This window comes from Hesperophylax consimilis, chromosome 16 (genome assembly GCF_061612785.1).
Source record: "Hesperophylax consimilis isolate HC1 chromosome 16, BYU_Hcon_1.0, whole genome shotgun sequence".
NCBI classification, from domain to species: Eukaryota; Metazoa; Arthropoda; class Insecta; order Trichoptera; family Limnephilidae; genus Hesperophylax; species Hesperophylax consimilis.
The window spans coordinates 34,215,812-35,281,892 of record NC_142851.1 but is presented as its reverse complement, the minus strand read 5'-3'; the positions used below and the strand labels follow the sequence as shown (position 1 = coordinate 35,281,892).

The 1,066,081-nt window shown below is 36.3% G+C and overlaps 25 protein-coding genes, 1 long non-coding RNA gene, 2 other non-coding genes and 1 pseudogene across 56 annotated transcripts; 13 read left to right on the top strand and 16 right to left on the bottom strand.

Moving 5' to 3' along the window:
* Nucleotides 1–97,191: 97,191 nt before the first annotated feature.
* On the bottom strand, nt 97,192–122,590 carry LOC149417129 (lysocardiolipin acyltransferase 1-like). The gene is made up of 8 exons (XM_089640781.1): nt 122,479–122,590; nt 112,131–112,262; nt 107,945–108,051; nt 105,205–105,604; nt 104,191–104,387; nt 103,144–103,322; nt 102,037–102,140; nt 97,192–98,697 (listed from the first exon to the last, which is right to left on the bottom strand). The coding sequence occupies exons 2-8, from the start codon at nt 112,195–112,197 to the stop codon at nt 98,432–98,434; spliced, it is 1,320 nt and encodes a 439-aa protein (XP_089496907.1). The 5' UTR covers nt 112,198–112,262; nt 122,479–122,590; the 3' UTR covers nt 97,192–98,431.
* Nucleotides 122,591–125,187: 2,597 nt separating this feature from the next.
* ERR (estrogen-related receptor) lies at nt 125,188–276,950 on the bottom strand. Of its 3 annotated transcripts, none has more exons than XM_089641242.1 (10): nt 276,843–276,950; nt 147,051–147,248; nt 145,859–145,969; nt 142,388–142,514; nt 139,611–139,841; nt 139,023–139,199; nt 138,211–138,317; nt 138,014–138,124; nt 137,104–137,276; nt 125,188–130,873 (listed from the first exon to the last, which is right to left on the bottom strand). In XM_089641242.1, the coding sequence occupies exons 2-10, from the start codon at nt 147,237–147,239 to the stop codon at nt 130,711–130,713; spliced, it is 1,389 nt and encodes a 462-aa protein (XP_089497368.1). In that variant the 5' UTR covers nt 147,240–147,248; nt 276,843–276,950; the 3' UTR covers nt 125,188–130,710. The 3 variants fall into 3 exon arrangements, with proteins under 3 accessions (XP_089497368.1, XP_089497366.1, XP_089497367.1); XM_089641240.1 differs by lacking the exon at nt 276,843–276,950 and adding an exon at nt 251,312–252,276; XM_089641241.1 differs by lacking the exon at nt 276,843–276,950 and adding an exon at nt 251,312–252,276 and having other exon boundaries at nt 138,014–138,121.
* A 1,880-nt stretch (nt 276,951–278,830) lies between these two features.
* LOC149417127 (uncharacterized) lies at nt 278,831–374,767 on the top strand. 7 transcript variants are annotated; one of them, XM_089641235.1, is made up of 6 exons: nt 278,831–279,064; nt 279,159–279,295; nt 280,775–280,905; nt 289,519–289,671; nt 291,963–292,012; nt 372,302–374,767. In XM_089641235.1, the coding sequence occupies exons 2-6, from the start codon at nt 279,217–279,219 to the stop codon at nt 374,415–374,417; spliced, it is 2,529 nt and encodes an 842-aa protein (XP_089497361.1). In that variant the 5' UTR covers nt 278,831–279,064; nt 279,159–279,216; the 3' UTR covers nt 374,418–374,767. The 7 variants fall into 7 exon arrangements, with proteins under 7 accessions (XP_089497361.1, XP_089497359.1, XP_089497358.1 ...); XM_089641233.1 differs by lacking the exon at nt 372,302–374,767 and adding an exon at nt 356,068–360,176; XM_089641232.1 differs by lacking the exon at nt 372,302–374,767 and adding an exon at nt 334,097–336,242.
* Nucleotides 374,768–381,206: 6,439 nt separating this feature from the next.
* LOC149417126 (transmembrane protein 179) lies at nt 381,207–399,370 on the bottom strand. Its single transcript, XM_089641239.1, has 5 exons — nt 399,164–399,370; nt 385,295–385,438; nt 383,946–384,107; nt 383,199–383,283; nt 381,207–382,349 (listed from the first exon to the last, which is right to left on the bottom strand). Exons 1-5 carry the CDS (start codon nt 399,271–399,273, stop codon nt 382,170–382,172), a joined length of 681 nt encoding a protein of 226 aa, XP_089497365.1. The 5' UTR covers nt 399,274–399,370; the 3' UTR covers nt 381,207–382,169.
* Nucleotides 399,371–402,474: 3,104 nt separating this feature from the next.
* Nucleotides 402,475–417,781, top strand: Yif1 (Yip1d-interacting factor 1). Of its 2 annotated transcripts, none has more exons than XM_089641230.1 (6): nt 402,475–402,513; nt 402,716–402,916; nt 405,894–406,198; nt 407,545–407,668; nt 409,880–410,142; nt 415,720–417,781. In XM_089641230.1, the coding sequence occupies exons 1-6, from the start codon at nt 402,510–402,512 to the stop codon at nt 415,930–415,932; spliced, it is 1,110 nt and encodes a 369-aa protein (XP_089497356.1). In that variant the 5' UTR covers nt 402,475–402,509; the 3' UTR covers nt 415,933–417,781. The 2 variants fall into 2 exon arrangements, with proteins under 2 accessions (XP_089497356.1, XP_089497355.1); XM_089641229.1 differs by having other exon boundaries at nt 402,494–402,629.
* A 970-nt stretch (nt 417,782–418,751) lies between these two features.
* On the top strand, nt 418,752–570,600 carry ps (RNA-binding protein Nova-1-like protein passilla). Of its 9 annotated transcripts, none has more exons than XM_089641219.1 (10): nt 418,752–418,934; nt 455,025–455,060; nt 540,184–540,330; nt 543,872–544,180; nt 554,818–554,975; nt 555,855–556,055; nt 562,356–562,617; nt 565,193–565,240; nt 566,322–566,567; nt 566,656–570,600. In XM_089641219.1, exons 1-10 carry the CDS (start codon nt 418,817–418,819, stop codon nt 566,874–566,876), a joined length of 1,746 nt encoding a protein of 581 aa, XP_089497345.1. In that variant the 5' UTR covers nt 418,752–418,816; the 3' UTR covers nt 566,877–570,600. The 9 variants fall into 9 exon arrangements, with proteins under 9 accessions (XP_089497345.1, XP_089497347.1, XP_089497349.1 ...); XM_089641220.1 differs by having other exon boundaries at nt 418,757–418,934; nt 562,383–562,617; XM_089641221.1 differs by lacking the exon at nt 455,025–455,060 and having other exon boundaries at nt 418,753–418,934.
* LOC149417124 (uncharacterized) lies at nt 506,144–508,212 on the top strand. The gene is made up of 4 exons (XR_016303402.1): nt 506,144–506,159; nt 507,431–507,516; nt 507,846–507,936; nt 508,041–508,212. It is a non-coding gene; the product is annotated as an uncharacterized LOC149417124 (long non-coding RNA).
* A 117-nt stretch (nt 570,601–570,717) lies between the features above and the next one.
* Wsck (tyrosine-protein kinase Wsck) lies at nt 570,718–575,964 on the bottom strand. The gene has a single exon (XM_089641218.1). It carries the CDS (start codon nt 575,751–575,753, stop codon nt 573,579–573,581), a length of 2,175 nt encoding a protein of 724 aa, XP_089497344.1. The 5' UTR covers nt 575,754–575,964; the 3' UTR covers nt 570,718–573,578.
* A 560-nt stretch (nt 575,965–576,524) lies between these two features.
* On the top strand, nt 576,525–593,254 carry Etfb (Electron transfer flavoprotein beta subunit). Its single transcript, XM_089640780.1, has 6 exons — nt 576,525–576,675; nt 577,010–577,168; nt 579,903–580,061; nt 582,071–582,151; nt 583,010–583,150; nt 592,724–593,254. The coding sequence occupies exons 1-6, from the start codon at nt 576,625–576,627 to the stop codon at nt 592,892–592,894; spliced, it is 762 nt and encodes a 253-aa protein (XP_089496906.1). The 5' UTR covers nt 576,525–576,624; the 3' UTR covers nt 592,895–593,254.
* An 11,330-nt stretch (nt 593,255–604,584) lies between these two features.
* Nucleotides 604,585–609,798, bottom strand: LOC149417120 (uncharacterized). The gene is made up of 4 exons (XM_089641217.1): nt 609,714–609,798; nt 609,446–609,600; nt 608,705–608,844; nt 604,585–604,909 (listed from the first exon to the last, which is right to left on the bottom strand). The coding sequence occupies exons 2-4, from the start codon at nt 609,598–609,600 to the stop codon at nt 604,863–604,865; spliced, it is 342 nt and encodes a 113-aa protein (XP_089497343.1). The 5' UTR covers nt 609,714–609,798; the 3' UTR covers nt 604,585–604,862.
* Nucleotides 609,799–611,063: 1,265 nt separating this feature from the next.
* LOC149417119 (uncharacterized) lies at nt 611,064–614,267 on the top strand. The gene is made up of 2 exons (XM_089641216.1): nt 611,064–611,299; nt 611,549–614,267. The coding sequence occupies exons 1-2, from the start codon at nt 611,072–611,074 to the stop codon at nt 613,139–613,141; spliced, it is 1,821 nt and encodes a 606-aa protein (XP_089497342.1). The 5' UTR covers nt 611,064–611,071; the 3' UTR covers nt 613,142–614,267.
* Nucleotides 614,268–626,165: 11,898 nt separating this feature from the next.
* On the bottom strand, nt 626,166–641,982 carry LOC149417118 (DDB1- and CUL4-associated factor 10 homolog). Its single transcript, XM_089641214.1, has 11 exons — nt 641,758–641,982; nt 640,095–640,320; nt 636,777–636,890; nt 633,918–634,287; nt 632,316–632,471; nt 631,936–631,995; nt 631,468–631,707; nt 631,107–631,192; nt 630,554–630,688; nt 629,738–629,906; nt 626,166–628,683 (listed from the first exon to the last, which is right to left on the bottom strand). The coding sequence occupies exons 2-11, from the start codon at nt 640,301–640,303 to the stop codon at nt 628,426–628,428; spliced, it is 1,797 nt and encodes a 598-aa protein (XP_089497340.1). The 5' UTR covers nt 640,304–640,320; nt 641,758–641,982; the 3' UTR covers nt 626,166–628,425.
* A 1,546-nt stretch (nt 641,983–643,528) lies between these two features.
* On the top strand, nt 643,529–648,115 carry IFT54 (intraflagellar transport 54). The gene is made up of 6 exons (XM_089641213.1): nt 643,529–643,718; nt 644,026–644,143; nt 644,962–646,184; nt 646,317–646,490; nt 646,568–646,779; nt 647,305–648,115. Exons 1-6 carry the CDS (start codon nt 643,584–643,586, stop codon nt 647,453–647,455), a joined length of 2,013 nt encoding a protein of 670 aa, XP_089497339.1. The 5' UTR covers nt 643,529–643,583; the 3' UTR covers nt 647,456–648,115.
* Nucleotides 648,116–648,792: 677 nt separating this feature from the next.
* On the bottom strand, nt 648,793–652,851 carry LOC149417116 (uncharacterized). Its single transcript, XM_089640779.1, has 2 exons — nt 652,420–652,851; nt 648,793–652,338 (listed from the first exon to the last, which is right to left on the bottom strand). Exons 1-2 carry the CDS (start codon nt 652,660–652,662, stop codon nt 652,180–652,182), a joined length of 402 nt encoding a protein of 133 aa, XP_089496905.1. The 5' UTR covers nt 652,663–652,851; the 3' UTR covers nt 648,793–652,179.
* Nucleotides 652,852–668,145: 15,294 nt separating this feature from the next.
* On the bottom strand, nt 668,146–693,994 carry alpha-Man-IIa (alpha-mannosidase 2). Its single transcript, XM_089641212.1, has 23 exons — nt 693,353–693,994; nt 692,819–693,043; nt 692,392–692,539; nt 689,432–689,603; nt 688,414–688,715; nt 686,203–686,288; nt 685,949–686,049; nt 684,476–684,653; nt 683,391–683,575; nt 681,921–682,103; nt 681,731–681,803; nt 681,128–681,232; nt 680,315–680,404; nt 678,956–679,122; nt 678,112–678,336; nt 677,796–677,958; nt 676,217–676,372; nt 675,187–675,339; nt 674,719–674,844; nt 672,158–672,273; nt 671,923–672,037; nt 670,518–670,631; nt 668,146–669,885 (listed from the first exon to the last, which is right to left on the bottom strand). Exons 1-23 carry the CDS (start codon nt 693,482–693,484, stop codon nt 669,736–669,738), a joined length of 3,465 nt encoding a protein of 1,154 aa, XP_089497338.1. The 5' UTR covers nt 693,485–693,994; the 3' UTR covers nt 668,146–669,735.
* An 18,290-nt stretch (nt 693,995–712,284) lies between these two features.
* Syt14 (Synaptotagmin 14) lies at nt 712,285–722,071 on the bottom strand. 3 transcript variants are annotated; one of them, XM_089640777.1, is made up of 10 exons: nt 721,663–722,071; nt 720,031–720,210; nt 719,607–719,680; nt 718,671–718,898; nt 718,056–718,217; nt 717,864–717,972; nt 717,150–717,307; nt 715,719–715,859; nt 714,751–714,915; nt 712,285–713,245 (listed from the first exon to the last, which is right to left on the bottom strand). In XM_089640777.1, the coding sequence occupies exons 1-10, from the start codon at nt 721,694–721,696 to the stop codon at nt 713,048–713,050; spliced, it is 1,449 nt and encodes a 482-aa protein (XP_089496903.1). In that variant the 5' UTR covers nt 721,697–722,071; the 3' UTR covers nt 712,285–713,047. The 3 variants fall into 3 exon arrangements, with proteins under 3 accessions (XP_089496903.1, XP_089496904.1, XP_089496902.1); XM_089640778.1 differs by having other exon boundaries at nt 720,031–720,207; XM_089640776.1 differs by lacking the exon at nt 721,663–722,071 and adding an exon at nt 720,486–720,589 and having other exon boundaries at nt 720,031–720,207.
* Nucleotides 722,072–743,966: 21,895 nt separating this feature from the next.
* On the bottom strand, nt 743,967–861,713 carry Atpalpha (sodium/potassium-transporting ATPase subunit alpha). 7 transcript variants are annotated; one of them, XM_089641207.1, is made up of 16 exons: nt 861,652–861,713; nt 771,079–771,159; nt 763,486–763,620; nt 760,355–760,525; nt 759,460–759,681; nt 758,590–758,808; nt 758,182–758,362; nt 757,624–757,881; nt 756,826–757,175; nt 755,540–756,003; nt 755,266–755,449; nt 754,969–755,184; nt 754,505–754,599; nt 746,589–746,763; nt 745,913–746,145; nt 743,967–745,827 (listed from the first exon to the last, which is right to left on the bottom strand). In XM_089641207.1, exons 1-16 carry the CDS (start codon nt 861,673–861,675, stop codon nt 745,707–745,709), a joined length of 3,129 nt encoding a protein of 1,042 aa, XP_089497333.1. In that variant the 5' UTR covers nt 861,676–861,713; the 3' UTR covers nt 743,967–745,706. The 7 variants fall into 7 exon arrangements, with proteins under 7 accessions (XP_089497333.1, XP_089497330.1, XP_089497331.1 ...); XM_089641204.1 differs by lacking the exon at nt 754,505–754,599 and adding an exon at nt 753,657–753,751; XM_089641205.1 differs by lacking the exon at nt 754,505–754,599 and adding an exon at nt 751,916–752,010.
* Nucleotides 861,714–862,680: 967 nt separating this feature from the next.
* Nucleotides 862,681–874,405, top strand: Afti (aftiphilin). Of its 2 annotated transcripts, XM_089640774.1 has the most exons (6): nt 862,681–862,822; nt 862,965–863,079; nt 863,403–865,072; nt 867,536–867,764; nt 870,404–870,514; nt 871,940–874,405. In XM_089640774.1, exons 2-6 carry the CDS (start codon nt 862,983–862,985, stop codon nt 873,760–873,762), a joined length of 3,930 nt encoding a protein of 1,309 aa, XP_089496900.1. In that variant the 5' UTR covers nt 862,681–862,822; nt 862,965–862,982; the 3' UTR covers nt 873,763–874,405. The 2 variants fall into 2 exon arrangements, with proteins under 2 accessions (XP_089496900.1, XP_089496901.1); XM_089640775.1 differs by lacking the exon at nt 870,404–870,514.
* A 5,424-nt stretch (nt 874,406–879,829) lies between these two features.
* Nucleotides 879,830–884,056, bottom strand: mtTFB2 (mitochondrial transcription factor B2). The gene is made up of 7 exons (XM_089640773.1): nt 883,411–884,056; nt 882,954–883,098; nt 882,718–882,857; nt 881,885–882,049; nt 881,617–881,765; nt 880,573–880,737; nt 879,830–880,011 (listed from the first exon to the last, which is right to left on the bottom strand). Exons 1-7 carry the CDS (start codon nt 883,852–883,854, stop codon nt 879,891–879,893), a joined length of 1,329 nt encoding a protein of 442 aa, XP_089496899.1. The 5' UTR covers nt 883,855–884,056; the 3' UTR covers nt 879,830–879,890.
* Nucleotides 881,205–881,276, bottom strand: TRNAP-AGG (transfer RNA proline (anticodon AGG)). Its single transcript has one exon. It is a non-coding gene; the product is annotated as a tRNA-Pro (tRNA).
* A 6,503-nt stretch (nt 884,057–890,559) lies between the features above and the next one.
* Nucleotides 890,560–893,572, top strand: LOC149417109 (EEF1A lysine methyltransferase 1). Its single transcript, XM_089640772.1, has 3 exons — nt 890,560–890,845; nt 890,928–891,078; nt 893,224–893,572. The coding sequence occupies exons 1-3, from the start codon at nt 890,687–890,689 to the stop codon at nt 893,565–893,567; spliced, it is 654 nt and encodes a 217-aa protein (XP_089496898.1). The 5' UTR covers nt 890,560–890,686; the 3' UTR covers nt 893,568–893,572.
* Nucleotides 893,573–902,730: 9,158 nt separating this feature from the next.
* Nucleotides 902,731–947,674, bottom strand: Klp98A (kinesin-like protein 98A). The gene is made up of 23 exons (XM_089641203.1): nt 947,538–947,674; nt 945,026–945,095; nt 937,893–938,018; nt 937,058–937,174; nt 934,989–935,228; nt 933,334–933,509; nt 930,356–930,614; nt 929,216–929,386; nt 928,747–928,992; nt 928,442–928,631; nt 927,998–928,172; nt 926,990–927,146; nt 925,834–926,007; nt 923,430–923,546; nt 921,411–921,527; nt 919,788–920,098; nt 918,829–919,189; nt 918,347–918,446; nt 916,739–916,905; nt 913,471–913,926; nt 913,321–913,390; nt 911,732–911,898; nt 902,731–911,174 (listed from the first exon to the last, which is right to left on the bottom strand). The coding sequence occupies exons 1-23, from the start codon at nt 947,582–947,584 to the stop codon at nt 910,950–910,952; spliced, it is 4,239 nt and encodes a 1,412-aa protein (XP_089497329.1). The 5' UTR covers nt 947,585–947,674; the 3' UTR covers nt 902,731–910,949.
* On the top strand, nt 944,170–944,242 carry TRNAS-GGA (transfer RNA serine (anticodon GGA)). The gene has a single exon. It is a non-coding gene; the product is annotated as a tRNA-Ser (tRNA).
* Nucleotides 947,675–951,143: 3,469 nt separating the features above from the next.
* On the top strand, nt 951,144–953,521 carry roh (reduction of Rh1). 2 transcript variants are annotated; one of them, XM_089640770.1, is made up of 3 exons: nt 951,144–951,303; nt 951,475–951,655; nt 953,288–953,521. In XM_089640770.1, exons 2-3 carry the CDS (start codon nt 951,487–951,489, stop codon nt 953,359–953,361), a joined length of 243 nt encoding a protein of 80 aa, XP_089496896.1. In that variant the 5' UTR covers nt 951,144–951,303; nt 951,475–951,486; the 3' UTR covers nt 953,362–953,521. The 2 variants fall into 2 exon arrangements, with proteins under 2 accessions (XP_089496896.1, XP_089496897.1); XM_089640771.1 differs by having other exon boundaries at nt 951,152–951,311.
* Nucleotides 953,522–962,064: 8,543 nt separating this feature from the next.
* On the bottom strand, nt 962,065–998,610 carry Acf (ATP-dependent chromatin assembly factor large subunit). Of its 2 annotated transcripts, none has more exons than XM_089641201.1 (24): nt 998,289–998,610; nt 997,716–998,051; nt 994,567–994,768; nt 990,036–990,237; nt 986,249–986,508; nt 985,379–985,664; nt 984,681–984,828; nt 984,117–984,286; nt 983,885–984,009; nt 981,411–981,645; nt 979,504–979,689; nt 978,692–979,044; nt 977,385–977,564; nt 976,067–976,199; nt 975,518–975,718; nt 975,042–975,313; nt 974,235–974,365; nt 973,080–973,273; nt 971,865–971,960; nt 968,625–968,753; nt 966,974–967,162; nt 965,866–965,987; nt 964,525–964,688; nt 962,065–963,883 (listed from the first exon to the last, which is right to left on the bottom strand). In XM_089641201.1, exons 1-24 carry the CDS (start codon nt 998,399–998,401, stop codon nt 963,769–963,771), a joined length of 4,542 nt encoding a protein of 1,513 aa, XP_089497327.1. In that variant the 5' UTR covers nt 998,402–998,610; the 3' UTR covers nt 962,065–963,768. The 2 variants fall into 2 exon arrangements, with proteins under 2 accessions (XP_089497327.1, XP_089497328.1); XM_089641202.1 differs by having other exon boundaries at nt 968,625–968,747.
* Nucleotides 998,611–1,000,155: 1,545 nt separating this feature from the next.
* On the top strand, nt 1,000,156–1,028,287 carry Polr3A (RNA polymerase III subunit A). Its single transcript, XM_089641199.1, has 26 exons — nt 1,000,156–1,000,296; nt 1,000,396–1,000,531; nt 1,003,757–1,003,906; nt 1,008,903–1,009,244; nt 1,010,486–1,010,640; nt 1,011,602–1,011,779; nt 1,012,436–1,012,573; nt 1,014,209–1,014,406; nt 1,014,494–1,014,618; nt 1,014,706–1,014,817; nt 1,014,908–1,015,140; nt 1,015,328–1,015,428; nt 1,015,520–1,015,655; nt 1,016,488–1,016,601; nt 1,016,820–1,017,019; nt 1,017,407–1,017,520; nt 1,017,662–1,017,819; nt 1,018,650–1,018,822; nt 1,019,584–1,019,688; nt 1,019,964–1,020,153; nt 1,021,361–1,021,579; nt 1,026,005–1,026,123; nt 1,026,256–1,026,468; nt 1,026,575–1,026,668; nt 1,027,331–1,027,531; nt 1,028,017–1,028,287. The coding sequence occupies exons 1-26, from the start codon at nt 1,000,253–1,000,255 to the stop codon at nt 1,028,227–1,028,229; spliced, it is 4,161 nt and encodes a 1,386-aa protein (XP_089497325.1). The 5' UTR covers nt 1,000,156–1,000,252; the 3' UTR covers nt 1,028,230–1,028,287.
* A 2,726-nt stretch (nt 1,028,288–1,031,013) lies between these two features.
* Nucleotides 1,031,014–1,048,289, bottom strand: LOC149417102 (retinol dehydrogenase 13-like). Its single transcript, XM_089640769.1, has 7 exons — nt 1,048,245–1,048,289; nt 1,038,330–1,038,422; nt 1,037,303–1,037,429; nt 1,036,441–1,036,734; nt 1,034,903–1,035,071; nt 1,033,636–1,033,840; nt 1,031,014–1,032,459 (listed from the first exon to the last, which is right to left on the bottom strand). The coding sequence occupies exons 2-7, from the start codon at nt 1,038,404–1,038,406 to the stop codon at nt 1,032,360–1,032,362; spliced, it is 972 nt and encodes a 323-aa protein (XP_089496895.1). The 5' UTR covers nt 1,038,407–1,038,422; nt 1,048,245–1,048,289; the 3' UTR covers nt 1,031,014–1,032,359.
* LOC149417103 (patj homolog pseudogene) lies at nt 1,045,830–1,048,232 on the bottom strand (annotated as a pseudogene).
* A 663-nt stretch (nt 1,048,290–1,048,952) lies between the features above and the next one.
* On the top strand, nt 1,048,953–1,053,634 carry LOC149417101 (all trans-polyprenyl-diphosphate synthase PDSS2-like). The gene is made up of 2 exons (XM_089640767.1): nt 1,048,953–1,049,324; nt 1,050,843–1,053,634. Exons 1-2 carry the CDS (start codon nt 1,049,076–1,049,078, stop codon nt 1,051,869–1,051,871), a joined length of 1,278 nt encoding a protein of 425 aa, XP_089496893.1. The 5' UTR covers nt 1,048,953–1,049,075; the 3' UTR covers nt 1,051,872–1,053,634.
* The last annotated feature ends 12,447 nt before the right edge of the window (nt 1,053,635–1,066,081 follow it).

Genomic DNA, 1,066,081 nt, shown 5'->3' with positions numbered 1-1,066,081 from the left:
AGGTGTATGCGTCTGCAAGAGTTTGCATAAAAATGCTAGTTACTAATAACTACCTAAGATTTAGTTTTTTCATAGGAAGAATATTTTTAGAAGAGATTAAAATATTGAGCACTACATTGAGAGGACAGTGACTTGGGTTCATAATAATGCGAACCAGGTTAACCAACCAATTTACACCTGGTTATAGTTTACTCTGCTTCAACCTTGTTTTTTGTAATTAATTAATAAAAACAGTGTTAAGTGAGAGAAGTCAATTAAACTACGGTATCTGTATCCCATTTTAGGAATTTTGTGAGTCTGAAGAAAGTTGGAGATAATAAGGACAAAGCGAAGATGAAGGTTGGCCTGAAAACTATATATCTAGTAAATAGACAATTCAATCATATGTTTATTTTGAAGGATCTATCGTAAGAATAAGGACGATGCGATGTTGAGATTATCTTGAAGTGTTTCTTGTGTTGTTCAATAACTAATTTATTTAAAATAATAATAATGATCTCATTTTTTGTAACAAATAGATATAATGATATCTTCACGGGCATCTCCCGTGCTGAAGATTTTATTTACATGTTACTAAAATTAGTAGTAAGGACAATATGAGGTAATTATTAATACATTATGTTGTGTGAATGAGAAATACTTGGAGCAGGTGGATGAGTTTGTGTATTTAAGAAGTAGGTATGTTTACGAGAGATGGGAAGGCTGACAGAGATATTGAAAGAAGGGTAAATGCAGGTAACTCCATTAATGGAGGACTGACCAACAAAAAAATGTCCAAAGAAGCGAAGTTAGCAGTCGACAACGGAGTGCTGGTACCTACCCTGATGTATGGTAGTGAAGCATGGAACTGGCAGAGAAAGGATGAAAGTAGACTGAATGCTGTTGAAATGAGATCCCTGAGACGCATGTGTGATAAAACCATGTATGATCGTGTAAGAAATGTGGAGATCCGCAAAGAGTGCAAAGCGTAATGAATAAGATTAAGAAAGGGACGCTTAGATGGTTTGGGCATGTAGAGCGAATAAGCGAAGAAAGGAGTGTAAGGAGGATATATGATGCGAATGCAAATTGTAGCAGAAATCGGGGACGCCCGAGAAAGACATGGCACAATCAAGTGAATCAGATACTGAATACCTAAGACCCTCTGATCTCTCCAGCATGACTTTCTCGACCTATCGCGTTGCACCGCAGTGGGAAGGATGGATTCATACATCTGTCACTCTTGAACACATTAATCCGAGGATTCCTACCAACCCAGCATAACTTTTTGCTTCGCAGAACTTTCTCTCCTTCCTTTCCATAAAAAGACTCCCCACACAGCATTCCCCAAAAATGATAAAGGCTTTGATAATGATATGGGGATTTTTTCCTCAGGACCTCCTATGTGGAGCAAATGTAAAAAAATAATAATAATACAGCGAAAACTTATGCACGATATAAAAATATATCGAAATATATATAATAATTATGTAGAGTAAAAAAACAGTCCAGCATCGCATGACAGATGACAGTTCGATGGGATAATAAAATCTCTCCGCGGCCCGAGTACTAGAGACCACAGACCAGAGTTAGTATATATTATACTCGTACAGTATATGACGGCAGAATGGAAGATCCGGCTCGCAGTGGCATGCCGGTTTAACACAGTTTTCTGAGCCATACTGACCGACTTTCGCATTGGGTGAGCGGTTACCTGGTACACCTCCCCCCACCTGCCTCCACCCACTGACTGCCTGCCGTGTCTGGCTCGCCGGGTCCCCACTTCCAGTACCTACCTACTCAGACACTCGGAGAGCGCCATATTACGACGAGAAAAGAAAGCGGCTGCCTGCTGCGAGAAATGCATCATTTTCTCGATGATTCCAAATTAAGCGCTTATTATAAAAACACCGTTAGTCCACACATTTAGCCAAAAACTTTTATATTTACTCGCCGGCATTGCCGAGTTTTTCTAAATCAGATGTCGACGGTGACCTTCCTCTTATTTCGGAGGTCAAGTGTGCAAAATGTCATCAATCACGGTATGAAACTCGCCCGCCACAGACACATTTCTTTATATATTAAAACTAGATGTATCTATACAAAACAAACCGCTTTTATAATAAAATACAATAATATATTCCCGAAATTATTTAATATACAAAACTCAAGGATACTCCGTAACTAAACACTAGTTATTTTCAATTAGAAGGGTATTAATTAGCAGCACAAAATATTGTGTTATTACTTTTTAATTCTTATAAAATTACATTATCTAATAACTCCTATCCGCTGTGCACTTACACTATCTAATAACCCCTGCCTGTTGTACACTTACATTATCTAATAACCCCTGTCTGCTTTACACTTACATTATCTAATAACCCCTGCCTGTTGTACACTTACATTATCTAATAACTCCTATCCGCTGTGCACTAACACTATCTAATAACCCCTGCCTGTTGTACACTTACATTATCTAATAAACCCTGTCTGCTTTACACTTACATTATCTAATAACCCCTGCCTGTTGTACACTTACATTATCTTATAACTCCTATCCGCTGTGCACTTACACTATCTAATAACCCCTGCCTGTTGTACACTTACATTATCTAATAAACCCTGTCTGCTTTACACTTACATTATCTAATAACCCCTGCCTGTTGTACACTTACATTATCTAATAACCCCTGCCTGTTGTACACTTACATTATCTAATAACTCCTATCCGCTGTGCACTAACACTATCTAATAACCCCTGCCTGTTGTACACTTACATTATCTAATAACTCCTATCCGCTGTGCACTTACACTATCTAATAACCCCTGTCTGCTTTACACTTACATTATCTAATAACCCCTGCCTGTTGTACACTTACATTATCTAATAACCCCTGCCTGTTGTACACTTACATTATCTAATAACCCCTGCCTGTTGTACACTTACATTATCTAATAACCCCTGCCTGTTGTACACTTACATTATCTAATAACCCCTGCCTGTTGTACACTTTCATTATCTAATAACCCCTGCCTGTTGTACACTTACATTATCTAATAAACCCTGTCTGCTTTACACTTACATTATCTAATAACCCCTGCCTGTTGTACACTTACATTATCTTATAACTCCTATCCGCTGTGCACTTACACTATCTAATAACCCCTGCCTGTTGTACACTTACATTATCTAATAAACCCTGTCTGCTTTACACTTACATTATCTAATAACCCCTGCCTGTTGTACACTTACATTATCTAATAACCCCTGCCTGTTGTACACTTACATTATCTAATAACTCCTATCCGCTGTGCACTAACACTATCTAATAACCCCTGCCTGTTGTACACTTACATTATCTAATAACTCCTATCCGCTGTGCACTTACACTATCTAATAACCCCTGTCTGCTTTACACTTACATTATCTAATAACCCCTGCCTGTTGTACACTTACATTATCTAATAACCCCTGCCTGTTGTACACTTACATTATCTAATAACCCCTGTCTGCTTTACACTTACATTATCTAATAACCCCTGCCTGTTGTACACTTACATTATCTAATAACTCCTATCCGCTGTGCACTTACACTATCTAATAACCCCTGTCTGCTTTACACTTACATTATCTAATAACCCCTGCCTGTTGTACACTTACATTATCTAATAACCCCTGCCTGTTGTACACTTACATTATCTAATAACCCCTGCCTGTTGTACACTTACATTATCTAATAACCCCTGCCTGTTGTACACTTTCATTATCTAATAACCCCTGCCTGTTGTACACTTACATTATCTAATAACCCCTGCCTATTGTACACTTACATTATCTAATTACCCCTGCCTGTGTAAACTTACATTATCTAATAAGCTCTGTCTGCTTTACACTTACATTATCATTTAATTATTTGGAAATATTAATGTTTATTTCAAATACACAAACATATAAAAAGATTCTCTTATCTGGTTTTCACGACAATTTTACCATTTCATTGGGACTGAAGGTTTTAAATCAGGTAATAATATAGACACCTTCGGTTGTTGAAATAAGTCATATAATAAGTCAGTTATAATGTCGTATTGGAGATATCGGACAAGTAAATAATGCGTTTCCATTTGATAAGCTGAATAATATTCATGCGTCGAACCTGCGATTATCTATTAGAAATGATAAACAGGTATTTAATTAAATTATAATCAGTATAAAGAAAAGTGACCGGATAAGATTCTAATTAGAATCTAAATGTGTAGGTAAAGTTATGCTGTTAGACTAGGAGAGACTTTATCAGGTAATTGCTACTGCGCTGGTTGAGCGGATATAACGCCATTTACACCTAATCCTAATGACTGATTCAAATGAGATAAATACTAATAGGTACCATCATCTCTTCAGAAGGTAACATCCATATTCCATGATTAAATCATGTAAATACCGCACAAGAAGCCCAACTGATCCCAACCGTCTGGAGCCAGTCAGAATATGGCATTCCCAATTGGGGTATGTTGTGAGGCTGAAGGTGGGGATGTGCCTTTCTATTCATACCAGGTAACCAAACACGGCTAAAGCCATTTCAAGCAACATTTCCTCTCTGAATGGTGTTCTTACACATTATATATTAGCCCGGAGTGAAAGAGGTCGAAAAAATTTTTTCTTCGAATTTCAAAAACCCTATATCATTTAATGTTGCTGTAGGTAAATAGCTGTTGAAAAATATTTTTTATTTTTTTTTGACATATGATCTTCAGGTGGCGCAGAGGACCTGAAATTTTGAAAAAATGATCGATTCTAGAAATTTTTTAAAAATTTAAAACAAAATTATTATCATATTTAACTTTATTATTTGCATTAAAATATAAGGAACATTAAGAATATATATATTTTTTAATCATTTCAGCCTTCAGTCGTGTCATATGCGTATGGGGTAGCTCCCTGAATTCTAGAGGAAAAGTGTAATTTTGTTTCGAATTTCGGCATTTCTTTTCTCGATTTTATTCTTGCTCAAATATATCCATCGCGTGCTGTACTTCCGCAAACAGCCAAGCTAGCTTCAGTGACCAGCTTCACACCTCTCTCCACAGCCTGTGTGTGACAGGGAAAATTTTCAATCCGGATATTTTTATCTTCGCTCATAATTTTGTCCCATAATTCACTCTCACCGTATTTTTTTGTGAATTGTGGCTCGAATATTTTTTCTGTCTTCCAGTTTATCAAATCATAATAATCGTTGGCTTCGAAGTTTAGTTTTGGAGTCAAGAATGTCCTTACTTTTTTCTCCTTTGCATTTTGTCGGGCTTTAAAAATTCTTCTAACTGCTAATTCTTTTATATGCTGTCTTTCGTCTTGTAGCATCGCTAGTAAAATATTTTCAGAATGAGCGAAGAAAGAGTTCCGCTCGATTATTCGAAAAACAATTGTTTTCAGCTCATATTTTAAATAGGAGCATCTTTTCATCATACTAAGGACATGTTTCGGACCATCTTTACATGAAGGTTTTGTTTTTATGGTGAACCATATTGGCGCATACACTTTTATCACAAACGTAGCAATCTCAACCAGACTATGAGTTGGAAACTTTGTTGCTACATATAGTCTCAATATTCTATTTGCACAGGTTAGCCAACGAGAGTGTGCCAGCTTTCCTGGTTGCTTATTAGCCAAATCAGTTTTTGCGCTGCCTTGTGTTACAGCTTGACAAATTTCATACAGATATTTTTGATCATTGCTTAGAATTTTCACGTCGATATCGGGTAAGACTGTCGTAATTTTATCAAATTTCACCACAGGGAGGTCTTCACAGTGCTGTAACATCTTGCCAATGACTCCTGCGAACGTATTGGGACCTGAAGTACTGCCATTCAAAGTATTAAAAAGATGATGCAGTGGTAATTCGTTCGCATGCAACAAACATATAAACCAGTGTAATGGTCTATTTAAATGTCTTCCAATCAATGCGATTGCTCCATTCTTGAAGCCCGTGTTTACAGCCGTTCCATCGCATCCAATGGCTACAATGGTTGATAAATCTCCGAAGTGCAAATTTAAAAATTCTACAATTGAATACTTAATAGAATTAGCGGTTCCAGAAGGAGGCGCGACGTGGCCAATGTACTGAGAATCTGGCTCGGAGAGCAAAACAATATGTTCTTTAGTAATGGTTCTTCTGTGGTACTTGTTATCATGTTTTTCCTGCACAATGGTCTTGTCTTTCCGACCATCAAAATATAACCCACTTATTTTACCGTCAGAACTCCCGAAGCTCGAAATCTGCCTTCTTTGCAACTCTTCTCGAACTTTTCGGCGCTCGCGTCGTAATTTACTTCTATCTACTACTTATTTACTTTTGAGAAATCTTGTTTAGAAATAAAACCAATATCTTGAAGAACTGCACTGACGATGGTTGATGCTGATCTGTCGGAGACACCAGTCCTGTCACAGGCAGTGGCAAGATTTTTTAATTGATGCCTCATCTGATTTGTTTGTGATTTCAATGTGGATGGCGTGGAGTATGCCGGAAAAAGTGATAAAAGATAAAAGTCTGGATCTTGATTGCTGTTTGATGATCCTACACTATCATCCGAGGTCTCTGAAGTCTCTGGTGAGGGGCTCAGAGGTTTCTCAACAGTCTTTTTTTGAAGTAATTTATTTTGCCTCATCAGTCGTAATTGCCTACGCTCCAAAGCCTTGGTTGCCACTATATCTTTTGAGCCGATATACATTTTTCGGCTACTTCTCTGATCTTGCAGGAATTCTAGCTCCTTCTTGGGTTTTTTCACTAAAAAATTACAAAAATCGACACAAATGCACTTGCAGACAGCAATATCAAAGAGTTTTTTGTTGCATCTTCATAAAATTCAGTTTTCTTTTAAGGTACTCGACATTTCTTTAAGCATTTGTACTTGTGATAATACTGGGTTAGTTTAGTTACGATTTGACGTTCAGTTACAATAGGAATAGACGCTTTATTCCATAACGTAATTATATCAATTGCAATTATTTCACATATATCTTTCACAGAAGGATCGTTTCCATTTGATAACCACTGCACGTCATTTCTAATCCACAAATAATACTTTATTACATCCGAAAAAGTTGGCAACACATTGTCTTTTAATTTTTCTGGGACACCAAACATAGAACACATTGAATTTTTTCTTTTTTTAGGCATATTACAAAGAAATCACAATCAAGTTTTCGCAGCTGTTCCAACGAACGTGCACTCCGCGCTAATGTCTGTTAATTACTGATTGACTGCAGCTGTTGTTACGCAAAATAGTGTCAAAGGGTTGGGGAAAGAAGGGTAAGTTAAATGGCTTAAACAAAAATACATTTTGTGACGTTTAAGCTGGATTAGATGATGTGCTTGTTTACTAACAAAATCTGAAAAAACACAATTTTTTGTAGAACTTTAGGGTCAGTGCGCCACCTGAAGATGAAGTTGGAATTTGATGATATTTTGTGTACTTTATAGGGTACTACCAAGGCACCCATTGGTAATATAGGAAACACGAAATTTGAAAAAAAGTTTTTTCACTCCGCCCTATTATATATATGAGAGTATCTTCCACTTTGAAACGTGCCGCAAATATACTAGATTTTATTTTTAATGAGTAATTTTGTAAGATGAAAAAACACCAATCAATCAAATAAAATTTACTTGCGCACGCCGGCATTTGAACCCGTGATCTTACTTGCTAGTCTTGCCTTACCCCTTGACGACAGAGGCCGTCAATCAATCGGAAGTCCCAGTTGCAACCGTTACCTTTTTACGTTCTGTGTTTTATCCGTTTTATCTAGTCGTTCATTTTTTTTCAATGATTGCATAATATAGTTTTATAAGCAGTAATTAGTCTTCTGAAATATCAATACAAATTGAAAATATCTCCCGAGTGAAAATAAATGCAGCCGACGGGAATTGAACTCGCACCTTCTGATGTCCGGTCAGATGCTCTGAACCACTGAGCCACGTCGGCTTATTTCCAACCCGCCAAATAATTCAATAAGTACTTCAATCAACAATTACTGTTTATTATATTTTTTCACCTGTAAACAACCAACTTATAATAATTTGTTATCCTTTGTGCTATGCATAAAACCTTGTCTTATTTTATGTCCGGGTTAAATCTTCCCCATAGGAAAAACTAAACCCTTCCACACACTTTTCCACAAATGATCATCTAGTCAATCAACATTATGCAAGTGCATTATATAAGCAAAATAAATACAAAATAATACAAGAACAACACGTCAACTCACCAGAGATCAAATGGGAAAATAATTCACCGACTCCAGATATTATCAGATCATATCAGAGGGTTTGGCTCGGTAGAACTCCTAACAGGGCCTATAAATCCTACTGATCCCTCAACATAAATATTTAAAAAAATCTTTTATTATCCTACATGTATTCAAAATGACCGAATTTTGCATCTTTATATATAATTTTTTTGATAGATCTAATACGCCTAAATTTTTAATTAGAGAGCTAGGTAAAATGCCAGTAGCCGTATAAATAGTATAAATATTTAAAAACATTAGTTTATCATTAAAAAAATTATTATAATTACATAATATATTTGAGAAACTCGGAGACTACAGACAAACGACTATACACATAAAAAATGATTAGAAAGAAATTGAGTTTTTCAATGACCTGCTCACCTGACACGTCACACGGATCCAGGTGAAGTGACCTAGAGAATTGAGCCGAGACAGTGGAGGAAGGGGACATTAGTTGACTAATATTAATATTTCTTAAATCCGGTCCTTTGTGCATTATCAATATCCGGTCTGGCGGACCAATTATCTCATTCGGCGTGTCCCAGAGATCGCCTGGGACAAGGAGAATAACAACTCGACTCATTTGAGTACATATGGCTAATAGGTTCTAGCGAAAAGGGATTTTTGAGGTTTAACAGTAGTTGTTAAATTTTTTTAACGGAGGACCGACGAGTCTACAACATTCCTGTAGTCGAGTTAGCGATTCTTCAAGATACCACACGGCAGAACAGATGTTATAGCACAGCACAGCACGACAAGATGAATCATGACATTAAAATATTTTTTTAAAACGGTAGACATATATATATTTATGCATATTTCCCAAATTTTAAAATAAAAGTTGTTTATTTTTTTGCGTCAGCTCCATGCAGGAGATATGTTTATACCTATGTCATCTTTCGGGATGCTGACTGTGGTTTTTTTTAATGAGAGGAATGGATCTGGGAAGGAAAAGGTCGGTAGAAATCTGGGGGTGAATGTGTCCAGAACTTATGAATGTTTGAATGACACATGAGGACCTAGGCAGCCGAGGAATTGAACACACTACGTCTGGGTGGAAGCCAGACGCGATGTCAACTCAGCCACCGACCGGTCATCCTGCTGGAGAGGTAACAAAGATCTCCCTCAATCAGTCTCTCCAAATCCGGCCCGCTACATAGTAGGTGGGCAGACGCTTCCGCCGCCGAGACCTAGACACTCCTCACCCCCATGAACCTGGGCACCCCTGCTAAGTCACCAAACGTATCGAGCCACTTGGTGTGACCTATGGCAGAGGTGTTGGTCATCCAATGAAAGGTTCCCGGGGCAGCGGTACCTAAACCCGCCTCCCAAAGTGTACCTCCTGTAAATGGATGATTAATTTGTCGTATAATACTTAAAAATAATAAAGTATTAAAATAGCCAATAAAGATTGATGATTTTCTTTATCTACGAAAATTATTGTTTTTTTATTTTCAAAGGAAGAAAAACCTTCCCGGATTACGAATGACCTGACAATATTTGAAAATCTCCTACTACCACCACAGTAAGCGGAAAATATTGCTAGTGTTGTGATGGAGGACTTAGCCAGCCGAGGAGTTGAACACACTATGCCTAGGTAGGACCCAAACGCGATGCAAACACAGCCACTGACCGATCTATATTATCTGTACCATAAAAGGACCAAGTACTCGCTACCTGTTTGATATTCGCCATCCTATTTGCACACGATATGATTTTAATATGCCCGCTTAAAACTAGTAGGGGTGTTCTCATCCTTAAAGTTCCACCACACAAGGGGAGGAGGGTGGATGACGTAGCCTGTACCGACTGTACTCTGACTGTAACTCGACTGGAACAGAGTGGGGGGAGGCATTCCCAGTTAAGGGGCGAGCATATTCCCCCCAGGGCATCGCACTGTGGGTCAGATTTTACTGTTCCGAGGATTTATAAACTCAGATATTTCAATCTCTGAAGCCATACAAGAAAATTATATCAAAACCAACGAAGCTTAGTGCTTTCATCGGCATTCAAATGTTTTCGAGATTCAATTTAAGTAACCCAAAAAACCATAATGAAAATGATTCTGAAAGTCCCTGTAAGAACTAGCACTGCCGAAATTATCAACAATCGTAACACCATGACAAAAAAACAACTCTATTATAAAACAATGCTCTTTTATAAATAAAAAAGACAAAAAATAATAAATAACACCTATATTAGACACACTAGATCTCAGTGTCAAAACATACCCAATAAGCTTTTTTTTCTATTCTATATTACTAAACTCTACAATAAAATCGCACTCTTATTCAAAACTCACTACAATAGTATAAAATTTGAATCTCAAATTAAAAGCTGTGTACGAAACATAGAGAGATCAGAAATAGAAAATATACTGACATCAAATACGGACTGAAACCGAAGCCACTCAATTGCACTAAAAAACACATGTAATATATTTAAAACTATTTCAGAAAAACACTTAACAAATTATTTTTATTCTGATATATTGTATTTGATATGTTTATTTCTTTTGCTTAAATTTTTCAGGGTTAATAAGTTAGATTTATACGAGTGAAGTCAGATTTCGTGATGACAAAGGGTCTGTACTGTCTGGGCTAAAAAGGCTCTTACTAAGAGTTAAATTATTCCTACATTGAATGTTTAGTAGCTTTAATTGAAGTTCCTCCACGTTAAAGCCATTAACGCACCACTGTGCGGCAGCGGAAGCTGCAATCCAGGTAAAAGGCAAAAGGAATATTTGATGGCCACTTTAAAATGGAAGGCGATTTTCAATTCTCTTCTAACCGAGAATGCAAAAAGTTGTGTTTTGTAATTTATGAATATGTAATACGATATTTCTCCGCCAAAACCTCTTAAGACATGCCACAACATTATTACATAAAATAGAGTAATGACGATTTAGCTAGAAAATGTCAAAAAAGTGAGATTTTTGCGTTTCGGAGGAATCGTCTTCATACCATCCTTCTGATCATAAATACAATGCTCAGAAGGATGGTATGAAGACGATTCCTCTGAAACGTTGAGCATAAATACATTTTTTCAGGAACACTTTCGCAATCCCCAGCCGAATCTTCATTTTTTACATTCACTCCACACTGGAGGTCCTGGAGGAAAATCATTTTTGGGGATGCTGTGTGGGGTCTTTTCAGGGAAAGGAAGGAGAGGAATTTCTGGGAAGGAAAAAGGTATGAGGGGTGGGTAGGAATCTGAGGGTTAATGTTATGTACGTATGAATCCATTCCCCCACTGCGGAGCGATTGGTCAAGAGAGTCCGACGGGAGGGGTCAAAAGTTCAGTGATTAAACCCGGGCACTCCTGCTAGGTCCCAAACGTAGCAAACCACTTGAGGTGACCTACGGCAGAGGTGTTGGTTATCCAGTAAATGGTCCTCGGGGTGGCATCGGCAGTGGACCGGGGTGGAAAAAAGAAATATACAGTCAAATATTAGTCTTGTCGAAATGTTTGCAATTTTTCCATGAAAATTAAACATTTTCCTTAAACTTAGATCTTTTCGTTGATTCGTCTTGGAACAAAAATACAATCATGCATCACAAATCCAAAGTTTCATAATATGATTCCGAAACCCAATCATTGCAATCCGAACTGTTTACCTTTCACGTCACAGAGTAACGAATATATCTCTGCTGATATACTCATTCTTAAACCTCAATTATTTCAATCCAAACTGTTTACCTTCCACGTCACAGAGTAACGAATATATCTCTGCTGATATACTCATTCTCAAACCTCAATCATTGCAATCCGAACTGTTTACCTTTCACGTCATAGAGTAACGAATATATCTCTGCTGATATACTCATTCTAAAAACCTCAATCATTGCAAGCCGAACTTTTTACATGCCACTTCACAGAGTAACGGATATCTCTGCTGATATACTCATTCTCAAACCTCAATTATCTTAGTGAGCATTATCTTTTATGTATGTATTACAGAAAACCTTATTTTTTAAGCGCCTAAGATATGAAATCGAATTTAATGATAATGAATCTCCTGGTATTTTGACCCTTCTCGAGTATAAAAATATAATTTTTAACGAAATTAAAAATGACCGGTTCGTTACCAAATTCGTCAGGTTCCCCACAGACAACCATACAATGGTAGTAGGAGATTTTAAAATATTGCCAGGTTATTCATAACCCAGGAATATTAATTTCAAATATTTAAAAAAAAATAATAAAATCATATGTTTTTATTCCTCGGGAGACGGAGAATATTTAAGAATTAATTTAAGTTACAAACATTTGACGACGTATATAATCCGCCAAGATGTGATATTGTGTGTAAAATCTTTAGAACTTGAATAAGCTTACATTAAAATTAATTAAATACTCCTCTAGCCTCAGGCATATTCTGTCAGAAGGTCGGAGTATTTAAAATGTTAACATTTTGGCTGCAGAAATTATAAATGGCCCACCTAACGTTTTTTGTTACAAAAATTACTGACAGCGAAAAAATATTCAAAAACACACCTATTTTATTAGACAAACGTATTATAAATGTTAATATCAACTCATTTTTTTGTCGATTCGTATACAAATAATTCATAAATTTATCTCAAATTGCAGTCGGAACTTTTTGATTCATAAAAGTGTACAATTTAATTTATTAATTATTTTTTACTATGGTTAACTTCTGAATTTGAATAAAAAATGGTGTTTTCTCTTTCTAACATCATTTAGATCATATTTGTTACTACCAGTATGGACAACAAAGATTTCTATGAAATCATATGAGCTGTTCCCAAAAGCGAACAAATTATCCTGAAGGGTTAACGAGAACTCAAAGGTTCATTGACTTACCTTATACGGGTGCATTATTTAATCGTATACACTTGCCCTTCAGTGGAATTAATAGTTCTTGATTAGTAAATGGCATTAGAATTTATAATTATAGGGGAGACAATCGGTACACCTGATCCACTGATATGAATGTGGATGAGGTGGGTTTGGACAACCGGAGTTCCCCGGCAGCATTCATAAGTCAACGATTCGTGTTAAAAAAAAGCACAATTTACTACATTTGTTGCTAAATAGTTTATTGCAAGCGTACACAAAGACAATATATGAAATGACTCGTAGTCTTATTATAGCCTGTATCGCTGGTTCTAGTAAAGTTACCTACCTACAATATATTATTATATCCAGATGAGTGTCCGGTGTGGTTTTGTGGCTTTTTTAAACAAAAATCTACGGGTTTATTCCGAGATCGATGAAAGTTTGCAAACTTAACCTTCAAACAAAACACTGTCTGCATGAGATTTCGATCCAACCCCATAAATCGGAATTTTGATTCTTGACGTTCAAAATAAGAGGAGAATGACTGAAAACATCTGATTTAGAAAAGCTCTGTGTACCGGCAACTTCAGCAAGTCTTCTTCTTCTATTTATGACTGCAAAACATGCAAAAAATTTGTTCTCGCATAATTCATAGTTCTTAAATTATGGTAATTATTTTATGGCAAATGGTTGTTTATAATAATTAAAGTCGTTATTAAAATATTATTTTTTTAATGATAAACTAATGTTAATAAGACAAGGTTTTTATGCATAGCACAAAGGATAACAAATTATTATAAGCATTAATTACTCGCCTGAAATATCCATACAAATTGAAAATATCTCCCGAGTAAAAATAAAATCTCGTCAGCGGCATTTATTTTTACTCGGAAGATGTTTTCAATTTGTATCGATATTTCAGGCGAGTAATTAATGCTTATAATAATTTGTTATTAAAGCAGTTGATCCGCTTCCAGCTAATGGTACCTATTGACACTGTCTACAGTGGCAGCACAATAGATACCTTCTATAAAACATTATATCTACAAAACCCACTCAACCACTGACTACCGGTCAGTGGTTGAGTGGGCATAGCGCTTGGGTCTCACCCGAGCGTCGCGTGTTCGATTCCTCGGCTGGCTAAGTCCTCCATCACAACACAAGCAACATTTTCGGCTTTCTGTGGTGGTAGTAGGAGATTTTCAAACATTGTTGGGTTATTCGTAACCTGGGAATGTTTGTCTTTCTTTAAAAAAAAAAAAAAAATTAAATTTCCTGTTGTTACATATATTTTTAATTTCTGTATCCGGTTTAAAAAATTGTATGATTAGGATAAAAATTCCAAAATGTTTATATCTTCGTACTGATATTATATGTCGAAGTTGGTGACCTGGTATCTCGTCAAAATTACAATTCAACACACCTACATAAGTGATAAAAAGTCATGAAAGTGATGAAACAAAAACTAGGTCAAATAGGTTACATAGGTAACTATTTAACCTAGTTTTTGTTTCACAACAGTTTTTAAAGGTGTGTCGAATTTTAATTTTTATGAAATATCATGGAATCGTTCGTCTGAGAAATGTGGAGATCCGCAAATAATGAAAGGGTGATGTAAGCGTAATGAGTAAGATTGAAAAAGGGAAACTCAGAAGAAAGGAGCGTAAGTAGAATATATGACGTACATGTGGATGGTAAAATAAATATCAGATACTTGAGTCGGGCCACGTCAAGAGTCAGAAGAATACAAGAGTATATATGAATGTGAATGAGGCAAGGAGTGTATGCCAAGACCGAGTTGTTTGGCGGTCAACCCTTGCGAGGATACGGCGTGATTGTTAACTAGTGATTTTTACTACTGTTACTGAGCGATAAATGTTTATAATAATAACAAAATGGAAATACTCAATCCCATTTCTCGTATTTTTTTGCCAGCAGATTTACGTTTTGACGATTATTATGTATAGCTCAGACCCTTGAAAAGTCATGGTTAATTTGAATTTTCAAAACAAATTTTCAATAATTTTGAAAAAGCAAAAATTTTAGAGTTCATTTAACCAGAGTTTCAGACAAGCGAAGTCACAACCGAAATTAGTTTTTTTAATTACTCATGTAGGATCTGGCTTGTCAAGTGAGATTTTAGTAGATACATACAAAAGTAGTTAAATTGGCACAGTATGCGGATACAGCGGATGCTAATAGAGATCAGCGCTAGATCCTGCTGCGGTGGTGAGGTGGTGGAGGTCGGGGGGTCAGGTGCAGTGCTGCCAGGTGCCATATACCATAATACACACCACGCCACACACCGGGCGGAATACCCGATGACCCGTGGAAGGAGGTCATGGTCGTGTTTGAATTTGGCACTACGGATACTGCGAAAGCGCAGCAGAGGCGAACTACTTGGGCTGATAATATCCTCCCTTCTATTTTGTGAAGATAATGTACAGCAGTTCTGAATGGTGAAAAACCTCTCGATCAGACTTAATGATAACAATACAGAATTCCACAAAACTTAGTATTTTCGTCCAAGAAATGTGTACCTCCATTTAAACAAATTTATTTACCTAAATAATAATCTCTTATATAAATATTTGCTATGGGTGGCTTTGTTTTTTACTCTTAACCTTCAAAACAAGAGGAAGGTCTAATCGTCAACTATCACCTTTTCCCAGTTCCTCAAGCAGAATGTTGACACTTATAAGAGAAAAATAATTCAATTCAATTTGTTTATTCGTTTAAAAACATTTTAATTCGTTTTTAAGTACATTTCTAAAATGTTATTATATAATAAATAAGCGGTGTATCAACTATACCAGCATCAATAGAGCTTCAGATTCAACTTCAGATAAATATGTCGATATCATAGACATATGAATATTAGTAGACCTGCCCTAAGTGATTAAAAGCGTATTATCCCCACTCCCCATACCGGTTCCATTGGAGCCGGCTGTGCTCGCGTATGGCCTCAAGAGAAATTTGAAAACGTGACGTCATCATTCTTGTGCGAACTATGGTCGAGGCATCATCGGTTCATTTTACGAAATAACACGGCAAAATGTTGACTTGTGCTATGAAAACTTGTAAAAATAGATGTGAAAAAGAGAATAAACCCAATTGTCGTATTACATTCCATATATAAGCATTATTTTACTTTATTTTAAGCATATTCACATCGTATAATATGGATCAGTTGTAGAAACATATAGGTACTATCACATCGAGAAACGTCTGGACGCGAAACACAAAGCTGGTTGGTTGCTGGGAAGTAAATTATGAACATTTATAAAAGTGTCTTAACTAAATACTTAAACGAAATATTCGACTCTGAAAATAGAAGCGAATTTTTTGCCGAATTTGGACTTCGCGAATTTGTTCATAACGTGGCGAGTAATTTGCGCTCCCATGTAAAAATTTCTATTCATTCAAAAGCAGATTTTACTTTTAAGAAGTAAATGGTGATATTATAATGCGAGATGCCTATTTACTGTCAGATTGATTTATTGACGAATCACAGTCAGCTTCACTCCCTTCGTTCTTCAACAGTTGATTTTACCCCTCGCCATTATCTTCTCGTCTATTAATTCCTATGTCTGTGGTCGATATCCAAATTGATTCTGTTCAACACCAAGACTGCTCTCCCCACCGGCATGACCTGCAGGCAAGTTAGTCCTGCAGGCCTGGAGATAAAACAGTCTATGCTGTCGGTGACGGAGATAACCATCAGGAACATAGAGACTAATACTCTCCATGATAGTCGGATTTTCAAACCATCCACGAATCAGTTTGAAGAAGTGTGATACAATATACCGAGCATGCCCAAGAGAAAGACAGCGAGTCGAGGAATTCATTCGCACGCTTGCCTTAAACTCCACACCATATTGTGGAATTTTCTAGTACTCTGTCTAATTCTGTTTTATGTATTAAATATTTTTGTTACCATCCTCAAATAAATAATTTCTAATAACTAGTCATTATAAAAACTAATTTTCTCAAGCAAGTCTTGATCATACTAGTCCGCCTCTGGGCTTTTTAGTGAGCTACACGCGTCACCTGACACACGCAGTGTTGTCGCAATAGGCCATTGTACCAAATACCATCACCAGGTGATTTGCTGAGGAGGTCTGCTCGATCAATCATTGCAATGCAATCAATCAATATTGCAAGGTGAACACAACCCGATTCCCTTCGATGGACTCCCTTTGGGCCAATAGGGGGATTCAGATGTACTGGTCCCAGCGAGAAGTCGTACGTGACGTCCTGACGCTCCCAACCCTCTGCATCCCCAATCGGGGTATGATGTGAGGCCGGAGGTAGTAGAAAAGGATGGAGATGGGGAAGAGGAAAATATTCACATCTAGTCACCAAACACTTCTAAAGCCATTTCAGGTAATTTTTAATTTCTGAATACATCAGGGAATTGAGAGTATATCTTCCTCTCTAGAACACGCCGCAAGCATACTATACGGGTGTATCGGCACTAACCCGACAAACTTTAACCAGCTATTCCTTAGCACATTTGGAGTAAAAAATGTTATGTACACTTTGCTGTCCGGTAACATTTTTTTTCTTTTAAAAACAAAAAATAAATAAAATTTCCACACTCCGCTACTGCCCACAGTATAGGGGTAAAATAATTGGCAACGCCGCGCTACTGTCATCTCTTTCACACATATTCTGTCTCAAGTCCCGTGTGGTTCCCGCCACCCCGTCTCGTATCAGTGGTCAGTGCTGTTTTGGGAGTTCGCATGTCATCAAGTTTCTAGTTTCGTTTTTGTTTTGTTATCTAAGTTTTTACTGTTGAAATATGCCCCTCAATTATCCACCTGCCGAGCAAGCAGATATTGTTTTTGTTTATGGATTTTGCAATGGAAATTCACGAGCAGCCGTAAGGGAGTATCGCATGAGGTTTCCTGGAAGACGCGTCCCACACCATGCTACCTTTGTCCAGGTTTGTACCCTATCAATTGTTTATTGAAACTATTTACATTCATTGATAATGCCAAAAAGCGCTTTTGAAATTTAAACTGGGAACATTAAAAACATAACAAGGGGCCACCAACTTTAAAAATGTAAATTGTACTTTAGGTGATTTGTGTTCAGTGGTCACTAAACGGCGTTTTAAAAAGTTAATTAATTTTAATCTCTAATAAATGCATCATTCACTGCAATTGAATTCACTCCCTTTCTCACCATGGGATTATTTAAATTACTTGAATTCAATTTCACCCCTGTGAATCCAAGATATCAACCGTACCTAGTTAAGAAAATTATAATTTAAAACACTTTGTTATACATTTTACTATAAAAAAATGAAATAAATGAAGAGAAAACGTAAGTTTTCTGATATGTGCCTAAAATAAGTGTTCTTTAAAAATAAAATGAGTGAAAAAGCCCGCGATTGTTTATTTGACATTATTACTGAGCTGAATAATAAAAGCAGTTGTTATTTGTTGTTTTGTTTCAGATGTATCAACAATTGCGTGACTGTGGCATCGGACGGATTGAAGGCGCCGGCGGAGGACACAACATCGTTCCTGTGGCAGTTGAGGAGAGAATCCTGAACTTAATTACCGAAGACCCCACGCTGTCCGTGCGTCGGGTCGCTCTGATGATAGGACACAGGGAACACATGGCGGTATGGAGAGTTCTGAAGAAGCACGGGCTCAAACCTTTTCACTATAGGCGCTGCCAAGGCCTCATGGAGAATGACCACTTTTCCAGAGTCGTGTACTGCAGAAGAATGCTGCATAATGTCATAAGAGATGCAGACTTCATGAAAAACATATTGTTTACCGACGAAGCACAGTTCACTAAAACAGGAGTGCTAAATGTGCACAACTTGCACCATTGGGCTGAACAAAACCCCAAGCTTGTTCGGGAGTCGTCGAGCCAGGACAGATTTTCCATCAACATGTGGGCAGGAATCCTGGGAAATCAAATACTCGGTCCAATCGAGTTGCCTCCCAGACTAAATGGACCGATGTATTTGGAGTTCTTACAAGTGCAACTGGGCGAGATTCTGGAAGATGTGAACCTCGAATTACTACGGAGAATGTGGTTCCAGCACGATGGAGCCCCACCACACTATTCGATTGCCGTGCGGAACTACTTGGATGTCGAGTTTCCTGGTCGTTGGATAGGCCGTGGAAGTCCGGCCATTGCTTGGCCACCAAGATCACCCGACCTGACCCCCCTGGATTACTACCTGTGGGGGGCTCTCAAGGAAAAAGTGTATGCTAAGCCAATAGCCTCAAGAGAGCAACTGCTCGAACGAGTGATGGAAGCCGCTGCAGAAATTAAAGCAAATCCTGCAAACTTAAATAATCAAAATATAACAAGACTACACGCTTGCATCGAAAATAATGGTAGTCACTTCGAACAAATGCTCCAATAAAAAAATTAACATAAACTACATGTCCGCATTTTCATTTATTATTTATTGGTAAAATTCTCACAATGTCATTCATTTACACATCAATATTACCTACATATCAATATTTAATAAAATCTGTAGAAGAGTATGCCCGTCGGCATTCAACAAGTTTTTCGACAAGTGTGTCGAAAAGCGTCTTCTCTCTTTCCTACACACTAAATATTAATGGTTAAAAATGAGACGACTGATGCTTGTAAGCGCGCCAATACGTAAAAACAACGAAACTCGAATAAGAATTGCCAGGTGGGTTTTTTAATCGCTTTAATCTGACTTTAAACAATAATTAAACACGTAAAAATTATTTAATATAATATTACAGTACAGTACTTTGAACCTTCGCAATAAATTTATTTGATTTTAAGTTTAGTTTGTAGAACTCCATTTCAATTTAGAGATTTTTTTTATTTTAACAGTCTTATTAAAAAATTTATAAAAACAGTGTGTTTATAAACAAGTTCTGCTAGTTGTAATTATTATTACGCGTGACAGCTGTTTCACCTTCTGACGGCATTATCAAACTTTGGTAAAGCCACTTACAGACGACGTAAGTGATAACTTTCTTTTTTTATTATTCTGGCTTTATTGATTTCCGAGTAAATTGTCGTAAATTATTATTTGCTAATCCCAATATTATTTGCTAATGCTAATAATTAAGTGAAATTTTAAACAATGCAATAATAGGATTATTGCATTGTTAATTTCACTTAATGTCGTTGGTATTTCCAACTGATGACTCAGGGGTTTATTTCCCTGAATAATTAAGTATTTTGGGGTCTAATTATTATGCATTTCATTACATCCGATAATTTAAACAATTTTTATGTTGAATTGGGGTAAGTTTTATGGCTAAGGGAAGGAGTGGAAGGTGAGGAAGTACCTGGATATTCAGATCTGGTCACCAAATACGGCTAGTCATTTCAAGCAACGTTTAAATTCTAAACCTGGATATTCAGATCTGGTCACCAAATACGGCTAGTCATTTCAAGCAACGTTTAAATTCTGAACCTGGATATTCAGATCTGGTCACCAAATACGGCTAGTCATTTCAAGTAACGTTTAAATTCTAAACCTGGATATTCAGATCTGGTCACCAAATACGGCTAGTCATTTCAAGCAACGTTTAAATTCTGAACCTGGATATTCAGATCTGGTCACCAAATACGGCTAGTCATTTCAAGCAACGTTTAAATTCTAAACCTGGATATTCAGATCTGGTCACCAAATACGGCTAGTCATTTCAAGCAACGTTTAAATTCTGAACCTGGATATTCAGATCTGGTCACCAAATACGGCTAGTCATTTCAAGCAACGTTTAAATTCTAAACCTGGATATTCAGATCTGGTCACCAAATACGGCTAGTCATTTCAAGCAACGTTTAAATTCTGAACCTGGATATTCAGATCTGGTCACCAAATACGGCTAGTCATTTCAAGCAACGTTTAAATTCTGAATTAATTAATCAATTACGAAAAAGCGTGGGGTTAAGAATATTTTTTTTAAATTATAGTTGTAATTTATTGTCGATTTTTTAAAAAAATTGCGATATTTTAAATAAAATTTAATAATTATTGTTTAAATAAATTAGCAATCTGGCAGCATTCATTTGCAGGTGGTCAATCCAATGCAGTCATGACGTTTGTGTGAGTGCTTTCCTTTGTCTCAGTGTGTTGCGCAGCAGTTTTATATGAACCGTTTTTTGATTCATCGGGATTGTTTTTAAAACTATACATTCTTTGTACCTTCAAATTAGTGGAAATAAACTTAAGTGTGTCAAGCTGCTCGTTATATTCCGGTAATTCTGGAAGGCTTTTAACATAAGCAATAATATTCATAAATCACATTCCGCGAAGTTGTAAATAACTAAATTTATTAAAAAATATACGTTGTAGGATAGCCTAGCAAGTAACATTTTGACAGAGCACTTACGGTGATTTAAAAAACAACGGCGCTGTTCAAATAATCCAATTATTATTATTGATAAGTACCTAAGTGAGGAAAATTGTTTTTAAAAGTGCTCAGAATTATTGGACTTCGATTATAAATTCAGGAAATCTACTAATTAGTTTCTTAGTTTCAAAATTAGACTATTTAATACGTGAAACGCGTAAGAGGTGAAACCAAAGCATTCCAGAGGTGAAACAATTTAGATACAAAAATAAAACTGATGTGTACAATACAAGAAGACAATCAGTGATTCGCATACGAAAAATGTGAATAATCATTATTGTTAAATAAAATATTTCTTTTCTGGTACTGGATTATGTAATACGGGCTTCGTTCGCAGCAACACGCGAGAGTTGCGATGTTGCTTTCAAATTTTGACAAAGGATAAAACAGTGGTGACATGTGGTGAAAATATGTTTAATTAATTTTTTATTAAAAAAAAACGTTACCGGACAGCAAAGTGCACATAACATTTTTTACTCCAAATGTGCTAAGGAATAGCTGGTTAAAGTTTGTCGGGTTAGTGCCGATACACCCTGTATATATTTTTTTAAATAATTAATTCTGTAATAAGTTCTAGAATCTTCTCTCTTTTTCGTTTCCATACAAGAAGTGTGAGAAGGAAGAGAACGGTCGTCGATGACGTACTTATGAGTTCTCGCTTAAATTAATATTAATATTATTGAATTCATAACGAAAAATAATAATGTGGATAATATGAACTTCAGGCCGCTTTCGCCAATCTAAAAACTGTGACCGCTAAGCTAATTTTACTCCATTTCAATACCAAGCCAATATACACAAAGAAACGCTTTAAAATTTTAATTATTTTTGACTAAGCACCATTATTGCTTAGTTAATTGCAAATGTGAAATTATGTTTTATTTCACCTCCATTGTTTACTTTTAATTGCAAATTTCAAATGAAGTTATGATTTTGATTTCGTGAAAAACGCTGCTACTTGTAGGCAATTGGCGGAAAACTTCTTGGACATATGGTTATATAATATATATATTTAATATTTGGATAATTTGGAGAAAAATCAATTCAAAAACGTAATAATTATTCACAAATATTACAAAAAGGGGTACATACAGTAAGAAACAACTATTTTAGTTGGCGAAAATGGAAAATAATTCATTTAAATGCCAATTTCATAAATTTTTTATTTATGTCGGTTTTTTCCATAGATTGATCGTTATTTATTTATTTATTCAGGCCTTGAAGGCTTTTACATATATACATAAGGTGATAGGTAAGTTGTTTAGGAGTACAATAAAACGTGCATAGTGTGTAACGCGATAAACTAAGTATGAACCATATAAGCAGGTAAAACACAAGTTACCTTAGAGAGTTCTGTTTTACATTAATTGTAAATAATAACAAGAGTACAAAACAAGTGCTTATAGTAATATGAAAGTAGTGGTAACTGGTAACTGTTGATATTTATTATAATAAACATGAACAGTTTGTTGTAGAGCATGTTTGTATTTAGAAAACCTTTATTGTGTGTTTTACAGAACATATCTAATAAAGCGTGCACATGAAGAAGTATTAAATATGTATATTAATCTCATTATATGTAATATCTAGCTAAAGTAATGAAAACCCAACCTATAAACTAGTTCTAAATGATTTTTTTTAAAAATATAATTTACATATTATAACAATTAACTTGTGCTCTATCGACTACCTTACTAGTCTCATGTGGAAGTCGTGCATTGGTTACGTTAAAACAAGAATTATTATATTATATCTTTGATGGGCGGACATAACAGTATAACTGCATTTTTGACCATTTAACGATTTATATGAGAAAATGTGTCTTGTGTATGCCGGCATCAATGGTATTAACACTATAGTTACACCAGTACTCAACACATAAATAAACAACTTTGTGCCTATTAAACTAACTTAAAATACTTGAGCTCATAAGTATAAGATCACTTATACTCGTAATGACAATCACCTCTTTAGCTCAAAGATTCGGTTCAAACAGAATAAAAGTACTTGTACTAGATGGTACACACGTGCAAAAAGTAATTCGACACATTTCTTCTGCTTCATAAGTATAAGTGTACCTTATACTGTTACATCCACCGATAATACTTCTAAATGATTTATGTCGCTAGGCGTGCCTATGAACTTGTACTATTGTGACCATCATAAGGTTTGTCACTAGTAGTTTTGACGTTTGTCATTTGCTTAACATTGTTGTGATTATTTTGTGTTCTGTGGATTATTTATTTACTTAACTCAATTAATTATTATTACAAAATGAAAAGATCTCGGCGTTTTATGGAAACGATGAAAAATTTAAACAAGGCTTGTAAGTATATAAATTTTCGATAATGTTTCCTATTTATATCAGTAAATTTAATAACAAAAGTTTACAAATCCTAACCCCAAAAAAGTAGAATACCTAGGAATACATTTAATCATATAGATACCAAATAGAGATTAAATTAATTTCATGTATGGCTTTCTCCAACTTTAGATCGTTTTTATATCACTGTTTATAATAAAATAGAGAAATACCTGTTTTATCTGTATACCTAACTGTTCTATACCTAACCTATGTACCTATATGATGGTGTTTTATCCTTAAATAATATTATGATGGTCCCTTATTCTTTATCTGAGATTAATGTTAATGTATCATAAATTTATATTCTATAGGAGCTCCTGATGAAGGTGTTTTGGATTCCTCATTAAATAATAAAATTGAATCTAACAATGTGCCAATGCATATACTTTCATCAAGCAATGAGAAAATGCAATCATTGTCAGACGATAGTGTTTTACAAGTTATAGGTATGTACAATGTACATATTATAATTTACCAATTGTATATATTTATATATTTTTTTTTTTATTTAAATTTAAAATACGTAAATCTTTCATTGGAAATTAAATGTTAGTTATTGTGATACTGGATAAGTTTAACATAATTATTATGAATTATTTTTCATTTTGCTTGATCTGTTTTATTATAACATTATATTAATTTACATAAACTTATTTTTTATAGGAACGTACGGTCAGGTTGCTTTGGAGCCTACTCGACAAGCTATGAATATTACTTCAACAAGCTATGACGTCATGCCTTTGTCTGACAATAATTTTTTACAAGTTTTAGGTATGTTGTGAATACATTTTGTATTACTCATGATATTGTACGATATAATTGTTTGGGTATGTTTCTAGTTATACATAATGATTATAATTTTCCCAAACTATTTTCTAGATGGACACCATCAGACTGTTTTGGAGCTCGCATTAAATAATGAAACTGACATTCTAGGAGAAGTTATCTCTTCAAACGACATTCTCATGAATGAATGCTCTTTAGCAAATGGAAATGAAGAACTGATTGTAAGCGAAAACATTTTTGAAAGTCATGATAGCGATTTTAGTAGTGACGACACTGATAAAGACCCTAACTATGTCCCAAACTGTGAAGATTTACTAAGTACCCATACGAAAGCACAAAATGTACTACTACCACCAGTTATCAGTATTCTCCAGAAAATGTAAATAAAACTGATAGTAATACAAAGGCGGTTATGAATACCAGTAAATACAGAGCAGACAAGAAAACAAAAAGGAATACCGGTCCTTCTTATACCAACCACCCTTAAGGGTCAAACTGTGAGGAAAAGATAAGTGAAAAATTTACCTAATTGTCGTATGAAATGTAATGAACGCATCCCAGAATTTATCAGAGAACAAATTTTTACTGAATATTAGGCTCTTGGAGAATACTCAAAAAGAGTAGCATATGTAGGAAGTCTTATTGATTCTATGGAAACTGTTCGACCAATAAAGCGAACTACCAATGAAGTTACTATAAAAAATCTAAAATATTCAAATAGGTTTTTTTTCAAAATAAATGCAAAAAGGGAGAATGTTTGCCGAGGTTGCTTTATGAAAATAATAGATGAAAGTCAAATGTTTGTTACAACCAAAGATATTAGAAGAACGAGATGTGCTATGCGCAGTTCGTACTGAGTGGAATTGTTTTGCCGAGTGTCGCCGGTTTTGTTCACCAATACTACTGCACACCTTCGCTTGCGCTAAGGTATCCGCACTAATACATAGAACAGATTTCTGTACGTACACGTCCCGATACCGTTCAAAGTACCCTAATTAGGTAGTACTCCGGCTACCACAGACATAGGAATTAATAGACGAGAAGATAATGGCGAGGGGTAAAATCAACTGTTGAAGAACGAAGGGAGTAAGGCTGACTGTGATTCGTCAATAAATCAATCTGACAGTAAATAGGCATCTCGCATTATAATATCACCATTTACTTCTTAAAAGTAAAATCTGCTTTTGAATGAATAGACATTTTTACACGGGAGCGCAAATTACTCGCCACGTTATGAACAAATTTGCGAAGTCCAAATTCGGCAAAAAAATTCGGTTCTATTTTGAGAGTCGAATATTTCGTTTAAGTATTTAGTTAAGACACTTTTATAAATGTTCATAATTTACTTCCCAGCAACCAACCAGCTTTGTGTTTCGCGTCCAGACGTTTCTCGATGTGATAGTATATTATGTTTCTAAAACTGATCTATATTATACGATGTGAATATGCTTAAAATAAAGTAAAATAATGCTTATATATGGAATGTAATACGACAATTGGGTTTATTCTCTTTTTCACATCTATTTTTACAAGTTTTCATAGTACAAGTCAACATTTTGCCGTTTTATTTCGTAAAATGAACCGATGATGCCTCGACCATAGTTCGCACAAGAATGATGACGTCACGTTTTCAAATTTCACTTGAGGCCATACGCGAGCACAGCCGGCTCCAATGGAACCGGTATGGGGAGTGGGGATAATACGCTTTTAATCACTTAGGGCAGGTCTACTAATATTCATATGTCTATGCCGGCTACGGTCCGGCGGCCAACATAGCATATCTCGTTCTTCTAATATCTTTGGTTACAACAGTCATCTGACTGAGGGTGACAAGGGAGTATTGTGCCAATCCACAAACACTGTGATGAAGAACTGGAGAATGTTAGAAAACACATAAATTCATTTCCCTCTTACGAATCACACTACACCAGAAGAACTAACGACAAAAAATATTTACCTGCGCATTTAAACATACAATTAATGTACAATGCGTATCGGAAAAGCGTGACAACAAAACCTGTCTCACGCAAAACATATTCTCAAGAATTTCATAAGTTGAAATTGAAATTTAAGTTACCAAAAGTTGACACATGCCATCTATGCGATGTTCTCAAAATGAAAATTGAGACAACTGCGGATTCAAATGAGAAAAAAAATATTGAAAATGAGCAAAAAAATCACCATATTTTAGCAGATTCTGCATTTGTCCAAGAGAGGGCCCAGAATGACAATACTGTAGTCAGTTACACATTTGATTTGCAGCAGTGTTTGCCAACACCATATCTTAATAGCTCTGTATCGTTTTATAAACGACAATTGTGGACCTATAATCTAACTGTATATGTGGCTTGAGGCTGAAGGTGCAAGGGGTGCCAATCAAATTGCAACGTGCATATTCAAACACCTAAGTAAATTTTTTGAGATGAGGAAATAGAAATCCTACACTTAAGCCAGGCAAGTGTTATAATGATGTTCTTCCAATATCAAAAGAAAAGAAGAAGGATATTTTGGCACTTTTACCATTAATTCATCCCGTGTATCAACCTTAAGGATGGTGATGTCGGAGACTCATTGCCGGATATTGAAGAATTCGAATAATACTTTAATAAATACTTTTGTGTAATGTCTCTGCTAAAATACATTTTTTAATGCAAATATACTTGTACTTTTATTTCACAAAATAATAATAAATATTTTTTAAATAATGGTTTTAATAAGATAAATATGCACATTTCTGTCATATTTTCAGTGGTACAAACAGTACAAGATGGTCTCAGTAATATAAGTAGACTAATTAATATCATTAATTGAGTGGTACAAATAGTATAAGTTAGTTCTAGTAGTATAAGTGGACACATTTATGTTCCATCTTCAATGGTTCAAATAGTATATGTTGAATATCTTTATTATTTGTGTAAATAACACCAATGTGTTTAAATAGATTAAATAATCTGTAAATAATAACCCATTTCTCAAAATGTGAGTTCTGTAGCAAAATAATTGGGTTCATAATAATGTTTTTTTGCTCTCCTGAAAAGTTACACTTTTGCAGTTATACTCTTATGTCCGCCCATCAAAGATATAGAAGTCATGAATATATATTAGTATAAGTGATGAATAATCAATTAAAAACTAGAATGGATTACGATCGGTATATTGAAGAAATAGGTCATTTACTCGACTCACCGGATTAGCAAAATTTGAATATTATTACTTCCTGTCTTGAATATACTACCGGTCTGCTTTTTGTGCTAGTTTTCGTCAGAGAAATATTATATTTCTTTAACCATTCTTTAAGCCGTTATTCATAAGGTCATTTGACTACGACCAATTTAAACAATCGTTGTTTGGTTGCTTGCTTGCTTGTTTACTTCAAATATGATGTTTTAAAGTACCCACGCGCAAATGTGACGGAATTCCAAGGCTTGTAGTGTTTATATCAAAAGCTACAATAGAACTGTTGTCGGATATAGTGGAATAATGATTAACCAGGAGTCCACAGGCAGCTGAATTCCAGTTATCTTTCCAACCGACGGTTTTGAATTAATCTTCAACGTCATAATTCATATTTGCACATTTTATTTTTTCTTTTTATTTGTGAATTCCCTACAACAGTCCCAACTGCTCTTAATCGCTTGGAGTCAGCGGGACTATGGAATCCTCGATTGGGTTATTTTGTGAAGCTGAAGGCTGTGAGGAGAAGAAGATGAGGAAGAGGAATGTGGGGGAGTGTCTGGTTATTCAGATCTGGTCACCAAACATGGCTAAAGCCATTTCAATCAAGGCTTCAATTCTGAATGTTGGTCTCACGCCAGGGCGATACTGAGAGTATCTTCCACTCAGGATCGTGCCGCATTCTATATATTTTTTAATGAGTAAATTGTGAAAAAACATTATATAATAAAATAAAATTTATTTGTGCTTGCGGGGATTTGAACCCGCGACGTCCGACTCGCGAGTCGAGAGCTAAACCCCACGTATGTATTTCGACCACGGTTGAATAAAATGTTTTGTAACTACAGTTAGGTAGGTAATATATTGTAAAGTTTTAAAGTTAATTGAGTTGAGTTTATGCTATGGACAAAGTTACTGCCAATCACGTGTAATGCTACGTATACATACGCGAGCCGAACTGAACCTCAACTTATGGGAAAGGAACAAAGCAACCGCAAATGGCGCTAAACGCCGCTTGCAGTTGCTTCGTTCCTTTCCCGTTATTCGTGGCTCGCAAATGTATACGTACCATGATGTCTCACCACAAAGTTACCACCAATCACGTGTAATGTCTCACCACAAAGTGTTTGCTTTCTATAAAATAATAACTTATTTTTCTTGAATAATCGGAAGCCGGTCTGAATGTATTTATACAGCTGGAGAAATTATTATTCGTTCAATAAAAAGTAAGCGGTTTGTGCCAATTAAAGACAGGTTTGTTTGAATATCTAACATTATGTTTATTATATTAGGCTGGCCGCATACATACGTTTTCCGTATTCGATTTCCGAATTCGTTTTCCGTATTCGGACATCCGAATGCACGGAATCAGTAGAAAATACATTAACTGCCGCACACGTTCGTTTTAGTTCCGAACGGAACAAATTCCTTACGCACGTTCCGAATGCTAGTCGGCGCGTTCGGAGAAACCGAATGGAAAAAACCTAATGACGTCATGTGGAACGCAGCTCTTGCATACAATTTGTTTGTTCCGACGCAAACGTTCGGAAATTTCCGTTCAGTAATTCAGTGTTGCCAACGGATCTTGACCTAATATCGCCGTTTCTCATACATAAGGTAGCGTAAAGTAGCCGAATTTGCTGTTAGGTGGGACATGTTTAAAATTGATGTTTTTACGTGAAAATAAAAATTTCGTGGGGGGGGGGGGGGTGGCTAGAGAATTTCGGGACATGTTTAAAATTGATGTTTTTGAAGTAGCTTAATTGGCGACCAGTCGCCTTTTAGATTTTTTAGACGTATGTATGCGGCCAGCCTAAAGGAGAGTGTCTGTTTGTGGCAGCGGGCTGCGTAGATTACTGGGCTTTTATGCCTAGCACACATTGCATTGGGCCAACGTGAGAACGTTTAGTTGGCAAATGGAAAATGACACATTTTAAATTGTCATTGAAAATGTATTCGTCAACATTTCATTATCGTATTTTTTTTGTTTTCACCGTTTGATTTTTTTAAAAATAATTCTTACAATTTATTATTAAATTAACGATTTCGCGATTTCGGAAAGAATATGATGAAGAAAATTACGTTTTTTTTCGTTACATACACTCAGTACCTTTACCTGGACGAACATTACGATTTTAATTATGAAATAAACCTGATATTCTGGGTTTTCCAATAAGAGGTGTTATTTTGATATTCAAAGAAAATTTCCTTTTTTTTATATAATTGATTGAATGTTTATTTCATTATAAAGAAGAAGGTATGCCGTTAATAGTGAAAAATAACATCAATCAAATGACCACCACGACCACGCCTATATAACCATATCCTTTTCATGAAATTTTCCATAACCAAATCGCAAAGTGGCTGCCTTATGTCCTCGATAGTCTCACGAATTCCATCTTTGAGGTCTTGAATCGACGCTGGGCTAGCGTAGACCTTCTCTTTCACGTGGCCCTAAAGGAAGAAGTCGCAAGGTGTTTTTCCACCAATTTCTGTATTGCGGTCCGACAAGGTGCTTCACGACGACCCAAAAGTTTTACGAACCGTCTCTGCCAAATTTTCACCATTTTTATTGTGAATTTTAATAATTTCAATGCGTTGTTGAAGCGTGTATCGTTCCATTTTTATTAATGGCGTAGTTTCTACTTGTAAAATGTCAAAAATGACAGCTTCAAAAGTGACATCAACTGAAATAGCGGGCTATTCAAAATAACACTCCTATTGGAAAACCCTTTATATCATTTACCTGTATAAGTTAACTATTTTTAACGGCATATGGCGCCCAGCAAAAGATGATGGATGATTTTTTTTTTTTTAATTTCAACATCGCCTATTATAGAAAATGTGCATTGTAATTCGCAACAAATAGAAAGTAAGTATCTAATGTAATTGATGATTGCGTTTGGCTTGAAGTGTTTTAAATAACGCAGTAGATTATATTTATGATATCATCAATTTTACGTAATGTGCAATCAATCTATTATTTCGCATTTGTCGCCACGGCGCGGCGTGTTCTATGCATTTTAAAGTTTATTCGGACTGTTACGGCTTTGATTTATAACTTAAAAAATGAATACATTTTCTCAATCTATATTAATACAATAATGAATTTATTAAATTTGAGTGACAGAAGAATTGTTACCGATCCAAATCCAGAACTTGGGTAGTATGTATGCAAACATGACAGATCTGATGTATAGAATATATCACAGACACAATACAGATATGTAATCACGGACTCATTTATCTGCAGCTTACAGAGGTAGGTACTCTCTAAGTAAGTTCTTTAGTAAATTAATTAAACCACCTCGACAAACATTTTACACATATACCTACTATAAATATATATTTTAGTTATTAAATTCATGAATAAAGAAAAATACAAACCTTTACAACTAACGCTTTTTCCTCTTTTCGTGAGCTTATTAAACTTTCGGGGTTAAAAATTAATTAAAAACGGGTTTTCCAATAAGAGGTGTTATTTTGATACTCAATCATAAAAAATCAATGGTTTTGTTACTTGTGTGGCACGTAGCGCCGTTTTGTTGAATGTAAACGTTGTCCAGATCAATACCATCCAATTCCGGCCATAAAAAATCATTAATCATCTCTCGATAGCGATCCATTCACCGTAACTGTTGCTCCAGCCTCATTTTCGAAAAAGTAAGGTCCAATGACTCCGCCGGACCATAAACCGCACCAAACAGTCACACATTGAGGATAGAGAGGCTTTTCAACAATGATACTTGGGTTTTCCGAGCCCCAGATGCGACAATTTCGCTTGTTGACGAAGCCACCGAGGTGGAAATGGGCCATTCACTCAAGATGATTTGCATTTGATTCACTCAAGTGAATTTTAATAATTTGAATGCATTGTTGAAGCGTGTATCGTTCCATTTTTATTAATGGTGTAGTTTCTACTTGTCAAATGTCAAAAAATGACAGCTTCAAAAGTAACATCTACCGAAATAGCGGGCTATTCAAAATACCACCTCTTATTGGAAAACCCTGTATTATTAGTCGATAGTAAATGTTTTTATGGGTTGATTTTATTATGTTCAGTATAGCGAACCGCTACGCAGATTGTATTTCCTTTTAGTCAGGCGCTTTATAATGTAAATATGCCAAGGAGCTGTTGACATTCTCAATAATAATTGCTGAAGCGTTCTCTAGTCAAAATACAGCGTCGATCCAGCGGGTTGGAAAATCCTGTATACAACGCGTACCTACCTAAGAGGCTTTACTATTTGCAGATAATCTTAACTTTAACTTTGTTATTTTAAATTTGCGGAATTATTTCATTGGAATTTAGGTTTTTTTTATCGTGTATTATACATGGTTTTCCAATAAGAGGTGTTATTTTGAATAGCTCGCTATTTCTATTAATGAATATTACATTATGAATACTAAAAAATATGCATTAGATAAATTGAAGGTTTTCCTATCGTTTCGCTTGAGTAGAATACAAATAAAAAATAAATTACTCAGTAAAAAATATAAATGTAAACTACCAAAAAAAAATATTTTAATAGAAATGTATGTACGCGTAAAGGAAACATCTTTTAAAAAATGTAGTATTATAGCTAAAATTATCAGTGACAGTTTCACTTGATCAACTTTTTTGTTTTCATAAAAATTATTTACAAAATAAATAAAAACCAGTTTTGTGCTTGAAATCGAACGTTTCTTGACTCCATTTGTCAAGCGATGTTAATGCCTATTACCTACAATATAAGATATATCAAGAATATACACATTTTTTTGGCTTGTAGCTTCCCCTTAAGAGTTAAGCCATGCACCTAATCTGTATATTGAGTAAGTTACATATTAAATTATATTATGTAACTTATAATTTAATATTTAACTTACTCAATTATATTTGATGAAAATTTAACATTCACTCTGCATGTAAATGATATAACAAAGAGAGCTATAAAAATGCTTGGTTTCATATGCAGAACGGCGAGTGATTTCAAGTCACTTGAATGTTTGAAAACATTGTACACTTCTTTAGTAAGAAGCCAGGTAGAGTATAATTCGCCTATTTGGTCCCCATTGTATAAAACGCATTCTGACAATATAGAAAGGGTACAGCACAAATTTCTAAGATTTATTAACTATTTTCTTTTGATGAAAAAACTTAACTTAATAACGCTATCAGATAGGCGGATCATGTCTGACCTTGTACTTTTAAATAAAATTATTAATAATTCCATTGACAACCCTGAAATTTTCGCATAATAAAATTTTACGTACCGACTAGAAATACGAGGCAAAGTGCTACATTTTTCTGTGACAATTTTAAAACCAACTATGAAGCTCATACACCTATAAATAGACTACATCATTTTGGCAATAAATTTGGGAATATTGTAGACATGCTTAAAGATTCCGTATTAGTTATAAAACGAAATCTTTTTAATCATTTTACTGAGATGTATGAATTCACAACTCTGTAGTGAATACACTTTTGTTTTTATATTTAGCTTTCCGTAATCCACACTATTAATTTGAATTTACCTTAATTTAATCAAAAATCATAATTTATTGTAAACTATGTAACACAACTGTATTACTTGTTAACTACTTTTGTAAAAGCCCATTAGGGCGTAAATAAATAAATAAATAAATAATCATATGTAAAAGCCGAAAGTATTTAATGATAAATAAAATAATATATTCAGTTTATGGCATCATACTGGTTTTAAATTACAAAAAATAATTATTGATACGGCTAGATTCTTTCAGTTTTTATTTTTCGTATTTTGTGATTTACGATTTGCCACAAGAACTATTAATTTAATTCTCCTCTAAAGGTTGAACTTCACACGACATGACGTAATGGAACGATGCCTCACCAACAAACAACTTAAGGATACAACAGCTATTTAATCAACACTAAATAAATTGACATACATGCTATATACAATATACATGGGAGGCATTTAATTTATTATAATATTGTGCTCATGGGCGCGCAGAGGCGTAGCAGTTGCAAGGGCAAAGAAATTGGGTCCCGGACTAATATATTAATTACATGCAGATGTATATAGCATTAAAGATTACTTAGATCGCGTGGGCTTTCGTGTACCGAAAATACTAACCCTTTGTAAGGCTTTGGAAGAAAAGCCGCCACATTATATTTCAATCATTTTCGAAAATGCAGAATGAACCAGTTTTCTTACCACAAAATATCTCAATGTACTACTCTCAGCTACAGACCGGAGATATTATCAGCAGTCAAGGGTAAATGGTGTTAATCTGTTTCACGTTTTGAGAAATCAGCTAGTTTATCGTGTTTTGAAGCAAATGTTTAAAGCAATTGACGTGTAAATTGACTGCAAAAAGATTAAAACTATACGGAGAGAAATCGATTTTTCCCTAACGATAAATTAACAGGTCTGGTTAACAAAACGTCAATCTAAGGATATATTATCTACCTACTATGATAATATATAGTGACGTTCCCAAAAAAAACTTTATAACAATATTACATATGTACAAAATTTAATGGTAAATTTTTTTCTCACAATAATTCAATCTCGTAATTTAATAAGAGTTTATCGGGAAATCTTGACAATCGTCCTCCAAATATTAATCACCTTGCCTAATGGAGGTTTTCTCTAAAGTTCGTTTGTGCAGTGAACTCCCATTTAAAATATGACATTAAGAGACAAACTTGCATTATAATAATCAGAGATGTGCTTTATTTCAAATAAATCCATTTCAAATGGAAATGCAAAATGCAAAATGGGTATTTTCCATTTTGCATTTAAAATGCTTTTCTAAAAACCATTTTTCATTTTGCATTTTAAATGCTTTTCTCAATGCATTTTCCATTTTAAATGCTTTTTTGCAACATTCTTCCTACTATCCACTCATCTTTTTTTCAGTCCCAAATATCAATCGGTCTTCAACCTCGCTATGAGAGATAATTTACATTTGTCAAGTGCTCCCTGGTAGGAGCCCTGGCAATTGAGTGATACCATTACAAAAAATACTGATTCAAATACTGAACATGGGGCCATGAAGCTGTAATATATATTATGTTAGATAAGAGTTTCTATGTTTTTACGTTGGCAACATTAGTCCCGCGCAAATTTTTTGTGGTTTCATAATCTGTAGTCGTGGTGTTTTTGGATTTGCCATCATGTAATATGTTTGTTCTAGATTGATGTCCATTATTAAATGACAAAATTGTTTGAAAATTCTATAATTATTTTAATTGTTTGACCTGAGAAACCATTTTGCATTTTCAATGCATTTTGAAAATAGGTATTTTGCATTTTGCATTTGAAATGCTTTTCTAAAAACCATTTTGCATTTTGCATTTTCAAATGAAAAAGTTTTGACCCATTTCCATTTTGCATTTCAAATAGTTTTGGGTACCCATTTTGCACATCTCTGATAATAATATGAGCACCTTATATAAGCAGCGCGCCATTAAAAATCTGCCTCTAAAATCGAAGCTACCGATATTTATTTTATTTTTTATTTTATTTTTTTATTTATTTAGTACAGGTGATGATACAATGACACATGTAGATAAAAAATACTTTGACTGCCCAACTAGGAGGAATTCCCGTTTTAGGACAGTCAAAATTGAGTTAGTATTCATGCACGCATACATATTTTGTAAGAACAAAAACAAAAAAGGAAAAAAAAGAAAAGTAATATAATATATACACAACTAAAAAAATATATACATATATAACTAAAAAATAATGATACATTAAAAGAAAAATATTATTATAAAAGATTAAAAGCAAAAAGTTATAAAGTTAACTGATGTTAACTTGTTGTTTGGTTTGTTTAGTTTTGTTTATTTTCTTGTTTTCTTAATGTGTTTGATATTTTGTTTGTTTTTTTTTGGAAAAGTGTGAGTTCACACTCTTTTCTCCCTAATTGGTGAAGCCAGACAGTGATCGATTTACGAAGAGCACCTATGCTTTCCTTTTTCCAAGCATCAGGTATAAAGTTGTAAAGTTTTGGGCCTAGGAATGAAAAATGTCTTTGAGCTAGTGAAGTTTTGGTTGTGGGTGGTACGATTGGATTCCTCCGTGAGTGTCGGGTGTCGTGACAGTGGTCGATAGATGGGTAGAGATGACGTTTTTTATGAGTGTTCAAAATTATTTTCCTCATGTATAATTGTCTGACATCTAGAACTACATGCTGTGCGTTATAGAATCGGCAAAAAATACGTGATACAAAATCTTAACCTACGCCAAAACAAGACGATATTTGTGCGCCACGCACCGGCATCTAAACTCTGCACTACATAGATACGAGTTAGTTAAATGTTATTTTTGTTTAGTAGTTTATAGTAAATGTTTATTTTCTTGTTCCTACGTTTCACCAACAGTTTGTGATTGCGCCGATTTGGCACCTACGGAGTTTTAATTTGTTCCATAAGTAGTTGAGATGCCTAAAACATGTGTTTCAGTTCCAAATCTAATTTCATGAAACCCCTAACAACCTCAGACGAACCTAGTATGAACGCAACGCAGTGTACGAAAAGGCGTCCTAGTTGACAAACGCACCGCAAACCATCGAATATTTAGAAACACAAGAAGCTGATAAAGGTAAGTCTGTGGCTATTCCCACCCCCTACCTTCAATCCTTACAAGGATAGGATTACGATACAAGGCAGCTCAATGTTATTATCCAGCGCAACCAGTTTGCTTTTAATGGCATATATGTAAATCTACTAGCAAAACAGATTTTGTCTTAATTATCTTAAGTCGCTAGTAATGCAATCTTGTGTTGCGCTTTTTCTAGTTTGGTGTCGACTTTCACCCTAACACATGCAACGCTTCCCTCATATAGAGACGCAATTGCCTGAGTCAGATTCGCATTCACTCCATACGGTGGTTTTACGGAGTGGTTTGATATCACAAAAGGTGTTAAACAAGGCTGCGTAATGTCACCGTGGTTATTCAATCTATACATGGATAATTGTATGCAAGAATTGAAAGATGTGGGATTGGGCGCGAATTTGAGTAATCTGAAAGTATGTTGCCTGTTGTATGCTGATGATGCGGTGCTGATTGCTAATAGTATGGATGATCTGCAGTCTCTCGTGTCTAGGATGAACGAAGTATGCGTGAAGAATGAGTTAATGATGAATGTAAGTAAGTCTAAAGTAATGGTGTTTGAAAGAGAAAGTACGAAAACAGTGTGTAATATAGCTGTGAATGAGGAATACTTGGAGCAGGTGGATGAATTTGTGTATTTAGGAAGCATGTTTACGAGTGATGGGAAGGCTGACAGAGATATTGAAAGAAGAGTAAATGCAGGTAACTCCATTAATGGAGGACTGAACGCAGTTGGCGCTAACAAAAAATTGTCCAAAGAAGCGAAGTTAGCAGTCCACAATGGAGTGCTGGTACCTACCCTGATGTATGGAAGTGAGGCATGGAACTGGCAAAGAAAGGATGAAAGTAGATTGAATGCTGTTGAAATGAGATCCCTGAGGCGTATGTGTGGTAAAACCATGTATGATCGTGTGAGGAATGTGGATATCCGCAAAGAGTGCAAGGCTGATGTAAGCGTAATGAGTAAGATCAAGAAAGGGACGCTTAGATGGTTTGGGCATGTAGAGCGAATGAGCGAAGAAAGGAGTGTAAGGAGAATATACGATGCAAATGTGAATGGTAGCAGAAGTCGGGGGCGCCCGAGGAAGACATGGCACGACCAAGTGAATCAGATACTTGAGTCGGGCCATGTCAAGAGTCAGAACAATAGAAGAGTATGTATGAGACGATGTATGAATGTGAATGAGGCAAGGAGTGTGTGCCAAGACAGAGTTGTTTGGCGGTCCGTCCTCTCTGCCTACCCCTGCGGGGAAACGGCGTGATGGTTAGTTAGTTAGTTAGTTAGTGTCGACTTTCGACAGTAAAGTTATATTGAACAATTTTGACGCAGTTATTCTTATTGGTTATGCCTAATAGTTTACGATAACGAAGTTACATAAACATAATAAATTAATCAAATAAAATTTAATTGCGCACGCCCCGATTTGAACCCGCAACCTTCGGCCTTGCTAGTCCAGAGCTTTACCCTTCGACCATGGAGGTCATCTCCTTTTAATTTAGTCGTAACAACTCCAATCCCGTTTTAACCATATTTACAAATATGAAAATTTCTAATAAATTCGCAAAACATTTTTAACCGTACACTTTTTATTGAGTAATTTTTTAATTTTTGTTTCAGCGAAAGTCTACTGATTTGTGAGTTATAATAACTTTCAAAAGTAACTGAAATATTATTTCAATGTTCCTAATTCTTTTATAATATTTTGAAACGTAATGTACCTGGCTGGCTCTGGGAGATTATTGACCATACCATTTCTAAAAGAAAGGGGCAAAATAGAAAAAAAGCATAATATTGCTTTTCAACTTGAAATTACTTGTAGATAATTGAATCTATCAGACCTTCCAAAATATAAATATCTTACATCTACCTTTATTTAGTGCAAATGACCTAATATTTAGTCTCACTACGCCACTGGTGTTGGGGTTATGACTAAACACTTAATACCGGGAAGACCAAGCCCACGGGATATTGTTTGTGATTTATTCCCAAAGAGGTAATCATCAATGATGAACCTCCTACACCTGATGTGTAGCGTTCAATTCAATTCAATTCAATTTGTTTATTAATTTCAAAAATATTACAAAGTTGTTCATTTCAAAGCGTTTTTAAAATAATTTTTATAATAAGAATTAAAAGATTAATATTTACAGTGTGTATATTAACTATACCAGTGATAATAGAGCTTGCCTTTTAAAGGAAGCTTCATTGATGGCAAACATGTCGATATCCGAATTTATTCTGTTCAACAGCAAGATTGCTCTCCCCACAGGCATGACCATTGGCAAGTTAGTTCTGCAGGCCGGGAGATAAAATAGTCTATGTTGTCGGTGACGTAGATAACCATCGGGAACATAGAAATGAATGCTCTCCATGATGACCGAGTTTTCAAACCATCCACGAATCAGTCTAAAGAAATGTGTAGCAATGTGCACATCTCTCCTGACCCGTAGATAGTTCATTCCGAGCATACCCAAAAGAAAGTCAGTGGGATAGAGCCACGGGTAGTAGCCATACTCCCTCATGTAGAGAAATCTCAAGAATTTATTTTCTTCAGGGCGCTCTTTGGGGCTGCCGGCTGCTTTTTGGAAGCGCTCCGAGTTTATTTTTGAAATCCTGGGAAGTCCTCAATTTTCCAGGTGTAAATTTAGCATAAAATAACCGCATTAAGTTTTAGTTTACGTGTATAAAAGTAAAATAATTTTTCTGTAGCCCCTTCGGGCTTAATTCAAGTTTTAATATAAAGTTTTACATATTTTTAGTTCAAATCTGCCACGCTATCCAAAAAGTGCACAGTGAAAGGCAAAACATCGGTCGTCGGTTTTAAATGCTTACCACATGTGCACGGTGATAGACTAGTGAACAGTTTCAAGTGCGTGTAAGTGATTTATGAGGGTATCCTTTGGGCTATGATGGTTGTAAACAATGTCGGATATGACCGGGCCACACTACTCAGACTTAATAGTGGAAGTGTCTATTTGGACCCTGCAATAGCTGCAAAGATATAGCGGGATAACCTTGGACGTGTTATTACTAAAACAACTACCCGTAAAATTAGGTTTCGTGGTTGCAGAGCTGGACGCAGTAGGAAAAAACATCTGGAACACAGCATCGAAATAGTTACGTCACCGCTAACAGAAGAACAGGGAAAAGTAGCAACTCAAATTCTCCCGAATCCGGAGAGAGAATATAACACAGTTAATGCTTGTATACAACGGCATGCCAACTTTAAGAGCCGTCAACTAGGTATAGGATCCTGGAATGTTAGATCTCTCAATAACAAGATAGAGGAAGTAGGGGAGGTTTTCAACGAACAGAATCTTCATGTCCTGGCCATAACTGAGACTTGGCACGAAAATAGTGACTCTTTTTCAATAAAGAGACTCCGAGCTTTAGGTTATGTCGTGCTAGAAGAAGCCCGACCTAAAGCAACAATTTCTCGGGATGACAACATCGCTAGCGTAAATCACGGGGGTATCGTGATTTTAGGTCGCCAGGGCTTGCGTTTAACAAGGGTGTCAATTGGTGCATACCGAACCTTTGAGCACTTGGGATGCCGAGTTTCGTCTGCAGGAGCATCATTCATTTTATGTACCTTATACCGGCCTGGTTCAAAACAAATCACTTTGGATTTTTTTAATGAATTTTCGTGTTTTCTCGAGCGGGTTGTGGGACTTTCCGATAATATTTTCATAACAGGCTACATTAACATTCACTTAGAGCGTCTAGAATCACCAAATACTCTTAAATTCACTGATTTATTAGACTGCTTCGGATGCCGTCAATGGGTTGATTCCCCAACTCACGATGCTGGCGGAACTTTGGACATTTTTATCTCAAAGTCAAGCGGTCCGTTTCTGGTAGCGGATAGTGTGGATGTAGGACTATCAGACCATCGACTTATTCGCGCAGAAATCGATTTTAACCCACCGAAAATTCCTTACGTTACTATCACATCAAGAGCATGGCGCGGTTTTAACTTTGACGACTTCCTGTCAGAACTAAAAGCAACGCATTCTTGACGAAGAATGTCGGAGCCAGAAGAGATTGATGCGTAAATTGGAGAGGTCCTACAGACACTCGGGGGTTACATCACGGAACGATTGGATACAGGCTCAAAAAGAGTACATGATCTTAATCCGTTCAAAAAGGTCTGAATATTGCACAAATAGGATCTCTTCAGAGCGTCAAAATCCACGTAGTCTTTGGAACTCGGTTAAGACAGTCATTGCTGATGTCCATGCACCAAATACAATCGACATAGCTCCGGAAATCTTCTCCAAGTTTTTCCTTGATAAAATTGAGTCAATACGAGCCCTAACAACCTACGCTCCACCACCGTATTTTACTAAATGCAATAGAGAAAACCTTTCTGCCTTCAAACCTACATCCCTAGAAGAAGTAACGAAATTAATTCTTACTTCACCGAACAAGCAGTGTTCGCTCGACCCTATTCCAACGTGGCTACTGAAAAAGTGTTGCAATGAAATTGCTCCCTTTTTAGTTCATCTTTTCAATAAGTCACTTAGCACGGGTGACTTTCCAAAATCCCTTAAATCAGCTATCGTAACTCCATTATTAAAAAAACCACAACTGGACGCTGAAGATCTTTCAAATTACCGACCCGTTTCAAATCTGCCTTTTATATCAAAAATATTAGAAAAAATCGCTGCCTCACAGGTCATATGTCACTTAAATTCAAATGAATTATTAACTAAATACCAATCTGCATATAGACGGTTCCACTCCACAGAAACCGGGTTACTACGTGTTTTGTCGGACATAACTACTGCCATTGAGTCGGGTAAACTGGCACTTCTTTCAATCTTGGACATGAGTGCTGCATTTGACACGATTGACCATGACTTTCTTATTAAACGATTAGATGAATCATTTGGTTTAAACTGTGATGTTAAGACCTGGCTGACATCGTACCTGGCCAACCGTTTACAAGCCGTAAAAGTAGGAAAAAACCAATCAAATTATGCAACCCTTTCATCTGGAGTACTCCAAGGGTCCGTTCTGGGCCCACTACTCTTCATCCTCTTCACAAATGATGTCGCTAAAATAATAGAATCATTCGGCCTTCTATCTCATTGCTACGCTGATGACCAGCAAGTTTATTTTTACTGCTTACCAGAAGAAATAAACAGTCTAAAAATTCGTATAACTGAGTGTATAGAAGCAATTACTCGCTGGATGACCTCAAATAGATTGAAACTGAATCCCACAAAGACTGAGTTTCTGTGGACTGCTACAAGCAGACGTCAGCATAACATTGAAAACTCCCCAATAACCATTTCCGGAAGTGACATCACTCCAAAAACGTGCATCGAATTACTGGGTGTCAATCTGGACGCTAATTTTTCCCTTAAAACTCAGGTGAACAGAACTGTAAGCACGGGGTTCTTTCAATTAAGGCAAATTAAAGCAGTGCGGAGAAACCTGCCAACAGAGGCGACTAAATTGCTAGTCAATTCCTATGTTGTTTCACGTCTAGATTATTGCAACGGAATATATGCAAGTCTCCCTAAATGTCAAATCAACAAATTACAATCCGTTTTCAACGCCGCGGCAAGGCTTATCACCGGAGTATCTAAATACTCCCACATTTCAGAGCATCTCAAAAATCTGCACTGGCTTAAATGTCCTGAAAGAATCCAGTTCAAGGTATGCTGGATGGTATTTAAGTCACTTAACGGAATGGCTCCGGCTTATTTATCAGAATTGTGTATTCCAGAAGATTCCAATTCCCGACAGTCAACCCTTAGGTCAGCAACGTCATCAGCTATCGGAAGGTTGAAGGAACCAAAGCGCACACCAGATACTAAGTTCGGTGAGCGTGCTGCTTTTGCCGTGTCAGGACCTAAAGCCTGGAATGGACTGCCACATGATTTGAGAATGATCGCAGACTCGACAGAATTTAGGTCTAAACTTAAAACGCACCTTTTCAGACAGTCGTATCCATAATTTCAGAAACCTCCACTTTCACAGTTGACGGCAATTTAAATTTAAATTAACAAAATGTAAAAAATACTAAAAATAAAATAAAATAAATAAAAATAATAATTAAAAATAAATAAATAAAAATGATAACAACAAAAATAAAATAAAATATTAAATATATATAAAATTAACCCCATTATTATTAACTTTTTGGAAAATATTATGTCCTTTTGGAATACCAATTTACTTATCAATTTAAAAGGTAAGAAAATAGTAATACCGGGCATTTCAATTAAAAGAGGAATTTTTCAAGGAGACTCATTGAGTCCTCTTTGGTTTTGCTTAGCATTGAATCCTCTATCTAAAATGTTAATTAAAAGCAAGTTTGGAATAAAAGTTAAGGGTAATACAGGGGAGAGTAGTACAATTTCGCATTTATTATTTATGGATGACATAAAATTATTTTCGAATTCTGAACAAAATTTAGAGAAAATGATTGAGGTAGTTAAAAACTTTTCAGATGATATCAAAATGACTTTTGGTTTAGATAAATGTAGAACGATCCATATAGGCAAAATTGTAGATGGGGACGAGAGTATATTTAGAAATTTTCAAATTACTAGTATGAAAAGGGATGAGGTTTATAAATATTTAGGATACCCACAATCAAATAGATTAGACCACACTAGTATTAAAAATGATATAAGGATTAAATTTCAAACTAGGATCAGGAAAATTTTAAAATGCAATCTATCTGCTAAAAATTTAGTAAAAGCAATAAATACTTGGGCAATACCTCTATTAACGTACTCATTTGGCATAATTAAATGGTCTAATACAGATTTAGATAACTTAGAAAGATTAATTAGAACTACGCTAACAAAGTTTAATTGCCATCATCCAAATTCAGCTATAGAACGAGTTAATTTACCTAGAAATTTAGGAGGTAGAGGTATAGTCAAAATAACTTCTTTAAAACATAATCAGGTAGAAATGCTAAGACCTTTTTTCCATAGGAAAGCTCATAGCTCAGAAATGCACAAAATAATTTGCAAGGCAGATAGAAATATTACACCTTTAAATTTATACGATGAGAATGCCAACATTTTTATAAATCCCAACCAGGAATTATTAGATTCCTGGTCAAATAAAATTTTACACGCAAAACACTTCAATTATCTCAACCAAACATATGTTGACAAATTTTCGTCAAACAAATGGTTGAGTGTCACTTTTGGTGGTTGTCACTTTTCACAAATGTGCCTCTAGAAGACTCCATGACAATGCTAAGGGAGATATATGAGAAAGACATCTGCAAACTTTTTGAACACTGCCTCAAAACGGGTTACTTTGCGTTTCAGGGTGAACTATTTGAGCAATTGGAGGGAGTTGCGATGGGCAGTCCGTTATCGCCAGTACTAGCCAACTTTTTTATGGAGAAGTTTGAAGAAGTGGCACTCGACACAGCTTCGGCTGTCCCTAAAGTATGGTGGCGCTACGTCGACGATGTCTTCGCCATTTGGCCTCATGGAACGGAGAAACTAAACGAATTCCTGGATCATCTTAATTCTCTCCACAGCAAAATTAAATTCACAATGGAACTGGAAAACGAAGATAAAATCCTGCCCTTTTTAGATGTGGAGGTGATGCGGAAACACGATGGTAGCCTAGGGCATACTGTATATAGGAAACCAACCCATACGAATCGGTACTTACACGCTGATTCGCACCACCACCCAGCGCAGAAGAGAGGACTTATCCATACATTGGTGACCCGAGCGACCAGAATATGTGAAGAACGAATATGTGAAGGAGCGGAACTTACGAAGCTGACCGATGCACTGGAGCGTAACGGCTACCCACCAAGTCAGACAAGGCAAATCATAAGAGCCAAATCTGCACCAAACGAAGACGGAATTGAACAAGAGTCGAAAGGCTGTGCCTTCCTGCCTTATGTGCACAATGTGACAGACAAAATTGCCAGGCTATTGAGAAAGGAAAATATCAAGACTGTCTTCGGAACAACAACAAAGATACAGGACTTACTGAGGTCTGCAAAGACTAAGTTTCCTCTGGAAACAGATGGAGTGTATAAACTCAGCTGTTCCGGATGTGACAAGGTCTATGTAGGCCAGACAGAGCGGACTATCTCCAAAAGGATTTCAGAACACTTCAGAGCTTGTAAACTCGGCCACCCTGACAATTGCCGAGCATTTGATTGACACCGGGCATTACTTTGGATTTGTTCCTGAAATCCTGGGGAGACCGAAAACTTATAGAGCACGGCTGATTACGGAGGCCATTGAAATTCATAAAAATCCCGTAAACATTAATAGAGACGATGGAGCTAAGCTTAATAGTTCTTGGTATCCGGTAATTGACGGATACACCAGAGCTAAACGAAGAAAACCACTTTAAATAAAAAATAAAATGATACGTTAATATTAGCTCAGAAGGTTGGAGCTGGCAACACGGTATCACAACCTCATACATAAGCTCACATTTTAACACAACCTCAAATAGAGAGGATAGAGATAGATAATAGAGATCAGATAGATTATTGAGAGATCGTTTTTGTGGTTTGTGACACAACCACACAAGCGTTTTTGTCTGGCTTGTGTACTCAGCCAGGCCCCGCTACTTTTGCCGGCCGGAGGAATCCCGCCGGCCCACCGAGCAGGCGCCCGCGCCCACCCAACTGCCTTTATCAAGGCAATCTTTCACGCAAAGTATTACTCAACACAAAAAATCCACGCTGGCCCCTACAAACCGCCCGCAAGTTCCCGAGACGTGCTCTCTTTTTAAGAGGAGTCACCGCTCACAACAAGTGAAGATGTTCCCGACGAGGATGCTCCCCGCTGACCACGAGGACTCCCCGGTCGTGGTACCGCCCGGCGCTCACCAAATATCGCATCGCACTAAGACCGGGACCGTGCGCCTTACGATCCCCGCACCACAGCCCCGCCCCGAGGACCCAAGGACCCGGAGACCATCCACCACCACGGCTTCCACGACGCCCGACGCCACCGAGATGACGGAGCCCGCAGCAGGCCCCTCTTGGGCAACAGGACCCAGTCCCGCCCCACGCGCCCCCCGATAGGCCCAGCGTCGGCCTACGTGGCACCCCCGAGACCGCAGCAGCCGATGGAGACGGCTGCCCCCCAGGATGGAGGCTGGACGAGGCCGTCCAACCCCGTGAAGAGGCCCATGTCCCCACGGGGACCACAACCGCTCCAGTGTGGCAACCGTTTTGAAGAGTTGCCCGAGGTAAGCGAAGGCGCTGGCGCGCCGCGTATAAAGCGTGCCAATACTAATACATCTTTCTCTCCCGCAGGTACTGGCAGGAGAGACCGCGTTCCCCCGGTTGTGATGACCCTGGGGAACATGACACACGCGCAGATCACAGCTGCGGTGCAAGGACATCTGGGGGCTGGTAAGCTCTTCACTTTCAGATACAACAGGGGCGGCACGGCTAACATCTTCGTGCGCACGATGGAGGACCACCGCGCCCTTACCAACGGGCTGCGAGCGGAGGCTCGCGGCTTCCACACGTTCACGGCCGAAGCGGAAAAGATGAAAAAGGCCGTCATCAAGGGCCTGCCGCTCGTCGAAGTGGAAGAAATAAAGGCAGATCTGGAATCACAAGGATTCCCAGCAGTGAAGGTGGTCAAGATGACCGCCTCAATTGAGTATCCCCTATACTTAGCACACTTCAATAAGGAAGTCAACATGGGACAGCTGCGTGCGGCCGTCAAATATCTGTGCCACTGCCGCATTCGCCTCCAGAAGCACAGGAGCAACCATTTACAGCACGGCACCCAGTGCTACAGGTGCCAAGACTTCGGGCATGGGTCCCGAAACTGCTCGCACACAGCAAGCTGCGTAAAATGCTTACTGGAGCATGCTTCGGCAGAATGCCCCAAGAAGACAAGAGATGAGCCCGCCGCATGCTGCAAGTGCTCAGGCCCGCATCCCGCCAACTACAGAGGCTGCCCCAAGCGGGTAGCGTACGTTGCCTCCATACAGCAGCGACCTGCCAGAAGGGCCCAACGCCCACCGGCAGAACAGAACCCGAGCAGGCCACCTCCTCAGCCGAGGACGGATGGACGCACATGGGCCAACGTAGCCGGAGGCACCGCCCCCGCCCAACAGCAGCGCGAGCCCGTGCCGCCCCCACAGCCCCGCCCCCAGCCCCGCCCACAGCAGGAGCACGTGCGCGCGCCCGACTCCTCAGAGGACAACCTGGATTTGATGGCCCTGCTCCAAGGACTCCTGAGGATGCGATCACAGCTCGCCCGCTGCACAACAAGAGCAGACAAGCTCGTCATCCTGATAGAGCTCCTAGACACCCTCGATGCCTAATACCGAGACGGTGAAAGTCCTCGTATGGAACGCATTTAGCGTGCGCAACAAGACAGACGAACTGCTCGCTTTGGCAAACGAATTACACACCGACATTATTCTCCTATCAGAATCTCACTTGAATCCAAGCGTACCGCTGAGAGTGCAAGGTTTCGAGATTTATCGTGACGACCGACAAGGAAGATCAGGCGGAGGAACCGCAATATTCGTTCGGCAATCTATGACGTCCACAAGAATCCCCACTCCGAAGTTGAAGTACGCCGAAGCCACGATTATCGAAGTCACCATAGAGGGTAGAGCGCACACCATCATCTCCGTATACTGCACCCAACGTAACCTAGTGAGAGAAGATCTCAATAAATTGCTCAATCTGGGACCGATTGTTGTGATGGGAGGCGACTTGAACGCCAAACACAACTATTGGAATAACTACAGAGGAAATGCGAACGGAAATACGCTCTTTACACACATGCAGACAAATACCTATTCGATAATGGCGCCCGACAGACCTACGTACTACTCGCAACGATCTAGATATCCGAGTACACTGGACATAGTACTCGAGAAAAATGTCAAGACAATATCTCCACTGCGCACACTAGACGAACTGTCTTCGGACCACCTGCCCGTGAGCTTTACTATAGGCGGCACAACTTCAAGGACCCCCAGAAAACAGCGCAATTACAAGGATGCGAACTGGGAAGGATTCAAAAAAGAAGTCAACGAACGAATTCATCTCACTTCGGGAACTCTGCGCTCGCCACAAGAAATCGACGCAGCTACAAGCACTCTCACAGAGATTCTTCAAACAGCACAAGATACACACATTCCTCTCAAAGAAATACACCCATACACGATCAAGCTTCCCGAGTACGTTCTATCGCTCATCAAGGAGAAAAATCGCCTGCGACGCATGTTTCACCGCACACGCGACGAATATTTCAAGACAGCGTACAACTGCATGCAGAGGGAAATCAAGACCGAAATCGCAGAACTCAAGCGCGAACTTTGGGACAAAAAAGTCGCATCACTCACGCCGAAGGATAATTCCCTATGGAAAATGGCAAGCGCGCTGCGACATAAAGACTTCACAATCCCCCCGCTACAGAAATTGAACGGCCCCGGGACGGCGCTTTCGCTACAAGAAAAAGCTGAAACACTCGCCGACGGGTTCGAGAGAGCCTACGCCGCTACAGACGGCCTTTCCGACCCGGCTACGGACCGGATCGTAGCTGACTCTCTACGAGACTTGAGGGAAGCTGTTATGTATTAAAAATTCGGGGCGGGGAGAATTATATAATAGATGCATGACGTTTGTAAGGAAGTTGCAAGGTTGTAGAATGAAAGTAATCTGGATAAACTTTGGACTGGCCGTAACAAATTATATTTGATAAATTTCACAGAGAAATACAAAAAAGGTGAAAACTTACCCCCATCGACCAGAACGTAGAATCTATCTACCCTGTCTAAAATAATAAGAACGTATTTAGTTATGAGGAACGAACACTGAGTGCCGCGAATGGCGGAGTAGATGAATCAGCCATGTAGCTAGAGGACGGCAGCATCAGGATGTGGCTGGCCGACGGCCCAGTGTGGTCCAGCCAGTAGGAGTAGACGGCATCAGAATGTGGCTGGCCTACGGCCCAGTGTGGTCCAGCCAAGAGGAGTAGACGGCATCAGAATGTGGCTGGCCTACGGCCCAGTGTGGTCCAGCCAAGAGGAGTAGACGGCATCAGAATGTGGCTGGCCTACGGCCCAGTGTGGTCCAGCCAAGAGGAGTAGACGGCATCAGAATGTGGCTGGCCTACGGCCCAGTGTGGTCCAGCCCTGAGTAGACGGTTAATCCGTAAGTTGCCCTTCCACGAAGGCAAGGTGGAACTTAATAATGCTCTGAATCAAAATGCACACGGCGAAAACAGATTATCGGCAGAAATAATCACCGATCGCTTGAATAAACTCGGATTACCACCATGGCCACGCATGGTAAAAACGTTTTCATTATTCACGCCACCCGGGGCGAATTCCACTCGCGGGAAATATGACTAGACTTCTAATCTCGAAGCACAAACTGAACATTTCGGTATTAATCGCAAATCCATGAAATAACTTTCGATTAGAGCCTCAGACCTCCAGAAATAATAATTGACCCCCCGACCGGACAGCCTGTCTCTCCTGTGCCCGGCCGGGAAGTGAAGCCATCTTGAATTTCTTTTCACTTCCTGTTCAAGTTCTAAGTTGCCAGAGCATAAACAATAGACAAGATAAATCACAGATTTGACAGGTTCTTACTTAGAGTGAAAATCGTATGTTATTATTAAATCTTTAATTGACAGCCCTAATTTGTTGGAACTTATTTGCATTAATGTTCCTGCTAGGCAAACTCGCAGTAAAGATACTTTTAAATTTAACAAGAACCTCAACACTAATTATTCTATTTTTTCACCAATTCCTAGAATTCACAACCTTGCGAATAAATACTGTGAACTTATAGATATATTTGGTTTTGACAATTTTGTGAGCTTTAAAAGGCAACTTATTTCGATTCTATCGGCTAATAATTAACTTTTATAGCTTTAATAATTTTATTACATCTTCTCCCATTCGAAACCTTTCAAGTAAATTATATCCATATTTGTTTGTTTTTTATTTGCTCTACTATACACTTATAATTGTATGCATATACCTACTAACTACTTTTTATACATAACACTATGTTCCATCTCAGATCTTATTATTTCTTATTCATGTCGATATTGCTAAATTCTATTAGTTTTTGCTTTTTACAGGTGCAACTCTTATTTTGTTATTTTTTTTTTTTTTTAAATCTCTGTTATAATGTTCTTTACCTCACGAGTAAGTTACACTCTAATTTATATTGGTTTATCGATTTGTTAAACACACAATTAATACTGGGTTTAAACACACCCACTTACTTACTTTTTATGTTGAACTTTCTTTTACTTACTATTTCATGCTTGGGTATATTTTATATTGAATCCATCTTATTAGTGTTTTGCTAATTTGCACAAAATTTTATTATATGTGTTGCTTTCTTACAATTAACTCCATTTATCTTCTTATGTTCAATTATTGTAATCAATGTAAATGTATATTTTCATGTAAAAGCCCATTAGGGCGTAAATAAAATAATAAATAATAAATAAATAAATAAATAAATAATAAATAAATAACATTACCCCGGTCGCCCCCAACGTGTTTGCCCTCAAACACAAGGAGAACAAAATAAAAGCCTGAGCTAAGAGATACCCTAACTTGGTCTGATGGGTTCCTAAAACATACATGATATAATAACATAAAAAAACGAGTTATGTAGCAGAAATGTACTAAAAGTAATAGTATGCTTGCAAAAGGGTGTGTCACAAAATCAGTCGCGCCCATCATGCGTAAGACATGATGGATGAGTCTGCGGCGCATCCAATTGAAGTTCAGAGTATTAGATATAACAAAATCAGAACTTAGAAATAAAGACCTTAAATTGTACACAATTAGCAGTAAGAAGATACGTGGACGGGGCCCGTAATCACCCGCAGCATGTACGACGCTGGGTGATGTATTCTGACTCTCGTCTGGGACTACCGTAGACGTAGCATCTATAACAGAATAGAACTTAAAATTAGTATACAAATATTATCACTAAAGCATGACATCAATATACATCAAAACATTAAATATGCACAAAGCATCACTGTTCAGATTCACTTTTTTAAATAAGCCAAAGTAGGCTACACTCGTAGATGGTGTACCATCTGCACTTTATCACTGATTCTAAATCCATTTTGGAAAAGAAGAGTTCCTCTATAGAAGAGTATTCCTATCTAACTCCCTAAACTGGTCTCGTGGGTTTAGTTTTTCTGACAGTTATACAATAGAAAACAACATATAAGTTTATTTTACCATTGGTATATGAAATACAGGATATAACCAACCATTGTAAATGAATGGTGTTATGAATAGTCTTACAATCATCGCAAAAATGATGCCACATTATTTAGTAAACAACCATCGTTAAAAATGGTGCCAATAGAATTGTTAGCGACCATCGTAAATAAATGGTGCTATAAATAGTCTACAACCATCGTTAAAAATGGTGCCAATCAATTAAGTATTCGTCTTTTGTCCCCGAGGGTTCAATTTGTAAATTGTAGTATTAGTGTAACTAATTACCGAGGTTCTCACAGGAACCAATCAATCACTAATTTATTTTTAGGATTGATTTACATTTTTCAAATGATGAAGTTTTAATATTATATAAATTTATTAATATTAGTTCAGTAGTAACTTGTTTATAGAAACTTAACAAGAATTTTTTTTGTAATAGTAAAGATACTTACATAGACAAATGGGCAATGAGACCTATGTAAGCACAATATATTTAAACTCGGAACATCTTGAAATACTGGGCGAATAATTCCATATGTTTTTACTTAAAGTAATACAATATAAAGGTATATGAACACAGTTCATATGATATTAAGCTTAGAATACAAGAGGATATGCGGGTTCATATCGTCGTATAATCCAAGTTGACATAAAAATAAACTTAAAAATAAATATGAGCTAAGTTGAACTGATCGTGACCATAAATATGTATGTATTTGTGTTTCGAAGCATCTCACATTTGTATATATATTTTATAATCTACAAAATTTTAACTTATTATTTTAATGAGAAATTATACTCGAGTAATCAACTGGAGTAAAATTAATTTTCCGTAAAGGACGAACTTAAAAATATGTATATTTTATAATCTACAAAATTTTAACTTATTATTCTAATGAGAAATTATACTCGAGTATCAACTAGAGTAAAATTAAATTTTCCGTTTTTCTTCGGCGGCGGTACCTCCACCTCAGAACTGTCTAACCAAACGGAGCCAATTCCGCCACTCGCACTTCCTCTGCGCAAAGGAAGGCGCGTGAACAGAGCGACTCACATTTAGTTTTTTTTTCCTTTTTTTTTTTTTTAATCTCCATATTTTTAAAGAAGCAACCCTAGGTTTAGAGTTGTTGTGACTCTTCTTCCTACATTCCGATTGTAGATGCCCCCATAATTTACAAAAAATAACAATAAATATTGTTCCCTGAGGAATGTGTTTCAGTATGACACATCTCCTTTTCTCATTGTTGTTGTCTATTATTGTCGACATTTTGAAGTTTACTTATGAAACCGCAAGTATTGAATACAAAATGATTATAAATTAGCTAATGACGATAGCTATGAATATATTGTACTCCCGCGAGGCAAATATATAATTAAATGCACTTATAAGCACTGTATAGTATTGGTTGCATAACATAATTATCGAAACTCTCAAAGTGTATTATTATTTTGACAGTTGTTGTCAAAATCGCGATGTTTGTTTACGCTTGACATTCCTAGCTGTCAAGTTGACACATAGTATTGTGTTGCCCGTAAAATAAAATAATATTGCCCGTAAAATAAAAATAAATTATAATAATGCGTACAAATCGTTATTTATGTTGGTTGTACTGATGGCACTTTAATAAGTTCGCACTGTTGACTGACAATTATGTACCTAATAACATTTATAGGTTATGTTTTATGTGAGACACGTCGAAACAAAACAAATACACATGATTACTAAAATGCTTGCAACTTCGATTCAAAATCAAATAATAAGAACAAATACGAACCAACCACGTTGATGCGCCATGTTATGTATTAGTATTTGACACAATGTTACGATACTTACTTAGCCCATAGATGCGTTAATAGGCTGTTATTGTGTGTGGTTTTTCTAAGTACATTATTGACTGTTAATATGAATGAATAGTGGGTGGCCAAGTTTGACTTTGTTGGTCTTTGAGGGCCAACGCGCCAGAGTCCCTTCCAGTGGTTGAACTGGAAAAGAGCTCGCCAAACCGACCTACCGACGGTAGAGCATAATTCTCCATTCAGGGCGGGGAAAAATATATCCCATCTACATGATGTTTGAAAGGAAGTTGCAAGGTTGTAGAATGAAAGTAATCTGGATAAACTTTGGACTGGCCGTAACAAATTATATTTGATAAATTTCACAGAGAAATACAAAAAAGGTGAAAACTTACCCCCATCGACCAGAACGTAGAATCTATCTACCCTGTCTAAAATAATAAGAACGTATTTAGTTATGAGGAACGAACACTGAGTGCCGCGAATGGCGGAGTAGATGAATCAGCCATGTAGCTAGAGGACGGCAGCATCAGGATGTGGCTGGCCGACGGCCCAGTGTGGTCCAGCCAGTAGGAGTAGACGGCATCAGAATGTGGCTGGCCTACGGCCCAGTGTGGTCCAGCCAAGAGGAGTAGACGGCATCAGAATGTGGCTGGCCTACGGCCCAGTGTGGTCCAGCCAAGAGGAGTAGACGGCATCAGAATGTGGCTGGCCTACGGCCCAGTGTGGTCCAGCCAAGAGGAGTAGACGGCATCAGAATGTGGCTGGCCTACGGCCCAGTGTGGTCCAGCCCTGAGTAGACGGTTAATCCGTAAGTTGCCCTTCCACGAAGGCAAGGTGGAACTTAATAATGCTCTGAATCAAAATGCACACGGCGAAAACAGATTATCGGCAGAAATAATCACCGATCGCTTGAATAAACTCGGATTACCACCATGGCCACGCATGGTAAAAACGTTTTCATTATTCACGCCACCCGGGGCGAATTCCACTCGCGGGAAATATGACTAGACTTCTAATCTCGAAGCACAAACTGAACATTTCGGTATTAATCGCAAATCCATGAAATAACTTTCGATTAGAGCCTCAGACCTCCAGAAATAATAATTGACCCCCCGACCGGACAGCCTGTCTCTCCTGTGCCCGGCCGGGAAGTGAAGCCATCTTGAATTTCTTTTCACTTCCTGTTCAAGTTCTAAGTTGCCAGAGCATAAACAATAGACAAGATAAATCACAGATTTGACAGGTTCTTACTTAGAGTGAAAATCGTATGTTATTTTCATAACAAAGCGGAGCAGACAAACGCTGAAGATATTCACTTTGCTACGCCAAGCGAGATTGCTGTCACAATCAGGCGATTGAGAACAAACAAGGCGCCGGGAAGCGATCAAATTCACAACATTTTACCCAAACATCTCCCTCAAAAAGCCATCATCTACACAACAAAATTGTTCAATGCCTGCCTCATGACCGGGCATTTCCCCCAGATTTGGAAATCGGCGACCGTGCTGCCTTTCGCAAAGCCGAATAAAGATAGAACGCAGCCGACAAGTTACCGGCCGATTAGCCTATTATCTACGCTGAGCAAGGTATTTGAACAAATTATACTCAACAGGCTTGTACCGCACCACGACGACAACAAAACGTTGCCAGACGAGCAGTTCGGCTTCAGAAAGAGGCACTCCACGACCCATCAACTCACCAGAGTAGCGGAATACATCGCAAGAAAATTTAACGAACATCGCTTCACCGCCGCTGCGCTCATCGACCTAGAGAAGGCATTCGACACCGTATGGATAGACGGGCTCGTGCATAAACTGCACCGCACTAACACGCCCATATACCTAACGAGACTGATACAGGAATACCTAAAGAATAGATCGTTCAGAGTGTTCATAAGGAACGTGCTATCTTCAATGCGTGAGATTCCAAAAGGCGTGCCGCAAGGAAGTTTACTTGGACCATTTCTCTTCATTCTTTTTACCTTCGACATCCCCCGAGACGAGAGATGCAATCTGTCTATCTACGCAGATGACGTCAAACTATACGTTTCCTCGCTGAAAGCGAATATGGCCGCTATTTACCTACAGAGGGCGCTCGACGCGCTCGTAGAATACTACAAAAAATGGCGCCTGAAACTGAACGAGGCGAAAACTGAAGCCATCATGTTCACGAGAAAACGTGTAAACAGAACACCTGACTTTAACATCGAAATGGGAGGACACAGCATAGAATGGAAAGATGAAGTGACATATCTGGGCCTGACCATGGACTCCCGCCTCAACTGGAAATCTCACCAAGCGAAGATGCACACGCGCACGCGACAAGCGATCGGCATGATGAAGCCAATTTTCAATAGACGGAGTCCGCTACTTCCCAAAACCAAACTCCTCGTCTACTACTCGCTCATTCGTCCAGTACTCTCTTATGCGATTCCCGTATGGAGCAGCATCTCACACACAGACCACAAGAATCTACAGACACTTCAAAATCTCTGCATTAAAATCACATACAACACGAGACTCAGAACAAACTTGAAGAGATTACACGAACGAGAACAAATTCCAACTCTATACGAATTCACACACAGACTGACTGAACGCTTTTACAAATCACTCACACTTAGTAAAAATCAACTAATACGAGACATAGGACAATACAATGCTCCGAGCGACCTGACATTCAGATACACACACAGACTACCTAAACACATCCTCATGGACCATGACCACATATGGCACATACCAGAACTAGACGCGGACGAATAGCGAGCAGCAGGTATTTCCTAAACTCCCGACCTTCTTCCCAAATATATAATGTTTATATATCTATTTATATATTTATATAAAATTTTATAATTTGTATGTATATGTATGTTTATTTTCTATCTTCCCATAAGTATATATTAACATAAAAACAGACACACACACACACATCTCAAAAATGCAGGACATCATATACCGATGTTACTGAAGGCCGCAAACGTTTCAAGTTGACGTTCGGCCGCTCCTTCCTGGGTAAGGTTTTCTGCGATTTTCCTTACTCCCAACGGCAAATGCGGAAGGACTCCAACAAAAGGGCGCAGCCAAAATTTCCTCCCCATTCCCAACACAACACAAACAGACACGTATGTAGTATATGGCCGCTGTAGGTCGCCGCTGGTGCTGATGCTGGATGATGATACATGCAATTTTAGTAGGGTTTTTAGGTAAAAAAAATTTTCCCTACCGAGAAAATACAAGGCCTCTAAGTCTATAAAAGCCAGGTAATATTTAAATAAACCCATATGAGGTAAAAATTGTGAGGCGCATATGACGCCGTTTTATTTGTATAAAGAACATTAACTTTAAATTCAGTAAATTTAAATGATTCACCACTTCATGGAATATTAGAATCTAGAAAAAAAAAAAAAAAATACAACCTCAAATAACACATCTGCCCTGATGATGGACACTGCAATGCTGTCCGAAACGTTGGCTAAAGAAGGAGTTAGCGCAACACGGCATAATACCCCAAAAACAAATAACAAAAATGGTTGAGTATTGGAGAGTTGAGCGCAGAAATAGAAGGATTTATGCTTGCCATTCAGGATAGAGTCATTAATACTAAAAATTATAGAAAGCATATAATCAAAGATACAAATCAAATTGATGATTTGTGTAGAAAATGTTTGGCTTTTCCGGAAACTATAGAACATATTATATCTGGATGTTCTATATTAGCACCGTCCGAGTATACATTTAGGCACAATCAAGTTTTAAAAATAATTCACCAAAATTTGGTAATTAAACATAACTTGATTGACTGCCGTAATATAGTACCATACTATGAATACGAACCAAATTCATTTTTAGAAAACGAATTTTATAAAATATATTATGATAAAACTATACTAACAGACCGAACGATTAGTCATAATAGACCCGATATAGTTTTACATGACAAAATTAAAAAAATAACTTATATCATTGATGTCGCTATTCCAAATTCCTGTAACATTCAAAAATCTGTTAATGAAAAAATTAGAAAATACACAGATTTAGGAAATGAAATAAAAAGAATTTGGCATTCTCAGACTATAAAAATATTACCATTCGTTATTTCGGCTACTGGCATTATACCTAGCTCTCTCATTAAAAATTTAGGCGTATTAGATCTATCAAAAAATTTATATATAAAGATGCAAAAGTCGGTCATTTTGAATACATGTAGGATAACGAAAGATTTTTTAAATATTTATGTTGAGGGATCAGTAGGATTTATAGGCCCTGTTAGAAGTACTACCGAGCCGAACCCTCTGATATGAAAATATCTGGAGTCGGTGAATTTTTTTTTCCCATTTGATCTCTGGTGAGTTGATATGTTGTTGTTCTTGTATTGTTTTGTATTTATTTTGCTTATATAATGCACTTGCATAGTGTTGATTGACTAGCTGATCATTTGTGGAAAAGTGAGTGGAAGGGTTTAGTTTTTCCTATGGGGAAGATTTAACCCGGACAACAAAATCGGAAGCATAAAAAACAATTTGTAGGCTTTTAAGACAGTTAAAATACATTTAAATTAAAATAAAAACTATAGCAGACTTAAGATCATGCGACGACCAGTGTTTTTTGATATAGTGTCCTCTGCGTGCAGTTCTATCTTTTATACGCATAAACTTTTTAATATAAGTGTGTTTGTTGGAAGTGACTTGCCAGGTAAGTATGTTTTGGTATCTTTTCTAAATAACAAATGTAGATCCTAGGAAATAAATTGTACAGCGCCCTTGAGGTGATTTTTCACAAAAACGGCGCTCTACAAATTATCCAATTATTATTATTATTAGGGCGAGGGATGCTATTGGTTAGTTTTTAACTTTGCCGCTCTGGCTTACAGATGTGTTCCCTGGAAGGATGTCACAGCTGTGATGACGATAAGAGGTCATGTTTGCTCTAGAAGGTCATAACTTCGGCAACCTGTGACAGGTCTGATCCAAGAAACCAGAGGGATTATATACTGTATAGTTTTAGAAGAATATGTATCACTATATATATATATCACTATATATATATATATATATATATATTTATATATCGATATGTATGTTTTTATTCTGGAAATTTAGTACAGATAAAATAGTATCAAATTTATTTTTCTTGGCGACAGACATGAAAACCTGCAAAGTCCTTCCAAAAACAGTGATGCAACACCTTTAGGGGGTTAACCGGTTAACCCTTATAATTTTTATTACTTTTAACTTTATTATTAAAATCTTGTCTTATCTCACCAAATATTGATTTAATCGATTTGGGAGTGGTTTCATTCGATCCAGCATGATTGAAAACATAGTAAACGATACCCTACTTGATCTAATTTGTAAACCTGTATTCTTTAATGTTTTGTATTTTTAATTATTCCCCTGCCAGTCCCCCTAGAGGGGTGTTCCATCTTTTTTTTCTCCACATATCTTCATTTTTACTGCGAAGTCGAATGTTTGATCAAATTTTCATGAATACACGAATTTTATCATTTATCAAACACTTTTTACTTTTGGTAGATACCTACATTATCAGGTAATGTATAATAAATAATTTTAAATAAAATAATAGGTAATATAGCCAAAAATGATATGACCCAAACACCCACTACATAATATTACTAGGTATGCTTCAATGCGGATGCGGATCAGAGTAAAACCCATGGGAATCCCGGTCCTTGCAAGCCGCCACCAGCCAATGGCGTGATGCAACCAACTGCAGCCAACCCGCAGCCGATACAAGCCAGATGATTATACAACGCTAATCATCAGCCGTTTAAACCAACCGTGATCCGCTCCACTTCGGTCTATCAATAGGCGGACGGTGACGTCACATTAATCGGTACAATTCCTGGAATTATTGTAATCCAAGATACTAGACTATTCCGTTGCATTTCACTTTATTATTGTGATATCGCACGAGGGTCACTGCCCGAGTCGAAATAATAATAATAATAAAAACAAATCTTTTATTTTCTTCCTTTTTTGTAACAAGTATAGAGATAATGACATCTCTTACGGGATCTCCCGTGCAGAGGACTTCATTTACATATTAAAATTTAATATTATGAATAATATGAAGTAATTAAAAATATGTTGTGTATTGCTTTTACTGCAGTTGAATGGTTTCGGTTTCAGTATGTATTTGGTGTAACTTTATTATCTATTTCCGATCTCCTGTTATGTCTCATTCCCTCAATTGCCCCACACGTTGTCCACAGCAATAGTGGACCCACGCGAATAAGAGAATGATATAATGTAGTATTGTTATTTTAACATTATATTGCTTTGAGTTATGTAATTAGTTAAAACGCGAAATATTTATTTAACTGTAATAAAAAATAAATAAAAAACCGAGAAAGCAGTCAAGTTCACTTTCCGTTCAAAGCTTTTCTGAGTTACTCATTCATTTATGTTTTAATATTTTTGTTTACAGCTGTTACATTGATATGAAACTTTGTTTATAGCTCTATTCTATTGATATGAAACTTTGTTTACAGCTCTATTCTATCGATATGAAACTTTGTTTACAGCTCTATTCTATTGATATGAAACTTTGTTTGCAGCTCTATTCTATTGATATGAAACTTTGTTTGCAGTTCTATTCTATTGATATGAAACTTTGTTTATAGCTCTATTCTGTTGATATGAAACTTTGTTTACAGCTCTATTCTATTGATATGAAACCAAGTTGTTTGTCTAACTGCTTACCTTTGCAGCGAAACGGCATGATGGTTTGTTAGTTAGTTACAATCGGTGTGTCGAAAACCAATCGGTATACTGCTGGGATCGTCAGTTACTGAGGAATGTAAATAGAAAACTTTTGTGCAAACAACTTAATATTTGCAGACATTAAAAAATAATATTTACTTCGTGTTTTTATTGTTTTAAAAGTTTCCTAAAGATGTCAGAACTATGAATAATGCGGTCATATTATTGTATCTGCCTTGCCGTACAGAGCTTGTCAATAATTCATCCGCCCACAATATATGGATAGAGATAGGATAGAGATAGATAGATTGATAGATAGATTGAGAGATCGTTTTTGTGGTTTGTGACACAACCACACAAGCGTTTTTGTCTGGCTTGTGTACTCAGCCAGGCCCCGCTACTTTTGCCGGCCGGAGGAATCCCGCCGGCCCACTGAGCAGGCGCTCGCGCCCCCCAACTGCCTTTCTCAAGGCAACACTTTTCACGCAAAGTATTACTCAACATAAAAATCCACGCTGGCCCCTACAAACCGCCCGCAAGCACCCGAGACGTGCTCTCTTTTTAAGAGGAGACACAGACTTCCGCATGTCAAGATGTTCCCGACGAGGATGCTACCTGAAGACCACGAGGACTCCCCGGTCGTGGTACCGCCCGGCGCTCATCAAATCGCGCTGCGTAAGAAGACCGGGACCGTGCGCTATACGGTCCCCGCACCACAGCCCCGCCCCGAGGACCCAAGGACCCGGAGACCATCCACCACCACGACCGCCACCACGCCCGATGAAACGGAGATGACGGAGCCCGCAGCAGGCCCCTCTTGGGCAGCAGGACCCAGTCCTGCCCCCACACGCCCCCCGATAGGCCCAGCGTCGGCCTACGTGGCGCCCCCGAGACCGCAGCTGCCGATGGAGACGGCTGCCCCCCAGGATGGAGGCTGGACGAGGCCGTCCAACCCCGTGAAGAGGCCCATGTCCCCACGGGGACCACAACCGCTCCAGTGTGGCAACCGATTTGATGAGTTGCCCGAGGTAAGCGAAGGCGCCGGCGCGCCGCGTACAAAGCGTGCCAATACTAATAATACTTTCTCTCCCGCAGGTACCGGCAGGAGAGACCGCGTTCCCCCGGTTGTGATGACCCTGGGGAACATGACACACGCGCAGATCACAGCTGCGGTGCAAGGACATCTGGGGGCTGGTAAGCTCTTCACTTTCAGGTATAACAGGGGCGGCACGGCCAACATCTTCGTGCGCACGATGGAGGACCATCGCGCCCTCACCAATGGACTGCGGGCGGAGGCTCGCGGCTTCCACACATTCACGGCCGAAGCAGAAAAGATGAAAAAGGCCGTCATCAAGGGCCTGCCGCTCGTAGAAGTGGAAGATATCAAGGCAGACCTGGAATCGCAGGGATTCCCAGCAGTGAAGGTGGTCAAGATGACCGCCTCAATTGAGTATCCCTTATACTTAGCGCACTTCAATAAGGAAGTCAACATGGGACAGCTGCGCGCGGCCGTCAAATACCTGTGCCACTGCCGAATTCGACTCCAGAAGCACAGGAGCAATCACCTTCAGCACGGCACTCAGTGCTACAGATGCCAAGACTTCGGGCATGGGTCCCGAAACTGCTCGCACACAGCAAGCTGCGTAAAATGCTTACTGGAGCATGCTTCGGCAGAATGCCCCAAGAAGACAAGAGATGAGCCCGCCGCATGCTGCAAGTGCTCAGGCCCGCATCCCGCCAACTACAGAGGCTGCCCCAAGCGGGTAGCGTACGTTGCCTCCATACAGCAGCGACCTGCCAGAAGGGCCCAACGCCCACCGGCAGAACAGAACCCGAGCAGGCCACCTCCTCAGCCGAGGACGGATGGACGCACATGGGCCAACGTAGCCGGAGGCACCGCCCCCGCCCAACAGCAGCGCGAGCCCGTGCCGCCCCCACAGCCCCGCCCCCAGCCCCGCCCACAGCAGGAGCACGTGCGCGCGCCCGACTCCTCAGAGGACAACCTGGATTTGATGGCCCTGCTCCAAGGACTCCTGAGGATGCGATCACAGCTCGCCCGCTGCACAACAAGAGCAGACAAGCTCGTCATCCTGATAGAGCTCCTAGACACCCTCGATGCCTAATACCGAGACGGTGAAAGTCCTCGTATGGAACGCATTTAGCGTGCGCAACAAGACAGACGAACTGCTCGCTTTGGCAAACGAATTACACACCGACATTATTCTCCTATCAGAATCTCACTTGAATCCAAGCGTACCGCTGAGAGTGCAAGGTTTCGAGATTTATCGTGACGACCGACAAGGAAGATCAGGCGGAGGAACCGCAATATTCGTTCGGCAATCTATGACGTCCACAAGAATCCCCACTCCGAAGTTGAAGTACGCCGAAGCCACGATTATCGAAGTCACCATAGAGGGTAGAGCGCACACCATCATCTCCGTATACTGCACCCAACATAACCTAGTGAGAGAAGATCTCAATAAATTGCTCAATCTGGGACCGATTGTTGTGATGGGAGGCGACTTGAACGCCAAACACAACTATTGGAATAACTACAGAGGAAATGCGAACGGAAATACGCTCTTTACACACATGCAGACAAATACCTATTCGATAATGGCGCCCGACAGACCTACGTACTACTCGCAACGATCTAGATATCCGAGTACACTGGACATAGTACTCGAGAAAAATGTCAAGACAATATCTCCACTGCGCACACTAGACGAACTGTCTTCGGACCACCTGCCCGTGAGCTTTACTATAGGCGGCACAACTTCAAGGACCCCCAGAAAACAGCGCAATTACAAGGATGCGAACTGGGAAGGATTCAAAAAAGAAGTCAACGAACGAATTCATCTCACTTCGGGAACTCTGCGCTCGCCACAAGAAATCGACGCAGCTACAAGCACTCTCACAGAGATTCTTCAAACAGCACAAGATACACACATTCCTCTCAAAGAAATACACCCATACACGATCAAGCTTCCCGAGTACGTTCTATCGCTCATCAAGGAGAAAAATCGCCTGCGACGCATGTTTCACCGCACACGCGACGAATATTTCAAGACAGCGTATAACTGCCTGCAGAGGGAAATCAAGACCGAAATCGCAGAACTCAAGCGCGAACTTTGGGACAAAAAAGTCGCATCACTCACGCCGAAGGATAATTCCCTATGGAAAATGGCAAGCGCGCTGCGACATAAAGACTTCACAATCCCCCCGCTACAGAAATTGAACGGCCCCGGGACGGCGCTTTCGCTACAAGAAAAAGCTGAAACACTCGCCGACGGATTCGAGAGAGCCTACGCCGCTACAGACGGCCTTTCCGACCCGGCTACGGACCGGATCGTAGCTGACTCTCTACGAGACTTGAGGGAAGCGGAGCAGACAAACGCTGAAGATATTCACTTTGCTACGCCAAGCGAGATTGCTGTCACAATCAGGCGATTGAGAACAAACAAGGCGCCGGGAAGCGATCAAATTCACAACATTTTACTCAAACATCTCCCTCAAAAAGCCATCATCTACACAACAAAATTGTTCAATGCCTGCCTCATGACCGGGCATTTCCCCCAGATTTGGAAATCGGCGACCGTGCTGCCTTTCGCAAAGCCGAATAAAGATAGAACGCAGCCGACAAGTTACCGGCCGATTAGCCTATTATCTACGCTGAGCAAGGTATTTGAACAAATTATACTCAACAGGCTTGTACCACACCACGACGACAACAAAACGTTGCCAGACGAGCAGTTCGGCTTCAGAAAGAGGCACTCCACGACCCATCAACTCACCAGAGTAGCGGAATACATCGCAAGAAAATTTAACGAACATCGCTTCACCGCCGCTGCGCTCATCGACCTAGAGAAGGCATTCGACACCGTATGGATAGACGGGCTCGTGCATAAACTGCACCGCACTAACACGCCCATATACCTAACGAGACTGATACAGGAATACCTAAAGAATAGATCGTTCAGAGTGTTCATAAGGAACGTGCTATCTTCAATGCGTGAGATTCCAAAAGGCGTGCCGCAAGGAAGTTTACTTAGACCATTTCTCTTCATTCTGTTTACCTTCGACATCCCCCGAGACGAGAGATGCAATCTGTCTATCTACGCAGATGACGTCAAACTATACGTTTCCTCGCTGAAAGCGAATATGGCCGCTATTTACCTACAGAGGGCGCTCGACGCGCTCGTAGAATACTACAAAAAATGGCGCCTGAAACTGAACGAGGCGAAAACTGAAGCCATCATGTTCACGAGAAAACGTGTAAACAGAACACCTGACTTTAACATCGAAATGGGAGGACACAGCATAGAATGGAAAGATGAAGTGACATATCTGGGCCTGACCATGGACTCCCGCCTCAACTGGAAATCTCACCAAGCGAAGATGCACACGCGCACGCGACAAGCGATCGGCATGATGAAGCCAATTTTCAATAGACGGAGTCCGCTACTTCCCAAAACCAAACTCCTCGTCTACTACTCGCTCATTCGTCCAGTACTCTCGTATGCGATTCCCGTATGGAGCAGCATCTCACACTCAGACCACAAGAATCTACAGACACTTCAAAATCTCTGCATTAAAATCACATACAACACGAGACTCAGAACAAACTTGAAGAGATTACACGAACGAGAACAAATTCCAACTCTATACGAATTCACACACAGACTGACTGAACGCTTTTACAAATCACTCACACTTAGTAAAAATCAACTAATACGAGACATAGGACAATACAATGCTCCGAGCGACCTGACATTCAGATACACACACAGACTACCTAAACACATCCTCATGGACCATGACCACATATGGCACATACCAGAACTAGACGCGGACGAATAGCGAGCAGTAGGTATTTCCTAAACTCCCGACCTTCTTCCCAAATATATAATGTTTATATATCTATTTATATATTTATATAATATTTTATAATTTGTATGTATATGTATGTTTATTTTCTATCTTCCCATAAGTATATATTAACATAAAAACAGACACACACACACACATCTCAAAAATGCAGGACATCATATACCGATGTTACTGAAGGCCGCAAACGTTTCAAGTTGACGTTCGGCCGCTCCTTCCTGGGTAAGGTTTTCTGCGATTTTCCTTACTCCCAACGGCAAATGCGGAAGGACTCCAACAAAAGGGCGCAGCCAAAATTTCCTCCCCATTCCCAACACAACACAAACAGACACGTATGTAGTATATGGCCGCTGTAGGTCGCCGCTGGTGCTGATGCTGGATGATGATACATGCAATTTTAGTAGGGTTTTTAGGTAGCAAATTTTTTCCCTACCGAGAAAATACAAGGCCTCTAAGTCTATAAAAGCCAGGTAATATTTGAATAAACCCATATGAGGTAAAAATTGTGAGGCGCATATGACGCCGTTCTATTTGTATAAAGAACATTAACTTTAAATTCAGTAAATTTAAATGATTCACCACTTCATGGAATATAAGAATCTAGAAAATGAAAAAAAAAAAAAAATGCCCACAATATATTATCGAACATTGCTTAGAACATAAATCAATACCCACATAATACTGGTAATTAATTTACTGTAAAATATGATATGAAATCCATTTATCGGGTAAACTTAGGTCAACGTTACTAATAATTCTTTGGAAGCACTCACTTTAAAGTGCCTTTTTTGGAGATACGACGTCGATGACGCTGATATGTAACAACAACTAACTTCAGTCGAGATGCCAAGATTTCGAAATTTTGTCCGGCACCAAGTTGATTTTTCTTTTGTGTATGTTCAATGATATTATTATTTCATTTGTAAATCAGTTCTGCTGTGTTATTATTACTACGCATGATAGCTGTTTCGCCTATTGTTTTGTTTTCCCTTTCAATTTTGTTGAACTATAACATTCTTTTATGAAATGAATATGCTTAAATTGTCTGGCAGAAGGATTATCACTGACTTGATATTTCGATATATTTCTGAATTATGTATTATTATTGCTTGCATTGATAAATTCTCGGATTCTACTATGTAATTCTAGAAGTCGTGAATTATTTCATTGCAGAAATGTTGGGACTAACTACCATATATGTTCCCCGTTGCTCAGAATAGTAATGGAGGGAAACAATTATTAAAAGCATCAAAGAAAGGTTCTTCTAATAGGTTATCACTTTGTGATAGCATTATTTATTTTATTAAAAAGTCAAATAACTTAGTTTACATCACTTTATTTTTATAAACACAATAGATTGTGTATTTAAAAATAAAGTATATATTATTCAGTTTAGTCAAGTATTTCGACCTCAAATCCTATTTCATGTTTTATATGAGAAAGTCAGCGCATAATAATTACGTAATGAAAATGTTAACTATGTATTTCGAATTTATTTATTTTATTATGTAGATATATATTTAAATTAACAGGTATAGAAAATAATTTTATGCGTGCTACCTTATTTATTTGTTTTTTTTTTTAATTATAAAGCGTGAGGCATTAAATAATTAAAATATTCATGATTTTAGAGGCAACTTAGACAATTTTATCTCCCTACCCACTCGAGCGTTTTTCGGCATATTATGCCAAGTTGTAAAAACGTTTCCAGCGATCCTAAAAAATGGGATAAACGGTTAAATCAAGGTGGTGGATTCATTGGTTTTTAACCAAAATAAACAGTTTCATATGTTTGTCTATTAATATTTTGAGGAATGATATTGATTAAATCATGTGGAAAATGTACAAATGTATATAAATAACACATCAATCGCTCGAGTGACTAAGTAAATTATTGTGCTGTGCATAAACTATATTTTCTAAAAAATTTATTGCATATTTTGTTAAGTGTGTTTCAGATATGTGTAGTTGGTTGTGTTGTGTTGGTATACATCGTGATTGTAATTGAGTACGAGGTAAGGTTAGGTTAGGTTAATACCAATCTTCTGTCGGACAGTTTTATTAATTTTAGATTTTTCATCAGATAAATGTACTTTTTGTTTTCAATAGGAGAACTATGTTAAAATTTTATGTCTTAAAACTTTTGTGGCTCCCATTTTCATCTAGAAACCTGTATGTTAAAGTTTTTTTTCCGTATTGACTGTCACAAAGACTAAATATATATATATATTTTTTTTTTTTTTTTTAATTGTACAACAGAACATTCGTTCCAGTTACAGTACAATTTTACAAACAGTATAATTTTACATCATATCAACATTTGGGTAAGTGACTCTTCAATAATTGTTTTAGGTCGTTTAAAGAACAGTCATTTACATCCAAATTCTTTGCTAGTTCGTTCAACAGCACCACTCCCCTCGTCATGCTATGCTTTGCCAGGACGTCGGTTTTGCCTTTTGGTACTCTAAATAAGTCATGGTATCGACTTCGGCTGTAGTGGTCTGGTACATATAAATCATAGCATCCCAAGAGGAATGGGCTATCAATAAAATTGTTCCAAATTTTGAAAGATATAGTGGCTAGGCTTGCTTTCCGCCTAGTTTCCAGACTCACAGAATTGGTTTCCTCAAGTAAGTCGATATGGTGCATGAATCTGGGATAGGTTCCATGCGTCCGCATATAGACATACCTGAGGAATTTCTTCTGGATTTGCTCTATCATTTCAATGTACTTCTGGTGATACGGTGCCCAAACATCGCTCGCATACTCCAGCTTGCTTCTCAGTATGCCATCGAACAATGCTAACATAGCATCTTGGTTATTGAACTGCTTGCATGTCCTAATGACGAACCCAAGAAGTTTGTAGCAAGACTGAGTGAGCTGCGATATATGGCCAGAGAATTTCAGTTCGGGATCAAAGACGACACCGAGATCCTTTACGGAATTTACACGTGATAGTGTTTCGCCCTTTATCTTATAATCGTAAAGTATAGTGTTTAAAGAGCGAGTGTAAGACATAGTGACACATTTTTTTGTATTGAAATCTAATTTGTTTATCAACGACCATTCAGATAGTGCATCCAGATCAGCTTGCATTTTAAGACAGTCTTGTTGGGAGCTAATTTCCATTAGAATTTTAAGGTCATCTGCAAACAGTAGACATTTACTATTCTTAACATAGTTTTGGATGTCATTTATTAGTATTAGAAACAACAGCGGTCCGAGGTTAGACCCTTGAGGAATTCCAGATTTCGCTGAGAATTTCTTTGAATTATGTCCATTTACCGAAACAAATTGTTTTCTGGATTTTAAATATGATGAGAAAAAGTTTAGTGTTGGTAGGTCGAAGCCTAGTTTAAACATTTTCCTCAGTAAGATATCATGGTTAACACGGTCAAATGCTTTGGCAAAGTCGGTGTAAACTACATCTGTTTGGTGCCTTGAGTCTAAACCGGTGGCTACCAATCTCGAGAAAGTAAGCAGATTTGTGACTGTTGATTTCTTTGGAAGGAAACCGTGTTGATTTTCTCCAATGAATGGCATAATCTGGAGACTTAATTTTACTTAATATCAGTCCAGACCAAGCATACAATCAGATTTGAGAGTGGTTATTTCTAATATATCACCAAGAATCAATATTTTGACTCAAAGTGTACAGCCAAAATGTTCACACAACTGACAATGACACAATGTATATGGTTCACACTAATTTTGTTTATAATTTAGTTTATTGAATAAAATTTGAAATGGATTGCTTGTTTTAAGAATACTTACGAAATATATAAAATGTTTATTATCTTGTCCCCTCTCCTACTATTTTAGAAAGATGGTTACGGATTTTCCAACTGGGATCGTTGAAAATACCTTCGGTGATTTTGGGGCCTCAGCTCCAAAAACATAGACGAATGTGGACTGCTAACATAGACGATCCAAAGCTCAAATAAGCCAGGAAACTTTTATATATAAAAGCACTCACTCAGGGAGCTAATAAGACATTGGATTTCCTCCTTGTGACTTTACCTCCACTGAGATAGCATAATATGGAATAAGTAAATTAAATTTGTAAGAAAGGAATATGAATCAACAAATTTACATAAAACAAAAGATTTGATAAAACGAAAAATTTACAAATACATTTATCAATACATTTATAGCCACAAAATAATACATTTATAAATTCATTTATAGCCACGGAGAGAGGTTGTAGATATAAATCAATTCATAATAGAAACATAAACAATAGAGACATAAAATTATTCACAAACTATCAGAGAAATATTATTTTATGAACTTCTTGTATTTGGTAAGTTTGCAACTGAAAATATCAACTTTGGATAAAACGATTGCATAGTCTGTTCAGGCAAAAATTCTGCTTAGAGTTCATTTTGCATTGATCCACCCTGAACAGGACACAAAAGCGTGTTGAACGCGCAGGTACATTGAATGGAATCTTATTTAGCAACTCTGGGCATTGAATATTTTTGTTAACTACTTTATACAGGAATAGTGAACCTTTGATGCCTCTGTACACTCAGTGAATCAATTTTAAAGTATGAAGCTTCCTCTGCATAATTATTAAATCTTACAAATGACTTGTAACAAAGATATTTTAGGAATTTGTTTTGAATTGCTTCGATTTTGTTTCTGTGGATTTTGTAAAATGGAAACCGTGTTCGGTTTATATATTTATATATATTTATTTTTATTTATTACATATGCAAACTCCAAATAACTTCGTACGTAGGCAAAGTAGAGTTGCTTAATGATATCGATGCTATTAAAAAGTTTTGTGTTTCTCATGATAAAACCTAACATTTTAGCAGCTTTATTTGTGATTTGATGTATATGAAGGTTATATTGTAGTTTACTATCAAGGGTTATTCCGAGATCACGAATATCTAAGACTGTTGCAATGTTGTTGTCGTTTAAAGAATAATTAAATACTATTTTATTTTTATTTCTCGAAAAGACAATGTGATGACATTTTGAAACATTTAGATATAGTTGATTTTTTTGGCAATTGGTGGATATATTGTTTAAATAATGTTGCAAATTGACACAATCGTTTAGACTTTTTATTGGCTTGTATAGCGTAGCATCATAAGCAAATAATTATATTTCACAATATTGATCAAATCATTAATATATTAAATGAAAAACAATGGTCCGAGATGAGAACCCTGTTGGATTCCAGAGGAAATTTCATTTAAATCTGATTCGAAGCCCTTAATTGCTACCTCCTGTGATCTGTTGAGTATATAAGATGTAACCCAACGAAATAAATTACCAGGTATACCTAATGACCAAAGTTTTCTTAGTAATAAGTTTTGAATAATTTTATCAAATGCTTTGGCAAAGTCTGTATATATGATAGCTACTTGAGTGCGGTTGTCCATGTGATCGACGATGAATTCAGTAAGAAGAACGAGATTACTTTCCACATTTCTGCCATTTGGAAAACCATGTTGCTTTGTTGTTATGATAGGATTGAGCTGTGGACCTAGATATTTGTATATAATTTTTTCCATTAATTTACTGAATATTGTTAGTTTTGAAATCGGAAGATTGTTTTTAACATTATTTATTTCGCCATTTTTGTGGATTGGTGTTACATAAGCTCTTTTCCATATTTCAGATACCGTGCATTCGTTCATTGATTTATTATATATATAATGCAGAGAGGTTTTGCGAGTGTTTCGGCGCAATTAGCTATAAAGTATGATGGAATGTCATCTGGATTGTAATCTGGTTTGCTCTCGTCAGCTCTCGTGCTCTCTTCTCGTTGCCTGCCCTGGTGTTGGTCCTTGCCGCCTTTGCCTTGAGTATGAGGTAAGGTTAGGTTAGGAATACCAATCTTCTGTCGAAGAGTTTTATTAATTTTGGATTTTTCATCAGATAGATGTACTTTTTGTTTTCAATGGGAGAACTATGTTAAAATTTTAAAGTCTTAAAACTTTTGTGGCTCCCACTTTCATCTAGAAACCTGTATGTTAAAGTTTTTTTCCATATTGACTGTCACAAAGACTAAATATCAGTCCAGACCAAGCATACAACCAGATTTGAGAGTGGTTATTTCTAATATATCACCAAGAATCAATGTTTTGACTCAAAGTGTACAAGCAAAATGTTCACACAACTGACAATGACACAATGTATATGGTTCACACTAATTTAGTTTATAATTTAGTTTATTGAATAAAATTTGAAATGGATTGCTTGTTTTAATGAATGCTTACGAAATATATAAAATGTTTATTATGTTGTCCCCTCTCCTACTATTTTAGAAAGATGGTTACGGATAAAAATCCGTTGAAAACAACTGGTATCGTTGAAAATACCTTCTCTGATTTTGGGGTCTCAGCTCCAAAAACACAACTACAAAATTACAAAATTACAAAAACCAAAAAATACTTGCAGAACTTAATAATTATATCATTAAATAGATTTTAATTAAATTAAAAAAATATATTAAATGGAGTTCTACAAATTAAACACAAAAACCATAAATAAACCTAATTTACATAACCTATTTAATCTATTTTTTGTTTCATCACTTTTCATGACTTGATATCACTTTTTTAAACGTACGATGAATTGTCATTTCGATTAGTTGGCCTGTCCCCAATTCAATCAATATTCAACGATTTGCGCATTTAAAAAAAAGCGAAAGGAATACATATTATCGGTCACAATTTTATTCATATAATATTTTGGCCTTTTGCTGAAAAGTTTTTTTTTATATTTATTTATTTATTCAACTTTATTGATTACATTATATTAAATAAATCCAGTGTAAGGTTAGGTTAGTAGGTGCACTTTATTACGCATTTTACAACAAAAATAACAACACAATAAAAATAAAATACCATCGGCATTACCATTGGAAATTCAAACTTATAAACAGGTTTTAATTAAATCGTTTATGTTTGATCTGTCTTGACTGCCTTACTAAAAAACCTGGACAGATACAAGACATATCCAGCTTTACTAAAAAACGTTGTGAAAATTTTATTCAATTGATAAACGACCCTGTATGTGAAAACATTACTAATTGAAAAGTAAAATAGAAACCGACATAAAATACTTCATGGAAAGATAAATAAGAAATATAGATTGCTTATCCAGTCAAAGCGGGTTATTTATCTGTTGTATAAACTTCAAAGAATTATATTTTTCTCATTGAATTTCAGAATTTTTCAAATATTTTAAATGTTCTATATATTACTTCGTTTTGAAGATGTTGTAAAAATAAATAGTATTTTAAAAACTACATAAAATGAACTTCAAAATATTTAAAAAAAGTGCAATATTATCATTTCAAACATGAAAAAAGTTAAAACAAGCATTTCACAGAAATCAAAATTCAAAAAAACCAGTCCCTTTTTAAAGGAGTTTGCAAGAAAGTTCATACAAAAATATTAAAAATTATTATAATTCCCAAAGAATAACCGAAAAAAATTGACATTTAACACACGCATAAGGCATTTATGCTATTCGTGAAAGTTTTATTTGAATCACGCAGTAAAAGTCAATTAAAAAATGCAATTTCAGACATAACCTTGCTTTTGACAATAACATGAAACTATTATTCACAGCATCACATTGTTAATGCATTAAAACTGGCGAAAAATAACACCAATAATATAATATTGAATTATACTAATATAATAAAGAATTCATCATTAGAACAGAAATTAATAGTAAAAATATATTTCAAATCGCACAGTACAAATAACAAATCGAAGATGTTATCTTCCCGAGACAAACAGCATTGCGCATCGGGTGCTTGCGCTAGTCTGCTAAAGGGCTACGTTACCAGATCATACGAAGCCAGCGCAGATATTTTTTATTAGTAATAAAGACAAATTGTACAGTTTTTGTAATAAAAATACAGTGTAACAGTTGAATAGTTTTTCGGTAAATTTAATTTAATTTATATTTAGAATAATTTGTGATCTTGTTCATCATTGAAGACAATATTAGCTATTCTCCAACGAAAATTGTTAAACTGAAAAACAGATATCGCATCTATTAATTGAACCCAGAACAATAGCCTTGCCGGGGCACTGCTCTACCATTGAGCTAATCCGACCCTATTTCCTTCGGTCATATTTAACTGCTTTGACAAAGAACTATCAACATTATCTTAATTTGCTAATGCATATCTTTATTGGCTGATATCTTCATGTATGATTGCAGGATTCTTTTGAACTAAATACGATCTAGGTAGTGTCTTGGATAAATATATATATATATATATATTTTATTTTTTTAATGTGTTGACTTTTTTCAATCTATTGACTTTTCTACAAGTCTAATACTTTTTTTTTTTTTTTATAGTGAATACCTCACAAGAGTCCCAACTGCTCCCGTCTGGAGCCAGTGAGACTATGGCATCCCCAATTGGGGGATGTTGTGAGGCTGAAGGTAAGTAGGGAAGGGAACGAGGAAGGTGGGGAAGTACCTGGCTATTCAGATCTAGTCACTAAACACGGCTAAAGCCATTTGGAGCAACGTTTCAATTCTGAATGGTGGTCTTACACCAGGGCGATACTGGTAGTATCTTCCACTCTGTCCTAATACTTAATCATTAAAGACATTATTAGCGATAATAATCTATTAATCTCTAATATTGTCTTCAATGGTTAAATATTACAATTTGAGGTTTTACAAATGAGTAGATTTTTTTGAGTTACAAAAAAAATAAATTGTTTTCTATCTAGGTGGAAGTGCTTTGTAATCTTTGTATAGCTTTGTTGCGAAGTACTAAAACTCTCTTTGTTTAAAAGACGTTTTAGCGAAAGCGCCATTGAATCAAAACCTACTTGACTGGTGGACTACGCTATTTTGCCGAATTGTTAAAGGCAGTGTAGGGTGAAGATTCTCCTGATGATAGAAACAGAGAGATGATACCTAGACACATCATTTTAACTAATTTTCTTTAAGACTTCTGTCTCACGAATCCGCAAACTCACAGCCAATTTTTTTGCTGCCCACCGCGGTCAAACACCTGAATGTTTCTAATTAGCGTTAAGAAATTACATGTTATGTAATAATCAACTCATTTGGCTCATAGACTTGCCTCAAATAATTCGGTAACGAAATCGTGTTACTTGCGAGACACCTCCATTACGTAACTCTATAATATATCCGTTTGTCGTTTCCAATTTCACAAGTTGACACAATAATGTGATAATGCCCCGTGAATCCTCCGCGGAACAGGCTGCGTCACGGCAACTATTGTTCCCAGATTGAAACGACTTGTCTAGAGGTACCATTCCAATTATTCATAATGACAACGGGTCCTAGCGGTGGACCTTGAGGAACCCCAGGGGTGACGAATCTTTCTGACGCGTCGTTATTTGAGTGTTGGGTACCTATTGATCAGCGGCGTAGCGATAAACTTTCTCACCCAGTGGCGCGGCGATTTGTCTACCTACGTACAGTCTGCCTACACACTTAACTACGAGAATGTAACTGGACTGTGGGTACGTTCCCGAACGGCGCTAATGTGAAATTTCAATTGTAATTTTCATTTGATGCATGAATTTGAATATTATCTGACATTTGGGTATATATCGATGTTCCTTTTCTTAAATTTATTTATTTATCAATATTTACAAAATAAGTTTATACAATAACACAATAATACAGTGTTTCAGATTATAAATAAAACGTATTTATCCTTACGATTTAGTGTAACCATTCCGTGTGTAAAGGGGAAATGTAATAATAATGAAAGGTCTCATGTGTATTTAAAGGTTCAAATTTGTAATGGTACGTTGTCACGAAATTCTAACGCACGAAATCCTAACGCATTCAAAAGACCCGCGAACCTAAAATTAGACGCAGACAGTTAGTATGACTAGTAGTTGTAACTTCGCACGGCGCAAGGCACAACGGGCTCCATCGTCGGCGGCCATCACTGCGAGTCCGGCCTTAGTCTCGACACCATGTGTGGGCAGTTTTGCTACGAAAACGCTCACGAACGCTAGTTCTTCCTTGACGACATGTGTGGTTGTTTTGCTTTTAATCCGGTCTTGAACGAGAAGTGCCGGCTACATCATTGAAGTCCGATACGCGCGCGATGGCGCGTATGAAAGAGCACCATCATGGTTAATACTCCGCCATGACTGTGAGTAATGCCACCAGGGTCTCTCAACTCTTGCATCACCCGGAACGGCTCATGTAAGCATTTTACTTAACCATTTCCCCATTATGTGCCTTTATCTTAATGGATGTTAACTAGGTTCTCACTTGTGTCATACAATGTACCTGTTGCCTGCGAATACAACCATTTATCATCCCAATTGGAGTTTCATTTGACGAGAGAAGTGTAGTCTGGATTGTTGAATTAGTTCCCCGTATAAAGGCAGTTTGCCGACCCTTCCTGAATGAATTAGATTCTCATATCTCTACGCTGAGCTGCCTTAGCCTATGTAAACCCCTCGTTCCTTAACAACGTATATACATAAGTTGAGGTTCAGGTCAGCAGTTCGGCTCGAGTTTACGTAGCATAAGATAGACCGTGGTCGCCAAAAGATTCAACAAGATTTTGTAGATACTTACTGACAAGAAAGAACAACACAAATGAAAGACCCGCCTGAGACAGTTTTGACTTTCAGACTAAACATAGAACCGGATTTGGATATCACGTAGAATCAATGTTTCGGCCACAGACATAGGAATTAATAGACGAGAAGATAATGGCGAGGGGTAAAATCAACTGTTGAAGAACGAAGGGGGTTAAGCTGACTGTGATTCGTCAATAAATCAATCTGACAGTAAATAGGCATCTCGCATTATAATATCACCATTTAGTTCTTAAAAGTAAAATCTGCTTTTGAATGAATAGACATTTTTACATGGGAGCGCAAATTACTCGCCACGTTATGAACTAATTTGCGAAGTCCAAATTCGGCAAAGTAAATTTCTTCTGTTTGCAGAGTCGTAGTTAGTTTCAGAGTATTTAGTTAAGACACTTTTACAAATGTTTCATAATTTACTTACCCCAGTAAACAACGATGAGCACACTTGAGAATCGCTACATTGTGATGTGATAGTATATGTTTCTAAAACTGATCCATATAATACGGTGTGAATAAGCTTAAAATAAAGTAAAATAATGCTTACTTATGGAATGTAATACAATTGGGTTTATTCTCTTTTTCACATCCATTTTTACAAGTTTTCATATCACAAGTCAACATTTTGCCGTGTTATTTCGTAAAATGAACCGATGATGCCTCGACCATAGTTCGCACAAGAATGATGACGTCACGTTTTCAAATTTCACTTGAGGCCATACGCGAGCCCAGCCGGCTCCAATGGAACCGGTATGGGGAGTGGGGATAATACGCTTTTAATCACTTAGGGCAGGTCTACTAATATTCATATGTCTATGGTTTCGGCTCAAACTCCCTTGCTAAAACATGTTTTAAATTTTACAAAAAACTGTGTACAGTTTGCAAAAACAAGTAAGTTATTACGAAAATGGAATATGCTAGCCGTCTTACCATATACAATGTTTATACAATATTTATAAAAATAGTATATAATCTAACATACGCATAGAATAGCTCGTTATATTCAGAGAAATGATTTTTTTAAATATATTTTTGGATACCTTGTCACTCATGAGGTTATTAGTGGGTTAATGTTTTTTGCAGTTTTATAATTTTTTTTTGTATTATTAGGCAATTCACCCTAAATTGATAAAATTTAAAACACGTTTCTTAGTAAGCCAAAAGTGTGCAGACATAATTTTCACATTAATTTTACCTGATTTAGTTTACTGAATAAAATGTTAAATTAATTGCTCGTTTCATTTAAGATTTATTGTTTTATTAATGGTTTCCTGTTTCCTCTACTATTATTTTAGATATTTGTGCGATTGTTTTTCTTCTAATGTCGCTGAAAAACTCTTTGGTTTTAAGGTCGCAGCTCCAAAAAGATTGCACACCGCTGAGATACTATTCGAAATATATTTTTACGGCCCCCCACACCATCTAACCTCATACATTAATATTTATTTATAAATTCATTTTAAGAATTATGTACAAAACAATTGTTATTACAATTGTAATAAAAAAAACACGTGCAGACGTCCAAACATACGTCGTCCTGGAGATTTGCAAAAACTGAAAGCAACACCCAATTATGAAAAGAATATTCGATATATTCCAGATACGGGAGTCGTCAAGGTTTAATTTGCCCAACCATTAACCCAATCGAACGCATCAACACAGTTAGCAACAGAGCAAGCCGCTAGTAACACAGGTGGACATAATATTTAATATCTGAAATATATATAAATATATACCCACCCCTCTTGGTCTGCTGCCCGATCCATCCGGACAGCCGCAACGCCACTGGAACAGAGATTGTATCAGATAATGAGAATATTATGTAAATTTAAAGAAATCGGTCAGACGTTTGTTGAATAAGGAATGAGGGACGTGATGGATGTGGAAGAAAGACGACCACGGCACATGATGTTCCGTAAGGACCTTAAGGGACGCCCCAAGATTAATAACATGTCTGTTACGAGAGAGAAAATACTTTTTTAGATATACCTGCACCAAATTCCAGCTCGATAAATAATATTAAATGGCTTAGTGTCGTTTAAAAGATAATTCACACTACAAGTGGCTTCCATGTAGATCTGAATGGAAAGCAATGTCGCTGCTTACTTAATACCTTTTGGTTCTAACTCTAACCCATTTAACAAGAACTATATCCCACTTACAGTTACCTGACATCGTGTGAAACACAGTTTTGTATTGGAAATTTAAGACCCGGACAAGTCAAATAAGGACATCCGCAAATAATGCAAGGATTGGGCATCTAGAGCGGATGAACAAGAAAATCGTGTAAGGAAAATATTTAATTATTGAAGACAATATTAGCGATTCCTAAACGAATATTTGGAACAGAAAAATCAGAAATAGATACGGTCACATCTAGGACGCGAACCCAGAACCCTTGCCTTGCCGGGGCACCGCTCTACCAACTGAGCTAATGAGACCCTATCTCCTTCGGTCATATTTAACTGTATTATACTTCGAATATGAACTACCGACATTGCCTTCATTTATCTCACCGCATATTTTTATTGGCTGCTATCTTTATGTGTGATCGCAAGATTCAACTCTAACTAAATGCAATCTAGACAGTGTCTTAGATAAATATATGTTATGTTTATTTTTAATGTGCGACATCTATTGACTTTATCAGCAAGTCTAGGATGAATATTTTATTTTTTGGAATAACCTAATGAGTAAAACTTCAAATTGTAATTTTTTATTATTGAAGACAATATTAGCGATTCCTAAACGAATATTTAATATTCATTATTATGCCGTTCGGAGTCAAAGTTTTCACGCCGCCTTGGCCGAAAACGGGAACAAAATGACCAGTGGCGGGGAGTGGTGATTTCGCAAGTGGCGTGGGGTAGGCACATTTTATAAATGAATAAATGTATAAATTTTGATGAAAATAAATAATGTGGCCAACAACGTCCGTTACAACGTCCGAGGAAGACATGGCACATCAATTGAACCGAATACCCAACACACATCAAGCCCCTTTACAATCCACAACACTCGAAATAACAATAAAAACCGCATTCCTCTATTACTCACTATAAAATATGGAATAAAATCTCCGAACTATATTGGTTACATACCATATTACTCTCTTCCAGATAAGTACAAATAAAAAATAAGGAATAAAATCTCCGAACTATATTGGTTACATACCATATTACTCTCTTCCAGATAAGTACAAATAAAAAATAAGGAATAAAATCTCCGAACTATATTGGTTACATACCATATTACTCTCTTCCAGATAGGTACAAATAAAAAAATATGGAATAAAATCTCTGGACTGTATTGCCTACATACCATATATATCCTACATACCCTTCCAGATAGCTACAAATAAAAAATATGGAATAAAATCTCTGAACTATATTGCCTACATACCATATACCAACATATCTTTATATAAACGCAGAAAAATCTCTGATGCATTATTCTTACACAAAATCGTGAACTGCCTTGTTCATTCATCATATCTGTTAGAAAGAATTGCATTTCGTTGCCCCAAGCAAAACACCAGATCGAACGATTTATTTAGAATACCACATTGTAAATCCAAATACGCGCAAAACTCTGTAATAGTACGTATCTGTGAAACTCACAATGCCTCTAGAGATGTAGACATTTTCATCCATAACTTGATATCATATAAAATTCAGCTTAATAAATTAATAAATTAAAATACTTTTATTTTATTCGATTTTTTGTTGTGAAAATTACATTATTATCACCCGTAGTGAATAGTATAGCTATGCAAAAAGTTTTTTTTTCTATTTGTTTATAATTTTATGTATTTCTTTATTATGTTTATTTTTTTGCCATTTAATATGTTGTGTAGGTAAAAAATACTAAATCAACATTTAACTCAATGGAACTTAATTGGTCTAGATTGTCTAGAACATATGAATGTTTATTGTTATAATTTTTTTACTGTACTATATATATTTATATTTATATTTTATATTTATACTATATTTTTTTTAGTTTGCTTCCTAAATAAAAAGAAATAAATAAAAATAAATAAAATCTCTTCCAGATAGGTACAACTAAAAATAATCGAAATAATTCATTTAAAAGAAAATTTATTGAGTACATTTAAAATGAAAATACGTCATTTTCTTGTCATTTTTCTTTTTTCCTTCCTTTTTTTTCCCTGTATTTGTAATCATCCATAATTTATGTTTACCTATGTGTGACTGGAAACATCTACCAGATAATTACAGCAATGCTGGATAAGGACCTTTCTATAATTTCCTACCTTGGTTTTATGCATAAATGTATTATATCTTTTATTGTTTCTTTTTATAGTTTTTTTTCCTGATATTTGATCTACCTCTCTTTTGTATGTGAAACTTATACTTTTGATTTTTGAAAATACCTATGTAAAATTGTATTAGCTCCCACTTACTTATTTGCTAACCCTTCTTGTCCCAAAAATGAGCTTTAAATTTTAGAATTTCACTGCAGCAGGAGATAAAACATGTAAAAAATTAAAATACTTCATTCGGGCCAAGATTATGAACGAAGCAATGAGTGTTTCCAAGACCGAGTTGTTTGGCGATCTGTCTTCTCTGCTTACCCCTGCGGAAATGGGGTAAGTTGGTTAGTTTATTTTTCGCTGCTTTAAAATCTCAATTTCTTACAAAGTCAAACGAGGGAAGCATTCTTCACTGAGGATATTCTCAGTAAAGTTTTAGAACAAGCTTAAAATTTTTTAGCTTAATAATACAAATGAAAATACTTGGTTTTAGGTCACTGTATTGATAAATTTATCAATAAAATATCCTAAAACCAAGTATTTTCATTTCATTTATTGTTATTGTTATTGTTATTGTGGTATTTTAAGTAGGTACATAGTTATCTATGTCCTAATACAATCCTTATATACATATAATTATGGTAACACATTTAAAATGAATCAATCACATATTTTCTTAATTTAATTTTAAATGTTTTTATGTTTTCTTCTGATTTTATTTCTTCTGGTAGCTCTCCAAATATCTTCAACGCTCCGTACATCAATGACTTTTGACTCTGTGTTTTTTTCCTGAAGGGGAGTCTCAATTCATTTCTTTTCCTTGTCTCATGTGTGTGTTTGTTCTGCAATTTATCAATTTTTCTCAGGAATTCACTAGACGTATGACCATTGATTATCTTGTAGATTAAAAATATGGTATTAAAGTAAATAATTTGTTTAAATGACAAGATATTTAACTCCTTCAACATGTTCTTAATTTTTGTATATCTATTTTTCTTCAATATGGTTCTCATTGCTCTATTTTGTAGAATTGTCATTTGTTTCATTAAACCGTCGTTGGATAAGAATAGAATGCTGCTACAGTAATTTATGTGTGGTACAATAATTGCGTTGTACACATTTTTACTGGAAACTGTGTTAAGGAATCTTCTTATTCTTCCCAACAGTGAGATTTTTTTGGCAATCTTTTTAATAATTTGTTTTGTATTTTGAGCAAAAGTTAATTTGGAGTCAATTATTACCCCCAAATATTTCATTTCAAATACTTCTTTCAATACTTCACCGTCTATCAATATGTCTTTTTTTGTTTGCGTTACTCGTTTCCCAATGTTCATGAATTTTGTTTTGTTTACATTCAATTTAAGTTTATTTTTCTTCAGCCATATTGATATATTATGTAGGTCTTCATTGAGATGGTTCATTATGAGTTCATAATCTTCTCCTGTTATATAAATCAGTGCGTCGTCTGCAAATAATCTTATTTTACAATGTTTCAATACTTTCACCATATCATTAATGTACATTATAAAAAGAATAGGTCCGAGAACCGACCCTTGTGGTACTCCCAATGTAATCTTTACTGGTTCGGATATTGTCTCACCCACTTTTGTGGTTTGATATCTATTACTTAAATAATCCTTGAACCATTTCAATGCCTTTCCTTTTATTCCATTTTTAGATAGTTTTTTAATAATTATATCTCTATCTATCGTTTCAAAAGCTCTCTGAAAGTCCAGGAAAACTGCGATCACATATTTATTTTTATCTGAGTCTTGTTTCCAGTCCTCCAGAACTAGATTGAGAGCCATTTCACAAGATTGGTTATTTCTAAATCCACACTGTTCTTCACATAATATATTCCATTTTTCTATAAAATCAACAAGTTGTTTTTTATTATATGTTCAAGTATTTGTTCATACTTAGGGAGCGTGTTCACTGGTCTATATTCTTCACATTTTTTTGTATTTTTTATTTTCGGTATTGGGATGACTCTTGATATTTTCCATGATTGAGGGAACTTTCCTAAGGTGATAGATTCATTTATAAAATTAAGTAAGTAATTCTCAATGATTGGTAATGATTGAATTATTAATTGTATTGTTATTCCATCAGGACTGGGTTTTGATTTCATTTGTTTCAGAATTACTTTCAATTCCTCCTTTGTTATTTTTTTAATTTCCAATTCTATATTTCTTTCTTCAATTTCATCATGAACATTATAAACAATTTTCGGAATACTCTCGTTAATATTTTCAATACTTTTTATAAAATAATTGTTGAATTTATTGGCTATATTTAACCCATCTGTTCCAGGGGGGAATATTATGTCTTCATATGCAATACTGTTATTTTCATTTTTCAGTAACGATTTTATTGTTTTCCACATTTTCTTCTGATCTCCCCTTTCTTCCTCTATTTTAATTCTGTAGTATTCATTTTTTACACTTTTTAATTGAGTGGTATACCCGTTTCTATAGATTTTGAAGTTTTCCCAGTTGTCCGAGCTCCTCGTTATTTTTGCTATTTTATACAATCTGTCTCTTTCCTTTTGCATGCTTCTAAGTTTATTGTTGTACCATTTATTTTTTGATTGGTTCTTAGTTTGTTTTTCTGGTACAATTTTATCAATTGAATATTTTATATTTTTTATGAGTGTTTCTACCTTCATATCAAAATCTAATTCCATTATTCCATTCCAATTTTGTGCTCTGAGTTGTAATCTAAGTTCTTCTTCGTCATATTTTGCATAGTTCCTGTAAACTTTGGTTTTTATAAAATGTTTTTCCGTATTTCTATTTTGCTCTATAATTTGAATTATGGAGTGATCTGTGATTCTGGGTGAATCTAAAAGATTTACCTGTAGTTCAAATACATTTGTTATCACCAGATCAATTAATGTACTTGATGTCAGAGTCACTCTAGTGGGATCTTTTACCAGTTGTTTCATCCCATTGAACTCAATGATATTTTTAAGTTTTAATTTTTAATTATTTTTAAATTTTAGAAATGTCAAGTCACAATGTGTTTGCTTCTTTTGATAAATTAATTATAATAATATCTGGCTAATTTATATAGCGCCGTTTTCGTGAAAAATCACCTCAAGGGCACTTTTCAAATATATTTATTAAATAATAAATAATAAAACGAATAAGGCTTACTGAAAATAAAAGAATTGCATTAATAATATAACACGTTTATTACTTACATAATCACACATAGAAAAGTTTAATTTATTATAAATTCATAAATAATTAGTATTATTGTGAGAATGAGCAGGATAACACATATTTTTAAATAAAATTCTCTACCAACCATTACAAAGGTGCCAAATTCATTGTTTTACATAAATTATTCTCTGCCAAACATTCCAAAGGTGCCACATTCATCGTTTTATATAAATTATTCTCTGCCAACTATTCCAATGGTGCCACATTCATCGTTTTATATAAGTTATTCTCTGTCAACTATTCCAAAGGTGCCACATTCATCGTTTTATATAAGTTATTCTCTGCCAACTATTCCAAAGGTGCCACATTCATCGTTTTATATAGGTTAATCTTTTATGTAACTAAATATTAATTACTCTTTTTTGTGTTTTAATGATGCGATAAAATGTAATAAAGAAACATCGACAGTCAAAACGGAACGAACTTAATTAGGTTTTTAAATAAATGACATTACACAGAAACTACGCGGACGAGGATCAATCCGTAGAAATCTTTGTTTTTTAATTTCGTTCAGCTGAGTTAATGACACTGAAGTTGTTTTAGTTTCAGTTCAATTTATGAAAACAACAGTGAATATTTTGTATACTTGCCATAAATTATAATTATTAATTATAAATTAAAATATTGATGCAATTTGAGATTTCATGGTTAAAAATATTATCTTGATTATCTTCGTGTTGCGCTTCCTCCTTTTTAGCCAACATTTCGAACAGCGTTAAAGTGTCCATCTTCAGGGCAGATGCCCTCTGTCATCTGATGTCATATACCGTGTGTTCGCCATCTGCTAAACGTTGGCTAAAGAATGAGGAAGCGCCACAAGGAATAATAACTCAAAAATTAATCGTCATAAATGAACAGTTGCTCTTTTAAATAGCAAGAGAACAGCAATATATTTCGGTTAAATAAGCTGTTTATACTATGAGTATTTTCTTTATTCTAATTTGAATCTTCCCTGAAGGGGTGAGGGATTCGCACAACTAACTATTGGTCTACCTGGGGGTCTAGCAGAAGGCGTGACTACCGATGATTTTATACCGATTTCTTGATTTTTTGACATACGCTGGTAACACTGGCGCATTTGCCATTCCTAAACGTCAGAGGCGTCGCAAAAGTTGAAAATACAAATAAATTGACACTGTCGAATTGAAATAATAAATAAAATATATACTGGCAGTCCGCATGTACTTTTTGTAGTCTTTAGTATTAACTAACAACTTTTGATTCTCCAGCCTGGAACGGATTGATTGAATTGATCGCGTCTTGGATGAATTAATTAAGGACATGGATCGTTTATACGATTTCTTTCAATTCTAATAGCTTAGTTAATTCACCTCCATTTATAATTAAGCTATTTATTTTGCATAACGAACGACATTATCAAAAAAAAAGTGAAAATTGACTGCTCATCTGTCACCTCGGAGGACGCGCTAAAAGCAGCGGCTTCTGTCTACCGACTGTCGTATCATATCTGACCGTGCTCGCAAATATCGCTAACTGACCATAGGTGACGGATTTCGCCAATATTGTATTGACATAGGGCTTCATCGATCGTCCGTTTTAGAGCTGATGGGCTCAAGTCTCAATCAATAGTTACTATGCAAGTCTGATAACTTCAAAGAAAGTTGATTAATTTCACAAGCACGCCAGCAGGGGCAGGAGAAACATCCTGAACAGACTTTTCAAAAGATTATATTAATATAGATACATATATAGTAGGAATGAATACATATTTCAAATAAGACACAAATTTACACATATAATATTATACTTCATTGTAGGTATATACAGAGTACTGAGCCACTGAGACTTTGGCATTCCCAATTGGGTTATTTTGAGGGCTAAAGGTAGTGGGAATGGGGAGGAGATGGGGAGGAGGAAGGTGGGGAATACCTGGCTATTCAGATCTGGTCACCAAACACGGCTAAAGCTATTTCAGTTCTGAATGCTGGTCTTTCACTAGGGTGATACTAAAAGGAACTACCACTCTGGAACGTGTTATACTACTCTGCTTCCTAAATTTTCAGCAATTTCTTATCCCATTTTCGCTACATAATCAATATATTTAATTAATGTAATTCAGTATAATTGAATACTTTTGGAAAATGTTTTGTTTCCTAAATCTGTACACATTAAATAAAAATATAATTTTTGACCGAGATGTGATACATTATTCATACGAGGATTTTGACCGGGGTGTGACACATTATTCATACGAGGATTTGACCGGGATGCTACACATTATTCATACGAGGATTTTGACCGAGATGTGACACATTATTCATACGAGGATTTTGACCGGGATGCGAAACATTATTCATACGAGGATTTTGACCGGGATGTGACACATTATTCATACGAGGATTTTGACCGGGATGCGACACATTATTCATACGAGGATTTTGACCGGGATGCGACACATTATTCATACGAGGATTTTGACCGGGATGCGACACATTATTCATACGAGGATTTTGACCGGGATGCGACACATTATTCATACGAGGATTTTGACCGGGATGCGAAACATTATTCATACGAGAATTTTGACCGGGATGTGACACATTATTCATACGAGGATTTTGACCGGGATGCGACACATTATTCATACGAGGATTTTGACCGGGATGCGAAACATTATTCATACGAGGATTTTGACCGGGATGCGAAACATTATTCATACGAGGATTTTGACCGGGATGTGACACATTATTCATACGAGGATTTTGACCGGGATGCGACACATTATTCATACGAGGATTTTGACCGGGATGCGACACATTATTCATACGATGATTTTGACCGGGATGCGACATATTATTCATACGAGGATTTCGACTGGGATGCGAGACATTATTCATACGAGGATTTTTACCACGATGCGACACATTATTCATTTGAGGATTTTGACCGGGATGCGACACATTATTCATTTGAGGATTTTGACCGGGATGCGACACATTATTCATACGAGGATTTTGACAAGGATGCGCCACATTATTCATACGAGGATTTTGACAAGGATGCGCCACATTATTCATACGAGGATTTTGAATCACTTTAATATTACTTAAAGGTTGATGTGAAAGTAAGTCTGGTTTTCTAACGGTAAAAAGATGTTTAAATGTACTAATACAATATACCTATTATAGTTATAAAGGTATCTAACAGTCGAATAGTCGAGCAAACCCTGGAAATGGTATATTTTACAAAAGGTACATACATTAAGATTAACAACTACCAATTTGAATGAGACCCGTGTTTAACCTTTAACAGAACAAGTATTTACCTAACCTCCAATACAATAAAATACACGTGTAATAACTTATACTTACATTATTATAAAGAATGCATATATTAATCAATGACTAAGGATAATCCAAATTATCTTATCTACAACACATGACTTTATTTATAAACATTTGAATTTTCTCTAATTTTTAACAAAGAACTAAATAGATTCTCAAGAGATTTGTTTTCTTTTTAGTTTATATTTTAATCTATGTGTGAGCATTTATTTAAATTTATTAAGACGATATCATACAACGTAGGTTATTAACATGTTTTAAGTTTTTTAACTATCAAATAGTTAATTATTAGGTAAATAGAACGTCTTTGCAGATCAAAAGACATGAATAATACAGGGTGTTAAGAGACGTACCTACCTACTTGAGATAAGTATTTTACCTGAGATTAAGTTGGAGATGGGGGTGGGGTGGTTACTCGGCAGACCGGTTAACCAATGACGATATAAGAAAGAAAAAATTGTTAGTTTTTAAAACAAAAATTCACCGGAGGCCAAAATTTCATTAAATACTACATGTTTTATGTAAAAACGTTATTAAAAAGGCTCCCATACTGAGGTCCTTCCAGAGTTGGCGATGAAACGCTTTTTTTGTTGAAAAATATTTAAAAATATCTCGTAGCCCAAGGGTTGTGGCGCCAAGTGGCGCGTATATTCTAAAAACAGACCACTGTACGTGCTTATAAGTCCGCTTACGTCAACGAGCGGAGAGGGTGGGGGTCAGATAAGAGCCACAAATTTCACTCCGTGCGACTAAATAATAATCCGTCCGAAAAGGAAAGAGTAACCGGAGGTATTCATGCGTCGTCGTGTAGATATTGAGGTGCTCTAAAAAGTAAGCTAAGCAGAATAGCACAAATGATGTCAAGGGGCGAACGAAAGACCTTTTCACGCCAAAAGATAACAGCGGTGTAAAAATATACTATCTACCCCAATTTGTTTTACTCCAAATAATGTCAGGTATCACTGGTTAAAGTGCAGGTAGGTCACATAACACCCTGTATACTTGCTTGACTAGCTGACTAGCGTCGTAATATTATTACACTCACTAAACTTGTTGATTCTCGAAAGTCAACAATCTTTTAAATTCTACAATTTCCTATCTACAAGCTGTAGTATAATAAAAAAAAACCTAATTGGATCCTATATTGTATTTCTATAAGATGTATTAATTATTATCCTTCTAAATAATTCACACTTTTGAATTTAAACACATTAAACACTAAACTATTTCACTCTTTTTGGCACGAAGAAGATTCCACAGTAGTTATTTTCATCATCTTACGACTAGTTTGCATATTATCCTTAAGTCTAACTGACAGAGCATTTGATCACACACAGCATTATACAATGCATTTTTATCAACAAACGTTCTTTATACAATGCAAAATATTCAATAAAAGTGAGCAAATCGGTGTAACATACATATTTAATATACAAGGATAGACTAGAAAATGTTATTACATTATTATATATCTACTACTAGTACAAACATTATGTATTTAAACATTCGTCGAACTGCTTTCGGTGTGATCATCAAGTTCAAATAGTAATTTTTCTAGAAGACCGATACCGAAAGCAATTTTACGAATGTGTAAACATTACGAATATAGTGGTAAACTTTTGAATTACTTTCCGCAATTCTGGACAATCGTGATAAAATGCAATCATTATAAGTAAAATAAAATCTTATTCCGCGATGAAACTGAATTCAAAATTGCTCGGTAGATAAATCAATTGAACTAAATATTATAAATCCTAAGTCAAACGACTATCCCGCTGTGTCAATGCCGCTTGTCTATGCGCTCAATCTAAATAGCCGTCATTCTCCCTTCAATAGGACGTCGCAAATGTCAATTGCTTCAAATGACTCTGTGAGCCATTGTCAATCGCATCTATGGCGTAAATTGACAATTGATATTAACTGTTTATGTGAAGTATGTAGCAGAAAACTCATTCATTATGCAAAGCCATGTTCAGAGTGTGTTTGCACTGTTCCTGAATAAGGTATAAATATATAATTATTGCTTATAAAATAATTGTTACCTTTTGTGGTATGCATAAAAAATCTGGTCTTAAACATTAGTTTACCAAAAAAATAATAATAAATATATAATTGCTTAAAGTACAGGTTGGGGTAAAAGTAATCACCCTATTAGAAAACGCTATAACTTTTGCAAATGGCGCCAAATTTCGATATTGTTTTAAAATTTATGAATTAAACAAACGCAGAATACAAATCAACAAGATATGAATAACAATTGTTGCAGCAAAAGAACATCGGGTGATTACTTTTGCCTCAACCTGTATAAATCGCCTGCTCAAGAAAACTTAATGATATAATTGTATTTTCCATGAGAGTCATAGAACATGATTTCACTGCACATCGCCGGTGGTCTCTGCTCATATTGGAAAAACAACCGACCGAGAAAATAGCATGTGAAATCATACAACACGTAGATTGACCAATTATGACTGTAGTAGAATATTCATACGACAAGAACCGGCCGTTAGCCGCTGGCCGCTCTGCCGCCTAGATGACTAGATATGCCTTCCATTAGATTTGAATGCAAAGCAAAATCGCCTCTGACTTAGCGCTTTTTGGTTCTAACCCATTTACCACGCGCTCTGTCTCTCTTAAACTCGCCTGACATCGTATATCGCTATCCCTTTTGAATTTCATAATGTTGAAATACAGTTCTGCGTTTTAAATCTAGACCAGGAAACACGCCCACTCGGAATTTCTTGGGGTTTTTTATTCTATGGCTCATATAAAGAATAAAACAATACAAAAAAACCATTCAAGTTGGAGCTGATATTAACTCCCTGGGGACAGAATTTTCAAATTTAACCTAAAAACTATAACTTTGGACTCGATTTACTCGAAAAAGGAAGCTCAAACCAACAAAAGTTATAGACACAAAATCAACTCTGAATTCACGAGGAGGTTCACCACGCTTATACCATGCTTATATATGGTCCTGCTTATACCACGAGTCTCCTAACTCTGTGTATACATATATAAAGAGAAGTTTCTGTGGGTTTGTTTTTATGCAAATCTACAGCACACTTGAAAGTCATAAATGTCCACTGTCTATATGAGATTTCAAAAAACCGCCCTATTCAATTTTCCCATCCCTTAAAGCCAGTGGCGGTCCGTGACTTTTCAGTCGGCTAGACGGAGTGGTAAGATTTAAAAATGCAACATTATTGATTTTTTTGTAGCTGAAAATCTTTCTTTCCCAAAATGACAAAATCTTAAGTTACAACAACGTCAATTATGTCTTATTTTTCAATGTTACCATTCTCGCTCATGAAAAGCATAGAACCGCTCTGCTTAAAGCCAAACAAAGCCGCGACGGTTACTTGAGCTAGTTAATCATTATCAGCTATGTATTTAAGTTCTCTTCAAACTTTAAGTCATGTTATTTATTGCATACATTTTGATTTTTAAAAGCTGTTCAGCTGCGGTAAATTTAGTAAAATTGCCACATAAATACAAAATCTTTGATTTACGCTTTTTACAGACATCAATGAGCATTTTCAGAAACATTTAATAAATCATCGTCAAAAGCACTGTGTTAAAAAGAAAACACACACCATTTCAAAAAACTTAATTCAGGAAATATTATTGGGAAACTTAAATTATTCTATTTAAAACCATATTTCCTAGGGTCCCGTTTACACGAATTATTTACAAAAAAATTGAACAAAAGGTGAGAAACATTGAAGAAAAGTTTTATGTACGTCCCAAACCAGACACGGGAGTGTTTTGATGAATATGAAGGAAGTATATAATCATCAAAAATATTTATATAATTTATGTTTATTAGTTACACAATGATTCAAATTACAAATAATAATATTTACTTTTCATTCATATAAAAAATCATCTGAATAATTGATCTCAAAATGGTCAAATTCTCAAACAGTTTTAAATTATCGAAAAATACATCAATACGTATATGTACTCTCCTCAAGGTCACAGAACTGGGAACGTCAATACATATTCTCTCCTGAAGGTCACAGAACTACATACGTCAATACTTATTCTCTCATAAAGGTCTCAGAACTACATAGGTCAATACGTATTCTCTCCTTAAGGTCATAGAACTACATACGTCAATAAATATTCTCTCCCTAAGGTCACAGAACTACACACGGCAATATACGTATTCTCTCCTTAAGGTCATAGAACTACATACGTCAATACGAATTCTCTCATTAAGGTCACAGAACTACATACGGCAATAATACGTATTCTCTCCTTGAGGTCATAGAACTACATACTACTATATTATTTCCAATAAGGTCATAGTAAAATGGATTCTCGTAAATTCTAATTTTACAGCTGTAGTCTGTTCGTTCATTAAATAAATGTACTCGTACCTACCTCCATTACATTAAGTGTGCATATTAAACTATTTCAAAAGTACATATATTTATAAACAGCAGGAACTACATATTTATAACAGAGAGGAAATGTATTTGTAGAAGGTATCTGAAATAAATTAATTGCCAAACAAAACAATACAATACTTCATTAATAGCAATTATCAAACTTTTACTTTTAAAATCTAAGGACCGGTTGTTTCGGAAAATTTGAACAATTCATCAAATTTCAACGTTAATTTGTGAGTTCTGTGAAAGTCCTATTCAAGTTCTGATATTATATCGTTATATGCTAGTTGCTTGACAAAACTGAAATAACAACAGAACTAGAAAATATCTTTCACAGAACTCGCAAATTAACGTTGAAATTTGAATAATTGTTCAAATTCTCCGAAACAACCCGTCCTTAGTCTTCATTTTAATATAAAGTTAGGTTAAAACGGATAATATTAAATTATGCCTAAATAAACAGAGAAAAAATTAATATTGCTTATTTGTTAAGAATCTTGTCAAATTATTAAAAACGGGATTGTAGGTCGTTTCCTGATAAACTTTCAGTAAATTCCTAATATATTGACACACGTGTTCGTGCAACTGCAATTGCCTTGATCATATTTAAGGCGAAGCTTAATGCCAAATCACTATTTTGATTAATATTTATAACAAATTGGTGTATATTATGAAAAACAAAAAATATGTTTTAGATAAATTGAAGGTTTTTCTATCGCTTCGTTTGAGTAGAATACAAATAAAAAAATAAATTACACAATGAAAAATATAAATGTAAACTAGTAAAAAAAAAATTTTCAATAGAAATGTATGAACGCGTAAAGGAAACAACATTAAAAAAATACACTATTATAGCCAAGATTATCTGTGACAGTTTCGCTTTCTTATAAAATTATTTACAAAATAAATAAAAACCAGTTTTATGCTTGAAATCGAACGTTTCTAGACTCCGTTTGTCAAGCGATTTTAATGCCTATTACCTACGATATAAGGTATACCAAGAATATACACATTTTTGGATTGTAGCTTCCTCTTAATGACGAAATGCGAGAATATTATGGTTCTTATTGTGGTGTATGTGTGTAAGGGGGACAGCATGAGAGCGAGACAGCGAGTACGAGACGTATATAAGAGATCGTATGAGCGGGAATGAGCTCTCTCAGTCCAGAACCGTGATAGTCTTCTTTCAAATAAATATTATAATACAAGCATTGTTATTATTGAGTATGTAGAGTTAACATACGTTACAGTGGCGCAGCACGGTAGTTCGTAAATTATTAAAAGTTTACGGAGAATCAGATGATTCAAGAAGATTATTCGAATTTTTGGTGATCACAGTATAGTCTGGCGCTTTTGGGCGTTGGATCGCTAAATTTTGAAGAAAGAAGAAGAATAATAAAAGGCTATCAAATTGGAGAATTCACACGCAGCCGAGGCGAGCACGCAGATCCGGCCGGGCAAATTGCGCGGTAAAAACGCAATTTTACACGTGTGTGGGAGCCGACATTGCAACATTTTGTCGAGAGTACACCGTTACACGGGGTACGCAGAAGATCCAGGATCAAGATCGGCATCAAGGGTGAATTGGCCGGAATCCGGGACCGGGGTTCTGTCGCTACAGCGGGAAGGAAGACCTTGGAAGGTGATCGTGTCCGCAGCTGAAGGGAGACGGAGCCAGAAAAGGGTGCTGAGACGACGGTGATTCACAGGCTCAGGGCAGGGGCTCGGAGCATAACCAGTGGCGGATCCAGGGGGGGGGTCACGGTGGTCATGACCCCCCCCCTGGGCCCCAGCCCAGGGGGGGTCATGACTACCTAGGTCCTGGGCCCATCCAGGACCTAGGTGGACCACTAATTAAAATTGTTAAACATAATGTTTTAATATATTTTTTGTCACAATATAAATTTTATTTAAGTACTTTCAATATTTAATTAATTTAATATAATACTTTGTTTGACGGCAAACGCATTATTCGGGAACGAACGCATCGAAAATTCGAATGTTACCGCGTCACCGTGCACCGCCACCGGCGCGCGCTTCGGCCGCCACCTTTCATATTATTCTGACACATTTCGTGTAACCACGTGTGACGCTTGCGCGCGCTTTTTTTCGACTAACGTCTAGCGTCTAGCAAAACCTAACCTCAATCGGAACGACTAAACTTTATTAATAAAGTGTTTACTTTTATTTGTTTACTAAGTTAAAAAAAATAAGTTCCAATATAAGTAATAGTGTTCTTAAGAATTGTTGCTGCAAATTCAATTCATTACAAGAAATGGTAAGTAATCTAATCAGTTTCTTCATTATGCCAGTGTATGTGTGTTTAAACTCAAATGTTATTTGTTAATGTTCTAAGGCTGGGGTTAGACTCGTAAGTTTTTTTCCTGTAAATCGCTCTTGAAGGCGAGTTTGGCCAAATTCCCAATGTAAACGACACCAAAAGTCACTTAACGTAATTTTAGTAAGTTACAGAACTTATTCTTTCGGAAGTTTTTTGACAGGTCTGGACAGGTCTAACGCGCCCGCGCGAATTACCAGCCTTCCTATACTTCCTAAAGCTACAACTAAAGTTACAATAATAATGTCGAGTCAAATTCTGCAAATGCAGAATGCTACGGATATGGTTGGCGAGTGGAAACGTTTTAAGCAATCATTTCTTTTATATATGATGGCGAATAACTACAACGAGGAAAAGGAAATTCAAAAAGTTGCAAGATTCCTACACACAATACTATGTTGAAGACACACCTGACACCATGTTATATTGTGGTGAAATAAGAACACGATTAATAATTGTAATCTGTACTGTATTGGTTGACAATTGACATTACACGAGCCTACGCCGCCCGGGCTTGCGGAGCAAAAGACAATCTTAATGATATATCTAGTGTTACCATATCCAACAATACCTACTTTTTACTTGTATATATTATTATCAAAATTAAATTATAACTTCTTGTAACTGTAACTGACCGGACCTAAGTCCTCCATCACAACACAAGCAAGCATTTTCGGCTTTCTGTGGTGGTGGTAGGAGTTATTGTTGGGTTATTCGTAACCCGGGAATGTTTGTCTTTCTTTAAAAAAAAAAAAAACTTGACCACGACTATGTGACCCCCCCCTGGCGCCAAAGCTGGATCCGCCCTTGAGCATAACCTCTGGAAGGGCTGAGATACGTATATTTTATTCAACTTGTTTCAGTTCTTCTCCCAATGGAGGCGATTTGTAAGAATTTGGGGACGTTCTGTTACAGAACGGGAGACTGGTCATTGTTCAGGGAACGATTGGATCAGGCCCTCATTTTAAATGATGATAAGTTGTTGTCACCAGAACGCAAAAGAGCATTTTTGCTGAGTTGCCTCACGGAAGAAACTTTCTCTCTATTATGTGATTTATGTTTTCCAAAAAAGGTTTCTGTTTGTTCTTTTGAAGATTTATGTAAATTATTTGATTCACATTGCAAACCAGTTAAAAATATTTTTGAGTCTCGTGAATTATTTTATAAATGTAAACAGTTTCCTAGCGAATCCGTTAAAGATTACGCGGCTAGATTGAGAGGGTTAAGTTTATCTTGTAATTTTGAGCTGAGATTGGAACCATGTTTAAAGGACATATTCGTTATTGGGATTTTTAATGAAAAATTGAAACACAAGCTATTCGTAGAGGCAATCAATACTTCTTTTACGGATTGCATTAATCTAGCGGCGACGTGGGAACATGTTGTGGCTTTTAAAAAAGTAAATCCGAATTTAAATGTTGTTCATAAGGAAAGCGAGTATTTCCATAAATCCAGGAAAGATAGTCCTTCCAGGAATAAAAATTCAATGCGGAGTAAATCACCGGTTAATGGTACGTTAAAAACTTGTTTTTTGTGTAGAAAAAAAAATCATTTGCAAAGAGATTGCTGGAAAAAATTTTTGTGTAATCATTGTAACAAATCGGGTCATCCTAGTAATTTGTGTAAATACAATAAAAATTATGTAGGTACTAAAAATAAACGGTTGAATTCGGTGTTCGTGGTTAATAATAATGTGGGGCCGGAACCCACATATATAGATTTGTTAATTGGTAACATAATATTGCCGGCGTTGGTAGATACGGGAGCTGCGATAAACGCGATACCATATGAAGTGTATTTAAGATATTTTGTTTCTTACGATTTAGAAAAGTATAATGTTCATTTGTCAGGTTATGACGGAACGCAGTTAAATGTTTTAGGTAAAGTGAATTTAGAGGTGTCATTTTTAGGTAAAAGTGCGAAAATACAGTTCGTAATAATTAAAAATGGAAATTCTACAATAGTTGGTAGAGATTTTTTACAAGTTTTCGGTATCGGATTAAGTGGAATAAATTCTGTAAAATTCAGTGAGATTAATTGTGATAATCATCTTGTTTTTCGTGAAAGTTTAAAGAAGAAATATGCTCATGTTTTTTCAGAAAAATCGGGTAGGCTTAAAAATTATGAGGCAAACATTGAAGTTAATTCGGACTTTAGGCCAAAGTTTGTAAATCCGAGGCCATTACCTTTTAGTTTACGTGAGAAAGTAGAGATAGAGTTACAGAGAATGTTGCATGAAGACATTATTGAAAAGGTAGAAATAAGCGATATTGCAAGCCCGATTGTTGTTGTAAAAAAGAAAGACGCTTCAATTAGGATTTGTACTGATTTCAAAACAACATTGAATCCTATGTTAGCGAAGTTGAAATACCCACTACCTCGTATTGACGATTTAATTTCATCTCTGAATGGTGCAAAATATTTTGCTAAGATAGACTTACGAAATGCATTTGGACAAATTTCATTGAACGAAAAGTCTAGAAAATTATGTGTGATTAGTACGCATATAGGTTTATTTGCATATAAAGTATTGCCTTTTGGCTTAAGCACGAGTCCGGCCATCTTTATGCAAGTCATTACGGCGATAGTTGGTGGACTTAGGAACGTTCGTGTATTTTTAGATGATCTACTTTTATTTGGGAATTCTAAAGAGGAATTATTTTCTATTTGTGAAGCAGTACTTAGCAAGTTAAGTGATTGCGGATTAACTATTAATGAAAATAAGTGTTCTTTTCTAGAAACAGAGATAGAATATTTAGGTTATAGAATTTCGCAGAAAGGAGTTATGCCTTTAGAAAATAAAATAAATGCTATTACCCAAATGAGTGTACCGAAAAATGTTTCGGAACTTAGAAGTTTGCTGGGAGTTATTTCCTACTATAGGTCTTTTATACATAATGTGTCAGGTATTTTGTCTCCTTTATACCAATTGTTGAAAAAAGGGATAAAATTTGTATGGTCTCAGGAATGCAATATTGCGTTTGAGCAAGTTAAGAAACTGCTGACGTCAGACAATATTTTGGTGCATTTTGACCCACAATTACCTATCAAGCTAATTACAGACGCGAGTGATATAGGTATATCTGCTATTATATGTCACGTATATGAGAATGGCATGGAAAGACCGATTGCATTCGCTAGCCGTTTATTGTCAAAAACGGAATTGAGGTATTCCATTCTAGATAAGGAAGCGTGTGCAATAATATTTGGTTTAAAAAAATTCTTTCAATATTTATATGGTAATAAATTCGTTCTAACTTGTGATAATAAAGCTTTGGTACATATTTTGAACACTGAAAAACAAGTGCCAATACTAGCGGCAAATAGGCTACAGCGCTATGCGTTGATTTTACAAACATTTGACTATAATATAGAATATGTCAAGTCGGGTGAGAACAAAGCGGATTTCTTATCTAGATTGCCGGTTAATAGTAATAATAATTTAAGTGATTGTATCGACGAGGTCGACGGTAGCGAATATTTCTTAAATTATATTGGTAGTCTGAACGTTGATAAGATTGAATCGGATTTTTTAAATATAATTGAGGCGGAAACGACAATTTCAAAAGAAACGATGAAGCAGTTTTCGATTAAAGATGTAAACATAGCAAGCATTACTGGGTTCGTAATCAATGGTTGGCCGGATAAAAAGTTTTTAAAGGATGACTTGTTAAAATTCTGGTATTTTAGAAATAAATTATCGACTTATGACTCGTGTTTATTTTATAATAATAAATTTGTGGTTCCGAGGGAATTAAGGGAAATCATATTGAATTTCATACATCAATCGCATTTAGGTATTGTTAAATCTAAAAATCTTGCTCGAAATTATTTTTTTTGGTTAGGAATGAACTCAGAGGTAGAAGCAACTGTGAAGCAGTGCGTTCGATGCTTGGAGTGTTTACCCACTCCATGTAAAGTTTAGTTACAGCCGTGGCCAATCAGTGGATTAATATGGAATAGATTGCATATTGATTTCATGGGACCTTTTGGTGGTTACAATTTTTTGATAATCGTTGATGCAACTACAAAATGGATAGACTGTCACATCGTAAATAAAGTAGATTCGTTTTGTACAATAAAAGTTTTGAAAAGATTATTTTCTAATTTCGGAATTCCGGAGCAGATAGTAAGTGACAATGGTACAGCGTTCACTTCAACAGTTTTTAAGGAATTTTGTCATAATTTTAATATTAAATCGTTGACATCTCCTGTCAACCATCCAGCTTCTAACGGACTTGCCGAAAATGGGGTTAGAACGGTAAAGAATTTTTTTAAAAAAATTATGATAAATAATAAATTGCCTGCTGATTTTGAGGATAAACTTTTAACATTTTTGGTTGATATTAGGAATACGCCTTCTATGTCTACGGGGATTGAACCTAGTAAATTAATTTTGGGAAGGAAAATTAGATCAATTTTTAATACAATCATTCCAATATTAGATAATGTTGAAGGTCAAGGTTTTAAAGGGATTGATAACACGATTAAAGATAAGATGTTATTGAGTCAGCAAAAACAAAAAAAGTATTATAGAGGAAAAAAAATTAAAAAGTACTTTGATGTTGGATCTAAAGTTTTAACCAGGGATTTGAGAAGTGATAAAAACAAATGGATTTTAGGAGAAATTTATAAAAGATTGGGGAATAGGGTTTATTTAGTAAAAATTATGTCTACAGGACAAGTGTGGAAACGCCACCATGATCAAATTTCAGAGAGGAAGGTTAGGTGGGGGGAGAGTGACAGGTCTGATGATTTGCTGGACCTGGGTCCACTCTCGGACGTGGACATGACCAAGTTTCCTAATTCCTCTGATTTTTGCAGGTCGCCTACACCATGGGAGGGGAGGTTACGCCCTCGAGGACAACGCCCATGCTACACCGAATGAAGAGTCAAGAACATACATAATTACATATAAATTGGAAATTAAATACATAATGGAAATAATTAAATATATTTGGCTTATATAAATTTGTAAAAATAAAAAGATGTAATTATGATTTAAGTGTGGGGGTGTGGTGTATGTGTGTAAGGGGGACAGCATGAGAGCGAGACAGCGAGTACGAGACGTATATAAGAGATCGTATGAGCGGGAATGAGCTCTCTCAGTCCAGAACCGTGATAGTCTTCTTTCAAATAAATATTATAATACAAGCATTGTTATTATTGAGTATGTAGAGTTAACATACGTTACACTTATGAACACGTGTTACAACATCGTCATTCGGGTAACTTATTAATCTATTCGTTAAGAACCTGCAATCTCGTTTTTTACCGGATTACAAATAATTTTAAGATATTCTTAATAAATTAGCAATATTCGTTTTTCTCCATTCAACCTTTATCTACAAGCCGCACAAATACATTTTGTATTTTTATATTAATTATAGATTACAGAATTGAAATGGTATTACCAAATCACCTTAATACCTAATAATAGTGGGCTTAAATACAGCAAAATAAATATCACTCAAAATTAAGATCCACGAAACGTGAAAATTTCAGCTTCTGAAGTATGTTTATCACAGCCAACTCTTAGATTTTATATTTAAAATCGCCAACCACATCAACAAATAGTTAACAGCCTTGTTTGATTAATTTTACCTCCAATTTCATATAAAAACCCTCTAAAATGTTAAGTCTTCCGACTACATACTTATACAATCATTCAACAAACAAATCCAATTCATATTTTCCCAATATTCCTCTGAAATTATAGTAGTACCTATTCGAAAAATTGAATTAAAGATAACACACAAAATTACATCACTACACACATAATTTACCTATAGATTTCTTACAAAATTGGTGGCGAAAGCCAAAATAATGAAATCTGGTATCTCAGAATTGAAAATATAACAATTTCTCAATCGGGTATCTATACAATGACTTACAATGGCTTACAAAATCAAAGTCGCTAGGCTTGTAGGGCGGATTTACGTGGCAAAGAGTCTGGCACTGAACTAATAAAATTTGAACACAAAATGGTTGCAAATCCTGATTAGAACAAATGTCGAAAAATTTTTAATCAGTTGAAGTAGTTGGTGGAGAGATTTTTTATGATTTCAGTGGAGAGAATTTTAAAAATGGACCTAGTGGCGCCATCTATCCACGATTTATGAATCTTTTTTATGGATTGATTTTGGTTTTCTTTTCCTTTTTCTCGCTTATTCGAGGGCCCTAGACAGCGGGGTCTCAATTGTTACTCAAGGGACTGCAGACTGTAGGTACATTATCACTAGCCCATTTTACCATAATGTATCGTGTCCCTACAAGAAATAGCAATTCACATAACTGTAGTGAAATCCAAGCGTTTGTTTCATTTGATCTTGTCGCTCCGCCGGAATAGAGTCCTGAGTAGCTTCTTGAGGTTAAAGCAGCCCATCTCGAAGTGGTGGAAGCCGCGGCTGAACAGGCTGAGCAGCACGAAGAACACGCACCAGAGCAGCACGGCGAGGCGGACGGGCGCGAAGAGCACGAGGAGCACGGGGCACGACACGACGAGGAGGGTCCAGAAGAACAACGCGGAGATTAGCACGCCGCGCTCCAAGTGCTCGAGTCGGTTGGAGGCGTCCACGAACCTCCCTTTAAATAAGCCATTAAACTTGATTAGGGCAGGTTCAAGAAAAAATAAACAAGTTTTTTATGTTCATCGTACTGGAGCCAGTATGTTGTAAGGCTGAAGGCAGTGGGGAGGGGAAGGTGGAAAGTACCTGGGTATTCCGATCTGGCGACCAAACACGGCTAAAGCCATTCCAAGCAACATTTCAATTATGAATGGTTGTCTTACATCGTACCGCAAATATACCTGAATGAATAAATTGAGAGAAAAGAGTGAAGAGTCATCGAGGTTTAGCGAACATAAGAAGTATGATGATTCTGTTTTATTATTATTTCCGATTTCCTTTTATATTGTAAATTATTATATTCAGTTTTTAGTCCTTCCTGAACCGATTGCGAGCTAAACAAATGTGGTTGTTTATTATTTTACTTATTAATATCATCGCGTTCAAGGTCAGCATCTGTTCATATCTTTTTCTATTTAATATTTCATTGATATTTGTTTCAGTATTTTTTCTGTTTAATATTTCATTAATATTTGTTTCAGTATCTTTTTCTGTTTTATATATCATTGATATTTGTTTAAATATCTTTTTCTGTTTCATATTTTATCGGTTATCAAATATCACAATGAGGTTTGAAGCTAATGTTTTGCTAATGAAGGTATAATGCTTTGTAAGGTGTAAACTATGCGCCCTAAAGCTTACGTTTAGACCTAAGCAAATATATTATAACATAAGCAATCTTAAATATCTGCATTTACATGAAAAACTGCAATGATGAAAAATCTATCATAAAGAGTACAAGTCAAAAACAACAACTTGTCAGGAGAGCAATATCAAATTTATAAACTGTGATTACTTTTATGTGGTGATTAAATAACAAATGCCTATTCTTAAATGAAATATATTTTTGAGATTTTTTTTATTTTGATACCACGTTAAGATTTACCGAAATATTGAAAACATCAATCAAATCCATCCCAAAGATTGAAAAAATGAAATAATATGAAAATGATTTTTTTTATATTCTTTATACCTACGTAGCATGATAGAAACATGTGTAAACATCCTCAATTATTCTTCTATTATGTGATGTTCAAAAGGTTGGTTGCTAACTTCATTGGACCCAAACGTTTTTTGTTATTTTTTAATAAAACCCTATCAAATATAGTTACTCTTTTAACAATCACAGTTTATTTTCAGTACCTGTAATAAGGGACCTTGGAATAACCTTCGACTCTAAACTACTATTTACCAATCACATTGATATAATAACGGGTAAAGCAATGAAAATTCTGGGCTTCATTGTAAGAATTTGTAAAGATTTTAAAAATATCCAAACATTTAAAATACTATATACAACTCTGGTTAGGAGTCATTTAGAATACAATTCCCCCATATGGAACCCTTTCTACAAAAGCCATGCAAACTCCATTGAAAGAATCCAACGCAAATTTCTCAGATCAATTAATTTCAAATTAGGTATTCCCGCGGTTGACATAAACTATGAATCTTTATTACAAAAAATGAGACTCTTATCGTTAAAAGATAGAAGAATACTCAATGATCTTATTTTTTTATTTAAAATAAACAATAACTGGTTTGACTCCCCTGAATTGGTCTCATTAATAAATTACCATGTACCTAGTAGACCGACTCGACTCAAAACACCTTTCCACTGTGACAATACTATGACGAACGCAGAACAAAACTCAACCATAAATCGCTTGCATATTTTAGGCAATGAATATGCTAATATTGATCACGCTGCCGGTAATCTGTCTTCATACAAAAGATGCGTTAAACTAAATTTGTTTGCTAGTACCACGTAAATACATCATGTAAACATAATATGCCTACCAGTACTTCTAAAACTATTAATGCACTTGTAATCATAAGTACTTGTAAAATTTATCATTTCGGTTAACATAATCCAGGATTTATTACTTTTTATATTTAAATCATTGTCGGTACCTTGAGATAGGTATCTTATTGGTACATTTTATTGTTTTATTTCAATCTTTAAATTTTTATTTTTATTTTTACTTTTTCCTAATAAATTATGGTTTGTACTTTAATACTTTATATTTTAAACTATTCACTTTACAATTTACTTTTATACATTATAGTTTTTATACACTACTTATTACCTTACTTTTTACCTATTTTCTTAAATTTTACTAACATTTATACTGTTATTCTTCATGTTGTTGTACTATTATAAGTATGTCAATTATGTTAATGGCACGTGTTGTGCCGTATATGTGTAAATAAATAAATAAATAAATATTTTTGTATTATTTTCTGTTGATGTACACCAACATTAGACGGTTGGTAAATATTCTTTATATATATATTTGTAATATTTTTTGCTAAGCTTCTGTCTGCTGTGTACACTATAAATAATGTAGAATAATATTGGATTGCACATCCCCTAATAAATTCACAATAAATCCTTTGCAGCAAAGAATCATCGCCAAATTACAAGTTTTAATTAGACAACTAAACCACCGTGTTTGTAAAAGTATTTAAGTTGTTCTTCTGAGAATAATTAATTTAAACACAACTTTCCAAAAGTTAACTTCGGTTTGTCCTCTCGAAACCGCTTGGCGGATAAATAATTACAGCGGTTTGAAATGAATAATGATGTTTTGTTTCATTCTTACCATGGTAAGCCACAATATAATTGCTTTCAAATATATAATTATAGTGCATTATGACTGAGAAAATCTGAACAGATGCTATTGAGAACGACAGGGCGCCTAAATATAGGCAATTCTACTAACATCTGCATATAAAGGAAGTCATCAAATTATCGGCGGCGTCAAAATGCAGATATTTTTAAACAAAAAATACTTTTTTATTTATTTGTTTTTGGGGTATTATGCCGTGTTGCGCTAACTCCTTCTTTAGCCAACGTTTCAAACAACATTGCAGTGTCCATCATCATGAAATCATCAGAAATGCTGTCCGAAACGTTGGCTAAAGAAGGAGTTAGCGCAACACGGCATAATACCCCAAAAACAAATAACAAAAATACTTTTGGCCGTGAAAATCTTAAATCATATAAAAAATACAAAAATTACAATTATTCTTCTATTCCGAGTACAATAAGATTCGACCACATTCTATGTCCCAATAATTCACAAAATCCTTACAGCTTACAGCACGAAATCATTCCTTACAGCTACAACACAAAATCATTCCTTACAGCTTACAACACAAAATCATTCCTTACAGCTTATAGAAGAATATTATTTCTTACAGCTTACAGCACAAAATCATTATTTACAGCTTACCGCACGAAATTATTTCTTGCAGACCAAAATCATCACAAAATTACAAGACTTATTGAACCCACCATGCTTATAGAAGTCCTTGAGTTGTTCTTCCTTGCACCTCCACCTTTCATTCAACCAGTTTCCAAGGGATAGTTCATCTTTGGGTAGAGAACTGGCTGCATATCTGGTGAGGAAATATTCGATAATGTGATAAAAGTGTTAACTAAATCTACAGAACAATCAATATTCTCTTCATAAGGATGAGTTGTTATCTCTTCTTCTTCTTCTTCAATGGCGCTACAGCCCATTTCGCGCCTTGGCCTCCTTAAGGTAAGTTGTTATCTCTATTATACTAAAATAAAGTCGCTATTTATGCGCTAAGTTCTTCTCAACTACGCAACGGATATTGATAGGGTTTTCACTATCATTCAGAAAATTTCTTCCGGAAAGTTTATTTCATATTTATTACATATAGGTATATAGAGCATGCATATTATATTTATATTTATTACATATAGGTATATAGAGCATGCATATTATAATTATATTTATTACATATAGGTATATAGAGCATGCATATTATATTTATATTTATTACATATAGGTATATAGAGCATGCATATTATATTTATATTTAGTGGAGAAAAGTCGAGAAACGCCGGGTACATTTCAGTTAGTTCATACTTAAGTTAATAGTTAAAAAAAACGAGGAGGGGACAAACCTAAACCGGCTAAGGAATTGGTGAAGAAGTGGTAGGTGTAGGAGTGGGAGGAGTTAATTAGTGAATTACATATTCGTTAGTTTTTCATTAATACTTATTATTGATACTTTTCCTAACCTCTTATATTTGAAATATTTTATTTTTAATTTAAACCTCTTTATTCAAATGTATGATCAAATTTTATTAAATAATTTGCAAATTGCCATTTAGAGCTCTGAGTGATTGTGAATATCCCAACAAAATGTAGGTACTTGTAGCCTGTAGCACAATTATTAACATGGTAATGAGTGTCTGAAAAATACACATGCATGCAAAACAAAAAAAAAACTGATCAGTTTCAGAAATTTAAGCTTGACTAAAATTCACCATCCAGGTAGATGGAGATACAAGGAGTTCTAAATGCTCGGAGCCAGTAAATTGGTGACTCTGAACGGTCGAAACCCACCGTTGAAAAGATAAGCTTACCGCTTGATGCAGAAATGTACTTCAGGGGGGAAGTTCCCCACGATGAGGTCTCGGAGCTGACAGCCGTCGCAGCCCCCATAGGCGATGGTGATGTCGTACACCGCGGACAGACTGCGACCCATGGCGCGTGTCAGGTGCGAGAAACCGCGGACCCGGGGATGCAGCACTTGGCGGTACAACTGGCAAAACATAAAACCACTTAATGATAAAGTTCGGATTTCCCCAGGGATCCGATTTTGGTCCCTATTTTTTTTCACTTTGATTGAACAAGGTGAACTACAAAAATGCAGATGTGGATTGTAAAACTATTGCAAAATACCTACCCACAATGATTGCCGGGAATTTTAAAACCCACAGAAAAAAAAATTATGACCCTGGAATGCTTTTTTGCAAAATTATGTTTTTGTAAATTCAACCGTCTTACCAAATAAGATGTTTATGCATTTATAAAAATATATATTTTTTGCAGTTTTCTCAGGATAGCTACTTATATTCAGGAAATATTTTTTCTTTCTGATGTTACAAAAAATGTGTCCGTGCCGGGCGGGCTCGCGGACACTCGGCGGGTGGGGTGGATTGAATTTTTATACAGATCTGCAGATTTATTTTGAGACTGATGAAATTTTGCACACCTGACCTTCAAAACAAGGGGAAGATTAGATTTTGAAAAACTCTACATAGACTTCAGCTAGTATTATAATATTGAAGAAATATCTTTACAAAAAAAATTAGTCGTATGTGACTTAACTGTAAATAAATATAGTACGAGTATGACCTTTGAAAATCGGAATTACGACATTTGAGATAGATAAAATAAATATGTTTGCAAGTGACGAAACAACAAACTGCATGGAATAATATTATGACATATTATATCCTTGTCAAGCGAATTAAATAAATTATTTGAATATGCTAGGAGCATTTTTTACAACGGATGTGTCGGCCCACGACACACGTCACAAATATCAAATATCTGCTACGGATTTCTTTGCATTAAATTGGTAAAAGAAACCCAACAAATTCATCTGTGTTTTAATTTAATCCTACCGGCATATTGTTCTTTTTGGCGAAAGAGTCACTCTTCTTCACGGTAGAGTCGGTGAGGTCCGTTCCCTCAGGGAAGATGAGCAGCTGATACTTGTAATCCATTTCCTCCAGGTATTCCGTCACCTCCTTTATTTCTGCCTCGTCGCTCTCCCAGTTGCGCTTTATGTAGATGAAACAGTTCAGCTGCATCACCCAGCCTGGAACAGAAGGTTGCTGCGATTACAGGAAGTTGATCAGTTACAACAAAGGTACCTGATTTTTTTACTACCTTTGGAAGACTAGTGGCGCTTACAAAAAATTGTCCAAAGAAACGAAGCTATCAGTCCACACAGAGTGCTGATACCAACCCTGAAGTATAGCAGTGAGATATGGACCTTGCAGAGGAAGGATGAAAGTAGACTGAATGCTATAGAAATGAGATTCCTGAGGCCCTGTGTGAAAAATGTGGAGATCCGAAGTGAATGCAAAGCTGATTTAAACGTAATTAGGAAGATTAAAAAAGGAATGTTTAGATGGTTTGGGCATGTAGATCGGGTGAATGAAGAAAGGTGTGTAAGGAGAATATATGATGTGAATGTGAATCGTAGAAGAAGACATGGCACAATCAGTGAACATTTGGTTCATCTCATCTAAAAAACTAAATACTAAGTCTAACAACCCACGAGTAAAGAGTCAGCATAACAGAAGGATATGAATGTAACTGAAGCAAGGAGTGTGTGTCGAGACCGAACTGTTTGGGTTTCCAATATCACTGCCTACCCCAGCGGATGATGATTTGTGACTGATGAGTTTGATGACTATCATGTTCGTGTTTTGTTGGTAGATTTCTACCAATGGAATATAAACATTATTATATGGTATAATACATAGTTGGTAGAATGGTTAAAAATGGAAGAGACGTCACTAACACGCAACCGGTCATTTATGGTCGTTCGCATCGAACATTCATCAGAACATACGTTATTGTACAACTCTATTAACAAAACACTCTCATTATAGTTATTTAGTAGGTACCTGGTCCTGGAATGTGTCTAATCTCATCCTTCAGCACATATTTCATCTTCATCTTATGAGAGAACTCTGACAACACGCTCCAGTCGCCAGAATTCTTCTTCTCGGCGCCCTTGGATTTAGTCTTCCCGTTGCAGACGATCTTGTTGACATTGTAGCCGCCATTTTGGTAGGAGAGTCCGCCATTTTGGAGAGCGTCGTAAGTACCAACGTGGTTGCGGTCCCTGTCGCCCTCGGGCCAGGACTCTCTGGGCGCCCTCTTGGTTGCGTGGAACATGCACAGCCACAGATAGTTCCAGTCCACGCGGGTCCTGTGATTCATGACCACCAGGGCGGTGTCTTCAGGGTCCAGATAGTCCCCGTGGACGAAGATCTTGGTTCCGAAAAAAAGTTGAAGCAGTGCCTGAAACAATAACGAATTATTGGTACTGAAAAGCATGCTGCGTGAGGGTTTGGTCCTACACACCAAATTACAAAGCAATAAATAGTTGCGTAATATTTAATTAATTACCTTCAATCGATTATATTGAACCATAACTTTATGATATGTTTTTAATGAACAACATATAGCTAAAGGTACAGTGATTGACACTATGCCCACTTAAGTGATTCGATAAAATTAGCCGAAAATGGTAAACATTTATTTAAATTGTTTTATTATCAAAACTAAGCGGTAAAATTCCCTTTTTATTCTCTCGTGAACGTGAAATAAATGCGACTATTCGGCCACACGGTAGGGTAGAACTTTTTTAACATTCGTACTGGAACTACTGGTAGGTAGGAATTTCAAATAGCCGAACATAAATTTACTAGACTTGAGCGAATCAATTTACATAACTGCAATACACGAAACCTACGAAACTTTCAATATCACTCGATACCTAAAGGTTCTAATCAATTTGTAGTAATATATGATACAAGAAATAGCATGTCAATGTCAGGTGATATAATTCCCCGGAGACTTGCGCCGGCAATAAAGGTAGATTGATAGAGACAGGTAGTAGGAGAGATCCGCTTAAGTTGGCGAATCGTCTAATGCTACGTATAAACAGGACACAATCGGTTACCTCGTTCTTTTCGCATAATTCGCGGCTCGGTTTGCGGAAATGTTTTCCTGTTTATACGTTCCTTGTTTTACGAGTAAAATCAAAATATATGGACAAAAGAGACGGAAAATATTACGCTGCTCGTCTACGAAGCCAGCGTTCCACGCATGATACACACACTATCCACAAACTATACACACACTATCCACATAGTATCCACACACTATCCACAAACTATACACACCCAATTTACATAGTATCCACACACTATCCACAAACTATACATACACTATTCACACACTATCCACACACTATCCACATACTATCCACACACTATCCACACACTATCCACACACTATCCACAAACTATACACACACTATCCACAAATCCACATACTATCCACAAACTATACACACACTATCCATACACTATCATTTGTAGCTTGCTGGCCGAGTCAATTGCGCATGAATCGAGGTTCGTATTTTTCTGTTTTTTTTTCTATTTATTATATTTATTATCCACAAACTATCCACACACTATCCACACACTATCCACAAACTATACACACACTATTCACAAACTATACACACACTATACACACACTATCCACACACTATCCACAAACTATACACACACTATTCACAAACTATACACACACTATACACACACTATCCACACACTATCCATACTCTATCGTTTGTAGCTTGCTGGCCGAGTCCAGTAGCTTGCTGGCCGAGCACATGAATCGAGGTTCGTAATTTTCTGTTTTTATTTTTTATTTATTAATTTTTTATTAACAGAGTGATAACAAATGATACAATGTGATAGAAGTAAGTAAAATCATCAGTACGTTCACAGCAGACAGAGGGTTAACAGTAAGAGAATTACCAAGTAAAACCAAAGTACATATACCAACCGTCCAATGACGGAGTAGGTACAACAGATTGTTATTTCATATGATCTGCATACTGCTAAATATGTAATATATATATTTAAAGCTGTTAATTAATACCTCCATAATTGAGAATAACACGTGTCTAGGGAGTGTCGTCTTGAATTTTATTAAATTAAATAATTTTAGGAATACTGCCATACATATAAACTTTCAAATTATGAACATTTGTTTACAGAATAACATATGTCTTTACGCTAATCATTGCAAAATTTAAATTTTATACATTTAGGTACTAAAATTAACAACACGCACGGGAAAAATGACATGTTAAGTTGACATAATTTTGAATAGTTAATAATTTTCAACAACACTTTCTTCAATAAATGTTTGCGTATTATGTTTTTAAAAATTTTCTAAGGATTGATGTTTTGATCTTAAATTTCATGGAACCTACTCGTGTCATTAAATTCAACTCGTCAACTTACCCCAATTAAGGGTAGGTAAATTGAAGATAAAAAAATTATCATTTTAAAATTATTACTCCTAGTTGAAATGGAAGCGTGAATATTATGTTTCAGGAAATTAATATATGCACTATCGTACACTAATTATAGCCTCCTTATAACTGATAAATAACTAACTTCTCAAGTATCCATATAGTACTGATTGTAATGCATTCTGCTTATACCTTTCACCATCGACACATCACGTAGGTTAGGTTAGGTTAGGTTAGGTTACGGTTATAAAGTTATTAGCAGCGCCAAGTTGCGCGGATCTCCCCATTGAAGTAAGTGAACTCACGGTGGGGTAGTATTCCCAGAAGGAGAATATCATATCGGTGCAGGTCCTGAAGGCGTGGTTGCTGATGAAGAGAAGCGGCAGCAGCGGGCAGTACAGCAACATGAAACCTAAACACAACCACAAGCACTGTCAGTCATTTCAAGCAACTATTTCATTTGATTGAGGGTGATTTGTTGAAATCCTGTTAAAAACGTGATTGCAATCCATTTCACTATAAAATATTAGTCCATTCAGAATATATCGGAACACGTCTTCAAACAGGTGTCATTTTCCTGAAAAATATTATGACTAGAGACACCCATTCATAGGATTAACGATATTTTCGCGAATTAAAGCGATAAATGGTGTTTTTAGCGATAATAAAAAAGATTTTTTAGTCGCTATAATTTTGTATTGACAGATCGTAGAACGAACTTGACACAATCTACTGTAGAAACATGTGCCATGTTGAGTTTCAATCAATAATACAATAAACATGTTTCAAGTTATTTTGCTAATTTAATTGTTTTTCCCCCTCTTGCCGACTTCCTTTCCTTGACGTTATTCTATTTAGCTATAAACGCTATGAAAACGCTAAATTAAAGCTATAAAAGCTATTTTTTCAATAATGATTGTTACATTTCTTAAAAATTAAAGCTATGAATGGGTGTCTCTAATTATGACGAAATGTTAGAATATTACAATATTAGTATTAGAATTTTTATGAACACGAGTTCCGACATCCTAACAACATATTCGTGTTTGTTTGTTAGGATTCATTCGTTTAAGGCCTGCAGTCCCATTTTTAACAGGAATATGAATAATTTGAGCAGATTTTTAATAAATTAATGGTATTTTAGATCAGTAAGCTTTCTCCACACACTAATTATTTTATCGACCGCTTCTTCAGGTGTCCGAAAGTTTGTGGATGTGTAGTTCCAAGTGGAATGGGGGATTCCAAGGCCATTCGGAAACTGAACTCCGGTTCAATGTACTACATAAGTTGGATTTTCTTTTGATTAAGGTTTCAATTTCAAAATTGGAACTGATTTTGAGAACAACTCGTACCAAGCATTAAAGTATGTACCAAAATTATTTTATTTTGATTAATAAAATATTAATTCAATGTTTGAAGTGCGTTTTTATTTTGTTTAAATTTTGGCAAATATCGCAATTTTTCAAGATTGCTAATGGTGTTCATTCGAATGGTAAATTTCTGATCGTCTCTAAAATTGACAATGTTTGTTTTTGAATGATACAGAAGCAAATATATTTTTCAACCTTTCAGCTTCACAAATCCTACAATTATAATATCCTGGGATTTTTCACGAGTCTGCGCTAGTTATTAATAAAAGTGCCCAAGTTTAATTAAACTTTTTTAAATTTTATAAAACTGCTCTCTCTCTCTTCGGTGCTAACGTCACAAATGATTTTATAAAACTACTCACTCTCTTCAGTGCTTACGTCACAAATGATTTTATAAAATTGCTCAATCTTTTTATCTATTTTATTTATTTGAGTAATTACTAATATTGTATTTTACGTGCTTTTCATTTTTTAGGAACAAAGATTACTACTATTCATTTGGATAAGTAGCAATTGTCAGAAAATATTTTTTTTTATTAAAATCAGCTAAGATTTATTTTGTACTTCTGATAGCACTAATATTCAAGAAGAGTACTATTAAAAAAAAAAACAAAACCTACAAATTCCTTCATGGCATCGAAGCGAGTAAGCTGGGGTATCAATTTTTGAAAATCTCAAAGTGCCGTTAACTATAAAAACGTGTGACTTTTACTAAACATTATCGGAACGGCCGGACGGGGCCCTCGGGTCCCCTATCCACAGTTGAAAGGTTATTTACCACATACCGGACACCCTGTAAAATTTTTGTTGGTTGATTATTTCCTTATAGGTAAATAATATTAAATTGATAATTATTTATACATTATTTAGATTTGTTTCCAACTGTAATATCTGAATCTTCTAAAATATCACAATTATATTTTCATCCACAATATCTACCTTCTTGTTAGTGTCGTTAGAAGTGGAACCGAGTTTTACAATAATTACTAGAAAAAATAACTATTTCTATTTTTTCTGACAATTCGTGCTGGAATTCCATTATAACGACATAATGAAACAATTTCTTACTTTATTTTTTACTGTTACCGGTTTCAGCTTATTGTGGCCATCTTCAGGCTGGTACAACTATTCCTTAGGGGTCTCCATCCCCTAAATGTTGTGAATATAAACCATAGTCTAATGAATGATTGTACTAGCATAAAGATGGCTATGATAAGCTGAAACAAGTAACGGTAAAAAATAAAATAAGTGGAAAAATGATTCAAATTTCTTTATTTATTACAAAAAATGAAGTACGCGAAGAAAATCTGAATAAGATTAATATTAATTACACCTTTAGTTTATCTGAAAAATATTGTCACGAAAAAAAGCGCTGGAGGTGTTAAATTACATCCACTTTTTATTTAATTGTGCAGAACAACTTCTTATCCCTATCACATTACTGTTTACACTTTCTGTCAAAAAAGATGAATTTCATACTATTTGGAAAACGCTTTTGTTACACCTATTTTTAAGAACGGGGATAAAAACGATATGGGGAATTATAGGCCTATATTTAAACTTTGCGTCCCAAGTAAACTAAAGTCATGGAAAAAATCAACCCCCAACAACACGGTTTTTTTCAAGACAGATTTGTTGAATCAAACTAAGGGCAGTTCGCCGATTCTGTTCTTAATTCTATAGACAAAAAGAAGCAGGTTGACTCTATACATACTGATTTTTCTAATGCTTTCGAAAAGGTGAATCATAATATACTCTGAAATAAACTCGAAAAAATTTTTCATAAGTGAAAAATCTCCTCAGATAGTTCTCATCTTACATTAAAAAAAGTCGAGTTGTTGCCCTAGGAGGTTACATGTCACAGATAGTAAGCATTTCCTCGAGGGTATCTCAAGGTTCCCATTTAGGGCCCCTACACTTTACTTTTTACTTTAATGACATCAAAGATGTCATCAGTCGTTCTGATATCATTCTTTACGCTGACCATATGAAAATATATGCTCAGTATATTGTAAAACATTATAAGAACATAGTAAAATTAATGAATATTGCATAGAAAATCAATTATAGCTAAACTTAAATAAATGTAATGCGATAACAGTTTCATGTAAAAATCACCCAATCATCTATACTTACCACCTGAACTACATTCCTCTTAAACGAGTTGAAAAAATCAGAGACCTTGGAGTATTACTTGACTCTAAATTGCTGTGTTGAACACATGGTCTTTATTCTACGCATCACAAAACCATTCAATAAACCTTTTACACTTGAACTACCATATTTGGCATACATTCGAAATGACGGAATTCTGTGTACCCTTAAAAATTTTTAAATCAAATTAACCTTACAATATACTTTACCAAAACAATTATTTTTTATTATTCGTCTACCCTTATCATATTTTTTTCTTTCGCTTATAACATTAAATAGAACATAACTGGTTTATTTTATAATCAACATCTTAAATGCAAAATTAATTCACATTATGTATTTTTGTTGTTTGTTTTTGGGGTGTTATGCCGTGTTGCGCTAACTCCAAAAAAAAAAAAAAAAACTTACACCACATTATGTATGTTTCCTAAATATACTGAAATAAATAAGTGAGCATTACTTATTATATTATTACTGATACTGATACATTATTAGTACTTTCATAATATATCGGAACACGTGTTCATGCAGCTGATTTTATCTTGTTATTATTTTATATTTGCAATATTTTTCTCCGTAAGTTTTCTCCGTGTAAATATAAAGTAATGAGATTTTTATGGATTTACAAAATAATCACAAATAACGCATGTCTCACCCTTAATAATATTCCCATACAATTTGTATCTATATTCTGTGATTGATAATACTCTTTTTAATTGTTTTCAGTCTCAGATTTTAACTGTCCATTTAATTTGGTATTTTATGTAAATTTGTATGTATTTTTATTCGCTTTACAGAAACGCCGCAGAAAAAATTTACTTTCTTCTTCTATACCTAGATTATTTTAAAAACATGCACAAGACATACAAAAACATACCAATTATTCGATTAATTTATTTTAATGATATAAATTTATTTTATAAATTGTCAAAAGAAATATGAATATTAATACATATTATAAACTTACCAAATAATATGCTGCAGTACCATAGGGTGCAAAACGTCAGTCCCTTGCACACATCCACAACTCCCATCTTGTTTTATGTCTTTAACGGTGTTTTATAAGAAATCAACAAAAAAAAGAACAAAAGAATGAAAACTGAAACATTAAATAAAAAACACTATTAACTCAAACACAATAATATTGATAAAAAAGAACATTTATTAAATTAATGGGGAGTGTTAAGGCAAGCGTATTCCACCAAATCGTACTGAAAATACTAACACATTTTCAATATAAAATATACAAATTGGTTCTCGGTTGGTTTACGTCACAGAGGGATAAGTCGACAAGCCGAGAAGCCTTATTGGAATACGTGCCCGACATCCGCAGTAAGCTAAGCAAAGTAAAGCTGCCGGTAAGCTACTAATGTCCGCTACACCGGAGGCTCGCATCACTGGTGGGGTTTCCCCGAGGAATTATTACAACTCCCCGTCGGACTAAAGAGCGGACGATTTGCTTTGCCTGAGCAACGTATTTACGTAATTATATTGTTCAAATGGACTTCAGACGACTGACATAACTCTTGACCGACCTTCTCGGTTCCTATTCCGATACATTTAATAGAAGGTTTTTCCTTGAAGTTGTTCTCTTACAATGGTGGAATGAGTCGAATTACAACGAGCAGCATTATGTTGCTTATCCGGAGACTGAAACAGTTGCTCCCGCTGTTATTAAACTGTATTTTTAAAATAACTTGTGGTAGCTGAAGAAAATGATTTACGCGGTTGTGGAAGGTTCAAAATGTGTTTTTCGTGGTAATGTTTCTTAAGGAGAATCTGTACAGCACGGGGTGTTTTAGTGGCAATATTAAAATGATGTGTGCAAACAGAGAAAAATGAGTATTGCTAATTAATTAATAATCTCTTTAAATTATTCATAATCCGGTTAAAAACACGATTAAATACTAATTTATTATCACGATGTAGGAATATGTGTTCAAAAAACATTTTCGCATTTCGTCATTATATACTCGCAAAGACGAACGCAGGTGCATGAACACATCTTCCGATATGTTAGGAATTTACTAAAAGTTAATGAAAGGAAACGGGCTGCAATCCAGTTTTTAACCGGAATTACCAATAATTTGAAGCGATTTTTAGTAAATTAGTAATACTCATTTTTCTCCGTGCATCCTTATGTGTAGGTATGTTAAAATTTGTATACGATCAATTTAACGATGTAATTCGTGGATTACGGCAGAAGAAGTAGATGATCCTAGATAAAATTATTATAATAATTATTACTGTTTATATAGATGTTATTTCCGTTTAATATTATTATTTTGAGGTTACAATTAAAACGCTTTTTGCCCATAAAGTACTATAAAAAAGAACAAAAAACAAAGTGGAAGTTATTCTAAATGTTTTCTACCTAGTATGTAGGTATTCGTTAATAGTTACACGTTTTTATATGGACCGATTGCAGCATTTACAAGTATATAGCTAATACTTAGTGGAAAGATTGGTTTGTTTTATCAGTACTTATGAATGACAGCTTTCCGTACAACTACATTTGATGCAAAAGTCGTGTTAACCACGAAAGTTATTGCAATCATTATGCAAATAGGTACTATTACTTAAGGAAGATATATAAAAGGGGGACATACACCGAGATCTAAAAGGTCCTGTCAACACTTGAAACCTCTGTACTCTGTACTGCTCGATGCTCGTACGTGATCAGACATAATGCGTAGTTGGAAGACGTGCAGTAGTGTAATGACGTAATGTTATGTATGTATTTCCTATGGTTTATTGAACAGAGCCGGAAATATTCTATAATTGTATTAAACGATACTAAATCTTTGGTTTAAATTAGCATATTTAAATTACCCCTTATTATTATTTTTAAGGCCTTATTCTAGAGGTACAACGCCATTTTTGTACCTTGGACCTAAATCTGTATTTTTAAAGGTATGTCCAAAGTATAACCTTATTATTCTCGAAGTACAACGCCCTTGTTGAAACTTGGACCTAAATCTGCATTTTTGTATGTCCTAAAATCGAGATAGTAAATTTCAAACACATGTCAGAGCATGCTCCGCAGGTGATAAAATCATAACAACTAAAGTTGGCAATTTTACGTCTGATATGAATCTGCATCATATTTGGAGTCGATTTTGTTGGATAATGTTTTTGGATTTGAGCTTTTCCTTTCGAGTAAATCGAGTAGAAAGTTTCAAGACAACTTGAAAAAATCGGTCGGTAGAGAGTTAATATCAGCTGTTTAATGTCTTTTACAATATATAGACCTGACTAAAAATGTTTTTAACCCTTGAGTTGCAGAATTTTTTTTTTTTAAGTGAAAAAAAAAGTACATATGACATGTAGATTAGCCAGTTTCCGGCTTGTGCTACGAGTTTTCGAACCCCGTGCATAAACGGGTGTACATACTTTACATCATAATACTTTGCTGGCCGATTTATGCGCCCTTTACATATTGCACCTTGGGCAATGGCCCCGACCTGCCCGGTCCTTATGCGTGCTGAAACGTAACATATTAATAACTGAAGGAAAAATACTCTGACGAGTGACGTCACGTGACACCAGCCACAGTGCCATCACGCTATCAGTTCAATTGTATTCCTTCAGTGAAACATGTACCTAAACACTGTAATTATTACAATAATATAAACACATACTCATACATCGGAGTATATACAAGATGTCTGTATATATTCCAATGTAGTTTCCAGGGTTCCGGCTTTGCGGTGGGGGGCCCGCCCGTTATGTTTTTAACATTAACTTCACAGGAGGCATGATGCTATGAAAGTGGTACACATTGAGGACACAAGACTCGGAAAATTATACATCTAATTTTCAACAGGTCCGCAATGTCGGAGGGGGCCCCTTCATTCACACCACCTTTGCGTGTTTGTTGTTGCGATCATTCATATTCCACTCCCTTCATCCACACTACATAGCTACTACAATTGGGGATATCAATATCATAATCAGTTGTCTATGATTTGACTCAATAGCCGTTTTTGACAGCACCGTAAATAATATCAATATAGTGTCAATAAAACAACCTAATAACATAACCCGCTTAAAAAAACAATATATAGTGATACGCTAGACAAAGTGGCAGTATTTGTGACGGTGGCAGTGAAATTAAACATTTGTAAATTGAAGTGCAAAAAGAGTATTGTCATTGTAACCCAAAATCAACTTTGGTGAAAACATACAATAACCATAGACAATACAAAACTATTTCGCCATAGACAATTTACATAAATTAATATATATTTAGGGGCATTTTTGTTCCAACATTAATAAAAATATAATTAATAAACCAAAAAAAAATAAATAAAAATAAAAAAGAAATAGAAAATGGCAAATGCAAGAGGAAAGGGAGTTATAACGGAAACCGAAGAAAAATTTAACATTGATAAAATTATACAGATTATTGAAAAAAAAATTGAATCCATGAAAAAAGAAATTATATCAAAAATTGAAAAACAAACCCAGGACACTCAAAAAAGCATTGATTTTATGAGTAGTCAGTACGATGAACTAATAAAAAAACTAGAAATAACAATTCTACAAAATAAAAAAATTGAAAATGATTTTGAAAACATAAAAAAGGAACACCAGGAAAAGAATATCATTATTAAACAACTTGAAATAAAAATTTCAGACCTCGAATACAAATCTCGGTCTAATTTCTTAGAAATAGCGGGCATTCCCCAAAAAAATGGAGAGCAGCAGATGGAGATAGTAAAAAGAGTTGCGGCGGCGGCAGGAATGGAAATCCAGCACAATGATATAATTGATATAAAAAGGACACATGATAGAAGGAACAATGCGCCACCGAAACTGCTAGTGGAATTTGCGGAAAAAAAGACAAGAGACAATCTTCTTTCTAAAAGGAAAAATATTAATTATGCAGCTATAAAAGATATCTCCACCGAACCAATCTATATTGCAGAGGAATTGAGCCCATATCAAAGGGAACTGCTCTGGAAAACGAAAAAATCTGCCAATGAAAAAATGTACTCCTACGTTTGGTTCAAAGATGGAAAAATAATGACGCGAAGAATGCCAACCGAAAAAATAATTTATATAAAACATGTAGATGATATAAAAAATATTGTATAACAAAAGGGCACAAAAACGATTACGAAAAAAATATAAAAATGGCTGACATTATATTAACCTCGGAACCAAATGATCTATCGAATTTAAATAACAACTCTTTCAATATACTACACAAAAACATAAGAAGCATAAGAAAAAAATTTGATGAATTGCAAATTTTATTGAAATATTTAAAAGTTAATTTTCAAATAATAATACTTACTGAATGTTGGATAAATCATAAATACATGAAATTGGAAATTGCTGGATATACAACCTACTCAAGTTTGAATAACAAAAAACAAAACGATGGTGTAATTATATACATTAAAAACGAAATAAAAGCCGAAGTTGAAGAAATTATTATCACTAATGCCAATTGTTTAAAAATTAAAATCAGTAAAGAAAAAGCTATATTAGCAATCTATCGATCGCCCTCAACAAGAAACATCGACCCATTCCTTAAATCCGTAGACAAGGAACTCTGCCTTCTTAAAGAAACGAAAAACATATTTATTATTGGAGATGTAAATATAAATATTTTAGAAAATGGACACCCTAAGCGAATTCAATATCTGCAGATGCTAGCATCCCATGGACTGGAAAGCTTAATAAATGTTCCTACTCGAAAAGTGGACAACAGTGAAAGTTGCATAGACCATATAATGAGTAAAACAAAAGACATTACTCAAACTGTTGTATTTAATTCAACTATAACCGATCATTATACAACTATGCTTTCAATAAAAATAAACAAGTCAAATAAAATGAAGAAAAAACCATTAACAACAGAAAAAACAGAAATCAACTGGAATATCATTAAACATAATCTACAATGTACCGATTGGAAAAAACTGCAAAGTATGAACAATACAAATGATGCATGGAATTATTTCAAAGAACTTCTTCAGAATAACATACTATCTAATACCACAAAAATTACTAAGAAAATCTCACACAAAAATGTACATATTAAACCATGGATTACACAGAATGTTATAAACTGCATAAGAAAAAGAGACGAGTTACACAAGAAACTTAAAAAAATTCCATACGATATACACATGTTAAGATACTACAAAAGATACAGAAACATTTGCAAAAAAGTTATTATGTGTACAAAAGAAACCTACTATAAGAAAAAAATTGTAGATTGTAAACAAAATCCCAGGAAAATGTGGCAAATAATAAATGAAATAACCAGTTCTAAATCTGCCAACGTTACATCAATTGACGTGCTGAATATAAACAATGTTCCCAGGACATACGCTGATAATCCTGACCAAATACTTGAATACGTCAATAATTTTTTCATAAATATAGGATCAAATCTAGCAAAGCAAGTTACAAAATGTAATGAAGATGTACAAATAAACGAACCACCTGAGCAAGGAAATCAGCTCAATTTTAAACAAATTACAGCTGACGATATCAAAAACACAATTTCTTCTTTAAAATCAAATATTTCTTCAGGGGAGGACACAATCTCAACCAACGCAATAAAATATCTCTGTAAAGAACTTATCGAACCACTTACATACTTAGTCAACATGTCTATAACGAATAGCATATTCCCTACAGCCCTCAAAAAAGCGATTGTTATACCAATATTTAAACAAGGATGTAAAAATGACATAAACAATTACCGACCAATAAGCCTACTAAATACATTTTCAAAAATATTGGAAAGAATACTAAAAAAACAACTCTTATCCTACTTAGAAGACAATAAAAAATTATCAAAAACTCAGTATGGATTTAGGGAGAACTTAAGTACTAGTGACGCCATAGAAAAAATTACCGATATGATCACTAAAAGTTTAGACAGTGGAGAAAAAACTTTGGCAATCTTCATAGACTTACAAAAGGCTTTTGACACAATAGATCACAAAATACTTTTTTCAAAACTTTCAAAAATTGGTATGTCATGTACAACACTAAACTTACTAAAAAGCTATATGACGGAGCGTACACAGAGCGTCCAAATTAATAAGAGAAAAAGCAAACCTCTCCTAATCAACCATGGAGTACCACAAGGAAGCGTACTAGGTCCGATATTATTTTTAATATACATTAATGATATCTGTAACCTAGAAACAAGAGGAAAAATCATTAGTTTTGCTGATGACACAGTAATTTTATTTAAAGAAAAGGATTGGATAAATACCTACAAAGAAGCTGAACACGGACTTGGTCTCCTGCAAAACTGGCTTAAAAGAAACTCCCTGACGCTTAATGTCAATAAAACAAAATATCTGACATTTTCTAAAACAGCCAGAGGGCAGCCGTCAGAGGACCTTAATCTCAAATTACATTCATGCCAAGGAATTTATCAAAAAAATCAAGGCTTATCATGCCTCTGTCCCACTATAGCACACTCCAAAAGCATCAAATATCTTGGAATTGAAATTGATGATAATCTCCGTTGGAACTCACATATAGATGTAATTACAAAAAAACTAACCAGGTACATATACTTCTTTAGAAACATTCGCAATATCCTCAATATAAACGATATTAAAAAAGTATACTATGCTTTGTGTCAATCACAAATAGAGTACGGAATAACTGGATGGGGGTCTGCCTTGAGCACTCACACAGAGCGGCTCAATATAGCACAAAAAGGAGTATTAAAGACTATACTGAAAGTTCCGCTTAGAACTCCGACAGAAGAAATATTCAAAAACTTCAATGTTTACAATGTACAGAAACTATATTCAAAAAATATTTTATTTAAACTGAAAAAAAACATATCCGAATACTCCACTGCCCAACATAAATACACAACCAGGGCAAAAAGCGAAAATATCCTGATTACTCCCAGTTTGAACACATCCTTTGGACAGAGAAATAATAAATTCCATGCTATAAAATTGTTCAATGCTCTACCAAATGAAACCAAAAAAATAAACGAAATGAGTATATTTAAAACAAAAGTCAAAACATGGCTTAGAGATCAAAGTAATAATCAACTTACAAACATTATGAAGACAATGTAAAGACAATTCAAAACTAAATACAAAAAATTAAGAAAAACTACAGGCCGCCTCAGAACAGGAAACCCTAGTGAGGATGACTGTGAAAAAAATACAAAAAATATACTTATATTATACTTTAAACCTACATAATGTACAAATTTTGCTATTGATATTAATAAAAAAAAAAATTTAAAAAAATATGGGGGTAAAAATGTCGCCTTTGTGATGTGTAACTAATTTTCCATTCCCTTCGCTCTTTTTATTTACTTCAGTTGAGATGCCATATCTACAGTTCCACAGACTCCGTAGTTATTGAGGAATTGAAACTAATGTGTGGTTTTCGCAATTTTTTATATCTATGTAGTTAATATGAAACTTTTTTTAAATATATTTATTTATGCATTTAATTTTTATTTTACCTTTCCAAATGAATAAGAATATTTGCATACGTAAATTGTGTCATACACATTTTTATCGATTATTCTTAACTTCTAATTGCTTAAAAATGTTACTTACAAAGAGATAAATGAATATTGCTAATGTAATACTTAATTTGAAGAGATTCTTAACACACTCCGGGCGGGAAGGGTAGTTTTACATTTTACGTCCTACTTGAATGGTGGAAAACGCATTGCTGTCCAATAATTTTATATCAATCTCTTTGTAAGTGGTCCAATAATATGTACATGTATTTAAAAATTGAACCAAGTTTTCCTCATTTTCTAATTCTTGTATTTTGTGCATTGATGTAATAAGACTTTGGTCAATGATTTTGTGTGGAAGAATATTTTATCAAAAGGAAACTATATTTAAACCCGTAAAACAGGTAACACGAGTACATCCTTATAGTTATCGCACCGGAGACGCGGAAGTGTTTTGGTTGTTTTTTGTAATGATTTGTGCAAAACGATTTTTTTAATGTGATAAAATACGTACATTTTTTACAAATAATACATCACTAGACAGACGGCACATCCCTGACTTTAACTTCAGTCTATGGATTAGTATTACAAAAGTAGGCTTTAATTTCAGACAATAATTTTATAGTGTGGAATACTAAGTAAAAAATTTAATTAAAATACATTTTAAAACATTTAGCTGTTTTCCATGTATCCATTTCCTTGAATGAGATTCTTGTTTTGCTCACTTGAAATGTGTCATAAATTAGTAATATTTTGTATCAGTAAGTTTTTGCGTGCCCGAACCTGTTCAATAAAATTATAGAAAAAAATAGTGTTTTATAGTTTTCCTGTGGGTTTGCGGCCCCTAGCAATGCCAACCCCTCGCAACGCCATCAATATTTCTAGTTTATTCTGACTACTTCCTTGTTCCTTCCCTGTAAGCTCTGTAATTGTCTAATTCCTCCAAAGCGGTGATGACTACCGGACTACATAATGTATTATTGTGTCTAATTCCTCCAAAGCGGTGATGACTACCGGACTACATAATGTATTATTGTGTCTAATTCCTCCAAAGCGGTGATGACTACCGGACTACATAATGTATTATTGTGTCTAATTCCTCCAAAGCGGTGATGACTACCGGACTACATAATGTATTATTGTGTCTAATTCCTCCAAAGCGGTGATGACTACCGGACTACATAATGTTATTATATAACTGCCAATTGTCTAACAAGATATTAAGTTATTTTTGTTTCAGTACATTTTGTAGACTTAAATCGCATACGTTTTATAGTTTTTGTTTATATTATGATTATTTATTAGGTTTACCTACTTACTTACATATATTATAGTCCTGGTAGGCATTATCAGTCTTTTTGAAATTACGCGTAACTCGATATTTGATTCCTAATCAATTTTGTTTTTAAATGTGTATTTATGTTTACGTTATATCTGTTTACACGCGTTCACTTGCAAATACAGTCGCAAACCGGTAAAACAGCTGTTGAATGAACCAAAATGCGAATTATTCCCTTCGACAAGATTTGCACTGTAGGGGAAGATTCGCAGGCGGCAGGTACCTACCAGGTAGCAAAGATGGGTCATTGATCTCATACCCTTAGTCTCCAGTCCCCTTCTCAGCCTCTAGCACTACCCTCTACCTGCCGCAGACCCCCGCCCGACTAAATAACTGGCCTCACAATGTGCCAAAAGTGACGGAAGTAATAATTAGGTATTTTAACCTCCAGACAATCGCGGCTTTCGGAATACCACGGGCGGCGGTGTTTACACAGCACTTCAATTTGACTTATTTCTTGTAGGAATATTTAAACTTTTCATTGCGTAAATTGTGGAATTCAATAAAACAGACATTTTAAACCCACAAGTTTATTTAATCATTGACGAAGATAATATCAACAACTCTCAATGAACATAATATGAAACACAGACAGACCCAGAACAACAAAACTGGGACTCGAACCCAGTTTCTCTGAGACTGAGTTTCTCTATTACTGAGACTGACACTCTACCAATTGAATACTCTTTTTTATTCCCTGTGTCTGTCTATTTCATAATGAGATTATCTTCATCTGTGATCAAATATTATAATGAGGTTAATAAGCTTCAATAAGTTATCACTAATAAAATTGTACGTAATTTAATAAATAACATTAAAATACTTTTGACAAATAAACTTGAGATAATAATAGGTACACAAAATCTTTCAAGCTTGGAAACCTTTAAAAAAATAAGCTACTAAATAAACTACTAAAATCGATGACGGTGAAACAATTTATTGACAATTATAGAAACGTTACGCTTTCATCTTCACCAATTTTATGATAGACTTTGTTGCAATTTGTGCAGATCTTTTAATGATGATAACAATGGTAAAAACATTACTAAACAAACTCGATGATTGCCATTTTGCGACCGACTACTGACGTATTCGTGTTTGCATGCGCTATTTAGCGAATCAATGAATAACGAACGAATATCAGAGAGAATGAATTTGATTAAAAAATTCTGATATTATAATAACATAATTCTGTTATGCTTGTATATTCTTGAAGTGCTGTCCAAACACCGCGGGCGCGAGCGCCGGGAGGTTAAAAATAAGTATTGAAGATTCGTCTCAGTTTTAAACCAACCGATTACACGTAATTATTATTGATTTGTGTCATTGAAACAATAAGTTAAACATGACATGTTTACTAAAGACACTACTCGGGTTACATTAGATCTACCACCACTATCGAAGCAACAAGCTCCACTCTTTATCATCCTCCGTCAACTCAAATGATTATTTTATCAATGAACCGACGAATTATTAAAGTAAATTATTATCACAAACCATAGCGGCAGGTTCGGTGTTCACTTTTAACTAAAAATTAAATGGCAAAACGAAAGCACAAAAAGCTAAAAACACCTTTACACTGAAGCTGGCGCCACTCACTCCTCGCTGAGAAAACCACAGCCGAAGAAACGAGGGTGGACATACAACCACTTATACAAGCCATAGTCACTCTCCACTATCCCCTATCCACTGTACTAGGTACTGGACTGTCCTATTTATCAAAACTTGCGAATTTGTGCACTACGCGCTACTATCGCACGGACCGGGTTGTCGCGTGCTCCTGAAGCACTTAGGGTGTTCTAATGCTGCACTAAGGGAGGAAAATCAATACAGCTTCCCAGCCGGTCCAGAGATTTGGGAGCCTTCTCTCGCCAACCGGCGCGGTAATTTTGAATGGCGAGCGATTCTATTGTATTGCCATGCTTTAAATTTGAATACGGTAGGTAAGTACCTAAGTTTTTTTTAAATTGGCATTTTTATTTTTAAGATTTCGCGAGCGCGGATAATGCTTATGTGAAATTAATTATTGAAAATTTAAAATTTGTACCTGAGAGGCATAATATAACCTCATTATTAATTTAGATTTTTTTACTACTGAGTGAAAAAACGATTTAATAAATATATTTTTTTTAAATTATGATTTCACTTTATTTTATTAGTGCTGTACAAGTAGAAGTTTACAACAGGGGCTTCGCTAGCTTCCAAGCTAGGGGGGGGCAGTTTGAATTTTTTATAAAGCTTACAGGGACGGAGTAAGGAAGTAGTCAAAATAAAAAAGAAAATTTTTACATACAAGCAAATAAACATTATATAAATTTATTTTTTTAAATTTGAAGATAACCTACAAAGATATTTAAAAAGACTTTAGTGACAAATTGTGATATTAGTCACAAATCCTCAATATCCTCGGAGCTTGTAGAAGTACGGCATCCCCAACTAAAGTAAGTGACAAGAGAGAAGCGAACGGAAAAATAATTATAACTCCCACAAAGGCTTGTAAAAGCGAAAATTTTACAAGGTATTTCAGGTTGGGGTAGATATCTGGTGTGGGTGAAGAGAGTGGGTGATGAATTATTACATTCACGAACACACGGTAAACGGTGTACTCGGTGTCCGGAAACGAATCTACATCACAAAGAGAACCCAAAAAAACCTTTTTTTTTGGACTTGAGCGTTTACATTTTTTAAATTTTTTCCATTTTTTTTCAGCATGTAAAGGGTTAAATTTTTTTGGAGTGGGACTACTATGCAACGCATTTAAAAAAATACTAAGCAACCGATATTTACCCCCTAGTGACCGTCTCGATTAATTCGAAAAAGAAAACTCACATCAAACAAATTCCACAAAATCGACTCCAAATGTGACGTGGATTCATCAGTTGGCTGCTTACAATCGTACCGAGAATTTTCAGACATCGTTTATAGTAGGTACATTTGCGCCATGTTCCAAAGTGGTATATATATACTTTCAGTATCGTTCAAATATTCCTTTGAGAATCGCTAATATTGTCTTCAATAATTAAATATTACAAATTGAAGTTTTACTTTAAAAAATTATTTTTTATTAAGGGAAAAATAAAAACACTTTTTTATATACAAATTATTATTATTACTTGATACATAATATCTTATAAATATTTATACATATGCAAATAACGTCTAGGAGTTAGTAACACATATTTCATACTCTTAGAATGATCCTAGATTGTACTTTATACTGAGGTCAACTAAAGCTCTGGGGCGTTTACTTACTTTTGCACGCACGCACAAAATAACATTTTAAAACTGGTTAACACAATACTAATTAAATGCAAACAAACCTCAACAACATCTAACATCACATGGTTACATTATTTTATTAATTCTCTCCAAATCTCGCCTCAGTTTGTTACCATTAAATAACACCTCCAATCATCTCCACCATCGACGGCATTCATCTCGGACACTTCAGGGAAAAAATCTATCACTTAAGTACTGAAAATATTTGCAGGCGTTTTCTGATTATTTATAAATTGAGTTTTCATTCTATGTACCGTAAAATAGGGTGGCTTTGATCAATCTAATCAAACTAATTTTTTTTTATTAAAATTTTTACATAAAATTTTATGTCATATTTATTGCACTTGTTACATATACATATAGAAATATATATTTTTTGATTTTATGTGTTTTAGGAGTCCAAATAAATAAAAACATGGTGATGAATATCACATTTCCGAGTGGGACGACTTTGAAATACCATTTTTTTTGTAAGCTTATATCAATGATATCCATCATTGATATAAGCTGATCCAAAAAAATTTTATAAAAAAAAATTATTTCGAATATTCAAGTAGTTATATGTATCGTATATGCATAGTAGTTATGTTTAAAATATATGATACAAAAGTATTATAATTGCTTACATCATTTACATTTATCTTTGTCTAAAATAATCTAAAAAAACAACTTCACTATTCAACTGACAATAATAAGTTTGAAAACAACTAATTTTCGAAGAATCTTTGTATCCATGCAAAAAAATCATTAACGAAAAGTGAGTAATTTCTGAATAGTGGAGAGAAATATTGCAGATATCCGAAAGTTCAAAGTCGCCCCCGATTCAAAGTTGCCCCATATTACAGTTTCTCTTTTGCCAACAATAATAACTCATCCTTCTCTTATCATAAAATATAAGTAAATATAAACAATTTTAAATGGAAAAAGTGAAGATTTTCGAGTGCCAAAAATTTGTCTCAAAATATTTACATTAGTTGTCTGTGTGAAAAAAATGAATATCTAATTTCCCAACGCCCAGTAGCATTTTATAAATAATACATAATATTATTAGGAAACCAATTATGTTTAATAAGTTTATCATGTAACTAAATAGTCAAGTTTGTACATTTGGAATTGATGAGAAAGCATAGGGCCGGTATATCAGTTACTCTTGTGCTTGTGCTCGCAAGTATGTGAATCTTTGCTTAAACTCAAGCGAGCTAATTTGGACGCATAATCCTTGCTAGGCTTGGTACTGGTTACTTTTTTAGACGCTATGGAGCTAGCAATATATGGCAAATTTGACATTTACGTAAAAAATTGTATACTTTCATCTAGCCCAAATTTACGTAAATTGCCTACTTTTTTATGAGTATGAACATGGATGATCCATGGAACAAATGAGGAATGCCAATGATATTAGTTGACAAATAATAATATTCGATCTAAAACAATAAGTGCAAGGTATTTATTACGAGGCTATGTCACCAGCGCGGTGAGGCGGATTAAGATAGGAGCTGTAGGGAGGGATTTATTGATGCAGATCTTGAAGAGGCCGGCATTATATGAAGGAGGAAAAACTGATACCGGTAACTCATTACAAAAACGAGTCGAAAAAGAGGCCCGTTCTCTTGAAACCAACATCAACTGTAACGAATGTTCCGTTCGTGTACATCGTAGTTCACGCACGTGCACCGAAGCACTAGGGATCAATGCTGCTAACTCCTTAGAGCAGGCTCCATTCAAATATCTGTTGAACAGACTCAGCATGCCCACATTGCGTCTGTACATTAGTTTGTCTTAATTTACAATTTGACATTATCAAAAATCAAATTGTAAATTAAATCCGTGTACAAAATAAACTGTGGTCGTTGATATTTTGAAACATCATGATGATAGTTTGTTTTTGCAAAGAAACACGTTCCTCTGTTAAAATCGTAGACAAGAAGTGTAATGTTGGTGATGTCAATGCTTACAACCTATATATGGATTATTTGCTTAGCTCGTCACAATAACCAAGCAATTATAAAGGGCAACTGATACACCGGCAAAGAGCCATACTTCGATAAATAATAGCAAAATGTGTGAGTGTGTATATTCATGTACTGAAGATCAATTAGACTTTTGAAAGCTGACTAAATCAAAAGAGTTCTTTCCTAGAAATCACTATGTACATAATACTAATAGTATGTGATACTAATAGTTTGTAATCAGACTACAGACTGCGTCCATAGCAATTGAAATATCAGGTTTGGGTATTGGAACACAAGAAATACTATGTGGGCACGTTACGTGATCTAACCAAAAGTCTAACTATTCTTTGCTTCAATTTCTAATCCAATTCGTTTCATCATTATGAAATGTTTCATTTTGATCAAATAGAATGGTGATATACAATGTCCGGCAGTGTAAGAGAGACAGAGCGCATCAATTGGCTAAAACCAAATAAGCCAGTGGTGACATCAGCTATCACTCAAATCTGCTTGGAAGCCATTTCTAGTGTGTAATGTATGTTGTATCATCTGTGTTGGGGAACCATTTTGTATTTCAAGAAATTGAGCGCCGGTCAAAATATTACTCATTGAATTATTTTTAGAAGCATTGTACTGAAAATACGCAAAAGTCATAAGAAAGTCAATCAATCAGACACCCAATTTGATGTTCAACTTTTCAGTACGGTGAGAAAAATAACAAATTTATAAAATGGTGATATAAATGATTAAAAGGGTTTTTAAAAGTATCAATAAAATAGAATTCATATTAAAAAATTAACACAACCTTTCAAATGTCCCACAAATTAATATAATGTAGTAAAAAATTGGTTTTACATAAAAATACAGAATCGTGTAAAAGATTCATAGAACTAAAGTAAAAAGATAAATAAAAGCTATATTGTAATAATATATTATTTCAAATAAAATAATAATAGATTTCCCCTTTTTAAAATAAACTTCTAAAAACATTCTGATTCTTTAAAAAATATTACCTACTTCATAAACATAAGAGTTGATTTTTCCCATTTGTCTTCAATCCTACTTCGTATCATCGTAAGGCTTAGAACTCACTAACTCCTGGTAACTATCAACTATCAACAGTGTAACTAAACACCCGACTCAATTAGACAAATATAATATGGCAATTAAAACATGATACAATGAAGTGTGTGTGCCAACAGATTCATATTAAATACTTTAAAACAAAAGAAAAAACCTTTTCCCCAAAATACAAAATAAAGCGTTAACGGGAATAACCTTTGTACAATACAATACATATTATTATCCTTACATTAATTATTATTCTTTATGATATCACCGATGCATTCGCTATATTCCTAAACAGAACAAATCATACATCAATACATATACATAAACTTCTTACGAAATAATTTTAACTTGACTTTCATCTCTTATTTGCAAATCTTGCAATGTTGGGTTAGTTCACATTTCTGATGATTTTTTAAAAATTATATTATTTCAAACATTGACGGCATTAAGTTATAGACGCAGTTTTAGGTTATTTAAAAAAAATTCTCTAAATAGTATCTATAATAATATATATTATACAGACCACACTGCTAGGCCTTTCTTCCACAGGTATATGCAAGTATCCGATACTCATGTTATGTATTCACGTAGCAAACTACGTGTAGTGTAGTCGTTCTTGAATGGCGATAGTCGCCAAAATACTTAAATCGTGCATGTCCGTGTGGAAGACGGGCCTTAAATTAAGTTACTAAGTTACAACAAAGTTGTATGGGCAAGTGCAGTAGTACATATTTAAAGACTTTAGTAAAAAAATTAATACAGTAAATAAGATGTATCTTCTTGGAAAGTAATTTATAAAGCATTGAGTGAATTAACAAAATAATTGGAATCACCTTTATGAGGTTCAATCAAATCAATGTTTTTGCACTCAAAGCAGTTACAACTTAATGCCGTTCCAACGCTGATTTGTTTTACTATTATTGAATGTAGATCAGCAATAAATAAAAATGACTTTATTTAGACAGCACACGTCTCAAATAGAAACAATCTTATTTCGAGGATTATGTTGTAGCTGCTTGTCATACTAGTTCAAAGACTCAGCATCGACGGCAGACAGTCAAATTATAATTTTGAAATGTTGTCTCTTTGGATGCGATGCATAACTTCATGTCTATTTTATACAAAGTTTTCTGTCGAAACATTTCTACCCATTCAAAAACAACATTTTTTAATTGTTTTGAAAATGTTCTCCAAAGTTTAAACTATTCTAAACATAAAGATTGAGATCACGCTACTAATATGTATTAACAACATCTTTGCTGAAACTGGTAAATATCCAGACACGCTGGACAACATTAATACGCACAAATTATCTAAAAAACGCATTGTATTAGTTTAATAACAACGAGGAGTGTTTTCAGTCTCCGGAGTAGCAAAATGGGACTCGTGGAGCCTTCAGAGAACCAAGGGGGAGTGGAGAGTGGACTCTGCTCTGGGGACCTTCGAGGTACCCAATAAAGAGGTATTTCGTATGGGAAAACCCTTAACGCTACAGGATTCTCCAGGGAATCCATACGCAGGAAAACAGAACCTGGAAACTCAACGAAATGAGGCCCATGAACTGATGGCCTGATTGCTTACGGGAACTATATGTATACCGTCTCCACAATAAAATTAACTGATCAAAGATGGCCACCAAGTGAATACGACGAATTTGTTAATTTTTTATAAAATAACTGTAAAAATGCATTATTTTTTTTCTCTAGAGACTGAAATAGATGCTCCTCATTATTATTAAACTGATACAAAGTGTTTTTAACAAACTTATACAAAGTGTTCGTGTGAAGGATATTTACCCTGAAACTTATGGAAACAATATAAAACGTAAGTATTTATAAGGCTAACTGATATTAACAATGAATGTTAGTAGTTCAGAACTGAGGATGTTCACAATTATATATGTGCATTAATTTATTAATGAAGTATGAATATGTACTATGCCATACTAGTCAGTAAAATTTTCAAAATCAAAAGAAAGAAGTCAACAAACCTACATAATTTTATTGACCCTTGACTTCAAGTACAGATTATAAAACTTATCTATGAGTCTGGGGCAGATATTGGGACTTCGTGTTTTTGTCACCTGCACAGTAAAGCTTTTAAGTCATATTGATTAAAAGGTCCACAGCACAATAGAAAAGTTAAAACTGGATGAAAAATATATTTTCTGAATCAATTCGTCCGTATTTTAACATTTGAGGAAGATTTAGAGCTCACGTCTACATAAAATATTAAATTTGTTCTGGTTACTTTTAAAAAACTGGCAAATGATAAAAAAAGATAAAATATGAAAGGTTATTATTTGGAATGACACATAAAGCACTTTGACTGCCAGTAAGTAGTAAGTACTGTAGTTTACACTATAACTGTTGCTGTACACCATTCTAATAATTATTTATGTTACAATAAATAATCCACAAAATGATGTAATGCACTAATTAACTGTCTGACAAGAACCTACCCACCAAGTCTAAAAAGTAAACATTTTCTAAGACGGTTAATAGCTTTGCCATTTCTTGTTTTATAAAAATTAGTAAAATGAAATAACAATTAGTGAAAAAAAGACATTTCCAAAACGTGAATTCTACCCAAGATAAACATAAGCATTCACTGGCTCCGGCGCCTCCCCTCTTCATGGCAACATCTATATCTGTCTGCAGGGCTGCTTAGCGCTTATGTGATGATTCATATCTTCTAATTATATTCACTATTCTGGATTTCATCACATTATAACATATCATACTTATTTACACTTGAATTGTCATATTATTTTAAAACGTGGATTTTCATTCCCCTCTTAAATTGCTTTAATCTTTTCAATGTTAAATATCTATATCTCTTATTCGTCTCTCTCAAGAAAGAATAAACGAGTTTACACAATATTTCACTACATTTTTACAATCAATCCACAAAATAAGAATGAAACAGAAACCAAAAAAGTGTAACACATAAAATTTGCATGAAACAATTCAGCTCCGGGCCAATTCAACTCGAGACACGCTACTGACAACTTCACCACTGTCATACACTTTAGTGCGTAATCGGCATCTGGACACCTTCACACGAGCGCAAAGGACCTCATCCCCCTACAGGCCGCACCACTCCTTCAAGAAAGGCTTCCCGTACCATCGAGGATACAACCCTCACCACTGACTCTTCACGGCTTAAGGAAGGCCTGATAGGAGTTGAAGAGATTCCATAGAAGACCTTACAGACATTGTGAACCCTCCGAAGAAGACGTTTTCAAGATACATCAGAAGAAATTTCATTCACGGAGCCTTCACGAACCCTTCAACTTCTGACTCCACAAAGTATTCAAGATAAATCCGACAAGGAATCGCAACCCCTCAGGAAACCTTCAGTCTTGTGAAAGCGTGGGAGGCGGTCTTCTTGAGCGAGCTCGCCCTTGCAACCCGTGGCGCCGGCCTTACCGGAAGAAGGCCTCCAACATCTCCACGAAGAGTTTGTTCATGTGCACCTTGCCGTCACGGTTCACCGTGGTCCAGAACTTGCGGACGATGTGGTCGGCCTGGCGCAGTGCCGGCAGGATCAGTAACAGCTGCTGCAGGACACTGGGGGCGTTGTATGGCCTACAAAAAAAAAATTAAGTACCATTAATTTAGGATTACACTATTTGACAAACCTATTTTTATTGAAATCAGTAAATGGCACGATCAAGTGAATCAGATCCTTGAGTCGGGCCATGTCGAGAGTCAGAATAATAGAAGAGTATGTATTTTTTTTTTTTATTATTTATTGAGTTAGTTTATACATTTGAATATAAACTAATATAAACAAGATCATATTTCATTTTGTAATTTTACATATTTTTACAATAAATATAACATTTCTTTTTAAATACATTCATTCTTCAGACTTTCAGGCATTTCATCATACATTTTTAGTCCTTTGTACATTAAGCAGTTCTGTGATTTTGTTTTTTTCATATGTGGCAATCTAATCCTATTTACATTTCTGGTTTCGTAATTATGAACATCTCTATTAAAAACAATTTCATCCTTAAAATATTTTGGCATTTGGTTGTTCATGATTTTATGTACAAAAATTAACACATTAAATAATAGTCTCTTTTTTATAGAAATCCAATTTAGCTGTTCTCTCATTTGATCTATGCTTGCTTATTTTCCTTTTCCTAGTATACATCTCATAGCTCTATTCTGTATAACATCTAGCTTGTTCAAGTTTCCTTCATTGGCCAAATACAACATAGTAGAGCAATAATCTAAATGTGGAGCAACTATAGTTTTATAAATCAGCTCTGTAGTGTTTCCATTTAGTTTATTTCTTAATCTTCTAAGAAAATTGACTTTTTTAGATACCTTCTTTAGCACATATTCAAAATTTGCTGTGAAAGTTAGTTTTGAATCTACTCGTAGTATCACACCCAGGTACTTAATTTCATTTACTTTTTCAATTTTTAGGTCATTAATTGTCAATTTTAACTCTGTGTTATGCGTTTTGTTGCCTATTTCCATATATTTTGTTTTGTTGACATTCAGTTTTAATTTGTTTAATTTCAGCCATTTCGCTATATTTTGTAGGTCTTCATTTAATTTATTGATTGCATCTATGTACTCTTCACATGAAATATAGATTAATGTATCGTCTGCAAATAATCTAATTTTGCAATGTTTTATGGTTTTAATCGTTTTGACCGGTCAGTGGTTGAGTGGGCATAGCGCTTGGGTCTCACCCGAGCGTCGCGTGTTCGATTCCTCGGCTGGCTAAGTCCTCCATCACAACACAAGCAACATTTTCGGCTTTCTGTGGTGGTAGTAGGAGATTTTCAAACATTGTTGGGTTATTCGTAACCTGGGAATGTTTGTTTTTCTTTTAAAAAAAATGATAGAATGATTGTAATAGTAATCTTTTGTGTTTATTAAATTAAAACATATAACACTTTTTAATAACTGGTTTTATTGACGATGTACGTATTACAAGAAAGATGACAGCAGTGTGCAGAGCATAGATAAAAGAAACGAAATCCAAAATGGGTTGCCACACACAAGATGTTGCCAACTTTTAAACTAACAATATTATTATAGAAAATAATGTATTACATTGTATGTTTTAACACCCCCGCTCAATGTAACACATTCTTACATTATCTATATCTATAACTTTTAACCACCTATGTTATAACTGAGAGATTTTACATTAGGCCACATTGAGTAACAAATTTAAACAATAGGTTTTTGTTTAATGACTTAGTAAACATATCAGCTATTTGATCCTCAGTCTTAACATACACTAAACATATCTTACATTCCTTAATTAAATCTTTGACAAAATGATAACGTATATCAATATGTTTTAGTCTTTTAATATTATCAGTATTTGCAACCATTATGGCAGACTGGTTATCACAGTATATAGGTACAGGACAAACATTTATGTTATTAAAGTCTTTCAATAAACTTGACAGCCAACAAGATTCACTAGCCGCCATACTGACTGCAACATATTCTGCCTCGGTTGATGATAAGCTTACGGAACACTGTTTCTTAGAACACCACGATATAATACAATTGGAGAACTTGAAACAGTAGCCAGTGGTAGACTTTCTATCTCGTGTGTCACCACCCCAATCTGCATCACAATGCCCAACAAGTCCATCATCATTACATTTGAAAATCAGCTTATAATCTAGAGTATATTTTATATATCTTAAAATTCTTTTTAAATGAGTCAACAAAACATCACTTGCATTATTTTGGTACCTACTTAATATAGATACAGCTACACAAAGGTCTGGCCTAGTGCCTGAGACCGCATACATTAAACTTCCAATAATTTTCCTACAAGTATTTTCAATATCCTTGTCAGACTTACATTCTTTGGATTCTAAGATTTTTACATTAAAATTTTGATCAATAGGGGTATACATGGGTTTGCAATTTTCCATGTTAAATCTTTTTAATACATTTTCTAAATAAGATCTTTGACATAATTCAGTTACACCATCTTTCAAATTCTGTTTAACACTGATACCAAGAAAATTTGAAATTAGTCCCAAATCTTTCATCTTAAACGCATTGTGTAATTTTAATTTAAGATCACTTAATTCCTGTTCATTATTACTAAACATCAAGAGGTCATCGACGTAAAGTAAGACATAAGTTTGGTTTTCTCCATTACATTTAGTAAACAAACAAGGATCATTCTTTGACTTTACATAGCCTGCTTTACTTATTACATGGTTAAATTTTTCATTCCAATATTTAGGGGATTTTTTTAGCCCATACAATGATTTATTTAGTTTTACAATATTATCACAACCATTATATGCCCCTTCCGGTAATTTAATAAACACAGTTTCCTTTATATCCCCATATAAAAAAGCCCCAGTGACATCCATCTGATGTATTGATAGTTTTAATTTTGTAGCAACTGAAACAAATAATCTAAATGTTGACAATTTGGCAACAGGTGAGTAAATTTCATATAAATCTTTTGTATCATTCTGTTCAAAACCTCTGGCAACCAATCTTGCTTTATATTGAATAATATTATCAACTTTCTTTATTTTGAATACCCACTTACTACTAATAATGTTTTGTTTTTCAGGTACAGCGTAAACTGTCCAAGTATTATTTTCTTTGAGAGTATCCAGTTCTTGTTTTACAGCTTCTTCCCACTGACAGGCATCACTCCTCTGCATAGCTTCCTTATAGGTGCCTGGTTCTGTCTCTGCAGTGTACTTATTTTGGCAAATATAGAATTGTGGCGCCTTTCTGACACGTTTGGTTTGACGAGGAGAAGCTGGCTGTAATGTACTATCACTATCGCGTTCACTATCTTCATCACTTGTTTCTTCAGGTTCATATAAGCTGTGCTGCTCATCATCTGACATCTGATTTGTAATGTTTGGATCACTCACAACATCTTCTACTAACTCTTGCTGGTTATTGTCAGTTTCATCGTTGTATTCTTCTGTTACAGACTCTAGGTTTAAGCTATTACATTTCCCAATAACAGGTTCCAGAAAAATGACATTCTTTATTAGAACATCATTTTTATCAGGATAAAAAATTCTATACCCTTTCACATTTTCTCCGTACCCTACCATGATTCCATTTTCTCCTTTAGAATCCCATTTTCTTTTGGAATATGAACAGCTACGGGCGTACCAAAGATATGTAGGTTACTGAGATCAAAATTTTTGCCTGTCCATAATTCATAGGGTGTTTTTCCTGGTTCATTACTTCTACTGGTTCTGTTGAGAACATAGGCTGCAGTGTTGACTGCTTCTGCCCATAATTTTTTTTGAAGGTTCTTGGCACACAGCATTGACCTTGCTGCTTCTGTTAAGGTTCTTATCTCCCGTTCCGCCTTGCCATTCTGTTGTGGCGTGTATGGTACAGAAGTTTGATGTACTATACCCCGGTTTGAGAACAAAGTTGACACAGCCTTATTAATGAATTCTAAGCCGTTGTCACTTCTAAAAGTGATTATTTTGTTACCCGTGACATTTTCAGCTTTGTTTACAAAATCTTTAATACAATTAATCACTTCGTCCTTCTTTTTAATAAAATATACAGTTCTATAGCAAGAGTAATCATCTTTTAAAATCAAGAAGTACCTCGCCCCACCGACAGATACTGCCTCCATCGGCCCGCAAACATCGGCATGTATCAGTTCACATGTTTTAACAGTTTTTGTCTCAGAGTTCGTAAAGGGCAGCCGGTGTAATTTACCCTGTAAGCAGCCTTGACACTTCTGAAGAGAATTACTTGAGACTTTAATATTATTGTTCTCTAACACGTCTTTCACCTGCTGTATATTCTGGTGAACAAGTTTCTCATGCCACTCACTCAAACTTGATTTAACTGTAGTTACATTTGCAAAGCAGTTTTTATATTTATAACGAACATCCATAATATACATATTTCCAACACGATTTGCTACCGCACAAACTTTATTATTCTTGAAAAACTTGCAAATGTTTTGATCTGTCAACATGACATAACCTTTGTCAGCCGCACAATTTACATAGAACAAGTTTATTTTTAAGTCTGGCACACACAGTACATTATATATGGTTGTCTCGACCCACCGGTGTCCATTGAATACTTCTAGTTCCACTTGTCCGCAACCAATAACATTTATTTGAGTACCATCACCTATTATCACAGACTTTTGTGACACTTCTGGTGAAAATGTCGAAAACAGATTTTTGTCTTGACACATATGTTCGCTGGCTCCTGTGTCCACCAACCACTTTGACTGTTGATACAGTTCTTTAGGTATTTTTTGTACTACAAACGCATTTTTCTCCTTTCCTTTCTTATGCCAGCACTCACTCTTGATGTGCCCAACTTTGTTGCAATAAAAACACTTTTTTTCACTTTTGTTTGGAAAGTTACGATGGTTATTATTCACATGACTCATACACTCAGATTGATAATGTCCCATCTTATTACATTTGAAACACTTTATATTTCTTTTAATTGGAGCAGTTTTCTTTACTATAAACGCAGATGACGGCGATGCGAGTTCAGCCTTTTCCCTTACTCTCTCCTCTTCCACTAACAAACGAGCGACAAGGTTATCATAGGTTTGTTTGTTATCTGGCGCAGACTCCCATGCTGATATGAAGTGTTTGTAAATATCTGGCAATGACATCAATACCTTCGTAATTATGAATTTTTCCGAAATTTCTTCACCCATTTGTTTGAGTTGATTTTGTAACTCCTGTATTTTTGACAGGAAGACTGACATCTCCATTCCTTCTTCATATTTATATTGGAAGAATCTTTGCTGGATTATGTGAATACTTGTTTCACTTTTTTGTTCAAAAATGCTCGTTAACTTTCGCCACATCTCTGCAGCAGTAGTGCAAGATAATATATGTAACATCACTTCCTCGGTCATCCTGGTCACTAACATTGTTTGAGCCTTAGCATCTTGTGTCTCCCATGCTTTCTGTTCCTCGGAGCCTTGTAATGTATGAAAATGAGAAAATGATTTAATGAATAGAATTGGACCTAATACCGACCCTTGTGGAACACCGAGGTTGTTTTCTATCGGTTCTGATTCTGAGCTTTCCACTTTTGTTATCTGTTTTCTTTCATGGAGATATTCTTTGAAAAGATTTAGAGCTACTTCAGAAAGACCTATATCTTCTAATTTTTCCAAAAGTTTTTTCCTTTCTATCGTTTCAAATGCTCTTTTAAAATCTAAGAATGTTGCAATGGTGTATGAGACGATGTTTGAATGTGAATGAGGCAAGAAGTGTGTGCCAAGACCGAGTTGTTTGGCGGTCCGTCCTCTCTGCCTACCCCTGCGGAGAAACGGCGTGATGGTTAGTTAGTTAGTTAGAAATCAGTTGATCTCTTGAAACCGAAACAAAATTTTCTGATTCTATTTTCCTGATAACTTGTTTGTTTAAATTGTATTGTCTTACCAGATAATGTGTGTATATTTGTAAAAATAGTATTTAATCTACCATAAGTAGTTTCCCAGAATAGCTACTTATATTCTGAGAAATGATCTATTAAACATATCCTTGTACGTCGGCACCTGAGAGGTTAATTATGAATGCATTACAATTACATGCAAATGAGCTTCGGCAATCTAATGGATAAAGGAAAGAAGAATTGCAATGTAAGAAATTAACAAGAAATGAATTACAACTTATCACAAAGGGGATTGAATTGTTTAATTGTTTGTTTGTTCAACCATTGTTTCGACATAGACCGACAAAGAGGCATTCAGTGTAAGAGCTGGAATACTCTAGAATCTCTACAGAAACTGTGGTTCCACCGTACCGAGGATTAAGTATAGCAACGTGTTCTACCTGAGGATGTTGAGGCAGTCATTGAGCGAGGAGATGATACTGTCCTTGAACTTCTTGAGGTGCGTCTGTTCGTCGAGGCGGATGTCAGAGTTGGCGAGCACCAGCGCCTTCAGCAGGTAGTACTCCTCCTTCAGGATGGCGATGCGCTCCAGCCGCGATATCACTTGCACACACTGCAAATCAACAAACATTATTAATCTATATCCATCCATATTCATGCGCGGTGGTACTGCAGCACTGCCATTTGAATTATGAATTGTACTAAATCGTCTTGTGTGACATCACGGTACATGCGCGGTGGTACTGCAGCACTGCCTTCGAATTATGAATTGTACTAAATCGTCTTGTGTGACATCACGGTACATGCGCGGTGGTAATGCAGCACTGCCATTCGAATTATGAATTGTACTAAATCGTCTTGTGTGACATCACGGTACATGCGCGGTGGTACTGCAGCACTGCCATTCGAATTATGAATTGTACTAAATCGTCTTGTGTGACATCACAGTACAAGGGCGGTGGTACTGCAGCACTGCCATTCAAATTATGAATTTCATTAAATCGTCTTAAACTAAAAACTGAAACTGTTTTACCCAAGTTCACTTGGAGAGCTCATAAACTTCTTCATTTTTGAAGATATCGAAAAACTAATTTCACTGTTGTTATTAACTCTTTAAATATAAGATATTTTAATAAAAAATAAATACCAAGCAGACAACCTTACTCAAATAAACGACCCATTGACAGCACTGAAAATAATGGTTAGAGTTGGTGGGTCGAAGGGCGGCAACTAACTGCTCTATCACACCAATCATTGGGCCAGTGGCCATGTGGAAATTTAACGAAAAGCTCTGGGATCGTTACGCATTATCTTATATACGTAGAAGGCAAATGTTGATGAGTAACTCACATGGACGTAGAGCTCGTGGGCACCTGCCTCCTTGGCCTCGCGCTCGTCCATGGTGAGGTCAGAGGCAAAGCGCAGCCGCACCGAGCTGCCGGGGGACTGTGTCAGGCTCTGCTGCAAACAAACAACGGCATACATCATACCTACTTTCATTATGTAGACAACAATTGGATGATATTGGACAAAGCGTGGTATAATACCTGATTAGCGGATTGCATGGATCTGAAGGCGACCATGAGGGTTAACATCTCCGCCCACGTGCTCTGCAGCAATCTCATTTGATCATTCAACTGCAAGTCGGTGAAACCTGGAAACAAACAAACAACATATTTATAATAATTTATAATTCATTTAAAAGAAAGACTAACATTCCCGAGTTACGAATAACCTGACAATATTTTAAAATCTCCTACTACCACCACAGTAAGTGAGTTTTGTGATGGAGGACTTAGCCAGCCGAGGAATTGAACACACTATGCCTGGGTGGGACCCAAATGCAATGTCAACTCAGCCACCGACCGGTCAAATATAAATAATATTAACTCCTCAGCCATATCCTGTCAGAAGGTCGGAGTATTTCCGCTTTGCAATAAAATCCAAATAAATGGAATATTTTACAAAAATTAGTTCAATATACAGTTTTTTTGCATTTTTTTCTCCACATTCTCCACAAGGAGATAGAAAAAAGAACCATGTGCCAACAATCAAAAAGCAGAAAAGAAAGCAGTTTAGACACAAAGAAATAGGCGATCCAACATCCCTTTATAATTTCTTATTATTTTACTAATAAGAAAATTATACGTGTGATAAGAAATTATGAGTGAAATGCTGGTTCAACAGGGACTCGTTTACAGGTAAAGTTACACTTATGGATTCATCGGTAGACCCATCTAAGAAGGAAACCATTTTCGTGTTTGAAGTGCAGTTATAAAATCCAAGACGTTCCGGGTGTGGTTTTAATCGAAACTGGGGGGGACTCGCACAAAGATTCAATCTTAAGTTTATATTTTACCTGGAATCTGCTTGGCCCAGCCGATGATGCCCACGAGCTCGCGGTCGTAGAGGTCGCTGAGCAGGCAGAGCAGGTTGTGGGGGGCGGCGGGGGCGGCGGGGCCGGTGCTAGAGGGAGAGGGAGACGCCAGCAGTAGCTCCGGCTCGTACAGGCACAGAACCTCCAGTATCTTGATGTCTGGAACAATACAAATTACTTTATTACTACTAACTACTCAATACTCAGTTCCGACCAAATCTTTGGGAGAATTTGTGTTTTGGATATTAGGCAACAATGTCCAAACTGCTTGTGATACTAGAACCAAAGGTTAAACTTTTTAACTCTTACTTAACCCTTTCCCTAAAACAACTTTTAGCCAAAGAAATTGGCACAAAGCTATACAATGCACTTCCACTGACCATTAGACAGACACAAAATATTCTTGGATCATCGGCCAAGAGAGATCAAACATCAACAATCTTATTATAACTAATTGTTATATTAATCAATAAAAAAATACACACACATATTAAATACTTGTTTTACTTCTAGGCTATTGACGATAGGCAATACGATAGCCATGGACTGGTTGGATGGTTGGTTGCTTACCTTCCAGTGCGGGGCGCTGCTGTGTGTTAAAAGGAGACACGATGGCCATGGACTGCGTGTCTGTATGGCGCCGGTACTTCTGGCGGCCGCCGCGCACGCGGTCCAGCCGCACGCCCTCCTTCAGCATTCCGGTACGCAGGCACTTGCGGAAGCGGCAAGCCTGACAAGCCTTGCGCCGCCGCTTGTTGATCTCGCAGTCATTGGACGCGGGACATGTGTATTCTATGTTTCCTGCAACGAGAGTGAGATCCTTGTGATAATGTATAGCTCATTGGGTTATTGAAGCTTTTTAATGCGGGAAGGTTGGCGAGCGGGTTCTTCGAGAGTGAGCGGAATAGCGACCTAACGAAACATGCGAACGAGCCGAGTTGTTGGTATAGTTCATAACTTTCAATTGGTTTACCTTTTGCTTTAATCCTTGACTTTTGTTGTTGTGTTTAAAAATGTCTTGGCGCCCCATAAAATGTTTTATATTTAAAGATATATTAATTACCTACCAATCTGATGAAAACTCTTCGAGTCACATCCACACCCCCTGAGATATTTCTATAATCAAATCTAGAATCAAGAATCTTTTAAAACAGCTTCATTCTGTTCAATTAATCTTCTCATTTTGTTACATGCTCTTATCTGATTATAACCCTTAAATGTTATTGAAAAACACAAATCTGAAGTGCCACAATTTTTTTATTACAGAAACTGAAATGAAATAAATCTTTATGTGCCGGAGGGTGATCGCATCCCGCTAAGACGTGAATGAATGCACAAATTAGTTTAGTCATGTATTCCAGCAGATTAGATTTGGTTAACTGAGTAAAATTGTGTGGGAAAGGAAGAAGGAGATGAACCAAAAAAACTTTAACAAAATGAGTACACTCAATCATTTTTTTGTCCTCGTGTTTTTCAAATACGTCCTACGATATGTAATTTTCAAAATAAATGCCTCGAGCGCTGGATATTTCCCGGCATTCGGTTTAGGAATCAGCCACGCTCATTCAAAAAAATCATAACTCCGAATGTTAATATGGTAACATATAAACTGATTACATACTGTTATTTAAGAGCAACTAATCCACCTATCGATGGCCTAGCGCGCAGATGTGTTAAGTGTAATTTGAAAATTTAATTTATAAGAATACTCCAGGTGTAGCGCGCGGTATTTGGTCCGATGAACGGATCCGAATACTTTCTCCCTCACACGCATAGCGCCGTCTCGCTCGGCAACATTCAGCTCACCACCCGTACAGCACTACCCTGCCTCAAAGGGTATATCACACTCCTATATGGAGTCAGAGTATCCAGTCTCCTGGTTAAACTAAGCAACAGAACCCTAGTGGTCATTGCCCAGTTAAACCCTCCCCAGTACCAAGTGGAGAGAACCCCCGGGTCCTCCTTGGAAATTCAAGTAACAGCTCCCTCGGGGACATTACTTGTCGGGAAAACCTCAACCCAACTAAGAGACCACGGGTCCTCTGTTGAGATTATTACGCTAAGTGTTTAGTGAGAACGTTACTGATCATTGTTTAAACTCTAAATGACTTTACTTTGTGATACAACTTTCCTGTACTCCGTTTTTTACTATAAGCTGTGAACCCTGTATGTAAGAGAAATAAACTGACCAACGCTGAAAGACTATTTTCTTACAAACACCCTGTCACACAGGTAAATTATAAGATGTAAAGCAATAAAATTAATGTTAATATCTGCCTTTTATCCATTCTAGATGAAATAAGTAACGTAAAATTTCCACTAAACATCTATTTACAAAGTAAGTAATCTTGATAAGGGATTCGGTATATTTCATCGTTTATCCTGTATTTGTAGGTTTATAATTGAACAAGTCGCGGGAATTTCTAAAAAGATTGAAGTAAATTCGAACAAATGGGCTAACTATTTTTAGGCATCCATCGCTCAAGATCTAGAGCGATGAGACCTTAATATCCATCTTTCGACTGGTTAATGAAAATCTGCATTCCATATTTTATATTTTCAATCATTTAACCGGTGGGTTGACCCCCCTCGCTTACCAGCCGTAAATAGCATTTTACGCCCAATGTGCTGACAGTAATTTCGTAATTACTCACTGTTGTTTGGCAAAATTATTTTTGTAAACTGTACTGTCTTATCACATAATATGTTTACGTATTTATAAAATTTTACATTTATTGCATAATTATTCTCCCTAGAATATATCCTGATATTCAGATAAATGATTTTTCATCCTCATTTCATACAAAAAAGTTAAAAATCCATGGTTTTATTATATTTTCGTAAAGCTAAAAAGTGTTCTTCACAATGGATCTAAATAAATATAGAAATATGACATAAACAAATGCTAGAATTTCATTGCAATGTTTCCCCTTTTGCGTTGTACTTTTTCACAGATAAAATATATATGAAGAAACAAAAAGCTAGAATAGTGTTTCCTTGCCAAGCGAATGAAATATATTTTAGTTTACTAGTTGCATAAGGTTAAAAATACCTTAAAATCGAGGCAAGTGGGGTGAGTTCCTAGATTATCCGATACGGATACGCTGGCACGGAACGGTACAAAACGTCAGATATTCGCTAAGGATACTTGGCATGCAAATGATATTTTACTACAAAGCTATGAAAAAAAACTCCAATGTTTGCTTCCACAGGAGAGACAGTGTTCGTTTACGCAGGGATTTAAATATTAAATTACTTAAATGTCATAATGTAAATGATGATGAGGCGGTTACCGATGGATGAATGAAGAATGATAAAATATAAAATTATCTTACTAGTATAATTACCTTGTATAGTCCGCTTGAAAAAAGCCTTGCACGCCTCGCAGGACGCCACGCCGTAGTGGAAACCTGAGGCCACGTCGCCGCACACCAGGCACAGCCGCCGCGGAGCCTCTTCCTCCTTGCCGCTCTCCTGGGAACACAAACAGAGGCGTTAATTTCAACTCCCTTCAGCCTCACAACGTACCTCATAGTCACATCAAGGATGGATTCCCTTCAAGCAGCCATAGCAGTAAGTGTTGTTGGGTCAGTCCGTGCCACAGGCTATCCATGCGGTGAAGAAGAGCTATGAAAGAGTGCACTCGTCCTTCCAGGAAAGTATCCGTAGTTGAAGATAAGCATTATTAGAGGAACCGTTTATTTATGCCATTGGGATGCAGTACGTGTGTACATATCTGAGGCATAGAGAGGTTTGCAAAATGCTATGCAGATATCGCTCTTACCCCTTCCCTTACGGTACTAGAAAATCCCTCGAACTCTGGTGCTATGCATGCAGCGCCTGTACACTAATAATAGTAATAATAAATAAGTGCACTTTTACAATGTCCTCATTTTTAAGTTGGATAAAAATGGATATTTTACATTTATTATTTATGTAAATCATTTTATTAATAGTACAAATAAGGAAAACGGGGAACATCAGCCACGCATGATATACCCATTATAACCAGTAGACCGCCGGCTACCACTGGACCCCTCTCGTTCACTACTGCACCACTCGGAAAGTTATCAATGCACCGCGCAGAAACAGACATACAATTTATTTTTTTTAAATATATTTTATTCATATTTTATACATATACGACGGTGGTCTGACTAGTGAATGTAGTTGGGCATCTTTTGACAGTTACTCACAAAAGTTTCGGCCATTTTGGATGCGCAGTTTTTAGTTGACAGTCTTTTGAGTGAGTCGATGTATGTGTTTTTGTGAAAATGGAAAAAATTGAGTATCGAGCTGTTATTAAATCTTTGTTTTTGTTTTGATTTTGATTTGCATACGCAAATCAAAGATGAATTGGATTCTGTGTATGGGTGGCCGCAAGAACTTGGGAGACGATGAACGTTCGGGACGTCCAAAAACTGCAACTACTGACGATAACATTGCTAAACTTCACCAAATAGTGTTAGACGACCGCCGAATTAAAGTGAGAGAGATAGCAGAGGTTATAAAAATGTCCAAAGAATGTGTCTGTCACATATTAAATCAAGATTTATACATGAGAAAGCTGTCCGCACGTTGGCTGCTGCATTTGCTAACATTAGACCAAAAACGTGTGCGAATGAACATTACCAATGCTCTGTTGGCGTAGTTTAGGCGCAATAAGTCTATATATTACTGTAGATGAAACTTGGATACATCATTATACGCTCGAAACAAAAATACAGTCAAAACAGTGGACTGCAAAGGGGGAAGTACTCTAAAAAGTGAGCATGGAGGACAGAGATTTTCGTCAAATGAGGAGTCAATTTGCGAACAATTATTTTGCAGAGAAAAATGCCGAGTACTATTTGGACGGGTTAGAGAGATGGGAGCATCGCTGGGAGAAGTGTGCAGAGTTACATGGAGACTATGTAGAAAAATAAATAAAAAACTTTTAAAAAAATTTCTTGTCTCATTGTTAGGTCCATTAAAATGTAAATGAAATTTTGCCCGATTAACTGTCCAACCCCAGCTATACAGGGTGTCCGGAAACTCGTAGTACAAGCGGGAAACTGGTGAATCTACATCACATTTGGAGTCGATTTTGTAGTATATTTTTTTTTGATTTGAGCTTTCGTTATCGAGTAAATCGAGTTAGAAGTTGATTTTTTTTTTTTTTTTTGTCAAATTCTTATAAATTATTACTGAAGATCAAAGTACCCAACTAATTAAAACTATTTGAAAGTAAAACAAATGAAGAAACTCGGATTTGAAGCATTATTTTGAAATCACCCTTCATTTAATCCGGTGTAATCATAAAATATTTCTGCTCTGCAGGGTTAAAACATCTGTTGTTCAACCCTAAACACCAGAAAAAACTTTAACCCTAAAACAGCTGAAAAATATGTTTTTTTGTATTTTTTTTTTTTTTGTGAAAATGCTCAAATCAAAAAACTTTATGTTTATTTGGGTTCCCCATGTGGTGTAGATTCTCCAGTTTCCCGCTTGTACTACGAGTTTCCGGAAACCGTGTATAATTCCTACTCATTTTCATTTAAAAAACATCAAAAATTTCATCGGGGACCAAAATTTCATTTACATTTTAATGTCAGGAATCACTTATTAAAGAAAGTCAGGTACGTCCCTTAAGACCCTGTATATACAAGGTGTCCAGGGGTAAAGTGCGCTAACTTCGGGGAGTGGTTCTACACGATAGTACAAGTAATAAAGATAAAAACACTTTCGAAATTCCAACATTTTAAAGTAGTTTTTAGATTAAAAAAAGTTAAATTGTTTGTAAGGGAAAATAAATATTCTTCTATGGAAAAATATTTTTGTATGGGAAAAAGGTTATTTTTTTTGATTAATTCTATTATCATTTAGAATCACCACACAAAGTTAGCGCACTTTACCCCTGGACACCTTGCATATATTTTATTTTTAATTTCGATTTTTCGACAAAACATTTTTAATTATCCAATGAATAAATGTTTTGCTGAGGAATACCTAAATATGGACTCTATGTTTAGTATATTTACAGAGATATTGTAGTAATCACACATCTGCCCTGATATGAACACTGTAATGGTGTCCGAAACGTTGGCTAAATAAAGAGGTTGCGCAACACGTCATAATACCCCAAAAATAAATTGTAATGACTTTAAAAGTGTTCATAATAAATTGCTAATCTAAAATGATTTGTTTTGAGAAAATGGTAATATTTTTTATTTTTATTTAGGCATTTTACAAATGGTAATATTTTCACTATGTACTTCTTCTAAGCCAGGTGTTGATTTCTATTAAATAGGAAATAATCTATTTGTTATAAAAGAGTATGTACCTATAAAAACAACGCTTTTCAATTTGATCAAAACAGTACAATGCAATTTTCCCTCACTGTGGAATACAATATGATGTAATTACTGGAATTAAATAATAATGCAAATGCTCAAGGTCTGCAACCGGGCCTTGGCCTTGTGCCTCCGTCAACAATTACTATATCACTCAAACTATGAGGAAAATGCGTTTTAATTTATAATGCTAAACTTATTTTACACAGAATGTTAATCAAACTAGTGTTGTATAACAAGTGATAATTTATTATTATTATCCATTTCCGGCGAAATAGTTCATTCACTGTGATGAGACATGGCTTCTTGTTGTCATTTTAATAATATTCACCTCACCCCAGCTAAGTCACCAAAGGAAGCAAACCACTTGAGTTCACCTATGGCAGAGGTGTCGGTTACACAATGAATGGTTCTCTGAGGGACGGTACCGATACCCGATACCCGCCTCCCAAGTATGATAGTGTGCAGTGTTGAAAGGAGACTCACTTCTGGCTGCGGAGTGCCGATGGGTTGTGTTGTTGAGGAGCAGAAGTGGCGGTCAGGGCTGGCCGGGGACATGGGGTACTTGGTGTCCTCGGGGCTCTGGCTGTAGTCAATCTGGAAACAACAACAACTTTGAGTGAAATCACGGCCAAACTAAGTACAAGAGTCATCTATTTCAGGTGATGTAAATTACCTTATTTTATAACTAATCCTTCTAAACTAGGGGTAGGATACCTTTTTGGTAGGTCGGAATACTCAATAAAATTATTATAACCTTTATTAAATACTGATTTTGCTTTTTGTTATGTCCCACCTGGCAAGAATTCCTCAAATAACAAAATGGAAAAATGCATGAACAAACGTCATGTTCACAAATGTCTGCAAATAGAAATTTAATGCAAGAATGGTTTCCCTTGAATTGCATCAACGGACAAGTACGTAACTTGAATTTTATGTTACGTTCGGAACACAAGATAGGTTTTAACTTAAGAGTGTTATTTATATTTAATTATATTTACAGGCGGAGCAAGGAAACGGTTTACCTCCGAATTTTGCAACATTTTGTTTGGAACTAAAATTTTATAACTGCGCTCGGAACATGAAAATGGTTTCCTTAGAAATGCGTCAGCAGATAGAAATCTTAAAAGAAAACCTAAAAGAAAACCGCTCTCGCTGATCTAAACAAAATGACAGACATCTTTAGAATATACAAAAATGTAGTTGATATCTCCATTGAATGTGTTCCATAAAACTTCTGCACCGATGCACAGCCAGGAGACATACCAAATTCGTGCTCACTATCTGTAGACATTTGACATTTATTTTCATGAGAATTGATCATTTTTACAACTCATTCTTGGGGTCAACAACTGCTGTGGGATGAGTTGACTTTCCTCTATCATATTCAAGACCACGTCACAATCAGTGAATGAATCACATAGCATGCCAAAATATGGTACAAACTCTGAGGTCTCCCCAATTAGTACACAAGGAAGATATGGCATATAATGAGAGTACTAGTTTATAGAGTAGAGTTTTATAGTAGTACCAGTGAGCGGTCGTGGACGAACGTCCTCTTCCTTCTCTTAGTCTTGTATGAAAACGAATGAGACAGACGATACTAGAATGATAGTGGGACTACTATAGGTTGTTTGGACGGTTGGAAGGTTGGACGGTTTGATGGTTGGATGGTTACCTCATGCTGCAGCACGGTGGTGCCAGGCGAGTACATGTTGGTGGAAGGGGAGCAGGCCTCGGCCTCCTGCTTGACCCGGTGTAGCACCAGCACCCCCTCGGAGCCCTCCGCCGTCCCCGCCCCCGCCCCCGCCCCCGCCCCACCGGTCCCCGCAGCTACCGCGCCCCCGCCTGCCACGGCGCCCGACATAATGGACACCTGCAATCAAACAACAACATACACCTCATTAGTGAATCACTTCAAAATTGGAAACAGCCAATAACATTATTTATAAATATATTTGCAATATAATTGTAATATGCCAAGAGTACTTTTGTCCTGGTGCGACTAGGGGAAATGAGAAAAGTTTTATCCACCGGTGTACACAGCAATCTGGAGCCGATACAGGAATGTAGGATAATAGAAAATGTACAGTACCTTAGTTAGAAATAATCGGTTATAAATAAGAATTCATAGACTTCTTGTAGTAATATTTCGTTTATCTAGTGTAAAACTGTACTAAACGACAATTTTCGTTGTTTTTTATTCTTATATACGGATTCAGTAGAAACGTATGTATTTTTCCCTGAAATCGAAATATTCTTGTATTATATTATTTAAAAAATCAGCTTTATTTATTAGGTACGGGTAAGCTTGGGTAGTAAGGTTTATGCATATTAGATAAGGGTAAGGTTAGGTAGTAAATTTTACGAATATTAGGTACGGGTAAGGTTAGGTAGTAAATTTTACGAATATTAGGTAAGGGGAAGGTTAGGTAGTAAGGTTTACGCATATTAGGTGCGGTAAGGTTTACGCATAGGTACTTTACAGATATCAGATTCTCATTATATTTCTACTTTGTTTTAAACTTTAATTACTTATAAATCTCTCCCTCTGGTCGCATTTTTAGGTGAAACAAATCAGAAAAAAATGCTCTCCCGGACAATTTACTGTTTGTCGTTTAGGACGGTTTTACAATTGATAAAACGATTTTAACAAAAGGTAGTAAATATTTTTATGATTACAATGTAATTTATGAATCATTAGTAAACATTGTTATGATTTACTATGTAATTTATAAATCATTGTGAAAAAACTTGTTGACTAGGTTTAGTACATTCACGAAAAATGCCTTTACAGGTATAATAAGGAATTCCAGTTCCAAAAAAATTATGAAAGTTCACCTTCTAACTTAAATAGTGGTAATTTTTTTAACTGTCGATTTCACAGTTAAAATAATTTTCAAGGTTTGCAGCGCCCTTGAGGTGATTTTGCACAAAAACGGCGCTATACAAATCCACCAAATATTATTATTATTTTCAAAACCCGCCAAAACGATCGAAATCAGACGGGGTATGCTCTTTTATGTTTGGGTGCGCGTGGCGTTATACGTACCTCGATTTTATCCATTTTTAAATGACGATTTATTAATAATAATCGATTTACCATAATATTTTTCACTCAAATTCCTTAGTGCCTCTTTCTAGACTTTAACATTCCCTCCACCGTTATAATACTAATTACCATACTCGGCTATGGCAATAGATGACTGGAAACAATGTTGATTGTCCTGGAAGATTTTAAAATAAGACTTCATGATTTATTTCCATTATGTAAAGCAATAATATCAAACGAGTTTAATGTCGATAAACGCGATGTATTTTTAAAGACTGTGTTCGCTTGCACAGATAAAACTGTGAATCAGCAATAAATGTGTGTAACTCGGAGTAAAAACTTTAAAATTAGACATTTGCGACAGCAGCCTTTAATTCTACTAATAATGCATCTAATTTGGTACTTTATTCTGTTAAGAAACGCCCAGAAAGGTGTTGATATAAGCGATGTAAAAAAAAAAACAATCATTACAATGCCGTTCAAATCTGGGTGTACTCGGAGGCAAATAAAGTCACAAAGTATTATACCATTGTTGTCACAAATAATATCATGAATCATGACGTTCGGTGAACGTTATAATTAATAATGGCGATTCACACAAATAGTATAATTTTCCTTTTGAACACAAACATACCTATTTTAAAAACAACCGTTCATAAAACGTGACATTTGAATAATGACAGTCGTTAAAGCTGTAATGATTAGTCGTAAACTCTGCTTCCAGTTAGTTAGCTCATTCTCTAGATTTTTTTAGATCGCGTCAAGAAAAAACTGCACGAATAATTGCTTCTGTCAGATTCCATACAAAATCAGGATGGCAAAAATAGCACTGCGGTAAAAAAAAACTCCTTTCATGAATAAGGCTTCGTAAGGCGTAACTGTGCCGATTGTTAGCAGCAACAGGTGTGTGTATAGAGTTGCTATGTCTGTAACCTAACTCTAGCTCTAGCCCCCTCGGGCCTGATGTAAATGCAGCGCGTAAGGTTAGGTTAGGTTAGGTTGATAATCTGTCCTGATCCATAGATCCTGACTGGTGCATGCATGTGCATGTGCAGCTCGTATTGGCTGTGGGCTATAAGGCGGTATATATTATATGGCTGCGGAGCTCCGGGGCGCGCGTCTCTGGGTCACGCCACTCACTTTTGTTTTCACATTCTGCTATACTATACTATACTATACTATACCTACTGCCGTACTGTCAGCAGTGGCGGTTCGTGGCCTATCTCATTTGGAGTTCAATCGGATTTAAAAAACGAGAAAACTTATCTCATCGACTGTTCTGTTTTTATATAAAAAAAGTAACGGCTTCAGTAATTAACTTAGTTTAGTAACAACAATGTGTGGTAAAATTTCTTGGTGTTATTATATCATCGCTGCGCACACGGGCTCCTAGTAGATTCCCAAGGTTTGCACGCTCGCACGGTTTACCGCTAAAGCGCCACTAGTATGTTTTGCATTAACTATTTCTTAGGGCAGAAAATACCATAGGCGCTGAATTCATAACGCACACATGGAATTTATTTCGGGGACTCGCTCTCGGGCAGGACCATGCAGACAGCAGACAGGTGGATTGTTAGCACGGAATTTGAATGGTAAAGTTATCATCAAGTTAAACCCGCCACTGACTGCCAGTACTACCACATGTGTTATGTACAGATATAGTGTATACTGGCCGAGGCAGCTGACATACATCCCAGGAGTAGAGGCGGGACCGGTTCGCGCAGGGGACCTCAAATAACCATGCACACGAGAATTACGTTAAATCAACTTTTGTCAGTAAATCATCGAAGAAACTAACGAAAACTTCTCACTTTAAAAAGGTAAATATCTCTAAAACTATTTCTTCTACGGAGATACGTACGTTAAAACGTTTAATTGAGAAATTTAGACGAATTTCTGTCGCCGTATCTCCATAGTTCATTAAATGCATACATTTTAGACATCCCCCTATCTACCTACGTAATATATAATATTCTCGTCATACCGGTGTATTATTTCTGGCCGTATAAGGAAACATAAATATTTCCTGATGGTGGTTGATGAGTGATGATGATGGTATGCAGGAAACGTTGAAAACTGGTCATTTAACAAACTAAACCGTTTTAATTGCAATCACGTAAAACACATCAAAATAAATATACACAGATTGCCAGCGACATAATATAAACATACATATTGTAAATTAATATATAAGTCAATAATAATAATATATAACTACATAGTGATAAAAAAAACAAGCAGTAAATTTTCTGTAAAATCACAAAACTTTATCAAAGTCAGTTTGGCGCGGTTAAAGAAACAATTACGGATCATTTGGGCGGATTCAATCCATTATTAGGTGTCAAACTTTGGGTTGAAAAAAAAAGATTTTTTCTGCATTTGATTACACACATGAAAAAAAATTAACAATTCACTTAAAGACACATTCGTAATAAAAAAATCATGTTTAAAAGACCACAGAAACAAATGATCTACAAAGTAAAGTACGTTCTTGTGTTGTCGTAGCAATCGTAGACAAATCTAGTGCTAGTCAAATTGCCTATCAACAGGCGCCCGCCCTGAGAACGATCGCATAATTGAACCGTTTATTTGAAAACACCTCATTTGAACCCAACCCAATTCTGAGATAATCAATAAAAAACGGTTTACTCTCAAACTATTTAACATTTTACACTTTCGCTTTTGAATTCCGTAGTTTTTGAGCTTTTCGTTTAATTAGTAAAGCCAATAAAAAAATGATCTAAAAAACCAACTTTGTCCTGTTATTTATTTAGAATTAACGGAACAACAAATACACTGTTAGAATGTTTAATTAATATAGCTTAATACTTCGATAGAGACAAATTAAAAACATCAGCTAACATAGCATAAGAGTTACCAATAACAGAGGAACAGAGGTATAATTGTCACAATAATACATAATGGTAGTAACATGAAAGTTAATCCACATGAATATATATATCGTGTGCTGTCTTTATACCAAGTATAAAGATCTAGAGCTTACATAGTATTATTGAAAGCGAAAGAAGATAATTATATTTTTCAAATAAGTTAAGTGATTCAAATTAAATGTAATCAATTTGAAAAGGAGATAATTTTCAATGTTGTCCTCACCCCACGATAAATAAATGTACGATCAACAAGCCTAGTTTTACAGCCTCCGTATCTGGGGTAAGGTATTACAGACGTATGTGATATGTATTATATTATGTAAACAGAATACTGAGCATTTAATGTAATTGGCACATATTATTATCACAGTATTACGTGTGCACGTACAATGTAGGGTAACACACTCACGATCTAGTCTCCAGCCAACCGCGGATATACTCCGATCAGTCCAAGACAACACTCGTACGTACATTAGGTACTGCATCTGAGAGGCCCATAAATATATTAAATGGATTTTATTGCAACTTCGTGACTGTTTTATGCAGATATTATAATAACTATCTCAAGCAACGCCATTACTCGACACATCATTAATTAGATATAGATGTATAATATTACTATATTGTTATAAAAATCACGTGTCACTTTGTTCGTACACGATAATCACCGAAACCGCCCAACCGATTTCAAAGAACTTTTGTCAATATTGGATCCAGCTTGAAATATAATTTTAGACCAGCTAGGTGCCGCTGTTGTCGAGATCTAAAAAAAATTTTTTCAACGAAAATTTTAATTTTTTTCAGAATTGTCATCCAAAAATACAAACAACCACAATTTTTAACTTCCCTATGTATCATACAATATCTCAGTAATTTCGCTTGGGATGAGAACGGCTCAATCTTAACTAATGAATATATTATGAGTAATTCCTAGTACACCTAGTCCGCCATCAATAGGAAACCGTCATCCCACAGCCGCTGTGCCTACATGAGGCACAGGTGGGGACTGAAAGCGTCGGCGGACCATCGAACATGTGATCGAAGAATGCCCACTGCGTTCATTCCCCGGCGGGATCGAAAAGGTCCATAAGGCGACGCCTGAGGCCCTAGACTGGCTCACTGACCAAGATGTTCCCTCTGACCCCCCTCCACCATACGAAAGAAGAAGTAATAATAATAAATAAAAATAATTAAAAAGGAAGAAAGAATGTACGATAGTAAATATACGAGTAATTCAACAACAAAAAACCTTTAGCTGTGGTCAAGTGTTTCTGGTACGAAGAGCAGTTCAAAAGTAAAACGTTAAAAATATTATATTTTTAAAATTTATTTATAAAATACATGGTATTTAATTGACATTTACAATGCATTGATACATTGATAATGAATAAATAATCATAAAAATAAAATGTATGTATCTAATATTACGTGACCAAATAACAAGGATAAAATTGTATGAAAGATTTTAAATAAGCGAATTATTTTATTGCGGATAGCTCGCATTCAAAGTCCCGCGGAATTTAGGTTCCCTCTCTTCCCTCTTCTCTCTCCCTCGGTCCTCTGACCACCTCCCCTTGTCCGGCAGCGGCGTGATAATTTATGATAAAAAATTCCAGCAGACAAGCGCGTGACCCTGAACTTGAACACAAATAACAGCGATGTGCAAAACACTACCAACACACACAAACAAGCACAATGCATACACCACACACGACAAGCCACACCAATACGTGTTGGTGTTGGTAATGCACCGATATGCAGTAAGCGAGTGCACACAGTCACAATGCGTTTGTTCGTAGCCATACAATGTCTTTTTTCTTACAAAGTCTAACAATGTTTTTTTATATATTTTAGCGTCCAACGGTCAATGCATCTGAAGGCTTGCAATAGAGAGCGATGGGATAAAACTTTAAGTATTTCCTTTGTTTGAACGCTAATAATAATAATAATAATGACTGGATTATTTGTATAGCGCCGTTTTCGTGAGAAAATCACCCTCCTTATTTAGCCAACGTTGCATCATTCAACATAATTCTAAAAGAAAATAAATACATAGTGGCAAATAATAAATGTGGCAAATAAAGATTTAGGAAAATTACGTTAATGAAGTTATGTGAGCATTTTTATTCATGAGACACCGTGAGGTACCGTCTAGAGCCAGTGAGACTATAGCATCCCAAATTGAGGTACGTTGTAAGGTGAAGAGGAAGAGGAAGGTGGGGATGTACCTGGCTATTCAAATCTGGCCACCAAACACGGCCAACGCTATATCAAACACCGTTCCAACGATGATATGATTTTTCAATGATTTCAATGAATGGTGGTCTTACACCAGGGCGATACTGATAGTATCCTCCACTCTGGAACGTGCCGCAAGTATACTATAATAACACAAATTAATCACATCAAGTTTACTTGCGCACGCCGGGATTTGAACCCTATATGGACGCGACATCCAGCTTATTAGTCCAGAGCCTTACCCCTCGACCACGGATGCCGTCATATTACAAATTTCAAATAAACTCAAACGTTTGGAGAAAATATATTTATATTTAGTATACGTAAGTATTAAATTAATATTATTCATAATAAAGGGTTATCGCATTACATATTATAAAATTAATTAAGTTGTTTCGATTCAATGTCCACATTTTGACGGGGTTTAAAGAATAATATAGGAGTTAAATAAAAGTATAGAAGTTAAAGAATAATACAGGAATCAAAGAATATTATAGGAATTAAATAATAATATAAGAATTAAAGAATATTATAGAAATAAAAAAGAATGTAGGAATTACAGAATATTATGGGAATTAAAGAATAAAATAGGAATTAAAGAATATTATAGGAATTAAAGAATAATATAGGCCTTGAAGAATAATATAGGAACTAAAGAATATATTTAATATATACTAAATATTATATTTTGCAAAATATGTGTGTATTAATGTAACCCATATGATCTATATTAAAATAATTAAAAAATATATACATATAAAAATATGTCTATATTTTTATATATAGGAGTTAAAGAATAATATAGGAATTAAAGAAAAATATTGGAATTAAAGAATAATACAGGAGTTACAGAATAATACATAGGAGTTAAAAATAATATAGGAATTAAGAATAATATAGGACCTATCTCTTCTCCATCTCCATCACCTCCTTACTACCTTCAGCCTCGCTACATACCCCAATAGAGGATGCCATAGTCACTGGCTCCTGACGGTTGGGAGCAGTTGGGACGTTTGTGCGGTTTTCACAATATTTGCCGCAATTCGCGTTTCCTTTGTAGTTTTTAAATTATTGTTTCTTGAATAACGAAGTTTCAAAATAAGTCTCTTTTCTTTTCCATATATTTTCTATTTTTTTTTTTTTTTTTTTTTATATTTACTCCACACAGGAGGCCCTGAAGAAAATAATTTCCCTCAGGGCCTATGTCATCTTTTATCTATTAAAGAGAAAGGGGCGAAAATAACATTGTATACACATCTACGAGCAGAGCTGCAGCTCCCAAGTCGAGTGAAGTATTTTTATCACAAAAAGGGCAAAGAAGACGAATGAAATTAGATTATTTTGGTAAGAATGATTTTAGCCTTAACATGAAAACTAAACATTTATATGTAACAGATGACCATTTGGTCAATATAATACGATCGCGCAAAGTACTGGTAATTTTTTAAATTAAATTATTTATTTAATTTTCAACAATTCTTTGATATTTGATATTATTTTTCATAAAAAATTATATGTGCATATTTTATGCACAAAAAGGTTTATTTCGATATTCTCCGCAAAGAAACCTATTTTTATCAAAAAATAATAGTGTATTGAGAATTCGTTTATATACCAGTCCTCTCGTTTTTTACATTAGCCACCTGCAACCATTACACTGGGGTCAAAATGAATTTAATCCATTAAATAATGATAAATTAACTGTATTGCCTGGCTCTGAAATTCCTCATTTTTCTATAGCTTATCCGTGTACTAGTTATAATGAATGTCAAATCGCCACTCAACTCCGGTAGTATCTGGAGTCACCCTTTTGGTAATACTCGTACCATTCTATGACGAGCACAGGCGGGTCGGAGTGAGGTCGGCTAAAGAAGGAAGAACTATGTGACGTAGGAACACCGGCCTGTTAACACTGCGGAGGAAACCACATAAGCAATTCAAAATACTTATTTCAGTTATATCACTGTGATTATAACTCTGATTCAATGAACTCGGGTGTATTTTGAATATAAGTGCTATTATTACCTACTAATAACATCATATTTCAAAAGAAAATTATTTTGATTGTGTCAAGAACCCAGGAAGAGCAATAAAGTATGTACTACCTGTAATGTTTTTTTACCAGAAAATTATTTTAATTCTATTTATTGTGTTTAATTTTTTTTTTTCATTTGAGGGTAAATCAATTGCTTAGACAAATCCTGATTTAGGGATTCCAGAAAACATATCATAGGTACCCAACTTGAAATATGTAATATCTGTAAATTGTTTCATCACTGGAACCAACGTACTGTTTGTTTCTATAATATCAAAAAAATAACAATATTTTTTTGAAAGGATTTTTTAGATACAAATGCATCCAGAGGCAATAATATTTTATAAATACTTTCAGCTTCACAAATCTGAAACATATTTCCAAAATTACTACTTTAATTGTTACAGATTCCTTTACGCTGAATGCTACCATCGTTCTTTATCCATTTCATAAGTAGAGAGGGGAAGTGGGGAGGGTGAGACGGGGAGAGGGGCGGAGAGGGGTGGAGAGGGGTGGAGAGGTACTTTTCATCCAAACGCTTAAATTTGGATTTGAGGCCAAAATACTTTACCAAACTGTTTTTTTATAAATACCCTGGATTATCATTTGGATAATTTTCTAGATATCTCAAAGTCCAAAACACTTGGGCAAAACCATATTACACATTACATGCTATTTTATCGCTTTTCTGAATTCTTGACACAATCAGTTCCAATTTTGAAAATGACACTTCAAAACAAATCCGAGTTCAATGAAAGAGAGTTACGATCATTCACAGACAAACCCATGTCGGAACTTACAGTGTTTGGTGATGATTATTCTGTAGTAAAATAAAATAAGGAGAATATATGTTTATCTCCAGACGACCCTGATCTATCTCAAGTATAAACGCGCTAATGTAGGCTGTACGTACTGTTGGCAGCCAATCGATACGGCGACGTATGAAGTCAGCTCAGACAGACACGACATGTCTGTAAAACAGGCCTTAAAGATTAGGCGAACTATCCCCAGGCATTTAAATCTTAAGGCACCCTTTCACTTTATAATATTATATACCCACCCGTACACACAATACTGCCATACGCAACCTTTAAGATAAATACTCAAGTCAAAATAATGTATATTCTTAGTGTGCCTTATATCAATCAACACGAATATATGAAATAGGCATAAAAAGCGCTTGGCAAACGGACTCTAAAAGCACTCGATTTTAGAGCAAAAGTGGTAACTATTTTCATAAGAAAGAAAGAAAAATTACCAAGGGAATCACAGATAATCTTAGCCATAAAAATGTATTTTAAGTTGTTTCTTATATGCGTTCATACATTTCGATAAAAAATAATTTCATAGTTTACGCTTTTATAAAATATTTAACAATTTTATTTTAATTCTACCGAGCGAAACGAAAAGCTGCAATTTGTCCAAAGCATTTTATTGGTATTCATAATGTAAACCGATTCGTAGGAAAATTATAGCCACTATATAAAATTACAATACATTTTACATGCAAAATATAATGGTGAATTAAAGTACAGTGGTGGTGTTTCTTGGTCCTCCTCACTAGGGACAGGGAGTCCTGTGCTGAGGCGGACTAAAGATATTAAATTTGTCTTCTATGTTGGTTTCAGTGTTTATTTATCAGCTTCTTCGTTGAACTCTTTCATTGATTTATACTCATTAATCTTTTCTATTCGTTTTATATATGTGGGGAGGATGTTGTGATGTTTTGTAGCAAAATAAATCAAGTTTCTTTGTCTGAATGTGGTTTTATAACATGGAATGTTTTTTTATGCCATTTTGATTCGATCTAGTCTGATGGATATGCGGTCTAGAAGAGGATTCCGTATTTTTTGGCATATATTTGGTATGTCAAAACTATATTTTTTTAAATCGAAGGCGTTCTTATTGGTACTTACAGTATGGTCTTTATGAATCCTTTTTGAATTGTATTCAGGTTATGTATGTACTTAGATGTAGTAGATCCCTATCCTAACATTCCATTTTCGATTCGGGAATGACACAATTTAAAGTAGATTTTTTTCGCTTGTGAGTTTTTTCCGTAATACCTTTGATGTGTTCCTTCTAATATTTTCGTCAATTACTACTCCGATATATGGTATGCTTTGTGTTTTTTCTGTAACTGGGTAGTCATATTGAACATTTTTTGAATTATAGTTTTGCTGTTTGTTATGTTGGATAAGCGAGTTAATTTTCAGCCAATTTTGAAGTTTTTTTTTTGGCCCTTTTTCAGCCACATAAAGTGTTTCCGTCCAGTTTTCTTCTTGAAATAATATTACGGTATCATTAGCAAAATTGAGAATGTTTAATGGTAAGGTAATTAATCACATTAATAGTATGATCATAATAAATAGAATTAGTCCCAGCACAGTTCCTTGGGGGACGCCATAGTTTAATGGCAATAGTTTACTCTCTTGTTTACCAGTACTTGTTCTCGCCCTGTTATATAAATCGCCATAGTGTAAATTTCTTGCAGTTCATATTCGTACTGAATCATTGTGTTCACATCACATGTGTTAGAATTAGTTTTACCTGGAAGCTCTTCACAGGAAAAAGTGTTTCCGGAGCCACATTAATCCTCGTACCTTAAAAAATACCTAAATTATGCGGTCTTTACACAATTGTTATGCTAAATAAAAAGAAATAATTGAAAAACACTAATTTTTAGAAAATTATGATTGCAGTTCAATCTTTTCTCCACGTGTAAAAGCAATTCATTAGCAATCGCATTAAACAAAACAAAATATAGCCCCGTTCGCTTCTCGGTCAGTTTGTTTAGATCTTGTAAAACATTGTATTTTATTTAACCGCGGGTTGTGCATCACTGATATAATGCATTACACACACTTGCACGATTTAACCAAATAGGCATATATTTACATAAATAAAACTCAATAAACTTTTTCTTGTGTCCATTATTAACTAGTTTACGGTCGAGTACAAAAAATAGTACATGCAAAATGCAAAATGTGACACTGCAGCAAGAATTAAAGTGTTGATTGATTTAATGGTGCTTTATTATTTATTATTCAACGGGTCGGGCGCTTACTGCCATGTTGCAAGCAGTTTCTAATTTGAATTCAAACCATAAATAATAGCAGGAAAAATGCAACCAAAATACTGCAAGAATAATTTAATATGAATAAAAAAAAATCAAATTTAGACGCAATTACAATGTGACCATTGCACAAAATGCCCAAATTCCCCGAGCCAGTGATACTGAGGCATCTCCGATGTTGGTTGGGAATGTTGCAAGTGGGAGAGGAAGTACTTGGTTATTCAGATATGGTCAGTAAACATAGCTGACGCCATGTACAGCTAAAATTGCAACTCATAAAGGCGATATTGAGAACTACGAGTGTTACTAAGGAACTAGGTAATTCTCAACCTTCCTCCTACCTATTTCTTTCTTCAATCGGGTGCAAAAGCAAGCTCCTGGTAGTTGAGCTCTAATGCATTATTGACTTCAACCATTTCAATAGCAGGGTTCTTTCTCAGTAACATGAAGAAAACAAAAACCTTTCTTGTGGGAGACAACCTCATTTAATCTGATAGCATTAAATTCCCGCAATATTCCCCGTTTCGGCAATATGCTTCAAAAACAAATTCAAGGGAATTTACCCAGCGTCGTTCATAAAACGATGACCAACGGAGCTATCAGTGGTGTGCCTATACTATAGTAGAGTACCTCGATACTTAAAAAGGGAAAATGTATAGTAGCTTTGACTGACGGCGAGCTTTACAACGCAATAGATTATTGAGATGTTTATGCGCGTAGAGTGTACAGCTAACGTTCTCAAATTTATTTCGACCACCGCCACCACCGAGAACTTAACATTTTCATGATCATATGTTGCGTATCTTAAAAACAGTTATTTCAAATATCATTTTTTTTAAATGCATTATTATATAGATAGGATAGATAGGGTGTCGATCCATATCCTGTTTCTGAGATCAAAGAATATTTCAACGAGAGGAAATAAAACTCATACTTAATCAATTTAGAAGTATTTTTATTAACATTAAAAGAAGGCTTTGAATTTAAAACTTATCTAATATGAAGGATTAACCAATACAACACGATAACGTGACGACGAGTTTATTAATACCAGGCTCGAATTACTTGTTATAAGAAAGTAAAACAAAACTATTATTATTTAATTCAGCCAGATTCCGTCGGATCTTTACAGATAGAATTTGTTTGTCGTCGCCCCTCTAGATTTCCTTAACGCCCCCTAATTTTATTTAAATTTTCTTTGGGCCTTCTACTGCCCCCCTGAAAGCCTCCAGCGCCCACAAGAGGGCGTTATCGCCCACTTTGAGAAAGCCCTGTGTAGAGCCTTCCAGGGAGCTGCATCATCAGGCTGTGGTAAAACTGCACCGGCTTCATATATACTCGTAAGTCTCCGGTTGGCTATCGTTGACCCCAGCTATTCCCAATGCAGGACCGATATAGAACCGCGCAACTAAACAACCAACACACCAACTGATACACATACACACACACACTCACGAGGCAGAGTATGCCAAATTGCAGAGGTTTTTTTAGCGCTTTTTAGAACACGCAAAAATTAGTCAAACTTGCATGAAAATGTTATAAATAAATAATGTGGTAAACAAATGTGAAACCAGCGAGTTACATCGACATTCATAAGTTTTAAGATTACAATATTGGTCTCGTTAAGTTGAATCAAATCCTTATCTTCCAGTTTAAGGGATTTTCAACGAGAGTTGAGAGTTCCGCTGAGAGCTCCGTTGAAACCTCTATAGATTTCAAAGACAGAGAGAAAAAAGTGATTAATTACTAAGGAGTTAACAATAGTTAAAACAATATTTACAAAGGTTTCTTTAACATTAAATCCACACAGGAGGCCCTGGGAAAATTTAATTCCTTCAGGGCATATGTCATCTTAGAGTTAGAGGATGCTGCGTGGAGGGTCCCTTTGAGGAGAAGGAGTGAAAATGAGTGGAAGAGATCCATGTTGTAGGAGAGAGGAAACGCAGAAGCCGGCAAATCGTTCCACAGCAAAGCTGTTCTCAAGAACGAGTCGTAGAAGCGACCCTTTCTCGTGTGACAATTTTTAACCGCGTACAAACATTTGTCGTGTTTTCCGCCTATGCACCGGCGCCTAGTCGGAAGGAATCAATGACGCTCGGAACATCTTCCAATGAAATACCGGTAAAACAAGGACAGAATTCCCGCCGTTGTTCTAAAGATTGCAATCCGCTTGCTAAGACAGGGGAGTAAGGTGGTCGTGGTCGAGAGGCAAGGTTCTCGATTAGCAATTCGGAGGTCGTCGATTCTAATCCCGGCGTGCGCAAGTAAATTTTATTTTATTAATTTATGTTATTACACAATTTATTAATTTAAAATAAAATAATATCATATTTGATACACGTTCCAGAGTGGAAAATACTATCAGTATCGCCCTGGTGTAAGACCACTACTCAGAATTGAAGCTTTGCTTAAAATGACTTAAGCCGTGTTTGGTTACTTTCCCACCTTACTCTTCCCTATCTCCTCCTCCCCACTACCATCAGCCTTACAACAAACCCCAATAGGTATATAGTATATAGTATCAATGGTTCCAGACAGTTGAGAGTAGTTGGAACTTTTGTGCGGTATTCACATAAAAATGGGAATCTATCAAACAAACGGACGGAAAGTGTGGCGAGGTTTAAAAAAAATTACCCTGAATATGGAAAAATATTACGGCGCCAAATTTAATTTAAATTTTAGTCTCGAATTGAGTGTTTTTTTTTGTTTAAATTTAGCTCATATTTTGAAACCTTGGCCAGGTACCATAATTAACGAGGCAAGGAAATCCGCCGTCTTCTCCATCAAGAGATCGCGAGGAATAAAGGCCAGACTAAATGATGCTAATTCCGAGAATCATATTGACTGCGGGTAAAAAATGCATCCAAACCGGTCCGAGGAAGAAAAAGGCAAAATGAGACAAAATGCAGCGGCGGCAGCAGGCTGCACAGTGCACACGAGCCACAAGCCACAAGCTGTGTGTATATGATTCAAAGCCAAGGCCGGCCAAAGTGCGCGAATTCGGCTGTGATCTCATTCGTTTCCCAAAATATGGCTAGGCTATTAAATGTGCAATTCTATCGCAGTATTTTTTAAAGTCAACATATAAGCATATGACACTATTAAACTGCACTGCGGACCATTGAACACTGTGCACATTTTATCTAATCGAGCGTAATAAAGGTTTGTTACGAGTAGTTGCAAACGTGCTTTACAACAAACTGCCCATGTTTATTTTTATAAATATATTCCTACACATTGCTCTCCAACTACTTTCATAGTACCGGTTTATATGGTTCATATAAGCAGGTACAATACAATTGGTATGGAGAGTTCTGTTGTACAAAGAAGTTCAATAATTGTATATTATAATAAGAGTACAAAATAATGACATAATTAATACGGTTCATATAAGCAGTATAAGTTTTTCTTTATATATATTTTTTTAATTTATTCTTAAATATATTAGTATTACAAAGGTGGTTCCATGATAACTCAACACAGTGACAACTCAACACACAAAGTGGTTTAAAGTCATTAGAATCCCATAAAATTATAACCATCTCCCTTAACTTTAACGGCACATAGCACTCTCTTTAGGGTGAATTGCCTAATACAAAAAAAGTCATTAGAAACGATGAAAATCATTTTTAAACCAAACCTTACCTACTTAACCCAGTTAATAAAGTTTTTGTATCATCAGTTTCCATGACTTTGTATAACTTTTTAAAGATGTGATGAATTATCATTTTGATGATTTATCCGGTCACCTACAAGGGTATAGTATATTTTTCTCCAGGCTAGGAATTCACCTGTGTTGTGGAGGACGTTTTCAATTGTAAAGTTATGTAAGTTATTGTAAGTATTGCTTAGTACTGTCTTGCATTTTCACGTCATTTACCTAATCGTCGTCTTATTTACCATATGTCTGAAAATGTACTGTTTTTCTTCTTCATTTACACAGTACATACTTTATTAATTCTTCTCAATCAATGAGAAGAATGAGGCAAGAAGTGTGAAAAAATGAAGAAGTAAGACCGAGTTGTTAGTGGTTCGTCCTCTCTGCCTAACCCTGCGGGGAAACGCGTGATGGTTAGTCAGTTAACATTTACTAAATCAGTCAATAACAAGCCAATGAAATATTTTTGCTGTACATTCGAATCATTACGTCAGAACAGGTTACACCTGGTGAGTAGTGAGGTAGGTAATATAAAGCATACAATAAGATTAAGATTAATTCAGATGATTCGCCTCCAACATGAACACCAACTTTTTAGAATAGAGATATAAGCGAGTTATAATTATTATGCTGAATACTTATTTTAAAATACCCTTTTATTCACATTTCGATTACAGCATTCTGGGATGAGTTTATGCGATGGAAGGTCACTTTCAAAACAAACAAAAAAAAACAGTAAAAACCGCATTTACATTTTAACTTTCTGGAAAAGAAGAAAAATTGGAGAAAGGGGTGAATAATTAGTCCGGGGGGGCGAGCAGCGGGCAGTCGCCTTCGATCCGCGATAAGAGGTACGAAATGTCATCCACTATTTAACAGCAAGGGTAGGCAGAGAGAAAGAAACGTTATGGTACGTATACGAGTACATTTGCGAACCGAAACGGGAACCGAGCCACGAATTACGGGAAACAAACGAAGCAACTGCAAGTTTCGGGCCATTTGCGGTTGCTTCGTTCCTTTCTCATAAGTTGAGGTTCAGTTCGGCAGTTTGCGTATGCACGCGTAGCATAACACTACTCTATTCTGTAGCGAGTCGGCATAACAGAAGAATAGGTGTATTTACAGTGGCGTACATTGTGTACATTGCTCAATGATTAACGGTAAACTGTGTGTAGTTTTTCGAGTTCGGGTATGAATTATGCATTGAATTTGCAAGAAATTTAAGCTTGACCTTTATTTTTTTGAATTAATAATAGAATTAAAGACAGCCCTGATTTAATTAGTCTAATCTCCTTCAACATAACAACTAGAACTACTAGATCGAAAATTCTTTTAATTGCATCAATAATATCAGGACTGAATCATTTAGATACACGAGATTACATGCAGTTGGCAATACTTTCGCAGAAATTGTAGATGTGTTCAACTACACGGAATATAGATACAAGAAGGCTATAATAACATACCTCAGTAATAATAAAAATTAAGGTTTGCTTAATACTATTCTTCTACATGGGTTCTATATAATTTTAAATGTTTTTTTTTTTTCTCTACTGAATTATTATGAAGTGCAGTTATTTAGTTCTGCAGTAGAGTTATCAATAGTACATAAAGCACTTATGTGCGTGAAATTAACGTAGGTAACATGTTATGTGGCTTCGTTATTTATGTCGTCTGCGGTTATCCGCACATTGAGTGTTATTTATGAAACGAGCTGGATAAGAATATAAACTCTTTACTTCTTATATAATATACCCACTAACCCGACTTCAATCCTTGGTGAATTCGCCAACCGTTTTGTGTAGCGGGTGATTTATCTCATGGGGCTGGAATCCGAACACATTCATTACCCCCATTGACGTTATTCCGTATACTGTTAAAACATACACCACACTTCTTTATTATTTTAGGCTTCTATTTATAAAATGAAGCCTCTTACTTAAGCAATCATTGACAATGAGATCGTCTTGTACAACGAAATTTCACGTTTTAAAAGAAGTGTTTACTGATAAACGTTTAGTAAATTCCTAAAACATAGGAAGTCTTCATGGACATCGTGATAATAAATTCGAATTTTATTAATAGTTTATTAGGAAACCTATCAATTCATTCGTTAAGGGCATGCAATCCACGAATATGGAACACGAATAATTTTAAGAGATTCTTCATAAAATAGCAATACTCATTTTTCTACAATATGACCTGCTTTATTGGATGAAAATGACACTTAAAATCAAAGCAAATTTGAGTTCATTAAACCAGATTTCAGGCAGGATTAACGCACAAAGGCACGGACAAGCAAAATTCGTATTTTGATTATCATTATTGAATTGAATCGCATTTTTCTTTTGCGGTTCTTATTTTACGTTACCCTTTGTACATAAATCATTATTAACATAATAATAACTCTAACGCAGGAAGCTAATATGAATATCAACAGAACAAAACTAAATAATAATTTAACTAATATAATTTGAATATTTTTTTTCATTTCACTATTTTTTCCACATGTCGTGTAAAACTGATTTATATTCATATATTTACGTAAATGGCAAGGTTGTGTAAATAAATTATTTAACAGCTCGTACGACAATTAAAACATAAGCAATAATAAATGTAATTCCAATGAATAAATTAGTTCTTTGAGTAATGCATATTGGCGGCACCCTGGGCGAGACACGAAACTCGTTAATTCAATATTTTTACCAAACAATGCATAAAAAGAGCCAATTTCACAACGATAATGTTTCTAAAGCGGTACGTGCAACGGCGAAAAAACAGTTCTTGGCATCAATCATGTCCGACCTCAGTGATTCTTAAATTTAACCTACGTTTAAAAAACGCGCCTGGCCTTGAAATAAGCGACAAAGCGATCTATTCAGTAATTCAGTGTTGTGTTGGTGTGTATGAAGTCGAAAAAAACGGTTATCCGTTCCGACAAAAAGCGCGAATTTAGCGCGGAATATACTGACCTAGGACAAGGAGGCCCGCGTTCTGGCCGTTTCCGTGGGTCGGGTCGGGTCGGGTCGGGTCGGGACGGGTCGGGTCGGGTCGGGTCTGTAATAACTGATAATACTAACAGTAACACCGTTCACGTACTGTTAAGGTGAAGATCAAAGATTTTATTATTGACAAATGATAATAATAGGTATACAGCCAATATACTAAAACCGGGCATTTATGTATTATATATTTACTTGCGCAGACCCTTGAACAATCACGGTATATTACATTAGTAAATCTTCTAGTAAATTACGGACGGGTTGTTTCGGAGAATTTGAACAATTCATCAAATTTCAACGTTCATTTTCAAGTTCGGTGAATGATTTTTTCAAGTTCTGTTTTTATTTCAGTTTTGTCAAGCAACTAGCCTACAATGGTATAATAACAGAACTTGAATAGGACTTTCACAGAACCCGAAAATGAACGTTGAAATTTGATGAATTGTTCAAATTCTCCGAAACAACCCGTCCTTAGACTTTACTTGTTAATATTAACCCAATGAAATTTAACATTTCAAATAAAGAATTAAAATAATTTTCTGGTAATAATGTCTTTATCGCTTGACACAATCAGTTCTAATTTTGAAAATGATATTCAAATTCAAATCAAAGCACAGACAGACCCACAACCGAAATTTGTACGTTTCATGATGATTAATTTTCGGGAAATACAGGAAAATGTAATTTATCTGTTTTTACATGTGTGCGTGGCACTTATATCAAAAATAAAACCAACTATGGGTTTCTTCCTTGCTACTTTATCTCTAGTAAGACAAGGTATGAGAAATAAATACATAAATAAAAATTTAAAGTTAAAACAAACATATATAAAAAATATTATAAGGAATAATTGTAAAATGTTTAAAATACTTAATCATTCTGGGTGAAAAGTTGTGTTGGATCGATCGATACTTCTACCAAAATACCTGACTAAATTATAACCGAACGTTTTGGATGAAATCATCATTCACTAAATTCTGCTTCGCCGGAAATTTTCGCGTTATTTATTTAAAAACTGTACATACGAAAAATAAAAAATAAAACGGTGAGCAAAAAATATGGTGTAATAAAAAAAATGTATATATATGCACCTGCATAACGAATTCTCTCAAAATTAAAAAAAAAATTTTTTTTACATTTAATAAAAATGCGGTCGTCTTCCAAATCGAAAGGCCTTGGATTTGCTAACCGATTAAATGTACACATATATTTAGATGACGATATAATAATAATAATGAATTTAATTCCAGATTGTGGGGAGTTTAGGTTCAACATTATATTGACAGTGAAGATGTATATCTACCTGCCCGCTGCCTGCTGCCAAAGGTGAGCAAAGGCAGTCGTGACGGGCCATCATAAAGACACAGTAATGACATGACGCATGACTGCATGACGCGTGACGCATACAGCTGCTGACGTAACTACTTCAAGTCGTCGTGAATGTGAAATATCCAAAAAAAAGTCATTAACGGCCCTCGCTACTAAATGTTTCTAGCGCGAATTCGAATATCTAACTCGCTGCACCTGGCAGCTGGCCGGTGCGTTCCATTCAATACAAGACACGCACAGAGCAAAACAAATTATTATTAATTAAAGATATTGTGATTATGAAAATTATGTTAAAATATATTTTAGAATGTAATGCAATATTACAATAGCTTGATTCATGGAGGAGGTTCTCAGTAACAACATTTAATATAACTTTTTATTTGGATTTTTTTTTGATAAATACAATTATAAAGAGTTACAAAAGGCTTCCCTTTGTTCCAGCCTGGTTTCGCAGTGCGGCGGGGCACTGTTAGTACTAAATTGTATAGTTTAATTTGAGGTCACGGGTTCAAAAGCCGGCGAGGAAAAAACAAATTTAATTTAATTTATATAAGTATGTCATATTATAGAATTAAAATAAATTTTATATAGTTACATATAATGAATCTGTACCTCGTTCAAATGTGGAAGATACGTTCAGTATCACCCTGGTGAGAGACCATAATTCAGGATTGAAAGTTGCTTGAGAACGGCGTAGATATGTTTAGTGACTAGATCTGAATAGCCTGGAACTTTCCAACCCCCCATCTTCCCTATCTCTAAAAATGTAGACCACATACATAAGGAATATAAATGAAATTTCTTTTCAGGACACTTCAATGAAAATGTTATTGATCTTCTTAAAAATTCTTACATGTTTTGGTTTTAACTGAAACCAATTTTACTTTACTTCTTTTCGGTATTATGCACTTTGAATTACTCAGGATTTATAATAGGCATGCAGCGATTATGTCCAGGATCAATTAATTCGGGTAGCATGCAAAAATTGTAAAAGCGATTCAGCTGTTCAACCATATTAGTCTGCCGAAATTCGTCATCCCGTAAATTTTTTTCGATTTTTATCCGAGTTCAGTCCATACAACAAACATACAAATAGCTTTTTTTGTTACATGTAATTGGCCCTGAACCTGGTAAAACCAATCGTGAGATGTATTTACCAGAATTTCTCCATTTTTGCTAACATAATTTTTTTGGATTTTACTGCTTCTTATATGAGCATGCTGCGTGCTGCGAAAGGACATTTAATTTCAATCATGGTGTATTCAGAAGAAATTCCATCTGGTGTCGCACCCATATACGGATACTCTTCATGTATGAAAAGACCACACTTTTCTATGGTAATGCTTTCTAGTTCTGCAAGCTCCTTCAGGACATTGTATTCATGTTTGACTTTGACTTTGGACAATACCCTCAACACTACATCACTTGTTCCTGTATTCTCTCTGAAACCAAACTGATTGCTAGAGATTATATTATATGTTTCTAAGAATGATACCAATCTCGACATAGCTAATCTCTCTATTACTTTTGAAAGAGTATTGAGTAAGAATATAGGTCTATAATTATTAACATCTAGACGATCTCCATATTTAAAAAGGGGAATTACTTTAGCTTTCTTACAATGAGAAGGGAACATCCCACTCTCGAAGCTAATACAGTGTTTTCCAATAAGAGGTGTTATTTTGAATAGCCCGCTATTTCGGTAGATGTTACTTTTGAAGCTCGGTGGCTTCGTCAACACGCAAAATCGTCGCATCTGAGGCTCGAAAAACCCAAGAGTTATTGTTAAAAAGCCTCTTTACACTCAACGTGTGACTGTTTGGTGCGGTTTATGGTCCGGCGGAGTCATTGGACCTTACTTTTTTGAAAATGAGGCTGGAGCAACAGAATGGACAACAGTGAATGGACTGCGCTACTGAAAAAAAATTAATGATGTTTTATGGCCGGAATCGGATGGTATTAATCTGGACAACGTTTACTTTCAACAAGACGGCGCTACGTGCCACACAAGCAACGAAACCATTGATATTTTACGATTAAATATCAAAATTACACCTCTTATTGGAAAACTCCTGTATTTACAAGGTGAGATATGAGACAAGCTAATTCGGATACATGCATTTTATACACCATAACACTTAAAGAATCAATACCGCACGAGAAAGACATTTTTAAATCATTTATCACATTTGTGACTTCAGAAATGCTAGTTGGTTTAAAATAAAAATTGTCCCCTGTAACGTGAAGTTCAGATTTAAAATCATTCACCAGACACATCTCAATAGTTTTATTAGCACTGCACAAATTACTAGCGAAGCTTGGACCAATGTCACTGAAGAAGTAATTTATATGATTAGTAATTATATTTGGACTCTCTTCTATTGAAGTAATAATACTATTAATTTTCAATTTTTTAAGGTAGTTTGTTTCTTTAGTTGTTTAGTGACTAGATCTGAATAGCCAGGAACTTTCCAACCCTCCTTTTCCCTATTTCTAAAAATGTGGACTGCATACATTAGGAATATAAATGAAATTTCTTCTGAAGACACTTCAATGAAATAAAATGTTATTGATTTCTTCGAAACAATTCCTTTTTACATGTTTTGGTTTTAGCTGAAACCAATTTTACTTTGTTTCTTTTCGCTATTATGCACTTTTCTAAATACTCAGGATTTCTTATAGGCATGCAGCGATTGTGTCGAGGATCAATTAATTCGGGTAGCATGCAAAAATTGTAAAAGCGTTTCTTGACATTATCAAGCTCGAAGTCATATTGGGTACGTAATTAGTGTCGCCAGTATCCCGTTTGCAAAAGTATGCCCGTTCCTTGCATAGTGAGTGGTCTCCAAATACATGTTTTGGACCATTCAATATATCCAAATAAAACTGTTTTATTTTTCCTAATTCAAAGTCTTCCGGTACGTTATTGCACAACGTACAGCCGATCTCAGGCGTAAAATACGGCTTGACACAATCTTCCTCAATGCTAAGGGATACTTCTAACAGTGATTTAAGTTTTTTGCAATAATTTCGAAGTAAGTGATTTCGGCATTCGATCTTTTCGACTGAAACATTTTTATACGATGTGCTTCTTTTATTTTATTGTAAGTGCTGGAATATTTTATATACTTTTATATTTTAAAAACATCAAATTGTTTATTACTATATTTATTAGAAACCCGAAAAAAAGTTAACAATAAATTAATTCTTAATAATATGAAATTGTTTATTACCTAGAAACCCGAAAAAATGTTAACAATATATTAATTCTTAATAATATTAAATTGTTTATTACCTAGAAACCCAAAAAAATGTTAACAATAAATTGATTCTTAATAATACTATTTGACACTACACAGCTTCGACGGAAACGCACAGATGAAACATAAAAAAAGGCGACACACTATTATAGTCCCTACGCGCAACGCATAGAGTGGAATATTGTTGAAACGTCTCATGGAAGTGTAATAATTACGCGGAATTTCGAACTTTGAAAAAATATTGACACGACGGACCGTAGAAAGCGTGCATTCACGGCCACCTCATAGAGCCGAATGAGTAGGAGAATTCTTCGATGTTCATTATATAGTATTTAACGAAAATAAATTGTTAGTAAAAACATATATCTCGACAGAAAAATGTATTTATGATAGCCTAGCGTGGCTACATTATCGATATTTTGACGATTAATAACTTAGATTGTCGTTTGAATCTGACAATTCATGATTCTTCATACAACGATTGAGATCGCTAGTAAGGAAGGCCCTTAAGGCCTGCTGTGCACTTCAAAAACACTTGAAAATAGCATATTTGTACCCAAGACACTGTCTGAATTGCATTTAGTTCGAGTTGAATATTGCGATCATACAAAATACATAGAGCGAAAATGACGATAATGTTGGTAGTTCTCATACGGTGAAATTCGACCGAAGGAGATAGGGTCCCATTAGCTCAGTTGGTAGAGCATCGCTCCGACAAGGCGAGGGTACTTGGTTCAAGCCCTACATGCGACCGTATCTTTTTCTGATTTTTCCATGTCAAATTTTCGTTTAAGAATCGCTAATATTGCTTTTAATAATTAACTCTAAACCTTTCTTATTTATAAGACAATAGGAACAAATTTGATCCCTCAGCACGGGTAATCCACCCAGTGAGGCAAACAGTACTGGGATAACTCCTGATAACTGGATAATTACTGATAATGTAAAAAATAATGTACCAAAATAAAAAAAAATAAATGAAAAATTTGTTTCTTCAAAATTATTAATTGTTTGGAGAATTCAGACAAATACTTTAAGAAATAAAGTACCAACCTATAATGTAATATTTGAACAGAAAATTATTTTAATCGTGTCATTTTCAAAATCGGAACTGATTTATTAACTTTTGACAGGCCAAGATGCCAAACAAAACGTCTGTAACCAAGTGGGTCTTCCGACGACCCCATGTTTTTTCTGTCTTGTAGGCTTTTAAACTATAGAAATCCCAATTATTCAGTCAAATATTAATGGAAAGTTATGTATTTGCGCAGGAATACGTAAAATACTAAAATGATATGTCAGGTATTTAAGCTAATATAAGGAGGATAGTAATTTTGGGTACTACCTACTCCCCCACTTGGCTGCGGGATAGTTAAGATCGGATTTTCCCCTGATATTTCACGGGTCCGCGCTTGTATTAAATCATTTTCTTGGTTCACTGTTGTAAAAGAAGGAAAATCCCATAATCTTAAAATATAGTTTGTTTTTCACATAGAAGGGCTAAGAGAACTTTGACTTTTGAATGTGAAAGCTCTTTATGTTGCACGGTTTAAAACGGTATTACAAATGTGCGCTTACTCTCTAGACGTGTCGGCTAGACTGGTACCTACGTCCACGGAGCACAAAGCAGTGTGTGAGTGAGGTGCATGGTGTGGGGGAGTGGTATGATGTCAGAGGGGGGCGGGGGGAAATCGATTGCGTAACGCACCGCATCCCTGAAAGTCACGTTGGGTGAGTTTAGTGAGTACCGGTTTGGAGAAAACATGACCAAAACCAGAAATTCAACATCGTATTCCCATGCAAATATATTATTTGTTACGAGACAGAATTCACAACGCAAAACTCGGTCCTTCTCAGTGGCAGAGCTGTAAGTTCAGCTCACTGAATCTAGATCCAGAATCTCACCGAATCCAAAGATCGAGATCGATTTAATGCAAATTGTCTGCGGCGGCTGTTGGTATGGTCGAAAAGGTTTTTTTTTCGAAAATTTGGTTATTTGTATGAACATTTTCAGGAAATCGGACAGCGCACTGGCAAACTGAAATTTCCTGAAAATCTTCGTACGAAAACCGATTTTTCGTAAACAAATTTAAAAAATCGTTTTGCACTAAACAATATCAATAATGGCGAATCATTTCAATGTTAGCACTGTAATTTTTAATGTAAATCTTTTAAAAAAAACTCAAATCTTGTTGTTACTATAAATGTTCACTTTTGAAATTTGTATTTTCTTTACACAACATTTTGATAGTCTGCAACGTTTTGTAACGAAAAGCACACTTACATTTTATTGTATAGTGTTTTGCATCGCTGTACTCTACATTTGATGTCATCTTTACATAAGTTATTAAATTTGTAAAGAGCGGCCTTGAAATTATATGTAACAACAATTTTAAGTTATTTTTCTATCGTGTGGGGTGGCGAGCACACGAAATGAACTTTCCAAAACTTAACTCAACTCAATCGAGATTCCTTCCACGAATGGAAGATCTTTCAAAATTCACTTTTTTATATACTAGTAGGGTGGTCGTAAAATTAAAATATAAAACATGAAATGTGTAAAAAATGACTAGACATTGCAGGTTTATAAATCAAGCCAGCCGCATATACAATATAACAAAACTATCTTCGTTACACCCAGACAAGACTGAATAATGTCCGTGAAGGGGTAATATAAAGGGAAACGCTCTGTAAAAATAGGTATCGTTTTTAATAAGTTTAAACTAATTATAGCACCTACATACTTTTCATAACTCGATTAGTCAACTGGTATCCTTCTGGCATAGAAGCTGATGCGAGCCGAAAACAAAATAACGTTGACTTGTCAAAATCTATTTCAAAAGGTTCGCCGCAGGGGCCGTTGACATTATTTATAACATTGAACATTGACGTCTCCACAACGGGTGTGAGGAATCAATTTCCCTCGCAAAAGATTCGGTAAGACTTCTATATGTATGGGATCGCGTAACTACATTGGAAAACGTGCTCCGAAGAGAGCGATGTAATCTGTAGCCCACCGTAGCCCACTGTAGCACGCTGTAGCCCGCTGTAGCCCGCTGTAGCCTGTAGACACTTGGGTAGGAGGGGTACTACATTACATCTGTTGGGGCGAAGATAAGATCGATCGCGTAACGCACAGTCTCCTCGCTAAAGGTTAACCTTGTCTCCGAGCACGTGGGACTGCGATGGTGGGGGGAGAGAGGGGTGGCACACCCTCTCCCCTCACCAGGCGCGCAATGAGACATAACCTAACCGGGAAAATATATTAAGGAAGGTCGGCAGCCAAATATTATTGTTGTTAGGCGCGGTGCGAATTTCACTTGACGACCCACCTACATAACAGGGTGGCTATATGTATAAAACAAATTTCCTGGTATTTCGCTTTGTTCATTTTGTTGGAAAACATTTTTAAAGTGATGTTGAGCCGTAGATTTTCATTCCACTAATTTGTGTATTTGATAGAATCACTCATCTTCTACCAACAGAAGTAAAGATAGGCTTATTCTCTAGATTGATCCAGTCATACTTAAATTATGTGAAAGAAATATGGGGAACACGAATAAAGTTATTTAACAACTTTTCAACTATACCCAGATACCCCTACGAACAAAACTATACCACTATTTAATATGAACGTACTATAATATTGTTATATGCCTTTTAATCTACAAAATGGACTAATACACATGAACACAACATTTGTAAAAATGTCACAAGTATACGAACAATATACAAGACAACATAATAAGTTGTACACTAATACAAGACTGAAAGTGGTAAGTGAAGCCTAGGCTACGAGGGTTTAAAAAATTTACAATCTCCTTCCAGATAGGCTGAAATCGGAGAAAAAACTGTTTGATCTTATCTTATTATTTAAAACATAAATAAATAAAGTAGCACATATCCGTACTAGATATTTGCTACACGTTTTGATTTAAAAATAATAATACTTTGATAAGGGATTTTGTCTTCAAGACTCGGCATACCAAATTTCTAGCGAACTAAAACAAATTTCCATTGAACACTTGTTTTTAAGTTAGGGGATTACGGTAAGTTGGTTTCACGAACTTGTTTCAACCGAGGAAATATCTGCTTTTTTAATTGGCAGCGTGTATTTTATTGCAGAATATTGAGATCTCTCGGGGTTACACGCCATGAAGATTTTGGGGTAGGCTAGATTTGAAACCAGAATAACATTCAGTATTTATTCTTGTAAGATTACTGCAATAGGATCGTTCAGGCAAAAGATCGTTCCCTTTTCTTTGTTTCGAAATTGTAATGCAATTCATCCTGCAGTTTCGGATGTTCTCTACGAGAAAAGATTTATTTATTGTATAATGCATTTTTCCGATATTTTTCTTGTACAGCTACTTTCGGAATTACTTATTAATTTATGTTACCTTATCTATCTATAAATACCTGAAAAATAAAACGTTTGTTACAACAATATGTTTTTTTATAATAATTTAAACATCTGAATTCCCGGTAGCAGGGATTGGCAAATGCTAATACCATGCACCGTAATAGCACTGTTATCTGTAATCGCGGATCAGAAACAAAATCCCGGGATTGAAAGCCTTAATTTGAATGGGTTTCTCACAAATTGAACGTTCATCATTAACTCTCGGCGTGTTGAGAATTATTTATTGGAGGCGGATGGTCCATTGACGCCGTCGGCTAATGATATCGCAATGTCATCTGCGGCTGGGAGCGTCATCCGTCATCCGTCATCCTTCTTCGCTCCGTGCTGCTTTGTCCCTCACCGGCTTTGGGCAAACCTCAACTAACTGATCTACGAGTATATTATTAAAGACAAATCGTGCATTCAAAGGCGGCTGGTGCTCACAAAGATGCATGTTATGCTTATGAGCAGTGGCGGCTAGTGCTCACAAAGATGCATGTTATGCTTATGAGCAGTGGCGGCTGGTGCTCACAAAGGCATGTTATGCTTATGAGCAGTGGCGGCTGGTGCTCACAAAGATGCATGTTATGCTTATGAGCAGTGGCGGCTGGTGCCTAATGGGTGGTGCGCTAAAAATCTTGGACATAATATACAGGGTGTATCGGCACTAACCCGACAAACTTTAACCAGCTATTCCTTAGCACATTTGGAGTAAAAAATGTTATGTACACTTTGCTGTCCGGTAACATTTTTTTTCTTTTAAAAACAAAAAATAAATAAAATTTCCACACTCCGCTACTGCCCACAGTATAGGGGTAAAATAATTGGCAACGCCGCGCTACTGTCATCTCTTTCACACATATTCTGTCTCAAGTCCCGTGTGGTTCCCGCCACCCCGTCTCGTATCAGTGGTCAGTGCTGTTTTGGGAGTTCGCATGTCATCAAGTTTCTAGTTTCGTTTTTGTTTTGTTATCTAAGTTTTTACTGTTGAAATATGCCCCTCAATTATCCACCTGCCGAGCAAGCAGATATTGTTTTTGTTTATGGATTTTGCAATGGAAATTCACGAGCAGCCGTAAGGGAGTATCGCATGAGGTTTCCTGGAAGACGCGTCCCACACCATGCTACCTTTGTCCAGGTTTGTACCCTATCAATTGTTTATTGAAACTATTTACATTCATTGATAATGCCAAAAAGCGCTTTTGAAATTTAAACTGGGAACATTAAAAACATAACAAGGGGCCACCAACTTTAAAAATGTAAATTGTACTTTAGGTGATTTGTGTTCAGTGGTCACTAAACGGCGTTTTAAAAAGTTAATTAATTTTAATCTCTAATAAATGCATCATTCACTGCAATTGAATTCACTCCCTTTCTCACCATGGGATTATTTAAATTACTTGAATTCAATTTCACCCCTGTGAATCCAAGATATCAACCGTACCTAGTTAAGAAAATTATAATTTAAAACACTTTGTTATACATTTTACTATAAAAAAATGAAATAAATGAAGAGAAAACGTAAGTTTTCTGATATGTGCCTAAAATAAGTGTTCTTTAAAAATAAAATGAGTGAAAAAGCCCGCGATTGTTTATTTGACATTATTACTGAGCTGAATAATAAAAGCAGTTGTTATTTGTTGTTTTGTTTCAGATGTATCAACAATTGCGTGACTGTGGCATCGGACGGATTGAAGGCGCCGGCGGAGGACACAACATCGTTCCTGTGGCAGTTGAGGAGAGAATCCTGAACTTAATTACCGAAGACCCCACGCTGTCCGTGCGTCGGGTCGCTCTGATGATAGGACACAGGGAACACATGGCGGTATGGAGAGTTCTGAAGAAGCACGGGCTCAAACCTTTTCACTATAGGCGCTGCCAAGGCCTCATGGAGAATGACCACTTTTCCAGAGTCGTGTACTGCAGAAGAATGCTGCATAATGTCATAAGAGATGCAGACTTCATGAAAAACATATTGTTTACCGACGAAGCACAGTTCACTAAAACAGGAGTGCTAAATGTGCACAACTTGCACCATTGGGCTGAACAAAACCCCAAGCTTGTTCGGGAGTCGTCGAGCCAGGACAGATTTTCCATCAACATGTGGGCAGGAATCCTGGGAAATCAAATACTCGGTCCAATCGAGTTGCCTCCCAGACTAAATGGACCGATGTATTTGGAGTTCTTACAAGTGCAACTGGGCGAGATTCTGGAAGATGTGAACCTCGAATTACTACGGAGAATGTGGTTCCAGCACGATGGAGCCCCACCACACTATTCGATTGCCGTGCGGAACTACTTGGATGTCGAGTTTCCTGGTCGTTGGATAGGCCGTGGAAGTCCGGCCATTGCTTGGCCACCAAGATCACCCGACCTGACCCCCCTGGATTACTACCTGTGGGGGGCTCTCAAGGAAAAAGTGTATGCTAAGCCAATAGCCTCAAGAGAGCAACTGCTCGAACGAGTGATGGAAGCCGCTGCAGAAATTAAAGCAAATCCTGCAAACTTAAATAATCAAAATATAACAAGACTACACGCTTGCATCGAAAATAATGGTAGTCACTTCGAACAAATGCTCCAATAAAAAAATTAACATAAACTACATGTCCGCATTTTCATTTATTATTTATTGGTAAAATTCTCACAATGTCATTCATTTACACATCAATATTACCTACATATCAATATTTAATAAAATCTGTAGAAGAGTATGCCCGTCGGCATTCAACAAGTTTTTCGACAAGTGTGTCGAAAAGCGTCTTCTCTCTTTCCTACACACTAAATATTAATGGTTAAAAATGAGACGACTGATGCTTGTAAGCGCGCCAATACGTAAAAACAACGAAACTCGAATAAGAATTGCCAGGTGGGTTTTTTAATCGCTTTAATCTGACTTTAAACAATAATTAAACACGTAAAAATTATTTAATATAATATTACAGTACAGTACTTTGAACCTTCGCAATAAATTTATTTGATTTTAAGTTTAGTTTGTAGAACTCCATTTCAATTTAGAGATTTTTTTTATTTTAACAGTCTTATTAAAAAATTTATAAAAACAGTGTGTTTATAAACAAGTTCTGCTAGTTGTAATTATTATTACGCGTGACAGCTGTTTCACCTTCTGACGGCATTATCAAACTTTGGTAAAGCCACTTACAGACGACGTAAGTGATAACTTTCTTTTTTTATTATTCTGGCTTTATTGATTTCCGAGTAAATTGTCGTAAATTATTATTTGCTAATCCCAATATTATTTGCTAATGCTAATAATTAAGTGAAATTTTAAACAATGCAATAATAGGATTATTGCATTGTTAATTTCACTTAATGTCGTTGGTATTTCCAACTGATGACTCAGGGGTTTATTTCCCTGAATAATTAAGTATTTTGGGGTCTAATTATTATGCATTTCATTACATCCGATAATTTAAACAATTTTTATGTTGAATTGGGGTAAGTTTTATGGCTAAGGGAAGGAGTGGAAGGTGAGGAAGTACCTGGATATTCAGATCTGGTCACCAAATACGGCTAGTCATTTCAAGCAACGTTTAAATTCTAAACCTGGATATTCAGATCTGGTCACCAAATACGGCTAGTCATTTCAAGCAACGTTTAAATTCTGAACCTGGATATTCAGATCTGGTCACCAAATACGGCTAGTCATTTCAAGTAACGTTTAAATTCTAAACCTGGATATTCAGATCTGGTCACCAAATACGGCTAGTCATTTCAAGCAACGTTTAAATTCTGAACCTGGATATTCAGATCTGGTCACCAAATACGGCTAGTCATTTCAAGCAACGTTTAAATTCTAAACCTGGATATTCAGATCTGGTCACCAAATACGGCTAGTCATTTCAAGCAACGTTTAAATTCTGAACCTGGATATTCAGATCTGGTCACCAAATACGGCTAGTCATTTCAAGCAACGTTTAAATTCTAAACCTGGATATTCAGATCTGGTCACCAAATACGGCTAGTCATTTCAAGCAACGTTTAAATTCTGAACCTGGATATTCAGATCTGGTCACCAAATACGGCTAGTCATTTCAAGCAACGTTTAAATTCTGAATTAATTAATCAATTACGAAAAAGCGTGGGGTTAAGAATATTTTTTTTAAATTATAGTTGTAATTTATTGTCGATTTTTTAAAAAAATTGCGATATTTTAAATAAAATTTAATAATTATTGTTTAAATAAATTAGCAATCTGGCAGCATTCATTTGCAGGTGGTCAATCCAATGCAGTCATGACGTTTGTGTGAGTGCTTTCCTTTGTCTCAGTGTGTTGCGCAGCAGTTTTATATGAACCGTTTTTTGATTCATCGGGATTGTTTTTAAAACTATACATTCTTTGTACCTTCAAATTAGTGGAAATAAACTTAAGTGTGTCAAGCTGCTCGTTATATTCCGGTAATTCTGGAAGGCTTTTAACATAAGCAATAATATTCATAAATCACATTCCGCGAAGTTGTAAATAACTAAATTTATTAAAAAATATACGTTGTAGGATAGCCTAGCAAGTAACATTTTGACAGAGCACTTACGGTGATTTAAAAAACAACGGCGCTGTTCAAATAATCCAATTATTATTATTGATAAGTACCTAAGTGAGGAAAATTGTTTTTAAAAGTGCTCAGAATTATTGGACTTCGATTATAAATTCAGGAAATCTACTAATTAGTTTCTTAGTTTCAAAATTAGACTATTTAATACGTGAAACGCGTAAGAGGTGAAACCAAAGCATTCCAGAGGTGAAACAATTTAGATACAAAAATAAAACTGATGTGTACAATACAAGAAGACAATCAGTGATTCGCATACGAAAAATGTGAATAATCATTATTGTTAAATAAAATATTTCTTTTCTGGTACTGGATTATGTAATACGGGCTTCGTTCGCAGCAACACGCGAGAGTTGCGATGTTGCTTTCAAATTTTGACAAAGGATAAAACAGTGGTGACATGTGGTGAAAATATGTTTAATTAATTTTTTATTAAAAAAAAACGTTACCGGACAGCAAAGTGCACATAACATTTTTTACTCCAAATGTGCTAAGGAATAGCTGGTTAAAGTTTGTCGGGTTAGTGCCGATACACCCTGTATACCTACGTACTGAAATTAAAATAAATTTGATTGTGAAAAAATCTTACCTATTTATAGATTAGATTGATCCTCCATTGTCTCTGACTGGCAAAGAGTCGGTGAAGAATTAGGCGTTTTTCAATGCTTATCACTGACAAAGCATTGAGTCTATGTTGACTATTTATATTTTTAAGAGAGTTTTAATTATTTTTAAAGTTGAAAAATAACTTTCGCTCTCTACCGTCGTCACAGGGATTGTACACAATTTAACACATACTCGGAAAAGCATCTGAAAAAAGTTATGAAATAGATATTAAAAGTTTATCTCTTAATTTAAACATCCAAAAAATACCTATTTATAAAGGCACAATAATCGAGTTAAGGAAAATTTGTTGTTATTCAATGTTATTCAGGAAATTTATCAGTCACAATAGAGTAACTTTAAGCAACTGCTGTTAGGTGATCTGTCAACTGAAATCCAGAATATACTCGAGATAATCTAATATTATCTTTTAAATTTTCAAATACCGATTTTGTAGTCTTCGTTATTTTGAATCCACACTTCACTACTAAGCACGGAAAACAAAAACTGTTTCTGTTTATAACACCCACACACCCGTGGGTCTGTTTGTGCGCTTAGTTCTTCTAAACTACGCAACGGATTTTGATAAGCTTTTCACTATCATGTAGAAAATTTCTTCCGGAAGGAAAGCTACACTCCTATTATATTTATAGAAATTAGAAAAAAGTCGAGCAATATATAATAAACAAGCTGAAGTCTCCGGCGCTGCCCGGACTGAGCGCATCAGATTTAGAGTAATTTTCCTCAATTTTGAACGTCATGTTGACTGTCCTAAAACGGGATCCTCCTAGTTGGGCAGTCAAAACATTTCTTAAATAATGTATAATCTTTTACTAAATAAAAAGAAAATAAATAAAAAAATTAATCTACAAAATACAAAATGTACTTATACACACGAACACAACATTTATAAAAACCCCACAAATACAGGAACACTTTTACAAGACAACATAATAAGTTGAGAACACAGAAAGTGGTAAGAGAAAGTGGGCTAGGCCTTGAGGGTATACACATTTACAATATCCTTCCCGATAGCCTACAGACAGACAACAGAGAATCGAATAAATATATTTTTACTATAATACATCTACTTTCAAAAGGTTTGGCTGAGGATTGAACCTACCTACCCAGGAACTCGAGTTGACACCTAACAATACCAACTTCGCCAAATGCCGATAGGATAACAACGATATTTATTTCGTATATTAACTGCAATTAAATGCGTATATATCAGCGTGTGTATGTGATTACCACTAAAAGTTAGAATGCATAATCATCGACAACGAACCTATCTGCCGAGTTTCAGCTCGAACGGATGTGGGAAAGTGGGTTAATTTCCGCTCATTCATTACTGTTCAATCTTAAGCAAAGTGAACTAAATTATAGTGTACTTTAATATGGAATCATTTTAAGATAAGATACTGTGTATTCTAAATATTTATATATTTATTTACTAATAAATTATTCAAAATAGTGCATATAACATGGAACTTTCTTTGGAACACCAGACCTTTTTTGGGAGAAATCAAAAATGAACTCTAACGTGTTTAAAATGCAAGCGATTCTGTTAAAAAAAAAATTATACACTTTTTCATGGCATACAGGTTTAAATCTCAGATCAAAAAATTCCATCTAGGGTGAAATTACAATGCCAGCAGCGCAGGAACAGTTTGTCGACGGGAAAAAATTCTCGTAACTGGTGCACAAACGGTTTTCCAGATGTTAAGTATTAAAATTCAGCTTTATGGGGTGGGAAAAGTCAATGTTTTTTAGGAAATCTCGTGTAGACTACCTCTCTCTTGTTTTGAAGGTCGAGTGTGCAAAATTACATCAATCTTGAAATAAAACTATAGATCAAAAACAAAGCCACGCCGCCAGAGACAGTCTTTTTTATAATATGTGTACCTAGATTTAATAAAATTTGTAAGAAAACAATAAATGTAGGCATTCAAAAAAGGGCCCGGAGTGAGGAGTTATGACGCGCCGGTGAACGTAATGAATTCCACACTATATACGGGGTGTCCGGGGTTTCTTCTTTGCTTGGACTATTATGTTGAATCACTCCCGAAGTTCACCCCAGGACGCCCTGTACATGTACTCCAAGCGAATGAATGCACTTTACCCCCGGACACCCTGTATAAGTAATCCGAATGAATGTTCGTTGGACGGAAGAATATCCCGCAGCGAAAGTGAAGCTAAATCATCTAAAAATAAAATGTATTTTTACACCAAATTGAATGGAACTGGGAACCGCAAAGACGTATTATTACTCGCTCCATGGAACTAAGTCACTTCACCAAAACTAAATGTAGGTAATGAAACCATTTTTATTGGGTTTAAATACAACAAAGTATCTATGGAGTTCTACAAACGGCTTTATTTGTCCTTAACAAAAACAGTGTCAATACAATTGCGTTGAAATTGTCTCTAAGCTGTTAACCAAAATTACTAACTAAATATTCAAATTTGAAAGGAAAATAATATTTTTTATTCGTTGCCGCGTCGTTGGCCAACGGGCGGGAGTGAGGTGGGGTGGGAGGGAGGCAGTGAGATAATTTTATTTCACGGCCAAGGCAAACAAGTCTCTTGTCCCGCTCGCACCCGCGCCGCGTGCTCAGACAGAAAGGTTTCCACAGCGGAGGCGCTGAATTTTTGAACCGCAGACGCGGCGGAAGGGAGACGTCGCGGAGAGGGGCGATATTTCACATTTCACGGCCAGAACCCCGTTTCCCCCAACTCCGACATCGCTCCGTCTCAACTAAGTGAGGTAGATAGAGAGAGACGGCACGCCGCATTTTCAATGTCAAGGTAACGCCGTGTCTGGCTGTGTCTGTGTTGGTGTTTGTGTGTGTGTGTGTTGATAAGCGGGGAGTGCGGCGCAGGCGCACATGGGGCGCGCAGCACTGACCTGGGACAAGCGAGATTGGAGTCGGCTCGCCCGGACGCCCGGTGCACGTGCACCGAGCACTGAGGGGGGCGGTATGACACGGGGGCGGGGAAAAGCGGCTACTCAGTACCGAGCGGCGGCAACGCACACACCGCCATGAGCCCACGCGTAACACTAGGAAAAGCGCTTTTCTATTCTAAAAGGTGCTATACACTGTACACGACACATGTAATATTAGCGTCTAGGAGGTGTTAGTTACGCGCACAGGGTGAACCGTGGGTGTCTCTGTTTCTTTGCTTTCTCCCCCGTCAAGTAACGCGATAAGGGAAAGTTTCAAATCGGGAGAGTTTATTTATAATACAGCGGTACCTACTTCGTTAGTTGGTCCACTCTATCGGTACAGCTGAAAGTGAAAATGGAATGTACACATTTATATATATTACTGTTACAAAAGTAGATTGCCATATTGCGAATGTCATAAAGTCCTACATTGAACAGACAAAACAATGTGTTATTATATACTTAGCACAAGGTCATCAGAATTTATTATAAAACTCGATTGTATTACGTGAATTGGAATTGTTAAGAGAAGTTTATCAAAATACGAAATAGCACTGGCTTTATGGTTTATCAACTTGACTTAAGGTTATTAAGTTATTAATTACCATTACGAAAACATATTAAGATAATTTTTTCTCTTTTCGTTGAGAATTACAATGGAAAATATAATTTTATATCGTTTTACAGTTTTAGAAATGAAAACTGATTACATATTATTTATTCAAGCCAATTAATTGATATTTGAGACATTACATATATACATAACCATTTTACCTAAAAACAACCTTAAACGTTTGAAGTTATTTATGTCTTTTTACTTGTACTATCATGTAGATTCACCCCCCGAAGTTAGCGCACTTTACCCCAGGTCGGCCCCGGATGTTGTCTGAATTTGTTCAAACAAACACTGAAAATGACACTTTCATAGCATATCTGAGTTCCAGAGTTCATTGAACCGGATTCACAGACACAACCGAAATTATCATTTTTGATAGTATACATAAAGATGTTTACGAATGCAATTTCTTCTCAGTGGGAATAATATAAGAAAAAAGTTTTCATCAATACTTTAAACAAAATATTATAAAATGAAAAATAAAAGTTGGTAGGTAGATTTGTGGACTAAAATTGTTATATGTTAAGAAAGATATTTGATAAAACGCCTAAAAATAAACCTTAATACGAAAAATGAAAGACGCGATAAAACATGATACTTGCAACAGATTGAGTAAATTGTAGTCCGTGGAAATATAAATAAAAATAAAAACGAACTGCGATTACACAACTAAAACATAATACCAAATACCATATTGTTTCATACATATTTTTCAATCTAAAGCTCGGACAAAGTCGGGAATTAAAACAGTTTCTTTATAAAAATTAAATTCACCTTGGAATTTGGATTAATAGTTTATTTTTGTTGTTTGTTTTTGGGGTGTTATGCCGTGTTGCGCTAACTCCTAAAATCCGAAGATCTTCGGATCTACCGGATCTGCCCTGATGATGGACACTGCAACGCTGTCCGAAACGTCGGCTAAAGAAGGAGTTAGCGCAACACGGCATAACACCCCAAAAACAAACAACAAAAATGCTTTTGGCCGTGAGAATCTAAAAACTTACCTAATAGTTTATTTATTGTAATCTTGATAAAATTTTCTTGTTGTTAACAATCTACTCAGAAAATCATCTTCACATCGTTTTTAGATTTTCATGATCAATAGAATTCCTTTCTTTCTCTATTTGTTATGTGAAATCTCTCGTAGTTTGTTCCAGAAACATAAGTGGTGGCTGTGATTTTCCAGGAAAAACGAATTTTTTTGGAGAATATCTTAGGACGAAGATTATCTTTTTCATAGAAAAAGAAATGTTTTCTCCTTTATAACTGAAAACATTTCTACAGAAAAAGCTCAAAACACAGATTTTCTGATAAGTAACCATTTGTTTTTTGTTTGTTGAGGACTCGGTTAATTTGAAAGCCCCTTTCAAGCAGCGGCCAGGGTTGATCTGAAACGTTAAAACTTTTAGAGGTTTTTAAAATTTTAATAATTAACTAAAACTATCTAACTAACGACCTTTTCCTTTTAACTCTTTTTCGACCGGTCAGTGGTTGAGTGGGCATAGCGCTTGGGTCTCACCCGAGCGTCGCATGTTCGATTCCTCGGCTGGCTAAGTCCTCCATCACAACACAAGCAACATTTTCGGCTTTCTGTGGTGGTAGTAGGAGATTTTCAAACATTGTTGGGTTATTCGTAACCTGGGAATATTTGTCTTTCTTTTAAAAAAAAAAAATATATATATATATATACCACAATTTCCTCTGCCTGTAAGCATACTGGTCATGATGGAGTCACTGTCTTCTTTCATAATACTCTGAAAAATGTTGCCACTGAATTTATTGAATTTAAGTCAGTCAATGCAATAAAATTAACCTTTTTTCAAAACAACTATAAATATCATGTACTAGCCATTTACAGATCCCCATCATTAAATGATTTTTTATTTGTAAAGAACTAAAATCTTTTGTTAAAAATCTTGACAGAAACAATTTTACTTTTTCCATTTTGACAGGTGACATTAATATAAATATTAATGATAACAATATAAATGTAAATTGTCAACATGAGTATCTAAATTGTTTATCAAGCTCTGGATATATGTCATATATTAGCTCACCAACAAGAGTAACCTTAAGTAACTCTGCATGTTTAGACCACATATTTGTCAAGTCGCACAAGGCGGCCAATATTATCTCTTCAATTCTCGAAACTAATATCACAGATCACATTACCCGACCTTTTATGGACACCATTTCAAAAATACACCTTTAAACCGAAATTCCGTAACTCTAGAAAAAGTAGACATTGATTATAAAAGTCTAAACTCTTTACTTCAGTCAGAAAACTGGGAAAATGTAATATCAATAGAAAATCCACATTTAGCATTAGAGAATTTCTATAATACTCTTAGATATTATTCTAAAAAGTGAAAGTAAAATAGTTGTCACTAACAGAAAATATAAAAAAATTAAACCTTGGATTACAGTTGGATTAATTATATCAATTAAACAAAGGGATAAATTGTATAGAGAAATGTTAAAATATCAAAAGGATTGCCAAAATAATAATCTCAGAACAATGCCTTATCTGAAAACAAAATATCTAATGTACCGAAACTTACTAAATAGACTGATACGAAACTGCAAAAAGAAATACTATTGTGAACAAATTGAAAATGCTAAAAATAATACTAAAAAAACTTGGAATATTATAAATGAAATTGCCAACAAAAAAATTATGTCTTCAAATATTGTGAATGAGGTTAAAATAAATAATGAAATAATAACTAACAAATCGACCATTGCAGAATGTTTTAATAACTTCTTTACAAATATAGTAGACGAGGTACTTGAATCTTCCGGTATTAATGTTAATGATGATTATATGGAGACATCTCCTCAATTAGATTCTAATAACGATTCAATTAACTCTATAGAATATTTTTCTCCTATTACATTTAATGAAATTGAAAAATATATTGATAGCCTAAAACCATCCAACTCTAAGGGAAATGATGGACTATCATGTGATACATTAAAAAAAATAAAACAACATATCTTAACTCCATTACAACATATTTTTAATATATGCCTCAAAGATGGTCATTTTCCAGAACAATTTAAAATCTCCACTATAATAACTATTCATAAATCTGGGGATACGCATAAATTAGACAATTACAGACCAATATACCTTGTTTCAAACCTATCAAAAATATTCGAAAAATGCATCAAATTTAGAGTCATTGAACACTTAGAAAAATATAAAATTCTATCGAAAAACCAATACGGCTTTCGTAAAGATCTAAGCACTGAGAATGCCATATATGAATTGACAAAAAATATTTACACATCTATCGATAAAAAAAATAAATGTCTTGCCATATTCCTAGATTTAAGAAAAGCTTTCGACACCGTTAATCATAATTTACTCATTAAAAAAATAACTTGACTGGGCTTCAAAAAAGACACACTAAAACTACTATCAAACTATCTTAAAGACAGAACACAAAAAACAAAAATTGGGAATAATTATAGTTCAGAGACACAGACAAAAAACGGAGTTCCGCAGGGAACTGTGCTTGGCCCGATTTTATTCTTAATTTATATAAATGATTTATGTAATTTTGTAATCCCTGGTAAAATTGTTTCTTACGCCGATGACACGGCAATAATAGTGGATGGTAATAATTGGAAAGAAACTTTTTCGAAAGCAACTGTATGTTTTTTATTTTTTTATTATTATTTATACCCGCTAAACTGCTCAAGCAGACTTGTTTCAAAATGGTTAAAATACAACAAACTTGTCTTAAACTACAGCAAAACATTTTACTTACCTTTTTATAAAAACATAAAAAACAAACCAAAAGACAACCTTAAAATTAGAATCCATAATACAACTTGCAATCAAGAAATGTGCTTCCTGTGCAACGAACTCGCTAATGTCAAAAATATAAAATATTTAGGAGTATCAATAGATATTAATCTTAATTGGAAATCACATATTAATCAAACCACTTCTAAACTAAGATATCTTACCTACATATTTTATAGACTCAAGGAAATTTTTAACGCTGAAAAATTGAAAATGATCTACTTCTCCCTAGTGCAATCTGCAATCACTTATGGCATAATAGGATGGGGTGGTGCACCTGATACATTTATTAAGCCCCTACAAATAATTCAAAAACACATAATTAAAGTCATATATAACAAAAATAAAACATTCTCGACCGACCTATTATACAAAGAATCTAAATTATTTAACATTCGTAAATTATTTATATTACAAACTATGAAATATTTATTTAAAAACAAAAATAATTTCAAAATAAATGAAAACAGAATGAGCAAAAGAACAAATAATATATTTTACACCCCCCAAACAAATACTAAATTAATGCAGACACATAGCAGTTTCATTGGTCCTCGTACATTTAACCTTCTACCACTACAAACTCAAATGATAAATAAAACAATAGAATATGTTAAGACATATGAATATTAGTAGACCTGCCCTAAGTGATTAAAAGCGTATTATCCCCACTCCCCATACCGGTTCCATTGAGCCGGCTGGGCTCGCATATGGCCTCAAGTGAAATTTGAAAACGTGACGTCATCATTCTTGTGCGAACTATGGTCGAGGCATCATCGGTTCATTTTACGAAATAACACGGCAAAATGTTGACTTGTGATATGAAAACTTGTAAAAATAGATGTGAAAAAGAGAATAAACCCAATTGTCGTATTACATTCCATAAGAAAGCATTATTTTACTTTATTTTAAGCTTATTCACACCGTATTATATGGATCAGTTTTAGAAACATATACTATCACATCACAATGTAGCGATTCTCAAGTGTGCTCATCGTTGTTTACTGGGGTAAGTAAATTATGAGACATTTGTAAAAGTGTCTTAACTAAATACTCTGAAACTAACTACGACTCTGAAAATAGAAGCTGCCTTACTTTGCCGAATTTGGACTTCGCAAATTAGTTCATAACGTGGCGAGTAATTTGCGCTCCCATGTAAAAATGACTATTCATTCAAAAGCAGATTTTACTTTTAAGAACTAAATGGTGATATTATAATGCGAGATGCCTATTTACTGTCAGATTGATTTATTGACGAATCACAGTCAGCCTTACTCCCTTCGTTCTTCAACAGTTGATTTTACCCCTCGCCATTATCTTCTCGTCTATTAATTCCTATGTCTGTGGTTAAGGAGGTAAAATTATGGCTGAATGACGCAGATATTGAAACGCTTTTTATATAAATTTATTGATCCTTTCTACAACTCACTTGCTGAAACTTTATTACTATACTTTAACTATTGTACATTATGTTTTCTCTTTACTTTTATAATAACTATAAACAAAAAAAAACTTTTTCTACTTATATACATTATACTTAGGTACTTGAAATATAGTAATGGTTTTATATTACCCACACTCAGGCAGTGCCTTAGTGGGTTTTCATCTCTTGTGTATACAATTTGGTAATATATATTATGTTATTATTTACTGTCTATTAATATGTATAATACAGGGTGTCCGGAAACTCGTAGTACAAGCGGGAAACTGGTGAATCTACATCACATTTGGAGTCGATTTTGTAGTATATTTTTTTTTATTTGAGCTTTCGTTATCGAGTAAATCGAGTTTGAAGTTGATTTTTTTTTTTTTTTTTTAATCAAATTCTTATAAATTATTACTGAAGATCAAAGTACCCAACTAATTAAAACTATTTGAAAGTAAAACAAATGAAGAAACTCGGATTTGAAGCATTATTTTGAAATCACCCTTCATTTAACCCGGTGTAATCATAAAATATTTCTGCTCTGCAGGGTTAAAACATCTGTTATTCAACCCTAAACACCAGAAAAAACTTTAACCCTAAAATAGCCGAAAAATATTTTTTTTTGGTTTTTTTTTTTTTTTTTGAAAATGCTCAAATCAAAAAACTTTATGTTTTTTTGGGTTCCCCATGTGGTGTAGATTCTCCAGTTTCCCGCTTGTACTACGAGTTTCCGGACACCGTGTATATGTAAAGAAATGAAAATAAATAAAGTAAAAAAAAAAAAAAAAAATACGTGTCGTGTAAATAGCGTTCTTTCATAGAATAATATTTAGTTGAAATAATAACTGCCAAAGTATAATATTTATGGTCTAGTGAGTAGCGAGTCTAGCGACCATCAACCATCATGGTTATGCTATATTATGGTGTATAGACTCTTATAGCGCTATAGGGTACAGTGTAGAGTGTCGAGGGGGTGTCTGGTTGGTTGTATGGATGGGTTACGTAATGTTACAGTGTGATATCACATAGATGTTACACACATAGATGCGAATAGACGCGGCTGCCTGAAAATCTCTTACCCCTGTCTAGTGGATGAAGTAGTCTAAGAGAGAGGTCGTATTTACATCATTGACGTCGTTCTTTCCCACACGTCTAGTATGAAAGCGAATAGATATTGGACCATAACTTCACGTACGACCTCTCTCTGGGACTCCTGTGTACATATCGATTCAAGTGTTTGATGACTCACTTCAGTTTGAACATTTTATTTTCAGGGAGCTATGGGGTTTTTTCAAATACGCAAAAATCACTTTATGCACTCCGCGGATAGCTCGGGCAAATCAGAACAAAATATAGTAAAATGTATAGTTTTACAAAGAAATAAGATGCCATATTTCAATGAACACAGGCATATACTGTTATTTAAGATTAACAAGTAGAAATAAAATAACTTCTTAGGTAGAAGTAATATTTTTCAGCAAGACAGATTCTCCGGCATTCGAAAGACTTCATGAGGTAGATGTTTTGATACAGGTAATATAATAAAGCAGCTTGATTTTCAGTCATTGGACGCTGATCCTTTGGAGGACAAAAGGTGACATATGTAATATATATCGGGCATTATACCAGAGCAAAAAGATAAAATGAGTTTTTGCTAAGGAATTCTCGGATTTCCCTTCACCAGTCAACGATAGGAGTATCGACACGAGATAAATCCTAAACCGCCTCAAGCAACCCGGTGCCGCGGTGCTCTGTGCCGATTATTTTCTATTATATACCTATGAATTGGAAGATAAATCCTAAACCGCCTCAACCAACCCGGTGCCGCGGTGCTCTGTGCCGATTATTTTCTATTATATACCTATGAATTGGAAGATAAATCCTAAACCGCCTCAACCAACCCGGTGCCGCGGTGATCTGTGCCGATTATTTTCTATAATATACCTACGAATCGGACTTTAATTGAGTTTTAAGCCTATATAGAAATATTAAGTACTTTGCCTATAGTATTTTTATCAACGATCCATGAGATAACAGTTAAAAATGTTTCTTCAAAAATTGTAAATAATAATAAATTAAATATACATATTTGATATTTAAAACCAATTTTTATCGATTGTAACTTTTTGTACGGGTAAGACTTCTAGAAGTTTTTATACTAGATGATATTTAAAACCAATTTTTATCGATTGTAACTTTTTGTACGGGTAAGACTTCTAGAAGACTTCTTATACTAGAGTTGGGTTTTGAATAAATTATCCTGAATTAGCCAACCAATTTTTGGAAACAAACCATTAGTTGATATAAATAAACGGTTCAAATTTTTACATACGATATGTTAAAATCGAACTGGGTGACAGGCAACAGCTGAGAAAGACATTTAAAGACAAAATAACTGACAAACTAACCATCACGCCGTTTCCTCGCAGGGGTAGGCAGAGAGGACGGACCACCAAACAACTCGGTCTTAGCACACACTTCTTGCCTCATACATCTCCATACTATTAAATTACCCCTATTTAAATCTCATGGACCCCCAGCAAGCCGTAATCAACCTCTAGGGGTCCATATGGACCTCTTTAGGAACCTCAGATATATACTGAATCCCGTCTATTAAATTAATGTTATTCGTAGGAGTAACAAATTATTCATTCCAATTGGAAATTGTAATTGTAATTGGCGAAACTTCCACGGATATTATAAAATATCAATGGAAATGAACAACTTGATATAATAGTGATTTGTTTTTGAGGTATTATGCCGTGTTGCGCTATCTCCTTCTTTGGCCAACGTTTCGGACAGCATTGCAGTTGGTATCATCAGGGCAGATGTGTAATGATCATTGATTGATCAATGATTACAAAATCTCAAATCATACCTAACTTGATATAATTTATTAAAACATAAGTCTTCAAATTAAATCAATCCAAAATGAAGTACAGTCCCCAATAATATCTGAGAGCGGCTTCTTTAGGTCCTGCTCTCTGCGAGGCCTTCCTCAGGCGTATCGCATTACCAGGCCGAGTGTATTACAGAGAGTGTGTTGGGACTGTTGAGGAGGAGAACAAAAGAACAGGTGACGGCGGCGGGATCATATTCTCGGCAGGTTCTTTACGTCGTTTCTATGGAACTACATTTCTCAGCAAGATAAAAAACTAATTCGCAGGGACCAGAAAAATTGCATTAGCTAAATCTTCGTATATATAATATTTAGGATAGCGCGAAATTTTTTCCCGAATTCGTGGTTTTTGCCATTTTCTGTACAGAATTCCTGACATAGAAAAAATATATTTCTACATACATAAGAGTGTTTCAGTACGGGTTTGTTTTTTAAACAAATCTACAATTTTATTCTGAGATTGATGAAATTTTGCACACTTGGCCTTCAAAACAGGATAGAGGTCACTGTCTAGATGAGATTTCGTAAAACCGTCCACATCACTTAAAGCAGAATTGCACAGGTGATGTTCAAAATAAGTCCAGTAATGTAATGTCCAGTGTCCACGTGTGATTTCGAAAATGTGTATTCCTCGCATTAATTAAAACGATTTTCAATTTAGTTACGGTGAAGTAAACATTAATATTGGTATAAAAGTTGAGGAAATATTTTTAAAAAACTCCCCTTATTAGATTAACGAATCAATTAAGATCAGAAATTGAATGGAAAATTAATAAAAAAATATATATCCTAGAAAGGCTCCTATTATAGGCAAACTACATAGCACCATTATTATAGACAAATTAGAGAAAAACGCCGCACCACGTGGTTTCGAAACCAGCATATTATGTGACAACTGCAATTACACTGAGCTATTTCATGTTGTAGCCTACGGGTTTAAAATTGTCCTGATGATAGGATACCCTAGAAGAAAACAGAAGAAAACAAAATAAAAGGTAAAACCATAATTGCATTGCAACGTCGCATCTCTCATGCCAAATTCGCTTGACCTTAGACTTGTACAAAACACGTAATAAACCGAGAGAACGTTCACCTTGCATTCAGTTGATAATGCCTATTTATATAAGACGCGAAACTAAGCGGTCTTATCTGTGTTGCAGCCAATTTCAATGTTTATCTACACATACCACCGCAATTACTCTCTATAAACACACGCGCGGGAGTTCCAACACTCGTGCACAAAAACTGATAAAAAATCATGTTTATTTTTGTGAACGCTGGCACTGTTGTGTTTGATACTTTCTTCGAGACGTTCAAGGCCAAAGGAATTCGGCGTTTCGCACACAGAATCGTTTCAGATAAACAATGAGACGTTTATAATCGATGTGCCGACTCTAAAATAAGCTTAGGCCAACAAAAGCCGAACGAACCTAAAACACACCGACATATTGCACACAAAAACTACTTTCAAGTCGCCAGACTTATATTATTATACCTAATTTCCAGTATTTTTCTTTCTCGCAAGGCTGGCATTCCCTAGTGACCAAATTCTCTCCAAACCAGTCTGCATGCATACAAGTTTTTTTCTTCAATAAACAGCAGTGTATCTAACAAAGAAAACAAGTTTCAATAAATCTGCTCTACCCTGATACAAGTAGGTATTGTGCCAGAGATAAAACAACGCGAAAACATATTGCCATAGGTCAAGGTATTCCATGATACGGCAGCGCACACAGCAGCTAACTGAGAGATTATACAAAAAAATAACATCAGATCCAAAATATTGTTATTGAATCGAAGCTGTTTGGCGCCGAGCAACAGAAAACGCTTTTTTTGGATTTGGTATCTTCTACCGGAGGTTGAACAACACCACTTTGCAGCATTGTGGTCAGAGTGATGGTATTTACTAACACGAAAATAAAATTAACTATCGGAAGCTTAAAGCTCCTGGTATTTAGTTCTTGTTGGCAGGCTCACGGACGTTTAGTTTTATTTTGTTTATTATGTTTATTATTCAGTTTATATAAGTTTTGTTAAAACCTCACTAGGAGAGCCTGTGCTGAGGTGTTATTATGCCGTCATAAGTACAAACACATCTTTGTCCTTGAGGTACTCGGGAGGATATTGTGATTTCACCCATGGCGGCAGTAAATCATACATAATAGGTTAACAGTTGTTACATAACGTGAGAAGAAAAGGAAGTGAATTGGTATTTAAGATACAGTTAGTAATAATAATGATTGGATTATTTATATAGCGCCGTTTTCGTGAGAAAATCACCTCAAGGGCGTTAAGACGTAAGAGAATAAAGCGAAACAAAAGTAGATGATAATCAATGCAAGTATTTAAATTATGTATAGTAATTTATGCAATATTAGCGCCACTGCGGAAATGACAGTAAATTACCCTATGACATATATGTGCACCTGGTATTCTGTTCCTGTCGACAGTTTCACGTGTTGTCGTTTATTATTTATACCCGGACTGGTTACAATTTATTGATAGTCTTAATTCTCGACAAATCAGTTACAATTTTGAAAATGGCAACTCTAATAATTTTCTGTTCAAAATATTAGATTATATGTAAGTACTTGATCGCTTGTCTGAATTCAAACCAAACAAACACTTACAATTTTGAAAATAATACTCAAACTCAAAGCAAATCGAAGTTCATTGAATCGGAATTAAAGATACATTATATGACACATTACAAAACATAAGAGAAAATGATTATTGCTGCAATTGGTATATGAACTACGAGATGTTGCACTAATTAGGCAACTATTTTCATGTTGCACTTACGGAATCACCACCCGGTAGAGGCCTCCACCTGCAGTCATGTTGCACTTACGGAATCACTACCCGGTAGAGGCCTCCACCTGCAAATTCATGTTGCACTTACGGAATCACCACCCGGTAGAGGCCTCCACCTGCAAATTCATGTTGCACTTACGGAATCACCACCCGGTAGAGGCCTCCACCTGTAAAGTCATGTTGCACTTACGGAATCACCACCCGGTAGAGGCCTCCACCTGCAAATTCATGTTGCACTTACGGAATCACCACCCGGTAGAGGCCTCCACCTGCAAATTCATGTTGCACTTACGGAATCACCACCCGGTAGAGGCCTCCACCTGCAAATTCATGTTGCACTTACGGAATCACCACCCGGTAGAGGCCTCCACCTGCCAAGTCATGTTGCACGGAATCACCACATTTCGCTTGCCATACATACTGAGTTGATGTACAAATAATTTAGCTAAGAGACTGCATGTTGTTTGTTAATTCCTGTACCATCTAATGACACCATCGTGAGAATACGATTTTATAAATATGTAGTGTTTGGTTACCAAAAACTCAAAGCTTAGTCAAGGTAAAGTATAACAAATTAATACTTAATTTTGTTTAACACTTTTTAGGTGGATTCCGTTATAAAACCTCGAACAGGCTTACTTCGTTTGAAGGTGCGCAAGTCATTCAATAAATAAAATCCGCGCGCATGCAACTCATAATATACCGTTTCTTCTGTTGCATTAGAATCGCCTATTTTGATTTACCCAAAAAACATCGCCAAAATGCAGATTGTACGGAGATTTTGCTCTTCAAATAGCAAATTCATAGGTCTGATATTTTATTTTTTCTAAGCTCATAAAAAATGCTCTAATTAAACTACCTGCAATATATCAAAATTTCAAACCAATAAATCACGAGTATTCATTAGATCGCAATGCATCGCCTAAAGTTTTGAGGATGGCTGTTATTCAGCGGGTGTCCAGGGGTTTTACTAAGAGAATAAATGGAATTTGATAAAAAAGAAACAATTAAACGATCAACCGCTTGCTTACCGGTAGAGAAATATTTTTGAATAGAGATAAATGTACAATAGTGGCGAGTTCTTGTATCTTAATTGAGGGTCAAGTATATACAAGACAGAATATACATAATATGAAGTTAATTAAATTTAAGCCAAAAAAGTTTCTAATGCTTATTGTATCTTAAAACTAACTAAAGGTAAAGGGGGGAGGAAGGGGAATATAGGATAAGGATAGGAGATGCTCCCGATATATTTCATACAACGTATTAATTTACGAGTTTCTTCTTTTCGACAAGGTTATTGCTATTTTACAATTTAGACATACTTATTATTCATTAATTACACCTGAATAAAGCTAATTAATTATATTGCAAACATTTGATTTAATCTACTATGTAGATACACGGTTGAAGCAATCATTCTTTTTACCAGAATGTATGTGGTGTGTGCACTAAGCAGTACGCAATAAGTAAGTATGTATTGTGCATAGATACCGCTTATCATGATTGAGTCAGTGCAATAGCAGGGTAGCAACCAAAAGTGTGATCATGGCGTAGGTAAGCCGCGCTGGACTGAAGATGCTGATAAAGAATTGAATCTTTCCCCCGCTGAATAACCAACGAAAGATTATTAAACTTATTGAACGTCATCACGTTGAAAACAAACTCACTTACATAAATGAAATTCACGAAAAGCTACATTGCTGACCAGGTTTGTCTAAGTCTTGGCACCAGCTGCGTGGCGGGCCGGACTGGATGAGCCTATCTAGCTAGACTCACTCGACCCATCGCCTTGTATCGCAGTGTATACCCAATCCTTAGACAGACTGATATTCCTACTTTCTACCACCACTCATACCTTTTTCCTTCCCAGAACTTACTCTTCTTCATTTCCTTCAAAAGACTCTCCACACAGCATCTCCAAAGATGACAGGGAAGATTGATGGAATAGGTCGTAAAAACGAAAACATCAAACATCACGCTTTCTAAATCTACGTGACGACTTGTGCGAGTTGTTTTTATGTATGTTACACCTCACAAGAGCCCCTGCCTGTTCAGTGTAACAGGGGAACTATGTCACCCCAGAATAGACTCAGCATGCCTACATTGCGCCTGTTCTTTAGAGATGACAATCGGTCTGTTAGCAACAGATTGTTAATCATCCTTTGCTCAGAATCGTGTGGGTTTATAGGTATTTGGGGGCTCCAGCCCAGAGGTGACTTCAAAATTCAATAATTGTTGGACGGACTTGAGATTTATATTGGGTTAGCAGCTGGTCGCTATTGAATAATTTATCTGCCCTATATAAGACGAATTTCCATAAATCTATCCATTGATTAACCTAAAGGTAATCGTCATTGTTCTCTCTCTGTTTATTTATTTAATATCAACGGAATAAACATACCATAAACAAAAATTGCATTTTACACTTAAATACAACCGAGAAAATATTAACCCTGCAGTGGTCGCGCATCTAAATGAGACAGCAGAAGTCGCGCGGACTACAGACGTAGTCCATTTTTAAATTGAAATAAAATAGCATAAAATAGCATAAGCATAATATCTTTATTTTACTTATGAAAATATAATCAGTTCAGTTTCCTGAACTAGATGCAATAAACAAAACTTAAATCCTCTGTTTTATAATTAATAAAATATAAATAAAAATCATAGGTTTGGCTCTAATTGAGATAAAAATAAAACTATTTACTAAAAATTATTAACTTACAATATTTTCTGCGCAGGCAAGACACTATTTTCGAATGATCCCCACAAATTTTTAAATATTACATACGTATTTACATACTTGAAAAATTCTTACGTGATTAGTCGCGCGGACTACGTATGTAGTCCAGGATCTTTGCGGAGCTACTGTTACACGTCCCCACACGATTTATGGCTTGCGCTGCACTGAGTGCGTCTCTCGATAGTTCGTTTTAAAGTACCTGGCGGTACGTGAAACTAATGCTTACCATTTTGGAGAAATTTTTGATTTAGTATTAGTAGACTACATACGTAGTCCACGCGACCACTGCAGGGTTAAAAATAACAATTAAACGTGCGATCAGTGACATCAATAAGTGTAAAATGAATACAAGCTCTCGAAGAATATAAGAGGTAAGTACATACAAAACGTATAAGTAGACTGAAGTGAATATTGATAGAACAGGTAGATAGTATAGCCTTCTTGTACCTACATTCCCTAAAGTAAAATAGATCTGCTACCTCTGTGTATCTGTGACTAACTTCATGTCATCTAAGCACAAGTGAGTCATGGTATTGATACTTTTAAACAGTATTTTGGAACGAGTAGTTCTCGTAGGTATATTAAATTCAATGACGTTAAGTAAAATTAGCTGAAGGTCGAGGGATCAAATCCCGGCGTGAGCAAGTAAATTTAATATGATTTATTTGTGTTATTTTGAAAAATTACTGATTTAAAATAGTATACAGAACGTTCCAGAGCGGAAGATACTCTCAGTATCGCCCTGGTGTAAGACCACTATTCAGAATTGAAACATTGCTTGAAATAGTTTAGGCCTTGTTTGGTTACCAGATCTGAATAGCCAGGTACTTCCCCACCATCCTCTTCCTCATATCCTTCCCCTCCATTCAGCATTCGACCTTACAATATACCCCTTAATTGGGGATGCCATAGTCTCACTGGCAATCTCAATTGGGACTCATGTGCAGTTCTACAAATTAAAAAATAAGTAAAAATCAGGGCAATCTTTTACAATTTAGAATTTAAATATAATAGTGATACAGGAGTTGATATTTATTAATATCTGGTATAATTTAGCAATTTGTGGCCAATCGGTGAAGAACTTTTAAATGATTTAGGTATCTATTTTGAGACAAAGAATTTAAATAACTTAAAAAATTTCAGATTATTTAAATTCAGAATGCATTACAAAACGCGCTGCATTGTTCGTCGTTGGCTGGTGACGGGAGATACTCTTTTAGGATGTTCCGATGCAAGTGATGGTGACGCGATGTCTCCAAATAAACAAAGCGTGTGTAACAAGTGATTTGCATACTAAACTATTCCGAGGCGACCCCCGCGCACGAGACTGGGTCACAAAAGGCAGGCATTCACCAAATACCTGCATGTGTAACAGGGCTTGATACCTGGAATACAGTTTTCTTTGCAGGAGACTGGAGATTATTTGATCGAGAAAGCGATACATTTTGATGAAGGCGAAAAATATACACAAAACGGATTGGTTATTTTAGGAAGTTTCGTGGATTTTATCAATCATCATGAGATTGAAACATGCAACTGGCAGAGGGAGGTCGAAAATGCAAATTGATGAAACTAGATCCCTGAGGCGTATGTGTTCTAAAACCATGTTCTCGACTAGGAATCCAAAGGTCGCGGTTGAATTCATTTTATACTTTCTGTCGTCATTTTACCATCAAATGCCACAGTTAATTGTTTTTTATTACTTTTAGTTTTTACTTATGCTTTTGTACTGTACATGTAATTATTGCATATTTTATCTCAAAAATATAAATTGATGGTCCGCGGCAAACTAAAGTTTAAATAGTACTAACGACTATCAAAGCATAATTTGACCGGACCAATCCAAACGCAACGTATGTGGGTACATTAGACTGGTACTAGTACTAGTACTAGTACTAAGTGTAGTTGTCTAAGTATTTCATCTCGTCGCGCATCCGACGAAGAAAGTAAAGAAACGCTATACTTTTTGGTATTATAGTGTCCTCACTAACCACAACCAAATATGTACCTACCAATCAATGCAGGAATTCCAGACACGCCAGGAAAGTAGGAAAGCGCTTACCTGAAAAATAAAGAAAAATAATGTTAGGCACAAAACAGTCTAGACTCTAGACACAAGGAGATTATTCAATCAATTTCATGCGGAATAATAATGATTAGGTACGAATCCAAATTTAAATGGATGTATTTAAAAAAAATATATATTAACTAGTTCCACTGGAACTGGCTATTCAGATCTGATCATTGATCGTAGATAAAGCCATTTCGATCCAAAATGGTGACCTCTAATCAGAGTTTCAGAGTCAAACATACCATACATACTCTTAAACGAGACGCCAACACAACTTGAAAAATAACCTAAATAAATTAATTATTTTATGTGTTATGCTACGTATACATACGCGAGCCGAACTGCCGAACTGAACCTCAGCTTGTGGGAAAGCAAAGGGCGCGAAACACCGCTTGCAGTTGCTTCGTTCTTTTTCCACAATTCGTGGCTCGGTTCGCGTTTCGGTTCGCAAATGTATACGTACCATTATATGACCACACTTGGTATTATTTAACCCTTAACTCGTTCGGTGACAGAGTCAGGGAGCTCACTCTTTCGCGTAGGCCGTCGAATGCCTCAATTCATAATTAAGGTCCACAAATACCGAAAGAAGGCATTTCAATAATACCGCTATTCGAAGAGAAAATTCCAGATCGGAGAAGAACGAGGATAACAATTTAAAACCCCGCCAAAGTGGTTATTGCCAATCATTATCCTACCCAGGCTCTATGTGAGCAGCAAAAACCGCATTTTTAACAATGAACCAAGCAAATTTCAAAAAGCCGCGTCGTTATGGGTTAAGATTACCAATTTTGATAAATATCGCATCAAAGGTGCTTCGCAAAGCTATAAAATAACTTACAACACTACAACTTAAAACATAGAAGACAACCCCAGGAAGGAAAAAATGATAATAACGGTTATAGAAGCGAAAATAAAATGACATTGTAACGAATGTACAACACTTTACTGCAGTTTGAGGGATTGGAACTAACCGACAAACATTAAAAAAATCAAGAGTAAAAGTGAAAAGAACGCGATTTATAATTAAAGCTTAAATATAGATTTTTTTTAATTATTCCGTTTGGTTATCTACGTAATTTGTATTAAATTGATGAATCACGATTGTACTATATATTTTTCATTGACAAGGAAGGATAACACTTGTGAAATTCATATTTCCCGAAAAGACGACACAACATAAAGAAAATTAGTTCAATTAGCTGTGCCGCATTTTCATTTAATCGATGAGTTTCATCAGAATTATCAACGAAAACAAACGCAGATTCGCCTAGTCTCCAGACCGCCCTGTGCCAGTCAAGTCCCACAGCTCTGCACAGCTCACTGCAGACAACCCTGTAAAGCGTACGTACGATGCAGCATGTCGGTGTATGTGTGCGTGGTGTGACTCTCTCCCCAGTGTTGGTGTCGCTCGGGACTAGTTCATTGTCAAGGCCACGCTTCGTATACGTATACCCGTCTAGCCGCGCGTGTAGAGTCCCGCCTGAGATAGTGTTGGTGGAAACGGACACAATCGCGAATACACCCATAATAGATGATTCGCACACAGCCGCAATATCGCTCGTATAATGAGCCGTGAACGGATGGGCGCACACATAAAAGGAACTCTCGATTTCGTGAAAAGGCAGGGAGATCTTTAAGGAGGTGGGCGGCTTTTTATTCGGTATTTCTGATTTGTCGGGTGAATTGGGTAGAACAATTTCGCAGCGAGGAGCAATCTAAACTTCAGCGACAATCCGTCGACTGAACGTTTAAATGTCACCAAACCTTTAGTACAAAAAGGTTCGTGATATTATTCGAATCGAATGTAGGTTCTTTATTCCATCAGACTGAATTATTGATTGAGCAATCTAAAAAGCCATTTAAGTCAAGCCGCGAGAATCTACTATTCTTTCCGTTCGTCATTTTCTCTGTATTTCAAAGAAGTATATCATATTACAAGCACGATTCAAAAATTCCACCAGAGTAAGAAAAAATATTTGTTTGGTTTTAAGAACAGCTCATATAGTATCATAGAAATCATTGCGTGTGAACAAAACGGCGTTAGAGAGAGAAAACACCATGCTTTATATCCGTGCAATTTATAAAAGAAACGACAAAAAGCGAGATGGGAGTAACGTTCATAATACACTTGTCTAATAAAACATGTGTTTTTCTTTCGTTATCAATAATTTTAGGTCAGTATTTAGACGAAGAAATGTAAGGTGAGCCATTTTTTAAACTTTACATCCCCGTTCCCGCCTCCCTGTTTTACGGGAGGCGGTACCCAAATGTTTTTTAACACCGGGAGAACTTTTGAAATAGAGGAATATTTTTATAGAATAATACGACAATTAATTTGGTTTGCGAACAACGTGATTAGATTACTGATACAACATATATTATTCGTCAGAATGCTGAACATGTTTTGAGATTAGAATTTTTACTTTCTGTGTTCCGCTGTATTCGGTGTGCGATGCAATTTAGTTTTCTGATCGGGTAGATTGACTGTACATACGTACAGCGTACAGTTGAGTAAAGCGGGGGGTGGGTGGCCATTACAGAATACCGAATTGGAGCATTTATCAAAAATGTATACACATTAAAATGGCAAACCGTGATAGAATTACTTTTAATATGAGGAGGAAAATATCTTTGGGTGTGCTGTGTGCAGGGTCTTTTTAAGGAGAGGATCTCGATGTTGTAGGAGGGAGGAAACACAGAGAATGGCAGATCATTCCACATCCGAGCTATTGAGCTTAAGGCGAAGCTTAATGCCAAATCACTATTTTGATTAATCTTTATAACGAATTGGTGTACCTACATTATGAATACGAATGTTAGAGGGTGCGCGCTAATATCAAAAAACGATAATAATTAAGCGAAAATGGTGAAAATATTTAATAAAACACGATTTGTTTGAAATAGACCAAAAACCTCTTGACAAATGCTATAGTTGCATTTAAAGATACACTGATTTTTTTCATGCCTATAACATATTCAATAACAGAACAAAACGTGTTTTTAATAATTTTCGGAGTTTACTTTTAGATTTTTTATATCGAGGGAATTCCATATAATTGACGTTTCGGCATGACAGATATTATCTTCAAAAATATCTTTGGTTTTTTGGAACTCAAAAACTGAAAATGTTTACGAGAAACTTGTTATAAATCGGAATAAATTGGGGGCTTAAATGGTCATAATAATGAACGTATAAATACGAATATATTTATCATTTCACAGGCTTTTTACAGTTCAATCCTTCGTGGGAATATACACCACGCTCATATCAAGGAGGTGATTAATCATGGTTGACATAAGTAACTAAGCCGGTGTAAATATTAAATATGGATTTGAATTTCAAAATAATTTAAGTCAAATAATTTTTTACACGTCTCAACCGTTAACGACTAATGTTTTGTCCATGAACTCAGATTAAAAATGCATTTAATACTCGTAGATATGAAAAAAAAAATTTTTTGCGCACCAATAATGATTATTGACATTGCTAATCGATGTTTTTTAATCAGATTGAAACTTTGATAATGCAAATGTACTACTGACAAGTATTTGCAGCGCGGCAGACCAATAATTAATATAATGTCTGCGAAAAATTTTAGAAGTAAAGTTTTACAATAATAACATCCAATCTGGCATCGATTAACAATTAATGCAACAATTGCCCTTAAGGCGATGCACTACGTCGTGTAATATTTTGAATGGAGCCGCTATCAATAACACACCTTACGTAGATGGCGATAAGGCTTAAATTCCCGCTTAACACCATCCACCTGTTTTGATTTATGCAAGAAAAAAAATTTGCCAAAAAGTGCCTTTTATTTTATTTTGTGGATGTTGAGGCACAAATATTTGAATGTTTTTCGATCATTTTATAAATAACTTAATTTACCATATTATACAGTAAAACCATAACCGAAAATGGGTTCGTAAGTAGGAGATTTTGAACCTTAAAGCAGTTTTCATAGGCCTTACACATTATTTTTTTCTGGGAATATAAAAAGACTTATCTAAAAAATACTCGATTATTTCAGAGGCCAAGATGTATTCTACTCACAGTATTTAATTAAAGCATCTGAAACATTTCTAGGCGACAAAATTTTCAAACCAAAAACACATACTACATACTACTACGTAGTGCATCGCTTTAACCCTTCAGGCCTCTGGCATGTTGACCGAAATATTTCTTAAAGATGCTGTCGGAAAGTTTGAGAATGTGTGTGTATTCTTTTGACAATTTTCTTATTCTTTTAACAATTTTCTTATTTTTTTAACAATTAATGATTTCTCAAGATTTTTTTACTTACATATCTATTAAATATATATTTTCATGTTACTTTTGTAAAAATTATATGTACATTTTGTTTTCAATATATATTTTTTGTATTATTACACGTCTTCGAACAGACTTCGTCTATTGAGAAGGGGAAACGTACTTGCATTACCATATTTAATCTCAATAAACGCCCGGGTTTCGGGAAAATTATATTATTATTAATACTGTTGTATCTTTATTACATTAACTTGACGCTATTGCCAGTCCAGGACGTATAAAGGCACCGAATATTAATTCAGCATATTATAATATCTGACTCCGAGTATAAGAGGAAAGTGGAACATGAGCACAATACTAGGTTCACAAAGAATGGAGACGTGCTTGTACCAAAATATAGCAATAAATACTGACAGCGGCTTCTGGAATAATATTCCAAGTTATATTAAAATTGTGAATTACCAACTAGATTCAGATATATGTTGAAAACATGGCTCCGAGAGATACTTTATTCTAATAGGCGATCAAATCAATCTGTTATTTAATTTCATGTAGCATCACCATGTAGACATTGTATAATAATATAAGTATTAATTTCATTAGATGCGTCAATGATTTATTTATAATTAATGTAACAATATTAAGTAAGCTTATTGTATATTTCCTTCGTAACTTAAACTTGGTATGAGGGTAGTTTTTTCTCATGTAGACAGTCACCTTTCTCATATTATGAAGGTCAAGTGTGCTCATGTGTGTCATCGAAGAATTCCTTTTAAGGGGGTGGGAACGGGGGATCGGGGGGGGTGGTTTTTCGAGATCCCATGTAACAGTGGGTCTTCCTTTTGTTTTGAATGTCAAGTGTGCAAAATTTCGTTAACCTCGGAATAAAACTGTAGATTTTTAGACAAATCATATCCAGACAATCCTATTTATATAAATACATGCACCGGAGATGTTGCACTCAAAATAATAATACAACGTGATACACCGAATATTCCATAAAAATATTCCATACAACGCTCGTCCCAGAAGAAACAAGTTCATTAAATGAATACAAGCCAGATATGAACAGACCTAACTTAACTTCCTTTACTTCCCAACAACCATCTACTCCCTACTTCCTTTAATCTCTAACAATCCTGAAACGGAGATGTCACGGTTCCACCGGCACTGGCAGTTGAAACTCTTGTATCACAAGTATCACACGTACAAAAAAGATCCTGTTAAAAAAGTGAATGCATGGCCAATTTTATGATAAAATATTAATAAATATGATAACGGAATGTGACAATATCAGTATGTCAATATCAATGTCAGTATTTGTATGAAAACGTATTTCCCGTCATCATAAAACATTCGCATTTAACTGATACTTTGTTAGGAACTCTGTCAATTCATTCGTTAAAGGCCTACAGTCCCGTTATTAACAATAAAATTAAGAATTTGACCAGATTTTTAATAAATTGACAAAAAAATTACATATATTAAATCTTCTTCGAGCACGTTAAAAACACGTGTTTCGCTCAATGACATAATTAAATTCATCTTGAGTTTGTTTTAACCTCACTGCCACAATGTGCAGAAATAGCAATCATAGATTTTTGCCTCATCACATATAAAAAGAATACTACACGATATTGCATGTTTATTTCCTCGTCTTATTTCTTATAAACGATAATTAACACCAAGCTATTTAAGTTCAACCGATCTCGATGCAAATAATAATTTATTCTTAAATATCCGGTATATATAGTGTGTACATTACTTGTTCGCCAGTAATATATTTTCAACAAATTTGTTTTTAGTAATATTAAGTGCTAATTAATTTAAATTGAGGCAGTTTGAAACAGCATTCACATCACTGTTTTGCCTTGTAGACCAGCGTATATTACAACTAGTCATTGGTCATTATGTAATACCAATGAGTCGTTCACGAACGAGCCGCACAATCAAGCTAGATCTTTTTGTTGAGTCGTATTCGTACGACTCCAGGTAAACCGTACCACGACTCAATTGAACGGTTACCCTTTTGTTACCAGGAGATATTTTGGATATTAAAATAATGAATACATATTCAGAGACGCGAACGGCTTCTGACAGCCCGACATCTGGACTTGGATAAAACCTGCACCTACTAACTACCTAGCAACTTATTTGTCGTGTTAAGAGGCGGCGTACCAGTAGCAAGAGTCGTACCATCATTCATACGCTGGCAGCTGGGAGCCGTATGGTGGGAGCCGTATGGGGGGAGCCGTATGGGGGGAGCCGTATGGGGGGAGCCGTGTGGGGGGAGCCGTATGGGGGGAGCAGTGGCGGGGAGCCATACCAGGGGAACCGTATCTGGCGAGTCGTATCGTGTGAGCACAATATTCTCACTGCCCATACGCTCCGAACTTCCGTTTAATCGAGTCGTCGTTCAATTGAGTCGACTCTTTGAGCCATAAAATGAGTCATGACCCATCGCTATTATGTAATAGTCCTTTGAGGAATATTTTAAATCTTCCAAGGAGGGGTCTGGACCAGAATAATTGTTATAAATAATATGCCGTTATAAGTAATAGTGTGTTCACAAAAAAAATATAATATTATTGCAACAAAAGCAGACGGGTGAGAGCATTTATCTCCACACAATAAAGAAGAATACAAGAAATGCCTCGATGCGTGTTTCGTGATCCAAATATTTGCTAAAACGAGGCTTAAATTTCCAATACAAAATTGTGTTTACGAAATTCAAATGGGATGGAGATCTACGATGAGAGGCGAGTATAAGTGAGACAGAGCACTGGACTGTTGGGCTAGATGGAACGTTTATTTTCATTAAAATTCGTTAGAAAAGCACTTCTAGTTTTCTTCTTTATTCTATTTTATTTACCTCCGGGAAATATATATGACTAACTGAAGTCCCCTGAAGTCAGCAGCAGTACGGAGAATTTTTCGAAATCAAATGGGTATAGTATTTTCATTTTATTTTGAATTTTGTGATTTTTCACGGGTCTGCGCTAGTTAAGAATAATTTATTATAAATTGAGGTATGTTACGTGCAAGTTGAAGTTGTGATTATGTAACTGCTGTTGAAACAACATATAGTATATTTTATATCAAAATATACTATACGTTATGTCAAAGTATTCTGAACTAGGTATTCGGTGGGTGGGCACGTATTGCGGGTGTGTTCCGGGAGCCGTTGGTCGTGACGTCATTCCCGCCCAAATCCAACACATGGCTGGCGGCGGCTGGCGCAACGCATTACTCGTGGTCCATGGTCAGGGACGCGCACTAACCGATTCATCGCTACACGCTATGTACATCACATCAACCAGGGCCGCTCTACTCTCAACGAGCGCGACGCACACGGGCGGTCAGCTCAGAGGGCGGCCTCACTTCACTAAGTGACAATTTCTCTGATGATAGCCAATCTTAGAAAGGATAGGGCACCAGAATCAACATAATCAATAAAATCTATACATATTTGGAGACGACCATATTTAAAAAATAAATAAACTCGGAAACGTACTAGAATGAAGAAGGCAATAATAATATATATACATTCTTGCTAATTAATCTCTTATACTAAAAATATTTTTAATTTAACAATAAACTAAAAATAAATCGATAATGCAATAACCCAAAAGAGCTCCTGTTATAGGCAAATTACATAGCACCGTTATAATAGATAATACAAGAGGTCACATGTACTACGCATCACTTCGTGTCTTCGAAATCTACCGCTGGGTTGTTCAAGACTGCGGGATGCAGGGTGAATAATGCTTTTGTGGCTTCGAAACCTGCCGCTGGGTTGTTCAAGACTGCGGGATGCAGGGTGAATAATGCTTTTGTGGCTTCGAAACCTGCCGCTGGGTTGTTTAAGACTGCGGGATGCAGGGTGAATAATGCTTTTGTGGCTTTGAAACCTACCGCTGGATTGTTCAAGACTGCGGGATGCAGGGTGAATAATGCTTTTGTGACTTCGAAACCTGCCGCTGGGTTGTTTAAGACTGCGGGATGCAGGGTGAATAATGCTTTTGTGGCTTCGAAACCTACCGCTGGATTGTTCAAGACTGCGGGATGCAGGGTGAATAATGCTTTCGTGGCTTCGAAACCTACCGCTGGGTTGTTCAAGACTGCGGGATGCAGGGTGAATAATGCTTTTGTGGCTTAGAAACCTACCGCTGGGTTGTTCAAGACTGCGGGATGCAGGGTGAATAATGCTTTTGTGGCTTCGAAACCTACCGCTGGGTTGTTCAAGACTGCGGGATGCAGGGTGAATAATGCTTTCGTGGCTTCGAAACCTACCGCTGGGTTGTTCAAGACTGCGGGATGCAGGGTGAATAATGCTTTCGTTGCTTCGAAACCTACCGCTGGGTTGTTCAAGACTGCGGGATGCAGGGTGAATAATGCTTTCGTGGCTTCGAATCCTACCGCAGGGTTATTCAAGACTGCGGGATGCAGGATGATGATTGTCCTCGTGACTTCGAAACCTACCGCTGAGATGTTCAAAGCTGCAGGAGTTTAGGATGCAGGGAGAAGACTGCGAATGTAATGATAATAGCCAACATCCCATACGATATGCACCAGAAGAAATAGATGATTTGTAACTTTGGGTGGCAGTTTTTTGAGCACGAGCGGCCCTGGCACCTTCGCTAAATCGGCCCAATTGAACATACGTCACTTTCCCGACGTATGAAAGCTATTCTCTCCGAGCAACAAACAACAGGCGGTAACAGTCACGTCACAAGGAATAGGAAATTATATTTAGCAAAAACACTAACCTCACCTAATGTTTCAAACGACGGGTTCGCCAGAATGGTCTCCTCCTAGAAGGTCACTCCCATTAAATTGTTGCGCTATATTCATCTATAGCGGAACAATTCGCTAGAATCATTGAAATTGACAAAGTAGCAAACATGACTCTGGCTCTGGCTCACATATTTTCAAAGGGATTACTTAGATTAATCTAATATTAACTTACATTCAATACATAAACACAGTGATTAGTTCCACGCCCACCAAATCTGCATGGCTTTTATAATAGCCAGACCTACCGAAGGTGGATTTGAACTCGTTCTAATTACTTCTAATTCGATAAATATTTTGTCCGGTCCGTATAAAGTGTCGCAAAATAGATCAACAAAATTTTTACATCACTTTATTTTACCTTTTAGCCAAGTGTTTCAATATTATGCTATTTTCAGTAGAGTGTTAAACCAGCTGGCCATAAATCGCATCGGGCAAAAACTGCAATGGCTGTCTCCCGCGAGCGACAGTAACATTATTTATTTAACAGATGTCTTACGTCAGACTGCACTAATTTATGTTTCAAATTTGTATGCCGTTATTGTTAACTTGGCGGTCAAAATGTCACTATTAAAAAGATTTACAAATAGTTACTTACATAAACCGATAAAAATGTGTATTAAGTAATAAAAACAGGCAGAATAAAAATTATGAAATAAGAACAGTATTACATACGACACAATATTACACAACCTACATTACCTAACCTAACCTAACCTAACCATACATGTGAAATGGGAAAAGAGCACCTAGCACCTATTGCAAAATAAGGTTATAGCTAGTTGTAAATTTAATGTAACTAAATTTTTTATTTTATTTATTTAAAAGTACATTTTACATGATTAATACATTTATTTAGAGAAGATACATTAGAGCACCATACTAGGCAGCTACCTGTTTCATGGTGCCCAATGGAGGATAGTTAGTTTGAATTTACGTCTGGTGTAAACGTATTTTGGTAGAACTACATTTTTTTTTGAAAATTGCTAAAAAATGTTTTTAATAACTCAAATTTTAAAAAGCTATTCTCAGGAACGGGTTTGTGAAACATCCCAATATTCCGATTCACCGAATAAATTAAAAATATGCCAACCCTGATTGAAAACAAACATTTAGATCGGTTTTAAAAAATATATTTTTTGTATTATATGTAATTAATACTTTATATGATAAGAAAAAGCAAATTATATGAAACAAGTCCTTCCGCTGATGGCCGGGTTATGTCGTCTCCCTCTTTCACATAAACGGCGTCTGTTATCAGAAAAGGAGGCTAAAATAGAACTCTCCATGGAAGGGTGAAAATTAATATAGTATTTAAAAAAACGCCATTATAAAGTCGTGTGTCTAGTTTTAAATACACTTGTGATAAATTGTTGAAATTAATATCATAAAGAAAGGTTGCAACGGAGCTCTTAGCGAAGCGTCATTTTTTTTATTTTTTTTTTAAATAAAAGAAAGACAAACATTCCCGGATTAAGAATAAGCTGACAATATTTGAAAATCTCCTACTACCACCCCAGTAAGTAAGTGTTGTGATGGAGGATTACCCAGCCGAGGAAATGAATACACTACCCCTGGGTGGGACCCAAACGCGGTATCTACTCAGCCACCGACCGGTCATATATAACCAATAGTTTCCATAGACAAATAAAGAAATATTCCACAATATTTTCGAGTAGGTTAAGATATGATTTGAGGTTTTCACGGCTACGCTACATTCGCGCTATACTATCGTGGCTTATAGCGTATGCGTATAGCGTAATATGTCGGCTACCTTATTATATGATTAATTTTGCGATATTATGCCGTGTTACGCTATTTGTTTCTGAAGTCACGGAAAGACCCAAAACGCATCGAGCTCGCCTACTAGTAACGGAGACAATTGAAATCGACAAAAACCCCTATAATATTAATAGAGACAGCTTAATAATTATTGATATCCGGTACTTTACGCCTACACCAAAATAAAACGCCAAAAACCACTTTAATTTAACTAATTACTACACGGTATCACGTCTAAATAGATAAACACACACTTCAATCACACCGTAAACACCACATCCGCTGTGATGATGAGCACTGTAACGCTATCAAACGTCGGCTAAAGGAGGAAGCGCAACACGGCATAATAACCCAAAAATTAAGAAAGGTAAAGTCGACAAAAGTTTAGCCGTGTAGTCAATAAAGAATGTGTTTTTAGCAATGTCCCAACATACGTGGATCAGCTGTTTAAACAAACGGGTATTAAATAAAGAAAAAAAGATCATTCCTTGACATAGAGCGCTGTTGCTGTTGTAAAGCAGATATTATTATAAACATTAGCAGATAAGGCGACTTTACACATACTCAACAGTAGTTGTTATATCTCAAGCCTTGACCTAACACAACACAACGCACAAATAAATGTAAAGAAACTTTTGCACAATAACAAAAAATGCAATACTTTGGAGCTGATAACAGAATACTTTATGTTAAAGAATCTTAATATTTATAAAACAGAAAGTTTCTGGTGAATATCACATTTAAATTATAAAGTTCAAAATTAGAAGGCAATTATTGATTGATCTAATATGTTTAGGTAAATTAATTCACGGACATCACGAAACTACATCAGGTATTGGTATGACTTAGCGGGTAACCGACTTAGCGGTATTTAAATAAATTATCCTAATTCCCATTGCTTAAGACGCCATAGCATGTTTTACCTGAATACATTTTAAAGACAACATCGCCTTTTTTATCCCTATAATCAAATGTGTCCACTAGAGAGTGCTGATGTAGACATTTTGTTGACAATGTTTCAGCATGAATAGCATGTAACAATTGTTGGACAAATTATATCACTTGCGTCACTCTCTGTGTCTCCCATTTTAAATTCTATGTAGAAATTTATACATTCCTTGAGTGAGTATATTTTTGTAATTTTATGTACCAATTTAGTTAGAGTTTGTATAACTGGATTTTACTCACGTAAGTTACGTGTACTTACTTACTGTAAGAACCCAGTATAAATAAATAAAGCTAACTATTGTTACTACCCGGCTCCGCCCGATTTCCGACTCTGTCATTTGTGATTAAACAATGAAAAAATGTAAAAAATCAAAATAAGTCGATTATATTCTGAAAGTTTGATATTTTTATAGTAAACAGACAATATTGTGAAAATTTCATGACACTGGAGAGTTTTGAATGTTTCAGAAAACAGATGCCTACTTGATACGTAGGACTCGCAGGTAATAACTAACATAATACCTCATCTCTCGTAATACCTAATTAATATTACGACACGAAAAAGAAAGATACGAGCGTATTAAAGTTATAGGTAATAAAAATTTAATTTAATAACTAAAAACAGAAATATGTATTATAATTGTCAGTTGTGTCAAACATTCGTTCGTTCGTGTAATTTTGTTATTAATATGTATATTCAAAGGTTTTGTTGGTTTTTTTTTTGAATTACAAATAGCTAGACAAAAATTACGTCATATTGAAAATGTTCAACTAATTGGATACACAATGGGTCTTGGGAGAGCGTCTTTTCACTTATTGTACCCAACAACTCAATCAACCACTTTTAATAAATAAACACGCGAAGCTTATGGTTAATAATCTTTCATCTAATGAACCACAAATTAAATAAAAAATAATTTGCAATAAACTGTAGACGTGTTGTACTATTTATTATTTAAATACAATCTGCATTATACTGGTTTCTCCAGACTAGTGAATAACTAGGTTTGTAAACATGTATTGTGTTGATAGTATAATTAATTGCAAATTCAGATTCATGATGCAATATACAAGAGAGGTTCCAATAAGCAGTCATTATCGATACCTATATCCTTTCAATAGCAGTGATTCCCAACCCTTTGCAATATCGCCCACAAGAGGGAGATTTTACTATCTTGTAGGGCGATCAACAGTTAAAAGTGTTTTGAGGGGGCGATTTTCTATGATTTGGTGATACTTTGTGCACTTACTTGATTCTAAATACTGCAGATAATTCAGCGCCTTTTCTATCATTTGGTGGGCGATGGGCATAGTTTGTGTACTTACTTTATTGATTATAAAACACTGCAGATAATTCAGTGCCTTTTCTATGACTCGGTGGGATATAGGCATACTTTGCGAACTTACTTTATTATAAACAATGTAGATACTTCAGCGCTTTTTCATTGAGATCTACATTTGATGCTTTTAGGTTTCCGTTTGTCTGAATGTGACTTTCCGAACGACAAGAATCAACAGCATTCATTGACTTGTCCTTGGCCATAGTAAAATTTTGGGGAGGTGAAGAAAAATATACTTGGAAAGTGGCAATGGGCCTAGAAGTTTGGGAACCAATTCTATATGGTTATGATGTTGGGAATCAATATATGGGGGATTTTTAGTGACCGTAAGTGGAAGATCTTCTAAATTTTCTGCCTCACATTTCGTGACATTTTAATTAATATACGTCTAACTTTAAGACATCATTACAGTGTCATCATTTACATGTTTATTGGGACAGCATTACAGTGTCCATCAATATGGCAGATGTGTGCCTATACATATATATGTGCCCTGATGATTGACACTGTATTGCTGTCCGAAACTTTGGCTAAAGAAGGAGATAATGTAACACGGCATAATACCCCAAAAATAAATCATAATCATAACTATAAAGCTTGTCTATCTTTGAATATGAAGTTATTTATTAAATGTGTTGTAACACATGCACATGTGAGTGGAAAAATCCAAGTCATTTAACTGTGCGAGTATCTGTGCGATTTTGCATAAATCGAGCCCCCAACCTCCAAACTCAAAGTCAAATGCGTAATCCACTACGTTACGTAGGTATCATTGAACCCAATGAACCGGAAAATGTAACAAAATAAGTAAAATTGCACAATTCCGCTGTACGCTTAACACGTACAAATTATTGAAATAACACTTCGTTTTAACTTATTTAGTACTAGAAACAACTATTTACATCATTTTTTAATTATAAACTAATGTTTATAAGACAAGGTTTTTTATGCATAGCACAAAGGATAACTAATTATTATAAGCAATAATTAGTCGCCGAAAATATCACCTGGGTAAAAATAAATGCCACCGACGGGAATTGAACCCGCACCTTCTGATGTCCGGTCAGGTGTTCTGGACCACTGAGCTACGTCGGCTTATTCCCAACCCGCCAAATAAGTCAATATGTACCAGTACTTTAATCAACACTTACTGCTTACTATATTTTTTCACCTGTAAACAACCAACTTTATTTTTGTGGGAAATGCTTTCTACGTGCCAAATTTAACACTAGATGGTGTCGAAACATATTATATGTACATTTGTTGGTGAAATATTTTGACTTTAAAAAAATATAATAAGCAGTAATTGTTGATTGAAGTACTAGTAGCCGACGTGGCTCAGTGGTCCAACGCACCTGACCGGACATCAGAAGGTGCGGATTTAATTACCGTCGGAAGCATTTTACTCGAGAGATATTTTCAATTTGTATGGATATTTCAGGCGACTAATTATTGCTTATAATAATTTGTTATAGATAGTAGTTGTTTCTTGTAGTAATTAAGTTGAACCCAAGTGCTAGTTAATACAAAATGCACATTAACCGTGCAGCGGAATTCTGCAATTTTACATAACTTTCTAATAAAAAAAGGATCCGCCAATACTGTCAGATCTCACACAGGTCATGCGACTACTGATAACTCCGGCAGTGTCAGGTTCACCAGATAACGTCCAGTCACAGTCAGTCACAGGCACTGGCAGCCGAGTTGTGGCGTAACACACGTTCATATGCCACATTGCTCTTCCGAGAGCCAAAGGTCACCACTGGCCGTCATCCACTTGTGATAGTATTCACCTAGGTAAGCAATTAAACTACTGATGGATCATGCTACAGTTTTCAACGCATTTCAGTGCTAGCACTCACATAAGTTAGCCACAAAAGGAGGAAATCATAAAAATTATGAAGTAACACCTACAGTCAACAAAAATGAAGATGAGGAAATCAACAAACATGAGGATGGGGTCTATAAACGTGAAGCTGAAGAAATCAACAAAAACGAGGATGAGGTCTATAAACATGAAGCTGAGGAAAACAATAAACATGAGGAAGGAGTCTATTAACATGAAAAATAGGAAATCAACAAACATGAGTATAGAGTCTATAAATAAACATGAACCTGGGGAAATCAATAAACATGAGGAAGGGGTCTACAAACACGAAGATGGGGAAATCAACTAACATGAATATGACTTCCACAAACATGAAATCAACTAACATGAGGATGAAGTCTAAAACCATGAAGATGAGGAAATCATAAAAAATATGAATAAACATCAACACAACTACCTACGGTCAGCCTCGAAACTGAAATCCTAGTGAGGAGGAATGTGAATAAACTGTTATACTCTGCATCATTAGCAAACAAGAGAAAACCTAAAAACCTGATGGCTATATTGTAACCTCTGCCTAATTCTCATAAACGATGTTTGCAGAAAACAAAGTTACATCGGACCTTATAGTAAGAAAAGTAACTACTTCGCAAAACTTCCTTTAACTCCTCCGGCATTTCCGCTTTGCAATAAAATTCAAGTAAATGGAATATTTCTGAACGTAAACTAAAAACTTTTGAAAGGTGATAAAACACGTTTTACAATTGAGTTATTATAAATTAAAATACGATTTTTAATATATTAAAGTTTTCAATGTTAACCTTTAAAAAAAATTGCTTTTCTTTAACTAAAACGACTGAAAAAAAAAAAATATTAAAAAAAAACTTGTATATTATTCGACAAATCATTATATAAGAATTATCACTTTTTTCGTTTCATGTAAAAATAATTTTTTAAGTTTTATAATTTCTTTTTTCAAATTACGTTTGGAAACTTTGGTTTCATAAAGGTGCACATTTTATTTTTTTCTGTGGTTAACTTTTAGATTTCAATATAAAGCGTTGTGTTTTCGCTTTCTAACACCGTTTAGATTATATTTCTCACCATGACAGTAAGAAAGATACAACGAGTTCTATGAGACCATTTGAATTGTTCCCAAAAGCGAACAAATTAGCCTGAAGGGTTAAAATAAGTAATAATCGACAAACCTAGAGATTTAAATAACATAATTGATCCACAAGGATTGTCCCAAGCTATCCTCCAGCGCTAATAATGTTTAAGGATGATGGGTGTCCTAAGGTAGATCTAAGGTGGCCTATTGAACGACATAAAAGGGTGAACATCTAGGAAACCTAGTTGTTTGAGGGGGAAATCAGTCAACCGAGTTCGGGTGCTTGGAACGCCTTCGCCATATCTTCTGACAATCAATAAGGCAAGTTCCACAGAACGCCTTCCACTAAAATACAGACACGCAGACACGGCATTCTCACCTGCTGCAGTACTGCGACGAATGCAATCTGTCTGCACTTTCAAATGAGCGAGAATGAGAAAAAATCGATTGAAACCTTGTACTCTTTGTACTAGTGGGTAGCTAGCGAGGGCTAAAAAGGAAATTGGCCACACACTGCGCCAGATTCCACTGTAAAAATGACATTAGCTCCGAGCGTTATTCGAGTGCGGTAACCAAGTAACTACCACAATTATGGTAGCCAGTAGCGTACGGTCCATATCAACGGATTCTTATTTATCTGACTCGTAAACCTGAAAGTGCCCACCGCAATAGTTATAATAGGATTGATTAAAAACACTCATCTTGTGGGTCATGCAAACGACTTTATGTCTGTACGTATAGCTTGTGGCTTTGGACACTAGCGCCATTTCCACCCATTGATGATCATAAAGCATTGTGAATTTTAAATATACATGATTAAAGAAGGAAACATAGTCTATACTTTAACAGACGGCCTCCGCAGTTAAGAGGTAAAGCTACCGGCTAGCAATTCGAAGGTCGTGGGTTCAAATCCCGGCGTGTGCAAATAAATTAAAATTCGCCTTGGTGTAACACCACCATTCAGAATTGAAATGGATTTTGTCGTGTTTGGTGACCAGATCAGAATAGCCAGGCAAATAGCCCCTCCTCAGTACCTCGGCCTCACACCATGCCCCATATGGGGATGCCGTAGTCTCACTGGCTCCAGACGGTTGAGAGCAGTTTGTGCAGTGTTTTTAATTATCTTTCTTCTTTTGCTTGCAAGAATATAGCTATGCCTAGGTATCTATTCCATCATAAAATCTAAAAAAATGTTTACACACATCAGAGTCCATTTTTTCTTTGACATTCCAGAAACATTCATATTTTACGATTGAGTACTAACTAGCTTTACACCCCAGTTTATTTGACGTTTAACTTTAACTTCTCTTGTTGGTGACAGCACACCACTGCTATAATAAATATCACGGAGCCAATGTACACGGTACAAAGAATTAGCAATAGCGAATGTAGGTACTCGTTAGCTAGAGACATTCAAATAATGATTAGTGTGAGAAATAGACTGGCGGGGCGGTCTGGCCCAAGCGACATTATAACGTGAATTACTCGTACCGTTTGCGTTGTAGTATTAAAATGCTTTCCCAATGGCACATAAATTATATAGTTTACAAAGCATACAGGCACAGCCTCATACAGGACCTAATGGATCATGTATGAATACATAAAATAACACTAAACCACTTGAACTAGGTACTAAACACTAAACCATAGTTTACAATAACAGGTGTTTAAAACAAGCCTGTACGGTCGCAAAATACATGTTTAGGACAGAGCATAGGATATTAAAAATAATAACAAAAAAGTCAGGACGGAATCAGAAAGTAAATCAAACGAAAATCAGTTCAGGGTTTGACATTTGCTTGGGAATAATTATAATATTTCTATTTATAAGTTCAGCCGAAAGGTTACATGCCAATCTAATAAGTAATTTGAAGCAATATAACTTGGGAGGTGGCAGGTGGGTATGGGTACCGCCGCCCCGGAACCATTCTAACCTCTACCGTACGTCACCTCAAGTGGTGCCTTAGCAGGGGTGCCGAGTTCATGGAGTGAGGTTTGTCCAGGTTTTGATGGCGGATCCGTCTGCCCACCAGCTGCGTTGCGAGCCGGATTGGGAGAGGTCAGTTGAAGGAGACCCTTTCACCTCCATATCTGGACTGTCTCGTAGGAGAGATGGATTCATATGTCTGTCACTCTTGGACACTCTGACCCCCAGATTCCTACCCACCCTCATACCTTTTTCCTTCCCCTTGGCTTCATTTCCTTAAAAGGCCCTACACACAGCATCCCAAAAGATGAAAATATTTTTTCTCAGGTGTCGAACTAATGTTAAAAAAACAGTTTCCATTCAAACTTGCTTACAAAGTTAAAAGAGTTGGCTCTCAATAGCAAACTTGCTTACAAAGTTAAAAGAGTTGGCTCTCAATAGCAAACTTGCTTACAAAGTTAAAAGAGTTGGCTCTCAATAGCAAACTTGCTTACAAAGTTAAAAGAGTTGGCTCTCAATAGCAAACTTGCTTACAAAGTTAAAAGAGTTGGCTCTCAATAGCAAACTTGCTTACAAAGTTAAAAGAGTTCTCTCTTGCTCTCAATAGCAAAGAAATATTATTGCAAATTACAATTTTACAGTAGGCAAAGTACCAACCAAAAAAACAGTTTCCATTCAAACTTGCTTACAAAGTTAAAAGAGTTCACTCTTGCTCTCAATAGCAAAGAAATATTATTGCAAATTACAATTTTACAGTAGGCAAAGTACCAACCAAAAAAACAGTTTCCATTCAAACTTGCTTACAAAGTTAAAAGAGTTCTCTCTTGCTCTCAATAGCAAAGAAATATTATTGCAAATTACAATTTTACAGTAGGCAAAGTACCAACCAAAAAAATGGCTTTAATTTGGCAAGGAACGATAAAAAACGTACATATAAAATAAAAAATATTATGGCCATTGCAGAAAGTATACCTACTCCCACTAATCAAAACTTTCAAAAAGCACTTTGTTGTAAGTTTTCAAGTTCACCTTGTTGCTCACATTTGTTCTGGCGCTTAAAAAACGGTTCAACAAGACGCAACCAATACAGCTAACAAATGTATTGCTATTGTCAAAGAGTGGCTAGACAGAAACCTTCCAACTTTAAATTATGATAAAACTCTTTTTATTCCTTCTTATAACACCGAAAAATCAGCTCCTAAAACTAACCGTAATCTAAAGTTTCACAATGTCAATTGTAATCTGATAACACGCTAAAACTGTGAAGAGATCAAACCAGGAAAACACGGTAAGTACTTAGGTGTTAATATAGATTGCCAACTGAAATGGACCAGCCATATAGAAAACACTAAACAAATTGAGATTTTTAATGTATGTATTTAAACGAATGAGTAATTGTAGATATAAAAACCATGAAACTTGACTAGAGTGCACTAGTTAGAATAATTGGTTCGGGTGGAACTTAAAATAATCACATAAAACCTCTGGAAATTGCCAAAAAATCAATTATAAAGATTATGTTCAAAGAAAGTGATATATTGACACTAAGACAAACCTATTGCATGAAATGTCTAAAATTTACATGCGTCCTTAAAATTTCAGTAATTTCCCATTAATTACCCCATTGCAAAACCAGATTAGCCCAAAGGCATATTCATTTTAATGCACCTAAAATGTACAACACACAGTAAATATTATAAAAAACGCATTAAATATTTACTAAAATATACCGAAATATATCTATTTTAAAGTCAAGTCATCTGTAGTAATACTCAGTGTTGTTTTTGATTGTACAAATAGCACAATATTTATTTGAAAAACAAACATTTATTTTTGAAAAACATTAGTAGGTACGTTATTTTTATGTCTGGTTTAAAACATCCACTGTTAATGTCAAATTTTGATATTATTTTTTGTTTTCATTTCATCTATTGTTTCTACTTTTAGAACTTAATTTTATATTATTTATCGTCAAAGAAAACGTACACCTTAATTGTATGTATTATTCTTACCATAGAATTGTGATAATATGTACTATAATACCCGCGCACAGGCTTTGCCTTTGTGGGTTTTTTTGATACACACTTCATTGTAATTTAATGTATAACTGTTCATTATATAAATATGTATTAAAACTTTCATTAAAAATAAAATAAAAACGCTTTCTACGATCATATTGGTGTCTGTTAGAAGTTTGTTTTAATACTAAATAGACTAAAAAAATACAAGTAGCCGAGAAGCTAATACTCACATTGAGACAGGGAAAGTAAAAACTTCGTGTTGCCGCTGTCATTCTTGAAGGGGAATGAATGCTACAGGAACGAAGAAAACTAACACAGACAACATACAACACAGCTGCGCCTCAGCGCATATTACAAGCACTTGTAATATTGTAAAATATACATACTTGTAAAATATGCGCAGAATATACACGTGAAAAATCAAGAGATATTATGTTAGTAAATAACGCTTTATATTTATCTCACCAAAACTCACTTTACTTGTTAAGATTAACCCTAAGAAATTTAAAGAAACAAAAAAAAATTCAAATGAAGAATAAAACAATGTTTATCGCTTACAGTCAAAAGTACAGAACCACAACCGAAATAATTTTAAAAAATATTATTATTATAACATTTTAGAATACAGTTTAAAAAAGTTCTGCTGTGTAAATTATTTTTTTAATACAATTTAAATCATTAATTAAACCCCAAGGGATAAAAAACGACTATGTTACCTTGAACATTTATTTAATCAACTGTCTAAAAAAATCAATCGGTAAATTTTTTTTTAACTATTTAAAAAAATGGTTTAAATATGTAGAATCAGAGACAGTAAGTTATAGAACAGCTTGTTGGTGTTGGTGTTGGCATTGGCGTCGGAACGAGCAACACATGCAGAGGCGCCGCGACGCCAGCTTGGTGGAGGGGTAGGGGGAGGGGGGAACGGTCTGGCGGAAAGCGAAAGGGGAATCCCAGCGCCAGGAAGTGGTATGGGTGGTTGGGGATGCTAACAGCCAGGCTCCTAGCAGCAGTAATATACAACTCTCAGTTGATGCATTCTTTTCAGCTTTTCAGAGAGGATTTGTGAATTTTAATTCTTTTTCATTGAAAACGTAAAGACATACAGGTACTTATAACGTGTTTGTTTGTGTCAATGATCGTTGGCGAAGTTGTTCACGACGAATACATACAAATATTATATTCAAAGTATAGTTTAAGGCGAAGCTTAATGATAAATCACTATTTTGATTAATCTTTATAACGAATTGGTGTACATTATGAATACCAAAAAATATCCTTTAAATAAATTGAAGGTTTTTCTAACGTTTCGCTTGAGTAGAATACAAATACAATAATAAATTACTCAATAAAAAATATAAATGTAACATACTAAAAAATATTTTTTTCCAATGGAAATGTATGAACGCGTAAAGAAAAAATCTTTTTAAAAATACAGTATTATAGCTAAGATTATCTGTGACAGTTTTAACTGGTGCAGTGTGGGTATAGTAATCCCAGAGAAAAGTCGTACGTGACGTAATCGTTCATCATCTATCTTTTTCGTTTTCATACAAGACGTGAGAGAAGACGATCTTCGATGCCGTACGAACGATCTCTTTCTGGAAATACTTTAGTCTCTGCACCAATGGTTTTGATAATAATACATATATGTTAATAATAGGCCATTAATTGGGTTCTAAAAGAAATATCGTGCTTGGCTAGGCTGACAAAACGGAAGAGGTTTTATTTCGTATCATGGACAAGTTTACACGGTTAGAGATAAGTACCTGAAGACATTATTGGTATTTTGAGCACATTATAACAATATATAATATAATATTCGCTATGTTATTCAAAAGAGTGCGTTAAAAAAGCAGAAATAACCGTTAATTTACCAATTTTCCTGTGTAAAAAGATCACAATTGTTATTTATTTAATCCTACCGTTATTGTTAGATATATTACTTTGCAATTGTTAAAAATTGAATATATTTTTAATGTAAACGTATTTATTTAAAAAAAATCTTTTATACTGAATACAGAAATAAATATCTGCATATTGCAGTTGTTTGATTTTTGACAAATATTTGAAAATTCGACAAATAATCTGTAAGCTACATTTTCTCAAAACTCCAGGAACGTTTCTTTTGCATTGCGTGAGCGATATGTGATTGTGATATGTAGCTAAAAGCATTCAAAACATATACATCTTTTAAATGCTTATAAAAAATTACTAAGACGATTGAAGTATGCAATCATTTTTTTTTCAGGGCAAAAAGTAGGAATGGTGGAGGAATTATCAAAACATGAAGTTTAGTTGCAGACGTATTACCAACTCATTGCGGGGCACGGCTCACGTGTCTCCGCACTAGACCTACTGCGCCCTAGACGGATGCGCACGCATCTCTGTCTGGACTCTGGACCTCAATCGTGACTCCAAAACATGAAGTTTAGTTCCAGACGTATTACCAACTCATTGCGGGGCACGGCTTACGTGTCCCCGCACTAGATCTACTGCGCCCTAGACGGATGCGCGCGCATCTCTGTATGGACTCTGGAGCTCAATCGTGACTCTAAAACATGAAGTTTAGTTGCAGACGTATTACCAACTCATTGCGGGGCACGGCTCACGTGTCTCCGCACTAGACCTACTGCGCCCTAGACGGATGCGCACGCATCTCTGTCTGGACTCTGGACCTCAATCGTGACTCCAAAACATGAAGTTTAGTTCCAGACGTATTACCAACTCATTGCGGGGCACGGCTTACGTGTCCCCGCACTAGATCTACTGCGCCCTAGACGGATGCGCGCGCATCTCTGTATGGACTCTGGAGCTCAATCGTGACTCTAAAACATGAAGTTTAGTTGCAGACGTATTACCAACTCATTGCGGGGCACGGCTCACGTGTCTCCGCACTAGACCTACTGCGCCCTAGACGGATGCGCACGCATCTCTGTCTGGACTCTGGACCTCAATCGTGACTCCAAAACATGAAGTTTAGTTCCAGACGTATTACCAACTCATTGCGGGGCACGGCTTACGTGTCCCCGCACTAGATCTACTGCGCCCTAGACGGATGCGCGCGCATCTCTGTATGGACTCTGGAGCTCAATCGTGACTCCAAAACATGAAGTTTAGTTGCAGACGTATTACCAACTCATTGCGGGGCACGGCTCACGTGTCTCCGCACTAGACCTACTGCGCCCTAGACGGATGCGCACGCATCTCTGTCTGGACTCTGGACCTCAATCGTGACTCCTAACACCCAATGTTATCTATGCAAGTCAAAACATGAAGTTAATTCCAGACGTATTAGACAGATGTTGCTATGGCCGTGTTTGGTGACCAAATCTAAATAGCCAGGTACTGTCCCCATCCCCTTTCTTTCCCCACTACCTTCAGCCTCATAACATACCCCAATCAGGATGCCATAATCTCTCTTGTTGGAAGCAGTTGAGACTCTTGTGCGGTATTCACATAAAAATAAAAGGATTGGAGAGTGCATTTGACCAAAATGCAAATACATTCTCAAGGCCGAATTCGTATTCATTACCAGACTGCAATTTTATTTTATTTTTAAATTTAAATTCACTATTAACATAACAAGTTGCCGTTAGCAATTATTCCGTATGATTGAGATGTTTTTATAATGAAAAGGATATTTTATTATTATTATTAAATGGAGACCACAAAGGTCGGGGATTATAAATAGAACTGTTTTTAGTTCACCTATTCTAGTATTTTATTTTTTAGTAAGTTCAAATTTCATATTAACGAATATTATAGTTTGTAGTATCACAAAAGAAAACATTTAAAAATAATATGAAAATTTTGATTGTCTAAATCAGAGGTTTCCAAAGTGGTCTATATGGAGCCCCAGGGGTCGGTTTATTTCGGCTTGATGGGGGTCCATGTCAGCGAGAAAAACGAGCGGACCCCCATAAACATCAAATCATCATCAACATTCAGGCGTTCCGTACATGGGGTACTCGCGAGAGGACCCCCATTTACATCAAATCATCATCAACGTTCAGGCGTTCCGTAAATGGGGTACACGCGAGCGGACCCCCATTTACATGAAATCATCATCAACATTCAGGCGTTTCGTAAATAGCGTACACGCGAGCGGACACCCATTTACATCAAATCATCATCAACATTAAGGGGTTTCGTAAATGGGGTACTCGCGACCGGACCCCCATTTACATGAAATCATCATCAACATTCAGGCGTTTCGTAAATAGCGTACACGCGAGCGGACACCCATTTACATCAAATCATCATCAACATTAAGGGGTTTCGTAAATGGGGTACTCGCGACCGGACCCCCATTTACATCAAATCATCATCAACATTCAGGCGTTCCGTAAATGGGGTACACGCGAGCGGACCCCCATTTACATCAAATCATCATCAACATTCAGGCGTTCCGTAAATGGGGTGGGTACACGCGAACGGACCCCCAATTGCATCAAATCATCATCAACATTAAGGGGTTTCGTAAATGGGGTACTCGCGAGCGGACCCCCATTTACATCAAATCATCATCAACATTCAGGCGTTCCGTAAATGGGGTACACGCGAACGGACCCCCATTTACATCAAATCATCATCAACATTAAGGGGTTTCGTAAATGGGGTACTCGCGAGCGGACCCCCATTTACATCAAATCATCATCAACATTCAGGCGTTCCGTAAATGGGGTACACGCGAACGGACCCCCATTTACATCAAATCATCATCAACATTAAGGGGTTTCGTAAATGGGGTACTCGCGAGCGGACCCCATTTACATCAAAATTCAGGCGTTCCGTAAATGGGGTACTCGCGAGCGGACCCCCATTTACATCAAATCATCATCAACCTTCAGGCGTTCCGTAAATGACAAGATACATAACACAGTTTACATAATACTAATAATAGGCAAGAAATTACTTATTTGATGTTTATTGAGGATAAATAGAGTCCACGTTCCTTTTCTTGTTAGAATAAATATATTGAAGCAACACATTGGAAGGTGCGAATTTTCCCAGATCCCCAACTTGTCGTTGACAAACTCTCAGGGTAATAACATTTTGGTCTACGTTCAACATTTAAATGTACTTCACATAGACTTCAAAACTAGGTTTGAGGACATTTCAACGTTGAAGAATCTCATGACAAGAAGAACCGATCGGAATAAGCACTAACGAAGAACTTAAGGGGCTAGTTCTAACTTCAGAAAACAAAACCTGTTGCGTATCTTTGTTTATGGACTTAATTTTTATTTTTGTAAAACCTCGGGAGGGCGGCCCTGTCTGCACAGCGTAAAGACAGGGGAACCATATCGCCACCCGGTTGTTGGGCAGGGAAGGGAAGGGAATCTTCTTACCAAAAAAAATAATTGCAAATCAAATTTGACGTTAACAGGTTTAGGAAAATTCAATATTCGGCAGACAGGGGTCTACGGAAAAAAATCGGCAAGTGGTTTACGGGCAAAAAAAGTTTGGGAACCTTTGGTCTAAATTAAGTTATCAACATTAAGTGTGTGGTGGTCAACTCATAATTCGTGCATGCCGCTAAAGAGAACATTAAATACTTTATCCACCGGCCAAATAATATCAGGTAAAATAGAAGACCACTTAACTCGTCAATTATTTTATTTCAAATATCTTTACATAAAAACGCAGTAAGAAATTGGACAAAAAATATTCACATTATTAATGAAATGATGTATCGAAAAAATTTTTAACTTTTTTTCCACTTATTTTATACTTTAACCGTTACCGTTTTCAGCTTATTATAATATAAAATATGTATCCTTTTAAAGTCTAACATGACTGATCGAAAATCCCCTGTCTGATAAGTGTAATTGGGTGAAAAACATTCAATTAAAGAATTCCCTAAATAAATACTAAATTAATCTATAAAACCGAGGTAATGGTGAAACATTACATAGCAACGAAGATTGTAGGGAAAATCCATATAATTGTAATATTATCACTGTATACAATCCCTGTGAACCACCCACCCACCCACTCCTCCCCCTGTTGTGTACATTAACCATATTATAAGGAATAATTGTATCAGTCTGAATATGGCTATAATAACCTCAAAACGGAACAGGTAAAAAATAAAATACGTGGAAAAAAGTTTAAAAATGTTTCATTATACCATTATGATGGAATTTTACTACGAATTGTCAGTATCAAAATTAGAAATATTATTACAGACTTGAGTCAACCACGCTAACAACTTCTATTTGTTATACCGATATTTATTTCGAATATTAAATGTTGTCATGTCATCCAATTCAGAGAAATGCAAACATAACTGCGTGTCTGTACGTGATTGCCACCAAAAGTGAATAGAGTGCATTATCAGCGACAACGAGTTTATCTGCCGAGTTTCAGCTCGATCGGACGTTGGAAAGTGGGTTAATTTCCGTTCCAAGTTTTGCACTCAACAGACACATTTAAATATGATGTGATTGCAAATGAAAACATAAAATCCCCTTGGCGAAACGAACATCGAGACGTGTTCTAATTCCTTCGGAAAGTACCTATACAGGTAGCTGAAGTATAAAATGAAGATATAATTGAGAGTTCTACAAATAATCCGAGTTGTGAATTTAACAACATTACCTTCCAGACAGACAGAAATATCGATTATTCAGTAACGGAAACTTAATAAAGACACCCTGTACAACAAAATGTGCTCAAACACGAGCATTCTGATATTCAGCGAAACTGCTGTGCGGATCAGACATCGCATCTACGCACACCAACAGAGCAAACCTAAATTATAATATATACCTAACAATATACCTAATGTTATCAGTGTGAATGTGCGCATGTGACAGTGTGGTGGTGACAATAGAGCCTGAGCCTGTGTGGGTGCGCCGGGCTGCTTCGTGTGTATGTGTGTGCGTGCTGAAAACGGTCCGCATACATTTTTTGCAAGTGTAATCGCGCCGACCGCGTCCACATAAAAAGTATTGGCATAGGTAAAGGCGAGCGGGTGGGCAACATTGCCGGAGGAACGACTTGCTAATAACAACCAATCAACTTTTATAAAATACATCAACCCATTTCAACGACATTTCAGTTACATCTAATCGAGAATGCAACTCTACCAAAACCAGGACAGATCAACAAACTGAAGTGGTGTCAGGGAATTCGCTACTTATATAGACATTGTGGATACAAAAATAATAGTTCTTGGTATCCGGTACTGGACGACTACACCAAAACTAAACGCCAATGACCACATTAATTTAATTAATTATAATACTGAAATACCGGACTTAAGAGGATTAACATGCACAATCAAAACCTCCTAGATCAGAGGTTTTGGCGCAACACGGGATCACTTCTACACAAATAAACACTCACTACACCACAGTCTACACATCTGCCCTTGATGATGGACATTGTAACGCTGAACGAAACGTTGGGTAAAGAAGGAGGAAGGGCAACATGGAATAAAAGCTCAAGAAATAATCACAAAAAATAACTCGTTCGTTTATATCTCTTTGAGCTAATCACATTTTTTTTTAATTTTACTATCACACAATAACTCAACTCTTTAGACCCAGTGGGACTATTGCATCTTTTTTAGAAATTTGTGAAGCTAGTGGACGTTTTACACGATGTTTTTTTCATACAGTTCCCCATACGTAAACTATATCGGAGCCCATGTGAAAAATCTTTGCTTTACTCGGTCTTTATTTTTATAACTAAACTAAAAATTTAATTTAAATAATAAAATGGTAGAACACAAAGTAAAATTTTATTTGATAAAAATTTGAAGCCAATACTTGGTATCAAAATAGAAAACATGTCAGAATCAAAATATGTTGCTTCGGATATCGCAAATTTCTCATTTACAAAGCAATGCGCTATCGTGTTTTTCTACTATTTACATAGAAACTTACCTATTTTTCAATGCATTTATTTATCTAGGGAAACCCAAAATTAAATAAGAGATAATGAGTGCAATAAACTGATACATTTTTTGGCTATAAAGCATTTAATCGATTACAATAAGATTGGGTGATAACTGCAGTGAGCATACAACAATATGAACATTCTGCGAAATACAGAAACGAAGTAGTTTTTACCAGATGGAGGTGCACTAAAGCAAAAAGGCAGCAGATGCAGTCATCCAGATGCAGCACTAAAATATGAGTGGACTGATTATTGATGCACAAAATGTTCAAGGTTATAATATTTTCAGCGACGAACTATGATAATCTAACTAAATCCAGGCAAGGGGACAATTCACTAATTATTATTCGAAAGTTTCCATTTTAAAATTGTCATGACCCGAGGCAAATATTTAATAAATACTTTCACAAATATTGCAATGATGACATTCAAATTGTCATTATCCGAGGCAATATTGTTATATAGGCATTATAGTTCGAATATTTGGAGCAGGCGGATGAGTTTGTGTATTTAGGAAGTATTTTTACGAGAGATGGGAAGGCTGACAGAGATATTGAAAGAAGGGAAAATACAGGTAACTCCATTAATGGAGAAAATTGTCCAAAGAAGCGAAGCGAAAGAAGCTAGCAGTCCACAATAATGCGCTGGTACCTACCCTGATTTATGGTAGTGAGGCATGAAACTGGCAGAGAAAGGACGAAAGTAGACTGAATGATGTAGAAACTAGATCCCTGAGGCGTATGAGTGGCAAAACCATATATAATCATGTGAGAAATGTGGAGATCCGCAAAGAATGTAAGGATAATGAGTAAGAAAGGGACGCTTAGATGGTTTGGGCATGTAGAGCGAATGAACGAAGAAGTGAGTGTGAGAATATACGACGCAAATGTGATTGGTAGAAGTCGGGGACGCCCGAGGAAAACATGGCAGGATCAAATGAATCTGACATTTTCAATTAAAACCAGAAAAAGCTCCATAAAATAAAGCTTTTTCTAACTTGTCATGAGCGGTTTCTAGTTTCATAGTATTTTCTTACATTTTTTTTATTTTTTCGTTAAGTCAAAAGTAGGAAATCCATAAATGGTTTTATTTTTGCCATATACTCGACTGAAAAAATAATAAATAATATTAACAAATTTTCCCATGATTTTTCACAGCTGAAAATGTATAAAAAAAAGAAGGCTAGAACTTCCTGATACCAATTTTTTTTTTTTTTTTATGTGACACCTCACAAGAGTGTCCCTGCCTGTGCAGTGCACAGACAGGGGAACTATGCCACCACCCGGTTGGGCGGCGTTGTGAGGCGGAGTAAGGTAGGGGCTGTAGGAAGGGATTTGTTAATGCGGGCCTTGAAGAGGCTCGGATTATAGGAGGGAGGAAAAACAGATGCCGGTAGCTCGTTCCACATACGAGCCGACTTACACAAAAACGAGTCGTAAAAACGGCCCGTTCTCATGAAGCCAACGTCAACCGTGAACGGGTGTTCAGTTCGTGTCCGTCGAGTTTCGCGCACGTGCACCGGTGCATCAGGAATCAATGCTGCTAGCTCCTTGGAGCAGGCTCCATTGAAATACCTGTAGAACAGACACAGCATGCCTACATTGCGTCTATGCATCAGAGAAGGCAATCGGTCTGTTAACAACGGATTGTCAATCAGACGGATCGCTCTCCTTTGCACAGACTCAAGCAGGTTTATCAAGTATTTTGGGGCACCAGCCCAAAGGTGGCTCCCAAATTCAATAGTTGGGCGGACTTGAGACTTGTACAGGGTCAGCAGCTGGTCACTGTTGAAGAATCTCCTAGCCCTGTACAAGACGCCCAACTTTTTGGAGGCCTGATTTACTCGGGCTTCTATGGATCCCCGATACTTGAGCTGGTCTGATATAGTAACTCCAAGCATTTCAATGGAGTCTTTATTGGGGAGAGTGCTCCCATCAAATTGCACCAGACAGTCATTGATCTCCCTCTTTGCCGAAATCAGACACGCTTGGGTTTTTGAGACGTTGAAACTGACCAAGTTTACCCCAGGCACGAACCATCTCTAGGTGGTGGTCAATTTTTCGCTTCAAAACTTCCCGAGCTGTTCGGACATCATAGGTGGAAGGGGGCCTGTCAAAAAGATAACCCTCGTGAACGGTGCTGTCATCAGCGTAGCAGTGAATTGGTGCACATTCAACGAGATCGTTGATGTGCAATAAAAACAGCGTCGGAGACAGCACAGATCCTTGTGGCACCCCCGCATTGAATACCCGGTTTAGTCAAATTTCCAGAATTTATTCAAACACTATTTGAATCTATTTATTGTTATTAAGTTTAATTTGTAGAACTCTATTTTATTTTTTATATATTCAATAATATTTGTTATTGGGTTTATAAAAACAGTTTATTTTTAAACAAGTTCTGCTGTGTAATTATTATTACGCTTGACAGCTGTTTCGCCCTCTGAAGGCATTATCAAACAGTTTGATAACAACACTCTCGGGTTCCAAGTGTAACACTGCTATACGCGACGGATCATGTGATACGCGCTCTGCCTCGTATGTTACCGTGCTGCTGTAACAAGGCAGAGTGCGTACCACGGGACCCACTAGGCGGCTAGGGTCTCAATCACTTAGCTGAGTTAAAGAACCGCTGGCTAAAATCGTCGTACTTCAGATAAGTGCGTAAAGCAGTTAGTTATATTTGACCGGTCGGTGGCTGAGTTGACATTGCGTTTGGGTCTCACGCAGGCGTAGTGTGTTCAATTCCCTTATTCAATCAATTCAGCCCATTGTCTTGTAAGTTTGCCAGTTGCATATTATAATTTTGACGAATCAAATCTTGCATTTCTATAAACCGATTAATTATCGACCATTGCTTGCAGTATTAGCACTCAATTAGCACTCCTTGGATCAGTATTAACCAATTCTGCGAACTAAGATTGCTATCTAACTTCCAGCGCTTTCAGAATAAATATTAGAACAGTCCAAAGGTACGAATATTCCATTTAACCTCCCAGTCTCCCAGTATGAGGTTCAAGGAAGTGTAACAGTATCCAGAGATCAGTACGGTGATTGCATCCGTTGATTCGTTCCTTTTGCGAAAAGTAATGAATGCAACTGACAAGTCTCTATAACAATGGACGGTCCGACTTCGGAGGGTAGGCCAAGGCCGCGCAGCGCTTAGCTAATTTATGAATAATAATTATCAGATTTAAATTAGTTGATTAACGTTTATAACGCCGTTTTTGAGAAATATCAGCTCTAGGGTACTTTGCAAATATAGAAAAAAACAGGTAAAATGTGTTTGAAAAGTAAACGGAGAAAAATTAGGTGATTGCAGGCCCTTAACGAATGAATTAATAGGTTTCCTGTAAAATACGAACATATTATGACGATGTTGGAACACGTGTTTATAAAAATCCTAATATTTTCGCATTTCGTCATTATATAATTAATGAACGGCAAACGCAAGTAGATGAACACGTATTTCGATATATTAGGAATGTAATCTGTAAGCTAATCAGGAAATGGCCTGCAATTCCGTTTTTAACCGGATTATCAATAATTTGAAGATATTCTAAATAAATCAGCAAAACTAATTTTTTCCGCGTAGAACGGATGAACGAAAAAATGGTTTAGATTAGGTATAGTAAATGGAAAATTTTCAAGTGAATTAAATAATTGTGTTGGGCTACGTCCAGAGAAGGAGAGTACGTATATATATACATTATATTCCTGCTTCAGAAATCGCAAACAGTACGTTTTCTATAAATGTTCTAGTTCTGTCGTGTTCATGGTTTCCCCGGAGTTCCTCAAGGGTCTATCTTGGGTTCGTTTCTGTTCCTGCTTTCATTAATGATATAGGGTCTCACATCACTCATTCGCAATATTTAACGTTTGCAGATGACTTAAAATTATAATCGAAAACCATATCGACTGCGTTCTTCTCCAAATTGATATAGACTCCAACGCAAATTGGGCAAAAACAAACCGTCCAAGCTTCAGTGCGCCAAAATTCAATGTCGTCTCATATACAAGCGCAAAATGGCCGACCGTGTTTGGTAATGGTTACATTACTGAGTACTGATCAGTGATCACCTTTTGTTAGAGTGGATGTTTTCCATTCATTTTAGTGTCGAAAATATTCCAGGACCCACACAATGCAATATCACACTGCCTCTCTACTTCCTATCGCAAAGTAGAGTCTTAACTTAAAACCGCAGATTCGGCGAATATAATATATTTTTGCAAATAAGGTTGGGTATTGGATAACAACGTATTATATTTGCACTTGGCTTCGCAACGCCGCCGACCCTAATTCTCTTTGTTAGCCGAATGCAATTTTGACCTTCAAACGTAGATTTGGGTTCAGATTCAGGTGAGGTTGTTGACTGATAGCGTTTCAATATCAAATGCACATCGCAGAGGACGAGCAGAGGTTTGTGGACTTTGGACGGCGTTATGCGGCAGGCACTAACCTACTTACTGCCTATATATGCAGTGTTATTACAGTACCCATCAATCTATCTTCCTCGCGCCTCTCGTCAACGAATTTAACATTTTTATTTATTCAATAATATAATCAATGTTATTCCAAGCTGATGCTAAATAGGAAAATAGTAAAATTTGTAAAAACATTATTATATATTAAAATGAATACGATAAATAGTGCGAATAATGGATTGGATTATTTTAGAGCTCGAATTGTTTGAATATAATGCTATCATTCCGACAATATTTGAAAATCTCCTACTACCACCACAGTAGGCGGAAAATGTTGCTTGTGTTGTAATGGAGGACTTGACGCCTGAATGGAACCCAAAAGCGATGTCAACTCAGCCACTGACCGGTATTTTTTTGTTTTTTTACCGGGAATTTATAGCAGATATTCGTACAAAATATCATAATATATAGTTAAGTTCCAGGTCCGCTTCGAGGTTAAAGTCTATGTTTTATAGCATAAACTAGTGGTTAAAACAAAGTAGGTACCTAATTTATTGCTAGTAGTTCTGTGAACAGTAGACCTTGCTTACAAAAAAGTGTGTTTGTGATTTTGTCTTATTTGATAAACCAAAAACAAAAATTACTCTGAAATCATAAGACGTGAAAGTAGGTACCTATTTAATTATAAACCATATATTATATGTAAACCATGCATTTAGATTGAAATGACGATTTCACGTTATTCCCATACTGCACCCCCTGAAGGATACGTCACCGGTCGCTACAGGCCGAAACAAACCAGCATACTTCCTCATTACATCATTCACTAAAATTTCACATTACGAGTATATACAGTTGTGTTCTAAAACAAAATAAAAGGAAGAAGAAGCTTAGATCTAGAAATGGTACAGTAATATATTTATTGGGATTAATTATTGAAAGTCCCTGGTAGGAAAAAGAGGCACCGAGATTGCGCGGAGTCCACACAGAATTTTGCCGATAAATTGCAGTCTTTATCGCGCGAATCAATCGGGCACGTCAACAAACTAATATTCACTTAAATAGGTTAAATTGAAGTATTTTATATGATTATATTCAAATACTATTTGCCTGCACCAATATTGGTGAAGGTAACGAGATAATGAGACAATTTTTTAACCCACACAAACAGAACTTAGCCATTTTCGTGTAAATGGGGAAATTACGATATTTGACCGAAAAGGGAGTTTATGGTAAACATCAAAGGATTTTAATATGTGGTGGATGGATGTTGACACCAACGTATTTCAAAGATTCGTTTATCTTTCAATCAAAGATACTAATTTCAATTGTCTGTGATGATGTGCGTGATGTGAAATATTCTTAATAATAATAGGGGAGAGTATGGTATATCGTACCACTTCGCACTTAACTCTCAATACTGTATGATCGAAATGGGTTAGAGAATTGGAGTTAGGTTCAAATAAATACTTATTTTATTGGGTACGATATTTATTAAAATCATATTTTACAGGCATATAGAATGTTTTCAAATTAAACGTTTTATAAAAAATGGTTTTCGGTACGATTTAACGAACCGGTTCGGTTAATCGTACGACCGGTATGGTAAATCGTACCTAGACCATTATTCCAATTTATATCGAAGAAAACATGGACATTTCTAAGGCATGCATGTGTCGCAAATGTCTGGGTTAGTGGTGCAAGCTTCATGCACCCATTTATGGCAACGAACGCACTGGATCCAGTCGTCTTTGGGTCCTGCCTTTTCAAAAGAATTACCAGAAGAAGCATAGGTGGCATACGTTTTCTTTATCGTCATCAACAATATCCGTATCCAAATCATTCAAAACAACAATACTGTCAGCATCTTCACTATCACTACTTCTGCAATTGGCCTTCTTTCGTCGAGCACACTTCTTACCCTTAATGGGCTTTTTATCAGTTATAATAATCTTATTTTTTAATAGCCATAAAGCAAAGTGTCCATTCAAACATCAAGGTACCTGTGATATCCTTGATATTAGTGTATGAACTCACCCATAGATGGCACTAGATTAGTCTATTAGGTTACCCAAAGATGGTGTTAGCTGTCGAGAATAATAGGAGAACAAATAAATTCAAGGTCGGAGTCCAGATTATCTCAACCGTCCGCTGGTTAAAATATCAGAGCCATTGTAAATCTACCACAGTAAAAGACCGAGTGTTTTATTGAAGCCGGAGTTTTATTGATGAAGAGAGTTTGAGAAGAGAGAGAGAGAAGACCCCGGAGATACACCAGTACCCAAATAGTAGTAGTACCAAGGAGCAAACACCGTGTCGCTCTAGCAACGCAATCTCCACTAAACATCTTTATTTTCACCATGTCAGGGTTCACATATTAGCCGTGCATTTTTATTTATGTACAACTTTAACGGGATGTTAAAAATCTAAAAGTAGGGTTTCGTGAATTGCAATTTTTTATTATTCAATAAAACCCCGCTTAATAAGTGCAGTGTTGACCCACGAGAGATCTCCAGTAAGATTGGAGGTAGGTCGCTATTTAAACTGTATCACATCAATCAAGGAATGATGATTAACTTTACGAGTTCAAGACCTGCTTAATAAGTGCAGTAAGCTTGGAGCTAGGTCGCTAGAACATGAGTACCTTCGAGACTTATGTTCACTCCTTCCTTTCCTCAAAAATACCCTCCACGTAGCATCCTCAGAGAGGAAAATTACATTCGTCAGAGCCTCCTGTACGTAGGGCAGTAATTAATAGGAAGAAGCTGGTGGCACCAGGCACCAGGCACCGGGCACCAGGCACCGGGCACCAGGCACCAGGCACCTAGACAGTCAGTAGGGAGTAAGGATGGAGGGTGGCCGAGTTACATTATAGAAGTACATAATACACTTTATATAATATATATTATGATTGCAGCAAATACACCGCACCTGCTAACAACAACTGCTCACAGCAAGCGGAATTAGAAAACCGGATCTTTTGAATAATTCAATGGCAAATATGCATTTAATTCAGACATCGAATTAAAATGGTGCAAAATTCACTCTAATTTAAGGAATACAATGCGTTTAAAGGTTTTTGTGTATTTATAGTGTACATTTATTTATAAATTAGGTAGTAAATAAAATTAATAACAGAAAATAACAATATAAATTCAAGGTAGTATATAACAAATAGAAAAAGTTGAGGTTTATCATAATCTGCTACACTAGGCTAGCGACTAGCCTGTGTCGAGACAGTCTTTTAAGAGTTAATTCAAATTTGATTTTTAATAAATCTTTGTTATTATTTCGAGTACGGTAAGTTTTTTTTAAACTTTTTGTTTAGTATTTATGTATGTTTGCATATAGGTGTGTGATGATTGTTTTTTCGTATATCTTCCGAAAGTCAAACACATTCGAGTCTGTAATTAGAGGTAGCCTAAGGATTATTTTGATTATGGTTTTCTGTAATTTTATGATTAGGTCTAATTCAGATGTAGTGCCACCTCCCCATGCTATGATTCCATACTTAATGATAGATTAACAGACATTAGGTCTGGATGGACACTGCAACGCTGTCCGAAACGTCGGCTAAAGAAGGAGTTAGCGCAACACGGCATAACACCCCAAAAACAAACAATAAAAAAAAGACATTAGGTCTAGTCAAGAAAGTTTCGTGTTGTTCTGTAAAAGTGCATTGTTTTTCTTATTTTGTTTGCAATTATTTGAGTGTGAAGATTCCATTTTAGGTATGGATCAATGGCGAGGCCGGGGTACTTCATTTGAATAGTACTTCATTTGAGTCAGGGCACTGACAGCATTCATCGGAATTCAGACATGAGTGACACTACTTTTTTACAATGCTTATATGTTTCACCTTAAAAAAAAAGTTTCACTCTAACTATGAAGTCTGGCATCGTGAAATGCGGTGGTTTTTCTAGCCTGGAATGTCTAGGACCTAGGACAATGCAAGTTCTTTCAGCTCAAAACGTTATTTCCAGCACGAGCAATAGAGCCTACAAATATTCAATTAACTGAATGCAGTTAGACGCAATGTTATTTGATCGATGTTTTCCAACTGTTCAGTGATAAAAAAGATTTCAAAAGAAAATTGGCGAAACTCTCGGCTCGAATCAGACGCACACACAAAATATGAATGGGTACCGCCGCCCCGGGAACCATTCATAGGATAAACAACTCCTCTGCCATAGGTCACCCCCCTTTTGCATGGTTACGTTTGGTGACTTGGCTGGCCGGAATGGGAGAGGCCGGTTAAGGGATACCCTTTCAGCTCTTCAACCGACTTTACCGCAGTGGAAGGTTTGGATTCGTATGTCTGTCATCCAGTCTGAATTCCTACCAAAGGTGACATCAGGGCCTCCCGCACGGAGCTAATGTAAAATATATATTTTTGCACAATTATCGATGAAATAATATACAGATTTCTTCCATAAATCTTCTTCCGCATAACACACGTGGACAAATCACAATATTGCGTATTACGATTGCCCACCTAGTTGAGTACCCGCCGCGTCACAGAAGCTGAAGTCAGTGGCGGCCTTCGCCAGACCTACAAACATTATACATACAACATACGTAGATAAGAATAATTATTACGGCAGAGATAAACCTTCAGTCGTGCAAGGAAACATTATTAACGGCAGTCATCCTCCTACACTCCACCAGTACGTAAATACTAAATACCGCCATGTTTCGTACAACATATTATAAATCATATATTATTTATTTGAGTAAGTAGTACATTAGGTACCGTCACATCTATGGTCCAAACACCAACACGGAAAACCGATATCTGAAACATGATTGAAATCTAATAAATTGTTTAATCACTAAATAACGGAGCAAGGATTTGATTATATTCTTATGGTTTGGGAACACTTCTGTCCGCCATATTTGTTCACTTGTCAACGGTCAATGCGGGTGGCGTATTGCACATCAGCCCTTAAACCCTCTGACATTTCACAATGCATGTCTCATATGCAGATTGTCAGAATGCAAACTGCGACATCGATTTCAGATGAACGGGCTGTTTTTGAACGTATTTCAATATAAAATACTGATATTGAAAGCAAATCAATGACTCTTTCAGATTTTACTATTACAAATCGACTTATGTGAAAAAATTCAATTTAAACGCAAAAAAGTTTTTAAAATCGCTTATCGAAGGTTTTTATCATAAAAACTGTAATTACTATCTACACGACACAAAATGTATTTGATTAGACAAAGGTAATACAATATTAATAGTTACTTCACTTTTTTTCGTTTAATATAAAAATATTTACTAACAAAAATGCAAACCTTGACAAATATTTTTCAGTCGCATCGCATAGGAATCGTGAATGATGAATGCGACAGAACCTTTTTTCTGACTTTTCTGTTTCACATTTACGATTGAAATTAATTCATGATACGAATAAGAACGATCAAACGAAGTTATTAGATATATTTCCATTGAAGTTGTACACTTTTGACAATTAAGTGCAACGTGTTATAACATTATCTTACTTTATTTTTTACGGTGGGAGTGTTATGTTTTTAATAAATTCAACACTGTGTAACTTGATACTCAGACTTAGCCTATTATAGCCCACTGTTATTATCGGTTGGATACTGGGCACTTGTGAAAAGCACAGATATGTTTGGAGGGGTGATGACAATTCAACACACCTATAAAAAGTGTTATAAAGTTATGAAACAAAACTAGGTTAAATAGGTTACATATGTAAGTATTCAACCTAGTTTTTGGTTCATTACTTTTAATGACTTTATATCACCTTTTAAAGGCATGTTGAATTGTCATTTTGAGGACTTTTCATGGAACCGTTTAGAGAATACCAACACATCCATAACACCAGCGTGCAGCGCAAGCAATACACGTTCTGCCAACTAACGAACCTCGTCAATATCTTTTAGCTTGTGGTATGTCATTGATTATTAAGTATAACAATGATTGTACAACAGATATTATATCAGCCACAATTAAATACTAATTAGCCGCCAATTACGTAACTCTGGTTGGTAATAACATTTTAAATTAAATACGTTTAATTTTATACACTCATAATATAAGAAAAATACTAGTGTCTGTGGTTATCGGTTTTATTTTGATATTAATGAAATTCTACACACTTGACTTTCAAGACATTTTAATGAAATTCTACACACTTGACTTTCAAGACAGATTAATGAAATTCTACACACTTGACTTTCAAGACGTGTAAATGAAATTCTACACACTTGACTTTCAAGACAGATTAATGAAATTCTACACACTTGACTTTCAAGACGTGTAAATGAAATTCTACACACTTGACTTTCAAGACGTGTAAATGAAATTCTACTCACTTGACTTTCAAGACAGATTAATGAAATTCTACACACTTGACTTTCAAGACATTTTAATGAAATTCTACACACTTGACTTTCAAGACGTGTAAATGAAATTCTACTCACTTGACTTTCAAGACAGATTAATGAAATTCTACATACTTGACTATCAAGACATTTTAATGAAATTCTACACACTTGACTTTCAAGACGTGTAAATGAAATTCTACTCACTTGACTTTCAAGACAGATTAATGAAATTCTACATACTTGACTATCAAGACATTTTAATGAAATTCTACACACTTGACTTTCAAGACATTTTAATGAAATTCTACACACTTGACTTTCAAGACATTTTAATGAAATTCTACACACTTGACTTTCAAGACATTTTAATGAAATTCTACACACTTGACTTCCAAGACATTTTAATGAAATTCTACACACTTGACTTTCAAGACGTGTAAATGAAATTCTACACACTTGACTTTCAAGACATTTTAATGAAATTCTACACACTTGACTTTCAAGACAAGAGACCTTTGCCACTGTCTATATGAGATTTCGAAAAACCATTCCACAATTATTGACGTTCAAAATAAGAAGAAAATTACTGTCTAAGTCTGATTTAGAAAAACTGTGTAAAACTCAAGCAACGCCGGGGACTTCAGCTAGTCGTAAAATAAAATAATTAAGTCTCCGTATTATGCATTGTTTGTTATATATATATTAAAAAAAGTTGTTTTAATGTGTGGAAATGTTGAATAAGCCGTTAGTAACTGTAAGATGTATAATATATAAAATAAGAGAACCAGGCAACTACACGTTGTGTAGAAGAACTGGCAGCACTGCAAACAGGACACTCACCGCCACTTCAGGAGACACATGGAGCAGCTGTTGAGAGAGAAATCTGAAGAGCAAGGATACTCCAATTCACCTGGAGTGGAGGGTGCCAATGCGCCAGACCACAAGGCTCAGCTATTTGGGAAGACACATAGTGGAACCAGGAGACTGGTGAACTTTTTCAAAGGGACCGGGTTACTATAGAAATGAGGTGAAACTGGAGATGATCAATCAATCAATGGTGATAAAATGACAAGAGCACGACACATCGAACACCTGAAGAGTTTGGTTATGATGCGAGAGTTTCACGGCCAAAAGTATTGTTTACTTCTTTAGCCAACGTTTAGGACACTGTAATGCTGTCAGAAACTTTGGTTAAAGAAGAAGGTAGCGCAATACGACATAATATCCTAAAAATAAATCACCGAAGAGTTTGATTCATTATATGTATTTAGTAATTGACTGGGCGTTTTTATTTAAATAGTTTTAAATACAACATAGTTTTTTGGACGTGAGATCTACTTTTAAGTGTTCACAATGTTCACAGAAATAATTAGTTTAAATAGGGCGCAATAAAATTATAAAATACCATACCCAACGTAGTACATATATTTCCTAGAGTACTTGTTTGTTTCTGCGAGATTTCATTCCGAGTTTGTAAATAATAATTCTTATAGTATACTGTTACATAAAGCGCGGTCTTGCTGCAAATTACTTACGATAAGCCGAAGAGATAAAGCGAAAAAGAAAATAATTACAATACACAAATAATGTCGTATTCGTATTTAATAATTATTTATTATAAATACAGAGTAAGAGGTCGGGACCCCCATTCTGCTGACAAACTTAAACATAAGATTCATGGCAATAAGCTTATGTGATCATGGTAACAACTTTATCTTCCATATTATATTATTTGTATCATTAAGTCTTAAGAGGTACTTGATGCATTTTATGTAATCATGTGTACAACTGAATGTAGAGTTGCAAATTGCAATCGTCTTATTGTTAATACTTCAATAGAGTGCATAACTCTATTCATTAATAAATTAAAATTTAAAACTAAGTAAACCTTAATAAATTAAACAAACTTTGTGGTTATAAAAACAGTATCTCAAATAAAAAAGTGAATTTGATGACTTATACTGCCTGAACACTTCAGTCGTAGTCGTCTCCACGACTTGTTCACGGAATACTTGTCATGACATAAAAATCACAACTACATCAAACATACGAGGGGGCGTAATTAAGTTCGCGTAACGTAATGAGTAAAACCTCAAAATCTAATTTTAATAATTTAAGACAATATTAGAGACTCTCAAAAGAAAATGGTTCGGTCGTATGTAGGCCTCAACATTTCCGGGGCTTTGCTCTAGCACAGAGTTTATTCGACCCTGTCCCCATCGGTCATAATTAACTATATCATAAAGATAGCAGCAGATAAAAATATGCGTTAAGAAAATGAAGATAATGGTGGTAGTTCTTAGTCGAAGTATGATATAGTTAAATATGACCAAAGGGAATAGGGTCGAATTAGCTCATTGGTAGAAGGGTGCCCCGGCGAGGCTGGAGGTCCTGGGTTAAATTGCAACCGAATCTTTTTTTGTATTTTCTTTTTTAAGGATAACAAATTTTTATACGCAAAAATTAGTCGCCTGAAATATCCATACAAATGGAAAATATCTCCCGATGAAAAAATGCCGCCGACGGGAATTGAACCCGCACCTTCTGATGTCCGGTCAAGTGCTCTGGACCACTGAGCTACGACGGCTTATTCCCAACACGCCAAATAATTCAATATGTACTAGTATTTCAATCAACAATTACTGCTTATTATATTTTTTCACCTGTAAAAAGCCAACATTATTTTGGCATAAAAGGCTTTGTTAGTGTTAAATTTCCCACTAAATGGCGTCGAAACGTATTATATCTACATTTATTGCTGAAATTTTTTTTTTCTTTTCAAATTTTCGTTTGAGAGTCGCCTAAATTGTCTTCAATGACTAAATAAATATATTACACACAGTACATTATTCCTCCGATTACTCGCATGAAGCCAAATGCTGGCGTACGTTGAAAGACTGAAATGAAAACTATTCGAAGATAATGTTTGCTTCACACGTAAGGGAAGGAAGACTGGAACGACTTTACCGTTTCAAGTATGTGAATATTGCATATGCGAGATGGAAAGAATATGTCATCTTACAGATTTCCCGCATTTAGAAGATTTACAGTGTCACTTCTAGCTCAGATTCAATAAATACGGAATCGAGTAAAAACACAGCAGATTGAGCTGCAAAGAAGACTCAAAGATCTGGATATAATGCAACGTTACACAAAGTATGGCGTGTGATAACAAAGAAACAATAAAATAAATACTGCCTACAGATAGCAAAATATGTAAAACTGAGAATATAGATTATATGAGAGAATCATTTCGAAATGTGTGAATAAGGAAAAATGCACATTTTTACATGACTGCTGTTATTTTGCAAGGAGGTGCATCTATGCTACATTTGTAAATATTAAATTGTAGACGATTCTGTTTTGCTGATTTATTGTCGAAATAGCTTTGTTCTCATTTTTAGGTGAAATTCTTCGTACTTGTAATAAGAAGCCGTAGATTTTTCTATCCCTAAAGCCGCTGTGAAAGCCATTTTAGTGCGCGAACGCAGATATAAATACCACGTGAAAAATATGCAATAATAATGCCACCTCTACATTATTTGAAAAACACCTGCTTATGCTTGGTATTTATTATAATATATTTGTAACAACGAGGCGGCTCCGGACTATACTTTCCACTCTACTGCTACACGTAACATCTCAGCGGAGCTTTACATTAACAAAGGCTGTGTTTGCTAGATAAATAACGCGACCTTAACATTGAATATTTGTAGCAAATCAGAATAATAAATGTTTGTATTGTCTGCGCCGCGACCTCGACAATACTCACTCAGTTGCGCCGAGACGGCTCCGGACTTACTATACTTTACACTCTACTGCTACACGGTGAGTGGAACTTATGGGAAAACTCGGGAAATGTCCCTAAATATGGGGGATTATACAGGGTTTTCCAATAAGAGGTGTTATTTTGAATAGCCCGCCATTTCGGTAGATATTTTTTTGAAGCCATTAATAAAAATGGAACGATACACGCTTCAACAACGCATTGAAATTATTAAAATTCACTATAATTAATTATTAGAATTCCATCGAAAAATCATCTTCAGTGATGAGACCCATTTCCACCTCGGTGGCTTCGTCAACAAGCAAAATTGTCGCATCTGGGGCTCGGAAAACCCAAGAGTTATTGTTGAAAAGCCTCTCCATCCTCAACGTTTAACTGTTTGGTGCGGTTTATGGTCCGGCGGAGTCATTGGACCTTACTTTTTCGAAAATGAGGCTGGAGCAACAGTTATGGTTAATGGATTGCGCTATTGAGAGATGATTAATGATTTTTTATGGCCGGAATTGGATGGTATTGATCTGGACAACGCTTACTTTCAACAAGACGGCGCTACGTGCCACACAAGCAACGAAACCATTGATCTTTTACGATTGAATATCAAAATAACACCTCTTATTGGAAAACCCTGTATATCACTGTGAAAAACTTCATAGTGATCACCCACATTCATAGATGGTCTCGTTCAAAGCAACACTTTTATTCCTCATATGGGCAGACTATTTTATTCACCTGTTCGTGTCATCTTCTAGAGTAGAATAAACTCTCAGTATCGCCCGGAGAGAGAAATAACTAAAAAAAGGCTAGTGAAAATAATACAGCTTAAAATATTGTCCATGGTCAAACATCGAAGAAAACTGTATAACTGGGAAAAACAAGGGGGGACACGAATTTTAAGTATAAATAATAAATCAGTCTGAAGATGCCCGCAGTCGGGTGAAACCGGTTCGGTACGCAATAAATAGATGGAATGTAGGTATAAATTTTAATCTTAATTATTATTAACTTTCTTACTGCTATACAAGGTGACCTGCTTCACCTGTTGATTGGGGGTCAATGAACTCTAACCTTCAAAACTAAACCGGACAAACTAATTTCTTCGTAAAAGGTTCTAAATCCATCAGCCATATTTTTTACACTATCACGAAATGCCAATAAAATACAGAATTACTAAATACAATTCAGATTTTATCTGCACTATTTCTAGTGACGGTTACTTTTCATGGCCGTGAAATTGCTGTTTTATATATAAAGAAAAACGTGGGTAAATCACAATCACAATAAAAAAAATTAGTTTAATTATATATAATGTTTCTTCGTTGCACAATGCGACATTAACTTATTTGTTCATAAGATCTGATTATGTGCAAATAAAATAATGTTGAACCTGGTATTTATTCCATTAGAAGTCTTACTACAAAAATAATTTCATTTTTTTTAATTTGGTTGTTTCTATGCAATAATTGTAAGCGAGAATGTTATGGTACCTAAATGCTTGAAGAAAGTTTAAAAAGGAATTGTATCATATATCTGTTGTTCTTGGAAAATAGAAGACTTGACAAAATTTGATTTGAACTGTCGACTGTTTGCATAATGGAACGGCGATAGTTTAGCTATAAAACATTATGTTTCCCCGTGTTTTTCTCGTACCTAAAGAGTACAAGCAGGGTTTATTAGATAAAAATGTCATTTATCCATTGTTATAAGTTATCCCAGTTATTAATTAATTTCGGTTGTGTTGTACGTTACATTCTGAAATTCTAATACGTTTAATTATATACATACTAGCACAGACATGTGAAAAATCACGGGATAGTCTTAATACTTGACAAAAATTACTATTAAAATATTATAAGTATGTACTTTATCACTTTTCCGAATTCTTCACACAATCAGTTCTAATTTTGAAAAAGATACTTATTTTCAAAGCAAATTCGATTTCATTGAACCGGAGTAACACAGGACACGCAAACAACCGAAATTAATATGTTTGATGATTATTTACACATTATTATGCAAAAGTGTTTTTTTTTTAATTAACTCCACACAGAAATAGAAAAATGATTTCCTTAGGGCATATGCCATCTTTGGGGATGAAGAGAATTTTTAACGGTTTCCTTCAACCGGCCTCTCCTGATCCGGCCCGCAAAGCATTTTTTGGGTAACCCTACTTAGTCACCAAACGTTACGAATCACTTGGGGTGACCGAAAGCAGAGGTGTTGGTTATCCAATAAATTGTTTCAGGAGCAGCGGTACCATGCCAGCTTTCCAAATTAGAAATTGGAGTATTTTTATAGCATTTTTAGCGTAACGTGACGTAACCTGAACCGCGACCTCGACAATGGAATATTTGTGGTCTGAAGCCGGTAACCAACACCAGTACATAGTAATAGCGCCCTGGCAGAACCCAACATTTGTATAGAACCGCTTTGTATTCACACAGTCCAGCGCTTTGTTATTGAAATAACATGCACTACTAACGAATTTTTATTTATTTATTTATTCGACGACAAATGCATATAACGAAAAAATAATATGCACAAAATTGAAACTTTACAGAAAGCAGATTTGTTAATGTAGGTAGGTAGAAATCACAAAACTCTCGAGAGTTCCCCAAATTATAATGAATTACAACTTATGACATATATGGTGTACGCAAACTCGTACGTGGAGAAAAATGAGTATTCCTAATTTATTAAGAATCTCTTCAAATTATTCGCAATCCGGTTAAAAACGGGATTGCAGGCCCTTAACGAATGAATTGATAAGTTTCCTGTTATACTTTTAGTAAAATACAAATCTATTATCACGATGTAGGAACACGTGTTCATATAACTCCTAATATTTTCGCAATTCGTCATTATATTATTTTATGAGCATATACTGTTCCAATATATTAGGAATTTACTAAAACTTTTATCAGGAAATGGCATGTAATCCCGTTTTTAACTGGATTACCAATAATTTGAAGAGATTTTTAGAAAAGAGGAAACTGGTGAATCTCAATCACATTTGTTGATTTAAGCTTTCGTTTTCGAGTAAATCGAGTCCGAAGTTGTAATTTTTTAGGACAAATATGAAAAAAAAATCTGTCGCCAGGGGTTAATACCAGCTGTTCACTGTATTTTAAAATGCGTTGAAGCGAAACCCGTCTCCAAAAGTTTTTTTTAACCCTTTAGTTATAATGTTGATTTACCAGGTTCTCCCTTGTGCGACGAGTTTTCGGACACCGTGTACATTTCATGTACTACAATTTTAGTTTAATTTAAACGACATAATGAATAAGGTTTTAGCTGGAAAAGACACGAATTCCCAAACATTATTTAATATTTTTAAAATGATTACATCTACTCGTAGTAACTTGCAATTTTAGGTTACTTTAATCGACTATAATAAATGAAGTTTTAGCTGGAAAGGGCATGAATTTCCCAGACATTATTTATTATATTTGTCAGTTATGTCAGCTATCCCTTCACCGTATTTATCAATAAGGAGGGTTATTATAAAATCTAAATGAATCTGTGTATAGTTTGTAAGTACATGCTAAAATGCAGGAAAATTCATGTTAAGTGACGTTCAGGATTATGTTGAAGTATCGGAATATCGGAAACTATTGACGAATTGAGTCATCAAATGGGAATGTAAACCTAACTAATCAGAACTAGTCAATGAATACTCGACACAACTGAATGCACAATTATAATCATCATCCAGCAAACTGACTTTCATTGAACCGAATCGAACTTTCATTATCCCAACAATGGCTGTGTGGTAGGTCAGAATCCTAGAATCCATTTTTTTAATGCAAATCAAATTTGTTCTATGTTCTACAAGTTCAAGAAAGGGTTAAAGCTTAAATTTACTCGAAGAATTGGAAATATTATAAGTAAGTCGGTTAAGGCGATGCACTACGTAGTAATGCAAAATCATGTGTTTTTGGTTTGAAAATTTGGTCGTCTAGAAATGTTTCAGATGCTTTAATTAAATACCGCGAGTAAAATACATCTTGGCCTTTGAAATAATCGAGTATTTTTTACAAATAAGTCTTTTTATAAGCCCAGAAAAAAAAATTATAAGGCCTATGAAAACTGCTTTAAAGTTCAAAATTTCGTACTTACGAACCCATTTTCGGTTATGGTTTTATTGTATAGTGTGGCAAATTAAGTTATTTAAAAAATGATCGGAAAACATTTAAATATTTATGCCTGAACATCCACAAAATAAAATAAAAGACACATTTTGGCCATGTTTTTTTCTTGCATTAATCAAAACAGCTGGATGGTGTTAAGCGGGAATTTAAGCCTTATCACCATCTACGTAAGGAGTGTTAATGATGGCGGCTCAATTCAAAATATTACACGACGTAAGTAAAGAACGCATGTTTAAAGGTATGAAAGAGATTTGTTAAAACATACAATGTAATACATTATTTTCTATAATAATAATGTTAGTTTAAAAGTTGGCAACATGTTGTGTGTGGCAACCCATTTGGTTTTCTTTTGTTTTTTTTTCTCTGTGCTCTGTACACTGCTGTCATCTTTCTTGTAATACGTACATCGTCAATAAAACCAGTTATTAAAAGTGTTATATTTTAATTTAATAAACACAGAAGATTACAACAAGATTCATGTATGAATCTGCACAATTACGCCGAACGTGTATAAAAGGGTAAGTCTACTTTGTATCTCGTCTTTTTACCATTTAACTTCCTGCAGTGCGACAATAAACAGTATAAATATTCTACCGACAAGTTAATAATTATATTAAACTCATGTTTAGGAACTCTGTAAAATAAAGTAAATCAAAAGTCAAAAGTAATAATTATATTCTATCCATCATTACAAGTTGACTTGGTAATCGAGTTCATCATCTAAACCAGAGGTCCCCAAACTTTTTTGTTCCGTAGACCGCGTGTCGTGTTTTTCTGTTTTGGGTAGACCGGCCAGTGATGTTATGTTTAGGGAATTTCGAGAAGAATAATTCCCACGATTTATCTATACATGATCACTGGCATAGAGTTTGTCTCTGACATTCGTATTTATAAATAAAATAAAATGAAATCGCACAAGTTTGGTCAAACGTTTGCTATTGAGCGTGTGGGCGCAACGCGTTGCTACTGGTATCAAATGCGCAAGTTCCACTCTCGTGGATCCTCATTTGCATCTCATGCACCCGCATTTTTTTTCGTTGACATGTGCCCTCTGCAGTTTAGAAATGACTTATCTAAACGAAAATTTACTGCATTAAGGCAGCAACTTTATTTCTAAATAATAATAATTATAACACAAATATTCCTCCTTCTTTAGGAGTATTATAACAATCCATGGTTTGTTAACGTTTTTATATTTACTTCATAAATGTCAAAGTCGTGATGACATAAGACGCCATTTGCTAAAATGAGAGCATCTTCCGACAAGGTAAAGATTTTTGCGCCACCTTATACAACAATTACTCGGCATAATTACATTAAACATTACATTTCAATTTTTATTTTTATTTATTTATACGCTAAAGGCTTTGGCCACGTCCGCACAGGCAGGCGGCTTGCTTAGCGCCTAGAGTCTAGCGAGTCACCTAGCGAGTAGCTTAGTAAAACAAACGTTCTAGAACACTCGCGACTGACCGCACTGCGCGCTTGGCGTCTAGCTAGTCGCTATGCTAGTCGCTTTGCGGGTATCGAAGTGAAAGAACGTGTTGGTTTTTTGCCACTAGGCGCGAGGCATTTTTGAAGAGAAAAATGGACGAAATATTAATTACATCTGTTTTTAAAAGAGAACCTCTGTGGAATCCAGCTAATGAACTACATAAAAATGTAGTTGTCTTAAAAAAAAAAATAATAATTATGTCATAATTTTTTTTACAATGAGACGTTAATTATGGTTATGGCGTTGGATTATGTATACTAAGAAGTATATCAAATGATTCTCTGGGCTGGACTGGTAAAATTTCTCGTCAAAATTACGCAATTATTTATACAGAACATTAAACTGCCCATGACTTGACCGTGACTTATTTATGTCATGAACCCAACATGATGGATAAGGCCGTGAAATGGTATATTTTAAAGATGAATTTTCTGTAAGTAGCAGTTTTAGAGCTATTTTTGAAAGTGACATCTCGTCAACTAGACGACAAGCAAATGACCAAGACACCTAGCGACCCACCACGCAAACCACCTTCAGTGCGGACACCGTGTATCCTAGCAAGTAGCCAGAATGCAAGCCACTAGGCTCTAGGCGCTAAGCAAGCCGCCTGCCTGTGCGGACGTGGCCTTTTACATGCAGAAGGGCTTAAGTACGGGGGCGGGTATGGGTACCCAACGCCTCTGCCATAGGTCAACCCGAGTGATTCGCTACGTTCGGTGACTTAGCAGGGGTGCCCGGGTTCATGGGGTGACTTTGTCGGGGTCTTAGCGGCGGAAAAGTCTACCCACCAACTACGTGGCGGGCCGGATAGGGAAAGACTGGTTGAGGGAGACCTTTTGACCTATTCAGAGGAACTCTCTCGGAACATTGCTTTGCGCCGCAGAGGGTGGCATGGATTCATACATCCGTCACCCCTGGACACAATGACCCCCGTATTCCTACCCACCTCCTCTTACATTTTTCTCTAGGCCCTGAAGAGAATTATTTTCTTCAGGGCCTCCTGTGTAGAGCTAAAGTTTAAAAAAAAAACACAAAAATATCTTTGAGTGGAAATCACGCTCAATCGCGTTAGTGACACCGAGATTTTACGACACTCAGTTTGATTGCGTAAATCAACAAAAAAGATGTGCTGCGCAACAAATACAATATCTCATACAGTTGTAAAATGCAGTAATCATAAATATGAATAGAATAGATAAATGTTTTTAATTATTTATTGCTGTAGTGGGTACGTCGAACAATGCTTCCTACACATGAAGATATTGCATTTCATCCACCGCACATAGCTATGTAATACATAGATAGAATAGCTCCTAATGGTAATGGCTACAGTACACATACTATATATGTTTACTGTGTGTTCTAATATATATTGCACATTGCATATTTTACACCAAGGTCAGGCCGTATAATAAAATGATACCATGCTGTGTAATGTGAATTCTTTCTTATTTTTAAATTAAAATTGTTCTATTTCAAATCCTCCGATTTTTAATAATCCGATCACTGTTCTTATTTCAAATCCTCTGATTTTTAATAATCAGATCACTGTTCTTATTTCAAATCCTCTGATTTTTAATAATCCGATCACTGTTCTTATTTCAAATCCTCCGATTTTTAATAATCCGATCGCTGTTCTTATTTCAAATCCTGCGATTTTTAATAATCCGATCACTGTTCTTATTTCAAATCCTCTGACTTTTCACTGATCAGATAGAGCTGTTCTGATTTTAAACCCCCGATATTTCATGCACTGTTTTTTTTTATTTATTCAACCGTCATATTTTTCTATTATCATATCACAGTTCCTATTTCAAATCCTGAAATTTTTCACTGATCAGAACGCTGTTCTTATTCCAAATCCTGAAATCTGGTCTAATTAGTATTTTTTAAGGACCGGTTTGTTTCACAGAATTTGAACAATTCATCAAATGTCGAAGTTTTTTTTCCAAGTTCTGTAAAGGTTTTATTCAAGTTCTGTTATTATATTGGCCATTTGTTTCACATAACTGAAATGATAACAGAACTTGAATAGAACTTTCAGAGAACTTGAATTAAACAACAACAAAAATACTGGAATATTGTCGTTACCTGAAAGGCTATGTTGAACTTATGAAGAATTGTGTTCGGAATTTGTTTGACCATAATCAGTTATTTTAACTAGGTTTCATTGTAGTGATGTCCGATTTTAATTCTCATTACGTCCGGATTATGATTATTTTGATCGTTGTTCGAGGCTATGCGGCTTTGTCTGTCTATTAACATGGCAGTTCTGAAATTACCTTGTGCCGACAGATGACCGACAGCCCAAATAAACAGTCGTGGAGAATTACCTGCTACAGATTAAAGGCTACAAGTGTGTTATGGATTATCTACCAGACCAAGTCTCATACTTAGCCAATGGATGGATTGCCATTTGCCATTGCATGTATATATGGTAAATATACACCTCACAAGAGCGCCCCTGTCTGTAGAGTGTAAAGGCAGAGGAATGTGAGTATGTCGCCACCTGTAGGAAAGGATTTATTAATGCGGGTCTTGAAGAGGCCCGGATTAAATGAAGAAGGAAAAACAAATGCCGGTAGCTCGTTCCACATACGCGCCGACTTGTGACCCGTTCTCATGAAACCAACATCAACCGTGAACGGGTGTTGGTCTCCGGTGACTTGTTTTGTTTTTAATTTCTTCCACATGCCGTACATTGGTCACTCAGCAGAATAAACGCATAATTCCTCACACCTCCAGCTGTCCAATACCTACTGATTTTATATGTTTTAGTTGAACAAAAAAAAATCTTAAATGTCACCGGAGACCAAAATATCGTTTCCATTTTTTACTCCAAATTACGCCAGGAATCACTGGTAAAAGTAAGGCAAGTACGTTCCTTAACACCCTGTATATATATGTAACACTATTACATTGCTACACTACATAATTACATATATGTAGGTATGTAACTGTAACACTCGTATACTAAAACCCTGCACATATTTAAATCCGTACCAGACAATAAGTCCGATGCACAGACTTAACAAAATAAAACCTGATTACTGAAAGCAACTCGAAGCGGTAAAGAAAAAAATGCAACACACAATGTAGGTACCTACGTTTTTTATATGTCCGTTATCCGCTGGCGGAATATTGCGCGCCGAATGTGTTCACAGACCTACCTCAAGGCTAAACGTCTTGTCGGGCGAGACGAGACACAAAACGCGATAAACGCCCAAATTCCCAAATCACTTATGTACGTTCGCCATTTTGCTTTTTTGCAAATTTCACCAATCATGTGAGTCGGATAATGCGACGGAATCTGTAGGCGAATTAGGCAGCTTCATGTTCACAACGATTCCAATAACTTAAACTAATCACAACCGCCTTTGCTCAAACTTACACCGGATCGAGGAAAATTACGAAAAATTATGGCGGAAAATCGATTGAATGCGAAATTGAATTATGAAATCTGCAAAATTATGAAATTAATAACATTTAAATAGTATTTTATATAAAGGCATCCATTATGAGTTTCGCGACAGCTTTTACAGACATTTAGGAAATGGCGTCTGCCTATTGATTTTCACTCTGGGTCACTTGTATAATCATTTTTTTAATAGAATTTGAATCACACCAATAATCTGTTTTACTGTTTTTAAGCATTGCGTGATAATTGCTTCGCTTTATAAAGAAAATTCTAGTACCATTAATTGGGCACTTCGGTTTTTTTATACACATTCTGAGAAAAGAAATAAGTAATTTTTTAATGAACATATTTTATAGGCGTTAAATTAGCCTGGTTTAGTGATATATCGGTTACTTGTTGGGTGTTACCTCGTCCAGCCTAAGTTTTGTACAGCCTTGTAGTGTTCGTCATCCGAAGAGATTGTACCGCATCATCGTCCAGACACGACCTAACGTAACAACTCTAAAATGAACCACCACAGCGCGCGCCCGGAAGAATTGTACATCTTAATATCTGCATTTAATGTAGTTACGAACTTGACTTCAACACAAATAATATATAGGTAACTTGCTGAAATATTACCTACTTAAGCAGCATAAAATCTCTTTCTCATACACGATGCACGTTACCGAAAGAGGGCTCGGTAAATTATATATCATAACTGTTGGACAAGCTTGATACGAATGTTATTTCAAAAACAATATTTATATAAACGTATCCAATCTACTACTAGTAGCGGCACGACTGTTCACTTTTCATAATTTCTCTGTTTCTCGTAACCGAGGCATTTAACAAAGATATACAACGGGGCTGGAAAACAAGAAGAAACGTCCTCCCTCTTAAGAGAAAAGGTGTCTGGCTAGTCGACTGGAGGGCAACATACCATATCGTCCATCCAATGCTCCATGGGTTGCGTCTTAGCCAGCTCGAAGTCCATACTGGCGAAGAAGGCCTCCGTGCTGTGGTCCTGTGGGGGCGCCGCGGTGCCGGCGGGCGCGTGGGGCGCGTGGGGCCCGGGGGGCGCCGGCCCCGCCGCCTCCCACGACAGCGTCCCGGCGAACCTTTCCACTTTGGCCCGGCCCGCCACGCCACGACACGACTCCACACACAGTCCGGACCAACTTATTAGACCGGGAGCAATTTTATGATTTCCCAAATCAAATTTCAAATTCTCGATTAATCACGTTCAAAAGTTTTTCACAAATGTTTATAATTGTTTTAAATTTTTGTCAAACTTCGCGATGGCGACAAACAGAGAGGAGTATCACAAAAAAGGTCCAGAAGATTGTCAGGGATGTTGTACAACCAAACAGCACTTAAAAATTATAGTTGTTTTTTGCGCAATTATTTAAAAAAAATGCAAAAAAAAAAAAACACATGCTAGTATTATTACGCTGCGCGCAACAATGAAGTAATGTCAATAAAAGTTTCAAAATTCACATAAAATTTGCAAGCATTGAAATATTATTAAAATAAGTTTAAGTAATTAAATTCCAAATATTTGTACGTATTTTAAGAGGTTGGAGAAAAGCATCCCTCAAAGTTCCGATCGTGAAGTTAAACTGTTAAGTCGTAAGCCAGCGGCACATGGAAGAAGGACGAGCGACACCGGCGGAAGTCGGCGGACGACTGGTGAAGCGGTGCAGCGGCGCGCCGTCGCGGGAAACTCCTAGAAAGTGAAAATGGCCGGCGGATGGATAATAATTCAAATATCGAACCCGGATCTCCTGCGTAGGAACCGACCCAACACGACTTTTCCAGTACATATGCAACTAGGTACTTACCTCCCCTTTAGTTATATTTTTATATATTTCATTTGGAACGAATTTTGCATTATTTAAAATGGTTACTATTGCCGAATTGATGCTTTATCTGGCTGCCGGCCGGTGTATGTTTTCTTTCAGTCGGTTTGGGCGCGTGGTCTCCGGGGGAGGGGGCAGTCTGGCTACCCCCCTCTGCTTCCTCCCCTCCCCCTCCCCATGAACATTCTATTTTACCGGTGGGGCCTTTTATCATGTGCAAGATGCAATTTCGACGAAAATATACACGATAAGATTTTATGAACACGGCATATTTATTATAAGATATAAAGATTACAATTATTCAGTTTCAAAAATATTCCACTGCAAATAAGTTTCTATAAATCTATAGAGATCTTTGTACTGTCCATAATAAGAGGTTCACTAATATGTGCCTAGCAAAGATAATAGAATAAAATCCATCTATTATTTTTGGTGCCTGGCAAGCCCACTCTTGGGGAGATCCCATGCACTTTTTATACTCCGAAAGCGAGGACTTCTGCCATCAGAACGCACTGCTCAACGATTTTGTACTGACCACCGACATTTTCATACATTTTATACTCCGAAAGCGAGGACTTCTGCCATCAGAACGCACTGCTCAACGATTTTGTACTGACCACCGACATTTTCATACATTTTATACTCCGAAAGCGAGGACTTCTGCCATCAGAACGCACTGCTCAACGATTTTGTACTGACCACCGACATTTTCAACGTAACTTACAGACAATTCAGCAACCATCTTTTGACGTTTGTCACAAAATAGTCAAACTGCCCCCCATCACCTAATCTCCTCCGTAATGAATTAGTGCATAGCCGTTTTATGAAGAGCATAAATAAATAAATAATGTGTCGAAATACTTCAGTAGAGCCGAAGCAGAAAATATATGAAATAACGAATTATTCAATTTTTCAAAATTATGAAATTTTGTTTTAAGAAATTTAATATTTCTATTTTTTGATACAGACAATTCGCAGAGGAATTCCTTTATTGTGATATATTGAAACAATTTTGAAATTTACCTGTTTCGGCTTGTTATAACCATTTTCAGACAGATAACGGTCAAAAAATAAAATAAGTGGAAAAAAGTTAAAAGTTGATACATCATATTAATTTATTTTATATAATATATATGTATATATATTTTTTAAATACATTATCTTCTCTATTTATCGCTTTCCTGAATTCTTGACATTAGTTCCAATTTCGAAATTGACAATAATTATTTTGTGTTCAAATATTATAAAGTAGGCATGTACTTACTCGCTTGACTGAATTCTTGACAAAATAAGTTGAAAACAAATCCGAGTTCATTGAACCAGAGTTACAATACAGACACACAACCGAATTTTGGATGATATTTATTATGCCCCAGAATATGAATGGATTTCTGTGTTTATAATATTCAGCCAAAACCGATATAATAGTTTTATTTCTTATCAATAAAACTTTGAAGTTGGATTGGTTGTGATGAACCCTTTTATTCTACATAGAGAAAAATTACTGATATTGAATATTGCTAATTTATTAAGAATTTCATCAAATTATTCGTAACCCGGTTAAAAACGGGATTGCAGATTCCTAGCGAATGAATTGATAGGTTTCCTAATAAACTTTTAGTAAATACGAACGTATTTATTATCAGGATGCCGGAAACCATGTTCAAAAATATATTAATTCAGCATTTCGTCATTGCATATTATGAAGGAAAGTGGAGGTGCATTAACACGTGCTCCGATATGTTAGGAATTTATAAAATTACAAGAAACAGCCAGCAAACCCGTTTTTAACCGGATTACCAATAAGTTAATAAGAGATTTAAATATGTATTTCAGGAATAACTATGAGTAAAACCTCAAATTGCAATATTTACTTATTGAAGACAATATTAAAACGAAGTATGAATTATATATATATAAATAAATAAATATATATATATATTATTTGAAGTATGTTTACGAGAGATGGGAAGGCTGACAGAGATATTGAAAGAAGGGTAAATGCAGGTAAATCCATTAATGGAGGACTGAACGCAGTTGGCGCTAACAAAAAATTGTCCAAAGAAGCGAAGTTAGCAGTCCACAATGGAGTGCTGGTACCTACCCTGATGTATGGAAGTGAGGCATGGAACTGGCAAAGAAAGGATGAAAGTAGATTGAATGCTGTTGAAATGAGATCCCTGAGGCGTATGTGTGGTAAAACAATGTTTGATCGTGTGAGGAATGTGGAGATCCGCAAAGAGTGCAAGGCTGATGTAAGCGTAATGAGAAAGATTAAGAAAGGGGCGCTTAGATGGTTTGGGCATGTAGAGCGAATGAGCGAAGATAGGAGTGTAAGGAGGATATATGATGCAAATGCGAATGGTAGCAGTCGCAGCAAGTCGGGGACGCCCGAGGAAGACATGGCACGACCAAGTGAATCAGATACTCGAGTCGGGTCATGTCAAGAGTCAGAATAATAGAAGAGTATGTATGAGACGATGTATGAATGTGAATGAGGCAAGAAGTGTGTGCCAAGACCGAGTTGTTTGGCGGTCCGTCCTCTCTGCCTACCCCTGCGGGGAAACGGCGTGATGGTTAGTTAGTTAGTTAAGACAATATTAGCGATTCTTAAACGAAAATTTGATCCAGAAAAATAAGAAAAATATACGGTCGCATCTGGGACTTGAACCCAGGACCATCGACTTGCCAGGGGCCCCGCTCTAACAAGTAATATTGTACTAGCAGTTAAAAACCCGCTCCGCGGGTTTTTGCTGCTAGGCCCTGCGGGCGGCACTTGCTTGGGCTGCGCCCAGTTTAAGTGATATTAACAACAGTTACATTTAATAGATAGATATTAGGTCATTCACAGAGAGAGGGTGAGTATATATTAAACACGGAACAGGAAGGAGTTAATGAATAATAACATGCTCAATTTAGGCATAATAAGAATGACAGTTGTTTGAATAAATGAAATTTTACGTATTTGTGATGGATTATTTCAAATGAAACACTATTATTGACTACATGTCTACAACTGATATTAACTGTTATGGTACCTAATATAATTTGCTCATAGGAGACTTGCAGTGCTTAAATATGTGTTACAACCGTCAATGTCTATAAGTTGAATCAATATCGTATAGTTTGTCACAACAATTAAAGATAGTTACAACAAAGTTGACTGAAATAATACATTATTACATATTGATTAATTGTACCCGTGTTTATGGATAAAAGGAGGGTAATTGTGCAATGTGATTAGCAGTCGGTTTAATTAAAAGGTGTGAATTTTACTCCAACTGGTGGTAATTCTTTTCCTAAAACTGTTACTGTATCTAATAAAGTTTAAAGTTAGATTATATATACACCTTCATCAGGAGAGTAAAAATCTATATATAAAGGTAGATTATTACAATATAGCGCCCCTGAGGTGATATCTCACAAAAGCGGCGCCATGCAAATTGTCCAATTAATAAATAAATATAATGTTTACATTTTATTATGTACGTATGCATTGATATACAATGGAAATAGATAAAATAATGTTATCCGATTAAACTTTATTTTATTAAAAAACAAATAACTTTTTTAACTTCACTTTATTATATACAACCAATACATGTTTCATGAACGAAGTATACACCGAAGTCAAAAATTAAATATAGATTACAATTGGAAAAAAGAAGTGGAAGGAGGGGGGAGGGGTAAGAGTGGGCTGGGTTTATAAGAATTAGGAATTACAATATGAAAGACCAGTTAAGTGGGAAAATATTTAAAAGAGAGTTTATAAAAAAAAATTCTTGTTAATTACATCTACTTTTATAAACATGTTCTCTTATTTCTAAAATTTCGAAATTATTTATTTGTGATGCTTTATATCCTGTGTGAAGTATTTTAAGACCTGAAATTTTTTTTTGCATATAACCATAAAACAATATATTCATAAGACAAATAACATTTAATAACGGTTATTCTAATAAATTGATAGTTGAAATACTAAATAAAATAATTAAACATATTATCTTCAAACGGTATTTTTACCCTAGTTCTTAAGATATAAATAAACAATGGCGTAGAATTCTGTTTGTGGATAACGACACTTCTAAAATTATATATGTATATAAACATTCCTGGTACTATTCAACCGGCGTTTTACACTAATAACAGAATGAATAAATATATTCTTAATAATATAGATTGCGAAAATCAAACAAAAAAATCAGGAGTTTATAAACTCAATTGGGCTGGATTTTAATTTATTTTACAAAGGTAGAACCAATAGAAACTTTGAAGTCAGAACTAAAAAACATCTCAGGGTTCTAAATGGAAATAGTGAATATGAGTTTGCAAATCATCTTTTGAATCACACTTTCGATAAAAATTCAGGTCTTAAAATACTTCACTCAGGATTAAAGCATCGCAAATAAATAATTTAGAAATTTTAGAAATTAGAAAACATGTCAATATAAAATCAGATGTAATTAATAAGCAAAAAAAAATTATAAATAATAATGAAAAATGCCATTGCAAAGTAGAACTAAACTTCCAGAAGAAATCTTATTATTAAACACTTGATGTTCAAGTAATTTTGCATATTTAAATATACGCGCCAGTCATTTGATTCGTTTCTTCACCGCCAGAGGGGCGCTCTGTCGGCCACCTAGCCGCGATGCGTATTCGGGTATCGGCCATATTGAATTAACGCATGCTTTTTTCGTCAAACGTCAAACGTAATCACGTAATTGTGGATAATTTTCACTGTAATGTAATTAATCCAATGGATTATGAACTTTCTAAGACATATTTTCTTCGATATTATCCAAAAATTGTATAAGCAGAAACGATATTTTTTAAGAAATATCGTATTACATGTGGCGATTCTATTTCAGTATGAAATGGTGTCTTAATCTTTAAAGTCTTATTTAAACACAATTTGAATTTGACCAATCACAGGGCCTACACCGTCCAGACGCTGGAGTAATAATATTATCAGATTTAAAAATTAAATTTTATGTAAATAAAAATTTAATTTTTAAATATTGTATTTAAAAATTAAATATTATGTAAATAAAAATATTAATTTTTCTCCGTGTACAAGCAGAATCAAACGAATCGGGAGAACCAAAAGGTCAGTTCATATAATTACAATTAACAAAGATAATTAAACTTATTTCAAATACAAATGTTATCCAGACGGTTAGCGTAGACACATTTCTGAAAATCTAAACGGTGAGGCGATTGTATTTCACAATTCAATTAGAATATAAACCTCGGTACAATTCACAGTTGACGGGAGCAAAGAATAAACAAGTCAACAAATGAAAAATGGGCGTGTTTCGTGTACTGAAAGTCTGGCCTATATAATAATAATAATAATAATAATTGGATAATTTGTAGAGCGCCGTTTTTGTGAAAAATCACCTCAAGGGCGCTATGTCCCTCAATTTCCAATACTTATGATTTGTTTTTATTATTCTTTTATACGCCCACTAGGCTTTTACATTGGATACCAACACGAAATGATTACAATACTTACATTACGATGGTTTACAATTTATAAAAAATAATTACAATAGAGAACAAGATAATACTACCAAATCTAAACGAAACATGATACAGAACAAGAAACAGAAAAATAAAAAGGTAACGGTCTGAACTGGATCTAACTTGGTCTCATCTTGTGACCGTTACCTTTTTTTTATTTTTCTGTGTCTTGTTCCGTTTAGATTTATTGGTATTGTGTTCTTCTTCTTCGATGATAACAACAAAACTTCTTTGATAACTTCATAGATGGTTTTACTTCAAAAGTTATTAAAGGAAAAGTTATTCCATTAAAATATTTTATTAAATAAGTACAGGGTGCAGCAAAACAGACAGTGCAGTGTTGAAGGGCTGTTATATCCCATGTGGTAGGGGTAGAACCTTGGGAAGGATCTCATTGTGTCGGGAGGGTCGTGCCGCTTTTAATCGTTACCATGGTTTAGTCCGGACAACTTGAAAATGGCCGTTCTTTCGTCGCAACCCAGCAGGCCTTCTACCCTTCTATACCACCAATACCTGCCAAAATGCGGCCGAAAACTTCAGAAACCTTCATCAATGTATCGTTGCTGGGGGCCATCTTCTTTCTGATGTCATTTTCAGGACTTGATGCATAAAACGGCATGATTTACCGAATAAAATGAAATAAACTCCAAGTTGCGCCGTTTTTTTATAGCCCTTCAAAATTGCACGGTCTGTTTTAGCACCCTGTAATATTTTCATGAAAGAAATGTTTACGAGAATTGAATTTAAACGGGAATGCGATATACGATGTCAAGCAAGGTGTAAGAGAGACAGGGCGTGTGCTAAATGGACTAGAACCAAAAGGTTTAAATCCACCAGGAAGGCATTTCTAGTGCTTATTCTATTATATATTCAGTGATGGCGAGTAATATAATTATTACAATCTAGGAATCATTTTCGTTTATCTATATGAATAAATGTTCGTTTATTCAAAATCTTAAATCTCTGAAAGATCTCCACTGATTGCTTTCAAATTTTGACACAACGTCGCACGTCACCTGTGACACGTAAAAACATGTTTTTAAAACAGCGCCATCTGTTGGACGTAAAAGCAACATGCGCTATTGTTTCTCTTTCTGACAGTCTGAGCTGTGGCTTTCTGTGGCAAGGCCTGGCTTTCTTCACAAAAAACGGCGTGATACAAATAATGATCCAAATAATTAATGAATCATTATTTAGCTATGGCCGCTCATAAAAAACTTTACAAGCGTTTTCCTTTTAAACCATTCTAATACAAGACTAAAAATGGATACCTTTTTATGTGTTGTTTCACCATGGCGATGCTGAGAGTATCTTTCACTCTGGAACGACCACAAATATACTAAATATTATGTTAAATAATTAATTGCGAAACAACTGAAATAAATTAAATTTACTTGCGCTCGCCGTGATTTGAACCCAGGACCTCCGGATTGATAGACGAGAGCCTTACCCCTCGACCACGGAGCTACAAGATCCTTTGCTTTGAACTCAAAAATCACGGGTTCAAATCAAGCCACGGGGGAAAATAATAATTTATTCACGTGTAGAAATAAATATAGTAAGTACCTTCACAGCAACTCGTTCCCTAACAAAAGTTTCAGTCTCTGTTTCAGAATAGAAATTGATTAACTCTTGGTTGTAGATAGAGTATAGATCTATATATGTATAGTGGTGACCAGGTCTGAATAGCCAGATTATTCCTAAAGAAAAAAATAATATTGCTAATTTAGAATCTCTTCCAATTATTGGAAATCCGGTTAAAAACGGGATTGCAGGCCTTAACGAATGAATTAATATTCGGATTTCCGTGAACACTCTGTTGCTTGTTCCGACATCGTGATAATACATTGATAATTTACTAAAAGTTTATCATGAAACCTGTTAATTCATTCATTAAGGCCTGCAATCCCATTTTTAACCAGATTACTGTTATATCTCTGCTTACTAGCAGATTTCTGTGTTGGGAACTCTTGTGAAGAAGTAAAAGGTTCTTTACTACAATTGCGTTTTATTTACGTTTCAATAAATTAAGTCTGGATTGAACTACACTGTTCATTACCCGAGGGTTGGTGATTCTCTGTTTCTAGAAGCTTGAAGTCTGACAAGGATACCCCACAGGCAATTGCTACACTCTAGCGACATCTGTCGGACTCTGCAGTAAGCTTTCTGACTAGTGCCATCTATCGCTTGAATACCCAACTTATTACCATATATCACATAATTTGAAGAGATTCTCAATAGATTAGCAATACTCAATTTCTACCAGTCAGTCGAAGGATTCTCGTTCAATTCCCGCCAAGTGCGGAATCACATTTAGATAGCAAATCTAGAGGCGGCAAGGAAGGTAAGGCAGGCAAGGCGTAGCGAGCTCCGTAGAACAGTGATATGTGATACCGGTAGCGTCGCTGAATGTATTTAGTAGCTGTTACTAAATAACGCACAATTATCAAATCAAATACTAACAGGACTTAAATCGAACTTACTACTGCTGTGCAGTAAGTTACCTTCTACCAAAAAGGGGAACGGCTGCCCTTTTCATACAAAACTTTAATTTGGATTTGACGGAAAAATACTTCAAAAGGTATGGAAAATATCTAGTACGGGTATATGCTAATTTTTTATTTGTATTTTATATTATAAAATAGAGGCCATAAAACTTGGATGATTTTAGATAATTGTAATTGTTAAAAAAATAACCTTACCCTACATACTGTTAATATAATGAAAAATAAAAACATCTTAAAAATGTTGTTCTTTTAGGTAGAAATTTTAGTTTATTTACGACCATTTTTTTTTATTTCAACGTAAATTGCTAGTTTGTAATTTGAAAGCAAAGCAAATGAAAATACTTTTTTTTTAAGTTTTATTTTTTATTTCATCATATTTGTACAATACAAAGTGCAATTTTTTTTAAATAATTACCATTAACTCGCAAATAATTGCCCAAGTTGCCTCAAGAACAATTGAATTCTCAAATGCTTGATATTTTAAAATTTAAAACATAAATAAATAAATAGCGCATAGCTGTACTACACATGAAAAAAATAATTATGTAATTTGATATTTTGGCCAAAAATCTAAATTAAAGTTTTGTATTAAAAATGCCACGCAGCCGTTCCCCTAACCGTTTTTTTTTAATATTTAATTTTTGTTATTATTGCATAATAATAACAAAAATATTTAATTATTGTATAATAATATACAATAATTACGCCGCCACGCGTTGCTGTGTCTCAGAATGTCTGTAGATCTAGAAACAATAGTGCGTTTTGCTTTTACGTCCAACAGATGGCCGTAAAAACAAGGTTTTTACCTGTCACAGGTGACATCTATATAACATAGGTATATAAAAACACCCGCGTTGTGTCAGACTTTCAAAGTAATTGGTGAAACACTTTCGGAGATATAAGATTTTGAACAAAAGAACATTTATATCTTTATTTATAAACATAGATAGATAATTAATTGTATAATGTGCCGAAAGAAACGTCACTATCTCAGTGATAATTCTTTTTGAAAAAATAATCTTTACTGTACCATTAAAACGGCCACCATCTTGAAAAGAAACGCACAACTAATTTACAGAGATATAAAATACGAAACGGTCGAGTAAAAACAGGATTTCGGTCAGGATTTTAAAACGGGTTTCTAGAGGTTCACTTCTTAAATTTCTTTTCATAAACTCGCAGGAATGCGATTTTTTAAGCAATTTCTGAGAACATTATTGATTGCATTCAGAACATAGGAGTGGTTTCTTTCCAGCGCTCGCAAAAATGTTATTATTTGAAGGTAATTTTTGAGAACATTCATTCAAAGAGGGAGAGCTTCCAACGGTTCTATCAACGGCGGGCCTTTGCGTCTCAATACCGCCTGAAGTCACTAATAACGGCCCTGGTCCAGTGGTCGGGTATATCGGGCCGGCCTTGAACTTGACTGGTCCTAACCCCCCTTCCCTCTCCCCAGCAGACACACACACACACCCTGACATGCAGCCAACACGCTCACAACCACTTGTAGTTGTAATATAATACCTGTTATACATATATATTATGAATGTGTACATCATCACCAAGACCCAGCAAGTAGGGGCGGCACGCGCGCACGTCCAACGGGCAATACGCAATACACACGCACGGCGGCACCGCTCAGGCCGGAGGAAACGCAAGGAGAAAGCTAAGGGAGGACTTGCCTATACACTCCGCGGCTCAGAGAACTCCATGGAAAGCACTGCGCATAACATAATGCGACGTCCAAATTAAAACACGTCAAAGGCAGCTTTTAGATTCAACTACATATAACTTGGTATAAATAATACGCAGCGTGTAAGGTCAGAACAGTGAAAAATTCGATTTATTACCATGGCGTTTGTTTGGTCCGGAGTGAAAGTGATAAAATCGAAAGATGGAAAAATGTTGACGAATGTGGAAGAAATAAAAGAGAGATGGATGAAGTATTTTGAGGAAGTATTCGAAAGCGACCTGAGTGACAGTGATTCATTGATGAAATTAGCATGGATGAGATAGATTAAGATAGATAGACTAGATATTTGAAAAATGGTAAAGCTGTCGGTTTCCACAGTATAATTCTCACATGGTTGACCATTTTTTTAACCAATGTTTAAAGGAGGGTTACACGCCTTTAGATTGGAGAAGGGCTGTGATCATGCTGTTATACAAAGGTAAAGGGTCACGTATGAAATGTGGGAACCATAGGGTTATTAGCCTGCTAAGTTCAGTTGGCAAGCTGTATGGTAGAATTTTGATTGAAAGGGTAAGAAAGGAAACAAGGAATAAAATATGGGATGTGAAAGGTCCTTTTATGAGTGGAAGGGGGTTCATGGATGGATGGTGCATCTTCTCATTGCGTATGCTCACCGAGAAGTTTCTGGCAAAGAATCAGAAACTTTTCTGTGCCTCTGTAGATCTACAAAAAGCATACGACCGAGTCGACAGGAAAAAGCTAAGGAAAGTGTTGCCCAAGTATGAAGTGAATACGAATCTCACTCAGGCAATTGCGTCTCTGTATGAGGGGAGCGTTGCATGTGTTAGGGTGAACGGTGGTTTTAGGAGATGGTTTGACATCACAAAAGGTGTTGAACAAGGCTGCGTAATGTCACCGTTGTTACTTAAACTATACATGGATAATTGTGTTCAAGAATTGAAAGAGGTGGGGTTGGGCGCGAATTTGAGTAATCTGAAAGTATGTTGCCTGTTGTATGCTGATGATGCGGTGCTGATTGCTAACAGTATGGAATATCTACAGTCTCTCGTATTTAGGATGAACGAAGTATATATGAAGACTTGGTTAATGATGAATGTAAGTAAGTCACAATGCCAGTTTGAAAGAGATAGTACGAAACAGTGTGCAATATAGTTGTGAATGTGGAATATTTGGAGCAGGCGGATGAGTTTTTGTATTTAGGAAGTATGTTTACGAGAGATGGGAAGGCTGACAGAGATATTGAAAGAATGGTAAATGCAGACAACTCACATTAATGGAGGACTGAATGTAGCGGGCGCTAACAAAAAATGGCAAAAGAAGCGAAGCTAGCAGTCCACAATAGATAAAAAAAAGATTGCTGGTACCTACCCTGATGTATGAAAGGTACCTACCCTGATGTGAGGTATGGAACTGGCAGAGAAAGGATGAAAGTAAACCGAACGCTGGAGAAAAGAGATCCCTGAGGCGTATGCATGATAAAACCGCGCATAATCGTGTGAGAAATGTGGAAATCCGCAAAGAGTGCAAGGCTGCTGTAAGAGTAATGAGTAGGATTAAGAAAGGGACGCTTAGATGTTTTGGGCATGTAGAGCGAATGAGCGAAGAAAGGGGTGTAAGAAGAATTATAATGCAAATGCGAATGGTAGCAGAAGTCGGGGACGCCCGAGGTAGACATGACACGAGTTCATCAAGTTAATAAGATACTTGAGTGGTCCGTCCTCTCTGCCTACCCCTGCGTGGAAACGGTGTGATGGTTAGTTAGTTAGTTAGCGTTTTTTGGTTAAAAAGGTCTTGAATCATGCTCAAGGCCGGTTTACCACACACTACCAACGTTTGAAAATCTAGATTAGTAAGACGGCTAATATCTAATGTGCGTTTCCCACATTCCCTTCTTTCATACTGATCCGCATTGAACACTATATCGGGACCCACATGAAAAACCTTTGTTTTACATCAGCGACGAGCAATACGCGACCCGCGAGCCTTTTTGGTACGGCCCACTTGACTAAATAAAATATAAAAGAGATTGTGGTAAAAAATGGTTTCTGTTCTATTATTTAAAAGAGTTTAGCTGAAAATTTTGGTAATTCTTCGAAGTTTTGAATCAGCTGCTCAAAATAATAAGAATTTTTTAAATATCTTAAAAAGACAAAATTCCGTGGTTTGACCTTAATCGTAGAAAACTTCATTAGCAGGGGTGCGCGGGTTCGTGGGGCGAGATTTGCCTACGCCTTGGCGGCGGACGTGTTTGACCGCCTACTGTGTGGTGGTAGGTCGTATCGACAGAAAATTGTAGAAGGAGACCTTTTGACCTCTCCATCCGGACTCTCTCTGCACCGCAGTGGGAGGGATAGATTCATACGTCTTTCACTCCTGAACATATTTTCCCCCAGTTTCCTACCCACCCCTCACACCTTTTTCCTTCCCAGAAAGTCCTCCTCTTTTTTATGTTAACCCCTCACAAGATACCCCGAGGAAAATAATGTCCATCCGAGCCTATGTCACCTTTTGGGATTCTGTGTGGATGGTCTTTTTTAAGGAAAGGAAGGAGATGAAGTTCTGGGAAGGTAAAAGGCATGAGGGGTAGATAGGAATCTAGGGATCAGTAGGTCCAGGAGTGACGGACATACGAACATATCACTCCCACTGCGGCGTAAAGCGATGGGCCAAGCGACCAGTTGGAGAGGTCAAAGGGTCTGCCCAAACAAGGATCTCCTGATCCGCACACCACGCAGCTGGTAGGCATGCGTATCCTGAACACACCTCACCCGATGAAATCACCAAACGTAGCGAACCACTCGGGGTGACTTATGGTAGAGGTGATGGTTATCCAATAAATGGTTCCCGGGCGGCGGTACCCAATCCCGCCTCCCAAATTGAAATACAGTGGAACCTCTCATAACGAACACCTCCTAAAACGAGTAATTCGCATAACAAGTAAAACAGATGATGATAAAAATGCTCCCTTAACGACATTTCGCATAACGAGTGGCGCAGAAATGGCAAGGCCCATCTTCACGTCTCTCACCTGTGAGCCGGGACTTCCGCGCCAATGCGTCAGTCTCTGGATAGTCTCTGGTCAGCACTCGTTCCGCTAGCACGTTAATGTCGCATGTGATCACACATTTTTCCAAACTTGTGTTCAGACATTATTTGTATTTGTTTTTGTGCAGAGTTTAATAACCCTTGCAAAAATGTTCCTGAAGACCAAAAGAAGACAGCCATAAAAGAATAAAAGCAACTGTAGAAATAAAATGTAAAATCATTGAAAAGCAAGAACGAGGTTGTGAGCGTGACTGATCTAGGGAGCACACTCAATCGGTCTACATCAACGATTTGTACTATACTCAAGAACAAGGATAAAATCAAGAAGATAGATGCTATGATAGATGCAACACCACTGCGTTACACCAGCCTATGGACCAGCAGGTTATTTGTTAATTTAAGAAACTCTCCCCTAAAACACTTTTCGAGCGTTGTTTTAAGGTGACTGAAGGGACAAGTCTCACTCTCATAGACTTTTGGAAAGATCACTTTCACGTCGTCACTTGCCTCCAGATGACTGACAAGACGTAGGAGGGGGTTACCAAGAGGACCCTCACTTCTGCTTGGAAGAAGCTTTGGCAAAAGAGCGTTGTTAAATGAGATTTTGAGGTGTTTGAAACAGTACCCGTTGAGTCTAAAGTCGACGAGATTGTGTCTTTGGCCAATACCATGAGACTGGAGGTGGATAACAACGATATTGATGAGCGATATTGAAGAGCACAGTCTTGACTGACCACCGAAGAGCTTATGGAGTTGCATTGTGTTTCACAGCAAGAAGTTATGGAGAGATTGTTAGTGGATGAGGAGGAAGTAGCAGGGCAACAAGCTTCTGGCGCAATGAGAGAAATGCTGAAAGCATGGGAAACTGTTGCGTTGTACATTGAGAAGCATCACCCTAATAATGAGGTGGCTATGCGTTCTAGAAATGTATTCAATGATAATGCTTGTCACATTTTCACCAAATTTTGAAGCGTCGGCAAAAAAAAAATTTCTAGACAGAAATTTTGTTTATTTTTTCTTACTGTATAGTAAAAAAGAATGAATTATTTGTCATAAATTCATAAATAATAAACTAGTTATTTTGATTTTTTTACTGTTTTTTGCAAATCGAAATCGCATTTCAGATTATTACCCTCCTTAACAATTTATAAGTATGTAATTTTATTTGAACAAACGTAAAAAAACATTTTTGGCATGGAACGCATTATTTACATTGATTTATATTGGAAAAATTGTTTCACATAACAAGTAAGATTCTGGAACGAATTAAACTCGTTATGAGAGGTTCCACTGTATACATAAATTTATACTGGGTTTTTAAAGACGATCTCACTTACGTGAGAACAATCCAATTACAAAAACTCAGTTATTACACAAATTAAAATTAAAATGGTACAAAACATTTCAAAAATCTACTCAGACCTAGAATACATTAATTTTCATACATCTAAAAAAAAAAAAAAAACCAAAATAAAACAACAAAATTATGTGAAAGCTCACTCGAGTGATAAATAATACAAAAAATAGGAGACAATAAAGACAGAAACAGAGACGCAAGTAATACATAATATAATTAGCGCAACATATATTTTAGCAATATAAGAACATATTTCTGAATCCGTATAAACTATCGACGAAAATGTCTACTTCAGCACACTCTATCTAATTATATAATCGACAATCACAAGAGTGCTAAAATAAGCGATATTATTTTTAAATGCATTCAGGTGAAACATGCTATGGCGTCTTAAACAATAGGAGTTGGGAACATTTATTTCAATATCGCTAAGACATAAAGCAGTATCAAGATGGATTTGAATTAGTTTGTGTAAACATATTAGATCAATCAATATTGCTAAGAAATAATGCAGTATCAAGATGGACGTGAATTAGTTTGTGTAAACATATTAGATCAATCAATATTGCTAAGAAATAATGCAGTATCAAGATGGACGTGAATTAGTTTGTGTAAACATATTGGATCAATCAATATTGCTAAGACATAATGCAGTATCAAGATGGACGTGAATTAGTTTGTGTAAACATATTAGATTAGTCAATATTGCTAAGACATAATGCAGTATCAAGATGGACGTGAATTGGTTTGTGTAAACATATTAGATTAGTTAATTAATGATTAACTATTTTATGATAACTAAATTTATAATAGTAACTAATTAATCACTGCACTTTTCTATCACCCATTAAGGGTGATTCTTGGCCATACAAAGTCAACATTTTTTCTTAAAACTAGTTACATTTTTTAAAACAAAACTATAGTTACATTAAATACACAAACTTATAAACAAGTACAGCAAGTATTTGTTTATAAGTAAATAAGTTTACCCCGAGAAATACACCATTGATTTTTCTTCTTTTTGATTAAATAGTGGTGTATACAAAATATTTTATTTTCATATAGTTAAAATGACGCTAAAAAGTAATTTTGCAATTATTGAAGAAGTTAGAATAAGTTTCTTATATTTTATAGATGCCTAATAAATGCCTACGTAACAAAAAAAATATATAAATCCATTTAGAAACAATTAGCTGGCGTGTACCCGGCGTTGGTCGACTTTTCTCCACTTCGTATAAATATAACATGCATGTATAATATATATAAACCTTCCGGAAGAAATTCTCTAAATGATAGTGAAAACCATATTAAAATCCGTTGCTCTTTTAGAAGCACACAAACAGATGGAAGCGGATAGCGACATTATTTAGTACTAGCTGACGTGTACCCGAGATTGCTCAGGAATTTATAAATATTTTGGGGTAAAGTTTTGAGGCTGTGAGGCCTTTTCAAGATATACAATTCGGTAGTGCATAAGGTTTCGTTAGCATTGGCAATGTAAGCGCCCGAAAATATTTTTTTACGACTTGATTCTTTTCTCCACTTTCTATAGATATGATATGCATGTATGATATATAAACCTTCCGGGAGATATTCTCTAAATGATGTGGAAACCCTATCAGAATCCAAAGAACTAAGTGCACAGACAGACAGACGCGGATACCGACTTAGTTTTATACTATTTGGAGAAATAGTTACAATGAGATATGATTTGAGATTTTCTCGGCCAAAGGGAATTATAGTGATTTACTTTTGAGGTATTATGCCGTGTTGCGCTACCTCCTTCTTTAGCCAACGTTTCGGACAGCATTACAGTGTCCATCAGCAGTACGTGTTTAATCGAAAATTTAATTTAATTTAAAATAAAACGAAACTTAAAACAAAAACACTATGGTGATCTTTTTAAAAAATGCGAAAACAACAGTAAAAAAACCTGGAAGTAAATAAACAACATCATACAGAACCAATCGAATACTTTGAATACTTTTTGTAATAAATTAATCATTAACAACGAAATAATCACAAACAACGTAGAGATATGCGACCACTTTAACAATTTCTTTTGTAACATTGGCTCCTCCTTAGCTAATAATATACACAACAAAATCACACACAATCAAGTCAATGAAATAACATTAGTGCATGATAGCATGGAATCATTATATGTTCAACCTACCACGGAATTAGAAATAAGTAAAATAATAAAATCCTTAAAACTAAATGCAAGCGCTGGTTATGATACACTCAAATGTAAGACAGTTCTAAGTCTCTCCACAGAATTGGTTCCTATTTTATCAAAGTTAATTAATCACTGTCTTAAAGAGGGAACTTTTCCAGATAGTTGCAAAATTGCTAAGGTAATACCAATTCACAAAGGTGGGTCCAAAACGGATACCTCAAATTACAGACCCATTTCTATCTTACCAATCTTATCTAAAATCTTTGAACGTGTAATCTACGATAGATTAAACAACTTTCTATCAAAAAAATCGTTCTTATATAAAAAACAATATGGCTTTAGGAAAAAATCAAACACACTTGCGGCAATAAATGACTTAATCAGTAAACTTAGAAGCAGCATTGATGGTGGAAATTATATTTTATCTATACTAATTGACCTTCAAAAAGCCTTAGATACAGTAAGCCATGACATACTTCTCAAGAAACTCGAGAAAATTGGTGTAGTTGGTCCTGCTCTTAATCTATTCAAATCATATCTTAGCAACAGAAAGCAATTCGTTAGCATCAATAATCAAAATAGCAACCACCTACCAATAAACTACGGAGTTCCGCAAGGATCCATACTAGGACCACTTCTGTTCCAAATTTATATAAATGATATCTCCCAATTAGATTTAAACGGTGATATTTTTTTATATGCAGATGATACTGCAATTTTCTACTGTGGTAAAGATTTAAACATCTTACTAGAAAATGCACAGAGTGACTTATACAAAATTAACAGTTGGCTCCAATCAAATATATTAACAATGAATGTTAAAAAAACAGGATACATGATTTTAAGCTCAACTCGTAAAATAATTCCTCCTCATGTACCCTTAAAAATTGAAAATAACAACCTGCAAATCCTGATACAGGAGAAATATCTTGGGCTGTGCATTGATAAACACCTAACTTTTAAACAGCATATTCAAGATATTAAAGATAAAATCACCCCCTTAATTAGGTATTCAGCCGGATATCATATCTGTTACCAAATAAAATTAAAAAAGGTCTATATTATAGCCTCGTAAACTCACATTTAAACTACTTGGTTGAAATCTGGGGAAACACATGTGAAACATATATAAACGAACTACAGGTAACCAGAGGCGGCTCGTGACAGAATTTGCGAGCAGTGCATTTCACAAATAATGGTAACATGTAAAATAGGAAAATAAAGTGATTTAAAGGGAACTACATACCCAGTACAAATAATTCATTTGTAGAGAAAATCCATTCGTCGCTCTTTCATTTGAGAAAATTCTTCAATTACAAGATTATCAAAGTCTGGTATAGACGAGATCAAACTTTTTTCGATGCTCATCATTGATAAATTATTGAGACGATCTTGGGACATAGTATTCCTCAGAAATGTTTTTACACGTTTCAACGTAGAAAAACACCTTTCGCACTCGACAGTTGTCATCGGAATAGTACAAATTATTTTTAACAGTTTCACTATTTCACTAAAACACTCCACCAAGTTACACTTGTAAAATAATTGTAAAATTGATATTGCTCCGTCAGCATTCGCAAAATCATCTCTAGTTTGTTGGGATTAAATGAACTTCGGTTACTTTTGATAAAATCAATGTTAACCGCAATGTTTTCATTAGCACTCATTTTTAAAAAGCTTTTTGCAGAGCAAAACTCGTAAAAACCGTTAAAACGTCGCGTCAATCGCCAATAATGAATACTGTCAAGTTTGCAGATATGTAGATATGTAGATCGCGCCGGTAACGCTAGAATATTATAACATTGTTAATTAGTTCGAAATCTGTCAATCCTAACTAATGCATTCCAAACGTTTTACGCATGTTTAAGGTTTTTGATATATATGAGGATGTTTCGGCGCATGCGCCGATAATGCACCGACCAGCTTCTATCTCCACTGCTCTAACACATCAACAGCCGTTATGGGTCTCTACCTGTCTCGCTCATTTCACGGTTCCGACCTCTAGAGACAGTGCCTATAGAAGGTACATGGCATGTCTCGGGCAAAGCCGAAAATGCACGGGTTGATATATTACACTGTTTTTCGCATGCGCGGGAGTCTAGTACAAACTTTGATTGGTAAGAATATTATAATGATCTGGCGTGAATTCTTCGTGAGTGGATATACGAATTTACATTTCTAACGTATATCGATGTTTGGCAGTGCAGTGCACAAATGCACTAAGGCAGGGACCGCCTCTGCAGGTAACACAAAACAAAGTAATCAAAAAGCTATTTCACTTCAAACCTAGAACATCAACAAAAAAATTATATATTGAAACAAAACTATTAAAATTAAAAAAATTATATGAATATAATACATGTCTCCTTATTTACAAAATAAATAATAAACTCATACATACAAATACAGAACTCATTAAAACGTCCCAAGTACACACACACTTTACACGGCAACACGATAAAATACATTTAAACACCATATATATTCATTATGGCAAGCAATCCATTGGTTACGAGGGAAGCAAAATATATAATTGCCTCCCAGACGAAATTAAAAATGAAAAAGTATAGGTAAATTTAAAAAAAAAATGTTCAGTTTCATGCTCAATCAACAAAACAATGAAAGTGAATAATATCGGTGTGTAATATATTTATGTGTAATATATATGTTATTTCTAGTTAAATAAGTGAAAATGTAATTTTCTTTTATCGAGAATAAAAAAAAAAAATAAATAAAAATCGAAGATTGTGGTGAAGTGTGTGCTTACTGTATGTAGATGCGAAACCATGTTGCCAACTCCAATCCTCTAGAGAATTCTTCACTAGTTGCACTAAATTCATGGAATAATTCCCAGATAGTTATCTGAAGGTGTCACCACCACCACTCGCCAGATAACGAGAGAATCGATTTTTCTAACCTACCTCAACAAATAAATTGTTAAACGCGTAATACCAACAAGCCACCTGATAAAACGTTATTAATAATTTATTAAATAGATAGCGTGTTGGCTTTCTTGTTCCTAGCGTTTATTCTGATATAAAAACATTAGTTTTCAACTAAATTACCTGATGCTCCCATTGAGTTATATATAAATAGAGTCTACATTCCTTGCAATATCATTGTCAAATGTTGTTCCCGTGCGGGAAGTAGGAAGGAGGGTGTGGCGGCAGTCGATGTCGCCCGAATCCTTCCGACCGCGAACGAGTCGAAGGTGACCGACGAAAATGCTCCACGAGTTTTTAACATTAGTTTACACGACTACTGATTATGGTAAAACCCTTCTTACCGATGAAAGGTTATACCTTTGCTTTCCCTATATTTTCCAGTACCACTTGTACAATATCTCAGCGTGCATGTCGGCATTTTGAAGTTATCGCCGGAAACCTGTGAAACCAGATCTGTGAAAAACCACGGGATAATCAGAGGCGCTAATGCGTACCTACTTATATCACGTCGAAACGTGTTCCACTATTATCACGCGAGTGGCAGGGCGCGGAGACTGGAGACCTGATTCCGGTAGTTTCCGTTTGTTTGGCGTTCTTCAGAGCGTTGGATGTCAAATTTAAAAAAGTGGACCCAATATTTTCACTTCGTGTCTCATCCAGTGGCGGCCAGCTAATATGTGCTCCCGAGCGCCGAACAACCAACAAGATTTCCGACATGACTAATCACAATACGAAACTCGGTTCGGTTATAATATCTCATTCAAAAGGTACCTACTTATTAAGCGCGCTTAACTTGCAGACCGACTTGTGCCTATGTTCGTAGCAGTTCGTTTTCGATTGCGATCCAAAATTTAACTGCTTTGTCGCATATTCTGTGGAACAGTCGAAAGCGTGGGTACATACCAGTTCATACTATTCTTTGCAAATAATACCATATCATGGACGGCGTTCGGGGTTTTACCACCACATCAGAAGGAACGGTTTATTCAGTAGAAAGTTAAACTAAAACGCGTATGTTTAATGTTATTGTCGATATCGTGGTTTCAATTTACCATCTGCTATTTTCAGCGAATGTTTCGCATCTTCGATACAAGCATTTAAGATAAAATTTGTCATTAAGAGATGAGTGATGGTCAGATTACTTATTATCAGTTTAGTCAGTAGGTACTCGCCGTTGCCGGGCACGGTCTGTTGAATTAAAAAATTTTCTTACTCTGCGAAAGTTTTTAAGTTTAATTGCAGGTTATATCGATCTTGTATATCAATTATTAATAAGGTATATCAATTGCAGGTTATACTAATTTATGATTACTTTTGTGTTTGTTCAAAGTATAAATTAAGAATTAGTTTGAATGTGGAATAAATTAAGAACAATAGGTCGAGTTTTGAAAACAAAGTGATAATAAAAAATGCCGGTCCACCTAAAATCTGAACTGATAATAAAACAAGAGTGAAAATCTGAATCGAAGAAGTTTACTCGATCATTTAATAACAAAGCTTCGTAGCTCTGTGCATGTGATCAATTGAATAGTTTATTTTGTTTTACGTGTTTAATTTACGATGTTGATTCAGTTCGGACAATCAGCGGTGTTACTGATGTAACTCACCTTTCTTAAAAAATCAAAAAACATAATTCTTGTCATTTACATTTACAAAAAGTTTTGAGCTTAAAGGTTTTAGGAAAAGTTGACATCAGAATGCAATTGGATTCAGGCTACCGTGCCTAAGTTAAACACCATAATGAGCTATTTAATAAAAATCGATAAAGGTCAAATTTCCCAGAACATGATTTCAATGTGACGTTTAAAACGTATGACTTCCTAAGTAAAGTTCAGTAAAAGTGAACTCTGTGCAATTTACGCCCGCGACGATTTTTCAAAAGCTAACGGCGCTTTATCAATTTTACAAATTTTTTATAGTACTTGTTTATTAGAAGACTTTCCCGAGACTGTGAAATTACTAAAACTTTTGTGCACCATTCATGACCTTTGGAATGAACTCAGTTGAAAGCTAAAGATGTTTCTCAATGTTAAAAAGAATAAAATCTTTTCTAAACACGTTGAGCCAGGACAGACTGAACGCACTATCAGTGTTAAGCATTGATAGAGGTCTTCGCTAAACAAAAGGAGCAGAGAATAGAACTTATTTATAAATAGGTATGTACCTTTATTTAATTTATTTTATGACTTAATGTTGTAATCCGGTGAACCGCCACATATTTTGACCACCGGCCGCCACTGGTCTCATCTGAATATACTACAGCAATGGGAATATTCTGAATTCCCGACAAATCACTTCGAATTTTGAAAATGGCAATCAAAATAATTTTAGGTTCAAAATATTATATTACATATACATATACCTAGTAGATATTTGGATGTCTATGAATACATATTGGTAGGTAGGTACTAATAATTAATTCCCCAAAAAAAACACTACCAATTTTTAAAATGAAACTGAAATACAAAGCAAAGGTTCTAGAATCTATTTGAACCGGAGTTACAGACAGAGGCACAAACGAAATTATGATTTTTAATAATATTGTAATAGTTTGAGCCACTCATTCGCACTTAATTTTCATGCAGCGGAGACATCTATGAATTTTAAAAGGAAACATTTTCAAAGAACCTTAGAATAACATTCAAGAGATGTCTCTATAGTCTGCTAAAAACCTGTTTTCTCCAATAAATAATATATCTATTAATAAAATTGTTATACGCTATATATTTATAATTATGACCGCATGCACCCTACTTTGTAATATTGATGCTTGCAAGAAAAAAACATAACAACTTAGTGATTCGTTATTGTATATTATTTCCTGAATATTATAATAACATATAATTTTACATACCATAGAATGATATCGCGGGGTAATTACTACAACTAAGACCGTAATTAGCTTCTTCGAGTTACAAAACTATACCTTCAGTTCCTCGACCATGTATGTCACAAACATAAAATTAGTGTTGTGGCATTATATTATATGGGCGAGGAAATAAAGGTACGGTTTTGTGCGGAACTCGAAAAGCCGATTTTGGAGTTACCAACTCATTTCCCCACGATATGTATAAGAAATAGGTTGGTAGGATATACAGATTTATATATCTTAAGTTTATTTAGGAAACATGCAGTTATATATGTATAAATTAATTTTAATGGTGAATATAATATAAACCAGTAAAGTTCTATTTATAGTTTTATTAAAGTAATATTACAAAGTATAGGTAAAAAATTAATAAAAACAATAGTTTTGACTTAAGTCCATTGCAAAGTTACTTTGTTTTTAAACGTGTTAAGGGTACAGTGGAAAATATTAATATCTCTTATATGTACCGGGTTCAGACGTTTCAATTTTAGTTGATAAACTTTTATTGATGTAATTTATGTATGATTTAATGTTCCACCAATCCGTCTAGAAAGAAATGAACTGCTTGTGGCCTCATAGGTTAAATATCTGGAACATATCCTTACAGAAGCCATAAAGGATATAGAAGATATGGAACGACAAAGGAGAGCAATCAGTTTAAGGGCCGGAATTCTCTCAAGGCGGTTCTACCGCTGTAGCGAAGATGTTACAAAATACTGCATTGCCCTATACACGTCAGTACTATGGACACAATATATAATATAATGGGGCAAGCTGAGGGTGTGCTGCAACAACGCATACAAGCAACTTATGCGACTACCAAGGCTCTGCAGTGTTTCCACGGTGTTCACTTTGCCACCGACGCCAGCTTCTGGGGCAAGACAAGAAATCAACTAACGTCATCGTCGTGGCTGCTTCCGTTTGGCTCAGCTCTCCACTTAATGAGCAATGAATGCAGACGATGCGGCGACCTCCCTAACTTAACGTTAATTTATCTTATTATTATTGTGTTAAGTTATCGTAAGATTTGCAGATACGTCCGAGAAATGAGATTTGCGCGTATTTGGATTTGAAATGTTGTATTTAAAATAATGTATTCGATCTGGTATTGCATTCAGGACAACGGAATGCAATCTTTTCTAATAGAGCTGGTGAGTCAATAAGGAAGTTCACAAGTCTTTGGTCAAAGTGCAACATATTTAATGAAGAAAATGATTCAAATATGTTTTTTAATAAATTATGTCATGTCAAAAGTTGTGGTAAAATTTCCATACTATTACTTTGTTTGCTTCAATAAAAACCAATTATTTGAATAAAACTTCGTTTCAACTTAATTACTACAAGAAACAACTTCGGGGGAGATGATAGAAGATTAAAGTTCAAAATTTCCCTCGTTATGACATGTTTTGGTGCAACTTTAATCTTATTAGTATGATATGACATTTGTCGAAAGGTTCCGCTTCAATTTAATTACGGACAAATTATTTAAATATCCCAAAGAACCTTTTCCAAAGAAAAATTTATCTCCCCCAACGTAAATAATTGTTTCCTGAACTAATTAAGTTGAAATAAAGTGTTATTTCAATAATGTGGATATATCTAGGAGTAAGAAATGTACAGAAATTTTACTGTTTCGTTATAAGATACTTTATGGTAAATATTGAACGAATATGTATTATTACAATGCTAGAAAATCAAATAAAAAATATATATATATATTCCTCCAATCAAATTTGAAATCGATTCCTTGAGTTATTGAGGCATTCAATAGACAAATATAGATCGTAAATAAAGTGCAAGTTCGGTGCTCTGATATCAAACTAAAATAAACAAAAAGTTGGTTATTGATTTCGATTCAGTTTCACTCCTTTGAGGGTCTATGCTATTATAGTCATGGACTGAACCCAAAATAATCTATAAAATTAAATTATAAAATATGGAGCTTTATGATTAGGTACCTTTTTAACTTTTTTTAAGGAATTTTTTTATAATTGAAAATATACGAATTTAGATTGCAAATCGACAAAAGGTATTTAGCAAGCTAAAAGGCAATAACAATATTGATAACATGTTAAATGTGTGTATAAGGCGTTTGCCTTTTCAAGCAAGATTCACTGACAGCTTTTCGAAAGTATTCTTTAATTTTAAGCTTTATTTTGACGTCTCTCTCTTGTCTTCAAAAAACAATATGAAATGTCAGCCTACTTGTGCAATACAAAATTTGTCAATTGAATGCACTCGATTAAACAAAATATTATACTAAACCGAACACGTATAATAATCACAATAAAATAAAGTTAAATAAATATATTTAAGTTGCATATTCCAACCATTTATAAAGATAAATAAATCATGTTTTGTAAAAAAAATGACAGTTCATTCGGATTATTTAATTTATGTTTAGGCACTATTATCATTTTTCCAGCGCGTTTATGCAGTAGGATAAATAATTTGAATAAAATTTTCCTACCTTAGCTGTTGAATTTCTGCATGAAAACAAGATTTATCACCAAAGAACTGTTTATTATGCTATTTATCACTTCACAGAGAAACTAGGTTATATTATGCAATACTAACACAATAAACGAGATGGCAGCACTAGAGCTGCTAGACATTTTTGCATTTTGCAACTGGATTGGTGGCAATATTATCGCCATTATCGGCAATCATAATATCGATTGTGGGGATTTCAGGAGACTTCTTTACAGATTGATCACAAACATAACTTATACATTAGATAGATTATAATAAATAAAAAATTATCTCTTGTGCCATATAATTTAAAAAATAACACTATTATGTTCTGTAATTTATCTTTTTTTACAACAGTAGGAGGCTTCGCTATTGTATATATTTTTTCAGTCACGAAAAATGTTCACTTTATCGTCATTTCCTCCTTGGTCGTTTACATTTTTATTACTTTCATCGTAAGGTATTTTTCACAAAGAAAGCGATTTCGAGATCACGTTAAGTAGTTGAAATAAATGTGGTTCGACCAACGTTCGACTACGTAAGCCAACTTTTTAGTATTAGAGAACTAGGGTGTGTTCACTAACACATTATTAGGCTTTTAAAAATCCTGCTTTTTTCGTGTCACACTGAGTTGGGAATCCTTTTATCTCATTTCAAAGCATAATAATATTTTGGTAATAAACGGTACAAGTGATTTTTTAAGAAATTGATAATTTAAAGAATATGAGAAACCCTCAACAAACTGACAAGGGGACAAAACATTTCAAAAGTTTTGCTGCCAGGCAATTTCCCATCGCCCTAAATATGGCTTTAATGCCATTCATACAAAATTAAACTAATAATAATAATTAAACTTAAATAAATCACTCGAACTAATGCTCTGTCCAGGACTCTTTAGGTCCATGCATAACTGGGGCCGACCATAAATAAACCACTCTCGGGCCGACTGTCAAGTGATTTTGTTTCGGGTAGAAATTAATAATATACCTGTCCTGGTTACATGGAAGCGGTTCCTTTACTGTCAAACATTACATAAAAATTGCCAAAAAGCGACACAGTATTTATTAATTTTTGAGGAATCGGTTCATTTTTTCTGAGAAACCCCCTAAAGTAATTTCTTTTACCGGTTCCCAAAGCAACTTTCGTCCGAAAAGTGCTTGTATGACCAAACCTTGTACAGCATATTATTATAAGAACTTTGGGACTAGCCTTCCCAGTAGGGTGTTGAGTTCAGCTTACTAACTAGCTATGCAAGTACTTTCATCATCAGCCTAGCGATATTAATAAGGCCTCGAATATCAGTTAATTCCCTATCCACGCTATGAAAGATATTTACTTCCGTCAAGTTGCTCCCTGGTAGGAACCCTGGAAAGTGATACCATTACATAAAATACTGATATATGGGACCTTAGGCCCTATATTTTAGCCGTGACTGACTGATATACGGTGCCTTAAAAAATGTTTGCTAGCAAAACCGAAAAAATTAGCCTCCCGGCAGAAAACCAAATTCTTGAAGAATCAATGTTGTAAATAAAATTTCTTGCGGAACTTTGTAAATAGAAACCCTATTATTTTTTTTCTCCGCTGCTCATATCACTAGGGAATTTCTGTGTCGAGATGAGCAGCTTTACAATTATATTTCATCAAATAATTAAAGTCCATAATACATACATAGATGGATTATATCGAATATGGGGTTTCTATGGTAATTTATGACAAAAGCTGCGATATGCGTAATTCAAAATTACCACTGTCAGCTAATATGGAATTTTTGATAATTTTCATATTATAAAGCCACGGACCTTTATAAGAAAAACTCATCTGTCCAAAGACGTTCTGGTATTAATCGCAAAGAGTTTTTGAAAATGACTTTAAATTCAAGGTTTGATGACGAAAATATTATTATTATCATAATGGATCGATACAATACGATGTTACGGCACTATGGTTTCCTTTTTGCCGCGCTTCCCTTTCATGACGCGCTTGTCTATGGGGCACGCCATTTTATGAAGAATCGCGATCTACGCGCTTCGATTTTTGTCGCTTCTTCTTTGGAACTCCTCGCGTCCACTTATAATCTTCCAGTGTCTTTTCGGATTATCTGTAGAAAAAACACTTCTATGCAAATTCAATAAACGACAAAACTTCAATAATTGTGCATTCGGAGTGCGTTTTCTAGCCGGTGCGAGATTTATAGCGACGCCATAGTGGAATGGATCGGTAAGTTGGCTGCTAGAGTTCAGTTTCAGTTCACGCCTCGCTTTCCTTAATGGTCGATATGCATCGTATTTATGGCTTTAATTGGCGATTTCAGAAGATAAAACCCCGCGGCAAGATGAACTAGCTGACTACGGTGCTGGCTCCACGTAATCATGGACGATAGCGGCCAGATTCTTTACAAAGTCCTTTCCGGTTTGGGAGGCACCGATCCAGACGTCCAGAAAAATGAAGGTACCTACCTATTGTCTTAATTTTATATCAATATTTCTACTATGTTTATTTGTCGGTTTTGATAAAGAATTCTGATTAACAATGAGGGTACAATTGATTTTCCAAAGATTTCTTACAGCTATGCAAATATTCCTAAAATATGACTTGATAGTTGCATCCATGATGCATCCTATGTTTCTACAAAGACAGAATAATTTTGAAATGGGCCTTGATGCTGAATTGTACAATTGATTACAAACATTAATATTATTCAATAAACGGTAGTAAAATCTGAATAACCTTTTTTTAAATATCTGTAACACAAACAATCTAAGGTAGGCAGCTACAAAAAAGGGGGCAAAGGTAATTATTCGGGATCGCTGGCCACGCTTAATACTTTTTTAAATAAAACCTTTTGATTCAACCTTAATTATTACTGATTTAATAGAACTAATACGATTTCATTGCCCTGGTCGCGCTAACAATAGACTGACTCTACCGTTCTACTATAATAACACACATACATTATCACATTATTACTCACTAATCAGTCGATTACACATTTTGGGAAATGAACATGCTAACATCGGTGACATTTATTTCTTAAAATTAGCGCAATATAAACATGCACTCAAAAATTATTTTTCCATAATGTAACTTTATATACGCAATATGGACATGTTGAAATGAAATGATGATATTTCTCATTGTTCTTTTTTTTGTTATTTTTGGTTGTGATACACAAAATAATTGTATGTTATTTTTAAGTTTAGAAGTACCTACTATTATGTAATGATATTATTTTTCTTACTTTTGTACTTTATTATATGTTTATTTATAAAAGGCAGTATAGCCGTTTATGTATTTAAAAAAATAAAATTACAAATGGCAACTATCTGCACTTGGGAAATTTTAACATTATAATTTAAAAATCAAAATTCACTTTCGTTGTATGAGATTTATTTCACATATACGGCACAACATGTGCCATTCACATACTAATTTAACAGAGAATAGTACAGCAACATAAAGAATGCAACAACATAAATGTAAGTATAATGGTATAATCAGTAAATAGTAAGTAAGGTTAAAAGTATGAAAAACAAAGAGATATAAATATAATATAAGTAGCAATCTGTAGTATAGTAATAAGTCAAAGTAAGAAATTATAAGTAATAATATACAATAAAGTAGTATAAGGAAGAATGAAGTGCTTATAAAATGTCTAAAAGGCATTAAGAGTTTGTAAAAAATAAAATAAAAGATATTAGAAAAGTAGATGACAGCCATTTACAATATTTTAATTAAAGCGTGGCCAGCGATCCCGATTATTTACTGGGGGAAATATTTCCCTAACTGCCACACTTTTGACGGGCACAAATTATGGAAATTACTATTTACATCGGGAGGGGTAAAAGATGCATCATAAATCCATATTTATTCAATTATTATCATAGATAAATTAAATTTAACTAATTAAGTGTACGGTTTTATTTTTAGATTTGGCGACGCCACTGTCCCAGTTGTGTCGAATATGTGCTCTTCCAAACGAGTACCTCATTCCCATCTTCGAGGGTGAAGGGCAGGAAAATAATTTAGCAGACAAAATTCACTCGCATCTTCCGATACGGGTAAGTAACTAACAACTTCCGTTTTCAAAACTACTAAGAAATGAAGTTGTGTCGAAAAAATAAATACTGATGGGTGAGGTGAGAATGGGTGCTTGCTTGGTTACAATATTTTTGCTGCGTATTTTGTGAAGTCACTACTGTTAACCTCTTAAACACCAGCGTTTCCTTAAGGATATGTTTAAAAAAATCGTTTCTCTGAATACAACCAGCTATTACGGGAAAGCTACATTTAGCTCGTTTGCTGCAACGACACAATTCGAAATAAGCAAATTTTCCAGAAAAGTGTTTGAATTTTTTTAGTTATTGTAATAATATTGTGAAGCAATACTGACACTAACTGCTGTCTCGTGTCAACTTTTGGTAGTTATGGTATGTATGTCGTCCTACTAGTAAAAAGGAAAGTAGAAATAGTTAATTTTGACGAAATAAGTCTTTATATTGATATTTTTTGATGTTTGAGTTATGTCATTATTGCAGCAAACAAGCGATATGGTAGATAATATAAGTATTACTTTTATAAACATATAAACACATCTAGTAAGACAGTACAATTTACAAAAACATAATTTTACAAAAAACAAGTAAGTTATGATTAAAATAGAATCAAGTGGCGCTACGGCACATCAAGAGTTAATTACCCTTTGAATTTAATGACTTTTTTTTATTATTTATTAAATTGAATATAATTACATTTAATACAATATAAGATATGGGTAGTCCCACAAAGCTGTGACAATCAGCTTGTCTGTAGGTTCTACCATTTAATGTTATAACATAATACACATTAGCTTAAGTTTAAATGTTAATACCAAATATAATTTAGGATAGATAAACGTTTTGTTCATTTATTAACCACTTTTTGTCAGTTTAGGGCAGGGTTCCTCATTATTTTTTAAGTTAAAGTTTTCGTTAAATTTGTTATAAATCACAGGTATCAAATAGTCAAGTGTTATGCTACCATACTTATTTGATATTAGTGGAATTTTTAGGCCTTTTTTTCAGTAAATCTTGTTTTGTGACTGCACCAATAACTTTTTGCATGCATTTTCTCCCGCATTATCCATAATTATAATAAACCAGAGAAGCCCTTTAATTGGAAGTAGGCCCTCGGAGCCATACAGTAATTTTAAGTTGTTTCGTTGTTTGTAAATGCTAGTTTTAACAATTTTTTTTAATTATAGCAGTTTGTAAATTTTGAATGTATTTAATATTAATATTACTCGAGTGTCCCCAAGTTCGAATTCCATATCTAAGTATTGATTCGACCATAGAATGATATATAAGTTTGAGAATGCATCGAGGCAATACAAATTTTAATTTATAAAACAAAAAACAAGTTATTATTTTTTAATGATAAACTAATGTTTATAAGACAAGGTTTTTATGCATAGAACAAAGGATAACGAATAATTATAAGCATAAATTACTCACCTGAAATATCCATACAAATTGAAAATATCTCATAATAAAAATAAATGCCTCTGACGGGAATTAAATTTTATTTTTATTTCATCAAAAAAATTACAAGGCCATTTTCAAACTGTGGTTAGTCCACATTGAGACGACGTATTTATACTATTTCAAATGTAAATTTTGAAGGTGCATACATTGATTTATTACTGGTTAAACCGATGCCATGATCTATTGGTGGTTAAACCAATCTATGTTTTCCCCTCAGTAAATGGTAATGAGTTCTCAATTATTTACTAATGTCTTTATTGCTATGAATTATTTGGGTGCATTATACTGCTTGGGTTTTGTGAAAATACTGAGAAGTGGTGAGTAAATTATTTTCCGTACTTTATTAATTAGTGTTAAATTTGGGTCATTCGTTCGTTTATTGATTTCTAATTGTTCAAGTAAATTTAATCTAATGCCCTTTTTTTCTATATGCAATGGTTTAGGACCCTTGTTGTTAAGTGGGGTATGATTATTCACCAAGAGATGTTCTGCGAATTTTGAGGATGTGTTTTTATTATTATAACATCGTATATGTAGGCTTTCTACAACCACTCGTCGGGGTTGGGTTATCTTAGCCTGTCGTCCCCATGGGTGGTGTTAGGAATGTGAGGAATGACGTAGGGCGCCAGTGTTAGGAATTGGGGCTCCCCACGTTATAGCACCATGTAGGCGGCATTCTTAGGAAGGTAGCTCAGTGTAGAATCATGAGAGTCCAATTATTCAGGAAGGGTCGGCATACGCCTTTACACGGGGGACTTTCAACAATCTAGACTACACTTCTCTCGTCAAATGAAACTCCTGTGGGGATGATAAATGGTTGTATTTACAGTCAACAGGTACATTGTATAACACAAATGGGGACACAGTATACATCCTAGATTATTTCCTGGCTGTTAGAATTGAACAATCTCTCTCGTATTTGTTTGGGCTGGCAAGCTTGTTTAACAGACATTACAAGAAGGCACATAATGGGGCAATGTTTAAGTAATACGCTTACATGAGCTGTTCCGGGTGATGCAGGAGTTGTGAGACCATGGAGGCGTTACTCACAGTCATGGTGGAGTAATAACTAAGGTGGTGCTTGTCCATGCGCGCCATCGCGTGCGTACAGGCTTCAATAATGTAGCGGGCACTTCGCGTTCGAGACCGGTTTTACAGCAAAACAACCACACATGTTGTTGGGACCAAAGCTAGAGTCCGAGAGTTATTGTAGCAAACTGCCCACACATGTTGTTGGGACCAAAGCTAGAGTCCAAGTGTCATGGCGGCTTGCGGCGGCCGAAGCCGTTGGAGTTTGGCGTGGGTTGCGCCGTGCGATGTGCGTAAGCCGCTAGTGTTGCCAACAATCTCCGTCTAATTTTAAGTTCGCGGGGCTTTTGAAATGCATTTGGGAGATCTACTTCGTGACAGTGGTTAATGCTAAAGGTTGAGGAATCAACATAAACCGTAAAGCAATGCAGTAGTGTGCCACATGCCTGTCCAGGTCTTTAAGTCAAGCTAGGCTTTCTACAACCACTCGTCGGGGTTGGGTTATCTTAGCCTGTCGTCCCCATGGGTGGTTAATGCTAAAGGGTGATGATAAGGAATCCGCATAAACTGTAAGACCTTGCGCAGAAAAGTCTGACAATGACTGCACTGCAAACCGTTAGAGCTTATTGTCTGTGCAATCTGCCACATTTTTATTTTAATAAGATAAAAAAATTTACAAAATAGTCTTCTCGCAAGCGTAACCATGACACCATAATTTTAAACCGTGTACATCATAGACATATGAATATTAGTAGGTGATTAAAAGCGTACTATTCCCCACTCCTCATACCGGTTCCATTGGAGCCGGCTGGGCTCGCGTATGGCCTCCCTTGAATCTTGAGAATGTGACGTCATCATTCTTGTGCGAACTAGCGTCAAGCTATGGTCGAGTTCATTTTACGAAATAACACGGCAAAATGGTGGCTTGCGCTATGAAAACTTGTAAAAATAGAAGTGAAAAAGAGAATAAACCCAATTGTCGTATTACATTCCATAGGTAAGCATTATTTTACTTTGTTTTAACCTTATTCACATCGTATAATATGGATCAGTTTTAGAAACATATACTATCACGCGATGGACGCAAAACACAAAGCCGTGCACAAGAATCAGGGATGTGCCTTCGCCTTTTGCGCTTTGATAAAATACATATAGTATCATTTGGAACTCCGTCGTATTAATAAAGGATAATAAACCAATAATTTTAAAATTTACTCCACTTTAATGGCATTATTACTAAACGAGTTTTGAACTTTACACAACTCATAAACAACACTAAATATAGGATAAATGGTTGGTTATCAATTGTGAAAAATTGGTATGTTTGGAAGTAAAATGTAGATACAGTGAGCATGTTTGGAATGAAAATATGTATGTGTCATTTTGCTGTCCGATGACATTTTTTTATCTATTAAATTAAATATTATATTTTTCTATCGCACGTCGCCACCGATCACATATTATCTTTCATACTATCACACATCGCAACGGACCACGTCTTAGGTACGCGCTTGTTTCGTATGTACGGTACTGCTGGAACGAGAAGGAGTGCATATCACGTAATGCGCTAGGTTATACCGAGTGGCGATGTGTGATAGAAAATCATGTTTTTTGTTTTTAATTGAAAAAGTGTCATCGGAAGGCAAAATGATGTCCAAATTTTTACTCCAAATACTCTTAGGAATCGCTGGTAAAAGCTGTGTGTATATAATTTAATTTGTTTTTTTAGTTGTTTTACTTTTCTATTATCTTCTTAAAAGTGAAATGTTATATATTTTATAAAGATTTCAATATTTTATTATTAATAGGTACAGAGCGGTTGTGACAACCCTCCAACATTGGTTGAATGTAGCGATTCTCAAGTGTGCGCATCGTTGTTACTGGGAAGTAAATTATGAACATTTATAAAAGTGTCTTAACTAAATATTCGACTCTGAAAATAGAAGTTTTTTTTTGCCGAATTTGGACTTCGCAAATTTGTTCATAACGTGGCGAGTAATTTGCACTCCCATGTAAAAATGTCCATTCAAAAGCAGATTTTACTTTTAAGAACTAAATGGTGATATTATAAGGCGAGATGCCTATATACTATCAGATTGATTTATTGACGAATCACAGTCAGCTTTACCCTCTTCGTTCTTCAACAGTTGATTTTACAACAGTAGAGTGAGGGGTCACTCTTAATTTCTAGTCTATTAATATTCATATGTCTGTGGTGTACATCCTTCTTTAGCCAAACTTTCAGACAGAATAACAGTGTCCGTCATCAGGGCGGATTATGGTGAAGTGTGTGCTTATGTATGTAGATGCAATACCGTTTTGCCAGCTCTAATCCTTTAGGGCCTGGTATTACAGTACGATTTAAAGTGGTTTTCTGCATTTAGTTTTGGTGTAGCCGTCAATTACTGGATACCAAGAACTATTGAGCTTAGCCCCGTCGTCTTCATTAACATTGATGGAATTTAAAATATAAAATTGATTAAATTTAAAAAATATATTTTTTTAAATTATTGATTTCAAAAACAATCTATAACCACACATTCCGAAACAGTTCCAACTGGCTACAACATCATTATGAGATAGAAACTGCCAATTTCTGGTAAGACGGCCTTCACCAATGTTGCCCAGCATCAACGTCAACACCGTCAAATTCACAAATAAAAATAAACATGTCGTTTTCGTGGCAAATCGAAAATGGCTCATTTTAAATCATTATAGAAAATTTATTAATTAATAAAATAAAATTATAATCGTAATCGCCGGGCAGCTAACCGCCCCGCTATACCGCCCATTAATTTGTTACTACTTCGAGAATAATTCCCAATTATTCGTTTTTTTTTCAGACCTAACGACCCATTCAAGTATTCAGAAATTGTGTAAATTATAAACAAATATAAAAGTATTTAAAAAAAATATATAGATAAAAACAAAAACTAAACGTATATTAAAAACATAGGAAAAGATGTATTTTCACCACGGAGAGGTAAACTCATACAATTCGGAAAAGTAATTATGAACATTTCTTTTAATCACTACATGTCTACAACATTCCCAAAAAGATGGTAGCCCTTTGTCTCGTGTTGCTGGTCGGTACATATTTTTTTTATTGTACAACAGTTACAGTACAATTTTACATCTTATCAGCGACTTTTCAATAATTGTTTTAGGTCATTTAGAGAACAGTCACTTACATCCAAATTCTTTGCTAGTTCATTCAACAGCACCACTCCCCTCGTCATGCTATGCTTTGCCAGGACGTCGGTTTTGCCTTTTGGTACTGAATAAGTCATGGTATCGACTTTGGCTGTAGTGGTCTGGTACATATAAATCATAGCATCCCAAGAGGAATGGGCTATCGATAAAATTGTTCCAAATTTTGAAAGACATAATAGCTAGACTTGCTTTCCGCCTAGTTTCCAGACTCACAGAATTAGTTTCCTCAAGTAAGTCGATATGGTGCATGAACCTAGGATAGGTTCCATGCGTCCGCATATAGACATACCTGAGGAATTTCTTCTGGATTTGCTCTATCAATGTACTTCTGGTGGTACGGTGCCCAAACATCGCTCGCAAAACTCCAGCTTGCTTCTCAGTATGCCATCGAACAATGTTAACATAGCATCTTGGTTATTGAACTGCTTGCATGTCCTAATGAAGAACCCAAGAAGTTTGTAGCAAGACTGAGTGAGCTGCGATATATGGCCAGAGAATTTCAGTTGGGGATCAAAGACGACACCGAGATCCTTTACGGAATTTACACGTGATAGTGTTTCGCCCTTTATCTTATATGTTTAGAGAACGAGTGTAAGACATGGTGACACATTTTTTTGTATTGAAATCTAATTTGTTTATCAACGACCATTCAGATAGTGCATCCAGATCAGCTTGCATTTTAAGACAATCTTGTTGGGAGCTTATTTCCATTACAATTTTAAGGTCATCTGCAAACAATAGACATTTACTATTCTTAACATAGTTTTGGATGTCATTTTTTAGTATTAGAAATAACAGCGGTCCGAGGGTAGACCCTTGAGGAATTCCAGATTTTGCTGAGAATTTTTTCGAATTATGTCCATTTACCGAAACAAATTGGTTTCTGGATTTTAAATTCTTATATCATTTAATATAATGTCAATACAATCAGTAATAATTTTATTTAATAGAACAAGGTCAGAAATAATCCACCTCTCTGCCAGCGTAATCACATTGAGTTGTTTCATCAGAAGGATATAGTTAATGTCTTGAATTGGAATATTCAACTTAAATTAGTGCTCTACCCTTTCTATGTTGTTGGAATGTATTATAGATTGGAGACCAAATAAGTGAATCATACTCTACCTGACTTGTTACTAAAGAAGTTTACAGTGTTTTCAAGCATTCTAGTTACTTAAGTCACTTGCAGTTATACATATGAAACCAAGCATTTTTATAGCTTTATTGAATATTTAATTTACGTAAGCAGTGTAAGGAGGATATATGATGCAAATGCGAATGGAGGAAACAGTGAATCAGATACTCGAGTCGGGCCATGTCAAGAGTCAGAATAATAGAGTTGTTTGGCGGTCCGTCCTCTCTGCCTACCCCTGCGTAGAAATGGCGTGATGGTTAGTTAGTTTAATTTACATATAGAATAAATGTTAGCTTTTCGGCAAATGAAACACAAAGTTTTCTTTTTACTGAGGTAACTGTTAATCCAAATTAATAAAGTGCCCTTAATACCCAACTTGTTCACAAGAATATGTCGCTCTAACTTCATCAAAATATTTGTAAAAATACACCAATCCACCCGATGCTTCAAGGCAAGGGAATCAGTTATATGGTCAGTGGTTGAGTTGGGATCGCGTTTGGGTCCCACCCAGGCGTGGTGTATTCGATTCCTCACTTGGTTTAGTGCTCCACAATAAATACACCAATCCACCACACAATCCACCCGATGCTTCAAGGCAAGGGAATCAGTTATATGGTCAGTGGTTGAGTTGGGATCGCGTTTGGGTCCCACCCAGGCGTGGTGTATTCGATTCCTCACTTGGTTTAGTGCTCCACAATAAATACACCAATCCACCACACAATCCACCCGATGCTTCAAGGCAAGGGAATCAGTTATATGGTCAGTGGTTGAGTTGGGATCGCGTTTGGGTCCCACCCAGGCGTGGTGTATTCGATTCCTCACTTGGTTTAGTGCTCCACAATAAATACACCAATCCACCACACAATCCACCCGATGCTTCAAGGCAAGGGAATCAGTTATATGGTCAGTGGTTGAGTTGGGATCGCGTTTGGGTCCCACCCAGGCGTGGTGTATTCGATTCCTCACTTGGTTTAGTGCTCCACAATAAATACACCAATCCACCACACAATCCACCCGATGCTTCAAGGCAAGGGAATCAGTTATATGGTCAGTGGTTGAGTTGGGATCGCGTTTGGGTCCCACCCAGGCGTGGTGTATTCGATTCCTCACTTGGTTTAGTGCTCCACAATAAATACACCAATCCACCACACAATCCACCCGATGCTTCAAGGCAAGGGAATCAGTTATATGGTCAGTGGTTGAGTTGGGATCGCGTTTGGGTCCCACCCAGGCGTGGTGTATTCGATTCCTCACTTGGTTTAGTGCTCCACAATAAAAAAATGTTGTTATTATTATTAAGGGTAACAGTGACTAAATAAAATACATGAAGGGTAATGACTTCTTGAATGCCGATTAGTTTAACCTATTTAATAATAATGTAACATTTAAATATCGTAGTTTTGTGTTATTTCACTTCAAGTGCGCATGCTTCATCCATTAGATTGCACTATAATATAATCTCTTAGGCCCAGTTGTTTTGCACACATTCAGCGCCATTTTGTTTTTTTTTCACACATTTCTAACATGAAACAAATAAATAATGTGATACCTCACAAGAGCTCCCGCTCCCCTGTCTGTAATTGTACATGGGTAAAGCACGGTATGTAGAATCAGCATTTAATGGGCGCTGAATGGCCATTTGAATTGGTGCAAAACAACTGGACCCTAACTCTAATGTTAATCCAAGTGTGCTACACTCTTTGTGGGACACAGTGTTAGGTAATAGTGGATTTAAGCTGTTGGATAAATAAACATAATGGGATTGTTTGTTGCAGGTGAACTCCAGTGATGATTACCCCGACCATGTGTGCTACCAATGCGCCAGCACACTGCTCGCCTTCCACGACCTGGTGGACTGCTGCAAGCAAGCCAATATCACGCTCACGGCGCGCGTGCAACTAGGACAGTCCAAAAAGACCTTCACTAAGGTACTGCCACCTCTCCCCTTTATTTCTCTCCCGTTACCAATCTATCTAACTACTTATCCTTTTTAATTAACCAATCATCAGGACCCTTTATAACTCCTAACAAAAAACAACTGGAAGACATTGCCAATTCTGTGATTAATTACTCTAGCTGTTTATTCACGCATAAACAACTTGTTGCGCACAATCTGTATACGTTACAGATTACGTCACCAATCTTTGTTGAATTCTTGAATTGTCAAAACTGGAATTCTTCTGGAACTAGCTCATTCAAAACCAAACGGTTGCTGTAACTGTCGGTTTTATATCCTGTCTCCTCTGTTGACTGTTTTTCTTCCTAGCATTGATCTAAAGCAAATGCATTTTTTCAAAATGTCTGACACAAGTAACAAAATGTTAAAGGTGCACAATCTGTATACGTTACAGATTACGTCACCAATCTTTGTTGAATTCTTGAATTGTCAAAACTGGAATTCTTCTGGAACTAGCTCATTCAAAACCAAACGGTTGCTGTAACTGTCGGTTTTATATCCTGTCTCCTCTGTTGACTGTTTTTCTTCCTAGCATTGATCTAAAGCAAATGCATTTTTTCAAAATGTCTGACACAAGTAACAAAATGTTAAAGGTGCACAATCTGTATACGTTACAGATTACGTCACCAATCTTTGTTGAATTCTTGAATTGTCAAAACTGGAATTCTTCTGGAACTAGCTCATTCAAAACCAAACGGTTGCTGTAACTGTCGGTTTTATATCCTGTCTCCTCTGTTGACTGTTTTTCTTCCTAGCATTGATCTAAAGCAAATGCATTTTTTCAAAATGTCTGACACAAGTAACAAAATGTTAAAGGTATTGACCACATGAGTGGATGTATTTCAATCCGGAGATCTATAGAACCGGGATCCCGGGAATTCCGGACCTTTGTTGGCACTGTAATCCCGGTGCTGCACTTGTCTTAGTTAGAATTTTTGTTGATTTCTCAACCGTGGGAAAAATCTGTTTTTTTTACCAGCTGCATGTCGTTTATAATATTCTTGAGATCTTGGGATACAGGCCATAAAGATTTTGGTGTATTATTTATTATTTATTTATTTATTTATTTTTCATGTTCTCCGTAAAACGGTTATTCACCAATACATTATGGAGAAGATTACAAATTAGACAAAAAGTATAGCAAAACACATAAAAAGGTCAGTTTCACTACTTTGTGACATACGTCAAAAGATAATTGTTAAACTGCCTGTAGGTTACGTTAAAAATGTCGATGGTCAATGCAGACTCGTTGAGCAGTTCAGTCGCTCTGTTGACTGGGGCGTTCTGATAGGCAGAAGTCCTCGCTTTTGGAGCATAAAAAAGGGTATGGGACCTTCCACGAGTATACTTGTCTGGGACATATAAGTTAATCTCTTTCAAAATAGGTGGATTATGTATAGTTCCAGAGATTATCTTAAAAAAATGTTTTCCTAAAAATATTTTTCGTGTATATATATATGTATATATATATTGCGCGGTTTCTTAGAAGTAAGGAAAGTTTTATTGAAGCCTGAATAACATATCATATTTAGTGTTGTGTCATCACTACATCGGTATTGTTCAGGCAGACGAGCTGTTAATCCTCTTTGTTTCCAACATGCAATTCATCTAGGAGTTTTAGATGTTCCCTACAAGAACATCTAAACCTAAATCCTTACCGTAAGATGAAGACAACGGACAGTTGCTGACATCTTGAAATCGTGGAAGAAAAGATGTCTTTCTCTGTGTCAGAATTAGACATTGAAATTGTAGAGGAAGCCGATTTAAATCTGTCTAGGAGAAAAGTTCGATAGAACTATTAATCATGAACTTAATTCCAAAATCTCTTAAAGAATAAGAACAGACAAATACATATTATGAAATGGGGAATTTCGAATTTGAAACGCAGCATTTGAGTAAATCTAGAAAAATCCTACAAGGATTTATAATCAATACATCAATATAATTTATAATTAATGCTGTGCGTGGGAAAATCGCCACTAAAGTATGATGGTCATTTAATGTTAAAAACCTTGGACAGGTCTATATATACATCTTATTTAGGTGGCGTCTTAACTTTCAAAACATTAAAATGTACCAGGATTAAAAGCCCTAGACTGTAGTAACCAAGATATTAGAATTGTCGAGTAACATTATTATTTCTGTTAGAACATGTTGGTTGCTACTTGAAGAATAACCATTCAAAAGGATTAGTAAATAGTTGTTTTATACTAGAATGTAATGTGCGACCTGTAATTAACGCATTTGTCTCTTTCCTCTCAGGACGCAAACCAATCTAAACTAGGGGACGCTTCGCAGAACAACAAAGAAAGGTTTGTCATCTTTTTATTATTTATTTCATTCTTGTAAGAATTTCACCTCAAGTATTCAATTAACTTTTTCTAAAGCAATAAGGAAAGGAACTTGACTGAAAATGCCATATATAACTTAAAAAACTTTTTTTTTATTGTTTTAAGTTTAATCTGTTGAACTCCATTTAAATTTTTGGTTTTTCTTTTATATATTTAATAATATGTAATATTTTAAATTTCCAAAAAACAGTTAATTTTTAAACAAGTTCTGCTGTGTAATTATTATTTGGGCATTATCAGTTTGATAATGCCTTCAGAGGGCGAAACAGCTGTCACGCGTTATAATAAGTTACACAGCAGAACTTGTTTAAAAATAATTACTGAATAAGTTTTTTATAAATTTAATAATATTGAATATGTAAAGAAAAAGCAAAAAACAAAGTTCATGTAGATCAACAAACGTTGATTCTGAATATATGTTTTATTGTATATTATTTATTATACTTAGATTTTATTTATACTGGGTTTTTACAGATTACGTGAGAACTATCCAATTAAAAGACGTACACAACCTATGATTGGTTGACGGGTGGGTTTACACTGACTGTGGTATACAAATTATTTCTAAAAAATTAACTATTTTTGAATCTTGTTAAGGTTAAACGCAACGCTCGTTGTATTCTACGTGTTCGCAGATGGCGTTAATTAATTAATTTTAATACGCTTTTGCAAGGTATTGCTTTACAGTATTAAGACAAATTATTTGTTTGCGCCCTCATATACGCAATATGAATATGAATAAATAGTTTTGTCCATATAAAAACTCAATTCTATCGAGAAAGGCATACAAATACAATATTGGATTGAATCATCGGTAAAATATTGTATTTGTGTGCCTTTCTCGAAAGAATTAAGTCTTTAAACGAACAAAACTATTGATTCATATTCATATTGCGTATATACGGGCGCAAACAAATGATTTGTCTTAATATTGTAAAGCAATACCTTGCAAAAGCGTATTTAAACAAAATTAATTAATTAACGCCATCTGTGAACACGTAGAATACAACGAGCGTTGCGTTTAACCTTAAATTGGGATTTGTTGATATCATACCAACCCGAGTGAGATTGACCTTACTGTTAAGGGAAAAAGCCGAGGTATGTATGACGTCATGCATATCTCATTAGTTTTGGCGGCCTTTGCAAACTTCCATAAACCAAATTCTGGAATTCATTATTGCTATTATATTATTGTGACTTGAGACATGCAAATATGCTGAACTAAAATATACTGATGTGTGAAGTGCTTACTCGAATTTTTTTGTTTCTGAACTTTTCGGTTGAATATTTAATATCTGGTGTTTATTTTGTTCCACTATTTTACATTACATAGTCATCCAGTAATGTGGATGGATCCCTCACTTGGTCTTACCCGTGCTGTCCATCAATAATCCATTATTTGCTATGTAGTCAAAAGTTAAAAAGAAAAATATTTTATTTATTCTTTGGATCTAGAGTCAGGTTATATTTGGAGAAATACATTCAAATCTACATATTTTTTAGAATTTTATTTTTGAGTGAAAAATATTTATTTTTGTTACATAGATTTTTTTTTTAAACTATTTGTACGCGTGACAAACGTTTTGCCACTCAAAGGCTTTGTTAAGTAATAAAGTTATCTTAAATTTGTGTGCTTTGTTTACAAAATGAACTTGTGTAATAATAGTTTCACCAATAATAAATATTGAACCGAGTTGCTTTATGTTTTGTATGCCTATTTGAATGAAACTGATATTTATTTTGATTTTTGGAATGCTAATTTACTATGTACCTGTCTTTTCTGGAGATTGAATCGAGCTTTGTATCATTTCACTATTATTGTTACGTTCACTTCCCGATTATTAAATGTCTCGTTGGAAATCTGCGTGTATATATATATGTAGCTGGAGGCTTCCACTTGTGACATTAGACACGGAGCGTCCAGCGCACAAGAGAAGGAAGATTTCGTGAAAGTTCCTCGGCAATACTTATGAACTTGACAAGGGATGGGAGGTTTTGATTGAACGCCAGTTCAGGCTTTGTTTATTTGTGGTTGCCGGTATTCCCAGGCAGAGGGCGCTGTTCTAACACTGGCTAAAGACAGATCAGTCAGTGTCACGTTCAGCGCATGCTAATCTGATGGGAATGTTTCCAACTGCCACCATTTATTTCTGCCCAATCTGTCACTCCTTTATACATAAGCCATAAGCTTATTCTTCGTATCGAACTAAACCACGCTCTCTCTGGACGAAGCGAATATCTTTTAGCTCTTCTCTGTTCATTTATAAGACACGCACATCTGCAGGGTATGCCCGTTGGTATTAGGTGTACTGAAAATAATAAACTGGTTCGTAGCATTCATTTTGTAAACAGTGAGTCAGGGTGCATTTTGTGCAGAAGTAAATTGTGTACTGCATTCTATGTTGATTACATTGGATCATGCATAGGATCCCATCCTTTAAGTAGCTGATATTCAAAATATTTGCTATTTGTATGTAAATCAACTAGACATAGAGTGGTGCCCTGGGCAACCTTGGCTTTATGACTGCAAGACTTGCTATAAAATGTTCAAGAGTTGTACGCCTCTGCATGAGCAGGTGGAGCATGACATGTGCGAAGGGAAGAAGTGTTGTGTCCACTAGCCAGCGTGAGTGAACCTTTGCCGCCGTATAGCCGGGTCTTCAGGCCCGCTTGTACCATTGTGCTTTGTGTCCTAAAGCTATCCGCCCCAGCAACTCCACCGTACGGCCGTGAAAGAAAAACCATCACCGAGCAACATGCCAAATCTCATGAAAGAAAAGGAGCGGGAATATAGTTAATCGATTCATGGGTTGTCACAATGGCTATTTATGTGTAAATGAAGGACTTGAGTAAAAAGTGAGGGCAGAGTGTAATAGTGCCCTGTCTGTTGCAGGTCCGCGTATTGTCACCTTTCCTTTCATTCGTTCCAACAAGCTCAGAAGGCTCACAAGCTCCGTGGCCCTCTCCGTACCGGGACTGTAGGCATAAAGAGGAGGCGGAAAGCTCCCATCCATTCTTCCAGGGAAACCCGATCATGTCCATCCAGTAAGCCAAATCGAGAAAGGGAATCCGACCAAGATGATAAAACTCTTCTTCCCAAAGGCTCAGTGAGGTTGAATAATTTACACCTTGATGCGAATGGACTTGAGGAACAAGACATTAAAGACGAGGGCACAGTTCCTTTTGAAATAAAACAAGAAGAAAATTCTTCCGATTCATTCTCCAGTAAGATAGATCTCGATTATCCTGAAATCCCTAATGACTCGGATGTTAAAAGTGAGCCTTCAGAAAACATAGCCGAGTCCAAAGCGGTGCGGAAACGAGGGAAAAAAATAGCATCAAAGTCATTGAAAGAAACTTTAGAAGAGGTAAAAATAGTAATTGACGGACGAAAAGTATACAAATGTCCCGTGTGTTCGCGTCAGCTTCACGCCCCGCACTCGTACATCCTCCACCAGCGCATTCATTCTGGGGAGAAGCCGTGCGTTTGCCACCTGTGCGGCAAGCAATTCCGCATCACGGCCGGGCTGCGGCGACACGTGCGCGAGACCCACCAGAAGATCAAGAACCACTCGTGCACGGTCTGCCCTATCAAGTTCACCACCCGCCAGAACATGGCGCAGCACATGCGGATACACACGGGCGAGCGGCCCTATGTCTGCTCCCAGTGCGGGAAATGCTTCAAACAGAGCGCCTCTCTTCACATTCACACCAAAACACACACGGATCATTTCCCCTTTGCATGTACCAGCTGCGATGCCAAGTACCGATTCCGGGCGCAGCTGACACATCACACTTACTTGCACACTGGGGAAAAGCCGTACGTCTGCGACGTATGCTCCCAGGCATTTCGTGTGCGCCATGAACTCAAAATGCACCAAACAATTCACTCTGACGATAAGCCCTTCTCGTGCACCGATTGCGGCGTTTCCTTCCGTCAGAAGAGGTATCTCCGAAATCACAGAAGGAGGACGCACACCCACCCTCCGGAGACTCCCGTGTCGTAGTGGTTCCAGCATTCTTTACTTCTATTTGAAACTAGGAAATTTAAATCATTGAAGCATTGTAGTAGAAAATTGGTTTAATCTTCTATAAGATTTTACCGATAATTGATCAAATGAATTCATGTAATTTTTTTTGGTGTTATATGTAAATAAATCGTTTTAAGCATATATTTTTTAACTAGTAGCCCAGTAGTTCTTTGCTGAAAATCCCAACAGTCGTAATATCCAATATCATAATGAACTGAATTGATAAACAAAGCGTAGTTGAACAAACACCGTCAGTCTGATGAGTTGGTTTCTGTCCTTCCTGTGAACTTGCCAGCCCCATACCATACGATGCAGTGTAATAGAGGACTTCATTCTAGGAGTCTTCTGAAATGTGGCTCTGTGGGATTGTCGCTTGCTAAGGCAGTATATCATTGCCTGCATATTTGACAGATTACATTGAATCTTGTAGTAATTAAGTGTTGCTACATTCGTAGCAGTTAGTTTATCTATCTGAAATATTTAAAGGGACTTGACCACATATAAACGTGCCATAAACGAATACCTACGGCCAAGAAAAATTTCTGTCACCGGATTCAGTAGCACACGGGCTTTGCCATCCTGTACAAGTTGATCTATACCACATGCCTCCCTACCCGTGCCAACAAAGACACTTGTAAAATCTAAATATTGTTTTTGGTTGGTTATAATCACAGACCAAAGACATTACGCAGCTGGCCTAATTGTAAAATAGACTACTTGTGATAATAGAATACAAGTTGCCTGTAGATTCTATTACTGGGGATTAGTTTATTGACAAATCACTGTAAGTGCACTTATAATTCCTACGGCAAATACAAATAAAACACGTACATTCTTTATTATAATAATGCTGCAGCTCTCTGCAGCAGATGTTATGTATGGTTGGCTCCATAGTTGGTTTGTTCCTTTACCATGATTCATTGGCTTGCACACTTAGTTGAAAATGAGACGGTGATGATTGAATTGGACACGACCGCACCACGGTCGTATGAATCAAATAGCTAAATAATTGCTCTAAGATTGACCCCACGTACACCTTATGTAATTGCCGTACACCTCACAGGATCCTTCAAATGAGGATAGTATTCCAAATAAAGGTCACCTTAAAACTTTATTTTAATATCAAACAAAAAATATAAAGCATGCTTTACTTTATATCCTGACTGGAATGCATTGTTTAATGTTTTTGCTGCATGTTATACAATGAGCAGTAGTAAAAGTTATTTTACTGATCCTTACCCGCGTTGTTTGCACTGAGATTGTGCATTTAATAAAATATTTTACCTAACCAACCTGGTTTTTAGGTTCTTCATATTCGTATTGGTTTCACAACACACATAGGTTGATTGTATCGGAGTCAAATTCAATCATCTGTGCCCCACACGAGCTAACATTCATTTTGTGCTTTGAAAGAGTTCACTTGCGTTCTTCATATTCGTTTCACAACACACGTAGTGATGATTGTATCGGAGACAAATTCAATCATTTGTGCCCCATATGAGCTAACATTAATTTTGTGCAATGAAAGAGTTCACTTTTGTTCTTCATATTCGTATTGGTTTCACAACACACATAGTGTTGATTGTATCGAATTCAAATTCAATCATCTGGGCCCCACATGAGCTAACGTATATTTCGTGCACTGAAAGAGCTCACTTTTGCATCTCTACGGATATTACCCATCTGTTTATATCCTGGGCATGACCAATTACTACTCCTTAGAGACACTATATCTTTTACTAAATGGACACATATCTAACAATGAGATTCTGGCTAGAGCCAGCCACACCAGTTTGTTCATTCAACAATCCACCTTTGGGAAGAGGTGGGCTGGTGAAAAGAGAGGTTATAATTAATTTTTATGTTGATAAATAAATCAAATAAAACTCTTTAAAATTTGCCATTTTTGACTTGCTGCCAAAATGAGATGTTGTTGACTTAACGCCGGCCAACATCGATGACAGCCGGAGGGCTGTAGAACAGTAATGGCTGATAAGAGTACCAGCCATTAGTGTTCTACGTCATAATGACGTTGTAGCCAGTTTTAACCATTTAGGAGTGTGAGGATTTTGATCGTTTTCAAAACCAATAATTATAAATACAAAAATTACACATCAGAATTAGAAAAATTAACTTTTAATAGTTTGTGAAAATATTCCATGTATGGTGAACCACCAACATTGTAGTTGTCTGAAGTATGTTTTAGTGCAATTTGTCATACATATTATTGAATAATAAATAAATAGTCTGTAAACGAATAAAACGTGTAAATAAGTAAGACCTTGTCGTAATGACAGTATATTCTTTGATTTATATGGCGATGCGGTGTAATAGAGCAATTTGTTGCAGGTCTCGCCTCTCATTGCGCTCAGAGCGCCGAGCTTGTGGGGCCGCCACCCACCAAGCCCCTTCTCCCCACAGCGCTGATGTTAAACTTGAACCTGATTCCAGTGTTCAGGCACAGCACTCTACTTCCGCCCCTTACTTGCTTCCCGCCCAAGCCTTTAACTTCTCCAATACCGATGATGATGACTGCTTGTCCAACTCTCTACCCGATGAGACTGAAGACAAATCCGACAGTCAGCACTTCCAAAATCAATATTCCTCGCTGCAACAAGTCATTGCCAAACTTCAAGAACATGTCTCAAACCGTCATAAACGCACGGAAAAAAGAACTGTATATGATCCTCAAACTATAGCAGTCCTTGAAAATGTTAAAGTTAATATGAAAGGAAAAATTCGTTATCAATGCGAAACCTGTAATAAATCTTTTCCGTACCCAAATCGATTTTTAAAGCACATTGTTATACATTCTGAGAAGCTGTTAGCATGTGAGATTTGCGGCCGTAAATTTAGACTGGCAGAATATTTACAGAGGCACTTGGAAAAGTTCCACGGCGTGGAAAGTAAAAGTGGTGAGGCCAACCCCGCCGGAATAAATCATTTCAAAGTTAAAAAGGAAGGTAGGAAATATTTCGATTATAACGCAACGGAGAAGGCCAAGGTCTTCATAGACGGAGAAATGTATTATCAGTGCAACGTGTGCAGCATCAAAGTGGCAAGAGTCACTTACTACCTGGACCACATGACCAAACACAGTGGGGAGAAACGCTACATTTGCGACGTCTGCGGTCGGAGATTCCGTTTAAACTCAATGCTAAGGACCCACGTCAAAGTAACTCATGAAATGATCAAGAAGTTTGCATGTGATAAATGTGACAAGAAGTTTGCTGCAAAGAACACGCTGCTAGAACACCTCCGCCTGCACTCGGGGGAGAAGCCTTTTGTCTGCCTCGAATGCGGGAAGAGGTTCAAGCAACGGCCCGCCCTGTATCACCACATGCGCACCCACACAGACTACTTCCCCTTCCAGTGCTCGCAGTGCAGCTCCAAGTTCCGCTGCCGCTCCAAATTCAAGTACCACATGATGAGCCATACGGGGGCAACGCCCTTCACGTGCCACTTGTGCAACAAAGGCTTCCCTGTCAAGTGCTACCTGCGGCGACACATGCACACACACTCGGACGTGCGGCCCCACACCTGCTCCAAGTGCAGCAAGTCTTATCGCCATCTTAGGAATTTTAAAGTACACTCCCGTTCTTGTCAAAAGATTGATTTCCCCATTATATAGGATTGATTACATTATTATTGTTGCATTAAATGCATTTACATATAAATCATTTGTGTTTTTATTGAATGGGTAATGGTTGTCATAAAGATCTCTATATTTCGGAATAGTCCTACGTAAACAAGTATTTGCCAGTCTTCTAATGTTGATTGGATAGTCGAAAAGGCTTCATTTGTAATGACATAAATATATTGGACAAAAGCGTCGGCTTTATCTCTTAACCATGAAATTGTCCTTAAATAAACCAAATCTTAATAACACATTGACAAATAAATACAATTGTAAGGGGACTCGGTGTAATAGAGCAATTTGTTGCAGGTACAGCCTCTCATTTCGCTCATTCAACCGAACTCTAAGGGACACCGAGGTGCCCCCGTCTCCCCTCGCCGCTGACCGCCATTACACGGATGTTAAAGTTGAACCGGAATCTCTTGCCCTGCGGCACCACACCCCGGCTTTCCCCAATCATAACTATTTCATAGACGACGCCTTGTTCCCCTCGCAGGCCTTTTACCATGATGGTGAGGATGTCCTATCTAACGTTATCCAGCCCGAGAACCCAGAACCTGACAAACCTGAATGCACGCATTTCAAAAAGCAATATATGTCTTTAAAGAGTATTGTAGCCAAATTGCAAGAACACGTAGCCAAATGCCACAAATACAGTTCCAAGTTATGGAAAAACAAAAAGAGAATGCCTCGTATCTACGATGCTCCTACCACGCAGGAGCTGGAGAAGGTCAGAGTCACGGTGGACGGGAAGGTACAATACCAGTGCCCTATCTGCGACAGATTCTTCCCCCGGACCAACCGCTACTTGATACACAAGACGGTGCACTCTTCCAAGCTCTATCCCTGCGAGATCTGCGGCCGCAAGTTCAGGGTGCACGGCTACTTAAAGAACCACCTCAGAAAGATACATTCCTTGAGAAACAGCCAAGACGTGGTGGAATATCAACGCTCACATCCCAAATCCGAGTTGGTCCCGAGCAAACAGACAGACCAACCCAAAACGGGACGCAAGTACTTTGACTACAAAGCAATTGATAAGGTCAAAGTGATGATCAATGGGGAAATATTTTATCAGTGCAAAATATGTGACATGAAACTATCCAGGGTCAGTTATTATCTGAACCACATTTCCGTGCACACGGGAGAAAAGAGGTTTGTCTGCCATCTTTGTGGGAGGCGCTTCCGTCTCAACACTATGCTGCGAGTACATCTACGCGTCACACACGAGAACATCAAGAACTTCAGCTGCGACGTTTGTCAGCAGAAGTTTGGCACCAAGAACAACCTGATTGAACACAGAAGGATTCACTCGGGAGAACGACCCCACATCTGTGCCAAATGCGGCAAGTGTTTCAAGCAGAAATCGGCTTTGTACATTCACAACAGGACGCACACGGACTACTTCCCCTTCAAGTGCGTGCAGTGTGAGGCCAAGTTCAGGATCCAGTCGCAGCTGAACTATCACATGATCAAGCACACGGGCGAGAAACCGTACTCGTGCGACGTCTGCGGGAGGGCCTTCCCACTCAAGTGCCACCTCAACCACCACATGCGCATCCACACGGAAGTGCGCCCGTATCCCTGCACGCTCTGCGGCAAGGCTTTCCGCCACACCAGCAACCTCAAAGTGCACCTCAAGAACTGTCACAAGATGGACTATTAATCTCTGATTACATTAATACATATTATTACATAAAAGCTAGTGGTTTTGGGTTAACGTTTTATAAGACTATATGGAAACATGATTTGAACTTGTTATTTTAACAGCCCTGTTAAGAAACGTGTATTGATATTATTATATTAATAAATTAATATTTTTGACGAGCCATTCTTTTGAATATCTAAGAGATCCCCAAAAAACTATTATAAAATTTAAAAGCAACCGATACCTCCCTTGTGCAAATAATAATCACAGGCAATCCTCCAGATATAAAAAAACAAAAAACACAATCTTATATCGGACCCAACTATTGAAAGTGCCCGACAATATCCCAAAACTTTAGGTAATAAATACAATACATCTTTATAAGGCGATGCGGTGTAATAGAGCAATTTGTTGCAGGTACAGCCTGTCATTTCGCTCATTCCACCGAGCCCAGGGCGGTGCCCCCGCCACCGCCCCCCCTCCCCTCGGCGCTGATGTTAAACTTGAACCCGATTCTAATGTCCAAAGGCACAATGCTACCACTTTCCAAAATGACCATTTTTTTATGGACGAAACCTTGTTTCCGGCGCAGGCTTATGATTACTGTCACAATGATAAAGACGATGAGGAGGAGGAGGAGGATGTTGATAATGTTGACAATGTTGACAATAATACTGATGATGACAATACTGATGATGATAATACTGATGTCGGTGATGATGTCGATGATGATGATCAGTCTAACCTCAATCCTGTCGAGGCAGAAGTCAAATCAGAAAATGAAGACTTTGGTAAACAATATGTCTTGCTGCAAGAGATTGTCGCTAAACTAAAAGAACACGTTTCGAGGTGTCATAAAAGCTCCAAAAAGTATAAAGTTGCGAAACGAAGAGCGCCTCGTATACACGACAAGGAGACCAAAGCCGAGCTGGAACTGGTGAAGGTTAAGGTAGGAGGAAAGATCCAGTACCAGTGCCATGTCTGTAACAAAACCTTCCCCAGAGCAAACAACTTCCTGCGGCATAAGATCATACATTCTGAGAAATTGTTCCCTTGCGAGATTTGTGGTCGCAAATTCAGGATCCTGGGATATCTTAAGAACCATATGAAGAAAATTCATTCCATCGAAAATAAACAAGAACTGTTAAATTATCTGAAAGCCCACCCCAAGTCCGAGTCAGCGGAAGATAAACAATTAGAAGACGCTAAAACGGGAGGACGCAAGTTCTTTGATTACAACGCCATTGAAAAGGTTAAAGTGCTTATTAACGGAGAAGTGTTTTACCAGTGCGAGATCTGCGACAAGAAATTATCCCGGGTGAGATATTATCTCAATCACATTACTGTACACACGGGGGAAAAGAAGTTCATCTGCCACCACTGCGGGCGCAGCTTCCGTCTAGTGACCATGCTGCGCGTGCACATGCGCGTCACGCATGAGAACATCAAGGACTTCAGCTGCGATGTGTGTCCGCGCAAGTTCGGTACCAAGAACAACCTGCTGGAGCACCAGCACATCCACACGGGCGAGCGGCCCTACGTGTGTTCCAAGTGCGGCAAGCGCTTCAAGCAGAAGTCGGCCTTATACATCCACAACCGCAGCCACACGGACTACTTTCCCTTCAAATGCGCGCAGTGCGAGGCCAAGTTCCGCATCCAGTCGCAGCTCAACTACCACATGATCAAGCACACTGGCGAGACCCCCTTCTCGTGCGACTTCTGTGGGAAGGCGTTCCCGGCACGCTGCCACTTGAACCAGCACAGGAAGTGCCACCTGGAGATCAGGCCCTATCCGTGTAGAGTGTGCGACAAGGCCTTTCGTTACCGCAACAATCTCAATGTTCACTTGAAGAACTGCCACAAAATGTGAACTGTTCCGTTTGCTAACTTGGTAACATTCTTCCCCATCCTTTTAAGTTCCCTACTCTCCGAAGTATGCAATTATATAAATAGCTCTGTTTTTTAACACATAGTTTTTGAAAGTGCCTGCCACTTTTTTTAATCAATATATTTTATTAAATATACATACATTTTATAAAAAATAGTTTTATATATTTGAGTTATTTGCAATTTATTATTATGAACCCTCTACTGCGGGGATGAAGACATTATTATTTGGCAACTCTGGTCAAACAGTGTGTTATTGGAATGTTAACAATTGACTGGTTGATATGTTATTAGCAAATAAGTTTTGATTTTGTTCTACATATTTTGGAATAAATTTTAATATTTTTAAAGATGTTGTTTTCTTGAGCATAACTATAAAACTTATGTCTTGCACTTATGAAAAATAGGTATCCTGATATAGACTATCCAAAAGGCAGTTTCTTGTTGGATCTTAGATGATTTCGAAATTGGTACAAAATTAAAATAAGTATTTAAATGTTAGGATGAAAAGGGGAAGCGGTGTAATAGAGCAATTTGTTGCAGGTACCGCCTGTCATTTCGCTCATTCAACCGAGTCCACGGCGCCCCCGCCGCCTCCCCTTCCCTCGGCGCCGATGTTAAACTTGAACCCGGCTCTATTGTCCACAGGCCCCACGCTTCCTCTTTCCAAAACTGTGATAACTTGTTAACGGACCGAGGTTTGTTTCCCCCCAATGGCAACTCCCTCTCCCTGAACACCGAGTGGGAAGACAAGCCCACGGGTGATTCTTTGAGAGACATGGTACTTAAACAGGATGAAGGCCCCTGCGATGGTGCAGATCATTTTAGTCATGATGATGATCATGAAGATAATGAACCGCTCTCCAAGTTTATAACAGGCGCAGGCACTGATACAGACCTCCAATACCCGTGCACTCGCTGCACCTTTGTGGCTGAAGACAAGGACGGCCTGGAGAGCCACACTCGAGACCAGCACGATGACCTAAATAATCTATTCAAACGAAGCAGTCGCCGCACTTATGACAAACAAACCAGACTAGAACTGAATACTGCTAAAGTAAAAGTCAAAGGAAAGGTTCGATATCAGTGCAAAATTTGCAATCAGTATTTGACCAGCGCATATAGCTTTGTGACTCACAAGACCATACATTCTGGCCAGAAGCTGTTCCCGTGTCACATTTGTGGCCGCAAATTTAGGCTTCTAGGCTTTTTAAAAAACCACCTGCGACACATTCATTCTATGAACAACAAACACGACTTGAAAGATTATGAAGATTCTAAACCTGCACCAGATCCTGAAGACAGCGTGAGGAAAGGTGAACGCAGATATTTAGACTACAAAGCCATAGAAAAGGTCAAAGTCATTCACGACGGGGCGGTGTTTTACAGATGCGAAATATGTGGCAAAGAATTGACTCGAGTGAATTATTACATCAGCCACATGAGCATCCACACGGGGGAGAAGAAGTTCATCTGCCATCTCTGCGGTAAGAGCTTTCGCCTGGCACCCATGCTCAAGGTGCACGTGAAGCTGACTCACGAGCGCATCAAGAACTACGGCTGCGAGGTGTGCGGACACAAATTTGGCACCAGCACTAACCTGGCCGAGCACCGCCGCACGCACACGGGAGAGCGACCACACACGTGTCCCCAGTGCGGCAAGAGCTTCAAGCAGAGATCGACACTGTTTGTGCATAGTCGCATCCACTCTGACCACTTCCCTTTCAAGTGCGCACACTGCGCTCGCAAGTTCAAGATCCAATCCCTCCTCAATTACCACATGGTGACGCACACCGGGGAGCGGCCCTTCGCTTGTCAGCTGTGCGGGAAGGCCTTCCCAATCAAGTCTCACTTGAACCAGCACATGAAGATTCATGTGGAAGAGCGACCGTACACTTGCTCCCAATGTGATAAAGGCTTCCGCCACAAGAAAAACTTAAAAGTTCATCTTAAAAATTGTCACGGGATCGAAATGCTTTTTATAACATGAGTGGCTTTTGCATTAGGTCACATATCAATTATTTGTATGTAGAGTATTTTTTATGATAGATAAACAAACAATTATTGAGTTTTAATTGTGTAAAAACATTGATACAAAACATCATTCCTTTTTGTGAATAAATAATTAGTATTTTTGAAAAAAAATTCCATTTTCTATCAATAATCCTTTACCCGGTTCACCTAAAGATAATAAAGCTGAGCCGGTTCAGCTTGTTATTAGTTGATATGTTTACTGCATGCAAAATACCGGCAGTCGCAGAGAGGCTGGCCATTGTTATTTGAACTATTGTGGTAGTTGGTTGGTTGGCAATCCGTGCTTACTGTAGATCATCTTGATGTAGAACATTGTTATACCAGAAAGAGCGCATAGTGTGATTGGCATCCTTTCTTCCAGATTACTGCTCGGAAGACCCGCGCGTCCAGACTCCACTGAACAGTCGACAAAACGCAAGAAACTTTCCTTTACCTCGCGCACGCCCAAACCCCCCAGACTCTCGAAACATTCCGAGGAAGTGGTCACGCCCAACCCATTCAAATGCTCTTACTGCTATCGCTCATACCGAGATTCAGACTTGCTCACTTCGCACTTGTTAGATTCCCATTCCGAGTTGCTCTTCCACTGCGACGTGTGCGGCTCCTACTTGGACAGGAAGGAGCTCATCCCTCACATGTCCAAGCACGCCGAGCAGTACGCGGAGGCGGAGGCCAGTCGCAAGGCTGGTCTGACACAACTCCCAGCACCCGTTAGCTCCTCATTAGCTCCTCCTCCCAACGATGACGCCTTCTCAATATCCAGCCATTCTAAAGACCGCTTCGACCCCATTCCCGACTCAGTCTTCGAAGCCATTAAGGACACAGAGGAAATGAGTGATTCACTAGGGAATGTTATACCAAAGGTGTTAGAGTTCTCAAATCCCATCGCCGGCACTGCCCCGCGAGACCCGCCCACACCCGTCACGGTCACGGTTAGCAAGCCAAGCGCCATCGTGTGCCCCATCTGCTCTAAAGAGTTCCGCCTGCCCTCCAGCTACTACTACCACAAGAAGCACTTCCACGAGGGCGTGAAGGAGCACACGTGCGGCGTGTGCGGGCGCCACTTTGCCGTGAAGAGTGCGCTCACGGCGCACCTCACGCTCCACACGGGCGACAAGCCCTACTCCTGTCCGCAGTGTTCCAAACAGTTCCGTTCCAAAGCAAGTGTCTACATACACTACAAAAACATTCACTGCGAAAGCAAAAAGTTCACATGCACCACCTGTAGCCGCTCATTCCGCTGGAAACAGAAGTTGTTGCGCCATATCGCTAGTCACACTAAACATAAGAAATACTTCTGCCCCACGTGCAACAAGGGCTTTGCCGTCAAGTACGATCTCACGCGCCATCTCAAGTTGCACGTGGACGCCAAGCTGCATGTGTGTGACAAGTGCGGAACCAACTTTTCACAAGCTAGATATCTGAAGATCCATACCCAAAAGAAGCATTTGGTCACGTAGCCTTAGGTTATAAATGTATTTTAAATTTCGTGCTGAAACATCCATGTTTCAACCTCAATTCTTGTAATTAACTTTTTCATTAAATGATTTTTCCACAAACAATTAAATGTTTTATTCATTTAAACCTTGACAAATACCCCCTTCTGTCTGACTTAGTAGCTTCTCATCACATAAGTGACATTTCAATTTAGATCAAAACTATTTATTGACTTGATACAGTTGCTGCGTTCAACTACTTATCTTCAACACTTGGCTTAACTTGTGAGGGATGAGCCATTTTGCAAAGTGTAGAACTCAAACAGTGTCTGCAAATGCAATCATTGTTTAGTTATTGTAACTGGAATAGGTTGCTTTTATATTGGTCACTGAAATCTTCTGTATTCTAAAGAGAATTTGCATAATATTTTAAATAAATCAAACCATTTCCCTCTCGTATGAAGAGTGAGATAATGCGAGTCCACGTACTAACAACCCAACCTATTGTAAGGAAAATGTGCCTGCTAAAAGACCTGTTTGTATCCAATGCGTGCTGTTGAAAATGTTCAAAGATGTATTTATAATAAATAAAAAATTGAATGGCGTTTGTTGAAAACGTTATTTTTTGTTAACTTCTATAAATATTAGGTTATAACAACCTCAACATGAAATGAATCTTCCACTTCCATAATGCCAGCAATCTATTGGTTAAATAAATGAACTTGAATGTAAAACAATCACTATGAGATATTCAACATCAATGTGTTGCCCACTTTGCAGATACCAAGAATGTGGAAGTAAAGCCAAGAGGAAGCAGGACACTGACCGCAAACAGGACAAAGTGCTTGATTTAGAGGTGGGTGTAAAAAGGGTCAAAAAGAAGTGCTTCGCTAACCTTCGAAACCATTGCGCCCTTTCCGGAGCTGAGCTCCGCCAACTGTTCAGGAAGAAAGAGAGCGTGGTCACCTGCCACCTGTGCTCCAAGAGCTTTATCAGTGGCAAGCAGCTGGAGGTGCACGTCGCCAAGTGCGCGGAGGTGGTATGCTCCAAGTGCAAGGTGAAGTTCTCCAGCGTGGGCCTGCTGGCCAGCCACATCGCAGACTGCGCCGTGTTCGCCTGCCAGACCTGCCCCAAGCGCTTTGTGAGCCAAGACACGCTGGCCGCCCACCAGCTCAGCAAGCACGCCACTGCCAAGTGCCACTTCTGCCTTGCCTATTTTACCTCGGATGCCGAGTGCTATGCTCACAAGTCCGACTACCACAACTTTGAATGCGACGTGTGTCTCAAAGTGTTCTTGTATACCATTGACCAAATGAAAAACAAGTTCACCAAGACCAAAGGTAAAATCATCTGCGATCTGTGTGAGAGGAACACCGTCCTCGGGGAATCCGATGACGAAGTAGAGCTCGAAGACGAGTTGGAACAAGTGCCTGTGAATGTGAGTAACGCCAAGCATATCAAAGTGGAGATGGAGAACCAAGTTTACCCCATCAAACTGGAAGCTAGTCAGCAGAGCGAGGATCCGTTGGAGAATGAGGGAGATACCATATCGCAGGAAGATGCTTTTTACGCTATTTTGCCTGAAACCGGCTCCTTTGGAGATGAGGAGGAAACTACCATGCAGTATCAGTGTTGCTATTGCAAAGGAGTTTACAATTCCTTCGACGAATTGAACAACCACTTGATCCAATCCCACAACCTCCAACTTCAGGAACTGTCCACAGATTCCCAGGTGGAGAAAGAGAGTTGGGCCACTGCTTTAGAAAAATACCAAAATAAGGTAGACGAACTGTTTGATACGTCTATGTCCATCATGGATTTCGAAAATCAAACACAATATTCGTGTACTGTTTGTGAAAAGGTGTTTAAGTCGTCTGTTACTTACAGAAAGCATACGTTCCGTTCTCACAAGGTGCATTTGTTGTTCGGCCTGGACAAACAGTTCCACTGTCAGCACTGCCGGGTGGACCGCAACTCTTTGTGCGACCTGAACAAGCACCTGTACTCTCGCCACGAATCCAACATTAAGTGCGAACATTGCGACCAGCTCTTTACTACCAAGAGAGATAAGAAGATTCACATACTGAGTCACCATCCCGACCAGCCCGCCTTCTCCTGCTTGGACTGTGCCTTGAAGTTCGCTTCCCACAATGAGTTGAAGCAGCATTGCTCCTGGCACTGGTTCCATGAAATTATTGAGTGCAAAGATTGTAATAAAAAAATCAAAGGCAAGAAGAAGTTCAAAATACACATGAACTATCATAAAGTTCGCCAAACCCAAGGGGACAAGGAAATAATCTGCCCTGAATGTGGCAAGGGGCTGTCGTCCAGGTCCAGTCTTCAAGCGCACTTACGCTACGTCCACAGAGGAGGAAATGAGGAGACCATTCTGTGCGGTGACTGCGGGCTGCTGGTAAAAGTGAGGCGCTTCAACCGCCACCACGAGCGCATGCACAGCCAGGGCAACCTTTTCCGCTGCCACATCTGCACTCGGTCCTTCTTCGCCAAGGAACTGTTGCGGCAACACATGGACACCCACATCGACGGGCGTCCACACGAGTGTGATCAGTGCCCCGCCGCCTTCAAACAGATACGCAACCTGAGAATGCACAAACGGAACTACCACTCCGACAATACTACTTCCTGCAAAATGTGCAACGTTAACTTCGATACTCCCGAGGCTTACTCTGTGCATCGCCTGACGTATCACAAGCGCACCCCGCGCCCTATCAAGCTGGATGCGGAGGAAGGTTTCCTGTGCCCGCTGTGTCCAAAGACACTCAAGTCCAGCCGCGCCGTGGCCACGCACCGCCGCATCGCGCATGAGAAGCACCTGCACGTCAAGTGCGATCTGTGCAACCTGGAGTTCCCCTTCATCCGCCAGCTGCAGAGCCACATGACCAGCCACACGGAGCCCAAGCCGGACCTGAGCTGTGGCTTCTGCCACCGCACCTTCACCACGCTCGGCTCTCTCAACAGCCATATCAAGTGGGTGCACGTGGGCGAGCGCAACTTCCCCTGCTCGTATTGCCCGGCCAAGTTCAAGCGCAAGGACGCTCAGATTGTGCATGAGCGCACGCACACGGACGAGCGGCCGTACAGCTGCGGCGTGTGCCAGCGTCGCTTCCGGCAGCGCACGGACTGTAAGCGCCATGAGGCCAAGCACAGCATGCCGGGTTTCCGCTATAACAAGCCGCACCGCATGCGCCCGCGCCCGCTGCCCGAGGTGGTCATCGAGGAGGTGGTGGAGCAGGAGGGTGGACTTCTGCTGCAGGTGCCCGGCGAGGACAATCAGGCCGCCGCTTTCCTCAGCTACATAGTGCAGAATTAAACTCTCCCCCGTTACTTATATTACATTCATTCTGTAGATATACAAACATGACATGTATGTACGGTCAGTGAGCCTTTTTATATTTTTAGTTCTTCCAACTGTTTTATCACTGCTACTCATATATGCTCATGCTCCTTTGGGTTTTAATATTACTATTGTTGGTTTGTTAGCGTATGCTTGTACAATTAGTCCCTTAAATAAATATTGCATTGTAGCCAATATAAATCTTTAGTGCAGTCGACCAACATGTTGGTGTCTATTTAATTATTGTATCTTTATTAGTGTGTCAATCTTTACGAAATAAATTTAATAATTGATAACAATTCAGTTTATTATTCTTTGCTGGCTGCTTAAAATAAGCAGTCAAAATCGGTTTGTGCTTCTTCTCCTTATTAGAATGGTATTACAAAATATACGTCTCACTGAACATCTTACAATGATGAATTTACTAAATACATAATATTATTTGCTGACAAACAGTTTGAATCAACATACACGTTACATCATTTAGACTATAAAGAAATTTCTCATTATGTTTTGGTGAATGACAGCAAAGAAAGTAGTAAATAAATATTATCTATCAGAATGCCGTGAAACAATACAACACGAGTGATACCAAACCACAGAAATATTACTTTTTAACCTTTCGTTTTCAAATTTATCTTTGTTTATAATTCTACGGTTTTTCATCCGTCCCTCAATTGTGTTGCCAGGATTTAACTTATTAAATCTGGTGTACTATCGAACCTCGGCAACAATAAAATATACTCCTTTTTAAAAATAAGGCATTGGGATTAATTATTAGGCTGTGCTAAACATAGATGGCACTAATAGCTTTAATTCAGGGCTACCAATCTTACCGGGTTATATTAGTTGTGCTAGCTGTGCTAAACGTAAATGGCACTAGTAGCATTCATTTATGTCTACCGATGTTACCGGTTTATAATACGTACTATAACTCGTCAGTGTTAAAGAGAGAAAGATTTCTACTGCCATGGGAGCATTAGAGACATTAGCCTCCTAGCTGTCTATATAACTTTCCTTTATAATGTATGTGTTACAAAAGCAGGTACCGATTAAAGACTCGTGTTCAATAGTGTTGATATTGCAGGTCATTAAATTAAAGAAAAACACACTCTGGTTTAAAAATATTCGTATTGGTTTATTTACAATAGAATAATTTACATGATGACTTTGCACTTTTTTAAATCTCTACCCAGATAGAGGAAGGCTCGGCCAACCTGCTAGTTCTGAAGAACTGCTTTGCCCCGCGTACAAAATAGATGTTAAGGAAGCTCGTTGTATTTATAATAAAATGACAAACAAACACCGACAGAATCTTGTGTTAACAGGCAAGCCCTGAAGTTGTATCCTACCTTATCTGCCTTACCTTAACTCTCTTATCATATACAGTAGAACCTCGTTAATTCCAAATCCACAGGACATCAAAAGTCTAATTTAGAATTGACACCCCGGTCGCCCCTTCAAATTCGGGTAGTATCTTTGGAGTAAATTCGTAATAATACCAATTATTCTCGTGTACATCCAATTTCGTAGGTATTTGAAAAAAATTCGTGAAAATATGATATATTTACTCTTAAATCTATTCGATTTCCGTCTCGGCCGACCCTTTAAATTCAGATATTTGGTGTAAATTTTCGAATTTTCTCTGCAAATTCGGATATTCAAAAAAAATATGACACTATTGTACATGGATTCAGATTTACAAAATAATAATGCTTATTAGGACGATGTATAACCACCGCCACGGCCGTCTTTCAGTTTAAGATTTATGAAATTTTATGATTTATTTTTGCAAAAATCGAATTCTTTGAAGTTACACACATGAACAAATTTTCATGTGTGACAAATAAAAGTTCGAACTAAGACTTAATAAAATTTGAATTAAAAAACCATTTTGAAAAAAATTACTGGTGAAAATTTCGAATTATGCATTTTTTCGGGTTCTACTGTAGTATTAGTAGTACTAGTATTAGAGAAACAGGTAAGACGGCAGGGTTCAGTCAAGCTCCAAACCTAATATATTCAAATTTACAACATAGAGGGCAATAATAGTCACCTTTTAAGCCTAACTGATTTTTAATAAACAGTATTGTTTAGTGTTATGTCCTCCTCAGCCAAGCCGAATGGACATCGGCAAGGTTGTCAAGGAGGAGGACTCCAAACGCTTCTCAGTACTCAATATTATCAACTTAAGTACAAAATATAGATAATCCATTATTTATACAATCTTTACATTGTCGACGCAGCCACAGTTACGTGCCACGGAGAATGACAGCTAATCTTGAGACGTTTCACACTCTACCGTGTCATTTGAAAATAAATTTACAGAAAAAAGGGTATTACTGGCCATGGACACTAACGCTGTTAGAAACTTTGGCTAAAAAGGAGGTAGGACAACATGGTATAATACCCCAAAAATAAATAGTACATTTAAATTAGGCATGAAAACATAAGGCACTAAATGATTTGATGTGTTAGGGAATAATAAGGGCCGGCCATATAAAGCATTATTTGTGGATATTCCAGGTGGCAAGTTAAGAAGCGAGTAGAAAGCAGGAGAAAGCGGAAGCGAGGGAATAGTGGTGGCGCGGAGCAGCCGGTCTCGTTGCTGCATTACCACGGCTGCCCCCAGTGCAAGACACTGTTACTGTTGCGAGACTCCACCGACCGCCTGTGCTTCATCAAGCACGCTATGGAGTGCCAGCGGGCCGAGAGCCAGAGCTTCCAGTGCTTCAACTGCACCCACCATTTTGCCTCCTATAAACTATTCAAGGACCACTTCCCTTCTTCGGGCTGCACTCAAAACAATAATGTTTGTCCTCTATGCCAACACTTTATCTTGGCGGACGAGGAATCCAGGAAAAGTGTGGCCGATAGCTTTGGGTGCACACAGTGTAATAAAAGTTTTAAATCAACTAGCACTTTCAAAGTTCACCAGATTGCGCAACATTTGAACGAGGAAATCCAAAAAAACCTGTTATTCAGCTTGGAGTGTGAGCAATGCGAGTGCAGCTTCGAAACCGATATGCCCGTCATCTATTCCAACTATTATATATTCAACAGAATTATCTGCGGAGATTGCGTCTCCCATATGGAAGCCAGGATGGTGGTGCACCCCATGGACGCCTCGAAGGGCGCGCTCTTTGGCCTGCGAGCGGCTGAGCCAGGTGAGGGCGGCTACACGCCACAACCACCGTCACTGATCACAACCACAACTGATCTACCACTAACGCACAAAGCGTCTCGTAGTGAAGAATCGGAACCATTTCAAAATGCCCTGGATAAATATGAACAAAAGATTCAAGACCTATTTAAACTTTACCAAAATTCGTTTAAATTTAAACCGACATGCCTCATCTGTCCCATGCAAAATGAAATCCAATACGAATCATTAAAACGCATACGCCACCATTATAACAAACATCACCGTATTTCTAAGTTATTTTACTTTCCTAAAAACCTGCGTTGCTGGGATTGCTATTCTACGATCAAGCAGGGGAACAGAGTGCGATTCAACTTCAGCCAAATATCTGCGCATTTAAAGTATCACGACGAGATCCAGTGTGTACACTGCTCTCTGCAGTTCAATTGTGAAAGGACTTTGTATAGTCATGTCTGTATCGCTCACCTTGACTTGAAACTTGACACGGAGCAGCCGATTGATTCCATTATGTGTTTCATCTGTGGTGACATATTGCCTGCGGGAGTGGATCTGGAATATCATGTATTACAGCACAACGAAGCTCTCGGACCTGTAGTATGTCATGAAAAGCCAAAACCAATCGACAATCATAAAGTTTTCAGATCTTTTGTAGAAAAACCCATTGAAAAGCACAACCAATATTCCATTGTTTCAGAATCTTATGTACCGACTTCTAAACGGTATGACAAGGTAAGGACAAGAGCCAGCCATTCTGAAAGATTGTGAGGAGTGATCACTGTTTTAAAATCGTAAAAGAGGGACATGAATTGATCAACCACGTACAAAAGCGCCTTCTACAATCCTAATATAAATGTAAACTCGACTGGAATTTGAACAATTCATCAAATTTCAAAGTTGATTTTCAAGTTCTGTGAAGGTTCTATTCAAGTTCTATTATTATATCATTATTGGCCAGGGGCTTCACAATACTGAAATAATAACAGAACTTGAATAGAACCTTCACAGAACTTGAAAATTGATGAATTGTTTACAAATTCTGTGAAACAACCCGTCCTTAGAAATTCTAATTAAACTCCATAAAACTTTTACAAGAGCATTTCTTTCTTATAGCTAAATAACATTTCAAACTATCATAATTAAAAAACAGGAATAAACAGCCGTTTTCAAAACATCACAAAGGTATTTTCAGGCAGTTACAAACAGTGTTTGCAAACAGTCTTGCTTCATTGAAGGCACACATGTTTCGTACTAATGTCACATGTGTAGCAGTGTCTTGAGGGACAGATATGACACAGCTTTCTCGGTTGATTACCCCCCACTTTAATAACTTCCCTTAGATTTTCCCGTGCATCTGGTCCAAGAATTATTTTTATCGATGAGCGCAATTCTCGCGGCAGGTGTACATGCTGGCTATCCTGGGGACGTGTTGAGGATCATTTTAGAGTGACAGGACCACTACAATTATTATTTGGCTCGTGGTCTGACACCACTCATCGGGCGCGCCAACACTACCACTCTCCAGGAACGCTACTGGAGGGGTAATGCAACTATGCTAACGTAGGTGACATGGAATCCTCAACGGTCGAGGTGTCTGTCCAACGGTCTGTCGGATTACACGTCGGTACTTAAAGGTTAATCTCCTTCAATAGATTCTTTCTCATCGATTTTGTTGTAAAGAATTACAGATTTGTGCTCCCAATCTTTCAACATTTATTAATATTTTAAAAGTCTGCATTCTGTTCTATAGTTTGTCGATTAGTCTTATATGACCATTTTGTATTTCGTCTGTTTATAAATTTTTTGTACTTTCTTAATGGTTCACTAAAGATTTTTTTTGTACTTTCTGTTTCAAGATGTGACGGTGCTTTAATGATTCACTAAAGATTATTTTTTCAATTGTGAAACCGTTGAGTTTATTTGAACTGTAATTGAGATAGTGACCTGTTTCTTTGGACAAATTGTATAATTCCTTATATTAAATATAAAAGTGTTATTAAAATATATGGGTTATAATAATATAGGTAGGTATTTTAGTACCTACTTAAAAATCTTCATGATTTCAGAAGAAATTTAGGTTTTGATTTATTAGATAAGATAAATTAGAAACATAGTTTTCTGGCCGCGAGTTCTATACACTGTTCACAGAACTAGTTTTATATTTATCTATTTACATTTTCCTAGCTGTCACGGTCTTCCCAACAATACAATTGTATATGTATGTAATAAAAACAACGCTGTATGCGTTACAAGATCAGCGGCTTTTTGTTTTTACTGTGCAATCTCCATAATTCTCGCTAATACAGATGTATACAGTGAAACTTTCTAGATCGCAAGGCCGGGACACTGAATCAAACCAGCCTCCTAACTTGTATGGGAAACTCTAAAATCCCATATTAGTCAGGAGGCTGCCTTGAATGAGTGTCCCGGCCTTGTGATCGGAGGTTTTGGAGAAATTGGGCCAATATTCAAAATCAGGAGCATGAAAACTTCTTAAGTGTATTTATCTACATAGTCATCACCAAGTTGTTGGCTACTCCCCTTTTCACCTTTAGTAATAGTTTTCCTGACTTGTCTATGAATACACTACTATTGCATATGGCTATTTTATGGACAGTGACAGACTGTCCCAACGGTTGGTTCACAACTCGGCGTTCACCGTACCCAACCCACCGGACTAACCTTTACTCAAGTAGTTTAGTAGTAACTTCTGGCTTTTCTGAACACACCAAATATCTATGAATACACTAGTATTGCGTATCGCTATGTTATAGACAGACAACACGGCGTTCACCGTAACCAACCCATAAGACCAACCATTACTCAATAGTTTAGTAATAACTTCTGACAACTTCTTTCAATTCATCACTTGGATGTTGGAGGTTGCACTTATTTTTAGGTGAATTTAATGTTTGAGTAGGTGATATGTAATATTATAATATATGGCATTAAGCACTACCAGGAATTCACCTGTGTGTGTGTATATATGTAGTATGTTTAATTGGTGAATGTAGTCAGTTCCAACTATGATAAATGATTATTATTTTTTTTTTAAATATTATTTTGTTGTTTTGCCAAAAATACTTAATAAAAATCCTGATAAATACAGAAAAAACACCCTTTTATTAAGATTTCCACTTAAACCAATAAATTTTATTTGATTTTTGGTTGTTTTCATATAGCCAAACCGTTTCCTTTAAAAACCACCAATGCAATGCGAATGTACCATCATTTCACACACGGACAAACTTAAATGTAGGTACATTCAATGAAACATGTTTTTCAAGGGGCGGAGGTCTCGTACGAGTTCAATACAAAAGATTTCAGAAAGTCAGCACTCGGTGGTAAAAACTCCATGAGAAAACCAGGTGTAATCTATTCTAAGCTTTTGTCATAATCATTGAATATTTCATGAAATATTATCTTGGAATTTGCTATTCCAGTAGTGGGTAGCTGGACTGGATGAAAAAAAAATAACAGAAATTCATCTAACACACTTCGGCCGGGAAAGGTAGTTCTACCCGTTCGGTCGATTGATGCTTAAAGCCTGGAAGGATAGTTCTACCTATTGCGCTGGCCTCATTTCAATGGCAGAAAAGATGTAATTATTCAATGTTTTTATATGAATATTATATATCAATCTCTTTGTAAAGGTGACCGGGTATCTTATCAAAATGACAATTTAACACACCTACAAAAAGTGATATAAAGTCATGAAAAGTGATTAACAAAAACAAAAACTAGATTACATAGGTACTATTAAATCTAGTTTTTGTTTCATCACTTTTAATGACTATATCACTTTTTAAAGCTGTGTTGAATTTTCATTTTGATAAAATATCATGGAACCGTCCCAACTATATGTACATAATTATCGAATCGTAATGCAAGTCTTCTTTTTATATTTATCTTCGTGCCTTTCGTTTTCATCAGTATTTTAACAAAAGGATAGAATATTATTTGTTATTGTAATAATTGTATTCCTCGAATGAGGGTTTTTTATGACCGTGAAACCCGATTCGAAACGACCTATCTCTGTTCCGCCCCACTCAACTCCTATGTGCAAGCAAGCGAGAGATGTCAGGTGTAGGCAAATACCGATAGGCGGATTGTAATAAACATATTACAAGATTAATTGAGTTGCATTTCAAATAATATTCGATTTTCGTTTAGTACTTTTATAGCTTGGGTATGCTGAGTTACTATGTAGAAATTTTAATTCTTACATAGGATATAGGAATTTAAAACAAATTAAAGAAATACGCGCAGGACCTTTATTTTCGCCTAGAAACTGTGTAGCGCCAGCCCAAAAAATAACCGGCCGAAATGTGTTAATAGACAAAAATGGATCAGAAAATCCAAACCCCTCCATAAAACCTAGTCACACGCAGAGCATTTGAAGCAATGCAAACGAGTTGTTAATCAGTCAACCTCCACCAACTTCGCTGGTGTTTGTCCAGTTCTTGTGTCCAGTGGTGTCGATCCACTCTGTTTTGTAAAACCTAGTCACACGCAGAGCATTTGAAGCAATGCAAACGAGTTGTTAATCAGTCAACCTCCACCAACTTGGCTGGTGTTTGTCCAGCTCTTGTGTCCAGTGGTGTCGATCCACTCTGTTTTGTAAAACCTAGTCACACGCAGAGCATTTGAAGCAATGCAAACGAGTTGTTAATCAGTCAACCTCCACCAACTTGGCTGGTGTTTGTCCAGCTCTTGTGTCCAGTGGTGTCGATCCACTCTGTTTTGTAAAACCTAGTCACACGCAGAGCATTTGAAGCAATGCAAACGAGTTGTTAATCAGTCAACCTCCACCAACTTGGCTGGTGTTTGTCCAGCTCTTGTGTCCAGTGGTGTCGATCCACTCTGTTTTGTAAAACCTAGTCACACGCAGAGCATTTGAAGCAATGCAAACGAGTTGTTAATCAGTCAACCTCCACCAACTTGGCTGGTGTTTGTCCAGCTCTTGTGTCCAGTGGTGTCGATCCACTCTGTTTTGTAAAACCTAGTCACACGCAGAGCATTTGAAGCAATGCAAACGAGTTGTTAATCAGTCAACCTCCACCAACTTGGCTGGTGTTTGTCCAGCTCTTGTGTCCAGTGGTGTCGATCCACTCTGTTTTGTAAAACCTAGTCACACGCAGAGCATTTGAAGCAATGCAAACGAGTTGTTAATCAGTCAACCTCCACCAACTTCGCTGGTGTTTGTCCAGCTCTTGTGTCCAGTGGTGTCGATCCACTCTGTTTTTTCTATGAATATATGTGACATTAGAGAGTTTTGGTATTTCTTATATAAAAGCAATCCTTCAGATTTCCGGGTGGTATGTAGCTGCTCAAAATTGCAAGTATTATGTATTTTATTTCTATCTTTTTATTAAAAAATTAGCATTTTTTAAAATACAAATGGTTTGTGACACCAGCGACTGCAAAGATAAACATGTCAGGCTGTATGTACCCTACCCCCTCCGGCTCAAAGGTTGATCATCACTGCTCTGCTCTGTGATGTAGATTCGCCAGTTTCTCCTTAGCACTAGTTTCTGGATCCACGTATAACTGCTACTAAAGTATTTGTTTCAGAACTCACTTATAAATTAATTTTAAGAAATAAATCCTGTTATACCATTCACTTTTCTATGACCCATCTCGGTGTTGACATTTAAAACAATTGTAGAGCCATCACTTACTGACTGTATTGTCATTATACGGTACCAGGAATTTACCCGTGTTGTTGTTGGAGGTTGTTTGTTTTCACACACCACACTGTAAAAAGCACCAATGCAATGTGCGGTTATTTGGTGCATATTTTAATTCAATTAATATGCAAGAAACATGCTTTTCAAAAAGTGATTCGGTGGGATAAACACCAACAGAAAACCATGTACAATCTATTCTAATCTTCCATCACAAGCTATGTATGGATATTTCATTAAAAATTTTCTTGGAATTTCAGATTCCAGCAGTCGGTAGGTGGACCGGATGAGAAAATGAAAAATGAACAGAAATTCACTTTAATAGATGAAAATGGATCAGAAAATCAAATCTCTTCGTACATTTCCACAAAACTTTTATCTCTTAGAAATACTAAACGTTTCCACGCGTGTTTCACTTGCTATACAATATTCTGTAAACCTAAGTCATACGCAGAGCATTTGAAGCAATGCAAACGAGTTATTAATCAGTCACACTCTACATCCACCGATTCCGCTGGTGTTGAATTATCACAACCACAATTCAGGTGTCTAAAGTGTAAGACGCTGTTTGCCTCTGAAGAGGTTCTTCTAACGCATTATAAAGCGTGTGTAATATATAACTGTGTGGAGTGTGATAAACAGTTTGCCAGCGCGGGAACATTAAAAATCCACTTTTTAACTAAGCACTGCGAAGAAAGTCAAAGTCTTCAAAGCAAACATGAATTTACTTGTGAATCTTGTTCCCAAGAGTATTTGGATAGTTTAGAAAGTATTTATGCCTATTTTCCCAAATTTAAGAAAATAATGTGCAACTATTGCAAGTGGTCATATTCCCCATCCTTGCTTATAAATAATACACACGTGGAGATTATTTCCTCGGACAGTGACACTTCTGTTGCAAGGAGTATTCCCGAACCTATCCATACGGACAATCTCTACTTGTCGGCACGTGTTCCAAGGCGAGAAAAGCCCAGGAGGATTTCCAAAAAAATAAGGAGGATGGATCTATCTCAAATTCAAAAGAATGCTTCCCCTACTTCTAATGCTCTACTTCAATATGAAAGTAAAATAGATGGGTTGTTTAAATTCATTTCTTTAAAAGAATTCAAAACAGGCAAGTGTTGTCGAGTTTGTGAAGTCAAATTCCAAAACGTAATATCCCTTAAAAGGCATTACCATTATTGTTATTCATTGTATTCCTTGTTGAAAAACCCTCGAGTTCATTTCTGTACGTATTGTCCTTCTAAACATGCAAGTTTAAAACAAATAGGACATCACTTGTACGACAAACATGTTCCTTTTTTAAAATGTGAATATTGTGATTTTACTTTTTGTTTGGCGAAAGACGGATCCCGTCACAGAGAAGAAAGTCACCCTGAAATATGTCAGTTCTGCACTGTCACCATTATGCGTTCTAAAGAAGAGCAAAAGGAGCACTTGACCTGGCATCTGACTGAAGAATCTGTGAAATGTGACACTTGCGACGAAATGTTCACTGGTATAAAAAAATTGAGAGTTCACCAAAAAAAAAAAAAACAAAAACCAAAGAAGATCAAAGGACTGTGTGTTCAATGTGGGAAAGTAGTAAATGATCTAAGGCGACACATCAATACTTCTCACCGCAAGAAACTATGTCTGACATGTGGGAAGCTGCTATCGGAGAGTGTGTATCGATATCATACAAATGTTCTTCATAAGAACTTCAAGAATGCCTCGGTTCCATGTCCCGCCTGCGGGAAGATACAGAAGAGCTATAAACACTTAAACCTGCACCGACGAATGGTTCACGAGAAACACCTCTTTATTCTGTGTCCAAATTGCCCTAAGAAATTTCCCTTCCCGTCTCATTTAAAAAAACATTTGGCATTATGTACTACTAAAAGTTCCAACAGTTTTGAATGTGACGCTTGTGGTAAAGTGTTCAAGTCGAAGATTATGCTGACGAAGCACTTGCAAAATAAACACGGAAAGTTGGTGCGTAGATTTGCCTGCCGTTACTGTCCAAACACATTCATTCGGAATGATGTTAGATTATGTCATGAACGCATTCACACGGGAGAGCGTCCCTACTGTTGCAGCGTGTGCGGCCAGCGCTTTCGTCAGTTGACTGACTGCAGGCGCCACGAAGAACGCCACTCGGGGAAAATAACCGTCGCTCGGCCCAAGAAGGGGAAGAAAAAGAACTTTCCTGTTTGTGGTCAGGACGAAGTTGATGAAGATTTAGGATATTATGTAGAATATGAAACTCTTCCAAATGATTCTAAGTAAGAAAGTTCACACTAGACCGAGATGACTAGTGTTTCCTTGCTGACTTACTGCCCTATGATTTGCACATTGATAAGGTATATGCGTCTTTGCATCGGGCACATTAGTTTACCTTTAAGTATTACAACTTGAAACCTTCCATTCCTTCCCTGAGTAATTTAACAATAATTTACTATCAACTCAATAAGAGTCCTAGTCCTAGAGATGCACCCTGATGAACATTGATATCTCCATATTTAGAAATAATTGGCTTAAGCGGATGTTATATGCCCAGCCAAACATCTTAATCGATGGTAGTAGGAGATTTTCAAATATTGTCAGGTTATTCGTAACCCGGAAATGTTTGTCTTTCTTTTTAAAAATTAAAAAATAAAAAATTTAACGGCCGTCAGTTTACAAATCATTTGACATTCAAAAACCTTTCAAACAATTGTAACGCCATAATTTTTTTTGTCTACTATTAAATGTCAGCCTCTATGCAGAGACGTATTTCTAAATTTTGCACCCTGGGCGAATACGATCAGCCGCCCCAAATTCAATAGCAAAAGTGAAAAAATTATGAGCTGACAAATGAAAGTTGTATTTTGTTTCTATAGTTATTTATTATTCTTAGAATTAGAAATTAGATAAAATATATGTTTATTTTTTTAGAAGTTATTTACGAACTATCTGTGACAAACTCACAGCAAACGTTGTTTTGCGTTTTAGGTGCTCTGAAATTTCAAAACCATAAAGAAATATTAAAATACTTTTCTAAACATCATATTACATTAATTGTTTGCGATGTGTTGAATGGGGCTCAGGCTAATTTAAGCGTTCTTTCTGCCGCTTCCTACCATCTGGAGTCAGTGAGACTATGGCATCCCCAATTGGGGTACGTTGTGAGGCTGAAGGTAGCGGAGAGAGGAAGGATGGTGGGGAAGTTCCTGGTTATTCAGATCTGGTCACCAGACACAGCTAAAACAATTTCAAGCAATGTTGTAGGCCTTTATCGCAGATTGGAAGAAAGCGTGCACCCGGAAATGGCCACTTGATTACAATAACACTTCTTTACAACTAAGTTTTCTTTTGATGGAGCGCTTTTGGACGCTTTTATATTCATTAACATGAGATTTCCTCTCATCGGCCTCTTCTTATATATATTGAAAAGTCTGATTCGTAGAGACCTGCAACGACTACAAGGTCAATATCTACGCCTTGCAGAGTTTTCCAGACTAAATTATACTGCTTCAAAATGGAGCCCCAAAATTCAGACAAAATGGCAGTCTCTAAAGTTCTGTTACCTGTTTCGACCAGTGCAGGCTTCATCTCTAGCTGACCATCGGGTACACAATACACTTTTTAGAGAAACATTTTCAGGTTCAGTCAGGAATTCTTCAACAGTCTTGATCGTTGTGTTGATATTGTGAAGAAAACGACCCAATTAAATTTAAATAATATACATACCAAGTATGTATGTAACATGGTACATACAATGCGTAAGGGCATACTTCCTTTATTTTTCAATGTATTAGTAGCATCCGCATTATATATATGGACATATTGCTGGCATTATTAATGCTGATATTAAATGTGTTGAGGAGTGCTTGCCATGTTATAGAAACCACAATGGCTTAACATTTCCTGTATGACTTTATGTCACTATACGCTATCAGGAATTCACCCGTGTTGTGGAGTTTTCATCATAAACAATGATTATTATGTATTAGTGTAGTTTGAAATATTGTTTTTTTTCTGTGTAGCCAAAAATACTGGTTTATATGCTGCTAAAGACAAATAAAAACACCCTATTATTAGCTAACGAATTTCATTGGATTTTGGTTATTTTCAAACAGCCAAACTGTAAAACCACCAATGCAATGTGCTGTCATTTCACACGTGGAAAAATTAATTAAAATTTTTATTCAATTTAGTTGGCTTTTGGTGGAAAAAACACCAAAAGAAAACCATGTGTAATCTATTCTAAACTTCCATCACAAGCTATGTATGGATATTTCATAAAATATTTTCTTGGAATTTCAGATTCCAGCAGTCGGTAGGTGGACCGGATGAAAAAATGAAAAATGAACAGAAATTCACTTTAATAGATGAAAATGGATCGGAAAATCAAATCTCTTCATACATTTCCACAAAACTTTTATCTCTTGTAAATACTAAACGTTTCCACGCGTGTTTCACTTGCTATACAATATTCTGTAAACCTAACTCATACGCAGAGCATTTGAAGCAATGCAAACAAGTTATTGATCAGTCACAGTCTTCATCCACCTATTCCGCTGGTGTTATTAAATTATCAACTCTTTTCGAGTTCCCACAACAACTACAATTCAGGTGTCTAAAGTGTAAGGAGGTGTTTACCTCTGAGGAGGTTCTGCTAACGCATCATAAAGAATGTCGGTTATATAACTGTGTGGAGTGTAATAAACTGTTTTCCAGCGAGGGAACATTGAAAATTCACTTTTTAACTAAGCACGGTGAAGACAATCAAAGTCTTCAAAGCAAACATGAGTTTGTCTGTGAATCTTGTTCCAAAGAGTATTTGGATAGTTTAGAAAGTATTTATGCCTATTTTCCTAAATTTAATAAAATAATGTGTAACAATTGCAAGTGGTCATGGGACAATCCCAACACTGTCACTTCCCTTCCATCTAGCTCGGCCCCTGACGGAGGCTTCCCTAAATCCTTGCTTATAGAAAATTCAAACATGGATATTATTTCCTCAGACAGTGACACTTCTGTTGCAAGGAGTATTCCTGAACCTATCCATACGGACAATCTCCACTTGTCAGCAGATATTTCAAGCCAAAACAAGTCCATGAGGATTTTCAAAACTGTGAAAGAGAAAAATCTATCTCATGTTCAAAAGAATGCTACCCCTACTTCTAATGCTCTACTTCAGTATGAAAGTAAAATAGATAGCTTGTATAAATTGATTTCTTTAAAAGAATTCATAACAAGTAAGTGTTGTCGAGTTTGTGAAATCAAATTTAAAAACATAACATCCCTTAAAAGGCATTACAAAAAGTGTCATTTCTTGCATTCCTTGTTTACAATCCCTCAAGCTTATTTCTGTACGTGTTGTCGTTCTAAATGCGCAAGTTTTAAACAAATAGGACATCACTTGTACACAATTCATGTTCCTTTTTTAAAATGTGAATACTGCAATTTAACTTTTTGTTCTGTGAAAGACAGAAACCGTCACAGAGAAGAAAGTCACTCTGAAATATGTCAGTTCTGCCCAGTCACAATTATGCGTTCTAAAGAAGAGATAAAGGAGCACCTGACCTGGCACCTGACTGAAGAATCTGTAAAATGTGACACTTGCGACGAAATGTTCACTGGTATAAGAAAACTGAGAGTTCATAAAAGAAATATAAAACAAAAAGCAAAGGAGACCAAAGGACTGTGCGTTCAATGTGGGAAAGTAGCAAACGATCTTAGGCGACACATCAATACATCTCACCGCAAGAAGCTATGTCTGACGTGTGGGAAGCTGCTATCGGTGAGTGTATATCGATATCACACAAATGTACTTCATAAGAACTTCAAGAATGCCTCGGTTCCATGTCCCGCCTGCGGGAAGATACAGAAGAGCTATAAACACTTAAACCAGCACCGACGATTGATTCACGAGAAACACCTCTTTATTCAGTGTCCAAATTGCCCAAGAAAATTTCCCTTCCCGTCGCTCTTAAAAAATCATTTGGCATCATGTAGGGGTAAAATTGCCAAAACTTTTGAATGTAACACTTGTGGTAAAGTGTTCAATTCAAAGAATATTCTGACGAAGCACTTGCGGAATGATCACGGACAGGTGGTGCGTAGGTTTGCCTGCCGTCACTGCCCCAACATGTTCATTAGGAAAGACGCTCTAATGAGCCATGAACGCATTCACACGGGAGAGCGTCCCTACAGCTGCAGCGTGTGCGGCCAGCGCTTTCGTCAGTTAACCGACTGCAAGCGCCATGAAGACCGTCACTCGGGGAAATTAACTCTCCCTCGGCCCAAGAAGGAGAAGAAAAAGGCCTTGCCTGTTTGTGGTCAGGACGAAGTTCATGAAGATTTAGGATACTATGTAGAATATGAAACTCTTCCAAATGATTCTAAGAAAGAAAGTTCACACTGAGATGACTTAACTGTTTCGATGCTGGCTTACTCTTACAAGTGGGCGCATTAGGTTACACATACTTCTTTAATTATTACAACTTTAAACCTTACATTCCTTCCCCGAGTAAGTTAAAGATAAGATGTGTGTTGAATATTTTATTTGCCAATAATTTACTACCACACTACAGGGGTTAGAACCTTTTAAATAACTCTTACGCCATCATTTTTTGTCTACTTTTAAATGTCATATAGTATGTCATTCAGTGGCAGTCCATGAGTTTTCAGTGAGTTCGAGTGGTAAGATTGAAAAATATGTTATTTTTGATATCAGCAATGTCGTTTTTTCAATCTTGACACGCTTGCTCACTGAAAGTTCATAGACCGCCACTGATGTCATATACACTACCATAAATAACCCGTGTTGTGGACTTTGTCAAACAAATGTTATTGTATTTTGGTTGTTTTGTGTGTCATCATTTCACACGTGGAAAAATTATATTTTAATTCAATGAAGTGCACGAAACATGTTTTTCAAACGGTGAAAATATTTGGTCGGCATTTGATGGAAAATACAAAATTAGAAAACCATGTACAATCTATTATAATCTTCCATCACAACCTATGTATGGATATTTCATTAAAAATTTCTTGGAATTTCAGATTCCAGCATTTATGTGGACCGTAGGTAGGTAGGTGGACCGGATGAAAAAGTGATAAATGAACAGAAATTCACTTTAATAGATGAAAATGGATTAGGAAATCAAATTTCTTCATACATTTCCACAAAACTCTTATCTCTTGTAAATACTAAACATTTCCACACTTGTTTCACTTGCCATACAATATTCTGTACACTTAAGTCATACGCAGAGCATTTGAAGCAATGCAAACGAGTTATTAATCAGTCAACATCCACAGATTCTGCTGGTGTTAAATTATCCACTCTATTAGAGTTTCCGCAACAACCACAATTTAGGTGTCTAAAGTGCAAGATGCAGTTTGCCTCTGAAGAGGTTCTGCTAACGCATCAAAAAGTGTGTCTTTTATATAACTGTGTAAAGTGTAAAAAACAATTTACTAGTGAGGGAACATTAAAAATTCATTTTTTAACTAAGCACTGCGAAGACATTCAAAGTCTTCAAAGCAAACATGAATTTACTTGTGAATCTTGTTCCCAAGAGTATTTGGATAGTTTAGAAAGTATTTATGAAATGAGCACGGAATGCTTGGGTTTACTTGCCGTTACTGTCCCGAAAAGTTTGTTCGGAAAGACACTCGTATATGTCATGAACGCATCCACACAGGAGAGCGTCCCTACTGCTGCAGCGTATAGGTACTGTATATTCCGCCAGTATACTGACTTCACGAAAAACATCACTCAAGGAAAAATTTCCTTCGGCCCAAGAACAAAGGGAAGAAAACGACCTTGGCTTAGACCTTGACCTAGTTGGTGATCGGGATGAAGTTGATGAGGATTTATTTAGGATACTACGTTGAATATGAAAAACCAATTGATTCTAAGTAAGAAAGTTCACACTAGACTTAATTATTTTATTTTTATTTATTTATTCAAAAAAAAGTTTTTAATATAAAAAACAAACTCTGCACATCTCACTAGGGCATTCCTGTATCAAGATGTGCAGCTTTACAATTACATCATTTAAAAAAAAACATATATGTAAACTTAAAATAATAATAACATTAAATGTAAACCCAAAAAAGAAAAGAAAAAGAAAGAAAACCCAAAAAAGAAAAGAAAAAAGAAAAGAAAGAAAAAGAAAAAGAAAAAACTGAGATGACTAGTATTTTCTTGCTACTGTCCTATGACTTGCACATTGATAAGGTCTTTGTATTTGGGCACGTTAGTTTACATGTATGTCACTATTACACCTTTACTTTATAGATTAATATAATTATTTATTTTTCTATCCAATACTCAACGCATGCGATGAGGACATTTTGATGGCATTACTTTTATTTGGCTTCTTTCTATTTTTAGTACTTGTTATGTTAAACTTTCTTAAGAAAACAATAAATAAAAAGATGATTCCTTCTTTCGATTTTCTCTTTGGTTATATCGGAATAGGGTCAGCTTCTAAAATCCTCATACATATGTAGCTATTGAGCTTTTAACCCTTTCAGACCTGAATTAAAACTGGCGGTAGAAGATACAGGATGCAGCAAAACAGACAGTGTAGTTTTGAAGGGGTATTAAAACAAAACGGCGCAACTTACAGAAATGGGATTTATTTTTTTTTATTCGTTACATCGCCGTTTTATACATCAAGTTACGAAGATGATCAGAAATATGGTGGCTCCCAACAGCGATACATTGATGAAGGTGATTTCTTAAGTTTTCGGTTGCATTTTGGCACATCTCAAAGGTTATAGCAGCAATTTCCTCCTGAATTCGTGCGAGGCCGATGTTTAAAAACAATTTCCTTCCTGTACAGGAAGACGTCGCAAATGCACGTTTTGTCATTGAAACTCGAACAGTATGGGCCATAGCACCATCCTGTTGAGAGCAGATGTTTCCCAGATCTGTTTCCTCTGTTAGTACTTCTAATTAAGGTTAAAATCAATTCCATTCTCCTCAAAAAAATAATGCCCAATCACCCCAAATTTGGAAAACGCACACTACACAGTCATTTTTGGTGATTGAAGAGTAGTGAGTCTCGTGAAGTTACCTTGGGTTATTTTCAGTCCAGTATTGAAAAAAAAATTATTCACCGCTCCACAGAGATCACTTTATACCAAAATATAACATTTTCAAAAATTACAACAAAATTAAAATTACATAAAAATCAGAAGAAAAAATTTGCACAAAAACACAAAATCACCCATAGTCTCTAAATTGATAGACTTTCCCTAACATAATATTGGGTACCATTTCGACGAGTTAGAGGCAAACCATGTGACCATATTTTTGGCACTAGGAGGGTTTGAGTTGAATAAACTATGACATCATGTCATAAGTTGACCGCCGGAGAGCAAACCTTGAAATAACCAGACCACTAAAATAAGGCAAAGGTTTGCAGCGCAGTTCATTGTGGGACTTTTCTGCACAGGATGTGAATGTTCATTTTTTTTATAGTGTATTTAATTTAGCTATAAAATTTTATATCTAAATATAATGTCTGGCATAGCGACATTAAACATGATTGAGGTGGGTAAATTATAACACATTTGTTAAAGCTAAAATAGTATAACAAAATATTCAATTTCGGACACTGTTATACAAAACACTATTTGAGGCCCGAGTGATACACAACTTATTCTTGACACTGAACTTGAATTGGAAAGCTTGATGATTGTGTTTTATAAACCATGTTTGTTAAGTTGGGGGGCGCCTTTAGTAGGTGGTTGTTATGGATTTTTTTTTTTTTTTTAATAAAAATTTTATGTAAATCAAATGTCACATTAATAAAAACTAAAATACTTGCAGAACTTCATAATAACATTATTAAATTTAATTTTTATAAATAAAAAATTGAATATTTATAACAATTAAATGTAGATCTACGAATTAAACACAAAAACAATCAATTTGTTATGGATTCCTTCCCAAAGGGATTGAGCTATTTTTAGATACACAAGTATTTAAAACATTATTTTCTTCATCGTACTTTTTAACCAAAAAGTTAGAAATAAAAATTTATGATGCTTATGTTTTACCTTGTAATGAAAAACATTTCTTCAATATGTTATCAGAAGAAGAGAGAAATTTTTGTCACATCTTTTTTTTACTAACCCTCAGGCCTACTTGTTCAGTTTTGCGAACAAACTTTTGGTCTTATAAAAATCGTTGTCTCCATTACTCATTGTGACAAATATGGTCTAAACCAGGGGTATCCAACCTGCGGTTCATTTGAAAAAAATTTGCGGCCCAAAATTAAGCTTTCAGCTTTCTATGTTTTGGATTTAGGTATTCATAGTATTAAAAAACAAAATCGTTCTCGTAAATTTATATTGTATTTTGTGAAATTAGGAATTTATTTTTGTAATCAATTCCAACCGGTATAATTTTCAGCAGATTTCTCGGAAGATAATTTTATTATTATTTTTTTATTTTTTATTAACAATATAAAGTTTTTTTTCGATGTCTGTCTCACTAGGATAAACCTGTGTCGAGACAGACGTATTGAGTACATAAATTAATGTTTACATATTATTTGATACACATAATATTTCATAACATTAAATGACAATGTGAAAATGATAAAAAATAATAATAAATGATAAATTGGTTAATCAGCATACTTATGAGGGGATTTCTATAATTTTTTTGATCTTGGATCTGTATTGGCTGATGATCCAAGACTTGATGTCTGTTTTATATTTCGAAAAAAATTCGTTCAGTCTAATGGCTGGTGGGAGAGCATTAAGCCTTGTTGCAAAATATCTAAAATTTCTCTGGCCAAAAGTTGTTTTAGCGAAAGGGATTTGTAAGAGATTATGTCCTTTGGTTCTAGTATCACGAACAGTTTGGACAATGTCAAAAGTAGTTTTGTGTTTGAAGAGGTATGCTAGTATGTTTTTGGCATAAAATTGCCTAATGTCCATAATACAGATTTTCCTAATGATTTCATCCTAGCTGCTTGTGATTGGTAGTTTGAGAATAATCTTTATTATAAGTTTCTGAGCTTTAGATATTGGATCAATGGCGGCAGCGTTTGCTCCTCCGCATGCTATGATACCATACTCTATTAAAGATTGACAAAGTGCATAGTAGATTGTTTTGAGCAGGCTTAGGTTGAAAATGTTGCGAGCTTGTCTAAAAAAGTAAATAAATTTATTAAGTTTGTTTGCTGTAGTGGTTATATGTATGTTGTTTCCACTTCAAATTGCTGTCAAAAATAATACCTAAGTATTTAATTTTAGTAACCTGTTCTAAATAAGATTAATTGCAACTGACCTGATTTTAATAGCCAAGGGCGAACAAGTGGAAGATGCCATATTTAAACGAGAATAATAATTCTGTGAAAATAAAATGCATCACCAATTCGCATCTGGAGATGTCGAGCAATAAATCAAAACTCCCATCGAGAGTCCTAACCCTACTTGATACTAATGCCGGCTCCCACTCAGCAAGCGTGTGGAGCTGTTAATGCAATAGTGAGAGTGAGACGTTGAGTATTGACCAATCAAGTAATCTTACATTTTATAAGCAACCGTATTTCATTCCTACCTAAATTTCGGTAGATCTACCGATTTCTATTAAAATCTACCGATTTTAATAGAAAATCTACTGAAATTTGTGAAAATCTACCGAATTCACAAAAATGTACCGAACTTTTGAATCATAGATCTTAAGGAATTTTTTCTTCGGAAATTCTCTAGCTACCTCCCCCTGCCCCAAGATGCGACACATTGAAGTAGAGGCACTAGTCGAATGTTCTCTATTGAACTGTAAGTGCCTACAGTTGTGCGAGTCAAACTAAGTTCAATATCTAACATGTTTCCCTATAGAACTGACAATTTGCTGTTTTCAGTACATTATAATGAAGATAAATTTGACTTCTTTTGATGAGTATGAGGAAGAAGACTTTCTTTACCATTTGGCATCATTAACTAAAAACCCAGAAATCTCGAGTTGTTTCCATACAGAACTGTGCTACCGAAACAAATTTAAATTCTGCTGTTTGTATCAATCTCAATCGCTTTATAATTTTTTTGAATATTGAAATGCATTTTCGAATTTTGTAAGCAAAATTGCATCAACAGTTTTGTACTTATTGTTCTTAGAGCCCTCCAACTTTGTGTATCTTAAATAGTCATTAATAAAACTGCACACTTACACACATGATAAATGTTTCTTAGATGGTCATTAATAAAAGTGAATGTGCAAGAAACATGTTTTACAAAAGTTGAAAGTCTGAAGAGTTTGTTACAAAAGATTTGGTTTCAAACACTCCGTATGAAAAACACCAAAAGAAAACCATGTGTAATCTATTCTAAACTTCCATCACAAGCTATGTATGGATATTTCATAAAATATTTTCTTGGAATTTCAGATTCCAGCAGTCGGTAGGTGGACCGGACGAAAAAATGAAAAATGAACAGAAATTCACTTTAATAGACGAAAATGGATCAGAAAATCAAATCTCTTCATACATTTCAACAAAACTTTTATCTCTTGTAAATACTAAACGTTTCCACGCGTGTTTCACTTGCTATACAATATTCTGTAAACCTAACTCATACGCAGAGCATTTGAAGCAATGCAAACAAGTTATTAATCAGTCACAGTTAACATCCACCGATTCTACTGGTGTTGAATTATCCACTCTATTCGAATTTCCACAACAAACACAATTTAAGTGTCTAAAATGTAAGATAATGTTTGCCTCTGAAGAGGTTCTGCTAACTCATCATAAAGCCTGTCTGTTATATAACTGTGTGGAGTGTAATAAACAGTTTTCCAGCGAGGGAACATTAAAAATTCACCTTTTAACTAAGCATTGCGAAGACAATCAAAGTCTTAAAAGAAAACATGAATTTACTTGTGAATCTTGTTCCAAAGAGTATTTCGATAGTTTAGAAAGTATTTATGCCTATTTTCCTAAATTTAAGAAAATAATGTGTAACTATTGCAAGTGGTCACATTCCCCTTGGGACAATCCCAAAACTTCCCTTCCATCAAGCTCAGCCACCGAAGGAAGCTTCCCTAAATCCTTGCTTGAAGAAAATACACACTTGGAGATTATTTCCTCGGACAGCGACACTTCTTTTGAAAGGAGTATTCCTGAACCAATCCATACAGACAATCTCCACTTTTCGGCAGATGTTCCAAGGCAAGAAAAGTCCAGGAGGATTTCCAAAAAAATAGAAAGGATAGATCTATCTCAAATTCGAAAAAATGCTACCCCTACTTCTAATGCTCTACTTCAATACGAAAGTAAAATAGATAGATTGTTTGAAGTTATTTCTTTAAAAGAATTCAAAACTGGTAAATGTTGTCGAGTTTGTGAAAGGAAATCAAAAAACGTTACATCCCTTAAAAGGCATTACAGTAAGAGTCATTTCTTGTATTCCTTGTTGAATATCCATCCAACTCATTTCTGTACATGTTGTCTTTCTAAATGCACAAGTTTTAAACAAATAGGACATCACTTGTACAAAAATCATGTTCCTTTTTTGAAATGTGACTACTGCGATTTAACTTTTTGTTCTGTGAAAGACAGGACCCGTCACAGAGAAGAAAGTCACTCTGAAATATGTCAGTTCTGCACTGTCACCATTGTGCGTTCTAAAGAAGAGCAAAAGCAGCACCTGACCTGGCATTTGACTAAAGAATCAGTAAAATGTGAAACTTGCAATAAAATGTTCACAGGTATAAGAAAACTGAGAATTCACCAAGTTTGTCATCGCAAACCAAAGAAGACCAAAGGACTATGTGTTCAATGTGGAAAAGTAGTAAACGATCTAACACAACATATCTATCATGCCCACAGCAAGAAGAGGAAGAAGAAGTGCCTGACTTGTGGAAAGTTGCTAGCGGAGAGTGTATATCAATATCACACAAATGTACTTCATAAGAACTTCAAGAATGCCTCGGTTCAATGTCCCACCTGCGGGAAGATGCAGAAGAGCTATAAACACTATTATGTCCATCGACGAATGGTTCACGAGAAACACCTCTTTTTTCAGTGTCCAAATTGCCCTAAGACATTTCCTTTCCCATTTAAATTAAAAAATCATTTGGAATCATGTAGTAGTAGAGGTGGTAGTAGTGCTAGTAGTGGTAGTAAGGTTATAGCGATTTCCAAAAGTGTTGAATGCGACTCTTGTGGTAAATCGTTCAAGTCGGAGAATATTCTGGCCAAGCACTTACGAAATGAGCACGGAAAGTTGCTACGTAGGTTTGCCTGCCGTCACTGTCCCGATATGTTCGTTCGGAATGACATTCGAATGTGTCATGAACGCATCCATACGGGAGAGCGTCCCTACAGCTGCAGCGTGTGCGGCCAGCGCTTCCGCCAGTATACCGACTGCAAGCGTCACGAAAAACGGCACTTAGGGAAAAATGTCTCGCGGCTCAAGAAGAAGGGGAAGAAAACGACTTCGGCTGACTGCGGTCGGGATGAAGTTGGTGAGGATTTAGGATACTACGTTGAATATGAAAAACCTCCTAATGATTCTAAGTAAGAAAGTTTACACTGAGATGACTAGTGTTCCCTTGCTGGTTTATTGTCCTATGACTTGTACATCGATAAGGTATTTGTATCGGGCACGTTAGTTTACATGTATGTCACTACCATAACTTGAAACCTTCCATTCCTTCCCTGAGTAAGTTAAAGACGTATTTGACAATATTTTACTATGTACTCAAGATGACAGGGAGTGTTTCGTCCGAGTGCAGGGATGCACCCTGAAGGAGGTGAATTGCACAAGAACAAACAAAGTTCAAATTGATCTCTAGACTATTTAGAAATAATTGGCTTAAGCACTGTAAATTTGTACACTTTTAATTTTCTTTTTCATACATATTTCATCAACAATAATAGTTAGTTCGCGTCTCTACCAGGCTAATACCGTTATGATTATTATGTGTAATTTTTTCATCGCTTTTGCAATGTATTGGTCCTGACTGTTTTTGCAAAATAAAATAAAAAATAATAATAATAATATGTAATACGTAATTGAAAATGAATAATGAGTCGAAAAAATAACAGGATGAATTGTCTGATGTAGTTTGGCCCATAGCTATTAGTAGAAGGGAGTACCAACCGTACAACCCTCTGGAGCGCCCACACTTGGTGGATATTATTACATGAATGATTTCTTGGACATTTCAGATTCCAGCGGTCGGTAGATGGACTGGATGAGAAAAAGCAAAATATACAGATATTCATTTTGGTAGACGAGGACGGATCGGAAAGCCAAATCTCTTCCTACATTTCGTCTAAACTTCTAACCCTCGCAAATGCCAAACACTTTCACGCGTGTTTCAATTGCCATAAAATATTCTCCAACCCTTTCTTATACACCAATCATTTAAAAGAATGTAACCTCTCTTCCACATTCTCGGACTTGGGCGACGATGATATCAAGCTCTCTGTTCTAGCCAAGCTTCCATACAAACAGCCATTGAAGTGTCTAAAGTGCAAGGCGTCCTTTCTCTCGGAAGAACTTCTTCTAACGCATTATAAATCGTGTCTGATATATAACTGCGTACAGTGTATTAAACAGTTTACCAGCGAGGGAACATTAAAAATTCACTTCTTGACTAAACACTGCGAGGGCAACCAAAATCTTCTCAGGAAACATGACTTTACTTGTGAATCTTGTTCCAAAGAGTATTTGGAAAGCTTAGAAAGTATTTATGCCTATTATCCCAAATACAATAAAATAATGTGTAACGATTGCAAACTGTCCATTTGCCCGTCGGACAAAGCTCTCAACCCAACCAACGTCATATCCGCTCTGCCCAGCTCAGCCCTCGAAGCCGCTCTCCCAAACCAATTGCCCATCAAGAAAACACTCTCCACCGGCATCCTTTCCTCGGACAGCGATAACTCCATGCCAGCGAGTATTCCCGAATTCAGCAAGTATTCTGAAGTTCCTATCATTTGGCCAGATGCTCCCAGGCGCAAACTGAAGACCAAGAAAAGTTCTAAAAAAAGTTCCAAATCTTCTAAAAAGTTGGGAAGAAAGAAAAAGAGGGTAAAGGATTTATCTTTAATTCCAGAGAAAGGAACCCCGACATCAAATGCGCTGCTTAAATATGAAAGTAAAATAAATGCACTCTTTGAAGAGATGCCTCTGAAGACTTTTAAAAAGAACTACACCTGTCGAGTATGCGGAGCCGAGTATAGAAGCTTGCTTTGTCTTAAGAGACACAACAGAAAATGCACAGCGGCGCGTAAACTGCTGTTTGTTCCCACCACCCACTCCTGCGTGCTCTGCAAAGCCAAATGCACCAGTTTCAAGGAAATAAGCCAGCACCTCTACAACAGCCACGTCCCTCACTTGAAATGCAATCATTGTGACCTGTTGCTCTGCACCGGAATAGAAAGAACCGAGCACATGAAGTTGAGTCATGTTGAATTCTCTCAGTGCAGGTTCTGTTCCAAGATGCTCAATTCCAACGACGAGAAGAAGAAACACATATCATGGCATCTGACTGAAGAATCTGTCAAATGCGAGACTTGCAACAGAATGTACCTGGGCATACGGAAGCTGAAGATCCACCAGCGTGAACACACCAAGAAGCTGAAGAGGACTAAGGGACTGTGCGGCCAGTGCGGGAAGGAAGTCAACGACCTTACCCGCCATCTGAAGAGAACTCACCGCAAGAAGTTATGTCTTACTTGCGGAAAACTGCTGTCGCACAGCGTATACAACTATCACAAGAATGTCCTTCACAAGAACTATTTAAATACTGCCGTTCAATGTTCCGCCTGCGGGAAGATGCAGAAAAGTTACAAGCATTTAGACCAGCACCGCAGAGCCGTCCACGAAAAGCATCTGTACGTGAAGTGTCCCACTTGCCCCAAGAAGTTCCCCTACCCGTACCACCTGAGGAAGCACCTGGAGGCGCGCAAGTGCGGCATTCTGACCACCTGCGAGACGTGCGGAGAGGCGTTCAAGTCGGACTACCAGTTGGTGCTGCATTTGCGCAAGATGCACGGCAAGGTGGTGCGCCGATTCGCGTGCCAGTACTGTCCCGACACTTTCTTCCGCAATGATGCGCGCCTCTCGCACGAGCGCATCCACACAGGCGAGCGCCCCTACAGCTGCACCACGTGCGGCCAGCGCTTCCGCGTGCTCATCGACTGCAAGCGCCACGAGGACCGCCACGCCGGAAAGGTGGTGCCCAAACAGCCAAAGAAGGTGAGGCAACAAGCCCCGCGCGACTCCGTCCTCGAGGAGGTGAACGAAGACTTGGGATACTTTGTGGAGTTTGAACCCAATCAAAAGAAATTAGATGATATGTAGATACATATGCACACCACCCCATTCCTAGACAAATTCAACTACCTATTTTTAGCTAATAATATTTATCTAATCCCTCGGTGGGCTCTTTGCAATGAGGAATTCCACTCTACGAATTTTTTTAATCTATTTTACTAACTTAAATAAGAATTTTTTTTATTTCAATATTATCTTTGTCTTAGGGTGGGAATACACAGACTGCGGAAAGGAAATCAATATCGACAGCTGTAAGCAGTGACGCATAGATGTGCAGTTCTCATGGAGAATTTTTATTTGTAATATGTGGACTGCCGTGTATTTTTTAGCAACTGCTTGAATCTGTCAATATCGACTACTGTAGCAGTCCGTGTATTCCCAGCCTAAGGGCCAACAGCATTGCTTCAGCATAGGCAACTGCACCTGCCGACTTGACAGCACCACGCGGACAGCTCAAAACGTCCCATGCGTTGTGAATGAGATTTTTCCATGAAAACTGCCGAGATGCTACTTTGTACTACTGTGATAGTTGGCAATGCCGTCAGCTACTAGCTACTCGTCTATTGTGGCACTTAGTGTGTTTTTAATTTAAAGTGGAACATATATGTATAGTTGTGCCTCATATGTATCCAATTCTGTTCTTTATTCTAACTGTCTTAGCTATTAGCGTGGGTTCCAATGACATCAGATCTATTCAGTTCTTCATTCGAACTGTCATAGCTAATAGCGTGGATTCCGATGACATCAGATCTATTCAGTTCTTCATTCGAACTGTCATAGCTAATAGCGTGGATTCCGATGACATCAGATCTATTCAGTTCTTCATTCGAACTGTCATAGCTAATAGCGTGGATTCCGATGACATCAGATCTATTCAGTTCTTCATTCGAACTGTCATAGCTAATAGCGTGGATTCCGATGACATCAGATCTATTCAGTTCTTCATTCGAACTGTCATAGCTAATAGCGTGGATTCCGATGACATCAGATCTATTCAGTTCTTCATTCGAACTGTCATAGCTAGTAGCGTGGGTTCCGATGACATCAGATCTATTCAGTTCTTCATTCGAACTGTCATAGCTAGTAGCGTGGGTTCCGATGACATCAGATCTATTCAGTTCTTCATTCGAACTGTCATAGCTAGTAGCGTGGGTTCCGATGACATCAGATCTATTCAGTTCTTCATTCGAACTGTTATAGCTAGTAGCGTGGGTTCCGATGACATCAGATCTATTCAGTTCTTCATTCGAACTGTCATAGCTAGTAGCGTGGGTTCCGATGACATCAGATCTATTCAGTTCTTCATTCGAACTGTTATAGCTAGTAGCGTGGGTTCCGATGACATCAGATCTATTCAGTTCTTCATTCGAACTGTCATAGCTAGTAGCGTGGGTTCCGATGACATCCGATCTATTCAGTTTTTCATTCGAACTGTTATAGCTAGTAGCGTGGGTTCCGATGACATCAGATCTATTCAGTTCTTCATTCGAACTGTCATAGCTAGTAGCGTGGGTTCCGATGACATCAGATCTATTCAGTTCTTCATTCGAACTGTCATAGCTAGTAGCGTGGGTTCCGATGACATCAGATCTCATTGGGTTAAATATTGAGCGTTTAGTTATTATCTACAATTTATTACAAAAATACTTAACCTTTTCTTGGAATTCCTCATTGAATATTCTAAACTTTGTACTACAATAATTATTATGGTTCAATGGATGTTAGGTATTTTTAGATAATTGGAAAAGTTATTAGTACGCTAAAACTAAGAAGGGAAGTAAGGGAAGGCATATTATATTATGATTTCAAAAAATTTCCAAAAAATGTATGATGTTAAAATATAGCAGTGGAATTTTTTTTTTAATTTTTGCCTTGATACTTTCTAAATAGAAGGCAATTGATATGTGACATTGCCATAAATTACTTATTTTAGTTGAAGATAAATAATATATTATTATAACATCTCACTTAATTCATGGTGTGCGGCCGTAAAATTTTCGCCGTGCTTCATCGGATTCTATTTTCGTCATAATTTACCTGTTTTTTTGCAAAATTATGTTTTTATAAATTGTCTTACCAGATAGATAATTTTTTTATATATTTATGAAATATATAATATAATCTGCCACGTGTAGTTTATCGAGAATAGCTAGTTATATTCAGAGAAATGATTTTTCAAACGTATCCATATGGATAAGCTGGCGTTTAAGAGGTTGATATCCTCCTATTACTGAAAATTATTTATTTATTTTAAAATAGATGCGCCAACAGACCTTTAGAATAAAATTACTAAAAAATAAAGAAAGGATTAAATATATGTTTTCGTTTATTCATATTCTAACAAAGGACAGCTTAACACTTAACAAAACATTAACCCTCGCGATTCCCAATTTAACAATGCTTCTCAATAGGTTGGGTACCCTTGACATCCCCTAAAGAATATCTCTGAATCAATGTTTACCTCTCAAAGCATATTTACCGTTTTCTGTTAAGAACATAAATATAAAAGAATGCAACAACCTAATCCTGCAAAGATCTGAGCATATACATAGTTAGTTTTAAGAGTTGTCAATATTATCTGTTCATTATGAATAAAACTCTAAATAATACCTTATTCTGACAGTGCAATGCATGCATGTACATGCACCTATCATCTGTTCACCGAGAAGAGATCTGTGCCACATGATGGCAATTAAAACTAACCTATCTTGTTGAAATAATAATACCTAACTTGTATGCCTGTAGATATTGTGCAATAGAAGATAATCCATTCCTCTTGTGATTACTTTTGCCTGCACCATCATTAATTACTCCTAAGGCATCCTCGGTGAACAGAGTACGGATCTGTAACTGGATTATGCTTATTCAACGTAGAACACGAGTACCTTATCTCTTTTCACCATCCGTTCCATTCGTTCAACATAAATGTAAGCATTTTCTGTTTAGGCCTTCAATGTTGATTGTGAAGATGAATGAACCACAGAAAACTAGAAATCAGAGAATTTATTAATATATCTTACCTACTAATCCACTAATCACCACTAGAGTATACTCATCAATGATAATAATATGTAAATATAAATTGCCCAAGAATGCCTTTTTCGTTTTTGGTGTATTTTCAATCACTTTTGTGTAATAGGTATAAAATTTTATTTTTAATATTTATGAGTAAATAATATTTCTTGTTTAAAATGATGTACCTACTAGTTCTGTTTATGACTTTTTAAAAATTTACATGTTAATATAATGTACAGTGAAGTGTTTTTTTGTTTATAAACCTGATTATAATAAATCAAATGTTTTTAATACTACCTGTAAATTACTGATTTATCAACTACACGTTACTAAAATTTCCTAGTTAATTTTGTGCATGGAATTCAGACAAACTACATTATATAATAATTGTATAGTATATAACAGAAACACTTGTGACAGTTGCTGGAATACACAGAGGACTAACCAACAATAATAAAGCCTGGTGACTGGTAAAACAGTCAGCTCTAGCAAGCTAGACGGCGGTAAACTAACTGACTTTGTAAGAGATAAACCAACCTGTCGGTGTACTTGGCTTTGTGCTCGAGTCTAGGCATGTGGCAGTCTACTGAATTAGACATACAAATACCGGCCAATTATAGAGCTTGATTTTGGTCTTTCAAATAGTAAAAATAACAATAGTTGTTGGATAATCGAGAGACAGATTACTGAAAGAGTACTGTATATCTTATTATATATACAGTACTCTTACTGATACTCGTGTGAAGTGAATGTGCTATGTGAACTCAACCAGAACTAACCTGTTTGTCTGTTAACCTCTTATTTGGTTTGCAGCCACCAATTTGAATTACTGTAGTAGGTTACCAAGGTACTTGTGTATCCAATGCATACACAATCATGTGTATTTAATCAAGTAGGTGTTATCGAAGCACCTCACCGTACAAGTACATTAATATATGTGTATATTATCTTCAATGAAGCTGTTAACACTTGGCCTAGAGTGCTACTGGTTCAATCTTTGGTACTTATAAGTTAGACATAATAAGATTTGTTGGTTAACTCAGTACATCATTGTATTATTGTGTCAAATATATTAATAAACTTCTAAATCATATACAATCTCTTTTTATTTACAATTTGTATCGATATACTATGAACTCAACACTAGACCATTCTTTCTGCTTCAATCCTTTATGAACAATGGCAGGTAATCTAGAATGCTTGGGTCAGCCGTTGGCGCTTCAAATGTAGTTTATTCCTACGCAGTGATGAAAGTTTATTAATAATTGTAATTAAAATGCCTCAATGATGTATTATGCACTTTGTCCTTCAAGAATGCGTGTACATAGGTTTCCAAGTGATGAACAATTCAATGCCTCAATGTTGTATTGTGCATTTACGCCCCTCGATAATGTGTGGACATAGGTTTCCAAGTGATAAAAAATTCATCAAAAATTATAAAAATTAAAATTAACAAAATATAATATTTAATCCATCATATTAGATGCCTCTCAAATATGCTCTAATCTTAAGGCTGGCTTTACATTTATAAGTAAAATTTACGACTTACATAAGTTGATAAGTTTTCTTTTTCTTTTTTTACTTTTTTTTTTTTACAGGAGCGTTTACATATGCATCCAACTCATGGTAATTAATGCTCACGGAAGTTGTTCAGATATTTGAACTCACTCAAGTGCTCACAGCAACCGCTACACCAGTAATTTTATTGCGGTAAGATGTATTCTTGTAAACAACGATTTGCTGCTGTCAAATCTACACGATTTTGTCAATAAAGACAAAAATGCCCAAACAAAGTGTTGCAATAGAAGTTGGCTTAAGAGAAACGATTCTCCATGAGCCTTTGTTCCGTTAACGGCACAATTGAATACGATTCTTTCATTTTATCCGAATTGAAGGACAGTCAAATGACAGCAACCGACTTCAAATTCAAATTATAAACAGAAACACTGTGATTAGAAAGGATTGGAATGATAATCAAAAAGAAAGATGCTCATTTTTAGAAAGCTTTTTCCACCTGAAAAATAAATTATATCTCTTCGCTTTTTGAAAAAATTTTCATTATGTTTACATTCATTTTCTTAGGTTGCTTGAGCTTATTTTTTATGCTTATCCACTTATCCTAATCAGATTTTAGTTCAAATAATAAAAAAAGTAGTTTTTTAATCGTAAGCTCTGAGATGACTGTAAGTTCGCGTGGACGCTATTAGACCTATCAAAAACTTACGCCTCTTACAACTTCTGTTACTTGCTTTAATTTACAGTGTCGTTTACATTGGTAATTTTGCAATAAGTCACTTACGTAAGCGATTTACGAGAAAAACTTATATGTGTAAAGGCAGCCTAAGTACAGTCTAATTTGAGCAAAACGATATTTTAATAGCAATAAATAAGCACAATTACACCACTCTCCAAACATGAGTAACCTCACCTTTCAACGTCTGAAAGTTTTATGTCTGTTATACCCCACCAATATAAAATAAAAAGCAAAACTTATTTCTCATCTTACTCGGTTAAAAGTATATATATATGTAGATACATACATTAATAATAGAACAATCTTAAATAGGTTGAGGTTATAAACAAAATAAGTCTTCCCTTTTCCGGATTACTTTTGCATTTTTTTTTCTCAATCTATTTTTTAATAACTCCTGCACTCCAACTTAGGGTTGACCTGTGCAAGCACAATTGGAGCGCTGATTTGCCAAGGAGTAAAAGTGCTGATAACACCTAATCCAGCATTCTTGAGGTTTTTACTAGAACCAGGTGCCGTTTGGCACAGTTCTTTAAATGCCTTATAATCCTTAAATCATATCACAGCTGTCGTATCCTGCAAATGACCTCTGACCACCCTGGCGCCATCTGCTTTCGAGCTTTCCAGATTACCTACCATTTCAGATTTCAGCAATCGGTAGAGAAAATGACAAATAAACAGAAATTCGTTTTGATTGACGGGGATGGATCAGAATGCCAGATATCTCCCTGCATTTTCATTAAACTTATGAAATCTTCAGTAATCCTTATATCATTTAAAACAATTCAATCTCTCTTAGATAACACTGATATGACCGTGTAAAATTATCCTCGCTAGCCAAGGTCAAGCTTCTACCCAAACCACTGTTCAAGTGTCTCCAGATGTTCAGACATCATTACGAAACATGTCTGATATACATATGCAACAACAAATGACTTGGCAGCAACGGAAATTTTCTTTTTTTTTAATTGTCTTAACACTGCGAAGGCAATCAAATCTTCTCAGGGAAAATTAATTTACTGGTGAATGTTGCTACAAAAAGTATTTGTAATGTTTAGAAAGTACTAGCTGTGTACCTGGCATTGCTTGACTTTTCTGTATTTCTCTATATAATATGTATGTATTATATGTATAAACATTTTGGAAGAAATTCTATAACTGATTGTGAAAGCCATATCAAATTTCGTTGCGTAGTTTAGAAGAACTAAGCGCACAGACAGACAGACGATGATGGTGACTTTATTTTTTAATTCTACTAACTGACGTGTACCCAGCGTTGCTCGACTTTTCTCTACTTTCTATAAATTCAATATCCATGTATTATATATATAAACCTTCCGGAAGAAATTCTCTAACTGATAGTGAAAACCTTATCCAACTCCGTTGCGTAGTTTAGAAGAACTAAGCGTACAAACAGACAGACGCGGATAGTGACTTTGTTCCAGAGATAATAGAGATTTACACCTATTATCTCAGATAATATTGTCTATATTTCCGTGTACCACAAGAGCATAGCCCAAATATATAAGACAAAATAATACAAAAACACGATCTCCAGCAATAATTACACCAAACATTTACATATAAACTTTTTTTTTAAATCGTCAAGTTCAAAATTATGATAGTTTTGTTAACGGGTAGGTGGTGAACAGAGACGCGCATGTTATCTAAGGGAATGAGAAGGAAGTATTATAATAATATTGCCCCAATATTGGTAGCCAAGCGAACTCACCAATAAGACAGCAATACATGAACATGTTGGGCTAAATGGGCAGCTTCATGAGCACATCCCCATGCAGGCGAGTGGTCTCATAGGTGTAGTTAGACAGTTCACATGCTAGCTAACCGCAAGCGCCGTGAGGACAGGCGCACGGGGGGAACGAGTTCACTAGGCATATAGTGGTCTGCAGTTAGGCAGCCAGTGCTTTCACACGCTAGACCAACTGGCAGACTACATCCTGACATTACAGGAGCATTTCTGTACTTGTGGATAGTACCTGTTCGGCAGACATGCATACGTCCTGTGATGTCATGCTCGCCTGTTAGTATGTACTAGGCTTATAGGATAATTAGCATTTAATGTGGGTTTATTACGAACATGTTTGGGCACAGTCAATCTGTATTTTGTAATGTTTGTTTACAATGTTCAATGAATCTTGCAAGGCTATATTATATGTACGGTTTATTGAAATAGGATATTATTTATGCTAATATTAGTGTCATAGTTTTTGAGTGGAAGGACTAAATGAAACTAAAAGTTGTTATTTTAGATTTAGTTGTACCAGAGTAATGCACTATTAATATGTATTCAATAAAATACCACAATATATAAATGACCGGACGAATACGAAATTATTACATATATTTAATTTTTTACACACAATTATCTTTAATATACATAACGGCAGTTTAATAAAAACTACGGCACTAGAATCTGTGTGCATGATGATTTCTATTACGTTTCAACATGTTACTGTAGGATCTTACATACTTGTAATAATATAAGTTAGACGGACGATTTACTGCATGGCCGGTTTCATTCAAAACTTGTTTTTGGATTTGAGGACAAAATACCTTTTTTATTTATTCAAAAAGTGTAGCAAATGTTTATTAGGGTTCAGAGATATATTATTTATTTTTGTTTTAGATTATAAAATATAGGGCATTAAAGATTTCGTTTTTTGATGATTTTAGAGGTAACTCTGGAAATTATTTATGAGTGCATGTAATTATTCAAAAAAATAACTTTTTCTTCTACATGTAAATGTGAGAACATAAAATAAAAATTCTTAAAAAAGTTTTTTTTACGGTCAATATTTATAATTTAATGCTGTTTTAAAACTTTTAAATTTTTTAATATTTCATCATATTTACAAAGTAGATAGTGTTGAATTATTTTTTTTAAATAATTACCATTAACTCACAAAAAATTACCAAAATTTGCCCGCCTCTACAATCATAATTACCATTAACTCGCAAATAATTACCAAAGTTGCCCGCCCCTACAATCATAATTACCATCTCACAAATATAAATTCCAAAGTTATCCGCCCCTAGAATCATAATTACCATTAACTCACAAATAATTACCAAAGTTGCCCACCCCTACAATCATCATAACCATTAACTCACAAATAATTACCAAAGTTGCCCGCCCCTACAATCATAATTACCATTAACTCACAAATAATTACCAAAGTTATCCACCCCTACAATCATAATTACCATTAACTCACAAATAATTACCAAAGTTATCCACCCCTACAATCATAATTACCATTAACTCACAAATAATTACCAAAGTTATCCACCCCTACAATCATAATTACCATTAACTCGCAAATAATTACCAAAGTTGCCCGCCCCTACAATCATAATTACCATCTCACAAATATAAATTCCAAAGTTATCCGCCCCTAGAATCATAATTACCATTAACTCACAAATAATTACCAAAGTTGCCCACCCCTACAATCATCATAACCATTAACTCACAAATAATTACCAAAGTTGCCCACCCCTACAATCATAATTACCATTAACTCACAAATAATTACCAAAGTTGCCCACCCCTACAATCATCATAACCATTAACTCACAAATAATTACCAAAGTTGCCCGCCCCTACAATCATAATTACCATTAACTCACAAATAATTACCAAAGTTATCCACCCCTACAATCATAATTACCATTAACTCACAAATAATTACCAAAGTTATCCACCCCTACAATCATAATTACCATTAACTCACAAATAATTACCAAAGTTATCCACCCCTACAATCATAATTACCATTAACTCGCAAATAATTACCAAAGTTGCCCGCCCCTACAATCATAATTACCATCTCACAAATATAAATTCCAAAGTTATCCGCCCCTAGAATCATAATTACCATTAACTCACAAATAATTACCAAAGTTGCCCACCCCTACAATCATCATAACCATTAACTCACAAATAATTACCAAAGTTGCCCACCCCTACAATCATAATTACCATTAACTCACAAATAATTACCAAAGTTGCCCACCCCTACAATCATCATAACCATTAACTCACAAATAATTACCAAAGTTGCCCGCCCCTACAATCATAATTACCATTAACTCACAAATAATTACCAAAGTTATCCACCCCTACAATCATAATTACCATTAACTCACAAATAATTACCAAAGTTATCCACCCCTACAATCATAATTACCATTAACTCACAAATAATTACCAAAGTTATCCACCCCTACAATCATAATTACCATTAACTCGCAAATAATTACCAAAGTTGCCCGCCCCTACAATCATAATTACCATCTCACAAATATAAATTCCAAAGTTATCCGCCCCTAGAATCATAATTACCATTAACTCACAAATAATTACCAAAGTTGCCCACCCCTACAATCATCATAACCATTAACTCACAAATAATTACCAAAGTTGCCCACCCCTACAATCATAATTACCATTAACTCACAAATAATTACCAAAGTTGCCCACCCCTACAATCATCATAACCATTAACTCACAAATAATTACCAAAGTTGCCCGCCCCTACAATCATAATTACCATTAACTCACAAATAATTACCAAAGTTGCCCGCTCCTACAATCACGAGAAATTGAATTCTTTAATGGACTTTATTTTATAATTTAAAACAAAAATAAATAAATTTCCTCTGAACCATAAAGAAAGATCATTTGGGTATTTTGGCCTCAGATTCAACATAACATTTTGCATAAAATAGACTGTGCAGCCAGTCTATGTAATTACGTATTTTTGTCAGATATGATGATTGAAAACATATTACGTATAATACAGAAAGTGTTTGTTATTCACAAAATTGTAGAGTTATGTAGTATGTGGTACTATTGTAATGTTGTAATGTGAACCCAGTGCCAGTGCTAGTGTAGTATTACGCAGACTATTTGTGCATCTGCTTCGATACCTGGCAGCAGTAGATATCATTTCATAAACAATTTCTTGGACATTTCAGATTCCAGCAGTCGGTAGGTGGACTGGAAGAGAAAGTGAAAAATAAACAGATATTCGTTTTGGTTGACGAGGACGGATCAGAGAGCCAAATATCTCCATACATTTCCACTAAACTTGTAACACTTTCAAACAGAAAACACTTCCACGCTTGTTTCAATTGCCATAAAATTTTCTTTAATCCTTTCTTATATGCAAATCATTTAAAGCACTGTAATCTCTCTGCAACATCCACTGATTTCGCTGACGATGTTAAATTATCCACACTAGTCAAGCTTCCACAAAAATCACAATTCAAGTGTCTCAAATGTAAGATATTGTTTCCCTCTGAAGAGGTCCTGCTAACTCATTATAAAACATGTCTGATATATAACTGTGTGGAGTGCAATAAACAGTTTGCCAGCGATGGAACACTAAAGATTCACTTTTTGACTAAACATTGCGAGGGCAACCAAAATCTTCTCAGGAAACATGACTTTACTTGTGAATCTTGTTCCAAAGAGTATTTGGAAAGCTTAGAAAGCATTTATGCCTATTATCCTAAATATAATAAAATAATGTGCAACAATTGCAAAATGTCCATTCCTTCCTTGGACACGCATCTTATTCCTAAAAAAGCTCCATCTAGTCTGGCCGTTAGTATTAGATTGCCAAAAACGTTGAAAGCAAAAGAGCTTTCTATTGAGAATCTTTTCTCCGACAGCGACACCTCTGTAGCAGGGAGTATTCCCGAGCCAATGTCAGAGCCAGATATTCCCAGCTTCGTGGCCGATATTCCGAAGCGTGAAAGGCCCAGGAAAACTTCTAAAAGATTGAAGAAAAAGTTAGCTTCGTCACGCATAAAAAAAAACGCCACCTCTACTTCTAATGCATTGCATCAATATGAAAACCAAATAGATGCATTGTTTGAAGGTATTACTTCTAAAGTATTCAAAACTGGTCATTATTGTAGAGTTTGTGAATCCAAATATAGAAGCATTAGATTCCTTAAGAGTCATTACAGTAAGTCTCATTCCTTGGATATATTGTTAACTAGTCCTTTAACTCAAGCCTGTTTGTATTGTAAATATAAATCTTCCAGTTTAGAAGAAATAGTAAAACACATATATGAGAAACATACTCCATTTGTCAAATGTAAACATTGCGATCTCTTATTTAGTTCTGTCCAAGAAAGAAATGATCACAAGAAAGCTTGTCACCCCGGCGTCTCCAAGTGCAGATACTGCTCCGTTATATTCCATACCAAAGAACAAAAAAAGAAGCACTTGTCCTGGCACCTAACCGAGGAAGATGTCAAATGTGAAAGTTGCAACAAAGTGTTTGTCGGAATTAGAAAATTAAAAATTCACCAAGTTCACCATAAACTGAAGCTCAACACCAGCAAAGGACTCTGCGTCCATTGTGGAAAAGTTGTGAATAATTTATCCCGCCATACAAGCAGATCACATCAGAAGAAGCTCTGTCTGACTTGCGGGAAACTTCTATCGGAGAGCGTATATCAATATCACAAAAATGTACTTCATAAGAACTTCAAAGACACTTCCGTTCAATGTTCCACTTGTGGCGAGATGCAGAAGAGTTACAAGCATTATCACTATCACCGGAGAATGGTTCACGAGAAGCACCTCTTTGTGAACTGCCCGACTTGTCCGAGGAGATTTCCTTTCCCCAGCTACTTAAAGAAACATACAGAGACATGCCGCGGAAAGAAAAGAAATAAGTTAAAGTCGGAACACATCAACGGTCCGAACAAATGTGACACTTGCGGGGAATCATTCAGTACCGAGAATATACTGATGAAACACTTGCGAAAACAGCATGGAAAGGTAGTGCGTAGATTTGCTTGTCGCCATTGCCCAGACATGTTCATCAGGAACGATGCTCGAATCTCTCACGAACGCATCCATACGGGAGAGCGTCCGTACAGCTGCAGCGTGTGCGGCCAGCGCTTCCGCCAGATTACTGACTGCAAGCGACACGAAGACCGCCATTCTGGGAAAACTGTCCCTCGCCCTAAGAAGGTGAAGAAAGTCCCGCCGGCTGAAAGAATTCTAGAAGAAGTTAGTGAAGATTTGGGATATTATGTTGAATACGAATCCAAGCTAGAAAAGCCCAATGTCACAACTAAATACGAAAAAATAAACAAAAGTATTACCCAATAGGTTTATACAAACATTATAATTAGGCCAGCCAGAGAAAATTACTTCAATAATCCATTGCTTCCTTTTTAGTGAACTTATTGCTATAAAGCAAGGCTGCCCAACCTTTTTAACAGTTGGGCGAAATTGACGATTTTGAATCACTGGCGGGCCACTGAATACCTGACGGTTCCTATTTCCATGGGGGGGGGGGGTTGTTAGAGAATTTCTATAAAACATAATTCCCCACAAAAAAAATTCAAAATGAGTGCTCCCCACTTTGAAATCCATGAGGAGGGGGGGGTTGTTACGGAACTTCGCTGAGAAAAAATTCCGCGCTCCCAAAAACATCATATTTGATTCCCCACAACAAACAATTTTTCGAATTCCATGGGGGGGGGTGGCTACAAGATTCCATTTCGGACGCAAAAAATATTATATCAAAAACCGGTGTATTTTTGTTTAAAAAGTAAGTTCAACAGGTTAGATTTTTTCGTCGCTGATTCTCGTTCTGAGTAGCCTAAATAGCGATAAATCGCCTTCGTTGGCAACACTGGTGACCGCGCGCAAGCTGTATTGTTTGTTTTACCGCGGGCCCGCGACACTCTTTCAAGTTTTTTGAAAATGGTTCACGCGGGCCACTTATAATTCGTTCGCGGGCCACATTGTGGCCCGCGGGCCTGGGGTTGGGCAGCCTTGCTATAAAACAAAAGCATTTTAATTGTGGAAATGCTTTTATTTAGCAGGTTTGAATAATTGTTGCAGAAGCTACCCCCTGGTAGTCCCAAATCTTCTTCTGTTTTCTAAACAAATGCACTCGAATTTGCAATATGTTCTTGCCATTGTTCCAAATTTCAAATACTTTTCCAGCAAGGTGATAGTTAGGGATAGGTAGGAACTGGATAAATTACACCCGGTAGGAACTGTTATAGTATATTCTCATTTCAAAACCAAACACAATGTTTGCCATATGAGCCGGAGAAAATAATTCCTTCTAGGTGGAAGTTAATTAAAACTCTAGAAAAATAAATAAATTGATGTAACCTTAACAACAATGTAATGTAGAATGTGAAAAATGTAACAAACATTCCTTTATTATAACATTTAGATTCTAGGTTATAATGTAGTATTATGAAATAAATTAATAATTAAAATTTACATTCATTATTTATTCCCACTTGATATGAAAAGAATTGTGAATCTTATTTTAATATATATTTTTTAAATAAGATAAGTCAGATGATAGATATAATAAGCAGAGATGTGCTTTATTTCAAATAAATCCATTTCAAATGGAAATGCAAAATGCAAAATGGGTATTTTCCATTTTGCATTTTAAATGCTTTTCTAAAAACCATTTTGCATTTTAAATGCTTTTCTCAATACATTTTCCATTTTAAATGCTTTTTTGCAACATTCTTCCTATTATCTCCACTCCTCTTTTTTTCATAAGCCCCAAATATCAGTCGGTCCTCAACCTCGCCATGAGAGATAATTTCCATTTATCAAGTTGCTCCCTGGTAGGAGCCCTGGCAATTGAGTGATACCATTACAAAAAATAATACTGATTCAAATAGGTACTGAACATGGGGCCATGACGCTGTAATATTAAATGTTAGATAGCAGTTTCTATGTTTTTACGTTGGCAACATTAGTCCCGCGCAAATTTTTTGTGGTTTTGTAATCCGTAATCGTGGTGTTTTTGGATTTACCATCATGTAATATGTTTGTTCTACATTGATGTCCATTATTAAATGACAAAATTGTTTAAAAATTCTATAATTATTTTGATTGCTTGACCTGAGAAACCATTTTGCATTTTCAATGCATTTTGAAAATAGGTATTTTGCATTTTGCATTTGAAATGCTTTTCTAAAAACCATTTTGCATTTTGCATTTTCAAATGGAAAAGTTTTGACCCATTTCCATTTTGCATTTCAAATGGTTTTGGGTACCCATTTTGCACATCTCTGATAATAAGTACTATCTCGGCTTGTAACATTCGGAATCGGGCGGAATCACGCACTCCTTATGCAGATGGCGATAAGGTTGAAATTCTCGCTTGTTTTGATTATTGCTAAAAAACATCGCAAAGAAGTTCAGGAACAAATATTAAAATGTTTTGCTATCATAATCTAAAGAAGTTAATTTTCCACCTTATACAAAAGCCAAAACCGAAATGGGGTTCGTAAGTAAGAGATTGGTACGTAAGCTTATGTGAGGCCAAGTCTACTGGCAACATTTATTTAAAGCATCTATAATGTTCGTAAGTGATTGGATGTTCAAGCCAAAACCACAATATGATTGTGCATTATTTGGCAGTACATCACTTAAATAGTAGGGAACATAATAGGGAGTAGGTTGTTTGTAAATACGAGCAGGTTCCATTTCTTGATGAATTTCTCTCTATATTACTGGTACGTTTTCCAGCCTCTAGCATAATATGTGTAATACGCAGAATACCAACACATCTGCAGCTATGGTATTGTTACCTAGGCAATATAATATTTTATTTTATTTCATGAAACATTTCTTGGATATTTCAGATCCTGGAAGTCGGTAGATGAACTTGACAACAAAATGAAAGACAATAGAAAGTTCACTTTGGTGGATGAAGACGGATCGGAAAGCCAAATTTCATTCTTCATTTCCACAAAACTTCTGGCCCGTATTAATAAAAAGCATTTCCAAGCGTGTTTCAAGTGCAGGAAAGTGTTTTGCCGGCGCTTTTTATTCAATATTCACAAACAGCAATGCCGAGAAAATCATCAGTCAGTCAGTCCCGAAACCCCCAGCGTGGTTCCTCCTCCAGCTTCCCGCTCCCGGCACACCCATAGCCGTAGTTTAGTCAATTGTTTAAGTTGTAAGAAGCAATTCATTAGCGAGGGAACTCTCAAAGTTCACATTTTGCGTAAACATTGCTCCAGCATCAAAAGCATCCAAAAACAGAAACAACAGTTCAATTGTGAAACATGTTCAACAACTTTCCTAGAAAATTTAGACTCTTTGATAAAGAGTTACCGAATCTACAACAAGATTTCTTGCCGCAATTGTAAATCAGTTTCAGCATTAGACAAAACGGAATTCATAACAAAAGAACATCTTTCGCAATTGAAAGCGCTCCCTTTAAAGAAGCCAATCACAACACTAATTGAAATGGATGATGCAAATGCTCTACAAATTCATGAAAGGAAAATAGACAGTTTATTTGAATTGAAGTCAGTTGAATCTTTATTGACACAAAACGTCTGTGATATTTGTGGTTTGGCACATAAAGATTTAAAATCACTCATATCTCATCAGAAGAGATTTCACAAACTTCATTGCCTATTGGTTCATCCTACCAAGCTGTTGTGCGTGTCTTGTCCTAATTACACATGCCGATTCTGGAAAACAGTCAATAGGCACTTGTACGATGAACATTGTCCATCCTTTGAATCTGAGCTCCACTTCCAAACACTGGCCCCTGCCAGCAATGCTCCCTCAGAGCTCTTCGAGTGCTCCAACTGCCCGGCTACATTTCTCTCTTCCACGGAGAATGCTGAACATAAGGATTGGCATCTCAACACAGAACCCCTTAAGTGTCAAGTCTGCAGTAGTATCTACATTGGCCAAAAAAAGCTCAATATGCACATGCATTATCATAAGCGAAAGCAATCGGGTCCCGCCCTGTGCTCCCGCTGCGGAGTTCTGTGCAACTCGGCGCAGGACTTAACCGTCCATATTAATAAAGATCATCAATTAAATACGGACAAAAAACTCTGTCAGGATTGTGGTAAACTGCTTTCCATCAAAAACTACAAACACCATCGGGAAACATTCCATAGCGGAGGGTCGCGTCCCGAGCCGAATATCCAGTGCCACGACTGCGGGAAGATCTATAAAGATGAGCGAGCTTTGTATCAGCACTACCGACGAAGCCACCAGCCGCATCTCCACGTACAGTGTGAGAAGTGCACGCAGACATTTGCCTTTGGGAGTTTACTGAGAAGGCACTTGCCCAAGTGTCGGGGTAGGAAGTTGGCGCAAACTAAATTACATTGTTACCAATGCTCCAAACCTTTCTATTCAGAGAAGAGGCTTCGGCATCACAGGGAAATACATCACGGCGCAGTTGAGCGCAGGTTTAACTGTCAGTACTGCCAGGCCCCGTTCAGGCGGAAAGACGCGTGGGTGGCTCACGAGCGCATCCACACGGGGGAGCGCCCCTTCGCGTGTCCACTCTGCTCAGAGACTTTTAGAACCTTCACAGATTGCAAGCGACACGAGGATAGACACACCGAACCTAGCTGAACATAATAGTGAACCACAAACCGAATGACCAATTTATTGTGAATGATTTTTAATCTGGTGACATTGTATATATTTAATATACATACTTGTTTTAGATCTATTACCAACAAACTCAACCTATAGGGACCGAGTCGAATCACGTGCAGTGTCAAAAATCATCCCTGTAGTACGAAGGTAGGGTTGAGCTTAACCCCTCCGACTTTTCGCGAACTTGAAGCTAAGATGTCTTTACCGAAATGTCAATTTCACGAAAACGTTGTGTTATTACCGCCTCACAATCAAAGCTCTATAAATGAAACATTACTGAACGGAGCCGAATAAAAAAAACTGTTTTAGAAAGGTTACAAAATAGGCTTTCAAATTGTTGTATCATAAATAAATATTAACATTTGTAAATATTTAAATTTAGAATTGAAACATGAAAAAATTGTAAAAATGACTCACCTGTAATGTTTTATGTAAAAACGATACTAAAATCACGGATAATGTAAAAAAAAAACACTTATTTCATCGTACAAATGTACAATAAACAATTCTGTCACTTCACTTTTTGACCATTTCATACAAAATATATTTTTAAAGAAATAATTAAACTTGCGAGGCGGGTCGGCACGTCAAACGGCTTTCTTGGCGTCGTTTTACGATTTGGCGGGTAAAATTTGCTTCCACTGAGTAGGTCTTTTTACGGGTTTCTATGGATAACTTTGAATAGAGATGTGAAGCTTCATTCAATACGAATATTCTACTTTTTGTTTTAGGGATGTCACTAGAAGAATAACGGAGTTATGACGATTTTTGTGGAAACACACGCGTTGACGTGTAAACACGCTTATTGTACTTGACTGCTATCGTTATTTTATCGTGTATATCTGCTTACGTTGCTGACCGGTTAAGCAGTTTTCATACTATGTATATTAAAATAAATAAACATTTTTACTCTTACAAAATATTAAAGAAACTCAGCTAAAACCAAATAATTTAATAATGGCAAGTGGGATACTGTTTCTGTTTCTGAAGGTGGGGTGAAAGCATTCCGGACTGACAAAGAAACAATTCTTTTTGCTTTTATTTCTCAACGTAATCTTCACAAAGACTAATACATTAATTAAAACAGTGCTCTAACACAGTTATCCGCCGAGCTTATAAAAATACAACAAATAAAAAAATACGAATACTCCCAATGACTTCCTCTTTGCTCTGAAATTTTTGTCCTCTGAGCAATGTTTTGAGCTTAGGGAATAGATGCTAGTCGCTGGGTGCTAAATCTAGCAATAAGGCTATAGGAGAAGCAATTTGAAGTTTAAATCATTGTTTTTAGCCATCGCCACAACTGAAGTGTGTGCTGGTGCATTGTCATGGTGAAACAAGATTTTTTTTATAAGATGAGTTGCTTTCTTTTTACTTCATCGCTCAAACGTTGCAGTAAGTTTTCGTAGTTCTCTCCATTGATAGTTTTACCCTTTCGGAGGTAAACAATAAACAGAATTCGTTTTGTATCCCAGAAAACAGTTACCATAACCTAGCAAAATTGTTTTTGCCTTCTTTGGGGTGGGTTCGCCTGGTCCTGTCCATTGTTTTGACCGTCGTTTACTTTCAGAAGTATAGTGATGGATCCAAGTCTCATCAACAATCAAGTTATGAATCAACACAAAAATTAGCTTAATAATCGCGGCACCCACCTAGCGCATAGCTTTTCCATACCTATAATGGTTATGTAAAATATTGCACACTATTTTATGGATTTTATCGATTATTTCCGGAGCTGTGTTATCAATGCTCCTGCAACCTTTCGTAAATTCAGAAACCCACTGCTTTATGGAGAAGTCCCAGAAATGGAGTTAAACCTCTCAAATAGAAGTATTTTATAACTGCACGCTTTACCAATTTTTCCATTTTCACGAAAATGACAAATGCGTTTTCTTCAAAAGGGTGTGTCAAACATATACTAACAGAGCTACTGACCTGAAATTTGGTATGCAGGCTAGTGAAAAATGTGTCAGGCCAGAAACTTCTCACCCCACCCTTGTAGATAGCAACAAACATTTATGTGTCAGGCCAGAAACATCTCACCCCACCCTTGTAGATAGCAACAAACATCTATGTGTCAGGCCAGAAACTTCTCACCCCACCCTTGTAGATAGCAACATCTATGTGTCAGGCCAGAAACTTCTCACCCCACCCTCGTAGATAGCCACAAACAGCATTTTATAGAAACTTCAAGTTTGGAGAAAAAGTTTCCATTCTTATTTCTTTTAGAAAAACTGGTTCGGAAAAACCTGCTGCCCTTACTTATATTTATAGGTTCTGACAAAGGTCATTAAATGTTTTATCAGTTTTTATTTTCTTTCTGTTCTTTCTGAGAAAATACTTAAACCTGGAGAGAATTTAGATTTTCAAAATTTTTTTTAGACGACCGGGAATTTGTGTGTTAGTCCCGAGTCGAGTCGAAACTCGCTTCCCACTGCCCAGCTTCTGGGAAATGCTGAAGTAGGGTATTGTCTACATGCTCTTCTCAATGAATTTATTTACATATAAAAATGTTTGTTTTGCTAAATGTTTTTATGTGTCTCGTTAGGCTCGTTGTGGGGTTTCAATCATTCTATTCCATATTAACTTTCATCGTGTATATTTTTAGTAATTTTAATGATGCCACAATTTAAAAAGGATAATTAATTTTTTTAAACTCTACATGTGCATAATAACGACCATGTATCGGCTGATGGAAAACTTGTAACTTGTTCTTAAATATACTAATAACGCTATGTATCAGCCGGAATTCGAATAAATAAATTGATAATAAAGACGTAAATTATTATGCATGCGAAGCTAACAACACAGTTACAGTAACGACGGCAGTCCCGGGTCAACAAAACTAAATGTTTGTATTTTACGAACAATGATTTTAATGCTGAGAGTCATTTAGTTATATGTACATCATTATTTTTGTCATACGATAATATAAATATGAATTATATTTCTACAAATGCGTCAAGCTTTGTGTTTCTCATTCATCAAATTGTAGAGTTATTTAGTATCTATGTTGTTATGTTGTAATGTGAACTCAGTACTAGACCATTAGCCATCATAGACTATTTATGCATCTGCTTCAATCCCTGGAAGCAGTAGATGTCATTTCATAAACAATTTCTTGGACATTTCAGATTCCAGCAGTCGGTAGGTGGACTGGATGCGGAAATGACAAATAAACAGAAATTCATTTTGGTTGACCAGGATGGATCAGAGAGCCAAATATCTCCATACATTTCCACTAAACTTGTAACACTTTCAAACAGAAAACACTTCCACGTATGTTGCAAATGCCATAAAATATTCTGTAATCCTTTCTTATATACAAATCATTTAAAGCAATGTCTCTCTTCAACATCCACTGATTTCGCTGATGATGTTAAATACTCCGCATTAGACAAGCTTCCACAAAAACCACAGTTCAAGTGTCTAAAATGTAAGACATTGTTTCCTGCTGAGGAGATTCTGCTGACTCATTATAAAGCATGTCTGATATATAACTGTGTGGAGTGCAATAAACAGTTTGCCAGCGAGGGAACATTAAAAATTCACTTTCTTACCAAACACTGCGAAGGTAAACAAAACCTCCGCAGGAAACATGACTTTACTTGTGAATCATGTTCCAAAGAGTATTTGGAAAGTTTGGAAAGTATTTATTCCTATTATCCCAGATACAAAAAAATTATGTGTAATAATTGCAAACTGTCAATTCCCTCCTGGGACAAACACATAAGTCCTGTAAAAGTCACATGTGCTCCAGACTTGAAGCTTTCTGCTGACAATCTATCTTCTGACAGCGACACCTCCGTAGCGGGAAGTCTGCCCCAGCCCGAGTCGGAGCCCGAGCTCGAGTCAGAACCTGAGCCAGAGCCCGAGCCGAGGCGAGGGAAGCGTCGGAGTGTTTCCAAAAAAGTAAAGACCATAGGTCTATCAACAAAAGTAAAGACTGTAGGTCGATTACCGAAAATAAAGACTGTAGGTCTATCACCAAAAGCAAAGACTGTAGATCTATCACCAATTCAAAAAAACGCCACTCCTACTTCTAATGCGCTGCTTCAGCATGAAAGTAAGATAGACGAATTGTTTAAAGTTGTTTCTTTAAAGGACTTCAGCACTGGTAAATGTTGTCAAATTTGTGAAACCAAATGTAGAAATGTTAAATTGCTTAAAAGTCATTACAATAAGTCTCATTCCTTGAATAGCTTGTTGACTTGTCCTTTAACTCAAGCCTGTTCGTATTGTAAATCTAAATCTTCAAGTTTTGAAATAATAGTAAGACACTTGTATGACAAGCATTCCCCACGTAAATGTAAACATTGCGACCTCTTATTTTGTACTGTCCAAGAGAGGGTTAATCACGCGGAAGCTTGTCACCCCGGCGTCTGCAGGTACTGCGCAATTATATTCCATTCCAAAGAACAGAAGGAGATACACCTGTCCTGGCATCTCTCCGAGGAAGATGTCAAATGTGAAACTTGCGACAAAGAGTTCAAGGGAATAAGAAAATTAAAACTACACCAAGTTCACCATAAACTAAAGCTTAACAACACTAAAGGACTCTGCGTCCATTGTGGGAAGGTTGCAAATAATCTGTCCCGACATATAATCAGAGCACATCAGAAGAAACTCTGTCTGACTTGCGGGAAACTTCTATCTGAGAGTGCATATCAATATCACAGAAATGTACTTCATAAGAACTTCAAAGACACTTCGGTACAATGCGCTATTTGCGGTGAAACGCAGAAGAGCTATAAGCATTATCACTATCACCGGAGAATGGTTCACGAGCAGCACCTGTTTGTGGACTGCCCGACGTGTCCGAGGAAATTTCCTTTCCCCAGCTACTTAAAGAAACACACAGAGACGTGCCGCGGTAAGAAACGAATTAAATTAAAGTCTAGTAATGGTCCAAACAAATGTGACGTTTGTGGGGAATCATTCAGTACGGAAAATAATCTGATGATACACTTGCGAAAACAGCATGGGAAGGTGGTACGTCGGTTTGCCTGTCGTCATTGCCCGGACATGTTCTTCAGGAATGACACTCGCATCGCCCACGAGCGCATCCACACGGGAGAGCGTCCCTTCAGCTGCAGCGTGTGTGGCCAGCGCTTCCGCCAGATGCCGGACTGCAAGCGCCACGAAGACCGTCATTCTGGGGCAACTGTCCCTCGCCCCAAAAGGGTCAAGAAAAACCCACCGGCTGCGAGAGTTCTGGAAGAAGTTAGCCAGGATTTGGGATATTATGTTGAGTATGATCCAAACTAGAAAAACCAACAAACCTACTAAATTTTAAACATTTCCTGATGATATACGATCATTTGAAGGGCTTTATAGCTTTATAAGATAACATTTATTTACGGATTCACAGCAACGTTTTTAATTATTTGTGAATTGAATTTTTGTTTAAATAAATATTTTAGATTTTGTGTATCTCGGTTAGCTTCATATTTTCTTTTTAATTACTAGGTGCATTTTTTTACTACCGCTATTTCTTTCTTGATTTTTAAAAAGCATGTAATATTGTGTACATAAATATGTATAAATAAGAGTGAGAATGTATGTATTGAAAAGAAAATAGTATACAATATGTCAAATATAAAATAATAATTATAATGTATATCAAATAATAACAATAAGATGGATATCATGTTCTGTAGTTATAGGTATCATCCATTCTGTATTGTAGAAGCACTCAAGCTGGAGAATACTCTTACCGAGTCTTTTCTCACTTGTACCTATACAGAATATGCACATACGGAGAGGTAGAAGGCATATTGTAGTGTTAGAATCGGTGACCGGGTATCTCATCATAATGACAGTCCAACACACCTACAAAAAGTGATATAAAGTCATGAAAAGTGTTGGAACAAAAACTAGGTTACATAGGTAACTATTTAACCTAGTTTTTGTTTCATCACTTTTAATCACTCTGTATCACTTTTTAAAAGTATGTTTAATTGTCATTTTGATGAAATATCATGGAACCATTGTACTAATTTTAGTATCACCTGTTACTTAATTATAATGTTTGCTAAATCTACTGTATGTTTACCTCATAAGACTTTACTTTATATTTGATTTCATATGCTTCTCCAATTGGAGGTTGGATAACACACGGCTGTTATCATGCTAAATGATTTGTGTAAAAGCCCAATTGGGAGTAAAATAAATATGTACATACATAGATTAGAAGTCGAAAAAAATATCTTAATTTTGATGTAATCAAAAATACACTGTCTTACATGCTTCTACTAACTTTTATGCGGGTATCTATATCATAATATTTCTTGTACTCTCTGGAGTTCCCCAGGGCTCAAATTTTGGATCACTCTTCTTCTCTATTTTTATTAATGATATTGCAGATATTATTCTGCATTCCAGGTCACTTCTTTTCGCTGATGACCTACGACTATTCTAAGAAATACAAACTTTAGAAGACGTTGAATTGTTGACGGGAGTAAAAGGAATTGGATTGAGTTCAAGGTTTCTTTCTTTCGCAGGGGCCTGTCATACTTGGTTTTACCGATAAACTATGAACGCCCAAAGTTTAAAACGTTTCTCCACTATAAAGGATCTATTTTCTATTGATATAGTGTTTGATAGTTGGTTTACATTTCACGCTAATATTGAAATGATCTGTAGTAACTTCATGGAGAATGCTGGGTTTTGCCCTATGCACTGCGAGGAATTTTAGAAACATCCGGTTTCTCATAATGCTGTACAACGCATCGGGTCGGTGGTTTTGATCCCGCACCAGGTGAAGTATTCCCTCACGTTGGAGAAGGTTTAGAAGAAATGTGGGAGATTTCTGTACCTGAGGGAGTATGACTACTACCCATACTACTAACTTTCTCTTGGGTATGCTCGGAACGAACCATCTAAGGGTCAGAAGGAATGACATTGCTGAACATTCCTTGGGACCGATTCGTGGATGGTTTGAAAGCTCGACTATCATGGGGAGAATTCATTTCTATGCTCTGGATGGTTATATCCATCACCGATAGCATAGATTGTTGTATCTGTTGACCTGCAGGACTAGCTTGTCAATTGTCATGCCGGTTGGGAAAGCACTCTTGTGGTTAAATAGAAACACTTAGATTTTTACATATTTTGCATCAATGAAGTTGATTTTAAATAGCAAGTTTTTTTCTGCTCTTATAAAATCCGCTTTTTATAAATATCCATTTATTTTTCTCTCACTTGTTTATTTATATAGTTTGTATGTACACTGTTTATTAATGTAATCCTTAAAATTGTAATGTTTTTAAAAATAATAAATAATTGAATTGAATCACTTAAGTTGCTTAATTTTCTTCTGTCTTCATTTGACAAAACAACACGACCTCCGTGGTCGAGGGGTAAGGTCTTCGACTTGCGCATTCCGGCATGCGCAAGTAAATTTAATTTATATCTTCAAATGACATTATACAGTACACGTACAGCACAGAGTGTAGATGCTCTCAGTATCGCCCTGGTGAAAGACAACCATTTAGAATTGAAACATTGCTTGAAATGCAGTGGCGGCTCTCCACAAGAGGACGATGGGGACAGACCCCTCCAAATATCCCCGAAACCTGCTAAAAGAAAAAAACATTTGATTCTTCGTCTACACCAAAATTAATAGATTCTATAAACATAAAAGCAATGAACATTTGCAGAAATAAATTTTTAAGCCACAGGTTTCCGCTCCGCTCAACGTCTTAAAGCTTACTAATTTAGCGACTAGTAACCAGCCGCGCGAATCGAGTCCTTTGATGCATATGTCAGTATGCGGAATGTTGCGCGCAGATAGGGGACAAACCGAGATATTCCTACGGGTATATTAGGGTACATTCTTTGGTTTCTTTGTCGATCGTAAAGCAATCTTGCTTTATTTATTTTTGCTATTTTTATAGTACTTGTATATGAATTTCAAGTATAGTGGGGACAGTTGATGAAATCCACTCGTACCAAATAGCACTGAACTGTTTATTTATTATACGTATAAAGTTACGTAGTTTCGGGCGGGAACCACGCGCATTCAAATTAAGTTGGATGATAATTTTGCAAGATATTGCGGTATTTTTACTATACATCTTAGAAATTGGTATCTATAAGGCTGACTCGCAGCCGACATTTGGCTGTCGACCGAAAAAGGGTGGGGATTCTATCCGCGCCACAAACGCGTACATAGGCCACCGTAAAATGTTGCATATTCATTTTGCCGGTGGTATAGCCGAAGGCAGATGCTTGAATTTGGGAGTTTGCAAAGATTTTGCAAGCTCGCCTGAATTACAATTACATAGTTTTATTACATAGCAGTTAAAACAATGTGTATCTTGAAAACTAGATTTTTAGTTTGTCAAGATACGACAAAAAATATGAAATGTTTGTAAAATAAAAGTGTAAAAATGATCTTGAAGCGATCAAATTTGTAAAATGGTTAAGTTAGTATTTTTCGCAGGTCCCCCGTGACATAGCGCTCAGAAAGAGAAAAGATTCACTATGCTACGAGGTTCCTGGATTTTTGTAGAGGCAAAATAGCAAAAATAATTGTACAAAAATGGTTACACAAATTCGTTAAAAAATGGCATTTTAAATATCTCCTCAGTGGTAGCACATCGCAAACAGTGTTTATTTAACTACTGCCGAGGAGATGTACAAGTAAAAAATAGGTATTGGTAACATTTAGTAAATTGTTTTTGTTAGTAAATTTGTACATAGGAAAATCTGAACATCGTATCGCTCGGCCGGGGTACTTACGCGATACGGTACCGATGCTTTTCGGAGTCAGAGTTTTCAGGCCATTTCGGCCGAAACGATATACAAAATGAGCAGTGGCGGGGAGTGAGGATTTTGCCAGTGGCGTGGAGTTGGCACATTTTATAAATGTAAACATATTTTGACAAAATAAAATAATGTGGCCAACAACGTCCGTTACACTTGTATATTCTCCGAGTAGTAAGATTTCAGTACACAACAAGTAAAAAATGTCGGTCCCCGCCATCGAAGAAGTGCTCGAGCTGCCACTGTTGAATTAGCTTTAACCATGTTTGGTGATCAGATCTGAATAGCCATAGCCAGGTACTTCCCCACCTTCCTCCTCCCCATCTCCTTAATCTCCTCCACCCTTCAGCCTCACAATATACTCAAATTGGGGATGTCATAGTCTCATCGTATCTCACTATTAATATAAGTGGGATGCTGTTTCTAATCTTGCTATCAGTAAAGTTTGTTAGAAGTAAAATATAATAGCTTCTTCTTAAATCTGGTTGAACTTCCATTTATTTCCCATACGTACATATTTTTTTTAATAAAACTGAATTTAAAAAAACCTGCGGCACACTTCTACTTATAGGTTTTGACAAAGGTTTTTATATGCTTGCATTTTAGAGTTCCGAGAAAAAAACTTAGACCTGGACCAGAACATAGATTTAAAAAAAAATTATTTTACATTCATCATATTATATATTTTTCGTAGTTCGAATGATAACAAAAAAATTAAGTGCTTACGTACAACAACATAAATTACACATAATGACGGCCATGTTTATTTATTCAAATTCCTGCTGATAGATAACTTCTGTCTCGCTCTTAAATATAGGTACTAATAATGCCATGTATCGACAGGAATTTGTAAAGGAAAATTACAGGAAAATAAATATTAAAGAACTGAATTACGCATGCGAAATAAACAATGTCGTAGTATGAACGCACAGTGGACTCTAGCGGATGGAACAACAAAATTATATTATGTATACGGACAATAAATTTAATGCTGAGACATTAAAGTTTAACACTATTTTTGACAAAAACAATAATTTAAATATGAGTGAATATGAATAGAGGGTGTAACAGCACGTACCCGAAGTATTTGATTCCTGAGTATATTTGGAGTAAAACTGTAGATGCCATTCTGCTGTCGGAAACATTTTACTCGTCACCTCGATCCATTATTCTAATAAATAACATAATAGGAAGTAATGTAGTATCAATGTTGGTATGTAGACACGGTACTAGACCAAAAGTCATCTTAGTACAATCCAGAGTATTTGTTGTGCATCTGCCCCAATCCCTGCAAGCAGTAGACGTCATTTCATCTGCCCCAATCCCTGCCAGCAGTAGACGTCATTTCATCTGCCCCAATTCCTGCCAGCAGTAGACGTCATTTCATCTGCCCCAATCCCTGCCAGCAGTAGACGTCATTTCATGAACAATTTCTTGGACATTTCAGATTCCAGCAGTCGGTAGGTGGACTGGATGGGGAAATGACAAATAAACAGAAATTCGTTTTGGTTGACGAGGATGGAACAGAGAACCAAATATCTCCATACATTTTCACTAAACTTGTAACATTTTCAAATAGAAAACACTTCCCCCCGTGTGGAATTTGCCATAAAATATTCTGTAATCTTTCCTTATATACGAATCATTTAAAGCAATGTCTCTTTTCAACATCCGCTGATTATGTTAAATACTCTGACAGCGACACCCCCGTAGCGGGGAGTCTGCCCGAGGCTGAGCCGGAATCCGAGCCTGAGCCGGAACCCGTGCCCGAGTCGAAACCCGAGCCGAGGCGGGAGAGACGTCGGAGTGTTCCCAAAAAAGTACAAATAAATCTATCAACTATTAAAAAAAACGACACCCCTACTTCTAATGCGCTGCTTCAGCATGAAAGTAAGATAGATGATTGGTTTGATTGCGAACATTGCGACCACTTATCTAGTACTGTCCCAGAGAGGGTTGATCATATGGAAATTTATCACCCCGGCGTCTGCAGGTACTGCGCCGTTAAATTCCTTTCCAAAGAACAGAAGGAGATACACCTGTCCTGGCATCTCTCCGAGGAAGATGTCAAATGTGAGACATGCAACAAAGAGTTCAAGGGAATAAGAAAGTTAGAACGACACCAAGTTAAGCATAAACCAAAGCTTAAAAAAACTAAAGGACTCTGCGCCCATTGTGGAAAGGTTGAGAATAATTTGTCCCAACATATGATCAAAACACATCAGAAGAAGCTTTGTTTGACTTGTGGGAAACTTCTATCTGAGAGCTTACATCAATATCATAGAAATGTACTTCATAAGAACTTCGAAGACACTTCGGTATAATGCGCCATCTGTGTCGAAATGCAGAAGAACTTTTTTAAGTTTCTTTATTCATTGAAATTGTTTGTTAAATGCATTGAGGATTTTTCGACCACCATACTACTATAAACACTTTCTCTATCACCGGAGAATGGTTGATGAGCAGCATCTCTTTGTGGACCCATTTTATAAAAAGTTTTATTATTTAACTTAAAACCTACCTTAAACGTGACTTAGTGGGAAGTATCGGGAAACATTCCACGGCGGAGGCACGCACCCAGAGCCGAGTATTCAATGCCACGACTGCGGGAAGATCTTTAAAGACGAGCGTGCGTTGTATCCGCACATCCGACGGAGCCACCAGCCGCATCTCCACATACAGCGTGAGAAGTGCGCGCAGACATTCAATCAATTCAAGCCTTCGGGAGTGTACTAAGAGGACACCAGCCCAAGTGCCGGTGCAGAGAGTTGGTGCAAGCCAAATTCCTTTGTAATCAAGTCTTTCTATTCAGAGAAGAGGCTTCGGTATCACGGGGAAATACATCAAGGCATAGCCGAGCGCAGGTTTGACTGCCAGTATTGCCAGGCCCCGCTGAAGCGGACTTTTAGAAACTTCACAGATTGCATGCGACATGACATTAGTCACATAACTGAACCACAAACCGAATGATGAATTGTGAATGGTTTTCAATCCGGTGACATTGTATATTCAATATATGTACACACTTGTTATTACCAACAAACTTAACCTGTAGGGACCTAATCGATGCATTTGCAGTGTCCAAAAATCATGTCCACTGTCGGACATCCTACAATTGCAGCTCTACTAGTTAGTTAAACAGTGAAAATGTCACTTTGTCGATTTGGGCAGCATTTCTCTAACATTATTCAATGCCCCGTTATTTTTATACTTTCTTTCATGACCCAGAAATTATGTTATCGCCTTGAAAACAGAATTAAATGCGATGCAGTTTTCATATTAAGTATTATAAAATAAAGAAACATTTTACTCGAAATATTAAAGGAACATTGGAGACAATATTAGCGATTCTCACATCACATCTAGAAATTTCTGACATTCCTAGATGCGACCATATCCTTTTCTGTTTCAAATTTTCGTTTGAGAATCGCTAAAATAGTCTCAAATAATTAAATATTACTATTTGAGGTTTTACTCATTAATAAATTAAAGAAACACTCCGAAATATTAAAGAAACTAAACTCAAACCAAGTAATTTAATCGTCAAGGCAAATGGGATGCTGTTTTTTTAACATTTTCCTTCATGTATTCAATAATAATATAATTTATATTACAAACCAAGTTCTGCTGCATAATTATTATTATGTACGCGTGATTAGGCCACTTACAGACGATATATTAATAATGTGGGGTATTTTGTAAGGCTGAAGGTAGTGGGGAGGGGAAGTACCTGGCTATTCGTAAAATAATAAAACTTAGTATTTTTAAACTATACATCAAACACGAGAATGGTTTCCTTCATAAATGCATCCGCAGATGAATCCACAACTCTATTTTTTCCTGTAAGTTAGTCCCCCAGTTTAATTAGCATTAAACTCATAATTTCTTATTAGTAAAATAATAAGAAATTAAATTAAAAAGGGATGTTGGATAGCCATTATGTGTCTAAACTGCTTTCTAGTAACGAAGATGCATACGTAACTACCTGTCAGTTGTAATAATGTCTTAAAAATGTATCTGAAACACCGCGAAAGAAAACCGGTCTCGGGTTCTGAAAGTAATTTTTTTAAACTCCTTTTGGTAGTCAGCAGGCCGTACCAAAAGTGCTCGCGGGCCGCAGGGTCCCCACCCTTGGCATAGATAATAAATATAAAAACAATTTGTTTTCATTATATGTACCTTTATCCATCGGAGAGATTGGTTGAACATATATATATATATATATATATATATATATATATATATATATATATATATATATATATATATACACATAAATATATCGTCTGGAAGTGGTCTAGCCACAGTTTGATAATGCCTTGAGAATGAGGAACAGCTGTTATGCGTAATAATTACACAGCAAAACTTGTTTGTAAATAAACTGTTTTTTTAAAATTGAATAATAATATTATTGAATAACCATAGAAAATAAAACGCAACATAAAAATGGAGTTCTACAAATTAGACGTGAGAACAATAAATGGGGTGCTGTTTCTTACTATCCATAAACTTTTTCTTAAATCCGGTTGAACTTGAATTCGGTTTTCATAATAATTTTTTTACAAAAACGGGTTTGGTATTACCCGGTGCGCCTTTATACTTGTAAGTTCTGACAAAAACAATAAAATAATATTTCATCAGTTTTTCTTTACTTGTATTTTAGAGTGTCGGAAAAAACTTAAACTCGGACAGAAAGGCAGATTTAAAAATATGTCGCAACCCGTAAGCATCTGGGAAATGCTGAAGTTAGGTATTGTCTACATATTATTGGTCTGAACGAATTTATTTTTTATATGGAGGTTTCGTTTTACGAAATATACACATTCTCGTCATGGCAAATGGTTAAGCACGGGCTTTCTATCAGCCGTTTTAATTCTTACTAAGATTCATCATGTTATATCACATTCTATCTCAGTAGTTTCGTCATGTCACATGGTTGAGCGCGAGGTTTCAAACAGCGTCTTTCTTTCCATGTACGTTTTAATACTTATTAATGTTTATCATATTATATATTTTTCGTAATTTAAATGTTACCAAAAGTATTTTTGTTATTTGTTTTTGGGGTGTTATGCCGTGTTGCGCTAACTCCTTCTTTATCCAACGTTTCGGACAACGTTGGCTAAAGAAGGAGTTAGCGCAACACAAAAACAAATAACAAAAATACTTTTGGCCGTGAAAATCTTAAATGTTACCAAAATTGTTTAGAGCTAGCTAAAATAAATAAAAATTACACATAATTACGGCCATAAATTGGTTGATTGATAACTTTTATCTCATTCTTAAATATACTAATAATGCTATGTATCAGAAGTAATTTAAATAACGAAATAAATTACGCATGCAAAGCTAACAATGTTATAGTAGGAACGATTTGCGAACCCGCGCCGATGGAGCAAAAATTTTTATATTATGAACGAATTTAAAGCCGAGTCATTTAAGTTGTACATTATTTTTGTCAAATTTGATAATCTATAAATGTGTAAAGAAGAGTGTCTGTAGCAGCGTGGCTTCGTTTTTTTAATAAGATTGATGAAATTTTCCACACTTGAAAATAAGAGGAAGGTGACTGTTTACATGTGATTTCGAAAATCACCCCCACTCGTTAAAGCAAAATTTGAATACTTGAAGTTCAAAATAAGAGGAAAATTACTATCTATCTAATTTCAAAAAACTCTGCGCAAACCAGGGCAACGCTAGGGACTTCAGCTAGTTTAAATATTAACCCTCGTACTAATAAACATGTTTTAAATTTTGTGCAACTGATGAAGAACCATTTACGAATCTATTTTTTGTCAGTTGTGTAAAATTTAAAACACATTTTTATTAGTAGGGTACATACATGCGTTAACCTTTTCGTTTTACATACACAAAATTGTAGAGTTAGTTTTTTTAAATTTCAAATTTTTATATCAAATAACACAATAGAAAGTTATGTGGTATCTTTATGTTGTTATGTGAATACGGTACTAGACCAAAAGACATCCGAATATTATACAGACTATGTTTTATGCATCAGCTCCAATTCCCGCAAGCGTAGATGTCATTTCATAAACAATTTCTTGGACATTTCAGATTCCAGCAATCGGTAGGTGGACCGGATGCGGAAATGAAAAATAAACAGAAATTCGTTTTGGTTGACCAGGATGGATCAGAGAGCCAAATATCTCCATACATTTCTACTAAACTTGTAACACTTTCAAACAGAAAACACTTCCACGCATGTTGCAATTGCCATAAAATATTCTGTAATCCTTTCTTGTATACAAATCATTTAAAGCACTGTAATCTCTCTACAACATCCACTGATTTCGCTGATGGTGTTAAATACTCCGCATTAGTCAAGTTTCCACAAAAACCACAGTTCAAGTGTCTAAAATGTAAGACATTGTTTCCCGCTGAGGAGATTCTTCTAACGCATTATAAAGCATGTCTGATATATAACTGTGTGGAGTGCAGTAAAAAGTTTGCCAGCGAGGGAACATTAAAAATTCATTTTCTGACTAAACACTGCGAAGGCAAACAAAATCTTCGCAGGAAACATGACTTTACTTGTGAATCTTGTTCGAAAGAGTATTTGGAAAGCTTGGAAAGTATTTACTCCTATTATCCTGAATACAAAAAAATAATGTGTAACGATTGCAAACTGTCAATTCCCTCCTGGGACAAACATCTTATTCCTGTAAATGTTACATGTGCTCCAGACTTAAAATTTTCTACTGACAATCTATCCTCTGACAGCGACAACTCCGTAGCGGGGAGTCTGCCCGAGCCTGAGTCGGATCCCGAGTCTAGGCGGGAGAAGCGTCAAAGTGTTTCCAAAAAAGTAAAGAATTTAGGTCTATCACCAAAAGTAAAGACCGTGGGTCTATCACAAATTAAAAAAAATGCCACTCCTACTTCTAATGCGCTGCTTCAGCATGAAAGTAAGGTAGATGAATTGTTTAATAAATGTAAACATTGCGACCTCAAATTTAGTACTATCCTGGAGAGAGTCAATCATGTGGAAACTAATCACCCCGGCGCCTGTAGGTACTGCGCTATCATTTTCCTTTCCAAAGAACAGAAGGAGATACACCTGTCCTGGCATCTCTCCGATGAAGATGTCAAATGTGAAACTTGCGACAAAGAGTTCAAGGGAATAAGAAAATTAGAACTACACCAAGTTCAGCATAAACTAAAGCTTAATAACACTAAAGGACTCTGCGTCCATTGTGGAAAGGTTGCGAATAATTTGTCCCGACATATAATCAGAGCACATAAGAAGAAGCTTTGTCTGACTTGCGGGAAACTTCTATCTGAGAGCGCATATCAATATCACAGAAATGTACTTCATAAGAACTTTAAAGATACTTCGGTACAATGCGCCATTTGCGGTGAAACGCAGAAGAGCTATAAGCATTATCACTATCACCGAAGAATGGTTCATGAGCAACACCTGTTTGTGGACTGCCCGACGTGTCCAAAAAAATTTCCTTTCCCGTGCTACTTAAAGAAACACCCATGCGTCGGTAAAGAGAAGTGCCGCAGTAAGAAAAGAATTAAATTAAAGTCTAATAGCGGTCCAAACAAATGTGACGTTTGTGGGGAATCATTCAGTACTGAAAATAATCTGATGATACACTTGCGAAAACAGCACGGGAAGGTGGTGCGCCGGTTTGCTTGTCGTCATTGCCCAGACATGTTCATCAGGAACGATGCTCGAATCTCTCACGAACGCATCCATACGGGAGAGCGTCCCTACAGCTGCAGCGTGTGCGGCCAGCGCTTCCGCCAGATTAATGACTGCAAACGACACGAAGACCGCCATTCTGGGAAAACTGTCCCTCGCCCTAAGCAAGTGAAGAAAAAGCCACCGACTGAAAGAGTTCTGGAAGAAGTTAGTGTAGATTTGGGATATTATGTTGAATACGAATCCAAACTAGAAAAGCCCAATGTCACTTCAAAATACGAACAAAATAAATGAGAGAATTACCCAATAGATTTATATAAGAATCTCAGTTGCACTCTTCAATAATACATTGCTTCTTGTTCTGGTGGGCTTATTGCTTGATAACTGTAAATGCTTCGTGGGGGATTCTAGCAAGTTTAAGTTTAATCTGAAGATTTGATTCATTGTTGCAGAAGTCTGTATCTGAAATGATAATGAACCCGCACCATAACATCCCCACATAAACAAATTTTTATCATTATATTACTATTATTTAACTTAAAACCTACCTTAAACACAACCTAATGAGAACCATCGGGATACATTCCACAGCGGAGGGGCGCGCCCAGAGCCGAGTATCCAATGCCACTACTGCGGAAGATCTATGAAGACGAGCAGGCGTTGTATCTGCACCTCCGACGGAGCCATCAGTCGCATCTCCACATACAGTGTGAGAAGTGCATGCAGACGTTTGCTTTCGGAATTTTACTGAGAAGACACCTATCCAAGTGCCGTGGCAGGAAGTTGGTGCTTACTAATTCCGCTGTAACCAATGCTCCAAGTCTTTCTTTTCAGAGAAAAGGCTTTGGCATCACTAGGAAATCCATCAAGTGGAAAACATTACTACCGGTTATGCCAATCCCCGTTCAAGCGGAATGGCTCACAAGCTCATCCACACGGGAGAGCGCTCCTTCGCGTGCTTACTCTGCTCACAGACTTCTAGAACCTTTACTTGCAAGTGACACGAGGATAGACACATCAGAGCTAAACACTGTACTGAACCACAAACAGAATGATGAATTGTAAATGATTTCCAATCCGGTGACATAGTATATTCAGTATAATATGTGCCCGCTTTGGATCTATGTATTACCAACAAACTTAACCTCTAGGGACCGGATAGATGCATTTGCAGTGTCCAAAAATCATACCTGCAGCACGATACCCTGCAACTTCAGGGTTGAACTTAAATATTATTTTAGTCTTTAAACATAACCTCTACTAATTAATAAAATGAAATGTCACTTATTAATTAGGGCAGCGTTTCTCTAACATTGATATTCCATGATCCTGTTATTTTTATACTTCTCCTCGCGACCCATAAAAATTTTTAGGCATACATATAGGTAAAATAATACAGAATGTAATATGAATACAGTTTTCATATTATATATTTTTTTTAAAAGATAGACAAAGATTCCCGGGTTATGGATAACCTGACAATATTTTAAAATCTCCTACTACCACCACAGTAAGCGGAAAATCTTGCTTGTATTGTGATGGAGGACTTAGCCAGCCGAGGAATTGAACACACTACGCCTGGGCGGGACTCAAACGCGATGTCAACTCAGCCACCGATCGGTCGACTTATTTATGTGTATTAAATTATTAACATCTTTACTCTTAACAAAATATAAAAGAAATCAAGTGGTATACTGTTTCTTACTAATCTATATACTTCAGCTTTGAAGAAAAATATGATGACTTTTCTTAAATCTGGTTGAACTTCCATTCAGTTTTTTAGAAAAAGTAGTTTGGTAAAACCTGATGCGTCCTCACTTGTACTTGTACTTGTACTTATAGGTTGACAAAGGTCATAAAATAATATTTTATTAGTTTTTATTTACATGTATTTCAGAGCTGAGTAAAAAACTCTATATTTATTTTAGGGGTCCCAAGTGGGGTCGCGACCCACAATCCAAAATCAGGAAACACTGAAGTAGGGTTTTGTCAACATGTTGGTGTCAATAAATTTATTTTTATATGGAGGAGTTCATCTTACAAAATCTACACTCACACTTAAATGTATCTTGGTGGTCACGTGATGGCACGTCGTTAAGCGTATTATCTTCCCACATATGTTTAATACTTATTATTATATATTTTTCATAATATACACAATACCAAAATTAAACGATAAAAAAATTGGTTATGAAGAAAAAAACTTTGTTTAGAGCCGTGAATTGGTTGATTGATAACTTATCCCATTCTTAAATGTACTAATAATGCTATGCATCGGCAGGAATTTGAATAAATAAAAAATAAAGAAGTAAATTATGTTTGCGTAGCGGATGGAACAACATTTTTATATTATACGGACAACGAATTTAATGGTGACCCATTTAAGTTATACATTATTTTTTCAAATATGCTAATCCAATGTGTAAAAAAGAGTGTCTGTAGTGGCTTTATTTTAATACAAATCTACAGCTTTATTCCGAGATTGATAAAATTTTGCACACTTGAACTTGACCTTGAAAATAATAGAAATCTCCTTCCCCACTTCTTTAAGCAAAATTTCAATACTTGATGACGTTTTACACACTTGACATTCAAAATAAGTGGAAAATTACAGTCTACATCTGATTTCCAAAAACTCCCTCTAAAACCTGGGCTTCGCCGGGGACGTTTATTAGTAAGGCCAAAAGTATATAAACATGTGTGAAGCTTTATAATTCTCATTCAAAAAATTGAAGACTGTTTTTTTAACATTATATTTTTATAGCAAATAACACAATATGTTGGAAGTTATGTAGTAATCTATGTTGTTATGTGAACTCAGTACTAAATCAAAAGACATCTTAGTATAATACAGACTATTTTTTGTGCATCAGCTCCAATTCCTGGAAGCAGTAGATGTCATTTCATAAACAATTTCTTGGACATTTCAGATTCCAGCAGTCGGTAGGTGGACTGGATGCGGAAATGACAAATAAACAGAAATTCGTTTTGGTTGACCAGGATGGATCAGAGAGCCAAATATCTCCATACATTTCCACTAAACTTGTAACACTTTCAAACAGAAAACACTTCCACGTATGTTGCAAATGCCATAAAATATTCTGTAATCCTTTCTTATATACAAATCATTTAAAGCAATGTCTCTCTTCAACATCCAATGATTTCTCTGATGATGTTAAATACTCCGCATTAGACAAGCTTCCACAAAAACCACAGTTTAAGTGTCTAAAATGTAAGACTTTGTTTCCTGCTGAGGAGATTCTGCTAACGCATTATAAAGCTTGTCTGATATATAACTGTGTGGAGTGCAGTAAACAGTTTGCTAGCGAGGGAACATTAAAAATACACTCTCTCACTAAACACTGCGAAGGCAAACAAAACCTTCACAGGAAACATGACTTTACTTGTGAATCTTGTTCCAAAGAGTATTTGGAAAGCTTGGAAAGTATTTACTCCTATTATCCTAAATACAAAAAAATAATGTGTAACGATTGCAAACTGTCAATTCCCTCCTGGGAGAAACATGTAACTCCTATAAAAGTCACATGTGCTCCAGACTTTAAGTTTTCTACTGACAATCTATGCTCTGACAGCGACACCTCCGTAGCGGGGAGTCTGCCAGAGCCCCAGCTCGATCCCGAGCCTACGCGGGAGAAGCGTAGGAGTGTTTCCAAAAAAGTAAAGACTGTAGGTCTATCACCAAAAGTAAAGACTGTAGGTCGATTAACGAAAATAAAGACTGTAGGTCTATCACCAAAAGCAAAGACTGTAGATCTATCACCAATTCAAAAAAATGCCACACCTACTTCTAATGCGCTGCTTCAGCATGAAAGTAAGATAGACGAATTGTTTAAAGTTGTTTCTTTAAAGGAATTCAATACTGGTAAATGTTGTCAAGTTTGTGAAACCAAATGTAGAAATGTTAAATTGCTTAAAAGTCATTACAATAAGTCTCATTCCCTGAACACCTTGTTGACTTGTCCTTTAACTCAAGCCTGTTCTTATTGTAGATCTAAATCTTCAAGTTTTGAAGGAATAATAAAACACTTGTATGAAAAACATTCCCCACATAAATGTAAACATTGCGACCTCTTATTTAGTACTGTACTGGAGAGGGTTAATCATGTGGAAACTAATCACCCCGGCGTCTGCAGGTACTGTGCAATTATATTCCTTTCCAAAGAACAAAAGGAGATACACCTGTCCTGGCATCTCTCCGAGGAAGATGTCAAATGTGAAACTTGCGACAAAGAGTTCAAGGGAATAAGAAAATTAAAACTACACCAAGTTCAGCATAAACTAAAGCTTAACAACACTAAAGGCCTCTGCGTCCATTGTGGGAAGGTTGCAAATAATTTGTCCCGACATATAATTACAGCACATCAGAAGAAACTCTGTCTGACTTGCGGGAAACTTCTATCTGAGAGTGCATATCAATATCACAGAAATGTACTTCATAAGAACTTCAAAGACACTTCGGTACAATGCGCTGTTTGCGGTGAAACGCAGAAGAGCTATAAGCATTATCACTATCACCGGAGAATGGTTCACGAGCAGCACCTGTTTGTGGACTGCCCGACGTGTCCCAAAAAATTTCCTTTCCCCAGCTACTTAAAGAAACACCCATGCGTCGGTAAAGAGAAGTGCCGCGGTAAGAAAAGAATTAAATTAAAGTCTAATAGCGGTCCAAACAAATGTGAAGTTTGCGGGGAATCATTCAGTACGGAAAATAATCTGATGATACACTTGCGAAAACAGCACGGGAAGGTGGTGCGTCGGTTTGCCTGTCGTCATTGCCCGGACATGTTCTTCAGGAATGACACTCGCATCGCCCACGAGCGCATCCACACGGGAGAGCGTCCCTTCAGCTGCAGCGTGTGTGGCCAGCGGTTCCGCCAGATGCCGGATTGCAAGCGCCACGAAGACCGTCATTCTGGGGCAACTGTCCCTCGCCCCAAAAGGGTCAAGAAAAATCCACCGGCTGCGAGAGTTCTGGAAGAAGTTAGCCAGGATTTGGGATATTATATTGAGTATGATCAAAACTAGAAAAACCTAATAATGTACTTACTGTATGATTATTTAATGACTTAAGAATAACATTAATTTATGGATTCGCAGCAATGTTAACTGTGTGTGGATTGAAACATGGATTTAAATAATTCTTTTGGTTAATCATTGGTGAAGATCATATCAACAACTCTCAATGAACATGTGTATAAATAGATAGAAATATAAAAAGTAAACACGTTGGTTCGAATCCCAGTGGAGACCTTTACTCTTTCCGTTTTTCTTTGTCTGTATGTTTCATATGTTCATTGAGAGTTGCTGATATTATCTTCGTAAATGATTTCAATGAGTTAAGATTTTCAGGGCCAAAAGTATTTTTGTTATTTGTTTTTGGGGTGTTAAACCGTGTTGCGCTAACTCCTTCTTTAGCCAACGTTTCGGACAGCATTGCAGTGTCCATCATCATATAACACATCTGCCCTGATGATGGACACTGCAATGCTGTCCGAAACGTTGGCTAAAGAAGGAGTTAGCGCAACACGGCATAACACCCCAAAAACAAATAACAAAGATTTCAATGAGGTTTATAAGCTTCAATAAGTTATCCCTAATAAAATTCAATATCAATTATTTTAGTTTTTATGTAAGTCCTTTTTTATGCTTTATAAACTCATTTTAAAAAAAATGATCAGTAATAAATTACTTGTTTAAATTATGATTTTCAACTGTAGGCCATTTTTGATAGGTCTTTTGAACTAAAAATCAACACGGGGACTGGTTCCGCGTACACGTATTTATATATTTTTATTTTTCATTATTGTATGGCAGATTATTCATCCAATTACAGTACAATCTTCACATTCTGACACTCGACATCTTGATAAATTATACATAAAGAGGAATTAAATACGTCAACTGTTGCAGAAATTTCATTCAACAGCACAATTCCTTGTGTCATGGTATGTTGTGCTAGTACATCTATTCTGCCGTGTGGTATCTTGACAAGTTGTGGCATTGACTACGGCTGAAGTTTTCCAAGAGGAATGGGCATCAATAGTTATAAATTATATTAATAGTTATAAATTATATTAAGTTTGCAAGATTTGCATAACTTCTGGTTTCTAGGTTAAATCTATCTGTTACCTCAAGTCTATATGGTGAATCACCTCCACCTCCAATAAGTTCCATGGGTCTGCATATTGACGTACCTGAAGAATTTATTTTAGATTTGTTCCAGCATATTTAGTTTGGTGCAGAGTCCACACACCACTAGCGCACTAGCATACTCCAGCTTACTTCTTATAATGCCATCGATCGTGGCTATCATTGCATCTGGGTCATTAAACTGTTTACATGTATTATGTATAAATGTATGGGCATATATTTAATTTATTCCTAAATGTGGAGAGGTTGGTGCAATCCCTCACATCCCATTAAGTATATAATATGAACATAAATACAAATAAGAGTGAGAATGTATTTAAAAAAAGGTTAACAATATTTCAAACATACAATAATAAAGTTAAATATAAAATAAAATAATTATGTTATGTCAAATAACAATAAGATTGACGTCATTTTCGGTAGTCAAAGGTATCATCCATTCTCTATTGATAGAAGTACTCTCTATTGTTAGAGTCTTTCCTTGAGATTTGAGTGAAGTATTCCGTTACTCACTTTCTACCCCAGCTACTAACAGAAACACAAAGAGACGTGCCACATTCTAAGAAAAGAATTAAATTAAAGTCTAGTAATGGTCCAAACAAATGTGACGTTTGTGGGGAATCACTCAGTACCGAAAATCTGATGATGCATTTGCGAAAACAGCATGGGAAGATGGTGCGCTGGTTTGCTTGTTGCCATTGCCCGGACATGTTCTTCAGGAATGACACTCGTATCGCCCACGAGCGAATCCACACGGGAAGAGCGTCCCTAAAGCTTTAGCGCATGCGGCCAGCGCTTCCGCCAGATGCCGGACTTCAAACGCCACGAAGACTGCCATTCCTGGGCAACTGTCCCTTGCCCTGAAAGGGTCAAGAAAAACCCACCAGTTGCGAGAGTTCTGGAAGAAGTTAGCCAGGATTTGGGATATTATGTTGAATATGATCCAAACTAGAAAAACCAACATACCTACTAAATTTTAAACATTTCCTGATGAAATACGATCATTTGAAGAGCTTTATAGAATAACATCCATTTACAGATTCACAGCAATGCTTTTAATTTTGTGTGGATTGAACTTTGGTTTAAATAATTATTTTATGCTTTGTGTATCTACCTAGGTTAAGTTCATATTTTGTTTTTAATTACTTGGTGATTTTTTTTTAACTACGGCTACTTCTTTGTTGATTTTTTAAAAGTATATAATATTGTGTACATAAATATAAATAAGAGTGAAAATGTATGTATTGAAAAGAAAATAGTAAACAATATGTCAAAGTTAAAATAATTATAATACATATATGTCAAATAATAACAATAAGATGGATGTCATGTTCTGTAGATAGGTATCATCCATTCTCTATTGTAGAAGCACTCAAGCTGGAGCATACTCGTACCCAGTCTTTTCTCACTTGTACCTAGATTACACCAGACAGCCAATACAGAATATGCACATACGGAGAGGTAGAAGGCATATTGAAGTTTTCAGAATCAACTTACAAAAAGGCATTAATACATAATACTACATAACTCAACTCAAATGGATATAAATAACCAAATTTAATCATTTTTATTATGTACATACTAATTTTAGTGTCACCTGTACCATATTATAATGTACTAGTACAGGCCTGTGAAAAATCACAAGATGTTATATGTTAGTTAGTAAAAAACGTTAAAATTTACAAAATTCAAGATAAAACCTGAGAAATTAAAGCAAGCCTGTGAAAAATCACAAGATGTTATATGTTAGTTAGTAAAAAACTTTAAAATTTACAAAATTCAAGATTAAACCTGAGAAATTAAAGCAAAATAAATACACATTTCAAATATAGAATTAAAATAAGTTTTTGGTAAAAAAAATATTATATTATAGGTAGGTACTTTATCCCTTGTTAAAAATCTTGATAACATCCGAATTTTGAAAACCAGCCTTACTAATAAAATAAAACTCTTCCCAACCCTTAAACGGTGTTTAGTTACACATTGAATAAAGGCTGTAGAAGCTCTCTTTAAATTCATTAATTGAAATTGTGCTGCGAATGAACTGGCAACATTGCTTCCTGGCAACAGGACTGTGTGCATGCACGTGTGGTTCTCTTGTCGAAATTCACTCTCAAATTCTACAGCGCCGGTGAGTTGATTTTTCACAAAAACAGCGCTATACGAATTATCCAAATATTATTGACAGTTTTACTTCGTAAATCTTGTTTCTGTTCGTACTTTATATTGTAATAGCCAACTCTTTTGTTAATTTTTTCTAAGAAATGATTCCCTCATAAGATGTTACTTTATATTAGATTTTTTTCTTCCATTTCATGTGTTTCTCAAAATGAAGTTTGAATGGCTTTATTTTCTTGTCTTAAATTTACAAAATAACTTTAATAATGTGTGTTTTAAAATGTAATGTAATGCCCCTTGGTTTTTTATTGAATAAATATGAAATAATGAACAAAATCCATGTTTATAAATGTATCTGTATTATTACGGAGGAAATTTAACTTGCAACCTATCCCTTTCCTTCTCACCAGTCTCACCGCACTCCAAATAGAGATGCCATAGATTCACTAGCTAAGGCAGTTGGAACTCTAGTGCAGTATCAAAAAAAAAGTCACAAAATTAACATTACAATAAAACTAAGTGGCCCTAATAAAGTAAGTTTATTTCATTAAAAAATTCATAACATTACAATGCATAATCACTTTCATTCGGTATAATATTAATTCATAACATTACGATGCATAATCGCTTTCATTCGGTATATTATAACTTGGATTACAAATAGTTGCCAACCAACAAATTAAAATCTTTATACAACATACGTATTACATTTATTTTCTTATGTAATAAATGATCATGTGTAATATGTAAATAGGTTATACTACACCTACAATACATCATGTAATTATATAATAATGTGAAGAATTCATTGATTTATAAAATATATAATATTATTCAATGTACCTATCAAATAACCTGTAACGTTTTATTAGACTTAACACCATAATATCCATCAGCAATTCCCAAACTCTCCTTTAATAAATCATTTCGATCGATTAGTTCTAAACCACAAATAGATGCTGGGAATCCAACTTGAAAATAAGATGCATTGGCCTGGAAAGACTTAAGGATTTCTCCTCTATGCCGTACAACAGATAGTAAGGTAAGTATGTACCCACACCTATTGTGAAATTGTTGAAAATAGAAAGGTCCTATCTTATTTTATTAAAGAATCACAGCTGACAAAATTACACTTTTTAAAATTATTATAAATATGAAATTAAAAGTACAATATAAAATCGTATTTCTAAAACTGCAGTGTAAAACTGTCCTAAACGACAAACAGTAAATTGTTCAGGAGAGCACTTTTTCTGATTTGGATTGTCTAAAAGTGTGACTAGAAGGTGAGCTTACAAATTAACCATGAAACCAGTCACTCTTTAGTGTAACAGAATCCTAACCTACATTGTGATGTTTGGGATTGTTTTACATGGGCAATTTCAACAATAACTAAATAAAATAAATGTTCGTCTACAATTGAGTGAGAATGTGTAACTGTACTTAATACTTACACAGCATAGCTTTACACTTAAAAAAACAGGGTTGAAATATAATATTTATGTGAATGTAAAACTATGCTACATGCTTCGCATAGTTTTACAATTACAATATTACTCAATTTGTCATTTAGGATTATTTTACATTGCCAATTTAACCCAAAAATATATTTTTGGGTGAAAAATTGATACGATCCTACTAAACCCGAATATGAAGAAAAAAATGTTGTTTAGGACAGTTTTACACTAATAGAGGATATTTATATAATTAATTAACAATCCCTCCTCTGGTTGCCTCCAATCGCCTCAATCTCATCATCAAAAGAAACACAAATAAGAAATAGAATAATATGATTAAAACTTGCCAACTTCCGCTTCTGTATCTTATCATCACACAAATTTATTTAATATAACCCTTCCCATCCAGCGATATATTTTCCCTGAAACTGAACCCAGCAACTGAATTAATGGCTGTGCGAACTTGTCCCGAATTTATTGATGTAGTCAAAATGACATTACTCTTTGTATTTATTTAATACAAATTAATTTTTTAATATAAAACAAATTAAATTAATTTCCAAAATTAAAAAAAAGCCGTAAGATGGCAATGCATACAACTATTTACGTTAAAAAAAACCCTTTTCCGAGAGGCTTCAATTATGGTGGCCCAAAAGGAAAGCCTTCTAAGATGGCCGCCCTAAATTGTGTCGGAATTGACGGAACGGGTTTAATGAAGAAAGTCTCACTCCAATCATTGAAGAGCACTCGAGATGTTTCTAAAGCGTTTTATACCTTTGCGGGGCAAAACATCAGGTATCTTTTTTATTGAATATCACCAGATCAGTTTGAAAGAAACCTGTTTGCCAACCAGTCTTTTAAAAACAAATGAAAGGTAAGTTATTAGAAAACTCTGTAACTGAGAGGCCGATGGTCTTATGTCAAAAAACTTGTTAAAACGGCATAAATGGTAAAAAAAAGTCTGATAACAAAGTTGATTGTCTATTCAATTCAAATTAACCTTTTTTAATATGTATTTAAATTAGAAAGATTTTTTCAAGTTGGTAAAATGGACACAAGACATCTCTCAGCCTCTCGGTTACAAAAATATGAATTACCACATTAATCATTATTCAATAAAACATAACACAAAATTTTTTAAATGTGATAAAACATGGGTTTAAGGTTGAACGGAACATATCATAATCTACACGTTCGTAGATGGCGCTAATTTAATTATTTTAGGAAAAAACATGTTTTGCAAATTATGCTTTAAAATATTAAGATGTACATATTGTTTGTTTGTTTGTTTGCATGTGCAAATGGACACAAGACATGTGTACATCTCTAAATAGTATAAAACATAGTCGCTATCCGCATCTGTCTGTTTGTGCGCTTTCTTCCTAACTACGCAACAGATTTTGATAGGGTTTTCACCATCATTTAGAGAATTTCTTCAGGAAGTTTTATATATACATACTTATAATACATACATATTATATTTATAGAAAGTAGAGAGAAGTCAATGTTTTGTAATCAAGTTGTAAAAACAATATTTTCAGGTGCTCACATTGCTAACGCTGGCTAAACCTCAAGTGATACATCAAAATAATGTTGTACAGAATTGTATATCTTAAAAAGGCCTCAAAATTTTACCCCAAACCATTTATAACTCCCCAAGCAAAGCCGGGTACACATTAGCTAGTAAGTCATTTGAATAAATAGTTTTGTCCCTATAAAAACCCAATTCTTTCAATAGTGGCATACAAATACAATATTGGATTGAATTACCGATACAATTGTATTTGTATGCCTCTCTTGAAAGAATTGAGTTTTTGAACGGACAAAACTATTTATTCATATTGCATATGTATGGGTGCAAGGAAATAATTCATCCTAATATTTAAAGCACACCTTGCAATTTTTTTTTCCTAAAATAATGAAACTAGCGCCATCTACGATACAAAGCCTTAATACAAACAACTTCATATCTCCCGCATCTAGTTCAAATGTCTGCACACAATAATCATTATTCTATAAGAAGTAATATTAATTAATTAATAAGAAGGAATATTTTATGCATATCATGTTAGTTTATTATAATATACGACCCTACACAATGAAAACGGTGGGATTTGTAAGAAAAATAAATTAATCAATATTTTTCAACATTACACAAAATAATTTAAGCTAAAAAAGCAAAGTTTTTGTGGCAATATCAAATCTTAAATAAGAAAGTGAGAGTGTCCAAATAATGAGTTATACATATTAAAGTGCCAACAAAGAATAATCTCGAAATTTATCTAAATTAACGAAACAAAAGGGAATTAAATGTTTTTACATGTTACAAATAATAACAATATAAATTGAGGTTGGTGGAGATTGCTAACATAGCTTGTATACCCCTGAATTAATAAAATGTGAATTTCACCACTGATGAAATAAAATAGATTTATGTATTGTGATCTCATTCATCAGTAGTTGAGTCGGGATTGTGCGTGTTCCCCATCAAACATATACATGGTGTCCGGGGGTAAAGTGATTCTATACGATGGTAGAAGTAAATAATTTTTTTTACCTCTACAAAACTATTTTTTAATAGAAGAATATTATTTTCTCCATACAAACAATTCAATTTTGCACTTGAAAACTACAGTAAAATATTAAAATTTCGAAAAAAGTTACTTTTCTTTTCTACTTATACTATTATGTAGAATCACCTCCCGAAGTTTGTCAAATTGTGCACTTTAACCCTGGACATCCTGTATTTTTGGCCTGAAATTAATTAAATATTCACAAAAAACATTTAGGAATTAAAAAAAAATAATGCCAAAGTTTAGCAGAATAGTCCCGGGAAAGCGTTACTGCTGTAACCCCCACTAACCAACAGCTTTCTTTTTATAATTTATTTCATAGGAAACTTATTTGTTGGTCATTTAACTAGTGGTTAAATTAATTTGCAACGGAATAAGGAGACAATAGCGAGAACGAGTAAATAGCGTGCACAGGTGTGTTGGTTGTGGTGTGTTCACATGTGTCCCTCACTAGCCTGTCCAGTGGGGTGGAGGGCGGGGAGCTATGCGGGGGGCTCGTCACGCTGCAGAGAGCCACTGGGAGAGCCGCCCTCGTTGATGAGGCGCTGGCGCTCGCGGTACATGGACACGCGCACATTCTCCATCTGGTGGTAGCGACATAGCTTCAGCATGGCAAACACCGACAGGCCCACCCACGTGGCGAACGAACCCCACGCTCCAAACTGTTGGACAAGCGTTTCATTTGTAAGATACTGCCGTGAAAGTCAGGTGAACTCAAACTGCGGTGGACTTCTCATCCCCTGGATTGGATTCATAAAACTAATGCATGCAAGATGGAACTATATTATTTAAATTGCTATTTAATTAGTATTTGTAGTTACGGAGAGCCAAAAACATTAATAGCAAAGTCATCAACGATCAAATCAACCTAAATAAAAGTCTGATACTTTCCGAGGGTTCTTCCCTATTGACAAAGAGCACTCTCTTCCCAACCCCCTACCTCCTCCACTGGAGCACAGTCAATTTTAGGAACCCTATGTGAAAACTCAATATATTGATAAAACATGTTACTTGTAGATGCTGCCCTGAGGAAGCTACGGTTGTAGCGAAACCCGGACAGCATTAAGTACAAAAAATAAAAGTGGTGTTTATTAAGTTTTTGTTTTATTTTAAATTATAATGCTTGTATTTGCTTCACGTGAAATAAAATATATGTATATACCTATATCTTTTCTTGGGTAGGTATATTTAGTTTAATATTATATGTAGGTATTCTACTTCTTGTTAATTGGGTTAGCTGTAATAAATAGGATGTACCTGCAAGCTATATCCTTTGTAATTTCTGTTTGTTTGAACAATTTTTTTTAATTTGAACATGTAATTTATATAAAGTTGACAAATTATTATGGTATGTGGCTTGCGAGAACCATGCAGACTGTAATAATACTACCGAAACTATGCAAGCAGGGAAGATTGTGGAAGAAAGATATAAAAATATCCCCTTTGTATCTCTCCTTACCATATCGACATCTGAAGCGATTCTGTTAAGTCAGAATAAAATATTTTCAAACCTGTGCAGTTCCCAGTTCGATGTAGAATCCGGCCGTGTCGATCTTATCATTCTTGTCGATGTCCTGACCGGCCGCTATCTCACACCTGCGCATGTAACAAGCCACAGTAAGTAATGTTTCTTAATTATAGGTAAAAGGAGCCATGGAAGGGCATGGACGAATAATGGCGCCAGGGGTATATAGCACGGTTCATCGAACTTCTCGATAACTCATCATCATTGTTCCCGAGCACGTCTGCAGATCGCAAACTTACAAAAAACAGTTCACATCGAATAAATTAAGAACACTTAGTTGTTGTATGTTCGTTGGTGATCTGCAGCCATGCTCGGGAACGACGACAAGTTATTGACTTTAGGGTGGGAAAAAGCAGAGTGCAGAATCCATAAGTGGAAATAAATACAGGTGAAAGCGTATCTGTTAAATAGGACCTTAAGTGTAAAATACGGTCAAACAATCAGTTTTTGTGTACCATCATTTTGTGGGACAGCTTTTTGTGCCTGAAATTTATAGGTCATTATTTGTAACTATTCAGCTCACAGTGTCATTTCCATCATGAGTTATGGAGCTTTTAAATTTTCATCTAACTCTCAAATATAAGATGCTTTAAAAAAACTTTTTATAGTGCTGTAACTCAGGCAAAGTTCTGTCTAACTCATGATGGAAATGACACTGCGAGCTAAATAGTTACAAATAATGACTTATAAATTGCTATACATAATAAATGTAGAAGTAGATGGTGGCACTCACGAGGGGAACCTCTGCGTCATGTCCTGGCACCAGGTCATGAAGCCGAGCGTGATCATGATGGCGGCGATGACAATGAAGCCGCACATGAAGATGGAGCACAGCACATCGATGAAGGCCGACAGGAAGGAGCTGTCCACGTTCTTGTACATGAACACGGACAGTCTGGAATTAATCAAAACAACACAATTATGTCAGAAACTAACTACCATGTGCTGATATGGCTGAGTGGGTATTGTGGATACCCCAATGAAAGCTACCCAAGGCAGACTTTTCGGACTTAATTAGTAGGAACTATTAGTGACTACGATTTTCAATTCTTGTAACCCAGCCAGATGGTTACACTTTTACCTTTGTTTTACACTGTGATTTCATGACTATTTCCTAATTAGTGTCCGTATAATGTACCATACATTTACCGTAACAATTAATTAGTATCATTCATCAAAATATTAATATGGTAACATTTCAACTCCTTACTGTGGTTTAAAGCCAATGAATCTACCTACATTTTGCCATTTATCCCATATTTTTAAGTTCTACAAATTTGGCACATTACAACAGCGATCGCTCACTTGTTACAATATACATTATTACAAAAAACATGTGAGTGGTTATTCTATTGTAATAGTGATTTATTTTACATTTTATTACCTAAAATCACTCATAGAACATTTAAAACAATTATGTATCTTAATAAAAAAATAAATAAAAGTGCTCCTGATTTTATTCAATACTACCATTCTGTACAGAACAAACATTAGTTTTTAAAACTGAAAAAAATTGTACCACATATTTTAAAGTAAAATAAATTAATATAGGTAGGTATTTTATAAGTATGTACACATAAAAAAGATTAGCTTCTAGGATCACAGATTTGTAAGATAAATGAGCGCGACATTAAAACTAATGATAAATACTATTATAAATTTTATATACAGTAAAAATAATGAAAAGTACATTAACAAGCTTGTACATGTTCCACATGTTAGAATATTTAAGTATTTATTAGGAATGTTAATAATTTATTATAATTTACAGAGATTAATAAAGTATTAGATCTTACGTAAGTTTGTTTAACATTCTTAGATTGATGTTTTACAGAAATTCAAATATAACGTTGTCATCAAATGTTAAAAATTATGTTTTTTTTTTTAATTTGAAAGGTCCCCGTTAAACATAATTATTAGTACAGTACTTGTTTAAAAATGAAATAAAGCACAGTCGTATAACTCATATATTGTTAATGATAGTTTTCACTTATATATTTGTTGAAAAATCGATTTTTGATAAAAGAGTGTTTTTAAGCTGGGGTGTGCTAACTTCGAAACAAATAGTGACATGGGTGGTACCTGTAGATCTGAACGGCCGACACGATGAAGAGCATGAGGCCCACAAAGATGGTGTAGTTGCAGTAGGCCTGCGAAGCCCATGTCACATTGAACTGCCCATCCGTCTCCTGCCACACCCCCGTGGAGAACAGCAGGCAATGGCCCCTGCAAACCAACCACACAACAAACATCACATAATGGCAGGACTTCACAAGTAATATTTCTTTTTTTTTTTTCAAACACAGCAAACTTATTTTGTGGCACCATTTTCACATATACATATACGAGGGTGGTCTGAAAAGATTCCGACCTCAATGCAAAGATGGCGGTACTCGTCAATAAAAGCTAGTGAATTTAGCTGTGCATTTTTTGACAGTTACTCACCAAAGTTTCGAACATTTTGGACGCGCAGTTTTTAGTTGTCAGTCGTTTGAGTGAGTCGATGTGTGTGTTTTTGTGAAAATGGAAAAAATTGAGTATCGAGCTGTTATTAAATTTTTGTTTTTGAAAGGCAATACGCCTACGCAAATCAAAGATGAGTTGGTCTGTGTATGGGGACTCTGCACCATCATTTACCACAGTGAAATTTTGGGCAGCTGAATTTAAACGTGGCCGTAAGAGCTTGGGAGACGATGTACGTTCGGGACGTCCAAAAACTGCAACTACTGACGATAACATTGCTAAACTTCTCCAAATAGTGTTAGACGACCGCCGAATTAAAGTGAGAGAAATAGCAGAGGTTATGAAAATGTCCAAGAACGTGTCTGTCACATATTAAATCAAGATTTAGACATGAGAAAGCTGTCCGCGCGTTGGGTGCCGCGTTTGCTCACGTTAGACCAAAAACGCATTCGAATGAACATTTCCAGCGCTCCGTTGGCGCAGTTTAGGTGTAATAAATCATTTTTGGCGCCGATTAATTACTGTAGATGAAACTTGAATACACCATTATACGCCTGAAACAAAAATACAGTCAAAACAGTGGACTACAAAGGGGGAACCGGCTCCAAAAAAAGCAAAAACTGTTTTCTCGGATGGGAAAGTGATGGCGACTGTTTTTTGGGATAGTCATGGAGTTATCTTAATTGATTATCTTCAAAAACGAAAAACTATTACAGGAGCATACTACGCATCATTACTTGACAAGCTGAAGGCAGAAATTGCGGAAAAACGGCCACATTTGCCGAAAAAGAAAATCCTGTTTCAACAAGACAACGCGCCGTTTCACACCTCAGCGGTTGCCATGGCAAAAATCCACGAATTACGATTTGAACTGCTTGACCATCCACCTTACTCACCAGATCTAGCCCCACGCGACTTCTTTTTGTTCCCTAATCTAAAAACTGCGCTCGGAGGACAGAGATTTTCATCAAATGAGGAGGCAATCACCTTTGTGAACAATTATTTTGCAGAGAAAAACGCCGGGTACTATTTGTATGGGTTAGAGAGATGGGAGCATCGCTGATAGAAGTGTGTAGAGTTACAAGGAGACTATGTAGAAAAATAAATAAAAAACTTAAGGAAAAAAATCTTGTTTCATTGTTAAGTCGGAAACATTTCAAACCACCCTCATTGTAACTCGGTACATACTAGACTTATAAACAAAATGTTTATGGAAAAAATATACATAATTTTTTCATCTTTAAGTGTGCCATAGGCAATTTTGCTGTAAGAATTGAGGAATTATTTTGATAAAACCAATATTCAATCATTAATATTTACATAACCATTATTTAAAGTGAGGTTATTCTTTTTGGATATATTAGAATGATTCTTTATTATTATATTTTCAAAATAAAACAATACATTTTGTTGAAATAAAACAATATTTTTTGTTTAAAACCACGAATTTTTATTAATTTTAAGACCGACCGGTTTCGCTTCACTCGAGCATCGTCAGGGTACAAAATTAAACTTGTGATTAAGCGAAACCGGTTGGTCTTAAAATTAATAAAAATTCGTGGTTTTAAACAAAAAATATTGTTTTATTTCATTAAAATGTTAAACCACAAAGTGAGTGCTTTCTACGAAAATATAATACATTTTGTAATTAAAAATAGTTTTTATTTATGGACAAATCTAAAAACGAAAAAATAAACTCTTGCAAGTCTACTGACATGATTTATACTGTAAAATCTAAATAAATAGTTCTCGTTACCTCGATCTACAATTGCAGTTAGATAGGTACCCAAATCAATAATTGCATCGTCACAATCATCAAAGTTAATATCGGAATCATTATCATTGACCAAAGCTTCAATTTCAGTTGAATTCAACCGATGATTTCGTTGTTTAGCCATTTTCGCGTCAAAAGTCTCACACGTCTATTACACGCAAGGCTTGCGCGGCAACTGAAGCACTTGAACTCTCGCTGTAGAAAAACGGTTTGTTATACAGCGACAATTTTTGGAATGTATGTGATTTATGAATCCCACTTGACTCTAAACTTAACACCTCACGAACAGGACACATAGTTTAGATAGGAAAAAATATGCAAATCACACACGAAAACAGTTTGGAAGGATAAGCCGAAAATATCTACAAGAATGGAGTTTGTACTCGACCGTATGAGGATAGAAGGTAAGTACAGTGCCAGTCAACTGGAAGAATGGAGTTCGTACTAAACCGTATGTGGATAGAAGGTAAGTACAGTGCCAGTCAACTGGAAGAATGGAGTTCGTACTAAACCGTATGTGGATAGAAGGTAAGTACAGTGCCAGTCAACTGGAAGAATGGAGTTCGTACTAAACCGTATGAGGATAGAAGGTAAGTACAGTGCCATTCAACTGGAAGAATGGAGTTCGTACTAAACCGTATGAGGATAGAAGGTAAGTACAGTGCCAGTCAACTGGAAGAATGGAGTTCGTACTAAACCGTATGTGGATAGAAGGTAAGTACAGTGCCAGTCAACTGGAAGAATGGAGTTCGTACTAAACCGTATGAGGATAGAAGGTAAGTACAGTGCCAGTCAACTGGAAGAATGGAGCTCGTACTAAACCGTATGAGGATAGAAGGTAAGTACAGTGCCATTCAACTGGAAGAATGGAGTTCGTACTAAACCGTATGAGGATAGAAGGTAAGTACAGTGCCAGTCAACTGGAAGAATGGAGCTCGTACTAAACCGTATGAGGATAGAAGGTAAGTACAGTGCCATTCAACTGGAAGAATGGAGTTCGTACTAAACCGTATGAGGATAGAAGGTAAGTACAGTGCCAGTCAACTGGAAGAATGGAGCTCGTACTAAACCGTATGAGGATAGAAGGTAAGTACAGTGCCATTCAACTGGAAGAATGGAGTTCGTACTAAACCGTATGAGGATAGAAGGTAAGTACAGTGCCAGTCAACTGGAAGAATGGAGCTCGTACTAAACCGTATGAGGATAGAAGGTAAGTACAGTGCCATTCAACTGGAAGAATGGAGTTCGTACTAAACCGTATGAGGATAGAAGGTAAGTACAGTGCCAGTCAACTGGAAGAATGGAGCTCGTACTAAACCGTATGAGGATAGAAGGTAAGTACAGTGCCATTCAACTGGAAGAATGGAGTTCGTACTAAACCGTATGAGGATAGAAGGTAAGTACAGTGCCAGTCAACTGGAAGAATGGAGCTCGTACTAAACCGTATGAGGATAGAAGGTAAGTACAGTGCCATTCAACTGGAAGAATGGAGTTCGTACTAAACCGTATGAGGATAGAAGGTAAGTACAGTGCCAGTCAACTGGAAGAATGGAGCTCGTACTAAACCGTATGAGGATAGAAGGTAAGTACAGTGCCATTCAACTGGAAGAATGGAGTTCGTACTAAACCGTATGAGGATAGAAGGTAAGTACAGTGCCAGTCAACTGGAAGAATGGAGCTCGTACTAAACCGTATGAGGATAGAAGGTAAGTACAGTGCCATTCAACTGGAAGAATGGAGTTCGTACTAAACCGTATGAGGATAGAAGGTAAGTACAGTGCCATTCAACTGGAAGAATGGAGTTCGTACTAAACCGTATGAGGATAGAAGGTAAGTACAGTGCCATTCAACTGGAAGAATGGAGTTCGTACTAAACCGTATGAGGATAGAAGGTAAGTACAGTGCCAGTCAACTGGAAGAATGGAGCTCGTACTAAACCGTATGAGGATAGAAGGTAAGTACAGTGCCATTCAACTGGAAGAATGGAGTTCGTACTAAACCGTATGAGGATAGAAGGTAAGTACAGTGCCAGTCAACTGGAAGAATGGAGCTCGTACTAAACCGTATGAGGATAGAAGGTAAGTACAGTGCCATTCAACTGGAAGAATGGAGTTCGTACTAAACCGTATGAGGATAGAAGGTAAGTACAGTGCCATTCAACTGGAAGAATGGAGTTCGTACTAAACCGTATGAGGATAGAAGGTAAGTACAGTGCCAGTCAACTGGAAGAATGGAGCTCGTACTAAACCGTATGAGGATAGAAGGTAAGTACAGTGCCATTCAACTGGAAGAATGGAGTTCGTACTAAACCGTATGAGGATAGAAGGTAAGTACAGTGCCAGTCAACTGGAAGAATGGAGCTCGTACTAAACCGTATGAGGATAGAAGGTAAGTACAGTGCCATTCAACTGGAAGAATGGAGTTCGTACTAAACCGTATAAGGATAGAAGGTAAGTACAGTGCCAGTCAACTGGAAGAATGGAGCTCGTACTAAACCGTATGAGGATAGAAGGTAAGTACAGTGCCATTCAACTGGAAGAATGGAGTTCGTACTAAACCGTATGAGGATAGAAGGTAAGTACAGTGCCATTCAACTGGAAGAATGGAGTTCGTACTAAACCGTATGAGGATAGAAGGTAAGTACAGTGCCAGTCAACTGGAAGAATGGAGCTCGTACTAAACCGTATGAGGATAGAAGGTAAGTACAGTGCCATTCAACTGGAAGAATGGAGTTCGTACTAAACCGTATGAGGATAGAAGGTAAGTACAGTGCCAGTCAACTGGAAGAATGGAGCTCGTACTAAACCGTATGAGGATAGAAGGTAAGTACAGTGCCATTCAACTGGAAGAATGGAGTTCGTACTAAACCGTATGAGGATAGAAGGTAAGTACAGTGCCATTCAACTGGAAGAATGGAGTTCGTACTAAACCGTATGAGGATAGAAGGTAAGTACAGTGCCAGTCAACTGGAAGAATGGAGCTCGTACTAAACCGTATGAGGATAGAAGGTAAGTACAGTGCCATTCAACTGGAAGAATGGAGTTCGTACTAAACCGTATGAGGATAGAAGGTAAGTACAGTGCCAGTCAACTGGAAGAATGGAGCTCGTACTAAACCGTATGAGGATAGAAGGTAAGTACAGTGCCATTCAACTGGAAGAATGGAGTTCGTACTAAACCGTATGAGGATAGAAGGTAAGTACAGTGCCATTCAACTGGAAGAATGGAGCTCGTACTAAACCGTATGAGGATAGAAGGTAAGTACAGTGCCATTCAACTGGAAGAATGGAGTTCGTACTAAACCGTATGAGGATAGAAGGTAAGTACAGTGCCAGTCAACTGGAAGAATGGAGTTCGTACTAAACCGTATGAGGATAGAAGGTAAGTACAGTGCCATTCAACTGGAAGAATGGAGTTCGTACTAAACCGTATGAGGATAGAAGGTAAGTACAGTGCCAGTCAACTGGAAGAATGGAGCTCGTACTAAACCGTATGAGGATAGAAGGTAAGTACAGTGCCATTCAACTGGAAGAATGGAGTTCGTACTAAACCGTATGAGGATAGAAGGTAAGTACAGTGCCAGTCAACTGGAAGAATGGAGCTCGTACTAAACCGTATGAGGATAGAAGGTAAGTACAGTGCCATTCAACTGGAAGAATGGAGTTCGTACTAAACCGTATGAGGATAGAAGGTAAGTACAGTGCCATTCAACTGGAAGAATGGAGTTCGTACTAAACCGTATGAGGATAGAAGGTAAGTACAGTGCCAGTCAACTGGAAGAATGGAGCTCGTACTAAACCGTATGAGGATAGAAGGTAAGTACAGTGCCATTCAACTGGAAGAATGGAGTTCGTACTAAACCGTATGAGGATAGAAGGTAAGTACAGTGCCAGTCAACTGGAAGAATGGAGCTCGTACTAAACCGTATGAGGATAGAAGGTAAGTACAGTGCCATTCAACTGGAAGAATGGAGTTCGTACTAAACCGTATGAGGATAGAAGGTAAGTACAGTGCCAGTCAACTGGAAGAATGGAGCTCGTACTAAACCGTATGAGGATAGAAGGTAAGTACAGTGCCATTCAACTGGAAGAATGGAGTTCGTACTAAACCGTATGAGGATAGAAGGTAAGTACAGTGCCAGTCAACTGGAAGAATGGAGCTCGTACTAAACCGTATGAGGATAGAAGGTAAGTACAGTGCCATTCAACTGGAAGAATGGAGTTCGTACTAAACCGTATGAGGATAGAAGGTAAGTACAGTGCCAGTCAACTGGAAGAATGGAGCTCGTACTAAACCGTATGAGGATAGAAGGTAAGTACAGTGCCAGTCAACTGGAAGAATGGAGCTCGTACTAAACCGTATGAGGATAGAAGGTAAGTACAGTGCCATTCAACTGGAAGAATGGAGTTCGTACTAAACCGTATGAGGATAGAAGGTAAGTACAGTGCCAGTCAACTGGAAGAATGGAGTTCGTACTAAACCGTATGAGGATAGAAGGTAAGTACAGTGCCATTCAACTGGAAGAATGGAGTTCGTACTAAACCGTATGAGGATAGAAGGTAAGTACAGTGCCAGTCAACTGGAAGAATGGAGCTCGTACTAAACCGTATGAGGATAGAAGGTAAGTACAGTGCCATTCAACTGGAAGAATGGAGTTCGTACTAAACCGTATGAGGATAGAAGGTAAGTACAGTGCCAGTCAACTGGAAGAATGGAGCTCGTACTAAACCGTATGAGGATAGAAGGTAAGTACAGTGCCATTCAACTGGAAGAATGGAGTTCGTACTAAACCGTATGAGGATAGAAGGTAAGTACAGTGCCATTCAACTGGAAGAATGGAGTTCGTACTAAACCGTATGAGGATAGAAGGTAAGTACAGTGCCAGTCAACTGGAAGAATGGAGCTCGTACTAAACCGTATGAGGATAGAAGGTAAGTACAGTGCCATTCAACTGGAAGAATGGAGTTCGTACTAAACCGTATGAGGATAGAAGGTAAGTACAGTGCCAGTCAACTGGAAGAATGGAGCTCGTACTAAACCGTATGAGGATAGAAGGTAAGTACAGTGCCATTCAACTGGAAGAATGGAGTTCGTACTAAACCGTATGAGGATAGAAGGTAAGTACAGTGCCAGTCAACTGGAAGAATGGAGCTCGTACTAAACCGTATGAGGATAGAAGGTAAGTACAGTGCCAGTCAACTGGAAGAATGGAGCTCGTACTAAACCGTATGAGGATAGAAGGTAAGTACAGTGCCAGTCAACTGGAAGAATGGAGCTCGTACTAAACCGTATGAGGATAGAAGGTAAGTACAGTGCCATTCAACTGGAAGAATGGAGTTCGTACTAAACCGTATGAGGATAGAAGGTAAGTACAGTGCCAGTCAACTGGAAGAATGGAGCTCGTACTAAACCGTATGAGGATAGAAGGTAAGTACAGTGCCAGTCAACTGGAAGAATGGAGCTCGTACTAAACCGTATGAGGATAGAAGGTAAGTACAGTGCCATTCAACTGGAAGAATGGAGTTCGTACTAAACCGTATGAGGATAGAAGGTAAGTACAGTGCCAGTCAACTGGAAGAATGGAGCTCGTACTAAACCGTATGAGGATAGAAGGTAAGTACAGTGCCAGTCAACTGGAAGAATGGAGCTCGTACTAAACCGTATGAGGATAGAAGGTAAGTACAGTGCCATTCAACTGGAAGAATGGAGTTCGTACTAAACCGTATGAGGATAGAAGGTAAGTACAGTGCCATTCAACTGGAAGAATGGAGTTCGTACTAAACCGTATGAGGATAGAAGGTAAGTACAGTGCCAGTCAACTGGAAGAATGGAGCTCGTACTAAACCGTATGAGGATAGAAGGTAAGTACAGTGCCATTCAACTGGAAGAATGGAGCTCGTACTAAACCGTATGAGGATAGAAGGTAAGTACAGTGCCAGTCAACTGGAAGAATGGAGCTCGTACTAAACCGTATGAGGATAGAAGGTAAGTACAGTGCCATTCAACTGGAAGAATGGAGTTCGTACTAAACCGTATGAGGGTAGAAGGTAAGTACAGTGCCAGTCAACTGGAAGAATGGAGCTCGTACTAAACCGTATGAGGATAGAAGGTAAGTACAGTGCCATTCAACTGGAAGAATGGAGCTCGTACTAAACCGTATGAGGATAGAAGGTAAGTACAGTGCCAGTCAACTGGAAGAATGGAGCTCGTACTAAACCGTATGAGGATAGAAGGTAAGTACAGTGCCATTCAACTGGAAGAATGGAGTTCGTACTAAACCGTATGAGGATAGAAGGTAAGTACAGTGCCAGTCAACTGGAAGAATGGAGCTCGTACTAAACCGTATGAGGATAGAAGGTAAGTACAGTGCCAGTCAACTGGAAGAATGGAGCTCGTACTAAACCGTATGAGGATAGAAGGTAAGTACAGTGCCATTCAACTGGAAGAATGGAGTTCGTACTAAACCGTATGAGGATAGAAGGTAAGTACAGTGCCATTCAACTGGAAGAATGGAGTTCGTACTAAACCGTATGAGGATAGAAGGTAAGTACAGTGCCATTCAACTGGAAGAATGGAGCTCGTACTAAACCGTATGAGGATAGAAGGTAAGTACAGTGCCAGTCAACTGGAAGAATGGAGCTCGTACTAAACCGTATGAGGATAGAAGGTAAGTACAGTGCCATTCAACTGGAAGAATGGAGTTCGTACTAAACCGTATGAGGATAGAAGGTAAGTACAGTGCCAGTCAACTGGAAGAATGGAGCTCGTACTAAACCGTATGAGGATAGAAGGTAAGTACAGTGCCAGTCAACTGTAAGAATGGAGCTCGTACTAAACCGTATGAGGATAGAAGGTAAGTACAGTGCCATTCAACTGGAAGAATGGAGTTCGTACTAAACCGTATGAGGATAGAAGGTAAGTACAGTGCCATTCAACTGGAAGAATGGAGTTCGTACTAAACCGTATGAGGATAGAAGGTAAGTACAGTGCCATTCAACTGGAAGAATGGAGTTCGTACTAAACCGTATGAGGATAGAAGGTAAGTACAGCGCCAGTCAACTGGAAGAATGGAGTTCGTACTAAACCGTATGAGGATAGAAGGTAAGTACAGTGCCAGTCAACTGGAAGAATGGAGTTCGTACTAAACCGTATGAGGATAGAAGGTAAGTACAGTGCCAGTCAACTGGAAGAATGGAGTTCGTACTAAACCGTATGAGGATAGAAGGTAAGTACAGTGCCAGTCAACTGGAAGAATGGAGTTCGTACTAAACCGTATGAGGATAGAAGGTAAGTACAGTGCCAGTCAACTGGAAGAATGGAGTTCGTACTAAACCGTATGAGGATAGAAGGTAAGTACAGTGCCAGTCAACTGGAAGAATGGAGTTCGTACTAAACCGTATGAGGATAGAAGGTAAGTACAGTGCCAGTCAACTGGAAGAATGGAGTTCGTACTAAACCGTATGAGGATAGAAGGTAAGTACAGTGCCAGTCAACTGGAAGAATGGAGCTCGTACTAAACCGTATGAGGATAGAAGGTAAGTACAGTGCCATTCAACTGGAAGAATGGAGTTCGTACTAAACCGTATGAGGATAGAAGGTAAGTACAGTGCCAGTCAACTGGAAGAATGGAGCTCGTACTAAACCGTATGAGGATAGAAGGTAAGTACAGTGCCATTCAACTGGAAGAATGGAGTTCGTACTAAACCGTATGAGGATAGAAGGTAAGTACAGTGCCAGTCAACTGGAAGAATGGAGCTCGTACTAAACCGTATGAGGATAGAAGGTAAGTACAGTGCCATTCAACTGGAAGAATGGAGTTCGTACTAAACCGTATGAGGATAGAAGGTAAGTACAGTGCCAGTCAACTGGAAGAATGGAGCTCGTACTAAACCGTATGAGGATAGAAGGTAAGTACAGTGCCAGTCAACTGGAAGAATGGAGCTCGTACTAAACCGTATGAGGATAGAAGGTAAGTACAGTGCCATTCAACTGGAAGAATGGAGTTCGTACTAAACCGTATGAGGATAGAAGGTAAGTACAGTGCCAGTCAACTGGAAGAATGGAGTTCGTACTAAACCGTATGAGGATAGAAGGTAAGTACAGTGCCATTCAACTGGAAGAATGGAGTTCGTACTAAACCGTATGAGGATAGAAGGTAAGTACAGTGCCAGTCAACTGGAAGAATGGAGCTCGTACTAAACCGTATGAGGATAGAAGGTAAGTACAGTGCCATTCAACTGGAAGAATGGAGTTCGTACTAAACCGTATGAGGATAGAAGGTAAGTACAGTGCCAGTCAACTGGAAGAATGGAGCTCGTACTAAACCGTATGAGGATAGAAGGTAAGTACAGTGCCATTCAACTGGAAGAATGGAGTTCGTACTAAACCGTATGAGGATAGAAGGTAAGTACAGTGCCATTCAACTGGAAGAATGGAGTTCGTACTAAACCGTATGAGGATAGAAGGTAAGTACAGTGCCAGTCAACTGGAAGAATGGAGCTCGTACTAAACCGTATGAGGATAGAAGGTAAGTACAGTGCCATTCAACTGGAAGAATGGAGTTCGTACTAAACCGTATGAGGATAGAAGGTAAGTACAGTGCCAGTCAACTGGAAGAATGGAGCTCGTACTAAACCGTATGAGGATAGAAGGTAAGTACAGTGCCATTCAACTGGAAGAATGGAGTTCGTACTAAACCGTATGAGGATAGAAGGTAAGTACAGTGCCAGTCAACTGGAAGAATGGAGCTCGTACTAAACCGTATGAGGATAGAAGGTAAGTACAGTGCCAGTCAACTGGAAGAATGGAGCTCGTACTAAACCGTATGAGGATAGAAGGTAAGTACAGTGCCAGTCAACTGGAAGAATGGAGCTCGTACTAAACCGTATGAGGATAGAAGGTAAGTACAGTGCCATTCAACTGGAAGAATGGAGTTCGTACTAAACCGTATGAGGATAGAAGGTAAGTACAGTGCCAGTCAACTGGAAGAATGGAGCTCGTACTAAACCGTATGAGGATAGAAGGTAAGTACAGTGCCAGTCAACTGGAAGAATGGAGCTCGTACTAAACCGTATGAGGATAGAAGGTAAGTACAGTGCCATTCAACTGGAAGAATGGAGTTCGTACTAAACCGTATGAGGATAGAAGGTAAGTACAGTGCCAGTCAACTGGAAGAATGGAGCTCGTACTAAACCGTATGAGGATAGAAGGTAAGTACAGTGCCAGTCAACTGGAAGAATGGAGCTCGTACTAAACCGTATGAGGATAGAAGGTAAGTACAGTGCCATTCAACTGGAAGAATGGAGTTCGTACTAAACCGTATGAGGATAGAAGGTAAGTACAGTGCCATTCAACTGGAAGAATGGAGTTCGTACTAAACCGTATGAGGATAGAAGGTAAGTACAGTGCCAGTCAACTGGAAGAATGGAGCTCGTACTAAACCGTATGAGGATAGAAGGTAAGTACAGTGCCATTCAACTGGAAGAATGGAGCTCGTACTAAACCGTATGAGGATAGAAGGTAAGTACAGTGCCAGTCAACTGGAAGAATGGAGCTCGTACTAAACCGTATGAGGATAGAAGGTAAGTACAGTGCCATTCAACTGGAAGAATGGAGTTCGTACTAAACCGTATGAGGGTAGAAGGTAAGTACAGTGCCAGTCAACTGGAAGAATGGAGCTCGTACTAAACCGTATGAGGATAGAAGGTAAGTACAGTGCCATTCAACTGGAAGAATGGAGCTCGTACTAAACCGTATGAGGATAGAAGGTAAGTACAGTGCCAGTCAACTGGAAGAATGGAGCTCGTACTAAACCGTATGAGGATAGAAGGTAAGTACAGTGCCATTCAACTGGAAGAATGGAGTTCGTACTAAACCGTATGAGGATAGAAGGTAAGTACAGTGCCAGTCAACTGGAAGAATGGAGCTCGTACTAAACCGTATGAGGATAGAAGGTAAGTACAGTGCCAGTCAACTGGAAGAATGGAGCTCGTACTAAACCGTATGAGGATAGAAGGTAAGTACAGTGCCATTCAACTGGAAGAATGGAGTTCGTACTAAACCGTATGAGGATAGAAGGTAAGTACAGTGCCATTCAACTGGAAGAATGGAGTTCGTACTAAACCGTATGAGGATAGAAGGTAAGTACAGTGCCATTCAACTGGAAGAATGGAGCTCGTACTAAACCGTATGAGGATAGAAGGTAAGTACAGTGCCAGTCAACTGGAAGAATGGAGCTCGTACTAAACCGTATGAGGATAGAAGGTAAGTACAGTGCCATTCAACTGGAAGAATGGAGTTCGTACTAAACCGTATGAGGATAGAAGGTAAGTACAGTGCCAGTCAACTGGAAGAATGGAGCTCGTACTAAACCGTATGAGGATAGAAGGTAAGTACAGTGCCAGTCAACTGTAAGAATGGAGCTCGTACTAAACCGTATGAGGATAGAAGGTAAGTACAGTGCCATTCAACTGGAAGAATGGAGTTCGTACTAAACCGTATGAGGATAGAAGGTAAGTACAGTGCCATTCAACTGGAAGAATGGAGTTCGTACTAAACCGTATGAGGATAGAAGGTAAGTACAGTGCCATTCAACTGGAAGAATGGAGTTCGTACTAAACCGTATGAGGATAGAAGGTAAGTACAGCGCCAGTCAACTGGAAGAATGGAGTTCGTACTAAACCGTATGAGGATAGAAGGTAAGTACAGTGCCAGTCAACTGGAAGAATGGAGTTCGTACTAAACCGTATGAGGATAGAAGGTAAGTACAGTGCCAGTCAACTGGAAGAATGGAGTTCGTACTAAACCGTATGAGGATAGAAGGTAAGTACAGTGCCAGTCAACTGGAAGAATGGAGTTCGTACTAAACCGTATGAGGATAGAAGGTAAGTACAGTGCCAGTCAACTGGAAGAATGGAGTTCGTACTAAACCGTATGAGGATAGAAGGTAAGTACAGTGCCAGTCAACTGGAAGAATGGAGTTCGTACTAAACCGTATGAGGATAGAAGGTAAGTACAGTGCCAGTCAACTGGAAGAATGGAGTTCGTACTAAACCGTATGAGGATAGAAGGTAAGTACAGTGCCAGTCAACTGGAAGAAAAATGAATGCGAATAGGATCCGGGCATGGCCTAGAAAGTTTTAACTTTTTTTACATAATACATTTTATTTGAGTAGGAACCATACTAGACTCATGCCCGTATTGTGGTAGTCGTAAAGTCGTAAAAAATTGCATTGCATTATAAAAATTCTAGTTCTTATCATAAAACTACTAAATTATCAGTAATCAAACAAATAGTGGTCTTTATTACGTTGATAACAAAGTACATGCATTAACAATAATTGTGATAGTATTATTATATGACTCAGTGGGGATATGGATGTCTAACGAAGCATTAGAGAGTTTGATTTGAAATAGTTTCATATTATTTATCATAATTAAAAACTATTAATTTTTAAGTCTAATTTAGGTGCATGATATTAGTAATTCAGGCGTAAATACATAAAACCCTGCCGCGTTGACAAGTGTACATTTAAAAAATTAAAACCCAAACAATAATAAACTAGTTATGATTGCATTTGTCATGCAAAAAATAAGAAATCATCTCAAATAAATATGCTTTCAGACACAAATGTCATTCCATGACCATGTATGCATAATCATAATATTATACGTATAAGATCTTTGTTAGTGTATAATAATATAGAATCTACGTACCTAAATTCATCCTGATGCAAACTCATCGGCACAACAATGCATAGCGATAGAATAAGACCAATAACATAACCAGCTATTTGGCTTAACAACAAAACATTTGTCAAAGCCATTTTAAGGCTTTAACTGGAGTAAAACTATTCGAAAACACTGCTTTTCACAAACAAACTGTGCATAAACTGTGTCTCCTGTCAGTGAGCAGATGACACATAGATGACATATAAAGAGATATTATGATATTTTCTATGGTATTTACCATAAATAAACCACTCATGTATTGAGCACTGATATTACACCGTTCTTATTCAACCTTCAGTGACCTATTTAATCTAGTTTCTGTTTCATCACTTCATGACTTTATATCACTTTTCAAAGGTGTGTTGAATTTTCATTTTAATGAGTTATCCACATACCTTCCTTGACCTTATCCACATACCTCCCAAGGTATGATAAAACAGGCCGAGCCCATATAAATTATAACTAATAAAACCACCACCTAAATCCAATGGTTCCATGATAACTCAGCACAGTGACGATTCAACACACTTTTAAAAAGTGATATAAAGTCATTAGAAACGATGAAAAAAATTTTTTTTTAACCTAACCTAACCTACTTAACCCAGTTAATAGAGTTTTTGTTTCATCACTTTCCATGACTTTATATAACTTTTTAAAGATGTCATGAATTATCATTTTGATGATTTATCCGGTCACCAATTAAATATAGTAAGCGCTTGCATGTCACTAGTATAGGATATTTGGCATTTATCCTAAAAATTGTTCTAAATGCATTCCGATTTTACTAAAGATATTTTATCAAAACATTTGTATTTTAATATAATGTAACATTTCGAAATCGATTAGTTATTATCTACGACCGACATTCATTTATGTTACTTCTAGCCCCGATTGCATGGATTTTACTGATTGGTCAAAATAACTCACATTTTTGTCTATTGCCATTCCCAAACATCGCGAATGCGCCAAAACGAGAGTGGTTTATTTTATTTATGCAGTGACAGTTGTAAACAGAGTGCTAAAAATCGACAAAGTAGCTTCATATTAATAGATTTCTAATTTTTAATCGCAATGACAGACACTACAATTGCTTCTAATATAGACTTGGCTGATGAAGCAGAAGAGACTGAATCACACATAGTAATAGAAGATGGAAACTGGGATCATGAAATGAGTAATGCAGATGAAGAAGACGGAATTCGTGTAGAAAGCGTCCAATCTCCTGAAAAGGCAGGCACCGATGACATGACAAGAGTAGAAAGTGAATTCCACCTGGAGGCTTATACCAAGGAGGATGAAGAAAACACAGGAACCGTCGGCGGAACCCAGGCCCCGGTCCGGGATGACTTCTTCGACGAATCGGATGAAGAAAGCGATGATGAATATGAAACCGTAAACCTGAAGAACCCCAACGCTCTAGTCAATATTCTAGGGAAGAAGATGACCCCTGATGATGTTGCGTATGCCGCAGATATGAAACAGCAAATGAAAGACTTCTTTAAGAAGTGTTCACCCGGGCTAAGCTTCGCGACATTGGTGCAATTATTTGTTCAGAGAATACCGCAGCACAATCCAACCTATGTGTTGTCACACGACGAGCGGCCCGCCCAGCTTCTAGCGCAGCACAAGTATGCCATATTGTGCTCTGCCATGGATTGTTCAAATGCCTACTACAGGGACGGGAGTGACTGGGAGGCCATTGAGCAGAAGAAGAACTTCTTTGGATTTCCTCCAAACCAGGAGAAGTGCAAGCAGTGGATTCAGAGCCTCGGCCGTTTGAAGTACCTCAACAAAACATTAAATGAAATGCAAATGTACCGAGTTTGTGAAGATCACTTCACTCCCGATGACTTCACCAATGAATACCGAGAAGAACTTCTGGAAAGCGCTGTGCCCTCATTACTCCTGGGCAGAATTGAAGATATGGCCTTCGATAATTTTGACGAATGAATATCACTCATTTTATGTTAACCAAAAAACCATTCAAATACGTTGTATAGAAAATATCTTCTCCGAGTGGGACGAGCCAACTTTACTGTAGATTTTACATTTAATCAGAATTGCATTTTTAATTAATGTATCCTCTAAGAAAAAAATTATTAATAAATATAATTATTGTACTAAAAATCCAATCTTTTTTTATAAATACTGCATTATAATGACTTCTTTATAAATAAATCATTTTTACTTCAATTTCAGTCCCGGGAATACAGTTTTAGAAATGATAAACATGTACATATTTCTCCCATTTCGTAGAATAGATATCCAATAGTTCTACAAAGAATAACTTTACTCTAGCATTTTCCTAGATTTCAGTTGTTATTTACATTCGTCTTCTTTCAGGTAAGTTTCCTGACGAAAATATCTCTCCAGCCGAACTTTAAATGTTACTGAAATGACGGCCAAGCAGTCGCACGTAATTATGTTTGAACCCTTTTCATATTTTAAGGCGAAGCTTAATGCCAAATCATTATTTTGATTAATCTTTATAATGAATTGGTGTACATTGTGAATACCAAAAAATATGCTTTAGTTAAATTGAATGTTTTCCTATCGCTTCCCTTGAGTAGAATACAAATACAAAATTAAATTACTCAATAAAAAATATAAATGCTAACTACTAATAAATATTTTTTTCAATAGAAATGTACGAACGCATAACGGAAACAACTTTTAAAAAATACTGTATTATAGCTAAGATTATCTGTGACAGTTTCACTTGATTAACTTTTTTGCTTTCTTATAAAATTATTTACTAAATAAATAAAAACCAGTTTTTTGCTTGAAATCGAACGTTTCTAGACTCTGTTTGTCAAGCGATTTTAATGCCTATTACCTACGATATAAAGTATACCAAGAATTTACACATTTTTGGCTTTTAGCTTCCTCAAGCACAGGCTCAATTATAATAGCTGGCATTACTAATTCAGGAATACAAAAAAAAATCATTGTGATAAGTGAGAACAGATTTGGGATGTTGAGAATTTCATTCCCTTCTCGATAAAAATATATATTGTAGTAATCTATACTTTGCTATAAAAAATCGAATTATTTCAGTACGGGATACACAGACTATTATAAATTTAATAATATTTTGCATTTAAAAAAAAATGATTATGATTCCATGACGCTTTGTTAAAAATCATCATGCTTTGGAATTTGGTTTGGCAAAAAGGTTTGCAATAACGCTTTTTTTTTAACATTTTAAAACTCATATTTTTTAAAAATTTGAAATATTGCGTAGGTACCTACTGATTTTGAAGGTTATAAAGTCGATTCAATAGCCTAACAACAACAAAAAAACATTAATGTCAGATTCATTTGAGTGGTGATGTGTAAGTCCAATATTTATCGTTTTACCTCTCTTTAAAATATAATTCGACCTAAACTAATAGCCTCGTATAATATCGTAGAAAAATGAGTTTTAATCAGGCTGGTCCATCGAGAAATGGTAAAGTGTTTTTACAGAATGTTTATCGGCAGATGTTGCGAGTGTTTTGTAAGTGTGGTTACAGTATATTTATGCATTTGTTTTAGCGGGACTAGGACGTAAAGTAAAACGGGTGAGCGATGTGGCTGCCTTGGGGATGGCGCCCACGGCGGGACAGGGGTATCCACAAGCCTCGTCCTTTGACTCCTCGTTCAACAGCCCGATGAGTCAAGGGGGACCGCAGGCCTTTGATGGCAATGGGTTCGATCAGCCGACCTATGGATTCAACGCGCCGATGCAAAATACTAGTAAGACAGTATACATTTCATCAAATTCTTTGTTTAACAACATCGTAAACACTTTTGACACAGCAAACAAAACAGTCTGACATGTTTACATAAATAATATGTTCTAGGTACATAAGATTGACTGCTGCTCAGTGTTCCCGAAACTAAAAATTCAAAATCGGGAGAATTTTCGCCTAAAAATCGGGAGAAATCGGGAGAAATTTGAAGAAATCGGGAAAAATCGGGAAATCACTAGAACTATTATAATAAAAATTCTCCCTTGTCAACAATCCCAATCCTGTTTACTATTTCCGAAGCAGACCATTAACAACGATCTAAAAAATCAAGAAGCAGCATAATTGTAGATGTTGCCCATGGAATTACGCAATTTTCCGTAACATTCGTTGGAGACTTATTTTTACGTCTGTCAACACAGAACAAAGCTAAAAAATAAAATAGAATAAATAAATAATGTGCCTCGAAATTAGGAACAAAAGTGAGCCCACATAACAAACAATAAAAGTAGCCTTTGGCAATATAAATAATTTATGAAATTACAAATTAATCCATTTGTCTAACCATTGAATTCTAGTTATTTATAATTTATACAAAAATACCACAATACAAAAATACTAACCTTCCTTCACTTGATCTTCAAGGACCTTTTTCACATTCCCTGTGCTTGCGAAACTAGAGATCGTCGGTTGAGACAAAAGAGATCTCCTGCTTTTTATATGCGATTGTGAGGACGAATGCCTTGTCAACGCATCTCTTCCTGAACAAATATGTATATCTTTGTTGCAACTTTTGCAGAATGCAAAAGTTGCGTTTTTTTACTGGGAGTAAGCCAGCCTTCATAACTGGATAAACTTTCCCACTCTTTCTAATAATATTGCGAATATATTTTTTAGCACCCATGCTCCTACTCGTTCCTGCACCGCGGTCAGAATCTGAATTCGAACACGACATGTTAAAAAAAAATAATATGTACGAGGAACGAAGAACCAATAAAGCGAATCGAGGCGTTACGTAATAAATTCTAAACTCTCGCTCGTAAAATTCATAGATTATCGGTTTGTATAGGTCTAATACATACATATGCTTAGATAATCAGTATTCTCTAATTATTCTTGTTAATACCCTATTCGGGGGATTTTTTTTTTTTGCCAGACAATTTTTTGCCTGTTAAGCAGACCATAAACAAAGAATCGACGAGTGACGACGATTCGCTGCTTGCTTTGAAAAATCGGGAGATATTGATGCCATTCCGGTAGATCGGGAGATGAAGTGAAAAATCGGGAGATCTCCCGAAAAATCGGGAGCTTCGGGAACACTGCTGCTGCTAATTAAATTATTGTACAATAATTTGTCAATTAGAGAGGCTTATTTGGCTGCACAGTATTTATAAGTACTAACAAGTATTTTGCACTGACTATACTGTCACTGAAAGCAACTTTAATATAACTAACTGTCAAAAAATATTTAGCGTTACGTTCAACATACTAAACATACATCCTAAAAATAAAATGTGAAATCCTATCATTAATTCCTTATTAAGAAAATAAATAGTGAATTTTAAACCAAAGGTAAGAATATAAAAATACAAGTACAAAATTAATAAGCCCAAATTATTTAAAATAAAGCAATAACTTGGTAAACTCAATAATTTTATAAGTCACTTCATATATATATTTATTTTTTTTAAAAGAAAGACAAACATTCCCGGGTTACGAATAACCTGACAATATTTGAAAATCTCCTACTACCACCACAGTAAGCTGAAAATGTTGCTTGTGTTGTGATGGAGGACTTAGCCAGCCGAGGAATTGAACACACTACGCCCGAGTGGGACCCAAGCGCGATGTCAACTCGGCCACCGACCGGTCATATGAACAAACAAATTATTTAAATAACTTAACAGGAACTTAAATAGGACTTAACCCCTAAAGCCTCGGACATTTTGGAATGTATTTCTCGTATGAGAACTGTCGGAGAGCAGTTTACGCAGAAAATATTTTCACTTTACATTCGATTTCAGATAAGTTCGCTGTTTCTGAACTTATTTCAAAATAAAATAATGTTTTTGAAAGTAAATGAAAGACTTTCAGATTTTACTTTTAAAAGTCGACATATGCAATTAAAAATATAATTTTCTACAATGAAGATAAATATAAAGGGTAATTTATATAATGGATCGCTGGGCACCATCTGGCCACGCTTAATGCAATTCTTTTTAAATAAAACCTTTTAATTCACCTTAATTACTATTAAAGGAAACTGTCTGCATTTGGGAAATTTTTAATTTTAGCATTTTAATTACGTAAAATGAAAATTCTCTCTTGTTGTATGGGATGACAGCCAAAATATTTTCTGTTTTTAATAACTCTAAATTTTCTTATGTTGGTATTCCTGATACCATACGAGTAGCTAGAAGAGACGTTATTACCATTTAATTTATGCAAATTAGGTCAAATCAATCTAAATACGCATATATTATTTAAATAACCAAATGAAGAACCTAATAACCTATTTGGTGCATGTTTTTCCATCTCCCCCAACGTAAATAGTTATTTCTTGTACTAATTAAGTTGATACAAAGTGTTATTTCAATAATTTGGGCATATTTAGAAGTAATCTTCGTAGAACACCTGAACTCAATTTGATCTACGCTGAAAAATAGTAAAGTAATAATATTATATGCTTGAAGGTAATGCTTGTTACATCATTTTCTGAGGCATTATAATATCAGATCAGATAAACCTCTCATATATTGTGTATAAGTAATATTATATGCTTGAAGGTAATGCTTGTTACAGCACTTACTGAGGCATTATAATATCAGATCAGATAAACCTCTCATATATTGTGTATAATTAATATTATATGCTTGAAGGTAATGCTTGTTACAGCACTTATTGAGGCATTATAATATCAGATCAGATAAACCTCTCATATATTGTGTATAAGTAATTTCTGAACTTTTCCTCCTATCTTTTAGGTTTCCAGTCGTACCCCTCTGGTGACGGCTTTGCCCCCGCTCCTGGCTTCGTCCCGGTGTCCGGCTTCGCCCCACCGCCCGGCTTCGCCCCTGCCGCTGCTCAAATTGGCTCCATGCTGCAGCAGCCCATGGTGCAGGACATGGCCATGCAGTATGGCCAGCAGCTGGCTAGCCAGGGAAAGGAAATGGTCCACCGGGAGATTGAGAAATACGTGCCGGTGTCGCGGCTCAAGTATTATTTCGCTGTCGACACCAAATACGTCATCAATAAGCTGCTGTTGATTTTCTTTCCTTACACAAATAAAGTAAGATTGATACCTTTTACATTGCTTATTATTGGATTCGTTAGTATCCTACGGTGTATTTAGTATTTTTATGGGACTAACCGCTCGTGCTCCAGCAATGTCAATACATACTTTCTTTTCGTGGGATTTTGTACACTTTGCGAGGAAATAATTATATCCTAATGTTATTCTATCCTTTGTTTTAACTTATCAACATATTTATTTTATCTGTGAACAAGTGCGCTGCCATTCTGGAAGCTTCTTTGACCTGGCAACTTGCAACATTCTTCTTTGTCATTTATTGATAGTAGCTATTCTGGGGAAACTCTACCCAACACATTTACTGTATGTTAAAATTAGAAGACATTTTATTCACTTTCCTTTTATAAATCTCAGGTTTATAATTCTTAGGGGGTATTTCACTATGTCGGGCTAAATATCTGACTAGCTAGCCGTTGGCTGGCTTTAAAGATCAGAATAACTTCATTATTCAACGGCGACCGTTTCACCATTGTTGCCGAGCTTCCGGATAGATAACACTCGAAATAGTCTGGCAACATCGCAAAATGTTTGCAGTTACCCAATCTACTACAACGGCTGTCATGTTTTGCCGCAATGTCTATGGAATGCTAAAGTCAACGCCAATTGACAAGTTTCCCGCCACACCGCAAAGTGTGCATTTTTTTGGTTATGTTATGTTGATTATCAGGTAATTTTAGATAGATTCGTGTCGAATTAATACATTGTTTCTTATTTTGAACACAATCAAATAATTCAGGATGGATCATACAAGCATTCAAATTCATTCGAGCTCTTAAAACTCGCGGCCTTCGCATCGCCGCCCTTTCACCTGCTTCTGTAAATCAAAAACCTCGGTATCCATAATAATTCGCAACAAAATTCGACTCACTTCTCCGCTGTCAAACTCGGAATGTTTTGACGCCATCTTTGATTCGAGGAATAGCGCTTAACGTGAGGTTCGAGCACTGATTAGTCAAATCGAACTTTATCCCGAGCGTTAGCGTTATTCAGATATAGTGAAAACGAAAAAATGACTAATCCGCGGATTAGTGCTTAGTCAGAACATAATCAGAGATAGTGAAATACCCCCTTAGTATAAAATATGTAGGTAATCATTTCATCACCTACAATTTCTAAAGTTTCATTATTTAAAAGTTGGCAATTGCACTGAATATTTTTGGAGATAGCTATTTTTGCTTCTATAGCTCTCTCTATATGTAATATTTTTGCAACTTTTACTTTACAATTTGTTCCTAAATGGTGCCGTATTAGTTGTTGTTGTTATGATGTATTTTTTACAATGGAAGTTTTTTTTAAATAATAACATTTATCTGTTTGTATTTCAGGACTGGAGCATCAAATACGAACATGACAGTCCCTTACAACCACGACTAGAGCCCAATGCTCCAGATTTATATATTCCCACAATGGCTTATGTTACTTACGTGGTTTTGTCAGGATTTGTTCTAGGTATGTACAATCATACTTTTTCATTTATAAATACATTCAGGCACAAATTCTCCACTACTAAATATATTAGGTATTGCGTTTTTCAGTTCTTTCCAACTGAATAAACAGAGGATTCATTCTATTTTTGGATGGTGTATTAATTCCTGCATTAATCAAAATGACTACATAATGCATTTTTATATATATTTATGTGACTTGACTGACATTACATGACTTTATATTTACATAAAATATATCACAATATAAAAACATGACCCTGTGATATGTATTATCTTAAATGTATATCTAAAATCTTGTTATTTTTCTAACAAAAACTTCTCACATTGGTAATAAGCATTAACTTTGTGGCTCGTCATAATTTACAATAAAAATACATAATGGTGCTGCCACACGCAAAGCTCACATCAACAGATAATATAAAGCACAATAGCGCTCGCCATACAATCCCATACAGACCCGACACACGTAAAAAGATAACGCGCTATAAGTGTGGTTCTGAACTTCGCTAACCGAATTTATTTTACGTAACCGCTCCCGACGCGATATTTGAAAAGTTATGCGTCCCCCTCTCCGCCGTAAAAAGGAGAGGGGGTCATTTTAATTACGGAGCTACCAACTAAGTTCCGTGTTCCCTTTGACAGCCATGACATAAGCAGCCTAATAATGCATTTCTTATTTATTATGTTAGCTCATATCGTCATGTGTGCTAGTAAATTTAGAAACATAAAAAAAACTTTATTTGGCAAACATACTTAACATATATTTAAAATATAAATATAATCAATATTTGAATTTGAAGTAAACAAATTTTCGCCCTTTCAAAATTAATCATATTTTTAATCTCAGTATGTTTATATGGTAATATCATTCGGTTTTTTGATAAAAGTTGGACGGCTTGGACGAAAGTTGAGCTTATTTTACAATAATTTATTATATGTCGCTTTCGTCGATCGGCGTGCGAACTGCGAATTTCCTGATTCGACGGAGAGGTTATGTCAGGTTATGTGAAAATGCGCTATTTACGCGCAGATTGTTTAAAATCTAAAAAGTTTATAAATAGCATTTATAATTATATAGTTGGCGGCATCATCATCTGAGGATGAGCTGTCCAACAGATCCAGCAATAGGCGACAAGTATCATCCATTTCGAAAACGTGCTCAAGCTGTCAGTAAGTAAAGTTGTCACTTTGACAGATGAAATTATGTTCCTCGGCCGCTCTCGAATTCAACTGACCCCCTCTCCTACCATAGGAAGAAATATTTGATAGCGTTGTGTGTCGGTAGAAAAGATGATGCGCTGTACATTAACTTTTGATGTGAGCTTTGCGTGTGGCAGCAGCTTAAATTTGTTTTTAGACCACTTTAATTTTAATTACACTCTACCGGGTTCGGAAGCACCCTTCCTTCGTCAGTATAATATTAAAACTAACCTATGATACAAAATATTGACAGATATATACAAAAAATATAATTAAGGCATTTGAGTGGGAGGTTAACAAAGGGGGAGAGGTAATTGCGGGAATTCCCGCAATTACCTGCCACTCAAACACCGAAATTATATTTTTGTATATATCTGTCAATATTTTGTATCATAGGTTAGTTTTAATATTCTCCTGACGAAGGAAGGGTGCTTCCGAAACCGGTAGAGTGTAATTAAAATTAAAGTGGTCTAAAACAAATTTATATATTTTTATTGTAAAAAACTTCTCAGTCTGATTGCAAAATTCTACATTATCATTGTGTCGGCAATATTTCTTGGTTTGCACTTTCTTAATTGCAAGCAATTTGTTGCGCACCGTCCGCAGTCTGTACATTTCGCTACGGAAATCACAAGACCCGCATCACCAACAATCTTTGTTGAATTCTCGAAATATCAAAACTTTTATGCTTTCATAATCTCGCTCACAACCAAACAGTTACTTTAGCTGTCATTTTTAAATTCTGTCATTCTGCGTTGACTGTTTTGTTCCTAGCATTGATCTACACCTGCATGTTTAAAGTCTAAAGTTTAAAGACTTGTCAACGTGAGTGGGAACAACATCATCCGGCTGGTCACGGGAGACTGGTGACGCCGACGAGTTTACAAAATGCAACTGTATGGCGGTAGTCATAGGCGGTAGGCTGTAGTAGATACTTGAATTGTCGAGAAGGGCCTAACAAACTTTGATGGATGTGGAAAGTAGTACTCTAATGTTGATTGTATGTTTGCAGGAATGCAGCACAGATTCTCCCCCGAGCAGATAGGCATCCAGGCGTCGAGCGCTCTGGCCTACAGCATCTTCGAGATCTGCCTGTACCTGGCCACCCTGTACGTCACCAACATCCAAACCAACCTCAGCACCCTGGATCTTCTGTCCTTCTCGGGCTACAAGTACACCATCATCATCGCCTCCATTCTCACCAGTATTGTCTTCCAGAGAGTTGGCTACTACTCCTGCCTTATTTACTGCAGCATCTCGCTGGCTTTCTTCTTGGTGAGTTACTCATGGATTTTACACCATTCCCACTGATATCCCACTCATAATGACATCTTTTCACAATGTATTTGGTCAGTTCCAAAACACATCAGCATTACGTTCACTGTTTTGTATTTTTCTTTCTCTTTTGTTAACTCTTTACATGTATATTATGTAAATGTCTACTTAAGTTAGATAATATTATTACAGTCCCTAAGAAGGTTGTCTTAAGTCCCATTTATCCACTTGAGCGATGGGGTATTTACAAAATAAATGACTTGAATTGTTTATCCCATATTTGTAAGTTTTATAATAATTCCGAATTTCAAAATAAAGTAGAAAAAATTTAGGCGGTCATCGCTCAAGGTTTAGAGCACAGGTTCTCAAATTTATTTCGACCACCGCCCTCTTAGAGATAAAAACAAAAATCTTGTATCATATGTATCCAGAATATCCAGCATTTTTCAATGAAATTCATATTTACGTAAAAACTGCAAAACACTCAAACCCTGAGGCTGATTTTAGTGTCACGCCGACCGCACGCGCACCGTCGGCGCTGATGGTCGAGATATATGAACTTCTAGGAAGCGTTTTTGAATGACGCGTAGCTATCAGCGCGCAAGGTGGTCAGCGCTGATGGCTACGCGGCCGTACGCGTCGCGCGTCGGCGCCGCGTAGCTGTCGGCGCTGACGATCGCACGAGCGCCTCTGCTTTCAGCGAGCGTTCTAGTGTCGAGCGGAGCAGACGTCATCGCGTGTACAGTCATGGCGAATCGCGAAGTGGATACAGGTCGAGTTATCGATGAGGTTCGCCATATTTTTTTTATTTTTTTTTTATTTAATAAGTTGAAATTTACATTTCACTTTCTTAACTTAAATATATAACATTAAATAAGTAGTATTCTAATATTGTTCTGATAACTTAAGATTAAATTTTTTTTTTAAATACATTTATACTCTCCGTTTTAAGTTTATCTGGAAGGAGATTGTATATTTGTACACCCTCGTGGCCAATGCCTCTTTTGCCACTTTCAGTCCTTACAGTATTTATGTACAATTTGTTATGTTGCCTAGTATAATGTTCGTGCACTTATGACGTTTGTTTAAATATTGTGTTTGTGTGTATAAGTCCATTTTGGATTTTGTAGATTAGGAGGCATATGTTGTATTATATAACAAGACAAAGTCTCCAGCAACGGCTCTCTGCTCAATCAATGGATGAACATGGAGTCTTCGTCGTCGCCGGTTTTTATTGTTTTGGTATAGGTAGTACAAAGCAGTAATAACTAATACACTCCGCATTTTGGTCTTCGACTGTACAGTAAGGCGGTCAGTACGATACTGAAACGAGCCACGCTGAGCCTCAGCGCTGACGAAGTACGCGCTGATCTATAAGCGCTGACGGTGATCGTGACACTAAAATCAGCCTGAAACCGCTTGATACTGTGTCGCCGACACAATTAAAAATCTTTACATCGCAATTACTCTATCAAATGATATGCTATATGTGATTAATCAAGAGAATTACATAGTGATATAGCAGCAGAACCTGAAACACATCTGAAAATAAACATCCACCACCTCACTCGGAGCCACCAGTCAACGAAATGACCACCGCTAAGGAACCGACTCAGTATTTACGTTGATCCCCCTCCACTACTCACCAGAAGGAATTCCAAGATGGCCGGCGCCTCCAACCAATCACAGCACAACATAGTCTATTGAGATTTTAATCAAACAAATTCAAAAGTGACTATTTGTGATAACATCAGACTCAATTTACGGGAAAATGGTCGTAAATATAACCACGGAATAAATATCAACATCAAGAAGTGATTATATGCTAACATAATAACATGAAAAATCACACCTAAATATATTTATTACTCTTTGGGAAATGTTTTTTTTATTTAACAAAATAGGTAGACCAACAAAGCTGTCACATGCCAGCTTGTCTGCAGGATCCACCGAATCAAAATATCTTAAGTCTATGTCTATGACATTGTATGATTATGTGTACATGAGTAAGTCTTATTTCTAAGTAGGTACATTTCACAGATTTTATTTTATTGCAGACATTCGCAAAATATATTTCTAACGAGTAATTGTAAACACATAATATATCTAATGCACCTCACTAAAAACAAAGAGTTTGGGAATTTACATTAAGGTGTTCAAAGGTACATGGATTGATCATTTATTAACCACAGCTTTATGATTTTAGAGCAGGGTCTCTCATTATTCACAATTTGTAAGTTTTTATTTAGGTTGTTGAAGATCACAGGTACCAAGTATTCAAGAGTACGGCCTCCATACTTATTTAAAATTCGAGGTGTTTGTAGCCTGTTTCCTTCTGTAAATCTTGTGTTGTGCCCGTGTGCCAGTGGTTTTTTGTACAAGCTTTCTCCCGCATTGTCCATAATAGTAATATACCAGAGGAGACCTTTTATTGGAAGTAGGCTCTCTGCACCGTACAGTATTTTAAGATTTTTTCTTTGTTTATAAATGTTTGGTGTGACTATTTTTTTTATTATTGCAGTTTGCAAATTTTGTACATATTTAATATAAGTACTTGTAACGGACGTAGTTGACCACATTATTTAATTTCATAAAATCTGTTTTACATTTATAAAATGTGCCTACCCCACGCCACTGGCAAAATCACCACTCCCCGCCACTGGTCATTTTGTTCCAATTTTCGGCCCAGGCGGCCTGAAAACATTGACCCCAAACGGCATGGATACCGCATCGCACGTCTACCATTGCCGAGCGGATCGATGTTCCATTTTTTCTATGTAAAATTTACTAGGAAAAATCAATTTTTAAATGTTGCAAATGTATGTATTTTACTTGTACATCCCCTCGGCGGTAGTTAAATAAACACTATTTGCTATGTATTACCGCTGAGGAGATACTAAAAAAGCTGTTTTTCACATATATGTATAACCATTTTTTGAACAATATTTTTTACCTTTTTTGCGTGTACAAAAATCCAGGAACGTCGTAGCATAGTGAATCTTATCTCTTTCTGAGCGCTATGTTACGGGGGACCTGGGAAAAATGCTAACTTAACAATATTTTACAAATTTGATCGCTTTAAGATCATTTTTACACATTTATTTACAAACATTTCTTATTTTTTATCGTATCTTGACAAACAAAAAATCTAGTTGTCAAGATACACATTCTTATAACTACTATGCATTTAAACTATGCAATTGTTATTCATGTAAGCCTTCAAAATCTTTTCTAACTCGCAAATTCAAGCGACTACCTTCGACTATGCTGCCGGCAAAATGAATATGCAACATTTTGCCGGGGCATATAAACACTTTACTGGCGCGGGTACAATCCCCCACCACTTTTGGACTCAAAGCCCAATGTCGGGTGCGAGTCATGCTTATTGAATATAAGCAGCCACATAATAAAATAAAATTAGTTCATCTTTACCACCGAAACCAAGCGTTTTATTATCTACAAGTGACTCCTGCCCAACATCTGCCTCACCTCGCCAAGTCTTTTGCTCCAAACCTTCTGGTGTTACCTCTTCAAGACCAGCTGGCCCTCCTCTGGAAAACCGCCAACGCCAGAAGCGAGCAGAGACGACAGCACACCCAGTGCCCAACATTCACCAAGCCTGGGTGCGGGAGGCAGATTTCATCATCAAATATTTCTACTATCATCATCATCGACCGTAAAGGAGCATTCTCATCGGTTGAAGACACGGTTTGGACCCGGCGCCTAAATCTACAGTCTTGTGCGGACTCCCGTCCAGTACAGTACTGCTAGTGTGCCCCCAAGTTCTTATTCCATATCTAAGAATAGATTCAACCATAGAAAAATATATAAGTTTAAGTATACAATGGGGCAATAAAAATTTGAATTTATAAAAATTACTCGCTATAGATCGGAGCTGATTACATATTTTATCTACATGTTTATCCCATTTACATTTATTGTCAACTATTATGCCCAAATAAGTATATTCATTTGTAAATTCAATAGATTAACAAAGGCAAATGTTATCAATTTTTCTATGTATACATTGAAAATTATGTGCAGTTAGTTTGGGTATATTCCACATTTTCAAGCTTGGTTATCTTATGTACATGCATTTGGTTTTTTTAACATTAATAATTAGTCCCACATCGTGAGACCATTTAAAACCAAACCAAAAATATCTAACTTCCGTTCAAACCAAAGATATCTAACTTCAAACCCAATATGAAAATTTGTATATTTTATTATAAAATAAATAAACGAGACTTGGGGTGATGGTTTTGGTAAATTGAACTGACTCGGTTAAAGGTATCACATCACAATATTACTTTCCTCTCAGCAAACTAACTATGGAGAGGAAAAATACCTAACCAATTTACTCCTCACTAAAGAGGAAAATCTCCACCGAGAGGGCCCGATTTGAATTTGTTCTATAAATAGAGAACCGAATTCTATGCAGAGTCAGTTCAACAATTACCTCTGAAAGGAAATCCTCTCTACTGAAGAACCATCACCAAGTCTCCAAGAAATATTTTTATTATTGGATATGTATGATACATTATGAATACTCTTTAAATAATGTACTATTGACATCAGTCGCTCAGATCAGGGACTTGGGTGTTATATTTGATGAAAAGTTAACATTTACTCTGCATGTAAATGATATAACAAAGAGAGCTATAAAAATGCTTGGTTTCATACTGCATATGATACCAGTGAGTGATTTGAAGTCACTTGAATGTTTGAAAACATTGTACACTTCTTTAGTAAGAAGCCAGGTAGATTATAATTCGCCTATTATTTGTTGGCACGAATCCATGTTGTTTGTTTGAGATTATGTCAAGTTTGATCAGGAATGAGCGTATCTCGTCCACTATTATTCTTTCCATGGTTTTGCAGATAATACTAGTCAAGCTTATCGGTCTGTAATTTGCTTGTTTGAGTTTATCACCTTTTTTGTAGATGGGTGTAATTATAGCTCTCTTCCAATCTTTAGGGAATTTCCCATCTAAGAAGGATTGTTGCATAACCAGAGCTATGGGATGACTGAGAGTTGCTGAACACTTTTTGAGAACAATAGCAGGAATATTATCAGGGCCAGTAGCGCTATCTTCTCGCAACCCCTTCAAAATATTCTCAACTGCTGATGGAGTGAATTCTATTTCGCATAGTGAACTGTCTACATACAAATCTTGACTAATAGTTGGTATTCTGGTGTCTGGTTCATTGACATAGGTTTTTTCAAATTGTGTTGCAAGGATGTTCGCTATGTCTATCTCGCTGGTAACTGTTTCGTTAGAGAAGTTATATAGTATGGTTGGAGTAGACACTTTCGAGGCAATCTGTTTCCTTATATAACTGTAAAATGGTTTCTGTCCGCTGTCAATCAATTTTTGCTCAAAGTTTTTTCTATGTTTCTTTATACATATATTTTGTTTTCCGTAATCCACACTATTAATTTTAATTTACCTTAATTTAATTATAAATCAATATTTATTTTTAACTATGTACCTAGCGCAGCTGTATTACTTGTTACCTATCTTTGTAAAAGCCCATTAGGTCGTAAATAAATAAATAAATATTTTATTTTTGTAGGTGAGGACTTTGAAGGTCCAGGTCTTAATAGAGCCGACCACCAGCCAGGGGTATCCGCAGGACGCATACAGCGCACCCCGGAACAGCGGCGGCTCCAAGCGGCGCGTCTACTTCCTGCTTTTTGTGGCCTCTATGCAGCCCCTCCTGGCCTGGTGGCTCACTCACCACCTCCTGCCCCTGGAGATCATCCCTGCCGTGGCGCCAAAATTATAATAACTATGTTATCGCTTAGTGCTTAGCTACGGTTGTTAGATAATTTACATTCGATCTTGAAAGAGCCTCAAAAAATTGAGTTTGCTATGTTTATTCTAGGCGGAAGGGGCACCTATCACTTAGATAATGCTGGATTTCCATCTGTGTCTATTTTAGTTGTTGGTTCCCAATTAGTTTTTCCAGAGTACCCCTTTGGGAAAGAGCCCAAACTCACGTACCCCTTGTAGTCAATAAGTTTGCACAGTGTTCGTGTACTGTGTGCGCGAATACCTTCAAGCAACCTCATGTACCCTTGGGGGCATGAGTACCACTAATCGGGATCCACTGGTCTATTTCATAGTACGAAAGTTGAAGTCGATTCAACTTGGGGTTTCTATCGCATGGAAAGCCAAGTTCCACTGATCTATTTCTTAGATTCTGCGAAATAGATCACAGAATAGATGAGGTGGGATTCCAGCTTAAGGTATTTTGCATCCGATTGAAGCTAATATGGATATTTCAAACCTTGTAGTTTCTGTGATGGATTTATTGCAAAAAATATTTTGTGAACTTGCTTTCGGCTCTTTAATTTTTCTTGAGGCTTAAAAAATAATATGCTTGTCGAGTTCCCATTGCAATTTTTTATGCTTAAATATAGGGCCACTCTATGGAGGTGCAAAACTAGAGCGGTCCGCTCCGGGTGCCGACTTGCCACGGAGCCAAGGTGCTGATAATGCCTAGCACCTAACACAGCGCCGAATGCAAGGTTTCTACAAACAGCTGACGTTGTTTAGCTTAGAGCTGGCCATGCTTAAATATTTACCAATCACTGAACAGTAAATCCATAGAAGTGTGATTTATACCAAATTTGAAGTAAACCAATGTCCCCAGTTTATTTCATGTCTTTCTTTCGATTCCTAGGCACTGTTAATATTTGATAACATCTTCACCAGAAGTAAGACACATGATTACGCCTAGAACACACTTTTTATGGATTTATCCCTTCAGTGAATGTCGTCAGTTTGTCATCAGAAAGTTTGTGGCAACATTACTTAAAATGTGAAAGCTTTTATTCAGTTATATTTTGTAGATATTTATGGTAATTTGCAAAAGCGTATTTGAATAATAATATGTAATTGTAACAAACGTGTAATGTTGCATAAGCCAATGACCAAATATAGGTATGTATGTACATAATAACAAAAATGGTTGGAAACTGTACATCTACCTTGACCTGAAAAGATTGCAAACATGTTTATTTAATGCAGTGGAATGCATTGACATGATGCTTTTATGAATCAATATAATCTCATTAAAATCTTTGAACTGGAGACCATCACCAATCAGCTGTGCCTTTTACGCCATTTGAAACATATTCATGCTCCAAAGACTAATATTTATTTGTGTTGTCTAATACAGATTTTGTCAGATTGATTTGCCATCGACATCGTTATTGTAAAATTCGTTTTCGATCTCGAATGGGAATCCTTCAGTATTTTTACCAAAACAAAACTCTCAGATGTATGGCCTATTCTTTTACGAAACTGCATAATTAAAAAACGAATCAACTCCTTATCACTGTGAAATAACAGATCTATGATACCTACTATGTATGCATTTACCCATCAATTCTTCAAATCAACACATCGTAAGCTATTGTCATGATTGAATTGTTCACTTTATGCTACTATGTTTTAGAAGAAATGTAAATATTATATTCTTGAATGATTACTTGGACAAATTTATACTCATTATTAATTATTGGGAGTTAAGTGACTTGTGTCAAACTTTACTTATTAAATAACCATGATGATAATAATAATATATGTAAAACTACATAGTGTAAGATTTTTTAAATAAATTATTTGTATTCCTAAATTTCTACAGTTGTTTTGTAATGAAAAACCCTCACTCTCCCTACTCCCCCTCAAGAAGGACTCCTGTTGAGGACCCTTAAACACGGATGCCTGTGCTGATGACGTCCCTCGAAAATCTTTCACTTATGGCCATTTTGTTGTTCACAATCCATTCTTCCAATCAAAATTATTATTATAGTCATAAATCCTTCTTTTGGCCTCGAAAATCAATTGCTGTAGATATATAAAATCTGCTGTATCATGCCACTACTTCTGTTGAATCTATTTTTTATACAATAGTTAAAATGTTACCAGTTGAGTTGAAAAAAAGCATTCTTTTAGTGAAGATGAAGTGCCTAAATTATGATAATTACCTTGTAGGAGTTGAACCCCATTTCCGTAAGGAAATCTTCATTTTTATTTGAAAATACTAATTTATAAATTTGATACTGACACCAGCCGTATTATAAATCTAATTTTGCTCTATGTTCTTTGTCCTTCAGAGTAAAAAAATAAGTGTGTAGTTTCCTACTCTGATAATAAAATACCTATCTATTTTTCCTAAAAACTTTAGTGTAAAAATAAATAAATAAGTCAGTCGTTGCTATTACCGATGATAATAGTGCATTTGTTGGGTATTACATAAGGTAAATGCATCCAAGCGGTACATTCTGAATATGTCTAAATTCCTGTCAGAAAATGAGCACATGACACACTGACCCATTTTCCGATTATATCGGTATCACATGCCAAACTCGGGAAATTTCGACTTATCGTATTATACACAAAATCAATAGTAAGATTTATAATAAATAAATAGTAGGTTAGTTATTTCGGTTAAATTAATTAATGTATTGTTTAAAATAGATAATATAAGGAAAAGTCTCGTGGAAAATACGCAATCGCAAGCACAATCAGCTGAGACAGAAGACAATAATGCCTAGCCGCTCTGTTCTAATAGCGAGCGTTCACGAACATGCGCAATAGGGACATTTAGCTATGTTCATGTTGCTTCGTTTTTACTAGCAGATTTTGTACCCTGATCCAACATGGCGGCTGACTCAGGAATGGATACGTGCCCTAGTCCAGAAATTGCCGATTCCCGAAAGCGTCCCTTGGATGGAGACACGGAAAATGGGGATATTAAACGGTCACACTTCAGTTCAGGTATTTATATAATTAAGTCATTCAAAAAGTTTTTTTAAATGCGTTGTTTTGATATTACAAAATTCGTCTCAGTGTCATTACGTCTTCGACCACCATGAGATTTGACCGTGCATATTTTGTATTTATATGTTTCACAGTGTATAAACGATTTAAATCGGATTCGATGCAATGTTTTGATTAAATATATAAAGTCTTTATCGAAGATATTTTTAATATATAAAATCTCTTATCAGTATCCTATATTTCATACTATATTGCCAATTTCTGTTTACAAATTTCCATACGTCACTACACCCAGCTGGTGACGAATACATTTCGAATGAAGCCTTTTGTACGTTGGCAGATTCCTTTCGTAAAAAGTGTTTTACCCTAAAATTATATACATTTCTTCGTTATCATTTTGATCAGCCCAACTAACTCGTCCCGGACAATAATTGCTGTCAAAATAAATCACGAATACTGCGTAAAATTCTTCGTCAACGCCAATTCGCGCTCGTGTGTGTTTCAGTATTATATTGATTATTTAAAAATATAATTTTATCGTTTTATCTGTAATTCATCGATTTCTATTTCTGTGTTTCACCTGAAAAAGGAATTCCGAACTTGTGTTTTGAGTTTTGTATTGAGAACAGTTTTTTTATAAATAATTAACTGGATGAGTGAGGAATATTCCCAAATTATGTTAAATAGCAGAGGTGATTACTTTCTGGTGGACGATTTGGTGACAGCTTTACCAGTGGAAAATGGATACGGGAAAACAATATGTAACTTCGGTGAGTTATCAAAACCTGAACTTAATTATCTGACTAGTGACATTTGCTTTATTATCAGCGCGGCCTTCGGTGGGCTAATAATCATCGATGTTTCTATGCCTATTCACAATTTGTGAGACTTACCAAACGAGTCTATTAAATTATATTCATAATCATTATTGCACCATTGTTTTCGATACGTAATGTTACTCGTAAACAATTACACATTATTTGTACGTTTTATTATCTATTCAGGTAGATTTATTAACTACTTACGGACCGCTTCAACGTCGCTGAAAAATCAGCTGATGGCAGCAAACTAAAAACAATTATAATATTGTGTGTGATTCTAACAATCGATAAGATTATTGATTGTGAATTTTTGACCAATAATATGAAACGGAAAATTGTTCATTAGATTTTTGCGCATTGAGGAATATTGATTATTTAATTTTACTTAAAACGTTAAATATGTTTGAGAACACTTTGTTATGAATCAATCTATTTTAATTTTATTACCTTATTATGTCGTGAATTTATTTACCAGAAAAATATATAAAATAACAAGGAAAACTAATAAAATATTCATACAATCTTAGCAGAATCCGGTAAGCGAAGTTATTCCAACATCCAAGCTCTCGTAATAATTTATTTCTCAAACTATTATTATTTAATGTTTTGATTAGGTACGATTTCATCCTACATTATGTATTTTTACCCATTTATAATATTCTAATGAAAGTGATATTCTTTTTTCGATTGTTCTCGAGTGAGTGTGAACATTCCATTTCGATTTCCTTATTTGAAGTTAAACGTGGAACGCCATAAACAATGCGGAGGAAATGTTGGCCAATAATGAGATTGTATTCGCTTTAGGTAGTGATGTGTTGTGGACCGATTGGGTGTAGGACGTAGGTAGGTACTCGTGTACTTTGTCGATTGTTTCGCATCGTTATGATATTCGTCACGCAATTTCTATTTACTGCAAGGTTGGCCGTCGACTGAAAACTGACCGATTGCTGGAAATGAAGTACCTACTACTACAGTTTGGCATAATATTATTCTAGAGATTTATTTTCTATACAATTGACTGTCAACCCATTCGAGTTTGACTGTTAGTACTTGTCAAACTCGAATGTCAACTGTTGACGGTTCGTTTTTAACAAACAAGGAACAACATAACCCGATTTTTAAGGTTTTTTAAAATTTATGATTTGGATCTGTGGATTAGATTTTTTTTCGTTTATCCAACATCTAATAAATAGCTCTTTTGGTACATATATTTCCGAACTACAAAAATCGCATTTCCAATGTTCATTTAATAGAGGCATAAGAAAAAAGTTTAAAAAGATAAAATTGTTTTGGAATCATTTCTTCTCTTTCCTTTCGGAAAGTACGTAGTTTAACACAGTTTGGTTAAAGTCGAACATAATATGCACTTGGACCATTGTGATTTTTTAAACTCACATTCATCTTCCTGTGAGTCATCTTTATTTTGCCATTTGAAATGTTTTCAAACGATCGCAGCGCCATCAATTTTTGTCTACTATTATTAATTTCAAACTGTAGTTCTTTCTCCGTTGCTAATTTAAGTTTGCAGGGTATTTTCAAATTTAGAATTGAGCGTTCGAGAAATAAGTCACGTTTTGTGTTGCTCCGCTAACACTACCTCTGAGGCAGAGCGGTAAGCTTATTTTTTCTGAACCGAGTTGAAGGTTCTATGCTCAGTAGAACTCTTTTTTGCCCTTCGTTTCAGATTGGAAGATTTTGTTAGTGTCGCCCTGACAAAACCATTCCGATCTAAATTTTATTTCAAATTACTTAAGTCGTGTTTAGTGACTAGATCTGATTCCCAACATTTTTCTTTCCCATCGCAGAGATATTTCAAGCTACTTCTGATGTAGGTAGGTACTCAAGTGCACAAATTAATATTACTGAATATTGCTAATTTATTAAGAATCTTTTCAATTTATTCGTAATCCGGTTAAAACAGGATTGCCGACCCTCAATGAATGAATAGATGGATTTTTTAATAAACTTTTAGTAAATGCCGAATATATTATGACGATGTCAGATGATCAAGTGTTCATAAAAATCCTAATATTTGCGCATTTCGTCATTATGTATATATTATCAAGGCAAATGTAGGAGCATGGAACACGTGATCCGGTCTTTTCCCAATTTACTAAAAGTTTATCAGGAAACGGCCTGCAATCCCATTTCTAACTGGATTACCAATAATTTGAAAAGATTTTTTAATAAATTAGTGATACTCATTTTTCTCCGTTTGTTTACGGTGATTACCTATAATGGTGATAAACCTCTTCGCAAAGATGTTCGCATATCTTTGGCCTTTTGTGAAGCGCTTGAAATGACTTTAGTCATGTGTAATAACTTGATCTGTACCATAGCGTAGAGCCAGGTACAGATCAAGTTTTGCTTCTTTGAACATTTCACTGGCTCCGGGAAGTTAGTGCGGTATAAACAAGCAATGTCGTCGTACATATACACATTGTTAAGCCGGTAATAAACACTTCCCCTGCAAGAAATCTACAGCTTGTTCTGATCGCGACAGTTAGAAGATGTTCACTGTTCATTGTTTGAAAGGAGGAGTTAATATTTCACACACCGCAAAACCGGCGTCCGATTTTTGCTGTCAAAAGGGTAAACGAAATCAATTGTGACAGTAAAGATAGTTCGGGTATTTGCATTAATGTTCAACTATTGCTTGATACTTGCTCGCACTCGTTCATGCAAGATAAAAATGAGTATTGCTATTTATTAAGAATCTCTTCAAATTATTGATAATCCGGTTAAAAAAGGGATTGCAGGCCTTAACGAATGAATTAACATGTTTCCTGATAAACTTTTAGTAAATATCGAGTATATTATCACGATGTCGGAACACGCGTTCATGAAAACCTAATATTTTCGTATTTCGTCAGTATTTATTATCAAGGCGAATAAATGCACGGCATGAACACGTGTACCGATACTAGGAATTTACTCAAAATTTATCAGGAAACGGCCTGCAATCCCGTTTTGACCCGGATTACCAATAATTTGAAGATATTCTTTTAATAAATTAGCAATATTTCATTTTCTTCGTGTGTCATGAGCAGAGATGTGCTTTATTTCAAACAAATCCATTTCAAATGGAAATACAAAATGCAAAATGGGTATTTTCCATTTTGCATTTTAAATGCTTTTCTAAAAACCATTTTGCATTAAATGCTTTTCTCAATGCATTTTCCATTTTAAAGGCTTTTCTCAGTGCATTTTCCATTTTAAATGCTTTTTCCATTTTAAATGCTTTTTGGCAACATTCTTCCTCTTTATCTCCACTCATCTTTTTTCCATAAGCCCCAAATATCAATCGGTCCTCAACCTCGCTACGAGAGATAATTTTCATTTGTCAAATTGCTCCCTGGTAGGAGCCCTGGCAAATGAGTGATACCATTACAAAAAATACTTAACATTGGGCCATGACGCTGTAATATTAAATGTTAGATAGCAGTTTCTATGTTTTTGCGTTGGCAACATTAGTCCCGCGCAAATTTTTTGTGGTTTCATAATCTGTAGTCGTGATGTTTTTGGATTTACCATCATGTAATATGTTTGTTCTACATTGATGTCCATTATTAAATGAGAAAATTGTTTAAAAATTCTATAATTATTTTGATTGTTTGACCTGAGAAACCATTTTGCATTTTGCATTTTCAAATGGAAAAGTTTTGACCCATTTCCATTTTGCATTTCAAATGGTTTTGGGTACCCATTTTGCACATCTCTGGTCATGAGCCGCACCCTTAGCGGTCTTAGGACGAAGAAGTAAATTTTTTAAAAATGATTGTGAATATGCACCAAGTATACCTTGTTTTATCTGGTTTTGGATTTTTAAATTGCGTAGAGCACTGAAGAGATAAACCGATAGAAATGTGAATGTGAATTAAGCTCAATTTTATCTTACTTCGGGTGAAATTCTTCCAACATTCAGTCAAAAGACCATTCGACTAGTAGGTACAATGAAATCGATCATCCGTTCAAGAAAGAATTTCAATGTTTGAAAATAATTTATTTTTTTACATCAACTCAACAGAGGAAAATATTTTTCTCAGGGTCTATGTCATCTTTGGGGTTTCCGTGTGGATGGGCTTTTTAGGAGAGGAAGGAGTGAACATGTATCATATATCCAAAGTCCATGTCGTAGGAGGGAGGAAACACAAAGGTCGGCGGTTTCACATTTGTCAATTTGAGTCGAGGATTTTGCAGAAGTAAGATTGAATTAACGGACACACTGACACGCCCACAGGTTAATCTGTAAAGATCACAGTTGTAGGTTTATGTATTATGGTCAGGGCCGGCCCTATGCGGTGCGGGCGCAATCGGAGCAGTCAAGACACGTGACAATCCTAACACATCGCCCTTGAGATTATTTTTCATATAAACGGTTCTACACAAAAATACAAATCATCCCAATATTATCGATTACAGTGGGCACCTACCTACCGCTCAGGGCGTCGCATGGCTCAGGGTCGGCCCTGATTATGGTAGACACTGTGGCGGAAGGATTTGTTGTGACACACTTTCTTGTCTTGTGGGTATTTTGTTCTGATTTGACCTATATCCTGGCACCGTACATTACACGGCAAGGGGGTATTATAATTCCCCATAGCTCTCTGCTCTCACACCCGCCTTCCTTCATCAGACATAAGAACACCGATAAGAAATGGCTGGAAGGTCGCCATTATTGACCGAAGACCGGCAGATTAATGACCACCATTATTATTATTATTTCTACCCTCTGGACTCTGATAAGGGCGACATTTGCTCAACTGTACCAATAGTGATTTTATGCCTATCTGCTTTAGGGAATATTTAGTTTTGTGATTAACCCACGGACACAAATGAAGGCAGATAACGTTTTGTTTATGTATCGAGTTACGTCAGACGAACCTTTGCCACCCATAACATAATATTAGGTTGACATACTTATCTTTGCAGGCGGCCGCCAAAAAAAGAACTAATGAACAAACTATTTACACAATGTTTACAGTAATATTAGTTTGTGTTCTTACTTAAATCAGTAATTTGTAAATTAAATTTCAGCCAAAAAATGCCTTTCTTAATATTTTCTTTATATTATATTTCATTATATTCTCAAAGAAAGTTATCTTTACTCACAATAATTGCCAAAGTTGCCTCTAAAATCATGAAAATTCGACTTCTTTAATGGCCTGTAATATCACGATTTAACAGACAAATGAGTAAAGTAGAAGCCTTTAGCAAAAATCCGTACTAAGTACTTGCTAAAGGTACCTTTTGATAACTTAATTGATTTATTCTAAAAAATTAAGATATCTGAAATAGGTACCACTAATAAATAAATAATTGTCAGTTTCGTTAAGTATTCTGGCCTCAAATCAAAAATTAAATTTTGTATGAAAAATGGCGCGCAGCCTTTCCTCTTAAGATATTCTCATTTCAGAAATGTTGTGAGATACCTGGCTATTCAGGGGGCCTACTCTGTACCTTTCGAGTTGACAAACCAGTAAATTCGTGGTTTAACCTTTCCTTGCCGGTGCTGTCAAATGTGTAAACATCGTCTGTAATTAATAAGATATCTCTCTAAATATACTAAACACAGAATACAAATTGTAGGTATTCCTCCGCAATAAATTTATGTATTGCATTAAGTAATTACAATATATACATATTTACCTAGTGTATAGCACCGGAGGACGAAGAATTTTTGAACACCGCAAGGGAAGGGTTAATACGGGTTTGTGACGTGCTAAACCGACGACAGGAAGGTTTCGAAAGATACAGAGTAGGCCCCCAGATGTGGTCACTGGACATAGTTTGAAGGGAAATAAGTTTGTTTGAAAGTACGCTGCTGATATGTTCACAATACGTTTCCACCGTTGAACGGGTGCAATTATGGATACTATTTTATTTTAAACCCAATTAGTTATTATTGAATCGTGGCATCGCTTCGGACGAACACGTTTTAATATCACTAATACAACATAAATGCGGTGTGATGCACCGATCAATTATATTATTTTAGAAGGCCAGATAACGCTATAATCGACAGCCGTACACGAAACAGTATCTGATTCTGCTACATTAGGCGTACATTATCTGCCTTATTTATACAGTCATCTCATAATAATACCATTATTAACATTACGTACTTATACTTATCATAAAACTTCATTTAATTCATCAATAAATCGTTGAACCTACCTACTTTATCTACTTTGAAATGAACAAAAGTTTTAAATTGATCCTTCTTTCCATCCAACATTTAGGATCTTAGCATGGCTTGAAATTCTTGGTTGGTTCCGAAACGTTGGTTCAAGCAGTTAACCGCCTTTCAACGCAAGTTGTTTAAGCTTTGCTAAAAGTTAGGTACCTAAGGTACGCTGCCCAAAATTTCACTGCGGTAAATAATGGTGCAGAGTCCCCATATACAGAGTCCAACTCATCTTTGATTTGCGTTGGCGTATACTCATTTTTTTCAATTTTCGCAAAAACACACACATCGACTCGTTCGAACGAAAATGGACGAAACTTTGGTGAGTAACGTACCGCCATCTTTGCGTTGAGGTCGGAAACTTTTCAGACCTCCCTCGTACACTATCGTCAAACATACTCATTTCGGTTGTGGGGTCTGTCTGCGACTGATTGTAACTCTGGTTCAATGAACTCGGATTTGTTTTGAATATAAGCGTTATTTTAAAAATTGGAACTGATTGAGTCAATAATTCAGACAAGCGATAAAATAACTAGGTAACTATATCACAATTCACCATTCTGCACTGGTACGCTACTGGGCTAGATAGTATAGACTCGTAACTCTATAGTAATGAAGCAGAATATATACTATTCTCTTTTTAGGTCTTCTTATTCAATTTTGTTTGCGACAAAATATTTGCTGGCGTCATATATTTAGTTTGGGAAGGCTGTGGAATTGTTATTCCTACCCTCGCGCGGCGAACCTTCCTTCCGAATGGGAGACGCAGGCGACCCAATTCATATTTATAATACATCCACTAAACAACGTTATGCGAATATCTCACCGTAATGTTTGAAGCTTTCATATGAAATTTACCATAACAATAGAATATTGATGCAGTATTCCGTGTATCGTACATCAAAACCCCTGCGGAAAGTTGATAGATAAATAATGCTTTATCTATCACACACTACACTACTATACTATACAAGTATACAGCTTTACAACCGAATAAAGGACATTTCACAAACGTTCCGATAATTATTTATAAGCCGTTCTATATTATATCTATTCTATGTTATCCCATCGAATTTACCGTTGCACAAAAATGCGCACTGCAGATAAACGTGTACATTTCGTTTATTTTCAAGTGCTCGTGTAATTTATTTATTTATCTTTAGATTTGTAAACATTTGACGAAAATAATATACATACTTTACGCCGATTTCACGATTCACGCATAATATTATTAAAGTTTGTTTTCGACTGAAAAGTTTACTTTTACTTTATCGTATTATTATAAGCTTTGTGTTTATTTTAACAGTACCGGTTGTTTAATATTTAGTTTTATTTAATAATGTCGTATAAGAGGTGATATCTCACAAAAGCGGCGCTATACAAATTGTCCAATAAATAAATAAATGAATTATCCGGAATCATATTCAAAGGCAAGTGAGGTTAGGTTGTATTCACTTGGATCATACGGAAGAACGCACTTTTAAATAACTTTTGTTTTCGTATAATTCCCCAATTTTTCCCTTATATTTGTTTTACTTCTTCGGAAATTATTACTTCTAATAACTTTTCTTGGCTTGAGAATCACACAGTCGTATAAGTTTGTTGGTTGTCTGTTCCTACTCTGTTAGCACTAATTGTTTTAACAAAGATCTTAAGGCCAACATTAGGCTGGCAGTGGAATTGTTGAGACTAAGCTTCCCTTCCCCTTACACGTCGTAATAAGCCTCGTGGCCGAAGTCATCAAGTTTAGAGTTAGAGAGAAACTAACTTTGTGGCAGATCGAAGGACCTGTACTCCCACTAGAGTAGGTACTCGACACTCGCCAACTCTAGCTTCTGGTCACTTTGAAATCGGATACTAGTCATAATAATACAACATCTACCAAATTTATCCAGATATGTCTAGAGTCTAGACAAATAAAGGGAGCAAGTTGATCGTTAACCTTATACCATTTACGTTTAAAATAATTATTTTAATATAAAACTGTTATTTTTATTAGTCTATAAATAAATATCGTGTCCCGTAAAAGTTCACTTTAGTATTCAAGTGAGAAATCGGCGCGATGTTTGTTCGCTTGCTTGCTTTGGTAAAAAAAGTGATCTAGGTTAGATGACATGAATAGAATCAGTTTTACATAGATCTGAGGCAGCAGATAAGCATTGTTTGGTGCGGCGGTCGAGCGAGGGGATGGGCGCCAAACTGCGGATACAGTAGGCACACACAGACACACAACCAGCACATCAGCACAGCACACAGCCAACCAACCAACCAACGGCGATACATTTTCCCGCCCGGCGCCGGAAGAGCCTAGGCAGCCGAGACGCCACGTGATCTCTCCCTTCCCCGGGGCTTGTGACGTCACACCCCCTCAGCTGCAAAGTGATACCCGGGTCCCGCCACCCCCCGCCACCCCCCGCCACCTCCGGAAAAAGGGGCGAGTCACAGACCCCGCGCCAAAAGGGGTGAACAAACCTTGGGCCTACTTTAATAGTTGTTGTTGAAACCGCTCCCTCTCTACCCGAACCCGGCGACGTGTTTGTTTAGCGAGCCTCTGAGCGGGCTATGCGCCTCTTTGCTTTTTATCAACCGCCGGTGTGTTTGAATGGCGTCGGGGAGCTCGCTTCACCGTCCGAGCGGTCCGAGCGCACGCCCGCACATCCGCACTGCGTGGAGTGTGGACGAAGGCTAGAATCTAGAACTGATGCTAATCTCGGGAAATTAAATTAGGCCAAAAACGGCGAATTGAAAATGCCCGACACGTCATGAATAATCATTATGTCAAATCCGGGACATTCCACGTGGAAAAATCGAAAAACCCGTCAGAATTGAATTGAAAATGTTAGCGATTTTTAAAAATTTATTACCGATAAAATCTCAAGTATTTCTTCAACGGCGCACAAAAATAGCTCGAATAAAGTAAGTAAATTAATAACAGCTGTTTTCACGTCTGACCTTATTACCCCCATGTTCAGCTGGGGTGGGTCGGTGGGCTGCAGAGGTAGTCGGATCGATATATCGTTACTTTTGAATAAAGAAATTAACGCCGTAAGGTTTATGGGAGGACATAAATCTGTTCCGCTGTCGGGACCCGGAGGACAACGCAAAGGGACGACAGATCTGTCCGGGGACCAAATTAACTTTCATCGCTTATGATAGTAATGGATGTTATCGTTTACCTCAACACGAAACCGCTTTATTTTCATAAATCACCTATTATTTTATGTGACGAAGCCGCCTGATCTTTAAACCAATTAAATGTGAAGTGTAACTTTTCTATTTGGTTAGTATAACTGTTAGATAACCAGTGTGGGGTATTTCCAACCTCAAGTTGCAAGGTGCGGTGCCGGTACAACGAGTCGGGGGCTGAGGACCACTTGGCGGGCCTCGACCTCAAGACTCCCGCTCTTGCTCTCTGTTTTCATAACAGAACCTTCCTAAAACACCCGGCCTGAATAAAACGTCTTCTGACAACCAGAGTAGAGTACCTGAAAAGATGTCCCAACAGCAGAGTCCGCGGTTTTTTAAGCTAAATAAAGCAGGTGGATAAATTGCCACAAATAACTCGATCCATTATTCACGCACTTCCCCCAATAGACAATTTGCAGCCAACAATAGGAACATTTAAGTTGAAGTCGCTATCTCTAATAGGTGGTTGAGAGCTAAAGGACCATTGGCAATGGTCGGGTGACAATTTATTTATCAACTATTATGGATTTTTGCAGCCCACAAATACTAGGAAACCTATCAAGTTTCTTCTCATGAGAATTTCTCAATACATTTTTTGTTCCCTGTAAATGAATGTAGATTCGAACTCTTGTAAATTGAGTAATTTCCTTGAATTTTCTATCAGATTTTTTCCTGAGAATTATTCGGTCGGTTTTATGGATCACGTTGCTCTTTTTTGTATATAAAATTCCAGAACAGGGAACTAATTCACAATTCTCGCTCCGTGAAATCACTATCGCAAATTTGCTGAGGAATCCAATTTCGCGAACGATTTGTTGCCATGTCATATTGCATTTACGCCGTTAGTTCTCACCTGAAATTTATTCTAGTCGAGTTGTTTCAGACGCTTTCATATTCCAAGATGTTAGTTTAGTACCTAAGTTTATGATAATGTACAAACTTCCAGCGGAATTCAGTGTACATTTTCTTTTGAGCTTCTGAAAATGTTTGTGTAAGTGAAGAATTTTCAACCTTCAGAAAAATTCATCTCGTGTATTTTCTGTCGTCATGGATAACTTCCTGATACTAATAGTAATCCAGATGGCGTCTGCTGCGGTCACGGTTAACGATTCTATAGTATCCCTGCTCATTTAGCTTCTGCCTTTGTCATGAGTTAAATGTTTCTGTTATCTAGTATGTACTTTGCTTTTCTTCGTTCCCCTACTATTAGTATTATTTTATGAAGTCCTTTTAATCGATGGCCCCTTTGTCTGAAAATTCGGAATAGAATTTCGCCGACGTTCTATGTTGTAATATGAAAATATAAAGAATTTATTTTCCCACTTTCCGAGAATTTTCGACATTTCTATGCGCAGTTGGCTTTTTATGAAGCCTTTATTCGATTTGAAAACTCGTTTTACAATAATGAATGTAGTTAACTAACAGTAACTACTTACTACAGGCCATTTCCAATGTGACGCGCGAATAAAAGTTCGCCTTTTCAATCGGTTTATGTCGGGGAATTTTCGCAATTAATAGATAGGGATGGTTTTCGTCGAGTGCTGCATATCTCATATCTCGCACGAAGATCTGACCACAATAACTCAAGTCCGTGATGTGTTACTTGACACAGTTGTCCTGAACCAGTTGTCCTCACACAGATGTCCTGGACTCACAACCTACCTGTTTCCCGATATACCTGTCCTGTGACCGATTGTTATCCAACAATACAATTTAAAGTTGTACCTACACGATCTGCGCTAGCCATCCGGCTTCTGCTGATAAATGTGTCGAGATGGTTTTAATTTGTTTCGTTTTAGGAAATTTGTTCACAGTTAAGTAATCTAAAATGAAAATCAAGTGTAGGAACAATCAGGAAATGTGTATTTCCTTGCGGCTGATCAGTTTTTCAATGCGGGAATTTGGAACGTTTGGTGAAAAATTATGCGTATCACTCGAATTAGCATTTAGATTTTTTTGAATTATTTCTGTAACTTTTTAACAAAAACGCACTTTTACAATAATTATAAATAATATTATTTACTTTGATCCTTTAGCAAGGCTCTATGCATGTACGCATACATGCGTAGTTGACAGAAAAGATATCGTCACCTTAAAGCAATAGTGGGATATCTTAAAAAATGCTGTTCTGAGATAATAGGACTTTTAGGTTTGCGTGAGCTCTAGCAGCATCAAATTAATTAATCTTGCAGATTAATGAAATGGTATAACAGAGGTAAATTATTTAACTTCAACACAAAATTTTAATAATAGAAAAATAATTAATTTTTTCATACTAATTTTGACAAAGTATACGTAAATCTGGAAATATCTCACTGTTGCGTGGAGTGTTTGGTAATCATCTCAAATTATCTCAGTGTAGCATAGTAATAATATTACGAGCTTAGATGGATAAATGAATTAATAATTGTTTCTCGTGAGTTTTTTCAATGTGGACGACTGTTTCAGGCCAATAATTATTGCTTAAAATAATTAATAATTGTTATTTCTGCATGTTTATAATCATAAATACATTTTCAACAGTACACACGCACTCACTCCTATAGTTTGTCAATTAGGCAATTGTATGGGAGTAAGGTGGAATAAAAATGAAAAAAAAATATATTTGTGCTATTTATGAGAAGCGTGTATATGTAACAAAAATAACAGAAAACCTTAAGAATAAAAGTATGTTGCAAAACTAACAGAAAACCAAGAATAAAAAGTAGGTAAGTATCAAAAATAACAGAAAACCTTTAGAATAAATAGTAATTAATTTTTTTTTACAGAAAAATTTAACAACAAAAAAATAAAACAAATATGTGTTGATTCCCTGGAAACCTACAATGAACCTTCATCGTTATTTTCTTCTTGTACATCGCGGTCTGTATTGGCAGTTTAATTAATTCAAACAAATTATGAGGTTTTTTTGGTATAACACCACTTTGGCAAAGAAATAAGAAATTGTAGCTGGAACTGTATGAGCTGGTCCTACAATTATACTATTCTCATTCCGAACATTCTTTAGTCGCTCTCTCACATTAATACTCTGATTGAACGGATCCTCGGTGTAGGTGCTTTTGTATTTGATAACTGACGGTTCATCTTTAGTGATCTGTAAAATCTTAACTTTATTCCAAATACATTTATTTTTGTCCATGATTATTGAGAAATTTTTTCCAGTCTTCTCTCATACCTTCTTCCAGTCAATGAAGTCCGTTGTTTCCATTTCTGTTAACTTATAACGAGGTTCATTCTTCTTGGAACACTTTATGATCATCGCTAACTCCGTTGGAATAAATATCAGGCCTTCCTTTAAAACCCTGACCTTTTCTCTGTCGATGCAATAATGAATGGAGTCTCCTTCGTTCTCTGAGTGCCTAACAATTAGATATTTATGGGTAATGATTTGAATATCAAGTGTTCATAGTGCATGCATGTACATGGAAAATAAAAAAAAATTGTTTTTATTATGTGCCACACAGTTATCAGAATAAAAGATCACTTCCCATTTCCCTCAGCATAGGTCTTTTAAAAATGTGTACACGCAGGTAGACATTTTAATTGCGCCTCTTTTAGCTACACCCTCATGCCGCATGTAGCAATGGCCCTGTCGTGTTTTGGGATTGTAAATACAGAAGTTATAACGTTTAACTTTCTCTTATAAAAAAATAGATATATTGCCATTCGGCAACGGCACAACAGCTTGAAAGTCATAAATGGCAACTACAGTATCATCAGTGGTCTTGGTAATGTTTTTATCTTTTTCTTGTCGAGATAGCTTTACATTCTGAATGTGTTCAGAATATTATTATTTTTTCTAATTTCTCATTTGCAGTACTATAGTTGTAATATACACAAATTCGCAAAGGTTCTTTTTTGGTTTAAAAAAAATATATTGAATATTTTCCTGTGTGTAGAGGGTGTAACATAGAGATTACCTACCGAGACACACTTCTATTTGTACAAGTTGTACATCTTTTGGATATTTGGAGATCCGAGCTGATCCTGCACGACAATAATGCGATTCCACTCTACTAAGGGGGTATTTCACTATCTCTGATTATGTTCTGACCAAGCACTAATCCGCGGAATAGTCATTTTTTCGTTTTCACTATATCTGAATAACGCTAACGCTCGGGTTAAAGTTAGATTTGACTAATCAGTGCTCGAACTTCACGTTAGGCGCTATTCCTCGAATCAAAGATGGCGTCAAAACATTCCGAGTTTAACAGCTGAGAAGTGAGTCGAATTTTGTAGAATGAATTTGAATGCTTGTATGATCCATCCTGAATTATTTGATTGTGTTCAAAATAAGAAACAATGTATTAATTCGACACGAATCTATCTAAAATGACCTGATAATCAACATAACATAACCAAACAAATGCACACTTCGCGGTGTGCGGACTGTGACGCATGACAGCCGTGGCAGTAGATGAAGTAACTCAAACATTTTGCGATGTTGCCAGACTATTTCGAGTGTTATCTATCCGGAAGCTAGAAACAATGGTGAAACGGTCGCCGTTGAATAACGAAGTTATTCTGATCTTTAAATCCAGCCAACGGATAGCTAGTCAGATATTTAGCCCGACATAGTGAAATACCCCCTTAAGCTGTTGATGTGATTCATAACACCATCAACTAAATCATCCTTTTGCAGGAAGCTGTCTGTTTTCTTTTTTAATGCAGTGCTTATGGTACTATTGCTTATATCTAAGGTTGCCATAAAAAAATCTTACATACGCGTATGTTATGTCCATCTCTCTCAAAATAATAACCATTATAAGCTTGGATTCATGGAATTATAAATATTAAATTATTTTAATCGATCAACTTCCAAAACAGATTCAGAACATTTGTATTTACAATTGGTACACAGTACAGGCTTAATTTGTTTTGCTCTGCATACCTTTCCTGACTTTGCTACATACTCCTGACCAGTATCCACATTCAGTTTTTTTATGTTTCTCTTCCAAGATCACCCAACTTGTTAAAAACTATAGAGCTACAGTGAGACAGGGAATTTATTTCAGTATTTTAAACGATCTTTTGAAAGCAACAGTGGGACAACATCAATATCTCAGTGTTGCTCTGAGTGACCGAACATTTCAATACTGAGATTTTACTTGTAACACTGGCATTTTTTTTTTACAAAATATCCCAGGAATGCATCATGTAGAGCTCACAATTTTACATCGAACTGCATACTTATCTCAAAAGTGTATTTTTCGAAGATATCCCACTATTGCTTTAAAGTGACGATATGTAATACATAGGAATAATACGCTTACATGAGTGCTAGCTTCTTTTGCGCGTACCTACTTACTCGGAGCTTCACACCAGGTCTGTACCCGCGGCCTGTGCAGTGGAGGCAATTCATTTTATCCGACGAATATCTTAGTGATGTAGATCGAACTGGCCTACGGCAATGCTCTGTATGCAGTAGGTAAAACGAACTGGCCTATGGCAATTCTCTGTACGCAGTAGGTAAAACGAACTGGCCTATGGCAATGCTCTGTATGCAGTAGGTAAAACGAACTGGCTGGCCTACGGCAATGCTCTGTATGCAGTAGGTAAAACGAACTGGCCTATGGCAATTCTCTGTAAGCAGTAGGTAAAACGAACTGGCCTATGGCAATGCTCTGTATGCAGTAGGTAAAACGAACTGGCTGGCCTACGGCAATGCTCTGTATGCAGTAGGTAAAACGAACTGGCCTATGGTAATTCTCTGTACGCAGTAGGTAAAACGAACTGGCCTATGGCAATGCTCTGTATGCATTAGGTAAAACGAACTAGTACACTGTCAGCTACACGGGTACCAACTAATTACAATTTTAATTACCGGAACTCTGCTGCAGATTACTAACGTTATCATTATTAGTATATTATTACCAACGTAATGTACTTTGTTGCCATCAATAATATGATGGAACAGCATTAAAAGTTGCCTTGTTAATACAAATTCTGCTTTACTGGACATCTACTGATAATATATTTAATTATCACGGACAAAGGATCGTAAAACATTTTATTTTGTTCTGTTTTCACTAGATATGATTTAATAGTAGGTACTCGTATTCCAGGAACAACTTCGAACGAATGTTTATTAAGCGCTTACCTTTTACCGCTTATCATTCCCCTAAAACTGATGCAAACAGAAGACCGTAATGTAATTGATAGATTCATTCATTTTATTGATGATTTGACTCAATTATTATTACAGATGGTCGTAATCTAATGATTACACCGACGTGAAATAAATTGCACGCAGCGGATCATAAAAGACTTATGTTGTTGAATTAAAGATAAAAAATAATCGATGAGTTGCGAAAGAATCATTTTGGATGTTTCTATTGATGTGACGTGTTATTGGTTTGAATGATAAGTATGTATTATAAGAAGTAAGTTCGCAGCCTGTTTATCGCTTTCTTATCGCTAATGTTTTCCTCTATTGCGTTCAGGCGATAAAATCAATCTTGCGGCCGTGTACTGTATAATGGGTAAAACTCCGCTTTTTGTCAAACGAGGTTGTCGAGTGGTTTGCTTGTCCCAAAAAAATAATTGCGATAAAAGAAACACGGCTTCCGTTATTAAAATCTAAAAGTAGAAATCGATATTCATGTTTTTAAATTTAATTACATTTTGTTTTGAACATTTAAAACAAACCCCTCACTGCATCTCTCTCCAGTTATGTATAGAAAGCGCTGGTTTACGTCCGCCAATGTCCATAATATTCCGACAGGAGGACGCGCAATAGACAACAAACGGCTCGCGTTCTTCGGTCTCTATGAGCTTTTAAAATTAGAACACGGAATGCACCGCATAGAACATAGGACATGGGCGGCTTTCTGTGCAATTCTTTGTTTCATCTCATATCGAATGGGATATTTTTACATCAGCGGCGTTTTTACGTCCCCATCTCTCGCATTCGACCGCTTTAGAAACAGGAAAGCGGCCAATTATGTATTTCGGTAGCTGTAAGCTGTAATCTAGATTGTTCTTAAAATAAAATTTTGAGGTAGGGCAGGTTACCTTCTTTATTTATTATGCAATCCGGTTTTCATTTTTTCTAACGAACATTCTGGAAAACACATCTCGTCAATGAATACAAGTTTTGTTGTGATGTTTGTTGGGTTCTTATTAGCTTTATTAGGCTAGTCTTGTAGGTGCTTAGTTTCCCATTCCTCTTGGAAGGCCATGGCTATGGCTTATACGTGCACGGAGAAAACTTACTGATATTAAATATTGCTAATTTATTAAAAAATCTACTCAAATTATTCGTATTTCTGTTAAAAACGCGAATGTGAATGGCGGAACACGTATTCATAAAAATACTAAAATTGTTGCATTTCGTCATTGTATTATTTATCAGGAAAAGAACACCTGCATGAACACGTCTTCCGATATATTCTGAATGGACTCATATTTTATCAGGAAATGGATTGCAATCACGTTTTTAACGTGATTTAAATAGATCAGCCATACTCATTTTTCTCCGTGTGTAGAAACTACGACTTGTTCAAGATACCACACGGCAGAACAGATCTAGCACAGCACGATTAGAGGAATCGTGCTCTTGAATGAAATTTCTAAAACATTAGATTTAATTAGTCTTTAATTAACCTTAAAACTTTTTTGTAAATGTACGTAATCTTCCCAAATGTTAAGAAATACTCTAAATGGAAATTAATCTGTCGTACAATAATTTAAATAAAATAATGTGTTACAATAATAATGGTTAGGTTTAGATGTTGGGGAGATCTGCAGAATTACTCATCATGTTTATTGTATTTACAGAACGTAATAGAAAAATAAAGTGTTAAAATAATAATGGTTAGATTTAGATGTTGGGGAGGTCTGCAGAATTACTCATCATGTTTATTGTATTTACAGAACGTAATAGAAAAATAAAGTGTTACAATAATAATGGAATATTTATATGTTGGGGAGATCTACAGAATTACTCATCATGTTTATTGTATTAACAGAACGTAATAGAAAAATAAAGTGTTACAATAATAATGGTAGATTTAGATGTTGTATGAACGTAATAAAAAATGAAGTTGTAATAGTTTTGTTAGCTAAATCGCTTTGGCTAGTTGCTTGATGACGAGGTAAATACGATCAGCTGTTGTGAACCTTCAATTCCAATTCAATTCCAGCTAAAGCTGAGGCTATTTATTTTGACTTGATAATTTGATTATACAGTCGGATAAAGCTTGAAAAGAATATAACATAAAAAAACCTTTGATCATCCTCGTTTTATTATTTTTAGGTTCCCAGGAAAACAATTAATTTACTGAGCCCTCTGTTTCCCTTAGCTTTCTTATGAATCTTTAACGTTTTAGTATTGTCGTATAAAATGTGCTTGTGATTGTGACGTTTTTTAAAATTGCGTATTTCTAATTTACTAAGAACCTCTTCAATTATTGGTAATCCTTTTAAAAACGGGATTCCAGGCCTCGCGAATGAATTAGCAGGTTTCCTGATAAATCTTTCGTGAATTACGAATATATTATCACGATGTCGGAACATGTGTTCATGAAAATCCAAATATTTTCGCATTTCGTCGTGATATCAAGGGTTACTAAAAAATTATCGGGAAACCTGTTAATTCATTAGTTAAGGCCTCCAATCCCATTTTCAACCGGATTACCAATAATTTGAAGAGATTCTTAATAAATTAGTTTAATTTTTCTCTGTGAATGTTTGTCGCATTTTCCATTTTCTTCCTACAATTTATACTACTGTCGTGGCATTCTCACTCACTTTGTGTATAACTGCAGAGTACCCATTTTGCAATGAAACTTTTCAAGTGGACGTTATTATTATCTTGTGGCACTGTTGTTTGGTGGCCGGTGGCTAAGCCTCTGTGCGGGCAGGCATTCTTCGTTAGTCACGTGCCTCTAATCCTCGTCCCACCTGCACTTGCCCGTGCATTATATCTGCAGTCACGTAGCGTGGAGTCGCAGTGCCGAGCGGCCATCACTTGACACGGTGCCGGTGCCGGTGCCGGTGCCGCTCAACTGATGTAGGTACCGCACACCGCCGCGCCAGAGCGGTGGAGCCGCACCGGTGACAGCGGGTCGCGGGTTCCGCAGTCCGCACCTCGCCATGGAGCAGCACTTACTTTAGGCAGGGTGGATACAAACCCTGAAACCAGGAAAATCTCCAATTTTCTGGAAACTATTCGATTTAAATATTTCTAAATACTCCAAAGTTTCTTTTTCTTCTGAAACTAGTTGTTCCGGGTGCACCCAGTACGACGAAGATTTCCCCACTGATTTATTATATTTACCAACCGGTTTCGCTTGTCTTAAGCTTCATTAGGGGGACAATTTAAACTAAAAAATAATACATATTATCTATTGTAGCCATATATATAAGTAAAGTGGAAGACTAAATAAAAATTGTCACCCTGATGAAGCTTAACCGGTTGGTAAATTTAAATAAATTAGGTGTTTAAAACAAAGTGTTTGTCCCATTAAACTTATTTCTTAATTCCCATTATTGGTAATGCAATGACTTTTCCTGTTAGGCAAGTGCAATTGGTAATGCAATAACTTTTCCTATTAGGCTAGTACAATTGGTAATGCAATGACTTTTCCTGCTAGGCAAGTGCAATTGGTAATGCAATAACTTTTATTTATTTATTTATTCATTTATTAATTTTTTGGGAAATCAACAGTTTATATTTTTACAGATTGTACATAAGTGAAATAGCCAAAATAAAACCAATTACGGATTTCCTCCTTGTGACTTTACGTAAGACAGCATTAGAAGAAATAATTAAATTTATGAGAAATGTGAAGTTATAATTATATAAAATAAAAGAATTGTATAAAATAATACAGCAAAAATAAAGGGGAAAAAAAAAACTAAAATTTATATAAAATAAAGGATTATCGATACATTGGTAACCATAAGAATACAAACAATATTGTGCATATAAATCATATCATAACCATAACCATAAGAAGACAATGTTGTGCATATAAATCATACCATAACAGGATTATAAATATATAAATACTAGAAACATAAACATCAGAAACATCAATTCAAGAAACATCAGTGAAATACTCTTTTAAGGTCATTTTATATTTAGTAAATTCGCAATTGAAGATGTCGATATTGAAAGTTAGTTGATGGAAATATTGTATGTTTTTAGTTTTTCTAGATCATTATAATTATTTATGCAATGGTGATTTGTGTTTTCATTAAGTCTTACATAAATTTTACAATTTTTGATCCAACAGAATTTGAATTTATTAATTTTGGTAAACTCTCTGACCTTTTTGTAGAGTACTTTGTTTTTATGAGTTAAATGTTCATTTATATAGATCCGTTGTTTTCCATTAAAGTTAATATCCTCTGCTGTTAGGCCCCTTCTTGTCCGGATTGCTGCTATGATTTCGTCTTTCTGATTCCTGCCCTTTAGTTTTACTATAATATTCCGCGGTCTTCCTTCAATCTTCTCCTTGGGGGTGACTCGGGTGGCGTATTCAATGTCGTCGCTTACTATATTTAATTCTGAATAGATCCTTTTGATAATCTCCGTCAGGTTCTCTTGTTTTTTTTCTGGTATCCCAATGATCTCTATGTTATTAATGCGTGCGTGTTGTTCGTTAGCATCCAATTGTTTTTGTAATTCTTTAAATTCACTTTGTATTACGGCGTTTTGTTTCAGAGTTTTTTCAAGGTTGTTGTTTTTTTTCGTATCAATTTTTTTTTCTAGAGTTAATATTTTATTTTTTAATTCCTCGATTTCTTCTTTATACTCGTTTCTGATGATTTCCAGAAATTGTACCTTAAATTCTTCAATCTTTTTGTCAAGAAGTTGGAGGAGTTGGGTGTCCGTAGTATTTAGTGTTTTTGCAGTTGCTCGTGTAGTCATTTTGGCACGAAATATTAATTAGTATAACTTCACTTCACTATTAAAGCTATTAAAATATAGATATTTAGATTTTAGCTAGAATTTTTTATTTTATTTTGAGAATTTTTCCTCTTAGGCTAGTACAATTGGTAATGCAATGACTTTTCCTGTTAGGCAAGTACAATTTAAAATATCAGGTCCTCATAATAGAATCTTGATAGGTCTCTATATACGCCCCAGGCTGAAATATAGATGTCGGGTTAGATCGTTATATGCTGAAAGCGCTCTAAGAAACGAATGATATTTAAATAATATTTCACTCTTTGTTATCTGGCAACCCTGACTGTATCGTATGTACTAGTGACTAGTAGTCTAGTTCATTAGGAATCTAAATATATGGCTCTTATATCTTAGTTCGTTTGTGTTTTTTTCCATTTCATTCACGAAAAATGCACTTATCTTTTAATCATTGTTTATCCAAGCATCATGAACTTTGAGTTTTCAAGGTTATCTACCGGTCCCGTATTTTCTCGCTCCCACTTGTGTACAGTGAATACGCAGCGGGATTAAATCAGTGGAGGCACGTATACCTTCACGTGAATGTGGCTACAATTATTCTTAAAAGTTATTGATAATCAGCGTCTGAAAAATACTGAACGATATAAGAAACGAAATAATCACTGACATCAGTAAAACTTTCAATGAAGCGAGGAGGGCAAGTGGTGCCTCCACGCAGAGGGTGTTTCCCAACACGGGTACCACCCCATGTTAAATATTATCTCAAGAGCGGATTTATAAAGGAAGAAATATCTAAATCAAAGTTAATACATGTTGGTTGTTGGTACTGAATTATACATTGATACAAGGCAAGGCCAGTTATATCGTAACAGGTTATATCATAATTAAATAATATCGGTATTGGTAATAGTGATGACTACCGTCTCGTGAATATGTTTGTTTGAAGGAAAAGTAGGTACATAAAATAAGCAACATAAATTCCTCTTCCAGCCACAAGCTTCTATGGAAGAGGGGTCTTGAAATATTGATCATATATTGTAACAAATAAACAAAAATGTACTTATATAATAAAAAAAATGACATAATGCATCATAGAACAAACAGGATTGAACCTGAAAAATGAGCGTAAAGGTATTATATCTTTTTGATTCGTCATGCTTTGTTGATTTGACGAAGGTAGGTAGGTACCTACTTTTTAGGCATTCCACCAAAACATATTCGATACTCTGGACTTTCTCCGAAAAAAATGGGGTTTAAAATTGGCTCTGGATGAGTTTGCATGTGTATTTAAAACTCTTTCACGCTTTGATAATCCCAACATTTCACCTAGGGATTTAGTTAGTATCTGAACTGCACGTTGACCAAGTATGCAGGGGGGCACCAATCGTATTCTTCAGTTTCTCTTTGTTTGTACAATTTTACTATCTTCTTTTAAATATTTAGCAGTATCTGGCAATCCTTTACTGATACTAAAATACATCGACATTGGCTTCATTCACTATCCGAGATATCTGTATGGTTGAGTCCGACCCACCCCGGTCACTCTTTCTTATCACGCTCATCCCGGCGCCTTATAGGTTTACCGTTGGTGAATGCCAAAGGATGACTAGGGATAAGTATGATATTTTCGCTGAGAGCCCCGCTAATCTTCCCAATAATCTATCCTTTTCCTTTTTTGTCGTTTGTAAGAAAGTGGGAAAGTTAAATTAGACCCTTCGTTCACAGGGATACGCAAGTATCCGATACTCATTTTATTTACTCAAGTCGCATAAAACTTATCGCGCATAGTCCGTACACGTCGCTACTGAAATCACGAGACACGCGTCGCCATCAGTCATTGTTGAATTTTCGAACCGTCAAAAGTAGAGTGATTTCATGACCTAACTCACACCCAAATAGTTGACGTATCCGTCACTTTTATATCATATCATTCTTTGTTGACGGTTTTGTTTCTAACGTTGATCTAAAACACACGCGTTGTTAAAAAGGATGGCGGTTGTCGCCCAGATACTTGAATCCCGAGTATTGGATACCCCTGAGTACCCCTGTGGAAGAAGGAATTTCTTACAGCGACAGGGACACGGAGCAGTGTGAGATCCCGCTAACTAGCCCTGTTCCTGTGGTTCCTGGCCGGTGTTTGTTAGATTGTTTGTTTGGAGACTTCCCAATATCGTTATTAACTTGGCAGCTTCTAACTACCTACCCTCGCTCTTCTTACCACATAAACTTTCGTCGATTTGTTTCGCTCACTCAATTGGCGATAACTCTTTCTTAGATTACGCTTTATTTTTCGACTTAAATTTGCTGTCATCTTTCTATTCAGTGAATCAAACCGGTCGTTAAATTTGTCTCGGCGTTATTAATAAGGCGAAACGACGCCAGAATTTACAAATAAGTCATCATTCTTTATGGTGGGATATTTGTAATTATTCTAATAATATAGATCTTTATTATAATTGAAGAACAAATTAAGATGGACTTGTTTCAGAATTTAATTTAAATGTGTTTGGAATTATTAACTGCACATCTGCATAAATTATGTTTTTTTCTTATTAAAATGATTAGATTATTTCTTTGTTATTTTTAGACAATATTTTCGGGTACGTATCATTCAATATCAAAAGTATATTAGAATTGCGATTAAATATCTCATTATTACCCAACTATTTCAGTTTTTGTAAACTATAAAATTGTATGAACTTATGGATATTAGTTATTTGTAAGGGTTTTGCAAACATGAGAAATAGCGCATCAAACTCTAAACAGACGCCATATAGGAAGAGTTGCTTTCCTTTCGTCTATTTTAGCCGCCAGTATTCCATTGTCTTGTTCTTCGCCCGCGCCGTCTTAGGGCCCGTTCCCACTTCCGTTTTCAAATCGGGGGCGGGTCCCGTTTTCAAAACGGATGCCCTAGTGGCTGTAGTGGATGTATGGAGCTGTTCACACTTGTCCGACACGATTTGAAAACGGATCCGACATTTTTTGTCGGATGGCTCGCCTACGCAGCGCGTCCGTTTTCAAATCGTGTCGGAACACGCTCGCTCATAGTGTTGTATGGAGCTGTTCACACTTGCCGTCCAGTCGTTCCGGCAGAGTCCCCGCCAAACCCCGACCCCTCCCCGCCCGCTCCCTGTCGCAAGGAAGCAGGCACGCTGCGTGCTTGTATTTGGTTATTTTGTTAAGTAAATAAATCAAAACTACAATAATGGATAAGGAAAAAAATCCCGAAAATTTAATACCACTGGTCGAAGAAAGAGTATGGTAATATTTTATCTTTAACTAAATAAAAACAAAACACTCGGTGTACACAACTTTTGTACATCAAAATTTTTATTTTTATTTTTTTAAGTTTACTTTTTTAAAATTTTAAATCTTTAATGAGATGCACGGAAGAGCGTATTAGTTTAATAAACACATAATAAAAAATATTTGAGTTGTTATTGTTTTCTTACTTTAAAATATCGATAGCCTTTCTTCAGGACAAATGCACTTTCTCAATTTTGTATTTTGATATGTTAAGCTCTCTGAAACTCATTCCAGTAGATGGTTAAAGGAAGTGATAGACATTCTCTTAAGCCATTAAGCGCCCTTGAGGTGATTTTTCATGGTGAAAACGGCGCTATATAAATAATCCAATCATTATTATTCTAAAATAATTAAAGAACTTTAGTTCATCACTTCTCAACTCACCAATTAACACTTGGAAAATTCCTACAGAAAATCATTCGGCTATGATTGGGTGTACCCAAAATTTTCTTTTCACTTTTTTTCCTTCTTTTTAATAAGTACAACATGACAACAAGAGCTTCATCGTCGTCCATTGCGCACCATTACTGAAGAATGAGCAAATAACATGTTTTTGTTGAATCGACAATTATTTTTTTTCGTAGAGTATGGTCCGTTTTTAAAACGGTAGTGTGAACAGGGCCATTGGCCATCCGTTTTTAAAACGGGACCCGCCCCCGATTTGAAAACGGAAGTGGGAACGGGCCCTTAGGGCCCGTTCCCACTTCCGTTTTCAAATCGGGGGCGGGTCCCGTTTTAAAATCGGATGCCCTAGTGGCTGTAGTGGATGTATGGAGCTGTTCACACTTGTCCGACACGATTTGAAAACGGATCCGACATTTTTTGTCGGATGGCTCGCCTACGCAGCGCGTCCGTTTTCAAATCGTGTCGGCACACGCTCGCTCATAGTGTTGTATGGAGCTGTTCACACTTGTCGTCCAGTCGTTCCGGCAGAGTCCCCGCCAAACCCCGACCCCTCCCCGCCCGCTCCCTGTCGCAAGGAAGCAGGCACGCTGCGTGCTTGTATTTGGTTATTTTGTTAAGTAAATAAATCAAAACTACAATAATGGATAAGGAAATAAATCCCGAAAATTTAATACCACTGGTCGAAGAAAGAGTATGGTAATATTTTATCTTTAACTAAATAAAAACAAAACACTTGGTGTACACAACTTTTGTACATCAAAATTTTTATTTTATTTTATTTAAGTTTACTTTTTTTTAAATTTTAAAGCTTTAATGAGATGCACGGAAGAGCGTATTAGTTAAATAAACACATAATAAAAAATATTTGAGTGTTTATTGTTTTCTTACTTTAAAATATCGATAGCCTTTCTTCAGGACAAATGCACTTTCTCAATTTTGTATTTTGATATGTTAAGCTCTCTGAAACTCATTCCAGTAGATGGTTAAAGGAAGTGATAGACATTCTCTTAAGCCATTAAGCGCCCTTGAGGTGATTTTTCATGGTGAAAACGGCGCTATATAAATAATCCATTCATTATTATTCTAAAATAATTAAAGAACTTTAGTTCATCACTTCTTAACTCACCAATTAACACTTGGAAAATTCCTACAGAAAATCATTCGGCTATGATTGGGTGTACCCAAAATTTTCTTTTCACTTTTTTCCTTCTATTTAATAAGTACCACATGACAACAAGAGCTTCATCGTCGTCCATTGCGCACCATTACTGAATAATGAGCAAATAACATGTTTTTGTTGAATCGACAATTATTTTTTTTCGTAGAGTATGGTCCGTTTTTAAAACGGTAGTGTGAACAGGGCCATTGGCCGTCCGTTTTTAAAACGGGACCCGCCTCCGATTTGAAAACGGAAGTGGGAACGGGCCCTTAGCGCGGTGCGATGTAGAGTAGAGTAGAATTAGTAGTTAGTAGTGACCCAAATAGCCCACAATGCCGTTCCCGCTTCTCCGCCCTACCCTACTGTACTGTACTGTGACTGTACCCCTGCTGTACAGTGTTACTGCCAGCGCCAGCGCCAGTGCCAGTGCCTGTGTGTATTGTGTGACCGGGTAGTGCGGCAGTAGGGCAATGCGGCACCCACTTGTCTATCCCGGCGTGAAAATCCCTCATTCACTAGGTTATTAATGCGCCTAGTTAACACGCCATAACAATGCCCTACTCTATTGACTGGAACTTCTACCATACCCCATCTATTCACGCGTTATGGCACGACGTATGTGGTCGCACAGACCACTAATGATTGTAGCTTCTGTCAACATACATACATACCGATCATTTTAAAAAGAACACGTTTGAATGTATTTGTGCACATCGATAGTGTCAAAAGTTTTTCCGCAAATGCCCAGATATGAAGACGATTCTTTTTGCGTTTTACGTTTTTTTTGTTTTGTTTCAGCTTCCTAACAAAAACACCATGCAAGCAAATTCTTTAAAAAGATTACCTGTACATGCAAAACTACTCACAGAAAAAAATGTTGTGTCATAAAACATAAGGAACGCGGAGTTAAAACTATGTGTTTTTAATCAGTCATTTTGTAAGCGTACAGCGGATAATATATTCATTTTTGGTACTTACGCGCTATCCGTTAATATATTATAATATCTATCTATAGTAATATAAGGGTTAACCTTTTTCGGAAGTAAGTGGATTAATATGTTTGTTAAAAATCAACTTTTATCATTGAATCCACTTAAACTTTTGTAAAATAATTCCGGATAATACACGAATACTTGATAATACTTGAATACCACTATATTTGATAGTTTTGATGTTCTTACTAAATCATTAGTATTATTTGAGTTGAATAAAATCTGTAACCCCCGTCGGGTCCTCACTTTCTTCAGTAGCCCGACGCCCGACCTCTCTGGATGACTTCCTCTGAAAGAAAACTTCACAAGGGATAGATAGGCATTGTTTAAGTCGAAAAGATAGCTGTTTTTAACACAATGTTTCAGAATTCTCTCGGGGCTCTGAAGTTCCGCTCGTATGATTTATTTCCGAGTTTGGCCCTTTTGTAAGCACCTTTGTGTTTCGAGTCTACCGTAGAAAAATATGGCTCTCTCGTAGCGAGAGCTTCGTGGTATAATACTATCCACAACATATTATATTACATTCAAGACATGATGCATAAATTTTAAGGAATCTAATACAAGTTGTTATTGCGCAATATGTGCATGTGCAAGACACTAGCTAGTAGGAAAAAGTGACCCGCTAGCGTTTGCAGAGCTGAGTTGAGGTGATGGTACTCTTGTTTGATGTCCGCATGATTAATGATCCCGTGTGATTTAACCGCATGGAAAGTGTAATATCGGGCCTCAGGAGCGAGGGATGACGGGTGCGGGTGATGGTGCGGGTTCGAGCGCAATGCGGGACGGGCCCGGGCGGAGTGGCGCCGGAAAATCGTTAGTGAATCTGCCGTATTATCCACATTGCGCCAGTATACTCTTTTTCAACATAACTCTATTATGTTAGTACTCGTATTTTGAAAATTTGGCGAAATGAAATCATTCTGAATTTAGTAAAACATTCGCATGATATAAGAGTATAACATCATCCCTTCATTTGATACACTAACCCAAACCAGATATATTCGCGTGATATAAGAGTATAACATCATCCTTTCTTTTGATGCATTAATCCAAATGGGATATAAGAGTATAACATCATCCCTTAATTTGATACACTAACCCAAAGAGATATATTCGCGTGATATAAGAGTGTAACTCATCCCTTCATTTGATACACTAACCCAAACGAGATACCTATATTCGCGTGATATAAGAGTATAACATCATCCCTTCTTTTGATACACTAACCCAAACGAGATACCTATATTCGCGTGATATAAGAGTATAACATCATTCCTTCTTTTGGTACACTAACCCAAACATTACGCATCCTCTACTATTTAGTTTCATCTGATTTCCGTTTACAATATAAACACGTAGTTTACATTGCTCTACCGGTTTCAGAATCCCTTACTACCCTTCCACCATCAGAGAGTAAATGCTTTTTTATTTTCTTTTAAATTGTACAAAATACTAAAGAGCGATTTAGCCATTTACTATAAAATTTGTCTTAAGAGTCATTATGCCATTAATTTAAATAATACAAACATTATGTTTAGATGCTTGAAATAAGATATAATTTAGTTTATTCGTAAAATAACCAATTAAAACCAGTTTTGAATATGTGACGCACGTACATACACTTATTTTTTTTAATTCAATTAAAGTTGAATATATAATAAACCAGTTATGTTCCATTTACAATCTTTTTTATGGTTCCAGGTTATTGTTTAAAAAAATAATGAAAATAATAGATGAGCAATAAAAAAGAATCGTTTTGATTTAGGTACGTTGTAAGGTTGATTTGTTTTTAAAGGTTTTTAGGGTATAGTGGAAAATATCAATATCTCTTAGGGTATTTTAAAAGAGTAGAGGGATTCCAGATGACAGATGTAAATGCCCCACGTTGGGCGCCAGTGTTAGGTTTGTAGCTCCCCACGTTATGCGTCAGTGTTATGGATTACGTAGGCGCTAGTGCCATTCAACAATCTAGACTCCACTTCCCTCGTCAAATGAAACTCCTATGGGAATGATAAATGAGTGTATTTACAGTCAACAGGTACATTGTATAACACAAAATGGGGACACAGTATACATCCTAAATTATTTCCTGGCTGATTGAATTGAACAATCTCTTTCTCGTATTTGCTCTGTCTGGCAGACGTGTTTAACAGACATTAAAAGAAGGCAGATAATGGGGCAAAGGTTTGGTGTACGCTTACATGAAAGTGTGAACAGAGACCACAAGCTGTTAGCACAATTAAAAATAAAAAGCTGATGCAATTTGATTAATAAAAAGGTAGGCGATTTCCTTGATTTATTTTACCAAGCAAGAGTTAGAATACCATTTGGAATATTTTGGAGCCAGATTAACGGTTCGTGATGGGACGTAACGGTCGATAGCTTCATAGATTATTTCATACAATTTATTGCTAGTATTATTGTGTTACTCCTGCATTTTATGAATTAAATACCACAAATAAGACTCGGCAGTAAGTATTCTCTAATATCAAAAGCCGTTGAAAAATCAATGTGTGTTTGATATATAGTATTGATAGCTTTTTACCCCTTTTGTACGGCGATGATCCGGGCCACCCGGACCACCCAGGACCACCTTCCACGTGATAAATAATAAATCATTTTACTTGGGGAGAAAATAAGGTTGCTGAAAAGGGTCAATGCGGTGATATAATGGTTACTCATTTCGATATAGACGATTCAATTTTATTCGATTCTGCGGTTAACCCGAGTCGTTGCACCGAGCATGAACCTCCCAGAAAAGAGTTAGTAAGCGAATTTTTTGAAACTCCAATGGTTTTATGTTTCTTACTCGGACAATTTTTTATTTACTTTCAAAATGTGTCGATTATGCCTGGCGCTAGTTGAATCTAGCAGATAAAAACCCGATGCCGTTTGAAAATTCAACGGTTCTTTTTTTAAAATAACAGAGGGCGCCACTTCCGTTTAGGACAATCTTCAACTGTACAGTTATTAGATAACAGTACTATCGGATGTATTGACCTCCCCCTAAAATACAAAATTGTCTCAAAAGAAAATTGATTTTCCCCCGTTTGATGAACAATTTTTCTAGTTTATAAAACTCACCACTAAATTAGCAACATTTTGTACGAAATTTAGTCAATCTCCATCGCTCGTCTAGCTTTTCTTGCCTTCGCAGTTGTTACCTTTTATTCAAAACAACTTATTTCGGGTCTGTTACATTTTATTAAAAATAAATAATATCTAATACGACTCAAGTGACTTTGTTTTACGTACAACCCAAAATAAACAAGGAATGTGACTAATGGTATGAATCTCGTTTGTATTCCTCCTGAGCAATCCGATTTTTGACATTTGGACGTAATTGTATAATTTTAGTTAGTATCGCATCGCATCGCCTGACTTTCGGGGGTTTAGGATCACGGGCATATCTATAAAACATAGTTTTGAGATAAACGCAAATAAATATTGGAATGCTCATACGGCCCAACTCTTATCTCCTACATAAACGACTGCAAGTAGGAGATAGAGCTTCGCGTCACTAATAAATATAATGATGACACTAAAGAAACCGAGCTTAAAGCGAAGCTTAATGCCAAATCACTATTTTGATTAATCTTTATAACGAATTGGTGTACATTGTGAATACCCAAAAATATGCTTTAGATAAATTATTGAAGGTTTTCCTATCGCTTCGCCTGAGTCGAATACAAATAAAAAAAAAAATTACTCAATAAAAATATAAATGCAAACTACTAAAAAAAATTTTTTTAATAGAAATGTATGAACGCATAAAGGAAATAACTTTTAAAAAATACCGTATTATAGCCAAGATTATCTGTGACAGTTTTACTTGATTAATTTTTTTGCTTTCTTATAAAATTATTTACAAAATCAATAAAAACTAGTTTTTTGCTTGAAATCAAACGTTTCTAGACTCCGTTTGTCGAGCGATTTTAATGCCTATTACCTACGATATAAGGTATACCAAGAATATACACATTTTTAGCTTTTAGCTTCCTCTTAACTCAAAACATCAGTTTTTAAGGTGTGTTGAGTTATCCTGTTACCTTAAAATCATCTCACCAGATTTTCTTGTCTGTGTTGAAGATTCGTTGTCTAGATTAATTTATAATATGTTAATATTTATTTAAATAGAGAGAGAGTAGCGGTGGCGACCATCAGTTGATAATAATAATAACGCAATCGTTGATAGTATTCTCGCTATAAATAGTTGGAATGACGGCTGCGCTGTGCAGATGGAGATATACGGGTAATACAGTGTAGTATGGTGTTGGTGTATGGCCGACACCTCGCCACGCCACAGTATCATAGTATCATACAACTAACTACTACTCGCGTATTCTTGTTAAACACGTTTTCTTTAAAGCGTTTGATTACTTTGTTGGAATACATCTTCCACGCAAATGGCGCGGCACGCCGTCTGACATTACAAAACCCCGACATTTCTCTGGCTTCGGAATTCACGATTCTAATTTTGTTTAAATTCATTCGTTTACGCTTTTTGTGATTTCACTTTAATTGTGCGGCCGATGGCGATGGTTCGCTTTGAAAACGCACAACTTCCGCGTATTCCGTCTCTGGGAAACTTGTACACTGTACACTTGTACACTCCGTCAAGCTTTTATATTTCCATCAATGAAATGTCCTCGCACCAAAATTCCTAAGGACCTTATAGCGAGGAAATTCTCCAACTTTTAAATAGCGGAGATCTGTTTCACCTCGATCTGTAAAAGTTCAAAATAAGCCAAGGATATTATTTTACGACTGGCATTATTTACGGTATAATTTATTCGCGTTATTTTTAATTCAGTCGATAACGTTACGTATTTATTCGATTGCACTTTTGCGATTGTTATACAAAAATATGTTTCATAACTGATTATTTTTATTATCTGTGTTTTGCCAACTGAAGTATCCGTATCCACTCAATAAAACTTTATGCTTTATTATTAAAACATGTTTTAGGAACCTGCCTGTTTTATTTAATTTGTAATAACTATAAATCTCGGCTTAATATCTTTAAAAGGTAATATTACTAGGTATGTATTAATGTACCTAAAGTATAATGGAACTGAAGAAACTTACTGAAAAGTTTAGCGACTGTTTTTTTGTGCTCATAAAGTATGTAGCATCGTCTCCCACAATACATAATATAAGATCTAATGGCGAAAATATAATCGTGGAAGTATAAAGTTCTTTGTTAAAACGCCTCGCCAAATTGGTACGTCACAGTGTTGACATCAATAATACATAATATTAATTCCCCGCTACTAAAACAACATTCTCGGTAAAGTCGTGGCAGTAAAAATAACGTTTTCATCTTAGGCTGCCGTCCCATGGGTCGGTAAGGAATCGACATAAATCGAGTTCTGTAAGACCCTGCGCAGAAAAGTCTCACGATGGACTGCGCTGCAGACCTTCTTCTACTAAGCTACTTTAGTGGGAAATCGTTTACCACCTAAAATCCTTATTTTTGACTTGGCTATGCAGTATTCGCAGCAGCGGGCGAGTTTAGCGTCGAGTTTAGCGGCGAGTTTAGCAGGCGACACTCGACAGGGAGCGCAGTTTACCTTTCACTGGCCGACTCGCGACCATCGAGTTTCTATAATCGTCCGAAAGACCAAGGGTGTCCACTCTCTGCTCGAGCTTTTCTAATGGCAATGTCACCCACTCCCAACCGAACCACCTATATACTAGACTAGACACTAGACAACTAACTAAACAACACCTAGACTGTGAGGTAACTTCTCTTTTGAAACGTGTTACGTACTTAGCTACATTCATTGCCGTAAGTGTAGGCCAATCAGAGGCGATGCTAGCTCTGCTCTGCTGCATGCACGCCGCGCACCTTAATTCCAACCAGAATAACTGGATGCTTATGATAATTGCCATTGACAACGGCAACAGACGGGCCACTATCATCTAGCACATACTACCATCATACTACCTGCATCAAACTTTACCATTATAAATTTATAGCTTTTGCTTTTCAATATAAACACACGTATTTCCCTGGCTTACGGACGTAAATTCGCAATCTTACGGCAATTGTAAGTAACCTCATGCAATGGGTTGAGTAGGTGGTAGGCTCGGTAATTGTCCCGCCATAGTATGCCACGGTATCAGAGGTCAACCGGTGCCCATTAGGCCATACCAACTAGGCAGGATAGGGCTCGCTTTGGAAGATGAAGGTTTGTCGTCATAAGCCGCTAGATGATCTCACTGAACAGTAGTAGTACGTGCACTGTGTTATATGTATGCATTGGCCTGGCCGGAGTCGCGCAGTGCCAACTGTTGGCACTTGGCAAACGTCTCGTCTTTCGCCAGCTCATCTCGTCGCATCATCGCTCCCTTCGCCCACTAGCCCATTAGCCCATTAGCCCGTTAGCCCGCCCATAACTCCCGCTACTTATTGCTACTGATTTATATGCGGAATCTACTCGTGATGAATTATTCCAATTAAATGACGAAGACTGACATTATAATGTTAGTCGACCGCTTATTTTGTACTAATACTAACTTCACACTCGAGTAACCCGCTTCAAATTTACTTGTCACTGAAGTTTTTTTTTCCATAGAAACACACGGAAAACACCCGCTTCAAATTTACTTGTCACTGAAGTTTTTTTTCCATGGAAACACACGGAAAACACATGGAAAAAGAATCTAAATCATCCAACAGAATAAATACCTCTGGTCAGGGACACGTGTAATATTTGCTTAGCGGGCGGCATATTGTTATTTGCTGTGAAAATATTCCTATGCGCTTTCCCTCTGAATATAACATGGAACTAACGGAATACTAACTTAGCATTAATAATAGATTTTTGGAAACACGTCGATGCTTATGTATGCAAACATAAATTCTGTGTCTTAGAGTAGTTTCATTTTTGAATACGAGACAGCAATATAGAATATATGGAATACGTGTTTATGAAATGAAAGCTTTTGGAAATTATTTTCCTAGCTTTGTTTGTTTATTCCTTAGTTTTTTAAGTCTTGGACATGGACAGTGGACAGTCCAGCGTCGAGCGTAATATATAAATGTGAAGTCAAGTCGCCCTTGATGTAACTTCATGATAATTTATACGGCGGCACTTGAGAGTCTTTTGTTCCCGGCCTAATGGTCGTGTTGTATTCTCCCGGGAAGGGAAAAAGTAACCTAATGTAACAAGTACGTAAGACGGTAACAGTTTAGTTCCTCGCGTGGCGGCATTTGATGTGATTAATGAAAGCTTTCAGCATATCGCCATGGCTGTACACAGTACACACACACACACACTGTCGGAAACTCTTTTATATTATTATACCCACAAGCCGATCTTCTCCCTTTCACGGAACTGTCGCGGAGGACAAACGTTTTGATGTATGACTGCCTACGAGATGATATGAGTATTAGGATTGTGATGGCGATGCTAACCAAGCTAATATTTCCTGTATAAAGGTGTTTCATTTCCGGACAGTTTATTTTAATGAAGATTTTGGTGAATTTTAGGAGGAGAAACAGAGGGGGATAGAGATAAAATGGAGAAGTTAAAGCAATAGAGGTCGCCACTGCTCGAAGCTCGAAGCTCGATTGTCTTGGCCTTGTTTTCTTCAGGTAAATACCGGAGCAATTATTTTGCCATGGCCATCCAATCACATCTCTCATGAAGGCTTTCATTCACTCGAACGCTTCAGGGTCTTCGTGGAGACGAATTGTAACTCCATTGTCCATTCTGCATCCGCCACTTCATTGTCCATCCTACCGACAGCACCACCAGCCACCGCGCGACTGGACTGTTGGGCTCGTGGCTTCTCGGCTCGCGGTTCGTCCGCACCGACTCATTCAGAACACGACTTACCCTAGTTGTTCACATTCAATCGTTATATCTTACTTTCTTCACCTAACCAATTATTGTACATTGTGTAAATGGATCATTTTCGTTACTTATTCGCTTTCATAATTTTCTTTCGTTTTGTCTTTGAAATCAACTTTTCACCATAACTACTTATTATTTAGTATAAATTGCAAACTTTCCTTCTCTTCGTCTCCATACTGTTTCTTCTTCAGTATATTTGTCTGTGTAGATTCATTCTAATAGTAGGTATATGTTGTGTACTTTATTATTTCCATGCTTCATGATCCGCTTATTTTACTCGCATCTGATGGAAGATGGAAGAGGCGGCTGATTTACATACACTCGTGTTAAATGTAAGGATTCTTACAAATAAAACTCTTTATTCATTGTATGTATTTAACTTAGACTTGTGTGAAAGTACAACAGTTTCTTGTCTATTTATTTTACGTTAATTATACAACATTACCAAAACCTCCGACGCCTTTGCCCTGCGTTTATTACGCTCGTCCACTTTTATCTGTCATTTACTAGAAATAATATTGCTTTTGTTTCAATTATGAAATGTGCAAAACACTTTCGCAGTGTTGATTCAATTTGAAATATTTTAATCCGCCCAAACGAGGACAATTCGAATAATTACGAAACGGGGAACGGCAGTGAAAACAATAAAAGCTCCGTGCCGCTTTGTTTCCCGATTTCATTAGCAGCAAGCGCTAGCGCTAACCTGCAGGCCTCGGCCTTAGGGCACGGAGCGAGAGTGTCCATACTGGATACTGATAATAATACCTACATTATAAAGGTCGAGGTCGGCTCGCGACGATCGCCGCAAGACTCGTTTGCCGTCTTACCACCGCTAGAGCTAAAAAAACGTCAGTCGCGGGGCGGAAATCGATGGATACGAAACGTAAATGACAAACGAGTAGAAAGGCCCCGCGCACTGCTGGATTCATTCATGTGCCGGGCGAATCCTTCTACTAGTTGGTCTACATACTGCCTATTGCCGGGTCGCTCGGGCGCGATGACGCAACTAACCCACTGACCGCGTGCCGCATTACGTACTCGCCTCGCACTTGCTGTGTATTACTGTACCGTATGTGTGTGTATGTATATTGTATGTTTGTATGTTACAATGCCTGTTCCCTGTAGTCCTACTCAACCAACCCTATTGTATGATGTGTTACAATGACTACTACTGGTCACTGGTTAGTGGTTAGTGGCTCTGACTGCAGAGAGGAAGATGCCCTCACCATTTTGATGTGCATTCATTTCATATTCAATCACTTATTTGTGTTTTTTTTCTATACTTGGCAGAATACCCCGCGGAGACGCCTTGGCAGAATACCTTGAGTAAGTTTGCGGATGAAACATTCCTAAATTCTTAAACACTTCATTTAACGACACATACCCGCTAATTACTACTATTATACTAACCATTACATACATATAAACGATGGTTGTTGCCCGTAGGCACTTGCCTATTCAGTCTATATTAGTAGGATATTAATAATTAATGTCGTTTATCACCGAAGAAGAAACAATAGGGGCGCGCGCGGTGACTGCAGTGGGCGTCTCTCTGCTGCCTCCTTCTAGCCTTAGCGGCCGATACCTCCCCGCTTTCCTTGCAGCGCAGCCCGAACTACTGTTTACTTTTTTTTTATTTTTTTTTTATTTTTTTATTATTTTATTCTTTTTTTAAGTTTTTTATTTTTTATTTTTTTTATTTTTATTTTTATGTGACACCTCACAAGAGCGTCCCTGCCTGTGCAGTTTACAGACAGGGGAACTATGTCACCACCCGGTTGGGCGGCGTTGTGAGGCGGAATAAGGTAGGGGCTGTAGGAAGGGATTTGTTAATGCGGGCCTTGAATAGGCTCAGATTATAGGAGGGAGGAAAAACAGATGCCGGTAGGTCGTTCCACATACGAGCCGACTTACACAAAAACGATTCGTAAAAACGGCCCGTTCTCATGAAGCCAACGTCAACCGTGAACGGGTGTTCAGCTATTCACTATTCAGTTACAACTATTAGAACTGCATGCACCCCATCACCTCTACTAGACACTACACCCTCTCTTTAACTAACTAGCTAACTGAAGTTCCCGGTCTTTAGAAGTAGACAGAATTGTTCCACTTATTTTGAACGTCAAGTGTGCAAAATTTATAAAGTTTATCATTTTTATTTTGTTCGGAAAACCAACAGTTAACGATATTTTGTAATGTACGGTAAAATATATATAATTATTGAACCGATACAGGTTTTTTTTTTTTACTTATGTTTCTTAATTTATTGAATATGAAAGAGAAATATAAATGTTCCTCTTGTTTTTTTCCTTCTTATTTTCCACGAATGTTATGCCTTGATTTTTGCTTAGCAACGCCGCGCGCCGTAAAAGTTTTGCCCAACTTGTTTTTCATCAATTTCATTCGTTTCATTATCAACAAGTCAAATTATTAGAAGGAAAGTTCGGAGGAACGTTCATCGCCCCACCCGGGTGATTTGGTTTGAGTGCGTTTGGTCCTCGTTTGATGAAAATATCACTGCGAATATGAAAAAAGTTTCCATTCATTCCACGCCACGCCACGCTACACCACGCTACACCACGCTACACCACGCTACACCACGCCACATTCACCCGGCACTTCTATTGAGGAAATGAAAAATGAATAGAACAATGTAGGTATCGGATACATTTCATATTTCTACGTTATTCATTTCATTGAAAATCGGCGAGTATTTTAATATTAACATGCATTAATCTAAATGTGTAACAATGAATGTTTCTTTGTTTGTTCCGTGCGCGTTCTATACCATTCGTCCGATTTCAGAGAATTTTAAAGTTTAATTTGTTCTTATGAGTCCCAGGAGTGTTTAGAGAGTGGTTTGTGGATGGAAGAAGTCAGGTACGCTCGAGAAAGACTTAATACATTATCTCTGCACTGGAATGAGATAAGGACTCGAATTAAAGTCGACATAATGGAGTTTTTTTTAACAGTAACATAGTACATAAAGTGAATAGTAGAAAAAGTCCCGGACACCCGAGGAAGACATGAATCAAATAATTGTAGCAGCTTGGGGGGGCTGCAATCTGAATACAAAACAAATCTACTCCTTGTTGAAATTGTACAACGTCTAATTATAAAAATAATATTGAAAAAACCAAGAGATTATCCAACACACCTAATTTTTGAAGAATTTAAAGTATTCAAATTTAACGAAGTTTTCCTAAAAAACATAATAATTCAAATAGTAAAAGAAAAACAAAATCACAGCTTTTTATAACTGAAAGTCGTACTCGTCAAAAACATAATTTCCAACACAAAAATTTAACACCTCTTTTGTTCAACATCATTACATATATCTAGGGAAAAAATACTTCAACAGCCTACCAGAACATATCAGAACAATCGAAAACAATAAACATCTACCAAAAGCGATTAAAAAGAAGTTCAATGTAAAAAACCAAAATGTTGAAACTATCTTCTTAATTAATTATAAATTTGTTTATTTATATATATTTTTAAAATAGTCGTATTTCTAATTATAACTACAAATACTAAATATTCTTCATCTTGATGCTCACCACTCTTCTAAACACAAACTCCAGCTTCTATAGAAGAGAAACATTAAAAAATCAAAAGCAGTGAAAATTAATTTTCTGAAAATTTTCTTCTAGTAAATTGATTAATTATTTAATAAAGAAAGAAAGTTCACCCAGTCGTCAAGTACTCTAGAATTCAAAGCTTTGCCCCAAACCATTCATCGGTCCCAGAGCAACTCCCGGTACACGTCAGTTAGTTCCTTATACATATTATGTAGTGTGAATTCCAAAAGTAAAACAGGAATGCATTCATAGCAGTGCCAGTGGGTTGTATTTGCAATGAATGAATGACACGCATCCATTACTATTCCGTAATAGTGCGATAGCTGGTAGTAGTCTAGATACTGTCGACAGTTCACAGTCGGTGCACTAAAGGTACAAGTGTTGAGTGAGGAGAGATTACATGTTATTATTATTGACTGCTAAATCGCTTTCAACAGCGGGGAGGAGGAGGAGGCGTCCGGGGCAAAGGACAAAAACACAATACGAACTGGAGCCTGAAAACCTTAGATAAAAGGGAAAGGGAAAGCGAAATGTACCTGTACGAATACCTCCTTCACCTGTTTACCTCCGCCGGAAGTTTGTGTCAATATTCCATCGGAATTAGCCGCTATTGATTTTGGGTACGGTAAAGTGCCGCACGCCTGAAACGTGCTACGTGTTACTGGTTACCATTTACAAGTTACTACGGGTGTTTGGTCATTTTTGTAAACACACAAACGAACACAACACGTAATAACTCGTATTTCCGTTAATAATTATTACGTTTGCAGCCAAGAAACATCCGACAAGTTGGCATTGGCAGCGACCGACCAACATCAGGTATTTCAGGAAAGGCGAGCATCCGACGGCTATCATCATTACTATTATTTTCCTTCGCGGTTATTTAGGTACTGTTATAATATTACATCTTCACTTTTTTGAATTCCTTTTTAAAAAGTGAGTCCCCATTACCGTGTGAGCGGAGCATTCAGACATGTGTTGGCCTGGTTTCCACGTCCCTGTGCAATCTGTGCATGTACAGGTACAGGTACATGGTGCTTGCGTGTGTGGGTGAATGCCTTGTTACGTATTCAGAGCCGCCCGCAAAGGTGGACTGGAATTTCACTTACACTTGAATTTTACTACTACGCGGAGTAAAATATTCCTTTGTCTGATTCTTCGTGATTGAACAATAGGGAGATGACAGGTATCGTATTCGTATCTCATGATTTGACTTCATTTCAATTGTTGCCGTCTGTAAAAGCATTCATTTAACCGAGGTTTTGGACAGTTATTCCCCTTTTATCCCGGGCTACTCTTAATTCTTATCGTTAGAGGAATTTAAGGAAATGACAAAAATACGATAATGTTTACATACGTATTATGTATACGCACAGAACCCACAACAATATTACTGTGGGTTCGATAATATCAAAATATCGAATATATGTATATCGATAACATCAGATATAATGTACTTTAACTAAGGATGAAAGTATATCTCTAGAGATGCAGATCAATTTTCAGATACTCTACCATAACAAGTACCAAGGGCAATGTATTTTAGTGAACTTATGACTTATGCTTTGGGAATTCCATTTAAGTTCAACATGGAGAAACATGGGAACATCCCGGAAAAACAACGACACCTACTAAATTGTATATCGTGATTATATATATTCTTCGAACCCTGCTGTCAAACCATCATCAAATTAAACGGACTTGATAAAAAGAAAACAATCAAAGCTAATACAGGGTAAATCAGCACGTACCCGTAGGATTTTAACCAGTGATTTCTGAACAAATTTGATGTCATTTTGCTCTCCGATGATATTTTTTCAATTGAAAACAAAAAAATATATATTTTACGTTACGCGCCTGGGTACAGCCTAGCGGGTCAAACGATAAACACCCCGTGTCGTTTTAGCAGCCTCATACAGACGAGACAGAGCACGTATCACGTCCGTTGCTACTTGAGGCAGTGTGATCAGTGGCGATGTGTAGTAGAAAAAAAGTTTTTGTTTTTAATTGACAAAAAGTTATCGGTCTGCAAAATGACATCTAAATTTTGAACTCGAAACGAACCCACCCAATCCTTCTCCTACAAATGTATTATTGTCTCTGGGCTGTAGTGAGCAATCGTATAGCTACTGCGCTCTTCGTTCTGTCGGTGTTTTAGAGGCTCCTAATCGGAAGGAGTGGCCTCCAAATTGAGATTTCAAATACCTCTTTTCATCCCAGGCATCGTAATAATATTTCCGGTCTTGACTCTTGACGACTAGCACATATTTATCTCGGAATATAATTTAACGATTTTCCGAATACAATAATAATGTGTGCACTCACTTTGAAGAGATCAAAGATCCGTTTGAATGAATCCGTTCAAAGGTAGACTAAAATAATGTGGCTCATTAATATAGTAATTGGCTGTTCACAGCTCTCAGCTCACATCAGTATCGGTATCAGTATGGTAATCCGCTGCAATAAAACTTTCAATTTCGTAACTCGTTTGATAATAATTGATATTTGCACCCGAAGCGGCGGACATGTAGGTCAATAAGGCCATAGGTAGCCCTCATCACAATTACCATTCCATTCATTACACTCGTCGTTATTGCTGTTAGATTAAATGCACGTCATTTATTTATGCTTTTACCGACATCAATTATTATAGTGGCACGTAATCTGAAACACTAGAATCGGCCGTTGGCGCTGGTGTAGCTGGATATCATGCCAGCCATTATTCCTATTCAATGAAATGGTCTCAATGTAGTATTGTATCTTAATGCTCCTCGAGAAAGTCTGGACAAGGGTTTCCAAGTGATGAACAGAACAGAATAGAAAAAAGCGGATTATGCCTTCAAAATTATAAATATAGACCAATAAAAAAATTTCGTTTTTTTTTTTCATAAGAAAAGCTACAGATTTTCCAGATATTACCAGTTATGATTTGACAGATGATATGATGTGATTATGTTTAGCCAATTGATACGATCGAATGAATTGGATTGGAAGGTACTCTTCACTTCACCCCTGTGAAAGAAAACCTAAAGTTCCTTTTATTCCGCTTATTGGGAATACCATTGTTCCACTGGCCACGAGCTACGAGCTCCGAGCAGTCGGTATTGCGGTAGAGTTCGCCGCCAGCCACAAATAGCGGTCACGGCCTTCTATTCGCAGTAGCTTCTTCCAAGTCAACTGGCTATGTAGCTAGCCGTGACCAGCTCACTTGTTGTGACCGGCGATGATAGATGAAATGACCGCTATTTTTCTCTAAATAAATCCCGTATTTCGCAATCAGATTTCGACCCTAATTTTCCCTATTATTTTGAACGTCAAGTATGAAATAATTCATCAAGAAGTATGAAAATTCTGCTTTAGAGGTGGAAAAACTCGATAGGTTTAGTTTTTAGATAGTGTAAACACTGATATTCCCCTTGTTTGGAAAGTCAAGTGTGGAAAATTTCATCATTTCGGAATAAAACTGTAAATTTGTCTAAAAAAACTGCTAAGGCTGGATATAGGCATAGTATGGTAAAATAAAGTACAAAGTATGTCTGCCGCCAATATTATTTCTCCGAAATAGACACACAAATAATACAATTAAGGAAAGAAAGGAGGTTAGGCCTAGCGAGTAGCGAGTTCACAGCTCTTCATTTTCCTTTTTCATTACAAGGCGGGCGTCTAATAACTAATAACAGATATTTGCCGCATTAGAATATGTTTGTAGCGTGATCATTAATCAGCCTTACTGTCGTACGAAGTATCACATAGCTTAAAGTACCTACACGCACACATGCACACACAAGGGCACTTTCCCGGGAAACGACTGAAATAAGGAGCGAGTCCACTTTGTCGTCCCTTGTAAAAACAAATTCCCGAAAGCGGAGTTTTTATAAATATTTTATTATTTCACGAAACAATTTCTAAGTTTTAACTAGTTTTACAGGCCGGCTTCGCCCGCAGCTAGTATTCTTGAATACATTCATTTTATATTGCGTTGTGTTTAACTGAAGACGCTGAAAACAATATTGATTCTTGCGGGAAAGAAGAAAGCCATCGCGGTCCGCGCCTCGTTATATTTCTTTCTTTCTATTTTAGAAATCTTTTTAACATTCATTGAAAAATAAAGAATTTAACATGACCCTTTTCTCTTTTTGACAGGTAATTGAATATCATATATTCAATATATTGCCTTACTTACATGGCCACGATCACTCTTAATTTAACAACATCAACGAAAATGTTACATGGTGGATGTAAAAAAATTGTTGCGTTAACCTATCAATTTCAGGCAGATAAATCGACATAAATTTTACGACCTCAAATCTCACCGTTCGAGTGTTAACAGATTATCTACTGTATTATTCTTCTTTTTCTTCTCCGTGGATCTTTTGACCTCCTCGGTTTGAACATTCCTCTTTCCAAAGTGTCTGCCTCTGCTTCTCTCTCCCTCCCTCCCTCTGACACCCTCTGCGGCTGAGCGGTTACCATCCTCGGCTACGAATTCGGAGATCGCAGTTTCTAATCCCGGTGTGCGCAAGCAACAATTGGGGGTGCCGTTGTGTTACTGGCTCGAGACGATTGGGACTCTTTTGCGATACTTCCATAAAAAAGCAAGCCATCCTTTTTGTAAATAAATCAAAAATGTCAAATATCATCTGTTTGCTTTGTGTAGAATGTCAATAATCTTGTATCTTTTTATTATTGAATATTGTAAAATTTGAAGTAGGCTACTGTTGTTTTTTATTGTTTTATTTAGTTTATTATTAATGCTCGTATTATAATTAGAGGAGGTCGTTGGTTATTGTAATTAATTAGTTATCACTTATCTGTGATGAATGTGCAGCGGTTCGAAACCTTTTTGGAACTGCGACCCCGAAAACAAAAACTTTTTTTGGAATGAACATTAAAAAGTGTTCAATTTCTGTTAAACAACCGTCCGTTATTCTATCAGCTTTCTAATTAAATGAAAAATGAGTAGGTACTGCTGATTTATCGAGAATCTCTTCCACAAGCACTCTTTCAAAATATTGGCAATTTATTGAAAATCTGGTCGAATTATTCGTATTCCTGTTGAAAACGGGACGTGCAGGCCTTTAACGAATTATTCGTATTCCTGTTGAAAACGGGACGTGCAGGCCTTTAACGAATGAATCGACAGATTTCCTAAAAAACTAACAGTGAAATACTAAAGTTTTATGAGGAAGTCGGAAAACGTGTTTATAAAATTTATAATATTTTCACAATTCGTCGTTATATTTATTAGGATAACCGCAGCTTCAAGAATATTCTGTGTTCCGACATATTCTAAATTTACTGATGTTTTGTTAGGACATTTCCCAACAAAATATCAGTAAATATTATTGCGTGCCATCACGTTTTTAACAGGATTTTAATAAATCAGCTGTACTCCTTTTTCTCCGTTTAAATAAAAAAGAATCTCTTTTTCAAATTATTGGTAATCCGGTTAAAAACGGGATTGCAGGCCGTTAACGAATAAATGAACGTGTTCCGACATCGTGATAATGTATCAGGAAACCTGTTAATTCATTCATTAAAGGATTACCAATAATTTAAAGATATTCTTAATACATTATTAATACCCATTTTTCTCCGTGTTTAAACAAGTGGATGCATTAAATTGGTTTCACAGGAACCAGGACCCCACGAATTGCAAATGCGCTGATAATACCTAACATCTAATACATTGTCCCTCAGATTATTTTTCATAAAACAGCGCTACACAAACATAATTACATACAAATATAATTGATTACAGTGAACACTTACCTAGACCTAGTCGTCTTAAAGGCGTCTACTCGCTTCAAGTGCCGCGACCTGTTATTATTACGGATCGCGACGCGAGGGTTGCGGACCGCTGCGCTGCACTGTATTAGTACCACTGCCACTGTCGAGACTAAATACTGCATTTCATTATGTTAACTTTGTTATCTTTAAATGTTTGAGCCGTCACACTTTTGTTTCCGTGCTTTAACTTTATTATTGGGAGTCCTGTTATTTATTTTTGTTTTGACCGGTTTAACAGGAAGTTACTATCACTAATTTGTTTTTTTTTTTTCATTTTATCGATTTGAATTAGAAAACAACTCATTTCTGACGCCATGAAACTTACAAAGTTTTACTCAACTATTTTCAGCTCGCAACATAATTGACCTGGTGAGCTACGGAGCTTTAAAATACCTACCCAACTGTCAAAACTTAAGATAAGATGATGGTTCCATGTTTGAAAAAAACTATTTTATAGAATATTTAGTTACTGCGTTCGTTGATATTTCGTAGGGTGAGGTTTATGAACTTTCACGGGTGAGGATTGTCCTGGTTTTGGTGGTGAACGCGTCTGCACACTAGCTGCGTGGCGGGCCGGATCGGGAGAGACTGGTTGAGGTAGACCCTTTGACCTCTCCCGCCGGACTTTCTCGACCCATGGTCTTGCAACGTAGTGGGAGGGATTGATTGATTGATTGAAATTTAACTTCTGAACACACTGACTCCCACATTTCAGCAGCCCTCATACTTTTCCTTCCCAGAATTTACTCTTCTTCCTTTACTTTAAAAGACCCTCCGTACACCATCCCCAAAGATGGCCTCCTTTGTGGATTTACTGTTACTTACGTTGGTACTGACAAAAGTACAATCATTCTAATTATTAATTACTAGCGCTGGACCCGTGAAAAATCACAATACTTTGAATTCTCGACACATCAGTTTCAATTTTGAAAATGAAAATGCAAATAATTTTCTGTTAAAATGTTATATTATAGGTAGGTACGTACTTAATCGTTTGTGTGAATTCTTCTCACAAACAGTTCCAATTTTAAAAATGATTCCAAAATTCAAAACAAATCCGAGTTCATTAAACCAGAGTTACAATCATTACATACCTACAACCGAAATTATCATGTCGGTCTATATGTACCTATTCATATTTATTAGCACTTTGTAATGAGTAGTCTATCCACGAAACTTTCGTTGAATTCATTTAGTAGCTATTCCAACTTTCAGTTTTGAATAACTAATTGAATATACATCGGTGATTAATGATAATGAACAATGAACAACTAACCGTTACGCAGGAGTAAGCAAGTGAGGTGGAGAGGGGCAATAGCCAGAGTCATTTGTCAGTCGACAATGGACGATTCTGTAAGATTAATTAAGATTACGTTGTTATCATGCTAAGCGCTAGATTAGCCCTGATGCATAATGCTTTACACTTACACTTAGGTGTTATATTACTTAGGTGCATGTTGTAGTCATAAATAATAATGTTTTGTATGAATCATTCAATCTGTGAAGAAGTAAAACTGCCAAACGGTGAGGCCTTTAAATGTTTCTTCTAATTGGCACTCTTTTTCAAGAATACTCCATCAAAAGCAAAGGAACTTTTTTGTCATGTGTATTGTCGAGGCTTTTGACTAAAAAAAATATTTTTTTGGCCTCATCTTTTTTTTTTCAATTAAAATATTAATACATTTGGAGAGAGAAATTTCATTTAGTACGACATAAAACTTACAAATATCAAAATGTTCTAAACATTCTTAAAACAATGGACCTGGGGACACAGGGAGACATAAAATTGAATATTGCAACCAAACACTGACTGATTGAAGTGACACAACCTGTGTAATATCCAACTAATAAAACTATAATCAAAACAATCTATGTTAGCTTCAAGATATACATTGTAAAATGTGAATACAAAAAAATATAACACACATCCTCCTAACAAGTGTAATAGGTAATATATATTATAATGTAAATTGAGTAAAATAAAATTAAATACGGAAAATATAAAATGTATTTCTCAGCACGGGAAATCCCAATTGGGAAAACATTATGAACTATAAATGTCAATACGAATCATAGTAAATTAAAATTGTCATTAAAATGTCTAATGTTCTGTAAAAGATTAGTTAGTTGTTTGTGTTAGAATTCACATTAAAATATTTTACAATTTACTCGATCTAAACAAATTTGATGATCCTTGATATGGCGTAGAACCCAATTGAAGCAATTTAATGTTGGTTGGGGCAAAAATAATGAGTTTGAGGTCATCAATATTGCCACTCTGTGTTGTTCAAATTAAATGCACTTCGATATTATGTTCGACATCTTCAATTTGTTTACGTATCAAGCGAGGCCTATCAAACACAATATCCTTCCCGTCAGTGGATTAAAAATGATTCTCATTTCCGATCTTTTCAGATTAACTTAGAAAGGAACTTTGAAATATTATTATTTTTATTAGTTTCAATTGCAAAGTTTGTAAGTAAATGATGTAGGTATAATGTATAATATAAGTATAAATTCAATTTTTTTTTCACAGTCCTCACGAGGGTTTCCTGTTCTGAAGCGGCCTGTAGTTTTTAAACTTTTGTATTTAGTTTCAAGTTTTCTTGACATCGTCTTCATAATGTTTGTAAGTTGAATATCACTTTGTTCTCTCAGCCATTGGATTCAATGTTTCAATTCCGGGAAAAAAATTCAAAGAATCTGTGCGGTATTTTCTGTCTTCAAATTTAGTACAGTTCGTTTCGAGATATAATAGTTTTTAAGCAGGTATTTAATAATGTTTTCAATATTTCTGCATTATTAACTCTAAAATGCAAATTTTTCACTTATTTAAGAGCAAGTATGCGATGAGTATTATTGTTTGTTGATTTTGTCTAATTTCAATTTCAATCTAAATTGTGTGGATATTTTCGACGAAACCGGGTGGTTAAAAAAGCTAGTGTATATGTATATTTTTATTGTTCGTTTCCAATGTTCGTTGGTTGTTTTTTTCGATATCTATAAACAGAGAGTCTAATATGGTGAGATATCATGACTTAATCGCCTACTTGCTCTCAATCATAAAAAATATATAGTCTGCTTTGTGTTATCCAGACACAATGTCAAAAATGCTACCCACAAAGCAATTATGACTACAATACAACATATGGTTTACAGTAGCTGTCTTTCCAGACTTTAAAGTGGTGGGCGTGAATCATAGACTTTCAAATTGATAGACTTGCCCCAACATAAAATCTGGATATCACTTCGACGAGCTGGAGGTGAAGCACGTGTCCATATTTGTGGCACCAGGAGGGTTCCAGAGTGCGGTGAATAAACTACGATATCTGTCGTAAGTTGACCGCCGAAGAGCGCACATTGAAATAACTAGACCCTGTGCAGTAAGGCAACGGGTTGCAGCGCAGCCCATTGTGAGACTTTTCTGCTCAGGAATGATCATTTTTAACGAACCGCCTGGAGTAGCGACTCTAAAAATGCGTGAAGTGGGTAAATTACAACACGTTTGTAAAAGTGTCTAACTAAATCGTGTACAAAATAATAATAAATAAAATTTGAGATTGGTAGTTAAGTTTTTTACGCAGCCAGCAATTTGCGCGCCTTTGTAAAACGGACTAAGTAATTCATTCGTAAGCAAATTTTATTTTCGAGGGCTAAATAATAATTATTACAATACGAGTTGCCTGTATACTGCTATATTAATTTATGAATAAATTACCGAAATGGAGATAGTCGCGCCGTCTTCCCGCTCCGCACACATGGTTTGTTCACATTTCCATCATTGACTGGTTGATCAATTTGAATATCTGGCGTGTTATCCACAATTAGAACATTAATTGATATGAACGAAAATGCGGCATTTTCGTTGGATTGAATGCCGGGATTTTTTGAGAAGCCGAAAACTATTATTATTTATAATATAATCCAGCAAAACAAACGTTTTAGAAAAAATCATAATAAAATTTCTGAAAGATATTTTATCTATCCCCGAAGAAAGCGATACAAGAAAGTCAACAACAAAGCCTTTGATATTCACAATCTTATTGATCAAATAATAATGAACAAAATGATTTCCTTTTCCGTAGACATGGTTTGTTTTCGTTCTAGGCGTGATTCATATCTAGGGCCCTATCGTTAGTCTAAATTCTTTCCTGAATTAATCAAGTAGCCGCCCCCTCCCCTCCCCTTACCTTACTGTTACCGGCCACCATCTAACTACTAGTAGCTACTAGGTAGAGGTAGGCTAGCAAAGTAGGTCCATCGATATTAGGACGTTGCCGCCAGTGCTCCGATTCGACAATCTTACCAACCGGAACGGAACGATCGGATTCCAATACTGCTACGAAATCAGTCTTCTTACGCCTACACAAATGTATACCTCCTGTGCTTCGTATTAGAAAAGCGCCGCCGAGATTTTAAGGTACTTATTTTCCGCAAACTTTCATCGAAAATATTATAATATTATAGTGTTAATGCGATCCCTTTTAATTTAACTGAATATTGCCGCATAATTTACGCTTGCAACGGCATAAAATATAATTTAATTATAAGCACATTTCGCAAATTAAAATAATTTTTCATAAAATAAATGCGTGAAATATACGGGCCGTTGCCGTCCACGTATTCTCTAATAAAACGTGCCTGACGCTGGTTTTTTTTTATTTTCGGGCACTGGGAATCCAAATTAACTTTCAGTAAAGGGGATAAGAACTCTGTAAACATCCAACCTAAATGATTCCGTGAGATTTAAGATATTTTCGAAAGAACCCCTACCCCTAGGTGGTTTTAATTTTCCGGATCACCGTCCCGGCTTGCACCTACTGAATCCGAGCACTGTATACTGTAACTGTACCGCTACTCGTATGCTGGTTGCCAAAATAATATGTACATTTAGGTAAGTGTGGAGTGTATCACATGTTACATGATTGCCTGTAATTAGCGTTGTTTGTAAATTTGAATAGTTTGTGTTCCTGATTCGCCATCACAAGGAAACCCTAATACTATATATATTTTACTATAATATGCACAATATTGCATCGTGTAGGTATGTGTTATTTCACCGGTGATAATTGTAATTTTGATGATCGAGTTGTAGTTTTTTCCCGGTGCATTTTTCTGAAACGTAATTATATAATATTATCCTGAAAAGAAAACTAGTTTCAAGTTAGTTTTATTTGAGAATACACTGACCGTAATGGCCCGTAAATTTCACCGCGTTTATTTTATGAAAAATTATTTTCATTTGCGAAATGTTCTCATAACTAAGTTATATTTAGTGGTGTGGCAACTAGAAATTACGCGGCAATATTCAGGCAAAAGGCACCGCATTAATACTATCACGCAATCTTTTAGATGAAATCGTGAAACGTTTCCTGAAAGGTTGAGTCTCTGACCCACTATCTAAATCTCCATCGCGCTTGATGTTGCATAGGTGTGTCAAACTAACCATTATACTGTTACGGGTGAGTTGTAGTTTTAGGTAAATCGTTAAATCTTACATTTGGCAGAACACCACAGCACATCATTCCCCCAATGTGGATACCACAGTCCTACTGGCACCGGCGTTGGCAAGGTTGTATGCACGTCATGTTTACTTGGGCCCCTCTTCCCGCAGGAAAACGCAAGCAAACAACATGTCGCGTACAGTTCGTACACATTGCTTCTGAAATCACGCGACCCGCGCCGGTGTTGAACTCTCTCAAAACTAGCTTTTATGACCTTTGACTGTTTTGTTCTTAGCAAAATCTAGAACACATGCATTGTTACAAAGTGTCTTGACACTAAGTGACGATGAGACTACTCCGTCATGTTTGAATTGAAGCCTGTACTACATGAGTGGTAACGACTTTGTCGCCGACGAGTTTACAAAATGTCGGCAACGTGTTCCAAGCTCCGCGCAGAATCTGCCTATGGATTAGTCGCCGAGATACTTGAATCGTCGAGTATCGGATACTTGCGTATTCCTGTGGAAGAAGGGCCCTCGAAACCGAAATACTTGAGATATAAATCAGTGCCCTACCTACTTACTGCTTCTGAAAGTGTGAAACAATAGACACGAACTAATGTCACTCAGATAAAGATGGGTCGCACTCGCTCGGCAGTTGACAGTCAGCGCTCAGCGGCCGGACTTGATAATTACTCGGGCTCTAAGAAGTTCCGGGGCTTCCTTTGTCTCCTTCGCAGTGTGCTTCATTATTGCTTTTGTTTAATCCAGAAGGTGGTGCGCGGGCGTTGCGAGTTTATTAAGAATGGAGAACATCCCTGCGCCGCGAAATGTGAAACTTTACGTTCACATTTCATATCTTACGCCAGATTTACATCAAATTGTTCGTAAAAAAGTTGTTCTGGAAAAACAACGACGCGATGTAAGGCTTCCGTCTAATTTTAACTTAACTCCGAGCAATGCTAACTGCTCGACTGCAAAGTTGAGTCAGTAGTTACTCCTACGTGAATTGGGTTTAATCCATTATTGGTATTGCCAGAGTTTTGAAGTAATAACACTGAAAGCTTTGCCGGAAGCTCCCGGAACGAGGGAAATCTCGCTCGTTTCAAACAAACCAACCAACCACTCGTCGCTCTGGCGTGAAGTTGATAAATGCCATCGATCAGAGTGGCCTACAATCTCGCTCGAGGCTTTTACATCAAATCTGAAAGCATTATAAATCCGTGCATTACTTATTCGATAGCAAAAATACATCTTTTAGACTGCAAAATGGAAATCGAATTCTGCTGTCATCAATAGCGCGGAATGGTTACCAGTTACCACACTATTAATAACTGCCTTTGTAACTGAGACTTATCATTTTGTCGAGAGGAGTGATAATGACACGTTTAATCACCTGTTTCATCGCCGGCTTCATAATAACACCTGCGATATTACGCAGGCAGATGCTATTTCTGTCGCCCATATTGGAAACGACGTTCATCAAATTGGCATCAGCTTGAACGCTCATGTCGACATTTATTTTTGTCCACCATTGTTTGAAATGCTTGCACTGTTATTGGTTTGCAATTCAATCGTGGAATTCCAATACCACAACCGAAGTCTATTTACTAATCTACCTAATAGAGTTAGATTACATAATACATACAAAACTCTGTACAATAATAACAATATGTTGAAGGCGACAAACATAAAACGTATTTTGTATTTAGCAAACAGAAGTTCGCGACCCGATGTCAACTCTTATCTGCGAACTAATAACCAATAAGGGAAGTTTTGCGAACACTCGCCTAAGGTAACAAATAATGGCCAGGTTAACTTTTTAATACACTTGTTTGTTGTACAAGTTTTGTATTACACCTTTTTACGGAAATTTCTTTCAATTATATAACTAAGTGGGAGGAAAACTGCCAAGACATTATATTATTTAGCGTTCTTATCAGGAGGGTTTTTTTAAATCCATTTAAAGATCTTCTTTCTGTGGACGTTTTCTCGTTATTCGAATCTTAATTACTAATTAATGTGAACACAGAACTGTCACTGACCGATCTGCTCGACGACCTAAACCTCCAAGCATAGGGATAGGGGCGGCGCTCTGGCTTCGTCTTGATAAAACGGACTCGACTGGAAGAATTAGTCGCAGATTCCCGTCTGAGTGAGATAAATGTCTGTCTGTTTGGCGTGAAATGGATGCGTTTAATAAATAATCCCCGTCACTGGAGAGCTCTGCGCCAAGCATACCGACCTCACCGAGCACACCGAACCGGCCCTTGCCTGGCTGACCTCACTCTCTATCTCTATCCAGGGGCGCTTTTACAAAATGAACAGAAAACTAGGCCTTTATTCTAAGGGTTAATTAAGTAAGTAGGTCATTTGTAAAACACGTCTAGATACATGGTTAATGATTCAGTAATCCGGTTAAAAATGGGATTGCAGGCCTTAATCAAATGAATGAATAGTAGATGCATGAATAAAAATGACAATTGTTAATTTATTAAGAATCTCTTCAAATTATTCGGTAATCCGGTTAAAATGGGATTGCAGACCTTAAAGAATGAACGAATAGAACTTTTATTAAATTACGAATATATTAGTGCGACGTCTATTAATTATTATACCAATATAAGTTAGATCACTTTGGTTGATCTAACATATATAAATATTAGTAAATTACCTAATTTCTTTGTGTGCACCTGTGGGTAGTGAGTACCCACGTTTTTGTATCAATTGTCACGTAACGAATCGGACACGTTCAAAACTCCCGCGAAACCCACCCTCAGAACAGACTTTGTCTAGTGAGGAGGGTAAGGAGAAAAATCATGTATGTACATAACTAATAATAAATAAACGCCCGGGTTGCCGGCACTGAATTATAATTCAAATTAGTCAGCGGTGAGTTGTTACCATTGTCGCTGTGCGCGCGCGCCTGCCTTGTGTACGGCCAAGTTGGTAAAACTGCTCTACGCTCGACACGCCGGCCATTCAAATCACCAACCGCCCACACTCACAATCTAGCCTTGGCCCTGTCAACATGTCTGTTTTGCTATCAACCAGGACGCCATGATTGCGCGCCTAAATTAACGGCCGCTTTGTACAAGTATTTTCGAAGCCTGTACCTAATTGCTGTGCCTACTCACCATGGAGAAATGTACGCGTAATAGCGCGTACAGTACGGAAGATAACCCTCCTTTTGTGGTTCAACATGTACGCGAAACCTACTACAAATTCATGTAAGCGGATTAACTATCTTTACCTTTATGTGCCTTTTGTGACTTGAATTATGCCTACACACACGCTTGCCAGCCAGAACCTAAATTATCAAGAGAGATTGTTCCTAACGAAACGCTAGGAATATTTAGGATGTAAATGACCCATCTCATTTGTGTACCTGTTTGTAATTGTGCTTTGTGAATATACTATCATACCCCATTAATGCGTTTCCTTTGACGAATTCGAAGTGGTTTGTTTGGAAATCAGTTCCCCGTGTAAAAGCCGTAGCTGACCTGACGCCTGATGATCATGATCTCAACCTCTACCACCTGAGCTAACGCCGATATGTACTAAGGCACCCTTTTTTGCAATGGACCTCTCACAGGGAAATTGCGCCCTTTACACAATATACGAGTATTACTTATTTAATAGTATACCTACTTACCTATTACCTACTAAAATTGTACGATCAATAAATTGTACGTTAGCTCAAAAGCACAGACCTCCGATAAATCACTAAGTATGACTTATTGTCAAATTTAACACTAATACATTTAAATATAAGAAATACGCATTTCAAATTAAAAATGATATTCTACTGAAATGTACTTCATCGATTGTCGGAATTCTTCAAACATCAGTTCCAATTTTTAAATGACACTTAAATTCAATACAAATTCGAGTTCATTGAAGCAGAGTTACACATAGCAGGGTTTAAAGCAAGCCCTTGCGAAATGAAGGTATAAAGTAAGAGGAGTGGATCCGGCGGAAGGTGACCGGAAAAGCATTTCCGCTAGGATGGCTAATTCGGTATTTCTAACTGCTGACTGCCGTCGGGGTGGGTGGGTGGCTGCTGGCTAACACACTCCCCCCACACTGATAAGGATACCATCATCTCCTGAGAGTTTAAATGCACTGCACACACTGGGGCGCATCAAAATGCTTTAACACGCTTTCGCGAATATGAAGTAAGTAGTTATTATTAAAGAATAAAATTAAAATATTAAAAACATTAATATTAAAAATAAAACATTAATATTAAAAACATTAAAATATATAACAACCACAGACATAGGAATTAATAGACGAGAAGATAATGGCGAGGGGTAAAATCAACTGTTGAAGAACGAAGGGAGTGAAGCTGACTGTGATTCGTCAATAAATCAATCTGACAGTAAATAGGCATCTCGCATTATAATATCACCATTTACTTCTTAAAAGTAAAATCTGCTTTTGAATGAATAGACATTTTTACATGGGAGCGCAAATTACTCGCCACGTTATGAACAAATTTGCGAAGTCCAAATTCGGCAAAAAAATTTGGTTCTATTTTCAGAGTCGGATATTTCGTTTAAGTATTTAGTTAAGACACTTTTATAAATGTTCATAATTTACTTCCCAGCAACCAACCAGCTTTGTGTTTCGCGTCCAGACGTTTCTCGATGTGATAGTAACAACTGATTCATATTATACGATGTGAATATGCTTAAAATAAAGTAAAATAATGCTTATATATGGAATGTAATACGACAATTGGGTTTATTCTCTTTTTCACATCTATTTTTACAAGTTTTCATAGTACAAGTCAACATTTTGCCGTGTTATTTCGTAAAATGAACCGATGATGCCTCGACCATAGTTCGCACAAGAATGATGACGTCACGTTTTCAAATTTCACTTGAGGCCATACGCGAGCACAGCCGGCTCCAATGGAACCGGTATGGGGAGTGGGGATAATACGCTTTTAATCACTTAGGGCAGGTCTACTAATATACATATGTCTATGATAACAACCTTCCACGTAGCATCAAACAAATAACCGACACACTTAAATTTAAATCAACACTAAAAACATTTCTTTTAAACAAATGTCACAACACCTTGAATGAATACCTTACATGAATTAAATACCTCTGTTTTTGATGTTTTATTTACTGTTATTTATTTTTATTTATTTGTTAACATGTAATTGTTGGGTTATGTGATATAATGTGTATTTATTGGTTTACCTTGAAGAAATAGGATGTAACCTATAAGTTATACCCTTTGTACTCTTTTTGTGCAATAAATATTTTTTTTGATTTTGAATAGAAGTTAAGAAAGGGTTGTAATGTTCTTCAAAAATACCCATTTCACTTTATTTTTGGAATAACTAAATTCTTCCCGAATTAATAGCAATCTTGAAAGTTTAAAAATAATGAGCCAATAAAGATATACGTTAAGAAAATGTTGCTAATTCTTAGTCGAAGTATGATGCAGTTAAATATGACCGAAGGGAATAGGGTCGAAGTTAGCGTAGTTATTTGAGCAGAGTCCCGGTGAGGCTAAGGTCCTGGGTTCAATTGTTTAATCATTTCCTAGATGCGACCGTTTCTTTTTCTGTTTTCGTCCAGAGTCGCTAATATTGTCTTCGATGAATAAATTTGACTTTTAAATTTTATTTTTTATTTATTTATTAGATACTAAAAAATACAATTACAGAATAATGAATCTTTGACTGTCCAACTGGGAAGGTTTCCCTTTTCAGGACAATCAAATTGATAAGTTTAATTCATATAAAGTAAGTTTTGACCGGTCAGTGGCCGAGTTGACATCGCGTTTGGGTCCCACCCAGGCGTTGTGTGTTCAATTCCTCGGCTGGCTAAGTCCTCCATCACAACACAAGTAACATTTTCAGCTTACTGTGGTGGTAGTAGGAGATTTTCAAATATTGTCAGGTTATTCGTAATCCGGGAATGTTTGTCTTTCTTTTAAAATTAAAAAAAAGGTAATTTAACATAAATACAAAACATTAAATAGATACTAATTTCAGTTCTGGATCTGTCTGTCTGGTCTAACTACTTACTGTCAGTGTGGTTTTATGAGCTCAAATTAGTTTTGAGTTTGTGTCATTTTCAAAACTGAACCGATTGTGTGATAAGCGATGGAAATACCTTTCTATAATATAGTATTTTTATAGAAAATTAACACTCTCATTTTAAAAGTTGCAACTGACGTGTCAAGAATTAACTCTCCCGTGATTTTCGACGCATCTGCGCTAGTTAAGTTGCTGATCTCGACACAGGAATGCCCTATATAAGATAAGCGGTTTATGTTTTTGCTTGTATTACACAATTATCCCCGTCGGATGGGAGCAGTTTCTGGTGCGGTTTCACATTAAAAACCCTAAAAGAATATATCGCAAACTGCGCAATAATTGATCTCGCCTGATGTCTGATTTCCCGTTGGTGGGCACAACGAACGCGTGCTTCTTGGAGGAATGTGCCGGCGAGGCGAGGCGGCCCGGGCCACACAAATCATTCCGATTCGATACAGAACGATGGAACTTTTGCATATTAAATTGGAAGCCATTGTAACGAGAGTACAATCGAAGACGTGTCACAATATCTTAGGTTTTATTCTATAAATGGGGCTTTTTCCCATTTCATCCGGCAAAGCTGGAATTCGCCGCCAGCTCGGGTGGGTGAATGGTGACTGGTGACTGGTGACTGGTGACTGGTGACTCCTCCTAACCGTGTCATTGCATTTGATCCATTTTAAAATAAATCGTTTCACCGAGGGTGATTATTCTCCACCGTGTGCTCGATCGTGTTTTATTATTTGTTTTGTGCACATTGTTTTTCATTTCCAGGCGGGTCACACCGGGCTACATTTCAAACACGCAACTCCGCTGCTGCGAATATTTTACTGTATACCGATACGTACGCATGACTATAAAAATATATAGGCATACCGCTGAAAATTCCCCTTTCTCATTTATATTTATAATATACTACAGAAACCTCGTACCCGACAGAGTGATTACAGCGGAGCTCTCAGCGGTTGGATTTTATGTGCATACAATTAAAAAATGGAAAGATTATTAGATATACAGTTTCAAATCATTCATTTAAATTCTACTGTAGTTTAAAATATATGTGTTGGTCAGAAATATGATCATCATTTGAAATACCTCTCCCAAATAAAATAGCACTAGGTACTTCAGAACATGATTCGATATTCGGTTACCTACAAAATGTCGACAAGACAGTAAAGGTTTCCTAATATTCAAAGCTCACCATTTTTGTGGTTTCGTATTCCCGAATCTGTGTCAACGGGGTCGGGGTCACGCGGGACGGGGGCCACGGGGGCGACCCGCCCCTCCCCCACAACCGCTAACGGAGCCCCTAGAATCGGCTTGCATACGCGGTCTCCGCTCTCCCAACCAAACTCTTGGAAAAGTCCAGACGTTTTAATTGAACAGCTGTGCTTTATCGCCGTTAAAGAAAATTACGAATTTCCCAATAAACTCGACTGCGTTGCGTCAAGATAGACATGCAAATTTTTCCAACGGCCCCGTTTTCTGTCTCCGGTAAATTATTATAGCGTTTCGTTTCGGGAAACCTTTTCATACGATAGTAATAGACGTTCCTCTTTTATTCCCGAGTATAATGAAAGTAATCACGAGCCACAATACTACCAGCTTCCCTTACAGCTGCCACACTCGTCTTACTGCTGCGATTCTAATTAAATAGCCTTCTCGTTTTTACGGATTTTCCATTCAAGGCCTATATTCCTATGTACGAGTACCATATAGGCGTACCGCTGAAAGCTGCCTTGTAAGCTCCCCTCTTTCTCGCAAATAAATACGTTGGGTAACAATAGTGGAGGAAATTTATATTATTCCGCTTTCTTAATACGCACAAATTATTGAAATAACACCAACTTAATTAGTACAAGAAACAATCATTATTTACGTCGGCGAAATGGAAAAATTTACACAAAATAGGTTATTAGGTTCATAGTTTGCATTATTACAATTATTTAAGCGTATTTAGATTGAAGCGGAACATTCCTGCGAACGTCGCAATCATACGTTGTACTTTTCATTTTATTACATGTATCCAATATCCTATTATATTATTTGGCGTAAATATGTTACTTATAAGTATTTTCTGTAGTACAATAATAAATACCAACAAGATTAAACATGACGTCTGATTGCATCAAATCATGGAAAGTTCTGAACATTGATTGAAAAAAGGAATTTTTAATATGTCTTTTATTATCTCACTCGGCGTAAATAGTTATTTTAATAGTAATTTAGTTGAAAACAAGTTTTATTACAATAATTTGTGCGAAGTGGAATTCTCGAATTTTATCAAAATACCTTTACAATCAGCGGCACAGTTCGTATACTGATGTGCCTCGGATTTAATAAGAAGTTCTTCAACTGTTCTATGAATCTAATGAAACTGTGTTTTTTCAGTTTACCTTTATGGATAGGGTTATTTAGTCGTCCGATGTTAGATGCGAGCTAACAAATTGTCTCGGAATGAAAACATGAGACTGAATGTGGTGTGGTGTTGGTTATTTGTTTCCTTCCTGCGGAATGGAATACTGCACTAAGAACTCGGCGGAATGAATAAATTGGCCGCACTGCGGAGAACACCAACACTAGGACAGGGCGCTGCGCCGTGGGTGTTCCGTGAGTGTGCCGTTGGTGTGGCGTTGGCCACGAATTTCCAATTTCCCCCGAAACGACCATTTGCCGCCAACACTATTAACGATTGGCGTAAATTCGGCCTGCCAGATTATTGTGCACATACTTTACTTACGCTTTGGGTGCATTGCAGGAATCGCTTCCTGGCGAACGTACGTTACCTCTAGAACGCTTCTATTCTAGCAATGTTTATCAAACTTTTAGTTCTTTGCTTTTATGTGTTTAGTCTCGTGGAATTTACGAGTTCATAACTCCGTGTAAAATGTAAATATATTAAAGCACACCCCGCCCGCCATTGCCATTGACATCAAGGGTTGGTTCATTCTCATTTATACGGACTTGTGACAAGTTCCGACTGAACTATTTGGGTAAATTTTTACTATTTAGACACACTGTTAGTACGCATAATTACCATAAACCATATGTACTTCGTTTCAACTTAATTATTGAATGGAAAAATACTGCGATTTTGTAAAATTTTATGCGGTCGATTTTCCGTCTAGTTTGCGGCCTTCTTTAATATCGGTGGAACTGTTACACATGTAGGTACTGTCAATGTGACATTTGGCTGAATTGTTTATTTCACAGTGCTTTCACACAAACGAAGTGCATAAAGTTTAGGGGGTACAGTTTACACCCGCGCTGTGCAAGCGGGTCCCTACAGGACGACTACGGATAGCCGGTGAAACCGAATAAAAGTGTCTCTTGTCACAACGTCATAACAATTTATTTCAACATATTCCCATGTTACAAGCATAATAATTTTAGTTGTGTTTTTTTTTTTTAAGCTTCCGATTTTATTGTCCGGGTTAAATCTTCCCCATAGAAAAACTAAACCCTTCCACTCACTTTTCCACAAATGATCATCTAGTCAATCAACACTATGTAAGTGCATTATATAAGCAAAATAAATACAAAACAATACAAGAACAACACGTCAACTCACCAGAGATCAAATGGGAAAATAATGCACCGACTCCAGATATTTTCATATCAGAGGGTTCGGCTCGGTAGAACTTCTAACAGGGCCTATAAATCCTACTGATCCCTCAACATAAATATTTGAAAAATCTTTTGTTATCCTACATGTATTCAAAATGACCGACTTTTGCATCTTTATATATAAATTTTTTGATAGATCTAATACGCCTAAATTTTTAATGAGAGAGCTAGGTATAATGCCAGTAGCCGAAATAACGAATGGTAATATTTTTATAGTCTGAGAATGCCAAATTCTTTTTATTTCATTTCCTAAATCTGTGTATTTTCTTATTTTTTGATTAACAGATTTTTGAATATTACAGGAATTTGGAATAGCGACATCAATGATATAAGTTATTTTTTTTTAATTTTGTCATGTAAAACTATATCTGGTCTATTATAACTAATCGTTCGGTCTGTTAGTATAGTTTTTTCATAATATATTTTATAAAATTCGTTTTCTAAAAATGAATTTGGTTCGTATTCATAATATTGTACTATATTACGGAAGTCAATCAAGTTATGTTTAATAACCAAATTTTTGGTGAATTATTTTTAAAACTTATTGTGCCTAAATGTATACTCGGACGGTGCTAATATAGAACATCCCGATATAATATGTTCTATAGTTTCCGGAAAAGCCAAACATTTTCTACACAAATCATCAATTTGATATGTATCTTTGATTATATGCTTTCTATAATTTTTAGTATTAATGACTATCATCCTGAATGGCAAGCATAAATCCTTCTATTTCTGCGCTCAACTCTCCAATACTCAACCATTTGTTTGACGAAAATTTGCCAACATACGTTTGGTTGAGATAATTGAAGTGTTTTGCGTGTAAAATTTTATTTGACCAGGAATCTAATAATTCCTGGTTGGGATTTATCAAAATGTTGGCATTCTCATCGTATAAATTTAAAGGTGTAATATTTCTATCTGCCTTGCAAATTATTTTGTGCATTTTTGAGCTATGAGCTTTCCTATGGAAAAAAGTTCTTAACATTTCTACCTGATTATGTTTCAAAGAAGTTATTTTGACTATACCTCTACCTCCTAAATTTCTAGGTAAATTAATTCGTTCTATAGCTGAATTTGGATGATGGCAATTAAACTTTGTTAGCGTAGTTCTAATTAATCTTTCTAAGTTATCTAAATCTGTATTAGACCATTTAACTATGCCAAATGAGTACGTTAATAGAGGTATTGCCCAAGTATTTATTGCTTTTACTAAATTTTTAGCAGATAGATAGCATTTTAAAATTTTCCTGATCCTAGTTTGAAATTTAATCCTAATATCATTTTTAATACTAGTATGGTATAATCTATTTGATTGTGGGTATCCTAAATACTTATAAACCTCATCCTTTTTCATACTAGTAATTTGGAAATTTCTAAATATACTCTCGTCCCCATCTACAATTTTGCCTTTCTCTATATGGATCGTTCTACATTTATCTAAACCAAAAGTCATTTTGATATCATCTGAAAAGTTTTTAACTACCTCGATCATTTTCTCTAAATTTTGTTCTCAGAATTCGAAAATAATTTTATATCATCCATAAATAATAAATGCGAAATTGTACTACTTTCCCTTGTATTACCCTTAACTTTTATTCCAAACTTGCTTTTAATTAACATTTTAGATAGAGAATTCAATGCTAAGCAAAACCAAAGAGGACTCAATGAGTCTCTTGAAAAATTCCTCTTTTAATTGAAATGCTCGGTATTACTATTTTCTTACCTTTTAAATTGATAAGTAAATTGGTATTCCAAAAGGACATAATATTTTCCAAAAAGCTAATAATAATTGGGTTAATTTTATATATATTTAATTCTTTGATCAGCCACGAGTGCGGGACACTATCGAAAGCCTTTTGGTAGTCTATATAGCAAGTATGTAAATTACGTTTTCGAGTTTGAATCTGTTTTAGAATTACAGAATCAATAACTAATTGTTCTTTACATCCCATATGTTTTCTGCGACAACCTTTTTGTTGTTCAGATAAAATATTTTTTTCATCTAAATGAGTATATATTAAATCTGTCAAGCAAGAGGTTAAAATTTTGTATATTGTCGGTAAACATGTAATGGGTCTGTACTGAGAGGGATTATTAATATTTTCGCTTCTGGGCAACATATAAGTAATGCCCTTAGTTAGAAAATTTGGAAAATTTTGTTGTTGACTGACAAATTTTGAAAGATTTTTTGCCAAAAGAGGATGTAAAGTAGTTAGACGTTTGTACCAAAAATTATGTATCCAATCGCAACCCGTGGCTTTCCAATTATGAGTATTTTTAATAATTTTGGTTAACAATTCAACCGATACATTAGAAAAACTCATTTGTTCAATGCCTGAAAAATTGAGTTCTTCATTCTCTATCCAGGGACTTGACTCTTTATGTTTTATATCTTTACTCCAAATTTTAGTCCAAAAATCGCGCATATCTGATTCAGATGGCAACGGAATATTATTATTCGAAATAATATTTTGTTTATCGTCAAGTTTGGAATAAAATATTTTTTCATTTTTCTGGAATAATCTGTTACTATTTTTTTTATTATACGTTTAATTATATCTTTTTAATCTACTAGCTTTTACGCCTAATTTTTGTTTTAATAAATCCAATAAATCATTGATTATATTTTCATTATCATGACTATCTATGTTATAACCAAATTTTCTCCCAATTTCATCTACATGTCTCAAAATTTTCCTACTTCTATTCCCATTTTTATATTCTATTACTCTAGCTATATTACTTCTTAAAAATACTACATCATTTTCTAATCTGATCTGCCACTCTGGTTTACTATAACTATATGATCTATCATCAGAGGATGATAATTTGATTCCTAACTTATTACAAACAGTAACAGCACTAGCATATACTATTGTATGAAGATCTAAAAAACTAATTTCCTAAATATGATTTTTGGTAAAATTATGTTATTTAATTCAAAAATAAATTTAGATAATTTCTTTGACGTATGCATTTTTGGTAATTTTGGTCTAACTGTTGGCTCTACATCTATATATCTGTTTATATTATTATGAAGTAAGTTAGCTAATTCTACTACATTATCATCAACAAAGTTTAAATGTGCAATGTTGATTTCCCTAAGATTATAAATAAAATCTAAGTTATTTGAATCTACTGTAATATCATTCGACATTTCGACTAGAATATTATCCAAACAATCTATATTCAATGCATCTGATATGGCATTACTTGTGTTAATTTGTTCTAAATTATTTACCATTTGCAATCTATCTGCTACTTCTCTTTTAATCTGTTCTAATGTGACTACAGGAATTAAATTATTTTTGAAAATTGCTCGCTTTTGGTCTGCTAATCTTTGTTCGTTTACTTGGGCAATCGGATAATTTTGTGAGAAAAGTGAATGTAATTTTTTCCTATATAACAACATATCTGTTTCTAGTTTGGTTACATAAAAATATGAACGAACAATGAACATATTGACATCGTTCGTCCATTTCATAAGCTGTCTAGGAATACCTGCTTTTGTTTTTTGGGGTCTTAGACTATCCATGTTCATCTGTACAGAGGACACAATAATCCCCTGTTCATCTACTTTGGTTGCAAATGACATTGTTGTCATTTTGCAAAACAACTAGGAGATGATTGTATCGTTACTGCTACATTCCAGTAACCAAATCAACAAATAATTTTCAATATGACCAAATTAAATATTCTAATCAAACTACCTTTCGACATAACAAATCTATAATTTCCAATTCAACTACCTTTCAACATTACAAATCTATGATATATTATGTTCCAGAAAAAAAAGGTTTTAATTTATACATTTTTTATTATTAGTACAGTAGTTCCACATAGTCCCGATCTGTCTCACCACGCAGCTGGTGGCCAAACGAATTCATCGCCACGACGTAGACAAACCCGCCACCCCTGTCAAGCCCTCAAACGTAGCGAACCACTTGGATAAACAACACATATGGCAGAGGTGTTGGTTGTCCAATGAATGGTTCCCGGGGCAGCGGTACCCCATACCCGCCTTCCAAATTGTATGTTTTTTACTGAGTTCTGTTCCAATTAAGTAGGTAGGCATTTAAGTACCTACTTACAAAACCTACGATTTCAGAGGTAATTTTGGTTTTGATTTGTTACATAAGAGAAAATTAGAAAGATACTTTTTTGGACACGAGGTCCACTTAACAGTTCACAGAATTACAAATAGAACATAGCATTATACATTGCGCATATAATATACATTGTCTAGTAATTACTTTTCAGTCACCCAGCAGACAGATGACAGCAGACACTCTTTGTTGCGTTGTGTTGTCGCGAGTTGGTTTTGTTGGTTTTGCTGGAGTGGCGCTAATGGAGACATTCCGCGGAGGCGCTGGTCCGCGCTATTCGATGCTCGCGCTGTTTATTTCTGAATAATAAATCTTCCCGCTAGATTCCCGACCTCGATCCCGACACCGCGATCGTGACATACGTGACATCGTAGCATAGCAGGACCGCGGATTGCAGAAAGCGCGACAGCTGGACTGTGCCAGTGGACCGTATTCGGGGAATCGCACCTACTACTACCTACCTAACCTACACACGTGGCACAATGGGCTTCCAACTAAACGATACAATCGAATACATCACGACTCGCGACGTTTTAGATACTTTCCTGGGATATTGGGCTATTGTGGACTTGCTGCCGAGAGTTTGCTTGTCTAACGTAACTTGTCTTTCTGTTACGTTCATCGTTTTTGAGAAGGAGGGAGAGGTTGCAAGGGAGCATTGCAATATGTAAAACGCAAGAAGTACCGTATTATACGAGTACCTATGTTGTTATCGTAACGATCATTTTAAAGCAATATTTAAAAAAAATTCTAGCACCTGAACAAATTCACGCGAAGAAATCAAACATTCTAATGTTGCTCGTTGGTCTGTCTGTGAGTGATTGTAACTCTGGTGCAATGAACTAGGATTTGTTTTGAATTTAAAATTGTAACTGATTGTAAAAGCGATATACCTACCTATAATATAATATTTTTACCTTAAAATTATTTTAATTCTATAAAATTTGAAATTTATAATTTTTTTTAAATTTCCTAGGGTTAAATTTCTTGACAAGTGAAGTCAGATTTCGAGATTTTTTTAAGGGTATGCGCAATTTCCATTTTCAAGTCAACGTTATTTACTAACTAACTAGATTTAATAACATAATATCCTGGGTCTGCGCTAGTTATCATATAATAAAAAGTGATATTAGTAGGCCGTAGAGTTTTATATTTTCATTTTGAGTAAAAGATTTGGCTCGTCGGCGTCTTTAATCTCTCATATGGCCTGGTTCCGCTCACCGTACCTTCATTAGAAAATATCCACCGACTTGGTGGTGATGCGCCTGCCCGACCTAGTTCACCCCCCCCCCCCCTCCCCCTGGGTGACTGCTATGTGGGTTGGCCTCCCTCCCTATCCACCCCTTTTTCGGCCTCTGGGTTGACTCCGCTCAAGCGGTCCGCAGTGCATTCTTTGTCAAATTAAGGAAATATTTTATCAATCAAGTCACGCTAACCGTTCACTGCTCACTGCCCACTGCCCGCCGGAGAATGAATCCACGCGACCCTTTGAGGGAAACACAACTGATAGGTAATCGACTTCATATCTTACATAATAAATAATAACCAATAACCATAGACTTCGAAACTGAAAGCGAGTCTATCATTAAAAGAATAACATAAAATCTGGGTATCATTTCGACAAGCTGGAGGCACACCACGTGACCACATTTTTGGCACCAGGATGATTTTTTTTTCAATTTCAGTGCCGGCAACCCGGGCGTTTATTTATTATTAGTTATGTACATACATGATTTTTCTCCTTACCTCCTCACTAGACAAAGTCTGTTCTGAGGCTGGTAACTAACAATTTCTAATTACATAAAAACAAATAAGTGGTAAAGAAAAAAAAAAAAAAAAATATCTATATTATAGTAAAAATAATAATAATAAAATAAGAGGAAAATCAGAATTTAAAAACAGAGTACAAAAAAGAAAATATATAATTTTAGATATTAAGAATATTACTTATCTCTCTTCTTTTCGAGAATGCTTTGAATAAACTACTAAATCAGTCGCACGTTGACCGCCAAAGAGCGCACATTGAACAACGGGACCCTGCGCAGTAAAGTAAAGTTAAAATTAAGGAAGGTAGCGCGTGGGACTTTTCTGCGCAGGATCTGAATGTTCGTTTTTAAACGAACCATTTAAAAATCGGGTTGCGTAGGCGACACACAAATAGGTGAGGTGAGTAAATTATAACACATTTGCAAATAGTGCAACAAAATATTTGATTTTGGCGACAAGCCCGAAGAAGAACTTTTGTTTACCCGATTTGGGATTGTAGTCCAGCAATTTGAGAGCCATTGTAAAAAGTATTAGTAATTCGTAAGAATATATTGTTTTTGAACACTTTCTGTGATATTATATATAACAGAAAGGGAGACGGTAACGCGTTTACTTTACCAAAACTTTACTTTGTAATTTTGTCCACCCAAACTATAAAAATACACGATTGTATAAACCCCAACATCTGCGATTGTCCTTTTTAGAGAAATATACAGACCAATTATTTCATCTCAGTTTTATTTTATTTCAATTTATCATTTCACACTATCTTTTTATTAAATATTATCAAATTGTAAAATGCCTCAGCACGGGTAAACCCAGTGAGGCCACATTATCAAATAATGTTTTAAAATATGTATACCGACCCATACGTATAGAAATATTATAGACAAATCAAAATTTATATATTCTCGAATAATCGTTTCGGAACTGTAAGGTAGGCTACTCGTTACGCTATACGCATCATAGCTTGGCCTCTTTCAGCATATCGTTCGCCATACGACGGGTGGGAGCAGTTGGGACTCTTGTGCTGCTTCACATAAAAAAGGTCAAAAATATGTATATAGGTATAATTTCTTTCTGTAACTTATTATTATTGTATCAAAAATATAATAATAATAAGTGTATTATTATCTTTTTTGTTTGTAACTTATATAAATAATAGAGATGTGCCGATTATGACTTTCGCCGACTAGCCGACTAGCCGATTAGTCGGTTGTAATAAGACCGACTAGTCGGCCGACTAGTCGGCTAAGCCGACTACGGTTTCGGGGATAGTTCTAGGTACCCTGAAATGTCGCGCATGGCCAAAGTGTACCTCTGCTGTCCCGCAAGTTCTGTTTACAGTGAGAAGCTGTTCTCAGAGGCCGGAAACATATATGAAACAAAAAGAAATCGATTGCTACCAGAAAGGGCATAAGCTTTAGTCTTCTTACATCATAATTTGTTGCTGACTTCGGCGGCAACTATCAGCAGTGATATCTTCATTTTAACCGAAACATGGCTCGACTCAGGAATCAATTCGGCCGAATTAGGCTTCCCTAATTTCAACATCTACCGTATGGATAGGAATTCTAAAACAAGTGCCAAAACGAGAGGAGGTGGTGTAGCCATTGCTATCTCAAAATATCTCAGTTCTTCAAAAATATCCACAAAAAACACATCCATCGAGCAACTATTTGTCAATGTGAACACTTCTAGAGGTAAAATAATAGTGGGATGTGCATACTTACCTCCGAATTCTGATGTCCAAAGCTACAGCAATCACTGCGACGAGGTTGAATCAATTTGTGCTAAATATCCTAATACTAAACTACTTCTAGTTGGTGATTACAATCTGCCACATTATGATTGGTGTAATATGAATTCTGTCAATTCTTGTTCTAATGTTAATATTCGTGTTATTAGAGATATGGCACTGTTCTTAGGTCTAACACAATGTAATAATGTTCATAATATAGGAGGTCGTACGTTGGATTTGGCACTGTCAAATGTGTCTGACATCTGTGTTGTGAGAAGTACCGAAATTCTATTACCTGTCGATGTTTACCATCCACCACTAGAAATATGCATGTCTAATCTCAAACCAATTCCTATCGTAAAAAAGGTAGTAGAAACTCGAAATTTCAAAAAAGCCGACTATGTTAAAATTTCAAATTTCCTTAAACAGACTGACTGGTCATTCTTTGATAGCGACGATGATATTAATGTACACCTTAAAAAATTTTACTTCATCGTTAATTCTGCAATTGAACAATTTGTTCCTTTAACGACTTACAGAGAAACTCTATACCCAAAATGGTTCTCAAAAGACCTGATAGACTTAATTTACCTCAAAAAATTATCTCATAAGAGATTCAAACAAAGTCGCCTGGCCATCGATTATACTGCGTTTCAAAAATTGAGGGCAGAGTGCAATAAGCTCTCCGCAAAATGTTACAAAAATTACATTAGTGATGTCGAAGGCTCTATCATGGACGACTCAAATTTCTTTTGGAAATATGTTAAATCCCAAAAAGAAAATGGTACTTACATACCTAGTAGTGTGTCATTCGATTCTAAATTATCCCAAAATCTTCAGGAAACTGTTAATCTTTTTGCTGATTTTTTTAGCGGCGTTTACATTAATGCAAGTGAAGACAGCAATATTTCGTGCTTTGATTTGGTTGAAACTCTTGATATATCTGACTGTAATGTAACCATAGACGATATTATATCTAAGCTGAAGATTCTTGATTCCCGAAAATCCGCAGGACCTGATAATGTTCCGCCCAGGTTTTTAGTAAATTGTATGCATACATTGTCATATCCTATTCATAAGTTATTTACAAAGTCACTCTCATCAGGTGTATTCCCGGACCTTTGGAAGTTTAGTCTTTTAACGCCCATTTTCAAAAAAGGTAATAAGAGCGAAGTAACAAATTATAGGCCAATATGTATAATGTCTACTTTACCCAAACTTTTTGAAAGCCTAGTACTAGATAAGTTGATATCCCGAATCAATCGAACCATCTCTCCCCTTCAACATGGATTCATTAAAGGTAGATCTACTCTTACCAATTTGATATTGTACACGAATGATATCGTTAATGCCCTTAATGCATCACATCAAACTGATTCCATATATACTGACTTCAGTAAGGCATTTGATAAAGTAAACCACAAAATATTATTACGTAAACTAAAATTGTTGGGAATAAGAGGGAGTATGTTGGAATGGTTTAAGAGTTATCTATTAGGAAGGTACTTAGCAGTCAAGATAGATTCGTTCACTTCTTATACATTTGCTGCCTCGAGCGGAGTACCACAGGGATCTCACTTGGGCCCAATTTTATTTTGTTTGTTTATCAATGATATTGTTAATATTTTTACCAATGTTAAAGTCCTGTTATTTGCCGACGATCTGAAGATATACAGAATAATCAAAGACGATGACGATCGCGCAATTTTGCAGTTGAACCTTAATAAACTATGTGCGTGGTGTTCTGTCAATGATTTGCAACTAAATTTAGGTAAATGCCAGATTATCAGTTTTTACAAAGGCAAAAATCCACTTAATTTTTCCTATTTTATGAATGGTGCTAATCTTCTTCGTGTATCACAGATTCGTGATCTTGGTGTTATATTCCACGAGAGTCTACAGTTTAACGAACACATCGATGAAATAACAAGCGATGCGATGAGAATACTAGGTTTTATTTTGAGAATGGGAGCAAATTTTAAAAGTATGTCAACATTAAAACATCTGTATTGCTCGTTAGTACGAAGCAAATTAGAATACAATTCCACCGTATGGTCACCGTACTACAAGGTCCATTCTCAATCATTAGAAAAGGTACAAAATAAATTCCTTCGGTACATTAATTTTAAAATGAAAATTCCAATCGAATTTATAAATTACAATAACTTGCTTGCTGAAACTAAACTTCTTAAATTATCTGATAGAAGAGTGTTAATTGATTTGCTATTTTTATTCAAAATTATTAAATCTTTAATTGACAGCCCTAATTTGTTGGAACTTATTTGCATTAATGTTCCTGCTAGGCAAACTCGCAGTAAAGATACTTTTAAATTTAACAAGAACCTCAACACTAATTATTCTATTTTTTCACCAATTCCTAGAATTCACAACCTTGCGAATAAATACTGTGAACTTATAGATATATTTGGTTTTGACAATTTTGTGAGCTTTAAAAGGCAACTTATTTCGATTCTATCGGCTAATAATTAACTTTTATAGCTTTAATAATTTTATTACATCTTCTCCCATTCGAAACCTTTTAAGTAAATTATATCCATATTTGTTTGTTTTTTATTTGCTCTACTATACACTTATAATTGTATGCATATACCTACTAACTACTTTTTATACATAATCACTATGTTCCATCTCAGATCTTATTATTTCTTATTCATGTCGATATTGCTAAATTCTATTAGTTTTTGCTTTTTACAGGTGCAACTCTTATTTTGTTATATTTTTTTTTTTTTTTTTTTTTTTTTTTTTTTAAATCTCTGTTATAATGTTCTTTACCTCACGAGTAAGTTACACTCTAATTTATATTGGTTTATCGATTTGTTAAACACACAATTAATACTGGGTTTAAACACACCCACTTACTTACTTTTTATGTTGAACTTTCTTTTACTTACTATTTCATGCTTGGGTATATTTTATATTGAATCCATCTTATTAGTGTTTTGCTAATTTGCACAAAATTTTATTATATGTGTTGCTTTCTTACAATTAACTCCATTTATCTTCTTATGTTCAATTATTGTAATCAATGTAAATGTATATTTTCATGTAAAAGCCCATAAGGGCGTAAATAAAATAATAAATAAATAAATAAATAAATAATTTACCCTTAATTAAAAAATATAAGTATGTTATAAAAAATATAAGGAGATTATGATATTTTTGGTTGTCACAATTGTGACTTTGATTTGATTAGATTATGTAGGTATGGTTATAAGTAATATGTTTTTTTCATTTTTTTTGTTTTTATCAAACAGTTCATGTTTAGAATGTTTGGATATATAAATATAATACATACATATATATATAATACATACATATATTACTGTGCATCTTGTACATACAATCTTGCTTTAATACATATAACTGAGTTTGTTAATTTAAAAAATCTACTTTTTATTTTAATAATAAGAAATACTTATAAATGTTCAATGAAGATACGAAGATATTATGTTGTTTTTTATGTTAATTAGGATAGGTACTAATTTTGTTCAATAAATGTCATAATTATGTTTTCTTTACAAACAAGTAATTTTAAAAACTGATTACCAAAGGAAAGATTGCTTTACATTTTTTAATGTATAAGACTGATTATAAAAAATTAAAAAAATATAATCAAGGTTTTTATTTCATGTAGTCCCCCCCGCATTCATATTATTGAGAAATACATACAACGTAAGAAGCCGGATAGTCGGCGCTCTTTGCCGATTAGTCGCCGACTAATCGACTACTACAATAGTGGCCGGATAGTCGGCTTTACCGACTAGTCGCCGACTAGTCGGAACATCTCTAATAAATAATGACATCCTCACTGGAAACTCCCGTGCTGAGGATTTAATTTACATACGATTAAAATTTAGTAGAATGGATAGTATAAAGTAATTATAAATATATTGAATAGTTTTTTTTTCTGAAATAATGTATATAATATATATTGTAATAGTATATATTGTAATATTGTATATATATTATATATTGTAATAGTATAGCTATGCGAAAAGTTGTATTTTTTCTTTTTGTTTTTAATTTTATGTATTTCTTTATTGTGTTTATTTTTTGCCATTTTATATGTTGTGTAGGTAAAAAATACTAAATCTACATTTAATTTAATGGAACTTAATTGGTCTAGAACATATGAATGTTTATTGTTATAATTTTTTTTACTGTACGACTGTTTGCTTCCTAAATAAAAATAAATAAAATAATATAAATGTAAATAAATCACAATAAGCAATAATTAGTCTCCTGAAATATCCATGCAAATTGAAAATATCTTCCGAGTAAAAATAAATGCCGCCGACAAGAATGCTTATAATAATTTGTTATCCTTTGTACTATACGTAAGAAACCTTGTCTTATAAACATTAGTTTATGATTAAAAAAATAGAAAAATGTAAATGTTTATTTGTTAAAAATCTTAAATCTCTGAAAGTTCTTCAATGATTGCTTTGAGATTTTGACATAACGTTGCATTCGAATACGCGTGTGTTTTAATACACCTATATTATATAAATGTCACCTGTGACAGGTAAAAACGTGTTTGTTTTTTAAAATAGCGCAATCTATTGAACAAACATCATTTTTTTTAAAAACAGCGCCATCTCTATCTGCCTAGACAGACTGGGGTCACAGCAACGCGTGGCGGGGTACAGCTAGTTATAAATATATTACGAGGTGTTTTTTGGTTTCGGTTTCTTTATTTATGAATGTAAAGGAATATTGTTTTAGAATAGAATTGTTTGATGAAGTTTCTTGAAGATGTCATCAGTGCTAGGTTCTTACATTGGCTTTCAGAATAATGTTCACTATGGTATTTGATTTTTTTTGTTACTCATAATCTAAACCGATAGTTTCTCGAAATTTCCCTGATAGTTTCGACTTGGAATTTCTCTGATGAGAGCTCTTTTGTAACATTTGTTTCTCTAAAAATGCATCGTTTGAGAAAGAGTAATCGGTTATGGCGGATATATATTCTACTATATTCTAATGTCATTCAAATCATTAAAATATACTAGCATGTTAACTGCTTTTATATAACTCAGTGTGTTTGAAGATGACATAATAATATATAATATTGTGGTGTTTTGGTTATTTTATCTCTAATAAGATAACGATTGACCTACAAGGTGAAACCTACTGTGAAATACTGAACATTTAATCTAGGTAGATTTTTGTTTACTGACTTGCTTCCTAGAATTTACACATTATCGTATGATTGACTTTTTACAACGTATTATTTTGCACCGTAACTCTGTTTAATCAAATTTTATTAAATACCTCCTTTTCAATTTGATGCTAAGATATTTTAAAAGCGATTTTTCCTTAATATTAAAAATCATTAATTATTATTGGTACAGCGATCGAAGCTTTTAATATCTCTTCCAAATTTAAATTGCCTCTACAAAACGCTCGAGTTTTCACAAAAGTTTTTCTTTATTGAAACTTCCAACTTTTAAACAGCAATTTCACAAAATCGTATTTCGGCTTCCGCCGAATTTCCGAGAACGAAACAGAATCGAAATCTCAAAAGGATTGAATTACAGAAGGCTTTTCATGTTAGTACCTACATAGCTGGAATTCGATGGCATCATCTCATCCTTGTTATATTGAGATTTTCAAGCGATATACGTACACGGATTACGTTGCCAGCGAGGATATACTCGTATCTCTAGGATATTGTTCCACGTTTTTCAAAAAGCAGTCCCGTGCCGTCGTTAATATGAACATTAACAGTGGGTATATCAACTGTACTAGTAGTAGCAGAACTTTCCTTTTAAAGACAGCTTCATTGATATTAAATATGTCAATATCCACTCGTCCCCACCGGCATGACCATTTTGAAAGATAGCCCTACAAGCTAGGAGATAAAACAGTATATGCTGTCGGTGACGGAGATGACCACAAGGAACATGGAAATGAATACCGAGTATTCAAACCACATCCAAGAATCAGTCTGTATAAATGTTTAGCAGTGTGTGCATCCCTTCTGATCCGTAGATGGTTCATTCCGAGCATACCCAAAAGAAAGTCGGTAGGATAGAATCAGAATCACGGGAGAAACGACAACGGTCAACCGTGTACAAATGTTGGGCGCGCTTTTGGTTTGTTTCCCCACTATACAGGTTTCCGAAGGGATCATCTTCCATTGAAATACTGGTATTTCAATGGAAGATGGAATATTGAATATTTCAAGGACAGCATTCCCACCTGTCATCTATGCTCTAAAATTGCAATCCTTTTCTTATGATGTAAGAATCTATCAAACGGACGGAATCTGTAAAAAAAACAGTAATAAGTATTTTGGGGTTTCGAACAGACCAGAGATGACTGCCAAATTCAATCAGTTGTTGTATTAAAGCAGTTGTGTACTCTTAAAGTAGCTACGGGCCTTGTACGCCCTGTACTTCCGGGCTTCTGAGAGGCCCCTCAGCAGTGCCTGAGCTGGTCACAGAGTTACACCAAGCGTATCACTGGAAGACATGTTGGGAACAGCCTAGGAAATAGGCAATATAGAGACGCACATAAGTTGATTATATCTACGTGTAAGGTGTATAGCAGTTTTAGTATCGATCTCCTCAGGTCTCCCGCGAACATCAATCATCTTCGAAGAATGTGGAACGAGGTTTCTAGTTGAACAAAATAATATGCTCCGAGTGTAGAACGTCCGAACACTTTTCAGCGGAAAATGTATTTTCCGTCTCGCTTTCACTCGAGCGCGTTGGAGGGAGAAGGAGATACTACGTCAAGTACTGCAGTAAGGCCCGATACACACAGCTTTAGTTGCCCTTCGGCTTAATCCCCGATTACGAAAGGCGGGAGCCTTATGAAACCGGCTTCACGTGGCGCATTAAACGGTCGGCCAGTTGTTACTAGGTGCCGTTGGAACTTTGAGGCATTTAATTGCATTCTTCCACGAGTGCTCGTCCGCCAATCAATTATTATTTATGCAATAGAACGTGTGATTCGCAATACATATATTAACTGCGACGATCGGCAGTGTGTTTGCAAATGAGAATCTAATAGCATACGGTGATTGGCTTGCTATATTTTCCCATTAATAGCCTGAAATAAATATTCATTGACAATTATCGGATCTGATCTAGTAGGCCAGTGCAATTAGCGATTCGCGATCGAAGTAATTCCGGTAGTCCCAATTTTTTTATATGTTATATAAACTGATCCGCTGATATAAAATCTGAGTTTCCGACCTTGGCACACCTGTGCTCGCGCCGCCATTTTGAAGAAACTGGCCGAAATCAGGCTAGGTACAGAGGTAGAAAGTCGTAAATGTGCGCATATTTTTGAAAAAACAAGTTTTTTGCGCGACTAGGTTTGGTTTTTTATAAATACCTCGTTTCCAGTACAATTTTGTGAAAAATTTATTGATAATAATTTTGTAGAAAATAAAATTTCGTTAAAGAAATAGGTATAAAATTTATATTTTTTATCTCTATTACGTATCCAAACTCTAATCCACCAAAACCAGGCCAAAAATTGAAACAGAGGTTAGTTAGGTGTTTTAAACTAGGCAATCCTTGATTTCATTTTTCTTTAACAATTATTGTTATAAGAACATATACGTTGACAACAAACATCATGCCTGTGTCAGACCTAGCTATAAATATAGTAGATAGACTATTTCAGCATATCGGTCGCCATACATTCCCAATGGGAAGACCACTAAAATAGGCCAAGCCACTACATTTGTGCTCGCAGCTTGGTCTAACATGCCTATCAACGTAATCACAACATACATTTAAGATTATTAATACAATTAAGATGATAAGGTACATAAAAAAGATAAAAAATTGGTATTTTCGTAAAATTAACATTTATTGACATTCTTTTCTTTATTAGTTAAGTTATCAGCATAACAAAAAATAAAATTAATGGTAGATCAGTTTAGACAGAAGTACGAGCCCTTGACTATAGTTTCTTACTTCTGGCCCTGAATAGCTTTTTCATCTGTCTTATCACCCAAATTTGTGGCGACTGGGTCGTCATATTCCTCGTCATCGTCATCAACAAAGGTTTCTACAGCATTCTCGCAGGAGTTGCCATTGCAATGAATGCAGAGTAGGGAACATTTCAAACCCGACTTTCTGCAGGTGCACTTTCCAGCGCAACCTTTTTTGCATTGACATGACATGAAGCTCAGCAAGGCCTGAGGTGCAGCTTCCTTCAACATTGTTACTGGAGTAAGTAACCCAACAGCATCCTTTTTCCACCCCCATTCAGTCGGATCTTTATCGTGACCAAGCCAAGTCTGCACTTGCAAGTATGTTCTTGAAGCGTGTTGCTGGACTGCATCTTTGGTGGGTGGTAGCCTGGATAAATTGAATTTGTTCTTTTTTACTCCTTTGACAAAAATGATGTACATTAAATTTTCCACATTTGATTTCTCGTTGCCGCCATACAAAAGTGCAAATAGTTGTTCGGCAGCCAAAGTGATTGTTTCTGTCTTTGCTTTTGGGTCTTGAAATACACGATCAAGTTCATTCACTGAGTGGTTATTGAGAAGAATATTACAAAATTTGTGTTTGCCTTGACCGAACGGAGCTCCAGTTGTATCGCAACCACTTATGGCATGAAGGAATAAAATGTTTTCAACTATTTCAATGTGTCTAAAACATTTTTTCGAGTACAACGCGTTAGGTGATTTACCTTTTCCAACTTTTTGATAATATACGTTGGGAGGTGAGAGAGCTGTGAGGAGTACCAGCAGATCAATATCCTGACCAACAATTATGACTACATCATGTTGAGATGACAACGAATTTGCTGTGTTCACTATGAGAACGTCAGCATCCTCTTCAGCTTGTACTGTCGTTATGTGGGATCGTGCAAATGAGGTTCTGAGTAGGGAAATAAAACGAGACTTGCTCTTCTCATTTCCCAGAAACTTTTCCTGTGTCACTTGTGGGTGCATGCTTTCAAAAAACAAAACTTCAGCAGAAGTTGTAACTCTGGCACGCCGTGCTTTTTCCACCCCTTTAGTGCTTTTATTTTCCATAGAATCTGGGTATCCATCGAATACCACTACTGCATTGGATCCATAATGATTTTGTACATACCTGACATATTGCTAGAAAATTACTGAAAAGGGTTAAGCACGACCCCATACAACTTTGTGCAGTAAATATCCTTAATCAATTACGTGTATTTTACTGCTTCCCAGTTCTGTATTATTTGGTAGAGGGTTGAATGATGAATAAAATATAGACTTCGTTCCTTTGCGCATGCCTTCCTCTGAGAAAAGAGACAATGGTACAGGAGAGAGTTCATATTGAAAATATTCTTTAAGTTTACTTTCAGACTTTTTGGCAATACACATACGATGGAATAGCATTAATGGATCTATTGCCATAGTCACACCCTGATTTTTGACACTGCTGGTCACCGCCGCAAGAGAAACTATCGCATCATTACGTTTTAAGTGTAGGTTTCCAAAGTTCTGGTTGATAACTTTAGACATAGCTAATTTCCTCATCTTTTAAGCCATGTGACAAGTGACTTTGCTAGCCCCGATTGTGCCACTGCTTGATAATGACTCGATACCCTCACAAATGTTATGCAGATAAACAAATCCAGCAGTCCAACGAAGGATGGAACTGTCTGTGATTCCCCGTCCTTGGGTCAAACCTCCAGATGTTTTCATCGATCTCATCAGAGTTTGTTCGATGGTCATGTCAGACCAAATCTCTGACCAAAATTTTAAATTTAAATCAACAGCTTTTTTGAAATTTTATGTTCTACATAATTGGTATCAATAAAATTTTCATGAAATTCCACTGGAAACGAGGTATTTATAAAAAACCAAACCTAGTCGCGCAAAAAACTTGTTTTTTCAAAAATATACGCACCTTTACGACTTTCTACCTCGGTACCTATTAGAGATAGAAGAAATTTATCTTTGCAAATTGTAGGTTATTTTATGTTCTATTATACTTGTTAAAAAACTTTAGCCAAAATTTGCATTGGAAATGAGATATTTGGGAAAAACTAGATTTTGGCCCGATTTCGGCCAGTTTTATCAAAATGGCGGCGCGAGCACAGGTGTGCCAAGGTCGGAAACTCAGATTTTACATCAGGGGATCAGTTTATATAACATATAAAAAAATTGGGACTACCGGAATTACTTCGATCGCGACCCCCTTTTTGGCGCTAATTGCACTGGCCTATAGTAGATACGTAATATAGTTTCGAAGTATTTTTCTTCATCTCCGTATTTAGAAATCGATTGGATTAAAACACGAAGTTAAGTCAACTGATTAATATTATTGCTTATTTTATAATGGAGGTAGCGGGATTTCAAACACAAGCACGTATTCTAAAGATATGTGGACCATCTTACTCATAATCGCGATATAAATAATACGGGCGCATACGCAATATGAATCTGTCGCATAGTGAAAATGTAAAAAAGCAGTAATACCCATTCGCAGCACTATCGCCGGGATTTTTTAAATCGAAATATTGATTGACCTAAGTAAATTCGGGACGCATAATCGGATTCAAATTAAAACAGAACGGGTCAGTGACATTACAGATGTCATCGTTTATGACATCTGAAATAACGTGAAGTTAGTAACAAAACGCGGAATGTGAAAATGACCGTGTTTTTGAGGTTTGGTGATAACAACAACAAAGTGATGCCAGTCTGAAAAAATCTGGCTTGAATATTATTATGAGTTACGATTTTAATATGCGCAGTATACGGCCCTCTTCCTATAGGTCTTATAGTATAGCTATATCAACGCTGCAGCAGCGTATTAGGGAATCTTTATAATTAAGACTGATAAGTGACGCTTGTAATATAGAGAGAGTTAGTAACAACGTAGCTCTCAGTGGCAGTACCATAAGAGACCCTCCTTCTCCTAATACAAGGTTTATAACTTGGTATTTATTTAATTCGCCGTCTGTTCACCCAATTCTGCACGGAAATAATATTATTACACGTAAATACGAGTACCTTAAAATGGGGTAACTTTATCAAATTTCTACTTGTATCAACTTCTTTCAAAAAGTTCCTTTTTTTATAAAAAAAAAACATTTGTTCGAAAATTTCACATTCACATTTATTGCACATGTTTAAACTATCGAAAATATTTTTAAAATATTGTGTGTCTGTTTGTGGAGTAAAAAAAAACATGGTGATCAAAGTCGCCTTTCGGAGGGGTTCGACTTTAATAAACCATTTTTATAAGCTTATTACAATGATACCAATCACAAAATATAGTATTTATATAAATATATCGGTAGACGCTAATTATGACCATCGTTGATAAATTTATAAAATGTATTCCCATTTTTTCTCTGTCTGAAAATGTCTTAAAAAACAGCTTCACAATTCAACCGACAATATAATTAATTTCGAATGTATTATTATCACGATGTCGGAACACGTGCTCATGGTTATACAATATTTTTCATCATCGTCGTGATATATTATCAAGGCAAATGCACGTGCATTTGAAAGACGTCATTTTTAAACTAACAATTGTCATTTTTTGATCACCGCGGAGATCTGCACAATAGAGAATTATGCAAATCTCGCCCCATATTACGGTAGCTAATATTCTCTGAAACGGCCTCAGTTCGAGGGGAGCTGAACGAGGGGGTATCGGGAAAACATCATTCCCATTTATGCGGATCAAAATAAGGACGTAAATCCCTTCGCAAATATGTATTTCTTCCATTAATCAATCGGAAGATTTTCCGCTTGGGGCTGTTTTTATTTGGCCCGGCTTTGTTTTTTCATCATACAAATATGTTGTATTTTTATCCTAAATAAGTAACGAAAGCTCGTTTTCTGAAAACATAATGCTAAATGTACTCTCTATTGAAATTATAATAAACAAAACCGCTTAGGAAGAAAATAACGCTTTTTATAACTGAGACGTTGATATTCATAATATATATATATATATATATATATATATCCAGGAGTGAAGCGGTCGTCTAATAAGTCTGTGATTGTAACTCTGTTTCAGTGAACTCGGATTTGCTTTCAATTTAAGTGTCATTTTCAAAATTTTAATTGATTGTGTGAAGAATTCAGGGAAGCTTATTTATTTATTTATTTTGTAAGAAACAGACAGCTTTTAAATATACAATGATAGATATAAATATACAAGTTAACTGAAGTCAAGCCACAGAAGTTTCTTATGCTAAAGTTCATTGGAAATGAAGTTTTAAAGTACGTATAGTATAATATTGAAAATTGAACTGAAAATTATTGTTTCGAGAATTTAGAAAGTACCTACCACCTACTCTATAGTAAATTTAAATGTGTATTTCTTTCGTTTAAAATATTCTTAAGGTTATTCTCGATAAGTGTAGACGGATTTCGTGATTTTTGCGATTTTTAAATAACATGCGAATGCTAATCCTACAATAATAATAATAATATATATATATAGCATATCGCTCAAAGTCGTATAGACTATGATTAGGTATGTATTATAATTCTAAAAAACAATTACAATGCTAATCACAATTTTTTCATTTTTTAACTTCATATTATCACTTTCATTTATGCATCGTAATGTATATAATTTATTGCGACATAAATATTTCATATCCTTGCCGAAAATTTTTGCCATTTATGTTACAATGCATTATCCCATTGCCACAGTGTTAAACGCTAGTATACTGAAATCTATGATTATATTGATGTTCGCGCACTCTTCGTGTATTCGTATGTGTAGAAAAAGTTCAATATGTAATTATTGTTGCCAATTAGTAAACCTACCTTGTTCTGTACAAAACTATAATCTAACCTGGAACATATCGGAAATACTAACTGCTATATTGTTATGTATCTATCGTATTTATATTTATAAATCCCAATACATGTTTATATATTATTGCTGCCAATTAAAATATTATTCTATATGGGTGACTTGAACTGTGATTTTGATTCAGCAGAAATAGATTATGAACGCACGTCAATTTTTGAAAACTGGGCTACAAAAAAACATGTGTTAGGAAATAATAAAATAACTGCCCTCAACTTAAATATACGATCTTTATCTAAATATTGGGACACTTTACTATTAATTGTTTCTAGCTCTTTGAGAAACATCGACTTAATTTCGCTATGCGAAACGTCTATTAATGAAAATAATATAAATCTTTATAAATTACCGGGATTTAATTCGTACCATTTTTGTCGAACAAAAAGATCGGGTGGCGGTATTATTGTGTACGTGAAAGATCACCTTACATTTGAAAAAATAAATATTATGACTAATAATTTTGAATGCGTTTACGGAACCATTTCAGTAAACAAACATATACGCTTACATCTTTTAGCAATATATAGACCGCCAAATACAAAAAAAAAAATTATTTCTTGATGAGCTGGAGACAATATTGGGAAATATTGATATAAAAGAATCCGTATTGGTTCTAGGTGATACGAATATTAATTTATTAAATGTACACGAACCCATAACTATGCAATATGAAAACCTCATGTCTCATTTTGGAATGACCAGATGTATAAATGATGTGACTAGAGAAGCGATATTGACTAATTATGTAACGGCTTCATGTTTAGACCATATCTATGTAAGAGTGAAGGAGACGACCGAAATCAGTTCATGCGTATGCGATTCAATAATAGCTGACCACTACCTAACTGCAGCTAGTATTAACTTCTGTTACTATGATAAATGTACCGTCGACAAATCGCACCAAGAGTATTACACTGCACTATCGGACAAAAGGATTGATTTATTGATCGAAATCACCGATTGGAATGCAATGTTAAAATTGTCTGAACCAAACATTATTTATGCAGAATTAAAATCGATTTTTAAAAATATTTATGAAAAAAGTACCTTTACAAAATTAAAAACAAAAAAATTTCGAAATAACCAAAAAACTTGGATGAATGACAGTCTCGCTGAAAGTATTCTAATACGAGATGCCATGTGGAAAAAGTGGAAAAACACGCCTAATAATAAAAAATATGAAATCTCTTTCAAAAAATATAGAAATAAACTTAATAAACAAATATTAAACACAAAAAAGGCATACTATAATAACAAATTTAATCACTGTTTCAAGAACATTAAAAAAACATGGAATGAAATTAATACAATTTTGGGTAGGAAAAATAAATCTGGTTGCGATGAAGTCTTATCTAAATATTTCCTAAAGTCACAATCTTCTGTGATGCAGTGGCAGAAAATTTTGCTAACTTTTTTGATGAAGGAGTTAATAAGTTGTTACATGAATGTGATTTCCGAGCGTCTAATCACTTGCAAGAATCCCTACCGCATTCAATGTACTTACCTAGAGCTAATGCTAAGCAAATTGAATATATTATCGGAGGTATGAAAAATTCAAAGTCACCGGGCATAGATCTAATTCGTATGTTTGATTTAAAAAAACATGTCAAATTACTTAGCCCTGTTATTGCTCACTTTATCAACAGAATAATCGATACCAGCCTCATCCCCGATGAATTAAAAAATAGCATTGTAAGACCTATTTTCAAAAATGGAGATCACTCCGAAATTAACAATTACAGGCCAATTTCTATTCTCCCGGCACTAGAAAAAATTTTAGAAAAATATATTTCGATAAATTTAGATAAATATTTGAATAATTTGAATATTATAGATGAATGCCAGTACGGGTTCCAGAAAAAAAAAAGTTGTGATAAATTGCTGGAAAAATTTTCTGATTTTATAAATTCTCAACTTAATTCTAAAAAACATGTACTGGTGCTTTTTATTGACTACTCAAAAGCTTTTGACACTCTCAGCCATATACAATTAATTAAGGTTCTTGAAAACATTGGAATCCGGGGTAAACTCCTCTCATTCTTTAAAAACTACTTAACTAATAGAAAAATGAACGTAAAGATTTTAAATGATATGAGTAAAGGAAGACATATTAAATCAGGAGTACCGCAAGGATCAATTTTAGGTCCAAAATTGTACATTATATATGTTATTGTTATGTCAAAACTCTTTAAAAAGGCCTTTAGATTCATTTTTGCTGACGATACTGCACTTGTAGTATCCAATGAAAATCCTATCATAGCTATTCAACAATTGCAAAGTGACTTTAACGAGCTACTTAAATGGGCTCATGATGTTGGTTTAATTATTAATGTTAAAAAAACAAAATGTATGTATGTAAAATCACCAAGCCTGGGAATATGGAATATACCCAAAATAATTGCTCATAATTCTGAATGTATTCATAGAAAAATTGAAAATATTTGCCACTGTGAAACAATTGACTTTACTAACGAATATACTTATCTGGGACTAATAGTAGACAATAAATTTAAATGGGATAAACAAGTGGCTAAAATCTGTAACCAGCTCCGATCTTTTGCAAGTAATTTTTATAAACTGAAATTTGTTTTGCCTCATTTTACTCTTAAAATAATTTATTTTTCTATGGTCGAATCCATACTCAGATATGGCATACGAACTTGGGGGCACTCAAGCAATATTTATATTAAATATATACAAAACTTACAAATTGCTATAATAAAAAAAATTGTACCACCGAATATCTACAGACAAAGAAGTAATCTAAAACTACTGTATGGTTCTGAGGGCCTACTTCCAATAAAGGGTCTTCTTTGGTACATTATTATAATGGATAATGAGGGAGATAGCAAATATAAAAAGCAACCGGTGCATAATCACACAACAAGATTCACTGAAAATAAGGGCCTCATTATTCCAAGAGTAACAAATAAGTATGGAAGCCGAACGCTTAAATATTTAATACCAGAGATTTTCAATAAATTTAATAATTATTTTAAACCTCAGAATAATGAGAGACCCTGCCCCAAAAACACTAAGCGTTGGCTAATAAGCGACGAATCAATGTATCTCTGAACATTATTATTGATGTATTCCTGAACATCTCAACGTACCTGCCTAAATAATTTGTATATAGGTAGGTACTTTGATATATATTATTTTGTGATATTGTTTATTGTATAATTTTGTGTCATACATGTATTAAAAATTAAAAATGTTTTATATATATTATTTGTAGAACCTACAGACAAGCCGTCATGTGTGACAGCTTTGTGGGACTGCATATACCTGTATCTTTAAAAATTTATAATAAATAAAAAAAAAAAAAAAAAAAAAAAAAAATATCCTGTGATTTTTCACGGGTCTGCGTTAATTATAGTCATGATATATTTATTGCAATTGAATAGCGCGTTGGAAGAAAGGACCCTTTTTTGTAACTGAGGCTATAATATGAGTAATATATCCCGGATTAGTCTAACATGTTTACTAAGGCGACAAGATGAGTAATATATCCCGGATTATTCTAACATGTTTACTAAGGCGACAAGATGAGTAATATATCCCGGAGTAGTCTAACAAGTTTACTGAGGCGATCAGATTAGTAACATATCCCGGAGTAGTCTAACATGTTTACTTGGGCGATAAGATTAGTAATATATCCCGGAGTAGTCTAACATGTTTACTATAGCGATAAGATTAGTAATATATCCCGTAGTAGTCTAACATGTTTACTAAGGCGACAAGATGAGTAATATATCCCGGAGTAGTCTTAACAAGTTTACTGAGGCAATCAGATTAGTAACATATCCCGGAGTAGTCTAACATGTTTACTATAGCGATAAGATTAGTAATATATCCCGTAGTAGTCTAACATGTTTACTAAGGCGACAAGAGGAGTAATATATCCCGGAGTAGTCTAACAAGTTTACTGAGGCGATCAGATTAGTAATATATCCCGGAGTAGTCTAACATGTTTACTAAGGCGACAAGATGAGTAATATATCCCGGAGTAGTCTAACAAGTTTACTGAGGCGATCAGATTAGTAACATATTCCGGAGTAGTCTAACATGTTTACTATAGCGATAAGATTAGTAATATATCCCGTAGTAGTCTAACATGTTTACTAAGGCGACAAGAGGAGTAATATATCCCGGAGTAGTCTAACAAGTTTACTGAGGCGATCAGATTAGTAATATATCCCGGAGTAGTCTAACATGTTTACTAAGGCGACAAGATGAGTAATATATCCCGGAGTAGTCTAACAAGTTTACTGAGGCGATCAGATTAGTAACATATCCCGGAGTAGTCTAACAAGTTTACTTATAATTAGGTACTCGGAGATAGTATTTAGTTAGATAAAATGAAGCCATGCTTGAAGAAGTTATTGAAGCAATAAAGTGGTGTGAATGGTGCTTTCCGCTTTCCTCGTAGCTAACCTAACCCAACTAATCTCACGGGGACAATTTGTTTTGCAATTCGGCCTTAATTAATCTCGATAATCTCCCGCAAGAAAGTGTTCTGCGCCTAGAACCCATTTAAACATAACCTTGATTAATGTTATTATCAAGGTTATATATTTTTTTGTAAACGAACAGCTTTTATTTATTTCGACCCGTGAAGAATCGCGGGATATTATGTTTGTAAATCTAGAATGTACCTTTGAAAAATGACGAAATCTGACTTTAATTGTAAAATGTAGAATTTATTATTAGAATAATATGCTGGTAAAATTATTACATTATAGGTAGGTATGTTATCGATTTATCGTTTCATTACAATCAGTTCCAATTTTGAAAATGACCCTTAAATTTTAAGCTAATCCGAGTCCTTGAGTTCATTGAACCAACAAGACACAACCGAAATCAGTATTTTATTTTTATTTATTACTTACTTTATTAATGCCCTTTTTAGGGGCTTTTACATATGGACATATAACAACATTTTATATTAATACAATACATATTTATCATGCATAACTAAACGGTCTCAGTAACAATCTTTTGTTTTTGTTGAGTGATAAATTAAAGACATCCACTGACTCGGAATAATTGTTTCCCACGCATAAGTATTCTGCGCAATGAGAAATACATATTATGGTAGTTAGTCCCAGAATTTCTGCACTGAAATAAATCCTGACATCTAGGATTACGTAGTGGAATCCGAAAGCTCATCAATGCAAGCATTTCTGGACTCTCAAATGCATCACGTAGAATTTTATATGTATACGAGGTTAAGCCAAAAAGTTTCTTATGATAATGTTGTTTAAAGATATGAGTTTTACACATTGACTTATAACTAATAAGGTAAAGGGAAGAGGAATATAGGATAAGGATGGGAGATGCTCTCGATACATTTTTCCATCGCATTACTTCGGTAAATTCTGCAATGTTTTACTTACAAAAATTGTTAGCGTTTAACATGCAATGAGTTATGGGCCATATTTAAATGTTAAATAAGCATGTACTTTTTATGGGATTATTTGTGTCATCTATTCACCAGTAAAAAAAGTATCCTCAATTTTGCTCAGAAGGAGTGGTCATTTCCGATGAATAAAAATATCATCATAGAGATAAGTCGTTAGGAAAATATAAAGCATGCATCTTTATTATATAATTTATGCATCGTGAATTAATAGTAAACGAGACAGCGCGACATATGTATATGCGTGCGTTCTGTCGGGCTACGAAATAGTAGAGTCCAGGTGGAGACTATCAACCTGCACTACAAGAATAATGATAATGAACCAGTTAAATTGTCTACTGCGGCCGGTAGTAGTATATATATTCCTGGTGATTATTACTACAATACACACACACAAACTACCCACGTGACACTATTAGCTAGACTTGCCACCAGCCCCAGCCCCAGCCCGGGGGGCGGGTGGCAAAGCTCGGTCAGCATATTCCGTCACGAACCACTCCAAGTACAGAGAGCTTTTAGCTGACATTATACTCAGATTTGCTCTCGCCTTCATTCGTTATGCCCCTAATCTTCTTCACACTTTATATCCTTCAACACGTACCAGGTCACATACTCGTACCTACCTGTTCATACTGCATGCTGCACTGTCAGCTGCATCTGCATAGTGCCCGTCCCTTGCGTTCCCTTGCGCGTTGCTAGTAGCTAGTAGCTAGTAGCTGGTCGCTAGTCGCTGGTTGCTACACCACAATTACATAAATAGGATGATTGCTACTCGCTTTATTATTCAAGGTCACAGACCGGGGAAGTCGAGAACTTTCAGGGAGTCATCATCAGGAATCTTTTAAAGAATTCAGTAATATCATATTTTTTTAAAACAATTTTGTCTGCTTAATTCAGTAAAAAAGACTTGTAATTCTAATTTTTGCGATTTCTATACACGGGTACCTAAAATTGACATTTCTTTATAAATTCTACCTATTTTCATTTCCAAATTCCTTATTTTTCGTAAATTGTAATATATTTTCCCCGAGAGTACCTACATTTTGACGCAGTTTATAAATTGGCAGAGGGAAAATATTTCTAAATAGTGAAAAGTGTGGGTATATTTCGTAGAACTCTTTTTATTTTTTTAATTTGAACTATAAAATTTGATAATTTTACTAGCAAGTATTTTAATTTGTATTATTAAGACAGCTGTTTCGGCCATGGCGTGTAATATGGCCTTGAACGCAGAAACACTGTCGCAATAAATAATACAAATTAAGATACTTGCATCATTAGTAAATTTGATTTATTTATTTTTAAAGTTTAAAACTTATCTAGAAGTACTCATATCTGTCTTATAATATGGTCTTCGTCGTTTGTCAACAGAAATTTACTACGACGTTTGTTCTGTAGCTATAAAGTGTGCAATATACATACATAGTTTCAACGTAATGTCGTATTAATATCATGTTAAGGCGACACAATACCCTGATAACGGGGATTTGCCCCGACGCTCACATTTTAATTATTTCTGATGAGCTTATTACTAAAATCTTAAATGTTTCTAGAGGGATTCGAAGGGATGCAAGTTATTTATATTTAAGATTAATAAAAACAGGACCTTACAATTAAATATATTATGTAAAACGATAAGTACATTTTATTAAATGTAAAATGTTGTAAGATAAGCGGCAAGTACCAGATTTTATTTTTATAGACGATGAATTAGTAACTTCCCGACGACTCCCTCACAAAAGATTAGAGATTTTATTAATGTATTCATAAGAATTAATTAAAATAAAAACACTCGCGAAAATCCAATTTCTGGCCAGATACACGAAAAACGACCGCCAGTACTTCAAAACTCTCTATTGTGCGTAGTATATTTGTGTGCGGGTTGACAAGGAGTTACTACGTATTGATTCAGACGCCGCGAAAGTTCCGGCCTGTAAGGTTGTGTCACCCGGCCGGTCGCTCCGGTCATTTCTTTTACGTATTTTTTTATTTAATCAAACGATACTTTGAAATCTATTAGTGAAATTTTCTGTTTTTTTATAATTTAACTTCTTCCTCAAGTGAGTAAAGGTTTTTTTTTATATAAATAATAAATATAAATATAAATAATAACCAATACAAAAGAATACATTGTTAAATGCGTAAATGTGTAGGCACTTGAGAAAAAAGGTGACACTAAAGTATTGTCGTTATGTTATTATATATCATTTCTAGCCCAAGTAGACTTTTTTACTATTAATCTTTTTTTTCACGCGACGCGGCTGTCTGTCCGGTTGTCACAACCAGCGGCACAGAATGTTATAGAGTGCCCCTTCACTAGAATCGTTTTCCTAGTTTTATTTATTTACGCCCTACTGGGCTTTTACATTAATTTCTAATTATACAGTCATGTTAGTTGTAACAATGGAATATCTAATAAATTATGGTAAAATAAAAGGAGTTTTTTTACTAAGGAGTGGTATTCTCTTATATTTCAATAAAGTGTTTGTGAAGAGTTCGTTTCATTACTAATACTCCAGGGCAATTACCGATTCGCGATCGTAATTATTCCGGTAGTCCCAATTTTTTTATATGTTTTATAAACTGGTCCCCTGATGTAAAATCTGAGTTTCCGACCTTGGCACACCTGTGCTCGCGCCGCCATTTTGAAAAAAACCGGCCGAAATCGCTCCAAAATCTAGTTTTTCCAAAATATCTCATTCCCAATGCAAATTTCGGCTAAATTAGCTAAACAATTAAAGTAGAACATAAAATTACTTACTACTTTTGTGTAAACAATTTTCTTCAATCTCTAATAGGTACCGAGGTAGAAAGTCGTAAAGGTGCGTATATTTTTGAAAAAAACAAGTTTTTTGCGCGACTAGCTTTTGTTTTTTGTAAATATCTCGTTTCCAGTACAATTTTGTGAAAAAATTATTGATACTAATTTTGTAGAAAATAAAATTTCATAAAATAAATAGGTATTTAATTTATGTGTTTTAACTCTAATATGTATCCAAGCTCTTATCCACCAAAACCAGTTAAATTACCCAACAACAAATTTTTGAAATTCGAAAGTTTTTTTCCATAAAACAAAAACTCTACATCGAAAGTTTTTCTCCATACAGACAATTAGACATATGTCACCTATAAAGTACCTAAAGTCATTCGAATATTAAAAAGAGTCATTAATATTTTAAGTTTAGATTGTTAGATCATTTGTTGTAGATAGAATTGTGCAATTATCTCCCCAAGTTACTGCACTTACTTACGTTGAAATGATTTTCAAATTTAAGGTAAAATTGAACCAATTTATAATAAATCTCTTGGCTAATATATACTTACGTTTCAGTTAAATATGGGAAAACAGAAGACAAAAGGAGTTTTATCCCGAACAAAATTACGGCACCAAGGAAAATGTTTAACGGAATGGAGAAGGTACTACTTAAATACACACATAAAAATAGATCTTTGGGATACGTTTTTTACAGAACATAATTGTACAATGTCAGCTTAAATAATTTTATATATGTAGATATATACATATATACGCAGTCGATAAACTTCTGAGCATATTGAATTTGGAATATAAGAAGTAAATTAATTTTGATTTCCGGTGACATATTTTTATTTTTACCGAAATGCATTTTTTACACCAAATAAGCTCAGGAATTGTTGGTGAAAGTTTGTCGGGCATGTCTTAATACATCTCTAAATAATTAGGGAATAGAGACAGTATAAATAATTAACAATATTTCTCATTTTAGGAAAAATTCCGCAAAACTTCATCCAGATAATATTGCAAATAATAAAGAAAATACGAGTATTGTGTTAAACACTATACCGACACTCAACATGGTAATTTTTTCACAATTTCTGTAAATATAAAGTAAATAATATTAATTTTATATGATTAAATAAGCGATCTAAAAAAATTAACAAAAACTGACATTATTTTTCAGCACGGACCAGAGATGAATGAACCTGAAAAGTTTTCACTATTTGCTGGCTCTAGTTCTTATGACACTAACGTGCATGCCGTTTCCAGCCCCTTATAGCTAGGTCTGACGCAGGCATGACGATTGTTGTCAACTGATATGTTCTCACAACAATAATTGTTGAAGAAAAATAAAATTAAGGAATGAAATTTAAAACACTTTACCTCTGTTTCAATTTTTGGCCTGGTTTTGGTGGATTAGAGCTTGGATACGTATTAGAATTAAAACACATAAATTATATACCTATTTATTTTATGAAATTTTATTTTCTACAAAATTAGTATCAATAATTTTTACACAAAATTGTACTGGAAACGAGATATTTACAAAAAATCAAAGCTAGTCGCGCAAAAAACTTGTTTTTTTCAAAAATATACGCACCTTTACGACTTTCTACCTCGGTACCTATTAGAGATTGAAGAAAATTGTTTTCACAAAAGTTGTAGGTAATTTTATGTTTTACTTTAATTATCTAGCTAATTTAGCCAAAATTTGCATTGAGAATGAGATATTTTGGAAAAACTAGATTTTGGCGCGATTACAGCCGGTTTTTTTTTAAATGGTGGCGCGAGCACAGGTGCGCCATGGTCGGAAATTCAGATTATACATCATGGGATCAGTTTATAAAACATATAAAAAAATTGGGACTACCGGAATAATTACGATCGCAACCCCCTTTTTGGCGCTATGTGTACTGGCCTATAATACGGAATCCCCAAATATATCGACAACATTCTCACATTTATAACCCAGATAACATGTAGGTACGTTTATAATCAACAAATCAATACAAAAACCGACCAATATCATATAACAACAAAGGCAAAGGCATATGGCATTCAAAGAAAAAAAGAACAGGTATCCGCTAGTAAGCAGGGTGAAAAAAATCAAAGGCAGAATAAAGAACACAGAAAAAATGTGCAATTAATGCTTGCTTCTAGACTCAGCAATATACCACCTCTATCTATATTACAGCAGGTAATTTATACACTTGTATATACCCGTCTATACGTACTTATACGCTCGTGTGTATAATTCCAAAATTTGATTGAAAAGTGAATTAACATAATGTTTCTAATATTGTTTTTATTTAATCACGAAAATACTTAATATATCAATAATCCGATGCCGAAAGGACCGATTTCACCGGAGAAAAATTCTGATTTAAACATATAATTTTATTATGAACGTATTGAAGTCGTAAAAAATTTTCAAATACATATTTCCCATACATATTGTTTTCAATTATATATCCGTAATAGAAATTTTAAACCGTTAAATATTTATGTTATAAACAGAAAGCCTACCTCAAACATTAACGAATTCTTAATGTATCATGAATCTATTTTAAATAACTGTATAGATGATACCCTTATCTTTGGTGATTTCAACATTGACATTCTTCAAAAAAATAATACATCTCTTAAATACATCAACACTCATACAACTGTTTCATATGTAACACATCCTATCCTACACGAGTAACAGATACCTCTACTTCTCTAATAGACCATATCATCTCAAACAGACAAAATATTTCCTCAACTACTGCAAATATAGATGCCTACCTAAGTGATCATAACATTTTGATATTAGATTACCAAAACAGCTTGAAACATCACACTAATAATAGAATACATTCTTTTTCAAACAACACCAAAACCGATAAAAACATGTTAAAAACATATGTAGAATCCCACAACTTTCCACACGAAACCACCAGTAATGCCAATGAAATCTATAATAATTTTAATGAATACATCAAAACAGCAATAAAATCATCCCAACATAAATCTGAGTTACGCATAGGAGACCAACGGAGGGGTAATACTCCATGATTTGATGCAAAATTAAATGCACTTATCAAACAGCGCAACAATGCGTTTAAAATCTGGAAAAAAAATCAGCAAAGTGATATATTCACAGCACTGAGAAATAAAACAAGAAATCAAGTTACCAACTATAGAAGATATGCTAAAACCAAATACTACACGACTATATTTAAAGAAAACCTGCGTTATCCGCGACAGACATGGAAAATAATAAATGCAATTCTAACAAATAGCTCGACACCCCAGAAAGATGAAATTGAATGTCTTCTCATTAAGAATGAAGAAATAACATGCCCAACACAGATAGCTTCAACTTTTAACAACTTCTTTATATCAGTTGGGGAAAACTTAGCAGCTACAATTGCATCATATCCAGATGATTCTATCACTATAAACACGGATCAAAAAGCAATCCAGTCCTTATACATGGCCAAAACAAATAAAACAGAAGTTCTCAGTATCATCTCTCAACTAAAGTCTAATGCATCTCCAGGTTTAGATGGAATTACACCAGTGTACCTGAACTTTTGCAAAGATATATTAGCTGACCACCTTGTTTTTCTTATTAATCAATCCCTGAATAGTGGAATCTTCCCAGATCAACTAAAGATAGCAAAAATAATTCCGATTTACAAAGATGATTGCAAAAAAAATCCTTCTAATTACCGTCCTATATCCATCCTCTTTGTCGTCTCTAAAGTTTTTGAAAAGGTTATTAAGCTTAGGCTCACTAAATATCTCCTATCAAACAATTTACTCGCATCCCAACAGTATGGATTCAGAAACCAATCTCACACAAAATGTGCTGCCTTCGATTTTGTATACGCCCTCCAAAAGCATATAGACCAGGGTAAGCATGCTGCAGGCTTATTTATAGATTTAAAAAAGGCTTTCGATACGGTTGACCATGGGATACTACTAAAGAAGCTAGAACACCTAGGCATAGTAGGCACTCCCCTGAAGTTACTGTGTAGCTACCTCTCTAACCGACACTGTCAGACCTTTGTTGGAAAGGGGACAAGCAGCATGGGAACGATGAAATGTGGCGTGCCTCAGGGCTCCGTACTTGGACCATTACTATTTTTAATATATATAAATGATATTGCTAAATGGGGACTTAAGGGTACAATACAACTCTATGCAGATGATACAGTGATTCTTTATCACAATAATGATTTAAACGAACTTGAAAAGGAAATGGAAAGTGATGTAGCTTGCCTGGCAAACTGGCTGCGATTAAACAAACTTAGCCTAAACATAAAAAAAACACATTACATACTGTTTGCAAATAAAAAAATGTATGTCTTAATATAAGTCTTGATAATAACCGCCTTGAAAGGGCTGATGTTACAAAATATCTTGGCCTTTTCATTGATTCACAACTCACATGGAATCACCAATTTAAACATGTTCTATCCAAAATTACTCATATAACTGGTGTTTTATATAGACTTCGCGGGTTACTTCCTCCCTCTCTATTAAAATCGATTTACCATGCTATGATTCACTCACATCTAATATATCTCGCCGGAATCTGGGGATTTGCTACAAAAAAAATGATTTCAGAAGTCCAAGTCGTCCAAAATAGAGCCCTGCGAAATATTTTCAGTTTACCTTGGGACACACATGTCAAAGACATCTACAGAAACACCCAAATACTTCATTTTAATACCATTCCCACTTTTGAAATAACGAAAACTATATTAAAAGTAATTCAACACTCGGCACATTCCAACACTACACTCTATTACAATTACGACGTACACCAACACAACACAAGAAATCACAACAAACTACATATACCAAAAATCAAATCAACAAAATATGGACTAAGATCCCTGGAATACATAGCTCACACAAAATATAATCAACTACCCAACGAGATCAAATGTGCAAGTCAATGTAAAAAGACCCAAAGTAACATGCTCAAACTTCATCTTATTAATGACTATCTGAAATAATAATGTTGTGTATGTCCCATCATGTGTCCATTTAATACATACAGCTATATGTTTCATGTAATGCGTATCATTCCCGCAATGAGTTTATTAACTCCTGGGAGTACAATGCTTTATATAATATACTATATTCTGTATTGTATACTTTTAATAAAAAAAATTAAAAAAAAAAAAAAATTGACGTAAATAAAGTAAAAGTTTTGTTTACACAGGACGAGAAGAAACCCGTTATTCTGGAAGGAAGGAGAATAGAAGACATATTTTTTCTTTAACTGTATTAAATAGAATTTCGCAGCACGACTCTTTTTATGATTGTAATTATCTAACTTAGAGATAGTTGAGCGTATACTTCGAGATGACAAGTTCTGGGAAGAAAAAATGCTTATTAAATTAACTAATTTTTAAATGGATTGCATTCTTGTCGAGCTTATCGATCCTGGAGTCACAAGGTCTATGAATGTTCGTGATCCTCCACATATCTTAGATATTGTATGTAAAGAACGTCAATTTGGAAATCGTCGTTTAGATTTCGACGAAATGCTATTTATTGAATAATTATTTTCGTTTTTTATATAAAATTATTTTTACTATTTCTAACTTATATTATAATAAATGATGGCCTTTATACAAAAAAAAGTTGCATCTTATGCTTTTTACATTACATAATTATTTGTTTTATGTAACTTTTTGTAAACGATAATAATAAATATTGAAAATGACTGATATTTTATTTATCTTGTCAATATATTCAGATATAATTATGATCAGATATTATGAAAATGATTCGTGATTGAATACCGTATTGCTTTGACATCTGTCAATGAAGAACACGTCGGTTACGAGTCATAAGTTACTGCCTACCGTCTAGCAGTATGGTTACAGAAATCTGATAAGAATCATAAAATCATGAGCTCCTTCTGCAATAGGTAACGTTTCTATCGAAATTTGCCTAAAACATGCACATTCAACTTAATATTACTATTCACATAGTTTGAAAGACGCCCATTATTAAGCATTTCATGTTCAAACCTTACTCATGGGTACCATCTAGTGGATTTCATCGCTGCTCTGACTTCGAACTGTTCGTTGTGTCGGGTGTTCCCCATTGCAACGTACTTCATTCCCCTGCACCCCGAAATATTATAATATTTAATTCGAGCGGAGCGCGTGTGAAACTAATTTGCTTCGCCCACTTAAGGGCCATCTCAAAACATTTTTCGAAACTTTACGCCGATAGATGGTGTTATTTTCAATATCGTCTAATAAAACACTTTTAACACGTTATGCTTTATAATATTGAGATGAATTATTGGTTTGCGAACGTATATAAGTAATATTAATCTGTATAAATTTTTTATGGTACCTATAATTACATAATCGTAGAAAACGGCTGAAAAATACACAATTTCATTGCAAAAAATACGTACAAAAGACATTTCACGCAGCTCCGCGCGCGTTGGTACAGGAAATTTTTATTTACCCAACCAAAACCATTTGCGAAAAAGACTCCATTTCAAAAAATTTACGATGTTTCGCATGAGTATGAAAGAGACACGAGATAGAGGTTTGTTCAATTCACTAAACTAAATCAATGCCTGGGAAGATTAAATAATTTATAAAAGGAGCCGGCTAGGAACAACGGTATGTGTGCCGGGAGCTGGCGTTAACTGGACCTTTTTTTTAAAGGCCGCTTTTGCTAAATGAACATAATCATACCAAGCGATGTAGGTATATACCTACATAGTAACCATGTATTCGCGCTTTTGCTTGCTCACAAATATTTCGCGAATAAGTCAAAAGGTTACACTTTTTCTTACATTTCTATGGGGCGCATTCATCAAACCAACGAAGTGGTTAGAATTGCCAGACGGAGAAACAAATTTGTCATATGCATAAGTCAGAAAGGGCTCTCGTAATATCAAGCATCTAAATAATATAGGCATTGTTTTGAAATCAGCTCGCCACGTGCGTCGTAATATATGAGTGTCCACAAAGACGATGCCTACAGTGTGCATATGAAGTCGCCTTTTCACATTAAAAAACTTTTTGTATTTTGTAAATGGGTATATTTTATTTTCACAAATGACAAACATGTCATGTAAATAATAGTAAATCCTTTATAGGGCAGAAAGGTGATTGAAAAAAAAAACTTTTTGTACAAATATCTTATACACGGTGTCCATAAACTAGTTGTAAAACTGCCATCACAGTAAGCGGAAAGCGTTGCCTGGGTCGTGATGGAGGAATTAGCCAGCTGTGGAATTGAACTCACGATGCCTGGCGGGAACGACGATAGTAAAAGATTTTTTATTTACTTATTTATTTATTTTTTATTCTTTTCACATATTCTGTCCATATTTCTTTTTTTTGTAAGATCCTTTTTCTTTCAATGTTTGTTTTAATATTTTGTCCGATAGCTTGAATTGGTCTACTTTGTCCAATTAATTCATCATCTTTCTCACAGAGAAGCAGTCCTGGATTTCTCCACAAAAATTAATTTTAGGGGTCTCGTCATTCGAACACTTGTTTTCTTTATTTCCGCGCCAGTGTTTGTGGGAACTAAAAGATATAATATAAAGGCATTAAAGGAGTATAATTTTTGAGCAACATTACATATGAATCACCCTATACCAAACGAGCGACATGGGTCATAAAATAACAAGCGTGATGGTTAGTTAGTTAGGTAGGTACCGAGAAAATATTTAAAAAATAATAAAATATTTTGAAATAATTTCATAATACTTACCTGTATTCCGATTCGCCGTGCTGACGTTTCATCCCGTTCGCACTTAAGCTGCTGCCACACGCAAAGCTCACATCAACAGATAATATAAAGCACAATAGCGCTCGCCATACAATCCCATACAGACCCGACACACGTAAAAATATAACGCGCTATAAGTGTGGTTCTGAACTTCGCTAACCGAATTTATTTTACGTAACCGCTCCCGACGCGATATTTGAAAAGTTATGAGTCCCCCTCTCCGCCGTAAAAAGGAGAGGGGGTCATTTTAAATTACGGAGCTACCAACTAAGTTCCGTGTTCCCTTTGACAGCCATGACATAAGGAGCCTAATAATGCATTTCTTATTTATTATGTTAGCTCATATCGTCATGTGTGCTAGTAAATTTAGGAACATAAAAAAAAACTTTATTTGGCAAACATACTTAACATATATTTAAAATATAAATATAATCAATATTTGAATTTGAAGTAAACAAATTTTCGCCCTTTCAAAATTAATCATATTTTTAATCTCAGTATGTTTATATGGTAATATCATTCGGTTTTTTGATAAAGTTGGACGGCTTGGACGAAAGTTGAGCTTATTTTACAATAATTTATTATATGTCGCTTTCGTCGATCGGCGTGCGAACTGCGAATTTCCTGATTCGACGGAGAGGTTATGTCAGGTTATGTGAAAATGCGCTATTTACGCGCAGATTGTTTAAAATCTAAAAAGTTTTTTAAATAGCATTTATAACTATATAGTTGGCGGCATCTTCATCTGAGGATGAGCTGTCCAACAGATCCAGCAATAGGCGACAAGTATCATCCATTTCGAAAACGTGCTCAAGCTGTCAGTAAGTAAAGTTGTCACTTTGACAAATGAAATTATGTTCCTCGGCCGCTCTCGAATTCAACTGACCCCCTCTCCTACCATAGGAAGAAATATTTGATAGCGTCGTGTGTCGGTAGAAAAGATGATGCGCTGTACATTAACTTTTGATGTGAGCTTTGCGTGTGGCAGCAGCTTTAGTCTTGGATTCACTCTTTTCCCGGAATACTGATGATTCTTATAAAGGGCACGCCTCATTTTTATGGAATAACAATGCTGTACAAAATCGAAAAAAGTCACTTCAAACCGCGGCAGACAATGACTGTTGTAGCCCAGCTACACTACTCGCGAAGTTGATCGAAGTTGACCGAATACGATAGTGTGGGCACGAACTTCGCTTCGCTTCGGTCATCTTCGCTTCGCTTCGCCCGACTTCCGATTGTTGTCGGTAAATGCGCCCGAGTCAAAGGACTCGAAGTTCGAACACGAAGTGTCTGCCCACACTACTCGGTTCACTTCAGTTCGCTTCGAGACGTCGTGTTTGGTGGTTGTGCGTGCGCAGAGTTATAGTGACTATACGTAATAAAATATGGCTTCTACACTGTGGTCACAGGACCTAATTTTTTTGTTCCTAGAAACACTCCAATCCGAGGCGGTTATTTGGGACCCAATTGAAAGGGACCATAAAGATAACTAACTAACTAACTAACCTTGAATAAACTTGACGGCCGGCATAGTCCAGTGGTAACGCATTGGACTGCCATTCCGAAGGTCGCGGGTTCGAACCCGGCGTGCGCAAATAAATTTTATTTGATTGATTTGTGTTATTTCACAATTAATTAATTAAAATAAATAATATATTGTATATTTGCGGCACGTTCCAGGGTGGAAGATACTACCAGTATCGCCCTAGTGTAAGACCACCATTCAGAATTGAAACGTTGCTCCAAATGGCTTTAGCCGTGTTTAGTGACTAGATCTGAATAGCCAGGTACTTCCCCACCTTCCTCTTTCCCTTCCCCACTTACCTTCAGCCTCACAACATCCCCCAATTGGGGATGCCATAGTCTCACTGGCTCCAGACGGGAGCAGTTGGGACTCTTGTGAGGTATTCACTATAAAAAAAACAGATAAATAACCATCACGCCGTTTCCCCGCAGGGGTAGGCAGAGAGGACGGACCGCCAAACAACTCGGTCTTGGCACACACTCCCTGCCTCATTCACATTCATACATCGTCTCATACATACTCTTCTATTATTCTGACTCTTGACATGGCCCGACTCGAGTATCTGATTCACTTGATCGTGCCATGTCTTCCTCGGGCGTCCCCGACTTCTGCTACCATTCACATTTGCATCATATATCCTCCTTACACTCCTATCTTCGCTCATTCGCTCTACATGCCCAAACCATCTAAGCGTCCCTTTCTTAATCTTACTCATTACGCTTACATCAGCCTTGCACTCTTTGCGGATCTCCACATTCCTCACACAATCAAACATGGTTTTACCACACATACGCCCTTGAGGTGATTTTTCACAAAAACGGCGCTTTACAAATTATCCAATTATTATTATTATTATTATACGCCTCAGGGATCTCATTTCAACAGCATTTAATCTACTTTCATCCTTTATATGCCACTTGAACGTCCATGTTGCCTAGTGCACGGACTCCGAGAGACTGAGCTACTCGCGAAGTTGCACGAGTGTGTGGGCACGCACTTCGGACTTCGGCTAACTTCGTCGAGGACTTCGTCGAAGCGCCGAAGCGAGTAGTGTAGCGGCCGCTCAAATGAATGAGAGAATGTGAATTGGCGGGCGTCTAGCTAGTGATAGTTACAGATTTAAGAAAGTTCTAAATAATTACAACCGCTCTCACTATAATTATTATACAGTTAATTTTGCCTTTTTTACTGCGTGCCAAAACCGCAAATGTTCCTTGCGACGAGTAATACTGGAACATTCGTAAAAAAGCAAAACGAACATTCTATCAGAATAACAAATCAAGCCGCGCAAATTGACATTTTTACTACAAATTTACTGACCACTTTAACACCGTAGGAATGGGCTAATAGCGTGCACGTGAAACATATGGCTCGCACATATGTTTGTCTCCTTCTAACACGGATTCGGGCATTTCGGCTGGCGGTGCCCGCATAAAATAATTACTTTTGTTAATTTAATTACTTGGTTATTATAAGTGATAGAACAGTGAAATTTTCGTTCGCGATAAACTCATTACGAGTATTATTTTTCGGTACTAAAATAAATAAAATATTATCTATAGTTTTCAAATGTGGCTGAAAAATAGATTGTATGGGAATTGTCACATCTGTTTCACCTTAAATCGCGTTCACGCCCATAACTGATATTTTTTTAGGATCTTATTTCGTCTTAAGTTATTCGTGGCTTTAGTCGGTGAAATTGGGGATTACCTACACTAATTTGATAATCCAGCAAGTCTTATTTCAGTCTTGGCGAGCATCGCGCTATGTTGATTGGACATCTATTTCAATGACAAGTTTAGTGTTTGTGTAACTGTATGGGTCATGTGACTAGTTGGTTGTTTAATCGCCAGGTTTTAACTAACATTTTTTTAAATGACTCTAAATTGCAAAACCATTTCTTTTGCTCATTTCTATAACCAAAATAACTTTCAGAACCATCTGTGTTTTATTTCCGTAGATACTTGTATGACGAAGTTCTAACATCAAGTTTTTAAAGCTTCCATTTATTTTATAAGGTTCTAACATCACTTTTGCAATTTGACCGGTCGGTTGAGTTGACATTGCGTTTGGGTCTCACCCAGGCGTAGTGTGTTCAATTCATCGGCTGGCTAAGTCCTCCATCACAACACTAGCAACATTTTCCGCTTACTGTGGTGGTAGTAGGAGATTTTCAAATATTGTCAGATTATTCGTAACCCGGGAATGTTTGCCATTTTGTTTGTATCCGACAGTTGATTGTTTTTACGAAGGGCAGTTTATTTGATCACTTTGGTTGGACAGGGTTCTAATTTCGCCTTACCATGTTCTGAGGTGCCAAAGTTTGCAAAGATGATTTCTCATAATCTATTTAACATTTTGTCATTTTGAGGTTAAATATTGTGTAAAGTATTTTAGTTAAACATATTTCAAAGGAAAATATTGAATTAAAACGTGGCCCTATCTTGGAATTGCATCAGGGATATGTAGTTAGGAGCTTATGCTATGACATGAATGCAACCTACCTAGCTGGTTGCACATGGTTTTATCTGCACGTTTAGGTATGGTAAGTATACATCCTATTTAAATATATGCAACGGGGTGCCGGTACATACCATACCCTGATGTATAGCAGTGAGGCATGGACTGGCAGAGGAAGGACGAACACAGAGTGAATACTGTATAAATGAGACCCCTAAGGAGTATGTGTGGTAAAACCACGTGTGATCGTGTGAGAAATGAGGATATTTTTTAAATAATGCAAGGCTGATATAAACGTAACGAGCAACGTTAGGGCACATAGAGCGAATGAACGACGAAAGGAATGCAAGGAGAATATATGACGCGAATGTGAATGGTAGTAGAAGTCGGGGTTGCCCGAGCAAGACGTGGCACGATCGAGTGAACCAGATACTTGTATCCGGCCAAGTCAAGAGTCGGAATAACAGAATAGTATGCATGATGTACACGCATGTATGATGATATGCATGTCTGCCTACTGAAGCGGCGTGATGGTTAGTTAATTAAATTCAAAGTGAAAACCAGATTTCGGTAAATAGATAATGATAAATAATCTGCAAACTTTTGCACCTCTTTACGTCTCAGAACGAGGTAAAGTGAAGTGGGATCCAAAGTGACTCACCTGAATCTATATGTACTGTCACTTGTCATTGCTAATGAAACGCAGCGAGGAGATATTAGGTACAACAGTGTGCAGTGCAGCGCAGTGCACCCTCTCTACTAGAGACTAGAGACTAGAGTGTCAAGTGCAACCTTCTCATTGAGACTATTATTATACCTTGTACTAGTTTAACCGTGGTGGTCTCCCTCCGAACACGGGCATATTATGATGTATTATCACATCATGAATCGTGACAAGGATTTTACCACACGATTATACATTATATTCTGTGATCCGTGCCGCTCGTATCGATCTATGTACATGTACATGCACAGGCCGTGACTTCAATTAGTTATACCACGGCGCACCAAATAATATAATGTAGTCAAACTTCTCTAAACCATTGAAGGTAACATCGAATTAATTATTACTAATTTAACCTTTATTTATTACCAGCGAAAGTCAAAAGATGTCGCTGTAGGGGAATTTTCTTTTTTGGATATTGTTCATCAAATATAGATACTGATTTTACTTGTGTGTGTGTCTGTCTTGTGTGTATAAAAAATTCATACGAGCGATAAAGTAACTTCCTTTAACGTAAGATTTTTTTTTATAACGGAAAATTATTTTATTCTATTCTGTGTTTGAAATATTTATTTATTTCACAAGTAATTTGACCACTAAAGTCTATACGTACCTATTTCACAAGAATCCTTTGGTGAGATTACGATTATATCATTAATATCTATATATTAAAAAAATATGTTGTCTTTTTTCAAGGGTCTGCGCGTTTTATCTAACGTGCAATCACCAATCCTACAACTATTATATGTAATATCACCTGATTTTTCACGGGTCTACGTCAGTTTTATTCTAAATCTTTAAATTATAATACATAATATAAGAATAATAAATAATTAGATACACACAGGGCAAAAAGGAGTAAAATCCTAGCAGTACAAATATCATACAAACATTATTTAATTTACTAACTTTCCCTTCTAACTAATATTCTCCTCAAAAAGACCCTCCACATAACATCCCCAAAGATGACTAACACCGCGTCAACAAATAGAGCTATGAATAGTTATTTCAGAGATTAACATCATTAAAAAGCTACAATTCATTAATGTGGACTCATTTCTCTCGCCGCAGAATTTCCGAGCAGCGGGCCGAGCAATGTGGCCGGGCAATGTGGCCGGGCAATGTGGCCCTTGCCGCGCTTAATAAATATGAGAAAACACAGCGAGGATAATATATCTGAGCTATTTCTTTGTATATTACAAAAATAGATTAACTGCTGTTAAGTGTGTTCAAATTAATCAAATCTGAGCTACACTAATTTCACGCCATCAAATTAATTAGTTGTGAATGAAACGGTGCAAAAAATGCTTCACCTCAAACCGCATCATCTATTTTTGAATTCTAAGTTTTTTATGATAACTTCGGAATCTGAATATTTGCCTCCGCTCCTCCGAGTGGTGATGAATTGATATAAATCTATGTAAGAAACGTGATCGATTCGCATTCATTTCGAGTTAATCTAACTTTTTTACATTTTTGTAACATTAAAAGATTGATGGCCGCAAATTCAGAGCGAGGCAATCATTTTATTAGGTATTATCGCGATTGCCTCACTTGTAACTCCGAACGCAATTCAAACGAGAGTGGCTACATTTTATGGTTTATAAACAAATCTTCAAGGAAACTAGCTGCAACATTCCACTTGCCGACGGGTACATTATCATTCTTACTTTACTGGACTTGACATGTTATTATTTATCCATATTATTCATTTATGTAAGCCCCACACCACATCACACACGCTTATTGCATAAAATCACTTTATTTATTCATGTTCTCCATAAAACGGTTATGCACCAATATATTACATGTGGTATGAAAGGGGGATGGGGTATGATGGGGGGGGGGGGCAGTTTGACTATTTTGTGACACTCGTCAAATGATAGTTGCTGAACCGTCTGGAAGTGACGTTGAAAATGCAGAATCGTAAGCAGTTGAAGCTCTGTAGATTGGCGCATCCTGATAGGCAGCAGTCCTCGCTTTCGGAGTATAAAAAAGTACATGGGATTTCCCACGAGTAAACTCGCTAGGCACATATAAGTTAAACTCTTTAACTTTATATTTATGTGGATTAATTATAGTTCCAGAGATAGTTAGATTAAAAATATTTTTCGAAGTGCTTCTAAGTTGTTGCAATCGAGCATTCCTGTTAAGAACAAGGATGGATATAAGAATGGATTTTATATATATTCTCTCGTATATAGATAATGCATAAACCTCCTTTGTACTTATTCTATTTCTATATGTATATTGTTATTTCCTCGACGATCCACGGTGACGTCCCGGAGACGTGTCTACGGTCCTGCTACTGAGACTTTCCTTGTATCGTCTTTTTCTATTTAATACGTCATTTATGAGAAAGAAAGAGAGGTTGCATAGGAGCTATTGCTCTATAACTTATGTCTTTATTGCCCATAAGGACAGCTCTTACGGCGGTCGCCGGACGCCAATATAATATTCCGCTATTTTTCATCGTCAAATATTAGGAGCAGATTATCTCGCACTTCATGCGGCGCGCGGGCGGCACTCGTGCGTTTCACTAGGTATTCCAATGGAGATTATGTGCCCTATTTCTGCTAAACTATGAATTAGTCACGAATGTCGGTTTAAATTTAGAATCAATTTCTGTTTCGGTAATTGAGAATGTAAATAGCTGTGACTTTCAACGTTGATAATATTTATCTGAAGAGATGCGCAAACATTAGTTGTACCTTGATGCAAACATCGAGGCAAGCAGAAAGGTCACGACGTAAGAGTATCGTTGAAAGTTCCACCTCAAGCTCCACCTCCAGCTCCATTGTAATATCGCGTTCCTCCTCTTCGCCCTCTACGCACATCGGCCGGTTCATGCATTTTCCAACACGCGCTCGTGTAACTTTGGAATTGACCCCCCTTTGAGGTCGCAAGCTTTTCCGAGGTCAAACATTAATAACATAAATAGCGCTGGCTGCTTGGGTTTGTTTTACCGCCCTCGAAAGTTTTAACACTCGCCATATTATATATATATTATCTAACCAAACAGCCTATGAAAACCTTATCAAAGCCTGGATCGTGTTTCGGACCGACCCAAACAACAGCCTTAAATCCTGATTTAGTATTTCTCAGTTACCTATATCCCAACCAGAAAAACAATAGACGCGGTTTTTCCAGTCTCTACATAAATTGTGAGATAAGGGTCCGCTGGGTTTTAAGATTTTCACTGAAAATATTATACTCTGTCGGAGAGAACGGAACACTTCCCGACTAAACTCTCCTTTGTGTAAGATGTATTTCAGATTATACGGATAATCTGACGGGTTGACTTATTTTAGTAAATCTTCATCTACCACGCCACGGTCCACCGAGCGATAGTGGTGTTAGCAAGTATTTGAAGCGCAATTGAAAACGGTGTTTAAATAGCAAAGAAGAAGAAAGCAATGACGACAAATCCATTGATCCGTGTATTTATAGGCGTGCCTCCATTATGTTTGTCGTCAATAAGAATAAAAACGCGTGTTTCTTATCGAACGGTTCTTCTTCCAACTTGAATAATCAATTGGCAAATTTAAAATGGAATCGTAATCTAGTCGGCCATTGTTCGTAGTCGTGTGTCTTTTGTCCAGCGTTCTTTTGATAAATAATGAATATTCGCATTCATAAAATGCCGCGTTATAAATGAGTTTTCCCTCGCCTAGGAGCGGCCGCCATTGTAACCCAAATTCCCGCCCTGTTTCGTTGAATATATTATAATGTAGGTCGGTAATGTGCCAAATCGGTTTAATCCTCCTTCCCGACGTACTACACTAATCTAATAATGCAGATCAACTAACGTGACTTGTAAATCACACCCGGCGTTGCGAGGGATTCAACTGAAAGGCTGTTTTCATGAGTTGTGTTGCGAAGAATGAAAGAGAAGCTACAAGAAAGCTCTCAACAGGACAGGTGCAGGGAGATGTTGTCAATAATAGATACATACATGTACTCGTATATAAAAGGCCGCGCAACCAAGAAACACGCTTATTTCCTGTTATATCTATTATTATTAATTGATAAAGAAATCAATTTACTAAATATATTCAAACCATGCAGCGCAAATAAAAGAGTTACGAAATGCATAATATAGGATTAATAAATTAGAAAATGGTTTAAAGATTAAAATTATCAATCTGATAAAAAATAAAATAGCTGTGATAATTTTATAAGTTGTAAAGAAATACACGTAAGGTGCCGCTCAACACGTAACACACAAATATTCACATATTGGCTCTCTAACTACTAATTGCTATATTATTTAATTATTATTACGATATATCGCTTTCGAACCCTCGATTAACATGAATATTATATAGGTACATTAGTTGCGGCGATGCAACTCGTTGTCCGCGTTAGAAATGTGTTCTGAGTAGAATAGCAAAGTTCACTGTGGGTATGCACTAACGGGTTAGATAGTTGTTGCACTTGCTTTTATTATAAAATAATACATTACGATGATACAATGATTGTGACTAGTAGACTAGTACTAGTACTAGTACTGTGAGTGAAGGTCTAAGTTGAGAGATCCTGACATCACCGCCAACACCGCCGCACTCTGGCTTATTTAACGATTCTAGCTGGAAACAATTATTTAATGTTTTCGAAGGAAGCAAATACTTTGGGGTGTGACATATTGAATGAAAAAAACATACACTTAGTAAGACACCACTTTATTTTTGAATCAATAACGATAGCCAACCGGGTTTCACTTGTGAATTTATTTTTATTTTCTTCAATTTTAATTTCAATTTTTAGAAGAAATTTAATTATATTTAATTATTATAATTTCATTATAACCATACTACAAAATAGAAAGCCTGAAGTTTTATCTCCGCCGATCTATCGGCTATTAAAATAATATCGACATGCTCGCCTTTCTTCTTTAATTTTGTTTGTATGGTGGGTAACAAATTACGCGCATTTTCTTTGGCCCTTGTTGGAGAATTAGATTTCTTATTGGTTTCTTGTAAGTTTTGCAGATGCAATCAAAACTAATGCCTCTTCAGGAGAATAAGGCGTCGTTCTATATTTGTCATTGCGACTCTTGCAGCAAAACTTGGAAACACACAATGCAGCTGTCCGATGAGAGCGTCCAACATCGTGTATGTTCTTGGCGATGAGAGCGTCCAACATCGTGTATGTTCTTGGCGATGAGAGCGTCCAACATCGTGTATGTTCTTGGCGATGAGAGTGTCCAACATCGTGTATGTTCTTGGCGATGAAAGCGTCCAACATCGTGTATGTTCTTGGCGATGAGAGCGTCCAGCATCGTGTATGTTCTTGGCGATGAGAGCGTCCAACATCGTGTATGTTCTTGGTGATGAAAGCGTCCAACATCGTGTATGTTCTTGGCGATGGACAATTTAACAGCGGTACGTGCCGCAGTGTTAAAAATAAAACGTCAAATTTTAACACTACTTGGTGTTACTTAACCCGTGTGTTTTCTATTTTTTCCCAGTAGTTTCTTAAATGAATCTTCTGTGCGACGTGATGCAACGCGATGCTGGAACTGGAGTTAAAGGTCAACCAATCTGTAAGATAGATAGACAAGATGTTACTTTGGTAACGGTGCTTTCTAGACGCCGCCGTGCATTATTTTGTGAACAAACTTTAGCGATTACGAAACGAATACAAATAAGAAATTGAAGTTTTTATGTGCAAATGTAAATGTATATTCAGACTTTCTTCTAATTCTATCGGTTTCTTCACACTTTCTAAACAATTCAAGTAGGAAAACGCGCAGATAAAAAAAGCTATTGAGAATGAAAGCGCGGTAGTAGATAGGTACTTGGAATGTAGGGTTGCATGCGTGGCACGTTTATAGTGAGCGATTATTTAAAGATTAGGTAATATAATATTTAGAAAACCAGGATACAAACAAAATAAAATCGATCGAGCAACATCTACAGAACATTATATAAATCATGCCTTTATAACCTGCCATATCTAGACAAAACGTTTTTTTTAGGGTCTTCGTTGGCCAAAATGTAATTAGGATAGAATTCCGCTATGCTTTGACTTTTGACTATCGGCAAATTCGGAGTTTGCGAGAGAATACTTGGTAATCATTCGTATCTAAACGCTATGGGGTGAGTTGAATTATAATAATAGGTGTTAATTTAATGCGTTCTTTGAGATTTATGATACCCTCCCACCTCCCACTTAACCACCGGGCAATTCGTTTAGCTATAATTCACACTGGAATCTTATTGCATTCATTACATCATGATTATTTTCTTCACACAACAGTTGACGTGAAAACGTTGATGAACCTATGGTGTACACGGTTGGTAAGGTATATTATATTATGTAATATTATCATGGGCGAGGTTGGGGTAAATGTTTACAGTAAATCTTTACTATCTTCGTGGTGCGCGGATTAAAGCAATGAAATATCTTTAAATTACGAAAATAGGTTTCCGGCTATTTGTTTACTATTATTTAATATAGAAACTGTCTGATCAAAACATCATTAAGTCGTGCTATGGTTTTATTTCTAAAATTAGCTGCCCACTTGACTGCCAACTGCAGTTTCAAACGTATACACGTAGGTATTATACAATGCATATTGCATACACAATCGATGTTAATGTTTACTACATGTTATGTGCACCAATTAAATGATAAAAAAAATCAGGGGGTATACTATAAAGTTATTATTATTTTTTACTTTATCACTGTAATGTACTTCTACAGCAGCAAATAATTGATATAGGTACCTATAATATTATTAATAACTACAATAATGTACTGTACACTCCTCTTCCAACCACGAGCTAACGTTTCCACTCAAATCTAATAATATTGTGAAACCTAGCGTAAATAATTTATTTAATAAATTAAAATAATAGTAATAAGATTTAAAAAAATATGATTCAATTTCAATATTTTAATTACTTTTTAAGTTATACCCCCACACGTAGAAAAAGATTATGGATGATTTATTAAAATCCTGTTAAAAACGTGATAGCATTCCATTTACTAACAATCTATTAGTTGTTTCATAATGTAACGGAACACGTGTTCATGCAGCTGCGTTTATCCTGTTATTATATAATGGGAAAACGAAACGATAACGAAATGGGAAAATATTAGTATTTTTATGAACACATGTTCCGACGTCCTCATAAACATTCGTGTTTTACTGATATTTTGTTAGGAAATCTGTCAATTCATTCAGGCCTGCAATCCCGTTCCTAACAGGAATACGAATAACTTGAGCAGATTTTTAATAAATTGGCAATGTTTAATATCAGTAAGTTTTCTCCGTGCATCAATGTAATATATGGTTTCTATCATAATATGTATTTTTTACATTTTTATTTTACCATAACATACATGTCCTTTTCGTTTGTGTTTTATTATTTTGCTATTCTTACATAAATCATGTACGACTACCATAATACAGACACGAGTTGTAATTATATTAATTATATTTCTAGTAATTGTAAATGAGAAAAAATCTTTTAACCCTTAAATGCACGATTTATTTATTTTTCTGAAAAAAAAAATATTTTGTTGATATTTACATGCATATGCAAGGAAATATAAAGAATTTTATTTTTTTGTAATTTTTTAATGATATTTGATTAAAAAAAATTGTTGCAGGTTTACAACACCATGTATTAGATAAAAATTAATATGAATAATTTACGTATGAAAAAAAAATAAAAAACCTTAAAAAAATTCTCAAAACTAATAAGTGTACCGGAAAAATACGAGTGATTACATATAAGTATTGTATTATTGTATCTACTTACCTAAGAAAATCAAAATAATAACAGCAAAACAAAACTGTAATTCTAACCTCCAACCAATTTTCGAGAATCTTCACTTTGTCAAAGAAAAAGTGACATTTGACACTCGCGAAAGAAAAAAAAGGTGATGCCACTCGATAAAATATATTACCGTGAACTTGAGTACTTGCGCGGTAGTAGGTGGTTTGAACGGTATGTTGCAGTTTTGCAACAGTATGCATTTAAGGGTTAATATTTATTAAATAAATAAAAATATCATTTAAGAAGATAATACTAATACATCTAAACGAAACGTGAAAGAGGATCTCCGTCTTATCGAGACAATGTCTTTAACCACTCGACCATTGGAACCTAATTGCTATACGTCATAATTATTATCTTCCTTTCAATAAAAAGGATGGGTTGAACAAAAGGAAGTCTGTAGGTATGATTCCTGTGTGTGTACGCATAATTGTACATTTGTAGAAAAAGTAAAAAGCAGTAGGAAGCAGTGACCGTAGTAACCCTTCATACATTATTCATGCCCACATCAGCCGCTGGAATATAGCTGCCACTGCTATAGAATAGTGGTCAGTGACATAGTTGGCCAGCCACCATTCGACTGTTCATAATGAAGCTAGCCTCCCAGCGCTGTTCCTAGTCAACCAACCTTCTCGAAGAGCATACCGATGACCATATTATCCTGTACCCTTTTATACGGACACAATCTGTCAAATGGGAAAGTCTCTCGTGATTTTATTTACATAATTAGTTTCACGTCTACCGAGTGTTCAAGTATTGTTAATGTAGTATATTCCTTTGTTTTTGGGAAATTATACTATGCATATTATAAAGCAATGAGCGTCTAAGCTTCATTTCATATTGAGAAGAAGCTGATTTTATGTAGATCGTTGTTAACTTTTATACGATTTGCATATTTAATTTAACACAAGCATTGATTCTCAGTTAACCCCGTTAAATTCTCACAATTTATCCTAACTTTTGTTTGCTGACGTGTACCTGACGTTGCTCGGAGACTTTTCTCAGCTTTCTATAAATTGTATTACATATAAACCTTCCGGAAGAAATTATCCAAATCATAGTGAAAAACCTATCAAAATCCGTTGCATACTTTAGAACTAAGCGGACAAACAAGCAGACGCGGATAGCGTTTATACAAAATTGTAGGGAAATCGACATTTAACTGAATCAGCTACCTAATTAACTCCAGATTACGAAAGGATGGTAGGTTCCAAAATTTTAAAAATTCCTAACCTAATAATGTCACGGAAACCGCGGCAGTGACTCCACTGCTCGTCTACACTTGTAAAAATGCACTGCTGTACACCATCTGACGTAGTTTTAGATCCAATAAGCTGGCTGTAGCTAACCTAATAATGTCATGGAAACCGCGGCAGTGACTCCACTGCTCGGCTACACTTGTAAAAATGCACTGCTGTACACCATCTGACGTAGTTTTAGATCCAATAAGCTAGCTGTAGCTAACCTAATAATGTCATGGAAACCGCGGCAGTGACTCCACTGCTCGGCTACACTTGTAAAAATGCACTGCTGTACACCATCTGACCTAGTTTTAGATCCAATAAGCTAGCTGTAGCTAACCTAATACTGTCATGGAAACCGCGGCAGTGACTCCACTGCTCGGCTACACTTGTAAAAATGCACTGCTGTACACCATCTGACGTAGTTTTAGATCCAATAAGCTAGCTGTAGCTAACCTAATAATGTCATGGAAACCGCGGCAGTGACTCCACTGCTCGGCTACACTTGTAAAAATGCACTGCTGTACACCATCTGACGTAGTTTTAGATCCAATAAGCTAGCTGTAGCTAACCTAATAATGTCATGGAAACCGCGGCAGTGACTCCACTGCTCGGCTACACTTGTAAAAATGCACTGCTGTACACCATCTGACCTAGTTTTAGATCCAATAAGCTAGCTGTAGCTAACCTAATACTGTCATGGAAACCGCGGCAGTGACTCCACTGCTCGGCTACACTTGTAAAAATGCACTGCTGTACACCATCTGACGTAGTTTTAGATCCAATAAGCTAGCTGTAGCTAACCTAATAATGTCATGGAAACCGCGGCAGTGACTCCACTGCTCGGCTACACTTGTAAAAATGCACTGCTGTACACCATCTGACGTAGTTTTAGATCCAATAAGCTAGCTGTAGCTAACCTAATAATGTCATGGAAACCGCGGCAGTGACTCCACTGCTCGGCTACACTTGTAAAAATGCACTGCTGTACACCATCTGACGTAGTTTTAGATCCAATAAGCTAGCTGTAGCTAACCTAATAATGTCATGGAAACCGCTTAATATTAATTAATAATATTAATTAATTAATAATAATAATAATATTAATAATACACTTAACTTGTTTATCCAGTCATAACTAAAAACAGCCAAGAAGTTGCCTGAAGTCGTCAGCGATTTTGAATAATTTTGTGCACCATGCGCAAAATTTACTGCTTGCCATATTTTGATTAACTTGAAGTCAGGAGCTAGAAACATGAGAGATTTAGTGTGATCGCACTAACCCATTAATGTAGGCATAAACTGCATAGCATCTCGTACAAACAGGAAACTGTAGAAAATGCCGTGTTTTAGTATGTTTTTTTTTTGTAAATGTTTATTACTTTTCATAATAACATCGTTAAAATAATGCATTAAGATAGAAGATATGATTTCGTAATAGGTATTATGTATTTAGTATAGCCGGAAATGTGACGATTTTAATTAATTATTTGTATACCTGGGAAAAAAATAAAACAAGCTTTGAATTAAATTGTGCTTGCTATTATTTATTTCATTTTCTACCCCAGGAACATCATAATATTATTATTATACAGCGGATTATATGTAAACAATACGCAATCGGCCTCACTAGATTGAATACGTGAGTTTTATTCCAAAGCACATTCTTACAAATAGCGTTTGCGATACAGGTCTTATCAATAATCCACGAAACGAGATTTATTAAGTTCACCACACAACGTTGAGGAAAGCGGACGTTTTGGGCGAGCCTTCTCTCTCTCTCTCTTACCAGTCTCTGAGTCTCCCATATTCTTTAGTCTTTACCCCGTATTATTCCCGCAACTTCCCGGTTTATATTGGAAAGGCGAATGGAAACTGAACGGATGACAAAGGGACAAAGTAATGGCTATTCAGCGACATTTTATTTTTTACAGTTAAAAGGTTCCCATTAAGGGCGACACAAGACTCTAATAACAGGGGTTTGCTCGAGGCTCACGTTTAATTAATTCCGACGAATTCATAACGAAAATGTGTATTTTTTTAGAGCGATGCCTATGGATGAAAGTTACTTATATTTAAGCTTAACAAGAGATTTGCCAGGGCAAATTCAACATAAAAAGTTCCAATACAACAGGACCGCACCTCGCATACTTTAGTGCACGGCTTCTTCACTTACGTCGTTACGATTCCGACTTTATTTTAGGGTATTGTCTCGTCTTAAATGCCGATTAAGTCCGTTTCGGCTTTTGAACAAATTGCGATCAGCAGAAGAGGACAACCATCACGTTGTTAAGCTTGTCAGCTTATTACAATTTGATAGAAAGCAGAAACGAATTTAACTTACATTCTGGGTAAAGATTTCATGAAGCAGTAGTCTAAGCTACTTTTATTTGGTCAAATATTAAAAACATATGTTTTTTTAACAATAAAACTAAGATATATCATCAATCACATCTCGTTTATTAATCTTTACAATTATTAAGAAATTACCAAGTTTTTTATGCTTATTAAAATATCAAAACTTTTAGCAATCTTATTTTTATAGCTAAATCAGCCTTTGTCAATCTTATGAAACAATTCAAAATTTATCCATTTATAAAAAAACATAGAAATGGTCCTTGAAAATTACTCTCCTTCAAGAGCCAAGCAGCTAGTGAATGTTGGCACTACATGTTATAGTATATATTTTCTTTCGGTGTAATATAATCACGATAATCATACTACCAAAATAAATACACAAACTTATTAAAAAGTGAAAATTCAAGAATTAGACTATTTGAGTTACGTAGTCTGTTACCTCGGTCTCGCGGGTTGGTGCCAAAACTCCAAGAAGTGGACAAACGGCGCGGGCGGGGGACGCGCAATGAGGAAAGTACGCGAAATCACAATTCAATTCAATGGCGGGTAAAAACGTTATTCTACCTTCTTGAATCACTAATGGCTGGTTTACGGGGACCTTTCAAATGTCAAAGAAACAAAACGGCGCTGAATGGCCATTTGACGACAATGTTACATTTGAATTTCTGCGAACTAACAGGGCCTTGAATGTGGAATATTTGTGAGAAGTTGAAATAGCTAGACACTTACTTTAGCGCCCCGGTGAAACGTTACTTGAAACTACTTGAGCAAGGAAGATACTTCCTAACCTTTCTCTATTGCCAACAAACATTCCCCAAATAGGGATGCCAAAGAACTTTAAAATATTAATTATGACTGCGTGATCCCCTTACCTACTGGTGTTTGTATCTAGCATTACTTCTAGCGTGAGTGTTTAATAGGAAAAGTGCGCGTACGATGAATAATGTAGGTTTATTGGTCGATTTCATAGTTTATATAGTTTTCGTATTACGACCGAAACCATGGTTATTATAAGCCAGTTATTGTAGTTCTTTGTGCGATCGGAAACAAATATGCTTTCCTGTACCAGTAACCCTTCAGTACTTTCATCACATTTGTTCAGTTTGCAATGTTTTCTGTGTATTTCAAATGCGCTATATATATCTTACTTTTTAATTGTCCGTAAAAACAAATACTGTTTTAGAAACTAAATACAATTATCTTTCCGGTGTATGCATTTAAAATAAACATTACTATTTCTAAATAATAAAACTTTAACATCAAACGTGGAAAATGTTGTCAAAAACGCTATCCACATTTTTACTTAAGTTTTTACTCCAATCATAGAAAAGTTGGGAGAACTCGATATTTCGAAAAAACATTCGTTTTGTTTGGGGAATTTGTAAGAAAACTGTACCCTGACTTTTACCTCGTTAATAAAAAAATAAATATTTTTTTAAATTAAACCGATTGTTTTTGATATTTTCATTTTGGCTATTTTTAGGATTTTATAAATGGATTCCAGTATAAAACTTGAAAGAATTATTATGAATATGGACGCCCGGTCATATAAGAGCCTCAAACGCTGGGGGTGTTACGCATTATGTGCAGATAACGTTATTATTGGCCCCACCGCGATTGTGCAGAGTTGGCAGATTTTCATGAATACACCTACCTGGCGCAATAGCGGGCGGCTGAAATATCATTGAATGACGTTAGCCTCTTCCACACGTACATTTTGGAGCGGCGCGCGGCGGTACTACGCGCCGCTTCAAAAAAATACAAATAAATAGTAGTATTATCTGTGTGTAGGGATAGAACGGCCAACCGTATGATTCCAGAGATAGCCTCATTTTTAATGTCAGCGCCATACATTTTTTTCTTAAAAAAATTATAACTCCTTCATTTGTACACGCAATTACTTCGTACGACATTTTATAGCATAGTAATGATCAGCAGAATCCATTTCTAGCCAAAAAAAATACCCTTGAAAATTCACGTTTCTATGTCTATGAAAGGCGATTTTCAGCCCACTGTGCGCCGCGCAGAAAACTCTCACAATGTACTGCGGTGTTTCGGGCTTTACTTATCCGCGCGGCGCGGCGGCATGGAGTGGCGCGTGTTACCGCCCGCGCCACTCCTAAGGGTACGTGTGGCAGAGCCCATTGGATTGATGTCAACGGTCCTGAAGCGCTGAACGTGTGATACTTTTATTTTTGATTTTGTTTATTTTTTCGTCTATCTAGGGCTTATAACAATTCCCTTGATTGAATTTACTTGACTGATTTTACGTTACATTAATATGATTTATGAGGAAAAATTCTTAACGCGATAAAAAACCTCATTTAGTGAAATGCTATTGCTATTAAACTAATAGTGACTTACTATTAGTTTTCCCAGATAACGACTAAAACTCCGTTTTTATATTTCACACTTTATAAAGTAAATGAATATATCGTTTGCAATTTGAGATAACGTCAATTTTTACTCACCCAACCAGGTGTTGTTAATTTAATTATGTTTTTAAAAATATTTAAGGCGATGCCATACGTAGTAATGCAAAATCATTTGTTTTTGGTTTCAAAATTTGGTCGCCTAGAAATGTTTCTGGTGCTTTAATTAAATACTGCGAGTAGAATACATCTTGGCCTTTGAAAGAATCGAGTATTTTTTTAGATAAGTCTTTTTATAAGCCCAGAAAAAAATAATGTAAAGGCATATGAAAACTGCTTTAAATTTCAAAATCTCCCATTTTCGGTTATGATTTTATTGTATAATTTGGCAAATTAAGTTATTTATAAAATGATCGGAAAAATTAAATATTTATGCCTGAACATCCACAAAATAAAATAAAATATTTTAGCCATTATTTTTGGCCATGTTTTTTTCTTGCATAAATCAAAACAGGCGGATGGTGTTAAGAGGGAATTTAAACCTTATCGCCATCTACGTAAGGGTTGTTATTGATAGGGGCTGAATTTAAAATATTACACCACGTAGTGCATCGCCTTAATAATAATATTATTTAGTTTATATTAATTTATATACAAGTTAGGAAATATAATTTGATAATGTCTTCGGAAGGCGAAATTTCACAGTAGGAACTTGTTTATAAATTTTAGTTTTTATTTATTAACAAAAATCTGTCACGCCTAGTAAAATAACGCGGTAGAACTTGTTTTTGAATAAACATTTAAATAATAAAAATGGAATTTAAAAAATTAAACTATGCTATCTTAGATGTTATTATTCAAACTATCAAAGTAATCCGATATTTTCATAAATGATGATATTCGCTAACATTTTCTGTTAACACGGGTGTGAAGCAATATCCATTCGTCATTCAATATTTTTGGTTTTGCTTTGAAACTAAGTCCCTGGAAGAGGGAGAGGGAGAGGGATGATCGGATAAGGGGGACGTGCCGACGTCGATTTATCGGCTATCTTTTTTCCCGAATATATGGAAATAGTAAATTTTGCGAAATCTTCACTGGAAATGCCCGATTTCGCCCGTAAGCCAGGCTACAGGCTTACGTCCAAATTACGGAACAAATCTTTGAACACGGATAAAACCCACTTTCTAGATAGATAAATTTGTGCGGATTTTTGAACGGCCGTACTACGACTACGGGTCCCTTTTCATGCAAAACTTAATTTTGGATTTGATTCCAAAATACCGAACCACAAAAAAGCTCAATGTAAAGTACTGTTTTTACTTGTTTTGTTTGTTTGTGTTTTTTTTTAAATTTAGACCGTTAAATAATTCGATTTTCATAATTTTAGAGGCAAATTTTTATGAGTTAATAGTATCAATTTTAAAATAATAGTGGATAGGGAAAAATTATTCTTTATAAAATTATCATTGACTTTTGAGATTACCTCTAAAATCCTTAAATATTTAATTCTTTAATCACATGTATTTTATAATTGAAAACATGTATAAGTAGAATGGCTTACACCCGTACTAGATTTTTTATTAACCTTGTGATTTAAAAAAAATGAGTTTGATTTAGTGTTTTTGCCTTAAATCCAAAAGTAAGTTTTGTATGAAAAGGGCTGCGTAGCCGTTCCTCTTAAGGGGTTGTATATAAATAATCAATAAATAATTATACTATCATTATTATTTTTTATTAATACACATACGTACATGCTACACATTACACAGACTAGATCCAACCCATACCCCTCCCTTCCGCCATCCCATCCCTATAGGCTAATGTAACTTTTCTTCTTACATAAATATTATATATATTCACTAAATAATTAAAATACTTAAGTGAAAACCTATTATTGGTTAAATAATTAACACTTACTACACCATACCTTGTAATAATTATAACTGTTGGTTTTCCAAATAAAATAAAAATAAATATAGTCAGGAGGCCGTTTAAATTTATTAAAGTAAAATTTTGTACACATATTATGGTAACTTTTAACAGTATTTTAAGAATTTTTATTTGTAAAAATAATATTTTTGAAAGCTGCTATAACTGATCTCCAGAAGCTCCTCTCAAAAAAGGCATCTTGCGGTGACCATCATATCTCTGGACTGGATCATCTAAAATGAAAAAACCAAACAGAGTTCTTTATAGTAATAAATATTCCTCTGATTAATCAAAGGACGGAGCAAAATAATTTTTTTTGACAAAATAGATGTTTCTCAAACAAAAAAATCGACTTTTTACCAAAATTTAGGCATTAATTGTTTATTAAAATATATATGCGTGAGAACAGGCCCTCGAGTAATAACTATAAAATATACTTAAGAAGCTTGTGTTAATATTTGAGACTGATCGGTTGAGCCGTTTCCGAGTAATCTTGGTCACCGACTTTAAAAACACAGTTTTGAGAAAAACGCGTTTAAAGTTTGAAAAGTACTTTACATAGTAAACTTACTTCGAGTCGTCTATTCCAGGGCCATATAATACACCCTCCGCCCTTTCGGCAACTTCTAATAAGTCGAGTTGATGTCGTCTCTCGTGTGCTATCATGTGCTCTGCGGTCGGAGATGAATGCGCATTGGGCCCAATTAAAACCCCTATTGCATTCATATAATACAATAATGATGTTTTACCTTCATTAAATATGTCGGCAGCTGCAGCTATGTATGCAGCCGTTTCTACAGTTTTTGAACCGGCTGGAAATATTTTTGGAGAGATTTTCCATATCAGTTGATTGTAGCTTTAGTTGTTATTTTGGGTGGAACCACCCACACATCTTTCTAATAATTTGTCATTGCTGAGATCTGTATAAATAATTTAAATTTTACGGCCATTAATATGCCGTAATTTTCTACGGGTTTGAAATAATAGCGAAATTACAACACGGTCGTATTCGGTCACATTTCTACGGGATACAAGATAGAATGTTTTGCTTTTCCTAGTCCAGGGGTTGGCAAGTCGGAGTCGCATTTCTACTGTGGTCCGGATGCTTCAAAACTAACTCCTGAATTCCACCACGGGCCAATAGTTAATAACAGGGTTCCCAATATTTTTCTGCCACCGAAACCAATAACGCCATTTGGATTTGCGGAACCCTAGCGAGGTTTTAAACATTTCAATTTATTTTGTAATTACCTCGGTTATTTTATTCCCGATTTTATTTCTCGGAGCCAGTGAGATTATGGCGTCCATTGTGGTTTGTTGTGAGGGTGAATGGAGTGGGTTGTAAATTATTCTGTCCAGGAAGACGTACTCTACGTACAAGGTCAAATCAATAATGCTGTTATGAAAGTATCGCGTCAATTCTGTCGCGTATTCTTTTAGCACGGAATCGGATATGTACTGTTACCTCCGCGACGACGTCTGAGAAAGCGCCGCAGACCGCATTGGGTAGAATCAATGATTGCTGTTGATTTTTGTCGTTCGGAAAGTCAATTTTACTGCGAAATCTTTTGGATATTTAAAAAAAGGAAACCTTAAATAATCCAAATCAGACCATAAGAAAAGCGCCGCAAAAATGGTACGCGATTCGGACCGCGGTACACCTATTGCCGTCCACTGCTCTAGACTCTATTTTCTCGGATTAAATGATACGCGATTCGGACCGCGGTACACCTATTGCCGTCCACTGCGCTAGACTCTATTTTCTCGGATTAAATGATACGCGATTCGGACCGCGGTACACCTATTGCCGTCCACTGCGCTAGACTCTATTTTCTCGGATTAAATGATACGCGATTCGGACCGCGGTACACCTATTGCCGTCCACTGCTCTAGACTCTATTTTCTCGGATTAAATGATACGCGATTCGGACCGCGGTACACCTATTGCCGTCCACTGCTCTAGACTCTATTTTCTCGGATTAAACCTAACGATAACAGAATCTCCTCCAAATGAGCGAATCATAATATTATATTTACCAAGTTCATTGAACCCTTCAGGCTATGAGAAATAAGGACGACTTGCTTCAACTTTTGAAATTTGTTGTTTGTGTGATTAACGTCGATTAGAACTCGCATGATACTTTTTTTTGACCTAACTAACTAACTAACTAACCATCACACCGTTTCCCCGCAGGGGTAGGCAGAGAGGATGGACCGCCAAACAACTCGGTCTTAGCACACACTCCTTGCCTCATTCACATTCATACATCGTCTCATACATACTCTTCTATTGTTCTGACTCTTGACATGGCCCGACTCAAGTATCTGATTCACTTGGTCGTGCCATGTCTTCCTCGGGCGTCCCCGACTTCTGCTACCATTCACATTTGCATCGTATATTCTCCTTACACTCCTTTCTTCGCTCATTCGCTCTACATGCCCAAACCATCTAAGCGTCCCTTTCTTGATCTTACTCATTACGCTTACATCAGCCTTGCACTCTTTGCGGATATCCACATTCCTCACGCGATCATACATGGTTTTACCACACATACGCCTCAGGGATCTCATTTCAACGGCATTCAATCTACTTTCATCCTTTCTTTGCTAGTTCCATGCCTCACTTCTATACATCAGGGTAGGTACCAGCATTCCATTGTGGACTGCTAACTTCGCTTCTTTGGACTATCTACAGTTTTAAAGATTATGAAAATATACACAAATCAGCAGCTTGTTTGTTACGATCCGATTTGTAGAGAATAATAGGCACCCATGACAAATGGCTAATTCATTGAATTATTGCTTGAAATGGAGAATATGAATTATTCATACGTTTCACATTTCGTATCACCCGATTACTAATAACAACATACGTATGGAGTTTTCATTTGGATTTATTCTAGGAAATCTATGAACTAGTCCGCAAAAATCAATGTCTTTGTTTCCAGTACAAAGCATTAGAATTTATTTATACATCAAGTTTTTCGCCTTTGCTTGATTAGTGATTTGAACAGGCATATAAAAAATAACACAAATAATGATTAAGATTTCGCATTCATTTTTGTTATAAATAATTACGAGACGTAGTAAAATATTTTTTTAAATTTGAAGGAAATGGTGTCAGTTTGCATAATTTTTAATTAAAGATTGCAATCTTTTACTTTCTTATGACGTCTTTTACGACCTTCGTGGCAGAGCAGTAAGATCCGTGGCCCTGAGCTCAGAGGTCGCGGGTTGAAAACCCAACGAAGTGCAATTCAAATTTCGTAGTAACATGACATTCTAAAATACATATTTATTATGTTCGCTCTTACGCTGCGTTATACATAGGCGAACGCAAAAATAATAGTAAATATTTAAATCGCTTCCCATGGATTTTACGCACGCAAAACGCAGCGTTACAATGTAATGGTGATAAAGCCTTCCAAGCTGTTGGATTGGTTGGATTCTCGGCCGTAGATTTTTTTTTAAAATTTTATATTTTCATATATAGGTACATATACGAGTATATTTTTATTTTATGTATTTTTAGCGTTTCATATCTCGTTATTTTCACGGGTCTAGTAATATGCGCTAGTAATAAAAATAGTATAAATATGAATTTAGTATATTATTTGCACCCCATTCAAAAGTGACTCAATATCGCCTTGGTTTATACCAGGGACCATTCAAAGTTGCTTTACATTTCTAACTGACCATAAGTAACTAACCGTTACGCCATTGCAACAGACTGAACAGTGAACACCTCATATCGCTGTCCTTGCACACCCTCCTTGCCTCATTCACATTCATACACTCTTTTCCGTAATTCCTACCCTTAATATGATGAGCTGACTTGTGTATTTATGTATTTCACAGGAAATTTTAATTAGTAGGATTAGTAAAACAGAAAGTGTTTTTTGCCTCAGGATCTGTAAAAAGTAAACAAAAGAAATACACATTTCAAATATAGAATTATTATTACAACTAAATTAAATTATTTTGGTACCTTCTTTATCTAGGTTGGTCTAAAATGATTTATTACCTATCAATTCCAATATTTTAAATTAAAAGTTCATTGAACTTTAATAATTTTCGCATTATGCAGGAATATTTCACAACACGTATGCACCGACAACCTAAATAAGAATGTTTAGCAGCCTAGAAAGGCTTTTACATATGGGTGATACATGAAATCAAACCACTTCCTGGGATGTCTTAAACTTCATCCACTTGCGCAACATGTATTCCCTAGGTAAGACCAGGTCTGAATTACCCCCTAGTTGAGAGGGTTATTGGTGCTTTAATCTGGATACCACCAGTTCCGTCTTACCACCTGTTACCCGTCTTTACCCTAAGGCAGGGGTTCCCAACCTTTTTGTACTCTAGAGCACATTCTAAAATATCGGTAGGGTGGCGGCCACCACCTATTTTTAATCGACAAACTCGGGGCAGCAATCGCAATCAAAATGACAACAACGCGGTTCCAGGCGGGGAATGGTATTTGCACATCACTCCTTGTACAAGCCGAAAACCCGAAGTGAGCCGATGATCGCCTAACCAATCGGGACGGTACGAGCACGTGACTACTGTCAGTTTTGGCTGTCGGGGCCACGCTTATTGCTTTCACTGACAGACAGAGCTGGCAGTCATGTGCCATGTGTTTTGGCGCCTTCGGCGTTCATCGGCTCAGTTCGTGGCGTTAGTTCACTTCGGGTTTTCTGAGTGTACAAGGAGTGATGTGCAAATAGAACTCTCCGTTCCAGGCTAGCGTGAAGAGTGCAGTCTGGCTCGCCGCTAGAAAGGTTGCGATAAGTATTGTCAGTAAAGGAACCACTCATACATACAATATCGCAAACATACGAACGTATCAGGGCCTCCTGTGTGGAGTTATATAAAAAAAAAAAAAAGTATTTAATAAACCTAGGCACTCAAAAAAATTAAAACTCCAACAAATAAATAAAAATAATTCACATTTTTAATTAATGTTTATGAAAAAATTATTTCACTGTCGAATAGTGGCGGGCACATACGAATCGTTCCACTGGCGCCATGCTGCCCGCGGGCACGGGGTTGGGAACCCCTGCCTTAAGGGTATGCGGGTCTTAAGACGGTCCTGGATACCACTGTACGTGACCTTTGCCTAACGTTGTGGTTGGTGTTGTGTTCTAGGTGGAGATGCGACGTACAACTTCAAGACTCTGGTGCCTGCGGCAGCCGCCGGGGCTATCATCGGCAAGGGGGGGGATGCCATCGGACAGGTGCAGAAGGAGACAGGGGCCAAGGTCAAGATGTCCAAGTCACAGGACTTCTATCCAGGTGAGTTCCGCTCTTTTTATAAACACTGTATTTGTATTATGTCAAACCAACAGTTGAATGGTTCAAAGGAATGTCAATTCAAGACTGTTTGAAAATAGATCTCAATTTAATCCATTCTTAGTGCTGTGCTCATGATAAATAACCAAATAAACCACTATTGTTGTTGCTAAAACAATTTAGATATAATGAAGGATATACAGTAATCCACCTGAAACGTTAGCTAAAGAAGGAGATACCGCAACATGGCATAATACCCCAAAAATAAATCACTATAACACTCCATATTTAATTAAGTATTTTGTTTTCACAATAAATATTGTACTATCAATTAGTGTATTATTTATTTATTTATTATTCATTAACGCCCTATCGGGCTTTTTTATCGGGAAATTGAGAAGTCATGTATGTAAGTGTAACATAATACATGGATAATAGCATAACTATATACAAAAATAAATTTTATGATGATTTAGTGGATTTGAGTGACCCGAAGCTTTCCTATTTAAAATCAGGCCGCTTTAACCTCATCATAATCCACGAGACCACCACTGAATTATAACATGCCACTAGATGGCACTGTTAATTCAATTCGCTCTAACCTCAACATAATCCACCAGACCACTACTGAAATATAACATGGCACTGCTACTTCCGTTTTGGATTTTCAAATAAACTTCAACCAAATTAGTGTGATTGTTGTCTGCACCAAGCAGATATTATTGTATTATATTTTATATTTCAACCACTATACACGGAAATGGTAGACAACCCCTGAAATAATCCACTCAATTACTTTAATGGTAAAATTGAAAATGTTCAATGCTATCATGTTTTACATTCACTGTTGATTGGACGATAGACTTATCTGTTACTTTATTTAGCGGTGAGCGCTAGAATGTTTTTACAAATGCAACGGAATGTGGGTCATCCTGCATTTCGGAAGTGGGAAGATTCACTGCCTGTAATCTCATTGTACGAGACAATATACTGTCCGTACAATAACTGTAGATACGAAGGTAGCTGGGTACACCTTTTGGCGTTTTCAGTCTTGGTAGATGTTGTAGATGTTGTAGAAGTTCGTGGTAGAGTTTAAAGCCACGATCAGAGAGGAATTTATTTCCAGATCTGAACTGACGAAAAAGAATTTAATACTTGGCAAAACTGAATTTACTACTGAATAAAACACTTGAAAATATTTCTTGAGACTTTTGGAGACTTGGAGATGGTTCTTCAGGAGAGAGGATTCTCTTTCAGAGGTAGTTGTTGAACTGACTTTGTATGGAATTCGGTTCTCTATTTATAGAACGTTTTCAAATCGAACCCTCTCGGAGGCGTTCTATCCTCTTTCGTGAGGAGTAAAGTGGTTAGGTATTTTTCCTCTCTGCAATTATCTTGTGGAGAGGAAAGTTATATTTTAATATGATACCTTTAACCAAGTCAGTTCAATCTACCAAAACCATCTCCCGCAGTCCCGTTTATTTATTTTATAAATAATTATACAAATTTTCATATTGGGTTTGAAGTAAATATCTTTGGTTTGAACATTTCCCAAAGGGTAACAAATATAGTTAGATATAATTATTCATGTTATTGTATTAGTATATAATCATTTCTTGATGTTGATATTTATTTCGTAGTTATATCTTGCATCATTTTCCCGTAAATCCAGTCTGATGATATCACAATTAATCACATTTGAATCTGTTATCAGTGTTTGATAAGAAAGTCAAGGTGACATGCTGGGCTGTGATTGGTTGGAGACGGCGGCCATCATGGAATTTCATCCGGGGAGTAGTGGAGGGGGTCCTACGTAAATACTGAGTAGCCTTCCTAGCCGCGGTCACTTCGTGGGTTGGTGTGTCCGAGGGAGGTGGTGGATGGTTATTTTCAGATGTGTTTCAGGTTCTGCTAATTATATTGCTATGTAATTATCTTGACTAATCACATATAATACATCATTTGATTGAGTTATTTTGATGTAAAGATCTCCAAATGTGTCGGCGACACGGTATCAAGCGGTTTCGGGGTTTGCGTGTTTTTGTGATTTTGGCGTAAATATGAATTCTCTTGAAATATTCTGGAGGTCTGGATACGTATGATACACTCATAATCAGTACAATGTGAATTTAAAGTGGCCCACACGGCCTACGTAATCTACCCAAGCTAACCTAATGTAACCCGTTACCTATCACTTAGCAGAAGTGGGTTATATTGTTTAGGTTGGGGTATATCAAACTATTCACTAACAACAAGACAAGAGCGTTATGCTTGACAGCTGATCACAATGTGATCAAAAGCTGAAACGGGTCAAGGATCATTCAAATGGCCCTGAACATAGATTTTTTTTTACAGTATCTCCGCACTGTCATCTATGGGGATGCTGTGTGGAGGGTATTTATGAGGAGAAGAAGTAGTGAACATGGGTCTTGAAGAGACCCATGTTGTAGGAGGAAGGAAACACAGAGGCCGGCAAATCCTTCCACAGACGAGCTGTTGAACTCGAGAATGACTTGTTTTTTATAAATTTGTACATTTGATACAGGAAAACTTATAAGTAACATAATAGGCCAAATAATATTTGAAATAGTATATTGGATATGTGTACAAGACATGTAATAAAATGAAAAGTACAATGTACGTCAAGGATAAGCTGCAATACGGGCGTGAATACTTGATGGCCTGGTCATCATTAGTAGAAACATAATTCTCACGTCGTCGCTGTACATTTCAAGGGAGCCAAGCCATTACATCATAAAGCTGAGAAAACGGTGACAAAAGTGTAACATTTTATTTGTTATATATTTTTTTTGTTTTTAAAGAAAGAACAGTGAAACTTTGAACGTAGATACTTTGTAATGTTATCTTTTTATTATTTTGGTTGAATAAACAAAAAAGTGTATTTTGGAAATGATGTGTGTTAATAGTTAATACCCATTGACCACTGAATATTGAAAGGATAGCACACTGGTTTGATAGTCAAATGAGTCAAGCCTCTTATGCCTGCATCTTTGTGTTAATAGTTGATGGTGTTTAAATGCTTTTGTGTACTTGACATCTACGGCGACGATGTTACAAATGTCAACCGTGTACAAATGTTGGGAGCGCCATGGGATCAATGACTCTAATTCCTCGGAGCATCTTACATTGAAATACTGGTAGAACAGGGTATTATTTATATTTATGTAGTATTTAAGTCCAGAGGTGGCTGCCAAATTCAACAGAGGAGGGCACTTGCAATTTGTACAGGATCAGCTGTTGTGTGCTATCTGCAGTATCTGCGGGCCCGTACAGCAAATAGGCAGCTTCTGAGAGGCTAACATTACTCTGGCTTGGATGGAATAGGGTTACACCAAGCATATCAACAGAAGGCATGTTGTTATTGATCATCAAAACATTGCAATCTGGGTTATAATAGACGCCCGGGTTGCCACTAATGATATAGGGGTTTCAGCACAAGTACAGCGACTGTAGAGAACCAAAATCATTGTTACCTTTGTAAAAAATTAGAATTCATTCAAATAAATGCAATGGTTAATTTCAGGCACGTCAGAGCGAGTGTGCCTGATAACGGGCACGGTGGACGCCATCATGCAAGTGATGGACTTTTTCATGGACAAGATCCGCGAGAAGCCCGACCTGACCAAGTCCTTCTCACCCGACGCCGACCCCAAGGTGTCGCAGGACCGCGACAAGCAAGTCAAGATCCTCGTGCCCAACTCCACGGCCGGCATGATCATCGGCAAGGCTGGCAACTACATCAAGCAGATCAAGGAAACCACCGGCAGCTACGTGCAGATCTCACAGAAGGCCAAGGACATCTCCCTTCAAGAGAGGTGTATCACCGTTATAGGTAACTTCACTCACTCACCTTTATATCTTTAGGCAAGGTCCGAACCTACGCCAGTAAGGAGTTGCCATAAGTGGGGGGGTTGAACAATAACCCTGGCTCTCGCTACCTCTCCCGGGCGCACGGAATCTATTTGCTCGTAATCAGCATGGCTGCGGAAAATGTTCATTATTAACAGCATTGCTGCATTGTACAAGTTTAAATAGAGACATTTTCGGTTTAGTCGGGACATCGGGACGGAGGGCTCAATAATGGTGACAGTTCCAGTGATATATAGGGACGAATGGCAACCCTACATGTATCCAATACTCACTTGCAAATCTCTATGACACAACATGTCATCCATTCTACTAATATAAACCTATTTAAAGCTCAATCGGATTCTTATTGGGAGAGAAGAAAGGATTAACTTATTTAAAATTTAAAACAACTCAATTACTGTTAAACTTATTGTGAAATCAGAAATACGCGCATCAGCAGAATGCTGCCTGCTCATCAAATAATAATTTTTATTTTATTTATTTTTAAAAAAGAAAGACAAACATTCCCGGGCTACGAATAACCTGACAAAATTTGAAAATCTCCTACTACCACCACAGTAAGCTGAAAATTTTGCTTGTGTTGTGATGGAGGACTTAGCCAGCCGAGGAATTGAACACACTACGCCCGAGTGAGACCCAAGCGCGATGTCAACTCGGCCACCGACCGGTCAATGCTTTGTAATCACTTGCCAAAAATTAATTAAAAACGAGTCCATACACATCTAATGAAATCAAGAGACCCACGTTGCCACCAATCATTGTCACCAGCATTAGCAAATATAATGTGACAAAAATAATAATAATTGGATAATTTATATAGCGCCATTTTCCTCAAGGGCGCTCTACACTGCCATATTTAAAGTATCAACGACACGAGTGACAACAGTCTAGTGTGCTTACACGGATGTATGAAGATGCTTGAATCGTCGAGTATTGGATACGGGCCTTACTGTGTGACTCCAATGTCGCTAAGCTGAAGAGAGTGTGAAGGGAAATAAAGAAAGGAAAACAGTTGGGAAGTGTCGTGCCACGTCTTCCTCTGCATCGTCTTCCATTCTTCTTCCCCCCAATTGGATCATTGCCACTTTAATACGTTTCTATGAATTATTTTAACTACATCAAATTATTTTGATTGCTAGTAAATTTTTGATGGCTTATTTTATGATTCAAAATGTTTTGACTGAAATTTAATTGATTAAATGGATATCTCCAATTATGCCATCATGTTACCGGCCATATTTTATATTAAATGCCATCCCGAACTTTGCAGATTTTCTGCGCGCCAATACTCGGTCCTCGAGTAATGTTCGGGATGGGCAGAGCATGAAACTGTCGCCAAGGCATGGGCACACAAAGGATTACAGGTTCTACTGATTGTAGTGAAATGAAAGCAGTAGTTTTGTTTTTGCACATTATAAAACATGGAGAATATATTTAAGTAAACATGTTACATATTATGACTCGGCACTTACCCCCAGGGATCAAAAATTGGTTCTTAATTCTATCTAAAACTGATTAACCACTTAATTACGGAAAGTGAGCGGGGAGCTTCCATACGGCCGGCGGTGGTCTGTCCCAGACAGATCGAGCTGGCACCATCAGGGCTTTGGTCCAGGAGACGGGTCCAGCGTCTCCGACAAGGTGGCTGATAAGCGGTTCTGGAGCGTATCGGGTCTATCGTTTATGTAACATTAATGGAGCGAATCCATCCATTGAGCTGATCGGCAGATTACTTGAGCGGGTGCCGTCCGGGCTTGTGATTTTATTATCCGTATCTTATTAAGAAAAATACGGCTTGTATCGCGCCACTTGAGGTGAATGCTTCATTTCCCGGAGTCCGCGGAATAACGATTTGCAAGGGATCGCGTATATAAACTTCAGTAGAACATTATTTGTGATCTTCACGAACACACACACGGTCATCCATTATACGGACGTTTATTTAATAGAGCCTGCACCGACTTGGTTTTTGTAAAAAAGAACCGAATAACCCGCATCAGGAATACTGATGTACACTTTTTTAATACGATCGCCCATCCAGGGTAAAAATGAATTATAATCTAATTGACTGTGCGATCATTACACGGCCGTCCCGCTCGTGTAACAATTCCAGAGTACCCAGCGAAAGGAAACGGAAACAAACAATAGACTCCCCGGCGGTCTATTTGTTGCCAGACCGTGCTCTCTATAATTTTAATCAAAATTAATGCTATGAATGGTACTTGTTCTGAAGAGGTGTTTTAAATAATTACTTTTAAATAAGACTTAACACCGCTTCATAACATTACCCCCCGCGCCACACAAATGTTTGTCCCCAAACATTAATACAACTCTAAAAAAAACTACAACTGCAATAACTAAGCTTGAAAAGATCCTCTGGGTTTCTAAAAAAAACAATCAACAATTATACATGAGCATCATAATTTGTAAGATAAGTAAGGAATAAGACAAAATCTACGATTTGGATAGCAAAACTTATGATGAATGGGTGTGCCGCAGCTTCAATCGCACCCATCGAGCGTGCAGCCGGATGGTTGAGCCTGCGATTCATCCATTCTAGAACTTAAAGATAACTTAAGATTAATGTAACTTAATTACAAATTTTAGAAGATATTACGTGAACGGAGTCTGCAAGCACCCACAGTATCGGAATACCGGGTGATGATAAATTGACGATTGTCGAAGACTGCCGTTAGCGTTACATCTGTGACGGAAAATATTCTTAAACAAAATTGTAGGTAAACCTGTAGGTATATAAAAAAATATTATTGTTCTTCTCAACACATCTAAACAACTTAAGCGTTAAAGCTTCACTGGCCCTTTAATAGGGCGATAAGCCACTCAGGCAACACTTTTTTTTTAGGGAGGTAAACCAACCCTCACTTTTCACTGAGTCTACTTCTCCGTTGGAGATAAAACACACTTCGAAGAAATTCTATCTACTCTACCTGACCTGGTTATTGGGTAAGTCTTTCGAAGAGAATTTATACAATAAGACAAAATAATCATCCTTGGAAAGCATTATTTCGTAATAGTAGAAAAAACTTTTAACCTTTACACACACGCAGGTGTGTAAGGTGGTTTAATCGAGTGGAACTGTCAACAACCAATCTTATAGATGTGGTGCAATTAGTAGTAGTATACATCCATTGTTGTAAATGGAGTCATTGGTCGAAGATTGTATACATCCATTGTTGTAAATGGTGCAATTGGTAGAAAATTGTATTATTGTACTAATTTATAGATAAAACTTACTTTTACTAAATATAACTAAAGTTATAGAAGGAATTTAAGGAAAAGACATATGCTGAACCAGCTCTTATAATTGTATCATTAATTACTATGAAATTATTAAACAAAATATCAAGAGTACTAACATAAGTATACCATTTCCAAACATGACAAGATAATTATAATAAAGTAAACAAAAATATATTTGGTAAAATTCAATTCTTAATAATAAAATTTTTAAAACTGCTTAGAAAACAAAGATGTACTGGACCGGTACATCTTCACTTTCTAAGTAACGGGCGAACGTATACAATATGCACATAAGTATATATTAAGAAACCTAGAATATACGGGGATAGTGGGAAAGTATCACCGTGCATTCCAAGATTTGGGCAGTTTATATATCCCATGCTACCTAACTTTCACTTGTTTAGTCAAAGCCATATTTCACGTCGTTTTTTTTTTTTTTTTTTTTTTTAATTATTGTCTTATAAGCTTATCTGAACAACATCATTGTCGTGTAACAAACTCGAGTAGGATACTAGAGTGTTATACTAAATTTATTATGTTTCTTTCTATTATTTACCGATTATACTAACCATTTTACGAAATTTCTATATTTTCTAAAAGAAAATTAACTAGGACAGGACTAAGGACTGTCATAATGCTGGGTCGCTCCAACTCGGGTGATCAAGCCGCTTTGTGCTCCCGTGCATTGAAAAATATTTGAAATATTAATTAATTGAGAGTACTTGGTAGGGTGGCCAGACCCACCAAAGCACTATCAGAAACATATTAATCCGGTATATTTTCTGACTTGACGATGTCTTTCACGTGAAAGTTACCAGTTTCCTTACCTTTGAGGTCTGCTAATGTATAGATTAAGTCTGATTTTTTCTTCACGACTATATTTTGCACAAAGCGTGGAGCTAGTTTCTGTGCAAAGTAATTTAAAGCGTTTGATTGGACGAAATTTCTACGCCAAACCCTGTCTCCGACTTGAAAACTAACATGTTTTCTCCGCAGGTTATAATGGTTTGCTCCTTTTTGATAAGCTTTTAGTAAAGCATCTGAGACTTGCTCATAAACTGATGACAGTTCTTCTAATTTTTGTGCGTAGATTCTCTGACTAGTACAATTTTGTGAATTAGATTCCGTATCAGCTATAGGGTTACGATGCAAATCACCGTCTAATATTTGCTCCCGACCATGCATTAGAAAATAAGGTGTAAAACCCGTAGCGCAATTTACGGAATTGTTCATAGCTGATTGTATTTGTGGTAAAAATTTTGACCAATTACGGTGGTCTGATTCAACTAATATCGATAATGCGGTGCCCAAAGTTTGGTTATATCTCTCTACCACATTATTTTGAGGGGTATAATAAGAGTTATAAAACGGAGGAGGTATATTATAATTATTTAATAAGTCCTTAAATTCTTTGGATACAAACTGACGGCCGTTATCACAAACAATGGTGCGCGGTACGCCATGTACAAGAAAGATACTTTCTTCTAAACTCTTCACAATGCTTCGCGCGGTACCTTTGCGCAACGGGAACAGCCAGGTAAACTTTGAAAAAACATCGACACAGGATAAAATAACGGTAAAACCAGAGTAACTTCTCGGTAATGGACCTACCAAATCCAACGATAACATTTGCATTGGACGTGTAACTTTTTTTGGATGTGATGAAATACCGTTAGGTGAGGCCGTACTGATTTTGTGGGCCTTACAGACCGTACAGCGATTTACAAATTGTTTAATGTCTCTGTACATATTTGGCCAAAAATACCGTAATTGTGCTTTTTTATAAGTTTTAAAAACGCCGGGGTGACAAGATCGAATAGACTCGTGAACACTACTTAAAATGTCTAATCTTTTTTCTTGAGGAATTACTTTTTTCCACGCAGTGTCTTCACACAGTGCTAAACGAGTTTTCGTGTGACGAAATAGTTCGTTTTCCCGAATTTGGAAGTTCTGAAAACGTTGGGGAAATTCTTGACAACCCTTCCAAATATTTTGATACCACTCATCTTGAATATTTCCTGAATCTATAATGGAGATTTCGGCAAGATCCATTCGCGAAAGGACATCTGGGACTATGTGTTGAGTACCTTTACGATGGATTACGTCAAACGAGAATTGGGATAGGCGTGAACTCCAACGCGCGAGACGACCGCTGGGGTTGGACAGAGAACCTAACCATTTTAGGCTTGAGTGGTCGGTTACAACTGTAAAATGAGTTCCTTCAATGTATGGTCTAAAGTGTGTAACGGAGTCTAGTACGGCTAAAAGTTCGCGCTCAGTTATTCCATAATTACGTTCGTGAACGTTTAAGCATCTCGAAAAATAAGCAATAGGGTGCTCCTGTCCATCTATAGTTTGAATTAATACCCCCCCAATGCCTACGGAGCTTGCGTCACAGTGTATAGCGAAGGGTTTCGAAAAATCTGGACAACTTAAGACTGGGGCAGAAGTAAGTGCTTGCTTTAGTGCAATAAATGCGGATTCAGCTTCCGGTGACCATTTAAAATTACTAATTCCCTTATTTGAACCAGTAATACTTGTTAAAGGAGCTGCAATGCTTGAAAATCCCTTGATAAACCGTCTAAAGTAACCGCACAGGCCAACAAATGCCCGAATTTGTTTAGCATTTTTCGGTATAGGAAAATCTTTAATACTATCTATCTTACTTGGATCAGTGCGAAGTCCCTGGGAATCCACCATATAGCCCAAGTATTTAAGCTCGGCTTTACAAAATTCTGACTTTTTTAAGTTAATGGTGAGACCCGCGTCTCGTAGACGTTCGTACACCCGATTTAACAAGTTTAAATGTGACTTCAAGTCTTCCGATACTAATATAAGGTCATCTAAATAGCAAAAAACATTATCATCGAAATCAGGTCCAAACAATGCATCCGCTAGTCTTTGTAATTCGCTAGGAGCATTTTTCAAACCAAACGGCATGCGAGTGAACTCAAAGAGGCCCCGCCCAGGAACAACAAATGCTGTCTTTTCACATGATTTTTTGTCCAAGGCTATTTGCCAAAATGCCTTGGAGAGGTCAATCGAGGAAACATATCTGGCACCGCCCAGTTTATCTAGGATACGCGCAATATAGGGAAGAGGGTAACTATCACGTACCGTGACGTTATTAATTTTTCGAGAATCAAGGCAGAATCTAGCTGTTCCGTCTTTTTTTGTTACAATTATTACTGGACTGGACCATGGTGAACGAGAAGGTTGAATAACCCCTAATTTTAGCATTTCATCAACTTCTGTTTCTAATTGTTTCTGCCGTGCGGGTGAAAGAGGGTAATACCGCTGTTTGATGGGTGGTCCTGTTGTAATTATTTTGTGTTTAACTAAGTGTGTTAGACCTAACCCCTTTTTTTCAAAAGAAATTGACTCGAATTTTTTAACTATTTTAGAGAGTTCCCTGTTCTCTTCAATAGTTAGGGATGAGGCTGGCCGAATAGCCCGCAACCCACTAATATTTCCTTCCGAAACAGGAAGAGTAGCTTTCGAAAACAGTTCCGGTGCGATGTGGAACTCCTTCCAAAAGTTAACTCCTAGAATAATTGAAGGCGACAATGTCGGGATGACGTAGAAAAGAATTTCCTTTGTGGATGATTTATACGTGACCGGCAATGACATTGTCCCTAAGACTGGTTGGTTTGAACCGTCCGCTGTATAAACACTAAACTTAACTTTAACTAACTTAATACCTAATTCCTTAAAAATTTTATAACTATTGCCTCCTAGACATGACAATGAAGCGCCGCTGTCTAGCATTCCACTGTAGAAATTATTTATAATATGTACATAAGTATAAGGACGGTTATCATTTTCAATAGCCATCTCCCGTGGCAGCGGGCCCACTGTTCCGGTTGATGGGGATGAAAGAAATTTATCAACTATTCGGAGCCAACTCTCCCACTCGCTTTTCCTCTGCGCCAAGGACGGCTTGTAGCAAGAGAGACTCCGACCTAGTTTTTTGACTTTTTATGAGCTTTGTCATTGATAGCTCCCACTTTAGGATTGTTAGACCTTGAATTTTTCTTCCTGCAATCTTCTATAACGTGTCCCGATAGTTTACAATATGAACAGAATGGTTTATTGTAAAACGTTCTAGAATTTTCGTGTGCAGTTTTTGTATATGTGTTAGAAGTAGAAGAAGACGGTTTATTGTATTTATAATTATTATCTCTGTTTCCAAGACTAACTTTAGTATAGTTGTTGGAATAATTGTTGTTATTTGGTTTTCTGTACTGATTTTGGTTATAACCTTGGTGTCTATGCATATTATTATTATTAAAATTAGGTGTTTGTCTAGCAGTACTATCAAATTTCTCCGGTTTATTAGTGACAGGTAAGTCTACTTTTGGTTGAGAAACGTTGAAAGATACGAAATCATCCGACAGTGATGCATAAGATTCCAAGTTGCCTGCATGAGTAGTCAATTGCTCGAATGTCGATATATCTCTTGAGACTAGTAAATTTGTATACATAGGCAATAAAGCTTTTTTTGCCAACCGCAAAAGTTCTAATTCCGGTAGTTTAGCTTCAAGCATATTGTTTAATGACTTCATTCTGAGAGTGAATTCTAGCACTGACATACCTTTAGGTTGTGTCATGTTAAATAGTTTTACCTTAAGATCTGTTTGAAGGTCGTTTGCTTCAAATTGTCTTATCAAAAGTTTTGAAAGATCGTCCCATTTCAAATCCTGAGTGTAAATAGACCTGAACCACAGGAGTGCTAAACCTTCTAAAAGATCAGGAAAAACGCGTACAAGATGATCCTGGTTAAAATTTTTTGTCCTACATTTCTCCTCAATTAATAGTAAGAATTCCCTTACACTACTTTTTCCGTCATATTTCAGTTTCCAACCGTCTACGTTATTTGAGTGTGAGTCCCTATAAATAATCTTCGTTTGTTTAATTATGTGGGCTTTCTTAATGGTTGTGTCGTCTAATTCAGAATCCGATGATTCAGAATTCACTTCACTTATAGCAGGTATTTTAATCTCTTTATTATAAGCGCGCGCCTGTAAACGTAACTCATGAGAAGTCGACGATGGATCAATATTCCTGTCTTTAAGTTCTTTAATGAGAACCTCCTTCGAAGCCCCATTGATATTTGGTATTGGTATTGGTGAAGACATGATTACGTTCTTTGATGTTCAGATAGAAAGAAAGAAGTAAAAGAAGAGAAAAATAAATATTTAATTTTTTTTTGTTTATAAAACAAAAGAAACTCTTCATTGACGGCTGTAGTATCATTAGACGTAATATTAGCTCAACTTCTATTGTACAATTGTGAAAAAAAACAAAAAAAAATTGTTAAAAAAAATATGCTCCACCCTAATGAGAATTGCGAAAAATGGACCACCCTATTATATTGTGAAACGTTATTAAACGTCGGCCTAATGTAATTGTCAATCAAAGATATCATTTAATTTGGGCGAAAAAAAAATGACGTAGGTATGTATATAAATAATATTGAGTGTTTGTTGACTTACGAGTAATTAAAACGCATATCGATTGTAATGTGGACTTACAATTTGTATTGTAGAACGCCGACATAAATGTTTTTAATATTAAGTATATTAGCGTAAAAATCTAATAATATTATAAAACGCAAATATGCCTTGATCAAACAAGTGAATGACATCGTAAAATAATCGTAAATAATTATGAATTAGACAGTTTGACATAACCTCCCATATAATCATCTTGTTTACCAATTAGTGTTGACATAAAATTTGACAGCTACAAAAGCATAGATAAATCATAGATTTCATGAAAGATGAAAGTTTACGCAAGATTTTACCATAGAATAACGCAAATTATGAATTATCGTTACAAGAATACTGAGTGTATTTGAGGTTATGAAACAATATTCAAATCACTTGACATATGTGATACAATATTATGTCAATTAATCATGAAACATTTCACCAAAATCAGCACAACATGCAATCACCACGAGCCAAAACACGTTGAGGCGCCAATTGTTACCGGCCATATTTTATATTAAATGCCATCCCGAACTTTGCAGATTTTCTGCGCGCCAATACTCGGTCCTCGAGTAATGTTCGGGATGGGCAGAGCATGAAACTGTCGCCAAGGCATGGGCACACAAAGGATTACAGGTTCTACTGATTGTAGTGAAATGAAAGCAGTAGTTTTGTTTTTGCACATTATAAAACATGGAGAATATATTTAAGTAAACATGTTACATATTATGACTCGGCACTTACCCCCAGGGATCAAAAATTGGTTCTTAATTCTATCTAAAACTGATTAACCACTTAATTACGGAAAGTGAGCGGGGAGCTTCCATACGGCCGGCGGTGGTCTGTCCCAGACAGATCGAGCTGGCACCATCAGGGCTTTGGTCCAGGAGACGGGTCCAGCGTCTCCGACAAGGTGGCTGATAAGCGGTTCTGGAGCGTATCGGGTCTATCGTTTATGTAACATTAATGGAGCGAATCCATCCATTGAGCTGATCGGCAGATTACTTGAGCGGGTGCCGTCCGGGCTTGTGATTTTATTATCCGTATCTTATTAAGAAAAATACGGCTTGTATCGCGCCACTTGAGGTGAATGCTTCATTTCCCGGAGTCCGCGGAATAACGATTTGCAAGGGATCGCGTATATAAACTTCAGTAGAACATTATTTGTGATCTTCACGAACACACACACGGTCATCCATTATACGGACGTTTATTTAATAGAGCCTGCACCGACTTGGTTTTTGTAAAAAAGAACCGAATAACCCGCATCAGGAATACTGATGTACACTTTTTTAATACGATCGCCCATCCAGGGTAAAAATGAATTATAATCTAATTGACTGTGCGATCATTACACGGCCGTCCCGCTCGTGTAACAATTCCAGAGTACCCAGCGAAAGGAAACGGAAACAAACAATAGACTCCCCGGCGGTCTATTTGTTGCCAGACCGTGCTCTCTATAATTTTAATCAAAATTAATGCTATGAATGGTACTTGTTCTGAAGAGGTGTTTTAAATAATTACTTTTAAATAAGACTTAACACCGCTTCATAACATTCACTTATTCAACAAAATATATTACAAACAAACCACATCTTGATATTTCACTGCAGAGCAATGACACTTCAAATATACACAGCTTACATTTATTTATGTTTTAATATTCGCCTATGTACCACTGTGTACTTATAATCTCATGTATCACATTATTGTAAAAGCCTTTTATGGCGTTTAATAAATAAATAAAATAAAAATGTTACACCTCAAATGAGTGTCTAACGGTGTAAAGACAGATTTGAATTTGTGTAATGTTTGTCGTTATCCGTGTCAAATTGGTTTTTTCCAGGTGAGAAAGAATCAAACAAGAAAGCGTGCATGATGATTCTGGCCAAAGTGGTGGACGATCCGTCCTCGGGCATGTGCCTCAACGTGTCCTACGCCGATGTGGTGGGGCCTGTGGCCAACTTCAACCCCACCGGCTCCCCCTACGCGCAGGGCCAGCAGGTACGCACCCCTCTCCGCATGCCCACCCCATAACATTATATACTCCATCATCAACTCATTCCAGATCCTGGAATACATTATTATCATTCCGAATTGTTCTAAGATAAGAGAATCTGGTTCTGTCCTAATTAGTAAATACAAAACCAAATCAGTATCAATCATTATCCATTTTTGTCACTTATTTTGGCATGCTCGTCGTTTAGTCAAGGGGAATTATTATTACATATTGCTACTAATAAGTTGAATATTCGTCTAGAGATAATTATTATACATATGTATGTATTGTAACAATGATTTAATAATATTGCATTGTAGACATTGTGTGGAAGTATGGATGTATGACGGGGACTCTTATAATATTCTGGACATGTTTGAATGCGTTGATTGCACTGAAGAGATAAACCGATAGAAGTGTGTTGTGGGCGTGTCTGTGTGCCAGGGGTAAGCTCCATTTTCCCTTATTTTACTTCCGGTGAAATCAATCAAACATCAGAAAATCAGTTAGGTAATATGCAGATACACTGGATGTCCTTAATATGCACAAATTAAAACAATTTGTATCGGTTCAATAGCAATGATGAGCATCTATTTTATGCAAAGTGTTTTTAAAATAATTTATGCGTATTGAGAATATCCAGCATTTGTGGATATTTGCCAGCAATTTGGTTGGCCTGTCTTGATTGAGGCCCAACAGCTGTGAGTGAGCTCTTGGTCACACTTGTAGGGAGTATCTGTAAAGTGGTTGATAGATGATGAATGCCCCTCCACCGACCTGTGGCCCGAGACTGAGACAGACTGAGAGGTGCGGCGCGGTGGCGGTCGGCTGGTTGGTTGAGAGGCGGTGTGTTACTCATACCTTGTGATGTTGTAACGTTGCAGGCTCACGCGTTCAGCTCGAGCACGGCGTCCCTGAACAGCAGTGGGCTGGGGGTGGGGGGGCTCGCGGGGCTGGGAGGGGCGGGCGGGGCGGGCATGCTGATGAACGGGGGTGCGCTGGCTAGTCTCAACCTCACTCTCAACCTCACCTCACCGCAGCCCGCTGCCAACACGGTCACCGCACAGGTGCTAGACCACATCAAGGTGACACCCACCACTACTCTCTCTCTGTATTGTATCAAACAAACACACACACGCACACACTCACTCACAGACACATTCAAGAACAGGACGATTGATTCACGCGTGATTTGCTCATTCTAACAAGTCTATTTATATTCAGAAGTACATAGTTTAGCAGTCATCTCTGTTTTCACAAATGTCTGTGGTTTATAAAAACCATAGACAAAATAACATTTTATGGGAGATTCATACTTGATTTGCTCATTCTAACATGTCTATTAAATTCAGAAGTAGTACAACTATCATCACTGTTATAATATTGTATGGGGAGATGGCACGGAGAACAGTTACTCAAGATGGCAATCTCATTTTCCAAGATTTCTTCGTAATAGTTTGGAATTTTCAGTTTTAAAAAAGTTCACATGATTTTTAAAAACAGTGCTACCACTCAACCAAATTCAAACTGCAAAATTGACAACTCTTGCAATTCAAAATATATATACATATATAGGATAAGATTCATAGGCTAGACTAACTCACCGCAAAGACTTGAAACATTTTGTGTCTTTCAACTCTGTTGCACTCGTCTAACTCTCGGCTAGTAAAGTTATGTTTGGCTTTCTTTCTTTCTCATTATCATTTCCATCTGCGCCTTCATTCATATCACCTTTTACAGTCCACTAACCTCACTAATACAGTTGCTTCATTTAATAACCTCTTAGAATATTGTGTTGTATTAATTGTTCACCTGCTCAAATAAGTAAATAACGAGGGTGGAATGTGGATTCTTATTGCTTGCAGTGTGTTTTCACTATTACCAAACCTATTCAACTTTGCTGGAAAGGTATATTACATATTTGTTATTACCACAAATAAAATAATTGCAGCTTGACTTGCTCTGTGATGTATTATATCATTTTGCGCATCATAAACTCTTCAACAATTGCAGTTTTTCAAACTTCCATTGTATTGGAATAGTACGATTTAACAATTAATGATTGATTGATCAGATTCTTTACATTTTATTTGTGTTTGTAATAAGATAATTATTAAAGCTGCGAGGGGCGTTTTTTTAGGTAACTACTTATTTGATAATAACTCCATTCCTACTTCAATGGCTGTAAAGGCATTTCTGTTCCATAATTCTATGTTAATATTGTAAACATATCTTTTTTTAAGGTTACCAACTATAAGTATGTATGTTGATACAAGTATCCCATTTTCTAATCTTCTTGTCTCTTGTGTGGAAGAATATTTTATCAAAAGAAACTTTACTACACCTGTAGAATGGGTAATGGGTAAGAATGGGTAAGTTGCGGAAATCATTCTTTATTTTGTAACGATTTTTGCAAAAGTGAAAACCAAGTTTTTTGTAATGAAATAAAATGGGTACATTTTTTACACAAACATCACTAAATGGCCCAAATCTGACTTTAACTTCAGTTTATGAAGTTCTTTTACAAAGTTGGCTTTAATTTCAGAGAGTAATTTTAAAGTTGGGATTGGTGACTGGTGTGCAAAAAAAATCATTCAAATATATGTATTATTTTCAAAGATATAGCGGTTTAAAGCAAAATCCATTTTATCGAATGAGACTTTACTTTCACCCGTTTAAAGTGTGTTAAGAAAGCACAATGCATTTTTTTAAACAATTTTATATTTACATAAACTCCCGGACCTTTTATCTACTTTCAACATAATTACCATCCAAGTCAAAGCACTTGTCGTATCGTAATACAGGAATGAAGAAGCTGGCAGTACGATACGACAAGTGCCTTAAGTGTGCCAAAACATACGGCGTACGACGAATGGGCCATTGGCGCTTTAGCCCCGGCATCCTAAGGGTTAATATGGATAGCAATTATGTTGAAAAGTAGATTAAGGTCCTGGCGTTGATATAAAAATGAAATTCCATCGTGCTTTTTCAAAATAGTACTTCTGAAAAACGCCCCTCATATTAAATAAACAATACATATAAGTAATGCGACTTTGCAGGGGAAGTAACATTGATTTTGACTGTCTGCAAATAGCCCACAGAGAATGGGTTTAGTGGAAACTGACGACACTGAAGCAATTTATCACTTTTCATAATGTCATTATGTATAAAGGTTTGCTTCATTGTATGTACTTCTATTCAGTTCACCCTTCTCACATTTTCAATTTTTGAATATCATCTTTTTCGAAGATCAATTCTACAAGTCAAATCGATCTTGGTGTTTTTTTGGGTTAAACTTGTTTAATGCTTTTTTGTTATTTGTTTTTGGGGTGTTATGCCCCGTTGCGCTAACTCCTTCTTTAGCCAACGTTTCGGACACTGCAATGCTGTCCGAAACGTTGGCTAAAGAAGGAGTTAGCGCAACAAGGCATAACACCCCAAAAACAAATAACAAAAATACTTTTGGTCGTGAAAATCTTAAATCATATTTGTTTAATGTTTGTATAAAAATAAAAAAATAATCAGCCAGAATTAAAAAAAAAAAACTTTTATTTAGATTGTGGGGTCTTGATTCTTCTTGAAGTTAGTAGACCAAATGGTAGAACCTGCAGACAAGCTGCCTTGTGGCAGGCTGCTTCGTGTGACTACTTGAAGTTAGTAGACCAAATGGTAGAACCTGCAGACAAGCTGCCTTGTGGCAGGCTGCTTCGTGTGACTACTTGAAGTTAGTAGACCAAATGGTAGAACCTGCAGACAAGCTGCCTTGTGGCAGGCTGCTTCGTGTGACTACAAGATACTTTTTCTTGTTATTATTAAAATTTAAAAACAAATACCATGGTGTATTTTTAATACAATGTACAAATTTGTTGCAAACCATTTTAAAAATGTAATTATTTTATTAGTGGTTTTTGTTCACATAGATGGGGTTAATTGAATGCAAATGAACTGTACCTGCTTTATTCATTTTACTATCATAATGCTTTCTCTACTTCACCTTCCCTTCTTCATACTTAACCCTTTGTGCTCCTGTTCTATTTGCTGCAATACCACGACTCCAGCCAACCATAAACTAATTCTTTCAGTACCAAAGGGTTCTTTGCCCTTTTTGTAGAGTCACTGAGGAATTCCAAATGAATCATTTATTTTTCAATCAATATTCTCCTAAATAAATGTGTACCCACTTTTATGTTTTCATAGTTAAGACCTCGAGTTTTAACAACATAATATAGCACCATGTTAATTACAAAATCAGTCTTATCTAAATATTTTGAAATATTCCCGCTTGACATTCACTTCAAATAGATTCGCTGTTTTTGAAGTAAACTTTTAAATGCAATGATAAAACTTTGTGTTCTCTCTTTCTAAAACTGTTTTTATCCATGACCAGAAGACCATAGAAGAGAAGATAATTTGAGTTTTATAGTTTTATGAGGATATGTCATTTGGTGGCACATATGTCACAATGTGAATCAGTGGCTATTGACGTTACGGTCAAAATAATTTTTGGTGAATGTTCACCTAACTGCTGCACTTTTAATAGTAAAAGATACATTGAAGTTCCATTTTCATTCAATCAAAATTAAAAAATTTCCGTATATAACGATCTTATACCGCCGTTTGAAATAACCCAAACTGAGAACCTAATTGGGTAAATATTTACCTAATTTTTCAAGTTACAATTTTATAAAACAGGAGAGTTGAAGTGATGGGAGGTACATGTAGCTAACCCTTATGTAAACAATAAGGAAGTTGAGTGAAAAATATTTTGACTTATAAAAAATATGTTCATGTAGATAAAAAAATATCGATTCTAAAAATATAAATATATTTCTATATTATTATTCTTAGAATTAGTTAAACGTTCTTGAAAAAGCATTCAATAGCAATAGACTGTATACGCTCCACGATTGGTCGAAAGAATTCTGACGTCACATGTGTCGTGACTTGTACGTTCAACGGATCACCTATGGTGCATCTCTTTCTATTACATGAGAGATGGTCGGTTTAGATGAGAGAGGTGTACAGTAGAACCCCGTTAATTCGAACCCCGATAATTCGAAAAAACGCGTAATTCGAAATTTTCGCAAAAAAAAATTCCGCTGAAAAATTTTTTCATACAAATTTTTTTTTAATTCGAAATTCGTTAATTCGTAATTCGAAATTTATTTTTGTCCGCGCACGAAAATTTGTTCGTGTAATTCGAAAAAATTTGATTTTTGCGAAAATAAATCATAATATTTCGTAAATCTGAATCTAAAAGTCAGCCGTGGCGGTAAAACGCCGAAAAATGTATTTTTACGTGGTTATACATCTTCCTAATTAGTATTATTATTCTGTAAATCTGAATCGATTTACACTGGAATATCGTATTTTTTCAAATTTATTTCGAATATCCGAGTTTAAAGGGCCGAGAAAATACATTTTACGCGGATATATGTCGTAGTTTTACGAGTTTACGCCAAATATCTGAATTTAAAGGGTCGGCCGCGACGAAACTCGGCCGCGTAATTTCGATTTACGCGTAAATATATCGTATTTCATCACCGCGACGGAAATCGGACGCGAAATTTCAATTTACGCGGAAATATATCGTATTTTTACTAACTTTACTTCGAATATCCGAGGTGAAAAAATACGGCGCGACGGAAATCGGCCGAAAAATTTCGATCCATGCCGAAATATGACATATTTTTACGAATTTACTTAAAAGATCGGCCGCGACGAAAAACTGCCGACAAAATTCGATTTACGCGGAAATATATCATATTTTTACGAATTTATTTCAAATATCTGAATTTGAAGAGCCGGCCGCAACGGAATACGGCCGCGAATTCTCGTTTTACGCGGAAATATATCGTATTTTTACGAATTCAAATTCAGATATTTGAAATAAAGGGCCGGCCGCGACGGAAAATTACCGCGAAATTGCGATTTACGCGGAAATATATCGTATTTTTACGAATATCTCAATTTAAAGGGTAGGCCGCGACCGAAATCCGCAGCAAAATCTCGATTTACGCGTAAATATATAGCATTTTTACGAATTTATTGCGAATATCTGAATTTAAAGGGCCGGCCGCTACGGTAATCGACCGCGAAAATAAAGAAATAATTGGTATTAATACGAATTTACAACTAAAATACCACCCGGATTTGAAGAGGCGGCCGAGAAAATCGATTTTCGGCGTTTTTTTTTTTTTTTTTTTTTCATAAAATTTCGAATTACGTGGGAATTCGTTAATTTGAAATTTGATTTTTGATGTCCGCTGGATTTCGAATTAACGAGTTTCTACTGTATAGGCCAAAGGTTTATTTGGGTTTGTCAAATATATGTACGTATTTGTTGTTATTATTATATGAAATGGATTTCTAAAGATACATATTCGTATAGTGCTTTATAATAATATGTTGTTTATTGCATAACTTAGAAGTTTTTATTATTATACATGTCACATAGCATGTGATACACTTCAGGCCGCCGGCCGCCCAGAAAGGTCTCACAGTGAACTGGGCTGTAAACCGTTATTTTACTTTTGGTCTTTACTTTTCTGCGCGGTGGTCCTGAATTAGCGCGTGGAACGTCAACAAGTAGCGACGGCAATACCGTACAAGTACCGTACCGGGCCTGAAAAGCAAATATTCTAACTTAAAATATTAATTTAACTATGAAATCTTAATCAATTTTCTTTTTTTTTTAATAACATCAATTCTAATAGACGGTTAACATTGGTAAAAAAATTACTGGAATTCCTTGTTGAAGAATTAAAATTTTTTCCATACAAAATGCTTGAGCGTCGTGGTTTTCACAGTTCTAATGACGTCACACCACACCCCGCCTCTTACCGCTCGGATTCCGCTCGTTTTGGCGGGCTTAATAAAATTTAAACTTTGAGAATTAATTTAATTATGAAAACAAACTTTAAAAAAAAAAAAAAAATACCAGTATTTAAGTTTGAATGCGAACATTGATAAAAAAAAATAAAAAAAATGGACTCAACTTCCTTATTGTAAACATTTCAATGTACCAAATGTAAAAGCCCCGTGGGCGTATAAAAAAGTAAATAAATCATTTTTTTTATCAATTGTCATTATTGTAGGCAGTAGGTCATAGCTAGTCGCCATTTCCATCTACATCATAAAAGGAAGATTTATTAATTATAAACCATGAAATTATATTCAGATTGGTACATTTGATGACTATCGCTTCAAATTTTGCAAATTTGATTTAAAGCTGAAACCGGTAAATTGACGCTCAAAGGGGACTATACAAATGAGTTTGGCTGGAGAGGTATTGGAGCAGCAGCAGGGGTAGGTGTATGTAGAAGAGATGGGTGCGGGACGCTTGTGGTGTTTGTTGATTGGCTTGTTTGTCCTCCCCACTAAAGAAGGTGGATGCCCCTCCCTATCGACAGGCTCACCTGCGTGCCAGCGGCTACTCGGAAGCCGGCGTGTCGGAGATCTGCACGGCGCTGGGTCTGCTGGCCAAGCACGGCGTGCTGGGGCTCGGCCTGCCCCCGCTGCCGAGCCTGCCCAACCTGCCCTCCCTGCCCAGCCTGCAGGCCGCCGCGTTGCCCTACTTTCCCGCGCTGCAGCCCGACCAGAACTCGCAGGCCAGCGTCTTTGGACCTATCGGACAAGTCAGTCTAGGTGAGTACCCTTAATCCTCTTGCTCTTATCATATACAATATACACAATGGTTGCCTTCATTCAGAGTACTGCTTTAAAAGTAACAAATATATCGATTCTACAACCGTTGTAGCTTTCGATTGGATTGTTCAAATCACAAAATACCAAATGGTACTGATTGTTGATTCGATGGAGATTGAAACACCTCAAAAGAGTTGTGTCTTTTGAATCTGATACGTCACAAACAATAATTGTTTTGCTTTTCAAAACATAATACAGTACTCTTGCACTTGTCCACCGCCCTAAAAACCAGTCAAGTGTCCAATTAGTGAAAGTGGTGGATTAGAGCACTTATACAAAATATGCTAAATATGAAAACGGGTATTTTGTAAAAACACAAACACCGCTATTGATCTTTCGTAAAATTTCCATTTTTAATTAAGTTCAGATGTCGTATTTATGCTTGCGAGACGACTCCATTTTGTAATTTTTGTCAAACAAGGAAATGAAAAGGAAGACGTGTGAAAGTTGCTAGAATCCCAGAGGACTAATGGAAATGTCTTAAAACAAGAATAAAGCACCGATGGCGAAATGATAACTGAGTGTAAAGAGTAAGATAACCCATAATAATTTGTACAATGTAAAAAGCTTGCGCTCGAGTCTAGGTACACTTCATTGATTACTGGTGGATTACTGAAAGAGCACTGTATTATACTTTAGTAATAAACCAAAACAAAAATATAAATATGTACTACTTTGAAGGTGACCATTTTTAATTCCAATTGTCTCGTATGTGAAATTTATCGATATTTACAATACTTGTATTTAATAATGTATCAAACACTAGATATTTTTATGAAATCATGTCACATACGAGTCAGTGTGTGTGTGGGGGTAGCTGATATAGATAGCCCTAGCCGTTAGCCGTGTTGAAGTGTTGAATGTTGTGAGAGAGAGTCAGAGGCCAATGCCCGTGACAGTGGGAGCCCTAATCTCCATCAAGCAAACAAGCATTTCACTGAAACTGTCGCATTATGCTGAAATGCCAAGTAAGTGTTAATCCCTTCATTATGTACTACTTCTGAGGACTTCACCCCTTAGTCCTTTTCGCATCACCCTTAATCTGCTTGGAAATTTTCTTTCTGTTCAAATAATCTGTTCTTTTTGTGATTGCCACAGCTTTAAATTTAAAATCATTACACCAGTGATGCCATTCCTACCGAAATCTCGGAAGATCTACCGATTTCAGTAAAAATTTACTGAAATTTTTGAAAATCTACCAAATTCAGTGAAAATCCACTGATATTCAGAGAAAATTCACTTACAGAAAGTTTTTTAAATTTCGTAGATCTCGGGGAATCAGAAATTCTCTAGCCCCCCCCTCCCCCAGGGCGCGAAATATTGTAGGGAAATCGTGTAATCTAGCACTTATAAACCAATCTTTGTCATTAATCTCAAATTTTTCAAGTGACATCTCCCGTCATCTTCATTTTCCCGGCATGGCATCACTGTTGGTCACCGTAATTTAATTCCCCGGTGTTGAAGTAGTGGCGTCAGAGTGCCCACAAACGGGGGAAGTATATATCTTTGATGGGCGGACATAACAGTATAACTGCATTTTTGACCATTTAACGATTTATATGAGAAAATGTGTCTTGTGTATGCCGGCATCAATGGTATTAACATTATAGTTACACCAGTACTCAAAACATAAATAAACAACTTTGTGCCTACTAAACTAACTTAAAATACTTGAGATAATTGGGTTCATAATAATGTTTTTTTGCTCTCCTGAAAAGTTACACTTTTGCAGTTATACTCTTATGTCCGCCCATCAAAGATATAGTATGTAGTCTTATATAACTGGAATTGACGAATCAAATGGTTCAATCAATGGATTCTAATCTTTTGTCCGCTTCTCCTCTCTCTAACCTCTCAGCCCCCTCTCATAAGGTTTATATTATAATATATTTTCTACGTTGCCACCTTCACTTGTATACTTTTATATTGTTATGTATTTGCCCATTCACTGATGCTTTAGATAAATCTTCCCAAATGCTTTCTTCTTTTTTTTATTTTAATTTCCAAATTCAGTAAGAAGAAACATACATACTTTGCATATATAAATTTGGTCTTAAAAATAAGTTTGTTTAACTCCTGAAATATATATATATATATATACGTAATATGTACTTTGCTTATACATAATATTAAAAAAGCATTAGTACATATTATGTTTACATAAATCATGACATCTCTAATTTATATATACATAATGTGTACTAATGCTTATAATATTAAAAAAGCTTTTTACAAATAAAAAATAACCCTTGCAGAACACTGGGAGAATTCAGTTTGTTGAATTACACGAGTAGTCCCTGCTTTCAATATGTGTTGGCGAGATTGGCGGGTCGGGCTAAAAGACAGCTCTGGCTTCCGTTGTCCAGTCCAGTAGCCATGTAGCCATGTAGCCATGTAGCCATTAGTGTGTAGAGTAGTGCGTAGAGTGGGAAGAGAAACAGGGAAGTAGTTGTTGTGGCCTTGATCGTTGTGAGTTTGTTTGCCTAAATGTGTAAAGTATCTTTTTCTGCAATAGCTCAAGAAGGGTCCTGGTCACCTGTGGCTTACTACGACTCAGTAATCGGTACGTCGACATTTGTCCATTTCTTTATTTGACCAACGTCAGTTCGGGACATTGGCGGACACTCCTCCCACCTCTTTCCTCGCGGCATGGATTGCGATTGTTCCCGGGCATCTGCTGCTACAGCCAACCGACCAACCAACCAACCAACCAACCAACCTACCTATAGGAATGCAATTAATATTAACTCGATTTTAAAATATTAAACATGCTTTCAAATGTAAGCAGTTTGCTTTTGTGTATGTATATATAATTACATATCGCTAAAATTTGTCTAATAGCTAGGTTACATAATGATATAAAATTAGTTTATGAATTAAAGTAATATGTGATATAAAATAGGCAATCACTAATATTAATATTGATCAAAAGTATAAACTATAAATATATTATATATGAATATAAGCTGGCTCCAAAGTGTTATTACTTGCATTCCTATTGAGTTACAAATATCTGTGCATGAAACAAACCATAAGAAGATACAATATAGTATGGTTTGAACAATGTCCGTAAAAAGGCACTTATTTTCCCCTTTTTAACAAAATGTTTAAATAAATAAATGTAATGGCTTCTCAACTTTCATTCTTCTATGGAATATTTTAAATTTAGTTTGTGATTCAAACAACTCAATATTTCCTGCCCGTTGTTTGAAGAATGTTACGAAGGCATGCTTTTCATTTTGAATAATTCTCTAATTAACCAAATCATTGAAAACAACAAACTTGTTGCTTTTTATTAGCCTGAGACATTGTGAACAATCTGTTTATGTTAGGTGCAAATCAAATAAGATTTTTTATTAACACCCTTCTTAATATCAACTGTCCCTAACGAAAAATGGTCACAAATAGCTACTTTCCAGGAGTGGGAAAACAGTGAAAATTTTTCTTTTAAATGATATCAAGTATTTTTTATAAATGGACAAATGAAATAACATTCTTATTTACATTAAATTTTTTCGCTTTTTTTGCTCTTCTGAAAAGTAGTGATTTGTTCTATGCCTTTTTGGCTTGGAACAGGGAATATAATCAGAAATAAATTGAAACTTGCCCCGCCCCTATTGAGTCCCCCCTCTTGCTTGTTGCAGGCAACACATCCCCTACGACGCGCAACTCGCTGGAGCGCTTCAGTGCGGCGGACGTGGCGTACGAGCAGGCCTTCCGCCAGCCGGCCGTGGCGCCCGTGTCGCTCAACAACAACTCGTTCGGGTTGGCCACGGGCGGCGGCCCCGCCGGCCTCATGCCGCTCAGCAAGAGCCCCACGCCGGGCGACCTCGGTGCCAAGGATACCAAGAACGTGGAGATTGCCGAGGTCATCGTGGGAGCTATCTTGGGTAACTAACTACTGTCCTATTACTGTAACTACACACACCAGTAGCTGATTGACTGATGTATATTTGACATGAGTGTGTGTGTGTGCAGGTCCTGGTGGGCGCAACCTGATAGAGATCCAGCAACTGTCGGGAGCCAGCATCCAGATCAGCAAGAAGGGCACCTTCGCGCCGGGCACGCGCAACCGCATCGTCACCATCAGCGGCGTGCCGGCGGCCATCACCAACGCGCACTACTACATCCAGCAGCGCATCGCCGAGGAAGAGATGAAGCGCGCGCGCCACAACAACCTGTCGGGCATCATGCAGTAAGGGGTCAGCCCACCAGCCAGCGCCCATCAAACAAACAAACCCCATCCAACCAACCCATTAGTCGGCGCCGATTCGTATGGGAGTTTTGACATGCCACCCGTTGTTATATTACCCCGATGTTACACATTGTTAGTACACTGTGTTTGTTGTAAATAGATGTATCGCTCTATTGAAACTCGCATCTGAATCGGTGAGCTTTGGGAAGTGAAACTTTGGTTTTTTACCATGCTGCCAGAATAACAGTTTGTTGTCTGCCGGTGGCGTCGTAGAAACCAAGATTTAGTTATGATTGTCTGATGAATTCATAAAGCTAGGCAAACAAACATGCACGTGCGGAGGACATTAGTGTCTGCCCGCACGGGGCCCGAGGATCCTAGTTCTTCTACAACGCTATTCTGACGAGTATCATCAGATGCATATAAATAAGTATTCCAAATACTTAACCTAATTATTATTTTAACAATGCTATCACACCGTTAATATGAATTTATTAACACCCGCTATTATTTATGTTATTTCATTATTCACGTAGGTTTGTTCATTATTTTCCCCGTCATCTGCATTCATGGATTGGTCCCTTGCCATAGTCGCATCATTAACAACTCTCCGCATTCAATAATTGGTTTAGTCCTTACGTTACCGTAGTACCGCCGAAGGTTTCGGACTTAAATATAACCTAGTAAATGTAGCTGTAGCACAAAGTAAAAGGCCTAAAGAAGCGACGAACTCTGCTTGTTTGCTGGAAGAACAACACAGCCGATCTCTGAATGGCTGCTCCCAATCGGGGACAGCCAGTTACCAGCAGAAAGCCAGCCGCTCTCTGTGATAATGTTCTCTTCCTTCCGACGAGCGGTCCACTGAATTGCTCGCTACTGATAGCCGAGTGGCCCACGTTACGTGTGTATATGTACGGTATGTTGTTAAATAGAGCTGTGGTGTTATGTTGTGTTATGTTAGTTTGTTGGTTTGTTAGTTAGTTTGTTTTTATTAGTTGTGTTGACAGAGCCGATGTGGTGTGTATGTAGGAGTGCCACCAGAGTGGGTGTGGGGTGTTGTTTGTTTGTTTGTTATGTTAGTCTGTTAGCGGCCATATGAAGTTAGCCACGGTTCGGCCGGCAGTTACCGGCCGGTTTCTCCCGAAGAGACCGGCTTCTCATCCGCGATACATTCCTTTGCTTACTCACCATCTCACCTATTTAAGCTACCATTTGTTTTTTTAATTCATTTGTATATAATTAATCATACAAATTTCATCTCGGCCATAAAATTCCAATTGGTTTGATTTGTACATTATCCCTCGACCGTCTGTCTGGCGACGGACGACTATGAAGAGTAATCTCTTTGCGGAGAATAAATAGTACAAAATTTTTATTGTGTCTAAATTATTTAAGGGTAGTAAAATTATTCCTCTGTGTGTCGTTGGTTTCATTGATGTCGATGTTGATTGATTGCGTTGCCATATCTGTGTCCCGACGTATCTGTGCGGCTGTGCACGTGCGTAGAACAGTGCTTAGGGCACTGTGCCCTACGCACTGTCCTACGCACGCCCACAGGTAATCACCTCCTCACCAACATCCACATAGCCTTGAACTTTTGGCTGTGATTATTAATGTTGGTTGTCAATTTGGCCGGCCGTGCCGTGATGCATCTTGGCTTACGGCCAATTGCGGGTTATATTCTTACAGACGTGTTAAATATTCATTTTAGGATTAAAACATACATTACATTATTATACTAGGGGAAATAAAGAAAATTATTATTTACTATTTCAACAAATTTGTTTTACAAATATATTTTATATTGGCATTTTTTGTTGTTAAATTTGTTCTTATTTATTTAGATAAGTAACTCGATTTGGAAATGTAAAATACGACTTTGGAGTGTACTGAGGAGGCAAATAGGATTAAAAGTGTTTCTTCCTACCGTTGTGATATCAGACAGATTCTTATGTGATAAGAAATACCTATAAATGCAGTGCAAATGGTTAGCAGACACCAGAAGAGTGGAATGGTAGCGGAGCAGAGTAGCCAGAGGGTAGTGGGTAGGTAGTAAGGATAGCGGATAGGCCTCGCGCAGTCAATTTAATTATATATTATTTACTTACGTTCTCATTATTGATTCATTTCTCATGACAAAACTCTAGGATTTATGAAACTTTGCCATGGGTAGTCGTATTTTACTTTGTCTGTAAGATTGATTGTCTACGAGGCGAGAGTGCGGCGGGCGGGGAGTGCGAGGCGAGGCGAGCAGAGGAGTGCACCCGCCCGCCCACCCGCATCGCGTATTGTCTGTGTAAGGATAGTAACCTAGATGATAATAATTTATAGATATTGAAATGTTAATGTTGTTATAATTAAAGTTGTTACTAATATTTGAGAGTATATCGCAACAGAAATTAATGGAGAGATCACAAATATTCAGATATAAATATTCACGTTATATATACATTCACGTTGATGTGAAGTTAATTATTTACTGTTCTGTGATATTGAGGAATGAGTGGCTCCTCCCTTCTCCTGTCCCCGAGTCCTGCTCCTACTCTGACGGCTTATTGGTCCATCTTATCTGTTACCGACTTGTCTCGTCTCGTTACCATTACATACATATTACTAATTAGTAGCACATTACCGCAGTTTACTAGTTGTTGCACTCTGTCTCTGTTTGTTCTGTTGTTCTGTTTGTCCGACCTGACTTGTTACTGTCTTGTTACCGTCTCGTCTGGCTCTACACTAACTAAATATTCTATTTTACCCTGTTACACATTATATATTTACTTTTATTTGCATAATAACAAACTCTTCTCTGTGTAGAACATACTCTGATCCACTTAAATTATATATAGGAAATAATATTCAATTAATACTTTTCAAGAAAGCCATTATTATATGTAATTATAGAGAAAGTTTAATAGGATTATAGTGACAAATATTATTCATAAATTTTCATCAATCGATATAAATCTTCTCTCGGTCATTTAATTATAGGTGTTGGAATTGCATTAACTACCTGCTAAGGTGGACGGCGTGCAGGAGGAAACGCGTCCTTAGCTGTTTGTTAGTCTAGCGGTCTACTGAACCTTCTCCCCGGCGGCACTGGAACTGTGCACACACACACTCTCTCTCTCTCTCTCTCTCATTCCACCACCCGTTGTTACATTAGTTACGTAGCTGAGGAGGCACATGTGATTTAATCTAAATACCCACCACTGTCGTTACCGGCTGCGCACACTCCCGTTGTGCCTTTGTCATGCATCCACCACTAGCCGTCTGGCCGTCTAGCCGCGTAGCCGTCTAGCCGATACCGCCCCCTCACGTCTTCTCTGTATCGCGACCCCCTTCCCATCTTGTACACAATGTTGAGATTGATAAATAATAATAATTCTTGTTGCATAAACTATTATTGAAAATTACTTTTAAGTACATATGTGTAAATAAGAATTTAAGTAAAATTTATTGTTACTTATATTTTGTTTTGTTTATATTGATATATTTTATTTGTTTCAAATGGTTTGTATTATTAGGGGTTTGAATATTCAACATTGGAAAATGGTATTAATGGATTCCTGTACAGGTACAGCCCCGCAAACGTCGCTGTACGTCCGGATGTTTTTACCTTTACCTTTGACAGCATGTTTCATTCAATTTGTGTTTAAACAATTCAGATGGTACCTTCATAAACAATGTCTATATTAAATAACATTAAATAAATCCTTATCAAACGGTTACTCGCTTGTTTCATTGCTGCATCCTTTACAACATACTTTACTGTACACACCCAATCACCCACCCACTTCATTGAAACCCAATTCTATCTGTTGAAATTCTGTCTTTATTCACTACTAGAAATCATAGTTCATAAAACATACAAAAATGGACGGGATCAATTAACTCAATTTAAGAAATACATACAAAATAGACTAGATATAATAATAGAGTAAGAATATTCTGGTAAAAAAAGGTTTTCAACTTAGCATAAAAACGTAATTTATGCATAATAGAATGCACAAACATACAGTAGAAGAGACGAGAGACATAAAAATACCTAACAAATGGGCTCAATTACAATTTACAATTGAAATAATAAAAAATTGTCTGCCACAAACCACTGATTTGCCTCCAAAAAAACACAGGAAAACATTATTACTAAAATTTCAATCAGAGTCCAGAATAGAAAATCACACCGCTGTTATTTCTGCACAAATCCAAAACACACTCTAAGTGAGAAAGTACTACATATTGAGATTCCCATTGAGTGTCGTTATTGTATGATTGTAACAAAATGTGTTATTTAACCCTGTTAGTTTTAGCCCGTCGTCGGTAAGAGCCTGTGCAGAGTCCCACAATGGCTGCACTGCAAACCGTAGCGAACTTTACTTTTCTGCTACGGTTTATGTCGATTCCTTACCGGACAGTTGGACATCCGGGCTTAAACTTTAATGAGGGCATAAAAAACACTTGGTTCGGGTATGGTAGGTAGTAAGATAAATTTAGAAAAAATTGCAAAAGGATGATAACTTACAACACAGATGTTATTTACATGTTTTTCTTAATTACCTTTACAAACCAAGAGATTTAATATTAGTACAATATATAAAAGGTCAATATTTAAATAATTGTATTTACTTTGGAAAGGGCTACTTGATCAAAAATACATGAAACATGATTTTAAAAACTTATCCGCTATCAAATTAAGCCTAAGCGCTTTGTTCTATAGCAATACGTATTGTACTTCATAATTTGATGCTTATTCAATGAGAAATGGTCGGGCAGTACTCTAATTAGATACATACATAATTAACTTGAGACAAGTTCCAATAACAGAGATATTTAGTTACAGCGGGAAATTATAATCTAAGCCTCCAAATTCTCGGATTCATTCTAACTGCAGAGCGCTGCACAAATAACAAACTAACCAACTAATTTACAAGATACAAGTACATAATTACAAGATTTTGGAAAAATCAGTCTGAAAAGTCAGTTTTTTACGCCTGAACATAATACAATACTAATAGAAAGCTCTTCCTTCTCAGGCCTCTTGTTTAAAAACAAAAACTAGTTTATTTGTGCTTAACAGAGGCTTTATGGCTTCAATATGTCTTTGAAGGATTAAGGAAGACTATCACCAGCTGTTTGTGTGCCCGAGTGCCCTACGGAGCACCTGCCCAGTCCTAAATTGACTGCCCCATTCTTAAAAATATATTAACATAGAAATCAATTTAACTAAATACAATTTCCCGGTATGGAGAAGACAGGTCCATGTCAAATGCTGTAGTGAAATTGTGAATTGTGAACTAAATACAATTTCCCGGTATGGAGAAGACAGGTCCATGTCAAATGCTGTAGTGAAATTGTGAATTGTGAACTAAATACAATTTCCCGGTATGGAGAAGACAGGTCCATGTCAAATGCTGTAGTGAAATTGTGAATTGTGATGTGTGAATTATTTGCGCAACTTTTTACATTATTTAAATGATGAAGACATGGTTAGAATATACATAGTTAGGTTAATCCATCCAACAGGCTATTGTTATTTACATTACAAAATAATATGTGTTGTACATGTTATTTAAGAGTGCTACATTAATTACAATCATAATAATAATTTGAGACTGATGGACAACACAAATAAATTTGGCCAGTTGCGATAATAACAATATTCTAACTTCCTAATTTTTTTAAAATGTGAACTGTCTTATTACAATCAAGAGATTCATTTTTGGCTCAAATTATTTTCATAAATATGTCTAAGATTCATTTATACATATAATTTGGTTCATATTAGTTTCACACCCGCCTGACTGGATAATTAGTATAATACCAATACATTTTATGTTGATTGCCAGTTTATTGAAGAAAAAACACCAGTTCAAATCCCAGCGTGATATTGTGTTATTTCACAATATATTAATTAAAAATAATATATAGTGTACTTGCAGCACATTCCAGAGAGTGGAAGATACTCTCAGTATCACCCTGGTGTAAGGCAACCATTCAGAATTGAAATGTGCTCGAAATGGCTTTAGCCGTGTTTGGTGACCAGATCTGAATAGCCAGGTACTCCCCCACCTTCAGCCTTGCAACATACCCCGATTGGGGATGCCATAGTCTCACAGGCTCAGACGGTTGGGAGCAGTTGGGACTCTTAAGCTATTGTAAAATGTGGCACTTTGACGTAGGTGTGAAACTATTACTACCCGTAACATTAGTTTATTAGATTATTTTACTGACACCAGTTTCTTATAAAAATACTGCATGAACACAAAATGTTTCTATTCAATATTTACACTTAAAGTACGGTGCAATTATAGTACAAACTTATACCAAATGTATCTAGAAAACTAATACTTTTATAATATCATGAAGTAATTATGAATGTCTCGAATTGTCAAATACATAGTAAATATGTAATCTCTTCACGGTCAATAGCTGAAACAGGTTTATTCATTTAATGTTCACGTATAAAATATATATATAAGTATATAATACTATGTATTATATTATCTAATTCCAAAATGTGAACATTTTACTTTGACACAAAAATGGAATACAAAGAGTCAAGTCTGTTATTAATTAATATTAAATTCCTATTCTAAAACCAAAAGCGTAATAAAATAATTTGTATAAATATGATCAATGCTAGAATGGTAATAATTAATATCTTATTATAGAGTAGAATATTCTGTACAAAAATGAGAAATGAATGCTAGTGTAAGATCTCTAATTCCGGACTGTGGGATTCATACTGGAAACCATTGTAGTAGGTGAAGCTTACGACTCCCTGCGTGTCTTGGGACAGGAGGCCTTGCAGCGTGCAAACCAGCTCAGAGAAGGGGGGCCTCTCGTCCAGGTCCAGCTGCCAGCAGTGCAGGCACACCTGGTACAGCTCGTCCCCCAAGTAGGGCAGCTGGGCGGGCCGCATGCCCCGCAGCACTCGCGCCACCACCTCCCCGCTGCCCACGTGCGGGTACAGGGTGCCCCCCAGCGAGAACAGCTCCCACAGCAGGCAGCCGAAGGACCACACGTCACTCTTCACGTGGAACGCGTTCTGCTTGAACATCTCCTGCGCGGTCCAGCGCGTATAGTCGGGCTTCTCGTTAGCTGTGTAGATGTGCGCCAGCCCGAAGCCGCCGATCTTGGGGGTCATGCCGTCGGCCATAACCACGTTGCGGCAGCACAGCCTCTTGTGGAACACTCTCTTGCTGGACAAATACTCCATCCCCTTGCAGATGTCCAAGGCCAGCTTTAATATGGTCTGCTCGTTGATCAAGGAGAACTTGTTGTTTGGAATGTCCCTGTGACGGGAAGAGAGGAGAAGTTCTTTTAAGGAATGTCGGGTGTCTTCCAGTACTACATACAGGGTATCGGGAATTTCGCAAATTCCTATGAGAGCCACAATGTTTTCGTGATCGTTAGATTTGATAAGCAAGTCCAGTTCGCTCAACATCAGTTTCCTATCGGTCCTGGATAGTTCCCCGTCGGGAATTGCTTGGACCAGGGAGGACCTGTAGGAGCCCTGGTGTTGAACTCTTCCCCGCACAAACTGGCCGAAGCTTCCAATTCCCACCACTGTGCCGGTGTCTACTTCCAAGAAGTTCCTCGGAATATTCCAGAGTTGTCGTTTCAAATTAACATAGTGGTCTACTCTATCTTCTTCGTCGGGAATAAATCCCGAGTTTTCTATTTCTATGCAAGGTCCACTTAAGGGCATAGTTTGAGATAAGCGTTGCCTCCGGTGCACTCCCACTTTCCGGCGAAGAATAATGACAATTCCCAACCCGACAAGCAATAGAACGAGGCCGACAGCCACGGCCACGCCCAGCGCCATCACTAGGCCAGAAGTCTCCTCTTCTTCCTTCACATTGAGGACCATAATGTCGCTGGCGTGGGTATATCGCACTCGAGTGATCCCCTTCTTGGAACTCACTACGCCGATGGCTATCTGAATGTCTCTATTGTGCGGCAGAGGAGCGTTGTAATAGCCATCGTAAGTGTTCTTATCTCCTATTACAAAATCGCGCTCAACATCTTGGGGTTCTATTTGAGCCGTTGTATAATATGGCAAGCCTTCTTCGGCAGCTTCGTAATAAGGCTTCAGGTTTGTAGGCAAGAATCCTTGTTGTAAATCTTTATTGATTATGACAATTCTGTATTTAGTAATTGGGCCATTAATGTTTGTAGCTTTGGGAATGTGTATAACCATGTGATCACTTCGTCTCTCGATGACCGCGGCTTCCGGGGGAGAAGGGTCGGGTTCTCCGATGTCAGTTTCTACTTCTGAACTAATGGCTAGCCCCGGGCCTTCTTTGGACAGCGCGCTGATAGTGATATTGTACAATGTGCCCGGGTGTAAGTTCACCAGTTGGGCGTGGGATGTATTTTCGGAAAACAACCACTCCAATTCCTTGGGGACGTAGTCGGCAAACGAATGTTTCACTTCAGACCTTACTTTGTAGCCGGTTATTATCCCGTGGGCTTCTGGCTCTTTCCACAGAACACGGAGAGTAGTTTCCGTGACGTTGGCGATCTGGATGTCGGAAGGAGGGCCGGGTAACATCATCCCGGTGTCGTACACGCTGCTCACCCCCTCCCCGCCGCACTGCTGAGTCACATTCCTGGGGCACGGCATCTTGCAGAGGGCGCTGTCGGTGACCACCTTCCCCGGAGTGTTCCCGCAGTAGCAGTACGATCCATTTGCGAGAATAGCGTACCGATAATATATCTCCCCACATGCTGAGGTGCAAATTTCTATAGATCCACCGGAATGAGTGTTTATATACTCATTTTCAAAATTATAACAGCCGATAGAATCACCTCGAAGTGCGTTGAAGGAAGGCACTAATATACTTACTACTAGTAAGAAGGCCTGAGTCTTCATCATGCTGATATCAAAATATTACTAAATAATATCAGCAGGGAAAATCACATTAACCGAAGTGGAAATTGTATAAATCACAGATATATTAAAAAACGTAAGTTGCGAAAAAGCCGTTGGCATTATAACTTGAACGGATAATATTATCGATCAAACTAAAATAAAGTTTCGCTAATAATAATCAAAATGTTTGGATACCGATTTTAAATGACACATCGTTCAGCAGTCACAAAAAACAAAAACACTGAAGCATAGCCAATGTAAATACGCCCTAATTTCTCAGTGGCAACACCAACACATGCCTCTTCAACTAAAGCAGCCACACATCCGTAGTTAAACCGGAACGCAATGTTATTATCCATTTGATGTAAATGCTCATTGACATACCACGTTGACATTATCTATGGAAAAAGTTAACTTCAGAAACATAAATGAACCACTCACTAGATCAATATCTTCGGGTTTTTAGTACTGAGCCCATGGGTCCTAATGTTTACCATAGATAAAAGTCTGTAACTGAAAAATATACGTCACTACTACACATTCTCACCATCGACTAGGATAGAAACTATAAAAAAGGCGTAACCATAGACAGTATAATTCTCATTCGGAGCCAACCCATTGGCTAGCCTAAAATCGGCCAATGACAGCGGCCTATAAACATGCATGAAGTTCGTATTGGTTTGTGGAAAATATACGTCACAAGTCACCCATAGAGATTACCGTGTCTTTTTTTCTGACCCACTTTTTTCTCGGAGTTATACCCCCCTGTTCAGAAAATAGGATCGTTGATCGCTGGCCTGTCTGTCATTTTGAGGGTTTACGGGGTTTACTGAATAGGAATTTAATTTCTTTCGGCTTTATCAATAAACTCAACATGTCTCGTGTCTTAGTTGGTGTAAAGAGGGTAATCGATTATGCCGTAAAGGTGAATATTGTATTATTTATTAACTACTTATTGTTCATTTAAATTATCTGTTATATCAGAACTGAGTTCAAAGGTTGACTTATGCTAATAGATCTTCATAATAGAATTTTTATATCTTCAAGTAATAAATTAAGACATGCATCTGAAATAAGAATATGCAAGCCTAATGTCACTTATTTAATACTTGGCTAATTTTAAATATCTTCTATTTACACAAGTATTATGTCGTATTTTTAAATCAGAAACTTTGATTGATTTAAGTAACAGATGATTATTCCACATACTGGTGTCTTACTGGAATTTGCTGTTTCAATGAGTAATGGTAATATTACAGGTCCGTGTCAAGCCAGACAAGACTGGAGTGGTCACGGAAGGGGTGAAGCACTCCATGAACCCTTTTGATGAAATCGCTGTAGAGGAAGCTGTTCGCATGAAGGAGAAGAAGCTGGCCTCTGAAATTATTGCGGTGTCTTGCGGCCCTGCACAAGCTCAGGTAATGTTAACAGCACCGTATAGGTAACTTTCAATACCAGAGTTCCCCTGAGGAACATGAACAGAAAAAATCAATATCTTTTGATTATGTCAAAAAAATTGTCCCATATTTCGCTTGTGAAGGATATTCCTCATGGCTAGGTTGCAACCTTTATTACAGCAAAAAATACTGCAAATATAAGACAATTTTGACTGTCCTAAAACGGGAATTCCTCCTAGTTGGGCAGTCAAAGTATTTCTTATCTACATGTGTCATTGTATCATCACCTGTACTAAATAAATAAATAAAATAAGGACAGATCCCCTTTTGGCTGTCTTGCTTTGACTGGGATCCATTATTATTTTTGTATTTTTTTCATGTTATCTTTATATTTATGCATGTTATACTGTAAATTAATATTTTTTTAATTAAACAATTGTTCATACAATATGTTTTTTTTCTCCTTTCTAATAAAAAAAGGTAATTATTCAGGATCACTAGCCACGCTTAATACAATTTCTTTTTTAAATAAAACCTTTTTTCACCTTAATTGCTATAAAAGGAAACTATCTGCATTTAGGAAATTTATAATTTTAACATTCTAATTTTTAATTACGTAAATGAAAATTGTATGGGATGACAATCATAGTCTATATATGGAAATAAAGGGCTTTTATATACAAAATACAATGCTGTACATCTTCAAGTACAATGGAAACATAGGTTACATAAAGTGACATAAAAACAGATCTAATCTACCAATATCTTCCAAATCAACGATAATATTAATAAAAATGTATAAAATTGTTGTTAACAATAGTTTTTACTAGGTGGATATAGTTGGCACATATGGCAAGTTTAAATCATTGTGAAATACATCCATATCATTTAAATATTCGGGATCGCTGGCATTGGTAATCCAATAAATGGTTCCCGGGGGGGCCGTACCCACACCCGCCTCCCAAATCGAGTCTATCTTCATATGCTTCTCTTTTACAACTGTATTTTTGTGAATCGTCTCTGTACCATCTCTACCAATGCCCATGTTAAAAATATTTATTTATTTATTTTTTCATGTTCTCCATGAAACGGTTATACACCAATATATCATGGAGAAGATTACATATTAAAAGGTTTACACAGGCAGTTTTACTATTTTGTCACATGTTGGGGGACATTCTTGTAAAACTAATATAAGCTATATACAAACATTACAAAACTCCATTATAAAATTGTTAATCCATAAATATGACAATCAACACAGAAGTAACATTAAATTAATATACAAGTCTCTGAATATTTTACCTGTCAGAGGATTATTGTTTTATAATATTGTAAGTCAACATGTTATATTGTCTGATTCATTGTATAGGGAAAGAGTTTGCCATAAACATAACACAAGATTCACTCAAAATGAAGGACTGGTAGTTCCGAAATGTACTAATAAATATGGTGAAAGAACTTTAAACTATATAGTACCCAAAATGTTTAACTTATTACCAATGACAATTAAAAATAATAACATGTATACTGCTAATGTTAAATATAATCTAAGGAAATGGTTATTGGATAATAATGATCTATACTGATGCCCCTGAAATGGAATTCATATTCTTAGAAAATGGAAAAACAATTATTTTGTAATACTAACCTCTATTTATGAAACTATTGATGTACTTGTTGATAATACTAATTTGTTCATACATTTATTTTTACTTGCTTATTTTATAAGGCTTTTATGTTTTATGTTGATAATACTAATTTGTTCATACATTTATTTTTACTTGCTTATTATATAAGGCTTTTATGCTGCTATTTAAACTTTTCTGCAATGTAACCAATTTATGTAATTATGTACCGTTCAAATTGTATCTTATGAGTGTATAAATGTTGTCTCTATGTCCCTGCTGACAAACTACACAAGTAGTTTAGCGGGTTTAAATGTGAATAAATAAATAAAAAAAAGTGTTATAAGATAGTTACTGAATTGTCTGTAGGTGACATTGAAAATGTCGATGGCTAATGCAGAGTCGTTAAGCAGTTGAGTCGCTCTGTTTATTGGCGCGTTCTGATAGGCAGAAGTCCTCGCTTTCGAAGCATATAAGAGTGCATGGGATCTTCCTCAAGTATAATTGTTAGGGACATAAAAGTTAACCTCTTTCAACATAGGCGGATTGTGTATTGTCCCAGAGATTAACTTAAAAAAGTGTTTGCCTAAAAATATTTTTGTGCGGGCTTCTAATGTATTGAAATCGAGCATTCCTGTTAAGAACAAGGATGAATACAGGAATGGGTAGTATGTATATTCCCTCATATACAGGTAACGCATAAACCTTTTTTGTACTTTTTCTATTTCTAAGATATGGTTTTGTTCAGAAGGGGCCCAAATAATGGAGCTGTATTCCAGGATGCTGCGGACAAGTGCTTCATATGTTCTCCGTATTGCAATTCCATTAGTAAATGATCTCGCATTACGAAGAACAAATCCAAGCATTTTGTTGGCGCGGGAGACAATGTCATATATGTGGGATTTGAAAGAGAGATTTGCTTCGAAGATCACCCCAAGGTCACGAATCTCGTTTTTGCGTGTTAATATATTTTTATTAATGTGATAAGGGAATAGAAATGTATCTATATGGCAGATTTTGGATTATGGAATCTTTGTTTAGTTAGTTTTAACCTTCTCTGTCTTGTTTTCTAAATCTACGTAGAAAAGAAAACTAGTTCTAATAATTTGTTTATTTTATAATTCCAGGAAACCCTTAGGACGGCATTGGCCATGGGAGTGGACAAAGGCATCCATATAGAGATTTCTGGTGCGGAATACGAGACTCTCCAGCCCATCCATGTGGCCAAGATCCTGGCCAAGCTGGCCGAAAAGGAGAAGGCTGACCTCATCATTGTTGGAAAGCAGGTACCGCATTATAACATAACTTAGCTAAATGGCTTTTTGGTTGCTGTTTAGAGATAAGACTTGTTTGCACTGTTATCAGTGTTTGTTTTGTACAGAGGCGATCTATGATGTAATGTTGTGTTGATAAAAGGATTGTACTGGCATAGGCCAATAGTTACCGTGATTTGAAAATGAGAAACCTTTTTATTGATTAACTTAATAAGTATCTATCACATCTCTCGCTCGCTTGCACATAGGAGTTGAGTGAGTGCGGAACGGAGAAAGAGATTCGAATCGGGTGTCATGGTCATAAAAACCCTCATTCCAGGAATTGAATTATTTCACTAACAAATACATAATATACTATCCTTTTGTTGAAATACCGATGTAAAAGAAAGGCACGATATAAATTTTAAAAAAGTCTTGCATCACGAATCGATAATTATATACATATAGTTGGGACCTTTACAAAGAGATTGGTATATAATATTTATGTAAAAACATTAAATAATTCCGTCATTTCTGCCATTGAAATGAGGCCAGCGCAAAAGGGAGAACTACCTTTCCCGGCCGAAGTGTGTTAATAAAACAGGATCTCAATTTGCTTTGTTTACTCATGTTTCTTATACTCCAAGTATAATATATGTAGAACTACCTTTCCCGGCCGAAGTGTGTTAATAAGGCTGGCCGCATACATACGTTTTCCGTATTCGATTTCCGAATTCGTTTTCCGTATTCGGACATCCGAATGCATGGAATCAGTAGAAAATACATTAACTGCCGCACACGTTCGTTTTAGTTCCGAACAGAACAAATTCCTTACGCACGTTCCGAATGCAAGCCGGCGCGTTCGGAGAAACCGAATGGAAAAAACCTAATGACGTCACGTGGAACGCAGCTCTTGCATACATTTTGTTTGTGCCGACGCAAACGTTCGGAAATTTCCGTTCAGTAATTCAGTGTTGCCAACGGATCTTGACCTAATATCGCCGTTTCTCATACATAAGGTAGCGTAGCCGAATTAAGCCATGTCTCTGATAGTAATATAAGGTCGTTATCTTGTATAGTTCCAATCATCAGTCTTGGATCTCAATCCTCGCAAATTTTGATAATTAATTGTGCAAAGGCGAGAACTCACTTTAAGTGTGTTCCCTAGTCTTTTCATAACGGCACTTTCATTCTGTTTTGACCTGTTTCGGTCGGTATCAACCGGATATTGTCTCGGTTTTAAATACCGGTATTATTTACTTACGTCGTACTGGTACTGCTCGGGGCCATAAATCTCCTATGAGGAAAGCTGCGTATTCTTGAGAATTAGCGATGAATTTCTGTATCTCGCATTTCGTTATTTTGTTCTTCTCCAGATGCACCTGGATATCATCCGCCGTTATGTCCTTTAATATCCTAGATACAATGATATTCTTTATCGAGTTACCGATAATCAGGTTCTTAGCCGTCCGTTTCCTGTTTTTACCTTTGACGTTCATCCATTCTTCTTTATTTGACGGAGCTGATTCCGATTCAGGCTCGGAAACTGGATTTTATAGCACCGCCGCCTTTTCCGGGGATAGCTCCGCTGAAAGAGACAGCTTCGAATTGACTTGATGAGTTATCTTTTACTTTGGTAGCCGCTCTAGTCTGCATTCGCTATTTGATGACAGTTTCAGTAGACGGGTTAGCGGGGGGCCATAACGTTAGCCCAGCGGCTGACAGTGGGCGGTGTAAGGTGTAGGTAGTACAAGATTTGTTGTTGCTTATATTTGACACTTGCTGCAACAACGCATTTTACACGGTTTAATAACACATTAATAGTTTTACTTTGTTTAAGAATAGTGTTCTTCAGTTCCTGGAGCACGGGATCACTCGTTATTAAGTTAAAGAGTGAAAAAACTCACATAATACATTTGAAATAAAGGTTACGACGAAAAGACATGCGTGTAATCAAGATACTATACTTTAGAAGAGACAGTTAGAATTATATTTATGCTTAGTTAAATTCGATTTGATTAAAACATTGTTATAATTTGCAGGCAATTGATGACGACTCCAACCAGACGGCGCAGATGACTGCTGCTATTCTGGACTGGCCCCAAGGAACCTTCGCCTCTAAAGTGAGTGCATTTTTGCAAACATCATAATACATAATATGTGGTTTCTGTGGTTGAGGGTCTTACAGCACTCGGTTTATGTCGATTGCTTACCTACCCGTGGGATGACGGGCTAAGCTTCATATTTGCGGCACGTTCCAGAGTGGAAGATACTACCAGTATCGCCCTGGTGTAAGACCACCATTCAGAATTGAAACGTTGCTCCAAATGGCTTTAGCCGTGTTTAGTAGCTAGATCTGAATAGCCATGTACTTCCCCACCTTCCTCTTTCCCTTCCCCACTTACCTTCAGCCTCACAACATCCCCCAATTGGGGATGTCATAGTCTCACTGGCTCCAAACGGGAGCAGTTGGGACTCTTGTGAGGTATTCACTATAAAAATAAAAAAAATAAAAATCATATTAAATTAACTGTGCATCTTTGAACGGAATATAAATTCTTTTGTTACATAGGTAACAAAACAAGGCATAGACCTGGCCCGGGACTGTCCGGCACCCGTACTTACTGGCCCATGGGAGGGAAGGCTTACATTAATTTATCTGTTGCTGTTTTCTCATCGGATGTGATCGATATTCTCATGCGAATAGTTTTTTAACTTTAATTTTGATTAACATTCCATGGTATGTGCTCAAATTTGGGCGCAAACGCACAACCGACTGGTGCAAGGGCAGACAATATTGCAAAAACCTGATATCTATGGCGAAAACCGCCCTGCAGCCGGTGGTGCATTGAAATAACAGACCGGTTGGCTCCCGTCACCCGGCTGTCTGCGCGCTACTGATTCCTTGTCTACTCATTTAACAACCAAACATCAATTTTCTATAATACATAGCATGTAATTTGTGTTGTTTGTATGGTCAGGTAGAGAAGACGGACGCAGGGCTGACGGTGACACGCGAGGTGGACGGCGGGCTGGAGACCATCAGCTGCAAGGTGCCCGCCGTCATCAGTGCTGACCTCCGCCTCAATGAACCCAGATACGCCACCCTTCCCAATATTATGGTAAAAATCTTACTTATCTTGGTTTTATCTCAGAATTAAGGAGCTGGATGCAATAAAAATGATGATGAAAATTGTAGTTTTGAGTAAAACGCGCTAAAAGTTTTTGAAATGCTTAATATTCATTTGTAACTTAACTAGTTTTCAAACTTTTAAGTGTAGCTCATCTGTCCGTGTAAAACCTATTGAAGTAATACTTACACAGTAGATGAAGACGGGATGGGAGATACCGAAAAGGTGATGGGAGCATCAACAGCTTGCGCGTGTTTAAGTTGTTATGGCAACCAGATTTTCTAGCATGAAACAGCATTGTGACACTTTGACCAAATTTATTATAATTTATGTAGCATTTTATTTTATTAATGAGAAGAAAAAACATTTTTATTGTTAAGGAGAATGATCTGTAGGCACTCGGACCTTTAGGCTCATTGTGCAATCTCTAAACTGATATTAAACGTGCCGCCTTTCGTTTCAGACTTCAAAAAGAAAAGGTTTACCACGAGGTAAAAAGGTTAAACTGAAACTGGCTACGTTGAGCACCTCTGTCTGTCTCCTTCATTATACGTTCTACATATAAATCAAACATAGAAAGAGTTCAGAAAAAGTTTTTAAAATATGTCTCTTATCGCATGCGAAATGATGAAAACAATGTGTACGGGACCAAGTTAGTGAAGCCCGCACAAATACTGCAAATTCAATAGGGCACCGGCACACATTGACACCTTGATCTGAGAGTTTTTGCAGGGGCAGTAGGAAAACATTAAATTAAACAAGTATTACTTTCCCGAGAACTCTCGGATGAGAAGTGACTGTTTGTACCAGTTACTTCTCTATTTATTGGACAAAATTATACATTAAATTTCACACATGTTCAATGAGAGTAATTAGCGATCACCCTTATCTCTTCACTGTGTTGAACAAAACAAAAACATTAGTTTTTAAATGTATGGTGGTGCCGAAAATCCATTAATATTAACTATAGCAGTCGCATATTAAGGATGTGGAATAATATTATAGTATCATATTTATTTTGACGCAGATATCTAAATGGTTTTATCAAAAATATTAAGGACATCGTAAAAACTTGAGATCTTGTTATCTCATAATGACTTTGGCTCTGCACGTCCGATATACTCCCCACGGTGCAGTCTCTGCTGCGCCCAGCTACTCCGTCGGGCGTGTTCTGTTTCATCCCAGCGTCTCGTGTTTGCAGTTGATGTCATTGCAAGGGGTTTCGGCTAGGCAGGTGTTGTCGTGCTGGTGATTGGATCGGCTGGTGTTGTTGAAGCAGGTAGTATGACGGCGATTTTAATGGCCGGTCTAACATATATTCCGGAACTTGTCTGGATACGGGCTGTCCTGACTTGTCCGTCGGCGGCGGGCACGGCCTCAAGGACGCGGCCACGCGGCCAGCTGTTCCGTGGCAGCGTGGAGTCCATAATGACCACCAGGTCATCCTTCTTAATGGGTGTGACCGGGTTGTGCCATTTTTGCCGAGCTGCCATGGTGGGAAGGTATTCTAGAAGCCACCGCCTCCAGAATATGTCTGCAAGTTGCTGGCCGATACGCCACTGGCGGCGAAGGCATATTTCCTCTTCCTTTTTGCCAAACATGGACAAGAGGGGACGCTTTCCAGCCGACCCTAGAAGAAAGTGGTTGGGGGTCAAAGGCTCTTCGTCGCGTGGGTCAACTGATATGTGAGTGAGTGGTCTGTTGTTCACTGTGAATTCAGCCTCTGCCAGGGCCGTGAGTAAGGTTTCTTCTCTAGGTGCCCGTTCCTTAAGTGTGGTGCTCAGGGCTCTTTTTACTGACCGTACAAGCCTCTCCCAAGCTCCCCCCATGTGGGGCGTCATTGGAGGTATGAAATGCCACTCAATGCCCTGGGTGGCTATGGCATCAAGCATTCTGGCATCGTGGCTCAATGATACCAGAGCGTCTCTCATCTCTGCATCGGCTCCATGAAAATTTGTTCCGTTGTCGGAGTACATGGCTGCGGGTTGTCCCCTTCGCGCAGTCATCCGCTGTATGGCCATGATGGCCGAGTCTGCGGTCAGTGAGGCGGCCAGTTCTAAGTGAATGGCGCGGGTCGAGAGACAAGTGAAGATGGCTCCATATCGTTTTTCCCGATGTCTGCCAACCGTGATCTCCATAGGCCCGAAGTAGTCGAGTCCGCAATGTGTAAATGGGCGGATGTGATGCATCAGTCGAGGTGGTGGTAGCGCCCCCATTAGTGGTGGAGAGGGTTTGCTTCTCCTTATGTGGCAGGTGGGGCAGGCGTGTGCTATCTTCCTGCTTGTAGTGCGCAGACGCAGTACAAAGAAATCGCCCCGCACCTCTGCGACCGTCTTCTCCGTGCTGGGATGGTCCGCCTTCTGGTGGTAGTGGCGAATCAGGAGCTGAGTGTACGGGTGGTCTCCATCCAGGATGACGGGAGTCCGTGCTACACACTTCGTTTTCGCTAGAGCTCGCAGCCGGGTACCCATCCGCAGGGCGCCGTCTTGTCCGAAGAAGGGGTTTAATGGGTTCAGACGACTACCAGTCGGCAGCATTTGGCCTTGCTTGAGGGTGGTCATGTCAGTATTGAAGGCGTCCTCCTGAGACCTTTTTATCCATCTGTCTTCCGCCTCCTTGATCTCCTCCGCTCGCAGTGGGCCCCCTACAGATTTGTTAACTTTCATCCGACATTGTTTCACAAAGCGGAGAACCCATGCTGTTGCACGAATCAGCCGTTGCCATGAGGAGAATCTCTCGATGGATGGTAAGGCTTCCCTTGCAGTTGATAGAAGGCCGACGTAGTGAGGCTTAACCTCTAGTGTCTGGTCGTCGGGCCTTTTGACAGGTGCACGCTCTTTTGGCCACGCACTCTCAGGTAAAATGATAAAGGCCGGGCCGGTAAACCACCTTCCTTTGGGTGATAGGTCGGGCACATCTGAGTCCCTTGTACCGATGTCAGCGGGATTGAGCTTGGTTGGCACCCATCTCCAGTCGAGTATGTTGGTTAACTCATCTATTTCGCCCAGTCTGTTTGCCACGAAGGCAGAGTACGTACGTGGGTCAGTTCGTAACCAGCACAATACGGTTGCAGAGTCTGTCCAGAAGTACGTTTGGGATATACGGGCCTGGCTTTCCTTGTGGATGGTCTGGGCTAGTCTTGCCGCGATGAGTCCGGCTTGTAACTCAAGGCGGGGAATGGAGAGGGGCTTCAGTGGCGCCACTTTGCATTTACTGGCCAGAAATGTCGCCTGTAGGGATCCATTTACTTCTTCGGTGTAATAGGCGACAGCGCAGCAGGCTTGTTCTGACGCATCGCAGAAGAGATGTAGGGTCACGCTGTTCTGCTTGAGATGGAGGCAGCGTCTCGGAACTGAAATGCTGTGTGTATTCAACAGGCTCAGCCATTCGGTCCACCTCTGGGTATGTTCAGGGGTAATGGGGTTGTCCCAGCCTATACTCGAGCGCCACACGGCCTGCAGCAGTATCTTCGACCGGATTGTAAGGCAGGAAATGAAGCCTACTGGGTCGAAGATTTTCATTACTATTGAGAGCAGCTGCCTTTTCGTGGGTCGCGTGGCCACTTCTGGGGTGATCGCCTCTTGGAATGAGTACAGGAAGTTATCAGTGGACGGGTCCCAAACTAGTCCGAGCACTCGTTCCGTCTCCGTACCTCCACCGCTGATCCGCACTGTGGAACTGGCCCGGTCTTCTGTGGGAACACCGGCTATGGCAGCTGGACTGTTAGATGCCCAGCTAGTTAGGTGGAATCCTCCTTTCGCGAGGAGGGTGCTCACACCGTGGACGAGTGAGGCAGCCTCCTGACAACTGTCTACCGCATCTAGGTAGTCATCCATGTAGAATTTAGAACGAATGGCTGCTGCGGCAATCGGGTTTTCATGTTCGTATTCCCCGGCTACCTTGTTCCGGACGAACTGGGCGCTGCTCGGTGAACAAGTGGCTCCGAACATCATAGATGACATCTGGTAAGTATCAGGTTCGTGTTGGTTCGGTAATCTCCAGAGGTAGAGTTGGGACAGCTGATCTTCCCGCCTTATCTTGATCTGCAGAAACATTTCCTTGATATCTGCGGCAATGGCGATGTTTCCCTCTCGAAAGCGCAGAATATTCCCTAAGAGGGAAGACAGCAGGTCAGGGCCGGTAAGCAGCTGGTCATTAAGGGAGGTCCCTCGGCATCGACTGGCGGCGTCAAACACTATCCTGATCTTCCCTGGCTTATTGGGGTTTGTCACCGCAAAGTGCGGCAGGTACCATTTTCTGGGTGCGGTTGTTGACGCTTCCAGTTTAGACAGCTTCCTGGCGTATCCTTTGTTGACCAGCTGGCTCATCTTGTCGCTGTAGGCTGCTGCCAGATTCTGATCTGCTGCCAGCTTCTTCTCAAGGGAATGAAGTCGTTTCAGCGCGCACTGCCGGTTGTCAGGCAATGTGGCTTCCGGATTACGCCACAGGAGGCCAGTTTCCCACCTCCCAGTGCGAAGAGGCCGGGTAGTCGTGTTCATTAGTGCGATGGCCCTTTGTTCGCTTGCCTGGGTTCTCACCGTGGCAGTTACGCCAAGAGAGTCGACGGCAAAGTTGCATTTTACCAATTCTCTTAGGCGGATATCTGCGGCTGATTCAATTTGTAGTGCCAGCGTCGTGGATTTATTGTCACTGCCAGTCCCGACACCCCCATGGGCGATCCACCCCAGTGCGGTTCGTGACACTATTCGCGTAGTGTCATGGTCTTCGCGCACTTCCCGTGAAACGATCAGATGAGCATTGTCTTGCCCTATCAAAAGTTTTGGGGTGACAAGGTTTCCCTGGGCCTGTTGTTCTGGCAGGTTGAGGTCGGAGATCGTGTTGGCGATGATGTAGTAGGTGTCACTGCTATCACATCCTCTTATGGTCAGCTTCACTCGGCGGGAGAGTGTGTCAGAGGTGCACATCCCTTTGGCGCCATGGATCCGTATGCCGCGGACTGGGCCGCTCACCCCGATCCGTGTCGCGATGTCAGCGTCGACAAGTGTCACAGTTGAGCCTTCGTCGAGGAGCGCGAACACCAAAACTTTGCTTCCTTGGGGGACGCCCAACATAACCTGCACAATTTTTAACAGCACGCTCCGGTCCGTCGTCTGGCGTCACAAGTTAACCTCACCGACAGCACCTTCCGGTACGAACTGTGGGTCATGAAGCAAACGGTGATGTGGTGATCTGCACCCTCCTATGCCGCACCATGCCTTGGTTTTACAGTCCCGTGAGTGGTGTCGATCCAGACACTTACGACACAGGTTCTTCTGTCGCACCATTGTCCACCGGAGGGCGAGACTTTTCTCCGCGAACTCGGTGCACTCGCGAGTTTTGTGGTTGCCACCGCACTGGCCGCAACTTTCACTAGACAGTTTGCGTTTACGCGTATTGTTCATTTTATTTTCGCGAGGCTCACTCCTCTTACGCGATGTAACAAATTCAGCAGGTCTAGAGTCTGGTTTAACTTCTTCACCGTTTACTACATGCACCTGCTCGGTCCGTCGCGGTCGAGGTCGCACTGGGTCGATCATCCCGCTGTTGGGTATAGCGTTAGCCATACTTTTCAGAAATGCTGCCAGCTGAGTTATTGTAGCTAGACTCGTAAGACCACGTGTCTCATACAGCCAGGTCATCCGTAGCGTAATCGGCATCTTTGTTGTGATGTCATTCAGTAGGGTGGGGTTGGTCAGGTATCCGTCAGTCCTAAGGATCCTAAGTGATGTCACCAAGTTCTGGACGGTTCCGGAGAAATCTGCCAGGTCCTCAAGGGTTGCGTCTATTGTGAGATACGGCAGCTTTTTCACCTTTTCCAACATCAGCGTGGCTATTGCGCTGGCGCCACCGTATCGCTGCTCGAGGACAGAGAGGATCTCTGGAACTTGAGCGGGATCCATGAGGAGAGGGCCGACTGCATCCCGAGCCTTCCCTTTTAGTGCACGCTGCAGCCGGATGAGGTTTTCAGATGAAGTCATTCTGCAAGTGGTTGTGGATTGGGTGTACTGGGCTTTCCATGTGGGCCACTCGAGCGGGTCACCCAGGAAGAGGGGAAGATCCTTGGCCGTGGTCTGCCTTGCGATTAAGGCGGCCATCCGTGTATCGTCCTCTATCGTGCGAGGGCTTGCTTGGGCACGGGACGTGCGAAAACCCTCTGCTATTGCTGAGGTGATCTGGGACAGCTGATCAGCGCCTTTTTGCACCCACTCGTGAGTGTGCTGTGCTGTCTCATCGGCCGTAGGCAGTGGCGGAAACAGTGGTGAAAAATCCTGACTCGTAGGGAATTGCTGCGATCTGTTATGCGTAAATTCCACTTCTCCAGGTACTGCTGCTTGGGGCTGTCGCTCGGGGTACTGTGGTAGAGTATAATCGGCTATGGGAATGCTTGCCACGGGTGCCGTGTGTCCCGTAGTTTCCAACAGTATGTGCACTGAGCGTGCATTCGAGGCGGGTCCGGGTTTTATGATAGCGTGGCCAGCATTTGAGGCGGGCCGTGTTCCCGGCAGTGTACGCACCGGGCATGCATTCAAGGCTTGCCCGGGTGCTGTGATAGTGTAACCGGCTTTCGAGGCGGGCCACACTCCAGGCGCTGTTTGCACCGGGCATGCATTCGAGGCTTGCCCGGGTGTTGTGATAGCGTAGCCGGCATTCGAGGCGGGCCACGCTCCAGGCGCTGTTTGCACCGGGCATGCATTCGAGGCTTGCCCGGGTGCTGTGATAGCGTAGCCGGCATTCGAGGCGGGCCACGCTCCAGGCGCTGTTTGCACCGGGCATGCATTCGAGGCTTGCCCGGGTGCTGTGATAGCGTAGCCGGCATTCGAGGCGGGCCACGCTCCAGGCGCTGTTTGCACCGGGCATGCATTCGAGGCTTGCCCGGGTGCTGTGATAGCGTAGCCGGCATTAGAGGCGGGCCACGCTCCAGGCGCTGTTTGCACCGGGCATGCATTCGAGGCTTGCCCGGGTGCTGTGATAGCGTAGCCGGCATTCGAGGCGGGCCACGCTCCAGGCGCTGTTTGCACCGGGCATGCATTCGAGGCTTGCCCGGGTGCTGTGATAGCGTAGCCGGCATTCGAGGCGGGCCACGCTCCAGGCGCTGTTTGCACCGGGCATGCATTCGAGGCTTGCCCGGGTGCTGTGATAGCGTAGCCGGCATTCGAGGCGGGCCACGCTCCAGGCGCCACGGGGGCTTGGGTAGTTGTGAACCTGGAATCGGCAGGTTGGTGGCCTGCTTGCAGTGCGGCGGATGTCTTTGTTGCTGCTGCCAGGGCTGCAAGTAGGTTGGCGGTGTGCTTAACGTGCTGCTTCTCTCGAGTGCGCAACTCACGGCGCAACATTTGTATTGCATCCTCAGTTGACTCTGACCGTTGGTCATCATCCTCTCCGTCGGACTCCTGGGGGGCCGGGAAACTGTGGGTCAGGATGGGACCCCAAGCTGTGGTTGATTGTTCAATGGAGTCCGAGGCAAGCATAGCTTGATCAGCTTGCTGGGGTGCATCTTGGCTAATGGGAACATCAGTCGGAGAGTTGGAAGTAGGGTCCGGGGCTCGGCGAGACATACGTTTGTCTCGGTCTGCGGGAACGCTGGTTGCTGATCGCGACGCCCCGGATGACGTAGAGATTTTATGGCCACTGCGAAGCGAAGGCATCTTTACTGAAGCACGATTAAAGGCGTAATGCGTAGAACCGGCACGAAGGACCAATTTGTACGGGACCAAGTTAGTGAAGCCCGCACAAATACTGCAAATTCAATAGGGCACCGGCACACATTGACACCTTGATCTGAGAGTTTTTGCAGGGGCAGTAGGAAAACATTAAATTAAACAAGTATTACTTTCCCGAGAACTCTCGGATGAGAAGTGACTGTTTGTACCAGTTACTTCTCTATTTATTGGACAAAATTATACATTAAATTTCACACATGTTCAATGAGAGTAATTAGCGATCACCCTTATCTCTTCACTGTGTTGAACAAAACAAAAACATTAGTTTTTAAATGTATGGTGGTGCCGAAAATCCATTAATATTAACTATAGCAGTCGCATATTAAGGATGTGGAATAATATTATAGTATCATATTTATTTTGACGCAGATATCTAAATGGTTTTATCAAAAATATTAAGGACATCGTAAAAACTTGAGATCTTGTTATCTCATAATGACTTTGGCTCTGCACGTCCGATATACAATGTGTCCATGAACCTTAAAACTCTTGATCAACGCCGAGATATCAGAGACCTAGTAATGCTATATAAGATAATCCACTATTTTATTGATAGCCCAAACATTTTACAAAATATTCATTTCAGATGTCCATTAAGAGTAACTCGATCTCCGGACACATTTTATATTCCTAAGAGCAATACTAATTATCTTGAAAATGTATTTATAAGAAGAAGCTGTAGCACCTTTAATAGATTATGCACAAATATCGATGTGTTCAATACGAGCCTCGCAGGATTCATAGCATTCCTAAGAGAGTAGCGTTCGATCGTTGCGGGAAACTTACTAGTGTTAGTGTGTGTATTATTTTTGTATGGATTGAATCTGTAGTCTTTTTATTTTTGTTGAGATTTTCCTTTTCTACTAGTTAGTATTTATATATATATATATATATTTTTTTAATTATTTTTTATTTTTAATAATATGTTTACATGTTACATAATTCATTTTACATCTTGGGTCTTTTTACTACTCTTCCATTGAAAGCATTTGCTTGTGTATGGAAGGGGAGTGTACATAATTGTTGTTGTTAGTTAGTACTTAAATAATTCATTGTACATAAATGTATGTTTGCTGTAGTATTTTTTTGATAGTAGTGAAGGATAATATATTAATATATTAAATTTAAAAAAAGAAAGGAAGTTATGGAAAACTAAGGATATTTGTGAGATTAATTAAGTGACAGTAGTTTTTTTTTCAGAATATTTTTAAAGTGTCTCTTGACAGAGAGCAGTATTTGGGTTTTATCATTAATGCTTCTGATTTCTTCTGGTAGACGATTGAAAAAAGTTCTTCCCTGGTAAGTATAATGATGTTGTGCAAAAGACGTATTTAGTTTTGGGCATAGAAAAACATGTCTAAGTCGCGTTCTGTTTTCATTTAAAAATTGATATTTATCTTTTTCTTTTATAATTTGGATTAGTGAGTTTTTAATATATAGGTCTTTAAATGTAGGTACTTGAAATTCTTCAAACAGGCGTTCTGTTGGGTAGTCAAAGGATTTTTTTAATATAATTTTAATAATTGTTCTTTGTATAATTTCAAATTCAAATTATTGTATTGTATTATTTATATTGATATGTTTTTCTACCTATATATATAAAATGAATCTTCTGTGGAAACTTTACTGGTTTATGCAACGCAGGACGGAGGAATGTTTGGGAGGCATAAACTTAGGTAACTGAACCAGCCACCCAAATCTTGCCGAGCCTTGGATGGTTTGGAAGGAAATAGACGGAGACCAGCGGGAGTGAAGGCTTTTCCTATGAGGCTTCAGAACTCTTCAAATGGATTGCACCGACGATCTTTATATGTATTTAAATAATTGTGTGTTTCCTTTACAGAAAGCCAAAAAAAAGCCAATCCAAAAGTTGACAGTCAAGGACCTGGGAGTGGACATCACAGCCCGCATCAAGATTGTCTCCGTGGTGGACCCACCTGTGCGCCAAGCCGGCTCTACCGTGCCCGACGTGGACACCCTCGTCGCCAAGCTTAAGGAGCGAGGACACGTCTAAACACTCCGGACATCCACACCCACCGGCCAAATCGGAAACTCCGTAGTTCCTGATTTCTCGTGCCACTGTAGAAGCAACCACCTGCTCAGTCCATACGCAACAACTAGAGATATTAGAGGCAGTTAAGATATTTTGCAAATAATATACGTTTTGTTAACAAACATAAAAAAATATCATTTTATATACAAATACATATACAACGTTGTACACATTTATTTTTGGACCTCATCAAGTTTTTTAATGAAGCGTTACGTTTACAGAGTTGTTGTCAATTAAGATTTACAGATGATTATTAACATTTTTATACTCCCATACAAACTAAACTGCCAAATGTAAGAAATATCAAATGTGTAAATAATAAAGTACTTTAATATTTAATGTGATTTGTATTTTCCATATTTAGGCCCTTCCACCGGGATACACATAAGTATCCCCGGCTTCATCAGCTTCGTACACAGACAGGCGTTGCTGGCATTCTGTAAACTTGTCGGTGACGCCAGTCTACCACCACCAGCCGGGAGAGGTTATTCCGATTCACGTCGTTGAGACTTTAAACATGGCAGTACTTGTGCCAGACATTTTGTAACAATTAATGCTCAGAACCAAAATGACAGTTACACCAACTGTTTGGTTGCGAGTGAGTTTATGAATATACGTATGTGTGTGACAAGCTGTTAGCGAAGTGAATACACAATATGAGTATAGGAAACTTGTGTATCCCTTTGGAAGAACGTTTACTGTTTTACGAAAATTTATTGAAATTATTGAATCTTCTTAACCCCTCAGGCCTCTGGCATTATGACCATTATAATACTTAAAGACACTGTCAGAAGGTCGGCGATATCGTGTGTATTTCGGCTTTGCAATAAAAATCCAAATAAATGGAATATTTCTGAATGTATCCAAACATTGTTTTTGAAAGCTTATGAAATACACTAGGCCCCATCATCTCAAATTATGGAGAGAGGATGGTGAATTTATATATTCATTTTATAATTTTGATATCTGCAATTTTAAGAAGATTGGAGTCGAATTCAGACTTAGAAGAGATGAGATGTTGAATGGAGGGGAGGCAATTTTAGATAAGGCTTGATAGAAGAGAGGATATTTGTTTAGAGAGGGACAAAAAAAAAAGTGATCTAAAATTCCCACTTTTAGACCACAGAATGTGCAATCTGAGGAGTCAAGCACGCGAATTTTAATACTTTCCAGGCCGCAACTTAGGATGCGTGCTAAGTGCATCACCTCACAAATAGAACACGTAGTTTAGATAGGAGAAATATATGCAAACCTAACACAAACACAGTCTGGACTCGGCCGATTAGTCGAAATAGCTACACAAATGGAATTCGTACTCGGCCAGATGAAGATAGAAGTTGAGTAAAGTGCCGGTTAACTGGAAGAAAAGTGCATACCGAACAGGGGCCGGGCATCGCCTGGAAAGTGTTAAAAAGGTGAGAAGGAACAGAACAATGTCCAATCTTCATTCAAATAAGTGAGGTTTCATTTTTATTTTTTGTATGAATAAAGTAAATACAGAATAATTTTTAATATACATGATATTCATTGAACTTAATGGGATAGTCCTCTATATTGAGGCATAGCAGGCTCCCTTGGAATGACTAGCAATGTGCCAATACTCTCTGACCATGCATTGCGGGATCTATCTTTGACGATGGAAAATTCAGATAGAGAAATGTGGTTTACGAGGTTAACAATAGGGATGCTCCTTGTTTTACTAAGGAATCTGCAATATCATAATTACCATTACCAACAATGCCAACATACCAGATCAGAGTTACGGTTTTACCAGAGCTTTGAATGGAGGCTATCAGCTATCAGCACTCGAATAAGGAATAGGGTATTCATGGTTTCATTAAGAGGAACGGCTGCGGTGCCTGTTTCATACAAAATTTAAATTTGGATTTACGGCTAAAATACTAGAGTAAACTGTTTTTTTTTTTTTTAGTTAAAAGACATGGTATATATAAAGTACGGATGTGGATCAGATTTTCGATTTTTGCCTTAAATTATAGAATATAGGCCCCAGAAGATGACGATTTTACGAGGCATCTTTGGCAATTTTTTGTGACCAAATGAAAGATATTTTTGAAAAAATCTCACACATCCTGTCTCAGGCATATAATGAACTATACAATAAAATTTGAATCTTCACTGAAAAAAGTTTTATTTGCTTCAAAAGCCGAATTTGGTGGCCACAAATTCAACGTTTATTTAACTAGCTTTTTTGTTATTGTCTCATTCGCACTTTCTTGAGTCGGGCTGGCTAGAGTAGGTGAAGCATGGGCCGGGGTACAGGGGATCGGGAGAGATCGCCCGCCTAACAAATACATACCTACGTCAATCTTCCTTCATTTTTTATTATTATTGCTAGTGTATGTATATGTATTAGTCGACATTCGCAGTCAGCCTTGGTCAGCCTGCGCGGACATATAATTGACGAATTTGTTACTTTGTTTACGAATAATATTATTTTTAAACTCCACAGTTTTTAACCGAAGCATCCCCAAATAATTTATTTCATTCAACATGGGTAAGTAATCATTATTTGAGTATTTTTAACAATGATAATTAGGTTATGAATTAGGGTACTTACGTTATTGATTTTTATAAAATGTTATTTGTGTTTTAGAATTAAATGTCCATTTACTGCAGCAAGTTTGACGCCTATCGAGGCAATACTTTCCGGAAAAATAAAGTATTGCGAGTTGCGTGAAGGCAATCTATTTTTGAAAAGAACGCACGATTACTTCTTTCAAATTCAGGGGCAGCTTCACGTAACTCGCAGATTATTTTGTTATTTTGTCGTCTGGACACCGTTAGGAGTGATGTTTGAAAGAATTGAACGTGACGACCAGTTCTGGCAGAATAAAATGGATAAACCACTGGAGACATTTTATATGGAATGTATTTTGCCAGAATTGGTCGATCCAAGATATCATCGGAAGATGCCACTTCGCGAAAGATGTTCATATTCCGAGAAACAGCTAAAGTCATAGTTTTGTTTAGATATTAGTGTTAGTTTTGTTAGATTCTACACAGTATACATTTTGTAATAATAAGTCTATCTGACGGGGTATTAGGGTACTTCACTACTATACAGCTTGTTGACAACTTATTGAGAGATTGGTAGTGAAATACGTCCTAATTGTAATAGGGAATTCTCGTGCATTTTGTAAATAATTTATTTCAATAAAGATAATTTTTTTATTATGTGCCTCTTTTTTTTCATTTTTTTTAAATGCATTTTCAATTTTTTGTAGTTGTTTTAAAAATTGCGTGCTATTTCGGCTCTGAAAACGGTCATGCGCCATCTTGACCGCTACGTCACAAGTGCTACGTCACACCAAAGGTCACACCTTTGCCGCCATCGCTGCCTGTCTTGCTTGTTGCTGGTAAAAAATGAATATTTAAACCATTAAAAGATTCAGTCGCACACTTGGTTTACATTTAAAATGTGTTTTGTGCTTATAAATTTATTTGTGTTTCTTGTTTCTGTCATATTAGTGAAATAAAATAAAAATACTTCACATGTAACAAAGTTTTTCATTTTTCTGATAAACAGAGAAATTTTAACATTCAACGCTGTCGTAGGGATTGCAACAATAACATTTGGCTGTCATCAGTTGTTTTGTTTTGCTCTATCTAAAATTAAATTTTTACCATTCTTTTTTGTTTTCTGGCAAAAAAAAAGTGTAGTGTGTTGTGCCTTGAGGTTTCTTCTCCCTCCTGATCTTCCAGGAGTCACTTTTCGCTGCTGATTTCCAGATATTTATAAACTTTTTTTACTTCTGTCATTTTCCATACTATTATTGTAGTTGTTTACTGTTGTGAATAATGGAGGAAGATTTCCCTCCTGGACCCCCTACAAAGCCCCCAGATCCCTCTCCAGACCCCCCAGACGGGGAAAATGGAGAAATTTCTGACAGTGATTCTGTCATTTTGACTTCTACCAAAAAAGGAAATTTACTCCTTCTTCCCCAATAAAACTTGACTCTCCTTCGACTTCACAGTCTCCACCAGCACTTTCTCAACTTCCTCCAACAAATTTTTATTCTCCTCATTCCCGTGGCCCATTCATAGTATACGCCCAAAAAACTGAGCAAGGAAAAACCATCCACCCTCTTGAATTTGGCAAATTCCTATCAAATAGCAAGAATCTTTCAATCAAACCTGGAGGTGTAAAAGCCGAGGGTCGCTTCCGAATCTCCGTCGAATTCCTCTCAGGGCCAGCTGCCAACAGTCTCATCAAAAATATCTTCATTTCATCTAATTCAAAGTTCAAGGCATATATCCCTACTTTCAATGTCACTCGCATGGGCCTGGTCAGAGGTATCTCGACCGATCTGTCCATCGAAGAAATTCTGTCTTCACTTTCAACCCCCCAACACATTGGCAATCCCATTAAAGCCAGGAGGCTAAATTACAAGGACTCCTCTGAGGGTATAATTTCCTGGAAGCCCTCCCAATCTGTAGTTATCACCTTTGAAGGTCAATCTCTTCCCTCCCATATATAATTATTCTTCAACTCATTACCAATTGAAATGTATACTTATCCCACCACTCAACGTTTCAATTGCTGCCGTTTTGGTCATACCAAAGCTGCATGCAGATCTCAACCCAGATGTTTTAAATGTGGAGAAAACCACGCAGCTGACCAATGTCCTTCTTCCTCCTCACCCAAATGTTTTAACTGCTCAGGCTCACATACAGCTATCAACACTTCTTGCCCAGAACAATCTCGCCAAAAAAATATTAAAATTTCTATGGCCTCTCAGAACTTGTCTTTTCTGCAGGCTTCTAAACTATTCCCGCCTGTCAAAAAATCATTTGCTGAGGCTTTATCCAGCAACTCCTCATCCAACCCTCTTCCCTCTTCTACAACAACTTCTTCTCGTTCAACTAAATTCACATACAAAAACGCTATCTCTAAACCGGCTCCTGGATACGATCAGCAACAACACAACTCACTGCTCTTAAATCCCAATGGTTCATCTCTTTCAAATGCCACAAATGGGTGTGCAAATAATTATAATCCGTCCACAATGAACTCTCTAAAACTTTCTGAAAAACTCTCCCAAGACAATTCTTCATTTATCCAAACTCTCATTATGCTTCTAATTGACCTTATTTCTTCTCAAACTAATCTACCGTCCAACGCTGCTACTATTATTTCCACATTAAAATCATTTATTCAAAATGACTCTTCAAGATTTCAAAATACTTCAGTGGAATAGCCGAAGTGCTATTTCTAACAAATCTGATCTCCTTAACCTATTAAATTCTAACTTTATTTCTTTGGCTGCTATCTCGGAGACTTGGTTTACTCCATCCACCCACTTTAATGTGGGAGGGTATTCCTGTCTCCGCGACGACCGCCCGGAAGGTTCGGGCGGCGGTGCTGCCCTTTTTATTAAGAAATCCATATCATTTTCCCCAATAAATAATATCAAACCCCCCAATGCTGACTTCCAAATGGTTGCAGCTAAAATAAAGGACACATCCTTTATTTCAGTCTATCTTCCCCCAACAGCCCACTTCAATAAACAAATTTGGTTGCAAATTGTAAGTCAACTAAGCCCTCCTTTCTTTATATTAGGCGATTTTAATGCCCATTCCCCCGCCTGGGGTTCTGCTTTCTCCGACCGAGATGGTCGAAGTGTGATGGATTTCCTAGATCAATCCAACCTTTTCCTTTTGAATGACGGATCTCCTACTGGGATCTCTCGCCCCAGCACAAACCCCAGTGCAGTGGATCTCTCGATATGTTCTACTAGTCTGGCTTCTCTCTCCTCTTGGGTGGTGTCCCCCGACCCTTGCTCCAGTGATCATTTCCCGATCACCATTACTTATCAAACTTCTTTCCAATTGGACAAGTCTCATATTTCGACAAAGATTAAAACGAAACACACCAAATGGGATGAATTTAACTCTCATATGGACAAGTTCCTACTAAATTTACCCACCACCGATATATTTTCCGTCAAAGATGATTATAATAACTTCAAATCAATGCTCATAACTGCAATAAAGAAATCAAATCCTCCCCCTAAAACTAAATATCTTTTAAAAAAACTCCCTCCAACTCCCTGGTGGGATGAGGAATGTTCCAAAGTAGTAAGAATTCGGAAAGCTAAATCTCTTTCCTATCGTTACAATATGACTATGGAGAACTATCTTATATACAAAAACGCTGAATCCAATGCCAAAAGGGTATTGAGGTCAAAAAAAAGATCTGGGTGGTACAACTTCTGCAGTTCAGTATCTCCGAACACTCCAATTTCGGAAGTTTGGTCTATGATCCGAAGATTTCGATCCTCCTTCAGTTCTCCATCTCCTCGAGCGTCTCATTCTAAATGGATAGATGAATTCTTGGACAAAATTGCCTTCTGTACCTAACTTAGATGAAATAACGCCAATCTATAATACTCCTATGTCTAATCATTGGCTAGACTCTCCATTCACCTTAATTGAACTGAAAAATTGTTTATCAATAGTCAAGGACTCATCTCCAGGCAGAGATGGTATACCCTACAGCATAATCAAAAATAGTAATGATAATGTTCTAAACCACTTCTTAAGCATCTTAAACAAAATCTTCCAGACTGGTATAATGCCTGATGACTGGAGTTCTCAAATAATCATCCCTATTTTAAAAACACACAAATCACCAAATTCTGGATCCAACTACAGGCCAATCGCTCTTTCATCCACCCTCAGTAAACTTTATGAAAAATTAATTAAAAACCGATTAGAATTTTTTGTCGAGAGTAAACAGCTTCTCTCTCCATCTCAATTTGGATTTAGGAAAAAAAAATCCACTCAAGATAACCTTGCCATCATCAGCACTGATATTAATTTATCAATTTCTAAACAGGAAGTTTGTCTTGCCGTCTTTATAGATATAGAAGGCGCCTTTGACAATGTTTCAATCCCAATCCTGAAAAAAAAACTTCTAGGCCTTGGCCTTCCCCCTATGTTTGTCCAATCGATTATTAATCTATTTCTAGATAGAAAAATTTTCATTGAACTTCCAGATATTTCTCCTCAAAGTAGGTCTGTTTGGAAGGGTTTACCACAAGGCGATGTATTTTCCCCCTTACTGTATAATATATACACATATGATATGCATGTCACTATTCCCCCACAAGTAAAAGTTATTGAGTTCGCAGATGACATAGCTTTCTTCTTATCATCCAAAATCATCCCTCTCGCTGTCAAATATCTTAACGAAGCCATGAATGCCCTTTGCACATGGCTCACCTTAAATGGTTTTGAACTTTCAATCCAAAAGACTCAGTGTGTCACCTTCTCAAACCGCCATAAAAACCCCCCCGTTCAAATTTTATTTAAAAATTCTCCAATCCCCAACGCTTCTGAAGTAAAATTTTTGGGAGTAACATTTGATAGGAAACTTAAATGGTCTTCCCATATTAATAATTTAGTTACTAAATGCGAAAAAAATTTAAATATCATCAGATCATTATCTGGCGTTTGGTGGGGAGCTCACCCTACTTGCATTGAGTTGCTTTACAACGCACTTATTCGAAGCCATCTCGATTATGCCTGCCCACTTTTTAGTACTGCCTCAAAAAATGTACTTGATAAATTAGACAAAATTCAATCTAAATCTTTGCGAATTATAACTGGAGCGATGCAATCGTCACCCATCAATTCCCTTCAAGTAGAATGTTCTGATCCTCCTCTTTATTTAAGGCGTCAACTATTTGCTGACAAATTTGTTCTTAAATGTTTAAATTCTAAATGTCATCAGGTTATCCCCAGCGTCTCGTTGTTCATTGACTCAACCCATTCATCTACAATCAGAGCTTCAACTAAACCTCTTCCTGACATCTGTAAAAATTTTAAGTCTCTCTCAGAGCTTCACATCATCCAAAATGATCTACTTCCCTTATACAAATTAAAATATAGTCACGTCACCCTATCCCCAACAATATTAGAAGGGATCGGAATCCTTAAAAGTCATTCCAATCTCCCGGCCCGAACTGTCAATAATATTTTCAATGACATTATTTCATCTAAATGGCCCAACTTTTCTCTTTTATTTACTGATGGATCCAAATCTCTTGACTCTCCTAACTGTGGTATAGGTATTAACGTTTACCACAATAATTCTAATGACAGAATATTTCATTCAATTTCAAATCAATTTTCAATATTTTCAGCCGAGTGCATTGCAATAATAGAATCTCTCAAATATATAATCAAAAATAATTTTGAACATTCCCTCGTTCTCTCTGACTCTCTCAGTTCCCTCCAAAAACTTAAATCCAGTCCTCTTCTTCATCCTGATGATCACTTTGTATGCCTTATTCGAGAGATGATAGCCTCCATTCAAAGCTCTGGTAAAACTGTAACTCTGATTTGGATTCCTGGACATGTTGGTATCATGGGTAATGATATTGCGGATGCCTTGGCAAAACAAGGAGCGTCCAACCCTGTTGTTACCCTCGTAAACCACATTCCCCTATCTGACATTTTTTCCATCATCAAAGATAGATCCCGCAATGTTTGGTCGGAGTATTGGCACATTGCTAGTCAATCCAAGGGAGCCTGCTATGCCTCAATACAAAGGACTATTCCATCAAAACCGTGGTTTCAGCAATTCCCTCATTTTTCCAAAAAAGAAATTTCTTCACTCATTCGAATGAGGATCGGACATTGTTCCGTTCCTTCCCATCTTTTTAAAATTCACGTCGTTGACTCCTCAGATTGTACATTCTGTGGTCTAGAAGTGGGAACTTTAGATCACATATTTTTTGGTTGTCCATCTCTAAACAAATATCCTCTCTTCTATCAAGCCTTATCTAAAATTGCCTCCCCTCCATTCAACATCTCATCTCTTCTAAGTCTGAACTCAACTCCAATTTTCATTATAATTTTGAAATTTGCCCATTTAAATAAAATTAATATATAAATTCACCTTTCATTTCTCAATAATTTTAAATGATGGCCAAGAACACCCTTGAAGGGTGAAAGCCAGAAATAATGTTAAAAAAAAAAAAAAAAACACTGTCGTAGAAAAGCACAATCATTGTTTGAAAATGTTTTTCATTTTAAAGTGAATTCAAATTTCAAGTAATTTGAAGCTATTTTTACGACGGCCTCGGGACGACAGATTTTCAACCTACAAAGCGCCGTCCTGAGAAAATGTGCCGTAAGGAAAGATACCTTATAGCTCATTTTCGCAGGACCGCACTTTGTGAGTTGGAACCTTGTCGTCCTGAGAGAATTTGTTAGCATTTCTAACATTTATTTTTAAAATAATATTTTAGGCTGATGAATGGCACAATATGATCTTTCCTAGGTGCCTACCTAGGAAAGATCATATTGTCTATGGCCGCGCCTTTTTTTTATTGTTTCGGCTACCTTGTCTATGAAATCGAAGGCTGTAGTGACGTCATCGGTTAAAAAATAGTGGACAAAATTTCCCCCTACAAAAGCTCGGAGTTATCAATCTAGTGATTGGTTTATTTATGCTGGGAGGGAGTCGCTATATGCACAGCGACTAGTCGACAGGGGGCGTGGCCAACATATCCGAGCATACCCGAAGTGAAGTGTTTCGGCGCTTTATTTGAAATTGGTTCTCCGCTCAGATTTTTTTTGTGACGTCACGGCCGAGCATTTCCGAATAATACCGAGCAGCCGATAGCTAATTTTCATCTTTAGTTTCATACAATTCTTGCACAGTGATTTCATTTGGTTAGATTACTATATGGCCAATATCATAAAGTCGATTCCAAAGCCTCAATAAAGACTGTTTGGTATGGCAACCACATTCTAATTCCTGCAAATATAATTAATTTTGGACAGTAAAATACTTGTGGTAGGCCCTATGTTCAACTTTTGTACAGATTCGTACTAGGACTATAATATATACTCAAAGTATCTAATCTTTTTACATTACAAAACAGTACACCTATGGGAAAGTAAAACTAGCATTATTTGGAGTATATGTGAAAATTTGGATGCCATATAGTATGTTGAAGAATAAGTGAGCAATGAAGGAAGTTGGGCAATTCATTGATTCATATTGAGCTAGGATTCACTCACCAAACACAAGAGCCTTGTCTCTTTATGGTGAGGAAAAGCTATTATTATTTACCTTGATAACACTGTATAATATGTATAATTGCATATTTATTGTAAAAAACATACAAATATTAAATAAAAAATAAAAAATAAAAAAAAATAATAATATACTTTGAAAAATTTAGCATTATAGACCAAAAACAATATGGCTTTCAAAAGAAAAAAGCACAGAGAATTTACTACAGGATTTTTCAAATTATATTAATAATGAATTAAAGCATAAAAGACATGTTTTAGTACTATTTATAGATAACTCCAAAGCGTTTGATACAATTGACCCACAGAAATTATTAAAAATCTTAGAAGCAATTGGAATTAGAGGTAACCTACTTAATTTGTTTAAAAATTATTTATTTAATAGACATATCTGTGTAAAAATATTAGAAAAAATGAGCTGGAGGAAAAAAATCAATGCTGTAGTCCCGCAGGGGTCGATTTTGGGTCCAACCCTTTATATTATATTTGTATCAATAATGAAAAAAATATTTAAATATGTAAGACACTTTGTATATGCTGACGACACTGCTCTTGTCATATCCGATGAACAATTATCCATTGCGATTAAATATATGCAACATGACTTTACGTCCCTGATAAAATGGTCACATGACGCAGGTCTAATCATTAATACCAATAAAACTAAATTGATGTACATACGGTCTCCACATGCTTCATTTCAGATCATGCCTAAAATAATTTCACATAACTTTATATGTATTCATCAAAACATTTTACAGCCCTGTATGTGTGAAAGTATTGAACTGGTAAATGAATACGTTTATTTGGGGGTGACTGTTGATTGTCATTTCAAATGAGATACACAAATAAACAAAACTTGCAAGCGGCTGAGAGCGATAGTGGGTAGGATATACAAACTAAAATGTTTCGTTCCGGTGAATATTTTAAAAATTATTTACCTATCACTCGCAGAATCAACTTTACGGTATGGTTTAACTACTTGGGGTCACTCTTGTAAAACTAATTTAAACCACCTGCAATCAGTACAAAATTCTATGGTTAAGTTATTAGCTCAAAAACATATTTTTTCACAGAGACGAAACATATCATTGTTGTATCGGAATTTAACAATATTACCGGTGCAGGCCTTATTATGGTACAAAATATTGATTCAACATATATCTGAGTCTGATTATAAAAATAAAGTGGAACATGAATATAATACAAGGTTTACAAAGAATGAAGGAATGCTTGTTCCAAAATATAATAATAAATACGGAGGGCGAACCCTAGAATTTAACGTGCCAAAAATGCTTAACATGTTACCCATTAATATAAAAAATTGCGATTCTACAAATAGATTGAGATATATGCTGAAACAATGGTTACTAAATAGAGATAGTTTATATTAATTTAGGTGTGTTAATTGTATAGTTATAGTAATAATAGTATGTGTGTATGTATGTAATTGATCATTAACATCCTGTTGACAAACTGCTTTATTGCAGTTTAACGGGATTGTAGGTTGAAAACCAATAAAATTTTTTTTTTAAAATTTGATATTATTTTATTAATGGAAAAGAATACATTACACCACACAAAGGAAATATAAACATTGAGGGAACAAACCCCTTTAAAAACATGACAGATAAATCCTGAATTGAGCCGATCAGGTTCTGCCCCATCCTGAAATTTATGTTTAATAAATTGCTCCAACAATAGAGACACATCTCGTACTGAGGAAACTCCAGCTTCAACAAGCCTGTTGATTTCCTGTATCAGGTCAGGATGAATTTGTTGGGTCATCTTGGCCGCGTCTCTGCTGTGGTTGTGGCTCGCTTCTCCGGTTGCCGAGACGTAATAACGTAGCACACATTTAGGTGGGCTGGTGGATTGAAGGGCTGCCTTCACTTGTTTCAGAATCTGAAAACAAGCCACAATGTTTTACTATAAATAAAAATAACAGAACCCTACAAAAACAGTAATTATTGGTTTGGTAGGCAGTAAAAAATATAAAATAATATTTTCAACAAAAAAATATCTGATTTCCTGAAGGGCACAGGGAAATATGCTTCCCACCTTCTATTTTGCAGTGTTGAGGCCCTGGGAATCATATTTCCGGCCATGGTACTGTGCTGACCTCTACCATGGCAGCACAGTCAAATTCAATAGATAAGAATGTTGAAAATGTGTTTAAGTAAGCGATGGGAAGTTGCGTATTCCCACCACATTTCCTTCTAAACAAATGTGTGTTGTCCAAAACGGTATTTGTATAACCTTGCATCTAACCAGTGTTGTGTAGTATCTAGATACATTTTTGTGTATCTGTATCTAGCTATATTTCTATAACTGTATCTGTATCTAGATACATTTTTACTAGTATCTGACACCTCAGATACTCAGATACTTTCAGATACTTTATTTTCGAAGTGAACTTCTTTATCGATTTTCTCTAGTTAATTTTAAAGTTTTCTCACAGATTCAGCTAGTGGGTACCTTTGTCCATCTAGTGTATAATATTTTATAGCAGTTTATATACAGTGAAACCTCTATCTATCGGTTTTAAAGGGACCTATTAAAATAAACGATGAATGCGGGAAAACAATGAATGCGGGATTGAGAGGACAAGACACAAGGAGATACGATCCAGTAAAGATACCTTCCTCCCAATCTGCATAACCGTTGGTAGATTTAAATTATAAGAAGAAAATATGTTTTAGATGTAAATAAATGTATTTATTTAAAAAAATACAAAGCTAAACAGAACCAAAATTTGTTTAAAGTTTATTGCATTGTAAATACATAATCTTTCATTGACATTTGTTTTTTTGCTGTTTTATTTCCGCAAGTCAATAGTATATTTTCAGCTTTGCAAATGATATTTTTTTCGGCATCAGTTATTGAGTGTGCGTAGTAAAAAGTTTTCAATCTTTCAAAAAGTGTGCATGCTTCTGAAAATGAAGGTACAGGCAGCGGCTCCTCTTCATCAATATCGACCTCTTCTGTTGTCTCCGTCAATCTTGCGTCACACAAGCTTTCGATAGTTTCTATCCCACACGTTGGAATATTGTCGTCGAAAGTAACAAAATTGTTAAAATTTGTTTGAGTATCTAATCTAAGCCAATCATCTTCAGAAACCTCAACGTGTTCTAGTTGTTCATCTAATGATTCTGACACTCTATTGTAACCGCATTTGTTGAAACAGTTTACAACTGTTGTCTGTTTGACCTGACGCCAAGCAGTCAATGTGAAATGCAACGCTTGTAGAATGTCAATCTTTAAAGTTGCCTTATTTACTGAAGTGCCCGAATCCATCAAACACACAGCCTTCTGCACAAGTTGTTTCCAATAAAATCCTTTGAAACATTTGATAATTCCCATATCTAATGGTTGCAAAACGCTCGTACAGTTTGCAGGATAAAAAATAACTTTTACATTCTTCAAAAATGTCGTCTCAGTTGGGTGCGCTGCACAGTTGTCTATGAACAATAAAATGTTTCGTTGCTTTACGCGCATTTCCGCATCGAGGTCCCTTAAAAACAAATTAAAAATGTTTGTGGTCATCCATGCCTTTTTGTTCGCGTAATATTTTACTGGTAAAGTTTTTGTGTTTTTAAAACACCTAGGCTTTAACGATTTGCCAATAACGAGTGGTTCGCGCATGTCACTTCCATCACTGTTAACGCAAAATAACACAGAGATCCTCTCTTTCCACCCCTTACCACCGTGGCAGGACTCGCCCTTTATCGTGAGTGTGCCGTCGGGCAGACAATTATAAAAGAGTCCTGTTTCATCAGCATTTTAAATATTCCGAGGCTCGTAATTTTCCAACAGTTTTGGAAGCTCATTTATCCATAGCGAAGTTCTTTCCAGATCTACGGGTGCGGACTCTCCTGCGAGCTTCTTGTACACAAGACCGTGGCGATCTTTAAAACGACTTATCCACCCGTTCGATGCTGCAAAATCGTTAATGCCGAGTCTCTCCGCAATTTGTTTTGCCTTTTCTCGAACAATGCTCCCATCAATCGGAATGTTAACGGCACGAGATTGTTGGTACCAAGAGAAAAGAATTTTCTCCAGTTCGCTAAACTTTGATTCTTTACTGGTTTTTCTAGTTTTCGAAGATTTTCCGCACTTTTGAATTTGCTCCCGAATTTCGTTTTTTTTCAAGAAAATAGAATTTAACGTGGATGCCGCGATTCCTAAACGCTTGGCTATATCGACGCGTTTTTCAGCGGGGTTTTTTTCCACCTCTTCGATAATTTTCAATCTTTCTTGAAGAGTACGTACTTTTTTTATCGAACGGCTCATTTCGAAGATCGTTTAAAAGCTCAAAAGGATAACTGCACACACTCCACTAAGTTCGGGTATCTAGCCACAACTGACGACAACTAGCGACTGATGGCGGCTGTACTGGACACCTACGCCAGTGACATTGACTGTAAATGCCGGTTTTCCTCTCGGGGGTACCTTAGGTAAGGATTTTCAAAGAAACACAACTTGCGAATGTCGTCGGACAACTGACTGATTGTGGCAGTTGTTTGCATATTTATTGAGTTCGAATTGAACACGTGTTAATGTACATCAAATATTCTTATCTCTAAACAGGATGCATGAGAGCATTAAGGAACCAATAAAAAAATAACTAAATTTTAATTACTACGGTTAAATCCCATTTGAAACATGATACGTGTCCGGTGATAAGCTTCAAAAAGGATTCGGCGTCGTTAAATGCGTGATAACAGTAAATATTCATTTCCTTAATTATTTTAATGATTATGTCCATCCGCCTGCTGTCCGGTACAGCGGCGACAAACTGTTATTCTTTCTCTTTCTCTATGAAAAGTTTCGCGCATTGTAACGAGTGCCGTCTGGCGCCGTTTCAACACAGACAAAATATGTCAAATACGCGACGTAATTCCTACGATGAATGCGGGAAAATGGTGGACATAAAAACGATCGATGCGATCTATTTTTGTATGAAATGAATTCGGACTAGAAGAAATAAATGATACATACGGGAAAACGATTATTCGAGGAACGATAGATAGAGGTTTCACTGTACATGCATTTTAGGGGTCCTAACCCGAGTAACCGAGTACCCCAGTATATAAAAAAATGAATTTAAAAAATAAAATTAAAATAATGAATAGTTAATTTTTTTTTTTAATTTTCCATCAGAACCCAAAGTAATCAAGTTGCACATAGTTCACGTATGTTTTATTTATCCAAGGGGCGTCGGGTACCCGGGTAGTAATATGCTACCCGGGTACTCGCGAGGACCCCTAATGCATTTATGTTATCACCGCTTGCAGGCCAATTTGCCAATATCTTTTTGGGCAACGAATAAAACAAGCAAGTGTAAATATGTAAAATAATCACAAGCGTTTACGTCTACCGTCTTTAAGAAATTAAAGTAATCGCTGTTTTCGATAATATATATATTTTTTTAAGTTTTCCCCCAAAAGAGAAGAAAAGTATCCGAGTATCTGTGAGTTACTTTTAAAAAGTATATGTATCTACATACAGATACAATTTTACATTGAATCTTGTATCTGTATCTGGCTACAAAAATTTTGCCAAGTATCTGTATCTGTATCTAGATACTTTTAAAAAGTATCTGACACAACACTACATCTAACTATAGTGAAAACATTAAAATAATGTTATAAAGTGATTGCCCATGTAGGGATAAGCAGAGAAAAGAAACTATCATACCTTCGTTTTTGCTCTTTCTGCAATTTGAGGTGGAACAGGAAATCCTGGAAAATATTTTATTTGTTTCACACTCATCATTGCGGGACAACCAAGCTTCTTGGAGTCCAAAACCTCTTCTTCTTATGGTTTGGGTGATCAGCCTGAAAGAACAATTCAAGGTATATGGTCTAATAGGCTTATACGCATAAGACGCCTATTATTTATGCGGCAAATAAATTGCCCATGGTTAATTTATTTGACGCAGATGATTAACTTTTACAAAAGTTGTTAGGGCCTATGCAATGTTGACATTAGTATAAAATTACAAGTGTGGTTATAATCCAGTGTGATATGAATTAAAATTGTGAAATGAGATATAGCTGCAGGGGCTTTAATTAATTTGGCACTTTGAGCATGGTCTTCTTTAGACTAACACGACATGAGGATGTGTTACGAGCCACGGCACACTTTTAAACACACAAAGATGAATTGTGATTGGTGTGATTGTCGTGTTAATCTAAATGAGACGGAGCTCCAACTGCCATATTAGGAAGACCCCTGGTGTAATCTAGTCCTAGATTACCTAGGCCTAGGCCCATCGCTTTTTTTTATTCTAAACACATCACCGACGATACGGTGATCATTTTGGGGTTATAGACATTAATCTTGGACCAGAGAGTCCTCGGTGCTCTGTCAATGCTACTATTGAAAGACGAGGGGAAGTAGGCCTAGCTGATGTGGTTCAAGGGTGTATTAACATACCAATTCAACTCTCTTTTCTTCTTTTTATTTGGGCGGTGTAGTCGGGGGCCTTGGGCGCACTCTCTGTACGCATTCATACCGAATGTAAATGGCAGCCCAAAAAAATGGAATCCCGAAGAACTCCACTGTAGGCGGGCAGAACGTGTATACTGCATCTGAAAGATTGGAAATGTTAATTTCGAATAACTCGTAAATATCAGCAGCTGCTTATGAACTGAAGAAATGGGAAGGCCTACCATAGACCTAGGCCCCAAGGTTTAGAACTTACCTCCCAACTTCTTTTTCATACTGTCTCTCGTTGAAAAAGAGTGCCCCAACGCGTTCACAGAACACAGACATGCTTCATAATTTACTTCATTGTCAATGTATCCACTGATAACACCCGTCTCTGAATTCTTTTTGAAATTACTTAACGATTCTTCTAAAAGACGGTATAAACCGGCACACAAAGACGCCATTTCTGATGATTTCTGACGTTTCGTTTCACTGCCAACCGCGTTTCACTGATTTTGCATTACAGGCAGTGAGAAACAATTTACTCGGAACACACTCGGGTATGCTCGGATATGTTGGCCACGCCCCTGTCGACTAGTCGCTGTGCATATAGCGACTCCCATGCTGGGAGAGTGGTATATTTATGATGCTGGTAAACCAAGGGGATCAACGCATTGATGAATTGCATCTCGCATTATTCTCCCTTTTAAGTGTTATTCGTTGTTTTTGTGGTATATTTACAATCCACATAGTTATTACTATTTATTTTACCACTTTTTGACCTCAAGTTGCAGTTAAATATTGTATTATATGCAGTGGCGTAGCTAGGTAACCAAGGGCCCTGGGGCAAATTAAAAAATGGGGCCCCACTGCTATGTAAACTGATTAGGTATTATCAAATAAAAATATGAAATGTGGTTCCTCCAAACCCTCCGCTCTTATGTGTGTCATGCAAACATTATCCACGTTCACATGTTCGGCGGCGGAGGTATCTCCAACTGCAATAATTGTCTAATCTTCTTCAGTAGGCTTCTCAACCAACTCTGCAGTTACCACATTATTTGAGTCACTATCAATAGAAATATTTTGGCCAGATGTACTTGCAGAAGGCTGACTAAAAATCTTGTCAATTTTTGTTTACTATCTTCTCTTTCTTGGCGTTGTTTGCGTTTAAATGCACCACTGGGTTTCTTCTTTTTATCCATATTTTAATATTTTAATACGCTACAAGTGGGGAATGACGCACATATCACTATCCGTCAAATTGACAACACTGCCAACCTACAGAAAGAATTTAGGGGAATTCCCTAGGAGACGAGAGTGGTATATTTATGTCCCTAGGCATAACTTTTGAATTTCTCTCAACTGAGTTGTCATGATTAAAGTGGAGTTGCAAGTTGCAACCTGTCATATTTATTTTTAATTTGAAAATTGGAGAAATTTCCAAAAGTTCAGTTCGATCGAGATTTCTGGTAAGGATTCGAGGGCCCCCAGAGCTTGAGGGCCCCGGGGCACTGCCCCGCGTAGCCCCTAGGTAGCTACGCCACTGATTATATGTATAGGTAAAAGTAAATAAACAAATGTGTTGTGACCTAACCTACCTTACATGACGTTAGCTGTCATTCATTCGCAATGGATGTAGATGTTAATAAACGGATTCCTAAGAGGTGGTGTTTTGTACCGTTGTGTACAAATACAACTGTATCTACTCCAGAGAAACACTTTGTACATGTGCCAGTTGATATCAAGAGAAGGAAAGTGTGGATTAAAGCAGCAAGAAGAGATGACAAGCCCATTCCGGGAAGCAACACGAAGTCAATCTATACTGCACAGCTATTTTGTTGCCAAGACCATTTTGATGTAAGTAGGCCTCTACTAATTTCTTATACCTATTTAAATGTAAGATAATGAAAACTACATTTGGTCTAGGACCTCGAGGCCTAGCCTAGGTTTGCCAAGGCTTACTTCACTTGAAAAGCTAAAATCACTTAACCTAAAATGTACAGAGTTTTGCTTTAGGTTTCATTACAAGCATTGGCTGGCCTAGGCTTTACCTATTATTCAATTCAAGTCACTAATTGTATGGCAATTCTTATTCGTTTGTTATAGATGGAAGAAGATATGGAGAGTTTTCTGCGGTTCAAAATGATGGGAGGACCTTTGAAATCGAAAAAACATGTGGTGCCCCACATATTTCACTGTCAACATAGTCGGTCTAATGTGAAACCTCAATTAAAAAGAAGTTTAATTGGAAAGTGGAATTCAGTTCGACTCATAAAAGATGCAATGGTTGCATCTATCCATGCGCCTACACCAACTGCACTTCCCGACAGCAATTCAACCGCGGATTCAACACGAACTATGCCTGTTGCATCTATCCATGCGCCTACACCAACTGCACTTCCCGACAGCAATTCAACTGTGGATGCAGAAACGTCGCTTCTTCTAGCTTATGGTGGTGTAGATCAACCAATAATGCAGACAAAAGTATTGACACGCGATGTTAGTGTACAGGCAAGACCAAATTTTCGTAATAAGGCGACGATGTGCACCGCTTCAAAGCTCTGTATTTCAACTAGTGTTAATACTTCGCCTATTAAGACCACAATGTGCGATGCAATTATGTCACCTATTAAAATGCCATACTGTAAGGCTAAAGAAATATTTTTGGACTCGACAAGCAGTGACTATAGCGAAGTTGAACTGTGTGTACCGTCAAACTCCAAACGACCTCGTTTAGACGTAGACACTGTATATACCGACACGTCAACTGGAGAAAAAAGCGATGAAGATTCCGACGACTCTGAAGATGAAGAGCGCGATAAATTCCAAAGGTTGCGGCAAACGAGGATTTTGTATAAAAAACACCCTGTTAGGTATTTAGGGGTGCCAAAAGAATCTGCACACATACTTGCGCTAATAGCTGACAATATTATGTATCAAGGGACTAGGCTGGAGGCAGAAGATGTTGTGGCTATTGTTTTGAGAAAAATAAGGTTAAACGAATCTTTTGGCATAATGGGGGATAATTTTGGCATTTCAACATCTCATGCGGCAAGACTTTTCTCGACATTTACACCTGCAATAGCTGCCTGTTTGGAAACATTTATTGTGTGGCCGGAGGCAGAATCGGTCCGTCTTCTGTTGCCTCAAGCCTTTCAGGCGCGATACAGCAATGTGCAATCAATAATAGATTGCTTTGAAATCGAAATCGAAAAACCATCTAAAGCAATTCACCAATCTCTAACTTGGTCGGAGTACAAGAAATGCAATACGCTCAAATATTTAGTTTCTAGTACGCCAGATGGGCTTGTAAATTTTGTTTCCCAGGGCTACGGAGGGCGCGTATCGGATATGGTACTTCTCTCAGATTCGGGGTACATGGACAAGCTCTCCGAGGGAATGGATGTGATGGCAGACCGGGGGTTTAAGCATGTGGCGAATGATTTCGAGAAAATAAATTGTAACTTGGTGAAGCCACCTAGTGTTTCTGCAAACATCCCACTCACTGAAGTGCAATGTAAAGAAACTAAACGCATTGCTAGCTTGCGTATTCATATTGAAAGACTTATTCGACGTATCCGTGAATTTAAATTACTATTACCGCATGCATGCATTGACATACATATGTTAGATAAGATAGATTATTGTGTTAATATAGCAGTAGGCCTTATCAATTTGCAGGGGCCTCTTATCAAGTAGGAGTAGATGTGATAGTATTTTACTAGCATCAATACTATTTACTGAATAAATGTACATAACAGAATCCAATATGCATAGTTTTTAAATACTTGGTTGATTATATTGTGAAAACAACAATGGTAATTTATATTGTACAGCATGGCTTCTCCCAACTTCTTAAAAGTACTTGAAAGAATTAATTGAGGTTTCACTGTACCCATTGGAAAAACTGGATAAAAATAAGCCACTAGGCCGTATTTGTTATCCAAGAATTAAATTATGTGATGGATGGAAGAATGAAAGTGGAATAGGTTACATGTATCTATCTGTTTCTTATTGCACAATAAATAATACAGGAAGCAAGCAGCATAAAATTGATTTTTGCATTTTTATTAAAAGCTTATCAAAGCAAAAAATAATTTCAACTTGACTCTCCTCCACAAAGAAACCTTGCATTTAGTAGTCATGACTCATGAAACATATTCAAGTAAAGCGATTCATAAAAATTATAGTTATTCGTAAAAGTAATTGAATTTGGCAATCAAATATTTCGCAACAAAAAATAATCGCAGCTTGCAATAGAACATACGAAAAGTAGTAAAGCAATACAAGAAAAATAAAATAAAGCCCAACTTGCAAGAAGTAAAGAAATTTATAACAAATGGGTCAAGCGATGCACAATAATCGCAGCTTGCAAAAAGTAAAAATTTACAGTATATTTATTACATTAGCTTGGGGAATATGGCATATTCCCAAAAATACATAGCATCTTTAATTAGTTGCTCAGTCAATACTTGATCAAAGCACACTTTAATGACATTTACTACATTGTTGGATTCAAAATCCGGATCTGCCACACAAAATAGCCCCTGCTTTTTGTTGGCCATCAACATTTGTAGTTGAATCTGTCCAAGGCATTTGGTTGTCAGCTCCCCGTTCACAACATAACTTTTGACAGTTTTGACACTTGATGGGCACTTGACCTCAACAACGTAATCCTCACAAATTGCATCTGGAGATGCTCCTAGAACTGGCCACTTGGCATTTAACACAAGGCCAACTTTCTTAAAAGATATACCAACTTCTTTCTCCACAGCTTTCAGCACTTGTCCTTCCAAATCACGTCCCCTTTTCATCGCACTTGAATCCGGTATTTTGGCACCCAAGATGGCTTCTGTTAGGGAGTTTGACATCTTGCTGCCTCGTGGATCTTTGATGCGGTGACCCTAGCGAAGCGTAGTTTGTGCCACACGGACGTTCCAGACTGCAAGATGGTGTCTTTTTCTGCACGATTGCACCTTGCGTCTGTCATGTAGTCACCGCAGTACGTGGCATCCTTGCCACCATCCTTCTTAAACCAAAAGGCCAATGTGTTCAAGGAAAGATAGTGGTGGACCTGGGCTTCCTGATGGTGCTTGAGCAGCGTACTCTCACTCTCGGCTTCCTCCTCGCGTTGCAGAACTTTCTTGAGGAAAGTGGCGGCACCATCTTCTTTCAAAGTAGTCCTGGTAGGCTTACTACGGCTGGTAGTCGCTTTCGACGGTACCAAATCCACTGCCTTCACAAACTTCAGAGTGGTTCCAACACCGGACAGTTTTGACTTCTTCCAGTAGCAGTCGACTGAAGTTGGTGCTGGTTCCTCGCTTCGACGATGTACCCACATCAGCAATGCCAATGCATGCTTGCATCCACCTGCTGCAGCCGGGCAGTCTTCACAGCTTGCATTTGTAACGGCTTCATCACCCTCGTTGAGCGTGACCATGACGGTGTAGCCCTTGGACCGCACCTTGTGTTCAGGAGTGACGCGAGCTTTGACAGTGCACTCTTTGCCGCTCCTGCGTATTTGGACGTATCCAACGGCGTCGTCACCGTAAGACTCCCTGCCAACTCTGTAAAAGTGAAACAATGTATTAATGTCATGTCCATAGTTTTGTTTCACATTATAGGTTATGTTATTCCAGTAAGGCTCACACGTTACACCCAGTTTCATTTACTGATATGAAATTCTTCGAGGTGCTGGCCTACTCGTACGGCACTGCATACAAATCTCTTGTAGGTAAAACCTATGACAATACTGACAATGAATGTTCTTAATTGACGTGTATTTCATGAAATACTAGTAACAATTTAGTGAAGACTAGTAAAAACCTTATTTCAATAGGATTATAGGCTACTAGGCTAGGCTAACCTGGAAAAAAACATTTGGTTTGTAACCCAGCTAGAGCCGAAAAATAACTATGTTAGACTCACCTAGCATTTTTCACTCCTTTTAGTTCTGCCCCCATGAACTTCTGGTTCGAATACGTGTAGGTCAACGCCATCATCATATCCACTAGAGGAAAATTTGCAGACGTAGCATTCTGAAATCCTCGCTCGGCCTTCGGCATCGCAAATCTAGCTAGCACGCTGCACGCACAACAATAATACGGGACAAATCGTCTCTACTAAAGCGAATAGGTTTGCAGGATCTACTCAGGCCGGTCAACCGTGACGTCATCGTTCGCCCTTGAACGCTTGACCAATCACCGGGCGTTCTTAGCTGCATTGAAATATTTCGTTCGCGCCTGTTTTTAAAGTCATTATAACTTTAATAAATGATTTTTGAAAATTATAAAAACTATGTATTCTTGTGTCTGAAGTGTTTCTACATATGAATAATTAATAATAAGTGATTTTTTGGTGTGAAGAGAATTCCCTAATATGGATATTATTATCATCTACCTGTGATTAATATCCACTTTAATTCCGTGATGTTTTAAAGATATTTTAAAGAAACTTGTATTATTTTGCTTGAACAGTTTGTGTCTTCGAAAATGCATTTTCTTTTAAACACATACGATGGTCCTCTTTGATTGTGTGATAATTTTCTGATATTTATGTAATTATTTATTTGCTTATTTGTATTGGAGTCTGTTCTTACTATACAACTACTACCTGTCCGACTTTTTTTTTATTTTTCACCTTTTGCACATGTATTGTGTAGATTATAAAATAGGATTTTTTTCAGTATAAAAAATCTGGGACTAACTACCATAAATGTATTCCTCACTGCCTAGAATGGACGGAAATAATTATACCGATTCATTGAACATTTTTAATAAAATATGCTTGTTGCTATTATTCTTGCTGTTATTGTTTTATTATTGTGCTGCTATTTTTATGGTTATTTTTATTTATAGTTGTATTACTTAATTTTGTTGTTCACATAATATTCTTCTTACATAACACTTAAAAATAATCTCGACCAAAATCTCAGTGATAAAGTCAGTGCGTGTTCGGAATTATATACACAGCGACACGACTTTATAACATTCTTCCAGATAAAATAAAAAAAATGTGATTCACAAAAAAATTTCAAAGGTAATGTAAAAATTAAAAAAATAAAAGGTTACGTATGTCAAAAGTAACGGTAAGGCCTTTACCGGTGCACTCACACAAATTTTAAGTAAGTGTATATTTCTATTCTCTACAATTATATTACTTACTGTTCATATATTATTTACTGCTGTTAATTCTATGTACTTATCTAATTTATAAACTTATACACCTATTATTACTATTATTATAATTTCGTCTGTGGTCAGCTGCCACAGTAGCAAGTGTACAATTTCCGTATCTCCTACAATAATACATGTATCTGCTAATTTAAATGAACTAAACAAAAGGGTGATTCCCCGTTTTGATTCAAATATATTCACGCACAAAAGAAAAAAAGCATTTCTCTTTTACTGGCCTTCAGTGAGTGATATTGTCAGTGCCTAACGTGTACATGCGCATATACCAATACTATTAAAGAATAGCCCTTGTATGTCTGTGTCTGCTAATGGAATGAACTAAACGAAAGGGACATTTCACCGACTTCGTGCAAATATTCAAGCATTGAACTTAATTTCTTTTTTATTTAATCTCATACATATTATCTAACTTTTTTTGATCGCTTACAACGTCAGCCGTACTAAAAGCCAGGTACTCCCTCTCCGCTCCGTTAGAGAGGGACACAGAACAATAATTATTTTTGCGGGAGTCGAAATTTTGTCCGCAAAAACAACGCTCTTAAGTATTTGACAGCGGGTGGGATGTGTTCAGGAGAGGGAATTGTTCAACAAATCCTCCTCCATTATTCACAAAATTACTAACAATAACAACAACAAGAAAGTGACAGAAGAAAGAATGTTTATAAATATCTGGAAATCAGTGGCGAAAAGTAACTCTTGGAAGATCAGGGGCAATCTGGGTTTTTGATTACTTTGTATAAATTCTGTTCAAATTATGAAACCTGATTGCAAGTTGTGTACGATAATAGAAATATTTGGATGATTTGTACAGCACCTTTTTTGTGAAAGATCACCTCAAGGGCACTAATTAAAAAAAGGGTATTTATATTTCAATATAATTTATTAAAATACATTGTTTAACATAAATAAATTGTACATATGTAGTTATTTTAGCCGGTAACATACAATATGGAATTACAGTCTATAAACAATTGAATAACCCAATCATTGACATTTATTTATTTATAATCAATTGAATTTAGTTTCAAGCAAGTACGCAAACAAATTTGTGAACATTAGTACTTCAGACAAGTTGAGTCCAGTGTTTCTCATGAATTCTCTGTTTCTGATGAATTTTACATACGTATTGTGGGCACTATTCTCTGGTAACAATTCAAACAGACTCCGTTATGCCTTTGGAGTTTATGCCAGCGATTCCTAACCCGGGGTAATTCTACCACGAGGGGCACAAGCTCGGTAGCTCAGGGATACGCAAAAGATGATTTCATAATGGCGGAATTTAAATAAAAGTTCTTCTAGCTCAATTATAAGTATATAGACTAGCTTTTCTCTGAAGCTCTACATAGTTTGTGTGATTAGACATAAATAATATCTGATATTATACACACTGGGATGGTTAGTGTGTGGGAGTTCCAGCAATGTGTGTATCACTCTAATAAAGTATAATTTATATAAAAGCCTGCTGTATCTCACGCAGGCAACACTCACAACTCTGAATATGAGTTGATGCGGAACCTGTCCCCCGGCAGGCGCCAAGTATGCATTCTTGAGCTCTAACATTCTTTTTAACTTAGAAGATGATTGTTATACAGTTGCAGCTATTCGTACACAAAATGCCAAGTGCTAAATATTTAAAATGAAACCCTTCACTTGGTATTATGTAAACACAAAATACACCAGGATCACATCGCAATGCTTGAAGACAGAACTCAAATCAATATTTATGAACCATCTACCAGGAGTATAAGAAGCTTTAAGAGGCAAAGCAATATGAAAAATATATACCTGTATCATACGTATCCAGAATATCCAGCATTTTTCAGTGAAATTCATTCATATTCTTACGTAAAAACTGTAAAAACACTCAAACCCTGAAACCCCGCTTGATACCGTGTCGCCGACACAATTAAAAATCTTTACATTGTGGAGTAATACCCAGACAGAGGTTACTCCTCACTGACACAGCGAAGTCTGGACAGCCGCCTTTCACTCCTGCTGGCCCGGACGGCACTGGCACTGTGGAGTCATACCCGGACAGAGGTTACTCCTCACTGACACAGCAAAGTCTGGACAGCACCTCTCATTCCTCTACCTCCACCTTGACAAGACAACACGACCTGCGAAAATATCAGAAGAGGATACGTCTGACCAAGTAGCTGAGTACAGGCGAGACTGTACGGGGTGAGTGTATCATACGTATCCAGAATATCCAGCATTTTTCAATGAAATTCATATTTACGTAAAAACTGTAAAAACACTCAAACCCCGAAACCGCTTGATACCGTGTCGCCGACACAATTAAAAATCTTTACATCACAATTACTCTATCAAATGATATGCTATATGTGATTAATCAAGAGAATTGATATAGCAACAGATCCTGCTGAAACACATCTGAAAATTAACATCCACCACCTCACTCGGAGCCACCAGTCAACGAAATGACCACCGCTAAGGAACCGACTCAGTATTTACGTTGATCCCCCTCCACTACTCACCAGTGGGAATTCCAAGATGGCCGACGCCTCCATCCAATCACAGCACAGCATAGCGCATTGCATTTTAATCAAATAATGATTACAAATTCAAAAGTGACTATTTGTGATATCATCGGACTCAATTTACGTCTTTTGATTTATTTATTTTCCAGAGTACCTAAACCTAAGTTTACTTGCTCTAACATATTTAAAAAAGGATTATCTAATGATGCTTTACTTGATTATTAATGTATTCGGGGTATTTTACTAGAAAACTTAAAAACTATGTCACGTCTGATCTCATCCTGATGAGCGTCTGATGAGCGTCTGATGAGCATGGACCCTTGTCAATCACCAGGGCTATTATGGGGCTAAGGCAAGAAGACATAATGTGTAAAAGCATTGAAGAACCTTGATCATGTTGTCACGTCTGAAGGTGTTTTGAGAGTCCGCCAGCGGTGAGCAGGTTGCGCCGGGTAGAGATTCGTCTGATGGAGTGCGCGAGGCCATCCTCAATTAAACAACATCCATTGAACGTTTAACGGAACAATGATGATTCATCTTTGTGTCACCTCGACAGCATGCTTGGTAATCCAGTGTAGTCTCCAAGGAATTACGCTTCACAAATAAAACCATTTTTTAATCCAAATAACCGATTGTATATTTTCATCTCTTCAAGCCACAACACTCGAACAAGCACAGGCCGATCTCACACAGGAGTCGAAACGTTGGTTATGTGTTTTGTGAATTTAAACGGAAAGTCTCCAAAGGATAAGTTCAAAGTATCCGCGCGATCTTTTTCTCAAAATTTCAATCTCCATTTTTTCTCGCCTAACGCCACGCGCACCGCGGAATCGTCCTCCCGCGTATTGTTCCCAATCTACCTACCCGCGTAATTTTTGCTCGCCCCTCAAACCGATCGCAGGGCAGCCACCCGAAAAACTCTCAACAAAACAATAATCAGGCACTACCGTGGCAATCCAAACTTGCACAATTCTTTGACGTTACAACTATACTGCGGCTGTATGCAGGAATATTCTATACGATTTTTTAAAATTAATTTCTACGTAAGATTGATTTTGGCTTATTATATTTATGGTGTTCATTCTCGCTGTATTTAGCGAAAGAGTTTATTGTGGGATTTGAGTGACTATCTAGGCCAGCGTAAAACCTAGTAGCCTGTGCAAAAATAAAATCTTTAATCAACTGGACGTTGGAGTCATTGTGGAGAGTAGAGATTCTACTCCACATGGGTGCATTTAAGGCGAGTCTAATGCATTTATTTTGAAAGACTTGAAGTTTATTGATATGAACGTTTGCTGCATAACCCCAGATTGGGCAAGCGTAAGAGAAACATGATCTGATGGTTGACTTGTAAAGCAATAATTTGTTGTCTGCTGATAGACGACTATTTCTCCACACATCATGGGATAGAGGGCTGATAGATAACGATTTGCAGCTTTTGTTTTTTTTTCTATGTGTTTTTTCCAAGTTAATTTGTAATCTAGAGTGACACCGAGGTATTTTAATGATGATTCCCATGGTACGTTTTCCCCAAACAGTTTAATGAAAGGGGGCCTTTTAGGCCGTGTTTTGTGGAACACGGTCGCGACACTTTTGGTCGGATTAATTGAGATTCTCCACTTTTTACACCACTTTTCTGTTAGAGCGGCTTGTTTCTGAACGCGGCTTGTAGCAGTGGCCACGACAGTTGAGCTAGATATTATGTTGGTGTCATCAGCGAATTGAGTAATTATGATATTATGATCTATTGGCTTTGGAATGTCGCATGAATAAATGTTATATAATGACGGCGAGAGTTGACTGCCTTGCGGGACCCCAGCTAACAGGGGGCGTGTAGTGGAGAATATGTTATTTATTTTTACTTTGAATGAGCGATTTCTCAGGAAACTATTTGAGTTGAATGATTCTAAGTGGGTACCCTAGTTGGTACATTTTATATATTAGGCCATTGTGCCAGACTTTGTCGAACGCTTTACTGACGTCTAGAGAGAGTATTACTGTTTTTTTAGTGTTAAAGCCCTCCGTGATGTGTTCCACGACACAGAGGAGTTGATGAGAGGTTGAATGACCTGCTCGAAAACCATGTTGAAAGTCTGGCAAGAATTTACATTTATTTGTGAATTCATTTAATCTTACAAGAATTACTTTTTCCAGGACTTTTCCCAAGCAAGGAAGGAGACTTATCGGCCTATGGTTCTCCGTTAATAATGGATCCTTGCTAAAATGGTGGGGACATTTTCTTCTAATAGACTGTCCAGTTCGGACGGGATCAGTGGACGTTTTGGTGTTGAATAAACGGAGATGAGTTTAAGTGGTCCTGAGGATGTATTTACACTACCGAGGTGGATTCTATGTTAATGCTAGAGAATGAATGTGCTAGACGGTAGTCAATATTTTTTTTTACTAAAATAGCCGTGCCGCCGCCTCTATTGGTTAATCTGTCATCACGGTATGTGATATAGTTGGGTAATTGAAATTTCTTAGATGGTTTGAGCCATGTTTCATTAATGAAGAATACGTCGATGTTGTATTCTTTAAGAGATTCAATTATTTCACCTTTGTGGGTGATGACAGAGCCATTGGCGTTCCAATAGGCTGTTTGTAGATTGACTGTTTTATTTTGGTGTCTAGACATTACGATTTCTTAAAGTGGCTTGAATTTTAAACATTTCGTCAGTGGCGTGTTTAATAGTGGCTTGAAGAGCTTCTAGCTGTTCTTTGAGGGCTTTAATGTGTATCGGGTTCAACGGGGACGAGGGTAGTTGGGACTCTTGGGTGGGGGCTGGACCCCTGTCTAGTCTGTACTGCTGAGTTGTTGAAAGATGCCTATGGGCTTTAGACTGGTTAATAGGACCCCAATTCGATTGATGGTGAGATCTTTGGTTATAAAAATGAGGCTGAGGCCAGTTACGGGGATTTGGATTGGGAGAGTTTCGTGGGAGTTGGGATGCGGGTTTTCGGGCAGTAGGGGTAGGGTTTGAGGTAGGGGGAGTTATGGTGGAGGGGGAAATTGGGACAGATGGGGTTGGAAGGGTGGGGAAATCCACTAGGGAGGCTGCGGTAGGAGCAGTTACGGGTGCGGGAATATTCTGTCTGGGGGGGTTTGGATGTGATATTACGTTTTCCGTTTGTCTATTATTATTGTTTCGATTCCTATGGTTATTCATTTGGTTGGTGTTACGGTTCCTGTTGTAGTTAGGGTTAGAGTTTTGGGGCCTTGCAGGGCACCCACCATAGTTGGCCGTATGGGCCCCTTGGCATAGAGCGCATTTAGCCGGGGTATCCTTCGGTTTCGGGCAGTTAGATGATCTGTGTGGATCGCCGCACTTGACGCAGCGCTCGCTACCATGGCAGCAATTCGCTGAATGGCCGTGCATTTGATAGCGGTAGCACTGTCCAATGCGGGCCTTATTCCTTAGTCGGAAGATGGATGTAAGGTTATTAAAATTGCCCTTGGCGGTTTCGTTTTTTGTTAGTGTTACTAACACTAACGGTATGGGCATTTTAGTGTGGGCCGCCTTCATAGGGTGTACTGAGATTACCGGATATGTTCTTGCAAGCTCTTCTTTTACTTCCTCGGGAGAAATGTCTTCGGGGATACCCCTTAGAACAACCCGTAACGGTTTCTCCTCCGGAAGCCTGAAGGAGTGGAATTCATTTTTATTAACAATTAGGTGCCTGGTAACCGCATTATGCTCGCGCGGCGTTTTTGTTATAATATGCAGGCAGTTGCCCATGTTTTTAGCGAAGAAATCGATCCCTTTGTCTTCCAAGGTGCGGAAGAGCGCCCTAGTCTCAGACTTTTTGTGTAGGACTATTGGCGGGATCCTGGTGAATTTAGCAGGCGCTTTAGTATGCACCAAGGTTACTGGAGCTGGGGAGTTTGATCGGAGTGGCGAAAATCTATTGCTCGTTGATGTTGATTCTATCGATGAGGGAGATCTAGATAGGCGGTTAACATTTTTTTGGGTACCAGGAAGGCCCTTGGAGAGTTTGTCGGGGTTACGGACCCGTTACAGTTGGCACGTGAGCGCTTACGCCTGGGAATTGAATGAAAAGGTGCTTCCGATTCGTCGGATGAAGATGGCCAGTCTTCCATGATCACCAGGTTCTCTCTAAGAGGAGCACTGCCTGGGATGGGTGATGCTGTGTGCCTAGGTGAGGCTGAGGGGGAATCTATCGAAGAACGTACTTGAGAAGGCACGGTACTTTCTTCTAAGTATTGCTTCATGACTAATTTTGAAAGGTGATCTTTCTCATCAAGAGAAAGTTCACGGTGCTTTCGTGCTTCCAGGAAGTCGACTATGTTGTCTTCGAGGACACCAGCCACGCGCTGGGAGTACAGGGTTGACACGGTAGACATATTTGAATTTGTTAAGGTAATGGCTTTGTTAAATAGAATTTACAAAAGAGAAAGTGGTTTAAGATATGAAGGTAAGTTGCTAATGCTATTATTAATTGCTTTGCGACCGAGCTGGGCGAATTCTAAGAATTTGGTATTTCGAGAGAAGTTGCTAATTACTTTTTAATGGCTTTAGTGTTGAGCGAGTCAAGTTTTTGAGAATTTATTATATTCGAAGGGGTTACCGGCTGTTGCTGGGCTTTTAAGGCTGACTAATTATAATAATGGGTTTTTTGTACACCCGGCGAGCGGAGTAATTGATAAGTATGAGTCACATGGAAAAACGCGGCAGATGACCGTAAAACTATTGGTAAATGTTGTATTTTGAAAATAAAAAGCAGGATTTTATCGAATAACGGGTGAAAAACTCTGTATCAACTATGAGCGTAAGAATTAATTAAACGAAAGAATCACTGAGCGGATATAAAAACAATGTAAGACTTACAGGACCGTAGAAGATCGACGTGTAGCACTTTATACACTTAAAACTTCACCACAGACACACACTAATCACCGAGTATTCACGAAAACACACTACTTGACTGCTGGACCACGACGTGGAAATCCTCCCTGAGACAAAAACACTCGTAGTTCGGTCCGGCGATGTGATAAAAGTTTTTTTTGTGCGAGATTTGTAAGCAATTATAGCAAAATAAATGCGCGAACGCAATTACAGAGCGAGAACTGAACAAGTAACTGTTTAGGCAAGCGTGAGTGTTAATAAACTGTACGGAGGACAGGAGATGTTATCACTACCGATGGCAGAAGCAGAATGGAGTTTTTTTTTACTCAATTTACGGGAAAGTGGTCGTAAATATAACCACGAAACAAATATCAACATCAAGAAATGATTACATGCTAACATAATTAACATGAAAAATCACACCTAAATATATTTATTGCTCTTTGGGAAATGTTCAAACCAAAGATGTCTAACTTCAAACCCAATATGAAAATTTGTATATTTTATTATAAAATAAATAAACAAGACTTGAGGTGATGGTTTAGGTAAATTGAACTGACTTGATTAAAGGTATCACACCACAATATTGCATTCCTCTCAGCAAGCCAACCGCTGAGAGGAAAAATACCTAACCAATTTACTCCTCACTAAAGAGGGGAACCTCCTCTGGGAGGGCCCGATTTGAATTTGTTCTATAAATAGAGAACCGAATTCTATGAAAAGTCAGTTCAACAATTACCTCTGAAAGGGAATCCTCTCTACTGAAGAACCATCACCAAGTCTCCAAGAAATATTACATAAGTGGTTTTACTTAGTACTAAATTCAGTTTTGCCAGTAATAAATGCTTTTCTTCAGCTGAGATTTGGAAATAAATTCCTTTCTGAACTTGGGTTCAAACTTCACTCCAAACTTTCGCCACACTCGCCGAGACTGAAACGTTGACAAGTGTACCCAGCCTCCTATGCATATACAGTAATTGTGCGGACAGTTAATTGTCTTGTACAATACCTGTTGTAGATCTTACTCACGCAGCACTCACCACTAAATAAGTCAGTTTTATATACTCAACATGTATCCAGTTTGCCCCCTGGCAATGGTTTGATGTTGTCCTTAAAGCCTTCAGTTTTTATTAATTCAAAGTTACGACAACCATAGAAAAGCAACTACATAAAAAAACACACTACAGTAAAACCTCTTTAATTAGAAATCCACGGGACATCAAAAATCAAATTTCAAATTCCCACAAAAAAAAAAGATGCCGAAAATCAAATTCGGGTACAATCTTAGGAGTAAATTCATATTAATATGTATTATTCCCGTGCAAATCGAAATTTTGCGGCCAATTACTGCCACGGTCGGCCCTTCAAGTTCAGTTATTCAGAGTAAATTCGTAAAAATACCACACAATTTCGCGTGAATCAAATTTTCTCATCCGATTTACCGTCACGGTTGGCTCTTTAATCGAATATTCAAAATAAATTCGTAAAAATACAATATATTTACGCGTAAATCGAATTTTCTCGGCCCTTTAAACTCGAATATTCAATTTTTTTTGTTTTTAATGAGTTTTTATTATTCACAATGTACATTTGTTCGACACATCGACACGGACGTGTCCAAACCGGTCGCTAATTTTATAAAAAAATTTATATGTAACAAATGTACATTGTGAATAATAAAAACTCATTAAAAACAAAAAATGTCTAGAAATTGTTACATAGTGAATTCCAAAGAAATACAAAAAATCGAATATTCAAAATAAATTGGAATAAATACTACATTCCAGTGTAAATTGATGCAGATTTACAAAATAATAATACCAATTAAAAGGATGTATAACCAGGTAAAAATACATTTACAGTTACGGCTGTCTTTTAGATTCAGATTTACGAAATTTTGTGATTTATTTTCGCAAAAATCGAATTTTTTCGAATTACATGAACAATATTTTTTGGGGAAAATTTCGAATTATCGGGGTTCGAATTAACGGGGTTTTACTGTATCATGGTTTAAATATGGGGGGTAAACTTTAGAAAATTGTCAAAAAGGTTGGGAACTGCTGGCCTATGCTATTATTTTGTTGTGGGATTTTTAAAGGTAAATCATTAACATAAGAAAAATAAAGAAAAAAACAATTACTTGTATCTTTTCCATTTATGCAGTATATTAAAATCTTACAGTCATTTTATAAAATCATCCATAATTTAAATATTAAAGTAACCACCGCAATGTTGAACTAAAAGCAAGTGTTAAAGGGTGTAGCGATGTTGAATTCATAATTTCATTTCAACATGATCTGTCATTGTAGTTATATGTAACTCTCCTTAAACTCCTTTCTTCGTTCATTACGTACGCCTCATTTACTATAAATGTTTATTAGGTACTGCCTATTCCATTCTAATCACTAGGATGTTTCAAACTGAATGGAGATCTATGGTGGTTACCTGGGAGATGTACTTCTTCAGCAACTATCATCATATCTGGAGGTTCTCTATTTCACTCCTTACTTTAAATATAAATTACTGAAACAGTCACTTATGGTAAGATTAATAATTTCAGAAATATATTGCCTTTAAGATAATTAATAATAGAAAGTAAGTATGTATTATAAAACAGTATAAATGCTAAATACTCACTAAAGCGTATCATATACAATTACATATTTGAGAGTGATGAAGTAATAGTGAGTGGTATGGTTGTAGGATGACATACAAAGTAAAGCTATAACTGACTATAAGCAAGATCTTTTGGTTCTACATGAGATTATATAAAATTGGTTTGTAATTCCAAAAAGTTTCCAATATTAACAAAATATATTTTAAAATTTATAAACCAAACTTTATAAAAAACCTTCAACAGGGTTCAGATTAATAATAAATATCCCCCACTTAATCGCAATGAGATTTAGATTAGATTTCTTTACTTCATTGGCGCATTATATGCTCATCAAATAACAGTCATTTATCCCCTGGACAGGGTTTGTCATAAAAGACATAAAGGAGAAATCAATTTCAAAGATTTTTTATTTGTTTTTTGCAGATTTGTTACAGACATAAATGACGTTTGAGGAAATGAAAAGTTTGAGATTCATGGAGCAAACAGTTTTAAATGCCACGCATAATTTATAAAAAAAAGTTTTCAAAATATTAAACTCAAACAAAATAAAATCAATTATTATTTTTTTGGTAAACTAATGTTTAAGACAAGATTTTTTATGCAAAGCACAAAGGGTAACAATTATTTTTATAAGTAATAATTATTAGCCTGAAACACTCATCCACATTGAAAAATCTCCTGATAAAAGATACATGTCACATATCTTTTATCAGGAGATTTTTCAATGTGGATGGGTGTTTCAGGCTAGTAATTATTGCTTATAAAAATAATTGTTAAAATAAAATCAATTCACAGGATATACACCGCCTCTCTGCGAAACTCATGAGACACGTGATGGATGTTAGAATTAGTGGGCAGATTCCTTTGAGCTCAAAAACTGACCGAAACACTAATGATTACAATAAAGAATGAACCAAAAATGTTCAATAAATAAGTTTAAAAGTTTTTAGCAAATATAATATACAAATATGGTATGAATTCATGTTTTTTGTATCAATAAAAGAACTAATTTAATTTACAATGCTTAAAAAAAGCACTATGTGTTTTAAACACAATTATTCTTGCTATGTAAAAGGGGAGGTAGGTACAATTCAACTGATATTCTATGTCACGGAGACAATCCATTTTTTTTTTTAAACTATATTATTTTCATATACCCGAATAAATACATTCCTAAAGTAAAACATCAAAATATACATACATCAGTCATTTCAAGGTCAGAAAACATTATTTCAACCTCTCTTTATAACAGGGCTGTTAACAAAAACCTTACAATATTTACAAACTTTTCAATAGTACTACGAACTGAATGCCCGCGATAAGCCACTAATTAGGGGCTGGAGATTCTTATGACTCCCGACCACAGTACGTCAGGGAACATGCAGTCTAGTTTCAGAAACCTACCCTATCTTAAGGCGTCTACAGAAGACTGGCCGGCCCAGTTACTAACTGAACCCACCGCATCCAAGAGCTCGGCCATCTACCGTCCTTTCCTTTAAGTGAAACCTATTTATTACTGGGCAAACCAGTCGTCTGTAACGGCCTTTACCACCATATGAGAAGGATGGTTTGATCCCCAGCCTTATTGTGTTTACAATACAATCTTTTCAAAATGTAGCAGCATCACTCTCCAGTGACAATATTTAATAAGTAACACAGCGGAGTCTTGTCATTCGTCTCGGAGTTTCTGAAACTCCATTAATCTAATAAGCACGGGCAGTAGTAAGACTATTTACACTAAGCGAACGCAGGAGTTACAGAATCAGCTGGGAGGAATATAGGGGTATAGGGTCCCCTACACCCTGCACTATGCGTGCGGCTGGTACCAGACTATGCGTCCCCCGAGGCAGCCGGTAACCAGCATGCAGTGGCGCGGGCTGAACTTGGAGCTGACCACCAGGTCCAGGTGGCGGATGCTTTGCCCCAGCTCTGTGAGGGTGAGGGAGGTGCCTGGGGGGGGCACGCAGGACGGGAGCTCGGAGCAGTTCTCTGATAAGCTGAGCAATCGGACTCCGTAGCCATATGGGGAGCAAATCAGTCTTCCGTCTGCTGAGAAACACAATTCCTGAAAATCACAATACAAATAATATTAAAAAATTGCTACTCTCATGTAATTAGAAAAAAAAGTGTGAAAAATGTGGTTGGTTACAGGAGAAGCGGTACGAAAGGAAGCATTTTGTTGAAGTTAAAACTACTCAACTCACAATAACATAGCACACGGGAGTTACACTACACTCTACACTCCAGCTACACAACTCACAATAACATAGCACACGGGAGTTACACTACACTCTACACTCCAGCTACACAACTCACAATGGAATTTAAATATTTTATTTCTATTTAATCATTGAAGATAATATTAGGGACTCTCAAATAAAATCAGAAAAAAATTCAGTCGCATCTAGGAATTGAACCCAGGACCTCAGCCTTGCCAGGGATTTGCTCTACCACTGAGCTAATTCGACCCTATCCCCCTTCGGGCATATTTAACTGTATCATATTTCGACTAAGAACAAAAGCTTTTATTTCATTCACAGTAGTTGGTGTCCACTTTTTGCCCGTGAATTCGGTTTCAAATTTTCTGTCTTCAAAAACTGTGCAGCATAACGATTGGTTTCTTTGACAATATTTTCAAGAAGTAACAAGGTGAAAAATAAATTGAAATAGACTGCTGGTTTTGAATCAGAAGAAGGAGCGCGTCTAGGTAAGGAATTTAAAAAAAATAGTAAACTTTTGTCTAAAAAAAGTTAAACGTTTGTCAAAAAAAGGTATCGTCGTCCGTAGTGTCGCTGTCATTTGATACATCGTCCGCAATAGAACTAAAAATAGGGTGTGTTTATTTGAACAGGATAAATAATAAATACAGTTATCAAGACATGCGCCAACCTCAATACACCGCACTTAAATGTAACATGCGCTCTCCCGAGGACCGACAAACGCACACTACAGCATGCAGCGCCGCGTCGTTATTTTCAAGAGTAACTCTTGCAGTCCTGAATAGTACTCTAACGGTTAATGCATATTTTTATTGGCAGCAATCTTTATGTATGATTGCAAGATTCTTCTTGAACTACTTTATACGTTATACATAGGTCATTTATTTTTCTTCAACTGACCTTAATAAATCCTTTTCCTAAATTAGGTTCCTGTACATAGTAGAGCAAGCGCTTCCTGTTCTCGTGTATGGTGAGCACGGGGGGTTGGCGTGTGGGCTCGGGGTCCCGCCCGTCAGGGTCCTCCACGTTCTGGATGGGCTGCGTGCTGCCCGAAGTGGACGGCCGCAGTCTAACAACACACAACACACAACACAATAACATGTTATCTCTTTAACAGGTGTTCGGTTTTGGATTCGGCCGCGCTCATTCCAAAAAATCACACCTGTAATATTAATATAAAACATATAAACTGTTAACTTTGGTTTAAAGCCAATGAATCCACCTACATTTACCTACCGTTTATACCATATTTTCAGGATTTATACAAAAAAAATGTTTTATTTAATTTACATATGCACAAATTCGTAATATTTATTTAGGGCTATATTGAATATAACTATTTGTGTTTCTTGTTTTTTAAAATAATTATCTCACAAATAATTGCCAAAGTTGCCTTAAAAGACAATGAATTTTTTACTGGCCTATATTTTATTATAACACAAATCTCCGGTAATCTCCCATTTTACCTCATTCCTTTAAAAGTCACCCGGTCCCTTTTATAAAATTCAGCAGGGTTGTTATTGGATATGTGGCTATGTCTTCTGGTTCAACAATGTGTCTTCCCAGGTCTCATCTCTCCTCTCCACTCCCCCTTGGTTCCCTGAAGGCCCCACGAGGGAAGAGGGCTTCGTCTCTCCTTTCCACTCCTCCTCGGTTCCCTAAAGACCCACGATGGAAGAGGACTGCCGTTCCTCTTAACTTTGACGGGATAAATACCTTTCACTGGGGGAGGAGGTGTTGTGTGACACGGTGGGTGTGAGACACGGCGCACTGCGCTCCTCCACGGGCGCTGCTATCCCGGTGCTCACCCCTGTTATCCTCTGCATGTTGAAGTTGCGGTTAAGTTCCCCCCTGAAATGGGTAAACACAACATTAGAGTTGAGCAAGACTCATAGAATAGAGAAGAGCCCAGATTTAGTTACTAATCACAGCTAAAGCCAGGTACTTTGTACCTCCAGCCTCACAACATACCCCAATAAGGAACACCCCTCCATTTAATAATGAGCCAGCATATTTATTTTCATAGTTTGAATGCCCGTGACGTCTCAATGAGCATTTTAACGTTACAAGAAGCTAACTTTTGTATCAAGCTGAGATTTCATTCAGTCATGTCATCCCATTGACATTGTGGTAAGTTGTGGGGCGAAAGGTAGTGAAGAGGGGAAGAGGAAGGTGGAGTAGTACCCGGCTATTCAGATCTGGTCACCAAACACGGCTACTACCAGTATCTACCACTCTGGAACATATGTATAATAATAATATTTCTGACCTATTATTTTGTTCCATTCGCACCCTTTGTTGTCGGATGGTGATGAGTGCTTCCCAGACATCACTTTGGCCGGTCATGGAGGTGCCCTGACAAAAAAATTCATTAGCATCTAAATTTTCCTCCCAAAATACTTTTTTATATTTTGGATATTCCATAATAAACATATGTACAACATTTCCACGTAATACGTAAAATCATAGTTAAATAAAACTAATCCAATGGGACAATCACTTCCACCTCAGAAGACACATACAGTTGTTGGTAGTGGAAAACACTAATAGATACCAATTCACATATGGCGCCAATGTCCCGCCAGCTGCCTGGGAACAAGGCTCTGTAGGGCATATGAATGTATATTCACCCTATCCAGTGTCATGACAGGGTGTGCCCCAGCCCTCGAGGTACTAGCACTGCCGTCAGCCCCGGGCCCCCGGCCCCCTGGCAGCCCGCCCCCGACGCCTCCGGGGAGACTCCCGGTGCGGCCCCGCCCGCCCGCACAGGCGCGCTGGATCCGAGAGGGCGCGGGGCCCTCGTCTGCCGCCTCGTCCGCCAGCTGGTCCGTAAGAGACTCGTCTTCTTGGATGTCGTGGATACACGTCCACTGGAAGGTGATTATTTACAACTATAACTTATGCAAGTACGATACTGCACCGAGTTCAAGAAGCCAGTAGGATTAATATTCTGCAGCGGGATTTAGAAATTTGCAAGGCTAAACAAAACAAAACCATGAGGAATACCAGTAACTCTAACACTAATTCATTCTTGGTTCCATCTGGTTAGTGATTAGAATTTACATATTCACATTGACAAAAACAATAATGCCTCTTACCTCAGATCTGTCATCATGACTAATATTTCTGCTAAGTGCGCACCAGCCATGAGGATGAATCTGTAAATGGTTATAACAATTATTACATAGCTGTATTGTTGATGTAATGAACGTACGACTGAGGTCTTGTACGATACTACTGTAGGTATATTATTGCCTGGTTATCCAGTCTCTCTTTATTACTTCTCTGTCACCCGATATTTTGTACTTAATTAATAAATTATAATAAAACCAATTAAAGAAACAACTTTATTCCACTTTTATTTCTTTTCGACCAGACCAGTTTCGGACAATCGCGTCCATCTTCAGACTGGTACATTTTTGCTTATGGCTTTACAATATAACTTAATGTAAATGGCTAATACAGAAAGGGCTGGTACCTGCAGGGAACTGACGACCTCGGCCTCGTTGCCCTCGGGGAAGTCGGTGATGAACTCGACGCGGTTGTGTTTGCGCTGTTTCTCAAACAGGTAGCTATAGATGCAGGCGATGGGGATGTGCTCGCGGGTGTTCTGCATCAGCCGGTACATATTGGGCTGCAGAAACAGTTCACAACACTTGTTGGTTAAACAAACAGAACTCTACATATTTCATCTTAACTTTTATCTGCAATTATATTTTCTTTCATCGCTTTGTCCACTTTTAATTTGGCATTGTGTTCAAAGAATATTTATTGCAATCTCCAAGTCACTGAAGTTTAACTGAATGAATTGTTCAACATCATCGACGTACTATTATTACATCAATTGAGATGCAGCATTATGTTCTAAGAATATTTATTGCAATTTCCATGTCACTGAAGTTTAACTGAATGAATTGTTCAACATCATCGAGGTACTATTATTACATCAGTTGAGACGCAGCATTATGTTCGAAGAATATTTATTGCAATCTCCAAGTCACTGAAGTTTAACCGAATGAATTGTTCAACATCATCGACGTACTATTATTACATCAGTGAAATTTCGGAAACAGTGGATGTATTTAATTCCTCGTTAAATAGCCTTAAGACGTATTTTGCACAATTATCTTCCCAGATGTTAAGGGTGTCAGAATGAGAAGATTGTGCTGTGATTGGATGAATAATCTGTGGAATCTTTGAGGTTGGTCAAATCGTGACAGTACGAAGGAAAAAGATAAAAGCGCGTGTGAAATTTATGTACTTAATATACAGATTAAGATTTATCAGGTCAAGCTAGATAGCAATATAAAATAGTTCATATTGTTCCCAAAACAGTGGAATCATTCAGGAAACATGTGTTTCTGCATCAGCTTCAATAAGGTAAATCAACCTCGAGTATTTATTTTATCAGTCACATTACAAATTTAAACATTATATTGATGTCGCCTATAAAATATTCACATTACAAATAACCACCTCATCATACTATGTATTCATTGGCCACTATCGGAATTAAACAGGCACGGGGGATGTGCGGCGGGCAACCGTTCAACGTTCCTTTGTGTATCAGCGTTCCAAGCGACAACACGTGCATCGCGCTCGCCTCAGGCTTTATACAGGGTGTCGAGGGGTAAAGTGCTAAAGGCACAAACTTCGGGAGGTGATTCTACATTCTCATACTTCTACAGAAGTAAAAAAGATAAATAATTTTTTTCGAAATTCCTTGGATTTTTTTTTCCATATAAAAATATTTTCCATAGAAGAATTTTTTCCACACAAACAATTCAACTTATTTACCTGAAAACTACCTTAAAACGTTGAATTTCTAAGTTTTTTTCTTGTATAATCATGTAGAAACACCTCCGGCACTTTACCCTCGGACACCCTGTATAAATAAAAGGTGCCAAAAAATTCTATGCTGCTAAAAAAGTAAATGTTCTATCTATAACTATCTATGAAAATAAAATTTTATCAGAATATATGTATTACCAAAGTACAGCAGATTTAATTATTCCACTGTTTATTGTATACTTTTGGAAAAAACAATATGAATAATTATAATAGCTTTGTGGCAACTTACCTTGAAGCCTTGTAAGTCTTGCGCCAGACTGGGTAGATCCAGGTTGTGGATGATGATAAGCAGACCGCCGGTGGTGCACATGACCAGCTGGTTGGCATCGGGGGAGATGCGGCAGCGCATGAGGCCGGCTGCGTTGAACACCCGCTGGTACACGAAGCTGGTCTCCGTATAGCAGTTGATGTCCCAAGTGTAGATGCTGCCGTCCAGCCCCGATGTTACCAGCAGATTGTCCTTCACCGAGAACTCGATGTTCTTCACCCAGTTGGAGTGGCCCTGCAGGGTGCGGATGCGCGCCTTCAGGTTGCGTATGTCCCACAGTGCTATGGTCGTGTCGTCTGAACAAGTAGCAAACATTCGAGAGTCTAAAAACCTAAAAGAGAAGGTTTCATTTTATGATGGGATACATCGTAGGTTAATTATTAAGCTGACATTTTATGAATTTTACAGGAGAAGAAAAAAGCTAATTAAACATTTATCTTGCCTAAAAACCTATTTTATATTTAATATGAAATATGAGGAATACTGACACTAAAATGCCAATAAGCGGTTGACCTGTACAAAAGCAAATTTTCATTTAACATAACTGTAATTTTTAAATACAGTATTTTCCATTCCCCTGAATGCAAATAGTTGTCTTATATATTAATTAAGTTGAACCAAAGTGTTTTTTCAGTGAATGAGGTGAGAAATTGTTACACCAGCTATGAGGCGGGCAGGATGTACCCAAAACTTTGATGCCAAATTTTTCATACTATAATTGTGTATTAAGTATTTTATCACTTGAGATATTAATGATAGTATATTCATTCAACAAGATGAGTAAATAAAATACTATATTTAAGATTGAGAAGCGTGACACTAAACTCAACCTGCACCTCGCCCCCCACTTCATTAACTCCAGCTACTGTGACGACGTGTTTTGCATGGCAACAATAACATTAAATAATCTGCTTTTAAAATCTTCTAGAGATATGACATTTCCAACCTTACTCACACCGGGTTAAGCGTGGCCAGCGATCCTAAAAGTTTACCACTTTATTATATAAGAACTGAATTTGACCAATTAGATGAATTAATTTTATTAAATGCAATAATTATGAACTCCCCGTTAATTGCAACCATTAGGCCTGAGGCACCGTTATATAAATATTCAGCATATTATCACTATTTGGACCTGAGGTCACTTGGGGCTATGGGGATCTGGTGGTGATAGCTGCTGATTCCTTTGTTCTTGTCTGCCACGGGTTGGAGTAGCGTCTGGACGTCGAACCCGCAGGATCGCTGACTTGATTCATTGTATGAACGTTTGCATCAGCCTGTATGCAAACATTCTCTTATCTCAGCAGTTTACGTATCGCGGTCCCGATATTTCAATTGAAGTTTCGTAAGTCTGATTGTTGGTTCAGCTTTTTTACTCGTGCGGTCTGGTTATGATATGATGACCCTAGGAGCGGTGACGTAACCGCTACAGGGCAATTGCGTCATATTTTTTTATTGTTCTTGAACAGTCATCTTTACAGATCACCTGACTGCTACTCATTGGATTTTAAGTAGTTTCTTTTGTGATTAGCTCATCAACAATAATTTTTTTTTCAGAAAATGTTTGCTTTAATTAAAAAAAGCCTCTTGATTTCGTTAAAAATGAAGTGAAAGTAATAAATGGAAATTAGACGCATTTGCCCCTCTCCTGGTCCCTCTATGAGGTAAATGCATCCAAGACGTATTTTTTTACCTAAATTTCAAATTCCTATAACAAAGATTATTACCTTAATTGTTCATACATTTTTACTTCGAACTTCGATAGCCGAAATATATATTTTCTATAAATTACGGGACAAATGCGTCAATTTAGTGAATGCCGCATTTACCCCTTACACTAAACATGCATTACCAACCTTTAGATATGATTTAATATAGATGGAATTTAATGTCAAGGGAACTTATCTTCTTTAAATGTATTCCGACCGTCTTTGTTCTAATTTGAGTTGTTTGAATCACCAGTGGTATATTTAAAACAGCGGTTCAAATCTTAATTTAAAAAAATATATATTTTAAGGTAATTTGGCAATTTTTAACCATTACCAGAGATTTTAGCTATGGCTTTATGCATAACACCGATCAAATAACTGGCCCTGGAGTTTGTAATATAAAAAATAGCTGTTTTACAAAAGGAATTTGATTTTTTTTTCTCTATTCATTAATTACAAGACTTAAATTAAATACAAATGCAAATCAAAGACAGAGAAGCTCATCATCTTGATGGAGCTTATCACGACCACTCTCGGTGGATAATTCCGAGGTGGTGAGGACAGACAGACTGCTCGCTCTGGCCAACGACAAAAACATTGACAAATTTGCATAAAAAACAACATACAACACTAACTCATACAGTATATAATTTACACACAGACTTACTGAACATTTCTACAAATAACTTTACTGTTCTTAGATTTACAGACTCAGACGCGGACGATTAAGCAGCGAGCAGTAGGTAGTTCCTTCCCAAATATATGATGTTTATACATATATCTATTTATATAATATTTTATGTATATGTATGTCTATTACATACCTATCTTCCCATAAGTATATACATATTTACATTTTCCCTACCGAGAAAACACAAGGCCTCTAAGTCTATAATAGCCAGGTAACATTTTAAACACCCATATGAGGTTATACCCCAGCTGACCTTATATAATCTAATTATTGCAAAAGATTCAGAATAAGTGAAATTTCAAATACAAACAAAAGGTAATTTAATACACACTACGACATTACACAATAATATTGTAAGTTTGACATAAGTGTTTATTTTTCTTTTTGAAGGGTTGTGAAAGAATAGAGCAGGGAACTTACTTAACACAGTTGACGCAGTCTGTGTGCGCATCGCTGACATAATGGATCTTCTTGTGAGTTAAGGGGTCAAATATTAAAATAGATCTCTTTTCGCATGCCGCCACCAATAGGGATCTGTAAAAAAAAAAAAAAACATAACTGATGTTGTAAAACCAATACACTTCACTACACATTTTAAATAATGAAATCAGGGTAGGTACTATCTTGTTTCATTCTACAAATTTTAATTAATGAAATCAGGGTAAGTACCTTCTTCTGCCATTCTCCAAATTTTAAGTAATGAAATCAGGGTAGGTATTTTCTTTATCCATTCTACAAATTTTAATTAATGAAATCAGGGTAGGCACTTTCTTGTGCCATTCTCCTAATTTAATTAATGAAATCAGGGTAGGCACTTTCTTGTGCCATTCTCCTAATTTAATTAATGAAATCAGTGTAGGCACTTTCTTGTGCCATTCTCCTAATTTAATTAATGAAATCAGGGTAGGCGCTTTCTTGTGCCATTCTCCTAATTTAATTAATGAAATCAGGGTAGGCACTTTCTTGTGCCATTCTCCTAATTTAATTAATGAAATCAGGGTAGGCACTTTCTTGTGCCATTCTCCTATTTTTTTTAGTTGTATTAAAAAAAGCCACAATTCAGAATTGAAATAAATATTGCATGAAATATGCCTTTGTGTTTCTTATTGTATGTTATCATTGGTAGATATGCCCAACCATATCTCTTAAAAGGCTGTAAGTACGAGATAGAGCTTTAGGTCTCTAATAAATATGATTATATATATATATTTTTCGGAAAAATAATAATAATAATTTCATCCCTTAAGTCGGCTAAAATAATTACGAAAAGATTTTATAGTCGCGATCAAATTGGGAAAAAACAGCAGACAGGAAATAAATTTAGTTTGGGTTTACATTATAGACGGTAAGTAGGAAAAGTATTGGAACTTTGATTACAATTGTCGATTGATTAACCCGACAGGAATAATTGTACAAAACCAAAGTCGGTAAGTGAAAAACCCAAATTATTTAATTCCAGATACCACAGAAAAGAGCTACCGGGAGAGACGAGGAGAGATATACTATCAAAACGAACACCTTATAATATTGCAAATTTCCTTATAGAACAGGTAATGAAATCGGTCCCATTTCTCTGGTTGCGAAAACTTCAGCAATTAGATCTATCCCATGAGTTAGGTACATATGATACTTATTACATGGCATAACTTCTACCTACCTCTACGAATTAGGTCAAACTAGTACCTACTACCTAATTTTCAAATACCTACCACAATCAAATAATTATTATCACAAATCATCTCAAACGCAAATACCTACTTCAAATATCTACCTCGAAACTAGTTCAATCCAAAAATCTAATTAATTGCCCATTTCTATTCCTGCAAGTGTAGAAATGTTTTCTATCAAAGTGCGTAAAAAACGCAAAACAAACTGAATATAAGTCAAGACTCTTTTCTTTACATACAAGTAGATGTCAACAAAATACGCATTCATCCCAAACCAAGAAAACAGCTGACTTCTAAGTAACATATATTATGCCGCACGTATATCAAATGTTAGTCTGTCATATTAACCATTTGTCAAACACTTACTTCAAATTATGCTAATCTCCAAGAAACCTACTTTCACAATCCATGTGAGCACTAAGTACCTTTTCAAAACTAGGTAAATCTTAGCTACCTACCCGCACTATGAAAAATTGGAATAGATTATGAACCCCGAATTACTATCCTCTACAAAACTTCAACTGATAATGAAATAACAATATGTTTCACCGATAACAAAGTACATCGCCACAAAGGAATTCATAAAATCTTATGAGGTCAAGACCCTTTTAACAAAAAAAACAGTTTTCACAGTTGTTATGAATTCGAAAGTAAACAAAAAAGGGGTTCAACTAGGGCAGGTTTTTCAATATAATTTTGTCAAATGAACACACATTGAAGTGTGTACCTAACAAGTACATATTTAGGTTCCCAATCAACAATGATATGATAGCTCTCAATAATAAAACTATCAACCAAAACCAAACGTATATCTATTATGTGTATTGTATATCTTAATATTTATATTAGAATGTATCTAAATGGGGTAACCCGACTATGGATGGTGTCAGCTCCGTATCTCGGCACTCCCTAGTCTGGGATGTATTATCTAAAGGTAAAATATTGCAGATTATAAAAAACGCATGTTTACATATTTATCTTCTTATGTACTGTTCAAATGGGCAATGTAAAACCTTCAGTTATAGCAACCATGTTTCAGTGCCTGCTTGGAGGTGAGGTCTGGCCTAGGAAACCACACGTCACAACAACCGTGAGTATATGATTGATCAGAAGACGAAACCGGTGCGGTTCAGTAAAAGAAATTTCCGGAAGTGAAGGAATCTGGGGTCTCAGAACTCAGGAGGAAGCTTTACTGACGTACATGACGGCAAGGGAGGATCACTTGAAGTACGGTATCCCGAAGAAGAGGGTGAAACCGGTCTCATTTTCCGTGCCAAATGGGTGTACAAAGGAATTGTCCGATCCCTGATCATTTTGGTGACTTTGGTGTCGGAGGAGCCAGATTTTGCAGAGAAAAGTTTATTCCGAGTTCGTTTACCAATCAATAAAATTTTGTGTTCAGTAACAATAATATAAAACTTTGATGTTAGATGGAGGTTGCAGACAAAGAGGACTTCGATTGAAAACTGATACCTTACTGATAATCTAATATATGTCAAATTTTAATATTTCTCTATTTGTCTTTATAACAGGTTATGTTTACACCATTCATTACTACTACGGCAGAGGAAATAGTTAGAATTCATGTCTAGAATCGGAATTAAAACATGTAGAAATATTAGTTAAATATAAATTTGGTTTAAATGTTTCGAGTCTTTCAATAGCTGAGTTTTACTCACTCTACTTTCAAAGAATAGGGGTTACACACAAAGAAGTTACACTAGTCTTTCCATATCTTAAAACAAAAAATACACAATGTTAGATGAGAGATTATTGTACAATAAAACCACAAAGGTCTTATTTACTATGTGAAATATCATAGGAAATGCGTACGTAGTATGTAAAGAGGGTTGGTGACATGAAGAAGAGTCATCCCTTAATTTAGTCAAACAAGAAGACTTGGACCATTACAAATGGCGGCTGAGTCCAGGAGGTAAGGATACCTTAGAGTGTAAACAGCAGGATAAAATGTACATATCATATCCACATTAGAATAGTGTGATAGCTGATAGAGACAGATTACACATTTTCAAATTCAATTTTTTTTTTTTTCATGAAAAAAAAGTGTTACCCTTCCGGAGAAAACTCCAGATTAAAAACTCCGCCGTGGTTGATCCCGTTTGTGCAGTCTAGGGGGTCCCACTGCGCGCACGGGTTCATGGCGCAGTACATGCTCTTGGCGAAGGCGTCCCCCGCCCCCGTGGGCACCGGAAACCCCAGCTCCCGCTGCCTCGGCCAGATGCCCCCAAACGCCGCATAGTCTTTGGCCGCATACCTCATAGCTCAGTCTTGTTGATCTGGAACATTTTATCTCATTGATCATAACTAGCAGGTACAAACGGTTCTCGGATCTCAAATAGGAAAACCATACCTACACAGAATGAGCGTCTACAATAATATTTTATAAAAAAATTCAATAGTTCTCTTTTTGAAATTTTAGATGGCAGCACTTCCATCCGTAGCTATCATGTGGGGCGAGCTTGTACGCAAATGTTAGCGTATTTATTAATGTTTTCAAGCTTACTTTGTTCCTTCTTGTGAATAATGATTTATTATTTTTATGCATTCTCAAAGTACCCAACTAGCCACTCATGTGACATGTTTTTTTTTCCTTTCTCCTTGTTATAAATACGCATGAAGTGGTTGGTGATTACCTTTTTATACATATACCTTTACTGCTTCCCTCAAATGTGTAAATTGTTAACCTCGATGAATTATTGGCTTATTAGTCCTAAATGCATCGAGGCTAATTGACCGGTCGGTGGCCGAGTTAACATCACGTTTGGGTCCCACCCAGGCGTAGTGTGTTCAATTCCTCGGCTGGCTAAGTCCTCCATCACAACACAAGCAACATTTTCAGCTTACTGTGGTGGTAGTAGGAGATTTTCAAATATTGTCAGGTTATTCGTAACCTGGGAATGTTTGTCTTTCTTTTAAAAAAAAAAAAATAAAAAAAGAGGTTGATTATTAAGTCAAAAACCATGCTTTATATTCTGTGAGAAGCAATACATAAATCAATGATAATAATTTTAGATTTATAAAACATAAGTGTTGAACTGTTTCTGCGTATAGTCCAAGACGTACGAAACATTTAAAAGGATATCAAAATACACACCAAATCAGTAAACTTTCTGAATTTATTTAATGAATACATTTTTTTCAAAAAGGGATCATTTAATCTTAAAAACACAAAATCTTTATAAGCTGATAAAACTACCAAATCATATAAATTCGGAGGACCATTTTCAGTTTATGAAGTGGGTGTTTTCCTCAATAGGGATTGGATTAAAAAGATCACTACCAGTGATACATCAACATAAACAATCATACACATTGACCAGGTGAGTTACATATTGAATTATTGAGTTTAACTGCTATGATTAACTCATTGCGCAATAAACTACATACATACATAATGGGCATAAGAATTATTCTTTGTCTACACATAATAATTAATTCAATAAAAATGTATAATAATAAGATACCTAAATAGAGTGAAGGTGAAATAAAGACTGAGTGATTAAATTAAATAAACATTGTTAAATGGTTTGTGATATTAAATTTGAGGGCACATTGTTGTTGAATACACATTTGAATGGAAGAATTATTGGTAAATTCTTGACAGATAAATGGCACATTACTATTTAAGACGTGTATATTACAAAAAATAAAATTATAACCAATATAAAAATCACGTATAGGGTACAGGGTAAAAACAAATCTGCGATACATACCACTCTGTGCACGTAATAACAATACAAAAACAGTACTTCAAATTCTATCTTTGAGTCAGAATATCACATATTTTTATGGAAACTTATGTGCACGTGTTTAACAGAAGTAAACCAATTTAAACGTGCATTCATATCGGACATACACATGCAAATATTGCAAATAAAATCAAACCAATTCGAACGCATACAAAACACGATGCAAATCCTAGCACATTATTTGACAGCAGCTATTCTTCGATAAAGTAAAGAATTAGAGGTGAGGCGTATTTATCGTACCCAGTAAAAGTACTGGGTATTTTCATGAGATACTTTGTACTTGTGACAAATCTCCATAATACTCACAAGTATTTTATACTGTGACTGAGTATTTATTATTTTCTGATAGGTATAAAATACAAAAACAGTCCTCAGATAGGTATAAAATACTTATGTGTATTTTGAAACCGGTATTTTTAACAGGTGTTTTGAATAGGTACATTTAACAGTTATTTTTGATAGGTAGGTATTTTTAATCGTTACTTTTAATGTTTTTTTTTTTAACCGGTATTTTTAGTAGATATTTTTAGCAGGTATTTTCAAAAGGTAACTTTTATAGATATTTTTCGTACCCGAAGTCACTGTGCCAAGTAACTGCAAAAGCATAAAAAACACGAAAAAAATGTGGGTAATTTTTCGACAGGGAATTTACTTAGCTACCCCCCCCCCCCCATGGATTCGAATAATTATTGGGGGAATCAATTCTACGTAGAAAACATTGTTGGGAATCGTTACTCATACGTATTTATTACTTTCCGTCCCCAGATACTCAGTTGTCCTAATCCTCAGGTCGGTATAAAATACTTTTGAGTATTTTGTACACTTTATTTTTTTGTAAAACGAAAACAGCTACAACCTCAACTAGAAGAAGAGAAAAAGAAAGGAAAAATTGCTTACATAAAATATGACAAACTGATAGTGTTAAAACCGAAGGACAACATTAGCGAAAAAGAGGAACTTCGGATTCTCCTAAGTCATCAGCACAGAAGAAAGTAAATACAAAAAAAAATATCAAGCAATCCTTCACAACCTCTACCCAAAACTAGCATGAAAGAGACCAACAGACCTAACATACTGAACTATGTCAACCGGGCAAGTTCTGACCCACAACTAAATGCTCCAAAAAACTAATTACTGTCTCGGAAGATCGGAAACAAGGAATATTAACACCAACCAAAACCAACCAACAAAAAGTCTCCCAATTCGGCTGGTCCCTGCGGAAGTTATAGACCACAACCCTCTAACAACAAGAAGAAACAAAATACTCAACATCGCAACTTTAAATACGAGAATCCTTAGAACCGAAAAAAGTCTACACGAGCCAGAAATAGCTCTCGAAGAAATAAAATGGGATATCCTGGGCATTAGTGAGATGCGAAGAAAAAAAGTTAGAGGAGGCCTATGCCAAGAGGCAAACTGAGCTTTGGGATATATTATAACAAACAAAACATTTCTAATATTAATATACCTAACAGAAGTTCAGAATAAAGGGCTTATTATTATTTATTTTTTTTGTACCGGTACTCACTGTACCCAGTAACAAAAAGTACTCACATGACCAACCTGTATAAAGAATGATGAAGTTGAAAAGTGTGGCCATCAGTGTGGCGAAAGGAAGACAATAATAAATAGTTTTAACCTGGAAAATGTATTTTTTGTCAACGGGTCACACTTGATATTTATTTGGTTGCCATGGCTACAGGAATGTAAACATTGATAATGACAACCTGTCAACATACTTTTGAAAGTGAGAATTTACGAGATTGTATCTAACGTATGCGTAAAGTGAAATGTCTGCAGAGATGAGTCTAGAAGTTATCAAGTTGACCCAAGAGAATCTGGGGAAATTTATCAAGAAGCCGCCACTCACAGAAAAACTTTTGAAGAAGCCACCTTTTCGATTTCTTCACGATATTGTAACTACTGTGAGTAATTCGCTTTTAAAAAATGTAGATACGATAAAATATTTAGGGCGCAGTTTAAATGCCTTGAAAAAACCACTTTACTGAAATCGATTTGGAATAATTAATAGATAGTTAGATTTTTCATCAACATAATTATTGACAATTAGTTAATTAATTAAGTGTCAACTTTTAAAAGAATGTGAACTTGTGCAACATTAATTTCTAGAAAAAAACAGAAACCGATTGTGAAACCTTAACGTGCTTTAATTTCAGTTGTTTTAAAATTTAAAAGATTAAAATACATTATATTTTTTTACAACCATTTCAGATTATTAGAACAACGGGATTCTTTGATGGACTTTTCTCTGAAGATGAATTGGTTTCTGACAACGTCAAAGATCGTGATTCTAAAATAGCTTTCCTGCAAAAGATTATAGAGGTTGTAAGTAAGTACAAAATAGATGAGTAAAATATTATTGTAAATTGCATTAATGAAGAAGTGAAGACAACAATGTCAAGTTCATGGTTGCCTTTCCACTCTGCTTACCTTCAATTTATTTTATGTTTCACCTCGCAAGAACGCCCGCCGCCACCCGGTCGGGCAGCATTGAGAGGCGGGTTAAGGTAAGGGCTGTAGGAAGGGATTTATTAATGCTCGCATGGATTGTATGCAGGAGGTAAAACAGATGCCGGTAGCTCATTCCACATGCGAGCCGACTTACAAAAAAACGAGTCGAAGAAATGATCCATTCTTATGAAGTCTGTGTACATCTCTGCTCGTGTCCATTGAGTTACCCAAAATTCTCAACTAATTGTCGCAACTAATTGGACCGTCCTCCTTTGCATAATACCGGGATCACACGAGGACAGTACAATATTGTCTCGTTCCTTCTCCTTGAACATCCTCGACTGCGAGAGGCAGGAAAATACAACAATCTTATCGTAGTTCAAACGCGAACCAGTTCGCAATAAATATTTGGTCTTATATACCAAAATTCTTCAATTTACACAATTTTTAAGCTGAAATACGAGATCCGAGCGCCGAAAGCGCAGCTGGTTGCGGTAGAGGGGGTAAGACACTAGCCTGCGGAGATAGCTTTCCAGTCTATTCTAGGACAATGCCTTGATTTATTGTCCTGTCATACAAACTACTGTTCACACTAAGACAATGGGCCCTGAGCTGAGACAAGACAGTATTGTACTGTCTTCGTGTGATCCTTACATAAGCTTAAAATTTTATGGAAAACTCAAATTATTTTTTCAGATATTGTTACGGAATCTTCCCTGAGCGTGAGACCTTCTAAAGTAATCGCAGGTTTAGAACCGGAAAAAACTAATGAACTGCTGCTAAAAATTAGCTATGCACTTCAACAAAACCTCAGCAGCAAGCAAGCTGTCGAAACCGTGACCAGTTCTAAAAATACAAAGAGTTCTACGGAATCAAAAACCCCCAAAAGTAAAAGCAAAATTGAGAAAGAACCAAACAATAAACCTACCAAAACATTGAAACCCCAAGTCACAAGTAAACAAAAACCAACTTCACTTCCATCAGACCGTAAAGGTGTCAAGGAAAAAACTAAAACAGAAAGTAATAATGCCCTAGAAAAAAATACACTAAGATCCAAAAGACAGGAGCCTACAAAAAAGATTAAACCCAATGAACCAGCTGCTAAAGGATTGAGACCCAGTGGAGATTCAAAAAAACAAGAAAGAAATAAAATTGAAAATAATGCAAAAATAATAAAACATTCTTTTGATATTGATAATGAAAATGAAGAAAATATTCATCTTGGTAATGTTGTTGAGCTGAAAGATATTTTAGATTCAGATGAAGGCACTGAGAATGATCCGGGTAAATCTTTTGATCTGAGTGAACCAACTGCTCAGGAAGTAAGTCTCATCTCTCAAGATGAAGTTATCAAGGAAGCCAAGGAAACAACTGATCGTCCACAAAGCAGGATACACAGAAAACCAAGTGCAAGGGAGCACCAGTCAGAAGCTGTAAATGGAAATTCGGATGTCAAACCTTTGGAGGATCCGTTAGACACCGTTAAAGATAGTCAGTTTGGTGAAAACATCACACTGAAAGGTGACGAAAACAAATTGAATTCAGAGGAAGCTGAACAAAATGATTCAATAAGTGAACCCGTAGAAATCAAAAGGCCAATTATTAGAACCGCCTCCAGCAGAAGAAGTGCAAAGATAAAACCGGAAATATTAAAGAGTACACAAAGTATAAGTATAGAAAGTAGAAGTGATGCAGACCTCCTGGATCAAAGCAAATCTTTATCTTCTACGGATTCCGAGAATAGGGTTCAACCGAGACCGAGAACTTCGCTGAGGCCACCGAGCGTGAGGCCTTCGTCGGCTCGACCGGGGGCTCCTCGGTTAAAAGAGCGGAACACAGATGTCATTATTACCACGGCCGAACCTGTTCTCGTTGGCAAAGTTAATGTCATTGTGGAGAATTATGACAACCAACCAGAGGTAGAAAGATTTTTAGCCAATTGTTTTTATTAAATGTTGAAACATTCACTAGAAAAACCAGTTTCAAATACCTATGACGCCCTTCCTTTATACACAATACACAGAGAGTATAATAATTAAATTTTTCAACAGGATGACGAGGGAAGCGTTGAGGTAATGCAAATAACGGCAGATGACAATATTTCTATTTCCGGTGGCGGAGATTCTAAGACAGATATCAATGCGAGTGGACATGGACATTTAGTACAACAAATATTAGAAACCCAAAAAGAATTAACGAATGAAGATGCACCTAAGGTTGAAATTGTAAGTTACATACTCGAATTTTAATAATGTGCATCTGAGACTGTAGCGTATTCTAAAATCATATGTTGGTTTATTAGGAATGGGAGTGGGGAGCTAGAAAGGAGAGAGAAGCGTCTTACAAGGAAGTGGAGAGCATTCGCGGCGGGCTGCAGTCTCTTTCCCGAGCATCCAATCCTTTGGGCAAACTCATGGACTACGTTCAGGAGGACGTGGATGTCATGAGGCAAGAACTCATCCAGTGGAGGGACGCCCGCCTCAGTGCGGCCACCCAGCTCAAACACCAACAGAGGTAATTCACTTTTAATCACTAAATCGCCGCTAGGTGCTTTCGTAGAATTTCCTGCAACTTTCTTTCGTGAAGCGTTGTGCATTTTATAATCTCTTTTTAAAAACACGATAATAGAATCTTCAATATATATATAGAATATCTGTGGCGGGCAGGCGGTGTGGATTTGATTTGTATGCAATCATTCTTTTGCAATTTTATTCCGAGGTTGACGAAATTTTGCATGCTTGAACTTTAAAACAAGAGGAAGATCACTGTCTATGTCTGATTTTGACAAACTCTGTGTAAAGCTTAGGTAATTCCGGGCACTTCAGCTAGTATACATTATTTATAAAGAAGAGTTTCCCGGTTTGGGTTTGTTTTTTTAAAAAAAATTACAGTTTTATTCCGAGATTGGTGAAAGTTTGTACAGTTGACCTTCAAAATAAGAAAAAGGTCACTGTATGTTCATAAAACTGAGCAAAAATCTCGGGCGACGCCGGGAAATTCAGCTACTAAGTAATATTATTGAATTCTTTAACATTCTAGCCTTACAGAGCAGCAGGTGCAGCCATTATTGGCAAAACTAAAGCAATTGGAAGACAGCATCGTTGAGCAGACGGAATCAATTCACACTGTGAAATCCAACATACATCGAAATACACTCAAAATATTGAAACTTATTGATGGGGATGATTAAAACACGTTTTTATAAATATTTAGCTACATTTATTTAAATGTAAAATCTAGTCTGAAGTAATATTATGCAATATTTAATACATTGTTTACACATTTTATATCAAATTATATTGTAAATTAGTGACTCAATCGTATTAGAGACGCATATTTATCTGCATTTAAATTTTGACCTCAGGATCTTCCGATTGAGAAGTGATTAGACCGACCGCTGCACATTTAAACCTGATTGCATTGTGGTCATTTTATGTATTCATAACAACCAAAAAAGTGAAAATACCGACTATAAACTAGTCAATACTATGCACATAATAATTAATTATTGTGAGAAGTTTATAGGAGATAATATTTAAAAATGTATTTATTTTAATCTTGTTTTGTAAATTTGGTGGAAAAATTACTAACCACAGATACGGAGAACTTAATAAGGTTAACTGGGGTTAACCAATTCTGAGATTTTAATAGTTTTAATGAATTAATGATAGGTAAATGAATACCACCGTGTTAATATTCTGATTTTTGTTAATAAATAATAATTATAGGCCTGTGTGATTTTGATTAAACATTGTTATTTATGTTTTGACATTTTTGAAAGGGCACAGATTTGTTAAAAATTCTAATAAATCCATTGCATCTCCAATCAAAGTACCTGGGAAAATCCTAATTATAATATATTATTGTTAATTTCTTCATATATTTACAAAAGCTATAGAAAAAAATCAAAACTTTTCTCAATTTTTTACAATCAATGAAATATATTATGTAACAATAAAATGTTTTCGTACACTTATATTATCGTTTCATTTAATTCCCACAGAATTATCTATCATGTGTGTTGTACACAGAGTGATAACTATTTACTGGGCGAAAATAAAATCTGCTTATGAATTACTAGTTCCTTTTACAATGGCGCGCAAATTGCTGGCTGCGTAAGAAAACTTAGCTATATTTCCCAAATCGGTTAAACAAAAGTTCAGGCTTGTTTTCAAAACTGAATATTTTGTTACAGTATTAAGTTTGGACATTTTAAAAAATGTGTTATAATTTACCCACCTCACTCATTTTTGGCGTCGCTACACAATCCGCTTTGAAGACGTTTAATATTTTGTTACTTTTACAAATGTATTATAATTTACCCACCGCACTTTATTTTAGCCTCGTTACGCCAGGCAATTCGTTTAAGAATGAACGTTCAGATCCAAACCGTTGCCTCGCTTTACTTTTCTCGTGATAGATTATTCAAAGCATTCTGGTGCACTCAACCACTCGTGGTGCCAAAATAATGGTCACCTGGTTTGTCTACAGCTCGGCAAACTGATATCCAAATTTCATTTCATTAATTATGCAACAAACATACAGGAAAATAATTTTAAAGAGGACACATTTGACTGTATTCGTGTACATCAATAATATTGGATGTTTGAAAAAGGTTTTTCAAACTAGAATGGAACGCCCACACGCAGTCCCCTCCTACCCCGCAAATGTCCAAAGATACTGGATGCGTAGAGACGTTAATCAATTTCATTTAAATTTAGTCTCGCTATTCGATTCGACAATATCCTTTTTACGATTTTTTGTTATATTCTTCAGCTCCCTAACAAAAACCAAATTATTATTAATAAAATAATTTTTTTATCCATCCAATACACCCCTGCAAAGGCAATGACCTGTACAATACTGTTTTGAAGAAGAATACTAAGTTACATAAATAAAATTAAAAGAAAGTTTTTCTTCACATTTCAAGTTGAAAATTTCTTTAGTAATGAGAAGAATTAATAATAACATGAAATAGGTTAAAAATAAAATTATACAAATAAATGTTTTCAGGATCCAACACGGCGTCGTCATTACTGCAAATAGATAATCACCGTAGAAACAGATTTGTTAGAAATAATACAGAATTGCACAAGACGGTAGTTAGAGGATTTGTTGGAAATAATAGAGAGTTGCACAAGACGGTAGTTAGAGGATTTGTTGGAAATAATAGAGAGTTGCACAAGACGGTAGTTAGAGGATTTGTTGGAAATAATAGAGAGTTGCACAAGACGGTAGTTAGAGGATTTGTTGGAAATAATACAGAATTGCACAAGACGATAGTCAAGTATGGTCTTTGAGTTGACTCTTGGTACCAAAACAGTTTTTTTTATAAAAAAACTTCTTTGATGATTAAATATTATATCTACCACATGCACAATCATTTTAAAAATCGATTGGTGGCCATACTGCAAAACAATTCATCATGGCTTCAATAAGTCAATTCAAGTTTCAAAACATTGTTTTTGGAAGAATAAACAAGTAAATCATTATGTGAGAGAAGCAACAATAATAAGCAATTCTGTGATTTTGTGCAATTAATACCTTTTAGGTCTAAGTTGAACTGAACAAAGTACATATTGATTACCAAACAGACAGTAATGGGCGATCACGAATCTTTGCAGTGCATTGGCGTACATATATTTCGAAAGAAAACATTTTTTAAGTTCATAAGATCTCACTTCGCTATCACTCACAATAATAATTTGACTGTACACTAATTCTACAACAACGAATCATTACAAATAGATTTGCCAAATTTACAGTTCTACACATTTTCTTTTTTAAAGAATGCACAATATAAACAATAAAAAATGTTAACGTAAAAATATATATACCATAGCAAACAAACAGCTATAAAAGAAAAATGGTAAATGTACAGAAAACAGGGACTATTCCAGAAAATGGATTTAGTTTTTAAACAGTTATATCTTTGAAGATAGTACATATATTTACGTGGTACTCACCACACCCCAACTATAAAATTGTTGTCTGAAATCAAGAGTTGAAGTCAGTGTTGGGCCATTTTATGATGCTTTATTTAAAACTTCCGTATTTCCGGTGCAATAAGTGGATATAAGTGGTATTACGTTTAAATATAGTTTACTTCTGATAAAATATTCTTCCATAAAAGGACAAGGATTTAAAGATTTGTAAAGACTTGGTTCACATTTTTAAATACATATACATGTGGTTGGGGCCAGCACAAAGAGATCGGTAATTTTTTTTTATGTAAAATTATTAGACAGCAAAGCCTTTTCTGCCATTCAAGCAGGACTGGCGTAAAAGGTAGAACTACCCTTCCCAGAAAAAGTGTGTTAATACGCAAGTTTTTTTAGAAAAAACACTTAATAATGAGAAATATTCAATTTCCGGAAATGGCAAATAATGCATTTTAGCTGATTTGTTAAAATTAAAATTGATTGTTCCTCGACGGCCATTGTTATTGATGCAAAAGTTTAAAGGTTAGTTTATTCCTTCTCTTTTAACCGAAAATATGAACCTAAAATAAGTTCTTAGTTTGGGTTTAATTAAGAAACACAAAACACGGCGTGAAGAAAATATGTCAAATAAAAGATTTTTTTTTTTTTAAACAAAATATATATAGTGTTTTTAAAATAAAATGTATGTACTAATACACTTCCTATGGGAAGGGTAGTTCTACCTCTAATGCCGGCAAAGGCACGGCTGTGCAATAATTTTATATTAACATTTTATATCAATCTATTTGTAAGGCTCCCAACTTTATGTATTTAAAATTGTGAACCAAGTCTTCCCCATCTTTGAATTCTTGTCTTTTGGGTGGAAGAATATTTCATCAAAAGGAAACTATATTTAAACCCGTAGAACAGGTAATGGCACCGGAGATGCGTAAGTTTTTTGCAATGTGATAAAATGTGTACATTTTTTAAAATAAATGGCCCATCACTGACTTTCACTTCTGTTTATGGATTAGTAGTACAAAAGTAGGCTTTAATTTCAGACAATAATTTTATAGTTAAGGTGTTGTGACTACTAATATATGTAAAATTTTCAAAGATACAGCTGTTTCAAACAGAATCCATTTTCTGAATGGGACCCTTGTTTTGGCCCACTTGGAGTGTGTTAAGCGTGTCCCTATTTTCAGTATATATACCAGGAAAAGGAAAGTGAAGTATTAAATTGAAAGAAAACAATTGTTTGTCATGCCGGAGCAGGCGCAAGTTCCGGGAAAAAAAAGTAAAATGACGGAATATCTTTACTACCCGATGAAGATGAGGTTTATATTTCTATTACTGACCAACATTTATTTCCAGGTTATCTACTTAGATTTAAAAAAGCAGTTACACACATAGAATTCATCGACTGAGAAAACTAGTGTTTTGCAAATGGTCTTGCATCAGACAGTATGTAAAGTATGTTTAATAAATTTATCCATTAATTCCAAACATGGTTCACAATTTTTCGTTCACAATTTATTCTAAATATATTTTGCTACAAGTTTGAGTGATATTGGGCAGGTTTCGCGACACACCCTCAGAATTGACGGGTGCAAACAAAACTAAAACTAAGGTTATACCATTCAGGATTCGGTCCGCAGCCAGAAATTTCAACAGACTGGAAATTATATCTATCTCTTAACAAAAAATAATTTATTTAATCTATCTTAACATAAAAGTATTGCGAATTCCTGGATACAGGATCCCGGCTTGACGTCCCGACTTCCTCGGGAGATGTTTGGAGAAAGGACAATGATATTAATCTAATGCTATACCCAGCATGGAGCCATTATTGTGACACTATTTAGTTGGAGATCATATTGTTCTAAATACTACTGTAATCCAGTTTTAACTTGCACCAGAGCTTTATATATTAACAGGCTTCCGTGGTTTCATTTCTTCTTGAAGGAGAGAAGACGACAAAGAAAGCACATGCTTAGTTCCTTTTCTTCTTCTTGGGAGCGTGCCTGGTCTCTCGGGGCACTTGGAGCCGCTTCCTCACGCGATCTATTTGCAACATCAGTCTGTGCTGCCCTTCTAATCGCTCCAGACAAACGTGACAAATGGTTTTGGGTAGAGGGTCGGAATGTAATACCTAAAAACCCATAAGCTTTAATATTTGGCAAGAGAAATTTAACAGTAAGCTAGTAAGTATCTTCGACTGGGAAATACTCACGTTAACGGGCAGGTATTTATTAATTTTCTCGTGCAATCCGAGTCTAAGGCCTTCAACACCGTAGATGTGAATTACAACTCTGTGCATTTCGGAACACAATCTGCATATAAATCCCGTCAGCAAAGCCTTATCGATACTTCCCATTATTGAAAATGTTCTGGCAAAATGAACAAAGCGATTAAAAATTGGTTTAAGTTTCTTTTGACCAAGGCACACGACAAGGAAAGTAAAATTATTGCACATCCATAATACAAGTACACAAGTGTCACGGAAAATACATACTTGACGACGGGCTAGAAACTTACAAAGATATCAATGATCATTGAAAAAACGTCCTTAAATTCATTACACGCAAAGACTATTTTCAAGTACACAGTTCAAGTAATAGAAAAAAATATATGTTATAGAAAATCAAGATAATTCAAAATAGCACTCTTTTTAGGGTGAATTGCCTAATACAAAAAAAAAATGCACGTAATAAAATATATTTTTAGATCAATCTCACCATTGATGATTGAATCCAATTGAATTGTTAAATATTTAAGCGTGTCAAAAGTACCTACATTATAAAAAATGTAAGTCACGTGCAAGTATTTTCTAAGGTTCATGGCAACTCATTTAATTTTCCAGAACAGACCACACGATAATTCCACAGTTATAACTCATTTCAGTAAAGCCGCGTTTACACCAAAGTTGACAAAAAATTGTTTTCAACTTTTAGTTGAAAACTAAAAGTTACTCTTCTCAAATTTAGAACAACAAATGGAAAACTTGTTGTCAAAGAATTGGCGCGAAAAGCAGTAGTGTCAAGAATTAGGCATTATCACCGAGAAGATGACGTTGATCCGTTGAGTGGTGAGCTGAGGTGCGACGGGAGTGTCAAAAACTGCACTGAGAATGATAAGTAGTGACTAGTATTTGATTTCAATGATCGGACATAAAATCAAGAAACGTGACACAAACTACAGGAAAGCAGTACCTGTCCAAGAAAAGCTAGCAGTTACATTACGTTTTTTGACTACTGGTGATTCGTACACAAGTTTCGGTTATTTGTTTAAAATCTCAAAATCAACCATTTCACTGTTTGTTCTTGAAGTTTGTAAGTTTGCGTGGAGGGGGACAGTTCTCCACTAGTTTCCTACAAGTTACTAGCGCAAAGCGCGCTGCAACAAATCTTTCACTTTTAGTCAACTTTTTTGATCTTTACCGATACTCCGCGGGAAACCAAAATTTAGTGGAAGATTTGTCTCTCCACAAGTGGAAGACAGAAAAAGCTGTATTTTGTAGAAAAAGCAACAAATTGCCGCAACTTGTGGAAAACTTAGTGGAAGACTTTGGTATAAACGCAGCTTTACGATTCAGAACAACCATGTAATATTTCCGGATGATATTAATTTTCAAACAGATTCGCAATTTTTTAATGTGTAGCAAAATGAATACTGTTTTTGAAAGCAGATGAAAGAGTCCTTAGATTTTAATATAACAAACGGATATAATACGTAATAAATATTAAAATTTTGATTTAACCCCTCCAGCTTTTGAGGGTCATATATGACCGGGCGTCCATATTTTATAAAAGTATTTTTATCTTTTTACTCTCATGCGGAAATTCATAATCTTTTTGACGTTAGAAAGAGAAATAATAATTCTTTTCAGTTTGCCTCAAATATTTATATTGGAATCCATTAATAAAACCCTAAAAATAGCCAAAATGAAAAATTCAAATTTCGCGCCGCTATAGTAACAATCGTTTTAACTTTCAAAATGATTTCTTATTATGTGAACGAGATTAAAGTGAAGGTACAGTTTTCTTATAAATTCCCAAAACAAAACGAATGTGTTTTCGAAATATCGAGTTCTCTCAACTTTTCTATCATTGGAGTAAAAAATTAAGTAAAAATGTGGTCAGCGTTTTTGACAACATTTTTACGTTTGATATTAAAATTTTACTGTTTAGAAATAGTAATATTTATTTTAAATGCATACACCGGAAAGATAATTGTATCTAGTTTCTAATACAGTATTTGTTTTTAGGGAAAATTAAAAAAAATAAGATATGTAATAGCGCTTATTTTTCATAAGCAATAATTATTAGCATGAAACATTGAATTATTTCGCGGATAAGAGATAAGCCGCCATAGCTCAGTGGTCAGAGCTGTCGACCGGAAATCGAAAGGACACGGGTTCAAGTCCCGTTGGCGTCATGTATCTTTTATCAGGAGATTTTTCAATGTGGATGAGTGTTTCAGGCTAATAATTATTGCTTATAAAAAATAATTGTTACCCTTTGTGCTATGCATAAAAAATGTTGCTTAAACATTAGTTTACCAAAAAATAATGATGTAATAGCGCATTTGAAATACATAGACAAAATTGCAAACTGAAGAAATGTGATGTAAGTACTGAAGGGTTAAAAAACACACTATTTATTTTTATATCTCTATGAAAAAAATAGTGGTTTTGTTACTTACCATTTGTTTTTTTTGTTATATGTATTAAATTGTTTGGAAGTAAATAGTATACTTTTGGATGCAAATATACAGCGTTGTATTGCCTCTTTCGAACACTGCTTAAGTCATATACATCACCATAATACAAAAAGAGATAGAACGAATTTTATGAGTCGGTCTCAGTTTGAGCTGTAAAGCACACAAAAATAGAAGAAGAGTTAACTAAACTGAAATATTTAATTGACTGCGGAAATGGCTGCGTTTTTACATATTGGTACAATTCAACAACAATAGTGATGAGATGCCGACATTTTACACTGTGTTCTTCAAAGTGGTTTACTTTATGAATAAAAACGTCTCAAAAATTACTATATTCGTCAGTAACCGGATAACTCAACACAATGACAATTCAATACACATTTAAAGAGTTATATAAAGTCATGAAAGGTGATGAAACAAAAACTGGGTTATGGGCCTTGTACACGTTTGCCCAACGCATTGGGCCAAATCGTCATTTAGGCGGCAAATCGAAAATGGCGCATTTTAAATCTTTAGAGAAAAATTATTCGTCAACGTAAAAATAAAATAAATATACCTTCCATTATTGTTATTATTTTCGAGAATAAAAAAAAACCATGAAAATACCTATTCTGCGTTGGTCATTTGATCTTTTTTTATTGTGAATACCGCACAAGAGTCCCAAATGCTCAGAACAGTCTGGAGCCAGTGAAACTACGGTATCCCTAATTGGGGTATGTTGTGAGGCTGAAGGTAGTGGAGAGGGGAAGGAGTTGGGGGAGAGTAAAGTGCGGAGTACCTGCCTATTCCGATCTGATCACCAAACACGGCTAAAGCCATTTCAAGCAACGTTTCTGGATGCTGGTCTTACACCAGGGCGATACTGGATGTATCTTCCACTATGGAACATGTGTCAAGTATTATTTTTAAATGAATAAATTGTAAAATAATACAAATTCATCAAATAAATTTACTTGCTCACGCCGGGATTTGAAGTTAATCTTACTCCTCCACTACGGAGGCTGTCAAATCTAAATGGATGTGGAAATTATAGCAACTGCGACAATTTATTTGTACAGCACGTTTAATTATTAATCATCGTAATTCATAAACGTAAATAATCAACACGACTGCCTCCGCTGAATGTGTATTGCGAAATGGAGACACGGCCAACGTGTGATCGAAGAACGACAATAATCGGATTGACCGGCCATCATTCGCGGCCTACGCATGCAATGGCCATGTCGCTAATAAATAGGTTATGTAGGTTAGGTTAGTTATTTCACAGTTTTATAATGGCTTTTTAATGGCGTGTGTGTTGAATTTTCATTGTGTTTAGTTATCATGGAACCATACAAATAAACTCCACATTCCCGACGACCTGAGATTAGTCTAATATGATTTAAGATTTTCAAGGCCAAATGTATTTTTGTTATTTGTTTTTGGCGTATTATGCTGTGTTGCGCTAACTCCTTCTTTAGCCAACGTTTCGGACAATGTTGCAGGACACATCTGTCCTGATGATGGACACTGTGAAATTGTCCGAAACGTTGGCTATAGAAGAAGTTAGCGCAACACAGCATAACATCCCAAAAACAAATAACAAAAATGAGATTAGTCTGTTATAATAAATATATTCTATTCTGGCGTTAACCTATATAAAAGTTACACTCTAAACTGCCTAAAGCCATTGGGAACATGAGGCTGAAGCAAATGTGGAGGGAAGGAGATGGGAAAAGGGTAAACTTTTAGGATAGCTGGCAACACTTAATACAAATATTTTTTTGAAATAACACTTTTTGAACATTTTTTTAACTTTAAAAGCCAACTATTTACATTGGGATGAAAGAAAATTATTGCATTTAAAATTAGAATTACGTGAAATGAGATTTAATCTTTTATGGGACGACTGCATTGATGTATTATGACGACTGGTATATTGACGTTTAAAAATAATTTCTGTCAATACTATGATATTTTGGTATGTCAGTATTCCTGATATTTCATATTAAGGTGATGCACCACAATGTGTAACATTTGAACTCGGGCCGCTAACAATAACACTCCTTATATAGATGGCGATAAGGTTTAAATTCCCGCTTAACAACAGTTGCCTGTTATGATTTACGCAAGAAACAAACATCGCCAAAAAGTGTGTTTTATTTTATTTTGCGAAGTTCAGGCACAGATAGTTAAATGTTTTATAAAGAACTTTTGCCACGTTATTTTATTATTATTATTAAATTATTTCCTTAAATATAAAATAAGTTTTTAGGCAAGTTTTTTTTAAAATAAAAAATTACTTTTTAAGTAAAAAAAAGCTTTTTTAAACTTTGAACAGGATCATTAAACTATATTGGAACACTATAATATTACTATATTAAAAAGTCAATAAATTTTTTTATTATTTATTTGGTGAAATAGTGTTTGATCATGTTCAAGAACATGGACATATTTACATTGCAGAAAAAAAAATTGCAAACTTTTACTAGGATACAGTAACCATTTATTTACAAAAACATAAATAAACCCAACTCTATGACTATGTAATAATATCATTGAAAAATTATGAAAACATAATTAATATTTCCATTAGGAGCTTTCGATATGGTGTTCCCAGAACACTAAATTTTAGTTACAAACTTACTCTGAACACAGTTACAGACACATTAACCCTGAGGGGGAAATGTTTTTAGACCTTTCACTGTATGTAATAGAACTGCTTAATGCATGTTTTAAAATGACTGAAAAACTTCTATATTTATTACAAGAAATATTGCTTCAAAATTAACTATTTGTTAATTCATAATTCAATAACTATAATACAATGGAATTTTGTCTGTGACTGCATTGTTATTTTTTTCCAATGTTGCCAGTGACATCATCACCAGGAACCACAGATAATTTTCTTTGCTTCTAAATAAATGCATACTGGATTTTATCCAACTTATTTAATTTATCTACCAACAGAGTTAAACTGGCAACACTACAAACACTAACTTGTGTGCATGTGAAAAAGCAAAAAAAATAATTGTATGTAGGTAGATACCTATCTACCTAATGGTATAGAAAAAAAAATGTATTAGCCAATTAGCAGGAATGAGCCTGCATGTTGCGTTTCCTTCTGTTGCATATATGAATCCTATAATTTCTATACCCGCTATATCCGATTTTTTGACAAAATGATCTGAGTATGACATCTTGTTCACATTTTTGCGAGCAACAAGAGGAGCCTAAAATTGAGTTTCAAAACCCTCCTTATCATGACCAAAAACCATGTTAAAACTGCGAGTGAGAAACCAAATCCGCTATATCATACAGAAAGTCACTATCAAAACCCGCTATATCGGATTCAACGAATCACAAGCAGTTATTTTGCCAAAATACAATATGGCCGCCGCTCTGACGCTACGCTCGTGTGTCAAAATGATCTACGCGTGAGTTTCTAAACCCGCCATGTCGCCTCAGTTGACTTTCAAAATCACGAAGTGAGTATCAAAATCCGCTATATCCATTTTATTTATCGAAATTACTTAATTATTGCTAGACATATATAGAAAAATAAATGCTTTTCGAAATTTTATTACTCCAATTCATTATATAAAAAATTTTAATGCATTTACTTATGTACGCTAGAGATGTGACAGTTTTTTGCGGTTTTCTCCAAATCAATGAAAGTTGATATAGCGGGTATAGAAATTACACGACTCATATGTATAGCACCAAATAGCCTATAATATTAATAATACATCCAACTCCAGTAAAATATTGGCAGTATCAACAACGCTGGCCGTTAGAGGTGCTAGTGTAGAATATTGATGTTGACCATGAACCATGACATTCCTTTCAATGGTGGCCGTGTTTTGCGCTTTCTAATTTGTATTTTGATTAATTTCGATAAAACTTATAAAAATATCCCAAAATGTAGATACTTTTTGTGCAGTTTACGGATATAATTACGCCTTTTGCATCTAATCCTAGAAAACACTTCCTTGCAAATAGAGTAGTGGATGCTTGGAACAAACTCCCACAACATGTCATCGATGCAACAAATATAAATCAATTCAAAGCTCTATTGGATTCACATTTGGAGAGAAGAAAGGACTTAGTTCAAACTTAAAACAACTCAATTACTGTCAAAATTGTTGTGAAATCAGATATGAGCGCATCAGCAGAATGCTGCCTGCTCATTACATAATTATAATAATAATAATTACAAAAAACCAAAACACTCCAAGTCATTTTTCAGGTTGCCAAAAAACTTTGATAGGTTAGTTATAGGTAATTGTGGGAATCGAATTGAAATAATAACAAATAATTAATTACAATAATAAATACCCTATAATATTATTTAGTCATGATTAATGCATACATAAATAAAATTAATAACAGTAATTGTTGTATTTATGAAGCAAAAAAGTGAAATCAACAAATAATAAATGAAAGTATTTAATTACCTATCTGACCCATCAAAGACATAGTTAATAGCCGCTTTAATATTTTTTTATGTATGAGTAAAAAAAAAGCAGTAAGATCGTATGTAGGTTACATAATTTTTTTTTCTATTCTCCAATTTATTAACGTAAAATAAAGAATGTATTTCACACAAAATCCAATCAAAATGTATGAAAGAAAACCAAAACACACAACCACGCCACTAGTGTAGCGTGCTGCCATCAAAATGTATGATATTATTAATATTATAGACAATTTTATAATATTGACAATGTTTGATTTTTAATTAGTCTAAGATAACTGTTTATAGCCAATCGATTTTTTAATGTTAAACATCAAACAAACTCATGCATCACGCACATTTGAAATTACAGTCCATATTTAGTTAGATATTAAAAAACATATTAATTCTCACAAGGTGTTTGTTCTAGGCACATCGGACAATATGCAGTGAATTTGTAGACATTTATTTTATATTTCAATGGGGATAGAAGGGCTATGACAAGACACCAAATACCCCACTTAATTGTAGACTTATAATTTTTTACACACATCATATATCGTGGACATCCATCGGCAAAAAATGTTAACTCTAAAATCGTTGTTTTGAGAAAACAAGCATTTAAGTTTTGTACCAACTTCACCCTTTTTTTATCAAGTTCAATGACAGTTTGTGTTGATATAAAAATATAATATCATGAAGTGTGTTCAATCAAGAATATCCTTTTCATTTATTTCTGTTTGATTTTACTTACGTGTATAAGTTTATTTCCAAAATGGTATAAATTAGTGAATTTTACCAGATGTTTTTATTTTGGCACAAAACACCGCATTTTGTCATTTAAGTACTTGTTTCAAATTAACTGCTTCACTTTCCCATTTTGCATTACAACTGCTTATGATCTGCTTTAAAAAAATAATATTACACTCAAATTGACAAACGCGAAACGCCTAAAGCCAAAAACAATTAAGTTAATTGAAAGTTTTCTGCCAGAAATGATAAGGGCAAATACAATAGACATATAATAAGGCAAATCAATGAAACGTTTTTTTTCCACTGTAAAGTATTAATTTCGACTTAACGTTAAATTAATTTTTTAAATAATAGAAAATTTAACACGACTTAGCGTGTACTGCCAGTTTGTAGAGCGTAAATGACTTCTACTGCATTATTAGGTCAAAATTCTGACTTAACGTTTTTTACCAGTATGCCCAAGATGTTATGAGCAGGAAAATGGGAAATGTCCAATTGTCATAGACATATGAATATTAGTAGACCTGCCCTAAGTGATTAAAAGCGTATTATTCCCCACTCCCCATACCGGTTCCATTGGAGCCGGCTGTGCTCGCGTATGGCCTCAAGTGAATTTAGAAAACGCCCAATTGTCGTATTACATTCCATATATAAGCATTATTTTACTTTATTTTAACCATATTCACATCGTATAATATGGATCAGTTGTAGAAACATATACATCACATCGTCTGGACGCAAAACAAAAAGCTGGTTGGTTGCTGGGAAGTAAATTATGAACATTTATAAAAGTGTCTTAACTAAATACGTAAACGAAATATTCGACTCTGAAAATAGAAGAAATTTATTTTGCCGAATTTGGACTTCGCAAATTTGTTCATAACGTGGCGAGTAATTTGCGCTCCCATGTAAAAATGTCTATTCATTCAAAAGCAGATTTTACTTTTAAGAACTAAATGGTGATATTATAATGCGAGATGCCTATATACTGTCAGATTGATTTATTGACGAATCACAGTCAGCTTTACCCCCTTCGTTCTTCAACAGTTGATTTTACCCCTCATCTTTAATTTCTAGTCTATATATTCATATGTCTGTGCCAATTGTGAAATTATCAGGAATGTACGAAGCTATTGAAAGTTAAAATTAATCAATTTGTTGTGTAATTCAACCTAGTCTTATATTCAAAGATAATAATTTTTTCTCAGTCTTACATCAGTGGAACAATAAGTAGTGGTAGTTCAAGATACCACACGGCAGAACAGATGTTCAAGCACAGCATAGCATGACAAGTGAAATGGTGCCATTGAATGAAATTCATAAAACAGTAGATATATTTAATTTCGTTTTAAATAACCGTAAAACTTTTGTTGTATGCATAAAATTCTTCCCAAATTTTAAGAATGTTAAAATAAGAAATCTTGTGTGTACTGAAAATGGATGATTAATCAGTCGTACAATAATTTGAATATTTCAAAACCTGTAGCCTGGGAGCCACGTAATAATAAAATGTCCTTGCGATGTTTGACTTAAAATATTTGTAATTCTATTCTACCAAATTACTAAAAATATATCACGTTAATCACAAATAATTGTCATAAATACTGAAACACAAAAACCTGACACCTTGTTTAGCAGTGCATAAAAACATAAAATTCTAAAGCAACACGCACAAATAATAAATAAAATCAAAAAGGTTTACAAAAAAACACATTAAACATCATGATATTACACATAAAACAACAGATTATTTAGTAAAAAAAATTGATCTAAGGCCATTCGTACACGAAGATACTTATAAGCGACTCGAGTTTTGTGCGAATAGCATACTCGTCAGTATCTGCCATACTATTTATCTAGTGTTCATATACGATGCGACGTGTCCACTATGGGTTTGATGTCAGTTGCACGCTACTGACAGTGCTGGTAGCACGTTACGCGAGTTGCATTTGCACCTACTACTCGTTTGACGGAAATGACATCCGAACATGATTTGAATGTTAAATTTGTTCTGAAGGTGGGAAAATATGCATTATTAATTGTTTTTGTGTTTAATTCGTAGAACTCCATTTAACTTTTTAAAAATTTAATGTAGATCAAATTTAATAATTTAATGTTTATATAAATATAATTTTTCCAGAATAGGTTAGAAAGGATTTAGCAGAGAAGGCGTAGATTTGAGATTGGAAAGAGAGTCGATTTGACATCATTCTCATGTATTTCCTTGGTGGCGACGAATACCCTACAATTAATACATTCTCATGTATTTCCTTGGCGGCGACGAATACCCTACAATTAATACATTCTCATGTATTTCCTTGGCGGCGACGAATACCCTACAATTAATATTTATTTTGTTGTACGGGTGAACCCAAAATCTTCTTTTAGATCGTTTTTTATGCTTGTAAATATAAAGAAGAATACTATTGTGTTCGTCGCTAGAGTCAATTGACATTGTATTGATTCCACGGCTGCACTCGAAAAAATGATCAACTTCAGTATAATTCGTACATCGACTTGTACGGAAACCAGCTTTTAAGAGTAGCATATCGATAGGTTACTTGTGGTTGCTTCACAGTCACGTGGCTTGGAAGTATCTCTATGTACGAAGGGCCTTAGCTTAAAAAAAATACACAATAGCCAAAGTTACGGCATCAAGATGTGATTGCTACGGTGATGGTTTTCACTATGAATTATTTTCTATAAATAACTATTTTGCATTTACAATATGTACACATGACGGCCTCGTGGTTGAGGGGTAAGGCTCTCGACTCGCAAGCCGGAGATAGCGGGTTCAAATCCCGACATGCGCAGAGCGCAAGTCAATTGTGTTTGATTAATTTGTGTAATTTCACAATTTACTCATATAAAATAATGTATAGTATATTTGCAGCACATTCCAGAGTGGAAAATACTCTCAATATCGCCCTGGTGTGAGACCACCATTCAGAATTGAAACGTTGCTTGAAATGGCTTTGGCCGTGTTTGGGAACAGATCTGAAAAGCCAGGTACTTCTCCACCTTCTTCTTTTCCATATCCTTCCCCTCCCCACTACCTTCAGCCTCACAACATACCCCAATCGGGGATGCCATAGTCTCATTGGCTCCAGACGGTTGGGACTCTTGTGCGATATTCACATAAAACAAAATAAAAATAAAACTATGGCATGTAAAATATCTGACGTAGATTGGCCACAAAGAGATTACTTAATTATATTTTTATAATCAAATTTATGATTCAGAAACCCAGAGAAAGTATTGATAATTTTGTTTTATTAAAAAATAATATTAGGTACACAAATATGTATTACTCCAAGCAGACAATGTATAAGCCCCACAGATAAAATAACAAATAGAGCTTTATGTCATGCTTAATTGATGTAACCACAAATTGCCAAAACAGTGACAACCTTATCTCGCCATTCATTCCTACCCAGTCTCATTATCCGCTGGACCTTATTTGGCCAATTTGCAAACGCCCGCTAGCTCACTCTGGCCAAAATGTGGGCAGATATTTAAAAATATTTATTGGAATTATTTTGTAAGTTCCAGCGTGTTGGAATCTTCGATTAATCATAAAGCTAACTTAATAGTTACACACTCTAATAAAAGATGTCTCGCATCTCTTCTGACTTATTTGTTATTGATATTCCATGAACTGAAATTATTGAAATATTTTTTCTTACAAATCATTGATCATGTGTTTACATATTAAAAAATGCATGTTAGAATTTAAATTTATATCAGTGCTTATCAACTAGGCCATAGACAACACACAGAAGTCATAATATTGCTCCAAGAAGGTACCACAAACGGAAATTTTAAAGCAAATAATAAGCAGAATTCACGCTTTATAAATTTTTTCATGAATCTTAAAAATATGCAACAAACGATCAAATGTAGGTGCATTCAATGGCTCTCCAGCAATATAAGCACTTTATATGTCTCCTTATTAAAATTCGGAGACATAATTTTTTGAAAGATGGACGGAAATTTCCAAACCAAACACTTGAAAATTTCTGAGTTCTCAAGATTGATTATATAGCAGAACGCTCCAGTGGTTATTCCCAACTCAGTCAATTAAAAAGTCCCGTAAAGTCACATTCCCACCGCATGTATGAATTTCGTAGAATCTATAAAAAGGCTTTTATGGGATATAATATACATGCCCGATAGAAATAGAAGCCCAATGTTGAATCAACTTTAACTTTCATTCTATTCAATACCATGTCTACGGCAGTTGCTACGCATAAACCTCCCTCTGCGCACAAGTGTAGCACCATTGTTCATGTCCATTAAAAAAATGGAGTACAAATGGCATGATTCCGACATAATAATACTTTTAGAATATTATTTAAACTATTAACCCCTCCAACATTTTTGGGTTATAAATGACCGGATATTTATAACCCAAATCAGTATTTTTATCTTTTTTTCTATCATGCGGATATATGTAATTTTTTTGATATTAGAAATAGAAATAATAATTCTTTCCAGTTTGCCTTAAATATTTGGATGCAATTAATTAAATCCTAAAAATAGACAAAATGAATAATTCATATTTCGCATCGCTAACGTAACAATCAGTTTAACTGTATTAATTATTTATTATTAAGGTTTTCCTACTAATTCCCCAAAAAAACGAATGTGTTTTTGAAATATCGAGTTCTCTCAATTTTTCCACGATCGGAGTAAAAAATTAAGTAAATATGTAGTTAGCGTTTTTAACAACATTTTTCACGTTTGATATTAAAATGTTATTATTTAGAAATAGTAATGTTTATTTTAAATGCATACACCGGAAAGATTATTTTATCTAGTTTCTAAAACAGAATGTGCTTTTACGGAAAATTAAAAAATATGATGTATGTAGGGCATTTTACGTACTCAGAAAATATTGCAAACTGAACAAAAGTGTTGAAATTACTAAAGGGTTTGCCTCAGGAACATTAAATCAACCGAGTACAAGGACAGAAATAATATTTATAATTATATTATTTTATAATTCCATTATATTTCTTTTGTACCATGTTGGGGATATTCTGTGTTGAGAAAAGCGAGTTGAAGAATATTGTTGATGGAATATAATAATATGTCGATCGTGGAATTGACCGTCGACGACATAAAAATGAAGATTAAGAATATTTATTTATTTACAACATAATAAAATAAACAAATTAAACACTACGGACGGAATGTTTCATACAAATTTAAATGTAGCATTGTCATCAAATGGCCATCCAGCGCCATTATGGTTTTTTGAAATTTGAAAAGTCCCCATTAAACGCAGATTCTAGGTGCGTTTCAGCTTTCTATCAAATTGTAATAAGCTAAAAATTCAACAACAGGAGTTGTCCTCTTCTGCTGATCACAATTTATTCAAAAGCTGAGACAGTAAAGCAGAATCGGCATTTATAAATGCAAAGATGGCGGTACTCGTCAATAAAAGCTAGTGAATGTAGCTGTGCATCTTTTGACAGTTACTCATCAAAGTTTCGGCCATTTTGGACGCGCTGTTTTTAGTTGACAGTTTTTTTAGTGAGTCGATGTGTGTGTTTTTGTGAAAATGGAAAAAATTGAGTATCGAGCTGTTATCAAATTTTTATTTTTGAAAGGCAATACGCCTACGCAAATCAAAGATGAGTTGGACTCTGTGTATGGGGACTCTGCGCCATTATTTACCACAGTGAAATTTTGGGCAGCTGAATTTAAACGTGGCCGTAAGAGCTTGGGAGACGATGAACGTTCGGGAAGTCCAAAAACTGCAACTACTGACGATAACATTGCTAAACTTTCTCCAAATAGTGTTAGACGATCGCCGAATTAAAGTGAGAGAGATAGTAGAGGTTATGAAAATGTCCAAAGAACGTGTCTGTCACATATTAAATCAAGATTTAGACATGAGAAAGCTGTCCGCGTGTTGGGTGCCGCATTTGCTCATGTTAGACCAAAAACGTGTTCGAATGAACATTTCCAGATAATGGATACACCATTATACGCCTGAAACAAAAATACAGTCAAAACAGTGGACTGCAAAGGGGGAACCGGCTCCAAAAAAAAGAAAAACTGTTTTCTCGGCTGGGAAAGTGATGGCTACTGGTTTTTGGGATAGTCATGGAGTTATCTTAATTGATTGTCTTCAAAAAGGAAAAACTATTACAGGAGCATACTACGCATCATTACTTGACAATCTGAAGGCAGAAATTGCGGAAAAACGGCCACATTTGCAGAAAAAGAAAATCCTTTTTCACCAACACAACGCGTCGTCTCACACCTCAGCGGTTGCCATGGCAAAAATCCACAAATTACGATTCGAACTGCTTGACCATCCACCTTACTCACTAGATCTAGCCCCAAGCGACTTCTTTTTGTTCCCTAATCTAAAAACTGCACTTGGAGGACAGATTTTCGTCAAATGAGGAGGCAATCACCTTTGTGAACAATTATTTTGCAGAGAAAAACGCCGAGTACTATTTGGATGGGTTAGAGAGATGGGAGCATAGCTGGGAGAAGTGTGTAGAATTACAAGGAGACTATGTAGAAAAATAAATAAAAAACTTGAGAAAAAAACTCTTGTTTCATTGTTAGGTCGGAAACTTTTCAGACCACCCTCATATATCTTTAATATTATCAATGTGTTTGACGTTCGGCAGATATAAGCAAAAACAATCCTCACCCACCTAAATACTACAGAAAAGGTTTAAATACTCGCTGTACTTGAGTATTTAACAATAACAAAAATTTACTCCAAATTCCTTAATGCATACTACTTTCGGTCAAATAAATTTTAGGTACATTACAAAATGTGATACTCAAAGAAATTTCAAAAAGATTATAATTTGGATCAAAAGTAATAATAGGGCCTTTACCGGTGGTGTCCTCATACAATTTCGAAATTATTGATCTAACAAAAATATTGAGCGATTATATTATAATATAATGTAGGTATATTCATATGTATTTAAATTAACTTTTAAAATGAGTGCCTCAACACCGCCGCTGGCCTAGTGAGGTAGGTTTTGAGAAACCTCAACTTTTTCTATTTGTTACATACTACCTATTGTATTTATATTATTATTTTCTATTGTTAATTATATTTACGACCTAATTTATAAACAACTGTACACTATGAAGACATAAATATAAAGGTATTATTTGGTAATGTGAGCCTCATTTAACGGGAACCTTATAACTGTCAAAAAACAAAATGACGCTGAATGGCCGTTTGATGACTTTGTAACATGCGAATTTCTGCAAAACAACTGGGCCTTAAAAAAGACCTTTTCTTTGAAAGATTTGTTGTCTCTTTGAGCTCCACAAATACAAATGAATTGAAATGGAATAAAAACAGAGCAAGTGTGAGCAGAGAAACAATTCCTTTCTATCATACATAGATCATAGAATATACAAGATGGGAGAAGCTGGAATAACATAAAATTATTTTCTCTAATTATTGTTATTCTATCTGTGCTTTACACTAACAGTCAATAACTATTGACACTTCTCTCAGACCCAGAGTGTATATTTATTTCCTCTAATTATTGTTCTTTTATCTGTGGTTTACACTAAAAGTAAATAACTATTGACACTTCTCTCAGACCCAGAGTGTGTAAGGCGGCAGGAGTTTGTAACCAACTTATCAATTGCAATAACCCATTTACCACTAAAAACAAACTGTTTAATCCATAGAAGCCGGCAAGAAAAATCAATAAATAAAAATACATTTTTGTTAAGGTCAACATGAAGACAATACCATACTGCAACAGTGACATTTTGATTTTTGTGTGTAAAAAATTCAGTAGAAGTAATATCCAAAGGCAAAATAAATTTATAAAGTCAACACTGCAATTGCAGTGCTTTCTGACGTGCTTGGGCACAATTCTTCAACACTGCAATTGCAGGGGTTCGGCTCCTAAGGGTTAGCAGTCAAATAGTGCCCTCATGTATACATATATAACTGTCGATTTGAAGATAATTTGAGGACAAGAAATTAAAGTACCAAATGAAAATAAATAAACATCTGGGAAAAAATCCCCATATTATATCCAGCATAATACAATGTATTGATTTGCTCCATTCATCGATCATTCCGATATCATTCTCCAATAATTTCTTGATAAATACTATGATGAAATTACAGATTATTTAATTTATTTAACTATTATATACAGTAGAATCATTTAAAAAAGATTAAGTATGTACATAAAATGGTGTACTGTATCGTAGGACTGATGTGGGGTAAGGAGGGACTGCGGGAGGACTTCCAAACCAATTTGAACCACTATCCATTCAAATGTGCGTAAATTAAAATTAGTAGGAATGTGCGGCAAAGAGAGGATGGAATAGCCTAACAGGTTATTTCATCATCATCTTGATAGCTTATCCATAGGATAATGTATATTTTCGATTTATTTTTTTATAAAGTCCGAGTTTACTATTTGGCACTTGAATCTATGAATAGTGGCTATGTATCGGATAAGTTAGCAGAGTTTTCTACGCATGGCAGTATTTATTAACACACTTTAAGTCGGCGAATCCCTTCGAGAAAATGGATTTTGCTTTTAATCTTTGAAAATAATAAATATATATATTTTTTTTAAATTACGTAGTAATCACCACACCTCAACTATAAGACTACTACATATTAACTTACCCATTCTACAGGTTTAGCATAGTTTCCTTTTGAATAAATATTCTTCCACACAAGAGACAAGAAGATAACAAAATGATAGACTTTTATCACATTGTTTATACATATACATTATACATATTTATAGTTGGGACCTGCACAAAAAGATTGTTACATAATATTCAAATAGAATTATCGGGCAGCAATGCTTATACAGCCATTCAAGTAGGACCGGGGTAAAAGGTAGAACTACCCTTCCCATAGGAAGTGTGTTCACGTACGTTATCCTATGGTACATCAAGAGGATGGTGAAATACCTAAATCTAACGGAGATATGATTTGGTAAATATAAGATGCGGAAATGGATGGAAGAAGAATTCAGGAACATTCCAGGAAGACTCGGTACAATCAAGTGAATGAAATATTAAAGTCATGAGTCGGAATAACAAACGAAAAGATGTATGAATTAATGGCATTCCATTCCCTCTGTCTACTTCTGTGGTGGCATCGTCTTATCCACTAGAGCGATGGCTACCCAAATTTGGACAGTTGTGGTTAGGTTAGGTTAGGTTAGATTCATTGGCTTTAAACCACAGTAAGCAGTTTATATATTTTCATATTAATATTCGGAGGCATGATTTTTGGAATGAGCGTGGTCAAATCTAAAACTAGAAATCTTTATCGCTGAAGTAATTTTTTATTTAAATAAGGAGTGGTTAAGGTTATATCAACTAAATAAATAGTACACAGTGAATAATTGAATAAACACAAGACCGACAGTAGGAATCAGGGGATGGAATAACTAAGATTCATTGTAATATCCATTTAACAAATTTGATAAATATCAGAAAAAATTTACGAGGGATTCTTGGGTACATAAAATAAATAATTTTCTACAGTAAATAAATTTAGTAATTTTAGCAAGTATAAAAGTAACCAGTTGGGTATTTCCCGATGTTATGTTAATTTGTTATGTTTTCCCGTTGCGTGGGTTATCTCAGGGACGGGTTCTACCGATAGATGAAGTAGCTGGCCACTTCCATGGGACACAGGTGGTGCGCGGAGTAGGGGTTAGCGGGGGGTCCCAGATGCAGGAAGGTCAGCGAGGAGTTATGCATCTCGTCCAGCTCCGAAATCGGAACCAGCTCGGCTATTTTTATCTGAAATAAGACAATATTTTAATATTATTTTTAGTTTTGGTCGTTTTCGAGAATCTTGTGTTTGGCCACTCATGTTCCCGACTGGCTCATTATCATTCTCGAAGTCACTTGCGATACACAAAAAACAAACACTTTTTAACACTAAACTATGAGACGATTTCTTAGTTAAACGTATTTGTCACAATTTATATCATATTTAGGTGAAAAGAGAAGGGAATAAATCGAATTTTTTCAAATTACACAAACAAAATTTCGTGCACGGAGAAAAATAAATTTCGATTTACAAATTAACAAATTTCAAATTAAAAAAACATTTTGTATCTAATTTTTTTTCTGGCGATATTTTTTTGGCAAAAATTTCTCATTACGTGTTTTTTCAAATTATCGGGGTTCTACTGTATATTTTATCATCACATGGCTCAAATTTTAAAATGTGGAGAAAACAAAATGAAACAAACTGTATATTTAAGTAATTTTCGCCAAAATCATCAAATATCCCATATTTGATGTGCAACGGAGTTCAATGCCCTGAATAAGAATTTTTTTAAATTCGTCCGAGAAGTGGCTTAACCAGTCTGTTAGATGCATTAGCCTTAGCCAAAAATTTGTGTAACATATTTGAAATTAGTTACCTGTCCATCGCTGATGGGGAACAATTTTTTCTTCTGCTCAGTGCTGTAACACATGTCTAGAAGTTGTCTCTGCAATACTATGCCACGGCCATTTTTCTTCTTTCCATTGGAAAGCTGAAAAGTAAGTAAAAGTATTGTAAGTTTATTTCTTTGATGTTTCTGACTTTCACCCATCAAGTGTGTTCTAGGCCAGTGTTTCCCAACCGCCGGTCTGCAGACGGGTTACGTGTCCGCAGAGATTTCCTGCCGGTCCCCAAAAGATTCGGGTGCTAAAGATGATGAACCACTCACTAGCTTCATTCAGACAGCCTGCACAATGATCGTGAGCAATTCACAACTACCAAATAAATAATTAAGCAAAATAAAGTGTACGAAATCAATAAATTGTGATTCTTATAATATATTTGGGTCCTCCCACCACTGTTTAAGTATTTATTATCTTACTTACTAGTCGTCAACGACTCAACCGCTGCTCATGGAGTTTGGAAGGAGCTACTGATGCAAGCATACAACGCTGTGCAAATACTATACGCCAAGTAAGGTCGGGATAGTGTAAAACGCGACTTATTATCATGGCATAGATATAGTTAAATCTGCTTGAAACTGGGATATAGGCTAGCATAACTATACCAGTGTTCCTGAGATTGTTTGGAGTAAAAAATGTAAATGATATTTTGGTTTCCAGTTATTATACATTATTGATGATTTGTATACAACCAAGAATGTGATTCTTTTAAGATAATTTAAGAGAACATTATCCACTGCACTCAGAACATGGGAATGGTTTCTTTCCAGAGATCGCAAGAATGTGAAGCTTTACAGATAATCAATAGTTGCATTTGGATCGTGGGAATGGTACCAATCTCTCTTAATGGTCTCGAGCAATTTTCTCATAAAATTTGATTTTCGTGATGATAGAGTTAATATATTTTTCTAAGTGAAGTAAAGCTAGGAATGCGAATCTATGTAAATCGATGTTTAACTGATTAAAAAAAAAATTAGATCACAAACTATTATGTACATTTCATAAAAAAAAAATTTACTGCACTGGTAAACCCAATACGAATCTTAGTCGTAGTCGTCAGCCGGTCCGTGAAATATGTAATCACCAAATTTTTACCGGTCGTCCGCAGGTCTAAAAAGGTTGGGAAACGCTGTCCTAGGCCATCATTTGAAATTATGGAGAGAGGAAAGGCGAATTTACATATTAATTTTATTAAATGGGCATATTTCAAAATTATATTATTAAAGATTAGAGTCGAGTTCAAACAGAGGGGAGGAAATTTTAGATAAGGCTTAATAGAAGGGAGGATATTTTCAGAAATGTTTTGCTAGAATCTGGCTGGAAATATGTTCTTGAATGTTGACATAAATAATAGTGATCAATAAATAAAAAGCTCCTTACCGTTGATACAACGCCGTCCCTATACGATGCTATCGTGATGTCCACTCCCACCTCCTTGGACATGCCGCTGAAGGAAGATAGGAGGTTGGTCCCCTGGGGCTCCTCTGGACCAGCTCTGGAAGACAAAAGACTCACACTTAGTCTCAAATAAACCCAACAGTCATTTATCATTAGAATTATTAATCGCCATATTCTGGTAAGTTTGGTAAATAAAATGATTGTAAATGAAGAATACCTTTCCGAGCTTCCATCTCCGGAGTAGAACAACGGGACGAATGGGTGCAGCAGAGACTGGGAGCTGACCTGGGCTGCCACCGATAGCTGGCCTGAAGGGTGCTCTTCAGCAGTGCTCTAAAAAACAGTACATAATAATTGTAATAAGTACATAATAATACCCACTCACCATAGACATATGAATATTAGTAGACCTGCCCTAAGTGATTAAAAGCGTATTATTCCCCACTCCCCATACCGGTTCCATTGGAGCCGGCTGGGCTCGCGTATGGCTTCCCGTGAATCTTGAGAATGTGACGTCATCATTCTTGTTCGAACCAGCGTCGAGCTATGGTCGAGGCATTTTACAAAATAACACGGCAAAATGGTGGCTTGTGATATGAAAACTTGTAAAAATAGATGTGAAAAAGAGAATAAACCCAATTGTCATATTACATTCCATATGTAAGCATTATTTTAAGCTTATTCACATCGTATAATATGGATCAGTTGTAGAAACATATACTATCACATCGAGATACATCTGGACGCAAAATACAAAGCCGTTTGCATAAGAATCAGGGATGTGCCTTTGCCTTTTGCGCTTTAGGTACCACGTGTTAGGTACGCGCTTGTTTCGTATGTATGGTACTGCTGGAACGAGAAGGAGTGCATATCAAGTAATGCGCTAGGTTATACCGAGTGGCGATGTGTGATAGAACATCATGTTTTTTGTTTTTAATTGAAAAAATGTCATCGGAAGGCAAAATGATGTCCAAATTTTTACTCCAAATACTCTTAGGAATCGCTGGTAAAAACTGTGTGTATATAATTTCATTTGTTTTTTTAGTTGTTTTACTTTTCTTTCTTAAAGATTTCAATATTTTATTATTAATAGGAACATAGCGGTTGTGACAACCCTCCAACATTGGTCGAATGTAGCAATTCCCAAGTGTGCGCATCGTTGTTACTGGGAAGTAAATTATGAACACTTATAAAAGTGTCTTAACTAAATACGTAAACAAAATATTCGACTCTGAAAAAAAAGAATTATTTTTTGCCGAATTTGGACTTCGCAAATTTGTTCATAACGTGGCGAGTAATTTGCGCTCCCATGTAAAAATATCCCATATATTCATTCAAAAGCAGATTTTACTTTTAAGAACTAAATGGTGATATTAAAATGCGAGATGCCTATATACTGTCAGATTGATTTATTGACGAATCACAGTCAGCTTTACCCCCTTCGTTCTTCAACAGTTGATTTTACCCCTCACCTTTAATTTCTAGTCTATATATTCATATGTCTGTGCCACTCACACTTTAAAAATTAAAAATTTAGGCGTATTAGATCTATCAAAAAAATTATTTTTAAAATGCAAAAATCAGTCATTTTAAATACACGTAGGATAACGAAAGATTTTTAAAATATTTATGCTGAGGGATCAGTAGGATTTATAGGCCCTGTTAGAAGTTCTACCGAGCCGAACCCTCTGATAAGAAAATATCCGGAGTCGGTGAATTATTTTCCCATTTGATCTCTGGTGAGTTGACGAGTTGTTCTTGTATTGTTTTGTATTTATTTTGCTTATATAATGCACTTGCATAATGTTGATTGACTAGACTCAGACGGCCGGCATAGTCCAGTGGTAACGCATTGGACTGCCATTCCGAAGGTCGCGGGTTCGAACCCGGCGTGCGCAAATAAATTTTATTTGATTAATTTGTGTTATTTCACAATTAATTAATTAAAATAATATATAGTATATTTGCGGCACGTTCCAGAGTGGAAGATACTACCAGTATCGCCCTGGTGTAAGACCACCATTCAGAATTGAAACGTTGCTCCAAATGGCTTTAGCCGTGTTTAGTGACTAGATCTGAATAGCCAGGTACTTCCCCACCTTCCTCTTTCCCTTCCCCACTTACCTTCAGCCTCACAACATCCCCCGATTGGGGATGCCATAGTCTCACTGGCTCCAGACGGGAGCAGTTGGGACTCTTGTGAGGTATTCACTATAAAAAAATAAAAATAGATGATCATTTGTGGAAAAGTGTGTGGAAGGGTTTAGTTTTTCCTATGGGGAAGATTTAACCCGGACATAAAGTCGGAAATTAAATTTAACCCTTTGCACTAGAAAGTTTTTTGGAATGTGCATACCACCAACTCAAAACATTTTTTAAGTAAATAAATCATTTGAATTGAAATATAATTAAATATATAAAAATAAAAAACTTTTTAAATTTATTTATTATGGTAAAACAGAATTCCGTAACTTATTACTATTTAATTGTAGTAATATGATTCTGGTTAAATTATATTGAAAAGTAAAAAAAAACAATATGTTAAATATATTGAGAAATAAGACTTTATTTTCGGCACTCGAGTAATACAGCAAACCATGCATGCCGCCCTATGGCGGCACTCGAGTGCTAAGGGTTAATTTATTAAGTGGCGACACTATGAAATCCATAGATATATTTTTTCCTAGAAAGATACCTACATATTATATAAAATATATACTCAAGTAGGTACTTTTTAGGAGTAGGAGCATTTTTCAGATATTTATGTAAAGTTTTTACCTGGCACTTGGAACTGGCCTTGGACTCCAATATTAACCTAAAGATGTGCTGTGTGGGGTGATTGTCTAGGACGCCCTGCGCCATGCCCCTGTTATCGTCCTGGTTCAGTCTGCGATCTTGCATTATCTACAAATTATAGAGAAATATTTAAAAATAATATGATATGAATATAATAAGACCACTGTGGACATTCCGTGATTAATTTTGACAAATGCCCTGGTAACCCTGTCTGAAACTTTGGCTAAAGAAGGAGAAAGCGCAACATGGCATAATACCCCAAAAATTAATCACGATAATCTTTTGAAACATGAAAATCTCAAAATAATATAATTAATCTTCAATTGAAATGTTTTTTTTAAAACTTGCTTGTGTAAGAAGATATACGGCTATGATTAGGTACCTGATTTATAACTGACAATTATTTATGGCTGCAGAATAAAAATTAATATCCTATTTGAAAGTAGGTACCTCTAGCTGGCCAGGGGCGAGGGCGGCCGCACCCAGGGAGGTAGAAGTGAGTAGAGTGAACCGCGTGTTTTGGTCCTGGATATAAGCTGCCACGGGAACAGGGTAGTAGTTGGCTTGGAGGGGCAGCTTGTTGAATTTCTTCCGCCTTATCATCTGTCAAAAGCAAAAAAAAAATGTGGGTTGGATATGATGATGTCATTAAAATATAGAAATCTTAAACTTATCTTGCAAATAATTTATATACATAATCAAACTTATATGAGATATATCAATAGACAAAGGATTGGCTTCAAAACCCAATGTTGAAAAATGCAACGTTCTGCCTATTGGAAAATTTAACCCTAAGCTTGCATACAAACTTATGGAACACCTCTAAAAGCAGTGACGTTACAACAAGACCTGGAAGTTACCACATCACAAGACTTGAAATGGCAACAAAGTATCGCTAGAATCGTCAAAACAGAAAATTGGAATTTAATGAGGAAAGCCTTCCTTGGTCACCGGATGTGATGTTAAAAGTATACAAAACATATGTGTGATCATCTCTCCAGGAATATGTTTCCAAACATAGAATCCGTATTTTCCAAAGGATATCGATCTAATAGAGAGGGTATAGAGTCGATTTACAAAAATCCCAAGAGCTTTGAAAGACCGGCAATACGACGATAGACTCTATATGATAGGAACTACTTGATTGAGATTTTTTAAATTTTATTTATCTGTGCGGTTATAGATGCCCTGGTATTCAAGAAATCTCTACCGCCAACACAAATGTAAATCTCCTGGAACAAAACACCTTTAAAAACTTTTGCATCCAATCCTACGAAACAATTGAATGGAAAAAACTTCCACAACATGTTATCGATGCTACAAATAGAAATAAATTTAAAGCTCGATTGGACTCTCATTTGGAGACAAGAAAAGATTGACTGATTATAAAATTAGATATAAGCGTATCAGCAGAATGCTGTCTGCTTTTAACTAATATAATAACAATCTAATAAGATAATTAGGGGTTGTGTTGGAGTACCTGGTAGCCGTTGAGATCAGTGAAGAACTCGTCGGCGTTGTTGATATTGGTGGAGAGACGCATGGCGAGCTCCAGGTTGCTGGCCGTGGAGATGTCCACCACGTTGATGACCTCCAGGCCCAGGCTGTCCGCCCCCTTGCCTGAGTAGATTGACACCTGCCGGAAAATACAACAAATTCTTAAACAAACTAACTAACCATCATGCCCTTTCAATTCTGTCTCAGAATGTAGCAGTTCAATCTTGCCCCGCTACAGAGTTATAACACCGGTCAGTACCTGGCACTGATGGATGTGTTGCGGTTGTCATGCCGTATGGCAACATCGAGAGAAAGCTGGAGACGGGATTGCGGAACCGCGAGCGCCGCCATTTTCAGTATTCGACGGGCTGCCGATTTGGGACGTTGTGTCTACGGAAGACACGAGCCAGCATGCGGGTCTACATATTTTACGTGCGGCAATGATGCCGTGAGCTGTTAGTTTCACTCTCAATGTAACTTTGAATTCCACCGTACGCTCAGTTCTTCGAACTGGCCGTTCACCCCTGAGATATTAAAATATTGTTGAATAGAGTCTCTTGTTCTAATGATGTAGGAATAAATGTAATTTTGGAAACCTTTTATCCCTTTTTATTCTTACATACTTTATTCCCGATGATGGATCCTCTTGCCTTGTCAATGGCGGCCCCACTCGCGGCCTGGTTTAGAGATATTATTTGAGAATGAACTCATTATTCGTAAGTATTACATCAGTGGTTAAACTGCAACCGTTTCAAGAACACACTTCTTGCTTCCTTCACATTCATGCTTCGTCTCGTACTTACTCTTCTGTTATTTTAACTCTTGACATGACCTGACTATTGTATTTGCTTCACTCGATCGTGCCATGTCTTCCTCGGGGGTTACAAACTTTTTCTACCATTAACTTCCGCGTCATAAATTCTCCTCTCTTCGTTCACCCGCTTTACATGCCCGAGCCATCAAAGCTAAGCTTTCTTAATCTTCACCATTACACTAAGTAGTAAGTAATAGCGATGGGTCATGATTTATTTTATTGACCCGTTAATTATTAGGAGACCAAATTTGGTCCCAAACGTCATATGAATTTGATTTCCTAATATTTAAAGGGTTAAGAGTGGGAGTCATGGTACCAGCTCAATATTTTTGTACGATTCAAAGAGGCGACTGAATTGAACGGGAGCCGTGAGCTTAGAGCGTATAAATGAGCATACTGCGCTCGTTGGATATCGATGAATGATCGTAGGACTCTTGGTACGGGTACGCCGCCTCGTACCACGAGAAAAATAAGATGCTAGGAGTTGTAGGTGTAGATAGTTATGTTCAAATTCAGATATCGGACAATATCAATTAATACTTGGATAATTTGAATGGCGCTATTTTTCTTCAATATCTCCTGATAAAAAAGAGTTACCGTTCAATTGAGCCCGTATGGTTTATCGGGAGTCGTACGAATACGGCATATCAAAAAGAGCTAGCTCAATTGTGCGGCTCATTCATGAACGACTCATCGCTAGTAGGTAACTACTAGTTGGATGTACGCAAATAAGTTTTTTGGTACTCACAGTGTGGTGCACATAAGGCAGTTGCACCTCCATCCTGGACATTATGTTGCCCTCGATGATGGATATCATGGGATCCGGATTATCATTCTTGACTATGATACTCTCGGATCCTGGTAGAAACAGGTAACCGCCACTTCTGTCCCCACTGGGGCGGGTGCCATATCTATAAATAATAACCATATTAAGTACATTGATATCTTCATCAAACGTTCCTAGAATAATAGTTTACCCGTATGTGTCGTTTATGTTTTCCACTCCCTATTTAAATTCATACAAAACTCGCAACACTTATAAATTAATATTGCATGTCACTTGCTTGATAAAGTCCAGATGCACAGGCACGGTCTCGCCGCCCGGCAGGCTGATGGCCTTGAGCAGGCCAGTGCGCGAGAAGGCTCCCGTAGCACCCCCGCCACCCCCCGGCGGCCCAGCCCGCAGTGTGAACTCCCCGCTGAGCCCCGCGTCCGGCGCAGAAAACACCCGGTGCAGTCGCAGGTCGCCGTCGAAGTTTATCATACGCACAGTCGCGTAGGTCGTCGTACTAAAAAAAAGAAGTTGGATTGTGGTTAATAATACAATATTATATAATGTAAAAATATGCAACAAAGATTCAAAACAGTGAATCCATTTAACCATTTGAGCGATGGGATATATACAAAATAAATGTGCGACCTCTCCTGGAAAGGGCTGGAGGCACCTGTATCCGTTATTTTTGTTTTTATATTATTTTATGTTTGTTTTTTATATTAATTTTGTTTTTATTTAGTCACTACGAGACAAGAAATTTTGTATTTATTCAAGAAATCTCCACAACCAACATAAATGCTAATCTCCAAGGACACTAAAAAAAAATAATAAAACACCTTTCGCATACAATCCTAGGAAACACTTCTTCCAAAAGAGTAGTGGAAGCTTGTAACGAACTTCCACAATTTGTGTTCTATAGTTATATAGAGCTATAAGTTGATTCATATGTTACAAATATGAATCAACTTATAGCTCTATTGGATTCTAATTAAGAGAGAAGAAAGGGAGGAAATTAGATATGACAGCATCACCAGAGAGCTGCCTGCCCACTGATTAATAATATATACATAATATGTAAAAGAAAAGTTATTCTTTTAGTAGTACATATATTTGTCTAATAGAAGTTTTCTTACGAGGGAAGGGCAAGTTCCTCGACAGCCGTGACAACGTAGGATGACAGTCCCATGCCAGGCACCGTGGCGATGAAGCTCAGCAGGTACTTGGACTGCGACACGGACGCTTCCGATATGAACAGCGGGCTTACCTGGCACGCCACGCTCACTCCGTCAGAGTCCACTACCTGAAACAGAATAACATATTAATAAGGTGGACGTTATTATATATATATATGGATTAACCCATTCCCTCGGGGCGGCCATAATTTATACCGCTAAATAAATGAAGACTATATACTTATAGAGTTCTCACAAATGACATTGTTTATTTTATTTTTACGTAAGTACCTAGAGTGATTCAATGTCAACATTACATAAATAAATACAAAACAAATACTTTAAGGCATTTTTACTAGGACAAGTTTAGTTCCGGTGGTGGTCAGTTTCTGTTAAAATAATTTCAAATAACCACCCTAATTTATTTAAAGGGATTAATGGGTTTAAGATCCTGCTTCCACAGGGATACGCCAAGTATATGATACTCATGTTGTGCACTCACGTCGCAAACAACTTGTCACGCAGGGACCGTACACGTCGATACTGAAAAACTGAAATGAGCACAACCAACTGAACATCGCTTAGACTCCACTCCGGAATTCACCACTACTCACGGTGTCGAGCATCAGCCTGGGGAATTCGTCACCGTTCATCTCCACCACCCACAGTGTTGAGCACCAGCTACCCACAACATCACTGAGCACAGAGTCACATCCCGAGGTAATGTGATCTAGCCGACATGTGTCTAGCTGACAATACTGTCTACATAATAAAGACAGTGACACATACATTAACATCTTTATTGTCTCTACCTACAACTACCAACAAACTCACTCACGACCAAACGGTTGCTCTAGCTGCAATTTTCATATTCTGTCATTCTTTGTTGACAGTTTTGTTCTTAGTATTGATCCAAAGCACACGCATTGTATCAAAATGTGACAAAACTGACATCATGTTTAAAGTCTCAACGATATGAGTGGTGACAACGTCAATTGGCTGGCCGCGGGAGATGGTCATCGCAGACGAGTTTACAAAATGTCGGCAACATATGCCTGTGTACGAACTTCTGCACAGATGTATGGCGGTTGCACGAATCAATGAAGCTCTGTTACTACGTACTAGTATAGTCCATATACCTACTGTTTATATTTATGTAATAATTCCTCTTTCCAAATGTGTTTAAAATCGTAGTAAATTGAACAATTTTGTGTTTTAAAAATAATTGGTTGAATTGAATTGAAAGGTATACTTAATTCATAGAGTTGTATTGGATACTTGCATTTACCTGTGGAAGATGGACATAAATATAGTACTTACAGTTATGAATGGAACAGATACATGTAGCGTCACTACTTCCTCTCTGGTGTAGGCCAAGGAATTGAAAAACACTATTTTCCTTGAAGGTGCCTGCAAAATAAATGCACATTAGGTATTACTACAAAGAAGTTATACAGTTTTGCCACTAGTGAGAGAAAGTGTGGCAAGTCGGAAAAGGGGCAAATAAGCGAATAAATGAGCACTAAACATAAATAAATAAAAAAAGTTCTCTTCAATAATGGATTACAGGCATCAATGGAAACAAAATATTAATTTTATTGGTAGGTAAAATTATTTTACTATACACAAAGAAGTTATATTATAGCAGAGCAAATTACTCTCTCAGTAATCTGCCACTCGATTACCATATAATACATGGTAACTAAGCTAAACGGCAATATATAGTAATACCACCGTTTAGCTTGCTCTCGCTTAACCTTTTATCAGTCATCAGTCACCAGGGTTCATCATTAATGATTGCATTTTCTGGACATTTCCGTTAGACTTCTGTGAATATTCTAGCAACTCTACACATGTGTGTTTAAATCGTTTCATCCTGCAACATTTTTCGTATGAATAAGTTTACAAAATGGAGTCTTCTCGCAAGCGTAAATAGACACCTCAACCGAAAAACAAAAAAATGGAACTTTATGAAAGATCGATAGCGGTGCCAGTTTGTTTTTACGAAATAGCATAGCTTGTACGTTTGCACTCACTATAATCCGCCACTTTTGCTAATTGGAGACTTGCCTATTTTTTGGGGTGGCGAATTAGTGAGAGAGTACTGTAATATTATTGTAATGTATTAATTACCTCTGGTCCAACAGTAATGGTGAGCTTCTCGGGGAGGGAGTTGCGTCCTCTTCGCATGTCGTCTATTTCAAAATACACGTGATCAGCTGTGGGCACGTGGAAAAACTGAAATCAAATTTAAAATGTTGAATGTTCTGTTAATTACTTTTTAAGCTAGAGTGTGTATTTAAATTTAAGTTATTGGTGATCTCAAACACAGAATGTGGTTCTCATACATGTTTAATAATTCCTCCTTTTAAAAGTGAGATTAAAAAAAAAAAAAAAAATTACATTAACTTTACACAGCAGGAAATGAGGAAAATAATTTCCCTCAGGGCCTACGTTATCTTTGGAGATGATGTGTGAAGGAAAGAGTGACCTGGGTCTTGAAGAGTCTCGTAGGAGGGAGGAAATAAAGAGGCAGGCAAATAATTCCACAGCCAAGCTGTTGAACTCGTGTCATAGAAACGACCATGTTCTCATGTCAACTGTGTAGAAATGTTTGACATGCATTGGTGTGTTTCCCGACTGTGCACCGGTGTCGAAAGGGTTAAAGACATTAGTTTCTCGGAGCATCTTCCATTGAAATACCGGTAGAACAAGGTATAATATGTTTTATATTACCTCTGCTTGCACCAGAAGATGGTAGGCACACTGCTGTATTATGTGTTGGCTTCCCAAAATGGCCATAAATAATCTGAAAACATAATTAGTGAAAGAAGACAATGTTATTCGTACTCCAATAATTAGAAAAAGGTCAGTGTATTCTAACTTTAGAATAACATTCCAACTATTGTTAAAGTTTGTAATTTACTTGTTGCCGTAATCCACAACGACGGGGTCCCTCGAGGTTCCGGTGACGCCATCGTGATGTTGGAACAGCGCCAGGGCTTCCCTGGCCGTGTTGAGTGTGGCCGACAGGCGCGCATTCTGCGATACCAGCGCATCCGGGATGTCAACACGCGACCTAGCAAGCGCCAGGATCATCTCTGCAGCTCTGGAAAATTCGAAAATACATGAGTCAGCATTATTGTATTATTCAGACTTACGGGGGTGTTCAATGCTCGATGCAACGACCCAGACAAACCCCGACAAGACCAGCATCAGTAAAATTCAATTGTGAATGGTGGTCTTACTGCATCACCAACATTAATTTGAGGTGCTGGATGCAATAACAACTTGATGAAAATTAGATTTTTTTAATAAAAGCTTTTTGAAATGCGTAATATTCACTTGTAACTTGAACTTAAAACCTACACAAGTAATATTCACACGGCAGATAAAGAGGGGTATTCATTTTAATGATAAACTAATGTTTATATGACAAGGTTTTTATGCGTAGCACAAAGGATAACAAATTATTGCTAACAAAAACCTTTCCTACAAAAATTAAGATGATTATTTTCATGTGAAAAAAGTAATAAGTAATAATTGTCGAATGAAAAATACTAGTACATATTGAATTATTTGGCAGGTTTTTGAAAGAGCCGACGTAGCTTAATACAGATGACCGGCAATCAGAAGACTGCGGGTTCAATTCCCACTGGCAGCATTTATTCTTTCTCGGAAGATTTTTCAATTTGAATAGGTATTTCAGGTGAATAATTATTACTTGTAATAATGGGTTTTCGAAGGGATTGGAGATACCAAAAAGGCGATGGTAGTAAAAACAGCTTCTGAGCGTTTAAGTTGTCAATTCTTCCAACACCTCAAATGCTGTTGTCAAATCACTCCTGTCATCAATTTTCAATTGAACATTGTTTCCAAAATAAATTAAATACACAACAATGGCAAATGACTAAGTATCGACACAAGTCACCAATTAATTCGTAGCACTTTACGATTCATTCATAAAAGTTTGTCCTGGTTTACGTTGATTCCTAAACGACCCATTGGATGACGGTCTTAGAATGACATTACAAATTCATTTAGCACATCCCTCAGTAGGTTCATTCCAAAAGGCGTCTAACTCCTACAATAAAAAGTTGTAGAATAATAGGAAACTGATTTTTTTTTTAGGTGAATGCTGCTAAGAGTCCCAACTGCTCTCAACCTTCAGGAGCCAGTGGGACTATGGCATCCCCAAATTGATTATATTGTGAGGTTGAAGGCAGTGAGATGGGAAGAGGAAGGTGGGGAAGTGCCTGGCTATTCAGACCAAGCAATATTTCGATTCTGAATGGTTAATGGTACCTTCACCAGGACTATACTGAGAGTATCTTCAACTCTGCATGCTTTGAATAAATAGTAAACAGATGGATAACATTAGATTGAATAGCATTACCTGACATAAGCCATGATGACCCTGTCCATTCTCTTGTAATAGGGGCGGGAGGTGTAGTAGCCGCTCCAGTAGTGGTCATCGCGATCGGCGTACGTGAAGAAATCTCCCGAGAGGATGGGGAACTCCTCCAGCGGCATCTCTTCCCTCACAGCCTTGAAGTACTCCGACAAGGTTGCAAACTTAACCTACAAAAATGGAGTTACAGAATTTACACCTTTACATATTTGAAGATTTGTTGTTAGGTTATGACACCTTCTTCCAGGGATACGCAAGTATTCGGCACTCAAGGATTCAATTATCTTGGCGACTACAGCCATATATCAGCGCAGTGTTTCATTGTGCACAGGCACACGTTGCCGACATTTTGTAAAGTCGTCGGCAACTCCAGTCTTCCACGACCAGCAGGGCGAGGTTGTCAGTACTCACATCGTCGAGACTTTAAACATCGTGTCGCACATTTTGTACAAATGAGCATGCTTTAGATCAATGCATTCAACAAAGAATGACAGAATATAAAAATGACAGCTGCATCAACTGTTTCGTTGTGAGTTATTCACATTATTACAACAAGAAATCAACACTGACTGAATGGTGTGAACGGGTTGGTGCTCATTCCAGTTTTTCAGTAATAATGCGTACTGACTGTGCGTGACAAGTTGTTTGCAACGTGAATATAAAACATGAATATTTGATACGTACACGGATACGGAGCGTATCCCTGTGGAAGAAGGGCCTAATTTTCAACATTTTGATACTGCTCTAAATGGTGTTCGCCTCCAGGAAAATACAGAAAAATTGAAATAAAGAATGGGTATCTTTGGAAATCACAATCCTATGTTACAAATAATCGATTTTCTGGGACATTTAATCATATGGGATGAAATAATGCACATCAAAATAAGAATTCCGCGATTGCTTTGAAAATTCCTGAAAATTACGGGTCCCATTGAATTCTGTGATGTTTTACGGTCTGTCTAACACAGATAATCACTGAAAACAAGCTGAAAGTAAGCGTAATGATGGACAATGGATCTTCACCATCTTATTTGCTGACCTTGAATATACATAATGTAATGGTATCTTACTTCAACGTTAAGTTTCTCGTTAGTGTTGAGGTAGTCCATGAGCTTCTCGTAGTTGTTGAACTGAGCGTCCCATTCCGTGGAGTGGTCCCAGCGGAAGTCATCACCCAGTGGGTAAAGCAGCGCCTTGGTCTTGTAGAGCTGTGACTTCTTGCGCCACTGGTCTAGCAGAAGATCGGCTCTGCAAATTTAATGAAACAATTCATTTTACAAAAACTACATTCACTAATTTTCCTAATATCTTCAAAAAGAGATCTAACAAATACAGTAAAACTGTTTTAGAAGTTTGGTTTTTCGGTCCCTTTAGCTGAATTTGAAAAAAGGGTCAAAATTATCAGCTCTTCGGGTTTGCTGCAATATGTCTACTTTATAACAATAAGGGTCAGGGTATATAGCCACTGCGATCATCATATTTCATAATTAATCTCTATATGTCTACTTCATAAATCAATAGAAATTGTCCAACCAAATAATAATTTAGTGTGTTTTAAAAAAAAAAGTTACAGAAGTCGTAAGAGGCGTAAGTTTTTGACAGGTCTAATCGTGTCTGCGCGAACTTACAGCCTTCTCACTGCTTATGAAATCAGTTTGATAAGTTGAGAAACTTACCGTAAGAAAAGGTGCGGATGCGAGATTTAAAAAATTAAAAGGCAGGTTTTTGTAGGATTTTTTTCCTATAAAAACTTTTTATTATATGACCTAAAATCTGATGAGGATAAGTACATTATTATCTCTCGAAAACAATATAAAAAATAACACTAGATAAAATTCAAATAAGCATTAGCTACATATGAATACGAATATAAACAGAAAGAAAATTTTCTTTTCGATTCCAAAAACCATAGAGATATCATTTATTATTTTTTAATTAAAAACTAATGTTTATAAGACAAGGATTTTATGCATAGCACAAAGGATAACTAATTATTATAAGAATTAATTACTCGCCTGACTTCCCGTCAGCGGCATTTATTTTTGGTCGGGAGATATTTTCAATTTGTATGGATATTTCATGCGAGTAATTAATGCTTATAATAATTTTTTTATTAGATTTCATTTATTTTTTAAGTGGAAATAATTTATTTCTGAAAATAATCATCCTTCTTTTTGATGATCAGTTCAATCCTTTCTAATCTCAATGTTTCTGTTTATAACACAATGTATTTGAATACGAAATCAGTTGATCTCATTCGGATAAAATTAAAGAACTCAATTCAATTTCGCCATTAACGGAACAAAACCGTAGGGAAAACTGTTTCTCTCAAGCCAACTTCTATTCAAACACTTTATTTGGGCCTTTTAATCTTTATTGATAAAATCGCGTAAACTTGACAGTAGCAAATGGTTGTTGATAGGAAGCCATCTTACGGCTAGTAAAATTAATGGTGTAGCGGTGGCTGTAAGTACTTAGCATCTTAGGTAATGTGGCCATCAGCAATTCTCCAATCATGCGATAAAGAACAAATGTAAACTTACTTGAAATGTACATTTCTGTCACTGATAACTTGTGGGGCAATCTTCCACGGGCAGGACAAGCCATAACCGGGAAGGCGCTTGAAGTCAAACTGGCAACAGATCTGAAAGAGGATTTTATCTTTATACAACGCTCTAAACAAACTATATTATCGTTGAAAGAATACTCAATGGCGTAGTCCTACTTGACAGGGAGAAATGTATTAATTTTTTTACACAACAAAAAAAAATATACATTAAAAAACAAAATGACTTACTTTAGGGTCAGGGCCACATGAGTGTGGAACATCGTAAGAATAGAATGGCATCATGTGAGTCCACATTTCTGTAGCACCCGTGCCATCTGGAAATACATACATAATATCAACATATTTAACCTGTGGTGTGCCAGGAAATTTCAAGCTCAATTTAATTCCAAAATCAAACGTCAAGTGTCCACTTAAATTTTTTTTGTGTCGCATTAAATAAGTATATGATAACAATTCTTCCAGATTTCGGTAGTTTATACAACTGTTGTTACTAATTATATTATTTTGTACAAGAAACCTGTAAATAAATAATGCTACAAATATAATTATTCATTATGACGTAAAAATTTTGACATTTCTTACGAAGTTAATTTTCATCACTTTTCTTGGGTGAAATATTATAAAAATTACATCAAAATAATGTAGATAAAACTATCTTTCTGATGATACCTCAAATCTATTATTTCCACAATCAATTTATATCAAAAATAATGAAAGAAGACGCTTTGACACTAAAAACGAGGCAAATATTTCGTTGGCATTCCACGGAAAAATTCTTTGTAAAAAATCTGAAAAGCTAGAAGTCACTCCGGTATTTGCTGCGTAAAGAACGAGAATAGCCCAAGCGATTGTGACCTTGTTCTTCATACAAATTCCTTATACATAAGGGTCAAAATCGCACATAATTTTTTTTTTTTTTTTTTAATTCGTAGATAATGTGCAGCACTCACATATGCGGTCCCGGCATATGACATTGGGTATCATTTAAGATTTTCACGGCCAAAAGTATTATAGTGATTTATTTTTGGGGTTTTACGCCATCTTTAGCCAACGTATCAGACACCATTACACTGTAATGCAACACGGCATAATACCCCAAAAATAAATCACTATAATATTTATACATTCATCAATAATTTCAACAGAAGGTACTTTAATAAGCTCATTAAATATAGGCTCTTTCATTGATATGCAATCTATCTTCTATATAAATAAAAATGTAAATGTTCGTTTGTTCAAAATCTTAAATCTCCCAAAGTTCTTCACAGATTTCTTTAAAATTTTCACACAACGTTGCATTCGAATACGCATGAGTTTTTATATACCTATATTATATAGATTTGAAAAACAGCGTCATCTGTTGGACTTAAAAGCAACGCAGACAGACTGAACCACAGCAAAGCGTGGCAATGTAAAGCTAGTTCTTAAATAAAGCCGTATACTTTATGCTAAAATAAAATCATGTGGTTTGGCAAAGGCAAACATATCCGTTGTTGGAAAATAGTTAAATTCCAATGTACTCAGACGATCTTTTTGAAGGGTTCTATTTCAGGAAATACACTATGAATGCGGGAAAAACCATAGAATAATTTAGAAAAAAAGTGCTGTACAAATTTGAATGGAAACATTTGGCCCAAAAGCCCAGCGCTCCGTCTCAATTACACTCACCTGACGTTGTGATCTCCGTCCCATTTTAATTTACATAAACACAGTTTTGTATTACAAATTCAAGCTTCGACTAGGCATATATTTTATCACGAAACAGTCCCACAAGGTATTCCTTGTGTTATTCTTTATTCTATGGATGAAACGATAGATGCAGAAATGTAGAAAAATACCACAGCTGTGTTTCATTGTCTAACTAACGACGACTGATGTCAGAAAACTGCCGCCGACAGCGACTGGTGAAGTACAATAGTACAAAAACTGATTTGATTATAACCAAGCCATAATGTATGTACATGATTGGTTTTGCTCCACACTTTTTAAAGAAATCAGAGACTGAGAATTCTTTGCGATCACACATCTAGAATTAAAACTTTAAAAGCCCATTTGAAAGCCTCCGTTGAGGGGTAAGGCTCTCGACTAGAGATCCGAGCCAGTGGTCGCGGGCTCAAATAAGTGGACGTGCACAAGTAAATTATATTTGATGAATTTATGCTATTCACAATTCATTAATTTAAAATAATATATAGTATCCTTGTGACATGTTCCAGGTTAGAAGATACTGTCAGTATCGCCCTGGTGTAAGCTACCTTTCAGAATTGAAACGTTGCTTGAAAAGGCTTTACCCGTGTTTGGTGACCAGATCTGAATAGCGAGGTACTCCCTCATCTTTTTCCCCTCCCCACAACCTTCAGCCTATCCGCACACCCCAATTGGGGATGCTGTCTCTTATGGGTATTCACATGAAAGCAAAAAAATTTAAATGCTACTAACCCCAAGTCTGCCTCCATCTAAACTCAAGATTCTTCTTCTTAGCCAGCTCTTTCTTGACACTGTAGTGCGTCCGCTGTATGAGCGTGCCCGTGAGACCGGCCAACTTGCTCAGGTACGGCTGGGTGGCCGAGTGACCGAAGGGGTCTATGGCCCAGCCGGCCGTGGGCGTCACGTTGAGGTGCCGCTTCAACCACTGGTGGCCGGTCGTCAGCTGCTGCGCCACCGACATCCAGTGCGAGTTGGCCTCATCGTTCATCACCCAGCCGCCCGTCACCATCTCCAGCTGGCCCGATTGAATGAGCCTGGAATCATCAAACATCGATGAGAATGGTAATAATCATAATTAACTACACCACCCTAACAATATTTTTCTTTCATCACAATAAAAATAATTTTGAAAATATAAAAAATTGTTGCATTTGCTAAATGTATTTTTCTTATTTAAAAAATATAATTAAGCAATTTAATGATTTTAATGTGTTAACACTATTAAAAAAACCATACCAATAAAATAAATGATGGTCGGTGGCTGAGTTGACATCGCGTTTGGGTCCCACCCAGGTGTAGTGTGTTCAATTTCTCGGCTTCAAGTCCTCCATCACAACACAAGCAACATTTTCTACTTACTGTTGTGGTTGTAGGAGATTTTCAAATACTGTCAGGTTATTCGTAACCCGTAAAGTTTGTAATTCATAAACTTTTATTATTACCCATTAAAAAAACATTTGAAATTTCAATCATAAAACCCATTTTCTTAAAACTATCAATTTTTTATAATAAGTGACGTTTGACTTTTCAGCGACGATATATTCCTAATGAAAAAAGGACTGATTTTCAATAATTTGTGATAAGGAAACAATAAACTTCAGTTTATTGAATATTTTATTAAATAATGCTGCACAATACTTGATTGATGTTGTAAGATATGTTTTCAGTTGAGTTTTAATCATTTGATGATAGTTTATCTGAAAATATGCACGGATAGAAATAAAAATGTTTATATAGTTGTATTTGTTACTTTTTAGCGAGTCTCTTCTGATCCTCGCTGATCTCGTCCCACCACAGCGCAAAGTAGCTAATTTCGGCCCAGATGAACTTCCTGCGACTGTCCTCCGACAGCTTCACCAGCGCATTGTTCAGGATGGACCGTGTCTGCGTGGCGTAATACTCCTCGAACGTCTTCAGCCAACCTGCAAATGTCATTCCATAACAATAATTTCAAATTGTAAAATTAATTAAATTAACCAATCAAAGTATTACGCATCATTGTTATATTAGGCTGAAGCCAAATGAGGGTAATTTTGTGAGTTGCGTTTTTTGAACCGCGTAATTACACCCGTGAGATGGCAGACAACTCAATTCGCATCGCTGTGTGGCACAAACCGGACTTTTATATGAAGATACTTTTATACGAGACTTCAAATATGGCGTCACTTATGTCAGACATTTTGCAACAATGAGTATGTTGTAGATCAATGCTAGGAACGAAACAGTGAACATAGAATGACAGTACATACAAATGATGACTGCAGCAACAATATGATTGTGAGTGAGGTTAGGAAAGCATTCCAGTTTTGAAGTTTCGAGAATTCAATAATGATTCGTCTCTGATTTCAGAAACAACATTTACTAATTGTGCGCAGCAAGTTTTATCGCGAAGTGAGTACACGACATTAGTATCAGATATTTGCATATAACTTTGGAAGAAGGACTTAACTCGGGACCTTTCCTCTATCTGGGAGTGACATACATAAATTTTTCTATTTTATAATGTTTTGAATACAGTGAAACTCCCTTAAGAAGTTCCAATTCAGAAGTTTCACTCGAGAAGTTTCATGTTTAAGAAGTTTTGTTTTTCGGTCCCTTGAAATTCCATACAAAAAACTATGAAAATACGATTTTTCCCATTCTTCCCAAAAAGTAAAGCTTTTAGCTAAAACTGCTTCCCGCTTAAGAAGTTTTTTTTGTTCAGTAGTGAATCCATCACAAACCAAAACTAGTAGCAAAATATACCTAAAAATGTCCCATTTTTTACTTTGTTATCATTGCTGCATTCCATTTAAGAGGTTTTAGAAGTTGGGCAGTAAAACCATCATATACCGTAACTTGCATAAACTAAGTTGTTAAGCGCCCTCCAGGTGATTTTCTCACGAAAACGGCGCTATACAAATAATCCAATCATTACTATTATAACTAGTGCCACAACATAGGTACCTGAAATGAACCTTTTTTTCAATACACAACTTTGTTGAAGCATATTACGCGAGTTACACAGTGGTAGCTCGACATTTTCGGGTTTGCTATGATTGAATGTTGTTGTAGCCGGACACAATAAAATATGTTAATATGAAATGTAAAAATACTAATAACTATATGAACAATAAAAAAAATTGCAAGATATGAATCTCACTAAGAAGTTTTTTTTGTCCTGTTCCTTGGAAAACTTTTGAAGAGAGTTGCACTGTATGTACTAATAATTATTTTATTTGATGAAATTGTCTTTGCAGTAGATGAAGGCTCTGTGAAGTGACAGGATACGAGTTTGGATTTAAATTAACATATGACACAGTACGTACACTACGGCATTGCCACAAATTATTTGTGTTGTCGAGCAGGTCGTTCAAATCTGTATCTGAATTTGTGCATGGGAGAGCGTTCCGCCATCTGAACACGGTAGATGACAAATTCAATATATTCTTTAACTCCACATATGGTCTCATAGAAATTATTTTGTCTCCCTTACCCTCATAGTTAGAAATATGAACTAAACGGTGTTAGAAGGTGAAAACACCAAGCTTTATAATCAAATATAGAAGTTAAGCACAGAATAATTCAAATGTACACCTCTATGAAACCAAAGGTTCCGACCGCAGATTGGGAAAAATTTATGAAACTTTGTGAATTTAAAAAAAAATTATTTTTATATCAAACGACAAAAAAAAATTAGGTTTATAATAAAATGTGTTTTTTTTAGTTATCCGTAATTTTAGTTCAGTGTTTAGACAAAAAAACATAAGGTGAGCCATTTCAAAACTTTTTTATGTTAGCGCAAACTGCGTTCAGTCATTAATGGAGTTACCTGCATTTACCCTTCTTTCAATATCTCTGTCAGCCTTCCCGTCTCTCGTAAACATACTTCCTAAATACACAAACTCATCCACCTGCTTCAAGTATTCCTCATTCACAACTATATTGCACACTGTTTTCGTACTCTCTCTTTCAAACACCATGACTTTAGACTTACTTACATTTATCATTAACTCATTCTTCATACATACTTCTTTCATCCTAGACACGAGAGACTGTAGATCTTCCATACTGTTAGCAATCAGCTCCGCATCATCAGCATACAACAGACAACATACTTTCAGATTACTCAAATTCACGCCCAATCCCACCTCTTTCAATTCTTGCATACCATGTATAGATAGAATAACCACTGACATTATGCAGCCTTGTTTAACACCCTTTGTGATATCAAACCACCCCGTAAAACCACCATTCACCCTAACACATGCAAAGCTTCCCTCATACAGAGACGCAATTGCCTGAGTGAGATTCGTATTCACTCCATACTTAAACAATACCTTCCATAGCTTTTTCCTGTCGACTCGGTCGTATGCTTTTTGTAGATCTACAAAAGCACAGAAAAGTTTCTGTTTTTTTGCCAGAAACTTCTCAGTGAGCATACGCAATGAGAAGATCTGGTTCATACTTTATAGATTTTATTATTAGTTCAATGGAAAATATATGACAAAAAAAACTTCTCCTTTAAAAAGCGTTTAACAATAGATTTGGAATCACAAATCCATTACGGAGTACATTCAGACATTTTAAATATATATTTCATATTCCATGAGTCAGAGATTGGCTTGATTGAGATATTTTTGATACAATGATTAAATCAAATAGATGTTTTATTACTAGATAAAAATAACAATAATAAAAATTAATGATGTAGTATTTAGTATTTGGTACCTGGGTCGTTATGGGAATGGGGCACGATGAAAACCTTGAGCTTGTGGTGCGAGTTCCACTCCTTCTCATCGTATTCGATCCTCCAGCCTTGCTTCCACGGGCCCCCGTCTGCGTTGTCAAACTTCAACTTTTCGTACACGTCCAACATCTAAAATATTCAACATATTATTTATCTTCACTCTTTATCTTGGGCCCGTGTAAATATGTGATGACTTAAATATGCGCCGAATTGCCAAGGCCCTGATAATACCTGACACCTAACAGTCCTAACACATCGCCCTTGAGATAATTTTTCATAAAAACGGCGGTACACAAAAACACAAATCATACGAATATTATTGATTACAGTGATCGCCCGTCTTCCTAAGCATCTACCGGCTTTGACAGGAGATGTTTGGCTCGGGGCTGGTTATGTATATCTGTCTACCTGAATATGTGTGTTGGGTATGTTGTTCATCATAACAGCGCATTGCTTTGTCTGTTGCTCCTTGGGCTCCGTGTGAGGTTTGGGCATGACCCGCGGCACCGGGTTCTCCACTCCGGGCGGCATTAGCTGCTGCATGGCACTGCGGATCTCCCCAACTACGGCGTGGTTCTGGTTTAGCTCTGACTCCAGGTGCTTCAGTCTATCCTCAAAATGGAGCCACTTATTCTGAAAAGGTAACAGTTGGAAACTTTTCAATTCAAAACAAAGGTAAAAATAAAGGTACGCGCGCACACAATATCCAAAATGTGCCGTGATAACGGAACCATTTGTAGTCATACTCAGCTAATGATAGTTTGGGTCTTAAAGAAAACTGTTAGAGAGAAGGCTTGTATAAAAATGATCAATAGATTAATATGTTTACGAATGATAACATTTTTACAGCGTGTTTTCGAAGTTGTACGTATGCAGACCTTCAGTAAGGAATATTTTATTTATTAATTAGTTAATGAAATAATATGAATAATTTTAACTTACGTCATGCATTTCCTCTGGAACTGTGCCTCTGAATGGGGGCTTTAATAATCTGTCAGTGAAAAAATACAAAGACACACAGCACAATATCATCGAAAAGGCCGCAACAAACATTAACAGGCGGCGGAGGCGCATTTTGATGGATTTTATGAAAAAAATATTTATATTCACAACAAATAGTATTAAATGTTTTTATTTTCGTGTTATTTTTTGCACAAATATTTGGCACTATTTACATTTTGCATTGATCGTCGAACGCACTTATAAACACAATACACGTCATATTTGAAATAACGCTATCTTTCCTGGGTATCATTAAATTTGCCACGGCGAAGCGCAGCCGGTCAGCTGAAAATTTCTCCTTCAAAGATATCAGGTAATCTACCTGTCAAAAACGTAAACAAAATATTTTTTGACAAGCTGCGACAAACTATTGTCCGAAGGTGAGTTCACATTTTCCTCAAAAGCATCATCATCCAAGTGGATAATCAATCCAGTCGCGGTACTAAAACATTTGTAATGCACCAATGATAATTATATCAAATGCTGTTTTGAATAATTAATATAATTCAGCTTCCAGCTCAAGTATCGTAAACGTTAAAATATTTATATTTATGTTAAAATAAATCTGTAGCATAAACAACAATCGACAAGAAGTAGATAATTGTATTAAAATATTTTTCATAGAGTAATAAAATTAAAAAACTTTTTCTATGGAATATACCGTGTCTACTACGGACCTTGTCATATTAAAATCTACGAACTTCTTTCTCCGTTTGTCTAAAAAAAATTGTAAATGTTTATTTATCTGTTGCTCATGTTAATCTGTGCGAAATAATTCAGATGCAGACAAATTCTCCATTTTTTGTTTTGGTTTACTAAATATTATTACTCCCTGAAATTTATGCGCTTAGTTACATCATTAATAAAGATTAAAAAAAATATCAAGAAAGTATTTTTTCATTAACCCCATCGTCATCTTTGAGCATGCTGCGTGGAGAGGAAGGAGTGAAAGTTCTGGTAAGGAAAAAGGAACGTCGGATGAGTAGGAATCTAGAGATAAGTGTGTCCAGGAGTGACATATAAATATTTCCCTCCCTCCGCGGCGCAAGGCGATGGGTTGAGAAACCAGTTGGACAGGTCAAGGGTCCTCCTAAACCAGCCTCTCCCGATCTGGCCTGCTACGCAGGTGGTGGGCAGGCGCATCGTGAACACATCTTCCCCCGACGAATCCGGGCACTCTTGTAAAATCACCAAATGTAGCGAACCACTTGGGGTTACCTATGGCAGAAGTGTTTTTATCCAATAAATGGTTCCCGAGGCAGCGGTACCCAAACCCGCCTAATTAAAATATAATCATCCACACTTACCATCTGAACTACGTTTTTCTTCAATGAGTAGAAAAAAATCAAAGTCCTTGGAGTCCCTATTATTCTATTTTAAATTGCTATTCAAAGATCATTTTTAAAAAATCTTAAAAAAGCCTACAAACAATTGGGCTTCATTTTACGCATTACATAACAATTTAATAAACCTTTTACACTTATACAAACTACTCTATATGGCCAGGGCCAGCCTTGAGCCTAACGGCGCCTGGCGCTAGTAAAAACCTCAAGAGCGCTGTTAGGTGGTAGGTTTTATCCTTGGCGCCTCGTCGGCACTCTAATTGCACCTTCACAGGATCGGCCCTGTATATGGCATGTGATATGGCTAAGGCCATATGGATACGGCCCTGTATATGGTTTATTTATGGGGCATTTAACTAAGCTTTGGCCTTGAAACTCATTTGAAACCGCCACGCCCACCTCAAAATTCTTATAGAAAACGAATAATATGGCTAAAAGCTCAGATCTCATTGGTGAGAACAGAAGGATTGGTTTGATCTCTCGCTCTCTACCATAATGACTCGTGTAACAGAAAGAGATGACGGAATTTTGCCGTTTGACAGTTTGTAAATCATTCAAACAAAATGAGAGTGGTTTATTTATACACGCGGGTTGTCATTTGCTGCCGAAATACTATCATATCGCGTCGAAAATATTGCTTGTTTAAGTTCTTCGTGATAAAAATACAAAGAAAGTATAGTGTTAGCGAGTTACAAACATATAGTCAACCTTACTACGTAAGTTCAAGTTTAAAGTGAATTAACAGTTTTAGGTTATTCGTTCGGTCTTTTGAACAATGCTTCATACTTGACATATGTCTTCCTCCACAACGTATAAATGTTATTTATTATATCGATAAACTTATTCATGTTATTGATTAGTGTTATCCTGTATTATCTTATTGTTTTGGTGAAATTAAAGATTTTTAAACATATGTAACCATGAGTTCATGAGGCTGAAAAATGTCGGAATTTTTCGTCGTACTGTCGGACAATCATGTTTTGGAAATTTTCTTCAGTGTTTTTGCAAATTTCTTGTCATTTTGGGTTTCTTCTTCTCAGATTAACAAGTTTCATCTTAAGGAAATGCACTGTAAAAGTTTATTTTCTTAGTCAGATGAACCTTGCCCTTGGAAAACATTTCGACATTTTTCTGCTTCAAGGACATTTTTATTTTTATAATAGTTTTTTGGGCTAGTGAATGAATAGAGTAGGCTGAGAGCAATTATGTTGTCTATGTTCGAATCTTTTTTTAAATGGCCTTGAGTTTCCTCTACCTTGTCTACTGCTCTGCTCCGCACGGTAGGTACTGCTTGTATATCTGTGGTTAAGTACTGTATAATTCTGTTGGATACAAAAAGCCGGAAGATATCGATCTAGAGAGTGGTATATTTATGATGTGGCGTATGTAAGATCTCATCTCAAATTTGCATCTGTCATTTGAAATTCTCAATACCACTCAATACCAAGCTTGTATTAACTGAATAGAAAACCTTATTTTTATACATCATTTCAAATCAACACACAAAATCTCGGACATTATCTGCAAATCTTACAATAAGCACCCTATTGTAAGATTTGACAAGTGATATTGATATTTTCCACTGTTTATTTTTTATTTATTTTTCATGTTCTCCGTAAAACGGTTATTCACCAATACATTATGGAGAAGATTACAAATTAGACAAAAAGTATAGCAAAACACATAAAAAGGTCAGTTTCACTACTTTGTGACATACGTCAAAAGATAATTGTTAAACTGCCTGTAGGTTACGTTAAAAATGTCGATGGTCAATGCAGACTCGTTGAGCAGTTCAGTCGCTCTGTTGACTGGGGCGTTCTGATAGGCAGAAGTCCTCGCTTTTGGAGCATAAAAAAGGGTATGGGACCTTCCACGAGTATACTTGTCTGGGACATATAAGTTAATCTCTTTCAAAATAGATGGATTATGTATAGTTCCAGAGATTATCTTAAAAAAATGTTTTCCTAAAAATATTTTTCGGCGGGCTTCTAATGTATTAAGATCGAGCATTCCTGCTAAGAATAAGGATGGATACAGGAAAGGGTAGTACATATATTCCCTCATATATAGGTAACGCATGAATCTCTTTTGTACTTTTTCTATTTCGAGAATATGGTTTTGCTCAGAAGGGGCCCAAATAATGGAGCTATATTCCAAGATACTGCGAACAAGTGCTTCATACGTTCTTCGGATTGCGATTCCGTTGGTAAATGATCTTGAATTACGAAGAACAAATCCAAGTATTTTGTTGGCACGGGAGACAATATCAGATATATGGGATTTGAAAGAGAGATTTGCTTCAAAAATTACGCCAAGGTCTCGAATCTCATTTTTACGTGTTAATTCATGTTTATTAATGTGGTAGGGGAACAGGAATGTATCTTTGGACCTTGTAAATGTAACGACACTGCATTTCTGAATACTGAAGGGTAAGTTGTTCAGTTCCGACCATTTGACAAGAGAATCAAGATCGTTCTGCAGAAGAATGGAATCGATGTAACTTTTGATTGCTTTGAAAAGTTTTATATCGTCAGCAAAAAGGAGATATTTTGAGTGGTTTATAGTGTTGCCAATGTCATTGATGAATAAGAGAAAGAGAAGGGGTCCTAGATTCGATCCCTGGGGAATCCCGGAGTTAGTTTTGTATTCGTGAGATATATGGTGTCCGTAACTGACATACTGACGACGATTGCGTAAGTAGCTAGCCATAAAAGCGAGGAAATTCTGAGAGAATCCGATGTCACTTAATTTTTTTAATAAAATATCATGGTCGACTTTATCAAATGCTTTCTCGAAGTCTGTATAAATCACATCAACAGGTACAAAATTTTCAAATGAATTATTAATATAGGTAATGAGATTCATAAGATTCGTTGAAGGTGACAGTGTGGGACGAAATCCGTGCTGATTTTCGGTGAGTGCGTGTTTTGTTTGGTTATATATCTGTGAATAAATTATGGTTTCTAAAAGTTTTGCGGGTGCTGACAACACAGCTACAGGTCTGTAATTATCTATTTCTGACTTTTTTCCTTTTTTATGTATAGGCGTTACTTTCGTTAGTTTCCACATTTCCGGAAAGATATTTTTGCGAAGTGATAGGTTAAAAATATGTTTTAGAGGTTGAACAAAATAACTTGCATATCTTTTGAGGATTATAGGTGGAATACAGTCTGGGCCGACGGAGTATTTAGGTTTTAGTTTATGGAAAGCTGTAATAATATCGTCATCGTTAATTTCATGAATTTGTACAGGTAAAGAGTTAAATGACAATGAAGCTATAGAGGATATGTCAAGTTTGGGGATATTGTCGCTAAATACTGATTGAAAATAGTGTGCGAAACCTGTGGCGATCTCAGACGATCCATCATATTTATTGTCTTTGTAGTCCATGTGGTTAAGTTTGTCACAGCCGCGGTGTTTATCGTTAGTGTAAGACCAAAATCGAGTTGGGTCTGTTATTATACTGTTCTCGGCCTCACGTGTAAAGTCAGTGTAGGCCTGACCAATTAACCGTTTGATTGATTTTCGCAAAGTTTTAAAGTTAGCTAAGGCATGTTCGGATTTTGTTTTTTTCCAAAGATAGTGCATTTTAGTTTTTTCTCGTATGAGGTGAATGATTTCCCCATTAAACCATTTCGGATATTGTCTAACATCTTTGAGCATACGTGTAGATCTTTTCTTAAAACAAATGTTGAAAATATTATTGAGCTGTTCATAAAACATTTCGACAGCTAGATTTACGTCAAGGCAATCGTAATGATTCCAGTGATGTTGTTCTAAGGCATTCTTAAGTGTGTTCACGTGGAAAATCCAACCCATGTTTATGTCTGGAGGCAATGTGTCTGTTTGTATATGTGATTGAGTTGTGTAATCGAATGTGAATGAAAGTGAAGGGTGATGAATATCCTCTCTGACTAATGGGGAGTTATGGCGGCAGATAACAGCATTTTTAGAATTTACATTACTTAATACTAGGTCTAACATGTGTGCATTTATGTTATAAACAGTGTTGAATTGTGTTAAATTATAAAAAGAACAAAAGTAATCGAAAACGTCAATTGGGTTTTTCCCTGAGGGAAAGTTAAAATCACCGAAAATGATAATATTTTTTGATTGTAACTTTACACTTTCACTTATAGTTTTGTCGTAAAATAATTGATACTGTTCAGATGTTGTATTTGGAGGAAAATATACAACACATATATAAATGATGACATTTCTATGCGATACTTTCACCCACAAGTCTTCACCTTGGGTTTCTATGCAGTCCATTCTTTCCGCGTGTGAGTGGCTGTCAGCTCGGAGGGCTAGGAGAGTCCCTCCTCCGCGACTGCCTCTATCCTTCCTGTAGACGTGGTATAGGTTTTCGAATAGCTCCGACGAAAAGGTGCTTGAAGTTAGCCAAGTTTCAGTAAGAGCAATCAGAAGTGGTTTCTGGCACATTACGTTTGTCATGAAGTCGATAATTTTATTATTCAGACTTCGAACGTTCTGGTATACTCCACTAATGTCTATCTTTTTCGGACGTCGTATCGACCGTCCTAGTTTGGGGTCGTGGTCTCCGAAATGACCATTCGTTGAAGGCCACGTTTTCAGGCCAGATCGTGGGGTCCAGGAAAAAGTGGAAGTAATTTTCCGGTATGCCTATTTTGAAGGCAGCATAACGTTCATGCCTCGTAACCAGTTTTTCAACAGTGTAAATTAAATCCGGCTTCTTCTTTTTTAAGAATGAAGATATATTTTCTTCTGTGGTATTCGGGTGAAACATGAATATATATTATTTGGTACATTATTTTGTTACAATTTATGTTTTCCAGTAATGTAGGCCTCACTGGGTGGCTTGCCCGTGCTGAGGCCTTCATTTTATAATATGAAAATCTTATCTACATATTACATTTAAAGAGAAGATAGTAAATTTGAAAAGAAAATAATAAATTTAAAATTAAAAATAAAAATACATAATAATACATTTAAAATTAAAAAAATAATACAATGAAAATAATCTTGTGTGTTTGTGAGTGATGTGTGTTTATGTTGGTTTTGTGTGTTACGTGTAGGTTTTATTTTTATTTTATGCTATGACATTTTGGTAATATTGTCTTTTTTGTTGTTTAATCCATTTTGTAATTTTGTGTGTGAATTTATTTTTATTTTCCTCAATTTTAATTTCAATTTTTAGACTGTTGAAAGCTTTTATAGCATGGTATTGGTAGTGTCTTTGTCCAAATGTTGAATTTACTGTTGGAGTTTTAATGTTTTCTTTGTACGCTTGTCTAACTGGTCTGTTAGTGTTATTTTGTGTATGTTGAAATTTTTTTTTTTTGTTAAAAATGTAGTTTAGTAGTGTTTTAACGTATAATTGGCGTATATCTAGTACGTCACAGCTGTTGAATATTTGGTCTGTATCGGTCAGTCTATGTTTTTTTAGTATTACCTTTAAGATCGTTTTCTGTGCGGTTTCTATGTAATTGATAGCCGAGTTTGTTGCTCCTCCCCAAGCAATAATTCCATATTCTATTATTGATTGGCAGAGTGCAAAATATATTGTTTTCAATTGTTTTATTTTATATATGTTTCTTATGTTAAGGAAAATGTGGATTGTTTTGAGAAGTTTATTTGTGATATGTTTGATGTGAGGTATCCATCTAAGGTTATGGTCAATTACGATTCCTAGATACTTTATTTGTTCTGTTTTTTTCTAGAGGAGGGCAATCGCAGATGTTGGTGTTTAAACATTCGTGTATTTTTATGGTGTTTGTATTGTTTTTTGGCTGTCCCGTGCTATTTATACTGTATGTTGTGAATTTTGTCTTTGATATGTTAAGTGTAAGTATGTTTGAGTCTAGCCATGTTTTCACTTGCGAGATTCCCAAATTCGCTATGTTATATACATTATTCCAATCCTTAGATTTGAAAAGTAAAACTGTGTCATCAGCATAGCTAACTATTTCACCGTCTATTTTCATGCTGCAAAGTTCATTTATGTAAATAGTAAAAAGAACGGGCCCTAGTATGCTTCCTTGTGGAACTCCATATGTAATCGGCAGTGGTTTACTAGTATGGTTGTTAATTTTGACTTGTTGAGTTCTGTTACTCATATAACTTTTAAATAGTTGAAGTTCCTTGCCTTTGATACCCATGTTTTCTAATTTTTTAAAAAGTGAATTGTGGCAGATTGAGTCAAAGGCTTTAGCTAAATCTAGATATATCGCTATGCATTTGTACCCTTGATCTAAGTTGCTATGTATATAATCTACTGTACATGCTAAAGCTTCTTTTGTGCCTATTTTGTCTCTAAATCCATATTGGTTATCCGAGATTAATTTGTTTTCTTCAAGGTATTTTATAATTTGGTTTTTTAATACTCTTTCGAAAATCTTTGATAGCGAGTTTAACAGAGTGATTGGTCTATAGTTAGTTATTTCCATTTTGTCTCCGGATTTATAAATGGGGATAACTAGTCCTTTTTTAAGAGTACTAGGAAAGCAGGAGTGTGTTATACTAAGGTTGATTAAGTGTGTTATAGGTTTCAAAATTTCATTTTTTAATATCTTAATGCAATCCGTTGTTATCTCATCTAATCCAGGAGCAATTCGGTTTTTTAATGTGTTTATTATTTTGTTAATTTCCTCTTCCGAGGTTGTTTTTATTGTAAATCTGTGTTGTGTCGGTTTTTTATTGATATTTGATCTATTTGTTTGTGTTAGTGTGTTTGTGTTATGCAATTTACGGTTCGCTAAAACTTTTCCTATATTTGCAAAGAAGTTATTTACATGATTTGCTATAGTTTCTGTATTTGTATTGACATCTAATTTTTTGGAGTTAATATTTAGATTTTCAATAGTATTTTTCTGTTTGTATTTTTGTGTGTATGTGACTTCTTTTAATATTTTCCATAATTCCTTTGGGTTATTTTTTTCTTTTTTAAGTTTTTCGCCATAATATAATTCCTTAGCCACTCTAATAATTTTGGTGCAGATGTTTCTATATCTTTTATAGTAGTTAAGTTGTTCCATGTCGTAGGGTGTATATTTAATTTGTTTGTGAATTTTGTCTCGTTTACGAATACAGTTTAATATTCCCTGTGTTATCCATAGTTTAATTTTTTTAGCTTTGTGTGTGAGTTTTACTTGTTTTATGATAGTGTTTTTATTTATTTCTTGTGCTAACATGTTATGAAATTTATCCCAGGCCTCCTCCACGTTCTCTATTTGGTATATTGTACTCCAGTCTATTTGTTTGAGTTTTTCTTTCAAGTTTGAGTAGTTAATTATTTTTTTTGTGAATATTTTGTCTTGGTTGGGTTTTGTGTTTTCGGTGTCTATTGCTATCATATTCATGTAGTGATCTGTGATAGTGCTTTCAAGTACTACGGTTTTGGTTTTTAGTTTTGTTTTGATCATTATATGATCTATACAAGTTTTTGTGTTTTGTGTGACTCGTGTTGGAATCTTTATCGTTGGCTCCAGTCCATGCTGTGCTAGTAGTGTTAGGTATTCTATGTTTTGTGGGTGTCCGTTTTGTAAGATGTTTATGTTTAGATCTCCAATGATGATGATATTTTTATTTTTGTTGATTTCTTTTAAAGTATTGTTAAGTGCAGTTAGGAAATGTGTGATGTCGTTTTTGGATGGAGATCTGTACATCGCAAGAATACACGTTTCTTTATCATATGCTATGTGTATGCAGTTGGAGTCTATTATGAGTATTTCTTTGACGATTGTATTTATTTTATCATTGATGTATATGACTATGCCATCATTTTGATTTTTGTGTTTTTTTGTGTGGTGTGTGTTATAGTTTTCTATTGTTTTTGGTACATATTTATCGTTCAACCAGCATTCTGTCAGCACAATTATATCAAAATTATTATCAAGCTGTTGTAGGTATATCGTAAATTCATCAAAATTTTTATTAATTGACCTAATGTTTTGGTGTAATATTTTGATTCTATTTTTTTCTTTTGTAATGTTTGTCCATATATTAAAATCGTTTGTACTTACACAGTAGTGTTGGTTGTCCGAGTCTGTATATTCCATGTAATCCGCCATGTTGGTGATTAATTGTGAAAGTATATGATGTGAAGTGTATTTACGTGTGGAGTTGTGTTTATGTTAGTTTGTTAATGTCATCACAATGTTTAATATTGAAAATTTTGCCTTCCGGGGTCTTCCTGGTTAATAGATGGCCTCTTCGAAACCATACAAATTTGTAGTTAATTATTTTTGCATGGTTTTTTAATTTCCACATTAGTTGCTTGTAATATGGCGTCATTACTTCTCCAATGTAAATGTTTTGTTTTCCGGGCTGGTGTATTGCCTCCGTGGTGAGACCTTTTCTTGATGATAGTATGGCATCCCTTTTATTTTTGTTATTTAATTTGAAAGTTATTTTCGGTGGGTGGTTTGGTCGGCGATCTTGGATGTGATTTATATTCGAAATTTCTGTGTCTTCAGTTTGAACTCCGCACGCAGCAGTTATTTCCTTTATTATGTTTTTTGTCATTTTAGGATCATTATTTTGGATACCTGATATTTCGAGATACTCTTCCAGTGTCGCCTGTTCCATTTCTGTTGTTTTTACTAAAATACTATTGAATTCTATGTTTTTTTGTTCTAGTTCATTTTTTATTTCAGATATTTCTTTTTCTAACTGTGGAATTTTTTCAATAGATTTTATTAATGTATCGTATTGGTCGCTTATAAATTGAAGCGATTTTTTATTGTCCGCAGATTCCGTTTCTATCTTGTTTAAAATCACTGTTTTCATTTCATCGAATTTTTTGTCGATGTAATTTATAATGTAATTCATATTTTCTGGGTTTTCAGTGTGTGTTGAGTCGGAAGGCCGAAAGTTCTTACTAGAAGAAGGAGTGTAATTGGATTGTGATTGAGTTTTAGGATCCAATGTTTTACATTCTTTGCATTTCCAGTTGTCTCTGAGTGTTTTTGACATTTTTTTAAATTTTTCTGCGGTGCTATTTATGCAGGTGTAATGAAATGCATTTAAGCATATGCTGCATTTTATGCTCTTGTTTGGACTAATAATATTATCGCAACTATAGCAGTCCATTTTTGTTATTATTTACGTTTATTGTAATAATGTATTTATTTATTCGGTTTCTGTATATTTGTCTTTTATGCGAGGTTTCTTGATTTTATTTGATAATGGTAATTGATTTATTTAATAACAGTAGTAAAAATATATTAAATTAACACTGTAGTGACATCTATTGGTTTACTTCTAGTTTTTGAAAGATATTGCTCGGTAGGTGACTGGTTTCGCTTGGTCCATTTGTCGATAGATGGTGTAGTACGACAAATTATAAATAATTATTTAAATTATAACGAATGATTTATGATTTTTTTTTTAAGTGTCGCTTTTTTATATTGTTGTTGAATGTATCAGAATATAATTTAAGATCACATGGATTTTGCTTTGAGAATCACTTTTTGCGATCTATTTAATATATGAAACACTATTTGACACTAGATAATGTTCTTGATCAGTTTTAGGGTAGTTAGATAAAGTTTTTAATTGTTATTTTATTTTATTTATGTTGAATTTATCAGGGAAACACTGTTTTGTTCATTTCTACTGTTGTTTTTTTTTGTTTTTGCACTATTTTAAACTGAAAAACAATGGTGTTGACAAATTAGATATCGGAAGACCGTTAGGTTTGTTGAGTAAAGTTTTTGAATTTTTATTATTGTTTATTTGAAATTCACTCTTTTATGTATTAAACTTTGATTATTCACTATTAAAGTTTTTTTTTATACGTTAAATGACTTCAATTTAAACTAAAGATCGGGAGATATTTTGACAGGTGTTAACTGCACTAAGTAGGTAGATTAATTATGCAGATGTAGGTTTTTGGGAATAGTGACCAAGCTGTCGTCGATAGACCCTGTCCCTTTACAGATTGGCCGAGATCGTCGTCTACCGTTGACGAGGACATCGCTATACGATGTTATTGGCTGGGTTGGCAGCTTGGGCACAACAGGCTGTATTGTACTCTGTGGTTGTGGAGGAGAAGACGCCGCTGCAGCAGATGTGGAAGCGGAATGTAGATCTTCCTCCGGTTTTCCTTTTTTAGCAGTGGATCTTGTGGTCATTTTGCGGATAGTGAGCGGCCGGACGCCGCTAACGGGAAGGTGAGTCTGGCCGGCTAGAGCGGCTAAGGTAATAGCAGGAGCGGGGGTGGGGCCGGGGAGCCCGGGCGGTGGAGGTGTCCCAGACAGCTGCTTAGTGATATCGCCGTACGCTGAGCGCACACACACATTTAAGTCTGGCGCCGGCGCTAGTACCTGGGGAGTACTTGCAGTTACGTTGTCCGGGTACTTGCATGAAGGGCACACAATTTTAGCACTACCGTCACTTAAAATTGAACGAATCGTGGTCAGTTCGCTACCGAAACCCTCGATTTTGCCACTCAAAACATCGACCGTTTTAATCAGGGACTGAATGATATCACCAAACTCTTCCATTTTGTAAATAGACTAGAACGAACGATTAAAATGAATACTATCGAGAGCCGATGACAGAAGACGTGCGTCGCGTGTTGCGTGCGTATTGACACATCTTGTCAATACGCATTGACACTGTACCCATTGATGTATTGTATTACTGTAGGTACCCTTAAAACGTTTAAAATCAAATTAACCTTACAATGTACTTAATTCAAAACAATTGTCTATCTATTATTTTCATTAATTTTTTACTTATAATATGTAATATTCTTTGATTATATAAGGTAATATTATAACTTTTAATATCTACTTGCTTCCTAATCTGTAACCACAAAAAAAATATTGCAAACATTGTGGTATATAGATAGGGCTAACAATGGCATTCGAAGTGTGGCTACAAAAATAGGTTAATTGTCCGCTGTGAGATACAACAGGTTGCACAGGTTTCAGAAGGTTACAAGTGCTCGCCGGGCAGAGGTCTCTGGCGATAACTTCAAAATGCCGACAAGCACGCTGAGATATTGTACAAATCGTACTGGAAAATTTAGGGAAAGCAATGGTATAACCTTTCTACATTAAATAGGGTTTTACCATAATCAGTAGTCGTGTAAATTGGCTTTTTAATGTTTGCCGCTAACCCAAATGCTCCGCACAGCCGCCGGTCACCGACGACTCCGTTCGTTAAGTTTGTTCGCAGTTGGTAGGATTCAGGCGACATGGACAGCCGCCATACCCCCCTCCTTTTGCCCACACGGAAATAATATTTTACACTGATTTTGCAAGAAATGTAGACTCGTTTATAACTCAAATGATTTTAAATGGAACTTAACTGGTTTATTTTACATTCACCATATTAAATGTAAAATTAATTTACATGTATAACTGACTGTATGTTTTCTAAATAAACTTAAATAAAAATTCCCACTTTACACCAGCTTTTTCAAAACAGCGGGTGTATCATTATCAATGATGCAAAATAAACATTGCCAAAATGGCTGTTGTTTTATTTTGTGAATTTCAGACACAAATTATCTGACACATATAATCATAAGTATAAAGAACTTAAATTTGCTACATTATTAGACAACAAAACCTGGCACTGGCCTGTGCTGGCACTATCTGGGGCATATCGAACCGTTGCTTCGGACGCTTTGCCAATTTTGGCTGGTATATTACCAATCGATCTAGAAATTAGGGAGGTGTTAACGAAGCAGCGATTAATCCGTGGATCCCCGGCCAACCACCTTGGTGTCGTCCTGACACCGGGTGGACCAGGAACTCTCCCAGGACTGCTCCGAACGATGAGGGACCTGTCGCTCAAAGAGTGGCAGGTCCGTTGGGATAGGTCGAGCAAGGGAAGATGGACCTTCTCCTTCTTCCCTTCAGTTAAACTCAGAATGGAAGGGGCCTTCCTCAAACTGGACCATCACGTTACGCAGCTCCTTTCAGGACATGGGGAATTCAGGGGAAGGCTTCACAGCCTTGCCCTGTCCACCCACCCCAATTGCGCTTGTGGCAATAATTACCAGTCGGCCGAGCACATTCTGTGGCACTGTGAGATTTTGAAGGATGCCAGAGACGAAATGATAGACGGTCTGAATGTCCCCATTAGACCGGTGTGGAACACCGATCTTGTTTCTAACAGTGTGAATTTCGAATGTTTGAGGAAGTTTACTAGGATCTGGGTTGAGAGATGGCCTGTGCTTAGAGTCGTTGACTAGTGTAATAATTGGGAACCCCCGGTGTACTGCTCCTGCTCCATGACTTATTATTTTACAACTCTTTCATTATTGTATATGCTATTCTGTTTTTCTTATTTTATTATTCTTATCTTATTTCTTTTTTTTTACTGTACCAGCTGTTGCAGATGATTTCCATTCGTTTATATTTTGTTTTTTTTTTTTTTTAATTAACTTGTCTTGTACTTTTTAATTCTTATTTTCTGTTTTCTTTTCATATGTTTCTTTTTCCCTGTCTAAGGTTAACACACTGTTTTTCTTTTTACAGACACTGTAAGCACTCTTATATATCTGTGTTTACTAATTATCTCTCTTACTTTATTTTGTTATCTTATTCAATACTTACTGTCCTCTTTACAGACCATGCAGATCTTATTTTTACACCTTTACTTTTGTTTTTACTTATTTACCGTTGCCCTTATGTGGCACTTTTTGGATTGATTATTGTTTTTCATTTTTCCTCTTATTTTCTCTTCTTTTTACATGTATTTTTTCCGGTTCTCTTTTCTTTTTTTTTTAGTAACAGCAACGAGTTTACAGGCGAGAACTGAACTCCGTTGTCTGTTTTGTTTTGTTTATTTTCCCCATTAGGGGTTGGATAACGGGCCTCGTCCCCGCATGCACGACTGGAGCTTCTTATTATTCTTTCTTACCGGGGGACTCCGCCAATCACCTGCGCCACCCCTGATGAGCGTTGGTGGTCAGAGGGGTGACTGTGCGGGCTGGGGTAACCTCCACCCTGCCTCCGACCTCCTGACGCTTCTTTCCCCTAAGTTCTTTAGGGTTTTATCCCTCTTTTTCCAATACTTATCTTCAGGGCACCATCGGGTGGTCGGCTAAGGGGTGTGGAAGTCCTGACCTGCACCAGTCGCCCCAACCACCACCAATTTCTCAACAGGACTGCCAGTCGTGGTTCGGCGAAACTCCCCCTTCACTCTATTGTTTATTTTACTTTTATGTGTTTACAGGTACTGGAGTGTGGGTCCCCTCCACCAACTATCTGCCACACTATCTACACTTAATCTTGATTTTTTTGTTGTTTATTTTTCTGTGTTGTCCTTAGTTTAGTACTTGTAAGCGCTTGCATACCGCTTCATAACACCGTATGCGGGGACTTTGAAGGCCTAGCTTCATTTATATAAATTGTAGAGCCTTTTATTCAAAAAAATTAGATTCATGCGAGAGCTCCGAAGGGGTGACCATAAGTCACCTATACCGGGGTGGGACAGGGTGGGTGTACCTTCAAAGACAACAAAACCATTTTCGAAAGGAATAAGGTAGAAGATTTTACACCTCAAAGTATTTTATTATTTACAGGCCTGAAAGATGCTCCATTACTTATAGCATAGGTCAAAATTTGTTCTGCTCGCAGTATTTAATTAAATCATCTATAACATTTCTAATCTAAGTGATCAAATTTTCAAACCAAAAATGCACGATTTTTTGCATCGCCATTACATAATAATAAAGAAATGTTTTTTTAAATCATATTTATTTATCGAAGCATTTACAAAAACAATAATAGTTGAGACATATTTTATTCAATGCCGTACAATAATAGCAATTTGTTAATCGTAAATATACTAACAGTTTAGCAAACAACACAATGAAAAAAAAACTCATTCATTCCATAACGCACGTCACATTACAACTGTCTCCACAACATAAAATTGTTTGTTAGTATGCACATAAAATTTAAAAGCAGTGACCAACGTTAGTGGTATTTAATAAATGCAACTTTCATTGTTATAAATAATAACCTATCACTTTCAAACTTTCTGCCATTCTAGTAAAATAATAATATATTTTGATAAAAAAATTGTATTTTAAAAAGGCAAAACTAAATACTGTGAATTTTTGAAACATTGTGTTAAAGTTTTATTTAATTTTAGATTTAAAAAAAAATTGTGACTTCAAAAATAAAAACAATATATTTACCTAATTATTATAACAAGTAATAACTCCGCTTACATCCAACACTTTGTTTAAACTTAATTAGTACAATGTTCCAATATACTTAGTTCAATGACGTTAGTTAGTTAAAATGAATATATTTCCCGTGTTTCGACTGTTTGTTTAATCCTGTGGCAGACCTCTCATGACTTGGCCTATTTCAGCATATCGTTCGCCCATGCTCGCCTTAAATTCCCTTATATCGGGTTCAGACTTTTCAATTTTAGCCGATCAGCTGGATACTTGAAAGCATATAGACAAGTGTGAACCTTTTTGTTATCAAGTTTTTCCTTAGAAATCTTATCATTCAATAAAAGTTAAGCAACGAAAATTGAAATGTCTAAACCCACTATTATAGCGGGTTTGTTGTACTAATTAAGTTGAAACAAAATGTTATTTTAATAATTTGGCATATTTAGAAGTACTCAGAGTAGGGAAGTTTTATTGTACCCAAATATGCCTGTAGATTCTAAATCAGCTACTCCCAAAGCAGGGAATATTCCTAGAAGGAAATAACCCAGACCTGGGATGGTGAAATCCAGCGGAATGTTGGTTGAGTGGTATATCTAGGTGTGGTAGCCTCGAGAGCAACAGGGTGCATTGTAGGGGGTCGTCGGGGGGCGCTTGCCGTACAGGGGCTGCGAGGGCAATGAGTCCTGTTCCCCTACACCCAGTTCATATTTATTTTCTCTTCTGAGGATATTATTTACTCAGTGGTTTTTTTGACACAAACCATATTGAAAGACAAATTAAATAAAATTTTAAATAATAATTTTATCAAAATCCCCAAAAAGTTGAATGGTTCAATACTGAACGAAGAAGAAAATCAGAAAATATTTTCATGTTATTTTTATAATCATAAATTGAAATTTTACTGAATTGAAAATATAATAGTCCCAGAATGAGGTTGTAAATTTTTTTTTCATTTTCATAAAAGACATGTTAGAAGGAAGATTTATCATCAATAACGTATGTACAACCTCTCTTTGGGGCTACTTTAGAATAATAAACTTAGAAAACAAGTTACTGTAAAAATTATGTAGAAGCAACAATTACAAGCTCTAATTATAGTAACCGATGCAAGGTACTTGAACTTAAAATCCTAACTACTGTACTGTTTCAACAGATCAAACTCCTGTTATTTCAACATAATATTCTTAAAGCTGGATGGTTCACTTAGTAGTTGCACAAAATTGGTTTTGTAAATTTATTGGTAATAATAATTACTAGATATCGGTTTATATGCACTATCAAAAGGGCAAAATATGAACTATACATTATATGCCTAAATTATAAGATAAAGACAGAAATATGTCTTTTGTAACCATTTGTGGTAAATTTTTTAAGAATATCGAAAATGTCTAATTTGAAAAGCTCATATTTTGAAGAATTTTATGGTGCTAATATGCAAAGACTCAAAGTGAATTATGTATAAGCAAATGCATATAACCAGATGTCTAGTAATTACATACTGATGGTAATTATATAGAGTAATTGGTAATTACATACAATTAGTAATTACGTACATTTGGTAATTACATAAAATTGGTAATTACACACACTTCATTTAATTTTTTTTAATGTGAATACCGCACAAGGGTCCCAACTGCTCCCAAATGACTGGAGCCAGTGAGACTATGGCATCCCCAATCGGGGTGTGTTGTGTGGCTGAAGGTAGTAAGGGAGGGGAAGGAGATAGGAGATGGAGATAGGAGATAGGGTAGGAGATGGGAAAGGGAAAGAGGAAGGTGGGAAAGTACCTGGCTATTCAAATATGATCACCAAACATGGAAAACACGCACATGCCGGGCATTGAACCCGGACCTCCGAATTCGTGTTAGAGAGCTTTACCCTTCAACCACGGAGGACATCCATAAATAAAACAATATCTAACTGCTTAAGTCTATAACTACAAGCAATCTTTTACTCATTACAAATAACAACTGGCCATACAAAGCTACTTACATCCAAAACAGACATTTGTAAGAAAGTTATGTAAAAATACTTGAAACAGGGACTCTGAATGTTTCTTAGTTCCCGATGAGTTTCATTAAATAGATACATATAACCTTAGTCAATAAAAGCAATAACTTTACACAAAAGAACTGAGATATCATTATTTTCATCAAACATTCTTAAATGCGACAAGGAAAATATTTTGACCGCACCATTTGGCTTTATGAGAAATTCTTCATAATTCACCTGCAAATATAAACTACATTTTGGCATTATGTTTGACAGATGAAACATACCAAATATGAACACACTTCCCATGGGAAGGATAGTTTTACCTTTTACTCTGTTCCTACTTGAATGGCTGTATAGGCATTGCTGTCCGATAATTCTATGTGAATATTGTATATCAATCTTTTTGTAAGGGTCCCAACTATAAATATGTACATTGTTACAAGTATCCCATTTTCTTATAATATCTTCTTGTCTCGTGGGTAGAAGAATATTTATTAAGATATAGCGGAGCAAATCAAAATCCATTTTCTCGAACCTGACCCTGGCCCGCTTGAAGTGTGCTAGATAAGTTTGCATTTATTTGTTTATTCTTATGAAACAAAGCACCAAGTAATGTGTGCTAAGCTATAATAACTATATAGTATATACTTTATTCCAGAATACTACAAAAGAGTTTTAGAGTTAATAAGAAATTTGAGATATTAAGTCGTTTTTTTCTGTTATAAATTGGCATTCATTGCCCAAAAAACCTTAAGTCGTATTTTACAAATAATTGTTTGGAGAAGAAAATTGTTTAAGCTGTCAATTGGCAAATATTTATTTATGTAAACCTTTTCTATAATAAGTTCTTTCAATTCAATAAGTTACATTTTCCAAACAACTATCTAATATAGATGAAACACATTTAAAAAGCGGTGCAAGTTTAAGAGTATTGTATATATTCTTATATTTGTGCATAGACTCCATTAAATAATCTTATTTTTTCTATAAATTGCATCAAAAGATATACAGTGATTATTTTTGTTATTTCCTTAACAGATGTGCATTTAATTAGTTACTATTACGGGTCAATAAGAGTCTAGCAAATGAATTCCTTATTGGTTTTGTGTTATGTTTGTAAATGTTCATGACTTAATAAAATGTATGTATTATTTTTTATTTATGAAGGCAATGTTTGTATAAAAATGGAAATGTATTAAGTAATAATTATTATTATGTATTCTTCAATTCAATTATAGAATAATTCTTATTATTTAGCTTTATTTTTATTAATGGTCAAAAATTCTAGCATGCAATTTATTATTATTTTAGTTTCATGAATGCTAAGATTAAGATCAAATATTGAAAGGTATAAATTCCATGAAAAATGTTGAATGGTATACATTCCATGAACAATATTGAATGGTATACATTCCATGAACAATATTGATTGGTATAAATTCCATGAATAATATTGAATGGTATACATTCCATGAACAATGTTTGAAAACAAATTGACTATCTAAAACTAGTAGGTAAATTTAATTTATTACTCATCTATTTATTTTCAGGTAAAAAAAAGCATTTTAGTTATTATTTTAACTGTTTATAAAGACATTAAGAATAATTTCTGATAAAGGAGTGATGAAAGAGAATGGTGTAATAATTCTATAATATAATATGGATGTATATTAGCCATGTAGAAAACGTTGGAAATTCATTTAGTTACCATATTATTAATTTAGCTCACAACGTGTGTGAGTGAGTGAGAATCACACAGACATTAAACCACACAAACGAATGCCTTCATTCATCCGGTATTGAAATATATCAGAGTTCTGTTAAGATACATTCAAACAGTTCAATTTGCACTGTCAAGACTTGATGTAATCAGTAGGCTATTAAGGAATCTCGCGCCATACCAATCAGCATTAATATATTGCCAGTAGCTGCACAATTGAACCAATAATGGGATTAGCAGAAAACAGCCTGCCAACAAGATCTCGCACGGAGATATCTTTGCGGTTCAACTTTCCCGGCTCTTCCGTCATGAGCGACGAATACACGGTCAACCAAAAGAAAGCTTCACCTTTCAAACATCAAGATGGGAAATAGCAAAAGATCTTTCGCACGGTAAAAAGCGGTTGTAACCCAGACGAAGGTTACATCCATTTGTTACGTAAATCAGGAATCTATGAGGACGTGCCAGCGCTGGATCTGTTCGCCCTTGTTCTCGCGCATGTCACGCCAGTGCGCCGACTCCTCACGGCCTGAGGAGTTAAGGCCGAGGGAGAACCAGCCGACCATCTCGTTCTTCTTCACACTCCGTCTCCACCACACCGACACCATCAAGGTCACCTCGCTCAGTTGGAACAGAGCTACCTGCAAACACAAAACATTTGTTACAGAAATCTTTAAAGTACTGCCGTCATAAGTAAAAACACAGTTTTGTCCTTAAACCTCTCAATGTGAGAGTATTCTGTCAGTAATCCGCCGCTCGATTATCTATCAACTACTATATTCCGCGGTATTGAGGGCAACGAGCGGGCTGACGAACTAGCAAGGAAAGGGGCGAAAGCACCACTTGTAGGATCCGAGCCGGCCGTAGGAGTAGCAGCTTGCCACACAAAATTACATAATGATAGGTGGGTCAAATCCCAGCACTGCAAAGAATGGGAGAGGGCACCTGGAATGTGACAATCCAATCCAATACTCATAAAAGGACCAGACCCTAGAGGAACCAAGAAACTGCTCGATATGGACATAAACTCGTTGAGGGAACTGGTAGGACTACTAACGGGACACTGCTATCTCAGGAGATATATGCAGATAGTGGGAGTGGAAAACCCCAATAGATGCAGGAAATGTGAAGAGGATGAAGAGACTCCAATTCACCTATGGTGGCAATGTCTTGCCCTGGTGGGAACTAGGCTCAGATACCTGGGGAGACATACAGTAGAACCAGAAGACATAGCCACATACCTAATGACAACTCTGGTGAACTTTGTTAAAGGGACTGGGTTGTTGTTAAAGGATTGACGTAGAATGATTGGGAGATAGTACAATGGGCCTATGGCCTAAGTGCTCACGGGAACTATGTGTAAACCGTTTCCGCCCTTAAATATTATGCCATTATTTTTACTAGTTGAAAGCACAAAATCAAGCTCTAATTCGTATGTAAAATTCAGTAGTCCACTGTGTGCATAGACTCGAGCGCCAAGCCAAGTACACCAATAGGTTAAGATATCTTACACTTACAAACTCACTTACAATACCGCATCTATCTTGCTAGAGCTGACCATTTTACCAGTTACATACTAGGATTCACTATTGTTGTTTTAGGACATTTCTGTTTGTCCTCTGTATTCTAGCAAATGTCGTTGGGGCTCCGTTCGTTGAGGTTTTGTTCTGCCACATGTTTTAGGGCTACAAGCTTTGTACACCGACGGGTTAAGTTATCTTACTTGTACACACTCAGTTACTTTACTGCCATCTAGCTTGCTAGAGCTGACCATTTTTCCAGTCACCAGGGTTCATTATTGTTGATTGAGTAATTTCAGTTTGTCCTCTGTGTATTCTAGGAAATGTCGTTGGAGCTTCTGTTTGTTTCGTTCTGCCACGTGTTTTGTTTGAATAAGTTTACAAAATGGAGTCTTCTCGCAAGCGTAAAAACATGACACTTTAAACTGAAAAATTGAAATTTTACGAAAGATCGATAGGGATCATTGTTTGATTTTGTGAAATAAATGTTATTTTTGCATACTTTGTATGTATGTACTATAATCCACTGCTTTCGCTAATTGGATACTTTTCTGGTTTTTGGGGTGGCGGATTGGTAATTTTATTTTTTATAAAAAGCAAATAAGGAGTATAGTATGTATACAGACCTGAAATAGAAAAAGCTCCTTGTAGAGCGGGTTGGGCTGCCCCCTCCTGGTGGTGGTCTTGGACCTCGCCATCTCCTGGCCCAGGCTGCTCACCATGCAGAGTTTCACATAAGTATCGGGCGCTTTATTTATTGATAACTTTCGGAAATGGCTTCCTTTTATCACCTAAAACAATGATATAACAAAATAAAATATATCATCAACTAAATATAAAAACAAGTTGAAGTAACTAGAATGTAATTAGTAATGAGCACTGGTACGAGTATTTATTGAATGTAAAATCTGTTCCTAGTGGCGAAATATTTCACTTAGATTACACGGTACGGAAAGGGAAGTTCCGTTTGACGACAATTCAGTTGCTATATTAAAATAAATATTTACTAACCTACTTCTATTATTATTCTTCTTCATACATTCGGAAACTCACACTACAAGCGAGAAACTGGTGAATCTACATCACATAGAGATCCCCAAAAAACTTTTTATCTTCGATTTGAGTATTTCGGTATTTTTTAAAACTTTTTCATTTTTTTTCGGAAACTAAAGGGTTAAAACTTTTCGAACAAGATCTGTGCTTCGACGCATTATAAAATCTTTTGGAGCAGGATCTATGCTTCGACGCATTATAAAATCTTTTGGAGCAGGATCTATGCCTCGACGCATTATAAAATCTTTTGGAGCAGGATCTATGCCTCGACGCATTATAAAATCTTTTGGAGCAGGATCTATGCTTCGACGCATTATAATATAAACTAAACAGCTGACTTCTTACCACAAAATCGATTCCAAATGTGAAATAGATTCACCAGTTTAGTGCTTGTACAACGAGTTTCCGGACTCTGTGTATATGAAGGCCATCCTTATGGATGTTCTGATTTTAAGAAATATTGATAGAACAGTATTATAATCCCATTGATCTCGCAAACGTAGTTAAATAACAAATAATAATGTAAGAAAATAATGCGTACCTCAACGGCTAAACGTCCAGTGGTTCCATTGTAGGCTAGTCCCAGTAGCATCTCGGCCACGCCACCGTGTTGCATACTGGAGCACGAGCTGACACTATCAGACCTGCCCAGGCTTGTCAGGTCACACGAAGATCCGCTAAGCTGGAAACACCAATAATACAGTCAAACAATATGGTGTCTTGTCTTATTTTTTGACAGTGGCGGGTAATCTGGAATGCTGGAAAACTTATTTCTCATCTCATTCTGAGTTGAGATTATAATCAAAGTCTTCAAAAGGATTTTTTTTTAAAGAAATTAATCTTTTTGATATTATGTGAAGTTTTGGAAATTTTACAACTTGGGAAATTTGAATTTTTCAAAGAAAATTGGAATTTTGCCCGAATTTTTTTACAAAAACATCTATCTTTTTGAAATAAGTTTTTAAATTTTTTTTAAATGTTTCTGAAAAAAATCCTTTCGGTAAATTTTTATAAAAACACTAGCTGAAGTGTACCTGGCGTTTCTCGACTTTTCTCTACATTCTATAAATAAATGCTTCACTATTGCTAATGTCTTTCTTGGGCGCCTCTGACTTCTTACACCATTCACTATTGTATACCATAATATTACTGTTAAATAACTACATTACATGGACTTTAATTCAACCCCGTATCTCATTCCAGTGCAGAGATATTGCATTAATTATTCCTCGGGCATCCCCAACTTCACCATTCTACCATTTAAACATCCCTTTACTCCTGGCACTAACAAAAACAAACTTTTAAATTTTCATCGATGTCGGGCGACTTTTTTTGAGTTTTGCGAGCACAAACGTTATCAGTCTGAATTTTTATATAGATATTAAGATTACCTTTTTGATATTATGTGAAAGTTAGAATTTTTCCATGGTTGGAAATTGTTTATTTTTCTGAAAAAAAATCTTCAGGAAAAATAAGAAAATCGAAAAATTTTGGCTTGGTGGAAAATCCTACGTTTTGTAAAAAAAAAATTTGACATTTTCTCATCAGGGATTCTGTTTGGAAACTTCAACGGTTCATTTCGAAAATAACAGAGGGCGCCACTTCCGTCTACAACAATCAAAACTGTTCAAGCATTCAGATACTAAGGACGGGTTGTTTCGGAGAATTTGAACAATTCATCAAATTTCAACGTTCATTTCCGGGGTCTGTGAAAGTCCTATGCAAGTTCTGTTAATATATCATTATAGGTTATTGGCTAGACAGAACTGAAATAAAAACAGAACTTGAAAAAATCTTTCGCGGAACTGGAAAATGAACGTTGAAATTTTATGAATTGTTCAGATTCTCCAAAACAGCCCGTCCTTATACTATCAGATTAGAATGAATAGTTAGAATCTGAAAAAAAAACAAATCAAAAATGAAAACAATGAGTTTCTTACAAGGTTATGGGGTTTGTTAAAAAATATTTTACCGTAATATTGGATCTTGGTTGTAGAGTTAACCACATGGAGTTTTCTAGCTCCAGTCGGAGTGTGGAGAACTGAACCACAGTTTCGCCTATCAGTCTTTGGCGTCTCATTCTTTCACACCCGTACACCCGGAACCTCACTCCCATGCTATTTACTTCCTCTGAAAAAATAACACAGATTTAAATACGATTTTGATAACAAATAAAATATATGCTTTGATCTATGTAATAATTGATTGCCAAATACTAGACATTTGACATTCCTTCTACATATTCAGCCCAACACGGTTTTTAAACCTACAGAATCTTATAATGGTTTCATGCTCAATTAGATTCTCAAGTTCATTGTTTATTTTAATTCTGTAGGTTCGATTTGCCAGCGTAGTATTTAACATTTTGTTATAGTTCAAGCTACAAGACATAGAGAGCTCTAGTGTAGATAGATTCTAGAGATTATAGAGTTATCCAACAGATGTCGGTTGTTCATGGTGTCATCCTTCCATGGTGGGAACTACGAGGTTTCGAGAAACAGAGAGATTTTGAGAGCATAATAGAGAGGACATTGGCCACCAGGCCATCCTACATACTAATTCCTGATTCTAAGAGTTTTAGTCAAAAGAAAGAACATGTGATGAAGGTGTATTTATCATCAAAAACCATTAACAACACAATCATTACAAATCTAATCAAATATTTATTGGTTGCTAAATATTATACCTGGATTGACACGATGAAGCAGGAAGCTTTCCATGAACTGGGGATTCTCACCGGTCCTTATTTTAGTTTTGTGTTTCTGTTTCTTGCTTGGTAACATCAATAACCGGACCTGTTGGCAAACAAAAAGAAAATGAAATGGTTTGTTCTTCTGAACTGGCGAATCCATAACATGTAGTTTAAATCTACACAAACCTGTGTATGCGTTGGCTGTCCAGAGACTTTGAGTGGCATCTCTCTGGCCTGCAGCACATGCACTGTCATCTTTCTCATGGGAGCATCGTACAAAAAGGCTATTTCCAGAGAACCACAGTTTCCAGGGGAGGAAAGTGTTTCGTGCGATAGGACCACGATACACTGAAAAATATTTTTTTTACTGTTAATTTTTCTCAATTAACTAACACTCGTCACATAATTTTTCCACAATACGTTAAAACTAGATGTCTAATTATATCTCATAAAATGTATTTTTCCGACTTTTGATTTTTTCTCGTTGTTAGGTACTTACCTACTCTTTAAAATTGTACCATGGAAGAAAGAGTAGTAATAAATAATTTACAATCAACCTATTCTAATTTCATTACAACATTAACATTGTTATGAATCAAGCTTATTAATTTTAAATCCCAAAAATGTAATTATTTTCTCAGATTGAATAATGAAAATCCACCCAAATACTTGATTATATGTATATCGCTAAAAGCCTTATCGTACCCTCCCCTCTTTCTCATAAACGAGGCAAATGACAGAAAGAGAGGGTACAACGGAGCCCTCCGCTTGAGGACAAACATTAAACAGTTGAATGCTCACATCCTGATTGGTGGCATCGCTATCAGCACTGCTCTGGTTGAGGGCCAGCTGGTGGTAGGCCTCGATGCGAGCGCTCTGCTCCGAGGAGACGGGCTTTACGGAGTCAATCCAGGTCTCGCGTAGTGTTGACTCCATGGAGTTGTGTGTGCAGGCGGATTCAGGCCGCGCTATAGACAGCCCCAGCTTGTCCCCTCGCTCTATGTCGGTGAAGCTCTGCAGGGAGAGTGGCTGGAAAAAACGTTTGAAATTAATTATAAACTGTGATATGTTATATATTAGTTATCTGTGCTGAACACAGATGGCATTAATTCAGAGCTAACTAAATACATACTATAGCTCATCAAGGTCTAGTAGAGAAAGATTCCTACTCTCAATACAGACTGTATATTCCAGCTGCCATTTTAAATTAAATCTAAGAAAAGGACAACAGTTTTTTGCACTTCTTTCTGGAGTTTTATTGAAGAACAATCCAAGATAGCTGTCATACCAGATCCCTGTTTCATTCTCATTCGTACATACATTTATATTAAATTGCCTCTTGACAAGTATTTGATTCGTTTAATAGATTTATTTCTGTCATTTTTTCATAAACATTGGGCTTTTACAAAGACCTACCTGTTCGGATTCTGTATATTTTCTTTTACAACACCTTTCATAAAACTTAAAAAGATAACTCAGTACATTCATTTCCAGAGCCCTAAGCACTTATGAAGCACACAAATTTAAATAGCGTCGAAAATAATAATTATTCTAGTTTACTCACTCATAAGGGCTCATAAAACTACTTTCATAATTAATTCGTAAAGAACTTGATATCATCATGCGGCAAAAACTGTGTAAATATTATGTTCAAACTAAAGTTGGGTAAATACAAATTTAAAGCGTTAAGGTCTATTTTACTAAATTAAAAAAATAAATTATTGCATGGAGGCCTACCGGAGAGGGATAAAGCAAATGATCATCTTCAGCTTCTTCAATGGTTCCTGGAGCATCAAAGGAAAATGCTCGTTCTGAAAAATACAAGTTAAATTATTATTTATTTTAATACTTAATCTTTTATGACTATAATATTAACAACCATCAATGAAAATATGAAACAGACAGAAGACACAAAATAAAAAGGTAAAAATCCTCTAGTGGCACTGATACAGGCATCTCTTCCGATAGAGCTATTGCAACTTCATTACCTTTTTAACATTATCTTCTATAACTATTTCATATTTAATTCGGAGTTGTTGACATGACTCATAATCAATTCTTGAATGATTAGATTCTTCAATGAGTAAATATTAAAATGAGGTTTATTATCTTCAATGAGTTATCCCCAATGCTATTGATGAAACGAGTAATTGGTATTTACCTATTCCCCTTGGTCTGCTAGTGGGTTGTATCTTGGTAGAGTGAAGCACCTCATCACAGACCGCCGCCGGAGAGGGGGTTCCTCGAAAGAAGTGTTTGCGGTTGATGAAGAGAAAGGCGAATAAAACGATGCCCCCAAAGGCCAGCACCACGCTGACGTATGCTGTCAGGTCAACTGCTTCTTAAACAACACAAATATAATTTACTATTTCTCATGGTCAATCGTAATATGTTTGTTTCATTCCTACTTATTCTTGGGACAGCGTCCATCAACATATGCCCTGATGATGGATTCTGCAAGGCTGACCTAAATGTCCGAAATGCAGAATGGCACAGTTCCTCAAAAGACAAAAAATAACTTTTGCTTAGTGAGACGGTCTGTACTAATCTTTATGATATTTTTACAAAAATTAATATAAAATATAATATAAAATTGACTTAATAAATCTTTCAAACCTGCAAAAGGCGGGAAAATGCTCGAATCAGTGGATTTATATGTCATTTTGAAAATCTTTTATTTTTATTATCGACAAAAACACAACATCAGTGTTAGACAAATTGCCTATCGCCAGGAGCAACGTAACGTTATTCTGACTCGTAGAAAATACTGCGAAATATTTTGCGTCGTTTCAAAATAAAGTCATGCGTAGTTCTACGCATAATTGAATAAACCAGTTTCTGCGCGTACGCCAAACCACGTTTTTACGACATGAACTTTAATAAGTTTTATACGTTATTTATTTGTAAACTTGAAATGTGTGTTTTTGTATTGTTTTGTGACCTCAGTGGTTGGAGGTCGGTGACTCACACCACACATTCCCGGTAATCTAGTCATGCGATGATCCTATCATGTGAATGGACTGTTCCATTTTTATTCCCAATGGACAAAGCAGTTTTCATTCTTTTAAATAAGAAATGAAGAAACAAAAAAAGGATAAAATAATAATAAAATAAATCGATGGTAAAATTGTGTCTTCATGATTAATGTTTTGTTGCTATGTGTTCTCTTATCTTATTCCTGTGTCGAAAATCGAGACAGATATCAAATATATAATGCATTTTCGTAAAATAAAAAAGCTGTTTTATAGGTTTTAAAACAACAAAAACTTTTTGCTTTTACGCTGAGGTAATTTTGTGATATTTTAACGGATAGGTCTTGCATTTTATATTAAATAATGACTTTTTTACAGCCAAATATTTAATGGCAAATATATTGTTTTTGTTAACGAAAGTTTGCTTTCGAAATGTACAAGTAATATTAATTAATAATTAGGTACAGTAAATTATTATTAGGTATACTTAAAGCTTGAAGCTCTTTTGTCTTTTTAAAGTAAACAAAATCCTAGAAATAAGTAAAAAGCAGTCTTTTACTATAAATTTTCAATTTCAATTCCCGCACTTCTTGAAGACTACATTTATCACAATACACGATTTGTGTTTTTATTAAACAGTTAGGGCCGAGGAAGAAACATATTTCAAATACAAACAACCGAATTCACTTTCGTGAATAAATTTCCATTGTTAGTTATAAAAATGATATGCTAGTAGAAGGATGGATTCATTTCGGTGTTAGCACAACAAAATATAACAATATTATTGAATACATTGTATTTATTTATAATTTAGAACCTACCATTGCTGGAATTTTCCGCTCCTGAGATCACCATGGTAGCTTCAAACTGCTACTATATTGTATCAAACGTCGATAAAATGACAATAACAGAATTCTTCAATAAAAAGAGTAATTTCCTCCATGTACGTCCGCCCACACTGCACTTTAAAATATTAAAATATTAGACGTGGAAACACGAAACCACCCTCAGAGAGACGGTTGAGTCCACATGGAAACTAAAGGACCGATCGATGCACTAAACAAACACACTAATAATTATTATAACATCGGTTGAATATTAACAAACTGTCACGATCTTTGAAATAATATTACACAAATCATAGAAGTGGTTGGATCGTTTGGGTTGGGGGCCGGGGGTGGTGAGTGTTGTTTTCAGTTTTCTGAAGGAATTATGTGACGGATGACAAAGGGAGAGTTGAAGTTGGCGCCTGCGCACGGAAATGGGGTTTTCCATCCTTTATCATGCTACAAAAGTACACGCGTTCATAATAAACAGAGATCACACTACACAACACGCACAGTCATATAGAAATGTCAATAATCATAATTAATATCCATGCGTAATGAAGGTAACTCATACATCAATTTCCAATTACAAAGTAATGGGTACTTATAATTCAAATGGGCTTCCCTGTATAGATCGGCAGATATTGTTCGAAATTCTATTATATGGAAAACTAGTTACTATCCGGATTCTTATTATCAGAAATATTTGTCTCAATCAAGTAATTAACTACCAATGTGGCGTCGCGTTGTAACCAGGGCCAGCCCTGAGCCAAACGACGCCTGGCGCTGTATTGGGTGTTAGGTATTATCAGTGCCTTGGCGCCTTGGCTCCTTGGAGCCTTGGCAGTCGGCGCCGGGAGCTTATCACGCATGCACAGGGCCAGCCCTGGTTGTAATTGTCAAATATAAGCGTAGAGCTCTAAATTACTGAAGAAATTGTCAACTAAAAATAGTCGCTTTGATCTAGAAAAAAATGAATGACAATAAAGCTCACCTCTGTATAGTTTTTAAAGTAAAAATAATATATGTCCCGTATTAGAAATCAACGAAAAATTTATTGTTTAATTTATGATACGAATATGGCGCTTTATACTAGTAAATACCTGAGGTTGAGTTTGAACATGTTTTTGTTTGCTGAATCTAACGTATGTATTTTCGTCAGCCGGAACACTATACCTATATAATATGTATTTTATGAATGCATCCAATTCACTAAAAGCCGTGAATGCCTACATAATATATAAACAATAATGTTTGTATCAGAAAAATCGGTCCATTTCCATTTTGGGGATATAAAATTAAATTCCCTGCGCACGAAATGGTGATGAAATTGACGGTAATCCGAAATGATGATGCTCCTGGTTTGTGGAACTTTACGCCTGTCTTAATCCAGTCACGCAATCTGCATAACTTATTTAATGGCAATGTGAAAAGCGTTTTTTCTTCACTGTGTTGAACAAGCTAATAATTACAATAATAATACAAAGTTACAATAATAATACAACAGAGTGATATCGTGTTTTGCTCATCTCCCGACATAATTATAAAAAATATTTGTTAAAAAGTGTTCTGTGAACCCAGAACGGATTAAAGTGGCGACTGTGCTTTATCCTACGTATATTCATCCAGCCGTCCCTAATCAAAAATACACGAATCTGTTCTAAATGATCTATTTAAAAACATCATTCAAACTGTGACATTTGACATTTATTTTACAAAGTGTAACAAAATCAACCCACATAAAAATATTTCCCTATAGATATTTAAATCAAGACAGTGAAAATTAAAATATATAAATGAAATAAATTAAATTGTTATGTCCAGTGCATACCAGATCAGTTAAATAAGTTAAAAAAGCAAATTTCACTATAACCTTTATTTATTTATTTTCGTTTTTATTTAACGCCATCTGTGTCTGCGAGCAATAACAAGAACATTATTACAAACATTACAAATCTATTAGCTCGATCACCACACAGAGGCCGCACTAACCACCGAATCCTACTCTATTCCGAATATTTATCTAAAAAAAAATTAAAAAAGCGAACCAACAATGAATTGCGAAGCCTGCCTAAACCTTATCACCAAAAATGACCATGCGCTCACGTGTGCCACTTGCAACATCGGTTTCCATAACAATTGCTTAAATATCACAGACATCAATTTCAAAAAAATGTCATTAAAAAATAAACAAATCTGGAAATGCCCAAAATGCAAAAGCAGACCGAACTCACCTGCTACATCGTCCGCTACATTCGGATCAGAAGCCGACTCCTTATATAATCGTCTCACTAAACATTTTGATGACAAAATTTTTGAAATAAAACAAATGTTTGAGGAGGAAATTAATGACCTCAAAAAAAGCAGTGAATTCATCTGTAAACAATATGAAGACATGCTATTAAACCTCAAACAAGTACAGGACATTTATAAAGAAGCTAAATTCCTACGTGAAGAAAACGAAAAAAAAAACAACAGAATCTCTTCCCTGGAAAGTAGACTCGCGGATTTAGAACAAGTCAAACTCTCCGACAGCGTGGAAATAGCGGGTGTGGACTTACGGACGGGAGAACAACCCGCGGAGGCCGTTCTTCGGGTAGCTGGCTCGCTAGGACTGCCCCTGCAACTACAAGACATCCGCATGGTGACCAGGACCCAAGATCGCAGGCGGAACACCCCGGTCAAACTACAAATTGCCTTGTACAGCCAAAAAACAAGGGAATCGTTACTCTCGCTAAAGAAAGAGGCCAAAACCTTAAACCCAACCTCTCCTATCTTCATCAATGAAGTACTCTCTCCTTACTTCAAGGAACTGATGTGGAAAACGAAGCAAAGGGCCAAAGAAACCCTTTATCAATTTGTATGGTTCAAGTCTAATAAATTGCTTGTCCGCAAAGCAACTGGGGAAAAAATAATAGAAATAAAACATGAAAATGATTTGAAAAAAATGGGGATTCAACTGTAGATAACTGAGCATTCTATTATAAACTTCCTGTATTGCAATAAATCATAATGGCAGAATTATTTAACACATTGCAATCATTGCAACTATATTATTCCCCTACAAGTCCCATTTCATTAATTATTTCTACCGATTTTGTTTACAAAAATCTTTCTAATTCTTTTTATTATCCAAATTATTTTAAAACCAAATTTTACTGCTCTAAATGTATTTATAACCAAAACCATTTTAATTATTTTAACATCAAACCTTATCATTCTAAATGTTTTTTTTACCCAAATTATTTAAGTTATCTTATCATAAAATTTGTTTGTTTTAAATGTTTTTATTACCCAAATTATTTTAATTATTTTTCCATCATTTTCTATTATAACCCTAATTATTTTAATTATTTTTCCTTCATTTTCTATTATAACCCTAATTATTTTAATTATTTTTCCATCATTTTCTATTATAACCCAAATTATGTTAATTATTTTACCATCATTTTCAATTATAACCCAAATTATTTTAATTATTATTCCATCATTTTCTATTATAACCCTAATTATTTTAATTATGTTTCCATCATTTTCTATTATAACCCAAATTATTTTAATTATTTTACCATCATTTTCTATTATAACCCAAATTATAACCCAAATTATCTTTACATTTTTACCTTCAAATTTTATTGTTTTAAAGGTCTTTCAAAGTATTTTAATTATTTTTACTTCAATTTCTATTTTTCCAATGGTTTTTATTACCCAAAGTATTTTAACTATTTTACCATAAAATTTTATTATTTTAAATGTCTTTACTACCCAAACTATTCTGATTATTTTATCATCAAATTCTATTATTCTAAATGTTTTTATTACTCTAATTATGTTAATCACTTTACCATAAAATATTATTGCTCTAAAGGTTTTTATTATCTAAAGTTTTTAAAGTATTTTTCCATAAAATTTTATACCTTTAAAGCGTTTTATTATCCAAAGTATTTTAATTATTTTACCAACAAATTTATACCTTTAAAGGTTTTTATTATCCAAAGTATTTTAAATTATGTTACCATCAAATTTTATGGTTTAAAAGGATTTTATTATCCAAAGTACTCTAATTATTTTAGCATGAAATTTTATGTTTCTAAAGGTTCTTATTATCCAATGTATTTTTATTATTATTCCATCAAATGCTATTGTTTTAAATGTTCTAATTATCAAAAGTATTTGAATTATTTTATCATCAATTTTTATTGCTCTAAAAGTTTTTATTACCCAAATTATTCAACTTATTTTTCCATCAAATTAGATTGTACCAAAGGTTTTTATTATCCAAAGTATTTGAATAATTTTACTGTCAAACTTTATTGTTTTAAAGGTTTTTATTATTCAAAGTACTTAAATTATTTTCCTTTAAAATTTTATCCTTTTCAAGGTTTTTATTATCCAAAGTATTTTCATTATTTTACCATCAAATTTTATGTTTTTAAAGGTTTCTATGGATTGCAACAATAACATTTGGCTGTCATCAGTTGTTTTGTTTTGCTCTATCTAAAATTAATTTTTTACCATTCTTTTTTGTTTTCTGGCAAAAAAAAAGTGTAGTGTGTTGTGCCTTGAGGTTTCTTCTCCCTCCTGATCTTCCAGGAGTCACTTTTCGCTGCTGATTTCCAGATATTTATAAACTTTTTTACTTCTGTCATTTTTCATACTATTATTGTAGTTGTTTACTGTTGTGAATAATGGAGGAAGATTTCCCTCCTGGACCCCCTACAAAGCCCCCAGATCCCTCTCCAGACCCCCCAGACGGGGAAAATGTAGAAATTTCTGACAGTGATTCTGTCATCTTGACTTCTACCAAAAAAAGGAAATTTACTCCTTCTTCCCCAATAAAACTTGACTCGCCTTCGACTTCACTGTCCCTACCAGCACTTTCTCAACTTCCTCCAACAAACTTTTATTCTCCTCATTCCCGTGGCCCATTCATAGCATACGCCCAAAAAACTGAGCAAGGAAAAACCATCCACCCTCTTGAATTTGGCAAATTCCTATCAAATAGCAAGAATCTTTCAATCAAACCTGGAGGTGTAAAAGCCGAGGGTCGCTTCCGAATCTCCGTCGAATTCCTCTCAGGGCCAGCTGCCAACAGTTTCATCAAAAATATCTTCATTTCATCTAATTCAAAGTTCAAGGCATATATCCCTACTTTCAATGTCACTCGCATGGGCCTGGTCAGAGGTATCTCGACCGATCTGTCCATCGAAGAAATTCTGTCTTCACTTTCAACCCCCCAACACATTGGCAATCCCATAAAAGCCAGGAGGCTAAATTACAAGGACTCCTCTGAGGGTATAATTACCTGGAAGCCCTCCCAATCTGTTGTTATCACCTTTGAAGGTCAATCTCTTCCCTCCCATATATATTTATTCTTCAACTCATTACCAGTTGAAATGTATACATATCCCACCACTCAATGTTTCAATTGCTGTCGTTTTGGTCATACCAAAGCTGCATGCAGATCTCAACCCAGATGTTTTAAATGTGGAGAAAACCACGCAGCTGACCAATGTCCTTCTTCCTCCTCACCTAAATGTTTTAACTGCTCAGGCTCACATACAGCTATCAACACATCTTGCCCAGAACAATCTCGCCAAAAAAATATTAAAATTTCTATGGCCTCTGAGAACTTGTCTTTTCTGCAGGCTTCTAAATTATTCCCGCCTGTCAAAAAATCATTTGCTGAGGCTTTATCCAGCAACTCCTCATCCAACCCTCTTCCCTCCACTACAACAACTTCTTCTCGTTCAACTAAATTCACATACAAAAACGCTATCTCTAAACCGGCTCCTGGATACGATCAGCAACAACACAACTCACTGCTCTTAAATCCCAATGGTTCACCTCTTTCAAATGCCACAAATGGGTGTGCAAATAATTATAATCCGTCCTCAATGAACTCTCTTAAACTTTCTGAAAAACTCTCCCAAGACAATTCTTCATTTATCCAAACTCTTATTATTCTTCTAATTGACCTTATTTCTTCTCAAACTAATCTACCGTCCAACGCTGCTACTATTATTTCCACATTAAAATCATTTATTCAAAATGGCTCTTCAGGATGTCAGAATACTTCAGTGGAATAGCCGAAGTGCTATTTCTAACAAATCTGATCTCCTTAACCTATTAAATTCCAACTTTATTTCTTTGGCTGCTATCTCGGAGACTTGGTTTACTCCATCCACCCACTTTAATGTGGGAGGGTATTCCTGTCTCCGCGACGATCGCCCGGAAGGTTCGGGCGGCGGTGCTGCCCTTTTTATTAAAAAATCCATATCATTTTCCCCAATAAATAATATCAAACCCCCCAATGCTGACTTCCAAATGGTTGCAGCTAAAATAAAGGACACATCCTTTATTTCAGTCTATCTTCCCCCAACAGCCCACTTCAATAAACAAACTTTGTTGCAAATTGTAAGTCAACTAAGCCCTCCTTTCTTTATATTAGGCGATTTTAATGCCCATTCCCCCGTCTGGGGTTCTGCTTTCTCCGACCGAGATGGTCGAAGTGTGATGGATTTCCTAGATCAATCCAACCTTTTCCTTTTGAATGACGGATCTCCTACTAGGATCTCACGCCCCAGCACAAACCCCAGTGCAGTGGATCTCTCGATATGTTCTACTAGTCTGGCTTCTCTCTCCTCGTGGGTGGTGTCCCCCGACCCTTGCTCCAGTGATCATTTCCCGATCATCATTACTTATCAAACTTCTTTCCAATCAGACAAGTCTCATATTTCGACAAAGATTAAAACGAAACACACCAAATGGGATGAATTTAACTCTCATATGGACAAGTTCCTACTAAATTCACCCGCCACCGATATATTTTCCGTCAAAGATGATTATAATAACTTCAAATCAATGCTCATAACTGCAATAAATAAATCAAATCCTCCCCCTAAAACTAAATCTCTCAAAAAACTCCCTCCAACTCCCTGGTGGGATGAGGAATGTTCCAAAGTAGTAAGAATTCGGAAAGCTAAATCTCTTTCCTATCGTTACAATATGACTATGGAGAACTATCTTATATACAAAAACGCTGAATCCAATGCCAAAAGGGTATTGAGGTCAAAAAAAAGATCCGGGTGGTACAACTTTTGCAGTTCAGTATCTCCGAACACTCCAATTTCGGAAGTTTGGTCTATGATCCGAAGATTTCGATCCTCCTTCAGTTCACCATCTCCTCGAGCGTCTCATTCTAAATGGATAGATGAATTCTTGGACAAAATTGCCCCCCCTTCTGTTCCTAACTTAGATGAAATAACGCCCATCTATAATACTCCCATGTCTAATCATTGGCTAGACTCTCCATTCACCTTAATTGAGCTAAAAAATGGTTTATCAACAGTCAAGGACTCATCTCCAGGCAGAGATGGTATACCTTACAGCATAATCAAAAATAGTAATGATAATGTTCTAAACCACTTCTTAAGCATCTTAAATAAAATCTTCCAGACTGGTATAATGCCTGATGACTGGAGTTCTCAAATAATCATCCCTATTTTAAAAACAAACAAATCTCCAAATTTTGGATCCAACTACAGGCCAATCGCTCTTTCATCCACCCTCAGTAAACTTTATGAAAAATTAATTAAAAACCGATTAGAATTTTTTGTCGAGAGTAAACAGCTTCTCTCTCCATCTCAATTTGGATTTAGGAAAAAAAAATCCACTCAGGATAACCTTGCCATCATCAGCACTGATATTAATTTATCAATTTCTAAACAGGAAGTTTGTCTTGCCGTCTTTATAGATATAGAAGGCGCCTTTGACAATGTTTCCATCCCAATCCTGAAAAAAAAACTTCTAGGCCTTGGCCTTCCCCCCATGTTTGTCCAATCAATTATTAATCTATTTCTAGATAGAAAAATTTTCATTGAACTTCCAGATATTTCTCCTCAAAGTAGGTCTATTTGGAAGGGTTTACCACAAGGCGATGTATTGTCCCCCTTACTGTATAATATATACACATATGATATGCATGTCACTATTCCCCCACAAATAAAAATTATCGAGTTCGCAGATGACATAGCTTTCTTCTTATCATCCAAAATCATCCCTCTTGCCGTCAAATATCTTAACGAAGCCATGAATGCCCTTTGCACATGGCTCACGTTACATGGTCTTGAACTTTCAATCCAAAAGACTCAGTGTGTCACCTTCTCAAACCGCCATAAAAACCCCCCCGTTCAAATTTTATTTAAAAATTCTCCAATCTCCAACGCTTCTGAAGTAAAATTTTTGGGAGTAACATTTGATAGGAAACTTAAATGGTCTTCCCATATTAATAATTTAGTTACTAAATGCGAAAAAAATTTAAATATCATCAGATCATTATCTGGCGTTTGGTGGGGAGCTCACCCTACTTGCATTAAGTTGCTTTACAATGCACTTATTCGAAGCCATCTCGACTATGCCTGCCCACTTTTTAGTACTGCCTCAAAAAATGTACTTAATAAATTAGACAAAATTCAATCTAAATCTTTGCGAATAATAACTGGAGCGATGCAATCGTCACCCATCAATTCCCTTCAAGTAGAATGTTCTGATCCTCCTCTTTATTTAAGGCGTCAACTATTTGCTGACAAATTTGTTCTTAAATGTTTAAATTCTAAATGTCATCAGGTTATCCCCAGCGTCTCTTTGTTCATTGACTCAAACCATTCATCTACAATCAGAGCTTCAACTAAACCTATTCCTGACATCTGTAAAAATTTTAAGTCTCTCTCAGAGCTCCACATCATCCAAAATGATCTACTTCCCTTATACAAACTAAAATATAGTCACGTCACCCTATCCCCAACAATATTAGAAGGGATCGGAATCTTTAAAAGTCATTCCAATCTCCCGGCCCGAACTGTCAATAATATGTTCAATGACATTATTTTATCTAAATGGCCCAACTTTTCTCTTTTATTTACTGATGGATCCAAATCTCCCGACTCTCCTAACTGTGGTATAGGTATTAACGTTTACCACAATAATTCTAATGATAGAATATTTCATTCAATTTCAAATCAATTTTCAATATTTTCAGCTGAGTGCATTGCAATAATAGAATCTCTCAAATATATAATCAAAAATAATTTTGAACATTCCCTCGTTCTCTCTGACTCTCTCAGTTCCCTCCAAAAACTTAAATCCAGTCCTCTTCTTCATCCTGATGATCATTTTGTATGCCTTATTCGAGTGATGATAGCATCCATTCAAAGCTCTGGTAAATCTGTAACCCTGATTTGGATTCCTGGACATGTTGGTATCATGGGTAATGATATTGCGGATGCCTTGGCAAAACAAGGAGCGTCCAACCCTGTTGTTACCCTCGTAAACCACATTCCCTTATCTGACATTTTTTCCATCATCAAAGAAAGATCCCGCAATGTTTGGTCAGAGTATTGGCACATTGCTAGTCAATCCAAGGGAGCCTGCTATGCCTCAATACAAAGGACTATACCATCAAAACCGTGGTTTCAGCAATTCCCTCATTTTTCCAAAAAAGAAATTTCTTCACTCATTCGAATGAGGATCGGTCATTGTTCCGTTCCTTCCCATCTTTTTAAAATTCACGTCATTGACTCCCCAGATTGTACATTCTGTGGTCTAGAAGTGGGAACTTTAGATCACATATTTTTTGGTTGTCCCTCTCTAAACAAATATCCTCTCTTCTATCAAGCCTTAACTAAAATTGCCTCCCCTCCATTCAACATTTCATCTCTTTTAAGTCTGAACTCGACTCCAATTTTCATTATAATTTTGAAATTTGCCTATTTAAATAAAATTAATATTTAAATTCACCTTTCAATACACCTTTCTCAATAATTTTAAATGATGGCCAAGAACACCCTTGAAGGGTGAAAGCCAGAAATAATGGAAAAAAAAAAAAAAAAAAAAAAAAGGTTTCTATTATCCAAAGTACTGTTATTATTTTACCATCAAATTTTACTGTTATAAATATTTTTTATTATCCATAGTTTTTGAATTATTCTACCATCAAACTTTAAGGTTTAAAGGGATTCTATTTTACTATCCACAGTATTCTAATTATTTTACCATGAAATTTTATGTTTTAAAAGGTTTTCATTATCCAATGTTTTTTATTATTATACCATCAAATGCTATTGCTTAAAATGTTTTAATTATCCTAAGTATTTGAATTATTTTACCATCATTATTACCATATTACTTTATTGTTCTAAAAGTTTTTATTATCCAAATTATTCAACTTATTTTTCCATCAAATTATATTGTACCAAAGGTTTTTTTTATCCAAAGTATTTGAATAATATTACTGTCAAATTTCGTTGTTTAAAGGTTTTTATTATTCAAAGTACTTAAATTATTTCCCTTTAAAATTTTATGCTTTTCAAGGTGTTTATTATCCAAAGTATTTTCATTATTTTACCATCCATTTTTATGTTTTTAAAGGTTTCTATTATCCAAAATACTGCTATTATTTTAACATCAAATGTAACTGTTTTAAATATTTTTTATTATCCAAAATCTTTGAATTATTTTACCATCGAATTTTATGGTTTAAAAGGATTTTATTTTATTATCCAAAGTATTCTAATTATTTTACCATGAAATTTTATGTTTTTAAAAGTTTATATTATCCAAAGTATTTGATTAATTTTACTCTCAATTTTTACTCCTATACTACTCATTATTTACCACCACTAGCAAAATGTGTGAACTTTGTATGGATCAACTTATGTAACTTCGCAACCGCAACATGATCACTCAACTTAATATTGATACAGAAACATTTAACAACTCAGAACACACTTTTGACAAAGCGACAGAATTTAATTCTCTGTTTACAGAAAAACACAACTTAAACATAATTTCCCAAAACATTAGAAGTATTCGAAAGAACTTCGATAATTTCTCGGTCCTCTTGAACGAAATAAACATAAGCTTCGACATTATTATCTTGACTGAATGCTGGTTAGATGATTCGTACACAAACCTAAACTTAAAAGACTATACAACTCTCCATTCCACTAAACATCTAAATCAAAACGACGGTATAGTAATCTTTGCCAAAGATTCACTAAACCCATCAATAACAGAAATCAACCTAACCGAAGCAAACTGTATCCAAATCTCCCTCGGAACAGACATCTCCATATTTGCCGTCTACAGACCCCCAAGCTATAACAATCTCTCACCTTTTCTCAACTCCTTAAATAAACTTCTCGATAAAAACAAAAAAACACAACAATTAATTATTGCAGGGGATATGAATATTAACTTACTAAACGGGCAACCAATAACCACAGAATACTTAAGTCTACTTACTCACTATGGATTAAATTCGACAATCAACTCACCAACAAGAATTACGTCAAACTCTGAATCCTGTATTGACCATATATTTGTTAAAACTAGGAAAAAAACATCTTCATCCATTATTCGATCAACGGTCACAGATCATTTCACTACTACACTTAGCATACATCATAACGAGAAACAAAAAGATGAAAAAAACAACTCCGTACAAGACAAAATTAATTTTAAGTGCCTAATAGAGGACATACATAAGGAATCTTGGTCAAATGTAATAAATGAACCCGACCCAAACAACGCGCTGAACACATTTATGAACACAGTTGGAACCTACATTGCTAAACATACAACAAAAAATACCCCGAAAAACTACTCACATAAAGAAAAAAAAATAACACCCTGGATCACGAAAGGATTAGTAAACAGCATTCATAAAAGAGACACAATGCACATGCAAGTGCGCAAAAACCCATATGACGACAAACTAAAAAATAATTACCTGCTATATAGAAACCTTTGTAATAAATTAATCAAACAAGCCAAATACAAGTACTACAAAAAAGAAATAAAATCCGCCAAAAACGATCCCAAAAAAATCTGGAAAATCGTCAAAGATATTACTTTCTCCAATCCGAAAAAAGACTCGAAGATCAAAGTACTGTTAATAAATGGAAACAAAACCCTTACAAAAAATGAACCTGGTAAAATAGCTAATTTTATTAACTCCCAATTTGCAAAAGTCGGATCTAACTTAGCTGAAAAAATTCTTCTAAAAAACGGCACAACAGAAGACTCTTTAACCAAACTATCCTCTACCATACAACCAAATCATTCGTTTTATGCTCACAAAATAACTAAAAAGGAAATCTCAGATTTAATTATTTCTCTCAAACCAAATTGCGCTGTGGGCCCAGATAACCTCTCCAATCATATACTGATTAGTCTCCGAGAACATATACTTATACCACTTCAACATATTTTCAACCAAAGTTTCAGCCTCGGCATTGTCCCCGATCACCTAAAAATAGGTTGTATTACTCCAATACATAAATCGGGAGACAAAACGCTTATCTTAAATTACAGACCAATCACTCTGCTAAATTCGCTATCGAAACTACTAGAAAAAACTATGAAAAAAAGACTGCTCGCATACCTTGATAAACACAAACTGATCTCCACCCGTCAATTCGGGTTTAGAGCGAAAATGGGAACAGAAGACGCCTTATCGGAACTAACCACCTACATAGTGAAAAACCTAGATGGCGGTTCAAAGGTGTTAGGAGTGTTCTTAGACCTAGCAAAAGCTTTCGACACCATCTCACACAAATTACTCCAACAAAAACTCAAAAACATTGGCATAACAGGTCCACCACTAAAATGGTTCATTAGCTACATTGAAAATAGACAACAAATTGTAAAAATAAATAATCAAGAAAGTGACAAAGTAGGCAACAGGTATGGAGTACCCCAAGGCAGCGTCTTGGGTCCCATACTGTTTCTCATCTACATTAACAGTCTAACCGAGATAAGCCTAGGGAACATAGAGTACAAAGTAATCAGTTATGCAGATGACACTGTAATTTTATTCAAAGCCCAATCATGGGAAAACGTCTTCAAACACACGGAAACAGGGATGACTGAAGTAAATAGATGGCTAATAAATAATCTACTGACACTAAATATTTCTAAAACTAAATACTTAACTTTCAGTAAAAAATTAGCTGGTCAGCCAGATAGTCACCCACAACTTCATCTTCACCCCTGCACAGTTACCTCATTAACTAACTCACGCTGTGTTTGTGACAAAATTGATTATGCGCAAAATATTAAATATCTCGGTTTAACTGTTGACAATAACTTAAAATGGGATCTCCAAATCAACCTAATTACAAAAAAAATACGGAAACTCTCTTACATCTTCAAAACAATTCGAAACATTATGTCACTACCTCAGCTAAAAAATATATATTTTGCACTCTGTCAAAGTATTCTTATGTATGGTATTTCAGTATGGGGAGCAGCAGCAGAGACTCATCTCAAATCACTTAAAATTAATCATAAAACAATAATCAGAATTATGTTCAGAAAGCCTTATCAACATCCGACAGAACAGCTAATGATCAACAATAACCTATTAGACATAAATAAACTATTCATAAAGAAGATCATCTACAAAAACTGCATAAAAATATCACCACACTTCATAACTCACTCGCAAAACACAAGAGCAAACACACACAATCAATTACAAGTACCATATATCAAATCAAATTTTGCCAAAAAACATGAATCTTACTTGGCACCACATATATTCAATAAGTTTGTAGCCCAAACAAAGACCTATGTCGCATCTAATAATTTGAATTGGGTATTCAAAAGATTTTTAAACTGGTTGAATGTCAAAGAAAGAAGAGAGATAAGTAATATTCTTAATTTCTAAAATTATATATTTTCTTTTTTCTACTCTGTTTCTAATTTCTGATTTTCCTCTTATTTTATTATTATTATTTTTACTATAATATTTATATTTCTTTTTTTTTCTTTTTTAACCACTTATTTGTTTTTATGTAATTAGAAATTGTTAGTTACCAGCCTCAGAACAGACTTTGTCTAGTGAGGAGGGTAAGGAGAAAAATCATGTATGTACATAACTAATAATAAATAAACGCCCGGGTTGCCGGCACTGAATTGAAAAATTGAAATAATATAATTCAACATCAACTGTGATCCAAAATCGGCCAGATACATTGTAAACCTCAGTGTCCTGTCCATAGACATATTATGAATATTAGTAGACCTGCCCTAAGTGATTAAAAGCGTATTATCCCCACTCCCCATACCGGTTCCATTGGAGCCGGCTGTGCTCGCGTATGGCCTCAAGTGAAATTTGAAAACGTGACGTCATCATTCTTGTGCGAACTATGGTCGAGGCATCATCGGTTCATTTTACGAAATAACACGGCAAAATGTTGACTTGTGCTATGAAAACTTGTAAAAATAGATGTGAAAAAGAGAATAAACCAAATTGTCGTATTACATTCCATATATAAGCATTATTTTACTTTATTTTAAGCATATTCACATCGTATAATATGGATCAGTTGTAGAAACATATACTATCACATCGAGACACGTCTGGACGCGAAACACAAAGCTGGTTGGTTGCTGGGAAGTAAATTATGAACATTTATAAAAGTGTCTTAACTAAATACTTAAACGAAATATTCGACTCTGAAAATAGAACCGAATTTTTTTGCCGAATTTGGACTTCGCAAATTTGTTCATAACGTGGCGAGTAATTTGCGCTCCCATGTAAAAATGTCTATTCATTCAAAAGCAGATTTTACTTTTAAGAAGTAAATGGTGATATTATAATGCGAGATGCCTATTTACTGTCAGATTGATTTATTGACGAATCACAGTCAGCTTTACCCCCTTCGTTCTTCAACAGTTGATTTTACCCCTCGCCATTATCTTCTTCTCGTCTATTAATTCCTATGTCTGTGGTCCTGTCCCATTTTACTCGAGCAGTCGATGTCATTATTTTCTTATGGAACGATTCGGAATTAGGTGAAATCACGCGCTCCTTTCTTACGCAGATTAGGTTTAAAATTTCTACCGATTTATAACAAGTTTCTCGTCAACTCTTTTAAGTTTTTAAGTTCCAAAAAACTATATGTTATTTTTAAAGATAATATCTAAACATTTGTTAAGCCTAAACGTTAATTATATGAAATTCCCTCGATAGAAAACAATCGCAAAGTAAGCTCAGAAAATGATTAAAAACACGTTTTGTTCTGTTATTTAATATATCATAGGCATCAAAAATTAACAGTGTATCTTTAAATGTAACTAAAGCATTTGATGAGAGATTTTCGCTCTATTTCAAACGAGTCGTGTTTTTACATATCTCCCTTTCAAATAAAAAAATATCATCAACCTTAATTTGCCACACTATACAATGAAATCATATTTAAAAGGGGGTTCGTAAGTAGGAGATTTTACACTTATATTGTAATATTTCTAGGCGATCAAATTTTCAAACCAAAAACGTATTTTTTGTTGGAAAAAGAGGATTGCATTACTTAAGACCAGATTATTTTCGTCAAAGAATTCAAGTGATTTACCATTGATTAATAATGTAATATAGATACTTACTTTTATTTTACCAACATCAAAAGATGATTCTCAGCAGAAAATTGAAATATGTTTTGGCCCGCAGATTGACGGTCTCTGCATTAGAGCATTGTCTCTGGGCCACCAGGGAAGTAATTAGTGGTGAAATAATCATTCTGATGATATCAGCACACACCCTATACGGCTGGCTAATGGTTTTTTTTATCACCAAAGCCGTCTAGAGTACAGGTCGTGTCACGTGATCAAATCAGTTCCATCGAGCGACCACAGTTTGCAAATGGCGCCGATTATTGGAGATACTCGTTGTTACTGCTGATTTGTGTGTTGTTTTACCGAAGCATTAATATGCTTATTATAATATAATAAACAGTGTGATTAGACTATTTTAAACAGTGAAGTTTACTTAGCGACAGCACTCGTAATTTGGCGGTCACGCGCCCAGGCCTGTTCTCTAGTCGGCCTTGCTCCATCAAGTACTTACGTCATCGACACTTTTAGTACCTAACTTGTCATTGTTACCAGGTAGGTACCGAATTTAGTCACGAAAGGAGTGGAGGGGTGTAGGTCATATAAAATATATATTTATATATGTGAGGGAAGCACGGAATGAGAACAGTTTTTCGATCGTATTTGTACTTCGGGGACATTTTGAGTTTGGGGACAGGCTCAAAGTAACTGTCCCCAAATTAACATTTTTCATTATATACGTAGGTAACATGGAATGAAGCCAATTATCATATTATACAGAAGGCATTTCCTCATATATATATATATATATGTGAGGAAATTTTTGTCATTGTTGAGTGGGCAACAGTGTGCAATCTATGGTGTTGGCAGGCAGAGGCGGATTTGCCCTTAGGCCTATGTAGGCCCGGGCCTAGGGCGGCCAGATATTAGGGGCGGCCAATCGTGACAAAAAAGTCACAGATGATAACCAAAAATTACTTCCTAAGTACCTAAATATTCTACGTACGAAATAGCGATATGCAAGAGCGTGTTCACACACAGCACACAGCGCGCCCCCACGCCCCGCAGCCGCCCTCGCCACACCTAAGAACAGAAGAAAGCCGTTACTGAAAAGTTTGGATACTCCTGGTCAATATGATGGGTACTGAGAAAGGGGCGGCTACATGGTCTGGGGCCTAGGGCGGCCAAGACTGCAAATCCGCCTCTGTTGGAAGGTGGTGTGGGAGTGTGGGCAGATGGTGGGCAGCAGTGGGCAGTGCGGGGGTGAACAGGAGCTCTTCCCGTTGTCTGAGGACTTGGAGAAGTTTGGAATGATGTTGGCCAACATTCTTCAACAAATGGGGCACTTACTACCACACTCAATACTAGCTTTGTTTTTTATTGTTTCAATGAAACCCAAACTAAGAACTCAAAAATCTATTTTACAAAGTAGGTTCTTAGTATGGGTTTAATTAAAAAAAGATATAGCCTAAACACTTTTTTATGTTTCTATTGTAAATCAAGTCGTGTCAAATTTTGTGAATATGTATGGTTGGTTGCAGCTTGAAATATAGGACCCGATAGGTGGCGCTGTTGTCGAGATCTAAAACACAAAAACAAGAAATTGGTTCAACGAAATTTTTATTTATTTTTCATCCAAAAATGCTTACAGCCACACATTTTAAATTCCCTACATAGAAGGCCCTGTGTGGCAGGACAACGTCTTCTATATTATAAAATGCATTCCTGAAAATTTCAAAGTTTGTTGTCATTAGTGCCAGGAGTGTTTAGAGATGTATGGTAGAAGAAATCGGGGACGCCCGAGGAAGGAATACTTAACGCAATATCTCTGCACTGGAATGAAATACGGAGTCGAATTAAAGTAGAAGTAATGTAGTTTAACAATAACATATACAGTAGTGAATGGTGAAAGAAGTCGGTGGCGCCCGAGAAAGACATTAGCAATAGCGAAGCATTGCGGGGGATCCACTAGTTTATGACAAAATGCGTTGAGCGTTTGAGATTTTCGTACGTTTGGTTACGAATTCGCCCGCGGTCATTAAAAAATCATACCCCGAATATTGATACGAAAACAGATTAAAACCATTGAATTTAAGTATATTTCATAATTCATCTGAAGTTTGTAGGTTTTATAAAAAAATAAATAAGAAATCGTTAAATTCCCAAAGCCATGAAATTCGTCTGATTGTTAACAAAAATGGTCGGCGCCCGTTTCCTCATAGGTCCCGCAATTGGTCCTCATGGTCCGGGCTTTACACCGAGTTTGTCGGCGCCCGCGTATCCTCATAGCTCCTACAATTGGTTATCATTGTCCAGGCTTTACACAGAGTTTGTCGGCGCCCGCGTATCCTAATAGCTCCTACAATTGGTCCTCATTGTTTAGGCTTTACACAGAGTTTGTCGGCGCCCGCGTATCCTAATAGCTCCTACAATTGGTCCTCATTGTTTAGGCTTTACACAGAGTTTGTCGGCGCCTGCGTATCCTAATAGCTCCTACAATTGGTCCTCATTGTTTAGGCTTTACACAGAGTTTGTCGGCGCCCGCGTATCCTAATAGCTCCTACAATTGGTCCTCATTGTTTAGGCTTTACACAGAGTTTGTCGGCGCCCGCGTATCCTAATAGCTCCTACAATTGGTCCTCATTGTTTAGGCTTTACACAGAGTTTTTCGGCGCCCGCGTATCCTAATAGCTCCTACAATTGGTCCTCATTGTTTAGGCTTTACACAGAGTTTGTCGGCGCCCGCGTATCCTAATAGCTCCTACAATTGGTCCTCATTGTTTAGGCTTTACACAGAGTTTGTCGGCGCCCGCGTACCCTAATAGCTCCTACAATTGGTCCTCATTGTTTAGGCTTTACACAGAGTTTGTCGGCGCCCGCGTATCCTAATAGCTCCTACAATTGGTCCTCATTGTTTAGGCTTTACACAGAGTTTGTCGGCGCCCGCGTATCCTAATAGCTCCTACAATTGGTCCTCATTGTTTAGGCTTTACACAGAGTTTGTCGGCGCCCGCGTATCCTAATAGCTCCTACAATTGGTCCTCATTGTTTAGGCTTTACACAGAGTTTGTCGGCGCCCGCGTATCCTAATAGCTCCTACAATTGGTCCTCATTGTTTAGGCTTTACACAGAGTTTGTCGGCGCCCGCGTATCCTAATAGCTCCTACAATTGGTCCTCATTGTTTAGGCTTTACACAGAGTTTGTCGGCGCCCGCGTATCCTAATAGCTCCTACAATTGGTCCTCATTGTTTAGGCTTTACACAGAGTTTGTCGGCGCCCGCGTATCCTAATAGCTCCTACAATTGGTCCTCATTGTTTAGGCTTTACACAGAGTTTGTCGGCGCCCGCGTATCCTCATAGCTCCTACAATTGGTTATCATTGTCCAGGCTTTACACAGAGTTTGTCGGCGCCCGCGTATCCTAATAGCTCCTACAATTGGTCCTCGTTGTTTAGGCTTTACACAGAGTTTGTCGGCGCCCGCGTATCCTAATAGCTCCTACAATTGGTCCTCATTGTTTAGGCTTTACACAGAGTTTGTCGGCGCCCGCGTATCCTAATAGCTCCTACAATTGGTCCTCATTGTTTAGGCTTTACACAGAGTTTGTCGGCGCCCGCGTATCCTCATAGCTCCTACAATTGGTTATCATTGTCCAGGCTTTACACAGAGTTTGTCGGCGCCCGCGTATCCTCATAGCTCCTACAATTGGTTATCATTGTCCAGGCTTTACACAGAGTTTGTCGGCGCCGCGTATCCTAATAGCTCCTACAATTCGTTATCATTTCCGGGCTTTACACCGAGTTTTTCTAAAACAGATGTAGACAGTAATTTTCCTCTTATTTTGAATGTTAAGAGTTTAAAATTCCATAAAGAAGTATCAAAATTCTGCTATAAAGTGGGAAAATGGGATGGTATTTCGAATTCTTATGTAGAAAGTGACCTTCCTCCTGTTTTGTAGGTCAATTGTACCTTACGCCTAACAGAGTTCTAACACATCGTCTTTGAGATTTATTTTTCAAAAATAAAAATCATCGGGAGTATTATAGATTGCAGAGATCACTTACACGAATCTCGGAATAATACTGTTTATTTGTTTTTAAAAAACCCACTCCGGAACACTCTTCTTTATACATAAATATTCAAGATGGCCGCCAAAGTAAATTCATTTATTTTAAACTGAATAGCTGTTTAACTTGCTCTATTTTCCATCTCTGATAACTGAAATAGTATTTTTTTATTGTAATTAAGTTAAAATCCTTCAGTACTTCACTTTTGTACAGATTCCAATGTTTTCTGTGTATTTATAATGCGCTATATACTCGTAGGTACATCTTATTTTTTTAATTTTCCTTAAAAAAAATACTGTTTTAGAAACTAAATAAAATTATCTTTCCGGTTAAAATAAATATTTATAAATAATAAAATTTTAATATCAAAAACGTTCTCAAAAACGGAAACCACATTTTTACTTAAATTTTTACATTTTTAAAAATTGAGAGAACTCGATATTTCGAAAACACACTCATTTTGTTTGACCTTCTTGAATTAAATTGTACCTTTAGTTTTATCTCGTTCATATAATATTAATATAAATAAGAAATGTTTCAGATTGTTACAATAGAATCGCAAAATGTGAATTATTTATTTTGGCTATTTTTACGATTTTATTAATGGATGTAAGAAGTAATTTTTGAAGCAAACTGGAAAGAATTATTATTTATCTTTCTAACGTCAAAAAAATGAAGCATAATATAAAAAAAAACTTTTATAAAATATTGACCCCTGGTCTTTTAGGCTACGACCCTAAAATGCTGGAGGGGTAAATCGAAGTGTTATTTCAATTTACAAATTGATAAATGTAATCTTAGGCTTCTTCTTGTATCCTCTACATTGGCGGTTGGCTATCTTCAGGCCAATCTTCACCCTGTAAGTTGCAGTCAGGAACAACCATAAATGAACCACTCAGGAACAACTCTTCGGAATAGCACTCTTACCAGTTACGTAGATTACAAAATCATGAAATGCAACGTCTTTCACAGTTTTTTTGCCTGAGCACAGAAAGTCCTGTTTCAACTCGACCATTTTGCATGTATTTCCTTTTTCGTTTCAAATTAGTGGCCGTTTTAATGATTCAGCAAAGATTCTTTTTTCAAATGTAAAATCGTCATTTTTATTTGAACTTTCTTCTGCTTGAAGAAAGTTTGAAAAAAGAATTGTCGTTTTATTTTTATTTATTTATTAATCTTAAGTTAGCTCACATCTTCGTGTGTGCTAATAGTTTTATAAACATATAAACATGTACATTGTTTGGCAAACATAATCTTTCTTTAAATATTTCAATAAAGTCACATAAAAAGAAACATTAAGATTGTTTCTTTGGACAAATTGTGTAATTCCTTTTATGAAATAAAAAATGTTAATGTAATATATGGTTTATAAGTACCTACTTACGAATCTTATGGTTTCAGAGGAAATTTTAGTTTTGTTTTATTAAATAAGAGAAAATTAGAAACATATTTTTTGGATGCGAGGTCTACTGTTCACAGAATTACTAGTATATCTTTCTACACATGACGGATTGGATCTATCTCACCTTGTTGTGTGTGCTTTTGGAATATGTAAATATATTTTTGTCAGGAATTGAACCTGAGACTACCAGGTCAGAGTCGAAGTTGTCTGCCTTACCACTGTAATCATCTGCAATCCATATTCAACAGAAGCTTGCAACCATACTTTGTCATTATTTTAAAATTATGATTGCTTCACATTTAGTTGAAATACATGCATTTAATAAAAGCTGTTTTCTGTAAAAAAATTAAAGAGACCTGTTTTTTAATCTTTGCATTGTGTTTATTTATTTTATTTTTTCATTGGGTTAGCTGGAAGAAATAGGATGTAACCTATAAGCCATACACTTTGTACTCTTTTTGTGCAATAAATATTTTTTTGAATTTTGTTTAGCAGGGTTTGGTACTAATCCCATAAATCAACTTCTATAGATTGATAACTTAAGGCTTTTTGTATGAAACAAATTTGTCCTAAAAAACTATATATATGTCAATATATACACCGTTAAATTCTCATTCGGAGCCTACTCATACTATACACCAATGAAAAACTTTGAAAGTTTATTCCATAGATTTTTTCATTGGTGGATATAGTTAGGCAACCATAATGATGTCACAATATTTCCCCCCTCACTAATCCCTGCTACTATATATATACTAACCCAGTGCAAAAACAGGTTTCTTTAACTGTCTATTCATTTTCTAAAGCACGGCCTGTATTACTAAAAGATGGCGGTGGTTCAGATTACTGATGAGGGAATGTCTTTTTGTGATTCCATAATAATGTTTCATGCACTGAAAATGTCTGATTTCATCCGTGGCTGTGTTCCGTACGCAATGAAAAGAGCTGTTTTGGTTTTATATTTCAATACTTACCATTAATCTAATTATCACTTGTTCTGCACGCCAATACCGTTGGGATATACATAGTTATTTCTTATCCTAGATCCTAGGTTCTCTCACAATAGTGAAGTACATATTATTATTATATTGAAATTGCAAAGTAGTCCATGCATAAAGTTGGAATCATCTCAACTTGTATTGATAAGCATTGCATTATTAGTGCTTGGCCCTTGGCTTCCTAAAGGCTTACTGCTGATAGTTCTGTTGTAACCTCTTCTTTTTTCTCATAAATGAAGCATGTAACAGAGAGTGTGGATACAACGAAGCTCTCAGCGGCAAAGTCCAATGTGTCTTTGTGTCCAATGTAAAAATCCATTATTCTTTTTCCTTCAACATTGTCTCAAAGTGAATAGTGCTAGTGTAGTCTCTCGGGAAAGTTGGCTGCACATTAAAAAAACATAGAAAAGGAAAATGGTTGGAATAAAAAAGTAATGAATTTTTAAAATTGTTTTTATATCAACACTTAATTCATTACAGCGTCCTCCTACAACTAAAAAGAAATCTTCAAAGTGGCCTATTTATTGAAAGGTGAAAGTGAAAATCACACCACAAATCAAGTGTCAACTATTTACATGCGCAGATCACGGTGCACACAATTGCTTGGTGCCAGTGTAATCTCCACATATGTACAAAGCCACACGTAGCAAATAAAGAAGTTAGGTGGTGAGCTGGGAGCTGGGAGCTGACAGCAGACAGCAGACAGCAGGCAGCTGGCGTACAACGATAGAGATGCACTTGCACTTTACTCGTCACGCGGATGTGAAATGAGGAATATGTAACACGGCTCCAACGAGGAAGTAGCCTAACTATTTGCTGCAATAAAGGACATTAAGTTTGCAGTTGTAAATTTGATAATCAGAATTTCCAACACATTAATAAATATATAATATATATTTTTTCCTAAGTAATTATAAACCTAAATTTTTCAATAATAATTACACCTACGTTTTAGCTACTCCTAATGTGTATTCTACGAAGACCTAACTAAGTCTGTAGTTGTATTGATGTAACTTACTGTAACGTACTGGCGGCGAATGTCGCCCCTCGCCCCACCAATAGATACAGATAGACATTTCATGAAACAAACTCTAATGGATACGTTACGTTATATTATTATCTATTGACAAAACAGTATAAAAGCAAGTACTCTTACTTGCAAACATATTTATACATTCTTTATATTGAAATTACAATTTGAAAATATCAAATAAATCACAATAGTCATTGTTTAACATAACAGGTATTTTAGTTTAGTATTCAACAACACGTAGAAAGGAGTAGAAGCAGACGCTGGCGGACAAGCGGCTGCTCTGGCTTCTAACAAACACCGTCTAACCGACACGACACTTCACTCCTTGACTCCACTCCTCAATCCAGACAATCAATCGCTTGTGGTGTTTATTGTTTTTATTCAAGAGAACAAGTTTCAAGTACATTATATTAGAGTTTTGTATTTTAATGCGAAACAAACATTGATAAAATAATAATTACACAAGTCAGGTAAATGAATATAAAAGATAAAGATAAAAGAAGTATGATGTAACGAGCGACTCACGCACCCATCCCACGCACGCACGCACTCCGTGGAATATTCAACAAACATGATCCCGTCTTTCTCAGAAACAAACCGCTTCCATAATAAATATTACAATTATTATTCTCTAAATATTTATATTGTAATGTAATGTAATTAAATACATTTTAATGAGTTTTTGAAAATATGTATAAATAGTTAATAAATAAAGAGAAGGACGATGATTCCCGGGGGTTGCCAGGAGATAAAATAGCCCCATAGACATTTGTGTAAACTTGAACACATTCCAAAATTAAAAGTGCATTCATACTTTTAATACGAGTGGGAAATATTGTTAGTCACGTAATTTAGAAAATAATACTACGAGTAATTGTAACAACGGTCGGATCCAAAATGTCTACCCAAAATTAAAAGGTGCGAAATGTCGGGTAGTAATTCTGGTCGGAATTAACTCTTTTGCTTTAACAAGCAACAAAACAATACATACAAATGTCAACAAACAAGATAATCGCTTCTAGGTGAGTCAGATGTAACTAATCAGAGGGTCATATATGAACACAGAATACAATCATACAAAACAGTCAGGCGACCCTTTCACACAAGTAAGTCGGTGCTCTGAACTGCAATCCTACAGATGTTTAATAGTAGGTCTCTTGCTCCAACCATCCTCCGGGGTTGCGGCGCAGGTAGAAGCGGCGCGTCTCATCGTAGATGAAGATGGACAGCATGAAGGGCAGAGCTGGCAGCCACCACACGAACCTGAGGAGTGACAGTAAACATGATTAACCAATGTTCCACCATACTCTTAATGGTCACACAACACAACACAGTGGACTACACTCACTTCAGAGGGAACATCCTCAATCCCTTGTCCATTCCAGGAGTATAGGATAAGAAGGCAGCCAGAGCGGTCTCGAAGATCAGACCAAAGTTCAGGGCCCAGTTCCTCATGCCCTGGTGGAGCAGGGAGTTACGCCTGGTCTTGCAGATGATCAGATCAGCCCATTGCACAACCACGATGGACACGAAGAAGGCGGTGTGGCAGGTGAACTCCAGGGTCTTCCTGTCGCGGTAGGTCTGGAACATTTCATCAAGCGACTCGTGAATAGTACAAACTAGATCTAAAAGAACAGGTGTTCCTCATCAAATGGACTAATTGAAGGGCTTGAGCAATCGATTCTGTCCGAGATACAGACTTTATTGCAGGTGTTAGTCTTCCGAATATTGAAATCGGAGTAAGTAGCATGACACTATATACCCAGGAGTTGAGAACATTTTTGTTGGGGTTAGTTTTTTCTTTCATATAAATATAGTGCCAATCCACACTATGCATTTTAAATTTAAATTGTTGCTAAATAGTAAAGAATGTTATGATTTAAGGTTATATTGTTTGATAGTTGATGTTAATACTTAAAATTTTAAATTGATTTATCTCAAAACTATGAAAATGAAGGTTTGCACTATCTGCGCCCGAGCCATTCAATCGTTGAAAAGTGATGAAGATAGTAAATTGAGCCTACCCATTCCTGTCCATAGGAGTCAGTAAGGTCGTTGATGGCCTTGGAGTCCCACTGCTTCCTGATGCCAAACAGCTTCCTAGGCAGGAATCCGTTCTCAGCCATGATCACGAAGTACACAAAGAATCCTGCGGCAGCTTGGATCATACCAATCTGACCATAGGCCATTGAGATCAGCCTATACACAGGACGAAAAACAGATTAGTCAAGGAGCTACGAAGTTTGAATGAGTTGAATTCCAAAAATTGTTTAGTGATTTTACAAGTGTAATAATGATGTTTTTAAGGATGTATTTTGCGGCAGAGATGTCATGCTTCAAAGTGAGAACATTTCTAACTGTAAGTATGTTTCTATTGAGAAAGTAAGTTTACCAAAGCAGTTTAAGTTTTACATACACTTTCATCAAATCTAAATATTGCAATGAATTTAAATGAGTTCTTTTAAATTATTTTGTTAGGCATGTTAAATTTGAACAAGTTAGTACATTTTGTTAGTAAATAGAATACTCAAGCATATAAATACATAGTAAGTTAGGTATAAACAGTTTGGCTGCAGATTTTTACCTTTCGCGTAAATGGATTTATAAAAACACATTGTCCAGTCAATAATCACGAATACAAGTACATAATTGTTTTAAAAAAGAAAACATTACTTATTGGACTTTATTTAGTTTAAAACTCATTCACGTGAAAGCTGATAAAATAGGTTTTTTAGGCATGCATATTTTACTTACATAAAGCATTCAAGATTACTCTTGAAATTAAATCCATCTACACATTAAAGCGAACAACAACATTCATTGGACATTTTGCTTTTGATAACATCTTTGAAATATTCAATGCCTAATACAAAAAAAATTATGGGCATCATATAAAGTGCAGGAAGTTTTTTAGGGTGACTTAGTTGAAGATTTCAAAGTGAATCAATCCATTGAACACCAATGATTGATGGCTGAGTACACAATGATATAGAAAAGTAACATCTACTCACATGTTATCGGCTCATACAATATCCACGTACATGCGGTGCGCCAACATCAACATATCAACACGACTAACACAGACAACAACCAACACCACAAACACATTGCTCAGAGGCAACAAACATATTGCCCAAAGACAACATATTATATGGTTCAAAGACAATATACTTTAGATTTACAACACATAATGTAAATTTGTCAAAACAACACAAGCCTTGGTTGCCAAGTTGGATAACAATCCCACTTATAGCAAGGACTGCAAAGTGCAAGCCCTACATAGATTATGAACTTCTGCAGGGACGGGAAGGATTTGATGGGACGGAAGACAAAAACTAGAATCCAATGATAATTGAATAGATTTAAAAAAAGAACTAGAATCTATAAAGAAATAGTAAAGATTAGACAAGATGAAAACATTAAGTAATAATTGTTACAATTCTAAAGTTCTGCATCATCTATGCTTTACGAGAACATGCACTAGGTTGTGGTTTTCATTTTATAAAACAACATAGTTTTCTCTTCCTAGTAACTTCCTAACTAAATCAAATAACGTTAGATTACAATATAACATAGTTACTTTAAAGGGTGAAAGTTAAGTACATGACGGCTGGCTTTAACATTGCGTTGAGTTCCAATTTAAACTACTAAGACGACAGGACACAACATGGTATTCAAACAACAACATATAGAGTGCCGCCGTTTCCAAGAAGTTCTTGCTCGAGTGCCTGTCACGGTTTCAAATCATTAAACAGATCATGCGGAAGCTTTTCAACGTACATTGTATATTCTGCCATTAACTCTAGTCAAGGTCTAAGCCCCAGTCCGCTAGTATCTAGTCTCTAGTCATCCTAGATTGTCTCTTTTAACTATTGATTGGGCCAGATTGACTCTATTTCTTGGAAGAATTTTTTTATAATTTTTAAACAGTAAATGAGACAAAGAAACTAATTTTAATTCAACAGAACTAGTGTTGTTCAATCACGATAAATCACAGAAGACAGAAATCAGTTAAAAAAAAATATGTTAAAAATTAATACTTATTACAAAAGTGTATTTATTTTATCAATTCTCCGAATTTTTGGCACTGTAACTGATTTCTAGCTTTGTGGTGTATGTGAAAAGTAACATTTTCAGACTAATGAAACCATCGTAGTATATATTGATGCACTAAGTAACGACATTTTAAATAATTCAACTATTATGCGTCTGAGACAATGAATCATAGAGAACAAGTTGAGATATTCTATTTCTATTAGAAAGTACTAGAAAGTTCTACATAAGAATAAGTTTTTTTAAATATCTATGTAGAAAAAGAGAAAAATTGTTTTTGGCATGCTTAGGAGCCAAATTAATTCATGTTTTATTGTAAACAAAAAAACTATTTGTATCAGTCACCGATCAAACAACTCGATTAAAATATCACAGATATTCTAATTGAATGTTCGGGGCGTTGGATTGTTTAGTTGATACTCGCTTTGGGAGTGGCTTGTGAATTGTAATTGTAAAAAGACATCTCTATGATTATAGTCCCGCATGACAAACACACTAGAAAGAAAAGACACTGCCAGTCATTTGCAAATTTGTGGGTAACAGTGCTAAGTGGGGAGCGGAGTACAACCTTCGGTTAACCAGATTATCTCGGTAGGGGTCCCGGGGTTGGCGCTTCATGATATCAGATTCGGGGGCCTCGTACGCCAGCGAAATAGCCGGTACCTTTAGGTCAATACACACCAATACTTCATTTCTATCTGAACTATGCCAAACAAGCACATGTGCCACCACCATACATCTACAGCCGGCTCACGGGACTGCATACTACTGCCCACCTACACCTGGTAAAGTTACAAAAGGGCGTCCGCTCCAACTCCAAACAGGAGAAACCATCTATTTACAATAATACCATACAATATACTCTAAACCTATTAATCCTTAAATATAGGTAGCTAACAGTTTCATGTGTGTGGATAAATTCTATTTTTGTTTTGAATCATTCTTAGCAAACAGTATAATCACAGTTAATCCTTTGGAAGACTTCGGGAGAATAGTCACCACATTATATTTTCATCATTGGCAATATCCTTACCGCAAAATGTCACAATGTACAGCTACAAACCACAAACATATTATCAACAACAAAAGTTTAGGTTTTGTTAAAAACTAAGTGGCAGCTGCGAATTTTGCGAGTTTGTTGTTTTGAACTACTTTTTACGGAGTAATTTGTGTAGTCTCTGAGTTGCTCTCTTAGCGAAAGATTACTTATGTATTTTATGAATACATGAAAAAGTGTTTTATTTCAATATCATCACTTGGAGAATATTTACCACATAATTTTCCAAAAAAGGGGGAAAAATAGAAAAAAAGCAGATATGCATGTTTGCTTGCCATCCTTTCCTTTTTGAAACTGTATTAAAGATATGTAGATAATTTCAGCTTCTGTAAGGCCTTCCAAAGCTTTGAAGCATTAAATTTAGATAAGATTTTAGTGTTTGCTAAGAAATTCTGAATAGTTAAGTGTCTAGATTAATATTTGAATGTATACAATAAGCGTATATTAGTTTGTATCTACTTGAAAATGAAATCTGTTGAGATTTACTTGACAAGGTTTGCCAGATGTAATAATAATGATTGGTGATTAGATCTATACAGAGGATGAAGATTAGTAGAAAGTTAGAGTATAGAGTAGAGTGTAAGCTACGGCAACATGAGGTCAGTAGGATGGCGGCAACACCACATGACACGCAAGTTACATCCTGGAAAAGAACACATCACAGAGACAATGATGACAACAAGAAGAAAAGGTCATATCAAATGTGTTGAGTAGTGCAAGAAGTAGGTTAGAAAGAAGATGAATTAAATAAAAACAAAAGAGAAGAATGAAGCATGCCGGTGGAGGTGGGAGTGTTGGTTGGAACTTACCTGTACAGAATATTGGGATATATGCAGAATCAATACACACTGACTAACTCACAACACACTGCAGCAAACTGACTGACACGAGACAATCCATTTAGTTATAGGGACACATGGGATGCCATTCCTTGCAAGCCAAAAGCCAGTCAGGTATTCCCTCCTGGCCAAACAAACTTACATCATGTTCATTACACATGTACATGTGTGTATTATTTGTTAAATTTTAACAATATTAATGATTTTTAGTTTGGGTAAATATCCAGCATTACTTGACACGGTCGATACTGCACAAACGATTTTAAAAAGACTTTGTATCAGTAATAACAATGAGAAGTTACCGGAAATGGAAAATAATGCATTTTATAATACTTATTTAGTTCAAATTAAAATTGACTGTTCACTTGGCAGCCATTATTTTTATTATTGATGTGAAAGTATTAAGATTATTTTTTTTCTTATTTTATTTAACCAAAACTAAGAACCTATTTTGAGTTCTCAGGTTCTTTGGATTGGGTTTAGTTTAAAAAAAACTAGCCCAAAAAACTATTGTCATGTCAAAACATGACATGAACAAAAGACATTAAATTATCCGTATTTTACAAAATAGCTACATATTACAATAAATTATTTTCCATTTCCGGTGACTGAAATATGTAGTTGTTTCGGATTGTTATTAAACAAATACAAAAGTGTTTTTAAAATAATTTGGGCATATTAACCATAAAATAAAGAAGAAAACTTGGAAGTGCCTTCCATACAAATTTGAATGGAAACAAATGTGACACTGACTTAGTACCTTTTGGTTTTAGACCATTTAGCACGCAGTCTGTCTCTCTTAGACTTGCCTGAAATTGTGTATCGCCATCCCATTTGAATTTCCCAATCATCGTGAAACACAGTTTTGTATGGAAATAAAGACCCGAATTGGGCTTATATTCTTGGCGCTCCAAGGCACATCTTGTGTTATTCTTAATTCTGCGGTATTAATCGTGCCTATTAATTTTGGATAATATACCTTAATTTGAAATTTGAAATTTGAAGCATTAATCAGAAAGCAATACAAGACTAGCTATGACCAAAAATTGGCTTGATTCCGTGTTATTTAAAAAAGATAAAATTGAAAAATGTTAAAGCAATCAATGCGTAAAATGTGAGATCGAGAGGGAAAAATTTAAGCTGAATATGAAAAAAAAAATAGCCTTGTAAAAGTTAAAAAGTACAAAATTTTGTGTATTTCAATTTTTTTAAATTCTGCGATCATCGTGGGCAGACCAATAATGCGTTTCCCCCCAAAACACAAAGCGAAAGCAGATTAGATTTGGTACACAAGAAATGCAAGCCAATTTGAGTGCATCAAGTTGATATTGTTGAGAGACAATGGAAGGATAAAGTATTATCTTGTTGAAGAGCTTTAGGAAACATTGTCTGCGGGCGTTACCTCTCGTTTACAAGCTTATCAGTGAAAGGGTTACGCGGCTGTCTCTTCATTATGTCAGACTCGGCCTCTTCGTACGCCAGAGATATAGCGGGGACCTACGCAGACACTGAGCCGTGAGACACTCGCACACACACCCACCATGTTAAATACATCGTATACAGATACACACAAGGGTGAGGCATGCACCGTGAACGTGTTACATCCAACCAACTCAAATCTAAGGCCCAGTTGTTTAGCACAAATTCAAATGTAATATTCAAATGGCTATTCAGCGCTGTCCCCGTTAAGCACAGATTCTAGGTGAGTTTCAGCTTCAGTTGTAATAAGGTGATTAGCTTAACAACAGGATAGTTGTCCTTTTCTGCTGACCACAATTTGTTGAAAAGTTGAAGCAGACTTAGCATTGGCATTTGACGGGAACCTTTCAACTGTTATAAAAACAAAATGTAGCTAATGCCCCCTGTGATGACAATGTTACATTTGAATTTCTGCTTAACATCTGGGCATAAGTGATTACGCCTCAGGCATTTTACGATTTTGATAATGTCAACAGAACAGTTTTGTTACCGTACGATGAACGATTGACTATTGAGAATCTAGTAAATTAATCTAGAATCTAGTAAAGAGCTAATGTCAGGTGAGCGTAAACTCAAGTCTCTTTACTTGTGTCAAAATGAAAGACCAAAGGTTGGATTTCAATTGAGATTGACACAAATAAACCGGACAAGAATGAAATTACTATAAATGTTGGACTGTTTGGTCACGCAACATAAGTTGAGTTAGGAAAAGGAGAGATGACTTCGGTAGACACTGAAAGAAACATCCAATTGTTTGAACATTTAAAAAGCTGGTGCAATTTGAGAAATTGAAGTCCTCATTGAGTAAGGATTTTTCATTAAAATAGACAATAAATTTACAATATCGATAAATTCAGATATCATAACAGCAACTGAAGTTTCTGTATACATAACGGTAATGAATTCAATTGATTTTTAGTCAACCCGTTTACCCAATGAACACTACTGTGATTTAAACAATAATAAAACCAAAAATAATGATTGTTGATGAAGAGTCGAAATCATCGACAACACAAAGATGATTGGTGTCAGTTGTTAGTATTGTTGGGTGGTTATGGATTTGTTTGTTTTAAACTGAGTGGATTGGTGTATTATTTCATTTTCTGAGTAATCTCTTTTGTCTTTTGACAGCCAATGTCATCATCACATGACCATTTGGGTGTGATTTAACATTGCTATCAAACACCACCTGGCAGCACCAATATAATAAATTAATAGTTAGTAATTTATTAGAATTATTAATTTAACAAACACAAGAATTTACATCCTGTTACCATTATTATTTGTTATTCTTCAGGCCGTTAAATATTAATCAACACAGAGCATTTTATGTTACATAGCAGTGTTAATACAGCCCATGGATATTGTATAGATACTTCTCCACATTGTGTTATATAATATATAATCCTCCATCATTTGGAAGCCACGGAATTCAAAGTAAAATCTTGGAAGTATGCAACAAGCATGAGCTGTAGACACCAAACTTTAGCAGAAATATTGAAGGACAATATTTAAGCAGAAGTAAATTAATTGACAGATTCACCACACACCACCTTAAAAGCAACAACAAATATTTAAGTAATCCCGCATTGTTATGCACCGGTGCCCATATACCATGTTAGCAGGATTAATTGTTTCTGTAAAGATAATCAAATGTATAGGACCTCTGGTTGACCAGTTTATCATTGAACGGGTCTCGGGGAGGGCGTTTCATGATGTCAGACTCTGCTTCTTCATAGGCCAAAGAAATGGCGGGCACCTGTTAGTTTAAAACTGTTTGTGAGTAAAGTGAACACATTATTCTATCTCCTTATGATGATCAGTGCGCTTCATGGGAGTGAGACTGCCGCATGGATAACAAACAAACTCATACTTGAATAGTGTGATACAAGTTAAGTTCCCTCATCGATAAACAACAAAATGAAGTATATATTTTGATGTTGGGTGTTGAGCTAAATAGGTAACAGTGTGTGAGTGATGTTTGCACTATACTATGAGTTGGTGATGTTCGACTTAGCATAAGAGTTGTTCATAAAACTAGCTGAGGAAATCCTAATCTCCTAAAAGTTACAAACCAATAATAATTAGACTGCAGCGTCAAACTGGAAGATTCTATGTATAATAATATATATATTATTGCTAGAGATATTGAAACATGGTGAATTATAAGAAATGCTGTGAAATGGTATAGTACAGTTATCTGCATGCTTGACTGATTCCTTCTTTCGGTCCTAGGTTAAATAACTGCGTAATGACTTAAAAGTAAGAATTGTAATGTATTCACAAATACTACGGTATGTTTAAAGGTAAAACGCTAGGTAATATGTATAACACTAGAGATAAATGACCAATCTTATATTCATAGGTGTGACTATCTACTTATAGAATATAGTTGAAGATCTGGCGAAAATACTTGTTTAGCGAAAGGTACATTCAAAACTACAGCAAGAATATGAAATATTGTGATTGCAACTGAAGTAGCGCCATCGCCGGTCCATTAGGGAGAACAAACCTCTCGTTAACTAGCTTGTCTGCGTACGGGTTACGCGGCCGACGTTTCATTATATCGGATTCTGACTCCTCGTACGCCAGCGATATAGCGGGAACCTAATTTACATCAACAACCAGATTATCATCACACATCCTAAACAACTGCACTCATTTTGTCATTTCTAACAAATTTATATTTGTATGTTTGAAAGCTATTTCAATGACTTCTGTAAAAGAAACTCAATTCTTTACCTCTGATGTAATTAATTAAATGCAAATTTAAAATAATATAATGATATAAAAAGACTAGCTTAACGATTGTAAAGTTAAAATCTTACTGATTGACGAATGCATTTTAAAAATACAAAAACATTACACATAAATAGTAGAGATTATTATTGCAGAAGTTCCAATGCTGAAAGATAAAGGATTATTACCAGGGGCACAGAGATTTAGAGAGGTAGAATAAGAAAAAATAATATTTACCATGTCAGTTCCGAGATCAATGCAAAGGATGGTGACGGTTCCCAGGGGCAAGGGGATGTCGCAGAGGATGAAGGCAAGGAAGGGGGAAATTTCAGGAATGTTGGAGGTCAGGGTGTAGGCAATGGACTTCTTCAAGTTGTCGAAGATCAGTCGGCCCTCTTCCACTCCGGTGACGATGGAGGCAAAGTTGTCATCAAGCAAGATCATGTCGGCAGCCTGCAGACAAACAAATATGAGATTAACATCTTCTATTAGAGACTACTTGTACATTACACTTTTCTATCATTAAGAAGTTACCTGCTTGGATACATCAGATCCTGCGATACCCATGGCGACACCAATGTCAGCCTTCTTCAGGGCCGGAGAGTCGTTGACACCATCACCAGTTACAGCAACAATGGCTCCCATGCGCTGGCAACCTTCCACAATGATCAGCTTCTGCTGGGGAGACGTACGGGCAAACACGATCTCAGTGTGGTATCTGGAAAAAACAAATTGAAAGTTAGGGAATATAGCATAATTTCTTAAAGAATGGATTCATTAGGGTAGAGATGCAAGTATTCAAACTCACTTCAGAATCTCGTCCAACTGGTCGGAGTTCAGTTCCCTGAGTTCAGTTCCGTGTACGACGGCGGCCTTGGCTTCACGGGGGTTAACTTCGGAGACGGGGATGTTCAGCCTGGCGGAGATATCCTCAATGGTCTCGTTTCCTTCCGAGATGATGCCCACAGACTTGGCGATGGCCTTGGCAGTGATGGGATGATCACCAGTAACCATGATGACCTTGATACCGGCGGATCGGCATTTGGCGACCGCATCAGGCACGGCGGCTCTGGGGGGGTCAATCATGGACATGAGGCCGACGAATCGCAGGTTCTCGATGGGGAAGTTGGGGTCGTCAGAGTTGAACTTGAAGCCGAGGGGGAACTTGTCGGATGACATCATGAAGTCGCAGAAGCCGAGCACACGCTCTCCCAGGCCTCCCAGCTCCAGATAGGCGTTGTTGAAGGCCTCCTTCATTTCCTCATCCAGAACCTAAGGCAAGATACAAACATTCTAATTATTGACGATTCAAAAGCTGGTAGAATTTATTTCAAAGTACTCACTCAATCCTCAAACTCTAATCTGTCACCCCAAAAACCGGCTCCAATTAGTAAAAGCGACGAATCATGGTGTATATTGACAAAATAAGCCAAAAATTAAAACAGGTAATAATAATAATATTGGACAATTTTTATAGCGCCGCTTTTGTGAGTTATCACCTCAGGGGCGCATTCGGAAAAACACACAAACTATTGATCGTTCATAAAATTTCTATTTTTGGTTGATGTGTCATGTTTATGCTCGCGAGAACACTCCATTTTGTAAACTTATTCAAACAAAAAATGTAGGAGAATGAAACTAACAGAACTAGAATACATATAGGACTATCCAAAATTTACTAAAACAATAATAATGAACTCTAGTGGCTGGTAAAACTATCAGCTCGTATATTAACCGAGTGTGTAAGAATAAGATAACCCAACCCGTTGTGTAAAGCATGGTGCTCGAGTCTAGGATCGTGGCAGACTACTGAATATGACATATGAATACCGGCGAACTATAAAGCTTGATCTTTTGCTTTCAAGTAATATAGGTGTCAGATAATCGAGCAGCGGATTACTGGGAGATTACTTTGTTGTAAAATGTTTCAGTGAGTCATCTGTCAGTAGTGTGAGTAGTCTTGTCAAAAATCTGACAAGGTATGGTTGTTGTTCTCACTCGGTCACGATTGCTCAATTCAGCCTACAGTTATCAGAGTTAAAATTATGTTTTAAGTACTTGATTGAAAAGTGAATAATGAGGATTATAATTTACCTTTTCCTTTCCTCCGATGAAGATAGTGTTGCACTTCTCCAGGATCCTCTCGGGGGCTCCCTTCATGACCATGACATGGCGGGGGTCGCTCGTGTCTTCGGTCTCGTGGATGGACACCTGGTACTTGTTGGTGGAGTTGAAGGGGATCTCGCAGACCTTCTTGTTCTTCTTGCGAATAGACAGCACGTCCCCGAGGGCCAGCTCCATGCACTTGAGCAGGGCGGCTTCAGAGGCGTCTCCACTCACTTCCTTCTTCAGGATGGGGATACCGTCTTGGCCTCCCTTGAACTCGGCACGGTTGCAGAGGGTGGCGATGCGGGCAAGAGCCTTGAATCCAGGGCTGGTGCGGTCTAAAAACAGGACAAAAAAATTATTTCTGACTATCAAGTTCTAAAGTTCTTTCTAAATAAACCTCTCATCTCACCCACAGCAAGTTTCCAAATTGAATAATATTCAGGAACAATTTAAATCTTGTGACTAAGAGGCCAACAGTCTCAATATTGGTGATTTAGATGGAATGTAAAAATATCTAATAATAATAAATGTGGACTTGGTCCTTCTTCCTCGACGACTCAAGTATCTTGGCTTCTACCGCCATAAATCTGTACAGAGGTTCGTAAACAGGCACATGTTACTGACATTTTGCAAACTCGTCGGTGAAGACAGTCTCTCACAACTAGCTGGTCCAAGTTGTTGACCACTCACTTTGTCAAGACTTTAAACATGGTGGAGCAATTAATTAATATAATAGTCTCATTGTCACTTTGTTAGACAAATTTTTTTTTAATAAGTTCTTACCATATTGAACTCCAGACTGGTCCTCAGTGGTGTCGGCCTCAATGATCTGGTTGTCAAACCACATGTGGGCGACGGTCATCCTGTTCTGGGTCAGGGTTCCAGTCTTGTCGGAACAGATGGTGGAGGTGGAGCCGAGGGTTTCCACAGCTTCCAGATTCTTCACCAGGCAGTTCTTGGAGGCCATGCGCTTAGCAGTCAGGGTCAGACACACAGTCACGGTGGCCAGGAGACCTTCAGGCACGTTGGCGACAATGATTCCTGAAAAAACCAAAAATATTGTCAGAAAAATTGTTTACAAGATGGTTAAATAGGAAGGTTGCTGGTTATACAGCTTTTTTCTAATAATTTTCAAACAATTAAAGATCTAACAATCTTTTTTTAGTTGGTAAAACGAGATTTGGCATTCCCTAGGGATCGAACATGGGGCCACAATAAAAGTGTTTTATTAAAACTAGTACCAAAATAATTTACTCCAAAATGTGTTTATAGGTTTAGAAGACACCATTGAAATGGTATTGTCAGATTCGGTTTTTGGATCAGAAAAGGTGGTGAACTAACCAATCAAGAAGATGACAGCGTCCAACCAATGGTATCCGAGAATGAAGGCAATGACGAAGAAGGTGACTCCGAGGAACACAGCCACGCCGGTAATAAGGTGAATGAAATGGTGGATTTCCTTGGCAATGGGGGTTTCTCCGGTGTCCAGACCTGAAGCCAGACCAGCAATACGTCCCATGACCTGGAAATAAATCGGTGATTCAAATATTGTTCAATACAAAAATACACATCAAAATTGTTTGAATCAGACATAATTAAATATGAAAGGGTTTCTAAATGAAGACAATAAACATATTGACTGTGAAAGACTATGATTTGAATTGTATTTTTGGGTTGTATACATATTTGTATATTTTAAAATTTTTGGCTGGTTGTGATTACGATATATTATTTGTATTTGTAACTTACGGTGTGATCTCCGCAGGAGATGACGACTCCCTTGGCAGTTCCCTCAACAGCGTTGGTGGAGAAGAAGGCGAGGTTCTTGGTTTCGAGGGGGTTCTCGTTGGTGAAGTCGGGGCCACGGGACTGGGGCTCGGACTCTCCAGTAAGGGAGGAGTTATCTACCTTGAAGCCTCGGGTCTCGACGATACGGATGTCAGCTGGGATACGATCTCCAAACTTAACCTGCAAATCGGAAATACGTTTACAATCAAATAAGAGAGCGGACAGGAATATATAAGAAATTATAATTATTGTTAAACACAATGAGAAAGATTGAGCTGAGTGGAGAAAGATAATATGTAATTTTGTATATTCCCCTTGTGTGGTTGTTTTTAGATTAGAGCATTACATTACACAGTTTATTTCAAGATTATTTTAGTAAATAACTTGTTGGGAGCATCAAAACTTAACCAGTTTTACATTATTATCTGAAATTATAACCACAATATTATCTTACTGACCGCGGAGGCTTTTTTGGATCATACATACACATTCATTTTAAGAATCAGAATGAGGAAGAATTATATAATATTTAAAGAATTATGCATTCACTCTCCCGGGAGTACATAAACTGACAAGAGTCTCATAAATATGCAAAGAGATAGTCTCATAACTATTGTTGTATTCAATCTGATGTCACGAGTATAGAAGTTGTTGGGCTAATATCCACACCACAATATTAACAAATAAGGCTTTACTGTTCTATTCTGAAAGAAATTGTATCAAGGTGGTGTTATATTTAATAATCACCACAACGATATTTACAAATTACTGGGTGAATTATAGATTTATTCTGAAAGTATTGGGAGCACATAAGTTGAATGGTTAAGTTACCTCAACAACGTCTCCGAGTACGAGGTCCTCAGCGCGCAGGGTGAGCTTCTCACCCTCCCGGATGACGGTGGCGAACTGGGGCACCATGTTCTTGAAGGACTCCATGATCTTGGAGCTCTTGCTCTCCTGGTAGTAGGAGAAGATACCGGTCACTATGACCACAGCGGAAAGCACAATACCGAGGTAGAGATTGTCATCGGCGGGCTCCTCAACTGTACTCGCCTGACAAATAAAAATAAAACTTCATTAGTACAGTATCAAAATTGATGTAGAAAGTATAATATAACCAATTATTATTTTATGTTTTCAATTTGGGAGGCGGATGTGTACCGCTACCAAACCATACACGGGAACCATTCATTAGATAATCAACTCCTCTGTCATATGTGTTGTTTATCCAAGTGGTTCACTACGCATCTGCCCACCAGCTGCATGGCGGGCCGGATCGGGAGAGACTGGTTGATCTCTCCAGCCAGAATCTCTCTTTCTCTTTCGCCAACGCCTTACGCTGCAGTAGGGGGGATGGATTCATAGGTCACTCCCGGACACACTGACTCCCAGATTCCTACCCACCCATCATACTTGCCCTGAACATCCTCAACTTCTTTTACTTCAAAAGACCCTCCACACAGCATCTTCAAAGATGATGGCCTTAAGGGAAATGATTTCCCTCAGGTTTTCCCCCCTGCATGGAGTTTTATTAATTACCAATTCTACTCAACTTCACACTGTTTTTATTGATAAAAAGCTGTTTTGCAGAGCTCACTGTTTTCAGTTTTGCTGCTTCGTAGATTGAAGTGAGTTGAAGGAATGGTCTTTTATTTAGTGTTTTAATAGGCAGTTGGAAGACTATCTGGAATCAATTAAAAAGATGAATGGTATTGTAATATTGTACCTGGATACCGTACGCAATGAAACATAAGACGGCGCCTATCCACAGGAGGAGGGCGAAACCTCCAAACAGATTTTTACAGAACTTTACCCACTCGGGGGTCTGTTTGGGGGGCGTGAGGGCATTGGGGCCATCCCTCTCCAAGTTCTCCTTGGCCTTGGCGTGGCTGAGACCCTGAAGCAAAAACACAAAATATTACATTAGCTTATTCATTAAATTGTTTGAGTACAACAACAAAATATTAAGAGTAGTTCCTACAAAACCGAATAGTACCGAAGATTGCCGTCAAAACATTGATATTTGCGGCCGGCCGAAAAACATGTGACATCACAGTACCTACTGCTGCACTGCCATTCGAATTATTATTACAGGATCCAATTTATCCAAAAAAGAAGAATAACCATGAATTTATATTGTAGTTTAACTAATTGATTCACTGGTTCTAAAAAACCATTATCAAAAATACTAATATGGGTTGTTTTGCAAAATTTGAACAATCCGTCAAATTTCTATTATTCAAAAGTCCTATTGAAATTCCATTTCAGTTCTGTCAAGCAACTAGCGTATAATGAACTTGAAATTAACTTTGAAATTTGAAGAATTGTTCAAATTCTCTGAAACAACTCGTCCTAAGTTCATTAGAAAGGTAAATTTCTGATCATCACTATGATTTTTTTAATAAAAAATCTATAATTTTATAATGAAGAAAATTGACAATATGTATTTGTTTTTGAAAGGCTTGGACCCTGAGGCAAGTATTTTATAAATACTTTCGTCTTCACAAATCCTACAAATGTAATATCTCGTGATTTTTCGCGGGTCAATAAATAACAATATTATTAAATGTGCCAATAAACAAAACTCTTAGATGAAGCCCTGAAGATAATCACATACAGACCACAAGGTTATTATTGTATTTTGATCAGAGTTTAAAATTAAATTAACAAATTATTGCTTATTTTCAAATAAAGTTATTGATTAATGAATGTTTAGCATTTTTCAATTGAACTTGTCTTTGCGGTATCTCTCTCAAACAGATTGAGACATTATTTATTTTCAGCTGCTGTGACACTGACCTTTTACTGAACACACATAATGAACTGTGATGTAATTCTGCTGTCAGTGTTATTGACATACATAGATACATCCATACGCGCATGCCTTTTGAACAAGAACCCAGTTAGATTATTTATTCTATAATATTTACGAGAGGTCACTGAACAATGTGACTAAAAATAAAGATTGTTTGTCTCAGAAATAAGGAAACTCCAGCTCTTGCAAAAACCACATTAAAACAACAATTTTTTTCTGGTAAACAGTGGTGATAAAGCGATTTGATTAACAACGCAATGTAGCATGATTTATAGTTTGCTTTGCATAGTGACAGAGACGGGGTTCCTCATTCGCGAGTACAATGCAAATGTGTACACCAGATATGTACCGTAAAATAGGGTGACTGAGATCAATTCTCAACTTACAAACTACTTAACTTCTTCATAAAATCATTTGTTTGGGAAAATTTTACGTCATATTTATTGCACTTAAAACTGTCGAAATATACATTTGTATCAAAAATTAATATTTTTGTTTAGTCAAAAAAATGTAAAAAACGTGAATCATATACCATTTTTATAAGCTTATTACACCAATAATGCCAATTTGAGTTAGTAGTTATATATTTACACACTTATTTTCGAAGTGAAAAAAAATCATTCAAAAAAGTAAGAGTAATTTATGAGTGGTAAACGAGAATTATGAAGATATCTACATTATATATTGATCAAAGTTACCTCATATTACGGTAATCATTTATTATTTGCAAGCAAATGGATAAGTGAATTGACCTCCCTCTATTCTGGTCATAGTTCTGTGGTGCGTTACTTGTGTGTTACATACTGGGAAGTCAATGCTACTTAAATAAAGATAAATATTTGGACAGAAACTTGGCACAACGGACTGCGTATGTTTTTATTCAATGTACGAGAGATTTTATTTACTTATTAGTAGTCAATTAGATTGTTTTAATTGTTTCAAGTGAAGAAGACTAATTGGATCGTGGAATTTACAAATTAGAGGGTATTGTACGCAACAAGTTTGAAGACGGATTTTAAAAAAGTTAAGTAAAATTCGATGGCCTAGTGCAGACGTCTTGTAAATTAAATTTATAAGAATACTGCCGGTTGATTATAAGATGTAAAGCAACAAAATTAATAAGATTACCGATTTTTTCCATTCTAGATGAAGTAAGTATTGTAAATTTCCCACGAAACATCTATTTACAAAGTGAGTAATCATTATAAATGCTTTACAAAACACGTAATTGTTTTTAATTAAAACTGCATTTAACACATGCGTGCGCTAGGCCATCAAATTGATCAATTCAACCAATTTTTAATAGAATTTTACAATATTTGTGAATTAGATGGATTTTTTTAAGTTTTTAAAGGTTAGCACTCAAAAATACACACTTTGTAGTCAGAAGGAAGAAATGCTACCAATGTATCTGTAAATTCTGTATGAGTAGTTAGGAAAATGTGAAAGGTTTCCAGTAAAAAAATGTTCTTATACTGTAAGCTTTTAAGTTCTACATGAAATATAAACAGGAATTTTAGGTAGAACATTCGAAAATGCCTTCACTTGTTTTGGGAGGCAGGTATGGATACTGTCACCCCGGAAACCGTTCATTGGATAACCAACACCTCCGCCGTAGATCTCCCCAAGTGGCAAGCTGCGTTTGGTGACTTAGGAGGGGTGTCCGGGTTCATGGAGTGAGGTTGGCCGGCAGGCCGGATTGGAGGGAGACCATTTGACCTCTCCAGCCGGATTTTCTCAACCCATTGCCTTGAACGGCATTGGGAGGGAGGGATGGATTTATACTTCCATACCTCCTGGACACATAGACCCCTATATTGAACCCCTCACAGCATCCCCAAAGATGATATAGGACCCGAAGAATTTAATTATTTTCCTCAGGACTTCCTGTGTGGAATAAATGTAAAATAAAAAAAACTACAAAGTGATGTTCGGAGACATTTTTGAGTGCTGGACCTTGAATAGAAATTGTGGATTGGAAGTTGGATGGCCTAAAATAGATTTTATACTATGTACATGAATTACACTTTTGTTCGACTTACATTTTCTGGATGTGTTTGGAATCGTTGGTATAGTTCCTCGGGAGTAATCTTGTGGTAATCGATGTCCAGCTCCTGCTTCAGGTCATCGAGATCGTCCGCTTTACGCGTCTTCTTTGAGGGAGCCTTCCGTCTTGACTGCGGATCCAAAAAAAAAAACAATAAATATCAAACAAAAATATGATTCTAAGCATTTAAACTTGTAGCAGGTATAAATGTAATGTAAAGATAAATTAACTTTTATAGAGAACACTGTACAATTGCACAATATAACAATTTCAATTAATTAGCAACAAAAAACATTGACAGACACATTTTTTGACAAGATGAAAAAACACAGTCATGAACATGAACATTTTATGTTTACAATGTTTGTATGTTTGTACTAGGACTTGGAGCTAGGTGATAACATTATGAATACGCAACATCTAGAATTGATCAGAATAATTTTCATACCTTTTGCTGACAACTGCTGAAGATTGGCCGTATTGGTTAATATTCAAAACTCTGTTTCACGGAATTTGAACAATTCATCAAATTTCAAAGTTAATTTTCGTGTTTCGTGAAAGTTCTATACAAGTTCAGTGGTGTTAAATAACTGACCAACAAAGATATAATAACAGAACCTTTACAGAAATTGAAAATTTAATGAATTGTTCAAATTCTGTGAAACTAACAGCCCTTAAATAAATAAATAAATATTTTAAGAAATAACAAAAATAAGAACACAGAAATAACATTAAAAATTGAGAAAATAAAAATTGCATATTTGAAAATAACCACAACTTTCGAAATGTCAATAAGCAAAAAAAAAGTCTCCAATTGTTAGATACCAAGTTAAAAATATATATATTTATATAATATTTAAAAAAATGTACGGAAAATCTGAGCTATGACCATGCGGTTACGAAGTTTTTTACGATTCATTTGTTTTATTTATGGCGGGAAAATTCCAAGACACTGCAGTTTCGTGACGCAGTTCGTATGCACAAGGTGTCTGACGGGTGCCACCACCTCCCCTCGCCTTTAGACCCGCCGCCCTCCGCCCCCCGCCCCCCGCTAGCCCATTTCTGCGTAGACCCACAAATATAAAACACCTATTTGCGTCAATAAATACGTCACCAGCCGCTCGAAGAGGAGTGACCCCACTATTTTTCCTTGGCGCAAAATTAGAGCATCGGAGATTAAAAAAATTACGGGTAATGGGTGTACGCCGGTTAATGTAATCAAGACTCAAAAAAAAATTTAATTCATAGTATGAAATACGTATTTTGTTACAAACAGAATATTTCTTCGTGATAAACCACTTTTAAATAAATCTATTTGAATTTCACTTTTCTTTTCGATAATGAATGAATGAATGCACATCTTGGAAGCGGAAATTAACGCACTTCGCGACATCCGATCGAGCTGAAACTCGACAGATAGACTCATTGTCGATGACATTGCATGCTATTTAATTTTGGTGGCAATCACATACACACAGGAGGATATATTCGCATTTCTCTGAAATCCGATGACATTACAGAAGTTCATACACGAAACAAATGTTGGCCCTACCTGATCGGCATTTGCCGAGGTTAGTAGAGTTGTCAACTCCAGTTCCTGGGTAAGAAGGTTTAAAGTTTAGTCTAAGCATTTATTTTTAAATTTTAAAAGAAATTTAAAAATAGATGTATTATATTTAAAAAAAAACTTTTTCGTGTTCAATGATATCCTGTCCTTCAAATAATATACGGGAGACTATGTGGAAGCCAACCAATGTTTACACTTTTATTTATTTTTATACATATTTCGTTCGTAAAATAAATTAGTCCATGCGAAATATATAATTTAACTTCGTTTTGACTTGATTTCCACGGATTCTAAAATTGGTCCAATGACCGCAATAACCGCTGTGTTTATAAAAATATATAACAGCACAACTGTTAAAAGGCGCAACTATTGTGCTACATTGTCACAATAGTATTTCACATACACGTGTTAACGAAAGACAAAGTAGTGTAATGTAATTTAAATAAATTCGGAGAGTTCGTGAGGAGATTACCAGTTACCAGTATGCATATTATTTAATTGGCGCGTGTGACTCACGTTTTTTTGCAACTTGGACGAATAGAATGACAAAAATAAATGTATTCCAATAGAAATAAATGGAGTTGTTTATTCCTCAGAGGTCAATTACCGTAAACGATTGATAGGCGCTCGGACAAGCACCTTCGTATGACTTATAATTAAGTAAGTACTTAATAATGCACAATTCTAACTAAGTGTTATTCCAATAAGATTGGAGAGAAATTTTATAATATTACCCTGATATTTATTAACAGTGATTAGTGAACAGAATATTAACCTCTCTTCAAAGAAACGCGTGTTTCTATTTTTCTCTTATTTAATAAATCAAAACATTTTTTTTCTCTGAAATCAAAAGATTTGTAAGTAGGTACCTACTTAATCATAAACAATAAAATATTTTTTTTATTTTAAATAAGGAATTTAAAAAATTGTCCAAAGAAACACGTCACTGTCAAAATGAAAATTATTATTCTTTTTTCAAACTTCTTTCTGGCTGGTAGGTAGGTACCATAAGATCATTTAAAAAATTCGAATAAGAAAGTCCAAATAAAAACGATGATTTCGCATTTGAAAAAGAATCTACAATGAAACTTTAAAATACCCATCATCTTGAAACAAGAAACGGAACGTACAAAGACGAAACGCAAAACGGTCGAGTTAAAACAGGACTTTACTACGTTCGATCAATTAATGATAACAGTTGTTTATAAATATAATGCAAATTAACAATTTATTTAGTCTACATGGAAATGTCGGTCATCCATTGCGCGAGTTTGTCCGAGATGATATAAGGCCGGCACATGTGTGACAATTTCGGCGATACATTTTTTGAGCGAGCTGATTTATTTTTACCCATCTGACGTTCAATATTATTAGACGGGCTTTGGTGTAGGCGGCGGGGAACAAACTTGCAGAGAAACTTCGGGAGCCGAGGATCGCTGGTGCCAATAAACTGTTATGAGAGTGCTTATCGCAGACCCCATCAACGCGACAGTCTTTCAAAAACAACCAAAGGTAAAACGATTGGAATTACCAGAGCGGCTATGACAGATAAAAGCAAGTTACGAATAGGTACAAAAATGAAGAAACAACTTACGACTTGTAAAAAAAAACATAGAAAATATGTAAGGTTTTCGGAAATTCCCGTGAAGAGGCAGTACCTTTTACCTTTACAGGCCTTTTATTAAAACATCAATTTAAGAATGTTTTTATCGATTTGCCTTGATAACATATCATCATGAACACGTGTTCCGACATCATCATAATATATTCCTAATTTACTAGAAGTTTATCCGGAAACCTGTCCATTCATTCGTGACGGTGCAGTAAATTTGCTGATTTCACATAGAATGTTAGTAAAATGCATAATATTATGCCGTGCTCGAAATTGCTAAATTTAGTGAACTATTTAGTCGCTTCGATCGTTTGTGAGATATTAGATAAAAAGAAGAAAAAAAATCGAGTTGTGAAAAAACGTATTCATGATCTCAGGTGATGTGTTGCATCGGGTCAGTTGTCGAGTGAACTGCCGCCAACTCTCCCGCAATGTTTGCTAATTAAACTGAATGTAAGTCTATTTATTTTCGCGGTTGGCGTATGGCGATAAACAGCAAATGACGAGCAAAACGTGAAAAATACATACATACGGTTTTATCGGAGCTGGTTTAAGGTCTACACCGAATCAACCAACTGCTGATAACACGATAATATTAATATGGTAGCACTGCGGTTTTAAAATTAACGACAGATATGACGAAGGGATCGTTATTCCGCAATGTCACAGTTATTGTAAAACACCAAACACATTAAATTATCCCATAAACAAAAAATTATCAAATCAAACACACGAATTTTCCCATCAAATTCAAAATATCAATAGAAGCTTTCTTTATAAACAAATGTCAAACGAGTACACCTCAACACAAACCGGATGCATTGTTTTACGCATCTTTGAGGTTGTCATACATAATTTAAAGCAATAATGAATTTCAATTCTTCTACTCTGTGTGGTAAGTTGAAATGTATAGGCAACCCCACAGGAGAAACCTGTACTAAGCATTTACACAAATTTGTTTTTGGCTAAGTACAATTTACAATAAAAAACAATTTGATGTTGGTAATTATTAGCCAAGCGCCAATAAAATAATAAAAATGATTCAGGGTGTAACTGACGAGAGGAAAACCGCGAGTGGAGTTGTTTGACAAATAAAGGAGTTTAGTTTCCCAAACAGTAGTTCTAATTGCATCGAGAAATACGGTCAGCGAGGTAACCTTAAACCACATTCGTGATTATTTAGGCTATCAGGAAAGTGTGTCATTTGCTCGCAGTGCACCGGTAATGCGGCATGTCCGCTGCAGGCAGGATATTGCTAATTACTATTCTCCATCAAAATGCAGTTTTCAAATTCAGTTTTACCGAATCCTGGAGAACATATCAAGGAATTCAAACTGCGAGGTGGAAATATGACAGAAGTTATAGACCATGAATGTGCACAGTATTCGAATTTAGATTTACCTAATCCTGGACAACATTTCAAGGAATTGAACAAGTGAAAACGAAAATTATATGACAGAAGTTATAGAAAGCCTTTTAAAGGTACGTATATTCCTTGTTGAAAACTGCGGCATCGACATTCCAGAGTGGATTATAGGTGTCTACGCTCAAATGTGCAGAAACGAGAGATCACCACTCAGGATCGATTGAAAATTACTAATTTGATTATGTTTAGCTATGTTTAGTGATCAAATTTGAACAGCCAGTAACTTTTTATTCCCAATGGATATGCCATAATATTTCCAAGGGATCTGGACAGTCGGCGGTAATACAAATATTTAAAATCGATCAAAAAAATGGATGGGTTAAAAGCTGCCAAGAATCTGAAAATTGGAGACATTTGAGGTCTAGGTCCAAAGCAGGACGATAAAAGACTGACGTAGAAAATGAGAAGAGTAGTATTAGTGGTAGATTGAAAGATATAGTGAATTTTGAAAGAGATCAAAGAAGCCATTAAAGAAGAATTCCAATTCCAGAGAAGGCATGCGTAACGCGTAATACAAGTGGTGGGAAGAGCTAGGAACATAAAGCTAACTATCGTCTAGTGGTGATGCAATATTCCCGGATGCTCTCGCTCCTGTCAAGTGGTCCTCAGTGCCTATTGAATCGGGTGGAAGTACCGCTCGTAAAGAAATTTCGGCCGCGTGGTGCAAATATTAAATAATTGTACCATAAAGAAATACTCCTCATCAGATGCCAATGATCAGGACGATAAAGTATATTGAAGCTTAATTGAAAAACCGTCTCTTATTTTTTATAATGCCGCATTTATTAAATAAAATATTGTCAAGTAAGAAGTACGTCACACTTACCCGAGCTCGGTGATAATTACCCATAAACTAACGCTAATCGTATTGACAAGCCGAAGCGATCTTGATAAGTCAGTTAGCGATTACCAGACCACGTTGGTAGCTAGCTGGTGGAATTAACTGGCTACAATTAAATTAATAAACTGGTACAACAGCAATACAGGTGTTAATCGAACTGATTAAAATTGCAGCGCTGTGGAAAATCCGACGACAAAGCAAACGTTCTAATCAATAATTTTATCCAACGATTCTCTTTATTATATCCCATGCCTTGCAGTTTAACCAAATCCTCTATTGGAAGGTTCTTTTGTCCGGACTCCGTGCAATGCAATTTGCAAAATCCATTATTGGAAGGTTCTATTGTTCAGACGAAAGACTAGACTTATTGGCCATTTAACAAAATCTTTTATTGGAAGGTTAGTTTATGTTAAATGTTTAGATCCTATGCCTTGTAATTTAACCAAATTATTTATTGGAAGATTCCCTTGAATAGATCCCATTCTGTGCAATTTTCAAGTTTCTGTTGTTTCGATTCGAATTCAACAAAATCCTCTATGGAAAGGTTCTCTTGCTTAGATCCAATGCTTTGCAATGATAAAGCTTTACGAGCATCACGCGACTGGTTCAATTTCCCCCTCAATACAATAGTGGCTGACGCTCGACGGTTGAGAGTGATGATGATGTGATGATGATGTGGTGGTGGTAGCAGCTCCGTGGGTGACGGCTGACGGCTCCGACGTCATCGCTTTGTGCGGTCTCCTACACGCCAGTGCCACTGGTAATACGCCCTTGAAGCCAATGATAGTCATATCTCCGCACACCGCCGATTATTCGCTAACTAGAGCGGACTGCGCTACCCGATCTGTGTCATACTAATTTGAGTGTACCGGCCCTATTTACTCTCGTATCTCACGAAGCAGCGATAACCTACCATACCACTGACTTTAATCATTATCATTGCAATACCGTACTGCAGATTTTTTTTACAATGAAAGCTACTTTGAAGCTAAATATTGCATCAATGTTTTGTCATTTCAGAAACAAAAGGGTTTCTGACATCCGTCTTCTCCAGTAGCCATTCCTGATGACCATGACCTTCACGGCAATTGACCTGATGAACTGTGAAAACCGACGTTCTGGACACCTGAAACTTAGCACCTCTGCTTTCGCCTTGCACGCTGACACTGACCATACATTTATTTAATGTTCTAGCTATCGGTTTAACGAGTGATGTACTGAAAATGCGCAATAGGCAGTCGTTCGTCATCCTGTTTTGGATGCCTGACTTACAGAAACGATAGATTGGTACGCCTATGATCTTAAATCAATCCGAACATGTCCCTGAAATAGCTACAGGAATCCATCGAGTGCCGTAAGTATGGCATGTGCTTCGATCGTTCCGTGCAAATAATGAATCGGTAAAAACATCACTGATTAGCAAAGCTCACAGAGACGGATAAATAAAAAAGTTATCATCATTAAAATAGCAACTTATAAATGAATCCCGCACAAGTTTTCCACCGCTGACGTCCGATTGAAGAATAGCCACAATTGGACCGTGTGGTGTCTCGGTAAGATTGTCCACTTCCGCGCTCGGCTCCAAGATTGGTAATTTCCTTCAGACTAAAATCCGTCGCCGGGCAGCAGGAAAATTTACAAATATCTTATAATAGGCTCGGAATGACGATCTGTTCGTAGGCTACTACTGTGAAACACTCATTCACTAGCAACGAGGAATTATTAGAAAATGCGTAACGGGAAAGATTCACCAACATGAGTCACACTTGGAATTTCATAATATTATTTCTCGATAAGAAACAGGAAAAAGGAATCAGAGTGATTTGTTTACAGCGGAATCTAAAGTTTTTTTAACGTAACGTGATAATAGATAAGTACGTAAGAAAGTTCTACGGTTAGAAATTAGATAAACGGAAGCTAATGTTTGGTGTAAATTAGAGACGAAGCTATAAACATACTGTAAAATTTGTGGTCATTTTCAAAATGCTGTTAATTAGAATTCAGTTCTGTCTTTGAATTGCTGGTCCTCACAATATTGGAGTGTGGTGTCTCCTGGATTAGAGGCATCCCTCTGCTGAGAAGTTCATCGTCGCTGACATGAACTCAAAATATAATAAAAATAAAAGAAAAACAAATAAAAACCTTGTACTGTCCATCAGCTGTTTTGTTGTCGTCTTTCAGTGCAGGAAATGTGGCGACCCGATAGGAATCCGAGCGGCCATGCTGTAACACAACGCAAACTACCGACATGAAGCATGCCTGCGCCCTATAGGCGGACTGGGTACTGGGTACTGGGTACTAGGTACTGGATTCTGGACTAAGGGAGAGAGAGGAGCCAACCTCTCGAGGGAAGCCAGGGAAAATGATTACGATGATAACACTCTAGCAACAAACAACTTTGGTAAAATGAAAAGTAATATAACACAGAATTGCTGGACATCCTTACTACTACAAATTATTTTAAAAACACAACTCGACTCAGTTTGATAACAATCAGGAGCAACTATCTCAGCCTTCGGAGAAGCAAAATAAAGCATTTAAATAGCTATTTCGTTCAAATTAATATACAGACAATTTAACGTCTTTTGTTAACTCCATGTTTTGACACATGAAAATAGGTTTTTGTATTAGTTTTTCTTTCCTTTTTTAATTAAACCTAAACTAAGAACCTATTTTGGTTTCTTAGTTTGGGTTAAATAAAAGAAGAAAACTAACCTGAAAAGCAATTTTCAAATATGTAACATCAGTAATGAACATTTTAAAGATGGCCGACGGAAATTTGTCAAATTTATTGAAATGCATTATTTTGCTTCTCTGGAGGCTGATATAGATGCTCTTCCTTCTAATTGAACTGATCCAAAGTTTTAAGGATATCCAACGTATTAAGGATATCCAATTTATTATGGATATCCAACGTTTTAAGGATATCCAACGTATTAAGGATATCCAACATTTTAAGGATATCCAAAATATTAAGGATATCCAGCTTATTAAGGATATCTAACGTTTTAAGGATATCCAGCGTATCTGGATATTTACCATAAGTTTAAAATCAAATCAGGGTTATATAAAGGCAGCAATTTCTATACGCCTTGAATAATAGTAACTAGCAACAGTAGGATCAAAACTGGGTTTTTAGATTTATCCCCTTGATGTAAAGATTTGCAGAGGGCAAGAACAAGTTATGCTACTTATTTACCATTGTGTGAACGAGTGCTATTCTTCGTGAGGTAGTGTAACAATCGCAACAGGGTGGGGAAGTTCTAAGGATGAGTGCATGGAATGAACGTGCAAAACAGGGTAGCAGATGCATGTCAGAAATTAATGGACAAAAATAAGCAAACCATTCATATTGCTGATACAATACTTAAACAAAAAGCGTGACGACTACACATACATAAATGAAACAATTCAGCAATATGATTGATTTTAAAACAAACAGTGAAATGGTTATAAAAAACGAAACAAATGGACTTCTAAGAAATTTTCCAAAACCGTGCCAAAAAATGTTTACTTTACAAGCGTTCGCTTGAGAAGTAAACGTTTCTTCACAAGAAAGGGAACATATAAAATGAAAAGTTGTAAACAAACAATGTGTGGTCCTAATGTGGTTCAAGTATTCATTGGACAATAGTAAGAAACAATGGTTACCGACGTTTTGATCGTAAGTAAAAATATCGTAATTATCATTTGATCGTAAGCGCATTTGATTAAAAGTATTAAAATGTATAGTTCAGTGTGCAGAGTACTGTGCGTTATCTCATCAAATAAATGATTACACGTACATTATATCAATTCTTTTTTTTACTTTAACACAGACACTTATTTGCTTACAATCATTTGATTATTATATGCCTACGATCATTTTACCTATAATCAGAAACAATCTAGTGTCTAGTAGGCAACGGGAAGATGTGAACTTTGAAAAAAATATTACTTTAGAAGTTAAATCTCTTTGCTTACTAATCATATTTTGTCGAACGAAACTGAAGAAATCAAATTTATAATAATACGATCAATTTGTACCATTAACGAGGTTATGAAAATGATGAAAACGACTACAGGAAAATCCGGTTTCTTGAAAAATGTAATTTATTATGATTTCATTGATTTTATAATAAAACTGATTAATTAGGGAAGAGATTCACTTAGTAACATGTAAATTAGATTTTTTTCAGCAAGCATTTTACATTCAGATGTATGTTTTGCTTAAGTTTTAAATGTCAGAAAAACTGACAGTGTTCCAGGTAAGATACTAAGCAGTGATCCGATGAATACAAACTTGTATGAAGAAATTAAATGCGTCAGTGTGCCTCGTCTATCAATTATTATTGTCGATCCGTTTAAAGATGGATGTTATCGCAATCAAGGTATTATTTATTATCAAAAGCTTACATTGTTATTAACGAAAATACATCAATAATAATTATTATTATTATTCTCTGGTGAGTTGACATGTTGTTCTTGTATTGTTTTGTATTTATTATGCTTATATAGTGCACTTACATAATGTGGATTGACTAGATCAGAGGTTCCCAAAGTGGTCTATGTGGACCCCCAGGGGTCGATATCGTCATGCTGGGGGTCTATGTCAGCGAGAAAAAAATTTGGGGGTCCACGAGATTCAAATGGGGGTACATACGAGCGGACCCCCATTTACCTCAAGTCAACATTTAGGAGTTCCGTAAATGACACAATAGACCAAACACAAATATAATAGACTGAGAAATTACTTATTTGATATTTATATTTTTATATTTCGTAAAGTTGATAATTGAGGTATATAAATAGAGTCTACGTTCCCTTTCTCGTCAGATTTAATATATTCAAGTAAAACATTGCACATTGGAAGCCGCGAATTTTCCTAGTTCCCCAACTTGTTTTTGAAAAACGTCCAGGGTAATAATGACGTTCAACATTTAAATGCACTTCACACAGACCTCAAAACTAAGTTTGACGACATTTTGACTGTGGAAGTGGAATGTTGAAGAATCGGATATCATATGACAAGAAGAACTGATCGGAATAAGCGTTAACAAAGAACTTAAGGGGCAGTTCTGTAGGGCCAGCTACATAAAGAAACTCCCGTTGCTTATCCTGCTCCATTTTCATTTGGTGTAATACCTCACAAGGGCGCCCCTGTCTGCACAATGCAAAAACAGAGGAACTATATCGCCACCCGGTTGTAGGGCAGGCAAGGGAAGGGAATCTTTTTACGAAAAAAAAATGATTATCACATGGAACGTTAATAGTTTTAGGAAAATTCAACATTCGGCAGGCAGGGGTCTACGGAAAAAAATAATTTGGCAAGTGGTCTACGGTGCAAAAAAGTTTGGGAACTCTGGACTAGATGATCATTTGTGGAAAAGTGTGTGGAAGGGTTTAGTTTTTCCTGTGGGAGAGATTTAACCCGGACATAAAATGAGGAATTAAGTCGGAAAATAAAGTAATTATTATCGATAAGGAATAGGAACGTAAATCAGAGTTCTTGGAATCTTAATCTCTAAATAGAATAAAACAAAGTCACTATCCCGGTCTGTCTTTTTGTGCGCTTAGTTCTTCTAAACTACGCAATGGATTTTGATAGGGTTTCCACTATCATTTAGAGAAAATGTCTTCCGGAAGGTTTATACAGGGTTTTCCGATAAGAGGTGTTATTTTGAATAGCCCGCTATTTCGGTAGATGTTACTTTTGAAGCTGTCATTTTTTGACATTTGACAAGTAGAAACTACGCCATTAATAAAAATGGAACGATACACGCTTCAACAACGCATTGAAATTATTAAAATTCACTCGAGTGAATCAAATGCAAATCATCTTGAATGATGAGGCCCATTTCCACCTCGGTGGCTTCGTCAACAAGCAAAATTGTCGCATCTGGGGCTCGGAAAACCCAAGAGTTATTGCTGAAAAGCCTCTCTTTCCTCAACGTGTGACTGTTTGGTGCGGTTTATGGTCCGGCGGAGTCATTGGACCTTACTTTTTCGAAAATGAGGCTGGAGCAACAGTTACGGTGAATGGATTGCGCTATCGAGAGATGATTAATGATTTTTTATGGCCGGAATTGAATGGTATTGATCTGGACAACGTTTACTTTCAACAAGACGGCGCTACGTGCCACACAAGCAACGAAACCATTGATCTTTTACGATTGAATATCAAAATAACACCTCTTATTGGAAAACCCTGTATATATAATACATGCCTATTATATTAATAGAAAGTAGAGAAAAGTCTTAATATAAATAATTCAGCTTGCATATATTTGTGCTCGCAAACTCGAAACACAGCTGACCGATGTCGCTGAAAATTTCAAAGTTTGTTCTTATTCGTGCCAGGAGTGTTTAGAGAGTGTTTTGAATGGTAGAATAAGTCGGGGACGCCTGAGGAATATCTCTGCCCGGAATGAGATAACGAGTGTATTTAAAGGCGATATAAAGTAGTTTTTAACAGTAACATTGAGGTGTACAGTAGTGAATGGTGTAAGAAGTCGGAGACGCCCGAGAAACATAAGTATTGCGGGTTTCACTGGTTATAAATAAATTTAATATGAGGAAAAACAACAAGAAAATTAAACTCAACCGGTTTCTGCCTAGGCATGTTTCTTGGAAAAATCTGATAAATACGAGTATGTAGGTATATTTTGACCAACATCAAATAAATTAAATTGTATTCAAGACATTTATTACAGCTAGCTAAGTGTCGTAAAAATAAAGTAATTTTATAATTTGTCGTAATAATATTATATTAATGTTATGTGGTACATAAATGAGTAATGACGAATATGACGAAGAATAGGTAATGGCCGTAATGGGTATTGGATAGGGCGAATGAAAAATAATTTCAGGGAAATTTGCGGTTTAATTACGTAACTATTTTACTTTATAACAATCTACGAGGATAACCGGTTTCAAAATAGAATCAAACGTAGAAATCTGTGTAAATTAAAATAGCTAAATAAACGTGTTAATACAATAAAACCGTTGTCAATTATATTTCGATAAATGGCAATATTTTAAATATTTGATTTATAATTTTTCCTAGGTTTGTAAATCATGTTAGTTATCAATAACGTAATAACGCTTTCTTGAAAATGAAAGAAATGCAGATTTTTGGTAAAATCACGAAAACTGACTTTAAGAAAATAAAAATAAAAATTTCAAATATAGAATGAAAATAAATTTCTTGTAAAAAGTATTAGATTCTTTATCGCTTGTCTGAATTCTTGATATCAGTTACAATTTTGAAAATGACAGTCGTTGAAATAAATTTCTATTAAAATATTATATCATAGGTAGGTACTTTATCGCATATATAAATTGAAAATAAATCAGAGTTCAACGAATCGGAGTTAAAATCACCCACGGACAGACAGACCCACAATCGGAATTAGTATGATTGATGTTTTGTCTGTTTTTCACTTCTGTACAACCCTTTTATATTGTTGTATTTTTGTACATTTTCTCATTTTTAAATAAAATAAACTTGGGTGAACGCAAACAAGAAAAATGAGACATTTTTAGGTTAGTCTGATGTTAATCATTTTGCTTCTAAGGTAGGCGATACATTACGCTATACGCATCATGGCTTAGCCTATCTCAGCATATCGCTCGCCATACAGTACCAATGGGAATGTGGTCCGTCGCAAGTTACTCGTAAGAACATAATTGGCAAGGTTTTTTTAAGGAGATCTCTTCTAATCCCTTACGTTTTAAAGTGGGTTTTGCACGAGTAAAAAATCCATAATATTTGAGCATGTTTTGACGCTGAATCGCTATTTGGCGGCGTCCTGTAAGAATTTGGCAAAGGCGCTCCTCGGATGTAGGTCGCGTTACCCCGCGCCACCCGTCTCCCACGCCCACCGTCTCCAGCGCGCAAAAGCTGCCAAACACCACACGGCCAAAAGCGACAAACTATCTCTACCCAACTCCTAAATCAACAACAAGACTAATTGAACTTTTTACCAAGAGTCCAGATGACTGAAGTTGACAGATCGATAGACGGCACACTCACCAGAAGGGTGATTCGACTTTAATCGCGTGCCTTTCGGGGTACGTCTTTGAATGAGTTGTTTTTTGCACAGGGCGATGTGAATTGATCGGTTTGTTGATGTTTGAGAGGGAGAGGTGTGGTCCAGGTCATCCCACAAGAGTACCAGACGCAGACGGCGCGAAGTTTTTCCTGATGCATATTCTTAGCCGGTCTCGCGCCAATGGCGGTTGGCACATTCGCAAGCGCGTCACGGGCGGCTTTAATAAAGGTAACCACACACTGGGCAAACGTACGCAACGCAGATAACGCGTTCACTCCTCATGCTAACGCTTTTCAGAACAGCTCATATGGTTTCATAGAAATCGTTTCATATGCCGCCATAGTTAGGAATATGAACTTAACAGTATTAGAAAGAGAAAACACCACGCTTTATATTCAAATCTTCAAGTTAACCACGATGCATTCCCAGCATACAGTAGAAAAAAAATTACGACAGAAAAACATATAAGTACTTGATAAAAAAATATTCATATATATCAGAATGACTACTTTACTATTACTAAAAATGCTAAGAATTTGTAGGTGATAACATCAAAAAATATATATATTTTTATAATTGGATATCAGTTGTTGACTGTTTACTAATCACGGTTGATCAAACAATACTTGTTGGAAGAAGAAAACAAGCTTTAAACTAAGGTATTTATTATTATTTGGTTTACTTTGATTTTTCTAGAAAATTCAGTTCACGCTCTATTTATTGTGGCCGGACGTTAATAATGCTGAATAGAAATAATATGCCTTTTTAGCAGTGTTGATAAATAATGAACACGATAACGGTGAAATTCACGTGTCAATATACTTCTAATTCGTATCCTATCAGGTGTTCAAGTGAGGTGAGATCGTTCCAATGAGTCCATTATAAATGGGTTTCACTGAGATAATACGAGTATATATGAATAGTACAGAATCGCATGAAAGCTTTTGTTGAAGGATAACAACAAAACTATCGACCCTGGCACTAAAATTGTGTGAATGTACCTAACACTGATAACTACCAAATGGTAGAGATATGAAGTTTGCAATTTATGTCTGCAATTTGTAGGCCAACGCAAGTATATTAGAGTCGCTTACACGATGAGCCATTTAGCTTAGAAACACACACTTAATTGTCAACAAATCAACACGTACAAAACAGTTTTTTCGCTATAATACATCTATTTTCAATTGTCTAGTTGCGCCATCTCTTGGGTCAGCTACATTGATGTATTATTTTTAATTTCCAAGAAGAAAAAAAAATGGTTTGACTGAGGAAGGGCCTGGATTTAGTCGCGCGGACATATGCGCCAAATTCAGAATGGGTCGACCGACAATTATTTAGAATATTAATTCCTATAATTTCAACTAATTTCAGAGAAATACGGATATGTCCGCGTGTGAACGTAATTGCCACCAAAAGTTGATAGAGTGCATTGTCTTCGACAACGAGTCTACCTACCGATTTAGAAAAATAAAAGTGTTAAATACGAGTAAAATACGGGCGCAGCCTTGTAGTAAATAATAGTAACCATTCCGGAAATTAGTGAGAAAAAAATCCGTGCTAGAGGGTTAATTATCAGCTATTTAATGTATTTTAAAATGCATCAAAGCGTAGACCAAGCTCCAAAAGTTTTTTTAACCCTTAGTTACCGAAAAAAAAGTAAATTTCAGGTGAAAAAAAAATAGTCTATAAGTTTGGCATCAGGACTAGCTTGTCAGATTATATATGTATGATCTAGGATAACAAGTATATTAGAATAAGGCTATTAAGGCTATTGCGGAGAAGTGGCTATTGAAGTGAACGCAGCACAATGCATGCGGAGCCCTTCGGCCATCAATGTAGCCGAGGTCATCATTCGTCACGGAATCAATTATCCGACCGATTTAATCTTCTAATGGGAAGATAAAGCACCCCTTTATCGAAATATCGATCCGACTGTTTTAGACGCATATCCAATCAAGGCTACATGTTCCTACCTACTGAGAATGAATGCGTACGGTTAAGCAGCCGTTATCATTGATAATCGTTTGCAAATAGAAACATTAATTATATAATGCGTAGGTAATGATAAATTGTAATAAAAAGAGTTGATATTGACGGATTGATTAAGAAGTAAGTGGAAAACGGAATTTTTTTCGCCCGAGTTTTAATCAAATTTACGTAATTGAACAAAATGATGAAAAACATATTTCCTGCTTTATAGACATTGTAATATTAAGAGGTGACAAAATAATGCAAAATGTTATGAATGTCGCATTAACGCTAAAGAAACTGTCAACCGACAAACAAACAGCACTTGATTAATGAACGGTGTCAGAGCTAATATAACTTAACTTCATATTATATAATTAAAGAATTCGGAGTGAATTCGCGAGCTCAGCGACAATGTGGTTCAACTGGAGATTTAATGACCGTTATAGCACAAGATAGTCACACAAATAGCGCGTTATTATGTGCTAAACATGTGATAGAGTCGTTAACATTGTCCTCCATCGGCAAATGGCAGCCCGCTTATATTACAAAAACATTGTAAATTTGCAGAACTCCGAGTAGCTCAAGTTCTGTACTCATTTCAGTTATAATAGTTCACAATGACAGATTCGGCTCATGCAGGGATGATTAAACTGATAAAAAAAATTAAATTGTTAGATCCAAATTTTCCATTTTCAAATCCCGAATTCATTTATATTGTTAGTTCCAGATGTTCAATTTTCGAACACCGGAAATTAATAGATCGACATGTTCCATTTTCAAATCAAGGATGCATATACCGTTAGTTCCAGCTATTCCATTTTCAAATCCATTCATTGATTTAATTGTATTGTTAGTTCCAGATATTCGAAATTCATGCCCATTTATTGATTAATTTAAATTGCTAGTTCCAGGTGTTGAAACCCCGAATTCAACAGTTTGGAATTATTGGATGTAGCTCTAAAAGCAGCGATTGAAATGAAATTATCTTTGAGATAGGTGAAAGATATCTACTGCAGATATGTACGCACAGGTAACACTTTAATCGTTTAAATCTCATTTGATAAAACACGTTTCTTGTAAGCAAGAGGTCTGATTAAATTAAATATGTAAAATAAAGTATCAGTATCGGTGAGTGAGAATTGTTGATGGTCATTGCATTCAATGTTGACGAGCGTTATTTTGGAGTCAACCTCATAGTTAAAAAAGTTAAGACCTTTTGACGAGGAGAATCTCTAATAATAATCGGTACTAACGCATGCAAGCGGCCATTATTAATAATTAACGATGACAGACAACAGCGTTGACAGCGAGGTAAAAATAAAGCGGCGGAAATTCTAAGCGCGGAATGGAAATTTGGGCTAAAACAAAAACTCGCAGATAACGACGATTTGTATCTAATATTGATATCCCACTCAACAATTGTGTCTCTATCAACCTAATTAAAAGTAATTATTAATTAATGAGGATTCCGTCAGTCCAGAGCAGCAACCTTCTGCAGAAGAAAGAAAAAGCGTTACAATGATTGTCCCTTGTAATGGGACGGTTGCACGGTTGTTGCACGGCCGAGTCATATTCAAATGGCTAACCGATAAATTGAATGGCACCGCAACTAGTTGTAGTTCACCGTTTGTTCTCACTACAGAAGTTGCGTAACCTCTGCAAAGCGTAACGTATTATTGTTATGTCACGCGGTGAAACTATCGTAACTCGTAACCAACAAACAAGTGCAAGCAACCGGCAACCGACAGAAACTAGAACACCCATCGTCAGCCTAAAGTCCCAGCAAGTGGAGCGACCGCTACAAAAGCTTCAATCAATTTATTTGCCTCATTTGACTGATCTCAGGATGATCTGCATCTTTCCAATAAGTACCTGCATAATCACTGCTGAAACAACACGTAAGATGCATTCAGATTAAAGACGTATGATTTGAAAAGATCACAGAGTTGAAAGTGAAAAGAATTCACACTGAAAATCTGCAATTGTATTGAGTGTTATTATTTTGAACGCCTGGCTATTTGCAATCTTTGAATGTTACGCAGTGTCTGAAAACCTCGGAGTAAACAGCTGACATGGCCTGTCGTAAAATAGTTTATTTGAATCACTCGGAAGTTTTAAAACCTACTGCATTTAACACTTTGTAAATAATATGACACAGACAGATAAACACCTTGTTACTTATATGTACTCATGCTGATGCTGATTACAAAACTCAATGTTGAGATGCACACAGTACTGGCGTATTGCACCAAGGTCGAGGAAGTTTCCCAAAGGATTGTGGAAATGTTTAGTAATATCTGAATGTAATTAGATAATTGTTAAACTCTCCTTAAAATTGTCCTATTTTTGCAAAGCCGTTTGGAATCAACAGTATTTTGGCTTAATTGGTCACTGTTCCTTCTCGCGACATATTCCACTTCTTTTCAACCATGACGATTTATATCTCAGACATGTTTTGTATCCTGAGACTCACATCGCTGCCTGCAGCAACAGAAAATGTGTTACAACAGTGGATTAGGTACTGAAACTTATAATAATGAAGGTTAGGTGTCTATGGAATGAATTAAAATTGATTAGAGGATTGATCCATTGGAAGAACCGGAAATTACGACCTTCAAGTGGTCTTGAGATGGAGTGGAGACTGAGGTATTTCAGACGGATTGGATTGATTGAGCGGCCCTGACGGGTGAATGAAAACAGTCAATCAATATCTTACCATACTGTGCTAGCGAGGTAGTCCTGACAAGGAACTGAAGAAGCACTAACTAAAACTCTACCACAACAATGGAAACGTTTCTAAATTTCTCGAGTTTACATCACCTTTTGATGGATCAGTTAAGGGTCCAAAGAAGATACAGTCCAAACTTGAAGAATTTACCAAATATGAAAACAAGTGTAAATCATATTTCTGGTCTATTTGAATATGCTCTAATTGATGCAAGTCAGAATATTCGCAATCGATACGGAATATAAAAAAATTAATTATACATATTTTGGATAAACACAGTCGAATTGCCTCATTTTTAACAACAGCAAAAAATGTGTGAAGATAAAGAGACTAGAGAAAGATTGAGAACAATTAGAAGAAGAAGCGGCGGGTAGTAAATAATTCGCAGTAAATTTCCGAAGTCAACAAGAGGAGAGGAATTTATCAAATAATTAGCAAAGTAACTTTAAGTTTATGAATAAACACACTCAACCAAGGCAAATAAGTGTTCTTTGTTAGTAAATGAAAAGATTCGACGAACCTTAATAAGGCTAAATAATCAAAGTACAATTTGCTTATAAAGAAAAAAAATACAATTGTGACCCATTGACCAAATAACGATGCTAAAAGGAAGAATCAATAATTACTATTTTACAAGAATTTTCTAGAATAATATTTTTCGTAAAGTTTGCGCTTTGCTTTGGAAATAAGCTCTTAAACTGTAAATGGTTTCGATTGATAAAAAAAACACTAATCTTCTTGCAAAACCAATCCATTACTTTTCACATAAAAAAATGTAAGCCATCGTTAAATAGTCGATCTCTCTTTTAACTCAGCACTTACATTATAATACATACATTATTATACATTAATTACAATGCCAATTTTATTAGCACATAGCTGTGACATTTGATGTCAGGGCTGATTCGCGCGAATCACGTTGCCGAGATTACCGTAAATCTTTATTGATTCAATACATATATTACGATCACGCATCATTGGACACACGTGTACCTAGTTCTGTTAGAAGTTAGCATACAAACCTGTTCGTAATATCTATCGGGTTTATCCTCGTGAATTTTATGTTAACCGATGCCAAAACATACAATTGGAAGTTAACATTAGCCTAGTTTAGAAATTCTAACATACGCATAGGAAAATAACCTACTTTCAGACGATGTTTGTCAGAGACGCTCCTGAGTAAAATTATCACCCGTTCAAACAAAGAGAGTTTGAGCAAATGAAATCCTGTTCAAACAAATTTGCCTAAATGTATAGTCCCGGCTCCCGGCCCATTCAGACAATTTGAGTAAATGTATAGTCCCGGATCCCGGCACATTCGGACAATTTGAGTAAATGTATAGTCCCGGCACCCGGCCCATTCCGACAATTTGAATAAATGTATAGTCCCGGCTCCCGGCCCATTCGGACAATTTGAGTAAATGTATAGTCCCGGCTCCCGGCCCATTCAGACAATTTGAGTAAATGTATAGTATAGTCCCGGCACCCGGCCCATTCGGACAATTTGAGTAAATGTATAGTCCCGGCTCCCGGCCCATTCGGACAATTTGAGTAAATGTATGGTCCCGGCTCCCGGCCCATTCAGACTATTTGCCTAAGGGCCCGTTCCCACTTCCGTTTTCAAATCGGGGGCGGGTCCCGTTTTCAAAACGGATGCCCTAGTGGCTGTAGTGGATGTATGGAGCTGTTCACACTTGTCCGACACGATTTGAAAACGGATCCGACATTTTTTGTCGGATGGCTCGCCTACGCAGCGCGTCCGTTTTCAAATCGTGTCGGAACACGCTCGCTCATAGTGTTGTATGGAGCTGTTCACACTTGTCGTCCAGTCGTTCCGGCAGAGTCCCCGCCAAACCCCGACCCCTCCCCGCCCGCTCCCTGTCGCAAGGAAGCAGGCACGCTGCGTGCTTGTATTTGGTTATTTTGTTAAGTAAATAAATCAAAACTACAATAATGGATAAGGAAAAAAATCCCGAAAATTTAATACCACTGGTCGAAGAAAGAGTATAGTAATATTTTATCTTTAACTAAATAAAAACAAAACACTCGGTGTACACAACTTTTGTACATCAAAATTTTTATTTTTATTTTTTTAAGTTTACTTTTTTAAAATTTTAAATCTTTAATGAGATGCACGGAAGAGCGTATTAGTTTAATAAACACATAATAAAAAATATTTGAGTTGTTATTGTTTTCTTACTTTAAAATATCGATAGCCTTTCTTCAGGACAAATGCACTTTCTCAATTTTGTATTTTGATATGTTAAGCTCTCTGAAACTCATTCCAGTAGATGGTTAAAGGAAGTGATAGACATTCTCTTAAGCCATTAAGCGCCCTTGAGGTGATTTTTCATGGTGAAAACGGCGCTATATAAATAATCCAATCATTATTATTCTAAAATAATTAAAGAACTTTAGTTCATCACTTCTCAACTCACCAATTAACACTTGGAAAATTCCTACAGAAAATCATTCGGCTATGATTGGGTGTACCCAAAATTTTCTTTTCACTTTTTTTCCTTCTTTTTAATAAGTACAACATGACAACAAGAGCTTCATCGTCGTCCATTGCGCACCATTACTGAAGAATGAGCAAATAACATGTTTTTGTTGAATCGACAATTATTTTTTTTCGTAGAGTATGGTCCGTTTTTAAAACGGTAGTGTGAACAGGGCCATTGGCCATACGTTTTTAAAACGGGACCCGCCCCCGATTTGAAAACGGAAGTGGGAACGGGCCCTAAATGTATAGTCCCGGCCCATTCGACAATTTGAGTAAACGAATGTAAAGTATCAGTTGTGAAAGTTGAGAGCTGATAATTAATTCTATGAACAAAACTCAGTCATGGGCACCAGTCAAGCTTGCCACGATAAACAGTGCATGTATTATCGTGTCCTGTAGTAAACGCGTGCCTCTTCTTCACCTTGAAACAAGAAGGTGAAGGAAGTGATAAGAGAATGAGGTTAAAATTGATCGGGTGACTGAAACGAAATACTATTTTGACGGAAACTGTAGGTACCAGTGAACTGATTGATTTTTTGGACTGTAAGTTGTGGTCACCAACACGAGTTTGGTCGTCAGAAATTTTTTCAGCGTGTTGAAAGGAGTCATTGCTTGGATTGTTGTTTTGGAAATAGCGTATTAACAGAATTTAAATTCGAACTTGAATTTGACATTGGAATTGTCTGTGTACAAGTGCACAATCCGTGATTTTATCATCAGACAGAGTGGAGCTTGACGTAAACGGGTGGGCTAATATTGTATGTGGCTTTTGTAATGTCAATTCTTCTGAAAATGACGTATCAAATGATGATGTCGTAAAGATGTGATTAGCGTTATTATCTACTCTAGTTAATATCCCAATGGCAATAAAACAATTAGCCTTCTAATTTATTATGATTGAAGTGTTAGAGAAGTGAATAATTAATGTACCGTGCATTAAGCGCGGATCTTTGATTTCTTTCAAGCGAGGATTATTGGATTAGAGGAGATTATTAAAGTGCCGAAACGACGTGTGATGTTGACCTGTCAAATTTCGCAAACCACAAAGACACAAAAACAGATACACAAATAACAGTGCGATGCTAAAATCTGGCTAGGCTTAAACCACCCATAAAATACACAAAAGATTGTACTGTATCCGCTGTACCAAAATTAGAATAATATTTGTATTGCGTGTTCGTCAGGTACATCTTATCTCAAAACATGTTTGTATGTTGGCAGAGATTTACTGTAGGAATTGTACCAATGTAATAAAAGAATGCACCGAAAGATAAAAGTCCTAGACAGTATTTGTGTTGTTTCTGAGCGTCTGAAGTCCGTCCGTCGAGTGGGAGACCATAAATTTATTGAAATGAGGAAATCCGTTTCCTTCAGAATATATTTTACTCCCGACGTGGAAGGTATTTACCCACATAATTTATCACATGGTTTATCAAAATGAATGCGTAACTAAATCAATCGGGTTATTAGGAATTTGATCGCGACCTTCATTTAAAAAACGGCCTTATTGTAAGCAGTTTGTTTTTTTAACCAACAGCAGCCGAATACGACTCTAACCATATAAAATCCCAAATCATATCAGATGTTAACAATTTCTAAAAACGAAAATTTTTAATTTGGAAACTTAACGGTAACATAATTTCAAAATTATAAGATGTCACGGGAATTTCAATTAAATTGGCCAACAGAATGTGCCGTGAAATTTTTGTAAATAATATAACAAGATGTGTGAAATGAGAAATACCCACGGGTTATTTATATCACTAGGGTAAAAATAATAATTACAGATTTTATTTTGAATATGTGTCAGATAGCGATCTTAGTTTTTTAAAGTTTTTTTTTTTATAATACATTGAGTTGTTGTTTATTTTGGACCGCGCTGATAGGGAAGCGAACAGGAATTTCATAAGAAAAAATATGCGAGAATTTTTAGAAATAGAATCACAAAATTAATGTTTGAAGTTAATATTAACCAGATAACATAATATTACTAACACAAATTTCGAAATAAAACAAAGTTCAGATCATGCTACAAGGTAAAATAATAATATAGTTTTGAGCCTGCTGAACTGGAGACGAGAATTTAAAAAAAATTGAGTGCTTAAGGCGAAGCTTAATGCTTATTTTGATAAATCTTTATAACGAATTGGTGTATATTATGAATAACAAAAAATATGCTTTAAATAAATTGAACGTTTCCCTATCGTTTCCCTTGAGTGGAATACAAATAAAAATAATAATTACTCAATAAAAATATAAATGTAAACTAATAAAAAAAAATTTCAATTGAACGCGTGAAGGAAACAACTTTTAAAAAATACAGTATTATTGTTAAGATTATCTGCGACAGTTTCCCTTGACCTTCTTATAAAATTATTTACAAAATAAATAAAAACCTCTTTTGTTCTTCAAATCGAACGTTTCTAGACTCAGTTTGTCAAGCGATTTTAATGCCTATTACCTACAATCGTGACAATATAAGGCATACCACGAATGTACACAATTTTGGTTTGTAGCTTCCTCTTAAGCAACCAAAACACAACTTAAAACAAGATAAATGTTGAATTTAAGTCCAGTACCAGAGATATAAGTGTTCGCTTTCTACGAATATAAATATAAACGTTATTATATACAGAATCAATCATTACTTATACAGTATCTAGTTATTACTGATTACTAAAGTCATAGATTGTAGATGATGAAATCATTTTCTCGGAATCCATTTAACTCTCCAGTAAAATATCCAACTTGTGCTGCCGTAAGACCGCGCAAACAGAATAATTAATTGTGGTGTTTTCCTTACGTTTGTTTGAAATCTGATAATTTCAAGGAAACTGAATCATTTGACGAGCGAGTGTGTTTACTGTTTACGGACTGACTATAATACGATAAGAAACGGAATGAAGTTTGAACAGTTGCTTAACAGCTGATGCTCCTTGTTAGGAATATATACTATTGCAACAAATAATGACACCGAACAATAATACTCTAATTGATGACACATATCAATTCGCTGGAATTAACTCAACAAACAACAACACGATGATGGCAGTTCGCGGAATCGTTAAATTATGCAAATTTTGACTAAAAAGATAAACAATTATAAATATTAATAATAATACCAACGATGTTTTGTCAATATCTGTGTCCGATTAAGCCGATAATAAATGCTTGCAATAATACTCGTTTTCACCTAACATTTAACAATATTACCTTCAAATCAACCAATAAATACTAAATATATCAATGCTGTCCTTTGCTTACAATAGCTGTATATTATATCATATATACAGTATGGTAGTATATAGTATAGACAGCCATTGATCTCATATATCTACGAGAGCTATTTGTTCCAAAATTTTGTTTAAATGTAACATTACCAGGACTGAGCATTTCAAATACTACAGATCTATTTAACTGCATGGAATGTAGAAACAAGAAGGCTATATTATCATAAATTTTCTATTAATATTACCTAAGTCTACTTATAAGTTTTGCATGTGCCTGTACCTCTTATATTCTTCTAGAGTTTCTGTTAATTTTATACTTTCTGTTGTCATTTGTATGTTTATGGTTTTTTTTTTTCAATATTTATCATTAAAAACAAAATAGAATTATAAACATACGTACTATTCCAGTTAACATTAGATATATAAGAACAGTAATAGAAAGTGTATGTAATGGCACAGTAAACATTAAATAAATACATAAAATATTGTATTAAAATTATGTGATTTTAAAACAGATTTTGATTTTATCTTTATAAACTTTGACGTTTATCCTTTGATAGTTTGACAAAATACGGCTAATAAAACAGAACAATTTTGTTTTGATAACGATGAATTCACAGAAAAAAAAACCTCGTTGAAATGAAAAGTTATGAATAATAATTAATAATGAACTGAACATATTCTTTTTCATTTAATTTGTATTTTGCGACCGCTTTTTTATTATCTAAAAATGCATTAATCTTTCGCCAGAACCTCGAACGGGACAAATAAGTACATAATTTAAATTTAAATTATGCTTGAAGTTTCATCTCGAACCGATAAAACGTTTGGACCGCAACTTCCCGTGTGTTTTTTTCATGAATTAAAAAACCCGTCGGATTATAATTTCAGCATGTGACCCAATTTATTGTCAAAATACGTTAAAAATATGATTTTGTCATAAATAATGTAATCTTGAAAGGTTTAAATAGTATTAAAAATACAGTTCAGTATCAGCTTAAGTTGACTCGATCAACAAGATTAAGTTTTTCCTCGTACCGGTAAGATCTTTATAAAGCAATCAGCGCACCAGACCGGGGCCGTGTTTTCATATTTGAATTGAGATAACTACAAGTTGAAATCTAAAGATTAGGGATGAAAAAGAGGAGTACCCATCTACACTTGCGTACACGCAGATAAAGAAAACTTACATAGATATTATCTTGGAAATTAAAAAAGACCGATTCAGGTCCGTTAAGCTAGGATACATTCTATGATTTATTTCATAGAATCGATTAAATAGAACAGTGAGAGCAGGCTTTCTACGGAATAGACAACAAAAGTCGAATTGACTTTAACTTTCGTTCTATAATTAAATCTTATCTTATAACCATCTTTAGGTATCTATCTATGTAAGGTTAAGTTGCAAGAGCAAATCTATGATATATGTAACAAAATATAATGGAAAATATGATACTCCTCGTGAACGTTTCAAACATTTAAAATATAACTGATATATAGTAAACTCGTAGAAGATACATATTTAACTACGTTTGTCGTTTTATACAAAGTGTTCATGTCAGATATAGTGTCCAACTACAAATTTAAAGTTCTCTATGAAATAAGTAAAATGTGAACGTCGGAAAAGTTAGCGTAGTAGATATATTATTTATATTTTATCTCGTAGTTATATTTATTATGCCCCGATAGCAGTAGTACAAGCATAAGCTGTCAATGCACCCCGTTTTATCTAATATTCTGTAAAATGAATACGCGAAAAGTTGGCGATGGGAAAGTCCCGTGTGTTATATTGGAATGTATCTAGTTATTGCAGCGATGCATGCAGTTTCTCCGGGGGAGAGGAGGTGGTTGATTGCACAATGGGACTATCGATCCAGACTTGCTGGTTCCGGGTGCATGTGCAATGGGCGCATTGCGCACCACTGTTCCACACTCGTCTATGGTGGTCTTACGTAACAAGATAGAGACTCCATCTTTGAAAAATACAAAAATGAGTTACTTGTAAATTTGTATTGCTAATAACAATTATTCCCGATTAACTGATTTCAGATTCAATCTTTAATGTACTGAGCAATCAATAATATATAATTAGAAAGAAAAATCATTCAATCGAGATGATTGTTTCAGGAGCTTCTAAACATTGAAAAAGTAAGTTAATTGAAGGAGTTGCATTATGTTTTTCAAGCGGACAGACAGACTGCCTACTGTCTTCAAGAAGTCACGGAATTGATGCGAATTGAGAAGACAAATATGCAAACAACAGTTCAAATATTTGTCTGTGAGATAGAAGAAGTCCTTTTTGTTTGCGTAACATTTTTATACTTAAAAATGGCCAATAACAATATTTCTCGGGATAGAAAATGGCGAACCGGTTATTCATATTCAGCATCGCACGTGCTTGGTTATATTCTGGGAATTCAAAAGTCAAAACACGAATGCATGTTGTGTCAGGCAGACCAGACTAAGCTTATTTCGTAATTAACATCCTACTCAATTGATGAACGTGAAAAGATTATTTATTTACAGCGAGTAACTAATTTTGTTTCAAAATCCAGACACATTGGAGAGCTTACGTAACGTCATACGGTTTACGTAAAACTTATATTTAACGATATCAAAAACTTGATAAAAAGTCATCATAACCGAGAAGATTGAGCAATAATGTACGATTATTATAGATATAATTCAAATCGTTTTATGGAGGATGAAATTTGTTACAAAAACGAGCATTAGGTATACCTTTACTTGAGGGGAATTCGGGGGGTAAATGTTTCCGTACAAATTCTAACCGTCAAACAGAAGCCATAAAAGCCCTACGAACCGAGCTTTGGTAATCCTATACAAATAATATGCATCGAAATCCAGTCGAGGAACTGTTCGTTCGAGTCCAGTAATCCTCCATCGCTGGCTTTCTTTTGTGGCATTTCACCGGAGGGTTGGTTGACGGGTTGGTTGACGGGGGATGGGGAATCGATTGCGGTTTTAGCGAACAATATTTTTCATGAAATTTTCAGGGCTGAAACAAAATGTTTAGTCGAAATGAGATGATCTGCTAAGATTACACGGATGGTTTGTCAGGATATTGGGAGACGACAGAATGCCGACGCCTATGTGTTATGTGACGGACACACTGTGAGGACAGCACTAGGGTAAGATGCACTAAACTAGTAACATAAAGCAAACTGCGGGAGACACAAGGCGAATGATGGGATGCTTGCTAGAACTAGACACTACTACAGTAATCTGTTGATGGATGGTCATCTGCCTCGCGCGCTCGCAGAAGACCTTGGGCTCCTCAATCAATACCGTGCGCGGCTCCGGGGTGTCACCGGACGCCTCTGTCCTGCAGGATCCGCGCTAAACGCTACACAATTCAAGGATGGTTGCTTGCTAAGGCGTGCAGCACTAGGAAGAACAAAGCGAGCGGTCCTGGGCTTACCTTGTCTCCCATTTTTGTCGGGAAGCTTCAAACTGGGTCCTAAAAGTGTCGGGCCCGCGCGGTCGCGGTGCTGTGTTCTTCTTCACTGGGCCGCTAAATCACTGTAATATTTCACAGCAATGAGTCCCTCTCCCGGCGACAATCGGCACACTTCTAAAGTAATAATGTCTCAGTGCGCGACGACTAAGACATGTTACCCGCTTATGGGTGAAATGCGTCCGGCGCGGGGTCCCTCCGAGCACTGAAAGGCAGATAGGCCGCGAGCGGGGAACTGTTCGAGTGTTCGCGGACTCGGCACCGACTACTGCTAGTGCTAGTGGCCCGGTATCGAGCCGGAGAGGGGGAGCACCGCGCCGCATACACGTCACACTGCGTCACGGCGCCCGACGCCCGACGCTCGCCGGCGGAAACTGCCGAACCGCCCCCCCTACCCTCATTCCTACCGCACCCCCACCAACACCGCCCCGCCCGGTTACGTAACCAACGGCCGGCCACCTCCGAGGGAAAACTGTTTTTGCAATTTGGAAAATAAGGCGCCGTTTTATGGAAATTTCGACCAGGATAATTAGATCTCTTTTCGCGTAAATACATCACTGGCCTACTTAAGGGAGAAATTCAAATGACAAAAACAACCATTACGGTCTTTCCACTCAGAGCTCGGCTGAAAGTTTTCACTTTGTTACACATATTGTAGATATCTATAATGAGACTGAGGAAGAGTTTTGAATGCCTATAAATAATGCTGCCGTTATGAAATACGAAAGTGGGATATTGATCATTATTTTAATCTCTACACTTCATTGCAGCTAAATATTTTTTTTAAAACACGCACATGAAAGTACGCGTTTAATTGCAATAACAATTTAATAGGCTTATTATTTGAGTAACATGCATGTATTACCTGGCCACAAAGTCAAGATGTGTGTTGTACGGTGAAAAGGAGGTACGGCTGGCGGGGGAGGTGGGGGGTGCGTACCTAACCTAGGCTAAGAGGGGCAGACGACCCGCCCCTTACGTAAGCGGGTCGCTAGGGCGGAAAAACAACTTTTTATACATTTTACTAATTAATACATTATGTTGTGTTCCCATTGTAATTGCCACATCGTCCATATTGATACTCTCGATATAAAATTTTAATTACCAAGTCCATATCGATACTCTCAATAGATGATTTTAATTACCAAGTCCATATCGATACTCTCAATAGATGATTTTAATTACCAAGTCCATATCGATACTCTCAATAGATGATTTTAATTACCAAGTCCATATCGATACTCTCAATAGATGATTTTAATTACCAAGTCCATATCGATACTCTCAATAGATGATTTTAATTACCAAGTCCATATCGATACTCTCAATAGATGATTTTAATTACCAAGTTCATATCGAAACTCTCAATAGATGATTTTAATTACCAAGTCCATATCGATACTCTCAATAGATGATTTTAATTACCAAGTCCATATCGATACTCTAAATAGATGATTTTAATTACCAAGTCCATATCGATACTCTCAATAGATGATTTTAATTACCAAGTCCATATCGATATTCTCAATAGATGATTTTAATTCCCAAGTTCATACTGATACGCTCAATAGATGATATTAATTACCAAGTCCATATCGATACTCTCAATAGATGATTTTAATTCCCAAGTTCATATCGAAACTCTCAATGGATGATTTTAATTACCAAGTTCATGACGGCCGGCATAGTCCAGTGGTAACGCATTGGACTGCCATTCCGAAGGTCGCGGGTTCGAACCCGGCGTGCGCAAATAAATTTTATTTGATTAATTTGTGTTATTTCACAATTAATTAATTAAAATAATATATAGTATATTTGCGGCACGTTCCAGAGTGGAAAATACTATCAGTATCGCCCTGGTGTAAGACCACCATTCAGAATTGAAACGTTGCTCCAAATGGCTTTAGCCGTGTTTAGTGACTAGATCTGAATAGCCAGGTACTTCCCCACCTTCCTCTTTCCCTTCCCCACTTACCTTCAGCCTCACAACATCCCCCAATTGGGGATGCCATAGTCTCACTGGCTCCAGACGGGAGCAGTTGGGACTCTTGTGAGGTATTCACTATAAAAAAAATAAAAAAAATACTGATACGCTCAATAGATGATATTAATTACAAAGTCCATATCGATACTCTCAATAGATGATTTTAATTCCCAAGTTCATATCGAAACTCTCAATAGATGATTTTAATTACCAAGTTCATATCGATACGCTCAATAGATGATTTTTATTTTATTTATTTATTTATTGGTAAAGGTAAGAGACAAACAGCTTATACATAAAATATAAATATATACATGTTAAATACAGTCAAGCCAAAAAAGTCCAAATCCATAATTACCAAGTCCATATCGATACTCTCAATAGATGATTTTAATTACCAAGTCCATATCGATACTCTCAATAGACGATTTTAATTACCAAGTTCATATCGATACTCTCAATAGATGATTTTAACTACCATGTCCATATCGATACTCTCAATAGATGATTTTAATTACCAAGTCCATATCGATACTCTCAATAGATGATTTTAATTACCAAGTCCATATCGATACTCTCCATAGACGATTTTTTTTAAATCTTAATTTTAGCTTCTTAAATATTTCCTTGAATAAAGCGTTACTCGAGGTAAATATCCAGAATCGCTGGAAATCGTTAATATGCACAAATTATGTATATAATTTTTTTTTTTTTATTTACAATGAAAAATATCTATTTGATTCGCCGGAATTGACAATGCGGGAAAATTGACTAAATTTTCATACGGCGGCATATCTTGGCGGCCTCTATATGTTCATTAAGTACTATTGATGTGACCCATGAACATTGGTTTTAGGGTTATTTTTTTTCCCTTTTTTAATCAAATTTAAATTAAGAACCTATTTTAGGTTCTTAGTTTGCTAAAAGAAACCTGTTTTCATAATATTACGTCAAAGCACGGCGAAAACAAAATACGTTAAATGGCTACTCAAATGCATATTTTTCCATCTACGGATAATTGAAATAGTTATTCCTCATCATAATAAAACTATTTTACCGATATACAGGAATTCTGGAAGTTTACCATATTCAATAATGTTCATTCATTCATTAATTACAACAGAATTAAGACACACTAATAATTCAAATTACCAATAGTAAAAAAAAAGTGAATAACTAAAGTAAATAAGTATTCAAAAAGCGAAATAAAAATAAAGACGTAAAAAATTATAATAAACTAAAATGGCATATTGGCGTACAAATTCTATTATAGACTGAACGGGATCAGGATGGATTAAAATGAAATAACCCAAAATAATTGCCTTAAACTGAATTATCGAAAAACTTTCATATTCCCAATAATTCGCTATATAATTCCTCAACACAAATTAAAATAATCTTTATTTATTTTTATTTTTTTTTATAGTGAATACCTCACAAGAGTCCCAACTGCTCCCGTCTGGAGCCAGTGAGACTATGGCATCCCCAATTGGGGGATGTTGTGAGGCTGAAGGTAAGTGGGGAAGGGAAAGAGGAAGGTGGGGAAGTACCTGGCTATTCAGATCTAGTCACTAAACACGGCTAAAGCCATTTGGAGCAACGTTTCAATTCTGAATGGTGGTCTTACACCAGGGCGATACTGGTAGTATCTTCCACTCTGGAACGTGCCGCAAATATACTATATATTATTTTAATTAATTAATTGTGAAATAACACAAATTAATCAAATAAAATTTATTTGCGCACGTCGGGCTCGAACCCGCGACCTTCGGAATGGCAGTCCAATGCGTTACCACTGGACTATGCCGGCCGTCATTAAGTAATAATTTCAATTTGGAAGGCGGGTTTGAGTACCGCCGCCCAGGGAGTCATTGGAAAACCAACACCTCTGTCATAGGTCACCCCAAGTTGTTCGCTACGTTTGGTGGTTTAGCAGGAGTGCCCGGGTTCATCGGGTGAGGTGTGTTCAGGATGCGCATGCCCACCAGCTGCGTGGCGTGCCAGATCTGGAGAGCCTGGTTTGGGGAGACACTTTGACCTCAACAACTCCGCCTTGCGCCGCAGCGGGAGAGATATATTCACTCCTTACTCCCTCAAACAGTCCGTCACTCCTAGACACTGATCCCTAGATTCCTACCCACCCTCGTTCCCTTTACCTGCACAGAACTTCCTCTCTTTTCTTTCCTAAAAAAGACCCAACACACAAAGAAAGACGACGAAATTATTTTCCTCAGGTCCTCCTGTGTGGGTTAACAAAAAAAATGAGCAGCCAATCTGTGCTGATACACTCATATCTGATTTCATAATAAGTTTAATAAGTTGTGGAAGTGTTCCATGCATTTAATACTCTATTATATTAGTTGAATCGATGACATAATAATAATAATATTTGGATGATTTGTATAGAGCCGTTTTTGTGCAAAATCACTTCAAGGGCGTGGAAGTGTTCTATGCATCAAATACTCTATTATATTAGTAGTATCGATGACATGTTGTGGAAGTGTTCTATGCATCAAATACTCTATTATATTAGTTGTATCGATGACATGTTGTGGAAGTGTTCTATGCATCAAATACTCTATTATATTAGTTGTATCGATGACATGTTGTGGAAGTGTTCTATGCATCAAATATTCTATTATATTAGTTGTATCGATGACATGTTGTGGAAGTGTTCTATGCATCAAATATTCTATTATATTAGTTGTATCGATGACATGTTGTGGAAGTGTTCTATGCATCAAATATTCTATTATATTAGTTGTATCGATGACACGTTGTGGAAGTGTTCCATGCATGCAAGTGTTCAATTGCATGGAAATGCATCTAATATTCAATTTTGCAAGGAAGTGTTTTCTAAGAATTAATGCAAAAGGTGTATAATTACTTTTTTGGGTTGATAAATAAGTTCGCAATAATTTTCATAATATTAAAATGATTGAGGTAGATAATAAAAGGTGGCCTTCTAGTATTGGCCCTTACTGAGAAATTATTTTTGAAGTGTCGATCCGATGTTAAAAATGTTTTAAAAATTTTGTATCAATACTTCTAGAGACGAAACTTATGAAGAAAAAAATATCATTACAACCTAAATACATTTAGCACTAAATTTAAAGATGAAATAATTTCCGAGAAACACAACCGTACGTAAAGATACGAAGATATGGCGCAGAAATTTCTTCAGAATTTTTTGATGGATTTATTTTTCTGGTATAATATTTAGCCGTATATTTGAAGGGTTGTGGTTAAGGGGGCTAAAAGAAATCGTAAACAGAACCATTGGGGGATGGGGAGTTTTTCTTTATGTTCGGTAATTAAAGTGGACACGGAAAGAAAATAGGAATAAGGGTGTGGCGGATTCGGACTCTAACCGTCCTAAATATTGCCAACGATATTTAGCTTGTAATGTAAACACTATAAATCTTATATTTTACAACTAATTAATTATAAAATGCAAATTGATTATTTATCTGAACCCTCTCCTTGAGTAGACGATTAAACATCCTGTCAATTGTATTGATAATACTATTCAGCTTGTGCGACCTCTCATATTCATGAATTAAGCTTCATTTTATCAAACATACTAATTTCGGTTGTGTGTCTGTATGTAAGTGATTGTAACTCTGGTTCAATGAACTGGAATTTGTTTTGAATTTAAGTGTCATATTCAAAATTGGAACTGTTTCTGCCAAGAATCCAGGCAAGCGATAAGCTACCTACTTATACTATAATATTTTTTCTGAAAAATAATTTTATTATATTTCTTTTGTCTATTTCTTGGTGTTAATCTTGGCAATTCAGACATCGTGATTTGTATTATATCAATAATATTGTCAATACATCATTAGTGAGCGTTTTCAGGGGTCTTAAATTAGCAAAAACTGTAAACCATAAATATATATTTTTTAAGTTTTTTTGAAAATAAAACAAATTTATAAATTGTTTCAAAACACTCATTTTTCACTGGAACATTATTTTTCAAATCGATTTGGCTTGGTTTAGATTTTTAGGTATTTTGTTTAGTCATTGAGATTAAAGATTGAAACAACAAGACTGAAGTAAAACAATTTGATATTGCAAGGCTACATTAAAACCTTCGAAATTCAGAAATGAAAATTTAGGCAATTTTACCTTTCGACCTCGAGTTTTACAGCCGTCATAAAACTAAATAAATAAGGAGGAAGGGATAACTACAATAATACCAGTTCAAGACCATGCTACTATATTTTATACCTTTTGTTCTTCGGTAGCAAGAACAAGAAAATAAAATAAATCTTAGCTTCAAGAACCGTCAGACAGCTCATAAACTTTATTTCGGCTGACTAATAGTCCAGTCAGTGGGGGATAAAAAAGGGCTCCACCTTGCAAAAGGTTAGGTAGTAGCGATTTTCACATATGTTGTTAAGATTGGGACTCTAAAGAAAAAAAAAAGTTTTCGACCTTGGGGGGGTCGAGCTCGACCCGCCATCTTGGATTGAAGGTGCCAAAATTTGGTTTTTTCAAAATAATTATAAAGTGGTTGATTTTACAACCAAATTGTTGAAAGCAAACTTAAAGACAACTAAATTACCTACATTTGTGCAGAAATCTTTTTTTTGTAAGTCAAATAGGTAATGAGTTACAGCGGTTGAAAGAAGAAAATTTTGACAAAAAATTGTAAAACTCCAGTTTTCTTGATAAATTTTGTACGAACATATTACACAATATCATTTTAACGTATTTCTACGTTACAATATTCTTATATAGAATCATCAGAGTGCTCGATGACGTTGATTTGTTATAGTGGGATCTTAGTCTAAAGCTTCCTTAAATTCGAACTCGCCCCATTTCCTTTGTCGCTTTTCACTGAAGAAGGAATGCGCAAAGGTACGAAATCATCATTTTATGGTGTTTTCGAACAACTTCCAGAAGGCGTGCAACTTGAAGGTAGCTAAATTAATGTTTTGGATGGATGATATCTTTTACATAAAGTTGTATGGAATCGGAATGATTATTTTGGGTCAATTTGCGAGAAATAAGTTCACTATGTAAGAAATCACTATGGATCACATGCAGTCATTGTTTTCGATGGATATCCGCTTGATGATGGTGAAAAAATACGAAAACCACAGAAAGACTTCGCCGATCGAAGAAACACATGTCTGCAGATGTTCTTTTCGATGAAACAATGCCAGTTCAAGTTTAACAAGAACGATTTTTAGCCAATGAAAATAACAAAGTCCGTCTGATTTCGATGCTTACAAAGCAATTTATACAGGATGATTTTACAGTTAAGCAGGCTGAAGAAGATGCTGATGAGTTGCTTGTCAATACTGCGATTTCCTTGTGTTCATCATATGACGCTGTTTTCATTATTGGCGAAGACGTTGATCTCCTAGTTCTGCTGACAGCATTAGCACCACCCAAAAGTAGTATATCTCTTCGCAAACCCGGGAGAGGCAAAACTTTTGAAAGACTGTTTTCCGCGACTAGTGTGAAATACAAAGAGGCGACTGAGAATATTCTGTTTCTTCATGCCTTTATCGGCTGCGATACAACATCGTCCTTCTTCAACCAAGGAAAAACAAAATTTTGTTCGCTTGTGCAAAACGACACAAGACTCAATGCCATGATAGGAATCTTCAAACAATATGATGCAACACCAGAAGACATAGCAGTTGCAGGAACACGCTTTCTTGTTGCTTTGTACGGGGGTGACATGGATAAGGAAACCTTGGAAGAAATCCGCTACAAACGTTTCGCAAAGTCGACAACAAAAAGCAAATTCAATCTTGCCTCTTTGCCACCAACGAACGACGCTGCACGGTACCATGCATTTAGAACGTACCATCAAGTCCAAAAATGGTATGGAATCCAAAAATATCCAGAAAACTGGGGCTGGAAACGTGACACCAACGGGCTTGTTCCAGTAAGAATGGCAAAGAAACCAGCACCCGAGACTTTATTAAAATTTATTTCATGCAATTGTAAAAAGGATGCGGCGTTGCATGTAGCTGCACGAAAGCTGGATTGAAGTGTTCTATTGTATGTGGGTGCTGTAATGGTCAAACATGCCGAAATTCGCCAGAGGTTCACATCGATGTCGAGGACGAAGAAGAAGAGATTTTGTCAATGGAATCCCAGAATCTCAGTATCACAGGCAATGAGTTAGATGATGACATTGATGACGAAGACTGTTATTAAGTAACATAATTTATAGTAACATAATTCATAGTAATGTAACATAATTTCGAAATCTACCATCGCTGGTATATCTGTGGAGTAGACCTACTGAAGATACCACAATAAAAAAATGCGCCATGTTCTCTACCTCATGGTGGTGTGGAAATGAGTTAACAAAATTATTATAATTTTGTAATGAATATCCCGAAAAAATTACAAAGTTGGGAATTTCATCATTTTTTAGAAAAATATTCACATTTCCGCCACTGTAATTCGTTACCTATTAGACTTACAAAAAAAAACTTGCTACAAAAAATGTAGGTAATTTAGTTGTCTTTAAGTTTGCCCTCAACAATTTGGTTGTAAAAACGACCACTTCACAATTATTTTGAAAAAAACAAATTTTGGCACCTTCAATCCAAGATGGCGGGTCGAGCTCGACCCTCCCAAGGTCGAAAACTTTTTTTTTTCCTTACAGTCCCAATCTTAACAACATATATCAAAATCGCTACTACCTAACCTTTTGCAAGGTAAAACTCCCCACTGACTGGACTATAAGAAAAGTGAAGTATCTTTGTTTAACGCTCATAAAATGTAAGGAGAAGGATGCCCGTAATTCAGTCAGTGTAATGGGAACATTATCAACGCGATGTGAAGGCCAAGAGAATTTAATACAATACAGGCGTTGATGGGATCTGGAATGGATTGTGGATAACTCAAAATAGGTTGTAGATTGTGACTTATAAGTTGTAATGGATGGATGAAAAAATACGAGCTGTTTGATTTCACTATTATGAATTTTACTCACGTATTAACTGGCAGAGGAAGGATGAAAGATGTGTGATCCTGTGAGAAATGTGGATTCAAAAGAAAAGGGACAATAATTTGTTTTGGGCATGTTGAGCGAACGAACAAAAAATGAGTGTAATTAGAGTAATGTATGTTTCCGTTATTTATTTTGTTTATTGTACAAATAACCTAACATTATTTGAAAATCTCTTGCTACCACTACAGTAAGCGGAAATATTACTTGCGTCGTGATGTGGGACTTGACCAGCCGAAGAATTGAACTGAATCCTGGGTGGGATCCAGACGCCACGCCAACTCAACCACTGACCGGTCAAATATACCGGTCATATGTAGCAAATGTGAATGGTAGAACAAGTCGGGGACGCCCGAGGAACACATGGCCCGATCAAGTGAACAATGAGTTTCTAGTGTGATGTTTTGTCTACCTAATAATTAATTAAAAGCATCAAAACTCATTATTGAAACTTGAGATAAATTTAAAAATAGTTGCGTTGTCCTACAAATTCCAGACGGAAGGAAAAGAGTGAGACATAATAGAAACAGATTTCTGCTTTGTTGGTTAATATTAAAACTGAATACCTATGAAATATAGAAATGTTTGTACTGCTGTACGGTGCATGCCAGGTAACACTAGAAGAAACCAATACTAGTGCCTAGTCGAAACTAGAATATAAATGTTATTTTTATTTTTTGGAATATGAAACGAAAATTTGTTACAGTAAAATCAGTTAAAGATACGATCGCATCTACAAAGTTATTTTCACGCACATTATTCAATAAATCAACTAGTAATAATAATAATCTTTTCTGAAAAAATAAGAAAATACACAGATTTAGGAAATGAGATTAAAAGAATTTGGCATTCTCAGACTATAAAAATATGAGAGCTAGGTATAACTGGCATTGTACCTAGCTCTCTCATTTAAAATTTAGGCGTATTAGATCTGTCAAAGAATTTATATATAAAAATCAGTAATTTTAAATAAATGCAGAATTACGAAAGATTTTTTTAAATATTTATTGAGGGATAAGTAGGATTTTAGGTCCAGTTAGGAGTTCTACCGAGCCGAACTCTCTGATATGAAAATATCTGGAGTGGGTGAATTATTTTCCCATTTGATCTCTGGTGAGTTGACGTGTTGTTCTTGTATTGTTTTGTATTTATTATGCTTATATAATGCACTTGCATAATGTGGATTGACTAGATCAGAGGTTCCCAAAGTGGTCTATATGGACCCCCAGGGGTCGATATCGTCATGCTGGGGGTCTATGTCAGCGAGAAAAAAATTTGGGGGTCCACGAGATTCAAATGGGGGTACATACGAGCGGACCCCCATTTACCTCAAGTCAACATTTGGGAGTTCCGTAAATGACACAATAGACCAAACACAAATATAATAGACTGAGAAATTACTTATTTGATTTTTATATTTCGTAAAGTTGGTAATTGAGGTATATAAATAGAGTCTACGTTCCTTTTCTCGTCAGATTTAATATATTCAAGTAAAACATTGCACATTGGAAGCCGTGAATTTTCCTAGTTCCCCAACTTGTTTTTGAAAAACGTCCAGGGTAATAATGACGTTCAACATTTAAATGCACTTCACACAGACTTCAAAACTAAGTTTGAGGACATTTTGACTGTGGAAATGCACCGTTGAAGAATCGGATATCATGTGACAAGAAGAACTGACCGGAATAAGCACTGACAAAGAATTTAAGGGGCAGTTCTGTAGGGCCAGCTACGGAAAGAAATCCCCGTTGCTTATCCTGCTTTATTTTCATTTGGTGTAATACCCCACAAGGGTGCCCCTGACTGTACAATGTAAAGACAGAGCAACTATACCGCCACCCGGTTGTTGGGCAGGCAAGGGAAGGGAAGGGAATATTTTTACTAAAAAAATAAATGATTATCACATGAGACGTTAATAGTTTTAGGTAAATTCAATATTCGGCAGGCAGGGGGTCTACGGAAAAAAAAAATTGTAAGTGGTTTACGGGGCAAAAAAGTTTGGGAACCTCTGGACTAGATGATCATTTGTGGAAAAGTGTGTGGAAGGGTTTAGTTTTTACTGAGGGAAAGATTTAACTCGGACATAAAGTCGGAAATGATATGAAAAATCACTTCTTTGTAGTTTTTACTCGGCTTCGAATATACTCCGAATCATTGATTTGATAGTCTACAATTAAAAGTAAAAACAATCTCAAGTCTTCCAGCGCAAAAACGGAAGCGCTTTTTACTTTGAAGTTTGAACCCTATCGGAGAATCCAAAAGAACAAGGGCTCAAGGTTGATTAACTCAACGCCACCCTCGACAGAAGTTCGCTAAGCACCACTACGTGATGGAATTGTCAGCCGCGAAGCCTTCGCCTTCGCCTTCGCCTTCTGCCCCTCGCCTCGGAGGGTGTGAACCAAGAATTGGGAACTGACTCGAAATGATTCGGACTCTGCGCGAGAGAGTCCGAATCATTTCACCACCAACTTATCCTCTGGGGTGTAAATCTACCAGCGAAGCAAGCCTGGGCGGGATTCATGAAAATAATCCGCTCCTCGCTTTTAACATCAAAATGCACAAAGAACAAAAAAACTCAACTAAATTACATTAGTCTGACAAATTTAAAGTATCACATAAAAATAAGGAGAACATCATCAAAAATACTAATATTGTTAATTATGTTGTCTGTGTAAAATTGGAACTGCTAGTAAAAGGTAATTTAGATTTTTTTTCCTATTTGGAATTTAAACAAATTAACTATAAAAAGTTTAAAAAAATATACATATTATATTAACAGGTACGTATATTTTTCCTCTATAATCAAGCCTGATCACCAGCATGATAGGCATAAACTAAAAGGTCGGTGGCATAAATTTATTTTTCAAATTTAGAATGTTACCTATACTACATACATAACTGAAATGTTACGTTATAAACAGACAAAATTAAAAGATGCTTAAAATGACTTTAGCCGTGTTTAGCGATCTGAACTGAATGGCCAGGTTCTTCCCAACTTTCCTCTCCTCAACTGCATTCCTTCCTAGCTTTCTTCAATCTCACAACACTAAACTTATATCTTCAGTAATCACATACATAATCATTTCATTCACAAATTATTTATAAGACGATTTTTCGAAAATTAAACTAAATGATTAATTATGCGAAATGTTTCACTCTCTACGTTCTTCTGAAAAACAGCGATTTACTAAGTCCTTTTCGACTTGGAACGGTAGACGTTATTACTCACCAAAATAAGGTTATTTTTATGGGAGTGAATACATATTATTTTACGTTGATGAATATTAAATGTAAGGTAACGATACAATATCACGTTTAAATGTGTTTGCCCAGTTAAACACACATTCAAATGTACTAAACTATTTGTTTATTATGATGTTAACCGAAGCCGACATAATTTAGAAGGCAAGACAATTTCGTTTGATATATTTATTCAACGGTTTGTTGTGATTGAAAATGTTTTATCTTCTACCCTTAGTGAGGTTCATTTCTTGTAATATAAAACTCATACCAGTGTTATTCAACATTATTTGTGCCATACCACTTTACAATGCTAAAAAAAATTTCACGTTGAAAAAAAAAATCAGTACAAAGCGCAGGCGAAAATTTTTGTTGTTTCAGAGTAAAAGAATATATTTATATGATATAAATGATGCCTGTTTGGGAAACTCCCGACACGCGAATGCCCGGCGTTGGCGTTGCCCGGACTCTAAGCGGAGTTTTCGAAATCAGATGGAGTAATTTTCCTCTTAGAGAGTGCACAAAAATTTATCGAGTAGTTAATTATGGGGTGGAAAAGGGAAAGGGGGTGGTTTTTCGAATATTTGGTAGACTTGTTCTGAAGGTCAAGTGTGCAAAATGTTATCAATCTCGGAATAATAAAAACAAACCTCAAGTTGAGGTCCTCAATACAAGTCGTAATACCATTTTTTTGAGTCAGATCAGAATGATGAAAAATAATTCAAAAAATTAATTCGTAAATGCAATTCTTTTACAAATAAATAACGTAGGTACTTCGTACTACGTATATAGGTATTTGGGGTGCGTTTGGGTCTCATGATATTTCATCAAGATGAAAATATAACACACCTTTAAAAAGTGATATAGAGTCATTAAAGGGGATGAAACAAAAACTAGGTTTAATAGTTACCTATGTAACCTAGTTTTAATTTCATCACTTTTCATGATTTTATATCACTTTTTGAAGGTGTGTTGAATTTTCATTTTGATGACATACCCGGTCACCAGACTGGGCAATGAACTAATAGATGTCGGTGATATTTTCAAAATATCTTTTTAAATTTTATTGCTAGTATACAAATTTCAAGGGTTCTTTAAAGTTATCGTGAAAATAACTTAACTATATTGTATGCTTTATTTTTTAAATATAATTTTTAACACGGGGAAAAGAGTTTAGCTAACTAACCCTCACGCTATTTCCCAGAACGAAAAGGTAGAGAGGATAAAACTCACATGACACAACTGCGTAATTTATTCACTCGATGTTCATCTCTTTGGGACATCCCTGATTTATTTCGGGAGGCGGGTACGGGTACCGCCGCCCCACCGAATCATTGATATAACATCTCTGCCATAGGTCACCCCAAAGATAATGGAATATAAGGGTCACCCCAAATGACAAGCTACGTTTGTTGACTTCGCAGGAGTAAGCGGTTTCGTGGGGAAAGATTTGTCCGGGTCTTGGTGGCGGATGCGTGGCGGGCCGGGTCAGGAGAGACCGGTTGAGGGGGACCCTTTGACCTCTCCAGCCGGACTATCCCGACCCAACACCTTGCACCGCAGTGGGAAGACTCCTGTACACACTGTCTTCCAGATAAATACCCACCACTCATACTTTTTCCTTCCCAGAACTCCTTCGCATTCCTTTACTCAAATTACCCCCATCCCCAAAGATGACTTAGGCTTCCTTTGTAGAGTTAATAGTGCATCCAAACCATCATAGTTTGTATTGGTATCTATCTTTCTAGAAAATCATGAGAATCTGATTTGACGGGGTGGTTTTAGTGAAGTACTACGAATCGACGTGACGATGTGCAATATGCGCTTTTCGAAATCCTGATTGCAATGGCGTCCTGTGGCCAACTCCGCCGGAGGTTGACCATCCTCGGCGGGCCCTCATCGATCCCGGCAGGGCGGCTTACGTCAGCCGGCGGGAAGGGCGGGCAGGGCGGGGCGGCCAGGGCGGCTGCGCGCTCGCCGAACTGGGTCACACCCCGATCAATACCCGCCCTCCCCGCCCTCCCCGCACTCCCCGCACTCCCCGCGCAGCCCCCGACGGGCGCAGCCGCCCCGGCAGATCGCCGATAGCTGATATACATGCACTTCATAATACATGATATGCCCGCCGGCCGGCGTTTCGACATTTTTCCTCGCTTATTGTCAGGAGGGGAGGAAAAGATTGATGGCAGCTATTAGCGACTCGTTGTGTTTCGCGAAGAATACACTCATTTAACAACGTCATTACGGACTTCAGTACAGAATGGTGTCATGGCAACACACTCCCCGGCATCATACCAGACTTAAACATTTATTTAAAATTATTTTTACAATTCTTCAACTCAACCCCTAGCTCGCTAAACTCAAACCTCCATTCCCTTAAATAGAATATATAGGGGAACACAGCAACCAAACCAACACTGTCTCTGTAGATAACTACATACTGTAGGTATTTCGATTAGGTTCAAGCCACAAGTATTTATAATGTATGCCACTAGCAACAAATCTAAACTGTCAGAAATTATCAGTAACTCTTAAGTATATATAAATTGTCATTAAGCGCCCTAGAGGTGATTTATCCAGTCTGATAGTATTATCATCGTAATGCCGGTACAGTTTAGGATTGTTGTAAACGGAAGTGGCGCCATCTGTTATTTACAAAAAAAACCGTTCAATTTTTCGAACGTTTCGTTGAGGTTTTTATCTGCTAGTTATTATTATAACAGCAGACTTAGCGAAATGTTGACCACTCGGACTTGACCGCTCGCAAATGTCACAACGCTCATGCGCTCTATTGAAATAAAAAGGTACTATCAAACACGGTTCTATCTTGACAGAATTGACCAAACACGGAAGTCACAAACAAATTTTCAGACAGGCGAAATGCAAAGCAGTCGAGTCAAAACAGGACTTCGCAATGCTGAGTCAATTATGTATTTCCTTCCCCCTCTCTCCTTATCCCTTACATCTAACTTTTGGCTTATTCTGATTTATGCTATATTTAACGTTAATAAAATTCCATGCAACTGTTTGTTTAACACAAATTATTATTAAGATATAAATCGACTTAACTTGGACGTTATTCATATAAGTTTTTTGTACAAATACATGCTTTCGACTACACTGGGTACATGCCCGTATTACGGTATTAGTATTCCCATTTCATACGTACAACCTGTATGTCAATATTCAGCAGTCTCCGGCAGATAACAAAAACGAGATACATTTAGTATTTTAAAATAGTTTGTGGCTCGTGCAGCGTTTGTAAAACACGCTGGAAAGAATGGAGGCATCAGGGAAAAGTCCACCGACAGAAGAAATTACGTAATAATCCACCAAAAACAGATTACGGCCTTGTAAAACATCGCGACCCCCAGAGATTACGAATTGGATTATCTGATCCTCCCCCTTTCTAGGAAAATGTATCGAAACGGCTATTTAGAGATACAATATATTATTATGACCTGAATTTGAATAGGGGTGAAAAAAGATTCTGCCACTGCCATAAATCATTAAGGCCTATTTGATGTATTTGATATTGTTGAATTTATCTAAACCCCTTGTGTTTAAATTTTAGCATAAATTAAGTAGATAACCATCCGGCCATTTTACAGTAGAGATATGCAGAGAGGATAGAACCCTAAACAACTGTCTTGGCACACACTCTTCGTCACATTCACACCCAATATTCATTTTGATCGTGCCGTATTTCCTCATCTTGTGACACACCTTTCTTCATGCCCGCAGACGGACAGCCAACCGACTCGATCTTGGCTTCATTAACATCCATAGAATAAAGAAGAAAACTAGAAGTGCCTTCCATACAAATAAAAATGAAAACAAATGTTCCATTAGCTTACTATTTTACTATTATTACTATGTTACTATTTTTAGCCCAATAGCCCAGTGATCGGTTTCACTTACACTCGCCCGACATCGTAGATCTCCTCCACCCCATTTAAATTTATAAGTAAAACTAAAGCCCCGATTGGACAAATATTTGGATCACGAAACCTGTTCATAAGGCATTTCTTCTGTTCTTTACTCTATCCATACATCTGACTCTTGACTCGGCCCAACTATTTGGTTCACTTGTCATAATATATTCTCCTTCTACTAGTTTCTTCGTTCATCCGCCCTACATGCCCAAACCATCTAAGCGTTTATTATTCGCAATCTTATTCATTAGGCCGAATGTTTTTGCCACGCATACGCCCCAGTGATCTCATTTCTACAGTATACTTTCATCCTTCCTCTGTCAGTTCCGCTTCGGATTTCCCCTTTCAAGGAAAGGGTCAACATAAGGTTAACTTCCGTATAAATATAAGATAGGCAGGTATGTCCGTTGTTCGTTGGAGTTTAAATAATTCACATCACAAATTCTAGCTACAGCAGAGATCAATAAGGTTGCCCGCAAGCAGCCGACGAGGCGGGGACCGGAACTGGTGGAAATTCCAAACACCAAGTATGCAGGCTCTATTCGTAACTAGATACCCTTCAAACTTTTATGTACCCCTGACTCGTCTCTAATGATCCGATCAATCTAAAAAGGTTATATTTTTTAACCTATTATAAAAATAACGATATTAGCATATTCGCAATTACCTTGTCCTAAAAATTCACTGACGTTTCAAAAACCTCTTCCCAAAATCTTTTGAGCATAGATAGATATAATGTATGTGATTATATGATGAGATTAAGCAGGCGTGAATTTCTTCGTGGTTCTTATAAACTTTTTGATTTTTTCCACATTATCTACACACATCAGGAGGCCCTAAGGAAAAAAATCCTTCACGGCCCATGTCATCTTTGGGGATGCTGTGTAGAGGGTATTTTTAGGGAAAGGAGAGGTATGAAGTTCCGGGAAAGAAAATGTATGAAAGGGTAGGAGTCTCTCCCGATCTGACCCGCCATGCAGTACGAGGGCAAACGCATCTGCCACCAAGACCTAGACAAACCTCACCACATGAACCCGGACACCCCTGCGCAGTAACCAAACGTAGCGAACCACTAAGGGTGACCTAGAGCAGGGGTGTTGGTTATCCAATAAATGGTTCCCGGGGTGGCGGTACCCATGCCAGTCTACCAAATTAAAATTATTAATTATTGGTGCAGTTTTTATGGTTTCAATAATATTTCATCCCTTCGAAACTGTTTTGCCTTTTTTACATTAATACATGGAGGGTCTGTAAAAGGAGAGGAAGTTCTGGGAAGAAAAAAGTGATGAGGGGTGGGGAGAATCAGTGTGTCCAAGAGTGACATCATAAAAATACATCCTTCCCGCTGCGTCGCAAAGCGAGACCAGTTAGAGGGTCAAGGGGTCTCCCAAAATCAACCTCTCTCAGGTGGTGGGCAGGAACATGCTGACCACACCTCCCCCGATGAACCCGGGCACCCCTGCTATATCACCAAACATAGCAAACCACTTCGGTGACCTATTGGCTTTGTCCCTTTTTGCCAGTATAATTCCATTGCACTTATGACTTATGAAATATTGGCATTCAGAGCTCCGGGCCAAAAAGGCCCCTTTCTCTTTCATCATGATTTTAAATATTGGTTGTAGGATAATTTAAATTTAATTTTGGTTGTTTTTGGAAAATATTTTTGCAAGGTAACATGGCTGCAATATGGGGTAATTAAGGTTTACGGAAGATTTGTTTTTGGTTTTTATAAGTAGTTATTATATTTTCATCGTACTTTGCGAGGCAGTTAATGGACGCGTTTTCATGGGTGGGGAGGCCCGCATAAAATGATTCCGCGAGACTTAAGATATGATCTTTAAGTAGGGGAACTTCAGAGTCCCGGTGTAGTTGAGAAACCCTCATCCAACTAGGAGCTCCTAGGGCAATGCGAATGGCTTTACTTTGAAATGTTTGTAGTCTTTTTAACTGAGACTCTGACGCGTGGGCCCAGATAGGGCTAGAGTAGGTGAGTTTAGGTCTTATTGTGGAGTTATAAATTGGGAGTTTGCTTCTTGGAGATAATTTTTAAAATAGAGTTTCGGTGCTTTTTCCAAGTTAATCTGCTGTCTAGAGTTATTCCGAGGTATTTAATGTTTTTTTTTTCCAAGGGACGTTTTCGCCGAACAAGTGGATGTTAGGGGGTCTTTTAGGGCGTCTACGGGAGAAAACACAAGCGGCGCTTTTTGATGGATTGATGCTTATTCGCCATTGTTTAAAAAACGATTCTAGTTCTGATTCCATTGCACGTCCTTGTGTTAATGCCTTGTTATATATAGTTTTTTGAAAGGTATTTTGGTGTCCCGGTGCATATTATTTCATGTATTTGAGTTGTATGTTAGCCTCCGTTTAACTGTTTAACATTTTAACTACTTTGGAAAATATATTTCTCTTTGTTCAATTTTGGATAATTCGCAACTTGTTGTTACACAAGAATACTGAGCAGTAATGTAGTTAAAATGTGGAGCAATATGGATATGAAATTTTGAGTAATTTATTAAATATTTTGCCTTGGCTATGACTAATTTTAGTTTTAACTGCTTTAATAGATACATGTTCTGCTACACAGATCTGTTACTACTCTGTTATCAGCCAGATATAAAAGTAGAAATTACAATCAGTGGAACATGATTTGGCATTTAGAGCGCACTAATCACGTCGTATAATCTTTATGATAGTAGATTTTATGAAGACACTTTATTATTATTATCTACTTAACCGGGGCAAAAAAAAACATACAACATTAATACAAGCTTTACGTTGTTTTCAAATAACAGATTTGAAATGGATTAGTTGTTAATGGAATTAAAATTATTTTATCCTAGACGTGAATGCTTCTTTTATGTTACATCTCTCATTAAATTAACGTTGTGACAAAAATTACATCAAATTTATTTATATGTAGAATTTTCCCTCTCGGCCACAATCATAGTCAATGTCAATAACCGTATACTAAGAAACCACGAAACTTTCCATATTCCTTTACAAAAAAACAACTTAACATTCTCCCAACCTCTTGTGCAAATGTATCGACTATAAATATATAACATCTACTGTAGCGGCAAGATTCCGAAAATGTTTGGCGATAGCCCCTAACTACAACTTTACTGAATTTCTCGAATCTCTTGTGCTCATTTCACTTGGCCCAAACTTTATTGTCTCTTGTTTTGAATACTTGGGGCTTACTAATAAATGTGTTTATAAATTTTGCACAACTGCTAAACAACCATTAATGTAGTGTAAATGGTTCTTTATCAGAAATGTAAATTTTAAACACGTGTATTAGTAAGGGGTTGTTGTTTTATTCCCATATTGTTGAACATTTGATTTTTTATTGAGATTTTTTACTCCTTTTTAGTTATTTTTTTGCTGACCTGTGTACATCTCTAAATAGTATAAAACAAAGTCAATAACCGCGTCTTTCTGTTTGAGCGCTTAGTTCTTCTAAACTACGCGACGGATTTTGATAGGCTTTTCACTATCATTTAGAGATTTTCTTCCGGAATGTTTATATATATGATACATGCATACTTTATTTATAGAAAGTAGAGAAAAGTCGATGTTTTGTAATCATGTCGTAAAAATATATTTTTGGGCGCTTACATTACTAACGCTGGCTGAACCTTGTGAGATACATCAAAATAATGCACTACGGAAATTTAACTTAAAAAGGCCTCACAAACTCAAAACTTTACCCCAAAAATTGTACAATTCCCCAGTTTTACCGCCGGTTACAGGCCAGGTATACATTTATGAAAAAGAGTGTTTTTGGGGATATTTTTTTTTACACATATGAGATTTAGAAACAACCACAACATAATAACTTGGCGTTCAAAATATGAGTAAAAGTACTGCCTGCAGAATCAGGTCACAATAGCTTATTGGTTAGAGTGTGATCCCGGTAAGACAGGGGTCCTGGGTTCAATCCTCAGTTGCAACCGTCACCTTTTTTATGTGTCTTGTTCTGTTTCATGTTTCGTTTAGATTTATGAATATTATATTCTTCTACAATGATTAATTAATCCCAGTGAGGATATCATTATCTCTATTCGTTACAAAAAAGGAAGATAATAAAGCACTTATTATTATAATGTGTATTTTGTAAGAACTAAAACGTGAAAACACTGCTTTACAAGGGAAACCAGATTTTCAAGGTTCTTGTAAAGAGAATAAGAGGATAATAGTAAGAACAAATTGGGTGTGTGTCGGAGAGCAAATAAACACGCAATCGTATTATCCAGAGAAACCTTTCTCAGGAATGATTAAATCTAAACAGAAAGAAAAGGACTTGACGGCCTCAGTGCAAGGGGGAAACAACTGATGTAAACACAAAACATTTTCATTAAATAGAAACGAGGATATTTTTTTGTTTTACTACGGAAAACACAAGAGAAAAATTAATATTAACCGCGACTAATCTATTTATATAAAGGAGAGTTGCAGTAGTCTGAAATATAAAAATGAGCACTTGAGGTTGTCGCCAATAGTCAAAAAATTAAAAAAGAGAAATATCTAAGGGCCTGAAATAATCAGGTAACTTTTTAGCGAAGTTCGCGTTATTTTTTTATGTAGTTTTGGGAAAATCGGTGTTATTTTTCATCAAAAGCCGTGATATTTTGCAACCAAAGTTGTCTTGTGATGTTATCTTTTCGGTATTTTGCAAGCAAAAGAAGTGGAGGAACTTTTAATTTTTCAAAATCACAAAATTAATGACAATTGGAATTTTCAACGTTTCGAGTGTTGGTTTCCATTTTATGGCTATTCATGCTTGTCAAACCATAGAGAACTAAATACAGAGAAGACTTTTAATACAGAGAAGTTTCGTAACAGGATTCATTTTCCATCGTAATCTAGTATTACAAACTGCCAAAAAATAGCGTCATGTGAGAATATTCGAATAACTGAATATCCTCACAAAATACCTGATAATTCAGACGATGATGAAGCAATCTTCACAACAATCACGTCTTCCTAATCTCATAAGGAATGATGCCGGAAGAACTCGGATGATATTATGAGCCGGATGCTGGGACACTTCCCAGCCTGGTGACTGGAATATAACCGAAACACAGAGCAGGGCTTACAACTTATCGAGAAGTGGCATTACCGGTAAAAGAATCAACTGAATACCGGTTTATCGGTAGGTACGAAGGTTTGTATTTTAAGACAACCGCCACCAGGTTAGATAATATTAATAACCTGCTATTTGAAATATTTCTGATGACATCATAAAATCAGGATATTTATAGTACACAGAAGAATATTTAATAGAAAAAAATGTTTTTATTTGCTTTCTCAAAGCCAGAGGCTGAGGGGGGAGGGTGATGAGAAAAGTGAAGGTTGGGAGGTACCTACCTAGCCAGAACTGGTTACTAAACACTGGTTTAACTATTTCAAGCGACGTTTCAATTGGGAGTGGTGTTATTATACCAGAGCGGTAATAAGATTATCTAAACACTATGCTTATTGTTGTACGATAAGTAAATATTTATCTATAAACAGTGTTTGGAAACTCGTAGTACAAGCCGGAATTGCTGTTGTATTTGCATCACATACCGAAAAAATAAAAATTTGATCGGAGCATTATTTTTTTCTCCATTGTTTGACAATTTAAGGAGGGAAATAAATTAAAGCAGCCGGAACAACGCATTGACGCATTTTAAAAGACATTATACAGTTGATATTAAACTAATAGCGATCGATATATTTTTTTTAATTTGACGCAATAAATTTCAGATTCGGACCCGATTTACTCGAAAAGAAAAGCTCAAATATAAAAAATGTTATCACACAAAATCGACACCAAATGTAGTTTAGAGTATCAGTATCAGTTTCCCACAGCTTGTATATTAATAACACTAAAAACTTTAATAATTTACCGAAATACCGGTAAAAATATAACCTCAAAATTTACAGCTATATTTTCCGCTAAACCGCTTTACTGGTAATGCGCGCCCTAATTCCGTCGCAAATTCTTTATGATCCGCCCGGGGCTCGTAACTCCCCCCACGGCCGTCCTTATGAGCTGATTCAATATGAAAAACCGCTAAACTACATCTGTTATCGCGCATTTTTCTCTCGTCCCATATTCGCACGCTCTCGGCAACGGATTATCTGGGGGAAACTTTCAGGCCTTTTCGGTTCTTGAATCCGTAAGTTTGTTCGGCCTATCCACTAGCGATGGGTCATGAACTTATGACTCATTTTATTAAGAGCGGGAGGCACGGTTCGAGCTCAACATTTTCGTATGGCTCAAAGAGTCGACTTAATTAAACGACGGCTCAATTGAAAGGGAGCCGTGAGCTCGGTGTATGAGCAATGAGAATACTGTGTTCGCCCAATACGGCTCCCAGCGTAAGCGTATGAATGATCGTACGACTCTTGGTACCGGTAAGCTGTCAAACGCCGTTCACATCTCTGAGCATGCAATAACAATTGATAAAATTGGATAATTTAAATGGAGCTATTTTTCTAAAATTAACCGTTCAATTGAGTCGTGTTAAGGTTTTCCGGGAGTCGTGCGAATACGGCTCATAAAAAAGAGCTAGCTCAATTGTGCGGCTCTTTAATAAACGACTCATCGCTACTGTCCACTTCCCAGCAGGAGCCTACATAGACCGAACTTGTAATGCTTTATGGATAAACTTTGTATAAAAGCTGGCGGATAATTTGTGTAGCGTTGTATCTCAATTCCAAAGAAGACCACCAAAAGAAAACCGCTTAATTATTCTGACAAATAATAATACAATTAACTGTGATATCCTTGATATTAATGTAACAGCGCAAACATAGATGGCAATCGTAGCAGTCTATTCGTCGAGAATAATAGGATAATAAATAAGGTGGCAACCTCAAGGTCGGGGTCCAGATTATTCCAACCGCCTACTAGTTGAGATATCAGAGCTAATTGTCAATCTATCACAATAAAGTTCTAAGTGTTTGAGTTTGAGATAACCTCGGAGAGCCAACACTTAATAAAAGTTAAAACAATAGTTTTTGGTGTCGTAACAATTATATTGATTGACTAGAAAGCAAAACATTTCTAGGTCAATGTAACTATTTTCAGCCAACGACTTCATTTTCGTCATGATCTATAGAGTTTGAAATATCAATTGAATTAAGACAATACGAAAACTAACACAATACACTACCTCGTTCTATACATATTCAATTGTTCAATATTTTTAAATGTGATGGTTTAAACTCGTGCGAGACCGAGCAGTGAACGACGATTAGAGCTACATATGTGTAGATGATTCAAATATACTAACATTGGTTGTCTGTGCGTCCTGCGTAACTCTGGTCCAAAGAACTAAAATTGAAGTGTCATTTTAAAAACAGTAACTGATTGTGTGAAGAATTCAAACAAGCAACGAAAAGTACCTAATATTTTAAACAGCAAAATTGGAACTGATTTTTCAAGAATTCAAAGTAACCAGCGGTTTTCATGGGTACGCGCTAGTGTTATATAAAAGAGCTTTACAATATTAGAATGAAACGTAATATTCATACTATGCTAAAATTCCAGAACGAACGCAACCCCGCATTGTAAAATCTCCATCGAAGATTACAAATAAATAATTTAAAAGCACAAACACACCTTGCTTAATGCTATTCTTTAATCTATTTCTTAGATCGTAACTCCGGTCGTTAGTCGTTATCTAACTTGTCTTCACAACCCACATTTAATCCTGTGATACACAACTTCTCGTTTCTTGTGTAAATATATATTCTAAGGAAGTTTGGTTTTCCTACCGATTTGTAAACATTTTATGGTTATCTGTAGCACGCAGTAAAATCCACCCCCTTTGTGTGGTAAAGCACTGAAATGTAGATACTGCTGACCGCCCCTTTGCATCTATATGCTTTGTAGCCTGAATCCTGTTAACCCTGCGAGCGTTGCGTAAAAATAGAAAATCGCCACAGTACCGGCGGAAAATGCATACATTTAACACGCCAAGTGACATTATATATTATGGTCCGTACTAAAAATATTCTTCAGGGATATTATACTACAGGGAATGACTTTTATAGGGAGCATTAAAACGATGACCGGGTATTTCATCAAAATGACAGTTCAACACACCTACAAAAAGCGATATAAAGTCATGAAAAGTGATGAAACAAAAACTAGATTAAATAGGTTACATAGGTAACTATTTAACCTAGTTTTTGTTTCATCACTTTTAATGACTCTATATCTCTTTTTAAACGTGTGTTTAATTGTCATTTTGAAATATCACGGAACCCAGTAAAACAGTGTAATATTTTTCAGGAATTATTAATAAGAAATAAACAGACGCATTAAATCAAGTAAGGAACCGATTTGATAAGAATCATATACGGGGATGAGTTGTTTCGGAGAATTTGAAGAATTCATCAAATTTCAACGTTCATTTTCGGGTTCTGTGAAAGTCCTATTCAAGTTCTGTTATTATATCATTATAGGCTACTTGCTTAACAGATCTGAAATAATAACAGAAGTTGAAAAAAAATCTTTCACAGAACTTGAAAATTATCTTTGAAATTTGAAGAATTGTTCAAATTCTACGAAACAACCCGTCTTAAGTAACTATAAATAAGTCCCCGGCGTTTCTGTGGTTTTACATAGAGTTTATCGAAATCAGACTTAGACTGTGAGCTTCATCTTGTATTGAAGGTCGAATTTGCAAAATTATATTAATCTCGGAATAAAATCATTTTTTTAAACGCCGCCCGGTGTCTGCCACGCGGCTGCCCGCTATAGACATTCTTCTGTATGAATAAATAGAAGACCGACAGATAAAAGATTATTAGCGCAAACCCATGAAAAATCACTGGATATAAAATGCATTTATTTAATTAGAATTAACGGCACAAGTGCTATTCATATACAAGAAAGTTATTGACAGTCACATTATAGTATGGAAAGAAAGGAAAAACTATAATATTATATAAGTTAACAAGAAAAAATAACACTTTAGAGCAAAGTTATTGAAAGAAATGAAGAAGAAACAAAAACAACAAAAAACTGTTATGCAGCGATCTCGTTAAAATACGCACAGTACAGATTTATATTTCAATAGAGGAATATTAAAACATCAGCTAACATAGAATACGAGTTACCAGTGGTGTAATTAAATAAAAATTTCCACGGACGAGAATCGGACCCTATCAACTGCTTGGAAGTGAACTTTGACCATTGCACGACCAACTATTGTAAGAACGGCGGCATAAATTTATTCTACTTTAAGTAAGTCACATTTATAATGGTCCCTCCTGCTTAGTTATTGCGACCATTTGTCTCAAAGGCCAAGGAAAGCAATAAAACAATATTATATTATCGAGAGTTCAAAACATCAGAAAAATCTGATATTAAGAAGCTGATTTGCTGATTAAATAGAAACTTACGAAAGTTTTATTAAGTCGGTCGGTGACATCGAAAATCGTCCGGTGATAAACTATCACACTAAGTACTCGCAAATAGCGCCTGAAAATCAATAGGAGCATAGGATTGCCTCCGTTCTCCGCACCAGCAAGTGTCGTAGTAATTCGCTAAGCACTTCGCTCCTCATGCGCAGACCATTTCCAAGCTGGAAGGAAAATCGGTAGCGTATTTCCCAGTGCTGTACAGCGGCACCTGTCCAATAGTTGACGAGAAAATTCATCGAATTCTCAAACGTAGCCCTCGTAATGCGTCGCACTGTGTGATATTTTGGTAATCTAGCGGAACTTTATTAAAACACCTGATACCACATTAAGACTAAAATCACATTACATATAATTTTTACAACCCTTTCGCATGGCCCAATTAATATTTATTCTCAGTTTTTTTTTTTAATTGACCTTTATTGACTGAATATTACACTTTTTTTAAAAAACAATGTATAGATAGTCCCACGAAGCTGCCACATGGCTGCTTGTCTGCAGGTTCTATCTCAATATACAATTAAAATACAATATAAGTCCCCCGTTATATAAAATAAATAATAGACTCTTACATACAATCATAGAACTCACTAAAGCGTCCCAAGTACACTAAAACTTTTAAAGTTGTAACTGTAAATCAGCGGTTCCTAACCTGGGGGTAGTTACCCCAGCGGGGGTAATACAGCTATTCTGCGAGGTGATATTTGCGTTAACTTCGTCGGTCATGGGAGGTCTTAACGAAATTATTTAACTTGAATCCCCTCGTTCATTGTGGCCGTTCTGTGATTCCAGAAATATTTGTGTGGTGGTGTCAAAATCTTCAGGATATTAAAATATGTTTAAGTGATTTTTTTTATATTAGCCTGCAAAATATTTAAAAAGTTGTAGCTAATCAAAGAATATCGTTAATGCGTTTTTCAGATTACAACTAGTTTCATGTCCAATAAATGTGCTTTGAATAAGGCTTCATAATACTACGGAAATAAATTTAAAAAAAAACTTATTGTCAATTATTACGACTTGTACTTTTTCTCAATTTCAGAATGGACTCGCGAATTTCTCTCCTTTCTCGAGTGTAGGAATTTGAAAATAAATGTTAAGCGTAGTTTAAATACATAATATTATCCAAATTTAAAAATGTACCATTTAAAATAATCTAAATAAAAAATAAAACGTTTCTTTCGTTATGTATTGTCAAATAAATGCAAACACTCTAACATTCATGTAATGATTAACGTATCCTAATCCAACAAAATAAAATAAAAGTGGTGTACTTTTGATGAAATAATAAAGTTCCGCTTGATTTAAAAAAGATTATACTGTGCGTCTGAGCAAACACGTCCAGAGGAAAATAAAACGTAGAACACAGCGTTGAGTCGTTCACCCCTCGCCCCGCGCCCCCCGCCTCTTCGGCAGCGAGCACGATTTTTCCGACCTACAAAAATAATGGCGGATATGGACAAAAATTTTAAGCTCAATAAAATGGCGCCACTCCAGTCCCCATCAACCAAAAAAATCCAAACAGTAACAACAACAGTCGCAAGGGATGAAGATACATTTGTAAATTTAAAGAATCGTGTAGAAATTTTAATCCTTTTCTACGTAGTGGCAGTCCCAGACGGAGGGTATCATTTACCAATCTGCAGCGCACTTTAAGTTGGCTCCAGGGGAAAAAGAGCTGAGTAATGGGTGGTTTTTGAGCTACAAACAGAATAAATCCGTTTCGACTTCCGCTTTAAAATCTCGGCTAGTGAAAAATACGACACAATAAATATGATAAATTGCGATTTTTTTAATTCATAACAAAAAAAAAACGAAGAAATAAATTGGGGACGTTTCACGTAAAAATAAGTTTTGTCCAAAAAAATATTCGGTGCGTACGTTCTTAGAATTATTCAGCGAAAATGTAAAGCAGATGGAAAATACAAGAAATTCTTCAGAAATATAGGAACTACATGCAAGTTGTGTGTATGTAATGCGAACACACCGATAGTATGATTGATTGGTATGATTCGCAGGATTTTTAGGTAGGTACTTGAGAATCATCCGGTTTCTTTTAGGTACTTGAGAATCATCCGGAATAATTTTGATGAACCATCAAAATAACTAAAATCCTCTTTTGATAATTCCGGATGGTACGTAAGTACCTTTACTTTTCACTAGTTCCTCGATATATTGATCACGTATTTAACCCCTCGAGTCTCTTAGTGCCAAATATGACCCTGCATCCATATATTAGAAAAATATTTTTGTCTTTTTTTCTAATCATGTGAAAATAAGTGAGTTTTTCGGCGTTAGGAAGACAAATAATATTTCTTCTCAGTTTGTCACAAATATATCTCGTATATACATTGGATGTCACGAATAAAATCCAAAAAAATAACCAAAGTGAAGAATTCCTAATTGTTGTCATTAATAAAAACAATATTTGGGTGATTTGTACAGCGCTATTTTGTGAAAAATCACTTGAAGGGCGCTTTAGAAATATATAATGTATTTCTATAATGATCATTCCTATTAACAAAACATTAGGTTTAACTTTTGAAATATATTTTTATTGTACGATAAAAACTAAAGTGACAATTTTCTGATAAGTAAAAATATTTTAAGCGTTAATGACAATATTTATCATGTTTGATATTGAAATTTTATTATTTAGTAATAGCACCGCCGCCCTGTGAGCCATTATCCATAGGTCACCTCAAGTGGTTCGCTAAGTTTGGTAACTTAGCAGGGGTGCCCGGGTACACGGGTGAAGTGTGTTCATGATGCGCCTGCCCACCAACTGGGTGACGTGCCAGATCAGGGAGGCTGGTTTAGGAGGACCCTTTGATCTCTCCAACTGGTCTCACGACTCATCGCCTTGAGCCGCTGATACTACCTAGATACTACCCAACCCTCATACGTTTTACATTCCAGAACTTCCTCTTCTTCTTTTACTTAAATAGACCCTCCACACAGCATCCCTAAAGATGACATATGCCCTGAGGGAAATTATTTTCCGTAGGGTCTCCTGTATGGGGTTCATTTGTTTTTACGATAAAAAAATATATATAATTAATTGTATTATAGCACATTTAAAATAGACCGGAAACATTGCAAACTGAGCAAAAATATTATAAAGCCTGAAAGGTTAAAAACTACCGTCTCTAAATTTTCCGTTCCATTGAACAGGGGTTTGTTCGCTTCGCTAGCTGCATAAGCCGGCGATTTTCACAGCACGTGATTGGGTCATAACACGAAAAATGGTTTCCAATTCTGTCCCCCTATTGCAATAAATAAATTACCGGCTGTCTTTTTAATATCCCAAGGGAAAACGTGTACAATATAACGGCACGTGGAACAGGATTGGAATGAAACTAAGGAATAGGAGCAACCTTTTTTGGTTCCCAAAATCCCAGGGGGACAAATATGGCAAGCAAATAACCAGATAATAAGACAAGAAAATTCCTCACGCCCAGCCGTAAATTATGTTCACAATTTCATAAAAATGTATTTTATCACACTGATATTTCTTAAAACAATTTCCCTCATCTTTGGAGTTGTTGTGTTGTGGGTTTTTGAGAGGGAGGAGTGGAAGATAAGGGAAGGAAAGGGTAAGAGGGGTGGGTAGGAATCTGGGGGTCACTGTGTCCAGGAGTGTATTCAGCCCTCCCACTGCGGTGCAAGGCGATGAATATGAATTAGGCATAATTATACTTTTTTTAAATGATAAATACTACTCGTATATGAAGTTTCAAGGCAGTGTGTTGGTTCTTAGTTCGATTAAAAACTTGGAACTAGGTTCCGTAATCACCGCAGCCGGACATAATAGATAAACGCAAATCGGAAATGTGAGCGATAAGGAACATAAGGATATGACAAAAGGGTTCGAAAAATCAATATACGAAAACTACTGCCTCCTTTTTACCCCAAAAATAAACAAGCCTAGTTTCGAAGAAAATTCCGATTTAACAAGAAAAATACTGATACCCTCATGCTTTCTACCTAATACACCGGACCTAGCGCCCAAAGCCCTAAGCTTAACCAAACCAGACTAGGGATTATTCGGTTTTAACCCCTCAGGCTAAGTTGTTCTCTTTTGGGAACAGCTCATATAGGTCTCTTAGAAACCGTTGTATCTCCCTAACCGTCACGTTTAGAAATAATATGATTTAAACGGCGTTAGGAAGAGAAAACACCACACTTCATATTCAAATCTAGAAGTTAACAGCTAAAAGATAGCTAAAGAGAATTAAATCTTACACACCTAAATAACCATCACGCCGTTTCCCCGCAGGGGTAGGCAGAGAGGACGGACCGCCAAACAACTCGGTCTTGGCACACACTTCTTGCCTCATTCACATTAATACATCGTCTCATACATACTCTTCTATTATTCTGACTCTTGACATGGCCCGACTCGAGTATCTGATTCACTTGATCGTGCAATGTCTTCCTCGGGCGTCCCCGACTTCTGCTACCATTCGCATTTGCATCATGTATCCAATATTATACACCTCAATGAAACCAAAGGTTCAGACCGCATTTTGATGAAATATCGTCAATTATTTACTAATTTTTTTTATATGAACCAAAAAAATAAGGTAAAAAAACAGGTAAAAAATAGCCATTGTTTATAATACTTATTTGTCAATGTTTTGACGAAAACCTAACTGTGCGTCATTTTTAAAACATTTTTATGTTATCATTTAAAATATTAATATTTCAAAAGCTACATGTTACATTTCTAAAATAAAATTTGAAAGTGCATTTTTCATCATCTTTCAAAAACAGTTTAATTATTTTAGTAATGAAATACTCCGACCTTTTGACAGACTATGCCAGAAGCCTGAGGGGTTAAGTAGAGTGTAAAGTATTCTACGTCCAACAAGTAAATGATAAATCACGCTTTAACATGTACCTCCTCTATTGATTTATAATAAAATTTAAGGGCCCAGCGTCCAAGGTCCTAACCTAGTTTTAACCTTGAGATAATCCGGGCCTGCTCGGCCTGGAGCCTGATGGAATGGTTTAATACTCACCCATACATTCACGTTGCTTTCTATATTTTAATGGCATGCCGTTTGGATCGCATTCCCCAAATAGTCCATAAATATGGCGTTCCCAATAATTAAATACGAGACGAGCGGTACTTGTGTTATTGGGAAAACACATTATTTCAATTACGTAATGACTTCAGCATTCGTTTCGAAGAAAGACAAGTCCGTTTCTAGTATCGGAATGTAATTAAAAGAAGTTAAATTAATTACTTTCGTAAACATTATAACACATTGCCGCATTTCGGTCCAACGGTAAAACCTTCAAGAATCGATATAGCTATTTTAAAGGTTACTTAGGTAGGTATATTTATACTACTGCCTGCCCGGTTAGACTAAATCAACAAATGGTATATTTTTGTCAGGGATGTAAATAATGAATTAGGTTTTGTCAATTGGGGGCGATTAATTTTCCATTAGGAGGGCTCCATGTCAAATAGTTAGTACTTGACGCTGAGGTTTTAAAAAAAGAGGGTTTTCGATGGTATACTAAACAAAATGACAAATTGATTTATTTATTTATTTATACTGGGTTTTTACAGATGTTCTCACTTACGTGAGAACTATCCAGTTACAAAAACTCAGTTAGGTTACAGACAGAAAAATTGATGGAAGGGGTGTGGTCTTAACAGACAGAAGACATTTTGAACATATTTTATTTATATTAGGTCCTGGCATGGTGGCCAAAAACTTACAAACATGGATGTTTAAATACATAATAACAACAAAAATAGTAACAAAATGAATAAGCTAAATATGCAGAAGTAAATGACAAATAAGAATGGGTAAAAGGTAAATACAAATATGTTTATAAACGATTTGCTACTGTCACACCTGTACCGGTGAGACACTGATTATTATAATTACACAATAGATAAGGGTTAACTTTAAAAAAATTACAAAGAAATGTACAAAAGTTGAAATGTACATTATCACAAGAAATGACTGAACTTATGTGACAAATGTGCAAACAGTAGGGATGTTTGTACATTTCACTCATTTTATTAAGAGCGGGAGCCACGGTACCAGCTCAATGTAGTTGTACGGCTCGAAGAGTCGACTCAATTGAACGACGGCTCAATTGAACGGGAACCGTGAGTGAGATCTGAACGTACGAGCAATGAAAATACCGCACTCGTCCGATGATCATACGGCTCTTGGTACCGGTACGCCGCCTCGTACCATGAGAAAAATAAAATGCTAGATAGTTAGTGTTAGTATTATATATTTAGTAGGTGTAAGTACATATATGTCCAAGTCCAGATGCCGGACTGTCAGATGCCGTTCACGTCTCTGAGTTTGTAATAACTAATAACAATCAATACTTGTATAATTTTAATTGAATAATAATGGCACTATCTTTCTAATATATCTCCTGATAAAAACGAGTAACCGTTCAATTGAGCCGTAGTACGTACGAATACGGCTCATCAAAAAAAAACTAGCTCACTTGTGCGGCTCGCTCATGAACGACTCATCGCTAACATACAGCATTATTTTTCAGCTTAATTAGTCCTACAAAAAGTTTAATATAAATTAATGATGGTCGGCGAGGCGAATCCGAGACCAAGGCGTGTTTTAGGTACATTTGCATAATGACTGGTCAATTGGTCCTAACCGCCCGTCTGCAGGTTTGCGAAATTAGCCCGGTGGAAGTTGTTGCTCATTTTCTAGCCCAAATTTTAGACACGCTTGGAATGAAGGCAAGGGGAAGGGAAGAACGGCAAAGCAACAGTTCGGGAGAATTTAGGCCAAACAGTAGGTTAACTGTGGACCTTCGTGATTTTGGAAGTAACCTCAATACCAAGCTACAGAATAGATGACTGCGAATATATTTTCAGGAGGTTTAGTACGGACGATCGATAAAGCCCTAAGTCAATACGATATTGACGAAATCCGTCATCTATGGTCAATTAGCGATATTTGCGAGCACGGTCAGAATATGTTTCGACAGTCGGTAGATAAAATCCGCTACTTTTAGGGCGGCCTCCAAGGTGTCGGATACGCTATCAATATAACTGGCTTAATAATGAATAGGTGGAAACTAACTAACTTAGAACTTACTTCCCTTAGAACTGAATACACGATTCATAGACTTAATGTTGATAATTATGACTAAGTCCTCATGAACTAATTAACTCCCTTTTTAGTGTCAAAATGTACATGCGGACTGTCAATGTGTATTAAAGTTAATATTTTATTTAAACCTTGTCAATTTATTAGTATTTTTTTAGTTTTACGTAGCCGTCTGACGTTTAGGAATGTCAATTCATAGAGAGATGCGCCAGTGTTGCCATCATATATCGAATTCTGATTTATTGCGTTATCAACATCTGTCTGAGTATCAACAATGCGATCGTGCTCGGGAAAAGTTAAATTATCGATTTCACTGTGCTAGACCCTCAGATAGGCAATGTAATTATCCCTGTTACCTAATTTATTTGAAACACTGTTCGATTTTAGAACACCATCCAAGCTCCGGTAATAAGTAATAATCTGTGTACGTAACCCAGAATTATTGCCTAAATATAACCTGATTCAGTTAATTAGATAACCCTGTCAGATGTTAAAACTATATCCTTACTTCCCATAGTAAGCTGACGTAACTTAATTCAACGCAAAGAGTTTCAGGTAAGCAACGTACCTATTGGTGTTACCTGAATGTACGGTAATCTCTGACAAAATGTAAATCAGTCAATTCGGTAACCGTATCAGATGTTAAGACCCTATCCTATCTCTCGATGTTGAGTGCGTAAATCATATCAGCGCATATTATATTTTGCGGGAACCTAATCAATGTTTTCCTGTTACTTAAATATAATCTGATGTGGTTAATTGAGTGGGATGTTAAAATCCTGTGAGATTACCACGTTGGTATTACATGGGAACAAGGAACAAACATGTTTTCGCGAAATCAATATAACATGATTCCTTTGATCGGGTGAGAAAATACCGCCCTCCAGAAAGAAAATTATGGACTGCAAGTAACTGAAATTCAACAAACATGTTTTTGTATTCCCGATATCTAAATGTAATCTGTTTCACTAAATCGAGTGAGATATTTAAGCACCATTAAAGTAGATCATGGGTCCGTATCCGTATAACTACATAGCTTAAATTGATCTATATTGCCTACACACTCTATAACTCTCTTCCAGATATGTATAAAAACAGCCAGCATATGAAAAAAATCAAAGTAATGTTTAAAAGAATATTTGGTAAACTTATGGAATTTAAAAAACAACACTTTATTCAACTTGTGTGTATTTCCTAACCTTTAAACTTAACTTTGATATTAAAGAAAAACGCAATCGTCTGCTACCATCAAACGCAGAAAAACTGTTGAAAAATAACGCAATACTGTCTTGACACATTTTGATTGAAATGGGTTTTTATATTCAATATTAGGTATTCGGTATTCGGCAGACAATATTCCGTAGAATAGCGAATTTTAAAAACATAGCCGAATTGTGGCCGACTATTCGTTGCATCTTTAATCTTGTTTTCGGAAATAATTAATGAAAAGAAACATAAAGCCTGACATGCGTCGGAAAACCCTAGCAAGTCTACGTTAAATTGTACAGAATAAATAACATATTGCGAATTATTATGTAGTGCCTTGCATAGCTCCTTGCGTCAGAGGCGTTAAAATGTTTATTTGTTTTACGAAACGCGAAAAACAATACTAATGGACTAATAGAACCAAGCGCGCAGTGCTAAATACTCAACAAAGCTAATTAAATACACTGGGTAATATGTGTCAACTCCACGATGGACGTCCACAGATTCAACACTTCATAAGTGCATGTACGGTCGTATGGTGGATCAGCAATAAGATAATTGCTTAATGAGATGGAATCTCTTGAAATTTATGGTCGTAAAGTTAGATTACATTTCAAGAAAACATGATTTACTGCTGTCGGTGACTACTGATTGCAAAAATCAGACACAGTCGAGATGCTGCGGAATAAATCTGTACAATGCAATTTGCTAACAACTGTTTCTACGAGAAAATCGTACGAAAACACTATGGCGGAATTCTTTTCGCAGAGATTTTTTGGCCAGCGAGTTGGCGCTCAGCCATTCTTACTGAACGCTAGACGTTGCTGACAATCAGTTTGTCATACAAGAGATTAGTAAAGTTTGCGTTCTTATCGTGGATTTTTGAAATAACATGAAAACTCCAAGTTTGGTTTCTTTTTCAAACGTAAATAAATAATTCAAAATTTTAAATCGTATCAGAGGCAATCTGTATTTATATTTATGGGACTTACTTGGGACGGGTTGTTTCGGAGAATTTGAACAATTCATCAAATTTCAAAGTTCAGTTTCAAGTTATGTAAAATATTTTTTCAAGTTCTGTTTTTATTTCAGTTTTGTCAAGCAACTAGCCTATAATGATATAATAACAAAACTTGACTAGGACTTTCACAGAACCCGGAAATTAACGTTGAAATTTGATGAATTGTTCAAATTCTCCGAAACAACCCGTCCTTAGTGATTCCTGACATTATTTAGAGTAAAAAATATACATGAAATTTTGGTCTGTGCTGTTTTAAAAAAAAACATAGAAAATCGGCATGAATTGTACAGCTAGGGTTTATGTGAGGGGCTAGACGGTTACCAATGGAAGCTGATTTTGAAAAAAAAACATCAAAAAAGCAACCGGAGACCAATATGTCGTTTATATTTTTTACACCAAAGAATGTCAGGAATCGGTGGTAAAAATAAGTCAAGTACATCCCTTAACATCCTGGATACTTATTATAAAGAAAGGTGTCTTTGGTGGCATGGCTTTGTTTTTCATACAAATCTACAGTTTCATTCCGATAAAGAAGTAATTTTGCACACTTAACCTTCGAAACAAGAGGAAGGTGACTGACTGTCTACATGAGATTTCGATAAACCACCCCCGTCGCCTTTTCTCACCCCTTGAAGCAGAATTTTGAGATATCGTGATGATATTTCGCATATTTGACGTTCAAAATTAATGTCCACATATAATTTCGAAAAACTCTGCGTAAAACCCGGGCAAAGACGGAGACTATTTGAGAGTATTTAATTAAATAAGTATAAGAATAACTGTAATCCGGGCAAAATCACTCCATATTACACAGTCCTTAGAATGAGATTTCATACAAAACAGGACGATGAGGATTTTTTATATAAAATTGAAAGATTTTTTAAATGTGAATACCGCACAAGAGTCCCAACCGTTTGGAGCCAGTGAGACTATGACATCCCCAATTAGGATAATTTGTGAGGCTGAAGGTAGTGAGGAGGGGAAGGAGATGTGAAATAGAAAGGTGGGGAGAACCTGGCTATTCAGATCTGATCACCAAATACGGTTAAAGCCATTTCATGCAACATTTCAATTCTGAATTGTGGTCTTACACAAGACCAATACTGAGAGTATTTTCGAACATAGCACGTTACAACGCGCCACTAGTATACTAAATATTATTTTAAATTAAACAATTGTAAATAACAGAAATTAATCAAATAAAATATCAGATTATATCTATGTATATATCGTATGTGAATTGAATGACACAATAAATTACAGAAGCCTTATGCAGCAGTGAATTGACGCAGGGTGATAGAGAATGGGGATTATTACATTATCTAACCTAACCTTGGTGAATCACTGAGCACTTCATCTGAAGATAAATATCACTATTTAATCAATCTAACAGTTTATGATTGATGTAAACGGATGTGGCGCCATCTGTTATTTAAAAAAAGAACCGTCGAAGTTTTCAAACCGCGACGGCGGGTTTTTATCTACTAGTAATTATTATTATTATTGTCAATGTCATTACCGGTACGTACAAGTATAATCGAATAATTCACAGATTCGGGAAGATACACGAAAATAATTATCGATCGTAAATTATCAGCATAATCAGATGCCATGCGTTATGTAATAATTGGCTTATCAATCTATTGATTATTAAAAAAAACCTTTAGATTAAAAGGATTTGATTGCGGATTAATACGAAGAATGCATGAATAGTGGGATTTGAGTAATTATGGCCGTTAGTAATCCTTTTTTTATTTGCAGATAATACATGTTGCCAATTTTCTTCTGGTAGATAAAACGCTGTAGAGGATAATGAATTATCATATTATTACTTATTTTATTACGGTCCAATTCAAATCCGTCTGGTAGCCTGTGATTTTCCACCCTATGGTAAACATAACGAACGATATAATCTACGCGTTCATGGATGGCGTTAATTTAATTATTTTATTAAAATACTCCCTTATCAAGTTATGATTTAAAATATTAAGACGAATTATTTGTTTGCGCCCTTACATACCCGATATGAATACGAATAAATAGTTTTGTCATTATAAAAACTCAATTCTTTCAAGAAAGGCATAAAAATACAATATTGTATCGATGATTTAATCCAATAATGCAATTTAATGCTTTTCTTGAATGAATTGAAGTTTTAAACGAAAAAAATCTATTTATTTGTATTTATATGTCTTATGTACGGGCGCAAACAAATAATTCGTAATAATATTTTATAAGTTGCAAAAAGTGTATTTTAATAAAATAATAAAAATTTATACACCAAAAAATTATCAAGCTTAAAATATGGTCTATGGTCTATAGCTTAAAGTATGATTTTTGTGTGGATTTTAACTGCCTCCATAATTATGCGTGCTCCGTGGGTTTTGGGTATTTTTAAGTTGAACGAAATTCTGCGCTTGTGCGCGGCAAGCTCTTAATTTTGAAAAATTCGCAGTGTCAAACGTGAAACTAGTAAAAATCAGGCAATGATTTTAAAACGGCACCAGCCAAACGAAACTGAACATTACATACATGTGATGACTTCTGAAAAAAATGTTACGGGTTAAACACCACCAGAATAACTAATTACCTAACAGACAATACACGTGTCAATTATTTACTAAGCCAATAGCATGGACAAATACGGTAAGAGTAAAAGACAACAAACAGTGTTGCTAGGAAAGCAGGTACACTAATAATAATTACGGTCAACAACATCATCACGAGTCAGTCATATGATCAACCTATTAACTATTCAAATACTAGATTAAATCCGAGCTGGATTAACTCTCAGTGTCTTGGGAAGGTTAATTAATTCCATCTATTTGTCTGTATCTGCATGTACAGGGTGTATCGGCACTAACCCGACAAACTTTAACCAGCTATTCCTTAGCACATTTGGAGTAAGAAATGTTATGGGCACTTTGCAGTCCGGTAGCATTTTTTTTTTCAATTAAAAACAAAAAAAAATAAAAATTTCCACACTACATCACTGTCATTGGCTTTGCTTTTCGTGTTCAACAGCTGTTATAAGCAAGTATGTCAAAAAGCGTCTTCGCTCTTTCGCACACACTAAATAATAATAGTTAAAAATGAGACGAATGGTGCCGTGCCATTTCGTTGTGATTGTAAAAGTGCGCCAATATAGGTACACACGTGCATTATTCAATGGAATTCGAATAAAATATTGTCAGATGGGTTTTCAAACTTTGACAAAGGATAAAACAGTGGTGACATGTGGTGAAAATATGAATAGTAAATTTTTTATTAAAAAAAACGTTACCGGACAGCAAAGTGCACATAAGATTTTTTTTACTCCAAATATGCTAAGGAATAGCTGGTTACAGTTTGTCGGGTACGTGCCGATACACCCTGTATATGTAATTCCATTTTAATGACTTTCAAATCTCTCAAAACGTATAGTCAACTATTCTCTCTCTCTCTCTCTCTCTTGCCTTTCCTATCGGAGGTTGGCCATAATCATAAAAATATTCAGCCCATACACTGTATGTATGAATATAATTTATGTAGATTTCGAATCCACGAGGTGCGAAGTCAGGGCCAACACATTTTCCACCAATCTTCCATGGATTATCAGTTAATTCAAGATATGAAGCGATATACGCATTGTTCCAAACGGAAATAAGTGATGATGCCCAGGGGAAAAACAAGGAATGTCAGTTAAAATCCCAAATTGGAGTAACAATGCCATCTGGTAACATTACCGTGTATCTTTCACACTGCGAAATTGTAACAATTAACGCTGTCAAAAACTATGGCGGTTTATTTGGTTATTTATGGCAGAGAATAATCATGAGCCTCATTGCCCAGAATACTTAACTAACTATCTAACCATCACGCCGTTTCCCCGCAGGGGTAGGCAGACAGGACGGACCGCCAAACAACTCGGTCTTGGCACACACTTCTTGCCTCGTTCACATTCATACATCGTCTCACACATACTCTTTTATTATTCTGACTCTTGACATGGCCCGACTCGAGTATCTGTTTCACTTGATCGTGCCATGTCTTCCTCGGGCGTCCCCTACTTCTGCTACCATTCGCATTTGCATCATATATCCTCCTTACACTTTCTTCACTCATTCGCTCTACATGCCCAAACCATCTAAGCGTCCCTTTCTTAATCTTACTCATTACTCTTACATCAGCCTTGCACTCTTTGCGGATCTCCATATTCCTCACACGATCATACATGGTTATATCACACATACGCCTCAGGGATCTCATTTCAACAGCATTCAATCTAGTTTCATCATTTCTTTGCCGGTTGCATCCCTCACTTCCATACATCAGGGTAGGTACCAGCACTCCATTGTGGACTGCTAACTTTAGACAAATAAACCATTTTTAGTTAGCGCCAACTGCGTTCAGTCCTCCATTAATGGAGTTACCTGCATGTACCCTTCTTTCAATATCTCTGTCAGCCTTCCCATCTCTCGTAAACATACTTCCTAAATATACAAACTCATCCACCAGCTCCAAGTATTCCTCATTCACAACTATATTCCACACTGTTGTCGTACTCTCTCTTTCAAACACCATTACTTTAGACTTACTTACGTTCATCATTAACTCATACTTCGTTCATCCTAGACATGAGAGTCTGTAGATCTTCCGTACTGTTAGCAATCAGCACCGCATCACCAGCATACAACAGGCAACATACTTTCACATTACTCAAATTCAACTATACAGAATCAATTTATTACAAATACAAAAGATTGTTACTAAGGCAGTTTAGCTATGTATAAAAAAAACTGTATATTTTCAGAATAATAAATTACATATGTAAAAGCCCCTAAAAAGTGCGTTAGTAAATAAATAATGTTTAAAAATCAGTAGGCAATGGCTGTCAAGGGCAGAAGGGATCAAGCTGCACTTCTCAAGTATCAAATTATCAGTAATATATTAATGAAAAAATATCTTTAAGCGGAATATTACAAAGACACCTAAATATTAAAAAAGTAAAGACGATAATTAATTTAAAGGTGAACACTGTTTTAATCTCCTGTAAATGGGGAATATCCATTTGCTTGCTAACAGCCGAATTAATCCGCAAATCGAGGTATTTATAGAAAATTCAATCATACTTTACATGATGGCTTTTTGTGTAAATATCAACTGATATTACTAACTAGTCTCTAGGTCGCAGTGCTTCGTAGCGAGTCTTAACGTTTCCTTGAACATAATATCGCAAAACTTAACTTATCATAATTAGGGCAGCCACGCGAACAATTTTCCATGGATAAAATGGGACAGAGGAGGGCCCACCGACCCGTACAAATCTAACAACTGAACTGAAATCCACATCTTCACTCAAACATATTTAACCCTTTGTACTGCAAATTATTTTTGTTAATGTAAAAATGTAAAAAGATGAGGAAAAATTACGATATTTTTTAGAAAACTAGAAAAAAAATTTTTTTGGTAAGGCAGTAAATAAAATGATATAGTTAGTTAACTCTTGACAGGCCAAGATGCCATGTTTTGTTACGTCTGTAACCAAGTGGGTCTTCGGACGACCCCGTGAGTTTTCTGTCTTATGGACTTTTAAACTATAGAAATCCCAATTATTCAGTCAATTATTAATGGTAACTTATGTATTTGCGCAGGAATACGTTAAATACTAAAATGATATGTCAAGTATTTAAGCTATTATAAGGAGGATAGTTATTTTGGGTACTATCTACTCCCCCATTTGGCTGCGGGATAGTTAAGAAATATATATATTTATTTTCATATAAGATTGTTAATAAACGAAATTGAATATTCTAAACTTAAAAATTTTTTAACGTGTGGTATTTTAGAAGGCAGTCGACCAAATGCACACGTGGCTTGTTAGGGACACGTGTCACAGTACTCACTGGTTTCCCGTCCGCCGCCTTTTACTGCCTTTTTTTACGAGCAGACCACACAGTTCCGCTTGGGACATTTTCTTAAAATATGGAGTTTTCCATTGTTTTACTGTTCGATTGTTTTATTTAAGTTTAGCCTTCAATGTTGGATTATTTGTTAAATAACGCTGGTTTATATTTTTCCCAACTGTAAAACAAATGAATTCTGATAGTATTATTATGCTTATCTCTGTACAGTTTCGGATTGTTTTAAACCGAAGTGGCGCCCTTTGTTATTTAAAAAAATAACCGTTGAAGTTTCCATACATTGGTCGAATTCAAATGCCTAAGACATTTTCTCATAATATACATACAACAACCACCGTAAACCACTGAATACGAGACGGTCAAAGCGGCTCAGTGGCAGTTTCCCTAAACTCGAGCGGTAAAGTCCCTGCAAGGAGAAAATGAGTATTGCTAATTTTTTAAGAATCTTTTCAAATTATTGGTAATCTGGTTAAAAACGAGATTGCAAGCATTTAACGAATGGATTAATAGGTTACGCGATAAACTTTTAGTAAACTGCGAATATATTATCACGTTGCCGTAAGTTTTTTTTATTCAAATAAAAAACACGTATGTACATAATCGTAATACATCGTGATTCAACTTGGCGTCTGCTATGATCTGCATTTTTCTCAATAATTTTCATAAATGCAGGTGTAAATTATTATTACTGCTGTGATTATAAATTATGAATAATGTAATGACTTAAAGATCCAGGAATTCATTGGCATCATAAAACAAAGAAAATCACTAAATACACTCTACCTAAAGTATTGTATGAAACCTGCTTCAACGTCCAATAGTAAATATTTATGTTATTCGTCGGAGTAAGTTTCTGTGCGTTTATGTGTTTTCAGTACAGCACCGCTTGAATAAACAACAAGCAATTCCTGAATTAGTTTACTAGAAATATAATGTTTGAATAATTACAGCAAACTCTCTCCTCTAAAATCATGAAAAATTAAGTTTTTAGTTTAAAGTGCAAATAAATAAAGTAAAACATATATATCCGTACTATGTATTTGCTATACTTTGGTACTGTTTGGTTGAGTATTTTGGCCTCAAATCGAAATTGGAGTTTTGCATGAAAAGGGCTGGGCAGCCGTTCCTCTTTAAGGATATCACAAGAATGGAAAGGTCGTTGCCGACTCGTGCCAAGTTCGTCAGCAGGTAACATAGGTAGTAAACAGGTGATGCAAAAATCTGGTATCGTTCACCCAGATCTGGTCTCAACTGACCTGTGCTGGAATCCGAGGAATACCCGAATAGCCGTAGAAGTACCAGTGTGCTAATTATTTAAAATTATGAGTATGGAGAGAATATTCGCTCCTCGGGAGGATAAACAAATGTTTTTTTTAACAATGTTTACCGATCGGACCGGTTTGGAAGCCCAGGCTACTAACATGCCTACCTATCCACAAAGATGCCTCTTGTTAGGAATAATTAACATGTTTTAAGTCATATATTATATATACAAGGTGCGAGGAATCTAATGTTTTTTGTAAACTACCTTTTGACGGGCCTAGGGGGGTAAAACCGACTATTGCGTAGCAAGCGTGGCAAGACGGGACGACGCTCTAGCACGGAATGACGCTTCATTCGGTCAGCCTCGTGACTCGTACTTTCCGACCGGCCGTCAAAACTCTGTGCGGTATGTTTGCTTCTATTCTCACTAAAATTAAAAATTGATCTATTCGAATTTTTGGTCACAAAAATATAAAAAACTATTTCGTTAGATCACATTTGCCAGTCGTCCTGTGACGGCATTTTTCTTCTTCAATTGTTTCCTATTCTGAATAACATAATTTTGCTATCGTGATTCATTTTTGGATTATTATGACGTGTTGCTTCCTCATTTAGCCAACTTTACGGACAGCGTTACAGTGCCCATCATCAAGACCGATATGTAGATTGTGGTGAAGTGAGTGTTTATGTTTGTAGAAGTGATATCATGTTGCGCGCGTTAATCCTATCAGGGCCGGTATTTCAGTATAACAATTAGTAAAATGAATGTGGTTTTCGGCATTTAGTTTTGATGTAGCCAACAAGTAGCGGATACCAAGAAATATTTAGCTTATCCTCGTCGTTCTTATTACATAATTGTCAAGGTGCTGGTTGGATCGGAGGTTACGTGCTAGGTTATTTGATATCCTGAGAAACCAAGACAGACCTGCCCTGCATGGAGTTTCCTCTGAAGGCCCTCTAGAGACAGAACACCATTACTCCTGTCTTGGTCTTTAAATATCTTTCATTAATTTACTGCACTACCCCTGCATTCCTGCATACCTTCTGGAATAAATCATTATTATTTCTAAGGCAGCTGAATGCAAGTGTGACAAAGCTAGACGACACAAAATCGATTTTATAATATTTTATCAAATGTTTTGCAAAATTCATATTATAAAAACATAAAATCGCCCCAAAACGACTTTTCAAGGAAATTAACAATATTTTCATTTTACAAATCTATATGAACTACTTGAATGGGATTATGTATCCACAACAAGTTGTTATCATTACATAAACACTCCGAGAGAAAAGATCCAGTCTTAACCCTTTAGTTTCGGTATGTCGATATATCAACCGTGAAATGCAAAAGAAACTGTATTATGTTTGACAAGTATTTATTGTAATGATATTATATTATATGTGTGTACTAATTTGTTATTTCTGTGTGATGTTTGTAAATTTTTTACATGTATTATGTTTGTAAAATGTATTATTGTACTGATATGATATTTCTGTACGTTTTGTAAATTTTCGACAGGTATTATGTTTGTAAAAGCCTTGTGGGCGTTAAATAATAAAAAAGAAACGTATCTGCACTTCTCACGTGTCGTTGAGAAAATGGTGTCTGCAGATTATTTAACGAAGTTTAATACATTTTACAAAAATCAAGCAACTGAAATATACAGATATTTTTGCTGTAATCACAATAAAAGAGTTTGTCTGGTGAAACAAACCAAAAAGTTTTAAATGAAATGCATAAGAAAAATATCTAACAAAATTAGGTAGATAGTAGACGTGGTCATTTACTCAACAAATTTGTAGAATTCGCGGATGTTTCTGGATTTTTAACTAAAAATCGCGAATTTCGTACATGTATTTCATTTACATTACATGAGTTATATCGGCACGTCACTTTATGCATCGCGCGGCTATATTGGGCCAATAATAATATGGGCTAAAACTTACGGCTATGTTCCTGTTACCTGCTTATTTTTGTCAATTGCTTATTTTGAATTGAGAAGATAAGAAAAATCAATAATGAAATATCATAGACTTTATTTTTTCATGAATTATTCACTCTTTTTATGAATCTATAAAAAACAACTAACGCAACTGAACTGACGCCACTTATAACATGGGCGTATTCTCAGAGTTATTCCAACACTTTCTCGCACTCGAATAGAAACTTGAATATGACGTATCATTCCTACACATGTGATGTGACAATTTGGAATTATGACACGTGGGTGTGTGTGTGTGTGCGTGTATATGTAAGGTATGTGAATGCAGGTTACGTGGCTTTATTAAAGGGTCATTCGACCTAGTGCATCACCTCATTATTCATTATGATTCATGACCCAAAACTGTCAACGAGCGTGTTTGTGGGATTTTCGCTACTCCTTGGTGAGATGTTGTAGGTTTTAATACATTTATGGAAACATTTATAGCAAGTTTCTCGTTAACTCTTTAAGTTTTTAAGTTCCAAAAAAATATACCTTATTTTATATATCTATACATGTGTTATGCCGAAACGTTAATTATACGAAATTCATTCGTTAGAAAAAATCGCAAAGCACCGAAAATTATTTAAAACCCGCTTTGTTCTGTTATTTAATATGTTATAGACAAGAAAAATGCACAGTTTATCATTAAATACATTCAAAAGAGTCGTGTTTTATCAAATATTTTCACCATTTTTGCTTAATTATTATTATTATTATCGTTTTTTAATATATTAACGCGCTCCTTCTAACATTCGTATTTACATATACCCTTTTCAAACCATCTTTGAACGATTATTACGGGGCCTTAAGCTAGCCTCACACGAGCGCTTTTTCATAATATATTGGTAATGTACAGGGAGCGATATGGTGAAACAGGCCAAGCCCACATATATTACGAGAGTATTAAAATTAAAACATATGTAAAAGGACAATTAAAATAATTTTATTAAATTAATAAAAACCCGCGTAGTAATACACAAGCTTGATAAGCTAAACATGGTTAGCTGTCATTTATTAATTCAATAAAAAGTGAGGTGTTTATTCGTTTAATATTTCATAATTTTTATTCAACAATATCAACGACTCTCAAACGAAAGATGTGAAAAGGAAAGAGAGAAAAAGTTTCAGTCGCATCTAGGAATCTAACCTAGGACCTCTTCCTAGCCGGAGAAGTGCTCTGGCCACCCAGCACATTCGACCATATCAAATGAACGTCATTTTTAACAGCAGCCAACAAAAAAAAATTAGATGGTTTAGATGGTGGATGGACCATACTACCAAGAATCAGCAAAATTGGAGGTCTATATATATTTCCTATGATGGATGCCAGAAGACCCATGAATCATGAAATTAATTATAAAAAGGCCTTAGGGCTTGCTAACCCGTATGACATAATGCTACGTATACATCCGCGAGCCGAACTGCCGAACTGAACCTCAACATATGGCGCGAAACGCCGCTTGCATTTGATTCGTTCCTTTCCCGTAATTCGTGGTACGGTTCGCGTTTCGGTTCGCAAATGTATACGTACCCTAATAATCCATTTTCGTAAAAATCGCTGTGCGGTTTGTCATAATTACGACATGTCGTCATCACAAGGGGTGGGTGCTTCCGAAACCAGTTGACGTGGAAATAAATTTAGAGGTTTAAAGTTTTATTTACTAAAATACATAAATTTAAAAAATGTATTTTCTTGAACCTTCCTTCACAGGTACTGGAGTCGACAACTCCACGAACCTGGCCAAATGCCGATAGCGTAGTAACTGCTGTAATTACATACGATTTTAGACAAATGCGTTTATGTCTGCGTGAGCGTACTTGATTGCCACCAAAATTTGAATGAGTTAAATAACAACTATAGTCTATATCAGGGCTTCCCAAACTTTTTTCAACTGTGACGCCCTTGGGAAGTTGCCATATTTTTGCGACGCCCCCCCCACCCCGGTGACTAAAAATCTAAGCCCCCGCCGCTCATTTGTACCAAGCGTAGTATTTTGAAGCCCCCCCCCCCAGAACGGTTCACGTAGTATGGGTACGTTACCTAATAACAATTTGTCAGAAAAACTCCAAATAGTATCTAAATTTTTTATTAGAAAATAAAGAACACAACATAAAAACAAAAATGGAAGCAAACAAAAAAGATAAAAAAGCATTTTTTTCTTTGGTATTAATGAGAAGGATGTGCTTGCTTTTCTGAGCATAGTTTCTCAAAACGAGGTTGAAGTTTCGAAATCGCCACTCTCGTCTCTGCCTCTGAATTTATTTTTGATCTGTACTTATTCTTAATTACTGCAACTGCAGAGAAACCTGTCTCACACAAGTATGAGTTCGCAAACGGTAATAAAACCCTTAACGCTGCAATGCTGATGGAACGATATTCTCGCTATAAAGATTGCCTCACGACGCCCCTGGGATGATCCCGCGGCGCCCCGGGGCGTCGCGACTCACAGTTAGGGAAGCCCTGGTCTATATCAACTATATATTCCGAGTTTCAGCTCGATCGGATGTCGGGAAGTGGGTTAATCTCCGCTTCCAAGATTTGCATACATTCATTACCGAAAACAGAAGTGAAATAAATGTAAATAAACGATGTCCGACAGTTAGAGCCACATAAAAAATAGAATTTACAACTAGTAAATAGCTACGATATACAACCATATTAACACAATATTAATAACCCGTTTTGTATTTTAAACTTGTCTACAAATGTTATACCAAAAAAACATTGTATACAGTTTGTTTATCTGTTTGGTGTCTTTAAATTGTCTTATTTTAGAAAGCGAGTTAATAAGGATTCCGCGAATTGTTTTGATGTGTGAAACAATGGAGTTGACATTTTAAGTAAGATGTTGTTGTTGTGTTTGCGTTGGAAAATAAAGCTACCAACCCCGAAAACATCAACAATGGCTACTTCGTGGGATGAAGGTATTATATTCTACTACATAATAAATGAAAAGATACCAAACTAGGTGTGATTGAAAATTGTGTGGTGTGAAATCGAAACAAAATCATCGGTAGATATTTTAAAGTTATCGATTTCACTGTGCTAAACCCCTTGTGCGTAAATCAGATCAGAGTGATGCCTAAATAGATGTTGTAAAGTTGTCGATTTCACTGTGCTAAACCCCTTGTGCGTAAATAAGATCAGAGTGATCCCTAAATAGATATTGTAAAGTTATCGATTTCATTGTGCTAAACCCCTTGTGCGTATAATCAGATCAGAGTGATCCCTAAATAGATAAGTTATCGATTTCACTGTGCTAAACCCCTTGTGCGTATAATCAGATCAGAGTGATCCCTAAATAGATATTGTAAAGTTATCGATTTCACTGTGCTAAACCCCTTGTGCGTATAATCAGATCAGAGTGATCCCTAAATAGATATTGTAAAGTTATCGATTTCACTGTGCTAAACCCCTTGTGCGTATAATCAGATCAGAGTGATCCCTAAATAGATATTGTAAAGTTGTCGATTTCACTGTGCTAAACCCCTTGTGCGTATAATCAGATCAGAGTGATCCCTAAATATATATTGTAAAGTTATCGATTTCATTGTGCTAAACCCCTTGTGCGTATAATCAGATCAGAGTGATCCCTAAATAGATATTGTAAAGTTATCGATTTCACTGTGCTAAACCCCTTGTGCATAAATCAGATCAGAGTGATCCCTAAATAGATATTGTAAAGTTGTCGATTTCACTGTGCTAAACCCCCTTGTGCGTATAATCAGATCAGAGTGATCCCTAAATATATATTGTAAAGTTATCGATTTCACTGTGCTAAACCCCTTGTGCGTATAATCAGATCAGAGTGATCCCTAAATAGATATTGTAAAGTTATCGATTTCACTGTGCTAAACCCCTTTTGCGCATAATCAATATCATCGTTATCGATTTTACTGTGGTAAACCCGCTGTGCGTATGATCAGATCAGAGTGATCCCTAAATGGATATTTAGGGATCACTCTGTTATCGATTTCACTGTGCTATAATCAGATCAGAGTAATATATGAAGCGCAACTTCTGTTCACAAATTTAAAATGGCATAAAATAAAATAAAGTAATGGCAAGTAAGCCTTTGCATTCATTATAATTTATGGTAGATGTAGCATTTTCCTTATCGGTTTTGTTATGAATCGATTCCGAGAAGGAGAAACCGGGTCTTAAATTCGCTAAGCAAACATCGAGCAGTTCTACCTTTTACTCAAGGTCGAAAACAATCAATATTATTCTTCACAGTAACTTGCTAAAGGTTTTCAAGTAATTCTGATTATACATGAACCTGTGAGGAGGTCCACGACGATATTTAAATTTCATCTCTACAGCAGAAAACTCTCCAACGAAGAGTTCTGGTTTCATGAAATTCGTAGGTGAATGCAGATTTCAGCTCACAACGTGAATTCCATCGTAAGCTATGAAACTTTGACTCCATTTGATCTTTAAAAAACGCAGACAAGATAATTATCAATTTGACCTTTCAAATCAGACAGATTATCAATTCTCCATGACAAAAAGCAAATTAACTAATACATTTGGGAGTGGCGTTTCAAGAAAGAAGACAAAATGTTTTAAATGATGTTGTGTCATGTTTTATGTTGATGAAAATATATTGTATTTAAAGTGTTGAAAACGACAACAAAATTAGTTTTTTGATATCTCTAAAAATGACGAAGTTATGAACCATCAAAGGGAACTTGGGTAAAACGAATGCAATGGCGTCTCGTGATGTCACACGAGACACGATTCAGTACATTTCATAATTCTAATAGTTTTTCCGCAATACCACCGCGCACCGTGAAGTCAAATATCAACATTTTGACGGCGCAAGTGTATACGTGGCATAATACGGTAGGTACTAATTGAACATTATCGTCGTTCCGATCAAGGTGAAACCATGGTATATGGTAGCAATGAACGGGAAGCCATCACAACTACTGCCATTGATAGAACGGTTAATGGTCATTGTTGCAACTTTGCAACAACTAGTGGGATAGGCCCCATGGTGTATGGTGTCAGTCTGCCTCAATGGCTATTCCGTACATTTCATTTCCTCCGGTCCGTTGTGATTCCGTGCGTTTTATTCGCAAATTGTAAACGACACAATGGTACACGTGTATGGTATACGCTGCATGTACATTCGGTGATCCTGTCAAAATTTACATAATAATTTTATGTCATACATATTAGTCTAGTCTATTGACTTTTGATATAGCTAGACTTGCATTCCTATTTTTTATTGCATTTTTTTACACTGTCCAGGTAGGTTTTTTCAAAACTGATTTGCCCAGCGGGATTTAAGGGTTTTTTTTAGGTTTTATAGGATTTTTAGGAGCCAACGCGAAGTATCACAAAATCATGCAAAAACGTGTGTATTGGTATAAAAAGTTGTTTGCTTAGAAATATGATCGATTCTTTACCATAATCGAGCAAGTCTTGCATATATAAGCCTAGGAAAAAGTATCAGGCGTATAAAACAGTGCAATCTCCTTTTTGATATAATTTTATTTAAAAATAAAATATTTCAGGGATGTTTTTGTTGCGTTAATCAAAACATGCGGCTGGTACCAGGAATTTTAACCTTATCGCCAGAGTAGGTACCACCGAATGTATATGTGGCGAGATTAATTAGAATTAGAATAAGTTGGTGAGTGTATGATTTTAAATCGTTAAAATTTGAAGTAATTTTCAAGATTTAGGTTGCAGTAACCAAGATGATTACATTGTCAACGATGTTTTACAGTCTCATCTCATGAATATTTTCTAATTAGTGTTCTTATTTTACCATAGGAATGTATATTTTATTACCTAAAATCAATCTAATTACTACTACTCTACTGCAGTACTTAAAATAAAGAAGTTTTATAACTCGTATTGTCAATTATTGTTTTCATATCCGTGGGTTTTATCAGAAATAACCCGGTGGTTATTTTGGGACAGGAAAAATCATGCCGACCTTGGCTTTTAGACCATTTTCCTACAAAAACACAGCAAATAACACAAACTGAGAAACAACAGCAATTAAAGAAGAGAATACACCTGAATATAGTAATGGCAAATTGCATTAAAACATACACCAGGAAGATAAATTCTTAACAAGGTTTTGATGAAATACACGATTTAAGCAATATATTGCCTATTGTTCTGAGGAACCAAATGTTTATATTATGTATTTACCAATTCAAAGGATCTTGTCAAATCTTTCTGAGACGTTACCGACTTCTTCCACCCACTTGCGTGTTGTATATTCTTCTTTCATCGCCATTACTTTACATCATTTTCTGTCTCCTCATTCGTAACTCCTCGTGGTAACTAGGTCACATCTACCTTCGTCCTTCTTCTAGCGTATTATATGAAAAGTCTGTTGTGCCAAGCCTAGACTTTGTGTTCAACCTGTTCCAATGGATCTTCAATATTAAATTTGCATTAGTTTTTCATCGAGACTCGCGATCATTTGTTGCGCGTATGATGAAATAATTTAGATAATATTTTTTGCTGTTATTTTGGAAGCAAGGTGCCACAGTAACGTTTGAATGGTCTATTTCCATCGAGGCCGGCTCATTGGAGAGATATCGGCCCTGATACGTTTTTTCACCAAGATTATGACATAACGCACGTGCTAATCCTTGGATGTATTCATTTAAATAGGAAAGTGTGAACTAATTCCGTGATAACAAGTTCATAAGCCAAGAGGTCCTGTTTTAACTTGAACCATTTGGCATTTCGTCTGTCTGTAAATTTGTTTTACAGATAGACCTCACGATAAATTAACAGGCTTTATAAAAAAAAAAAAAAAACAATTTAAAAATCTTTTATCGAGTTGCCTATATTATATGAGAGAATTATTATTATTATATTGAGAAACCACAACTGTGCTTTTATTTTCTATTTACCTTCAAAATATTATGTTTGTATTAATAGTTCTTCATTTTGTTTAAATTTATAACCTTAAATATAAAAGTTACAAATTAATGTACACCATAATATGTATATACAGGGTGTATCGGCACTAACCCGACAAACTTTAACCAGCTATTCCTTAGCACATTTGGAGTAAAAAATGTTATGGGCACTTTGCTGTCCGGTAGCATTTTTTTTTCAATTTAAAACAAAAAATTTTAAAATTTCCGCACTACATCACTGTCATTGGCATTGCGTTTCGTGTTAAACAGCTGTTATAAGCAAGTGTGTCAAAAAACGTCTTCGCTCTTTCGCACACACTAAATAATAATAGTTAAAAATGAGACGAATGGTGCCGTGCTATTTCGTTGTGACTGTAAACGTGCGCCAATATAGGTACACACGTGCATTATTCAACGGAATTCGAATAAAATATTTGCCAGATGGGTTTTCAAACTTTGTCAAAAGATAAAACAGTGGTGACATGTGGTGAAAATATGAATAATAAATTTTTTATTAAAAAAAAACGTTACCGGACAGCAAAGTGCACATAAGATTTTTTACTCCAAATATGCTAAGGAATAGCTGGTTAAAGTTTGTCGGGTACGTGCCGATACACCCTGTATAGTTGTAATGTGTAAACTTTCTTAAATATTATTATTATTATTATTATTATTATTATTATATTTCATGACGATACAAAGAAAAATACTTTATAACAACATTACGTCTGCACAAAATTTGAAAACCGATAATTAATAGGTATCCGTCCAAAATCATAATAATTGCATTCTATTCGGATACTCTGTTAATAATAATATAATAATACACATATCTTTATTGTGACAAATTTTCAAACTACAACTATAGAAATACATGAAAGACTGTTATGTGTACATTGGTTTATAAATTAGATGAGTATATAATTTTATCAACGGAAAGTATTATATAAACAGTAGGTAAAATAAATGTAAATAATGTTATCATGGAATACCTTTTTATCCCGCCAAAGTTCGCATGTTCGTGGTTTTACTACAAAATCTGTATAATTTATATTACGTTACCTACACGTCTGAAGAACGTTTCAAAAGAGAATTGTCATCGAGTGAAATTTCGTTGCACAAATTGTACAAGATCTTGTTTCAAATGTTGCCTAAAATATGTATGCTTTATAATTAAGTAGGTAGATATTTAAGTACCTATTTACAAATATTTTAATTTCAGAGGAAATTTGAAGTACTGTATTATTGAGTAATATTATTTACCAACCAACCCAAGATGACTGTGAAAGCAAAATAAATCTTGTTTCCATTTATTTTTATTACTGGTAATAAAATTTATAAAAATTCCCTTATAGAATTGGGAGGGGGAGAGGTCAAAAACTTTCCCAAGAGCGACGAACAAAATAATTTTTAACAACCTTCGGAAGCGGAAAAATAATTTCCGGCAATTTTTTTTCAACTGTCACTAAAGTGAGAAAAAAGAGTTTTTATGGGGGAAGAAGTGGGGGTAGAATAATAAATCCGTTTTTGGAAAGGTTGGTATGTAGTTAATTATTAAAATACGTTCTTGGAAATGACGCAATCTAGCTCCCTAAAGGTAGGACAGTTTGGAAATCGATTTGGCTCGGATACGCAATCATATTAATAATATGACATGTTCGGGTAAACGAAATTGGCCGAATGCGGAAATATTTTGTAGATATTGAAGAAGATAAATATAACGATTCTAATCTAACTTCAGATCGCTGGGGGAAATTCAACGTATTTGTGAGAAATATAAATTCAGGTGAATAACACTATTTATTGTTTTGGTGTTTAATTCGTAGAACTCCATTTAATTTTTTAAATAAATTTAAAATAAATCAAATTTAATAATGTTATAATAATTATTAAGTTCTGCAAGTATTTCTGTGATTTTTACAGTTTTTAATGTGACAGCTGTTTCGGCTTTTGAGGCCATTATCAAACTGTTTGTAATAATAATTATAAAAATAAATGAATAACACTAACTGCAGCCTTGGGTATGTAAGTAAATACGTAACGGTTTATTATGTAATACTATGAAAGTATCACACGTATTTTAAGATATCATCAGATCATTAAGGGTAAACGTAACATACGTTACAATGAAAATACACTTTCTGCAAGTCAAATTAAGGCGAAGCTTAATGCTAAATCAATATTTTGATTAATCTTTATAACGAATTGGTGTAAATTATGAATACCAAAAATTAAGCTTTAGAAAAATTGAAGGTTTTCCTATCGTTTCGCTTGAGTAGAATAAAAAAAAATTAAAAAATTACTCGTTAAAAAATATAAATGTAAACTACTAAAAAAAAATTTCTATAGAAATCTATGCACGCGTAAAGGAAACAACTTTAAAAAATAACGTATTATAGCTAAGATTATCTGTGACAGTTTCACTTGATTAACTTTTTTGCTTTCTTATAAAATTATTAGAGATGTTACGACTAGTCGGCGACTAGTCGGTAAAGCCGACTATCCGGCCACTATTGTAGTCGGCGATTAGTCGGCGACTAATCGGCAAAGAGCGCCGACTATCCGGCTTCTTACGTTGTATGTATTTCTCAATAATATGAATGTGGGGGAACTACATGAAATAAAAACCTTGATTATATATATTTTCTTTTTATAATCAGTCTTATACATTAAAAAATGTAAAGCAATCTTTCCTTTGGTAATCACTTTTTAAAATTACTTGCTTGTAAAGAAAACATAATTATGACATTTATTGAACAAAATTAGTATCTATCCTAATTAACATAAAAAACAACATAATATCTTCTTATCTTCAATGAACATTTATAAGTATTTCTTATTATTAAAATAAAAAGTATTTTCAATTAACAAACTCAGTTATATGTATTAAATCAAGATTGTTTGTACAAGATGCACAGTAATATATGTATATATTATATCAAAAAATTCTAAACATGAACTGTTTGATAAAAACAAAAAAAAATGAAAAAAACATATTTCTTATAACCATACCTACAAAATCTAATCAAATCAAAGTCACAATTGTGACAACCAAAAATATCATAATCTCCTTATATTTTTTATAACTTATATTTTTTAATTAAGGGTAAATTATGATGTAAGGAGACTAAAGCTTCTGCCTTTCTGGTAGCAATCGATTTCTTTTTGTTTCATATATGTTTCCGTCCTCTGAGAACAGCTTCTCACTGTAAACAGAACTTGCGGGACAGCAGAGGTACACTTTGGCCATGCGCGACATTTCAGGGTACCTAGAACTATCCCCGAAACCGTAATCGGCTTAGCCGACTAGTCGGTCTTATTACAACCGACTAATCGGCTAGTCGGCGAAAGTCATAATCGGCACATCTCTAAAAATTATTTACAAAATGAATAAAAACCAGTTTTGTACTTGAAATCGAACGCTCATAGACTCACTTTTTAAAAGTGTGTTGAATTGTCACTGTGTTGAGTTATCATGGAACCACCAAGAATATACACATTTTTGGCTAGTAGCTTTCTCTTAAGACGAATTATTTGTTTGTGCCCGTAGTACATAAGCAATATGCATAAATAGTTTTGTACGTATAAAAACTCAATTATTTTAAGAAAGGCAAACAGATACAATATTCGAATGAATCACTGATACAATATTGTATTTGTTGAAAAAATGAGTTTTTATACGGACAAAACAATTTATTCATATTCATAAAACATTGGCCTAAAATCTTATAATAATTTTCCAAGCGTTAAATTATACTTCAAACTGTTCACGCTCTGATAGAAAAGAACCCCAATTTTATAAGACAAGGCGATAACTTCCAACCCTCCAGGCCCTTTCATGTTATACAAGTCGTAACACCGTGTTAATTCATCAGAACGGAATGTAAGCAAGCCATGACTTCTGTATGTTGTTCATTGGGGCGTCTAGCATTTTAAATATCCAAATTCTCTAAAGTAGGTAAAAGAGTGTATCATATTGAAGATATCCAAGTTAACAGGAAATAATGAGATCATACCGGCTCTAAATTATCCGTAGAAAATGAATCGATAATTTATTTAAGAAATATAAAAATGTCGACTTATCATTTAATTTTATGTTGATTAATATAATTTAAAATCTAATTCATAACGTAATGCATATGACAAATATTTAAATAGTTCTACAAAAAGAAACCATACAGAAACATATATTTCATTATGACGAAGAAACCATTGGTTTCAAAACATGTCGATCCTTTTGATTATATTGGTGTATACAAAGTATTTCATTTTCATATAATTAAAATAACTCCGCAAAATAATTTTGAAATTATAGAAGAAGTTACTTAAGTACCTACCTAGGTAGTACCTACTTAACCCTCCGCATAACTAATTTGTACCGATTTATAACTTATAATTTATAAGTTAACTCTTTTATGTTTTTAAATTCAAAAAAAAAACTTATTTTTGAAGATAACATCTATACATTTGTTATGTCGAAACGTTAATTATATGAAATTCCATCGATAGAAAAAAATCTGTTATTTAATATGTTATAGGCATGAAAAAAATCACAGTGTATTTTTAAATGCAACTAAAGCATTCGTCGAGAGATTTTTGCTAAATTTTAAACGTGTGGTGTTTTATTAAATATTTTCACAATTTTCGCGTTACGGTGAATGGATTGCGCTATCGAGAGATGATTAATGATTTTTTATGGCCGGAATTGGATGGTATTGATCTGGACAACGTTTACTTTCAACAAGACGGCGCTACGTGCCACACAAGCAACGAAACCATTGATCTTTTACAATTGAATATCAAAATAAGACATCTTATTGGAAAACCCTGTATATGACATACTTAAAGAGCCTTCTAAAACACGAGTAAGATACAATATGTAGAAATGTAAAATTAAAAAAACATAATTAATCAATCATTACTGGATTTGAATTCAGTTTCACACAGCCACCTTTCGATCGGATCATGATCGATGGTTTATTAGGAAAATTTGACACGCCACATTTTCTGATAAGTAGGATTATTTATTTGTCTGTGATGCTCTACAGCTACAGAGGTGACAGTGCGTCGAGGGCGAATCATTTGACGTACAAATCGTGATTTTTTGCGTCAATATTTTGATTAGAGTCTTGACTTCCCACGTCAGAGGCCGGACAATCTGAGGATAGAATCTTCACTACACAAATAGACAGGATAACAGCGTATTTTCTCGTGTATTATCTATTATCTCTTTATCTATGACTGTGGGATCAGCGGTGATAATTGCGAAATAGAATTAAACTAACAGAAATCAAATATAAATAGAAATATCAGTTAGTAAAACAGATAAAAAGGCTAGGAATGAAAAGAAAACAAATACTAACAAAATTCATACCTAAAACGAGGTGATCAACGATTGATCCATCTGAGCACGAACTAGATTAAAACTCAAGTAATGCAAACACAAATAGAAAGCAGAGTTTGTGTAACAAAGATTTGCATTAATTCATTCATTTATTCACCATCCCCAAAAACAAAAGTGAAATTAAAATAGAAGTATTTAATAAAAGATCGGCGAAAGTACCTACAGTTGCTATGGAATTAAATTTACAAAAGCTTTTTGTCGTGAATTATGAGGATCTTTGCTAATGAAATTGACAAAAAAAAAAGAAAATAGAATTTTCAACCGTCAACTAAATGAATTAATAGAGGAAGATACGTTACCGAGACAACACGCGCAGTTTCACCGAACCGAGTCCAGTGGACATACTTGCGATTCTTTGAATGTTTCTGTGCTACATTTTTGTTCGATTAGTATAAACATAACGTGTCTTGTATTTATATAATGTCAATGCTGTTCAATAAGGATCTTGGGTAGGTAGTAACTATATACAAGTCGAACGCACAATTTGTTGTTTTTTATATTCATTTAAGGATCCTTTTAGGACCTGATCTATGTAATTCTATGTGAGCATGGATGAATGATGTGACATATTAATGATAACGGATAATGTAACCCTTGGCTATGACTGGAGCACAAATGGACGTAACAAACCTGGAAGGAGTTTGAGAGAATTTATTATCTCGGCGGCTCGTTACGGGCATTAGTATTCTGGAGCTAGCCGCGTCCTTTGCCGGTAGGTACTGGGGCCACACTTAGCTTGTGGCACTGCGGCCAATTGCAGATAGATGTCATGGCCATGCACCGAGCGCCAGATAGGCAATCAGACTTCTCAACACCAAGTCTACGAAGATTCTACACAGAGTACTGTCTATATCAATCTCCTATCAATTTTATCCTGATTAAATGATGGTTATTCATTATTTACTTAAATAATCGAATGCAAGATTGGAAAGACATAGGCCTAGGAATAATGTTGATGAAGAAGCCTCTCGTGTCTAGCTTAAACGAAGTTTGTATGAACGATGTAATCATGAATGTAAGCAAGTCCAAGTCATGGTGTTCGAAGAAAGGTAGTTGATGGTGAATCCTTTGAGCAAGTGGAGGGTTTGTGTTCTTAGAAATAAAGTTCACTAAAGAACGAATGACGATTGTAGAATATTCAATTAATGGGAGATAGACTGAATTCAAAGTCGCTAACAAAAAAAATTGCCAAGGGGTTGAAACTGGCAGTGGAAGGACGAATGTCTGGGACTAATGGAAATTTTGCATAGAAATTAAAGCAAGTTCCTCGTGTGCATAGTAAATTAATACCTAGAATATTGACAGAAACACGATAATAATAAAAGGATTACTCACAGTCTACACAAAGCATGTTTGTAGGTCGTTAGGCAGATCGCCATTAGACTCTACTATAAATTAAGTAAATTTTTATGATCCAGAAAATTGTCTGCGCTCCTAAAAGATGAGCGTCTTTCGCAACGGCCGCGTCTCCGGAAGGTGCCGGTCACGTGATCTCCGTAATCTCGGGAAGTCCAGAGGCGCAAAAACACATCCTTATTAATGTCGTCGTTCCCGTTGACCGTCTCCAGTTCCCAGTACCCCAGTATGGGGCCAGGCGACGTGGCGGGACGGGACGGAAGTGGTCCGATAGCAGCAGAACTTCTGCGTGATTCATAATCGGATTAAATGTCCTTTTCTGATGGCATGACGCGGAACTGGGAATCAGGGACGCCTCAGCCGCAAGTTAGAAGTATGCAAGTCACATGGAATATGTACTTTTCTGATGGCATGACGCGGAACTGGGAATCAGGGACGCCTCAGCCGCAAGTTGGAAGTATGCAAGTCACGTGGAATATGTACTTTTCTGATGGCATGACGCGGAACTGGGAATCAGGGACGCCTCAGCCGCAAGTTAGAAGTATGCAAGTCACATGGAATATGTACTTTTCTGATGGCATGACGCGGAACTGGGAATCAGGGACGCCTCAGCCGCAAGTTGGAAGTATGCAAGTCACGTGGAATATGTACTTTTCTGATGGCATGACGCGGAACTGGGAATCAGGGACGCCTCAGCCGCAAATTGGAAGTATGCAAGTCACATGGAATATGTATTTTTCTGATGGCATGACGCGGAACTGGGAATCAGGGACGCCTCAGCCACAAGTTGGAAGTATGCAAGTCACATGGAATATGTACTTTTCGTATTGCATGACGCGGAAATTGGAATAAGGGACTCCTCAGCCACAAGTTGGAAATACAAGTCTCGTGGAACGTGTACTTAGCCAAGGAATTTAGTTCACTCTTTCATCGAAACGTTTATTCTAACTGTAAAAATAATTGTACAAACCACACGACGTGTCTAACAATGAAAATTAATATTTAAAATGTGTATAGTTCGTTATGAAAATGATGTTGCTACCTGAAAATACTTGCAAAGACCTAAAAATTCCAAAGACGAAAAAAAATTGTGCTAATTTCATGATGCCAGGAGTTTGCAATGCAAGAGTTTTTGTAGCTTCAGCACACGGATTTTCTGCTTCATAATCAAGATGAATAATACAAAACCGTTGAATTTTGAATAGTTTCAAAGCCACGTAAAGGGCTCAAAATCTTCGCTTGCACTAACAAGAAAAACAAATGTTTGGTTTTGAAATGAGAATAATACCGGGATGTAATTTATCCAGTTCCTACCGTTCCCTAACTTGCTTATTAAAAACTGTTTGAAATTTGGAACAATTGCAAGAAAAATGTGCAATTTCGTGTGTTTTGTTTTGGACCAAGGAGAATGATTCTGACTATCATGGAAGTCGTTCGTGTTGTCGGTGTATATAATCTAGGATTTTAGAACTCATACTTTCGTTTTGGCGATAATTTACCCGAGGTATCGCCGTGGAACTAACTATATTGTAATTGTATCATGTGCTCCTTCGCAGAGCTGTTACAGTGGTAAGTAATTAGTCATCCTTTTTCCTTCCCTTCTATCTTACATTAATATAGGTACTAACACTGATTATCCTGTAATACCTCTAACTTCTGACATTTCCCATACGTTCTGATGGCAACATGCTACACTAACGCCTTCTAGTTGCATGAGTTGTGCGCCTTGGTTTTCTTTAAAATATTTTAATAGATTTTATGTAAAATATATTCTTTATTTTAAAATTATATAAATCTAAAAAAATAGATAATCAACATACGACTTTACTGCTGTTTTTGCACATACATTAAATTATATTAAAGCGATTATTAACTCTATCTTTGCTGGTTTAGAAAGGTAATGACATATTTCATAAATACATATAACAACTGTTATCATTAATTCTATTTATGTAAGTTTTAATGAGGGCTAGCTAATATTATAGGGTATTTATTAGTAATTCAATTAAAATCCTATAATTTCAACTAACCTGTTTGACATCCTGAAAAACGACAGAACCTACTTTTTGGGAGATTTTTATATTTATATTTTATTATCAATATTGATCAAAATATAAATTATGAAACGCAAAACACAGCCACCAAGTACTAAATAAATATAATTTGCCGCCATTGAATAAATGTCAACGTGCTACACTAGCGCCTCTAGCGGCCAGAGTTGTTGATATTGCCAATATTTTACTGGAGTTGGAAGTATTATTAATATAATAGGTATTTGCTAACAAGTATATTTTAGGTAAATAAAATCATACAGCTGTGTTTATAATTGCTTTTAAGCCCCGGAACCCAAGTACGTCATGTCCAAAGCCCCCATCACGATACAAGAATTAAGTGGAATTAATTAATAATAAACTGCTTGCAAAGATAGCATTTAAACCGGTATGTACGCAAAACGACATTTATCTAATATTTATAGTACCTGCAGAAGATCGATATCTTGGGGAGCCCACGTACGGATAGAGATAAGCCTCGAAGATAATTATAAATAAATGATTTTGAATTCGTAAATTGACGCATACTGCAGACGAATGACAATTGATGAGCAAATTCCATTATTGTTATCTGCAATGACATGCGTGCGAAATGACATTATGTCATAAAAATAATTTATAGCTACAGATTCGATTATTATCCGCCATTATATTTATAGAACAGACATTTAGTTTCACTAAGCAAAATAACTTGTTTTTTTTTACTTATTTAACAATTATGATAAAACATAATTATAAGTCTCCGGCGTTGCCCGGACTTAACGCAGAGATTTTCTAAATCAGATGTAGACAGTAATTTTCTTCTTACGAGTGTGCACAATTTCATTAAGAAGTATCAAAATTCTGCTTTGTGGTGGGAAAGGGGGTGGGGGTGATTTTTCGAAATCTCGTGCAGACAGTAACTCTTGTATTGAACGTCAAGTGTGCAAAATTTCTGAATCAATCTTATTATTTTGGAATAAAACTGAAGATTTGTATTGAAAACAAAGCCACCCACCTATAAACACTCTACTTTGAATTATTATAAGCAATAATTAGTTGCCTGTAATATAAATATAATAATTTATTATATAAATATATAAATATAAATAAATATAATAATAATTTATTATCCTTTGTGCTATGCATAAAAACCTTGTCTTATAAACATTAGTTTATCATTAAAAAATACTCTACTTTACATACATAATTTATATATACAGGGTGTATCGGCAAGTACCCGACAAACTTTAACCAGCTATTCCTCAGCACATTTAGAGTAAAAAATGTTATGGGCGCTTTGCTGTCCGGTAACATTTTTTTCCATTAAAAACAAAAAATTAAATAAAAAATCCAAACTCCGTCACTGTCATTTGCATTGTTTTTCGTGTTCAAACAGCTGTTATTAGCAAGTGTGTCAAAAAGTGTCCTCGCTCTTTCGTACACACTAAATAATAATAGTTAAAAATAAGACGAATGGTGCCGTGCCATTTCGTTGTGATTGTAAAAGCGCGCCAACGTAGGTACTTACGTACATTATTCAACGAAACTCGAACAAAATATTGCCAGACGGGTTTTCAAACTTTGACAAAGGATAAAACATTGGTGACATGTGGTGAAAATATGAATAGTAATTTTTTTATTAAAAAAAAATGTTACCGGACAGCAAAGTGAGCGTAACATTTTTTACTCCAAATGTGCTAAGGAATAGCTGGTTAAAGTTTGTCGGGTACGTGCCGATACACCCTGTGTATAAGAAGGTAGACAGATAAAATATTGCTCTATGCCTGTCTCATGGGGAAATACCGTGTCAAGACAGACGTGGTTATATATCTATCTCTACTGTTATTGACCGTACCAAGTCAAATATCTGCGATGCCTATTTTTTAATATCCCTAAAATAATAATATACAGGTCAGAACAAAAAATAATAATCAATATTGAAAACTGAGTTTAACTCATTATATTCACACGTCAAAAAAAAACTCGCATAAAAAGTTGTTCCGATTTGAAGCGACCCTACAATGGCGGTCACCAAGCATGCTGCTGTCCTTCAATTGGTCGTTTAGCGTGGAATATTAACCGCCTTACGAATATTCGACTACTACAAGTAGGGTCATTAGCCCGAACAAATCAGGTGTGCGATTGGTCGAAAAATATAAAGCAGTACATCAATGGCGACGGTCACAAGGACAACACCTGAGCAGTGCAGTGTCGTTGTAATTTGTGTAAATGTTGATATTGAAACGGGTTTGACCGGCAACACACGATTACTAAACTTTGAAACGTGCGTTTACTATCGTTCGATGGGTACTTGTCATTAGACTCGTCGAGGTGGTTTAACTAACAAACGATATTTCCCCGCAGGGATAGGCAGAGAGGACGGAACGCCAAACAACTCGATCCTGGCACACACTCCTTACCTCATTCATACTCTACTATTATTCTGACTCCTGCATTGGCCTGATTCAAGTATCCGATTGATTTGATGGTGCCGTGTCTTCTTCGGGCGTCCCCGACTTCTTGAACCATTCACATTTGCGTTGTATATTATCCTAACACTACTTTCTTCGTTCATTCCCTCTACATGCCCAAACCATCTGAGCGTCCCTTTCTTAATCTTACTCAACACGCTTACACCAGCCTTGCATTATTTGTAGATCTTCACATTCCTCACACGATCATTCAAGGTTTTACTACAAATACGCCTCAGGGATCTCATTTCTAGAGCATTCAGTCTACTTTAATCTTTCCACTGCCAGTTCCATGCCGCGTTCAGTCCTCCATTAATGGAGTTTGTATTTACCCTTCTTTCTATATCTTTATATTCTGTATCAGCCTTCCCGTCTCTAGTAACCACACTTCCAAAATACACGAACTCATCCACCTGTTCCAAGTATTCATCGTTCACAACTATATTGCACACTGCTTTCGTACTCTCTTTCAAACACCATGACTTTAGAGTACTTAAGACGTACTTACATTCATCATTAACTCATTCTTCATACATACTTCGTCCTATTCGAGATTCGAGAAGTAGTAGATTTTTATACTGTTAGAAATCAGCACTGCATCATCAGCATACAAACGACAATTTACTTTCAGATTACTCAAATTCGCACCCAATCCCACCTCTTTCAATTCTTGCGTGCAATTATCCATGTATAGATTGAATAAGCACGGTGACATTACGCAGCTTTGCTTAACACATTTTGTGACGTCAAACCACCCCGTAAAACCACCGTTCACCCTAATATAATGCAACGCTTCCCTCATAGAGTGACGCAATTGCCTGTGAGAGATTCGTATTCACTCCATCTCACTAAAAGAAAATAGCGTACCAATATAATAATACTATGGGTGTTTTTTTCAAACATTTAAAGAAAATCACTAATGATACGAAGCGAATGCGGTTACAGAAAATTCAAGAGGTCAAAATTAGCTTCTCAGTGAAATATGTAATATCATTAATCATTTTGAAAAGCAGAAAAAATAAAAACAATCACCGTTTCTACGAAGAGTTCTTTTTAGTGCGATTGAGTACGATGCAATTTCCATTATACTGATTAATTATATGCACCCATATTTCATATGAAATTTCAATAGAAGAACAGTTTAAGTTTGATTCATTTGAACCGGAAAATGATTCGATTCAGTATTTTAAAGATTCGTTAAAAAAAGAATCACTGTTCGAATATGAGTACCAACGTCAGATTTGAATTCAGACCAAAACGAGGACAACGAAAATAAATTTCATTAAGTAAATGAGATTTAAGGGATTAAGTTTAAGTTTAGTAAATCCAAAAGAATTAAAGACGATCCGGGAATAGCAAAGAATAAACCTAGAGTAATTAGCCGAGAAGCCGGGGTTATGAGCTTTAAAAAGCCAAAATTAGCCTTCAATAATAAAATGTGGAAATGATTCCCGCCCATGGAGAGCGGGAAATAAAGTTTAATGCCGCCATTGTAATAATCATTCACGTCCAGTGTTAACCTTTGCAGTTGTTAAATGGCGTTTTATCGCCGTTTGGAGCGCTGTGGCGACACGTTGACCCATTTCCTGCCATTATCACTCGCGCATTCATAAAACCTTACAAATAAACCTGAGGTAAACGCTTTATCTGGACTGGGCCCGGAGATACGAGGGGTCATTCATTACGCGAGAATGCGTCCGACGCTCGACAAATCACTCAAATACTTGTAGCAAATGTTGTCATAAGATGAGATAAACAATAACCCCAGTGAATTTCAGAAGTCAGATAGTTCTGGTCTGTACGAGAAATTATGTTTGGAGAGGTCAATTCCTGAGGTCACCGGAGTGGATACTGGTTAATGCGTTCCGAGAAAGAGATTGTCACATGACATACCCATACGTTTTACATTTTAGAGGACACTATGAAATTTAAATAAAAATAGAGTGCCAAGCGAGAGGACATTTCGTCAGTTTTTAGATGTAAGAAAAATCGATAGGAAAATCGCAAAACGATTCGAATATTTAAAGCATCAAGTCTCGTAAAGTAATGGTCTCTTGTCATGGTGCAAAAATATATCGAATTGAATTAGGTATATCTTCAAATTTGGTATATTAGGTATATCTTCAAAAATATATCGAATTGAATTAGGTATATCTTCAAATTTGGTATATTAGGTATATCTTCAAAAATATATCGAATTGAATTAGGTATATCTTCAAATTTGACAGCATTGAAAAAATGGTAATTCCAACTAAATAACTTATGTGGCATTACCTCCTGAATTCTGACTATGAAATCGATGCGAAAATTAGGAACAAATTAAGATTATTAAATACCTACATCTAGATATAATAGATAATTGGGGTAGTTTGAAATCATTCATATTATGAATCAACAATAATAACTTATAAACTGCTTTCCATAGGTTTGCTAAATACAAACGTGCTTTACAAAAAACGTTTCATATTTATTTTTTATAAATATCAACAAAGTTACTTAAAATTTCTCTGCAACTATTTTAATTTTACCGTAAGTACTTATTTTGTACTCTTGTTAATATACAATTATTAAACTCCTTTGTGCGACAGAACTTTCTATGATAACTTGTATTGTACCTACCTTCGTATATTGTTTATACTCAGTTTATTATGTAATGAACTGTACACTTATTATTGTACTCCTGAAAAACTTACCTATAACAATGTGTACGAAAACGATTCATATTTTAAGCACTATCAAAGATTTTTTATCATTGGAAAATGAAAGTATATTTTAGCTTGAAATTTCAAAGATATTTTTCCGTTTATACGCTTTGTATCTAGTATTTATTGTTTAAAAGGAGTACTATAATATAGTACGGGGAGGTTGTTTGTTTCGTTGGTCGGAGTTCGCAGTTCGCTAGCTTCTCGACGATTCCAAACGAGACGGTATTGATTCCTCGAGGGCTGTTTCCCCATGGCGCCGCAGGTGAACTGGCGTAATGTAACCACTAAACACTAAACAGTAGCAGTAACCAGTAACCGGTAACCACGTCTGCATAAACATCATAAAACCCAAGGCTGAACCGCGGGAATTATTCTGACTTTTCTTTTCTCGCAAACTACTCAATCGATATATCTTCCGAGAGCCAAACATGGCGCAAATTGAATATCATTCTATCAAGGGTTGAATATCTTTTAAATAAGACATTGTCATTTGATTTAAGGCGATGCACTACGTCGTGTAATATTTTAAATTGAGCCGCTATCAATAACAACCCTTACGTAGATGGCGATAAGGTTTAAATTCCCGCTTAACACCATCCGCCTGTTTTGATTTATGCAAGAAAAAAACATGGCCAAAAAATGCCTTTTATTTTATTTTGTGGATGTTCAGGCATAAATATTTAATTTTTTCGATCATTTTATAAATAACTAAATTTGCCACATTATACAATAAAATCATAACCGAAATGGGTTCGTAAGTAGGAAATTTTGAACTTTAAAGCAGTTTTCATATGCCTTATACATTTTTTTTCTGGGCTTATAAAAAGACTTATCTAAAAAATACTCGAATATTTCTGTATCTTCCAGAATGCGACTATTACATATTGCTCAGTAAAATTTAACCTTCAAGCCAGTTCCCACAGTTCGTATTTTAAAGATAGTGTAGCTTCCCACATTTGCAGATTCGACCCTACAATAAAACAATTCTTTGGCCTGGTATTTTTATAAACATATTGTCTTGTTTGTATCATTTATGATTTAAGAATTAGTGACATTTTACTGCAAGCGGCGGCAGCTTTCAAATAGGGCTGTTCGCTTTATATTTTATGATCACCCTAGTTAAACCATTATGCCTAAAAATATTTGCCAATACCTTTCCCACCCCTGTCCCATAGTAATAAAAACCCCAAATAAAGTTTCATGTCCCTTAAAATAATCCCTTTAAAATATCTGTATTGTTTAAGTCACGTTTGTATCATTAAGAATAGTTTAGTGCATTTTATTTTATGTTAAGAATGTTGTTTGCCAACGAGCGGGTGGAACATCTTTAGTTTGGTAAAATGTCCTTCAGAATTTAGTTTAAATACAGATACCTCCCAGAAAAAGGACAGTATTAGAGTATTCGTATAACTGGTAGGTACAGACGTACCTACGCAGGAGACAGTATTGCAGTGTTGCTATAACTGGTAGGTACATGCGTACCTAGGCAGTCAGTCGTGAGATAATTACTAGGTTTATGTAAACCTAGGGAAAACTGAAGAATAGAGGAAACTAGACCTTTATTTCTTTCAGTTTAAGTTTTAGCAGAGGAAAATAAGATCCTCTGCAATTATATTGTGAATTAATAAATTTATATGTCAAGAAGAAGAAGTGTTTTCCTGCATTCCATCTGACGGCGTGTTCTCGTACCACGATAGCAGAAACAATTTCAAAGGCCAAGATGTATTCTACTCGCAGTATTTAATTAAAGCATCTGAAACATTTCTAGGCGACCAAATTTTCAAACCAAAACACATGATTTTGCATTACTACGTATGGCATCGCCTTAACTGATAAATTTAAAGTTAGTTTTTTTTATGATGAAGGCACGGTTGAACCAAAACCGGCAGGAATGTTGTTAATAAATGGTACCTACAAAAAACTTTATTAACAAAAGGAAATTTTTTATTATATTTTCCTAAGTTTGGTCGTAGCGACGTAAATTTATAATTATAATGTACCTTTATAACATGTTTTCGGTGTTTAGTTCAGTATAACAAAAATAACACTACCCACTTATATTGATAGCTTGCAAATCTATCGATTCAAATTTGACAGTTCAATCCCAGCTATTTTAAATATGCATTTGGACAATTAGCTAATCGAAGAAGCTCGAACTTATATTTGGTCTTGAGGTGGCAATGGAATGGATTTCCTTCTTAGAAAATTGGGCTCAAAGTTCAAATATACAAAATTGTATAGCTGACGTATTATGATTCCGAATTTTAAATCAGCTTTTTTTGTATAATTTGGCGGGAAGCCTCCCCACGCCGCCCTAAGGATGGGCAAGATGCAGACGATAAGATCGACACAAGATGGCGGCAGGATCGCGGGCAGTGGAATCCCGCACACCAACCATACCTCGCGGCTCTAATGCGGATGCTCTCAATTGAAATTGCGGCCGGGATATTAGAGAGCGCTAAACGCTATGCAAGGCTAAACAATGGCAGCCCCCTCCCCCCCGCCCCCGGCCCGAGGGGCACCCGACTCCTCCGGGACCATATCTGTGTCACCAGTGTGATACGGCACTTAATCCAAGACTGGATACGGTACCTACATCAAGGTAAGCTGCATTCGTTATGCCACCGGTAAGGTGGGTACTCTGTGCCTTCTAATCATGAACCTAAATATCCATGGACGGAGCAATTCTAGAAGAATTTTTGAAGCCGCAGGGTGAGAGGAAAGATGTATGAAAAATGCCAAAACCTACTTTTTAACGACGTATCCCATACCTTGTCTCATCAAATGCCCCCAAAAAATCATAAGCCGTTAACAAAACAAAAACAATAGTTCGTTATGCACCACTTTGCATACAAATCAGTTCAAAAGTTAGTCATACAAGATGTCTACCAGACAATTTCCCCTCACCCTAGATTTAGCTTCAATGCCATTTATACAAAATCTCACTAATGCTCTGTCCAGATATTTCAGTTCCATGCTTCAAATGGTTATTAACATCTAATACTAGAGGCGGTACCTACCAACTCACCTCAGTTCAAATAATAATAAAAATATGCTCTGGCAATCTTAGATGAATTGCAGAGGATAGACTAGTAAGAAAAGCAGGTATTTATTTCAAGATAAGTTGCATTTTGATGCTATTGGCTAGACCTTATCCCAGGCCCCAGGTATAAATAATAATATAATACTGAAGTACGTACATACCTGCACACCAACTTTTGTTTTATTCAGGAAAATTAGTAGTAATATGTGCTCTTGCAGTACTAGAAATCAAGATACAAGAATATGCATCCAATAGTTTTTTAGGTAGGAACCCAGTTCCCTATTTTATCCATCATATAAGGATAAATACCAGAACATCTTTATAATTCTGTTAAGTAATTTGGGTGGGACAAAATGAGGCAGATAGAGAAGACCAATTTTGTTGGATAGAAATTGGGATTGAACGTAGAGACACTAATGACTAATAGCAATAGCTAATGGCAAATAGGTTCATGAGAAAACATCAGAAAAAAGATTTCACTGACAAGAGAAATATGCTGAACTAAATTTTATTATATAATAATTACTTAAAAATTAGATGAGATTTTATCTGCCTTGATGTTGGACACTGTGACACTGTTCGAAATATTGGCTAAATGAGGAGGAAGCCCAACACGGCATGATAACCCAAAAATCAATCACGATAAAACTTAAAAAGTCGTTTATAAAGGCTTCTATTATTCTTATCTTTACTATAACTTTTCCAAAAGAGGGAGTGCAAAATTAATGAAAATGTGATGAACTGGGAATACAAAGAAAAGCTGATATTATAGTAAAAATTGAAATTATTCTCTCTATTTGAGTATGAAAGACAATTTAACATACTAATTTCGGTTGACGGTGCAAGTAAAATTATTCAAGAACAATGAATTTTTAATTTTAAAAATTGGAACTGATAACTATAAACCATATCAGACAAGCGATGAAGTAGATTGTACCAAAATTATTTTATTAATTAATAATTCTTTATTTGAAATGTATATTTGTTTAAAATTTTGACAGATTTACCGGGCAGGCCAATTCAAATACACACACTTTTATTAAAGAATTTGTACGCAGAAGATACTATATTAAAACACTGCATATTGCATGATTTAAATTTATTAGAAAATATAATTATATAACATACTACCTGACTTGTACCCGGTGTTGCTCGACTTTTCTCTACTTTCTATAAATATAATATGCCTATATTATATATGTAAACCTTCCGGAAGAAATTCTCTAAACGATGGTTGATAGTTTAGAAGAACTAAGCGCACAGACAGACAGGGAAAGCGACTTTATTTTAGTATAATAGAGAAGAAGTGATAAAGAAAATTGACAATTTTTTTAGGAAAGGCAATGAGAGTCACAAATTCTACTATTATAATATCCTGTGAGTTTTCAGGGTCTGCGCTAGTAATTTATGATTACTCTCATGTAATATATTGTCCATTATGTTTCCAGTCATACGTTTGTGTAATCACCAAGTCTATTACAACCAAAACAACTATTTACAACTATTCAACAAAACATCATTCTCATTCAGACGACAGACAAGGTAACAACAGTAAGAATGTGTTCAAATATAATTTAATTGCAACCTGCGGCTTTGAAATCTACATGACTAGCAAGTCTTCGCAAGTCCTGGAAAGAGTTTCGCTAAGTTATTCCGAGTTGCAGCCTGCAGGGTGAAAATTACCCAAATTTAATTGATTATAGCTAACCTCAAAAGGACACAAAAATAAGAAACCAGTTCCTCGGCACAGGAAATCCCAGTGAGAAAGATTTTACGAGTCGTAATCCGTAATTGCATTATAACTAGGTATATATTTAAACAAATAAAATCATGAGGGTTGTCAAAACTGACCCATCATAAATATTGAGTTGATTCATAAAAATTGCAAGGACCTTCTAAGATCACCAATAACTGTGAGTTCTTATTAGCTTTCTATAGTAATAAAGTGAATAAATAATGATAATCAATATTGATATCCAATGTCAATTTATCATTAATCAAGATAATTATTTAGTGTGTTATTCTGTACTTATCCGGAGAATCTTATTAATTTATAAATTTGTATGTTATTTTTAGTACGGCAGGTACTCTGGATTCGTTATGCCATTTCCTTATCACACCTTGATGATTAAAAATACATCACTATCTTCAACATCTGTAATAAAAGCAGCTAAAACATATGTGGGAAAGTTTTAACCCAAAAATTTGGCAAAAGCCATCGTATGAACATATTCAAATTCATATAATTTTTAAAAACTAGGCAGGTTTTGTACCCAAGTAATGGGTACAAAATATATTTATATATTAATTAATACTATTGGCAGTCAAACCGCAACGCACCTTGAAAAGATGTTAACATTCGTGTATGCTAATTTCTCACGACAAGCATTGTTTTATTTGGTTTTGGTTTGTGCAAACAAAACGTCACTGCGTGCGTTTAAACCGTTTTTGACAATTAACTGAAGTTAGTCATGTCTCAACTATCTTAAAATACCGTGAAAAGTCACAGAATGGTAGCAAAATTATGGCCTATAATAATAACGACAACGAACATAAGCACACTGAAAAAACCGCAAACATAAAAAATGATATAACAGGTGTAAAATTGCAATTACATCAAAAAGGGCGTGACCCCCAAACGGAAAAGGCGGCCACGAACCTCTCAGAAAGTAAGAAAAAATCATATTAAAAATTAAACAAAAACACTTACATCGAGATTGCTGATAGTATATCTTATCTGTACACAAAACCAACAAAACACGTTAAATATAATGTATGTTTATCAATTTCCTACCTCAGACGAACCTTTCGACGCCATGTTTCAACACATAAGTCACTCAAGTGTTGCCTGATCACCTTTGTTATTTTGTTTATGCGAAAGTGGTTGCGAAGGAGGGTATTATAAATAATAATAGATAGGCACTTACTACCTGCGTAGACATTACATTCCAGCTAATAAATAAATCAATAATATTGTCATTGTTACAAAAAAGAAAAAAAAAATTGTGTGTTGTCAAATATTATATTTCATTTCTTATTGTTATATCATTATTTACTTTGCCACTTCGAGTATCACTCCTAACCTAATTACGTTGTTATATGATATCACCATGATTTCGCGTATAAGATAATAAAAACTTTTCATTCTTACCATCTTAGACACAGTACATTCTAAATATCACCGTGAGAACACTATTTCATAATTTTCTATCAAAATACCTTGCATTCATTAAATTCTATACCCTTAATTATAAAAACAATCGTGAAAAAATAGTATCACTATTCTTCTGGTTTTTTGAACTCTGTACATAATATTCAAATAATTGCATATACATAAACCAACGTTTTGCTTTTTGTTATGTTTTCAGTGACTAGTGAGAAATTTCATGTATTAGAATCAAGTTGGAGTCTCACTGGCAATCCATTGATGTATAATGATAATACATTTTTAATTGGAGATGAACAATATTTGAAAAATGATACTATGTACCATTAACCTAAAAAGCCTTTTTAGGATCATGTATGTAGAAACGTACTTAAGCAGTATTCATTTAGAATGATTTGAGAAATGATTCTTTGATATAAATCTATGTTCCTTTTATGGTCAATCTTTTCCAAACTAAGTAAAGGGAGGGAAATAACCTTTGTCAAAAAGAGTAACAGGTGAAACCATCCATAAATCATGAAACCATATAGCGAAAGTAACATTTTTATAAAATATTTTATGTGGATGATTAGCGCAGCGCGGTCATCGCACCCTTAGTTCTTTCTCAGACACATTTATTGTTTTCAACGCTGGCAACATTATTGTAATTCAATAAAGTTCTTCATTTTCCTGACAGATGTGTCAATTTGGGAACGTCAGGCGAAATTTTATTTATTCGCCTTTACCTCGTATAAACATTACAAGTTGTTCCTAGTTTCTGGTTATATTGTTTACGCTTAAAACATATGTTTTTGTTTTGGTAAGTCATCCTGCACTTCCGTCTCCAAAATATGTTGTTTTGTCCTTCAACTTGAGGCGCTATTCAATCCTTTATGATGAATATTTAATGCTTGTTACATTTATAAGATAGTTAACCAATATGTTTTAATCTTTTATTGTAGATTCTACTTTAAATCGGTATGTCTGTTCCGCCATTGGTATGTAGTACTCCACCGCCCCCAGACCAGATAGACGACGATGAATACAATGACGACTTTTCTTTCAATAATTATGAAGGTTAGTATCAGGCGACATCCCTAATTACCGTGTGTCGTCACAACTTTCAAAATTATAAGCAATATTTAAACAAACATTTACACAAATTGTTATGGTTTATTTTTTCATTACGGTGACCTCCTTTTCTTTTCTCAAAACCATATATTTTTTACTATTTTCCATTACGTTGGTTGATGCGTTTTGCTTGCTCTTCCTCCTTCTAGAGTCAACATTTCCGACACCATCCATTGGCCATCATCAGGGCATACGTGCACATCAATTCCATATTGTTTTAATATAATGTTAGTGTTCCATTTAAACCTTCGATCTGTGTTGTTTTTCAGATTCCTCATCTCCGCATCCATATGAAGGCAGGGAATTTTCCTCCTTTGATACTTCAACTGTAAAAGACACTCCAATCAAATATTCTGAAAGCAAAACTACTATTGAAGAGATTGCTACTAGTGAAAAAGTTACTTCCGACACTCCCAATATCAATAATCATAAAACCATCGATATTTGTGCAAATAAAAATATATCAAAATCAGAGAAAACAGCTGTTAGTAAAGAAAATGGAGAAACGAGCGAATGTTTCGAACATCATGAGAATTCAAATCATACCACAGAAGAAAGCAATATAGAAGACTTAGATTTAAGATTGGAGTCTCTGCAACTCGACTTTGACAATGAAAGAGTATCAGTTGAAGAAAGTCTGAACTCCACATTTGATGACTTTGGAACATTCCTAACCACATCTGAACTAAGTGAATCACTTTATTTGCCAAAAGAAACTGACACTGACAATAAAGACACCAAATCACAAGAAACTTGTTCCGAAGACAGTGTTTCATTGCGCAATGATGACAGCAGTGATTTCGAAGTGGGTTGGGATAATTTCAACCAACCTCTAGGTCCAACAGACAACCTCCCTGATGGAACAATTCCTACTACTTCGTTATGTGAAGAAACGGATGGTTCAAATACTGAAACTGCGTGTAAAGTTACAGATTCCAATATTTCTCAGCAAATAACTCTCACTGATAATGTCCACGATTTATGTTTGGAAGATATCTCAATTTCTGATGCTGATCTCAATTCTGTGGAGGCGAGTGAACTTGACTTCAAGTCCACGGATTCCAGTGGCATCTTTGTCGAAACTAAACCCATTGATATTGTTGATGAAGATAATATAAATGGTCGAGATGAAGACTCTAATAATGCTATCTCTATTTCTTTATCGCCTGCTGAAGATCCACATACCCCGAGTCCATTAGAATTAAAAGAAGCGACTGAAAATTCCGAGTTGACAGATTCTAACGACAACATTAAGGATGCCACTGATAATGTGATTTTAAACAATTGTACTGATCAAAACATTCCCGATTCCACTAAATTAGAAGAGATAAATTCCTTTGACTCCTCCATCGATGAATTTGATGATTTTGCCACATTTCAAGATGCCGAACCAGTAGAGACACTAAAAGAAGTTATAGAAAATGTATTCTCCAACTCAAATTCTGATCCAGAATTTGAAGCCAACTTTACATCATTCCCACAGGATGAAAGTTCATTAGAACCTCATCAAGATGCAGACAATTTCATTGTTACTGATAATTTGAAGACTGGTAGTTCTTTGGCAACTGCCGAAGATGATGATGATTTTGGTGATTTCGATACTTACGACCCCACAAGTTCTGCCGTAGATGAGACAACATTTATATCAGATGCTGGGTCAAAACAAACAGATTCCCCGAAAATAACTGACCTTATCCACTCCAATGACACTGAGATAATTGAAATATTGAACAAAGCTGTTGGAACCATCTACCCTAGCGATGGGGTGGCAGAGAGCGAAGCTGATGCTGTGGCGAGCCATGAGTTGAAGACGGTTCTCGGAGAGAATTGGAAACACCTGAGGGACTATGAGGCAGAACAGTCCTACTTGTTTGCGTGGAATAATTCAGCAAGCCAAAAATCCTTATTAAAATCACTCGGAATTGATTCTAGAAATATTGTGAGTAAATTTGTTATTTATTTATCTACAAGTTCTGGGTTCATTGCAGCCTCTATAGTTTTGTCGTCTCAATCATTGAACTTCAGATGCCTTTGGAATGTCTCCACAATTCAGCCTGAAGTTCCTAGCTTTGCCCGGCCTTTAACCCACCCCATCCATCCATTTTATTTGCGACTGAATTAAATTTTGTCCTTAATTTATTGATTATTTTTTTGTATTTATTTAACACAAATTTAATTTTGAATATTAAAAAAATATCTTGTCAAGGGCAATGCACTCTACTATTTACGTAAAAATGAACATTTTATTAAGAGGCATAAATCATGGCGGCCCGTGACTAAAAAATGGCAACGTACAATACTGGTAAATTAAATGATAACAGGAGTTGCATACCTGTACCTCCCATTTTTTCAGTAAAATGAGCAATATTTTTCGCTCCAAAATACATCGACTCCGAAAATTGTACACGGAAAACTAACAATCACAACAAAGCCATGATGCTGTCGAATAAAGCTATTTTTTAAATATCTATGCACCTTTTAAACTTGTAATTGTAATAATTAACAATGGTTTTGGCAGGTCATTATTTTTCAAAAATTTAATCGCAAGGTTTTGGTTACTTCCCATTTACAAGTTTTTTACAAAACTGGGCGCAATCTTAATACTGAATACATACTGTCAAGGTTGAATCTTGATTTTGTAACACTATAACATCTAATATTGTTAATTAGTTCCAAATTCGTTAATCCTAATTCATTCCAAACGTTTGGTATTATGCATTTGTAACATATTGTCAACAATTAAGGCTGCGTATGCTCTGCGAATGCACGCAGAATGCATATGTCTTCACTGCTCTAACAAATGAATTGGTATTATGAAAGTAGTCTGTCTCCCTCACTTCACGGTTTTTCGAGAGAGTGCCCACAGTGAGAATACCTCGTGTATACAGGGTGTATCGGCACGTACCCGACAAACTTTAACCAGCTATTCCTTAGCACATTTGGAGTAAAAAATGTTATGGGCACTTTGCTGTCCGGTAGCATTTTTTTTTCAATTAAAAACAAAAAAAATTAAAATTTCCACACTACATCACTGTCATTGGCATTGCGTTTCGTGTTCAACAGCTGTTATAAGCAAGTATGTCAAAAAGCGTCTTTGCTTTTTCGCACACACTAAATAATAATAGTTAAAAATGAGACGAATGATGCCGTGCCATTTCGTTGTGATGGTAAAAGTGCGCCAATATAGGTACACACGTACATTATTCAACGGAATTCGAATAAAATATTTGCCAGATGGCTTTTCAAACTTTGACAAAGGATAAAACAGTGGTGACATGTGGTGAAAATATGAATAGTAAATTTTTTATTAAAAAAAAACGTTACCGGACAGCAAAGTGCACATAAGATTTTTTACTCCAAATATGCTAAGTGTATCAGACGTAATCGTGTGACACATAAGACTGTAAGGGGCCGGTGATCCCAATCCGTGGAGGCGGAAGATGTCGTCCTTCAGTGGCGTGGAGGGGTAGAACGGGGCCGTCTCTGAAGCCGCTGTAGAGCTGGTCCGTTCGCTTGTCGCTTGTTCTTGAGCTGATTCCGAGTCTGGTCCGAAGGGGTAGGCAGTCCGTGGTCCAGGGTGAGGCGGGGGTCAGAGTGAAAGAAGGCGAGCAGAGTCAGAAGTCGGAGCGAGGTAGAGGGCAGAGCAGAGAGAGAGGTGTAGAGCTGGTGGTGGTTTCTGGAGATCTCACGTTTTGAGGGCCTGTTGCCCGTTTTATAGCCGCCAGCGGGTGCACGACGCGCACACGGGCCCACTTTCTCTTTGATTCCTGGAATCCGTGAGCCGTGTTTGCGACGCTCACGCGGCGCCCCGCCGAGCCGTCTATCGCCGCTCGGCCGGTAGTTTCGGGCCTTCCTTTGTTTGGGCACGATCCCCGGAACCGTGCCCGTGGGACGTAATGACGGCGTACCACCGGTCATTTGTGACGCTATGTGCCCGAATTAAATTATGATTTTACCAGCTCTCACAATACTTCTCTGCCCGTATACCTCTAGCCAAGCTCCGACGTTCATTTATTATAAGATCACAAAAACATTTTACATCATTTTACAAACAGAGGGTTATAACAATTTATCTTTTCACACATCAGCATTTTACATTCTTCAATTTAACAACAGGGCAAATATCAAATTTTAATATGGGGCGACCGCGGCCGAGCCCGGAGCAGTACGTCCGTTACACTAAGGAATAGCTGGTTAAAGTTTGTCGGGTACGTGCCGATACACCCTGTATATATGTTGTTGTTTAGTAGAAGAGGCAAATAAACTACAGAGAAGCTTTATTACATTACATAAATCATTAGTTTCTCAGAGATAAGTCGAAGCTAATCTGGCTACACAATATGAAAGAAAAAATCATACAACCTGTGCAGGATCGCATTAAATTTAAATTTATTTTTTACAGTTGTTTGGACCAAAATGGAATACAAACATGCCGAGGTTTGCCGCCAATCTCGGTGTAAGTCCACTTCTTCCCGTCAAGCAAACCATCTCCACAAACTCTTGCAGCGACAGTCGAACAGATGAGAAGTCTCCAGGCGGTGTGGAGATCAATAGCAGCGCCACCATCGCTGCTCAGAATATCAACGACTGGGAGAGCATGGAGAACTTCTCCATGGGAGACAACCAAGCCTGTAAGTATCTGGTTTAGTTGATTTCCCTTTAAGTGGTGACTTGGCGCTTTCGTATTATTAATCATTCAAATATCTAACCACTTATGTTTTTCAAATGGCTTCTTTATATGTATATTTTTTATTGTTTTTACACATATATAGTCACAGAAAAATAATACCACAACAGCAAAAAAACTTTAGAAATTCAGAAAAAAAATCATTTTCTTTTAAATTAGTGATTTGTCCTGCTGTTGAGCTCCGTTGTTACATACTTGTAACTTGTAAACTCTCGTTCTGATACACACGTCGTCTGTGAGAAAGAGGGAGAGTTTACAAAGAAGCTATCAACGTAGAACAACAAGACAAGGAGATATAGATGCAGAAAGATTGTGACCGTTCAGCAGTTTTGTTTTTGTGTGACAATATTACTATTGATTATCTATATAATGTTTTTTTTACTAATCATAACTTGACAAATAAATAATACATTTATAAATACTTGGTATTCATAAACTATACTCCATAATGGGCTGTTTTGTCTTCATTTTCGCATTTGCTGCTTATTTGGATGCAAGGTTTTTATCTTAATACATAATATGATATTATTATTTTGCCCTATAAATAATTATTTAAGTTTTTAATCAACAAGAACTGGATGTATGGTGTAAATCCAATGTGCCATATTACATGAGATAAACACAATCACATTAAAAGTATATCTATGTAAAAACACAATGGGGTATTTTCACAAACTATGAATATTTCGACCGGTCGGTGGCCGAGTTGACATCGCGTTTGGGTCCCACCCAGGCGTAGTGTGTTCAATTCCTCGGCTGGCTAAGTCCTACATCACAACACAAGCAACATTTTCAGCTTCCCGTGGTGGTGGTAGGAGATTTTCAAATACTGTCAGGTTATTCGTAACCCGGGAATGCTTGTCTTTCTTTTTAAAAAAAAAAAAAGGTGATATTTAAAGTTTCTTTTTCTTAATATTTTCATTAATAATTATTGATTTTAAAAATAATCTAAAACCGCACATTCCGAAACGGTTTCAACCGGTTACATCGTTATGACGTAGAAACTGCCACTGGCTGGTAAGATGGTTGGCACTGAAGTTGCCTGCAGTGATGTCACAACGCCATTATCAGGAATAAAAGCGAACATATCATTTTGGCGGTACATCGTAAATGGCACATTTTAAATCGTTATAGAAAATTTATTTGTCGACATAAAATAAAATTAAAACGTCTTCATTATGATAATTTTTTTGAGAGTTAAAAAAATCTGAAAATACCCTATTAGAGAAAAGTATAAAAACTCATTAATTGGCATATTATTTATTAGAAATATTACACATTCTAATAAATTAATATCATTTGTGCTATATTCTGTGGTGATAAGTAAAAACACAGTGTTTTCCTTGAGAGTCTCAACCAGTACCGACGACTACCACAGCAGTATAGTACTAAATGAGTTTTACCTCAACCGACTGCATTAAGTTACCCCTGAAAATTTATGAATTCATTTATATTTTAAATATGAAGCAGGGACCCATTACTAAAGATTGTTTGTCTCAAAGTTACGTATATATTTGACATTTCAATTTTGTGATAGTTCGAGCTACGAGACATAGATGGCTCTAGTGTAGACAGATCGTAGAGGTTATAAAGTTACCCAACAGATGTCGGTAGTATATAGGGTCGCCTGTCCTTGTGGAGCCGTGAGGTTTCGATAATCAGAGATTCTAGGAGCATAAGAGAACAGACGTTAGTCTCCTGACTGTCCAATACACTCGTCACCTGTTTAAGAGTTTAAGTATAAATAAAAGACATGTGATTTGTTGTGAAGAAGGAGGTTTTTTTATTATCTAGAATTTACAATTTTTACATGTATTACCAGGAGAAATATGTATAATTTTTTAAAAATATTATTTATAAGTGACCATCTCAAATGTGTCAAAGCCATCAAACATCTAAGGCCCTTCCTCCACAGGGATACGCAAGTAACCGTTACTCACGTCGCAAAATACTTGTCGCTTCACGAGACCTCCACCAATCATTGTTAAATTCGCGATACGTCAAAACTAGAATGAATTCATAACCTCAATCACAACCAAACAGTTGCTGTAGCAGTCATTCTTTTGTTACTGTTTTGTTCCTAGCATTGATCTAAAGCAGAATGTATGACACAATTGACGCCATGTTTAAAGCCTCGACTATGTGAGTGGGAACAATCTCACCCTTTGGCTGTACGCAGGAGACTGGCGTCTGTGCCTGCGTACGAACTTTGGTGCAGATGTACGACGGCGGTAGTGGCAAAGACACTTGAATCATTGAGAATCGGATACTTGCGTATCCCTGTGGAAGAAGGGCTAAATATGCTACTATAAAGTACGATGTATAACACCCTTACTAACAACGATCGTAATGATAATATATGTAAGACTGAATTAACTGTGTTCTAATATTTGATTCCATGTCTCGCTTGCTATGAACGGATATCTGCGACCCCTCCTGTAATCTTCCTTTTCTGGTTATGGTTGGTTTGGATAATATTTATTTTAACAAATATCAAACACCTCCTTATTTTGGTTACCTTTTGGTTTGGTTTCTCCCGACAATCCTCTTAATGGCTTTCCCTAATCTCCTCTTCTCCCTCAGCCTCCTATGCGGAGTCCCTTCTCTTAGACCTAGAGCACCTTATGGCCACCTTGGACCAAATGACTTCTGGTCAGTCGACACACTTTAAAATCAGTGATCTCTTTACAAATGGTGAGTATTTTATAGTGCATTCATTATACTGTTGTTATGCTTTTATTTGTGTTGTTAGATTTTAGTATTATTTACTGTTGGCCATTAAAACTGTAATTTCAATGTTGATTTGGCTTGTTGATGCTAATTAGTCCCGAGTCGATCGCGAACTACCAACCACCAATGATCGATCGGGTTAGTTTTTCAAATAAAATTCGATCGTCACACTCCAGTGTGGGTCGTGAGCGACACAAACCGTGGAAAATAAAGCTAGTGCAAATTAATATTAAACTCTTGTCGTATTCAAGTTAAGTTACTCTTTATGAAGCCGATGTTAAAGTCCCGTTATATTCACTTTAAAAGTTGGTGGATCACCAATAAAAGTCATGTTATATTCTTATTAAAAGACATTCTTCATGGATTAACCAAAAAATCCTGCCATATTCCTGACAAGTCAATCTTTGTGTCCTGTTATATTCTCAGCAGTAAAAGTCATGTTAGAGATGCTCTTCAAAAGTATGTACTGCTATTTTCATCATTAATTTTCCCTTTGTGAATTCATTTATTATCCTTTATCTCGGGAATATTATTTGCTGACCTCACCTGTAATTAACTAATTACTTCTGGGAGTAGTAAAATGGAAATTGTTTCGTATGTTTTCCTTTTTTGTAAAATTCGGATCATTAATACAGAAATGGCAAAGTAAGTTGCTGTTGCCCACCAGCTGCTGGCTTGATATAAAACTATTTATTTATGTAAGTTGTTAAGTAGTTTAAAAAAGTACTAAAATCTATTATTTTGTATTTGTGCGGTTGAAGGTCAATGTTTTGTTTTGCGGAATTATATACTTTCTTAACATTATATCAAACTGCTTTTCAAAGGAAGATAACAATAATATTTGGCCCACTTGTATTTACTATGCAGTCATATTTATCTTTTGTTCTTATACGTGCAAAATCAATCAATAAGTTTGTTTATTATGGTCTTTTCATATGTATGTTTTCAGAAATTAATTAATTCCCTGTAAAACTAAACACTAACAGCCTTACTAATAAAACAAACACTACCCAACTGTCAAACGGTGTTTTAGTTAAACATTAAAAAAGATTGTATGAGTTCTGTTTTGAAATCATACTAATAAAATGAGTTCTTTGGCTGTGCTGTTGAAACGAATTTTAGTCTGTTTTTGTGTCGTTTTTAGCGGTGAATGCTCTCAAGACTAAAACTCAGCTAAACAAGTCTCTTCTCCTGTGTAAGCAATGTGTAACTTTATAAGATCTCTAAATGGCTGTTATACATCACTTTAATCTTGCAAAATTTAAAACACGTTTATTAGTAAGACTGTTGGTCTTCGATAAATTATTTAGGAATGATATGAAAATTTATGTTAAGTGCTATTAATTAACAATTTTAAGGAATATTAATATATTTTGAACAATTTTCTAGCTTGCAATGAAAGGGGTGAAGAAGTTATAGGGAAACCGCATATTGATGATGATCCACTTTCTGAGTCCACAAGCAAGGAAGCTCCCCTGGCACCTCCCACCATACTCAATATTGGGAGGAAAATCAACCTTCCCGACACTCATATCTTCACTCCCACTGACTCAGAGACACCGTGGTCTCACACCATACACTACGATGATGCCAATACCAACACTTTCAACTCCAACATGAAAACAAAAGAATATACTGATACCTTCGCCATTGCTGCCGCAAACACGGATGACAAACCAAATGATATCAGCACTGGCGATGACTTTGATGACTTTCAAAGCCATGCCAACTTCGACTTCATTACCAGCCAAACATCCGGAGACAAGAAACATGGCGAGGAAGAAAGTATTGAGGTGCCGTCAGATTCTGAAGCCATTGAATCTAACAGTTCTGCCGTGCCACAGAGCGATCTTGATAAATTTGACGATTTTGGAGATTTTCATTCTGCAACAATTGAGGAACAAATACCGAGGCGGTCCACAATTCTTCCACCCGTCGGAGTCTTGGAACCTGTGAGGTTGTCTCCGATGGTTCCGGTGGTCAACTGGCCCTCACCGGGGGAGATTTCCAATTCGGCGTTTGGTGATTTCTCTGATACAAATAATCACAGCCAGGAGACTCCGATTTCACGACCTTCTGAAATGCCGCACATCAACAAACTTCCGCAGGTTTCTGGTCCGGTTTCATTTATACTAAAGGAGTCTAAGATTGATGCAGAGACTTGTGCTATGGACCACTCGCAAACTCCCGTTTCAAAAACATCGGCAGTGTCGGATGAATTCTCGGATTTCCAATCTGTGTCGCGTATTCCATTCACAAACCATTCAAAGATCCCCTCTTCGTTTAGGGACACCCTCATAACCACCCACGCTGTTTCTGAAAATGTTGCGGAAAGTGTTTTTTCTAATAGTGCCAATCCACTGAATGATGACTTCGATGATTTTCAAAGTGTAGAATTTAATCCTGTTTACACTAATTATCAAGAAAAACATAAAATCAATAATAATTATCATTCACAACCGGCACCCGTTCAATATCAAGAGCATCCAATGCCGGGGTTCACGCCAAATCCGCACATGCCGGAATATACATTTTCTGCAAATAACATTGCAAAGCCGACCTTGGACCCCACTCCGATCCAAGCTCACCGTGTAGAAGATACTGCATCCAAAAATGCTACGCAGCAAATATTGCAGCCATTGTCTTTAGAGAATTATTCACAGATCAACTGGCCAGACCCCGGCATAGACTTGCAAGACCTGTCCAGATTCAATCCCATTAACTCCATCCAGTCTTACAGCGAACCAAAAACAACCCCCAAGAATACCAATTCCCATTCCAACGCTGACGACGATGGCTGGTCTGACTTTGTATCCATAAAACCGAGCAATCCACCGCCAAATCCCTATTTCCCCCCGCCGCAAAATACTTACAATCAGAATCAGAACACTTACGGTCAAAATTCTAGTACCTTTGTTTCCAGCCAACCGTCTGACGATGCGGAAGATTGGTCCGATTTTGTGAGCGGTGCCGTAGTTGAAAAAAACGAGGTGAAAACTATCAGTCAAAATATTCATTCGCAGTCGGGGAACATGAACTCTCCGTACTATAAGAACCCTGGGCCGGCCGTGGTGACCCCGTCCTTCAAGGGGCAGCAGTCCCCCGTCACGGCCAAGCCCTCCCCTCCAGTCAGCGTGTTGCCGCACCTGACCTACATTTCTCCCAAAGCCAATGTGAGTAGATTCAACAATAGTCACTTTCAAAATTTATAGCATCACATCGCTTCTTCCGGGAATGAATACATCGCTTGAGACATTCCTCGGTCAATACTCGCCCGCTAACTACTTGGATGTACATAATAATTCAATAATTGTTAAATGTGATTTTTACTGATGGCATTTGATGAAAATGCTTTTTTTCTCAATTTATATTTATTTTTAAAATGTAATGTCAATTATTATAATACATCTGTGTTTCCTTGTAAGTACTTAACCCGTCGCAGGGTAATTTAATTTATTCAATGTAATTGTACATAACTCTGCTATTGTATGGGTATTTCTTGCTTCTTGTTGGTTCAGCAAAGCATTCTCTCATTCCCGTAAATGCAAACAATTTCAATGCAGATTTTGACTAATTAATCCTCATAATAATATTTATTAACTCCGAGGATAAATGCATCAATCAATAAAGTAGTTCAATATTTTTTTTATGTCCCTGACTTTGCAACATATTATGAAAAATGAACACGATACCTGTAAATGCAAAATTTAATAAGAAGATTGTATATTCTATTCAAAATTTGGATGAAATTGGTAAATACTTGATATATGTAGTTAAATTGTACAATACTTAAAAATATGTAACAACTGATCATTTGAAAAAAAATTTTTTTTGATGTTACTAAAATGTTCTCATTTCAACTAACTAAATTATTTGTTTAGAAAACATCACATTAATGTTATTAACATCAAAGCCTTTCAAATCAATAAAATATGTAGTAATTCATTGTAGATTAGTTATTAGGAATGTTTTTAAATGAATACCAATATTTCTCCCATAATTTATTTATTTATTGACAGCAAAATTGTACCTTTTATAGTAGAAGTTTAAACAAGAAGAAAATAGAAGACAAACAGTGATAATAAATTAATTACATATAATAATGCACTGCTTTTCTAAAATTCAATCCAAGTAATTCCGAACTGTAAAAATTATGTTGGTTTGCCGTTAAATATTTTAAACAATAAAACAAGGTTAGGAAAAGTTTTATATCCGATAACTTATGAATTACAAGACTTAGTGCCATCGCTGAGAGGTCGCTTGCGGTGATAAAACGAGAACTAAAGTTTATTTAGTTCTAAAACAAATATAGAAAATTGAAGTCTATCGGTGAGAGCAGTATTCCCCTATTGATGGCTAGAGCATTTGCATTGATCTGGGTAAGGTGCATTCATAAATAAACATTTCAATTTTATGCCGAATACTGTACTGATAATTATTCTGAACAGTTTTAAAAAACAATGCTCAATCTATATGGATCGGCAAACCTCTAATGGGAATTTATATGGATCAGCTAACCTCTAGGCCAGCGCCACACTTGACGGAAATTCCGTCGCGGATCTTTCGCGACGGAACGCCAATACATGTAATTGCATATAAATTACAAATAGCGGGCCCACTACGCGGAAGATCGGTCGTTCCGTCGCTGACGATCGGTCGCTCCGTGGCGGACCGCCGACTCTCGCGTCTGCTCCGTCCTCCGCGCACCGATCTTCCGTCGGCGGAAGATCGGCAACGTTGCATTCCAAGTATTTGTATGCATCGCCCCACATTCGGCGGATAACACGCGGCGGCGACGCACGCACAGGATGTTTGACACTGAACGATTTATTATCGAAGTGCAAAATAGAGTCGACTGATAATCCGCCACTGAATATTCAGTGTGGCTGCAACGTATGGTAACGGATTGACTCCTGCGGAAGTTACGCGACGGAATTTCCGTCAAGTGTGGTGCTGGCCCTAATGGGAATTTATATGGATCACCAAACCTCTAATGGAAATTTATATATGGATCATTTTTTGTAATCTTATTAAATAATTAAATTTATTTCCTGTGCAATTTTAACAATAATATTCTGTTCTAAAACTACTTATCTAATAAAATGTCCACAATAAATAATTTAGTAAGATTAGATTTTCTTTGAACAGTTTCCAATTCAAGATTCTGAGTAATATGTCTATCCATTTAAATTGAACTTAATAATTTATTTTTTTCTTAGTGCTTTCACGGTAGAATTTTCCACTAGACAAATTCTATTATATATATTTTAGATCACAAGAATTTATTTTGTCTTGCCTTTTGTATGAAATTTAAAATAGAATAACAAAACAATAAATTCTAGCAAATGATTAAATAAATGTACACGTAACACAATAAATAATCACATTTCATACTTTTACAATTGTTGCACTTTGATTTGAAAATTTTGACTTTATTGCTATTGTTTTTGTGATCAGAATTGACAACCTGATCATTTAAATAAATTACATATATTTGTTAAATAAATTTAATTTCTTATTTATTATTGTGTAAATTAATTTATTTTAGATTACTCATTGAATTAATATTGTACACTTATATGAGTAAGGTGCAGGTTGTAAAGAAGTGTAAAGCTGTAATATTTTTCTATGTATATAAGATAAATTAATGTAACTATTTCTTTGGCTATGTACTTACCGCAATGCTGTGGTTTAGCAATCCTCGGGCAACCGGGACGACCGTCCCAACTTGGGAAGGGCAAACCAGGGGATATGAAGGGCTTACTCCCGCCATTCCCTTTACTGTGAAGATGCTACGTTATTGTGAAATTAATGTTTTAAATCCTAGGCAAATGATACAGTAAGAAATAACAATATTGAGGTATTGGTAATATGTACGTCCTTAATCCTGTAAACTGTCACTGTGCAAGCAATACACAATGTGATTGCGTGCTCATTTCTGTTATTGATAAAGCAACTGTCATTGAAAAAACATACAATTTCTGTTTTTATGATTTTGCATAAATAATACAGTGAATTTTTCTTATTAGATTTACAAAGAGCCTGAAAAAAACATAAAACATAATGTGGAAAACATAGACCGTCCTTTAATTTAAGTGTTCAACGAATAAAGAATACATAAATGTATATTTTTTTTAAATGTGAAACAGTACAAGAGTCCCAACTGCACCCAACCGTCTGAGCCAGTGAGACTATGGCATCCTCAATTGGGGTATATTGTGAGGCTGAAGGTGGTGATGAGAGGAACGAGATTGGGAAGCCCCCTTGAGGTGATGTTTCACTCAGCAGCTCACAAATCAGACAAATATTATATTTATTAAGGGGAAGTACCTGGCTATTCAGATCTGGTAACCAAACACGGCCAAAGCCATTTCAGGCAACGTTTCAATTCTGAATGGTGGTCTTACACACGGGCGATACTGATAGTATCTTCCATTCTGGAATGTGCTGCAATTATACTATATATATATACATATTATTTTAAATTAATAATTTGTGAAATAACCCAAATTAATCAAATTTTGGAAATTGGTTGAGGGAGACTTTTTGACTTCTCTCTCACTCCTGGATGCATTGACCCCCAGATTCCTACTCACCCCTCATACTTTTTCCTTCCCAGAACTTCCTCTCCTTACTTTCCCTCGACACAGCATCCCAAAAGATGACATTAAAAAATAAAAATAATATTACTTGCGCACGCCAGGATTTGAACCTGCGACCTCCAGCTTGCTAGTCGAGACCCTTACGCCTTGACCAAACCCCTTGGCCGTCAACTACTTTATACATAAATTAAAGACGCAGTATGTTTTGCACATAATATGTTTTTTTTTAGGTCCCTTGAAAACCTTATAAGAGAATTTCACTGTATTATTTATCCAAAATCATAAAACTGAAACAGTGTTTTTTATTGTATGCAACTTACGTGGGAACCTTTTTGTATGCTACTTACTGTGTCTGTTTATATAATTTTAACTCCTGAACAATTAAGAAATTTTTACTTACCAGATATTACTGCCACAATGACAATGCAAACGTTGAATGTTTATTTAAAGCGGAGACGGTTTACAGATAGTTTCCGTGAGCTCTCAGGCCGTGGGCCCATTGTACTATCTCCCTTTCACCTCATTCCTGTAACATAACCCGGTCCCTTTGATAAAGTTCACCGGGGTTGTCATTGGATATTTGACTTTCTCCTGGCTCCACAGCGTGTCTTCCCAGGTAAGCCTTATCCCACCAGGGCGGGACATCATCACCATAAGTAAATTGGAGTCTCTTCGTCCTCTTTACATTTCCTTCATCTGTTGGTGTTTCCCACTCCCAACAGATGCATGCGTCCACTGAGTACTGAGATGGCCGTGTCCCGTTAGTAGTCCTACCAGTTCCCTCAGTGGTGCACTGTCCATATTGACTAGCTGTCTGCTCCGTTCGTGAGTACTTTATATTGTTGAATTAATATTTTATATATAATAGTAATTTATATTTAAATTCATGTTGGTTCTGAGGACGAGGTTCAATTTTAAAGTTTGCCCGGGAGTTTGTTATTGTCGCTGTCGCAATGTGATGTAAATATTTCAAAGTTAGGAGACATTCATTTATACGACTTAGTAGAAAATCGTTTTCGTTTAATGTTGGCTATCTCGTGTTGTAGTTGAACAGAAGATAGTATTGAGTAAAATGCATAAAGCCGTGGCTATGGATCTGTTTGAGGTGTGAAGTAAAATAATTCCATAATTATGTATTTCATTTATCAAAATGTAACCTGAAAATCTTTAGGATGTGCCAATTTATATTATTATTGAGATCAAAATGGTACATAACCTATTTGTTTTACTCGGTTGTATTTCAAAATTAAATTAAATAAAAATTCTTCTTTTAAGTATTTAAAAAGATTATAAACCGAACGTATAAATATATTTAAGTTTGTGTTTTATGTAATGTGATAAAACTTGTATGAAGTAGTTTGACGTTTGAAAAGTCAAAGTAAAAATTGACCCTAGAAACATTCCATTAAAATATAAAGTTATGTAAATGGCATAATATTAATTATATATAATTAGTTTAATGTGTATTTATATATACTTTATTAAACTTCTCTCACTTATTTCATTTAGTTTGTTAGAGGATTGTTAAAATAGGTTTGCAATATTTATCATGTGTGTCAATTCACTTTAAAAATCTCTATATTTATTTTAGAATTTATCTGCATACTTTACAAGAATTAGTTTTTTAACATTGATTTGTTACTTGCATATTTGAGATTTTATAAACAAAATGGTAACTCAAAAAAACGTACATATTTCCGTTGTAAAAAAATAAATCTGAATTAGTTTGGAACACGAAAATCCCATTTTTTTAATGTTAAAGATTACCGAATCGATAAACTTTTAGAATCGTTGGACACGCTCGATATGAATATGAAACAAGAAAAAATAAAACACGGTCAAAATGCATGAAATTTTGAAATTTGAAACAAAAAATGGAACTTTAATGCATTATTTTCCATCTCTCCCGATGTAAACAATTGTCTTTTATAGTAATTAAGTTGAACCAAAGTGTTATTTCATAAAAAAATGTATTAAGCGTGTCCAGCTATCCTAAAAGATTACCAAACCAAATACTTGTAACGTTTTGACAGTATTCTGTGAGATTTTTTTACTCGAGATTAAATTTTGCTCATAATTTGAAGGTATTGAAAGTTGAAATTGTTTATAAAATGGATTGTACTTAAAGAATTATTTTTATATCTTAAACATAATTTGATATCCCTCCCCCGGATAAGCTGCCGCTACTGAAACGTGTCTGTAGGGCACGTGGTCATATGGATTTATGATGTGTCCATTTCGGCTTCGAAGTATTATTTATTTATTTATTATAAATGCTATTTTCATCACCACATGTATGTTTTTAATCTAGTGAACATTAAATGTATCTTATTTTGTTTATAAAATTTTGTATGTGACGTAATATAGAAAGAAATATGTGTATGTAAATAAATATTAAATATTTTATATATAGAGTTTTTCTGACCACATATACAATTATTTACAAATAATAAATAACACAGATCTTTGAATAGTCGGATACTTTCCAACTTTTTCCTTTATCCGTCTTTCTCTTACTTCCTTAAATCCCACAAAATTCCTCGATAGAAATGACATAGTTCCACTGTCTCCTGCTGGTGTAATTCATATATGGCAACACATGAAAAAATCAATATGCATAATATTTTCAAGAAATAAATAAATACACATTGTTATTTGTACCACTTTATTATTTAAAAAAAAAGAAATTTTATATTGTATCGCAAAACCTAGTATCTAATTTAACTGAGCTCCTTAAGTTATTCTTCTTGCTCCAGAATTTCGTCTTTCATGTCGATTGAGGAGGCCAGGTTCTTAGAAATGTGATTGTCCATGGCCTCCTGGAAGGGGCAATGCTTGAATTCGGGCCACGAAATAAATCTGAAATAATATACAACCAAAATAGTCAACATTCTAGTAATACATACAGTGAAATCTCCATCGATCGTTCCTCGAATAACTGTTTTTCTGCATGTGTTGTTTATTTCTTCCATTTCAAAATTAATTTCATACAAAACTCGCAAAAATATATTGTAGCGATCGTTCCGCTTCGTTTTACCGCACTAATCGTTTAAAGCACCCAGTTTTTCATCACTGCCGGCGGCCACATCTGACATTTGATGTCATTGGGGTGCGCGTGTGTGTTTACCCTTTTACTTTATAGTAGTTTTTAACATTCCAAATTTAAAAATGAATCATCTGGGGAAAAAATTGTGTACTCTTCAAAAAAGATTATAATTTTTTGAAGCAGTGGAAAAAAATCCATCTGAAAAAAGCATTTAGGAATCGCTGCATTTATATTTATTTGAGAATTTAAAAAAAGTTTGAGTTTTATTTTTTATTTGTTTGTATGAGAATGTAGCTTTTTTCCTATGCTCCCAAATTCAAATATTATTTCAATAACACTCTTCAAAAAAGATCATTTCTTAGCTACGGCCTTACTTTTTAAAGATGGTGACTTTTTCTGCGGGTGAGAGGTCACTGAACTGTGTGAAAATGGTCAGTCGAGGCAGCGGCGCGTCATTCTCATCTGGCAAAGTGTCCGCATTACTTCCCGGAGGGTCCTGGCCCGTTATCAGCCACACTCCACATCCTGGAATCCACTGCCTTCAAACAGAAATAAATACTTTTTTTAAACTTCAACCACTGATTGTAAGATAATACACGCTGGAAATGCTCTAAATGTCAATTTGAATGGAAACCAATGTCGCCACTGACTTAATACCTTTTGATTCTACTTCATTTAGCATGCGCTCTGTATTTTTAATTTTTTTAAAATTTATATGTAATTATAAATTTTCGATTTTTTAACCTACTTTCAAAGATTTTTACCATTCTGCTGGAGGACGTCTTAGTTGCAAAATACGGAATCTTACCAAAATAAACATTGCTATTGCACTAAAAAAAGAATGTTTTAAAAAGTAATTCCATTGAAATTTCTAGCAGTTTTTTTTTCAGTAAATTATTATAAAATATATGTAGGTAAATAACTGCGATATTAAAGAAACTAATAAAAAAACAATAAACTGATTAAAGAAAAATAATAAAAAAAAGAAAAACAACAAAAATATTTTGGGCTCGTCCGGGATTTGAACCCGGGACCTCCCGCACCCTAAGCGGAAATCATACCCCTAGACCAACGAGCCAGATGAAAGAGGTGTCATTATTAACTGTCTTATTGAACTGTTAAATTTTAATGCGTTACAGAAACCAAATGCGATCCTTATCTACAGATATTCTCATAAAATATATCAATAGGCGTGAAAAAATACAAAGGCATGTTATTGCGCGTTTAATAACTTATTTATTCGTAACAAAATGTCAGAAATGATTTTATTAACTTTGAGATTTAGACAATAGATGTCGTTAGCTAAAAAGTTACTAGACACAACACAAAATCATAGATGGCGTTAATAAAAAAATATTAATTATATTATATTCTGTACTGCAAAAATAATACATATTTATTACAAGAAAAATACTTACTCTAGCATAGGGATGATCCGGTTATATTTGCTCAATAAATGATGCTTGAAGAAATACCAAAGCAGAGGTAAATGTTCCGTTTTGCAAGGCAAAGAAGGCTTCATTTTAATGTGAACTATAAACAAATGTTTCTGGTCATATTGCTTCAGCTAAAAAATAAAACATTATTATACGTAAAGATATAATATTATATACCTATGTAAAATTTATGAAATATTTGAAAAAAGTATGTAATACCAAAAAAATCTTTTTCATATTTTCTACATACCTTTTCTTTCTTACTCATTTTATTAAGACTCTTATCTGTCTGCCAAGGTAAGAAATCTCTCCGGGGAACTTTTGCAAGCAATTCAGTATCGCAAAATAAATTGAATAAAACTGGTATGTAGCGATAAACTGCGTTTTCCTCGCTCGAATCCAAAGGCACCAGACCCTGAAGAAGAAAAGTACAACTAAAAAATATAAACCACCGTGTCGTGAGGGTGTCTGTTTGTCCAAAGTAAGGTCAAATTTTATCTAAATTGATCAAACATTTTAAAACCATAAAATTCTTTCGGTAAATTTGCCGAATTCCGCCTCACACACGCAATTTAAAAAAAAAACACTGTTTTCAACTTAATTATTACTGGAAACAACTATTTAAGCAAGGGAGATGTAATGCATCTTTTATCATCTCCCCTGACATAAATAGTTGATTCTTGTTGCAATTAAGTTGAAATCAAGTGCTGTTTTTAATTTTTTTGCATATTAAGCGTAAGGCGGAATTCGGCAACTTTATCATTCTTTCTTTGGCCTGATTCTATAGTTGGAATTATCTTTACAATGGTATCATCTGATTCTGATCTGATTTGAACTCTTATTTGCTTTGAATTCAAGTATAATTTTCAAAATTGAAACCGATGTCAAGAATTCAAACAAGAGATAAAGTACCTTCCTATTAAAACATTTTTTTTGCAGAAAATTGTCTTAATTCTATATTTGTAATGTGTATTTCGTTTGTTTAAATTTATAATGGTTAATCTAAACAGATTATGTGAATTTTCAAGGATCTGCGCTTTTTAGCCAACATAAGTATTTGAAGTTAATTATCAATGTACTAACATAATAAGATGAAGGCGGCATGGCAATGAATAACTCGGGACGCCCAACTTCAATGAATCCCTTCTGGAAGACGATGGATCGCGTGAGATACTTGATAAAGTTCAGCGAGGGCATTGCACCAACTACCTTCATAGCCACATCTGCAAAATCACAACACTTTCCACTGTAAATATATATCATTTATTATAACATTTTTAATGACTTCAAGATAAGAACTATAGCTCGGTGAAACATACCGTCCTGCATGGTGTTTTTGTTAACTGTATTAAAGAAGGCTTCCATACGATTTCCTCCATCCATTTTGTCCTGATATTCAAGTTTCCACAATCCGAAGAAATCCCCGATGGTGAGTTTCAAATTTTTGTGTTCATTGCACAAATTCTGAAAAAAGAAAACAAGAAATTTGCATAACAACGAAATTACCATCATACTTCAATTTAAGGAAATTATTGTGAATAACAATAAAAGTCTGCAGACACACAACTCACAATGGTAAAAACGCACTGTGATGGCATCAATTGAACCCACATACACATAATAACCCTCTTCATAAAAGTGTACAATTTATTTGTGAATCTAAAATCATTAGGTTTATACCACTTCAACTGATTACGGCCTTGCAGTTTTTGACATTGTGTTAACGCAATAATCTACACACGGAAAATTTAAAATGATTAAACTTATTTAACTTACGGTCAGAGAAGTTTGATGGAATGGAGAGGATTCAAATAAACATATGTTGGTGATGCCATAGTTCAACAGCTCTTTAGTGAGGCAGCCAATTCCGGGGTTGACTTCCACCACAGGTATATTTCCCTTTAGTTTATCTCCTATTAAGTTCGCAATACTTTTAGCGGTGCTGCTGGACACCAGGTAGAGGGACTCCGGGACTACCTGGTGGATCTTCAGCAGATACGGGGACGCCAGAGACTCGATATCGTAGCTGTCCTTCTGTGATTCTAGATATTTAAATAATTCTTTGGAGCGGGAAAGCTTCACATGCTTAGTTCCACTTTGTTTTTCATCTTCTTGAACTGTTGCTTGATCAGTTTTTTTAGTCGCTGCTGTACCAAACTTTAACGCATCAATTTTCATACACCTTAGAGTGTATCTTAAACTAATGGCTCTACTTAACATTTTGGAGCTTGAACTAAAGTAAGTTTATTGACAAATAATATAGGTTTAAGTACAAATAGAATATTATTTTATACTTAAATAATATATTTTTTAATATATTAAAAAATAAACCATCCGAGGGGTTAATCTTATGACATCAAAGAGTTTTACCGGAACAGTTACAAAGGCCAAACAAATATTGTTTACAATAAATCTTTAGTGAGGTTATGTTCCACCGAACTGTCAAAAACAATAAAATGTTCTCTTTCCATGGAGAAATGTGAATAGTGATGTTCAAATATGAATAATTTCGAAAAGTTATTCATAGTTCGAAATAGAAATCGATATCTACTAGTAGTGATGAGCATAATCGAAACATTTGATAATCGGGTTAGTTAAAAAGATATTAAAAAAATACTAATGCTCCTTTCAGACAGAGCGTTGACTTTAGTTGAATGACAATAATTGGACAAGATTTACTTCAGACGTTTCAGTTTGACTCGAACCGATATTGTTAATCAAAATGGCGTCAAGTGAAGTTATCGCAGTGTGCATCCTTATTATTTCGGACCTATTACGGAACGAACTTTAGAACATGAAAAAGCGAAAAAACGTCGTATTCGTCGTATGTGGGCCAGAAAATGGTCATAAGGAAAAACGAATTGGGTACTTTTAATAATATATTGAGAGAGATGGCGTTAGAAGATACCGAAGGCTATCGTAATCATTTGCGAATTTCGGAAGACAATTTTTATGATTTTTTTCTAAAATTCAAGAAAAATCCAAAAAACAGAACATAGTTATGCGTGTGGCTGTTCTGGCAAAAACTAAGTTACAAATTACGCTGAGATACCTGGCATCTGGGGATTCTTTTTCAAGTCTGGCTTATGTGTACAGAGTTTAAAAAAATACGAAATCATTGTTTATAAAATAAGTGTTTGTTGCAATAATTGATGCCCTAAACTTGTTATGAAGGTAAAAAATAATAATTTTTTGAAACACTCAGAGACTAACTAACTAACTAACTAACCATCACGCCGTTTCCCCGCAGGGGTAGGCAGAGAGGACGGACCGCCAAACAACTCGGTCTTGGCACACACTCCTTGCCTCATTCACATTCATACATCGTCTCATACATACTCTTCTATTATTCTGACTCTTGACATGGCCCGACTCGAGTATCTGATTCACTTGATCGTGCCATGTCTTCCTCGGGCGTCCCCGACTTCTGCTACCATTCACATTTGCATCATATATCCTCCTTACACTCCTATCTTCGCTCATTCGCTCTACATGCCATCTAAGCGTCCCTTTCTTAATCTTACTCATTACGCTTACATCAGCCTTGCACTCTTTGCGGATCTCCACATTCCTCACACGATCAAACATGGTTTTACCACACATACGCCTCAGGGATCTCATTTCAACAGCATTTAATCTACTTTCATCCTTTCTTTGCCAGTTCCATGCCTCACTTCCATACATCAAGGTAGGTACCAGCACTCCGTTGTGGACTGCTAACTTCGCTTCTTTGGACAATTTTTTGTTAGCGCCTACGGCGTTTAGTCCTCCATTAACGGAATTACCTGCATTTACCCTTCTTTCGATATCTCTGTCAGCCTTCCCATCTCTCGTAAACATACTTCCTAAATACACAAACTCATTCACCTGCTCCAAGTATTCCCCATTCACAATTATATTGCACACTGTTTTCGTACTCTCTCTTTCAAACACCATTACTTTAGACTTACTTACATTCATCATTAACTCATTCTTCATGCATACTTCGTTCATCCTAGACACGAGAGACTGTAGATCATCTATACTATTAGCAATCAGCACCGCATCATCAGCATACAACAGGCAACATACTTTAAAATTATTCAAATTCGCGCCCAATCCCACCTCTTTCAATTCTTGCATACAATTATCCATGTATAGATTGAATAACCACGGTGACATTACGCAGCCTTGTTTAACACCTTTTGTGATATCAAACCACCCCGTACAACCACCGTTTACCCTAACACATGCAACGCTTCCCTCATACAGAGACGCAATTGCCTGAATCAGATTCGTATTCACTCCATACTTGGACAACACCTTCCATAGCTTTTTCCTGTCGACTCGGTCGTATGCTTTTTGTAAATCTACAAAGGCACAGAAAAGTTTCTGGTTTTTTGCCAGAAACTTCTCAGTGAGCATACGCAATGAGAAGATCTGGTCCATGCACCCCCTTCCACTCATGAAAGCACCTTGCACATCCCATATTTTATCCTTTGTTTCCTTTCTTACTCTTTCAATCAAAATTCTACCATACAGCTTGCCAACTGAACTAAGCAGGCTAATAGCCCTATGATTCCCACATTCCATACGTGACCCTTTACCTTTGTATAATGGCATGATCACAGCCCTTCTCCAATCTAAAGGCGTGTAACCTTCCTTTAAACATTGGTTAAAAAGATTGCACAACCATGTGAGAATTACACGGCTACCTCCTTTAAAATATTCAGCAGCAATATTGTCAAACCCAACAGCCTTACCATTCTTCATACATTTAATCGAGCTTTCTATCTCATCCATGCTAATTTCGGTAACATTCACTCCATCGTCATTCATATCTGATTCGCCACTGGAATCACTGTCATTCACTTCGCTTTCGAAGACTTCCTCGAAATAATTCATCCATCTCTCTTTTATTTTTTCCTCATTCGTCAACATTTTTCCATCTTTTGATTTTATCACTTTCATGCTTCCGTTTTCTGGGCCACTCCGGGACCTTTTGACTTCTTTCCAAAACAACTTAATGTTTTCTTGGAAATGGTTTGTCATTTTCATTCCTTCTTCCTCTTCCAGGCGTTTCTTTCGTTCTTTCACTCCAACTCTTACTTTTTTCTTACATTCCTTATATACTTCTTTCGCTCGATACTTCTCTTCGCTGGAAGCACTGCCAGCCGCAATCAGACACAACCATGCTTTCTTCTTTTCTGAGACCAGTGCTTTAATCTCATCATCCCACCATGCATCACCTTTCTTCCTACCTTGCGTACTTATTCCACAAACCTCCCTAGCAGATTCACAAAGACACACTTTTATGTGGTTCCATGTTTCGTCTATGCTTAGACCATCCATTTCCTTCGCATTCAATCTTATCTCTGCACAATTCACATACTTACTTCTCACATTATCGTTTTGCAGTTTTTCTATTTTGACTCTTGTCGGAGCTGGTACCGTTTTCACTTTAGAGCGCCAACCGCGAAAGAGGTTTACTCTCGACACTACAAGAAAGTGGTCAGTTTCGACCTCAGCCCCTCTGAAAACTCTTGTGTCCTCGGTAACAGCTCTCAACCTAGAGTCAATTACTACAAAATCAATAATTGACCTCTCGTTTCCTCTTTCCCACGTATATTGGTGGATACCTTTATGATCGAAGAAAGTATTCGACACAAACAGGTTCCACTCTAAACATACTTCAAGCATTCTGTTCCCGTTGTCATTCGTTCTTTTATCCCCAAACATACCTAAGACCGAATCAAATCCGTCACGTCTAATTCCCACCCACCCATTCAAATCGCCTGCCATTATAATCCTTTCGTTCATATTTTTTAGTCTCATTACAACATTCACACCAGTCCAAAAATCATCTTTCACTTCATCGCTTTCAGAATTAACAGGGGCGTAGCAAATAACAAGAAACACCCTTGTCAAACCGATTTTAAATCTGATCCACATTATTCTCGGACTTACACATTCATACTGCAACATACATTCAATCATTCTGGGAGACAATAGCGCTGCAACACCTTGACAAGCCCTCTCCGTATCTGGTCTCCCAGACCAAATGACGAGCCTATCATTATGCTGCATTGTACCGCTACCTTTTTTCATACTCTCTGTTATACAAAGTACGTCCAAACATTTGCTCACCATAGTATCACACAGTTCGTTCATCTTTCTTTCCATTCCTCCTCTAATGTTCCATGTACCAATTCGACATTGATCACGTTCCGTCCTCCTCTTTGCGCCAGAGACGTGCTATTTAATTAATAACTACTAAGTTACAATAACATTTCAAAAATAATAATGTTAATTGCAGTGACACAGGCATTCCTATTTTTGGTTTCTGATCCTAAAGATAGGGATGGCTTAATAACTTAATACATTTTTTCATTGAAGTAGATGCCATTGAGGTAGATACTAGTTACGCATAAGTAAACCACTCCTAGATAAATCGTAAGCAATTTGAAATATTTAATATGTTCACACGTTTCGATTCGGCAGGAAAATCAAACGATGACTGATACTTGAGCAACAAAAGTAGACGGGCTTTCAACTTTAGCCAATCAGCTAAAAACTTGATTAACTCTGTTGAAAGAGTGTTCACACTTGTCGATTAGCTTTCAAGTGTCACGGAGATCACCAACAGCTAATATTTGTGAAAAGATTTGTTCATTTAAGTCAGCGGTCGGGGAACTTTTTTAACCATTACCCCAAAATATTTTTGCGTAAGTCGATATTACCCCTTCCCCCCATTTTGAAAAGAAGACAATCAATGTATATTTAAATAAACATTATTTATTGAATTAATTTACACGGAAAATAAAAATAAAAGTTACATGAAAATAGTAAGTATGTAATAGACAAACCAAATAAAAATTCTCAAATTGGATCAAAGAAAAATTGAGATTTTCAGGTTTTCCTTTCAGTTTTCGTAGAAATGATTTTGCTTCATGTTTGATACAATTACTTCGAAATTGGGACTTTTTGGTGTAAGAGCAATTTGAATAGTCTTCGGCGTTTAATCGATTTTCGTTCTTCGTTTTTATGTTCATTAGAGTGGAAAAGCCTTGTTCACAAAGATAGGTTGTTGCAAATGGCAGCAAATTTTTTTACCGCCTCCTCATGTGCAATTTTGAAAGCCTTCGTAGCTTTCGACATTTAAAAAGACGACAGATTGGCTTTGCTCTCAAATTGAATACGTGCTTCAGTATTAGATCAAGTATTGTTTCTGCCAAACCCGGAGGTTCTTCTGGTATGTTAGCAATTTCACATTTAAAAGGATCTACAACCCAATTGAAAGTATGCATATCACGATCTGGAAAGTAGTCAGAGAACCGCTCTCTGAGTTTGGTAAGATGTTTTATAACTCTATCCTTGATGTCATCAAAAGTAATATTTTCACAGTCTTCCAAAAACAAAGCTAACTTTGAAAAATAAGCTATCTTGATCTGTTTTGCTTTCTGTCTCCAATATTGAAGCTTTAATCCAAACGCTGACAGTATTTCGCTGGCTGAAATTATATTAATATTTTTTCTTTGCAATTCTTTGTTCTATATAATTTATATTCTCAAATATGTCAGTTAAATATGCTAGATATGCAACCCACGAGGGGTTTTTAAACTTATCTGCGAGAATATTCTTTTGATTAAACATAAAAATTTCGAGTTCGCTTTTGAGAGCCCATATTCGATTGAGAACATTTCCGCGAGAGAGCCGCCACCTTACTTTTGTATAATAAAGTAGGTCCGTATATTCAGTTTCACCGCCCTGACATAATTCACGAAATAGCCGCGTCTCTTACTTCTCACGCACACACCTGAATTGATTAAGTTTGTAAAAATACTAACACGTTTATGAAATAGTAAGCTAGAAAAATTTCCTTATTACCCCAAAAAAACATTTTTACCCCATTTGGGGTAATTTACCAAGGTTCCCCGACCGCTGATTTAAGTGATGGTATGTCTGGTTAGAAGTTCCCAGATCTGGGGGATTTTGAATTTGAAAGAGAGAAAGGGAGTTTTCTGGAAAAAAAAGAAATCTGGGGGATTTTGAATTTGAAAAGGAGTTTTATGGAAAAAATAAGAAATCTGGGGAATTTGATGATGAGGTTTTCGAGTAATCATGCATTTTGTTTGAAATGGCTTGTTTTTATGAAATATGATATGTTAATAATCCCAATGTTTTCATAAACTAAAGTTGCTATCTGACTATGTATATCAGCATTTTTATTGTTATCACTAGGCTTATCTTGGTAGGGCTCCTACCGGAGAGCATCTTGACGGACAGAAATCTCTCTCATAGCGAACATAAAATTGGCCGGTATATCAGTTGCACTTTAAGCTTGGCTTGAATGATATTTGCGTCTATCAAGTTGTTCTCTGATAGGAGTCATAGCAAGATAGATAAGCCTCGTGAAACCATTTCTAAAAAGTACTGATATTCCGGCACTAACTTTACTGAGTGTTGTTATTTTTATATGCTCCTTCTACATTTAATGTTTGTATATCAACAGTTTATTTTTATTTATCACGACACGGTATAAATTATTACACAATCAAAGGTTTTTATGAAATGTGGGGAGTTTTGACGAAAAAGCTGGGGAAAGTTATTTTTTGGACATACCGTCCAGCCATTCAATATCATCACTGCTGTATGAACTGAACTAGCAATGGGGACAATCGCGATGAATCATCGATGATCAACTTTTCATTGTCATGGACAAATCGATTCTGTCAAAAATCACTCGAACTCACAGTCCGAGACAAACAAACGCATTCAAATTCGTTGTCATTCATATCATTATAATAATATTGTGTTGATATCTGCAATAATATAATCAATCAATAATAAAATCTAATCATTCGATTCTTTTGATATTTCGATTAAAATATTTCGATCATGTAAATGTTTCTGTCCTGCCCATCACTAAACTAAACTGAACTGACACTTGACTTGACATGCAGCTGACAGTATTGACACTTGTTTGGTTATTTTTTTAAATACGCAGTTTTTCCTAACCTATCCGCGGCATTCGCGTGAAATATCAGCTTAATTGAATAGATTTTTGTATGAGATGGCTTCAGACGACGATGACGATGTACCACGTTTATCAGCAGATACACTTTCCGCTCTGCAAGACTTCTATGTAGAAAAAGAGAAAAGACAGGCTATTCTTGATAATTTGGAACAAGATGATAAATTGAAAGAAAACATTGTATTTGAGGAGGATTGGGTAATTTTTACCATTGATAAACGATTAATAAATTCTCGGATGTACCTATTTCATGTGAACACGCTTAATAATATTTTTTCAGCAATTGAGTCAGTTTTGGTATGATCAAGAAACAATTGATACACTTGTGAAGGTTGTGAAGAATGTCCTACCTCCCAATGGAACCGTGTGCCTAATATCCTGCCCAACCCTTTATACCCCCATAAAGAGGGCCATTGAAATTGAAAATTCAGGTATCTACCTAACCAAAAATGTTATGCAAAACTAATTTTTATCTTTCTTTTTTTTAATTATTTTTATATACTATATAATATTTCACTGACCGCTGCACATATTATGGAAATTACACTTCGTTTCAACTTAATTACTACAATAAACAACTTCGTCTACTTACGTCAGCATAGATGGTAAAAGATACATTATGATTCCATTTTTATTCAATCAAAGTTCGAAATTCACCATTTTGGACTTTTTTTCGTATGGAGTGACACTTGCTAGTTTATTTACTATATAAATATGCATAAATTACTAAATTAACCCAACCTTGTTTCTTTTATTAATTGTTGAAACAAAGTGTAATTTCCATAATCTGTCCCTAAAAGTGCGGTGGTTAGGGAAATAATTACCAAAGTTTCATACTCCGCATACAAGAAACAACAATTTACATCGGGGAGATGGAAAAACACATGCGTATTTCGATTGACTCTGAACCTTCCAGCAAACAACACATCATACTAACAAGATCAAACATGGCATCAAAGCTAAACTAATTAACTAAACAATGCGTAAACTATTGTCAAAACATGAAAAATTTTGAACTTTGATTGAAAAAAAATGAAACTTTAATGTGGCTGGCACACTTGCGCTGTACTCTCATGTCTTGGCCTATTTCAGCATTTGGGAATGGATGGCGAGCAATATTCTGAAACAGACCAAGTCACGGGAATATAGCGCGCTCAAAGCGTGGTGTATCATAGTCACACATTATCATATCATCATGTATCATAGTCACACATTAAGTCATAGCATCTTTTACCATCTCCCCCAATGTAAATAGTTGTTTCTTGTAGTAAAAAAGTATGTTGAAACAAAGTGTTATTATATATTTTGAGTGTACTACGAGTGAGCAGAGTACCGAAAATTTAACAGAATTTTTAATGCTTTCATGATTATTGTATTGCCGTTTATGAAATGTAATATTTTTCTATCACGATTTTATCAATACTGTACCGGACGTTGTACCTCGACCGACTTTAAATTAATTTGCATAAATTTGAATTTACGCAGAGGTAGTTCCTTTACAAACTTACCTCTGCGCATCTTCGAATTTATGCAACAAATTCCTTCTCTAACTGTAAAAATTGATTAATAAATAAAACCACGGGGTCAAGCAGTCATCATTATGGACAAAAAACAAAGGCTTGACCCCCCAAATACCTCTTATCTCTTATCAATACCTAATCTTATAATTTAAATACCTAAATGTTCAAAATTTGTACAAAAACATGGATGACTTGCATGTAGTTTGAATTTGTGCAATTGCAGTTTCCTTTACAGAACTCGCCGTTTGCACAAAATCGAAATTTATGCAAAGCTTCCCTTTAAAATATCTATATGTAAATGTCTATTTGTGCAAACTCACAAAATATCTAAAAATAAAATATGACCCGGGCAGGCGGTTTGAGGAAACAGTCAGGGGACCCAGGCAATTTCGTCCGCTAGCGCGTTACGCAACAACGGCGCTCTGCCCTATGAAGATTCCGGGAACTCGAAATAATTCTCAGAATCTCTCGCAAACAAAGGCAGAGCAGGGCCCTTTGGCCCTTTAAAAGGCGGACAAATTGCACAATTCGGCAGAGATCCAGAAACCATCGCCTCGACAACATCTCTCCTGGACTGCCCCTGACTGCCTCTTCAAGCCTCTTCTCTGCCCTGGGACCTTCACTTCAACCTGGCCTTCTTCTTTCTCCCGGCTCCCTGGTGCTCACCAAGAAGAAGCATTTCACAAAAGTCGAAACGTCCTTTGTCAGGGCGCAGGTTCCCCCCTACCTTCCTCCCCCCTGCCTTATACCTTTCTCCCACATTTTCCCAATTTTTCCCTTTTCCTAATATTTTTCCCCATTTCTCCAACATTTTTCCCCATTACTCATATTTTTCCCCATTTTTCCCTTTTCCCACATTCTCCCTCCTTTTTCCCAACTTTCTTCCTAGGCGTCGAAGCGGCCAGCCGGCCATTCCCGCTACATCGTCTGTGCGGCCGGCGACTACAGTGCCGTCCCGTACAAATACGATGCACTACTAACATTACTATGTACTTGATTTGAAGTCTTTGCTTGTAAGTCTGTTCTTATAGTATTCATTATGCATTTCCATTTCAGTGCTTTTAATGGAGTTCGACCAAAGATTTGCAATTCACGGCACGGACTTTGTCCACTATGATTTTAATTTCCCAAGCAAGATTCCACAAGAAATACTGGGAACATTCAACATCGTCATTGCAGATCCCCCCTTCCTATCCGAGGAATGTTTGACCAAGACGTCCGAGACAATAAAGCTTCTGTCTAAGGGTCAAATAATTCTCTGTACCGGGGCAATCATGGGGGAGCTGGCCGAGAAGCTGTTGAATGTAAAATGCTGCAAATTTAAACCCGAACACAGGAATAATTTAGCTAATGAATTTTCCTGTTTTGCAAATTTTGACTTGGATGATGCGCTAAGATAACCAACGTTGAAATGAAATATTATAAAATAAATATTTTTATTAAGTCTCTTCTCTTTTAATTAATTCTTTTCACATTATATAATATGCTGTCCGGAGGGTAGTCATACAAGTGGGAAACTGGTGAATCTATATCACATAGAGAAACCAAAAAAAATATCAACCCAAACATTTGTTTATAAACCAATTTTTTTTTTTTAAATTGAAGTCGGGTTTATACTTCGGCGCATTTTAAAAGACAATAAAAAGCTGATAATAACTGGAAAGACTGATTTCTTAAATCGAATTTGACCTAAAAAATTCCAACTTCGGACTCGATTTAGAGTTCAAATCAAGAGAAAGTCGACCAAATTAACATACTATAAATTCACCAATTTCCCACTTGCATTACGAGTTTCCGAACATCATGTACAATACAGGACATTTTCACTGTTCTGAAAAATAAGTAAGTTGGTACGCACTGTGACGAGTATTGAAGTATTTATTTATTAACGGACATCGTCCAAATTACAAAATAATAACACGAATAAAGTAAAATGAAAAATATAGGAGTAGACAAAGGTACATGAAAGCAAAGACATAAGGTAGATATAATATAAGAAAATAAAGTGACAAGTCGAATCAAGTCAAGAATACGCCGTGGGTCAGGACCACAGGACACTTATAATATTCCGTCACTTGTTTAGCGACTGGCAAAAATCATTCAGACTTATCCCAAAAAAGTTAAGGTTTTGACTTGAGTTGACCAGTCTACACATTCTGGACAATGGTGAATAATATCCATAATTTGTCGAATGATGGTTGAGGAAGAGCAGTTCATTATTTCTGAGTCTTTGCGAGGGGATATTGAAGGGAATGAGTTGCAGTAGAGTAGGTGAATCAATAATACCATTTATAATTTTGAAGAAGCAAATGAGGTCATTTCTTTCCCGATGGACTTCCAAAGGAGAGAGGTTTAGAGTTCGTTCAATTTCATCATATGAGTATTTGCCTTTTTCTAAACCTAGCCTCCTAGCAATCCCTCTTAAGAACTGATGTTGAACAGATTCAATGCGTCGAATGTGGACAGCATAAAAAGGAGACCAAATAACACAAGCATATTCAAGATGGGGGCGAACCAAGGAGCAGTAAAGAGTTCTAAGGGTATTTACGTTTTTGAAGTCCGAAGTGATTCTAGTGATGAAACTAAGTAGTTTGAGCGATTTATTAACGATTGCAGTTATGTGATCCCGAAAAGAAAGCTTGCTATCAAGAGAGACACCAAGGTCTTTAATAGATGTAACAGTTGTTAAGCAAATATTATTAAGTTTGTATTCGAAGACAATCGGTTTTTTTGATCTATAGAAGGACATAATTTTGCATTTATCGACATTTAGTTTCAAGCAATTAATTTTACACCAATCATTGAAAGAGTCGATATTCGATTGGAAAAGAAGGCAGTCATCGTGATTTTTTATTATCTTTAGAATCTTATTGTCATCCGCAAAAAGCCAAAAGCGTGTATGAGAAAAAATACTAATAATGTCGTTTATAAACAAGTTAAAAAGAAGCGGTGCTAGATGTGCTCCTTGAGGTACGCCGGACGTTACTCCAATAATAGTAGACACAAAGTTGTTTAATTTAACTCTTTGTTTTCTATTGCTTAAATAAGAATTAAATAATAATAGCAAGGGGTTTCTAATACCGATAGCATGTAGTTTGGCCATAAGGATTGAGTGGTTTACTTTGTCGAAAGCTTTAGAGAAGTCCGTATATAGAACATCTATTTGTGAGTTATCTTCTCGACCATTGACGATGGAATTGGTAAAGGATAGTAAGTTAGTAGTAGTAGATTTAGCAGATCTAAATCCACGCTGTTCCACGATCAGTACATTTTTAAAGATAGGTGTGATTTTCTTCGTGATTATTGACTCAAATATTTTAGGAATATGAGATAATATCGATATGGGTCTATAGTTTTCTACGTTCGACTTATTGCCAGATTTGAAAATAGGTCTGATATAAGAAACTTTCCAGGAGTCTGGAAAAGTGGCAGATGATATTGACAAGTTATATAACAAACAAATTGGCTTAGATATAGTAAATTTACATTCCTTCAGTAATATTTCTGGAATATCATCAGGACCAGTGCTTGTTTTGCTGGGGAGATTTTTTAAGGAGTTAAAGACATCTATAAGTGTGATTTGGCAATTATTTAAATCAATAGTATTAGTATAGTTGAGTGGGATTAGTCACCGAACCTCGGTAGTGTGCAGTCGTGTTTACCAGTTCTCTGTGTTTGACGGCTTACTTTGACGGCGGCGCGGCGTACAGATAAGATTTATTTATTGTTACCTTTTCGTATTCATTATTTTTGTTTGTGTTATTGGTTTGCGACGAAGTTGCGTGTTATTATTATTTCTATCATTTATTATTTCTAAAATAATAATTATTGTTTAATTTTTTTTTTAATTTGTTGAAATGGAGGAAGATGAAAATCGACCTCCGGACCTTGAGCCCATTTCTAATATTGTAGACGACTACGATACTGATGATACCCAGACTTCTGTAACCATTCCTTCACGAAAACGACGTCCTCCGCTTTGTCTTAATGTACCTCCTAAAATTAAATCTCTTTCACAATCAAACGAAGCCCCAATCTCTCATGGAAGTTATAATGATACCATTCCTCCAGAAGCAAAAGCCATTGAGCTTATGTATTCTATTTCATCTTCAGCTCCATTTATTGTAAATGTCCAAAGGACTGAACAGGGGAAAATAATTCATCCCCTGGATTTTGGTAAATTTATTTTTAGCTCAAAACTCAATAACCTCGGTATTATAAATGGATCAATAAAACCGGAAGGTCGATACAAACTATCCATAGAATTTAAATCAGCCACATTAGCTAATGATTTTGTTAAAAAAATAGGTTCTCTTTCAAATAATAAATTTAAATCTTTCATACCTACATTCAATTTAACCAGAATGGGCAGAGTAAGAGGTATCCCAACCGATTTATCAGAAACAGAAATAGTAGATGCTCTTAATGACTCTCAATTAACTCCAAAAGTTTTAAAAGCACGTCGTTTGAATTTCAAGGATACTTCCACCGGCACCACTATATGGAAACCTTCCCAATCCGTTGTTATTACTTTCGAAGGTCAAACATTACCATCCCGTGTATTTATATATTATAACGCTCTTCCCGTTGAAATATACAGATTCCCGACTATTCAATGTTTCAACTGTTGCCGTTTTGGCCATTCAAAACCTATTTGTCGTTCCCCTCCTCGTTGCTTCCATTGCGGAGAGGATCATCCCTTTGAACAGTGTCAAAATACAACGAATAACCCTATTTGTATTAATTGTAAGGGCAACCATACTGCTGTTAGTGTGGCCTGTCCAGAGTTATCTAGACAGAGAAATATCAAACAGTCAATGGCTGCAGACAATATTTCCTACTTTCAGGCCTCTAAATTATTCCCTCCTACAAAAAAATCTTTTGCAGAGATAACGTCTAACGCTTCTCTCTTTCATTTTTCTTCCCCTAAATCCCCTCTATCATCTTCCCACAAAGAAACAATTTTCAAACCGATAAAATCTAATCCAAAATTTATTCCTTCTTTCGATAAAAAACTACATAATGAACTTTTACTTAACCCGAATGGGAATAATAAATCCCAGGCTCCCAATGGGACTGCCTTAAAAAACTGTTCCACTTCCGATATCTTCCCTAAAGTCACGATTGAAAATTCTTCTTTTATTCAAACTTTAATTACCCTATTAATTACGATCCTTTCAAATAACAATAAAGTACCGTCCAACGCTGCCGATTATATGAAATCTTTACTCTCTAGCCTTCCCGATGTATCCGCAAATGAGCAAAATACTTCAATGGAATAGTAGAAGTCTATTCGCCAACAAAATTGATCTTGTACAGTTACTTGATGAACATAATATTTCAGTTGCTGCCATCTCCGAAACGTGGTTAAAACCCTCATACCAATTTAATATTCCTGGATATCATTGTCTAAGACATGATAGACTGGATGGCAAAGGTGGCACTGCTCTTATTATACATAATTCTATCCCTTTTAAACAAATTATTTTCCACACTCTCTCCAATAATTTTCAGATAGTAGCTGCTGTTATATCTGATATTACATTACTATCAATATATATCCCTCCCTCTACAATTTTTGTTGAAAACGAATGGTCAACATTTATATCCCAGATTCGTCCCCCGTATATGATACTTGGGGACTTCAATGCTCATTCTCCTTCTTGGGGCAGTGAGTTAACAAACCGTTCTGGCCATAATCTATTAGATTTTATGGATACCTATAATTTATGTATACTAAATGATGGATCTCCAACTCGTTTCACTGCCCCTCAACATCGGAAAAGTGCAGTCGATTTATCTCTTTGCTCATCTTCGGTGATTCCCATATGTTCTTGGAACATTCTTAAAGATCCCCTTTCCAGTGACCATTTTCCTATAATAATTACCTTCCACCATCTATCTTCCACGCATTCCTTTTCGATAAACAATAGTTTTAAATTTAAAACGAAAGACGCGAATTGGAGAAATTTTTCTTCAGAATTAGACTCCATTGTTCAAGCATCTAAGTCTTCCCTTGTCAACACTAGTTTACAATGTGAATTATTTCCTAACATGATAATAAAAGCTGCAGAAAAAACACTTAAAAAACGTAATGTTAACATTAAGATAAAACATTCCACCCCATGGTGGGATGAAGAATGCACTAGTGTCGTTAAATCCAGAAGAGAAGCAATTTCCATTTTCCGTAAATGTATGTCTTTCGAAAATTACCTTTCTGTGAAACGCGCCCAGGCAGAAGCGAAACGCGTTTTGAAAAACAAAAAGCGGTCTGGATGGCGAAAATTCTGTGAACGCTTGTCTCCTGAATCTCCCCAGTCATCCGTATGGTCCAATTTAAAAAAATTCGGTTCGTCATATACTCCGCAGCGTTCTAAACATATTCCAGAAGAAATTATTATAGGTTTTGCTGATAAGATAGCTCCTCCGTCAGTTGCCAGATGTGAGGAAATGCCTTCCTTTATTTCTTATCCATCTCACTCTAGCTGGCTGGACTCTCCTTTCTCAAAAAGTGAATTAAATCGAGTAATCAATTCCCTTCCAGACTCTTCTCCTGGCCCTGATGGAATCTTATATAGTTTCATTAAAGCATTCTCAGACATGTCGGTTGAATATTTTTTATCCCTAAGTAATTACATGTTCGAAACGGGATTTATTCCGGAAGTCTGGAAAGTTCAAAAAATCCTTCCGATTTTAAAACCTGGCAAAAATCCATCTGAAATCTCATCCTATCGTCCTATTGCTCTTTCGTCATGTTTAATGAAAGTAGCAGAACACTTGATAAAGAACAGATTGGAATGGTTTGTTGAAAATCACAGAATTATCTCTCCTAATCAATATGGCTTCCGGAAAAAGAAATCAACCATAGATAATTTAAGTGTGTTAACAACAGACATCCGTATATCTCAGTCCCTTAATTCTTGCACTCTGGCCACATTTCTTGATCTTTCGTCAGCTTACGACGATGTATTAATTAACATTTTGAAAGAAAAATTAATTAAAATAAAAATTCCCTTAAAACTAGTTCAATTTATTATTAATTTACTAACAGACAGATCCATTATTATCCACTTTTCCTCAAAAACTATAAATCGCAAACTATGGAAGGGGTTACCTCAGGGGTCCGTAATCAGTCCATTATTATTTAATATATATATAAGTGATTTAGACAGTGTAATTCCTTCATCTATCAAGCGACTTTATTTTGCTGATGATTTCCTTATATATTTATCACACAAAAATCTATCGCGCGCTGCGAAGGAATTGAATTTGGCTTTACATAATATTAAAGTTTGGTTGTTGACAAATGGGATGAATTTAGCTACGTCTAAAACCAAAGTAGTAGCTTTTACGCGCAAAAGAAAAATACCCCCCTTTTCTGTCTGCTTTGATAATGTCCCTCTTCAAATCGTTAAGCAAATTAAATTTCTTGGACTACTTTTGGATCATAAACTTTCCTGGCTCCCACATATTCAGAACATTTCGGCTAAGTGTGAAAAGGGGCTAAATATTATGCGAGCTGTTTCCAGAGTGTGGTGGGGATCTCATCCTACTACTCTTAAATTAATGTATGGTGCTCTAGTGCGAAGCCATTTGGATTATGGAACATTTCTTTTTGATCCTCTTCCTAAATATTTGGACAAAAAACTTGAAAGAATTCAGTCCAAAGCGCTCAGAATAATTATTGGAGCGATGAAATCTTCTCCAATTAATTCTCTCCAGGTAGAATGTGTTGATCCCCCCTTAATTTTAAGGAGACAATTCCTAGCTGATAAATATATTTTTAAATCTTTTTCTATATCGCGTCACCCTTTAGAACAAAGACTTGATTATTTGTTCAATTACTTAAATAACGAAAAAAGATCGACAGATATAAATCGACTTCCTCTCCTTCTAAAAAGTTTTCTTTCATTCAAATCTCTGTCTTCTTCCCTCCAAAATCTACAAAAAGATCCTATCCTTCCTATTTTCACCATCCCATTTGATTCTATCAATTATATCCCCAACGTTATAACTTCAGACTTCCGAACTGATATTTTAACCTCATCTAATCAAAATGTTGAGGAAAAATTTAAAAACATTACATCTTCTAAGTTTCCAGAATTTTCTCTCATTTACACAGATGGTTCCTAAGTCTGATAGCAAAGATTGTGGAGCTGCGGTACACATTCCCGAATTCGATTTAGATTTGTCTTATAAATTGCCTAAAGAAATTTCCATATTTACTGCAGAATGCTTCGCAATTGAACAAGCTTTGAGCCAAATCCAGCTTTTCAATATTCGACGAGCCTTACTGTGCACTGACTCACTAAGCGCAGTGTTGAAAATTTCCTCAAATATCCATAAACCAGAAGACTATATTATTTATAATATCAGAAACACCCTTAAATCTTTAAATGAATTAAATTTCGAGACAATATTGGTTTGGGTCCCTGGCCATTTGGGAATTGAGGGTAACGAGAAAGCCGATTCTATAGCTAAACTTGGAACAATTTCTGGGTCTAATCCTTTAGATTTTAGAATTCCTATCTCTGACGTCATCCCAATTCTTAAATCCAACATGATCCGCTCCTGGGAAGAAAATTGGACTAATACGAAAACCCGAACTGGTGCTTTTTATGCTGGAATACAAAATCATATTCCAAGTAAACCTTGGTTCCACGGCAAGAAAAAATCCAAAAGATTTATATCCTGTATCTCGAGAATGAGAATTGGTCATTGCTCCATTGCATCCCATTTGTTTAAAATCCGGGTCCTAGATAGTCCACTCTGCCAGTGCGGCATGGAAAATGAGACTCTTGATCACGTTTTCTTTAATTGTAAAAATCATTCATCCTTCAAAGGCATTTATCGTTTACTTATAAAAATCACCCACCAATCTCCCCTTAGTATTCCTTATTTACTTTCTCTCAACAATTCTCGCATTTTCTCAGTTCTATACAAGTTCATAGACTTGAATGACTTCAATATTTGAGATTTCCTATTCCCGTATAGATTTCTCATAAAATTATAACCATCTCCCTTAACTTTAATGGCACATAGCACTCTCTTTAGGGTGAATTGCCTAATACAAAAAAAAAAAAAAAAAAATAGTTGAGTGGAGGGATAGTGCACGAGGTATCAGAATAGACGGAGGAGAAGTGTTCAGCGAAAAGGTTAGCAATGTCGAGACCGTTGGTAGCATGATTTTCATGAAAGAACATACTTGGAGGGAGATCATTATCATTAGTACTTTTTTGTTTAACAAATTTCCAGAATTGTTTAGGGTTAAGATTTAATTGTGTCTCAGTGAGTTCGATGTAGGATTTGTAGCACCTAACAGATTCGATTTTGGATAATTCTCTTAGCTGAGAAAATTTATGGTAATGTGCCAAGTTGTTGGTACATTTGAATAATTTGTGTATTTTCTTTTTCTCGATTATCAACTTCTTTAGTTTCATGCTGAACCAAATGGGAAACTTAGGCTGGGAATAAGTTCCCTTAGGTACAAATAAGTCTATGGCATGAGTTATACATTCGTTGAATTTAAATGTAGCATCGTTAATATTGATGTTCGATTCAAGAAATGTCTAGTCAGTTTGGGCGAGATATCTGTTCATGCTAGTATAGTCACCTTTGTTAAATTTGTAGTGGTATGTAACCGTTGATGTTAAGGTAAAATTTTTGAAAGGATTAGTGAAGTTGATATCGAGTGGTGGGTGATATTTATCTATTGGTAGTAATGAGTCAGAAGCTTCACTAACACAAACGGTAGGCGTGTTAGTAAAGATCAGGTCAAGACAGTAACCTTGACAGTTATGGATTGAGTTTAGCTGGAACATGTTCAAGTAGGCAAATAGATTCATCATTATAGAAGCTTGAAGGGAAAAATTACTAGGAGTTTTTACACCATGATTGTCATTGAGCCATATTACTTTCGGTAGATTGTAATCACCGCAAATAAATAATGAATCGGCATTTATAGAAATACGTTCTACTGCTTCAGTATGTGACTTGTAGATATCTGTTGAAGAGGATGGGGGAATGTAGATACAACCAATGATAAGTTTCTTGGAGCCAAGCAGAACACAAACAAATAGTTCTTCAGATACATCATTACGAGAATCAAGAATGTGGCAAGAGTATTTTTTTTTAACACATATCATAACCCCACCACCTCTAGACTTGTTTGAAGAGGAGGAGCGGTCACAGCGAAAAACATTATAATTATGCAGTCCAAGTTCGGTTGAAGGAATATTGCATGTTTCAGTGAAAAATAAGAAATCATAAGGACTTATGTTTACGGAACATCTGAAGGCATTTAATTTAGTATTGAGACCGCAAATATTTTGATAATAGGAATAGAAAATTGTATTACTGGGATGACTATTCCGGTTCAGCTTATTGATTCGATTACACCACAACTTTCTCGAGAAGTGTAATTATTCTTGTAAAACGATAAAGATAATAAAGATTCTAATAAAATGGGGTTAGAATAATGTACATACATTGTTGGGAATGAGGATTATCGGAACGTGATAAAGAAAAACACTTGAAATTTTCTTTAAATTTTTTTATGTGCCCACAGTAAGCTTTTTTCATCAGCACCACATTTTATATAGACTAAGTTCAAACAGATACAGGATAATGGGCGAACATTCATTTGCAACAATTTTCCACTCACATCTATGAGCAACATTAAACTTGTAAAATTAAGATGCTTTACAAAATAAATACAGTAAAGCCACAATTATTGGGATCGATTCCCCAAATTTATTTGCGAAGCGGCCTGTATAGGAAGCTAATTTTTCATCAACTTATTGTCCAGTCAACTTATTTCATAGAATGAAGCGTTTGAAAATGGAAAGAAAGTGTTGCGCGTTCACACTTGGTCTATTCTATTTCGATCACAAATTGCTCTATTCTATGGTCTACGAATAGAACGAAAGTTGAAGTTGATTCAACATTGGGTTTCTTATGGCATAGAAAGCCTGTTCTCACTGATCTATTTCATAAATTCTATGAAACAATAGAATAGACAAGTTGGGAATGCGCTTACAGAGTCTATATACACTTAACAAAATGTTGGACTGCAGATGCTTTAAGTTTTTGGTACATTTCTGCAATAAATAAATAAAAATGTTCACTCAAAACTTCTCCTTTCTAATAACTTACACATTGATTTTTTTTTTAAACTGGGGTGAATTACACTTATATTAAACACTTATCTGTTTCCCATGCGATGCATTATGCGGATTTTCAATTACATGGACAACAAATCTCATAATAATTATTATTAGTCCAGATAATCGGTGTTCTACGTAGTAAATATTATGATGCATCAGAATACATATATGCTTTTGTTATTTAAAAACTTATGCAATATTGATTATGAAACGGTTAATTTGACAAAATGGAGGTTAATAAAAACAATAATTACTTGAATTTTCAAATTAATGTAGTCTATAGAATAGTAGGTAGGTACTATTTTTAGAAGAACAATGATAATAATATGCTTATATAATAATATAAAACATTGATTGAATCAAAAACAACATAGTACATATTATGCAAGAAGTAATGTATAATATAACTTAATAAGAAGAAAGCACCGAGGATAAATGAACACAGAGGAAGTAAGCTGAAGTTAAAGTTAGTGTAAATACATTTTGGGACACAATTCTGCTTTACATTATTGCTTATTATCACAAAGAATGGGTATGAAGAATAGAAACAATGCAACCATTAATCACAATAATTGATTTGGTATGAGATCAGAATTGGTTGTACATTACATTATTATTACAGATGTATAATGTTTCATTTATTTTAAGGCCGGTATTATAATGTCCAGATAAGGCGGCTGATAAAGAAAAACTCCCAGATAGCGCCAACTGCAGAATTCATAACCTTCCATTGTTGTTTGATCTGCGCATCAGATAACAAACTGAATAAACTTAAAATTAAGTAAAATAACGCTTATTTGTGGAATGTAATAAGATATTAATGATTATCCTCTTTACAATTTATTTATTTATACAGTTCAAATGCACAAGAACCAATAATTGACATATTCTGCAAAATGTTCCGATAAGTGCTAGACGACAGTCAATATACAAATGATGACATATTTTATTCAAGAAACGTAATCATGTGGTTGCCTCCAGGCCCTAGAAATAGAACCCAAATTTGGCTTTCGGATAGGTCTATTTATTCTGATGTCTCCGGTTATGGTTCCTCAAGAATTTTTGTCATTATGTTTAAAAAAAACCATGTTAAGTAGCCTAGCTGCGATTGACCCGATAATTGTTTAAATAATAACTACTACCTTATTTAGCAGACAAGAATTATCGGACGGACTGTTATCATTTTTATCCGTACATTACAATACCAGCCCTAGAACTACTATAATTTACGACAAAAAAGAAACTTAACCTATGAGCATAATAATTGGTTCAAATTTCATTACAGAAAAACATAAAAAAAACAACTTATCTTGATAAAAGAGAAAGGAATGTAGGTACACCAATCTACTAACGTTGATTTTATTTTAAGTTAATCCTTTCTAATTGTTCTGATAAACGATACTATTGGTCATATACAGTAGAACCCCGTTAATTCAAACCACGATAATTAAAAAAAAAATAAGAGTAATTCGAAATTTTCACCAAAAAAATATCCCAAGAATTTTTTTTTCTACAAAATAACAGACAGCTGTGTGGTATTTTTATGAATTTACTTTGAATAACTGAAATTGAAAGGCCGACCGTGGCAGTAATCGGCTGCGAAATTTCGATTAACACGGGAATACAGTAGAACCCCGTTAATTCGAACCCCGATAATTCGAAAAAACGCGTAATTCGAAATTTTCGCAAAAAAAATTTCCGCTGAAAAATTTTTTCATACAAAATTTTTTTTAATTCGAAATTCGTTAATTCGTAATTCGAAATTTATTTTTGTCCGCGCACGAAAATTTGTTCGTGTAATTCGAAAAAATTTGATTTTTGCGAAAATAAATTATAATATTTCGTAAATCTGAATCTAAAAGTCAGCCGTGGCAGTAAAACGCCGAAAAATGTATTTTTACGTGGTTATACATCATCCTAATTAGTATTATTATTTTGTAAATCTGAATCGATTTACACTGGAATGTCGTATTTTTTCAAATTTATTTCGAATATCAGAGTTTAAAGGGCCGAGAAAATACATTTTACGCGGATATATGTCGTAGTTTTACGAGTTCACGCCAAATATCTGCATTTAAAGGGTCAGCCGCGACGAAACTTGGCCGCGTAATTTCGATTTACGCGTAAATATTTCGTATTTTTACTAACTTTACTTCGAATATCCGCGTTGAAAAAATACGGCGCGACGGAAATAGGCCGAAAAATTTCGATCCATGCCGAAATATGACATATTTTTACGAATTTACTTCAAATATCTGAACTTAAAAGGCCGGCCGCGACGAAAAACTGCCGACAAAATTCGATTTACGCGGAAATATATCATATTTTTACGAATTTATTTCGAATATCTGAATTTGAAGAGCCGGCCGCGACGGAATACGGCCGCGAATCCTCGTTTTACGCGGAAATATATCGTATTTTTACGAATTTAAATTCAGATATTTGAAATAAAGTGCCGGCCGCGACGGAAAATTACCGCGAAATCTCGATTTACGCGGAAATATATCGTATTTTTACGAATATCTCAATTTAAAGGGTAGGCCGCGACCGAAATCGGCAGCAAAATCTCGATTTACGCGTAAATATATAGCATTTTTACGAATTTATTGCGAATATCTGAATTTACAGGGCCGGCCGCTATGGTAATCGACCGTGAAAATAAAGAAATAATTGGTATTAATACGAATTTACAACTAAAATACCACCCGGATTTGAAGAGGCGGCCGAGAAAATCGATTTTCGGCGTTTTTTTTTTTTTTTTTTTTCATAAAATTTCGAATTACGTGGGAATTCGTTAATTCGAAATTTGATTTTTTATGTCCGCTGGATTTCGAATTAACGAGGTTCTACTGTAATTAGTATCATTACGAATTTATTCCTAAGATACTATCCGAATTTGAAGTGACGGCCTAGGAACTAGATTTTCTGTGTCTTTTTCCTTCTTTACAAAATTTGAATTATGTAGGAATTCGTCAATTCGAAATTTGATTCATTGATGTCCCGTGGATTTTGAATTAACGAGGTTCTACTGTACACAAATAATAATTATTACTCTATGTTAAAAATTACATCATAATATCATTTTTTAAAGGTTTTTGAACCATTTTAGTGGCATCAAATAAATAGGCCTAAATATACACACAAACATTATTTTATGATTTCTTAATTAATTTGAGAAGCACCGAATTAAAAAAATAATTTTACAAAAAACAAAATGTACGCTTTTAATAATAATTATTGCGACCTTAATTTTAATTAATTTTCATGAATTCAAAATTTTATGTCCGTTAGAATTAAAATAGTGAACCAAACAAATATGATTGACAGGATATGGATTTGCAGTTGCAAAAGTAGTGCCGTAAATTATTAAATATTTTTTAAACACATAACAAATGAAATAATGCAAGTTTTGTAATTGGCCAACAATAATTGTTATTTTATTGAAGATAATACTAACAAATCTAAACGAAACAGAACAAGACAAAGAAAAAAAAAAGAGATAACGGTCACAATGTCTTTAACCACTCGACCATTGGGACATAATTATTATACGTCATTTTTGTCTATCTCATATTTCAAATTCAGAATTAACAATATTATCTTGTAACTAATTTTTTCACACATTTGATTAAAGAAAAGTTGTTCCAATAAAAAGATGAATTGTTATTTTATTTGCTCCAATATTAAAATTATTACATTAAATAAGTTGGGTGTAAATATTTTACGGCACGCCACTGGAGTTTGTTATTGCAAATACGGACACTAATGAAATATGAAAATAAAGAAAAAAACCACAACTTTTTTTTGTATTGCGAAAAAGCAAAATAAAAAAGAACTCTGTCAATCAATTATCGTTGAAAATAATTATACAGAGTTGATTGTCATTCTCTTTTGCTTGAAAATATTGCACACAAACATTTTGAAAATTAATTAATTAAATATTAATGAATTAACTATTGATTATGAATAAAATCTGATTCACATTCTATGTGGCAAGATAGAATTAACTGATAATGAACACGGAACATTTTGGAAAAATTCTATTGTCTGTATAATAGACTGATAACTAATTGATTTGGCAAGATCTTTAGTCAATGAATAGATTATATATTATTTTACATGCAAAAATGGAAAAAATTGATAAATATACACATGAACCCTTCACATTTACATATAAATCGACGTAGGTTTGAAAACCTTCAAGTCACAAAATGAAAACTTCGGAAAACTAATTTAAAATATTGAAGTTTGTATGAGTGTTTATTTGTTTTTCAAATATTTGATGTAAAATATTGCAATTTTATTTATAATTTTGAAAAATTTGAGGTTTGAGTAGTTTCATCTATGGTTTTATCGAAATAACCTAAAAAATATAAGTTTTTAGTATTAAAAAATGCTTCAGCAAAAATTACTTTGCCATAAACCTCTGAAAAGTGACATTCCCAAAATGTGGCTTGAAGGGTTTTATCAAAACGGTGACCGGATAACGCATCAAAATGACAATTCAAGTGATGTAACAAAAAGTAGGCTAAATAGGTTACATATGTAACTATTTAACCTAGTTTTTGTTTCATCACTGTTAATGACTTTATATCATCTTTTAAAGGTGTGTTGAATTGTCATTTTGATGAGTTATCATGGAACCTATCGAAACAGTCGATATGTAACCTAAAAAAAGGATCTCGGAAACAAAATGTAATAATTTTATGACATATCATATATAAATGTTGAAACAATATTTATCATCAAATCGCACCGGTATTTAAACCCAGGACCTTTTGCTAACTTGACTGAACTATTACGGCAAACTTAAGACCGGCCGTTTTGTCAGTATTAGGTTAGCAGAAAGATCTGGTAATCCTGGTTGGTGCAAGAACCTTCTTTGTGTGTTTTTAGTGATAATAATATCATCAGCCTTATGCGTTACAACATCGGGTTTATTCAACATATTTTATTAATTTATTTACTGTTAGTTTGTTTTAAAACCAGTTTTGATAATTTTAGAAATATCTAATTCATGAAAATTAAACAGAATTTTATTAAAACTAAATAAGAAGGTAGCATCAGATTTATAAATGTGGCAGGGATAATGATTATGTGACGTATAGAATGTAATTTATTATGACAGTGTAAAACATCGGAATTGCTGTGTAAAATACATATTGCAATTAAGAATATTTAACATTCCCAAACTGGAAAATAGTGATACATATTGTTGGTTCAGACTAGTTTCATCGGTATAACTTAATGGTTGGATGTCAACGATGTTGTTAAAATGTTAACTTAAGTCAGTAAAAAAAAAGCAAAAAAAAAGAGATTCCACTTTAAATAACAGTTTCTTAAACAGATAATAAGAGAAATTAGGCCTAATTAATTTTAGTTGTAAGATGAAAGAAAATATATGTACTTAATATTTTTTTTAGGCGATTTCTTTTAATTTTGAATTATTTTTTTAGGCTGTCTGATGGCAAACATTGACTCTTTATCTAAGACGGTTCTACATAATACAAATGCCTCACAGGCGAACATTTTTATGATGCAAGCAGTCATTTCCACCACAGAATACAGAAGAACGCTTACATTGTCCACATTTCTGATTCATATATAGATACAATCACCTTTTAGCAAGGAGTTTAATTGGATTACTAAGCCCACATATGTATTTAAAATTATGCTTTTCAATGTTATCAATAATTATTTATTTTCATTTCACAGAGCATCATTTGATCATTGTCTTCAAGAGTCTGGTGGAGAATCCAAACGTAACATTAGCTTAACTATTTTAAAATTGACTTCAAGATATATTTTTATCGATTTACATAAATTAATTAGCATTTAAAAAAATATTACGGTTTATTTAAAATTTCATCTTAGGACGGCCACTAAAATGGCGACCTTACTAGGCTAGAAAAATAAATCCAACCTTTTCAGTGGCCGTATTTGGATATAAAGACACCTGCCTACTTTTGGGCTTTAAGCTACTGAAAATAAAATGGTAGATTCTAAGGACAAAACAAACAACTACATTATAGATCTATTATTAATTGTTTATAACAACAAATTCAGCTTATTGAACAAAAATATATCTTTTAAGCAAAGGCAAAATGGTATTGGTCTATGATGATTTATTGTAGAATTTAACTACTTTATAATATAAATAACGATAATTATTAAGACAACCCTTTTCCTATATTTTTGTTTTTATCATTTAACAGTGCTCGAAAACAATTAGAAACATCGCAACAGAAACACGTTTAAGTATTTTATGCGAGTACATAATATAACATGATTTTAACACAAAAGCCATAACTTAGCTTAGTCTTAGCACTTAGAGGGGGTCAGCAGACCGCATGCGACTCTCTGCATAGGCATTTGCGACTCTTCAGATATCAACTCCAATTCCACCTCCGTTCAACAGTGCTGCCAACTCAGTTCTTTTAGAGCCAGATTATTCAGATATCCTAGCTCTTGCTTTTATACAAAACTCAGAACTATACTCCTTCATCTAAAATGATCATTCATTAAAATGATGAAGTCATTTACTATTGAATGTAGCCATCACTTTGTGGCTCTCTATTAGAAACAATGTAACTTCTTTTAAACCTCTATATTTTGTTAATAACGCATAAAAAAATTCAGTGGCTTAAACTATTGTATCATTTAATTGAAAGTTATTTGTCTCCCCCTCAGGATACAAAAATATTCGGTGGAACTGGTTTCTTTTTTCCCCTCTCCTCTGCTCTCTGATATCTCTGTTATCCTTTTTCCTTCGCAATTTGGCTGTTCTCGCTCGAAAGTCTGCCGACCCCAGTGACTTAGACCAACGATTTAATAAACATTAACTGGTAACATTTATAATATTGTCCATTTCTTACTTTACAAATTACTGAATGATTGTTAGCAATTTTCTGAACAATGCTGTGAATAAAACAACTCATAACTTCATATTAATCATTGAAGACAATATTAGCGACTCTTAAATGAAAATTTGAAACAGAAAAATGAGAAAAAGATTCAGTCACATCTAGGAATTGAATTCAGGACCTCAGCCTTGCCGGGGCTTTGCTCTGCCTTTGAACCAATTCGACCCTATCTCCTTCGGTCATATTAAACTGTATCATGCTTCGATAAGAACTACTAATATTATCTTCATTTTCTTAATGTATATTTTTTTTGATAGCTATCTTTATGTACGATTACAACCTTTCATATTAATCGGAGATCATTCAAGTCATGCATAGGAATAAACATTAGCAATGAATAATGCTCGGCAGACAGTGGAGATAAAAACACAGTACATTTTATAAAGACACTTAAACTATAAACCGTCCGACCAGTGATTAACGTGAACACACTTAATAATTAGGACAATATAAAAGTGCAAGAGTGCTTGAGCAAACCCCCCACCTATAATATTATATAGTATATTTTTTAATAAAATAGTTTTTCACTTTTCTTATATATTGTCGATGTAACGTTATGTATTGCCTAGCAAACGAGGTTAACGAGGAATCTACACAGTGTGAAGGCACAGTATAAGAACAGGATCAAGTAAGGTTTATGTATTAGAATCCAAATGGTTAAATGGAACCACAGGATTTCTAAGTTCCATGTGGATCATCCTGTCCCGCACTTGCCACTTTCGAAGACGCCCTTGCGGAAGAAGGGGGAGAACTGTACGAGGGTCTCCTTGGTGAGAGGCTGCGCATAGAAGGGGCAGCGCTTGTCGCCGGAGCAGACCTTCAGCAGAGTGAACAGGAAGATCTCCAGCTGCGGGCGGCGGCTGCGCGCAGTGTACTCCGTGGTAAACATCTGCCGCGGCGGGAAAGGGATAGCGGCCACCTGAAACAAATTATTAATTTACTATACTAGTTTAATAGAGTGGTACTGATTCATGAAAGCAATAGGTCCATGATCCAACTAGGAAACAGGGATAACTTTAGCTGGCTACAAAATACATAATGTGCTTTTCTCCGATTTACTATGTTAAATAAGTTTTGGTTAATTCCTGTTAATGTCGTTTTTAGGGATGCTGTATAGATGGTCTTTTGAGGAAAGGAAAGAGTGAACCTGGGTCTTGAAGAGATCCATATTGTAGGAGGGAGGAAGCACAGAGGTCGGCAAAGCGTTGAACACAGCCACAGCCCATTCTCATGTGACAATCAACTGCATTGATTGGGTGCGCATTGGCTACTATCTACTTCCTAGGAGAGTCTGCCATTAAAATACCGGTCTAAAAAATCTACATATAGAATCAAACAAACCGCCCGTTTCTGCACAAAGTCAAGAGTTACTAAAAAAATAAGTTTTTAAATTAATATGGAAAATGGTTATTTCCAAATATTCCAAAGTTAGTTTGAAATTTAAAATTGTTTAATGTGTTTAATGTTGGTGCTTGCCTTTGGTCCATAAGTGGCCTTCATGCTGATGTAGAGTTCCCTAAACCTCCTGTATCTCCGGAGCAGCGCCCACTTGTCCTCGTTCAGCTCTATCCGCACCTCGTACTCGTGGTGCGTGGACTTACCAGCGCCCCGAACCACGTAGCATGGGACTGATATGCATTCACCTGCAAGATATTAACACACCATTAGTTGTTATGTATATATATATATATATAAGGAAATATAATGAAGCTCGGACACTAGGAGCTTAACCCCTTGGATATTTTTGTGCCTTTTAGTACACAGTACATTGATTAACATATTTTCGTAACTTTTACGACAAAAACTTAGACGGACTCAGAAATTCAATCTATCTCCTTTTGTATTATGGTGACATATACGATTTAAGCAGAGTTACAAAGAGGAAATACCACACTTTGTATTTTCATTTGAAAGTTTACAATATATACTTCCAAATAATTGTAATATATTCCAAAAAGTCATCGACAGCCATTGCTTGCATGTTTGCAAAAGATTGTTCAAATTTTTTAATAATTATTCTTATTTGAATGGAAAAAAAGTGAAGTGAAAATGTAAATAACCTTTACAAAATGTTTGTACATTTAAATTAGTTTTGTATAAAGTGGTATTTTTACAGTTTGCAAGAAAAAACAATTGGTAATCGACAAAACAATAGTAAAATTTTTTATTGTCTATTTTTAAAATCAAAATTTGAATATTTTTGATTGCATCACATATGTGCAAAATGGGTACCCAAAACCATTTGAAATGCAAAATGGAAATGGGTCAAAACTTTTCCATTTGAAAATGCAAAATGGTTTTTAGAAAAGCATTTCAAATGCAAAATGCAAAATACCTATTTTCAAAATGCAAAATGGTTTCTCAGGTCAAACAATTAGAATAATTATAGAATTTTTAAACAATTTTGTCATTTAATAATGGACATCAATGTAGAACAAACATATTACATGATGGTAAATCCAATAACACCACGACTACAGATTATGAAACCACAAAAAATTTGCGAGGGACATGTTGCCAACGTAAAAACATAGAAACTGCTATCTAACATTTAATATTACAGCGTCATGGCCCCATGTTCAGTATTTGAATCAGTATTTTTTGTAATGGTATCACTCAATTGCCAGGGCTCCTACCGGGGAGCAACTTGACAAATGTAAATTATCTCTCCTCTCGAAAAGCATTTAAAATGCAAAATGTAAAATACCCATTTTGCATTTTGTATTTCCATTTGAAATGGATTTATTTGAAATAAATCACATCTCTGGATTGCATATATACATGTTTGTAATATTAACATCTGAAAGTCTTCCATCTGCATCAAAAACAGTATTTCATTTTAGGTTACATTCAAAAACAGCAAGTCTATTTGAAAATGAATGTCAACCGAAATTATTTCCAAATAAATTATGAATCTGACAGGTCATTGAAAGTGACTTGACGACAAAATCTCAAAATATCCGAAAAGGTAAAGAGAATTGTATTAGAAGTTATCAACATAGGGAAATCAGAATTTAAGCATTTTTGAAAAAAATTATAAGTGATTAATTAGAAGAGAAACTTACTAAGTACTACCGCTGGTGATAAAAATATTTCTTGGTCAAGAAAACTCTTCATTTCTTCCTCATTTCTTTGCTGAAAAAAAAAGACAAATATCAATAAAGGCTATTCGAAAACAGCATTTTTAAATCAGTAATACAGAAAACGAAACTTACCACATGTGGCCCTCTAAGGAATGGTTGTGTACCACTTTGGGTCCTTTCAATGCTCCTCAAGAGCGAATCATGACTTTCTGACCATAAATTATTATCGTAAACGTCCGACTCACTGATCAAAAGTTCATCGTTAGACGTGGAAACATTATCGGAACCTTCCAGCTCATCCTTCAATCCAGAACGTAGCGGGTCTGTATTAACTACTCGTCGTGTTGTATTACCACCCGTCGACTGGCTGGCATTATCCTTCTGGCTGGCGTTGTCATCGGTGAGACAATCGTCCGATAGAGGATTGTCATTTAAGGTGCTGAGCTCGCTGTCACTGCCCCCGAGCGGGGTTTCGTGGATGGGAGTCACCATTATCGAACGAGACTTGGAAGTGGAACGACTGTCAAAGTTGGAGTATTGTAAAGCCATCTCTAGACGAATGTACCTCCGTTGTAACTCTTGAAGAACCTGAAACATAACATGAATAGAAAACTTATTGTAACTGTTGTTTCTCCACAGGGATAGGCAGAGAGGACGCACCAAATAACTCGGTATTGGCACACACTCCTTGCTTCATTCACTTTCATAAATCATCTCACACAAACCCTTCTGTTATTCTGATTCTTGACATTGGCTAACCTTATTTGGTTCACTTGATCGTGCCATGACTTCCTTGGGCGTCACTGCACTTCTTCTACCAATCACATTCGCTTCACATATTCTCATTACACTCCTTTATTCGTTCTACATGCCCAAACTTTCAGATTGTCCCTTTCTTAATCTTACTCATTACGCTTACATCAATCTTCACATTTCTCACCGATCATACATGGTTTTACCTCATATACACCTCAGAGATCTCATTTCTAAAGCATTGAGTCTATTTTCATTCTTCCTCTGCCAGTTCCATGCCTCACTGCTATACATCAGGATAGGTACCAGCACTCCATTATGGACTGCTAGCTTTGCTTCTTTTGACATTTTTTTTGTTAGAGCCAACTGTATTCAGTCCTTAATTTACCCTTCTTTCAATATTTCTATGAGGCTTCCCATCTCTCGTAAACATACTTAACAAATACACAAACTCACGCTCAAGTATTAGTCAATCACATATATATTGCACATTGCTTTCATACTCTCTCATAGATAATTGTAATTCTCGATTGTCTCTCAAACGTTTGAGTCAAAGTAAGATGCGTTAACAAGAAGTTATTAAGAATGAACAGGTATTCCTCTTACATAACTGAACTTAGGACGGGTTGTTTTGGAGAATTTGAACAATTCATCAAATTTCAACGTTCATTTACGGGTTCTGTGAAAGTCCTATTCAAGTTCTGTTATTATATCATTATAGACTAGTTGCTTGACAGAACTGAAATAAAAACAGATCTTGAAAAAATCTTTCACCGAACTTGAAAATGATCGTTAAAATTTGATGAATTGTTCAAATTCTCCGAAACAACCCGTCCAATCAAACATGAAAAACTTTCTTCTATCAAAAACTAAAAAAATTATAATAATTGACAATTAATTTTTTTAAGAAATGGTATCTAACAATACTTTACATACATGTTTCCACATCCTGTAACTTCTACTGTTAAAAATACTATTTAAATACAAAATACAATGCAAAAACTGTTGGCAAACCAAACTGGCCATATTCCAAAAATATGTATGCATATGAAAAAGTTTGTTATTACAGGTATACATCAATGTAATTTCACTGTATAATCAATTATGCAGATTACATATATTTTTTAATGAATTAGTACTTGAGTCACATGCATAAGCTATCATAATGTATATATATCGGACGCTTGTGGGTTATATTTAAAGAATGAGTTTTATATTGTTTATATCTGACGCTGCTGTGTTATATTTGTAGAATTAAATGAATATTGTTTTTGTGTATAATGTTAATCCGTGGATGTGACATCAATAAACTATTTGAAATTGTCCACATTCACTGTACCCTGCATTATATACCTAGCTATAAGATTGACACATTCCTCAAAATAACTTGTAAAAAATAAACAATAAACAATTGCCTGGCAGGCAGCGGGTAGAAAGTGTGGGTAGTCCGAGGCTGGCTCGTACGCTCGAAGGCTATAGAAATCCTACCAATGAGAAGCCATAAACGGGCCGCCGGACCTTGGACTACCTTTTTTTATGTGCCGTTATAGAGTCGCAATTTTAACAAAAAGCAGCTATTTTTAATTTTAAATCTCTTTTTCCATTGGGTCACCATCGCCTCGGACATATCTTCGCATCTACCAGCTACCTGCCGCAGCCCCCTTTCTGCTGAGTTCTGAGAATTTTATTGGCCCTTCTCCCTCATCGACTGAAGTATCCCGCATCGACTAGACTCCGGCGGGAACCACGAGGCTTACAAAGACCCTTAGATACTTAACCGCCTTTTTAAAGGTGATCTTTCACTTATTTGCATTTTGCACAAAAGTCGTGTATGTACCAGAAACGTCCTAACGGACGAATGTCAATTAATTTGCATTTTACAAAGTCATTTGCGGCGTGTAACTAACCCCTATTTTACAGTCTGTGTGCACAAAACATTTAGTTGGGTACAATGTAGAAACAATATGTCTACAGGGGGCACTTGAGATTTGAACACAGTCAGCAGTTGTTTACAATATTTATTTTTTTTGTATTTTGTCCATGGGTAATATTATTTAGTTCATAATAGTAAAGTCAATTTAAAATACACTAGTAAAGGTTTCCGAGGTAAATTGGATGGTAATTTTATACATTTCTACAAAATGATGTATTTAGTAAGTTTATTGGGGAGTTGACTGCGCAACAGAAAACATTTCGAAAACTTGGTCACAGTACGGGGAACACATGTCCCTGTCACCTGCTCATTCGACAATGGAAATAGAAATTGCAATTTATTGGAAATAATGGCAATTTATTGGAAATATTGAGAAAATAAAAAAAGTAATAATAAATAATCAAGTGTCATAAAATGTAATTTATTTTCCATGGATTATTGGCACTTCTTACGAAACTACGAAAAAAAATAATTATGTAATGCAGCAAAGGGTAAACTTAGTTCCTGGTGGGGAAAAATAGGTATTTAAGACGACTACACTGCAGTCATAAGAAAAAAGGCAGCTGGAATTTTCAAAAGTCACATTCTGATATAAGAGACCTTTCATATTTATCAATCTATTATAATAAAAAGTACATCAAAATGTGACCACTGAAAATTTCCAGCTGCCTTTTTTCTTATGACGGCTGTATTGTTGTATATTGGTCCACTCACAGCGATCTGATGGTTGAGTTCCTCCTTTGAGCAGTCGTTCTCGAGGCTGGAGATGACGAGCATCTTCTGCGTGGCCACCTTCTGGCACAGGCGCTGCATGGCGCGCAGGGCCTCCGCCTCCGTGATGCGCTTGCTGCCTACCAGCCCGCTGCTGCGCCCCATCTCACCTACACACACATACCATGTCATACTCAATAAGGGGAACCATTCCTGGGTTACAAATAACCAGACGATATTTTAATTGATAGCTTTTGATGACACCCGGGTTTTCATAATACTGTACAACGCATTGGTTAGGAGTAGGCTGGAGGGTAGGTATTCCAACTTGTTAGAGAATGTTCACAAGCTTTTGATGACCTTCTCTTGTGTATGCTCGGAATGAACCATCTACTGACTTTCTCTTGGGTATGCTCGGAATAAACAATCTACTGATTTTCTCTTGGGTATGCTCGAAATGAACCATCTACAGGTCAGAAGGAATTTGCACATCGCTACGCATTTCTTCAAACTGATTTGTGGATGGTTTGAGAACTCCACTATTATGGCGAGCATTCATTTCTGTGTTGCTGTTGGTTATCTCCGTCACAAACAGCATAGACTGTTTTATCTCCCGGCCTGTAGGACTAACTTGCCAATGGTGATGCTGGTGGGGAGAGCTATCTTATTTTTAAATAAAATCACTTCGGATATTGGTATGTTTAACTCCAATGAAGCTTAAACGGCCAGCTTTTTGTGGCTTGTATAAAACATGCTTTTTATTTGTCTATTTGTTTTCTTTGCTTACTCTGATTAATGTAATTTTGTTTTCAAAGGGAATAAAATAATGGAATTGAATGACTCAGCTACGAACTTTATACTGTTTAAATTGATAAGATTAATAAGGAAAACTCTCATTCATAGACACCCAAATTGACGACTCACCCTAACATGAAATCTGCGTATCATTTCGACAAGCCGGGGGCAAATGACGTAACCACATTTTTGGCACCAGGAAGGTTTGAGAATTTTTTAAATAAACTATAGTTGTATGTTGACTACCGAAGAGCGCACGTTGAAAAAACTAGACCCTGCGCAGAAAAGTAAAATTCGCTAAAGTAAGGCAACAGTTTGCAGCGCAATCCATTGTGGAACTTTTGTGCGCAGGATCTGAATGTTCATTTTTAACCGAACCGGGTTGCATAGCAGAACAGAACAGAAAAAAGAGAGGTGGATAAATTATAACACATTTGTAAAAGTGTCTAACTAAATAGTGTATCAAAATATTCAATTTTGGAAACAAGCCCGTATTTGTTTTACTCGATTTGGGATTGGTTAAGTTTTTTACGTAGCCAGCAATTTGCGCGCCGACTAGTAATACGTACCAGATTTTATTTTCGAGGACTAAATAGTGATATTACAATACGAGTATCCTGTATACTGTCAGTTTCAATTATTAACAAATCACAGAAAGGGAAACGTTTACTCCGTCTCCCCGTTTTGCGCAACTTGGTTTGTTTTCATTTCTCTGATGGGCTGCTCTACTAATTTGGTTGTCTATGCTCGTATTACAGTAATAATTCTTGCATAAAAAACAGTTTGATGATGTTGAAAATGATCACAAAACAGTACCTGCTAACTTCCTTCGAATCCTGGCGCGATTGTGTCTGTCTTCCGGGGAGATTTTCTCAACGGAGCTCGAAGTCAGCGCTGAGGAACTATCCTTCCTCGCCTGCAACAGAATCTACCGTAAGAAATAGATCAATTACCACATTACTCACCAGTTCATCAGCTATACTCAGCTGCAATATGCAGTAAGGACAGTACACGCTCTATTTTCTCTATTACTTTACAGAATCCAACTCTTCTCATGAATTATTACAATGTTCGAAAAATTGCATGGTCAAACAAAATGTAGTAGAAGAATCAGTAGTTTCGAAGAATTGATTTTCGACAAACTTAATTCGTAGAAAGCGTTAGATATCAAAATAAATAGTAAATAAAAGCACGAAATAAATAGAGTAAAATGAAAGCATAAAATAAATAAATGAAAGCATAAAATAAACACATAAAGCATGAAATAAATAAATACATAAATGAAAGCATGAAATCACCTTTCCGTAATCTTCAGTACTAGACATCTCGTCACTGTCATCAAGCCGCGGCAGATTCTTCTTAGAAATGGGCAGGACACAGCTGGCAACATTCCCGTTACTCTCCACTGCCTCCCCTTCAGCCGTCAGAATCGGGCTGCGGGCAAAGTCATCAGAGGCCGTCACGAGGTTGCCATTGTTCTCGCGGTTGGGGGTGGAGGTGTCCATGATGGACAGGGAGTTGTGGATATTGGAGTCTGAGGGGAAGGACTTGGGGTCATTGCTCGTGTCGAAAGAGCAGGAAGAGTTGGCTGTGTGGAACGTGTCGCAGCTCGCCACCGTGGAATTGATCGGCTGGGTGTTGTTCAGATCGAGGCTCATACTAGAAAGATAAAATACTAGTTGTCAAAAAAATAAAAACTTTCAGTGAGTATCTCATAATTTATGATCAAAGTTAACGAGTTAAGAATTCACAGTTAACGGGTACTTTATTCAAAGTGGTAAAAGTAAAAAAATAATACAAAATGGCGTTGATGGACGATTTTATCAAAATGTCAAATTTGTATGAATACGGCTCATCAAAAAGAGCAAGCTCAATTGTGTGGTTCCCTCATAACCAACCGACCCGTCGCTAATTCATAGTATTTTGTAAGAGAGAGCGAGAGGAAAACATACATTGACACTACAGTTTGGTTACCCAGGGCATGAAGCTATTTTTTAGGTCGTACAATATTCATACAAGTCAAACTGTCAGCTTGTGTCTCCGTTAGTGGCTAGTTTCCTATGATTTAATAACACATAATTATATTTCCATAATTATTAATCTAAACCACATGTCATTAGTATATCAGTGATATTTTGTTACTGATTACATTGTTTAATTGAATTTTTAATGATGAAACGTGTCCTCTAAAACGATCTGCCTATACTCGGGGTAAAATATATTGGGGTAAGTATAAAGATATGTAAGGAGTTCTTACGTTTTCTTCTTTTCCCGCATTTCATTCATATCTTCCGGGTCCCTTTCAACGACGGTGACCTGTCTGACAAAGTCACCTCCCCCCAGCTCAGATGACTCTCGGGTGTCATCCTGCCCCTGCCCCGTGCCGGCATTCTGGTCCCCCTCCGCGCCCTCCTCCTGCTCGGCCTGCAGCAGGGTCTGCTCCACTCCCGCCTCCTGGACCGCCAGCAGAGAGAGCTCGGCCTCCAGCTGCTGAACTTTGGATCGGTGCGAGGCCAAACTGGCCACGCGGGTTTGCAGATCTTGCTCCAGAGTTGAAAGTTCCTTTTTCTACAAAATGGGAAAATATGCTACTAAAAAGTGAATACAAAAACATCTGCAGTTGTCAATACTGTTGACGGGAGACTAACTAACTAACCATCAATAATAATAATAATAATAATAATTGGATAATTTGTATAGCGCCGTTTTTGTGAAAAATCACCTCAAGGGCGCTTGTACAATTTATTTCCTAGGATCTACATTTGTTATTTAGACCAACTGTGCCAGCACGAGGTTCGTCATCCGTTCAGGCATGTGTCCGCCGCCAATATAGCGCTGACATGTGTCTGCTGCCAATAAAGAGCGCTGACACAACATCCTCACATAGACAACAAACCTTGGCAGCACCGCTGTGACGCTCGACGAAGACAGAAGATGGAGACTCTGCTGCAAGAGTCCTAGGTAGCGAAGGAACTGTACCAGCTGCTGCAGGGAGAGAGACTACCCCGTCCACCAACTGTGCCAGCACGAGGCTCGTCATCCGTTCAGGCATGTGTCCGCCGCTAATATAGCGCTGACATGTGTCTGCTGCCAATAAAGAGCATGCCATTTCACCGCAGGAGTAGGCAGAGAAGATGGACTGCCAAACAACTCGGTCTTGTGACACACTGTTGTCTCATTCACATTCATACATACCCTTCTGTTATACTGACTCTTGACATGGCCCAACTCAAGTATTTGGTTCACTTGATCGTGCCATCTCTTCCCCGGGCGTCCCTGACTTCTTCTACCATTCACATCCGCATCATATTATATTCCCCTCACCAGTGGTGGTTCATTACTTTTCCTATTTTACTGTTGAAGCCGAAAAGTTTTTTTTTGTATGAAGATTTCCAGGAAATCGCACTGCCAAACTGAAATTTCTTGAAAATCTTTATAAAAAAAAAAACTTAATTTTAAAAAGAACAAAAATCGGTTTGGACTAAAAACAACATCAATAATGCCGAATTTATTAAACTTAGCATTCGATCACGCTCAAAAGTCACGAGCCGCCACTGCTGCTTATATTTCTTTCTTTCTTCATTCGCTCTACATGCCCAAACTATCTCTGGGTCTCTTTCTTAATCTTACTCATTACTGTTGAATTCTTTTGCAAATCTCCACAGGATCATCATTACATCACAGGTTTTATAAAAAAACCAAAATTATTATTCAACAAAAAAAAAAGAGTAACTAAGTTTAGAACTTAGTTACTTTTATTATCTATATCTGCAATCAGTTGTCCCGAGTCGACGAAGAATATCGTATAGCATTGTGACGCTGTTAATATTTGATGCATAAGAACTTAATAAAATGAAAGGAATGGGGTAACATAACATACGTGGTGGTTGACCAGGTCCCTGATGGCGTGGGCAGTCTCGGAGTCGCAGTGCTGCAGCAGCTGCAAAAGACTCTCCGTGGAATTCTCCGATATCACAGAGTCATCGGGAGAGGGCGTCTGCAATATATCAACAACCGTGCTTAACTTAGACGAGTGCCTATTGGAGATGGTGATCACCGTACAATGGAACAGCTACATTTCCGTCAAATCTTTTTATTCCATTTAATTATTGTTACTCTGTGTATCTTCCAGAATGCGACTATTACATATTGCTCAGTAAAATTTAGCCTTCAGGCGCATTCTCACAGTTCGTATTTTTAAAGCTAGTGTAGCTTCCCACATTTGCAGATTCGACCCTACAATAAAACAATTCATTGGCCTGGTATTTTTATAAACATATTGTCTTGTTTGTGTATCATTTATGATTTAAGAATTAGTGACATTTTACTGCAAGCGGCGGCAGCTTTCAAATAGGGCTGTTCGCTTTATATGTTTATGATGACCCTAGTTAAACCATTATGCCTAAAAATATTTGCCAATACCTTTCCCACCCCTGTCCCATAGTAATAAAAACCCCAAATAAAGTTTCATCTCCTTTAAAATAATTCCTTTAAAATATTTGTATTGTTTAAGTCACGTCTGTATCATTAATAATAGTTAAGTGCATTTTATTTATGTTAAGAATGTTGTTTGCCAACGAGCGGGTGGAACATCTTTATTTTTGTAAAACGTCCTTCAGAATTTAGTTTAAATACAGATACCTCCCAGAAAAAGGACAGTATTGCAGTGTTGCTATAACGGGTAGGTACAGACGTACCTACGCTGTCAGTCGTGAGATAATCACTAGGTTTATGTAAACCTAGGTAAAACTGAAGAATAGAGGAAACTAGACCTTTATTTCTTTCAGTTTAAGTTTTAGCAGAGGAAAATAAGATCCTCTGCAATTATATTGTGAATTAATAAATTTATATGTCAAGAAGAAGAAGTGTTTTCCTGCATTCCATCTGACGGCGTGTTCTCGTACCACGATAGCAGAAACACTCTGGTTCAATTAATTTAGTAATTGTTACTCTGGTTCAATTAATTTAGATTTGTTTCGAAATTAAGTGTCATTTTCAAAATTGGAACTGATATGTCAAGAATTCAGACAAGTGATAAAGTACCTACCTTTAATTTAATTTTTTTTTTTCCAGAAAATTATTTAAATTCTATATTTGAAATTTATATTTCAATTGTTAAAATTTATTCAGAACTTTTCAAGGGTTTGCGCCATTATTTAAATAAAATCCCAACTGATTTGTAACCTTTTGATACTGAATTCTCCGTTACACAGCCAGGACAGACAGGCTAAATAAGTGCACACAGTTGAAATTTGCAGAATGATAATGGGTTTTTGTAAAATGTGAAATATTTGCAGGCTTTCGTGTTTCCTCCCTCCTACAACACAGGTCATTTCAAAACCAGAGTTTACTCACTACCTTCCTTTCCTTAAAAACCGTCAGTTTTCCCTTAGGGCTCCCTGTGTGGAGTTGATATAAGTTTTACAATAAATAGGCTACCCCCTAATTAAGAAGAATAAAATTTTTGAACCGAAAAAATGTGAGATTTCCAAAACAAAGCAAAACCCAAGAGCGCCATACAGCAAGAAACTTTACATACTGTATGTACAACACATAATTTAAAGGACATATCAGCAAAATATATACATACTCTCTCTCTCTCTCAGTAATCTGCCGCTCGATTATCTGATAACTAATATAATCTGCCATTATTTTTACTTGTTTAAAGCACAAAATCAAGCTCTAGTCGAGCAAATCTTCATATTATAATTATTATTTTGTTCAGACCTTTAAAATGAAACATCCGATTTTTTGTGTGGCAGATTAGTGTGAAAGAACAGTATTATAAAATTGTCACAAATGCAGCCACCCCACCTGTATTTTGAGCATCATCAGTAACAACCGACAGATGATCATTTATAAAAAATAAATAAAACCATGCATCAACATGAATGATTACCTCGATGCCATATTCTTTAAGCTGGCTGAGCTTTTCGGCCACCAGGAGTTCCAGTTCCTTTTTCTTGGATTGTATTTGGCAGCGGAGGGTGGAAGCGTGATTAAACTCGCACTCGACCTTTGGGCGGAAATAATAATAATGCGTACAATACAAACAAAAAGATTACAACTCAACAAGAATAACTGTGCACTAAATACAATATACATACTCTGAATCCTATTTACAAACTAGTTGCTATTGTTTGTACAGCAATATACAGGATGTACAATGGATCATAATATAAATACAGTTATCCCTCGATACACCCTCTAAATTTACATCCGTAAAATGGAATGACTTTATCAATTTTCAAATTTGTCAATTTACTGCGCATATTTAAATTATCGAAATATCATTTTCACCTTTCAGACTAGGGTGACTTTGATAGTCATTTCTATAAACTCATAACAATGATATGCCAATACCTAAAATTTAAATTATGAGTTTGAATATTCAAAGTTAAATAAACTCGGCGTCACACAAAATTTGTACCTATTGCAAAATCCTTTGAGACAAAGCGATTGTCTCTTTCGGATGTGCAACATTGAAGCCCTGGTCCGGATGAAGCCACCAGTCTCTTGAAACCATTGGAAAACCAGTTGAATGGCAAAACAGCTTAAGTTTAGTTGCCGAGCAACATTACACTGTAACTTCCCTGATTGCAGTAGTGCCACCACTTGAGTAATTTTGTCAGCAGTGGTGTCCATTTTAAGGGGTTGTTTTCTAGCACTAATTATTCATGTGTATCCTCTTCAACGTTTAGATAGTGAATAACCTACATTTGACTTAAACTGCTCCTTTTATAGCTCAGGAAAATGACACAAGTTGTGGCACATGTAAAGAATATATGCCCAACATTTTTTTAACATCCCGTACTAAGAAAATTAGTATCGTTTATGAAATGAAAGTATTGTCTGATAAGAGGTGGTTAAATGTTTTTTCAATTGATATCAATTTTTGATTGGGGCTCGGGATAACTTACCCTTGAAACTTATTTTCGAAGATGTGCGATTTTTGTGACGTTGAGTGTATTTCGATAGACACTGATAATATTTACTTTACAATTTATTGACGTAAAACTATTGTAATCATTGAGGAATTCATAAAATGAGTAAGGCATATTTTAGTGCCATTAAAAAAGTCAAGAAGGGATGATACTGGGTTAATTGTGTAATGAGAGGGATGCCTGTAAACTAGAAGTAACTAGAACTAGGGATGATTTATAAAGAAATGTAGTGAATCAGAGGCGGTTCCTCGGTATGTGCATTTGTGCATTGCACTGCTTGTCTTCAGTCTTCACCTAACTCACAAAAGTATGCTTCAGTCATAATTCATTCAAGTCATTATTTGAGCTATCTTCTAGTACAAGACTCCCAAACGAGTTGTGCATATTTCAATGTGCACAAAACATTGTTTTACCATACTACGGGGGCCAGCATCGGGCGGTATTGAGACAGCTCGACCTGCCAAAACGGTGACATGAGCTAGACAGATTATGCTCCTGCAAATCGGCAAATCACGTGTTGGAGCAGTGCATATATGTAACAAATCCCATGCACTACTGATGCTTACGCGAAACGCCTTGAAAGCAAATGAATTTTGTACAACTTTGATCATGGAATAAATTCGTTTAGGAATACTAATTTACAATGTTATCGCTCCAATACATTTGGCACTTGTGCGCAGTGAATTTAAACTGTTTCGAGAGATTTTCTGCGATGGATTGAAGTGCTTTACTCTCGAGATGATATTGCGAATACTGACAGAGCGGTATTATTTATGCAATCATTTTACAAATGTAACTTGGTGGAGAGAATGAATTATTGCAGTACCCCTATTAATTAATTTGCTACACTTATAAACTAGGTACATTTTAAAAGTGAAATGCACTGCTGGAAAATTCCGTCCTGAGCTGCCTCTTGCAGTGAATAGATTAACATGAACTCTGAGAAAAGTGGGCATGTACTATTTGAGAATGGAATTATCATTATATGAATACAACATATTTTAAAGGATTGATGTATTTTATGATGATTGATGTAATAATATATGGATTTTCAATAAATAAAATGATTAAAAAACATTCACAAGACACATTAATATTACAACACAATAGGATGAACAATAAAAATGGATTGCAATAATATAATATCAAAGTCAACATCTTTGAAAGAAAACTAAAGGAGGCTCTACCCAACAAATAATGACATTACCATTGATAAATGTATTTACCAGGACCAGTCAAAAACAAAAACATTGCATCGGTGACACAAAAAGCATAGTAAATAATCTAAAATTTTTACTAACAAAAAAGGATTACCTGACAATACAGCTAAAAGTAGTGTAATGATAGAAAAGGTATTACCATTTGCTGGTGGTTGTCCTTGAGGGAGACCAGTCTCTTTTGCCTGCCGCAGAGCTCCTTCTGCCTCTCCTTGAGGGCCTTTCTGCTGGCCCCCCAGCCCCTCTCCAGGGCACGCCAGTCTGACGACAGCTGCCGGCATTGGGAGGCATATTCTTCTTCCATTTGCTGCCTTTCCTGGATATTAAAAAAAAAACAAGATATAAATACTATCCCTTTCAGCATGGCTTAATACGATTGTGCATTCAGGACAAAACATATGCCAGCTCAGGCGCGGGGGTTCCATCGAAGCCAGAGTTAAGTTAGCCTCTCAAAAACTGGGCGTAATGTACAGAGCCTGCATATACACAACTGAATAGTACACAACTGCTAAACCTGAACCTGAAATAGCAAGTGCGCCACATTTGTATCCAGCTGACATTTGTCACAATAGAATGGGTTGTTTCTACGACTTGTTCATGTGTTCACCAGCTCGGCTGTGGAATGATTTGCCTTCCTACAACATGGGTCTCTTCAAGACTTAGGTTCACTTCTTCCTTTCCTCAAAAAGACCCTCCACTCAGCATCCTCAAAGATGACAGGCTTTGATATTAATGTGAAAAAAGGTATAACACAGCCCTGGAGCTCACGATTTTGCAGTGATGATTCCTAAAGGAAAGGGGAGGGAGCATAAATAAACCACTCACTAGTTCGGATAACTTCGGGCTTTTTGTATGAAACAAATTGGTCCTAAAAAACCATAGATATGCCAATATATAGACAGAAAAATTCTCATACGGAGCCTACTTATTATGTTATACACCAATGAAAAACTCTGAAAGTTTATTCCATAGACTTTCAGAGTTTTTTATTGATGGATATTGTTAGGCAATTATATAACGCCATAATATTTCAATTCCAATTTTCGATCGGAGTTATACACCTTGGGAGGGAGGGTCCCATAAGAAGTCAGAGGCATGTCCTAAGTATAGAAAAAAACAAGATTTAAAAAACATATTATTATAGAAAGGGCTATCTACAGTTGATTAGAGAACAGACCTTTTCACTAAGTATAACTTGTTATTGAAAGGTGATAGAAGTTAACGCTTTCTGTAATAAATCCATAGACAATGTCAAGTTCCTACTTAGAGTAGAGCATAGAAAAGAGGTGATTGTTTACCTCGTCAAGTCTCTTTTGAGCTTCTTGCAGCTGCTCCTTCTCCTTGTGCCAGCGCCGCTCCCTCTCCTGCTGCTCCTGCTGGAACACCTCGCGCTCCTTCATCAGCTCCAGCCGCTGCGCCTCCAGCTCATCTGCACGCATATCGGCTTCTATGTCTCTGCAATTGGGAAAGTATTTTGAAGTTAGCCAAATTATTGTGAGTGTTTCAATCTTTGAAAAGAATTTGAAGATGCAGTCCATATAGTTTGAGGTTACCATACATTAAATATAAACAATGAGAGATAATGGAGCCAATATCGATAATATAGAAAGTAAAAACAAGAGAGGTCCCATGATAGAGCCTTTGGGGAATCCAAAAAAACTCTAAGAAGTCAGCAGAACAAGAACTGATATTTTTTTTTTTTTTTTTTTTTTTATTTATTTATTAAATTTAATATAATTACATTTAATACAATATAAGATATGGGTAGTCCCACAAAGCTGTGACAATCAGCTTGTCTGTAGGTTCTACCATTTAATGTTATAACATAATACACATTAGCTTAAGTTTAAATATTAATACCAAATATAATGTTTAGGATAGATAAACGTTTTGTTCATTTATTAACCACTTTTTTGTCAGTTTAGGGCAGGGTTCCTCATTATTTTTCAAGTTAAAGTTTTTGTTAAATTTGTTATAAATCACAGGTATCAAATAGTCAAGTGTTCTGCTACCATACTTATTTGATATTAGTGGAATTATTAGGCCTTTTTTTTCAGTAAATCTTGTTTTGTGACTATGCACCAATGGCTTTTTGTACGCATTTTCTCCCGCATTATCCATAATTATAATAAACCAGAGAAGCCCTTTAATTGGGAGTAGGCCCTCAGAGCCATACAGTAATTTTAAGTTGTTTCTTTGTTTGTAAATGCTAGGTTTAACAATTTTTTTAATTATAGCAGTTTGTAGATTTTGAATGAATCTGAAATAGAATTAAGATACCAGGGTATAATGAAAGTGGTACTCACCCTACTACGCTGGCCAGGTTCTCGGAACTGGCGGCTAGGTCGGTGGTCGACCAGGAGAGCAGAGAGAGGCGGGACAGGTTCATGCAGGAGGTACTGCCCTCCTTGCGCAGTTTGGCAGCCTCCGCGGGGTCGTTGTAACGGAACATGTTGGTGCGCCCCAGCAAGAGGATGCAACCTGTTGGGGAACACGGTATCACGGTGTTGTTAGCTGTCTATTGACTACAACCATAATGATGTTTTATCAATCTTACAAAAAACTCATCAGAAGATGATGCTCGTATCCATACTGTATAGTGGAATGGCCGGACTACTTAGCTTAGTTAGAGTTAATAATGCAGATTTGTTGCAAGATTGGATAGTTCCCATCACACTAATGAAACTGTCCAAAGAAATCCTTAATACTTTCTCTGCCTGATAGAGCAATTTGGATGGACACCAGCATACCTTGGCTGAGCTTGGCCGGTTTATCGATGAGCACGGTGTTGAGCCAGCACTGGGCGTTGGGGTCTGGGAGGATGGTGGCCACCCCGTCTCGCAGGCTGATGCGGCAGTGCTCCGGCAGGACACCGCCCCCGGTCAGCACAATGTCCGGGAATGTGTCACACTCCTCGCTGCCAATCAGGGTCTCTCCCTCCTGCAAGCAAATCGAACATCAATCAGCGATCCTAAAAGGTGGAGATCAAATTTAACAAAAGGGGTCCTGTCTTATCTTCTAGGATAACTGGACAAATAATATTGATTAGACCCACCTTAAGATGGTACAGCGTAACACCAGTGGACAGCAAATTGTCATCGATGCCTACGAGATGCGGCATGTCAGAGTCTAGCACAACACCTAGCCCACTCTTGCGCAGGCCCAGTGCCTTCTGCTCCTGCAGGATCTGCTGCGTCTCACGCCACTTCTCCGTCCACTTCTCCGTCAGCACCTTCTCCTGCGCCTCCTTGCGTTGCAGAGTGGCCAGCACCTGTGCTGCTGGTTCATCAGGCATCTGGTCCTGGAAAAGAATCATCTTAAAGATTAATCGTTCATTGAAAGATGGCATGGATTCATCAGAATTGGTTTGTTGACTGAAGACATGGACTAATTCTAATGATAATCTTCTCCCTGCCTGTTCAAGGTATGTTGAAAGAATAGACCATCAAGTGACTGATAGCACCGAAGTAGCATGCAATAGAGATGTTAACTACATATATAGATACAGCTTGAGCTACTCTTACCACATGCAGACCAATCTGGGAACGCAACTTATCAATCTCCTCACGCAGCTCGCGGATGAGTTTGACATTGGGATCCTCATTGATTGTGGGCTTATTGATGATGTTCTTGGCTCTGTTGGCATACCTCAGCGTGGACAGGGTCTCGCCGTAGTTGCAGTCGGCTGGTGAAACCTACAGAAGCATAAACATTACTATCTTATCAATATTGCAACAAGGTTTGAATGAATGAAATCGGTGTAAATATAGTTTAGTCAACATAGATTAGGTAAATTAATTTAACTTAACTGAAGTGTTTTCACATTATCTTGGAATGCACCAAGTTAATCATGTATAACATGAAATAAGAAGTGGGGATTTGGCATTGACTTTGCAACAACAATTAGATACCAAGCATTATAAAGGTTAACCGCTTGAATGCCAGTATATCCGTAGCGGATATGCTAGTAGCTCACCACACTTTAATGGTGTTTTGAACCTTAAAAAATGCCCCTAGTATACTAAAATATATTTATTCACTTGACAAAGTAATAATGTATCTTGATGTTATTATAGCTTGTTGTTTCATCACATGCAAACATATTTACTTTATCTGTGAAAAATAGCATCGCAAATTCCATATCAAATGTCATAATACGATTTTCAAGTCATATAGTACTGTATTTATATACAGGGAAACCATACATGACTAATTTTTATTGTGAAGAATGTTTTTTTAGCTAGAAAATATAACAAAAATCAAGAATATTTTCATATTTCTTCAAGACATATATATTTTTTTATAACAATAGAGAAAAAAAAACATTTCAATGTAAGTAGCTATCCTGGGGAAAATACAATTTTTATAAATATATTTAGATATCTGATAAGACAAAAATGGTTAAATAGGGCAAAGTAATTATTAAAATGGTGTCAGCCGTCAGCATTTCAAGGGTTAGGTTACCTAGATTATCTAGACAAGATATCTACCCTTTTTCCTTCTCCACCCCAAATTCTTTTTGCTTAAATTGCTCAATAATAGGAGCGCCATAAGTGTCCCAATGACAATGGGCTTCAATAAGACTTCAAATAAAATATATTTTGAATTATTATTATTAATTTCAAATTTTGCCAATCATCGTTGCAAATAACTAAAATTCTTACAGCGGCAATCATGATAGTCTTAGAGTTGCCCCCGAGCGAGTCCTTCAGCAGCCAGGTCAGCACGGAGTCCCGGTAAGGAATGAAGACGGACTTGCCCCCCTTGGCGGACTTGTGAGCGCTGCCAGCGCCCCCGCTGTGCTGCAGCTGCGAGGCCTCGGCCAGCGCGGAGATCACGGAGCCCAGTGTCACCAGGGACTTGTTGATGTGGGCACCCTCCACCAGACGCTGGCCGGTGGCGCCCGTGGCGTCTGCTCTCTCACTGGAATTATATTAAATTTGTTGAAATTCGAATACAGTGAAACCCACTTACAAGGTTACCACATAAGAAGTTTTCATCGTTAAGAAGTTTTATGTTTTCGGTCCTTTGAAGACTAAAATACAAAAATAGCCCAGACCAGTCCTACAAAAACCTTATTCATAAGATAGTTTCAGCATACAGTAAAAGCTCGATCGGTCATTCCTCAAATAATCGTTTTCCCTCATTCCTTGTTTATTTCTTCCATTAGTTTTGTACAAAACTAGATTGCTTCGATCATTTCTCTAGGCATCATTCTACCGCATTAACAGTTTAAAGCATGCAGTTTTTGTACTATTTTATTAAATCATTCGCAACCGGCGGCCACTTCTAACATTAGTTGTCATTGGAAATGTTAACACAGCCGTGTAAAATTTTTTACAATTTCTACGCCAAATATGTATTCCAAGATTCATTTGAAATATGTGTACTAAGTTCATTTGCACTAAAAAGCTGAAAATCTATTGTGCAAATTCCCAAAATGCTCTTATCAACTGCACAGATACAATGTACATCGGAGCTAACAAGCAAATTTTTTTTTGCAAAAACTATTTGAATAGTTTAACTCGTAGCAGCCGGCCAGAATATATTAAAAAAAATACATTTTTGTTAAGGCCAACATGAAGACAATAATACGATACTTGATAAATAGACATTTTGATTTATGTGTTTAACGAACAAAGTATAAGTAATATCCAAAAGCAAAATTAAAGTATAAGGTCAACACTGCAGTTGCAGTGCTTTGTGACGTGCGTGGGCACAATTCTTCAACACTGTAATTGCAGGGCTCCGGCTCCTAAGGGTTAAGTAAGATAAATTTCTAACAAAACTTAAATTGTGGCTTGCTACAATAAGATTCAACGACATATTCATAACATGTAAAATAAAATAAATAAATAGTAATAAAAATAAAATTTATAAGATTTCAACAATAATTGAAATCATACGAAAAAGAATAAAAAATGTTAGGCAAGAAATATAATAAATGGACTTTTACAATATGTAAAAAATAATAAGTGTCATTTGTGGCGAAACCAAACTGATTCTGTGTTTTATCATAATTACAATATTGTTTCAGTGTTGAATGACAAGATAATAATATTCCATATTTTGACACCCGATAAATATACAGATATTTTCACACACTATCCATTTTTACAAATATTTAATTACATGGCATATTTCATTTTGCTTTTAAAATATTATGAGAGGGTAAAATTATTATTATTAGTTAATAAGCTGGAAGAATTATGTTGATGCACTCATTTTTAATTTTGAATAGGTTAATCTTTTCTTCTCTACAGATGAGAATCCTACCGAGCTTTAACCCATTCCATCCTAGCCGCCACAATTTAGGGCGGCTATGCTAAAAAGCGTTCCGTCTGAGCCGCCACAATTTAGGGCGGCTATGCTAAAAAGCGTTCCGTCTGAGCCGCCACAATTTAGGGCGGCTATGCTAAAAAGCGTTCCGTCTGAGCCGCCACAATTTAGGGCGGCTATGCTAAAAAGCGTTCCGTCTGAGCCGCCACAATTTAGGGCGGCTATGCTAAAAAGCGTTCCGTCTGAGCCGCCACAATTTAGGGCGGCTATGTTAAAAAGCGTTCCGTCTGAGCCGCCACAATTTAGGGCGGCTATGCTAAAAAGCGTTCCGTCTGAGCCGCCATTATTTAGGGCAGCTATGCTAAAAAGCGTTCCGTCTAAACCGCCATTATTTAGGGCGGCTATCCTAAAAGGCCTTCCGTCCGAGCCGCCACAATTTAGGGCGGCTATTCTAAAAGGCCTTCCCTCCTGGCCGCCATGATTTGCCTCTCGACAAAATGTATATTTTTACGTAAATTGTAGCATTCATTGCCATCCGAAGTATTTTTTTTTTAAATTTCATATTCGTTGGCCACATTAACCACTTAATGTGAGGTTTTTTTTTATAAAAAGTGTCAAAAAAAAGATCAGGTTTCATTAAATGATGCATTCATATATACACGAAAATGTGAAAACAATATAGTAAAAATGAAATAAGCAGCTCAAAAAAACGTACGATCTCTGAGGCAAACTGCAGGCAAATTCAAACTTCGTAAAATACATCGCTAACTTTTGACGAGCCTTACTCGTGTTAGCTAAAAATAGAACGCTGCGAGTCGAAACCGGCGAGTGTCACTAGAAATTGGGACGCATTTAGCGCACGAGCGTGACTCGTTCAAAAGCATTAAGTGGTTAAATAAAATGCTTGAAAAGGTTGCATTTAAAACTACTTACTTGAGTAAATACGTAAAATCAATTCATTGTTAACAGACCGTTATTCATTAATAGCTGTTATTCATTGCCATCTCTAATGCAGACGCAATGTGGGCATGCTGAGTCTGTTCTACATGTATTTTAATGGAGCTGGCAGCAATGATACTTGGTGTATGTGAGTGAAACTCAACGGACACGAGCGGAACACCCGTTCACAGTTTGGCTTCATGAGAATGGGCTCTTTCTTCAACTCGTTTTTGTGGAAGACACTCGTACGTGGCACGAGCTACCGGGATCTGTTTTTCCTCCTTCATATAAAGACCCACATTAAAAAATCCCTTCCTACAGCCACTACCTTAACACACCTCACAACGTTGCCCAACCGGGTAGCGACATAGAGACATAGAGTCATTGTGTACATCACGGACTTGTACAGCAGAGAAAATGTTACCTTCCGGCCAGATCAACAAGGTGAACTTTAGACACAGTTTCACTGGGCATATTGTTGTGCTGGAGGAAGACCGCCTGGACGAAGGTGATGGTGAAGATGGCGTGGGACCGGCTGGACACATCGTTCATCTGGGTGGAAGCCGTAGTGCGATGAAGGTTGCCCCGGTGCATACATTCCTAAAAACCAGAGTTAATTATCCAAATGGATTACATTGAATGCGTTGGAATGGGAACAAACAACAGAATAACATTTTGGAATCAAAAATGATTTTGCAAAATTTATACAAATCACTTGGTAGTCAAAATAATAAAAAAAAATCAACCCGTAAAAAACAATGTATTTTGACAATAATACATCTCTTCTAAAATGTGTTGACTGATGACTAAATCTCCCTACTCAGGAACTGGACTCAAACACTCGCTTCAAACAGTCAAACACTACCAACCTCGCCAAATGCCGATCGGGTAAGACTGACATTTATTTTGTAAATTAACTGTCGTCATCCGATTTCAGAAAAATGCGTATGTCTGCTTGTGTACGTGTTTGCCAGCAAAAGTTTATGGAATGCATTGTCATCAACAACGAGTCTATCTGCCGAGTTTTGAGCGAATTCCATATCGCTCATAGAGAAACGTCACCCGGGAACATCAATTATTTATATGCGCAGAGCACGGATGTCAACCAAAGTATTGAAATTTCTCCGAAACGTGAACGGCGCTCGCCAATGCCTCTTAAACTCTTCAGTGAGATGGCGCCACTTTTGTATACAGTTAGTTTTGTATACCGATCATTCCAGCAGGTCGGTATAAGCTCCAAGATTGCCAATTGATAGTATATTTCACCGCTAAAGGTTTATCTGACCTGACGTAGGGATAGGTTGGCAATATTTTTAGCGTACTACCCATTATTGTGAGTACAAGCCGCCACTGAATACTTGGTGCATGTATACTGTCAGATTCATTTATTGACAGTATACATGCACCTCTTTTACATCTCTTCCTTACTCTGTGCAGTTTGGTTGTGAGCGAGGCTATGAAAGCATTCTAGTTTTGAAGTTTCAAGAATTCAACGATGATTGGTGGTGACGCGGGTTTCGTGATTTCAGTAGTGACGTGTACGTACTGGGCGGGACAATTTATTTGCAATGTGAGTACACAACATAAGTATTGGATACTTGCGTACCTATTCCTGTGGAAGAAGGGCCTTAGAAGAAAAAAAACGATTGTTTTGTGTACAGTGGCATCAAAAAACTCATTATCTCTAAGGAAAATTATGAAAAAAAATACATCACAGGAAAGCGATAGAATTGCTTTAAACACCAATACATTACAAGTAATCTTTTTACTTCGTTCCATATGAAACTTTATTCTGCCTCAATCTATTTATATAACAGTGGTTAAAAGGTACTATTATTAATACCTGGAACAAGCTTCTATCTGACACAGCAATGTCATGCGATATTGGGCTCTAGATAGTATTACTTTATAGTTCAATATCGCATAACACTTGCTGAGTCATATAGAACCTTGTTGTTCTGATGTTAAAATATCACTAATATTTATCTAAAATCATATACGTTGCTGTAGTATTGCTTTTCCGCAAAAATGTTCTGCAAAAAAAGTCCCTTGTAAATAAGCAGTAAAAAAAAGTGTTACCTGAATATCATCATAATCGGAGACGAGATGTTTGGAGAGGTCCTGCACGTAGGGCCCGAGGCGCGGGTGCTCGCGGACCTTGAGGGAGTGCCCCGCGTCGCCGCCCAGCAGGTCCTTGACGCGCTCGTTGTAAATCTCCAGGTAGCTGACCTCTGTGCGGTATGATGCGCCATTCTCCTTGCCGGCAGCCACGCGCGAAAACAGGCTGCGGCAGATGCGCGGTATCAGGCCCTGGCATTCCTGCAAACGGCAAATGTACATTACATGGGATATAAGATTTGAATGCAAAAGTGAATTGTGGAAGAAGTCGGGGATGCCCGAGGAAGACATGGCACGATCACGTGAATCAAATACTAGAGTTGGGCTGCGTAAAATATACTGCTTAGAATATATTTGAGATGATGTATGAATGTGAATGAGGCAGACTGTATTGTGTGGCGGTACATCCTCTCCGCCTACCCCTGCAGAGAAACAGTGGTAAGATAAGGTTTCAGTCGTCATACATCAGTTTTTGAGCCATGCTGCGCTTTTTCCTTCTTTGTTTATAAAAATCCTTTTAAATTCATTTTCTTTTTTATGTCACAGCAAATAAGAATTTGAACTGTCTAGAGCAATGATACTCAACTTTTTTCTTCTGCGGGCCACATTCATAAGTTTGTAAAGCTACGCGGGCCGCAACACTATACTAGTATGACAAAAATATCATGAAACCCACCACCCTCGTTTTTTTGGAAAACCATTTGAGTAACCATCAGTGTTGCCAATGGATCTTGACCTAATGTCGCCGTTTTTAGCCGAATTTCAGTTGCAGTAATTCTAATGAACTCACATAAATTCTGCCCACATATTCCCCACAAATATTATACGTGAGATTGATTCCCCCTTTTATTATTCAAAATCCGGGGGGGGGGGGGGTTGTTAGAGACAACAATTTTTCGAAATCCATGGGAGGGGGGGGGGGTAGCTACGGAATTCCATTTCAAAAAATTCCTCACTTTTTTCCGGTTGCAAAAAATATTATGTCAAATACCGGTGTATTTTTGTTTAAAAGGTAAGTTCAAGAAGTTTTTGTTATGTTTAGTAGCCTAAATGGCGCCTTCGTTGGCAACACTGGTAACCGTTTAACTTTGGAGCTGTCAAAAATGTATGTGTTGCCACAAGCAAAATTATTTGCGCGCATATTTGTCTGTCAAATCTTTGTTTTTTGGAGATAGATCTAGCGTGTGCAGTAGCAACACTCTCATACGAGATCTGATGTTGACATGACAACGACTATCCTCTTCGGGTTTCAATGTCTGTACGTCAAAGTCGCAATTAATCTCAAATTAACGTGATATAGAATGCCAGATTTTGTAAATCATGTTCCTGATATTAAATGTATTGAGGGCCGCACAAAATAGCTTGGCGGGCCGCAGGTTGAGTATGACTGGTCTAGAGTCTATGGTTTATCATTAACTCCACACAGGTGACCCCAAGGAAAAAAAAATCCCTCAGGGCCTATGTCATCTTTGGGAATGCTGTGTGGGGGGTGTTTTTAAAGAGAGGAAGGAGTTGAAGTTCAGGGAAGGAAAAGGTATGAAGGGTGGGTGTGATTCTGGGGGCCAGTGTGCACAGAAGTGACGGATGCATAATGGTGCAAGGTGATGGGTCGAGAGAGTCCGGCAGGAAAGGTCAAAGGGTCTCCCTCAACTGGCCTCTTCCGATCCGATCCGCCACGCAGTTGATAGGCACAATCTGGACAAACCCGGGTCTTCCTGCAAAGTCACCAAACGTAGCGAACCAGTTGGGGTGACCTTGGGTTAATATGAACTGCTAATGTTTTACTGGAGATGAGGGTATTATTATTACTCTAGGGTTGTGGTTCCCAATTAGTTTTCCTGAGTACCCCTTCGAGAAAGAACCCAAAATCGTATGCCTTTTGTAGCCAAAATGTCCGTACATTCCGTACCGCACAGTGCGCGTACCCCTTCAAGCAACCTCATGTACTTTTGGGGGTATGTATATTGTATACTGGGAGCATATTGGGAACCACTGTTCTAGGGTATTTGTTATAACTGTATTTGACTTACGGGTGAACCCATCATGGTGAATGTTTTCCCGCTGCCCGTCTGGCCGTATGCAAAGACACACGCATTGTATCCCTCAAATGCACTGTCTATCACGTCCACTCCCAAATCCGAAAACACCTGAAACAATTAATAACCGGGTTAGCGGGTAATTTGGTGAATTGTAAATCATATTTATTGAAAACTTATTCTGGGAAGGACAAATAAGTTCGAAAAGAAACAGCATTAAACCTTGGAATGCCAAAATATCCCTAGCGGATATGAATTTTGATACCGTTGCGTGCCAGCATATCCGTAGGGGATATGCTAGCAGCGCACAGCACTTGCCTCGATTTTATGGTATTTTGACCCTTAAAAATGCTCCTACCATGCTAAAATATATTTTGTTCTCTTGACAAGGAAATAATGTATCTTAATATCATTCTAGCTTGTCGTTTCATAACTTAAAAATGTATTTATTTTATCTATTAAAAAGAGCGTCGCAAATTCAGTGTTAAATGTCATAATATCAATTTTCAAAGGTATGAAGGTACGAAGTATGAATTACATTTTTGTGAAAAATGCTTATTTAGCTGGAAAATATTATAAAACTGAAGAATATATTCGTATTTCTTCATTGAATCACATTTAGATGTAGCTATATTGGGGAAACTACGTAGGATAGATATTTACAATTCTTACAAATATATAAACACATTAAGTTAAGAAACAAGTAAGTTATTACAAAAATAGTGTCAGCCGGCGTATGGTGGGCCGCTTGGTATTTTAGGTTGGCATTCCAAGGGTTCATTCCAAGATCAAATAAGAAAAATTATGGTGAAATAATCTTAATTCAAACCTGCTCTTGGTCAGTGAAGTGTTTGTCCTGGCCATCAAAGGACCAATAGGAATGATCAAAGGTGAAATCCTTGTAGCGATCTCGCACCGAATCCCCTTGACCTGATTGGTCGTAACCGGAAGAATTCTGAAATAAACAAAATAATTACTTAACATATTTTAAATAAAATTAACAATAGAAAATAATAATAAATAAAGAGTAGGATTACCTACTAATACAATGTAACAAATAGAAATGTACAGTTATAATTTGAACCTGCCTCACTAGGCTAACGGCTAGCCTGTGTTGAGGCACTCATAACCTGCCTCACTAGGCTAGTGGCCAGCCTGCATTGAGGCACTCATAACCTGCCTCACTAGGCTAACGGCTAGCCTGTGTTGAGGCACTCATAACCTGCCTCACTAAGCTAATGGCTAGCCTGTGTTGAGGCACTCATAACCTGCCTCACTAGGCTAGTGGCCAGCCTGCATTGAGGCACTCATAACCTGCCTCACTAGGCTAGTGGCCAGCCTGCATTGAGGCACTCATAACCTGCCTCACTAGGCTAACGGCTAGCCTGTGTTGAGGCACTCATAACCTGCCTCACTAGGCTAGTGGCCAGCCTGCATTGAGACACTCATAACCTGCCTCACTAGGCTAACGGCTAGCCTGTGTTGAGGCACTCATAACCTGCCTCACTAAGCTAATGGCCAGCCTGTGTTTATTTATATTTATTTATTTATTTATACATTTTAGGAAAAGTTGACAGCAAATCTTTAATTATACAATGATACAATAATAATATAATTAATTATAGGCACTCATAACCTGCCTCACTAGGCCAGTGGCTAGTCTGTATTGAGGCGCTCATTTTACAAATTAATTAATGCATATGAATATACCTACAATCACAATACAATAATTTTGTATTAGGGCGAGTGCACCGGTAAAAGTAACATAAAAAAAATGATTATGTTATTTTTGAAAAATTTTTGTGTTACCAAGAAGAATATTGTAAAATCTTGTAGCAAGGTACCTAAAGTTTCGTTGACCGAAAGTAGTATGCAGGAATTTGGAGTAAATCTTTGTTATTGTTTTGAGTACAGCGAGTATTTAATGTTTTTGTGTAGTATTTATTTACTTAAAGCCCAGAGGGCTTTCACATACAGGTAATACAACTTTAAGATGACATATGTAGAGTAAGGATGCCATTTACCGGGTACTTTTTTTTGATCAGCCATAAAACGAAGAAATGATTGAATTTTCTGAAAATGAGTTTGTATGTGTATAACTGTATTAATCTTTTATCATGTATGTACAATAAAAATAATTTAGCGGCCGTACTTAAAAACACAAAAGGAAAAATATGTGAAAGAAGAAATTTTGTCTTTGAAAAAAAGAGGTCCTTATATCGGGTACCATACCTGCCTTTTATCGGGTACCCGGTGATAGGATGCCTACCATTTATCGGGTACTCGGTAATACGCATAAAAAGTATTTCTACAGGTGCTTTGAAAAAATTATTATTTTTTTTAATAAAACATATTTAATTAAGTTATAAAAAGGCTGTTTATTTTCGTACTATTAAGTTCAACCGTTAAGGCAAATATCACATATGAAATCGAAATTCCCGTTACCGGAACATTCTACGTGAGTCCAATTTTTACATGCAATGCATTTTATCCATTTTTCTCCTCTGAAATTAGATGAATATGCTTTGTTACAGTAAACGCACGCTGCATCTTCTTCATCGGTATCCATGAAAATAACAAAGTCATTGTTACTCTCACCACTGCTGGAATCTGATGTGTCCACTTTTTTTTGCTTCCGTTTCATCTTCGTTGTATTTTCAGTTTTCGTCTGTTTTTTCATAATGCGTTGTTTACCTATAACCAAATTTAATTTACTGACGCCTTTCTTATCTTGTTTAGCTGAAGACTCACTTAAATTGTTTTTGTATGGAGATCCTGAAATGAAACAAGCAGATCCGGTTCTTTTACTTGTGTTATGTTTAACAGTGGGTAGTTTTTTAATGTCAATACATCTAATAGGATCATTGCTTGAAGATGCAGTAGGGGTATCTACAGTGCCAACAGTTGCCAACGCCTGAGTGAGATGTATGCCAGAATCAAGTAACTCAGCTTCTAGCGTAATATTTTGTGATTCTTCCGGTTCTGGAACATCGTGAGCAGCAAAATCGTGGTCTCTGAATATGAAACGATTGCAAAGAAAAATTCCACTTTTGCAGAAACCATCGATGGCCACTTCAACAGTTGCACTACGTTGGTATGCTTGCCCCATAAGACTTGCGACTTGTAATGGAGTCACCATTCTTCCGACATTATTCCTCAACCACGTAGTTACAGCTTTTGAATAATATGTTTTAAATGGCCCCGTAAAAGCTAGGTCTAGCGGTTGCATCTTATGATTTGAATGTGGGGGTAAACAAATTATTATAACGCCATTGTCGCGGGCCATGTTGATTACGTCAATATTTCGTGTATGCGAGTAATGACCATCAAGAATAAGAATAATTTGATCCCCTTTAGAAGGCCTGGTGTATTTAACGAAGTGGCGAAACCAATCAGTAAAAATATTTTGCTGAACCCAGCCTGAAGGATGGCACGCCGATATAGCTCCTGGAGGAGCTCCATCCATGAGTTCTGCTTTCATGTTTTTACGGGGAAATATGAGCATCGGAGGTACGTAGTTGCCAGATGCACTCATACATGTTATAACAGTTATGAGGGCTCCTCTTTCTGCAGATGTTATAGCTCCGACTTGCTTCTTTCCTTTCAGCGATAATATTTTTGGCAATTTACTTTGCACAACGCTGATACCGGTTTCATCTAAGTTGTAAATTCTAGTTGGGGAATTATCAACACTGTCTAGTTGTGCCTCCAAAATATCAAAAAAATTTGAAACATTGTCTGGGTTGAAACCTTTAATACGTGCCAAAGACGTGCCTTGGGGCTTCCTCTTGGCAAGATAGGGGTGTCTCTGTAAAAATAATTTAAGCCATTTTCCACCAGCAGACCTTTTTTCGACGTTAAACGGATGTGGTATTTTGTTTAAATCGGCAAGTTGAAAAGCTAAACTTTTGACATCAGCGAGAGTGAGTCCGTAGAACCGTTCATCCATTTGAATAACAGGCTGCACAAGCTGTTTTACAAATCCTGCTGACAGTGTAGGCTTTCTTCTAGACTTCTGGGAAATCAGTTTGTCGATGCAACTTATTTGCTTCTTATTTCTCACGTAATCTTCCAAAGTAGTCTGTGGGGCATGGAACTCCCGGGCTGCTTTCATATATCCCATCGTTTTGTTTTGAACAGCTTCTATAGCTCTTTTCATATCTGAAGGATCCCATTTTTTACGTGTTGAAGTTGCCATCTAAAACAATTATTAGCTGAATAAATTAAGCCTTTTATCGGGTACCCGAAGTTGGCCATTACCGGGTACCCGGTATTGCGGATATCACAAATCTGAACAACGAAATGATGACATAAACGTAACAGAGCGATGAAATGTCCAAAGAATGCATGTCGTGTGAACTTAACTACATAGGTTAAAAGAAAAAAATAATGACTCTAAAAAACACTTAACCTTGTTATCAAAATATGCCATGTTAAAACTGCCTTGATAAACTATTTATCAGATTTTTTGCAAAAATGCCTGCCACTTAATGAACCTGCGAGTGACGATTTTCGATCTTCGCCTTATGATGGCGGATGGTAAGATCTCTGTTTTACCGGTCGATTAGTTCGCGCAGTTGGCACCAGTTTCGACATAAAGGGGTACCCAGAATTGGGCAACTACCCGGTAAATTATTATTATTATAGTATTATTATTATTATTAAATGGCGTCTTTACTCTATGTTTTTATCTACATATATCTACATATATGTGTGTGGATAATTTTTGCGTATATCTGCCGAACGTCAAACACATTATAATTTTAAAGATTAAGTTCGAGTCGGTAATAATTACAGGTAGCCTGGGGAGCCTTCTGTGCCTTTATTTTTGTGTTGTGCAGATGAAGTGCCATCTCAGGATGCTATGATACCATACTCAATAATGGATTGACAGACTGTAAAATAAATCATTTTATTTTACAGTCTGTCAATATTATTTGTTTCAAACCACTTTTTTACAATGCTTATATTCTTTTTAGCTTTTTTGCAAACAGCTAACCAAAAGTCAGCTTCAAACAGTAAGACAGTGTCATCGGCAAAGCTAACAATTTTCCTATAATATTTAGAATATTAATGTTGCATAAGTGGTTAATATACAGGAAAAAAGACAGTCCTAATATGCTTCCTTGTGGTATACCATAGTTATTTGAGCACTGGTTGATAAGTATGTTATTTATTTTAACTTGTTGCTTGCTTAAAAAAGTTAAGTTCGTTGCCCGTAATACCGATTTTTTCAAGTTTATTTATTAACTAGCTGACGTGTACCCGGCGTTGCTCGACTTTTCTCTATTTTCTATAAATATAATATCAATGTATTATATATATAAATCTTCCGAAGGAAATTCTGAACAGAGGCACGGGTCTATATTGTGCTGTAGCAGATATACTAGGATAAAAACAATGCAACGCCAACTCAATATTCTAAGTATGTGGCAATCTTTAGTCTATAATACAGTAGTATTAATAGTACAGTCCATGGCTATCCTACGAAAAGCTGCAACGGTTCTCCAATCCGCAGAATCCAAGGTCGCGTGGTTACTCTCGGTGTGTAAAATCAGAATTCGAATATTTTAAATTGAGTTTTATTTTTTACAAACTCACGATACAGTAATTTACGAGCAAAAGCAAAGCGCGCACGTTAGAGGGGATTTAAGACTAAACTGCTGGAGACAGAATCATTTATTTGCCACGCGAGGCATCTCGCATTCGGGTTATAATGATACCAGTCGCATGTGAAAGGTAAATATTTCTGTCATTTTCGGGAGATGTCAACTCACTATAAGTTACCCTACAGCAGGGGTGCTCAAACTTCAACTGCTGGCGATCTACCTCAATATTATTAGATTCCGATCGATCGACTCTGAGAGGTTGCAAGTGTGTGTGATGCAGGATTGTCGTCTATGTAGGTAGGGTGTATCGTGGCGCAGGTATAAGTGTATATATAGGGACGTTGCATAATTGCATGGCCACGAATCCACATAGAATTTGGAGGAACGACAGAAATTAGTTCGCAATATGCATTTTTTTAAGTCAAGGTAGGTAGAGGTCTGCACTAAAAAGTCAATGAAAAAACTTATATTTATTCAAAATTGCAAGTTTATTGGTTCTTACAAAAAACAAACGAGTTCTAGTTTCTAAACTTAACTAAATAATGACTTTGGATGTTGAAGCGTGGCACTGCATGTCCTCAGCATACTTTTCATACGATGGTACGTAATTACCGAGTGCTAATCGCAAGCACGATGACATATGTTCGTCAGTTAGTCGATTGCGATATTTTGAATTCTACAAGCTACAAATAAATAATAAAAAAGAAGGCATGAAAAATAGGAAATTTTTCTCGAGATCGACTCAAAAAGCCCTCGCGATCGACCGGTCGATCGCGATCGACCGTTTGAGCACCCCTGCCCTACAGTAACATTGTGGTATACAGTATTGTATGGTGAAAGAAGTTGAAGACGCCCGAGAAAGACATTAGCAATAGCGAAGCATTGCGGGGTCCACTATTTTATCATAAAGGTTTTAAAATGTTAAATGAACTCCTTTTAAATATTGAGGAAGCTAAAAGTCTTTTAGTTGCAGTTTTCCTAGGTTATTTATTGTTTTTGTGTTTAGTTGGTAGAACTCAATTTAATTTTTTAAAAAATTTAATTAAAATCAAATTTAATAATATAATTATTAAGTTCTGCAAGTATTTTTTGGTTTTTGTTATTGTTACAGCTGTTTCGGCTTTCAAGGCCATTTTCAAACTGTGGTTAAGCCACGTTTTTGACGACTTAAATATGATTCTATTTTACCCCCTCCCAAGTTAAAATGATTTATTACCGGTTAAACCAATTTATTGATAAAAATAATTGTGACAATAGATTTCATATTCTGTGGGGGTATTTTGAAGTCTGTTTTCCCCTCATTAATGTTATCTTAATTAATTATTATTTTTTTTGATAAATTAATGTTTTTTAAAGACAAGATTTTATTTATGCATAGCACAAAGGATAACAATTATTTTTATAAGCAATAAATGTTAATAATGAAAAAATGTAAAAAGCAGTAATTGTTGAATGAAACACTAGCATATATTGAATATTTTCTCGGGTAAGAAATAAGCCGCCATAGCTCAGTGGTTAGAGCTTTCGACCGGAAATCGAATGGACACGGGTTCGAGTCCCGTTGGCGTCATGTATTTTTTATCAAGAGATTTTTTCAATGTGGATGAGTGTTTCAGGCGAACATTTATTGCTTATAAAAAAAAAAAAAAAAAAAAAAGTTATCTTAATTGTTTAATAATGATGTAGTAGTTATTAATTTATTTAAATGTGTTATATTGTTTAGGTTTTGTGAACATACTTAGAAGCCTTACTTTATTAATTAATGTTATATTAGGGTCATTGGTTCTTTTATTGATTTCTAATTGTTCTAACAAAAATCTCAAAATACCCCCACAGAATATGAAATCTATTGTCACAATTATTTTTATCAATAAATTGGTTTAACCGGTAATAAATCATTTTAACTTGGGAGGGGGTAAAATAGAATCATATTTAAGTCGTCAAAAACGTGGCTTAACCACAGTTTGAAAATGGCCTTGAAAGCCGAAACAGCTGTAACAATAACAAAAACCAAAAAATACTTGCAGAACTTAATAATTATATTATTAAATTTGATTTTAATTAAATTTTTTAAAAAATTCCTAGGTTATGTCTCAATATTGTAAAGTTCACATTTTAGTATGTAGATATTAGAATATTATTATAGTAGTGTTAATAAATTTTATAACTAAATTATATATACTGTTTTTGGTAATTATGAGTATTATAAGAGTGTGGCGGAATAGTAAATATTTACCCAAATAAGTTTGGGAATCGCTGGTGAGCACGAAATGCAAAATACTTACTGAGCCGGATAAATAAGTGTAAAATGATAAAAGGTATTCGAGGATAAAATTATGCTTATCATTATTACCTTTAATGTGTGTAGTCTGGTTTTCTTTCCATCCATCTCCACTATTAGTTTTGCATTCATGGCCAACTCCCTGCAAAGTAGAATGTGATCACATTAGTTGGCTAATTTTATTGTACAAGTTTGTAAAATATCAGCTTTCGGGCACTGTACAAAACTGCAAACTTTGCTAAATATTTACCTGTCGCACTTTTAATATAAACAGATTATGGAAATTACACTTCGTTTCAACTTAATTACTACAAGAAACAACTATGTATTTACACCGGGAGAGATCGTAAAAGATACAGTTCCATTTTTATTCGATTAAAGTTCAAAATTTGCCTTATAAAACAATCCTGCAAACTGCGCGGTACAGTTTCCAGATTGTTTGAAAACCTTTGTAAGATTGTCGGCTATGTGAAACATTGCTATCCATCGGGCACTATGTAAAATTGTCATAAAATCTGCAAAAGTCATGTGAAATTTGAGCTTCGCAAATTTGTTCCCTTTTAGGTCTTCTTTTGTAAATTACAACTCGTCGATTTTGTTTTAAAAACCAATAAATATGTTTATGAAGGTACCTAGTTATGAGTACCTACATCCCAGCAAGGGGTAAATTTATGAGTTTTGTTTCGTTGAGGGGGAGGGGGTTGACAGCGAAATTCAAGATTTAGGGTTTCTGTTGATTTTTTAGAATTTGGTTTTATGCAAACGGGTTCTTCAAATTTAATTCAATTGAGGACACGCAGCGTAAATTAACCAAAACTCAAAATGTTCTCAACCAGGGTTTTTAAGAATTACCCCAAAAAAAATATTATTTTTCTCTGAGGCCAAGTGGGCCGGATGAAGTTGACATGCGAGCCGCAAAAATTGGGCCGCGGGTTGTGCATCACTGGTTTGTGTAAAATTTTACAGCCAAAAACCATAACAATCCCGCAAGCTAGTTAATTGTGAGAAGTGAGATTTTACAAGCGATATGATCATAGATATACCACTCAGGTCCGATACTCACAAGCTAATGATAATAAGATAGAAATTTTAGTGATATTATTCTTTGGAAGCCTTGATGATGGTTTTGAGGAGGAAATTGAGAAGCATGAAAGCGAAATCTTTAAAACAATCACTGATTATAAATTTGGCCAATAAAAGTGTATTTTTATAATTTATTTTTTAATAAAAATTGCTGGTAGAGATATGTAGGTAGGTACATACGACTTTTAAAAAAAACCTATTTTGGATATAACGATTAACGGCGATACGGAGCAAATTTAGTCGGTCTCTCGTGCTCGTTATAACCAAGTTTGACTGTATATGAATTTTCACATTGTTATAAATCTAAGTGCAACGTAAGTTTGTTTTGTGTTTTTTTCGGTTTAAAAAAATTATGCCACGATTCTCTAGAATATACAATATAAAATATGCCTCACATAATAAATATAAATTATTTTTAAAGTTTAAATGTTTTTTTATGAGAAGATCGCAGAAAAAACTATTCTACTATAATATACAGATATCCGGGATTTAAGTACATTAATTTGGGGAGGTGATTCTACAAGATGGTAGAAGTAAAAAAGATAAATAACTTTCCATCGGTTTTATTTTTGATAATTAAAATGTATTATCATGTAGAAACACCTCCCCAAGTTAGTGCACTTTACCCCTAGACACCTTGTACGTAGATACTGTAATGGAGTCAACAATTTATTTTCAAAATATAATTATGTGGTCACCCCAAAAGCTTAGTGACCTGCACGGTGAACATAAATATATTTCAGCAAATGCGTCAGTAAACATGTATTAATTTAAGGTTTTGAGTTGCGGAAAAATATTACGATCAAACTAACAAAACATGTAGAATATTTATTGTTTCCTAAGTGTTGAAAAACTTTAAAAAAAAATGATATTTTTAATGGTTCCGCCTTCAGTCTAGTCATAAAAAATAGTGAGACAGTATTTTTTTTTTTTTTACGATTGTGGGTTTGGTCCTATTCAAAGGGTAAAAAATATATATATTTAAAAACATAAAAATGAATATTAGAAATATTAGTCTTAAGGCATTACAACTTTTGCAAGACACCATATGAAATACACAAACAAAGATGACATCAACAAATATGCTATCTTAACAAATGTAAAATCTACATGTCTGCTAATCACTAGAGAACATTAAATGTAATAGTCATACAACTATCTACGATAAAATATTATCGTTCATTATGAATTATTTACCGTAATTATGTTGACACTAGTCAAATATAAACACTAATCAGCCGTAACGAGAGCTACAAAAGACGCTTGGAGGAAAATTCAAACCGACATTTAATTACCATAAAATCATACAAAAATCAAGAATATTTAATAAAAAATTTGTTGCCTTTAATAGCGATCATTTAATTTTAAGATATGGTAGAAAAATATACATTTTCATCGTCATATTTTTTGTATGAGAGTAAAAATAAAAGGTAAAAATTATAGATCAAATTAACGATTGTTGTCCTGATTTTGTATTAATATATTGCCTAATTATTACTACCTTTGGTTGAATGGGCGTACCCGAACAGCTACTTTTAAGGACGCCATCCTTTATCATAATAATTGCGAACAGTTGTTCAAATAAATAAATGTTTTATCAATGTAATCACAAAGAATACGTCATTTCACAAATGCCCACTAACATGACAGTTGAATAGAATAATAATTTCATGTACATAATCATAGATGTTATAATTTCTGTCCACCATAGATTCTAGATTATACTTCAAGGTTTGGTGATTCATTTGTAGCGTTGGCCTAATAATCGAAACATTCGATTCCGGAATACTTGAATAAACTTTTTCGAGTCAACTGTCTGAGCACAGGCGACAGACACAGCCACAACGATTTCGAAATTCATAATAAATCAAGTTCACGTTTTGACTCTTGACCAATTTCTAATCAATTAATCTAATTATTTCGAGATATTACAGGATGGAAACTTTTTATTTAAGTGCTTTTTAAAATAAACATTATCTTTTTGATGATTTTTGATTTAGCAAAAGGTTTTTTTTCAGAGTGTAGGGTTATTATTTAAAAAAATATTTTAATTGTTTGCTTGTTATCTATCTATTTTGATGATCAAATAATCTTTGTTAATAATTACAATTAAGCAAAGATATTATAAATAATATTTAATCGCATTAAGGCTCGTTCGCATTGGTCGAGTAGTTTAGTCAAGTAGCTCGCTACTCGCCATTTGACTGACCAAAAAGCGTTCGCATTGGTCGAGTAGATTTCACGAGTGAAGTGTCAAATTGTAAGATGAACGGGCTGCAACGCAACAAAGTAAATAGGCTAATTAAGCTGATTGTAATGGATATTTTAGAAGAGGTGGAGGAAGAAATTAGTGAGACGAAAGTGAAAAAACTATGGATACGAAAATGGATTAATAGAAGAGATTCATTAGGAGCTACAAATTCTCTTCTGAAGGAAATGGCATTTGAAGATCCGAAAGAATACTTCGCGACTTTGAGAATGACTGAAAGCTGTTTTAATTTCCTTCTAATGAAAGTGCAGTCACAAATTCAACGCACGGATACCCTTTTCAGAAGTGCAATTCCCGCAAAAACCAAATTACAGGCAGTTCTCTACTTTTTTGCTACAGGATGTAGTTTAAGGACAATCACACATCTCTTTCGACTTGGAAAATCAACTGATTCGGAATTCATTATAGAAGTTTGTGAAGCTATCTATGAATCATTAAAGGAATTTATCAAGGTAAGATTAAGAGCTGTTTCACACAGCTACAAATATAGTAGATGGCTTATTTCAGCATATCATTCGCCATAAATTCCCAATGGAACGACCACTGAAATAGCCACTAAAATAGGCCATCCCGCTATAATTATAGCTGTATCTAAAACGGTTCTAAATAAATTATAAATATAATTTGAGAAACATTTATTAATTTTCACATGGTTTAAATATTAAAATTTACATTAAAGTTATTCGATGTCATGGTTTTCATGTGTTTCAATTTCATATGTGTCTTCTGGGGGCTCATCTAAATAAATTACATCATCATAATACGAAGTATTACTACATGGAGAGTCTTGCGAATCATTTGATACTGGTGTGACTATCCTGGTGAATCTATTTTGCTCAGTTGAATTTTGAAGGTGTTGGCGTCGAATTCTGTTCATGTACAGTTGAATATATTCCTGGGTTTCAAGTGCCAATAGCAAGGGCAAAGATTTCAGTTGTAAGCCGACGTGTCTGCCGAAGACCTCAAACTCGTCTTCTTCTGTAGAGTTGGCAACCTCAGTTATCTCCTTTAGTTGACTCACCATACTCGAAAGTTGGGAAAGCCGCTTTTTTTTGTAGGGGGTTTAGATACGGGTTCACGAAAAGAATTCATAGTAATTCTGCTTTCCTCAGTATCTGTATCCGTGTGTATAATGTCTTCCTGAAAATAAAGTAGAATGTTGTTTATATCGAATGTATACATTATTATAAATCTTTTTTCAGGTTCCCGCCACCACAGACTGGAATATCATTGAGAACGGATTTCGAAAAGAATGGAACTTTCCTGGATGCTGTGGAGCAATCGACGGCAAACATGTCGTCATTAAAGCACCTCCTGAATCAGGAAGTTTATACTACAATTATAAAGAGACAAACAGCATTGTCTTAATGGCAGTTGTAGATCATAAATATTGCTTCAGTTATATAGACATTGGATGTAATGAGCGGGTTTCTGATGGAGGCGTATTTCGAAACTGTAGTTTGTATCAAGCATTAGAAAACGGTATTCTGCCAGAAGGGCATGTACTAGTTGGAGATAATGCATTTCCCTTGAAAGAATACCTTTTAAAACCTTTCCCAGGAAATCGATTAACATCAAAGCAAAAAAATTTTAATTATCGATTGTCTCGGGCCAGAAGAATAGTTGAAAATGCTTTCGGTATACTAGCTGCCAGATTCAGAGTGTTTGAGAAACCGATGCCCTACAGTCCTGAGAAGGTTGTTTGCATTGTAAAGGCGTGTTGCGCTTTACATAATTGGCTCAGAGAGACAAAATTACAGAACAAGCAGTTGGAATATACAGTAGACAAAGACAATTTTGATTCAGGAACTGTTATCCCTGGTAATTGGAGGGTGGAGCCAGAGCCTCAAGGATTGGAACCACTACCAAGTTGTCTGTCCAATCGTTCATCCCGAAGGTCTACAGATCTTCGAGAAAGATATGCAGATTACTTTGTGAACGATGGATCGGTACCTTGGCAGACAAGAATGGTACATTAAAAACTGATGTATAAACGATAGAATAGAATTGAAATGTACTTGCCAAGTTGCTTTCACTTTCTGTTAACATTGTATTAATGTTTCTGAGGGATCCATCTAATAGATTGAACCATTTGACTGATGGTGAATATACTGCGTCAGTTCCGGCACCGGAGGGTTTTGACTCCTTTATTTTTTTTAACTCCTGTGAGTAGGTAGATCTGAAAAGAAATTATTAATGATTAATGACTCTGCTACTACTTTAACATAAATTTATAATAATACAGGCACTTGTAATATACCATATAAATAAAAAAAAAACTTCACTAACCTGATGCTTTTAATTTTCGCTCTTATCTCCCTATCACCAAATCCAGGAATATTCATCCCTTTTTCTAATTCAGCGTATGCTGATTCCCTGATTTGTTTGATCTTATATCGGGGCGACTTTATATTCCACAAGCATTCGTGTTGTAAATACAACGTCACGAATTTGACAGTAGCGTTTTCGCTCCAACGACAAGACATTTTGGCGTGTTTTGACGGCTACTAATGCTATACTCGCTATATGCTCGCTATACTGATCACTGACTAATGCAGCCAGTGACAATAGACCATCGATAAACTCTATAAATCTGCCATAGACACATGATGAGGGACGCTACTCGCCCGAAAAAATAGAACAGAATGGATTGACTTGACTAAATCGCTGACTAAACTACTCTACTAAATTTATGGTGTTCGCACGTGTCCAGTTACTAAATTACTCGCTACTTGACTAAACTACTCGACCAATGCGAACGGGCCTTTACGTACAATGGTCAAAAAATCATGTACCGGCGAATTTCCAGCTCTAAAGAAGGTCTATCTATGGTTAATTCGCAGCAGTGGCTTCGCAGGGTATATCTATGGTTTGCAGACATATCCTATGTTCATTTACATAAGAGCCTTTTTCCCTCACCAAAAGATTATCACATTGTCAGTTCGATAACTCAGGCCATTTGGAATTTCACCTTTCAAACTTAGAAGGATCTAAAAAGGTTATTCTGTTCGTTTTGACTGTGATTTTTTTGATAAATTTGTCTCAGTAAGCTCTTATATTTAAGCGAAATCCCCGTTTGATCCTTATTTCATTAACATTTTGTGTAATGTGTTTTTCCTGTGAATTATGTAACATGCCAAAAAAATAATCTGTCATTTGTAAATTTTAGATTACCGCAGTCATGTCGTCTTCTGCTCCTTCCGGTCGGCCTATGAAGTACCCCTACACCCTCTCAGCTAAGATTGCCCAATTTCCCTACAAGTTCCACATCCAAGGAAACTGGATCTACAAGTACTATCTGATCGCAATGGTTGTTGCCACCCCAGCCTTCGTGTTCATCCATAATCTATGTAAGTGGGCCGTTCTATATTACTTCATGGATGAGACGCTCAGACGTATCAAGCAGAGTTGAGTGTCGATAATCTAAACATTTTATTTTAATAAAACGGAGTCGGTTTACGGATAGTTCCTGTGAGAACTTAAGCCATGGGCCCATTGTGCTATCTCCCATTTCACCTCATTCCTTTAACAGTAATCCTGTCCCTTTAACCAAGTTCACCAGGGTTGTCTTTGAATGTTTGGTTATGTCTCTTGGTTCCACAATGTGTGTTCCCAGGTACCTGAGCCTTGTTCCTATCAGGACGGGACATTGGCACCATACGTGAATTGGAGTCTCTTCATCCTCTTCACATTTCCTGAATCTATTGGTGTTTACCACTCCCGACAACTGCATGTCTCTCTGTACACTGAAACCACGAGATACATATCGCCACTGATCATTGTTACCGGCATTGATTGAGCACACGCTTTGTAATAAAATGTCCGACAAGTGATACCATATTTAGTCACGATGATGGGAGTTGCGACATCCTTGCTCAGTTGGTTACGGGAGTCTGACGTCGCAGACGAGTTTACTAAATCTCGGCAACGTGTGCCTGTGTACCTCTATAGATGTATGGCAGTAGTCGCCGAGATACTCGCATAGCCTTAAAATGAAAGGTCTAACCCTCAATGAAGAACTTTTAATTTAGTTGGTACCTTATTTGTCCAGGGTATTTTGAAGAATGTCCAAAGATTTAATGAATTTTGTGCATGTTTCTTTACATGTACAAAACATTATGATTTTCTTTAAGTACTTTTGGGTGTTACTTTGCCCAAGGTCTACAACCAAGTTACACAGTGCTTTCAACTTGCAATAATATTAAGTATATTAAACCATTACAAGACATAGTTATGTCGAGTCAGTGGACTTCTTCAATTCAACTACATATGAATACGAGAGATTGTTGCTGAAACATTTTTATTATTTAAAAAAAAATTGCAACATAATACTGTTATAAAGTTGTTTGAATGCTGCCTTGCGCTTTATATGCAAAAAAATAAAAAATAGCACTCCTCAACTTAATTACTACAAGAAACAACTATTTATGTCGGGGGAGATTTTTTTTATTACAGTGACTATTTGAACATTGAACATACAAAAAATAATATTAAATATATGTATAGTAAATTGTATTTCTTAGTCCTCCTCACGAGGGTGACCTGTGCTGAGGCGGACTAAAGTTATGCATTTCTGTTTTATTAGTTTTCTATGTCGTTATTAATGTGTTTTTCAGAGTTTTTTTCATTAATCTCTTTCAGCCAGATTTTTATTTTTGATTTGTATTCATTCAAATTTGGATGGTAAAAGATGCATTAAATTCTTTTTCTTCTCAAAGTTAACATTGAATGTTAGGAAATACGCGTAAATGACTAATCCAATCAACAACCTAAAAACCTCTTTTGTCCATGTTTACATCTTCCTTGACTTAAATACTTGTTTCCATTAGTAATTATGTTGAAATCAAGTGTCATTTTTTTTAAAATAGCGTGCGTTCTGCGGATTTTGGAAACTTTACCAATATGTACCTATTAAATATTCCCACGTAAAAGCCTACAAGGGGTGTTAATAAATGAATGACAATGATTTATTTCCATTTCAGCCAACTCCCCTGGAAACGTGCGCCAGTTTGAAGAGGCCAAGAGGAAGGAGGAAGCTGCCAAGCACCATCACTAATCACCATCGCTAGCTCTAGCCATGGAAACTATATTATGAAAACATTTCTGTACAACACTGTCTGGATACAAAATATAATTTAATTCTTAGCAAAATAATGTTGTTGTTCTTCAAAAAAACTGGAAATATAATGTAATACATATTGTGTTGATCCAGAGTTTTCCAAACTTGTTTTTTTATGACCCCGCTTGAAGATATTTCTTTGCTGTCCCAAATCATCTAATTTCACAGCATTTTCTTTCTGCAATTTTTAGGTTAACGTAAATAATTGCAATCTTTATATACTATTAACCCTTCAGGCTAATTTTTAGGTTAATACAACTAATTGCAATCATTATATACTATTAACCCTTCAGGATAATTTTTAGGTTAATACAACTAATTGCAATCTTAATATACTATTAACCCCTCAGGCTGATTTGTTCGATTTAGCAAACAAACAGCTATTACTCGCAGAGTTAATTTGTTCGCTTTTCGGACCAGCTCATGTCTCATAGAAATAGTTGTGTCTCCCTTACTCTCATAGCGAGAAATATGATCTAAACAGTGTTAGAAAGAGAAAACACTACACTTTATATTAAAATCTAGAAGAATATGAAACTGTAGTGGTACGCCACTACTTGTTCTGAACGGCATTCTAGAAGTTTCGGCTTTTTCCAAACAAGCTTCTTGGATGTTCTTTTATTTTTTATTTTAGTTTTGCAATATCTACATAGCAACCAAAATGTTGGAGAAGTTTCTTCACCTTATAAAAGCGACAGCGTGAAGGAACTCGTCAGTCAGCCATCAGTCGTTCAACAATTATTGTTAAATTTTACTGTCTACCGGTTTCATCAGGAAAACCAAGTAATTTCATTTCATTTATTTAAAATGTCAAGTTACAATGTGTTGGCTTATTTTGAAAAAAAAAAAAAAAACAGTTATAAAAATTTGAAGGTAAATTCAGCAAAGCTGTGTATTAGTTGAGTTCCACCATGTAGGATTCTATGTTCATTTATTTATTTATTTTTATTTTATTTTTGTTTATTGCAGAAACAAACAGTACATAATTACAAAGTTATAAAAGTTAGTACAATAATTGGTACCAATGACATGTCGCTGACATATATACATAGGAGGTATATTATACATTTTACGGTTAAGTTACATTTTTAAGTTAAATTAATTAGTGTGCTGGGGAAGGAGAGAGGTGTGTGTGAGTGTTTGTGTGTGTGTACATGTGCATGTGTGTCTGTGTGTGGTTGTATGTGTTATGTTGGCGAATTTAGTGTGCTAAAAAAGTTTTTCTTAAATAGAGGGAGAGAATCAAAAAATATATCGGTACTTGTGCTTGTTTGAATTGAGTTGAATGTTTGAAGGATGCGAGAAATAGGGGAATTGGCTGCAGCGTTTGTATTATTACTAGTTGTGTAAAAAAGGTTGGTGTGTCGAGTTCTTTTAGATGGGGTGTTAAAATTTATTTGGGATAGAAGTTCTGAGCAGTCTATTTCGTTGAGTCTATCATGTTGAAGTTTTAACTCATCGTCTATGTTGATGTTCTCAATTTATTATTGAATACACAGCACAATGGTGGTCTAAACATTCCTAATAATTCTAATAAAGAAAAATGAACTGAATAAAGATTATTTTTAGTTTTTTTTTGTAAAATTTCTCGCAATTATTAGTATTTTATTATCTGATTTTTTATGTATGAGCAAAAAAAGCAGTAAGGTCATATGCGGGTCATCTAAAATGTTTTTTTGTCGATTTCTATATTTTATTAACAAAAAATAAAGAATATAATATATTTCACATAAAATCCATTAAAATGTATGAGAGAAAATCAAAATCAATACAACTCATGCCACTAGGAGGCTCTAGTGTTGCATGTTGCCATCAGAATGTATGGGAAACGTCAGAAGTTAGAGGTATTATTAACCCATTTCTGGCAGGGAATTTTAGCGCTGGCGCTACGCTGTCTCTGGGCGAAAATAAAGGTTCCGTGTGAATTTGTTTTAAATCGCTATATCTTCGAAAAAAATAAAAATATTTTAATAAACATTTCTACGTAGTAACTAGTAACTCAACATACCCAAGCTATAAAAGTACTAAAAGAAAATCGAATATTATTTGAAATGCAACTCAATTAACCTTGTAATATATTTATTATGGTCCGCCTATTGGTATTTGCCCATACCTTCTTTCTTTAAATATGCCAGACATCTCTCGCTCTCTTGCACATAGGACTTGAATGGGGCGGAACAGAGATAGAGATTCCAATCGGGTTTCACGGTCATGAAAACCCTCATTCCGTTTACTATCAGAACGTGAGGGGGTTGAACTCGAAAACGAAAGTATTTAAGAATAATCTGTTTTCTCGATGTAATGTCGATGTACTAGCAGTGACCGAATCCTGGCTAACATCAAGCGTATACGATTCTGAATTATTCCCCGAGAATTACATCGTCTTCCGCAGAGACCGTGGTACACGTGCAGGGGGTGTTCTTCTGGCTGTGCGCTCAGAATCAGTTCTGCGCGCTGAACGAATATCTTCGATGGATCTTCCTGACGTTGAATCGCTTTGGGTCAAATTAACATTTAATTCATCCACTTTATATGTATGCGTCATCTATATACCACCTCGTTCATCAGTCTCAATTTATTCAAGCTTTTTTGATAAAATTGAAAGTGAGTGTAATCTTCTCCATGGAAAAAATATTTTACTATTAGGTGATCTAAATCTTCCATCTTGCAACCCTAGTGTCTTAAATATATATGACTATTTTAAGTGCTTTTATGGTCTTAAGGAACATAATACAATATGTAATGATTTTAACAACACTCTAGACGTTGTACTATGTGGTGCTAGAAACTTTATAAATTCTGTTGAAAAATGCTATGATCCTATTGTAAATGAAGATAAATTTCATCCATCGTTAACTATAAACATTTGTTATGCTCCTCCCACCTCTAATCCGGGTACAGATTCTCCTCAGGTCAGGACAGGGGTTGGGAATACCTGGCGCTTTCACAAAGGAAACTACCAGGTATTGTACCAATTGTTATCGGAATGCTCGTGGCAACCTGTCTACCAAAACTCTACAGACGTGAATAATCTAAGTGAAATCTTTTACAATCTAATTTATAATATATTTGACAAATGTATACCGACTTCTACACCCCGCACTTCATCGCTCAGAGTATACCCTAAATGGTACTCTCATCATATTATTAGTAATATAAAAAAAAATATATGCTACATAAAAAATGGAAAAAAAGTAAACTCCTCGCAGACTATGCTCAATTCTCACTTTACCGTAATTTAGTTAAACGTGAGATAAGAGACTCTCAAAAAAATTATTTAAACTCCATCGAACTTTCATTAGCTTCAGATTCCAAACAGTTTTGGACTTATGTAAAGACGCTTAAAAAATCAAATAACGCATTTAAATCTATGACATTTGATGGCAATGAATTAAATACGTATGATGATATTGCATACAGCTTTGCAGAATTTTTTTCATCCGTCTATAATACTAAACAACCAACTCTTGACGTTAACGCCATCATAAACACCGAGCAAATAGGTCAGCCGTTCGACTTAGTCAAAATCACAGAGGAGGATGTTAAGACGGCAATATCCGCACTGAGTAAGCCCAACTCAATGGGACCTGACAACATACCAACGTTCATTCTTAAAGGTTGTTCTGAATTTTTTATTTTACCATTGTGTCATTTTTTTAACACTTGCTTAAGAACTGGATCTTTTCCGGATATATGGAAACTTACCAAAATAACCCCGATACATAAAAAGGGCGATAAATGCGATATCCGTAACTACCGGCCGGTTGCAATTCTTTGCTCTGTAGCGAAAATATTCGAAAAAATCCTTCATCGGTATTTGTACAGCCATGTCAAACCTCTTCTTGACGATCGTCAACATGGGTTTAGACCCCAGATGTCAGTATCATCAAATCTACTATGCATTTCCGACTTACTATCAAGAACTCTCGACCAAGGAAATCAAGTAGATGTTACATACTTTGACCTTGAAAAGGCCTTTGACAAGGTCGATATCGATGTCCTATTAAAAAAAATAGCTACTTTGGCTTTTCCAAAAAACTTTTGTTACTTTTTGCTTCATACTTCACAAATCGCAAGCAATACGTTTTTTATAAAGGTTCTCGCTCTGCTGAATTCCTGGTTTTTTCTGGAGTCCCGCAAGGATCAATTATTGGACCGCTATTATTTTTGTTGTTCATCAACGAAATTGGCTCAATCATCACTCATTCCTCTTATTTATTGTTTGCTGATGACCTAAAACTCTACCGCATAATAAAAAATCTCGCTGACTGTGTCCTCCTACAAATCGATGTGAACTCTGTCGCAAACTGGGCAAAAATTAACTGCTTAAGCTTCAGTGCACCTAAATGCAATGTAGTCTCTTTCTCAAGGGCAAAAGAGACGATCATATTCGAATATTCAATTAACGATAACATTTTTCATCGCTTTAGTCAAATAAAAGATCTAGGGGTTACTTTTGACAGCAAAATGACATTCCACCAGCACACAAATGACTTATGCAACAGAGCATATAAACTGCTGGGCTTTGTCATTCGCAATTCAAGCTCATTTCAAAACCCACTAACAATTAGGCTACTTTACAACTCACTGGTGCTAAGTGTACTGGAGTCGAATTGTATTATCTGGGCCCCATTTGAAACATCCTATATTTTAAACATTGAAAGAGTTCATAAAAAATTCCTACGTTTCTTATTTTTACGCCTCTATGGAACATATCCATATTTATATCCATCGAGATTTATTCTAGGTATGACTAACTACCATTCTCTAGAAACTCGTAGATGTTTTGCGTTGCTAAAATATTTCTTTAAATTAATCAATGGCCTCGTCTCTAACGGTGAGATTCTGGCGCAAATCAATTTATTTGTCCCAGAGTCTCACTCTCGGGCACGTGTCCATAACATATTATATTGCCGATTGAGTCGTACAAATCTGTACCCGAATTCGCCCGTGGGAAGAGCGATACGCTATTTAAACATTTTAGATAAAAATTTTGACATATTCTTCGGAAAATTCAATGAGTTTGTAAGGTTTTTGGCACTACATTCTCACTGTGAAAATGGTACTTTTACAATTAATTAGATAAAATATCTGTAATGTTGTAAAATTTTTGTACACAAATAAAATAAAATAAAATAAAATAAAAAAAATAAATTCCAGGAATTGAATTATTACAATAACAAAATATGTTATCTAAATAATATACTATCATTTTGTTGAAATACCGATGAAAACGAAAGACACGAAGATAAATATAATAAGAAGACTTGCATTACGATTCGATAATTATGTACATATAGTTGGGACATTTACAAAGAGATTGGTACATATTCATATAAAAACGTTGAATAATTGCGTCTTTTCTGTAATTGAAATGAAGCCGGCGCAAAAGGTAGAACTACCCTTCACGATGTTAAGCATTAATCGACCGAACGGGTAGAACTACCTTTCCCGGCCAAAGTGTGTTAATATTATAGAGCATTTGGATTTAGTGATTTTTCAAGTGATTTCTTCTTCCATTTTCAAGAATGCATTATAATGTCCCATTGATTTTTCACAGGTCTGCTCTAGTACACACATAATAGCGATGAATACTGATAAAAAAAACACTGATATAATATTAATTTATAAGATTTTTATTATGATAAGCAGACTTATAAAATTGTGATGATTACAGATTTGTACTGGTTATGGAAAACATAATGTCACAATGAAGAATGGAACTTAACATATTAGCGATACAAGGGGAATAGTTTACATTAATCCTGTTCACCTCAACAGAGTTGAACACATCGGGCGGGAAAGGATGGAAAAGTATTGACACATGTTGTGTGATTTCTGTTTCACCGGTTTCTTAAAAAATCAAGACACTGTCCCCCAAAATTACAAAAATAATTTTTATCAAAAATACTAATTTCAGTTGTCGGGGCGTGGAGTGAAATATTCCCCTGTGAAATTATTCACATTCAATCAACTCAAATTTGCTATGAAATTTTGAAAATTGGAACTGATTGTGTGAATTCAGACAAGCTATAAAGTAGATACATACAATCAGAAAATTATTTTATTTTTATTGATTAATAATTTTATACAAGGTGTCCGGGGGTAAAGTGCACTATCTTCGGTAGATGATTCTAAGTAATTAACACAAGTAAAAAAATAAATAACTTTTTTAGAAACTCCAACATTTTAAGGTAGTTTTCAAGTAAATAAGTTTAATTATTTGTATGGAAAAATATTTGGTAAACTTGTTAAATTCCACTGCATGCAAAGGCTCTTTAAAAAAAAACAACACTTGCTTTTAACTTAAATATCTAATGGAGACAACTATTTAAGACCGAGATTTAACGACCGGTCAGTGGCCGAGTCGGCATCGCGTTTGGATCCCACCCAGGCATTGTGGGTTTAATTCCTCAGTTATTTTCCGCTTACTGTGGTGGTAGTAGGGGATTCATATATTGTCCGGTTATTCGTAACCCGGGAATGTTTGTCTTTCTTTAAAAAAAAAAAAGTTAGGGTATAATGCGCAAAATAAATTTTTAGGTTGTTAGTTTTGGTTATTTTAATAATTTATGCGTATTTCCTAACCTTCCTTTAATGCATCTTTTACCATCTCCCACGTCATAAATAGATACATATTTATTTTAGTAATTAAGTTGAAACCAAGTGCTATTTATAATTTTTTGCATGTTAAGCATGCAACGGAATTCGACAAGTTTTATCAAATATTTTATGGGAAAAAAAACAATAGAATTTTGAAAAGAGTTATTTATCTTTTCTCTTCTACCAACATGTAGTATCACCTCCCAAAGTTTATGCACTTTACCCCCGGACACCCTGTATTCGAAATGTGTATTTCTTTTGCTAAAACTTTTGAGAGAATCTAAGTTTACTGACAACATTCGAAAGGTAAATTTCTGATTGAATCCGATGAAAAATATACAATTTTGTCATTTTCAAAAGGCAATGTTCCGAGGCAAATATTTTATAAATACTTTTAGTTTCACAAATCCTTTAAATATTATTCTAATATCCTGTGATTTTTTCACAGGTCTGCGCTAGTGTTGTAATAATGTCACTGGGGAGTAAAAAAAAGCCACAAGCGTAATTTTTTTTATAATGAGATGTTTTAATCAGTGGCGGCTCGTGACTTTTGGGTGTACTAGAGTGCTAATATTTAAAAAAAATGGCATTTCTGATGTTGTTATAGCTGAAAACGATTTTTATTTTTTTTTCGAAAATCGATTTTTTGTATGAAGATTTTCAGGAAATTTCAGTATAGCCGTGCGCCGCACGGAATTCCTGAAAATCTTCATACAAAAAATCAATTTTTCGAAAAAAAATAAAAAATAGTTTTCAGCTAAAACAACATCAATAATGCCATTTTTTATAATATTAGCACTCTAGTAACCCAAAAGTCACGAGCCGCCACTGGTTTTAATACTGTTTTACTTCATGTAAAAATACATCTATTTTGTATTCGGGAATGAATTAATGCAAATCTTGGAAGTGGAATTTAACCCACTTTCCGACATCCGATCGAGCTGAAACTCGGCAGATAGACTCGTTATCGATGTCAATGCATTTTATCAACTTGTGGCAATGACGCAGACACACATGCGGACTTGTACACATTTTTCTGAAATTGGATGACATTACAGTTATGAGATAAATGTCGGTCATACCCGAGTGGCATTTGGCGAGGCTGGTGGAGTTGTCGACTCCAGTTCCTGGGTAGGACGGTTCAATCCCCAGTCATACCATTTTTTAAAATATTTTAAAAGACATTATTTTTTATATTACAAAACTGATACAGGTTACACTTGTAGATGATTTTAAACATATATTTTCATATTGTTTTGTAGGAAGGGCATCAATACGTCAGTTTTAAATGCATTGTTTGTAAAAATAAACCATATTATTTTCACAAACTTACCTTTTCAATGCAACCACAATTCATACATAAATAATGGATGTGTAGCAATCTTTTATTAGAAAATGAATGTATTACATAATGCACATCACATAATATTATGTGCAGCACACATATGGGTTTTAAGAACTTCTGTAAAATTGTGATTTGAGTTTCTAGAAAGCACTGGAGTTATATGTTTAGACCTTACTAAGAAAACCTTCCTTTTATCAAACTTTTACAACAGGATCAACATTTTTTGTATTTATTATCTTAGCATGGTGAAGGATTGCACAAAATTTTGTCTTTCATAAGCCAATAACTTTTGTAAAGCCAATTTAAATGTGTATCATACACAAGAGTCCTAACTGCTCTTAGCAAGGGTAACTTGTTTGTAACTTCCAATATTGGGTAATGTAGGGGGAGGTGAAAAAGTTTGAGGGAGGATTATAGAAGGTCGGGTGAACATGATTATTCAGATTTTGTCAGTAAAAATTCTTCCTCAGGAGCGGTACTGAAATTATCGAGCACTCATCGTTTTAATAGAGCCGAGAGTCACATTTTCAGCATCTTTCTAAATGATTTGGTTTTGGATCTGTGTATTCTCGACTTAAATGTCTTTGAAACTAAAGCCTAGTATGCACATTCATTCTTACTCTACGGTTTTGCTCGATATCAAGCAAGTATCACTGTTCTGACGGCAAAACTCATGCCTCGACAGCTTGGAACTCCTAATTTCTTTCGTACTTACTTGCTTCGTGCCGGGCTTTATAGTGTGCTTTGCATCATGTAAGTTAGTAGTGGCAGAGGTTAAATTGATTATCAGTTATTATAATTAAAGGTAAACTATTTGTAAAAGTTCAGTGTACAATTCTTGTGGCTTTTTAAAATAATTTTGATAATCAGCAGGATCCAATGCAGAAATAAGTAGTAATCTGCGCTTCGCTTCAACCACTACTGCGCCCAGTATATTTTATTTCTCTTTAAACATATATTATGAGCAATCAGTGAGAATCTCACTGAACAAAGCCACTGTTTCTTCTCGTTGTAGACACGCTGAAGCTCAAACTGTTCGGCATACACCAAACGTCGAGACAATCTTGTTGAGTAAAACCGTATGTTGGACTTTACATCGAACCTTCGTTCATACGTCAGTTTTACTTGAATCGAGTAAGAATGGATGTGCTCATTAGGCTGCCTTTACACACGTAATTTTTTTTTCCATAAGTCGCTCACGTAAGTGACCTATGGGAAAATTACCAATGTAAACGACACTGTAAGACTCTAGCTGTAATTTATAGCGAGTTACTAATTTAAGTCATTAGAGGCGTAAGTTTTTGACAGGTTTAATCGCATCCGCACAAACTTACAGCCATCAGCTTATGAAATCAGTTTGATAAGTTGAGATGCTTATCGTAAGAAATGGTACCTAAACGTGCCGATGCGAGATGTCAAAAATTAAAAGACAGGGTTTTTCCCTTTAAAAACTAGTATTTTAATTAAATTAACTAAAATCTGATTGGGATAAGTTGACAAGTAGTTATTATCTCCCGGAAACAATATAAAAAATAAAACTCAAATAAGCACTAGGTACCTATGAAAATTGAAGTAAACAGAAGGAAAATTTTCTAAGACATTATTTTTTTTTCAGTTGGAAAAAAGCTTTCTGAAAATTAGCATCCCTCTTTTTAATTATCAGTCGAAACTTTTCTAATCTCGATGTGTCTGTTTATAACATGACACATTTGAATTCGAAGTCGATTGCTGTCATCTGGCTGTAATTGTTTCTCTCAATCCAACATCATTTCCAACACTTTATTTGAGCCTTTTAACCTCAAATAAAATTAAGGGTGTAGACGTCGCTGTGAGCACTTACGCAAGTTGAAGTTCCGAACAACTTGACGCATATGTAAACGCTCCTGCGAGTAACTAATCAAAAACTTAAGTCGTAAATTTTACTTACAAGTGTAAAGGCAGCCTTAGGCTTAAAAGTAAATACACGTCCAGTTGATTCAATGTTTATTGAAAAATTAAAAAAAAAACTTATTGGTTAACCTACCGCTAAAATTCAGAGAAATATATTAAGCTAATTTCATGGAATAAAAATTTTCACAACATGTGACACTTTTTTTTTACAAAAATCGATAATATACACACATCTAATATTATTTTTATTATCGCTACCTATTCTAACGAGAAACCTAAAAATGTGTATTTCAAACCGGGAATTAAAAAAAAACAATCATTTGTTCATTTCTTAAAAATACACAATAAATTTAGTTTTGACCCAACTTAGAAAATATAATTAGAACAAAGCTAGTTTTTTTAAATTACACAAAATCATAAATACTTCATCAAGATCAGGCTTTTTACACAAAAAGGATAAAACCCTTAACATAAGGTTTATTTCGTAGGTAACACACGGTATTGCATTAATTTAAGGTACGGTTCTTCTTGCTTTTGGATTCCGTCACCGAGAAGGGGAGACCGGGCAGGCTGAGCTCCTTGCAGCGCTTGTCAAAGAATTTCTGTAATCTCATTCCAGCCCTGAAAATGAATGCAATCATTAGAATTTTAAATGGAAAGGACAAGTAATGGCGCATTCCCACATCAGATTTTCATTGCCATAGAACCATCCAATAGATACAGAAGCCCAATGTTGAATCTACTTCAACTTTTGTTCTATTCTATATAGAATCGACCATAGAACAGAACCGTGTGAACAGCAGTTGCTATGCGCTACGCAAATGCTGCTATAATAATGTCTACAGTTATGTAAAGCAAAATAAAGGAAATAATTTGTCAATTTGGTTGGACCTTGTTCTGAGAAGAGAGGCGTCAAAGTTTGCAAAGACATTTTCTCATAATCTATTTACCGATTTCTGATTTGGAGGTTGAATCTTGTGGTATTTTAGTTTAACATATTTTGAAGGAAAATATTTAAATAGGAATCATACTTACCATTTTAGAAAAGGCAAATTAAAATTTTAAGCAAAGTTAGAACCCTATCCAACTAAATGCGGTGGGGTTGTTTCGGTGCTGCCAAAGTAGACATTGCCAGAAACTAAAAAATATTTACTCATGCACCATCATACACCAACAGCTGTAGGAAATATGAAAGAGGTGGTTGGTGGATTGATTGGCTGGTGAAAAGGTCTGTAAGAAAAAATGAAATAAGGGTTAATTACTTGGCAACGGAATCCTCTTCGTGATTGTATGTGAAGCAGTTGTTGAACACCAGCGAAGAGTCCGACATGACCTGCAAATCGCTGGAGTACTTCTTGCGGCTGAGCTTTGACTTGATTGTCTCAAAGTCCATTGGTTCTGTGATGATCTCAAAGTAGTCTGGCACCTGGAACAGAATTAAAACAATACAAATGAAATTATCAAAACATTTATAATATTTCTGTATCAGACGTAATCGTGTGACACACAAGACTGTAAGGGGGCCGGTGATCCCAATCTGTGGAGGCGGGAGATGTCGTCCTTCAGTGGCGTGGAGGGGTAGAACGGGGCCGTCTCTGTAGCCGCTGTAGAGCTGGTCCGATCGCTTGTCGCTTGTTCTTGAGCTGATTCCGAGTCTGGTCCGAAGGGGTAGGCAAGTCCGTGGTCCAGGGTGAGGCGGGGGTCAGAGTGAAAGAAGGCGAGCAGAGTCAGAAGTCGGAGCGAGGTAGAGGGCAGAGCAGAGAGAGAGGTGTAGAGCTGGTGGTGGTTGCTGGAGATCTAACGTTCGAGGGGGTGTTTCACGTTTTATAGGCCACCGGCGGGCGCGCGACGCTCACACGGGCTCACTTTCTCTTTGATTCCTGGAATCCGTGAGCCGTTACGACGCTATCGCGGCGCCCCGCCGGGCCGTCTACCACCGCTCGGCCGGTAGTTTCGGGCCGTGGTCGAACGTGACCACGGCCTTCCTTTGTTTGGGCACGATCCTCAGAACCGTGCCCGTGGGACGTAATGACGGTGTACCACCGGTCATTTGTGACGCTATAACGGCGCATGGCGCACGGCACGGCTTCCCACTACGTTTTGGCTCGGTTCTAACAATCGTGCCCAAATTAAAATATGATTATGATTTTACCAGCTCTCACAATACTTCTCTGCCCGTATACCTCTAGCCAAGCTCCGACGTTTCGTTTATTGTTTTTTTTTTTTAACATTTTCATTTTTACATAATTTAGGGTTTACAGTTTAACTTTACATACATTTACAGGCAGTTTATTCAATTTAAGGACAGGCAAAGTTAAGGCAAATAGCATTTAATAGATTTTAATATGGGGCGACCGCGTCCGATCCCGGAGCAGTACGTCCGTTACAATTTCTGATTTTACATAACTTCGCATTGCATCGCCTTGAAACAAACAGCTTGAAAAGAGTAACCTATCGCAAATGAAGAAGAATTTGATAAAATAGGATGGGTAATTTAACATTTCATGAGCAAAGTTGCAAAACAATACAATAAATGTGAATAATGACACAAAAATGTCCTGTATAGATGGAGAACATAGTTAAGAGTAAGACATGTAACATACCTCATCAACAGTGACGGGAGCATTGAACGGCCAGCTATCCTTGTGCTTCATCACATCGGTGAGGAGTTCCTCCAGGGCCTCGTAGTGGACTGCCTCTGATCGGCGCGACTTGCGGGAGAATCCTGAAATTAATGTCCACCCCATTATTACTTTCTCTTAATATATAATCTTTGTGTTATTTTTATTATTTTGTAAAATTATTAACCTCAACACAGGCTTGAAAAATAAAAAGATAACGGTCTCAACTGGGAATCACAACTATGTCTTACCGGGATAACCTTTTTAACCATTCAACCATTGGCACCTAATTATTATTCGTCATATTTGTCGATCTCATATTTCATGTTTTAATCTCATTCTCATGTTTTATTGTATAATTTCATATGAAATATATTTAAAAAAAAAAATTAGAATTTACAATGAAAGAAGGCTATATCCATCAATGTAATATATCATTGAAGAAGAAGATAATACTAATAAATCTAATAAATGAAACATGAAAAAAAAATTGCCTACCACTAAGCAAAATAATAAAATCAAATAACAGGTGATTGAGGTGATTTTGCACAAAAACGGCGCAGTACAAATCATCCAAATATTATTATGAACACAATCATCACTGCCATGGTTGCCGATGGAGTCTCCCCTGATGGCCCTCAGGAGATGGGAAATGTTCAAATGGTTCCATGATAACTCAACACAGTGACTATTCAACACACTTTTAAAAAGTGATATAAAGTCATTAAAAATGATAATTTTTTTTTTTGAACCTAACCTACTTAACCCAGTTGATAAAATGTTTGTTTCATCACTTTCCATGACTTTATATAACTTTTTAAAGATGTGATGAATTATCCTTTTGATGATTTATCCAGTCACCGTTCAAATATCCTCCACAAACGACTGCTTGTACACATTTTTCACTTCTATTCTGCATTTTTTTGTGCCTATCTATGTATTGTTATATTTGTCTTATTCTTATTATTTGTCTGATTTATTTTCTGTTATTTCAAAATATGTGATGTATCACATTGCAGTACCTCTGCATACATTCTGGAATAAACTCTTATTATTAAGCTATGGCGATAGTCAATTAGAATGAACTCACCGATTAATAAACGCGAGGCATTAGGGGCGGACGCTCTTCTTGGAGTGGAAGTGTCTTCGGGGGCGTGTTTGGACTTCTTGGTGTGCGTTTTGCCGTTGGTCAATCCGTTGGTGATTGGCGTAGGTTCCTTTGAGGCGCGCTTCTTCTGCCCCTTGGCGGAGACGACTGGTTCGTCGCTGTTCTCAGATTCTGGCAAAATAACCCAAACATTATTAGAATGCTTTGTTGTCAATAAATTGATGATTGATTCCAAATTGAACATGAATTCAGAACGCTGTCGGTTGGTGATAAAACTTATGTAATTTAAATTTATTTTATATTTTGCTACAATGTAGCAATACCAAAGAGTTGTAAATTCTCAGTTCCGTATTCTCATTTTCTTATAATTAATAATAATCCATAAAATGATAATGTTGGTTATCCAATAAAAGGTTCCCGGGCGACGGTACCTAAACCCACCTCCCAAAATGAAAATAAATAAGTTGATATCTAAATTTATAAAGTACCAAGTAGAATAAAGAGAAAATTTAAGAATAATTTACATAACTATTTGAAATGTAGATAGAACGGTGACCGGGTATGTCAACAAAATGACAATTCGACACACCTCCAAAAAGTGATATAAAGTCATGAAAAGTGATGAAACAAAAACTAGGTTAAATAGGTTACACAGGCAACTATTAAACCTAGTTTTTGTTTCTTCACTTTTAATGACGCTATATCAAATTTTAAAGGTGTGTTGAATTTTCATTTTGATGAAATATTATGGAACACAAATAATCGACGATTACAATAACCTTAAAATATTCTCATAAATAGAGCATCAAGATGCATCGGAATCTAAATTGTTACACCACTACTACAAACAAAATGAAATTAGCCTCTAAATATGTATTCATATTATTGCAGTTTAAAAATAATAATTTGCATGCAGCAAAGAACTTATAATTTCATGCACAAGGTCCAGATTACAAAGACAGCGCACATAAATGAAAATAAATAACAGTCCTTTGCATCCAACTGAAAAGGAAATAATAACCGAAAATAAATAACAGTTCCTTTCATCCTACTGAAAAGGAAATAATAACTGAAAATAAATAACAGTCCCTTTCATCCTACCGAAAAGGAAATAATATCTGAAAATAAATAACAGTTCCTTTCATCCTACTGAAAAGGAAATAATAACTGAAAATAAATAACAGTCCCTTTCATCCTACTGAAAAGGAAATAATAACATTAACAAAAAGAACGAAGCACATAGCATAGAGTAACATTTAATTTTGGGTAAAGACAAACCACAGTCATCGTGGAGCTTTCGATTCAGCAATTTGGTGTAGTGATGTATATTGTTCAGGGCGTCCGCCGCACAGCGTCTTACCACATAATCTGAGTGCACTAAATCCGGAAATAATGTGTCAGTATACGCAACATCTTTTAAAAATACTAACAATCATATTGAAATAAATTAGGGTAGGTACTCAATATAACATTTTAAATGTGTTCCATCTTGTAATATAATGTACCAAAGACAAGGAGTCAGTTTGACAGATCAATTATTAGCGGGAAAAAACAGTAGTTAGAGGTGGTTTTCACAAAAATGGTTTTGTCAGTCAATTTCAAGATTGTTTTTGTGGTGATATAAAACACTTACGTATCGCTGAATTGCTTCGACGGGGCTTCTTGGAGATTCCATTTATTTGTTCAACGGGCGAAGATTCCTTGGACTGGCGTTTCCTTTTCGATTTCACCACCAAACTTTCTTCGACGCTGTCTTCTGAATCTACGAAAAATAAAAACGTAAGTCTAACAGTACTAAATATTGCAAGTTCGTAAAAAAAGCTACATTGTGGTTTTCCATAATTGACTAAAAAACAACAATTTGGTCTCCTAATTATATTAATATTTCCCAAGTCACCAGTAATTAAAGACCAAACACTAATTATGCATTTTTAAATTATATATATTTTTGTTTTAACAAAGGAGGGCTCTTCCGAAACCGGTTGATTGTGGAAATAAATACATTACTTTAAAACAGAGTTGCTGTTTCACTCAGTCTGTGGAAACTAAACCTCACAGCAGATTTACGAATAAACCTTGCACTTTGAGAAAAGGACTTGGCTTGTAAAAGTGGAAAAACACACGTCATTTAATTTATTATCAGTGGGCAATTTTTGTTTATAATATTTTTTATTATTCAATAAATAAATGCAGTGGATTTATTACAAAAATATAACTGATGATCGAATCCGAAAACGGATGATTGTACTTATTTTATGTTAAGTGTAGGAAAATAATGGAAACATGCAATTTTAAGTGATTTAAAAACGATTATTATTTTTATAATGAAAGCAAATAATTAATTGCAAGTTTATGATTGGAGGGTTTTATCGAGGTTTTGGATATTATTGTTTATTAACTTTATATAATGAAGGTAAGTACCAAAACCATTGAAGCCAGTGGAAGTGTTAAATGATGTTTGGGAATGATGATGTGATGATAAATTGAGAATGATAATCGGCCAATCAACCTAGAAATAATGAGACCGAAAAGACTCCAACTGTAGCCAAGACTCCACGGTAGCGTGAATAATAGGATTAACCTTTTGAACGCGTTAATTTGCTCCGTTTTATCTATACCCGTACGCGGTACATATTTTCAAATACCTATGCACGCAATTAAATGTCAAATTATAGCATTCTGGCATGATTTATTGGACTATATAGACAGAACAAATTATTCTCCACAATATGATAACAAATCCTCGTGTGTCAACACTCTTGGATGTTTATAAAAACAAAATCATAAAATTTCATACAAAGACGTACCGTATCTTTTGAATGTGGTCCCGCCATTCGCTCGGCGTGTGTGTAATTAGGCCACTGCGTTGATAGACACAAGTGGAACACTATGAGCACTTATCATTTTTTGTTATGAAAACTTTTTCTAAAACTGGAGACGTAAATTTTATGTCACAAAATAATAACAAAATTGAACTAACGCCATCCGTTGACAAAATTGTAAACTATGGCACTCGAAGGCGCAAAGAGACTCACTTGATTATCGATGTTTTTAAATGAAACACAATTTTATTTTCGAGAAATTCTTGTAGATGTCAGCATCGTGATAGTTCTACAAATGTTCAAGCGAGCGGGAAATAAATTTATGTCAAAAGACCGCTGGAATATCGGCATTCAAAGTTTCCGTATCAACTGTTGATACGGCCGCGTGTGAGTATGGACTTTTTGCCGTAACAACAGTTGATACGGCCGCGTGCATAGAGTTAAATAAGGGACGCTGGAGATATTTTTCACATTGGATGGGTGAAGAATAGGGTCAGGCCACCAATAGGTCGATGAAGTGGATTGAAAATACGGTCCGGTGATGTCAAGAGTGAGAATAATAGAAGTGAATGCATGAAAACAGATGAAGCAAGGATTTTGTTCCAGGAATGCAACCTTTAGGACTGTGAAGTGGTTTTTGAAGTAACTAGAAATTAGAAAAATTAGTTCTCCTTTTGAATGTGTTATACTTTAAAAGACCTGGTACTATGAATCAATGGATTTAAAACAACTTTATTAAGCGCTTGAATGCCGGCATATCCCTAGCGGTTATCTGAAATATGTACCCGTCGAGTGCTGACGTATTCTTATCACTTGAAATAATGTACGTAAATAATTATTCCATCCTGTCGTTTCGTCACTTGCAAACATATTTATTTTATGTGGACAAGTACGTCGCTATAGTACAAGCATCATCGATTTACAACAGACTTCTTGTGTTTGTTCAAGCCATATTACTATATTTATGTAGATTCATTGTGAAGGACACTTATTTAGCTTTATGAAAATAATATAAAACCATAAAAATCTTTTAATTTTCATATTTAAGTTTTTTAATATTAAATGAGAGAAAAAATCATTTCTCTGATGTGAATACTGCACAGGAGTCCCAACTGCAGTGGGACCATGGCGTATGTAGTGTAAGTGTACGAACACAAAGAACGCGTGTTTCGGCTTTCAGATTAGCCGGCGAGTAAGCGGCCGACTGGCGCAGGCGCGCCGACAAGAATGTTTGTATCTAAACGTGTGAGAACGCACATAGTGAAGGCAGGTTCAGATTTATGTCCGCGCGCTGGCCCGCCGAGAAGCTTTACCGGAATGAATTCTTAATTCCGGCTCGCCGGTGCGGCCGGTTAGTGAAGCTTGTTTTGGAAGCTAGTGTCAAAACATAAATAAACAAGTCCTGTCAAAATGAGCGACTTACTAATTGCTGCTGTTTTTAACAAATCGCCGATCTGGGATAAAATAAGTTTACATAACAACAGAAATGTTGTCGACAAGTGCTGGAAAGAAATCAGTAAGGATATGAATGAAAACGGTACGAACTAAGAAAATTTTATAATAACCTCAAATGTCACGAGTGAAATAAGGTATATTTAAAAATCTTTCTTCGTCCGCCTTAAGCTCACTAAACAAGTGATGATATTCACCATGACTTTTTCTACTACTATTAATTGGATGAATACCAATTGTTTTATTTCTTAATTTCAAGAAAGAATTCTACAAAAGTAAAAAATCTTCTTCCGACGAGCTTGACATTTTGTTAAAACTGACAGCTGCTATCAGGCTACCGCGCAAATGGCGCGGATTTAACCGGCCTTCTATGTGTCCACAACTCGGCGCCTATCTTCTCCGGCGGACTCAGGCACTGAGTGCTGGTAATCTGAAAGCCGAAACACGCGTTCTTTGTGTTCGTACACTAAGGCTGAAGGTAGCGGGAAGAGGAAGGCTGGGAAGTTGTTAGAGACTAGCAGATGAGATGGATGAAAGGCGATGTTGCCAGGTGTCGGCTAATTGGCTGGTAATACTGGCTAATGGTCGTGAGAACGAACCGCTTTGTTGGCGTGGCGTGTTCTTTAGCATCTTAGCGTAATGGTTGAGGTTGGTCATGGCACTGGCTGCGCAGCGGCGCACTCCGCGCTCCACTTCTACAGATAAATGCATCATATAACACACAATACATGTACATAAATACACCACTGCTACATCACGCACTTATATTAATACATAAATGGAAAACTTCTCCCGCCTTCATAAATTGTGTACTAGAATCAATCAGCAGAATGTTTAGATTTTAATTTTTTTAAATATAATATTTAATCACGTTTTTGTTGTTATTAAGATTAAGTTCTGCTATTTTATTACTTTTAAGCATTTTCCAGTTTACTATTGATAAATCCATATATTGTCAGTTAAAAGCGACAAGTAGCAAACTAACATTTTTGCCAAATCAGTTAGCCACTTAACCCCTCAGGCCAATTTGTTTGGTTTTGCCAACAAACAGCTCTTACCCGCAGAGTTAATTTGTTCACTTTTCGGAACAGCTCATACGGTCTCATAGATATCATTTTCTCCCTTACTGTCATGGTGAGACATATAAACTAAATGGTGTTAGAAAGAGAAAACAACACGCTTTATATTCAAATCCAAATGTTAACCACAGAAGAATTAAAATACCTATATGTAACCAAAGGTAAATAAGAAAAAAAGTAAAAGAAAAAAAATTATGAAATTTCTATATGTAACAACAAAAAAGTGAGGTGGCAGTAATGTTTATAATTACACCTGTCTAGTAAGTAAAACATGTGTTTTTTTCGTTATCAGTAATTTTAGTTTAGTGTTAATGACAAAAAGTAATGAAATGAAAAAAATGTTTTTTATGTTTGATTCCAAAATATCAATATTTAAAAAATTATATGTTTATTTTGAATAATAGTATTTCATCAACTTTCAAAAACAGTTTTAAGTTTTCGGATTCATTCAGCTATTACATCTATTTGGATTTTATTTGCGAAGCGGAAATAATGGAAAATTTAAATTTTCTGACAGCGTCTTTAAGAAATATAAGTCAATAAGCCAGAGGCCTGAGTGGTTATAATATCTATCCTAATGATGTGAAACGCCATTTGGGTGTATAAAAAATAAAATATATATTATAGAGTATTTTCCAGATTTGCAGTCTTCAGTAGTCTGCCTTCAGAAATGTGAAAGTGGTAATTTTATATAATCTAGTTCAGTGATAGCTGTGAGTGGAGGGGGTGACTCACCTCTGTTGTGACTGGCCTTGTGGTTGGCCTTGTGCTTGGGCTTGGTGCAGGCGGGACAGGAGAATGCCTGGCGGCGCTGCGGCAGGGCCGGCAGGCACTCCGAGTGCCAGCCGTCGGCGCACACGGAGCACTGCACCAGCGCCCCGCCCGACTTGCACCCGGTGCACAGCGCTACGCTCACGCTGCCTTCCGAGCTGCACACCCACAACCACACCACAATACATTTTAACTTAACGTTATATTCTTTTATTAATACAGTGAAATAAACTATGATTTTGGAAATATTGAAAAAAAAAATGCTACATTTGAAATTAGAGGTTCACTATTCTAAAACAATATGGTTACTTCACGAATGAAATTTCAACGTTGATTTGCAAGTTCTGTGAAGGTTCTATTCAAGTTCTATTATTATAACATTATTAGCCAGTTGTTTCACAAAACTGAAATAATCCAAGAACTTGAATAGAACTTTCATAGAAATTGAATATCAACTTTGAAATATCATGAATTGTTCAAATTCTGTGAAAGAACACGTCCTAAGTAAAAATGCCGCGATTCTTAAATGCGTTTTTCACGGGGATATTTTTTGACAATTTTTAATCTATCTTGAAGAGTAAGCACCCTTTTCACCAAACGGTCCGTTTAAAGGTTGAATTTTTTCTAATTACACGGACAAATTTTCGTCCAGGGGCCAAAACAAATTATGAATTTAAAAATTTTCTCTGGGGACTTTTTATTTCAGCAAAAATTTCGAATTATCAGGGTTCAAATTAAAAGGGGTTCTACTGAACTTAACTTGGCACTTTTTTTTACTCATTTTGTTCTCCCTTTCGCACAAGATTCCGATTACTCCACCAACAGATCTTAGTTCTGTTTGGTTGTTTTGTTCTAGGAATGAATGTGTTTATATTTTAGGAACGAGAGAAACTGTGATAACCTGTAGAGTAGTTTGGGATGATACACATAGATGGCACTAGATAGTGTAGTTAAAAAAGCTACCCATAGATGGACATAGCTGTCGATAAGGGACTGAAGGCATAATAAATAGAATTGCAACTTTAAGACCGAGGTCCAGATTATTCCTACCGCGCCTGTTAAGAAGCCGTCTGAGCTCATTGTATCTATCACAGTAAAGTCCAAGTGTTATATGTTTACCCGTCGTTGTCGTCTTCGATTTCGCTAATGGAGTCCTCTTCCTTGAAGTTGAAGACCTTTCGGTTTCTCTTCTGTGGCGTTTTCTCTTTGGGTTTGCATTGATGACAGAACCAGTCTCCTTCAGGTACTTTCTACAATTAAAAAGAAAACCAGATGTGTTTAAGCGAACATTTGAAAGGGTAAAGATAATAAATCTCCATTGAAGTTACATTTGCAACTTTCCAGGAGAGACAAAAACAGATCTTGATTTCACGCACTCAGATTCGGAGTTCACTAACTATTACCATTACAGGACCATTCTCGTATTATTTAGATAGATGTATATAAATTGGCAAAGACTACTGCGATGGGCCGGTATTGTTGAGGGAATGCCCGATGAGAGGAATGTGTGGGTCCTCCAGTGGAGACGACCCAGAGGCAGAAGGAGGAAAAGATAGAATGTGTGGAACCAAAGTCAGTGGAGAAGGCCAAATTCCAGTCTGGGATCAGGGCAGGCCCGGAGCCAAACGGCTCTAGGTATTATCAGTGCCTGGAATGTAGTATCATGTTGACGATGTCTTTGATACGACTAAGTACTTTCCAGAAGGATGATTATTTAACTTTACTTTTAAAATTAGATATGTATAGACTAGGTAATATTTGTACAGCGCCCTTGAGGTGATTTTCACAAAAAGGCCCTATACAAATTATCCAATTGAAACGTTGACATTTGTCACGAGAGAACGGGTCGGCTGTGGAATGATTTGATGTCCTCTGTGAAAATGAAGTTCACGATAGACTTGTTTAGTAGGTTTGTACGTGACTTACAGTTAGCTTGGGTTTCAGGCAGTACATGTGGTGTCCCTTGTTGCAGGCGTCGCACAGCAGCATGTTCTCGGGGTCGTTGCGGCGGCGACACAGCCGGCAGTTGGCGTTGAGGATGGACTTGGACCACAGCACGCTGTTGTCCAGAGTGATGAGGTGCAGCATCACCTGCGCAAAGCTGCTGCACTCCATCAGGGACGTCTCCCAGCGGCGGAGCGCGTCGAAGTCAAGTGGGAACTTGGTGGAGTCCTTGAGGCGCTCTTTCTCGTCGTAGCCTGGATAGGTCAACAATATACCATGTCAGGATTCGTCCATTAACATTAAGGATGTACCGATATTGTTGAATCTGAGATATTTATGGTGGTAGGAAGAGAAGACAAGACATCCCACCTGATGGACGGACCAGGAGAAAGAAGCCAGCCAAATTATCGAGGTAGGAGAAATAGAGACAGTAAAAGTACAGGTAATTTTGTTGTTACCAAGAGGTCTTTTCAGGTACTTCTGCATCACAGCTTGGCCCAATTGTAGGAGGGCCGAGGCTAGGTCCTTCACAATGGGCAGGTCATCTTTGACAGTGCTGGCGTCCTTAGTGTCTTCTTCATCATCAGATTCTGTGATGTCAGCTGTGCCGGTGGCGCCCAGGAAGTATCCCGGCTCTTTGTAGGCTGCAGCATTTGCTTCTGGTGAGTAATGACAGTAGGATTTAGTAAAAAAATTCGGTTAACTAGCTTGTATTACTGCATGAAAAATTAAGGAACTTAAACTGTCCATTACAAATGGGGGATTCAGAAGCACGGTCGATCGAAAAAACACTATATCAATAAGATGTTGACTAATTCTGAATGACGTTGTGCATGCGATCAATTGAATCCATTTGAGCTTAGAGAAACAGAATTCAGAAAGTTGTTCAGAATATCACGATTTATTGTTAACCGCTTCTGTGCCAAGAGCGAGTTAACTCGCATTCTTGGCCTGCTGTGCACAGCTACACTTCTACCTACTGGCGTTTAAAAGGTTAAAGACCTTACCTGCGTCCACTTTGGTCTTCCCGTTGATAATGTGCAGGTCATCGGTCAGGGTCCTCTGGGGGCCCCAGGTCAGGGTGTGGCACTGCTTGTCGTAGCCGCGCTTCATGATTGACTCTCTCCACGAAGCACGGTCCTGCAACCACAACAAATAATATAAATATCGTTACAAACTCAAATGGCAGAGAGGGACTTCAAGGAGAGGCAGAGGTTGAGTACAGATGAGTTGGGCTGATGACTGAAAATAACCAAAAAAAATAATAAATAAAAAATGACTGAAAATGAAAGAATTGGCAATTGAGAAATTCAACAGAGGTCTATGTTCAAAGTTTGTGACGTTCAGTGGCAGCTTTCTCTCAAGTGCATTTGTGCAGTGAACCCCCCTTAAATATATGTGAAAATAAAACAAACTTGCATCATAATAATATTAGCACATTATAAACAGAGTGCAATTAGATTCTGCCTTAAAAATCCACGCGACTGAAAAATACAGTTGAATATAGTCGAAGAGCAACTCGATATTCCCTTGTTGTGTGTTATAGAAACATGAAAAAAAAACTTCACACAAAAGAACCAAAACAACACAAACCTCCTGAGAGTGAAATCCAATAACCTATACCAAAACAAGATAATCTTTGTACGCCGCGATAGTATATTTATTGAAGTAAAGAAGTTAAATGTTATTTTACTTCACAGTAGTTATGACCTGTCTATGTCCGAACTTGTTCCTGTGACGTCATGCAAAATAAATAACGGCCGATATCTGTGTCGAAAATTTTCAACAACACATTGAAATTATTAAAATTCACTATTATTAAATACATATTAAAATTCTATCGAAAAATCATCTTGAGTGATGAGGCCCATTTCCACCTCGGTGGCTTCGTCAACAAGCAAAATTGTCGCATCTGGGGCTCGGAAAACCCAAGAGTTATTGTTGAAAAGCCTCTCTATCCTCAACGTGTGACTGTTTGGTGCGGTTTATGGTCCGGCGGAGTCATTGGACCTTACTTTTTCGAAAATGAGGCTGGAGCAACAGTTACGGTGAATGGATTGTGCTATCGAGAGATGATTAATGATTTTTTATGGCCGGAATTGGATGGTATTGATCTGGACAATGTTTACTTTGCAACGAAACCATTGATCTTTTACGGGAAAAATTTCTTTGAATATCAAAATAACACCTCTTATTGGAAAACCCTGTATAAATATAATATTTTCCTTTGAATTTCTGAACCACCACTGGTGACGCCAGAAGGCTTATGAAGAATAAAATTTGAATTATGAGTAATGAGATACATAATAAGAACAGATGACATACCTTGATTTGGAGTTCTCCGAGGCATCCCATGAAGAGTTTCTCCTCCAGATCAATGACGGCATCCCGCAGTGACATCTCCAGCACCTCTGAGGTGTCGGTGCCTGCTGGGAAGCTGAGATTCGAGTCCACGTACTTCTTTGTCATGCGGGTCTGGGCCTCCGGTTTTACCGCCAACAGGGCCTAGGGAGGGTACAGACACGTCAATCAGTGGGGATTGACAGGAGAACTAAGAATGTTCCAATATGTAAATAGTATGTGCCTGAGTGCATGTGGAAGCAATGTTTGATAGTTCCATCTACGTAGCATAGATGGCTCTGATGGTAATGGCTCATAAACTTTATAGAGGCATCCGAGAACATAAATAAACGGACATTAGTCTCCTGACTGTCCTACATACTCATTACCAATTATAAGAGTTTTTAGTCTAAATAAAGGATAGATAGATAAAGGCCCTAATAAAGGTACTAATAAATGTGTTTTAAAATTTTAACTTGTTGACTGCCACGGCAATTTTCAAAATTCCGGTCTAAAAAGCCAATTTCATTTAATCATATTATATTATTAAAAACTCTAATTTGTTATAATTATATTTTCTGTTCATTTATCAATAAATTTTCTGCTCTGTGAGCCAGCATTGATTTTTTGTTCTCTTCCCAGAAGCCATCTATCCATATTAGCACTGATATACTACGAATTTTATCGTATTTTAGCGAATATGGCAAGTAAACACACTAGGAGCTATCTCGTGGTCGGTGTCCTAGCAAAGAACACAATCTATGAGTTATCTTGTAGTTGGCAGTCAACGTGTTAAACACGTTTATTGGTAAGGGAAAGTATTCATAGTAAAAATTTCTAATTATGCATTTTTTTAATTATCGGTGTTCAACTTTTTTTTTTTACATTTGATTCACACACTGTCCTTTGGGAATTCTGAATGGAGAGTACTTTAAAGAAAAGAAGAGGAAATTCTGGGAAGAAAAATGGTATGAGGGTTGGGTTAGGTTAGGTCGGAATCTGGTGGCCAGTGAGTCAAGGAGCGACGGGCGTATGAATCAACCCCTTCCATTGCGGTGCAAGGAGATGGGTCGAGAGAGTTCAGCTAGAGAGGTCTAAAGGTCTCCCTCAATCAGTCTCCTGATCCGGCCTGCTATGCGGTAGGTGGGTGGACGAATCCGCCGCCAAGACCCAGACAAACCTCACCCCATGAATTAATGGGGTTCTACTGTATATGTATTATTTTCAAAGGTATAGCGGTTTAAGTGTGTTATTTAGATATAATATAGAAAACACACAAATGTTCAAGTTACCTCATGAGCTGGGTTCAACTGGTTGGCCGGACACTTGGCGATGTACTTCACAATGATATCCTTTTCTATTTCTATGATTTGCTTGAGATCATTTTCCCTGATGCCCCTCTTATTCAGAGAGCCGAGGAGTTGGTCGATGTGTTCGGGGGAGTAGAGGAAGGTCCAGCGCGTGCGGGGATGCGTGTTGGAGTGCACGGGGCAGCTAGTCGGGTTGGCCGTACACATGAGCAGCTCACGCATCAGCTTGAGGTTGTTCTCGGGGACACTTGAGGCGGCACTCTTCTTGGGGGACTTGACGGCTTCTAGTTTTTTGGATAGACTGTTTTCAGCATCATTTTCTTTGTCACTGTAACCTAAAAGGAAAAAAGATTTTTTTAAATTTTACAAAAATACTAAACACTGTATTGTATCGCTGCGCTGAAATTTTAAAGATTTCTAAGGAGAAGATAAATTCATGCCATCGTTATTTAAACATTAACTTAACCTTCTCCCAACCTTTTGTGCGAATGTGTCGGCCGACCGGTTGATGGCTGAGTTGACAATGCATTTGGGTCCCACCTAGGCTAAGTGTGTTCAATTCCTCGACTGGCTAAGTCCTCCATCACAACACAAGCAAAATTTTCCGCTTACTGTGATGGTAGCAGGATTTTTTCAAATACTGTCAGGTTATTTGTAACCCGGGAATGTTTGTCTATCTTTTAAAAAAAAAAATAATAATTCCCTCTCCCCATACACAGTTTTTTATGGGGGAACATCTTTAAATTAAGCTTAGTAACGTATCGTCACTCTATTTACTCTAAAAAGTGACTAACCTCCGACTTCAGTTTCAAAGAGTTTTTGAACGTAGCTGAGGGCGGCCTCGGGGGGAGCGGTGGCCAGCGAGGGGTTTGGTTGCACTGGAGTGTCGATGCAGATGCCGCTGAACCTCTCGTCGTGCTCGATGAACAGCCCACTGATGGTCTCGTACACCCAGTAGCGGCGGTGCGCCCTGTCGGAACCTGCAAATAATCATTTATTTACTTGGGGTAATCAACAGTTCACACAAAGCGAATACCATCTCTTAACAATGTTATAATTTCAAAACAAACAAAAAATGTAGTGCAGAAATACGACGAGACTGAAGGTTAGTGTGATAGCTTAGTAATACAGTACTCTCTTATTAATTCGCCACCCCAAAACCGGACAAGTGTCCAATGAGTGAAAGCAGCAGATATAGTGCATACATACGAAATGTGCTAAAAATGAAACCAGGTATATTGTAAAATCAAACGCCTCAATCGATCTTTTTTAAAAGTAAAATTATTTTAGTTTGAAGTTAAGGTATCATGTTTACACTTGTGAGAAGACTCCATTTTGATTAACTTATTCAAACAAAAAAATGAATCCTGGTGACTGGTAAAATGGTCAACCCTAGCAAGCTAGTTGGTGGTACAGTAACTGAGTGTGTAAAAGTAAGAGTACAAAGCTGGGTACTCAAGTCTACGCAGTGGACTACTGAATTTGACATACAAAAATCTGGCAAAATTGTAGATTGTAGCAAAAAATGACTACAGTAGAACCCCGTTAATTCGAACCCCGATAATTCGAAAAAACGCATAATTCGAAATTTCCGCAGAAAAATTTTTTCATACAAAAATCTTTTTAATTCGAAATTCGTTAATTCGTAATTCGAAATTTATTTTTGTCCGCGCACGATAATTTGTTCGTGTAATTCGAAAAAATTTGATTTTTGCGAAAATAAATCATAATATTTCGTAAATCTGAATCTAAAAGTCAGCCGTGGCGGTAAAACGCCGAAAAATGTATTTTTACGTGGTTATACATCGTCTTAATAAGTATTATTATTTTGTAAATCTGAATCGATTTACACTGGAATTTCGTACTTTTTCCGAGTTAAAAAAAACGGCGCGACGGAAATCGGCCGAAAAATTTCGATTGACGCCGAAATATGACATATTTTACGAATTTACTTCAAATATCTGAACAAAGGTCGGGCGCGACGAAAAACTGCCGATAAAATTCGATTTACGCGGAAATATATCATATTTTTACGAATTTACATAAAATATCTGAATTTAAAGGGTCGGCCGCGATGGAAATCGGCCGCGCATTCTCGATTTACACGGAAATATATCGTATTTTTGCGAATTTATTTCGAATATCTGAATTTAAAGAGCCGGCCGCGACGGAATACGGCCGCGAATTCTTGTTTTACGCAGATATATATCGTATTTTTACGAATATCTCAATTTAAAGGGTAGGCCGCGACCGAAATCGGCAGCGAAATCTCGATTTACGCGTAAATATATAGCATTTTTACGAATTTATTGCGAATATCTGAATTTAAAGGGCCTGCCGCTACGGTAATCGGCCGCGAAAATAAAGAAATAATTGGTATTAATACGAATTTACAACTAAAATACCACCCGGATTTGAAGAGGCGGCTGAGAAAATCGATTTTCGGCGTTTTTTTTTCTTCATCAAATTTCGAATTACGTGGGAATTCGTTAATTCGAAATTTGATTTTTGATGTCCCGTGGATTTCGAATTAACGAGGTTCTACTGTACCTAAAAAAACACTGTACCTAAATTAGAGCACTGGGGTACTCCAGGGATATTAAAAATCGTAGACGAAAAGTAGGCATACAAAAATTTAGAGGGTGGCCAATATTTTCTAATGCAATGGTGATTAGTTAAATAGATAATAATAAATTCTTACCAAGATAGCTCTGATATCCGAAGCACTCCTGTTGCATGCTTCTCAGCTTCTTTTCGTAGGCCTCCTTCTTCTGCTCTGACTCCTTGGTCAGGGCCTCCATAGCCTCCAGCGCCTGTGCCTCCAGTGCGACCAGCGCCTCACCCGTCAGCTTCTCCTCCTCCTTCTTGGCCGCTGCGTCGCGCCTGATCTTCTGCCGCGAGACTATCACCTCCAGTTCACGCTTCCTCTCTGCAACCTGAAACAGAATAATAATAATAAAATATGTTTATACGGTGACAAGGGGTGAGGTAAGCATCAAAGTGCTGGTGACACGAGGGTGTCCACAGGGAGGGGTCTTATAACCCTTGCTGTGGAGCCTGGTGGTGGACAACCTCATCCGGAAATTCAACAACAGGGGCCTATATACGCAAGGGTAAGCGGATGACATTGCAACCATAATAAGGTGTTGGGATGCAGACACAACCCGAGGCCTTATACAGTCAACACTGGCAACACTGGAAGAATGGTGTGAAGAAACAGGACTGTCAGTCAACCCAGACAAGACAGAACTAGTAATCTTTACGCGTAAAAGGAAACTAGAAGGATGGAGCAATCCAACCTTCTATGGAAAGGAATTAGAACCCTCTGACACGGTTAAGTACCTCGGAGTCACCATAGATGCCAAACTGAGCTGGAAAAACCAAGTGGAAACTGTAGGCAGAAAGGCCTGTGCTCTGATGTGGGCAACTAGGCGAATCTGCGGCAGAATGTGGGGTCTCAAACCTAAAATGATGCAATGGCTTTACACAGCCGTTGTAAAACCAAGGATCATGCACGCAGCCCTGGTCTGGTGGAGGAGAACAACACTGAAAACAGTGATGGTCACACTCAATCACATACAGGGACTTGCATGCAGAAGCATCACAGGAGCCATGAGAACCACTCCAATACTAGCCATGGGAGTGCTGCTGAACCTACCCCCACTAAACATAGAAATAGAGGGGGCGGCGATGGCGGCAGCCTACAGGTTACATTGCAATGGCCAATGGAGAGGAGAGTTGCCCAGTAACAGTCACACGGAGATAGGAATAAGACTGAGGGCAATTAGTCCGACGGCTGGGATGAAGCAGGACGGCAAGCAAGCCGAATACTTCTTCGGACAGCTGTTTAAAGTGACGTACCCCACAAGGGAGGAATGGGACACGGTCCCAGGTTCAAACTCCAAACAGGAACTAATCTGGTTCACAGACGGGTCCAAGATGGAGGAAGGAACAGGGGCCGGGGTCTGTCTACAGGGATCTAAGAGGGAACTCAGTATACCTCTAGGAATGCACTGCACTGTGTTTCAAGCTGAAATGAAAGCCATTTTAGCCTGCGCACAGGAGAATATGAGTATCGGGTACAGAAATAAGAACATAAACATATGTTCGGATAGCCAGGCGGCCTTAATGGCACTGGAAAGTAACCGATGCGACTCCAGACTGGTGATGGAATGCAGGACTATCCTAATAGAACTGGCGACCATCAATAAAGTAACCCTGCTCTGGGTACCAGGACATAAAGGTATTGAGGGCAACGAGCGGGCTGACGAACTAGCAAGGAAAGGGGCGAAAGCACCACTTGCGGGATCTGAGCCGGCCGTAGGAGTAGCAGCTTGCCACACCAAACTACATATCAAGAGGTGGGTCAAATCCCAACACTGGAAGGAATGGAAGAAGGCACCCGGAATGAGGCAATCTAAAGTACTCATAAACGGACCGGACCCTAACCGAACCAGGCAACTACTCGATATGGACAGAAACTCACTGAGGGAACTGGTAGGACTATTAACGGGACACTGCCATCTCAGGAGACACATGCAACTGTTGGGAGTGGAAAACACCAACATCTGTAGGAAATGTGAAGAGGAGGAAGAGACTCCAATTCACCTATGGTGGCAATGTCCCGCTCTGCTGGGAATAAGGCTCAGATACCTGGGAAGACACAGTGTGGAACCAGAAGACATCGCCACATATCCAATGACAGCCCTGGTGAACTTCATAAAAGGGACCGGGTTACTGGCAAGGGAATGAGGTAAAATGGGAGATAGTACAATGGGCCTATGGCCTAAGTGCTCGCGGGGAACGTAAGTAAACCGCCTCCAACTTAAAAAAAAATAAAAATATATGTTTATTGAAAAGTGAATACCACACAAGAGCGCCAACTGCTCCCAACTGTCCGGAGAAAGAAAAAGAGAAGGTTGGGACGTATGTGGCTATTCAGATCGGGTCACTAAACATGGCTAAAGCCATTCGAAGCGATGTTTGGATTCTGAATTCATGCTAGGGTTCAAACCCGCAACCTCTGGATTCAAGTCGAGGATCTTTACCGCTCCATCAGGGAGGTTGTCTTTGGATTTACTGGGATGTTTCAAAGATTTATTTTAAAGTATATAGATAATAAACACTCAAGTTAATATGTACATAATAATTTTATAAAAATAAATTTTAAATTACCTGCAAACTTTTTAAGTCCAGCTTAAGGTTTTTGGATTTCTCCAATTTTTCTTCAATGAGATCTCTGATGGTGGCGTAACTCAGGATCTGGTTTATGAGGCAGGTGATGATTGTTATTTTATAAGCTGAAAAAAATTATTAAATTATAATATGGAAGAATGGCATGTTAAGAAATTCACAAAACAATTTCTAATCTAGAGAACACATTAAAAAAATAGATAAAATGTCTTACAGAGAGGTAATTGTGTCAGGTGTTTTCGTGACAGCGCCTTGATGATGTGCGGTTTCCGGATCCTCAGCCAGAGGCCTGGGTCGTCCTGCGAGCTGTAGCCCCCTCGCTGCTGGTAGCGCCACTTCACGCAGCGATCGCCACCGCTGCTGCCTGAAGCCAGGAGGTGTAGCCTGCGCGAGAGATGTTGGTGTTATGATCATTTTGAGTTATGTCAACAATTCTATTTATGTACTAGCTGTACCCCACCACGCGTTGCTGAGACTCAGCCTGTCTTGCAGATAAAAACAATAGAGTGAGTCTAAAATGTTATGTGTATAAAAGAATGAATAGTTTTAGGTCAATACTAGTCATTTATAAAAATAGAAAACTGCACTGGACTTAAATTAGAGCCCTGGGGTGCACCAGATTAAACAAAATATGAATGTTCGATGTGATACAAACTGTAGACAAAAAAATTTAGTAGGCATACCAAATAAACCAACAATTGACTATCTTCATGAGGTAGCCATTATTTTGGAATCCAATAGTGGTAATTCGGGTGGAATAAAACTCATGTGTTCGTACCTTAGAACTTCGCTATAGGTCTGGGAGTCGATGGGTAGCTGGCTCAGCGGTGTGGCCATGTAGGTCTGTGGCCACTTGGAGGCGGCCGTGGCCAGCTGGATTCCCCGCATGGCTGTCATGCCGATCTCCTCAGGGGTTTCTTCGATATCTGAAGGGTAAAGAAGAAAACTTATGAAAGATGGCTTTTTGTTTGTAACTAGCTTTACTTTTTTAATTTTGTGAAATAAGTTAATACATGGTACTGACCTGTACTACCCAGCTTTAACTGAAATTTGATAGTGAATTTATGGTACTGACCTATGCTACCCAATTTTCACTGAAATTTCTGATTTAAACATGTGGAACAAAGGACATGGTGTCTTGTTTTATTTTCTGATAGTAAATGAACATTTTTTCAAAGCTCTTTATGGATATAATGTTCCAGGTTGAAAATGTGTAGTTGTAACGAATTAGAAAATCAAACAACAGACACAACCGTTTTCAACAACAAAAAACCGTTTTCTGTCTGGACAATGAAACTATTTTCAACTCAAGCTGATCTGGGCTTTGAAATATTCATTAAACCGTAAAAACAAAATAGACAGAACTTTATATCAAATGTTTAGTTTCTCGGAAGACAACTTACTGGAACAATGAATTGATTTGAAATTGAATAGTTGACTTGCTCCTCAACAATCGACTACCTCTCTTGTTCTTACCATTAATATCTTGGATCACATTATCTTCATTATAGTCCTCAGCTTCGTCATCCTGCAGCGAGAAGATGGCCTGCAGCAGCACCTGCATGATGTCGCTGAGCGGGCCTGCCACCTCCTTGGTAATAAGCGCACGTCGCAGCGTCTCTAGGTCCACGCCGTTGTGGAAGGCGTCGCGTAGCTTCAGCGGCTTGGAGAACTCCCGGAAGAACTCCAGGATGGCCACAAAGTCACCAAAGTATTTGTTTGGAAGGCCAGGAATCTCCACGGGGATGGATTGTGGAAGAGCCTGGAATTAAAATGTTATAAATAAATAGTTTCTAATAGACATAATTATTTTACGATAACTACACACAGGAGGTCCCAGGATAATAATTTCACTCTAGGAAGTTCTGGGAAGGAAAAAGGTATGAGCAGTGGGTAGCTGTGTGTCCAGGAGTGACGGTCGTATGAATATATCCCTCCCACTGGAGTGCAAGGCGTTGGGTCGAGAAAGTCTGGTTGGAGAGGGTAAAAGGGTCTCCATCGACGGGCCTCTCGCCATGTAGTTGGTGATCCTAGTAAGTTTTTAGATTCTCACGGCCAAAAGCATTTTTGTTGTTTGTTTTTGGGGTGTTATGCCGTGTTGCGCTAACTCCTTCTTTAGCCGAAGTTTCGGACAGCGTTGCAGTGTCCATCATCAGGGCAGATCCGGTAGATCCGAAGATGTGTGATCCTATCTCGGAAAAATGATTCAATTAAATATTTTGTCCCCTGACATAACTTTATTACATATTGGTTTCAATTATACATTTTAAATAAAAATAAAATATCTGTAAAAAATTAGTTTTTTTTCGACCATTTGAATCATGTAAGTAAAGGAAAAACACTTACATTATGATCCTCCAGTTCTAAATCCTCCTTCTGCTTGTTCCACTCTTTTAGGTAGGCTGCCAACTTCACACTCTTCTCTTTCTTCTTCAGCTTCTCTTCCAGCTTCTTCTGCTTCATCTCCTCGCCCACCCGCTTCATCTCCTCCTTGAGGTTCTTGGCCTCCAAAATGTCATTCTTGGCCTTCTGGATCTTGCCAGATTTGTTGTCCAGCTTGCTGAGTTTGTCTTTGGTGATCTCCATATTTTTGGACTGCTTTGTGCCTAAAAAATTAACACATTATTGATTGTATGACTTTTCAGTTGAAACCTGCAAAAAACTAATGATAGGGAATAACATTTGGTTTACAGTCAGTGGCAGCTCTTCTAAGAAGGTCATTTGGTCAATGACCTCCCAAAAATATGCTGCAATAGAATTAATATAAAAAAAGGATTTAACAAACTACGCGATTATTAATTTAGTTTTAATATTTCTACAGATACGTTTTTCGATTCATTCCAGTCCCATCTAGCGTCCAAATGAGAAGCTATTGTATGTACCGGTAGCATGGTAATGGGTCACTTTAAATTTTGTGCCAAAAGAATCTCCTTTCTTTCTCTTTGCTATACAGAAAGAGGAGGTAAACACCATCATATCTGACGTATGCTTAGTGTCATACAAAATTTATTTTTAAGAGGTTTTCGGACATGATCGTAGTGAGATACGATCTACGACCTAGGATTATTAATGTATCAGACGGAGATGTGAAAAAATGTCAGTCGAAAGTTTTTTGTGTGAATCTTGAACTTGAATATTAGTTCGCCAAATTATGTTTGTCATTGCTGACGTAATTTTCTTGAAATAATTTAAAATGTCAATTCATTGAATCATGACAAACATATACAAATACAGTGACAATTAGTTTATGTAACAAGAGAGAAAAATAAAGAGGTTAAAAATGAAAAGTAATTTTTGTCAGTGGTTTTGCGGGTACGATAAAATGAATGTGTAGGTAGTTTTGCTTTCATTGTTTACTTTTTAAATCTACTTATAAACAATAGGCTGAGGTTGGAGTTTAATAGGAAAATATCAATTTCTTAGTAAAAAATTTTAATAGGAAAAGATATTTCAAAAGAAAAAAAAACAATATGTGTAAATAATTGAACAATATTGTACTAGTGTATTGTATTTGCTTCAGAATATGCGAGTACAGTAGAACCCCGTTAATTCGAACCCCGATAATTCGAAATTTTTGCAAAAAAAATTTCCGCAGAAAAATTTTTTCATACAAAAATTTTTTTAATTCGAAATTCGTTAATTCGTAATTCGAAATTTATTTTTGTCCGCGCACGAAAATTTGTTCTTGTAATTAGATTTACGCGGAAAAAAAAAATTGATTTGTGCGAAAATAAATCATAATATTTCGTAAATCTGAATCTAAAAGTCAGCCGTGGCGGTAAAACGCCGAAAAATGTATTTTTACGTGGTTATATATCGTACTAATTAGTATTATTATTTTGTAAATCTGAATCGATTTACACTGGAATGTCGTACTTTTTCAAATTTATTTTGAATATCCGAGTTTGGAGGGCCTAGAAAATACGTTTTACGTGGATATATGTCAGAGTTTTACGAGTTTACACCAAATATCTGAATTTAAAGGGTCGGCCGCAACGAAACTCGGCCGCGTAATTTCGATTTACGCGTAAATGTATCGTATATTAAGAATTTATTTAGAATATTTGAATTTCAAATGGTCCGCTGTGACGGAAGTCGGTCGTGAAATTTCGATTTACGCATAAATATATCGTATTTTTACGAATTTATTTTGAATATCTGAATTTTAAAGGGCCCACCGCGACGGAAATCGGACACAAAATTTCAATTTACGCGGAAATATATCGTATTATTACTAACTTTACTTCGAATATCCGAGTTAAAAAAACGGCGCGACGGAAATCGGCCGAAAAATTTCGATTCACGCCGAAATATGACATATTTTTATGAATTTACTTAAAATATCTGAACTTGAAAGGGCCGGCCGCGACGAAAAACTGCCGATAAAATTCGATTTACGCGGAAATCATATTTTTACGAATTTATTTCGAATATCTGAATTTGAAGAGCCGGCCGCTACGGTAATCGACCGCGATAATAAAGAAATAATTGGTATTAATACGAATTTACAACTAAAATACCACTTTACCGTTTTTTTTTTTTTTTTCATAAAATTTCGAATTACGTGGGAATTCGTTAATTCGAAATTTGATTTTTGATGTCCCATGGATTTCGAATTAACGAGGTTCTACTGTACCAGCAAATTAATTACATACATTGGCGCTTTTATAATATTTTATAGTGATGATAATCATTTCATGTTCATTTTTTTCAATTGACCTTCCACTTCTGGATTCCTAGAGCCGCCTCTGGTTACAGTAGATTTTAAAGCAACAATTTTCTGGGTATTATTTTATCACCCCTAAGTGGAAAATGTTGAGAGGCTAAATGAAGTTGCGAAGAGAACAGGAAGGTTGGAAAGCTGGCTATTCAGATCTAGTCACAAAACATAGCTAAAGCCGTTTCAAGAAACTTTTCCAGTTCTGAATGGTGGTCTCTCACCAGTTCCATACAGAGAGAAATCATATGTGTGAATCAACACACAGTACTCTCACTAATCCGCTACCTCAAAAACTGGGCAAGTGTCCAATTAGCGAAAGAGGTGAATAAAAGTGCACATATCTATGTAAATAAAAACGTAAATGTTCGTTTGTTCAAAATCTTGAATCTCTGAAAGTTCTTCACAGATTGCTTTGAAATTTTGACACATCGTTGCATTCGAATACGCGTGTTTTTATATACTTATATTATATAGATGTCACCTGTGACAGGTCAAAACATGTTTTTTTAAACAGTGCCATCTGTGGGACGTAAAAGCAAAACGCGCTTTTGTTTCTCTGCACAGACAGCAACGTGTGGCGGGGTTCAGCTAGTACAAAATATGAAGAAAATTTAATCAGGTATTTCATAAAAAACAATGAAAAATAAACAACATCAATATGGGCAAATCAATCCAATATTGTATTTTTATGTCTTTCTAGAAAGAATTGCGTTTTTATTTGTACAAAATTATTTATTCATATATATATAGTCATAAAATTTTAAAGCATAACTTTAAAAAAAATTTATTTGAATAAAATAATTAAATTAGTGCCACCTATGAACGCCTAGATTATAATGTACGTTTCATTTACCCTCAGGATGTCATGTTTACGCTTGCGAAAAGACTCCATTTTGTAAACTTATTCAAACAAAAAACATGGCAGAGCGAAATTGACAGAAGAACATGCGAAGGCTGTTCTGTAATGTCCTAAAACAACAATAATGAAGCCTGGTGCATGGTAAAACAGCCCTGATTCCTCCTCAACTCCTTGGGAAGGTCAGCTCTGGCAACCTAGACGGCAGTATAGTAACGAGTGTGTAAGAATAATATAACCCAACCCGTTGGTGTACAAACCTTGGCTCTTGATTCTAGGTTTATTGAATTAGATTACCGATTACCGGCGAATTTCGCGTGAAATTAATTTTGTGCTTTCAACTAGTACTAAAAATAACGGCAGATTAGAGCAGTTGTTTGCCAGGTTTTGAATCTGGGTCCAGGGCTAAGGAACTCACCAATATGTCACCAGGTATAATACTACATTTTTACACATACGACAATCAAACAATAACAATGGTTACATTAATTTAGGCAACGGTGTACAATTTCCAGAAAGACTTACATTTTATGAAGGATTCAAAAGATAATTATTACCTTCAAACTTATCAGTCTTGGTGATGTACTTGGCCATGGTCTGCTGGTGCTTCTTCTGCCCGTTGAGCAGTTTGGCCTTGGCGGCCGGCGCCATGGTGGTCACCTTGTCGAACTTCTTGGAGGACGGGAAGTCTGGCGCGGCGCCCGTGAAGATCTGGTCAAACTTCACCTTGGAGATGTTGTACTTTTCCATTGTGTTTTCCTGGAAACAAATGAGAAATTACATAAGTAGGTCTTCAGAAGACCGTAATTGGGGTGATTTTGTCATTGCAGATATGTGCACAAGTCTCGCTTTTTTTTTATGACTTTTTTCAAGCGCTTCGAAAATAAGTGTCAAATTAGTTGGTTTCTAGTTATATTTAATAGTATTGTCTGTTAAATTGAGCTGTTTTATTAAGATATTTTCATAAAGAGAAACATAAAATTTTTATTTTTATTTCGACTTTATGTCCGGGTTAAATCTTCCCCACAGGAAAAACTAAACCCTTCCACACATTTTTCCACAAATTATCATCTAGTCAATCCACATTATGCAAGTGCATTATATAAGCATAATAAATACAAAACAATTCAAGAACAACACATCAATTCACCAGAGATCAAATGGGAAAATAATTCACCGACTCCAAATATTTTCATATCAGAGGGTTCGGCTCGGTAGAACTCCTAACTGGACCTATAAATCCTACTGATCCCTCAATATAAATATTTAAAATGACTGATTTTTGCATTTTTATATATAAATTCTTTGACAGATCTAATATGCCTAAATTTTTGATGAGAGAGCTAGGTGTAATGCCAGTAGCCGAAATAACAAATGGTAATATTATTACAGTTTGAGAATGCCAAATTCTTTTAATCTCATTTCCTAAATATGTGCATATTCTTATTTTTTCAGAAACAGATTTTTGAATATTACAGGAATTTGGAATAGCGACATCAATGATATAAGTTATTTTTTTTAATTTTGTCATGTAAAACTATATTGGGTCTATTATGACTAATCGTTCGGTCTGTTAGTTTAGTTTTATCATAATATATTTTATATAATTCATTTTCTAAAAATGAATTATATATATTATAAATTATTATTATTATTTTAAAAACGATAATAGTTTTGAGTTATTTATATTGTTAAGTAAGTGTCTATCGATATAACTACTAGAATATTCCAACTACAGTAGAACCTCGTTAATTCGAAATCCACGGGACATCAAAAATCAAATTTCGAATTAACGAATTCCCAAGTAATTCGAAATTTTATGAAAAAAAAAATGCCGAAAATCGATTTTCTCGGCCGCCTCTTCAAATCCGGGTGGTATTTTAGTTGTAAATTCGTATTAATACCAATTATTTCTTTATTTTCGCGGCCGATTACCGTAGCGGCAGGCCCTTTAAATTCAGATATTCGCAATAAATTCGTAAAAATGCTATATATTTACGCTTAAATCGAGATTTCTCCTCAAATTCCGGTCGCGGCCTACCCTTTAAATAGAGATATTCGTAAAAATACGATATATTTCCGTGTAAATCGAGATTTCGCGGTAATTTTCCGTCGCGGCCGGTCCTTTATTTTCAAATATCTGAATTTAAATTCGTAAAAATACGATATATTTCCGCGTAAAACGAGAATTCGCGGCAGCATTCCGTCGCGGCCGGCTCTTTAAATTCAGATATTCGAAATAAATTTGTAAAAATACGATATATTTACGCGTAAATCGAGATTTCGCGGTCGATTTCCGTCGCAGCGGGCCATTTAAATTAAAATATTCGAAATAAATTTGTAAATATACGATAAATTTACGCGTAAATCGAAATTTCGCGGCCGACCCTTTAAATTCAGATATTTGGTGTAAACTCGTAAAACTACGACATATATCCGCGTAAAACGTATTTTCTCGGCCCTTCAAACTCACATATTCGAAATAAATTTGAAAAAGTACGACATTCCAGTGTAAATCGAATCAGATTTACAAAATAATAATACTTATTAGGACGATGTATAACCACGTAAAAATACATTTTTCGGCGTTTTACCGCCACGGCCGACTTTTAGATTCAGATTTACGAAATATTATGATTTATTTTCGCAAAAATCAAATTTTTTCGAATTACACGAACAAATTTTCGTGCGCGGACAAAAATAAATTTCGAATTACGAATTTCGAATTAAAAAAATTTTTGTATGAAAAAATTTTTCTGCGGAAATTTTTTTGGCGAAAATTTCGAATCACACGTTTTTTCGAATTATCGGGGTTCGAATTAACGGGGTTCTACTGTAGTTATTTCTTTTGAATTAGCTTATCATTGTAATAAGCTTATAAAAAATGGTATCACCATGTTTTAATATCATAGATATTTTTTTTTACGGCTGCACCACACATAGAGTTTTTATAAATAAAAATATTTTGTCTGCGCATAAAAGTTATTTAGTTTCAAAGTTTAAAATTGACAGAGACACGCCATTTTACAGTTAATAAAAAATATATAAAAATTTCACTTTCACCAAATTTGAAAAGTGCTGAATACAAAAAAATGCATCTGTGTGAGTACTGTGTGTTTAACTTAACTCTGGTTTCAATGCTTATAATATGCAAGCCAAATAATTAATTTAAAAATAACAGATACCTAAAACGGGTAGAGTCAACAACCTGTCTCAAGATTTATATTAATTTGAATACGGCAACACTCATCAACCAGGAAGTGTTACTTTTTCCCGCTGCTATCGAATCAAAATATTACACAAAAAGATATTGGGTCAGGGGCAATTTGAAGTACACTTGAAAGTTGGGAAATTTATTTTAACACATTGCAAGTCCCACAGCTTTGACGTAGGTAAATAATTTCACATACTGATTATGAAAACCACAGATTAGATTGTGGAGTTATCCAATGTAGATTCTTATTTACAAAGTTAACTAAATAAAGATTTGAAGTTGGATTTGAATTAAAAGACATAAATCATCAGTAGTGTAATGGCGGAATAGGGGAAGTGACGGAGAATTAATAATTCCGTAAATTACATACTACCTGACTTTACTGCTTTTTTTTGCTTTACACAAAAAATATGAAAGCGGCTATTAACTCTGTGTTTGACGTTTTAGAAAGATAATAAAATACTTTTATGTTTGATGAGGGCTAACTAATATGATGGGGTATTTATTTACTATTAATTCAATTCAATTCCCACAGTAATTATAACTAATCTGTCAACGTTTTTGGCATCGTATAAAATGACTTTGAGTGTCTTTGTTGTTTGTAATTATTACATTTGTAAACTGCATCCACAGAACCTACTTTGTGGGACATTTATACATATATCTATCAATATTGATCAAAATACAAATTAGAAAGCCCAAAACACCGCCACCAAGTAGTAAATAAATTCAATTTGCCGCCATTGAAAGGAATGTCAAAGTCAATACGCTACAAAAGCGCCTCTAGCGGCCAGCGCTGTTCATATTGCCTCTATTCCACCAGAGTTGGACGTATTATTAATATAATAGGGTCGTCTTCAGTTAATTAAATCGTTTTTATTAATATTGTATTCGTCAAAGTTTGGAAACAAAGTCTTACATACTTCAAGAAAACATTTTAGCTTAGCATTCCTATTTTTTGTAAAAATTACTAGATTAATCCCAAAGAGGGTGAAGACTAACGTCAGTAATAATTTTATAAGACTGTACAAACACGCGCCCATCAGTTCATGCGATCAGCGCCGCACTGAACCTTCTCCTACATATAGTAATAGTATATAGTATAGCGTTGTTCGGTCGACGATGTAGTGCTGACGAAATGGACTGATGATCCTCGTAAGCAGCGTGTAGTGATTAACGTGCGACTGACCGTTAAATGTTGTTCTACAACTCTTCATTCATTCGCCAACATATAACATTACGCAACCGAAGTATGCTTGATATTGGATGCTGATTTTTAGTATCGCCATGGTATTCAGAAATGGCTTTACCTAATATCAGATTCAGAAACTAAGTTCAGTGTACTGATCTGAATAGCAGCATGGCGCAGTGAGTTATTAGTTTGATCGAGATTCGGCTATCGACCAACTTAGCTCTATGGCATCCCCAATTGAGGTACGTAGCGAGGCTGAAGGTATTGGGGAGGGGAAGGCGATAAGGAGAGGAAGGTGAGGGAGTACCTGGCTATTCAGACCTGGTCACGAAACACGGTTAAAGCCATTTCAAGCAACGTTTCAATTCAGAATGGTGGTCTAACACCAAGTGGATACTGAGAGTGTCTTCCACTCTGGAACGTGGCGCAAGTATCTATATATTTTTTCAAATTAATAAATTGTGAAACAACGCAAATTTACCAAATAAAATTTACTTACGCACACCGGGATTGGAACTCGCTACCTTCGGCTTGCTAGTCGAGAGCCTTATCCCTCGACCACGGAGGCCTTTCACTGTAGTGAGAGTATCTTCCACTCCTAATTATTGGGACTCTGGTGCAAGAAGGTGTTACTCCATCATTAGAGAGAATATCATGGATTTAATACATAGAAAGTGCGTACCTTAATCCTGATGACGCCTCCGGGCCCCTGCTCCACGAACTGCTTGAGGTAGAGCTTATTCTTCTCGCGAGTGAACACGCCGCGGCTTCGGCGCACGCGGTCGTGAGGCACGATGGCTACGCGGCCCAGCGCGTCCCCCTCCAGCTCGTCGTCAAACTGCTCCACCTCGTAGCAGTACAGGGACGAGGGCTTGGACGGGGAACTGAAATTAAACAATAACTCAATTTAAACCCCAGGGCAGTGGTACACGTACCCCAGGGCTACATGAGGTTGCTTGGAGGGTTTAAAATCGCAGAAATATATTTATACAGAGCTGTGCAAAGAGAAACTTGCAAATTTATCCCATTATGCTTAAATAACAACATGTGATTTCCATTATTATTAGATTCTTGTTAGGCCATTAATAAGGGTTAAGATTTTAAAGTTAATGAATGTCGATAAACTAATAAATTTTTTTGAAAACTAATATTATAAAGTTTCATTTTGGCTTACGGAATTTAATACTTCGTTTATGTGAAAGCACTATGAAACAATACATGATTATTATTTTGGCTACAAGGGGTTGCGAGATTGGGTTCTAGAGCAATTTCGGGAGATATTTCTCAGAGATAATTTTATTTTTAAAACTAATATTATTTTTGCTACAAGGGGTAGCGAGTTTTGAGCACATTTTCGAAGGGGACTAATTGGGAACCACTATCCTAGATGAATTTTGGGAGATATTTCTCCCAGACATCAAACACCTGTAGATTTTGGGAGATATTTCTCCCAGACTGATAAATTTCATGCTTTCATTTTGGTGAGATAATATAACATTTAAATGGTGTTAGAAAAAGAGAACACCGTGCTGTCAGATTGCATACAAAAGTTTACTATAGATTATTTAGTATTTGAAAATTGAATAATTAATTAGTATATAAACCTATCCCATTTCTGTGCAGCACATCTGTACCCGAGGATTTATTAAGAGTGATTTTATCTATGTTGCGAATTCTGTAAAACCTACACAATTTAGGCACCTCAAGTGTTCAACCACTTTTTTTAAACATTGCAGTTTTAGTGTAAAACTGTTTATATTTGAACAATCTAGAAGCTCTGAAAATAAAAAAAACCCTAAAATAAATAAAACCAATTTACTAAATAAACAATAAGTAAAATAGCAGCATTTTAAACATATTCCCCTCCTCTCCACCTTAGTTTACCACCCCCCAAAGTTGATGTTCTCTCTCCCTCTTCTATCTTACCGATAAATACACTGTAACTCTGTATTGTTTTAAAATGTTTTTCATATAACCCTGATGAAGGTTTAGGGTGAACCGAAACGGGTTGGTTTTATATATTAAAAATATATACAATAAAGTGGTATTAAAAACAAAGTTATTTTATTCTAATTATTATAATTAATTAGTTAATGTTAACGTAACAAAATGATATTAAATTATGAATCTTTAAATAGTATAAAATAAAGTCACTATCCGCGTCTTTGTGCGCTTAGTTCTTCTAAACTATGCGACGGATTTTGATAGGGTTTTCACTATCATTTAGAGCATTTCTTCCGGAAGGTTTACATATATTATACATGCATATTACATTTATCGAAAGCAGACAAAAGTCAATGTTTTGTAATCAAGTCGTAAAAAAAATATTTTCAGGCGCATACATTGCTAATGCTGGCTAAACCTTACGAGATACTTCAATATAATTTAATGTACAATGGAATTGTTCATCTATTAGATATCTGTTCTTCGATCTTGAATACTTTCTCATTTCCGCGTCGTTTCATCTCTTGATAATTACCTGGCGACTACTATTTAGTCCTGTTAACTGTTTAGTTTTCACCCCGTCGCTCTGGCTTACAGATGTGATCTCTGGAGAAGATGACCTATAATAAGTCACGCTTCAGAACTAGAGAGCAAGTTGCTTTCCTGTTCCTTCCAAGCTATTTCAGTCTCTGGCAGGACTGATCCAAGCGACACTTAGTAAACCGTCCACTTTAGGAGTTCACCCAAACAAGGAGAAAATATTCATTGAAACCCTTTTGGTAAAACAATGGTTTGAGGGAACATATTACGTTCTTTCATGAGGAATGATACGGTGTAACCCGTTTCCTCAGTGAACCCATAAAGTGCTTGTTAAAGTTGTCATACTTGCAAATTGATTGTACACAAAATAAAGACTAAGGACGGGTTGTTTCGGAGAATCTGAACAATTCATCAAATTTCAACGTTCATTTTCAAGTTCTGTGAAAGACTTTTTCAAGTTCTGTTTTTATTTCAGTTTTGTCAAGCAACTAGCCTACAATGATATAAAAACAGAACTTGAATAAGTTTTTCACAGAACTTGAAAATGAACGTTGAAATTTGATGAATTGTTCAAATTCTCCGAAACAACCCGTCCTAAGTGTGTTCACCGTTAAAATTGTGCATTGATTTAATAATCTCGTTACAACTGTATTTATTAGAAGACTACAACAGGACTGATAATTTAATTTTACATGGTAAGCTTGTAATAAAAACACAAATGTAATATTCACATTTTTTAAAATGTGAATACCGCACCAAGAGTCCCAACTGCTCCCAACCATCTGGAGCCAGGGAGACTTTGGCATTCACAATTGGGGTACGATGTGAGGCTGAAGTAGAGGGGTGGGGAAGGAGATGGGGGAGAGGAAGGTGGGAAGTACCTGGCTATTCAGATCTGGTCACCAAACATGGCTAAAGCCATTTCAAATGAGGGTTCAATTCTGGATGGTGCTATTACACTAGAGCGGTACTAATTTTAGTGCTTACAGATTTTAAATGTATTCTTTGCCAAAAAGCTTTATTCAGCTTTTTATGTGCACAAAATTATCAAATCTAGGGCAAAAAATAAACAGTTGAGCAGCATTTTTGCTTACAAACCACTCATTACTAGAGGACATTTAGCTATTCAATTTATTTTGAAAAATAATCATTCTGTCAAAAATGCATATGCAAGAAAAAATAAACAAAAACAATTACACAACAATGTAAAAAAATTATGTCATTGAACAATAATTTAAGATGTTTAGATAACTACAGTAGTATTTTTCTTGTTGACTTATCTTATGCAAACAATTTCACAACACTTGTGACTCATAATTAGTAGGACAAATAATAAAGGAGACTTACCCGCCGGCGTTCGGCTGCTGCTTGGGGGCCGTCACTGACAGAATCTGCCCCTCGGCCCACGAGTCCCCCTCCAGGCAGGCCTCCACCGTCTCCCCCACGAAGTAGCGGTCCCTCACGAAGTTGAACACATCGTCCAACATCTCTGCAAAGGTACAGCGCTTGGTGCGGGAAGCTAAGTACAATATTGGAACGCGAAGTTCCATGGGAAAATCTCTTAATGATTTCCTAGCATTCTTTTCACTGTCCAACGCTTCCGTGTAGGTAAGATTCGGTTTCCCTGTCATCTCGCATGACCAAACCATGGAATTGACAAGGATGATCCTTTCGCAGTATTCCCTATAAAAAATGCACAATTTTTCATAATTTTTCACAAAACTTCAACTATTTTGAAGATTTCAACTATTTTCGGCAAAGTAATTCACCAAAAGTGACAACTGCGCCGATCCAAGTTTTGGGTTACGCATGGACAATTGCGTAAACGACATGATAATGAGGGTTAGTAAAACTAACAACGGTTAAAACTTGTACGATCAAAATAATTCGTAATGCTAAGCCGACAATAACATTACTTACTCATAATCTCGAAATATTTCGTCGGTGATCTCACAGTGAAACACTTCCTCATCGTCCCTGAGAAATTCGGAACCTGATGACTTCTCAAAGGCTTTTCTCTTCAATAAAGGCATGTTGAAAGGTCTAAGAACGCGAAGAAGTAAAACAACAATACGACTTGAAATCGGTGGCAATTTTATAAAACGCCGGTCACAATGTGTGCAAATATGAACGACGTTACTTATAAACAGTCCATATTTGAAAACTGTTCCTCACAAACAACAAATGTAATTCAATAAAAATTAGCGCGGCTTTCAGTTGACAAGCCAAAAACGGCGCGCTCCGCAAGAAACATAGGAAAACGAATATCGAAACAACGCAAACAGATGGTGAAATGTTAATCATAGCAACGACGATACATCGAGCTAGGTAGTGCTAGGTAGGTTACGTTAATGAGGGGCATGTGTGAACAATTATTGGATTATGTTCTAATATATTCCTGTAAATAATTTTAATAAAATTGTTAACAAAGCAAAAATTATATATATTCAATAGATTATTTCTAAGCTTTGTTTAAAATATTTTTAATAAATCCAAAAAAACACATTTCAAGCAAAACTTCCCATGTCACAACACAAGGCCGGGACACTGAATCAAATTGGCCTCTTAACTCGAATGAGATCCTAAAAAAATTCGGTATTAATATTTTTTTAAATTTATTAAAATGTTTTAGTTAATTAAAACAACAAAAGAGGTCTCATACAAGTAAGGAGGAAGGTTATATTCAGTGTATTCGGCCTTGTGATTTGAAAATAATATATATATATATATATATATATATATGAATGATTGATTGGTGAATGAATCACACTCCAACTATAAGAGTACTGGCTACTAAATTAAAGTCTATTTTGTAACTCCATAAATTGTAGTCAAATTCAGCCTAGGGCCATACAGTGATGTTTTTTGAGTAAAAAATGTTCGTATTTCATTAAATTACAAAAACATTAGTTTTCACTTTCGGACAAATCATTACAAAAAAACGATTTCCCCATCTCCAGTGCCATAAGTGAAAGTATCTAATACCTATTCTACCGGTTTAGTATAGTTTCTTTGTGATTATTCTAAAAAAATTATAAAATAAATATATTATATCACATTGTTTATACATGGTATCCGGAAACTCGTAGTACAAGCGGGAAACTGGTGAATCTACATCACATTTGGAGTCGATTTTGTAGTATATATTTTTTTGATTTGAGCTTTCGTTTTTCGTTCGTACTTTTTATATTAAATAAGGTAACAAATGGCAGATTTCATTACTTCGTTTCCCATACAATAATAAAACATAAAATATTACCTATTCGAAACCAGCAAACATATTTTGTGGCACCATTTTACTAAAAACAAATAATCTGCTTGTTGCTTATAGCATTGCACGTTGGTTTCCTAAACAATAAAAAGTGGTAAAAATTAAGTGATTGTTTATTTTGAACAATAAAATTAATTAGTGAGTAAACTTGAAAAAAATCTCAGTTAATGTTTTTTTTTAATAATAAACAGAGCGGTGTGTGCAATGCTCTTCCTGCCATAAAAGTTTTAAATATGCTAGTTTCTTCTATCATCTAAATATTATAAAGGTAATATATGCATGGAAGGTAAAGAATTTTAGAAGAACGACGAGTATACCTAATGAAAAAATAAAATACTTACATAAATTTGAAAAACATTGATTTTCATTTTGTACTTTGAAGAAACAAAACTTTGTTTCACAGTCATGGACCAGAGTGCACTCGATTCCATGCCCCATCTCTAGCCGCTCTAGCGGTCACTTTGATTGGCAAATCATGCTTCTTCTATGGAAATGTCAAAACAAACGTCAGTTTGGAACTGGAACATCTGACGCGTCCGGCATGTGTTTTGTTAATATTTTTTTTAGCGTTTAGTGCGATATTGATTGAATTACATTGCTATATTTAAACACTATGCCTAAAGAACAATATCGGGAGACTGATGTCGCTCGAAAAATGTAAGCTCGTAACTTATATTACTTTCAAAACAATTGTTTATATGAACACCGATAAATAAGGTTATATTATTGTATATTTATTTTATTGTATGTGTGCAGATCTCATGTTACGTTTGGGGTGGACAGTGCAGCGAATATACAGCAGCAGGCACATCTCCACGTAGTCACAAAGAATCTTTATGCCCAAGATGGGCAGAGAACACCAGCCATGCACGGCGTTCTGGATAGGCGAATGGTTTGTATTTCATAATATGCACATCACTGCTGTCGTATTAAATAACCATCACAACTAAACTGAAACGGCGGTAAAACCCAGAGAAAGCAAACAAAAGACTTAAAAGAATAAGGAATTGAAATAAAAAATATATTCACGTTAGATCAAAAAACACCGATTCTGAATATACTTATATATTTCTATATTTTTACTCTCAGAATTAATAAATCGTTCTTAAATAATGTTTTAAAAGCTGTGTATACGCTCCATGATTGGTCGAACGAAATCTGATGTCAAATTTACTCTGTGTTAAGTTAGTACAACATAATAATTACACATCTCTTTCTTTTTTCTTGCGTACTTTGATAATTAGAGGTACGCTGTACAGTTTTGAATTGTGTAGTTGGGTATGTTGATCTGAGTTTTTGAGATGATTTGTGTTTGTCTATTTTAGTTTTATCGATTGTTTTAAATAACCTCACCGTATCTCCTGACATTTTAGAAGGTTTTGTTAAATTCAAAGTGGTAAAATTGAAACTTCCATAAAATAATGCAACTCAAACAACTAGTGCGACCGCGACTGAAATCACCTACATGCCAATTTAACGTTTTTGTTAAAATAAGTAAGTAAGATTTATTTCAAATTTACGTAAAAGCAAAGCAGTCTTGCTGGCGAGAGCCCGCCGTACTGCCGCTGCGTGAGCTACATAGGTACATTGATGATACCGTGTAAACTTTAGTGTAAGGGCTTTGTCTGGCAATGTTTTGATGACAATCATAAATTCTAAAGTTATCAATTAATTTCAGTATGAAATTTTGAAATTAAAAAAACAATACCCTAATTTAGTTAGACAGTAAACATTGATAAAAAAATGTACTGGAATTCCTTACTAAAGAATAAAAAAAATATCCTTACAAAATGCACTAACCATTGGACGTTCAGCGCACAAATGACAACACTCACCTTCCCGCTTCTTATCGCTTGGATTGTAATCGTTTTGGAGGTCTAAAAAATATTGAAACTTGGAGAATTAATTTAACCATCAAAACGAACTTTAAAAAAAATAGCAGTACATTCAGTTTGAATTTAATCTAATTTAATAAAAAAATAGACTCAAATTCCTTATTCAGAGCGAAACTTACAATTATTGTGGGCGTATAAGATCGCCATTAGATATTTTTAAATATTATACTTGTGGATGTATAAGATCGCCATTAGATATTTTTAAATATTATACTTGTGGATGTATAAGATCGCCATTAGATATTTTTAAATATTATACTTGTGGATGTATAAGATCGCCATTAGATATTTTTAAATATTATACTTGTGGATGTATAAGATCGCCATTAGATACTTTGAAATTTATACTTGTGTGCGTATAAGATCGCCATTAGATATTTTTAAATATTATACTTGTGGATGTATAAGATCGCCATTAGATATTTTTAAATATTATACTTGTGGATGTATAAGATCGCCATTAGATACTTTGAAATTTATACTTGTGTGCGTATAAGATCGCCATTAGATATTTTTAAATATTATACTTGTGGATGTATAAGATCGCCATTAGATATTTTTAAATATTATACTTGTGGATGTATAAGATCGCCATTAGATACTTTGAAATTTATACTTGTGTGCGTATAAGATCGCCATTAGATATTTTTAAATATTATACTTGTGGATGTATAAGATCGCCATTAGATATTTTTAAATATTATACTTGTGGATGTATAAGATCGCCATTAGATACTTTGAAATTTATTCTTGTGTGCGTATAAGATCGCCATTAGATATTTTTAAATATTATACTTGTGGATGTATAAGATCGCCATTAGATATTTTTAAATATTATACTTGTGGATGTATAAGATCGCCATTAGATACTTTGAAATTTATACTTGTGTGCGTATAAGATCGCCATTAGATACTAAATCAGGCCTAACTCAATCACATAAATTTAGAAAATAATATCCACAAATAAATAATCTAGTTTTCCTTACTTCACGCCGTCTGTAAACCCCTGACCAGTGGCGGTTCTTCCCTTAGGTCAATTGGTGTTTGACCCCCCAAAATTATAAGACAACAATAATAAATATAATAATCAATTATGTGCATCAAAACATTTAAAATGTAACGCGAAACAGCGGCGGCGGCGAGTGACTAGCAGTGACATCTGTTGTCTCTAATAGAAGCTTTCATTCACAAGTCCACACGATTCGCTGGGTCAATTTAAAGAATGTCCAATTTGGCATCTTCTGTCCCTACGCGCGCCATAGAATAAACGAGATGGCACTATATTTTTCGTCGAAGTAAAAATTAGCTTCCGAAGAAAGTTTAGGGACGCTTAGGTCATGACCGTGGGGGAGACAACACGGTGAATATTATATGTTTTACAGAGATGGTGACATAAACAAATGTCGTTTTTTCATTTTACACGCTTGTAGTGTGTGGAACAATGGTTGTTTTTCAATTGCATAGTTCGGGAAAGGATTAGAATAATTATTTATGTTGTTATCGATTTAGAATGAAACAAAACAAAAAACGTAAAAAATCATTGTCAAATAGAATCAAACACTGATTTTATTTATTTTAATGTTGTGGACAACTACATTAAAACTTAATATCTTAAAAATAATTTGCCGTAAGTACATGGATTGTGTATTTATTTCCAATTTATTATATTAACATAATATTTATTTAGAGTCCGCGACTCTAAAACTCTATAACAAATTGATATAGTTAATAATATATGGGCATTTTTCACAATATCAAATAAAGATTAGTCACACATTTTTTTCAAATGACCTACCACGACTGAATCCCTAGAGCCGCCTCTGCCCCTGACTATTGTGTAATTCATATTGCTTTGTTAAATCTAAGTACAATGGGTGTAAGTATTTGTAAGTTTTCACTTCTCAAAAATAGTATGAATATAAATTAGCCATGTACTTCTCTTTTTATAATATGGTTTCCATAATTTTATACATTTTTAAAATTTTTGTTTGCCATAACAATTTCCTCTTCCGTTTTTATTATTGTTATTCTTACATAAATCATGTACGACTACCATAATACAGGCACGAGCCTAGTATGGTAGTTGAGAAAGTCACCGAAATTGTAATTTTTTAATATTTACAAAATTAAAAACTTAGTATTATTGTCTCAAAATATCTGCTGTCCTATATGATTTACCATGCATTCAATTGTTTTTTTAAAAACTTTATTTGATTGGCTAGGGCACCAACCAGAAGGACGCTAACTGCCAGACGTGTGGACACGGGCTGCGCGAGTGCGTGGGGCACTACGGCTACCTGGAGCTCGCGCTGCCCGTGTTCCATGTGGGATACTTCAGGGCCATCATCAACATCTTGCAGAGTATTTGCAAAGTGAGTACAATTTAAACCATTCATTCTTTCACCGCCTCTTTTTTAGACCGTGCCAAAACTAAAATTATCTAATCACAGGAAATAAATTTTACTATCTGCCTCTTTGTCAATGCACACAAATAATTGAAATAACACTTCGTTTAAACTTAATTACTACAAGAAACAACTATTTACGTTAGGGGAGATGAAAAAACATGCATTTAAATCATAGACATGCAAATCGATAGACTCGCCGTAATATAAAATCTGGGTATTATTTTGACGAGCTGGATGCAAACCACTTGACCATATTTTTGGCATCAGGAGGGTTTGAGAATGTTTTGAATAAACTACGTCATCAGTCTTACGTTTACCGCCAAAAAGCACACATTGTCGGACTTTTCTGCGCAGGGTCTAAATGTTAATTTTTAACGGAACCGCCTACAAATCAGGTTGCGTAGCGAGGCAAAAATGAGTGAGGTGGGTAAATTATAACATATTTCTAGAAGTGTGTTAACTAAATGGAAACAAGCCCGAACTTTTGTTTACATTATTTGGAATCTGTAGTTAAGTTTTTAGCAGTAAAAAGTACTAGTAATTTGTAAGCAGATTTTATTTTCGAGGACTAAGTAATGATATTACAGTGCGAGTTGCCTGCATACGGTCAGATTAATTTAATAACAAATCACAGAAAGAGAAATGGTCACCCCACCTTCCTGCATTTAGTTTGTTCCCATTTCCCTGATGAGCTAAATTCATATTTCATAAAAACTTTTATAAGTGGATTTTTTTGTTAGAATTGAAGCCATCTTGTTGGTATGGCATGGTGGCAGCATTATTTATTTATTTACACATATACGGCACAACACGTGCCATTAACATAATTGACATACTTATAATAGTACAACAACAAGAAGAATAACAGTATAAATGTTAGTAAAATTTAAGAAAATAGGTAAAAAGTAAGGTAATAAGTAGTGTATAAAAACTATAATGTATAAAAGTAAATTGTAAAGTGAATAGTTTAAAATATAAAGTATTAAAGTACAAACCATAATTTATTAGGAAAAAGTAAAAATAAAAATTTAAAGATTGAAATAAAACAATAAAATGTACCAATAAGATACCTATCTCAAGGTACCGACAATGATTTAAATATAAAAAGTAATAAATCCTGGATTATGTTAACCGATATGATAAATTTTACAAGTACTTATGATTTCAAGTGCATTAATGGTTTTAGAAGTACTGGTAGGCATATTATGTTTACATGATGTATTTACGTGGTACTAGCAAACAAATTTAGTTTAACGCATCTTTTGTATGAAGACAGATTACCGGCAGCGTGATCAATATTAGCATATTCATTGCCTAAAATATGCAAGCGATTTATGGTTGAGTTTTGTTCTGCGTTCGTCATAGTATTGTCACAGTGGAAAGGTGTTTTGAGTCGAGTCGGTCTACTAGGTACATGGTAATTTATTAATGAGACCAATTCAGGGGAGTCAAACCAGTTATTGTTTATTTTAAATAAAAAAATAAGATCATTGAGTATTCTTCTATGTTTTAACGATAAGAGTCTCATTTTTTGTAATAAAGATTCATAGTTTATGTCAACCGCGGGAATACCTAATTTGAAATTAATTGATCTGAGAAATTTGCGTTGGATTCTTTCAATGGAGTTTGCATGGCTTTTGTAGAAAGGGTTCCATATGGGGGAATTGTATTCTAAATGACTCCTAACCAGAGTTGTATATAGTATTTTAAATGTTTGGATATTTTTAAAATCTTTACAAATTCTTACAATGAAGCCCAGAATTTTCATTGCTTTGCCCGTTATTATATCAATGTGATTGGTAAATAGTAGTTTAGAGTCGAAGGTTATTCCAAGGTCCCTTATTACAGGTACTGACAATAAACTGTGATTGTTAAAAGAATAACTATATTTGATAGGGTTTTTAATTCTAAAGAAACTCATGATTTGATATTTTTTTATGTTAAGTGTAAGTTTGTTAATGGTACACCATTCTACGAATTTTATAAAATTGGATTGGAGGGACAAGCAGTCGTATATATTTTTTATGATTTTATATATTTTCATGTCATCAGCAAATAATAATATGTTAACATCAGTGAATATGGAAGTGACATCGTTTATGAATAGTATAAACAATATTGGACCAAGGTGCGAACCCTGAGGCACACCACTAGTGGCTTCAAATTCGTAAGATAAGTGTTCTTTAATACAGACAGTTAGTACACGTTTTGATAAATAATTCTTAATCCAACATAATAAATTACCACTTATTCCTAATTTAGACAATTTATTTATAAGAATTTTAATGCAAACCTTATCAAAGGCTTTACTAAAATCCGTGTAAATTGAATCAACTTGTTCTCTATTAGCAAGAGCACCAGAGATAAAATGTTCATACAGTGTAAGGTTAGTTAAGGTAGATCGTCCAGAGATAAAACCATGTTGAAATGATGAGATATTAAATTTTATGCAAGAACATATTTTTTGGAGAATTAACCTTTCAAAAATTTTTGGTATTGACGATTGTATGCATATTGGTCTGTAATTTTCAACTAAAGACTTGTCTCCGCTTTTAAATATAGGAGTGAGAAAGCTATTTTTCCATATTTGTGGGAACTTGCCTGTTAAAAGTGATTGATTAAATAGTAGGTACAGAGGGTAAGAGACACTACTCCCACAGTTTTTTAGAAATACGGGGGGAATTTTATCTGGCCCTGAGCACGATTTAGGTTCCAGTAAAGTTTTTTAGATTCTCACGGCCAAAAGCATTTTTGTTGTTTGTTTCTGATCCGGATCTACCGGATCTGCCCTGATGATGGACACTGCAACGCTGTCCGAAACGTCGGCTAAAGAAGGAGTTAGCGCAACACGGCATAACACCCCAAAAACAAACAACAAAAATAGGTTCCAGTAGTTTGATACATGCTGCAATTTCTTTAATCTCAATATGTATCTGAGATAGTTGTAAATTTATATCGGACTCAAAGTTTGGAATGTCTTCATCAGGGATATCTGTTTCATATACATCCTTAAAAAAATCTGCAAACAAATTGACAATATCTTTGATTTTACAGGAAGTTTTCAGTTTATAGTGCATAGTTTCAGGTATGCCAAGGTTGTTGTTATTTTGAGCTTTACAATAGTTGAAAAAATGTTTTACATTGTTACCAATCGAAAATTCCACATTCTTAATGTAATTATTATAACAAATGTTTGATAATTTATTACAATCTTTTCGCAGCTTGCTGAAAATTATAAAATCAGAAAGATTTGTTGTTTCTTTGTAAATTTTATGCGCTTTTTTCTTCTCAATTACTATGTTAATGAGGTCCTTGCTAAACCAGCGAGGGAAATTTGAAGATAGTTTATAACTAATTGGGACAAAGTTTTCTATGGTTTTATATAGATGATCGTAAAAGGCTTTAATATTCTCATCGAGATTACCTCCTTCTAGTATAGACCAGTCAGTGTTATATAGATAATCGCGTATTGCAACATAATTGGCTTTGTTAAAGTTAGGATATTGTGTCTGGTTTTTAATTTGGCATTTTATAGGGTTACATAATACAGTAATATCTAAAGGTGGGTGATGAGAATCAGGGGGAAGAACTGAATCGAGTGACTTTTCAACCGCAGTTGACAAGTCGGTACAAAGAACAAGATCTAGTAATCTATTATTGTCATTTTTTACATTGTTTAATTGAACTAGGTTAAGGAAATCACATAATTCAACTATTTCTTTTTCTGTGTCAGTTAAGCTAGAGTTTTGAGATAATGTAGAATTGTCGCGGGTACCCCAGTTGATTTTTGGTAAATTGTAATCACCGATGATAGTGATTTTACTATTTGGAAATTTAAACGACAGTTGTTCAATATCCTCGAAATGACTTTTGTATACACTTATATCTGATGATGGCGGAATATAAACACTGCCTATGATATTTTTTTGATTTTTGCCGTTTAGTAAAATGTAAACTTGCTCCACATTAGAATTTTTGGTTTTCAGAAGTTTTGAAGGATGTATCTTGTTGACAGCTATCATGACGCCACCGCCTCTAGATTTAGCGCTGGTTTGTTGACTTCTGTCAGACCGGTAAATATGATGGTGGGGTAGACCAAGCTCAGCAGAGTTGATGGATGGTTCCAGCCAGGTTTCCGTAAGAATGAGGATGTCATGTGGCAGTGTTGGGGCATGTATTTTAAAGTCCTTAAGTTTAGTTTTCATGCCTCTGACATTTTGGTAATAGCACTTCAGTTTGTTCACATTGTGTCGTTTTTTGGAAGGGTTGTAACAATAGTTGGTTTGGAGTTTATGTACTTTATGGTAAGGTTTGGTTCACCATTCTCTTGACGGAACAATAACTGCTTTCTAAGCTCCACCAATTGATTCCTTTGGAGGATGGTTAAGTCATTACTTGCTTTGATTCCGTCTTTAAATTTGGTGCTATTACGTAGGAGAGTTCTCGGTGCGATATTGTTTGTAAATTCCAATTTAATTGGACGATTTTTGTTGGCAATTTTCTTGGCACCCAGTCGGAATACTTTGACGTTGATTAGATCTAATGACGGGTCGATAGCTTTTATAGCCGAAGAAACTTTGTCTCTATCTTCCGTAATGATGACTGCCTTTTCATCAGACAAGCTCTCGGGAACGTTATATAATATGACGTTGTTAGATCTGATGGCCCTATCTTCCATTTCGGTGACAATATCACCCATATTAATGTCAATCGGGTTGGTCCTGCTGAGTTGCGTATTATTTTTCATTGAATTTAATTCTCCTTGCATTACTCCAAAATCGACTACCATTATGAAAAACAAAAGTGTAGTTTCCTTCATCTCTTGGGGTGCATAGCTCTTGGCTCAATGGAGTGCACATCCTTGCCTATCGGGAGTTGACTATAAACAAGCATATTGTATATTGAGGTTATAATATGTATTCTCATTTACTGTTTGTTTTTTTTTTTTACATTTCTACAGGAATGCGCTTGCGTTCTGATCTCAGAATCAGAAAAGAGCGTCTTCAGGAAGCGCCTGTTGAATCCAAACCTCTCGTACTTGACACGAAAGGCGATGAGAGCCCAGATATTGAAGAAGGCCAAGAAGTCCAATAAGTGTCCCCACTGCGGGGAGGTCAACGGCATGGTAAAGAAGAGCCCCGCCGGCATCCTGAAGATCATCCATGATAAGTACCGGAGCAAGAAGGCCTCTGATCCCATGGTGGTCAATGTTCTAAGTGAGCTGCATGAGGCCAAGGAATCTAATAGGGAATTGGCCACGATGCTTAATAGTGCCCTGCAGATTGACATGAACCCTTTACATGTAAGTTTATGGATAATTTAATATCCTTTATATTAGTATATGAGCTCAACCATAGATGGTACTAGATTAGTCTTAGCAGGTTACCCATAGATGGCATCAGCTGTTGAGAATAATAGGATAATAAATAAGGTGCGAACCTCAGGTCGGGGTCCAGATTATTCTAACCGCTGGCCAATTAAGATATCAGAGGCAATGTCAATCTATCACAGTAAAAGTCCAAGTGTTTTGTTGAAGCCGGAGTTTTATTGAATCGGAGAGTTTGCGAGAAAACCTCCGAGACAACACTTTGAGCACCCTTTTTGTCTTGTCTAAAACTGTCCAACACATGAAACTGCATAGCTTTTTCTGTGTGGAATTTCTAGGTATTCAACTGCTCTGTATGTAATTTGCATCATGAACTATGGAGTTTATAACAACTATAGTTAAACCTAGATTTATTTGAATTTATTGGTACTTTGAGCACACTTGTTGTCTCAGCTAAAACTGGCAAACGCTGAGCTCTGGCATCATGAAATTTGTAAAGTTTTTTTCTATGTGGGATTTCTAGGTATTCAACTTCTCTCAATGTAATTTGCATCACAAACTATGGAGTTTTGAAACACCCTTTTATAACAACTGTCTAAAAAGAGTATATAAAAGAGGAGAAAGAAGATGGGTGGTAACTGTTAGTGTTAAACCAAGCAAGTTACTATCCATATTCTGATACGAGGAGAATAAATAATCAAACATACTAATTTCAATTGTCTGTGATGTGCGTTATTCTTGCGTGAAACTTTGCTTTGAATTTAAAATAAATTTGAATTTAAAGTTGCTTTGTATTTAAAATTGCTTTGAATTTAAAATTGCTATGAATTTTTCAAAATTCTAACTGCTTATGTGGAGAATAATTTAGACTACCGATAAAGAAGGTACCTACTAGATGCAAAGTATATGCAAAAACATTTTGAGCGATCCATTGCCATAATGTGCCATATTTATATAACCTAAAAATATGGGATAGACTGAAATCTACTTGGATCCATTGGCTTTAAACCGCAGTAAGCAGTTTCATGTCTCCATATTGATATATTGAGGAATGGTATTAATTAAATAATATGGTATATGTATATATGTGACACAAATCGCTCGAGTCGATAGAATATTTTAATTGTATTTTTCAAAATAATCCCCCGGATTTTTCACAGGTTTGCGCTAGTCAAAATAAAAAGTATGTCAATTTGTGTATTAATTTATAATTGTAGGTGCTGAAACTCTTGAGCCGTATTCCAGAGGACGATGTGCCCCTCCTGGGCATGAACAGTCACCGCTCCCGGCCTGAAGACCTAGTGCTCACTCGGCTCCCCGTACCCCCGGTTTGCATCCGGCCTAGTGTGGTGTCAGACCTCAAACCTGGAACGTAAGCTGGAATTGCTATTTTATATTTTTAAGAAAGACAAACATTCTGGGGTTACGCATAACCTGAGAATATTTTAAAATCTTCTACTACCATCACAGTATGCGGAAATGTTGCTTGTATCGTGATGGAAGACTTAGCCAGCCGAGGTATTGAACTGACCGGTCGAACTATGCTTCAATCATTCAATGTGTCAAACCTTAGGCTGCCCGCACACAACCAAATACTGTATCGACAGTGTTGTTGATGGATTTCAAAACATTAGGAAATTCATCAGTGCTTCTGTAAATATATCAATACTAGATTGTGCACATTCTGTATTTTATTACAGTATAACCCCGTCGATTCAAAATCCACGGGACATCAAATTTCGAATTAACAAATTCACACATAATTCAAAATTTGAAGAAAAAAGTTACTGAAAATAGAATTTTCGCAGCCGATTACAGCCGTTGTCGGCCTTTCGAGTTCAGATATTCTAAGTAAAATCATAAAATTACGATACATTTCCGCGTAAATCGAAATTTCGCAGCCGATTTCTGCCGCAGTCAGTCCTTTAAATCGAGATATGCAAAGTAAATTCGTAAAAATACTGCATACTTTCCGCGTTGATCAAATTTTAATGACTGATTATCCTCGCGGCCGGGCTATATTCAGATACGTGGGGTAAATTCATAAAAATACAATATATCTGTGAACATCAAATTTCGCAGTCGATCTCCATCGCAGCTGGCCCTTTAAATAATTCAGTTACAAAATAATAATACGAATTAGGACGATGCATAACTATGTAAATTGACATTTTACTGCGTTTTACCGCCACGGCTGTCTGTCAGATTCAGATTTACGAAATTATATGATTTATTTTCGCAAAAATCGAATTTTTCCCTTTTCACTGTATTTGGTAGTTTATTAGTTTGGGTTTATCTTGATCTTTTGACATTTGCCAATCATGCAATTGCAGAAATGAAGATGACCTAACCATGAAGCAGTCGGAGATACTGCTCATCAACGATGTGATCCAGAAGCACATGTCCAGCGGAGGAAAGATAGAACTAATCCAAGAAGATTGGCACTATCTCCAGCTCCATTGTGCCCTTTACATCAACAGTGAAATGTCGGGTATACCTATCGCTATGCAGGCAAGTCAGCTATTATTTTTATTAAATTAACAAAGTAATTTTATTATTATTTTTTTTTACTTTAACCCCTCACACGAGGCCTTTTGGGAAAGAATGAACAGGGGTAGGAGAAAGGAAACACCGAGGACGGCAAATCGTTCCATAGCCGAGCTATTGAACTCAAGATTGAGTCATAGAAATGACTCGTTCTCATGTGACGAAGAATGTCAACCGTGTAAAATTGTTGGGCGCGCGTTTGGCATATTTCCTGACTATGCTCTTGTGCCGAAGGAATCAATGACGCTAGTTCCTCTGAGCATCTTCCATTCAAATACCGGTAGAACAAGGACAGCATTCCCACCTGAAGCCTGTGCTCTAAAGATTGCAATCTGTTTGTTAAGGTAGGGGAATCTATCAACGGACCGCCCGTTTATGCACAATGTCAAATGGTTTTATCAAGTATTTTGGGGCTCCGTTACGCCATTACTCTGCAGGGTAGAAAGAGAGGACTTACTTTAATACAAACTCTATACTAATTTTAACAGTTTACTGTAATGCACATAATCTGATCTTAACAAAGGATCATGATAAATCCAGCTAGCATATAATTTGAGCCTCAGATAAACGGAGATTTTTGATTCTACTTTTTCTTATGTGACTTATCATTTGTTTTGCAGCCCAAAAAGCCAGGCCGAGGTCTGGTCCAGAGACTGAAGGGCAAACAAGGAAGATTCCGAGGAAATTTGTCAGGAAAAAGGGTAGACTTCTCCAGCAGAACTGTCATCTCCCCCGATCCCAATCTTCAAATACAGCAGGTATCATAAAAAGCACAAGGTTTTCTTTTGTAGACTTGATTATTTAAAATGGTAATTATTCGGAATCGCTGGACAAGGATTATATGAAATATTTTTAAATAAAACCTTCTGATTTACCTTAATTACTATAAAAGGAATCTGACTGCATTTGGGATATTTTTAATTTTAGCATTTTAATTTTTAATTACGTAAATCGAAAATTCACTCTCGTTGTATGGGATGACAGCTGGAATGGTTTCTGTTGATAAAATTTTCTTTTGTTTGTATTCCTGATACGAGTGGCTATATTTTTTACCATGTGCAAATACTAGGTAGGTACTATTTTAGCCAAACTCGAAAAATAAAATAAAGATATTTAGGTATGTTGTATAAAATAGAAAAATTAAAAAAGGTGATGTTATTATAGGTAAGGTTGGATTATTATAGGTTAGGTTGGTTTATTATTAGGATTTAGGTTAGGATAGATTGGATATTATAGGTTAGGTTGGATTATTATAAGTTAGGTATGATTATTATTAGGATATAGGTTAGGTTAGGTTATGTTGGATTATTGTAGGTTAGGTTCGATTATTATAGGTTAGGTTGGATTGTTATTAGGATATAGGTTAGGTTAGGTTAGGTTGGATTAGGTAGAATTAAATCACAAACCAGTCTATACAAACCTAGCGTAGCCCACAAACTACTTGATAACTGGGATATAACTCTAAAGGGGATGCGAGCAGGCGTTATTAAAGGTTCCCCAACATTTATAGGTTAAGTTAGGTTGAATTATTATAGGTTAGGTTAGGTTGGATTATTATATGTTAGGTAGGGTTGGATTATTATAGGTTAGGTTACGTTGGATTATTATAGGTTAGGTTAGGTTGGATTATTATAGGTTAGGTTAGGTTAGGTTGGATTATTATAGGTTAGGTAGGATTATTATTAGGATACAGGTTAGGTTAGGTTAGGTTGGATTATTATAGGTTAGGTTGGTTTATTATTAGGATTTAGGTTAGGTTAGGTTAGGATGGATTATTGTAGGTTAGGTTCGATTATTATAGGTTAGGTTCGATTATTATTAGGGTATAGGTTAGGTTAGGTAAGGTTGGATTATTATAGGTTAGGTTGGATTATTATGGGTTAGGTTAGGATGTAGGTTAGGTTAGGATTTAGGTTAGGTTAGTTTAGGTTTGATTATTATAGGTTAGGTTACTATAGTTTAGGTTAAATAAAACAATAATTATAATAATACCTAAATTTAAATAATTTAAGTTTTTTAAGTAACATAAAAATATTTTATTTTCGAGTTTGGCCAAAACAGTACCTAACTAGAATTTGCATTCTGAAATGATTCAAATTATAGCTACTCGTATGTATTCTAGCTACTACTACCAGAGAAAATGTCATCAACAGAAATCATTCCAGCTGTCATCCCATACAACGAAAGTGAATTTTCGATTTACATAATTAAAAATTAAAATGCTAAAATTAAAAATATCCCAAATGCAGTCAGACTCCTTTTATAGTAATTAAGGTAAATCAGAAGGTTTTATTTAAAAATATTTCATATAATCGTTGTCCAGCGATTCCGAATATTTACCTTTAAAATAAATGAATTATGTTATACACGCCTGATTTGTTTGTTTTGATTAGGTCGGAGTTCCAGTTCATGTGGCAAAAATATTGACATATCCTGAGAAAGTGTTTCCCGCCAATTTGCAATGGCTTCGTTCTCTTGTCTGCAACGGTCCCGATAAACATCCCGGCGCCAATTATGTTCAACAGAGGGGATCCGCTTTTAAGAAGTTTCTCAAGTATGGCAACAGGGAAAAAATAGCACAAGAATTGAAGGTACTACCAGATTTTTTATTAATATATAAAAATTACATAATTATGATAATGAAACATTATTTATAATCACCAAACATATTTTTTCAGTGTGGCGATGTTGTTGAGAGACATCTTGTGGACGATGATCTGGTACTTTTCAATAGGCAACCCTCACTTCATAAATTATCTATTATGTGTCATAAAGCAAAGGTTCAGCCACAAAGAACATTCAGGTACCTACCCACCCCATTTGAAAAAAAACATGGAATTGCTTATATTTTTTTTTATTATTTTAATGTCTCTTAATTTTTCCTGCTTAGATTCAATGAATGCGTTTGTACACCATACAATGCTGATTTTGACGGAGATGAAATGAATCTTCATTTACCACAGACAGAAGAAGCAAGAGCGGAAGCACTTATTCTGATGGGGGTAAGTCTAAATTAAATTTAAAAAGTAGCTACTATTAAATTAATAATTGTGTTAAATCATGGCAACACAACAATTTTTTTTAAATTACAGAACAAATCTAATTTAGTCACTCCAAGAAATGGAGAACTCCTCATTGCGGCAACACAGGATTTTATAACCGGAGGGTACCTGCTCACCCAGCGCGACTGTTTCCTGACCAAAGAGCAAGTATTCCAATTGGCCGCTTGCCTTATAGCGGGTAACGACACAACAATGAAAATTGACTTACCCATCCCAGCTATACTGAAGCCAAGATTGCTTTGGACTGGCAAACAAATTTTCAGGTAATCACTAATAATAATAATGAGAAACTTCATTGCAAGGGCAAAATCTAGTGACTGCTCTGTTAATTTTTTAATTGCAACACTTAATTGTGGTAAAATAATATATACATATACTATATTATGATTCATTCAATTCATTGTTATTATCATTATTATGAGTCAGATTGCATTGTGTTTTTTGTTTTAGCCTCATCCTCAAACCAAATAAGCGATGTGAGGTTAATGCTAACCTACAAACAAGAGGCAAAAATTATACGTCTAATTTAGATATGTGCGTCCAGGACTCATGTAAGTATAATTATTACATATTGTAATGTCCTATTTATTAATTATAAAAATACATACCATTAAAGTATATTTAATTAATGTTCTTTTTCAGATGTGATAGTCAGGAATTCAGAGCTTCTGTGTGGCTCGATGGACAAGAGTACGCTGGGTTCTGGTACAAAGACCAGTATATTTTATATATTGCTCAGAGATTGGGGAGAGGAACACGCGGTCAAAGGAATGTGGAGGTATTTAACTTAACAATTTCATTTTGTTAATTTCTAAAATGTACTTGTTGCAATTGTAAAAATAAATTGCAATTAAAGTCAATTTGCGATCACAAATTAAGGTGAAACTGCTGAAAGTTTTTTGTTATATTTTTTTTTGAATTAACTCCATACTGGAGACCCTGAGAAAATAATTTGCCTTGGGTCTGTCATCTTTGGGGATGCTGTGTGAAGGTTCTTTTTGAGGAGAGGAAGGAGCGAACTTGGGTCTTGAAGAGACCCATGTTGTAGGAGTGAGGAAAAACAGAGGCCGGCAAATCGTACCACAACTGAGCTGTTGAACTCAAGAACGAGTCGTAGAAATGACTCGTTCTCATGTGACAAATGTTGGGCGCGCGTTTGACGTGTTTCACTATATGCACTGGTGCCGAAGGAATCAATGACGCTAGTTCCTCGGAGCATCTTCCATTGTGATACCGGTAGAACAAGGGCAGCATACTTAACTGACGCCTGTGCTCTAAAGATTGCAATGCCTTTGTCGAGATAGGGGTTTGTTATACATTTGTTAATCTATGAAACGGACCGCCCGTTAAGTTTTTTTTTTTAGGTATTTTGGGGATTCCAGACCAGAGGTGGCTACCAAATTCAACAGTTGGGCTCACTTGCGATTTGTACAGGGTCAGCAGTTGTGTTCTATCTGCAGTATCTGCGGGCCCTGTACAGTGCTCCTAGCTTCTGAGAAGCTAACTTGACTCTAGCTTTGATGGATCCAATTTACTTCCAGAATTACAAATTCTTTGACTTTATTTTTCTCTGTATGTGTATATATTTATCTTCCCTTTTTGTCCCATAGATTGGCGCGTATGGCTTCCTACTATATGATGAATCGAGGCTTCAGTTTTGGTATTATCGATGTGACTCCTGGAAAGCAGCTAATTGAAGCCAAAAATAAATTACTTGCCGCTGGGTAAGAGCCTTACAAATATTATCATTTGCTAATCTACTTTGTTACTAAAAGGAATGAGGTAGCACAGTGGGCCCATAGCCTGAGTGCTCACGGGAAATATGTATACCGTCTCCATATCAATAAAATATATAAATAGTCCTACTAGCTCAGTAAATTTCTGTCCATCTTGAGTATTTGATTAGTTTCGCTTGAGGTTTGACTATTGTGTTCTTTCTTAGTTACGCCAAGTGTGATGACTACATTCGGGAGATGGAGCGGGGCACCCTGCAGTGCGCCCCCGGCTGCACTGTGGAAGAAACCCTGGAGGCCGTGATGCTCAGCGAGTTGTCCAGCATCAGGGAGCTGGCGGCGCAGGCCTGCTTCCGGGAGCTGCATCCGACCAATGCTCCGCTCATCATGGCGCAGAGCGGCTCTAAAGGTATCTACGTTATATTGTATATAGCCCCATAATGCCTTATTGTATAGAATCTCACTGTTGTTAATGGTTCTTGCTACGCCTTCACAACAAAACCTTTGTCTTTATTTAGACTATAAACTCCTCTAATAAAATTGGGAACGAGTGTGCAGGACGGCTTGGAGGCTAACGACCTATCTGTTATGCTCTCAAAATCTCTCTCTCTTGCTAAAAACATAAATGCTAGTTCACCTCGGTTCTGAAACTGGAGAGGCGAACCTATATACTATAGACATCTCTTGGAGAACTCTATAAACTTTATGAGCTACTAGCACTAGAGCCATCTATGTTACGGGGCTTGAACCATCACATTCACTAAAATTATTTATGTTGTATGTGTTTCTATGACAGGTTCAAACATCAACATATCCCAAATGATAGCGTGTGTGGGCCAGCAAGCCCTGAATGGAAAGAGGGTTCCCAATGGTTTTGAAGATAGATCCCTCCCACACTTCGAGAGATTCTGTAAGTATATTAATATTATTATTCCTTCTATTAAAAAAAAATATTGGCAATATTATTATGTCCATTGTATAGTGGAGAAATTCCAAAGGCATTGTAGTAGTAGGAAATTGTTTGATTTTCCTTTCATTAATTTGTTTCCAGCTAAAATTCCCGCCGCCCGTGGTTTTGTTGAGAACAGTTTCTATTCGGGCCTGACGCCCACAGAGTTTTTCTTCCACACCATGGGAGGGCGAGAAGGTTTGGTCGACACAGCAGTCAAGACGGCAGAAACTGGATACCTTCAGAGACGACTTGTTAAGGTAACCGACCGTGCATTGCTCATCCACAAGTTCCATTTCGATGACCAGAAAATTAAGTATAGTAATCTGCCGCTCGATTATCCTTCAGTTACCATAATCCGCTGTTATTTTTACTAGTTGATAGCACAAAAACAAGCTCCGTAATTGGCTGGTATTTAAATGTCAAATTTAGCAATTCGTTGCGCGCATAGTCTCGTGCACCAAGCTTTATACACTGGCGCAATGGGTTGGGTTATCTTACCTTTACACACTTGGTTACTATACCGCCGTCTAGCTTGCTCTTGCTGATCATTTTGCCATGGGTTAATTGTTGTTTAAGGACATTTCTGTTAGTCCTAGTTCGGTATATTTTAGCAACTGTCGCATGTGTTTCTGCTATTTTCGTTCTGCGATATTTTTTGTTTGAATAATCACACCTCAACTTTAACCAATAATGGAAATTTTACAAAAGATCCATAAGTAGTGTTTGTTTTTACAAAACATTATTATTTAATAAACAGGCAGCATTCTGCTGTTGCGCTCATATCCTTAAATAATCCTTTCTTCTCTCCAAATAGGAATCCAATCAAGCTTTAAATTGGTTTAAATTTGTAGCATCGATGACATGCTGTGGAAGTTTGTTCCATGCTTCCACTCTTTTTGCAAGGAAGTGTTGTTTCCTAGGATTTGGTGCAAAAGGTGTTTTGTAATTTTTTTTTGAGGCACGGGAGGTTTATACTTGTGATTGTTGTGAAAGTTTTTTTTTTAATACCAGGGTAACTATAATGTTTAGGTAAAATTTTGAAAAATCTCAATTAAGTCACCTCTTTCTCTTCTTATGATGTTTGCAGTCATTGGAAGATTTGGTGTTGCACTACGACATGACAGTGCGCAACGCTGTGGGGGAGGTGGTGGAGTTTAAGTATGGCAGCGATGGGCTGGACCCGTCCTACATGGAGGCCAAAGACAGGCCCGTGGACCTCATCCGGGTGCTCTATGATACAAGGGCCAAGTGTCCTTCCAGGTTTGTTATTGATGCATGCCATTATACAATTATGACAGTCGTTGGAAGACCTAGTGAATAATTTAAGTTAAGCGATTTTTAAATTTCATTTGTACGCTTAAGGCCAACTGTCCACTGAAGCGCCGAGGCAAAGACGTAAAAAACTCTGTTGATGGGGTGGCAACGTCGTGCTCGCATAGCTGCATGCAAGCTTCACGATGATCATCGTCACGCTTGTCAGACGCCTGAGCATATAGCTGCGTATATGTATTGAAAATAATGGCAGGAACTGATGCTAAATTTGTTCAGATTACCAAAATGTACCCGTGACTGTAGAATAGATATCTCGCAGATAATGCAAGGAAACGTTTCCTTATTATTTTACTTATTCCATAAAATTAATGAAATACATTATCGTCTTCTGACAATTCAGTTGATAACAATTGATATTTCTTGTGATTGTGTATTGATGTCCATACATATGCATCCGATTGGATGTCGGATATATTAGTAGACCAAAATAACATCATCATCGTTGGACGACATTATTCAAATTGAGAGAAAATGTATCCTTCGTGGATGAGCCTTTGTATGCCTGCGTGCACAAGCAGCACAATACATTTTGAAGCGTCTATAAAGTTAGACCTCCGTGGACAGTGGGCCTGAATGGCAAAATAGTTATTAGTGAAGAGGTAAAAATCCCCATTTGTTGTTGGTGTGATTCACTCTAATTTGTAAGTGTTCAAATGAGTAGAGATTATTTTCTATGTTTTTAATTTCAGAGAAGAAGAATCACTTAGCGGAGATGCCATTATAGCAGCTGCCGAGGAAACTTTGGAAATGGAAGATTTCAAACAATGTAGTCCAGAATTCAAACTCGAGCTCTTGTAAGTTTCCTTTTTGTATTTTGTAAAAGTCCAAACTCCATCATCCTCTGTTGAACTCAATTGCTTCGTCAGCGATCTCGGGAAATTCTTCCACACAGGTGATATGGTGGTCATCACCCAGTGAATTCCATAAATCAGCATATTGGCTTCTTGAGTTCGAAACAGCGCCTCATGTAGGGCACGTGCACTTATACTGGTTTATTGACCTCCTCATATCAATACATGTAGATTCATTTTACAGTCATAATAATATTCTTACAAATATCGGTTTCCAGAAATTTCCTTCGTGCTGTGGCTGCCAAGGTGAACACTCTCCGCTCCAAGTACCGCAACTGCGGTGTGATTGCCATGGAGCTGGAGAGACTGACCGTGTCCCAAGTGGTGGTCTTCCTGACCACCTGCAAGAACAAGTACATGAGGAGTATTATCGAACCTGGGACGGCGGTCGGTGCTTTGGCTGCTCAGGTATTTGAAAAATACATACAGGTTTTCTTACTAAGCAATTGAAAAATATGATGGAACACATGATATGGCATATTTCAAAGCTCCATAGCTCATGTGGAAGTTGTGAGAAAGAGATAATTGATGAAAAGAAGTGTGCAAATTTGATGACCTTATCATTCAAGAATTCTTACTGCTTCGGAAAACGGATTTTTGGACACTTGTTAAATAACAATTCCATAAGTTATCCCTCTAAATATCTTTAACGTTCCATTTGAATCTGGCCGTTGGAATAGCCTGCTCATTGTGGGAGGCCAGTAGGTTCAGCCAATCCCTTCCTTGCCGACCGAGACGGGAGCAGATGTGGTAGTTTCTCATTTGGCCAAGAGAGGCGAGATTCGTACCTCTCCCGGCAGATGAGCGAACCAAACGTTCGTAGTGGGAATATTCAAATATGCAGCTAACAATATATAGTAAAGATTGGTTGATTCAATTGTTTCTTTTTCATTTTCTACATAAAAAAAAACACCAATTTACCCGAGGGAAAAGTATTAAAAATATTGCTACCATAGACATCCAAATTAATAGACTTGCACTAACAGGAAAATCTGGGTATCATTTCGACTAGCTGAAGGCAAACCACGTGACCATATATTCGTAACTATATTTTGTTTGAGAATGCTTTGAATAAACTACGACATTAGTGGTATACCGAAGAGCGCATATTAAAATAACCAGATCCTGCGCAAAAAAGTAAAGTTCACTAAAGTAAGGCAAATGTTTTCAGCCCAGTCCATTGTGGGACTTTTCTGCACAGGGTCTGAATGTTCATTTTTAACCAAACTGCCTGCAAATCGGGTTGTGTAGCTATACAAAAATGAGTGAGGTCAGTCAATTATAAAACATTTGTAAAAGTGTCTAACGAAAAGTGTAACAAAATATTCGATTTTGGAAACAAGCCCAAACTTTTGTTTACCTGGTTTGGGATTTGTAGTTAAGGTTTTCAAACAGCCAGTAATTTACGCACCAAAAAAGGACTAGTAATTCGAAAGCAGATTTTTTTTCCGAAGATTGAATTGTTATACCATAATGCGATTTAGCCTGTATACTGTCAGATTCATTTATTGGTAAATCACAGAAAGAAAGGTCTATAAATTTGGATGTCTACGGCTAGTTCATTGATTTTAGGTCTAGGTAATGGGAAATAATAAATATAAAATTGTAATTCCAGAGTATCGGAGAGCCCGGAACCCAGATGACCTTGAAGACGTTCCACTTTGCCGGAGTGGCCTCCATGAACATCACGCAGGGAGTGCCGCGCATCAAGGAGATCATCAATGCCAGCAAGAACATCTCCACGCCCATCATCACGGCCGAGCTCATGGAGCCGCTGGACCAGGAGTTTGCCAGGAAGGTGAAGGGGAGGATTGAGAAGACTACACTGGGAGAGGTAACCTACAAACCACTATTCTTTCTACACATTATTATAATTCATTAAATTTATTTATTTATTTTTCATGTTCTCCGTAAAACGGTTATTCACCAATACATTATGGAGAAGATTACAAATTAGACAAAAAGTATAGCAAAACACATAAAAAGGTCAGTTTCACTACTTTGTGACATACGTCAAAAGATAATTGTTAAACTGCCTGTAGGTTACGTTAAAAATGTCGATGGTCAATGCAGACTCGTTGAGCAGTTCAGTCGCTTTGTTGACTGGGGCGTTCTGATAGGCAGAAGTCCTCGCTTTTGGAGCATAAAAAAGGGTATGGGACCTTCCACGAGTATACTTGTCTGGGACATATAAGTTAATCTCTTTCAAAATAGGTGGATTATGTATAGTTCCAGAGATTATCTTAAAAAAATGTTTTCCTAAAAATATTTTTCGGCGGGCTTCTAATGTATTAAGATCGAGCATTCCTGCTAAGAATAAGGATGGATACAGGAAAGGGTAGTACATATATTCCCTCATATATAGGTAACGCATGAATCTCTTTTGTACTTTTTCTATTTCGAGAATATGGTTTTGCTCAGAAGGGGCCCAAATAATGGAGCTATATTCCAAGATACTGCGAACAAGTGCTTCATACGTTCTTCGGATTGCGATTCCGTTGGTAAATGATCTTGAATTACGAAGAACAAATCCAAGCATTTTGTTGGCACGGGAGACAATATCAGATATATGGGATTTGAAAGAGAGATTTGCTTCAAAAATTACGCCTAGGTCTCGAATCTCATTTTTACGTGTTAATTCATGTTTATTAATGTCGTAGGGGAACAGGAATGTATCTTTGGACCTTGTAAATGTAACGACACTGCATTTCTGAATACTGAAGGGTAAGTTGTTCAGTTCCGACCATTTGACAAGAGAATCAAGATCGTTCTGCAAAAGAATGGAATCGATGTAACTTTTGATTGCTTTGAAAAGTTTTATATCGTCAGCAAAAAGGAGATATTTTGAGTGGTTTATAGTGTTGCCAATGTCATTGATGAATAAGAGAAAGAGAAGGGGTCCTAGATTCGATCCCTGGGGAATCCCGGAGTTAGTTTTGTATTCGTGAGAGATATGGTGTCCGTAACTGACATACTGACGACGATTGCGTAAGTAGCTAGCCACAAAAGCGAGGAAATTCTGAGAGAATCCGATGTCACTTAATTTTTTTAATAAAATATCATGGTTGACTTTATCAAATGCTTTCTCGAAGTCTGTATAAATCACATCAACAGGTACAAAATTTTCAAATGAATTATTAATATAGGTAATGAGATTCATAAGATTCGTTGAAGGTGACAGTGTGGGACGAAATCCGTGCTGATTTTCGGTGAGTGCGTGTTTTGTTTGGTTATATATCTGTGAATAAATTATGGTTTCTAAAAGTTTTGCGGGTGCTGACAACACAGCTACAGGTCTGTAATTATCTATTTCTGACTTTTTTCCTTTTTTATGTATAGGCGTTACTTTCGTTAGTTTCCACATTTCCGGAAAGATATTTTTGCGAAGTGATAGGTTAAAAATATGTTTTAGAGGTTGAACAAAATAACTTGCATATCTTTTGAGGATTATAGGTGGAATACAATCTGGGCCGACGGAGTATTTAGGTTTTAGCTTATGGAAAGCTGTAATAATATCGTCATCGTTAATTTCATGAATTTGTACAGGTAAAGAGTTAAATGACGATGAAGCTATAGAGGATATGTCAAGTTTGGGAATATTGTCGCTAAATACTGATTGAAAATAGTGTGCGAAACCTGCGGCGATCTCAGACGATCCATCATATTTATTGTCTTTGTAGTCCATGTGGTTAAGTTTGTCACAGCCGCGGCGTTTATCGTTAGTGTAAGACCAAAATCGAGTTGGGTCTGTTATTATACTGTTCTCGGCCTCACGTGTAAAGTCAGTGTAGGCCTGACCAATTAACCGTTTGATTGATTTTCGCAAAGTTTTAAAGTTAGCTAAGGCATGTTCGTGTTTTGTTTTTTTCCAAAGATAGTGCATTTTAGTTTTTTCTCGTATGAGGTGAATGATTTCCCCACTAAACCATTTCGGATATTGTCTAACATCTTTGAGCATACGTGTAGATCTTTTCTTAAAACAAATGTTGAAAATATTATTGAGCTGTTCATAAAACATTTCGACAGCTAGATTTACGTCAAGGCAATCGTAATGATTCCAGTGATGTTGTTCTAAGGCATTCTTAAGTGTGTTATCTGAGCTTTCGTGGAAAATCCAACCCATGTTTATGTCTGGAGGCAATGTGTCTGTTTGTATATGTGATTGAGTTGTATAATCGAATGTGAATGAAAGTGAAGGGTGATGAATATCCTCTCTGACTAATGGGGAGTCATGGCGGCAGATAACAGCATTTTTAGAATTTACATTACTTAATACTAGGTCTAACATGTGTGCATTTATGTTATAAACAGTGTTGAATTGTGTTAAATTATAAAAAGAACAAAAGTAATCGAAAACGTCAATTGGGTTTTTCCCTGAGGGAAAGTTAAAATCACCGAAAATAATAATATTTTTTGATTGTAACTTTACACTTTCACTTATAGTTTTGTCGTAAAATAATTGATACTGTTCAGATGTTGTATTTGGAGGAAAATATACAACATATATATAAATGATGACATTTCTATGCGATACTTTCACCCACAAGTCTTCACCTTGGGTTTCTATGCAGTCCATTCTTTCCGCGTGTGAGTGGCTGTCAGCTCGGAGGGCTAGGAGAGTCCCTCCTCCGCGACTGCCTCTATCCTTCCTGTAGACGTGGTATAGGTTTTCGAATAGCTCCGACGAAAAGGTGCTTGAAGTTAGCCAAGTTTCGGTAAGAGCAATCAGAAGTGGTTTCTGGCACATTACGTTTGTCATGAAGTCGATAATTTTATTATTCAGACTTCGAACGTTCTGGTATACTCCACTAATGTCTATCTTTTTCGGACGTCGTATCGACCGTCCTAGTTTGGGGTCGTGGTCTCCGAAATGACCATTCGTTGAAGGCCACGTTTTCAGGCCAGATCGTGGGGTCCAGGAAAAAGTGGAAGTAATTTTCCGGTATGCCTATTTTGAAGGCAGCATAACGTTCATGCCTCGTAACCAGTTTTTCGACAGTGTAAATTAAATCCGGCTTCTTCTTTTTTGAGAATGAAGATATATTTTCTTCTGTGGTATTCGGGTGAAACATGAATACATGTAGATGTAGGTTTTTGGGAATAGTGACCAAGCTGTCGTCGATAGACCCTGTCCCTTTACAGATTGGCCGAGATCGTCGTCTACCGTTGACGAGGGCATCGTTATACGATGTTATTGGCTGGGTTGGCAGCTTGGGCACAACAGGCTGTATTGTACTCTGTGGTTGTGGAGGAGAAGACGCCGCTGCAGCAGATGTGGAAGCGGAATGTAGATCTTCCTCCGGTTTTCCTTTTTTAGCAGTGGATCTTGTGGTCATTTTGCGGGTAGTGAGCGGCTGGACGCCGCTAACGGGAAGGTGAGTCTGGCCGGCTAGAGCGGCTAAGGTAATAGCAGGAGCGGGGGCGGGGCCGGGGGGCCCGGGCGGTGGAGGTGTCCCAGACAGCTGCTTAGTGATATCGCCGTACGCTGAGCGCACACACACATTTAAGTCTGGCGCCGGCGCTAGTACCTGGGGAGTACCTGCAGTTACGTTGTACGAGTACTTGCATGAAGGGCACACAATTTTAGCACTACCGTCACTTAAAATTGAACGAATCGTGGTCAGTTCGCTACCGAAACCCTCGATTTTGCCACTCAAAACATCGACCGTTTTAATCAGGGACTGAATGATATCACCAAACTCTTCCATTTTGTAAATAGACTAGAACGAACGATTAAAATGAATACTATCGAGAGCCGATGACAGAAGACGTGCGTCGCGTGTTGCGTGCGTATTGTACTCTCTAAATTCCACAACATCAACTCCCTTCAAACACAACATTTAATTTTTGATCAAATCTTACTATATAAATTTATAAATAATGGTCTGGGCTCGCCTCAGCTTATCAATCTTATTAAAATTCGTGATATTTGGGGATGCTGTGTGGAGGGGTCCTTTTTAAGGAGAGTAAGAAGTGAACTGGATCTTGAAGAAACCCGTCTAGCTATTGAAATGACCCGTTCTCACGTGACAAATGTCAACCGTATACAAATGTTGGACATGCTTTACGTCTGCCAAAGTCAACAAAGTATAGTGTATTGTGCACAGTACACCCAACTTCTGAGAGACTAACTTGACTGGCTTCGATGGAGCCACCGTGCCTGAACTGGTGGAGTTAGCACGTTAGAAAGATTGCTTCCATTTAAGGAAACTAGATTATGTTATGAATGTACAACTAATTATCTACTATTTTTTTTCAGATAACTACTTACATAGAAGAGGTGTACTTGCGTGATGACTGCTTCATCATGATTCGTTTGAACACCGAGAGGATTAAGTTACTGAGTTTAGAAGTTAACGCAGAGTCAATTCGGTATTCGTAAGTAAAATAATAGTATCTATACCATATAATAAAAAGATTGTCTGAGTAGGGTTGACTTATCTTGTCCAGCACAGTCTTCTTATTACTGAAAGTGAAAGCCATATTGTATTAATTTTATTTATTTTGCAGGTTATGTACCTCCAAGCTTAAACTGAAGCCTTTTCAGGTGACGGTGGTTGGGGAGTCTATTCTGACCATTTCTCCAGACATTAATAAGCACGGTCACGCATTGAATTTTGCCCTTCAAGTATTGGCCCAGCAAGTACCGCACGTTGTGATTAAAGGACTGAATCATGTGTCCAGGGCAGTCATTGCCTGTGATGATACTAAGACTCCTGTTAGGTACGTCAAATGTCTATCAATCATAATAGATAATTTATTGAAAAGTAGTGTTCCTTAAGGCTCTCATCTAAGCCCACTTTTATTTTAAATCTTTTCAATTAAACAGGTACAAACTTTGTGTGGAGGGAGATGGGCTGAGAGATGTCATGGCAACATATGGTGTCAACGGAAATAAAACCACTTCCAACAATATTTGGGAGGTAAGTCATTATTATGTAGAGAAGTAATTAACTTACTGAAATGCCATCTCAATGCTGAGTGTATAAACCGCCAGACAACTCTGTCTTGGCACACCCTCTTCTCTTCATAATCTTCTGATATACTGATTTAAATATTTGATTAACTCGACTGTGCCATGTCTTTGTAGGGCATTTCGGATTTGTTCCAAGTGTGTAATAAATACATAATACATTCAGATACTCCTCTCTACATTAATCCAGAATACCATCTTCAAATATTATTGTACGTTATCCTCTGTTCCTGTCATGATCTCTTCAATCTATCAAATGCTGGATGAAGGCCACTCTCATCTTCTATGGTGAACCTCTAATATTGATTTAAATACATAGCAATACATGAATTAAGATAATGTGTCTTACTTAAGGCTGTGGTAAGCGAACAACTTTATGAGACAATTTCTTGTCGTCGAGGTATTTCTGCTAAGATTTCCGTATTGTCGGTCAAGGTTGTGCAAGATTGTTGTGTATTGCCTATTCTCGTTGACGATGGTGCCCTATCTCGATGGTGAGTTCTCTCGGCTAATGATATCATGACAATATTGCCAGGCCAAATCTATTTCCTTTAAATTTTTTTGTGTTGTGAATTTGCACAGTTGTATCCTAAAACACATTTAATATTGAAGGTGTACCAGACCCTGGGCGTGGAGGCGGCCAAGACCACCATAATGCACGAGATCAAGGAGGTGATGGAGGGCCACGGCATGTCGGTGGACTACCGCCACATGATGCTGCTGGCCGGGCAGATGACGGCGCGCGGTGAGGTGCTTGGCATCACCCGCTATGGGCTCGCCAGGATGAAGGAGTCCGTGCTCAACTTGGCCTCTGTAAGACTACCTACACTTTATACTATTTTGATCCACTCTTTCACATTTGTGCCATTTTAGTATAAAAAAGTGTCAATTTTTTATTGATAGCCTTGCCCGGGCTTTACGCAGAGTAATCAGATGTATATAGTAATTTTGAATGTCAAGTGCAAAATTTCATCAAAAAGTATCAAAATTCTGGATTAAGGGGTGGGGAAAGGAATGGAGGTGGTTTTTCAAAATCTTATGTAGATAGTCACCATCCTATTGTTTTGAAGGTTAAGTGTGCAAAATTTCATCAATTTTGGAATAAAACTATAGATTTGTATAAAAACTAAGCCACGCTGCCACAGACACTCTTCTTTATAATTATAACGAGTAAAAAAAATAATTAAGTTATAAGAACTGAACACAACTTTCTTGTAGCGAAAAGTGCCATGTTCTAGTTCCCACTGAGAAGTGTCCTGCGTTTCGGGTTAGTACAATGTATTGAATAATTTTTCCAGTTTGAGAAAACCGCCGACCATCTTTTCGATGCCGCATACTACGGGCAAGCGGACGCCATCGAAGGCGTCTCCGAGTCTATCATCATGGGTATCCCGGCCGCCATCGGGACCGGAATCTTCAAGCTGCTGCACAACCACGAGATCACGGAGCAGCCACAGCCCCGGAAACTTATCTTTGACCAGCCCTGCTTCCATCAATCTATTTGGGATTAGGGAATCCATTACTGAAATACTGCATTTTGTTGATTTTATTTGACTAATAAATATCTGTATCCGATTTTTGCATTAGTATTAATAATTATTTTATGAAAAGGAATTCTATAACATTCTGAAATGATTTTTTTTTTTTTTTTACATTAGTTAGAGGAAAAAAAACCCTCAGGGCATATGTCATCTTTGGGGATTCTGTATGGAGGGTCTTTTTAGGGAAAGGAAGAAGAGAAAGTTCTGAGAAGGAAAAAGGTGTGAGGGGTGGGATCTGGGAGTCAATGTGTCCAGAAGTGACAGACGTATGAATCCATTCCTTTCTCTGCGGTACAAGGCGATGGGTCGAGAGGGAGTCTCTCAATCCGACATGCCACGCAGTAGGTGGACAAACTCATCCCTCACCAAGACCTAGACAATCCTCACCCCATGAACCAAACATAGTGAACCACTTGGGGTGACCTATGGCAGGGATGTTGGTTATCCAATAAATGGTACACGGGGCGGCGGTACCCATACCTGCCTCTAGATACAATGTGGGATAAAATGTGGAGGCGAAAGATTACTGTGGTCGTATATGATACACAAGTATCCGACACTAATGTTGTGTAAGGATGTCGTAATCGCGCACATTCTGTGCATGTCGCTACTGAAATCACGAGACCCGCACCATCATTATTGAATTTTCAAAATGTCAAAACTAGAATGCTTTTATAACCTGACTCCTGCACTTTATGATTTTGTACAAAAAAGTTTGTTCTCATCTTAACCACAGATATAACGGTCCTACGAGTTTACCATAGCGGATGATAGATATTTTTTACATGTTTCCACATGTAAAAAAAGTGCCACCATAGACAATATAATTGTACTCATCCAACTCCGTTCATTCATTAAGCCCAATAAATTTTTTCTTAATAAATTGCAGAAAATATCGAAATGTTTACTCAGGACAACAAGGTTATATCTGACAAAGTGCTGTCCTGAGAAAATGAGCTTTAAAGTACCGTTCTTTACAGCTCATTTTCTCTGGTGGAAGCTTTGAAAGATGGGAACTTATTAACCCGATGAGATGAAAAAGATTGAGTGTCGAAAAAGCCTAAAAAGACTATTAAAACCCAGAAAGAAATTTGAATAATAAATTAATAAACAAAAATAACACTGAAGAAATTTTTTAAACATGATTGTGCTTTTTTCCGAAAGTCGAATTTTGACATTTTTCTGCAATAACAATAATAGAAAAATGAAAAAAACTACATATGTACATATAGGTTACATATGTTTAAACGTTTTTAATTTCACCAAAAAAAAAAGATAATATAGGATAATATTTTCCGATGCTTGGAAAGCGTCACTTTTCACAGCGGAAAACTGACACTTTTTATCATTTTTAGTTTTAGATTGAGAAATAACACTCACTAACTTACTTATAATTTGCCGGTAGGTATCATATTAAACGATAATATAGTGAATTTGATTTGGCGGATTTTACTATTTTACTGTACACAAATCACTTCAAACTGGAACTTACGTTGGTACAATTTTATAATGCCTTCAAAGGCCGAAAATGTTATCACGCGCAATACGTTTTAACACTAAACAACTAAATCTTATACATATATAGCTGACATGCTCCTGGCGTTGCTGGGGATAATCCTTAGGAGACATACACAACTGCGGATTTTTCTGTATGCCTTTTAAGATATACAATTAGATAGTACATTATTTGGATGTATCAGAATTATTTTTTCCGACTTGATTACAAAACAATGCCTTTTCTCTATTTTATATAAATATAATATGCATATATAAAAGTATTATACATTGTTACGTAATACAAGTCACCCTACATAAAAAGGATGCTCACTTTAACCCCACTTTCCCCATGCAAACGGTCGCGGCATACGTGACGGACCACCCACAGTGTCCACGGCTCTAGACCCATCGCTGCCCGCCGAGCCGGCAGTCTAATTTTGACCCCGGTCACCTCAACAGCGTGGCCGCTCGCGGAACAAATTCAGCAACGCTCGCATTGATTGCCGCGCAAATTATGCATTATTAGAAACAGACGTGATCTTGTTCTAGTTTATAATTAATATCTCGCACCCAAGTCACAAACATGTGCCGTCATCTCCACTCCAGCTTCACCGTTGGAGCCTTGCTTCCGGTAAATTCCAAGTGTGACGCAATAACGATTGACCGTTACGTACCCCGGAGACGCAGTACATCTACGGCTCGACACGCCATGCCGCTACCCACCATCAGAACCTGGAAACCTGTAAGCTTCCATTACACCTCTTTCTTGTGTTCAAATCATTAATACATGTGAAATCCTCGTTTCATCCGGTCGTCACAGAGAGAGAAGAGAGTAGAGATCCAATTTAACCCTGTGTTTCTTTAGAAGATGATTAATATACCTTGTACCTCTTACTCATGTGTTATTATTGTGATGGCCTTTCCAACCTCCTGACCGATGGACGAACTGATGAATGAAGAAGTCCTCACCCCTGATAGTATCCGATTCTCATCTGCTTACCCTTTCACTGAGCTAGCCAATTTATAACACGGGTTCAAGTCCCAATGGGTCACTGAGCCCTGCGAAGCACAACAACATATATAAAAGCCTTCCGGAAGAAATTATCTAAATGATAGTGAAAACCCTGTCAAAATCCATTGCGTAGTTAAGAAGAACTAAGCAAACAAACAGACAGACGTGGATAGCGACTTTGTTTTATACTATTTAGAGATTGAAAATAATATGGAAAAATAAATTAAAACAGTGTCTTTGTGTTAATATTTTTTTACTATTCACTAAAAACAAAACAACAATATTTCATATTATGAACTCAATCAAATTGTTGATTTGGATTTACAGCACTCTTTACTAATCTATATTAACTTATTGTGGCTATACAGTAAAATTATGTTCATGCCTTTAGCCTTATGTGCTTCTATAATTTTATCAGTGCCACGCCCCATAAGGCGTAAAAGGAAAATTCAACCCTCTAGTGCCGTGTACAACTACGCTTGTACGGGACTTTAACAGAGAAGCATACAAATACTGAAATAGCTTGGCTGGCGATTGTAAATAGAATAAAGTGTCAAAAATGTATGGCTGTCAAGGGTTACTGTATAAAGATTTTTGTGGAAAAACATTATAAGGTGACTGAGTCAAAACCTGACAGCGCTCCAAGAACTGGCAGGGAATCAACAAAACTGTCACCTCCATATTACAATATGTTTTATGACACTGTCTCAATTTTTAAAAAGGATCTAGTGGCGCCATCTACCCAATACAGAAGCAAATTTTGTTTAAGTCATTGTGTTTTAGAATGTTATTCATTTTAGTCAACATGTAAAGTTTAACAATCAATGAAGTTTTTACATTTCCTTAACACACTTCAAGCAGGCGAAAATAGGATCCTATTCGAAAAATTGGATTTTGCTTTAAACTGTTATATCTTTGAAAATAATACATATATTTGAATGAATTTTTTTTTACATAGTCACCATATTCCAACTATAAAATTACTGAAATTAAATCCTACTTTGTAATGCTGATGTTAAAGTCAGATTTAGGCCATTTAGTAATGTTTTAAAAAAATTTACATATTTTATTACATTACAAAAATTTGGTTTTCGCTTTCGCACAAATCATTACAACAACAAAAAATGTAATGATTTCCGCATCTCCAGTGCCATAAGTGCAAGGATTGAAAACCCGTTTTACAGGTTTAGTATAGTTTTCTTTTGATTAAATATTCTTCCAAACAAGAGACAAGATAAGAAAATTGGAGACTTGTCACATTGTTTATACATAAACATATTTATAGTAGGGACCCTTGCAAAAAGATTGGTATACAATATTCATATAGAATTATCGGACAGCAATGTCTTTGGAGTCATTCAAGTAACACCGGCGTAAAAGGTAAAAGTACCCTACCAATGGAAGTGTGTTAAGGTGCCATGTATTGGGTATTTACATGTATGTGAGTTTTACTGTAGTGTTTGTTGTCTATGCCTGTTATTCTACTTACTCGAGAAAAGGTTCATGAACCTATATAATTTAATTCTTGCTACTTTGAGACTGCTTCTGACCTCTTTAATACATAGTTCTATAACTAACTACAAGTGATAATTTACTCCCTGAGTCTAGTCCACTTCTCACTGACGGCCCATAGCCATCTCCCCAACTCAATATTCAATGCGTTTGGAGCTATCTTGTCGACCGCCTGACCGCTGGAAAGTAAAACAAAAATGATTATAAGTAAACAAAGTATGAATTTAATATTAAAAGGAACATTAAAGTGCACAAGAGATGTATGTAATAGTTTAATGGTGTTAAGTGAATTGAAGTCCGATGTTCGCAAAAAGAAAGTGCAAGGTCTTCACGTCGTGAACGAATACTTCGGACACATAATGAACGATGAAAAAACAATTATGAAAGAGGAGAAAGGAACAAACACAAAGAGAAGATTAGAAATTTATTAAATTATGCTGCGGTTTGCACGTAACTCGTATCCAAGTCGTGACAATTTGCTCCGTTCTGTGTGTAAACTCGATTACGAGTTCTAGGTAAGTACTTTTGGATTTCGTTGATTGGTTGGAACAGGAATTTAGTTCTAAATTATGATTGGTTCAGAGATATGGCCTATTAAATGAAGCATTCTTATTGGTCAATGTGTTTAAAATTTTTGCAATCGGTTTTAGAAAAAAATATTCATTCCATTATATTATTCAAAGCATTGCGAGTTCCTGTGTTTACAAAAATGCCAAAATAGTAAGTATAAAATATTACATTATTTAGTATCTACATAATCCTTATAATGTTTCTGACCGTCAAGGAATCAAATTTATTTATATAGATTATGTATTTGAAATATGTAAATTGTAAAATCGAATATTTTTGCTATTCTCCGGTTATTTATGTACTTAATTGATTGATTTTATGCACATATTGCTAAAATACGTAGTATAAATATTTGAATAAATATAAATATCTATATATATGGCTCTAAATATCTGCCATGATATGTATATGCAGCATGAGAGAGATGATGATTCTCAAAATTATAAACTTATATGTTATTCTGGAACAACTTTTTATTTTTAACTTATTTTGAAGGTTATACGCATCAATGTAATATATCATCGAAGAACAAGATAATACTAATAAATCTAAACGAAACATGAAACAGAACAAGACACAGAAAAATAAAAAGATAACGGTCACAACTAGAAATATTATGTTGACAAATATGACGTTTAATAAATAGGTCGCAATGGTTGAGTGGTTTAAGACGACAATTCCGGTAAGATAAGAGATCCTGGGTTCAATTACTTTTATTTTTCTGTTGCATGTTTGTTTAGATTTATCAGTATTATTTTCTTCTTCCATTATATGTTATTAATTACCTCAACAATTGTCCTGTTACATTCTCTAAATCAGGACTTAAGGCTGCGTACACGACCGGCTGGGCGCCCATGGTGGGCTTCTTGATGAATGGCCAGGTTAACATGTAGGTTATCGGGGATGAGAAGGACTTTGTGGAAGGCAGGTGACGGGTTATTTCGGTATCTGTAAGACCGGGGTCCACTGCATTCACTGTCACTTTGGTTTCTGCAATATAAAGATGACACTGGGTCAAGTCAACAGAAGATAAGATGGAACACGTCTTGTAAAATGTAAGCAGATTCCTGAGGGAGTATGGCTACTACCCGTGGCTCTATCCTACTGACTTTCTCTTGTGCATGCTCGGTATGAACCATCTACGGGTCAGAAGAGATGTGCATATTGTATTGCACTTCAAACTGATTCGTGGATGGTTTGAAAATCCGACTATCATGGAGAGTATTAGTCTCTATGTTCCTGATGGTTAAGATGGTATGGGCACATAAGACGGAGACCACCAGACCACACAGTGAAGCAGGCAATGTCTATAGAGCTTCAAAGACAGTCATCCAGAGGTAGACCAAAGAACTCCTGGATGACCCAATGCTCCAAAATCCTACAAAGAAACGGCCTAGATGAAAGCGACACTCAGAACCGAAGAAGCTATAACCTGAGAACGAGAAGAGCCGACCCCAACAGCCTACCTAGGCAATGAGTTGGGATAGTGCTAGGAAGAAGAAGAAGTTCCTGATGGTTATCTCCGTCACCGACAGCATAGTCTGTTAAATCTCCCGGCCTGCAGGACTAACTTGCCTGCAGGTCATGCCGGTGGGGAGAGCAGTCTTGCTGTTGAACAGAATCAATTCAGATATCGACATATTCAGCTGATGGTGAAGTTGATGCTCTATTGATGCTGGTATAGTTGATACACTGTTTATTTATAATGTAATATCATTTTACAAATGTACTTAAAAACGAATTAAAATGTAATTTTGTAATGTTTTTAAAGGAATAAACAAATTGAATTGACTTGAATAGTGTCCAGCTGTTAACCCTGTACAAATCTCAACTATGTCCAACAATTGAATATGCACCTGAAAAACCTACTTAATTCTATGCAAATGAGGGCAGTTGGTCTGATTGACAATCGGATGGAGATATAGTTCCCCTGTCTTTACACTGTACAGACAGGGGCGCTCTTGTGGTGTAACATAAAAAAAAAAGTATTAAAGAAGCTCAAAAAAATGACAGATTGAATCGAGAGATAATATTGTTAACATCTTTACTGACCTAGTAATCTAATGGATAAATCCACAGTGAACAGCATGCGTGCAAGCTGGCTTTGGTTGTAGGCTGTGGTGGGGTCGTAATTTTGGGCCAAATTCAAGTCTTCTTGGTGTATTTTCCCCAGGGAATGTGTTGAGCTTGTCAAGTTGATGATTCTGCTGGGGGCGGATTTCTGTAAGTCAGAATAAAAATATATATTAAGGCGAACACAAATCAGATGTTCTGGGGTACAGAGCCGTGTTGCACTTCCTCTTTTTTGAGCTAATGTTTACGAGAGCCTTGCAGTGGACTTCATCAGAGCAGATATGCTGACATTGCTCGAGAAGAAAGTGCAACACATTCATTTCAATACGTACTACAGAAGGCAAACAAAACATATACTAGTATTTCTGTGAACAGTAGACATTGCGTCCAAAAAGTGTGTTTCTAATTTTATCTTATTTAATAAATCAAAATCAAAAGTTCCTCTGAAATCATAAAATTTGTAAGTAGGTACTTTAATACCTACCTACTGAATTAGAAACTAAAAATTTGAGTAAATTTTTTTAAAATTTAAAATTAAGATTTAAGAAATGTTGCTATATCAATGATAATTCTTTTTTCAAACTCTATAATAGTATAGAGTCGAATAAAAAAGTCCAAATAAACACGACGATTTCATATTTGAAAAGAATCTTGAATGACCCGTTAAAATGGCCACCATGTCGAAACGGAATGTACAAATAAATTTACAGATAGACGAAATACAAGACGGTCGAGTTAAAACAGGACTTTGCTATCTACAATCACTCAATAATTTAATCCTCTACACTGTACACACCATTACCACGCACAATGAAGTGTTTGAAATAATACATTGTTTTCTACTGAACTTTTGTGTAAGCGGAAAAGAGGTTGGGTATGTTAACCTTTAGAATGCCAGGGGTAAAATGCCAATCACCCGCTGTACGCCAGCTGACACTATTTTCACAGAAAATGTGTTCATGTATTTATAAAACTTTATATGTCTATCCTATGTAATTTCCTCAGAATAGCTACTTATATTCAGAGAAATATTTAATCTTTCTAATATTATAAAAAATAATTATAATGTAATGAAAATATACGAAAATATTTTTGAATTTTATTATATTTTCCATCAAATAAGCGTTCTTAATTAAAAATAGGTAATATGAGGATTTCTTCTAAACAAATACAACACTATAACTTTTGAAAATCGAAATTATGACATTTGACATAGAGTTTTGAGGTGCGCTTTTTCACAGATAAAGTAAACATATTTTCAAGTGACGAAACAACAAGATAGAATAATATTAAGATATACATTTAATACATTTAAGATATTTATATCCTTGCCAAGCGAATAAAATATATTTTAGTATGCTAGAAGAATTTTCTTACGGTTTAAAATATCGTAAAATCGATGCAAGTGGGACGAGCTGCTAGGAAATCCACGGTGAATATCTTGGCAACCTAAGGTTTAAACTTATTTATATTAAACGTAAATATTTCTTTAGTTCAAAGACAAACAACCAACATACCTCCAAATAATCGAGCAGGAGATTAGTAAGAAGAAAGTGCCCCATGTGGTTGACTCCGAGCTGCATCTCGATTCCTTCTTTGGTCACTTGTTTAGGGCAGCGCATGACGCCGGCATTGTTGATGAGGATATGCAAGGCGGGCTGTTCCTCCTTGAAGGTCTTCACAAAGTCTCTGATGGACTGCTGGGAAGACAGGTCACAAGGGCGACAGTACACATAGCGATTCTGGGTGATCATTACTATTTCTTTCCTCGTTTCTTCACATTTCTTCATGTCTCTACATGCCATATAAACCTAAAAATATATATTGTGAATTTACACGTCGAAAGTAGAAAAAATAAGCAGTCCTCGAGTTAACCTGATCTACTCGGATGTCGCATTTGTGATCCATTAAGTTTCATTAAACACAATACATTCTGTCAACACTTACCGCGTGTTGAGATAAATAGCATTGAAAAGGTTAAATAAGAATGCAAAGTCGCCTATTTATTACATATAACCGGTATCAAAAAACTTGAAGTATAAGCGGAAAACTGTTGAATCTACATCTCACAGAGAACCCAAAAAACCCTTTTTATTTGCAATCTGAGCATTTTGATTTTATAAAACTTCTTTCAGCAAAGGATTGAAAAACTTTTGGCGACAGGTCTAAGCTTCGACACATTTTAAAAGAAATTAAACAGCTGAAATTAACCCCATAGTGACAAATTTTTTCAATTTTGGACTCGATTTACTCGAAAACTAAAGCTCAAATCAAAAAAACGAATTCAAATGTGATATAGATTCTACCGTTTCCCGCTTGTACTACGAGTTTAAGGACACTGTGTATTGTGCAGATTATACAAGAATGCGTGAAATATACCTTTGCTCCTCTGCTGGCCAAATCCCTTACAGTTTCTCTCCCTATTCCTGTGTTGGATCCCGTTACTATAGCGATTTTACCTTCAGCTCTTAGTTTTTTATCTACGAATGTCCCCGAATTACTATCCCTAAAATAAATTAAAAAAACATTTCTTTAACAATATGGCAGGGTTAGGCAGAGCGGATAGACCGCCACACAACTCTGTCTCGGCACACACTCCTTGCTTAATTCACATTCATATATATCGCCTCACACATACTCTTCTGTTATTTTGACTCTTCACATGACCTGACCCAAGTTTTGATTCACTTGATAATGCCATGTCTTCCTCGGGCGTCCCCGACTTCTTCCACCATTCACTTCCGCACATATATTCTCCTTAAACACCTTTCAACATTCATCCACTCTACATGCCAAAACCATCTAAACGTCTCTTTCATAAAAAGATAAACAGATTACCAAAATGGAACCATACTGATTCCAGCACTACGGAAATAAAAACACTGTAATTAATTATACATATACCTTCTTTAAATAGATGAATATATAGTGAAGGTTTGCTGAGGGAATGGAAAAAATAACTCCTGATACATGATGTCCAGAAACTCGTAGTACAAGCGGGAAACTGGTGGATTTAAATCACATATAAGATCCAAAAAAAAACTTTTTTTACGACTGAGGGTTTCAATTTTTTTTTAACTTTTTCAGCAATTACAAGGTTAAACAAACTTTTGGAGCTGACGAATTTAAGATATTAAACAGCTGATTACCCCGTAGCGACCGATTTTTTTTCAAATTTGCGGTAAAAAATTTGAACTTCAAAGAAATCTCAAATCAAAAAAAGTTATACTACAAAATCGACTCTAAATATCAGGTAGATTCACCAGTTCCTGCTTGTACTACGAGTTTCCGTTAAGCCATTTTTAAATTTCAGTCTTCATGTGATCGAAAAACCAAATTTCTCAAGTGGGAACCTTATAAGATGGTTCCTCTGTAATTTGGTATGAAAATATATAATTTGTTATACTTCCAAATGCATAAGCCTCCGACGGCTGTGACGAGGAAGCTGGGGTACAGGATCAGCTTGTTGTTTACCCATGACATGGCAGTAGATTGCTTTCTGAAAACAACAAACATCATTCTTAATTCGTAGCAAATCAATACATAATTAATTTCCTCTAAAATAAAGGGGGAATGGTTTAGCGATGGGTCATGATTCATTTTATTAAGAGCAGGAGCTACGGTACAGAATTTTTTCGTTAAGTCTAAAATAAAGTATCAGACATATAAAAATTGCTTTAAAGTTAAAAATCTCCTACTTACGAACCCATTTTCGGTTATGGTTTTATTGTATAATGTGGCAAAATTAAGTTAGAAAATGATTGCAAAACATATTTGTGCCTGAACTTCACAAAATAAAATAAAACACATTTTTTGGCTATATATTGTTCTTCCATTAATCAAAACCTGGGTAAGCGGGAATTTAAACCTTATCACCATCTACATAAGGAGTTAGCAGCCCGATTCCAAATGTTAAACAATGTGGTGAATCGCCGAATTTGGACACATAGATATTTATTTAGATTTACATGCCCATAATATGTTTTTATCATATTATCTCTTCAGTGTTCACAATATTAGACTTGTTTACCACGCTTGAATTATATTTCAAATTCACAGCTGACTTCTGTACTTCATAATACTTACTCACAAATTATTTAAATAACACTTCATTTCTATTAATGTAACTACAAGAAACAACTATTTACGTCGGGGAGATGTATGTATGTAAAAGATGCATTATAGTTACGATTTTTTTTCAAAGTTAAAAATTTCACATGTTTCGACAAAGTAATTATTTAAATAACCCAAACGAAGAACCTGATAAGCTATTTTTTACATCTTCCCTGATGTAAGTATTTGTATCTTGTGCTAATTAACCACTTGAGCGGTGGTGTTCGCTTTTCAATTTAATTAATATTGTCCCTTAAAATATTAATATGGAAACATATATAAATCCACTTAGATTTCACCGTTATGGCAAGCGATCGCTCGAGACGCTTTTGCAAACTTGCCATAATATGCCAAAAATCTTCAAGTGGTTAAGTTGAAACGAAGTGTTATTTCAATAATTTGGGCGTATTTAGAAGTAAACGGAATTCAGAAATTTTACTGAAAATTATTTTATAATACAACCGGCTTCACACGAGCGTGAGTTTGTCTTTGAAAAAATCTAACCGACTGATTTTGGGAACGGAACCGGTGTTGGTGGAACTTGCGGGAGCTGCTCATGTAGAGTGCCTTCACTCACAGACGTTTCAACCTGAAAGTCGCCCAGCCCTGTGGGATCATAACTAGTGTGGTCCGTCGCAATTCGGAAATTTTTTGACGGTTACAACGGGTTAGGCCTCGTTGATGTTCATATTGGTAGTGAAAAAGCTGTAAACAATGACGACACTGTCAAAGACACTGAGATTTTTGATTCTCAATTTGAACAGGAATTTTTTTCCTCAGGTAATCGGTAAAAAAAAATAAAAAAAATAATGTTAGTTCTTATTTTGTTTATTAGAGAAAATCATAATGGTGTTTATGCAGTTGCAAATAATATTACAAAAGGTGCCACAAAATTATACATGTTAAAAATCACATTGAATGACTAGAATGCAATACATACAAGGATATAATCTATATAAATAAAAATGTAAATGTTCATTCGAAAGTTCTTCACAGATTGCTTTGTAATTTTGACACAATGTTGCATTTGAATACGCATGTGTTTTTATATACCTATCGTCGACAGCAATCTATCACCGCGTAAATCATACTTGGCCACTTTTCAGGAGAGACAAAAAACCGGTGATGATTTTACCCAAACGGGAGGCGATTGAGATGCGGCGATACTGTTTTCGTTGCACGACGATGTAGGTTGATTACCACCATAGATTGGCATTGCAGGATGACTTACGCGGTGATGGATTGCCGTCGACGCTATATTATGTAGATGTACATAATACAGGTAAAAACATCGCCACCTGTTGGACATAAAAGCAACACGCGCTATTGTTTCTCTATCTGCACAGACAGAATCAGCCTCAGCAAAGCGTGACGGGGTACAGTTAGTATGTAATAAAAAATTATTGTATCTTTTACAATGTATGCAAATTTTTAGATCTATTAATTTGTTGTCGCCTATTTACGGCTTATACATGGAATAGTAAAATATGTGCCCAGTTGTTTCGCAGAAATTCAAATGTAACATTGTCATCAAATGGTCATTCAGCACCATTTTGTTTTTTGACAATTTAAAGTTCACCATTAAATGATTCTCGATGCGTGTCAGCTTCCTATCAAGTTGTAATAACTTTCTATCAAGCTTGACAAAATGATAGCTGTCCTTTTCTGCTGATCACAATTTATTCAAAAGCTTAAATAGATTTAGAATCTGCGTTTAACCTAAATACCAGAATTAATAATAGCATTTCCAATTACGCAAGTTCCAATTATGTCCTCTGTGTGCGAACTGTATATAAATTTCTCTAATAGACAAAGAACAGTGATTATCTCAAGTGACCTCGCAGGTAAGTATGGTCCAGTATCTATATTATCTGCCTGTACATAATGTAAATAAATTGCAATCCATGTCCATTAGCAGCATCACGATCGTTGATCAAATGCATTGTACATATAGTTTTGTATTAGTGATCGAAGAACCGGTGGATGCAATCTGTTAGCCATAAGTTGATAATAGTTGTTTAGTCTATAGTCAGCTCATTGAAGAAATATATTGTATATTTGTATAGCGCCCTTGAGGTGATTTTCACAAAAATAGCGCTATTCACCCAAATATTGTTATTATTGTTATTGTTATTATTAACGGGAACCTTTCAACTGTCAAAAAAAAATGGCACTAATGACCACTTGATGACTTTGTCACACGTGAATTTCTGCTTAACTGGGGGCCTAACCAATTATAAACACGATATTAGTAGTAAAAGAATTAACTTGTTGTAACTGTTCCGGTATGGGTTCGTAATTCACAATTCACCCACAATATTTACAGAATTTGATAGGAATTCGCCTCCTGGGTTTAGGACACAACGAATTCTTAGATTTCATTCGATTTTAATTACACAAGAGGAGGTAAGTTCTGAAAATTGCGTAAAATATTTCATTTAAGAGCTAATGTAACTAAATAAATCACAATAATTAATAATAGGTCAATCACAGGCTGATGTACACGAAGTTTCAATTCCTCGCTATAAAATAAAAGAGCTTCAATAAATAATTGATTATTTATCAGCAATACACGTCACACCACGAGAAGCCAAAGTGAATCAATGTTGATAATATTATTAAGGTGAAAAATACCCTAAGAAAGAGTGAATTATTTATCCTTTAGGTGGGATAAAGATACATTATATTTTATTTTACAAGACACTAGAATCTTACAGCCTAGTTCTTCTTACTTCTAAAAGTCTAGATTCAACAGATTAAAGTTGCAATAGTTTGGAACTAATAATACTGGCTGGCAACACATTATACTCTCCGCACCTACTTCATCTGTGATATAAAGCCTTATCATGTAGGTCATGTCTATTTTGCATAAATAATAGGAATCACTTTTATGGCAGGAATAAGTTGTGCAATTAATTAGTTGGGGACAGAAAGTAGGAGATAAATTATATTAACACAAATACTAATTGAATAGATTGCAGCACATTTTTATCTATGTTCCTAGATTGTTTTCTTACTATGTAATGCATATTATATTATATTGAAAAAGGTTGAGGACCTTTTAAGCATCAATTCAAAATATTGGTAGAGCTTATTGCAAATAAATGTCAAGTCAACATAAATTAGAATCAAATTACAATTTTTGATTTTATCTACTCGAGTGATAGCTACCCGAATTTGGGTAGCACCGCTAATGTCTTTGATCAATAGCTACCCAAATTTGGGTAGCACCGCTAATGATCTTGAACAATAGCTACCCAAATTTGGGTATCTGTAAGAAGGTGATTTTAATGAATTAAATTGAATTTAGTACTTTATCATAAATCCCAAAAAATATGGAATAATCGATGATATATAGGTGGATTCATTGGCTTTAAACCAAAGTAAGGAGTTTATATGTTTCTGAATATTAATATTTGAGGTATTATTTTTGGAATGAGCGCGGCCGAATCTAAAACTGGAAATCTCTATCACTTGAGGCGGTGACCGGGTTTATCATCAAAATGACAATTCTACACACCTACAAAAAGTGGTGTAAAGTCATGAAAAGTGACAAAACAAAAACTAGGTTAGATAGGTTACATAGGTAACTATTAAACCTAGTTTTTGTTTCATCACTTTTAATGATTCTATATTACTTTTTAAAGGTGTGTTGAATTTTCATTTTGATGAAATATCAAGGAACCACTTGAGGCGTTTTTTTTTTAAATATCACTCAAGTGGTAATCGCAATATTATAACAGAGCTGTTGAGTTAATTCCTATTAGAATTACATATGAAGTTTTGATTAGATAGATTTCTAAATCAAGTAATGTATTTAATTATAATTATTAATATTGTCATGACATACCCTCCGAGGAGAAATAGATTTCAGCCAACCGAGTAGTTGATCGATGAGAGAAAAGTAATTGATAACTTGTATGTTTGGAATTGACTTTTGCATAAGGGGGACTTCATTATTATTTTTAATATTTAGTCACACAAACATGCACACACTTTTAAATTTAAACAATTTAGCAAAACATTGTGCTTTTACGATTTATATTACAAAGGATTTAACGATGTTTGGACAATTTGGGTCCTTAAAACAACAAGAATGGAAGAATATGATGCAGTACAGTAGTACTAGAAGCACTATGGAAGACAATAATTTAAAAAGTTTATTAACCAAACGATTTTAATAAAAAAAAAAACTGTTAAGGGGAACTGCTGCATAAATTTATCATACAAAACTTAAATTTGGATTTGAGATCAAAATACTTGATCAAAAGGCATAATTCTTTTTTTAATCAAGAGGTATAGCAACTTTTTACAACATTCAAATAAAGCTCATTAAAGAATTCAATATTTTATGATTTTAGAGGTAATGGTAATTAATGGAAAAATAATCTTGTATAATTTACTATGTAAACTACACATTTATAGTAAAAGATGTTGTGGGCACTTTGCTGTTCGGTAACATTTTTTTCAATTAAAAACAAAAAATAAATCCACACTCCGTCACTGTCATTGGCATTGTTTCTCGTGTTCAACAGCTGTTATTAGCAAGTGTGTCAAAAAGCGTCTTCGCTCTTTCATACACACTAAATAATAATAGTTAAAAATGAGACGAATGGTGCCATGCCATTTCGTTGTGATTGTGCGCGCCAATGTAGGTGCGTACGTATATTATTCAACGAAACTAAAATAAAATATTGCCAGATGGGTTTTCAAACTGTGACAAAGGATAAAACAGTGGTGACATGTGGTGAAAATATGAATGATAAATTTTTTATTAAAAAAAAATGTTACCGGACAGCAAAGTGCCCATAACATTTTTTTACTCCAAATGTGCTAAGGAATAGCTGGTTAAAGTTTGTCGGGTACGTGCCGATACACCCTGTACAACAAATTTGTGTTCCAACATAAATCTGTCACAATATCTGTGATTTATGTTTTATATTAACATTTTTATTTTTTTTACATTAACCCCACACAGGAAGCCCTGAGGAAATAATTTCCCTCACGGCCAATGTGATCTTTTGGGATGCTCTGTGGAGAGTCTGTTTTAAGGAGAGGAAGTTATGGGAAGATAAAAGGTATGAGGATTGGGTAGTAATCTAGGAATCAGTGTGTCCAGGAGTGACGTACATATGAATGTATATCCCTCCCACTACGGCGCAAGGCAATGGGTTGAGACCAGTTGGAGAGGTCAAAGGGTTTCTCCCAAAGGGGCACCCCTGCTAAATCACCAAACACAAATAAATAAAGTAGCACACATCTGTACTAGAAATTTGCTGTACATTTTGATTAAAAAAAGAATTATTCAGTATGGCCAAGTATTTTTGCCTCAAATCCATATTGAAGTGTATGAAAAAGGTTGTGGAGCAGTTCCTCTCAACAGAAATCACTAATACATTTCCATTGCAAATAAAGTCGACCATACACAGTGCATATGTTATGAAATTCTACACGAAACCGTACACCAGTGCTTGTTTTGCAAAGTTTGAACTTATGGTTTAGGTAAAGTGATATTAATTCTCTTGGTGCCAGAATTTGGGAATACGTACGTGGTTTCTTTGCAACACCAAGTGGTGATTAAATTAGCTTTGCAGTATGGATTTTAGAAATTATACAAATATTATTATCTTATAAAAGTGAGTTCACAGTTATGTAAGCATGTACTACATTATATTGGTTTCTTGTGACAATTTTAAGATTTCTTATGAATAGGCGTCAGAAGCAGATGTATTTAATTATTTTTACTTAGATATTATTAAAATGAAATTGGTCGCTTAGTGATTTCTAGAGTGAACGGGAATCTCTTCATTAATTTTAGATATTTTTAAAGAATGCCATAAAAAATCTACATCGTTACTTTATTACTGTAAGGTTATGTAATTTTGACTAGATTATTTTGAATTATTTCTTAATTATTTTGTGAATTGGGAATATTAATAATTATCGATGCAACCTTGTTGGCAACATCAAGTGCGCAATTTCATTATTTACAAATGGTTTTTAACAATGATAAGATATTCAAATATGCTATAAATATAATAGACCACAAAACGCAAAGAAAAACATACATAGTAGATCATACAATGTAAGAAGAACAACATAGTTTATCATACAATGTAAAAAGAACAAAATAGTTTATCGTACAATATAAAAATAACAACATATAATTTGTATTATAATGTTCCATCACAAATTTACAAGCCATTTATTCAATCTGTTGGACTTTTCTGCGTAGGCTGAATGTGGAACTTTGAATGTACTTAACTTCTATTGCATTTATACATCACATCGCTAGTTTATATAATAATTAATTAAGGAGTGTTTGTTACGTACTTTCGGCCAATACAAAATGTCATAATTGTTTAGATTTAGTTCAAAAGCACCTACAAGCCCTACAATAAACTTGAATATCAAAACTATGTTAGTTCCCAAGTAAAGCTTTAAATATATGTTGTTAATCTGACTTTCTCACTACTTTGTTTATTTGATCCCGTGTTATAAAAATTGTGTATACAATGCAATTTATTAAATTCCATTTCCTAATTAGTACACATGTAAGATGGTGCCTTAACGTTATTTGACTTTAAGACATTAACAAATTTGACTAGATTTATTAAAGAATTTCAATAAGGTTAAATATTAATTTAATTAATTAATTAACAACAATTTAGCTGTGCCATTTGTAATTATTATTTAATCATCGTAATATGTTTTCTACATGACTAAAATGTAGATAAACGCTACAATAAATAAAATCATTTTTTCTTTGAGATAAAATTTAACCTATTTTATATAAAAATACATCAAATGAAGTGAAATTGTATACTGTGTAACGAAGATATGATAATTGAGTGTTGGATAAAGGTTGGTTGTTGAGATCGGGAGAAGTGGCGTGGCTTCTTGTTCCTAACTTTATATTAAATATTAACTGGTGACCTTGGTGGCCAGTGTTTCACTATTGCTACTATATTTACTGCAATGTTCCGTGGACGGGAGCGGGCGCGCCACTCCCAGCTTCACCAGTCCCGGAGGGGCACTCTTCAAGGCGTGCACGGCTTGGTCCAGGGACACGTTCCTGATGCTGCAGCCGTTCACAGACAACAGTCTGTCTCCTGGAGACACTTGTCCGTGCTTCTCCGCAGCCCCTCCCGGCACCAGGCTCCTCACAACTATCACAGTCCCCTCCGGATCTATGGGGTCCTGGTAATCGAGAATTGAAAAGCCAAGACCTTGTTCCCCTTTAGTTACCTCCACAAATATTTCCTCGTCCATCCACATGGCCAGGTTTGATACGCAGTCTAAGGAGTGCGACTTCTTGGATATGTTGGAGATCTTGGAGATGGAATGGTCAGTTAGCGTTGCAGTGCTGGAAGTGTTGATTGACCCGTCGGAATGAGATTTGATCATTGCCGGTATGTTGTGTATACTGCCTGATATTATTTTACGAGCTTCAAAACCCTCCCTGTCTTGCGACATGTTAATCAGAGTTCTGGGTCCGATGTCTATTGAATTACGGGCACACACCAATCTCACACTTGAAGGAAGTTCTTTTAGAATGGAAACAACTTGTGTGTGTTTGAGCCCGTGCAAGCAATGCTCGTTGACTTGGAGAAGTTCATCTCCGGCTAATAGAGATCCCTGCATACCCACCGGCCCCTGAGGGAGGATGGAACGGATGTAGTGATGAGGTCGGACTTCTTGACCGCCTTCCACGTCCACGGTTCCCTCCAGACTGATGCCGAGACCGGAGAGCTTTTTAATATCGGCAATAATAATTTCTTTGTCTTCTCCGATTTCTTCACTCCACTTGGTCTTATAAGAATCTATTTCTTCTAGATGCGCCTCGAGGTCTTTCTCAATGACATCAGGAGGTGGATCCTCTATTTCTCCAGGCTCCAGGATGGTCGAGTCGATGGTTGTGTAGGATTCTTGTTCCATCTCAATTTCCGTATAACTCTCGGCATTATCGGTCTGCACTTGAAACCACGAGAGAGTTGTGATGGATGGAGAGGGGGGTGAGGGAGGGGAGTCCTCCCTCCAGAGAGCCAGCTGAAGGTGTTCGTACTTTGGACCTCGAAGATATCTTTCTAGAACTAACTTTACTGATATGCCTGTGTTTCTTAAGATTTCTACGGCCTGCGGGTTTGTTTTCCCAATCAAGGAAGTTCCGTCTACTTCAATGATGCGATCGTTGATTTTAATTTTTTCACTCAGTTCCGCCGCACTGCCTTCGATGATGCTCTTGACAAATATTCCGGAGAGTTCTTCTTTCTCACACACATACCCGGCCACCGTCACCCCGAGGCCGTACACATTCTTATTCAGAAGAACCGTGATGACTTCCATTTCTGGAGGGGAAGGTAATTGCGGTATCATGTCGGGCGGCATGGAGAGGGTGATCACGGGAGACACAGGATTCATCATAAGAGGATGTTGGCCGATAGCCATGGGGTTCCTCCCGACTATGTCAACAAAGGCCGCGATGGGGAATGGCATGTGTGACTCGGGCGTGGAACTGTTTTCATTGCACTGCTCCTCGTAGCACTGCGGGATGGCGTTGTAGGTCTCGTTGTAGCCATTCTCGATCAAATGCCTGTCTAGCTGCTCCGGGTCGGAGAGGATCTTGGTAGGCACGATGGGCGCGTGATTGCCGAGAGCGCGGAAGTCGGAGGAGGTGGGGTCAACGGGGCGCGCTACCAGCAGGCGCACCTGCGAGCCCGACTGGCGCAGCACGGCGGCCACTTGCTCGCTGCTGTAGCCGCGCAGGTTCACGGCCCCCACCTGCAAAACATGGTCCCCGCCCTGCAGCCGTCCATCGCGGTCCGCGGCACTGCCGGGCAGAATGACTTTGATCACCACCCCGGTGCTCCGCCCGCCTACTATGTTGAACCCCAGCCCATTACCGTCGCTGGTCAGGTCAATCACTTCCACCTGCGCCCACTCTGTACTGAGCACCATCTCGCGAGGGCTGGAGTACTTAACCATTTACTTTTCGTTTATAATTGACGGTGAACTATAATTTTCTTGGATTTATCGATGTTCCATTGTAGGTTAGGTATCGGATATTTCATGATTTTCGGCGGCAAGTTGTGATCACAGTTCGATAAATGGAAAACTTAGTGCGAATTAATGAACTTTTAATTGATAAAACAACGAGATCGAAGAGAAAAGTGTAAAAAAATGTTAATAATAAATGACATTTACATACGTGTGATATTAGCGTCGAATGCTGCGGTGCGGAGGTCTTGCCAGTACACAAATAATGTAATAAAAGCAAGAACATTCCTTTACATAATATTCTAGTACTTGGTTACAAAAAAGAACCGAGACATCTGTCGGTGTAGGTTCATTTATGCATCTGTCGTTGAACAGGCAAACTACGATGACGTTATCTAAGATGCACACCACAACCCTCGTTATAGGGGGATTTAAAAAAATTATACTGATTTTTGAATTAACAGTGTTTAGGGTGTAGGTATGACAGTATAATTTTCTGTAGAAGAGTAGGTAGAAATTTTACTATTAATCACTATATTCCCTTTCTTCTCAGATTCAGTATTGTACCAAGGAGAAAATAATTCCACTAAATCCAACTATGGTGGAAAGCCGGCAACGAAGGGCGCATACAGAGTTTTCGGAAAATGCCGCTAGGGAAAAAAGCTCAAATTTGTCGATCAAAAATAATTATTCTGTATTTTTTGTAAAAAATAATCAAAACACAAAAAAAACAAATAAAATATGCAACAGTTGCGAATAATTCTGTAAATTTAGTAAATAATAGTAATTTAAGTGCGAATTATTAACTTCATCGCATTTAAAACAGTTCATCCCGATGCCGCCAGGTTCGAACAAATGGACCAAAATAAACCTCTGCACATGCGCCAGATTTGAAACACATGCGCAGTATAATAATAGAAGAATAAACCGAATACTGAATAGTCTGTAAGCATAACCCTGAACTCATTATTTAGACTGACAGATGTTGACATCACTTACCTTATCATTACCACTAAATAAGAACACGCATTGAAGACGAGCTATGTCAGTAATTAATAAATGTTTCAGTTGTGCGCGCCTGTGCCATTCAGTTTATCCAATAAGCTCACGATTTAATCCAGAAAATAGAAACCATTGCCGCAATGTGTTTACATATCCGAACCCTAAACCCGATTGGGATAAAGCCATCAGTGAAGCAGAGAAAATAGTGGGATATCCTCCTTCTTTTGCAAATTTGAGATGGCTTCTCAGTGATGAGATTGCTAATGTGGCCATACACCTTAGGAAACTAGTGAGTACCTATATTCATTATTTACGTAATATTAATCAGTTTATTTGTATATTGGTACATCCGAAGGGCCACAACACAGCCTTTTCTGAAAACAAATAATACCAAATTTGTTTATTTATACTGGGCTTTTACAGATGTTATCACTTACATGAGAACTATCCAGTTAGAAAAACTATGTTAAGTACTAGGGTATTCAACTACCCTATAATATTAATAATACCTCCAACTTCCCATACATTCTAGTGACACCATGCTTTACTAGTGCCTCCTAGCGGCATGAGTTGTGTGCCTTTGTTTTCATTCATATATTTTACTAGATTTTATGTGAAATATTTTCTGTATTTTACGTTAATTATAGAAATTATGAAAACAATAAATATATAGTGGTTCAAACAAAGTAACATTGTTTCATTTATTTATACTGGACAACCACGAAGTTATAGCTCTTTCAAAAGAATAGAATTAATTGTAATATATACCTATACATCAAATTTTTTTTATTAACTTTTTGAACCATTAACGACAGAGTTAATACCGCGTTAATATATTTTTTCTATGAGTAAAAACAACGTGAGTAACCTTTTTTGATTTATAAATAAAGAATATTTCACATAAAATCCAGTAAAATGAAAGAATGGAAACCAAGGCGCACAATTCATACCGCCAGGAGGCGCTAGTTTAGCATGGTGTCATTAGAATGTATGGGAAATATCAGATGTTGAAGGTGTTAAGGGTATTTGATAATACCTATGTAGGTACCTAAGTATTTTTATCTGTTTCGTGGGTGAGTGAATATTGACAGTATTAGATATGAAAAGTTACTTTGTTTCCACTTCATCACGTTTTTAAACTAATATGTTATTTTATTATTAGTATGTGTTTACAAAAATATACTAACAATAATCATACTGTGTGGATCAAATTCAACAATATTTTTTTTATATATGTGTTTTAAACAGTCATTTCATGCACTATTTATGAGTATAATTTCTTAAATATTGTTATATATGTATGTAAAAGCCTTAATAGACGTCAATAAATAAATAAATTGAATGTAGGTCCTACTTTATTTTTAGAAATTTAACAAAGAGATAAGATCTCTGCTTTTTTTATAGATTTTTTTTATGATTCTTATAAAATTTTTTTTATGACTCTTATCTAAAACCACAAACAATCACTTAAACAGTGAATTCGAGAATTCATATCAGAAAAAAATAATAGGTAAGTAAGAGATGAATGATAACGTTTAACTATTACACTTTATCTTCATAATAAGTAATTATTATGTTTAAGGAAGGTTGTTATTGTAATAAAGGACTATTCAGATATAAGCGAATACCACGTGGGATTTCGATTTTGATATGGGTACCAAAACGTTGTTTAGCCCTTATTCACAAAATGCCTGTATGATAAAACGATCCCTTTATCTTTGATTTTCACCTCCTGAAATGTCTGGGTATGATCGTGAAATGCGATCTACACTTTTTCTGAACTATATACATGCTTTTATGTTCTCAGGTGGGCAGCAACCATCCTATCTTGAAAACGGCCAAGAATCTCTTATACAATGATAAGAATAATACACAAGCCTGGGGCCTCCTTATCCTGCTGGTGTCAAAGGCCGCGGGCTACCCCAGCGCAGCCACCCAACTGGACCAGCTCACTGACGGGGGCGTCTTGCAGGGGCAGAGAATGATGGCCGAGATCATCGAGATGATTCGCACAGGCCATCTCGTCCACAAAGGTCTTATTAACTTTTCCGCCAAAGAATACTCGGAAAACACCGCAAATCTCAACTTTGGAAATAAGATTGCTCTACTGACAGGCGACTACTTATTGGTAACGGCTAATGGCATGCTCTCCAAACTGAGAAACCAGCACCTTTCCGAGATTGTTTCATCAGCTTTAAGAGATCTTTCAGATGGAGAGTTTGTAGGAGAAAGAGATCCTCAGAATATGCCTATACCCTCAAAACTAGACGAACAGGCAGAAGTTGTAATGGAAATCAAAGATGATTTAAAGACTAGAGAGATAATTGGATATGGAAGGAAATTTGAAGCTTTGGACGTAGAGGACTGTATTGGAAACCCAGTCAGAGAATGGACATTAAGAAATACTTTAGACGGAGGGAGTTTACTCGGCGTGGGGTGTCAAGGCGTCCTTCATCTAGCAGGACATAATCAACAATTCCAGGACAATGGCTACCTTTTTGGCTGCCACGCTGTCCTTGCTTGGCAGGCTTCTTTCGATTACAATCTTTTCGCAAGCCCAAGTTCGGATTCTTTTTCATTAGTTTCTGCTCCTGTTTTGTTCGCTTTGAATGAAGACAAGTCCTTGTTTGAACAAATATCCTGCTCGAAGGATGGGGTCGGCAATGTCGACTATGAGCAACTGAGTTTAGCAGTGCTCAAAAGTTCAGCCCTGGAGAACACCGTGAAGCTGTTCAATGAACATTGTAACGCTGCTAATCGTATTTTAGATCATTTTCCGGATTCCAGAGCTACAGAAGCGTTGAGAAATATAATTTTAGCGCTGAGTGTTCATTAGAAAAATAAAAAGTACCTACGATGAATATAAGTGAGGCCTTTGAATCTTCAGATGATTTAATTATAGCTTATTTTAATTTAGAAAAAAGATATCTATACCTATTGATACACAGAGGCGGCTCGTGACAGAATTTGCCAGCAGTGCATTTCACAAATAATGGTAACATGTAAAATAGGAAAATAAAGTAATTTAAAGGGAACTACATACCCAGTACAAATAATTCATTTGTAGAGAAAATCCATTCGTCGCTCTTTCATTTGAGAAAATTCTTCAATTACAAGATTATTAAAGTCTGGTATAGACGAGATCAAACTTTTTTCGATGCTCATCATTGATAAAGCATTGAGACGATCTTGGGACATAGTATTCCTCAGAAATGTTTTTACACGTTTCAACGTAGAAAAACACCTTTCGCACTCGATAGTTGTCATCGGAATAGTACAAATTATTTTTAACAGTTTCACTATTTCACTAAAACACTCCACCAAGTTACACTTGTAAAATAATTGTAAAATTGATATTGCTCCGTCAGCATTCGCGAAATCATCTCTAGTTTGTTGGGATAAAATGAACTTCGGTTACTTTTGATAAAATCAATGTTAACCGCAATGTTTTCATTAGCACTCATTTTTAAAAAGCTTTTTGCAGAGCAAAACTCGTAAAAACCGTTAAAACGTCGCGTCAATCGCCAATAATGAATACTGTCAAGTTTGCAGATATGTAGATCGCGCCGGTAACGCTAGAATATTATAACATTGTTAATTAGTTCGAAATCTGTCAATCCTAACTAATGCATTCCAAACGTCTTACGCATGTTTAAGGTTTTTGATATATATCAGGATATTTCGGCGCATGCGCCGATAATGCACAGACCAGCTTCTATCTCCACTGCTCTAACACATCAACAGCCGTTATGGGTCTCTACCTGTCTCGTTCATTTTACGGTTCCGACCTCTAGAGACAGTGCCTATAGAAGGTACATGGCATGTCTCGGGCAAAGCCGAAAATGCACGGGTTGATAAATTACACTGTTTTTCGCATGCGCGGGAGTCTAGTACAAACTTTGATTGGTAAGAAGATTATAATGATCTGGCGTGAATTCTTGGTGAGTGGATATACGAATTTACATTTCTAACGTATATCGATGTTTGGCAGTGCAGTGCACAAATGCACTAAGGCAGGGACCGCCTCTGTTGATACATTTTTTTAAATGTTGTTGTGTTATTCGTTGAACTACATTTTCTTTTTATAAATTTAAAATAAATAATGTTTTTATTAAGTCCTGCAAGTATTTTGAGAAAGTAACATTACCTTTTTTCAGGTTCTGATCTGCAAGTATTATTACCTATTTTTCAAGTACTGTTTTGCAAGTATTATTACCTATTTTTAAGTATTGTTTTGCAAGTATTATAAACTACTGGCTGACATGTACCCGAAGTTGCTTGACTATTCTCTACTTTCAGTAAATATAATATTCATGTATTATATATATAAACCTTCCGGATGAAATTCTCAGAATGATAATGAAAACCCTATCAAAATTCGGCACATAGTTTAGAAGAATTAAGCGCACAAACAGACGAGGATTGTGACTTTGTTTTATACTATTTAGAGATTTTTCAAGTGTTGTTACCTATTTATTCAAGTTCTGTTTTGCAAGTATGTATTAGATACGAGCTACTTTGAGATTGTTAGATTTATGACATTTACTCGAATCTCTATTTCATTTAACAAGTGTGTTTAATGATGCAGCTCTAATTATAAGTACCAAAATACAGTATTATATTATTACAGGTTTATTGTTTCATTTATCATCGGCGCCAGATAACCCTTGGAGAGTCCTGTCTACCCCGGGGAAACTCCTACCAGACTCCTGACGTGTCTCTCGAATCCCTTATTTGTCCAAGGAATGTTGGTGTATGTACCTCTCAGCCATCCATCTATTGTGTACGAGTACAAACACACCTTAGTCAAATTCATTAAATTCCTACAACGCAACCAAATCCACAAACTGTCACTATGGTATTTCACAGGAAAAGCAGTACCGTAAAATGGGGTGACTGTGATCAATTTTCAACTTTGAAACAAGAAAATTTTATGTCATATGTTTACTTTCGAAATATATTTAAAAATTGTGTAGGTATCTATGTTTACAGGGAGTAAAAAAAACAACACGTAAAAAGTCACCCCACCGTAGGTACCATTTTTTATAACCTTATTACAATGATACGCCAATTTAAAAAAAAAACGTCAGAATTGTAGTAATTATCGAGATAAACACTGATATAGTTACTTTACAATATTAATGACACAAAACTATTATAATCCTCAATCAATTAACCCCTTGGCTAATTTTGGGGGATATTCTTCAAAGACAACAAATAACCTTGTGCCCCTAGTACATGTTGGCCCAACGCACAAATAAAAAGATATGAGAATAAAATAATATGAAATTACCCTATTCTGTGTTTACTGTGGTCATTTACTATGAATATACCGCACACTAGTCCCAACTGCTCACAACCGTCTAGTAGGACTATGGCATCTCCAATTGGGGTATGTGTTGAGGCTGAAGATAGTGGGGAGGGGATGGAGATGGGAAAGAGAAAGGTGGAGGAGAGTTGGGGGGGAGGGGTTTAGGTAGAGTCAATTTGTTCGGTTTTGGGAACATCTCATATGACCTCATAGAAATCGTTTTATCTACCTTCCTGTAATAGTGAGGATTGACTACAAAAGAATTTAAAATCAACTCTGTGAAACGAAAAGTTCCAACCGTAATGTGAGAAATTTATATAATATACCTAATAATAATAACGCATTTTATAAAATATATTATGAAAATGCATATTTTGTTTTATTTTGTGGTAGTTCTGGTACATATATGAAAATTTCCTCCGATAATCGAATAAAAAAATGAATTTGCCACATTATACAATAAAAAAAATATCCGAAAATGGGTATGTAAATGGGATATTTTGCACTAGACAGTTTTTTTAGGCCTGATACTTTATTTTTTTCTAGGCTTATTAAAGGTCTTATAACAAAAAGATCGATTGCTGACAAGCCCAAGATGTGTTCTACTTGCAGTATTTAATTAAAGCATCTGTAGTATTTCTAAGCAATCAAATTTTCAAACCAAAAACATCTGATTTTGCATTACTTGGTATTGGATCGCCTTAATGAAAAAATAAGAAAATACACAGATTTAGGAAATGAGATAAAAAGAATTTGGCATTCTCAGACTATAAAAATATTACCATTCGTTATTTCGGCCACTGCCATTACCTATACCTAGCTCTCTCATTCAAAATTTAGGCGTATTCTATCAAAAAAATATATATTTAAAAAATTCAAAAATCAGTCATTTTAAATACATGTAGGATTACGAAAGATTTTTAAAATATTTATGTTGAGGGATCAGTAGGATTTATAGGCCCTGTTAGGAGTTCTACCGAGCCGAACCCTCTGATATGAAAATATCTGGAGTCGGTGAATTATTTTCCCATTTGATCTCTGGTGAGTTGACGTGTTGTTCTTGTATTGTTTTGTATTTATTTTGCTTATATAATGCACTTGCATAATGTGGATTGACTAAACGATCATTTCTGGAAAAGTGTGTGGAAGGGTTTAGTTTTTCCTATGGGGAAGATTTAACCCTAACATAAAATCGGAAAAGTAATAATAATCATAATAATGAAAATATAATCAATAATTTATTGGATTTATTAAAATAAAAATTCGGTGTAAAAGCAAGTAGATTAAAAAGAAATAATTATACGTATAATAAAAAAAATAATAGATTATTGCAGAAAAATAACCCAGACATAAAATCGGATTTTTTTTTAAATAATGTTTGTTCCGGTATGTGGGGAGGTTAGTGCAGTCTCACACATTCCATATGGAGATACAAAAAATAGAACAGGAAAACAAAGAAAAAAAAACAGATGAATTGAACATAAAATAGAATAAAATGATAAAAATAATAGAATAATAGAAAGTTGAAATAATGATGACAGTAATGTTTAAAATACTTTTGCCTAGTAAAAGATCTATTTCTTTTGTTTGTTATCAGTATTTTTACTTCAATGTTTAGACGAAAAAATATGAGGTGATCCATTTTAAAACTTTTTTTTTTATGTTCGCACCCGTAATTTTTATTTAAAGAAATTATATTCATTTTTAACAATAACATTTGAAGGCGTATTTTGTCAACTTTCAAAACAGAATTTTGGTTTTTGAAATAAACACAAATTCACCGGTCTTCTGATAGCTTATTTAAAAAAAACATGACGGTATCAGAGGTCTGAGGGCTCAAAAATAATTTAAATGAATATATTTTTTTTTATTAAAAAGAAAGACAACAGTTCCCGGGTTACAAATAACCATGCAATATTTGCAAATCTCCTACTACCGTGTTACTCCTATGTTGTGATGGAGGACTTAGCCAGCTGAGGAACTGAACACACAACGCCTGGGTGGGTCCCAAACCCGATATCAACTCAGCCACCGACCGGTCGTCAAATATGAAACAGGTAGGTACAGAAATATTCAAAAGAAAATAAGGAATACAGAATTTAAAAGAGTATAAGACGTAAATATATAATTTTGATAAAAAGTATAAAATCAAAGTAAGTATTACTAAGAATGGGTTGTTTAATAGAATTTGAACAATTCTTCAAATTTCAACATTCATTTGCGAGTTCTGTGAATGTCCTGTTCAAGTTCTGTTATTATAGGCGAGATACTTAACAGTACTGAAATAATAACAGAATATTCGACCGGTCGGTGGCCGAGTTGACATCGCGCTTGGGTCCCACGGCGTAGCGTGTTCAATTCCTCGGCTGGCTAAGTCCTCCATCACAACACAAGCAACATTTTCCGCTTTCTGTGGTGGCAGTAGGAGATTTTCAAATATTGTCAGGTTATTCGTAACCCGGGAATGTTTTGTCTTTCTTTATAAAAAAAAAAAAACTTGAATACGACATTCACAGAACTCCGAAATGAATGTTGAAAATTGAAGAATTGTTCAAATTCTCTGAAACAATACGTCCTAAGTAAAGAAATAAGAAAAAAATAAACTGATGATATTTGATTTGTCCGAGTTCTACAAAGTATCTACATTAAAATAATTTGAGAAAATAGGTATATTATCATATGTGAAATATAGAAGAATTTAAAAGTATAGAATACAAAACATAATAAGAAGTATAGAATTCAAAAGAATATACAAACTATATACAAATTTAAAAAAAATATTAGTTAGGTATATAAGCAAAATACTATTATTTAAAAAATTACCCAAAAAAGGTTTAAAAAAACTCTTTATAAACAGTACCTACCTACTTACGTAGGAATGTGTGACAAGACCGAGTTGTTTGGCGGTTCGACCTCTCTGCCTACCCCTGCGAACGGCGTGATGGTTAGTTTGTTAGGTAGTTAGGTAGGTACCTACCTAACTACTACCGATTGCCGTAGGGTGAAAATCTTGCTTTGACGTGTTCATACTCATCTGTTAATTTGTTTTTATTTTTATTTTTTATATATACCTACCAAAAGTAGATAGGCGGGTAAGTACCTATCTAATGGGTTTGTACCAGTTCCCGCTGATGATTTTTGAGTGTGCGATTGTTGAAAAATTGGTAGGTAACCACATATTTAATTATTGAAGACAATATAAGTGATTTTAAACGAAAGTTGGACACAGAAAAAGTTATGGTGGCAGTTGTTAGAGCAGCGCTACGGCAATGTGAAGGTCGTGGGTTCATGTCCTAGCGCTAACATTGTTTTTAATAATTAAATTTTACAGTTTAAATATTAGTTTTACACATTAACTTAAATAAACATACATATTTATTGACAACCTACCCAAAAATCCATATAGGTCGCAATATAGGACGAAGATTCGGTGCAATATTAACTATATAACTAGGTAACTAACCATCATGCCCTTTCCCGCAGGGGTAGGTAGAGAGGACGGACCGCCAAACAACTCGGTCTTCATTCACATTAATTCATCGTCTCATACTCACTCTTCTATTATTCTGACTCTTGACATGGCCCGACTCAAGTATCTGACTCACTTGATCGTGGCATGTATTCGTAGGACGTCCCCGACTTCTGCTACCATTCACACTTGCGTCACATTCTGTATGCCATTTAAAAAAATAATACTTGCAATATAAGACTAATATATATATATAGGTATAATTAGAAAGAAATAAGGTAGGTACCTACCTTATTTAAAATATCCAAATTACATTAAATAATAATTACACAAAATGTAATAGAATGTAGGTAAATACGTAGGTATTAGTTACTTAGGGGTAGGTATTAGTTATTTACGGGTAAGTATTAGTTACTTACGGGTAGGTATTAGTTATTTACAGGTAGGCATGAGTTAACTACGGATAGGTATTAGTTACTTACGGGTAGGTATTAGTTACTTACGTTTACTTGTGGATGAAACTAACCATAGTATGATATATTACGTAGATGAATAACTACTTCAATTTTGTTTATAAGAAGCAATCTCTTTGTGGTTATAAATTATTGTAAATCAAACAAACGCTTTGCATCAAGGGATTAGAGGGTGGGCAGTCAAAACTGAGAGGTTTAACTTACTGTACCACCACATTCCTACCCACCCCTTTAATACCTTATTTTATTTCCTAGAACTTTCTCTCCCCCTTTCAATAAAAAAGACCCTCTACACAGCATCCCTAAACATGATGATGAGAAATAAATATTTTCCTCAGTGCCTCCGGTGTGGATCTAATGTAAAAAAAGTACGAAATTTTCGTCACTACCTTCAATATCAAAAATAGGTACCTACCTAGGTAGGTAGCTACGTACCTACCTATAAAATGTTTTTTTTTACATTAGCTCCACACATGAGTAGACAAACCTCACCCAATGAACCCGGACACCCCTCCTAAGTCACCAAACGTAGCAAACAACTTGGATTGACCTAAGGCAGGGGGGTTGGTTATCCAATAATAGTTCCCGGGGCGGCGGTACCCACACTCTCTACCAGCCTCCCAAATTGTGATATAATATAATATCAATTGTGATATTCATATACTTAACACGAACATGGCAACCTTTCCGGTGCCATATCAAATTTCTGAAGGCGAAATCGGTGTTGCAGGACAGAGAAACTTTTCTGCACAGTCCGGGAGTTGTATCTGCAGATGTAGTGTAATGATTAGGTACGTACTTTACCGGATTTATGTTCTTCGTTTGTTGGTTCCCGTTTTGTTTGCCTCCACGAATATAATCATTCACCTTTTTTTACATTAGCTCTACACTGGAGGCACTGAGAAAAATATAATTTTTGTCAGGTCCTATGTCATCTTTATGTGGAAAGGAAAGAGACAAAGTTTTGTGAAAGAAGGTTTGTACGAGGTTGTACGAGGAGTGGGTAGAAACGAGGGTCAGTGTGTACTATAAATCCATTTTTCCCTCAGTTCAGGGCGATGGGTCGATGGAGTCCTGTTGGAGAGGTCCTAGGGTCGTCCACAATCAGTGTCTTCAGATCCGGCCTACCAGTAGTAGGTGGGCAGACGCATTCGCCGCCAAGATCTAGACAAACCTCACCCCATGAACCCGGGGACCCCTTCTAATTCACCAAACATAGCAAACCGCTTGGGGTGACCCGTGGTAGAGGTTTTGGTTACCTATCCTTTAAATGTTTTCCGGGGAGGCGGTACCAACACCCGCCTCCCTAATGATACCTACTCCATATTCTGTTATACATTGGTATTATCTACATTAAAAAAAGTTTTTTATGTACCTAATAGGTAAATTATTTTAGTGATTTGTTTTTGGGGTATTATGCCGTGTTGCGTTACCTCCTTCTTTAGCCAACGTTTCGGTCAGCATTCCATCATCAGTGCAGATGTGTAATGTGATAGGATTTAATCTGTAGGATTTTTAATCTGCAGGATTTTTAATCTGTAGGATTTTTAATCTGTAGGATTACACATCTGCCCTGATGATGGACACTGCAATACTGTCCGAAACGTGGGCTAAAGAAGGAGGTAGCGAAACACGGCACAATACCCCAAAAACAAATTACTACAATACTTTTGGCCGTGAAAATCTCAAATCATACCAGGTAAATTATTAGTTTGTTTTAATCAGAGGCGGATTTACCCTTAGGTCTATGTAGGCCCGGGCCTAGGGCGGCCAGATATTAGGGGCGGCCAATCGTGACAAAAAGTCACAGATGATAACAAGAAATTACTTCCTAAGTACCTAAATATTCTACGTACGAAATAGCGGTATGCAAGAGCGTGTTCACACACAGCACACAGCGCGCCCCCACGCCCCGCAGCCGCCCTTACCGCACCTATCATGCTCCGTCGCACAGTGGGCTGAAAATCGCCTTTCATAGACATAGAGACTTGAATTTTCAAGGGTATTTTTTTGGCTAGAAATGGATTCTGCTGATCATTACTATGGTATAAAACGTCGTACGAAGCAATTGCGTGTACAAATGAAGGAGTTATAATTTTTTTATACTTCATATTGTGGCGCAAGGTGCGATTTTTTTTTTTTTAAATCCTCAAAGTTGAAAAAAACCCTTTTTAATGTTGATGATTCATTTTAATGCTTAAATGCTTTAGGGCTTGCAGTGTAAATAAAATATTGTAAACTATGTAAAGCATTTAAGCATTAACATGAATCTTCAACATAAAAAAGTTTTTTTTCAACTTTGAGGATTTAAAAAAAAATCACAAGTTTCGCCATAATACAAAGTATGTCAAAAAAATACATATAAATAGTAGTATATTTGTGTGTAAGGATATAATGGTCAACCTTATGATTCCAGAGATAGCCTCATTTTTAATGTCAGTTCCATACAAATTTTTATTAAAAAAATGATGACTCCTTCATTTGTACACGCGATTGCTTCATACAAAATTTTATAGCATTTTAATGATCAGCAGAATCCATTTCTAGCCAAAAAAAAATACACTTGAAAATTCAAGTCTTTATGTCTATGAAAGGCGATTTTCAGCCCACTGTGCACAGTGTTTTGGCTTGCAGTGTAAATAAAATATTGTAAACTAGACAAAGCATACTCATATGTAAAGCATTTAGGCATTAAAATGAATCATCAACAAAAAAAAAATTTTTTTTCAACTTTAGGATTTAAAAAAAAAAAATCGCACCTTGCGCCACAATATGAAGTATGTCAAAAAAATACAAATAAATAGTAGTATTATCTGTGTGTAAGGATAGAACGGCCAACCTTATGATTGCAGAGATAGCCTCATTTTTAATGTCAGCGCCATACAATTTTTTCTTTAAAAAATTATAACTCCTTCATTTGTACACGCAATTGCTTCGTACGACATTTTATAGCATAGTTATGATCAGCAAAATCCATTTCTAGCCAAAAAAAATACCCTTGAAAATGTAAGTCTCTATGACTATGAAAGGCGATTTTCAGCCCACTGTGCGTCGCTCGGTTTTGACCCTAGGAACTTACTGAAAAGTTTGGATACTTCTGGTCAATATGATGGGTACTGAGAAAGGGGCGGCTACATGGTCTGGGGCCTAGGGCGGCCAAGACTGCAAATCCGCCTCTAGTTTTAATGTTCATTTGTTATTAGGTACTTATAAAAAACTTCCTGGTAAAAATATTGCTAATTTATTAATTATATCTTCAAATTGTTTATAATCCTGTAAAAAACGGGATTGTAGGCCATTAAGGAATGCATTTATAGGTATCCTGATCAACTTTAAGTAAAACACGTTTGTCACGATGTCCGAGCACGTGTTCTTAACATTTTTAGCATTTCGCCATGATGTAGAGTCACGTGGGGTAACCGTACGCGGAGTGTAAGTGTTCGCAGTGATGTTTTCGACAAGATTGTGCCTGTTAAGCGCCCGCGCGTTCCTTAATTCAGTAGCGTTCTGGATCGCGCCGAAGCGGGACATGTGTACAGTTCATGCTGATTTGTCATTAAAAAATGGTAGGAAAATTACTTTTTTTCGTGCTTTTCTTAAATTTTTCATCTTCGTTACGGATGTGTGCTATTGTGTAACCAGCTGTGTGAGAGCGACGTGGTCTATGATAATTTTTGGTGAAATATTGTTAGTTAGACGGGTGCAAAGTGATAATTCTAATAAAGATAACCAATAATCTGATTTTTAAATTTTATTGAATTTTGGTGTGATGGGGTAAGTGTGCTGGGGTAAGCGTTCGCAGTTGGACGATTGCGAACACTTACCCCGATAGATAAAATTGACTTTATAGCATAATATTTCAACTCTCGTTATTTTTTTACAGTGAAATATGCCGCGTGTGTACGTGAGAAAGCACCCGGAGAGATCAGTTTGCACTCAAGAGCAGATTGAAACTGCAAAAAGGCTTATGAAAGAGGGGAATAGTCAGCGGGCTGCTGCAGATATTGTTGGGATCAGTGAAGCCACTCTGCGTAAACGCCGCAGTAAATAATAATCATTCATTTATTTTCAGGCCGAAATCGTTGATTAAAAAAACTGACGAAATGTTCTATGGCCTGACTATGCAGACAATTTGTTTACGAGTATGCTGAAATCAACAAGATCAACCAATACCAAGTTGTCTCGATTTTCGATAAAGCCTTCAAGAAAGTTGCAACTGTGGGGAATGCGGTATCAGGTTTCAAAGTAAGCGGAATACATCCTTTAGACAGTGAACTCTTCACCGAAGCTGATTTTGCAGCTGTTTCTGTTACTGATATGTTCGAGCCCCAACCTGACGTATCCATTATCTCTCCGTTAGCTAATCAAGAGCAAAGTGACATATGATCAATAATTAGCACAGATATTCTGAACAATCAGATCTCTTGCTATGCCAAAATACATGCGGCACCAAGCAGCCCACAAACGTCTCTCAGACCTAATAAAAATATTATTCGTCAGCTTCTTACGATCCGATTGAAGATGCAATTGAAGTTCAGGCCAGCTCTCTACCACAAGATGCAACATCAGTCCTTAACGTCCCAATATTTGTTGTAAGACCTCTACCAAAAGCAACACATAAAAAAAACGACGAAAAAATGCTTGCAAGTCTGAAATAATTACCTCAAGTCTCTATAAAAAGAAACTTCATCAGAAGCAGAGAGATGCAGATGCAAAAATGGTCCGAAAAACAATAATTAAAACAATGGAAATCGGACGATCACCTCTTTTCAAGAAAGTCGCACCACAAAGCGTAAGGCGGGAGATTCCAGCGTGCATAACTGTTTAAAGAGAGCACAAAAACAGGCTTCTAAGGACTATTTTTGCTCACAATGTAAGGAGAAATATCGAGATCCACCAACAGAAGATTGGATAGAATGTATTGTGTGTAAAGCATGGTGGCATGGGAACTGCACAGACTACGATAAGGGGCAATTTAAGTGTGATAATTGCAATAGAGGGTAACTCTTCGCGGTGCGAACACTTACCCTATGGTATGCGTATACTTACCCCGCATACGGGTTAAGTGTACGCAATCGACATGCATGTAAACTTTTTTATATAACTGTTTCATTTATGGACCATATGAGGTTTTTATGGTTGTTTGAGGTGCCTTAATAATCGATCATTTTAATAAATAAAAAAATTAAGTAAAATACCTAAAGCTTTTTAATACAAAAATCCTAATGTAAAAATTGCGCACGGTTACCCCACGTGACTCTATTATTAAAACAAGCGCAGGTGGATGAACAGTGTTTCGATATTATTAGGTACGAATTTATCAACACTTTATCAGGAAGTGGATTGCAAAGAGATGTTTAATTAATCAGTATTAATCATTTTAATCCGAGAATGAATAAATAATAATATATGTTCATTCTAACTCAGCATCTCGCCCATTGGTCAAATGCATTGTAGGTACCTACCTCCATATAGTTTTGTATTAGTGATCGACGAACAGGTTGATGCAATATATTAGCCATAAATTTATAATAGTTTTTTTACTCTATAGGTTAAGATATAGCATTTTAGAAAAATTTTATATATGTTGTTTTGCGCCATTGAGGTGATTTTTCACATAAACGGCGCTATAAAAATCATCCAAATATTATTATTTCACTACCGGTTTCGACGCATCCATAAAAATAAATTGTCCATAGAAAAATATTGTTACAGAAATACCTACATGAAAAAAAATATATATTTTAAAAAGTGCTAAACTTGTTTGTCGTCTTTAGTCAGACATAATTTTTGGAGGAATAATAAATTCATTTAGGCGCAGTTGTTTCACAGAAATTCAAAATCAGCGCCATTTTTTAACGTTTGATTGGTCTTCATTTGTAAGGTTTCTAGTTGAGTTTCAGCATTCTATTAAATTGTAATAAGATTATAGTAATAGTAGTCTCTTCTGTTGATCAAAATTGTGCAAAATCTGAAACAGACTTAAAATCGGTATTTAACGGGAACCGTTCAACTGTCAAAAAACAATATGGCGCTGAATTTATGTGAAATAACTGGGCTGTTAATTGAAATCAGGGCTCCTAGTTGTAGGCAATATTAATAGCAAGCACGGAGAAAAATGATTACGGATGATTTTTCCAAATTCCATTTCCTAATAAAATATTGGTCATTCAGAATATATCTGAACACGTGTTCATGCCGGTGGCCTTGTCCTAATTAATATTATAATTTTTAAGAACATCCGACTTCCTCATAACATATTCGTGTTTTAGTGACAGTTTGTTATGAAATCTGTCAATTCATTCGTTTAAGACCTGCAGTCCCGTTTTTAACAGGAAAACGATTAATTTGACAAGATTTTTAATAAATTAACAATAATTTATAAATTTTCACGGTGCGCAAACAAGATGGAAATTAGTAAATTACGTTTTTATTTTATGTTATCTATGCTTTTGTAGTTTGCAGATTCACTGTGTGAAAAAAAGAAGAGTAAGTTTAAATAATTTAGATTACAATTTAAAGCAAACACGTTTCATTAAAATAAGAACACAGAAGTAATAGTAGGTACCTAATCAATTAAATGTAATACTCGTCGATAACGTCGGTAGGCACCTACCGATTTTTTTCTAGCATTACTGGAATGAACAGTACCTACCTACAGTACAACACTGACTAAGCATAGGCAGTTCCTTTGTCAGTTGATGAAGTAGGTAGGTACCTTAGCCACTAAGCAGGCAGGTAGGTACCTACCTACCTACAACTAGTTGGTGCCATCTCTACAGTTCACCGTTTGCCAACTCAACTCGACATTTTCATTTCGCATTCATATTAATTCCATATGATCCAGCCGGTATTTCATTTACATTCCAAATATGAAAACGCTTCGTTTAGAACCACTTCTTCCGTCTTTTGACTGTTGCGATATTAAATCCGGCGGGGGCAGTGCGCCGGCGCGCCCCCCGCTCTCCGGCGCCCCCGGGGTGGCGAGGCGGGGTGGCAGTGGGGGCAGCACGAGGCGGGGATTGGCCGGGAGTGCGCCCGGGCGGGGCCCCCATTGGCCGAGCGCGGCGGAGGGCGGGAGCGGCCCCCCATTGGTGTATAATGGAGGACGCCCTGCCCGCCGCTCTTCTGCACGTCGAGTGCCCTACAGCGCTAGAGACGGTGAGGTGTCTTAAAGCCCTAAAGTGTTCTTGTGAGCGGTTCGAGTGCGCTCTCTACCGATAGCACTCGGCCCGAGTGGCTAGGTTTTGATTTCATTTGATTTTACAACTGATAACGGCTTCTTCGTTTTTTTTCTCTCGCTCTCTTCGGCTCTTTATATTGTTAATCAATCGGGTCGCTATTTTCCCTCGGCCTTGGGAGAGTTTGTTTGTTTGTTTGGTCTCTGCGGAAAGGCCACCGTCGCGGTGCCGCGAGTGCCAGCGTCGGTGACATAGTCCGTCTCCGCGCTGAGGACTCGAGAGAGAAGTGGTCAGAGATCTCTCCGCTGTCGCCCCACAAACCCCGGGACTTAGCAAACAGCCGAGCACTCGAGCGGTGATTGAATCCGATTAGATATCCTTCTCCGCAAGTGTGGAACAATACATTTATTCAACGATCGGTCTTATCGATTTTAAATACTCCAGTGAACTCGCCGCTCTTCAACCGACTCGACTGACACATAATAATATAATCGAACCTCTTCGAATGTGAATTCGTACAGTGCAACTAACGTTAAAACAAAATAGTGCAATAAATATCTAATAATAATTGTGACAAACTATCCTAGGTTAAAATTTTATCAACGGTTAACC

What these genes read in the sequence shown, in the direction of transcription:
- LOC149417129 (XM_089640781.1), bottom strand. Translation starts at nt 112,197, where the DNA reads ATGGGAGTTGTGGATGTGTGCAAGGGACTGACGTTTTGCACCCTATGG. An exon ending in TAGACACATTCCAGGACCAG is followed by an intron (nt 104,388 to 105,204) that starts GTACCTACTAAA and finishes CTTCTGTTCCAG; the next exon opens with GCTGGGTGATGCAGCTGAAC. An exon ending in GTACATTTCTGCATCAAGCG is followed by an intron (nt 102,141 to 103,143) that starts GTAAGCTTATCT and finishes TTTCCTCACCAG; the next exon opens with ATATGCAGCCAGTTCTCTAC.
- ERR (XM_089641240.1), bottom strand. Translation starts at nt 251,365, where the DNA reads ATGGACTTCGAGCTGGCTAAGACGCAACCCATGGAGCATTGGATGGAC. An exon ending in TTTCAAGCGGACTATACAAG is followed by an intron (nt 139,842 to 142,387) that starts GTAATTATACTA and finishes CTCTCGTTGCAG; the next exon opens with GAAACATAGAATACACATGT. An exon ending in GCAGCGCCCCGCACTGGAAG is followed by an intron (nt 139,200 to 139,610) that starts GTAAGCAACCAA and finishes GTATTGTTCCAG; the next exon opens with ACATCAAGATACTGGAGGTT.
- LOC149417127 (XM_089641231.1), top strand. Translation starts at nt 279,217, where the DNA reads ATGGACGATAGCGGCCAGATTCTTTACAAAGTCCTTTCCGGTTTGGGA. An exon ending in AGACGTCCAGAAAAATGAAG is followed by an intron (nt 279,296 to 280,774) that starts GTACCTACCTAT and finishes TTTTATTTTTAG; the next exon opens with ATTTGGCGACGCCACTGTCC. An exon ending in TCGCAGAACAACAAAGAAAG is followed by an intron (nt 292,013 to 307,504) that starts GTTTGTCATCTT and finishes CCCACTTTGCAG; the next exon opens with ATACCAAGAATGTGGAAGTA.
- LOC149417126 (XM_089641239.1), bottom strand. Translation starts at nt 399,273, where the DNA reads ATGGCTTTGACAAATGTTTTGTTGTTAAGCCAAATAGCTGGTTATGTT. An exon ending in ATGACGCAGAGGTTCCCCTC is followed by an intron (nt 383,284 to 383,945) that starts GTGAGTGCCACC and finishes TTACATGCGCAG; the next exon opens with GTGTGAGATAGCGGCCGGTC. An exon ending in TCGAACTGGGAACTGCACAG is followed by an intron (nt 382,350 to 383,198) that starts GTTTGAAAATAT and finishes CTTGTCCAACAG; the next exon opens with TTTGGAGCGTGGGGTTCGTT.
- Yif1 (XM_089641229.1), top strand. Translation starts at nt 402,596, where the DNA reads ATGAGTTTTAATCAGGCTGGTCCATCGAGAAATG. An exon ending in GGCTGGTCCATCGAGAAATG is followed by an intron (nt 402,630 to 402,715) that starts GTAAAGTGTTTT and finishes CATTTGTTTTAG; the next exon opens with CGGGACTAGGACGTAAAGTA. An exon ending in TTTGTCAGGATTTGTTCTAG is followed by an intron (nt 407,669 to 409,879) that starts GTATGTACAATC and finishes GTATGTTTGCAG; the next exon opens with GAATGCAGCACAGATTCTCC.
- ps (XM_089641219.1), top strand. Translation starts at nt 418,817, where the DNA reads ATGGCGGCTGACTCAGGAATGGATACGTGCCCTAGTCCAGAAATTGCC. An exon ending in CCTACGCGCAGGGCCAGCAG is followed by an intron (nt 554,976 to 555,854) that starts GTACGCACCCCT and finishes GTAACGTTGCAG; the next exon opens with GCTCACGCGTTCAGCTCGAG. An exon ending in TTACTACGACTCAGTAATCG is followed by an intron (nt 565,241 to 566,321) that starts GTACGTCGACAT and finishes TGCTTGTTGCAG; the next exon opens with GCAACACATCCCCTACGACG.
- Wsck (XM_089641218.1), bottom strand. Translation starts at nt 575,753, where the DNA reads ATGATGAAGACTCAGGCCTTCTTACTAGTAGTAAGTATATTAGTGCCT.
- Etfb (XM_089640780.1), top strand. Translation starts at nt 576,625, where the DNA reads ATGTCTCGTGTCTTAGTTGGTGTAAAGAGGGTAATCGATTATGCCGTA. An exon ending in TAATCGATTATGCCGTAAAG is followed by an intron (nt 576,676 to 577,009) that starts GTGAATATTGTA and finishes GTAATATTACAG; the next exon opens with GTCCGTGTCAAGCCAGACAA. An exon ending in GCGGCCCTGCACAAGCTCAG is followed by an intron (nt 577,169 to 579,902) that starts GTAATGTTAACA and finishes TTATAATTCCAG; the next exon opens with GAAACCCTTAGGACGGCATT.
- LOC149417120 (XM_089641217.1), bottom strand. Translation starts at nt 609,600, where the DNA reads ATGCAGTATACACGTTCTGCCCGCCTACAGTGGAGTTCTTCGGGATTC. An exon ending in AAGAAAAGAGAGTTGAATTG is followed by an intron (nt 608,845 to 609,445) that starts GTATGTTAATAC and finishes TTGTTCTTTCAG; the next exon opens with GCTGATCACCCAAACCATAA. An exon ending in CAGAAAGAGCAAAAACGAAG is followed by an intron (nt 604,910 to 608,704) that starts GTATGATAGTTT and finishes GCTTGTTTTCAG; the next exon opens with ATTCTGAAACAAGTGAAGGC.
- LOC149417119 (XM_089641216.1), top strand. Translation starts at nt 611,072, where the DNA reads ATGGATGTAGATGTTAATAAACGGATTCCTAAGAGGTGGTGTTTTGTA. An exon ending in GTTGCCAAGACCATTTTGAT is followed by an intron (nt 611,300 to 611,548) that starts GTAAGTAGGCCT and finishes CGTTTGTTATAG; the next exon opens with ATGGAAGAAGATATGGAGAG.
- LOC149417118 (XM_089641214.1), bottom strand. Translation starts at nt 640,303, where the DNA reads ATGAGGTATGCGGCCAAAGACTATGCGGCGTTTGGGGGCATCTGGCCG. An exon ending in GACTGCGTCAACTGTGTTAA is followed by an intron (nt 634,288 to 636,776) that starts GTAAGTTCCCTG and finishes CTTCTCTTTTAG; the next exon opens with GTTTTTAGACTCTCGAATGT. An exon ending in CGAATGGAACAAAATAATAG is followed by an intron (nt 630,689 to 631,106) that starts GTCAGAAATATT and finishes TACCCATTTCAG; the next exon opens with GGGGGAACTTAACCGCAACT.
- IFT54 (XM_089641213.1), top strand. Translation starts at nt 643,584, where the DNA reads ATGTCTGCAGAGATGAGTCTAGAAGTTATCAAGTTGACCCAAGAGAAT. An exon ending in AAAGATTATAGAGGTTGTAA is followed by an intron (nt 644,144 to 644,961) that starts GTAAGTACAAAA and finishes TTATTTTTTCAG; the next exon opens with ATATTGTTACGGAATCTTCC. An exon ending in CAGCTCAAACACCAACAGAG is followed by an intron (nt 646,780 to 647,304) that starts GTAATTCACTTT and finishes TTAACATTCTAG; the next exon opens with CCTTACAGAGCAGCAGGTGC.
- LOC149417116 (XM_089640779.1), bottom strand. Translation starts at nt 652,662, where the DNA reads ATGTGCAATAATTTTACTTTCCTTGTCGTGTGCCTTGGTCAAAAGAAA. An exon ending in ATAAATACCTGCCCGTTAAC is followed by an intron (nt 652,339 to 652,419) that starts GTGAGTATTTCC and finishes ATGGGTTTTTAG; the next exon opens with GTATTACATTCCGACCCTCT.
- alpha-Man-IIa (XM_089641212.1), bottom strand. Translation starts at nt 693,484, where the DNA reads ATGCGCCTCCGCCGCCTGTTAATGTTTGTTGCGGCCTTTTCGATGATA. An exon ending in TACCCAACACACATATTCAG is followed by an intron (nt 692,540 to 692,818) that starts GTAGACAGATAT and finishes TGAATATTTTAG; the next exon opens with ATGTTGGACGTGTACGAAAA. An exon ending in GTTGTGGATTACGGCAACAA is followed by an intron (nt 681,804 to 681,920) that starts GTAAATTACAAA and finishes TTATGTTTTCAG; the next exon opens with ATTATTTATGGCCATTTTGG.
- Syt14 (XM_089640776.1), bottom strand. Translation starts at nt 720,531, where the DNA reads ATGACATATAAATCCACTGATTCGAGCATTTTCCCGCCTTTTGCAG. An exon ending in CATTTTCCCGCCTTTTGCAG is followed by an intron (nt 720,208 to 720,485) that starts GTTTGAAAGATT and finishes TTGTTTAAGAAG; the next exon opens with CAGTTGACCTGACAGCATAC. An exon ending in CTGGACGTTTAGCCGTTGAG is followed by an intron (nt 714,916 to 715,718) that starts GTACGCATTATT and finishes TCATTGTTTTAG; the next exon opens with GTGATAAAAGGAAGCCATTT.
- Atpalpha (XM_089641207.1), bottom strand. Translation starts at nt 861,675, where the DNA reads ATGGCGTCGAAAGGTTCGTCTGAG. An exon ending in CGCTGTCATCTTCTTGATTG is followed by an intron (nt 757,882 to 758,181) that starts GTTAGTTCACCA and finishes TGGTTTTTTCAG; the next exon opens with GAATCATTGTCGCCAACGTG. An exon ending in GACAAGCTAGTTAACGAGAG is followed by an intron (nt 746,764 to 754,504) that starts GTTTGTTCTCCC and finishes TCCTGTGTATAG; the next exon opens with GCTGATCTCAATGGCCTATG.
- Afti (XM_089640774.1), top strand. Translation starts at nt 862,983, where the DNA reads ATGTCTGTTCCGCCATTGGTATGTAGTACTCCACCGCCCCCAGACCAG. An exon ending in GAATTGATTCTAGAAATATT is followed by an intron (nt 865,073 to 867,535) that starts GTGAGTAAATTT and finishes TATTTTTTACAG; the next exon opens with TTGTTTGGACCAAAATGGAA. An exon ending in CATGGGAGACAACCAAGCCT is followed by an intron (nt 867,765 to 870,403) that starts GTAAGTATCTGG and finishes CTTCTCCCTCAG; the next exon opens with CCTCCTATGCGGAGTCCCTT.
- mtTFB2 (XM_089640773.1), bottom strand. Translation starts at nt 883,854, where the DNA reads ATGTTAAGTAGAGCCATTAGTTTAAGATACACTCTAAGGTGTATGAAA. An exon ending in TCCATCAAACTTCTCTGACC is followed by an intron (nt 883,099 to 883,410) that starts GTAAGTTAAATA and finishes TTCTTTTTTCAG; the next exon opens with AATTTGTGCAATGAACACAA. An exon ending in AAATGAGTAAGAAAGAAAAG is followed by an intron (nt 881,766 to 881,884) that starts GTATGTAGAAAA and finishes TTTATTTTTTAG; the next exon opens with CTGAAGCAATATGACCAGAA.
- LOC149417109 (XM_089640772.1), top strand. Translation starts at nt 890,687, where the DNA reads ATGGCTTCAGACGACGATGACGATGTACCACGTTTATCAGCAGATACA. An exon ending in TTGTATTTGAGGAGGATTGG is followed by an intron (nt 890,846 to 890,927) that starts GTAATTTTTACC and finishes ATATTTTTTCAG; the next exon opens with CAATTGAGTCAGTTTTGGTA. An exon ending in CATTGAAATTGAAAATTCAG is followed by an intron (nt 891,079 to 893,223) that starts GTATCTACCTAA and finishes TTTCCATTTCAG; the next exon opens with TGCTTTTAATGGAGTTCGAC.
- Klp98A (XM_089641203.1), bottom strand. Translation starts at nt 947,584, where the DNA reads ATGGCGTCCTTAAAAGTAGCTGTTCGGGTACGCCCATTCAACCAAAG. An exon ending in GTACGCCCATTCAACCAAAG is followed by an intron (nt 945,096 to 947,537) that starts GTAGTAATAATT and finishes TCTACTTTGCAG; the next exon opens with GGAGTTGGCCATGAATGCAA. An exon ending in CCAGACTACACACATTAAAG is followed by an intron (nt 938,019 to 945,025) that starts GTAATAATGATA and finishes TGTTTATTTCAG; the next exon opens with AATTCTTCCGGTTACGACCA.
- roh (XM_089640770.1), top strand. Translation starts at nt 951,487, where the DNA reads ATGTCGTCTTCTGCTCCTTCCGGTCGGCCTATGAAGTACCCCTACACC. An exon ending in CGTGTTCATCCATAATCTAT is followed by an intron (nt 951,656 to 953,287) that starts GTAAGTGGGCCG and finishes TTTCCATTTCAG; the next exon opens with CCAACTCCCCTGGAAACGTG.
- Acf (XM_089641201.1), bottom strand. Translation starts at nt 998,401, where the DNA reads ATGCCTTTATTGAAGAGAAAAGCCTTTGAGAAGTCATCAGGTTCCGAA. An exon ending in GCCTGAAACCCAAGCTAACT is followed by an intron (nt 974,366 to 975,041) that starts GTAAGTCACGTA and finishes TTTTAATTGTAG; the next exon opens with AAAGTACCTGAAGGAGACTG. An exon ending in CAAGGCCAGTCACAACAGAG is followed by an intron (nt 971,961 to 973,079) that starts GTGAGTCACCCC and finishes ATTTATCTGTAG; the next exon opens with AAGTGGAGCGCGGAGTGCGC.
- Polr3A (XM_089641199.1), top strand. Translation starts at nt 1,000,253, where the DNA reads ATGCCTAAAGAACAATATCGGGAGACTGATGTCGCTCGAAAAAT. An exon ending in TCAGACCTCAAACCTGGAAC is followed by an intron (nt 1,010,641 to 1,011,601) that starts GTAAGCTGGAAT and finishes ATGCAATTGCAG; the next exon opens with AAATGAAGATGACCTAACCA. An exon ending in AGAAGACTACACTGGGAGAG is followed by an intron (nt 1,021,580 to 1,026,004) that starts GTAACCTACAAA and finishes ATTTTTTTTCAG; the next exon opens with ATAACTACTTACATAGAAGA.
- LOC149417102 (XM_089640769.1), bottom strand. Translation starts at nt 1,038,406, where the DNA reads ATGTCATGGGTAAACAACAAGCTGATCCTGTACCCCAGCTTCCTCGTC. An exon ending in TGGCCAGCAGAGGAGCAAAG is followed by an intron (nt 1,036,735 to 1,037,302) that starts GTATATTTCACG and finishes ATATATTTTTAG; the next exon opens with GTTTATATGGCATGTAGAGA. An exon ending in TCCTGCTCGATTATTTGGAG is followed by an intron (nt 1,035,072 to 1,036,440) that starts GTATGTTGGTTG and finishes TCTGACTTACAG; the next exon opens with AAATCCGCCCCCAGCAGAAT.
- LOC149417101 (XM_089640767.1), top strand. Translation starts at nt 1,049,076, where the DNA reads ATGTCAGTAATTAATAAATGTTTCAGTTGTGCGCGCCTGTGCCATTCA. An exon ending in CCATACACCTTAGGAAACTA is followed by an intron (nt 1,049,325 to 1,050,842) that starts GTGAGTACCTAT and finishes TTATGTTCTCAG; the next exon opens with GTGGGCAGCAACCATCCTAT.